The sequence below is a fragment of the Osmia lignaria genome, chromosome 7 (genome assembly GCF_051020975.1).
Source record: "Osmia lignaria lignaria isolate PbOS001 chromosome 7, iyOsmLign1, whole genome shotgun sequence".
In the NCBI taxonomy this organism is placed as follows: Eukaryota; Metazoa; Arthropoda; class Insecta; order Hymenoptera; family Megachilidae; genus Osmia; species Osmia lignaria.
Window position 1 is genome coordinate 5,434,968 of NC_135038.1, and position 827,401 is coordinate 6,262,368.

At 42.1% G+C, this 827,401-nt stretch overlaps 91 protein-coding genes and 1 non-coding gene across 205 annotated transcripts; 46 read left to right on the forward strand and 46 right to left on the reverse strand.

Annotated features, from left to right (window-relative positions):
* Nucleotides 1–1,357: 1,357 nt before the first annotated feature.
* On the reverse strand, nt 1,358–3,302 carry LOC117604588 (abscission/NoCut checkpoint regulator). 2 transcript variants are annotated; one of them, XM_034324849.2, is made up of 6 exons: nt 2,956–3,302; nt 2,581–2,780; nt 2,256–2,484; nt 2,043–2,198; nt 1,833–1,973; nt 1,358–1,759 (listed from the first exon to the last, which is right to left on the reverse strand). In XM_034324849.2, the coding sequence occupies exons 1-6, from the start codon at nt 3,001–3,003 to the stop codon at nt 1,571–1,573; spliced, it is 963 nt and encodes a 320-aa protein (XP_034180740.1). In that variant the 5' UTR covers nt 3,004–3,302; the 3' UTR covers nt 1,358–1,570. The 2 variants fall into 2 exon arrangements, with proteins under 2 accessions (XP_034180740.1, XP_076545455.1); XM_076689340.1 differs by having other exon boundaries at nt 1,365–1,759; nt 2,581–2,713; nt 2,956–3,298.
* Nucleotides 3,303–5,801: 2,499 nt separating this feature from the next.
* LOC117604560 (uncharacterized) lies at nt 5,802–34,152 on the reverse strand. 3 transcript variants are annotated; one of them, XM_076689324.1, is made up of 13 exons: nt 34,025–34,152; nt 33,789–33,898; nt 33,564–33,725; nt 33,220–33,370; nt 11,998–12,225; nt 10,105–10,219; nt 8,901–10,040; nt 8,582–8,828; nt 8,101–8,295; nt 7,921–8,017; nt 7,689–7,810; nt 6,518–7,152; nt 5,802–6,407 (listed from the first exon to the last, which is right to left on the reverse strand). In XM_076689324.1, exons 4-6 carry the CDS (start codon nt 33,334–33,336, stop codon nt 10,208–10,210), a joined length of 357 nt encoding a protein of 118 aa, XP_076545439.1. In that variant the 5' UTR covers nt 33,337–33,370; nt 33,564–33,725; nt 33,789–33,898; nt 34,025–34,152; the 3' UTR covers nt 5,802–6,407; nt 6,518–7,152; nt 7,689–7,810; nt 7,921–8,017; nt 8,101–8,295; nt 8,582–8,828; nt 8,901–10,040; nt 10,105–10,207. The 3 variants fall into 3 exon arrangements, with proteins under 3 accessions (XP_076545439.1, XP_076545440.1, XP_076545441.1); XM_076689325.1 differs by lacking the exon at nt 34,025–34,152 and adding an exon at nt 33,938–33,970 and having other exon boundaries at nt 33,789–33,864; XM_076689326.1 differs by lacking the exon at nt 34,025–34,152 and adding an exon at nt 33,938–33,969 and having other exon boundaries at nt 33,564–33,718; nt 33,789–33,864.
* Nucleotides 18,521–22,431, forward strand: eve (segmentation protein even-skipped). The gene is made up of 3 exons (XM_034324755.2): nt 18,521–18,882; nt 19,901–20,103; nt 20,980–22,431. The coding sequence occupies exons 1-3, from the start codon at nt 18,735–18,737 to the stop codon at nt 21,751–21,753; spliced, it is 1,125 nt and encodes a 374-aa protein (XP_034180646.2). The 5' UTR covers nt 18,521–18,734; the 3' UTR covers nt 21,754–22,431.
* On the forward strand, nt 34,075–35,386 carry RpS18 (ribosomal protein S18). Its single transcript, XM_034324774.2, has 4 exons — nt 34,075–34,178; nt 34,550–34,735; nt 34,808–34,909; nt 35,177–35,386. The coding sequence occupies exons 1-4, from the start codon at nt 34,176–34,178 to the stop codon at nt 35,342–35,344; spliced, it is 459 nt and encodes a 152-aa protein (XP_034180665.1). The 5' UTR covers nt 34,075–34,175; the 3' UTR covers nt 35,345–35,386.
* EndoB (SH3 domain containing GRB2 like, endophilin-B) lies at nt 34,872–40,713 on the reverse strand. Of its 5 annotated transcripts, none has more exons than XM_034324762.2 (9): nt 40,471–40,712; nt 39,722–39,863; nt 39,529–39,657; nt 39,290–39,452; nt 39,160–39,223; nt 39,038–39,073; nt 38,588–38,778; nt 37,102–37,237; nt 34,872–35,940 (listed from the first exon to the last, which is right to left on the reverse strand). In XM_034324762.2, the coding sequence occupies exons 1-9, from the start codon at nt 40,531–40,533 to the stop codon at nt 35,827–35,829; spliced, it is 1,038 nt and encodes a 345-aa protein (XP_034180653.1). In that variant the 5' UTR covers nt 40,534–40,712; the 3' UTR covers nt 34,872–35,826. The 5 variants fall into 5 exon arrangements, with proteins under 5 accessions (XP_034180653.1, XP_034180657.1, XP_034180654.1 ...); XM_034324766.2 differs by lacking the exon at nt 40,471–40,712 and adding an exon at nt 40,195–40,385; XM_034324763.2 differs by lacking the exon at nt 39,038–39,073 and having other exon boundaries at nt 40,471–40,699.
* A 171-nt stretch (nt 40,714–40,884) lies between these two features.
* Nucleotides 40,885–43,466, forward strand: PGS1 (Phosphatidylglycerophosphate synthase 1). Its single transcript, XM_034324754.2, has 8 exons — nt 40,885–41,135; nt 41,407–41,602; nt 41,661–41,783; nt 41,847–42,124; nt 42,209–42,480; nt 42,546–42,782; nt 42,857–43,066; nt 43,129–43,466. Exons 1-8 carry the CDS (start codon nt 41,104–41,106, stop codon nt 43,329–43,331), a joined length of 1,551 nt encoding a protein of 516 aa, XP_034180645.1. The 5' UTR covers nt 40,885–41,103; the 3' UTR covers nt 43,332–43,466.
* A 145-nt stretch (nt 43,467–43,611) lies between these two features.
* Nucleotides 43,612–47,392, reverse strand: eIF3b (eukaryotic translation initiation factor 3 subunit B). 2 transcript variants are annotated; one of them, XM_034324753.2, is made up of 12 exons: nt 47,321–47,392; nt 46,800–47,043; nt 46,438–46,633; nt 46,048–46,360; nt 45,613–45,969; nt 45,394–45,536; nt 45,174–45,309; nt 44,895–45,090; nt 44,635–44,815; nt 44,307–44,547; nt 44,124–44,232; nt 43,612–44,044 (listed from the first exon to the last, which is right to left on the reverse strand). In XM_034324753.2, exons 2-12 carry the CDS (start codon nt 46,933–46,935, stop codon nt 43,944–43,946), a joined length of 2,109 nt encoding a protein of 702 aa, XP_034180644.1. In that variant the 5' UTR covers nt 46,936–47,043; nt 47,321–47,392; the 3' UTR covers nt 43,612–43,943. The 2 variants fall into 2 exon arrangements, with proteins under 2 accessions (XP_034180644.1, XP_034180643.1); XM_034324752.2 differs by having other exon boundaries at nt 47,228–47,373.
* Nucleotides 47,393–48,517: 1,125 nt separating this feature from the next.
* RpS9 (ribosomal protein S9) lies at nt 48,518–50,219 on the reverse strand. Of its 2 annotated transcripts, XR_004581464.2 has the most exons (5): nt 50,154–50,219; nt 49,609–49,847; nt 49,231–49,417; nt 48,825–49,010; nt 48,518–48,740 (listed from the first exon to the last, which is right to left on the reverse strand). XR_004581464.2 is itself a non-coding variant. In XM_034324773.2 (4 exons), exons 2-4 carry the CDS (start codon nt 49,829–49,831, stop codon nt 48,569–48,571), a joined length of 582 nt encoding a protein of 193 aa, XP_034180664.1. In that variant the 5' UTR covers nt 49,832–49,847; nt 50,154–50,219; the 3' UTR covers nt 48,518–48,568. The 2 variants fall into 2 exon arrangements, 1 of the variants encoding a protein (XP_034180664.1); XM_034324773.2 differs by lacking the exon at nt 48,825–49,010.
* A 323-nt stretch (nt 50,220–50,542) lies between these two features.
* On the forward strand, nt 50,543–54,161 carry LOC117604557 (mitochondrial glycine transporter). Of its 2 annotated transcripts, XM_034324770.2 has the most exons (8): nt 50,543–50,823; nt 51,217–51,309; nt 52,613–52,731; nt 52,819–52,903; nt 52,976–53,155; nt 53,337–53,508; nt 53,591–53,850; nt 53,945–54,161. In XM_034324770.2, the coding sequence occupies exons 2-8, from the start codon at nt 51,256–51,258 to the stop codon at nt 53,969–53,971; spliced, it is 897 nt and encodes a 298-aa protein (XP_034180661.1). In that variant the 5' UTR covers nt 50,543–50,823; nt 51,217–51,255; the 3' UTR covers nt 53,972–54,161. The 2 variants fall into 2 exon arrangements, with proteins under 2 accessions (XP_034180661.1, XP_034180660.2); XM_034324769.2 differs by lacking the exons at nt 50,543–50,823; nt 51,217–51,309 and adding an exon at nt 51,325–51,494 and having other exon boundaries at nt 53,945–54,159.
* On the reverse strand, nt 51,830–58,438 carry LOC117604555 (luc7-like protein 3). 6 transcript variants are annotated; one of them, XR_004581463.2, is made up of 9 exons: nt 58,074–58,438; nt 57,725–57,973; nt 57,440–57,646; nt 57,203–57,364; nt 56,961–57,117; nt 56,776–56,864; nt 56,602–56,712; nt 54,682–54,751; nt 51,830–51,951 (listed from the first exon to the last, which is right to left on the reverse strand). XR_004581463.2 is itself a non-coding variant. In XM_034324761.2 (8 exons), the coding sequence occupies exons 1-7, from the start codon at nt 58,176–58,178 to the stop codon at nt 56,629–56,631; spliced, it is 1,053 nt and encodes a 350-aa protein (XP_034180652.1). In that variant the 5' UTR covers nt 58,179–58,438; the 3' UTR covers nt 54,600–54,751; nt 56,602–56,628. The 6 variants fall into 6 exon arrangements, 5 of the variants coding, with proteins under 5 accessions (XP_034180652.1, XP_034180651.1, XP_034180650.1 ...); XM_034324761.2 differs by lacking the exon at nt 51,830–51,951 and having other exon boundaries at nt 54,600–54,751; XM_034324760.2 differs by lacking the exon at nt 51,830–51,951 and having other exon boundaries at nt 54,609–56,486.
* Nucleotides 58,439–60,274: 1,836 nt separating this feature from the next.
* Nucleotides 60,275–72,949, reverse strand: LOC117604280 (RNA polymerase III subunit E). Of its 3 annotated transcripts, XM_034324163.2 has the most exons (11): nt 72,390–72,949; nt 71,814–72,070; nt 71,374–71,740; nt 71,104–71,302; nt 70,827–71,029; nt 70,593–70,756; nt 68,826–70,507; nt 67,750–68,330; nt 66,851–67,670; nt 66,692–66,785; nt 66,343–66,559 (listed from the first exon to the last, which is right to left on the reverse strand). In XM_034324163.2, the coding sequence occupies exons 1-7, from the start codon at nt 72,438–72,440 to the stop codon at nt 70,240–70,242; spliced, it is 1,509 nt and encodes a 502-aa protein (XP_034180054.1). In that variant the 5' UTR covers nt 72,441–72,949; the 3' UTR covers nt 66,343–66,559; nt 66,692–66,785; nt 66,851–67,670; nt 67,750–68,330; nt 68,826–70,239. The 3 variants fall into 3 exon arrangements, with proteins under 3 accessions (XP_076545055.1, XP_076545054.1, XP_034180054.1); XM_076688940.1 differs by lacking the exons at nt 70,593–70,756; nt 70,827–71,029; nt 71,104–71,302; ... (1 more) ...; nt 71,814–72,070; nt 72,390–72,949 and adding exons at nt 60,275–61,123; nt 61,218–61,448; nt 61,792–61,986; nt 62,489–62,590; nt 62,867–63,092 and having other exon boundaries at nt 66,339–66,559; nt 68,826–70,240; XM_076688939.1 differs by lacking the exons at nt 70,593–70,756; nt 70,827–71,029; nt 71,104–71,302; ... (1 more) ...; nt 71,814–72,070; nt 72,390–72,949 and adding exons at nt 60,275–61,123; nt 61,218–61,448; nt 61,792–61,986; nt 62,489–62,590; nt 62,867–63,095 and having other exon boundaries at nt 66,339–66,559; nt 68,826–70,240.
* Nucleotides 72,950–76,890: 3,941 nt separating this feature from the next.
* Nucleotides 76,891–81,908, reverse strand: LOC117604279 (uncharacterized). 4 transcript variants are annotated; one of them, XM_076688936.1, is made up of 14 exons: nt 81,771–81,908; nt 81,013–81,280; nt 80,811–80,932; nt 80,632–80,753; nt 80,405–80,547; nt 80,163–80,331; nt 79,665–80,085; nt 79,259–79,593; nt 78,844–79,190; nt 78,694–78,767; nt 78,382–78,610; nt 78,122–78,294; nt 77,773–78,045; nt 76,891–77,655 (listed from the first exon to the last, which is right to left on the reverse strand). In XM_076688936.1, exons 1-14 carry the CDS (start codon nt 81,906–81,908, stop codon nt 77,470–77,472), a joined length of 3,000 nt encoding a protein of 999 aa, XP_076545051.1. In that variant the 3' UTR covers nt 76,891–77,469. The 4 variants fall into 4 exon arrangements, with proteins under 4 accessions (XP_076545051.1, XP_076545053.1, XP_076545050.1 ...); XM_076688938.1 differs by lacking the exon at nt 81,771–81,908 and adding an exon at nt 81,413–81,489 and having other exon boundaries at nt 79,259–79,596; XM_076688935.1 differs by having other exon boundaries at nt 77,267–77,655; nt 79,259–79,596.
* Ntmt (N-terminal methyltransferase) lies at nt 81,829–83,329 on the forward strand. Of its 2 annotated transcripts, none has more exons than XM_034324165.2 (5): nt 81,829–81,968; nt 82,410–82,593; nt 82,679–82,865; nt 82,929–83,037; nt 83,101–83,329. In XM_034324165.2, exons 2-5 carry the CDS (start codon nt 82,429–82,431, stop codon nt 83,327–83,329), a joined length of 690 nt encoding a protein of 229 aa, XP_034180056.2. In that variant the 5' UTR covers nt 81,829–81,968; nt 82,410–82,428. The 2 variants fall into 2 exon arrangements, with proteins under 2 accessions (XP_034180056.2, XP_034180058.2); XM_034324167.2 differs by lacking the exon at nt 81,829–81,968 and adding an exon at nt 82,215–82,289.
* LOC117604281 (heparin sulfate O-sulfotransferase) lies at nt 83,318–85,280 on the reverse strand. The gene is made up of 7 exons (XM_034324164.2): nt 84,867–85,280; nt 84,522–84,748; nt 84,359–84,444; nt 84,148–84,286; nt 83,984–84,081; nt 83,748–83,905; nt 83,318–83,679 (listed from the first exon to the last, which is right to left on the reverse strand). The coding sequence occupies exons 1-7, from the start codon at nt 84,976–84,978 to the stop codon at nt 83,468–83,470; spliced, it is 1,032 nt and encodes a 343-aa protein (XP_034180055.2). The 5' UTR covers nt 84,979–85,280; the 3' UTR covers nt 83,318–83,467.
* Nucleotides 85,281–85,556: 276 nt separating this feature from the next.
* Nucleotides 85,557–86,790, reverse strand: AP-2sigma (adaptor protein complex 2, sigma subunit). Of its 2 annotated transcripts, none has more exons than XM_034325028.2 (4): nt 86,560–86,702; nt 86,326–86,475; nt 86,081–86,254; nt 85,557–86,006 (listed from the first exon to the last, which is right to left on the reverse strand). In XM_034325028.2, exons 2-4 carry the CDS (start codon nt 86,416–86,418, stop codon nt 85,905–85,907), a joined length of 369 nt encoding a protein of 122 aa, XP_034180919.1. In that variant the 5' UTR covers nt 86,419–86,475; nt 86,560–86,702; the 3' UTR covers nt 85,557–85,904. The 2 variants fall into 2 exon arrangements, with proteins under 2 accessions (XP_034180919.1, XP_034180918.1); XM_034325027.2 differs by having other exon boundaries at nt 85,565–86,006; nt 86,649–86,790.
* Nucleotides 86,791–86,941: 151 nt separating this feature from the next.
* LOC117604671 (cilia- and flagella-associated protein 44) lies at nt 86,942–94,046 on the forward strand. 2 transcript variants are annotated; one of them, XM_034325017.2, is made up of 24 exons: nt 86,942–87,071; nt 87,189–87,351; nt 87,442–87,581; nt 87,645–87,939; nt 88,004–88,148; nt 88,224–88,414; nt 88,468–88,710; nt 88,773–89,093; nt 89,166–89,439; nt 89,511–89,754; nt 89,825–90,095; nt 90,165–90,328; nt 90,402–90,614; nt 90,696–90,806; nt 90,934–91,114; nt 91,168–91,353; nt 91,412–91,609; nt 91,672–92,190; nt 92,260–92,431; nt 92,508–92,806; nt 92,887–93,083; nt 93,146–93,363; nt 93,446–93,588; nt 93,668–94,046. In XM_034325017.2, the coding sequence occupies exons 1-24, from the start codon at nt 86,953–86,955 to the stop codon at nt 93,833–93,835; spliced, it is 5,175 nt and encodes a 1,724-aa protein (XP_034180908.2). In that variant the 5' UTR covers nt 86,942–86,952; the 3' UTR covers nt 93,836–94,046. The 2 variants fall into 2 exon arrangements, with proteins under 2 accessions (XP_034180908.2, XP_034180909.2); XM_034325018.2 differs by lacking the exon at nt 90,696–90,806.
* Nucleotides 94,047–94,151: 105 nt separating this feature from the next.
* On the forward strand, nt 94,152–96,293 carry Tbp (TATA binding protein). Of its 2 annotated transcripts, XM_034325024.2 has the most exons (7): nt 94,152–94,799; nt 94,881–95,011; nt 95,075–95,103; nt 95,176–95,318; nt 95,388–95,586; nt 95,651–95,775; nt 95,988–96,293. In XM_034325024.2, the coding sequence occupies exons 1-6, from the start codon at nt 94,506–94,508 to the stop codon at nt 95,725–95,727; spliced, it is 873 nt and encodes a 290-aa protein (XP_034180915.1). In that variant the 5' UTR covers nt 94,152–94,505; the 3' UTR covers nt 95,728–95,775; nt 95,988–96,293. The 2 variants fall into 2 exon arrangements, with proteins under 2 accessions (XP_034180915.1, XP_034180914.1); XM_034325023.2 differs by having other exon boundaries at nt 94,154–94,799; nt 95,075–95,318.
* Nucleotides 96,294–96,412: 119 nt separating this feature from the next.
* Nucleotides 96,413–101,928, reverse strand: LOC117604675 (exosome complex exonuclease Mtr3). 2 transcript variants are annotated; one of them, XM_034325025.2, is made up of 5 exons: nt 101,850–101,928; nt 97,362–97,645; nt 97,038–97,291; nt 96,809–96,955; nt 96,413–96,749 (listed from the first exon to the last, which is right to left on the reverse strand). In XM_034325025.2, the coding sequence occupies exons 2-5, from the start codon at nt 97,507–97,509 to the stop codon at nt 96,474–96,476; spliced, it is 825 nt and encodes a 274-aa protein (XP_034180916.1). In that variant the 5' UTR covers nt 97,510–97,645; nt 101,850–101,928; the 3' UTR covers nt 96,413–96,473. The 2 variants fall into 2 exon arrangements, with proteins under 2 accessions (XP_034180916.1, XP_034180917.1); XM_034325026.2 differs by lacking the exon at nt 101,850–101,928 and adding an exon at nt 97,745–97,939.
* On the forward strand, nt 97,957–101,163 carry LOC143305486 (uncharacterized). Of its 4 annotated transcripts, none has more exons than XM_076689372.1 (10): nt 97,957–98,108; nt 98,203–98,322; nt 98,388–98,542; nt 98,615–98,878; nt 98,937–99,527; nt 99,604–99,766; nt 99,848–99,980; nt 100,062–100,639; nt 100,709–100,811; nt 101,030–101,163. In XM_076689372.1, exons 2-9 carry the CDS (start codon nt 98,242–98,244, stop codon nt 100,802–100,804), a joined length of 2,061 nt encoding a protein of 686 aa, XP_076545487.1. In that variant the 5' UTR covers nt 97,957–98,108; nt 98,203–98,241; the 3' UTR covers nt 100,805–100,811; nt 101,030–101,163. The 4 variants fall into 4 exon arrangements, with proteins under 4 accessions (XP_076545487.1, XP_076545486.1, XP_076545485.1 ...); XM_076689371.1 differs by having other exon boundaries at nt 101,025–101,129; XM_076689370.1 differs by lacking the exon at nt 101,030–101,163 and having other exon boundaries at nt 100,709–100,879.
* LOC117604493 (uncharacterized) lies at nt 101,037–105,460 on the forward strand. 5 transcript variants are annotated; one of them, XM_076689369.1, is made up of 16 exons: nt 101,037–101,141; nt 101,711–101,981; nt 102,051–102,188; nt 102,277–102,616; nt 102,701–102,745; nt 102,830–102,955; nt 103,033–103,191; nt 103,253–103,381; nt 103,444–103,628; nt 103,685–103,793; nt 103,867–104,088; nt 104,158–104,372; nt 104,436–104,655; nt 104,736–104,919; nt 104,997–105,099; nt 105,176–105,460. In XM_076689369.1, the coding sequence occupies exons 2-16, from the start codon at nt 101,733–101,735 to the stop codon at nt 105,284–105,286; spliced, it is 2,535 nt and encodes an 844-aa protein (XP_076545484.1). In that variant the 5' UTR covers nt 101,037–101,141; nt 101,711–101,732; the 3' UTR covers nt 105,287–105,460. The 5 variants fall into 5 exon arrangements, with proteins under 5 accessions (XP_076545484.1, XP_076545483.1, XP_076545480.1 ...); XM_076689368.1 differs by lacking the exon at nt 101,037–101,141 and adding an exon at nt 101,160–101,272; XM_076689365.1 differs by lacking the exon at nt 101,037–101,141 and adding an exon at nt 101,519–101,658 and having other exon boundaries at nt 105,176–105,459.
* A 236-nt stretch (nt 105,461–105,696) lies between these two features.
* ClC-c (chloride channel protein 3) lies at nt 105,697–110,869 on the forward strand. 3 transcript variants are annotated; one of them, XM_034325022.2, is made up of 11 exons: nt 105,697–105,891; nt 106,883–106,992; nt 107,070–107,253; nt 107,343–107,686; nt 107,771–107,932; nt 107,998–108,285; nt 108,363–108,545; nt 108,624–108,838; nt 108,912–109,472; nt 109,689–110,066; nt 110,142–110,868. In XM_034325022.2, the coding sequence occupies exons 2-11, from the start codon at nt 106,894–106,896 to the stop codon at nt 110,230–110,232; spliced, it is 2,505 nt and encodes an 834-aa protein (XP_034180913.1). In that variant the 5' UTR covers nt 105,697–105,891; nt 106,883–106,893; the 3' UTR covers nt 110,233–110,868. The 3 variants fall into 3 exon arrangements, with proteins under 3 accessions (XP_034180913.1, XP_034180911.1, XP_034180912.1); XM_034325020.2 differs by having other exon boundaries at nt 105,869–105,891; nt 107,337–107,686; nt 110,142–110,869; XM_034325021.2 differs by lacking the exon at nt 105,697–105,891 and adding an exon at nt 106,789–106,811 and having other exon boundaries at nt 107,337–107,686; nt 110,142–110,869.
* Nucleotides 110,870–111,425: 556 nt separating this feature from the next.
* On the forward strand, nt 111,426–126,423 carry LOC117604469 (sodium channel protein 60E). Of its 3 annotated transcripts, none has more exons than XM_034324556.2 (22): nt 111,426–114,694; nt 115,126–115,334; nt 115,414–115,634; nt 116,139–116,319; nt 116,487–116,564; nt 116,647–116,788; nt 116,871–117,005; nt 117,077–117,306; nt 117,374–117,918; nt 118,053–118,141; nt 118,641–120,091; nt 120,196–120,511; nt 121,643–121,759; nt 122,030–122,188; nt 122,281–122,577; nt 122,685–122,839; nt 122,936–123,422; nt 123,560–123,879; nt 124,017–124,376; nt 124,452–124,832; nt 124,917–125,148; nt 126,260–126,423. In XM_034324556.2, exons 1-22 carry the CDS (start codon nt 113,270–113,272, stop codon nt 126,338–126,340), a joined length of 7,611 nt encoding a protein of 2,536 aa, XP_034180447.1. In that variant the 5' UTR covers nt 111,426–113,269; the 3' UTR covers nt 126,341–126,423. The 3 variants fall into 3 exon arrangements, with proteins under 3 accessions (XP_034180447.1, XP_034180446.1, XP_034180445.1); XM_034324555.2 differs by having other exon boundaries at nt 111,427–114,694; nt 118,641–119,576; nt 119,646–120,091; nt 124,917–126,423; XM_034324554.2 differs by having other exon boundaries at nt 111,427–114,694; nt 124,917–126,423.
* Nucleotides 126,424–128,371: 1,948 nt separating this feature from the next.
* Nucleotides 128,372–130,874, reverse strand: ND-18 (NADH:ubiquinone oxidoreductase subunit 18). 2 transcript variants are annotated; one of them, XM_034324574.2, is made up of 4 exons: nt 130,751–130,874; nt 130,547–130,652; nt 130,118–130,450; nt 128,372–130,050 (listed from the first exon to the last, which is right to left on the reverse strand). In XM_034324574.2, exons 2-4 carry the CDS (start codon nt 130,603–130,605, stop codon nt 129,873–129,875), a joined length of 570 nt encoding a protein of 189 aa, XP_034180465.1. In that variant the 5' UTR covers nt 130,606–130,652; nt 130,751–130,874; the 3' UTR covers nt 128,372–129,872. The 2 variants fall into 2 exon arrangements, with proteins under 2 accessions (XP_034180465.1, XP_034180466.1); XM_034324575.2 differs by lacking the exon at nt 130,751–130,874 and having other exon boundaries at nt 130,547–130,744.
* Nucleotides 130,875–141,155: 10,281 nt separating this feature from the next.
* Nucleotides 141,156–147,307, forward strand: LOC117604470 (uncharacterized). 2 transcript variants are annotated; one of them, XM_034324558.2, is made up of 5 exons: nt 141,156–141,652; nt 141,875–141,996; nt 142,129–142,281; nt 142,350–142,708; nt 142,807–147,307. In XM_034324558.2, the coding sequence occupies exons 2-5, from the start codon at nt 141,876–141,878 to the stop codon at nt 146,317–146,319; spliced, it is 4,146 nt and encodes a 1,381-aa protein (XP_034180449.2). In that variant the 5' UTR covers nt 141,156–141,652; nt 141,875; the 3' UTR covers nt 146,320–147,307. The 2 variants fall into 2 exon arrangements, with proteins under 2 accessions (XP_034180449.2, XP_076545364.1); XM_076689249.1 differs by lacking the exon at nt 141,156–141,652 and adding an exon at nt 141,667–141,790.
* On the reverse strand, nt 147,292–148,838 carry LOC117604479 (COMM domain-containing protein 3). Its single transcript, XM_034324572.2, has 3 exons — nt 148,705–148,838; nt 148,362–148,633; nt 147,292–148,280 (listed from the first exon to the last, which is right to left on the reverse strand). The coding sequence occupies exons 1-3, from the start codon at nt 148,835–148,837 to the stop codon at nt 148,110–148,112; spliced, it is 576 nt and encodes a 191-aa protein (XP_034180463.2). The 5' UTR covers nt 148,838; the 3' UTR covers nt 147,292–148,109.
* Nucleotides 148,839–148,975: 137 nt separating this feature from the next.
* Nucleotides 148,976–152,030, forward strand: Dgkepsilon (diacylglycerol kinase epsilon). 7 transcript variants are annotated; one of them, XM_076689252.1, is made up of 11 exons: nt 148,976–149,106; nt 149,488–149,697; nt 149,753–149,924; nt 150,059–150,189; nt 150,261–150,408; nt 150,471–150,688; nt 150,751–150,896; nt 150,958–151,126; nt 151,193–151,373; nt 151,510–151,646; nt 151,718–152,030. In XM_076689252.1, exons 1-11 carry the CDS (start codon nt 149,101–149,103, stop codon nt 151,844–151,846), a joined length of 1,647 nt encoding a protein of 548 aa, XP_076545367.1. In that variant the 5' UTR covers nt 148,976–149,100; the 3' UTR covers nt 151,847–152,030. The 7 variants fall into 7 exon arrangements, 6 of the variants coding, with proteins under 6 accessions (XP_076545367.1, XP_076545366.1, XP_076545369.1 ...); XR_013062422.1 differs by having other exon boundaries at nt 148,987–149,102; nt 151,193–151,399; nt 151,718–151,856; XM_076689251.1 differs by having other exon boundaries at nt 148,987–149,102.
* A 445-nt stretch (nt 152,031–152,475) lies between these two features.
* On the reverse strand, nt 152,476–158,714 carry Nox (NADPH oxidase). Its single transcript, XM_034324561.2, has 19 exons — nt 158,547–158,714; nt 157,099–157,193; nt 156,891–157,002; nt 156,659–156,756; nt 156,475–156,595; nt 156,163–156,313; nt 155,868–156,078; nt 155,576–155,802; nt 155,214–155,402; nt 154,964–155,157; nt 154,574–154,895; nt 154,349–154,490; nt 154,113–154,255; nt 153,917–154,052; nt 153,627–153,847; nt 153,375–153,550; nt 153,093–153,302; nt 152,821–153,024; nt 152,476–152,696 (listed from the first exon to the last, which is right to left on the reverse strand). The coding sequence occupies exons 1-19, from the start codon at nt 158,712–158,714 to the stop codon at nt 152,499–152,501; spliced, it is 3,318 nt and encodes a 1,105-aa protein (XP_034180452.2). The 3' UTR covers nt 152,476–152,498.
* Nucleotides 158,715–158,964: 250 nt separating this feature from the next.
* On the forward strand, nt 158,965–165,550 carry LOC117604471 (uncharacterized). 3 transcript variants are annotated; one of them, XM_034324560.2, is made up of 12 exons: nt 158,965–159,102; nt 160,286–160,337; nt 160,511–160,682; nt 160,775–160,961; nt 161,497–161,644; nt 161,717–161,827; nt 161,896–162,642; nt 162,716–162,864; nt 162,970–163,752; nt 163,828–164,582; nt 164,650–165,166; nt 165,228–165,550. In XM_034324560.2, the coding sequence occupies exons 4-12, from the start codon at nt 160,775–160,777 to the stop codon at nt 165,548–165,550; spliced, it is 3,720 nt and encodes a 1,239-aa protein (XP_034180451.2). In that variant the 5' UTR covers nt 158,965–159,102; nt 160,286–160,337; nt 160,511–160,682. The 3 variants fall into 3 exon arrangements, with proteins under 3 accessions (XP_034180451.2, XP_034180450.2, XP_076545365.1); XM_034324559.2 differs by having other exon boundaries at nt 158,979–159,102; nt 160,286–160,344; XM_076689250.1 differs by having other exon boundaries at nt 158,979–159,102; nt 160,286–160,682.
* An 822-nt stretch (nt 165,551–166,372) lies between these two features.
* On the reverse strand, nt 166,373–178,911 carry Cht7 (chitinase 7). The gene is made up of 15 exons (XM_034324562.2): nt 178,656–178,911; nt 170,253–170,331; nt 170,017–170,177; nt 169,699–169,936; nt 169,449–169,628; nt 169,242–169,365; nt 168,859–169,168; nt 168,277–168,703; nt 167,989–168,206; nt 167,749–167,903; nt 167,538–167,678; nt 167,139–167,472; nt 166,936–167,058; nt 166,662–166,863; nt 166,373–166,581 (listed from the first exon to the last, which is right to left on the reverse strand). Exons 1-15 carry the CDS (start codon nt 178,656–178,658, stop codon nt 166,373–166,375), a joined length of 2,904 nt encoding a protein of 967 aa, XP_034180453.2. The 5' UTR covers nt 178,659–178,911.
* A 2,954-nt stretch (nt 178,912–181,865) lies between these two features.
* On the reverse strand, nt 181,866–187,466 carry Ggamma30A (guanine nucleotide-binding protein subunit gamma-e). Of its 3 annotated transcripts, none has more exons than XM_034324578.2 (3): nt 187,143–187,466; nt 185,809–185,975; nt 181,866–182,122 (listed from the first exon to the last, which is right to left on the reverse strand). In XM_034324578.2, the coding sequence occupies exons 2-3, from the start codon at nt 185,919–185,921 to the stop codon at nt 182,017–182,019; spliced, it is 219 nt and encodes a 72-aa protein (XP_034180469.1). In that variant the 5' UTR covers nt 185,922–185,975; nt 187,143–187,466; the 3' UTR covers nt 181,866–182,016. The 3 variants fall into 3 exon arrangements, with proteins under 3 accessions (XP_034180469.1, XP_034180468.1, XP_034180471.1); XM_034324577.2 differs by lacking the exon at nt 187,143–187,466 and adding an exon at nt 186,883–187,036; XM_034324580.2 differs by lacking the exons at nt 181,866–182,122; nt 187,143–187,466 and adding exons at nt 184,863–185,739; nt 186,883–187,121.
* A 585-nt stretch (nt 187,467–188,051) lies between these two features.
* Nucleotides 188,052–190,589, forward strand: mRpS33 (mitochondrial ribosomal protein S33). Its single transcript, XM_034324576.2, has 2 exons — nt 188,052–188,212; nt 188,308–190,589. Exon 2 carries the CDS (start codon nt 188,343–188,345, stop codon nt 188,673–188,675), a length of 333 nt encoding a protein of 110 aa, XP_034180467.1. The 5' UTR covers nt 188,052–188,212; nt 188,308–188,342; the 3' UTR covers nt 188,676–190,589.
* Nucleotides 188,741–190,135, reverse strand: LOC117604477 (glandular kallikrein, prostatic). Its single transcript, XM_034324568.2, has 3 exons — nt 189,926–190,135; nt 189,318–189,853; nt 188,741–189,245 (listed from the first exon to the last, which is right to left on the reverse strand). The coding sequence occupies exons 1-3, from the start codon at nt 190,133–190,135 to the stop codon at nt 188,741–188,743; spliced, it is 1,251 nt and encodes a 416-aa protein (XP_034180459.2).
* On the reverse strand, nt 190,394–191,472 carry CNPYb (FGF signaling regulator protein canopy b). The gene is made up of 4 exons (XM_034324573.2): nt 191,176–191,472; nt 190,990–191,116; nt 190,784–190,918; nt 190,394–190,718 (listed from the first exon to the last, which is right to left on the reverse strand). The coding sequence occupies exons 1-4, from the start codon at nt 191,279–191,281 to the stop codon at nt 190,397–190,399; spliced, it is 690 nt and encodes a 229-aa protein (XP_034180464.1). The 5' UTR covers nt 191,282–191,472; the 3' UTR covers nt 190,394–190,396.
* A 250-nt stretch (nt 191,473–191,722) lies between these two features.
* dbo (Kelch-like protein diablo) lies at nt 191,723–197,462 on the reverse strand. Of its 2 annotated transcripts, none has more exons than XM_034324564.2 (6): nt 197,296–197,462; nt 196,114–196,487; nt 195,726–196,041; nt 194,953–195,650; nt 194,537–194,879; nt 191,723–194,447 (listed from the first exon to the last, which is right to left on the reverse strand). In XM_034324564.2, exons 2-6 carry the CDS (start codon nt 196,425–196,427, stop codon nt 194,256–194,258), a joined length of 1,863 nt encoding a protein of 620 aa, XP_034180455.1. In that variant the 5' UTR covers nt 196,428–196,487; nt 197,296–197,462; the 3' UTR covers nt 191,723–194,255. The 2 variants fall into 2 exon arrangements, with proteins under 2 accessions (XP_034180455.1, XP_034180454.1); XM_034324563.2 differs by having other exon boundaries at nt 197,082–197,462.
* Nucleotides 197,463–250,207: 52,745 nt separating this feature from the next.
* Nucleotides 250,208–257,157, reverse strand: LOC117604259 (eEF1A lysine and N-terminal methyltransferase homolog). The gene is made up of 9 exons (XM_034324138.2): nt 257,061–257,157; nt 253,917–254,371; nt 253,723–253,845; nt 253,391–253,607; nt 253,103–253,321; nt 252,762–253,021; nt 252,330–252,694; nt 252,082–252,263; nt 250,208–252,011 (listed from the first exon to the last, which is right to left on the reverse strand). The coding sequence occupies exons 2-9, from the start codon at nt 254,006–254,008 to the stop codon at nt 251,463–251,465; spliced, it is 2,007 nt and encodes a 668-aa protein (XP_034180029.2). The 5' UTR covers nt 254,009–254,371; nt 257,061–257,157; the 3' UTR covers nt 250,208–251,462.
* Naa60 (N-alpha-acetyltransferase 60) lies at nt 256,137–257,304 on the reverse strand. The gene is made up of 2 exons (XM_034324157.2): nt 257,061–257,304; nt 256,137–256,714 (listed from the first exon to the last, which is right to left on the reverse strand). Exons 1-2 carry the CDS (start codon nt 257,302–257,304, stop codon nt 256,137–256,139), a joined length of 822 nt encoding a protein of 273 aa, XP_034180048.1.
* Nucleotides 257,305–257,963: 659 nt separating this feature from the next.
* Nucleotides 257,964–261,803, forward strand: oxt (Xylosyltransferase oxt). The gene is made up of 7 exons (XM_034324109.2): nt 257,964–258,688; nt 258,756–259,225; nt 259,293–259,435; nt 259,511–259,677; nt 259,742–260,123; nt 260,197–261,143; nt 261,215–261,803. The coding sequence occupies exons 1-7, from the start codon at nt 258,452–258,454 to the stop codon at nt 261,671–261,673; spliced, it is 2,805 nt and encodes a 934-aa protein (XP_034180000.2). The 5' UTR covers nt 257,964–258,451; the 3' UTR covers nt 261,674–261,803.
* A 314-nt stretch (nt 261,804–262,117) lies between these two features.
* On the forward strand, nt 262,118–262,901 carry Cby (beta catenin antagonist chibby). Its single transcript, XM_034324158.2, has 3 exons — nt 262,118–262,509; nt 262,581–262,696; nt 262,788–262,901. The coding sequence occupies exons 1-3, from the start codon at nt 262,326–262,328 to the stop codon at nt 262,878–262,880; spliced, it is 393 nt and encodes a 130-aa protein (XP_034180049.1). The 5' UTR covers nt 262,118–262,325; the 3' UTR covers nt 262,881–262,901.
* On the reverse strand, nt 262,890–267,873 carry Top3alpha (topoisomerase 3-alpha). 2 transcript variants are annotated; one of them, XM_034324106.2, is made up of 12 exons: nt 267,175–267,873; nt 266,766–266,987; nt 266,342–266,688; nt 266,152–266,270; nt 265,729–266,075; nt 265,368–265,656; nt 264,795–265,293; nt 264,372–264,714; nt 263,756–264,305; nt 263,475–263,670; nt 263,166–263,401; nt 262,890–263,087 (listed from the first exon to the last, which is right to left on the reverse strand). In XM_034324106.2, exons 2-12 carry the CDS (start codon nt 266,967–266,969, stop codon nt 263,047–263,049), a joined length of 3,171 nt encoding a protein of 1,056 aa, XP_034179997.1. In that variant the 5' UTR covers nt 266,970–266,987; nt 267,175–267,873; the 3' UTR covers nt 262,890–263,046. The 2 variants fall into 2 exon arrangements, with proteins under 2 accessions (XP_034179997.1, XP_034179996.1); XM_034324105.2 differs by having other exon boundaries at nt 267,068–267,873.
* Nucleotides 267,874–275,780: 7,907 nt separating this feature from the next.
* On the forward strand, nt 275,781–279,930 carry MARCH6 (membrane-associated ring finger (C3HC4) 6). Its single transcript, XM_034324107.2, has 6 exons — nt 275,781–275,897; nt 276,264–276,692; nt 276,763–277,509; nt 277,600–278,256; nt 278,331–278,784; nt 278,875–279,930. Exons 2-6 carry the CDS (start codon nt 276,306–276,308, stop codon nt 279,618–279,620), a joined length of 2,991 nt encoding a protein of 996 aa, XP_034179998.2. The 5' UTR covers nt 275,781–275,897; nt 276,264–276,305; the 3' UTR covers nt 279,621–279,930.
* Nucleotides 279,931–280,466: 536 nt separating this feature from the next.
* On the reverse strand, nt 280,467–287,277 carry LOC117604256 (DIS3-like exonuclease 2). 8 transcript variants are annotated; one of them, XM_034324126.2, is made up of 10 exons: nt 286,616–287,277; nt 286,370–286,500; nt 283,507–283,664; nt 282,813–283,438; nt 282,472–282,733; nt 281,875–282,392; nt 281,508–281,802; nt 281,231–281,424; nt 280,871–281,153; nt 280,467–280,791 (listed from the first exon to the last, which is right to left on the reverse strand). In XM_034324126.2, exons 3-10 carry the CDS (start codon nt 283,588–283,590, stop codon nt 280,684–280,686), a joined length of 2,370 nt encoding a protein of 789 aa, XP_034180017.1. In that variant the 5' UTR covers nt 283,591–283,664; nt 286,370–286,500; nt 286,616–287,277; the 3' UTR covers nt 280,467–280,683. The 8 variants fall into 8 exon arrangements, with proteins under 8 accessions (XP_034180017.1, XP_034180015.1, XP_034180018.1 ...); XM_034324124.2 differs by lacking the exons at nt 286,370–286,500; nt 286,616–287,277 and adding exons at nt 283,877–283,960; nt 284,027–284,255 and having other exon boundaries at nt 283,507–283,768; XM_034324127.2 differs by lacking the exon at nt 286,616–287,277 and having other exon boundaries at nt 286,370–286,562.
* On the forward strand, nt 284,411–290,181 carry Gdh (glutamate dehydrogenase, mitochondrial). The gene is made up of 8 exons (XM_034324145.2): nt 284,411–285,081; nt 287,610–287,810; nt 288,082–288,315; nt 288,398–288,555; nt 288,635–288,793; nt 288,863–289,073; nt 289,163–289,317; nt 289,399–290,181. The coding sequence occupies exons 1-8, from the start codon at nt 284,652–284,654 to the stop codon at nt 289,513–289,515; spliced, it is 1,665 nt and encodes a 554-aa protein (XP_034180036.2). The 5' UTR covers nt 284,411–284,651; the 3' UTR covers nt 289,516–290,181.
* Nucleotides 290,182–290,318: 137 nt separating this feature from the next.
* LOC117604272 (band 7 protein AAEL010189) lies at nt 290,319–293,675 on the forward strand. Of its 2 annotated transcripts, XM_034324155.2 has the most exons (10): nt 290,319–290,682; nt 291,037–291,166; nt 292,393–292,502; nt 292,556–292,628; nt 292,698–292,780; nt 292,853–293,056; nt 293,120–293,175; nt 293,239–293,317; nt 293,377–293,478; nt 293,536–293,675. In XM_034324155.2, the coding sequence occupies exons 2-10, from the start codon at nt 291,073–291,075 to the stop codon at nt 293,638–293,640; spliced, it is 906 nt and encodes a 301-aa protein (XP_034180046.1). In that variant the 5' UTR covers nt 290,319–290,682; nt 291,037–291,072; the 3' UTR covers nt 293,641–293,675. The 2 variants fall into 2 exon arrangements, with proteins under 2 accessions (XP_034180046.1, XP_034180047.1); XM_034324156.2 differs by lacking the exons at nt 290,319–290,682; nt 291,037–291,166 and adding an exon at nt 291,181–292,159.
* Nucleotides 293,676–294,946: 1,271 nt separating this feature from the next.
* LOC117604268 (uncharacterized) lies at nt 294,947–296,754 on the reverse strand. Its single transcript, XM_034324149.2, has 7 exons — nt 296,595–296,754; nt 296,386–296,538; nt 296,185–296,320; nt 295,996–296,123; nt 295,626–295,916; nt 295,304–295,555; nt 294,947–295,076 (listed from the first exon to the last, which is right to left on the reverse strand). Exons 1-7 carry the CDS (start codon nt 296,752–296,754, stop codon nt 294,958–294,960), a joined length of 1,239 nt encoding a protein of 412 aa, XP_034180040.1. The 3' UTR covers nt 294,947–294,957.
* Nucleotides 296,755–297,213: 459 nt separating this feature from the next.
* On the reverse strand, nt 297,214–298,931 carry LOC117604270 (uncharacterized). 2 transcript variants are annotated; one of them, XR_004581403.2, is made up of 7 exons: nt 298,785–298,931; nt 298,453–298,697; nt 298,181–298,391; nt 297,935–298,116; nt 297,641–297,847; nt 297,422–297,557; nt 297,214–297,346 (listed from the first exon to the last, which is right to left on the reverse strand). XR_004581403.2 is itself a non-coding variant. In XM_034324152.2 (7 exons), exons 1-7 carry the CDS (start codon nt 298,855–298,857, stop codon nt 297,241–297,243), a joined length of 1,164 nt encoding a protein of 387 aa, XP_034180043.2. In that variant the 5' UTR covers nt 298,858–298,931; the 3' UTR covers nt 297,214–297,240. The 2 variants fall into 2 exon arrangements, 1 of the variants encoding a protein (XP_034180043.2); XM_034324152.2 differs by having other exon boundaries at nt 297,641–297,851.
* A 511-nt stretch (nt 298,932–299,442) lies between these two features.
* Deaf1 (deformed epidermal autoregulatory factor 1) lies at nt 299,443–301,687 on the forward strand. 2 transcript variants are annotated; one of them, XM_034324147.2, is made up of 4 exons: nt 299,443–299,733; nt 300,165–300,656; nt 300,727–301,185; nt 301,274–301,687. In XM_034324147.2, the coding sequence occupies exons 1-4, from the start codon at nt 299,443–299,445 to the stop codon at nt 301,472–301,474; spliced, it is 1,443 nt and encodes a 480-aa protein (XP_034180038.1). In that variant the 3' UTR covers nt 301,475–301,687. The 2 variants fall into 2 exon arrangements, with proteins under 2 accessions (XP_034180038.1, XP_034180039.1); XM_034324148.2 differs by lacking the exon at nt 299,443–299,733 and adding an exon at nt 299,854–300,047.
* Nucleotides 301,688–302,153: 466 nt separating this feature from the next.
* On the reverse strand, nt 302,154–304,845 carry wcd (U3 small nucleolar RNA-associated protein 18 homolog wicked). Its single transcript, XM_034324146.2, has 7 exons — nt 304,109–304,845; nt 303,889–304,044; nt 303,640–303,811; nt 303,392–303,577; nt 303,136–303,327; nt 302,889–303,057; nt 302,154–302,826 (listed from the first exon to the last, which is right to left on the reverse strand). Exons 1-7 carry the CDS (start codon nt 304,279–304,281, stop codon nt 302,363–302,365), a joined length of 1,512 nt encoding a protein of 503 aa, XP_034180037.2. The 5' UTR covers nt 304,282–304,845; the 3' UTR covers nt 302,154–302,362.
* Nucleotides 304,846–304,952: 107 nt separating this feature from the next.
* LOC117604260 (sperm-associated antigen 6) lies at nt 304,953–312,277 on the reverse strand. Of its 3 annotated transcripts, none has more exons than XM_034324141.2 (10): nt 311,338–311,717; nt 310,981–311,243; nt 310,692–310,902; nt 310,452–310,630; nt 310,212–310,385; nt 309,982–310,134; nt 309,775–309,924; nt 309,546–309,704; nt 305,854–305,999; nt 304,953–305,100 (listed from the first exon to the last, which is right to left on the reverse strand). In XM_034324141.2, exons 1-10 carry the CDS (start codon nt 311,360–311,362, stop codon nt 304,953–304,955), a joined length of 1,608 nt encoding a protein of 535 aa, XP_034180032.1. In that variant the 5' UTR covers nt 311,363–311,717. The 3 variants fall into 3 exon arrangements, with proteins under 3 accessions (XP_034180032.1, XP_034180031.1, XP_034180030.1); XM_034324140.2 differs by lacking the exon at nt 304,953–305,100 and adding an exon at nt 312,137–312,277 and having other exon boundaries at nt 305,532–305,999; nt 311,338–311,539; XM_034324139.2 differs by lacking the exon at nt 304,953–305,100 and having other exon boundaries at nt 305,532–305,999; nt 311,338–311,723.
* Nucleotides 306,956–309,443, forward strand: LOC143305435 (uncharacterized). Its single transcript, XM_076689101.1, has 2 exons — nt 306,956–307,583; nt 308,257–309,443. The coding sequence occupies exons 1-2, from the start codon at nt 307,371–307,373 to the stop codon at nt 308,344–308,346; spliced, it is 303 nt and encodes a 100-aa protein (XP_076545216.1). The 5' UTR covers nt 306,956–307,370; the 3' UTR covers nt 308,347–309,443.
* On the forward strand, nt 312,247–313,561 carry LOC117604271 (testis-expressed protein 9). Its single transcript, XM_034324154.2, has 6 exons — nt 312,247–312,494; nt 312,566–312,710; nt 312,778–312,942; nt 313,007–313,141; nt 313,221–313,355; nt 313,439–313,561. Exons 1-6 carry the CDS (start codon nt 312,247–312,249, stop codon nt 313,520–313,522), a joined length of 912 nt encoding a protein of 303 aa, XP_034180045.2. The 3' UTR covers nt 313,523–313,561.
* A 1,316-nt stretch (nt 313,562–314,877) lies between these two features.
* On the reverse strand, nt 314,878–320,433 carry Cul1 (cullin 1). Of its 3 annotated transcripts, none has more exons than XM_034324137.2 (15): nt 320,211–320,433; nt 319,980–320,085; nt 319,335–319,555; nt 319,088–319,250; nt 318,780–318,998; nt 318,434–318,688; nt 318,070–318,363; nt 317,718–317,981; nt 317,462–317,641; nt 317,153–317,302; nt 316,961–317,079; nt 316,757–316,877; nt 316,585–316,688; nt 316,293–316,512; nt 314,878–316,085 (listed from the first exon to the last, which is right to left on the reverse strand). In XM_034324137.2, exons 3-15 carry the CDS (start codon nt 319,496–319,498, stop codon nt 316,005–316,007), a joined length of 2,334 nt encoding a protein of 777 aa, XP_034180028.1. In that variant the 5' UTR covers nt 319,499–319,555; nt 319,980–320,085; nt 320,211–320,433; the 3' UTR covers nt 314,878–316,004. The 3 variants fall into 3 exon arrangements, with proteins under 3 accessions (XP_034180028.1, XP_034180027.1, XP_034180025.1); XM_034324136.2 differs by having other exon boundaries at nt 317,718–317,993; XM_034324134.2 differs by lacking the exon at nt 319,980–320,085 and having other exon boundaries at nt 317,718–317,993.
* A 503-nt stretch (nt 320,434–320,936) lies between these two features.
* Tom7 (translocase of outer membrane 7) lies at nt 320,937–321,905 on the reverse strand. Its single transcript, XM_076689103.1, has 3 exons — nt 321,246–321,905; nt 321,063–321,111; nt 320,937–320,969 (listed from the first exon to the last, which is right to left on the reverse strand). The coding sequence occupies exons 1-3, from the start codon at nt 321,343–321,345 to the stop codon at nt 320,957–320,959; spliced, it is 162 nt and encodes a 53-aa protein (XP_076545218.1). The 5' UTR covers nt 321,346–321,905; the 3' UTR covers nt 320,937–320,956.
* Nucleotides 321,906–322,163: 258 nt separating this feature from the next.
* LOC117604263 (uncharacterized) lies at nt 322,164–326,695 on the forward strand. Its single transcript, XM_034324142.2, has 5 exons — nt 322,164–322,629; nt 322,914–322,966; nt 323,067–323,147; nt 323,215–323,435; nt 323,535–326,695. The coding sequence occupies exons 1-5, from the start codon at nt 322,567–322,569 to the stop codon at nt 324,818–324,820; spliced, it is 1,704 nt and encodes a 567-aa protein (XP_034180033.2). The 5' UTR covers nt 322,164–322,566; the 3' UTR covers nt 324,821–326,695.
* On the reverse strand, nt 322,683–378,215 carry LOC117604640 (X-ray repair cross-complementing protein 5-like). Its single transcript, XM_034324959.2, is given in 12 exon segments — nt 322,683–326,633; nt 374,252–374,428; nt 374,910–375,413; nt 375,480–375,670; nt 375,773–376,003; nt 376,079–376,237; nt 376,317–376,554; nt 376,632–376,722; nt 376,798–377,236; nt 377,299–377,411; nt 377,413–377,456; nt 377,556–378,215. Coding segments are annotated over 10 exon segments (1,800 nt in total). The 5' UTR covers nt 377,721–378,215; the 3' UTR covers nt 322,683–326,633; nt 374,252–374,428; nt 374,910–375,284.
* Nucleotides 327,550–334,025, forward strand: Nep3 (M13 family metallopeptidase neprilysin 3). 10 transcript variants are annotated; one of them, XM_034324112.2, is made up of 14 exons: nt 327,552–327,715; nt 327,803–328,173; nt 329,641–329,754; nt 329,818–329,974; nt 330,042–330,251; nt 330,320–330,600; nt 330,693–330,791; nt 330,876–331,046; nt 331,122–331,270; nt 331,334–331,556; nt 331,647–332,106; nt 332,170–332,316; nt 332,386–332,525; nt 332,589–334,025. In XM_034324112.2, exons 2-14 carry the CDS (start codon nt 328,162–328,164, stop codon nt 332,763–332,765), a joined length of 2,340 nt encoding a protein of 779 aa, XP_034180003.1. In that variant the 5' UTR covers nt 327,552–327,715; nt 327,803–328,161; the 3' UTR covers nt 332,766–334,025. The 10 variants fall into 10 exon arrangements, with proteins under 10 accessions (XP_034180006.1, XP_034180003.1, XP_034180004.1 ...); XM_034324113.2 differs by having other exon boundaries at nt 327,806–328,173; XM_034324115.2 differs by having other exon boundaries at nt 327,550–328,173; nt 329,621–329,754.
* On the forward strand, nt 338,175–348,080 carry LOC117604269 (growth/differentiation factor 8). Its single transcript, XM_034324150.2, has 3 exons — nt 338,175–338,880; nt 345,317–345,941; nt 346,015–348,080. The coding sequence occupies exons 1-3, from the start codon at nt 338,508–338,510 to the stop codon at nt 346,232–346,234; spliced, it is 1,218 nt and encodes a 405-aa protein (XP_034180041.2). The 5' UTR covers nt 338,175–338,507; the 3' UTR covers nt 346,235–348,080.
* Nucleotides 356,686–368,930, forward strand: Actbeta (inhibin subunit beta). Its single transcript, XM_034324144.2, has 5 exons — nt 356,686–357,527; nt 365,989–366,209; nt 366,523–366,757; nt 366,820–366,997; nt 367,373–368,930. Exons 1-5 carry the CDS (start codon nt 356,717–356,719, stop codon nt 367,611–367,613), a joined length of 1,686 nt encoding a protein of 561 aa, XP_034180035.2. The 5' UTR covers nt 356,686–356,716; the 3' UTR covers nt 367,614–368,930.
* Nucleotides 378,216–378,459: 244 nt separating the features above from the next.
* LOC117604647 (zinc finger CCHC domain-containing protein 24) lies at nt 378,460–381,726 on the forward strand. Its single transcript, XM_034324967.2, has 4 exons — nt 378,460–379,138; nt 379,234–379,482; nt 380,822–380,986; nt 381,182–381,726. The coding sequence occupies exons 1-4, from the start codon at nt 378,941–378,943 to the stop codon at nt 381,293–381,295; spliced, it is 726 nt and encodes a 241-aa protein (XP_034180858.2). The 5' UTR covers nt 378,460–378,940; the 3' UTR covers nt 381,296–381,726.
* Nucleotides 381,697–390,014, reverse strand: garz (Sec7 domain-containing protein garz). Its single transcript, XM_034324942.2, has 15 exons — nt 389,885–390,014; nt 388,849–389,198; nt 388,400–388,598; nt 388,101–388,328; nt 387,928–388,034; nt 387,236–387,746; nt 386,771–387,162; nt 386,502–386,679; nt 386,310–386,425; nt 386,039–386,227; nt 385,622–385,957; nt 385,311–385,519; nt 384,916–385,161; nt 382,213–384,841; nt 381,697–382,142 (listed from the first exon to the last, which is right to left on the reverse strand). Exons 2-15 carry the CDS (start codon nt 388,966–388,968, stop codon nt 382,044–382,046), a joined length of 5,559 nt encoding a protein of 1,852 aa, XP_034180833.2. The 5' UTR covers nt 388,969–389,198; nt 389,885–390,014; the 3' UTR covers nt 381,697–382,043.
* Nucleotides 389,368–398,696, forward strand: LOC117604634 (uncharacterized). Its single transcript, XM_034324943.2, has 5 exons — nt 389,368–389,800; nt 389,917–392,971; nt 393,050–393,122; nt 393,193–398,522; nt 398,601–398,696. The coding sequence occupies exons 1-4, from the start codon at nt 389,752–389,754 to the stop codon at nt 393,523–393,525; spliced, it is 3,510 nt and encodes a 1,169-aa protein (XP_034180834.2). The 5' UTR covers nt 389,368–389,751; the 3' UTR covers nt 393,526–398,522; nt 398,601–398,696.
* Nucleotides 394,255–396,235, reverse strand: Metrn (meteorin). The gene is made up of 3 exons (XM_034324962.2): nt 396,099–396,235; nt 394,809–395,472; nt 394,255–394,620 (listed from the first exon to the last, which is right to left on the reverse strand). The coding sequence occupies exons 1-3, from the start codon at nt 396,227–396,229 to the stop codon at nt 394,405–394,407; spliced, it is 1,011 nt and encodes a 336-aa protein (XP_034180853.2). The 5' UTR covers nt 396,230–396,235; the 3' UTR covers nt 394,255–394,404.
* LOC117604653 (uncharacterized) lies at nt 396,440–397,958 on the reverse strand. Of its 2 annotated transcripts, none has more exons than XM_034324977.2 (4): nt 397,819–397,958; nt 397,565–397,761; nt 397,480–397,504; nt 396,440–397,276 (listed from the first exon to the last, which is right to left on the reverse strand). In XM_034324977.2, exons 1-4 carry the CDS (start codon nt 397,906–397,908, stop codon nt 397,256–397,258), a joined length of 333 nt encoding a protein of 110 aa, XP_034180868.1. In that variant the 5' UTR covers nt 397,909–397,958; the 3' UTR covers nt 396,440–397,255. The 2 variants fall into 2 exon arrangements, with proteins under 2 accessions (XP_034180868.1, XP_034180867.1); XM_034324976.2 differs by having other exon boundaries at nt 397,340–397,504.
* Rpn5 (regulatory particle non-ATPase 5) lies at nt 398,552–401,060 on the forward strand. The gene is made up of 8 exons (XM_034324960.2): nt 398,552–398,696; nt 398,776–399,029; nt 399,099–399,335; nt 399,410–399,514; nt 399,586–399,767; nt 399,988–400,212; nt 400,309–400,465; nt 400,550–401,060. Exons 2-8 carry the CDS (start codon nt 398,868–398,870, stop codon nt 400,838–400,840), a joined length of 1,359 nt encoding a protein of 452 aa, XP_034180851.2. The 5' UTR covers nt 398,552–398,696; nt 398,776–398,867; the 3' UTR covers nt 400,841–401,060.
* A 110-nt stretch (nt 401,061–401,170) lies between these two features.
* LOC117604652 (uncharacterized) lies at nt 401,171–402,566 on the reverse strand. 2 transcript variants are annotated; one of them, XM_034324974.2, is made up of 3 exons: nt 402,079–402,566; nt 401,833–401,971; nt 401,171–401,743 (listed from the first exon to the last, which is right to left on the reverse strand). In XM_034324974.2, exons 1-3 carry the CDS (start codon nt 402,409–402,411, stop codon nt 401,670–401,672), a joined length of 546 nt encoding a protein of 181 aa, XP_034180865.1. In that variant the 5' UTR covers nt 402,412–402,566; the 3' UTR covers nt 401,171–401,669. The 2 variants fall into 2 exon arrangements, with proteins under 2 accessions (XP_034180865.1, XP_034180864.1); XM_034324973.2 differs by having other exon boundaries at nt 401,821–401,971; nt 402,079–402,411.
* Nucleotides 402,567–402,623: 57 nt separating this feature from the next.
* On the reverse strand, nt 402,624–404,210 carry LOC117604648 (ciliogenesis and planar polarity effector 2). Its single transcript, XM_034324969.2, has 5 exons — nt 403,728–404,210; nt 403,383–403,648; nt 403,171–403,307; nt 402,831–403,060; nt 402,624–402,742 (listed from the first exon to the last, which is right to left on the reverse strand). The coding sequence occupies exons 1-4, from the start codon at nt 403,822–403,824 to the stop codon at nt 402,853–402,855; spliced, it is 708 nt and encodes a 235-aa protein (XP_034180860.1). The 5' UTR covers nt 403,825–404,210; the 3' UTR covers nt 402,624–402,742; nt 402,831–402,852.
* A 275-nt stretch (nt 404,211–404,485) lies between these two features.
* Nucleotides 404,486–410,810, forward strand: LOC117604635 (uncharacterized). Of its 2 annotated transcripts, none has more exons than XM_034324945.2 (10): nt 404,486–404,621; nt 405,057–406,210; nt 406,493–406,691; nt 406,778–407,517; nt 407,603–407,731; nt 407,799–407,967; nt 408,060–408,311; nt 408,391–408,652; nt 408,735–409,094; nt 409,219–410,810. In XM_034324945.2, exons 1-9 carry the CDS (start codon nt 404,492–404,494, stop codon nt 409,057–409,059), a joined length of 3,360 nt encoding a protein of 1,119 aa, XP_034180836.2. In that variant the 5' UTR covers nt 404,486–404,491; the 3' UTR covers nt 409,060–409,094; nt 409,219–410,810. The 2 variants fall into 2 exon arrangements, with proteins under 2 accessions (XP_034180836.2, XP_034180835.2); XM_034324944.2 differs by having other exon boundaries at nt 409,256–410,810.
* ash1 (histone-lysine N-methyltransferase ash1) lies at nt 410,790–422,123 on the reverse strand. Of its 6 annotated transcripts, none has more exons than XM_034324936.2 (13): nt 421,985–422,123; nt 421,598–421,914; nt 420,155–420,556; nt 419,861–420,069; nt 419,634–419,753; nt 415,308–419,502; nt 414,737–415,233; nt 414,227–414,648; nt 413,820–414,146; nt 413,584–413,756; nt 413,315–413,481; nt 413,032–413,244; nt 410,790–412,915 (listed from the first exon to the last, which is right to left on the reverse strand). In XM_034324936.2, exons 3-13 carry the CDS (start codon nt 420,324–420,326, stop codon nt 412,772–412,774), a joined length of 6,639 nt encoding a protein of 2,212 aa, XP_034180827.2. In that variant the 5' UTR covers nt 420,327–420,556; nt 421,598–421,914; nt 421,985–422,123; the 3' UTR covers nt 410,790–412,771. The 6 variants fall into 6 exon arrangements, with proteins under 6 accessions (XP_034180827.2, XP_034180830.2, XP_034180831.2 ...); XM_034324939.2 differs by having other exon boundaries at nt 419,861–420,063; nt 421,985–422,119; XM_034324940.2 differs by having other exon boundaries at nt 410,790–410,950; nt 421,985–422,119.
* A 409-nt stretch (nt 422,124–422,532) lies between these two features.
* On the forward strand, nt 422,533–429,697 carry ena (ENAH actin regulator enabled). 3 transcript variants are annotated; one of them, XM_034324958.2, is made up of 8 exons: nt 422,533–422,674; nt 424,371–424,692; nt 424,865–424,986; nt 425,055–425,116; nt 425,189–426,519; nt 426,582–426,770; nt 426,840–427,089; nt 427,162–429,697. In XM_034324958.2, the coding sequence occupies exons 1-8, from the start codon at nt 422,670–422,672 to the stop codon at nt 427,188–427,190; spliced, it is 2,310 nt and encodes a 769-aa protein (XP_034180849.2). In that variant the 5' UTR covers nt 422,533–422,669; the 3' UTR covers nt 427,191–429,697. The 3 variants fall into 3 exon arrangements, with proteins under 3 accessions (XP_034180849.2, XP_034180847.2, XP_034180848.2); XM_034324956.2 differs by lacking the exon at nt 422,533–422,674 and adding an exon at nt 423,159–423,400; XM_034324957.2 differs by lacking the exon at nt 422,533–422,674 and adding an exon at nt 424,053–424,291.
* A 669-nt stretch (nt 429,698–430,366) lies between these two features.
* LOC117604637 (uncharacterized) lies at nt 430,367–445,137 on the forward strand. 3 transcript variants are annotated; one of them, XM_034324949.2, is made up of 17 exons: nt 430,367–431,439; nt 432,173–433,356; nt 433,509–433,604; nt 433,664–433,843; nt 433,913–434,116; nt 434,185–434,423; nt 434,493–434,682; nt 434,788–434,968; nt 435,668–435,762; nt 435,856–435,879; nt 436,148–436,192; nt 436,346–436,412; nt 436,470–436,637; nt 437,005–437,149; nt 437,227–437,334; nt 437,402–437,554; nt 438,031–445,137. In XM_034324949.2, the coding sequence occupies exons 2-17, from the start codon at nt 432,604–432,606 to the stop codon at nt 438,086–438,088; spliced, it is 2,706 nt and encodes a 901-aa protein (XP_034180840.2). In that variant the 5' UTR covers nt 430,367–431,439; nt 432,173–432,603; the 3' UTR covers nt 438,089–445,137. The 3 variants fall into 3 exon arrangements, with proteins under 3 accessions (XP_034180840.2, XP_034180845.2, XP_034180846.2); XM_034324954.2 differs by lacking the exons at nt 435,856–435,879; nt 436,148–436,192; XM_034324955.2 differs by lacking the exons at nt 435,856–435,879; nt 436,148–436,192 and having other exon boundaries at nt 434,788–434,920.
* LOC117604649 (uncharacterized) lies at nt 442,280–442,972 on the reverse strand. The gene has a single exon (XM_076689099.1). It carries the CDS (start codon nt 442,970–442,972, stop codon nt 442,280–442,282), a length of 693 nt encoding a protein of 230 aa, XP_076545214.1.
* Nucleotides 445,062–445,680, reverse strand: LOC117604654 (Neuropeptide-like precursor 3). Its single transcript, XM_034324978.2, has 2 exons — nt 445,519–445,680; nt 445,062–445,440 (listed from the first exon to the last, which is right to left on the reverse strand). Exons 1-2 carry the CDS (start codon nt 445,678–445,680, stop codon nt 445,180–445,182), a joined length of 423 nt encoding a protein of 140 aa, XP_034180869.2. The 3' UTR covers nt 445,062–445,179.
* Nucleotides 445,681–446,828: 1,148 nt separating this feature from the next.
* On the forward strand, nt 446,829–447,583 carry LOC117604494 (uncharacterized). Its single transcript, XM_034324596.2, has 2 exons — nt 446,829–447,106; nt 447,193–447,583. The coding sequence occupies exons 1-2, from the start codon at nt 447,092–447,094 to the stop codon at nt 447,499–447,501; spliced, it is 324 nt and encodes a 107-aa protein (XP_034180487.2). The 5' UTR covers nt 446,829–447,091; the 3' UTR covers nt 447,502–447,583.
* A 1,901-nt stretch (nt 447,584–449,484) lies between these two features.
* LOC143305436 (uncharacterized) lies at nt 449,485–450,077 on the forward strand. The gene is made up of 2 exons (XM_076689102.1): nt 449,485–449,641; nt 449,732–450,077. The coding sequence occupies exons 1-2, from the start codon at nt 449,621–449,623 to the stop codon at nt 449,975–449,977; spliced, it is 267 nt and encodes an 88-aa protein (XP_076545217.1). The 5' UTR covers nt 449,485–449,620; the 3' UTR covers nt 449,978–450,077.
* Nucleotides 450,078–450,413: 336 nt separating this feature from the next.
* LOC117604643 (tubulin beta chain) lies at nt 450,414–452,544 on the forward strand. The gene is made up of 5 exons (XM_034324961.2): nt 450,414–450,689; nt 450,742–451,206; nt 451,263–451,567; nt 451,635–451,932; nt 451,990–452,544. Exons 1-5 carry the CDS (start codon nt 450,633–450,635, stop codon nt 452,206–452,208), a joined length of 1,344 nt encoding a protein of 447 aa, XP_034180852.1. The 5' UTR covers nt 450,414–450,632; the 3' UTR covers nt 452,209–452,544.
* A 2,979-nt stretch (nt 452,545–455,523) lies between these two features.
* LOC117604655 (uncharacterized) lies at nt 455,524–457,454 on the forward strand. Of its 2 annotated transcripts, XM_034324979.2 has the most exons (3): nt 455,524–455,684; nt 455,763–456,059; nt 456,122–457,454. In XM_034324979.2, exons 1-3 carry the CDS (start codon nt 455,673–455,675, stop codon nt 456,224–456,226), a joined length of 414 nt encoding a protein of 137 aa, XP_034180870.2. In that variant the 5' UTR covers nt 455,524–455,672; the 3' UTR covers nt 456,227–457,454. The 2 variants fall into 2 exon arrangements, with proteins under 2 accessions (XP_034180870.2, XP_076545215.1); XM_076689100.1 differs by lacking the exon at nt 455,524–455,684 and having other exon boundaries at nt 455,736–456,059.
* Nucleotides 457,455–457,589: 135 nt separating this feature from the next.
* On the forward strand, nt 457,590–462,583 carry LOC117604636 (uncharacterized). Of its 2 annotated transcripts, none has more exons than XM_034324948.2 (8): nt 457,590–457,948; nt 458,454–458,688; nt 458,791–458,919; nt 458,989–460,173; nt 460,461–461,099; nt 461,277–461,442; nt 461,513–461,870; nt 461,950–462,583. In XM_034324948.2, the coding sequence occupies exons 2-8, from the start codon at nt 458,461–458,463 to the stop codon at nt 462,308–462,310; spliced, it is 3,066 nt and encodes a 1,021-aa protein (XP_034180839.2). In that variant the 5' UTR covers nt 457,590–457,948; nt 458,454–458,460; the 3' UTR covers nt 462,311–462,583. The 2 variants fall into 2 exon arrangements, with proteins under 2 accessions (XP_034180839.2, XP_034180837.2); XM_034324946.2 differs by having other exon boundaries at nt 457,791–457,948; nt 458,749–458,919.
* Nucleotides 462,584–463,510: 927 nt separating this feature from the next.
* Nucleotides 463,511–464,190, forward strand: mRpS34 (mitochondrial ribosomal protein S34). The gene is made up of 2 exons (XM_034324972.2): nt 463,511–463,710; nt 463,795–464,190. Exons 1-2 carry the CDS (start codon nt 463,522–463,524, stop codon nt 464,188–464,190), a joined length of 585 nt encoding a protein of 194 aa, XP_034180863.2. The 5' UTR covers nt 463,511–463,521.
* A 63-nt stretch (nt 464,191–464,253) lies between these two features.
* On the reverse strand, nt 464,254–465,186 carry LOC117604646 (IQ domain-containing protein K). Its single transcript, XM_034324966.2, has 5 exons — nt 464,947–465,186; nt 464,750–464,886; nt 464,565–464,694; nt 464,450–464,504; nt 464,254–464,392 (listed from the first exon to the last, which is right to left on the reverse strand). The coding sequence occupies exons 1-5, from the start codon at nt 465,184–465,186 to the stop codon at nt 464,280–464,282; spliced, it is 675 nt and encodes a 224-aa protein (XP_034180857.1). The 3' UTR covers nt 464,254–464,279.
* Nucleotides 465,068–466,673, forward strand: LOC117604645 (uncharacterized). The gene is made up of 3 exons (XM_076689036.1): nt 465,068–465,416; nt 465,517–465,741; nt 465,838–466,673. Exons 1-3 carry the CDS (start codon nt 465,362–465,364, stop codon nt 466,320–466,322), a joined length of 765 nt encoding a protein of 254 aa, XP_076545151.1. The 5' UTR covers nt 465,068–465,361; the 3' UTR covers nt 466,323–466,673.
* A 136-nt stretch (nt 466,674–466,809) lies between these two features.
* TRNAI-UAU (transfer RNA isoleucine (anticodon UAU)) lies at nt 466,810–466,902 on the reverse strand. The gene is given in 2 exon segments: nt 466,810–466,845; nt 466,865–466,902. It is a non-coding gene; the product is annotated as a tRNA-Ile (tRNA).
* Nucleotides 466,903–471,569: 4,667 nt separating this feature from the next.
* Tmf (TATA element modulatory factor) lies at nt 471,570–477,568 on the forward strand. Of its 3 annotated transcripts, none has more exons than XM_034324885.2 (12): nt 471,570–471,704; nt 471,841–472,002; nt 472,123–474,122; nt 474,198–474,305; nt 474,426–474,698; nt 474,785–475,123; nt 475,229–475,441; nt 475,513–475,659; nt 475,728–476,120; nt 476,191–476,428; nt 476,509–476,632; nt 476,705–477,568. In XM_034324885.2, exons 3-12 carry the CDS (start codon nt 472,141–472,143, stop codon nt 476,989–476,991), a joined length of 4,104 nt encoding a protein of 1,367 aa, XP_034180776.2. In that variant the 5' UTR covers nt 471,570–471,704; nt 471,841–472,002; nt 472,123–472,140; the 3' UTR covers nt 476,992–477,568. The 3 variants fall into 3 exon arrangements, with proteins under 3 accessions (XP_034180776.2, XP_034180777.2, XP_076545316.1); XM_034324886.2 differs by having other exon boundaries at nt 474,198–474,299; XM_076689201.1 differs by having other exon boundaries at nt 471,604–471,750.
* Nucleotides 477,549–492,444, reverse strand: nonC (serine/threonine-protein kinase Smg1). Of its 4 annotated transcripts, none has more exons than XM_034324869.2 (16): nt 492,065–492,444; nt 491,093–491,357; nt 490,809–491,032; nt 490,468–490,720; nt 490,250–490,379; nt 488,849–490,175; nt 488,602–488,758; nt 487,994–488,522; nt 487,696–487,883; nt 483,601–487,587; nt 483,197–483,470; nt 482,867–483,129; nt 482,497–482,773; nt 480,548–482,435; nt 479,439–480,467; nt 477,549–479,362 (listed from the first exon to the last, which is right to left on the reverse strand). In XM_034324869.2, the coding sequence occupies exons 2-16, from the start codon at nt 491,326–491,328 to the stop codon at nt 479,178–479,180; spliced, it is 10,947 nt and encodes a 3,648-aa protein (XP_034180760.2). In that variant the 5' UTR covers nt 491,329–491,357; nt 492,065–492,444; the 3' UTR covers nt 477,549–479,177. The 4 variants fall into 4 exon arrangements, with proteins under 4 accessions (XP_034180760.2, XP_034180761.2, XP_034180762.2 ...); XM_034324870.2 differs by having other exon boundaries at nt 491,093–491,362; XM_034324871.2 differs by having other exon boundaries at nt 492,011–492,444.
* A 364-nt stretch (nt 492,445–492,808) lies between these two features.
* Nucleotides 492,809–493,917, reverse strand: LOC117604618 (ATP synthase subunit d, mitochondrial). Its single transcript, XM_034324915.2, has 3 exons — nt 493,717–493,917; nt 493,120–493,288; nt 492,809–493,060 (listed from the first exon to the last, which is right to left on the reverse strand). The coding sequence occupies exons 1-3, from the start codon at nt 493,833–493,835 to the stop codon at nt 492,830–492,832; spliced, it is 519 nt and encodes a 172-aa protein (XP_034180806.1). The 5' UTR covers nt 493,836–493,917; the 3' UTR covers nt 492,809–492,829.
* A 239-nt stretch (nt 493,918–494,156) lies between these two features.
* On the forward strand, nt 494,157–495,642 carry zuc (Mitochondrial cardiolipin hydrolase zuc). Its single transcript, XM_034324908.2, has 4 exons — nt 494,157–494,296; nt 494,639–494,894; nt 494,979–495,163; nt 495,267–495,642. Exons 1-4 carry the CDS (start codon nt 494,278–494,280, stop codon nt 495,506–495,508), a joined length of 702 nt encoding a protein of 233 aa, XP_034180799.2. The 5' UTR covers nt 494,157–494,277; the 3' UTR covers nt 495,509–495,642.
* A 524-nt stretch (nt 495,643–496,166) lies between these two features.
* meng (serine/threonine-protein kinase meng-po) lies at nt 496,167–530,581 on the reverse strand. Of its 4 annotated transcripts, XM_034324889.2 has the most exons (5): nt 530,515–530,581; nt 529,229–530,352; nt 529,008–529,119; nt 519,038–519,193; nt 496,167–499,504 (listed from the first exon to the last, which is right to left on the reverse strand). In XM_034324889.2, exons 3-5 carry the CDS (start codon nt 529,050–529,052, stop codon nt 498,341–498,343), a joined length of 1,365 nt encoding a protein of 454 aa, XP_034180780.1. In that variant the 5' UTR covers nt 529,053–529,119; nt 529,229–530,352; nt 530,515–530,581; the 3' UTR covers nt 496,167–498,340. The 4 variants fall into 4 exon arrangements, with proteins under 4 accessions (XP_034180780.1, XP_034180781.1, XP_076545317.1 ...); XM_034324890.2 differs by lacking the exons at nt 529,229–530,352; nt 530,515–530,581 and having other exon boundaries at nt 529,008–529,165; XM_076689202.1 differs by lacking the exons at nt 519,038–519,193; nt 529,008–529,119; nt 529,229–530,352; nt 530,515–530,581 and adding an exon at nt 502,157–502,292.
* Nucleotides 502,477–505,144, reverse strand: LOC117604610 (uncharacterized). Its single transcript, XM_034324895.2, has 4 exons — nt 503,782–505,144; nt 502,937–503,716; nt 502,703–502,861; nt 502,477–502,614 (listed from the first exon to the last, which is right to left on the reverse strand). Exons 1-4 carry the CDS (start codon nt 503,954–503,956, stop codon nt 502,493–502,495), a joined length of 1,236 nt encoding a protein of 411 aa, XP_034180786.2. The 5' UTR covers nt 503,957–505,144; the 3' UTR covers nt 502,477–502,492.
* On the forward strand, nt 505,302–505,875 carry LOC117604619 (uncharacterized). Its single transcript, XM_034324916.2, has 2 exons — nt 505,302–505,452; nt 505,512–505,875. Exons 1-2 carry the CDS (start codon nt 505,444–505,446, stop codon nt 505,815–505,817), a joined length of 315 nt encoding a protein of 104 aa, XP_034180807.2. The 5' UTR covers nt 505,302–505,443; the 3' UTR covers nt 505,818–505,875.
* Nucleotides 530,460–637,677, reverse strand: LOC117604614 (cell adhesion molecule 3-like). Of its 7 annotated transcripts, XM_034324902.2 has the most exons (13): nt 637,560–637,677; nt 637,064–637,306; nt 636,912–636,982; nt 635,372–635,478; nt 615,067–615,192; nt 561,022–561,203; nt 548,182–548,257; nt 542,081–542,207; nt 538,641–538,776; nt 536,714–536,847; nt 534,941–535,092; nt 534,740–534,813; nt 531,008–533,655 (listed from the first exon to the last, which is right to left on the reverse strand). In XM_034324902.2, the coding sequence occupies exons 6-13, from the start codon at nt 561,065–561,067 to the stop codon at nt 533,570–533,572; spliced, it is 831 nt and encodes a 276-aa protein (XP_034180793.1). In that variant the 5' UTR covers nt 561,068–561,203; nt 615,067–615,192; nt 635,372–635,478; nt 636,912–636,982; nt 637,064–637,306; nt 637,560–637,677; the 3' UTR covers nt 531,008–533,569. The 7 variants fall into 7 exon arrangements, with proteins under 7 accessions (XP_034180796.1, XP_034180798.1, XP_034180793.1 ...); XM_034324905.2 differs by lacking the exons at nt 531,008–533,655; nt 615,067–615,192; nt 635,372–635,478; ... (1 more) ...; nt 637,064–637,306; nt 637,560–637,677 and adding exons at nt 530,460–530,601; nt 530,920–531,001; nt 578,217–578,321; XM_034324907.2 differs by lacking the exons at nt 531,008–533,655; nt 615,067–615,192; nt 635,372–635,478; ... (1 more) ...; nt 637,064–637,306; nt 637,560–637,677 and adding exons at nt 530,518–530,601; nt 578,217–578,321.
* Rh5 (Rhodopsin 5) lies at nt 577,879–580,130 on the forward strand. The gene is made up of 8 exons (XM_034324896.2): nt 577,879–578,146; nt 578,221–578,415; nt 578,642–578,857; nt 578,943–579,073; nt 579,156–579,328; nt 579,395–579,552; nt 579,621–579,716; nt 579,776–580,130. The coding sequence occupies exons 1-8, from the start codon at nt 578,085–578,087 to the stop codon at nt 579,888–579,890; spliced, it is 1,146 nt and encodes a 381-aa protein (XP_034180787.2). The 5' UTR covers nt 577,879–578,084; the 3' UTR covers nt 579,891–580,130.
* Nucleotides 587,661–798,985, forward strand: Lar (tyrosine-protein phosphatase Lar). 9 transcript variants are annotated; one of them, XM_076689199.1, is made up of 21 exons: nt 587,661–588,066; nt 639,077–639,180; nt 669,103–669,241; nt 726,294–726,425; nt 728,504–728,662; nt 769,467–769,649; nt 775,468–775,578; nt 775,904–776,179; nt 776,491–776,775; nt 777,699–777,722; nt 778,301–778,401; nt 778,482–778,811; nt 778,889–779,039; nt 780,144–780,440; nt 788,902–789,041; nt 789,105–789,307; nt 789,381–789,547; nt 789,618–790,978; nt 791,040–791,266; nt 793,437–795,243; nt 795,312–798,985. In XM_076689199.1, the coding sequence occupies exons 3-21, from the start codon at nt 669,181–669,183 to the stop codon at nt 795,378–795,380; spliced, it is 6,084 nt and encodes a 2,027-aa protein (XP_076545314.1). In that variant the 5' UTR covers nt 587,661–588,066; nt 639,077–639,180; nt 669,103–669,180; the 3' UTR covers nt 795,381–798,985. The 9 variants fall into 9 exon arrangements, with proteins under 9 accessions (XP_076545314.1, XP_034180764.1, XP_034180763.1 ...); XM_034324873.2 differs by lacking the exon at nt 587,661–588,066 and adding an exon at nt 637,250–637,387; XM_034324872.2 differs by lacking the exon at nt 587,661–588,066 and adding an exon at nt 638,052–638,256.
* Nucleotides 798,986–799,846: 861 nt separating this feature from the next.
* On the reverse strand, nt 799,847–801,632 carry LOC117604617 (putative Golgi apparatus membrane protein-like protein CG5021). 4 transcript variants are annotated; one of them, XM_034324913.2, is made up of 5 exons: nt 801,438–801,632; nt 800,964–801,040; nt 800,661–800,895; nt 800,150–800,392; nt 799,847–800,067 (listed from the first exon to the last, which is right to left on the reverse strand). In XM_034324913.2, exons 1-5 carry the CDS (start codon nt 801,450–801,452, stop codon nt 800,002–800,004), a joined length of 636 nt encoding a protein of 211 aa, XP_034180804.1. In that variant the 5' UTR covers nt 801,453–801,632; the 3' UTR covers nt 799,847–800,001. The 4 variants fall into 4 exon arrangements, with proteins under 4 accessions (XP_034180804.1, XP_034180800.1, XP_034180801.1 ...); XM_034324909.2 differs by having other exon boundaries at nt 800,138–800,392; nt 801,438–801,592; XM_034324910.2 differs by having other exon boundaries at nt 800,138–800,380; nt 801,438–801,586.
* A 535-nt stretch (nt 801,633–802,167) lies between these two features.
* Nucleotides 802,168–815,580, forward strand: Zip48C (Zinc/iron regulated transporter-related protein 48C). 2 transcript variants are annotated; one of them, XM_034324899.2, is made up of 6 exons: nt 802,168–802,641; nt 803,448–803,697; nt 804,637–804,788; nt 804,862–804,947; nt 812,740–812,997; nt 814,126–815,580. In XM_034324899.2, exons 1-6 carry the CDS (start codon nt 802,534–802,536, stop codon nt 814,202–814,204), a joined length of 933 nt encoding a protein of 310 aa, XP_034180790.1. In that variant the 5' UTR covers nt 802,168–802,533; the 3' UTR covers nt 814,205–815,580. The 2 variants fall into 2 exon arrangements, with proteins under 2 accessions (XP_034180790.1, XP_034180789.1); XM_034324898.2 differs by having other exon boundaries at nt 802,169–802,641; nt 803,448–803,829; nt 814,126–815,574.
* The last annotated feature ends 11,821 nt before the right edge of the window (nt 815,581–827,401 follow it).

Sequence of the window (827,401 nt, forward strand, 5' to 3'; positions counted from 1 at the left end):
GTTCAATCAAATTGAAAAGAAGAATGCTGGGAAAATAGTAGCGTGCTTTCTTTGAAAAAATAATATGCAACTCCTGGTGCTGAAGGAATTCCGGGTATCAACGACCTGCTAATAACAACATCCGCTGCGTGTACACGCCTTGTTCACTGCCAAATTCCAATGAATTGTCTGTAAAACTGAACATCCCTCCTTGATGTATTAATGCTAAGAAGAAAGCAATCGACTGCAAGACAAAGGAAGTAATTGAACTGTTCATATATTCCAGTAATTTGATATAAATTGCAAGAAATTGTCAATACGCGATGGATTCGTTGTTGCATTAAGAGTTGAAATGACTTACATATTATTGAAATTGTATTATAGAAAAGAATTCATTCTGTTCAAGGTACTTCTTATCGTTAGTTGACAATCATTCTGCAAACTACGAACACGTGTTCATAGAATCGTTGAAATTCAATGTGCGTGTTGTATTTGCGCAAACATAGTTCTCTTTGTGACGTTGCCTTATAAATTGTTGTTGAAAGGCATCAATAATGTGATATGATTATCTCGGTCTGAAACTGGTTATAATTAGCTGATTAGAATTGATTTTCTAGAAAGAATTAAAAGAGAACCAGCTTTGAACACTATTTTAAGAAATGAAATTATTAGGTGTAATATTCTAGCTTTTTGATACAAACATTCCTATAAAGAAGTAATCAATTTTGTGCAACTCTTGCATCTTTTAGTGTAATAATAATAAATGAAAAAAATCATAGGATTATCAAATGAATCGGTGTGAAAAAAGATAGATGCTTCCTTCGTTAGTAACGAACGTCGTCGAAAACTTGGCACAGCAGATGCATACGAGTCATCTAAAAATAGCAGACCTGCTTAGACTTTGAGAAGGTTTTTGCGTCGCGACGCCGACCACCTACCACGGGGAAATCCCGTTGAACATGTCGGTGGATGTCTTTCCTGACATCTACGCCAGGTCGTTGAGTTCACCTTGGCATTTAAACCAGGAAGATAATAGTTAAGTGTAGTTAGAAGCAATTCTCTGAAACACTATTTTAACAAGTTCAATTCTTCAAGCACCCCACTCTCTTAAATTGCATTATTTCCTTTCTCTCCAACTTAATTGTGAATATTAATTTTAAAAAAGTCCATAATTTCCTTTAGTTTACTATCTGCAAAATTAGTTATTTTTGTATTTTTGTTCTGAAATGTGAACAGAGAATTTCTTTACTGTAGATTAGTTTTTTTAGTAAAAGCATATATATTCATTACTAAATACATGAAATTGATAATGTTATTAGAAAGCTAGTTTTCATTACATAAAGCAGAGAATAATTTCTAAGAATACATCACAATATCAGCTTGAAACTTACAACTACGTTGTTGATTACATTTCTATATTAATTTTTTTGTGTGTACAATGCGAGGAATGCTTTTATACCAGCGTGACCATAATATCAAAATCGCAAATAATAATACTATTCATGAACCCTTCATAATCACACAGCCGTGTCCCGTTAATAAAATTTCGTTTAATAATACCAATCGTAAGCAATATCTGAACATATTTCTATTAATGAAGATTCGATTTCGTAGCTGGTTCTCTTTTATGTTTCCGCATCTCGAAATCGTCGTGATTGTCCTCGAAGCATGTAGGACAATAAAGATCACCGTGACAGCCTAGACATCGTTCTAAATTTTCAGTTTGATCACAGGTCACGCATGATGGTTTCTCCTCTTCGTCGTCTGTACATTTTCCTTCCTACATTCGTTACCATTATAATCAAAATTATATATACATTAGCTACTGATTTAAAAAGATTAGTATGGCATACCTCAATTTCCATTTCTTGTAATTCATCTACATCTTCTTCATACTTTTTCTCCAATTCTGCTTCGGCTAAAGCCTTCGCGATTAATTTCTTTGCTACGTGTCTCTCATCATCATCGTCGTCATCAAGGTTCTTATTTGCATGCTAGAAAAATTATAAATCTATTGGTGTACCAGCCAATCTATAGATCATGTTTATATATCAATTACTTACTGTATGAGGTTTATCAGCAATACCTTGCAGGGATCTTAATCTTGCTTGCATTTCGCTAACAGAATCACTACCCGAGGACAATTCTAACTGCTCAAGGTATTCCTGTATCAAGTCATCTGCTTTCTGTTGATCTGTTCTAGTGTCCACTTGATTTACCTGTACAAAATAACTGTTTATCTGATACAACAAAACCTATTATTAGAATTTACATACATTTACTTTGTGATTGCTAGCATCAGGATCTTCGTCCTTTAACAAAGCTAATCTCCTTTTTATTTCGTCCACACTTAAGGCAACAGTTTTGTCCTCCTCTTTCAATTTTCGCAATCTATCAACTATCTCTTGATCTGCAGGTTCTAAGCCTTTTTTAAATTTATCCCAATGATTTGTGTGTTTATACATTACAATGGGAGGTTTAGCTGGATTTTCCAAAGAATCTAATCTAATAAACAAATGATACAAATTAATTATATTACTGATTATTGTATATATTATGTAAAATGGGAATACATAGAAGAATTTGTAAGAAATGTATTACTTCTTTGTAATATCAACTGGAGGCAAAAGCTCGCTGTGTTGATCAGACATATCCATACTACTATTAGAGTTTGAATTCTTTGTAAAATTATATTTACTGAAACAACGTCCACAGACCTTTTTCACTCCTTTATCTGGAATATTACATTTATATTTGAGGCACTTATTGCAATATGAAAAACCGCAACTGGGGCAAGCAACCTATATGGCATAAAGAGAAATTAACAAATGATGAAAACAAAGATATGAGAAAAATGTTCTAATAGGGTTAATACTTAAACTATCTATTTGAAAGTTGTGGAAAACGATTTTATATTGTAATAAGATAGCATAACCTTAAATGCGAACTAAAACATTATAAAGAAATGTCACTTACTTCTTTAGTAAAGAAAGAGAATTTTGTTTGACAAATATTACATGACATGTTTAATGTACTTTTTAAACGTTGTTAAAAAATATCATCACAAATATGATAGAAAATTAATTAACATGTACTGTTGCAGCGATTCTGACGTATAAACCACTAAATTAATAGGAATCGACTATAGAATCTACACAATTTGAAAAATGTATATGTTAGCTTTTTGACAATGTGGATCGTTTGTAATATGTAAACAGAATTTCGCAGAATCTTGTCAATGAATTAGACTATACTGGAAAATTTGCTTCCAGAAAATATTCGTGTCGTCATTTCTAGTTATCACTCTTGTAAAAATACTTCTTATGGCTAACTTCAGCCAATACAATAAAAATCCTTACATCCCATCATCCGTTACATCCCTACTTTCTTTATATCCCTGCATCCCTTGTATCCCTACAACCCCCATAATAAATATTATAAATATAATAATATATTTATGGACACTGGATCGAGTAAAGGTAAGTAAGGGCTAAGTAAAGGTAAGTAAGAGACCGCAACATTGTTGCAAACGCGCGACTCCGGCCTCACGATTTGCAACTTTGTGGCGTCGGAAAGACCAAATGCATCACAAAATTTTAATTTCTTGTGATGCACTTGGACTTTCGAGCGCAACAAAGTTGCAAATCGTGAGGCCGGAATCGCGCGTTCGCAACAATATTGCAATTTCGCGAGAGAATTTTAGGATCTGCAACATTGTCGCGAACGCGCAACCCCGGCCTCACGTTTTGCAACTTTGTTGTGCTCGAAAGTTCAGATGCCTCACAAGAAATAAAAATTTTATGAGGCATTTGATCTTTCGAGCACAACAAAATTGGAAAACGTGAGGCCGGGGTTGCGCGTTCGCCACAATGTTGCAACCCCGCGAGATGAGTTTTATGTTTGGCAACTTTGTTGCGAGCCCCCAAAGGGTGATTTCAGAAATGTAAGTGATGGTAGAGTGTAAGGGATGCTAGGATTTAAAGTAAATGTTTTTTTTTTTTTTTTTAACGTGGGGAAATCTTGCATAAGACCCCCCGCCGATATCAGGGTGAGGGCGGCGGGGGAGTGTCAGATTCCTACTGACTAAAACCCCACGGCGCCCAGCACTGGCTCTAATAGAAGATCTTACGTGTATTACTCCATGTATGCCATAATGTCGGTATGCAGAGTATCACTCATGTTTCGGGGTCTATAACACCCCATGATGATTTTAGGTTGATGCCCAGAGAGAGTCAATGGGGTTCCTGAAACCCCATAATGATTTTAGGTTGGTGCAGGGAGAGTGTCAACGGGGTCCTTGGAACCCCAAGATGATATTTTACCAGTGCGCAGAAAGAGTCACCGGGGTCTCTGAAACCCCAAGATGATTTTACGTTGGCGCATGCAGAGTGTCAACGGGGTCCTTGGAACCCCAAGATGATATTTTATCAGTGCGCAGAAAGAGTCACCGGGGTCCCTGAAACCCCAAGATGATTTTAGGTTGGCACGTGGAGAGTGTCAACGGGGTCCTTGGAACCCCAAGATGATATTTTATCAGTGCGCAGAAAGAGTCACCGGGGTCCCTGAAACCCCAAGATGTTTTTAGGTTGGCGCGTGGAGAGTGTCAACGGGGTCCTTGGAACCCCAAGATGATATTTTATCAGTGCGCAGAAAGAGTCACCGGGGTCCCTGAAACCCCAAGATGATTTTAGGTTGGCACGTGGAGAGTGTCAACGGGGTCCTTGGAACCCCAAGATGATATTTTATCAGTGCGCAGAAAGAGTCACCGGGGTCCCTGAAACCCCAAGATGATTTTAGGTTGGCGCGTGGAGAGTGTGAACGGGGTCCTTGGAACCCCAAGATGATATTTTATCAGTGCGCAGAAAGAGTCACCGGGGTCCCTGAAACCCCAAGATGTTTTTAGGTTGGCGCGTGGAGAGTGTCAACGGGGTCCTTGGAATCCCAAGATGTGATTTTATCGGTGCGCAGAAGGAGGAACCGGGGTCCCTGAAACCCCAAGATGATTTTAGGTTGGCGCGTGGAGAGTGTCAAAGGGGTCCTTGGAACCCCAAGATGTTATTTTATCGGTGCGCAGATACGGTCATCGGGGTCCTTGGAACCCCAAGATGTTATTTTATCGATGTGCAGAAAGTGTCGCCGGGGTCCCTGAAACCCCAAGATAACAGGTCGGTATGCAGTGTACTACCGATGCATCGGGGTCTCTAGTACCCCGGATGCCATAATGTCGATATTCAAAGAAGATCACCGGTGCTTCGGGGTCCTTAACACCCCAAGGCATCGGCCATTATGCCATCTATATAAAAGCGGCGAATACTATTCGTCAACTTACCGACTGCCGAAGAGTCAATTACCGACTGTCGGAAGTTCAGTCGATAAGTCGGTAATTTATTGAATAGTTTCCGCCGCTTTCGTATAGATGGCGCTGTGGTCGAACTTTAAAAATATTTAATTCTAGGCGGTCTTTTCAAAATATAAGTTTGTCAAATAATTATTCTAATAATTTTTCGGCCTTGTGTCTGACTTTTGTCTGACAAAGGGAGTCCAAATTGTGTTTTTTCAGTTGTCAGTGCAAGGTATGATAAAAGAGGGGCTGATAAAACAAGCACAACTGTTGCCTGGGAATGACTGGAACTCCAAAAATAATGATACATCGGATACAAAAGGATGTCAATTATTTTTGCCAATAAAATCCTAGCCAAGCTGTGTGGATAAATAAAACGCGTTTCAATTTATAATTATTATACATAAAAAGAACGCTATTACAAATCTGTATCTAACATTAAGAAGAAATAAAAGAGTTAAACATTGAATATCCTATTAAACGTTTATTACCTCATCATTAGAATTTCAATTTTGAAGTACATTCGTGCGACGAAACGCATTTGTATACACAAATATAGAGCAATGAACATAGCGCAATTTAAAACGCGTTGTATCTCTATCTTTAAAATTGTTTACACATAACGCAATCCTAGTTTGTTTAAGAAAATAGAAAATCTTTGCCAGGAATGAAAAAGGAAATCCGGATTCCGTTTTAACTCTTTCATAGTATAGAAAGTCCTTTTTTTTAATCTCCGGGGAAATCTGAGGTCAATCTAAAGGAAGGAGGAAGCTGAAGGTGTGCAGATAACGCTAGGTAGAAAACGGAGGGCAGTGGTCGCTTATTTGAAGTCAGGTGACAAGCATGTAGACCGATTCGATTGTGTCCGCTGGTTACTCTTTCATCGGGTTCCTCCGCGCTGGGAATTTTAGATTTGATTACAAAACGTGTCGTAGCACCCTCCTACCATCGGCATCGTCTCCTCTACCTCCACTACAATCGTGCTTTCGCCCTTGCAGCTAGCGATGGGATTAACGTTCTCTTGTACCACTAATCTACTCGTGCAATTGAAGATAATAAAACCTCCTCAATAAAAAACTCGTTGATTCTGTAATTTAACATTTGCAGAGATTAAATACAATAGCATAACGCAACTGTAGTATTGTTGTTACATTTTCAATTCGTCGAAATAGAATCGCAAACGAAAAAGATACTCACTGGAATCGGAAATGAAATTGAACAGCGAATCGGTTCCATTGCTACTTTCCAGTCTAGTCCACTACCCCGTTCTGGCTGCACCGATGAAAAACTCTTGTTGCTCGATCGCGACGGAATTATTGGCCGACCGTGCTTATTTATGGCGTTCATTTTCCTGGAGATTGCAAGAGAGGACGGTCCTGGTCTCTCTCGTTTTGGTTCGATTTTTTTGCGGGTGCACGTCAATGCGCGATTTATGGTATGTCAGCTGAGAGGTGAACAGGACGTTGATAACGACGACATTTTGACGTGGAGTATCGTCGTGTGCCAGTCTCACGATTAAATTAATTCCACGACTTTCGAATTTGTTCGATGCGTTTATAGGAATTTCTGCTCCAACGTTCTCTCTCCGGTTTCCAACAGAATGACGACGATGACGATGACGATGATATTCTCGGAGTCTCTTTCCGTCGAAAATTAATTACTGAAATTCTTCAATTCAAATATATTACCTTTGCATTACTATGAAAATCAATAAGAGCAGTCTATGAATTATAGGATATTCGCTATTTCATATTCGATACTTGAAATTTGATATTCATAGTTTGATGTTTCCATAATTAATACGAATATTTGATACTCCTAACTCTGCTCCCCTGAAACAGAGAGAAATTAATTTTATCAGTAAACCATGGACTACTGTAAATGTCTGTAGAACATTTGGCAAACTCTGAATCAATAGAATATGAAAAAAAAGATAAAAAAAGTACATGGAACATTATGGGACAACATGAAAACGATTAATCATGTCTTTACATCTTTGTGTCGCATTGAATGAACACTGCATTATACATGATCATTGCCTTAAACAGGATTAGTATGACATTTGGAGGATTTACTAACATATGCTACTGTCTAAATTGTGCAACTCTTCAAAAATTTACTAATAAATGACAATTTATAATATTCTATGTATAAAACTCATCATTGAAGTTAAAAGAATAATTAAAAATTAGACAGCAATAAACTAATATTAGATGTTATTGGATAGACAAATTGATAGATATAAACTATTCACAGGGGAACATGCTCACTGTCATTGGTAACATCATATCCACCCTTTACATATGGCAATGATCCTGTTTATTATTTTGTGGGGATGCGTTGCACTCGTCGAAAGGGTAATCCATACCTGCTGTCACGCACAGAACAAGGGAAAGGAAGGGTTGATCCTTGTTAATGAAATTAATCGAGCATGAAATCGTTCAGCTTGTAATCTGGCCTTTGTTACGCGTGACAATTCATGACCAAGACCTGAAAAATCATAACTTGTATTATTTTAAAAAATAAAAATAAATAAAAATGAATAAAATAAAGGCTTGAGTTTCTTTAATTTCCAATTACAAATCATTGCAAGAACTTACAAATTCCTTTTTTTTTAAAAATAAATCAGTCTTCTTAATTGTATGCTAATTGGAATAATTATCCATCATCGAAAGCAAAACGTATTCCAAAGGATCCCTACAATAAAATAATATGGTGTATAAGTCAGAAGAAAAGGGATTACGTTGTCGAGGAGGCAAGTGGATCGACGAAGGGATTACCAGGCAAATATTTATGTAGCCAGGCCCCCATGGGACGGTGGATCATCAAATTCCAATGACAAAACGGACACAGCCACCGTTGGTGACAACAGCCCCTCGAAAACAGGGGGTTACATTCACGCATATGCTGCACCATTCGTCGAGCAATTTTATGTCAGCCAGGGATTTCGAATTACCATCAGCCGTAGCGGTGCGCTGTAAGTGAAACGTGATTAAACTCGATCGAAATCATCGTCTATCTCTGGAATTAATCATTCCACCAGAGGACCCAACATTTTATCGTCGAAACGATTCGAAAGGTTTGCAATCCACGGTGATTTAAACAACGCCACTGAAAATAAAAACGCTTTCCGGATAACGTTTCTGATTTCTTTTTTTTATCCCAAAAACAATTGATCGTTAAATAACGAGGTGGATTAGAAACTCTAGCACGATTAAAATAAAATTTTTTATCAATTCTCGTTATCGAGAATAACATTACCTCGTGAAAGCAATTTTCTATCTGATCCAACGGGGATTATTTTCAGTGTATTAGAAAAAAATCGAACGGTGTCAGGATATAGATTCGATTGTGATGGATGATGACGATTCCTTCGTGTTCACGCGGATGGTACGGGATGAAGGACCGTTCAGCCCACATCATTAGTTGTTGAAAGAGAGGATAAAAGAGTCATCTCGCAGGACCATCAATTTTCCAGATAGCTACAGCTGAATCGCACTTTTTCATCCTGAAAGAAAAGTATAATTTCAATCGGTGATTCAAGGATTGCACGGACAATAAATCACGCTGTTTACTTAACCAGGTCGTCCGAAGAAATCTAATTTTCCTTTAACATAAAACTGAAGAGCAAGAAGATATTATTTTTTTTAAAAGCTTTCTTGTTCGTATAGAGAGCACGTAACAGCCAGTTATTCCCAAGGAATCTACTGCAAAGTATTCCTCTGATAAACAGGCTGCTACACCTTATGAATGCTTGATGATGGCGTTTCACGAGGAGTCTCATCCTCCACCGATCTCAAGGGCGAATACTTTTGTCCTCGTCTCTCCAATCGGCTAACTTTCTTTCCGTCCTTAGCATCCCTCGACGGCACCCCGCAACGTTTCCTCGCGCTTTCATCTCCCTGTTACCTTTTCCATCCCCATCCTTCGGGATCTGCCAGGACCAATCGTCGTCGAGCTTCGAAACGAGGTGTGGTGAGTTGTTATCCAGCTCCCAGTCGAGTTAAACCGAGAAAAGATAAATCATAATCATTGAAATGAAATTTAATATTGTATTCCTGGGACTCTTAATTATTTTTCAGGAGATAAGAGATTTTCTGGTTGTATAGTGCCATCATCAGTTTGTGGATACCTTATATAATATTAATGAAGAGCGTCAAGGGTTTTATTCCAATTTTTATACTTTTGTAAATATCACTGTAAATAAAATTTTTTAGTCAGTAAAAATCATCAATGACTTTACTAGTGAGGAGATCCTAAATCAACGAATTGTAAAACGAACTAAACTAATTAACTCCTAATTTCTCAGTCATGCAAGAGACGAAAAAATAATAATGTATATTGACATAGGTACATGAAAAGATGTTTCCTCGCTTAACCAGTCGGTCGGATATAAAGGCAAGGAAAGTTGTTTCGTACAATCAAATACCTATCTGTTAGTTTGCAGCCTCGCAGGACCACCACCCAGCCTCCTGCCACCGCCAATCGTCGGCGAGCAGAGGAACGAGGGGTGGCCAAGCGAATCCCCTCTTTCCTCGTGGAAACCCTCCCGAGAAGTATTGACCCGGTATCTCTCTCTCAGGCCGCAGATAAGCGAGAAAGGTCAGAGCCATCATGGCCCCCGGCGGCTGTTCTTTTCACCTGACTCCACTTTCAACGTTGTTTCACGCCTTCCCTTGGAAATTTCATACCCTTCCAAACGGATCTTCTCACTAGCAACCTGTAAATTCAATTCGTTGATTATAATTATCTTGTAAATTTTGGTAATATTTACGTTCACTTACATATACAGGAGGCTCGTAACCCTTATAATGATCTGGTCCGTGTGAGCTTGTTAATTAGTAAGCGTTTCACTAGTTAGAACTACGCCTTCATTTGCTATGAATCTCAGGAAATATTCTGGAATATGATGAAAAGATACTTAGTTTACATGGATAATGTAATTAACAAATGGAATTTTTATGTTTAAAAATGAACTGGACGAACAATTAATTAGCAATTAGGGATTGTGTATAGAAAGGGGTGGAGGTTAATTGGAAGGAAGATAACATAATTAACAAATGGAATTTTTATGTTTAAAAATGAATTGGACGAAAGGAAATCGTCTAATTTTAATGTACAATTAATTAGTAATTAGGGATTGTGTTTAGAAAGGGACGGAGATTAATTAGAAGGAAGATAACATAATTAACAAATGGAATTTTTATGTTTAAAAATGAATTGGATAAAAGGACATCGACCAATTTCAATATACAGTTAATGAACAATTAGGGATTGTGTTTAGAAAGGGGTGGAGGTTAATTAGAAGGAAGATAACATAATTAACAAATGGAATTTTTATATTTAAAGATGAATTGGACGAAAGGACATCGTCGAATTTCAATGCACAGTTAATGAGCAATTAGAGATTGTATTTAGAAAGGGGTGGAGGTTAATTGGAGGGAAGAAATTCGTGTAATTTTCAGCACGGAAGCCATTCCCTCATACATGACATCACTAGATCAGGGCTCGTAACTGCGCGGTGCCCAGCACCTTATTGCTACCTACCACCTAGCCACCCCTTCAACCCCCGTGAATCTCTCACCACCGCGCCATCGAGCCTTAACCAACGATACCCTTGTGTACGTGGTGCTCGCACCACCTGTCTATTTACTTCTTCGTGTATCCTCACTAACACACCAGCCACCCTGTAACGAGGCTCGACCCCATCTCAGCCCTGCTCGTCGAGACCGGGGGAAAAAAATGAAGATTGAAGGGTAAATAGAGAAGAAAGGTAGCCCGTTTATATTCTATTTATCCGATATTAAAGTTCAGGTGTTTTCGATTCGAAGATAGCGGAGAATATCTCGGGGGGTAATAAAAATTCTTTGGATCGCCTCGTAGGATGCCCGGTGGTATCCGACTGCCGAAGGGAGAATAGAAATTTCTATGCTACTAAGTCGGCCAGCGTTAATCAGGAAAATTAACACCTAGCAAGCTTGATATTTCAGAAAGCAACGCGGATTTCATTTGGAAACCAGTTTCACCGCTAGACAAACACGCGTCGTCCACGCTGCTTTGTTACTCTGATCCAACAAATTATTTTCCCTACAATTATTATGAAATAGTTTTTCTAATTTCTTCCTCCAATCTTCAGAAATCCACCCTTTCTGCGCAAGACCAGGAAAACAAAGTGTATTTACCTTCTACGAGAAAATATTGTCTCCTAACTCGAGATCAGAGTCAGACTCGGCTAACTCTACAAACTGTATTAATACAATTTTTTATTTTTAAAAGAATAAAAATGTGAAATTAGCATCCAGGTTTTATCGAACGTTCCGACGCGTCCCTGGAAGTGGCGGGAAGATATCCTTCCGCAAGCCGGCCATGTTACATCCCCCGGGACGGTGAAGCCTCGCCGACTAATAAGTTTCATCCCCCGCGTAGTGAGCACCAATTATGAACTCGCTCCGGCCATAATTAAAAAATGCAATTTCACCGGCAGACCTCCTCGATCTTCCCCGTTAACGATCTCTTACCTGCATACCCAAAGCTGAGAGCAACTTAATCCACGCGTTCTATTAAATAAATAATTCCTCTAAGAGACGAGCTCCCAGAACGATCGGATAACATTATCGGTTATCAGTGGTCCGAGGGATCGAGGTCGAAAGGCGAACACGCAATGAGCGAGCAAGTACCATTAACGATCCTGTATGTCGTAGGTCTGTTTCACAGTCGGTATGTCGTAAAGCTTTCGCAATTTCAGCAGCCAATCGCAGCCTCTTCAACGATTTTATTAGTCGAACAGTATCTCGACACTCGAGTATCGCATTATCCCTTTCAACCAGACGCGCTTCAATCCTTCGGTTACTTTTTACCTCCGTACGATTTATTTCCATAATCGCCTGCGTCTTCTGTGCGAAACTCTGCAACATGTCGTATGAAAAAAAATAAGATTATTTTTTTTTTTTCTACGAACGTTGCGATTTGATTTTTTGTAAGTTCGATAGCGAAAAGCGTGTCGGGAGAACGGAGCGGTATAGAATTTAATGTCTCTAATTTCGCGCGATCATCCCCTAATTTAATCAAGGCGCCACCCCCGTTCGCTCCACCCACGCCCCCGCTCTCCATCGTTATTCCCGGCTGCGGAATAAGCGGAGCGCGAAGCCGATTTCGCTAACTCGGTTATAAACTCGGTATTATGCCCAGGAATAAATTTCTCCCTTTTCCTCTACCTTCGCTCGCCCACTCTCTATCGCTGCTTATGATGGCCACCATCAAGAGATACGGTGTTCCTTTAAAGTTATAGTTTGCTGGAACACCGTCGAACGAATTCAGAAATTCGTCGTTCATAGACGACGTTCATAAGTAAAATTTCGTGTAAGTTTCGGATGTCGTTCCTTCCATGATGCGCCTCGCGTATGCACTCTGATGCATCTGTCCGTCACGATAAACGATAGGGAAGAAGATAGAGGAATTTTTTTTCTCTCCAAACGATGCGCTCGAAAAAAAAGACAGGAAGTAGGGAAGCAGGATATTCGGTGCTTAAAAGAGAAGCACCTTCGTACAAAAGTGCTCTCCAATTGAGTCTAAGTGGCTCGCCTAATTTCCTTCTAATTTCGTCTCCGCTCTATTTTAAATTACTCTTCGATCTGTTAGTTTAAAATATCGATGTAAAGAGGAATTATAAAAAAATATATCACGTAACGACAGGTGAATTAACCGCAAAGGCGGACATCCGAATGCTCGAGCGTAATAAACTGAAAAGCGAATGTATATTGCTTGCTACCGGGTGTTCTCCAGTTTCGGCCTCTTGTGGCGTCTTCCAATTAGCGTCGATGCACTAAATACGTACAACCTTCGCGCGGACGTGACACATACAGACAGACATTCTTCCGATGGTAAACTAGTAAGTCACAGATGAGATCTCGTAAGCGTGCGGATGGGAAACGGAGAACGCAAGCGTTTCCTTTCATCTTTGCCGCTCGCCATCCCACCTACCCTGGTCTTTCCTCGAAGACAAGTTACCAGTTACCTACCTCGCTACCATTTTAACCATTTCACCGTTTAAAATTCGTCACCGGCTCGAGTGCGAGAGGATCTATCAAAAGTATCAATTTATCAGGAGACGTGCGTTCAGGAGAGATAAAAGCCTGAGAATTTTAACGCCTGTTCGAATGCACGAAACGGTACGTTTCGCTTTTTTTTTTTTTTTTCTTCCCACCCTGAGATCAACTCTCGAGAGTTTCGAGTAGCCGTGAGAGAGAAGCACAATGAAAGAGAATACGAAGAAGTCGCTACTCTTTTCAAGTATATCCATATGCCAGTATTTCCGTCAATTTTTTTCCTTATCAAGCCCCGATAAGCGAATAAGTGTCCGTCCAAATGTTACGACGTTTTAGACGAGAAAGGGTGCTCTTGGGAACGAACCTTGTCCCTGGGAGACTTTCTTTAAAATTATAATAAATTAGAGAGGAATCGGGTTTGGTCGAGCGGAAGCGAAGGAAGTCGCGTATTTTTCAGCGGACACCCAAGGACCGATCTCGAGAGATTTTACAGTTATTCGAGGAGGCGCAATATACGCATAAAACCATTAAAGCAGCCGTCGCATCGTTAAGTAGCCTGGCCAGCGGCAACAAAGAGACACTTCCGAAATTTGGGCAATACCTAATGTCCCTTCGGAGATCCTTAAGGATACCAGGACTGTTATTGTGCAGCCCGGCCGTCCCGTAAAAGGTGGCATCTACGAGTTACGAGTCAAATATCGACGAACCGACAAGCCGAGGAAACGTGTACCATAAAAATACGATGATTATTGGGAAACGAGTTGGACGGTTGTAAATTATACCTCCAGGGACATCTTTTCCCGAGTGGAATAATTAAAAATACAATGCAACTTCCTAATGTTTCTTAGGAAAAAAATTCAATAATTTTGCGCTTGCGTCCCGAAATAATATTTAACACGGCCCCGCAATTTACACATTAAAAAAAATATAGAAAAACATTATTTTAAGTAATATTGCTATGGTATAAATAATGTGAAATGGCAAATAAAAAGCTTGAAATTTGAAAATTAATTATTACTATTCTTAATACACAAAAAATGCCCAATTTCAACGTGTTAATTTTTTGTTATAGTCTCTTGGGAAAAAGAAAAACGCCAGGAAATACGCAAACGGACGGACTATTGAATACAAAAGCGGTCCCCGAACGAATGCACGCCGATCGAACTCGTCGAGTTGTTAATCCGAACGTTTACCCGGTAAAAGTTGACCCGTGCCGATGCGTTCCGCCAGTTCGACAGTTACAAAGCCATTAGCATGCTCATAAAGCCGCGTTTTGTTGGCACAATAAACCCTTTCCGCCACGTGATACACTAATTTCTGGATATTCGCCGATAATTGGCTTAATTCAACCGTCCACCGCGTACTCCCGCCAATAATCTGGAACAACTGGCCGGCCCGGTGATATCCGTATATCAGGCGTCGTTCTGCGGCTAAATCCGAAACGATTCCTTCCAACTACCTTCCTTTTTTTATTTATTAACAAATAAATACTATAAATACTCCTAGACAAGATAAATAAATAGCCACGGGCCGGTAGAAAGAGAATTAATAAAGTTAAACCGGAGACTCTCTCCATGGTCCGCCGTCCGCGAGTTGAAAATGTAATTCAGTCTTTACAAATGAACTTTTTATGGCTTTTATAACGCTCCGAAGGGTAAATAGGTCCCCATCGATCCCTGTCGATACCTAGGCTCGTGTGAAGACAATGATAAGGAAAAATTCGAGCATTGTGCCGATTGAAATGTTTATTGAAAGGCTCGTCGCACGATGTTGACCGATGATCATTATGGCGTTAATCCTATTAGATATTGAAAGGCGGTACAAATATTAGAATACGCGTAATGCTTGTTTCCCGATTCTGCTTCACGGTGTTTGTAAACCCGAAAGTTACTAATCCGATTTGCCGAACAAAGGTCTGAGAGGTCCGTTAAAGGTGCTTTGCCTTAATTTTATTGGCGCTATCGACTTATTATTAGCGCTTGTGTCCCGTGCTCGATCTTACAGGACCCGTGAACTGCAATAATAGCAGGTGAAAACAACGTCGACTAGTTTCTTATTGACCATTCGTTAACATTCCGATAGTTAATTAAAAGAAAAATTGCAAATTTCCTTTGAAAATGAAGGAAGATCGATAAAATTGTTAAGCTTCGTTTACAAAAAAGCCTTTCTTCGATCAGAATAGATCGTTCAACGAGATGGTTAACATTATTTGGTAGCGCGTAAAATACGCGAACGGTCTCGTCACGCCGTTCCTGTGCACGTAATTTTCACGAACGTGAGGGTGACCGGGGCTTTATAGATTTCGCATAAAGCACAGTTACACCGCACACGCAGGTAAATTAGGCGGTTAATCAAACCGTTTAATCAGCGGCATGATTGCGACCGCATCTGCACTGACTCTGTTCGCGGCAATTATCTCCCATGCAGCTTGCGTTAACCTACGATCGCTTTCAAATTTCAAAAATTTCAACACCCCTTCGCTGCTTCCTTCTATCCTATAACTTTTGTTTTATAAAAATATGCCATCACGGTTTCGAGGAAATAACCATTGTAGGATTTTTTTTTCCGTCGCAAAGAGAGGCCATTCTTACGGTCCTCTTCTAAGCGGATTATAGATTCGAAAAAAAAGAGAAGAGTTTCGGCTAAAGGGTTGAGCTTTTACGATATAATCGATGTTTATATCGGTGAAAATCTGTTTGCACGCGGAAAAAGGTAGCGACGTTAAAATTTTTTCGAATTAACCCCTTGAGTACCTTTCGAAAGGAAAAAAGAGTTACAGGTAAACGATTCACGGGATTAAGTATTTTAGAGTCTGGTTAAGCTTCAGGGAAATCTACCTTCGCCACCCTTGCATTTACAAATCAATAATTTGCATTTTCTAATAGAAAATTCAGTCGATTTCCCAGCGAAACTTATGGAAAATATACGACGCAATAATTTGTAGTAAGATTTCTTTAAGCACCGTTCACCATTCAGATTTCCATGGTCGAGTAACAGAGGGTGTGCTACATTTTAAATTGAACCAACAACACCCGACTATTCTTTCCTCCCCTTCGGACGAACGAGGCGAAGAAAAAAGATGCTCCAGATTTAACTGCTAGTTGTATTTCAAAAAGAATCCAAGTTACGGTACCCCCGTAAAATACGTAGAAAACAAATGTTCGTTTTGAGGGTGGAAAAAAAGAAACGTCGAAGAAGAAGATCGATACCGTTTCGACGGTAGGTAGGTCGTAATAAAAATCGATCAGTTCTCCGTCCCCGAAACATGAATTATGATCCTAAATGGTGGTACCGTTGCTCCAGTTTTGGTTTCGACCCGAAATTAGATGACATAAAATTTTACGCCTCGTTACACCATCAGGTAGGTACACCCGCGATCGAATCGGACTTCTCCAAAGGAAAATGGTACCCGCCCTTCCCCGTTGGCATCCCGGGGAGGAATGACAATGCAGCGAAGGGGGTTCCGTAAATGTATAGGAGTCGGGAAAATTTGAATTAATATTCATATTTTGTTCCCTAAATCACTATTGAAAAAAGAAATGTACCAACTGAAAATAATGTGAAATACGTTTCGTAAATTGATACTGAAGCTGGCGAGTGCAGTTTTGATGGTCGGATAAGAAATTGAAGGCAGAATTATGACGTTCACGGTACTGCCATCGCCCCTGAATATTAATAGAGAAAATATTCAATTTCATTGGTCCGCGTGACATAAAGTGCCATTTTTTTTCCCCCCGAAGGGTGGTTCCCGTTCGATGAATTAAAACCGAATCAAAATACGGCCGGATGGTTTAGTTGGTCGGTGAAAGAAGCTCGTTAAAGATTAACTCGAAGTAGAAATTTCGGTGTCGTCGTAAACGTCGAATGGTCGGAGTTTGTGCAAAAATTATTAGCAATCTCTGATCCAATTTCGTGCAAGCCGTTGCTTCGTAGAAATTGCCACTGTATACCTGAATTCGCTCGACTTCTCCTCGATGATTTATTGCTTGTTCATATTGACGATGAACGAGCTAGAGAAAATCATGGAAACATAAGGGGCCGACTAAATAATGGAATTTAATCTAATGACCGGTGTCAATACCTTGCTAATATTGCACCCCTTTGATGGCAAACAATGGGCAATCGATGGACGCAAACAGAATAAAAATTAAATGAACACGACGTTGGTACTATTAACCATTGAATAGCGAAGCCAGGTCAATTGCGACCCAAACGCTAAAATTAAGCGGTGAAATTTCTGAATACCATTGTCTATTTAAATGATTTAAGATTCGAGGTAAAAATGATCATTTTTCAGCTTGTTACACTCATGGACGTTCGAAGATACTAAAAAGTAAGAGTCTACGAATGTCGGAGGGTATTTGCATGCCGTTGGCAAAGGAAAGGTGGAGAGAAAGCGAGAGAAAATCGGAACGATGCAATTTTTACAATTGTAGGGTCATTTAAAATGGAGCAAAGTTTTTACGAGGACAGTCGCGCTTGAAGGAAACACCGTAATAGCGGTGGAAGCAGAGTTCCTTCCTTTTTATGGCGTTATTGCGTACCTCTCTTACGGACAAATTTTCTGTCTTCCGGCACGTCTGCTACAATGGTCGCGACAGATGCATACTTTTTCGAACGATCTCGGTTCATCGTGCCTCTAAAGCGAAGAGTATAATTAAAAAATTGATGCCAAGGAAGGGGAATTGCGATTAAAAATTTTTCCAAAAATAATAGAACGCCTCCTATAAAATTAAAAATAGAAGAAATGCAATCTTGCAACTGTACAAGTTTGTAGGAAAACTTGCACTTGCAAAATTGAAGTTCATCAGCGCGTTGGAAGTTCGCAGAGGACCAATTCCGCCGAATTTGCGCGAGGAAATAACGACAGATAATTTCCGGGAGCTTGCATCCATAAGCTGATGCTGTTGGTGCATCTCGGAAAAATGCATCTCCGAACGGAGCGACGGTGTAGGGATGAAACGGGAGAAAATAGGCGGGGCGAAGCTCCCCTCTGCCAATGGCGAGCCGATGCACAAGGCGTCGACCAATGGGAGAGCGTGACGGAACGATGGTTGCTCGGTGGATTGGCAAGGTCGTATAAATTGCTGGTAGTCTGGTTCGTCCTTTCAGTCGAACGTTAACGGTTCCCATAGACATATCGCGGTACGAAGAAACGAATTTTTTTTTTTTTTTAAAAACAAAGTAGAATAAGTTCCGCGGCGAAGACGGGGCTGGATCGTTCCCCCTTTTGCGACTTTATGGAACGTCGACGGTAGTGTGAAAAATAAAGGACGATCGAAGGAATTGTGATTGGTGGTGTACGAAAAAAGGACGATCATCGAAGTGAATAATTTTTGAAGAACTTTGGAAAAGATTGAGTGACCAAAATGCAAGGGTATCAGAGGAATTTCGAGGATCAACAGAGAGATCAAAGGGAGGAGGAGACGATAGTTGTAGATCTCGTACCGCCGCAGTATCAACTCAGCCCTCCCCACAGTCCGCCGCCGGGGAACATGCCGAAAACACCGGAAAAGGGTAAATTTCTAAATTTCAATTAAATATGTTCCTTGCAAAATTTTGATAAATTTGCTTCTAAATATTTTCGGCCGACGGATGAAAAGTTTTGAAATTTTGTCTACTATTCTAACGGGATTTTCTATTGATTTAATATGTAAAGAAGGTATTCCTAATGCGACTAAATAAAAATCAAACCGGACACAATTAGTAGGTAATTAAGAATACACGGACATTAGAGCGTTAATTACACGAACGGTTAATCCAATTGATTGTTAGTTGGAGCTAAGGTGATTCACATTAAGGGGTAGTTATATTATCAGGGGGTAGGTCTCGAGCGTGGTAATCCATTGAAAATAGAATAGAATTGACCATGAAAATAAATAAGACTCGAGTAAATCGTCCAATCCCTTCGTGGAAAAGCGACCTCGCGGTTTATTGCGGTAATTATTTTATGGTTACTCCCCTGATTCTCCAAGGCTCGTTTCCGAACATCTATTTTATTACCCTGGGATTTGGTCGTTTGTATTTGGAGAAACTTCGATTGGCACCCCTTGCCTTTGTGTTTCTCTTTCGTAAAGACACTAACGGTTCTTTAAGTGTACTACCTTGCCTCGAATCGCATAATGCATCTACTTTTTTCCCCTTGTATTTAATTTTCAATCGAGGGAATAATAATTACCATCGAACGCGAAGTTAATGAAACGAGGTAATTAAAAAAGCAAACATTTGCAATACAATATCTACTTCTGCGATTCACTGAAAGGGTTAATTACATCGTCGGCGAAGCAAAGAAAATGTGAAAGAAAGGAGTCCAGGTGAAGTCGAACGACCCTCCTAGATCCTTTCAGCTTCCCCTCGTCAACACGATTCTAAAATGCGATCACCCGCTGCTTCCGGAGGCGACAGTGTGTAACCGCATCGCGAAAACAACAAGCGACCGTCTTTTCTCGAAGAACCATTTACCGAGACAAATTGCGGTCGAAAACGAATCGTTTCCTCGAGCTTCGTACTTAAACGCGAACTGATTTCATTACAGAAACCTCGCCGTCGCATCAGCAACAACAGCAACAACAACAGCCGTTGTCCTCGATGGATCCGAATATCAGAAGATACCGTACGGCGTTCACTCGAGAACAATTGTCTCGTTTGGAGAAAGAATTTCATCGGGAAAATTACGTGAGCAGACCGAGGAGATGCGAATTGGCTGCGCAATTACATCTACCGGAATCCACGATCAAGGTTCGTCCAGATTTTGTATTAATTATATTGATCGATCAATTAGATGATCGTTTTTAACCGCGCTATTACGACAGAATATTTATCGAGGATAAGTAAACGTATAGCAATAAAGTAGAGTAAACAATGAGCTCATCTCACGATCTACGCTTAGAAAAGTGTTCTATTAACACCTCGGTCTGTTTAATTAATGTCGGTAATCGACAGTCGCGAAGGTGTACAGGGAAAAGCCTTGAGTGCTGTTTCGTTCCTCGTTACGCAATAATTCCGTCAAACGAAGCCGTAGTTAAAAATAGCAAAATTAAAAGATTTAAGAGCAAGATTAAGAGAAATCGTCGTGCTTGAACGACGATTATAGCTCGAAGAAGAGAAAAAGACTCGGCAGAGTCTCGGTTGCCAACTCCTCCACGTTTCTTCTTTCTTTCTATCTATCTTTCAACCGAGCAAACAGTCAATCACGAAGGGCAAACAAAAGTATTCTCGGTCTTTAGCTCGCTTCGATCCCCTTGATCCTTTTTCCGTGACTTCTTAATTTCTTTCGACCACGACCGGTCGATCCGGTTGTGAGGTGTTAAGCACTTTAATTAGCGATTTTCCCGGTTTACCTTTTGACTTTAATGGATCCCTTAATTTCTCATCTCGCACCGCTCGGACCGCACACAATAGCTATAAAAACGTCTACCGATGGAAATGATCGAGGTGTTAAATGGTAGAAACGTTAGGATACCTTCGAAACTTTATACCTTTAATTCCAACTCTTTTAACCCTTTTCAACGGCTATCAACCGGACGTATGCACACCCTTCGTTCCAACGATACTAACAAATTATTTCACCGTTCATTAATAATTCCTAATCTAATCATATTTTTCAAATTACAGGTCTGGTTTCAAAATCGTCGCATGAAAGACAAGCGGCAACGAATGGCTATGGCATGGCCGTACGCCATGTACACGGACCCGACGCTAGCTGCCACCCTGCTAGCAGCAGCGACGGCCACCCTACCGCCACCCCCGTATCACGGTGCACCAGGTTTGCCGACTTCTCACCTGGCCCCGGGTTACCCGGCAGCCGCAGCAGCCGCGTACTACGCGGCCAGATACACGCCGTATCCTACCGGTGTTCCAACCACCAGCGCGTCGTCCCTTCATCGGCCGCATCCGCGCACCGCAGCCGCTTACCCGGCGCACCCTCATCTCCTCCAGCATCACCCATCGCTGCCGCCCCTGCACTTGTCGGGCCTGGGCGTTCCTACTGTCGCGAACACCGCCTTCCAGGTGAACAACCCACCCACCAGCGCGGCCGCCACCTACAGGCCTACCCTGTTGCCCGAGCTGAGTCCCGTTCACTCGGACACGTCGAGCGACTGCGACTGCGTCGGCGCGCAGCCACATCACCCGGCGCACCACGCCAACGGGCAACAGATACACGAGAAGACCAGCCCCCCGCTGCCCACCTCCCACCCGTCCCAGCACCTAAAGCTACCATCGGGCCTGAGCATCGCGGGTTTGCCAACCAGCATCCAGACGATCGGTGCTTTCGAAAGTAAAAATCCGTACGCCAGCATCGTCTCGACGCCGACCGTGCAGACGACCAAAATTGACCCACCGAAATTATTCCAGCCGTACAAGAACGATATCTCCGAGAGAGCGTAGAAGATCGAAGGGAATCGTTTGAAATACGAAGCTGGCTTCTGAACGATAGGGGATGTATCGACCGGTGATTGATATCGTGTATTAATCCTTGCGATGGTTAATTGTCAGTTGGAATTCTGAAGGAAACGCGATTCTAATTTACCAGTCGGATTTTCATCTTCCTTTCGACGCGTTAAATGTAAATGTAAATATTATAAGTTGTAGATCGATCTACGAAATTGTACAAAATCCCCTGTGTATTATAGTCTCCCTTGTATGTACAAAAGTAATCGATCGTGACTGCCAATCGGATCGACGAGACTGAGTATGTGTTTCGTGGTGTAAATATGTCGACTGATTGTTTAAAAAAAAAAAATCTTGTACCTGTTGATAAGGATAATGTATCGCTGTGCGACCTTTGTATAGAATGGAAAGAGAGAAATTCTACACGATTAAGTGTGAAGTTAGAGTGATTAGCGACGTAGCGATGTACATAGAGTCTTTAAGTAATTTATTATGATCATTATCTTCCGAGTTTGTAGAGCAACTGGAATCTATCCGTTAGGATGAGAAAAGTTTCCCGAGAAACTCTCGACGCGCAATTTTACTAGTAATGGCGAGTAGCCACGAACGTCTCCGTTAGATTGTCGGTATTTATGCTTGGACATCTACGTGTTTACTTAAAAAGATATTACATCAAAGAAGAAAGAATAAATATTATATATGATCTACAGATTTGCTAACTAATCGTTAATATATAATTAAATTCAATTCAATCGAAACTTTTATTTTCTCATTAAACACACCTTCACCCCACTTTCACTCTACCTAATTAATCATAAAAATGATATAATTTTTAATTATCGAGTCGTGTTGATAAATGGATGAAATTACGAATCGAGCCGATTTCGGGGTACGGGATTTTAGCTTTTCCGAGGGTGGCCGCGTTAATTAACCTTGCCAACGATTTTCCCGGGGAACGAGATAATCCCGTATAAACGCCGCCGGTTTAACAACCCATTTGGGTTTAACTATGAGCCTACTATCACCCACATCTCCCTCTCGTTTCTCTTTATTCATCATGGACCACCAAAAGGGGGCGCAAACACGACTTCAACTATTTATTTCCTTCCTCCTTCGCATCGAAGATTAATTACTCGAACCCTGTTTTAAGCTTGCAATTGCAAAACAGAGAATTGAACATTGCACTGGCGAATGCAATGAACCAGACTTGATACCTGCCACTCGTAAAATCATAAAATCTCGAGTCTCGGTACCGAGTTAGGGTGGAAAGAAAAAAAAGTCGCTACGCTGATCTACCGTCATAAATATAAAACGAGCCGTTTTGTTGGTGGCCCGTAAAAAAATCATCGAAAAAATTTTTCGGCAAAGCCTATCAGCCGAGTGGAGGTAAAAAAGGTTCGTCAGGAAATTATTAAATAATTTAAACGTTATATTATCCTATCGTTGTAAAGCGTTTTAGTATATTCCTCGACGGTCAAATAGTCACGGAGGTACCTATTAGCGCATTGAATATTTTCTTTTTCTTTTCTTTCACCTTCACCCTCGAACCATTTTTAAGGGCTATAACAACTGTCCCTTTTTTTTATTTCCCCTCAAACTGGATTAACCGAATTTACTTGAAACAAGAAGGCGCGATAAAGAAATGTAAGGGTTGTTGGATACAAATCAATCTCTATCACTGGATCGATCATTCTGTTCGCGTGCTATTCTACCGTGCGAGTTCATCAAATATTAATATCCAATTTATACGTTCGATGGAGGAATCATCCCCCTTCGAAATCGCCCCTCGCCTCGAACGGATCGTCATCCCTCCGTTTAGATGCCGGTCATTCTTCGACGAATCACGCTCGATCGTCGAATTGTATTATCTTATCTGACGAGCCATTAAGCGTCGTTTAGACGATGCCATGCTAACAATCTATTTGCAGTATTGCTCGGAGGGTGGAAAAGGAGCAGCATCCTTGCGTCAGGGCAATAAGCTCGCGATAGTTTCTGCTTCGAGATAACGATACTAACATGGCGTTATTTAGAGGGGTTCTTCTCACCCAAAATCGTTGCATATCAAAGCTGACCGTTTTCCTGATTTAATACGTATCCTTCCTTCAATTTTTCCAAATTATCGTTGTTCGAAAGGAAAGTTTCTCGTTATCCAGAATCGTAAGTGGGTTCGATTGGGGGGGTTGTTGCGACCGCAGGAAACGCTTCACGGTAGGATCTTTTTTGTCCCCGGGAAAGAAAAGGAAACCGGCGTGTTTCTGAGACGAGTTTAAACCGTGATCGAGTTTGTCTCGTCGACGTAAAGAAATGTCGACAGCTTTTGGTCATGTCTCCATAGACCTCCCGTGGCTGAGAACTACAAAGTTACGTGTCCGCGCGAGATAGACGGAAAGCCCCGAGCGGATACGTATCTTTTTGCGAATCGAATCGCCGATTTCACGCGTTCTGTCCGACAGAGACCGGCAAGAAACATCTATTTAACGAAATTCCAGCCTGTTGAAACGTTCCGGACGTTCGTTCGACGAATAAGAACAGACTATCGGGAAAGGAAAATTATTTTACCGATAGAAAATTTGGAAAATATCCGTCCGTGATAGACTAAGGAGCCCTGTTCGGGGAATAAATTTGGGGCTGCGTGACGATAGAACATTAGGCACAATATTTGGGTGAAGGCGAACCTGTGGCTAATTGAAAAGTCAAAACTGCTGAAAGGAGCTGCCTGTTAGTCGTGAAAGCGTGGAGGCGTACCACCCTACGGGACGTCCCGGGGAGTCTCTCACAAAAAGGGGGATGCTGCCCCCCGACTGTGATTCAACCATTACGAGACGCACACCTTTTCCGACGAAATCTGTTTTCACGAATTTTCACCGACGGAAAAGAGACGTTATTGAATTTAATCAAACTCAACAAGTATTAATAAAAATTTTCTGTTGCTCGACTACCCCTACACCCCCAATTTTATATAAATATTAATTCATTTTTCTTATTATTCTATTTCAATTACAGGAGGAAAAGATTGTATTATTATTTCGGAAAAATATGAAAATTATTGACTCGCCCCCGCAGGACCCCCATAGAAGTCTGTTAGGCAACAAGGGCCATGGGGTAGGTTATACAGCCGGTTACTGTCATAAATGGTACAAACCGAAAGATTTGGTCGAACCGTCGGTTTTTTCTGCGGGGAAAAAACGGGCCCCTTTACGATGTCCATGAAGCGTCCAGTTAGCGTTCGTTCGAACAAGTTAACCCTTTCTACCATCAATGTGTTTTTTTTTTGCTTAAATAGCCGCAACTACGTTCGGCAGCTTCTTTACTGCTCTTAGGGCACGCTTTTTGCCCCAGTTTTTCTACCGTTTTTTCTTCCTTTTTAACAGGCTTGCTAAGAGACACAGTTTTTTGACCCAGAAAAAAAAAAGTACCGCTGCGGGTCGCGGACGGATTCTTCTGTCCATCGCGTACCAGAGATATCGGCACGGGTTTTAAGGGTAGTTTTTGAAAAAAAAAGAAAAAACGATAGTTTCCAGTAAATATTGTAACTAGCGATCATGGAAAGGTAAAGTATGGAAGGGAAAAAGGAATCACGAAGAAATAGTGTTAAATACCATACGTTTTATGCAAATCAGTGGGATTCGTCGAATCAATTTCACGCGAACAATCCCTGATTCTAATTGTCGATTCGATCTCTAATAGGATAATATTTCCCTCATAAACGGCAAGCATAGCGAATGTTCGCTGCGGCGGGTACCAATAAATAACTTTGCCCTATTAGTTTCCAACTGACTCTCGATATGAACCGTGACGGATCTTTTCGAGTTCCTTGCTCCCAATTCGTCCTTTTGTCGATCGATTATCGACGCCGATACAGAGTATAACTGTGGGAATTAATTCGGGAAACTAATCGGTGCCCTCTTTTTGGTCTGTGGGAACCTTCGATCAATGTTTCAGAGATCTACTTATTAGAATTTTATCCAAGAAAAATTTTCAACAATTTCCTGTTTCCTTCTCTAATGGAGTTCCTGTGGAACGCCATAAAACGATGAAATTGTACCGAAACTTGGAAACGACTTTTGCGAAATCGAGAGAGCGGCTACGAAACAGTTTCTGTTCGGGCACATAAAAGGGGGAAAAATCGAGCTGAGGCATCCGCTGTGATCTTCCTCTCGTTGTTTTCCTTTACCTCTTACAGGCAATACACAGACTGTGTCGCTAGTCTCGGAAAAATCGGCAAAGCCTAGGCATAACAGAGAGAGAGAAGACGAGCTACGGAAAAGGCTGGACAGATAATAAACCAAAATAAAACCATCCGAAGATTTATTGCTGCCAAGTCTTTTCGTCACCCAATGCCCGTTCGCACGGACCTTTCTTAGTTGACTGCAAAACGCAGTAATTTCTACCAAAACCTACCCTCCGACAGTCCATTGTCGTACGGTTAAGAATATTCCAGGGGCGCAGGAATTTTCCAAAATTTTCCATATCTTGTAAATCATACTTTATAGTCCGACAGTGTCAATAAACGTAACTCCTCGGAATGAAATAAATTAAACCACGTGTATCTTAGCACATCTTGTTTCTTATTTTCAATAGACACGTTGAAGGAGGAAGATGATGGAAAATTCGAACGAGCGAATTCAGGTGGTGGAAGATCAAAAAGGTAGAACCTGGTAAACTGCGAGAGCATAAATGCGTAAACGCATAAACCTCTGTTCGAAGGCAGGATTTTTCGAAAAAATTTACGACCCCCGATTGTATCTGGAGGCCGCAGCCTCGCGTAGAGGAGCCACATTTTCCAAGGAATTTTTCCGCAAACACGCAAGGACGAACCGAGGTCTACCGCTCTGGCCAATGCGGTGGACCGAATTACCTTATCTCAATGAGGTTTCGGTAAAATAAAATTTTGCAACTCGAATCTAGACACTTGGTAACGGTAGGAAAGAAGGGATTCGATAACTTGGAAATGCGGGAAAGCGAGGGAAGCGAACGCGACACGGTTTCAGGGCGATAATTTATTTGGCCTAGCCAGGATTTACGGGGTCCGATATTGGATAATGAATCAGGTCTCCCTTGATGGAATTAACTCACCTATAGCCGGCTACGTTGCTGTCTCTTCTCTAACCTTTATTAGCTTCCACAGGGAACGTGTGGAAACCCTTTGCCTCGTTTTACGATCGACCTACGTCCTGATGAGATCCGCGGCTTTATGTAACTTTATCTCTTTATACACGTTGCCAGAACGATCTTTTATATCTCACTCTTAAGACTAATTACGACGCTAATTGTTAACTTTTGTTCGTTCATAATTTATGCGATATTTCGTTCAAATTTTCCCACCCGAAAATTCGCCCCACCACAGAATGTACAGTTTGTAGAATGTACAAATTGAACCAAATGACTTGATATTTTAGTAAATTAATTTTTATAGATTCTCGAGAAACCTCAAATCATTTGGTCCAATTTTAATTGAGATATTCTGTTTTAAACAGTCCCCACTTATTTTCGTTCCCGATTGTATATATAAAGCCCTATTAGCCGCATTGTTCAGTCTCCCCCGCGATTTCTAAGGGGAAAGATCGAAGCCGGAACATCGCAATTTTTACAAACGCCTTTTAATTACTCAGAATCTTTTCTAACTGATGTTAGAATAATGAATGTTCCACCGTATATTTCCTGGTTTCGCGATTTTTCATAGATCGACAAATTAGTCGTAGCCGTTATAAATAACAGTGCACCGTGAAACTGTCGTATCGGTCGCGTCCGAGTAAGTGCCACGGTGCGTATAACCGTAACAGCGGAGGAAGTCGAAGAGGAAACGAGTCAGCCCTAATAGAAGGTTTATTATTTTATGAGGCTACCTTGTAGCTTTGTCCCGGGCTTCCGTAAATCATCGGAAAAGTTGGACGCACGGTAGCTCTCACGCAAACCAAACCCTCCTGCACGGCTTACCATTTTCCCATTGCCTTTTCCTTCGAAACTTCCACTTATACTCTTTCGCTTTCCTTCGCTTTAACCTTGAGGAAACTGCCGGAAGTTAACGCGAACCGATACGGAGCCGATTCGAGGTGCAATATGACGTAACAAGCGCAAATTAGGGGTCGAGACTGAACCGTTTAGGATCCAATTAGAGAGAACCCTTCTATGACACGTAATTTTCAATCACGCTTTTCCTACCACTTTCAGTGTTAATTAACCATAAAACTGGACGAACCTATAATTGAATTTATTTTCAAAGCAAAATTGTCGATTTAGTGCCTCGTTGACCACCCACTGGTCAACGAACCTTTACTGCCCACCCAGGAATGTTCAATAGAAAATCCAAAGAAGGAGTTTACTGTATGGCGTTCACAATTTGGCTACTACTGAGAATAACTGTCCATACTTGGACAATTAATGTTCCCAAACACAATTGCTAACGGTGAAGTTTCACTAATGATGATTGTATTGGATAAACCTTGTTCCTTCCTATTCAATTTCTCTTGCATTTAGTCTTTTATTTATCCCTCTAAAAATAAAGAAAGATGAATTTTCCAACCTTCCTTTGATTAATATAAACTAACACTAGCAGGAGGACGAAGAATCGTGAGGAATTATGATAAAGTTTGATAAGAGAGATAGATACAGTAAAGAGATGGCAAGAACATACAGGGAGCATTCGCACGCTCCGCCCAATCCCCACGATTGATCCTCGCTTTGTCGCGAAGTCTCATTTTTCTTCTTTGGCGACGCGATTAGCGTGTGATCGCATCGGCCATTAGTGCGCGATGATCTAGAATCCATGTGCGTGAGGCGTGACGTACCGACTCCGACCAATCGTACCCGCGTTCCTTTTCCTAACGTTCTTTCCAACTTTCGACAGTGGAGAAGGTAAAAATTCGGAAGCCCGGTAAGTAGGAAGCAGTGCAGTACAAAAGGAGAATGTGAAAGGGTCGTAAATGTTTCTTCAAGTCTCGAACGACGTATTTATGCCCCAATAAAACTTTCTTCTTCCGGCTTTCGGTCAAGGTCGTTGTCAGCAAGGCTCTTCGAATTATCTCCGACTCGTCGGAAAAAGAGAAAGAAGGGTGGATGCTGGTGATCCAAAGTGGCGCGTGCCCGCTCCACGGGAAGCCTGTTAAATATTTTGGAAATATTGACCGAGTCCCCTAGATCGGCGCAGGAAAAGAAGATTTATGTCCGTTCTCGACACACCAACCCAGTTTCTCTATTCAACATTTCCCTCGTTCGACTGCCATCGTTCCAAGGACGCCACCCTACGTGTCCTCATCTTTCAAGGAACACGTTTCTTCGATCCGAAATGTTGTAACGCTGGAAAATCGAGAAATCTACAGCCGCTTCGGCTTCGCAGTCATGATTTTCATGAAACTCCAAGCTTCGTGGGTACGACTGTTTTTCACTGACAAAACGTTACTTCGAATCGGGGCTGCTGTTTGAGAGAATGGAAAGGCCGGAGGGCGATGATATCGCTGACGAGAGCCGCCGTATTGGCTGCCACCCAATCCAATTCGGTTGCCATACTCCCTCTGAACGAGTGATAACACCGGGTGCCGCCATCTTGGCTATTATGTGCCCGCGGACCTTCGTTTCATCCCCCACGAAGGGGATTCACCCGGGAGATAAGGAAGCCGCAGTGCCGTAACGGGCCTTCTCCATACCTCGCTCGTTCCCTTTCCAAGTATCCCATATTTCTCGGGGGTATCAATTTTAAAAAGCTGCTGTTAGACATAGCTCAGATAAATTCTCCTTCGATTCTGCGGTGTTTGAAGAAAAGTCTGAATAATGCCGCTGTTGAAGCGAACGAAGAGGCGCGGCGATCGTGCCAGAATGCAGCCGATCCTGGGGGAATCGTGAATCACGAGGAGACGGGTGAACAGGAGACAACAGATTTATCGTCCTCCGCGTTCTTGTTTCTGTAGACCGAAAGCATGATAACTGGAAATTGCTTCGTCTCCTGTCGTTTCCGCCAGCGCGGAAGATAATCTTCCGAGCAACTTCGGTAGCTGTTGCTCGAGTTTTTATCGAACATTTGCTGATTTAACGAGAGAGAATTTGACTCGCTCGAAGGAAATTATTAGATAAAACAATGAAAGGTTCTAAATCGACGTTGCTCGTCGATGGATATCGGCCACGTGTTAGAAGTACACGGCGCTCTTGTACAAGATGTCCCTTCGACAATGGTTCAGGTGCCCTTGACACAATATTTTGACGTGCCGTCCTTAGACAGGATAACAAGTATCCTCGCCCAGGAGGTGGGCCCATGGCTAATCCCGAGACGAGAAAATCTTTGACGGCGTGACACTCGTGCCGGTGAAAGCCCTCCTGGGAATCCTCTTCGGCCTCTTTCCGATCTAGCTGATTATTCCATGTCTCCCACGGCGATTGTTGTGACTCTTCTGAACGCTGTTTTGTCAACGAATATCCTCCCACTTTTCGCAGATTATCCGGGGAATAATGTATTAAGATTATGTGTGAAAATGACTTGTAACAATGGAGCTATTAATATCGGCTCGAACGATCTTTCATAATTTCATGACATAAAAGTTGTTCGAAACAGCACTTGTGCAGCATCAATTTAAAGCTTGAAGTCCAAGGAAAATGACTATACAAATGATTTTGTTGTATTTTCTAATCGTATCAAATGACTGCCGGTCATTCCAATCGGAAGACTAGCTTCAAAAATTTCAAACCTTTTCCCAATCGCGATAAAGTATAATTCTCCAAAGGACTCGAACGTTTTCTTGGACAAAATAAAAGAGTGGCTTCTTCTTATTTATGGTAAGGCATGATAATAGTAGGGATGATGGGATTGCCGTTGCTGGAACAAGTATGCCCGAAGTAACCATGGCGACTGGTACCGTGGCCATATTGGTCCTCTGCCAGCTATCGATAATAGGAAAGATAAGGCTCAACCCCTAGGATATTTTATCGTTCTCAAAATGGCGACTATGAGTCTCTACGCGTATCCGACAGCCCCAGGTTCCCCAGGCCGTTCGAGTATTTCCACCCTCCAGAGATATCAATCGCCGATCGAATTTCGAATCTCTTCCATTGATGTACGCTACCCTAATGCATCTTTCCGTCGCGACGCGAAACTTAAGGGAACCATTTACAAAACGTCCGGTCTAAATTAACCCTTAACCGACGAGCTCGATCGTTCTATTTATCCAACTAATCATAGTTAAAATTGAAAATAGAGATAGATTCTCTTTGAAACGAGAAGACGTTCGCGCAGATAACGAACGAGGATCGTCTTCTTTCGCGAGGCTCTTTCGTCGAAAAGTTCGTGTACCGCTGGCAAGCGGTCGCCATTACGTGAAATAAATGCGAGTTAATTAAAGGGCGGAAGCAATTACTTGCGAATAAATCGTGCCCGTTAATCCGTTATAGCGTAGACAAGTTAAACTTCTCTCTCTCTCACTGGCACCCCTCGCGCGGCTTTAAACGCGAGGATAGGGATTTGCGAGAACGACGCCGACGTCGGGGCGCGTTCGCATAATTGGCTCTGAGCATCGCCACCTGCGTCCCGACGCCGCAGCCTTAGCTGCGTCTATGTTCCGTATATACGCAACGATGTTATCACTGTGTGCGAGGAAACGCGTCCATCAAAGGGGAAGAGGATGCGGAGGAAGGAAACGAATGAATTTCGAAGCGGTTTCTCGAGCTTAAAACGCGTTCAAAATATCTTATCGACGATGATTTTTGATAAACGTTTTATATTGAAAACTGAACGCTTCCATTGGCCTAGTCCGCTGTTCGAAAGAGCTGTTTCGGTTAACTCGGATTTCAGGGTGCGTGTCTAACATGTCGGTACCTCGTAGACAATGGGGAGGCTAGGGTCCCTTGCCAACATTGAGACGTTCGTACCGTAATTTACGAGCCCCTGTTTACCGACAAAGATTGCGGGTGGCTCTTGCAAAGCCGAAGAGGCTGCTGGAAATGGTACCGTGCTGGGAAATCAACTTTCGTCACGGTCACCGTTTCAACGTGATCGTACTGTGCATTATTGCCGATCATACTTCCATGAGGAGTAGAAAGTTTCGAGCTACGGCAATCGTTCGACAGCTGCGAATTTACTAAACAAGATGCGATATTTTATTCAATAATTCAATATAAAAAGATGTAATAGAAAACAAAGAGGTCCTCTATAATCGTTATTGATCATTGAAGAATTTTATTAAAAATCAAGGAGGATATTAGAAAGCAAGGGATGCTGAGAAGAGAAAGTTATGATAAATAATAATCGTCGATAAAACGGACATGATTTATGCCCCGCTGTTACCTGAGGGAAGAGTAACGTCAGGTAATAGGGCGTTCAGTAGCCGATTGGAAAGTCGATTTTAGGAAGAAGGAAACGACCTTGGCGACAAGGATGCAGGTACGAGAAGATGATGTACACTGAGGCCTCTGTTCAACTCGGAAACGACTTCTCTCATTCATCGTCATAAAACCACATCGCAACGCATTTGACGGTAGTCCTTATTTTTTTCGCTACGGAAGCAGGACGAATCTTGCCCATCTTGGGTCGTAAAATTGCATCCCTGGTTGCGTTTACTGCAACTGCGAGCGCTATAAATCCATCAACAATTTATCATAAAAAAAAAGCTATTCGACTGATTGATGTCCTGTGCGATGAACGACAGAGTTAAATCAATCTTGGACGGCAATGGAAATCAATAGGTTTCGGGAATCTATAAACGCGACAATTTGAAATTCTATCGGATAAAATTGGTTTCCTAACGTCATGCAGCCCCCCGGTGTAGTCCAGGTGGCTTGAAAAGGCAATTAAACGTATAAACGGCGGAAATTAGCCGCAAGAATTGGTTTTGAGTGTCGGCGAAGGTAAACCTTGAATAGATCCGCGGCCATCAGGGCCATTTAACACGATGACACCCCATTTACCACCCCCGCAAAGAGACCACTGGATAGCAGTAAAGCCCTAAAGCCCATATGTCAGCACGTGCCGCTGACCATAGGTGCTCTGTATCGTTGAATGTCTCTTCTGTTACACGGCTGAACGGTCAGCTTTTCCTTTATTCCTCGCAGAAATCACGATATTAACCCAATCACACCTACCATTACTTTCAATTACCTTGTTTTTCTATCAGAAATCATTTCATAAATGATACAAAAATAAATATTAATAGTTTGGCAGTCAAATATATTAAATTTTTCTAAGTGTAGCCGCGCGTTGAACATTATAAACTTCTCCACGCGTTTGTTGAATGTTATTAAAATCTACATCATAGCAAATCTACTCGAGAATACGTATAATAAAATCTCTGTCTCGTTTCAACGCATGCTCCTGTTTCTCATGCTCGTATATGAACTTTTCCACGTTTTATGGGATCTATCCGTGTACGCGCGCGAACAGGATAAAGCTGGATTGCTCGAAATCAGTGGATTGACGAATTCTTTCTTATTCCGTCCTAATTCGAGGAAACGACCATCGTAAAACGAATCAGAGGGGTATCATACCTCGGAATTCCTTCTCCCGATTACCCTCTGGATGCTCGTTTTTCCTCCACCCTCTTGGATCCGGGGATGAAAGAAAGGGAAGATGTACGGAAAGCCGAGCAGGAAATCGTATCCCATAGAAAACTACCCTCCTCTTCCTCCCCCTCTCGCTCTGCAGATACACGATTACTTTTCAGTCTTTCGCTTTTTATTGAGTTATCGAAACTATACCCGCGAGACGGATTTTACTACGAACGTGTTCAAAAATTTTTCGAAACGTTCGCCAGACCGTTCGCTACGATATTGAAAAATATTTAACTCGATAGAAAAATATAAATCAATTTTAGGTTATATATTGGTCTTACATGCAGTTCGATGTTAACGTGTAAATTCCTTAATTAATGAACACGTGTCGATTTATTTCAATATGTCATCCATTGTTTTCCCTCCTTTCTATAGTGTTTCTGTTTAATGGCGTCTTGTCGACTAAGAGTGTATTGGTCCAATACGTTTCATGAACCTATATTCTAGGAAATATATTTTTATTAATGTCGCATTAATTTACTTATTAGTGGATAAAATATAGCTACCTTGACTGTATTATGCAAATTGTGCATTCGTATGTAAATACTACTTCATTTTGTTTCACTATGCTTCCCGCCAATGCTGCAGTAATAAACAATTGACATCGCAACCCCACCTGCAATTATAGACTAATATTAGTAATATATATACTAACCTTTTCTATTTTACAAGGAGAATATGTTAAACGTATACATAAACGATAATTATTCTAAAGAATATCTTAAATTAAAATATACATTACAGTTTTTTGATGCGCACGCGTAGCTTCCAGTCACTGCACTAGTAGAGCCATCTATCGATCTACGACTTCGATAATCGACTATTCGTGCCCTCTTTAGGAAAAAGCTTGCACTTCCGGTTCTGTCTCTTTCGGTGGAAAACGAATTGGCAAGATGGTGAGTTTTATTTATTACATTGTAAAATCTATAATTTTAATGTGAATCCTATTTAATATGTATTAAATTTTGAGGATACATTACATAAATATTATTTACACAACTAATTATGGAAATATTTTTGAATTTTTCCCTGAAAATGTTATAATTCATCACGTGTTAGGTTCTAGGTGATACAATTTTATTGTTTAAAAATTCTAATGTATTGGTTTTATTGTTATACGCTTTATGACTTTATATTTCTTCTTAACTAGATGCAAAAGTAATTGTGCAAATAATTCGATAGCATTTATATATTTCTTTGAAAATTAAATCGCATGTTGACGTTGATATCTTGATCAGGAATATGACGTTTAAAATTTCTGTTGTAGTCGCTCGTAATTCCAGAGAAATTCCAGCACATTCTTCGTGTCATGGGCACGAACATCGACGGTAACAGAAAAGTCATGTTCGCTATGACAGCAATCAAGGGTGTTGGTCGTCGTTATGCCAATATTGTTTTGAAAAAGGCTGATATTGATTTAGACAAACGGGCTGGAGAATGTTCAGAGGAAGAGGTAAGAACTAATAATTAAAATTTTCAAATATTTATTTGTCCTGTAATTATAAATGTATTCATTTGTTACAAGGTTGAAAAAATAGTTACCATAATGGCCAATCCTAGGCAGTACAAAATCCCTGATTGGTTCTTGAATAGGCAGAAGGATATTGTTGATGGCAAATACTCTCAGGTATGTATGATCAGGAAACTATTATATATACGAATAAAATAATCATTTTTATAACATGTAGCACGACTTCACGACTAATCATATGTATTTAAAGCATAGATTAGCTGGTAATGCGTGCAAAAGAAACTGCACATTGGCTTGCTAATTAACATTGACAAGTTAAATAGCATACTGGAACTTAGAATGTTAATGTGCAACATATAAATTATAAATAATATATTATATCTTACTTTGATACTTTTAATAAGGGATTTTCTTGTTTTGTAGCTCACTAGCTCTTATCTGGATTCGAAACTTCGTGAGGATTTGGAACGTATGAAAAAGATCCGTGCTCACAGAGGTTTGCGTCATTATTGGGGTCTTCGTGTACGCGGTCAGCATACAAAGACCACCGGTCGTCGTGGACGCACAGTCGGTGTATCGAAAAAGAAGTAATTTTATATTCTATTGATTATCAATAAAATTATAAAAACAATATTTTTTAAGGATTTTCTTTCTTACATCAAGCAATATTTATTTCAAACAGCGAATAATTTTATTGATATTATAGACAATATTAATATATAACATGGTTTCAATATTTGTAGAACAGGTGCTTAGTTGGAACAGTTTTGTAATTACAGAAACATTCCCTAACTCAATTAGATCTTTATATTTCTCAGAATTGACTCTTTATTTATTGATATGCAGCTTGAGCTTATAGTATTCGTTTTGTGCCACATTTTTAATTAAACTCTTCCAACAAGTGTGACTTTACCGCCTCATATTTTGAAAGTTAGGGTATTTTTCAAATTTATTACACAAAGCAGAGAAATTGTTGAATGTATCTACACGAATAAGGCAGTTTCAATTGAACGATAGAGTAAAATTTTAAAATACAATGGAATGTACATTAAGGCTAATTAACAATTAAGTTCTCATTCGCAAACAATAAGCGATTCTAAGTATGCTTTGGGTACTTTTCCTCGTTGATTTCCTCTTATACCGATAACGTAGTCTTCGTCACCAGGTATTTCAATAACAGTGATTACCTAAAAGATAGTTAATATTCATCATATTTTAAACTGTGTTAAATAAAAAAAAAAAAGCTGAAATTAAAAGGCCAGAGAAGCTGAAGAAACCTGTAAGGTTAAAAACACATAAAATACATTTAACGGAATGAAATGAAAATTTATTTAATACATGCAAAGTTTGAATAAATATACATATATATATTTGTTTTTATGCTGCTTAATATATGTATATGCATAACAATGTCTGATATCTAAACAAATATACAAACGAACCAGAACAAATGCGAATATCGAACACTAAGAATAAAGTTTAACAAAAATAAGAAAACTAGTATACATATAGAGGGTGTTCGGCTAGGGGTTGATATTCTTTGAAAGGGTGGTAGCCCCCTGAGATGTTTGTTAAGACTTAGTTTTTAAATTATTAATTAAAAACACCGAATTATCAAAGGCCGCTCTGATTGCTCGATATTTTTAATTAATAACTCAAAAACTAAGCCTTAACGAGCATTTTGATAAAGGAAAAAATGGTTGAGATTCACCCCAGCTACCATCCCCTCAAAGGATGTCCACCCCTAACCGAACACTCTGTATAAAACTTAAAATTAAAATACAGGTATCATGCACAATTCTTAAAAGTATATTGCCAAAACTATAAAAATGCAGATTTTAACATACAGAACACTTAAGCTATTTTACGTGAGTATCATACATAATCCTAACATACTTTACAATATCTTGCAATTCCATTGATACATAAAAGTATTGGAATTTATTTACATTATTCTTTTTAACATTCTACTTCTATTTTACATATGGAAAGTTCGTGTAAGCTACGAATATGTTTGAAAATTCGATGTTAAGTTATGTGAGAATAAGAAATTCTTACGAAGAGAGTATTAATATTAATAGTGGAGTAAGAATGTACCATATTGCACTGAATCTGGCAGCTATAAACTATACAGTTATTTTATTCTACAAAATTTCTAGAAAAGAAAGAATTTCTTGCAGAACCAATGAAATTAAATTGTAAATCAATTGTATGAAATAAAGGTAGCAAATTTTTCAAATCGAGGAAAAGCTATAAATTCAATATAGCTTCTAATAACGAGACACATGTCATTTTTATGGCCATACTGTGAACATGCTTCCTCTTGTCTAAATCACAAATTTTGTTACCTCGTCTTGCATGACACTTAATTCACTAGAATCCCTCGCCTCATAATCGCATAATACCCTTGCACGTTCTTGACCATTTGCCGCTGACGCGTTGGATGTTGGTGGGGTTGTCGGATGATAAGGACCCCCAGATAAGCTGGGTAGGATAAAGTACAATTTTGGTTGAGTATGCTGAACATGCTCTTAAGAGTGAGTCAGTATTGGTATATGTAAAAATACCATAAAAATATTGTTCGAGGTTTTATGTCTGAATAATTCAATATTAGGATTAGCAATATGAAATTTTGAAAATAAAAAATATTTCTAACCTTCCATTAATTATGCTACCAATATACTTAATGTATATTTTATACAGTAAACATGCTGAACGTAAACGAATATTAATTGAGATTAATTGATAGTTATATTGATACACACAGAGAGGCATAAGCAATCAGACGAGTAGGAGAAAACAAAGTAAGGAAAGATGTTAGATTAACAGTTTTGGGAAATAACACTTGTTAGAAACTACTGCTTGATAGATAAAATTAACAGCATGCACCAGAAATGAAGACTGATCAAATATAATTTTAACAGAAAATACAACGAAACTGTAGCTCTCTATCTTGAGAAAGATAATAACTGTAAGTGAACATTTCAAAATGTAATTTATTAGTTGATTTCTGTCAATTACAAGTTCAACAATGACAGTATGGACTAAAAATATTCAACGTATCTCTAGAATCGTTGTACGATTTAACAAATACCCTGCACTACAGAGAACAAATTCTGTGCCCTAAGCTGTCTTGTTTCTCATATATGTATTTCAAATACAAGGATCAGTTACTGCCTTTGGTGAGAATAGAATTATAGATTTCTAAGGCTAAACTTTTGAAGTATCGGTCTCGGTAACGGTGGTTTCAAAAGTGGCAGTAACATAGGTAAAATCAGCTAGTGGTGGATATACAGAGGAACTTTGGGATTGGGAGGACGAAGGTGTTAACTCGATCACATCTTCGCTGTTGACTCGCAGCAAAGGACTCGGCTGACGCCCCCTGCAATCCCAATCATGCAAGCAAAGATAGAGAATAGAAAGAGTACATTAAAGGAGTAAATTAATATAATAAGCATAGAACTGTAATAGAAATGAAAATAAATCCACTCCTACGATGAAGCGTATATATTTACAACAAAACACAGTAACTATTAAAAAAGAAAGAAACAGTGAAAAGATAATATGTGTATTTATAGAAATAAGCTTGGGTAACAAATTTACATTTATAAGTATCTACAGAGCACGATGATCTCTGCGAATGAGTAATGGTTCTATTAAGCTTTTTCTAAATACTTTCACTTGTCATACGTGACATAGCATCGAATAATTGTTAAACATTACTCACTCGGATCACCAGAGAGTGGGATAGCTGTATAAGGGATGGTGCAGGATAATTATGAGATAGTTTGAAAAGAAAAAAAAAAAACTTACAAGATCAATTTGTCGTCTTACCCGGCAAGTTCACGTTGTAAATCTTGCATGGTCGCGTGACACTGAGCGTAATGACGGGCTTGGGCCTCGACGAATTCGTGCAAACAACGCAAATGTCCAGCCTGAGAACTCGAAACTCCTTCAAGTAGCAATTTCACGATTTCTGCTTGACGATCGAACTCCGACTGTGCTACTCTCAGCTCCCTCTCTGCCTGAGTAGAGCAATAAACAGTTTTATTGCTTGTTTATAATTAAAATATCGTACTAAATATAGCGTCTGATTTGTTTATATGTATAACCAAAGCAAAGAGTATACGCGTTTCAGATAAGACAAATAATAAAATGGTGCGATGCAGCGAGTGAACAGATTTGAAGATGATGGTATCATTTATAACAATATTTTTGTAGAAAAAAAATATAACACTAGTTATAAATTCTCAAAACCATTAAAGGTATCAGTTACGTTAATACCTGGTCTAATAACACCTCAGGTGATACACCAGACTCCTATGAAATGCAGCAATGTACAGGACAAACACATGATAAACGAACAGAGGGCATAATTAAATAAAATGTAAAATAATAGAACTTACACTCTGCTGGCCAAGCATACTTCTTGCCTTCCTCACTCTGTTCTTGCAGGCATCTAAATCCAATCTAAAAGTAACGAAATTTTCAGTTAAAATTAAGTAATATTTAGGTATGAATAAATGAAATCTGTACCGTTTATTTTCTAATATAGACATCTCTTTGGTAACAGTTTTCATTTCACCTTCCAGAAATTTTCTTAAGGGGTGTATATAACAATTAGCTGCAGCTTCAATGAAACTTCTTTCGATCTGACCTAACTTTTGTTGACACTGGCCAACTTTTATCAGTGCACTGCCTACATTATAAAATTAAGCTTATCAGAAATAAACATGTAAGAATCAATGAATTAAGCAAGTAACATTTATTCCAACCATAAGCAATTCCTGGACCAAAATCATTTCCAGCTTCTATCATATCCATGCCTACATATTCTAAATTGCTCAATCTGTTAGGCTTCTTCTTATCAATCTTTTCAAAAAAGAAGTCCTCAATTCTATTGCCTGCAATAAGATATTTCAAATTAATTATACTATGTTAACAACTGTATAATCAATTTTATATTACCTGGATTTGGAGTGAGCACAGACTCCATATTCCTAAGAATCTTTTCAGTCCATGTTTTTGTTGCATTTGCTCTTTCTGAGAGATATTCTAAATGTGCATCTAATTCAGTTTTCTCAGATGTTCCCAGTGTTTCTTCTGTCAACTGGAAAAATAGAAATATTAAATTAAAATATATGTATCTTTGTTGTTTTTAAATATCTCTTCATTATGTACAAGAGAAACATCATAAGACATCGTTAAATTAAAGAGGGCAATGGTCTTAGTCATCCAACTTATTTGATATGTTCTGAGTCATTGAATGATTAATTATTTAACTCAGAGATATTCTAAATCTGTCTTCTCTTATTGTTAAGGCCAACAAACAAGAAATAAGACTTATTTCATTGAGATGATACCATAAGAAACAAGAAAGTTAACAAATAGCACAGTGTAGAACACAACAATTATCGAGATTTACTATATTTTTTACTAACCTCGGTTATCAATTAAACATAGAATAATTAGCGAAAGTTGCGAACAAAACTATGACGATCGTGAACGCTAAAGAAAACTGATTATAAAATATATAATTCGGCAAATATCGAAGGAAAGATTAAATGTCAAATTGGCATCGTTTCGTTAAGAATTGTTCTTCGTTGTAAAAGGTATAAAATGTCAGAAATGACAGTGATAGAAGTCGCAAGTATTTTAACAAGAATATTTTCTTGACAAAGAAAATATGTTGAATTGTTGTAACGAGACTTTGTTACCTGTACAACCCTGCTAAATGCAGCACCAGCATCTTTTACTAATTTCTTCATGTTGAAATCCATTTTACGTCTATTTCAATATGAATCTTCTACAATCACCCCTGTTACTCTTTATTTTCTATCGACCACTAATTCTGAGTGCTTCCGTGAAGAGGCGCTTCGCGACAGTTTGCGCATATAAGGTTTGAAAATTGATTTCAAGTAGAACGTAACGATTCAAGCAAAATATATTTTATAAGTAGCGTATAATATTAAATTACGAACAGGATGTACCTGTTAATAACGAAATGTTTTCTGAATGTCATGTACATCACAGAGAAAAAATCTGAGAAAAGATGCATACAATATTATACAAGAAACTTAAAATTTTTTAAATTTAAAATGTTACAAAGTTTACTAACAACTTATTTGTATATAAAAAAAATGTAGATTTACTGTATTTCATATACTTTATCGATAACATTTTTTATTTGAATATCTGATAAAAATGCAAACACAATTCGTATATTTTTACGTAACACATGGAAAGTCCAAAAGATTGCGCGCGTTGCAACTTAGCGATCAGGAGGGAAGAATTGTTTGTAATTTAAAACCTTTATTTATTAATGCTTTATTTTATTTGAAGATTCCCTCATGCATAGTTTGATCGCGAAAAATCTAAAGCGGTAAGTAAAGCGCGACAAACGATAACAAGATGTATGTCGTGTTAAATTTCATCAATTTAAGTACAGATAAAGATATGTTAACCTATGCGTACGTAGATTTGACGTAAGAAATATACTGTGCATGTTTTTCAACGCGTACAATTTTATTTATGCACGCGTTGTTAAATGTTACTATACTCGACTTGAATACACCTATTGATTCGACATTGATTAATATTCCTTTCATAGACCTTTTTCAAAAACATGAAATTTATCTCAAATTGATTTTTAGGTTTCATACAAAGAAGCTGTTAATAAATGAACAAACAGAATTAAGATTCTCTTGTTCACCTGTAACGACAAATATTACACAAATTAGTATGTTAGCAGAAGAAAAAGATTTAGAATTAGAAACAGTGGAGCCTGAATTTCACACCTTGTCTTGGTTGCACAAAAGTGCTCCTTGTTTTCCTATCAATGGATCAAAGGTAAATGATTTTTAACTTAAAGCAACTATAAGTTTCATATTAATTTTTCTCTTTTCAGATTAAGATCATTCATGAACCAAGCGTATTTTATTCTACTCTCATAGAGAAATGTAAAAATGCAAAGAAGAGAATAACATTTGCGTCCTTATATTTAGGCACAGGAAAATTGGAATCTAATTTAGTAAGGATGTTTAGTAAATATCTAAATAATGAAAAGCTTGGTGGTAATGCGTTTTTGTTTTAGGTAAAAGCTATAGATCAAGCTTTAAGTGTAAACAATGGCAACATCGAAGTTAAAATTTTATTAGATTTTATGAGAGGATCTAGAGGTAAATTAAACTCACGTAAAATGCTGGAACCGTTACTTAATGGAAAACATGGCCATTGCTGTCAAGTTTTTCTCTATCACACTCCCAAACTTCGTGGATTTCTAAAAATGATCATACCAGATCGTGTCAATGAATTAGTAGGGATACAGCACATGAAACTGTACATGATAGATAATGATATAATAATTAGCGGGTAATCTTTGATCCTCTACAAGAAGTTATTTCAGTATGCAATCAGTTATATGGAAAAAATTTTAAATTGAATTTAACATTTTAGTGCTAATCTTAGCAATGATTATTTTACGAATCGACAAGATCGTTATTTTCTGATTGAAGATTGTAAAGATCTTTGTGATTTTTATGACGAATTAGTCGAAAGAGTAGGTAACTTTAGTTTTGTACTTCAACCGAACGGAAGTACAATATTAAATTCAGCTATAAAAGCCCATCCTCTTAAAACTCCTACAAAATTCATTGAACATGCTGCGGATAGCATGAGAACTCTGTTCCAGAGGGAAATAGAAGAACGTTCTGATTTTGAAAAACTAGGTACGACTTGTATGTATAGATATAAGGAACATGGAATTATAGTGTAATTTTAATTATCTTGACAGGAAAAAATTTAGATACAGATACTTGGATCTTTCCTTTGATACAGATGGGCCAATTAAATATCTATCATGACAGTCTGATAACACTGAAAGTGTTGCAGACTACACCCCCGGGTGCGACGTTGAAACTAGCCACTGGTTACTTTAATTTAACTTCCGAATACAGTAATGCATTACTTAAACACTGCCAAGGAACGTGTCATCTTTTGACTGCACATCCAACTACCAATGGTTTTTTTTGTATGTTAATTTTATGAAAATATATAAATAATTCTGTTTTTCATAATATAATGTGGAATAAAAATTGTATTTAGCGGCAAAAGGCTTAGCTAGTAGCATTCCAACAGCATATACGAGATTAGAAGAATCGTTCATGGAATCCTGTAACAAACTAGGGCAGCAAAATAGAGTCACTTTATGGGAATTTGTTAAGCCAGGTTGGACGTATCATGCAAAAGGATTATGGTATTCTTTACCGCATCAAGAAAAGCCTTATCTTACACTCATTGGATCCCCCAATTTTGGTAGTGTATAAACATAAGAAGATAAATAGATATAAGATGGTTATTAAAAGAATTAATTTCAGGTTACAGATCAGTTAGAAGAGATTTAGAAACTCAAATTGCAGTTGTGACGAAAAATAAAGATTTACAGGATAAATTGCAAAAGGAACAAGAACGTCTATTTTTGAATGCGAAGCGAGTAACAAGTAAGACATTTCTTGAACGGGACAGAAGTCCGCCCGCGTGGGTATGTGCTGCGGTTGTTCTATTTAGGTATTATTTTTAAACATGTGTTATTCGTATGGAATATCTACCACATGCAATCTAATTTACAATCTAGAATAGGGAAGCATCTATTTATATTAATTGTTTCCTAAAAAACAATTATTGTACGAAATAAAAAAAAAAAATAATCGGATTATTAATTCATACTTTCTTCGTTTATCATTTACAATATGTTTAAAATTAGTGAAAAAATATAAATAAGAAATCTTGGTGTCCCTCTTCAATTAATAAATATGTTAAATTTAAAATAATTCAAATTATGGGTTCGTTAAATAAAACGGTACGTTGTATATATTTATATTGGTAATCATTATTTGTTGATTGACATACTACTATCCTGTATGGAACGTGATAAAACTTTATGGTGCTATGGTTACGACGTTTCATACGCAACGTCGAAAAAATGGAAGCAATTCCAATTAAAGTGCTGAAATAGTATAAGAGAAACTGTTCATAACCACTTAGAACAATCATTTCAGTTCACTATTAAGAACCACAGTTAATGCGGCCCCGTGAGATAATTACTTTGATAACACTTTTCACAAATGACTGGATCGGTTTTGCACTAGAGATTTCCAAAAATGGCAGACAGGAAAACTTCGTCCACAAAGTTTTATTTATCGTCAATGACAAATGTTTCTTCTTTGACGAAAAATTCTATTACTTCTTCTTCTACGTTCTTGGAATCAGAGTCTAATTCATCGGTATCAATAGCTAGAAAAATAATCGTATCAATAATGTGAACTTTAGTCATTTTGAAAATCAAATAAAATTATTATATTTTAATACATACCACTGCGTAATTCTAAACGTCGCTTTTTCTGATTGTTCCATTCTTGAATACGTTTTGAACGGTACTCCTCAAATGCTTTCATCGCAGCACAACGTTTCTCAATCAGTTCCTATAAAATAGTTGTTTTTCAAATAAAAGCGTTCTTTAGATTAAATATATATTAATATAATATCATTCAAATACCTTTGATGCACGTGTCAATCGCATACGATCTTTGCTTTCGAACTGCGCGGAATATTTCTTTAAATTTTTCTTAATTTCTTTAATTTGTTCCGCTGTTAATAACGTTGGTGGTCGTGGTCGCCATAGCAATTGATTAAATTGATTAAGATTAACTCTCTTTAAGATGCGACCTTGGAACGTCCATATCCAATATCCATTATCAACGCTAGTTTTCCAACTAGAGACCGCAGTCACTACATACCTGTAATAAAATTCATGTATGTATTACAACCAAAGTTTTACATAATTTTTGTAAATTATTTAAACAGGAGTGAGTAAATATACACACCGTCCGGTAGGATCCCATTCTACGTCTGAAGTTTGATAATGATCGGTTGAGTTCATGATGATAAAATCATTAGTATCGATAAATTCCAAAGCTCCTGCCATGGTTGTCAATCCCGCGAGGACAATAAATTGTCCGGAAGGTGACCAAAACAGGTGATTGCAAGCCTTTTTCTCTAGTTTTTCTAGCAAATATAAAATAGGAGTCGAGATACAGATTGTTGGTATAACATTACAATTTAGATTTACAAAATCAGAGCTTACTTAGAAGTGCAGGCTGATGGCCGTATCGTACTTCATAAAAACTAACGTTAACACTTGGAATGTCCCCATGAATAATAGCAAATTTACTGCCGACAGGTTCCCACGCAAAAGCATGAATGGGTTCCTTTATTTCTACACTATCAACTGGAATTTGTTTCTCCCTCATATGAAAGATTTCAAAGTTGTACGACATTCCCTGTTAATGTAAAAATAAACCTTGTCTTTATAAGATAGGTATGTATACATATATTGTTATATTCAAAAATCAATTTAACATACCGTATACTTTTGTTCTGTTTTTTCCTTACGTTTGGCGAAACGATCGACTTTCACGCAAAGATAATCTCCCGATTTTTGCCAATAAATTTTACAGTCAGCTACGTTAAACAAATTTTTGTTACGTGTTTCGTTTCGACTGAAATCATATATCGTATATTAATAACTGGTAGTTAATTTATAAAATGATGTTAATATTTGTTAAAACAGATGGATTGATTACTTTGGAATCTCAAGAAGGGTAACTCTAGCTGGAACATCCTTATCTTCTGGTACCCAGAATGCGAGAATGTTATCAGTGGGAGACCAACTGAAATCTCTGATTCCAGGAATTTTTATACTTTTTTTATCCAATAATCCAAATGACTGCAACATTTATAATAAGTGTAATTTACCAATTTACCATCAAATATGTAGAATAATAAAAAAGAAAGAAGCATACAGGTGTTTCATAAACGCTCAGAATATCTTCTCCCATACGAGCAAGATATTTATCATCGTGCGACCAGCGGAAGATGGGCCACACCGATGAGCCGTCCGCATAGAAGGAACGTTTCTCTTGACCGGTAAGAATATCCCAAATTACAAGACGTTTCTGATCAGAACCGAGGTCAGTTCGAGGAGTGTACGTTACTAGATAACGCTCGCAAGGTGAAAAATCAATACATTCGACACCCTTTTGACTGAATCTAGCTTGCTGTACAAACTGAGGACCACCCCATAATGCAACACCCAATTTATGAAATGTTGCCAGATACGTGCCCAATGGAGACCACTTAACATACGTCTCCGTCCAACGCTGTTAAAAATATGCAAGTCTCGTTAGTTTTAAAAAAGCAAAAAAATTTATTCCATGTATTAAAATGTGATAACTTACAGCACGTTCTTCGAGCAATGATGGTTCAGGGGCAGAATTCTGCCAAACCTGAACAGTAACAGAAGAACCATTACCACAAAGTACACAATACTGATCATAAGCATCTGGTTCTAAAAGATAATAGTGTAAATCTGCTGCAGCTTTAAATTCTTGTGGTTTTGGAGGCTCCCATTCGTCTGGGATTTCTTCGAACTTCTTGAAATCAGTAAATAAATTCACTTTGAAAGTGTGCTGTTTGTCAATTTTGTAATTATTTACAGATTGAGCAGCTGCTAAAGCATTAACAGGGTTATTGTATTCTAGGAATATATACCTAAAAGAAGGATAAATTGAATATATTTTACAACATATAATTATACTAGGTACCACATAAAATGAAGGTACACCCACCCTTTAGTATATCCATTTTCATTTTTAGGATAGTATTGATTTACAATTGTGCCAAACTTTCCTAAAACTTTGCTGATCACAGATTGAAGTTTCTCCAATCTTTCGGGTTCAACCTGGGGCACTCCATCGATAACAATCACCGATTCTACACCATCTGTTTCTGATGGTTTTTGCTTCAAAATATCACCAAGAAGTTCTACAAGTAAAAAATATACAAATATTGATTTTATACAATATTTTAATACGAAGAAAATGCTTTAAGGTTAAGTTCGCATGCCACATTCGCGATTATACCCAGCCATGCTTTCAATCACCGTTCGTCGACTTCTGTCGGATTGTCATTTACGAAAAATCGTGTTTACCTTCATCGGTGATATCATCCACAAATCCCTCAGGATCACTGAAATTCGGTTCTTCATCATCGTTTAGTATATCGTCGTTATTTTTAATATTATCTTCGTTTTGAGGTGTTTTATCCGCTACCGTTTTCTTCGCCATCTTGGAAACCTCTAAATGCACGAGGTACGGAATGAAAATGGCTGCGAGTTGCCTTTCTGCATTTAATGCAACCTGATGGAATCGGTCAAAGTGGTGTGTAATTTATATCTAAAAATAACCAATCTTATTATGCATCAATTAGATATTCAATCACTTTTTATTAAGAATATTATTTGTAGAAACTTTTGCGTTAGTTGTAAATTTTTCTAATGGACAATGTTAATTGCGTGATATCCCGCAATATCAAATACTATATAAAGTGTATATTAAAATAATACAGAATATTTAATACATTAAGACGATTAAAAAAGTGTCGATTAATCTGCTTGAAGATCAAACTTCAAGGTAACTCAGAAAATAAGCAATTTTAATTAAAAATAGTCACAAGATTTCTTGGTCGTAACTTCAAGTGTGTGGAAGGTTGCCACTCCTGATGATACACGGCTTTTGACCACTTGTGACCACTTGCTAAAAAAGAAAACGCAATTATACGTAAATCTATTATTTATTCTTAAAACATTACTGTATTTGTTACTCTGTAATTATACCAATTTTCTATCCTATTTTTATATGTTCTGAGAAAACAGTGAAGAATTCATATTTTGCCGCTGGTTTACCTCCTGGCGATAGACCTCCTTGCACATTTGATGCTCCTGATACCCCTACTCCAAATCTAGCGATTTGTATTCGTCGACGGCAAAATCGAATGTGGTGCCATCTAGCAGTAGCTCCCCGAACTGCATACCCTGAAAATTATTTAAAAAATTAATTATAATTCATAAAATAAAAACCAAATATATGCAGCAACTATCGCAAATTAATTACCAGGATGTGTAATAACAGAGCAACTGTACGGAACACAACAAACAGTTGTTTATATAATTGTTGATAATTTTTACATATAATAATTTTATTATTAAAACTTACATATAATAGTTTTTACTATCACGTAGTTTTAGAATAAATTATAAAAATAAACCAATTGTTCGCAATAAGTGAGTAATTTGTTGTTATTTTTGTCTGCCATTTTGATTTGTGAGCAGCGGCCATCATGAAAAAGGCGTGTCATGGCTACCATTGTAGGATAGTACCGCCCACTGGTCACGTGTTTTTCCGTACTTGGCTGACACCTCCTCCCACTTTCTGTGATCCTGATACCAGGAGCTAGTTTTGGGACCAATTCATGGGTGATATTGGCGGTTCGTTATCGCTATCCTTCTCCCACAAATTGCAAATAGCGATGCTCCTCTACCTTCATGCATTCCTAATAATAGAAGCGCCTTACAGACGAGGATAGCATGTATTCAGTAGGTATTGACTCAATAAATCTCGCTACAAAATGAGACTTCTTTAAATAAAAAATAATTATTTATATCAACATATTATGAATCTATAATTACATTTGTGTGTCTTACTGAGAATATTCAAAAAATAGAAGACTGCAATTATTTATATTTTATTACTTCAGAACATACATATGAATTCAATTTTTCAAGTTTGCAGATTACATATGAAAATAGTATGGATAGGAAATCAACAATGATTGGATAGGAGTAGGTAAATAAAATTTCAATTGTAACAATTTTGAAGTGCTTAACGTATACTTTTATTAAAGTATCATGTAAAAAACTGTTTAATCTTCTTCTTCTTCAGGAGCAGCTCCACCGCTTCCTTTACGCAAATTCTTCCTCTTTACACGGCCAGGTCTGCCACCGCCGAACGGAGATTTCAGTGAGAAATCAATGTGCTTTTGCGAGTCCAAACGCACGATGAAAGATGGAATGTTCACAACTTGCTTGCGAACCCTGAAACAATATCATACTTTCCATGTTTCTATTTTTAAATACTATGTATAGTTGGCATCTTAATGCATTATACAAAAAATATACCAATTAGTTTTTATACACAAAGTATCCATTAATATACGAACAGACGTTAAGTGCTAATATTAGGACACTTAAGTGGCCTGCCTGAAAGAAAACAGCTTTCAAATTAAGTATTGTAGATTCTTAAGCATCATAGCTCTTCATCCAACATTTTAAGTCGCATTGCTTTTATGATTTTGAGTAGACAATCTGAAAAATTGGTTGGATACCTTCAGTAACTATAACACATATATTTTCTGTTTCAGAAAAATTTGTTTCCAGTTATGAAACCAAATAAGCATTATTGCTTATCTGGTGATTAAGCAGGATTTTAATATAGCCTTAAAGATTCGAAACTGTCTGTATATGATCAGACATTTCTTGCCCAGTTTTTAAGGCACATTAAATATTCTGTTTAATTAAAACCTACCGTATATGGCGTTGACGAATCAATACTCGAGCATGATGAATAGATTTGGCAAGTCCCAATTTGAATACTTGAGTCTGAAGTCGTCTTTCCAAGAAATCTTCAATTTTCAAACCAAGGACATAATCGAGTTTCATACGACTTTCGTCTAATACACCGATTCTCACCAAACGACGCAAGAGAGCATTTCCTGAAACAGATTTTTTTGATGAGGAAAAATGCAAAAATACTTCAGAAAAAAAGTATTACTTATCCAAAATTTTATCAGCATTAATACTACAAATATCCTCACAATATTCAGACAAGAGGTGTCAACGTAATGAATCATCATATTTTAATAGAGAAAAGTATATAATTTAATAACGAGAATTTTAATTTTACCTTCGAACAAACGTTTGGGATCTTTTTCTTCCAAAGTAAGAAGCTCACGAGCGGCTTTACGGATATTTGCCAATGTGTATTTTACTCTCCATACTTCACGCTTGTTACGAAGACCATATTCACCGATAATTCGTAATTCTTGATCTAAACGAGCCTTTTCATAAGGTCTTCTAGGAGTAACGTAAGTTTTCGAGAAAACTGATGGGATCCTTCCATTCACCATTTTGCGCAGTCGTTACCTAATTCACATTTAATACAAAAATATTTGTTTAGGCTATCATTGTTTAACGCAAAAATTGTGTAACTTTGTAATTTGTAATCTTGAATAATAATCCTTTATTAATATTACAAGTTTGCATCAAAAAAGTTAATTTCGAACACGTGGTAATTGAACACCACGTGTTTGAAAAAACGTTAATAAGCATAAGGATTCAAATAAAAATATTACTTTAATTAAAATTATAGTTACTTTAGTAACATTGTACATTTTAACCGTAGTGAAATGAATATTAAGTAGTAAATAGTAGAGAAATAGCAAATCTCACCCACTGCTGTTACAGTACCGACCACGCCACGTTCCAAAAGAGAAATGGCCGAACTTGTTTCCCGTAACTGCTGAAGTGTTAAAACGATTACAGCGCTTAAACAGGAAAAGCGGCATATTTCAATTAGCGCATTATTTAAAAGTCAAAGAATACAATTTGAAATTACTATAAATTATATTGGAATACATTGAGGATTAATAACATATGGAATAAGAATATTTTATCTGTCCAATATCATTACATAAATGTTATCACTGTTTTATTTTAAGAAATACTGATAATTTTAAAAAATAATTTCACTTTCAAAACAAAATTTCTTGTTTATATAATAAAAAATATATCCAAAATGCACTTGCAACAAATATTGCAACATATTTGCCATTAGATTCTCTTCATTTTTTTATTTTGATTGTGAAATGCAGTGATGGATTTGAAGCAAACAATACGTCATTTAGCACACGAGATTATGCATTTATGCGTAATCGATAATAGTGAAGGCATATTTGTTTTGAAACAATGGATTTGTACTAATAGATAAGAACCTTATCAGTATCGTGATTTTTTCCTACATTTGACGTTATTCTATTTCTTAACTGAATGTATTTTTAATGTGCAATAACCACGTATGAAATACGCGAGTTGACCATACACTTATATTTTATATCATAAAGTAATTATAAATAAGTACTTTACTTATTAAAAATAAAATTATAGATATGCACATTTATTATAATACATCAGTTTTTCGTTTCCACTTTTTTAATTCTAACCTAATAAAAAACCTTTTAAATTAATTTATATCATGTACATACACATTATGTATACATATGTATAAATACATGAAATTTATTTTATTTAATAAATATAATACTTCTATTAACACTTAACAAGTTTACAATAGACTCTATTTTATATAATATTATTAATACTTTTAGTAGTAGTTATGTTATAATAAAAGTATTATTATACTTGACAATAAAGTTTTGTTTTTCATGTCCTAAGATTAAACATGTAATCGAATAAGTCACGTTTGGCTTTAAGTCACGTTTAATTCACGTTTCAGTTTGATATTATTGGATTTTTTGCTGCAATATGTTTTGATATGCAGGGTTATTCTATTGACCCCGAAAGTGGTGAAGCGAAGATAAAAGAAGATGTAAGTAACTGTCATGATTTTAATGTTCTTAGTACCTCAGTAACACCAAAGGAAGCATTAAGAAGAAATATTTTCCTTGAGTTTTGTATTTAAATAAGAAAGTAGTACAATTTCTTGCAATTTGAAATATATTTACTGTTCAAGCTTCCAGTAAATTTTATATCATCATGGAAGCTTTGGGAACTGTAAGTATCCCAGTTATATTATTTTAGTATATGAACTTGTTCTCTTATTTCTGCAATGTAAACTCTTGGTATGTTAAGGATAATGGTAATAAAAGTTACTAGAGGATAAATATTTCCATACTCCAAGCCATTAGTGTATTTAATAACTTTTATTAAATATTTCCATTCATACCACTAGTCATTTTTCAGTAAAATTATAACATGTTTTTATGATTACTTTGGTATTATAAGTATGCTGAAATGATTAACTAGTATTTTAAATGTAAATATATAAAACTTGATAAATCTTACTAATTAAAACAAACATAATATTAATATATTGGAATAAAAAATACCTCTAAATATAAAAGAGGTGTACTGGATGATTTATGTGGAGCAGTATACACCATTTAGTATCTCATGTGTTCATTTGCAATATGAATTTGCGAGTTTGATGTCCCAAATTTACAAGTATTAGCTGAAAAAGAAAATAAAAAATTATCTATTCTACGACTATTACAATAATTGGACTAATTATAAAATTAAATGTATATACAATTTTAAATAAAATTCAATTTGGTTAGAAATAAAGTTTCATACAATTTAATACCATACACTTTTGAACAAAATAATTTTATATTTTGATGTTACATATTTATGGAAACAAATTTCTAAGTATATTCATAGTAATATTAATGATGCCTATTGAGCAACATTATACATTTCATGTAACAAAATTCTTGTACAAAGTTCTTTTACATATATGTTATTACAATTAGAATATAGTAAAAAAAAGAGAGAGGAAAAAAAATGACAATCTTGTAATGAATGGCAACCCATGATACTATGTACATTATGCAGATAACAATGATATTGACTTCTTAAAGAAAACTTTTAACTCACGTGAGTGAACTCGTGCAAGATAATATGCAATAACATATGTTTATTACAACAGCAATTACTGATATATCATTATCTGTATGTTTCATTTTATGGTAGCTTCCATATATTTTATCACCTCAAATTAAACGAATATAGATACACTTATGTATGTGATGTTTTAAACATACAGTAGCTGAAGGTCATTCATTTTCAAATGCATTTTAAAAATTAAAACCCTTTTTTTCTTTATTTTTTAGTATCCTATTTTGAAGTCTTTTCTCGCGGGATCACTGTCGGGTACTTTTTCAACTATTTTATTTCAACCATTGGACCTTATCAAAACAAGACTTCAAAGTAGAGTAAATCTTCACCTGGAGTAAGTTGAAAGCAATATTCTATTTTTCAATTATTTGCAATAAAATTATATTTTCACTTATGTTTTTATTACCTACTTTTCAATTAGTGCTTCAAGAAGTGGTACTTTAGGAACGATCATTCATATAGTTAAAAAAGAAAATGTGTTTGGACTCTGGAGGGGTATAACTCCGGTAAACTATGGCAATTATTGAATTTAAATAAAATCGGAAAGGAGCATGAATTGAGATTTCTTTTTCTTTCAGTCTATCACCAGAGTTGTTCCTGGTGTTGGATTATATTTTTCATCGTTACATTGGTTAAAACATACTTTGCAACTAGAAGATCCACTCACACCTATAGAAGCTACATTACTAGGTATTACAGCAAGATCTATGTCTGGAGTTTTATTAATTCCAATAACAGTGGTGAAAACGCGTTTTGAAGTACGTATAACAATTATAAATATATTTACATCTTTTATATTGTATGGAATATTATGTCATAAAAAAAGATGCACAGCAAATGAAATAAGATGTAAAAATATTGATATTGATAAACCTAGAATATTCTACTTAATACAAATTCTATGAAAATACATGATTCAGTTTGGTTTTCATTTTACAGAGCGACATTTATAAATATAATAGTGTAGGAGAAGCACTGAAATTAATTTATCAGCAGGAAGGAGTAAGAGGTCTTTCACGCGGATTAGTACCGACATTATTAAGAGACGCCCCTTTCAGTGGTCTTTATCTTATGTTTTATACTCAATTAAAAAGTATAGCTATAGAAGCAGGTAACTTTGATCAAATGGAAAATCAAATTTTTTTTCTGTCTCTGTCATTCAATATTTTTAACATACTTAATCATACTTTTAGATTCGCTCTGCGATAAATCCTTAGTTCCAGTTCATTTTAGTTGTGGAATACTAGCAGGAATATTTGCTTCTATTATAACACAACCGGCAGATGTGATTAAAACGAAAATACAACTGTATCCGAATGAATTTAATGGTGTTCGTAATTCTGTATTGAGGATTTATGAAAAATACGGTGTATTAGGGTATTTTAAAGGCATTGTTCCAAGAATGTTGAGAAGGACATTAGTGACTGCAATGGCTTGGACTGTATACGAAGAGGTAGCAAATTTGTCAAACCTTTAAGTTTTTTTTTATTGTCTAGATAATTCTAAAACAAATCACACTAAGTAATTAAATAATATATTATTTTCAGGTTACAAAAACTATTGGACTTAAATAAAATTGCTGCCGTCTAATTATTTTAATTTTTTGGCGTCTGTTGACATGAAGTGAGGGAATTAAATACGCACGAGAGAATCAAAGTCATTCAACCAATACAAATATTTACACTTGATGTACAGTATTTTAATTTGTACAAAGATAATTTGATTATTAGCAGATAATTGTATTATAGCAAATATTACTACTATGTACAGTATTTAGATAGAATATTCTATCGCTCAATAATGTATTATTAATACATATATATACATGTATACTTATGTAATAAATTTTATAATCTGTTAGAGATTGTACAGTGTCAGATGGTCTTGTTAAGTTGTATATAACTCTGACTGTTTTAAAAATGTTTGTGTCTTTTTTTTTTTAAATAACCTGATATCTTCAATGCAGTACTGTTTTATTAATTCCAATTAACAATCTTATGAATATTACAATGCAAATTATAGATAATTTACTTTGATGTCTTTTTTTTAATATGTAGAAAATCCAAAGTAACATTTGCATCAAATACGAATGAATTGCTAATAAATCGTTTGAACTGTTTCTTGATTTCATGATATAACACTGATAACAATACTTTATATTAAATTTTTAATTCTTGACTTTTGTAATTAAATTCGAGATAGCGCAATGCAGTAAAAATGAATTCAAACGCAAGTGAATAAAATTTGATTTGTTGGATTTTTTTAGATTATGCAAAATCTTTACCTTAATATTATATTAAGCAGTGTGCAAGTGAGTCCGTGTAGTGGTTACATCCCCATGGCATATCTTCTGTCTGAAAATAGACAACATATCCTTCAGAAATCATGATTTCAATAGAATTTTATCATATTAATTTCTGTCATTACCAAACAGCAGGATAACATATTTGTATATTATTTGTTAACTTGCCCTAATATATGTATATATATTGTATGTATGATATTAAAAAAAATTATTTCATACTTCTGTCGGCTACATGTGTGAAAAAGCAGATTATATAACTGATCATCTTTGTTTGTAACATTGGAAATAAACAGAATTAATTTGTAAGCTTAGAATAAAAATAAAATTAGATATTTTACTGTTACATAGTAAATTACTTAATTTTTATAATTAAATATATTATGATAATAGAATGATGCGAAAGTTAAATGAAAATAATATGTTAAATGTGATATTATTTACAAACCTTTTAACAATAGGATTTTTCTTTTATCCCAATGTAACAATACAAGACGGTTCTCTTTTTTAAAACTATCATTTTTGTACTTTTTGTTCGAAATCTAGTTGCTTCCAAAAGCGGATTAATCGAGGGGTGAATAATTTATCGCGAACAAACACGAGATCACACAAATGTAGTGCGCGCATAAAGTATGAGTCTTCTATCAAGCCGAAATGAAGGATGTGACAAAAAGAATAAGACAAGATATGATTAAAAGGAATATTATCCTGGGATCGCCATAATACACAATCCATGTGACCTGTCAGCAACCTTCAAATGATTTACCATGACAATATAACGATTGATATTCAATACTTTTGAATAAGAAAACACGATTGAGCTTCGCCAAGTCCTATCTTTCAGAATTAAAAGTAACGGAGAAAAAATGCATGCAAAGGGAAGAAGAATATGCAGCATCATATTGTTTCTTGAACTTTTTTTAAATAAAGTTCTAAAGATAACAATTAATATACACGATTTATAAATCATTGCCAGACGGCTATTAAATAAAAATATATTACATTTCTGGATTACATAGAGTAGGTGAATTCATTATCAGAAATTAAACTATCATGATTATTTCTTTGGTCCTATCGTAGAGATCTTCCCTGACTAATTGGTAAAAACCATTGTTCAACTTTAAAGTGAATATTATAATTACAATCGAATAAATTACAATCAGGGAATAAGGAAAGTAAGAGCAGGAGTTTGTTATCATAACTTTAAGCAATCAAATATCGCTCGAAAATAAAGGTCACCGTTTTCTGAAAATGTCTAACTTTCCTAATAAAAGGACATGTTTGGTATTATCATTCCGATATAAATACCTCAGAAATGCGTAGTAGAAGCTAGGATTGTATAGTCACAGTCACACAGGGCACTGTTGTAGCAGGTCTACGGAAGTAGGCACTGTTTCCTCCACTAAACCACTAATTTCTTTTCGACAAAAAAAAGCTATGCAGTCGTTGAAATTATATATGTCATTGATTTACCCTATGAAGACATTATACCGATCAAAGCAAGGATAGGTATACCTTCTCCTATCTTGCTCTGTAGACAATATCTATAATACTACATGATAGAAATACCTTTCGTATGGGAACACAATTTTACTATCCCTTGCTCGACATTACCTTGATGCACCATTTTTTTTTTTTTTTTTTTTTCGGTAATATGTTACATAGAGCAAGCTCGTCACTTTGAAAATTAAACGCTGTACACAGTCAGGTCCGTATGAAATTTAGTAATAGTGTTTCTCCGATTAATAGGCAGGACCAGAGGACTGGCTCGCTGTGACTATGCCATTCTTCAAAATTACAGATAATTATCATGTATACATTATGTGCATCTAATGAAACTCACCTGGTAAAGAACCTGTATAGTAATTGAGACGGATATGGTATATATTGTTTAGTGCATACCTGGCTTAGTTCTCACTCACTAACCAATCAAGAGTAGTTACTTGTGACTTCGACTTCTAGATCGATGGCGGCGTCGATTATGGTGACTCGAGCTACGATGATCACGATTTCCTAAAGCGTAGAATGTTTGATTAATTTGATATCTTAATAATTAAAATTTCATCTAAAACTTACCTTTATCGCGAGCATGACGTCGATGATCATCATCTCGATGCTTGTCATGTTTATCTCTTGACCTGCTTCTGCTTCTATGTCCAGAATTTCTAAACATAACGAACAGTATAAAGTAATCCTGTTAAGTTGACTGATTAATCTGAAATATTTAAGTAATTACCTATGGCTGCTTGAATCGTGTCTACCTTTATCGTCATCGCGTCTGCGACGTTTATCCCTTTCTCGATCCCGATCTCTGTCGTCTCTTCTTCGCCTATCAAGATCTTCATTAGCGCGTGCTCTTTGTTTTCTATCTTCTTCTCTTCTTTGTTCCTTCTCGTCTCTAGCCTTTTCACGTTTACTCTAGAAAAATATCATTTCAGTTTGATTGTTATCCCATACGATTTAAACTATATAAATCTTTGATACAAAAAAAGTTTTAAATTACCATAATCTCTTGAAGGGCACTCTTTAATCTGGCGTATCCAACGTGCTGTTTCCCCATTAAATGATCGTCGATTCGTTGTTGAGCATCTCCCACAATGAGAAATGCACCACAAACATCGCACACTTCCATTTGTTTCTCTTGTGCAGCAGCCAATTCAGCGGTCTAAGCAAAATAAAAATATTAATTTCTATATTTTTTGTTTAAAAAGTTTTGCACATCATGTATTTTTATATTTACCTGATTATAGTGACTATTATCATTAGATTTTCTTAACGTTTCTCGTTCTTCTTTCAACTGATCGCATAGTCTCATCAAACCTTGAGCCTGTTCAACATTGCCTTGTATCCCACTTTGTTCTGCTTCTTCTACCAACTTGTTAATCTTTTCGGTTAAAAGTGCAATTTGTTCTTCGTTTCTCTGAGTTTGTGCTGGTGTTAAAGTAGGCTAAATAAATGATAGTAAAAACTACATAAGTTTCTTATTATTTTCGGAAAAATTACAGACAATATTTTGTACTCCTACCGCTTCTGTTCTTCCAATAAGAGCTAACCGTTGCTTCCCTTTGATTATCTTCCTTTCAACTTCATTCAACATGCTTTGACAAAACCTAATAAATTCATCTTCGTATTGTTGTTTTCGGTACGAATATGGCGCTTTTTCAAACAATTCTCTGGCCTCGTCATCGTGTACCCGGGAACACGCGCCCAAATCGGCTCTCGTATTAACAAACAAATCGTGGGGGCAAAATTTGACTAAATACAATTTACAAAACTGAAATATAAAAAGACAAATGCAGTGAGTACAAAGAATGTAAAAATTCGAGCCCGTTACTGACGGGGCAATCAAAATATTACGAGTTTCGAAGATTCACCTCTGGATCTTCCCAATTAAGTTCTTTAGGCTTCTCGTTGGGAAGAACATTTCTGTTTCTTCCCATAAGCTCATCGAGCAAAGCAGCAGCAGCAGCAGCAGCCATATTTCGAAATTCTTGATTGAATGTCGTGTATTAAGGATACACGATAGTGCATCAACGATTTTTCTACGAATACCACGAAAGTTGAATGATTTATTCGTGCATTTAATGAAAAGTATGTACACTAGACAACACAATGGAGTAAATTCACTTCAAAACAAGACAAATTCACATGGACAATTAATACAAAACGAAGTGACGATACTCGGTTATAACCCTCCTAAAGTTTTTTACTTTAGAAGGCGGTAGTGTAGCAAACAATATGGCGATATCTTACATCAGAAACTATATGCGAGCGAACAAGAGAAAATCTATATTTGTTTTAATTGTATGAAATAAATTTTGAATTGCTTCGTATTTCAATTAACTATTTGTTTTTGACTGATTCTATATTTTTTAGAATCGTAGAATTGAAATAGGAAAAAAGAACTGCAAGATAAGTCATAATTATCCGCTTCCCGCTTAAGCGCGTCAATCTGTCGCATCTGTCTTCGGACGTGGTAGAAATAGTAGGGTTTATTTGTATTTATATTTTACAATTGCAATTAAAAAAAATAGTCACGATTATTCATCAAGTTACCGAGTCGATAATTCATCAATCAAGTTATCTACAAGTAGTTTTTATTATATTTTTATAGGTGGCGTTAGTAATTTAGTTTTTAGATTTTGGCGGGTACAACCTCTTTGCCTCTTCTGTGATCCTGTTACTAGGAGTAGATTTCAAACCGTAGGTTTCCCCCACCATGCTACCTCCAGTATTCTACTGCGCATCCGGTTCTGCGCAAGGGCGCGAGAATCTATTGCGCATCCTATTCTGCGCAGATTTCTGTGCCACCAACTTCCATTTTGATGTGCTCCTGGTACCCGGATACAGGGTTTACATTATTTGTAAATTTTTCAGCTTCTAGATTGTTAATGCATACAATATAGGTATCGATAGATTGCTTAAAGTCTGATCTATCTTCTAAAATTATAAAAGTTCATAAAATGTATCGGATTTACGAGAAATTAATGAGAAATGTTACAATAAGCTACAATAAAACGTCGAACTGAAATAATGATTAATTATTACGTCTCGATGCCTCAGATGCTTGCAAATCTGATATTAGAAATTCAATTCGACCTTACTCTTTCTAATACAGTCATAAAAGTGCACAAAATGTTCCTAGAAATTGAGAAATTGAGAAATTAATGAAAATTAGCGGGCTTGTTATGCGGTAATATGGTGGTTACAAGAATTGATGTTTATTAAATATTAACGCATAAAATGTTACTAAAAATGATTAAAGAATGTAGTTCGAACCTTTCTCTTTCTGTTTCGACCATAAAGTGTCATTAATTATTGCTGTATTCGGTAAAATTAATAAAAATTCAATGGGTGTTTAATACGAATCGTAGTTACATTATTGCTACAATAATTCTTAATAACTAAGTAATTACAGCAGAGATGTGCACAAAAAGGGTATGAGAAAATTCGGCATACATTGTTCTTTAAGAATCAATCATAAAAGTTCACTTTTTAATAGCCGTAAATGAGTAATTAACGATTTTTATATATCCTATATAACCTGTATATTTTCGGCCGGTCTACTGCGCAGCTGGTTCTGCGCATATGCGCGGCCGATCACTGCGCATGCGCGAATTGTGCTACCTCTTTGCATATCCTATAATCCTGATACCAGGAGTACATTTCGAACCGTAGGTTCCCCCACTCCGCCACCCCAAAAATCATACCCCCACTTTCTACATCTGTTATCCTGCTACCAGGAGCAGTCGCGGGGCCGTAATTTATAAAGTTTATTAACATTTATTTTGAAAGTCGTTACATGCTTTTATTACTAATTACATTCATTAAAGTTATGTGCACTTACCTTTTATTAATTTCTTCAGATCTTATTCATTATATTCATAGTTTTTTAAATTTAATTCGCAAATTTGATCAATTAAATTATTGATTTGATAATTAATTTAATATGATTAATTGAATTATGTTTTTTTCATTGTTTTTACAATTCAAATTTAATACGTAAAAGCATAAGATCTATTGAATTATTTATGTATTTCAATGAAAAAAAAATGTACATGATTATGTTTCGCAACTTATATGTATTTTATTCCTTTTTATATTACATGCATATTACTTAAATTGTGAATTGACTATTTTTGCGCTCAAGAAAACATTTGTAACAGTGTCGTAGCGATAATAATGCTATTAAAAATAATACAATAACAATTTATTGGTCATCGCTATTAAACTAATATCGATTACATGTTTATACGTTAGCATGTTTGTTATATTATTAAAATCATTGATTATTTTTTGACAGATACATATTGAGACACACGTGTTGCTAAATTATACAATATTACGTAATTCTCATTTAATTAATGTAATTCCATTTATAAATAAAACCGAATATAGAATCTGTGTATTAATTACACGAATTTAGACGAATTTGAGTTTACATTTGCTCGCAGTAATTAAGAATTTGTATAAAATGATAACTGAAAATATAGAATAATTTACATTCTACAATTAATCTACAGAATTATATAATTATAATTCGTTCGAATAAACATAGCATTTATGTTTATCGTTATTCGTTGATAATTTCAACACGGAATGTATATGATGACATTGTTGCGATATAATTAACGACTGAAACGCGACGATGAGGGTGACGATGAATGATAATAATTGTCGAACGACGATGGATCAAAATTTACTCGTATTCCTCATCATCGGGTCGTACTTGTGGGAATCTTCTCAGAGCTTGATGTTGCTGCTGTTGGGGTTGTGGGCGTCTATGTTGAAGGGGTATATTTACCTCTTCAGGACTGCGGAAAACCTGATTGATCGGTAAACGAAATTGTGGAAGTCCCGTTGGTTGTGGGCGAGCTGATGGAGGAATACTATTCAAAGTAGCTGGCTGAGGACTAGAGTATATCTAAAAAACAATCATTTATACCAGTTACACCATCTAATTTCATTCTAAAGGCGTATAAAATAAAAATAAAGAATCTCAATCAAGGAAGCCCTACTGCTGGTGCAGGACGACGGGCTGGCGCAGACGAATAAGTGTCTTCAGTATCACGTTCGTCAGGATGAATATCTGCAGGGAAATATCTTTCACTGTATCTCAAGGTTACGTTCGGTCTCGTCTCGGCTTCAGCCAAGTTCAATGGTTTGTAGAGGTACTCGTTCACAAAGTGATATTGGGAGCTCTTCTTGCAGTTTATGTCACCGCTCGGCGGCATGCAAATCAGGTGAACCTGTAATGCAAACATGTTAGTCGAACGGTAACGGCCTCGAAGTTAAAGAGAAAGGTGTTTCGTGCAATAGATAGACGTTAGCTTTATTTGCATCCTTGCCAGCGAGAAAAGGAGCGTAGGTTGATTACCCCGGAAACGCATACCGATTGCCCCCGCTATCGGGAAACCGATCGCACGATTTATGATTGGCCTTACTTACCCGTTTCGTTGTCTATATAATAGCGGAAGTGGCAAGGTGAAAACGTATGGGCGGAGTGAAATTCTGGATTCTTATAGTAGCAAATGCTTTCACCGAGATAGCTTCCATTACTATTAACTTAATTATGTTAAGACCTGCCCTTACCTGATGGAACGTGAATCCTTCAGGACAAATCCAAGAGTGTTTAGCATTATCTTGACAATAGTGGAAGACCTCGCAGTTAAGATCTTCGTCAGCGTAATATCCAGTCTGCTTGTTCACGCAATCAAATTTACTTTGCGGCAGAAGAAGGGTCAAGCGATCCGGCTCCTCCTTTTCCTCCAGTTCTTCAACCTCGGCCTTCAAACACGTAACACGGTTAAGAGCATTGTACTTTAAAGGAAAGAAAGCGAGTCACACGCAAAATCAAGCGTTTACGTAAGATGCTCCCCTTTCTCAATTGCATTCTTTCAAGAAGAAAAAAGGAACACGGGTGCGACAAGATCAACCGGGCGATTTACCGCAGATGATTGCTTAATTTTGACGACCGTTCAGGGATAACGACGGACCGCGTAATTGTTAGAAATCACGCGATAAAAGAAAAAAAAAGCACCAAGCGTACCGATTTACTTCTTTACAAAGAAACATTTCTTTCTTCTCATCGTAACTGGTTATTACATAAGCCAGTTATTGTGTGGAGCTGCAAACAATGGATGCAAGAATTTCTTATACTGCTTTCACTTATTGCAAGACGTACGTAGAATGACAATTTCACTTGCACCCACTATGACTCTCAGAATTTCGTCAACATATTGTGCGCATTATTGAGAGGATTCCTTATAAAAGAGAAAATGCCGTGTACCCGTGGGTTTTGCGATTGTCCTCCTCGAAGAATACCACGCGGTGGTCCATTCACCCTGATTGCCGTCTGATCCAATCCGCCTCCAGATGGTTTACGATACAACTGCGAAAACATTCAGAAAATTCTTTCGGTATCTGATCGTAATAATGAGCGTTCTTTGTACGCGATTACACGCAACGATAAACGTGTGCGAACCGGTACATTAAATCTACGGAGAGCGATATATTTTTACGTAAGCTGTTGCATAACGCGTAACAGGTACACGCAATGCAACGCGTGATGCAACTGTTTATGCTGCGATTAATAATTATTATAATTCGAATAAAAGAGAAGAGTAAAATTAAAAAAAAAAACCGTGAAAAAATTTGAATTACTTACGGGTTGCTGATTCGAGGGGTTCCGGTAAGGCGAGGGAGATGGCGTTGGCGTTACAATATTATCCTCGTAACTATTATCGCGAAAACCTTGACCACCGCTAAGGCTAGACGAATAAAGAGGTCCTAAACTGGAGGATTTCCCAGTAAAAGACACTCTTGGGTCTAAATCGTAAGACCCTTGCGCTGCTACGGTTGCAGCTAACGCTGCCAGACATAACCAATGCATTCTGCTAAAAGAAAAACGAGATGAATGATTAATGGTCATCCTTCGAGATGACACGATGATGTTCTATGATATTAATAGAGAAAAGTAAGGAGATCGAAGACGAACACGTGCGAGGGAAAGTGATCATCTTCCATACAATCTGATTCACCGAGCGCGACGGTTAAATATGTATAATTTATCGTTGCAAGTTCGTTAGCGAACGGGTTCTTGGCATGGAAATCAATCGAGAGAGGGATGTAAGTCATCCTTTGGAAAAGTGATATTTAATGATCTTCGTTGAAAGTACTTTACACACATCGATGACCCAGAATATTCTCGCGAAAGATATTTACGGAGAAATGTAGTGAAACAGCATGGATCTCATGCACTGATTGCTATAGTTTTCATTTTTCGCACGCATCGACAGTGAATTTCATTGAAATTCCATTTTGTCTCGTAAATAAATGGTACAATCCCCTTGCAGAGATGGGACATGGGACGGGTTTTCCCGCGCATGCGCGAAATTTGTACTATACTCATGCTAAAATCGCCGCGCATGCGCAAGAAAACCCGTCCCATATCCCATCTCTGTCCCCTTGTAGAAAAGTAGAACGAACCTATTTGATCCTTTCGATGACAGCGCATTGTTTGGCTCGAAAGAAAGATGTGCATTTACACTCGAACGGATAATAGCCGTGGAAAGCACGTAACTTTCTAAGAGCGTAAAACATGGACAGTGGTTTCACGATTCGTTGGGGATATCTCGTTTGTAACGCGGCGAGGATGATGCATCGCGAGAGATTCGATGCTTTCGATAAATTCGAAAGGTTCCATTTACGAAAGCGAACCGTATACTGCGGTGGAAAACTCTCGGGAGAAATTTCTTGCGACCGTAACAAATGCGAAAAAAAAGTATCGCAAGCATCGATGGATCTAAACGCAAAATAAACTTTGCATCAGCTTTCTCTGTATGCTCTAGGAATTCGCGGGTACATTTTTACCGACGTCAAATGAAATTAGTTACCCACCGTGACTCGTTTTCTTTTTAAGACGAAAAACAACCTGTCAGAGGAAACGTGAACCGCGCTAGCGTTTCCTGGATACGGTATAAAGGTCGAACGAAACCTGCTTTTTCCTCGTTTCGTGAGACTTTTACGCAACCCGTTAGCTCGGTCCGGCTCTCGTGGGTCATCTCGTAATTCCAGCGGCTATTTACCCGATTAACCGGTCCATTTAAAGTACAAAGTATCTAATAATTGGTCAGCGACGACTTACGAGGAGAAACGTAAGTTGTCGCTCTTAATGAGAATCCTGTCTTTACTAGGCACGAGTCCGCGAACCGGCCGGTCGATCGTTAAGTGGTAGGCTCGATCGGTAGCTCGAGTGAAAGTGAGAGGGCCTACGTGTAAAAAATCCCTACCGGCTGAGAAAAATTGGAACGTATCTGTCTCGGGTGTTGCGAATTATGTTATGGTGTAAGAGCATGCAGATCGAGAAACAATATCGTCCAAGGTTCGCGCCTAGAAGGGACACCTCCTTCGAGAGGTTTTAATCCAACAGCCACGAAGAACCGTCAAGAATTCGATCGCCTGGTCGAGGCAACTTTTGTTTTTTCTTCTCTCATGCTACGTTTCTGTTTCAGTTTCACCGATATCTTTGAAACTTTCTCTATGATTGCACCTTGATGAACTTTGATAATTTCATGTGGATTTCTTTGATTTACACCCTTTTGATTTGAAAATACACCCTCGAACAGTGGCGGCTCATAGCTAAAATTAGTGGGGATGCTGCTGCAGAAAATTGTTTGCTTTTTTTTTTAAAAGCGGCACTGCGGGAGCGATAGCGTTCTCTCTCTGCGCAGCCTCGCGCGCAGCTTCCTATGTGCGCATGCGCACACGGTCAAACACCATGCCGCTGCGAACCGCGCAATTCCATACAAAGATTTTTATATCTTTTTCATAAACTGGGGAATGGCTACTGATATTATGCTTAAGGATTATATATTGCACAAGTATAAAGAAAGAATTAAAAAGAAAGGACTCATTATATTAAATTCATCGATAATATCAAGTGGAAATACAGGTTGCTGCAGTTCCACAGTGCCTATACGCGAGCCGCCACTGCCCTCGAGGAAAAAAGATGTTAAAAATTATTAGAAGCGAAGAGATTAAATAGAGCAAATCGTTAGAATCGGGTCAAATTACAAAAGTATGAGAAGTAAGTTGATCCACAGGGATTTCTCGAAGGATACTCTGAAGAAAGCAATTGCATAATAAAAAAAAGAGATAGTTGTCGGGCAAGTACAAACGCCAGGAACGCGGTTGGGATAATATAATCAGTGGAGGGCACGCGTAACTGGTCGGCCAGACTTGGACATGCTCTTAAGGAAATCTGGAGCAAGTTTTATACTTGCGGCGACATTTTTCAACCCGGTGGAGCAGAGATTGCGGTATTCGACTACTCTTGTAAATGAAGCCGCATTCGATGTCATGCTCCAGAATTTTAGACATTTGAAATACGCCATTTTCAGAGAGCCTTGCATTGGTTAATTCTCTCACAGTTTAACTAAAATACCTTATCCTACTGCTTACAACATCTACATTAACAAATACTTAATTAAAATAACTAACTTTTTGGATTCAAAGGAGATTCAATTTCAAACATCAATTACAAATTTTAAGAAAATAGTAAACTGTGAAAGAATTAAATGAAACATAGATTTTTCCATATTTATACTCGTCCAAAATCTAATCAAAAATTTAACAAACTGTTTTAATGAATATAATGAAAAGACTAAAGTATTAAAAACAAAATAGTCTGCTCGAGGAACGAATCGCAGAGACTGAATAACTCATAAAATATGTAGTATCGCATAGTAACGTTAATCCGCTAGAACAGCTAAGATTTTTCACGAATTCCTAACCGCAGTTCCCGATCGCCCTCGCACGACCGGTTCGCTTTTCCCCGTTTCTAAGGCACGTGCCGTCATTTCTGCTCCACCATGCGTGACAACATTCGTTTCGCCAATTTTTCATCGATTTCCTCGCAGATTTATCCAGTGATTTTCAACGACAGTTCACTGATAGCGAATCGCAATAGAATCAGATCCATGGTGCACAGATAAAAACAGTCAAGAAATGTTTCATCGAATCTCCTGAAGAAGACACTTGCACTGTTTTCGTTCTCGTCACTGGTCCCGCGTCCCTCCTTGACTTTCCTCTTTCCCTTTTCAAATTTTTCTTTCTTTTTTTTTTTTTACCCCACTTACCTGTCAACGAAGAAGGTAGAGGAGTAACGGCACGACGAACGAATTGACAACACTCAAGCTTTATCTTGGCCGGCCGGTTCTTCATTCTCTTATATAGCATGTCTCGCTGAAAGTTACCTCCACCAGTTAATATCTGGCTTCGCATCGGGGTAGTGGGAGACAATCTCTCGTTATATGGTAAAACAACGTGTTCTCCAAATCTTGCCTCCGCACATGATCATCTTAAACAATGAAAATAGATCAACTATAATGCTCCATCCAATAAAATAAATTGATCTTAAAAGAAAAAAAAGAAAATGGACTGAAATATTATAACTGTTAAGAGATACCTGGTTACATCAAATATCGAATACCTGTAATGATGTAATTAAAACGAAGGTGTGGTGCCTAGCATGTTTGACAGGCTGAACGCAATTTCCTTGGAGCCTGGATGAAGCGAGCAGTGATCTGATAAAAACTTTCTATGAAATATCTTGGTAGAATAAAATATGGTGTATTAAAATCATGCTTACCTACAAGAGACCACCCTCTTTTTTTTAATAAAAGAAAAAAGAATATAAAAGGAAAGTTTCTTCTCGTTTGCTTGAGTTTATATTCCTTCTCGTTTTGTAACAATTCATTGTTGGATCGAAGTTTTCTAATAGTAATGAAACCGGTCTTTGAAATGTGTTCACCGATCTTATCGGTGAACTATCAAAAAATTCTTCCTTGGCTATGCATGGCATTTCGCAAATTCTGCATGCTACGTACTCGAATCGTTAAAATGGAAACATCGAGTGAAATTTCGTTTCGGAGTAGCTTCTACTATTTTCACGGATGATGTACGAATTGCATTGCGAGATAGAATTGATTCGAGGCGTAAGATACAATTTGCGGTTCGAGGAAATCAAGTTGACAATGTTTGTTAATGGTACTTTAAGAGAAAAAAGCATCAAATTCGCTGCACGCTCGAACGCAATTCTTACATCATCGATAGCTCTGGTCTTTCGATACTTTTTACATTTTCTATAGACACACGTACATTCGTGATAGCCCAGAACCGATCGTTTCCGCAAAGTGCTTTCAATACCAATGGGGAACCAAACGAAATCGAGTGAAATGGCTTTCTACAGACGAAAATTTCCTTTCAGTAGTAGGTCGACGTCAAATTTTACATCGCAGCTCGGGCTTTATTTGCATTCCTCGAACGTGACTTTAATTTCGACATGCAACCAGGAACTTTTAATTTCAAAGATTGCACATTTGCCTTATCTTCCACCTCCATGATTCTCCTCTTGCTATATATTTCTATTCTTCTTATTAAAATTCATGAATGCTCATCTCTACTGATTCCTATTTATCCAAGAAAACATTTCATTAGCAGAATTCGGAGAAATTCGTCGCGTCTTGAAATATACTTCTTCGAGATTACCTTTTTATAGCTGCGCTCTTGCACATAAACTTTAATTGCTTTTCACCTAAATCGCGAGTTTCTCAGTGTGCCATTGAATTGTCGAAAGTAGGTTGTATTATCTGTGCTCGATTCCATCACCTTTCTTGTAGAACGCTTGTTTTCTACACCTTGCTACGTGTTTTAAATCAGCTTACGCGCCGAAATAATGTCTTATGAATGAAACAAACCAGTTCTACAATGAAACCAGTGTATATGGTACATACAAATGAAATCGGAACAAGAGGGACGATCGATGACCACCGAGAAACTTTCGATCTCTTTTTTCTTTTTTCGCTACTTGGCGTGTAATTTATGAAAATCGTATGGAAACAGATCGGACTTTCTTTCTTCCAGGGACTCCCATCGAAGGTCATTGTTTGAACCGAACGGATATCCAGGAACGATCGACGAGATTGCTGAACGTTCGTCGTTCACTTTCTTTTCATTTCTTCGCTACTCCTCGGATTATAGGTGCCATCGACGTTTCCTCTTCTTATCGGCGAACCGTGCAATTCCGTTACCTTTCCTGCAATCTCTTGCCGAGTAAAACCGGCGGATACCTGAAACGTAAAGAGATATTAGAAGAAAAGAATAAAAAGCTAAGTAGAAATGAAGGAAAACCAAGACGAGAGCATAAGAAAATTGTTAATTAATTTTCTAATCTGCCTCTATGCTTCTGTTTCAAAGCTTTTTAATATTTTAATATTTTAATACAGAGCAGGATGTAATTGAAATGGAATTAAAATCTGGTCATGATTCATTAAAAAAGTCAGCCTTATCATCCTATAGGTGTGGTTCTGATAGAATAACAGATATTTTGGTACTCCGAATGTATAAATGCGTATGAAATACTTTCACCGACTGACTACAAGAGAAAGTGCGTTCGCCCCCTGTTCCGCCCCTATGATACGCGAATGCGATCGTTAAAGAGGGAAACGAGATAGTTAATACTTTAATTAAGCGAAACATTGTATTCTGACCGCAGAGCTCGATTACCTCATCTCATTCAATCGTTTTGGCTTTCCTTCTGCATACCTTACTTAGAAAATAATTACCATATTTGACGAATGATTTTCTTCTATAATATATCCTTAACTATTTAATAAGAAATGTAAAATACATACATTTCTTTTACAATATAAAATAGTATTACAGCGACAACTATCTTTTATCCTTCTTATATATATATTTTCCAATAATTTCACAATCGATCAACGTATATTTCCTTTTTAAATGACTTTCCCGTAAAAAAGGCTTAGCTCATTCTTGTTTTGTAAAAAATACAGAGTTGCTGTTAGATTAGTGACTACATTCTCTTTTCATGATATATGCACGAGCAACATAATATACTTGGAGAGGTGTACTAGTATAGTGTGCTTTATAAACACTTCAAGGATAATGGTATTACTAGTTTCTTACACATACAGCAAGTAATGAAGTTTCGAGCATCGGACAACTCTAAATGTAATCATAATTTCACGTCGAGAAAGACGTATTTTATTATAAACACGTTTTGCGTATAAAGAAGAAGGATAAATAGTTGCATAATACGCAAACGGTATTAAGGACTAAATAAACTAGTATCGAACAAGTAGTTCGGAAAACCACATGCTGATATGTGTACTATGTACATGTATACATTGCTTGGCATTAAATATATTTACATAGCTATACTGATTTTTTAACTATTTCCTGCTCTTACACAGGTGCTACTTTCTACACAGATTAAAGGTGACTCCTAGAATGCGATCACGTTCCTAAGATTACTTTTCACTAGCTACTTTGCATCTAAGAAACTGTGTGTTTTCGATTATATCATAATTCGAGCTTAAATAAAGCATAAAAAGTATCCGTGGAAATACCTTTTTCAATTATACATACATACATATGTACAATATCAAATACCGCAGTAATAAATACAGTATACAATTGATTCTGGTACTTTATATATATATATTTCTACCTAAAGTTGATCACGATTTCAGATTTCTCATCATGTTACCCTTTATTCGTAAAAATATTTTTAATAAAATAAAAAACATCAGTCATTTTTCAGTCAGTGCTTTCGGTGCGACATCGGTCAACGATGCGCAGAAAGTAACTCTTGGAAAAGATAAATGAATGCTTTCTACAACTTCGTTAAAGTATCTGATTGCTTATTCACCACTGACAGCATAACGTGTGCCAATGAACTTTTCACAATGATCGCGTGATTGGATAAATGTTTATGTTTCTGTATATTTAAATTAATATCTTTTAAATTGAAATCAATTTCCAAAAACCAAGAACTGTAAAATTCTTATTTTTTCAAACGAACAGTCGATACTGTCGTTTTCTTCATCCATCACTTGAGACTAGAAAATATTTTACTTAAGTCATTTAGTTTTGGCAGTGTATCAAAGCAGACACGATGTAATAATATGTTATCAATACGTAGAAGCATACATTTCAATCGCGCATCAACTTTGGTCACGTGGTTTCTGATACTTTACGAGATCGAATAGTCTTTTTATGTTTCACTGGCTCTGTCGCGCTATCGTTATCCGACACGGAAGAATCCCTTAACGTTTTCCTTCCGCGTCCTACGTTTCGTTCTTCGTTTTCGGACCCAATAGATTCTCTGTTCGATTTCCGTCTTTGACGTTGCGGAATTTGATTTTGGACTTCCATCGCTTCGCGAAGATATTTCCGTTTCGCTTCCCAAAACATTTCTTGTCTCTGAGCTATTTCCGGATATCTATAGAAAAAGTTACACACTCGTAACGAAAGATAAATGAACGGAATTTAAAAACTAAATAGTAAAAAAGATATTGCTATAGTACCTTTCACTAAATTCTTTACAAGGTGGAATTATTAAACGCCATCCCTTTTTTGGTTCGTGTATTGCTAAGTTTGTAAATATTTCCTTAATTTCATCGGTATGCAATTTAATAACCGATGCAATTGTTTTTCTATGTAGGTACTCGTGTTCGGTGAATGATAATAACTGAAACCGCCTGTTCTTAGTACATTCATAAATGTATACATTTTAAATATTTTAAGTACACCATACTTACAACATAATCTCTAGCTCTACACATAAGTTCCGCAGGAATTCCGTTATACGATGAAACGGTATCTTTTGCATATATAAGTTCACTATTTACAATCCAATTTCCCTGCACTAAAACTGCTACCTGTTGCAAATATTTTAACACAGCTGTTGTTTCTTGTTCCGGTGATAGAATTAATCTTAACTGTGCAAAGGACAAAACTTTGGCTGTAAAAGAAGAGCATTGGAATCAATACATAATAATTAAAAACCAATGCGTACAATGAGTTAAAACCATTTACCATCTTTCATAAGAGTCCTAATCTGATCAAGAAGAGATAAAGTTCTAATATAATTAAGAGATGTTGTACAACTAGAGACATCCGTTTTTAGCTCTTTTTTCATTGGTGGTGCTAGTAATTCTAAATATTGCTGATTTGATAGATTTAATGTATTTACAGTTTCATCTGTGGTAGAACAGAACATTTCCAAACGTGTAAGCTGAAAATATACATGTTTTTATTATAAGTACAAGAGGCTATATAGTAATATAATAAATTGAAAATATTTACCTCTGCCTGTGTGGCATTTGTTGGAATATAATTGGTATGAATCCATCTTTCCCCTAAACTTTTTTGAGTATGATGCTGAAATGATTGCTCTTGCATCTTTTTCATAAAGTCTGGTTTCTGTCTAGCAAAAGATACAGTGACTTGTTTCGAGGCTTCTTCTTCTTCCTCAATTTCTTCACCCATATTTTTAGCTTCATCTCTAACCCTTTTATCACTTTTATCAAGATAGCTAAATTGTGGACGCATCTGAATGACTCCTTTCAAAGGTGTTATATGTAATTCACCATCTTGAAAAATACCAACTGCATAATTTGAACAGGTGGGCAATGCTCGAGAAGATTGCAAGACTGTTTTATCCATAAAATTACTGTAATATGAAATGCATATTATACGGTACAATGTAAAGAAATAAATGATAAATTAAATATCTTTTTAAATACCTATCAAATGCCTTTTCATCCTCATCTTGATCACTCTTTGCCTCTCCATCTGCATTTATTGCAATTTGTTCTCCTTTACTTTGATCATAATTGACGCTTTGTGTATCAATTGCCACCTCTATAAGAACTTCCTGATTTTCTGGTTTTATAGAACTTTTTAGGAAAGTTGCATTATCGTAGCCCTCTCGAGCCGGACGAACCGGATATTGAAAAATAAATAATTTATCAGCAAGTGTTTTTGAGAGAAAGACTGGAATCTAAAAAAAAAATATATTTCTTCTTTTTTTTTATCTTTAAACGCGTGATTTAATCGTTATATATTTCTTCTTTTAATTTAATTATTCGATGAAACAATGTATTATTATATACAATTATGAATCGATTGCAAATAACAAAGAAAATACAAAAATGCGGTGTAAACCTATTTGAATGCCACGACAATAAATAATGATAACTTGTTTGTTACGGTTACAAAAATTCACATTATATGTAGTAAAATGTATACACTGTGTACACATAACCTAGAATTAATCTAAAATTAAACAATTAGAATAAAAGGGAATTTGATTTACGAACCTCTTTAACCACTGGATCATTTTCATTTTCCATAGCATTTATGCTAGACATTTAAATATTATTTGTACCTTATTACTTGCTTCCTGAGTACGTTCTGATCAGTGTTGATGCACTGAACTTCATAGACCACGTTTTTCAAGTAGATGTTTGAGATAAAATGTCAGTAGATATAGATAATATATCTGTATCTGCTGGTTATGTATTTGTAACAGTAGACATTTAAATAAAACATTTACATAAATTGCCATTTATTGTTGATTACTATTGTACCAACCTTCAACAATAATTATAACAAAACATCATTTGTTTTTAATACTCACTTTTATCTATAAATCATAGATCAGTGAGATTGAGACTTCTAGATCCATATTGATCCATATCTAATCTATGCGATGTTAATTTACCGTAACTTGCCGTAACTCTTTAATACAAATATAAACAGTATTTGTATTCTCTTTTACATGGTTAAAAAAAAATTGTCTAACACATTTTTAATTGTAATTGTTAATCAGAAACACAAATGGATCATCAAAATTTTATTAATGAAGGTTATTATAAATTTATATTTTTACTTTTCTATGATTTATACATAAAATGTTGATTTTTTACAGGTACTGTGTTACCTCCCACAGCAACATTGATTCAAGTAACAAATGTTTTAACACCATATATTATGAGAATTTCTGAGATAAAAGGGTACAAAGAAAAATTACATTTAATTAGCAAGAAACTATCAATGAAAAGAGGAATACTATTTGATAGCAATGCAAAACTTACAAAACCAAAACTAGGAGATGTAAGATTTAAAAATTATACTATTGAATTAACTAAACTAGATAATGAATAACATTATATTTTTAGATGGTTGTAGTATCCAATAAATTAGACATAGAATTAGATACCTGGCTGTGTAGAGGATATATATCTAATATTGCAGAAAATTTAAAAGATACATATAATGTTTTTTTACCTGATCATGGTATTTCAATTCTCCTACAAAGAGAAGACTTTATCATATATTCACCTGATTTAATTACAGAAGAATATTTAAGTTATACAGTTGGTTTGTATAATATTTTACCTGCTGTTATACACAATGATCCAACAACAGATAAGAAAGTGTTAATGTATGAATCAATTAAAATTCATTAATCAATATAAACATTTGTACAAAACATAATGAATATTCATTTTATATGTATCTAAAGAATTTTAGAGGAGTGGAGCAAGTCAGCCATTCAATACACAAGAAAAGTAATAAGCATATCAGATGCAATTTATTTTGATCACTTAGGATCTGATCAATGTGATAGACCTTATGGTGAATTTTACCTCATTATTGACAATAATGTATTACGCTTAAGTGATGCTTTAACTTTTAATAATTATGCCGTTTACCTAGACAATGGTAAAATATAAATATTTCATTATTAGTATTAAATTATGTTTTAAATTTATTTAATATTTAATATTTTATTTCTACACAGACTTATTAGAGGTCATAAAAAATCCCAAGAGTTATGACATGTTAGATAAAAAGATGATTGATTCTGAGACTATATTTTATATGAATATTAAAAGAGAATGTAAGACTATTAATGAAAATCAGAAACACAAAGAAAAGTCTGTTAAACCTTCTTTTCTTAAAAAGAAGAAACACATACCCATTGAAGTTGAAAGGGACCAAGAGAAAGTATTAATTTATACAGAAGATAAGTGTGAATACTTAGATTCCACTTTAGATGCAAAATTTCCTCTTGAAATACACAAGGTATAATTTTCAAGTAAAATAATTATTAAGATTTAAAGAAAATAATTTACATTATACTTTTAAGGCTTGGAGATCGTTAGTAAATTCATCAAGGCCCAGAAAAATTCAATCATATATTTGGCCTGCTATAAAAAAGGGTTTAGATGTTATAGCAGTTGGAATAGCAAAGTCTGGCAAAACTTTTGGATATGCATTTGCACTGTGTGGACTACTAGTAACAATCCAAAATGTAAGAACATTTGATTTAAAATAATTCATCATCTTACCATTAACAGTTATAAAAGAGGGTACCTAAAAATTTCTATAATTATGTTTATAACAGCTTCCTCAAGGAGTAAATCCATCTGCATTGATATTGTGTTCATCATCATCTGAGGTATTAGAAGTACATTATTTGTGTATGGAATTATTACAAAGCTATAAAAATATTAAATCTGTTGCTGCAATTAATGGCAAACCAGAGAGATCATTAGTGGTAAGTCAATTGTTCAAATAATATTTTTGAAGTGAATATATAAATAAAAATATCTTTAAATTTGTTATATTTTTCTTAGGCTGAAATGTTTAATGGATGCCAGATTTTGATTTCTACACCAAGATTTTTGGCACGTTTTTTGGATAAAAACAGAAAATTATTCAATTTTCAAAATCTTCGATATTTAATTTTGGACGGTGGTGACATTATTATGGATAAATATTTTGATTCTGTAAATATTTTTAAATTGTCGGTTATAACTTTATGTATTGCAAGTATAATAAAAAATACTATTTTTAGATCAGTAAATTATTTAAAAAGCATAACATTATTTGTAATAGAGAAGATAAACATAATGAGATAATGTTACAAATTATAGTGACCGCGAAACAATGGACACCGTATCTAAAAAGAATTGCCTATATTTTAATGAATAATCCATATATATGTATAACATCATTTATAGAAGCTGCGGTTTTCAAATCCGTATGTCCAAAGGTTTATATAATGAATTCTAAGAGTAGAGATGAAAAACTTTTAGGTAAAAATGAATTATTTCAGAAATTTTTAACTACCTAACTGAATTAAATAATTTACGATCATTTTATTATAGGTCTATTAGGTAATGAATATTCCAAATCAAGAACTGCAATAGTTTGCACAAGTAATGAGGAGGCTGAAAAATTACATAAATTTTTAGCGAATTGTGCAAAAACACTTTTAATTCATGAAAGCAACAACTTTGCTCATTTACAAGGTAAGAAATATGTCAAGACCAAGGATGTATTGAAATTTTAATTACATGAGCAATTAATGATATGGAATATTTTTCTGCAACCAGGTATCAAACGATGTTGGAATACGAGTGTGTATGGTTCTTATCCGATTTTGATATGCACAGATGATGTTTTATCAGATATAAACATTACGAATGTAACGTGGTTGATACACTATTCAATTAATATGCATTCTAGAACTCGGTTTAATTACCGATTTTCAATGTTACTAGAAAATTTACAAATGGTATATTACTTTACAATCATAAGAGTTAAAATAGTTTCATTAGAAGTAATGAATTTTTCAAAATTTTTAAGGAACGCTGTACTTGTAAGGTAACTATTATAGTGGATGACAATAGTGACATACAATTTTTAAGTATAATTAAAATATTGCAACGTATGAATGTTCTGATTCCTCAATATATATCAGAAAATATCGAGGTATTGATTAAAAATCATATGTACAGTCAAATTTATTTAAAGAAAAATATTACACATACTAACACACCTTTTTAGACTATAACAGCTACTTTAGACAAAACAAAAGAAAACTATCCAATCTGTGATAACATAAAATCTTGGGGATTTTGTAGTAAACAGCATTCTTGTATATTCAGACATAGAATAATTCCTGAAATTGATGTACCAATTACCGATATTCAAATGTTAGTAAAAACTATTACTTACAAATTAGTTAACAATGTTCAATTACTAATGTTTTTATGATTTTAGAAATGACAAGGTAAAATTCAGAGTGGTGAGTGTGCACGATGTAACACATATTTCTGCCAGAGTTGTGTCATATATTAAATTTGATACCCAAGAGGAAATAGAATTCTCTAATGTAGAATACATGCACATTACTATGAAAATTCAAGAATTTTATTCATCTGTAGAAAACAGGTTAATATATTAAATTTGTAAAAACAAATTAATCAAAATATTTGTAATGTATTTTTTATATCAAACTTACATATTACTGTAGAAAGAGATCTGACACGGTAGAAGTGGGATGTATATGTGGTTTAGAAGAACCAGTAGACAGTTTCAAAAGAGTTCAAGTGCTACATGTTTTAAAAGACGAGGAAACAGGAAATCCGAAGTTTGTTGATGTAAGATGTATTGATAATGGAATGATTTTAACAAAATTGAATGTAAGTGTTGAAATATACCACTTAGATAATAGTAAAGAAAAATGTAATACAACTAATGGTTAATGTATTTTTTTTTATATCAGGCATACAGGTTGTTATACATACCAGAACAATTTGTAAAGTATCCAGTACAAGTAATGGAAATATTTTTAGTTGGTATAGCTCCACACGATGAGGAATATGTTTGGAATAATTGTGCGATTGACGCAGTGTATCAATGGTTTAAAGAAAATATTGATGAAAAATCTTACGTAATTGGAACGGTAAACTGCTTTTTTCATTCATCTTTACAATTTTCTACAAGTAAATCATAATAAAAAGAATTAAATGAACAGGTAAATTTACATCTGGGAAACACAATATGGGTGAACACTTTGGAAATTGGAACAAAACTAATTGGATATAAAGATATAATTGGTTCTTCCCTAAAAACAGAGTTATTAAATAAAGATCATGCAGTTGAAAATAATAAACACTTACATGAAATGTATCAGCTTTGCAAAAGCGCTGGTTTCCTGGATATCAATGGATATAATCTGAGTACATTAATAAATAAGAATTCACAAACTTGTCCAGTAAGTAATTATTCTGTACAATTGTTAAAGATTATAATTCAAAATAATAAATATTTTAATGGTTTATTACGTGTAAGTATATGTACATATATGCACATGCTTACGCATATCCATAACATATATATATATATATCAAATGTTTGTTTTCCTCTATAATTCATTTTTTATGAATTGCTCTGAACTCTTATTATTTTGAAAATTAAAATATTTCTCTTTAAACCTACCGAATGAAAATAATATAAGAAAAAACTTGTTTTAATTATGTTTCGAGTAACCTAATATAAGATTTAAAAAAACTATTTATATAAATTTATAATGTTAAAATTTTATACAATAGTCAGGTACTCAGAAGCAAGGTGCATCGGATCAACATGATAAGAAGCAACTAAACGAACTTTCTGACCATCTTGTGTCGTGAATTCAATCGCTTGTTCGTTTTCGGTAATCCCTGACTGCTCGGTTTCCTCCATTTGATTGATCGTGGCAACAGCATTTGCATCTGTATCTTCATCCTACATTATATAAATTAAGCTGCGTATTATATTTAACGACAATGTTCAGTGAAATAAATATATTATATTTTTGCACCGTATTTAACAATTAAATGTATTAATTATTTAAAACATTACCTCCAATGTCTTTACAATTGCTTCTGCATCTGTTTGTATAGTTGAAATATTTTTCACTTTTGGTTCAATCGTATTAGAAATGTCCACGTCTTTTGCATCAGAATTTTGACTAACGTGCATACTTAACGGCGTTGTTAATTCGTCGGTAATTGCTCCCGGATGAATTCTAATTTCTTGCCCTTCGTTAAGTTGATTAACGAATTGACTCTGAGATAAAAGCTGTCGGGCATCTTGTATCGAAAGAGGAATCGGATTACCTTCCTCGTCTGTAATCTGTAAATATCATTACTATCTCGTTTCTTCTCTTTACTAATTGTTTGCAATTCTTAGACATTTTATTTATCTTTACCTGAAGCTGAAGATCTGATTCCGACAGTTCGACATTTATTCGATCAGCTGAATTATTATTCGCATTGGCATGAGGCGAATTAGAAAGTATTCCATTATTTTCAACGTTTAAATGTGATAAAGCTTGATTTGTATTCGTTTTTTCTTCCTTATTTCTCATTATTCCAGCATCAACTACACCAGAAAACAATATTACCAATATCAACTTGATCAGTAAAAAAATTCTATCAAATCTGATGCTATGTAAGTAACTAGCTTTACCGAAATGTAAAGTCCGTGACTGATTAGGATCATCTGGATCTTGATACGATACATAAATAATTTGTTGAATACCATCTCCAGATGTATCATCCGCTGTAATAACTTGAGCCATTTGATCGGTTAAAGAATGTTCATCGGATTCCTGAGAACTCGGTAAAATTTGCCAAACTTCACCAATCGGAGATCCTTCTATTTCCCCTATCGCAGAAACTTTTGTTTCTCTGTGTACCTAAAAACAGCTCAATAATAATTTCACATTATTGTACATTTCTAAAATCAGAGAGTTCTTATTAATACTACTTAAATTCTTACCTTTTTATGTTTCGTTAAATTCGAACAATCTGCAAACGTTTTCCCACAAACATCACAGGAATAAGGTTTTTCACCTGACAAATAAAAAGCCTTTAAATATGATTGAACATGTTTAGTAAAAATATTAGTGAAAATCAATAAAAATCATACCCGTATGCAGACGAAGATGTTTTTTTAAAGCCCATTGTTCTGTAAAACCGCGATTACAATGAGCACATTGAAACGGACGTTCTCCTTTATGTCTACGCACATGGCATTTCCATGTATCTTTATGCAAGAAACATTTTGCACAGAATTCACATTTCCATGGACGTTCGCCGGTATGTCGTTTAACGTGAAGCTTAAATTGCGACGAGGTGGTAAATTTTCTTCCACAATAATCGCAACAATAAGGTTTCTCTCCTGTATGTATCCGCATGTGCTCTTGTAAATTCCCGTTTTGTGAAAAACTTTTATGACATACCTCACAAGTATAAGGTTTATGACCCGTGTGCCACCTAAATATGAAATTATTCGTTTATTTACTTGTTTGTTAATAATCGAATTTCTGTGTTCTTATAATAACCTGTAATGGAGCGTGAGACTAGTTTTATGCGCAAACTGTTGTCCACAGATTTCGCAAAAATATTTTTTTTCGCCTGTATGGGTGGATTGATGATTAATTAAATTCGCTTTTGTTTTGAAACTGGCATTGCAAGATTTACAGATGTACGGTCGATCATCCGAATGCACAAGTTGATGACGTTGTAACAGTTGCTTGTGTTTAAAACTTTTCCCACATTTGTTGCAAACAAATCGTCGGCCATTATTGTGTTCCGCTTCCTTATGATATACCACAGAACTCGGATGATTAAGTATCTTTCCACATATATCACAAGGATATTCTTTCTCCAGTTTATTCTTCTAAAATAATGATAAAAATTATTCAATATTCGTTTCTCTATTTACTGAGAGTATTTTTATACGCTTACCTCGTGTATGGCCATATGAGTTTTCAAAGCTGTCTGTTGGGTAAAACTCTTACTACAAATAGTACAAATAAATAATTTATCACGTTCGTGAACCATTTTCAAATGTAAATCGCAAGTTTGCTTCGTTTCGAATAATTTGTCGCATTGTTCGCATGAAAATGTTTTCTGAGAATCGGAATTTTCCGATGATCTGTTTGTATCATGTTCTTCCGGCAGAGTTTGTTCAAGTACGTTAGATACGTGTTCTTCTTCAGGATAATGACGTTTTGATTCGGAATCTGATTCTTGAATATGTTCTAACTTTTGATACATACTGTCCCCAGTGTGATGCGTTGTTTTCTGATGCAATTCTAAATTTTCCTTATTTGTAAATAACTTTTTGCATTCTGAACATTCGTATCTTATTCCTTTGTGAAAACTCCTAATTATCAAAAATAGTTGAATTACTTTTACCGAAAGTCGTGTAACATATATGATTAAATAGATTCGTTTATTTACTTGTGCACGATATATCTACTGCGTTGAAGAAATCCTCGGCCACATAATTGACATGTAAATTTATTTTTTCGACGACGTAATTTTGGCCGACCTCGACCCCTACCTCGATTAACTACCACTAGTTCTCCTAAATCCTTCCCTTCCTCGGATTCCAAATGCCCAATTATTTCTGAAATGAACGTATAAATGATTCTTGAAATACAGTTACTGCATATCTTAATTCGAAACTCCACAACATTTACCTTCCTGACTATCAGGAACAGAAATATTCAATTGTTCCTCGGAATCTTCAAAATTATCGGGTTCATCGTCGTCCTCTTCGTCAATTACGCCTTCTTCTTTGTATATTCTTTCTAATTCTTTGCCCTGAACCGCCTCCATGTATCTACGTCATTCCATACTATTATAAATACACGTATTATAACAATCATGGTGAATACTTTGAATTGCTTCTGTTTTAAAAGAATACCTTTTCGGAACCTTACGTTTCCTCCGACGTCTACCATCCCCGTCCAAATCATCTGTTTCTTCCTCTTGTTTATCTTCTTCTTCTTGACTAATCCCTTCCATTACTTCTCCTCTCCCTAAATCCTATAATTTTATATTTAAAACAATACCGAATCAAGAACAGCTATTACCTCTACTAACCATAGACATGCTTTCTGCATGAGATTTTGGCGGACGCCCTCTCTTTCGTTTCGGTTTATTCAATCCTTCCATTTGCAAACTCATTTCATGTTCGGCCGCGTACATAGAACCATCTGGCATTACTATTAACAAATAATTTAGTTAGTGGTTTTTTAATTAGAGACGCGCAAGAACCTGAAAATTCGACTAATTCAAATATTACTTTTTATTATAATTTGTTGTTCAAATTGATCTTCCTCGTTGTATTGAGAAACGTTATCTAACTCCGATGATTCTGCCATGCCTTCTGTTTCTTTTTCAACACGAAGCCGCTCTCGTTCGACTTTACGTTGTTGTTCTACTTGATGCTTCCACAACTCACGAATTTTCCTTTGACCATCCACCAATAACTCGAAGAACTGTATCGTTGCCTCCAGTTGTATATTGCAACCAGGGCATATGGTTCGTGGTAGCTTACCATCATCTCGAATCTGAAATTAAGATTGTATAATAATAATTTATTTCATATAATTTATAGAATCATAACCTCTAAAGAAAATTAATAAATTTTATATATATATATATTATCTTTATTATTCTGACAACAGAAAGGATCCTCTTACAGATCTGAAATCCTGCACACACTCTGAATGAATATTTATTTTCACTGGATAAATTAGTACTAAAAAATGATGAAGCTCAGTCTCAGAACAATTAGTAATTAATATATGTTAATGTAAATATACATAATGTTGATTATAAGCATGACTGGAGTATTTATTACCTTTTAAATATTTTATGAAGCAAGATATTTTTTCACACCCACACAAAATTTTTACATAGCACAATAAACTTTCTTATATAAAACAACATAAATAATAACATACATCATTAGGAGGAAACATGAAACATTTGAGTCAGGTAGTATTTGTGTACAAAGTAGGAAGTCAAGTTAGAGTCTAATATTTCGAAGATTCATACCTTGAGTGGCAAGTACCGATTGACCATAGAACTCAAATCTGGATCTTCGGTATCATCCATGTAAAGTAACTCTCCATTGCCGTTATCTTCCGCACATAATCGACAAATTGTTGAATCATAAAGGCGTACTTCTGCCATGATCCTAACGGAACTGTTTGCCTACGACTAACATCGATTTTATCCTAACCAAACTGACCAGTAAGTACATACGTATAATTCCTATATACTGTGTATTTTAATTACATGCTATGTAATCTTTACTTAAAAATTGTATCTTTTAATGCTTGTGTCATAAATAAGCAAGAGATTTCTTATAAATAACATTTCTTCGTAATAAAATTCTCTCTTTAAAATTTGGGTGACTTTTATATGCGATATCGATTCCTTGTCGATGTTTCGATTAAATCGAACGAACAGTATATCGAAATTTTGTAATCGACAAGTCGAGTATCGATAATATCCATGTTTTGTTAGATATCGATAATGAAATGTAAATATACTTCGATTGATCATTGATTGGTAAATTTTCAAATAATTTATCTTCTTTATAAATTCATTTTAAAATTATTTTATATATTCACGTGACCTACATTATTTTAACTATTTATCTATTTTGATTTATCGCTCTTGAATCGGTAGGATGTAATATTATTAAACAATGGAAAAGGAAGAAAATATAGTTGAAGAAAATGGATTTTATACCGCAGCTGCCGAATACTGGGAACATATTCCACCGACGGTGGATGGAATGCTGGGTGGCTTTGGATTTATTTCTCAAATTGATATAAAGGGTTCCACAAGATTTCTGAAATCTTTATTCGAAGTATGTATCATAACGACTACCGTTCACACGTTTGTTGATCATTTCTTTCAAAGACTTTGTTAATGAAACTTTGACTTCATTTCAGTTAAAAACTCCACCATCTAGAACATACGCGCTAGATTGCGGCGCGGGCATAGGAAGGATAACGAAAAATCTATTATTAAATCACTTCAAACATGTTGATTTAGTGGAACAAAATTCAAAATTTGTAGAAGTTGCAAAAACGTGTTTAAAAAATTATTCTACAAGAATTGGCAACTATTATTCTATTGGTAATATTCCATTGGTTTATTAACCATACAAAAAATATTCAATTAATTGAGTCACATTTCAAGGACTGCAAGATTTTTGCTTTACCACTAAGAAGTATGATGTCGTATGGTGTCAGTGGGTTTTGGGCCATTTAAAGAAGGATCATTTAATAGAATTTCTAAAGAAGTGTTCGTAAGTACATATTCAGTTGTTATAAATTACAAAGGACTATTATGTAGCATAACTTCTCTACAGGATGGGTCTAAAATCCGATGGTTTAATCGTGATCAAGGAAAATGTAACAACTTCTACAAACTTAGAAATTGATACAAAGGATTCATCTGTGACAAGACCTCTGTCTGAATTTTACAGCATATTTGAGGAATCTGACTTAATGTGCATCAAAGAAGAACAACAACATAAATTTCCACGTGGATTATACCCAGTTTATATGTTTGCTTTGAAACCCATTAATAAATCTTGAATTTGTTAAAAATATTAAATAAATTATTTTACGATTTGTACGTCTTATAAATTGTAGTTTTCATTATTACAAATTTAAGTGTTGTTTAATTTTGTACAAAAACAGTTTGAAAAATTTCACGTATTTAAGAAAGTTCATTTATTTTGGACGTATTTTTTCGTACATAAACCGCTGATTTATATCTTGAGGCGATGCATTTATAAGACGTTTTTTCACCGCGTGAAAATGCATCAAAGCAAAATTATACAATTCATTTTCCATTTTCCAAACAACAGATTTCTGAATCTTCTCTATAGTTTCAGGCCGTGGATTAATTTTTTGTGTAGTCTGACGTAAATGTGACTTATTATCTGAAATTTAATTAATTGTTAGTACCCTGAGAATTTATATTGCTTTTTCTTTTCATTTCTTGTCTTACTATGTAAAAACGAATTATAGGCTCCTTTAAAAAATCGCGGAAGCACAATTTGCAAAGTTTCTACAAATTCTGTTAATTCTTCTGTTACTCCTACTAGTAGATAATGTTTCTGTAAATTTCTTTTTGCTTCTTCTAATGCCCAATTATTTCCAATTTCCCTGTTAAACAATAATTATTCATTATAAACGAACTGAAACTATGCCTTAATTATTATATTCATTTTCTTTTCATTTTACCAGCATGCAGGGTCATGACCACACAAAAATGGTATCTGTAACCACATGTTATTGGGATCACAATCTGGTTGACCCGCTTCGATACATTCGTCGAAAGTCTAGAAAATTATAACATTAAGTATTATCCATATATTGAATGTAAATTATAACTACTGGATACAGACCTTAGTATCCCCATGCTTTTTTCTAATTAAGTGTGGTCTAAAATTATCTCCATACCTCAAAAAGTAGTAATAAGAAACAAATCTATCTAAAGGTTTACGTAAAAGATTTATATACAAAGGTGTTTGTTGGACACCAAATCTAAAATGATAAATATAATTGAAAGCAATGTAAAAATTCATTATCAAGTAATAATCAATTTATTTTACTTACTTCTCAAAGTTTAGGAATGCGATATGACCATGATAAAATGCTGGTTTCTTTGCACTCCATCCAGTTACATTATTTACAAATTGAATCTACAATTTTTTTTTTTTGACCCAAATTACAAGATAAATAATTGAATAAGAGAAAGTGATAGAAGATATAATATTACCTGATTAGCAAGTGTAAGAGTATGCATATTATTGGTAACATTAATATGTAACACATGATATTTGTTCTGTTTGCACAGATCGTAGACCAAACCTACAAAGCTGGTTGATGCTGTTTTTGGTACCCTGTTGTAGATAATAATGAGATCATCAAATGTTGATTTGTAAGAAATCTCATTAACTTCAAGCCCACTTTGAATATTGTTTTGTTCTTGTGTGATGGCATTGTCTGCAAGTAGGATAGGATACCTATGTTATTCCATCACCTTCAACAGAACAAAATATTAAAAGGATGAAGCTTTTAATAACAGAAATTGATAAAATTAATTGTCTATTATAACGCATACGCAATAATTTGTAGTGATCCTCCAGGAAGTTTAGTTTCATTTTTAAGTAAATGATAGTGACTATGAATATCACCACCAAAATCCATTGTAGCAGGAAATTTCTGTGTACCATTATCTATATTATTAGGTCTTTTTATCACATATGATACAAAAATACTTTTCAGAAGTTTTAATATCACCACCGTTATTCTAAAGTCTTGATAACACGAGGTTGGTTTCAAATTGTAAATACTGACAAATTATATAAACATGGTCAGTCGTGCTCAAACATTTAAAAAGTGTTGTTCATACTACTAAATTAATCATAATTGATTTTTAACAATGCTTCTATATGAAAAGAAAAAAAATAAATTGTCAAATATGACACTGAAATTATACGTAATATGTATATGCAGATTACTTCTGTTACTTCCTTGAAGTTTGCATGAAACATACAATTCGATAACCTAAACAATCGATTAATCGATTATAAAATTTCAACTAAGTTCAAATTATTCAAAATTTAAATCTTCAGAGCAATCATTTATTGATTTTTAATTTTCATATCCAATCGGTATCTTATTATAAATTAAATTTCATTCTTTTCATAGAAAGGGATACCAAAACTTTATGTATCAAAAAAGAATCTTTTATATTGTATATTTAACATCAGTAAACTTTGTTTTAATTTTTCATTTATTATTTGCCCCCATACATTTCAAATGTTTGGCACATTAATTTAAAGATATTTCTTTCTTTCTACATCCATTTAATAATAAACTCTTATAAAGTAATATTGTAAAAAAACCATGTAACAATTGAATTAAAAAATATGATAAATCATTATAATATCGTATCATCAATGAACTACTAGATTACTTTGAATTTTTAACATACATATTTGAACCTACATTCCTACAATGTCAATTCATAAACAAAGACACAATGAAGATTAATTAATTAACTTATAGAATTTGTTGCTCATAAGGAAATTTACTTATTACATCTTCAGATCATATATAACATACATTTAACACAATTAAATTACATAAAATAATTTTATTCTAATGAGTTTAACATCAAAAGTTGCTTCAGTACTTTTGTTTGACTAGTTTCTCTTATTTCACCTGCCAGAAACATTTCGTCTACAACGGTGTACACCTGTAAAAAAGTGTTTATTTTTAAGAGAAAATTAAATTACTATAATATATACATATATCAAAGTTAAATGTTACCTTATAAAAATTAAAGACAAGATCCAATTCACAGACATTATGGAAATATTCATTTAGTACTTCAACAAAATTATGTATTGCTTCTAAATAACACAGATTATTATCATTAACATCTACGCAAATGCAGAAGTACAAACCAGCATATCTTCTATACACAATCTTGAAGTTACGAAACTGAAATGTAAAAACATTAAATATATTAAAATTCTTAAAATTAATTATTAAAATTATTACATTAACTTTACCTCAACAAAGTTAGTATGCTTAGCATCTCTTACAGTAACCACCGCATGAACTTCTTCTATCAATTTCTGTTTTTCATCATCATCAAAATTCATGTACCATTTTGCCAATCTCGTTTTTCCAGCTCTATTCTGAATGAGGATGAAGCGAATCTATACATTTAAACAATCATGATTAGAATTTTTTACTTTTCTTCCATTTAATTAATCAATAGCTGTGTAAAAATACAATATAACCTTTGATGTGAGGAAAGGATGTAATTATAAATTTGAATATTATAATAATAAAGATAAATATATTTAATAGCATTTAATTAATTACTTGCCATGGTTAAACTGACTTATAATAAATCAATATTAGAATTTGTGCACTTGACAACTGATAATCAATGAGAATATATACAATTGAGTGACATTTGTTGCCGCCCCCAGGTTATCGAGATCGCAAAATATAAATCACTTCAAAACCTAGAAATTTACAAAGAATTAGTTTATATCAATACTATCCATAAAGAAATAATATACAGATTTTAAACGAAATAAAATCTATAAACGCTTTTAAAAAGATACATTTGCATTTTCCTTCTTATAAATTTGTAAACTCTTGCGATATCGGCTCGCCACAGCAAGATGGCTGATGATGATGGAATTGAATTTAAAATAGATGAGAAGATTTATGTTGACGAATATTCATCCATGGGTAGGAAACCAGAAAATGGAACCATATCTGAAAATATATTAAATTTTTTGTATCCTTAATAAAAAAAATTAGACATTTTCCTTTACTCAGTTTCTATTTCTTTTTCTGACTTTACATTTCTTTTATACTTTTATATATTTATATATTATTTCTTAACATTTATCAGTTATTCTTATGCATATAATTGTCGAAAGTATTTCAATCTCTGTAGAATTGATAGAAATATTATTGCCTTTGCTTCTGGCAACCTGATTCAGTTTTTTAACATAACAGAAAATAAGATTTGGTTTAAAAAGGCCTCTATAGGTAACAGTATTGGTCATATATCAGTGAGTATTGATATCAAGATATTTCTTTAATTAGTATATCTTGTATAATTATATAAGGATTTCAACAAAGTATTTATACTTTCTTTATAGAAAAATCCTGTTTCTGAACATATTGCTGTTGGAGTGAATGGGAAATATCCTTTAATCGCTATTTATAATTGGCCCTCTATGAAAATTATAACTGTATTAGAAGGAGGAACAACTAAATGTTATTCATATTTAACATACAGGTATATTATTTTCTAATTGATTCATAAGATGAAGTTATTTATGAAAATTAATTTTAATTATAGTCCAGATGGATTATTATTAGCATCCCAAGGTGGTGAACCTGACTATTATGTTTCCATTTGGAATTGGAAAGAATCAAGGATCATTTTACAATGTAAATCATATGTCCAAGATGTATATAACATAACATTTTCTAAGTATACACCAGGCCAGTTAACATCCAGTGGAGTAGGACATATTAAATTTTGGAAAATATGCAGGACTTTCACTGGATTAAAACTTAAAGGTAATGTGGGTAAATTTGGAAATACAGAGATGTCTGATATTATAGCAATTCATCCCATGCCAAATGAAACGGTAAGAAATCATGAAATCAATATTTTAGAAGAATGAAGTTTTGTGTACTATGTGTATATTTTAGGTGATATCAGGATGCGAATGGGGCAATATCCTTTTGTGGGATGAAAGTTTAATTAAACTTGAAGCATGTAGAAAGAATAAAGAAACAGCACATATTAACTATATCACTCAATTTGAATACATTAATGGAGAACTTATTTCAGTCGGTAATAATATATATAATTTGTGTTTAATAATGACTACAAGATTGAGAATTAAATTTCAAATTTTTGGAATTATAGGATCAGATGGATTGATAAGATTTTGGTTTTACGAAACGATAGATCATGCTAATCTTTCCGACGAAGAAAAGTTCCTTGAAATTCAGCCAATTTATGAGTTTGAAATTACAGATAGAGAAGAGAATGCAATGCTTATGTGTATTCAAAAGCAAGAGCCAGATGATCCAGAAAAAACAGACTGGTATGCTCAGGTAAATATATATTATGAAAATATAATATCGATATTTAAAGAAATATTTGGTAGGATGGAAATGGAGGACTATGGTTACTTGATCTATGCACTAATAAAAAAGAGCACATACAAAGAAAAATTTTCACCTGTCATGCTGGTCCCATTGTTGATATGGATGTAGCAGATTGGGGACCTTTCTTAGCTACACTCGACAAAAACGGCAATTTACATATTTATAATTATATTGAAAAGAAATTAAATATTACTCATAAGTTTAATGATATTGGGAGTCAAGTAATTTGGTTTCCATGTAAGGTAGATATCTCAATTTATTATTGGGAGAATTAAAACATATATTACCTCATAAGAATGTTTAGATTGAAGAAACGGGTTTAACACTTGTATGTGCTTTTGAAAGTGGTGTTATTAGAATGATTACAATATCTATTCAAGCAAGCTATACTGAAGATAATATAAAAGGAGATTATACAAGGCTAATTGAAGTTTTGAAACCACATTCAATGTCAATTACTGTAATGTGTTTAAATACATCTTGTAGCTTATTGGTAACAGGTGGTAGCGATGCAACTATCTTCGCATTTAGTATTCAATCCACGAAAATTTATCCCAAAATTTTACCTATCGGTTATGTGAAAGTACCATCGCCTGTTACTTGTATGACATGGAATCCACAAGAAGTAAGTACATGTGTTATAATTTCTTGTCAAGGGGGCACAAGAGAAAAAGTGTTGAAATTTTTATTTAAACAGGAAGCAACTATACTAATTGGATGCTTGAGGGGACACTGTGTAGAAATTCATTTACCTACAATACCTCAGTTATATACAACTACATCTTATGAACTCGTCAAGTGTAGTTCTGCAACATTTAAGTTTGAATCGATAAAATCTTCGATACAAAGAGACATTGTTAAAAAAGAATATGAAAAAAGAAGAGAGGAAAAAGTGGAAGAAAGAAGAAAGGAAATGGAACAGCTAATGGCAGAAAATCCGCACATTGTAATTGATGAAGAAGCATTTCTCAGTAATAATTTATTTGTAATCCTATTTCAGGAGTTGACATCTTAAATAAGTTAACATAATTTTTTTTTTTAGTGGAAATCGAAGAAGAAGAGATGATTCTCCCAGAAATTTATATTCCAGAAGTTCCCAATCAAATTTTAGTAGCAGAATATGGTGTTAATGGAAACATATGGCTATTTATGGCTGGTTTTGATGCAGGATATATTTATGAATATTTACGACCACTATCTGGAAAAATGAAACATCATACGAAACCAATTACAATCAGAATAATTGAAAATGCGATAGATACAGAAATTTATAATTTTCTTTTTTAGTATGAAAATGTGAACATATTTAGAAAAGATGAAAAATATATGAAAATAAGAAAAATCCTTTTTTTCCAGTAAAAACAGGGAATATTCATTTTTGGGAACAGAACATGGAGAACTTTACATTAGTAAAGTAAATGAAGAAGACCCATTAGATTTATCAGATTATTGGATTTTGCCTATACATGATTATTATAATGGGCGTATGTCTAAAATTTTATTCAGTTATGATAAAACAATGTTGTTAACGTGTGGTTATGATGGAAATATATTTTCTTTTAACATTAATGATGATACACCAGATGAAAGTATCATAATACCAAAACCAACACCTTCTTTTCCACTAGTGAGATTTCAGTTATTATCTTTAAATTAAGCAAAATGAATTGAATAATTTTTATTTGTATAAATACAGCCCAAGAATATTGAAGACATTGAAGATCCTGAACATCCAAGTTTGGAGCAAGTAATTACACAAAGAGAGCACAATCGAATTATGTCAATTGCAGAAAAAAAGAAGAAAGCAATTCTTCAAATTATACGTGATTTAACAGAAGAATTTGTTACAATTACTACTAGGTATAATATATATTAGTATCTTTTTGCAAGTAATGATAATTGGTTTTAATATTCCTTTTTTTTTTTAAACTAGGAATAAAAATCTTCTGCCATCACAGCAAATATTACAGTTTGAATTAGATCACAGAATAACGGCAGACTTGAAACAACAACTGAAAGCCCATATAACTTTGACCCGAAAAAAGTTGGAATATCAAATGGAAAAAAGTAAATTAGAATTACGAAAACTTATGAATCATTTTGTTACGTCTATTACCTGTTTGCCTTTTGCGGTTCGTAGTATACTGTAAGTTATTTTCTTCTTAAATGTATTAAATTACATTCAATTGAATATATTACAAATGTGTTTAATAAAATTTGAAAACAGACACGGAGATAAAGAAGTGTACTCTTTAAGAGAATTAAAGTTGAATATTATTAATATTGCGAAATGCATTGAAAAAATGAAGCATAGCGAAATGGAACGAAAAACAGACACGTATTTTTATTTTGCTCTTATATACATTTTCTATTAAATTTTAGAATTAAAAATTATGTTTCAAGAAACAGTAATTGTTGGATAATGATATATTACTGGTATATCAGTATATCTTGTTTAATTATAGAGTAACAGGAGAAGTGGTAGAAATGGAAAAATATGAATCATATGAAGAGGAACTACAACAAATAGATGTTCTTTTAGGTGAAGATTATAGCGATTTGTCGACTGGGCTAGGATTGCAAATTAAGCAAATGTTAATGAAATATAAAGACCAAAAATTAAAATTGTTTCAAAGACAACAAGAAGTAAGCTGATCGCGTCTAATACTGTACACCACGTAAAACTATATCGTTTGCAGTGGCAAAAGTTGAATGCGAAAAAACCAAATTTAGAAAAGAGTCGTCTGGAAGATGCAGCTTTCCTAGATAAGGCCAAAGAAACTATTGGCGAATATAATTTGAAGATCAATACAGGTTTCAATTTAATGAAGAAAAAGGAAACAGCAGTTTCAAAATATAAGCAACTTTTAGACTGTAGAAGTAAGGTATGTCTAGTAGAGAATTTATTATTACAGTATTATTAAAAATAATTATTTTTTGTAGCTTTATTACCTACGAGAAGATTTTAATGAAAAATTAAGGTCGATTAGGTCAGAGAAACAAAAGTTGCTGAAAGAAGTTAATGATTTGACAGAGATTCTTAAAAGAATTCACATGGAACTTCCATGGAAGAACATAAAACCTTTACCAGATTTACCAAAACTAAATGTTGATACTGAGTTTCCTGAACACCATCTTGAGGTAATTTTAACTTCTTACAAATAAAGAATCACAAATTATTTCTTAAAGTAGTATTATTACAGATCGAAAAATACATGTCAATGTCAGAAAAAATGGAACAAGTAAAACAACGAAAACAATCAACTGTAAATCAATTAGGGGATCCTTTTGATTTAGAATATGAAGCATTATATGGTGGTAATAAAAGGGTCTTTGGCGATGAAGCGGAAAGTCTCGCCACTCTAGTTTCCTCTTCAAAGATGAAAATGACCCACAGTGATTTACTTCAAAGTCTTACTACAAATGATGCCTTTCAAACTACGTGGGAACGAGAAATGAAACGTTCACGAATGTGGCGAAAGCTATATGAACAGGATTGTATTCTACATTCAATTGATGTTAGCTATAAAAAATTAGAGAGTGAATTAGAAGAATTAGAGGAATATAGACTTTATGTTACGTATCAAAGCATATACATGAATCTATATTTACTAACTCTTTATGAAGAATTTATCATTTTAAGAGAATGTGAAGCGACTGAACGTACTCTTGAAAAGAAAGTTGATGAAAAATTGAACGAGCGTTCCACAGTGATGCTAAAAGTTATTATTATTATAAAAATAAATACAACAATTGATTGATATTGTTATTATATGATTTAATTTTAACAGATACAAACTACAAATGTTAACATTTCAATGAAAGAAGACGAGATTCGAAAACTACACACAAGAAGTAAAGATATTGCTGCTGAATTTGCTAAAGCTATATTTGAGAACAAATTTCATGATTTTCTTCAAAAAATATTTAAAAAGAAATACACAGCTACAAGAGAACGAGATGGTATTAAATTCTACTATTTCTATTTTCAATTTTTCCTTAAAATAATTTGTGTTAATCAAATTCATTATAATTTCAGATTCTTTAGATTCTGAAACGCAATCGTCTGAAACCAGTTCTGAAGAATCGGACGATACGGTAGATTCTGAAACAGAACATATTCCACTTGATGAAAGTATATGTCCATCAGGGTGTGATAAAGACTTATACGAAATGGCATTTTTTATGAGGGAAAAACGATATGAGTGTGAATTTCAGATTAAAGAAAAACAAAGGGAAATAGAGTTACTACACAAAGAACTGGAAGCTGATACAAAACATTTAAAAGTTATTGACAATAGTTTGAAAAGTAATCAAGCAGAATTACAAGAGTTTGTGGTATTTGAAAACATCTTGTGCGATGATACATAAAACGATGTTTTTACTTTCGAATTTAATTTTCTTTCTACTTTCAACAGTTAAAGAAACAAAGAAAATTAAATGAGATTGATGTAACAGTTGTATTAAAACTTCATCAATTGCAACATATGTCAGATTCTGAACACATGACAGAACTTCAAAATTGTGTACTTTTTAATAAGAAAGAATTATCAAAACTGTACAGCAGAATCGGAGAACTACAAGAAGAAACATATAATTTAGAAGAAAAGCGCAGGTACGAGAAAAACAGTACAAAATAATTTATAAAGATAAATCTATCTTATATCTCTATTACAGAAAAAATGAAACACATCTTAAAAGAATAAAATTAGATTTAAAGTACATGGAAAGTGAGAACAAAAAACTTAAAGAAGACATAAAGGAGAAAATGATACAAAAATTTGGTCAAGAAGTATCCCTCATCAATCTTTACGAAACTATTTTGCAAAGATTAATTTATGATACCAAAACGGATGTACGAAAAATTATGAAAAATTACAACAAAGACATAAAGAGTATATAAAAAAAAGCTTTTTATTCTACAACATTATTTTAATATATCTTTTTCTAAATTACATTTTTTCTGTGATTCTTTAGGTATTAAAGGGAATTATGATGAAGCATTAATTGTTTTGGAAAACGTAATTCGAGATAATACTGAAAAGTTAAGTTTACTAACAATACTAGAAAAAGAAAAGAATAAACTCAGAAAAGATTTAGAACGTGTTTTAATTCCAAAAGTAAGAAATTTATTATATGTAGAAGTATGTTAATTAAGTAGTATTTAAAGTAGGTATAGTGCACTTTCTTTTATTACAGGAAAATATGGTACAAACTGAACTAGAATATAAAGCTGATATAAATATGCTTGAAAATATTCTTGATCATCAAATGCAACAGAAAAAGTTGCTACAGTATGACATAGAAAATCTTAAAACTGGAGGAAGAAAATTGCCTCCAATTTGTATGAAAAATGATGTGTTATAATAAAAATTGATGTTTAACTTAACAGTCAATTAAAAAATTACATTCTTTTTCTAATAAATCTGATAGCTATCAAAATTTGAATAAGGGTGTTCAATTTAATTACTACCTTATCGACAGCACTCAAAGCCAATGAACGAAATCAAGTCGCAGAACAGATATGGGTTCTGTTTGAATGAATAATAATAAATAATGCAATAAATAGACAATAAATAATTTTGTCTATGACTGACTGATTTTAAATGTTATGTAATATATATTATAAAATTCATGAATTTTAATTGTATTCACAATATAACTAGAATAAAAGAGCAAAACGTTTATCTTACTTTTTCGAAGTCTATGGCGATTTTTAAAGCAAAGTTGTAAACAAACAAGGGGTACATAATGAAAGAGAAATAGAAACGAGAATTAAGTATAGCAAGGATTTATATGTATTTTCATTTAAAAAGTGCGTTTGTTAATATTTTCTGTATTTGGAGAGATAAAATTGTGAAGCTTCAAACGTAACCTGTAAATATTATTAGTGAAATGTCTTTTAAAATGTGGGCATTTCTGAAGTTATGAAACTTTGTTACGAGGTTACAGTTTATTAAGAATTCCTTAATTAATTGTAAATAAATAAATTATTGAATCTTAATTTATTTGTTTTGTAAAACAATAAAAAGCAATAATGGATCAGATGTTACCAAGTCCTGGGTTTAGTATACCCAGTATAGGAACTCCTTTACATCAACCTGAAGAAGATCAACAAATTTTACCTAATGCATTGCAACAACAGCAACAACAACAACAATCACAGCAACAGCAGCAACAACAGCCTCAACAACAGCAATATCAGTTACAGCAACTGCATGCCATGAGTCCAAATATGCTTATGCTTGGAACACCGCAAAAAACTATGCATGCATATGCATCAACACCTACATTTGCAACACCACAAAGTCTTATGCAGCCACAAACACCGGTAAGATTACCTAAAATGAAATGAAATGAAATGAAATTATTATAATTGACACTATGTAAAAAGAAACTGTTTTGTTTGTAGCAAAATATGATGTCCCCATTAGTACAAAATACAAATCACATAGCACCGCCATCAATAGGACCATCTACTCCTGGTCCAATGACTCCTATGACACCTGCCTCAGCGGATCCTGGGATATTACCACAACTTCAGTAAGTGAAAAACAATTTAATTTAGAAACAAAATATGATTAGTACCTTTCCTTGATATTGCAGGAATATTGTCTCCACAGTTAATTTAAATTGTAAGTTAGATTTAAAAAAGATTGCCCTTCATGCAAGAAATGCAGAGTATAATCCAAAGAGATTTGCTGCAGTCATTATGAGGATAAGAGAACCAAGAACTACAGCTTTAATATTCAGTAGTGGAAAAATGGTTTGCACAGGAGCAAAAAGTGAAGAGGATTCGCGATTGGCTGCAAGAAAGTATGCCAGAATTATTCAGAAGCTTGGTTTCCCTGTTAGTAAATATTTTGATGTTTATCAATCATTTGTAATTGATTATTACCAATTTAATTTTGTTTCAAAGGCAAAGTTTCTGGACTTCAAAATACAAAATATGGTAGGAAGTTGTGATGTGAAATTTCCAATTAGACTGGAGGGTTTGGTACTCACTCATGGACAGTTCTCCTCATACGAACCGGAACTATTTCCTGGATTAATATATCGAATGGTTAAACCTAGAATTGTTCTGTTGATATTCGTGTCAGGGAAAGTAGTTTTAACAGGTGAATATTACATGTTAATTGCATATTTATGTACGTGTTTTATAATGTACTATTATCTGAACAGGAGCAAAAGTTCGACAAGAGATCTATGAGGCATTTGATAATATTTATCCAATTCTAAAAAGTTTCAAGAAGCAGTGACCTTATTTTTTATGCATTGAAGTTCTGCTTCACATGGACAAAATCTAGGTAAGATATTTTGCTTTTTATTAAAAATTAAAAACAATTTATTTGAATTGCTATGAATAATTTTGAACAAATTTAAATATGCAATGAAAAATGTAACTGAAGATGACCTGAATTTTTGTATTACAATTATTTTTAAGAAATAATGGATTTGTTACTTTAGATAAAATTTCAAATAACTTTTAAAAATATAATTTTACCATTTTCTCTTGTAGGGCAAGATGAAAGAATGCCAACCACTTTGAAAAAAATGTGTCTTCTCGATAATGTGGTGCCTTGATCGAGGGATAGTCGTCACTTTAGAATTTCGTTTTAATTTATACGTATTTATATAACATAAGCATTATTAATTTCAAACATTTTTATTATCGCATTAAGCGCGATAACGTTCCTGTGACTGGATAGAAATAGAACAATGAATACTTTGTTACCTACAAGTTACAAGCAATAGAAAAAATGGAGGAGTTTTTTAAAATAGAAACTAACTGATAATATTACATATGTACTACCATTTGCATTCTTGAAACATTAGTAATTTTGTAAATTACATTTTTATATATTGTAAAATGAAATAAACATGATAGAAAGAATGAGAACCATATAAATATAAAAATTATACAAATTTTGTATTATAAAAATATATATATTTAATTGCAATAAGAAAGTGTTTTTTCATAAAATATTCTATTGTTTTTATTTGTTTAATGATGCAGCTTCATAACAGTCTTTACTAAACATTGCTGAAGTACAGGACAGATATCTTCGTTAGCCGCCGTTAAAATATCTGTTGCACGTATAATAGAATCTGTATCAACGTTTCCGATTAGAAATACTTCGGAAATTTGATCATGCTGTGGAAGGCTGGCTAGTGTAATTAGCCCCTGATTGAAATTATCTTTCTTTGTTTCTGTTGGTGTATTGCACATTGTCTCTTCTGTATCCGTAGGATCCATTAAAAAGGAATCACCATATATACCCTGGATTTTTAATTATATTAATAGTTGAGATAAGACAATTTTTTAATGACATCACTTACAATGGTGGAAGCTGTGACTAAACCAAACATAGGAACACCTGCATTAGCCAGAGCGGTACTAGCAGCCATGATTGCAGCAGCTAAAGAAGATCCAGCATTATCCAAGACCATTGCATATACATCTACTTGAAAATTAGGAAATTCTTGCTGGAAGGATAACAATATAATTGTATATTTTAATAGTAGAAAATGTATAAAATTTAATATTATGTAAATATACGATATTTACTAAACAAACAGCTGGTTCTAATGCCCTTTGTAAAATTAAGCTATACTGTTTTTCCTCTGCATTCTGTTGATGAATTTTTCGTTTCTGACAAGAGAAAGGTGCAAACTTAAATTCGCAATAAATTTCTCCCTGAACACCGTAACCATATTTATTTGGAACTTCTCTAGGATCAAATACTGAACAAACTACTTTTGTTTCTCCCATTTCTATGTATGCAGAACCTTTTGCTTGACTGACTACACCAGTTTTTAAAACTACAAAAATAAGGTATAAACAATTACTTTTGTTAATGATGTAAAAAGTTTACATACACCATGAACTTACATATTTTCCTCATTTCATTATTACCACGTTCATCGCTTCTCTTACTGAGATCATATTTTATTTCCTTATCTTTACTGTTTAAATTAGCGTAAATATGATACGGTACAGTTACTTCTGGGCCATTAATACGTTTTTGATCGACAGGCATTTTAAATAATAAAATTATTATCCTTTTAACACATTAACCAAAATATTCCTTATAACGATGCAGGTTAAGATAAACTAATATTGTTTCGTTATACAAACAAATGAACTTTAACTATTAAGTAACAATGAGTTTTCTCCTAAAATGAAACGAGTTAATAATAAACAAAAATGACTTATAATTGACAACATAAATACACGTGATAAAATAATGTCGATTTTAATCAAATATTCTATACCGCAGTTCACCAGAGTCCATAACTGCGACGCACAGGTTGGAAGATGGTGGGGGAACGCAGCGAGCTCTCTGCTAATCGCTTTCCACTTTGTTTGGGAGTATCGCCAATCAGGGCGAAGATGCGTACTGGAGAAGCGCGAAGAACGAAAACTGGTCTTTTCGCAGTTATGGACTCTGGTGAACTGCGGTACATATATCATAGTAGCGTTTGCGCATTAACGACAGTGACTACAGACTATAGTAACATAAGTGTATACTTGCGACTGTATAGATAACATATGTGATAACAAATAAAGTTATTATTTTGGTGACCACTTTTAATTAATAACTTGATGTATATATCAATACAGTGATTAAAGTTGAATGTAAGTATATTCTATTTAATTATTCAGGATCAACAGACTAATCAAAACCATTTATGTTATTGTTGTTTAGAACCCAAATAATATTATTTTTTAGGAATATCCATTGAGAAAAGTAGATATTGAAAGTTTAAAAATGGTCACACTACAGGATATTAGTGTACAACTTATGAAACCAGCAAAAGATCTTGCTGATTGGAAATTTCCATTGTCTCAGGTATACAATAATATTATATTGATTATAGTGTAATATTAAAATGGTATTATTATTTTTTCATTTAGATCTTAGAAGAATATTATACATTATTAGAACCATGTAACATTAATTTTGGAGAAGCAGCACTTGTTTTGCAGAATTCAACAAATGTATATGTACGCAGAATTGAACGTCTATTTAATGAAACAGAAGTTTTGAGACAAACATTTTTCGGCTATGAGTAACTATTAATTTTAAATGTAGCATAAACATAAATATATTATGGTTAATAGTTGATTCATCCTTTTATTAGGGAAGAAGAAACAAAGATGACTATGTCCCGGGCGAAGAAAGGCTTGAAAAAGGGTTGCCTTAATTTTGATAATTTTGTAATTATTGATTTGGAGGAAGGTATTGGAAGAAACATTGATAAGAAAAATCAGTTTCAAGGACAGACAAAGATAAAGTTATTAAGTCACAGATTTACTCAATTAGAAAACAACACAATGCAATTATGTATTCCTATTCAGGTATATGATGTCTTAGGAGAAGTTATTGGAAAGAAATATGACTTTCGGTAAGTAATTGTTGATTTGGGCTTGATTCTTGTATCAGAACTTTTCTTTATTTTTAAGGTGCAATCAAGCTGTAAGTACAACTGGAATGTTGGTAGACGAATTGACGTTACACGACTTTACTCATATAGTTAGTTCTCATGTTCAAAAAGGAAGGAATTCTTTATCATCGTATTCTGAACCAAAAACTCCTGGTACTGGAACATCGGGATATCATTCGGCCGCTTCGCCGAATCACTCCCTCGCATCTATTCATGAAGACTGTGAAAATGAACACGATTTTACCCTGCAAATAGAAAGCATTCCCTCGCTAAATGAATCAGAAAATATTTTAAATAATGATAATGAAGCTGCCAACACTAGTATCTCAGCTACAGTTATTTCAAATACAGAAAAGAATTTATCCAAAGAGCAAGATATTCAATTAAACGAAGTGCAAAATTCTAATGATAAACATTGCACAGTTATGAATTCTAATGATACAAATGAAAGTAGAGAAAAATATCAAAGTGATAGTCCAGAACGAGTTGAAAATAATGAAACTAGTGATGTAATAATTAATAACAAACAACGAGGTCGTCCTCGTAAAGATCAAGTTCACCTAAATAATGCACAAGGAAAAGAAGAATTACTTAACACGCGGAAAAGAGGGTATAATATCTTGAAAGATATTAATATTATTAAATTCATGATATTAAATCAATGCATACTTTGATATTTTTATTAGGAAACAAGCAACGAAAAAGTCAATACATTCTGTAGATGATATAAATGAATTAGATTGGAGACCAATGCCACTCGTTAAAGGAATGGAAAAAGATTTTTCTCACGATACATCTGTATTGAAACTTCCAGAACATATTTCTCTTCTGAAAACAAACGCTGACTCCGTATGTGCAGACAGCTAATTTTCATTCTTTTGTAATATATTGTACTACGTGCGTTTTATATAATTTATATTATATTTTTAGAAAAAACGTAAGCTTCCATCAAAAATACCCAAATCTGAGTGCCTAGCAAAGCTCGTTTTACGAGAAACAGAATTACGGGTACAAAAGGATATCGTTACCCAAACAAAACCAAAGTTTAAACGTCTACAAAAACGTAAGATAGATCGAAATGATATTTTAAAACAACATTATAATGCTTTAAAATAAACTTATATTTTTTTTTTTTTTTTGCTAGAGGAATTAGAAGATTTTATGAGAAATTTTGATCAATGCTTTAATGGTACAGAAAAAGAAAATAATAACACTCAACGTACTGCCGTGACAAATTTTACCCTCAGTTGTAATTCTCAAAATGAGAATGATTTTATAGAGAATAATGATGAAGAAATAATGAGCAGAAGTTCTTCACCTAGCAATACAAAATCACAATTAGCGACTCATCAAGAACCGCTTAAAATGATGGAAAAATCCCCCGATTTACATGACAGCTGGTGTGAATCCTTAGGTTCTGAAATTAATTTATCCTATTCCTTGCCAGATTATCAAAATTTAATTGAGGATAAAATGAAAGAGATTTGTGAAGAAACAGATATTTCATCAGAGTTAGATCAAAATGTAGCAAAATGGCATGCTTCTCTGCAACCAAAATTATTGGAAGCTGAAATCAGACCTACGTTTCGAATTCATGACTATGCTTCTCGTATAATAAGCACATTGCAAACAGTAGAACAGAATAAGATTAATTTTGATAACATCGTTGAAGATAAACCCACTTACGAAGTAGCCAGATATTTTTTAGCTTCGTTGCAATTGGTATTTTTCATTTTTATTATCATATTTTCAAATTTAATGAAAATTTTAATAATGTTTTTGCTTTTATAGGCCAATTCCTATAATGTAGAAATAAAAAGGGAGAGTAATGGTAAAAGTATTGAGATTGAATTATTGAATGATAAAGAACGCTGTGAGAAAAATTGAAAAAATGGTAAAGAAAGTTGTCGGATTTGTTAATACATTATATTTGAAGAAATATAAATTTATTGTTATTTTTTATGTTTCATATGAAACTAATTATTATTTTTTGTAAATATACCTTTATACTGAAATGCATTAAATTTTGAATAAAATAATGTTTGTAGATACTTTATACATATTTTGAGCTATATTTGATTTAATAGTATCTACTGATTTTTGAAAGCTCAGGAAAGGACTGGAGTGAATAACCGTTCTTGTGCTACCAAACGATTAGCTGTGTGTGCCTGCTTCCCTCTGAGAATGCTGACCTGGGACAACATGATATGCTGTTTTTGGAGTTGTACGCTTATTTTGGGACACTCTGTATATTTAGTCCAGCCGAAATTTATGCACGCATGCGTAATCATTTGTCAAGTAACGTTGATTGCCGGCTGAAGTGACAGATTTTTTAGACGCGTCAGTTTACATTGGGTAGATTAGAAGATGAATTTTCAGTTTTTCTTTTGTTCTCTCATTACATACGTTATACTGACTAACAAGTAATTTGTTGGTGAACAATTTTCATGTATTTGAAAGATATTTAAAGAATTACTTGAGTTAATTAATCATGCAATTTTTAAGAACTTAAATAGAATGTTATTTATGTATAAATGAATTAGTTTTTCTCTTTGACATGTTAGCTTATTAATGTAGAACACCTGAATAGATAGAAAGTACACGGTACAGAAGCTTAATACTTCATCAAATTACTTAATAGTAACCAATCGGTCAATTTGAATCTGTTTGCTCTCCCCCTCCTTTTAATTTATTTGATGTATTAAATATATTGGTCTCTTCAGAAACACAGTTCTTCTTTGGTGAGTTAGTAATATCTTTTTTTTATAAGAAGAATAAATATGTCATTTTCAGGGACTCAAAGTGAACCATAATTATGGAAAAGAAAAATATGAAATCAACACCCTGGATATTGCTACCTTGGAGTATTTTTCTTCTTATAATAATTCAATTTCTAATTCAACTGTTGATAAATATCTATCTTTATACTTACGTGGCTCGTGTGGAATCAGATGTTTTTAATATGCGAAATCAAGATCTTCTGGAAATTCAGAAACTGGAACGCAGAAAACGAAGTAGTGCATTGCCTGTAACAGAAGATAACAAAGTTTCAGACACATCCAGAGTATGTATCATTGATATACATTATACAAACAATGGTTCTTTATAGTTACTCTTTAATTTTATATTATAGATTTGGCAAGAAAAGGATACACTGAAAGAATCTAAAAAAGTAACTTCATCTCCTACAGTAAAGTCAGGTTTGACATCTTCTCCAATCACTCCTATGGGACACGATTGGGTATGGTTGAATGCAGATACTCGTGTACAGGTTGATTAATTTTTTAAAAATAATTATAGAACACAGTAGGATACTAAGTTTCAATATTGTAAGGGTAATTAAGTATTTTGTATTTTAGGTTGATGCGATCGAAAATTTTTGCCGCTCTTCGATGAAGTATTGTCCTCCAGGTTTACCAGGAGCTCCGGGAAGTCCAGGAGCTCCTGGAGAACCAGGACTTCCGGGATTACAGGGAATGACCGGTCCGAAAGGACCACCCGGTTTAACTGGTCCTCCTGGACCTCGTGGGCCAAAAGGTGATATAGGACCGTCCGGTTTTGATGGAAGAGACGGTGTACCGGGTGAACCTGGTCTCGACGGAATACCCGGACGTAGTGGTTTAGATGGATCACCTGGAATAAATGGTAAACCAGGGATAAATGGATCTCCTGGTCGGCCTGGACGAAATGGCACAGACGGTATGCTCTTAACGCTTAATTATTCTTTACCTTGAATATTTTTACTGCTTTTAGAAATATAACAATGTATTATCCTTTTTTTAGGAAGGCCTGGTCAAATGGGACCACAAGGACCACCTGGACCGCGCGGTAACTTAACAATTATTTCAAATTCCCTCATACTAATTGCACATGGATGAAAAAGAGATACGTTGTTGATGTAAACAACTTTAGGAGAAGTGGGTCCTCCTGGTAGACCAGGCTTACCAGGACAAGATGGCAGACCAGGGATAACAGCCTGGAAGGTGAACATGAATGATTACAATGTAAACGATTTACTAATTCCACCTTCCATTTTAGGTAAGAATTTTTTAAACGATAAATCCTTCGATTATATTTTCTTAAACAACATCTTTCTTTTCAATGAAATTCTACAGATGACCGTATGTTACCTACGACAGTAAATTCTACCGAATTAATATCCGTTTATGAGGGAACCAACTTAAGATTGAGATGCGCAGCGAGTGGAAAACCTCAGCCAGTTGTTCAATGGTTCAGAAGCGACGGAGCCGTTATTCCTATAGGATCTTGGCATGGTAATATAAGACACGATAATTATAATATTAATTGTGATAATTTATAGTTATTTTATCACAGTGACTTCTATAATTGGACATACGTTTAACATCAGCGTAGTGAATAGAGAACACATGGGAGAATATACTTGCGTTGCTGACAACGGAGTTCCTCCTCGAGCACTGAAAAAATTCAGACTCCAAGTTAAATGTAGGTACATTATCTTATATTTCCGTTTTTAATTGAAGAATAAACAAAGGATTATATTTTAGTCCCACCCTTCATTCGAATACGCAATCAGATGGTTCGCGTACGTAGCCAAAGCACTGGAGTTTTAGAATGTGAAGTTGAGGCATTTCCGGAACCAACTATTTCTTGGGAACGTGAAGACGGTGGACGTTTAAAAATGTCTGATAAATACAGAATGGAAGTTTATGATAAAAGAGATACATATAAGGTAATACATGACAGTATTGTGTATGATATTATTGTATATCTTTTCGTTATTTTCAGCTTAAAATGCGTTTGAAAATTACAAAAATAACGTTGGCGGACCATGGTACCTATTATTGTGTTGTTAAAAACGATATAGATATTACTAAAGGTTCATTTATAGTCGATGGTTAGACATTTATTGTACATTTTAAATCTATGCTCTTCGAATAATTATTAAAATTGACGTTGAAATATTTTAGACAACATAAAAAGTATGGAAAAATTTAAGATAGGAAAACAGCAACACGTAACGTACGGAAAGCCTGCACCGCAAAGTATTGATTTAGAAGAACTTTGTGCACCGCATGAAACTTGTACAGCTTGTCCCGTTTTAAGATGTACCTTTACAGACGTTGCTGAATATTTAAATATTCAGCCACTGAAAAATGTCACCTTCACTGGCCTTCCACCGCGATTAGCAGGTATTTTAGGATCATTCGTGTTTTCTTCTGTATACAGAATGAAGCGATCTGAAATAATGTTAATTACAGATGGTGTAATTGAAGCAGTAGGAAAACCTGTATTAAAAGGCACGATGGATGATCATTATGGAAGTTGGATGCATGATATGGCTAAGTCTGATGGATTTCCCGACAAACTCTGGGTTACTCGAAAGAATGAAAGTTCCTTTATTTTTGAATATAAATCAAAAGATCATTTTAAAAATGCCAGTTCATATCCTATTGCATTGCCCTATCCATTTCAGGTATAATACTATCATTTGAAAATTCTTTATAATAAGCTCATAATAAATTTCATTTGTTTACAGGGAAATGGTCATGTAGTGTATAATAGATCCTTCTTTTACAATCCCATTAATCGTTCTTCAATTTATCGCTTTAATCTTCATTCCATGTCCGATCATATATGCGATAAGGAATATTCACGATGCGAGTTGCATCTTCCTGGATTATTGGTGAATACAAGAAACTATCTGTACACGCCAAATCATAATTTTAATTACATTGATTTCAATGTTGACGAGAATGGTAATTTTATTATTTTGTCAAATAATTATTATCTTAGTGAAAATGAATAAATTAATGATATTATTTGTTTCCAATAATAGGATTATGGGTAATATATGGTTTACCATCAAACAATACAGTAGTTGTAAAACTGGACGCAAATAACATGAATATACAACATGCATGGAATATTAGTATTGATAATCATAAATTTGGAGAAATGTTTATTGCTGGAGGAGTACTTTATGCTGTTCATAGTGTAACTGAAGAAACGATGAAAATAGGGTACAAATTAAATGATAGAAGAAGAATAATAATAGTTGTTCAAATGATTAAATTATTTAATGTTATTATTTTTCCAGATTGTCATTCGATCTTTATAAGAATATTACAATTCCTGTTCATTTATCATTTACAAACCCTTACCATAAAACTACAGCAGTCAGCTATAACCACAAGACCAAAGTATAAAATATTTGTTTGATTTAGAAAAGAAAATCACGGTTTGGAATTCTGTAATTAAATTTATTTTTGGTTTTAGGAACTTTATACTTGGAATAAAGGAAATCAACTAGCCTACCCTATCAAATATCAAGGTTTTACAAATGTTACAGCAAAAGAAGAATTCCGGGGTATAGAAAGTGGAATATGAAATTTTATCTTTCCTTTAATGTATCGACAGAAAAAGAAAGAAAAATAAGGAAAAATTGCTTTATATTTTAAATCCTTTTCTCTGTACTCATTTTACCCAACTATATCAATCTTTTATTGTTAAAATAATTAGAAGTAGTTTAAGTACAATTTACTACAATCTTTTACAATGTAGAAAATTTGTATTGTTCTTTTCAATAAAGATCACAATATTATAGCATTTCATATTTTCCTTTTTTACATAAAATCATAAAAATTCATAGGAGTAAATTAAAACTACCCCATAATGTTTTTCATTAACTATTTCAATTAAACTACCTGTTAAAGAGAAATTGGCAAGGGGAGCGCATTGTACCATTAAATTTGATTAAATAAAGAATGAAGAAGAGAGTTAACCGTATGAGTGAGAGAGAAAGAAAATGCTTTGACAAGTCTTGCTCAGTCTGATTCTCGGAGTTTCTCCGTGACGAAAAGAGATATTCGTAATTTTAAGTTGAAATTATCTCGAGGAAGTATATCAATGATATGATTCAATGTTAAAGCAATAAAAAAGAAAAAGTAAACTTCATGACTAGAAAACTGAAAAGTGTATTAACTTAAAAAATGGTAAGTACAAATTGGTAACTTGACAGTTGAAAATATGGTGTTAATAACCTCCCAAGAACAAATTTTCTAATTAAAAGTTACTTTGTCATTACAATTAGAAAGATTTTAGGTGCTTGTAGTAATTTAATTAAAAATCTGTTCATTTTAACCTTTTTTTCCAGAAGCCTTTTCCTACAAATTACACGGATGTTGATAACCTCTTTCTCAAGTTTCAATTTTTTCACTTCTATGCTCATTTCTATTTGTTATTCTTTTGATTTATACACGCTTGAACATTGAAAATGAATGTAATAACAATATGGTAACAAATATTCTGTTAGAAATTAGATGTATTGTAATCTATTGTTGTTGAGCACTTCAGCATTTCCTACAACCTTTGAAAATAATCTTCAAACACTTTTGTTACTGTATTTGTCATAAATATATTTGATAATAAACAATGTATCACAGCATTGATTATTATAAGTTTGTACATTTAATGTAACATATGTAATGAAGCAATGGTTGAATTGCATATCAAATTATTATATAATTAAAAAGTTATTTCCTAGTTAAATGATTTTAGACAATTAATCTACTTTGTTGTTAGTTATTTTGGATTATAAAATAAAAATATTTATCATATAAAGTATTTTAATAATTTTGTTTTTAATTTGTAATGTTAAGTTTCTTAATATTTTATCTATTGCATCTTGTAGTAGTAAGTACAATAAGCAATAAGTATAAAGGTGCTTCAACTTTTAATGTAGTACATTTATAAATTATTCATTGATGTAAGCTGCTACCATAGCTTGAAGATAATCCCTTAGACGACAATGTTTTTAGTATGATTGAAAGTAATATAGACACAGAAGACTGTACTGTATTATACAAATTCTGAACAAGTTTAACTGTATTATAGAATAAACTGTATTTTTACAGTTAAGTCAGCACCCAATCTCAATTGTAATTGTTATAATTTTTGGAGTATTAATCCAGTTTTCCTTTTCAGGTTACGATATCATGGAGAAATTCCCATTAAAAGGTACAATATTGTCAAATAATACAATTCCACAGAATCATCAACATACTTTAACTACATATCAATCAGTTGATGCAAAGGTAAAGTTGGAGTAAATTTATAAAATAGCTATTTTAACAACAGAAAAATTGGAAATATAATCTCTAATTAATTCCAGGTGGAAAATTCAGATGATGTGTACTTTGTAGAGGATGTACGATCACGAAATCGAAGTACTGAACGTGATAATAATTTGAGCAGCGACGACGACATGCTGGAAGTTAACAATATAGGTACTCATCAAGGAGAGAACGCTGTTCTTTCCGAACATTGTATTCGTATTGACGATGCTTCCTCTCACAGTGAGTGATAAATGATGTAATCATTTTGATTTAATGCATAAAAGTAAAAAAGCAATTTGGTCTTTGTTGCTTCATTATTTCAGTTTCAGTTGATTCCGATGACATACCTGGTATTGGACAATACGATGACTTTCACACCATTGATTGGCAGAGGGATATTGCCAGAGATAGAATGCGTCATCGATATATCGTGAAGAAAAAGCATGATTCCATTTGGGGTTTAATTAAGGGGGCCCATGATGCATGGTCCGGATGGTTATGCGTTTTACTAGTCGGTCTCTGTACAGGAGTCGCAGCAGGTATCATTGATATAGGGGCTTCCTGGATGACTGATTTAAAATTTGGCATATGCCCGCAAGCATTTTGGTTAGATAAAGAACAATGTTGTTGGAGTTACAACGAAACAACTTTTGATGGTGGTAACTGTCCTCAGGTATATTAGTTTTATTTATTTATTTTTTCTCCTTTTATTATTTTAGAATCCTGAAGTTTATCATCAACTGTTTCCTCTTTCTAGTGGTGGACATGGCCAGAAGTATTTAATCAGTCAAAAGATGGTGCAGGACCTTACATGATCTCGTATATGTTTTACATAGCTTGGGCTCTTTTATTTGCTTCTCTCTCTGCATCGTTAGTAAGAATGTTCGCCCCGTATGCTTGTGGTTCTGGTATCCCTGAGGTAAGTATATTTAAAAGAAGGAGAGGAATATTTGAAAATTATCCTTGAGAATCTTTTTTTTGCAGATAAAAACTATTCTAAGCGGATTCATTATTCGCGGATATTTGGGAAAGTGGACGTTGATAATTAAATCAGTAGGTTTAATTCTATCAGTCTCGGCAGGATTAAATTTGGGCAAGGAAGGACCGATGGTTCATATAGCTTGTTGCATAGGAAATATATTTTCGTATCTTTTTCCAAAATACGGTAGAAACGAAGCGAAGAAAAGGGAGATTTTATCGGCAGCTGCTGCTGCGGGAGTTTCAGTTGCTTTTGGAGCTCCGATCGGTGGTGTTCTTTTTAGTCTTGAAGAGGTATATAATAGAAAAAGGAACGCTAAAGAGATATTAGAGTACACGATAATTAAAAATGTCTAATAATAATTTAACAGGTCAGCTACTATTTTCCTTTGAAAACATTGTGGCGATCATTTTTTTGCGCCTTGATAGCCGCATTCATTTTACGATCGATAAATCCATTTGGTAACGAACATTCGGTGCTCTTTTACGTCGAATACAATAAACCTTGGATATTCTTTGAATTAATACCCTTCGTGATGCTTGGAATAATTGGTGTAAGTATTCCTGTTTATAAACATCCATCTGTAGTTAAAGAATTACTTAGTCGTTTTTTCCCTCTTGTATTTTGACAGGGAGTGATAGCTACCTTGTTCATAAAGGCGAATTTATTTTGGTGTCAATATCGTAAAACTTCAAAATTGGGTCAATACCCGGTCACCGAAGTTTTGATAGTGACTGTTGCAACTGCTGTTATTGGATATCCAAATCCATATACAAGAATGAGTACAAGTCAGCTGATTTATTTGTTATTTAGCCAATGCGGAGTATCAAACGCCGACATTTTATGGTTTGTAAAGACTTTTTCAAACTCTTAAACTACGATTTAAAATATGCTAACAGTTGCGTTTCTTTTTGTACAGTGATTATAATAGAAATTTCACTGCTGCACAATCAGCAATTGAAATTGCAGCAGCTGGTCCTGGAGTCTACAAAGCGATATGGCTTCTGGTATTGGCGTTGATTCTAAAACTTGTTATGACAATATTTACATTTGGTATGAAAGTACCTTGCGGATTATTTATTCCGTCGCTCTGTTTGGGTGCAATAATGGGCCGTATCGTTGGCATCGGAATGGAACAACTTGCGTACAATTATCCACATATTTGGATGTTCAGCGAGGAATGTTCGACCGGCGTTGATTGTATAACCCCGGGATTATACGCGATGGTCGGTGCTGCAGCTGTGCTCGGCGGTGTTACTAGAATGACTGTTTCTCTTGTTGTGATAATGTTTGAGTTAACCGGAGGTGTACGGTATATCGTGCCTTTAATGGCAGCCGCTATGGCAAGTAAATGGGTTGGTGATGCCCTTGGAAAGCAAGGTATTTACGATGCTCACATTGGTTTGAACGGGTATCCATTTCTTGACAGCAAAGACGAGTTTCAGCATACTACTCTTGCGGCCGACGTGATGCAACCCAAGTATGTAATTCTATTATTGTTGGATTTCGTGAAAAAATAGGGACTATAGGCGTCAACCTTGTCTACTACGTCATCTAATCCACTGATATTCCTACTTCCACAGTTCCTTTTATCATTGGGTCTGGAGGTCTCCATCCCCACATTATATTACTTCTTTAAAATGCTTTTAATTTCTTAGGTTGATTCTTCTATAATTAATTATTCAATCATTTCCAGACGTAACGAAGCCCTTCATGTGCTTACTCAAGATTCAATGACGGTGGAAGATGTGGAGAATCTATTAAAAGAGACGGAACACAACGGTTTCCCTGTGATAGTATCCAAGGAATCACAATACCTTGTTGGCTTTGTTTTACGAAGAGATCTGAATCTTGCGATCGCAAATGCTAAACGCATGACGGAAGAGATAACTGGACAATCATTAGTCATATTTACAAATGGAAATAATATTCAAAGTCATTCCCCTCCGCCTCTTAAGTTAAAGAAAATTCTTGACATGGCACCGATAACCATAACGGATCAAACGCCAATGGAAACCGTTGTTGATATGTTTAGAAAGCTAGGATTAAGGCAAACACTTGTTACTCATAATGGGTAATTATTTTTCATAATATTATTGCCTCCCTTATATATAATATTTATGTTTTATCATTTTGTTTGTTTGTCTAGCCGGCTGCTAGGAGTTATCACGAAGAAGGACGTACTCAGACACGTGAAGCAACTTGACAACGAAGATCCTAATTCTGTATTGTTTAATTAAAATGTATATATGAAAAATACGATATTTTATAATATGCAGTATCGATCGAGGAATTAGATACAATACGTTAATAATGATTTTTGATACGTTCATTTAACTATCAAAAATTTATTTTAATTGATAAATAGAATGGAAAACAAGAATGGCTATTATATTATATGCAGCAAATTTCGGTCATAAGAGAAATATTATTTTACATAAAACAAGAAAAAAAATATTAAATTTGCTATAATTTCATATACATTCAACTAACACTGCTAATCAATGTGACTTTTGTAAAATACTGGATCTTACTAAATTAATATACAAAGTACATAACTCATACAATAATACTTTACTGTATAGATGAAGAACGAACCAAAATTCTTATACATATGTATAAGATTACATACATACATATGTATAAAACGTATTACATAGAGAACGCGTAGTAGATTATGTTAGATATGGCTAAAATTGCCTTGCAGCAACCTTGATGATTAAAAGTTCTTTTTAATTTTTAAACATATTTCATATCGAAATGTTAGGAATTATATTAATTTTATTTCTTGGAAAATAAATAGTGCGGATTTCATACGCACTGTATTTTCTAAAGTAATTTAAATATGCAATATACAATGTATTAATACTTGTGAGCATGTTATACGTTATTGTAATTATTTATACATTTCCGATTAAAAGGAAAAAATTTATTTTCTTTAGAGTAAAGGAATACATGAAAAAATTGTTGAAATATTTATTACAATCCTATTAATATATATATAAGCATATGCCAAAAGTTTATATTTATGATAAATCATTCTCAATATACATATGTATATATATACAAATAAATATAGTACGTAATGCGTACGCGTTTATATATATATATATGTCATAATATGTATGAATGTTAAAATATTAATATGAAAATAAATGTTATGTAAAACTGATATCTCATAAAGGAGCAATAATACCGAATGTTTTTCTTCATAAACGATTATACGAAGAAATGACTGCATTTATGAAAATTCAACAGCAACTACCATTGACATACAAATTTTAAAGTACGATTTAGTATAAAATAGGTTCCCGTCAAATATTTCATCTGGCAAATGCAGCACTAGAGAATAAATCAATAAGTATTTGAAAGACAGTTCATAGTTATAGCTATATGGCCCGAGGAAGTGGAACGTTTTATTTGAAATTTGAAATCGATCAAAGGAAAAAGTTTTGATGAATACCAGATGTGTTACATACATGTATATAAGAAATAAAAGATTCATCTCGATTGAAGTAACTATTCTACTACCTATTGGGAGAATAGTTAAAAAAAAGAAGGAAAAAAAAAATGTTTTACGGAATTTCCGGAAATTGAAGCAACAGTGGGGAGTCGATCGTAAAGTCGAGTGTAGTTAAAATTTTCGTGACTTGGAATAAATTTGGGTGATTATGAATGGAAATCAGGTCCGTTGGCAAATTGCTAAGAAATCGTGGTATCGTTTAATTATTAACATTGTTTACGTATCCCAAAGGGAGAAAAAGTGTCGGGAACGTGTGGAAACGGGGTAGAATCCGTGACGTTCACTGGTCGCAATATCACCTGCAGGGGTTAGTTGGTATGTAGTTGGTGGGGGAAATGGTCGACAGTGGAGAAGAGTTCGTGCAGGCTGGTGGTTCGCTAGTTAGTTTCGCGGCAGCGATAACCCCTGATGCGCGTGTGCATGTAAGGTATAATAACGTGTTAGGATAGATTCGCTTATACAGAGAAAGAGAGACCTGAAAGACTGTTTTCCCTCGGTCGTTCAATACGCGCGCGCGCGAAACGAATCGACTTCGTCCATAGTATCGTCGAAGTTCTCGTCGGAGACGTCTGTGACTTTACACCCCTTGTTCGAGTGACAATTCACTGAACAATATATGACAAGGGTGCACCACGGTTTCCATTCCTGTTCTCCTTTATCTTCGTTTCTATCTTTTCCCAGTCTATTTATTTCCTATCAATCCGTTCCTCTTTTTACCGCTTCTTCTTCTCACCCACCAATTATATTTACATATGGGCCACGTTTCACCCTTGTCCCGTCTCTGTTTTCACTCGTAACACCTACTATCTTATCAACCTTCGTTCGTTTTTTTTCCCCTCACCTTGTATCGTTCATCGTCGCATCGTTGTCATCTCGTTCGAACGATGTCGAGGACGAGATGTTCGTAACACTTTGGATAAAACAGGTGGTAACTATGGCCTGCCAGTGCTATACGGAGTGACCAGCAAGAAACCGATTGATTTTGTGTCATTTTCCATCCTATTGTTGTTCGACATCATTGTAAACGTCGCAATGCAATTAACTGTGGAATCGTGTGTGAACGATATCGAGGGGACGACATCGCAGGACAGACCGGATTAAGAGTAAAACACGCATCGAAACATCAAGGGAAATCCTGCAACGTTTCTCCTGCTTCAACTTATAGCTCTCCCTTTTCTCCTTCTGCCTCTTGCTCCCTCTCACTCCCTCTGATTTTTTCCCTTCTCACATAATCGTTTCTTGCGGATTCGATTTACTTTTCGACTTTCTTATCGCTTGGTGGTGAAACGCGTCACAGTGGCACGATCGTCATCGACGAAAAAAGAAGAATCTATATACTGTACCGCGACACACATTCGAGCTCGCGCTCAGTCAATAGCAGCTGCATCCTTTGAAATTTCAAAAGAACCACCAGCAGGAAGCATTCGCGAGGGTCGAAACAGAGGAGACCGTGGACTTCGAATGAGCCACGAACAAGCTATTGAAAGAAACTGCCCTCCCACCGTATAACGTGGTGTATATTAAAGGATCCTAAGGAGGAAGAGCTACTTAAAGACAGTATTATGTGTTTCAATTATATAGGACAAATAACGTAGAAGAAAGTAATGTAGGAACAGGTTAGGAAATCGTCGAGGAGCGAAAGGAGCGGAACGGAAGGTAACTAAGGGAAAACGAACGAAGTGACAAGCTCTATATAGGAAATCCGCAACAATGAAAGCTACAAATTCCGGTGAGCCGAGGAACCAAAGATTCCAATGATACCTTCGCAAGCTGGCCGTGAGGGATATAAAGGTTCTCCCAACCCTCCGAGCAACAGCTCCGAGGACAATGGCTTCGCTAATCGACCTCGAGTGGCGGGCCTTTACGCGACGAACCTCTTCAGAGAAGAGCCCGTTCGATTCTCGTCAGGAGAAACTACTCGATCTCATGGTACCGCGCGAGATATTCTTGAGAGATCGACGCAAGAGATTGGAAGTCAAAGAAGTTTAAACCTTCCTACCAGCGTTCCCGAAGAATTCGAGCTTTTGGATCGTTCGAGGATCGGGATATCGAGAACGCCGCAACCATCGAGGAAAGAGGAAGCTAGCGCGTTTCGTTATGAATCCAGACCTAGAAGGGATTACCATGGATCGTCGTCGTCGTCCACGGAAAAAATTCGCGCGAGGGAACAGGAACGTCACGAGGAACGCGTCGCGCGCGTTACCGACGCGTATTCTCTTCGGGGATCCCTACTCGAGTTCCCGCGTTCGGATGAAACGGCGTGGATGAAATCTAACGTTGACAATTCGAAAGTATCGAATAACGATTATGCCGGTAGGCGAGGTCAAGAAAGTAGTTCGACTTTTCCCTCGGCTTCTGCTTCGATACTCATATCGCCCGCCAGTGAAACTAGTGAATGTCACGTGATATCCCCACCAGAGGTGGAGAAGCCATCCCCACCACCGTACACGGGCCTCAGTCCGCCAGAGTATAGGGGAAACGAGTATGAAAATAGTGAAACTCCGTCGCCGATTTTTCCTTCGTATCCTTTGTCATCTTACGCGGAAGAAACGCGTCATAGACGATCTTCCTCTTTGGACGCGGAGCTTCGATACGCGTTACGAGACGATCGTTCGAGATCAGAGAATCGATTCGAATCTTCGATCGTCGACCGCGAGGAAGCTTCTGGTACCGGTAGATCGAGGCAAATCGATCACCAGGAGCCGTCGGAATCGAACGTGGTAATCGAAAAATCCGCGGACGAGGTAACCTCGAGATTCAGGGACGTAGCAAGATTAAGACCCCCTTTGACAGCGGCTGCAGGCGCATCGGCCGATTCCGGAACCGGTGATTCCGGAAGCGCAGAAATTCAAGTAGATCCTATCGGTACACCTCGAGTAACAACTGCCGGCGATTCTTCCGGCGATGGAAGGGACGAAACCGGAAACGGTACTGCCACCAGTAAATCGTCTATTAAGACACCAACTGGAAACAATAAGCAAACGGTGAAGCTCTTTACGAAGGAAAGTCTCGACAGGTTGGAAAACAGAACCGTGCAACTCGTCAGGGATTATGGCTTTCAACCGAAGAGACGAATGTCCGTTGAGGATGGCGCGGTGCTTCCAAACAAATACGAACCTTTCCCAACCGAGCTTTACGGTAGACCACTCGAGGAAATCGACAACTTTATATACGACGAGGTAAATTTTTACATTTTCTATGCATATTTTCTATGGAAATAAAAACGAATATTGAATTGACTTATTTACCCACGCTTTTAGACAGGGCCGGCCCCGACAAATTACCTGAAATAAAATTGATAAAATTAACATTAAAACTTGTATAACTAAATTAGATTTGCATTCTAATTTGCGTCTAATTTGATTCTTAGACTCAAAATCGTCTTATGGCGACCCTAGGGCCGCCTAGTCTGCCTAGGCCCAGGGTCGGCCCTGCTTTCATACGTTTGAAATCGCACTATCGATATGTGAAGCAATGGCCGCCGATAACAATGGCGGCCATTTTAATAATCAGAGCTACCTGCTATAATTTTGTAAAAATAAATAAACGAACGAATTAGAGAATTTCTTTGTAATTTATAAAATGATTTGATTTCTGTCTTATGTTTCAGACATTTTGCGTGGTATCGAAGAGGTTTCGTAAGAATTACATTCACAGATTTACGGCAACAAGCAGTTGGTTCATATTTTCTCCATGGAATCCTATAAGACGGTATTGTATCTTCCTAAGCACGAATCAGTACTTCGATTACTTGGTCATGGCTACGATAATATTAAATTGTGCCTTCCTCGCCATGACGGAAACTATCGAGGAAGCCGAGTAAGCATCTTTTTTTTTCTTTCTTTTTCTAAATAATCGAACCCCTAAATGACACGTTTTATTCCTTTTTTTTTATCAGATATATATTCTTAGCTATATACACGGCCGAAATGGTAATAAAATCAATAGCCAAGGGATTTGTGCTCAATAAGTATACTTATCTGCGAAATCCATGGAACTGGTTAGATTTCGTAGTGATCACTAGCGGCTACGCAACTATAGGGATGGAAGTAGGAAATTTAGCTGGACTTAGAACATTTCGAGTTTTGAGAGCCCTCAAAACTGTTTCAATTTTGCCTGGTAAGAATCTCGACAAATTAACGTTCATACTTGTTTAATATATAAAATATAAACTCTCTAAATCAGGCATGCAATCGAAATTGCCCGTAGGGCGGCCTAGTTCCCATCTGCTGCTTCGGGCGCCCCTCCACGTCTTGCGCTAAATACCTCCGACCCTTTCAACCTTTTCGCTACGACGGACTTGCTCGCGAATGCGCTGTTCCGGTACGGGGCAGTCCTAACGCAGACGCAGTTAAAAAATAATAATCTCGTGATATAAAATAAAATAGAAATTGAATACAAGAAATCGGCAACCATAGAGATAACAATGTATTTAATAATATTCTGCTCTACCAAAGTTAAAAATAAATATGAAATTTAACAAGTGACTAAAGTCACCGTTAGTAGCGAAAGGGTTAAATATTCTAGAATTTTTGCTCCAAGTGCCATTCCATTTTCCGACCATTTTCTGTTCCTGTTAAAAAAATAGAACAATTGTAACCGTTTATTCAACACGTTTCGCAGGTTTAAAAACCATCATCAACGCATTGTTACATAGTTTTAAGCAACTTGCCGAGGTAATGACGCTCACGATCTTTTGTCTGATGGTTTTTGCATTGTTCGCCCTGCAAGTTTACATGGGCGAGCTTCGAAACAAATGTGTAAAAAATTTGGAGTCTAATAATACAGAAATCGACTGGCACGAGTACGTATGATCTTAAGTTTCGAATTAATATTAGAACAGTGTCGTCGAATCGTGTCAGACGTTTGATATGTAGCAACCTGATGAACACGCTTGAAAAAGAAAAAAAAAAAAAACAATAGCTTGTTGAGCCTCGAGAGGCATTAACCAGTATCTTGTCTCGTCTACAGGTGGACTTGGAACTCATCCAACTGGGCATTCAACGAAGATGAAGAACCAATAATTTGCGGTAACGCAACTGGCGCCAGGTTAGCCAAATTTCGTTCGTGACAGCCAACTAACCTGATATGACATCTCGATTTTATAACACAAAGAAACTTCACCTTTCAGGCACTGCAACGAGAGCTATATCTGCCTTTGCGTTGGCCCAAATCCAAATCACGGGTATACAAATTTCGACAACTTCCTGTGGTCAATGCTCACCACCTTTCAGTTGATTACATTGGACTACTGGGAAGACGTCTACAATAAGGTATACCTTCCTTCAACAATGAAACCATTGAAAACCGATGGCATACTCTACCTGTGTCACGCATCTGCACGATGTCTTTCAGGTATTGTCGGCGTGCGGACCTATCAGCGTCTCGTTCTTCACGGTGGTCGTGTTTTTTGGCTCATTTTATTTAATCAATCTAATGCTCGCGGTCGTTGCACTGAGCTACGAAGAGGAAGCCGAAATAACGAACGAGGTATAAGATAAATTTCATGATTTTCTCTTAGATGATATTCCAAATATTTCAATGTGCGCCCGACCTTGTAGGAAAGACGGAAAGATTTAACCGACCATCGCGAGGACTCGACGTTTAGTTTCGACCCGACAAAAATCAACGTCAAGACACTTGCTAAAGAGAAACAAAAGAAATTAGATGCTAGGAAAGGCGTTCTTCTAAGTAGTTACACGCGTAAGAAAACGCGAAGAAGAAGACGTGGAAGAAGCAACGTTGGCTCCAGCTCGTCTGGTCAAGATAGAAGCGGTTCTGTGCCAAGCAGGTACAACTTGGGATAATATAAAGCCTGCTTAGATTTTTATTTTCTCATGATTCTCTCGTTTAATTAGATCGGTAACACCGAGCCCGAGTCCAAGTCCAAGGCATTCGAATGTCCGACCATCTCATTTAGCTCTCCAAAACGTCAGCCCACGAACGGTAGAGAACAATACCGTTCACAGGCTGGCACCGAATCGTGGGATGCTCCATTCTCGTCAGGCAAGCAACAACAGTAATCAACAATCGTCGTTGGACGACTCAGGGGTGGTCGACGACCACGATGCCGACGACGTAACGTCTGTAGAGGAACACGATAGGCGGGACAATAAAGAATCTAGATCCGACTGGCACGAGAGAGTACCTACTAACAATAATGGCGATGCCAATGCCGAATCTAGTACCGGAACGAGAAACGGTATCAATAACGAGACCGAAGGTGACCGAGAAAAATCACAACCTTCCCGTTCCGGTGGTTTTCGTGCCCCTACAAACGTTTCTGCTTCTCTCGGTACCGGAACTACGCGAGAGATCAGAGTGTTCAAGTGCAACGGTGTGAAAACAAAGAAACAAATGTACACCCTGCCCCCAGAGTATTTGTCGCATATTGTTATTTTAGGTACGATAGTAAATTTTATTCGTTATTCGTACAGTCGTGCCACAGTTTCAATTTAATTTTATAACGTAGATATCGTGGCACGACTGTACTTGAACGATTCGCAAGATTTCTAATAACACGTTGTTTGTGCATAGATGATCTTCCTGATAGAAATTGCGAGAAGTGTATTCAATGCTGTGTAGATTACGAGGGTTGGCTACGATTTCAGAATTGTTTATATAAGGTAGGTATGTCAGAAAGTATCGTGGACAGAGGAATGTCTTCGAAATGAACGCAAGTATTCGGCAAGTTCGATATTCGTTACACAGTTTGCATCTCTTTTTTTCGTATTTTAACTCATTCGCTCTAAGGTATACGTACGAAGATAAATATATATTTGATTCGCTGGAGAAAACGAAACGTAGAGCTGCACGTGTTACCGGTACCAGCGTCGGAAACGGACTGATTGAATTTCGTCTTCGCCGCCGCAACGTTCGGCGATCTTTGTCGAAATTTGCCGAACGTTCCCGAGGCTCGCCGAAGGGATTCGAGCGCTCATTTCACGCGTAATTTGAACGTGACCGACGCGAATTATCGCATACTTTTAAAATCTAATATTTTTTAAACAGTCTGGAGCGAAAGGGTTAAACATCTGTCCCATACCATCCGATAGAAAAGCTTGATGCATGCGAAAGCAAAAATCAAACCCGTTGACTCTCGATTGACCAATGACTCGTATCTAGGTAGTGAGAGATCCGCTATTCGAGTTAACGATCACGCTGTGCATCGTCCTGAACACCGGTTTCCTGGCGATGGAACACCACGGGATGAGCGAGTCTATACGACAGGCTCTGAACATCGGCAACAAAGTGTTCACCAGTATCTTCACCTTTGAATGTTTACTGAAGCTGTTAGCGTTGAGCAAAGATTTCTTTGCCAACGGATGGAACAATTTCGATTTGATAATAGTGTCAGCGTCTCTGATAGATCTTACCTTCGAGCTGGTAGACGGTCTCTCAGTGATACGCGGACTGAGACTTCTTCGAGTATTAAAATTGGCCCAGTCATGGACGACGATGAAGGTCCTCCTAAGTATCATCATCTCGACGATCGGTGCACTTGGAAACCTGACTCTGGTTTTGGTGATCGTGATCTACATATTCGCCGTGATCGGTATGCAATTGTTCAGCAAAGACTATACATTGGACAAGTTTTATCCGGACCCGGTACCGCGTTGGAACTTCAACGATTTCTTTCATTCGTTCATGATGATATTTCGTATACTTTGCGGCGAATGGATCGAGCCTCTGTGGGATTGCATGCGAGCGGAAGAGGAAGACGGACCCGAGGCTTGTTTCGCCATATTTTTGCCAGCTCTTGTCATGGGTAATTTTATGGTACTGAATCTCTTCCTTGCTTTGCTGCTCAACAGTTTCAACTCGGAGGAGCTTAAACAGAAGAAAGAGGAAGTCGGCGAAGACTCGAAACTCGCCAGATCGTTCGATCGCATACGTTCCATCATACGTAAGAACAAATGCTCGCGTTTTGCCCAAGGCGGTACGAAGAGCAGAGGCGAGGATGCACGTTTGGAAAAGATTGTGCGACGCGTTATGGATAGATCCGACAACGAGACTAACTACGCTATTCAAGAGACTGTGCTCAGCCTTCCAAAAGATAACGTATACAATAGATCTTATCAAGAAAGTTTAAATCAGCCTGTTTTTACTTACGACTCGGTGTACTCTCAGTCTCAGTTGGAGAAGCAGAAATACGAACAATGGGAGAAAGACGAGGATGAGGAGGAGGAGGAGGAGGAGGAGGAGGACGAAGAGGAACGAGCCGAGGAATCGCACGGCGACCAAGGTAATTCGAACAGAAGAAAAGAAACCGAATCGAAGGAAAGTAATTTAGAGGAATATCAAGAGCACGAGATTACAAAAGATTCGTCGACTAAAGCACCGGCTGAGGAAAGAATAGCGATGCTACCTCAAGAGGATCCTTTTCCAAAACGCGAAGATCGTGTACCAAAACGACCATGGCATGCACTGGTTAGTTACGTAGACGAACTGACCGTTGGTGGTAGAAGAGACAGTAAAGGAAAGTACATTGATGGTATGGGATCGTTTCCTGGTTTTGGAAGGAACAATCGTCGTAAGGAACCGCAAGATTGTTTTCCACGACAGTGTTACCAGAAGTAAGAAACAAATTTGTCTCGTTCCTCCTTACTCCCTTATCGTTTTTTCATTTTTCTTTTCATTATTGCATGATTTTTAACAATGATAAATGTTATATGTTTAGGTGTACCTGCATCGAACGATGCGTTGCAACGACTATCGGCAAAAAATGGATCAGACTACGAACGATAGTTCTATCGGTCGTTGATACACCTGGCTTTGAATGGATGATATTGGTTTTCATTTTTGCATCCTCCATAACACTTTGTTTCGAAGATATTTATCTAGATGATAATCCTTTTTTGAAGAAAATTCTCTATTGGACCAATCTTGGCTTCTGTGCGCTTTTTAGTATTGAGATGTTACTCAAGTGGCTAGCTCTGGGTTTCTGCAAATATTTCACCAGTTTTTGGACTATCTTGGATTTTATAATCGTTTTTGTAAGTAGAGCTGTTACATACGAGAAATGAATTGATTTTCTATGTACAATCACGTGGAACTTAGGCATGGTTTAGTTAAAGGGAAATGGAGAAGAGGAAGTACCCCACCGTTTGTCTTGTTTCCCAATGTTATTTATACATAAACGTAGATTAGACTTTCCCAAGTAAAGGAAGTCAAGTTCCAAAACTTTTGGAAATCCTGAAAATAGAAGCGCAGGGCCGGCCCTGGGTCTAAGCAGACTAGGCGTCCCCCTAGGGCCCCCCATAAGACGATTTGAATATTAATCAATGTAAATGCAAATCTAAATTAGTTATACAAGGTTTAATGTTAATTTTATAAATTTTATTTGAGCTACTTTTTTTATGTCATATATTTGAAGGGGCCTTTTTTCAGAGCTCGCGTCAGAGAGTTTGTTTTGGAATCTTGATTTCTCCTAAGATCAAAGACAAATGGCGAGCTTCTTCTTTTACACTTCCCTTTAATTATAAAAAGCCTATATTGCATCTGATTGTACATGGTGTGTATGTCTGTTTGGATATATATGTGTGCAAGCAATATGTATATGCGTGTAAGCGCATGTGATATAAATCTAATATCCATCGTTGCTGCATGGAGAATTTTTCGTTTCCGCCAATCGTAACCATCGTAATTACGATTTCGCTGTTTACCGTCACTACTTTCTTCATTTTCTATGCGTTTCTTTTCTGAATTGTTTATACGTGTCGCCTTACGGATTCAGGTACGTGCAAAATTAATACGTTGCTTCTAATGCACCTGGACCCCATTTCTCTCACACGCTTTTTAATTATCACAGTTCAATTCAAGGAGAACCTTGAAAGAAATTAAAAATCCATCGTTATCATTCCATTACCTTCAATATATTTCACTTATCACTTTGCCTCAACATCTGATGCATCTTTATGATCCAGCTTAATTGTATCCAAACAACATAAGTAATTACTCAATTAATTTCTTGCAGAATATAGTATTTACCTTTGTTTCTTTCATTAAGCTTATGGTATGCTTTATTTTCATTAGACAGATAGATAGATAATATTAGAGTAGGAGTAGTATATTAAATCATCTGTTAAAAAGAATACGCGAACATCTTGGCATTTTTTCTTGAACAGGTATCAACATTTAGTCTGTTGATAGAAGAGAACGAAAATTTGAAAGTGTTAAGATCTTTAAGAACTCTACGAGCACTGAGACCATTGCGAGCGATATCGAGATGGCAAGGCATGAGGGTAAGCTTGGTAGACTACAAGTTAATAGAGAATCAACCTAACCTGATCCGAGCCGCGAGTCAGATCGTTGAAATCGGACGGAATCGAGCGGGAAAAGATGCTTTCGGGTTATCCGCCCGATCCCGCCCGATCTCGCCCGATCTTCTCCGATCCGACCCGAGGCCCCTAATCCCTGCAACCAGCACATCCCCAATAATAAAATCACTATAGCAGATTTTTCAAAGAGCTTGATAAACTAGAAAGTACTGTATTCTTTTTTTTATTTGCTAGATCGTAGTGAACGCGTTGATGTATGCGATACCTAGTATATTCAACGTGCTCCTCGTCTGTCTCGTGTTCTGGCTGATATTTTCTATAATGGGTGTACAATTTTTTGGCGGGAAATTTTTTAAATGCGTTGACGAGTACGGTGAATTGTTAGATATATCGGTGAGTATACGAGAACATCTAAAAAGCACAGTATACATAACGCGGCACCTGGTTTTGTACGTAAAATTCGAATATAAATAATTGATTCATAGATCGTTGATACGAGGGACGATTGTCTGCGAAAAAATTACTCGTGGGAAAATAGTAAAATCACTTTTGATCACGTTGGGATAGCGTACTTGGCCCTATTTCAAGTAGCCACGTTCGAGGGATGGATGGAGGTAATGCAGGACGCAGTAGATGCAAGAGGGGTAGATCTTCAGCCTCAAAGAGAAGCAAATATCTACGCGTATTTGTACTTTGTGATATTCATCGTTTGCGGCTCTTTTTTTACACTGAATCTATTTATCGGAGTTATTATAGACAACTTTAACATGTTGAAGAAAAAGGTAGGTGTCGCGTGGAAATAAGAAAATTGATATTTAGACAATGGATAAAACGTATTCCTTCCTACGATCCCGTTATGTTCTTTTCTTTTTTACATTCCTATTTACAGTACGAAGGTGGGGTGCTAGAAATGTTTTTGACCGAAAGTCAAAAGCACTACTACACTGCCATGAAAAAGCTCGGCCGTAAAAAGCCGCAAAAAGTGATCAAGCGTCCGATGAATCAAATCCTCGCAATGTTTTACGACCTATCAAATTCCCGCAGGTAAATCGAATTCACCTATACTATATTGTCTATCTAATACCTATCCTATGAACCTGTGAAACAATTCCAATATTTTTCTTTCTTGTTATTTTACAGATTCGAAATAGCAATTTTTATTTTGATATTCTTAAACATGCTGACTATGGGAATCGAGCATTACGGTCAGCCGCATCCGATTTTCTTCGTCCTCGAAGTGTCGAACGCATTTTTCACGACGGTATTCGGATTAGAAGCGATCGTTAAGATAATAGGACTTCGATATCATTATTTCACCGTACCGTGGAATCTGTTCGATTTCCTTCTGGTACTCGCTTCGATTTTAGGAATATTAATGGAGGATATTATGGTAGACTTTCCTGTGTCCCCGACGCTCCTGCGAGTCGTGAGAGTGTTCAGAATCGGTCGAATCTTGAGGCTAATCAAAGCCGCTAAAGGTATTCGAAAACTACTCTTCGCTCTGGTGGTCAGTCTTCCAGCGCTGTTCAACATCGGTGCCCTTTTAGCCTTGATTACATTTATTTATGCCATTATCGGCATGTCGGTCTTTGGTCATGTTAAGAAACAAGGCGCTCTTGACGATATGGTAAGAATCAATTCAAGTCTAAATTATACGTTTTTACAACGTAACTTTTCTTATCTTCTTATCTATTTGAAAGTCTTTTTATGTACGGATCTTTGCCGGTCTATCCCGTTCTATTTCTTTCTTTCTTCTTTCTTTAGGTAAATTTCGAAACTTTCGGTAGAAGCATGCAATTATTATTTCGGTTAATGACATCAGCCGGTTGGAACGACGTCTTAGAGTCTCTGATGGTACAACCACCAGATTGCGATCCGACTCCGACTAGCCGACAAATGAACGGAAATTGCGGATATCCTCTCTTGGCAATAACTTACTTTACTTCCTTTATCATAATCAGTTACATGATCGTAATCAATATGTATATCGCCATCATTCTTGAAAACTTTAATCAGGCCCATCAGGAAGAAGAGATCGGTATCGTCGAGGATGATTTAGAAATGTTCTACATCCGATGGTCCAAGTAAGAATCCATTATTTTTATCTTAATTGTGTACATATATTAATATATATATACATATACATATACATAGTTTTTCGTTTTAATTTGTAGCTGTTTGACTAGTGTAGTAATATTATGTAACGATGGTTGGTTCGTAGGTATGATCCGCACGCAACACAGTTCATAAACTTTTCGCAATTAAGCGATTTCATAGCGAGCCTAGACCCACCATTAGGAATATCGAAGCCCAACATGGTTGCGTTGGTTAGCTTCAATCTTCCTATCGCTAAGGGTAATAAGATTCATTGTCTGGACATTCTGCACGCACTTGTCAAGCACGTTCTTGGACACGTCGAGGAGTCCGAGGATTTCCGAAAGTTACAGGAACAGATGGACATCAAGTTCAAGAAACAATTTCCTACTCGTAAAGAACTTGAAATTGTTTCTTCAACGAGAATGTGGAAACGTCAGGACAAAGCTGCTAGATTGATACAGAGTACTATCAGGGATTATATAATGTGAGTGTATATATTTTCTTACGATTAAAGTTGTTGTGTTATTGATCAAAATAACGTGTACTTAACGATGTTTAGGGCAAAGAAGGAACGCGAAAGGGTTGCTCAAGAGGTGGATTCACAGACCCAAACGTCAAGCCCTGGTGTTGGGAATGAGGGTAGGGGCGGGGGTGGATGGAGTGGCAAAGTATCGGCTTTTTTGCATGTACATAGAGGTAGCCGTGCCAGTAGCCGCAAGTCCTCGAGGGCCAGCGACGCCAGCGATTTCAGCGAGCTCGGTGCCGCTTCGGCATGGCTTTTTCCAAATTTGCCTCTGCTGTTGCTCTCCGGCGCCACCGGTACTCATGAGGACCTGCCTCCTCCTGCTCTGACCGTATCCCGTCCCTCACCAACCACCGAACAGCAATCGTTTGTCGGTTCCTCTAATGCTAGTGCTACTTCCTCCGATCTACACGCCAGGTTTGCGGATCAATTCAATTTCTATCATGTATCAAATTTCCAACAAGATAAGATTATAAACGATGATTATACGATTATTTGTAGATCGATCGCGGGACCGACCCTCGGCCGACAAGATGCCGTTGAAAGTTATCCCGACGAGGAAGTTCCAAGTCTTCCTACGAAGCGCAGATCACTTCCACCGAGTGTCACAACGCTCTCTCTGAACACGTTACATCGCGATATCAAAGAAGCATTTAGCAGACGTTGCGGTAGCCTTCGAAAGAAACATCAACCAGCTACTGAACCAGCCCCGCTGCCAATCGAATCAACCGACGTAAGCATACTTGTCACGGAACCCAGTCCAGAGAATACAGCGCCACCCTCGAGACCAGCACTCCTTAGACGACAATCCGCCGCTACGGTCGTACATGTTCTCGTTCACAGAGAGAGCGAAGAATACCGAGACACGCAACCGGAAAATGCTAGTTGATCTTAGACCATTTAAACGCTCAACAAACACAACCCCTTTTCGAATATCAGTGTATAACGAGAGAGAGAGAGAGAGAGGCTAGGCTTGAAAAGCCAGCAAGTTTTGTTATCGCGTTACGGGTAACCTCGATACTTAATCCGGTTCCTTCTCCTCTCCCCCTTTCTTTGACGTGGTTGCCTTATCTCATCTTTCATCTCGGAATCCTTTCACTGTTTCCATCTAGAACATATTGGAAAGGATTCACTTGAAGTATTAGAATACTTTTGACAATTATTTCTTACAATCTATCTACACTTTGTAACTTTATAAACGTATTTATTCTTATATTTCAATTTTATCCGAACGACACCAAATACGACACGAGTATACCTTTCTTTCTCTTCTTAGAAAAGCAATATCTTGGTAGCCATTTTGAATCCTATAATAGTGAATAATAGGAGCCCGCGTGATCCCGAACTTTGGATGGTGACGGAACGGAAAATTCTTGGCGAGATCTCGATACTGTGATATTTGTTTATTTATTTATTTATTTATTCGTTTGTGATAAATGGGCAGAGTTTAATAGTTTTCCATCCCGTCCGAAAGTTCTGGTAACTCGGGACGATCCGCGCACCTTTAGCGAATAACTCTAATCTTTTAACGATCGTTCGGTAACGAGCTTAAAATCTTTTTCCTTACGCGGTAAAGGTATAATATTCAAATCGAAAGTATAGCTCGAATATTTGAAATTGATTCGATACCGAGATTCTTCTACCACAATTTTAAGAAAGCGATTGGACCAATTTAACGAGATATGCTTGAAAACTCCGATCCCTTTTTCACTTAAATCACTGGATTAGATTCACGAATCTACTCGCTATATTAATGAGACAAATTAATAATAGTTACAATGAAAAAATAGAGAATAATACTGCCTCGAATAGTATAGAATTTTTAATTTATAATTGTTTTGAAGGAAAAATACGAGAAGGACAAGGAAAAGAGAGGGAAAGAGAAGATGGAAAGAGGAAAACTACGCGCGAATTTTCCAAAATAATGAACGATTATGTTATAACGATGTTATATCACTGTTTCTTCACATTTTTAAAATGAGAAAAAAAAAAAACAAAAAATAATAATGTAGCTTTACCAGTATCGCTATCGACTTCCTGTGCGATGCCAGTTAACGTAGAACATTAATGTATATGTGGAGGTTCGGCTTAACCGAAAAAGTTATTCACATTACAGTATTCCTAATACGTAATGAGGTTACATGCTTACATTATGGCGTACTTACGTACAATTTTGTGAGATTCGTCCTGTACCTTTTAGAAAAGAGAAAAGAGAAAAAAAAAAGCTTTTTCTTCTGGACACGTTCCATTGAACAGCTTAGTGATCGATATTAAGCTTTCCATTAATCAATATTTTCAAGTCAATATTTTCTTCTTAATTAATATCAAAGCAAATGTACACCATTTCTTTGTTTAATCTTGCACAAATTAAAATAAGGATAAATAATTACTTGCACATGAATTTACTCACAAATTTTTACAAGTACAATTTTCTACATCTTTTTTAATTTCTACATTTAAGTGGAAAACGTGAAGTCGATCGCTAGCGAGCAACAGAATAAGATATCTGTTAAATAATATACAAATATTGTTGGTTATTGTTAATATTATTGAACGCTGGATCATGTTCAGAAGAGGTAGCTACGCCCCTTTAATGTTTTTTCGCGTTATGTGTTTTAAATACGGAACGAATTTAATTTGACAGATTGTACGAATAATTGCACATATTATTCGAATGATAATTACAAATAAAACGAAAATTATTCGAAAATTACGAATATTCTTTTATTTGAATAATATAGGTAATTAATTCGAATAATATACAGAAATTGTTCGTTTCTTGTTCATTTTTAAATTTTGTTCACTGTATCGAATGATATACATATCGATAATAGATCGAATATTCAAAAGTTGGCTATGGTATGAATATGTATAAATAATTTTCGCGTTTGACATAATTTTTCGTCTTAAATTTGTGCAACAAAGTAACGAAGGAACATGTATCGCAAACAGCTGTGCATATAACATAAAATTGAAAGCTGAGATTTAAAAAAAAAAAAGGAAAGGAAGAGGAGGAGAGGGAAAGAAAGTGATAGAGATGATGGGAAAGAGCACAAAGTATAAAAAAGAAGACAAAAAAAAAAATGAGAGAAAGGAACAACGAATTTTGTAGTAATTAGTTACATTTTTACTGTAACCTTATCAGTCCGTCTTTAGTTGTTTATTTAGTATTTAGATCTCTCATATAAGAACAGAAAACTTATTGATTTAGATGAGGATAGATTTTCATCTTTACCTTTTTCAATTTTCCTTTTCACAAATAATTATTGCCATTAACACGCCACGACCTCTTGTCGACCTCTAGTGCCTATTAGAAGAAAAAAAAAAAACAAAAACAAAAAACGATTGTGAGTTAATATACATATACAGAAGTATAAACATGTATATTAGATTTTCATATTAAAAAAAAGAAATGTATTCGTACGAGGAAAAATGGTACGAGTTAAATTTATGTAAACCTCTTGCTAGAACGTACGACGGTACGTTACTTTTAGAGTTTAGCATTTGATGCTTAATGCTTGGATAAATCTGTTTTTCGCGTGTTAATTACAAGATAATATAGCATCGAGGATCATGTGAAAAAAAAAAGAAGAAATGTTAATGAATCATACGAATAGAAATTCAACCAAGAGCAAAATTGAATGTTTTTTGAAAAGAAAAAAAGAAATCCAATTCCAGAAATGTGATTTTTGCAGGACACGAAGCGTAAATGTATGCATCATGTCAATTAAAGGCATAAATATATTGTACTTAATTCGTAACTGACGTGTTTACACGCGATACGTCTAGAATACTATAGGTACTTATAAATATACCAAAACACAAGAGACTGGACATACATGACCTTGCTATCCCAATACCTGAGGATAGTGAAATTCCAAAGAAAAAAAAAAAAAAATAAATAAATTGTACAATCACGATCGGGTATCCTGTGGGAACCCGACAATTTTTTTAGATATTATAGCTTTTCTGCGCATTTTTCTGCGTGTCTGCGTGCTGCGTGCGTGTTGTGTGAATAAAAATTCGATAGGATAAAGTCTGCTCAAAATGCCTACCGCGTACTTAAAACACACTGTCAGGTTGCACTTGAGTAATTATTCAATTATTATTGCAATTTATAGCTTTTTTCTTTAAAAGAAAAAAATGCTGGCACGTACGATTGATCGTTTAGTTGGTCGTTCGTTCCAGTTCGTTCAACGTTTCTCACGTTTTTTGATAAAAAATAATCAAAGTGACAATATTGTTCACGCAGTATAATACAATAATATGTATAAAAGAAAAAAAGAAAAAAAAAGATAATCGAACGTTCTATCGTTTGAGTGAAAAGAAAAAAGCGTTAAATTAATGAAAAATTTATTAATAAATAATGATAAATGATAAACATTTATTGGTACAGGGTCAATGACAATCGATATCGTGAAAGCAATTAGCTTTTTTCTTTTCTTCTACGTTTTTGCAAGATTTGCTTTTCGTAATCTTAAACGTAACAATTTCAAAATAATTGGTATCGTTTATCCTTAACGGTGAATATTCTATCGTTGATAATTAATAATTTCAATTTTAGCTTAGTATTGAAATTATTCTACTGTTAGAAAATTGACCATAGATGAGAAAGAATAAGTTTAACGTTTAAAACATCTGACAATGATGAAAATTATAAGAACAATGAAAAGAATGAAAATGGGGGCCGAGGGAAGGATAACGAAGGAGCAGGCAAACAGACAGAGCAGAAAATATTACATTAGCGTTGCAATGATTCGTCAGACAAAGAAAATTTCAATGAAAGAGCAGTGAAACGTTCCTTTAGATCAAACTTGTAAATAGATTAATGATCCTCGTTAGTCTGCAAAAACGACCGTTTTGTCACATAAATTTATAAACAAAGACTCAAGCATTGTTCTTCCATACACGTTAATTCTAATTGAAGTTTTCAAATTCTATATAACAATGGTTTTTTGAAACCTCGTTAGTAGTGCTACAACAAGCATTTTCATTTCACGTACGATTAATTCACACGTTTACACTTAGAAATATCTTTTCTTCTGCAATTTCTGATCTACTATTAATCAATTACATTTTTTCTTTGTGATAACGACAATGCTTGATATAGTTTATAAGGTAATATGAGCAAGCAAATACTGAATTTTAAAATATACAGTCTAATTAAATCTGATGTTATATTATAAATACTAATAATATTAATAATAAACGAGGTGAATAATAAGAATGTTAACCATATAAGGATGATATTATATAAATATTGCTAAAAAATAAATTGTGGAATTTATCAATTGAATTTCTTCAAATTGTGTAATATTATTCTTATAAAATACTTCGTTTGTTTATAATATGTTCTTGTAAAAATTTATTTACCGCTTAATATCTTACATACAAGAACAATTAAATATATAGAGCTATATACAGTGCTATAGTTATCCTTCCCTAACAAATCATTTTTTATTTAGTCGATACTCTAGTACGCTTATTCCATGCAAAATTAGAGCCATAGTTACGAGGCTTAGGATTGTTAACGTTTGGCTTCTGAATATAATAGTCCCATCCCATTTTTTCACAGTGTGCAATGGCTTCCTGTTCTGTAGCAAATTCCACCTTGAGATTGGACATAGGATCACCTCTATGGGAGAAAACCTAATGTTAGGTAAAGATTGATAATAAACAACAAAATTCTTAATTATACTCACGTCGATGTCCATCCTATCAGGGCATTTTCCCAACGTTCGCGAGTATCAAAGTCTATTTGCCAAAAATGAATATTGTTTGTTCCAGATTGCATAGCATTTTTTGGAGGGCAAAAAATACGAACTTTACGAGTTTTTATATGATCTTCCGGAACACCTGAGACCAATCCAACATCTTCTACCGAAGATACTGTAACTGTAGCTTTCATAGCATCCCTATATAACACTTCATCTTTCTCCATAAATGCCTCCTCATTATTTTTAGGTAATGTTAAACTTGTTTCATTTCCTTGACTAGTTTTACTTGAACCTCCAGCAGCAAATCTTTTCGTTAAACTAAGAAACGGAATCTAATTACATTTTTCGAATTACATACAATTGTAAGATTCTAACCTAATATCTAAATTTTCAGGAAAATGAATCAAAGCTTACCTAAAACACTTTTTAATATCATTATTAGTGCGTATCACAGAAAATACACGACATGCCATTTTGAATAATAGAGGGTTAATTTTATCCGCCTTCGGTTTTATTACACCTGTAAAGCGAAAAGAATTTTTTGCATACGGGCGAATAAAACAAATGAAAATAATATATTTATGATAGAGAAATATGGTTTTTACACAGTATTCATACTTTTACGAAATAGATTATATTGTATTTATTTTTAACCTCTGGTTAAACGGGTTGACATACATAAACTGATAACATGCCGTTAGTTGGATGCAATAACTAAGATGGCGTTTAAGGTGATGCGAGCGTCGAAAACTTTATCGACAATTCCTCGAAAAATCCCTAGACGCAGAATGCAATAAAATTTGAGGGACATGTCCAAGAGGCCCTAAAGAATGGTAGTCTGGTCCTTATATTATCCAAATCGTCACAAAAATTATAAAATATTGAAATTTGTGTGTATCAACCGTCAAGAAAATGGCGGATCAGACTCAACTGCATCAATTTATTCGTAATATAAACATTTCTGCCAACAGTTTGTCCAAATGGGTACCAGACTACCATTCTTTGGGTCGGATAGAATAAAACGAGCACCCAAGGGATGATGTATAAGTGTCCAGGAAGAAGTAATTTGAGAACTACGATTTCGTTGATTGTTCATTCGCGAAAGACATCAAAAAGGTAAAACAGACCACAAATTTAGTTCCTCGTGTTTTCTATAGGACGCAGTTCGTTCGTTTTCTGCGCTCGACCGCCCGCTCATTCGCAGCTTATATATGTAAATATGTGTGCGTCGACCGAATCGATTGATTATAATTTTTGTACATATTAACATTTCGGTTATGCATACATTGCACATAAGTGTAAAAATTTATATCTGAAATAATATGTTCTTAAATATTTCGTATCAAAATCACGCCATAGGATATTCCCCTTTATTTATTACATAATTACAATAATATAAAATATAATGCAAGACGGGTGTTGCTAAAAAAAGTACATTATTCAATTTTTTCGCTGATATTTATTGTATGAACTATACCATTACGATTAGCATTACAGTTTCGAAACTGCTACCAATGGCTGTGATTGGTTGTTTCATTCGGCATCCTTTCATTTCGACCAATCAGACACGTCGCTGTGTGAGCGAGTGCGTCGATTTGTGACGCAGTACAGCATTCCTCTTCGAAGCTTCGTTCGTCTTGCACGTGTCTGCAACAGGTAAGATTAAATTATCTTCAAATATTAAATTAAATTGTCTTTCGGGTGTCGAAAATACAAAAAAGAGAAAGAATAGCCGAAGAGAAGTCTGGCTCTTTGTTTTTTGACATTAATTCGAGGTTATCTTTAAAAGTACGTGAGTTGAAATTTTTTGCTCTTGCGGTGAATTGACAACGAAGTTGGAAGAACAGAATCTGAATTATTTTCCCTTTATATCAATAATTTTTCGAATATTATTGCATTTTTTCATGTTTTTAGTACATTTTTCCCGTAATTTATTGTTATGTATCGTGATAATTTTACTATTACGTCGATATAGATACGAATTAAAATAACATTTCCTTCATTTATTCTGCTTTTGTATCAATAATTTCTTAAATCTCGTCAATATCTTATATTTTTTCTACTTTCTTTCTTATATTTTGGTGTTGAAAGTTGAGAAAAATAATCTTGATTTTATTTCAATATGGCGTCGATAATTTTTAACGAACCTTTCCCTTACGATTAGTATTAAAGTTTCGAAGCACTTTGAAACTTCTATCGATGGCTGTGATTGGTCGTGCCATGTTGGCGTCCTCTCATTTCGACCAATCAGACACGTCGTTGTGTGAGCGAGTGCGTCGATTTGTGGCGCAGTGCAGTATTCCTCTTCGAAGCTTCGTCTACTTTCCACGCGTCTGCAACAGGTAAGATTAAATTATCTTCAAACATTAAATTAAATTGTCTTTCGGGTGTTAAAAGTACAAAAAATAGAAAGAATAGCTGGAGAGAAGTCTAGATTCCTAATTTTTGATATTAATTCGAGGTTATCTTTAAAAATACAAGAGTTGAAAGTTTGTGCTCTTGCCGCGATTGTACAATGAGGTTGGAACAGCAGAATTTGAATTACTTTCCCTTTTATATCGTTAATTTCCTACCCAATATTGAACGTTTTTAATATTCTTTCACACAATTTACTGTTTGATATTTAATAACGTTCTTTCTTGAGCATCGTAATATTATGAGATCTGATCGTCTACCGGCTTCGGTTCGGCTGGGGACGAACATTACCGAATAATACCGAAGCGGTGCCGACCGGTCTTCGTCGGGAAGGAAGGTCTCGCCATTTCTCTCGCGAACGTCGAAGTGACAAGACGTGTTGAGAGCTTCCTTCCGTATAAGTAATAAGTGAGCATTATATCTATTAAAATATTTTGCATAAATTATAGTTCGATCGTTTATTATTGTTGATTACATTTTATGTACATAAATTCGTATTTCTTTTTTGTTACAGATATTTGATGGACATTGAAAGGACGCTATGATATGGGTTTGAAATAGAATTTCGTAAGAATTTATTGTTTTAATTTATTCTAATCAACTATTAACATTTATTATTACTTGTCTTTTATTGAGTCGTTAATTGTAAGCATTTTTGACAATTACTTGCTACCAAAGTCAAGAAAGAAAAGATTAGATACATTTGTTTTCTTTAACCAATTCATAGAAAAAGAATAATTAATTTTTCATTTTATTAAATAATTTCGTCCAGTATTTTAATACATTTGTTTTAAACTAGAACAAAATTGAAATGATTCGTATTCTACTGCAAATGATTGCTTCTCTTCTGCAATTAGTAATTATTTTAAACAATCAATTTTTGTTAAATCGTAGTAATTATATTATAATATCCAGTTTTCGATGCAAGTTACAATTAAAATAGAATCACGTTTTTAAATCACATGCTGTTTAAGCATGATTAATTACTGGATTTTGCTTATTGAAAAGAATTAGATAATTTATAAATTACTACGTAATAGAATTTCCAACAATATTTAATATGCTTACAATTTTAACAACAAAAATCCACTGCTTTAATAAAATAGTTTATTATATGTATTTAACAATGATTTTTTATCCTTGTAATATTCATTGGAATAATTATCAACAATTATTTAATACATTTCGTTATTACGATGTTATCTAGGATCCATATTCAACTCAAATAATATTCGTGTTCGTTGAAAATATTCCACGAACACTGATATTTCCATTTACACATAACAGTATTTCTGTACCGAATGCTTAATAGGAAGAATGTTTTGCTTTTTTTTTTTTGTATATTTCCACCCAGCCCATCCCTGCTCACTAAGCTTTTCTTCCAGGAATTGTTGTGGCCGCGCGCAAGGCGGTCGGTAGAGTCAGTGTTTGCACGTACTTACAATGTTTTGATTTTGACAAGGGTGAACTGACCCTGAATAGAGTTGCGTTTGTTCAATTAGGAATCACGCGAAAGTAGAGTCAGTGTTTGCTGCGTATAATAAAATATTTTCTAGAGCATCGCGGCTCTGATTTTTCTTTTTCCATCGTGAAAGTAGAGTCTTTACAATTGTTCGCCGGAAATTATTCACGGTCGCGTTACTATTTTTATTTTTAATTTTTTTTTAATTGCTCGATATATTCGGGATTAGAGTCAAAGCACCACTGAAGAGGAGTTTTGGGCGGTGCTCCATAAGGAAAGAGTGTAAGTATCTTATTACTTTATTTAATTAATTTTAATTGAAATAGAATAATTTGCAAAATTAACCGTAATTCTTTTTTGTTTTGTTACAGATGAATTTTTTGATTGCCGAGTTCCTGGATATCCTGATGATGGCTTTCTTCACGACTTCCGTCTTGGTACGTTACTTAATTGCTTTTTATTAAAATAGAATAATTTACAATTTCAACCCTTGATAATTGAGATTTCTTTTTAATTGCTAATATTTTATAAAATTCAATTTCATATATAATTTTATTAGAATAAAAATTTATAATTTTCAAAATTAACCGTAATTCTTCTTTTTTTGTTACAGATGAATTTCTTCACGGACTACCTGGTGTCGTCCATCCTCCTACTTGACTGCCGGAAGAAGAGTATATCTGCGAACGGTGAGTCGCATGTTTTATGGTTCCTCTGGTGCCCAATCATGTCGTAGGACGAATGGTCCGAATCGACACGGGCTACTAGTTGTATACGTGCTTGGCAAGCATAGTGACCATGGGTATGATTATACATACCCATGAGTAGTAACATTTTTATTGTTTCATTTCATTTAGTTAGGCTAGGTCTTCTTGTACTCCGCGTTTTAATATTATTTCAATTCCACATATTCTAATAGATATTTTTGAAATATATGGATGCTCTTAAATATTCTTAACTGTGGAATTAGAATATTTTAATACCGAAACAATTTTATTTAGTTTGTCTGTAATAGAGAAGTCAAATACTATCTGACTTAATTATTGCGATGGTTCAAAGCAATATAATATTGATAGTATTATGTAATATGTATACTGGATATACATATTAATGATGTTATTACATTGATTTAATTACATTTTGTACATAATAAATTCAAATATAATATGAGAATTTTTTCCGAGTAGTTTAACTTATTTACACGTTCATGAAAAAATGAACAATTTATGTGCAAGAAGACAATTCGTGACGGGTAGACTTCCAAGTCAGAGTGATCTATTTCAACACATTTTGCGTATTCTTGAAAAGTTACTCTGAGGAGGGAGTCGCCCGAGGATGTTTTAATTTTTTATTAATTTTTACAATATATTCTTTTTTCATTGTAAAGAATTTTTAATTAGTCATTTTGCTATTAATGAAATATCAAATTCAATTTTGACATTAAATTCCTTTTTATTAGAGTTTTGCCTTTTTTAAATTAGTGTTGCGAGAAATTTTCGACGCGAGAGTAAATATGACGATGCACTGACTAGTATTCGGTGGGAATCCTTTTGGTTTTTAAACTCAATCCAAGGTATTATTTATTTAATTAAATTAGTTACAAGGATTCCGCGGCATAAGACCGTGAACACCATCTCATGGGAGATAAACCCATGCATTACTAGGCCTTTGCAGGCGCAGCTTTAGAATACGGAACATATGAAAATATGTTACCATATTCTAAACTGTAGTCCTTTTGTCTATACTATGAGCGTCCGTCAATCTGACACCGTTGGATGCAACGTGTTGGACGGGCGGGTAGCGCTCTTAGCGAAGGGGTGCATCCTGTCCTGGCGTTACGACGTCCAGGCGGGGTGGGTGGTATGTAGCGTCTGGCGTAAGTCTAGGGGGCGTGAGACCCTTCGTTGCCAGCTGATATTAGCAGTGCACCATGTTTGCGTCATAGTTGCTCAATGTTACTTTTCTGTATTTGTTCTTAAACCTTTATATTTACAAAGTCGAGTCACTTTTATTAAAGTAGTGAAATATTAGCCCGTTTGATGTTTATGTACTAATCATGTTTGTAGATCAGGATTTTCAGGTTTAACCCTTTCCGTGTTTATTGCCAAAGCCCATTCACGTGCCCAGGTGCTACTTGGATGGGTAGAGGCAATGGGCACGATGACCTAGTTCATAAGAATAATAATTAATAAGCGGCTGGCATTGTGTTAGTATATCGTGCACGACGTAATTTCCACATATGGTGTGTGTGTTTTTAGGCTGTGGGATTGCGTCGGTTTAATAAATTTTTCATTTAACTTTTAATTTGAAATAATATTTTATTCAACAAGATGTACGATGAACGTACAAACCAAATAGTATTATTACCATTATTATTACCATGATTATGAAATATTCTATATCAAAGTAGTTAATTAAATTTTGTAATTATCATTATACGCAATGATTGCTAGCCTTGCCAGATGATTTCAGTGAAAAATGGTACGTACCGTAGAGTGTGATGTGAGATGAAACTCGGGTGACGGAGGCGTCCCGGGACGTTCTCCCTAGTTTAGGCTCTTGCGCCCGGGTGGAGTGTATGGGGGTCGTGGAATGAATTTTTGTGAGAATCTGATTTTGCCTTTTTTAAATATAGGGTTAGGTAGGTAGGTAGTATACCTTCTGGTGTGTGTGATAGATTGTAAATAGGTAGGGCCGGGACAGGTTGTCACAGTCTCTTGGTCGGGTAGGCGCGATTTCGCGTGATCAACCTGTACCTGGAATATATTTGAAGAATTGACGATCCAATCGATACGAACGGAGTATGCCGTTCGCCTTCGATTCTATCTGTACAATTTTTCAAATTTTTGTCGACTTCATAAGTCGTCATACGCGATCGCGATATCACGACAACGCACAAGTTCTGCTCGAGCACGGCACGTGTGCACGAACAACGACTTATACTAAGTCCTTTTTCGTCCACGTGTCATCAATTAGAGTTTCGCGATTTTTCATTTTTGTTGATTGGTTTTTTTTTGTTTTGCGAATTTGCAAGTCTCGAGCTTTAGATATAAGTTTCAGGTGGGTGGACCGCCCGAAGAAAGAAAAGGCTATATGCCGAAGCGCCCCGACAAACTGTCTTTCAAGAGGGGAACTACTAATGATTTTGCATCCTTTTGCAAAAAAGGATGGGAAATCATTATCGTTACTACTTTGTCACTGTGCTTGCCTGTAGTTGTAGTTTTGTAATTTCAGGACAAGAGGGGGCCCGTGATCCCCATGATTTTGGGCAAATCGCGTTTTCAATTTAGTGTTGCGAATATTGACCACGGTGCAATTTAGTGTTGCGTATGCATGATTATCGCGATTTTCATTTAGTGTTGCGAACTTTAAATATCGCGTTTCTTTCTTGCATTGCTTTAAAATAGAATTTAACTTTTCAATGTTAATTGCTTTAAGATTTTTCAGAGTTTTGCTTTTTAATGTTCATTGCTTTAGTGTTGCGAGTAAAAGATTCACGGTTTGAGAATCCCCTTTTTTTGCATTTTAATTGCATGTCTGTTAAAGATAGCGTTGCGAATGACATTAGCGCGATTGTTTCCCAGTGTTGCGACTTATAAATACGCGATTGTTTTGCATTAATTTATAGAGTTCCCTGCTAATTAGTGTTGCGGTAATGAATATTCGCGTTTTGCATTAGAGTTGCGATATATGATGAAATGCCCAAAAACGATCCAGTGGAGTTGCCATAAGGCAGCTATGGACCAGCTGTCGTGATACAGCCTTGGATTGGCTGTATCTACCCCTTTTTTAGATTAGTGTTGCGTCCTACAAAATTCGGTAAATTTTACTAGTGTTGCGTTACAGTTCGCGTTTTCTCTTTTTTTCTTTTTTTCAGCTTAGTGTTGCGCATAATGGAGCAGCCTTCACGCGTACGCGTTTGTACATATTATATAATTAATAAAATTAGTGTTGCGTTACAGTTCGCGTTTTCTCTTTTTTCTTTTTTTCAGCTTAGTGTTGCGCATAATGGAGCAGCCTTCACGCGTACGCTTTTGTACATATTATATAATTAATAAAATTAGTGTTGCGAGTAAAAAATTCACGGTTTGAGAATCCCCCTTTTCTGCATTTTAATTGCATGTCTGTTAAAGATAGTGTTGCGAATGACATTAGCGCGATTGTTTCCCAGTGTTGCGACTTATAAATACGCGATTGCTTTGCATTAGTTTATAGAGTTCCCTGCTAATTAGTGTTGCGGTAATGAATATTCGCGTTTTGCATTAGGAATGCCCAAAAACGATCCAGTGGAGTTGCCATGGTCCATAAGGCAGCTATGGACCAGCTGCCGTGGTACAGCCTTGGATTGGCTGTACCCCTTTTTTAGATTAGTGTTGCGTCTTACAAAATTCGGTAGATTTTACTAGTGTTGCGTTACAGTTCGCGTTTTCTCTTTTTTTCTTTTTTTCAGCTTAGTGTTGCGTATAATGGAGCAGCCTTCACGCGTACGCTTTTGTACATATTATATAATTAATGAAATTAGTGTTGCGACTGAATTCGCGATTGTTATTAAATTAGTGGAAGTAACTATGATTCACATTCGGTGGGAATCCATTGCTAGTCAAGGATTCCGCGGCCTAAGACCGTGAACACCATCTCTGGGAGATATACCCATGCATTACTAGGCCTTTGCAGGCGCAGTTTTAGAATACGGAACATATGAAAATATGTTACCGTATTCTAAACTACAGTCCTTTTGTCTATACTATGGGCGTCCGTCAATCTGACACCGTTGGATGCAACGTGTTGGACGGGCGGGTAGCGCTCTTAGCGAAGGGGTGCATCCTGTCCTGGCGTTACGACGTCCAGGCGGGGTGGGTGGTATGTAGCGTCTGGCGTAAGTCTAGGGGGCGTGAGACCCCTCGTTGCCAGCCGATGTTTTGTCATAGTTCAGAATGTTTGCAATTTTGAAATTAGTGTTGCGTGTGATTTCGGTTTGTTTTATAGGGTTTGCTTAGGGATTGCTCTTATGGGCAGTCAAACTTTTCTTTTCAGGTTCCCATGTACCCTACCTCCCACTGCCATGCCCCAATTCTTTTTTCTTCCCTTTTTTTAATTTTGAAAATTTTGAGCATTCGGTTGTTGGAAATACTGTTAAATAATATATGAATTTAATGTTTTCATAATGTTATTAAATACGATAAAGTTTTAAATAAAACTTTATTCAAATTTTATTTTGTGATGATTGGTGATAAATTATTTCAAGGAATATTTGTTCATTCGAGATAGCTTATTAAATTTTAATTCTACTTTATTTAAACAAAAGTAGTAGATAATTGTTGTTCGAATTGTTTAGTTTTAATTTTTGATCGCGATGTTTTGTTTCAAGCATACGGAGAAGCTAAATAAATTATTTTTATAAATTTTCAAATTCTTTTCCTGAAAAGCAAAGTCCACTCGTGATTTTTTTTTCAGTTTTTCCATTTACAATAAATTTGCATTGAAAGGTGTATTGAATAATATAATGCAATAAAGTAGAGTAGAGTCGTGGTTGTACGTACTATATATTGCAGTAAAAGGCAGTTGTTTCAATTAAAATATTGTGTGCTATTTGTCGCGAAATGAATAAATATTAAATACAATAAAATGAAATAATTAATGTTCTTAACTCAAATCACTTAACTCAAATATATAATTTTCTGAATTTTTTTCTCTTTATTTTGGTACTGAAGTTTGCTTTAAATTTATATTTTGTATCAAATTGATTTTGAATTATTAACAATCACTCTGACTTTTATAAAATTTTATTGTTACTAATGTATCTTTTTTCCAGCTATTAATTTTTTTTGTCTTTATCTGGATTCAATTAATCAGTTTCTGTTACAGAGAAATATCTTTATAGGAAGTGTAAAATAATAATATTGGATAATCGACTGGAAGAAGTTTAATATAAAATCTAGCATCCATAAATGGAATTCAATTAAGTAAAACAAGGTGAAAATGATAGAAAAGGTAAAATGATTCTTATAAGTGGTAATATTTGAACCGTACTATTTTTGAAAATTGTATTTAATCCTTTTCTGTTTATTTCAGGCAGGTTGTAAATTTATGATTAAGGCTACATGAGCCTTATTATTTTCTTAAATTATGTTTAATCCTTTTCAGTTTTATTTTAGGAAGTATTCTGGTGAGGACAACAAAATCAACAAATTCATTGGACTTATTTATGTATATAGTCATTAAGATATAATCGTCAAACACTACAGTGTTTAATTAGGAAGCGTTAGATTTAAGCGAATTTTTAATATAATTACGAGCGCTCGTATATCAGTAGATATTTTTAGTAGTATAAGTATGTAGGACAAATATGCAATTGCATATTTATTAATTACAGATCTGTAATCAAAATCAAAATTAGAAAATGTTGCGATAGGAATAAATAGCAAAAATCTACGTAAATATATGTATAGATAAGTAGATAGGTAGGTAGTGAATAGAAATAATGCTCCTTTTGTTGTTCGTTTGCACAACAGTCAAAAACGTTTTGCAAATGTGCATCAAGAGGATGATGATATTGAATAAAAATAAAAATTTGCATAAATGGAGGGTGGATGGGATGAGGTAGGGCGGGTCTCCACCCGCAGCAACCTCCCCGTGGTGAGACCTGGGCAATCGTTATTATTTGATGACTAATTAATAACTGTATCATTATTTCTATGGTATATTTATTAATTATGCAGCAAATAATACGAGCGAATTGGCTGCGAAAATGCTTTTTTTCTATTTAATCGCTGTTATATTTTTTTCAGGAACTATGTCTTTAAGATTCTGAAGTGTACCACATTGCAAATACAATTTTACGGAAAGAAAATGAATAATAATGAATGCATGGTCAGTATTGTTTAATTATGTACTTATACATATATGTAGTCATTTAGGTATTTGCGAAAGGTAACGTAGTGTAGCATGCCGTTAGTTGGATGCAATAATTAAGGTGGCGCTTAAATCAATTTCTGTTCAGCTTAATTTTCGATCAAACATGGCCTGTTTTACCGATGCCGTATTCGGAGTTCTGCCACGATGCTTGCATCGCTTGTGAATTTAAATAATTTGTAGCGTCATCTCTGAACTGCATAAAGTACTTAAGCAGTGATACCGATAAATGATACCGTTAATCTATTGCAACTTGCAGCTTGTATCATCTATATACATTCTTTAAAATAATCTGCTATGTTAACAAAATTATTTTTTGATTTCTCTGTTGTAAACTTTGTAATATTTCGATCGTTCTGTTGGAAAATATAGTTAAAGAGAAACCTTTGAAGGAAACTCATGTTTTTGGAAATGTCACTGGCAGGATTGTTTATCCACCATTTTGTTTTGCTGTCGTCCTCAGAGTTTTTCCTGGTATCGTGGCCTATTTTACAATGAACTAGATTGACTCGAATTTAAAAAAGAATATCATTGAATCCGACGACGTTTCGTAGTTCGGAAGGATATTGTTTCCAACGAATTTGGATTAGTATTTTTTTTTTTTTTTCGATGAATGTTCTCGTCATGGGGATTTGTGAGATTTCACCTCGAGTTCTGACCCAACTTTCCTGACTTCTTTGATCAAATGGCGATTACTAGATAAAACGTACAATTTTCGCGTCATTCGCCACGTAAGTTTAATATTTTAATCATGATAGTTAGTTAAATTGGTACCAAACATTTTCAGTGCAATGTTTTCAACACCAAATTTCTTTGAGATCATCTGAAAGTATGATTTCAGTTTTTGTTTAATAATCCATTAAAACCATGTAATATTATTAATCCTGTGTATTACTACAACTTCTATTTTAACTAGAATATAAGTGTATCTGATTTTATTTTCTCTACCATAGGATGTCGGGTCAGAGTGGAGGGCATCGCTTACGGTTGTCCAAACTCAATGATCAACTGACGTGCAAACTATGCGGTGGATATTTCATTGATGCCACTACAATTATAGAGTGCTTGCATTCGTGTATGTGTATTCTTTCGTCGCTTCCTTAATCCTTTTGGCTATGGTGAATAAATATATTTTTTCATCATTACAAAAGGGTTGAGCGACGATTCAAGCATTTTCATGTAAGCGGCGATTAATGTCGCACTACAGTTTGCAGGAGCTGTATCGTCAAGTATCTGGAAAACAATAAGTATTGTCCAATATGCGAGGTACAGGTGCACAAAAGTAAACCACTACTTAACATTCGTCCAGACTACACTTTGCAGGACATTGTGTATAAATTGGTACCTGGATGTTATCAAAGTAAGTCCTATAAATTAATTTAAATAATCCACAATTTCAAGGATTAACTACGATATCGGCTGCTTCAGATGAGATGCGATGCAGAAGAGAATTTTACTCCAAACATCCTGAAGCGTGCACTCAAGCAACATCTCCAGAAGCAAGGGGCGAGCCAACCGAATCGCATATATATTCTCCCGATGAATCCCTTAGTTTGTCATTGGAATATTTTAGTCCATCTAAAGATGTTAAAGGAGTACCTGTAAAACCTTTGTTAAGGCGATATCTTCGTTGTCCCGCGGCAGTAACAATTTTTCATCTGCAAAAGCTAATACGCGCTAAGTATGGCTTAACCGATGCACACAGGGTAGATATAATGTATAAGGAGGAACCACTATCCAATAGTTACACATTAATGGATGTAATGTATATTTATCATTGGAGGCGGGTAAACATTCAAAATTTATATACCTATATACATGTACAATTTATTTCAAAAGATCAACAGTTACAATGTTATAAATATTCTTTTTATATTTGTTTCAGAAAGTGCCACTGCATTTAAGTTATAGGATATTCGAATCTTCTCCGAAACGAATAAAACTTTCAGAGGACAATGTCAATTATAAAACATCTTTACTTCATGCTGGAATTGATTCCATCGACTCGAAGGACGAACACTCGCTGAAAAGGGAATGGAAGGAGGTTCAATTAAAAATCTCGGAAACTGGTATAATGAGTATTACGGATATATCGAATCAACAATTTCAAAAAAGTGCAGCAGTCGAAAATTCGATTGCTTCGAAAGTTGAAACAATAAATACTTCGATCACCGAAGATAATAATAGCGGGAACAATTTATTTGAGATTACGAAAAAAAACGAGCAGTCTTCGGATAAACAGATTATAGATGATTGTGATATTTCTTCTAAATTACATGAACTCGACGACAAGAAAAACGTTAATCAAACCGAGGGTAAGAAGATTTCAACAGAGGAAACAGGAATTATGGTAAACTGTAAAAACGAGGAAGAACCAAAAAATCATTCTGATAGTACCAACGTCGATGATAAAACAACTTCACAATTAAAAGAAACCTCGCAATGTGTAGATAGTAGTGAAACTAGAAATAATATCGAGAATGAGGATCAAAAGGATTCCTCGAGAAATAACAATAATATTATAATCGAAGAAAATAAATTAGAAACGTCTAAACAGAATTCAAAGAACGAAGTGAAATTTGTAAATACAGGATCAAAAATAAATGCCCTAAGTGTAAAATTACAGTTTCAACCGAAAATCGAACAATTTAATACTAACAATAACGTGTCCTCGAAGAAAACTGTAAAAGATAAAAAACTTACAGCGCAATCGTCTAAAAAAGCAGATTCAAAAACCAGTGAAAGTACGAAATCTACAGAAGCAAAAAGTTCTGTCGATGCTTCAAAGGCACAGGTTACGACAAATAATTGTGGAGTTGCAATAAATAAATCGGTAGTTCCGTACTCGACAAAAACGACACCGCAAAAAGGAAATTCGGAGTCCCATGAAAGCAGAGATTCCGATTTGTCGATGCATTTAACCAGCACCTCGGTTTGTTCTCAAGCGAACGAAACAGATTCCAATATAAGAAAAGCGCAACAGATCGACCAAGATAAAAAGGAAAATTCCTCGCAGAAAACAAATGGACAAACGAACACAGTTTCCCAAAAATCGTTGTACATGCAAATTGAATCGTTGACAAACGAGAACTTCGCGTCTTCGAATCTTTCTACATCTATGTCTGTAACTGTTGGCAATGGTATAAGTTCAGCCTCCACGTCGACGATAAATCAATCGATGTGTACGTTTCCTTACATGGTTCAAGATTTAGTGAACAGTACGATGTTGAAAAATTCCCTGAAGAATTTAACATCGCCCGGTCAAAAGTTATCTGTATCCACGTCCTCGGAAAATGAAATAGTCACGTGTACGATAGCGGATAACAATGTAACATTTAGTATGCCTTCTGCAAACGTTTCATCTTCGTCGAAAAACAATTATTCAAATTCAGTGATGACCGCTACAAAGGAGTCAGCGTTGAAGGGAAATTTAGAAATAACCGGTACGTATTCGGTACCTCCTTGTCCCGATGCCATTCCAATTTCTTTAATGAAACCAACTGTCCGTAAAAACGAGCTGATAACGAAAGGTCTGAATCTGAATGAAATATGCGCGAAAATCGGAGCGTCCGGTTCGAAGATCGACGACATTTGCGCTAAAATCGGCGAGAATTCGAAGGAAAAGAACAAGATAGAAGTGAGAAGCAAATCTGAGATACCGGATTTGTTGAAAATCGGAAGGAAGAATAGCTCGCAGTCGGTGATGATCGATTCCTCTGGTAAACAACATCCAAATATATCAAGTGTATCAGTTTACGCTCCGAATAGTAACCCAGTTACGGTGGAAAGTAAGAATGTTTATGTAAACGTGAAGGATAGTCTCCGAGCTACATCGTTGGTATCTAGTTCCCCGACAGTAACGTCACACTCTTTACAGAAGGTTCCTTCTTCCGTATCCAAGAAGCTAAGTCAAGCGGTGGGATACAAAACGCTTCGCGATCCTCCTAGATGCTGGAATCCAACGCTTTCCAAGAACAACTACGTGGCGGTTAAAAATCAAAACAAAGAGGCACAGAATCAGTTGCATCAAACGGCACTTTTCGAAAGAAGTAAAACGATTCAATCGAAGCCAGCGAAGATCTTCAAGATGAGAAACATGCCGAGATACTTAGGTAATCCTGCGTCTGGAGTGAAACCAATGTACGGGATCAGCAACGAATGTAAAGATAAAGAGCAATCAGCGATAACACCAACGACCACGACGAGTGCATCGAACGCTTCGAAGAATGGAAATTTAAGTATGATGAAGATAGATCCTAAAACACTGTCTCCGATCGTTTCTACGGTTAATTCACCCATCGTATCGCCACCTCCGTATTCTCCTAGCGCAAGAAGTTACCCGAATCCTCCGTTCTCAAGAGATATTTGTAGAAGTACCGGTTCGCCGATATCTCCGAAAAATTCACCGGTAAATATGCTTTCAACGAGCCCTTTTATACCTTCACCAACGCCGAACATAAATCCACGATTAATATATCCTCATTTTCCACCGCCATTTCCAGATGCCAGCAGGTTTCCAAATCCGTTGATACGTTCACCGATAGGAATTCCATCTCCCAGTGCCTTCCACAGTAGCTTACCACCTTCGATTAATAAGTTGTATCAACGATCCAATTATATCCCTCAAACGACTGGTTTCTCTCCGGTATCGCAACCGCCGACAGTCCAGAGAATACCACCAAGCACTTACTCTTCACCCAAGTCGCCTAAAACTACCTCTTTAACAGCAATGTCGCCCACATCGTACGGTTTGGTCAAGCCAGAAACTCAAACCGTAGGAACGTCACTTGAAACTAATAATCTGATTCTTCCGAAGAGCACGTCACAGGAAGATGTCAGTGCATTTAATTTGTCTAAGACTGGAAGCTTCTGTAACGCGGAAACGGTTAAGACATCGACGGAAGTTGTACGAAATAATTCTAAATCGACCACCCTTTGTTCAACATCGAACGTTGGACAGGGTAAACGTTCACCGACCGTACAAGTTACTTCAAAGACTAAGTTGGATGCTTGTTCGCCGTGTACAGTTGTTCAGGAACAGAATAAAGAACAGCCGGATAAGGAAGCCGCGAAATGCAAAGAAGACAGTTCGTATACTTGTAAAGAACAAAATTTGGAAAAGAAACAGTCCGATGAAAATAGTGATAGTGTAAATAATAAAAAGAAAGAGAAGTTAGTTTTTCAGATTAACGGAGATATCAGCAACGAGGGTAAACAGGATGCATCGGTAGAGAAATTAACGGAACAACAAAAAGAACAAAACGATACGAAAATTGTACCAACTTCGGATAAGACTACCGCGAAACAGCAAATAGACGAATCGAAAAGTGAAGAATGCGAAAGAAACGAGGAACAAGGGAAGAAGTCTGAAAGCCAAGTCAACAAAATGGAAACGTAATTTATGAATTGATAAAGTCATTTAACTTGTATATTTCTGTATATATAACCGAAGCTTTTGGTTATTGTTATATTCTATTGTAGCCAGGAGATTTTATTAAGCTTCAGCTTTTTATATTTCACGATTTTGATAACTTTTTCCGTAATAGTTTTGATCCAAATTTAACAGAATATATAGTATATATATATTGCAATTTTAATTATTACGATTTTTAACTCGCAGACAAATATATTAAGAAAATAATATTGTGATTAATGTATTGCTAATATCAAAATCTTATATTGCGATTAAAAATCGTATTAATTAAAAATATAACACATGCTTGACTCGAATGAATTAAGGAAAGGAAAATAGATATATTTAACGTAAAAACACATCAACACTATACAAAGATTATGTAGGAAAAATGAATCGTAATTATTTATGCAATATTTGACAAGTTTTTATAATTTTATCAGATCTGTTAGTTTACAGTATTTGTAATACTTTTGAACAAATTTCATTGCTTATTTGTTGATGCACCTTCGACAACTGGATATGTAACCAAAGCCTCGAGAATTACTCCAATCTTCCAGATAGTTTTAGCTACACGAGTATATACCTTCTTTATAATCTGCATACCTTCTTTATGAAAAAAAAAATGCAACTATATTAAAATATCCGAGGCCTTATCACAGTAATCGTATATAAATATATATATATATATATATAAATAATATTAAGAAAATTGAGCAAGAGAATATCATTGTTAAATGATTTAGAAAAAGAAAAGGATAAAAAAGTATTACACTGCGAGTGATTTCTCTCTTTCCAGCTTAATTAACATTATCAATGTGTCGTTTTGCACCGAATTACTAAAAACAGCACATATGGATAAGGAATCCACTATTAATTTTGCTAAGTGCCGGAAAGAAAGAAAAAGTTAATATATATATATATATATGAAGAAATTTTTAATAATGGACGATCGTGTTTTTTTTTTTTTTTTTAGATATGTTTACTTGTAAATAGTGTATAATGATTCGAAAAAAAGATCTATATCACGTATTAGATATAAAAAATTATCGATTATTAATGTAATTTAACATGCATATTTTTAGGATTTAAGAACATGTAACGATAGTATTTTTTGTCTAATACGGGAAAGCAATTTTTAGAAAGATGCCTGATTGTAGAGCAAAAAACGACGTATTTTTAATAAGTTATTAGTTGTATGCGCGCGCGACTCTTTTGTATACAAGGTGTACCTGAGTGAGTGAGCGAGTGAAAAAGATAAAAAAACCAATGCGTGTGTATAATTTTTTTGTATAAAGAAAATTTCAGTATATCCCGTTTGAATTGATACAGTTCAAACGAAGTTTTCGAGATTTGTTTTTTTATTTATAGAAACGTTGATCGTCGTTTGTTTGAAAATTTATGTATGTATTTTGCGAATTGTCTATGTATGCGTGCGCATACGCTCTCACACGCGCGCGCGTTATTATTAATACAGTAATAACACTACGTGAAGTAGAGAATGTTCTTTTAACTATAAAAATATAGTTGATTATACTTTACAGAGTCTGTTATTCGTATACAATTTTACCATTACACTTATACGTACAAATTGAATTTATTATTAAATAAGTATTATAATGATTCATTTATACAAGAATACATGTATAATATCATAAGTTGTTAACAATTATTTCTATAGATTGCATAACAGAAAAAAGAAAAGTAAGAAAATTTTCAAATATTGTACATGTCTTGTACCCATATGAAATTAGATCCATAACTTGAATGTATAACTAAACATTAGTCAGTTTTTCTGAGTATCTGATGGCATCCTTAAGTTTGAACACTAGTTCTTGTAACTGTTGTATCGTACACGAAAATGTTACATGATTCATTGTTTCCCCTTCTTTAGTACTAAATCGTACATGATACAGAGGAACACCCAGGGAATTGCATGTGTCCAACTAAAAAGAATTTTTTGTGAATACGAATGAATAAAGCATCTGTGAATGAAACGATCGGTATCCTGTTCACCGGTCGATTACCTTAACGCAATAATCTAAATGCCAGTCTACATCAACAATATGTGGTGGGTTATTGCCTATTGATTCTAATTGACACTGTATCATTGTTTTGTTATTAACGTATCTTTCGCATAATTTTTTAATCCTCTGTTCGTCGCTAGATATTTGACATAGAAAAGTTTTTAAGTTTTCCTCGTCCAAATCATGCCGAGCAGCTTCTATAAACAAACATGCCGCGTCAGCGACAATCTTCTTTGTTAAAATTGGTTTTAAATTTGCTGCTTTGACAGTACCTACAATACAAATATTTCAATTACTTAATCGCTACTTATATCTAATAACTACAAGTTTCAATAATACTCACATCTTATTTCCGCTGGACTTTCAGATATGTAAGAAATAGCTGTATCTAAAATTTGCTGAAAATTATCATCTGTAACAGTATTTGTGTTTAGAATATCGTTAAGTCCATCAATGGTGTTTTTTGACAGCTCCATTATTATTCGTACCACTTACGCTTAAATTTACCTAATGAAATGTTAAATTCCAAGTAAAAATTGTTGATACTTTGACAATGTGGAATTCAAAACAAGTAACAAGGAGAGGTTATCTATCATACGGCATCCATTCATGATCCATTTATGATCCATTCCCGGTCCATTCGGATTTCGTTTGAAAGAGTTATCATCCGTTCTGCACATGCGGAGTGGCTCGGCGTCCCTCTAGGAAAAATAGCAGAGGGGTATGATACCTCGAGCTTATGTTGGTACATATTGTAGGGTCAATAATAAATACCTACCTTCAAATCATAATACCGAATTGCGGCGTTGATAGATGACGAATGAAATTCAAATGATTTGAAATTAAAAAAAGTTATAGAAGCTAATAAATTTAATTCGCTAATTACCATTTTTATTGCGTCTTTCCCAAAAGAAGTAATCAGTATGTTATTGTCATGTTAACTCAATGAATAAAAGTACTTGTATATTTATTTATTATTTCTGTTTAGTCAATTGGGTTGAAATTGTGATTTTAAATATTCAAATATAATAGAATATATTTTATATGTAATTTTCCTTATTTTTATATAATATAACAACTTATCTTTTTGTATTGGATGTTTTTAATGATTTTGATTATTTTCCAGGGAATCATAATCAGTTTGAGAGAAAAAATTATTTGGATAAACATGTTAGAGGAAGGATTTACTACTATTATTCTACACACTTTGTCTACAATGTTATTTTTCTTATTTACAATAAATTTGTTTCGATACCTTATAGGGGAGCCTCGTATTCATATTAGAGATGTTACCAAACAGCACAGTTGGAAATCTATTGGTAGAGGAGAAACAAAGGTATTTGTGAATTACACAAGCAATTGTATAAAAATTACATGAATTTTTTTTACAGTCATATTATTGCAATATTTGTGAAAGTTTGCTATTAAATATTAATGGCTTGATCTGCGATTCATGCGGCGTATGCGCTGATCCTACATGTGTCAAGATTGCGGATAAACAATTAAAGTGTAAAGTTATTACTCTAAGTACAGATAAACCAATGAAACATCATTGGATAAAGGGTATGTTGTATCCTTTATACTACACAAAATACTTGATATCCAAATGTCTATTTTATTTTTTGAATTTTATTTTTTAGAGTTTAAGTTTTAAGAATTATATGAATTATAGCTAATTTCTATTCGTTTCACGCAAGGTAATTTACCTCTGATTGCAATATGTCAAGTATGTAACGAGGAGTGTGACTTGGAACCTGGTTTAACAGATTGGTGGTGTTGCTGGTGTCAAAGATGTGTTCACGACACTTGCAAAGCTAATCTTTCTGAAGTATAAATTATATGTATATATTTTACGCGTCTATGTAATATCTAGTTGTTACGCGGTAATTTTCTTTTCAGATATGTGATTTTGGTAGATTTAAATTAATGGTAATACCGCCGAGCAGTTTGGAAGTGACCAATCTACGAAGTACTGTTAGACGTAAATTACGTATTCGCTCGGTTAAACCACCAAATTGGCCTCATTGGAGACCTCTTATAGTTGTTGGTAAGTTAATATATATTGTAAGATTAACATAAGAATAATAAACTTTAAAATTTTTCTTTTAGCAAATAAAAAGTCTGGAAACAATGATGGGGCGGAAATTTTATCTTTGTTCAGAAGATTGATAAATCCTGCTCAGGTTGTTGATTTATCAGAACGCGATCCGGTCGCTATTCTCGAGTGGTGTCGTTTACTTGGAAAAGTATCGTGTACTATTCTTGTAGCAGGTGGAGATGGAACAATAGCTTGGTTTTTAACTTCTATTCATAAACTCGGATTAGAGGTAAAAAAGATATATTTTTTTTAATTGCATTCATCTAATGTAAATGCTTTTATTTGGAATAGCCAGTTCCATCTGTGGCAGTAATTCCTCTGGGAACAGGAAATGATTTATCAAGAGTATTAGGATGGGGAAAAGAACACGATCCGAACAAGGACCCTGCGGAGATCCTACAGGAATTACAGGCAGCAAAACAAGTGGAGCTAGATAGGTAGTCAAAAAAAATCTGCATTATTATTCAATAAATTAAATTCATTCTAATATTTCATTAGGTGGACTGTGACAGTGAAACCATATGGTGGATTGGGACTGAGAAATTCCCTTCAAACATTCTACATGTACAACTACATAAGTGTAGGGGTTGATGCACAAGTAACGTTAAATTTTCATCGTACAAGAGAAAGCCGTTTCTATTTTTATAGCAGTAGATTGTTCAATAAGGTAATATATCTGATTTGATATATATTTAAAAATACTATAAAAGAATGTATGTCATACTTTTCACAGCTATTGTACTTGTGTTTTGGTACTCAACAAGTAGTGGAAAGAGAATGTAAGGATCTTGATAAAACTATAGAAATATATCTGGATGGGAAGAAAATAGAATTGCCTTCTATTGAAAGTATCGTAATATTAAATATTCCGTCATGGGCTGCTGGTGTTAACCTTTGGAACATAGGATTAGAAGGTATCAGATGTACAGTACCGAGCACGGTAGGCTTCCTCAAGGAAAATTATTGTGTCCTGATCTTCCCCTCTCCCGAATTTAAATTAATATTTTGTGTTATTATTTTGTCTCTAATTCACTTTTTAATATCAAACAGGTCACGAAGAATATGGAGTACAAAGTATTAACGATGGAAAGCTAGAAGTAGTTGCTCTTTACTCTTCCTTTCATATGGCTCAACTTCAGGTAGGGCTTTCTCAGCCTTATCGACTTGGACAAGCGAGTTCCATAAAGGTATTTGAAATTTTATCTAATAAGATTAATCTTTCGAAAAGTACGTTAAGCGAACATTTTATACGATACAGGTAAAATTACTAAAATCTTGTGCTATGCAAATTGATGGTGAACCATGGTTTCAACATCCTTGCGAATTTAACATTACATATTGCAACAAAGCACTTATGTTGATGAATACACTGAACAGGGATACTTAAATTATTTATTACAAGAATTTGATTATGTACATTCCAGTGTTTGGCTTAGGATAAATAAAAATTTGTTATGTTTTATGAATAGAAAGATATTATACTAATATGCCAAGGATGAAAGATAAAAAAATGTTATCTTAGTGACTAAAATATTTAGTGTAATTGTAAGTAAATGGAAAATAATTTATTAATTTATTCTTATTATATCTTTTTGTATTGATGTATGGAAATATATATCGTTACGTACATTGCCTTTATTATTTTATTATTCGAAGGAAAGGATTTTATTAAATATTTTTTGGTAAAAAAATCGACGATTGTATAAAGTGTTTTTAAAATTATTACGTACTTGAAGTTGGTCGAATAATTAATAATAATTATCCAAAAACCATTTTCAAAGTTTGCAGGACACATGTTAATAAATTTTCTAGTTATGACAGAACGACAAATAAATTTTCTTCTTATATTAATAACAGTTTGGTTGATGCATGAAACATCTCGAATCATGAACAATATGAAGTGAATTTCTTGTACTTGAAGAAGCTTTTAATATTAAAAATTTCTTAAATATTAAATACTAACGTATCGTAAAATCAATGGAGCTATAATAAATATATCTCGCTAAGATAAAAAAATAACAAGGTAAGACAATAGAAACTCAGAAAGATTCTTTCTTAAATTTAAAACCAAATTGATCACATTTGTAACGTAAAATTTTTGCTAGTTGCGGTGGACCACAATAGAACACCGTCACCTTCCCTCTTTTCCTGTCTTGGAGCTGTTTGAACACCTTATCCCAATTTGGTCGTCCAGCGTTTGTTCTTGTTTTCAAGCCTGTTATAAGATCTCGTTTTTCCTGAGAACACAATCAATCGTTTAAGGTAAAGCCTACATGTTTATTATTAGATACTTGATATGATTTTCTTTCATTTAATTAGCATTATTTTTAATATGAATTAATTTTCCTTAAAAGCGCATACCATTTGATGAACCAAGTCCATAGCTAGTTGCAAACTGACTGCTTTCATATCATGTTTTTGAAGAGCACTGGTGATGTACATGTGCATCTCTAGGAAACGTTCCATGGTATCGCCAAGTTCAGCTTGCTCCATTTCTAATTGAGATAGCAAGTTCACAAACCATTCGAACGATCTCTGATCTCTATTGATCCAGAAAAAGTCCACCTATAAAAAGATTCAGTTAAATTTCAATAAGAGAAGATGGAAAGGCACAATAATTAAATGATATTCGCCTTTCGAAGATGCATCACAGTAGGAGGGATTTCACTGGCCCAAGAAAATTTGCATTTTGGACAACTGTGCCTGGCTTTCCAGTAACGATGCATAATGGATTGCAATATAGATGCAAAAGGCGTCACTCCGATTCCTGTTGCAATTAAAACCGCGTGTTGCGCTTGGAATATGTGGCTGGAGGGTGCTCCATATGGACCATCCAAGAAAATCTAAACAATGATCAGTTGAATTATGCAGAAGATTAAATTAAAAAATGTAATGAAAGACATTAGTATTTCTACCTCCAATGGTTTTCCTATGGCATAATTAGAGTCTACCTCGGAAGAGCTATCATTCGTGTTTCTTTTTGAGAATTCTTCAAACTTTGTGCGAAATTTCCCTTCCTCTGCTGCCACTTGCATAGCGATTATATTGGATGACAATCTATTGCATTCGTTTGTACTTGTTTGTGACACAGCTATTTGACGGAAGTTTATTATATTAACGTATGTAGAACTTTTAAGTCCCTGGTTCACTGTGCATCATGTACTCACCATTTTTATCCGCAGGTGTTCCCACTTCATAATCGTAATTTTCCAAACTCGGAGTTTTGAAAGCAATTATCGTGGGCTTGGTTCTCATGTATCGAAAGCTTCGCGCCAACCCTTTGTTCTGTGGACTGGAATAAGCTTGATCCGAAGATTTCATACGGGCATATCGTATTTGACGTTCGTCGAAGCTTCTTTCTGATTCGGATCTCATATAATCACGAAGTCTGCCAGATTGAAAAAGATTATTGATACTGAAAATATGTAGCACGTTTCAGAAAATGCAAACTTCTTACGCTATCAATCTTTCCTTCTTCATGCTTCCTGTTTGCATGTCTGGTACCGAGACGGACTTTTCTAAAGGTAATTTGGAACCGACTATTAAACGATGAAGCCTCGGTTCTCCTGAACGTTTCTCTATATCTGTGGCACCTGCAAAACAGAAGAAAGTCTGTGAAATTTAACTACAACTAATTTATTGAGATAAATTACCAATTGCTGAGTGCGGTGATTGGATTATCTTCTCATTGTCCGAGGCGAAAATAGGATTGTCGAAACAGCGACGATTTCCTGTTAACGAGTTAGCTGAAACCACTTTTTTATTCGAGCTCAGACTTTGTTTTTCGCTGAAAAATCTGTATAGAAGAAGAACATCATGAATCTTTAAAGTATGACTGAGGAAAGAGACTAATTAAACTTAAAAATGATATTTAAATGTGAATGCTTACACCTTATCAGAGCTATTAGAATTACTACATCCTTCGATTGGAAACATGTTCTCTCGTTGAAGTTTTATTTGTTCTCTCTCAAAATATGAGTAGAGACTGTTGGTCCATTCTCCTACTGCTCGAATATGAAGCCATATGTAATCTGAAAAAAGAAGAGATGTTTTGAGTGGAGCTGGCCATTGGAAGTTTCAGGCCTAATTAATTAAATTTATTAAAATCCCAGACCTGCATGTTCTGGAGCACTGCTGATGGTGAAAGGATGCCATTCGTAACGAGCTATCACAGGGATATTTACAAACACGTAATCACCCGGATGAAAGTCGAAATGAGGAGGTCTTTTAATTACCAGATGGGTCACTTTCGACGGTAGCAAAAGACCTGAGCTTATGTATGTTTTTCCAAGTTCAGAACGCGACCAGGCAATTCTTTGGGTTCTTTCCAAAAGGTATATGGTACCTGGTCCCACGAACCATTTCCAGAAATTTGGTCCGTGTAATATCAGCAACACCCAGAATGGTATATACAGAAGGTGTGACCAGTAAAATATCTATAAAGTATCAGAGAAATGGATTAATATATTAATTCAAAGTGTGAATGTTATAGAGTCGTTTTCACCTCGAAACATCCTCCTCGACGAACGAATCTCATCGAGCATATCGTCATTATGGCAAGAATAAAAACGAGAATTACTCCAGTTGGATTTGCATAGCCATTCACCAGACCGAACATGCCTGGATGATCAGTCAACAACCATTCGGACATGGTATAATTATCATGATTAAGAATATCATCGTGTATCACTACCGTACCTGAAAAGATTCTAAGATACACTTGAATTCTTTTATTTCAAAATTGAGCAGCATACCAAAATTCAGAAGATGCATCAAAGTGTGTACTGCGCTGAAAACACCGATTAGAACTCCAGTCATCTTATGAAGATAAATATGTTGATCCAAAGGCAGTACAGAATTGAATCCATGGGTTCTTAAGAAGGTAATGCATTGTCGTAACATAAGAACCAAGATGAAGCTGCAGTTGAAATTTAAACACTGTCCTGCATTAAAAGGTTTATTATGATTTTAGTTTTTAATACCTAAAATTATTTAGAAATTTAACTACACTTCAACCAGGATATTTTAATTTCTTTTATTATAGAGAATTCATAGTTCTAATAGTGTATATCTTTTTTAGATATTACAGAAGTTGAATACCCAACGTTCAACTTACCACAGGCTCGAGCAAACATGATATAGCCATTGGATCGTCGATATTGGTAAAGTCTCGACGCGAATAAAGCTATATTGATGGAGATGAAGATTGAAATAAATGCAATATAGACGTAATTATTCTTCATATACGGTTTTGTTAATTGATACGGTCGTAACGATGCAAATAACTCCAAGCCTGTCTTCTTCTTCGATTTTGGTTTCGGTGGCACTAACCATCGGTCGATACTGCAATTTAAATTCTCTTTTAATGGTTTTCTTCATATATAATTTGAAGATGATAGTTCATGTACCTGATGGATAGATTTTCTAACAAGCCTTTATGTTTTTCTAATTGATTTTTCAGAGCTTCAAACGTGATGGCTCCTCTGTTAGCTTGATCAGCATCTTCAAATAATGCTACAGTTAATTCTTCAATTTGTTCTTCGCTGAATTGAATTCCATTCTCTTCCATACATGCTCTCATTACGTGTTCCAGTTCACGAAGTTGTATTAATCCATCACCTTTTTAGAAAATAATACATTTTTTATGAGGACTTCTATGAGTAACCATTCATTTCTAATTTTTTTTTTCACATTCCTTCGTACCATCAATATCATAAACTTTGAAAAGGAATTTGATTTTGTCATCAGGACTCTTTCCCGCAAATTGATTCATCGCGTCGAGAAATTCCTGTAAGGATATGGTTCCGGAATTGTCCTTGTCGAATATTTGGAACACTCTGTCAGTGAAGAATGGCTGAAAATGTAAGTAAGTGTGTCAGTTAAACAATTAATCGTCTTCTATCATTTTTCTTTTCTTTTTTTCAGATCAAATATTAAGAAGAAAGTAAATTGAATAAAAATTGAAAATGTTAAACTGCAAATTCCAAATGAAGAATACTTATGCCTCCTGCCTACGTTCTTCGAAGTGACGATTTTGTTAAATTCTTCGCGCCTTATTTCTTTCTCATTGCCCACTGTCTGTTTGAAAATCTTTTCCAGCCATTCTAAACTTTGCTTATCGAAACCAGCTCGTGGCCTTTAACATTTGAATGATATATTATTTAGGAAGATTTGCAATTGAAAAATAAAAAATAAATACCTTGCATCGCTGATGCTGGAAATAAATTCCATTATCTGAGAGGATGTCACGTATCCTACATTTTCTTCATCAATTAGTCGGTACAATTTATCAACGATCTGTAACATAGGGATCCTAACGAAGAAGAGGTCGAGTACAAAATTCATAATTTTGTACGATTTCGCGTGATCGATCGTCAACGCTTGGTGTATCATAGAAAAATTTGTAGAGTATTGAAACATTAAAAGCTTACCTCTTTAGTTGAGAATATTTGTTGAAATTTCATTAGGCTTATCGGATTGTCATCGCATAAGCTAAACGCAACGCTTTCTATGTGGCTAATGAAATCAATGTGCTTTTCATTCCTACAAAAATACCATATACAAACTCTGTGGCTTGTTAAAGTGTAAGTTCAATAATATATTTATATTTACAGTAAAATTAAATGTAGTAAATCTTACGTAAATCTTCCTTTCAGAAATTCGATCCATTCATCTTGGGTCAATAACATATCCTGATTCCGGTCGAAAAGCGAGAATAATTTTCCCAACAACGTCTGAAATTTATTTTTTGATTTACAATTTATTTTTTTTTTCTAGTGGTAAACTTTAGCCAGAAACATATGTGTAAGGTGGTAAAAAAAGATTTGCAAATTCACGATTGTTATCTTATACATGTGTTACAGACTAACAATAAGTTTAAAGTAAAATCATTATTTCATACTTTTTCAAAATGACCTAAACTGCTTTAGGTAAAATACTATGCATATTTTGCCTGTAACATATGCACATAAAAAACATAATTTTCTAAACAGTTTGGAGTTAAATAGTGCAATGTAAACGTTAGTTTATTTTAGCAACAGATGATTTATAGTTCCATTTCAGAATCTCCTGTTTGTAGCATGTTTCTATAAATAGAAAGTTAATTGTCTTTTCTCTTTACTGTTGACACTTGGTACATTTTTTGCCTGTAACAGATGTGTCCTCAGTAAATGGAAGGTTTCATTTTAAGGTTTTTAATATAAACTGAAGAACAGATGATCTGCAGATTGCTGTACCACATGGTTTCTCATAACAAACATGCAAATTTGGAACATGTCGGTGTGTATGGTATCCCGAGCTGTTTTTATTCATAAAATAATTATCCATAAATATTTTTATCAAATTTTTATTTTTTAAGGAAAAAAAGTCCATTTCTGTGAAACGAAGCTCTCGACCACGTAGATCTACCCTCTTAGCCATATGAAATTTTCTAGCTACAGTAATCAACGGTGGACTATGGTAACTATCCCTTAGGAATAAACGTAACAATCACGGTGATGTGTCAATAATCATGAATAATGTAATGATTAGGTGGATTCTGGGCTAAAATGGCCACGACCAACTATCAAATACGCCCGAGGCGTGAAGGCTTGTTTGACCCGAGGCGATCGGCCACCTTGATCGAAATCTTTGGCCCTCGATCGAGAGATCCCGTTGCCATTTTCTTTTCATCCCGTATTATGTTGTCTCCGTTGGGTATCCTTTTCCCTTGAGCGAACAGATTCCACGCTGTTAAGTCATTCTTTGCATCTCTTACCTTGCTGTGTATTTACTTTTAATGGAAACGCGACCTTGACTTATTTCTTATCCTTCAGTTTTTTTTTGTTTTTTTTTTTCAAATTTCTTGGAAATAGCATCAGTATACTATTGGAATTATTAAATAATATTTTGTATTGAAAAGCTTAAGTTTATGGACTAAAGATGACTCGGTATTAATCTGTTGTGTAAGAGGAGGAATCACCTACTGTTTGTCTTTAGTTTTGGAAGGATTTTGAGAAAAATGAAGGGGAGACAAGGGAAAACTACGTTGTATTAAAAGAAAATCACCCTCAGTAGTTAAAAAATTCAATTTAATTTTCTTTACTCACTTGATCTAATAAAAGTTGCCTGAACGTCTCTCTATTATAACGAGCCACTCCATTCACCCCAATGATATGAGAACATTCTTCCAAAATTCGGATTCTTCTTCTATCCACCAAATATTCGTCTTCCACACGAATAACTTCATCTTCCATGTTTCCAGTCACTGTCTTCATTAAGGCAGCAATCAATTTCTCACTTCCAAACAAATTTAATCACTGTACACATCAATGTTTATTTACTGTTGCTACTGAGCTATTCCAAAATGAAATTTAAATTCTCCCAAGTCGCATCATTTCAATCCTCAAACATCAATTAAAATGAAAATGAAATTTAAATTCTCACAAGATCCTTCCACTAAATATTCAAAATTTTCGAATAATTAACACTTCATTAAGATTTGTATAGCTTTGTTTGAAGAAATATTATTATTATTTCAGATGAAAGGAGATAGTGTCGTTCAGAATTAACCAGAGAAGTGGATCGAGCGAGAGTCGGTATATAACTAACGAAAATCATCGATTCGAATCATGAGACCCGCTTGTCTTCAGTTAATCTATTCCGGTAAGAATTTTCAGAAGTACGACGTGCCAAGGAGAGGGATGCCTTTCGATTTCAATAAAGATCTGCCGTTCGAACCGGGATACGGACAGATGTACATACAAACAGACAACCTTTCACTTCTTCATGAGTCATTGGTTTCTTTTTTTAATTTTATTTTTCGTCCCTTTCATTTCTTTTCCATTCGACAACTGCCTTCTTCTTTTTCGTACTGTTTAATGTGCTCCCTTTTCTTCATTCGAAAGGTACCTACCTTAAATCAAGGTTTCTACCTACAATTAAAAAAAAAAAAAGAAAACAGCAGAAGAAAATATTGTAACAGTGGCTACGTTTTGTATTATTAAAATAAAATTACTTTTAGGAACTTCCAGATGAAAGAACATAAGATTTATTAAAAGACATAAAAATGGAGATATTTAAAAAGTTCGGCGATTTCAGATACGAAACTTGATTTTCAGGTTTCGATATATTAACTAGAAATTTCTCTTCTATCCATGTATTACAGTTATTAGCAGATACACAGTTAGAATGTTTAGAAACAGGAATCGTTTAAACGATCAGAATTTATTTTACAATATTTAAACAATTTTGTATTCAGAATGAGCTATGCAAGAATTTCATAGGAAAAAATTTTGTCGGAATTATGTATCTTGCTATATACCAATCGAAGCGTATTTTAATCCTCTACAAAAAAGTATTAAGGTACTTGGGTCGGAAATTGATCGGTTCGAAAGATATCTTAGGGAGAGACAGGGAGAGCCTGATGGTCTCTCCCTAAGATATCTTTTGAACCGATGAATTTTCCACCCAGGTACTATAATACTTTCTTATAGAGAATAAAAATACGCTTCGTTTGATGTATAACAAAGCACAATTCCTTAAAAAAAAAAAAAAAAGTTGACCTTGAAGTCTTTGGTACCCTTCCACTTCCGGTACCGAGAAACGCATTACTTGGTGCTCCATTTCATTTCTCTTAATGACATCTTTTTCTATTTTACTCTAGACTGGGAACAGTCTGAGTTTCTCCCTAAGATATCTTTTAATCTTATAATGGTAGACAGTTTGAAAGTAGTCAGAATTTAATAAACATCTAAATGTAACATATTATGCAAGCTAGAGTCACTGTGACAATTTTTCTTCTTAAAACTACGTGAAAGTCATTTACACAAGACTACTTGTTTTGCAGGTAACATTTACCAGGGCATAAATCCGGTGGAACAGGAAATTAGTACTATTAGGTACCAGGTACGATGATAATAAGAAGAAAAGAGTTTTTGGAATTAAAGTACAATGATGGAAATTGGGAAATTGTCAAATGAAATAATTTTATTTTATGTTTCAGATATATAAATATTTTATTTACGCAGCCACGGTCGTGATTTTAAATAAAATAAATTATTTACTGTTTTAGTTAGTATCGGAATTTCCCTCTTTGGTCGCCGCTTCGATCCATAGAGCCGGATGCGCGTGCGCTTTCAATTCTTCCGGTTCTACACCTGCGCCCTTTCAGTATCATTCACCTTCACCTCCTGTTTCGTACTTGCTCGTTGTTCTTCTCTAATCAGATTTTATTCTCTAATCAGGTATAAGCTTTTGTAAAAATTTAATCCAAATCGGGGGTGACCATTTTTCGGAAGTCCATCCGAAGATAATACACCGCAATTTTTCATTGCAGATGTTGTCAAGCAACTTTGAATATGTTTGCATGAAAATTTTCCTCGTTCTCTCTACATTAACCGTGAAAAATTGCTACAGTGTGCCATGTACATTCAACACGATGTGCATGTGTTGGGTACAGGACAACGAAGATTTTACAAAAATGGACATCTCTTGTATGGGAATACCATTTGCCAAGTTTCCAGGTATATATGGTCATACAACAACAACATGCAGGGTGTCCCTTGTGACTGGGTTGTAGCTCTAAAAAGGTATAAGATAGAAGAAAAAATGAAATGGTGTCGAATGAAGCACCATGTGATGCGTGTGTCGGCACCGGAAGTGGAGGGGTACCAAAGACTTCAAGGTCAACTTTTTTTTTTTTTAAAGGAATTGTACTTTGTTATATATCAATCGAAGCGTATTTTTATTCTCTCTAAGAAAGTATTATAGTACTTGGGTGAAAAATTCATCGGTTCAAAAGATATCTTAGGGAGAGACCATCAGGCTCTCCCTGTCTCTCCCTAAGATATCTTTCGAACCGATGAATTTTTCACCCAAGTACTATAGTACTTTCTTATAGAGAATAAAAATACGCTTCGATTGGTATATAGCAAGATACAAAATTCCGATAAAATTTTTTCAAATTAAATTCCATATTTTTATTTTCAAGGGATACCATGTATGTACCTTTTTATAAAACTTAGTATAGTTCTTTAAAAATCATTACTATTTTTGCAGACGTTTCTGTAAATTATGTGGCACAATTGGATGTTGTTGGTAGTGGATTGCAAGCAATAGACAATGATGCGCTTACAAGTTCGGTTGGGGTTGAAGCTTTAGGGTTAATGAGCAATAGACTATCTAACATTGGCGACAAATCATTTTCGTAAGTCGGGCTTCAAAGGTTTCCTCGCTTTTCAGCTAATGCAACATTTGTACCTATTTATTCTGTGATTAGGCGAATTGCAGATAGCTTACGTACGTTGGATCTCAGTTACAATGCGTTGGAGGATGTACCTTTGAAGGTTTTACGAGATTTGAAGAAATTGAACTGGCTAAACATGCATAGGTAATTAAAAAGAAAATAATAATGATTTCTGAATGACAAAACTAAGGGAAGAAAACTTCATTTTTCAGTAACCACCTAACAACGTTGGATGGTGACTGGGGCCACACAAAAGACACCCTAACGAACGCGTTCTTCGGTGACAATTCAATTATTGAAATACCAAAAGTATTTTCTACATTCGAATCATTAGTCTGGTTGAATCTCGACAACAATAATATTGAAGAGATATCAGAAGACAGTCTACCTCCCAACATGTACACACTTAGCTTGAACAGTAATCTTCTGAAATCCTTTCCATCGTCGTTAAAAACATTAAAATACCTAACATGGTTATATCTAAGAGGCAATGACTTCAAGAATCTCGAGTTGCCTGATTTTCAAAGCTCGAATTTGGAACTGGTGGACGTGAGTGAAAATTGCATCGAATGGATCAGCACATCTGTTCCAAATAATAGAACCTTGAAGATCAAGGAATTCAATTTGGATAGCAATAAATTATCCACCTTACCGGCTGGGATTTTTGATCGTATAGAAACGAGGAGGATCCATTTATCTTCGAATTCCATTAAGAATATCGACGATGAAGCATTTCGTGGATTGGAGGACGTTTTGGAGTACTTGAATTTGGAGACTAATGACCTTCCAAGCGTTCCTGGAGCGGTCAGTCGTTTAAGAAAATTGTCATATTTGTATTTGGCTAGTAATGACATTAAGAATATTTCTGGAGAGGCGTTTCAAGATTTTGCTGAAAATTTGAGAGCACTTTCACTCGCTACGAATAGCTTGGATGCAGTTCCAGTTGCAGCTTTATCCAAGTAGGTTTCATTTCTTTTTATTCTTTAAATATCTTAGGTATTGCTTAATTATATTGAACATTTTTCGAAATAGATGCCAGAGGCTATTGCATCTGAACCTCGGTTACAATAAGATCTCTCACATTCAGCCGGGTGATTTCGAGTGGGCAGAGGACCTTGAGATTCTATTGCTTAGGAACAACATTTTAACAAAATTGAAAGGGGAGACCTTCAAAGGAGCAAGTAAGCTCCTTTATCTGTCGATAATTGTGCTTTGAATAACATTCTATCTGGCACTTTCTTTAGAGAGTTTATTGTTACTAGAATAATTTGAAATATCGTTTGCAGGTAAGCTAAAAGAGCTCAGTTTATCGTTTAACCACCTAACAGAGCTGGATGACGATTGTTTCGTGGGTATCGAGGAAAGCCTGGACATTTTGGAGCTGAGTTTCGCATTCGCCACTGATATTTTCCCTCAACGAGCCCTCAGACCTCTTTCAAACTTACTATGGCTGGTCCTAGACAACAATAACTTCCAAACGATCGAAGCAACCGCGTTTTATTCTTTCCAGAAACTACGATACATCAATTTGGAATCGAATCGTCTTCATTATCTACCGGAAAGAATATTTCTATCCGGCGTTCATCCGGAATTGAAGGACGTAAAGCTTGGTTACAATTTCCTCGAAGCGATTCCAGACTTTAGTTTTCATAATCTGACTGAACTGAGGTCTCTGGATTTGACTGGAAATAGAATAAAGCTTCTTACCTCTTGTTCCATTATGGATTGTCCACAATTAGTGACCATATCGTTAGCTTACAACAGAATCACTAAAATGGAGAAGAACGCCCTTTACGGTTTACCGAGTTTACATTTTCTTCATATGGAGTTCAATAAATTGACCGTCCTCGACTTGGATGCCATCGCTGAAATTGGTGGGCCAGATTTTGTTCTCAATGTATCTTACAACGCTATTTCTTTGATAAGCTCTACCGGTTCGACGAATAATTTGACCAGCTTGGACCTGAGCTTTAATAATATCAGTCATTTGCCTGCTGACACGTTTTATGGGACACCAAACTTGAAGAGTTTGGATTTGGAGAGCAATTTTATCGTTGTTCTTGAACCCGGTAGATTCTACAATTTCTTTTTCACTAAAATGAAATGTAAAATAAATTAATAACGTTTCTATTAAAATCTTTCAGGTACGTTTGCTCTGAAATATCTGGAAACATTGAACCTCCGCGACAATAAGGTAGAAAGTCTAAGAAAGCAATCGTTCCATGGTTTGGAGTCATTGCAACAATTAGATTTAAGTGGAAATCAGCTGAGTCAATTATCCACGAAGCAATTTCGCAATCTAAAGAATCTAAGAATCTTGAATTTATCAAGGAACAAGATCAGATCATTGCCTAAAGACGTTTTCGAGGGAACGAAACTGGAGATTCTTGATTTGAGCAGCAATAAATTCACCGTGGTACCCTCGCTATCTTTTCTGGAACTTGGGTACACTCTGAGGGATCTCAATTTGGCAGACAATTTCGTGGATCATTTAGATTCCACCGCTTTTCCAACTTCTCAATTAGTATCATTGAATTTGGCTCATAATAGACTAACTATACTACCGGACAACTCGTTTGTCTCATTAGGAAAGCTTCTAAGTTTGAATGTATCTCAAAATGTCCTTCAGGCGAATTTTAAAGAGCTCTTCCATTACTTACCTGGCTTGAGACAATTATACTTGGCCAGTTGTGGTCTCAAAGATATTCCTCTTCTACCGTTGACCAATTTAAACGTTTTGGATCTGTCGTTTAATTATGTTGATTCGACGTCTGATAAGGAGTTTCAGTATCTAAAAGGGTTAAAGATTCTTTTGTTACTTAATAACTCGTTGACTTCTATGCCAAATGTTAAATTGAATCTGTTGAAGGAACTTGATGTATCCGGAAATCCAATAGAGGTGAGTTTATCTTCATTAAAAATTTTAATTTCAATAATTGAAGCTTCTACACGAGCTTTTTATCTAGGAATTAACAAAAGAAAGTTTCCTGAGCTACCCAAGGCTAGAAAAACTGAACCTGAGGAATCTAGATAAAATAAGGTCCGTGAACAAAGACTGCCTTCGAGTCTTAAAATACCTGAAGCATCTTCGAATTCAAACTTGGCCCGAAGCTGATGGTTTTCACCTTCGTTTCCTGTTAACCGGATTGCCATTGAGAACCGTAGAGATTCAAGTGACAGAACATTTATTGAAACATCAGATACAAAATGTCTTTTCTAAACAGTTGAGAGAGTTGACGATTTCTGGAAATGATCTGGAAATGATCTCCTCGGAAGCATTCTCCACTATCGAAGGTGGTGAATTGATATTGAGAATCAAGGACACTCGAGTAAGAAGATTGCAATCTGATATTTTTCTCTCTTTAACCAAAAGATTGTCACAATTGACTTTGGATTTGAGGAACAATCACATTAACGAGCTTAGTCCTTCTGTCATTTATGGGAATCTTTCGTGGGAAAGCGTTGGGACCAATATGGTTGCTGGTAGGTGAAAATCTTTTTTACAAAGTTTAGGAAATGTAAAAAAAATGTATGGATGTTTCAGGAGGATTGCAAGTGTCTGGAAATCCGTTGGAATGCGATTGTGAAATAGCATGGCTCAGTTTGTGGTTGAGAAGATGGCTACGCGAATCCAGGCAAATTCATACAGCATCTCAGTCGGATGCTAGACAATTGAGAACAATAGCTGGGAGAGCTGTTTGCACGGAGACCACTCCGTCTCATTCGTCTGACAAAGTTTTGTTAACTCTAGGAACTCCTCACACTGCCTGCCAGGCTTCCGCCCTTAGCTCTGGCAATTATGAGAGATTAGCTACCACCTGGTTGGCCTTAGTAGATATTATTCTTCTAACTATTGTTGCATATTGAATTCCTCACTTGAAGTCACTCTACTGGCTCTTTATTTGAATAACTGAGACATTACTTCAAACAGGGATTGAAAATTAACATAGGAAAGTAGAATTTCATTGAAGTTATTAAGGCATCTACTAAAATTTTATAAAGACTTAAAATGAAGGAAAGGATTGGAATCATTGGAATGTTTAAAGGGAAGGAATTTTGAGATCTTGAAGGTGGTATACCCCTCTTAAAACTATACCTACTACCGTGAATAATGGGAAATAAAAAGGAGGTACCATTAGACATTGTATTTTTACTTTATAATTAATCTTATTAGATTAAAAGAGAACAGTGAAAGACAGGGATGAATTTCCAAGAAAATATAAGAACAAGAAGTACGAACGATAAATCATGATTTTTTATGTAAAGTTACAAAGTAAAACGAAGAACTACTAGTTAATCGTACGCAGAATATTCTTTCCCTTTGCTATCACACTTAACCACCGGTCGGAAGGAGAAAGGAAATTGTTTCTTTCGTAAAATCTTGTTTCTTTTTATTTACAAAACGTAACCATCATGGTAGTTCGATAGCGTGCATTTTTTTTATACAAATGACAGAGACAGAATAAAAAGAAAGGCGTAAGGATATAAAAAAGAGGAGTTTCAGGAAGGGGAGGATAAGAGGAAGAAAATTTCGTGGAAAGACAAAATTTCACGGCAACGCATTGGTAACAAATTTTCAACTTATTTCTCAACGAATCGTTCAAATTCATTGTCATCGTTTCTCGCGTTTTTTATAGCACAACCGCGTGTGCCGCAGAGAATAATTCTTAAATATCGCGTATCATTTTGTTACACTGGTGGCGCTTGCGTGTGTTGCAGACAACCCTCGACATTTTCTGGCCAATCGCAGACGTTCTCGTTGGGGTTGAATACCAGATTCACTGGACAGGGCATGTGGTGTTTCCTTTCACCCTCGCACATGTAATACATGGTGCAATCGTTTTTATCCTGATGATACGATATGTGATTATCTTCCTCGTCGCAGGTCACTTCATGAGCTGCAACATTTCATTCCATTGTTTCAATACAATTTTCTGTATTTATAAATAATTATAATTTGTTACAACGAGATACTTACGATCTTTGGTGGTATATCTCCCGTTCCTTAGGTTGCTCTCGTAAGGACCATCGTATTCTAGCTTCACTTTGTAATCTTGTAACTCTTTCTTCATTGCTTTGATCAACGGATATTTTCCAGATCCACAGATCCCTTTAAAGTCGTCCATATCCACGGACCAGATCATTATACCACCGAAACCTTCTTCTTTCAGCCATTGCATCTAACATAATTAATCAATACTTATTAATAAAAAAAAATCAAAATTATTAACAATTATTGACACAATGTATACCTTATTTATAAGGCTTCTTTCATCATCGAATCCGACCCATTGGTCCTCTTTGTAAGCAAATGGTACTTGTTGCTCGCTGTCCCATACTAGGGTAGTGTTATCTTCGTTCAGGAAGCCACAGATCTACATGTGTTCGTTTAATAGCATTAGCGGTGTAAACGCGTTGTAACATACTTAAGAGTAAGTTAATCCTGTAAATATACCTCGTAGTAGGAGAGAAATCCGGATTCATTAGTGAAGTTACCAGCTGTACCTCCTCCGGATGCTGGTGCCCCGATATCAAACTTCTCTTTGTCTACTAAGGTGAAAGATCTTCCATACGTTGGCATACCGATCATTAACTTCTCTTTCGGAGCACCCTGCTTCACCCATTCCCTCGCACTATAATCAACTGTCAATTTTTTCTGATAACTGGTCGCGCTTTCCAAGGGGAACAGAGGGCTGTTGTGACCAACTTGTCTCTCCCATTGGCCATGAAAATCGTACGTCATGACGTTGATGAAATCTAGGTATTTAGATATCTCAGGTACGTCGTATCTAAAATAATTCAAAAATGAGACTAGGAATGTATAAAAGGAAAGAAAGAAAAATTCGAAACTTACCCAGCAGCAATTGCTTCGAAACTAGCAGGCACAGCCGCTGACAAGATTAATTTTGGTTGATTGGAACTCTTCGCTTCACCCTCGAAAGCCAATCGAAGTTCTTTCAAAAGATTTACATAAGCTGTTCGATCGTCTCCACCTCTGAAGAATTGATTCTCATAAAAATTGTCCTCCGCAGAAAAATTACATTAGGAAAATCGAAAGAAATTACCGAGGATATTCCCAATCAACATCTAGACCATCGAATTTGTATTCTCTCAGGAAATCAATGGCTTCGTACACGAATTGATTCATACGGAAAGTATTGCTGGTTAATTCTTTGAATGGCGTCGATCCGAATGCCCAGCCACCGATTGCCAATAGTATCTATTACATTGTAATTGAAAATTAAAAAATTACAATTTTAATTTCAAGGTAAACAAATTTTCAGGAACATTAATAAAAATGGTACTTTGATATCAGGATTCTTATCGCGAAGAGCAATCAGTCGTCCGTACATCTCCGCGTCTTTATCGCTTTCTTCCACCAGCAAATGGTTCTTCAGGGTCGCGAACGCGTAAACTATGTGGGTGCAGAGAGTAGAATCGATGTCTTCCGGCATGAATTTACCGGCACCTGGCCTTCTGTGCGACCAATTTGTTAAATAACAAAATGATTGGGCTTCCCTTTCTGCGAAGAAGAAAGGAATTCTTGTTTCAAATCGAACGTAGCATAGAATTTCGTGTAAGAGATTAAGTACCATTGGTAGGAGGGCTGATAACAAGTTGAGACGTTTTCTGAACCTTCTTCGCTTTACTGAGAACATCGCTGACGGAGATTTTGTACGGTTCAGGTTTCTTCAAGATATTTTCCGAGACGGTAGAAGCAACAGCGCTCCAATCAACGTCCTTAGCATTGGAACCTCTAGAGATTCCTAGCAATTCTTCTCTCATCGCTCCGATTAAAGGATACCTAACGTTTCCACCGCAAGCGGTGCCGTTGAAATCGTCCATATCAACCGTCCACACCATAGCCCCACCGTAGCCCTTGTTCTTCAGCCAGTCCATCTTAATTCGAGTTGATTTCTCGTCGTCGAAACCGACCCACTGATCGTTCAGTACCATATATGGTACCTTCATCTCGTCGTCCCAGATGTAGATCGCGCCATTTTGTAGCATCTCGCAAATCTAGAAAAATATGAAGCTTGGATTCTTGTAACAAGGATCATTCAATCGGTTGATATAAGATAGAAAAATATCCTTTTCAATTTAAATTCCTGTCCTCGAAATGGCACCGTTCGTCAACGATGGCTTACGTTTCGAGGGAAGCGATTGGCAAATACCTCGTAATAGGCAAGAAAGCCAGATTCCTTGGTGTATTCGCCAGCCTTTCCACCGCCGCTAGCAGGTGAATGAACACGGAAATTGGCGGGATTCGAGAGAGTGAAGGATCGTCCGTAGGTTGGCATGCCGATTATTAATTTCTCTTTGGGTGCACCCAAACGGACCCACATCGAAGCTGCGTTGTCTACGCTCAGCTGCTTTTGCCATTCGGAGTCCAACGACGAAGCGTACAGAGGGGCGTTGTGACCCGTTTCTCTTTCCCATTTACCGTGAAAGTCGTACGCCATTAGATTGATGAAGTCCAAGTAACTGAAGTTGACGGACAATTATGAAGAAATGTTAATGTCACGGTTGAAGTATATTATTAAATATCTTGCATTACCTGGCAACAGCTGGGACATCGTATCCACTCTTAACATTATCAGGACCAACTGGCACGGCAGCTGTTAACAAAAGTCTTGGCATTTTCTTCTCTTGAGCCTCGGCTTCGAATGCTTCTCGAAGCTCTGCAAATTTAAGATTATCGATTTTTGATAAAATAAAAGCCAGGGGTGAAGTACTACGATCCAAGTTCCTTTCTTTAAGTTACCTTTCAATAGAAGAACGTAATTCTTCTTGTCGTCACCTCCTTTCGGATATTCCCAATCGATATCGAGACCGTCGAAATTTCTGTCTCTTAAATATGGTATAGCGCTGTAAATGAAGGTTTGTCTTGCGTACCTGGTCGAGGATACGTCTTTGAATTTTTGAGTGCCAAAGGACCAACCACCTAATAATCATACGATTAATCAATTTCAATATATAATTATTATATAGATATATTTTAAAAAAGAATTTACCAATCGCAAGTAAAATTTTTAGAGACGGATTAGCTTTCTTCAGATTTACAATTTTCTCGTATAATCCGATCTTTCCATCTTTAGTTTCATCGTTTGATTCGAAACTGGTCAGTTTGTTCTTTTTCAGCCAACCGAACGCGAAGATAATGTGAGTGCACAGGTCGGGTTGTATATCTTCAGGCATGAATTTTCCAAGTTTCGTCCGGTATTGAGACCAGTTCGTGTAATAGCATACAATCTATAGAAATCGAATCGATATTTATTTAATTTTAATTACATTTCACTCAGCTCTGCCGTTCAATTCATTATCGTACCTACCTTGTAGTCTTCCGATTTGCCAATTTGAATTTCATTCTTTTTACTTTTGTTGGTTATACGATTTCGTGTGACTTTGAACCTGTTCACGCTAGCCGAGACTTCCTGATCGTTCGAGATCGACGGGGCGGCTGTTGTTGGCCTGCGAAATCTTTTTCGTGCACCTATTCCAAGTATGTTTCTATGTTAATTATTATTTCATTTATTTAGGGAACGTGGCACCGACTGCTGTACGTTACCTTCTGCATTGTCGAGGTTGCCGAAAAGTACGATCAAGCAGACGAGTAGCAGCCAACAGGTTGTTCTGCTGGTCAACACCTGAAAAGAAAGTGAACGCGTAACTGATTTGTTCTGTTACGTTTGAACGTTCGACCAAAACGGAAACATGAAATACTGAAACATTTCAGGGGCTCACATAAGGCGATTTTGCGTCTAAGAATGCAAGAAGAGTAATGTTTACTTGAATATTAATCTAAATTAGTTGTACAAGCTTTAATGTTAATTTTATAAATTTTATTTGAGCTATTTTTTTTCATGTCGTATATGTAAAGGGGGACTTTTCCTCGGATCCTCGAAATCTCAGGACCGGCTCTGAGGATTCCTACCTTATCTTACGATATACATTTAGAACGAAATAAGGATTTTAAATAACTGATTATTACCGCCCTTGAGTTACGCTTCCTGAAATTAAAGAGACAACAAGAAAACGCTAGTCACGAGAGATCGTGTCATAAAAAGTAGCGAAAGTTATTTGCGGTTTCTTTGATCGGTTACCGAGCGGATATTTGACGATGCTCAATCGAAAATTGAAACTTCCTTGTTGGATGAAGATAGAGGTAATCGTTTAAGTAAGAAATAAAAGATTATTTTATTGAGGAAGATTCCATAGAAAGTTCCCTTTCTGAGATTATTATGTTCTTCTAAAAATGCAGTTTATTATATTTAGCAAAATTAAACGGTACTATATCTTTGCTTATATAAATAGTGTAATAGAAAAGAAATAGACGATAAAACACTGTAGAATTTCATAAATTTAGACTTCATATTTATTATATTTTCAAGTGGCGATTTTTGAATAAAGACGGCATCTATCGACGAAATCGAAAAGCGCGTGCTTTTAGCACTTGGCGATAGATGGCGTCGCAAACGTGTTTCACCCCTTTCCGGTTGCCGCCAAACCGGGAACATCCTGTAGAGATCGACGGCTCCTTAAAAGGTAACTATAATTTTGTTAAAAATGATCTTTCACGGTATCCTGTTAACCATGACCCCGAAAGTGTTCCAGGGATAATTAACACCAGCGAGGCGAACGAGTTGGCAACCTTTAATTTAACTGCAATTGGAACACAATGCGAAGAGAGATCTTGCCGAGCGTTTGCTCGTCTTCTCGTGACACTTAATCGTAATAACGAAGGGAAAGCAACGTTGACATAAATAGAAACGCAAAATGCAATGGTGCGGTAAGTCGTATACGTTTTCTAAAACATTAATCGGCTTCGAAATCGCTTTTAGTCCTTTCGCTTTTCTTTGCATTTCCCCGCCATAGAAACGCGCTTATGATCTTTACAATAGCCAATGGCTCAACGTAACTCACGTTAATTTACAATAAAAAGAACGCCCGCGAAATAGAACGATTCTATCTAAAAGTCTCGTTACTGAAATATACAAAAAAAAACATTTTCAAAACATTTCTCATGCATTATTGTTACACCTTGTATATTGCAATATATGCATGATAAAATATGAAAGTGTTTCGTGCAACAATCTCGCATCTGGAATCTAAGCGAACCTATGGAATGTGATTCAGAATAGTTTCGTAACAAAGTGGAAAAAGGTATTTTCACAGCATTGTCGTTTAAATCAGCAATTACACTGATGAGAGGCTTTATTATATTCGCAATTATTCCACGTTATACTTCTTAGCTGCATCGTTATCTTTACTCGGTTAATTAGTGTAAAGCATCGGGCAAGAGCATAAATTAATACCAGTCGAGAGAAGATAAGTAAACTGACACCTGGTTGATTCATTTACATCGAACAGATTTTTCCCGTCGATTTTACTTTTTCTTTACACACTGCGAGCATGATTTATGAAAAGAAAACTCTAGAAATTAAAAGATATCTCTTTTTAAGTCTCTGAAATATGATATTTAAAAAGTTGATCGTTTACGCGAGATAATGTAAGGTTAGGTCGCCTAACCTGACCTATGCACAAGAAAGAACGCTTTTATCCATAATATTGGAATATTTGAAATACTATCGAAAGGATAGTCGTGCTTCAGTAAATCTTGAAACCTGAACGAGGTAAGAGCTCGGTTGGAAGGAGAACGTTGAAAATTATCGTCCTGTCTAGTCACGGATACTTGACTGACTACATAACACGAGAAGTCGTGCGCCATGGTAAAAGGAGCCGTCCTAAAAGCGCAGCATAGAAATCTATCGGTATCCGTCTCGTTTCAGCTCTCGTTTTCTTGCTCGCTCGTTGCACGCCTCCACGTACATATTTAACAACGTTGCAATATAGCATAGAAGAACCTTTCGGTCTGCTAAATTTCATCAAGAAAGCAGATGCACCCGTGGATAATGGAAAATGGCGCGAGCGCCCAAAGCGGCCCGCGGGCATAACTGCGGGCACAGATTTGCGTTCGACGAGAGATAAAGATTATTTAGCCCAGGGGCGGGCAATTGTTTTGGCTCGGTGGGCCACTTTGTGGAAGTGGAATTTGTGGATTGCATTCATTAGTTAATTTTGTTAAAATAAATAAAATAAATATAAATTCAACGAATCTTCGGTCGCGCAGGAATGAAATCTCGGTTCAAGGCGGATTTTTCTGTCTTGGCGGGCCAGAAAAAAAATTCTTAGCAGGCCGTATGTGGCCCGCGGGCCGCTATTTGCCCACCCCTGAATTATCCCGATTGACACACGAATCGTTATATAAATTAAACGTGAAATTTACGCGAAGGAACGAATCGTTTGTTACGTTTTGCAAGAACAACTTTGCCGCGTGTATGCCCGTCGCATTAATTAACGAGAACATCGACCTTCGTCGCGTTAAAAGCTTTCACGAATACCGACCTTATTATACAATGTTAACGCCTTGCGGCACGCACTTTTTTCATTAAAATTCCCACCGCATGGATTACCTAAGTTACGACCTGTCGGCCGAGAAATGACAATTATCGAGAGGCAAGAGAGATGTAGTAGAAAATGATAAATAGATTAACTACTACTCACATCTGTCAAAATAGGTAATAGCACATATGAATTTTTGGAACTAAGGAGGGGAAGGAATTAGTAATTCTAATAAAAACGAACATGTTTAAAAAAAAATTATCCAAGTTTTTCTAAAATCGTAAATGTATGAAATTAACTCGCTCCGGCAATCTAGTGTTAAAACAGGACACCCTGTATACGCGTTGCTCGCAGAGAAAGGGTTGAGCAAGTCTCGAGTTGAATAAGTTGTTACACGATACTGTTATTAACCGTTACGTCAGCACAGCTTCTATTAATTATTTCTGTCGATCGAATGACTAATAAAAAACGCTAGTTTTCGAGCTTTCATAAAACAGATCGATCGACTTGTAAAATAACGAGATTAACCGTGCGCTTTTATCGTCGAGCCAATAAAACGAACGTCGCGTATGCCGTGCAATTATAATTAGCAGAATCGATTAAAATCAATCGTTCTTAACGTATAACCGCACGACAGGGAAGTTTTATATACACGTTTCTACTGTAATACATATAGGTTCCTCGAGCAACGGTTGCATTGATTTCAATCTCGAACGGTTGCAAGAATTGCAGCAACGACGTTGTTGAAACAAGACTGACAATGGAGGCAAAAAAAAGAAGGAAGAAAAAAAGAAGAAAAGAAGGATTCAGAGAAGCAACGAGGATGGAGGCGATTGCAAGATGGGAAAAGCACAAGGTTCTCGAGAATCGTTCGAACAACGATGGAATGTACGTACAAAGTAGACAGAGACAGGAAGCCGGTCGATTGTGCGCCGGAAACGCGTGTGGCTATTTGCCGGAGATCCATGGCAACCATACTGAAAAATGTGTTTTCACGGTGAAATCGTGTTGAAGTTCCAAAGATGTTCGTTCTTCGTACAAACTCGACAGGATCGACAGGAAGCGTGGCGAATGTTCAGCTTACTATTCGATTTCAATATGGCGAACGGAAGTCGGACATCCGAGTTAAAATGGAAGAAGAATTTTTGACGGAGAAAATTCTATGATCTTTTCTCAACATTGTCGCGATCGAAAGAAGAAGTTGGTGAAACGAAAAGAAGAAAGGAGGTGAAAATGGTAGGAGGACGTAAAAGAAAGCTAAGCACAGTGTCCGAGTATGGTTTACGGTACTTCATTCTCTGTCGCGATGAGAAAACGCTTCTCTCCTCGGCCTTTTCACGTTTCTTCGCAATTCTTGTCGAGTTCCATTCAACCGAGCTTCGAACAAAATTAACGCGGGTCACCGTCGATTTTTCACGCATCGAGAAACGTTCTGATCGAGGAACACGATAAAGAAAATGATTCTTAAAACAATTGAACCGTGTCGAGAGATACGAACTCTCTCGTTCGTTATCGAACGTCTGAAATGGAGCGACACGTAAGGAAATTTCGTAAAACATTAGCTTACGTAAGAGGAGGGAAGAGAAAGATGAACGAACGAAGCGTGACGTTGGAAAAGGACAAAAGTGGAGAAAAGGGAAAGAAAATAGGAACCGCATGGTCGCGGCCGATATCCGGCGACTATATAATCGAAGGAATAATTACGTTCTCCCCTTAATAGGCGATCTTGAGAATCGATTTCTCTGCTCGCGGAGAATCGATAATAATCGTTCCGTTGCGTTCTCCGCGGTTGCGAAAATCTGGAACATCGAACGCGTCGCGCGTCGGTGAAATTTTTACGGATGGTCGGTTAATCTACCGAACGGAACGTTGAATTTCTTCGACTGTGACAGAAACAAAATTGTACGATCGCGTTGTTGCAATTAATTAAGGAAAAGCAGTTGAAGAAATATATATACAGCCGCGTTTCTACGTTTTCCATAAATCGAGGCGAAAGAATTTCTTCGCCAAAAGCGTGGAGAGCTCGGTCGAAAGAATAATAGATCCTTCTCCGGGCTTTCACTCGATTCCAGGTTAAACGTTAATTGCCGTCTGTTAATAAAATCTGCAACCTGGTTCTCGCAGAAAATGTTCGCGAGATTCAAATTTCAGTGAAAGTAGGAAGAGAGACCGGAAGTGGCCTCTAGGTGGCCCGGGGCTACTAATTCCATGTGTTAATTGTAGCAAATATATTCGTAAACGTTTAACAGAATTTATTGACAACTTTTCTGCGGGCTTATCGTTTTATTTGCCATTCGTTCGATTTTTTTCAAAATTCGCAAAGATTTGCGATTGGTTTTCGAAAAACTTTTTACGATCCGTCTGATTTGCGCGACGAGCCGATAAAGAAGGCAATGACCGACTTTAGTGGCCTCGCTTCGATACGAGCATTTACGAAGGAAAAGTGTGCGCACCAGGCGAGCTACACGAAATCACGCGGCAATTTCTTCTCGATCCTTCGTTACCAGGCATCTCTGATCAATTAAGAGGACTACATTAACGAGTTCGAACCGAGTACCTTGAAAATTAAGATTCCGAGGATACCATTTGTTCTAGAGAAGCCTACTTTGCTTGGTACTCGATGTCTACCCCTTAGGAGAGTGGTTCTTAATCTTTTTGAAATCAGGGAAAACAATTTGATGAAATAGAAAGATAATATTTTATAAATAGAAAAATAATATACAGACATATGACTTTTATTAAAAATTAAACCGATTATTACATAACAAAAAAGAAATAAGGCTTTATACAGATTTCTGTGATATTAGGTCTAATATTTGATATTTGATAAGAAGATTTAAATCAAATCTCCTTATCCACGTTTTATTAATTATATTATAAAAATCACTTTCAAAAAAATTGGGCTTTCGGTAAAGAACCAGTGCCTTAGGACAACATCTTCTTAGATTTATAGAATACTGATTGGTGGGTGACATCTACAGTATTATCTTATTGAAATCCGATGCATTTGCAGGATCTATTATTTCCAGATAGTAGTACAATACCGCAATAGGTAGGTGTACAGCCGTTCGTGGATCTTACATAAGGTTGCGAGTTGTCAGACCTGTTGTTCGTTCTCAAAGCAACAGTATTTCAAGCTGAAAACATTGCCAACCTGTTCGAAGGGAAAAACTCGTGGCTACTTCGTTGTTCGTCGCGGTCGCGAGAATTTCTTTCTGCCGTGAACACCGAGCACACCTATCGTTTTCAGGCAACACACGTTTGCCAGGCAAACGTTTTCACTCGACTTCCGCCGGAGGCTCGCGGTACCGAGCTACGCTTATGAAACTATCAACAGTTTCCTGTCGCGCGAACGTTCCCGGGAAATCTATCGAATTTCTTCGATCACCTTTTCCGTCATTCCTCATTTTCTATAAAAAATATTTTGCTTTATAACATGATAGAAACTAGAGAAAATTCTATGATGAAAGCTCCGGTATCTCTGATTATATTCTTCGATCCATCGGTAAAAACGCGTTCGTTTAGTTGTCCGTTCGCACTCGGTACATTCCACGGGGAGTTGAACGAGAAAAAAGTTCGGGTAGAAAGCAGTTGGAATCCGGTCGAATTTCTATCTAAGCACGCCGGTGCACCCTATCCTTGCTGCGTTCACTCACGCCGCGTTGCAACGAGCGAGCATAAATGCGTTTGCGAAAACGAACCGTGCCGATGTTTTCTAAAAAGCAAACGTTAAGTCTGTCACGGATTTCGTTTCTATTCCCGGCATCGATTCCGATCGGTAACGTTTGATTTGCATGGAAATTGCCGATGTTCCAGTTTCCAGTCGCTTTGAATATATAGAGGCTCTTTCAAAAGCAGGATGCTAGGATAGCAGGTGATTTAAGATAGAAATGTTTTCTTTTAGTTGTAATTCAAGATGTTATTTAATTAATTAATGAAATTGTTAATGGCACGTCCTTAGAGGCCAAAAATATCCCGGTGAACGGGCTGACCCGCGCGAACCAGGATAGCAGGTGATTTAAAATAGAAATGTTTTCTTTTAATTGTAATTTAAGATGTTATTTAATTAATTAATGAAATTTGTAAATGGCACGTCCTTAGAGGCCAAAAATATCCCGGTGAACGGGCTGACCCGCGCGAACCAGGCTGTCGGAGGTTTCACCGATCGGTGTCATTGGATGTAGAAACAACTTTTCTCTTTTTCTTTACCGTTACGCGGCTAGTCACGATTAGCGATTGCCAGGGACGCTCATTAATAATTCAGCGCGATACGTTGCATTCGAGGATGTCCACCGGGTATCGGCCATTTTGAACTACAAAAGGAACCTCTGCGATATAACGAGCATCGAAAATGGACGCGATCGTTGATTATATTCGGCTACCTCGACTTTCTTTTCTTCTTCACTGTTGACAATTATTTAACAGGTTCAAGAAAATTTTTTGACCAAAAACCTCTTTCGGCTCAAAATGACCTTGAAATCGTTTGGTACACCTCCACTTCCGGAATCGATACTGTTTCATTTTTTCCTACTAACAATTCTTTTTTTTTTTCTTCTACTTTTTATCGAATTGACCCAGTTACATGGGACAGCCTGTACAATATCCTGCTCCTTTCAATCTCGTTTCGAATTTATTCGATTATCAACGAACAGAATCGACCCACGAGGTCGTCGCACGACGAAAGTGAGAGGGCTCGGGTAACCCGGAAGGACGAAACGAGTTCTCGGTACTTGTTACATCGAAGGTCCTCAGGAACGCGTAGGCTGAGGACTGTCAGAGGTACGACCGATTTACGGGACATATATATCGGCGAACGCTATTCGCGATTCACTTTCCTTCCAAAAAGTTTCTTAACCTTGTACCGAACGATTCCGGTTCGCAGGTATTCGAACCTTGACAATAATTATTCTCGATTGAATAAATTATCCCGAACTGATGAAAACATCGAACGATTTCGTTAGTTTCAAACTTTCTGTATTTTATATGAAAATCAATCAAAATTATAATATCCACAAAATTATCCAATTTGACACTTTCTAAGGATTTCAAGAGGCTACGAACGTTTCAGTTGTCAAACTCGCTCAACGTCGACACGTGGATTAAGTGGCCGAAATATCCTATCAGTCTGGCCGGGAAAAAGATGAAAAAAAAAAAAAGAAAAACGTCACATAGCCCTGTCACGATCTCGATGTATGTTTTAATCCTTTCCGAATCGATCTCTTTTCAGACCGGTTCCACGGTGGTCTTACATGAATCCACGCGTGATGTAATATCGTTCGAATGGAAAAAATAAAACGAGGTTGAAAATGGAGCCGGCTCGCGTTGGAAAAGAAATATTTTTTTTTTCAATGAAAGATAACAATCTGTAATTTAGAAAAAATTGTGATCCAAGTCTCTCCGAGTTTCTTCCTTGTTCTGAAGGCTCTCCACCCTTGAATTTTCAAAGTTAGATTTCAATGAAAATTTCGAGGAAAATTAAGAAAATTCGACGAGTCTCTCCCTCGTTTTCCTCGTCTCTCCCCCGGTGTCCACCCCGTAAACATCATCCCCATAGGTAAATCACACTCACCATGATCCGTCTAGTATTTCGTGCAAGCGTAACGCTCCCAAAGCGGAAAGTAGCACCAAGATCGTCGACGAGAAACGCGTTTGAGAAATCGCGCTCGAGCGGGCAAACAACGAGCGTTCGTGAGCGGCGAGAAACAGTGTCGGTACGATGATTGAATTAAAAAATATCGTGATCGATGCTGAATCAATAATCGTGGATCCACCGCCGCATGATGGAAGAACTGTCACTGACAACAGTTCAGAAAGCACTGACCGTAGTGAACCAGTGCTCGCTGTCATTCTCCCCCTCTCCCTCCTCTTTCCCTCTTTCACGCGCAAACACTTGCTTGCTAGTTTATTCTCTCTTTGAAGAGAACGAGCTCTGCCCCTTTCGTTAGCCTCATTCAAACATCGATCCTCCCTTTCTTACTTTCTTTTTCTCTCCTGTCCAATTATCCCCGGGGTTAATTGACGTCGAATTAAGTAAACGACAATCGTAGACGCGACGATATTGTCCTCGTCGATCCTCGAAACAATTAAACTCACCTTTCATTTTGTGTACAGTTTGCGATGGAGAACGATGCTATAGAAAGCTGCATAGACGGCTGCTAGACTATTTGAATTCGTTATTATTACGATGACGAGGAAGGGAAAGGGTGAGTAAGGTTCCTTAAGAAGGGACTGGGATAATCCTTTTCATAGTTCATTAGCCTTCGAGACTGGTAGTGAAAAAGATTTATTTCATAGAGAATTACAATAAGACCAAAAGTAGACCACAAGATATCTTATTATCTTATCACAATACACATATTCCACTGTTTCCAAAATATTAGAAACTTACTAAATTTACTAAGAATATTCTTCTTTTCACTAGATGTTCCAAGTTTTCCCTGACCCAGTTACGTGGAACACCCTGTATATTTGAACAGTTTTAAGATTAAGTTTTATTCGTTCGAAAGCCAGAGACTTGGAAAATCCAGAGTATCGTTCCGTTTCCCTTTAACCATTGATTTATCATAAGACCGCTCGCAAATGAAATTCAAATGCGCCTGGTAAGAAGTGGACCGTAGGATTTGCGAACCGGTTTCACCAACAGCAAGGAAACACGAATGTCCTGGGTCACTTTGAACTTTGTAGGACGCGAGTAAGGTTTAGGAAATTGTTTAGATATCTTCATTCGACTCGCGACCTTCCTCGTGTTTAGGTATCTTTTAAATTGCTTTCCAAATTCAGAGGAGAATTATGGACATTGAGATAACTGGGATCCTTTTCTGATTAATTTTTTAAAAATTAAAGATTATTTGAAATCTGAAATTTTAAAATGATAAGGGGGTCAGGCTGCAATTTCAGGGGGGGCAGTTTCTACTCTCTCCCTGGTTACGCCAATTCATGGTATTAGAAATATTTTAATTCGCTTGTCGAATAAGAAGCTTTTAACTCTTTCATAATAATCGTTAACGTATTTACATCGCAATGTCGCACCGTGAAAAAATATAGAAAGTCTGTTGCATTTATGCTTAACAGTTGCTTGCCATGAAAATGTTCTCACAAGCGTTACAAAATAACGCTACGAAGGAAATAGTATCGATCATCGATGTTGATCCACTTTGTGTAATAACATTCCAATACTGTCTCATACAACTTCATTGAAACTAAAATAAACCACTTCAAAGTATAATGTGATCGATCAAACGTATTTTTCGTTTTACATAAATCACAAAGAAATCTTTTTTTCTTCAACAAAAGAAGATTTTAAATATTAAAATGTCAAGATCTTCGAACGGAGATAATCTTTTTTTCTATTAAAAGTTTCGGTGAATAGTGATTTTAAAATTGTCAGCCACCGATCGTTTCATAATTGAGCCTCTAAAAAAGCCAAACTACGACTCCAGTTTCTGCGAATTGCTTAATTTAAGCAGAACCTGTTTACTGTATTTATAACATCTACTTTATAGAGTTGGACGATTCAGAACACTGACTTTTACTTTTATTTATTTATTTAGCTGTGGGGAGTCATCAAAGATCGGCTCTACAAAATTAAATTTAAAAAAAAATATATTTTCAATAGCACTATTATTATACTAAATTGCAACTATATATATTTTCCAACAATATAAATACTAAATATTTGAATAATAGTTGCAAAATGAACATTGCAAACATAAAATAGAAACAATAATAATAAATTAATATAAATTCAATTTTGTACGATAGATACTTTATGTCCGTTTAAATTTGCCGCGCCAATAGGTGGGCGATTAGCAAGGATCCCCTCCTTCCGTCTTCAGTATTCGGATAGACGCCGGCGAATGTGTGTGTACGCGCGGGTCGCGTGTCTATTTAAGTGAATGTAGAATATTAATTCGTACGTTTCCGAATATAAATCAATTATTAGTATATTAATTAATAAAACAACAAGTGTATTAACATTCGTCTACGGTTTACAAAGGGGATACCAAAAGGATCGGGCACGTGTTGTAAAAAGGTAAGCAATGATTAAACGATGTGAATATATTATTATATTTTCCGTAAGAAATTCGAAGAAATATGCATAGCATATTAATCCGACGACATATGGTATAACGTGTGTACATAGAATGACGTTAGATTACACAGTGTACTTAAGAATAAATAATCCTTACGATATAATGAACGGTTCAAAAAGAGTTTTCATGGTACTAGATTCGAAATTGCACATGGTGTATACGACGTATAACACGTTCGAATACATCGAGATCAAAACAACGATGAGGCGGAAGTAGTAACAGGAAACGAGGCTAAATCATGTTCCTGTTTCTGTATACTTCCCTGTTTGGTCAACCTCTTGTCATTTACTCTTTAAACGAAACATTCGATAAGACAAAAGCTTAACCGCAATTAAAATGTCATGTTCGAATTTGGAGGTTAAATTAACCCTCGCGGTAGGGTTAGGTATATTTTTCACGCGATTCGAAGATAAAACCGAGCTTCAATTCAAGCGTTCATTACTTTGCATACCAAACGGGAAAGTAACTACGAACAGGTAACCACGAAGAATAAGATTGTTGAATAATTTGCTCCAGCTACTTTGGTTCTCCTCCGTGTTAGCCTCGCTCCTCCATGTTTGGTGTTTACGAACAACACTTGGCTCCTTCCTGATCCACCATTTTATATCATTGCACAATTCCGTTGTAACTGTCTCTCGATTTCTCTTCTTCTTTTTCTTCCTCCTCATCATTCCTTGTTATACGTCCTTTTTTTTTTTATTATTTGGTTTTAATAGTTTCTTCGACCGCAGTTAAAAAGATCCTCTTCTCGTTTATCTCCCGCTTTTCTGATGGTAGTTGGTCGATGCCTGCTCTTTTTCTTCTCCTCCCCTACTCTGTTGCGGTTCTACGTCCTGATTACATGATTATGCATTTGCCTTTCTCGGCCCAGGGATTGTTCTTCTTATCGGGCGCGTGTATCAATGGGTCAGTCTTCTCGTTCTCTTCGACGTACTCCCTCATTCTGGAAAGAAATTTTGTTACAGTCAAAACTCCAACGATGACTTCATTAGAGGAAAAAAAAATTTTTTTTTTTTTGTAATTAGACAACACGAGTATCTAAAATTTAAATTACGTTTTATTCGATGAGAGGCAAAGGAACTGAAATTAATGAAATTCGCGTGGGATAGGATTTCTGGTGGAAAGGTCAGAGTACGAATAAATTAAAATTTGTTAAAAATAAAAGTCGATGGACTTTATTGGATTTCGTTACAATTCGCGAACCTGTTGCCGGGGTTCCTAGAGACATTTACCGACCAAGTACGAAAAATCAGTTTGATCGAGCAATCGGCGTTCCTTCGGAACACACAGAATTCTCCTTGAACGCAAAATCGGCCATAGTAGCCGAGTTCCTTTCACCGAGCCGTCGCAGCGAAACGACCACCAACTATTCGTTGCACTTTTCTTTTGCATCGCTTCGAACCTTGTTACGTTTACGGCGATTCTGTGTCCCCTTTTTCCCCCGACGGTTTATCCGCTGACTAATTGCACAGATTTATTAGCGAATTCCGAACGTACAGGATTTTATTACCCCGTTGATATAGTAAATTAGAACATAAGGAACGTGTTAAACAATCGAAATCTTCTCAATTGTATTCTAATAAATAACGATAGAATCTTTTGTTCTCGTTAATCAGCATCGAGCTCACTGGAAAATACGAGAAAATTATAGGCTTTCACTTATCACTGTTGTATTAGAAACGAATGTGGGTTAATGACCTGTTGCTGCCAGCACAGATTGCTTTTCGACGTTCCTAATCCCAATCAACGTTTTATTCTAACGCGTTCACCGTATTTATTACATTTATGAATTCGATTAATACCCTAGAAAATCACTATCCTATTTAAGGAATTAAAAAATTTTCAAAATTTATTATTAGTACATTATTTCTAAAATAAAGTGCACTTTAATGTAACTAACTAAAACTAATGATAAATTATGTAAGTAGTCCAAAGTTAGGAAAAAGAAAAGTAACAGAAACGATCCATAAATGAATCTGTATCTCCGTTAGAAAATGGTCGTTCCTTTCCGAACTGGACCAGTTGTCACAATAAAACGGACAATACCGTTTCCTCGAAGATATCGCGCCACGGTAAAGGGAAAAAGTGAGGGGGTTAGAAAGGGTTCGCGTTTACTGGGAGGGAGAGAGAAAGAGGGATTAGTTTGATCGGGAATAGAGGACAAAAATGGGAGGTACCTTTCACTCTGGCACTCTCCGAGAAACCAACCGTGGTAACTTTTTTCCGTCGCCTGTGATTCGCCTCGAATACCCACGGTTACGGGATAGCAGAGCTGTTAAAACGCGGTTCCGCGTTGTTCCGCAACCAGGAACAACCATCAACTTCCCATATGATGTGACACTATGAGATAGGGGGATAATGGATAAGTTGGGAGTGAAATTTCGATTAGCCCCTTATAGACTGCAACCGGAGATGGTTTTTTGCGGAGAAGTTTCGCGTGGCAACATAAATTCGTACCATTTATATTACGATACGTTTTTTGAACAACAATCCTACTGATTAAACCCCTTGGACCAATCGGGTAGCTGCGCTCGTCTGATCACTCGTACTCCGCCAATCACAGGGCGCGTTACTTTACCCCTAGGTAAATGAGCCTGATAAAGCCAATAGCATCGCGCGGAGGCCAGTCAGTCTGCTCTTGGGCTTCGAAGGAGCAGGGGGTGTTTTTTTTTTTTTTTTTTTTTTTTTTTTTTGCGATTCGTTTTGCAAACTTTTGCTTCAAAATGAAAATCATTATAAAGACATTAGCGATTAATTAATGCACAGGATAATCTATGATATTAACTTTTTAACGTATTAGCAGTTAAGATATAAAACTTGACAAATGTCGAAAAGAACTTTTCCCTTCTTTGACTAGTAATAATAATTTTTGTGATTCGTTTTACGATCAAGTAAAGTTATTGGTTAAATAAATAAATAGTTTGTCGAGTTTCATAATTGATGCCCCGATATTTACAAAAGTATAAAAATTGAAATAAGATTTTGAATACTTAAACACTCGTTTAAAAGGAATGGAATTCCAGAGTAATTACGTGTATCTCGAGCGCACCTACGATCAAGATTGTCTTTGCCACTTACGTATCAATATTAATACCTTAGTTGCAAAGTAAAAGGCAGTTTCGAGCGAACAGATAAATGAGATTTCATGGATGTTTTTAGTATAATAATTCATTATCAGATATAATATATTAAGAAATATCGATAGATCAAACCGCTGAAATATGATTCAAGATTACCAGGAATGTTAGAGCAAAAACTATGTCAGCGTTGATGATGTATTCTTCGATGGATAGTGATCGTAACAAGTCCTTGTAAAAGTAATTCCTATGATCGGAACATTGTCGAACGGGGAATGTCGACGACCTTAATGCACTATTTACACCGTAATAGCAACGCGATCATCTCGTAGTCATCAACGATTATATTAGTTATCGTGTGAAATTCGTGTATTTGGATCTCTGATCTTCTGGACCAGAGTTACGCGAAAAATTCTTTATCGAATTCATTGACAAATATTAATTTAGTAAATAAGTTTGTCAATGAAATTGTATTTATAATAAGATATTTTTGTTTTGTTTCTTCAGGGAATACGCGATTAACTGTGGACACTCCACGTCCAAGGAGATCCTCTCTCTGTATGTAACATGGAAACGCCAGCGCAATTCAGCCTTGGTTCTCGGCTACTGTGAGTATTATAAAACACTGTACACGAATTATATCCTCATTTGCATGTAAATATTACACATTGTCCGCCATGATCCACTGATTTGAAGCTAATCGAATAATCGTAAGATAAACTGGATGAAAAGTTAGGAAAGAAGATTTATTATTATCTCAACTAGTGTTCTTCAAGGATGTTAGAATGTAAATATTGTTTGTTCAGTTATTTAACAGAAGCTGTTTAATGACTCTGCATGAATTAATTAATAGTAAATATGAATTGATTATAAAAAGAATGCTCGAAGGATATTATGTTGTGTCTATCTTTAACAACAGTGTTGTTAATATCTTACAACTTCGAATTTGTATTAACGATGGAAAACTATTTAAGCCCCGGAAAGTTTAACATCGATTTGACCCATTACTCCAGTATAACGTAGACATTAAAAAATAACATTTATCGATAATCGTTTATTTTAAACAAAGAATTCGGAATTCTTATTTCCATCGATGCTCGAATCAATCATTCATTATCTTAACGAATGCAAAATTCAAACACGACCCCTTCTGATTATTACTAAAAAAACCGAGGAAAAAATCAAATAAATTGGAGCAACAGATGAACAGATGAATAGGAAACCATATTCCATGAGAATCAATGAATCGAAAGGGAGAAAAATGAAAATAAATTGCAGCCATCAATTTCTTTTTGCAAAACGATAAAAAGTTATTATTAATATCGATAGAAAACGATTAAAATGGTGAAAAACATGAATGGTATAAGAAGTCGGAGATAAATGAGGTTGTCAGACTTGTAACGCAAAGCTCTTCATGGACCACCATCCCAGCATACCTCTCGAGCAATGTATCGAATAGGATAAAATTTCAAAGAAAAACAAACTAAAGGAGGGAAAAAATGCAAATTACATGTATGATATATGAATGGGAAGAAGAAGCTGATGGACTTACGCGGCAATGCTCTTCGACAGGGGCCATCGTTCCATACTGGCCTGGTACTTCATGTTCTCGATCTGCTTCTTTAGTGCGTCCTTATCCATGTTGGCGAGTACACTGGGATCCATGGTTATAGCCGCGCCTCCCTTTTGCCAGATAACAGTCGAATAGCGCTTGCGCCTCTACGAAAAATCAATAGAACAGAACCAAAGTGTACATGGGGACTCCTGTTATAGGAACGGTACAGCTACGTCATCATAGACTGGCAATAGAAAATTCGATTCAAAGAGGAAAGGTCCATAAACTTCTTCTCCGATACCAGTCTCCATCCAGTCTGATCAAAAACACATATACCAAAGAAAAAAAAAAAAAAATTAAGAATTTTCTGTTGATGTAAACTGATCATTGTTTGGGATTCATCATTGAAGGTGTCTAATCATTGTACGAGGGATTCTGAGTAAATATCATTAAATCTTAGGTCATTAGTCACCTCCCTAATGAGATAGGGGTAAATGCTGGGTAGCTAGACGCGTGTGAGTACCCGAGATTGCCCGACGTAGAGTTCGGGTTGGATCGGGTCGACTCGGATGACGTTGGGTCGGAAGAAGTCGGGCGGGATCGGGCAAGAACCCGAACTCCTACATATAAATGTTCGAGATCTCGAAATTTTTCGCATTTCGATTTGAAATTCAGTATCGCGTTCTAAGTAACAGCGTTTAGATGGAATTTGGTTAGTTTACTATTCTTAATTTGGCGTTGAGTATACAAAAACGAACAGTTACTTAAAATCGCTTCGTAATTTGAGAAAATAAACACTGTTACTCTGAACGGCTTATGACGTCACAACCTTCGAGTTCTGTTCGAGTTGCGAAGGCACTTTTCCCCCTTAAAATACCTAATTCGATATTCTTTAACATAGATAATTGCCATCATTTTCAATTTTCTATTTTGAAATGTACATGTTTTGCATTAAACCACTACAGTCACCTATAATACCAACGGGGTTAGGCATCTTTCAAATATTTATTAAATTAATACCAGTATACTTAGAAAAATTTCTAGAACTCATTCAAATTACAATGTACTCACAATAGAATGTTTGATGTCTACTTCTTGAATTGAAATTTCTTGAAAATTGAAAGTGATAGAGAAACAGGATTTACAAATTTGTATTCAGCTCACAGAACTCTATAATAAGCGGTTGCTATTACAAAACAAAATACATACGTGTTATCTTTCGGCCTAGATTCGTTCGCGTTTCGAGCGTTACTTCACACGTTCGATCGGATCGTTGTACAAATTTTTCGTTACGTTTAGAGGGTAAATTTTCGACAAACATCGACACTTACCCAGCGGGCGGGTGGTTCGAACAGGAAACTCGGGTAGTACACGTGTCACGGAAGGTCCGTTTGGAAACTTGTCCGTCGAATAATTTCGTGTAGCACTCACTTTGTCCGAGGTCGGTGAAGTTCTGAGAAGTGCTGACTCTTGGCAGGTTTCTCGATTCGCTTACGAGAAGCCTCAACAAAACTCGGCAATCTAATTTGCTGGTAATTTACCTGCCGATATCTTCAATCATTGTTGTCATTGGAATATTCTGCGGCGAATGTTCTACCACAAGTAATCCGGCCACGGAATAAACTCGCGGATCTCAATCCAACCCTCGACTCTTCCAGAACGATCGCACAGCGATCAGATTCCTCTTGAAAGAATTATGAATTATGAGTATATTTCAAGCGAAAGTTATATCGAAATAGCCTTCTGTCTAAACACGATAGTATTTGAAATATTATTTTATGCTCCTAAACTTAATTTAATCGTTTCAAATACTATTCGGATCCGGATAGATCTTAGGTTCCGGTTTTGTGATAGATCAGTAGGTGTTGCAGGGTGGCCCTGTTTGTTTGAGAAAAATTCAGTTATTCAAGTTAAACGTTTGTGCACTTAATTCTCAAATTAGTCACGCGAGCACATTTTATTGGGACTGAATTAATTTGTTTTTCAAGTTTGCACAATTACGCTGCTACGCAATTTGAAAACAGTATCAATGGTGCCATTCAGTGGCGAGTGACGCAACTAAGAAGAGAACCGGAAGTAACGGACTGTTCTGTTGATTCTTTAGCTGGCTAAATATAAGTATGTATACCGCAGTTCACCAGAGTCCATAACTGCGAAAGGACCAGTTTTCGTTCTTCGCGCAGCTCTAGTGCGCATCTTCGCCCTGATTGGCGATACGAAGTGGAAAGCGAATAGCAGAGAGCTCGCTGCGTTCCCCCACCATCTTCCAACCTGCGCGTCGCAGTTATGGTCTCTGGTGAACTGCGGTATAATACTTTTAAACTTGATGTGTAAACTTTTAATCATCGACTATCATTAATTAAAAAATATTGAAATTTATGTTCAGAATTAGCTACATTTCGTATGTATAAATGTATATTTGACATTCACCCAGTAGATGCAAACAGTACCAAACGTTTAACCTTTATAACCTTAATCTTTTATTATACGACCTAGGCGACGCTCTTAAAAGGATACTTTTAAGTTTCAAAATGGATAAATATATTAAACTGAAAAATGTGGGTACTAATTACGCGAAGCATATGAATCGTTTAAGTAATCGAATATTCGGTGAAGTAACAAGAATAACTAACAACAAGTCGATGAAAGTTGTTCAGTTGTTCAGTGAACAACCGATAAATAAACGAGCAGATATAATTAGTTATTATCCACGTCACACTCAAACGACATTACTGATGAAGAATCTTAGAAAGTATGGTTTATTCAGAGATGAACATCAAGACTTCAACGATGAATATGAACGTTTAAGAGAGCTCCGTGGTAAAACAAAATGGGTACCAGTATACCTGAGAAAGAAGAAATAAATTTTCTTATTTTCTCAATGAAATTGTGTATTTTATATAAAATATATACTTTTAAATACAATATATTACATGTAAATAATAATGTAAAAGTATAAAAATATAAGGTACAGGAAATATAAACTGTTAGAATGTATAACAGTAATCCTAGAATTAACTGGTAATAAGAATTCAAAATCATTTATTTCTAATTGTTCTATATCAAGTTCTTTTATGACTGGATCAAACTTTTTACTCTTACATAACATTGATTTATTTGAATTGCTTAATTGATTTTTCTTTGATTTTATCATTTGGTTATTGGGAAGATTTTTAGTCTTACCAATTTCTTCGTATCTATGAACAATTGTTCCCTTTGCAATTTCCTCATAGGGCATGTAATGAATACGAGAGGATTTATTTATAGGATTAAATTGATGAAAAATAGGTATATATAACTTATTCCAAATGTGAGATAGATTTTCATCTTCTGTAGGTGTTTTGCGGTAGGATATTGTTGTTCCAGATAGTCTATCATTGTCTTCCCATTCATCTATTTCTTTATCATTAAAAATCAAGTCATTTATCCATATCCTTAAATAATATTATACATTAATATTTCAATATCGTATTTCAAATTTATAAACTCTGTTCCCAAACTTATACCTAAATGCATCAAGATCAAGGTACGTTGGTAGATCGCCGCATTCTAAAGAAAAATTTGTCCAGGATGCAATTCCGACTAAAGATGTTTCACGATGTTGATTTTCGCATACAACCGGTGAACCTGGATTCCCAGCGCATGCTTTCATTTCATCTTTAAATTCCACCATAGCACAAAATACATTCGTATAATTCACACTTGTCTTTATCATGTAGGTGCATAATTTCCAGGAATTAAGAATCACTTCGCTGTATTGAATAGGTTTAGCCAGAACTTTTGAGGATGGTGAAATGTAACTTTGCCAACCGAATATTAAACACGGTGTATAATTATTATTATATTTGACGGGTATATTCGGTAATATTACTTTACCATTACACATGTCAAACGGTTTAGTTAGTTTCATAAGAGCTATATTATAATCTCGATCAGGAAGAACAGAGTACGGCTCGTAATGAGGATGTATGTATGTAGCTTTCACGGATACCGTTTGTTTGGTATCGGTTCCATTTAGCCCAGTTGCAAATAAAACAATGGACTACATAAATGAAATTAAAAATTACATCGTTAATATCGGTTTTCTTAACGTTAAGAATATGATGTGCCATACATTTCTCTTGTCTTGTACACATTGTGCTGCGGTCAAAACCCAGTCTGATGATATAAGAACTCCACCGCATGGTGCTATTGTTTGAAACTGTATTAACCAAGGAAACTGACCATTTTGAGCTCTTTTACCTCTGAGCAGTATACTTTTAGATAGCTCCAAATTAATTAACAGTAAAAATAATAAAATATGTATTTTCATAATTAAAATCATTTTGCATATAGTATCAAGTGGCTATGTTCAGAATAGTAAGTTTGCAACCGTATAAAATCATTGTTATTAAACATAAAATTATTTATTATAAAATGATTAAAAATACAATATTAATTATGGCAGAAATTTGGCAAAATGTGTATTATTTACAGACTAGATAGAAATAGATTAGTTAAATTTATGAAGAAAGGTATTTTTCATTTAATATAGAATTTCAAGTTCATCATCTTATTAACAGATGTAATAATGCATTTAGGACTTTTATAATTCTTCTTTAACCTCTTTTTCTGTATCCTCAGTTTTTGTACTCTTCTTCTTGTTCTTCTTTTTCTTTTCCTTTGTATCACTGTTAGTTTCACCCTTTTCTTTGAGGCAAGAATCATCACCACCCTTCAAAGCCCTCTCTGAACACAAGTACCTAATTAAAGGAATTTCTTTTTGATAATTGTAATACCACTCTTCAATATCAGACTCATGATTTTCCAGTAAATCTTCGCATTGTGATTTTAAAGTTGTTATCTCCACTGATGGTTTATCCCATAATTCATATGGAATTCCTAGTTCCACCTTGACACCTTTGTCCCTGTATAAATATACAATCATATTTACCTTCATCATTCTGAATGATATATGAAAATATTATCTTACACAAGTCCATGAAGAGTTTTGAAGGTTTGGCTCATTCCTTTAGAAAATCTTGTACTATCTGAACGTTCCTTGTGAATGTTATATTCCAATATACGTTCGCAAAGATCCTCCATACTTTCTAATAAACGTAATTCTCTGAAAATGAAAGTCAAGAATTTTATAATGGTGTAACATAGTGGAATGTTTTAAACGTATTTGGAATTTACGATTTCTTATATTCCTTCTTTTTCTTGGGCAAAACATCGTCGACCGAATAACCAATCTCGAGCACATCTCGCGTTTTACCAGTTTCATCTAATCTTGCTTCTAATTCCGTGGCAACAACTTTGCAAACTGCAAAAGAACGTATCGTGTAGATTATAGAACGAAATTCTAAATATGTATAACAATACCTTCGCACTTGTTCGCATATTTTACACCTTGCTCTTCTTCGGGACCGCCGATTACAAAATAGGAAAATAGTAAATGCGTTAACAAAATTTGTGTTAAAGCGTACATTATTCGGTCGGAAAATTAAGAAGGAACTGTTCGGTTATGGAATGAATAAAAGCATTTATTCGTCAGCTGTATATTAGCCCCTCCCAATCACATTTAAATTTTTTCTATTAACATTTTTGCAAATATATTAAAACTTAATACAAATACAAGATTCTGGATAAGCGATCAGTTACTATGTCCACTCATGTTTATTGCATATCACAATGGCTCCGAGAATGCTATAGTTGAACATATCGTGATAAACATAAATCACCATTAAAAGATTTATTCATTTTCTCGCGTTATTCGATAGATGAAAAATCTTTATATTAATTTCTTTTAATAATATATGAAAAAATGTACATATTACATTAACAAGTTTCTACTTGTTTGTTGGCTATATCTTATTCGTCCACGTTTAGGCGGAATAATTGAAATCATCCAATGAGAGTAGAGAACACAAAAGAATATTTATTCAAATAGTTTCACTGTGATTTCACTTCATTTCTATAAAATGATAATATAGTATCTGTTGAGATTTTGAGAAATTTGCAACATCTTAACATAAACTGAAAGGTTCACTACACCAATAGATTCTCTTTGTTCTATTTTAACATTATATTTTTGCTTAACATTTGGACAGACTTTTAATATATACAAAAGCAAATACCCATTTACAAATAAAGTTTATAAAAACTAGCAAATAAAGTGTATGTAATGAACATACAATAATGTACTTATTTATTTTGTTCATAGCAGATATAAGTAAATATGTCTCTTACCTGAGACAGTATTTATGGAGTTCTGTTTCAATAACAAAAAAGAAAAAATAAATGTAAAATCGTGTAACGTTACTTACATAGCGTTCATACTTTCTATCATACTCTCTTTCGTTCTTTTCCTCTCTCTTTCCATTTAAAAACTGAAAAGAGTACTTCATATATTGTTTTGTACTACATTTTCAGAATTTGTTCAGATAATGTATATGAAACTTTTTTTTGAAGATTGAAAAATGATAGTAAAAGGTTTGTTCTCTTATTATGTAGAATAGAATGTAATTTTTTGCTGGAGTAGAATAAATTGAATTTTTTGAAAATAACTAAAGTTGGGCAAAGTAACATTTTAATACTGTATTTTTATTTCTATTTCCACTTGTTTACATACAATCATAAAATCATTGAATTTTTCAATTTCCCACATGTTACATTCTATTCTGCATTGATATTCTTTTGATTGTCTGCTCCGATAATAGGACTCATAAACAGACAATGAAAAATTCCTGAAAAATGATAAATGAAATGTCATTGAAAATCAAACATCTACAATTGTGCAGGATTTGAAATTTTTTGAAAACAGTAACATTCTCTGTCGTAGCTATGTTTTCTTTTAACTACTTGAAAATCGAATCTGATGTTGAACACTTATTTTTTGAACTTCGGTTTAGCAATTACAATAATTTGTACCATTTTAATTCGCTAATTTGATTAATCGAACTCAACATAATTTACTTCGCATATGCTACATTGATTTTACAAATTTACCGTGTTTATGAAGAAATAGAAATTCTTTCACGATTTATACTTCTAATTAAAACTGGTGGTTCCGTTTGAAGAAGGTCATGATACAATGTTGAGAATTTGTAGTTTCTAATAATGATATTTTGTAACAAGTGATTTATAGACAGTTACATCGTATCGTTCAGTATATCCTTATACTAGTCATGTGTTCTTTTATTTATTTTTTTTTTTGTCAACAATCTCATAGATGTAACACAACTAGTGAAACTTTCAATTTTGTAATTAATCAAGAAAAATCTTTACAGTTTTCTTTATAATTTTTCTATTCAAATAATTATAAAATAATATTCGTTATTGTTAGTAAAATATTGCTCACATTCAGCCGAACTCTGCTGACTCTTACTAGATTATTATCACAAACGTTACATTATGAAATTGTTGGATTAATGATCCCTATCACCATTTTGTACAATAAGACTAATTATCTTGAACGAAACGCAAATTTATCAAGTTTCTCTTCTTTTTTTCATAATGAAGTACAGGAAAGAAAATGAAGAAACCTAAATTTCGAAACTACAACACATTCGTTACTTAATAAAAATTCATCCTATAACTTACTAGTGTATTTCATACATTGTCTTAAAAACAGAAGTGTGCTTAGAGCCTGAAACATTTGTTTCATTTATTTAGATATACATAAACTTTTGGTTTCAGTTCAGTCTTGTTGATAAAAATACGTTGTAAAAAGCATACTATCGAGACAGAAACGTTTCGTTTGATTAAATCTTTATTTTTGTTTCTTTGTATCAATTGGTGCACAAGCAGCCCTTCGTAACGTACTTCCGGTGTTTAATGAGGGCTTTGAAATGTTTCTTTTCTTCGATCACTGAAAAGAATGGAAACAGCGAACGTTCCATCGAGATAAAAATATTAGTTTAAAGAAAAAAAAGAAAGAAGATTTTGCCTTTCTGCTATAACAAAAAAAAAAAAGAAGAAGTTACAATATAACACTTAAGTCTAAAACGACTGGAATCAAATGTATCTCGTAATGCATAAAAAGAATGTGTAAATAATATAGGAAATAATATCTTACAACATCTTACTTAGAAAGAAAATGATAAAATCGTGGCAGTTGGAGCATAATGTGTTTTCTTACATTAAAAAAGAAAGAAAAAAAATATACATTCATGTTTAGTAGAATACGAATCTTAAATAAAATGACTGATGTCTAAAAATGAATGATAAGTTAATGAAGGCTAACAGATACGCGAATAAAAGTGACTTTAGAAAGGCAAAGTCTTGTTAAACGCACATGTTACTTATATAATGCTCATTGATCGGCGGTAGCGTTTTCTAGTATTAGTTATAACAACAGGAACCGATACAGGAGCGGGAGGGGTGACAGGTGTAACAGGGGTTATCGGTGTGAGAGGTGTTAAAGGAGTTTCAGCCATTTGGGCTGAAGAGGGGGGCCTGAGCTACCAAATGTAGTTTTCAGTTTGTGGGGCTCGCATTACTCCCACACCTCCGCCGAGCCTCCTATAATTCATACAACCACATAATTTCCATTGATTTTGTTCCGAATCATATACTTCGATAGTTTTCAAATAGGCAGTTCCATCGAATCCACCCACGGCATACAGTAAACCATTCACTACCGCTAATCCCACCTAGATAAAACAATTTCTTTTATTAACAAAGAAAAATGGGAAGCGATTGAATTGAATATATATAATACTAAAATTATTTTTTCACTTACTCCGCTTCTCCTTGATGTCATAGCTACTATCGGACTCCAAGAGTTCGTGTGAGGGTTATACCGTTCTGCGCTGGACAGTTCCATGCAATCGTCTCTTCCTCCAACGGCATAAATTAGATTATTAAATACAGCACAGCCTAGATGCTTACGTCTAGTAGACATAGGGGATACTTGAGACCATTTGTTTTGTCTTGGGTCGTATCTTTCTACCGTGTTCAAAGGTGATTGCCCATCAGACCCGCCGATGGCATATAAATAACCACCTAACACGGCAACAGCCACTCCAAGTCTTCTAGTAGTCATAGGCGATACTTTGGACCATTTATTCTCCTTGGGATCGTATCTGAAAAGAAGATATATGATTTGTCATTTTTTATGGAAGAAACAAAATAAAAAATGTGACAAAGATATTTTACCTTTCAACGTGGTTTAAACATTGGACACCATCCTGACCACCTACCGCATAAAGGAAACCATCCAATACTGCAACACCTACACTAGTTCTACACGACGTAGTGGGTGCAACGTCGCAAGACCATTGATTCGTTTGCGGGTCGTATCGTTCGATGCTATTTAAATAACTCTGTCCATCGTGACCCCCAACCGCGTACAACAAATCATTTAATACAGCCACTCCGACGCCGCATCTTCTTTTACTCATCGGCGCGACCATCTTCCAGTCGGCGGTGTTCGGATCGAATCTTTCAACGCTAGCTATCGCATCGCCGGAACACCATCCTCCAACGGCGAACAAAACTTCGCCGCGTCTAGTTGGTTTACGGGGTCGTGTTCTGGGTCCCTGCATCAGCGGTCTCTCTTGAGGGAGTAGCAAATAATTCTTAGCTTCGTCCACCAAGTCTCTGCACGCATCGTCGGATCGAACCAAAAGATCAGAGCCTACAGTTCCAACTAAAAACTTTGGACTAAGAAGGGGTAATCGTACATGCTGAAGGACTTGCGCCAAATGTTGCCTTCTCTCGGTCACGTTGTACTTAACCCAATTCATAACAGCGCTGAATACCTGTTCTTCCGTTCGTACGTTTAATTCATCCGACGAAATGATATCTACTAATTGGCCGACAGGTAGTAATAGAAATTCTTCGCTTTCCATTACCTGCGTTTAAGATCAAACGTATAAATTAAATGGCAAACGAATGAGAATGAAACTCTGAAGATACGGAAGACATACTTCCTGAAAATTATGCTGGGTGAACTTGTCCGCGATTCTCAACAGTTCACGGCACGAATGAGTGTCCGCAAACGCACGTATTCCTAGACAATTAGAAGGATCTAACTGGCGTTTGAGAAACTCGCAACATATATCTTGAATCTCTGCTAGCTGGAGAAGGCACGCTGCTGGAAGGAGAGTTTGAACGTTAGCTTCCTCGACGATTATGTGAGACGTGTAACAGAAATCTATCAGTAATTCCATCGCCATTTCGTCTATATCACGTATTGTAACTTCAGTTTGTCGAGATTCCGCCAGCTCCCCAGTAAACATTGCTCTGTACAAGAAAAGAAGGCATTGTAGTACAATGAAGTGATCAGTTCTCTTAGAATTGAACGCAACGTTTTACCTGAAGTACGGACTGCACGCCGATAGAATAACCCGGTGCGCAAATATTTTTCTGGAACCAACGTTGAGGACAACATCGCAGAGTTCACGGTGGCGACGAAGGACATTCAGTTCCGTGAGCGTAGCACGAGGATGTTTCTCGGATGTATGACTGAGGCGGGCTGGGGATGGCGCTCGTTCCACGACCATTTCACCCATCCTCTGCGAGGACGGGGCGCCCGCGGCCGCTCTCCCCGAGGCGCCCCTAGACCCCCCTAGCTGGAGGCGCAGCGGGGGTGACGCCCAACCCCACACCGAGTCTATCTGCAACACCATTCACCAACCACCACGGCTCTTGAACGTGCCTGTACCAGGCCTTCTGATCTTCTCAAATTCCTACAATCAAAATATCCTTCCGTCGTCATCTTTATAACAGCCAGGCTTGCCAAAGGTATTCTTTGTAAAAGCATGCAAAGAGATATGTGTTAGAGAATACAAATATGAAAGTCTGCTCAACATGAAAGTGAAAGTGCTGATTGTATATAAGTGTTTCTGTTGAATTTGGTGTTATTCTAAAGGTAATCCTAACTGGGTGTGTATGGTTACTGGTATCCTGTAACATTCTAACAGCTTCGTGCAAAGCGTTATAAGTCTTAGAGGCATTAAAATTTCAACCCAAAATATGAAATTCCAGATATACAAATATGTATACAATGCTCTCTTTCAATTTGAATTTTACAATCATCATAGAGTATAAATTGGTGTACACTGTGGACAATTCCTGACGTTATACTATTTAGAAACAGAAAGTATAGAAATGATTACAAACAAGGTACTGTATATTGGGCGGGTGACATGGTTTTCAAGTAACATTTTTGACGCTCGTACAATCATCCTTACGCTGGTTCGTGTAAAAGTGTTTTTAAGAAAATTCGTCGAGTCATAGGCGTGAGAAAGTGATAGTATATAGAAAACATCATTGACACTCACTGTATGATGGATACGAGGGTTTATGACGTACGATTCACAAAGCCGAACGAATTTCTGTACAGTTTGGCCAGTTTCCCAGCTAACGAACGATAAATAAAATATCTGATCAGGTTCGTTCGTTTCACGATATGGTTAAAAGGATAGCATGCTGTTGAATGTTGGGTAAACGATGCGTTTTGAAAAATCGGTGTAAACTAAAAAAATTCAAATGCACCAAAATTCTATTCCTCTCGCCGAAATTCCTATCACGAGGGCACTTTCATTTTGAATTATTTTTCCTCTGATGCACACACAATGCACCAAATATCAATTTCGCTACTTTTCTCAACCAAATCCCAGGGCTACGCTCGCGTTGTGCCAATTGTGTCAATCTACCTTTGCTTTCCGTTCACATCTAACAGATGGAGACACTACATTCTTGAAATTGTCCGAATCGTTGCGACGGCAATTATGATTCTCATTTTTAACCACAGATGGTGAATCAGTGGCCGATTTCGTTGGTTCGTTCAAAGTGGTTATATGGTGTTGTGTGTTTGAAAGAAAAAAAAAGGGTTTCTCTATCGGTAGACATACACAGGTGAGATTTAATACGTATTTTCTTAAACTTGCGGATTTCTAAGTTCAAAGAAATGAAATCTCAAATTGTTTTTTCACTAATAGTTGCAAGGGGTGTGTAGTGAGTGTATTGGAAAGGGTTAGGGATATATCAATTATTATATGATTATTAATCTTTAAGTTGAATAATTAATTTCATTGACTTAATTTATGCTTGCAAATTGTTCATTTTAAAAGGAAATCATAATGTTAAAAGTATAAAAGTATCGGTTTTATTTCTTCTTAGAATGAAGCAAAATGGCGTGACCACTAAAGTCGAATATCGCAATCGATTATCGCGATCAATTATCGATGAGAATCGAACGTTTGAAATATTAAATTTGGAACGCATCGAATCTGTTAATAATTTCATGACATAAAAGTAAAAAATAGACATTGAAATGTAGAATGAAAGGAAACAACTTTCCATTTACATATCGTTAGAATTGTTCGTTAATGTAATCGTCCGATCACAATATCTTTCAGTTGAATCGTGAAAGCTGGTTGTTTCATGGTTATTTGTTGGATCATAAGCCCTGTGGGTTTGCTTGTGTGACGATCGATGCGCTTCAAAGCGAAAGCGGAAAGAGCGTCGCGTGTCTGAATATATATTTCACTTCCGCGAATATCGCCTCTCATTTTCTTCCGCGAAATTATTCAATCATCACGCGACAAGCGGCTCGAGCCGTTGCACTGTGCATCACCTTATTAAGATTACATACAACAGGTTGCTTGTAAGTTCCGTGGGCAAATCTAGGTCACCCGTAATAAGACGTAACCGATTTTTATTGGCACCTGCCATACCGAACTCACGATCATCCGTTTAATCGTTTTATCGCATTCTGCAGCTTGCAACGGAATCGCGTTCACGGAACTTCCCGCCGTTTTATTGCGCTCTCCTCTGTTCTCGTTTCACGGAAGTGCTTGATCACGACCGGTGATGAAATTTTGGTTAACTTCAATTTTTAATCACCCTTTGCGATGACTGTTTAAATAAATTCAAGATGTGACCCTTGAAAGATGAAACGATATATGCCATTTTTACCATTTTTACCATTTTTACCATTTTTACCACTTTTACCATTTTTACCATTTTTACCATTTTTGTCTTGAAGGGTAAAACACGTTTCCTATTATATAAATCTCGTACGGAGGAACGAGTTAATTACACGAGCGATAATTTGTTAACAGAACGCTATTTAAATCCATGCAAATTTAAAAAAAAAAAAAAAAAGAAAGAGAGAGACATTATTCCGGGTCGTGTTTCAAAAAGTTGCAATCGGTGGAAGTTTCTGAAATCGGAGTTAAACGCGCCTCGAGGCAACGTGTTTAAGTCAAAAAACCGCACGGTTACATCGGTCCGATACCTCTTAAACCACTTTAATGACGCTTCGACGCATCGCGAATTTAAAATTACACCGACGACTCGGTCTCGATAAAGATCGTACTCTTGCAAAAAACCGGCCCCCGAATCACCGAGGAGCCATGATAAACCGCGTCCGTGGATCAGTGCGGTCTAGTTATACAAACAGAGATTCACTGTACTTTCATTATAAAAGAAATTTCACTTTTTAAAATCAGCAATCGAATCAAAAGTTTCGATATTAATGGCAGGAAATTTAGATAATAGGTATTTTGGAATCCGCAGTAGTACAGACGTACAATATGAGCGACGAGTAAGAAGGATCTACAAAGAATTAATAAAAATAAAATATTTTTAAGAAAAGTATGTTAAAATTAATTAGGATAGTTCGTAGAAAAATTATCGAAGCAAAAATTTAGGTATTTTGAAAAAATAATATTCAGAACGTTTAGAAATGTGAATCTATGAATCCGCAGTAGTACGAATGTATAATAGGCGCGACATCTTTCTTTTTATGTAACCATTACAAAAATATTGCAAACATTTATCTAATTAGTAAGCTCGAAATTTTCTTCTCATAGAAAATGATAAAACGATGTTGAACATCTGTTTTTCAAGGATCAAAGAAATGGTCAAAGTATATTCATACAGGTACTTTATTTCGAAAACGTACAGACACATTAAGGTGAATCATTTTACGTTCGAGCCGGGTGTACGTCGATAAAAATCTTCGATCAGATCACAGCTTCTTAATCATAGCAACGGGACGTTGTGCTCACAGGTACGAAATATAAACTTCTTCGACGTTGAAAACACGAACAAAGAAACGTTTGTGCTTCGATAATAATTCAACGCGACTTTCTCGTGCAAGAAAAGAAGAAAAAAAAAAAACGTCGATCCACTTATACGGTTTCTTTTTCTTGCCATTCTTTATTTCGATCGAACATTATTTTCGTCTTGCTATTAATCTTTGCACGCGAACAAATGATTGTTATTAGTAATATATGACGCACGAGGTGCGTCGCTAGTTATTTTATATAGGTTACTATTATTAAAATTTATTAGCTAAAAAAGAATGTTATTAGTAAAATTTCGAAAGGTATCAAGTATGGCAAAGATATATAGGACGTCCCGCATATTTCCTTCCTACCATTAGGATTGTGTAAATACCTGGACAGATTCTTATCGTATGAAAATATTCATCCTAAAGTGACCGATCTCCACTAAAACACCGTACGCGGTAATAAGATAAAATAGTCAGATGTGAAGAAACATCTGTATTCAAATGTACGGAAACGCACCTTGAGAATTTAGTTATATAATTGAATTAATCAGTCATTATCAAGGAACGTGTATAAATATCTACTTTCGTGATTATGAGGCAATAAGCTTGAATTAATCTTCGGAGACAAATATGACCCAATAGTTACGTATTCACCGGCAAGCTTTACAATTTTAAGGCCGTTCGTTAGCTTCGTCGTCTTATGATGCCATCCGTATCAGAAATGTTAAGGGATGGAAATTTTAATTGATCAGCGCCAATTCATCATTATTTTATTGCAATTATACAATTAGGCATCGATCGGTCGAGATTGGTATTCCTTAACACTCTCGGCACGGATGGCGTCATAAGATGACAAAGCTAACGATCATCGTTCTTTGTTCGTGGCCACCGTATCGAAGAAGATGGTTACGATAAAGGGGGGACGAAACGATTTCTCGGCAGGGCTGTACGTTCGTTATGGGTTATGGAGGCGGCAGAGACCCCGTTCAATCGATCCGGGTAGCACGTGCTCGACCATAAGCGGGCGCAAATGAGCGGGCATAAAAATAAATGTCACGCGGGAAGGTAAGTCGACGGTCACCGTTCCTTCTCCGTTAACCTTCCTTCAATTTCTCCGCTCTTTTCTCGCTTTACCGAGACGCGTAAATAACGACGAACAGGTGAAGACGTATATGTACGTATGGGTGGAAGGGAACGAATTTACGCGAACCCGATGCGGGATCGTTGAATCGCTTCGATCCGGCTTCGGATTATTTGTCGGAAATATCGTTTCGACGATACACAAGCTGCTTTAACCGAATTAACTGGGAAATTTGGATAATGTAATGCTCACTTTCGTTTCGAAGAAAAGTGGTACAAGTAGGGAATAAGGTGAATGAAGAAATTATTCAAATGTGATCTTGAAATTTTTTTTTTTAATATCAACAGGATTTATTCCTTTCACTCGATCGGTTGTAAAAGAAATAAATAAAATATTTCTTAATTTATCAACGACACCGGGCACGATCTCTTGTCAGTTTATTAGACGAGAAAATCAATTTCGAAAGTAATTACTGCAGAGTAATGGAGACGATTTAACAGAAGGCTAATTACACTTCGGTTTGATTAAAATGAAATTAAAAATTTTCGAACGATTATTTACATTATGTTTTCACCACGGTATGTGATTATCTTTATACCCAGTGTCACAAATCTTATTTAAACTTGCCGTGAATTATATTTCTTACGATTTAAATCATTCACGAAGACTGCAGGAAACTTGCGATGTGACACAAGTTCAATACTCGTGCATCAACACGAGCGAGCCTTAAACTGGGCCAAGTATATGATAATAAATAATTCGCGCGTCTTACTCGATCCGGTTTTAACGCACCGCACACGCACTTCTCGTGTTTTAATGTACACGGTGTCCTGAAAGTTAATCACACCTGGCGTTATTACCATTGGTGTAATTAGAGATCTGGAGATTTGGAGATTTAGGGATTTTAGAATTTGGGAATTTCGGGATTTTGGAATTTGGAAATTTGAGAATCTTGAAATCTTAGAATTTGAAGATTTTGGAATTTTGGGAACGTGAAATTTGGAAATTTCAATTTTCGAACCTTAGAATGGTAAAGAGATTACCAAAAACGAATACCTGTGTTACATTTCGCGCAGAGATGAAATTTATGAGCGTAATGAAAGACGGGTGCACGAAACGCAGAAGTAAAAAAAAAAAAAAAAGGCACACGCAATGCTCGTTTCCAGGTTAAGAAACGCGTTATTAATTACGCCCGCGAAATGTCTGTGTTTAAAAGCGAACGGGTCCACGCATGCAACAGGTACAAAATGCTTGGCTGAGGCTACTTTACGGCACATGTAAATTCAACTTGTCGTCCCGTTAGTTGAACAACTGCAACAGTTAAATATTGCCGACAATTAAATTCTACCGGCGGCGTATAGTTCGCAGTGCATCAATTTTTCAAAAAATTAACAATTGCCGGAGGATCGCGATAACTGTTCTTTTTGCGCTCGAAATGGACCGGCATATGACCGGAAGCGATCTTAACGTCCGGAAGCGTTCGGACGTCGGCGTAATTATAATAGAAATCGTGTTGGAAGTTAACGAGCGAACGGATTGCAAAAGAAGCGGAGGATATGCGGGTAGCGTGGTTGCTTCCTCGCAACTGTGTCTACAAGCGATTTATACCTGTACAAGCCAGTTCTCGGTGTCTTGGAACGCGCAGCTGACCGTTTTCCATTGCCACCTGTACCGATCTTCTCCTTACGTGTATACTTTTCCGTTTTCTGCTCCCACATCGGCGAAATTTTAACCGGAGAAAAAAGAAACCTGCTTGCGGATAAATAAATTCTCTCTCCGAAACGTAACAATTTTCAATCAGCTTCTAAATATTTTCATTCAAGCGATCGCGTTCGCGTTGCTGAATACCATTTCGTCGATCAATTCGTTGAAAAGTCACGTGTACACGATGCAATGCAGCTAATGCGCATTTAATGACAAATGCGAAGGGGGAACGCGATCCCTGGGGAAAATTTTTGCTTTGACGATGTCGGGGCTAAGCTTGTCCCTCGATATCCGCGTAAATCCATTTCTAGGGATCATCACGCGACGTTGGAGTTTGAATTGAACAGCTCGAAAATTATTATAGCATTTGCGAGCCAACTTCGTAGAAATTTTAATATTCCAAAGATTTACTGTTGCAAAATTTCAGATTTCCAAAATTTGGGAATCTTAGAATGGAAACTGTAGAATTTCAAAATTTAGGAATTTCAAAACCGAAATCCCAGAATGTCAAAATTTCCTAGAGACCCACCCCAGAAGAAACCCTAGTAACCCCAATGATTTGGGCTACATAACTGCTAAAAAAATAATCATTTGTCTTATTAGTTATTCAACTATTCTTCTGATCGAATGTCTGTTCAAAGTCGACCATCTCTTTTTTGCCCGCCGAGATAAATGGTCGTGAAAAGAAACAGTACAGCCGGTTTCGTTGCACGACATTGCTGGCGTTCCATGGTTTCTCGCGAAAAAGGAAGAGAATTCTGTCGGTCTGGTGCGTTCGGATTTCATGACACCAGGCCAGAAGACAGAGAAAGTCTTACTCGGCGACGTCGATGGTGAGAACGTGGTGACAAATTAAAATGGGCGAGAGAGGCAGGTGATGGTACATCTCCGGTGGTTCGTTTAAAGTTATGTATGCCGGGGCCAGTTTTCAATGGTTCGTCTTGGCAAGAAGAGATATCGCAATTCGTATCGGTGCAAAACACTCCTTCTTTTTTTAATTACCACTGCAGGCACAATAATCTTCGTTCCTCTTTCGCCAACCAACTTTCCGATTTTCTACAACACCCTATTGACAGAAAACATTTTTTAGAAAAGAAAAAGAAAAGAATTCTAATAATATCCTGAATATCCAAAAGGTGGTATTTTTTCTTTTAATTTTCAAGCTTTTGCGAACACCAGAAGGTGTACCTTTTTCTTCGCCAGTTAGAACGTTGCCGTTATACACACAATCGTTAAACGTTCTCGAGGCTCGTCTTTGTAGTTTCATCCAATTAGGATCTCGGGAAAATCGGGCGTGTCTGATCGAAGTGTGAAATTGTGTTTGCCACATGGCACGCGCCCGCAGACAGATTGTTAGCGAGAAATTAGCAAAACTCTTTGTTCCTTTAAAGCAAAAAGAGGAAGACGTTACGCGTCGATGGTATCGGTTTCCTCAAACCTTGCAATTAACTTTGCAATTAATTTAGGGGATAGAAAGCGCGTTATGGGCTTAAGATTACAATCGAGCTTTGGCAAATTTCTTTTAAACCCAAATTCGTGAATTTCAAAATACAAGGAAATTTTTTTTTTTTGTGTTCGATCGAGTACCATTTTTCCCCTCGAATAAATGGCAGATTTTGATTGAAAAAAATCGTGAAAGTCCAACTGACGTTTCCACGGTAGCGTGACAGAACGATCAGACTGAATTACAGATTAACAATTAACTTAGGACCCTCCAGGAGTTGGACGTCTGGCTCGTTTCTCTACCCACCGGTCCCTTCGGCGATTTCCGTTCGTCGGAAACGTCATGTGGCGTATTAATTGGATCCCAACGAAATAAAAGAAGATTCATGTTCCACGTAGCCGTTCGGAAGTCTCGCGAACCGCCCACCATTGATACGTAACATTACATTTTCTGCTTGATCGTTGATACTACTGGTATTCCCAAGCTGATACTTGCACTTTTTATCCACGATGGTTGCAATAAAATTATTTAATCCCGACGGTGTTTTCTGAAATTTTAAGAAAAATGTTTTAATTTTTTAATAGAGACTCGATTAACCCTTCTAATCCTCCTGCTGCTGATTAAAATTCAATAATTATTGTCACGTTGAAATGAAAATAATTATTTACTCCCCATAGTGTTTCCTGAAATTTTAAGAAAAATTGTTTAATTTCTTAATAGAGACTCGATTAACCCTTCTAACCCTTCTGCTGATTAAAATTCAATAATTATTGTCACGTTGAAATGAAAATAATTATTTACTCCCCATAGTGTTTCCTGAAATTTTAAGAAAAATTGTTTAATTTCTTAATAGAGACTCGATTAACCCTTCTAACCCTTCTGCTGATTAAAATTCAATAATTACTGTAATAATTATATTGTCACGATGGATTCAAACGAAACGAAGTACCTCGTGAGTATCTGCTTTTTCCGGAGTTCCCATGCACGCAGCCCACAGCAAACACAGAGTGGCAATATAAAACGCTCCGAGATCCCATGACAGACTATATATGGGGTTAGATATATGGTTTTAGAGCCAATATACGGGGCAGATGCTCCGTCATCAGTGATTGCATTTTACACCCGTTTCTCTGCGGTTTTCCTTTCCCCCTTTTGTCACCGTGCATATATTTATTCGAAAAAATAACAGTAATATCGAGAAAAAAAAAAAATTACAATATCGAAGGAAGGGGTTCTTGCCATAAAGTAGCTAAATTGTAGATAAGAAGGTAGGATTCGTAATCCGGTCGAAATAGGTATAGGGGGAATGGGAAATGAAATTGTTGCCGTGATAGAAGGTGGATGAAACGAGGCCGACGAAATAAAGTTTGCCGCTGGTCGATGGCTTTTACCTTTCTTGCTCCTCTTTTATTTTTTCGTTACCTGGCCACGTGGCGACGCGTGCTAGCCTCGGGGGACAGTTGCGAGGGTCCGATGCTCCTCCGTCTGTCGCCTGGAACCGAACGCTGCTTCTACAACCCACTGAATATCGCGAGGACGTTGAACGACCCTCCGTCCATTCCATAATCAGCCCCAAATACGATAAAGAAAAAAATATTATTAAAAATTTTTTGCAAAATCGACCGAAAATCAAGCCAGAATCCCTGGGTTACGGAAATCATGACGAAACGGTGTGATTGAGAGAACCGGTAGAACATTACGCATGCCTGCATCGGAACGGCTGTACATGCAATAGAGAGAGAGCATATGGTGTCCCATGAAGGTCCGTGTAGTGCAGCGAAACGATGCAACAGATGGTGCAGGAGCCGCATGGCTCGTGCTATACACTCCACCTTCTTCTCTCATCCTCCTTTCTCTCTTTCCCTCCGTTTCGGCGCCACTTTTTTTTTGCAAATATACTCGAGAATCAATTTGCAATAAGAAAACTGGTTAACGTAATAAAATCAATTTCTTATGTAAACGTGTATCGGGAGAAAAGGAGGGAAACGTGAAGGCGAGACGCGTAAAACGGAAGTGGAATCCGGTAGATTATCCCGCGCGATCGGGCAGCCTGAATATGCATAACGTTTCGCGCTGTTTCGAAGTATCAGGAGCTCGTGAAAAATACCGCTCGACAACGATCTATTTAATTATACGCGAGTATATACGTGTTTCGCAGGTGTACCATGTCCACCGTTTCCTTTCGGTTTTCTTACTTCTTTGGATCAACGCCGATGGACCGTGTGAAACAATTTATTATTACTACCCGCATATTAAAATGCAACCGGGTAGCGTGGGAACCGTGACGTTTCAATTATCGATCCTTCGATTTCTTTAAATGTTTACCTTCGGAATGATTAATTTTTAACGATTAAGGAATGTTCGCTCGAGCGGAAGACACGTGGCGAAGACTTAGAAACATTATAAAATACACGTGTGTACCGTTGAATTCTTCCCGCATGTTTTCAAGTGACATTTACTTGGAGACAGTGTTTAAGGTGTTCTTACAGTTTCTTCTTAGGGGATGACTTTTCTCACGCACGTGCGACCAAGGGGCTGAATAATCACCCTAATTCTTTCATTTCTATACACCTGCGTTGTATTTTGTCGCGAGCATCCGGTTTTAAGGCTGATCGGTTCGAAGAGTCTTTGAATTTTCATTAGAAATTTCACCTCGTCCTTTTACCATGGGAAAGAAATGTTATTTTTCGTTACTTCACGTCGGATCATTTTATATCCACCTGTTCATCATCGGCTATTATCTTTATATAAGATAAGACGATCGGACAATGCTATAATTTCAAGAATGCCCGTTCGAAAGATTACCGAGTCGTTTAATTCTTTTTCGATCCAGTCACGAAAGAAGATAAGAAATTCGATCTTGGTGAAAGCGTGCCTGCAAGGATTCGGACAAACGACTTCGGAATACTTGTATCTATATGTACACTCGCGATTAAATCAGAGGACGTAGGAATATTAAAAATAATTTAGAATTCAAAATAATATAATTCGTAATTATTAAATATTGAAGTACGAATAATAAATATGTAACAATTCAAATTTTCCCGCGTAAAAGTTTAGACGCACCTGATAGGTTCAGATTCCCATATCTATAAGATGCTCCTTTTTAGAATCTCATTCTCCCCCGGGACACCTTTAGGGGAAGGACGATGAACCAGGAATATAAATTTATTTCTGAAGTTCCAAATACAAAGAATTATCGTACGCGTTTTAATTAAAAATCGTAATTAATAAGAAACAACAAATACAGCTTTATCGTATCGTGAAACAGGTTCCTCGTGAAAAGTTCGGAAATATCAACAGGTGCTATAATCGAATCGCTCTCTCGTGGCCGCTGCAATTATTCATTCTCCGAATCCATTTTGGCACGAGCGAAGATTGCACCACGATTAAATACACCTACGGTGTCTCGCGACGAGAAATGGCATTTAATATCAACGTAACCACCGTCGCGAGACAGGGTTTCCAGGGTCGGAAATACGTAATCCACGATAAACTCGTTCGTCACGGGTGTCCGATGCAGCGGCTAGTTAATTCGAAAATGAATTTTCGTCATTCCTTTGTGTCGGATCCCACCGAAATCGGATTCACGCGATCGACCTAGTTATTTAACCGTGTTACCGTTTACGTTTTCTCGTCCCTGCCGCGTATCCAATTAACCATTAAACACCTCCCGTTTTTCTTCCACAACCTTATCCCTCCCGAAGGATCGATAGCAATGTATTTAACCGTGCGATTGCTTCTTTGTTTCGCATGGTGGATTTATGAGAGCGTAATTGATGGTTAATTACAGTCGAAAGCTTTCGAACCGGGCTCTGCTTCCTTTTTCGGTAAACGATTCGGGAAGACTGCTTTTTATTCGCGCTCTATGTAACATTTTAGAAATGAAAATACGTATTTCGTGTAAAGACAAAAGTCGGAGGGGAGGGTAGGTGAAACGACGTATAAACGGTCGGTGCACGAATCGTGTAGCCGGTGTTGTTTGTCAAAAGTGAACGCGTCGCGACGGAGGGAAAAAAAAAAAAAAACGGCACATTGCGTTGCTGTAGGCCCGTAAATGGTGTACAGCTGCAAATACGCGGCGGCAAGTGCCGGGTATCGAGAGAAAAGAAACGGGGCCCGGGTAAGAATCATTCGGATCAGATATTTCGGTATCTCGACCGGGCACCGCACGTTTTTGGACTTTACGCTCGAACAGAACCGGAACCACTTGGCCGATGTGGATACGGGCATCGGTGATTCTTGGAATCTTACGTTCTTTTTACCAATCCCCGTGCTTTATTGGCCAATCGAATGCCTGCCTTTAAAAGGCTAATTTTCATAGAGAAGAGAATTTTATTCGTACGGAGCGGAGAATCGATCAACTGCTTGGAGGTGGTTCATTTTGTCCCCGATACGAAGAGACTCACGCGAGCCATTCTTTTCTTCTCGGAACACGTTGTTTCAACAATTTCGCATAAATTGTCGGCTTAAAGTTTCGACGCGGTAATTGAAACGTAAAATGCTACCTCAAGGCTCGGTTTCTCCATCGAAATAACGACGCTACTGTTCTTTGTGAGGAAAAGCGGAACACGAACAATACAGGATCATTAATTAATTTTTATAATAAGAATTTCGATCAGGCGTTTATATAGTGATTTTCAGGAAACTTTGTGCTTTAAATTGATGTATAACAAGTGTTATTTTGCGGTACTTTTATGTCATTAATTTTGACTCCGAATAATTAACTCCATTTTAGCTGATTATACGGCTTATTGAATATTCAAATTTCACTCATCAATAACTCTGAAATAAGCCAGCCGAGAGAGTAAAAGAAAGCATTTAAAAAGCAAGGGTATGGTTCATTTGAAATCAACATTAATTAACTGCAATTCGAACTGTTTCTTCGTTGCTTCTCTAATTGCATGGAAATCTTTCGATTGAGTCGGTAAAAGTAAATTCTTATCCCGTTGTATCGACAGTATAATGAACATGGCAAGGTGAACTAATGCGTTCAAATTATTCATCTTGTACTTATTCGGTGGTCGTTACAAAGTAGAAAGGAGTAACCGATCCCGATTACGATTTCTCTTCTCGATGCCATGAAAAACGTCGACACTTTCACGTAACGGCGCGCCGCGGCGCGTGCAGCTGTTCCCCCGAAACCGAGGAACTCCCTGTATCTGAAAATTGCCGATAAATGCTGTCAGGGTGGACATTCGGAGTCAAAGTCGTATCGCGTGTCAGAGGAGGCCTTCTATTTCACAGTTGGATAATATAATCATCCGGGACAGCTTGCCGTTGAACTTGAACTTTCGCGGACGATTTCGAAATATATTATAGAAAGTTTGATAACATAAAAGTATCGGGAAACATGACTTGCTATATATCATTTTAAAGGTTAAAGTATAAGGAATATAAATCTGCAAAAGTTTTATCGATATTCTTTATACGAGACGAGTAATCGTGGATCGCAACGGACAATGTTGTGCTATTTCAGTTATGAGATGTCTAAGATGATTATTTTCTCTTGTATTCGGGTTAATCGATTATTTATTTTTGCAGTATCGAGGAAACAATGAACGGGCAGTGTTACACGGCTACCTTGGAGAAGATCAAATGTCAGGTAAGGAAGCGTGGCATCGGCCAGTTTTCGAATAGCCTCGAGGAGATGTTGCACGACAATTAATCGAACGAGGCAGCAGCTGCTCCGTCACGGTTGATTTTCGTAATTACGATTCGTCTTCCCCTTTGGTTATATTCCGTGCAAAAAAAACCTCTTGACCATGCACCACGTCACTCTCATGCATCGCGAAATTCAGCGGCTCTTCTCTCTTCACCGTCGATGTATCACGCGTTAACTTAATTTGTTACGTTGTGATCGTCCCACTCGGGTAATTAGCTTCCGTTACTTTTCACAAGATTCTTGTGATACATCTTCCTTCGATTACATCGTCTAGCTGTCTCCTCGAGGATAACATTTTTATCTCTTTTCATTGAATTATTCATTGAAAATTTCTATTATATTCAAAAGCAAAATTTATTCTTCTAAATTGATAAAATGGTACTCGATAAAACAATGGCCCCAGGAAATTGATTTCAACAAGATGCTCTGTCTTTTGTAAAAAAATATTCTTTCATAATGGTAACAATGAGGAACGTTGGAAAGAATATGGAACACTCTGTTCAGGCTGCTCGTTATGTACGTAAGGAATAAAACGTTTCCTTGAGACACGGATGACAGATGTTTCGCTCGGAAGTGACAAAGGATTTACCGATTAACGCGTTCTATTTCTCAAATTCAAATCGGATTACGCTGTCCTGAAATTCTTGTTGAAGGAACGCATTAAACCGGATGCGAACGGTCATAGATTATCTATGTGTGATTATAATATTAGGATGTTATTTGCATCCGATTATCCATCGCGTTACCAGTTTTTACCATTTTACCATTTTGCGAAGTGTATTTAAACGGAGTATCAGCCCGGTCTACACGCGGATGTACTCACGTTCACAGAATGACGCAAGAATTGATGTAAAGAATTGCGGCCGACAATGGATCGCAGCTGCTGTTTCGGTAGCCGTCGTGCGAATAATTCTTACGATAATTGCGACTCTTCTTTTTTTACCGTCGTCATTGTCTTCCGATTCTCCATCTGGTTCCGTTCGCGAATCCTTCCATTTCTCACGAGCTTTCTCACGATAAACTTCCCAACAGCCCTCTAACGAGAATTACTTCGAAAATCTATAAGTAGTCGGAATGCAGGCCCGTTAGCCATGCCGATTTCAGATCGGTAATTGGCAGCTTCGAAATTTTGCTAGAGAGTGAAAATCAGCCGGCAGCGGCGGCAAACAGTCGGCTTCTTCTTCGCTGTGGGTGGAGAAGAGCCGAATGCGGTGATTACCGAGTTAATTCCCTCCATTATCGAGCCACGAGTGACCCACATCTTTGGGGCTTCCGCTTTCGGTCATTCCATCTAGCGATGGCTATAAGATCGTTCGAATATTCAAATAATATGATTTTTATTTATTAAACGCTATAAAATTTAATATATAACTGAAAAGTACGAATTTGGGAATAAATGTTAATTCAAATTTTCCCGCGTAAATGCTTGGGCGCGAGTGGTGGACCGCCACGTGCCTATATATACGAGGCCCTCTTCGTTGCATTGTCAGTCTCCCCGGGGACGCCTAGGGGGAAGGATGGGGACCTGGGATGTCATCTCCCTCGGGGAAATTTTATTCCATCGCGTTTGTACATAGTCTGCGCGCGCTTATGGCTGACTTTACTACTTGCGCGCGTTTGCAACTATTTCTAAACCCTTACTACTTTCCCTTTCGAATAACTGATCCTTATTTGATCGACTTAAAAATTGATAAGAATACAATTGTGTCGAACGAGGATCGCTGACAAAATGAATGATAAAAATATATTTAGATCGATCGGTCATTTCGAATGCACCCTCCTCCGTCTCAATCCACTTGGGATTTCGATTGCAAGAGTGGCTATTCGCGTGGTTGATTACCGATCGGTGATTGCCGTTCACGTGACGGCCATGATTTCCTTCCGTGCCTTTAAAAACGTTCCAGAAATTATCCATGGAAATTTCTGGTCCACGATAATCAAGTACAGTTACGGCGATGAAACATTTCACCGCGTTTATTTAACGAAAGTGCTGTAAACAATAAAAAAGGTTTATCAACATTTTCGAACGTTAATAAACCTTCATTAAGATACTGTTAATGGTATACCAGTTAAAAATTTCGTTTCAACACGTTCGTTCGGAATTTGCGTATCATAGGTTAATTTTATTTTTATTTTTTAAATCTCGGTTAATTAAATTATGCTTAATCATTTCTCGTACTTCCGAGGGTAATCTCCTCTGCGGTATTTCTTCGAGGTTCCAGGAAAAAAATCGACTAAGTACACAAGAGATGGAGGCTGGTAAAAAATCTAACTAGCTAACCGCATAATAGCCACGAAAATACGTACATTCGTACCTGACAATAAAACGCAGTACGAGGTGCGGCTGATTACAGGCCGCCGATCGTATTACGATGCCAAAAACGTCTCTGGCAACAGCTACCCGAGGAGATTTCAAAAATTACTCCTCGAAATTTCTCTTATTACACGAAGAAAAATTCGTCTTGTAAATTGTACCGATCGTAATTTCAACGTCTATCAAATCGTTCGGTGATGATCCTTTGATTGAACGCGAGATGATAAATGGATTTTCAAGTGTCAATAAGAATTTTGGTAGCATTAAATGAGAGATAATTCGAAGACGTTATTCATTGACAATGTTTTAAAGTGTTCGACTGTATTGTTCGTTGCAAACCAGAATTAGTGATTATTTATTAAGAATATTAACAAAGCGTTTATGTAGTTATTTTCGTGGAACTTTAAGCTAAAAATTGATATATCACAAGTGCCATTTGACGACACTTTTATGTGATGAAATTATCTTAGAGTCTGGATGTTTCCACGAATCTTAGCCAGGTGTAAAGGAGAAGTGGAAAAAGGAGGTCGTTCCGTGGCAGACAGAAGGGAAACGCTTTTTATTATACCTCGTAACCTTTCTTTAGCAGTTAAAATCGATAAACTGTATTCATTGGATCGATAAACGTAAAGATAATTAAGTCGGTCGAGTAATTTATACGTCTGCTTTAACAAGGTTGCATCAAGCTGAGGTATAAAATTCACGTTTTTGGAATATTGCAATATAACAGCAATATCATTAAGTACCCAACGTTAAATAAATGTCACTTTGGTGAAATTTTCGGTGTAACGTATGTTCGCGTACCAGATCGTAAATCGTATCATAAATAATCAAACAAATATACCGAATATGGTAAAATAATTAACGTAATTAGGAATAATTAAAAATACCTAATATTCGTTTTCAGTAAATTTTAAGCCTTAATTTGATATATCACAAGTGGTATTTCAAAGATCAGACGTTCGATAGGGTTGAAATTAAAAGGGGAGCGGAAACGAAGGATAAGATGACGGTTTCCGGAACGGGCGACGACACCCGTGTACTCCTCTTAATCGATCAATTAACCGATCTCCGCGTCGTATCGACAAGTTGTAAAAATGAAGTAGTGGTAACAGTTAATTGCCGAAATCCTGCTTTCCAGCTGCTCCCGCGAAAAATGGAAGTGATTCTCGTAAATCCCCGTTACGCCGTGACAAATTATTAACCGGATCGGAAACACGAGCCGGTACGATCTATAAATTATATAATCCGTAATAAACGGGAACGTGGAATCATTATTATCGGTCATTTTCAGCTATCGAATTCGCGTGTACGTTCCCTTCGCGCGCCTACTTTCTTCGACGCCTGTCCGCGTGTACGTGCACGGCTCGAAATATAAAACACATTCGAGCCTTTTACCCACGTGTGTATTTCACCTGCTCGAAATTTATCACGAATCAGCAACTGATTTCCGGCTCTCTCGCGGCAACGTTTCACCCGAAACTGTGAAACACGGAAACGGTTTCGGTACGAAACTTTTCACTCTAAGAAATTTCTCCTATTTCAAACGATCGATTATTTAACGTCGAGTTATCTAGCCGGTAGCGTAGTTTGATTTTGCGTGTTCCACGATGGACCAGTCTCGTCCTCGAAACACCTTTCCCCGACGCAAAGAGTATCGAAGCGGTAAATTGACGAGCGAGCAGCGAAGAAAAGCGAGGAGCTGGCTTTCGGCGCGTGCCAGCCTCTGCTCGGTGTCCGGTTGCGGGGCTTACGCGCCACGCACGCTGCCACACACGGCGGGCACACGCTTGCGCCCCGCGTCCACGAGCGCGCATACCCTTCCTACCGATACCGCGGTGCATGCTGCAGCCATAGAAGGTACAAGTGCAGCAACCTTGTCGATTGAGTTACCAGCAACCTGTGTATATTAATTACACGCTCGAGGCGAGCATCGCGCGTCAGGTTGGTAACGATGTCGTCGACGTCGGATTAGTTACACACCCCTGTCGCGTCGTTCGTGGATCATCCAGCTGCGACCAATCGTAAGGAAACGTTCTTAAAGGAAGATTATATAAAGGCGGTTTTAAGAATTAAAAAAAAATTTTTTTTTTTTTTTTTCATTATTCATGTATGTACAAAAAATGGTTACAGTGTTTCAAAAAGTAGCGTCGAAAAAAAATATGTGCACTCATCGCGAAAAACTTCGGTGGGCGTTTCAACTTCTTGCTCCTGTTGCTGCTCGCATCTGATTTCCGGTGTGCGTGCTGCTTTCATTATTCTGGCTCGACCAGTGGGCAGGCCCCTTCTAAAATTAACGTTCCACCTTTATTTAGGCAACTCCTGATGCTTATCGCAATCGGATCTCACCCTGGCTCGTCCCTTTCTCCAATCCTGTTCGATTAATTGCTCGCTCGATGATGAAGGTCGACTGAGATTCGTGATTCAGGACGATGAACTCGTCTTCCATGAAAGCATCGATAAATCTGTCTTATTTAAATACACGTTTTAAGAAAACGCATATTTATGGGTTACTGCTTTTGGAAATACTGTAATTACTGTTTTTGATACAGAATTCAAATTGACTTCGAGTTGCTATTTTTCTATCTCAGTTTAGTTATAGTTTTTCTTCGATACCCACTCGTGTAAAAGAAATACCTGTAGGTTTTTGTACCAATCAGTTTCTTGGTCAAGGCACAACAATGCCAGAATAAATTGATCTCATTCCCGAGGTGGAATCGTGGTCGTTTCCAGCTCGTATCATTACTCAACGCGGATTACACGGGCGTAAAGATTTCCGGGGCGTAAAAAATGAGGAAGCGAGCCTTGTGCTCGCGCGATGATACGCACCTGTCCCCGTCGCAGGGCCAATCACGGTACCCTAACAAACGCGGTCCAACAAACCCTTTTTGTTGGCCAGTTTCGTTCTGTCCTTCTTAGCAAGCAAGTGCCGGCTTTCTTTCACAATCGTGCCGCCAGCAAATTATTACCGAACCCAGTTCGCGCAGAATTCGCAAGAATCGAACGGGACGGCGATCGCACGCCTTCTAATTAGCGGGATTGCATATCTTCTGCAACCATGTTTCTTTCAACGTGTTCCATTTCGAAAATCTCTCCCTTTCGCGGCCGGTTTTTAACGCGTCGATTCTATGCAAATGAGCAAATTAAAGCGCACCTTCAGACACCTTATGAGCTCTCCATTTTGGGCGTGAACATCTATAGGGTGGACTAGTAAAAATTACCTCGAATATCTTAGAAGGTAATTCAGATTTTACGACACAATTTATGACCATGGAAGAACTTGAGTGGCTATAAGTCGAGTGGTAATTAAAACGACAGTTTTTTATTACGGGAAGTTAACGCAAATTGGTTCATTTCTGCCAATATTATAATTCCCTGACCCATAATTGCCATAATATTTAGAAATGTATTTAGAAATGTAGAAATAAGTAAAATCATATCCAGCGCACATGCGCGTCTCACTTCGTTGCGCAGAAGCATCTGCGCAGCCTCGCAAGTAATCACGGGTAATGAATGCGCCCACGGAAACCAAGAACGCAGGGGGATAGCATTTCTACCCGCGAATCTCTTCTTTTTTTCCTCGAAATCCATTTAGAGCGAACTGGGTAATAGCGAGTAAACATATAGCGTGGTTAATACGGCTGGGCGCGCGTTGCGTTGCGGGGTAATTAGAAACGAGGCGAACGCTTGGTAGGCGTAGGCGATAGCGATCGCACACGAGCCAAGACGAGACGCGTCTGTCTGTGCGTGAATATTCAAGCTCCGCTATGCTTCGCAGGATAGCGGTCACCTGCCGCACAGGTGCCCCCTACTCCTTCGCTACCTCGTAATTCAACCTTCAGGGCGATCCTTACCAGCAGTCACTTCCAGGTGTTGAACAGAGAGCGTACCCGATTTCCGTTTTATCTCCGCTCTGCCCCTCCTCTTTATCTTTGTCGTTTCATCTCGTCCACGCGTTCGTTTCCACGTTCCGTTTCTTCGATTCAGCATTTTACATTAGAATATACACCAAAGTCTAACGGGACTTTCGTTTTAACGCGGGAAACTGAATTTCATAGAGGGCAATTTAAGTCTAGCTCTATAATAAACGTATGAAAACCTTTTTTATTTAAAAATTCATTCCTTTATCTTTATTTTGATTCGTGGTTAAGCAAGTTCAAATAAGATTTACATTAAATACCTAAGAAGATAGGGTGGATGGTTTTCCTTCTAACAGGCTCAATTAGCTTTGGCCACAAGTTTGATCGAAAGACGATCGTCGCGCGACCGCAAGGAACGATTCGAACCAGGTTGAAGGAGGGAAAAAAAAGGTGAAGAAGCATCGGGAGATCAGGTTTCATCGAGATCAGGTCCAGATTACAGCGACAAACCGCAGAATACGTCCGCAAATGTTGCATCGTCGCTCAATGAACGGGATATTGCGCGAAAACGTGCAACTACGCGAACGAACAGATGTTTCCCGTATGGTGTCGGTGCTTCAAAGGAATTCGCTTGTTGTCTGAGCGTTCACGTTTCTTTAGTTGGGACCGGGTTTACCAATTTGCTATTTTGCACATCGAATTTCGAAAATCTTTCTTCTCCCTTTACCAGTCAACTCGCGCGATATCGCGTGATACGTGACGGTGTTGATAATTCGTAAAAATTTAATTGATAGGACAAGAGGGAGGGTCGAGGGAGGAAGAAACAGCCGTTGGCGTGTGTCTTTCGGATTAACCGTTCGAGTTACTCTTTTTCTCGAGAGGATTATCAGGGTGGCGGCACGAAGGATTCATAATCCTCTTTTACCGCCTTTGTTCTTCAGCACGCGTGATCCTCCGCGGCTGCGGGCAAATTCGAGGCTACAAAAACTTAGCGCACCTTCTTAAAAGTCGTTCGCGTATAAGAAACCACCCGCTGTTAACACGTGTACGCATCTCCTTTCATTAATCAAATTTTAATAATTTCAGTAGTGCTTTTTTCCCTCTTATCAGAACTCGTGGAAGCTTTTTCTTCCCGGTGACCGTTTCCTTCGCGTTTTCGTGCGAAAGGATGATAATTAAAGATCGTTGTTTCGATAAAATGAAATTACAACGAATGAACGTGCTCTTTTTGGGATGTAGAAAAAAAGAGTGTACGTTTTTGGATTTGTTGGAAATAAAAATATCAGCCAAAGACACGAAAAGGTTGCGTTATCTCGAGATGGCAATCGTTTAGAAACACATGTTGGCAACAATTAGTGGTCGATTTCTAAAGGCGTTAATCAAGCCGATGAAAATAGCTGGCGCGTTATCGATGGGAACGTCATTTCTTGATTGTATCGTCGCGAAATAAGGCGACTCGATTTCCTATCAGACGGCGGTTCGTTATTGTCCCCGCACACGGTGCACATTTATTATGCAAACAAGCGCATTATTAATGTTGCAGAGAGAAGTCGAGCGTAAGAAGTGCAACAGACAGTTTTCTTTGTCCGGCCACGTGCCAGACTTTGAGTTACGAAACCGTAGCCTGCGACACAAATATATTACCGTATCCCCTTACGTAACTTTAGCGTGCGAGAGACCCTCTTATTCTTCGGCAAGTGTCATCGTTTCCTTTCTGAAAATCGTTTCACTTTCCCCGATTCATACGCCTCTCGCTCGGATCTGTCCCTTTTCGACTTCCCATCCACTTGTTACACAGAGAGTGGAATACGATGTACAGGATGGTTCAGAAATGAAAAATACGTCTCGAGTAATTATGAAAGGGCCTGTAATAAGCGGTCTAATAAATTTCACAGTGTAAAATGGCTAAATATCCGAAAGCGGCTACGACCTAGTTCCGATCGACGAAAGAGAAAAGTCTGATCGTGAATAAGGAGATCCGTGTTTCTTTAATGGGGGCCAAATTTGATCTGCGACACTTTCTTCCATTCGCATCTGCAGTTAATAATTCTTTTGAAAATCACCTGGATATTACGCGTTCCTGATACACGGAACGCATGGAAATTTATGCGGTTGCGTGGTGGAGAGCGATCGTGAAACTTGGCCCGTTCTCCCCTCGTCACGTCCCCATTAGGTAGCCCGGCGTGCCGATACTGGCCGCCGCGCGCCGTTTCACGAATTAATATTCCGCGGGCATTTTGTCAAGATTAACAGCGAACAATCCGACACGCTGCGCACCGCAGATTACTCCCCATCTTCCTCTCCGATGCATTTATCGACCCTTTCACCTTGAATCTCCTTCGATTTCTCGATCACGATTGCACGGGTTCCGCTTTTTACCTTCGATACAGCGTTCTTTTTTTTAACGGGTCCAAAACGGACGAGAAGAAGGAATTAATAATTTGGAAATTTGCATATTTAGATATTTAAATACTTGGATGCTTGGGTGCTTGGGCACCCAGAGCTTGGACACTTGGGTGCTTGGTATTTGAATAATTCGAAAAAAAGAATACCTCGAATACCATTGAAAATAATTCCCATTGTTCAACAAATAAAAAATTTCCCAATCCCATTTCTGAGTGTTAACCAGTTTTGCTACCGTGTCGTGTTCTAAAGACACGTTACTAATTAGGATAGAATGAAATTTAAAAAAAAAAACCTGTAACCTCATCAACGCAATAGACGAAATATAATGATCCTCGGTTTCGTGTAATCATTGCTCGTTCTTTTGACCGCAATTAAAATGAAACGAGTACAGGTTAGAATTACGGGAAGTATAATAGATTTTGATAACAAGCTGCTCAGCCATACCAGAGATTTATAATATCCTCGGACCAATGATTGTCCAGGTAGAAGTGGTTGATAGTTAATCGTTCGGTAAGACGATAATTAGGCAGACAATAACCGTGGTTAAGTATACAGTCGGTTTTGTTCGGTTTTTTTTCACGACGCTTTAGAGGAGGGAAGGAATCGGGTGAACGGTGGTCAATCCGGTGAGAGATGATATTTAATTAGTTCCCTTTAACGACACGAAAGTACAGAGGATGCTTTGGAAACACTTAAATCAAGGGAAGCTGATCAAGCCGCGTGTGGCGTTTAACCGGCAGGCATTTAGTTTAAATTAGCCGCGGCTCGCTCGCGCCTCAGGGATAAATCGACGAAATCATACACCTTGGTACATTCAATTACCAAACCAGTCTTCCTCGTCCCTCGTTCAAGTTCGCCCTTCGCGCCGTATCTGAATATACGGTGCGAAGGACCCAGTTGAATTTCAACTACCACTGATTTTCCTCTGAAAAATAATTTCTCGACTATTTGGATACTTGGGTGCTTGGGTGCTTCGGTATTTAAGTACTCGAGTACTTGAATGTTTGAATATCGATAACAAGAAATTGGAATTCAAGAAATTTTCACGCACCTCGGCAAAGATATGTTACACGATATCGATGTAAGAAAGAAAAAATGAAAAATCATGGGCTGATGGTTCGAAGGAATTTCATAACGGTGAAGCATAAATGCTTAAGTTTTAATGGGCACAGCCGAACGACCGTGGCATCCTCCAGCCGTCCAATCTTTTACGGTCCTGCACAGAGATTTAAAGGGGCGGGTTCCTCCAGCTCGCTCGTTCAGGAAGTATCCCGAAGAACAGCTGATCTTTTGGTTAATGGCCCCTCCGCATTCCTTTTTATTAAGAACCTGCAATTCTTGTCTTTGAATTTCGAATCATCCCAGGAGAGTAAAAAAGTGATTACCAATTCTAATGATTCGAAGAAAAACTTGAAATAAAAAATCATTAGCATAAAATATGGATTAATTTTAATTGATTGAGTGATCGAGAATTACAAATACCATCTTCGAGTACAAAATTACCGTCATTCCCTTCAGCGATACTTACTCTTCAGGTAATTAAAGAAAGAGTAGCGGTGAAAGGGTTTCGATGCAATTCACAGAGTGAAATTACACCCTCGTTATCCGTTTACAATTGAACGTTCCAAGGTGTAATCGACGGAGTGTAAAAATGGTAACCGCTTCAGGGTTAAACGGAGGGTGTAAGAAAAGAGCCTGCTACACTTCCGTCTGCCGTTGGCCCGTTCAAAAGTATCCGCAGACTGTGAATGAAGTCGTAAAAGTCCGCAGCTCGTTTTCGTGAATGAAGTGTTAAATTGCCAAGATCAATTTGCCGTAGTCCTTCGGAGTAAACGTCTATTGTAAAAGTACACTATTACTTATCGTTACCAGTGACGTAACAAGGTCCACTGGTACCCCCTTACCATTTGAAAATTTTCAAAGTTAACAATTCAAATTTTTCTAAATTCCAAAGTTCTAAAATTCTTTAATTTTAAAATCCGAAAAATTCTGAAATATTTCCCTCGATGGATATAATCGCCCATAGCAACTTGGAACAACCACCTTTCGCATAATTCCATCGGGCACCCTTCGCCCAGAGTGCATCAGTTAACGATACAATTTTTCCAAGAGACACGGGGACATATGCATCTGGGTCGACGTATATGTACGGCAGATCGCAATCGGTTGGCCCTGAAACGGCAAAGGAAAACCTCTCATTAGAAATCGAGGTAGTGTCTCATTAACGAACCCTCGATCGAAACGAAACGAAACGAAATGAAACGAAATGAAACGGCACGGATATGTGCTCGCGCTTGGAAAAGAAGCACTGAATGGTCAGGTGCAACCTGAAAGCGCATGCGTGCAGTTGGCTACGTAATCATTCTCTTCTCTTTTATCTCTGTTCTGCTTTTCAAGAAAAGGTCACTTTAGTCGTCCTCTATTTCTCTCGATCCTTAGGTGGCTTATCGCGAACGTATCTCGCCGGGGGAAAGCTCCCGATTCCTCTTCAACCGGCGAATGAATCGCCCGAAACGAGAATTTTAACGCTTTCCAGCTTCCTTACCGGTCCATTTTATCGGACACCTGATATATGGATCATACCTTGCTCCGTCATAATTAGCGTCGATCGTGTACGCGATAAAACAAGCGAAACATCGATCGCCGTTAATCAAACTCATCGACGTTTTAAAGTTCCAAAATGATAAAACCCGATCGCTCGTGTATTTCGTAAATTAAAAAACGACCGAGTCGTAATAATTTAATCTGAATTTTAATTATTAACCAAGATTCGACGTGTAGCAATCTTTGAAAACGGCACACGGCGCGTTACGTAAACGAAAGGAAACGTAGAAGAAAAGTCAAGCTGGACTTTCAACGATCAACCAGTTCGTTATCCGAAATCAAGAGCCATCTCATCCAATTAAGACGTACGAAACACGGTTATAATGGTACTTCTTTTACGGAAAACACAGGCCAATTCACGCCGTTGAAAAACTGGTCCTTATTATATGATAACCGGTGCCTTGTACAGTCTTGCCGACCAAAGGTTAACGATTCTTGTACGTTAAGAAAAAAACGTACTATCAAACTGTTTGCTCGTTTTTGCCGTAGGAAAGCTTGTGTCAATTATAATGACATTATTAGGGACCAAAATTGCCTGCCGCATCATCGACAGAATACAATTCTACTTATTTTCTGCATAGAAATTCTGATAGAAATCATTTCCTTCCAACTGTACCACTACTCATTTAAACCTTAATGACGATAATAAAATGACGGCAGATGAAATGCAGTAACGACAAGTACGGTCTCGTAATTTCGAACGATGCCAAAAACGTAAGCGTGTATTAATTGGTTAAACAAAGATCCTTCGTTTACGATGATGTCTTGTTTCGTTCCGCATCGACCCTCTGTTTCCTTATTCAGCCCGGTCTACGTGTACCGTGTCCCGTTTACCAGTAAAATTCGTTTCGATTTCGCGGGCATACGCATCGTGACCGATCGAGCTTTTTCCGTCCATTGCTTTCAATTAAAAAGGAACGAGTCGCGTTCCCTGTCCACAGCACGTGCACGCTCGCCTGATTAACCGCTCGAAATCATCGAAGCGGATCTTACGGTTTCGTCGGCTGGTACAGTTGCCAAGATCAACGCGGTTGCCCGACTTTACCGGTACAGCTGATGGGCCGTTTTTGCGACCAATTATGGAACATACCCGGTGTCCCGTTTGTAATCGCACCGAGACACCTGATTCGGTGCTATCTATACTCGGAGAGAGATTCGGTTTTGTCTCCAAACTTCGAATCGGACAAACTGAAATGGTTGAAATGAAAGTTCGGAGAGTCCGAATCGGCAGATTCGACCGTTATGCGGATAGGTGTAGGTTAGGCTTCTCGGTTCGAACACACAGGCGGATGAGACAAAACGCCCATGTGTTGCTCTGCTTGCCAGATGACACCCGGCCAACCAGCGTCGGCACACTGCCCCCGACGCGTACACGCGCGCGACATACGGGCCCCTCGAATAGCGCCCACCTTCTCCTCCTGGCGTGTGCCCATCGCGTGCCTTCGAAATCGTTCTTCCGTCATCCCCGGCGATCCTCTTCTTCCGGGATTTTCCAACCGTTCCTTTTCCCTCCGTCGATTCGAGCGAGAGCTCACGTTCCACCTGGAATTTCATTCCTCGGAATATTTCGGTGAACGTTGATATTAAGAACAGGTGTGAAATGTTTGGCCGAGTCTCACGGCTTTACGAGCCGGTACAAATCATCCTCCTTGCAGCCGTTTGACCCTGACGTTGCGAACGGCCGTAAACGAAGTCCTCGATAACGCGGTACACGGCCCGCGATCACTCGTAAACATCCTAATGAATTATTTCCGAGGTGGGAAAACGATTATGTCGCTCGTCGCGACGACAGTTTTATTTTCACGACACTCGTGATGCCACTGCAGTAATAATAAAGATCGGCTCTTTAAGATAATTCGGGTTGTAAGTTGGAAAATTTGCATTTCATATCGAACACGGAACCGGGCATTAATTACGTTGGTAGCGAAATTATATTGTAAATAAAAAAAGATGGTTGAAAATCGTGGTTTCGAGTGGAAAGCACTTAACTGAAGGGAGCAGCTGTTCGGGAGCCGGTGTCACGGCACGGACACCTAGCTCGAAACCGAGGGGCTGGTGTGCGCTCATCCCCTGCAGGGTGATTAAATGAAGCACCACGATTCACGGAGGAAACCAAGCGTAAAACACTGTTGCGCCCCCATCGCCCTACACCGACTACCGAAACTTTAACCCACGGTTAAAGATCACCAGCTTGGATATACGTATTCCTGTTGGTCGTTATTCGAGTAACGAATAAAAATTTCTCTCCGTCCGGATGGCGTCATAAGACGTCGCCGGTCGAAACAACCGGTCGCTTTTAATTAACGATCATTGCGTCTACTTCTCGAGTGGTAAATATAATTATCGAGAGCATAGACGGTGGTCACGAGGGATCGTTTAATCCGCGTTCCCCGCCAGGGCAGCGCGGGTGTAGCGTGTGGATGAGAAGCGCAGCTGTCGGTCCGGTGTCTCTGTTTCGCTGTGCATGTGCGGTGCCCAGCGCGGAGGGACGCGTGCCCCGCGTTTCGTATCTTCTCTCGAGCAGAGTGACGTCAACTGTACAGGGCCCCCGTCTACACACGCGTTCACTGTGTACTACATACGTAAACACGGGGAACGAGGAACATGCGCTGCGTGCACGCAGCCTTTTGAATAATGCATGGTACGTCGGTGCTGTTGAGGGCAGGATTTTTGGATGCCAGTACCGATAGCGTATCCGCTCGCAGACTGAAAAATGCCCCGGCAAACTGACTGTCTGCCCCTACCGAAATCGCGATGCTCTTTTTCTTCCTCGATGCTCGTCCGACACCTCGTTACAATGACGGATCGTCCGCGATGTTTCTTCCGTTCGTCTCGATACCATCGTGGGGACACGATTCCGCCATTATTGATCAGTCAATTTTATTCGTTGATGTAGCTGTCAATTGTTCAATTATCTACAATGTCGCCGATGAACAGAGCCGCATCAAGTTTAATCATTGAACGACGGGACTGGTGTCTGCTATCAAAATAGAAATATTAATCATTCGAGCAAAGGAACGTACCGAAGCGTCGACTTTTGACAAAAACGAAGCTGGACCCATTAACCGATGACTTTCATCCTCGGTAAAAAGAATCTATGTTCAAAGCAATTTATAAAATCATTCAGTGGACAGATTAAAGGCTGAATCACCGTCGCGAATCGTATCATTAATAACTTCAGCCTGTAGTTTTTAATTCCACGAAAAAACAATGTTACCGAAGAGGCCACGTCAATGGGATTAATAAATGATAGCCGGGCTCGTTTCTCGCCTTCTTTTTGAACCTTTAAATTTCCTCTGCAGCGCATGTGGCACACAAGAGCGCGCGGGCATTTATCATCGAGAGAAAGAAACGAAGGATCGATTGAAAAATCATTCGAGAGATAAGGATCGCGAGTGAAAACGATAGGGAAGAGATGTTCTCCGTGAGAAGGAGGAAAAAAAAAGAGCAGAAAGATGAGGGAACTGACAAGAGAAATTTAAGATTTTAGTTTGGGAGAGAGATGTAGTGTCTCCGATGGGGAGAGATGAACAGAGACAAGGTGGGATTGGAAAAGAGAGATGGTTGTATGGGTGTGGAGGAGGTGAAAAGGAGTAAGGAAAGAGAGGGGAGGGAGAAAATTGTAAGTGGGGAACGGTAGGAAGAGGAAGGAAGAGAGAAGGAGAGGGGAAGAAAGGCGCGTGCTTTCTGTGATAAATGTGGCGCGTGCCGGCGCGTGCCCCGTAGTCACGTGCTGTCCATCATTGGCGTAGTTGGCGCCATTTTGTTCACCGACCTCAAAATAAAAACTTGCCGTCATCCTCGGCTACGATTTCCTTTCGTTGAAAAATCTATCTGAAAAATTTTGCATCTTCTTCATTTTCAAAATTTCAATAAACCGACAAAATTGAACCTATGGATTCAAGTTTCTCTTTCTAATTTGAAATTACCATATTCACGTTCAATTTCTACACCATCCCCCGAGAGGAGGACGGGGGCATTGGATCGTAGATACGATAAGCGATAATCGCGATGGCGTTGGTTAAGCAATAACGGTCCGCTGGAAGCAACGATTTCGACTTTGATACAGTCCGTGGAACGCGAGGGCCGACATTTGGCGCTCGAATGAAAATCCGGTAATCGTAAGGGACGGAAAGGCAGGTGATACGCCAATGGACGATCCGCTTACCAGCCAAGTGGAAGGGAAGTCGTCGGGTGCGCTAGCTGGCTGCTCGGCGTCGCGTCGGGTGCATGTTCCGCTCGGTGCATCCTTGGGTGCATCCTTCGGGTGCACGTGCCCACATGGTCATGCATCGCTGCTGCATTCTTCGTAGATCTTTGCCGCCTAACTGCATGCAACTCCTTCAAGGTAAAAATGGCAATAATGGTACCCGCTGGTAGTTTCAATATGGTAGTTGAAATATCAGGGGAAGAGATACGATCATTTTCTGGTATTGAAAATGAAGAAATTACGTGTGACACGTGGAGGAACGAGTCCACGAGATGTCGAATGATTTCCGACTAGCCCGAAGGTAACGGGAAGCGGTGGCAACACGCGAGCCACGCAATCACGATGTCAGCCCCGATCTGTCCATCCACCAATAATTACGCTTACTCATTAATTGCCTTCTGCACACCTACTTTTTTCTGCCGTTCACTCTACCGGTGCAGGTGTAACAGAAACGTTATTCGATTGAAGCCGGCAAAGGACGAAGATGAATTTTTCTTTATTCAAGGGCCGTTTTTAAGGACGTTGAACTCGTACAAGGTTCGACAATCAGGTACCATCGCGACAGGAATACTATCTGCGATCTAATAGAATCACAGATTCAAGGGGGGGGAGGACGATGATAGATCTACGTAATAATTTCTTGTTCAATTATCATCAAATTGTATCGGCAGGTAATTATATTAAATGATAAAGAAGTTTCGATGGCGCTTGACGTCGCGAGCGCAAGCTGCTCCGTGATAATTGCTCCTACTCGTTAATTATTCCTTTTACTGCTGCACCTCAACCCTCAAGCTGCACTCGCTATTAGGTATTCTCCCTTGCACCTGCATTTTAAGCACCGTTTCGTAACGATCCCTGGATCTCGACGGGAGATTAAAAGCTTTCGACCGGGACAAATCTCGATGGTGTACCGTTCGAAACCGATTAATAATTATCGCCCAAAGAACGGAACAGCTTGTACGTACCCTTGCTTCCGTCTCAAACGTATTCTTTCCGTCGTATCAATCTCCGAGTTCCCTCATTAACACGATCAATGATAATTCGTGGGGTACACGAATTAATAATTAAATCTTTGATTGGCACGTCGATGGAGATAGAATTCTGCGAATAAATATGAATATTAATATCTCGAAAATAGTTATCAGGCTCAGAAATCTCTCAGAAATCTTTATCGTTTTCTTGACTCGTTACGAATCCCACAAATTTCCGTGTACGTACAGCCAACGTGCCAAAAATGTCGACGACTTAATATATGTAACTCCGATATAAGGAACCCGTTGAAATTTCCAGTCCGAGTCCGCGGTGGGACGTGGGTGTAAATCAAGCATCGGAAGGATGTACAAATCATTCGACCAATTTCACTGCTGCTTCCAATCGATCGTGCACGTTCGACCGCAAACACATTCGATGTTCTTTGAACGTTGTTCAGGATGCGGTTGTCTGGTTGAAAGCACACGGCCGCGCCGGCACACGCGCGCACCTTGGAGACATCGCAGGTGCAGTTACCTGCCGACCGGTCGACTTCTTTCCTTGTTCCACCTTGGTCGGCCAATTATGCAAGTTTCACTTATCCGAAGTTGCCAGGTAGCTTGTTATCGCGGGATGCAAGAGCACCAGTGGGTTAAGGACATCGGGACCTGCTTTCAATACATTCCTCCCTTAGTACCATTCTTTCATTTCCTTTCTCTTCTTACGCGGACGTTTCTCCTCGTTCAAGGAGTTTCCATTATCTTCGCATCCCCTTTGTTCATTGATTCTTTCCGCTGATATTCTATAGCATCGATGAACGTCATTCGATTAAATGATAAATTATTTTTATAATTTTCTATGAAAGACCATAGAAACTTTTGTGCTTCTAATCAATTTTGTTAATTAAAAAGTGAAATGAACAGACAATTAGATTATTAACACTTTTTATTATAATTGAGGAATATATACAGTGTTGTATTAAACTTTCTTAAACTTAAGTTTTATATGTTATTAACAATGTATTTACAGTGTGGCTGATTTATAAAAGTCACCGTAAATATATATCTGACCAGCCGAGAAAGTGGTTTAATTATCTTAAAGGTGAATGTACATCGCGACTGACAAGGTGGAAATTAACGATTAAGCATCTTCTCCTCAAATTGGTCAACGTAATTTACAGGAAATTAAACCCGACCACCAGAGTTTTTCAATTCTTCCCATCATTCGAGAAATAATTTCGAAACGAATGTAATGGTTTAACGCGCTCCGAACATGATTGTCCCGTTCGTAATGCGTAACCTCATCAGAAAATTAATAAAAATCTTGGGTTCGAGTAAGAAGAAACGTGTATACAACACATTCCACGACACCAAGTTTTTCTATACTTGGAAAAAGGTAACAACAAAAACAGGATATACGTGAAAAGATAATTATAAGCTATTGAATACATTGTTGATCTTTAATTGTAAATGAGTGTACAGTTTATTTGCTACTTTTATACTATAATAACGAAAAATACTCTGCTTTTTACAAATCATTTGACTTTCATTTTCATTCAGTTGCGAACATTCAATAGAAGTTACAAATTAAGTTAAATGAAAAAAATAATGGATTCAAGTTTCGGAGACGCAAGACGTAGCGAGAGGCTACGGTCCTGACCTACATCGACGCGAAGTCGGTTGTTGCAGAGACCCTCAATGACTATTTGTCGGTGGAGGGTTTCAAGGTCATTGATTGGTAGCCACTTAATCTAGATTCACCTAGAATCGTGTGCGCGATCATCGAAGGTGGATCCGATTCTAGGAAGGCGGCCCAATAGAACGTGTCCATCGTGCGCATGCACAGTGACGGCACTCCTTCGCGCGACCCCCGCCGAATCAAATCTACTACTCGCGTCCCTAGTATGCGCGCGCATCTCTCTTGCTCCGCCGTTCCGACTTCCTATTGGTTTCACCGAATCGTCTCGCTTCAGTTACCCGTACGATTTCCTTCTCTAGCACCATTTTCTCTTGAACCTTATTGTTCAAGATTTCGCGTTTGAATGTTCATCGTTTCACGGCTAACCTCTACTTCCACATTGGGGATGAATTATTTCCTTTCCGTAATATTGAACATTCTAATAATACAGGAATGGTATCTGTAATTTCCTTTCGATGCTTGTTTTACAATCGCGATTTAGGTTTCAAAAGATAGAATTCGCGCCTTTTTTAAAACGCCCTGCCATTTGGGCGCCGTTGCTAGGAGACGGTCCAATAGATTTACGCGGGAAAGGGTATTGGTTGATTTTGTAATAATAAAGCGTGATTCGGATAGAAGTCAGTTTTATTTGATAATAACAACAATTTTGTAATTCTACAAGATACTATAATCTACGAAATTAATACTAACATTTTTTTTTAATTTCTTTCAGATCGATGTCCAGTGGTTTCCACGGCAGCTAACCATGTTAAAGGTTAAATGCGGCGCGTATCTCTTTGGCGCGGCGCAATCAAAAGCGCAGAGCTGCCCGCGTATGCAAAACAGGAAGGAAGATCCTTTTCGCCGGGTGGAGGGGAGGAAGCGGTTCCCCCACCGTGGCGCCGGTAAACTGGTCGCGTGTGAGCCCGGGGGGCGTGGCCTCCAGGTAGCGAAGAGGTGCGAGCGAAGAGTGCAGGTGAGAAGAGAGAAACCCAAGCAGGTAAGCGGCTCGGTTGCGAGCAGACTGTGACGCGCGTTCCACGCGAGACCGTGCGTCTACCCTTCTCGACCAGATCAGGGTCAGTCAGGGTCTTGCTGTTAGTCAGGACGTTCCTGAGAGCATCTCATCGAGTAGCTGTCAGAAATTACTTTACCCGTGCCTCACCTTATATTTTCATCAGATCAATTCGATATCGAATATAAAGTGTGCTGTTATCACGCTTCCGCGCGAACCGGAAACACGAGACCGCGACCTAACCTAACGCCACGTGCAAGATCGCGAGAGTGAATGGAAAGACACTGTAGGTGAACCGTCTCTGTGGGGTTAATTGTGTCGAGGATTTGTGTGAAGCTTGGAAATCTAGTGCCGATTACGGAGCCTCCATGAACTGTCGGATGATCTAAAGTAGGGATCGATCGACGAATTGGACGTAATGTGCGGTGAGTCTCTTCCTGGTACTTATATTTATTCGCTGTGCTTTTCGTGTGATAGGAGAGATTAGGCATGTAAATTAAAATTGCGCCCTTCTTACATATATTTTTAATTTATTCAAATTAGGGAATTATTTATTTCGTGTAGTTGGGCCTTAGGCACGCGCCTATTTTGTCTAGGAATAAACACGGCCCTGGGTGTACTATTTATTAGTAAAGAAGTTATGTTTAATGATAATGGTATTCTTTCTAAAGAAAGACGAAAGTGTATCAGTTTTTTTCAATATGGCCTTGGCAGTGTCGAATAAGATTATGCATTCAATTAAGTCGAAAATGAGCGATAGTATCGGATTAATTGGATCGTTCCTTCTTACCGCATACCCGCATTAATGATTTTTCACCGTGAAAAATACCGCTCGTATTAATTTGTTTATCACGATCTTTAATCTTCTCATGCGAGCTTAAATCATTTAGTAATAGGCTATTAATTTTCAGAAGTTATTCTGATGAAACGAACGCTGAAAAACAATAGAATTAAAAATACATCTACCAGCAAGGTATTAAACTTTCAAATTGTGTTACGAGTTACGATACACGTTTCTGTTTTTTCTTAAATAAATCATTTAATTTCCAAGCATTTCGGACACCATTGGCATAAATTATTACCTATTGTATTGAAAAATATGTTAAAAGAATGCACATATTGAAATGAAAACAAGTTCCTTCGCTTGCTTATTCAAATATTTGAAAAAATTCATGGTAAGGCATTTCCTTTTTTAATCAAAATTTATCAGCACTGAGACTTTGTCAAATCTTTTTTCCAATCGACATTTTCAAATAGAATATTCTTCTAATTTACATATGTATAGGTATGTTTCTAATCAAACGTACCTCCCTCGCGTTTCGAGTTTGAAAATAGAAGAACAGGAAACGTCAATATTCCCGGAATAGCAGACTTCTCGATCGATTCGACGATTCAATGTTTACCCACTAATTACGAAAGAAGGTCTCCTGAAAATCTCGATCGTAGGTAGAAATCGATCGGTCGAAAGTAAGAGTCAACGTTTCCGTCTTCCTTTTTAATGAACGCTTCTGGGAGATTCTTAATCATTGATAAGAACAGCTGTCCACTAAAATCTGACACGAATGTGTGTTTACCACAGAACAGATTGTACAAACACTTGCTTCTTATTTTTCTTTTCTTTAAGAGTCGAAGAAATTCGAAATTGTTCGTCAAGGTTTTATAGATTTCGATTTCTGACTTTCTTATATCGAATACAGGGGAAACAGAAATTCTCAGAATCTTAATTTCGACGAAATTAATATTAAAAATAATTTGGAAACAAAAATAATATAATTTTTAATTAATAAATATCGATTCAAATTTTGCCGTGCGAACGCAAGTGGTGGGCCACCGCTGACTAATTCGTCAGTTTCCCCGAGGACGCCAACGGGGAAAGATAGGGTCCCGGAACTTAGCCATTATTTCCGGAGAAAAATGGTCCCTGATTTAGGGAAAACACTCCTACATTTAATATAATTCTTAATTAGAATTAGGTATTGCAGATTTCCATCTCTGATGAAAGTTGCAATAGTCAAACTTAAATCACTCAATCGAATAATTAAATCGAACAGCAGTGTGTTGAATAATAATAGCAAAGAATAAATCTTCTTACGATAATAATTCATATTTAATTTCCTGTCCCAATTTGACGTCATTTGCTTGTGAATTATTATATATACCCTTTGACGTCATTTCGTTCGAAGATCCTCATTACCATATTTTTATTTGTCTCGATACGATTCATTTTTCTTTTCGTCGAAGAGAAGCAAGGCAAATGGTGTTAAGTTCGAAGGAATAAATGACAGTCGGTGATTGACATGAAACTCGGGCATTGTGGCTCAGTTATCTATGTTAATTCAAAGCCCGCTCGTATGTGCGAGTATTTTGCATAGTCATGTTTGCAAATCGTATTACAGATTTATTCAAACAACGAGCAGTCACATTTATTAACCGCGTTTGCGTCCGACCACTTATCAGTCTACCAGAAAACCTTCGACTTAACGATTTACTTGCTTATCTGCGTTCATTTATCAAACAAACCTTAACGTTAGAATTATTCAATAAACAAAGGCTGACGATAGATAGACTGGAAAAATCTTAAAGTTAGATATTTCGTTTCATGAGTCATTTTAAACTATATTTCTCCAAAGTTTTTCAAATTTTTCATTGAGAGGAGCACTTAAAGTACAGAGGATCGATAGTCAGTGATTTCCCTGGCGAATAAAGTTGATCGTACAATCACGTCCGTTTCAAGCTCGCGATCAGATTGCAACTCTGTCTCACGGATGAACACACGCACGCCTGTTCCGCGATACATTATTTATAATTCTCGTTCGAGGGAGAAGCGTGTTTGTGATTTCCTTCCAAATCTGATAACCGCCACCGACTACGGGCAGCTAGAATAATGCATTAACTCTACATCGTTTTTAACTACAACGTAAAATAAGAGGAACGAGTATTTAAAAAACATACTGATAGATTTGTTATTAATCTGTTTATCAGAAGCGGTGCCGCGAACTTGGTACATGAAACCGGAACTTCACTGCAATGCGATCGGAGTTCCGGCGGGTGCATTGTCACCCCCAGCCACACTTTCACCGCCGAGCAGTCCGAGTGTCACTCTGCCACCTTCACCTTGGAGTCCCGGAGCAGCCGGAAACAGCCTGAGCACCGCGACATCCTCCAATCCCTCCTCGGTTTCCTCCGTGAACCTCAGCCAACCGACACCCGACCGATTTAGCGCTTTCACCCTTGTCTCGACCTGCAATCCCGACGCGAGACTTCAGAGTTTACCTTTAACCAGCAGCACGCCACGAGGTAAGAGAGAGTTACTCGTAAAGGGCGCGTACGAAGCGCGATTAGATGGGCGAATTTTTATTTCCTGGATTACAGAGATGCGCTGCGGGTTAATGTACGGTGGTTATGGGTCAACCGGAGCTGCATGGTGGGCACGACACGTGAGTCTCTTACTACCCCCTTCTCTGTTGCCACCCTCGAGGATCGGCAGCCAACAAACCAGCACACCGGTCGCAAATTGCTCGCCCATTCATACGGAAGCCTTGAATTCGTCCCGAGCTGGCTCACCCCGAAGATGCACCCCTGACAAACCTAAATTCGGTAAGAATAAATGTTAAACATTCTTTAAACAGCGTTATCGTGAACTACCTATAGACGTATAATTATAAAGAACTGGCAGGTTCTAATTACGAATCGTTTCTCGGTGCTGTACAACGTTTCGATTTCAATAATTGCCAATGATTGTACCTTCCTTCGTTTCGTCGACTGATAACGAATTAGGTTCGTGTTTCCTCGATAAAGCATTTTACGACACTTGTTATATTTACAGATAAAATTAAGTGTAACGGGGAAGGAGTTCTTGTTTGTACCATGAAATTTTCAATTTTAATTTATGAAATATCGAAGGGAAATTTATTTGATTGATTACAGAGGAAGAAGCTCCTTTGAATTTAAGCACCAAACCGAACGACGTTTCGTCCAGCGTTGGAAGGAAAAGTGAAATTTGGTCACCGGGTACTGTTTGCGAGAGGGAAGCGAAGGAGACCAGGATACCATCTTCCAGGAGTCCGTCCTCCACGCCCGTGATCACCCGACAAATTCATCATTCACCCTTGACGCCCCCGTCATCCTCGGAAAGAACCTTCCAAGTGAGTTCTCTATGAAAATTTTTATTTTCTCCTATATTGAAAGAGATCGATGAGTAGGTCAATGATTTTCTGAAAAACAATATCGATATCTCTCTTGGAAATCTTTATTAGGTCATTCGTCGATCAACGAACTGCCACTGGAAAACAAATATTTTATTTGAGTATTTACGTGCTTCTGTCCATGTGTGAAATCGTTTTACGAGCTTCGTAAATACTCGTTTCGTACTTTTATTGGTCTTAAAATTTCAGCCTCGTAAAAAGTGCCCTGATCAATATATGATTGTATCTTTTAACTAAATTGTACATGATTTATGCGTTTCTGAAATATTTCTTTCTACAGAGTGTTCTAAAATCAAATGATTAAACTATGATATCGTGATTAATAATTCGAATCTTATATGAACACGAAATTGCCCTACGGACGTTGCAGTGCCCACGGGCTCGAGTGTACTGTGCTGCATCATTGCACTCGCTAAATATCGTGCCATGAAATTGTGTCAGGACTTTCTATGTCTTGTACGGTGCGTTTAAATTCACACGTTTTCGGGAAGCGTGAAAGGGAGCAAAAGCGAAACGTCGACATTGCGGTTTCCGTGTTGCGAAATTTCCGATCCTCTGAAAGGAAAGAACGCACGTACGTGCGCAGGGTTTTGGTAAAAATTTTTGACACACGATCCGGTTTATTGACGGGCTGTTTTTTTTTTCGGTCAGAATCAGGATGGTACGACGAGCGTGTGGCCCAGATATCTTAATATGTCCGCTCGCAGTTACATGTCGCGCGTAAAACGGTGGCCAAGACGAGTTTCAGGCCTTCCATTCAATCAGCCGTAATTGCAGCGTCGCCTTTTGTCGAGATTTTGCCGACATTCGTCAAACCGTTTGACCCGTTTCCTCGTTGTTTGGACACACTCGCGTTCACCCGTGAAAACCACCGTCGCGTGACTCCGATGGATTTCTCCTCGTATATGCAAATACACACGAACGGGTGGTCTATCGGATCACACATTGATCCGTAACTTCAGGATCCGTACAGTTCCATTTCCTCACTTAATTATCTGTAAAGTAAATGTAAAAAATATATATGAAATTGTATTATTTAAACGAGTCATGCACGGTGGATATAAAATAGCTTTCCATGAAATATTACATTCTTCCATCGTCTGAGCACCGAGTCACAGACGAGCCGCGTCATCCAGAATGCACCTTGCGATGCACCGCTTACTGCATTTGGACGGCATCGAAGAAGTCCACCGAAACTCGTTCGGCTGTCCCTTTGGGACACCGTAGAACGTGTAACGGCTTCTAAAGAGCTTATAAATCGTACGTTTCGAGGTTTCCCAGAAGAAACATCGATGGTAACAATTAAAAAACATCCCGAGTCTCGTTCGATACCATTTTCTTCTGTCCGCGTGCGATACAATTTTTATCAATTAATTTTCATCATTTTCAAAAATATCCAATTGCGGATACGGATTTTAAAATTCATAGAAAAATGAAAATTTCAACAGATAGAAATATTTTGGAGTGTAAAAAATTAGGTAAGAGTAACGGTGTTTGAAAGACTATCATCACTTGTCATTATTGATCGAGGAGGGATGTGAATCATGCCTGGTCTACCGGTACCGATGCACCTTGGTAATAATATTCTATGGTGGTACGCGATTCAACGCGTGTATCGTGAAAGGAGACACGCCTAGGTCGGCAGCATTGTCAGGACTGGCGCCCGTGTGACAATAAGCAAGAAAAGAAAGAGACTCGGGTCTTCGTGAACACAGGTGCGCCTGGCGCGTCATTCTTCTTCATCTTCTTCTTCTTCTTCTTCTTATTCTACGCCGATTTCGATTGGCGAATACTATTAATTTACTTCGATTCTTGTTATGTTACAATTATTTCAATTGGTTACGTGAGAAAGTTTCATAGGAATTGTATGGGAAAGGCAAATAGTGGGAGGATAATAGGTTGACGATACAACGTTGAATATGATACGATGGTGTTTTACTCTGTTACAGTGTAAACAGTGTGGAAAAGCGTTCAAACGATCGAGTACTCTTAGCACTCACCTACTGATCCATTCGGACACCAGGCCGTATCCCTGTCAATACTGTGGCAAAAGGTTTCACCAGAAGTCGGACATGAAGAAGCACACTTATATTCATACCGGTGAGTCCAAGTATTATTTTAAATATTAAGTACACACTAATGGCACGGGGAAATTTTATGATTCCAAAATTCCAAAGCTGAAGAATTTGAAAATTTCAGAATTCTAGAATTTTAATCTTAAAGTTCCAAATTTTCAAAGCTCCAAAATTTTATTATTTCAAATTTCCAAAGTTCTAAAATTTTATTACTGCAAATTTCCAAAGTTCAAAAATTTTATTATTCTAATTTTCCAAAGCACTAAAATTTTATTATTCCAAATTTCCAAAGTTCAAAAATTTTATTATTCCAATTTTCCAAGGCTCCAAAATTTTAATATCCCAAATTTTCAAAGCTCCAAAAATTTATAATTTCAAAATTCCAAGGCTCCAGAATTTGAAAATTTCAGAATTCTAGAATTCCAAACCCTAGTGTTCCAAATATCCAAAGGTCCCAAATTTCAAAATTCCAAAATCTCAGAGTTTGAAATCGTAAAAATCTAAAATTCCCTCGTCGAACATTTATCATACATATCGCATCGAATACCTAGCATGCACATTTCTTGGACACCGAAAAAGCTGATGTCGTGCAACATGTTCTATAGACCGCGCCTTTTTGATCGACGAGATGCGTGCATGTTAATGTGCACTATAATGCGTAGAACAGAATGCATCCTCGGTTTGTTGCACACACACCCGTTCGTATATCCATACACATATCGTGAGTGTATTCCGAGTGTCATATGCCCGTGAATCACGCATGGATCGTAGAATTTTTAATGGCAGAAATGTATTGCCATCTAATTTCAGTTATTTCGAGTAATAAAGAGATACGAGCGAATGGAAGGGGGTAATTTTACATCGATATGATATTTATCGAATTTTTATGGAATACAAATAGGAAGAGGATTGATTTGTCACTTGTATCTTATAAAAAGTTCAATCCATAGCTTTCTTTCGAAAGTTATCCTCTTTTTCGAAAGAACAAAAAACAACGATCGTGTCTTGAATAATTAAACAAGCGAACGAGCATGTAAGAAACTCGACGGTTACTTTGAATAATTGAAAAATAAGCGTACAACAAGTTTCTTTTACTAGCAGGCTAGTTGAACTTTTGGAAAACTTGACAAACTTGCTCGATTATTTTCGAAAAGAAGAAAACAACGAAATCTATGGAATAATTGATAGAACATATAAGACGTAAAAAGAAGGGGAAAAATTCAATTAATCCCAACCGGTAGGCTCGTAAGCCGGAAAAGAAAGAGATCAACATAATAAAAATCAGATTAGTTTCTAAATTTGATTCGTTCGAGCCACGTGCGTTTTAATCAACGGATCATCGGCGTGCTTTTTAATTGAGATGATACGGAAATATCTGTCGCGTATTCCAATATATTACGCAATAATTAGTTCAATTTTATTATACATTATTTCTAATTGTTAATTACAAAATTAGAATTTCTCTGTTTCCTCCGCAAACGACGTCGTCTATTTTTCCTCTTCAACATTTTGGAAGTCGATTTCTCGTTCGCTGCGGCGATAAGGAAAAATGTGACGCGTGTATCCGTGAAATCGTATGCGGGTGACAGGGTGATTAATGCCAAGTCGCAAAGGAGGCAATCAGAGACCGGTAAAAATTGTAATCTCTTTCCATTCTGTTTGCCCAAATGTTTCTGCGTTGCAGTTCAGGTGATCGTTAACAGCTACTTATCGCGACGGAAAATTAAACAAAGCTGAAGACTCAGTGATTTTTCTGCAGCTGAATTTGTCGAAGCTGTTCGTTCATCCAGACAAATGAAATTCGTGTAATCGGGGAATTGCAATTGTAAGACCGTTTAATATTCGTTTTGATTAGTAATTAAAACGCTCGGTTGTTAAAAACAGGATTCGAGAAGCGTGGAAGATGAGCCTGGGTGGCTAAGCGGCGAATTACTTACGGTAAACTTGTAATTGCATAAATATGCAGAGAGGAGGAACGAAATGAGAAAGCAATTTTCAACCGAACTGGTAATATTTATCGAGAGTGTCGGCGACCCATGAACGTACATATACGTTGGATACATATGGTATACGGTTGTTTTATACGTGTCCATATCGATCCATCTCGACTCTCATTACTGAGCCCTTACCGGTCGACTTAAATATTTACCGTCTGAAACGTTTACTTCGTGGCCGATTTTAATGATAGCACCGGATACCTTGCTACACGTGTGTACGTATACCGTGCGTGTGTTTTGGTAGCAGCCCACCCTGTTTAATTATGCAGCGATCGCTTAATGAACTTCATGTAATGGCGTCGCGTGGATTACCACGTCGTTGGAAAAAAAAGAACGAAACTGAGAAACATACAGTTTGGGCCAAAGTTATTGTAGTATACTATAGATATTATTGTGGAAGCGTACAGTGCGAGGTGAAGGCGGTGCACGAACACACACTTTATTATGAAACGGTGGTAATTATGATTGTAATTATTTTTCTATGGAAAGTGGTAGTGGAGGTGTTGGTACGATTAAATAGGAGGCAAAGTGGGTCTGCCCCCTTTAGATAATTCTCGACTTGCCCCGTTCCTATTCTAAAATTGCGAAGTTCCAAAATTTTTAAAGTTTCAAAGTTCCAAAATTCCAAAGTGGCAAAGTTGCAAAATTTAAAATTCTAAAATTCCAAAGTGGCAGAATTGCAATTTCAAGATTCCAAAATGGCAAAGTTGCAAAGTCTTAAAATTTTAAAATTTCAAAATTCCAAAGTTGCAAAGTTGCTAAGTTCCAAAATCCTAAGATTCTAAAATTTAGGAAAATTCCTACTTTCATTATATGCATCGTTTTCCATTACAAATGCTTGAAATGTATATCATTTACTAATAGTAAATTGATACTATAGATTGCTGCTTGAAAACAGTAAAAACTTCGAATTGAAACTTTTCACAAATGACCCTAGAATTCCTCGATACACTCATTACGATCAACAAAAGGGTATTTCCGAGTGCATTGTCGTGCAATTTCCTCTGATAACCCTATACCTATCATGATAGTAGAGTATCGTAAGTGAAACTATCGATAACCATTCTTAGATTCTGCTTCCTCTTTCTTTTCTCTTCAATTTCTCTTCAAGATCGTGTAGTAAATTTCTTCATCGTAAACGATCAATTCTCCATCGAAAAAAAAAAAATGATCCTTTCATTTAAAATAATTGCATCGTTTTTCTCTTGATGTTCTACTTGAAAATTTAATACACCCATCTATTTTTCGAGTTAAATCTGAAATTGTGAATTGAAAAAAGGACGATGAGTTTGCATGGGGTGATAAGGTGTGTCATATTTCCCATAGGAATTATTGATGGGCTAAGTTTTAGCCAGAAAAACCCACGGTAGACAATTTTCAAGCTCTGTATAACCACTGTTCGAGCCAAACTGATGCTCCCTGTTCGAAAGTAATTATTAAAATTTTTTTCTTCGGTTATGTCACTATTAGGATATCTTTGAAACAATTTCATATATATTTAAAAACTCCTTTACCTCACAAATTTCGTTTAAAACAATTTGCTTCACGTCAAACGAAATTTCGTCGGAGTAACGATTACACGTGGCTAATTAGATGTCGTTTAACGACACGGAAAGAAATTATAGTACAATTAGTACTCGCAAAGGTTACTTATTTTCGTCGAACTAAATGGAAAGACTTAAAAAAGTGGTAAATTTTCAGAGATAAAGAAAATAGGAGATAGAAAAGAAATGATAGAATTATTCAACGACTTGATTTCTCTTAATTTAATTACTATTTCTTCTTTTTTAAAACGGATTAAAATTCTGGAAAAATAGGTCATTTGAATTTAATAGGATTACTTAATAAATTATAACCGGGGTTCATCTTTCATCGACCTATTAAAATTCGACACCCATCGCTGCCATGTTTTTATAATTCCTGAGTAATTAAGCGCAATTATCTGTCAAGGCTGCTTTTATCGACGCGCCGCGAAAAAGCAGAGACACGTTGAAAAGCTGTTCACCGATTCGTTTGAATAACACTGCAAGTGTGCACTACTATACAATCCAGGGTTATGTTATGCAATAGTAACCGTGTATTTTATCTAGCCTGCTAATTATGCGACGTCTACGCCGCGAACAACTTTCAGACGCGAATTTGTTACGTAGAAAAATGAAAAGGCAATGAAGAAATCTTGATAGGACGAGGGAAACGTTTTAGGGACAATTTGATCGTGTTCTCGCGATAGAAAGTAACCGGAAGGAGATGGACGACTGATGGGAAACGCGCTGTTTGTCACGGTTCGAGGGAGCTTCCGGTTAGACACGTGCCTGCCACGAGGATCGCGTCCCTTTTTTAATTAGCATCATAAGGGCTGTACGCGTGCTCGTCGAAGACACCTCCTCTTTTTTTTTTTTTTTATCCGTTACTGCAAACCGTCTGCGGTGTCGTTTCCATGCAAGAACCGTTAACTTTGAATTCTACAGACTGATTTTTACCAAAAAATGATAGAAATGGCAAAACTCATTTCGCTAATTATTCGTTATATCTGCAACGATTAAGAATCGTACATTCCTCTGTACACAAATATCTGTATTATGTCACTCGTTGAAGCATACGCGTACCTTCTGACAATATTATCGTAAATCGTTAAATAACAACTGTGATATCAAGGTTTTATTAATGGAATTAAACGAGTATTTGCTATGTTTCATCCGAAACACCGGCATTTGTATCAGAAAAGTTTTCGCGAAGGGTTCGCGTCTTTATATTCCGATCACAGACAGAACGTTCTATCGTCGATGAAAGAATTCCACTTTGCATATTAGAGGAACTTTGTCTAGAAACGGAAGTGTAATGTCATTCGAAAGCACATTCAAAGCCCAGTCTATATCCACCTACAATTGTTCGTATATAAAAACAAAAGCGAGTCATATATAGACTCGGTTAAAATAATTTTTCTTTTTTAATTAATTAATTAATGAAATCAGTGTTAGAAAATGGAGAGAAAAGGATGAATAAAATTGTCAGAAAGGTAACGTTTCACGATGGCAATCATTTTATTTCTTCGACTATTTAATTTGGCATCGATTTTGCATCGATATATCATCAGACTTATCGTCTTCGTTATAAATACGAACAATGGATATAAAACAGAGCACGGCGTTGATGACGTTTTGTTATCGCAAGCGCCGCGACGCGACGCGGCGGTGAGCTTGTGTCATCGCGGCCGAACGACGCGAGGAAAAATACCATTATCGTAATTGTTCACTCGCTTTCCGATCTGCCTAACCCTTTTACAACTAATGAAAGATGGTTGTCTGGTGAGCATCATCGACCAACGTCGAGTGCCATTCTGCTATTATCGAAATGATTTTCGTGCAAATTAAAAGCGATCTACCTACACAATTCGCTATTCATTCGCAGCTTCAGATCGATTGATAAGTGTGACAACACACGTTTTACGATTATTGCGAATACAGATGATTCATTCACATTAGGTAACAATAGTATTATTATTCTAGAATTCCATAATTTCAGAGTATTGATTAAATTAAAGCTGTTTGAACAAATTTCTCTTTTTTTATTGGGAAGGGTTGAACTCGTTCCTCGGTGAGCTGTGTAAGAAATTCCAGGTAACTTAAATATTTGCTAAAGACCATTATCGTTCGTCGAAGAACGATCTTTTATACGGATTGGGCTACCGATAAAGTGGTAAAAGCTCGTTCGAAAAGTCCTCGAGCGTTCGTCTAACGATGATCGTTTGATAATTCGTGCAAACAGCCGTTCTAAACAAACGGTCGAACGATTGTAAAACGACGATAAAAAAGGAAAGCTGCGTACGAGCAGGGCATCGTTGTTGTTAAGATTCTATCGAGAAGAAATTCATTTTCGACGCTGCCGGGAACATTTATTTATTTGCAAGAGCAAACAAAGCTTCCCGGAAAAATGTGCTTCGCGTGGAGAGAACTAATCTCCTGTGGCATCATCTTTTTCCTTTTTTATGGCCTCTCTTGCTCGGTGTAATAGGGTGATTAAAAAGAAAGGTAGGGAGTAGTTCATTGGTGCAACTAGATAACCAGGGTGGTCCTGGGGACTGATCCTAGGTGGGAAACAACAAAGTTGCAAATCGCAAAAATTCGGCTGCAAGGAAACAACAAAGTTGCAGATCGCAAATATCACTTGGTTGCAAAGGCTAGCAAAGTTGCGCGGCGCGGGGGTCTCGAAATTCCTAAAACAACAAAGTTGCAAGCGCGAAAATTCATAGTTTATTGGTGCAAGTGGGTAACCAGAGTGGGACTGGGTATTGATCCCACGCGAGAAACAACAAAGTTGCAGGCGGCAAAAATTCGACGCCGAGTAAACAACAAAGTTGCAAATCGCAAACATTACTTTGGCGCACTGGCTAGCAAAGTTGCAGGGCGCGGGGGTCTCGAAACTTCTGAAACAACAAAGTTGCAAACAAAATTGAAAAACTCGAAAATTCCAAAAATACAAAAATACAAAGTGGATCGGTCTAACTTTTGAAAAAGGGAACGATCACTGAAGGAGCTTTACTCATCGTCCATGCAAACAGATTATTCGAACTGTCAAACAAATGACAAACACCTTGCCACGATTTATAGGTTGATACAGGTGTGCTTGCTTCACCTTGACTCATTATTCTAAATCATTTTCTTTCCATGGTTAATCGAATTTGCATCCTATCCATCAATCATTCGGATCACCTAAGTTAAAGAAGAAGAACATCTTCGATCCTTTTCATACAATATGAAAAATACAATTTCTTTAACCAATTCTAATAACTTTGGAATTCGTCTGTTTCAGGTGAGAAACCTCACAAGTGCGTGGTGTGCGGCAAAGCGTTCTCACAGAGCAGCAATCTGATCACACATATGCGTAAACACACGGGTTACAAGCCGTTCGAGTGTGGACTTTGCGACAAAGCTTTCCAGAGGAAAGTCGACCTGCGAAGACACCGGGAAGGGCAGCATCCAGCGGCACCGGCCCTCGACTATCGTTCCCTTCAGCTACCCTCTCAACCGAACGACCTGAAACATTCACCGCCACTTCAGCAAACCTCCTACCACGTAATCCCTGTTCCCGGTAACAGTTGAGATCATTTTCTCCTCTCCATATCTTTGTCTTCGTTTCAATCTCTATCCCTATACCCTTTGTCCTTTTAAACGTGCAGATCTACTAATTTCTCAGCCGCGAATTCTCCCTGGATACAATTCGGAGAAGATTCGACGGCACAGGTACGAGTTTGAGAATGGAAGAGGATTATCGTTATTGAAAGTATCGTAGAAAAAAACGTATACGTCCATTAGAATGAATAATCGGTGAGAGTGGAAGAAGTCGTTTTTGTTTATCTCGAGGAATTTCGACTAGCATGAATGCGTTAGGTAGAATGTATAAGGAACACCTGTTCCTACTACCTGGCTCCGTTGGTAACCGGTATTTAAATACCTTCGAAACGTTCGACAATGGAAACGCGCCTTAAGAGAGCTTCGCTTTTGCATATTTTTTAAGCTAAATTAGAGATCTGATACATGATACATGATATTGCGTTTGGTTTCTACGCGATGCCTTGTTATGAGATAGGGAATTTTAACCGTCCATTAATTGCTGTATATATAGACGTACATTTATAGAAATATAACGAGGAAAATGTATATGTATATATTATATATTTACATGATGTATGCGTGGCGTAATCGTACACGCGTGAAAGGGAGCACATTGGAGTATGAACAATCTTTTCTCCGAAAAAGAAGATATTAATTAAAATTAAGAAATTTAAAGAATCCCATTTCCCTTTCCTCGTGTATCATTACCAGCGCGTGTGTGAGTGCTCGAGCGCACAAATCCGTGTATATCAGACATGCATAGCAAGTGCCTAGTATATGTATTAATACCAGCTAGCGTTACCAATTGCACGTGCAGGGTTTTTGAAATGTTTCAATCTACGTCCACTTACATTTGAAAGCGATTTTTATTAATCACTCGAGTGGCAATATCGATAAGGATACGTGTTTCTTTTACCAGTGAGAAATAGATGCAGGAATATCGAAGGAAATTAAGAGTAATTATTATAGATATATGTATATCTTCCATTCGGTTGAATCGTAAAGGCGCACATTCAAATGGTAAATAAAAAATGAAACAGATATGTATAATGAAGTCTCATCGAATTCGAGCAAAGTAGAAAAAAATTCGAAATGGCAAAGAATCATAGCGGCTAGAGGACCAAAGATAGAATAAGTCGGACCTGGTCGAAAGGTATTTATTCGGGTGTATTCGAAATTTGGATAATTTGAAATTAAACAGCCCGAAGGAAATTCACCGAAGACTTTGGTCCCGTGTGCGTACAGAATTGTATCATACCATTAGCGTTTAAGTGATCGATTAATTAAGAATCGTGGATTGTAACGAAAATTTTTCCGATCTCATGTTCACCGTGTCTTTGTAATCGCGTGAAGGAGATTTTTATTTAGATAAATCGATTAGTTAATCCTTGGATCGTTACGAAATTTGCGTTTATACGTTTGACAAATGTTTTAGCGATGGAAAACCGAGGCGGATGAGATAAATAGATTTAGTTAAATGCGAGCGTGATAATCGAATGACTGTCAAATGCGTGAGAACAGATTTGTGTTAATCGGTAAAACCAAAAATATGTTTATAACTTGTATAAATATGGTATCGGTTATAATTTATGGCTATAATTCATTCGTGCAACCAATAATTTATATTAATAATTAATTAACACGATAAAATATCCTTTCAATAGATTTAAAACATCAAACGCTAAGAAAATCTTATAATCCATTTTCAATGCGTTAATGTTTTCGCGCGCTATATCACGTGACTTGAATTGATCACGTGACCGGGATAAGTGTAAGTATATAAGCAGGGGTGTCGTCGCGTTTCGCTTATCTTCGGCGCACCGTCAAACGGTTAACGTCATACGGTGCGACGCGACCTGGCTATTACCAATGCCCACTATGTAAACAATAGCGTTTTTTCACAGCGACACGCAACACGCTACGCGACTAACTTAAAAATGATTTCAAACCCGCGCTATTGCGGTGATATAAAATTATACACGTAGTTAAACTTTTAAATTGAAACATCTCTACCCGGTTTCTGGCTGACAGAGGCCTCCGAGCGAAGCAGGTGAGAAAAAAGAATAACCCAGCCAGTATAATAGATTATCGACGATTATCCTTAGCCCGTAGGGATGAATTACCAACGGTGAACGCCTCCTTCGTCGGATAACCGATGAAAGCGCGATAGAAAAAAAAAAGATAAATTACTCGAGATACGATCTTCCCCCTTTTATTTCAACCGACCTGGCTCCACTGATTCTTCTACGAATCGGTAGATGATTTATTCGTCGTTTTTTAATTAAAAATAATTCATTCGACGGTATTGAGAGTACGGTAGCCTCGGTTTCATTATACTAGGAAAAGTGGAATTCGTGAAAGTTCGACTTTCGATAATAATTCCTATTAGGAATTCCTATTAAAATTCTATGCGAAATCGGCATTGTTCAAGTGCTAAAGAACCGTGGTGCACTGTTTCTGGAAACACTTCTAGGGAATAAGGAACATTTCGGTGCAGACCAATACCGCTTTGGTTTCCACGTCTCTGGTTTTATTGCCTATAATTATAGACGCAGCAAATGTAACGCAGTCGTTTGGAAACGCGGCTTTTCCTTCGCGTCGTTAATCTCGACTCGCTCCTGTACGGTTCATCGTGCACTTATACCTCTTTGTTTCTGCGCTTACATGGTCTGATTATGCAGGCTCGTTTCGACCGAGTACGAGTATCGAGCACAGATACAAAAGCAGAAATATAAAAATGATTCGAAATCGGATAAAAACTTAAATAGAATTGATATAAAGTACTGTCTATAAAACGTCTATTATTCCGTTCAAGTGATTCTAGAAAATAACGTAAATATAGTAGAGAGAACTATTATTTGAAAAGAACGAACATAATGAAAGAAGTCGACTTATCTTTTATTTAGCACCCCCACGGGTACAATTCTCTGTCGATATTTATCGTGCACGTTTCTTGCGACATAGAAAAGGCATGATTAAAATCATTCTTAGGAAGAGAATTCCCTCACGGGAACAACAGATAAATGTTTTTACACGGGTCTCCACGGGAACCCTCCCACATTGACCTGAAATTTTTATGTTAATCGTTTACCGGTAATTCTGGTATCGAGTCCTTTCTATCGCGTGATTACATTACCCATAGAAACATTATTAAGCTTTTATACAAATTTCTTTACACCGATTACAAGCAACTGACTGGTCATTAACATCATTTACAAGATAATAATTGTTCGTTTCTATAGAAGAAATTAAATTATCATGTTAAATTATTTGATTTTATATTCTGTTTTATTTGGTCGGTAAAGTAGAATTTTGTACAGCGTCACCTAAAGAGTGGCGCGGGAAACGAAAAATTTTTAAACAAAAATTAAAATGCTACAACTTTTAATAACAATTAATAGCTTTAAAAGTGTTCATGACATCTTTCTTTCTATATATTGATTTACTCGTGTTAGCTGTGCATCAGTGAATCGAAGTTAATTTAGCTCTAGTTCGAAAGGAACGGAAATAACACGTAAAAAATCCGATACGCTTTAAAAATTTTACGACCTCATTTATGATACTACACTCGTGAATTATTCCAGTCATAATTGTTACTCTCTAGAATACTGATTTATCAACTAGCTTCATTTGAACTTAGTGGCAATTAATCATTTCTTATTGACTTTTCTACTTTTGCTATTTTAAATTTTTAATAGATAAAACAGAAATACGCTTTTTCTATCGTAATTACTTCCCCTGAGGTCAATCCGTCCGCAGGGGTTTATAAAACACAATGTGAAAGCGTGTCACACGATTACTTCGATTCCCCCTGGTATCAAACTTGCAGCTAGCTCCATTATTATAGCAAACAGAGCATTTTCCATAAAGAATCCCTCATGGGATATTTTCTATGGAAATACATAGCTAGATCATTAACAATTCAAAAGACATTATCGAATACGATTAGGGACACGAAAGTCATGAAAATTATGTAAAAGGAACGGAAAAATGTTAAATAATCTTTCACGTTATTTAACATGCCGCTTATAAATCTTTCTAATAGCAAACTATTTTGCATAAGAAGCATCGTTTACACGATTCCCTGTTATTTCTGAAGCGAAATCAATTGGAACGTGATACGTTGTTAGCACAACAAAACACCTGTGTTAACTTTTCTACATTCACCCCCTAAAGACTTTCATTGTGTAGATTCGTCAGTCTAAGGGTTGTTTGGGATATACCTTCGAAAGTTTCACCTTAAAATCGATGTCAAGCTAGTGGCCTTCGGTATTCTATTTTATGCTAATCAAAAAGGTCCTTTGGAAAATGAAAATTCTGGGTCACCGTGACACGGTGTCAAGCGTTCACTAATGGTTTGTTTGTCCTTTACACAAATGATCGAATTCTATTTACATACAAGATTTCGTCTAAAACTAATTCTAGGGATACCCGTCAGGTATTCCTAGAAGGAAATACTTAAAAAGAGAAGGAATAGTAAGACGGAGACGGTCTCTGTTATGAAGTGCAATCAGCTAATCGCGAGTAGGGAGGTTAGGATGGTAAAAGAGGCGCGTAAACCTCGGTTATGATACAGAATAAGCTGTAACATAGTCCTGGTATGGTCATGACTCGAAGAACCACGAATTTCACGAGGAGAGACTCCCAGATAATTATAAAAGATCGCAGGAATTCTTTGAAAAAGACGAGCCGAAATGGGAGCTCGTAATAAACCGGCGGTGCGCATTGATTTTCAATCCTGGCTTGTTGCTTTCCATGAATTTCATTGTAAATTGCTTTTCGACCCTGGTATACCCAACAAATTGGATTTTATTATTTTAAAACTTCACGTACAAGTTTCCTTCAGCATTTTCTTAGCACCATGATGCGCGGAGTACAATCTATTTTATATTAAAGAAAATTGTTATATCCATTTCCAAATTTCGCGCTAATCATAATGACCAATAAGCGTTATTCTTCTTCGACCATTTATCTTGCGGCGAAAGTCTGCAGGCGCTCTTAATTAAAAAATAATTATTCTAAGATGGACGTTCTGCCGGCATTTTCTTCTCTGTGTCATTCGTTGTATAAACGTCTCATTAAGTAGTGAAAGTTCGTCGTTACACATTTTTCCAGTGTCCAGAAAGCAATGGCCACCTGCTGCGTCTCACCAGTGACTACACATAACAAGAAGACTGGATATGTTTTTGTTCTCGAAGGGTCCAGATTTTAGGGGTCCCAGACTACCCCTGGAGGTCCCCGTAGGAAAAATGGCGGTCTAATATAATTTAATAATTTACCCCGTTGGGTAAATAAAGGTACAAAGGTAGCTGGCTGCGGCGCCGTTATCAACCAATCGATCTAGAGCGAGGTGAGACACCATCAGTCTTATAGCGACCGCCGAAGGGTGCATATCTACCTCCTAAACATACATATTCCCTTATTTTATTTTCTGCGTTCATTTAATTTGCTGTATTTATCTTTTCCGCTTATTGAATAAAGTCATTAGTAGAAAGAACGTGTTGATTTTATTATTCCTGTGTGCATCCCTCACATCTCTGATTCTGTTACATCTCTGCACCCCATACATCCCTGCATTATTTACATCTCAGCATTCCTTATATTACTGCATTATTTTCATCTCAGCATTCCTTACATCACTGCATCCTTTGCATCCCTGCATCTCTACAACTTTGCCATCCTTTTCATCTCAGCATTCCTTACATCACTACATCCTTTACATTCCTGCTTCCTTTACATCCCTACATCTCTAAAACCTTGCCACCCTTTCATCCCTAACATCCTTGCATCTCTAACATCGTCGCATCCCTAACATCCTTGCATTCCTAACATCCTTGCCACCCTAACATCCATGCATCCCTAACATCCTTGCATCCCTTATCCTGACATCACATCATAGCGCCATCTGGTTTCAAAAAAAGGAACTAAAGCTTGCTAAAATTTTGGCCCTCTAGCGGGAAAAATGCGAACTAAATTTTCAAAGTCGAATCAGCGCCATCTGGTTTCAAAAAAAGGAACTAAAGCTTGCTAAAATTTTGGCCCTCTAGCGGGAAAAATGAGAACTAAAATCTCGACCTCGAATCAGCGCCATCTGGTTTCGGAAAAAGGAACTAAATCGTGTCGAAATTTTGGCCCTCTAGCGGGAAAAATGTGAACTAAAATCTCGACCTCGAATCAGCGCCATCTGGTTTCGGAAAAAGGAACTAAATCGTGTCGAAATTTTGGCCCTCTAGCGGGAAAAATGTGAACTAAATTTTCGACGTCGAATCAGCGCCATCTGGTTTCAAAAAAAGGAACTAAAGCTTGCTCAAATTTTGGCCCTCTAGCGGGAAAAATGCGAACTAAATTTTCAAAGCCGAATCAGCGCCCTCTGGTGACGAAAAAAGGAACTAAATTTACACGAAAATTTAAACTTAAAATTGTTTTTCACGAGGATACTTACCTTTACTTACCTTTACTTACCTTTACTTACCTTTACTCGAACCAGCAACCATAAATATTATATTTATAATATATATTTTATAAGGATTGTAGCGATACAAGGGCTGCAGGAATGTAAAGGATCCACGGATATAAAGAACTCAGGAATGTAAAGGATACGGTGATGTAAGGGAGGTAGTGATGTGAGGGATGCAATGCTATAAGGATACTGAGATACAAGGGATATAGGGATATAGTGATTTAGTGGTAGTCCCTGCAAGGCTTATAGAAAGAATGAAGAAAAAAATATCTGCGAAGGGAGGCCTTGGTCCATAAAGAGGAGTATGATAATAGATAATTAGGAAGCGTTGGTCTTTGCTCATAAAAAGCATATAATAATTAATACCTGAAAAGGGAGAGCTTTGACCTATAAAGAGGGATAAAATAATAAACAACTGGAAAAAGTTAAATAAAGGGGTTGGTTAATGCTTTTCCGCTTTCCCCGTTCTCTGAATATCGATCTGATATCATCATGGGGTGTCAGGAACCCCGAATCACCGGTCGCTCTCTCTGCATATCGACACGATATCATTTTGGGGTGTTAGGGACCCCGATGCATAAGTGGAGCTATCTATATATCGACCTATCACATTGGGGTGTTGGGGACCCCGAAGTACCAATGAAACTGTTTGCATACCGACAATATGGTACCTGGGGTGTTAGGGACCCCGATGTATCTGTGGCGCTATCTGTATAACGACCTATCACTTTGGGGTGTTGGGGACCCCGTAGTACCAATGAAACTCTTTGCATACCAACAATATGGTATCTGGGGTGTCAGGGACCCCGATGCATCTGTGGAGCTATCTATATATCGACCTATCACTTTGGGGTGTCGAAGACCCCGAAGTACAAATGAAACTCTTTGCATACCGACAATATGGTATCTGGGGTATCAGGGACCCCGATGTATCTGTGGCTGTCTCTATATACCGACATATCACCTTGGGGTGTTGGGGACCCCGAAACACCGGTGGCGTTCTACATACCGACAATACGGTATCTGGGGTGTCAGGGACCCCGATGTATCTGTAGCGCTATTTGTATATCGACCTATCACTTTGGGGTGTTGGGGACCCCGTAATACCAATAAAACTCTTTGCATACCGACAATATGGTATCTGGGGTGTCAGGGACCCCGATGCATCTGTGGCGCTATTTGTATATCAACCTATCACTTTGGGGTGTTAGGAACCCCGTAGTACCAATGAAACTCTTTGCATACCGACAATATGGTATTCGGGGTATCAGGGACCCCGATGCATCTGTGGCTGTCTCTATATACCGACATATCACCTTGGGGTGTTGGGGACCCCGAAACACCGGTGGCGCTCTACATACCGACAATACGGTATCTGGGGTGCCAGGGACCCCGATGCACCGTCGACGCCTTCTGCATACCGACCTGGTTTCATGCTGGGGTTTCAGGGACCCCGTTGAACCGGCGGCGCTCTTATAAAAGAATTTAAAAATAACTGAGAAAATAAATTTCAGACATTAAATAAATAACTCAAAAATGAAATTAGGTAAATTAAATAATAATATGATTTATTTTTTAATATGATTTATTTATCAAGCTGCATAAGGTGAATACAGGTTTGTCAAACAATAATAATAATAATTGTTCAGTCGTGTATGCTTTTGACCGATTTGTAAAAAAAATCTTGCACATGCGTTTCAATTTTCAAATTTCAATTTCCTGGTGCAATATAATAAAAGGTAAATTGTGAGATAAGGTCGTATAAATTCGAAGTATCGTAAATATGAGAAAAAGTACTGAAATTCAATATTCTTTGTCGCTTAAATAATTGATCAAAATCAAATTTCATTTACATGCCCCTATCATAAAACATCTTACTTTAATGTTTTCACACATACCCCTCTATAAACATTACTTTCTTTCTCTTCGTTTTTTAATTGCTTACCGTATTGAAATAAATGACATGAATAATGCAAGACCCTCGTAAATTTCAATACTGATCAACAAGCCTGTTCCGCAAAAGTGATTATAATAAATGGAAAGAAGTCGATAAAAGAATGTTAAACGACAGCTGATAATGTGGGTCATCATTGATTGTAAAAATAAAGATAACTATACTCGCTTTTGCTCGACGTTTTAACGATGTGTTACCACGATCCTACTTATGACTCCGCACGAAACAATTATTAATATCATTTCTACCTGCATAACGCTATTAAAAAAAATCGATGAACAACGTGAAAGCTGTTGTAAAAACAAAAAATATATTCGTTGTAATGACAGAGCGACATGTAAGATCGAATAATACTGAAGTCAGATTATGATTATGATTAGTATCGATACTATGACGTTTGGCATTATCGATATTACCGACATTATCGATTGATCTAAAATTAAATTATTAAATGACTGATTTTAGAATCAGATATTTAGATTTGAAGGATACACTTTTAATTATTATTACTTACTATACATATATATATATATATACACTATGCGACAACTATAAAATCTGTATAAAAGATAATGCTTCGTGTTCATCGCGATTAACGTTACTTTAATAACACGCAATCTTTCTAACATGCGAATGTCGTGAACCGAGCTCGCATTTTTTTGATTTTTAATCAAACATATCGTAACATGAAGGGTCGCAGAACGTTATTTACTCTGCTTTGTACACTATTTTCACGTGACGTTTTCTGAGAGCTATAAAATATGCGAGAATCATTCTACCATGAAAATTCTTGGCAAAATACTCATAATAAAAATAGGGATGAGAGATCTTTTATAAAAGACACTTTACTATGTACAAAAATGCAGATAGTTAAATAGGATCTTTTTAACTATGACTCTATGCACAAGTTTTCCATGAAAGATGATAAATCAATTGTATCCGCATTATTTAATAACTTTCTTACAGACACTTGTTCGTTTAATGTCGTGGCAGCTGTTTGTAATTTACTCTTCCATCTAACAGTATCGTTTTCATTTACCGAACATATTACAATTTCATTTACCTCGTCCTGCACCGAATAACACGCGATGGACTTAAACACAGACTTAAGATCGTTTTTCACTTTCTTCTTTATACTTTGATCTCGGCTGACTAAATTCAAAACGAAAAAACCACCATCCATTAAACAATCAGCGACTGATTTTATAATAGAACTTTCTAAAAACTGTTTAGGCGGACAACTTATTCCAACTGTGGTGTCTTTACTATCTACGTCGAAAAGTACAGCTTTGAATTTCCTTCCTTTCGTTGCGCTCTCCTTGATGAACCTAATTCCATCCGCAATTTCAACTTTCATTCTATTATCAAGAATAAGACCAAAGTACTCAGTAGCAATCTTCAACATCGCATCATCAATTTCAACCACTACGATGTTTAACTGGAAAGAATATAAAAATTAATTTTATAGAAATGATACTTTTAATATCATCAAGGGTGTATATACATACTTTAGGAAAACAGTTGTACAGAAATGTACATAGACTTCCTCCACCTAGTCCTATGATCATGATTTCATCGCATTCCTTAACACTTATACCAGCAGTAACACCAATGCTCATATACAAATGATGATCGCATGCTAAAAATCCAGGATCAATGATTTTCTTCATTTTACCCCGTCTGGATTTAGCTGAAAATAATACTTCATGTATGAGACATGCTTAAAACGTATAATCATAATAAGAGAATTGCATACCTTGCTTAAGGCGAGCTTCACTTTGAATTACATAAGGATTATTTAAGAATATCAATCTCCTAAATTCACAACCATCTTTCTCGATCTCCTCCACAACAAAAGAACCGCTTAAATCACTGTTCGCTTCGTAACACGTCTTTCTAACACCCACGTCTGAACCCAACGACAAAAATGGGATATTACTTTTACCAGATAAACCCTCGGGTGCTAGATTTAAAATGCACTCTTCCAGTTCACTTTTCACAGCATCCCAACTATCAAATTTATGTTCTCTGCGTAACGTAACGATAGCAAGTCTATCTTGTTGGGCGCTTTTAAGAACCTGCTGTCTTCCTTCCTTGGTACTAAATAACCAATCCGTTTCCCTAAAAAACGAGAAAATTATTTTCTATCCTGATAATAAACAGTTCTCTAGAATCATTATAGACTTACTTTCCTTGCGGCACTATAAATGCCGCGTAACTTTTTGTGCCACGAATTCTAGGCTGGTCTAAAACGTAAATTGTATAACGTGGATGTTTATCATCGGGATAATGTAAATCTAATGAGATTTCTCCAACATCGGCCACGCTACGCTTTTGAAGGCTATTACAAATCAATGCCGATTGTTGTACTGATAAAATAGCTGACACCATGTCATCTACTGATGATAATCGCTTTGGAGGACCATCGACTAATGCTACTTCCAGAACCTATTTATTTTATAAACCGATTAAATAAACTCTGTTTTAATTATGTATTTAACCAAGTTATGTTGTTACTCAAAGGCTTACAGTTTGAGGTAGATTAATAAATTTTGTGGCGATCACTGCGAAAACTGGAATCGAACTTCCTTCTTCTATTCGTGTCTTTGCCTCCGCCTCGTGGCAACGTACTATACGAAACATAAATCCAGAATACGGAAAATAAGATAGCAATTTTTTTAAGATATGTTCCTGAAGTAATGAGACACAAATGTATCTACCACCATTACGTAAAACTCTTGAAATTTCCTGCAATAATAATAATATATAGTCATTCTTTTCTATATTAAAATGAATTCATTATATGTATAAATATACCTTAAAATATTTATTAATGATGAATAGTGTTTCTTCTTTAGTATCTGGCATAAGAGCATCTAAAGTACCTTTATCCAATATAACACTGAACGTATCATCTGAATATGTTAATCGAGTAGCATCCATTTGTTCATAAACTAAATCTGGTCTCACAGACGCATTAATATCATGCATTTGCTTAATGACAATATGAGATATATCAATATTAGTAATATTTCTATAAATAAAAGAAAGTTACATAAATGTATATGAACAATATAGGTCATACATTTTTCTCCTATGACATGATATACAAAGTCAACTCTTATAGTTTAAATATAAAATGAAATTACCTATAACCAGCATCGTATAGACACATACTGACTGTTGAATTACCGCAACCAACAATTAAAATATTATCTTTTACTTTGATGTACTTTAGAAGTAGGCTACATAATTCTGGATATTCTCCATACCTGAAAGAGAAAGATAAATAACGATTATTAATAGAAATTTATATTTATCAACAAGTACAATCAGAACATACCATTCAAAATGTTTTTTACCACGTTTCTTGAAAAATGTATTCCAGTAGTCGACTTGGCTAAATTCCTCGTGTGTTTTAGGTAGCAAATTCATTGTTTCTAATTTTTTTTCAACTTAATATCAACTTATTTATAGTTGTCACTGCTATTCTTGCAGAATTACATAGGATGATATTAGGTTATACTGGCCATATCAAGAACATGGATAATAATATTTCATTTTTTATTGTATTTTAATTTAAAATTGTAGGAAGGTTCAATAATATTAAATGTTGGTATTATTTTATATAATAATAGAAACAGTAATTCGTTATTTACTGTGAATGTGTCATATATGCCACCATTGTGTATACCACATGTGCATGCATACTAATGCATACTATACTTTTTCTTATATGTGTAAAGCTTCATATTCTATATGTAACTGTGTATTGCACATATATTGTAAGTCTTTCTTCTGTGAAAATAGTTCAGAAGAAACAAAACTTGTAACATGTCAATTTATTACAAACAAAGTCAATACATTAGTATGTACACTACTCTGATACATTTAATATATATATGTACAATTATGTATAAATAAGACTCGCACACATTCATGACTCACATTCATATATATCATTGATACAAAAGCTTTTTCTATGCGAATATATAAATATAAACAATGCTATTTTTCTTTTTATCAGCTGATTACGAAATACAAATGATGTCTTAGAATATTTTCAATGAAAGAATACATGCACAGCCTAAAACAAGAAGCAACTTAATTTATTCTATCACCATGGAAAATACTGATTTTGTTTTATGTAATATTCATTCAAAATAAATTTACTTTTTACTGTTAAACTTTGAATTAATTTCCTTTCCACATAAATCTTTATTTTTAATTTACGCATAGAAGTATAAATAAATGCGTACATATTGCACATTCACCTATTAAAATACAAAATTTACAATATCCATGGTCACTTAATATCCAACAAAACTTTTTATTTTATCATATCAAAAATTTATTTGGATATCATAAATTATTTGCAAGAACATCAGTCTTGCTTGTTGCTTCTGTAAAAGCTGTAATTAAATCTCATATATTTTAATATACCCACTGGAAAGATTTTTGTTTCGTTCTGCAACAAATTGAACTTTGACTATACAATTAAAATAATAATAATTTTCAAAAAGGAGTACAATATACTCCAAAATACGACAGTATGCTAAGGGAAGAGATGTAACTGTAACATCTGGATGAAGAATGATAACTGATAGATTAGAAAATGATTGCTTTCATGAGTATGCAGTGAAGAAACTAAGTAAAAATGATGTCAGTCTCAGCATCTATGTAACTACACATTGTGATCATTAGAATCTTTCAACTAGTAATAAGACAGATGTTTGAACAGTGTGTTGTTAATTGTATTTGAACTGGTGATGGGTAATGGCCCCAGAATCACATATCTTTAGTTAGAAAAAGCATCATTTAATCAATGATCTAAAACAAGGTACATGAAAATATTATTTTCTAAAGTTAAGAATCAAATAAGTAGGTAAATCATGTTACAAGCAGAACAAATAAAAATCAAAGTAGAAAAACAAGAAAACAAAATCTACACAATAAAGAAAGCTATTTCAAAAGTCAATCAATCTGACTAGAATTATGTAACAATTTCACTATGCTACTGATTTGAAATATACAATGCTACATATCATTAAAACAATATGTATCAAAATGTTCAATAAAATGAATGGTATTTTAAGAAGTTCTAACCCATCACCAATGCTTCATTCTGTTTCTGAATATCTCGTATAATGAACCCTGGCACACAAACATTGTGTTTAATAAAAAACGTTCGTTTTCGAACCGATCAAATTCTCTGGCAGTTAAACGCTTTATCTTTAATGTATTCATATTATTTATCTTAAACATTAAGATACTGAATCACTTTGTAATATAATCCATGGTGAAAGAACTATAAAATGGAGCAAATATATAATATTCCTCAATCGAATATAAAATAATGTTCATCGATTTAAGTATTGTCACTTTAGCGGTAAATGATTTTATTCGTAAAATTGTAAAAAAACAATGATGAAGCTAATAATTTTATTGCTTGAACCGGCGTAACATCCAAATTGGCATATACTACGCTATACGCGTGTTTAAAAAAGAATAAGGCAAAAAAAAGGAAGTATTTGGTTTAACATTGGTATGCCATCGAAAAGTATCATCTATGATATGAAAGAATAGTAGTAGCCCAAAGAAGCCGTTGCCAAATCCAACGTGGTACTCTGCACGGTCCAAGACTAGCCATCGCGCTGGCTATGTGACGCAACCAATCCCATATACCCCATGGTGCGTGTCCACCGTTAACGTACAAAACATACGTAAAACCACCTTTACATTTGCCATGGATCAAATAATAATACGGGAGAAAACTATGTAATCGAAAATGGCATCTTTGGTAAAATAAGATAGCCGGTGCATTGCTGGATAATACATGCAGGAAGACTGCTTTTACGGAAGAACGTTCCGGAGCGGTAACGTGTGCTAATAATTGTTCAAGTAACAACGAAGCAATTCCATTTCTTCTATACGCACGACGCACACCTAAGCTAAGAATGTAACCCACTAAACAATCATTTCCTAAACTCGAACACAAAATACCACGATCTTCTGTGTTCAATTTGGCATAAGGCTTTATTTCAGCAACAATAAGTCCAATTATTACTCCGCCGTATACAGCTGCAAGTGCATAAAACCGTGAGGAACTTGTTATATCTTCGTACCATGAATAAGGATAATCTATGGCAAAATAAATCAATACTTTAACATCCATATTAAAGAAATCTTTAATATAAAGTTAATGAAACGTACAATCACACTCATGATCTACTAAAATGGTTTACAATACCTTTAGTAATTAATCATTTTTGGTTCAGTTTTAATTTCATTTATATATGATTATGTTGATGGAATTAAATTTAGTTCAATACACAGAGTAAAAATCATACTGAGAGCTAAGAAATCTTTACACCGATGGAATGTAAAAACAATAAACGAAGAACCAAAAAGAATTACATGCAAGAAGCAATATAATTACTTTTCGTAAAGGTATCATTTATTTAAACTTGGTGGGAAACATTCATACCAATTGGAAACCAATCTTGACAGAGTGCCCGTACTTCCTCCAGATCATCTGGGCAAAGGAAACGTAACTGGACATCACCCAAGACACATAAGGGTACGGTTGCCGGTATCACGGAGGTTTTTTGCTCATTTGATGAGTTTCTTGTATTTTCATCCGTGTATTTATGTTTGTTCTCTTGTGATATTTTAAACTCACTCTTCTCGATTTCCGGTAAAATAAGATACCGATTAAACGATACGGCCATCACGCCACTGCTTTTCTATCATTTCATCAGTCATTTCTTGAACAATGTCAAGCATGTCACGTTGCATGTAAACGTTTGCTAGTAAACATATTGAGATCAGCAGACATTTTGTCCCCCTCTATCATTCTCCGTCCTTCTCCCTCTTTTCCTACTTCCTTCCTCCTCTCTTTGTTCATCTTTTTATACTTGATACACATATAAAAGATCCAACACAATCTCGAGAAGACGATTGCGACATGAGTTTTTTTTTAATTTTTCCGAACTATAAGTAGATAATCTGATATATCGTTCGCTTTATCTTATAAAAAAGTATCGCATTTTTCCTAAGTATCAAAACAGCGATAAAATAAATGATTAGAAAAGAGATAAAAATACAAAATAACAATATTAACACAAAACAATCGTCACTCGTTACATATAACTGCAATGGGTAAATTACAATAAGTATTCTTTGGGGGGTAAAAGAATTTCTATACCGCAGTTCACCAGAGTCCATAACTGCGACGCGCAGGTTGGATGATGGTGGGGGAATGCAGCGAGCTCTCTACTAATCGCTTTCCACTTCGTTTGGGAATATCGCCAATCAGGGCGAAGATGCGTACTGGAGATGCGCGAAGAACGAAAACTGGTCTTTTCGCAGTTATGGACTCTGGTGACCTGCGGTATAGTTACATTTCGTGATTCTCTTGTTGAGAAAAAAGAACTAGTATCAACTTTATAAGGTTGACCCTTCCGATTGATTGTGAATTCGCCGGAAATATCGTTGCGACAAGTTATCGTTATGATGCAATATATAGATTTTTATGTATATATGTTTGTTAATTTGTAGCAATAAATAATACCAATTGAAATAATGTCTTACCGCGTGATTTTCTTTTCTAAACTTTTAAGCCTATATCTCCTGGTGGAACTGAGAGCAAGATAAACGCGTGTAACTATTTCAATAAATATTTATACATATCAAAATATTTTATCAAACCTACATTTTACATTTTGTAATTGTCCTTCAGTAATTTATTACTGCTCCAACTATTTATATAAATATATATAAAGTAATGGTAATACAGTGAATGTAACATTGTATGTATAATATATAAGTGCAACATGTTCCTTACATCTTGTATAAGATTATCCTGTCATTTGGTCGATGACAATTATAAAATTAATCAAATTCGAAGGGTATGGTTCATTTGAATTACCAAGCGCAAGAATAATGGCTATAACAAAAAACCATTCGATAAGTCGATCTTCTAGTTGTTTACGAAAGTACCGAATACTTTTCGCATTCGGTATTACAGTACTATGTGTACAAATTTATTTGGCACATACATTTTTTGGTCTGGAAATTCGAAATCGAAAAAACAGCCAACTGTCTTCAGGAGAAGTAAGTTTCTTAATAATAATGCTAAGGATAATCTACTATATTGTAACATAAATTTTACTTCATACAGGATTTATCCCAATTCGAAGAAGATGAAGGTTTACCAAAAGGTTTTCGTCAATTGAAGCTTCCACCGGATAAACATACCAATTCGAACAAAGTATCACAATCTCAGAAGAACCATACTACTAGAATAAAATTAGATCATAAATCATTAAACTTTACACCACCATGCGAATTTACTGGCAGAGAAGCAGTGAGCGCTGTAACGCGTGCACAAAGTCAAAAATGCAAACAAAGCATTGTCAATGCAACTTGCCTTAATCAACAGGGATTATTATACCCAGAAAGGATACAGTCTCTATGCTCTCATTCTCCAGGATTTACAAATAAACCAGTCAGTTTAGGATGTTTTAAAGATGATAAAACGTTAAGAATACTTTCTGGTTATTACCATATTTTTAAAGGGAACAATTCACCAGAGCGCTGTGCTTTTCTGTGTCTTCAATCAGGATATTTATACGCCGGTACTGAATATTCGTAAGTGTACCGATAAAATATATCAATTTCCTTAAATTAACCTTATGTAATGAGCATTTAATTTCAGAGTTGAATGCTTTTGTGGAATGGAAAAGCCGTCGCAGTTAAAACGATTACCGGATTCTAGTTGCAATATGAAATGTTCCGGTAATCCAAAATATTCCTGCGGTGGATATTTGACTATTAATGTGTTTTTGACTGGAATTCAGAGTAAGGAAATATACAGAAAAAATTGCCAATGCAATTCTAACTTTTGATAATAATACAAGTTTGTGTAATTAACAGGATTTAAAGCACAGGAAGCTAGAAATGCAAGTACAGACAGTGAAAATGAAAAACCTGCACGAATCGCTTATTTATTAACAGTAAACGGCAGAGCCAGTAGACAAGTGAAGAGACTTATCACTGTTCTCTATCATCCTACACATTTATTTTACATTCATGTTGACGCGGTAATGAGATGAATACATTTTACAATTAATACATTATTGTAACTAATGTATATCATGCTTTTAGCGTCAAGATTATCTTTACCGAGAAATGTTAAAAGTGGAGAAGTCTTGCAAAACGAATAACATTAAAGTGGCAAGAGGAGAAAATCTACGACATGCAAGTATCTGGGGAGGTGCTAGTCTATTGACGACTCTTTTGAAATCTGCCCAACAAATGCTCGAGCATAATCAACATTGGGATTTTCTCGTCAATCTATCGGAATCTGATTATCCTATCAAAAACAATGCACAATTAACTCAATTCCTTAGTCTGAATAAAGGGATGAATTTTGTGAAGTCTCATGGAAGAGAAGTTCAACGTTTCATCACGAAACAAGGTTTAGATAAGACTTTTGTCGAATGTGAAACTCGCATGTGGAGGATAGGCGATCGTAAATTACCAAATGGTAAATTTTCGCTCTCTACTTTTATCATCTTTTTGCCTTATTTAATTTATAAATGATTGTCATTTCTTTATAGGTATTCAGATAGACGGTGGTAGCGATTGGGTAGCTTTAAGCAGAGAATTTGTAGAATATGTTGCTAATCAAAATCCTGATGAATTAGTGACCGATCTACTAAAAGTATTCAAATACACTTTATTACCCGCCGAGTCATTTTTCCATACGGTCTTACGTAACTCAAGATTTTGTAATACGTATATTGATAACAATTTACATGTTACTAATTGGAAAAGAAAGTTAGGGTGTAAATGTCAGTATAAAGCTGTAGTAGACTGGTGTGGTTGTAGCCCGAATGATTTCAAGCTTGAGGATTTTAGCAGAATTCGAAATACGATTGACCGCAATTTATTTTTCGCACGAAAATTTGAACCTGTCATTGATCAAAGAATCATTGACAGAGTTGAAGAATGGTTGTATCCGGAGAAAATAAATAGGACCGTCACTGTAAAGGGTTACGACGCTTATTGGCAAAATTTGTACCATACAGCAGATCTAAGTCCTTTGACCGACGACGCGCAATTAACTATTTCAAATTCTTTAGCTAGATTGATTTTTCGTAAGCTGAACATTGACTGCAAGAATATACGCCTTTTGGAAACTACTGCCTATTTCAGTCACAATCAATTTGTTGGAATATTAATACTAGCAGAAGCTACGGTACAACCGTTAACTCAAGAAAAATACGTGGAACAAATAGAAGGTTTGGTATATTTACGACGTAACTTTTCTACTAGCCGAGAGTGGTTGGGAAAGATACAAAGTTTATCAGTTAATACTGATTACGATCAAAAAGAAAAAATGTTTAGAAACTTAATGGGAAGTATAGGACCATATTCGTACCCAGGTTTGTGGTACGAATTCGATGCTGGAATTATGACACCACAAAATATATCGATATTATGGGTGGATCCCTATGGTAGATTAGCGGATGTTAATTACATACAACTGGAAGAAACAACTTTAGTAATTTCTTTTTCAATTAGTTATTCTATATTTAATGTTCTTTGGATGATTAATGCAATGTTTGTTTTCAGGCAGGATATGTTAAACCACAGTTCAGCGACCATCTGGTTGTGGGTACTTGGCATTTGTTCTTGGTCACTGATTCTTTATTAATAGCAAAAATGAATTTTTTGGTCACTCCTTTGGGATATTGGAAAAATAAAAAAATCTCTACAGAGAAAACTAAAGAAGTAAATATTGCGTCTGGAGATAGTTATCATGTTACCGAAGAAACGAATAAAAAATGGTCACATTTATTAAGTTCCATCAATTTTTACGAACGAAATATTTATACCGCAATTGACGAAAATAATGTTAATTCGAATTTGGATAAGTGGATAGACAAGTTAGTAGAAGAGCATTATGAAATTGACAAAGTATGTAATGTTAATAGTAACATTGGAAGTAAATTAAAATTACAGAAGTGTATTAATACTTATTGGAGCTCGTTGAGCCCAGATTCAAAGGCTGATATCAGTAATTTATGTTAAAAAAACTATTAATTTACTAAATATGTGCCATTCTCAATATTTTTAAAGTTTAACTTATTAAATACGTGTAAAAACTAATAATGTTTTTAAATATTTTTATATCAAATACACACTATACATATACATACAGTCTATTTTAAAAATATTTAACATCCTGAAACTACAGCAAGTTAATTCATTTTTTCATGTTTTCCCTTTCTACTTTCAATATTCCCTTTCACATTTTTAATACATCTAAGTATTTCCAGTATGATGAAATACTTTGATGTATGTATAATTAATTTCTATCCATTTTAGCAATGTATTATGCAGTTAAATAGCAATATTTTACATAATATTTTTAAAAACTAATGATCGGTAAGCTAATCAGAAATTCGACCGCTGTGCCATCTCCTAAAAGATGGCGGAAACTCCTCGACAATTTACTGACCGAGCTTCAGTGCGAAGCGGGAAATTATATTCATCAACCCTATCCTAGTGATTTTATCGAAGTTGTAGTGTCAGTACCGACGTTTACGCGTTGTTTATACAATATACGAAATACCGATGAAACATGTTACTCTATTCAATAAAATAATAAGTAAGAAATAGTTTTCACAAGTTTCGAGTACATTATAACAGCGAAACACGTTGCTATTAAGTAGCTAATACAATGCCATTATTTTCAAATAAGTTTTCCCCAAAAAAGACGCCTACCAGAAAGGCAGGAATCTTTTTAGCAAATAAAGATTTTAGCCCAAAACGTATCGAAAAAGAACTTGGACCGAACATTGGACCCATACGTTTAAAATTAGGAGAACAGGAAACTGTTTTTGAGTCAGGTGTATGGATACCGGGTAAAACGTCGCTACTATACTAAACAAGTTTAGCACGTACGATATATCGAATAAAAATGTTATTATTTTAGAATCTGGCAAGATTGGAGGAACGTACAAGGAAAATGAAAAACTAAAGAAAGAAATGAAAAGACTGGAAGAAGAAAACAACTTACTGAAACTGAAATTTGAAGTACTCCTGGATATGGTAACTAATTTTTATTTTTACTCAAATTACTAAATGTTTATAAAACCTTTCATATTTATTTCTTATATTAATACTTTTTTTTATTCAACAGTTAACACAATCAACTGCAGAGTTCAACTCACAGAAGGAAGAACTAGATAGATTAAAAAGAAATTCATCTTATAACAAAGATAGTGATTCTTGATATAAAAATTTTTTTAATTAATTCGTGTTTTATTTCTTCCTTTATACTTCCTTTGTACAATACCTCATGTCAAGGTACGCGAACGCGTATACGTACGTCAACTCCAATATGTACATTTTATAATGATAATATAAGGCAAATTTAAAATTTTACAAACCTTCATTCATTAATCCATTACATTTTCTGGACAAGTTTTTCTTGTGTGTCCTGGACATAAATTTTTATACTCCAATATGAGTAACATCGATTTTTTAATGCTTATCATTCTACAAATAAAATACGAACCTTCTACTCCACAAATTCCGCATTTTCTTTTACCAGTGCCAACTCGAGACCCTTTCTTCGTATTTTCTTGTCCCCTGCCTCTAGTTGCTGTTCTTCTATTATTATCAGTAGGCATACTGTTAAAATTCTCGCTATTTTCATCCGCCCATTGAAAGAATTTACAAGAATCGCTCATGCCTTTGGGACACGAATAAAATAAACGCCCCTTATTAGGACCATCTTTCTGTACAGTGCGCCTGCATAAATTATGAATTATATCATCAAGATATCAAGAAAGACTAAGAAATTTTACTATCAGTATTTGCTCACTGCTTTGCTGGTTGATTACAATGACATTTAATATCATTTGATGACATTGTACTTGGACCAGGGTTTGTATTTGCAATGAATGGTGGACGAGAATTATTACTTATATGATTTGGAGTTTGACTTGTACTTTCTGATGCCCAAAGAAAGAAATCACAACCAGAGCCTTGAGGCTTTGCACATTTATAAAATAATCTTCCTAAAACATGTCAAGAAGCAGTAACACTATCGAATTCATTATAAATATCTAAAAAGAACAAAAGGAAAAAGAGAATCATCTGTACCCTGGTTTGGCCCTTCTTTTCTGACGGTTAATTGAATCGCATTTTCATGACAATTACACATAATAACGGCATCGTTATCGATATGACCCCAAGTTCTGTTCGGTTCATTTTCAGCTAATCTTGGATTGACAATCGATGAATCAAAATTATTAGTGTTGACGAATGTATTATTTTTTGGGGCAATTTGTTTTTTAACACTCGTACTATTCGACCTACTCGTCGTATTAGGGTTACTACTTTGATTTCGAACGAGCCCTACAGACGTACTGGTGTTAGATAAATTTGTTTTATTTCCACCACTTCGACTATTACTACTTCCGGGTCTTACTACGGTTGAATTTAGAATGATAGCTGATCTCGTCTCATCGGGCATACTGTAGTAACCACTTTCATTTCTTTGAGAGATGCCTTTAATACTCTCGTTCTTTATATTCAATAATTCGTTGAACATAGGATCGCAGCCCCCTATGCAAGTTGTATAAGAAGTACCATAAATTGGATAAGCGTTTCTGGATAACTTGAATTTTAGTTTACGCATATCTCCCGGGCACTGAAAACATTATCATTAGATATCGTATAACAGTTACTAATAATTCTTAATATATATTATATTTACTTGAGAGCAAACTTCGTCTAGAACTTCAACAGATTCAACATTCTGCGGGAACCAAATTGCATTGCTGCAAGTTGGAAAATTAATGCAACCAATGAATTTTGCCTTATCTTTTTTCTCCTTAAGGACCATATTTAAACCACATTTAGGGCACTTAAAGATAGCGGTTTCTTCAGGTGGATTAATCCTCTCCATCTGTTGTACTTCTGCCGGTTGTTCATCGAGATAGTCAGCTAAGGCGCTGTCAATTAAATTAGCACGTTCCATTGCTATTTTAAACACCTCACGATACGTATTTATCTGAGCTTCTAACACAACTTTTGGATCCTTTTGTCGATCGCATATCCTACGAACAAAAAGATGTTCATTTGAGAATTTCAACATTTTCTGTATTGTTCGATAAATGATAATAAAGTGGCAACGTACAGTTTAAGATCCTTTTCCAAGTCGGCTCTTAAATTTGGTTTTGACATTTCAAACCCCATAAGATCATAGCCCATCACCAGTCCAATTCCAAGTTTGCCAGGTATTAAATATTTTCCATCAGTTACACCTACATATTGACGTGACTTTATCGTGTCAATATGTTCCGCGTGAGTTGCATCTGTACCGATGCCATATTTGTCCATTAAACTAATTAAGTCAGCTTCGGTCAACAATTGCGGCGGCGATGTTTCTTCTTGTACCATATCTATACTACTTGGTCTAAATACTTGTCCCTCTTGGTACTGGTAAATTTCTTTATCGCTCCATTTTTCATATATATATACGTTTAAGTAGTTCTTTTCGATAATTTGCAGACCGTTAGCTATGAACTTTTCTCCAGCTATATCAATTTCTACCAATGTTTCCTGACCGACAGCATTGTCCGATAAACAAGCCAAAAAATGTCGAACAACGAATTCGTAAACTTTTGCTTCGTTGCCTATCATAAGATAATTAATCGTATTTAATTAAAATGAAATAAAAATGAAATAATTGTAATAATTGTATCCGCACCGTTTAAACTATCAGTATATTTTGTTGGATGTATAGGAGGATGTGCCTGATCACTTTTCTTCCCCTGCCTAGGATTTAATCCTTTTCCTAGCAACTGTTGCGCAAAATTACCCCAAGCTGGATGATTTACTTGCTGATTTACCAAAGGAGTCAAATTTAATTCCTTCGGAAATATGTTTGTTTCTGTACGCGGATAACTGATTAGACCCTGAGAATATAATTTCTCTGCAATTCTCATAGTTTCTTTAGCGGTTAAATGAAGCTTTCGAGAACCTTGTTTTTCTAGTTCCTAGAATTATTTAATTACAGTGGATAAACTTTGTAACATCCCTGCTGTTCAACTGATTGCTATGTTACTTACAACTGTGTCTAATGGAAGCGGTCTCCATTTACTCTTGGGTTTACATGATACCTTCTGTACAGTGGCATTAGGCTGTTCAAGACACATATCAAGAAAAACTTCACAAGGTAGTTTCTCAAATAATCTTCCTCTTGCCCATCTAAAGTCCACAGAAAGATTATCGCGAATATCGGTCACGCTTATTTTCCAATATGGTTCTGGCTTAAATCTTTCTATTGCTAAATATCTTTCAACTACAAAACCTAGTGTAGGAAACTGACAACTACCGTAACTAATCAACATGTCAGACAGACTTCTAGGAAATACTTTTTGAAGTCTCAGTGTTTGAAATCTTGTAAATGCAGCACCTACAATGATTAATTTAAATGAAGACTTTATGAATAGATTAATTCTAAAGTAGATTGAATCACTGCTATTAATTACCTATCCTCAAGTCTAATTCACTTCTTACATCAACAGCATCACTGACTGCTTTGTCTGGATCTATCAGATTCTGAAGAGCTCTATTTACAGATGCTTGTGTAATTTCAGAAAATTTTGCTCTATAAAAAGTTACACATTTACAATTAAATAAAATAATAGCCTATCATGCATTAATAGTTTATTCTACCACCTATATACACGAATATTAGGTTTAACTGCTTGACAGACTTCAATGACCTCAAATCCTATATTTTCTCCTTCACGATCACAATCTGTCCAAATAATTAATGCATTGCATTTTCGTACTTCTCTCTCTATAGTCTTTTTAATCTTGATATAAGTATCATCTACGCACTGTTTTACTACAGGTGCATCAAATAAACTTAACGGATGACAACCCTGCCATTTACGATATGTACCAACAAATTCAAAACCCAACAAATGACCAGACACAGAAGTCATGATCATATCGCAATTCTGATTCCACAAATGTGAATTAAATTCGTAAATTTTATTATATGGGGATAATCCTTCTCTCTATAAAATAGAAAAATATTAAGTAACATTTGTAGATAAAAATTTTTGCATTTTGATCGTAATAATTTTTAAGTTACCCGATTAGAAGTACCCTTGGATAAATAGCCGGCGATATTTTTCGCGGCATCATTTTTTTCCGCAACATTAAGAACTTTCATCACCTTAACAGAACTTTTGAACCTTGCGAGAAATAATTGATAATGTTTTGATTTATACAAATTTATTCTCGAAATGTTACTTCTGTTTGTAATAAAATTAATGTAATAAAGAAAATACAACATGATTCCGGATTCCTATTTCTAAAAGATTATAAACTGTTTAATACGTCTATAAAATACTGTCATAAATAAAACGAAAAATAACTGTATTCTTAGCTTACATATTGTAAAATCATATTCGACAAGTACAACAATTCATATCGTTTTACACTTTTTCATAATGTTTTAAACGTAACTTGCAAAAAAGGGTTATAAAACTTCTAATTACCGCTGTTGACATTGTCCGGCAACTTCAGTCGTATTAAACAGTAAATGAAACATAATAAGAAAATAATTCCTATTGAGCGAAAACTATCAATGACTTAGTAATTAGCAGTGATTATAGCACGTTGTTAATTCAGCTGAAGTCCGAGTTATTAATAAATTTCATTTATATTAATAAATTAATAAATGTTATAGTCGAGGTGCCCAACACAGCCGACTCTTGTGTGCCCAACGAAAATTAGTAACATTTTAATTGTGAATGTTGCAAGTTTGTTGTTACGAGAAGCAATAACTATGGATCTATGTACAAAGAGTGAATTTGTAGCTCGAAAACGAGCACCATGTACTCTATCTTAGTATAAAAATATGAAACACCTCGCACTAGGCAATCTCATGCACCTTGATGGTAATAGCAGATTGCTTCGAACCTCATTCTTGTTAGTCAGTTTGTGGCGCACTCTATGATTCAGGACGGTGATTATGGAACTAAACAAGGAGTTGAAGGATCGAGGGATCGTTTCGAAAAAATAAAGAACTCGATGAATAAATCGCATATCTTGGTATGTATGCTCGAAAAATTGATTTTACTACTTTATGTTAACCGAATCGTAGCTCTCAGCTCGATATCGTTTTCTAAAAATTATCGTCTGATAAATGTTTAGAAAACGATATCGATTACCGGGTCACACCACGTGGAGGTGGCTACGATCGTGACCCACCTAAAACAAAAAAATTCTCAAAAAGAGACAAGATTAAATACCAATCGATAAAATGTTGAAACAGAAAATTAATTTCAGCAATAATTGAGAAAACAACAAAATGCTTGAACAACGAAATGCTGTAATAGAAAAGATGATTATTAATATTAGTAGATTATTATTAGTAATAACTGAAACGGTAGAATATGGAAACAGAAAGCAATTAACATTTCAACTTCAGAACCATTTAATAAAAGAAACCAGAATACGAATATATGATGTGAGAACATAAGATATGATTTACATATAAAATCAATAAGAAGAGAATAATTTCCTGAAATAAAATGGTGACCTCCCTAAAATCATAAAACCCTCCAAACAAACAACATAAAACTTCCAACAATAAAATGCTGAAATAGAAAATATAATTAACATCATAATTTCAGTAACAATTAACAAAATAACAATTCAACAATAAAATGCTGAAATAGAAAATATAATTAACATCATAATTTAAGTAACAATTAACAAAATAATAATTCAACAATAAAATGCTGAAATAGAAAATATAATTAACATCATAATTTCAGTAACAATTAAAAAATAATTCAACAATAAAATGCTGAAATAGAAAATATAATTAATATCATAATTTCGATTACAATTGAAATGAAAAATGCCGAGAACAGAAAATATAATTACCATTACAATCTCAGAGATAATAAATAAAATGAAAACTCACTCAGACTGAACCTATTTAAAATAAAAACATGAAACATAATTGATGTGCAAATCAATAAGAAAAGAATAATTTATTTCAATAAAGTAATAAATGAAAAAGAAATAGGGGAAATAAAATCGCGAGTTGACCATTCAACGAGCTGGGTATTGAACTCGTAAAATTTCGAGTTCAATACGTCCTGGACGGTGTTATTCATACCGTTCAAGGAAAAACACAAAAAATGAAAAAACAAATTAGCGAGCATAGTGACAGAATGACTGTCCATCCGAAGATGGAGAGCCATTAGTAGTTCCCCTCTTCTGGGCAAATTTTGCCGGGGCTCTTCGGCATATAGCCTCTTCTTTCTTCGGCAATAGCCTCACAAAAATCACTCGCGAAAATTTTACGCTTGCTCAGACATTTGTAAAAACGTAACACGTAAACGAGCAACGATCCCTTGAATCGCTACTCGCATACCTGCACAATTTTTGCAAATGTCCAAGCACAAAACACTTTTAATTTCACTTCACTTCACTTCACTTCACTGCACTTTCACTTTAATACTTCATTTTTGTAATCGGGTCTAGTACCACGACTACGACTTACAAACTAATAAGGCTTGGCCTTGAAAAAATCAAGAGAGAATGCTAAATTAATTAATTAATCAACTAATTAATTTGCATTTTCATTTTTCCTCTCGATTTTTTAATTTCCAACCCCAGATACAAGCTTCTCACGTATTAGAGGAGAATACGAAGAGAAACATGAAAGCTTGCTCTGGCCCTGCCTACTTATAAACTAATCTCAATCATACCAGAAGTAAACTACCTGCCTGCCTATCGCTATATTTAAAAAAGGGCAAAAATCATTCTCACAAAAATTCACTCCACGGTTCTCATACAACCACCCGGGTGCAAAAATGCCTACACCTAGGGAGAACGTCCCGGGACGCCTCCGACACCCGAGTTCAATTCAACTTTCACACTCTAGTAAAATCATACCTTTTTGCTGAAATCGACTGACAAATAATAGTGAACATTACGCTAAAGTACTACATTTCATTTTCGTATTCTATTGAATTATCTAATGTAAAAATTCTTCAAGTTATTCTTGACAAGTATTTTGTAATGTTATAGTAAGTTAAGATTGTTAATAATCGATACAAATTCCACATCCTAACCACACACACACATGTGGAACTTATATCGTGGTTCACTATTCGTTCACTACTTTTGTCAGTCGCCAAAATGTATTACACTTAAAACTAAACCTTGTCCACCGCCCTCCACCCACGCGAGTACATCTAAGTACCCGAATGAGCTTTGGGCATAAAAATGAACAAGGCCAAAGGTATTTTCACCTACCAGTTTTCTTCATGTGTGCTGAAATGCCTAAGCTAAAATGTATGATTAGCAAAAACTAAAGATGATATTCTCACTTTATTAAAAGTAAGAATATCGGCGAAATGTCACGGCTCCGATATAGTATATGAGCTAGCTCCCCCAGGGGGTTTTATTTTTAATAAAAGTGACACGACTTTGCAAATATAAAGTTTGAAGAGCAAATACAGAAAAGCAAAATTGAGCAACTATGACATAAAACATGGTGCACTGCTAATATCAGCTGGCAACGAAGGGTCTCACGCCCCCTAGACTTACGCCAGACGCTACATACCACCCACCCCGCCTGGACGTCGTAACGCCAGGACAGGATGCACCCCTTCGCTAAGAGCGCTACCCGCCCGTCCAACACGTTGCATCCAACGGTGTCAGATTGACGGACGCTCATAGTATAGACAAAAGGACTACAGTTTAGAATATGGTAACATATTTTCATATGTTCCGTATTCTAAAGCTGCGCCTGCAAAGGCCTAGTAATGCATGGGTTTATCTCCCATGAGATGGTGTTCACGGTCTTATGCCGCGAAATCCTTGTAACTAATTTAATTAAATAAATAATACCTTGGATTGAGTTTAAAAACCAAAAGGATTCCCACCGAATACTAGTCAGTGCATTGTCATATTTACTCTCGCGTTGGAAATTTTTCGCAACACTAATTAAAATAGAAAATCCTGATCTAATAACATGACTAGTACATAAACATCTAACGAGCTAATATTTCACTATACTGATGAATGATGAGTGTGAATGATGGGTGTTTAGGGACGAGAACCGTGAACGTGACAGAATGAATTTAAAGTATGAACGAAGAGCTTTCTACAATGCTTGAAGAGCAAATACGGAAAAGCAAAATAGAGCAACTATGACGCAAAAACGGTGCACTTCTAATATCAGCTGGCAACGGAGGTTTTCGGGCCCCCTGGACTTACGCCCGACGCTACATACCACCCACCCCGCCTAGGAAAGGATGCACCCCTTCGCTAAGAGCGCTACCCGTCCGTCCAACACGTTGCATCCAACGTGTCAGATTGACGGACGCCCATAGTATAGGCAAAAGGACTGCAGTTTATCAAATGGAACATATGGATGTGCGCCACATTCTAAACTGCGCCTTGAAAGGCCTAGTAATGCATGGTTTTATCTCCCATGAGATGGTGTTCACGGTCTTATGCCGCGGAATCCTTGTAACTAATTTGATTAACTAAATAAAACATTGAGTTTCAAAACCAAAAGGATTCCCACCGAATACTAGTAAGTGCATCGTCATTGTTACTCTCGCGCTGGAAATTTTTCGCAACACTAATTAAAATAGAAAATCCTGATCTAGCAACATGACTAAAGGGGAGCTTTAAATTATGCTTGAAGAGCAAATATTGAAAAGCAAAATTAAGCAAATATGACTCAAACATTCGTCCACTGCTAATATCAGCTGGCAACGGAGGTTCTTAGGCCCCCTGGACTTACGCCCGACGCTACATACCACCCACCCCGCCTGTTTAAGGCTCTAGGCCCAGGCAGGGTGCACCCCTTCGCTAAGAGCGCTACCCACCCATCGAACACGTTGCATCCAACGTGTTCGAGTGGTGGACGCCCATAGTATAGGCAAAAGGACTTTAAGACAGCTTAGCGTATGGGATGCAACATACTTAAATGTTCCGTACTCTATGGCTGTGCCTGAAAAGGCCTAGTAATGCATGGTTTTATCTCCCATGAGGTGGTGTTCACGGTCTTATGCCGCGGAATCCTTGTAACTAATTTTATCAAATAAAAACCAAAGGGATTCCCACCGAATACTAGTCAGTGTATAGTCATATTTACTTTCGCGCCGGAAATTTTTCGCAACACTACTTAAACTTGAAAATTCTAACAGGGTAATATTTACCCTCGCGTTAAAAATTTTTCGCAACACTACTTAAACTTGAAAATTCTAACGGGGTAATATGTACTCTCTCGTTTAAAATTTTTCGCAACACTACTTAAACATGAAAATCCTAACGGGGTAATATTTATTCTCGCGTTGAAAATTTTTCGCAACACTACTTAAACTTGAAAATCTTAACGGGGTAATATTTCACTACACAAGGGTATGCAGGTGGATAAATGATTATGTGGTAGAGTTCATGAGGCTGAAGTGTGAATGATGAGTGTTTATGGTCGAGAACCGTGAACGTGACAGAATGAATTTGAAGTACGAACGAAGAGCTTTATACAATGCTTGAAGAGCAAATACTGAAATGCAAAATAGAGCAACTATGACGCAAAAACGGTGCACTTCTAATATCAGCTGGCAACGGAGGTTTTCGGGCCCCCTGGACTTACGCCCGACGCTACATACCACCCACCCCGCCTAGAACAGGGTGCACCCCTTCGCTAAGAGCGCTACCCGCCCGTCCAACACGTTGCATCCAACGTGTCAGATTGACGGACGCCCCTAGTATAGGCAAAAGGACTGCAGTTTATCAAATGGAACATATGGATGTGCGCCACATTCTAAACTGCGCCTTGAAAGGCCTAGTAATGCATGGGTATATCTCCCAGAGATGGTGTTCACGGTCTTATGCCGCGGAATCCTTGTAACTAATTTGATTAACTAAATAAAACATTGAGTTTCAAAACCAAAAGGATTCCCACCGAATACTAGTAAGTGCATTGTCATAGTTACTCTCGCGCTGGAAATTTTTCGCAACACTAATTAAAATAGAAAATCCTGATCTAGCAACATGACTAAAGGGGAGCTTTAAATTATGCTTGAAGAGCAAATACTGAAAAGCAAAATTGAGCAAATATGACTCAAACATTCGTCCACTGCTAATATCAGCTGGCAACGGAGGTTCTTAGGCCCCCTGGACTTACGCCCGACGCTACATACCACCCACCCCGCCTGTTTAAGGCTCTAGGCCCAGGCAGGGTGCACCCCTTCGCTAAGAGCGCTACCCACCCATCGAACACGTTGCATCCAACGTGTTCGAGTGGTGGACGCCCATAGTATAGGCAAAAGGACTTTAAGACAGCTTAGCGTATGGGATGCAACATACTTAAATGTTCCGTACTCTATGGCTGTGCCTGCAAGGCCTAGTAATGCATGGTTTTATCTCCCATGAGGTGGTGTTCACGGTCTTATGCCGCGGAATCCTTGTAACTAATTTTATCAAATAATAACCAAAAGGATTCCCACCGAATACTAGTCAGTGTATAGTCATATTTACTCTCGCGCCGGAAATTTTTCGCAACACTACTTAAACTTGAAAATTCTAACAGGGTAATATTTACCCTCGCGTTGAAAATTTTTCGCAACACTACTTAAACTTGAAAATTCTAACGGGGTAATATTTACTCTCTCGTTTAAAATTTTTCGCAACACTACTTAAACATGAAAATCCTAACGGGGTAATATTTATTCTCGCGTTGAAAATTTTTCGCAACACTACTTAAACTTGAAAATCCTAACGGGGAAATATTTCACTACACAAGGCTATGAGGGTGGATAAATGATTATGTGATAGAGTTCGTAAGGCTGAAGTGCGAATGATGAGTGTTTATGGTCGAGAACCGTGAACGTGACAGAATGAATTTCAAGTTCCAAAGGGGAACTTTATACAATGCTTGAAGAGCAAATACCAACCCCCCTGGGGGCCAGCCCATATACTAAACTGATGCCAATTTCACGAGTAAAATCGGAAAAACGTTTCAATTTCAAGAGCGATTTCGTTATCAAAGTAAGTAGTTATAATAATTAATAGTATTCATGCTTATTACTTTGATATTGAAATCCGCTCATCGCGAAATAAATTCTTGTACATATAAAAAAGAAAGTGTATTGTGAAGTCGGAGGGTCATCCGACTTCTCTACATTTTTAAACTCGAAATCTATATATGTAAATATGTACAAGAAAACCCTATCCTGAGCTAAGGCATAAAATACACAAAAAAGCAATTTGCACGATTATCATTGTATAAAATGATACAGTGATATTCGTGGGTCACTATGCTCGCTCAAAAAATAAAAATTACAACCAATTCCCGTGTCGCTACGGACCATTCGTCCTACGACATGATGGGAACCGGAGGAACTTTAAAGCATGCGACTCACCGATCGTTGACTTGCACCACTGAACTCGCCCCGCATCTTATTGTTAGATTAACCCATAGCTCGTCTGTTGGCTCGTCAAAGTAACGGTACCTCCACTGTCCAAAACACTCATCTGAAAGCATAAAAATCACGATTCTTGAACGATATATGTTTTCTCTCAATTTTTCAATTCAAAAATATGCATGCAAAGCTATATGGGAATAACTACACCATAAAACAGGGTAAAACACATGCAACTACATTTCAAAACACATGAAGATCAAAACCATAGAACACCATAAAATATTTGCAAAATTATAGTAAAGAACATAGGGTACCACTCCATAAAATCCACTAATAAATCCGTATAAGTATGCCAAAACAGATAGGGTACTACTCTATAAAACCCACTAATAAATCCGTATAAATATGCCAAAACACATAGGGTACTACTCCATAAAACCCACAAATAAATCCGTAAAAATATGCCGAAACACATAGGAAACCACACCATAAAACACAGTAAAACACATGCAGGTACATGGGGTACCACACCATACAACACGCTAATGCACTTGTATAAAAATGTCAAATCACATGGATGACCACACCATAAAACGCACTAATATATCCGTATAAATATTCCAAAACACATGGGAAACACCATAGGAAACACCATAGGCACACTCGGTAACACATGTAGTAACACACTATTAAATCCATGCACGAATATCTATGGTATCAACCCGTACCGGTATATGTTTGACAGATCGATCCGTATCCTTCAGCGGTCGCGATAAGACTGACTAGATTTGCCCCCTCTCTAGGTCGCGCTTCGTCGAGCTGTTGATAATGGGGTACCGGCGCGCCCAATCAAGCATGACGTTCCGCTTCACCGGTCCCGCGGCCAGTTACATTTAACTATTTCTATCGGATATTTGTTAATATTTGTTTAATTATTATTTTATATTTTTCAATTGTTTATTAATCAAATTATTGTTATATCTATTTAAATTGTTTATTTCTTTACATTTTCTCGTGGGTATATTGCAAAAGTTTGTTTGATTATTCCATTAAAATTTATTTAATAACTATTTTTAATTTTACAATTATTTATTAATCAAATTATTGTTATATCTATTTAAATTGTTTATTTCTTTAATTTTCGCGTGGGTATATTGCAAAATTGCGTTTGATTATTCTATTAAAATTTATTTAATTACTATTTTTAATTTTACAATTATTTATTAATCAAATTATTGTTATATCTATTTAAATTGTTTATTTCTTTAATTTTCGCGTGGGTATATTGCAAAATTGCGTTTGATTATTCTATTAAAATTTATTTAATTACTATTTTTAATTTTACAATTGTTTGTTAATTAAATTATTGTTAAATCTATTGAAATGTATTATTTTTATTACCTTTACCGGGGGATATCTTCTAATAAATATCAAAATATCAAATGATATCTTGTTTAAATTAATTTGTTACCTTTTTCTTCGATCTTGTGTTCATTCTGACTCATTTAAAAAAAATAAAATCAAGGTAATCAAAATGGTATCTTTTTAGTTGTCACTATCGATCTATACATGCCCCTGTGGAGTGTGATAAAACAGGCACGGCTGTCATACCGGCTGTGCTCTCTACAGGCATACTTAACTTTCTCTCGGGGTTCCTTGGGACCCTAAAAATCTTGACCCCTCAATAACGAAGGCATGTCCAGTCTTGGTGACCCTGTAGTCACTGCAAAAAGGAAAGAGCTAGAAGTAGCAGTAGACATTTTCAGAATTTTGCACAATAACTTTAAGTTTCATGCGTCTTTGTCAAGGCATGCGTAAGTTGATACCATAATGCTCCAAATAATACACGTAGTTCATGGAGTGATTTTACAATTTGTGAAGAAGATGCTGGATGTATTCAATATCCGTTATTCGACGATGTTTTCAACATAGTCCCTTATTTTTTTTCTCTTTCTCGACAATAATCATTAAAATTCAACGTGGCTTTCGTCATTTCTTATATTTAATTCACAGTCGGATCGTAAAAATTTCATCAAACTTTTGTTGATCTTAATTAAATCATTCAAATTTCCATGTAATAACGTACCATTTAACCAACTTCACGATTTCGTTAAGTTCGGTTACTTTGTAAACATATATTTCAAATATTATAATACATTGTCTTATTGTTCTTGTTTCAGTGAGATTGTTACTTTAATCAGTTATTTCAAAAGAAGCCAAACATGACGGAGGACATGTTAGGTGCAGATATCTGCAGGGTCTGTCGCTCTGAAGGCCTTGCAGATAGACCTCTTTTCCATCCTTGTATATGCACAGGCAGTATTAAATGGATACATCAAGAATGTTTAATACAATGGATGCGTTATTCGCGCAAAGAATATTGTGAACTTTGCGGATACCGGTTTTCATTCACGCCAATTTATAGCCCAGACATGCCACGGCGTGTGCCACTGAAAGATGTTATCGGAGGATTAATTTCTAGCATTGTAAGAGCAGTAAAATATTGGTTGCATTATACTTTAGTTGCAATTGCTTGGCTCGGGGTTGTTCCATTGACTGCTTGCAGAACTTACAGAGCTTTGTTCAGTGGACCTCTGGATCTAGTTAGGGTAATTGTCCTCTATAAGAAGATCGAGCGTCAAGATATCCTATATTTAACAATTGTATTTCCGTTTACAGATAATGTCATTACCAATGGACATACTGTCTACAGAAAATATATCCTCAGACGTGTTTCACGGTTGTTTCGTAGTCACCTGCACCCTGTTCGCGTTTATCGGTATAGTATGGTTACGAGAACAAATTTTACATGCCGGAGGTCCTGACTGGCTCGAAAGGGACAACGTACAATTGCCGCCCGTCGATAACCCACCGCCTCGCGTAGAAGTTCCTGCGCAACAACATCAAGAGCAAAGAGCTCTTCAACAACAGGAGATTCAAGACAATAACAATGTCCCACCGTTCGTTGACGAGCCACCGATCTTGCCAGATCATTCGAACAATGATAATTTAAGAAACGTAGAAGGACACAGAGCGGAGGAAATCGACGTGTCCGATAATCAAAGAATAGCCGATGCCGAAGGAATTGGTGGCAATGGTGAACAGCAAATGGCCGCCAGAAGCGGCGTACAACAAGCAGAGCAACCTCCTAGAGATATGGAGGCCCAAGATGTCGAACAACCAGTACCACCTAGAGAAGAGTTGCCTGCAGAAGCTGAACAAGCGAATGCGGGTGGCGGTGAAGGATGGAGAGATCAAGTGCAAGGTCAGGCACAAGGAGAAGCCGAAGAAGCAAACTGGATTCCACTGGAGTGGGATAGACCGGCTGAGGAATTAACTTGGGAACGTCTTTTAGGCTTAGACGGATCTCTTCTTTTTCTCGAACACGTATTTTGGGTTGTTTCGCTGAATACCCTCTTCATCATGGTATTTACTTCAATATTTTACTACAAAATATGAAGTAGTTAATTTCGTATTGCTGTAGTGCAAAATGTATATTTCTTCTTTATTTTTCAGGTGTTCGCTTTCTGCCCCTATCATATTGGCAGTTTCGCTATAACGGGTCTGGGATTACAAGAGTACGCGGCTGCATCGCACTTCGAAGGATTAGTTACTACACTGTGTGGTTATTGCGTTATTGGAGTCTGTTTGGTAGTTCTTCACACATTAGCTGCTCTTTTAGGTTTCCAACGCTCTCAGCGTATATTGGGTTTATGTTATGTCATAGTAAAAGTTTCTCTTTTGAGTGTCGTCGAGATAGGTGTACTTCCTTTGGTTTGTGGCTGGTGGTTGGACATTTGTTCGTTAGCAATGTTCGACGCCACTCTTAGAGACAGGGAATCTTCTTTCAGACTGGCTCCTGGTACATCAATGTTTATACATTGGCTGGTAGGAATGATTTACATATATTACGTTGCTTCGTTTATTCTGCTTTTACGAGAAGTGCTGCGGCCAGGAGTGCTATGGTTTCTGAGAAACTTAAACGATCCCGATTTCTCTCCTATCCAAGAAATGATACATCTTCCAATTTTAAGACACGTAAGAAGACTCGTCACATCCGCGGTTATATTTGGAACAGCTATTTTATTAATGCTATGGCTACCGGTGAAACTTTTAAGATGGGCTTGGCCAGGATTTTTACCATACACAGTGACTGTCCAAAGCGAGGCTCAGGTAACAAATTATGATAATTATATTTTCTTAACAGATGAATTTTTGTTTCAACGATTATTCTCTTTTCAAATCAGGTGAGCGAATTGTCATTAGAATTGCTGTTGCTGCAAGTCATCCTTCCCGCATTGCTGGAACAGTCTCATACGCGAACATGGTTGAAAGCTTTGATAAGAGGCTGGTGTCGAGTGGTGGCCTGGATATTAGATCTTCAGTCTTATCTTCTGAGAGATCAAACCGAGGATCCAGACCCGGCGGTAATCGAGGAACCACAGCATCCGGATTTAGGTGCCGCACATCTGGCGTTATCGCAACGAGAAGCGCCGAAAGGGTTCCAACCGTACGTCAGGCCACGTTGGTTCCCTGCCCGGCTAGTAGGCCTTTTATTCTGCGTTTGCATTTCCCTTGTCGTTGCTAGTTTGATCGCAATGATTCTCCCTGTTTGGCTCGGGCGCAGAGTAATGGCACTATGGATGGTCGGAGCTCCGGCTCCGTCTCCGCCGGTCTTACCACCTACTTTGAGCGGATCTGGTAAGTTTATGGATTTTCTACATTAAAGCTTACTTTGTACTCTTCTTCCTTCCTTAAATAATATTGTTTTTCTTTGTTGTAATCTTTCAGAAACCAGCGAAGCCACGGTAGCTCTATCTGGACGAGTACACGAGGTGTACACCGTGGCCTGTGGAACGTACGTATGTTGGGCTGCAGCGAGGGGATTAGCCTTAGCATTTTTCTGGTTACCACGCGGTCGAAGAGCTGTTCTGGATAGGGTAAAGCATTGGGCAATCATAGGTGTTAAAGCGTCGGTAGCGTTTTTCCTACTTATTGGCCTAATACCGCTTTTATTTGGTCTTCTTCTTGAATTAGTTGTCGTAGTACCATTGCGGGTACCCTTAGAACAAAATCCTATTTTGTTTATCTGGCAAGATTGGGCTTTGGGCGTTTTATACACAAAAATAGCAACCGCCATTACCATGATGGGGCCAGATTGGAGGATTCGTCTTGCAATTGAACGGGCGTACAATGACGGTATTAGAGAAATAGATTTGAAATTCATCGTTATGGAATTGGCAGCGCCGGTAATATGTTGCTTTGGTCTTGCTCTGGCTGTTCCTTACGCTGTAGCCTACGGTATAATTCCTCTTTTGATCACAAATTTACAGACACAAATTCTTATCGCTAGACATTTGTATCCTTTCCTTTTATTAGTAAGTTTGGTGTGTATCGTTATATATTTCCAAATTCGACAATTCAAAAAACTTTACGAACACATAAAGAACGATAAATATCTGGTAGGGAAAAGACTCGTAAATTACGAACATCGAAATAAGTCTCAATCGCAGCAACAGCCGCAGGGATCGAGCTAACGCTCTAGGTATAAATTGATTCTCAACGGTGATGTGAAATTAACAAAAAAAAAAAAATTCTTTGATGTACATTCTCTATCGCGCTTAATCATAACGAGCGTTAACTTATGTTAATTATACTTTAATACTTTCTATTATAATTTATTGATGTAAGCGATACTGAATAAATTAAAAAGACTGTTATCCGATGTATCGCTTTTGCGTTTGATACATTGCCGAATGCCGATATTTTTTTATTCGAACGAAAATACATTGTTTGAAAGTAACGATCAGCATCTTGCGCGGTAACGAATAGACACGATTTCAAAAAGATCTAAGATTAACGTTACTTCATTTATTACTGATCGAATAAAACATTTTTTGAATAGATTATATATATGAAAAAATATATATTTGATCTTTTAAAGTATAACGTACAAAATTTGATTAAAGTTGCATGACACGTTTAGAGCCACTATGAAAGTAAGACTACGTTTTAACCGAAAATTTGTTAGTAATGAAATAACATAGACATATTTTACTGTAAAACATTAACGTTTAACATAGACTTGTATGAAATTAAAGAGAAAAATTTATACTCTGATCATAATAAAATGAGATCGTATTTCTAAATCTTCTAATGTGATAAATTTCAACAATTTCGGCTAATTATTTCACGTAAAATTAGAATATATACTTTACGCGTGGTATATATAATTTTATGTACAAAGTTAGATACAAGTAAGTATTATTTATTTGTATACGTACCAATCGTTTAGAAACGAATGAAAATACCCGATCATAAACATGTAAAGACGTTCCCGCGATGTACATTACAACACATGTGAAATAAAGAATGTCCTTGAGAAGAAATTTCATTTATTTTTTTTTTTTACCTGTTTTGAACGATCCATCTTCGAAAATATCATTACAAAATAATGTCTCTTTTCTATCTAATTATGATCCACTTCTCTTTAAGCTGCCACTTAAAATTCAACATAACATCCATGAAATGTATATAGTCCAAAATATGAATTTCATGTAAATATCGTATAAATAAAAATATGATTCACAACATAAATTGTTACGATTCTATTTCCTCCTCATTCGGTGGTAGAATGGTACCGATCAGTTGAAAAAACTCGGGATGCTTTTCAACTTGCAAATACAATAAAGTAAAAACATTTATTACCTGGAAATAGCGGGTAAATTAATGTCATTCGAATTGTTATATTTGCAACACTGATAATATATGTTTTTTTAAATATTACCTGACTAGCAGACGTTTCTTTCCAAGAAATACGTATCGTCGGAACTGAATACTCTGAAGAATATTCAATATCCGCCGAACTCCGTAACTCTGAAAGAGAAATCCTTAACTTTATACCAACATGGCATAGTATAACGTCTATAAAATTTTCTGTTACGTTCAACACGATGCCTATAGTGATCATAGGACCGTTCAAGTCCACTAAGTACGTAAAGTACAATTCACTGCTACGTTCTTGAGCCATTTTTGCATTATACTTTTTGATGTTACAAATTGCTGCTATTCTATTGCGATAAAAATAAAAAAATTAACGGTATAATTTTACATCAATTGCTTTCCTTCTTCCTAACAACCAACTTACTCTTTGCACAATTTTTCCGACCATTTTTCGGGCAATGTTACGTTTTGCATAGTCCAATATAGCAAACGATGTACTACACAATCCGAATACCGTCTAATCGGAGAAGTAAAATGCGTGTAAAGGGCCACATTTAAAGCGTAATGCTTCAAGTCGTCCTCTGTGTTAACAGTCGAGGAACACTTGTAAGTCGCACGCTGTAGAAATTAGTAATTTTAAAAACCAAAAAAAAAAAAGAAAAGCAAAGAATGTTGGGAATGAATGAAGGAAATGATCATACTGCCATAGCTTTGGAACAAAGACTGTTGATGACCATCATTCTGTACTTCGTCATAGTTTTAGACTCGTTACTTTGAAAATCTATCTCTTCTTCGTAAAGTTTGATACTGGCATGCAAGGAAGCGGACGATTTAACGTCCAAATGAATTCCAAATCTTTGCAGAGTTTCTTTGGTCGTATTGAGAACACGCTGCGATGGTTCTCTATGATTACGTAGCAAAGCGGTTTCGGGAATGGTATCATACAAATGAGTGGCAACCGTCATGTTAGCTAACAACATAAATTCTTCTATAAGTCTAAAACATATACGAATACATGTATATATGGTCTCTGGTTATTATCTTGGTTTTAAAAAATGATATAAATACCTGTTACTGTCTCGCTGTTCTTCTATACTGTACGATACTGGTAAACGCGTGGTCCTATCAATTGTAACATGCAATTTAGGTTGATCTATTCGTAGCGCTCCATTTTCAAACCTTTTATTACGCATCTGAACGGCTAAATTATTTAAAATGTTTACTTTTCTCGATAAATCGTCAGGAGTAAAATTTCCGCTTATACTTAAGAAATCTTTAGGCCAATTTTTTTCTGGATTTTCAATGAATATCTGTGCATGTTGATACGCCATTTGACAACACGACCTTATTACAGTTTTAGCGAAACGATGACTGACAATTTTAGCATCTTCTGTCATTTCCCAAATAACGGAGAAAGCTAGTTTATCTTGGCCTGGTAGTAGGGAACATACTTGGCACAATTGTTTTGGTAACATATGGTATACATTATCCGCCATGTAAATGGTTGTTGCTCGTTTTGAAACTTGGACATCCAACGGTGATGCAAAATCAAGGAAATGAGTAACGTCCGCTATATGTACACCGATCTGTAATTAAGACAATATATGTAATAACTGCAGATAATACAAGCTAACTGGACAGTTTGATTTAATAACAACAAATTACTTCATAATTTTTATTTTCTAAAATTTTGCAAGAAACCGCATCATCTAAATCAACTGCTGTGGCCGGATCTATGGTAAACACGCATTCGTCTCTCCAATCTTCTCTATCTTTTAAATCATCCTCTGTCAATGAATAGTCGCTGTTAGGAAGTCCTTCTATTGCATCAAGACTGTATGGTGTTACATCCAAATCATGTTCAAGTAATATTGCATTAGACTCAACTTCTACATCGCCTATACTTCCGACTACTTTTTCAATTTTTCTGTAAAGAATATAATACAATGATCTCTGTAAATCTATCTCTATAAATCATTTCATAAATTGATTAACTTCTAGCATACCCAAACGCAAATTGAGGCTTCACCCAGTTAGTTAAAACAGCGAGATATAATGTATCATCGCAACTGTTTAAATCTGCGGCGAATCGTTCCAACGATTCCCGATATATTTTAATCAACGGAACGCGTTGATCTCTAGGATAAAAAAATATGGACGAATCCCTTTGTCTTAAGCATCCAACCGCTTTCCTTGGATGTATTTTTTCTCTTATACAAATAACAATGCCTGTTTTCTGTATCTGTCCTTGATGCGTACGCCATTTTTCTGGAGGATTTATACGAGCTACAACAAAGTCTCCGTCCAAAGCACGATTTCGGTCTCTTATACCAATTATCAGTAGGTCGCACTGATCGTCGAATAAAGATAAATAAGCATGCTTATTATATCTAGAATTAATACGCAGATATCCTTCTACATACTGTACATCCATTGAATTTTTGAGCATTAAAATCTCATCGATTTTACTTGTAGGTATATATTTTGGAAATGTCTCCTTTTCTTTCAAGGATTTCGATTTTTTAAAATCAGTTTCATTTTCTTTGGTCTCCTCAGAATAAACTATACTTGGATTTTCTTTTTCATTTTGCTTCTTCTTTTTCTTTTTTGTTTTGCGACCATTCTGGGTTTTCTGGAAGAAATAGGCATATTTCAATTGCTTGTGTATAATACATGATTAGAGAAACTTTTCAGCTGTACCTGTTTGGAAGTTTGTTTAGCAACATTCTTGCGATTATCCTTACAATTTATTGTCTCCTGTTGGAGTCGTGAGCACTGAGGCATTGCCTCACTTTCGTAGTGATTATTTTTATAAGCAACTTTTACAGGAGGTACACATTGCTTCCTACTACCAGAATCTGAGAAATTTGACTCTTTTGACATAATTTCAATTTTATATGTACCACTCATTCGAATATACATGAAAATTGATCATGAAAAATTTAATGTACTTAACTGTTACCTGGTAGTAGTACATATACTATTTAAATACATGATTAAATACATACGTTCATGTTAACTTATATGCATAAAAAAGCAAATAAAAAAAAAATCGTCATTGACAACGTACAATTTCGTCGATAAGATTCCAGGAATGAACAAAATTACATATCTTAAGATAGGTGTTGCGCTTAATTGCCAACAGATTATAAACCTAACAAAAATATAATCCCGATTATAATTTTATACAATTTTAATAAAATTTTAAACCGATCCATACTTAAATAAAAAAACCATCCACGATTTTCGAAGTTTAATTTTTCATATTCAAATTCTTCCTGCTTCGGTTGTTTCAATCGATAACGATCGCACTCGATTTATCACTAATCGATGTTTGTCAGCAGTGCTTACAATCTAACAATGAACAATTAAAATATCGTTGAAAAATTGATTGTTTACAGGTGAAGAAAAGGAAACAACGATACACATCGGGATCGTAGCCAAAGAGTGGGTATAATTTTTTTGTCCTAGTTACACGGTAGGTAAATTCGATGGTGAACGTTGGCAATCGTAACTCGATCGTATATGCGTGGGGAGAATTTCCAGTTGGCAAGTATGTAAAAAGCGATTTGGAGTATGTGTAGTTGGCAAGTAGGGTGGTGAGGTGTGTAGGTTGAGAAGTTGTGTCGCGAGAGAGCGGTGGAAAAGTGAGGTTGTTTCGATCGGTGGTAAGGTAACAGAATTGCTCGGCCAGTCGTACGAAAGAGTGTACCTCCGAGAGGATCGAAGGAAGGATCGAAGGATAAGAATAAGAATCGAGTACTTAAGTTGTGAATCAGATATTTGAAGGATCTTTGAATCGAAATAAAAGCGGCTGCGACAGTGGTGATAGAGGATCAACGAAAATGTTTCACGTGAAGAAACTGACTAGATCGTCGATCGCTTTGAAGCAAGTGCCGTGCAATGACATCCTGCACAACGCATTGATACGCATCATACCGGCGTTTCAAACACGCGGTTATGCCGACCATCAGATACCCGATAAACTAAAGAATATCCCCGACGATCCAAATCCAAAATTCTTCGACATGGTCGAATACTTTTTTCATCGCGCTTGTCAGATCGTCGAGGATAAATTGGTCGAGGATATTGGGAAACGTTCGAGGTTGAGCGTGGAAGAGAGAAAGAAGAAGGTAAAGGGTATCTTGATGTTAATGGAACCATGTGATCATATCCTCGAGACTACGTTTCCCCTGAGACTCGATTCTGGCGACTACGAGATGATTACTGGCTATCGCGCACAGCATTCGACCCACAGAGTACCTTGCAAAGGAGGTAAAATCAGCCACGTTTCGAATTTCAATTATTCCTTATTAAATTCTGATTATGATAATATCAACGTTCTCAGGCATTTATATTTTATTTTACCAATATATTATACAGACGTCACGTTTGCGTAAATTAATTATTTTTTATTGCCGCGATTACCTGTGCTTGTTTAAATTCGATATTGGTAGGCGCACCAATTACGTCATCGACAATGACACGTAGCGGATTTGAAAGAATTCTAAATCGACTTGATCGTAGAGAATCGCGTAAGGAAACAACAATAAACGTTTTAGGTTTCTTTCACCGGTTCTCTTTCTATTTAACCTTCGAATTTACCACAGCTGATCAGTTACTTTTAGGTATTCATAGTACTGCGTACATACTGTCAAGTCTGTAACACTTGCGACAATTTTGTGGCTTCGTCCGTTATAACGCGGTTTTAACCTCGATTCCAGAGGACGGCTGAAAAACGCGACTAACCCTTCTAGGATCATCTTAAAATAATTTCTCGTTTAGTCGTTAAATTGCTGGGAAATGTGATTCGAAAAAATTGTTTTCGACGCACGCCTTGCTAATGGATCGAGAATGATAAATAACGCGCAGACGTTTAAGTTTTATTGTATCGTATACGTTTAAATACGCGCCATACTTATTACTCACGAGGATCGCATTACGTCGATTAAGCACTGCTGTTATATACACTTAGGTTATGACGTACGATGGCAATTAAAATTTTTTAAACGACACAATGATCTCATTTAACACACGAAATTCACAGTAAATAAATTTAAAAAAAAACGGTGACCTTGTCTGTGATAAAACTCAGTTGAGTGCCAGTTTTATCGAACTTGACTTTGGCAGTCACGTGCGATCCCTCGACTATGATAAGTATCGATATAATCGAGATTCATCGATGCTCGCCGATTAAGCGTTGCATATCTAAATTCTGTTATCTGTATGATTTTTAGGGGTTATGTTGGTCGCTCGTCTTGCGAAATTAAAAATAGGAATTGAAAATTCGTTTTCGTTGTAGTTAAAAGAAGCCAGCGGCATTGCTCATTGCTAGCGATGCCAAGCTGTCTAGTCGTTTTCCTCTTCCCTGCCAAATATTAGCTAACTACCTTGAATCGTGTTTTAAATTAAGAGCTTGGCAATCACGTGTATCGTGTCAATGTCATGAATGACGGTGAAAAGGTCAATGCTCTCGTCGAGGAAAACGTTTGATTTTTACATGCATTCATTAGTAACAGATTAGGGAACAAGGCTCGTAAATTCGTTTCAAGCACGTACTTACCGTACGCGCTAAAAATATTTGCTGCGACGTTAGGCGGATACGTATATCGATTAGGTATAGCTTCGAGATGTTATTTAACAGGGCCGGCCCTGAGATTTCTGGGGTCCAAGGCGAGCTCCGAAAAAGGGCCCCTTCACATATATGATATAAAAAAAGTAACTCAAATAAAATTTATAAAATTAACATTAAACCTTGTAACTAATTTAGATTTGCATTTACATCGATTAATATTCAAGTAAACATTACCTTTTTTGCATTCTTATGTTAGAGGCAAAATCGTCTTATGGGGGCCCTAGGTGGCCGCCAAGGCCGGCCCTGTTATTTAAAAAAAGTCATTAACGAGGTCACGAGGTGTGTAAGGACGCTAAGATGCGGACAAACGAGATGCCGTGGTGAAGCTATTTCGGAACTGCGCTATTTGCATAACGTTGCTTATTCTCCTCGACCTCTAATTCACAACTTCTCCTCGCTTTTTTACTCGAGATCGAAATAGTAATTTCTTACGTATACCCGTACGCGTATATACACTGAGAAACGCGTGCCCCGGAACACGTGTTTAGAAACGTCCACGCGTGATGCTGTTTTCCCGAACAACAATTCGTTATGTAATTTGTTTGAAGAAATCATCAGCTATTTTAAGATACACGCTTCCGCGAGACACCATCTTCCGAGATTTATCGCTCGAAATCGATGATCGATTGCTCTCGTACAATCGCGGATTAGTTCGATTCGCGATCGATAACTGCGATTTCTACGCGCCTGTCTATCAGGCAAGGCCGTATCAATCGCGAAATAATCCAGCATGATCAATATCTATCCCCCGTTACACTCACGAGACGCAGTCCTTATCGTATATTTTAATATCAGGCTCGGACGAGATCGATTCTAGATCAATCGACGGATGTATATCTATCGTGAAAAAAATGAACTAGAGCGAGTTTGCGGTCAGACCGGAAGTGGCCCCCCGTAAAAAAAAAAAAAAAAAATTCAGCCATTGAAATTTTGACCCACTAAATACAATGGCGCAAGAATTTTTTTTGACAACTCGTAACGTTTGGCCTGTACAAAAGTGACGAAAAGTCTAAATGCTATAGTCCCCTTCTCGAGATTTTCAATCTTAGATACGGGTTGGCTAATAAAATTTATATATTTAGCCCTTGTACGCAAACATGATTATGTCGAGCCAGAAATACACCATCCCACGGATATTACGCCATAACAATGCTATTTCTCCTTTTAGGTATTCGTTTCTCGATGGACGTATCCCGGGACGAAGTGAAGGCTTTGTCCGCGCTAATGACCTTCAAGTGTGCCTGCGTGGACGTACCTTTCGGCGGAGCGAAAGCGGGGATCAAGATTAACCCGAAACTCTACTCCGAGCACGAGCTCGAGAAGATCACCAGAAGATTCACCTTAGAACTCGCGAAGAAAGGATTCATCGGTGAGGACCCTCGTCGAATTGAGAAAAAAGAAGAATCCGAGTAGCGGAGGAAGGCCAAGATGCGTTGCGAAATCTATTTGTTTCGATCGAAACTGTTTACCGTCGATCAAATTTCGCTTGGCTCTAAAAGTATCACGCAACACGCAATAGAAGCAATCACGCGGTTAATTAAATTTTCAAATCCTTTCTCCGGTGACGAGCACCGTGTAAAAATGACGAACGCGTGACACCGATTGCTACATTGATAATATCCGGGTTTAAATTTTCAAAGGGCCCGGCCTGGATGTTCCTGCTCCCGACATGGGTACCGGAGAACGCGAGATGTCTTGGATCGCTGACACATACGCGAAGACCATAGGGCACACGGACATCAATGCTCACGCCTGCGTAACTGGAAAGCCTATCAATCAAGGAGGAATCCACGGACGCATATCGGCGACCGGTCGCGGAGTCTTTCACGGAGTGGAGAATTTTATCAATGAAGCTAATTACATGAGCATGATCGGTGAGGAAGGGATTAAATTAGTAAGAATTCAATATAAATTTGCTATGAAATTGGATAAGAAATTTTGGTTAATTTCAAACAGGTACCACCCCCGGTTGGGGCGGAAAGACGTTCATCGTGCAAGGTTTCGGTAACGTCGGTCTTCATTCGATGCGTTACCTTCACCGTGCCGGTGCCGCTTGTATAGGAGTAATCGAACACGACGGCGCTATCTACAACCCGGAGGGCATCGACCCAAAGGCAAGCTTTGTTTAAAAAAATCACAAGAAAACAATCTTGTGATGTGAACAGTTTAATTAGATTGTTCCCTCGCCCTTAGCAACTGGAAGACTATCGCATAGAGAATGGTACCATCGTCGGCTTCCCCGGTGCCAAACCGTATCCCGATGGTGATAAACTGATGTTCGAGGAATGCGACATATTTATACCAGCCGCTGTTGAGAAAGTCATTACCAAAGAAAATGCTGGTTGCATTCGGGTAAATGAAGTTCTTCCTCTTAGGCTATTCATCCGTAATGAATCCTTGTAAAATTAACATTCTTCTTAGGCGAAAATCATCGCCGAAGCTGCCAATGGGCCAACAACTCCAGCTGCCGATAAAATTTTAATCGAAAAGAATATTATGGTCATACCGGATTTGTACATCAACGCTGGTGGTGTTACAGTCTCTTTCTTCGAATGGTTGAAGAATCTGAACCATGTGTCTTATGGTCGTCTTACCTTTAAATACGAGAGAGAATCAAATTATCATTTATTAGGTAGCAAACATTTATATTTATTAACAACTGTTCTATTAGAAACTACGTTACCAGCGCACCGTGTACTTATCGCATCCTGTTCTTCGTAGAATCCGTTCAGGAATCGTTAGAACGTAGGTTTGGCAGAGTCGGTGGTCGAATTCCCGTTACACCCTCCGAAGCTTTCCAGAAGCGTATCTCTGGTGCATCTGAAAAAGATATCGTCCACTCTGGTTTAGATTACACGATGGAAAGATCCGCTAGGGTAACGTTATTTCCTCTGTTTTATTTTATTTAATTAGATATCAATTCGACTTGTCTGATAATCTTATTCGTACTTTTGCAGGCTATCATGAAGACAGCCATGAAATACAATCTTGGCTTGGATTTGAGGACAGCAGCCTACGTGAACTCGATCGAAAAGATCTTCACCACTTATTCCGAAGCGGGTCTTGCGTTTTAAACGCCGAGTATTCGAGTATGCAGAGCAGACCGTATCGATCGTGATCGGTAACGAGACGACTGTAAAAAGTTGCGAGACAGTATTTTGAAAACTTACTCACGATACACGCGTATATCTTCCCCGGCTTGCACTGTCCAGTCGCGCGTCGGCAAAGACCAAAACTAGCAGCGGAAGTAATCGTGTACGTCGATCGTCGCGCGTTAGATTTTTCGAACGCATCGTAATAATAATTTGCCTAATCAATTCCCGTCGCGTCGATACGCGCGTATACCTGTGCCCCCCCTGTAAGCGTATTGCACTTACATACACGTGAAGATATCGAACCGGATACAGAAGAGTTAACGCACTCGTAGGAGATAAACGAAGCATTCGTTTCGCTCCTCCCGTGTTAACCTAACAGGAACTCGGAACAGTAATGGTACATTGGTGCATTTTTGTATCTCACTTTTTATCGGTGTACCTTGATACTCGAGAAAGTTTACTTGAAAGTCGATAAAAACTAACATTATATTCCCTCGGATATAAAGTTTCGCTGTTGAAAAAACGGTTTATAGTCATTTATAATAAAAGCTCGTTTCTACAATTGAATCGGAAAACGCGATGTATCATACAGTAATATTGTTATAAGTATCAAGAGTATGTCAATAAACGTATGCTCTTAATTAACGAATTCTATTCATTCCAATCCTTCACCTTAGAAATTAGAATTAGTTTATCCAAAATTGTATCGCGCGAATCTATAAATATAGTAATGAGTCACGAACTAGGCGAATTTAATATCTCGTTTATAGATAGAACGCACAATAACTGAATATTTTAGTCATAGTTACGCAACGGATAATGAATAAACTTCACTCGCACGTCTGTCAATGCGCAGTGGAGTTGAAAATAATTTCATTTTACAGTGACGAGTTCGCATCTGTTATCGAAAGTTTCGATTTGAAGATAGAAAACCGTTTCGATCGCGTGTCCGGAAATTTCTATCAATTACCAAAGTGAAGGATAGCGAAAATGAGCCACCGCGTTTACGAACGCCGGGCTGGCTATGTACTTTCCTATATCACTAGTTGGGGCGGCGGCCGTCCCCGTATAAAGCGTCCCGACGCCGCGACGCTCCCCTCATTCGTCTAGTTAGTTCTTTCAACGGCACTCAACAATCTACGCAAGGTGAATACCTGTTTCTCTGATTTTTCCAATTTTCCCGCGTTCTTCGCGTTTCCATAAATCAGATCGGAACCTCTAACTCTACACCTTTCTTTAGTTTATACAAAGAATCTCGAGTATCCTGATATCGTTGATCAATTTCCAGTTTCTTTTATATCACAAGAACGCTTACACGCAATTAACGCGTATTTAATCACGCGTGGGGGTGATTATTTGTCACCGAAAGCGGGAAGATTCCGTCGAATGAAATTCAAATTCGCAAGATTTCTCGCGGCAATTATTAAAATCGGTAAATTATCAAGCGTCAAGTTTTACCTTATTATTAAACGCATTTTACATTTCATTTTCTTAATTCAGGTGGCGAGATTCGAATCACGGGTCAACCCCATTGACATGTCCATTCCCATGGCCACGATGAGCAATGGAAACGGGTCAACGGTACAGATCAACACGCGGCCGGATGATATTCAGAACCGCATAATCGGTGGTGAGCAAAAACATCGCTGGTATCGTAAAATCCATCCACCTTACGGCTTACGTGTCAAATTCGGCAAGATCGAACTACTTTTACCCCTAGTTGCGCAGCTTATGAGTTATAAAATATTAATCGAGTGTAAAGAAGGTCGAATCTTTCCGTACACGTTGCCGCAAGGTTTCCCGTTTACAAGAAAGTTAAAGGTCGTCAATTATTCTACGATCATTCGCACCCTAACCCTCGGTGCACACGCGTTAACTACGAATCGTATTATACAAATTACGACGCACGTATATCGCGGAATTTCGAAGGCGACGATCCATCGTTTCAGTAGAGGAGGTCAATCATTAGCGATACTAGCCCTGGCATAGGTAAACTTGACTCTCTTAGCATTAACCCTGCGCTTGAATTCTGATAGACGACTATAAACACGTTTAACGAGTTATTTTTAACAACAAATCGATAGAAATATTACATATAAACGGAAGGCGGAATCGCGATGAACAAAACAATGATTAAATCACTCCCGAAAAAGCTATGCGAATTCTGTTTTATGAAAGATGAATAAACCACCTCTTATCTTAAAAAAGAAGCACGATAATCGTCGAATCGAGAGGAAGGCGAAAGGGGCAACGGGAGGAAACGAAAAGGGAAACTAGCTGTTGAAAGGAGGAAAAGCTGATGGGGTGTGCGCATTTCGCGCATGCCGGTCCGATTAAAGGGAGAAGGGTGGTCACGTACACAGATAGAATGTATACGTGGAAGGTAGAGAAAGAAAAACGGAGACATGCGAGTGGTTAAACAAGAGATAGGCGACTACCTCGTCATAGTGAACCGTGTAACGCGAATAACACCTTGCCCTGCCTCGTTTTCCTACCCAGTGGAACAGACCATCGCGACCACCACCCTTCTCTCCTCTTTATTCTCAGTTCAGAGACACACCGAGGGTGGTTATCACGCTCGATTTACGTATCGAGTCTGTTAATTGGTTCGAGATGACGAACGGTAAGCGGACGCAAACGAAAAATTTCCGAGCAATTGAAAAACTTCGTCGAAGAGCTAAGTTTTGATCTATCGTTTCTATAGTCGTATTTTCCTGACCGCGACTTGTGTATCGATCCGCGCGTGAATAAGCCATTTGCGGAATGAATGGTTAAACGTTCCTCTAATCGTCTCGATCTTGACGGGAATAAAAACTAAATCTCCGTCGTTCGATCATTTATTCCGGCCTGTTTCAGCAAACGAAAACTCGATACCAGATAAAAACACCTGTGGAAGTATTCTGATTGCGCTATCCTGGGTGATCGTGATCCTGACGATGCCGTTTTCCTTGTTCATTTGCTTCAAGGTAAGGATACACCACCTGTAATTAATACGAAATGATTAATAAAACGATCTTAGGTGGTGCAGGAATACGAAAGGGCTGTGATATTTCGACTGGGACGACTTCTTTCCGGGGGCGCTAAAGGACCAGGTAAGACATTCATTTATAATCCCCGTTCGATCGTGTGATCGCAAGGTAATTTCATCGATCGAATTCCAGGGATCTTTTTCATATTGCCTTGCGTGGACAATTATGCTCGCGTCGATTTGCGAACACGAACGTACGACGTGCCGCCGCAAGAGGTAAATCGATACGAAAGAGTATTAAGAGAAAATCGAAAATAGTAAATAGACAAGTTTGATCAACCGTATCAGGTATTGACGAAAGATAGCGTAACAGTGTCCGTCGACGCGGTGGTTTACTATCGGGTGAACAACGCGACGATCTCGATCGCGAACGTGGAGAACGTTCACCATAGCACCAGGTTGTTGGCACAGACCACACTTCGAAACACCATGGGTACCAGACCGCTTCACGAGATACTCAGCGAGCGTGAAACGATCTCCGGTAACATGCAGGTAAGGTCGTTATAAAAAGCTAAACACGCGGGCGTTTTAATGAAATTGTTTATCGAACGTCAGGTCTCCCTGGACGAAGCGACCGACACATGGGGGATAAAAGTGGAGCGAGTGGAAATGTGAGTGTGCAATTGCGATCGATAGAATCCTTTTACCACGGCGATCGATTTCATTTTTTACAGCAAGGACGTGCGACTACCGGTTCAGTTACAAAGAGCTATGGCTGCGGAGGCTGAAGCCGCTCGCGAGGCTCGCGCTAAGGTTTGTTCTCGAATTCGAAAAGGTAATATAAAAAATCATCGATCAATGTTTTACAATAGGTAATAGCAGCGGAGGGTGAACAGAAAGCTAGCCGTGCATTGAGAGAAGCCTCGGAGGTGATCGGCGATTCCCCTGCCGCGTTACAACTTCGTTACCTACAGGTACGTTCTTTTAAATAAAACTATATTAAAAATACTTTATGTACTGATCGCTTTCAGACTCTCAACACTATTTCTGCGGAGAAAAATTCTACGATCGTGTTCCCTCTGCCTATCGATTTACTGACGTACTTCATCCAAGCGGGAAACGCGAAAGAATCTTAATCGCGAGAGATGTTCTATTATTTAGAAACACATCTGAATCATTCGACGCCCTGATAAAGAAAACTAAACCATCACTTTAGATAGAGAAAATTATGAATCAAGTATCGTTAGAGTATCTTGATACAATGGTGTCGCCAGTATTTGATCAGATTCTCTTCTTAGCACGATACAATTATTCGTTGGTTTAGTTTTTTTCATTCAATACAGTAATGTCGAAGTAGAATTAGTATCATTAAATCGAAGAGAAAATATCACAACTAATCACCTTTCTTTCTAATCGATCGCCGTTGATACAATTTTCGTAACAATTTCATCGATGATAAGACATTTCGCACCGTTATCGCACACTAACTGGCTGACCAATTTTATACGACGCACTATATTATATACTATTATGTATATATATATACTTTTTAAACTTTCACTCGTATTTTTATAACTTGTTTGTTTATTTTAATTGTACCATTTATTACGGTACGCGAATTGCAGCGTGCGAGGACAATTTTTAATAATAATGTATACTAATAACGACGATAATAATAGCACCGTCGACGAGTATAATTTACTCTGATAAACGGAAACAAGTTACGTATTGGCTATTTGATTATATTGAATGTCGGTGTTATATTAAATATTAAAATTATGTAAATTGTACGTACGACAGGGATTTGAAGTAAATTGTGGAAAGTTTTAAAGTATTAGTTGTACATATAAAATCAGTGTTGCAAGTTAATGCACAGTGGTTCATTGATGAAATTGAAAAGAAGAGAAAGAAACGTACGTACAATGCAAGCTCAATTTTAGCCTATGTATTTATTATATGGCGATAAAGATTCGTTTCTTCGCCTACAATCGTTTTCAACGGCCTGAAAGCTAGATTCGGTCTAACATCTGCAATTTACCATCTCATCGTTGGAAACAAAGTATCGAGACTAAACGAACTTAAGACGAAAGGGATTTCGTTCATTGAAAAAAAAGCGGATAGGATTTGAAACTGTGAATTGAATATTTACCAGCCAGATTCCGATTACAGAACGGGTCCCACTTACACTGTTATATTCGTTTTCAGTTTTGCCTTACAAATTACAATGACGAAAAACGACTGACCAACAGAATTTCTACTTATTAAAAGTAAACCTACCTCTGTGTTAAATAACATACAGGATTATCTTAGTGTTCGTGATTTCGTGTTACCTAATTCTAGCATATTTCATGTGTTGTCCTGAATCGTTAAATCCACAGATGCTGGTGAGTTAATAAAGTATGGATGTATTTGCAAATGTGTTAACTATGTGCTTCTGTTCACCTTTTCATACATCATAACTTTGTGGTGCAAGGTTGTTGCACATAGTTCAAACAGAATCCTCTGTTTCCAACATCGTTCGGTGCCTCGATGCTATCCGTATGAAAAATTAATCTAAATGGTTTCACTGTACCTGAAAAATGAATACAAGTTAGATGGGATCATGTATCACTGAGAAATACAGGGCACAGTGTTCCTCGTTGTCAAGTACCTGGATCAATTATTAGGACACTATCAAATAATTGGAGCGAAGCTCTGCTATTAAATTACTGATAGGGATTTTTCCCTATCAATCGCCTCGCTCCAGTATGTCATTCACGAAGCGGATGGCGGCCTAGTTAATAATTATAACAAACTTACTGATAACAGAAGACGCGTTCAAATTTTGATTCTCAGCGTTGAACGTACCCCCGCAAAATCGATCAACGCACATCATCATGGATGTCGGTAATCTACCTGTATTGAATGAACAAGGAATAGTTAACCAATCGGTTTGGCAGGCTGCCCCTGTCATTGATGCAATCTGTACACCTTGCGTGTTCCCTGTTAGCGTGAACGCACTGCTGCGTATCATTTGTGCTGGAGCAGCACCGTTAGACATCATCGCTTGACCTTATCGCAAAACAATGACCAATAGTTAAATACATACTTTGAAACCCTAATTTTTTAATTTACTTATTACCTTCAACGGGGCATGCCATGTACTGAATACCACAGAAATTCCTTTCCATTCTAATACAAATACTATAATCCTGATTTGACAATTGCAATCCGCTAACTGGTTCATAATTGAACGATTTTATTTGACCAGATATCCCGGTGAAATATTGCAAGCATCCTTCCTCGGCTCTGTATATAGTATCGCAACGAATTTGGGAAATCCGTACCTTCCAAGATCGAGGAAAAGAACTGCCACTTGTAACGAATGTTAATGTAACCGGATTCGTATGTCCAAGGCCAGCATCAACGTATACTGTTTTACAAAGAATGGTATCTTAATTAAGTGAAAGAAGAATCTGAATATTTCCAATGACAAACCGGTTACCACATACTATGATTTCCAGCGTTATTTCCGCATATAGTGGGCACTGGATTGCCTCCCGATACGATGAACTGATCGTAAATGCATTGATGATTAGTCGTTTCTGGGCCTCTTATGTTAAACTGCACGAAATCCAATCTAAAACGTACACCAATTTTCAGTCGTTTTCTAATTTATCTGTTGGAGGTAAGAGGCTTACCTAAATTGACACACAGCTGGATGCGATTTAATTAAGGTCAACTGACAAGACAAAGTACCATCGAAAGACGATGGATAATTCGGATTAACGAAATAGGTGTTATTGTTGATCGTCGTCTCGGCGCAGGACACAGTTACTGATACAAATGGATCACGATTTAAAAGTTAGAGAAAATAAAATAATATAATAAAGGAAATTTACCGATGCAACAAATTCCATAACCGTTCGCACACATTCCAGTGGATACACCCCCGCGTTGCGAGCATTCCGAGGCTGCCAAACAAGTGCCATTTTCGCCGTTTGCCCCAACGCAAACGTTATTGTCGAACTTTACCAAAGTGAACAACGGGAAAACTAAACGTATGAATTCTTTCGTTAAATTGTTAATGGGAAATTCTATGTAAACTTACGTCGTTTTTCTCTGCCGGAGGTACTCGACGATGTTTCGTTCGAAGGATAATTATTTGCTTGCCAAAAATGTCGATACCTTCTTAAAGAATTCCACGCGTCAACGTTGTTGCACATTACAATGTAATTTAATAAAAATACAACGATATAATGTTTTAGCATCGTAGAAATTCGGCAAAGCTGAAGCGACGATTTATATTTTACTACACTGTTCGAGAAGAGATGAGAAAATCTTCTCAAGACGAACGCGCTTTGACTTAAAAATGGCTCGAAGGGTAATATAACTAAGTATGCGTCAAATTAAAGAAAGCGACGAGATTATTTACTTTAAATTGGGCGTTTAGCTGTATACGAACAAAGGGAAAACCGAGAAATTTAACCGGCGACATTTCGTTGTGCTTATCCTTCGAGACGAGATAATTTCACTTTCACGGTTGTAATTAAAGAAACGTGAACAGTTCTCTTTACCAGCAACTAATGTACGTCTCTTGGAAAAGTAAAAGTACTTATCTTCCTGAGATCTTTCGACAAGACAATTCGTTTAAAATTTTCTTATTACACAACACAATTATCTCGATAAATACGCGTGGAGAAATGCATCGAATATTAGACGGGAATGCAACTTTCTACGTTGTTTTCAAACGTTTGTCACCATGGCCTGTAAGTCCCAAGATACGCCCGGCAAACAGGACAACGATGGTCGATATTTTTGCACGAATTCAAACAATATGGAATCATGCAGCATGGCCAGCATCTGTAATGATGAATATTTAAATAAACAAGAAGTTACAAGAAAGGCAATGAAACTATTTTACTGAAAATTCTATACCCGCATAGGAAAAGTGCGAGAGCAGCGATATGAGTGATCATCGACTGGCGAACTTCTATGGTGGTGACGATGATCGTGGTGCATCGTGGACATATCGCAGTCACGGGTCTCGATGCCCAGATTCTATTCCGATTCGCTAAAAAATAAAACAATCCATCGTCAGTCTAGGTACACCTTGTCGCTCAATTACAGATGTAACTTCTTTTTAAATGTATATACTATTAAACGAAGGAGAAAGCAAATCGTCCAAGGAACAAGAAGCTTGACGAATTTGTTGAGCTTGAGCGTAACTCGGTGGTGGTACCGGTGCGACGAATGAAGGTTGACTCTCGGATCGAAAAGGTCTCCAATTGCGCATCGTTGTTCTATGATTTGCATACATTGTAGAATAAGCAGGGGGTGCACCTCTAACGTAAGGATGCGTATCTGACTATCGCGTAAATCGTTATTTTACAATTTGTACAATCTGACAAAAAACACGGGCAAATGTTGATAACGCGTGAAATTCAATACTTCGTTATTAACGGTGCACACGCATCTTAAGCAACTGTTAAATAATCCCATGACGTTCCACGATCGGTGATTCAACCTGCGCCTGAACAAGTTGTTCCTCGAACCGGTGTGCCGTAACGGTGGCATAGGTACAGGCGCAGCTGCGTAAGTTTCTTGCAGAGATAAATGAAGAGCCCGGTTACCTTGGACGAAAAATATACAATTGTCATGGTAAAACTAAACCAGGATAAAAAGAAAAATTCATACCATTCTGATTAATCGCATCTGCCAACGTGCTACGTGTATCGGTTGATGAACTACCGTAATCGGTGGTTATGGTTAAAACCTCGTTTTTAATACCAGAATTATTCGATAAGAAAGAGGTAGATACTTGAAGAACATCTCTAGGTGTCCTGATTCTCGATGGACGCAACCCGGTTGCTTGCATCGTTGCCTCGGGGCTGACTGTGATCGACATCTTAAACGACATCAATTTTAATGATTTTAAATTAAAATTAAAAATGATATAGGAAATATACCTGATTTTCAACGAACATGCGTGGGAAAGGATTCGTGTTTCCACGGAGATTTTTTACTTTGTCTTCAGACATTCGTTCAAAGCGCATCGGTGAAGTTGTTGAGTCGACAAAGTGCTTATCCGATGACGCTTGTATCAAATATCTAAGCATTGTTAAAGAAGTTTGCGTAGAAGTTTCTTTCGTCGCCTTTGAACCGTTACTGCTACATGTCTCTGACGATATTGTAACCTGATCTATGCAACTTTCTGAAAATCGTAAAATGTAACGAAAAAATGTAGCGGAATAATACCTTTCTTTTCGATTTTTCCGTTTTAGTATAGCAATAAGTATACCTAATGCGGTTGGTTTAGCTTCTTCTATCTCTTTTAAATTATCTACGCCTTCTGCATCTCTTTTTGACAACATAATCGATCGACGATTTCCTCGTACAATGGCGATCAATGCGTTAATCGTTAATTCTTAACTAATTATTAAAAAGCTAGAAATAACGGTTCGATACGACAGAAAAATAGGTTAGAAAAATCGGCGTTTTAAAAATCTGAAGAAATTCACGATTTTTATATATAAGACTGTACACATTTACAATTGTATTCGAATTTATTTTTTGTTTCTGTACGATCAATTCTATTAAAAATCAATATTGCGTATAGTTTTTAAAACGATACATCTTTTCGATGAAAGTTTCAAAATATAACGTCGATAATTTAAACCTAGCGCTGCTCGACGCATGTAAAGATGGCTCTCAACAGTGGGGACTCGTACTTAGAATCTATGCGATCGAAAAAAGTAAAGATTCCGTCGCAAACTGTAGAGAAATAATGACAATTGAGTTAGTTAATAGGAAATTCGTTTGACGGCACTGTTAATTTCGATTCGATTGTGATTACTTTGTAACCGATGTTGAGTAAATTTCAAGTATCGTGATCGCGTGTAATCATAGCTAGCCGAAAATCGTGGCGCTGCGTTAAGCGTGCGCTGACGCCATTGTGTATGCGTGAGGCGAGAACAGCCGAAATGGAGGAAAGTCAAACATCGGAAAGTGTCGCCGTGCTACCGGACATGTCCGAACCGTTGACGAGCGAGACCGAGGAGGCGTCTGCCCTAACGACCGAGCACGAGGCGCATCCCGTCGCCGTGACGGCGAGCGTCACTCCAGTAGCGGGTGTTCCTGGTGTTCCAGGAGTTGGTGTACCGGTTTCTTTACCCGTTGGTTCAATCATTGGTGTTGCGAACTCGACCAACGGCACGACCTTCAACGTCATCACTTCGGATCAACTACAGGTACCCCCGAAACAAAAGAATTATTAATTGCTTCAACTTCCACTCATTCGATACATTTCTCCTGTACAGAAAGAATTTTAACGACAACCGACACCCTCGTCAAAGAATCGCTGCCAAGATGAGTTCGAGTTTTACTTTTTCTCTATGCCTTCAAGTGCCAATGAACATGTATAGCGTACAAAACATAAACTGCGCCTGCCCGCGCATTGTAATAGAAAAACACCTGTTTCCTTTAACAATTATTGTACATCAATATTTTATGTATCCAACATAGATTAAATGCAATCTTAATAATCATAATTTCAATCACAATGGTCTGTGTAATGCTATTTGAACGTATCAGTATTCTGTCCTGAACAGAAACTATGCGCAAGAAGTGAATCTCAACAAGGCACGTAACTTTTTTCTCTTGTTCTGTTTCATCCTTTCAGTTACCTGGTTCCGGGCAGTTCAAACAGATGCTATGCGTAGACAATGGTTTTATCTGTGAACCGCGTCATGATAAGGATACAGATCCATTGCGTTGGAACGGAGAATTAAAAGCAACCCACATAGTAATTCAAAATAGCACAGAGGAACAAGAATCTGAACAAATTCATGTATCGACTGCTAATGCACAACCAATATGCAGCTGGTCAGAATCTGCAAATTTAGCAGTGTTACCAGTTAGATGTAAAAATACGAATGCAGAATTGCATAAAAGTCGATTCGGGTCTGGAGGAAGAGGAAGATGCATCAAACTTGGACAAGATTGGTATACGCCGAGCGAATTCGAAGCACTTTGCGGAAGAGCATCCAGTAAAGATTGGAAGCGCAGTATTCGATTTGGCGGCAGAAGTTTACAGACGTTAATCGACGAACAAATTTTAAAGCCACACGCTACCTCTTGCACGTGCGCAGCGTGCTGCGACGACGACAGTGCAGTTAGTACACTATACTACTTCCTACCTAATTCTATTTTGCAAATTGTATTAAAATTTCTACGTATTCCAGACCGGTCCAGTAAGGTTATTTACACCCTACAAGCGTAGAAGAAGAGCCAGAGACACCTCCGACGGAGAAACGCCATCCCGAAAGCTAAAAAGTGATAACTCGCGGGATGGTAGTAACAACGACGAAAGTGACGGTGAAGTAGTCATACCTGATAAAGAAGTGTGGCCCCAGTTTGTTTCAGCGGAGGGTTTAGTCGTGCAACAACCGCACGAAGATACAGTTGTCCAAACTGTACATCAAACTGAAAATGGACAAGGCGATGATATATTTAAAAAGCTCGAGGAGATGTCGAATAAAATGTTAAAGTTAGCTTATGAATTTAGGCGTACCTTAGATGAGGCTAAGGAAGTAAGTAGACAACAAAGAAGAGAACAGGCGTTAGTTGCTCAATTAGGAGGTAGAGGAGATGTTATTGAAACTGTTGGATTGCAACCAGCGTCGGATTCTCATAATAAAAAGGTAAGGACACGAAACGTGTCTAATGAATATGATGAGTTAGCATTAAGCAGCTTATCCTTTCTTAACTGTTGGTCTTTACTGTTTCTAGTGTGCCAACTGTAATAGAGAAGCATTTGCAGAATGTTCATTATGTAGACGAACGCCGTATTGTTCTACGTTTTGTCAGCGCAAGGATTGGGCGGGTCATCAAGTGGAATGTGTAAGAGGTGCTGCTGAAACTGTAATGCTGATAGTAGAAAGTAGTAGCGGAGATACTACTACGCTAGCAACCACCGCCGGGGACCAATAGCTAGTATTTCTCACGCCTATTCACCAAAGGAATATAGATACTGAGCAAACTAACATAGATACTTCAACCCTGAAAGAAGAGACGAAGACTTAAGAAAAATTTCTTTATTGACCAGAGGGTCAAAAAAAAATTCTGTATATATGGTAGTAAATATTTTGTATATACATATGTTGATTGTACGTAAGTTTGCACGAAGATTGACATTTTTTAAAGCCAACAAATAGTATAAAATATTAATGAAAATTCATCAACCAAATAAGTATAGAAGTAAAGAATAATGTGCGAATGCATACGTACGTATGGCGTACTTGAATGTGTGTTTATGTGTGAATACATACATTTATTGTATTCCACATAATGAAATATACTTGTATAAATAGTTTTATTCTTTTTCTTATAAAAATCGAAAACTGACCAAAGGAGGTAATTACGCTTCTGAATACGCATTATGAATATTTACACGACTTCAAATCATTGTTTTACGTGATAAATAATCATAACATTTTATTGACTTCAAATATTAGTAAAAGTGTTAGAATTAATTCCTGACTTTGTGTACATAGTATACAAAACACCGAAAAAATAAAAAAATTCTGTCGGATATAAATACACGATAAATGTGATATTTAATCGAAAATGTATTATTTATCTACTGTTTTCAATATACTTACCTAATGTCAAACCTTTTTTATTCGATTTTATACGACATTATTATTATGCCGTGGTACAGGTAATCCGTTGAGTAAAATACGTATATATGTATTCAAAGTAACAAAAAGAATAACACTTGTAATTGTTATAGACATATGCACTTTGTATATAAATAAATCTATTCAATATCCGAAACGTGTTCTTAATTTTCACTATGTTTTACAAGATGATTTATCCCTAGTAATTTCCATAATGTTTTAATCTATACAAAAAAGCACTGTTTGATCTATTAGAAATTGATAAGTAACCACTGCTTGGTGAAAAATCAATGATTTCTGGCATCATTATATTTGTTTGAAACGTTGGAAAATTTGAAAAGACTGTAAATGATGGTAAATGCATCATCTTAAAAGCATTATGCTTTTTGTTTGAAGACATTGCTAATATTTCAGAATGAGAATTAAATTTCAAACTGGTAACTGACGTTACAAGATTTAAAACAATTTTCAAAGGAACTGGAATTTGATTTTCTAATACCGTTTTAGTATCGTACAAATTAACTACACCTTCTTTACTACCTGTTGCTAAAAATTGACCACTCGGAGACATCGCAATTGACTCACAAGATAGACATCCGTCATCTACAGCTCGATGAATACACATACGACTGTTCAAATCCCAGATGTACATTTCATTGCTATCTGTAATTATGGAAAGATACGATTAAACAAAAATTAAGAACTGTTTAAAAACTGTAACTTACCACCATGTGTAATAAGATTCTTATTGTCTGAAGTGAAACACAACGCCCTACATCTTGTATTCATTTTTAAGGTAGCTATAAGTTCTTTGGTTGAACTTGCTAATAAGAAAATTTCACCCAATCGTCCGCAAAGTGCTAATAATTTCCCATCTGGAGACACTTCGCATTTCTAAATTATTTATTTAATAATTTTATTATTTAAGACTGTTAATATTACCACGAAAATTATTGGCGTAATAATAAAAACCTGCATATTAGTGACCCCATGTGGTAGTAGTACTTTATATGTCTTTCCACTGAGTAAATTATAAGAATGACAATGCGAATAATATTGAGAACCAAGCAAGACTTCTGTACCCTCTTGCAAAAATTTTGCTGTACTAATGGGAAACTTCTTATATTGCATTGTGTGCAGTTTATTATTTTCAATACCATCTACCTATAATTATATTGTATATTAATGATTTTCTATTTCAAAATATAATTAACTCCCACAAGCTTACTTGAAAAAGGGATAAAATTCCAGATGAGCCAGCAACTAAGGCAACAGTAGAAGTTGGATGAAATTCAACACTGGATACAATTGGTCCTTCTGTATGTGTTTGCTTATTTATGGAAGTCAGTGCTTTTATATCTATTATATCTTTTGATAAGTTTTTTACTTTAGGTTTCTCTAAATGGCAGCTATGCTAAAAGAAAACAATGTATTTACATATGTAGTCTAAACAAATTATTGAAAAAAGCTTAGTACCTTTAATATTTCATTATCCAAATCATCAGATTCTTTGTCTACTCTGTTAAGCTCGGCCCACTTTGGAGTACCCACAAGTTGTTTATATTTATTGTGTAAATAGTCTTTATATAACTTTTGTGGTACACTGCTGTCAATTTTTCTACCTTGTATTCTTGCAGCAGCTTGTACTCTAGTAAAAATCAATTATTTCAATTAGTAATGTATCCTTTTACTATCAAGTTCCATTAGTAAACATAATGTACATACGAATATTTAACATCATCTTCATCAACCCATGCAGCTTCTTTAGAATGTTCTGAATCATTGCTACTTGTAGCAATAGTTTTACTTTCATTCAATTCTTCTTCGTTTGGCAAATTATTTATAATATCGCTGGGATCGCCAAATACGATATTTTCTAACCTGTACAAAATTACATGATGATTTTTAAAACAAGTCCCAAGTATTTTATACATTCTTGTTATACCTGGCTTCTTCTTTTGGATCATATTCATTTTTGCGAACTTTCTTCAAAGGTGCTTTAAACTTTTTAGTATACAATGCCCTCGAATGCATGCGTTTTTCTCTGTGCACCATATTTATAGGTCGCTTTGGACGATTTACCTGTCTTTTCTTCACGATCCTTTCATTAACTTCCATGGTTTACTTAATACAATACTCGATACAGTAAAATATTAAACCGCAACGTGTTTCCGCAAGTATTTAACTTCCTTTTTCTCTACACGTGGTTAGGTTCTACACTGGACGCAGTTGACTTTACTTTTGAAAAATGACAATATTGACGATATGACATTTTACCTATGTAAACTTAATATCTTTACGAAGAAACGAATAACTTAAAATAAAATTTGACGTTAAACTACAAATTCCCAAAACACAAAGGACATGTAAATAATACAATTTTTCAAATTATTGATGAAATCAGTTTGAGTTACACGGGAAATATGTTAGATGGCATTTGAAGAACTTCTATAGATGATGTCGATATTTCAGATCATAAAACACAAACTTTCATAAGTTACTTGGTCTTATCTAAAATCTCGTCTGTGCCTATACCTCCTCTGAGGTTCAGTGATTATCAATTATCTAAAGATATCAGCGATAAAAACTGATTAAGAAACAACTTAAATCGTATTACAAAGATATATACATATACATAGTTCTTTCTAACACATACATAATAGTCTATTCGTGTATATGTATATTTCTGTTCTGAAATACAAAAACCACATTAATTTGAGCAGTTCATTTGGAAAGATTTTTTTATACTGCTTTAATATATCGTTAAACAATATATGTAATTGTATAATTTAACACTCGTCAACTTGAGATGATAACGAAGATTTGGAATCAGTCTCGGAGGATAAATGTTCATCCAACGTGAACAAGGACGGGCATTTCGGTTGATACTGTTCAACCGCTTCCAGAAGACTGTCCGGATATCCAGGAGAATAATATCTAATAACAAAAATTGTGTCTATTAATTGTTAAAATTAAACTTTGATTCTAATGAAGTTAAGACAGAATAAAATAGTATTTCAATATAAAAATTTAAACGATGAACAATGATTATTAAACGTGTAAAAATTACGATGATAAATGTGCCGCTTGTACATTGATAGCGTATCGATATGGGTACGATAATACAAAACAGTGTTTTGATTGCATCAAAACGTAAAGTTATTGATCTATTAAAGTCTGAATTTATATTTTTCCAATGTAATCAGCTGTGACAACATGGCGATCACGCCGTAGATTACTTGCCCGATTTAAATTAAGACACGCGATCTAGAAACAGAAGTGCAGTTATTTATATTCGTTGCTCGTGTAAACGACTCTGAGAAGACTGGACCTTTTTCATTAACAAAAGCTCACGTTTCTGGATTTCTTCAGTAAGTAATTTTTAAAAAAGTTATATCAAAAGCAACTAGTGTTTTTGATAATTACTCATTCATATTCAACAAGCACTGAAATTTTAATGAGTTTAACAAATAAAAATATTTTATAGGTAAAAGAGGAGAAAAGGACTGTTTAAAAACACCCAAATACAGTCGCAAAGTAATAATCAAGTCTGAAAGGATATAAAATTCCGTACAATTCAGACAGTGAAGTTGTAATTGTTGTATGTTATTAACATAATTAATAGCTGTTATATATACTGCATATATTTGACTGGAAAAATATTGATAAGAAATGTAAGTTAAAAACAACCTGACAATTTCTTCCGGAAAACAACAGTTGATAATCTGTATATATTCTAAGAGCATTGAACCAGGTTCAGCCTCAATTTCTTGTACTTTCTTCAAGCCACCGGATATCACAAATAGTCTTCTTGCCCTGGCATCGTGAGGCAGTATCTGTGGAAAAAGAAGTTCTTAAAAAAAAAGAATTTAAAATAATTTATGATTTCTTTTAATGTTTTTATCATTTATTAATAATCAGTTTGTACTTGAACGCGTCTAAAAATAACGCCTCTCAAACATGACTTACATATTCTTTCATAATATTTACTTAAAACCAAAACCTGGATTAATTCTTTAGATATTTCAATCAGTAACGAATCAAAATTAAATTGTATTACAACATTCTGTTTTTATCTAATGTACAAATCAGAGAAATTTTCAGCACCGATGTCGCATTCGACTGATAGCAATCTGAACGAAGATTGATGATAACAATATATAAGGAACTTTGTAATTAATGTCAATTATTAGATTTCGATAATATTCGAATAAATTATCGAATATTTGGTAATACTATATTCGAGTACAGTAATGTTCTTTTTTTAACGTTATATCAGAAACATTGTACGTAACGCGTTATGACCGATGCCAAATCTGTCCAGGTTCCCTATTTTTCTTCGTCGCTAAGAATATCTTGTTTTCGAAAACAAAATTCCAGAACGACGTTACGAAAGAATATGTTCGTCGTAAACCTGTTGATTTGTTCGAAGCTCTTTCATTGTCCCAATGTTATTAATTTATAATAGGATTATAATAATGAAATACTATATTTTTTTTTCAGTCGGATCTATGTGACACTAAAGATTGGCCGCTAAAGGAATAGAAGAAAATTCAAGACCATTTTTCTTATCAGAACTTGAACTGTAACTGTCTGTCGATTTTTATTACAAATCATAAGTTTTTACTTATATTTAATCTGAAAACAATTTGTACATATTAGAAGTTGAAAGGTCCTGAAATTTTTGAAGCATTTTTAAATAATTTACTAAATACATAGTAAAAATATACGTAACATTTATACGTATGTAAATGATAAGCACAGCTCTAAATACAACGATTTTTTATTAAAATAGTTGAATTAATAATTCGGAGAAACGTGAAATGAAAATCAAGATTGAAGATTATTAAGAGACTTAAAGCATTGTAATTAAAAGATAACAAGACAGCTGCCTTAAAGTTCAAACAAGTAATGATATAAGTGATAAAGGGAGATGACATCACTATACACGACAGTCAAATAGTATTGTATATTAAATGGTGTTGTTTGCAAGAAGCCTAGCAAATATGTCTGATATCAGAAAGGTAGAAATCTGTAACTTATAAGAAGTTAATTCAACGGAAAATCGTGCAGTGTAATGACTGAAGTTTCATGGACTATACGAGAAGAAAACTTGAGAAAGTTTTCTTGAACGCTGTGAACTACGATACGGTATAAAGAGCATCGGTTTGATATCAAAGAGAAAAAGTGGAAAACTAGTAATAGACATGATAAACAATCAGCATTGTGTTATTCTTAATTCCGGTGAGACCAACAATTATCATCAACCGGTCTCAGCAAAGCCTTCTGTGGTCTCTGTATCGAGTATTGATTCCGATGTGAGTGATAGAAGGGATGTGCGCGAAGAGCTTTATGCGGGGATCTTCAGAAGGCACAGAAAAACAATACTTGTCCTAGGCAGTTTTCTCAAGATGTTAAGGGTGAATAGAAATATGAACAATTACGCTAGCATTAAACCTAACGATGATAACGATGAATAAAATAATAATTTTGTTGCATGGATAAAGTAGCAGACCAACTTTAATCTTTTATTTTGATAAAATATTAATTTTTTTTTTTTTAAGGCAATGATTTTGTACTTAATAATGATTCTACTTAAAAAGAAGCTTATCTTACACAAGACATTATCTTGGTAAATGTTTATCTTTTAATTACGTGCAATCGTCATATATTAGGTTGAAGTTTGTTTGCTACAATGACTATGTAGATTATTATTAAAATCGATATGATACGAATATGTATCATATGTGCTTTTTCTACCATTACTTACTGATATAAGACGTTCATATTTCTTTTATAATGGTACAATGGAAGAATGATATATTATTATAAAATGTTTAAAAATTACAGCACAAATTAACACACATTCTAGTCTTTACAAAGCAGGACCTTCTATTTAAAGGATATTAAAGTAACGAAAACATTTTCTGTTTTATATTGCTTTACTGTTACGCGGTTTCATCATTCTAGATAGAAAAATATGTTGTTTAAATCTTGTTTTAGCTGTGAAAATATTTACCTAATTGCGATTTTTTATATCTATGCAATAACTTTAGCGGCATAACATAACTTTTTATTTTTCTCATTTTTCAGAGATACTTGGACAGATTGCGTGTTCTGAACCGAGTATATGCCTTAATTGCTTTACAATTTGAAATTGTGCTGCAACAAAAATTTTGGTAAACCTCGGGATTTTAGTTTCTTTTTTTAGTTTTTAATTAGAGCGAAAGATAAATGCTGGTTCGTTTGTTTTTTTTTTTCCCCGGAATGCAATAACATTTATTAACAGTGCTATAGTCGATGGACTCGATATTTGTCAAAAATTATAATTCAAAACGAATAATACTAAGATTTTTTTACATTTATAATATTAGTGTGAGTATCAAATTACTGCCTTACTGACAAACAGTTTCATACAGAAAATTTTCATTCATTAGTACTTAATTTACACCTGCAAAGTTTATATATACTTGCTAGTTTCTTTACATCAAATACTGCCATTACGAGATACTTACATCACGATGCATTAGAAACAAAGAATTTATTCAACAGAAAGTACGTTCAAATATTTCACGCTCCAATAAGAACTTTTGAATCCACAGGCACTTAACCATTCAATCGTCCTCATTATATTAGCCGAACCATTTATTGTCGTAAGACTGAGAAATGTGCTTTTTCAGGGCACCATATGTGCCATAGTAATTATTAGACAAGCATTAAAAAGAGAAGAAATGAAAAAAAGTAATTCGGACCTTTCGACGCTACTATCAATATTTTCACTTCCTATCGATCTATTGTTAAACAAACACAAGGATGTACAGCATATCGAGAATATTAATTTTAAATAAAAGTATGTGATGTTTGATATCTACGTTAACTAATGTCAAATTAAAATGCATACAGGAAAGTTGAACAGCAAAAAATTTTATGAACAAATTATATAGCTATTGAATAAACTGTCATTGTATCAGAGTAATATCACAAAATTAGAATCATAGCAGTTAGAATGACGTTATAGTATAACAGATTTTATATGACAAAAGAGAAACATTCATCTTATACGATTGTTTGACCAATTTTTCAGTAGAGCAATATTAGATAGCTTAATAATATTTCGTACATATACATAAATATAGTTTGTTATGCAACTATGTTTAGATCCGAAATTATAATTGTACAATAATTTTATGCAAAAATCCTTTGTATTGCATAGAAAAATATTTGTTATGATATTGGTTTTGTATCATTTACATAAATAATAAAAGAAAAATATTATTTCATTTATCATACCGTTATCATTTTTAAGCTCTAAAAACAATTTGTAAGGGACATGTATAAAGCGAAGAATTATGTACAAATTAAAATACTATTACACCTCTTACCTTACTAAATTGTCCAAGAATATATTTCAATATATTCGGAGGCGAATCGTGTAACAAAGGTTCCAATGCTTCTACGTACATGCATCGTTGTAATACCTGTTTTAACGTTGTGTTACATTTCGCTTTAAGATCCTCTGGAGTACTTGGATCGTTATAAATCTGAGGATTAACTATGAATTATTTAGTAATGTACAAGCATAAGTAATATAGCATAAAATTTTATATGTACCTGTAATAATTTTGGAAAAACATTTGCAACCGCAACTGCTTTTGCATGTTCCGATGTATGTTTCCCGATTTGTCCAATTGCCCATACGGTTACAGCAAGTACATGATTATCTGTCTCTTTATGCAATATCAGAGATAGATAATCGATTACCTGCAAAAATACGGTATGTCAGTAAAATATAATAGCAGATATATTAAAATGATATACTTTAGATCCTATAACTGCAATAGCTAATTGATCCGAATGTCCAGCAATGTATCCAATTGCCATTATTGCTGATAATCTGGCCATTAATTTTGGAGTAGCAATTAATTCGACAAGTGCACCGATACCGCCGTTATTTACAACAAGTTGGGCCATCTGAAAGAAAGTATAATTGTAAGAAAATAAATAATGTTAACAAAAATAAACGAACAAAAAATTTATACTTATTTTACTTCTATTGTATGTTTGCAAATCTCTCTAGTTAATATTGCCGCAGCTTTAATAACACATTCATCGGGATGCGCCATGTGTACCAGAATATCGGGTAAAATTTCAGCTTCAAGAACTGATTCAGCCAGTTGTACAGAATGCTTTGCTATACTGCTTAAAGCAGAAAGAACTTGGTGCTGGATATATTAGTAACAAGTGGATTATTATACTGTAAAATCATCGAACATGATAATTCATTTCACCTTTAATTTGTTATCAGGATTTGCTAATGCTTTCACAAGAAAAGGAATTGCTCCTGCATCAACTACAGTTTCTGCAAGATCATTACTATGTTTGCTTATATCAAACAAAGCGGATGCGCTAATTTGTTTTAGGTATAGTTCTGGTTCTTGCAAACATAAGACCAAAAGAGGTACACCACCTATTAACATTATTATTAGTAAAGAAACCTATAATCGATATAATAACATTAATCTAAGTACCCGCATCAACAATAGCTTCAGCTAATTCTTTATTATGCTTAGCAATATATCCTAATGTCCAAGCAGCAGCCTCCTTGACTCCAGAATCAAAATCTTCTAAGCAAAGTATAATGACATCCAATGCATTATTTTGAATCACTATAGATGCCAATTCAGGGGAATGTTTAGCAATTCCACGTATGACACATAAAGCTGCTTTTTTATAAAATTTCTGAAACAAATATACTTGAGATTCATATAATTTATATTAAAAATTATTTTTCTATCATTAATATGCTTACATTCGTACATTTTGTTTATCAATGTTCTTTAATAACTGAGGTAACATGTCTTTTCTTATAATAGTTTGTGCTATCCTATGATTATTATTCGCAAGTTTCCCTAAAGCAACAGCTGCCATGTGTTGAATGGATGGTACATGATCTGCTAACAAAGGATACAATAGATCTAAAGCCCCAGCAGCTTCTAAACATTCTACATTATATGGTTTCGACGCAAAATCGGCAACAGATTGAACGAATGAAAGACGGGCTCTTTGATACTGATCAAAAACTGTAAAGAAACAATAATTATTAGTATAAAAATTGTAAAAGAAAAAAGTATCTCGTTAGTAACAGAGTGTTGCTGTTATTATTAAAAGACATACCTTGTATAATTAAACGCGCTGTCATTTTTATTTGTCATCAGAATTTGAATGTTATACATGGTACCGATACCTTTAACGTCTTCTTTTTTTTTTTTTCCTTTGTATCGATCAACTTCAGAAAAGTCCCGCCTTTGGACATGCCTTTGTTTTCGAGGGATCTTGAATTTGTGGCATCACTCAGTATTTCGAGGACAGCTAGTCACTGCAAGCAGCTTATTAGAACTAATGCTACCTCCTCGATAAAATCGCTAGTTTAAAATGCTTATTTTCATATTTTACAATTGAGTTATAAATTAAAACGTTAATTATAATACAATTTAATTGCAAAATTAACTCTCCCGCCAGAAGGGTGGTGTTTTAAATTCGATCCTAGCGCCATCTCTACGAAAACGGCGGAAACTACTAATCGGTAAACGTTGAGTAGTTTCCGCCGTTTTCGTAAAGATGGCGATAGGATCGAATTTTTAAAAATTTGATTTATGGCGGGCTTTTTAAACCACAACTGTGTCAAACAATTACTATTTTAATAATTTTTTGGCTTTGTGCAGGTTTTGACTAATTTCTAAAAAATAGAATTAAAAGGCGTTAAAATTCTGTCTTTTTAGTTGTGAATGCGAGGTATGATAAAAGAGAGGCGGATAAAACAGGCACACTGTCAAACTAACTGTGCTCTATACATGCAGATTTAACTTGACCTGGGGGTGTTTGGGACCCCAAGATGATAACATGAATCATGCATTTTTTCGAATAAAATGTACATACACAAAATGCCTAACAACGGGCGAATACATGTACTTACATTGATATATAGTATTTATACTGAAGTATATTTATGCACATATTAAAAAACTTGTATCCCTGTATAAATATTTAAACAATTAATAAAAGTAATTAAAACTATATCGAAAAATGACCCAAGATTTACTGATCAAAGAGAAAGGGTTTCGGCAGTTAAATGAAGAACTCGAGGAGAAAGCGCATAATTTAATGGAAAAAATAGATAATGCTATAAATACTTATAATAATGGATTATCGGTTTATGATCCAAAAATATATCGTCCGAATTTTATAAACGAAGATGTAACAGCGCAAACAGAAAATAATGCTCAAGTTTCTGTTAAACGAAACTCGTCTTTACCTCATATTTTTGTACAGTCGTGAGTATCGATAGAAAATAATTATTTATTAATATTAAATATATTGTAATTGTATTATTGTTCTGCAACAGAAAAGTAGAAGCACAAGAGGAAATTGTGAATGAAGCTTCCAAAAAAAGAAACCTGGCAAATAAAACTGTTATTAATTTGTTTAAAAGTAAAATAGATATACTACAAAATGAGCTACAAACAATACAAACTGAATACAAAAAGAAGGTAAAGTTTTTGTAGACACAAAAGTATATAGGAAGTTGTTTAACTAATATTTTAAATGTAATTTTAGAGTGATACCTGTAAGAGTTTGGAGTCTGAAAATAAGAAACTGGAAATAAAATTACAAAATGAAGTGGAATCATTAAAAGGAACAGTTACAAAATTAGAAAATACTAATAAAGAATTACAGTGTCAATGTCAAGCATTAAATACTGAAAATTTAAACATGAAAAAAGTACAAATCATTAGTAAAAGTAAGAAAATAAATTATATGTATTTATAAGATATCTTTTTAACAGGAGCTGGATAAACTTGAGAAACAGATAAAAATATCAGATCAACATGCCAGTAATTATAACATCAGATTAAATAGGTCTTTGGAAATAAATGATAAGCTCAGGAGTGCACTCAAATGTTCTCAAACAGAAGAAAAGGTATAAATTATAAAATGTGCTTGATATAACCAGAGAAATTTATCATTCTAGATTTTCATGAAACTTGATGTATGTTTAGGAATTAAGAAATCATATCAGAAAACTACAAGAAGATAAGAGAATGACTGTTAACAATTTGGGGAAACAACTTTCAGAAGTACTACAAGCATTTAAAAAACAAATGTTAATTATAGATAACTTAAAGAAACAAAATGTAAGTAATTATTGCACTTGTTAGTGTACATAAATATATGAAATTATTTTATTTACTTATTTCGATATTTCTGTACAAACAAGGCATGCTTAATAACAATTGGACAATTGAAATTTACAAAAGAAGATTTCTCAAGATTACTGGACCAAAAGCTTCAATACATATGATAAATTGTATATAAAACGTTTATTGAATGACTACTACAATTTATACATTGCAAAAACTGGAATAATTTCATTTCATAGCCACACGTTTTGTACAACTTTATATTACAGCATGTAATTTCTAATGATATTCCTCACAGAAATTTTGTATCCTATACATTACCTGCCAGATGCTATGAAATTTTAAATGCTTGCGTTCTCTAACCCAAGACTTGTGTTTATTCGAAAAATTTCTTTCAATTCGTGAAGCATTTTAACACCATTTAATTTGAAATAAACGAATTTATAATTATATTATAATCATAGCAATTATTTATTTACTCTACACACAGTTGTGATAACATTTGAATGATGAAGATCTGCAGTAGGTCTTACAGTGAAATACAAAAAAGTATAAATATTGTCACCATGGAAATCATACCGTTTTATGAAGTTTCATTACTGTCGCATAACATTTTTAAAAAACATCATGATACAAAATTACGAGAAAATGTATAATTGATTTCCATTGTAACTGTCTTGAACTGGACAATTTTAATTTATGATCATTTTAAATGATTCACTAAATTTTTATTTACACGCAAATCCTATTTTGTGCACGAGAAATAAAATCGTTAACGATAAGGATCGGTTGTTATGTACAAAAATTTAGAACATTTCATTCCATAATCGATATTTTGTTAGACAGTCATTTCGATTTCATGTGTATATAATATATAACACATATGTATTTAAGAGACATGTCATTACTCAAATTCGGAAAACACCTGTCATTTCAAATCAAATATTGTATCGATTTTACAAATTTCAATTTATATTTTAATTACATATCTAAACAATACAATGTTTCGTGAACTTTCTATTTACAGAAGAAAATGAATAATTTAAAAAATATCCACTTCTAAATTATTTAAATAGTGTCAGATATTTAAAAAAAAAAAAGTGAGTGAAGATGATACACGTATTGGTACTCCCGACTAAACGTTATTCGCACAACCTTTGAACAATTTTATTTTACCTTTTCAATATTTGAATATGTAAGATTTTATTGAATAAAATTATAAAATTATTGTATTTTATTTAATAACATACATTAAGTTAATAGCTTTTTGTTTATAATTAAATATGAATACGTTACTCACTCTTCAATGTTTAGTACAATCTGCCCCGTTTCTTCCCTTATCATTTCGTTTTTGATTATAATAATTATCAGTTAAAAAATTTTCAGTTTTCAATTGTTCTACATACTGAATGTCACAAAATTCCCTTTTACATTGTATATTTATTCAACAACAGTTACTTCATCCTCCGTGTTAAGTTTTGTTCGTGCCTGCACTTAAAGTCACGTTATAGTACGCATTTTTAAATCATTTTATATTGCACTTTGAATTTCATATCAATTTCTAAAAACATTCAAATGATTAATCGAAATTTTGATATATTTGTCATTGAAAAGACTTTGAATGTCGCTCTTTTCTCTCTATAAGAAAAATGAATTTTCAAGCTTTAGACATAGTATATACAACATGTATTCTATATTCGTTAATCTTATCGAATCTTTATATAGTAAGTCATGAATTTTTCCATTTATTATTATTACTATAAATTATTTATGAAAATAATAATATGCTTCTTTCAAAATTCTGTCAACTATTACAAAAGTTCACTTTAAATTGATAGTTAAAAATAACTCGGATTTTTATACTACCAGGACAGATTCCTTTTAATTCACTGGTATAAAATTTTTGTTCTGTTTTAAATACGTTTAATATTTGTTATTCATGACTGCTGCATTAAATTGCATTACCATCTACGTGCTTATGTAACTTTTATGTACTTTGTATCATGCTATAATACACATAGGTGGTAAGATTATAATTCTTATTTTACAGTCTCAAAGAGAAAGTCACACACGAAAGGTTTGACTTCGTGTTATCAAAACAAGAGAAAAAAAAGAGCCCAGCTTTTTATCTAATTAATCAACATGTAACTTAAACGTATATTAATCATTTTATAATAAATTTAATAATATTCGTAGGATGTTATATCATTCCATTCTTATCACAATCAGCTTTATATCTTTCCGTTTTATTAAACAATTTATAACTCCAAGAATGTAATTCATATTGTTCTCTGTAATGTTATGAATTTTAAAAAAAATTTAACTCGTGCATTTTTCATTTCATAACACGATATCGTATAAAAATTCAGCGATGTTTCGATTTCCGTCGAAGGCGTCACAGACAGTAACACACCTAGCAGCTTGACTATGAAATGATTTTATTAACATATTATAAAATCGAGACTCTAAATGCGACCAGAGGGACAACATGGTACAAAGGCATCCATGTACAAGGAAAATGTACGAGATTCAAAGTACGAGATGTAAATAAATATTGTGACAGCATGGTAGCAATGAGATTGAAGAGTCATCTTTCGTTCGAGTATATGGTTGCTGCTGTATCGTTGTCCTAGATCAACTTGATCATGCCAGGTAGCTATAAGTGTCCTTTTGACCCTCTGTGCGCTCCAGATATTCTTTCTCAATTAAAATATCTATACATTTCTGAAAGAGCAGAATCACCTTTATGTTAAGATAAAATCCTTTGTTTCACAACAATAGATTTTCAAACATTCTGAGTCATCGATATCATGTCATGATAAATTGATAAAAGTAAAAGATACACGCAATCAGTCGATAAATTTCCCGCATTCAAAAAATACTCTGAAAATATAAGATATTATAAAAAATGTTTTTTTTTTAAATACTTACCTTAATAACATGTACTCGTGGTTTGAACCTAGAGCTTAACTGATTCAATACTTCAGCGACCAGTTGCTGATGTTTCAATACCTTCCGCATTTTCATAATCCTAACAATTGCTGCCTGAATCAGAAGTTTTCTATCTTCTTCTATATGCTTATGTGTCGTTTCTTGTTCAACTTTCAGTTCTGTTTTCATTGGTATATTGATATTTACTCTCAACTTTTTGCTGTTACAAGAACAATGTATCAATATATAATTTTTCAAAAAATATTCATCGCGCGTAATTAAATGTACATACTTTTTATATCCTGCGAAAAGTTCCACCGTCGATAGTGGTGTCAATTCGCTTTCATCGTCCGTAGCTGCAGTTAATAGTTTAGCTTTTAACAATATTTGAATAACCTGAAATATTGAAAATATTTTTGTAACGATCGAATACTCAAATTTCATTTTCCACGTTTCTAAGCTACCTGAAGCAAAAAATCCATTTTTATTTGTGTAGCATCGTGTAACTGTTGTATCGTCCACAAGGTAGAACCATTGTATTGCAATAAGACGGCCATTTGGAAAGTGGATGCTTGCAACGTATATCTACGATTAAATTATAAAAATATACCGACGAACATTGCCAAACGCTTATTGATTTAAGACTTAACGACTAAACATATTATCACCTGTTTTTAAAACAATTTGTATGCAATTCTCCTTTAGACATATTATATAACCAATTCAACTTTCTTCCACTATGTTGTGAACTATAGAAAGTAGTGAATCTATGTACAGATCGTTCTAGCTGTAATGTACAAAATACATTATACTAATATTTACTTTTAAACGAGAATAAATCATTCGTTAATCAAGTTTACCTCTGTTGGCAAAGAAAAAGTAAACGATTGTTGAAACGGCCACGAACCGGAAGATAACACCTGTATGCTGAAATCTATGTCCAATGGTTCGGCGGAGTTCGTCAAATGCCTTCTGAATTGTTCATTTAGATCCTTGGACACTCCAATATCCTGTGGACAGACTGCTACAATTATAATGTTATATAATTTTAACCGATATCGTTAGATAACGTGAAAATATTCGCCTACAGAAAAAAGTATTAAATTCAACTGTGTGCACCGAACGCGATTTATACGTATGGATTGTAACTTTATAGTCTAATACAGTACCTGGAACATTCGTTGTAGTTTTGAAGTATATTCAAAACCACAAGTCTGTTTCAATTTAGAAATCATTGACGCTTCCGCATCGTCACTGGCGGACATGTGTTGTACCAATCGTTTCGCTAACATCTTACTATAGAACTTTTGGAATACATCTTTGTCCTCGATATATTTAAATACTACCATCTATAATCAAAATGTAATATCATTGTTTAATGGAAGTCTCTTTTTTCACTTTCTTGTAAAAGTGATTTCTACTCACAACTTGATTGAGTGTATCCTCGAGTTCTGCTTCTTCCGGATTTTTACTACTCTTTTTCAGTAGCAGATCACAGTATTTTGCTAGTAACTCCGGCGATTTACTGCTGCTGTTCGCTGCTCTAGTTACCGAATTACTATTAATAAATCTTCCACAAGCCTTATCAAGAGCTGCCACGAACCCGCTGTCGTTATTAAATGCAACAAGTACTAGAGCATTGTATTTTTTATGAACTTCCAAAATTGTGTTCACGTAGACCTTTGGATCCTGTGTAAAAGTCTGTGTTAAAGTATTATTAATTTGGCAATCATTTATTACAAGTACGATAAATGAGGTAAAAAAAAAGAAAAAGTACATTAGCTGCAGAGTCGCCGCATTTATCGATAGCCGCAAATCCTTGATTAGCTATATGGCCTTCTAAAAGGTTTCGTAATTCCCCAAGACCATTCGGTATTCTTGCGCCTAGTTGATACATGCGACCCAAGTCTGTATTCTTGTCAGCATCCAACAGATTTTGAAACTCAGAATGAAAGATATCTAAATGTTTTTCAATTAACACTCTCTCGCACGTTTTCGCCAATCTATCGTGCGTTGTTTGGTGCAAGTACAGTTGAACGCGTTTTTGTTCTTCCAGCAACCTTTGTTCCGCCTGTAATAGAATGGTAGTTGTATAAATAATTTCTTTAAAAACGCATACGTTTTAGAACGTCATTCGAAACCTTTTTCATATATTCTGTCACTGGATTTTGTCTGAGGAACTCTGAACTTTCTCGAGTGTAAAATCTTTCTGTATCCTCAAGGAAGACATTTTCAAACGAATCTTTGTAAACGGTAAGATTCTGTCCTTTAGCACCAGGGTCCTCTTCGTTCAAACCCAATTCTACGTAACAATTAATTACACCACTGACTAAACGTGTGTTTATTGTTTCCCCGTTCCGCTCTCGTTCGATCAGCTTAAGCACTGCATTTGTGACCTGAAATATTAAATACAATAAAAATGATGAAATCATTTTTTCGATTAAATCGTATTTCTTACGTAATCTTACGTTAAGTGAAATTTCTTACTTGTCTATTTAAATGCTTGAATAAGTTATCTCGCCATGTGACCAAAGCTAATTGGTAAATTTCATAAATTCCTTTACGACCTTCTTCGCATTCTCTGCGTACCCAGTGACGATTTAAATAAGCGCATACACCATTTAATACTTTACTACTAAACTGATATTCCTCCCATTGTCTTGTATAGAATTGTAATACATCTTCATCCATCAAATCAGTTCCGTGCTACGTAAAAAATTTAAAAAATCGGCCGTATTAATCGTGAATTATTTTCGAATACATAAACAGGTGACATTTTCCAATATTATAATTACCTTTAATAAACTAATGAGGTAATTTCTAAGAAATTCGCGTAAACGTTTGTATAGCTCCAAACCGACTAACTGTGCACCTCCTTGAGAAATTTGTCCCTTTTTACTTTTGGTCGATGTTCTAGTTAATTGTTGATGAACACTTGTGCAATAATTATATACATGTCTGACAAATTATATAAAGTAGTAAGGAAATTAATCTAGATCGCTGTCAATCATTTTTATCTTTTAAAAATGTTACAAAGGATACGTGTACAAATCAATATATCTTGGTTTAGACATGCATTGTCTGTTATAGACTTGTTCGATACCCTCGCGTAGATCTCCCCAGATTTGATCTAAATCTATTTGTTTAAGGCCAGGCGGGCCCCCTTGATGACTCCCAGCCCCTCCACCGCCTCTATGCCCTGACATTTTCTTTCTATGTGCTTGTCGTGTGAGCGTCACTGTTTCTACTTTCTACCGTAATTTCTGCACAGAAGATATAAAAAGAACTTGGATTATGTTTTGGGCAAAGTTGAGATACGTCAAACAAAGGATTAGGAAATGAAAAGAAAACTGAAACAGAAATACAATATCAGTTTATTCCAAGTATTTTATGATTTGGATGATAATTAAAGAAAAAGAAAAGGCAATAAATTCAGTGTATTATTACACTTGATGATTTAAACGAATTACAAATAACGTAAAAATGTGAGTGTTACAACTATATACTAATGAACGTATATGAAGCTGCTGAAAACCTGTACAAAACTATAAATAATGTCATATGAAACCTTTGTGTAGGTACAAGAAAGTTAAGGACAAGCGATCGTTGATTCGACCCGAATAAAGATGTTCGTGAAAAAAAATCATTTGTTCAAAAAAGGTTAGTCGGTAATTGGAAGGTCCATACCGATGTAGTTACATCAGGATGCACATCGTTAGCAGTAGCTCGAATCTTTTCGTCAGGAAACTTCAGAACATCGCAAATCTTCGTGCTATAACACTACCATCCGTCACTATTGAAGATCCACAAAGAGCAATTGGTAGAAATAACACCATTGTAACCATTCGCCATGAGAGGAAACGTTTTTTTCGTTGATAAAATGAGGAAAGTATCGTGAGACAGAAAGCGCGCACTCACCTGTCGACGTTCACCACCGCATAACAGGCAGGGTTGGACAAGGGAATTCTTGTGAAAACGTGGTAGCCACCTTTAAGAATTACTGCTACCTCTCTCTACATACGCTATAACGAGAAATTTGAACTGCCTTTGCTCGTTACTGCTGTGCTCCAAACGATGACAAGCACAGCAAACCGCGAACCTAAAACGTTATACCTCTGTGCCAAAAACTGACTACAGTTGCAATCTGCTACTTTACTTCTGACAGGTTAGGTGCCAGTGTTACCAACACGAAACAACGTGTCAACAATTACGAAGGTTTTCATTGAACAATGCATATTTTTATTCGATTTTACATTTTATCTACAACTTTTTATAAATATTTTACTCTCATGTTGTTTTACGTTTCAACAACGACAACTCTGAAGAATTTCAAAAAGATATAGTGCTTTTTATTTTCATACGTGGACGCACTGATTATAAAATTGTGGGATTTTTAATTGTATTCAAGGCATATGTATAGCTTCTTGCAAAAGTTTGTTAATGATTGTTTATTAAAAGTGAATTTATAATTTAATATTTAACTATGAAATTTTTATTTTAACAGATCCAACATGAGAATAACATCTTATTAATACCCAAATATGTTGTAATTGTGAAGGTAAACATATATAAAACTTAACAGTAACAAAGGAATATATCTTGATGCAACAATGGAAATGCTTTATGAAAAATAAGACGGAACAATGTTGAGACGGGTGTATTTATTACCATAATAAGCTGAAATACAAAATTGTATATATATTCTTTACTGTCCTAATAATAAATGTATTATTTTACATAGAAATAGTGTATATTAATATCAAAACTTACTTCATAATCGATAACTCCGGCATGCCTGGATCAGCACCCTTTCGAAATCCTATAAAACATGTTATTTTGTTTAAAAAATTATTTTCTTCTTATATATTATAAAACTGTTGTAAGCATGCGATTATATCTGTAATTATTTAAAAACAACTTTGCCAAAAATAATTTAACCAACTTGAAGCTAACCTAAAAATAATACAGCAGGAATGAATCCCCAGTGGAATATAACTTTGCTCACATCTAAAACAATGGCAATTTTTTGCTTTGTACCTGGACTTAATGCCATTTTTGTAAAACTATTAAGCGTAAACCGTTGAAATTAATATTTTATAGACAATTACAAGATTACTTTCAACAATGTTGCATGTAATCGGCAAGAAGCAATGTTCAAACCTAACCTTATCTACGATGTTTTCTAAAAACTAGATGAACTACGCAGCTAGTCATTTGAGTCTCTAACCTCCCTCTTGTGGACAAATCGATAATCGGAGATATCGCTCATTGCAAAAGGAACCTTTAAGTTTGATAGGTATTTTTTATGCTACAGCTATCTAAACCTTTCGTAGTTTATGATTAGATGATGACAGATCGGTTGTCATCAGTTGTCATGTAAAAAATTTGTTTCCTTTACTTTCCAATCTTTCTTTCTTCAATGGTAATTCAATATTTTCATATACCAAGGTGGTATAAGGTACAATTAAACTATATCTAATTTTGTTTCAGAGTTCGTCGCATTATTGCGTTTGGGGTCTGTGTGGCCTACAGGGGTATTGTTGTGGTGATAATGTTTGCTGCGAAGAGACAAATATTAATGCTTTACTTATAGGGTATGTTGAATAATTTTTTAATATAATATCGTATGCAAATAATAATAATAAATACTGACAAAAGACTTATATTAACAGGGCAATCGTTTTTGGAGCAATAGCCATTATGTCACTGTGCTGTGCTTACCTCTACTGCAACTCACGACGAATCTATGGTGTTTTCTTGAAAAGATACTTCAAAATTAATTACAATTTAATGTCTATACCACAGGAAAATCTAACAGTATCCGTAACAAACCAAAAATCGACAAAAACAGAGAATTATGTTGTACAAATGTAGAAAACAAAGATTTGCTTGTAATAAATATTGTTTCTATGGACCTATGTTTCTCGACAAGTTATTTCCAATAAAATCCTCAACGTTATCACGCAAGTAATACGTGAAAAACGTTCAATCAATGCGTACTATATTACGCATCATTGTTAACAGGTTGATGTGGTATAGTCTGGTAGCACAGGCACACAATATAGCGTTATCAGTTTAAAATTCACCTCGTTCACGTTGGTAACTCTGTTCCCAATGACGTCATTGTAAAGTTCCGAAATTGAAATCAATAAGTGGTGTGCAATGTTGTGTGCACATGACAGTCGGAACAAAATGGTGATTATGTCAAAACATCCTGATAGAGCATATCGTTTTTGTTTGTTAGGAACGACAGTGTGAATGTTTGTCGGAGAAGATGGCTCGGAACGCGAAGAAGAAGTTGGCGATATTCGCTGGAACATCCAAGTGTTTAATATACGTGAGCGTTCTCTTTCGTGTTCGTTTCTGATATCGTTTGCTCTAAAACATCAGTTTCTTTTTTTTTTTTTTATTTTAAGATCGAATTTTACTCTCGATCAATTACGAACAGATACGAGCTTCGATCGTTCGAATCTCATCTTCTTTTGTCTTTTTTCTTCGTGCACGTGTTTAACGCGCTTTTCCTGATACCCGATTTGAATTCGATTGTTATTTAACAGCAATCGCGTCAGAATTATAACGAAATAATAATTCATAACGATTTAAAAAAATAACTTCTTTTAGGCAGAAGCAAAATATTGTGCCTCTGAAACGCCTGGAGAAATAAAATATTATGAGTGAGTTTCACACACAATAAATATCGCCCCTAAAGTATGCAACCACGTATATGCATACGCATCTAAATACACACGCGTATCTACGGTTGCCTGCTTTTAGGTGTTCCAGAACTGAATATTGTTGCGGTATTGGATGCTGTGTATCACCTGGCTTGCACTTCCACCATTTATGGTATTATTGGTACGTGGAATATTCGAATGATCCTTTGATTTTATGAAAGGAAAATTTCTATCGTCCTTTGTTACAGGATATTAGTTATAATAATGTTCCTGGTATGCTCCGGCGGAGGATGGTGGTATCGATATTGGTTACAAGGTAGATACCGAGCGGCTACATCAGCCATTCCGGCCAGAACTTCCAATCCCCGTGGGCAAAATCCTCTTCGAGGGCCGACTTGCCAGGGGCAAAGAGCTCGTATCACTTATAATTCAGCACGGAATACCGTGTTACTGCATCGAATGTGGAAAGGCGAGTGATGGGTCTCGTCTAATTGAAACTAATTATCATAATCGTAATCGGGTAGAAAAATGGGCAACAGCCCGTATCTAATCCCAAGTATCACCGTAGGTCCTCAAAGGAACGGAACGGTGCCCGTGTACAATGGTAACGCAACAACGTCGACGAATTATCAGAACGTGAACGTCGTGTTGAACGATGCGAACTGTCCATATTATCAATTGTACGGTCCGCCTCCAAGCTACGAGACTGTGATAGCACAAACGCGTGGTAAGATATCAAATCCAGCATCATCGCCGGATTCGACGAACACGCAGGCTGCGATGCAGCCGAACATGCAGTCGTCTGCGGGGGTCGCGGCGAATTCAAGCGTGCCACAATGTTTCTCTTATGCTTGCAACTCTTCGGCAAGATTGAATAACGCAGCAGAACAAGAGGCTCAGTATCGTCACGGTAACGTGGCCTCTCGACAGCTCGATAATCCGGAATGCGTTCCTCTGCCGCATTTCCCGCAATACTGCCTCGGTATGGACGGGCCGATCGGTCAGAACGTGTGCGTACCTTTCACCTACCAGGAACGACCGCCGGCCTTCGTTCCCGAGGATAGCTTTAATCGAATTTATCAAGCAACTTCCACGAATTACGTTCCGTATCCGACGGAGAAGCCGTCCGACGCTCCGGACACCGAGAATCCGGGCTACGAGCTTTCGAACGCGAAGAGATACAGCACGATGGTGAACATCGATTGTACACCGGGTAGCAGTAAGGACGAGAGTGTTTGGAAGAGGAGCGACCGATCAATCTCCAAGATACACGGTAGCAATAAGGTGGAAAGAGGTGCCAGCGAAAAGGTCGAAGAAAATCGAGGACAAACGCGTGAAAGTAGGTCAGAGACGGAGGCCAGTTTTTCGTCGGCGTTCAATACCACCGAGGATTCGAACCGTACGAACGATTCCAAGTCTACCGTCGACTCGCCGGAAGACTTTGAATCGGAATACGCGAAGAGCGATCGCGTGTACGGTGGTTCATTGAGAGCGATCGGTAGATACGCTGGTCAAGCGAAGCGCAAGGAATATCCCGCGGAGAACGCTTTGTCGAAAATCATGCCCCATTCCTGCGACGGGCTGATCAATACCGAGCCAGCAGCAACGGGTGCGAATCGTCGTAACGCGAGCTCGTCGCAGGGCTTGAATACGGTTAACGTTAGTGCGAATTCTTTTCAATCGAATCCATCCAATAATGTGATATTAGCGCGTTTCGACGCGAACGGCTCGTCCTCCTCGACGGAGAACCTCGATAACGAGGCTGGTCGTTCGCGTCTCGTTAATACTAGTACAAGTACAAATTCTGATCTTGAAAGTAATCATAGATTAGACCGATCGAAATCGTTGGACTGAACACTGAAGACACTTTATCATTATTACTATTATCATTATTTTCATCGTTATTCTTATTACTATTACTACTACTGTTATTATTGTCGGTACACATAGCGCTTATTCTTGTATACACCTTAAAACCGATTCGTGTTAGCCGCGAACGTTCATTCTGCCAAGTTTACACCCGTTAATCGTGGTTACTAAAACGAACGCGGTATTATTTTTTTAAACGATTCCCCGATGACGTTGTATTCGTCGATCGTACGGTATATCAAGGAAATCGCTCGTTCGATTAAGGAAAACGTTTTAACGTCCGTCGATCGCGTTGACTATTTTTCCGATCTATCCAACTGCCCACGAGACGCGCATCGTTTCTCCCAAAGGCACCGTTTTTCATTCCCGTTAATTCTATGATAAATTAAGATAAAGGTGTCTTTGCCGCGTTACGTGTCTGATATTTACCACCGATGCAATTAACTTTCTATTCGCGTTTAAACAAAGGGCCCACGGGATCATTTAACACCGTCTCAATTTGTCCGGATTACTTATCGATTACGGAACAATTTGTTATCAATCAGCAGCCGTTGACGCGACACAAGCTGAACGAATCGTGAATATGTATTTTTGTACGCGTCCTTAACCGTCGGATATCCGTTTAGAAACGAATACTTTATTATGGTTATTTTTATTAATTATAGAAACATATACGTGTGTCGTCTCGTTCAGTTTTGTTGTACGAACGGGCTCGAATCGATTCCAGTTACGCACAAAAAGCAAAAGCGTTGTCCGACGCTGTACTTGATCGTCCTTACATTAATATCGGTATGCCAATAATAACTCGTTAGCGCACCTTTTTCTAATCTTTGCACCTCGTCGAACCACATCACTTTACGAACCACACAACTTTTCAATATAATTCTAATTACCTAATAAATCTAATCGATAGGTGAAATTTTACCGATCGTCTCGTGCGTCGTATTTTCTATAACAAAAGTATTTAAGAGAAAAAAAAAAAATGAAGTGAAATGAAATGAAATGAAAGAAACAAACGATGTGTTCGACGATACTGAACCGCGGGTTTTCTCTTCCAAAGAAGAAATCGTGTACTTTGCTTTTCAGTCCGATCGAACACTTTAAACGTTTTACCGATTTCTTAATGTGCACGTTTATGCAGTTTACGATATTTACGAGGGTTCGAACGATTCCATTCGAAGCGCAGCGACCCTATATATGTATGTTATTAATTGTAAGGTGTGTAAGTGACGAGAAGGTGTCCGGTCCGATCTGTCCGTTATTATACTTATTACGATTTCGGCGCGAGATAACGAAGATAAGCGATGTGAAAATGCTGTATTAAGGACGTATAAACCGCAGCGGAAAGAGAGAGTGCCAAGGAAAGTTAAGTCTGAAGATGATTATACGTAGCTTTAGAGGATTTACGGGTGATGACAGCTTATAGGCGTAGATATTTTCTTTCATTCTCCTAGAGATTCGTTTCACGTTGTACCTATACGAAGGATCGCGCGGCTCGATTTCATTCGTGTTGTTAAAAGAAATGCTGTGAATGGTAAATGAAAACGGGTGGCCGCGATTGTGTTCAAGCGGATTGAACACGACCTTATTGTTTAAACACGAATGCGATCGACGACGAGAATCGACGCGCAGCCGTGTCTGTAAGTTTTCAACTAAATTTTCGATTGTAACAGCGGTCCAAAGAAACAGCGTACGTGCCAATAAACGAGTCCGTTTGACGAAGTGTAACATCGAGTAGAACGGGATAATCGATCTCCCGAAAAAGCAAGTAAACTCGATCTCACAGCCAAGGTGTTACCTGAAAAAAAAAGATAAAGAAGGTGTTAGTTTAAAAAAAAAAAAAGAAAAAAAAAACACATATGCGTGTACTTGCATAAATATAAAAATAAACAGGATATAAATATATTTATATACTTATACACACGCAATACATATACATTCGCGATCAAATCAGGCTTTCCCAGGTGATACGATGCCCCGGTGTCCGATCTTACCCCGCAGGCATCCCTGGGGAGACTGACAGCTTACGCAAGGGGCCCCCCTATATATAGGCCTCTGGCGGACCGCCGCTTGTGGGTGGGCACAAATGACGCGCGAAAATTTGAATTGATATTTACTTTGTAACTCGTATTTTTCAATTATAAGCTAAATTTTATGATACGTAACAATAAAAAATTGTGTTATTTTCTTTCCTAATTACTTTCAATGTTAATATCATAAAAATTCGAAGTTTTATAAGCCTGATTTGATCCAACCAACACGTACACGTAAAATTATTTTTTCTAACCGATCCAAGCGGACTACGAGCCGTATTAATTGTCCGCCTGAACAAATGTTTAACGCGTAAGGCCAGGATAATTATCGTTCCGAATCATGGGGTCTTGTACAGATTCAGGAAACACTATATTTTATGTGCGTGCGTAATCTGCGTATTATATAGCTTTAACGATATAACTAGTCCGAACGATCCTCCCACCGTAACGTGCAATCATATTCGTATTAATATATTACAAGATATACCTATATTGTACCTCACGCGAAAAAGTGGTCTTTCTGAAATAAAGACAAAAGTATTTATTCAGGTAACGGTGTACGATATAATAAAGGAAGGAAAGGGTGCGATTGCTTTTAATTAATCGACTATCAAGCGGAGAAGCGCGTTTTCATTTTCGTCGGTCCGGTTATCCGACTTGAAATTCGTCGGTCCGGTTGTTCGACCTTGCGTTTATCTCTTCTACACTTTAATAACGTCTCGCTGTCTCTTTGCGAGCCGCGTGACGTCAATAGTAGATCGTGCAATTCTCTGATCGCTGAAAATTTTCGTCAGAGTTTTTTTCCACTCGGTACGCTCGAAAAGGGAAGGCAGAGGGTACGGTATCGGTAGGTATTATCAACGATGGACGACAAGGAAAGGGGGAGGAAAGGGTCGGTTAGGTGGACACGGGGTAAAGTTTGAGGACGGTTTAGCAGCGCGAAGCCGAGCGTAAGAGATGGCAGGTGCACCCACGAGCCGAGGAAATCAATACGCGTTGGAGACCGGTAGAGGGGTTGAGAGGCGCGTCGAAGCATCCCCATGAGAGGCAGCGACGAAAAGCTAGGAACACCGATATAGGAGGCGGGAGAACGGTGAAAAAGGCTGGAAAATATCGCAGCCCGGAGGACGAACGATTCCGAGGGAGAACCACCTCGATCGTTCCCGTTTCTTCGCCGTTGCGGTTCGCTAGGACTCCGAATTCACCGGGAGTTCGTTACGACCTACTGTCAGTAGAGTGCGAGCCGACAATTAAAGTGACGAGTGAGGTGATTAGCCGATCGTGTTCATCAAGATGTCGGTGAAGGTGAGTGTACCTCGTGTACCTGGAAAGAAGACGAGGAAAAACGCGATTTCGATCTCGATTTCGCGCGGCCTCGTCGGTTTCTCTGGAACATACGGAAATAGAACGCGTACCAGTGTCTGTCCAAATGTCTTTTCGCGAACTGCGTATTCGTGTTACATAACGAACCTTGACGCGTTACGGAATTGACGATCGTGGCGAGTGGTCGGGTCGGAACATTCAATATTCCTCGTTACGAGAAACGCGGACCGCGGAAGGTTAATTCGATCGGCCCGAAACGGCTAACGTTGCGTTGTACGTGGAAGTAGGATCGAGACGCTCTGATGATCTTAGCGAAATTTCAAACGAACGAGGTTTTACGAAGCCGACGTCGACGACGCTTGTTTATCCGTTTGGGATAGACGCGTCGCGGATGGGTCGAAGCTACGTTCCAGCAAAAGGCATTTTAATCGTATGAACGGCGCCACAAGTGTCCGTTTCCTGTTAGCAGACGAGAACGGAGACGAAACGTCCAACACGTCTGCATACGCGTGCGCGTGCTTACGCCAGATCCTCGTGTTGCACGCGTGCACTCTCCGCGTGCAGGCGGGCTGCAGTTCCCGCACGAGCCTCGATCACGTCTCGCGCTATTATTCTTCGTCTATTTACACGACGATCCGTCAGGTTTCTTTCATCCACGGAACATCCATCGAGTGTGTTGGTCAGTCGACGATCTGTTTAATTAATTAACCAACAACGTCGAGATAGTTTTCGCCGGTCAACTTTGTCTGTGGATTGACGAAAAGTAGGTTCGGTGCCGGCTACGTTATCTGTTCGACGTCAAAGGCCCTACTTCTTGCTGTTCTCTTATCGTCGCGTATCGGAGCTACCGTAATTGCGAACGTTTAGCGGCATAAATAAACGGCGTATAAATCGTGATTTACTCGGCCGAGATTCTGTGTGTTCTGTGGGTTGCGCGACAGGGCGCGGACCAGGGAGAGTCTCGATATTAGCATTGCGACCGACCACTCGAGAGTACGTATTTTTAGTTTCGTCTAAAAACGCGTCGACTGCGTTTTCCTTCTCCCCTGACAAATTTTCTTCCCTCGAATCCGTTGACGATCAAAGACCGTGGCCCCCCGTTCCTCCTCCCTCGTTACGCCTCTTTAACTCTTCAACGTAGTCGAACGATTTCAGCGAAGATCGCTTCCGTGTAGGAGTCGACAGTTTCGTCGGTGGAAAGATTTACGAGTTACTAATTACGTTATCTTGAATGCTGGACATTGTGCAACCGGCCGAGAGCCCGGCGTTTATCTAAAGCGTTTCGTAGACTGGTCGCGTTTTGCCGCGCGTCGCGTCGCGTCGCGTCGCGTCGATGCGTCTCTCTCGAGGTTTGCCAATCGAGGCGGGAACCGACGGTAAACACGATCGATCCATTGGCCGTCGACGCTAACCACCCTTTCCTCCGCAGATTTGTCTTTCTTTCCGCAGATGATGATGTACAAGCAGGCAGAGTTCGAGGACGAGGATAGCAGCAGCATCGGCTCGGTGGCACTGAACAGCGAGGGTATCAGCACCTCTGCAACGCACATCAGATATCGTTCGGTAAGTATAAATCGTAGCTTTCAATCCGCCATCTGTTCTGAAAATCTGATTCCACGACGACAGGGAACCTCGTTGTGGAGAGCGAGGAGCGCACTGGAGAAATGTCTCTTCATCGTGTGCGCCGGCCTGCTGTTGATGGTCGTGATGCTGTCGATCGTGATCGGCAGCGAGAACGGTTGGAACGAGGAGCAGATACTTCGCGTCACATCGCACGACGAAGGTGAGCCGACATCTGGTGAGAATAATCCCGATAAACGGATAACAATCACTCGTCGATCTCGTTACAGACGGTGCGCTTTGTTTAACCGAGCACTGCGTAACCGTGGCCGCGGCCATCATAAACAGTATAGATCGCACGGTGGATCCGTGCGACGACTTCTACGAGTTCGCCTGCGGTGGTTGGATCAAGAGGAATCCGATTCCTGATGGGAACAGCATGTGGGGAACGTTCGGCAAACTCGAGCAAGACAATCAGCTGGTGGTGAAAAACGTTCTCGGTAATTTCCGTTAAATACAATATATGAAATTCCTCTTGAAAATTTATGTTTGCTTTTCTTCTCAACAGAGAAACCGTTCAGCGAGATGGTCTCGAAAGCTGAGAAGAAAGCCAAGTATTACTTCCTCTCTTGCATGGACGCGAACGACACTATCGAATCGTTAGGGGCTAAACCGATGGTAACTCTGTTGGACAGCATCGGTGGTTGGAATATATCTGGGAAATTCAATCTGACCGCCTGGTCGTTGCAAAATAGCATGCACATCCTGCAGAACGTCTACAACATGGACGGTTTGTTTACATGGGCGGTGAACGAAGACGATCGAAATAGCAGCAGGCACATTATACAAGTAAGTTCCCGCGTTAAGGCTCTCTACACGATTACGACGCGTAATCAATCGCGTATATTTTTAATGATAATCCTTCATTTTATTCCCTTTAGATCGATCAAGGAGGTCTGACGTTGCCGACCGCTGACAATTATTTAAACGTCACGGAGCACGGTAAGGTGTTGGTTGCCTATCTGGAATACATGACAAAGGTACACCGGAAACGCGATACCGATCCGTTCGATCTCTCTAGTCGCCGGTGAATCGCGTACAGGTAATTCGTACAACGTTTTCAGATCGGGGTGCTGTTAGGTGGTGAGGAGAATTCGACGCGAAAGCAGATGCAACGTGTGATAGAGTTCGAGACGAAGCTTGCGGAGATCACGACGCCACCGGAGGAGCGACGAGACGAGGAGAAGCTTTACAATCTGATGTCTCTGAGCGATCTGCAACGGAAAGCGTCATTCGTGAGTGTAACACACGGTGCCCTGCTGGATCTATCGTTCCGTCAGTAACCGAGGAAACTGTTCGCCTAATTTTAGATGTCCTGGGTGGACTATTTTCAAAACGCGTCCCGTCTCGTCAGCAAGAAGATCAACAGCAAAACGATGATCGTGAATTTCGCGCCGGAGTATTTCGAGAAACTGTCCAAGCTCGTTTTGGAATACAACAAGACCGACGAGGGAAAAATGTAAGTACTTTGGATCGACGAAATAAGTGCTTCCTCTGCTAAGAGTGTCCATTCTTTTCGCAGAATACTGAATAACTATCTGGTTTGGCAGACGGTCAGATCGCTGACGGCTTACCTGTCGAAGCCGTTCCGCGATGCTTACAAAGGCCTTAGGAAAGCTCTGATCGGTTCGGAAGGTCGCGAGGAGCAATGGCGTTATTGCGTTAGCGACACGAATAACGCGATGGGTTTCGCGATCGGCGCGATGTTCGTCAGAGAAGTGTTCCGTGGCAAGAGCAAACCCATGGTTAATCGATACTCATTAACTGTCTTCTATCTAACGATAAGCCAAGTCGGTTAGACGGCGAGCGTAACGATTGTGAACCCTCGATTCCAGGCGGAGGAGATGATCGATCAGGTCCGCAAAGCGTTCACCAAGAACCTGAAGAACCTCGATTGGATGGACACGGAAACGAGGAACGCCGCCGAAGAGAAAGCGAACGCGATTACCGATATGATCGGTTTCCCTGACTTTATATTGAATCCTCGTGAGCTGGACGAGCGTTACAGAGACTTGTCGATCAAACAGAACGAATACTTTCTGAACAACATAAGGGTGAACAAGTATAATCTCCGAAAGAATTTAGAAAAGCTCGATCAACCGGTGAACAAGACCACGTGGATCATGACACCGCCCACGGTGAACGCTTACTACAGGCCTACGAAAAATCAAATGGTTTTTCCAGCTGGTATTTTACAAAGTCCTTTCTACGACATGGAGAATCCGAAGAGCCTGAATTTCGGAGGCATAGGAGTGGTGATGGGCCACGAATTGACTCACGCTTTCGATGATCAAGGTAATTGTTTCTATCTCCTTTCCAATCGATTCGATTAAATAATTATCATGTATATTAACATAGGAAGAGAATACGACTTGCATGGAAATTTGAATCAATGGTGGAACAACGCCACGATCCAGAGGTTTAAAAACAGAACCGAGTGCTTCGTAGAGCAGTACAATAATTTCGAGATACATGGCCGACACGTGAACGGGCGACAAACTTTGGGTCAGTCGAAGAGATTGTTCGATTCGTCTGTCTAACGATTTATGCGTCCAATGGTGTTTCGTTTTATAGGAGAAAATATCGCGGACAACGGAGGTCTGAAAGCGGCTTACCACGCGTATCTGACAACATCGAAGAGTTACAAGGATCAGCAGCTGTTACCTGGTCTCGATTTCACGCACCGTCAATTGTTCTTTTTAAATTTTGCCCAGGTAATGAATTAATAGCTCATTATTTTCTTTATAATCACTAATGAGACTCGTTTGTCTTTATAGGTCTGGTGTTCAGCGATAACTTCCGAGGCGATAGCCCTTCAGATCGAGAAAGATTCTCACTGTCCACCGAAATATAGAGTGATAGGACCGTTATCGAATCTACCGGATTTCGCCCCGGAATTCCGGTGTGCGCTAGGCTCCCGAATGAATCCGGTTCACAAGTGCGAGGTGTGGTAACGCGTTCTTCGTTTAAACAGATTCTGTTTTTCATTCGATTCTCGAAGCCGCCGATCGTCAACAATTTTCAACACCCTTCCATTTATCCGAGCCACCCTTCTAATTATCTCCTTAGTTCATTTCGTTCGACGATACACGGCGGGGCGTAAACTTTCTGTTCGCTGAAGCGATGCGTTCGTAATTTTCGAAGAGGACGGAAATCGCGCGTCCCTGGACGTTTGCCGGACAAACGTCGTTTATTAAACGATTCCAACCGTACTGAATTCTCGCTTGTTTCGTTCGAACGACGCGATTTGAAAGCAGGCCAGGACCATTTCGCACTCGTCCTATATAAAAATCGGCAGCGAAACGATGGGTGGTTCGCTTGGTTCATCGCGATCGTCGGAGACGAGTCATCGTTTATCCCAATCTGACTGTGCCGCAACAGGGAGCTGTGTTTTTATTATGCGAACAGTCATTTTTCACTTTTATACATGGAATCAGTGTTACCCAATCGATTCGTGTATGTTTCCAGTAAAAACATATCGCGCCGTCTGGTTACCTTCTTCGAAAGGTATACGAAGAAATTGAGAGAAAACTGAAGAAAGTTGAATCCGTTGGAGACGACGATTAGACTTTACACGTTCGATATCCTTTATTTTATCTTTGCTTTCTTCGACGATCTCGATGAGCCATAGCGATAGTAAGCGGCCAGGTAACTCTAGTGTTAAGCTTCGAGAAATATTAATTTTATAAATGAAATCGGTAGCGCATTAGGTTTCCGCGACGACACCGGTACCGTTCAGCGTTAAGAATATTTTTCAATGTGCTTCTGTCGCGTAAAAAGTTCGCCGTACGAGCCTGCGAGAAAGCTTTTCCTTATTTTTGCCGGCTAGAAAGTACGTCACCGATTGTACACAACGTATTAAATATTAACTGAATTTGTCGTATAATTTAAGTAATTATTTTGTATAAATAGAATGTCGATAGTGATCCTTCGCGCTTACATGTATAACCGTCGAGAACCGGCGAGATCGAAAGTTTTATCGGGACGAATAAGTTAGTCGGCCCAGTTTAGCTCGTTCTTCGATGTAAGTACAACTTAATCGATACGGTGTTTGTTAAACGATGTGCCATGAATCTTTCTTTTACATTTACAATTTACATCGTTCGAGCAACATCGAACGCGTAATAGTGGATAAGAGGAAAGCGATTCTTTCCGACCGTTGTATAATTCCATGTTCGAGTGGTTCCCAATTCATTTTGCCGACGAATAGAGAATGAAAGGTTCCGCGATCGATCGCGAATATGTAAGAAAATCGATCAATGATTGTTTCGATCGAACAGATAATCACTCAACGATCTCGAGTTTATTGATGACGCGCGTTTAAATCAAATAAAGAAATGATTAAATAACGATTATTGGTTTCATTTTCCATTTTCCTTTCCATTTCCCATTGATTTTCAGCCGTTTTTCTTTCGTTTCCTATAGAAATTCAAATGAACAAAGACACTTTGATTCGAGGATGAGAAGAAATGAATTTCGAATGGCGATAATTGGCATACCAGAATAATAACGATCAGAGGTGAGGGAATAAACGAGCGTGGTTAGAACGAGCAGTGCGTGAGTCTGTCCATTGGTAGTGGTCTGTCTGGCCGGTCGATGGTCCCGCATTTCGGTAAATCGTTCTGCATTTTCGGCGAAGAAACGCCTTTATTACGGTGCACGCACCAGCCGACTATTTTCTTTTCCCTCTCGTCAACCCCCTTTTTCCCCCAATGCTACTATACTTATCCATGTCTAGACGAATGAATCATACGAGTATTTTGACCGGATCGTGTGTGGGTGGTACACGGAAAATTGGTCAGATTCCTCGTACGGTCTACGCTGTAGACTCTAAATTAATTAGTTACGAAAGGAATCGATGTAACCAGGCGATGTTCCTCGTTTTCTACCATGAAATGGCTAGACAGGAAACAAAGTGGTATCCAAGTAAATTGCCAACTGTTCGCATGGTTCGATCAATTAGAGAACGACGCGCGACGATTTCGATCATCGAAGGGGTTCGAACAAACGCGACGAGTAATTAACAATCGGTAATTTGGAAATCAGTAGTTTTACTATCCAAGCAGAATTTGTCCTACGTTTCAGTCGCACGCGGTAAATCGCGTTAATTAAACAGCGCTCGTTAACTTCTCATTAACTTAGTTTCAAACCAAGAAAATTAAGAAATCAGGAAAGAGGGATTTTCAGAGCGAACGATGGTGTATAGTAGCTCGTAAACGCGATACGAAAAGAGAGAAAAAAAATATTATGGGGAAAAAAGTAAACGGATGATCATTTTTTTTGGAGCCACCTGGTGTTGATGGTGATGCAGATGCAAGTGCAACGGGGCTGCGCTCTCGACCACCGATCGCGACGGCTCATGGCCAGCGACGCGTGGGGGCTGGATGAAACATGTGGAGGATCGTCTGACACCCTCGCACAGTTGGTCGCTCCAATTTCCTCGATTTCTACTCTCTCTCTTCATTCTTTTTTCTTTTTCTTCTTCAAGCATGCACCGATCGTCGCTCGACTCTGCTACAATGTCGCAAAGCCGGAATAATCCTAACGACCGAATTATATTTCAGCGAGGATTCAAAGTGCTGAGAGCCTCGATCTAGAAACGTTTCCTTTGTCGATCGAAATGTATATCTACGTCGTTGTACAGAAATAGCCGATTTCACTGTTTTGTAATGCGTTACGTAGTGTGCATCTTGTGCCGATCGGTGAATGATTTGAATCGTTTTGAAAGTCGATTTCGATTTTAAATGTTGCGAAAAACGAACGGACTATCGATGCCCTATCTCCGGGATCTCTATTCCCCTCGTTCCTCTTCTCTACCCTCCTTCCTGCCCACCTGCGATTCTTCCCTTCTTGCATCTCTGATTTTTTTTTTCTCATTCTGTTCAACCTCCGGTTCGCTATCGTAGCCGGCTGATCGGCGGTGGCATCGAATCGGTCGACATCAAAATTCGATCGATCCATGGACCGTGCAGAAATTGCAAACATTGTATGCACGAAAGTCCTCGTCGAATTTTAAATCATCCCTTATGTTAAACTCGCTCGAACCGCGTTGCTTCTCTTCGCTCGAATTCTCCTCCTTTCGAGGACCTTGACATTTCGCGCATTAATTTCATTTTCGCAATCGCGGACCTTCGACGAGCACTGGGGGAACGGAGTTCCTTTCGACGATCTCGCTTTTTACCGATGGATTCTTTGAAAAATCTATGCCCGGTAAAAATGATTTCACGATTTACCGTACGTAACCGAGCGGAGGTATGAAGAGAAGGGGTGAACGTAGCATAGGTGACTAGAGAGAGAGAAATGGAAAGGGGTAAAGGTAAATTAGGAGGGCGGGAGATAGTCGGAAGAAGAGAGATAGTATGGCGGCAATGGACGATGCTTCGGAGGGCGGCGTGATGGAGGGAAGGGGGGGATGGATGGACCGCGTGGCCGAAGGGGGAACGGCATGGCAGGTTGGGGGTAGCGGGGGGATTAAGGCGGCTGCAAGAACAGGGAGGCGGAGGAGGCAAAACTGACAGCGAAGAGGGCGAGGAGCTTGGTAAAGAAGAAAGACGAGATGGAAGAGACGACGAGGAGGTGGTGGAAGGGAACGTCGTCGACGACGACGACGACGGACGACGACGATGGTGATGGTGATGGTGGTGGCAGGTAGCGGTTGCGGTTGCGGTCACGAAGGCGATGCTGGAGGTGAGGAAGAAGGTGGAAGAATTGGTAAAGGTGGCGGGCGGTGAAAGAGAAACAGAAGATGTGGATCTAGGTGGCAGCGGGTGCAAGCGAGTACATATAGAGTACACCGTTCGGCTGGTACATGCGAATGCGTAAGATTACCTACAGGAGAGAAGAGACGAGGAAAGATACGATACGTGCACGGGAATAACGAGGATGGAAATTGAACGAGAACGATGAAGAGAGATAGAAGAGAGGGGGAGAAGGAGAGATAGAGAAAGAGAGAGGAACGAGTAGAAGGAGAGAAGAAGAGAAGGAGGCCTCCGCGTCGACATATATGCGGTGAGAACGCGCGCCTCCTGACTCAGTGCTTGACAAGCCAGCAAGCTCTTAGGATCCCGTGGAGTTGTTTGAACGGCAACACGGCTTGTTTCACCAGCTGCCTGCCACTGCCACGCGCGTAAACGCTTCTTCTTATCTGTGTCGTTTTTCTCCTTCGCGTTATCCTAGTACGATCTCTTCCCTTCGGGCTCGTATCTTTCACTCTCTTCTTAATCGTCACAACGGCGAATCGCGCCGATCGAATCGTTAAACATTCGCGAATCGATCTCACTCGGACCACCGGTGGTCCCTCGAAGTCCGCTCGAATATATAGAAGGAGGCAAACGAGGAAGAGGAAGGTGAACTGTGATAAAAGAAACATTTTTCACGGGGCAACGCGATGTTTGTCACAGGTTCAACAAGATGCGCGTTGCATCGTTAAACATAGAGTGGCGTATCGCTAGCGCGCACACGTTTGAATTAAAGTTCGCGCTGAAAGTTCGCGAGGATATAGGAGGCTTTTATCCCGCGAGGGAAACCGATCCCGATCGATCCCACCAGTGAAATGTGATTTTTCAATGTATCGATCCTGGTGCTTTTAGTGTGTGACAATTGAAGGAAACGATCTCTTTTGTGTTCTCCGTGAAGGTACGGTAGTGAAACTAAAAAGTAACTGAACGAAACCATAAGTGGAAGAATCGATTTCGTTTTTCTATCGATCTAACGATCGTTTTCTTGCCGGTCGAACGTGGAAAACGATCGCGGAAAGGTTCGCGGCTACACGGATCGAAGAAAAGAATAGAACGAAACTGGATCACGTAGATCGCGATCGTTGCCGAGGCTGTTCGCCTTGCGTCGGTGATGCATCGGCTGACGGAAGCGAGGAGGAGCGGCGCGTTGGTTGCCGAAGGAATCTTCTCGAAAAGGGTACCGTGAAATTTCGCAAAGTCAAAGGTGTAACGTGGCCGGATAAATCACGGAAGAAGAAGCACACGTCGCGGAAGCGGACTGCGGAAAAGGAGGAAAAGTTGGAGTTAAAGAAAACGAAGAAAGTGGAGGAGAAGGAGGTGAAAGTGGAGACGGAGCCGGAGGGGGAGGAAGCGGAGGAGAAGGAGGAGAAGGAAAACAACGACAGCAACGACGACGACAAAGACGACGACGACGACGACGACGACGACGACGATCACGACGACGAGCAGGAGGAGGCGGAGGAGGCGGAGGAGGAGGAGGTGGAGTTGGAAGTGGAAAAAGAAAAAGAAGAAGAGGAAGAAGAAGTAGCAGAAGAAGAGGAAGAGGAAGAGGAAAAGGAAGAGGAGGTGAAGGTGGAGGTGGAGGTGAAGGTGGGGGTGGTGGTGGTGGTAGTGGTGGTGGCGGCGGTGGTGGCGGTGGCGGAGGTGGAAGTGGAGGAAGAGGAAAAAGAAGAGGAAGTAAAAGCAACCGAAGCGTACGAATTTCTAATCCGCGCGAGATAAAAAAAATAAAGATTACGAACAAAGTACAAGTAAAAGAGGAAGTAGAGAAGAAAGAAGAAGTAGAAGTAAGAGTAGTATCGTAAGAAGAAGAAGAAGAAGAAGAGGACCAGAGAGAAAAGTAAGAGCCGAAGGAAAAAATTGACAAGGTGCAAGGATGATGAAGTCGAGTATCTGATAGTTGGTTCGGCGAGGAAGGCCCATCGTAACTGATCCAACTAAAGGGTGACCTTGAGCAAGATGGTCAGGGGGGCGTTGCTACTACTCTCGCTGTTCCTCCTCGGTGCCTTCGATGCTCCCGGCATTGAAAGAGCTCGTGTCAGATACCTGGTGATGGCCGGTAACACCTGTAACGCTTGCAGAATGCACGAAGAGATACGTGCGCTCAGCCTCGAAGCGATCAAAGAACAGATATTGAACAAGCTTGGCTTGAAACAAGCGCCGAACATGACGGGTAGAGCATTGCCGAGGATCCCGCCGATTTCGAAGCTGATGGAAATGTACGAGATGCAGGCGGATCAACCTCAACCCCTCGAGCCCGGTATCACCCACCACGAGGAGATCGACGAATACGCTGCCAAGACGGAGAGTGTTTTCGCTCTGGCGCAACCTCGTAAGTTTCCAATCGCAAGTTATCCTTATTAACCCCCCGAGTTCGTTTATTTTTCCCTCTTCCGGCTAGAATCGAAGCTAAGTTAAGGGATGAGACGAGAACGCGTCCCCGATGGAATATGCATTTTGCAATGAGATGCAACTTGTAATCTGAACGATAAAACTTCTTACGTTGCAGCTGCCATGTTTTTCCTTGGCAACACTAGCCGAATTAACCTTTCCAACCCGGCGGTGCCCGACGTGATCGTTACACCGCACTTTGCAACATTGTCCTTTCAATTGATACGCACTCGGTTGCAAACGATAGCCCGATCAAATTGAAACAATAATTATATAAATTGTTCGTTACATTGTCTCTATTGACGCTAGTTAAACTGGTAACAAGGTTACACGATTTTTCTCGAGGAAAAATGGAGTCGACGCGTGGAAGGGTGGCTAAGTCGGCGGGACCGCGTCGCTGCTCGCTCGAAAATTCGCGTCTCGTTCGAACCCTTTCGTCGGGCTGAAAAATATTCCGGGCTTCATCGCTCCTTCGTGCGGGTTCTAACGCAACGGCATCGATTTGAAATTCGATCTTGCCTTCAGGCTTCGAGGACTAGTTGGTCGCGAAGCAACGATAATGGCCCCTATTACCGGACCACCTATAAGCTCCGCGTCTCGAGCGTAATTGCTTCGAGCAACAGGGCACCTTCTTCAAAAAGTTGGACCGAGTCGAGTCGAGCCGAGCCGAGACGAGTCGGTCTTTCATCGCGTTGTCGATCGTCGGGAAACCGGTAGGCGACGAATACCGTAAAAAGAGCCAACCCGCTTTATGCATGATCGATGCAAAAACGAATCTAAAACGTAGGAGCAGGAGAATCGAGGATGTTAGGGAAAAGTTACGATCTTTCGGGCAGGCTCATCTTCGACGGTTTAAACGCAAACGACTCTGTAATAGTCACGTACCGGGCGTTAATCTGTGCTTAACCGTCCTCGTATTCAAGAAATCAAGAGCTAGCTGCCGAGGAAAATCAACTGTTCGATCGAATCGCTGGAAACCGATCGTTTCGCCAACGATGTTAACTTGAATACCCTGTTTATCTCTGATCACCGGTTGACAAGACACGGTACGCGACTGATTATTTGATCGTACTTTAAACGCCCTGTCGGATCGCGTGATCAAGGATACGTATCAACGATTTATTACCGCTCGATGTATCTTTAGCAGCGTTCGCGTAATTATAGGAGGGAATTTCTCCGCGATCACTCGTAACCGATCGTTTGTGTATCAATCGCGATGGAAATTACTGTGCCGCTCGGTCACTTTTGGAATTTCTCGACGAGCTCGATTCGAAATATATCACGCGAATAAATGTACCTAAGTATGTACGTTGATCTGTTTCGATTCGAATCTCGAACGAAACGGTTGAAATTTATTACGACCGCGATAATGACAGTTAAAACTGTCCAAGTTTCGAAAGTTATGTCCGTGGTCTGGTTATCGGTAAGATTAGCGGGCGGAACGAGTTCATTAAGAAAGGATAAATAACCGATAACTGCACGGTATCGTCTTCTCCCCCGATTTCGCGTACACGTACGTAGTAGCCGATCGGCGGGAAACGTGGCTACTCTCGAAGCTACCTACGGATTCCGGTCGAAAGAATAATAATCGAAGAAGTCGAGGAAGAAATACTATCGAATTCGTAGAGGGTTATCGCTTCGGGCGACCTATATCGCTCTTCTGGAACGTCTGAAAGCCGTTGCAGGATCATCTCTGGTATTCGTGCAATCTTATTCCTTTTTTCTTTCCAGCTTCATCTTCCACCGAGTCCCTCCCTACCAACCCGTCCTCTTTTACCATGTTCGTGTGTGCTCCTCTTCGAATTCCCCTATCGTCTCGTTCGTTCTTTCCTCGTCTGCCGCGGAACGACCGCATTCCATCTCTTCCGTTCACCCAATTTTCTTTCTTTAATCGCCAGCGTTTCCGCGCTTTTCAACCGATCGAATTCCTCTCGATCTCCCTTCGATCTACCGCGACTTCTTGCCCGTCCGTTCCTCGAGCGATCGCGATCGATCACCGTCTTTCTTTTACGCGAACCGCCAAACATCGATTTAGCGCTGTCTCTCTATCGAAACGGATTTCCCATACCCCGCGATTCCAACGGAATCACTTTTTGCGTTGCTGTTTGTTTTCTTTTTGCGAAACGTAGCGACAACGATAAACGGTTAATTGCATCGGCAAACTGCGTTGCCAGAAAGCTTCGCGAGATAAATCGCAACCGATCGTTCGTGAAAGGAATCCACGAAGATCGCGTCATCGCCGTTTAGGTAGCGAGACGAATACGTTCCGTTCGAAAGTTTCTTTTCGTAGCTGGAGAACGGTGAACCAGGCTGCTCGATCCGTTGGGAAGGTCACGGTCGATGCCATAGCCTAGGTCAGGCCCATCGCTCATTATCGCGTTAAACTGGCGTTCCGAGTTTGTCAGGCCGCTGTTAGAACCCTCGCATTTTTTTCGACACTCCGATTCGACGAATAAACGCGGCTATCCAGCTGACATTAATCCCGATTAATATATTCAAACACGGATCTATTAGCCGTTGTATAATGACAGTAGAGACGGTGATACTGCGGTCAGCATCGCAGACAGGCGCCATGCTTAACAGTGATTCTCAATCGGTCCACTTTGTCGAGATTCGTTTCAAGAAGGTGTGTCAACGGTATTTCCTTCGAACTCATCTATCGCATCTGTCTATTTCGAGTATCGTACTGATCGTAATGCGGCGCGTAAAATTGAACCGTCAAAACCGTGGACGAAAGGAACGGTTTCGGTATCGATTCGATATTTCATCGACGATCTAGTTCGACGATCGTGCCGAATAGATCCGTCCGCGTATTATCGAATCGATCGGGTGGTAACGTGGATCCAGAGAACCAGTTTGTCGTGTTCCCGGTTCTCTCCGCGAGTATTAAAACGTTCGCGCGAGCGCGACGGATATCGGTGCAACGTTGCACCGCGACTGCTCGCATTTAAGGACTACTAGGGTTACATAACAATTCGATGGGTATTATCGTTGGTTAGACGTGTGCTTACAATATTAGATCGGCGTCGAACGGGTGTCGCGTTACCGCTACCTAACGCGGATTCTGATTTCATCTCGAAACGGGGAACCGTTTCTCCCCTCGTTAACGAATCGAAATTTTCCTTTTATTACAATATCGAGCGAAAGAACGATCGATCGAACAAGGGAAGAGGCGTTTCCGTGCGTTACTTCTATCCCGTGTCCTGCCGCGTTTGAAAAGGGGTGCCCCCCTTCAGGAGTTTGTCGGACGCGCACGCGATATACTTTAGCCAGGAGGTACTCGCTAGGCTCTTTTCGAGAAAATGAAATGAAATAAAAGAAAGGAAGAAAGGATGGATGGAAGCATGGCGTTAAGATAACGGTGTGTGGTAGACGGGTATTCGTAAGGTTGGTGTGGATGAGGGAGGTTGGGAGGATGAGAGAGAGAGGGAGAGAGAAGGCGCGTGACCCAAATGCGAATTTTATCGAGTTACGCTGTTATGCTGTCGAAGTGCAGTCGCAATTGCAGGGCGGCTTCGTCACGCGATGGAAATTACTCGAGGGCGGTTGTTTTTACGTCCGCCCCGGCAGGTGAACGGCAGCCCTAGCCGTTACCCACCCTTACGCGTACGGAGCGATCTTTCCGCGGAATAAAAGGCCGCCCTTTCGTTGAAACCGCTACCGGAAATACGATAACTGCTTGTAGATTGGTCGGGCTATCGGAGGAATTTTCTTGTACCAGGAGAAATTAAAACTTATCATCGATCCAATCGCCGATTGTATTGTAGTCCGGGTGTCGTAACGACCGTTCGTAAGTCGCACGGAAACCGCAGTTTCGTTGATTTTACTCGCTCCCTGCTTGACCACTAGGATTCGAACGTTCATGCGAAACGAGTTGAACACGAAAGACGCGGTGAGCACGCGATTCTCACCTACGAATATTCTTTTTCGTAATCAAGGTACCTTTCGTTGGTACTCGAGAGGATATCCTTAGCGATCGACGAAATCGTGATTCGATCGCGCGAATATACCTGTACCGGATCCGCGGTGATTTCGGTATTAAATTTCGACCAGTTGGACGTAGTCTCGTTTAGTTGGGTCCACCAACGTAGCCGCCGCTAAACCATTTGTCGCGTGATATTTTTAAACGTCGTCGCCCTTAGAACGATGGCTGACTGCGGCGAAGAGTGAAAGAACCGAACGATAGCGGTGAAAAGTGCATGGAGGATAGGAGCGGCGGTTTGCGAGGGGACCGGAGAAGCTCGTGCAGTATCAATTATTTCTTCATTTATTTATAGGCAGGGCCACGACACCGCGGTATCACCGTTGTTTTCCATCATTTCCACTCGTTCGAACTTGTCTCTTCTCTTCGCTTTCCCTTATATTTCTCGCATTCCACGCGAGATAGAAATTCCAACCGAGCCGGCTTTTCTCTCTCGGCATCTCCTCACTTTAAAACGTCTGAGAAAATTCTCGTATCGATCGATCGATCAGGTTATTTCCAACGAAAGTAACGCGACTTACGGTGTAAGAAACTAGAAAACGCGTGTGTAGTATAGCCGAGCAATGCGAGTGACCTCCGTTTGCTAAAACTATATTTATCTCAAGCTCCGAAGCACGATGTGTACTTGCTGCTTTAGCTTTGTTGTCTCTCATCCCCTTTTCTCTTCGCTCGTTCCATCTCCACCGACTCCTCCTGGATTTTCGGTTCCTCTTGTTTCATTTTTTCACCCTTTCGCCTCCGTTCGCGCAATTTATCCCTTGTACAGCATCGGTTCGCCTGCTTTTTCCTCGAAACGATCGAACTTCCCTTTCGAGGCCGCGAATTCCCCGAGTATCGCGCGTGTTTTTGGAAGAAACGGTGAGAGGGTGCATCGAAAAAGCGCGCGCGACGGCGTTAAATGTAGCTTTAAAGGTCTCGTTTGCGCCAGACGGTGGGTAGTCACCGGGTCTGGACGAAAATAAAATTGCCATTCTTCTGTCTCGCCGCTCTTTCCCATCCACGACTTTTCGACACACCGCCTGACTCATCGTCGCGTCTGACCCGTAAACAACAAAGAATATCCACTCCTCTCGGTAGGTCGAAATTTCCTGACGCCTCTCGTTTCGTTCGTCCCGACGCGGAGCAGGCTTGATGCGTTCGATCGGAAGGAACATTAGGTATAAATTACTCGAACGTACGGGTGGCGTGAAATCGAGTTACCTCAGCTAGCTAGATGGAATCAGACGACGAGACGGAAAAGACGTCTCGACGTTGGATGTCAGAAGGCGACCGACGCGATATTCCATCGACGCGGCGCGCAATTACCGGCGATAAATCGATTTAAAGAGGGTCTCTCTCGCGTTGGACGGACGGATTGCTGCTGGAAACGGTAATTGCTCGTCTCCTTGACAGAGCGTAAAACGTGGGAATCCGTCGGGACGGGGTGAGAATAGAAGACGCGGGATCGAAAGTAGATGCGACCGCGAGAGGAAGGGGAATTCACCGATAAGTAATTATCTCGTAACGTCGCCGGAAATCAGACGTACATACGACATGGAGTATGACAGTGACAGCGATAACGATACCCGGGGCTCGAACTCGAACAAACGATCGTCGCGTGTGACGCGCTGCCGAGCGTAATAATTAAACGAGAAACTTCCCTGGAACGGGCGCGAGCGACAATTAGCTGTCGCATGCCACGCCATGCACCGGGGTACGCGGTGCAATAACGTCACCTTTGCTCTCGCGTAAAACAGCACCCAGATCGCCCGATGATCGCGTCTCTTTCTCGAGGCAATCGGTGTCGCGAGGAGAAGGAAAAAAAAAAAAAAAAAAAAAAAATAGGGAAGCGAACTCGAATCCAGTCGAATACCAGAACGAGTCCGGGTTAGAAGATGGATTAAACGGTGGCAGAGGTATCGGTACGGTAGAGAAGGTCGCCGATTGATCGTCAAAGGAAAAACGTAGTCTGGCGTAACGGTACGATTTGAGGTTACTTTACCCTTCATGGAAGCGGTCTCGACCAGCGGATGACCCGAATAGAGCCGCGACTAACGTTATTTTTCCTTTTTCCATCTACCTCTGTTTGATCGCGACGAGGAACGTGGTTGCTAGCGATCGCGTATGTCGCCGAGGTTCTCGTTGCAAATGTCGGACGCACGTGCGCCGGTTGAACCGAGGTCTTCGTACTTCTCGGACAGTAGCAAGAAACTCCGCGGTTGCTTTTCTCCTGGTTGTTCTTGATTTATTGCCAATCGTGGAGTACGGGAACGGGTGCTTGATTAACCATCGTGCTCGATCATCCTCGGTGAAACCTTGTTCGGAATCGATTCTCGCTCCTTCCGTCTTCCATTCGTCGATTTAACGGATCTCGCGTTCGTTTAACGAATCGTTGGCAACGATCTCTTGGTTCCAGATCAGAGGCTAAGGCACTCGAAGGGCAGCCTGGACGTTCTTTATTTCAAGTTCTCCGACAAAGTGGTGCAGCATCGGGTGACGAGGGCCGAGTTGTCGCTGTGGATATGGGGAGTGGAGGAGCATGACGTTTCGGAGATGGACGAGCCGACCGACTCGGACAGCGGGGAGGGTCGCGAGGACGATGGTGGTCCTGTGACGATCACCTTGCAAAGGATTCTTCGCGGTGGTAGCGAAAACGGGGGAGCCACTTTGGGACCACCTTTGACCACCAAACACCCTCGACCGATCGGTCGCAAGGGTAACTGGGTGACGATCGAGCTGAGGAGAATGGTCGCCGAATGGTTCAAACACCCGCGCGACAATCTAGGGGTGGCGCTCAAGATATCCGGCCCCGGTGGCAATCACCGTAGGAACTCGAAATTGGTCGAGACCAATCCTGCCGCCGAATACGCGCCTTACCTCGAAGTACAGACGCAAGAACTCGACTCGAGAAGGGGAGCCAGGATCAAGAGAAACGTGGGACTTAATTGCGACGAGGCAAGCCAAGAAACCAGGTGTTGCCGTTACAAGCTCACCGTGGATTTCGAGAAGTTCGGCTGGGATTGGATAATCGCGCCCAAGAAGTAAGTATCCATTTATTACGCCGTTCGCACGAGTTTCACTATACGCGTCGCGATATTTTTCCATCTGTCTCAGGTACGACGCCAATTATTGTTCGGGCGACTGTCCGATGGCCTTTCTGCCAGCCTATCCGAACACCCACATCGTCAGCCTGGCGGAACCTCCTAATAACTCCGGTCCGTGTTGCGCACCGAGGAAACTCTCCGAGATCACGATGCTGTACTTCGACAACGAGTACCAGATCGTGTTCTCGCGTTTACCAGGCATGGTCGTCGAGAGATGCGGATGCTCATAGTCCAGCTTCTGGTACGAGAAGAGCAACGACGCCGAGGAATATGCCAAGGACATACAAGCTTCTCTTCTCTATTCTCCATTATTTTATTTTCTCAACTTTACTATACTTTTCTCATCGCATATACACCGGTGTACACCCGTTTATAATTTCCGAGGGGAAAAGAAAGAAAGGTGTTGCTCTGCGACGTCGTTGCGCGATCCTCGACGATCCCTCTCGTTCGATCGACTAAAAGTGCCTTGTTTCGGGTGTTCGCAGGTGTTTCAGTGCCGCGAGTTGGTTAGTTTACGCATTTCGCTCATTTACCGACGCGAAACGCCGACGAGATAAATGAAAAAGAATGCAATGGACAATGATACGGAAGTTTGGATGAAATACATAAAATATGGACGAACAAACGTCCATACTTCCGGCTAGTAATAGTAGCAAGGCATATCGAAAGTCGTTTATAGGTCCATGGTAAGGCGGATAGTTCCTAGAGTCACGGTATTATCATTAAGATTGTCGATGCGTTTGCACCTGATCTTAGAGAACGACCGCGGAAGAACCTATTTTTTATATGGGAACCTATCGCATCGAGTTTCTCGGATACCGTTTTTTGACAATCGATCTTTACCGAGTTAGAATTTTTTACGAATCGCGCAAAACTGATGAAGCAAACGTTTTTTATCGTAATCTTCCCTTCGCACATCGATGCCTTCCCAAAACGCGAGAATACGGAATCACGATTCGTTTTTGGTAGTCGTCGCTGATCGGTGGAAACGTGTTGGCTACGAGATCTCGGTGTACAGTGAATCGTTATTTCTTTTTCCTCTCCAACCCCCCATGTGTTCCCCACTTTCCTCTATCCATTCTTAGCCGCTTTCCTTTTTCACTTCTTTCACATTTTACCCCTCCGATTCCCTGATCCCCCATACGCTCGCACTAGACGCGCCTACTTTTCCCTCCTTTTCCCTTTCGTTTTTTTTTTTTTCTATTTTTTCTTTTTTAAGAAACCGTGTGATTGCACGCATAGGAAAATGTGTACGAAGCTCTGTGTAAATAACGTCGTGTCCAAGCTTTTCAGCCAATCTTTCCGAATCTTTCGCGAAAGATTCGCGAGGGTTTCACTTATACGGATAAACGTGTATCTTTAAGTATCTATACTTGTTGACGGCAATCGGTATACAGCAATTAATATAGTATGTATCGCGATCGACGAGCGTGTTACACGTAATTCGCGATTTATCTTGTGCATACTTTGTTAGACTGTCCACGTCGATCGAACGCGTCAACGGTAATTAATTATTTACGTGTGTACGACACATTATATCGCGGCTAATTTGTAACTTTCGACGCGATCGAAAAGTACACTTTAGAATTGACAAGGTTCGACGATGTTTTATCAAACCGCGTCGTTTTGCGATTCGGTAAATTATGGTAGTGTCGTTGTGATATCTAGCTGCTTGGCTCTAATGTACGCCGATCGGAAGAACATACCGCTGTTTATTACTTACTTTCCTCCTTCCTTTTCACTCCGTAAACGTGTACGACAATCTATCGTAATACATACGGAGACAAAAATAATTTCCTCTTATTTTATTATTCTTTTCCACGAAATTTCACAATCAATTTTCAACCTTGTATTACCGACAAAAACGGTGGCGCAAAGATACACGATATTTATTGTTTCAACGTCCAACGGTATCGTCTCTCTTTGTAATTTCGTGAAAAAAAAAAAATTGGTACATTAATTGTTCTATCTATCTTTTTCTATCTTCTGTTCTCCGTTTGTTTGTTTTCTTTCTTTTTCAATGTACCTATAATTAAAAAGATAAGAAAAAAAAAAAAAAAATGAAAAAAAAAATAAGTAATGGAATTGTGTACTTCCAGTATCCAGACAAGGGCGGCGAATATTGCATACTTATACACAGATGTACACCACCACATACGAACACATACAAAACATATACATACACACAAATGTGTACTTCCTAGGTAGAAAGTATTCATAGGATATTTATTCGCTGAAATAAATGGTTTTTTCGATGAAAAGTGTGTCGATTTATTCGCCCCTCTAGATAAGTTCGACACAAGAAATATCCATCCTGATATTTCAATTGTTTTTCATTAATACGTATTGTTTAATTGCACGCCACTTTTCCTGATTTCTTCCCTGTCTAATCGTAACGAGGTTCACGGTGACCATTTACCGCGATAAACTTTCGTTACTGCGTTAAACTTGCCAGAATTTCACAAACACGAAAAGAGGACAGGCCCACGCAGAATACTTACGTAAAATTGATACGACAAAGTACAAAGCCAGTGGTTCGTTTACGCTGCATATCCGCTATTTCTTCGCAACGAACAAATGTTTTATGATATCGATATTTTTAATCAATATCTTAAGGTCAAAGTTAAACGAGCCCGAGTATCATTTCTCCGTTCGATTCTTGTTTGTTTGAAACGTTTCATTGAAGTATTTTTTTAATCTGAAAAATGCCGGGATCTTCGGTTTTTCCCGAAACACATCCCCGATCAATTTAGAGCTACTTCGGTTAAAATAATGTCAACGGTACTTGCGGGGGAGGCGCGGTATCTAAATCGGTTTTGCGAATCCGAATACGAACGAGGAAAGAATTTTGCCAACACAGGACGGCCTTCGCACGGATAATAAACACCGATGTAAGTGAATTGTACGTAAAAGTTGATGATAACAATGAGCAGAAATAATTGAAACGCAATTCACGTATCACCGAGCGTACAACGATATTCGCCTACCTTTTCCCGGGTTGCATCCGTTCGATGCAAGTGCAATCGGTGCAACTGAAAGTCACTCGATAACTGAAGGTCGAAAAAATGTTAAAAATAAAAAAAATGAGGAAGAATCTGTTTTTCGTAACACTCGCTTCCGCGGTGAAAGAGATCTCTGTTGAGAAAGTACGCGTGTATGTGCTTTTTTATCTCGTTTGTATTAATACCACGCTCGGTGACCCAATATAGAAGGAGCTTTCTTCGCTCTCGCACAAGTTGTTCACGCGAGACGCAAGAAGCAATCGCGACCGACGCGATTTTCCGTCGAAAGGTTAAAGCGGTAATCGCGAGTGAGAAAAAAAATGGATTTTTAGGCATTCGTAACGACCGGCTTCTATCTCTGACGAATGCACCGACCATTCGTCTGACCGACTGTTCTTTTCGTCAGTGGGCCGAATCATTGTCAATGTTATCGGTCATGTTTACCGAAAAACGAGCGGAAAGAGCTGGCAAACAAGAAGAGTTTACACGATCTCTTCGTTCTTTAATTTATCATCGTTCCTTTGTTTTCGTGCCGATTAAGGATCGGAGTACGACGAAATAAGCGCGGTTCGACGGTGCCGGGCGAAACTGGCTTCGCATTAGGGAGAACAAAGTGAGAAAATGCACCGTCGAGATGTTGCTCATAACGCGATCCTCGGATGCACAAGTGGACAAAGTCAGCCAGTTGACTTTACGGCAGTCAACTGTTTCGCCAGACGTGCCAATTCTCGTTTTATTGTTTTTCTTCGACGCCGCGACAAGCACTCGTCCTTGCCGACGGTCGGGTTACTGCTCCCCTTTCGTCCAAAGAGAAACGCGAAAATCCCGGTTGACGTCGACGTTCAAGTCGACTATAAACGTATTCCGTTTAACCGTTTCAAGGTTTTTATAAAAATTAATCGTTCGAGTTTCAACGGACGACGCCTATCGACTTTAAGCGCGAATGAATTCGAGAAGAGAGACGAAGATAATATAATCAACGTCGGCGGTTGCTTTCACGATGCGATTGAGTAATCGCGAGTACAAGTTGTGCATTCGGACGAATGGCAACGAGCTTTCGATGCCACTGGCCTGACCATCAATCCGTGCAGACGGCATGTACTCTCGACACGGCACGACGCGACGCGTCGCGACGAGACCGTGTCTTAATAATCTCGCACTCGGAACAAGGCGCGATTGTCTCTCACAGTAGCGTTTGTATTTAGATCGTTAATTTCGAACAACTATCGCTCGACACGACAGTCCCCTTCCGTTCGATCTACCATTCGTATCCCTCCATTCCTCCCACTCCTCTAAAGGTGCATTTCCTGCCGATTCGCCGATTTTTCGTCAGCCATTGGCACTCTGCGATTATCATTACAAATGGCATAGTGGCAATGGTAGTTGGCCGGGTACGTTTTACGATTCGTTTAATGAGCCGACTTAAATGAACGGAGCCATAGCTATTAAGTGAATTTGCATTTTACGAGTGAGCGGTTTCAAAGGCGTACGATAGAAGATAATTAATGTCAGCCTTTCTATCGTTTACTGACTATTCGATTCTAGCCATTTAACCGCCGGTAGGAACGAAGTTTTTCGACAACAACGGTACGTTTAAAAGTTTAAACTCGTTAAAGTAAACTCGGAAGGAATGCGATACGGTATTTGGAGAAGGATACTCGAGCTTTCCAGGAGAAACGTTGGGGTTCGTTCGTTGTTCTAGTGTCTCGAATGAAGTGGTGCCTTCTCTCCAGCGTCAGGGTACATCAACCTTGCGACTTTTCGCAAAGGGTTGAAGCACCGAAGGAGCGCGCCACCAACACGACGGAGGGATGCTTCCGAACGATAAAAGGGGATGCGCGACCTTTTCTCTCTTTTTTTTTTCTTCTTCTTCTTTCTTTTTTTCAACTTTCAGCAGACAGAGCAGAGATACCGAAAAAGTTTGGTAAACGCAGCGCTCTTCCGGCAGTGCCTCTGGTCGAGAATTCGAAACGGAAACGAACCGGGGAGACGGAGGGTGAGGAATCCTCGAAGGTATTCAACGTCGAGGAGAAACGAGGCGGGGCTGGGAAATTTTCGTTCGACGAGGGTGCTCGCGAAAAGAGCGTACGATATCTACGTAGCGACAGCGAAGGCGATGCACTTGAATTAACTTACGGCTTACGGTGTATTTCTAGCGCTCTGCGTTTAGCTCCGGAACGTTCGTTCGCGCTATCGTCCGTGCACGTCGACGGAAGGAATTCGGAAATTTTCAGAAGACTCGTCCCGCCCTTCGATCTCTAGATCCATCATTCGCGAACGGCATTTGTTAAACCGCCTGAACGAAGTAAAACGTCCTGGGTTCGACGTCGAACTTCCTGTTCGAAAGGATCGATAGAAAGTAGAATAACCGAGGTGGTTCTCGGTTTGCTTCAGTTTCGCGCGATTACACGTAGGCAACGAAGCACGCATTCGATCGGACTGGAACGAGTTGAGTTGACTCGACTCGAGTCGTGTTCGTGGCGGTACGGGGCAAAGGGAGGGCAAACGCAGTCCTTACGGTCCTCGATGGAGAAAGCCGAGTGACACTCGACTCGATCGAGATTGTCTGAAAATTCCAACGTCGTTACGTTCGAACAATAGAGGGACCTCCTTCGAGTAGCACTCGATAAATAGTCAGATATCCGTTCCGAGATAGGTGGGATCCCTTTCGACGCGAGTCCCTCAGCAGCCTTTTAATCTCGGTATACACGGGCCAAGAGAGAGGAGGCGCAGTGGCTGGCTACTTTATACTCGGAGGCTAGTTGGCTGCCTGAAAGGGGAGGTATTACGGGGTTACTAAAGTGTTGTATGGCCTCCCCAAGCCCCATAAGGATAGCCCTCAGGCACGCACCCCCGTTATCGTATGCGTATGCAGTTTTTTCGCTGGTTCGTGCGTGGGACTGGCAGCCCTTATATGTGCAGTGAAGGTGAAGGGGGCATCGGGTAACACGGGCAGCCAGGCAGCCACCCAAACGACCGAAACCTGAATGCTCACCCGGGATCATTCCGCTATTCCTACGCCATCCCTGGCTATTCTATCTTTTCTTCTTCTTTCCTTACGGCTCTATTTGAATACCGCGACTTTCACCGATACACTTTCTTCGCGTGTATAATTATACCGCGGTGATTCGAGATAACGCCGGTGTCTTTAATAGAAATTGTCGCGGTCGTAGGGAAACGCGCCGGTGGATCAAAGTTCATAGAGACAAGAAATGAACGACGGAGCCGATATCGATCAAGCTTGCACCGTGTGTGCACGGGTAAAAAGTCTGCACGACCGGGAGGATATGAAAGGCTTTCGTGCAGCTCGGAATCTAGTTTTTTCGTCGCCGAGGGGTGAATAAATCGTGGCGAGTGCCGAATATTCCTTGTTACCTAGCGTTTTCCAATGCTGCCCCAGCCGTAGTCGTAACCAGCCCCGTACGGCTCGCAGCAGACCCCGCGTACCACGGTTTCCTATTTATGCCGCGAAATTCCCGGAAGGAGAAGACAGATAGCATCGAACCGACAGCCTACGAAAGAGGAGTACCTATAATTTTCCCCCGATTCGTGATCGTCGACCGCCGCCGACGCCGACTGCACGCACATCCGCGTTCGATCAAACCGTCTCGAACCACGTTCCATCTTTTTCTTTTTCTTTCCCTCCTCATTTCGTTTCGTTTCGTTTCGCTTCATTTTGTTTCATTTCGTTTCGCTTCATTTTTCTTTCGTTTCCTTTCGTTCTGTCCATTCTCGGTCTCTTCCTTTTTTTCTCTCGTTTCTCTCTCTGTCTCCCTTCTGCCATGAAAACGAGCCTCACCGACAACATAGTACCTCCCCTTCACCGGGTTATCGCGTTGCCACCGCGAAAAACTTTCACGAAATAAACGAAATTTCCGCGGGTTGCGTCTCGTTTTCGTCGTGCGCATCAGAAATGGCAGCCGAATGATCGATGGGAGGTGCAAATACGATCGGCAACATCACGACAGTTCTAGGAAGATAATATTTGCTCCGGTTGCAATCAACGGTCGAGACGACTGCCAGACAAGACAATGATAGATCAATCTAATTCGAATGCTCCCAGACGCGCGTCACGAACCAGCTCGCGATTCTCTCCTTCGCATCTCCCATCCCCCCTACGATATATTCTGCATTCTTATTTCGTTCATATTCGACGAGACTACGTGTCTGATCGTCGCCTCCCTCGATTCACAGCACAGCGATAAACAATAACAACGAGAACCCACGTTAAAAAAGTTTTCCTCCATCTAGAGTCTAGACGAACGGATACACCCACCGTTCGAAAAAATCGTACGATCCCGCTTCGATCGCTATTTTTTCAACACCTCCGATCGATCCTATCCCAGGATAACACAGGCTAGCCTCGACTTTCGATAAAGCAGAGACTGTTTCTCAGCCGTGGATAAAGCAGACGCTCTTTATATAGCCGGGTAATTTCAGTTACCGTATTTTACGAGGTGAGAAAATTGCAACGATCGATCGTTGCTACCTGTAATAAACGAATGTGGTTCGCGACCGTCGATAGAATAGCAACACGACCTCTGTGCTCCACGTTTTCCGTGGACGATAAACGGAAGTCGCGTACGAAATTGCAATTTCTTCGTTGGTAATGTGGCGAGTTGTACGAGGGACGTTCTTATCGACGCCTCGGAGTCGGCAAAAGAAACGAAACGTAAAAGCGAAGCGATGGAGGAGCGAGCGGGTTTGCGAGGCGGTAGAGCCTCAATCGCGGAACCTGTAGCCACCCAAGAAGGCGGTTCCCCTTTCTATCTGGTCTCGCTCGTATAACGTGAACATTGCTCCTTTTCTCCCTTTTTTTCAATCTCTCCTTTATTCAAGGTTAGCGATGTCGGTACCACGCACACAGATACGGGAACATCGCGGCGGAGGTAGAGCGGAAAGAAGGCGAGTAAGGAGAAGAAAGGAACGGAGAGGGTGCAGCAACCTTTTACACCTGAACGACGCGGGTTAGCTCATTAACCTGACGTCTTAATTTAAGCGATCCCGAAGTTATCCTTTCGATGCGGATGCCGAGGGATCAGGGATCGGGTAGAAATCGTAGACGGTCTCGATCGTTTCGGTTCCTTTTTTCGGTAGAAACGATTACAAGCGTTTCGGTAACCCGGTTGACGCGTAAGGAGGAACGTAGGAGAACGATGGAAACGATGGAAAAGCAAGAAACAGAAAGGGGTGGAGTGCGCGTGGCAGCCCGCGTCTCTGTATGCGTGTACGTTACCCGAGACAGAAAGAGAGAGAATAGAAAGAAGTGGGAGAGATTTTAGGAAAGATTACGACGAAGAAACGAACGATTCTAGAAGAAAGTAAGGAAAGGAGATAGAAACCTTGGCTCATAATAGGAGAAAAGACCGGCGCCTCTCGCAGCATCACCACGTGGCATGAGGCCAACTACCGTCTTCTGATCAATATGCTTACAGCTAGCTAGCTTCTCTTTCTATCTTTCTTTCAATCTATTCTGCTGCTTTTCTACACCGTCTACATGCGAACCGTTCAAGTTACAGCCGCTATTGACACGACGATTATCAGTTACATTCGTCGATCGAAAGAAAGAAAAGCAAATGGCAAAGAAAATCCTCCATCGTTTCAACGTTCGAGTCATCCTTTGAAGCTCTTTAGCTCCATTCTTTGATATCGAACTATGGTCTACGAAATACCTCGAGATCGAAGTTTAAATTTAAGAAAACTCGCATTTCGTAGAACAACCATGGAGGTTGAACAATTCAACGGAAGAGCGAAACGGAAGGATACACGTAGCGCACGGTACCACGCGTGAGCCACGTGGTGACTCTTCGAGGTCCGTGCTTCTTGCTCCTCTCTCCCACCCTTCCGTTATCTACGTTATCCCTACGTTTAACACCGTATTTTTCGAAAAGGCCGACTTTCCAGCTGGGGTTGGAACACGTGGTCCAAGGATTCGGTCAGCCGGAGGATGTACCGTTGCAGGTACAGAAAGTGGTGTGAAAGGGAAGAACGTAAGAAAGAGGATACGAACGCGACCACGGCGAGGTTCGAGTATTAATGTGTGTACATGTAAGTACCGTGTATCGAGATAGAGGAGAAAAGGCACGGAGGCAAGTTGGTAAGTAAAGGTATAGGGGACCGCTTGTATAAAGTTATCGGGGAGTTTAGCCGGTTGTTGCGGTATCTATATCGTGGTGGGTGGGTGGATAGTGTTTCGTTGGTCGGTGGTGGTTACGGTGGCGATAGTGGTGGTGGTGGTTGTGCTACTGCTGCTGGCTGCTTCTGGTGCCGGTGGTGCTGGTGCTGCTGCTGCTGGCGGTGATGGTACGGCGGTGGTGGTATCGGTATTGGTAGTGGTGGTGGATGCCCCTCAGTGTCCGGCGCGCCTCCGACAAGCGTGCTTCGGTCGTAATAGGGATCCTTTGGCGTTTCGTTGTTATCGTGAATGATATCGACGAGGCGAAACAAGAGAAAGGAGAAAAACACACGACAATTAGAAAGACGCGCGAGGAACGGACAGTTACGGTTGATCATATTTTCCACCCCTTGTATAAGCGAAACGGGCCTTTCAGCTTAGCCGTGCCGCATCCGATAGATCGAGAAGGATGTACGCGGGTAGATCGATAGTTCCGCAATGGCTCGTGAACGTCGAGAAGTCGCGTCGAGGATCGCGGTTACACTGAACGGTTAGAAGCTGTGTTGAAAGCCGATAAAAAGAAAGCTAGAGAAACGTACACACGCACACAGACACAGGGGGATCCATCCTGTCGAGGAAAGGATCGGTTCGGCACGAATGCCCCTTGTTACTCGTGTAGCCGTGCCAGGCTTTTAAATGGTGCATCATTCCGAAGATCTTAGTCGTAGTGAGATATTAGGTACGCGTAGAAAGTGTCCAAGAAAGTCGAGGAGACCCTAGTCGTTTGTATCGAAACCGATCGGAGTCAAACGCGATCTCTACGAGTTGAATAATCCCGATCGCACGGCTAAATTGTCATCTTACTCCGATCGTACTTAGTAAAACGCATAGGATAATTTGACGAGGTGTTAACGTAGTAAAAGAGTAAAGTGAGAGAAGCGGATAAGAAAGACGGAAACGTTACGAAACGAAGGAAACGGAAGAGTGAAAGAAGAAGGGAAATATTGTAATAATAATAAGAAGAAGGCAAAGAAAGAAGGATAAGGCGCGTACCCGTGGACGTGCAAGACGGTTAAAACGAGAACGCGAATGGCCGAGAACGCGAATAGGGTGTACCCGGTTACGGCGGTCCATCTTGCGGGTGAGATCGATCCTGATACAGCGGCACCGGGTAGCTGGTAATGGGGGGTTTAGGCGAGAATGCCTCTTCCCTGTCGTCGTCGTCGTCGCCGTCGTCGTCATCGTCATCGTCGATCTTTAGCCTGTCAACAGGTTCCTGTAAGCGTAACCGTTCGTCCCTGTACCGCCGGCCAGAGGCCAGGATTCCCATCAAACACGCCGACCATCGGGTTCCCTTCGATCGTAGTAATAGAATCGACGAGCACGCCGGGATCGGGCTGCATCTCCATTCGATTGGATCAATCGGTAGTATTAGAAAGGTGCCTGATCGGATCGGTGATCGGCGATCGCGTGAAACCGAGTCGGATCCACCGATCGCGAACGGGACGGAAGATCGGCGACAAGGAAAACAGGAGGCCGAGGGAAAAGGAAGGAGGAGGTGGTGGTGGGGGTGGAGGAGGTGACTCGCCGCCGAGATGCACCAGGTGCCGTACGGAGCTGGACTTAGCTCGAACGCGGGTCGAAACGAGAGGCTCTTCCGGAAGAAGACGCACGAGTGTCGTCGACGTAGAAACGCCGGTAATATCACCGGTACATACGCCGATGCCGAAACTCCGATCGATCCACCGATCGATACAGCTCCATACTGTCGAGTACAACAACCCCCACAATTGGCTTCCTCGCCTCGTATCCTTTCCAGATACAGAGGATCCCTGCTACCTTCGAACGTGCTTCTCATAGGATTGGCGCTCTGCTGTTTAACACTGTCGCCTGTACAACCGCGACAAAATCATCATCATCATACTTGTCCCGGTTGCCCGCATCAACAGCAACACCAGCAGCATATTCACGAGACGAATCGGGGCGGTGGTTCGAAGGATACCGCCGCGCCCAGCCCGGACGATCTCAGATTGGAGGCGATCAAGCATCAGATACTAACTAAACTCGGCCTTAGAACGCGACCGGACGTAAACAGAACTTTGGCCACGGTGCCTAGGCATTTGGCGCTCGAGACACTTTACAGAGCCGAGGCACAATCCTCGTTACGTTATCCGTCCGACAGATCGAACGACGACCATGACACCGTCTATTCCCCGGACTTTCTCTACGGCGGCGACGAGTATTCCTATAAAAATCTCGATCACCGAGCCGAGAGTTCGGCTAAAGACAACTCCAGGCTTGGTTCATCCTATCAAGTCTACGGAGAACGCGACGCTCAAAACTCGCAGGAGGAGATTGACGATTTCTACGCGAGAACCTCCGAGATTATCACGTTCGCCGAGCCCGGTAAGTTTCGCCTTAATAACGATTTCATCCCTAGAATTATCCCACGTCTTATCGATAGCCGAATTACGGGGAACGCGATCGGGCCGATTTTTTGCAATTTTCCACTAGGCACGCTACTCGAGAAACCTGTGATTCGATTCGTTTCATCCCTCCGGTCGAGCTCGCAAAAGTGAAACGGATCGAATCGCGAAAGAAAATGATAATTTGCCGTTAGGCAGAGGGAGAAGGCGAAAGATGTACGTAGGGGGTAACGTCACGAATGACACCTTGGTTCGCATGCATGCGTGGCCACACGCCTCGAGCCACGTGGCTCGCGGACATGGGTGTCACGCCACAGCGGTCTATAGTTCGTTCCGTAGTTCAGCAACTCCAAGTTTAACGATAAGAGGGTAATAGAGCTAGTCGCCGGTAGAGAGTGAGCAGTAATGTTGGCGATCGTTTACGCTCCTGCCACGCTATTCCTACTTAACGTTCGCCACGGTTTAATTAACGAGCCTTTAACGAGATTCCATCATTTACTACTTTCTTTTCGCCGAGCGTCGTCTATCGATCTTCCTTACCAGTCTACCTCTATACCGAAGATCATTTTCTACGGAAAAGGAATCGGTAAATCGTGTTTTCCCCCAGTTTTCACTCGCTTACTCGAATTTCTGGTCATCTCGACGCATCTCCCGTATCGTTCTTTTTGTTAGCCAATCCGCAGATCGATGCCGCGCGCGAAAGCAGACCATTCCAGGAGAAATATTGCTCGGAGAGGTCGTGTCGGTGGACCAGGGAATATTTCGCGTACACGAATTCGTGTTTGCACGGCTTTTCTGATAGCGTTGTATCAGAGACCGCATCGTAATGCGGCATGCGTGATACTTCGACGTTAATGTCGCCCTCCACTATAGATAGCCGGTGAACACGTCATTCTTTTTGAAGAAACTAAAGAAACTATAAACTACCATCGCTTCTCCGATATTGATTCCCCTGGTTGCACGGGCTACCAGCTTTTCGTTCGACGGACTTTCTTTTTTTTCGTTAATGCGACAGACGATGGAATTACGGAGGATCGATTCACCATCGGATGGGAGATCCGTTGTTTCCACGCGTTACGCTCGAATTCGAGAAGAAACGTAAAGAAAAGACGCGGAACTCCTCGTTCAAATTTAGTTAATTACGAATATCCTGAGGGAAACGTGGCAAAACGAGTTTGGAAAAGTGTTAAACGAAAAGTAATTGAACTGTACGCGTTTCGGTGAAACTCGTTTCGAACGAGAACGTCGCATTGCGCGAGATTAATCCGCACGGACGGGATGCGTTTAGAAGTTTTCCTTTCTCTCCCCCTCGGGCTAGAAAAATCGAACGCCCAGAAAATTTGGCAAATTTTCGAGAAAGAAGCTGAGAGATGGAATAGTCGCGAAACAGCTTTGTCATTGCCGCCAGTTTTCCTCGTTTTCCGGCTTCTTTTCTCGAACCGTTCCTCTCTTTTATCCCCGTCCACTCGGAACCATCATATCTGCCGGTCCATTCTATCAGCATCGCCGATGCCGTAAGCCTGCGGTCATAATTTTGGCGGTTTATTGTGCTACGAGTTTTTCATGTACGAGAGGAAACCATTACTCGTGACAGGGAATTGCAGAAGCGTAGTAATAGTCGCGCCTGGAAACGGACGACTAACTTGTCCGTACGCATGGCTGGCGGCCCCACGCAACACGCTCTGCCAACAATCATTTGCCCCGGTTAATTAGATGGATCCGTCGAGTCCTGGTCTCTCTGTTTTTCACCCTCCTCCGTCCCTTTCGTTCTTCGTTTCCTCTTAGGTGCGCGCACAAATTTCGATGCCACGAAAATTTCAATTTCCATCACCCGAAAACGTACGATTGCTCGAAATTTTTCCTCTTCTCATCTATGGGAAATGAAGCCTTTAGCTGCTTTCAAACGAATAAATTTCGTTCTTTGTTACCTTTTATACTTCCCTTTTCCTTTTTCAATCATTAAAGTTGCATGAATCATTTCGTTGTATAAAGCGTTTAACCAACGTTCGAGTTGAACAGCGAAACACTGCGGGTGCCTTAAGACATTACATAAGGCAAGGCACGCGTATTTATCACGGGGCAAGGTTCCATTTTGAAAGCTTACTTTTTAACGCTACCGCGAGTTCCTTTGGTACAGAACACGAATCTACTCGTTAAAAGCGAGGCTTAAAAATTCCACCCAGCATCTCATTAGCACCGTTCTGTTTACCGACGCGACTGAAACGAGCGTAAGTCTTCGATTAAGTAATATGCCGGGACGTAATCGCGGCCATTCGAAGCGCATTAAACGCGACACCCTCGGTAATCCGTTCCAAATCCGCGGCGATAAAGTGTGCCCAGGGACGTTTCCTTGACCTTGAATTTCCCGAGTTAAGACGAGCGATCGTTTTACCTAACCCAATCAGTCTAACCGATGTTTATTGATCCCCCCGATCGATTCGCGTATCCGCGGCGCGGGCGGTGTCGAAACGAATTTTTCAGCCCCTTCCCTGAAGCTTGACGCCGGGGCATCAAGAGGATTCGCGTGCGCATACGATGGATGGTCGTCGAGGATACTGGAAAGTCTTGGAAGGTCACGACATGGGGGTTGACGAACCAGGACGACAACTAGTTGAAGATAGTTTCGAGCGGGACAGGGTCGAACTACTTCACCCTGGACACCTCGAACAATCTCGTTCGATCGATCGTCGTGTAATTTTCAAAACAACAACCAACCCTCCGCGCGATTTCTCTTCTTCGAAACAAAAGATACGTAATTTCCTTTTTGAAAGATTCTTAGGCAAAAAGAATAATCACGATCGGGAAATTCGGTTTAAACTTCTACTAGAAAGGCGTGGTTACATCCGGAAATTCAGTGTCAAAACTGTAGTTGCGTTTTATTTCGCGAGATTTAGCGGCAGTTGCGTTGCGCGAGGAAAACTCGTGTACCAAAGCGTTCGAGTTCGTTCAACCTGGTTGAATCCAAGGGACGAACCCGCGTGCATGGGTTAAGACGCGACCTTCCAGACGGTGATAGTAAAGTAAGAAAAGGGAGAGATCCTCCCTTGTTCTCTCTGTGTCCTGCCGTTCGACAAAGGGTTCCTGGTGTAAGAAGAGAGATTGGAAAGGGTTGAGAAGAAGTAGAAGAAGAGGAAGAGGAGGAGATGGCCGCGAGGGGTTGCGATAGAGCGATAGGCAAGGGGAACGGGAAATGGGGAATGGGAATGGGAAGAATAGGGTGGGAATATCGGAGCAGGGAGGCTGACGGGATGTTCGGAGAGCGGGATAGGAGGGTTCGAGATGCGTTGGAGTGGGACAGGGTCGAACTCATGGACGAACGAGCCGACGGATAGGACGGCTGGCGCCTCTAGTCAGATCGATGCACGTGGCTCCAGCGGGGCGCCGCTCTTCGTACATCTCCTGCTACACCCCCTTTATTCTCTCTTGACTTTCTTCATCCAGCCGCGCTACATGCTCTACAATAGAATTCAGCGATATGCTATTTTACTTTTCTCTATTTCTCCATTTCTACTCGTCTTTACATACGTATCCTTCATCTTGAAGGTACTTTCGTAGATTTCTTTTCTTATCTCGTCTTTTCTTTATCTTTATACCCATTCCACTCGGAGGTTTCTTGATTTTTTATCGTTTATCTGGCACACAGCGAAGATCTCGATCTGCATATTAACCGATCGCGTAACCCAACGACGTCCAAACTGCGTGAGTTTTACGGTTCACCAACCCCGTGTACTCGATCCGTTTAATCTTCGCGATCCCGGCTTGGCGCGCTCGCTTCAGACATTTTTTACCGTAAAGAGAAAGAAAATCGAATTTTCTCCAGCTTCGAGAGGCGAACATCATTTTTCACCCCGATCGTTGTAAAACGTTGACAAGAGAGGTTTAGTTCGATACGCTAGTCGCGTTAATTACCCGCGATTCTTGTTACCTTCGTAAAGGAACCTGGCCACTTTTTTTTCATTCGAGAAAATCTATTTTTCTTCCATCAACGAGGCGCGGCTGCTTCCCTCGGAAACGCCCAGTTTTCCCTATTTCGAGGTTGCTTTTCCCTATTACTATTGGAAAACTTTAAAATGCAACAAAGTGGAAAGATCGCTGTTCGCGAACCTGTATCGCGACGTATCGCGTGCATGCACGATAATACCGCGACAATGTGATTTACGATTCAGGTGGCAACTCGGCACGCGACGTTTGCAACGCGCACGATTTTTCAACGAACGCCACCTTCTGCGCCGTTCCGGTAATAATTTTCAAAACGTCCCACCTGAACGGAGCGTAGTAGCCATTCCAACGCGTGTACTATGCAGCAAGAAACAGCGGTGGAACGAAGATTTCGGACACAGCAGCATCGCGGCACGTGATTTGAATGGCAACCTAGCGAGCGACCACGTGGCGATAAATCTGGATCAGGGTTACCAACAAGCTATATCTGACCCTCTTATTTGACTGACCGTATTACGGTCACTAGCCCCGGCCCTCTAAGGTGCACGATATACCTGAATAGCTACCTATATCGCCGGTCTCAGCGCAAACATCGCGATACTATTCAGAGTAACACGTCAGTATCGCGTTCACCGTAGTTCCGTAATTAGGTTCGCACCGAGGTCGAAGAAACTCTCGGGTTAGACACTTACCATTGCGATTCACCGTGGAAAAATCGACGAGAAAATTAGTCAAACAGAATTTCATTAGACCAACGTTCCTGTCGTAAATATAATGAAATGATTGGAATGTTTCGTCGACGAAACGTTTCCAGTTTGTCCGGATAGAAGAAATTGCTTGATGAATCCGAGTAGACCAATTTCGCAAGCCCGAAATGTTACGATTTATTTGCCCGATTCTTCTTTGTCCATCGAGCGATAAAAATTCGCGAAAACCTCTGCCGTTATCTCGATCCTAGATTCTCGTTCCCCTCTACGCGGTTGCCTCAGCATTTCTCCGGCTCGTTTTGCAGGACGATGAAATAAGATTTTCTTTCGTCCTTTGTTGCTGCTTCGTTTATTCATCGTACGTCGCGTCGGTTCAGCGCGATAACGCTTTTCGATTCCTCTATTTTTTTTCTCTCCTCTCTTTAAGAAAATACGAATGTTTCTCTGTCGACGCGTTTCCATATCGAAGGGAATCTTTCGCAGCTTCCGGTCTGGTGTTTCGAAAAATCGTCGTTGCTCGAGGAAAGTCGAGGAAAATCGAGGGATCGGCTGGAAAGTTTGAAAGAGAGGAACGTTCGATGGTTTCGAGACGTTCGCCAAAATGGATTTCCCACTTGCCTTCTTCTTTACGATCTGACCTTACAGTTTAGCTGGTGCAATTTAGTTTAGTCGGCGGGTTCGATCGACGCACGACGCGGCGCGTCGCGGCGCACGGTCCATCCGCGTGGATAGAGTCGGTAACGTTGCTGCCTTTTCTCAGACAACTTCTTGGCCACCGTGGATCATTATCTTAAGAATAATATCTTCGTCTCTCTCTCTCTCTCTCACTCCTTTTCTCCCCGTTGGCTCCTTTTTCTCGCATCTACCCTTGCTTTCCGTCTTCCCTTTTCCTTTTTCCTTTTCTTCTCCTCCACCCTCGTGCGCTCGCTCCTTTCGTCGCTCTGTTCATTCGTAGCGGGTTTCCTCAGCGCGTTACTATACTGCGCGACGTCTTAAATGGACGACTTGGCGACGAGGAGACCCCTCTTTTCGTCGCTGACATGCTCCCGCACCAAATTTACGGGCACATTCTACCGCGATCGCGCTAACCTCGTTTACGAGCAGTCGTCCAGATACGAAAGAGAGACATACAGAAAGAGAAAGAAAGTGTAAAGCCGGAGGATGAAAGAGAAAAAGAGAAAATCCTAGAAATAGATACTCCGTCATCCCCCGTTACACAGTGTCGATCCAATCCAAGATCGAGACGCCGGATCCTCTGAAGATTCCTGTTTTCTAATTTCTTAATCCCTCGATCAGCATTTAATTTCCCTGTTTTTCCTCTTTCCTTCGAACGTACGTAGAACGAAAAGTATCGTCGGAGAAACGAGGCGTCCGGGCAATCAGAAAAATGAAAATTACCGAAGGAGACACTGATCGAAACTGAAATACGGTGATACGGAATCGTAATGTCGCCTGGGACTATAACTAAAGAGGTCACGTTATACATCCAAGTGCTAATTCAACGCGGTACCAGAGGAAGTTCACGGAAAGTTCAACGTTCGATTTCCTTCTCTCCGTTTTTCGATTTTAATAAAACTCTTTTAGCCAGAATTTCGAGTTCCTAGATCGTGTGAACGTTTCGCCCTGACGAACTTATATCGATCGAACCGATCAACCTGGCTAAACCTTTCGAAAAAAAAAGAAGCGACAGCTTATCGTAATGAATCGGGATGGCAAGGATTAAAGAAATCGAATACGATCCACGGATAAGTTGCTCGATCGAGTGACGGTCTCGAGCGTAAAATTAACTGGTCGGAAAGATGCGACGAGAACGCGAGAAAATGGGAATGTAGATTCGGAGTGGTGTCGCATTGCGGCGCAGGGGCAAAAGTAGCCGATGTACCGACCTCGAAAAGTATACGACACACGATCCACTCGAAACTCGAGCGAGGCCGAACGAAAGTCGAACGACGCCCCTTCGGGATTCATCGGTTGTCGAGCTAGCGACCATTAACTCGTACGACAAATTTCTGTCGCGACTGCTTCTTACGAATTCGAGAAACGAAATGAAAATCATCCACCGGGGATGGAATAACGTGGCGGCATTGGGCCGACGGGTCGCGCCGTGCCACCCCCGTCGCGGCCAAAGAGCAACAGATTAATCGAACGTTCGCTAAGTATCACGGTCCAATTTCATTTAAATCTCTCCGTCCAACTGTTATGCATACGTACGTATATAAATGGCGAACGGCGTTTGGTAAAAATTTTGCGTTTCGCAAATTGATCCGCGGAATGGTCTCAATTCGAGGGATAATAAAGGAAAATGGCAAGATGCTTTTTCATTCCACGCAAATTGTGCCATTCGCAAGGAGTCGAACAAAGGGGAAGAAAAAGATTCTTGATATAGATATTCGAAATGGACAAACGGGTCTAAGAAATTTCCACCGATTCCTAAGGGTAGCTTTTGGCGCGAAAGGATCGATTCTATTCCCTTCGCTAACGATCGATGATCTATCTCCTTTCGAAGCAACTTCTCCGGCTCGTTATCTGGAAATCCTGGACGGGAACGAACGCGACGGTCTTATTGAAACAAGGATACCGAGAAACGACGACGTCCTGGAGTCTCGTGGCAGCTCTCCTAATCCGCGAGCCAAAACCTCGCTCGTCGCGATACGTGACGGACGATATTGATCACGCGATAAAAACTTCCGTTCCATTTGTTCCGGCCAACGCGATCTTACAATAATGACAGAGCGACGTAGACAGAGAAAGCTTGTACCTACGGAATGGTGAGGGTAGACATTCAGATGCAAGATCGCGAAAGAGGAGAGGAAAGTGAATAGGTGCGAATACGGAAAGTCTGCCGGGTGTATAAAAGTAGCGGGCGAGAAAGAGAAACGAGTAAGGAGGGAACTCTAGGTACTCGTTCTATGTGTGACCGCGTGGAAACGCATCCTCGTGTCTCTCTATGCATGTAAAAGTACGTATACACGTATATCGGTTGGTCCATACTTAAGGGGTTAAGCGTGTACAACCAACAGGCCGGTAGGTTGGAATCTCTTGGTGGTTAACGTCGCGGCGCTCTTTCGTCGAGGGTTGAAGTTGCGGCGAGGGTGTGGATGTCGTTGGCTCTCGTAAAAGAGTCTTCGACCGTGCCCGTATCGAGTCGGTGTCGGTGTCGGTGTCGGTGTCGGTAGTGCTTGCAGGCTGGTTGCGCAAGGGTAGAAAGGGGATGGGGTGATAGCGTTGGTGGGTTGTAAAGGGGAGATTGAGCAAGGGGAAGAAAGGAGAGAGACGCGAAAGGAACGGAACGGACTGGAACGAAACGAAACGAAACGGAACGAAACGAAACGGAAGAAGAGGGAAAAGGGAAGAAAAGAGAGGGATAGTAGGTGGGTCGCGGGGAAGAGATGGTGGAAGGCAGACGGGCGGCAGACAACCCGTGCTTATCCCCGCCCCTCCAACGACTCCCGCTCCGTGACTCACCAAACCGTTAAGGGATGAAGCCGCCCTGCTTTCACTCAACGTACGCACACAATCGCGGATATTTGCAGATCCGTGCGGGTGAACTTACCCGCACACACGTACACCCTGCTCGATAGCCGCGATGTATCTCTTGTTACGTTTGCAGACGAACAACCTTTTCTCTCCTCTATGTTGTATTTCATCGAGCCGAGCCTCCTCCCACGATTGAATATCCTTCGACACCCGCCATTCCACCCTTTCCCTGCTATCATAAAAAGAAATCTAAAACTTGGAAGAAATCGACGGTCGATCGAGCTGATTGCGAATGTCGGAAATTTGTCTAATTTGCAGGAAGAACGTTAAACGGACAACCGCTACTGGAATTCCCGATGTCCAGCGGGGAACCAGCGTTGGAACCTTTGAAAATCAAGAGGGCAACCCTTTGGGCGAGAGTCGAATTCAAACACGCCCATCATTATCAACACCATCGCCAGGGCGAAACGAACCAAAGAAACATTACGCTGTGGGTATTCAGGGTACGCTGCGGCAACATGACGCACTTGCGTGGAAAGGTAACTTTAATCCCTTGATTATTCGATTATCGTTTCCCATCCCCCGATTTTACCCCGGTCATTTTTCTACCCGAACGGAAGAAAAGAAAGGAAGGACTTTCACACTTTTATCCGATTTATATGAATTTAATCCCATTAAAACGTACCGCGATCTTAAGCCGCCTTACCGATAATTTGTTCGATATTATCGGCTACGGTTGTCGGGTTTCGCTCGATCGGGAAGCTTCAAACAAATACCGTCGAGGAAAAAAAGATGAAGAAGAGAGAGAAATAAAAAGGAGAGCAAGTATATTCACGATAGACGCTTTCGTAGGAGCTCGGACAACATCTGGAAATGGTCACATCCCTAGGTGTGAACATCGGTCAATTGGGGTGGCTAAAGTTCGATGTCACCAGAGTGGTGAACAGTTGGTACACGACTAACGAAGGTACGACCAGAGACAAATTGACACTGTTAGTCGATTGTACCGGATGTGGTTCGCACGTCCACGTATCGACGTTCAATGGTCATTCCCCGCACGTGATCGAGTCGTCGTTTAACGCAAAAGGTGAATATCCCTTTCGATCATCGTTGATCGATCATATTTTATCCCACGATTCCCTGTTTCAGGTACACAAGACCCGGACAGACCGTTCCTAGTGGTTCGCACCGATCCAGCGGCTGTGAAAAGAGTGAGAAGACGGGCGGTCGAATGCAGCGGCGCGATAAAGGGTCAATGTTGCAAGCAAAGGTTCTACGTGAACTTTTCTCAGCTCGGTTGGGACGACTGGATAATCGCTCCGCAGGGGTAAGATTACTAATTCATTTACAACCGTGCGATCCTCGTTCTTGTTCGTCGTCGGTGAAATAACACGCGATGACGAACAGGAAGAGGAATGTTAGACGACGGCACGCGACGACAACACTTTCGCGGAGCGGATAGCCGTCGCGACGTCGATCGTTGTAGACTGTAGACTGTGTAGAGTCACTCGTAAGGTATCCCGTGAAATCGGAGTGTCGCTTACAAGTGCAACGTCCCTAAACCCTTAACTTGCAAGCAATTATTGCGTAGTCATCTAAGGCTTACCCCGGTCGAACAAGGAACGCGATACTCGTTACGTTCGTTAGCGTGCAAAGCGACACCGACTAAATACTCGAAGGTGTATTTCTTCATCGTTTGCAGGTATTACGCCAACTACTGCAGAGGTGATTGCGCGACGGGGCATAGAACGCCGGACACCTTCCTAAACTACTACACCCACGTGATCGAGGAATACCGAAAGATGGATCGACTGGCCGGTATGCAACCGTGTTGCGCCCCACTAAAATTCTCGCCGATGTCGCTAATCTATTACGGCCCCGATTCGAACATCATCAAAAGGGATCTACCAAAGATGGTGGTGGACGAATGCGGATGTCCCTAAGTGTTCCTCGATATTCTACCACGAAACGAAGGGTTCGCGCCGCTTTACCATCGAATATTACCCTCGATTTTCGTGTTCCAATCGAAACCTTCTCTATACATATATACCACCTACCGTTTTCTTCCGCGTTCGTCGAATGTATACCTAGTACGAAACTTTTTCGAACGAGTTACGCCGAGTTACGCGTGTATTAGAAAAGAAAGAAAAAGAAACGGTTTCAATCGTGTCCGCACCTCTATCGACCCTCCGCGATCCACCCTTACGCCGAGCCACCACCGGTCTAAGGGGCTCGTGTTACGCGATTTTCGGCACGTTCCCAGACAAGCCTCGATCCGGTTTCCTTTAGGGTTCGTTCCTAGTATTACGGAGATACAGACACGGTCAGAGTACGTTTGAAAAACGATCCGTGTGTCCTCGAATCAGGTCCAAAAGCAATTTTCTACCTTACAACGGATTCTCGATCGTCGGCAATCCGATTACGATGAAACGAAACGAAACGAAACGGCACGGCACGACGCAACGCGACGCGACGCCAATAATATGGACAATCGAGAAAGTACGACCAGACGGGAGGACGTTTTAAACGACCGTCGGTTTTAGACGACACTAGATCAACCGACGGTCCATCGAACACCCGTCGATGAGATAATCTAGTTTCCTCCGCTTTTCAGCTAGAATTCGACGAATGTCTAAGGAAAATAGAAAGTGCCGCGTCGCTAGAGCAAGGTGAAATAGAGGTAGCGATCGGACGAGAATGCAGGTAAAGAGTAGAGGGTGGAAATTAATAAACGAGTTAGAAAATACGTGTATGAAAGCAGAAAAATTACTAAGAGTATTCTTACTAAGAGCTTAATCTTTTCTTATTAGCTGCGCGACGAAAAGAGGAAAGTAGAACGTAAAAATTGATGAAAGTAAAAGAGACTATATATATATACACATATATATACTATGTATACATCAATTATCCACATACCTGTACATGTGTCGCGTATGTATGATACATATACAATACATGTACAGGTAGAGAAATGCGCGAGCGTGAACGCAAGCGGACATAAGAGGTGATTCAATCGACTAATACTTAAAGATGGGTGTAAGGATAACGTATAAACGATCAAACTCAATCCGATTGCCTTGTTTTTTATGCGGAATGTATGAAAGTATCGATTAATGATTTAATAAGTTAAAGAGAGAAGAAGAAAAGTACTATTAAAATTGTATGTACACGTAGGTACATGAAATATAAATACAAATATAAATATATATATATATATATAAATATAAATATGAATATAAATATAAATATAAATATAAATATAAATATAGATATAAATATGAATATAAATCTAAATAGAAAGGTAAGGGAGGGTGCATTTAACGCAAGAAGGGACGGGCGGGTGGGTATAAGGGCAAAGTTGGGTGGGCTGGGGTGGGTACGGGGCTAATTCAAGAGTTCAAAAAAGCCAAGTGAAAGATTATTATTGTTTACGGAGTAAATAATCAATGGCGTTTATGTGTAAAAGTCGATGCAAGTGAGTATTGAGATTGAGAGACGTCGCATGCGTGTATAAGTTTCGAAAACGAGTCGCGAAATTCCGGAATAAAAACGACCCGATTAAAAACGTCGATAAACTTGCAAGCACGCGTTACGCGTGACAGATTTTTGCGACGTAAATAAATAGGCAATAATTATAAAATACACAATGACAATACGCGGTTCGTCAATGATCTGTCCAACGGATTTTTCTCGCGCTTTTTTATATATACACTTTTCAAATTCTTATCGTCGATAAAGAAATTCTTCGATGTATTTTTCAGATAACCATTTTAATTCCACCGTCCATCTATAGAAAGAAAATGATAAAGAAAAAGAAAAAAAATATACAAGTATCACACGTGTTCGCCCACGTCGCTACCACGTATATTTTAAGAACGTTTCAAAAGTTATACTTCTTTGAACGCAAATTAAGCACACTCACACCATCTACACACCTAACTCGACACACCCACATACACATTACATACGTACTTACACACGTGTACTCGGCAACTACACGTTAAAAAAAAAAAATAAAAATGAAAAGAAAAGAAAAGAAAATCAAGTGTTCCCCCGATACTCTTTCGAACGAATTAAAATAAATAGGAAAGAGAATAATTCGAGACGCGCACGCAAGAGACGTAACGCGATTAAAAATTGTGCGAAAGTGAGAATTTCCATAAGAAAAGTATAAGCTGCTAATAATGAACAATACAAGGTGACAATAACTAATCGAAAGTCTTGAAAAAAAAGAAAAAAAAAAGTCTCGACAGTCGAGGCGATCATTCTTTTATATACGTATAAGCTAGCGTGTACAAGTACACACGTTTTCTCTCCCAAAGTTTCGTTAATATTCGCTACTTGAAAGTGTAATTCGTACGAGACGCGAAAGTGAAAAATCTTGTTTCCTTTTAACGGACAAAGTCCGACACTTTTTCGCGTGTAATGAACTCGATGCGAGGCATCGCGCTATAAAAATGTTTAAAAAGAAAAAGTAAAAAAGAAAAAGAGAAAAAAGTTAGGCGGTTAATTAAGGGAAAAAGTAACACGTGGTAATTCTTAACGCTAAAGTCGTACTTTGTATTACCGTGGGACGGTTCGCAAAACCCACGCAGCCTTATTGGGCCTTATTAAAGTATTATCGCATCACTATTAAATTTAACCATTAAAGTAACGATAAAGCTTAAGTACTTGAACGAATAAACGAACAAAAAAGAAAACAGGTAACAGAAGTGACGGCGAAAACGGTTGGATAATCGTTAAGGGATGAGATGAACGAGCCTTCTGTGGTTCGTTTCTTAAGGATAGTTCGATTATTTATACCACTGAGAAAGGAAAAATGTAATTTTCAATTAACAAGAAATTGAGAGAAAATTGACGAGAATTGGAAAAATAGAATTTCATTTGAATCACATCGAAGAAAAGAGGGAGAGTCAAAGTATCCACCGTTTCGTCGTTCATTTAGCCAAAAAAAATTGATTGCGTCCAAAAGTAATATTTAAAAGAAATTTAAGCAATTGTATTTCTAATATCGTTAAGGAAATTTTCTCCTTGTTCCTTTTTATCTCTTCTTCTTCCGCAACCTATTCTATTCTCTCTTTTTACGGCGACTATTGTTACAATTATTACTATTACTAATATTAATATTACTGTTACTACTATTGCTGCTACTACGACCACAATCCGTAATACTACTACTATTATTATTAATAATATTTCTACTACTATTACTATTACTGCTGCTGCTATTATCGCTATTACTTCTACTTCTAACTACTACTATTACTATTATTATTATTATCACCACTATTACTACTACTATTAACTACAACAAACTACTACCATCCATTTCTATTATTAATACTACTTCTACGATTATAATAACGGTGGAAAGTATAAGAATAAGAATAAGAATAATATTACTATTAACATTACTATCAATATTATTATTATTATTATTATTATTACTATTATTACTACCACTAGTACTACTACTATTGCTATTGCTGCTACTGCTGCTGCTACTATTAGTACCACCATCATTGATAATAAATAAAAAAACAACAATAATATTAATAATTGTATTCTTACTACTAAGACTGCTACTACTAACACAACCAGTTTTATTCTTACACTTGCTACTACTTCTACTACCATTACTATGACTATTTTTATATTATTATCGATATTAATACCATTATTGATACTAATACTAGTAATAACACTAATGTTAACGTTAATATTAATACTAAAATTACTGCTTCTGCTGCTTCTGCTATCGTTGATAATGCTTCTGATTCTATTAATAGCATCATTGATGTTACTACTATTACTATTACTACTACTAATATCACTCCTACAACTACTTACTACTACTACTACCACTACTACTATTACTACTACTATTATTATCATCACTACTATTAATAACACTAATTCTAACATTACTACTATTAAGACTATTGCTATTATAAGCAGTACCTACAATTATCATCGTCGTCATCGTTGCTGGTCTGGTTAGCAATGAATAATTGCTGTTGCTTAATTTTTTCTAAAAACTATTTCTCCGAGTACAGAAAATGGAAAGAAGCGCAGTTATAAAAAAACAATAATACTGATAACAATAAAAACAATAATGATGACAACGACGATGGGCAAGAGGTACTGCTACCACTAATACTATCGCTGCTATCGCTGCTACTGCTATTACTAATTACTACTACTACCACTACTACTAACACTATTACGACAGTAACCACAATAATAGCGAAAATGACAATAATAGTAGTAATGGTAACGGTAACGGTAATAGTAATAGTAACAATAATGATAACTATAAAGATAATGATAATAATGCGTAAGCGATACGATCCATGATCGAATCAAATAATCGAATCGATGTGTTTCATCCCAGATACTAGTGCCGAGAGCAACCAAGTCTACTGTTTTCTTTTTAACGAAACTTTTTAGAGGTGCTAAAATAATCGAACGAAGAAGAACAGTGGAACGTAGAAAATTTGATACGTGATTCAATTGAAAAATTCTACTCGACATTAATCGTCATCTGGATCGGTGTTCTCCGATGCTGTGTTTCGAAACGAATCGATTCGCATAGATCGATCCTGCAAAAGTAACGAAAAAAACGTGATCTACCGATTCAGACGACGATTGCGGAGCGGAGAAGAGAAGAAAAAAGAAAGGCGTGAAATCGGTCGGGTTAAAACGGTAGGAGGAAGAGGCATAGAAATAATGAACGATTCAAAATAGGCGTTGACACTGAACCACACGTAGAAACGTGAACACAACTTGTATATACCCGTACGTTAAAGTTTCTTTTATTTACGAACCATTCTATGATTTAACGATTGGAGGTTTTCCGCGGCTTTCTCTCCTATGTTGAATAGAAAATACGTTTATACACGTTCTCCACGCGCTTATAGGTATTATTTCGTTCCTCATCGATCAACCTCGATGCTTTCTTTACGTATTTCGTATTTCACAGCCGAACTTAACGATTCATTCTCTCTCTCTCTCTTTCTCTCTCTTTCTCTCTCTATACATATATATTTGCAATGCAGATTAAAGTGCCTTATGACAGTTTATTCGTACTGTAAAGCAATACCCAGTTGTTAAAAACAATAAGACGATTGCAAAAGAACTGGAAAGTGTAGAGAGCAAAGGCAGGAAGAGGGAACGGACAGAGAGAACGGATAGAGAAGGGAAGGGAAGGGGGACGCAAGAAAGATACCGATGCGAAGAAGGTAGGAAAACTCTAAGAACAAGGTGAAATTAATGAAAAGGAGAAAGAAAAAAAAAAAGAAGGTGACACCTCCTTCTATTCAGTTTGGTTCGTTAAATTCCAATTAGTTCTGAATATCAAGGATAAAACCGAGATAAAAAACGAAAGGCAACCCCAAAACACGAACGAAATCTTCCTCTCGCGGCTCGACCGATTCATTCCCTTTTCCTGCGTTTTTCCGAACCTTTTTCCCCAACTGTTTCCCGACTATCGTTCATCCCGTGACGCTAAAATCGTGCGTCAAATCGACGAATGTAAACACGTGTGAATGTAAAGACCTCTTTGGACAGTATACGAGGTGCTCGAAGCATCGACAACCATCCGCAAAAAAAAAAAACTCGTTGATCGTTGTACGTATACAAACGATATGGAAGAAACCGCGTGTAAAATCGCGAAATTTACCTGAAATTCCCGCAGGAGACTCGTTAACGAGATTATGTAGGTACATACACACACGCATGAATACATGCATAAATATAATAGCGTTGATCGATATCAGGATTGACCCCCGAGCGAACGACCGAACGACAAGACAGAAGTCGCAAATAGGACAGCGTCGAATCGGGTACCGATCGAAATTTATTCTGTAATTTCGAAACGTTTCGAGTTCGAAGGAAAAAGATTGAACGATGAAGATAAAGTACGATTACGATGACGAAGGATCGATCGATCGAGGGTTAAGGGAAAAGATGATCGTAAAACGGAAAACTCGTCGATCGAGGAAGTCTCCTGATTCACGATCGCGAATCGTTTCGCTAATCCCTTAGATATTTCGAGTTCTACCTTTCTCTTGTACATAAGCCGCGAAACGTTCAAGATCGAATTCCTTTGTAAGTAATTGAAAGACGACTAAGCGTTAAGCGTTAAACATTAAGCGTTAAGCGTAAGTGAGCGTACATCTGTAATTATTCCTACGATGAACGTGAATGCTTTAGCCAATGTCGGAGCGTGTGTTACCGATTTATGCGCATTATTATTATTGTTAACGATATACAATTGTATTTACTTTTATAAAATAATATCGAATATTGTAATTAAAATTCTATACCGAAACTACTGTGTATCCAGACGAGAGACGAATAAATAAAACGATCAAAACGATTCAAGCCAAATAATCGATTGGCTCGATTAAAACCAGCAGCTTTATTTTTCCTAAACTGCCATTGTTCGATTTTGCATCTTATTATTATTATTAAAATTATTCGATTTTAATTGAAATTAGGCGTCAAATATTATTCTTCAAGAATCAATCATAAAAATTCAATTCTGAACAGCGGTAAATGTATAATTATTACCACTTACCTTTTAATTTGTAGAAGACACAACAGCAAACCTCCTTAGTCCTCTCGTTGTCCTGGTACTAGAAGCCATTGCTGAACGCCAAGCCGTGTTCCCTCATCGTGCTTCCTGTCCCTCTCGCGCATGCGCACTTTATTTCCCGCCACTTTTACGCGTCATGCGTGTCGGCCATCTTGACCACTTATAACCAAGAAAATATAACCAGAGTTAGTGGCACAAAATGAACAGTTTAATCGACCTTCTTGACTTTCCTAATATCCTACTAACACGAGAATAATTTCAGCAAATGGATGACTCTTGACAAGGTGAAATAGATCTTTGATGACAACGAAGGCGCGAAAATGTTATGAATACTAGTTACGAGTAAATTTGAAATAGGAGTAACTGCGCATTAACGATAAAGTCAATTTTTATAAAATTGGTATTAAAAATTCGTGCAAATTTTGTTTCTGCTAATACGATTATACAAGTTCAGAAAGTGATATGTTCAAAATAGTTCACAAACTTGAGAAATTAGTGAAAGTTTCTAATGCGTAGATACACGAATTACGCGTATATTGATACAAAACAACGTTACATCTATAAAAATCGTCGGTTGTAAAAGCCTGATTCTCACTGTCAGTAGCAATAATTGTGTAATTAATAATAAATAATTACTTACTTTGTAACCTGTGACACTTGACGAAGAAACGTGCACCTCCTTCCACGGTCTGCTCCCCTACTACCAGGCCACAGAGACGAACGTTCCCCCACCACTGTCTTACGTGTCTACTGCGCAGCTATTCTGCGCAGATATTCCTGCAATCTCCTTACACATTCTGCTACCCTATTACTAGGAGGCTTTTCTGGAACCGTAATTCATACATGGGCATTTCTTTCTTTCGTTCTTTCTTTCACTGTTTCTTTCATACTTTCTTTCTTTCTCTCACTCTCTGTCTCTCTAAACACCGTCGTTAGTTAATGAAAATACGTCTTTTATTATAAATTGTACAAAAATATTATATTAAAATATCTTCTCTTACATGCTAGACAACAATTAATAATACAGAGGACGGCGTCTATAATATTGCGTGATTCTATGTATTAATTCGTCTTTCCTACCAGACGTTTTCAAATACAGCTTTCGTAACGCACTTTTTAACTGCAGTACAGTGAATTTTTGTATCTGTATAAGTAAATGAAATTAATAAATTTTAATTACTAATATTTCAAATGATGTTTATTACTGTACCTGTCCAGTCTCTACAAGTTTCTGTACTTTTTCTGAATCTTCTAACATAGTACTTTCTACTGTTACACCAGCACTTCTATTTCTTTTGCTGGATGATCCTGCCGTCGGATGATCTGTGTTTTCATTAAATATTTTATCATATTCAACCAACAAGTCCTTCACCCGTTCACGCATCTCCTCAGTTTTTGGAACTGAAATGAAATTTTAACTGCACGCTACTTTTTTTACGTTACAGCTACCAAGTTTCTATTAATTGAAAAAGTAAGTATTATTATCTTTTAAATACAACGTACGTGTAGTATCAATTATTGGATCACTGTTCTCTAACTGTAAGGCTAATGTTTCTACTGTCTGAAGTTGAGCTTGAAGTTTAGGATTTGAAAAAAGATTTGAATTATACTCAATACTTAATTCATTTATCATTTTTTCGAGTACTTCAATTCCATTTGCGTCAGTTGGAGCTAGATTGTTATTGTCATCGTATATGTATTCTGACAAATGTTGACTGATTTCTCGAACGATTTCTGAAAAATATAAGGTACTATTTGTTTTTTGCGTTTTATGTATAGATCAAATTTATATACTAAAATAACTTATACCTTTAAATGGTATATTGTATAAATAAAACCCTTTTTGTATTTGCGGTATCATAGCATATATAAGTGGCGAAGAACGTCTTTGTATCGTCACCGCACATATTATCATTAAATCTTTGGCATCGCATTTATGAAGTAACGCTGCAAATAATAGTTTTTGATCTGAAATAAAAATTCAAATTTATGTAATATTATTTAGCTGCTAACATTTATAATTCATCGAAGTTGCAACTACTGGTACCTTTATTGCTACTTTTGGTAGGTGTAACTAAATATGGAGGTCCAAAATGGTACAATGGATGATAAGAAACGGGTTTCATACAAATTAAATCAATGCCTGGTTGTTGCATTCTACATAAAGACAGTTCTTCTGGTAATGTGAAACGTATGTTTTTACCACCATATGTTTGATATTTCTGAACATCCATTTCTAAAACGTGAGATGGCTGTACTGCATTTTCTTCATCTTCAGATTCTATCTACAACATTAACGATAAGATTAGACAAATTATTAGAGAATGTAAGATAAAAAGATAAATTACAGTAAAATACATACCCCATCACTGGCTATTTGTAAATATGAATGTGTATTTAATGGAATAGCTGTTGCTTTACTTATGTTCTTCTTTCTTAGATATGTTGTTTTACTAAAACCATTTTTTTTCTTTAAATTTAACATAGTTTATATGAGCAGAATGAATTTGAATGAAACTCTGTCTTACACACAAAAGTTGTAGAGGGATACATTTATATTCACATTATCTCCAAATCTCAAAGGCAGTTTTGCCATATTTCTAGATGGTAATTTTATTTGCTGTAATATATCTTTTAAAAACATTCTTTCATAATCATCAGGATCTATTTTTTTGGACATCATTTCTAAATCTTTGTAAAACAAATCATGATTCCAATTTTCACCCAAACCAACAAATAATTGAAGGTTTGCGTCATTGTAATCTTGTATTTTTACTCTTATTCTATGTTTTTCATTGTTATCTGTCATTGGTGGATTATCCTGGCAAGTAAATAAAAGTACTTTTCTAAGTGGCATAGTGACACAGACAGAAGTAAATACTCTTGCTGCTTGCCAAAGAGCATCATATAATGGATATGCTATAGTAGAAGCAATACTTTGGTAATATCGCCACTTGCCTCCTTCATCTAAACAAAGTATTTCAAAATTATTTTATTGTTTCATTATTTGTAATAACAAAACTAGTTACCTATTTCCATTATTTGTTTTATATCTTTCACTGATACAGGATGGAATTTCTGCAAGGTTAAAACATGTTCCATTCCTAAATCTGAATCCCCTTTTTCTGTCCCAAATTCATCATGACATGTCCCATATCAGCTTTTGCTTGAGGATTTCTTTATATTGCTAAATTAAACATTAAATTATGAAATACATGTAATATAGAATGCAATAAACATCAGAAACTTATAATTACAAAATAATATAGATTAATGGTTCCCATACTCTAATGCATTGTAGAAAATAAGGAATTCCTTCATGCGGATCATTTTCAAACATCGGGGGCGTCGCGTCTATCACAAAAACTGACCCATTTCGAACTCCATACAGGTCATTATAACTTTCTTCATCGCTTCTTTCATTTTCCATATCTTCGTCACTGAATGACATCTTAATTTGATAAATTTCCTTCTTTTTAATATTAATATGCGACGCGTAATACTCTTCAAAGATTCTGAAATTGGTTTTTATCACGCATTTTCGCGGCTTTTCTAGGGGAACAATGGGGTGGGGGTTGTTGGTGGCCGTGTAATGCTGGTCAGCTCAGTTCAGGGGGTGCGCGAAAGATTCAAACGATTAATACCATTCGACGCTTGAGAATACAAGGGAAATGGTTTGAAATAAAAATTTATTCAAATGCTCAGCGGTGAAAAATCGCTGCATTCTAGATCCTCCTTTTAGATCTCCTTAATCCATCGGTGGTTGACTTACAACCTGTTCGCATCTTGCTAAAACGGGTCGCTACCATGAAACCGCGAATTCTATCGCAGATTCGAAAGGTCGAAAGGTCGAGAGGCTGGATGCCAAGTTTTCGAAGCTCGTCTGGCTCGAGCGTGAAATCGAAGGCGAGAAGACACGATTGAGGCATGCTAATCGCAAACGCCAAAACTTGCGAGACATCCGAAACCTTTCCTTCTCTTAGAGCCGATAAACGAGCCGAAGTAATTCGTTCCTCTCTCGACCGATTTCGTGAAGAATATCCGGGCGAAGACTCGAAGGCGTTATGAAAAGCGTATACGGCATACGCGGTGTCTCGTGGCGAGTTAGACGGTAGATAGCAAGAACTGAAATAGCCGCACCACATGGCGGGGGTCTTCGACGGCGGCGGTCAGATTCGTCGGAACGCGTTTTTACGTATTCACGCGTCGGGAAACATTGTCGAATGTTCGGAAGAAGCGCGACCAACGTCCCCACTCTGACACTCTGTAACAGCCTCGAGAGGAAAACGAGCAAACACTCGAAAGAAGGCGAAACGAGTCGAAGAAATTGGTTCGAGAAGAAGCGTTGCTTATCTTGGCGTTCCGCGAATAAACGTAGGACGTGGGAGTTGCGGGCAATTTGTACGCAGCAGTGTGTTTGCTACGAACGAGATGTGAAAATGTTAAGTTACCCTTGAAGAAAAACGCGAAGTGTATCTATTTAGTGGTATCGAGTGCGCGCTAAAGTTTTCCGCGATTCCGACAGAGATATCGGTCGGCGCAACGATAAATGCGAATACCCTTGGTAGCCAAAAATGTCCGTAAGGACCGGGATAGATCGTGCGCACGACGTAGGAAGTGATCGAGGATCGGGTGGAGCAAGGGTTAATTAGGTGGGCCCAGGGCTCAGGTATGGCCACCTGCCATCCGAAGCCGACGATTCAGCAGCTGCACCAGCTTCAAGAACCGATCCAGCTCGGTCTTAGGTCGGTTAACAACCTGGTCGCTAATCCGGGACAGAAGTCTGTCCAACGGACCCACTACTCGCCGCATTTGCTCAATTGGATCTATCTCGCGATCGCCGATCACAATGTCCCGTCGCCGGATCAGGTAGAGGCACGGAAACGTCCGCGGCATCGCGCGTTTCCATTTCCATTCACTGTTCATCTTCAAACGATTCGTACGCCTGGTTCTTCTCGCTTCAGAGCAAACTGCTGCCGGGTATCTGGAACGGATTTCCAGCAACCAGGTCGCACAGCTATTTGCAACGGGTTCAAACGCTCGGCTCCTCCGCCGGGATAGCGAGTAGTTTCACGGAGAACATCGGCGACGATCTTGCGGATCGTTTCACGGATCTCAGCCTGTTGGACAGGAAGCCGACGAAAAGACCTCCGCCCAGTTATCTTTGCCACCTCTGCTTCAACAAAGGTCACTACATCAAAGATTGCCCACAGGTGCGCGCTCGAATGGAGCCAATACTCGCTGTTTATTTCTCTATCGCTTTATCCTTGCTAACCAACGAGATTCCACTGTGGTCGATTCAACGCGAATTCATTCTTCTTGTCGAGAGTGCAGCCGGTGGGTCGAACCATGCAGCCTGTGTCCACGCGACGTGCCGAGTCGCTTCTTAAAATACGCGGATGACTAACGCGCGTTAATTAGAACGTTAGCAAAGAGGAGGTATAAGAGAGGCGACACTCCCGATGGCACCTTTGATGTCGACGATTCGCTGTCCCTTTAAATGGGTTCTTTTCATGACAATCTTTAATACATAACTAGAAACCTTTTCGCGTCATCAATTTTTCTATACATTATTAATCGAAGTATTTACATTTTTGAGGATACAAATTTTTTACATAAACGCTGAAATGTACTTAAACTAGACTGGTTATTTCTAAGTTCTAGCACTTCCGCTTTTAATTCGAAATTTTCGCGTTCTAAATAAGAAATTCTATTTTCGAGCATACGCTTCCTCGGTGTACCTGCAGATATCGATGTTGGCATGAAAGCCGAATGATGAAATGTCTCCCTGATGAGATGGACCTGCAATTGCTAAAGAACGAGCACATAAGATCAAAAATATTTATTCTCATTTATCTAAATTATTTGTTCACTTATATAAAATGTATATAAGTACGTATACGAGTACAAAAATGTACTCGTTTAAAATTGGACCAAATGACTTCAGGTTTCTCGAGAAGCTATACAAATTAATTTACTAAGATATGTGCCTTTGTCGATTAATAGTAAAATAATAGTAAAAGGCAATTTTTCAACTTCTTTATGTGAGCCTATAATGTCTTTCGTAGATTCAAATAAGTTACAAGTAATTAAAATTTCCGATAATCGCGACTTTTCATCTAAAAACGTGTCTAGTTCCGTTCTTTCACGAGAATACAGAATGATACACGTGAATATCCTGTGGCTACCCGTTATACACTCCAAATGATGAACTTTCGCGTAGATGCACAGCGTGGAGGCGCCTTAGCGGCGCTCTGCGCATGCGTATGGGAATGGGGGTATCGCCAATCAGGGCGAAGATGCGCAGGAGAGAACGAAAACTGGTCTTTTCGTACTTATGGACTCTCCTGAAATGAATTATATGTATGTAAATCCACAATACAAACAATTCACGTCTGTTCACGGCTGAAAACAAAGATTACCGAACGGACCTATAAATGGGTTGTATCACTTTGTCTCTCTCTACAAGTAGTTTCTCTCACAGAGTGTCGCCTCTTATTATGCCAACTCTTTGACGTTAGCGTGAAACGTGTCTCGGTCTTTCCATTGTAGGGACGGCCGAAGGGCGAGGGTCTGACACCGTACCAGGGGAAGAAACGTTGCTTCGGAGAGTACAAATGCCCAAAGTGTAAACGCAAATGGATGTCGGGCAACAGCTGGGCCAATATGGGCCAAGAATGTATCAAGTGTCACGTAAACGTCTTCCCTCATAAACAGGTACGATATTCCGGCGAGCGTGTGTTGCCATAGCGATAACAATCTTCCTCGTGGCAGCGTATTATTTTTAGTAGGGGAGCAAAAGTTTCAAAACACGAGTACCTTTGGCAGCTACGTTAAAACTATTTTCCGCCGCCTGGCGATTGAGATTCAGCGGAGACGAACGTGATCTTCTAACGTTTCGCGTGTTTTCAGAGGCCGCTGGAGAAACCGGACGGATTGGACGTGTCCGATCAGAGCAAAGTTCATCCACAGCACCTATGCCAAAAATGTAAAACTCTCGGTTACTATTGTCGAAAAGACCAATAAAGCCGACCTCTATTTTTCTTTCCCGATCGATTTCTTATACATAAGCGGAACGGAAGAGAAAGAGAGGCGCAGAGGAAGAAAAGTTGCCGAATGACGGATAACGAAACGCATCGAAATCGCTTCTGAAACGACCGCGTCTTCTATCTGTCAACTAATTATAGCTGTCGCTCGTTCCTGTGTGCGTGCAACTTGCGTCACGTTCGCATGATCCGCGCCATCCGCTTTCAATGAGAAACCAGAAGAAACTGTAAATTAAACTATAGGTAGTACGGACAATTTATTTTGTCTGCCTCTTACCGCGTTTACCACTTAACAAATGTACAGGTAGAAGAATGTGTACATTTAAAGCTCGAGAGTCACTTGCGTTCCAAGGAATCATGCGTGCATAGTGTGTACCTTGAAAAAAAAAAAAAATTATTTGTATGTACAATCGTGTCTACATGTGGGTATGTATATGTATATATAGGTGTGTGTATAATGTATATAACATTTACATGTGTGTCTCTCTCTCTCTCTCTCTCTCTCTTTTGTCGAATGTATGAAGCAAAGGAAAGAGGGTGCGTGAGCATGTGTGTGTATATAATAAGTAATATTAAATATTCATTGTGATATACTACTGTTATTAATATATCGCAATGCCAAATGTACAAGACAAGATTCTATCTATCGATTATTCTTTCGTTAAAAGTACGCTCGAAAATTTCTCTTCCGTGGAAATGATACAATATACATAGCGAATGTACAGTGGTCAAGGGTTAGTGACGGCGAACAATCGATCAGCCGCTGGATCTTCGCTGAAATACGCTGCAGAATTAAACATCGCTGCCGCGGAATCCAAGTTCGTCGTCTGTAAAGAAGATGTAACAATCGATTATTGCCGATTTACGCATTTGATAATGTGCAAAACAATCATTTACCTCGGACGAGTTCGTACGAAGGGAAAAATTTGCTACTCCAGCGTTTTGGAATTGTTGCTTTTGTGGTAATAACGGTATAGATTGCGATTCTAACGAAACCTGCTGATGCTGCTGCCTTTCTTCTTCGTATTTACTTGCCGCGATCATCATTTCTGGCTCGTTACTTTGACTAATCTTTGGCAAGGTAGCTTCGGGATCCGATTCCACCGGTATTCGCGACGGTCGTTGTATTCCAGAGTCGGCACTGGACCAATCGTTTACATTCCTGGACGCGTCGATTGGAGATGTCGCGAGCACGACCGGTTGCACTGCAACCGGACTCGATACGATCGGTGGTTGTTGAGCGACCAACGTGATCACCTGTTGCGATTCTTTGCCGTTCTTGTCGAACGGTAGACGCGTTAGAGGTATCGGAATCGGTAGAGTATCAGGTCTGGCAGCTTCTTTTAAAGACACGGTCGATTTCGCATCCGACTCTTGACCAGGCAACGATGCGATCCTACTTGGATCGAGCGATCCGTTCTTTTCCGGCTGAGGCGCTATCGATCCAGAGAAGGATGGTTGCTGTTGTTCGACCAAACTGATCACCTGCGCGGTGTTCTCTTGAGTCTGTGTAGGTTGCGAGGGCTGCGAAGGCTCCGAGGGTGGTGGAGGAGGAGGTGGAGGCGGCGGTGACGAGGGTGCCGGTTCCGGGAACAGTTCCGCTTTCAAGTTTGGCAAGAAGCCGTCGATGGTTCTCCAGGTCGGCGCCCAGAGATTCGAATTTGGAGCCAGCACGTTGGCCGAGGACATCACCAGTAACATATTTTTCAACGACTCTGGTATGGCTTCGTAAAGGAGCTCGCTATTGTCCGCGTGCATATAGGCGCGGAGCAAGTCCAACACCGTCAACCACAATGGTAGAAAGCCTGGAAGGGTCAACAGAGGATTCAAATGGTGAAGGAACACCTTGGACAACAGCATCGCCGCCCTGACTCTGGTCTCTTCGACGCCGATGGGATCGTTGGAGGCGATCGGTCCCAGCAACTGTGCCAGCAAAGGGAACAACACCTGCTCCAAGCACTGGGACCATTCGACCGCGGATAATTGAGCTAGATCGTGAGCAAGCAGAGTGCTCTGAAGATAGGTGATCGCTGCCGTACGAACCTGTCTGCGGGCGTCGCAGCACAATCTCGCGATACCCTGCAACAAAGGTCTCCACGCTTGCGACCAAAGCGATACTCCCTCCATCGTGTTGCCCTCTTCAGCCCACCAGCGAAACACCTGGCCGGTTCTCGTGTGCAGCGTGTGCATCAGATCCAATAATTGAATGGGGGTCTGTTGATAGCCAGCCGGCTCCTCGCTCCCACCGTGCATCTTGGTCCTTTTACCGGAACACAGGAGGACCGCCTCGGCGAACGTTCTCACGCAACGAATGCACAGTTCGAAGTTAAAGGGCGTTACATGGGCTACGTCGCGGACCAGGAACATCAGGCTCTCGCAGCATTTGATCAGAGCGTGAGGATCGTGAGGCTGCAGGTCCCGGTCGAGCACTATCGTGTCGGCAGCGACGGGCAACGGCGCTTCTGTACCCGTTGGAGACACCAGAACCCACTCAGGTACTGGGCTGATCGGTCTCGGATCCAACACCGACGTTCTACAGCTGCTCGCTTCGTCCAACACCGTGTTAGACTGTTTCGGCGATAACGCTCCAGCGCCAGCGCACTCCAGCAGATTGAACACCACCCGCCAATCTTCCGTGCTGTGGATATTCGCCGCGCCAGTTTTAAGCAGCTCGAACAGACCGTAAGCGATCTGCCGGGCAAGCGGAGCGCTGCTCACCGAAGGTAGATGTGTTAACGGTAACAGAGACGGCAGTACGGTCCACGCGCATTCCTCTCCTCGCAACAATCGAATCGCTAGCCTCAGCATTCCAACGGCCACCCTTTCCAAAAGATAGGGATGATTCTCTCGCGCTGCGCTGGTCAGCAACCCGTCCAGATGAGCTTGAACGATCGGCCAAATGCATGTAACTCGATCGCGATTCTGAATGGTCACTTCTAACAGCAATTCCAGTAGAAATACAGAGACGTCTTCCTCGTGACAGTTAACGAACACCAAAGCTCCGACCATCGACCGAAGGGACTCCACTTCCAAGAATCTGCTCTCCTCGATCACTTGTCGCAGGTAACAATTGTTGATAAATTCTATGGCCCTTTTCCTCGCTGTCGTCTCAGCGGGATGCGTCATTCGAGACGTATCCAGAGCTATGTACGAATACAAACTTGACAATATTCCTTGATCAACCGGAGCTGGTTTCGGCGTAGCCGTTTCTCGAAGAAGCGACACCTTTCCAGAGGAATCTAGGAAATCTTCCCCTTCCGTCAGATTCTTTGGCAACAATCTTGCTTTGTACAACGACTGCAAGCAATCGATGATGTTCTTCCAGGAAGCTCTCATCGCGTTCCCGTACATGTGTGTTATCGTGAACACAGTACGAGCAGCCAACTGGCACTTGCCGCTTCCACCGAGCTGTAGCACCACTTGGTCGGGTTCTCCACCGGTCGCGAGACCCGTGAATTTGCACAGACTTACTACCAGCGTGTCTAAATCGCTGCTCATACCGAAATGAGCACTGATGGAAGCACAACTGAAATGGAAAAAAAAAATAACAACGTTACCATTTATCTCTTCTTTCCAGAATCTATACGCAACGTAACGAACCGGAGAAATGTTTCGGCAACTCGACGTTGCAACGATCGATCGGGTGCTTTGTCGAACGCTCTGCAAAGGGCGCTCACGATGGGCGCCCACGCTTGTTCGACCAATTCCTTGTCCACGAATTCACCTGTATTTCCTACTCTTAGGTACGTACTTTCAGGGCCGACGCCTCTGCGTAACAACACCTTCCAGAGGTAATTGTCTTTCACCAAACCGGTTTGTTCGGCAGGCATCACGATTTCCTCGCCCCTAATAAAATAAATTAGTACACCATAGAATCTCGATGAACAATTCTAATTTCGTTATTGTTTGCAAGAGAACGCGAAAGAAAACGATACGTGTGTTAACGTATGCCGCTCCTTACTCTCTCTCTCTTTCTCTTTCTCTCACTTCCTTACTTGATAGAATAATATATTTCGTCCAGCATATCTTGGTCAAAGTCAGCACCGCCGTTCACCTTTTTTAAATTCCTTTTAAACTCGTCCGCAGTCATGGGATTGTTTTGCCGTTTTACATTGTAATTGTGTTGATCAACGTTCAACATGATCACAGCGTACGCCAAAGTGAACGCGGCATCTGCCGAAGAGAACGGTTTTCCATTGCTATCCTGCAAATAATGATCATTCATTCGTTCATTCGTTCGTTCTTGCGACGTCCTCACCGAATCGCTTGCCTAGGTAAGTATATCGCTTGTGCAAGACGTACTCACGTGCCAATGTTCCGCAAATTTTTCAAGCAACAACGAGATAAGCGGCGCTTCCCCGGGGAGTCTAAAGGATTCCAAATAAAGCCGCAACGCTTGATCGATTCGTGTGTTTTTCAAATCGAAATTATGAACGAAACAATTTAAGACGTTCTTATTCTCCTTTTTACTAATGTATTCTCCGATTGCTTTCTTATCCAGCCCAGGATTCTCCTTCAACAATTTCGCTACTTTCTCTGGATCCGGACTACCCAGACTCCCACCCAAGAGACCGTGCTCTGTGAGTTTAGCAATCCCTTCCCGTGGATTTTCATTGAATTTCTCCGTGCCTAGTACCAGCCACTAACATCGATAAAAAGTTGTTACACGATTGTTTTTACCGAACAACAATGAAATGAAGCAACGTTGCAATTATCCGCATACCCGCTTGTTCGCCTTTATAGAAAGTAACTCTTCTCGCGAGGGAAGATTCGGTGAAGCATTGTGTCGAGAAGGTTTGCACAATTCCTTGTATCCTTTACATCTGATCTCCATACCAGTGATCAACGCAATTATCGCGTCCAAAGAAATGAACTGCATATTGTGCATATTTCCCATCAACGCGGAAGCATTCTATCAACAATGTAGAATAACTTGCCGTTTTTTTATTCGAGTCTAAAGTTGTTCATTATTTTACAGATAAATACCAACCTACCTTCGATAATAATTTCATTAATTCTTCGTACAAGTTGGTAGAATATAAACCGCAATCATAGTTCAAGTATAATTCCGCTGGTAAGCCAGGTATTTTCCATAATCGGACGATTGCCTCTAAAATTAAAGAAAAATAAGATGAAAATCACGTGGCTCTGATTTGAAATAGTTTCCAACTTAATAGAATTCATACCGAGCGCTAGTTCTCGTTGATCGTACGATATCCTGTTCGAATCGGAGCTCACTATTTCCATCAATTTGTTTGTGTAATGTTCCATTTGAAATTTTAAATGCTCCCTTTGTGATTCAAACAGCAGGAAGGAGACCTGCAGATCCGCTGCAAGGATCGACAATCGATCTGTGCCAAGAAGCTAATAAATACGATCGCGATTATCGCGCGTCCTCTGTATCAATTTCTTTGCCTACAGATAATGAATAAATACAGGAACACCGTATCCTTACCAGAATAAGATTCCTGCAAAGATCGTCCTTCACCAGGGCGAGTAACGAGGGAAAATTCGAAAGGGCATCGGCAGCGATCTCCAGAGCCACTTGCAACAAACTCAAGCCGAGATGTGTCATAACTTCGTTATTCTGTTTATCGAGAGGACTGCACAAAGACACCAGGAACCTAAATAATTCACGGGCGCACAGAGCACCGTAAGGGGATAATTGTTGGAGCGACATAAAGCGTACTCCTTGAGCATTTATATACTCCTCGACTTGTTCCGGATCCTTTGTTTTCGACGTCTTAGACGCACCATTTGTACTTTCATCCACTGATAAATCTTCCACGCTTCCAGCTGGAGATGTTATTAAATCTGTACTCTTTTCATCCTCCACCGACCGACCCTCTGTGAAATTATTATCGATAACGATATTTCTTCATCCATAATGGTATCGGTATCGCAACAAACTAATACCTACCTTGACCTTCGTCCTTGGACTCATCCGTTTTCTTCAATTCGGTTTCGTTCTGTTCGTCCACCTCTTCTTTCTCTATACTCTTATTTTCTTCCTGTAAAACTTGCTCCTTTTCCACGGAGCTGCCTCTTTCCTTCTCTGTATCGTCGTTACCTTCCTTACACCGCGGTATATCCTTCGAATCCTCCCTCTTTATCTTCGCGTTCGACTCGTCTTTTTGCTTCCTGATTTCACCCACGTCGTTCGGATCCTTTTTATCTTTGTTAACATTCTTTTCCTCGTCCGCTTTCTCTGCAGCCCCATGATCTAAAGCACCTTGCATGTCGACAATATTTCCTGCGGTAGTAACAGGCGTTGTCGCCAAATGACTCGGTCTCACTCTATCGACAGGACTTTGAAGCTGACTTTCGCTATCACCTACATTATCCGCGCTCGATTTTGCCTTTTGTTTCAAATGATTCTTGTTTCTTCTGTTTTTGCTGCGACCGCTCTCCATACTGTTTGTCCTCATTTTCTATAGAAATGAGCAACACATCTAAACGTTATACCCGTTATAAATTATTAATATATAAAATTCTATAGTCTTATCGTCCCTGGGATTAACTTTAAGTATTTTAACTTAAAATTTGAGACAATTTATATTTCATTAATTCATTCATTCTAGCCCTCGATTAAAAGACAAATGATTATGCTACCTTCATGTTTAACAGAACCCTTGTGTCGTCTGCGAATTGTGGCAATCTAGTGAAAAGATGCTGGACCATGTCCCTTAAACAGTGCTCGGCAGTTCTCCTCAATAACTCTACAACCAAACGAACGATATCGACAAACGATCGAGGAACAATTTAAGTCCGTCGAATCTGCTTACCGCTGAGACGCGTCTCAAAACATATCCTAAAGCAACTGAGCATAATCTCGCAGATACTTTCGTTCGAAAGGGAATCTCCAGCCGCGGATAACATGAGGGCCCTCAAAACTTGAAGTATTCTCATCAGAACGACTCCGTCTCCGGAGGCATCGGTACCAACGAACCTCGCGTGCGTAACAGCATCCGCTACAGCTTCGACGCATTGCGCTATCGCTGGGTGATCAGGATCTGCAGTTAGATCATTTTAATATACATCATTGAAATATACCTTTCTTCAAAAGTTGTAGCATACTACGCACCAATCAGACCGTAGGATATGATTTTATTCACTGCGGACAAGGCGAGGCTCGTAACAGGCCCGGTTGTCTCCTCCGATCTTATAATCTCTAAAAACGGAGCTAAAAACACTCCTGGTTCCAAATAAGATAGATCTTTCGCTTCGTTCAAAGCTTCTTTCAGAGTGCAGAGTCCTTTCAGAAGAGCATCCTGGTCGTCGTCCTTTAAAAATAATCGTGTGTAAATATAAATACAAAGGTGAATAATTTGTAAGGATCGTTTAATTGAACCGATCACCATGCCAAACTATTCGCTACAACCTGTTTGATTTGTTAATGATGAATCCGTTCGTTAACCTTACACAAACGTGACGATAATTGATGATGGTAATTGATGAGGATAAGTGAAAATTACGATGGGTATATGACGACACGTTTTCTTTCGAGATGAACAATTTAAAAACTAATCTAACCTGATGGGAATGGGAAGACCAACGAGTACCCCTTTTCATAGCCGTCGCTAAGAGGCAGACTTCGCCCTCGAGGACGTACAAGCCACCTCCAGGACAGGCCATCTTCGCTATCCTGCTCATCTTTTTTCACACAAATTTTCCTTACACCATTTTTATTCTGGCGAAACCTTACAACTTGTTCGATAATTATTCCTAACGTCAAACGTCAAGGGGGAACACTTCCAACGCGATAGACATCGAATTGTCGGTTTAAAGAGACGTTTCCAAACTCGAACACGTTGCGATCGATCCGCCATCTTATGTGGAGATCGTACACCAGGGAATTCTGAGTTTCTTTATTTAAAAACTACCTGTAAACGTATTTAAATTTGAAAGATCGAAATGAAATCGAATGATATAAAATTTAAAAAACAATTGTCTGTACATAGGTGTCCGAAATAAACTGTAATTTAAAAAAAAATATAAAGTTTAAGGCGGTCGCGTGGAAAGGTCAATTTGTAAAAACGTATAGAAACAGGACCTTCCAATGTTATCACTGATTTGATAGTTTTTTAATTTCGTGCTATGGTCTTTATGCTTGAAATTTATTAAAGATGTCTTTATCAAATTATGAAACGTGAAATTTGACGTGGGATATCGTTAAAACTTGCTGATTACGATCAATTGCGCATAAAAAGACGGCTCGAAGATAAACGCGTCGATAAAAGACGGAGTCATCTGATTATTGTTGTCAGTTGTTGTCGTCTGTTGTCGAATCTGTTACGATGATTTCGTGTAATTTTAACACGGAATTACGCATCGATCGTGTGAAACTACAGGATAGCTGAGATTCTTCGCATTATAATTTTTAATAATGTTCACGTATTGATCGATCATCGAAATAAAGAAAGATTCGGCAAAATCATGAATACCAAACAGAGTCCAAGAAAAGTGACGCTGGCCATGATAAAAGGTGAGAAAAAAAATCAACGCCATAAATATTTGACGAAGTTATGCAAAATGCAATCGTGACGTGACAGTACGCAATAATTGATACTTATGTGTTTCGTTGTTTCTTCTTTCGAAAAGGTAAACCTATCACGACATCTGTTCCTGTGATCCATTATCATGCCAGCGACGATGAATTGGAGGAGATATATCCAAGTTCCGAGGAAGAGAAAAGGCTGACACCGGAGTGCGAAACGAATGTATCAAAAGTAACCTCAACCTCGTCGAAACGCATCGAAAAGAGGTGTGTACACGAATCGGATGTTTCGGAAAATAATTCTGAGACTCGATCTGTCGGTACAGAGAACGTATTACCGGAGGGTACACAGCCCTCGTTAGATCCATGGAAAGTATTATCAGATTTCAAAGGAAGGATAACGAAAACGTTCGAGGAGAAACTATCCGAGATAAAGAGCGATAAAAAGAAACGGCGCCACTCGAAAGCAGAAAGTTCGAGCGATCTAGAGGAGACACAAGGTAGCGTTACTCCTTGCGAGAAAAAGCAAGAAGGTAAACAGGTAAACGAGGAGTCATCTACGATGATGGGTCGTCACCAAAGAGGTAATCCTGTTAGATACGTAGGTTTCTCCGACGTAAAGACTGGTTTAAAGGACAAAAGTTTGCAAGACGATTCGGTGGAGAGCGGCGTCGAAGCCTCGGAATTTGCTCAAAGCGTAAACGAGGACATAGTTTCCTGTCCGGAAAATGATTTTTCAACGGCAAAAGCATCTTCCAACAGGGAGGACGACTATGCTAAATTACGGCATCAGCCCTGTACGCGTTTCGCTGCGTCTCCAAAGCGAATAGATTTGAAAACAGTATTTTTACGCTTGATGAAACAGTTGATCTTGCAAACGACGTACAAGTCTGTCGCCATTTTCATTGCCATTTTTTCTATTTATCACGTAGCTCCTTTACCAGAATATTTACTTGGATTTATAATGGGTATCATCGCGACGATTACATTTTGCAGTACGTTAACGGAGTTTCAAAGAGTATTGACAACAATGCCGGACGAAAAGTTCGATTCCCCTACGATAATACCTGTCCTAGAGATACCAGCGGCGGAAGAGCATTCTGTGATCGAAAGATTCCAAGGCTGGTTGAACGAATTGCCCTATAATTACGAACCGAACAATTATCACGTGGCGCGTACAAAATCGGTATTTTTTAGATTGGAAGGAAACATATTGCGTATCATGGAAACGAGGATGAAGATACCGAAGAAGGCTGTCTGGGACGAACCTAAACAGAAATTGAAATTCGTTAGAAGAAGGGTGTACAACTTGGCTGGGGCAAGGATAGAACTGGTACCCTATGGATTAGCTAGAAAAAGAAGATGGAGTAAAAAGTATCCAATTTGCATAACTCTGAAGAAGGGCGCTCTGATTTGTAACGTGACATTGAAAAGTTCGATCAACGGGGAGTATTCGATCAACGATTATTATCGTAAGGGAGCATCGAAAGGGCGGGTGAAATACAAAGTTGATAGGAAACGCGTGGGAAATTGGGGAGAGGAAAGTTTAGTCGACGGAGAGGGTGATGAATCGACGAAAGGTAAAAGGAAGGACGAGGAGAAAGATGTGGAAGATGAAGGTGAAGATTCTTATTACAATTGCGACACGAATAACGATGACATTGACAATGATTACATAGAATACGAGGAATGTTTTTTAAAGAACGAAGGAGTAACGGAGTACATGGTAGAGGAGGAGAGAAAAAGAAAGGGTAGGTGTTACAAAAAGGGCCAGCAAAAAGAATTCAACAGAATACGGAGGAACTTACGTAAAAGAAGAAAGAAAGTTGAGAAAAGTTTCAGAATGAATTGGAAAGGGGAGGAGAAAGAGCTGGATGAGAAGGAAGAGGAAAGCAAGAAAGAAAAGGAAAAAGGAAGAAATCCAGAGGAGAGGTATGAAAAGGAAGATAAGAACGTGGAAATGGAAATGATGGTAGGGAATAAATTGGATATAGATGAGGAGGAAGATGAGGAGGAGGAAGAAGAAGACGAAGAGGCTGAGGAGGTGGATTATGATGAGTTCATTTTGGATTACGATGAAGTAGACGCGGAGAGAGATTACTACGACGATGACGATGACTACGACGATGAATATGATAACGATGACGACGATAACGACGAAGATGACGCGGATGAAGACGACGATGATGATGAAGTAGACGAGGAGCTGCAACAGGTGAACGAGGAGGGAAAAGATTTTGACGAGGTAGACAAAGGAAACGGTAACGAAGCAAAGATGACCGACGATGACAATGACTGCGGTATCGATGCGGAAAAAGGAGAGAGAATAGAACTGAAAAGTACATTTAAGAAATTGAACAAGAAATCCAAGCAGAGAAACGAATTAAAAATATTTGTTTTCGCCAGGGCTGACCGTGAGAAGGAGGATTGGTACAGGCGTCTAATTTCAGCCGCGTCTCGACGCGTTAAGAATCAAGATTCGTTGTCCTTTAACGTGAACGCGTCGTCGGCGTCGAACGCATCGTTAACAGCTCAGAGGAACGTCATCGCGGAATCAAAGGGTTCCCTTTCCGCCAACAGCTCGCACGAGAAATGCGTGCCTGAACTTAGTTACAATGCTTACATGGCTAAATACCTGGACGCAAATGGTTGCGCGAGCAAGCTGGAGAACTCCAGCTCCGCCACTACCGACAATACACTTTGGTTCAATTGTTTAATAGCTCGCGTGCTGTTCGATATACATAGGTGTCCGGAAACTATAAACGTTATACAGGATAAGATACAACGGAAACTGTCTAGCATAAAACTACCCTACTTTATGGAGTGCCTTTTAGTTTCGGAGGTGACGATAGGTCAAGGAGCGCCCACGATACGTAACATAACGAAACCGATAATCAACGAGAGAGGTCTTTGGCTGGATTTTGATATAATGTACAAAGGATCTTTAACAATGACCGTCGAAACGAAATTGAACCTGATGAAACTAACGAGAACCGGCTCGGTTCCAAGTAACAGTAACGTTATTGTTCCTACAGAGAAAGACGAGTCGATCGTTAGGTCAGCGATTTTTGATAGCGACTTAGAGGACACCCCGGAAACCTCAACAGAGGACGAGGATGATTCTACGACTCGATTGTGCAACACAGCCAAAGAAACAACGTAAGCAATAATAACATAGTATAATCGTAAAGAAACCAGCATTAGTATCATTTAATTATTTTCATATTTTCTTTATAGCGCTACACAATCGTCTGGGAGAAAGTTTCTTAGCATGGTTGACAAAATAGCTGCTAATAAATACTTTCAACATGTGAGTTTAATCTTTACTTCAGTTCCCAGTGACTGATTAATAAATATCTGTTTCTTTTTTTAATCATCAGGCGACTGAATTGTCTTACGTCCGAAGAGCCATGGAGGGTGTCTCTAATACGGAGATCCGATTGATGGTTACCGTCTCTAGCATAGAAGGTTCTCTGTCCGTGAACATTCCGCCGGCACCGTCCGATCGTTTATGGTACGGTTTCAAACCGGTGCCGAAAGTAACCCTTACAGTAAAACCCGCGGTCGGTGAGAGAACGGTAAACATCGTTTACGTAACCAAATGGATAGAAGCGAAGTTACTCAGGGAGTTTGAAAAGCTTGTCGTTTTACCGAACATGGACGATCTCGTTGTGCCGTTGTGTCCTAATTATCCTTATACGACTACGCGGTAGTCGTTTCCTCGTTAAAGAGTTAAGGTAAGAACATCGAACGTCCTGTTTAAATCGTTACGAACGCAACGTAGGTACCGCCAGTGAAGAATTAATGATATTCGCCACGAGATGTTCCTTTCGTTATGTTCAGATACACGGTGTATCTACACCTATCTCGATAGCTTTTTAAATATTTTTAAAGTATTTTTGATCTTTGATCATTTTGGGACCATGCGCCTCGTTGTCCGTTAGAACGTTTGCTGCGGGATCGTTTATCCTTTCTGCCTACGGTCGTTCTTGACGACTGACGGATACAGAGAGACGTACGGGATAATTGTTGTGAATCGATCTAGTCGACGTTGGCCGTAAAATTGCGCATTTATTCTAATCGTCCTTGTTTCTTGGCGAAAATTCTATCGTGTAATAATATAATACCATGTCAAAAAAGTTTGTTCCGAGTGTGCGATTAAAAATTACGTTTTTACGCTGTGATTTTACGTCCATGTAACCGCGTATCTGTTGCATATTTTCAACGTGTAATTAACGCTTGTAACGAACGTGTAATGAAACTGAACTGAACGATCAAGCGTACCAGTAAAATTTATTTATGGAATTCTTGTATGCGAGTACGAAATACTATATAAAAAGAAAATCATATAAGCTGCTACTCGCCTGGATAATTAATCGAATCCCTAAATAATTTTCACTTTCATGTCAAAACGGAACGTCGTAGAGGATTCGGTACGTCGATTGACTTTCAGATACGGATATATTTGTTGCGATAAAATTTCTACAAAACAATATCACAGTTCGGAGATCGATAATTTGCATCGTAAAAAATAGAAAAATATAAAGTATTTACAAACATCTGGTTGCAAACTTCTGGCTAGCGGTAACTCGCTAACTTCGAAGTACACAGGGTGCAGTGTCCAGTTCGTGGACCGCTTTAACCCAAGTCTCGAGCCTCGGTGCACAAACGAGAACGAGATCACCGAGTCGCCGTTTGGCCATTATCACAAATTCCCCCTGACCGTGGCGAGCGTCACAGGCGGTTGGTACCCTTACGCGAACGTTCCTTCGGTCGTACGATTCGCTTATGTCCGCATCGTTGCTGCCCTGAAAAATCAAAACCAAAAAATGTTATACCAATCGCATATTACCGCGTGCTTTCTCTTTCAGTTTTACTCGGCAACAAACGATAACAATCGCGTTACATTATTCTAGACCGGTACTAGTACTAGTGTTATTTTTCAGTTATTGGTGAAAGTAGCAAGAAGGTAGGAGGTGGTAGACAACCATGGTACCTCGTTCTCTTCGATTCGACGCAAGATCTTGGTTACCCCAAGGACGAGTTCGGCAGCCTCCAAACTCGGCTGCTTCTGAACGGCGCTGACGGTACCTCTGGCTACCAAATCGCTCTGGCAATAAGCTTTAGCCAATTCGTCCATGGAACAGGGTCGGCAATCCTCTTCTTCCTCTTCGCCGAACAGCTGCGATCTTCCCTCTCGATCGTCCACGTAACGCAATTCCAAATCGTATTGCAACTTCGCATCCTGATGACGTTCACCGGTCATACCAGGCTCCTCTGCCTCTATATAAAGCGCCGCGGGTTGTTTCTTCGCGCGGAAACACCTGTGCGTAGATTTGTGCTTGCCGTCCCTTGGTGAATACACCGGTCGTAGTTTTCCATGAGTCTCTAAGTATACTCTTATCGAACCCGACACCTTGGTGCAGGTACGAAATCCGGATAACCGAAAGGCGTTGTCGTCGTCGAACGAGCTGACGTTGTTCTTCCTGATATCGTACTTGTTCTTTTTCCCAATGAATTCGTAGCGGACTTTGGAAATGAATCCGGTCGATACGGGGGGGGATAAAACTACCCTTAGAGCGCCCCTTGGATAGCGCCAGAGTACGGTGCCCCTTGAACATCGGAGGTACACCGGTCGAACTCCTCTGCCACCGCCCCCGCTGCAATATAAATAAAGAATATTTATTTATTCATTAACTATTTGATGCAAAGTTTAACAGAAATAATTTTCAGAACCTTCCTGCGTATAAGATTGATTTATATTGTTTCTAGGATTTTTAAATTCTGTGTTTATGACAATGACAGTTGTTAATGTTGTTGCTACCGCGGTCGTGGTTGGCCACGTAACCATTCTCCTGTTTCATTTCACTCACATATACACGTATGCATACCCCGGTTGTGTCGTTCCTTCTTAGAATGGAAAGAGATGATAAATCGAATGCTAGCTCGCGCGTTCCTTCTCCGTTTTGCTTGTAGACCGACTGGACGATGGAGAACCGGTTTCACGTTAAGTCGCGCGACTGGTTTCGCGTTTAATAATGGTACACATTTTCGTTCCCCGTTATCAAACTGCGTTACAGATACCAAGGATCGAAAGGGGGAAAGAGAAAGAAATACGAGATATCGTCCTCGTAAATCGCTGGATAAAGTTACGGTTGAATTGTCGCCTGTTCAACTGACGAGGGCACGAAAGACGAGCCGTAAAATAAAAAAAAAAAGTAGAAAAGTATTTTTAAAAGCTACGTCGATTAAAAATGCTGATACCGATGAAACAAAGAATACTAACCTTCCGATCCAGTCGCACTGGTCGGCGGTGGTTTGGAGCGCAACATGTTCGTAGGTTGGGGCCGATGACACGATGCTAATAAGCAGCAATGAGAATAGCAAAAGCATTGAACGAGCGATGAACGTAAGCATCCTTGTTTTTCGCTTTTAGCTTCGACTAAATTTCCTGGTACATTTCAATTTCCTTCCTCTCGTCCATATATACATACATATATGTATATAATAATAATAATTAGACTTTCGATTTCGAGTTTATTTGTCCAGCTCGAAAGACATTCTCATAGTGGGTTTCTTTTTGAAGAAACTCTTCGAGGAAATCGTTTTTTAAACGACAGGGGTGCAGAGAGTATTTAAATCTACACCAGGATTTATCTTCTCTCTTAGCTCCTTAGATACAGGGCTTTCACCGTTCTAACGCGATTCCATCGCCATTATATTACCAGCTCCGGGTAACTATTCTCAGAATTGATCACCATCGTCGAACGATACGCAGAAGGAATGTCCCAGTATAAATGTTCAAACGAATTGATAACGTCCTTGCGCGGTTCACTCTTGCGAAATGCTCGCTCTCGTTTCTGCACTGAACCTTCCAGTCGCGCGATCGTACGATCGTTTATGCACAACTAACCAGATCGAACGTAGCCGAAGGATCATGCTTGCAGCGCGTCGAACGCAGTAAAAAACTGGTTGTTCTCTATCGAAATAATGTAATCGGTGTCGTAAAGCCTGGTTTACACTCGTATATACAAGATTATTTTTCTCCAGTATTCCGTTGTCCGCTTTCTCCCTTCCCTGTTATTCTTTTCACGTTGATAGTCGTTAGTTTGTTCGCTCCGACTCGACTCGACTCGTTTCGCCTCGACTCGCTTCGTCTTTTGACTCTCACCCTTCTTCTCTCTTTCCTCCCCTCCAGCTACCATTATCGTTTCCTATCTTTTTCTCTCCCTTTCCGTTTCCTTTCGTTACGAGTCTTTTAGGACGACAAGGTATTCCACTTCCTATGGACTGAGACTCTGGAACTGTAGTCGTCGTTCCTTTCTTTCTTACTATACTAGTTGCACTTATTTTACTATCCTAAACTGTCCTTATACGTCGAACGTGTCGCAGACGCAATCGGGGGAACCGCGTCGATTAGCTGGCCTTATGATACGAGCGAATTCATTTTCCATGCTGTTCAATCTGAAATTAATTATAGCTTAGTAAATATGGTTCGACGAGAGAAATAAAGGAAGAAATGCTCACGCCTCCGCGCAAAATGTTTCCTTGTCTACGTGTCCAGGCGCACGTTCCTCGGGACAAATATTACGACAGGGTATACCCAAAATTTTCATTGCAGTTTTGTAACGATTTTCCGATAGAAGATTCGGGGTACCGGTACTGACCTTTTGGAATACCGCCTCGATGTGTCTGATGTTAAAATTGAAATGAAACGCGATATTATTTTAAATATAATGTCTTTAAGTATACCTTTCCATCCAAAATAATCGTGGCCCTTTAAATCCTGATCTGAATAATATACAATCGTCGAGGAGTTGATACAAATACTCGATAGGATTTGGTGGTCGATGAACAATCAAATGGCCGAGAAGGAAATGGAATATATCGAAAATTTTTCTTTCCTTCAAATAGTCTTGAGTTTCGGATATAGTTCTAATCGTATTTGCCTATAATTATCATAATTTACGCTTTTAGAAATATAAATATAGAAATAATACGTTTACCTTCGAAATTGCTTGATCGAATTGAAGTTTGCGCTCCAATCTTTTTTTTCGTTTATAGTCGCTCGGGGAACATTGGTCAATTTTATCCATTTCTTTCTTCTTCTAATTCGAGTATTTTTGTTTTATAATTAAGCATAGAGAGATCTGCAAAAAGGAATATTAGAAACAAGGATACTCGACCTGAAAGGGACTTCAGGAAATGTCTTGAAAAAGCACTATCGCGAGATAGGCTAATTTTGTTTTTAATTAAAGCCGTATTTCCATTAGGATATATGGTTTAAAAGTAAAAAAGAACTTGTATACCGTCACACGTGGTTATCTTTAGCCTTAGCTGGTCATTCTTGGGATCATTTTCCATCATCAATCTACATGTTTCTGATGATAAATTCGAGGACCACGAGGTTGTGTTTTTCGAATCCTAGAATCACGATTTCAACCGCGAAGTTGAATCATAACACGTTTAAAAAAGAGCTGAAACCAGGACCGGCCCTAAGATTTCGGGAGCCCGAGTCAAGTTCCGGTTTTTTATTGAAAATTGCAATACAGTTTTACGAAGCTCGCAACGCCATCTTTTATGAACAGTGCTGCTCTCTCTAGGGTAAACTTGTGCAACAATGAATTTCAGAATAGAAGCCAGGTTCAGGTCATTTGTTCGTGCCATTTTCAGTTTCATCGTTTGGTCCTACTGTTTTCAGCGTATTTAGGTATACTGCATGACAGTCATTTTTGAAACATGTGTATACGATAGAGAGTATCAAATTTACGAGGAATCATTCTTACAGGTTTTACATGGTTAAAGATATTGTTACGTTACTCGATCGTACATGTACGGAAAGAAAACAGCGATTTATGTGTGAAAAACAAACTTCTACACAAAGGTGACTACTTGCTTCTTTTAATTAAATCCATCGATTTACCGGAGATTAGGAGTTAATTTATATTTTACAAATGTTACAGATAAGTTGGCCGACGTATTTCATGCGTGATTTTATACGGCTTGATATTTATTATTTCGATTGATACCTCTTCAATAGAAAAATACAGGCACAATGCCCGAAAGCACGATGGATTCCGGGAAGATCGTAAAAATGGACGTGGATTACAGCGGTAGTTGTGATACAAAAATTCCAGAATGTAAAAAGCTGGCACAAGAAGGAAAGTTGCACGATGCCTTGGATCAGTTGTTGACCTTGGAAAAATTAGCGCGAACGGTAAAGCTTTGTCCTTATGTTCTACTTAATTAATATAAAGATTGATTAAGATCTTATACCTTTTTTTAGAGTGCGGATGTGTCGTCTACGTCGCGAATTCTTGTAGCTATCGTTGAAATTTGTTTAGAAGCAAAAAATTGGGCAGCATTAAATGAACACGTAGTTTTACTGTCCAAAAGACGGTCTCAGTTGAAACAAGCTGTTACAAAGATGGTCCAAGAATGTTGTACTTATGTGGATAAGATGCCTGATAAGGAAACGAAAATTAAATTGATAGAAACTCTACGCGCAGTTACAGAGGGAAAGGTAATTGTTTTAGTTCGGATTTTATTATCCTTCAAAATGGATTTTCAAAAATCGACGTAATTATTTTATTCAAGATATACGTGGAAGTTGAAAGAGCTAGACTTACCCATCGTTTGGCAAAAATCAAAGAGGAGGAGGACGATATTTCGGGCGCTACAGCTGTTATGTTAGAATTACAAGTATGTAATTCTCAAGAAAAAATGCTAAAGTATCAATAATCTAAACGTAATCATGTTAAAATATTGCTTAGGTCGAAACATACGGTAGTATGTCACGTTTGGAGAAAGCGGCCCTTATCTTGGAACAAATGCGGCTATGCTTGGCGAAGAAAGATTTTATGCGTACTCAAATAATCGCTAAGAAAATTAATGTTAAATTTTTCAATGACGATAACGACCAAGAAACGCAAACCCTGAAACTGAAATATTACGAGTGAGTGAACTGTTGTCACGGTGATATCTCAGATCAGGGACGAGCAACCATTTTTTACAACGTGCCAGCTACAAATTTAAGACTGCAGGAATTCTTAAAATTCAAAATATAAAATCTTTGAACGGCCGCACGAGAAAGCGTGGCGGGCCGCGGATTGCTCATCCCTGTCTTAGACTAAAATTTAAATTATTACAGTTACAAAATGTTTATTTAATTTCAGTTTGATGATGGAATTAGCCCGCCACGAAGGTTGGCATTTAGAATTGTGTAGGCATAATCGAGCTGTGCTCGAAACTCCAACTGTTAGAGATGATCCAAAGAAGAGGCACACTGCTCTCTCTCGGGCTGTTCTTTACCTGGTACTCGCGCCACACGAACCAGAACAAGCTGATTTGACCCACAGACTGCTTACGGATAAACTTCTAGATGAGATACCAACATACAAGTACTATGCATTGACTATTTAACAAAACTCCACGTTAGTTTTATTTTCTATACCAATAAATACATATACATACGTATATATATTGATATTTTCTAGGGAGTTGTTACGCCTTTTCGTGAACCCAGAGCTGATTAAATGGTCCGGCCTTTGTGAAATTTACGAAAAAGAATTAAGGGCAACCGAGGTCTTTACTGCTTCGACCGAAGAAGGTTGTAAACGATGGGCCGATCTTCGAAATCGTGTCGTGGAACATGTAAGTTTGCAAGATTCCAAAGTCTACTTCTTCACGAGTTCCCCTGGCATTAGACATCGGCTCTGTTTTCATTGAATTTCACAGAATATCAGAATTATGGCTAAATATTACACGAAAATCACTCTAACACGAATGGCCGAGTTATTGGACTTACCGGTTGAAGAAACGGAAGCGTGCCTCTGCAGTTTAGTGGAAACTGGTGTAATAAATGCTCGGACGGATCGTCCAGCTGGTGTAGTTCGTTTCACGGGAACTCAGGAACCAGCTGCTCTTTTAGATGCGTGGGCCGCTTCGTTATCGAAATTAATGAGCCTTGTCAATAATACAACACATCTCATTCATCAAGAAGAAATGTTGGCTGTTGCTCAGTCCTGAGAAAGTACATTTAAGTTCTCTGTTCTTTTCTTTTTGTAATCATTCTCTACCACCTCTTGTTCTTTGTATAATCTTTACGCATTAGGAGCAGTACATTTTGTACATTAATAAACTGTACGTGTTATTTTTCGTTAGACGAAGAAGGACGTGTAAAAATATCTGTCTCCTCGTTCTGTTTTTAATGCGTGTATTACAAGAAGAATAAACATTGTACGAAATGGGCAGTGTTTTTTCTTGAAAAAAATTCGTTTCTGTTTTTTATCAGATTTAACGTTTGTTCCTTTCAAATTGTTAATTTCGGGTAATTAAATAATTCAAATACATTGCACGTATCGTATAAAAATATTTATGTGTATATACAGTTGATTATTCTTATGAAAATATCTAGATCTTAATTATCACTAATACAGTGCGGAAAATTCATTACAGTCGCAGTGTCAGATCTTTACTTCTTACACTGTATTAATAGATTATTAATTCACCAAGGGCAGTGAATATTTTATACAAAAACATTATCGCGTACGGTTTGTATTAACATTCTTAAAATCAAATCACTACAAACAATGCCAGTTCTGTTTGTAGAAAAAATAAAAAAGAGGAACAGAAAATATAGATCCTTCACCCGTTCGATCGATGTTTGAACTAACAATAAGTACGAACGTGTTGATTTTACGATTTTTACCTTTGCCTTTGAAAAGATTCTCGTTCGTGCATCAGTTTTGTGCTTACAATAAAGAAAAATGATGCACGAGTGAATGCTTCGTGGATCAGAAGGATAACTCGTAATTATTTGTGGCCATCGATCTTCCGATCGAAAACAGTATCCGTTTCAAGGTTTGCGCCTGATATTTTGGGCAATGGAGATACCTTCAGAGGAAACAGTTCCACAATTTGATTTGGCATCTAAAGTAAAAATAAAAATGTTCATCGATCAATTACGCGTTGAAATAACATACTAATAATGAATGGAAAATATTTACTATTTTCTGTACTCTTGTGTACAAGAGTTATTGCTTCTTCATAAGAGGGTGGAGGTAATTCGTTCGATATTTCGCGGGCGATTACTTCGTAAGAAGGTGGATTCGATGATATCGTACTAATGTGTTCCAGGCCACGGGTACCCGTTAATTCCTGAAAATTATTATAGATTTAATGCGAGAAATTGTAAGGTTAATATCTTTGAAAAATTCATTGATAAGTAAACTCACGAAATTAAAAATAAATTTTACAACACTTACTCTAAACAATTGCCGTTGACGAAAAATCAGTTGTATGACTGATTTTCTTCGAAGATAAAGCATACACTTGACAGCTACCATTAGCCCGGAACAGACGAATATCGGACCGATAAACCACATGTGACCGAGTTGCAAAAATATGTGCCCCTCCGCGTTATCGTTCAGAGCAAAAATAGTGATAGCTGTGCCAATAGTAAACAGTATGACGCTTAGGGCAAGATAACTATAACTGGTACAATCACATCGGCCAAAAGCATTTGCTGATTCTTCATACTGTTCTTCGATACGATGTAATCTGTTCGATAAGAACGAACTTTCGAAAACCGTAGCCATATTTCTTTAACATTAACTGTACAGTATCGAGTAGGCTTCCTCGGGGAAAATGGGGTTACAGAGAAAGCAGGAATTCTTAAAATATTAATTTTGACGAAAATACTACTAAAAGTGATTAAAAAAAAATAATTTTCAATTATTACATATAAAATTTAGAATATTAATCATACCGCCATCTATATAAAAATGGTGGAAACTACTCAACGACTTACCAACCAGCTTTCCGGAACAAGGTGACCTCATCTATTAGAAAATGGCGGAACCTACTCGACGACGATCGATCTTTCGGTAATCGATGAACTACTTGCATTATCTATTTAAATACGACCACCTGGATAAAATGAAAAGCGATGCAAAGGAATTATTAAACATATTTTTGTATTAAAATTCATGCAAAAATCATTCATAGCTATCATCACAATTGTATACTGTATCCGTAATTTAACCCTGTCCCATTTGCTTCGATATAAACTCCTTATCTCTATTCCAAAGAATATTGCATATAGCATTTAACTGATAAGAACAATCAAATATTTCCGATCTCGCAGAAAGTTTGTTCGTGTCGACTCTGATAACTTTAACTTTCCATTTATCTTCAAATTCTTTTATCTGTGCATCTTCTACAGCAGAACCGGACCATGGTTTAAATCTACAAAATATCAAGATCTGATTAAGGAATAATGAAATACAATTATAATTGTCTGCATAAATGTAGATGAAATAAAAGAAGATAAAGGGAAAATTGTTGTAGAAAGTTACTTTGTTCCTATCACTATATTTGCTGGTTTCTCTTTAATAGCTGCCATTGTATTCATCAAGTACGGTATATCATTGAAACCTGTTGCATCATCAAAAGAAAATACTGAACATATAGCATCAACTTTGTCTTTACATGCCTAAAAATTTGAAGGGTATTCATAGGTTCTTGCTCGTGTTTTCTGTGCTTCATAAAATTTTAATCTTTTACCTACAGGTAATATATGATTGTACTTTTTAATACTTGTCTCTGAAGTGTCCCAAAATTGTAATTTAAATAATACAACTTTATCCCATATTTTAACTGGCCAAAATACGTTTGTTTTCTTTATTCCATTAGTTTCAATGTAATTATTAGAGTCCAGTGTACCAGCAAGACAGGCTACGACGGAAGTTTTCCCCACCCCGGATCTGCCAACCATAAAAATTTTATACGTAACCTCTTCTATCGACGACGGTAGAGGTGGTCTTTCCAGGATGCCTAGAAATTTTCTACGAATAAAATGATGATCAAAGAATTTACGTGATGATAAATCATTCGTACGACCATTACTCTTTACCATAGAATATTCTCTTTTTCGATGTATTCACATAAAAATGATGCATCAACGATTCTCCCTCTACGGAATGTAACCAGTTCGCATTTATTACGTTCATATTTGAACGTTGAAAAAATCGAGGTGATAAAAAAATATATTTATGCTAAATCATTGATAAACATTGACAAGTACAAAACAGACACCGACGCTTTCCATGACAGTAGCGTAACACCGTAGTGCCATTTTGAAGTTTTAGACATTTACCAATTGAAAAATTGTATAAGATGTTGATAAACAAATGAGAAGAGAATTCAGTGACGTTTCTTTTATACTTTAAACAAACTGTTGACTACTGAAAACTCAGGGAATAATCACAGAATTTCTGTTTCATCTATCAACACCGTTTACTGGACAATTCCAGCAAGTCCAACTACTGAGCGAACACAGATTCGTGTTTGACTAATGCTTTCTACTAGAACTGCGTGCATCCATAATCTTTTAACGAATCAACAACTATCCCGCGTTAAGATAACCAATAACACTTGTCGTAGTATACCAATATAAGGGGAAGAAATAATTCCATTAGTAGTGAAGTTAGCGTTAGTTGGAAAAAATGCCACATTTGGCCAATAAAATCCATTTACTACACGTAACGCGTTGTTTGCAGTTGGGTCGCCATATTGTATATTTTAACGCGGGTCACTGGCGCGTGTATGGGCTTTTCGTGAGGTTTTCTGTTGAATAAAACTGCGTGGGCTAAAAGAAACCATAAAGTATCACGCGCAATGGATCCGGAAAAGTTAAAAGTAGTTGATTTACGGATGGAACTCTCTAAGCGTGGACTCGATACGAAAGGCGTCAAGTCAGTGCTTGTTGAGAGACTTCGCAAGGCGATAGATGAAGAAAATGAAAACCGTACGTTCCAGTCGTTTCATTCGACCGTATTTACGACGTTTTACGATTCAATAATTGCAGTATTCTTTAACCGATAGCTAACGTTCCCAGTTATCTCAATGTTGACAAACATTCAAATCAGATGATCTTCGTTCAGCGCGCTTTACTTTTCCCGTTATATTACATTAGAGTTAGATGCGATAACCTGTTCCAGCCGTTATTCGAGATAATCGATGGTTGTGAAACATTTATTTTCAATATTTTGAATGTTAGATAGATGCGAAATGTACGCGCCTTTTCTTCTGTTTACGTACGAGTTGTATCCGCGTCGCTATTAGATTTTCTTATACGTCGTAGAATCTCATATTTTATCGATATTTTGTCGATATTATATTTCTTAGATGTATAATTTTAATTTTGCAGATCGATTAATGATATATTATATTACTCTTTTAGAAGAAGATCAAGGGAAGACAAATACAAATGCAGAATATGATGCTATGAGTCAAGAAGATGATGAAAAATCTACGAAATCAACCAAAATGCCACAGACACCAAAAAAATCTAGTAGATTATCCAAAGGATCGCCAGTAACGACACCACGGGAGGATCCTGCGATAAAGAAACGAAGAACTACAAGAGTTCCGTATTCTAGAAAGCAAACATCTCCGAAAAAATCAGATCAAAACGATATGTCGAGAGAGCCATCACCCGCGGTATCAGAGTCCACGTTACTAGAAGAATCTAGTAGTCAAGAAGAATCTGCTACGCAAGAAGAAACTTCCATAGAAGAAGAAACTGCAGTACCAGAAGAAGCAGCAGTGCAGGAAGAAGCTGCGATGCAAGAAGAGACTGCGATACAGGAAGAACCTACAGTACAAGAAGAAACTGCAGTAGAAGAAGAAGCCGCGGCGCAAGAAGCTGCGGTACAAGAAGAAACTGCTGTAGAAAAAGAAACCGTTATGCAAGAAGAAAAATCTGTATTACCTGAAAAGAATGATCAAATAGAAACTAAAGAATCAATAGCTAATGTAGAACAAGAAGATACAAACACTGTGGAAGTTGAAAAAGAAGAAGTAAAAGATAATGATGTTAAAGAAGATATTGACAATGAGAGTAAAATAAATATTTCACAAGAATCTGTTGTAAAGTCTCCTGTAAAGTGTAGCAATATCGTTGATCCAGCTGTAGAAGGATCGAAATATGATACAGATAACGTAGATCATAATCAAAAAGAAGAAATATCAGAAAGCTCAGGCATGGGGGAGGATGAAAACGTTACACCCAATGCGCACGAGAATGATACATTGACAGAAAATGATAATGCATGCGATAAAACGGATAACGTGACAATGGAATCTGTTGCAGATGAGGAAAAGGAGGACATGAATCCAATAGATAATATTGAAACTGCAGAACCTGTTTGTGATACTAAAACTGACATTCCTGAAACAGAAGAGCCAACAAATGATACAGTTGAAGAAGCAGAAGATACAATTATGATCGAAAGCGAAAAAGCAAAAGATGACGATCAGTCAATGGATGAAGATATTTTACTTAGTAGCGAAAAAGAAGCGGACATTAATGTCGATGATAAACAAGATAAACAGGTATATCTTTAATTTTTATTTTATTAGATATGCCCCTTGCAATTTTTGCTTTGATTGCTGCAATACTTGATGCTATCCGCGATCTCAGTAAAATGTAGAGGACAGCATTTGAAACATATTTCAGAAAATGGAAATATATATATTTCACATTTAATAATGTAGGAGATCGCGGATGGTTTTCGCGTAAAGCTACGTCCTCTACATTTCGTTACATGAAAATGTTACTGTACCTACAGGAAATATTACTTTTAATCATTAAACTATTTTCGTTTACGTGGAAAGGATGTAGAGATGACAGAAATAAAACACAAAGAGGATACTGATGTAGTCACGAAAGCACGACGTTCGAAGCTTCCTGTCCACAGGGATAGAAAGCGGAAAAGGTCTCCCAGTCCTTTAGAAGATCGTCATGATTCACCGCCGCCTGTACTAGCTGAAAACGAACCCGAAATCGACGATGCTGCTTTAGTCTTATCTTGGTGTATGTTGGTATATAAATGAAGATAACTATACTATGCTCCATTCAGATGTCTTCGTTTAATCCGTCAATTCTATTTCTTCTTTCAGACGATTCCGATTTGAATTTGGTTATCGATAAGGAAGGCTTTTTTACTGCCACACCTATGCACAACGATGGATTTTCACACATGTGGGCTGGTGCTAGAGCATCCTATGGTTTTCTTTGCGGGAAGGTATACTACGAAGCAAAGATAGTAGACCATTGCCCAGTCAATACAGAAAATGAAGAATATCCGCATGTATTGAGGATCGGTTGGTCCACTCCTTACACATCCATGCAACTTGGTGAAGAGAAATTCAGCTACGGCTATTGTAGTACCGGTAAAAAATTAACAGATAATCAGTACGAAGATTACGGAGTTCAATTTGGTAAAGATGATGTAATCGGTTGTTACTTGGACGCAACGTCGGAGAACAGCGTTGTATTATCATATACCGTAAACGGAAAAGACCAAGGGATTGCGTTCAATATTTCTAAGGAAGAACTTGGCGACAAGCCGTTATTCCCACATATTTTGAGTAAAAATTGCAGCTTCGCTTGTAACTTTGGTCAAGAAACTCCATGGACCGAGGAAATTTTGCAAGGCTACGTTTCCATCGGGAACGTAGAACCTCAGTATAAAATCCCTGGTCCACGGAGACCAGAGAAGAAAGAAGAATGCGAAGTGATAATGATGTGTGGATTACCCGCTTGCGGGAAGACCACCTGGGCAACAAAATATGCGGCCGAGCATCCACAGAAAATGTACAACGTCTTAGGACTTGGCAATCTGATTGATAAAATGAAAGTACGTATTCCAGACAAATGTAACATGTGGTATAAACAATTGTCCTTCATTTTACTTAATCTATGTTTGATAAATTTTATTTAAGGATCCAGAGTTATTTAACAAAGAAGATTACGAGGCACAATGGAAGATACTTATTCAGAAATGCACTTATGCGTTGGACAAATTGCTGGAAATGGCTTCGAGTAGAAGACGTAATTATATACTGGATCAGGTATGTATATTTGATTTTTTAAACGATGAACTTTATATTATGAAGAATTTTTATTTCCCTCTGGTAGACAAATGTGTACCCCTCCGCACAAAGACGTAAGATGAAGAATTTCAATGGATATCAGAGGAAGGCGATAGTTGTAGTTCCACCGGAAGAAGAATTTAAGTCGCGTACTAGCAAACATAAGCCGATCGAAGGCAAGGAAATCACAGAGTCGATGCTGTTAGAAATGAAAGGTTCGTTGTTTGATTTTTACAACGAGATACGTATATGAGTTTAACTAATTATGAGATCAAGTAATTATATTTTATGCACTCTGTGTTTTCAGCTAATTTCAGAGCTCCAGTTGTTGGCGACTCTTTCGATGTTGTTAACTGGATAGAGTTGGACCAAGAGGAGGGTACAAAACTTATAGAAAAGTACAACAGAGAGGGAAAAGAAGCTGGATATGGTCATCAGCAGTCGAGTAAAATACCGCGAATCGATTCGAGATCAGAAAGTGGCCGTGAACATCGAAGCGATTCGCGAAGTAGCCGGGACAACAGGGACAGTCGAGATTATCGTGACAGACGAAATAATTGTACGAATCGTAATAAAATACAGCGGTGAACGAAAGTATAAATAAAAGTAAATTACATTTTAACAATAAATGTTCTCAGATGTTGAAAGAAATCGTACTCCTCTTTGGCGCGGCGGTGGAGGTAATATGCCTCGAAGAGACAGACCACAAAGAGGGCACGTAAGACACGGCGGTGGTGGTTATGGTCCTCCGATACCACGAAGAGGAAGAGGGACACCTATTCCGTCCGTACATCGTGGAATGGATCGTAGAGGTGGTGGTAATTTGGATAGAAGAATAGTATCAAGTGAAAGAGGTCGTTCTCTGAATACTCGTCAAGGTGGTGGCTGGGCTCCAGCGTGGTACTTAAATTCTTTTCTTACTTTTCAATTTCTCACTGTTCAGTGAATAATTCTCTCTTATTATTATCTTCATTTTTTAAAGGAATTATCAAGGATCGCAACAGTCTGGTTGGAACCAAGGAGGTAACTGGTCAAGCGGTCAATCACAGGGTGGTTGGGGTCAACAAAACAACTGGGGTGGATCGCAGCAGTGGGGTGGTAACTGGAGGGGTTACGGGCAAAGCTACGCTCAAAGCAGCAGCAGCAGCAGCAGCAGCAGCAGCAATTATAATCAGGGTTATGGCAATGGAAACTGCAATAGTTGGAATCAGCAGTATTATAATCAGTATTGGGGCCAACAGCAGCCGAGTGGACAAACAACAACAACAACAACATCATCTAGCAGACAGGCTGCAAATAAACAATAATCCGCCGAGATATGTTAGGAGAGTGGAATAGTAAGGTATTTAGATATTTTTGCTACACAGATGGTTCCGTAGGAGATTTATGATAAAATAATAATTTAAGAAGAAATCAATTGGTTGATGAAAGTTTCAAATTAACCACCGTATTTCTTTTTTTTCCAGGGATTCTATGATAATTTATAAGTGTTTATTCTTTTAGGCAGGTAGAATGGAAAGTGTAAGAACCGCTTCGTTTGACAATTCCACGATGGGGGTGTAGTCAACCGCGAGACCGACGAGGATATATGGAAAATTCCTGATTAGAGTGTTGTCGATACCAGGACATCGGTTTTTGATGGCACACAAATAGATGGACAAGTTTTTCCACGACAATATATTCACATTTTTCGTTCGTATATTTTGCAGTGTACGAATTCCAAAGTTATCGCGATTTTATAACTCGATCAAGAATTTAGATTTTATCGAGTGAAGGCACCGTTACACATGCACCTCATACAAGTGTTTTGCATTGCGAAATGCAATATTAAATAAATTTTATTGTTATTGATCACCGTTGGTGATCGATAATCGTAATTGGATGCATGTAACGACAAAAATCTATTCGTATTATAATACGTAGTTTTTAAACGAGTAAAAGGGGGTAACGTATAATAACGTCTTGTAACGATTTTTGATTTAAAGAAAAACGATCAAGAGGAAGAGTTCCACGTATGGGTACATTATGCAGTTAGCTGTTAAGACCGCAACACCTTTGCAATGATTTATCGCTCTCGAAAAAAGACTCGTGTAAATATGTACAGATTTTCAAACGTATTATGCGGAACGTTCACTGGAAGTCTGTTTATACATTAATAGCAAAATACGATGTAACAAGAAAAAAAAAAAAAAAACAAAAAATATGTTCTCGAGACAACCACGAGAGTGATACCGTGTATGATTTTGACTTATCTTTCTAATGCTAATGATGATGTACAAAGGAAAAAAAAAAAATATATATCGTGTCACGAATAAATTATTATTAGATTTGATTTATATGCACGCGCGTTTTATTGTATCGATGAGATTACCAGATCATGTTTTGTGTTTGAAAATTGAATTTTATATTTTATATAACATCGTTCTATAAACAACAGATACGCTCTTGTTACCCAACGTACTTCCTCCTGTTCCTAATTCCTTTTTCTTTAACAACGTTTTTCTCCTTGTTCTTTATCACCGTTTTCTTTCTCTATTTCGCTTCGTCTAAGTATCGCTTTATCCCAACCGATTCGTTCAAATAAGCTTACAAATAAAGTATAGTACCCGTTTTATATTATACCTTTGTTAGTTCAGTAATAACGAAAAAAGAAAAACAATTATTTCGTAGTTACAGGATGATTGTCTTTGTACCTCCTTTTTCTACAATACTTTGTACAGTTTGCGAGACTTCGAACTTAAAATAGATTTCCGATAAGTGGTACGGCACGCGAAATGAAGTACGATGAGATTAAAAGAAATGAAATGTTCAAATAAGATGATTACTTTTCCATGCATGTTCAACGAAATATGATGATCCTGATTCGAAGTCGACCAAGTTCAAATTATATTCTTATTACGCGTTGATCACGGATCGATGATTAAGAACAATTAATTTCTATCATTCATGTACGATCGAACAATATTGATTTCACAAAATTAGTCTGTAATCGGAGAATTTACCTTGTTGACAGAAGTGTACAAACTTATTCGTAAAAATAAAAAATATCTTCTATTTATTTCGTGTTTTAAATTATTTACAACCCAGATTCGATCAGCGCAATTACCTGCTAGAAATATCCTGTATCAGTAATTCAGTCTTCGCACACGCTTAACGCAATCGTCAACGTAATCGACCATGTTGACCATTTTGTTTAATCTACGAACAAGAGTTTAAATTAATTCAAACTGGTTCACATGTACACAATTCTGGTATATCTAATGACATTTATAAACGCATATTCCGTGTAATTGCGCAGATATTCTCATTCGTAGCTCGCATAGGTAATTGTATCGGTAAAATTATAAGCTCTTCTAACATTTCTCTTTTCTGCCATTCCATGCGGAAAAAGCTTCGTGCTCCGTTGCAATGATCTCCTTGGATTTTAATGGATCATTTCTAAAAAAGAACGATACCCTTTTTGTTTTAAGACAACTATTGAAAGTTCAGTGAGAATCCGAAATCATTCAGTTATCCGTGAGCTAAGAACAAGCGTTAATTCCATGATTATATATATATATATATATATTAAATAAAATTCGCGTTTTAAAACATTTCCAAAATGTTCGATAAAAGATCAATTAAAGCGTAACGAATTCTAAATTCATTAGTTTCATCGGTAGTATTAATGAATAAAGATAAATATTTTGTTTTCCATGCCATTTAAGTTCGTGGTACATGATTTTACGATAGCGCTAGAACGACATGCTTGTGTAATTAACATTGGAAAACAGAAACAGGGTAGCCGTAATGTGTGTTCATTCGATAAAAACAAACTCGGACATCGTGCAAAGCGTAGAAACATATATATATAAATATATATATGTATATTATATTGTAAATAAGATTTATACGTATTAAATAGCTTTCAATAATATGTATTTACTAATTGTATAATGTAATAATAAATACGAAATCCTGCGTATGTATATTTGTCTTTATAGCAACAATTCGCTATATTCGATCGCGATAGTGAATAAATTAAATATGTTAGTAGAGTTTTATCTATTAATTTAAAAACCTATATATTACACTTAATTCAAAGTAACACTGGGATTATGAAAAATATAATGGTACTTTTTGTGCAATAAAGCCTCGCATGTATTCGATATTATTTCTCTTATTCAAATCGTTCTTGGACGCCCGCCGCGCGTTCTGATTTTCTTACTGTCACTGCGTGTCGCGTCGCATAACTCGTTTCCAATTAATATGTATATAATTTGTACACTTAAAATATATGCACTATGAGGGAAATTTACAGATTACTTTTATACAATTTAACGATTCTAATTATATTAGAATTGTATTAGAAGTAATAATAGCTCTCGTTATATGCAATTCGATTGATACGTTGTTCCAGGCACCGGAATCTAAATTCCCGATCCCGTTCGATCCATTTCATGAACTCAAATAAACTCTATACGATCGAAATACTTATAAAAAAATTTCGCGTAACATTACGCCGTGAAATATTTCGAACAGAATCATAACGATTCTGTTCCAATTTGTTCACCCGATACCTAACTTCTGACGCAAGCGAAGGAAGTTGTCTAAAAATATCAAAACGATGACAAGAAACTACAGAAAATCTCAATTGAAATATGATTCCTACGAATTTTCTATAGTTTCACACACGTAAAAACAATATATAAAAAGATTCTCGATTGATATAGCGTAGGCTCGAGAAGAGTGGTAATTCACTTTTTAAGATTAAATTATACGAATGGACGGGTCATAGTGTAAGGATACGAAAACGCGTAGCTTATCGTTTTCCTTTGCGAAACGACGATTTAAACGACATCAATTTACGTGTAGCGAAACGAAATAACCGATCGGTAGATCGTCTTTGATTACAGATGTAACTGCGATAGAAATTAGTGGCCCATAGTACCAATGCGTTACGTGTGTGTGTGCATGAACGAGCATGAACACATACGCGTGTACGATAATACCGTATTATCGTTGATGTATAACCCAATGTCACGGATTCAATCCACCTGGCCTTTTACGATTCCGCCTATTCCTTTCTAGTAAAAACGACAGATCCAAAGGATCCTTTTTATTCGGCATCTTTTGTAGTAAACCGATTAAAATGTTATTCAACCTTCTTCTTTGCTCTTCTCGCTGGAATGATCCACGTAAAGGTATTAAATTAAAAGTATCCAACGATATTATCCACAAAATTATTAAAAAGGTTATCACTTTAAAACAACACAGATTCGTAAAAGCAAAATCGTTACCTGAGCGTACGATGTGGTAGGAGTAGAGATGGATAAAATTTCATTCGATCGTCGTCTACCTTTACTCGTGGAGGATTTTTGTTGATCTTTAACCTGCGTTTTCGCGTTGTCGTTTGTTTCCGATTTCTGATTAGTATCCGCGTCCTGGTTGTTCCCTTTCTTCTTCTCTTTATTCATTTTACTTCCAACCTGTATTCCTTCGAGACTGTGTGGCTGTAAAATTTCACTCAATTATCGATTCACATTCTTAAGTTTCTTTCGACAATTTCCTTCGGGTACTTACCAAGTATGTACGGTAATGCTTGATACGCTGTGGAAACGTTTCGAACGCGTATGGTTTCGTGCACACTTGATGCCTAGCTCTGGCTACTTTCGTGAAAAGTCGAGCAGCGCGATCAACGCGGTACTCGCACACGTAAGTATGCTCTGGCGTGGAACCCACCGGTCGTCCTTCGTTAAAAAAGAAAAAAAAAAGGAAAACAAGCGTTTCTAAAGAAAATATACAGAAGGTATAATAGAAAATTGTGTTCGACATTTGAAAAGAAGAACCACCTTTGCAGTATGTATGAGGATCGAGAACCCAACAGCGTTCAGCAACCAAATCGCACGGGACAGCTTCGTAAAGCGGAGCACAGACAACTTCGTTCTCGTAAAACTTTCTAGTAGGCTCGTGATACGTTTCGTGGGGTCTTAAGTAGTGATGACCAAATACAAATCTCTCTCCTCTGTCGAATCAGACGCAATCAAAACGCTAGAACGATTAGAATTAATTCGCTTAAAGAACTTACTCTGTATTCTTCCAGAGTCTCTCGATTCTAAAGATATCCATCTGCTCGTAATCAGGTTTCTGAATGGTTTTGTACGTATGTTTCTCTGGAGTGTCCCTTAACACGTACACGGTGTCCCCTTGCCTGAGCTGTAAATCGCCACGCATCAAAGTAACGTAGTGTTTCTTTCCCTCTTCCTCCTCGTCGCCCTCCAACGGTATCTCCAGATCCACCGGACGCGGATGGCACCTCTCGCACAAATAAGATTCTACGCTAGTGTCGGCTTTAACGCAATCGCAATGCTGCCAGACGAGACACCTTTCGCACTGAATCATCAAACCTTCGTCCCTAAGGTGATCAAAATATATATTTAGGACCAAATACGAGTAGCTCTGACCTGTGCAATATTTAATACGACGTTTGCTTACCTATGCAAACCGCAAATACATCTAATAACATCTTCCTCGCCAGCCGTTGAACCTCGAGGAGGTAAGAAACCTTGAGAAGGAGGGCATCCTGTCGCGTCCGTAATCGCGTCCACAAAATCAGGCTTGCTGCCCAAATATAATTTCCTTAATCTAGCCGCGGCGATACCCATTTCTGAGGTCCTACCAAAGAATCTAATATTGTTGTCGAAAAGTTTGATCATATCCTGATCAAAATTCTCGGCTGTTTTGTAATGACCAGTTCCGATGCACTGATCGATCGTAGTTAAATCTATAGGATCCGATATTTTCTCGTAATAATCCGGCAACTTTCTTTTGGAAGGTAACGTCATGAACGGTGTGCACAGCAGTTGTCCATTCTCGTCGTTTGCAGTTGCAACGATGCTGTAAAGATCCTTCAGCACCTAGAATTTCGTTAAACAAATTAGAACTTGCTAATGATCAGCGACAATTGTTACGAGGAGAACTATGGAATATTCTTGTTCTTCTTACTTTAGCTAACTTTGCGGTTTTATGTACTTCCGGGTCGTCCTGAGCCTGCGCTAATCTTCTAGTTCGGACCGTACGCGTATTTGTGTTAGTCAGAGCGGTTAACTGAGAGAAAAATGCATCGGATTGGATTTTAGCATCGCCAACGCTCTTCTCCTTCACGGTACCCGCGTTACTAAATTTCGTTTTACCGTTCTGTACCTGTACCTGGTTTACCGACGACTTAACCCGTCTGACTTTCTCTAAATTTCTTAACAAGAAGCAATGATGTTGCTGAGCAAAGCATCGTTGTTGATGTGACATGGGTTTAAGAACAGGTGCGTTAATCAAATTAGTGTCCCCCACTTTGCGGGATTTACAAATGCCCTTTGAATTCACCGACTGTACTGTATTAGACTTTCGTACGTTCTTTCTTGGCCTCCCAACGGATCTTCTCTCTGTGGGTTCACACTGAGCCGGAAGAGTAGCGATACTCTTTGAAACTCTTTGACTCTTTCCACCTGCGAACAGAAGACATAGTCAATAAAGATGACAGACTAAGAAGAGAAAATGCAATGAAACAAAATTTCATTACCTATTACACCTCTGCAAGCGCTACTACCGCATCTGCATTCCTGTCCCTCGGATGGATTAAACAGGGCGAAATTATAATCATAAGTTAACTCTTCTCCAGGTTTAATGTCTCTGGAAGCGAACAGCGCCATCCGAGGAAGCCCGTGAACGCTCCACTTTTGCATTTCGCAATTCGGCTCGCAGGAATGATTCACGAATCTTCCATCACCTCCCATGCGATGTCCATCGATCACCAAGCCTCCGTCCAATTGCAAACAATAATGATGCGTATCATTGGCGTACCTAGTCGCCATTCTGGATTTGAATTCTCTCTCAGAGACAACTTCTCCAACGTACTCCAGAATAAAGACACCGGATTTGATAGACTGTTGAGTCCTCACGCCCCAACCCTTGTCCTCAGTCATGAATTTCTGCAAACCCGGTGCCCATTCGTGCTTCTGAATCTTCTGATTCTCGCACTTCTCCCCGCAGGGACAAAGCTGTGGGGAACATTCGCTGAAGATCATACGATTGATACAATCGTCACCGCAACCGCTCTCCGGCTTGCATTCGCAAGCTTGCGCTTCGTACAAAGTAGTCGGTTTCACGTCGTAATAAACGTTCGTGCGAATCTTTTTATAATTCCACGACGGTACGGACTCTCTGCTAGGCAGTCTCGACTGCGTGTGCAGCCACCATAGATCGTATGGTAATTGAAATGGCATTTTTCTTTGCCGCAGTAATTTGCCACATTGATAAGTGGCGGACAATAACGCGGCTGACGCGGGTTCGTTAGTTTCGCAGACGATCTTATTCTTCCCAGAAGCATTGATGTTCTCGATATTGCCACGGGTTTTTGACTCGTAATCTTTACCATAGTCCTGTAGAATACCGCCCTGAAAGTAACGCTTCCTCCACCTGGACTGTTTCTTCCTGGTGTGCGTCGAGCTCGAATGTTTGCCGACCTCGTGGTCCTCCGGAAGGATGTCGCTGCCGGACAACACGTCGTTCTCCGTGTCGTAGCCTGCGCTTCGCAGACGCTTTATGTTTCTAGGTGCTAGATTGCAAGGACTCGAGGAACCTCGTCGTTTCTTCTGGTTTCCATTGAAAGCTGTGGAATGCTCGGTTTTGATATTCGCCTGGGAACTAGCGCGTTCCAGTTTCTTCACGTTCTCCTCGTTCAATTCCCCGACCTTTTGACTGGAATTGTATCTCTCGAGAGACTCTTCCAGGGACGCGTTCTCGTCGTACGACCTCGAGTCTTGAATCTTCTCGAATTTAACGGGACATAATTTGTTGGACCCGTTGTCGCTGTCCGTCTCGACGAGGTCTTTTCGAACCCTCAGCTGACCGGAACGAGGCTCGGATTGCTCGCGACCGGACGACGTCTCCTGGTCCAAGGCACTGGTATTCTCTGGACTGGAATTCATACTGGATTTCGAATGCGCTCTTACAGCGTTGTTGTTGCCGTGTTTCAGCTCCTCGCTGAACACGTCCTCTATTTCAGCGTTCAGCAAGGTGCTTTTGCTGTCCATCGTGGAATCCTCGGTTCCTTCTTTAGGCGAGGTTTGATCATCGACAGGGACGTCCGTACCATTCTCGCTGGTTACATTAACGCCTTTCGTACCATCCGTCTCGCTGGAATTCAGGATTCTCTTCTTCTTCTTCTTCAACGTTGGAAAACCGGTACGATTGATGGCCTTTCGTCGTCTCATCTTCTTCTTCGTCAATACCAGCACAGCAGAAGAGTTCAATGGATTTGGAACGCTGGAACCGAGATTACTTTGCGTTGGTTTAGTTTCGTTCGCAGTTTCGTTATCGTCGAAGCTCTCCGTCACGTGGAACTCCGCCGCGTCGACTTTGATATTCTTGTCCAATCGAACGTGCTCCGGTGACGCATCCCTCTTTTCATTCTTATCAGTCTGACTTTTATCAGTTTTTATCGATTTTTCCGCAACTGTCTTTTCGCTTTTCCCGTTCCTATCCGCGTGACTCTTCAAGCTCTTCGAGTCGCTGGAAGATTTCTCAGACTTCTCGGCTTTACCATCGCTCTTATCGAGCTTGTCGCTTTTGTCGAAAGCGCCGTGTGTCTCGGCGGGTAGTTTAGTGACGGTCACGCGAAGATCCTTCACGATCTTCTTCTTTCTGCGGGGTTGTACCTCCACTTGGTTCAACGGTTTCTCTTCCAATAAATCCGAGGAGGCTGCACTCGACTTGTCAGGACTCGCGTTTTCGCTGTCTCTGTGTCTTTTCTTCGGGGTGACCGGAACGGAGTCTTCTTGAAAGAAAGCCGCTGAACTACCGCCGTATCTCGTTATCGTCGCTTCGATCGCTTCTTCTATGTGACTTTCCGTGGAGTTCGCTTCGTTCGAGGCCAGGTCGGTGCCGCTTCCGTTCGAACTTTGTGAACTGTGCGGACTCGACACGTGGTAATGCCTCTTTTTCAAAGGTAATCTCTGTTCGTTCGGATTCGAGTTCGTACTCGCGTTTGTACTGCTCTTAGAATCCGTCCCTGACAAAGTTTTCTCCTTCTTTAAACGTCTCTTCAGCTTCTGATCGTCGCTGGTGGTAACGTCGCCTTTCCTCTTCTTCGTTAGTTTCTTCACGCGAAAGATCTGCGGCAATTCGGAGTATCCCGAGCTCGAATTGTTCCTACCTAAACTGCAAGACCTGGAGAATTCTTCGATCAACTTCTCCAGCTCTTGTATGATACACGGATGGATGCGTATAGGATTTTTCGGGGGTAAAAGCAATCGTCGTCGATGCTTGTGATGATGGTGTTTATGGCAATGATTGTGTATTGGTTGCGTTGCCTTGTCGCATTTATTGTTCGTCACGTTCTCAACCTTCTCCGCCTTCAACACCTCGCCGACCGGCAATGATATCAGAGTTTGCACGCCAACGCCGTTAGTTTCAAAGCCGGTTGTTGCTTTTTTAGTGTTCTTATTCTCCTTTAAAACGCGTCGCGTAACCGGCGCGACGTTCTTCTTTAAAGATGCTTGCCTCTTGGCCAAAGGACCCGTCGTACCGCTTCTGTTCTCCTTTAAACTTCTCTTGTTTGAACTGATCACCTTCCTTTCGCCAGATATTCGATCGCAGGCTAACTGTTTCTGCCGTCGTAACGGAGTTGTCGTCTTGTTGTTCCCGCCACCGGGTTTATCCTTCCTCATTTTTTTACACGTCCCGCCGTTGCATTTAATCCCTTCCTTCCCGTGTTTATTCGTAACGCTTCTACTTAGGCACTTGACTCGCATCGCTGAATTTGTATTCCTCTTTCTATTTACCTTTCCCTGAGAACACTGTTTGGAAATGTTACAACTCCGTTTCTTTTGGCAAACAGATTTATCTTTCAACTTCTTAGCCGATTCGCTTTCGTCTTCTTTTTCGCTCCTAGGCGCACCTGTTTTCTGTTGCACCACCGACTTTACCTTTCCTCTTTTACTGCATTCTTCTTTTACAACTTTTTGCTGTTGAGAGGAAGCTTCCTTCTTTTCGCTCTTCTCGTTCTTCCCAGATTTTTCGATCTTCTCTATCTTCTCTATTTTTTCCACCACTTCTGGCTTCAACCTCGGCCTGCCAGGACCTCGAGGTTGCGCGGAGACCGTCTTCGCCGGTCTCCCAGGCTTTCGTTTCGGAGGATACAGAACACGATCCACGTTCACCGCTGGCTTCGTAACGACTGGTTGAACAGGAGATTGCGTCGGAGCTGGTGGACTCACAGGACTAATTGCTAGATGTAATGGACTGTTGTCCACCGATTGAATTCCCGAGTCCGGTGATACGTTTGAGACGCAAGGATATTCCGAATCGTTCACCTTCTTCCCTATTTTACTTCGCCTTTTTCTCGGTTCCGATAGCAAAGCCGTTTTCTCGACAAATTGCTGTAATAAAGTGGAGCTATACACAGGTACAGGGTTTTGATCGGCATTCTCGCTGGTATCCGAATCGGCTCCAAGCGACATACGTTCGATTGCTTTCGATACTAGCCGACCGCTTTCCGAATCCTCAAATCCGTCGAACGGTGCGTCTTCGTGCTCTTGATCCGGTAAAATAGCCGCTAAATCCTCCTGATTGATCTCCTGAAGCGGTAGATGTTGCTGCTGCTGTTGTTGCTGTTGCTGCTGCTGAGATTGCTGAGTCTGTTGCTGTTGTTGAGGGTGTTGCAAAGGTAACCGGTTCTCCGACGAATCCGAATCCTCGCTACTGCATTCGGACGACTAAACATGATAGAGAGAAAATAGTACTTCTACCGAAACAGAGAATCCGATCGAATCGACAGCCAAACGTAGCGTTACTCCACCTACCACGATTCAATAATTCGCATCAATAATAAGTATATGCAAATTACCTTAGCCCCGCGATTGGCCTTAACTTTTTTCGATACGTTCCTCCTATTTTTTTCGCATTTCGTTTTTTCCAAATCCTCCTTTTTCGGTCCTTTCATAGTAATCTTTAATTTAAGCGCTCCCTAGGGTGCGATTACAGGGTTTAATTAATTCTTTAACGGATACTTACATAAAATCTGTAACTGATTCAACAGAGATACGATACCGTGTCGTCGTGACACGTGCATACCGATTCAAAATTTGTTTCCTGAATGGAAAACGTTTGTTCGCTGTGCTCCGACGTACAATCCGAATTGGATCCTGTATCCTCCTCTTCCTCGCCGCTACTCTCGTCGTCCGAGTCCGAATTTGAATCCGAATAAGAACAGCTACCTTCTGAACCGCCTGAGCTTTCGTCGTCGGAATCGGAATCCTCTTCTGAATCAACCGAATCTGTTCCTAACGCAAACAAAGTTTTCATGATAGCATTCATTTATATAGAACCGGCTTTCATAAGCTGTTAAACGAAACAATGCACCGCTACCATTAGGTTCAGTGGTTGGGTCCCAGCTACCTCCGCCTTTTATGGCATCCATATCAACAGTCGATGGGAGCTCCCTTTCCTGCTCTCCATCGTTTTCCTCCCAGTTCCAATTTTGCAATTCTAATTCCGAAGGATGGTGAATAACAGCGCTCCATCCTGAATCACCAGACATTTTTCAGCTTATCTAACATCCAGTAGAATCCAATAGAATACCATTCCTTATAATTTTGCTTATTCATTCAGTTTCTTTGTAATGGTACAAAGCGCATCTCTATCGATGCGCTCAATATTTTCCTACTGGACTTATTAGCGGTATTCCCATGTTTACTTGGTAATTTCTACCAATGATCTCTTCATTGTACAACAATTGCATACAGTTATGCCGTACTCATGATGGTGTAACTGTAAAAATAAACATAAAAAGCTTCATCGCATGGAAAATATGAAGTAGTCGCAAAGTATAAGGATAAATCCTTATTTGTTGATATAAATGACCAAACTAGCATAAATAAAAGCACGATATCCTTAAACATTACATTGTAGCAAAGCATTGGAAGAAAGGAAAGGAGGATGTAAGTGTAAGGAATAAAATAAAAATGGAAGCTGTGCAAGACTGTCGTTAAACTCATGACACACTAATGCCATAAAAAACTCTTCTGAAGTTTGAGGCATTCAATTCCTTTTTATGCAATACCACAGTCAGAAATTGTGATCCTTGGTTATAATCTGAATGTTTACATTTTAAGGTCACTTAACTTTGCTTCTAACACATCGTCTCGTATCTTTGAAAGGTGTATCTTGTAGCGCGGGAGAATGCTTATCTCTATAACCTCGTACAGAGGAAGAGGATCGGGCAAGAAATCAAGATTACTAAAAAAACTTACGGGAACCCGTGCCTAGATACATGCAACAATTATCTTAGAAATCGTTACCGATAAAAGACAATGTCATCGAAGAAAATGCTGCTTGTTGATGCGCGGTTACTCCAACTATAGGTGCGTCACATTCGTGTACGCACTAAAGCAGCGGTAACAATAACAGTGATAGAGAAACGATCGAGACGGCAAATAAAGGCAGGAAATAGAATTTTTTCTCCAAAAAAATATCACTCTGTTTACATCGTCGACGAAGCACACAGAAATCTCCAGAGGAACTTCGCACGGAAGAGAGAGAAAGTGTGAGACAGAGAGGCACTGTATCCGTGAAAGAAAAAGAGAGAGAGAGAGATAGATAGAAAAAGAGAGGGAAAGAGCGAGAGAACTATCAAGTGGGGTCAGGGAAAGAGCGAGAAGGAGTGAGAGAGGAAAGGGGGAGATACGTTCCGGATCGTAGAAATCGGAAAAATAAAAGGCAAGCACGTTATCGTCGAAGCGACCGCCTAAAGCGGTAAAGAGTGGCGATGTAAGGAGCTGGCTAGTACGCGTTTGATGACAGACACGATACCCTGAGATCTCGTTACTCCGCATTCCACGAATAATGCAACGAAGATCCACACGATTCTGGATCGACGATCAACCAACGATATTCTCGAAGTTGCCTCGAACAGACAGCTGTTTCTGTTTCTCGGTCGATGCGCCAGGTGCGTCGGCGACAGGGCCCGTGGAAACTCCTGTGTATTCGTGTAGAACTCAAATTGCCGCGCCATCTGATGTCAAACGTAACCATTAAACTGGTCCAGCGGTTCATACAAAATTTTACCTTTCATATTTCATTGCGTAAATACGATTTCTTACATCTTCCGAAAGAACCAGAGTCTGATTCTAAAATAAAAAATACCCTATAAGCAATTAAAAAAATATCACAGTAAAAGAAACATAAATTAGTACGCACATTTACCATTTCGTTATATTTTAAAGTGTGCGCTATTATTTTTTCCATAAATAATCAGCATAATCGAATTCCTTCAATTCCAACCCCTTCTGCTTTTAATTAAAATCTCACGTTCGATCATTTGAAAAATACATTTTGCCACGAGATTTAAATTTGTCGATGAACTCTCGATAAATCGATGATCAATGTCAAAGATATTGTCTAATCAAACTTAGATCGATAATCGATGATCGAACTTGAAATTGCGTCATACCGTTATCGAGATTCGATAGTTTCAGTTTCAATCGGTCGATCGGAATATCATCCGCAATGGATATTGAAAATTTTAATAATTCTCGATGATTAATTTCGACCTTTTTTCTTTTACGGAAATGAAAGAAAGGTGAAAAGGGTGGCAGAAAAATGGCAGAGTGTACTAACGCTTGCGATTCGAGTATTCCCTCTAGGTAGACATGTGCATCGAGACGAAGGGTGGTAGGAGTATGGGTCTGGAGTCGGCAATATGGCTGGCCAGATGTGCATAGGTAGGGTGTCAGGGTGGTGTTAGTGCTGTACGTTATTTATGTCGAACTACCGCAAATCCTGCCCGAATCTCGCGTGTTTTCATGGAATCGGTGATATACTGTGCAGAAGCAGGAATACGGCTTGCATGAAGGCATAGCATACGCTTCCGAGTCAAACAAACATGAAGTAAGTTCCACGTATACGACACAGCATCGAAAGAGAGAGATGGTCTAGCCGTGCCGAGTCGAACCGAGTCCAGTCCGGTTTATGGGCTCGTGCAACACTTATTTTTACCCTCGACCATTGTTTATACCACCGTCAACCGACGGATACATTCGATCTGAGTTCTGAATTTTCTATTACTAAACGCGTCCGATCTTTTCACTGTTCCTCGGTGCACTGTGACGAACGTTCGGCGTTCGAATCTACCGAAAAGTACAAATAACAGGGACAAGCTTTACCGATATATTTTTTCATAAATATACAGAAAAGTGACAGTACCCATCCTTTTCCCAATTCCATCCTTACCATCCGAGTATTTTTTCACCGACTGATCAATTACATTTCGTTTACCGGAAATCATCTCCAAATCATCTGCGTATATGAAAGGCTCACGTTTCAACGCCTTTGTGTATTGTAAACGCAAACTCTGTTCACCTTCGCACGTACCATGTCCGTTCTGCGACCATGCAACGTTTCCATCCACGGCTCCTTCGATTCCAACGTTAGGGAAAAGAAGAAAAACAACGCAACATGGAAATTTCAGCAAGCATTTGTTTATATTAGACAAGACGTCGTTTCGCACGCACGCGCGTATTTTCGCAGCGTATCCCGCGAACAAGAATCCTCGTTTCTCGACCATTCCTTTCCCGAGCGCGTGTTACATATCTCCAAAAATCTCCAGGAAAACTAGTATGTCAATAGAGCGTTAGATTAGAGAGTACCGTGTTCGTTACGCGCCGATTCGTTTATAGTAGAATACGTTACACGGCTCGCGGGTTGTTCGTGGAAAAAGCTGTTACCGTAAAAGTTATCAATGAAATCGGTCAATACCGTTTTTACGGGGATTCGTGAGTCACATTATGATTCACGTCGCGCCTCGTGACGATCAGAAATTGTTTCAAGACCCGATATACAAACGTATATCCGTCGTGGATAACATTGTATTTTAATCGTTCGACTAATTCAGATTCAACGAACGTTTACCTACACTACACTTTCGGGAATCGTTTCCTTCGTCCCCTCCACCATTGTAACGCGTCTGCTGGGTACAACTAGCCGCAAATAATGCGTAACAATAGCCTGTAAGCGTCGTCGTTGGTTAGGCAGGATTTCGAGAGGCGGTTCACGCGTGGATCGTTCCGATTAAATTTCATCCGTTTGGATTCTCGATGAAAGTCAAACGAAAGGATCGGATTTTAGGTAGCCGCTTCACGGAGGGACCGCACGCTAGATAAAGAACACGGAAAAGATTGGAGAATGGTATCGCGGATACGGCTCGACCTGTTATCGGTCGGGCTTGTCTGATCGCACGGCTAGCAGAGGAGGAAGTGGCAGTATCTTTTCGTATTCCGTTTCGTTCTGTTCTCTTCTGTTCCCGTTTCGCTGGCGACTCGGTGAAAGTGACAACGAGCGTAACAACATTTTTACGTGAAATCCACCAGTCCTTTGACCGATAAACTGTATTTCGATTTTAGTTTTTCTTATTGTTCTCTCAATGATACCAAAGAGCGGAGAAACGGCCGGCCGATTCATGCACTTCCGGCGACCGCAACGATCCCTTCCGGAAGAATATCGATCGTGGTAGCGGTTCTTTATACGCGATTAAGAAAAAATATATATATAATGAATTTGTCGAGTGATGATTTTCTTTGTGTTTCAGCGAAGTGAGCATATCGTCCGCTCGCGCGTCGGTGATGGTTTACGACGACGTTAACAAAAAATGGGTACCGAGCGGCAGTTCGTCAGGACTTTCGAAAGTTCAATTGTACCATCATCAGGTGAACAATACCTTCCGCGTGGTTGGAAGAAAGTTGCAGGATCACGAGATCGTCATCAACTGCGCGATCCTGAAGGGACTGAAATACAATCAAGCGACAGTCACGTTTCATCAATGGCGAGATAACAAGCAAGTATACGGTCTGAATTTCTCCAGTAAGGACGACGCCGACGCATTTGCCAGAGCGATGCTGCAAGCGCTCGATGTGAGTTTAAACCGTACGAAGAAACAAAACAAATGGAAACACCAAGAGAAAAGCGTATCTTGCGATCATAACTACTGCATTAATTAGTCTCGATCTTTGCGTTTCTAAACCGTTGAACAGTAGCGACATAGACGTTTTATATCACTTGATTTAGTAATCCTGTTTCGTCCAGGTGTTGAGCAATGGAAGCAACATATCGAGAAGCCTCGCCCCTGCATCGACTACGCAGCAGCAGCCAGTTTTTCAGCAGCAACAACCGACTAATGCTCAATACGACGAAGATATGGGATACAGGTTCGTTTAAATTAGTTCATCTTATTTGATTTTCGAATTGTATGTTAACGATCGATCGATTTATACAGAACTATGACCAGGGAGGATGTGGCGATTATTCAGGAACGCAGAATGTCTCAACAGAGTCAAGGTATTATGCGTCATCGCAGCGATACGATAGAACCCAAGGGAACGATTCATGGAAATATTCGTTTCGTTGCAGCAACGAACAGTCCGAACGCGATTTCCCCTAGTTGTCCCCTCGGATCGCAACAGCAACAAGTACCTCAGCAACCTCAACAACAATCCCAACAACCGCCCCCGCAATCTGTACAACAACAGCAGCAACAACAACCGACAGCCCCGCCACAGCCTCCGCAGCAGCCACCGCAACAACAGCATCCGGTGCAGCAAGCGCAGCAACAGCCGTTGCAGCAGCAACCGCAGTCGGGTCATCACAGAACCTCGTCGGCCCCGCCTGCTCCGCAACCTCAGCAACAAACCGTGATGCAATCGATCCAAGTAGCCGGTACTCTGGGCACCGGTGCCGGGCAAATGTCGAGCGGTAGCGTTCCTCCGGTACCACCCCCTCAGCCACCCATGTCCAGCACGGCCCCGCCGTGTCCACCGGCCATGATGAACTTTAACGCACCGGTACCACCGCCTCCAATGATGATGAACCAATACGCGCAATCCCCGTCGTCGCAGACTAATCTGCCGAATCAGACACAAGCGCAGTCGATTTACGGTAGCAGTCAAACGAATCAGTACGGCGTCGGGTCGAACAATAGCCAGTACGCGACCGCAGCCGTGATCGGGCAAAGTCCGAGCCAATATTCCACCGGCAATCAGAATAATTTTTACGGTAACAACGGGCAAGTTAGTAACGCCTATTCGAGCGGACAGTCGGGACAAGCGAATCAGTACGGCGGAGGTGGTGGAAGTGGTGGTGCTGGTAGTGCCAGTGGAAGCCAATACGGTAGCACCAATTCCCTCGGTCAGTACGCGAGCAGCGGAGCAACGGCTACCAGCCAGTACGCGGTAGGTGTCGGTGTCAACGTCGGCGTCGGTCAACCGAATCAAGCTCAGTACAGCGTCGTGTCTCAGGCACAGGCACAGTACGGCACTGGTCAGTTGCAGCAAGTTTCGACCGCGACGAATCCGTATGGAACGCCGTCAAATTCGGTGAATCAGTACAACAGCAGCGGTGGCGGTGGTAGCAGTGGTAATTGCGGAGCTGGCGGTGCTGGTGGTAACAGCGGCAATGCCGGTGGTCATCTCGTGCCACCGGTCAATCCTAGTATTTATGCCGCTGTCGGCAGTGCTGGCCCACAACCACCTCCTATGCTACCACTAGCCGGTCCTGCTGCTCCACCTCCACCTCCTCCACCACCCGCGCCAAAAATGAACACCGTCAATCTCAATCCGATTTCCGGCACTGCTCCTCCCGGAGTTCCTGCTAGCAATCCTGTGAGCTCTGCCAGCAACAGCGACCCGCCTCCAGACTCTAATTCGTTGGCCGCAGCTCTACAGGCTCGTTTAAAAAAGAAACAGGTTCGTGTTCTTTTTCTTTATTCCGTTCCTTCTCGTTTAACCGTGTTCCTCCTGTTTCACAGTCATCGCAGCAGCCGGTGGAGAACAGCGGTTCGAGTACCAGTAGCAGCGGAAGCGTAGGAAGCGGTGGGAACTACGGCACGTTGGGAAGAGGCGGAGGTGGTGGTATGGCTTCAATGATGGACGAGATGGCTAAAACTTTGGCTCGTAGACGAGCTGCCGTCGAGAAGAAGCAACCGGAACAACCGCAGGTATGCTTCTTCCTCTCGTACCTTATTTCATTCGAATATTTTCCATTTTCTTTTGGTGAATTCCAACAGGAACCCGAGAGTTCGCCCGATAAGAAATCATGGGACAAGAACAATTCGAATAATAAATTCTCCAATGGTGCCGAATCACCTAAATCGGTTCGCAAAAGGTTTGGTTCCGCATCGGAGGATACTCTATTGAAAGTAAACGGCGTTAACGACGGAGCTGTCCTCACTGCTCAAGAAATGGAGGCGTTTAAGGCGGAGATCATCAAGGAAGTACGCAAAGAATTTCAAAAAATGAAACAAGACATTGTGGACGGTAAGCGTTACAAGTCTAATCGGAGGAGAAACTTACGGCCGGTTTCCTTACATTCTCGTACGGTGTTTTTAGCGGTCAGAGCAGAACTGAGTAGAAGATAAAGATGCGACAGACGAGGACCAGTTTCGCGTATAATCGAGAAGAGAGAAGGATTCTACTACCGTGTAGGTCAGCCGATACGATCCATCGACAATGCCGTACGCAATTTTTTTTACTTCGTATTCGCGAGAATGGAATGCAGTTATACCCCATGTATATCAGACATGTTTGTGTGTAAGTACGTTATATCTAATCTAATGTTCTAAGCGAACCGTATCAATCGTCGCTTGCCAAACGGAAGGTAAGCAACGTTGAGACTTTGGATAAAATTCATTTTTAATTCAGACAGTTCGATGCACAACACACACACACACACACACACGTACACATCTCCAGTCATTTACGTTCGCATGCGTATTAATCTTCGGTGGTACTGTTCAATCTGTTCTTTTATTATCAATGACGATTGCCGTGTTTTAGAGTTAAATTACGGATAACTTAATGTAACGTAACGTAACGCTGATCCCACGCACAATGGAAAACAGTTTCTATGTAAATATCGACCGGATTCGATTAAAGAGACTCGTCTAGTCTAAATGCATTTAAATCTGGGGGGCTAAAAGAACGCGTGATTAATTCATTTGCGATCGACTGACGCGACGTTTCTCCGATTCTGTATTTAAAATGCACCGCGTACTATCGGTTCTAACTTTTACTTCATTCGTACATACCACCTCTTCCGTGTACAGATTTCTCACTAATACGCACAGCTACGATACATTCCACCAATAAAACTGTTTTTGGTACTTGCGCGCAACAGATAGATTAGAATTGAAAACAATCATCGATCGACTGCCAGAATTTCTAACTAACGAACGAACGATCGACGAGAATACATTTACACTAATCCGAGCGCGAAAGGATTGCCACTGATTTTTATATTCACGCATCCAATGATCGTTCGAAATTCAAAATTTGATGCGCGACTGAGCGATCATGTTTGCTACCGATACTGTATACTACTCTCCGTTCTTATATTTTTTTATCGCGTCTCTCGTACGATTCTCACGAAAAATGAGTAAATTAACGTTGCAGTTCATATATATTCTATGTATCTATAATATAGCCGTATATACGCTGATCTGCACCGGCTTATTGGCATTTATTGCTTTTACCAAAAATATAATTGGGGATGAGAGAGAGAGAGAATGTGTGTGCGTGAGTGTGCGTAGAAAGAAGCGAGGAGAAACAAACGTGAAGAAATGATAATCGTGTCCATTTCCTTGACAGCATCGATGTATTTTCGAACAATATTTGATAACGCTATATCAACTTCACTCGATTCACGATACGATACGATACGGTATGATGTGATATTATAGTACCCGGGTATCTAGTATTGAATGACGCGAGCAAGCATGAATGTTTCGTCGCGTAAGTTTCTTTCATTTTCATTTTATTTATAAGGAGAATTGTAAACGACTGATCGGTAAATTAACAGAATTATTAAGAATCCAAATGTTCGAAGGCTTGTTCTAGATAAAACTATAAGTATTATCGGTGAAATTTTTAACTATCGTTCTAACGCAACAATTTCTCTAGTCGTGTAAGAAAATCGAAGAACGGAAATGAAACGTTTTCGGTAATAAGCATGCCCGTTGAACTTTACGTTTCTCAAATACGATACGTTTGCTTTTCCAAAGTATCGATCATATCTGTGCATAAACATGTTCTTTGTACGCATGTCTTACTGTGGTTCTTACTACTTTTATCAAGTTTCCTAGCATTCGACAGCCGAGAAAAGACTCCGAATTTTCAACGAAAACGAGCGTTGAAATGATATCGTGGTCGGACGGTAAATAAGAGAGGGGAAAGAGGTGATAGTCCCCTTTTCGCAGCGATAGCTACACAATCATTCCGGCGGTGTTGTTTGCGATCGGTGTAAACACGCGAAATTTTGTACGTCAATTTTATTCCATCGATGGAATTGTACAATTTTCATTTTTACTTCTTTTCTACAATTTTTTTTCTTTTTTTTTTTTAAAACAACTTTATCCCCGTTGCTCTTAAGCTGAACACAATGTTACGGTTCGATTGCGTGATCTTTGAACAGAGATAAACAACGACTCGACGAAGCTCTCTCGTTCGAAGGTGCGAAACCTACATTTAAACTGATTAACAAGCAGGAGATCAGGTACGAAAGAATCGACAGGTGTGAGTGCGCGGGTGTGAATGTGTTTCGCGTTTACGTGTTACGACGCTGGTGTAAAGGAGTGTAGAAAACCGTGGAGGGATTCGAAGGGGAAAGTTTTGGGCGCGGCAAAGTACGCAATGTTCGATGATTAAGAAAGGGAGGAAACGAATCGCACGGGGTTACGAGAACAGCTTAATCGAGAAAAGCGAGACTAGTATTAGATGCATTTATATTCTATTTAACATATGTATATTTATATATACATACATCGTACATGGATAATTTTAATAACGACAAGATTAACGCGCGAGCATTAAGATTAAAAGAAGAAAAATGAAAGAAAAAAGAAAAAAAAACAAAAAAAAGAAAAGAAAATGACGAGTGTTTGTTACGATTGAAATTATTTAAGGAACGCAAGAGAGCATGGCGATAAAACGGATTGACACGTTGCTTATCGCGACACCGACTAATTCGAGTCGAGAGATATACCGTACCCCAGGGCCATTATAAACGGTGTGTATCATAATTAATGTATCAGCAACAAGCAAATACACGTATGATATAAAGAATTACGTACGAGAATGCTACTTTATATATTAACGCGCGACGCAGCGGCAACGAGAGGTCATAATGTTCATTTCTTCGTTAATCTACCCCGTGTTTTTCAAGTTCGATAAAAATAGTATTCACCGATTTCTGTCATTATTTTCATTTCCAGTTCCGATACAACGATTTCTGTACATTGGTTCGTCGCAAACCGATCGTCGAGTCTCGTCGCCGTTTCCGGTCGTTGCTCGAATGTAAATCGACGCGATGGAAACCGTGTCTGTAATCCGGTCGTATCGATAGTAAAGCTAATTCGCGGCTCGAAAGCAATAAAAAAAAAAAAAAAAAAAAGAAATCGCCTTGTAACGATCGTTCGGCTCGTCTGTTTCGTGAACTATCGAAACGATCGGTGGCCACGGCAAGGACGGAACGTTATCCTAAACTCGTTCTTAAAGAAGGAGAAGCTCGACGAGGCCGCATAGCGTATTTTATTAGCATTTTAAGGCGATCGCCAGACGCGCGAGGAGAATTTGTACGAAATACAATTAGCGAACGTTAGTATACATACGAGGTTTTGAATCGATGCCGAACACACTGTTTCTTAAGACGTATCTTGAAAATATTTGTATTGTAAATGAATGACGAAACAATAATAAAAAGTATACGCCCAAGTGTTTCTTTCGACCGAGAATTACCTTTCACGATGGAAAAAGTCTCTCCGTGCCGATACTTTCGTCCGATACTTTCCTCGGGTTTATTTATAAGATCGCGACCCGATTTCTGCGAACCGTAATCACCTATCAGCCGACGGGGAAACATTGATCCGTGCCGTTCGAATCGGCTATAACAAAAGTGCGCGACTATCAGCTGTGCTCTCTTATTTACTCCGTTTTCTCGATACCGTCAACGATCGCCGATTACGTCGATTCCACTTTAGTCGTTGCTCTTTGGTCGAGTAAGAGCTGTTTCTAGATATGACGTAAGAATAAAAAAAGAAAAAAAGAAAAGGAAACGTAGGGAGGTCAAAGCGTGGATATGGGAACACGATGAAAAGAGGGGCAGAAGTTAGAAGGGAACGAGGAGGGGAAAGAATGAATGACGCATAAAGCGGCAGGATAGCACGAAATCAAGCTTGGTCGATCGTGCCGTTTCCGTTCAACGATCGGAGCGGGAGCGTTTTACTCGGCTACGTGAATCCGTGGGTGCGACCAACGTGTGTTTCGACGCCGATCGATAACGCGTCGACGGTATCGAGAAAGTCGTCGACTCGGTTTAATCCGGACCGGGAATTTGGCACGCGTCCTCGAAACTCGTCGCCCATCGTCTACGAAAGGAAGTCGAGGAAAACGCGGACAGGAGCGTTCGTGTTGCGTCGGTGGACTGGTGGAAACACGCGAAACGGGGAAGGAAAACTCGTCGAGGTATATGCGGCAAAGACGTATATACGCGCTTGCGCTAAAAGATACGGTAGACGACCACGCGTTGCGACGATAGACCAGCAACGAAACGGGAGAGACACACGCGATGCAGTGAAGCTTTCGAAGAGCAAGCGACATGGGCTAAAGGAAAAGGTCGGAGACGATTAATCAATCGAAAGACGTATCGAACGGATAGTTGTTTCTATAGAATCGTGACGGATGCGGGGGCGGTGGTCCATGTGCGGTTCCAAACGAAAACAGGGAATTCGACTTCGATCTGTCTTTCAATCGTGCAGAGTATACGCGTAGTTTATCAACGAGGAGCGAATTCTAATGGGATCACTCGTCTTGCCGCGTCGACGGATCAATGACGGAGTCGTGGAAACGGTGAAGAATTCTAATCCAGTTCCCTGTTTTCGTTTTCTCGAGCACGAACACGTTGATGGTCGTCGATGTATCATTTGACACGTGAAATTTGATTGATACCACTGTTGAATCGGAGCAACGGTTCGTCGGCAACCGAAGCCAAAAAGGTTCGCGCGTTAACTGAGATCCGCGGACTATTGATCGACGATCGACCAACACGCGTTCGCAGTGTCACAGAATGACAATGAAAGCTGATGCCACGAATAGGAGATGACGCGACGATGACGAAACACCGGTGTGGGAATAGCCGACCATTCAACACGCGGCCCACGCGTAGCGTGTCGAAGCGCGCGAAAGAGAAAACAAACCGATAAATTGCATCTTTATCTCGTTACCGATACGAAACTCCGCTGGTATCTACAGTTAGATGGTTTCGGCAGCAGCTCGCGAAAACAAGTCGGAACGAAAAAGTATTTTAGTCTCTGCGCGTTCATTGACCGATCGATCGTTCTTGTTTCAGCTCCGAGACGCGGCAATGAAATCGAACGTGTCTGTGGCTTGGCAGAGTGGAATTGATCACGATTGCGGTCACGATCACGATCACGGTGGTAGCAGCGGTACCTTTGGCCGGTCGAGATTCAATTTAAACCAGCCTCGGACTTTACGGTAAAACTGGCCTAGATATTCCAATTCGAAGGAAGAAAACGATTCGTCGATTACACTGACCGGGTGGTACGAGAGGGTTGAATCTACCGGAGAACGTTAGACCGGTTGCATCGGCGAGTAAAGCGTCGACTGAGTTTAAGAGGATCGCTGTACTTGCGCGAAAGCGTAATCGAGGAGGAGGCAGTGCCGTAGTCCTGGGGGCCCAGGGTATACGTATGATCTAATAATAAGTTGAAACGCGGTAGTAGTGGGGCGCTGTTCGCTAGCGGGTGAAAATAGAAAAGAATGTTTTTGGAATCCAATTGGACTTGGTTGGCCGAACGATGGGGCAATATGGCCGACTTGGCCGAGCGGGTGGACGATCTGATATGCAGTTTCGACTCGGCTGGTGACACGACCATGGATACCTTATCGATGCTGATATTCGGTTGGATGTTGTTCGGGTTGGTGGTGCTGTGCGTCGGGAAATACGTGTACAATCGTTTCGTTTTGAACGAGCTATCCACGGGTACGACTGTTACCGCCAAGGACGGCCATATCATTCACGGCGATAGCGTCGGTGTCGGTGGTGGTGTTGCTAGCGGTGGTGGTACCGGTGGTGGTGGAGCTGGCGTTGGTGGTAGCGTCGGCAAGACGGTTCCGGTTGGCAAACAAAAAATCCTTTCCTCGGCATCGGGCACCTCGGTGCCCGGGGCAGGTGGTAGCGGTTCTGGCGCCACTGTTTCCGGATCCCACGGTGTCGTTAATCATCCGTCTGGTAGCGGTACCAGCGCGACAACCCCATCCGGCTCTTACGTGCCGCCGACTCCTCCAGTTCGCAAACGTCTAACAGCCAGGAAGACTTCCGGCGCTTTGATCAGCCCGGCGAGAAGCTCGAGGAGTTTGCATCTACCGACTGCCACGGGCGCTGACCCCGACGCGGTCCGTTGGGTAAACGAAGTGATCGTTTGGCTTTACTCCGACCCGGCCATCCTCGACGAGCTACTCGCAGTTTGGGTCGGCTCCCTCAACGACTTTACCGCCAATTCTTTCGAAGAGGTGAGTTGAAACACCTCTTCGTTGCTTCCGCCCAATTATTCGATCCGGTCGGATAAGGCAACGCGACCTTCTTCAGCGGCGCGTGGCTCTTCTCGAGAAAAGATCGCGTCTTCCATTCATTTAACGCTCTCCTCCATCTTTCTCTCTCGTAGAACGGAGTCGTGGTGGAGTTCGTTCGCGTTCTTCCGGAGACCCATCCACCGAATCTCTCCAACATCTTCTGCGAATGCGATTCCAAGGACGACGTGGTGAGTTATACCATCCGAGGCGTACACGCGGATCGAATACAACCGTGTTTTTATTTCAGACGATCACGTGCGATTGCGAGGCTACTCCAGCGTTACAATTGAAAGCGTTCCGTAGGAAGGCGGAGAAACTAGAAGTCAGCCACTACCGTGTAAACGTGAATCGCTTTCGAGCACGATTAAACGTCATTTGCATCACCGAGAAACTTCAGCTCGACTTGAAATGCGACGGCTGGCCGGAGGTTCGATACCCTTTATCCTTTCTCTTCGACCTGGTAATCTTGCATCCGTCTAAGGTTCCTTTCTGTTAGGTGAAAGTGTCGCTCGCTCAGGTGGGAACGATAAAGAAGGATTTCGACGAGAGCCAGTTACAGGAAGTCGTGACCGAAATCGTGATTGGGGCGTTAAGGGGGACCAATGTTCATCTGAATTTATTCCAATATCCAAGCTGTCCGCGGTTATGGAGGGAACTGCAGCAGACCGCCTACTCCAATCCGACACACTACGACGGCATGGTACCCTTCTATTCCTACCAATTAACTAAACCCGATCCTTTTTCACTAAGATTTCGATCATTCTCTAGAATACGTCGAGTGGTTCTCTGCGGCAACGTGTTCAAAGTCAGAATCAAACGACTGCGCAGCATCAACACGTAGGCGACAAACGATTACTCGTGAAAGTGGTAAGAGCGGCAGAACTCGGTGGAGAACAAGGATCCGTGGAACCGTATTGCGTGGTCGAGTTGGACGAACCTTCTCAAAAGAATCAGACGTCCGTTAAGAAAGATACCAGAAATCCACAGTGGGACGAAGCGTTTTTATTGTCAGTATATTTATCTTTAATATATTGATCTTCCATCGAACGTTACTGAGCTGTCGTTTTTATCCATAGTGATGTAAATCGCAACACATCCGAGGTTTTATTAGAAGTCTACGATCGTGTGAATAAATCCCAACGATTCCTCGGTCTAGGAATCGTCGGGATCGATGAGCTGCTCGCGAATCCGAGTCAGAGACAGATAATCCCGCTGCAGAATCGACCGTACGAAGAGGAAGATATTACTGGTACCTTAACGGTCGAGGTAAGAGAGATCGACGATAGGTGTTACTTTATGGTGTCTGCTATTACACGTATCTCATTTCTTTTTCTTTCTTCCCCCTCTCTTGGTCTCTCTGTCTTTTCTCAGTTTCTGTTCATCGAGGGTGCAGAGGTGCCTCAGGTCGGGAGCAAACCTTACAAGGTGAAGGAGACGATAAAGCTGCCGTCGCCGACTCCTCGTACCTATACACCGACAAATCTCGCTTACAATTACAACAATGGTAACAGCACTCTTATCTTGTACGACTCTACCGTTCAATCCGAAGGGGGTAATTACCAGTTATTTATCTGAAAGGCATTGCGTTCGAGTTCACGAGTGTGAGAAACATAGTGATACCCCGTTAGTAGCTAGTCACCTTGAAACGAAACGTGATCGTTTTAGATACCGAACGAGACGTAAATCTACGGTTTTAGCCATGTTTTACTTTAATCTGTTAGTGGTATTCCTCCTGTTTCGTACGAGTCTGCATTTCGTGCACGTGGGATCGGTATTCCGGATATGTAGTTGTAAGCATGAAGTATATTTACGTGTTTATACACCAAGCACACACGTTATAATACTATAGATAGTATCTGAGATTGTTTGCATTTGCCCTTCCTTCTCTTTGCTCAGTTATTTTAACGTACACTTTAACGATCCTCTAGCACGATGCGATACGATTTCACGCTCGCCTACTTCCGGTTAGAATACTTTCCCCGATTGTCAATCCCAGCAAGTTATTTCGACTACCAGGGTAGCGAACCTGGCGAATAGCGATGACAGCGAATACGATGATTACATAAGAAAGGAAACGTTGCCAAACGCGATAAACCATCTGGTAAGCGAAATGACACGATTACGGGCGTCGATGATGCTTTTGGTAGAACGACGGAAGTAGATAATAATCTCGTAAATCCTTCGACGGTAGGTCGAATTTTTCCTATCGTTTATTCGACTAAATGTGATAATAGTTTCGATTATTTTACAGATTATTTAACGAACGGCAACGCGGTCGAATCTCCGTACAGAACTGGTCAATCGAACGGGAACAAGGGGACTCTGATCGTACACAGCCAGCAAAGGGTACGCTCGATCATTCTGCACGTTCGATTTTTCTTTCTTACTAACACCGACTGATTATTGTCTACTTTTGTTGTTGTGCCTTTTCTTTTCCAGCAACCGGAACGACAGGTGGTTAAGGTAAGCGATCGCTTGACGTACCTCACCTTCCACCACAATGCGATTGTGCTATGTTTGTGGTTGCATTATTGCTCACAAACCTTGTCCTTACAATTAAAATCTATCCAGTTTGTATTTTTGTTTTATTCCTATCGTGGATCGTTCTCCGTGTACTTAATTCTTCTTTGTCACATCCGATCATACCGTCTTATGGAAATGAATCAGGCTTCTGTTTCACGAAAACACTAATTATCGTCAGCTGAGTGGCGTGTGTTTACTAATTCCACAGGTGGCCCTGACGGAAAGCGGCAACTGGCAAGAAATATCACCGGAGGTAATTATACGACTTCGTACCAGACTATTTCAATCTTAAGTTTGTTCCAATTTCGCTCGCTAACGTCGCTAATTGTGTTTACACTCGTTCCGAGGAGAAAGCTTACGCCTACGATTTTAATCCTGTATAAACGTATCACTTTATTTATTTCAGCACGGGCCGAAAGATACCAGCGTGACCTCGGGACCAGAGAGTACGCCAAACTCCTCCAATTCCGAAGGTAATTAATTATACATCAAGATTATATTACGTTTCTCTAATTATCTTCGTTACGCAGAGAGAGGCAGAACGCGAAGGAAACGACGCGACTTCTTCGGCACGATAAAGAAACGACTGAGTCGATCGAAGACGAGAAGCAGATCGGTCGGACCGGAAGGCGATGCGAATCACGAGGACGCTCATTCGAGATCTATATCCGCGGACAGAGCCCGCGATCCTGGTTCCGGTACGTTTCTTAAATAGCACACCTTCGGTTGAACTAAAAAGGATGTACCAAGTGTTTTTAGAGTAGAGTTCCTTCCTGTTTGTAGTTAAAGCCGTTAGCTCTTAAAATTCAATTTGTTTGTTCCGCTTATGAATCTCTACACGATGGCACGCTATATTGGTGAGTACGATTACCTTAATAGCCATGATGCAACAGCAATAGGAACCGTTCCGTAATTGCGTAACGATACACCGTCCATTGTGATTTGGATTCAATAAATGTCAAAGCCGCCAGAGTAAATGTAAACGTTGCGCCGATAATGCTAACGCTTTTCAAACGTGTCTAACAACTAGGAAGTGCATACGATCGTTTCGCTTAAATTTTATAGCTCGTTTATCGATACCAGGGAAGGAAGAACATTCGAGGCGATCGAGCTTGAGCGAGGCGTCCGGAATAAGCGGAGCGTCGACCAGAACTTACATTAACGAGGCTTCCACCTTGGTTCTCGAAACCCTAGAGAACGGTATCAAAAAGTAAAAAGACAGAAATTTAGATCTTTCCACGGAGGATAACGAATCCTTTATATAACACACGTGCGTCGATTTTTCAGGCATTACTTAGTACCGCTGTCGCTCGCACAGAAAAGTAAATGGCGAAAGAAGGGGACGAAGCTTCACATATTCAACGACCACACGTTTATAGCGAAACACATGCCTGGGTAAATTTGTATCGTTAATGTACGTCGTGAAAGGAAAGGGGGATCTTAACGATGGCTTCCGTTTCAGAGGGACCGTGTGCGAAGTGTGCAAACGAACCCTCGCGAGAAGATTGGGCAAACAAGGGTACGAGTGTAGAGACTGTCAGATGAAGTGTCACAAACATTGCCACGTTAAGGTGGACAGCATGTGTCCTACGTCAACCATTCAGAGCATCGAACTGTAAGTGAACGGAGTATCATTCACTTTTCGATCGTTCATTGATTCTGGAAAAGCGAACATATAAAATTAAGAAATATTCGCGGTACGTTCATCTAATACTGTTTTCTTTTAATTCGATCCTCGCGTAAGGTCTCTACTGCCAGTGCTCAGTGAATAGGATGGGTAAGTTGTTAACGACAAAGAACCTTTCCTATCGTAATACTTTCGCATGAACGACCAGTTTCTCTTTCTAATAACAGCAAAACCCGTGAATTCGTGTCGGAACACTTTTATTTCTGCCTGTTTCTAAATACTAATCGTTGTTTGGATTGTTCGTGGATAGAAAAAAGAACGCTTCATCTGTCTGCTCTTAATAAGTAACTCGATCGCTTTTCTTCATGATAGATGCATACGAATGCCAGCAATCGTAGGTACTTATTTATATAACACGGTTAATGATTCTACGTTCTAATGAAATATATCGAATTGTTTTATAGGACGTTCATAAAGGGTCCAGGGCTCGAGCGAAAATCGTCCAGTGGTTGCCTCTGCTGACCGAGTCCAGGGATCGTTTGCCCAGCAAACGAATTGTTTCTCCTTTTGAATCGTCGTACGAATCGGTTCTTGGAAAATAGAATCTCACGATTTATCCACGATTCGAACGTCGTATAGCACGTATCTGTTAACTGCTACCGTTGCTACGCTTCTTTCAATCAATGCAAACGAACACGAACGAGAATACGAATCGAACGAAACGGAAGGAACAGAACGGAAGAGAATATCGGTGAAATATTCTATTCTAGTTAACGGGTTATCCCCTGTCGAGTGTTTCGAAAATTTTCTACGCCTTAGAGAATGTCCGATTCGAATTCTTCTATTTAAACTTTTCCGTCTGTTCGTTCTCCTCGTTCGTTCTCTTAGAACGAAAATGAACCCGTACAAAACACGACGAACGTCGAGGAAAGTTATTCGCGTCGGAAAGTACACGTCAACGATAGTGCCTCTAGATAGCTCGAGCAGCTCGTCGTCATTTTCGAAACGTTTTATCATTATCTTTTGGGAATAGTACTTTTGACAATACTTTCGATTGTTATCCGATCGGTTCCGATCGAAATCGAACGCTTGAACGCGCACACTCGTGCCTATGTATCGCGCGTACGGAAAGTATCGTAATCTTCGAATGTTACACATTATAATTATACCGATGATAATGATTATTACTACTACTACTATTACCATTACTATTGTTATCATCAGCATTATTTCAAGCACTGCTTAACGATCGCGAGCGATGGAAAGACGGCGGCATCGGGAGGAACGAGGAAGAAGAAAATATTGTAACGATAATGATAATGATAATGATAATGATAATAATATCGTGTTACGTTGAGAAAAATAATATACATTACTTACATTATGATTCTCTATCGTTTTTATGTACAGGGCGTTGAGTTAAGGATGGGTATCCCTGTAGGGGTTGATTTTTAACAAAATCCTTTACCAAAATCCCAATTAAATCTTAGTTTCTCAGTTATTAATCCTGGAATCGCGGTTAATGGTGGTAGAATCGGCTTTGACGGTGGATGTTTACAAACGGTGTTGATAAGCTATGCGTGACTTCGGTCGAGCTCAGTTCATAGCCGACATTGCTACCGAGCAGTTGACGTTTACAATTAATAATTCAGAAACCGAGCCTTCGCGAGCGATTCCGTAAAGGAAAGAGTTATTCAAAACCCCATCTACCACCCTCTGCAAGGATGCCTACCTATCTAACCGAACATCGTTGTTTACTCCACCTTATCACGTTTGTTCCTCTACATATTTTCAAGTAGGTAAATGCGAAATTAAAACGGTTCTTTGAAAGGAACGCGGCTTAACAGAAGAGTATAGATTCGTGGTATCGATGGTAAACAGCTATCCAGGGCGGTGGGTGTAGGAATCGTAAGAAGAGAGACGCTGGGACGGGGCGTCGAAAGTGGAGCAACTTCGACCCAATTCGAGGTCGAAGCCCCAATTTTCGCGGAGTTTCCCGAAGCGGGGATCGAGGGTAGTCATGACGACGTGACGTAATAATCCACGTCATCGGGAAAGCGCAACGACCCCCCGGACCGTACGTTCTCGCAAGGATCGCAGGCTGAATGGGGGTGGTGAGGATTTTTCGATTGTCCCCGTTTCAATTGATTCGCCTATGCGAACGGTACCGCCGATAACTAACCCGATTATTTCATTTCATACGAATTTTTCTCTCCGTTCGAACGTGAACAATGTTTCAACGAGTCTTTTCTCTCGAACAAAGAGACACGGGATCCGTTTAGAGATACGCGTACGTTTGCGTGACGCGCGTACGCATCGAGGAAGCACGGAGAGCAAGCTGCGACCGGGTTTATTCAATCGCAAGCTCGAAATTAGGACACGTTGTCGACGGCCTTCTCAATGACGTCGACGACGTCACTGGTTTGAAAGGAAAACTAGGCCAAACGGACTCGAAACCTGCGATTCAATCGCGTACGTGACAGGGAAAAATTGGTTCATTGTTTCCCCAGCTTACGCATTGATTTCAATCGTTTAGAAAATCGTGCGAAGAGGAAAAGGGAATTGATACCAGGAAATTGGCTTAGAAAGAAAGAGTTTGGTAGATGGGAAATAGTTGTAGGATCGTTCGAAGGTAACGCGGAGGTGCGCATCCCGGTTAGACCAGATCCTTGAATGAACTATGGTATTTCCTAAGGACGATACTAACGGTGATCTAGGTCAAACTAGGGTCATGAATGGCGTCGCTTGCTTCGTGTGACGTCACGGAGTGCAACCCCCTGCAAGTGGGTCACTCGTTGATTCTGTCATGGCCGTAGTTATAAACGGAACAGGGACGTCCTTCCACGTTTCCACGATTGTGTCCATGGATCGTGTTCCGGTAAAGGCACGTTGCATACGAATCCATCCCGGACCGATTTCCCTGAATTTCCCTTCTATCTATCCATATTTTCGCGCAAAGTAGCTCGTCACCGTTTCCAGAAACATTTCTCATTTATTTTTAGATTTTTATCTTATCGGTTCGAGGAATGAAATTGGAGCTGAGGAATTAAAATGTTTTTCTAATGATTACACAATTGTTAGAATGAAAAACGTTTATTTGATACGTAAACTACGAGTAGTATCGACATAGGTAGCACTTAATATAAAACATTCAGTCCTGAGAATATGCTTTAATTCGCATTCTCTTTCATTCTCGCGTTCTCGCGTTCTCCCGTTTTCGCACGCGAGAACTATTGCGCTTTAGCGAATAGAAATTCGTCGAGAGATACTTATTAGGCGTTTTCATGGATATTTTACAATATATCGTACAAGTATGCGAAGATCGTGTGCCAATCGTTCCGCGACATATCGTGGATTCACGCGGTTTCGTATTTACAAGGCACTGAAAGATCGCGTATACGTTTCACGATTACGTTCGCCTTTACGTAAACGAGAATTTTCGATAGTATTTAAGAGAGAAATTTTCATCGTCGACTCGTTTCGTCGTAATCGATCGATTTACCCTGATTTTTCCATCATTTACTTATCAGAGAATTCGAAACGAGCCGTTTAATTTTCATCGCCGAAAATATATTTTGACTACCGACTGGACCACTCTAACGAAACAAGCGACAAAAAGTTCGAAAACTCGTTCGTCGTTTTCCTTGTCTCGATCGACAGGTTGAGTCGAACGAAAAAAAAAACACCTTGATATGTTTAAAAAGTACCCTTAACGAACAAGTGTTTCTAGGATCTATTCGAAACGTGCACGACCGTACCTTAAAGCGGGGACGGTCAGCGAAAAAGATTGCGCGAGATCGCGAGCGTTTACTTCTATAATTCTATATATCTTTTTTTTTCGTTTTCTTCATTCCTGCATTTACATACTCGATGCTCTTCATATATTATTCGGTGCGATCTCGACGCATTCACATATGTAATTGACTCGTGTATCGCGAGTAATATTACCTTCTCGCGAAACGATAGTTCGATAGAATTCGTGTAAGTCGACTGGTCGTATCGGTATTACGTATTTAACTCCTCTCTCTCTCTCTCTCTCTCTCTCTCATCTTTCTTCCATTAAGATTTTTTTCTTTTTTTACTCGCGATCAACATGGATCAGCGAATCGTTCAACTAGTAATAAAGTCTAGTGTACATGTTATCCGGTGTACTAACCGTTCCTACAAAAAGTACATACAAGTTTGCATATCTACGTTCTTTCTAAGTAATCTATCTCGTTTACGAATAACAGACGAAAAACTTAAAAACGCGGTACATCGACGCACCCGAATTTCTCTTCTCTCCATTGACTCGAGAGGGTGCGTGGAAGGATCGCGTCGTATTCTATATCATCGTTCCTCAGGAATACCGAGGAAGACGAGAAAGACGCGTCTCGTAAAACGTTCGCTACGTATTGGAAGTAACGATTCTCTTTGTTCTACGACTCGTCTCGTATACAATTATGATCCACTCGTTTGGTCGAGGCTTAAAAAAGTCGGCGCCGAAGAAACGTCCGCGTATTCGTACACGAAGGTACGCGCGGGGTGACGCGAGAGTGTTTGCGATCAAGTGGATCGTTCGAAGAGGGAAATATCGCTGGTAAAAATGGTCCAAGATCGGATGGTTTTGTTTGCGCGATCGACGGTTCAAGTGAACGCGCAACGAAACACGAAGTGGATAGGGATGGAATCGAATAATAGAATCGATCGGAACCGGTTGATCGGGCGGGCATCTTATCGGTAGAGAGCGACGGAGTCTTGACAGGAACACGGCATCGTCAGTTGTTGGGCGACGTTCCTTGGCACCCTCTGGGTCGGCAGTCCCGACAGTCCTCTGACGTAGGTGTAAGAGACCGGACTGCGTAGAATTCTCTTAGGGCTCTTCTTCGCGTGTTTGTGCTCCTTGCCCTCCCATTTTGAGGATAATTTGAGCGTTTGGAAGGCTCTTCGAAGTGTGTCCGCGGTGGATGATCGTTTCGACGAATCGCTATCGGTGCTGCTTTGAGCGTCCGAAGGGCTGGGAGAGTAAGATAGCGATTCGGATGTTCTCGCGACTGCTCTCACATCTCCAGGGCTCCACGAACGTGACGACTTGGCTCGTACTCGTTCGGAACTTCTTTGAATACCGGATATCCGGTCTTGCGAGCGGGTCGACCGACATCGCAGTCGGTTCAGATAACAGTGCGTTCGGGGGGATCTTGTGGCACGGCATAATCGCTCGCTACTTCCGCGACGCGACAGTCTCTCCGCGCTTCCGGAACTTCCGCCACTGCTGCAACCGCTGTCGGTGCTGGACTCGTCGTCCCCGAACTCTTGCTTCGAGGGCCCCGCCCCCCTGATGGGACCGATCTTTCGTTTCATCTCGTTCTTTTGATTATCTCGGCGACGATCTGTCTCGGGATCGGTTAGTCTCGTCGTTTCTTCCATCTCTGATTCGAAATCGACGCTCAGACTTCTCCTTTCCCTGTCGATCAGTTTGCTGATACTTTGATAAAACACTTCACAGTGTACGCGGGATAAAACAGCCACGTTTTTCAAACGTTGACAAATCTTTCACCACGTTCACACTCTTTGAATGCGATGTATCTAGCAGAAATCTTTTCTGCGATCGTTAATGCGTTTGCACGTTTCCTCTGAAGGTTGATTGCTTTGGAAACGATAGAGTTCTTATCGCAAAACACGCAATGATAATGTGTGTATCGTCTATCGAGTTAGTTGCAAGTGTCTATCGCGTACTCGTAGACGGACTGAAATGCGAAGATTCGCGGTCTTCTCTTATATACCGTTCCGGCTTTGCGGAGGGTGCGCGCATGTCCTCTGCTCCACGTGAGGGTGACAGCGATGCGCGTCGGGACGCGTCCGTCGCGGCGTACGCGTCGCGACGCGTTTTCAAACGCTCACCACGAACCCCCTCGATCGATTCGAGCAACATGATCGCCATTGATTCGCTGTCGTCGATCGAGCGTTGCGAGCCTCCACGCGGGGGTGGTTCATGAATGGGATGACCGATTTGACGCCTCGTTGTTTCTCGTCGCAATCGTCCTTTTTATTCACACCCTCGATCATTGTTCTCCCTCGTATCTTATGGGAAATGTCCGTTCGTGACGTAATAAAGAGGTAGATTTCGTGATCGATCGGTTCTCCGAATGAAATTAGAAGCGATAGTTGAAAGAGCGTTAAGGGTGTACGCAGGTAGGGAAGTGAATCGGAGATAAAGAGAGAAGAGGGCGGTAACGAGGGCAGAAAGAGTATCGTATCGCGTTTCGAAGCGGAAAGGTCGGTGAACCCGAGGCGACGATCGATCGCCAAGGGGTGGATGCACCATCCGGCCTGATCGCATCGTCGCCACAGCTAGATGTACCCGGACGATCAATAAGCTCGTAAATATACGAGCACCAACGATGCATATGAATTTTGTTAAACGAATACGCATCGAACCCATCCAACGTTACGGAACAATCGCTGCTCTTTCATCGCAATAATATTCATTCGTCGTGGGAGGATATTTATTCGACTTTGCTCCTCTTCTTCCACGAACGTTTCCGTGCACGAGATAACAGAACAGAGAACGAGAAGAAAAAGTTTCTCGGTATTGTTGCTTGGGTACGTGTTCGGGTGGCAAGAATATTGAAACACGGAACACGTTGCCGTCTGAAAACGCAACGTGACGAGACGCCGATTCATAGCCGAGTGGATCGCGAGATTTATTCGTTATCAATGTTCAAGTGGATATCGACGATTTAATGATAACAAAACACAAGCAACCATCATGGATTCAGTACGCATCCCTTTGCTCGATATACGTGACTGCGAGGACGTTGCATTTACCTTTACGTAACGAGCCGGTATTGTTATTGTCGACTGCATAATTGATTCGTCGTTTGTAAAAAAACAAAAGCTCCCACACTTCGCGACTGCGAGTGGCTGCGTCACCCTACGCTACTTCCCTCTGTCACCGGCCTTGTCCGATTTTCACAAAGCTCTTTCCCCATTCATCGTTAACGAATCTTCGTGCTTTGTTTCAAACAGGAAACCGTCCCGATACGAGATTAAACAATCCCGAAACGGTGAACGCTTCGTATCGATCGTGAAAGCTTTTAAACTATTAATACGCTTCAAATGCGAATAGATTTCGGAATTAGACGAGGGACCGTTCGAATCACAAATGGAAAGCGACACTTTTCCATGTACGTTCACCGTGAACCTATGTGTATATACTTTCGCATATGTACAAGACAGATCTTGCACATACATACACATATTTATATGACACAAATGGGTGGAGAGCGATTATTCGGAGTGCGGTCACGCCTACGTACGCGTTTACATAATTGGATTTACAGAGTAACAACGACGAATCGCGTAACAAGCTCTGCCGCGACAGATTCTCATTAAGCAAATAATCGTGGAAACGTTAGAAGCGGAAGGTCGGCTTCTCGAATAAGAAGACGATACGATCTTGCCTTTAAACGACTTTATTGAAACGAAAGTCTACAGATACAGAACATTGACGGAGAATCGAAGTAGGAAAACGATACCTTCGTGGAAAGTACAAGGATTAGTAATTTTTTTTTTCAAAGTTTAGGAAAAACGAGAGGATCGGTTGCTTGGACGGTTTGTTGTTGGTGTAATTATTAGTAAATGTAGCTCTTATAGATGTAAGGCGACGAGGGTATGTAACCGGCTAGGGGTAGGGGCGGCGGGTAACTCGTGTAGACGAGAGGAGCCGCGATGTTGGAGCTCAAAGCCGCCCCCCATGAAGCAGCCGCGACTGGAGCACCGATCAAAGCTGCGGAGCTTGGTGCCGGAGCTGGAGCCGGGGCCGGAGCCGGAACTGGAGCTGGTACCGGCGACGGGGCGGCCATGGCGACGGCCAATAATCCGGCGAACAACAGCTGAATGGAAAAGAATTCTATTAGATCTTTATTCTTCTATCGTTTACCTTTCAAAGCCGATTCGTTCCTCTCACTCACAGACTTGAACATGTTGATAGTAGGTAGTTTGAACGTAGGAGCGTACAATGGACGAGCTGAAACGATGATACTCGAAATCCTGAGGAATCGGAGCTTATATAGGGGAAACCGCGACAAAGAAATATCCTCGCGTTTCCAGGTATCCCTTCCCTTTGCCATCATCCTACATCTCGTTCCTTTTATCCGTCTCCGGTGTTCCACGAAGGGCAACAGCCGGTTGTTCGAAGCAGACCGTGAACGGGACGTTCGCTTCCTTCTTGTTGGTTACGACTAATCTTTTTTCCACCGACTACCGACCAATCCACATCTCCCTTTGTGCATGTCGAGATACGTTTTCCCTTGCAGCAGCCAACTATCAGCGGATACTGAATTTCTTCAAGGTTAGCCTGGTACCAGTACCTATCTCGACAATTCCCTGCGATTTCCATCGTTTTCAAGTCCCTTCTTCGGCACGGCTTTTTTCCGTCAAGATTAAACAGGTTTTTCCCTTTTCTGCGGCGTCTACGCTTGTCCTTGCACCCGGTCCGTTTGGAAAAAATCGATCAGACGATCGGGGAATCGAGTACAAAGGACTTGATATAATAATGGTTCCTCTGAAACTTTGACAATTTTCAAGGAACGAGAAGAAATTCTCAAAGGATATTGACATTTTGAAGAAATTCTCCCGGTTGGGAGACAAGGCACATACCTTTAAGGGGAAACGACGTTCCCTCGAGCCAGACTCGACGAACTTGAACTTGAGAAAAAAGCGTACGCCTTGCCTTGAAGCTGTGCGGCCTTGTGGTACAGCGGAAAAAGACGGAAAGAGTAAGAAGCGAGGATAGAAGAAGGAATGCGAATGACCAGATCAGCTAAGTGAGAGGCATGGAAAAAATCGATTAAAATCGTACGATCGTGTCGATGAGACAACGCGAACAAAAAGCATGCTGATCGAATGAGAAAGATCCGCTTGGCGACGAATGCTAATATAGACAAAGCTAAGCAGAGTTTAGAGAGATGGAATGGAATGGAAAGATTGGATCAGAGGTGGTGAAAAACTAAGCGAAATAGTTGGAGATAGATCGTGTGGGAAGCGGAACGATCCGCGTAATCAGTGGGCCGTCGTTATAACCTTGTTATGAGTATCAACCGGGCAGGCACGTAGCTGAAAGGGTTATACAATTGCTCGGCGTGGTGGCTTACGTAATTTCACGATACTCGTGGAAGTTGTCCGTCCGTCCTGTGCTTCTCTTTCGATATCAAGGTCATCGAAATCGATCGATCCCATTAGTCGCCGGTTGTAGCGACGAAACGCGAGCGGTTTGAAAATACGACGGCCCCCGTGACGGAGGATCGACGACGAGGGGGCGCGTGAAAACGCGGACGGTCCGCGCGTTCGGCATTTCAATGCGCGGTTGACACGAACCTATACAGATAGGTAGGAGGAGAAGGAGGGTGAAAACTTTCGTAAGCGACGCATCAACTTTTCGTAAGTTCTCTGTTCGAAGAGCGGTGGTCATTGGTATAAAACCTGGACGCTTCGACGGATCTGCACAGTTCGCTGCAAAGTCGAATCAATCACATCAAGTTCAACATGTTCAAGTTAGCGGTAAGTGGTTGCAAAGAACAAATATTCTACTTTTGTTTCAAATTCTACTATCATTTGAAAATTGATTATTTTCTCTTCGTTTTCAGTGCATCGTCCTTTTTATGGCGGCCGTGGCCTCTGCCGGCGTAATCGCCCCAGCTCCCTTGATCGCAGCTCCGGCACATGTGGCAGCTTTACCCGCACCCATCGTAACTGCTAGAAGCAGCCAGGTCATCGCTAGGAATTATAACACGTTTGCTGCCGCACCACTCGCTGCTTACACCACCGCCGTCCATGCTGCCCCCGTGGCCGCTGCCCTGACAGCAGCCGTACCAGCAGCCCATGCCGTGCACGCACCGCTCGCACTTGCGGCCGCACCTGCCGCACCCCTTGCTTACGCCTACCACCCTTATTGAACACCCCGAATGACCATATCTCACCTCAGCCCCTACGTTAAGTTTCTCGTTTTTATGGAATAAACAGCAAATCAACGCAACAGCAATCTATTCTTACGTTTCTTACGACCTTCGTAAACCTTTCCTTCCATATTCTTCAAAGTAGAACGATGCAACGATACCGACTTATGACTGTTACCAGCTTCGCAAAGGTACTAGTTATGAACCAAGATGATAGAGTAAAAATTCTGATGGTTCTAATCGACGGGTAATGGTTACGGTCTACGTATTCTTCGTACCCATTGTTGAAGTTGAGACTTGGCTTGGAGTATCTTATCAAGTATATCAAGAAAATATGCAGTTACTGAAATAAAATTCAGTATTTTTGTTAATTAACGACCCTGGCTCGTTATGTCTCTCAGACACGAAAGCGATAAATTTAATTAATTATACGCTTTCTTACCGTGTCTCTTTGTTATACTTTGCTCACGAGATTTATTACGACATCTGAAAGTTGAACTTGAAAGAATTCGTCTAGGACAGAGAGCAGTATCGATGAACCGAGGGAAAGTTTCTCCGATGCGTTGAAACCGGGGAGCTAGTTGATGAACGAGACGACGATTTATGTAGGAAATTCGAGTCACGCTCGATGAACTATCTTCGAAACTTACGATGTCCCAATCGCTGTCGCAAACGCAAAACGAGCGCGTTTCGTATTTAGAACGTGCGCGAGCCGCACCCAACATATATATCACCCGTTGAAATTGCAATTATTGCGATTACATAGGTTTCAGATTATTTCGGGAAACCGAATGAGAGAGATTCGTATGATTCACATGATCGATATTTTTATAATTTAACGCCTGTTGCTAATAAAGACCACCTCTTGTAGAAATCTATTCAAGAATCCCTCATTTTTTCTAGACTCTATGGGAGGTACCTCCAATTTTTTCTATTCTCTAAGGGAGGTACCTCCAATTTTCTCTAGATTCTAAGGGAGGTACCCTCGATTTTTTCTAGACTCTAAGGAAGGTACCCCCAATTTTCTCTAGATTCTAAGGGAGCTACCCTCGATTTTTTTTAGACTCTATGGAGGTACCCCCAATTTTCTCTAAATTCTAAGGGAGGTACCATCTATTTTTTCTAGTCTCTAAGGAAGGTACTCCCAATTTTCTCTAGATTCTAAGGAGGCTACCCTCGATTTTTTCTAGACTCTATGGAGGTACCCCCAATTTTCTCTAGATTCTAAGGGAGGTACCCTCGATTTTTTCTAGATTCTAAGGAAAGTACCCCCAATTTTCTCTAGATTCTAAGGGAGCTACCCTCGATTTTTTCTAGACTCTATGGAGGTACCCCCAATTTTCTCTAAATTTTAAGGGAGGTACCATCTATTTTTTCTAGTCTCTAAGGAAGGTACTCCCAATTTTCTCTAGATTCTAAGGAGGCTACCCTCGATTTTTTCTAGACTCTATGGAGGTACCCCCAATTTTCTCTAAATTCTAAGGGAGGTACCATCTATTTTTTCTAGTCTCTAAGGAAGGTACTCCCAATTTTCTCTAGATTCTAAAGAGGCTACCCTCGATTTTTTCTAGACTCTATAGAGGTACCCCCAATTTTCTCTAAATTCTAAGGGAGGTACCATCTTTTTTTTCTAGATTCCAAGGTACATACCCCCAATAATTTCTAAACTCTGTAAACTCGAATAACCCTAAGAAATCATTGACACTCCAGGAATGATTAAGAAGTAAGAGGCACAAAGGTGCTGGAACAAAGAGCGTTCAAAGGAGTAGACGATTTGATCATGGTCAAACGCGGTGATTGACATCGTGACGTCGATCGACGCAACCTAAGGGGCATTGTTACAAGGAAAAAAAAAGTGGAGAAGGTTAGATTCGAGCACACGTGGTAGTAGGGTCAACGTTGGTAATCGCGGGCGTGGCTTAAAACGAGTAAAGGTAATCTGGTATGCAGAAGCGTGTGTTACCGTCGCATCGTGTCACAAACCAGTGTCGCGAATATGTATGTAGTGGGAGTGTGTCCTGGACGAAACCGAGTATAAAAGAGGTCTAGCTAATCCACATGTCAGTACAGTATTCAGTAGCTAACCACTCGAACCACTTTCGAGATCTCCAATCGCAAAATGTCTGCCATGAAATTTTTGGTAAGTTGACGGAGAAACGATCAGTTCGATTTAGCCTAGCTAAATTCGTCTATTGATTAAACTAACGTATATTTTGTTTATTTTTAAAAGGTTCTCTTCGCTTGTTTGATCGCCGCTTGCTCGGCCGGAGTGTTGCACGCGGTACCAGCGGCTTACGCGGCTGCACCCGTTCCTGCGGCTCTGACTGTCGGGACTTATGCATCCAGCTACAACGCGCACGCGATTAACCACGCGATCGCTGCACCCTACATCGCCGGCCCCGTGGTCGCCCACGCTGCTGCTCCGCTCGCATACACCAGCCTCCCAGCCGCGGCTTACTACGCTGGCAGACGCTGAAAACTGTACCTGCTCGAGTTACCATTCGAGGACGAATCGCGAAACATCCGGTTGCGTTCGAACCAACCACCGTCCAGCCACGAAACAACTGCCCAACCTTCGATACCATCATTGTTCACCACCGTGCAGATCATGGACACCAAAACTGGAATTAGATGAAACCAACGATGCTTCTGGATGTTTCCCACTCCGTCCTCTTTGAATTTCCACCCCTAATTAATAATCGACATTTTCTGATCTTTCAATTTTGTAAAATGTTACAATAAACAAATTTTTCACACACAAAATATTCTGTTTTTATTTTATCAAGTTTTGTCTATTAAAAGTTTTCAGTGGAAATAGGATAGTTCTGTTGGCAATTGATTAATTTTACAAGATGCAATTTCCGATCGGTGGGAACAGAACGAAGTTTCCGAAGTTGATCGCGAAACAAAAGATCCATGGCAACCGTGAAACAAAACACGACCTGTTGATTACCATCTTCGGTTTCGAGCTTTTCAATGTCCACGCGTGCGTCTGGTACGAATTCCTGGTTTTAGAAGAATTTCTAGCTCGTCTTGGAAAAGAAGTGATAGTAGAATCGACGGAGCGAAGGTAAAGATAGCGAAGAAGCACATAGAAGAAAGAGTATTAATTTTCTATAGATAGAAGGAAGATGCGTGAAATCGCCCATTTGCAAGCCGGCCAATGCGGCAATCAAATAGGAGCAAAGGTGAGATATCGAAAAATTAATTGATAGAATTAATAAGAATTTTTCTGATCAGTTTTGGGAAGTGATCTCCGACGAACACGGTATAGATCCGACCGGCACTTACCATGGCGACTCGGATCTACAATTGGAACGCATAAACGTTTATTACAACGAAGCATCAGGAGGGAAATACGTTCCTAGAGCGATCCTGGTCGACTTGGAGCCCGGCACGATGGACGCGGTACGCTCCGGACCGTTCGGTCAGATATTTCGACCGGATAATTTCGTTTTTGGACAAAGCGGCGCCGGGAACAACTGGGCCAAAGGGCATTACACCGAAGGCGCAGAGCTCGTTGATTCCGTTCTCGATGTTGTCAGAAAGGAAGCCGAAAGTTGCGACTGCCTGCAGGGTTTCCAGTTAACCCATTCCCTGGGCGGCGGAACCGGGGCTGGAATGGGAACGTTGCTCATTTCAAAGATTCGGGAGGAGTATCCGGATAGAATCATGATGACCTTCAGCGTGGTCCCTTCGCCGAAGGTACAACTTCCTTTTTCCCTTCGTATTCATCTTCTAATATAAAAAATTCATTACAGGTGTCCGACACGGTAGTCGAGCCTTACAACTGCACTTTGTCGGTGCATCAGTTGGTCGAAAACACGGACGAATCTTATTGTATCGACAACGAAGCTCTGTACGACATCTGCTTCCGCACTTTGAAGTTGACCACGCCAACTTATGGCGATTTGAATCATTTGGTAAGTGCCACCCTCAGCGGGGTGACCACTTGTCTGAGATTTCCCGGACAGTTGAACGCCGATCTGCGAAAGCTCGCCGTAAACATGGTGCCCTTTCCTCGATTGCATTTCTTCATCCCTGGTTTTGCACCGTTAACTTCCAGGTAAATTAATTTCAAGCAATTTTCATTTATTCCCTCGGAACGATACTCGATATTTTTCATCGAACAGAGGCTCGCAGCAGTACAGAGCTCTCACTGTCCCCGAGCTCACCCAGCAAATGTTCGATGCTAAGAACATGATGGCGGCTTGCGATCCTCGTCACGGTCGTTATCTGACCGTGGCGGCCGTATTTCGGGGCAGGATGTCGATGAAGGAAGTTGACGAGCAAATGCTCAACATTCAGAATAAAAACAGCACTTATTTCGTCGATTGGATACCGAGTAACGTTAAAACCGCCGTCTGCGACATACCACCTCGCGGACTTAAGATGTCAGCCACTTTTATCGGCAACTCGACAGCCATCCAGGTAAGTAAATTCGTGAATATTCGTTCGAACTTTTCTAACATTGAATTCATTTTTCAGGAATTGTTCAAGAGAGTATCGGAACAGTTTACCGCGATGTTCAGGCGGAAAGCGTTTCTTCATTGGTACACGGGAGAAGGAATGGACGAGATGGAGTTCACAGAAGCGGAATCGAACATGAACGACTTGGTGTCCGAATACCAGCAGTACCAAGAAGCAACCGCGGAAGAGGAAGGCGAATTCGACGAGGAGGAAGAGGGCGAGGGTGAAAACCCTTGAGATTAACTCGTCCGAAAGAAATGTAATGCGAGTTTCATATCGTTGCTCGATAGATAACGCGGTGTTATCTACGTTAACTTGGAAATAGCTTTTTTCTCGTAACACCCTTACACACATTCGACCACTTCCATCCATCCTCCTTTATCCTTTCTTTCTGTCCACCCGATCCTCCCCTAATCCCTTTAGTCCGTTCATCAGCGTTGATCGTATCGTTAGAAGTGTACCAATTACGTTTGTAACTTATTGCTGTAATTTGTTCACCCTTTCTCCAAAGCTTTCTTGTCTAAATATACTATGGAACATCGCAGAAGCTATTTGAACGTCAGACTTTCAAGAAACAAGCGTACGTTTATTTTTCAACAGAATCGATTCGAGCCGTGCTACCTGGTTGAACACCGTTCCCACGTTTTAGACGGTTTCACACGCGTTCATGCGCGTTTTCACGCTCGCTTGCTCCCTGGAAACTGCTGATACATCGGTAACTGGGAAAATCATAAACCCGAGTCTTCGACGAGAGAATCGTCGAGCTTCTTACGCGAGGATAAAACAACGGTCTGTCAACGATATCGTTAGACTCGGTCGAGGTCTCGGAAATTACATTCGTTATCGCGTTTATTCATCTTTCCGGTTTCTTCCTCTCGGTTCTACTTCTTTTCTACCGTTTATTAAAAATTCATTCGATAAATCCAAGGAATTAATTACGGAAGATAAAAATAACCGAAAAGTGTATCGTGTCTCGAGCAGACGGTCGTTCATTTAATCGGCTCGCGATTCACGAGTGATTCGAATGTCGAGCGTGTCGAGCTCTTTTATAGACCGAAGCATCCCTCTTCGAAGAGAACCTGGTCAGCTTTCGGCGAAACGAGCCAGCAAGTCGCGGAATCACTGTCTCGTTCAGTAATCTGAAAGTTCGCGATATCGGACAGGCCAAGGCCTTCCGGATTTGGGCGTTGCTAAGCCCGAACAGCTATCGTCGATCTTTCATATTTTTTACCTGTGGATCGGCCTCCATCGATCCACCGTTCCCAACGACCGAAAGTCGCGCGGAGAAGAGTTACAACGAAGGTCGACGCGAGAAAATAAGAATAATTTTAAAAAAAAAATGCAAACATTGGAGGACGATCGTTGTCGGCGCCGGAGCAAGGAGCGGTATTTACGAAATACGACCTTGCTATAAAATACGCGACCAGTGGTCGACAGAAGAAAAAAGAGGACCAAAGAATAGTAGCGAGGAAAAAGAGAAACAAAATTTAGACGAGGTGGACTGGTTCCGGAAAGAACAACCGTACCCACCGACTGTCCCGATACGTGAACTCGAGTCCGACGTAAAGTTTCGCAAACAATGTCACAACGTTCCTCGTTTTCATTCGTCCCTATTTTGCCAACTGACCTCTCTAGGTGATTCGCGTCGCGTCGGTATGCGTCGCGACGCACCTTCCATACGCCACGGAGTGGGCGTATAAACGAGGCTTACCAATTGTTACTCAATCGCGTCGCGGCTCGAAGTAAACATGCAGAATAACGTAACGTTATCGGTATTAACTTGGACGAGTACAACGACGTTACGTTAGCGTGGAAATAGAGAGCGGATTACGGGGGTATGATTCGCGTGTATTAATTAACGAACGGTCGGTTAACTAATCGGAGTTATCTCGAAATACGTATGCGAAGGGGGGGTTTGCCTGTTATAGACATCGCCGATAGATCCTATAATCGTCGGATCCGTCTGTTCTTAATTTCCTGCTCGCGGACTATTGGAAACTGTACGATCGGAACCCAAGGAACCGCACGGAGGGTAGACGGAGTTGTAAGGTCGATGATATCGTTAATGACCGGATGGTCAAGTAAAAAGGGAGAGGGACAGGGCCTTTCGGGTACGTTGCACGCGGATCCAGCCGAGCGGCGTAGTCCTTGACAATGTTTCTCGCTGGGTGGAGAACGAAAAGAAACGAGACCCTGAATCGCAGCCGCCGGAGGTAGTGGAAGTGGTTGGGATAGTCCTGTCTCGAAGGAAACAAATCGAACAGCGTGGAACGGAATGGAGCGAAACACAGAGGTGCATGTAATCGAAGATGGTTGCGTTATGGTGGGAGAGGTCAGCGCGGTGGAATAAAAGGGCAGCGGATCGGTTAGTCGAGCATCATTCGACTCTCAGCGATCTCAGCTGTTAAGCATCAGTTCGTTAATCGTCAACGACAACCAACGTCGCAACCATGTACAAATTCGTCGCTCTCTTCGCTTTGTTCGGCTGTGCCTTGGCCGCACCGGCACCGGAACCAGCACCAGGCATCCTGGCACCGGCGGCCGCGTACCACGCCGCGCCTCTCGTCGCTGCCGCACCGGTCGCAGTGGCCCACACCGTTCCCGTCGCCACCAGCTACGCCAACACCTACAAAGTCTCGGTGAAGAGCCCCGTGGTAGCCGCTCCGTACATCGCCGCTGCACCACTCGCAACCGCCGCCGTCGTGAAAACCGCCGCTCCGCTGGTCGCCGCCGCCCCGGCAGCAACCGTCCTCGCACACGCCCCGGTCGTCGCTGGATACACATACTGAACAATGCCGAATCAACCAACGGGTCCGCTTCTCCAGCCGCTCTAGTCGACCGTGCTACTCCGACAAAATCGTTCCCACGATCGGTTCGCATCCAACCGTCTGCGCCACGAGAATCGACGCTGTCGGTTAATCATCAATAAACTTTGCTCATTTTCAACACGAACTAGAATTTATTTTTCGTTCCCATCGTTCCTTCGTTCTCACTCCGATTCCGTCCTTCTTCTCTGATCTCGATACCGTTTTTCAGCGAGTTTCAGAGAGAAACCGGTCGAGAATCGTGTACCGAGTATACCTTGCGAAACTAGTCGACAGCTTCTTCGAAGATTCGAGAAATTTGCCTGCTGGATAATAAACTTGACCTCGAGGAGGGACGAGAAAAGTACCGAGATCAACCCCGCGAACCGGTTGCAATCACCGAGGCCGATTTTTCTCGTCCAGTCAGGAACGCCCTCGTCCCTTCTTCCCACAGGGTTTCCTTGTAAAAATCGTTTCCACTCCTTTCCTCTTTCATTTTTTCACTCGGGATAAGTGGAATCTTAGAGGTCCGTAGAAAAATATGTTTAGTAGATATTGAATTTTCAAAGAAGAAAGTTCTTGAAACGAATATTTTCCCCCGGTTCGACCAATCGTCGAGAGATGAGGTATCGAAAAAATACTGTTCCCTAAAGATTTTCAATAGAGCCAAGTGTGCATATTCAAGGAGGAACGAAGATGCTCGATAAGTCCCGCCCTCTAAAGTCGAAGAGGAATATAACGACGTGTTGGAACTGGCGGTCCCTACTCGCAAACGGGACGGGTTTCCTTTTTACGGCACCCTTGGGATCTCTATAAGTACCAGAGCTTCGAGTCGAGCCTCGTCCAGAAATAAAGGAGCGTTTCGTAGCGTGTACGCGTTGAAATCTCGTATTCGCCATGTTCAGATTTGTGAGTAAAACCCTCGAACGTGTTTTTCCGTACTGTGTGTCCCGTAAGGGAAAAAGGGTAAAGGTAATGCCTTTGCAGATTCTCTTCGCCGTCGTGCTCGCTACGGTTAGCGCAGCCCCAACTTTGCCCCCGGTGGCTTCCGCGGGATCTTCCGAAATATCAGCGCCATCCTCGAGACCCACCACGTCGGAGGAACGTTTCCCATCATCGTCGACGATAGGATCGACATCGCCGATCGCACGACCCCCGTCCTCGTCCGCCAAAGCTCTGATATCAGAAATAAGGACTCCAGCTTCGACGGCGAAACTGACCCAATGGGTGGCACCACCCTTGGTCTCCCCAATCGCCGCGGCGCCCATTCTTTCGCCGATTCAGGTCTGTATCATTGATAGGTCGCTGGATCATCCAGGTTTTCGCTGACTTTCATCATTTTCCAGGTCTCCCCGTACGCTTACGCGGTACCAGCTCTGGGATCTCTCGAGCTAGCAGCAGCGCCGACCACTTACTCGATCGAACAGCACGGTTATCGCATTATCTACTGACGTCGAGGATCGTAAAGCAACACCGTCCTGGATCCCGCGGTAGATCTACCAACTACGCAGCACCGGCTTCTCACCGTTCACTTTCGTGTATCGTTCATCGATAAATTCGTTCAAGTAATCATTATCAAGTTTCTTTTTTCCTCTTCCATGAAATAAAAACAATTTTTTCCATAGAAAGGTTGTTCGATGCGTCGTCCGTCTTCCTTTTCGCTTTTTTTCGAACTTGCAACCGAAATCGAAAGTGAAAATAGATCCAGCTTTCTCTGAGTAAACGAAACTTTTCGCGCGGTTGGCGAACGATGCGCGAGGAATAAGAAATCCTCCGGTGCATCGACGTTTTCGATGCGAAATATTCTTGTTTACCGGAGTTTCTAGGCTACGGCTGGCAAAAGATCGTTCGACGCCGATTTCACCGCGACCTGGCACGCGTAAAACCCAAAGGGTTACGTGAGAGGGTGGAAAATCCAGTTTGCGCAACCGAATACCTGCCGGTGCAACGCACCTTTCGTCGTCCATTTTTCAACGTTTCTCTTTCACTCACTGTTTAATCTATAACGCTTAACCGGATCTATGGGATTTGATTAAAGAAAAATCGATTTAACGAAACAATCGATGATTTTGTTATTGTAAGACTCGTCTATGAACAGAAATAAGAAACACTTTCACCCGGATCTCGAAATGGCACGAGCTACGACGAAAATGGTCGTCGAGGAGGCGTTCAAAGACGACTATCGGTTTCCTTGAAAATTTGGAAGCTTTCGTTCGCCTCCAAACTCGGAACGAGTTAATCCTGTGCCAATTTTTCGGCGAAAGAAACCATCGACTTTCGTACATTTATCAAAACAACCAGGTGACATTTACCTGTCCTGTGGTTTTATTAATAAACACTCGTCGAGTTTGATCCATCGTCGTGTTTATATTTTAATAATTGGCTAATCAAGGTTTTTCTGCGTAGATCTAAGAATCGTCGTGTATTCTTAAACGAGGACGTTTCGTGGTGGATCTTACGCAAGTCTATCAACGAAAATCCCGAGTTACACAATGTGCTTGCGTACATCCATACGCACCTACGTAGCCTGTCTCGTGTCACCGTGTTCCGACACTGTGACCGTAAACGAATCTTTCAAACCATCGATAGATTAGCATTTAAATTTTGCATTGTTACGTGTTATTATCAAAACCGATCGCTGTCGACCTAATTTCATCTGCGTAACGGCGTCACTTTCGAAACGCTGATTCACCCTCGAGAAGGGTAGAATTTAATTCTAATTTTATGAATTTGTAAATTATATTATATGATAAATATGTATTAGAAAAAAAAGGGTTGTATTATATTCTTCAACTCTGTGGAAAGATTGAATAATCGATTCAGAAATCAAGGAGTCAAAGAAGATGAGCGATCGTGCGGGGATTGCGAAAACGTTTGGGCGCCGGGGTACTCGGCTCGAGGAACCTATCCAAAACGGATGTCCGGCATCACGATGAGTCACGATCGTACCCCACCGTAAGTTCTTTTACCGACTTCTCAGCATCTCCGAAAGGGACGTCTATATAAGATACGAATGGCATCGGTGAACGCGCAGAGTAACCTCGTTCATGGAGAAAGCGTTTGGTTAGAGAGCGAAACTCGACTCATCGCCAGACATCCGTTGTCAGTCTACTGGTTATATAGATCTTCAATTAGTGAGAAGTTTACAGCGGTAAATCCAGGACGAAGTTAAGGTAAGAGTCGTGTAGAAACTTTTCCTTTTCCTCCTACTCACGTACATTTCTATTCGCTCAACTTTCCCATTTCATTTTAATTGTATATTACTTTCAATCTTCTTATTTTTCTTTATTTTATTTATTACACAATTTATTTATTATCCTGTCGATCTATATTCGGTGAAAGAAAAAGCAATCGGTTCGTGTCGCGCGAATGTTACGTAACAACTTTCACCGGTTCGAAAATTTTCGAAAGACGCGATAGTGTAGGCGTGTAAGTACGAGACTCAAGGCATCGTACAAAGACCAGTTTACCGACTTTCTCCGACATCCTCTCGCTTTCGTTTGCCGGTTTGTCGGTCGCCCGGCCCATTGTTCCGATCGTTCCGTACGATTCACCGTCAGTCGACCTTCCGCGGCGATCGAGAACTTTACAACCGCGAATTTTTAAAAAGGCTGGTGAACCGATTGATACGAGCCTCTAACGATTCATATCGCGGCGACTTTAAGTGTATTTCTTTAGTTGCAGGATGAGATTGTGGGCGTTTTTATTACTCGGCGTAGCCGGGAGCAGCGTCGCGACTATGATTCCCATAGACACCCCATCCTCGTTGCGTTTGGATACAGGGAAACCGGAGTGGTCCTGGCAAAGCGAGGACCTTCCATCAGCCAGCGGACCAGGGAACAAAAGAGAAGTGCCAGAAACGAACGCGAATACGAATGCAGAGCTAATCGTCGAAGAAAATGCCCAACCATCGGTAAATAATTATATTTCATACAATTCGGTTCAAGCAATCACGCGATTGATTCGTTTGCAGGTGGAATCCGTGATCGAGGAAATTCTCGTTTCTAATCGACAGGGTCGCAACATCGAGGGCTACGATCAAATATATTCCGACCCCAACGTGAAGAACGCCCTTCAACTGGGGAACGATACGATCGCCAGATCGTACATCAGAGATAAACTATGCTCCCTGGGATTAATGAACGTACGTATAAAAGAATCGATCATTTAGAATATAAAACTAAAATGTATCTAATAAGAATCGTTTAAACAGTGCGAGAATGTCGAAGGACGTCGACCTTACTACTCTCCCCATCGCGGTATACATCCTCAGGATATAATTTACGCTCAACCTGTCACAATCAAGCCAGTCGGAAGACCATTGCCAGCTATCCCGGTTAAACGACCCTACGGAGTTTCCCTAAAACCTGGCTCACCCTCTCCTGGCTTTATCTCCTCCGGACCACCCTCGGAAGTGATCTACGGATCAGCAGGAGCGGCGCATCCACCGATTTCGCATTTCCCCCCAGGTTTAATTGGTTCCTACCCCGGGTTCAAGAAACCGGGCCCGATTCCATCGTTCGGATCGAAGCCGGTGTACGAATCAGGGTTGTTGAACGAAGGATTCAGCTACGACGGCATCGACAAGAAACAAATCTCGCTGAGACCTTCCCTTGGTACCGAGGCAGTTCAACAACACGTTCATCATCATTATCATCACCCGGAGGGCGCGGGTGGATCCTCCTTCGTGCCGAGCACGATAGGCCAGGGTGCCAATTACGGAGCCGTTGGGACGAGCTTCGAAGAGGTTTCTAACGCCGGTGGCTTCCAAGATTTCGATGATTATAAAAAGGCGTTCAAAGTGAAAGGAACGAGCAACGATGGAAATGGTTTGAGTGGTTCCGTCTCGACGAACAATTATGCCGAACAGTATCCCGTTTACGAGAAGCCAGCACGAGACTTTTCCTTCGGTAAAGCAGACGCTCAGAAGACTGGCAAGTACTTTTCTCCGGGCAATTATGTCTCTTCGAACGCGGTACAGAGTAACGTTAATGATTACACTGCTTCCGGATCGGCGAACAATAATTATTTCAACTCTTACGGTAATGGTAACAATAATGGGAATTTTGGAAACGATTTCTCCGCGGGCTTTGCCTCCGACTGCGTTTGCGTGCCATACGATCAATGCCCTGGAGAACACGCTGGACGTAAAGACGATCTTTTCCTACCAATCGATCCCCGTAATTTAAATAAGAATATCGAATCGGAGAATGCGGAGGTGGTTGTAAATGGAACATCTACGATCGTCCGGGTGGCGAAGAGTACCGAGATCGATTCGAACGCTTCTTCGGAAAGCACTGGACAGGAGGAGACAGAATCGCAGGGAAATGTGAGGAGCAAGAGAGGAACCGACGAATCTGAGAACATCGAGGGCAGGAAGAAGAGTAACGGTGAAGGGGTAAGAGGAAATCTTCTTATCTTCTTAGATGATAATCATAGAAACGTTCGCGATGCAATCGTCGTTTCTCTCGCGCGTTTCTCTTCTAACCGCGATTATTTATTCGGGATCCGCGGTTTCGCGAATGCAAAAGTCGAATAGTAAACGACAGAGGGTAGGTCCGGGTTAAAATTACGCGGTTTACCGGTCCTGTTGCATTCACGAATCGATTAAAAAAGCTGACGAAATTGGAGGAAATTAGAAGCTCGGATCTCTATCTGCGTGACTGTTCGACTCTCTGGTTGCAGAGACTCGATGCTAGCGATCTGGACTCTTCGAAATTAAACCTCAAGCCAACCTGGGGGATCAGTTTCGGTCTACCTCAAACCGGTGGTTCGTACCCGATAGGTCCTCACGGTGACAATGTCCTGGTAAATCCGTACAGAGGGTACGGTACGGCCGATCAAGGTATAAATTTCGGCCTGGTTTCCGTGAATCCTCTGCTAGCCGTACAATTCACCAAAGACGAGTACGGCGAGAAGGTGGTAAAACCGTTTGTCAATCTCCACGTGACGCCTAATCAGAATCTCGTTCAGAAACTCGGTCATCTGCTGTCACAAAAGAAGGAAACGCTGTTCGATAATTACGGGAATAACTACGCGCCGCATTACTATCCCTCGAAACCAGTCGGGTTTCACGAAAAACCGTACTACGTGAAACCTCCTCGTTATCCCCCTCATCACTATAACGGCCATCACGAGACACCTTATCCTCATCACCACGAATACTCCGATTACTATCGTGGCGACGACGACGATTACGATTACGATTACGACGAGAATTATCACGGTTCCGCGCGTAGCAACGGTAACAAACAGTCCACAGGGAAAGTATCATTTCCGAGCCGAAGAAAACGCGAGGTGCAATTATCGAAAGATGTAACCGAGGTAAGCATCGACGAAAGTCGAATGGTCGTCGATGAAATTCGAAAGGAGAACAACATTTCCCTCGGACGCGTGAATGATTCTTCGAAGAATCCGAGTCGTGTTGCAATTGCACCTTCGACACGACACGCGCTTTCTACGATTTCAAAAGGTTTCACGAGAATTCCGCTTCCTCAACAGAGACAGTTCCTCGGCGCTCCACGAGCTTGCGGGCCCGGTTACGTTTGCTGTTCGAAGAGGCAACCGATCAGGAAACCACAGCCTGGACAGTGCGGAGTTAGATACACACAGGGTATCAATGGAAGAATAAAAACTCCCTCGTACGTCGATGGAGATGCTGAATTCGGTAGATATTTTTCTCTACTTTCCTCTTATGTTTCAATTTGTACGAGACTAATTTTCAAGATTCCGCGCAGGCGAATATCCATGGCAAGTTGCCATTCTGAAGAAAGATCCAACGGAGAGCGTCTACGTCTGCGGAGGAACTCTCATTTCCTCTCGACACATCCTCACAGCCGCTCACTGCATAAAAACTTACGCTCCTCGAGATCTCCGGGTCCGACTCGGGGAATGGGACGTAAATCACGACGTCGAATTCTATCCCTACATCGAACGAGACGTGGCAAGTGTCCAGGTGCATCCGGAATTCTATGCAGGAACCCTTTACAACGATATCGCGATACTTAGGATCGATCACGACGTCGATTTCCAAAAGAATCCTCACATCAGCCCTGCCTGTTTACCGAACACACGCGAGGATTTCACGAGGAACAGGTAAAACCTCGTTCTCTCGTACTTTCTCCTGGATAACTTTCATTTTTCCTTCTAACATTTCGCACGAAATTTGTTGCAGATGCTGGACGACCGGTTGGGGCAAAGACGCCTTCGGGGACTTCGGGAAATATCAGAACATTTTGAAAGAGGTCGACGTGCCTGTAGTGAGTAACCAAATTTGCGAGCAACAAATGAGAAGAACGAGATTGGGTCCGGGATTTAATCTTCATCCAGGATTCATTTGCGCCGGAGGAGAGGAAGGAAAGGACGCGTGCAAAGGAGATGGCGGTGGTCCGATGGTTTGCGAACGAAACGGTCGTTGGCAACTCGCTGGAATCGTGTCCTGGGGAATCGGTTGTGGACAACCAGGCGTTCCTGGTGTCTATGCTCGCGTTTCTCATTATCTCGATTGGATACAGCAAATCGTGAATCGTTATTAACATCCCCATACAACTTGCCCTGATTTTTATTTCAATGTATTATAAGAACGCGTAATTATTTGCGATAGTTCGTAAGTGTGTATAATTTAATTCCAATGTATTTGTTTTCCATTTAATTTACACGTGGGATATAGAATGGATTAATTATTCTTGTTGAACGTGATTCGAAATGTATTCGGATCGTTGAGTAATGCATTTTATTTGCAATCTGTTTGTTATGTAACTACATTTTAATGAACAATATGAAATCCTGATAATTAATTTTTTTATTTATTTCTTTTGAACTTTTCTTTTCTTTTTTTTTTCTTCAATCTGTTACTAAATACTTAGACGATCATTTGACGTTAGTGATTACTCCGTTTCATAGTCGAAGGAGAAAAACTAACGATTAAAGACTGCAGTGTTTATCTAGACGTATTATTACTTATATAGAATACGTTATATCAGTAGTTATGAGCACTCGTATGGACAGGGATATTTAGAATTTAAGTAGGTTACGTACATAATATGGAATTCTATATCGGTATTCGATTCCTTATGGAACACAATTACTTTGACTAATCACCCGTTATGGTTTATTTCGATAAATCTGCAATGTAACTTGGCTTATGGTATAAGTATAATTATTGTCAGTTAAATAAGCAGTCGTTAATAGTATTCTATATTGGATCGAAGTTATATGATTTAGTTTTAATTCACTGCGGTTAGGTACTTGTAGAAATTCCTCTTTAGTCTCATTTGCATAACGATTGATGAATAGATGTTTTACATCCCCTTATTAAGGAGATGCATTTGAAGAAACAATACAGTTTTGCATATAGGAATGGTGGATAGGACATGAACAAATAGAATATATGGATAAATAACAAAATAAGCGATGTTCAATATGAAAATTATCATTTTGATTTATTTGATTATTTTTACTTTTACAGTAGCAGATGGACCTCTTTTTTCCTACGTCTGATAAAAGAGGGTCTCGTACAACAGGGGCGCCTGTTTTACCGACCGTGCTCCGCGCATGCGCCTGGGGTTGTCTGAACCCCGGAACATCATAATCTCTTAAAAACGTTCAGTCTCTTTGTGTCTGTAATCTGTAGTCATTGCTTGAACGAATGTTGTTGAAATTGGTGTTTGTAAAGAAGAGGTTAGGCTGTAATCAATTTGGAAGACCACAGATTACTCGTAATTGAACGACTTAGAGCGTAGAAAAGATGCCGATAAAATATGTTGGCCGCACCACCAGTTTCAACGGAAAACCTTTGTGGGAAATTGTGGCAAATTTAAAGAATCATGGTGTAGGTAGAATGGTGATACGAAGTAGATTTCAGCGGTATCCAGAACCGTGTTTCATGAGGATATTGAAAGTTGCAGCATTACCGGATACCACTAAACATCCACACGTAAGATGCTTTGCATACTTTACTTCTCGTTTAATTAATTAAAAAACAAAATGACAATCTATCCGATGGATTTTCGTATTCTAGGAAGGGCGAAAAGTAATGGCGCTTGTTGAAAAGACGTTCCGAGGTAAAAAAAGCACAAAACCTGTGCAGATAGACAGTGCGACCCCTAAAGCGGATTATGTGTTAATACCTAAAGATGAAGAGTACCGATTTCTCAATGATCTTCAACCGGAACTTAAAATCATGCCAGCCACCGTAGAATTTCCACCGCTAATAAAAGAAATGCTCCTTCTCGAGGCGAGAAAACAGAACAAAACTGATATACCGAAGTTGCCATTGAAATATAATTTGACGGGCCTAAAAAATTATAGGGTGGCCAAAGAGGGTGAAACTCCCACGATCGATGTAACTATGGGCCTGGGGAAACCAGCAAGTCCGCATTTATATGCAAATATTAAATACGACGACTCACCTTGAATGCATTTAAGAAATGTCTGTATGTAATAGATTTAACGATAGAATAATGAATGTACATACGCTGAATATTTCTTTTAACAAAAATCTCCTTATTGATACTGTCTTTTCGAATCAGAAAGCGTTTTCAATCGCCTCGTTTTGTACTTGAGAAACATCGAACGATACTTTTCACAACGGATCAATTTTGGATCTTGTTTTTCACCTGCAATCGTATCTTCTGGTAGCTGTATTAACATTACAGGTATAAAGAAAAGTTTACCTGATGTTCCTAGCGACTGGTCAGGTTCACCAAATATATTTTTCCCAGCGATATCCTGTTTTAAACGATAGATATAATATAACGTGATATTACTAATATAAAGTATGTTATTTACCTTCCAGAATTGCCTCATCTCTTGAACGTCCTCGCGTTTCCTTACCAACCATCCTCGTACATATCTCTGCATATGCAACGCTGCTTCCTCTTCAGACCATAACCATGACTTTGGGTAATACGGTCTAGGACTAAGAATAAAACACGATAAGAAATATGCAAATTTACTTGTACACCTTTACACACTGTTTAAGCAGGTATTCTTTAAACGGAGGTATCTCGAAAACATTCAGCATAGGCGAATATATCTTCGAACGACGTGGATTCCGATTCCACAAAAGCTCCGCGATATAATCGAGACCATTGAAGCGACACTTTTGTACCTGCGATAATTCACCTAAATTACTTTAATGTAGATAATTAAAAATTAAGCGTCAGAGTACTCGAAGAGCGTTCCATTTTGATGCTTCTATAAGAGTTTCTTCTATCGCTGGTAGCAATAAATGAAAGATTCTTTGCTCCAAATATCGCGAAGGTAATTGATCATCTTCTTGATCAATATCTATCGTTCTTTTACATTCTCCGTAATATTCGCAATCAGTTGGCCTCGAGATTTCACTCTCAGGACAGGGCCCTTCGCAAACACTAGCTTTACGATTTTCCGGAGACAATCTGGAACACATTCGTTTCGAATATTCCGTGATACAAATTCGAGAGGGAGTGACAGGATAATTGAATGCACGAAAGTCGTTTGTCAACCTATATTAACGAGCCGTCAAACGGCAGAGAAATATCGGTTTTCCAATTGCAAGTTCGATCATGGAACTTGTTTCAACCGACTCTTGAAGCTTATTCTAAATGCCTGAATGTGAACCGCGGTGTCCAGTAGTAAAAAGACAGCTACGGAAGATCGGTACGACCAACGTTTTGGTTATATTATTCGTCTGAACACACGTTCGTTCATATTGTTTTCGCGCGAATCATTGCTGAAAGATAATCGGCAAAGCTTCCAGCTCTCGAGTCGCCATGGATCTTGAAGGAAAGAGCTATGGCCGGCGATCGCACGGCAGCTGCTATGTTCCGTACCGTGGGTGGAAAATTTGCAACAGGAAGGTTCGATTCTCAATTTGAGGAGGACGGCAAGCGAGTTGATGGAACGCAAACCCCGACTAGTTATAAATCGGGAAGCAGGAGAAGTAAAGAAACGTCTGGAACGCAGTGGAGCGATGCTACGGAAGGTAAAAACCCATCGGTACATCCGGGAATTATATAAAAATTATTCAACTAAATTCAACCATTACCTAACACAAGATTCGTTGGACCGTTTGAAACAGATGCCGCAAAACAGACTTTTATGTACACAACCGATTCCAAGAGGGAGTTGGAACTGGATGTAGAGGATGGCGTTGATCGAATAGATGAAGAGGATGGCGTTGATCGAGCAGATAAAAAGGATGGTATAGATAGAATAGATAAAGCAAATGGTACAGATAGAATTGATGGTGTGGATAGGATGGATGAAACGGATAGAGCGAGTAGAATGGACAAAGAGACGTTGAAACAGGAAGTTACAGACGCGACGGGGTTGCAGACTGATGATATGGATAGTGGAGATAGGGCTGCTGGTACAGATGGTACAGACGCAATAGATAGAACGACTAGCACAGGTGAAACAGGGAAAGCGAAGAAAATGGATAAAGAAGTGTTGGAGAAAGAAGCTGCAGACGAGATAATGGAGTTTGCTATGTTTCGAGACGAATGCGAACCATCCTGTCCTCGGCGTATATCGCGAAGCAAGTATACCTTTATCAAACGTTAACAAAAAGTTTGTAATTTCTTCACAATTGTGGTATATCATGTTAATATTATTAATATATTTCCTTTAGAGAGTAGAATACGTAAACTCGAGGAAGTACAGCGCACCGTAGACTCATATTTGTTGAATAAGGGCACTCGTTACTTTGATGATGTCTGCACTTGTTCTCTTTCCTGCGTTCTACGCGCTTTAAGACGCGATCCTTTCGTTACAAGCACATTAGCATCAGTCGCATTATTCACACTAGGTCTGAAGCTTTGTTCAGAGCTAAATGCCTGGTACTTGCCAATCCGATTTTCATAAATCATAGTGAATGTAAGAAATACAATTAAAACTCGTATACAATTCCGTCTTGGTTTCATTTCGGTACTTGCTTACTTTTGAAAATATAGAGTATAAATGTGTATCGTAGGTGTAGTTAACATTTAGATAATTGTTTTGCGGGGATGTTAGAGTGTAATACATGATTTAGAAGAGAGGAAAAAAAAATTGCTCCAGGTGAGGCTCGAACTCACAACCCCGGCATTGCTCACGATTCACTGTCTTATAAGTACCGTGCGCTAACCAATTGCGCCACTGGAGCAGTTGGAAATTTTGCTCACAATAACGGTTTTAGGTCATGTGACTATTTAATTAATAAAAATTAGTATTTATTTAACAATAATATGCAGAAAATGAAAGATGTACGAGTGTTATAGGATACTGTTTATTTAGACATAATTAATTATTTTGACCGACTGTCGGAACTTCAGTCGATAAGTCGGTAATTTGTTGAGTAGTTTCCGCCGCTTTTGTATAGATGGCGCAGTGGTCGAAATTTACAAATATTTAATTCTACACCCCAAGATGATATTTTATCAGTGCGCAAAGAAAGTCACCGGGGTCCCTGAAACCCTTCTTTTCATCTCTACATTTTTTTTATACCTACATTTTCTTCAACCCTACATTCTTTTCATCCCGACATTCTTTTCATCCCTACATTCTCTTCATTCCTACATTCTCTTCATCCCTACATTCTTCTCATCCATACATTCTTTCCATCCCTACATTCTTTTCATCCATACGTTCTTTCCATCCCTACATTCCTTTCATCCCTACATTCTTTTCATCCCTACATTCTCTTCATTCCTGCATTCTCTTCATCCCTACATTCTTTTCATCCATACATTCTTTCCATCCCTTTCATCCCTACAATCTTTTCATACCTACATTCTCTTCATTGCTACATTCTTTCCATCCCTACATTCCTTACATCTCTTTATCCCATACATTTCTGCATCCCTTACATTCCTGCATTCCACACATTTCTGCATTCCTCACATTCCTGCCTTCTTTATATCCCAACATCCCTTACATCGCTGCATCCCTTACATGCCTATACCTCTCTGAAATTGAGTTGAAATTTTTGCGGCTATAAGGCCTGCAATTTTATACAAATTTAGTTCCTTTTTTCGCCACCAGATGGCGCTGATTCGACATCGAAATTTTAGTACACATTTTTGCCGCCAGAGGGCCAAAAATTGAGAGTGCTTTAGTTCCTTTTTTTGAAACCAGATGGCGCTGATTCCACGTCGAAAATTTAGTTCACATCTTTCCCGCTAGAGGGCCAAAATTTTAGCAAGCTTTAGTTCCTTTTTTTGAAACCAGATGGCGCTGATTCGACATCGAAATTTTAGTTCGCATTTTTGCCGCCAGAGGGCCAAAAATTGAGTCTGGTTTAGTTCCTTTTTTTGAAACCAGATGGCGCTGATTCGACATCGAAATTTTAGTTAACATTTTTGCCGCTAGGGGGCGCTGTTTTTCGAAATTTTCGCGAAAAAAGGAATTAACTTACCTTTACTTACCTTTACTTACCTTTACTTGCCTTTACACGAAGCAGTCTTTAAAATATATTTATTATAAGCGATGCAGAGATGTAAGGAATGTAGGGATGAAAAGAATGTAGGAATGTAACTGATGAAGCAATGTAAAGAATATAGGGATGTAAGTGATGAAGCGATGTAATGAATGTAGGGATGAAAAGAATGTAGGGATATAAGGGATGAAGCAATGTAAAGAATGTAGGGATGAAAACAATGTAGGGATGTAAGGGATGAAGCGCTGTAAGGAATGTAGGGATGAAAAGAATGTTGGCATGTAAGAGATAAAGCGATGTAACGAATGTAGGGATGAAAGGAATGTAGGAATGTAAAGGAATGCCGTAGGGGTGCGGGGCTGGGGCCCCGGTCTCCGCTGCACGCGGCCCGACGAGTGCCGGCGTCGTGTGTGGCCTCCGATGTCGGCGAAGTTTGGCACATGGCGAAGGGTCAAAGGACCCTCCCTTCCGCCCTAGCGCAGGCCACCGTGGTGGTTTTAGTGGGTAAAAATCCCACACTACCTTCGGCCCCGAAGGGGGGGCTGAAGGTGTCTTTCTGAAGATTTCCACCACGTTAAAAAAAAAAAAAAAAAAAAATGGGGGTTTAAGGGTTTGCTGGAATCTCAGGTATGCAGGGATGTAAGGGATGCAAAGATGGCCTTGGCCTATAATGGGGGGTAAAATTATATAAATAACTAGAAAAAAGAAAATAAATGGGGTCCTCGGTTAAGACGTAGAAGAGGGATATAATCATAAATGTTATTCCCCTTCGATGAGCTTATTTAATAAGCGAAAAAAAATAAAAGAAATAAATTAAATAAACTCTGGAAAATATTAAATGACAATTATTATACTGGTTGTGCCCTCTTCATACGGTCCTGATTTCATCCTGGGTTGTTAGGGACTCCGCTGCGCCAATAACGCCCTTTGCGTACCGCCCTGATATCATATTGGGGTCTTAAGGAACCCGAAACACCGGTGAGCATCTCTGCATACCTATATTATACCATCCGGGGTGCTAAGGACCCCAAAGCACCAGTCACCATCTCTACGTACCGCCCTGACATCAAATTGGGGTCTTAAGGATCCCGAAATACCGGTCAGTATCTCTGCATACCTATATTATGCCCTCCGGGGTGCTAAGGACCCCAAAGCACCAGTCACTATCTCTACGTACCGCCCTGATATCATATTGGGGTCTTAAGGAACCCGAAATACCGGTCAGTATCTCTGCATACGTATATTATACCATTCGGGGTGCTAAGGACCCCATAGCACCAGTCACCATCTCTACATACCGCCCTGATATCAAATTTGGGATCTTAAGGAACCCGAAATATCGGTGAGTATCTCTGCATACCTATATTATGCCATCCGGGGTGCTAAGGACCCCAAAGCACCAGTCACCATCTCTACGTACCGCCCTGATATCATATTGGGGTCTTAAGGAACCCGAAATACCGGTGAGTATCCTTGCATACCAATATTATACCATCCGGGGTCTCAGGGACCCCAAAGCACCGATGGTACTCTTTGCTTACCGAACCTACTACATTCGGAGTGCCTGATATTGTTACTTGGGGTTTCAAGGACCCCAAGCAACTAGCGAAATATAAGACCTAAAAACGAACAAATCGTGAAACTCTCTTGTTCGGAATAGTGATGGGTATGACCGGATCTAGCGAAATATAAGACCTAAAAACGAACAAATCGTGAAACTCACTTGTTCGGAATAGTGATGGGTATGACCGGATCTAGCGAAATATAAGACCTAAAAACGAACAAATCGTGAAACTCACTTGTTCAGAATAGTGATGGGTATGACCGGATCTAGCGAAATATAAGACCTAAAAACGAACAAATCGTGCAACTCACTTGTTCGAGGTAGTGATGGGTACGACCGGATCTAGCGAAATATAAGACCTAAAAACGAACAAATCGTGCAACTCACTTGTTCGAGGTAGTGATGGGTACGACCGGATCTGTAGCTACAATTATTTAATATAAAACAAACTCGTAAATAATTAAGAAATTCACTCACTCACAAACAATGAAAATGATTTATTTGTAAATCACAAACGATTTCCAATCAATTACAGTTATCAGTTATTGCAAAATCTGTTTATTACAAAAAATTAGTAAAAAGTCTCGGCTCACATCATGATTGAAATAAAATTGCTAATTACAAAACAACTAATTTGTCACAAACCTTAAAACTAGATTCACAATCAATCACAAACAATTTACAAACGAAATAGACTAATAAAAATTAAAAATAATCATATTTTATTATTCCTTCTGGCTAGCTTCATGCAGGTTAATTTATCGGTGCGCAGAGAATCACCGTGGTTCCTGAAGCCCCACGATGATTATAGGTCGGCGCGTGGAGATAATCAACGTGGTTCCTGACACCCCTTGATGATATTTCGTCGTTGCGCAGAGAGTCACAGGGGTTCCTGAAACCCCAGGATGATTTTATGTTGGCCCCCGGGGAGTATCAACGGGGTCCCTAACACCCCAAGATGATATTTTGTCGGTGCGCAGAAAGAGTCATCGGGGTCCCCGACACCCCATGATGATAGGTCGGCGCGCGAAAAGAGACAACGGGGTCCTTAACACCCCCTGATATAATTGTCGGTATGCAGAACGCCACCGTTGCATCGGGGTCTCTGGTACCCCCGTGTGCTCACCGAAAATTAGCGTCCACGCGCGCATTGCGCAAAACTCATTCTTTTTCGCACTTTACATTTTTCCATACATTTGCCATACTTTTACATTCTGTCTTTTCGCCATACTTTTACTATCTCTCGCTTGAGTGTGTGTATGTGTGTGTGTGAGCGTGTATTTGGGACCCCTTTTAGTCGCCTCTTACGACAGGCAGGGGATACCGTGGCTGTATTCTAAGGCCCCCGAGCCACAGGGGGTATAATGTCGATATGCAAAGAGCATCACCGGTGCTTCCGGGTCCCTAATAACCCTAGCCATCGGCTATTGCGCCATCTATATAAAAGCGGCGAAAACTATTCGTTAACTTACCGACTGCCGTAGGGTCGATTACCGGCTGTCGGAAGTTCAGTCGATAAGTCGGTAATTTATTGAGTAGTTTCCGCCGCTTTTGTATAGATGGCGCAGTGGTCGAACTTTAAAATTAGTTCTAGGCGGTCTTTTTAAAATATAAGTTTGTCAAATAATTATTCTAATAATTTTTCGGTCTTGGGCTGATCTTGTCTGACTTGTTAAAAAATAGAATCAAAGGGAGTCCAAATTGTGTCTTTTCAGTTGTTAGTGCAAGGTATAGTAAAATGAGAGGCTGATAAAACATGCACGATTATCATACTGGCTGTGCTCTCTGCATGCAGATCTAATCTCATCTGGAGGTGTCTCGAAAACCAAGGCATGTCCAGTCTTTTACATCTGTAGTCACTGCTGTCATTGTCAACAATTAAATATGTTTTACCTGTACAAACTTTGTTATTCTCTTGAAGTTAATAACTTTATTTAATTGGAGATGAACCTGATATCGATGAAAAGTAAAGTTACAAAATAGTTGTACTATTTTTAGTTCGCTTTATTGTGGTAGTTGTAAATTCCTTACTCAAAAATACAACCACTGGTTGCTTGTCTTATTTTGTCTTACTTACTGTATTCAATTTCTTTTTCCAATAGTTTTTCGCAATCATTCTGTGGATCCATAGTTCCATGAAGATCGTTTAAAAGAAATCTGTAATTTATAAACGTCATCACAGGTGACTTAACCTCTGGAAACGTCACGTAACCCCTTCCTTTGGGGAATCAATTTTTTATTGGGCTTCGACGATGCCATACAACGTAAGTTATCTTCATGACATTAATTCATGTATCAAACATTTGAGGAAATATTAATAAAAACTAAAATTTTGTTGGATATTTAAAGGTAATAACTTTGGTTAATATTTATTCTCATTTCAGTATTACATTCAGTAAAGAATGAGCTGGTTTGATGCTACAGGGTTTGCCAATTTGGCTATGACAGCTTTAAAGGAAGCTCAGAAAACAATTGATAAAGCATTAGATATCAAAGATGAAGATCAGAAACCTATAGAGAATCAAAAGGAAGATACATCTGACTTCTTTGCATCCTGGGGATTGAAGAAAGAGGAAGATGTCCCTCACCATGATAAAAACAAAGATGCTAAACAAGAAACTGCGAACAGTATATGGGGTAGTTTTACTGGATCATTTTTTGAATCACCAAAATTTAGCGAAGGGGAATATAATGCAAAAGGTCATTCAAAGTCTTTGCAAACTACACCAACTGAAAGTCAGAAAACAAAGACACAGAAACTTGTATCCTCTTCATCCTTTTCAGAAGACTATAAAAGTAAAAAATCAAGTCCATTCAAAAATGCTAAAGGTATAAAAGATGTCAAGGAGAAAATCAGTGATGACAAAATTCACAATCTTCCTAGGCAAGACATTGCAGGTGTATCCACTTCTAGTGCTTCAATGCAACTAATTCCAGCTAGTACCATTAATACAGCAGACACACCTTCCAACAACAATGAAGAACTTGAAGAGTGTTCAACAAGTACTACAGAAAGATCAGCTAATGTAATTGAATCTTGCTTAGATGAAAAAGACACAGCTTTTAAGGACAATCAAGATGAGAAGTCAGAATGTGAAAAGAAGGAAATTACTGAGCAGAATTCAAATTCCGAAAGTTCTGCTTCTAACAAATTGTCTTTTTTATCTCCCGGAAGCGATAAAAAAAGCCTTGAAAGCGTTGAGATTCTTGGTTCTCATTCCAATACCGATTGTACCACTACTCCTGAGTCAGAGGGTAGTTCCCTTAGTAATTTAGCAAGTCCTTCGACTGCGGGTACTAAAGTAAATTCTGAATCGGTCGAAGTATTACCAGACAGTTTAGTAACATCTCCGAGTTCGGTAGAAATTTTAGGAGACTGGAAAAGCGATAACAGTTCATACATATCACCGGTAGAACCGAGAAATTCTGGATCCCCATGCGAATTAGAAAGGGACGATTCAGTAACTCCTTGTTGGGAAGATATTAACGTTGCACAGAGTGTAAACAAGGAGAATCAGGCGAATCCACCATCTTCCGATGTTTCCCCCTACGAATCTCCCATGGAAGAAGTAAAAACACCGCATAATAATTTGGACGCAGACACTATAGACAGCGCACCATCAATGAGAACGTATCCAGAAGTGATACCTTACCCTAACAAAATTGTATCTACTGGACATGCAACAGAAACTTCATCAGAAAACGTAGACACACACGAGCCAGATGAAGTCAGTTTAGCAGAAGATTCCTATACTTCGGCTTCAGAGAGTACCGTCGTGACGATATTGGAATCGTTTCAACATAAAGAGCAAGTCAAGAGTAAAATAGAAATGCCTATGAACGGACAAATGCATGATTTATGTTCAGATGGTAAGCAGATTTTGAAAAGAGGAAGCATCGATGGCTCTTTGAATCTGAGCTTAGACTCGTTAAGTGAGAAACATAATTTACATTTGCCGATCGAAGCAATTACCACGCAACCTATTCGTAAACCAGAATACTTTGATGGAAATAATAAAAAATCAGAAAGTGATCTGAGCAGCTTCGACCGATTGATAAACGCTACTATAGAACCAGCAGAACCTGATCGGTATTCTACCGATGAAGGAACGCATCCGTTTAAGTCTGATACACTGGAGCTTACTGATCAGCACCTGATGTCAACGGATTCAAGTTGCGAAGGAACTTTGATAGAGAGTAGTTCAGAAGAGAACCCGCAGTTAATGCATAAATCAGAGGAAAAGATTTTAGAGGTACCCCTAAGCGCTAGTTCCTATGTTAAAACAATGTTAGCAGATGCGATGATCGAAAAGGGAGAAATTATTGAGACAGAAGCACAAAGTGTGGATATGCCTCGAGAAAATTCACCGATTTCATCGGAAAGGTATAAATAAGATACACGGTATCATCGGTTGTGTAATAATATAAATAACATAAATTTCATATCGTTTATTTGCAGTCGTTCTGATTTAGTTAAAATTGGTTCGGATCAAACTAGCGGGCATACTAGCGGGGACGAATTAGAAACCACAACGTCCAGCGATATTGAAATTATATCCAGGTATAGGTACGGTTATAATTTAATAGCGTTTGTATGTATGCACATAACGTGTATTTTATAATTCATGAGTGTATTTTGTATTATGTACATCGAGCTTAATGACAAATGTTTTCTTGTTGAGAAAAGTCCAAACGGGGATTCAAGTTCGACGCAGTCTCGTCAGAGCTTGGCAAAATTAACAAAGGGCGGTGATCTCCTGACGAAGACCTTAAAAACCAGAGGACATTCCAGGGAATTAAGCGAAATTAGTGTTGGATCCGATGAGGCAAATGTTGAGATAGAAAAGTTATTGAAACGTATACAAGAAATGACTGAGATATTAGAAGCGAGAGAATCGAAGCTCATCGACGTTAGCAGAATGAACGTCGAATTGCAAGAGCAAAATAATAATTTAAAGAAGTAAATTTTGTGTAATATATGCATAAACTGTTTTTCACTTCTTGACAAATTATAGTTTGCTACATTGTTCTTTACTTTTTTTACAGGCAACTCGATAATTTTGAGAAGCACGCGGAACAAAGTCAAAATTTAAACCAAATCACAGATGAATATACGCAACGATTATCCGCTTTAGAAAGAAAATTTCAGCAAGCGATACGAGAACGAGACTCGTTGAGGAAAAATTTGGAACAGTTAAAAGTGGAAGCGGCTACCCGTTTGTCCTCCCAAGAAATGTTTACTTTGAGTGCCGAAAAAGACGAAATTATTAAAGAACTTCGAGAAGAAGGAGAGAAATTAAGCAAACAACAACTTCAGCATAGTAATATCATTAAAAAATTGCGAGTTAAAGACAAAGAAAACGATGCTTTGATCAAAAGTCAAAAGTACGTAAGTAGCATTGATTTCTTCTTTGTTTAACCTTCTTCTTATTCTAAATATCTAAATGAACAAATAAATTAGTAGTCTCTAATTAAGCATAACAATTGCAGAGAGCAAATAGAAGAACAGAGCTCAGAACTAGAACGCTTAAAAAGATCATTGCACGCTAAAGAAGAAGTTGAACGGTCTCAAATAGAAGCTGTTCATACTTTGACGGCAAAAACGAAGAAACAAGAAAAGGAGATATTAACACTGCAGGAAAAATTAGACAGTACTTTGCATAAGATGGATGCATATAAGACAAGTTTGGACGCTGCAAAAATGTTAGTAAAGCGATTTACTTTTCTTCATTTCTTCGCATCCCTTTTATTTTCCATCCAACTTCATTTTTCAGAGAGTTAAATGAAACGAAGAAAATTTTAACAGCGACGGAAACGGAATTAAAGGAAGTAGCAAATAGTGCTGGGGAAACGTGTCAACTTCTTGCGCAGATAGAAGAACTAAAGATTAAATTACGAGAATCTGAGGAAATGCATGTCAAGTAAGTCGGTACAAGTAATTTTTAATAATCTCTAACATTATTAATTTTTTATCTTATTCTACGTATAGAAAAGAAGAGTTTCTTAAGCATGAAAACAGTGAGTTATTAAAACGCTTAGAAGCTGCCGAAGCTAGGAGCGAAGAACTATCAGAATCTGTATCGATGGCCACGAAACCATTGTTAAGACAACTGGAACAGCTTCAAGCAAACTTATTACATAAAACCAACAGTTTTATGAAACAAGAGAAAGCATTATCGGACAAAAATATTGAATTACAAACAAAGATTGAGAATTTGATGGAAACTGATCGTTATCTTAAAGAAGAAAATGTTAATTTAAAATCTAAAATATCGCAATTAGAATCAAAACTCGCTGTCAAAGAAAATGAAAAAACACAACTGCAAGAACAATACGACGAATTGATGACTCAAAAGGAGAAGTTAACTGAACAAAATCTGAGGTAAGAAAGATTAGTATAGTTTGTAGTTTGTTTTCACAGCAAAATTAAAATGATAAAATCTTATTTTCAGGCACCAGCAAACGATAGAGACACTCGAACAGTCTCATTCGTCTGAAATAAGCGAGTTAAACAGAGAAATTGTCGCGTTAGAAAATAAATTAGCCGTAGAGAAAGCAGCTGCAGATGCAGAAAGGAGAAAAAATCATGCGATGTTGGAGCAACGACAAAATATCGAAGACAACGAATCATTTGGTCCTAATAGTAGCACGGAAGAAGACCCTGTGGATGTTATAGATAGTATTTGGCCGGTAATATTTACGACCAACTAACTCTTTTTTACGATAAAATTTAAATTGCAAGATTATAAATATAAATTTTATTTTCTTAGTTGCGCAACTCTATTACGGAAGACAGTAGCGAAGCATACACGATGACTTTCGATAATATCAGAACAGGAGCCGGTAATACTTCTATATTTGAAAACTTACAAGCTCAGTTGAAACAGAAAGATGGTACGTCTCAAGTATTTGTTAATAACAAACTATATGTTTACCTTTGATTCGACTTAACGTTTGAATTTGTAGGTGAAATACAACAACTTCAATGGGAATTATCACGACGTAACGTAGAAAGAGATGCGTTGAATACGGAATTATCTACGTTAACGTTAAAGATCGAAGAATTGAATGCTAAAGTTATGGATGTTACGGTTTTGAACGAAAGTTTACACGATATACAGACAAGATACGATGCATTGTTACAAATGTACGGAGAAAAGATGGAGGAGAACCAAGAACTACGTTTGGACCTTGAAGATATCAAAGAGATGTATAAAACACAGATCGATCAGCTTTTAAAACGAGATACTTGAAATTCTTCTGGATTAAATTTATTGATTGATCAAATACAATAGGCAAGTTAGGATCGTAATGATATCAGCAGTTTAAGAAGCTGTAGGTACGATGAAGATAGGTGTACCATTCTGTCGCAATGAAATTGCCGAGACTTATTTAAACAAGGTAAAAGACCGTAAATTGGAGAGACTGATGGCAAATTATGTAAATTATGTAAGATTAAGGGTTAAGATTCAGTGAAAGGAAATGAAATTTTGTTCGCTGTTTGCGTGTTCCATGGGGAATACTTTTGAGAAATTTGGGCTTATAATTGTATTCGATAAGTTTACGTTTTAACACATAATTTTCTGTAAAATTGCAAAGTATGTAATGCAAAGTTTTGCATTGCAATTCAGCACTATCATAACAGGGTGGACGGTTCTTAGATGAACGGTTTTTGGAATCAATCTTTGTGCTTGGACACGTGTATACACGTATACTGTATACTAGTAGAATAAGATAAGCAACGTGATACAAAGTGTAATATAAAGTTTTCGATATTGTAATATAGAATTGTACAATGTGATTTATTAAAAAATTACATTTGTTCGTTTACTGAGAGTTTTATTTTATGTACCTGTTATGAGTATGATCCTTTCAGAGTAGCGATTGAAATGCGAGAAAGAGGGGAAGGACTTTAAATACAAACTTTTTATGATATACAATTAAAAAAAAAATGTTTCTCAATGAAGTAGTAGAAAAATGTTCGAAGAATTCTGATTAAAAAGGAAAGAATTAGCATTGCATTGAAAAGAGGTGTACGGTAAATGAATCGCAGACAAGAATGCTTCTCAGAAGTGTAATTAAACCGAAGGGAATACATCTTTCTTCATAGTTTTATATATACCATAAACTTTATTAATTATAAACTGCGACCTTCTCTCCCTCCCCTTTTCCCTCACAAATAAAAAGAGAAAATCGATGATCAAGTATTCGTTTTGATCATCGTACATTTTTTTTTTTTTTTTTTAAATACAAAAAGGAACAAATTTCTGTAGGGTATTTGCAGCGCTATCATTTTTTTTCGATGTTCTCACTATTTTGGGCTATTGTAGATCGGTGATCGATTATTACAACCGTTGTTAAAGTATTTTTTTTCCGATAAAATCATTGTTAAATATAAAATGAAAAATAATTTTGACGAATTTACTCCTGTAAATATAAAAATCAGTATTTGTTGTAAAGCAGTGTTTAAATTGTCGATTGATTGAAAAAGCATCGTCCTATCATTTAAGAAATGGCAATGAAAAAGAAGGAATACAAAAATGTTGATCGCAATGATTTAGAAATCATCAAATCGTGAATACGAATACATAAAATATATCATAACGAACCTTGGTTACGTTGTAGTAATTTGGTAATAACGTCGTCATTCTTGGTCCCGCTTTGAATCATTGCAAAGAAATCTATAAACGTAAAGCGAACGGCAATAAAATTCGACCGACCGACCGATACATTGGCTAAAATATTAGAGAAATGATATATAAATTGTCAAGAGAAGGGCCGTTTCTTCGAATGAATGAATGAATGTCCGTGGCAGTTAACGTGTCACCACCGATGTTCTCGTTAAAGTTTCGAGTGCCACCATCGACGCATTGATCGTCGAGCTTCTCCGCATCGCTGCCTAAACTTCCAGTCGTTGCCTCGTTATCCCAAAGATATGGCAGATTCTATGCTTTTCTCAAATCTATCGTAATCGTTTAAACATACCAGCATCGATGTATTCTTCCTCCCAAAGTTATTTCTATATTATATTTTTTTCCATCGACAATCTGATCAATAATTTCAGGTACAAGTTGTTTCGATTAAGATTTCGTAGCTGAAGAATAATTAAATAAAAGAAATATCATTAGATAGTATGTACGGTACGTAACATTTAACGAGAGATTTTTGAGATAATCATAGAATCGGTGCCAAAATCGAAGTTCGATCGCGGATCACGGATCGCGTAAGGATTTCCCTGAATGCAAGTGCGCGCTGCCGAACTTCACGCGGCATCTTTGCGGACACAGACTTTCTCTTCCAGGTGATACGAAGATGTACTTCACACCTGGTTGGACAGAGAGCTGGCTCCGTCGAGCGTAGAGCGAAGAACGGTACGGACTCGAGTACCGTGTGTAACGAGCATTGAACCATCGACGCGACTGCGTCGATCTGCTTTCGTTCAGACCCATGGCGTCCAACCCTCGTACAAAAGGGCTAAATTGTCGGTACTCTGAGCTTCACGTATAACGTATTCCACCTGTTCAGCTGTCGTGTATTTACGATTCGGATGTGGATCGCATCCTTCTAATTTCATTCGTACGCGATGCCATACGTTAAGGGCGTAAGCGTTTCGCTCTTGGACAGCTACAAAGGGAAACATTAAAGATAAAATAATAAAAAAGTAAAATATAAAATCAGTCTATAAAAAAATTAAATTTACCTTTCCCTGTGGTTGGATCTCGAGCCAATGGAACTCCCTTTCTAGGGCTGTAACACACACCCTCTTGCCTTATTAATTTCCCTTTCTTCTTCATCAAACCGATGTTCGAAGCCTCTATTTCATTCTCCCTTTCTCCTTCTCTTTCTTTCTCTTTCTCAGTCTCTTTTTGTTTCTCAAGCATCTTCACTGAATTCATTTTCCTCTCATTAGCAAACTCTAATAGTTCATTGTACAGATTCGGCACCGTAGTTGCCATGTTCTCCAAGTCTTGTTTAATTATTCTACCTCGGTTCACGTCGAGGATATCGGATTCGAGTTCCTTTACGATCGCCGATATGCTTTCGGTGAAAGATCTATAGGAAGAGAGAAATTCTTGCAAACCTTCAATGTTCTCTTGCTTCACCATAGAACGCAATAAAATTCGAACGTCTGACATCAGCCTATGATGTTCGGTCAACACCCTTTGCAGATTCAACACACGTTCCCTTAAATGTTCCTGCGCTGCAAGCAAACCTTCCTGTTTCTCTTGTAGCTTCTTCTGTACTTCTAGTATCGCCTCGGAAATGAATCGTTCTGCTTGCTTTAACCAATTCATGTCAACGTTGCTTTCCATCTGTAACAATTCTACCAGACTCTCCTCGATCGCGGTTACAGTAATGTTCAGATTAATTGTCAAAATACAACTTTCTTCCCAATGCTTGACCAGCTTAACGAAATTAGTGTCGTGGGTCACGCTTTCGGAAGTTCTGGTTCGCAAAGCCTCGTAGTGCAGTATCGAGTTACAAGTACTGATCACGCTGGTCGCGAGATTGTGTTGCCGGGTTAATTTCTCGCAGGAGGCGAGCACGGCGTTATCGAACGCGGACATCACCTCACCGAGTGCTGGATTAGCTCCGGCAGCCCATTTTAATCGCTGCACCGCGCTAGAAACAAGATTCTGTTGCTGTTCACGCGCTTCGCATACTCGAGATTGTAAACCAGTCAACGCTGCGGCGGTTTTTCGTAATTCCAGCATAAACGCAGAGCGATCTGAAATAGTAAAAAAGACGTAAATCAGAGAAGAATGTTTAGAGTGTCTTAAAGAATGAATTAGGACAAGAAGTACTTACTCAAAGGATTCATTAAATTAACGTTCGACCTGATTAGTAAACTGTCCTCGTGCAACCAATGGTGAGCAGTTAGCTGCAACTGAAGTCTTTGCATACTAGCTCTTGTTACCTCGACGCATTGTTGCGCGAATCTGGCGCTCTGCTTTCTTCGCCAAGCGCTTTCAAGAGTACTACTAAGAGCACTCGCTTGTGCCAAAACGGATCCCGAGAAAAGGCCTCTCTTCATGCAAAGATCAACCACTTTCCTGCACAATTCCTCTATAGATACTTTACTCTCGGCCCCGATATCCCTCTGTTCGATCTCGGTGGTAACGCTTAGCCCCATTCTTTGCAGTAAGAAGCAAAGACCGATGGCCAACGTTTGAGAGGTAACACCGAGCAACTGTCTGGACACATAATCGGCTGTAAATATTCTTATCGGTTTATTCAGTCGTTCGTCGTCGTAAACGTTCGCTAAACCGCCTTTGAAAGCGGTCGCTATGTCTCTGCACATCATGAAAAACTCTTGTATAGTATGCAATCTTTTGACAAGGAACATGTCTTCCAGAACCTGACAAGCTGTTTTATTGAATATCGGCGCGGACATTTCTTTCGCTTCTCGAATTTGATCGATCTTACGCCAGGAAGGTGGAATATCGAGGGTGCTTAAAGTAGCGATCAACGCGTTACCTTCCATCTGAAGTTTCTCGAATAACCCATTGAAACCCATCAGAAGCATCTGGCCAGGTGTTAAAGTCTCGTCTTGATTTGGTTCCTGAATCTCGGCAGGCCGAGACAATAAAGCCTCGAATCGCAATCTCATGGTATTTACTATGCTCTGAATTACCGCGTGAGGACTTTCCATCTCCATGACGGTGAATCTTAAATGCATTTCCAGTTGCCCTAAGATGTCCCCCAGGGGTATTCCAGGCGATACGATTATCTCGGTCAGTTCGCCGATCATTCTGATCACTGTCGGCTCCTCTGTTATGATAGTCTTCATTGCTTCGGGTAGAATGATCGTGTGGAAATTGTAATTCAACTCTTGCAATCCTTTGTATATACAGTCGGATCCTCTTAAACATTTTAATATAAGAGATATCTTGGGATCGTTGTTAGTTTTATGACAATCCGGGATCAAGCTGACCAATTCAGCAATTAACGAGGACATTAAACGCATTTCGTCTAAGAACCAATCTCCTTCTCTGGACGTGAGATCGACTAAACAATCCCCAGCGCACTTAGCAGCACCTTCCATCATCAGGTACCTTTTATTCAGAGCGCATAAAGCAGTTATGTTAACGCACTCCAGTGCTCTTTCCGCTCCCTTTTCCCTTCTTAAGAAGTTCTGAATCTGCAATCTTGATTCTGAGTACGCCTTCTCTATTCTACCAATCGAATCTGGTAAACCCTCCGAGACCATTCGCTCGTAGGCCTTTTTCAATCTTTCGTTTGCTTCGTTCAGAATCGCTTGCATCTGATACGAAAACGTTATTATCTGTTGTACTTGCTGATTGTTCGAACTCTTTATCGGATCGAAAGTATTTTCAAACTGTGCCATGACGTCGCAGCACGCCTCGACGCTTCCAGAACTCAACAGCTGATTAGCCCAACCGTGATAACGCACTGTACGATGTTGCGACATGTTACTCAACGGATAAAGGCTACAAATTGCCGAGTACTGACTCAAAAGATCCAAACAACTTCGTATTAAAATAGATTGCTGTGTGGCCAATTGAGTTAGTTCGTTTTCCGATTGTTCGCATTGAAGAATCATCTGACTTTGACCAGCGTTCTGTAAAAATTCTTTCACGAGATCAAATACAACGTGGTCCTCCTGATTCGTAGACGTTCCCAATTCTGCCAGCCATTGTCCCAACTGAGGGCCCCGTACCGCCGAAAGTGCCATCTGATATTACAATACGACAGATTATTAACAATTAAGATAACAGAAATATAATCTAACTTACATTATGCATGTTGATCTGCTTCTCACAATCTTCTATCTTTTCTTTCAATCCAGCTTTCGCTTTCTCGTGAGCATCGCGTGCTCGTTTGAACGAATTGTAACGTTTGATAACAGAGTACAAAGGATGATTACGTCCCATTGCCTGTGCCTCCTTGACCAAGGCAAGCTGTTGGTGTCTGTCTTGCAATAAATCCTGACACTGACGCGTGGCATCGGTTGCTTCGATCCAACAATTTAAATGGTGACACAACAATGGAAAGATCTTAATCAATTCATCCCTATGAGGGAATAAATCAATCGATGTAGTTAATAGTTGAAAATAAAATTAAACTGACAATGAGAGGAGTAATAATTGAGTATTATTCACCAACCTATTTGCCAACCATTCGGCACGCATTTCCGCTGTTCGAACGGCAAACATTGCTCGGGTCAGTTCCTGTTCCAACTGTTTTCTCCCAATACCAGTGCACCTTGCTCTAGCTTGACACGCTCCGTAACTCGCGATGCTGTTGTCTGCGCCAGCTCTCCAATCGACCAGTGGATCATAAATAAACGCTTCCAATAAAGTCAACAGAGTTTCTCGTCCTCTGCGCATCACTCGAAGCGTATTCTCGCACGCTAAACGGAATATACCCTGAAAAAGTAAGCAGAATAAATTATGTAAATCTTGTAGACTGATGGTGGTAAGAGAGCTCACTTACCTCTACACCAGTTACTCCTAACGCTGTTCTTATATTTGGAGTCATTCTGAATGGCACCTTCTCTGGAACTCGTAAAGTTTTGCCTTTCTCAAAGCAAACGTTGTAATCGATGTGCACAACCTCCCCTGTGTTCAAATCAACCAACACGTTATCCAAGTGTCTATCCCCCAATCCAATGATGTATCCAATGATCGACATTACAGCGACGGAGTATGAATAATTTTTGGTTGCTTGCCACCAACTGCCAGCGTTTATACTGTTGCACCAAATCTCCCTGTAATAAGAACAGAAAATATTAGTATCATCATCCAGTTGTATAAGAAACAAAGAACCAGGGAATGAAAATGAAAAAAGAAGGAAGTCAAGGTAAAAGGAAAGAGAATCGTTTCGAAAAAACAACTAACTTTGCCAACAAATCCTTTGGTGTTTCAGCCATTAACTCGGCCAACACTTGTTTCAAAATCTGAATCGGCCATTCTTTTCTATTCTCCAAACTGATCCCTCGCTCTTTCAACAAAGGTGTTAATTTGTTGTAAAACAGTTCAGAGGGTCGCAATATCGCTGAACTACCAGTCTTATTTTGCACAGCGCTCTCCCTTTGCTGCCATCTTTTATAAAGTACGAACAAAGGCGTGACACCGTCGACCCATTGTATCAAACCTGATCGTGGTCCTAATGGTATAACAGAATAATGACGTGCCCTGTACACCTTTTTAGAATCGACTTTCTTTGACATCATCGTGTTACATATGCTCAGGAATTGCATGATTCTTTCGTCCAAATGAAGATCCTCCAGTCCTTTGAATAGATACGTGTAAACGTGTCCGTCAGAGCCATGGAAAATTAATTTCTTTGGCTTGGTCTTTGTCGGTAGTATTTGAACATTGTTGTCGACCGACTCGATGGTGATGATTTTATTATCATTGGCAGCAACACCTGGCATAGCGATGCACGTGCTTCTCAAATTGGCCAACACCGGGCTGATGTCGTTCATAGAGAGAGTATAAGTAGCGCGTCTATGCACGCGTTGAGCAAGTTTGCTTTCCAACTGCTTCAAACACATACTGGCGATCTGAGGTTTAGCAGGATTCTTTGGATTGTTTAATTTGTTTATAGCTTCCTCTATCGAAGGGCCAAATTTCTCCTGAAAGTTTTTCTCGTGCGGCGTTTCAGCTGGCACGGAAGTCATAGCCGATAGATTTTCTAATATAAATACTATGGGTTTCAATATGATTCTATGCTTCTCAGCGATCAACTTATCTTTATCTTCAGCGCTCAACCAGACGTTGTCTTGTACCTTCTGCACTTCCATCTCCAATTGTTCGAATCGTTTAGAGATTTCTGTATGATGCTGGCACAAAGTAGCCAGCCACAGCTCGTCCCATAATAAAGTGATTCGACGCAACTCCTTAACTAGTATCTTTACCTGTTCGATGGAATCTTGGATTCGGTTCGACAAACAATCTACTAATTGAGTGAAACAACAATCCATAAACTTTTCTTGCTCGTCTTGGTAACCGTGAGCAGCGGAACTATCGGTAGCACCGATGTCCTCCTCCTCTTCCATGAAATCCAGATCATTTTGAGAAGAATCGGTCTCGGCTTTCTCGTACAGAACCTTGTCGCAATTCTTCTTCTGACCGGAAACGGCTCCGACCACCGCCGGGAAAGTGATCAAGTGCGGAGAGTTCTCTGCAACTCTGCACAACAACTCTGAAACTCGTGTTCTCACGTAAGACTCAGGATGGCTGAGTCGCGAGAATAATTGTGGTATTATCTCTTTCCAGGGTGCTGTGGGAGTCGACGAAAGTCCGGACTCCAGTACATTCTGTAACTCAAGAGCATGTTTCACAACCAATCTTAACAATCTAAGGGTAGCCGTAATAGTAACGCAGTCGTTGGCGTCTTTGATCGAGGCCAACTGTAGATATTTAAAGTATGCGTTTGCAGAAAGCTCGTAATACGAGTAGATCCTTTTCTGCGCTTGCCTCCAGATGTCTATGAGCATTCCTAGACGATCAGCACTCGCGCCAGCTAGTACAGGAACGCTTCGTAGCTGATTCTCTATCATATCGGAGGTATTCACGTCGTTGGACGTGTCTGTGATGTCGCTCTCGTCTTCTGGAATCGTTTTGCTTTGCGATAGAATTGAAAAGACAGCGTTTAAGTCGGTCTCGTCGGTATCGAACGGTAGCAAGTCCCGTATAGTCTTTTTGTCAGCATCGGTCAGCTGACCAGAATTAGAATTATCCACGATCTTCCTTCCCCATTTGTAACACCAACTGGCGAAGCTGTACCAAGCAAATGGTAGATCAGGACATTGATTTACACCCAACTGTGTCAATCTACCGATTATCATATCCGAGACGGGTATAGCACTTGTAGTCGGTCCGAATAACTTGTTCATCAATCCGTCGTTGTGGGCGGCTTCGAAATCGAGCAATTGTTCCAACTGACCATTCTCGATACTACCTGCTTCTTGCTGGATCCATTTACCGAGAGTAAGGAGAAGAATCGTACCGTATTCTCGTAACTCGGACGATTGTTCTCCTTCGACGATCGATCGTGATATTCCAAGCGCAGTCGCGCTGCAAAGTTTCATAGCTTTGTCGGTGCATTCCATGTCGTATAATAGTTTCGAATATTCTCGGAATGCTCGGATATTGTTCTTCGACCACTTCACGTGCATCACGTCTTTCAAAATGTCCCCGGTTACCTGATCGAAGTCAAGATTAACGCGATAATTTCGTTCGCTACCCTTGTTCTCCTCGAACCAGCAAAGCTCACGTTCGGATTTCAAGTAATTCAGGAGTTCGCGTTTCGCTAGCTCGAAGTTACCTTCCTTCCTAGCAGTGCGAACAATGTGCAGTCGTAGATCGGCTACGTCGTTGCTGTTCAACGACGGTTTCGAGTCCTTCTTTCTTACCCTGCCGAAATATTCCGACCACCAAAGAGTTCGCGTTAAAACGCTCGAATCCATATGGTCGACCTTCTCGCTTTTATACAATTCGAACACGTTCTCTTCCCGGTCTGATAACAAGCTCTTCAAACCGTCAGCTGAAAAACGTACTAATATCGATTCGTTTAAATACTCCGAGGGCACGTTTCTAAGACCTTCTTCCATTATTTTAGCCGACACCTTCCGGCATCGTTCGATCTCTTCCTCGAAATGATCTTTGTAATCGTTCAGATAAATCCTGAGAGCGATATTTTTCAACGTGTTACTACATTCGACCAGAGTTTTCGCGCAACTCCAATTACCTGGTTTCCCAGTTTCGCCTTCCAATAAATTCCAATTTGTTAGATCCTCTAGAGGTATAGCCTCACCGTTCTCGAAGCTTTTTAAACATTTCGCTTGCCGATAGGTACTACTCTCAGCTGGCAGGTGCCTTTTAAGCGAGGCATTTTTATCTCGAGAAAGTATTTCCGCTTGCTGTTGTTTCCAAGCTTCCAACTGAGTCCAATCGGAGATCGCTTCGTAACAATGAGACAATCGTTGCATACAAAAGCTAAGAACTTGATTGTCTCCCTCTGGCTTCGTGTGTTTGCCTTTACCATCGGAAGAAAGTTCCTCGCTGACGTTAGTACCGTCAACACTGCTACTTCCACCCTCGCCTTCTTCCTCACCCTCTTCTTCGTGCTCCGAATCTCTTCTCGAACGATTATTCGAGACACGTACGTGCTCCTCGATAGTTAATTTGTACGCTTCAGCAGCGGATTCGTAATGATTCGCAGCTTCTTCCATCGCAGCTTTCAGCCAAGGAAATTTTCTGTCTTTCTCTTTGGTGTAAACGTAAAGTCCTTGTAACGCTTCCGCTTCACCTAGCATCACCATCGCTTGTGCCGTGCAAAGCGTGGCCCTTTCGAACTCGATACCCTGCGTGTTATCGCTGTTGCTTAGATCTTCCAGCAACCTTTGACTATTTCTCAAAGCGCTGCTAGCCAGGCCGGAATGCAACGACACTACGCACAATGCTAATCGAATGCGATTTAACCATTCCTTGCAAGTTGACTTGTTCGTGTGAAAAAAGGTTCTAACTGGTTTCGACAATGGTAACAGAGCAATCGCACAGCCTTCGGCCGCGTTGTGTATCACCCTTTCGAGATGTTCAAGAAACTCGATGAATAATCGGACGCGTGTATGTTCGCTCAATAGATGATCCAAACTTCGCTTTTCTTTCCTGGTTACCTCCAAGCTGTACGATATCTCGCGGGCCAATGTTTTCAGGGCACTTTCGATCGACGTGAACGTTTCCTGCGGCTTTCCCAAAGATGTGCGAAGTTTGTTGGTCACACAGTGTTGAGCTGCTTCGAAACCGGCCCAAAAATATAAGAAGGATTGATTTACCAATGCCAATCGATACATCTTCCTTGTAGTCTCGTTTTCAGACCTACGAAGACAAATGTATACGTCATACCTGTTGCTCTCGTTTCTGTCATTCTTTAGCTAACTTGACACGAACGTTTGATCCGCTAATACTTTTATGATTTCTACTTACAAAATTGGACAACATAATGTAAATATTTCTGATAATTCCGAAGCATCTAGATACTGTTCTTGCAATAAAAAAGCCATGTACGTCTTAAAATGTTGAGCTTGCATCTCTCCATTATTGTTTCCTCGCATATGCAATCTCTGAGCGAGAATTAAGGATTCGGTCGAGTAACTTTTGATACCCATATATTTCTACAAGAAAATAAAGTTTAACTAGAAACGTACTTTGAATTATATGCTATTAAAAAATTAACTAGTTTTCCTGAATTATCGAATAACAGAAGATTATCGTACGACCTTACCTTTGTTTCCGACAGTACACATTCTTTATTGAGTTTCGGTATTACTATGTTCAGGGGTACGCGTGTCAATAAAGAACCGTACTTTTCCCTTACAACTTCGTCTCGTGAAGTTAAATGCAACATCACCAGATCCACGATGTATCCGTAAATCTCTTCCTTCCACGTAACGTTCTTTGCGCTCATCAATATTTCAAAGAGATTACAAACGGCAATGGAGATGTCTCGATCGATGGTAGCGCCACAACTAACCAGACTAGCGAGAACGTTCTCATATTCTTTCGTTTTACTTAAGATACCGATATAATTTTCCGATTGTATACAAATTTCTTGCATCCACGTTGACAAGAGCAACAATGTCTGCTCAGGTGTATGTTCGTTGTAACTTTTAGCTATCAGATTCAGAATTATAGAAAGATGACCACTGGTAGGCGATGTCGTTGGTACGTCCAACGCTGCGGGGAACATATCTATCGGGCGACAAGCAGTAGTCCCAGTTATTAAGCTTGAACTTGGTACGAAGTGGTTGTATCTGAAAAAGAAAAGATATTGTAGTCGAATTGCAACATCGAGGTCAATTTCTGAATAATGTTTTTCTTCTTAAATTTTACCTGGAACAATGAGCATACAACAAATACAAAATACTATATTGTAATAGCGGGCTGGAGGCTGATAAACTACTGTCGTAAAGCTTCAACTTGACTGCCAACAACTCCAGGATGCTTGGTTTTAGTGCCCACATACCGATGATTGAATTACTTGCGTTCGCTAAAAATATCATATAACAAATTAGCTTACTTTCGATTAAACGGTTTTACTTTAATCGAGTTTTATACTGCAACACTTTGTGATATTTACCTATATCAGAAAGAGCTCTCAACAAGAAAATAACCACGATTTCCGCGTCATTTTTTTTATATTTTACATCGTTGAGTAACGGATTATCCACAACTAAACTTTCGATGTCCGATAAAATAAGTTTATAAGCAATTTCTAAATCGGACAATATGTAACGATACGATTCCTGTAGCAGTGGGATATTTTTCAAGCTAAGCAGACTGTGATATACGCCTAGGCTGGCGTTCTGAATGGAAATCGAATCACGAAATCTTAATTTGAGTAATACAGAATCTTTTCCAAGCAATTTGTGTACCAGTTCCAGTGGTAGATTTGCAGAGACCTCTTTTATTATTTTTGAAATGGTATTCAACATAGAAATGATCGTGTCGTCCCAGAAGATGTTTACTCTTTTCAACTGAAGATCGATAAACTTGTAAAGTAATTCGTGATTTTTCGTTATACGACTCTGGAGATATCCCAGTAATAAAAATGCGCACTCATTCGCGACTACTATTAATTCTTCCTTTTCTTCGGTCAAGTCCAAGTTTCTCTTTGTTTTCAATTCCATCCATCGTACGACGCTTAACAATGATTCTCTTTCTTTCAATAAAGTCTCTTTCTCGATGTTATGTTTCAAGTTTTTTAAATCATTTTTATTAAGGTTCAGTGACTTGAACATACTGACGATGTCCTTTTCGTTTAACTCCGATTTATTTGAATTTCTTGCCGGAATAACGCTTACATTTTGGATGCGCTTCAACAACTCGTCGGCACCCTCGGATGAAAGGGTTAAATTTGCAAGCAAAATTTCATTGTCATCGTCTAATTCAATTGCTTTCACGACTGTTTTCAACATCTTTGACAAACAATCGGATAAAAACGACCACTGTACGTTTGGAGTCAGATTGGGATTCAAATGCTCGGATATACTTTTCGTGACTGTATTGAACACTGAAATCAAAGAGGTAATGCGACGGATACATTCTTTGGGCGTTGGAGATGTTTCATCTCCGGGCGAACTTCTGCCAGAGTCTGGTAAAGACAATTCTTCGTCATAACTTTCCATGTCCTCTAAAAACTGTCCCAATAGCGTTAAAGTAAATTGTAAGTCGGCTATCCAAAAGCTTCGTAATCTTTGCAAGCTACGACTTGCGTAAGTCGCAATCGCTTTTTGCTGTGTCGAGTCGATATGCCAACCCACTAATATGTCAACCGTATCGCGAAAATGATTTGAAAACGTTTCAGGATAAGATTCCATTATCAGCAATATAGCATCCACCGTTGCTACCAGTAAATCAGAACGATCCACATTCTCTAGCGTTGATTGCAGCTGTGACATCATTAGCTGTAACAACCAGTAACATCATTCGCTGTATCTACCATAAACCATTTGATAATTATAAAGAAAAAGTTAAATACCACTGAGAATTCTTTTAGTCTCGGAGATCCTGCATCCAATTTAAAAGCTTCGATAAAGGACCTGATCAAAAGGGACTTTATATCGTCCTTCCTTTCCATCGAACATTTATTGAAAACCCAATCCATGTAGCTATAAATTTAACGAAAGTTCATTTTAAGTAAAGGGGATTCCAGAAATCGAATAAATGTAGACGGTATAATCAAATTTCTTCATTTACCGTTTAAAATCTTGCTCAGCAGCATAGCCGACGCGGCCTAAACATTTTGCAACTTGTTGTTTTGCTTCCGGTCCAGGACCAGTATGTAATAAATCTAATAGACTATCACAAATAACATCCAAATTTCGTCGTATGTACCTTTGATTTTCAGACGCTATTATACCTTCTTGCGCTTGTTTACATAGCACCATAAAATGATCGTAATCATCTTCCCGACATAATTTCCTCATCAGTTTAGAAATTCTAGAATCTTCTGCAATGCAATAAAATTATCTTTTAAAATTTGGCCTCAATACAGATATTACATTTCGAGTATTTGAAGGGGTGCAAAATGAACAAACCGTATATTCTCTTGTCATCATAATATTTTCCCTGTGCATTTTCTTGGTTTTTCAACGATTCTTGAAATTTTGGTCTAGTCGTAGGATAGTAGCTGGTTTCGGAATTCGCGTCGCGATCGGTAGGTGTTTTTTTAAAAGCTCTACCCCGTAATGTGCCCCTGGCACGATCTCCAGAGCTGCCTCCACGAGCCATTCGGAACTCATTGCGTGGAACAGCACCGATTCTGAAAAAGTTCAAAGAATTAAACATCTACGAATGATAGCTGAAGATTCATCAAACTTACCTTGGCTTGAATCTGGAGAAATTATGCTCAGACGAATACGTATGTGTATTTCTTTGACAAATGACCAGTGTGCCTCTTGGAGTATTAAAATCATTTGCATTATAACCACTTAAAACATTTATATCTCCTTTCTCTAACCCTCCAGCACGATTATTGCTAACAGATTCTTCCTGTATTTCCGAGCACTTAGATCCACGTAGCTTCGTGCTAATATTAGAGTTCCCACAGCTATTCATTACATTACTCTGCAGACAATCTGCATAACCTACACTTTGCATTAATAGTATACCGATCAAGTACTGATATAAGTTTCGATTAGTAATAAAAAAATATAAAATCACAAACGTTGTACAGCTAAATATAGTTCAACATCAAAATCCTAAACTTTCACATATTGTTAAGGTTAGATCATTTGTAACCACATCTTTCACGTATAAAGAGGTTCGATGATGAAATGATAAAAAAATATAAAATAACGAAAAAAGAAGTAAATTGTATTTATAAATCACAAATTTACTATAAAGGCAGCAACGATCAAATTATTTACGTATAAAAGATACAAATTTATAAGGTGAATAACTAATAGCGTAGCATCTACTGCTGTGGTTTATTCCCGTTTTTGAAATGCAATATCGTAATCGCGCGGAGCACACTTCGATCTTACGTCGAAAATATTTTATACTGATATTCGAAAAAGAAACTGATGAGAAAAACGGTATTGTAACCGATTTTCCACGCGTTCAATCTATAGGTACACACCGTATCGACAACAACCGATCAACAGAGTGTACCTACAAAGAATTTACTAATCGTTGAAAACCAAAGTATATCACGATTTTACTCGTAAACTGCTTTAAGCATAAAAGTTTTAAGTAATTCGTTCAAATTTGTAGAGTTTAATAAAATACAAAGACCAACCACAGAAGGGTGACAAGGATCAGACATCATTTACTAGTAGTATATGTATTGTACCTTTTACACCATTCGTTGAGGTGTTTTGAGTGAACAGCAAACATGTAGCAATTTTGACACTACCTTTTCATTCTTAAAATTCTTTCTCCTAAATTTATTTAAAGTTTTGTGATTGCTGATACCTACATACATATGTTTTTAACACGTATTACAGTAAGACCAAGTTACAATGAAACGTCGAATCAATTAAAAAAAAAATTGGACCAATACAAATTAGCACCGAACTATGTTGAGTTTAATTTCAATAACTGATTGGTCGGATCGACTAAAAAAAGATGATATATTTAGCAATGACCTTATCGCTGGCTACGTGAATGAATACACGAAAAATATACGTAGTTATGTAAATTTCTGGTTTCAAGTACTTTTATCTGTAACACACTAAAAAAATATATATTTATATTGAAACGACTTCATTTGAAAATCAGCCTTGAAGAATATTTCTGCAAGCTGTCCGCTCATATACATATACATATAAATCATGAGTTTCTATTTATATGATATTTGTATAAGTTTTATAATGGTTTATTGTAATAAATGACCGAAATTGATTTACATATAGATTAAACATGATTTCCTTTAAATTACAAAAACACAATGAATAAATTTATATTACCGTGCATTTAACATTTTGATATTTTTTGAATTTTACTAAACTTGATTTTTATCAACAGTTAAATACACGAGTAATGTAATAATTCAAAGCCAAAATTTGATTATTAATGTTCAATATTACAGGACTATGATAATTCTCAACATGTGAACTTAATGATCATCATCAGGTTCTAGGTCATCCTCAGGAGAATCTTGAGCATCTTCTGTATGAGGCCATAATGAAATATTCGTTTTACTCCAGGTACCTTCTGGATATAAGATAGCATAATCCTCCATTGTCATTAAATTGAATGGTAACATATTCTTTATGTTATTTCCTCCTAATTCAATTTCCTTAATAGCTCTATTGGCCTCTTCTGTAAATGCTTCTATTTCTTTAGCCTATAACAGAAATAATCTTGTTAGGTAATATAATATGAACAAATAATAAATTTAATTACCGATTCCTGCTTTTTTGCCTCAATGTCGGCTGTGTATTTATCAGCTGGATATGGAACAGATAGTGCTTGAAATTCTTTCTGAAATTTATCCACTAAATTAGTAGCTGAAACATGTTTCTTATAATATTCCCAATCAATTGCTGGTGGAGCTTCAGGATGAGCCACCATGCTGTAAAATATAAAATTGACTTTATATCCCTAAATTCTTTCTAACAATTTCTACATTGTACTTTAATTTGTTTAGAAAAATGGTAATTTACTTTTTGTTTGATTTAACATAAAAAGTGGTTTTAAATCATATTCTCATCTTTTTTTTATTGAAATTAAGGACTTAATACAGGTTTTAGTATTAATTTAAACTTGCTGTTACAATGTAATTATTATCGGTGGGTCTTTGAACGAAAGTAGGTTACGACATCTTGGAGTACATTCCCATGCAGAAACTTAAAAGACGATACAAACTTAGTACGAATTTTTAAACATGTAACAATTTGTTTCTTAAATTATTTAATTTGAACAAAACAAAGCCATACATGCGGGAATATTATGTAATCATACATGTTCCAAACATGAATTGATCTTGTAAATCTTACTAACCGTTGCAAAATTTGATCAGATTTAGCTCTAAAAGCGGAAAATGACGCTTTTTCAGATTCCGGGACTCGCTCGGCAAGCGCTGTCCAATTTATTGCTGTAATTGCCGCCCTTCGAGACATCTTTGGATCTCGTTTTAATTCCTCCCGTTGACGTACGAACCTTTTCCTCCGTCTTCTTTCGAACTACGAATTGTAAGCCATGGTTGTCAGGTATAGGCTGAAAATGGCTCTATGGAGCCATCTATTAAGAAACGGCTGAAACTACTCAACAACTTATCGACCGAATTTCCGAAACTAATGTGGGGTGATGGTAATACAGGTTTCCAAACTCTAAGTAAACGCCATCTGTTAAGAAACAGTGGAAACTATTTGTCAACTTCTCAACCGATCTTCCAGGGGTTTTCGCCTTTATCCTAGCTTTTTATCGTGGGTGTAGTGCCACTCCTGAATAAACATAGAGCCAATTTCAAGTTGTATAATATTTTCATTGGCGGTAAAGTGAGGATTGTAATTTCTGTTTTGTTTTTCTTTCCCAAATGAGAATTATCATACTTTAGAAACAATGAAAAACATATGCATAGGTATGTTGCATCGTACTTGACTTTATATAATAAATTTACTTCACAACTGTTAATACTTTTCCTGTTAAAGTGTAGATCTGTAGGTTATAGTATTTCGACGTACAACTTTTATTTAATCTTGCTTTTCAGCGCTAATTGATAGTTATTTAAACGAGAAAATTGGATACTTCTATTCATTTTCTAATCGAATCGTTAGAACATTGTTAAAAGTGATACTTTTTAGCGATATTTGTTGCTAGCGCTCACCAGTTCGCGGTACCGCGAGATTTTCAAGCGCGCGAAAATCAAACTGTGGCTCCAACGAAATTCTACGCAGCTACATTTATAGATGTTTCATTTTAGAAGTGAGAAATAATAAACTTCTGCTACTGGGAGGAATAGCGCTTGTCTCCGAGCTTGTTTGGCAATTGTACAAAAGGTTTCACGACCTCTGGACAAACACTACAAACACCTGCCGAATTTCACAAGCCGATGTCAATGAACCAAAACAAAACATCTCAGAAGTGATGTTTTTTACGAAGGATTCCAGTCTTTGCCGAGCGCACGCTACTTCCGAGGAAGTTTGCCCTAAAAATAATTGTCCCGTTCGGTATTTCAGGTAATCGCTTGATCGTTTAACTGCAATATTAAATATTTATATTTTAATTCTTTCAAATTTGAGTAACGATAGATAATGTTACAGAAACTTGGAAAATTACATAAACCAGGCGAAAGAAAGTTTAGACATCTGTATGTACATGTTGACTTCTCAGTTTTTGTCAACGGCGATAGTAAACGCTCGCAAACGAGGCGTGATTGTTAGAATGATATTAGACAAGAACATGGCTCAAAACGACGCCACGCAACTCGCTCTATTTTATAGTAACAGTACGTGTTGTTCGATTATTCGAGAACACAATCGCGTCCGATCATTATCAGCCGAATTTTCTTTCATATTTTGGAATAAGTAATAAAAATATACACGTTTCAGGTGTCTCGCTTCGAGTGCAACAGCTGGACGTCCTGATGCACCACAAGTTCATGATCGTGGACAAAGAAGTATTAATCACCGGTAGCATGAATTGGACAATGTCTGCGTTCTTTGGAAATTTCGATAATATTTTGGTGACTAATCAGCGTTCACTGGTTGAACCGTTTGTCGACGAATTCGACAAGCTGTGGGAGATATTTCAGTCGCCTATATGTCCGGAATTGCAAGAAACCTTAGAATAAGTAACTCACTGCCCGACCGACATTTTACTATACTTTACGTTTACTAAACAGAATTTTAATCAATAAATCAGAGCCTAAGTTTTTAAGCTAACGGCTAAGTAACATATTAACGTTTACAATCGCACTACCGCTTTTATCCGAATCGTTTTAGAGGCGGCTCGAATATTGGGGTTCCTTCCCGGGTGGTACCCGATGAAAGACGATATCGTCTTAAGAGTGTTTCTTTGACGTCAAAGAAGTCGAAAGAGGGGTCGTAAAATTCGAAAGCACGTTAGCGGCAGAAGGCGTAATAACCGGGTGCCGGTTACAGAAATACCCGCAGGATAGTTGGTTCGAATGGAAACGGCTGAATGCAATTTGGAAGCTTGCTCTGGACACCCGATCGATCGGATAATAGGTGATACGGTGAGATATGTCTAGTCGCGACGTTGCTAGCTTCTCTCAGCGTGTGATAGAAGTGGAACATTGTCCGTATATATAAATAGTTTAGCTTGTATGAAAATAGACGTCGGGCTGTTGGACCGGAGGATCGATGACGGTATCCCCCAGTCGGCCGTGTTCCTTGGACTTTCTTTCCCTTCCTGTCTATTCGAAAATTCACGGTCTTCTAACTGTTTTCGTTCTACCTCTGGTTCTCCGGGCCTTCGTTTTCATTTTTAAAACCGTCGTCGAACGTGATGCCGAATAAACCGGTCTGTCGTACGTGACGCGAAGCAGGTATATTCGCACGTTGGAAGAAAAAGCTTGTCGAAGCCGAGGATCGAGAATAACCGTGGGACGTATGGAAATAGAAACGCGCAGGCCGAAAATACGCATTGTATCCAGACACGATGAAAGCCGGATACACATTGCCACCATTTGACGTTCCTTAATCCGATTTTCTCTGTATCCTGTCCACGTCAATAGCACTGCCATATAGGAAAATTCGTTATTCCCCAGGGAAACTGTAATTCGCTCCGTTAGATAGGATATCGCCAAACGATTCCACGAATCGTGCGTTTCTACTTCGAATCGACCGATAAATTATGCGAATACATTGATTTCCACCACCAGCTGTGAATCGGTTCGAGGAAAATCGCGCACGTAATCCATGTATCTTTTCATTTTTTCGTTTATTTTTCTCTTTTTATATTTCCTCGTTTTTCACCTCTGCGTTTGATCTCGTAACAGAAGCCAGAAGACTTAGCGCGGTTTCGTTTGAGTATCTATATTAAATAAATAGGTATTGGAACACTCGACAAATGAAAAATAAGTGAAAAAGAAGGATACAGGTGTTTCGTAGGTCAAGGGTGTGTCAAATTGAACAAGTGGCACGTTCGCGATACGAGTCGCGGATTCGGAAAAAAGGGAAAGGTCGTAGGTCGAGTGTTCGTTGATGACCCTCTTAGTTGCTCTCTTTTACATTTAACAGTCCAAGGATAGAAAGTAAATGTTTCTGCGTGCTAGTTTGCTCCAAGTTTGTGGAACGAAACACCGGAAGAGGCACCATTTCTCCCTGAAACATTGCTTGAAAAATTTTCATTATATAAAATAAAACAATAATAATAGGAAGAAATATGCACGTATCGTACACGTTATACAATAATCTTCATTTTTAATGCGTTTATTTCGATAATGTTTTTATATAGAAAACATTGCTTCGCGTTAACGGAGGCCTAACGCGTCATTTTTGTCACACCTTTCTTTCCTTTCGCCTTTCGACACGGTTTCGTCGATTTTAATCAACAGACGCGAGGAAAGAATTGTGTCACACACGTTTTGTAATAAGAGAGCTCTGCCAAACTGCATCACCGATCATTTTTTTTTTATTTTTTCTATATTCACTCCTACCGATAAATTGCTAGAAGAATATATGCGCGCTATGTGTACGAATGCACTGTATTATTTAGTAACGCTAAACGTGTCGCTCGACCTGTATACAAAGATTTTCAAAAATCCTCAACCATCTTGGTTCTCGTCTGAAACGAGCGTTTACCACGCTCGTCTTTCTATTCTTTTCCAAACAACTATCCCGATAAAACGATCTCACGCAAGGCCTCGTACAGTGACTTCTACCGGTTACTGTTCGTTAGACTATATTAATTATCGTAACGTAATAAATTACTAGGAAATCCGCAGTCATTATTGTCTCTATAGTCGACACCGAAAACACCGATCGCAGTTACGCTCTCATTCGCCGCAGTCTTAACGAGTTTTTGTTATCACATTCGTTTCGTATTCTTTATACTGGAAAGAAAAAGAAAAGAAGAAAAAAAAAAAGGAAAAATTGGAGGAGAATCGCCTGCGAATTCGGCTGTTGGCGAGCAACCTTTCGGCAATTGTCGTTTCGAAGCTGTGTCATGCGACAGGAAATGTGCGAAAGGCGTCGTATGTAAATACATAATTATGTATATACACGTATGGGTGCGCACGTGTTTCGCATGGGTGCGTGGACACGCACGTATATGTACATCCGCGATAGATTCATCGATAATTGGTCCGCTCGTAGAGAAAACTGATGCAGGAGAAGAAGGAGAGGGAAAGGGGGTAAGAATTGGATGTAGGCGAACGTAGGTGACGATGCGAAGGGAGAGGAACGAGGATAGGGTACCGAATGAAGGGGTTATCACACGTATTTTCGCGTCCATGTACGGTGATCGTTCGAACCTCGGATAAGAAAGACACTAACGCGTTCTAATCTCGATATAGACGAGTTCTTTCGAACGTTGCTTTGTCACGGTGCACCAGAGATGGCGAGTGTCCATCGTGGGATCCATTGAAACCACCGAAACTGTACTTTCTTTCACGGCGATCGCTTCGGAGACATGGTTCGCTGGAAGCTTTCACCATCCCTCACATGGTTTCCGTGCCGAGGCTACCTACGAAAGCTGGCTCGGCGGTGTTCGAATCGCACTGCATCACCCATTCCCAGATCCTTTTGGTAACGACCTTTTGATCGATCGTCGTCTCGAGGCCGTAACTGTTGAGAAGTTTTCTAAGCTTGTTCTTGTTCTCATCCACGTTCCTTTGATCATCAAGGATCGTGTCCAGGTACAGCAAACTGTCGCCCTTCCTTGCGATCGTCTCGCTCGCGTCCACCGACGTGGAAGTCGCGCTGTGACTTATCTTGTTCACGCACCACGAGTCTTTCAGATACTTGTTGATCTCAGTTACGTGCGGCCTCTTCTCCGGTTTGTGTTCGAACGTTCGCCTAAAGTATCGCAATAATCTCGGCGTGAATCGTCTGAAAGTGGGCGGAATTTTGGTGGTTCTCCTCTTAAGCCATCTCTGAAAGGCCGAGTACTCCGGGTCCTGGATCAGGTCGGCGCTCTGCCAGGGCGGATTTCCTGTTAGACATACGAACAGCACTATCCCGAATTGCCAGCAATCGGCGCTCCTCTTGCAAGCGTACCTCTCGTTCTTCACGATGTCGTAGATCTCGGGCGGTTGAAACGGTAGCCAGGTGCATCGGATCTTGTTAACCAGAGTCCCCTCCCGTCTCGTGCAGCCGAAATCGCACAGCTTGATCTTCGACATGTCCGCGGCGAATACCAACACGTTCTCTAGCTTGATGTCGCGATGCGCCAGCTGTTTCGAGTGAATGAAATCGAGAGCGGAGCAAAGCTGACCGGCGATCCTCTTGCAACCTTCCTCCGACAGTCCTCCGGCTTTAACGTTCGCCGCTAGATCACCGTGCGGGGCGTATTCCTGCGCGAAAACGAAACACTTTTCCGCTTTGAACGCGACCGCGTACGAGCACAAAATGTTCGGGTGCGGGCTAAGATGATAAGAGTAGTGAAACTCTCGGAAAAAGTCCTTCTCCGTGGTCAGTTCCTGATGGACGGCTTTTAACACGACCCTCGTTCGGGTCGCTCGATGAGTCGCCAATAAAACTTTCGCGAAGCTCCCTTCGCCAAGGGTTTTCTCCACATCGTACTCCTTCGACAGTTCGAGCTCCTCCAGAGGAATCTCCTGCACCCTGTGTATACCGGACTCCTTTTTCTCGTGCAGTTTCATCTGCAATCAAATCGGGCGCGATGAATTTTTATGTACATGTATTTCCCTATGCTTTCATTCTCTCTCGTTTTCTTTTCGCTCGCGTAAACCTTTCCGTTCGTTTTACGTCATCGGTACTATTTTAAATTGTCACGACGCCGTTCGCACCGACACCGATCGAGCGTGAAACGCGATTTAACTCCTTGAGCGATTTTCATCGAAGGGGGCATCGTACTCTCGAGACTAGGGTGAATCTCGTAAAAATTTCACCTTATTTTTCTTCCTTTCTATCTGTTATCCTTGCACGGTCACGAGGAAGGTAAAGGATACTAGGAATGAAAAGAGGGATTGACCTTCGCGAGCAGAGAAGAGAGGGTGTTTTTTCACGAAATCGAGGAAAATTCGAGTCGATGAGTTGTGTGGGCGAAGGACGAGACGGAGGGTGGGGGATGCAAGGGGAGAATGCCGGAGGTTGGCCGGGTGAACCCAGGACCTTTTGAGCTGCCTAGATCAATAGCAAGGATTTCGCTGCGGCAACGCGCGTCAAACTGTTTCGTTATCGCTTCTACCCTCTCGATTCGAATTAACGTCAGAAGAAGGGCGAAGAAAAGGGAGAGAATCGATTCGTCAAAGTATTTTCTCGTCGATAAAAATTCGCACGCGATTTCAACTAACTATTCCAGGATATTTTCAACGTAATCGTCGGTCTAACGATCTATTCGTCACGGACTAATTTTCTTTTTACTTTCGTATCGCGTGGCTCGTTCTGTATTTTTACACCGTCCGATTTTCGCGTTTCCGATTCGTAGAAGTCGATTATTTCTTTCGTCTTCTTTTTCACTTCTTTACCGGTTCTTACTAGCTACTTCTGACAAGCTTTGGACACAGTTATATTTAGCGTTTCTGTTTACTAGAACTATTTTAGCGCGCGCGTGAGACATTAGTGAAGTAATATTTTGGCTTATGTCTTTATGCGTAACACGCGTTTTCAGAAAGTGAGGAAGAGGTCTCCGGAGTATTGAAAGAGGTGGATTGAAAGTAGGTGGGGTTGTGGGTGGTTGCCTGAAGGAAAAGAAAGGTAGCGCATCTTCCAGATAAATTTCATTTAAATTAATCGCGTTATCGTTGAACGTCACCGGTTGCCTTTGATACGGATAATTTCATTCACTAATTACGCGAGTAAGTAGAGCAGTAACGCAGAGATGGCATTGAATTTAGAAACTTACCACGATGGCAGTAATCCTTTCGACAATGTTAAAAGTGTCACTGATTATACAATTCACTGATAAGTCTGTACTGTTCAACTGAGGATCGTTTCTACCGATCCTTTTTACATGTTCACCGCGACCGGTACAAGTTGCTATAATGAAACACGAATATGCACACCAATCGAATAATCGAAGTAAACAGTCTAGTAGAAGAAACCCGATCGCAATGTTATCGGCTTTTTAATTATCTTCTCACAGAAAATCTGAAAACTGTCAGCGTCGATAAGAAGACGGCCAGTTCCGATGTCACATTTTCAGTAATGCGCGTATGTCGCGTCTGGAGTCGTCGCGACGCCCTACGTCGCTTTTATAGACCCGGCCGAGACGCGCAGACGTAGATCGGAAAAGAGTATGGAACATTGATGCGAGGATCAAACATACTCTCGACTCTCCATCTTTTCATTCTTTTTATTTTTTTTTACAAATCGAATCTTACTGCGTTCTGTTCATTGCGAACTGATCGTTAACCGATTCCTCGTATTTGCGAAACGTTCCGCTGAAAATTCTCACATGTAAGCAAAACATACTCTACAAATCTTTTCGGAAGTGCTAATCACTTTGTTTTTCAAAAATGTCAAATCGTAAGATATCGGGAGAAGGGAATTGATTTTGAAATAGAAAATGTCAGTGACGGGGTAGAAGATAATTGATTGAATTAAATGGCATGGAAAATGAAGGGATTGAAAATAGAAAATTGAATATTTAATACCCTTGATAATTCGAATTACCGTCAGCCGTGCTAGTCACGGCTATTTCTACTGTGACGGTCACAGTGTTAGCACGATTTCCTTCAGCTAAACATTTCAAGTACTCCCGCGCTTTCCCGGTAGCACGTGCAAAGGTGTGCAACTGCGGTCTCGTAACTCTTCTCGTCGGTATCGTTAAAAACGGTACTTCGAATGGAACGATCCTTGGCTACGAATTTATAAGAGTCTGGTACGCCCGAGATGGCCAAATAATACGCGTTACCGATCGCCAAATAACGCGCGTACACCCGAGGTGGAATTTAATTTAAACCAGAAAGTATTTTTAAAATGTATGTCAAGTATACAATGTCCATAGGGATGGATCGTACATACCAGTGCAACGACGGCAATATCGAAGATATAAATAGAGAAAACCGTTACGATGGAAGTAGGTAATACGATGTATCGTATAACTGTTTCGATTCGATTTCATTCGGTTCGATTCGGTAAAATCCTGACATCTTGTCTTCGCTTATGAATTGCATTCAATCGAGTCGAGAATAGTCGCCTTGTCAGCTGTTTTTGCGATGCTCCCTTAGCACGTGGACCGGCAGGGTAGAAATAGCCGCGGACAGCGTGTCGCACAATGCTATGAATTCTTAGGGATATTAACTCTGTATAATATAACTGCTCTTACCATTCGATCACCTAACTCTCACCTATTTTTATCCTATACAACCAGGTACAGCTTCCCAAGCGTTTACGAAACATATTTAATTCAGGATACAACAGCAGAATTTATTATACCTGGCAGGCGTATTTTGGAGAAAGGGTTAAGGATCGATACGTTGCGTGATTAAACGTTTCCACTTGAAGTCCTCGATTAGTCATTAATTTCTGTATTCCATCACCTGTACACGCGTGTATTTCGTTTCATTTAAATAAGTTGAATTAAAACGCAGACGCTCTGCGCCGCGCTTACAAGAACGCCCAAGTTCTTGTATTAAAAATTGTCAAGTTTTGAAAATTTCTCGGTATCGTTGGTTCTTTGGAAACTAAGATTTATTCAGATAGCAGCTGCAGTTGGAACACGTGCTGGAGCAGGAACACGAGCTGTCGGAAAAGCTCAAATACTCGTCGGAAAGATCGGAATCGTCCATCGGGTATGAACCGCTGTCTGGGAAAAAGCAATACACAACATAAATCGCGCTTCATCGGAAGTTTATTTCCACCTGTGCTGAAAGTAACGTTTACGGATACTCTACCTGGCAGGTATCCCATTTTCGTAACAATCTTTGTTACGTGATGCGCGAATGCTTTCATGGCTTTTTCCGCGTTTCTCTCGTGGCGTTTGATTTTTCTCTCCTCTCGTCTTTTCCGCTTTTCGATCAGCCGTTGCTCGTGCTTTCCGATCTTCTTCTTTCCTGTCGAATCACTAAACGGTTATCAAAGTGGCATAATAAAATCGCACGTCGGTAGAAAAAATTGTAACGAGTTACCTGTCTCGGTGTTTTTCTCCTCTTGCTTGCTACATTTCAGTGGTTTTCCCGCGTTCGAACTTAGGGGTTCTTTGTTTTCCTTTTTCCTTTTAGTCTTCTCAGTTTCGCAGTTTACGGACGCATTTGTGTTTTTCTTTTTCCCGGCTGTAACTTCATCCCTCCTTTTACTCAAATCTTTTCTCGGACAAATCTCCGTCGCACGACATTTCTTGGAAGAAGCGTCCGCCGAGAAGGGAGCCTTTTTCAACCCTGACGCGTTCTTTTCTGTTTCCTTTTCCCCTATTAAATCGTTAACTTGCGCGCGTTTGCTCTTCGGCGTGCTAGTATTGACGGGCAGCTGTGAGTTTATGCTTCCTAAAGTGCTTATCATCGTTTCATTTTTATTTGTTATTACGTTTACAGTTTCAGTACCTGCGGCTTGCGTATCTTTAGCGGCACTTGCCGCCTTCTTCCTGGTCGGTTTCGAGATTGAGTTTACCTTAGCGTTCGGTTTCAAAACGTTTTCAACCTTCTGCCGATTGTTTGACGCCTTTGAAGTTTTACTCGGTTTTTCCTTCGGAACCCTCCTTTGTTTACCTTCCTTTTTGCCTTTACCATCTACGATTCGTTTCTGACTAGCACCCTTCTTCCCTTTCCCTTGGTTTTTTTCATTTTCCAGTGACCCTTGACCTCCGTCCTCTTTCGTCTCCGTCGACTTTTCCTCGTCCTCTTGACTTTTTCCTTTTGCACGAGATTTCTTGGAAGATGACGTCTTTCGATCTTCTCCGCTGTGTTCATCACCTGTCGTCAATTATAAATGATCTATCGATCGAAGGACGTTAACGTGAAAATCTTGTCCTGCTTACCTTCTGCGACGCGTTCCGGGCTCAATTGTTTCAACACTTGTTGCCTGAAATTCTGTTGCATGAATCTGTTGATATCATGCCACGTATCGCTTTCCATAATTTGATCCATGTCCAAAATACCGCCGAGTGCGGTGAACGAGAGCGCGGCTCTTCTCGGGATCGCTTCACGGCTCATTTTAATTGGAAAAGAAAAATGAGCAAGAAAATACGCAGAAAGAGAAACGAGTCGACGACGTACGGTCGCGTAGAATTAGATCGCAAGGTGTTTTGACGAAATTAGAGCTGTTCCTAGAGTCCGGCGAAGTTCGAGCCACGGTTCCTCGAGTGTACAGGCAAAAAGAAACAAATACGAGATCGATTTTCCTTGGTTGCTTGCTTACATTGAAACTTTGCTTTCTACGTCAAACCCCGTGTATTTTCGGTTTTCTCTGTTTCGAGATGAAAACGAACGCGTTACCAATACACGCGGTTAAACCACGCGTCGGCACGCGAATCACCGTTGAGCAACGACTAATTTAAGAATCGTTGAAAACGAAACGCTTTCAACGAATATCCGATTGTTACCGACACGATTTCACCTATTGCCGCGTTCGAACGGCTGGTGTGTTTGGATGTCGCGAAACGTCTGGCCGCTCTCTTGTTTACCTTATGTTAACGATTACCGAAGAATATTCAACGGTCGTACGATCCAAATAGATCGATCATAACGATTTGCCGAGGCAGGGTAAAAGAAGGGGCCAGGGGTGGAGTTTATTTTAAACGATTCCCGAAATTGCGAGAAACGTCGATCGAGGTTTTCTGCTTCGGTTGAAACGACGGGCGAACATAGCGGGGGCGCATTGTTTCTCGTTCGGAAACGCGGCAGAGAGAAAAGTTAGCTGTGACGTGAGAAATGTCAAGGTACATGAACAGCCTGACGTCATTTTTCTCTTCGTAAGTTCGAGTTTACGGTGATGAGGGGCTGGCTTTGCTCGTAACAATCGGTTAATCGACTGGAAGAGGGTTAAATTGACGTCACCTTTCCAATGACCGCATACTACGCGCATTTAATCGTTATCGACTAGCAATTGGCTAGTGTCGTTGTACCTTAAAAGGTAACAGAATATGTGGACATATAAAAATGGTGTAGGAGTCAGTCGCGTTATTGCTTCTTCGCTGCGTAGATCCTGAAAATAAAAAAACGAATACGATGGGAAAAAATTCTTGATCATCGTATCGTGTCATCACCAAAGAGGGATTCGACGAATCTCGATTTCACCGGTTTCTCGGTTTTAGATAAATAGACGTAAGACCACCTAGCGCGCCGTACATTTGTTTTCTTCTATTGAAACAATATTTACACCAAATGTGAAAAGTATTTCTACATTTTATGTCGGAGGTGCAATTTTCATTTCGCGCGCAAACATTCCGTTTGCTTATTTACGCCGAGTCCTGGGGCTGGCAAGAAAACAGGTAAGATACTTGTTGGAGAAAGAAAACAGTTCGATGAGGAAAGACGTTGCTCCGGGCAGAGTGTCGTGGTCGTTCGACTCATCGAAATAAAACGTCGATTCACGTGGTGGGACCAGTGTGTCGCCACGTATGTTGCCGTCTACCTGTATAAAAGTATCGTGATCCGGGATTCCGATCAGAGTACAGTTGGCCGCTGCTATCCGAGCGAACATGATCGAGGTAAGAGGATCGTTATACTTGTAACAGGTTCTCGACAGTGATCGGAGACATCGTTACAGATGATTTTCTTGGTGCTGTTCGTCGGATCGCTTGGAGCTTCAGCAGCTCCTGGAGCCTCTTTCCTCGCGGAAAACACGGAATCGGTTTGGTCCTCGTTACCAAGCACGGAAAATCTTGAGGAGAAAGCGATGCCTCTGTCGAAGCTGGTCGTCGACAAGCCCTTCCTATTACCCGGAGGATTGAATCTGCTGGAAAAGTCTCAAGTACCTGCCAAGCTGCCCGGGACAAGAAATCTGGAGGAGAAACGTATTCCAGAATTGGTGTTGCAGAAATTAGCGCAACCACCCCGCGAGATCCATCAATAAGATTAAACGACGTGATTTGCGAATTTGTGGAAGTGATAAGACAAATTGTAAATTTAATCGAGTAAATAGAATAAATATACGATTTCAATTTTTCAAAGTAGTATTTCTTTCAAATTTTTCCTAAACATTCTTTCACCCATAGCCATCGTATAGTTCGGTTGGATTTTCTTTGGAAAATTCAGAAAGATTTTCCATAGTTGCTTTTATCTCGAGCGGATAACAGCGGGAACTACTTTACCGGAGAAGTAGAACAAAATATCATTACTCAGGCGCTCTATTATTTTGCACGTGTATCTTTTGATACGAGCAATGCATCCAAGAGTGCATTGCGTCGAAGGAAAATGAAAAATTGCAAGTTGATTATTTATCTTTCGTCTGTAGATCTACCAATGGTGAGTTTTGTTCCTTCCGAGAGATGGCTATTCGAGTCACTTCCGGATCTCGTTTTCCCGCTGCAAGTTGAACCGCGAACTCCAACTTGCTTTCAGACGGATCGAAAGTTGTCCGGAGTTGAAACGAGCAATTTTGTTTGCTTGTCGAGAGATGCCTCCGTCAGTTGCATTCGGGGAATTCAACTAAAAGTTTTCTATGATACGAAACAGTTTCACTCGTACAGAAGGATGTAAGAGATTTTTCTTTGTTGTATAAAACTGGTGCTCAAAGACGGTTCATCAGACGCGCTCGTCTTGATAACAAAGTTTTCCGTTTACCGTGAGAAATATGTGTTAATTCATCTCGAATGGAATTCCTTTGTGAGTTCCATCGTTCCTTCGCTTTGTCGCGAGATCCGCCGCCAGCGGGAAGCTCGAGAGACCGGGGAAGGTAAAGGAAAAGGAAAAGGAAACGGTGAAGGAATCTAAAGGGAGGAAAAAAAGCATTTTCTCTGCTACTTTTGTATAGCCAGCTCTTTTTCCCGAAAGAAAATTCGTCGGATGACGCGACTGGGCGCGACACGCGACGCCCTATAGGCACCCATAAGGGCGACGATGGAGAAACGAGGGAAAAGAGAATAATTTTGGTGGTTAAACAAATAGCTCGGTTATTGTATTATTGCCAGAGGGGATAGAACGAACCAATTGTATGGACGATCGATTATCAACGTTCCAGGATGGCCGGTCTCCTAACAATCCACAGAATTATCCGACCATACGGATAATCGCGTTACTTCATCAATTATCCGCTGACGGTGCACGCAATTAAGGCTGCGAAACACCAACGGATAACCTTCGCTTCGGTATTCGTAATCGCGACCGATTCGTATGGCATAATGAGAGAGGAGAGAGGAGAGAGAGAGAGAGATAGCCCCGTTTGTTTCGTCGACGAGCGACTCTGCGAAGCGATCACGTTATTTTCCTCGGCTTGTTCCACGCGTGTTGAATGCGTTTGAATATATCGATTTAGAAGGGGGCCGATAGTTTCGCGAGCATGCAAATGAACGCGACCATCAAAGGCAAAATATGCATATACACCGATTTATATACGCTGCTTTTCGGCCTCTCGATTTTTCGATCGCCATCAATGGAATTATTCTTCGCGTTTCTCTTCCATAACCTTTGAACTAGCTCTTCCTTTCCTTCCTTTCTTTTTCTCCACTCAACTTTGACTAATTTTTCCAGGATCAATGTGTTCGCGAGGGTGGGTGTTTCGTAACATTTATGGTACAGAGTGGCTTAGATTTGGTTCGTAACTCTTCACGATACGATAAGAAAAGCGACCGAGACGCGTAAGGTTCTTATCCGAGGAGAAGGGTAAAAATTCAGGAGTAAACGAGGTATCGTCGATCGAGTTAGCGGCTGTTCGTTTTCTCGCGATGTCTCGTCGAAAGGAATCGTTGAAATCTGTGCAACGCGTTAGGGGATGAAGAACGGAGAACCCGCGACAGGAGAAGGAAAAGTTTTCGTAGGTGAAACGCGTGGCTCTCTCGTATCGAGCAAGTCGGGTAATACTCGGGAAGAAGTTGTTCGAGAACCACGGAGAACGTTAATTCGGTTAACGGGCTCGTTTCTCGTTTCTCGTTTCCCTCGCACCTGCTACCGTTTCCACTGTCGTTGCCTATTTCGTGTATCCTGCGACCAACTTTGGGTCGCACGTTCTCCGTTTCGACCTCTCTTCGCCGTGTCACGCAAATGTATCAAAGTTACGGTGTATTCGATGCTGACCTTTCGATCGATACCCGATCGACCTCGAAATGCTTTAATCCGATTGTATTAGGGTAAAAAGTTGAATCGATATTCCTATGCAGAATCGCGGGGTTGGTTTCATCAGGGAGACGAGTTAAGGGTTCGCGACACGATTGGCCCGGTCGTCGAAATTTCGAGGAAACAAATGATCGATAGCGGTGATTCCAGCGCTCGTAGGGTAGTAGGATACGGTGACACGTGAAATTCGTCGGTCATCGACTAACGAGTAACGTTGGAAATTTCAAAACGACGCGACGCGACGCGATGGCGAGATTGCTAGTCGATCGATGTATCCAAGGCACGTTTCGATAATCGGTAATCCAGCGGGAAAGGTTCTCCTGTCTCGGTAAAAATTGCCAGGCGTTTCATTGTTTCCCCGTTTCGAGCGAGCTCGAATGTTTGAAGGAATAACGGACGAACGATACGCGGGAATGATTTTTTAGCGATCAAAAGAGAAGAGTTGCAACGCTGTCGATGAACGATGATGCATCGACGGACGACGATTGTTCGGAAGCCTGTTAGCGCCCGTTAGTAATCGGGATTCCACGGGTGTACCGCCCCCTACCTCCATTTCTCCTGCCATTCTCCACCACTTCCTCCTCCTCTTCCTCGTTCACATCCACCTACTCCTCCTCTTCTTCCTGCCGCCACTACATTCCCATTCCTCTTCCCCTTTCATGTCCAGATCACGCGATGATACAGGAATGTCTGGGATGCCGAGAGCGATGGCGTAGAGCCCTTGGTTGACCCGGGGTGGCCATTATCGTGATTACATTAGGTGCTATCCTAACGGGAAACGTGGTGCCGCGCACCCTCGCCTCGGCCAGCTGTTTCGTCCACCGTGCGATTCGATTGAGAAATCCATCGAATCATCCCTAAGCATCCCGTATTAGCTGCAATTCGAATGATTCTTTACCTGGCGCTGTACGATTGTTAAATTCGATCGGATACCATTAAAGAGGCGTTGTTTCGATAGGAGAACGATGCCTGCGAAGAGTTTGCCTTGGTAATGGAACCGACGTCGTTTATCTCTTCCCGTTTCCAGACTTTATTCGAGTTTAGATGCTCCCTGGAGATCGCGGCATGGGACCAACGTTTTATAACTTGCCGCTTCTCCGTAGTGTCGTACGGTTCGGTTAGCCAACGACACGTTCCTATAGACGTTTGCGATTTTACGTTTCCTTCGACGTACGATCCTTTGTCTATTATGTAAATGGTAATAGATTAGATCGGCGGAGAGCGAAAGGTAACCGAAGCCGGAGGTGGGAACGTACGCGTCCTGGTTTCGCGTATTTCGGATAACGGATAGGGGGTTGCTGTCGGTCTACGGGGTGCAACGGCGGACGCGACCACGTATTGTGTACCCGAATCGAAGCTCGATCGGGTTTTAAAAACCGCGAGACCGCCCGTGTAACAATAATCGTGGAACAAGCCTCGTCTTTTCCGGCGAGGAACAAAACCGTTTCCTCGTTTCCGCATCCCTTCTTCCCGAAACAGTTTCGCGTAATTTCATAAGACCGCAATCTACGCGGTGAAACGGGAGGAAAATGGCCGCAATGTTTTCCTCCGTAGTCGAGGGAAGTGGAGAACTAGGATGTTGCCACGAAAGTTCATTTCTTGTTATCCTGTTTTCTGGATCGTCTGTCGCTTTCGCTCTTCCGACTACCCTTTAGCGCCACGAATTCTCTAATACACCCTTTCCTAGCGCAACCGAACCATCGAGGTCGCAGGGCGAAAATAGTTTCGCTGTCGGTCCAATCCGCTTTGGAAGAAATTCGAAAAAAAAAAAAGAAAAAAAAAGATAGAAGCGTAGAATTTGCGGTGTCCCGCGCGTTTGTTCGGCGGCCGGGCGACACTCGTTTCTCAGCGAATTTAGTATTTATACCCTACTCTTCTTCGCAACGTCACCCCTTCCATTTCGTTCTCTTTCCGCCTTTTTTCCTGTTTCTCGTTGCACCGTTCATTTCGGTTTCACGTTGTGTGCGTCTCGTTTGCGAGGGTTTTTGTGTACGCAATTATTATTATTATTAAGTTTGGTCGGACCGAGGATGGGAAGGGGTTGCAGGCGCGGGGGTGAGCCAGGAAGGAGTGCGAGAGCAAAAGCGAGTTGTGGCCGCGGGTGAATGCGCGTTGTTGTATACATCTCGCCGTGTTTCCGTGCTCCGCGTAATTACCGTAGAGCGAAAGCTTAATCATTGCCGACTCGCCGCGCGGGAAATTAGCAACCGCTCGCGAAAGGATCCCGCGTGTACGCGATAGGTTGGTAGCAATAACCAGCGAGGGTGAGAGGGGTTCGAAAGTGAACGGCTAACCGCGGATACGGGGATCCTTTCTTCGAAATTCGACGAAACTCGCACCCCATTTTACGACAGAATCTGCGAGCGGAATCGAACGCTGGCTCGTCCTCGCGAGTAGGAGGCAAAGTTGCGGTTAGACACGCGACGACGAGATCCGATCGATCGCGTGTACGCGCACTCGCGCTAGTTTCTCTACGCTGTTGCCCATCGGGGGAAAATTACGACGTACGCGTCGTTTATGGAACTTTCGAAAGTCTCGATCTCGACGTCCTTCCTCGGGTTGTCGCGTGCGCTAGCAGCACGGCAACGGCGTTTCTCGCCTCTCAACAATCGGATCCACCGTGGCTTTCGTGTCGCGTTCACAGCAGCGCGCCGCTCGCCCGAGATCGATCGATTTCCGTCCTTTCTGCCCCATGATGGATCGTGCTTTCTTCCGCTACGGTAACAACCTTCGTTTCTTCGCTCTCGCTCGCCGAGTCCTGCTTACCGAACGACGACCCCTAGTATCCCACTCCGATCCCTTCCACCCCCGTTGCGGTCCCGTTTACGATTCTTCGGTTTTTCCGCTTTCCTTTCGAAACTCCAATCGAAACGGGAGCCACGCGAACGCGAATGCGTATCGTGCCGTTTAAACCAGCACGTGTACCTGTATTTGCATCGTGCAGCTTGGTCACAGCGGCTCGAGAATCGATAAGGCGCAGTAACGAAAGCTCGAACTTGCACGTTACCGTTTTCCATCTAACAGTAACTCTGCACGAGACGGTTGCGTGAAATAACCGGTGGTATAAACGATTCAGGGGTAGGCTCGTACGATACGATAAGAGGGGCAGATGTTAAGGATAACGGTGACAAGGAGAGAACCGCGGGGAGATGGGTTTCCGATGATCCCCGCAGCCTTCTCTAAACGCTTCGACTGCGAAAAGCCGGAAGCTCGAGTAGTCGGAGCGTGTCGCGCGTCAATTGAATCGTTGGTCGAACGTGATCGGAAATTTCTAATACCGCGTCCTCCCGGTATCGCTTCTTCCGCGTTCCGTTTTCCTTTTTTTTTTCTTTTTAACCTTCTCCTCTCTGGATGTCTGCTATTTCAAAGTCGCGACAGTGCTCGGAAGTTGTCGATTCTTCGGGATAGACGGGATCGCGTACTCGAAGCGTCGACGTTTCGGGGTTGAATACCTTTCTACAGGTAGTCGATATCGAAGGGACGAGGGTATGGAGAACGATATCGTCGCAAACTTTTGACCACCGTTGGGGATTTTTGTATGTTTTTTAGCCGGGGGATAACAGAGTTGCAGCTCGCCCTTCGGCAAACGTGTCCGACGTATTCGGAAGGGTGAGACTTGCTTGTCTCGCGGCGGACGCGTTGAATCGGTCGCGCCGGAAGTCGAAAGGCGGCGCGAGATAAAATGGAAAGTTAGCTGCCTAACTACGTATCGGTTTAACGTTTAACGCGTGTTAACCGGTGAGCTCTTTTATTTTTTCAAGAGACGAATCGAGGCGAGACCAAGCTGCGACGAGACGGAAGCGAGCAGCCATTATGTAAAAGTTCCTTTTCTTCTCGTCGTCGCTTGGAAAAACCCTGCCATTCGAAAGAATGGACGAAATTCGATACGTCGCGTCGCGGCAGACTGTCCATTTTGTTCGTCGACTGTCCGACGTGGCTGTCCTATCGAAGGAAATGTAACGGCATTAATTATTCATCGCTCGATACGCGCTCGTGATTTTCGTTGACGCGCACCACCGCCGCGTTTATTTCGAAGGAAAATAGAAAAAGGTTTCAGGAGCTTGTAACTCGACGGCTTTCTACCGCGATAAACACGAACGTGTAGCCGATTAAAATTCAAGCTTCCGAGCTTGGCCGATCGAACGAGATCGATAACTCGAGGGATCTTCGCGAAACGAGATACTCGGATAACGGGGTGTACAGTTGAAAGACGGTAAACAGTGACGTTGTTACGCGTTACATCGAAGATGCGGAATATCCGCTTCGTCGAGCCACGGTAATGACGTTGAACGATGACAACGACGTGACCACGCAAGTCGACACTTTCCTTCGCTTCTCCCTCTTCGGAATATTTTTTTCCTTTCGTTGGAATTTTTTCCGATACCATTTTTCCCCCTCTAATGGAACGCTAGTTGATGCTCGTCGTTCTCCAAGCAAAACATAACCGAGGAAACTTTCGTCCGATAGTTATTTTAACGATCTTATCTAACTGTCGGTACACTCGTCGACGGGGGGAGGAGGGGAGGATTGTTGAGAAATTCGATTTTCGTGCGGATCGGGGTGGAAGGAGTCGTCGAAGGAATATTTATAATGCGAATTCTGTCGAATTCTGTCGTTTCGGGGTTAAGACGAACGCGAACTGGAGACGATTCGAGAAGTTATCCGATAGAATCGCTATGAAAACTCTGAAAGGGTAAACTTTATCGAGAACGCTTCGTACGGATCGAAAATTGGCTTTTCCGGCGAACAAGAAGCCGCCCGTCCAAGTAGAATTTCCTCCTTATCCCGCAGGAGCGACGAACCGTTCGAGCACGCCTCTCGATTCTTGACCGTGGGGGGCTGGGTGGGTGGTAGCCACTGCACCCGGTTGGATGTTCCGCTCTCTACCGGAACCTCTCGACTCCACGACATCAACAAGTGACAAGGAGAGTGGCAAAAAGTTCTCGTAGTAGTTCGTTCTGTGCTCGCAATAAAAGCTTGCCGAGGCGAGAAAAGTTATAGGTCGTTCGCTGAAAGCTTAGACCGCCTCTTTTCGATTAAAACGCTCTAACGCTTCCTCTTTTCTCTACTTTTCCGGCGCGATCGTCGCGGGGCGTTAAACAGCAGATTGTTGGTAATAAGGAAACGATCGGAAAACATTCGGGTCCTCTCGCTACCATTTCCGTCAGGTTAAGGGTTGTGTGCGCTGGCGAAAACGCAGACTAACAGTGGGGGACGAGCTAGTTCGCCAGGTATAAGGAGCAACTCGCTCGCACGGTACCGTAGCCTAGCCTTCGGCAAATGCATGCCCTGTAAATTGCCTGGCATTTAATTACCATGAGTAGGCAGGCCCTGCACGCTAAAGCCAAGAGTACTCTCTCACTTTCCCCTCCTTTCTCCTTGCTGCTATTTCTCTTTCTCATTCTCCCTTCTCAGCACACATATATACAATTCTCTCTCTTTCGTTCTCTTCCTTCTTGTGTACCGTTCGCCACCTATCTCTCTCCGTCCGCCCTTCACCTTTCGCTACCACCGCCTCCACCGTCCCGCCTCTGATCCTCCTTTTCCATCTGCCTTAGGCTTACAGCGTACAACGCGTGTTACCAAGTACCGCTAAATTAAACACCTGCTTCAGTCAAACGGTACGTACCTCTACTCACCGCTACGACCTACAAACTGCACGGCTCAAAGCTCCTCCCGTAGCCCCTCGCCAACTCACCCCTCTTTCAACCAACGTTTGCCGCTTCTAATTGGACGATGCTACGTCTCTGTTTTTTTTTTTTTTTTTTTCACCCCCTTTTTTTTTCCACCTCGCATTCGTGACACGCGATTACCTGTGCACATAGATACGCAGACGAAAAAGAAACGAGACAAGAACGTGTCGAAATGCGTTTCACGCCGATATCGGGTCGTTAACGCGCGTTTAAAGGCTATTCATCGATTCTATTCCATCCGTGCTCGTTTGTTTCAATTTATCGCGAAGAGGGTTGAAGCGGGTAAAGCGTTCCGGTGTCATCGTTCGCGGATCCTTCGTGGCCTTGATTCGCGGGTATTTTCAAGAGACACCGACGTAATTTCCTACCACTCGTCTCACGATGCATTTTAATTTACCTCCTTTCACAGAGTTTGCCGTCGTCGCGACGTCGTCGTCGTCGTCGTCGCCGTCGGTGATTCGTGAGTCGGTGTCGCGCCTCGAGAACTTCCAAGGGGTGGCTCTTTGGGGGTGTTTTTGATTTGTTGGCTCTCATGGGACGGCTGTTGGAGAAGGAGAGGGTGCGAGGTATCGCGAGAAACGGAGACAGACCGAGTGACGTGCCGGCAGGGGTGAAAGGAGAAAAGGGAGAGAATTTCGCGCGAAACGGCCGCGTGTTTACGAGGGTGAGAGGGAGAGAGAGAGAGAGAGAGAGAGAACGGACAAGGTGAAAACCATGGGCGTACGACGGCGCAGTGGGACGAACGAAGGAGTGGTTGGGTAACCGCACATTATGTGATTTCTACAGGGAGCTAGCTAACTTTGCGATTGAATTGTACCGGCGACAATGGCAATCTGCCAGGGCACTCGACGGTTTCGCCAAGCAGGATTTTCAACGATTTTGTCGCGTTTTACGTCGCTTTAAATTCCTTCGCGATAAGAATGGATACGCGAAACCCGACGGCTGATCGTTCGTTGACTCGTTTCCCTTGCGCCGCGCCGCAGCCTTCGTTTCACCGGGTAATCTCCGATCGATCGTGGGTTTATTATTTGTTTTTTTTTTTTTTTCACTTGGAGGAAAAGAGGCTGCATTTTCCAGAAACATTAAGAAGTCTTGAAACGTTCGAATGGAAGGAACGAAGGGTTGTTTAATTTCGAATAGAACGCATCAGCCTCGCCGCGCGAAACCGAGGGAATAGAAAAGTGTTGTTTTAAATTTTGACGGGATACGAGGTCGGCTTGTACCGGTTCGACAGTTAATATTTGAACAGGATCGAACGGTGCGGTTGTCGGTCGAATCGGTGCCGTCTACGGTAAAGCGCGAGAGGAAAAAAAAGAAAAAAGTGGTACGCGAAAACATTACGATTTTAAAATTCGAGAGAAAAACCGATTGTTTCCCGGTCGAGCGTGAGCCAACTACCTAGCAGGTTGCTTCGCAAAGAAAGGCGATTTTCAAATATTTACGCGAACGTTCCGCAAACCAAACGAAATCGAACCCGACCAACAATCCTACGCTCTCCTTCAAAAAGTTTCCTCTCTACTTAGAGAAAAGCTATCGCCACGAAGCGAACACGCGGAAACTTTGCCGGTCCTCGAATCTCTGTATATCGACCCTGTCAAACAAGGGGACGCGATTGTTTTCGAATCGTAATAGCACGCTGCTTACGCGGATTTCGTGGGGGAAAATTTTGCGAGATCTTTGTCGTTCCTTTCGAATCGTCGAGCTTCAGATTCAGACGCTTTGACGGTTTTCTGAAAGAAAAGTCGAAGATAATGGAAGAAAAAGGAAAGATAATCGCGACTCGTCATTCTCGTACACAGAAAAATTCTTTTCCGATAACTACACTCGGCTATTACCGCTAACCCGCTCCCCCCGTACGCTCGATATCTTTGTATCCCTTCGTTCGTTTCTCTTGCCTTTTTACCACCCCTTTTCTTCTTCCATGCGTCTTCCAGCGCCGGCGGGCTCGATGGATAGCCGCTATTTGTTTTTCGTTACGCGAAATTGCGACCCGGTATTTCTCGAGGGCTCGGCAAACTACGCTCGCCATCGACCACCGACCGTAAGCAGGACAGTCGCCGTCTTAAAGAACGTACGTATTTAGTTTTCGCACGCGGACCCGTTTCTACCCTCGGCAGGCTTGAATCGGGACAGAGATAGAGAGAAGAAAGGAATAAAGATGGTCGAGCGCGATGGGAGAAACTGCGAATGAACGTAAGACGAAGAAAAAGCAGGCAGAACGAAATTATGGCCCCTCGGTTCGCGCTCGAGTAATTTGCCGTAATTTGCCTCGGTTCCGTAAATCGGATGCATTTCTTTCTTTCGCGGTTGAAAACGACCGGGAGCTCAACTCTTTCATCTTTTTTTTTCCTTCCTTCGTATCCCCGTTCCAGTAATAATAGTTACCTTTTCTACGAAGCATTTAAACGTTTTGCTGTATGCGATGATCATGCTTGTAAAAAGGAAATTCCGCATTTTCTGTCCGGAATATTGGCCGAATTGACAAAGCAGAGTTATCCTTACCGATTTGCCCGGAGGAGTCGCGATCTCGGTTCGCCTTTCGAGTCGAACTGAAAACGCGTTTACCAAGATGATGTACCGCGTGCTTAGATGTTTGACATTGCCACAGTCTCGTTGCTTCTTTTTTTCCTCGGAAGGGAGGCGAGACGAAAGGAAACGAAACGAAACGAAAATCGTGTCAGAGACGGGTGTACGTAGGACGTAGTTTCCTTGGACTTTCACAGGAACGGCGCTACTTTCGGGGCAAGAAATTCCCTTGCGAACTGGCTCGTTTGCGAAATAGATGACAGACGGAAAGTCTCTCCATTCTTTTTGCGAAATGGTCTCGTCTTGGGGGAACAACAGAGTGCGGTAAGTTCGACGAGTTGTCGCGAAGAAGAAACGACAGGTAAGGAAAAAGATTCGTGTCCTGGCGACGCTTACGTGCCGGTGCCGCGGCAAAGTCGCACGGTAATAAAAGCTTCGGAAAAGGATAGGTCACGGCGAAACTTTGCTATTCGTTCGAAGCGAAAGACGAATAGAACGTCGATTCTTTCAACGTTAACAGCCACGAACACGATCGCGGACACCTTTTACCATTTATCCACTCACGGATCGACGAAATAAAATCTTTCCTATCCGGATACTAGCGCTACTAGCCGGCTGTCGGTATCGTTAATCACTCATTCGGGAAATAAAATCATTCGTATATTTCGAATCGATCGAGCGTGCCTCGTATATTTCACCGTTTATATAGATCGTCAATACGTGACACAGACCCGCCACTGTCCCGATCGCGAAAAACTTTGATTTATTTTAACGAAACGAAATTTTGATAGAATTGTTTTAACCGTCGGGTCGTCCGTTAACCGCAGGCCTGGTTGCGATTCGATCGAAAATGAAAAACGTTGCGTTTCTAGTTGGCGTTTTTAGAGAGAGATAACGCGTATAGAAAGACGATTCGAACGAATCGTTGAATCGATCATGGAAAATTCAGGCGATGGATAGAGAGGATGGAAATGGTGAACGAGATGGTGGAATTGGTGCGAAGGGACGCGTCGAAAGTTTCGGTTCGTGCGGCAAAGTTAAACGGTGTTGCGCTGAGTAGCTTTCGCGTCTAAGTGCCCTTCCTAGATAGAAGGGAAATTTCCCCGTACACTTGCCACGTAGTTGAGCCACCAGTAAATTTCCATACTCGGCAAACGGCTTGCGTTTTATTACCATTGCGGTCTTCCCCCTAGATTATGATCACGAAATATACAACTATTCGGACAGCGGCCGAGCGCATCCCTCGCGCGAATACGCTTTCCGGGGATAATCAGCGTGCCGCATGTAAACACTCGCGAAATGTTTGCCGATATAATCGAGGAGGCCGGTATTGCGGGATATACATATAGAGAAATCAAAGCGCCAACTGGCTCCGCTAATGGTAAATCGATTCTCATATAATCGGGGCGGACTCGAGTCAACGCGACGCGACGGGATTCGTTTTAATCTCACGCCCGACGAAACGATCGCTTCTTCCTTCCAGCTACCGAGTAATTTATCTACTTTCTCGTGCCCGTCCTTCCGTGCCAGAGACGCGGAAATCGATCGATTCGAAGAATAGAAAGCGCCAGGGGAAAAAAAAAAAATAGAAAACGGACGAGGACCGTCTCAGTTATCGCAAACTTTTTAAGCGGAAATTCGTTCCCGATAGTACTTTGTATGCAACGATCGCGGCCTCGAATGCAACGCGTATCGCGAGATAGCTACGGATCGAAGAAACGTAGCGAGCTCCACGAGACGGGGTAAAAGTCGAAACACCTCGTTCTTCTTATTTCTCTTCCTTCTATTTTTCTTCTTCTTCTTCTTCTTCTTCTTCTTCTTCTTCGTCATCGTCGCTCGGTCGAGCCAGTTCGTCGTAGCAAGTGTCAACGAGGCGCACGGAAAAATATTTTTCCCTGGCTTTTGCGTAGCGAACGTCACGGGTGCGGAAAAACTTTCTCTCCAAGTTTCGCTTCTTCTTTCTCCCTTGCGTCTTCAGCTTTGTCATCGTCGCCGGAGCGTGCTGGACCGACAGAAAGGATACGACGACCCGACGTCGAATATTCGAGACGAATGGAAAAGAAGGTCGTCTCTCGTAGGTGGATACGAGAAAGGGATCAGCGGTGAAAATGTTGTCCAGGTGAACCGCGCGGCAAGGAATCTCGCGCTCTTTAATCGTTAATTAAAGTCGCGGTTAGTCTCCGATGGCTTTATTCCGAGTCGCGCTCGATTCTCGTTCTCGAAGGCACGGTAGGTCGTTACTAAAGTGATACAAAGTTGAATCGACGTCATGGAAACATCCCTGCGACGTTAAAGTACCAATAGGCAAAAGGTAGAACGAAACAAGAAAGAGGAAAAAGAGACACGGAAGGAAGAGGTCGAAATAGAGGGAAATGCGAGTACGTAAGGAGATAAGTGTCGCAACAGGGAATACAAAGTCTCTTGTTTGACTTTTTTTTTTTTTTTTTTTTGTCTCTTTCCTTGCAGTCTGGCCGTCGCGTCGCAGCATATACGCTGCGTTCGCTCGGGCGTGAGCCAGAGGAAAATACTGCACCATAGTTGAACCGTACGTAATCTATATCCTCCAGCCCATCGTGCAGGCTGCTCGTATCCTCTGGAGTAGCTAGGCGCTATAAATTTCGCAGCTGAAAATCCCCCGATACGTACGCGTGCGTGCATCTGCTCGTTCGTTTGTCCGTTCGCTTGTTCATCCGCCGATACAACTTACCCCCCTACCCGCCATTTCCGCATATCTGTTGATCTGTACGCGGTGGAAGCTGCGAAAAACGCCGCGATCGTCCACGGGAAAAAAGAGCAATCTTACCTTTTCATCGGACCAGTTCCAGGACGTTTGCCTTTCGGTTTCGCGATACCATTGTTCCTGCTTTCTCGATCTACCTTTTGTCGTTCGTGCGAAAACAACGTTGCAATCTCGTTCGCAGTGTTGCAAAGTCGACGAAGATGAAGAACGAGCAGGAGCCTGTAAAAGAAAAACAAAGAATGTTAAAGTCGCAGTATATGAAGAGGGTTTTATATTATCCACGGTATATTTCTCACTGGCAGTTGCAGGTGGTACGCGTCTTCCTTAGCCGTCCGCAGCGAAACTATGGAATACGAAGTGCCCTCATGAATTTTCGATAATCCAAATTGGATTCCTCGATTCACCGGGCATCCGGTTCGAAATTGTTTTCCTCGAACCTTACGAACGCGAACAGCATTTTGGCGGTTCACCTTTTAATCAGCCGGTTTTGTCGCAGCTCGACCCTTGTTTTCGAGCATGTACCGTCGAACAGGCTAGGCAAGAAGAAATAAGTCGTAATTACTCTGTTACATCGGTTCGATGGCGGCATGGCAGCGCAGTCGATCCGGGTCATTAAAAGCCAAGCGCATTCGCTAATCTCAGCTGGCGAAGCGGATAATAACGAGCGAAACGTTTCGTGGCCTCTGGTATCGACCAGGTTTCGAGGTACGCGAAAAACCAGCGACCCCTGCCACCGGATGATCGATACACCGATCGTTATACTTTCGCCGGCGTTAATTTTTAAGCCGACGAGAAATAGAAAATCCACGTGGGAGACAAGGTTGTTTCAAATTCCGCACCATTAATCAGGATCAATTTGGTTTCGACACATTAATCTACTCGAGGGACGAAATTCAATGCGCCAACCAATTATCTGTATCGAGTGCCAGCTTTCAATCCGTTCGTTAGCGAGATGACAACCTGAAGCGCGAATATTCGCGACTTTATGTTTCTGGCAAACAACGGCCCTGTCAAAACTATCCTCGCTCATCCTCGATGCCGATTGATCACCAGTCCGTTCGTTCTTTCGTCCACGGTTTACTCAGCAGACGTTCGACAGGAAATCCCCGTGAAACCGGCATGGCAGCCACGAATTTAACCATTCGCAAATGAAATACTATCTGTTTTGATTCGAACGCGACGGATCAAAAGATTTTCCTCGCTCGATCGCGAACTCTATGGTCGGGCTGCTTTAATGCGCCAACACTCCGAATTCCCGTGAACGATCCTTTTTACCGGGACGTACATACACGCATTAGGAATTCAACGGTGCGTGTGGGGCTTTATTATATAAAACGAGCGGGGAAACGCGCGTTTCATTTTCCAGGAACGGCGGTCGGCCGTGGTGTGGGAAACCGAGCGAACGCTGAAATCTTCATGAACCAATGGAGCCAGGTTCGATAACGTAGCTAACCGATTATTCTGATTAGTACCGGGATATACGCGACGTAGAAATGTGTACGTGTACACAGGGTGCAGCTGCATCGGGGCTGGCTGATAAACTGTCGGCCGAAATTGAGGATCGACAAACCGGCTAAAACTATTCTTTCCCCCTCCCCGATAACAAATATCAGAAATTATGAACCATTAAACGGTGGTTAAACGCGAAAAACATTGGAAATACTTTAACGGTTTTCGAAAAAAGGTTTCACCGGTGAATAACGAGCGAGTGAAATTGAATGGAAATTAAATCGCGTCCCCTCGTTTCGTGCACCCTTTAACCTTTTTCTTGGAACTGGTGTGCTCGTTTGCTCGATACAACGGTTTCTACTTTCCACGTGGTCGATTTTTCCATTCGGTACCGCTGCCGGCTCGTTCGACGTCGATCACCGACGACGCTATTTTGTTGTAGGCGGTCGGATCTGAAACACGGACGATCGAAGGTAGGTTGCGAGGCAGCCGACATACTTTGGGAAACGGTAGACGTTGTCGAGGGTAGGTAGAAGGGTAGCGTGCAAACACACTCGAATCGTAGTCGTTCGCATAACGGGCCGAGTATACGGGGCTGGGCCGTCTCGCGCGTAGATAGACCGATACAGATAGAGGGAAGGGTGCACGACGAAGGGGCGCGAACGTTGTTGAGCCTCCATCCTTCTCGTTCGTTGGCTCGAGCCAAGCAAAAGGGAAGAAGTGCACTCGCACAGGTGTCGAGGGAGCCGTACGGGGTTATAGGTATGGCCAGGTTGAGCCGTTGGTCTTGCTTAATCTGATTACAAGCGGACCAGGTGGGGATCGATATTTTCGCGTGAGTTTTCCAGGCAATCGGCCGCGAGATAGCGCGGCTCGGCATATTTTATACGCGTTCAGCTTGGCCGACCCCATTTACAACCCTGTCCGTCCGTCCGTTCGTTCGTTCGTCCCTCGCTTCCTTCGTTCGCGAGTTTTATCGGCCGTTGTTGATCGAGTTTATGGTAGGGCAGGAGTATTTTTTCCAGCTACACCGACGAATTTCAAAGTGGACGCGTTTAGTGGAAAAATCGCGGGATTCCAATTGATCTCGGATGATATTACTCTGTAGCGATATTTATGAAGGATTAGGCGATCGCGGACGAGAGGCAATACCAGCGACGAAGCGGATTTCACGCGTGGATTTCGCGCCAGTGACGCGAATATTTGTTCAGAGGATAACGCATTTCCGAATTATCCGACCGGATTAAATTCCGAGTAATTGGAGGCCGGGGATACAATTCGAATTAACCTATCGGTTTTCCACTCTATATCGAGATCGAAGGCGTTATCGTTTTCCCGTTCGTCTTCTTTCTTTTCCAGTCGCGTCACGGCAAAAGTTGGAGAACCGAATATAATCTTTCCTTCGCATCCTATTCCTCGCTTCGTTCGTTCTTGCTGCAGAGGATTTCGAGTCCTCGAAGCGACGTCCCTTTACCGTACGTCTCGTTAGACACGGCGCGTGATGGATGGCTCGGTCGGTGGACGTCGACATTGCCGGGGTTTACGACCACGCGAAATATGTCTCCTATCTTGTACGTGATGCACCTATTTCTCCCTTACTCGCTCCTCTTTCCATTCGTCTACCCGTCTTTATCCTCGTATCTATCTCTTTGCGTTTTTACGAGCAACCGTCTCTCTACTTTGTAAGTTACTTTGCTACCAGGTCGACTCGACGATTTTTTCATCATCGAATCCGAATCACTTTTATTTACACTCGTTTTCATACGTTGATTAGAGATTTCAACGTTGAATGGTATTTTGTCGAGGGTAGTACGAGGAGTATAAATCTTAGGCAACGACACGAAACGCGTCGTCGACGGGCTTCCGGTTATTCGTCGTGGTCGCGAGCAAGCAGTTTCCTCGAGTTCTTCGCGATTCGGCTGTTTGTTCACACGCAAGGGTACGGGCCGCAGCAAGTTTCGCGCCTTCGTGCGCGGCTGTCGAGCGAACGAACTCTTAATCAGATTAAACCCATTGATTTTTCCCTCTTTCTCTCTTCCCTCTGTCCGCGGAACCAGAGGTGGCGCACGATTTTCCTAGAAAATTTTTTGGACCTCTCGTCAGCGTTTCTAAATCTTCTATTTTGCTAACGCGATCCTCGACGATTTATGCCCTCGGTCGTTCGTAACGATAACGACAGCTCGGTAACGTTATCGTCGCGATTCAATTAACTCGCGCCCGGCAGCCACTTTCTTCCGAATCGTCGAATAATCTTACCGAGATTCTGCATGCCATTCTTCTCCGAGAACCGGAGGGATAAAAGCCAAGCTGACGGGGTGTAACTTGGACGCTTTGAAATTAACCCGGAACACGGCCAACTCGTCGAAACGTAAAAGTCTCTCTTCCAATTTCGAGCTTTCAAAGTCTAAGGATCGCGATTGTCCTCTCGCGCGTTTAACTCCGCGCTTAAACAAAGTCGTTCGTCCCGTTCTAGTTTCTTCTATTTCCATGCATTTTCTTTTTCTTTCTTTTTTCGTCACGGTTTATGGCACGCTAGTACTCTCGAGTACCCTCTAGATTTTACCGCTAATTAAGTGTTCTCCGTCGTTTCACCTTCTCTTCCTTCCTTCCTTCCTTCCTTCCTTCCGTTGTATCGATCGGTTGTTTCAACTCTTCCGTCTTCTCCTTCTCACGGTGTCCCTTTACGACGCGATACTTTGCTACCCGGAAGTTTCGCGACGTTTTCCATTTGTCCATACGTCTCTCGCCGCCCTTTCGCGTGGAAAATTCGTCGCGTGGCGCGGCGCAGCCCTCGCGGGATACTCTTACGATCCAGGATTTATAAGGGGCGAGTGGAAGGGAGCGTTGGCCTGTTCGCAGGGCGCAACGAGAGCAACGAACAGGGAAGACGGGGATCGAGGTTGAAAGTTGTTACCAGACTGGCTCGAAGGATCGGTAAACCATACGGTGGCAGGGTTATCCGTACCCCTGGAGGCTCGGCTAATGCCCGACTAATTGCCGGAATGTAAATAAATATTCCCTGAACGGTCGTGATCCAACCACCTCCGGGGAGTACGTCTATGAGAATATACTACGTTTGGACATGCATCGCTACTTCACTGGCTGGATCGCGGTCGCGTACGTCCCTCGCCACTCGACCCTGGCTTTTACCGCTTCCACTCTCTTCGCTCTTCCCGCTTTTCCCGCATCTAACGACTTTCGAATAAAAATTCATTCTCGGTGAAATAATCCCGTCATCCGTTTCCATCTCTAACGAGACGGTAGCGCGCGAGTAATGGACTCTTCGTGTTTCTCATTTTGTTTTAGTAACAGGAATTTTATGTCCCTGTGATTAGAATTATGTCGCGAGCTACTGAACGTCAAAGGAAAACGTAGCGTGGATACAGGGTTCAGAAATACTGATTATCCTGTAATTTATAGCTAACACAATTGGCGGGAAAAAGAGTACCGCGATAATGTATCCCCTAGCGTATTCTACTCTCCTGTTACGAGAAGGCACCATCGGAGCCCGCGAATTCGCACACGATTCCTCCCACCACTCTAAATTATCTGTCTTCGCTTTCCTTGTCTTCCACCTTCTTTCGTTATACTCTTCTGCTATCCGCCGAGTACCGAGAACAGGAGGTCATAATTAAAGTTAATGACACCCGGTATGCGACTTCCTCGAATATTTTACTATTCTGCTACCGAGTAAGCAATTTCAGTAAATGTTATCCTAAACATCGACCTATAGAAAAATGGAGGTCCTCCGTACGACGAAGAGCGGTAAGAATGATAAAATAGTAATCTAATTTCTTCAATTATTGTGTAGAATTGAAATCAATTGACCAAGTTAACCATCGGGGACTAATTACTGCAGCAAGTGCTGGTTAATTATTCAACGACGGAAATGAATTGTGAAGAATATCCGCATTCTACTGACACCCGGTGATTCCTCGTTTCTTATAACTGCCTTCCAGAGACCAAATGCAAGGAATTATTTAGCGCTTAATAAGACATTCTAAATTCATATCTCGATTTGTTTTTGTTACAATTTCTAACACTAATTCCTTCCTAATTTAATTGGCAACTTGCGTGCCGGATCGCACGGGGAAATTGACGTTTCTCGCGATCTCTGTAATATTGTCGAACGAATCTTTCGCGTGGTTCTTCGCGTTTCGATCTCGTTTCCTCGAGGCATAGACGAGGGAAGATTCGCGCGGTTTGGCCGTGCCAGAGGAGGTTGCAACCAGCCTGCGGCGAACCCGATGGAATAGAAGATGGGAAGCACGATGTCAGCCAATGCAAATTTCGTCTTTTATTGCTATGCCGCCGCAGGCCGGACGGATATTCTTCGCGAATTCGCCAAACCGAAGGTCCTCTTCGTTCTTACGAGAGTTTCGAAAGTTTGAAAATTCGAACGCGACCGAGGATCCCGCTTCTGATTTCGTTCAATTAATTTCGAACCGGAAGAAAACATTCTCGATTCGAGTACGGCCGAAGGGGAGGGACAGACTGGTTGATCCGTCGAGGGGATTCGAATCGGAATATTCCAACTACAGGATTATTCGGCCGTGACTTTTCTGTCGATACGAGCATGCACTCGACTCGCAAGCTTCCACGGATTACGCGCGAAATTGCTATCCAAATCCTGTTTTTAATACCCTCCAACCGTCGACGTCCCTGTCGATTACTTTCAATGGGACCGTCGATTGCTCTTTAAATCGTAAAATATGAAAACTGTCGAAGCGCATTGAACACGCGCGTTTTCTATGTGTGGCAGGTTCGCGTTTCAGGCCCCTCGCCTTCGCGAAACACGCGCTAATTTGCTTGCGTACGGTAAATCCCCAGCCGAATGTCCCATGGATATATATATAAAGAGAGAGAGAATTAAAGAAACTTTTTAGGTAACGTAGATATCTTGAAAGTCGAGGGTCGGGGAAATAGAGAGAGCAGAGAGAAGAGAAGAGAATCGCGAATCGAAAGAACCGTGACACCGAGGACGGGGCTGTGTCCTTTGTGAACTCGGCCCGGTGCATCCAGTCGACGAGTAGATTGCGCGACTGTCAATAGCAGAATAATTGAAAGACGCGCTCTTAATTAGTATCCGGCCGGGAGTCTTGCGCTCGACTGCCACCGTTCTGGCTTATTTCAACCGTGGAACAGAAACGGGGAGTAAGAGAGAACGAAAGAGGACTCGCAAATCCGGAGAGAACGGTTACGCTGCGCGAGCGCTTTTTCGCGGAAAAGATACAAAGGTAGAAAAAAAAAAAAAAGAAAAAAAGAAAAGAAGAGTCGGAGGGGAAAAGCAGCGAGAATCGAGCGGAAAAACGGAAGGAAGAAGAAGAGGGTTGAAACTGCTCGTATTTCGCAGTTGCCGCGAGTTACGCGCGACGAGAACGTGCCGAGAATTCGAGACGTTTCACTTCGCGGTTACCCTAGTCCAACTTTCTCCTCTCTTTGGTTGCCTTTATCAGTCATTTCCACGCTCTGTCAACTTTCATCTTAATCGCGTCAATGAAATTTCTCAGAAGAGTCTTAGACAGTGTTCTCGATGGATTTTGAACGTCGAAGTGTCGTTTGATCCGGGCTAGAAGGAGTCATAAATAGGGCAAATGGAGAGAGAAGCCGAGAATAAGGGACATCCATTGTAACGCGTTCGCGCACTCGATGTACGGCGCGAACGGGTAAATCGAGCCCGTAAACTGACTGGTCGATTACGGGAGCGCGTGGAGCAAAAACGTGTACGTGCTTTCGTTCTCGACGCGACGTTAACGATATCTCGTTAACGTCTAGTACGCGACCGAACCATTTTCTCGCAGGGATAAGCATTTTCATGGCGGTCGAACCGTGTTCCTTCCGCTTTCGAAACTGCCTTTTCCCTTTATTGCTTTTCCCTCGCTTCCCTTTTCCTTTCTGCTTCCTCTAACGATCCTCGACGACTGCTTTACCCTTTCCGATTTCTTTTAAAAACGCCCCGTTCGAGGAAACGAAACGCGTGCGTAGCACCAAATAAATGTACACCCAATAACGCCTTAATTGCTCTGTTCGTTTCTAATTTTCTGTTCTTAGAAGTCGTTATAGACAGGTAATAGTGGTTTAGAGGTTCGACAGATATCAATATCCCGTCACCGTTTCTAATTCGATCGAGCGGACGATGGCAAATTGTCCCCAGTAGAGTCGATTAACTAGTCGGAGAGGAAAAAAAAAGAAACAGAGCGTAATTAAGGTTACGTCATTGGTTCGGCTGTGGTAAGTGGGTCATCGGATAATCGATGTTTTCGACCCATCTCGCAAGGACGACTAATTTTCAACCTTTCGTAGGTGCACGTAGAGGCACGGAGGTTCGTGTCGGAAGCCGTAATTCAAGGTGCCTAGTTTCGCGCGTCTCGCGTTTTCGGCTAATTCGAGGTCGACGTTTGCGTCACTCACCCTTTCGCAGGTGTATCGTATTGCGTGCATCGAGATTTTCAAACTTTTCGACCAGCTCCGGCATTCAACGAAAAGGATTCGACGATTATTTACTCGCGACCTTGCTGTCGTCGTTTCTCCTTTCGATCGATTCCGGAATCCTCCGCTCCTGCGTTTTCAAAAGGTCCCTTTAATCCGTAGATTCGATAGATTAGGCGAGTTCGCGGCACTAAGAAGACGATGTCGCTCGTAAATTTGCCGAGTCCCGAGATTCGCTAGATTTCTCTTGGATTCGCAAGCGGCGAGAGGGTGAGTTCTTTCCAAACACGGTTTACCAGGAATTTTTAAGGGAAAAAATTGGATGGACGTTAAGAGGATCGAAGCGATAGCTGTCGGACCGTGGGGAATCCTTTGCCCCGGCACGCCAACGTTTTTCTTCCTTTTTTTTTTCAAAAATCCAACATCCCGCATTCGTCGGACACGGGGCGGAGGATCGAACGCGAACGATCCGAGATTCCTAGAGAATCAAACGAAATTAGAATCCAAGTCCGAGCGAAGAAACCCGGGACGAGAATCGTTCGAGTATTTTTATTTTATTTAAGAAGCTTTCAATTCACCACCGAGGACTATTCCTTGGAACGCGAATTCGAATGAAATCAGCCGTAATTGCGGCCCCTTTAAAACTTCCACGGACAGCAATTAAGGCGGCACGAATTAATTAATGTTTTTTACCTCGGTTCGTGCTTACCCCCTTTGCTGTCCGCCACCTGGCTACTCTTTCAGCGGTCTCGCGATCTTATTGCTGCCCCCCCTCGTTCAATCCAGTTCGTCCGCAACAACTTTTAACGTAATTTCGATCGATCGAAAGTACCGCGACGCGACGCGACACGCTTACCGAGTTACCGTGAAACATTTTCATCGCGGACCTTTTGTGTCCCTCGGACCCTCGTTTACTCGTTTCGACCTCAAAGCGCGGAGGGACGAGTTTCACCCTGTCCGGTGACTCTTGAAACGACCGCGATCGAAAAAGAGCACCCAACCATCTCGCTCCTTTTCCACCGAACAATCCAGTTTTCTCGAACGTTTGGTCAAACAACACGGACAAACGCGGACAGCGAAGAGATGGAATCCTCGACTAGGAGAACTCAAAGGGAAGCGTACATTCGGTCGATCGCTTTATACGACTCCACTCTTTCCTTGCTCCACTCGATTTCCTCGATTCACTGTAAACCTTCGAGGAAACACGTGGTCGCTCGCCACTTCAACGCGACTTTTATCATACCCGTAAAGTCCTCGAGTTGAAGGTTTTTTTTCAAAAAAAAAAAAAAAAAAAAAATTTAAATTACCCCTATTACAGTGACGTAAATGTAGTATGTCGAGGTTTCAGTTTGCGCGTCAAGTTGACTAAATCGATCGAGAAGCAGGTTGCAACCAGATGGACCTTGAGATTGCGGCTTATTTTATGCCAAGGCTGCCCAGCACGCTCCTGCAGGGACATTGCGCGAAGTCACGAATGCCGTAATTGAAAATCAATATTTCCGCTGGCTTTGCGCCGTGCACGGAATACAGTTCGCGAATACTTGTTTCGCCCGATCGAAATCTTTCGAGCGTGCCGACCGACGCGGTTATACCAACTTCCCGCCTCGACGACGCGGCTTTCCTCCTCGTCGCATTCGCCGTGAGTTCGCCGAATACGGAATAAAGTTGCAAGGGAAAATAATTATTCGGCGCGGTACGTTTCATTTCCGCGTTGGCAATTAAAAAGTGAGCGAGGGTGATAACGCGTTCGTCTTTACATAGTAATGCGCGGCCGTTTCATTTCGGGGCAAAGACGTAATCCTTCGGGAGTGAGGAAGTTTCGTTAACGGAGAAATTGCATCGCCGAGCGTGTTTGCCGGTTGGATTTGTAGCGCGTTCGCGTTTGAAAAACGCTTCCGCTTAGGCGTGGCGCACCGAAAAGTGTAGTAGGTAGTTTGCCGAGTCTCAGCGAGTAGACGAGTAGGTTGTGTAGACGAGGCGAGAGAGAAAGGGTGCAATTAAGCTCGCGTTCTCGGTTTATTTGCCCGAGCCGGGTCGCAGGGGATACGCGTCTCGAGGCGGGAAAAGCGACTGCCAGTGGGACGAGAGTGCGTGAATAGGGTCGACGAGCGAGCGCGAGTCGACTCGTTGAAAGACTTGGACGATCGCTACTAACCGTGCATTTTCTCCCTGTTCCGACACTCGCTTCACTTTCTTCCATTTCCAATCGTATTCCTTAATTTCATCCTCTACAAATAATTTCTCCTCTCAGTCGTCAGGGATACCACCTGCACAGTTCAAAGGAAAAGGATTTTAGATCGGTAAACGGAGGCGATGGTAGCCTGGAAAAGTCAGAATTGTAAGGATAAATGAAAAAGAAAAAGAAAAAGTAAACACCTCAAGATCGTTGAAACATCATTGAAAGGGTAATGTGCATATCAGAGCAGGAGGGAAAGACGAAGCTCAAATAGAATCGGTGCTCGTATTCTCTGTCAGGCTTTGTTCGAGGCTCGTCAAGAATAGACTCTCTGTTGTAACAGCGCTTTCGTGTACCCATCGCTTTCGCCGGGAAAAGTCTTACCCTTGCACTCGCACGTATTCGCAATTTATTTGATTCGCCGGGCAAAGTTAATGGTTTTCGAACAATTGCAGGCTCGAAATTGGGTTGCTTCTGTCTGTGATCAATCCTTTCTTTGCAGAGCTCTACCAGTCAGCCGAGTAACAATCATCCTTTTTACTTTCTGTAAATTCAAGATAACGCGTGCCTGAAGTGGATAAATACGATTGTACGAACGTTTTATGCTGAAATATCGTACTTATCTTTCGAACAGATACACAGAGCGTATAATCTTCGAACGAGTAAACGAGTAATTGGAGGGTATGTGTACTCGTTCGAGGGTTCATTGAAACGATTGGTCGTACAAGTATTCGTCGATAAATCTGTTGCAATTGTTATTTACAATCGCTACTCGACACGGTCAAGAGGGAATTGCCAGCCGATTATTAATTCAAACATTTTAATATTTGATCGTTGGTGGGTAGAAGGGAGCGAGCTAAACGAGATCCTAGAAATTTTTAAATATATTATACATAATCGTTAAAAGGAAAATTAAATGTATGACGAGATTAAAACGAAACGCGACTCGTGTATACCTATACATATGTATCTGCCCTAGAAACGAAAATATTTCACAAAGAGGTCGAAACGTGGAACCTGAAATAGCCTAGAGAAATTATGAATGAATTTTTTAGTAAGCAAACCTCCAGCTTTTGCAGAATTTCACAGATGATACATATTACGCTTCGGGATACCGGTGAATTTGATGAAAACATCAAACAATCGTAGAAACTAGCTGAATCGAGTTAACCGGCGATGAGAAACTGTTGTAAAACTGCATATGCGAATAAAGCTTGAAGGAACAAGGGTGAGAGGCTGGGCTGCTTTAACCGGGCTGATTTACGAGCAGGCATTTAGGCTCACCTTAGACGTAATTACGGCTGGTCTTCCTCGTTTCACCCTCCTGTCGGGTCGTAACATTTTATTTACCATATTCTTTATGTACATCGAGTAGACTTATTTAGTTAGACTACCGAATACCTAATACTTGGCTCGTTACTAAATTGATTCATTTATTTTCACTTATAAATCGATAATACATTTTTAATTAATGTAATTTAATTACATTTTGCTGGACTAGTATTTCCCTGAAATACGCCTTAGCGTCGCGTGTATTCTTCGTAAGGGGGGTGGGTTCAATCGACTGCTACCCCTGTGACAGAAAAACAAATTGTTAGTACAGGCGTAGAAATAATGAAAAGTTGTAACAGAGATTTTACTTTGCAAGATCTTCTGGGCACTTTTATTCTATTAAAAGTGGCATTGGTAAATAATGAATCCTTAAAATTTTTAGTAATTAGTATTATGGCTGTAAGGGAGTAAACATGGCTGCTTCTATTATTTCAACCCCCGCAGTGTGAATTTACAGGGATGAAATATAAATGAATCACAGTTTAATTTCCAAGGAACAGAAAACATTGATGAGAGAAGTAAAAAACGAGTAAAGGTTAGCAGCGACGCAGTTACTTACTGTTGGTCTTCAAATTTTAAACACTTCTAACTGGAGGACGATTCGAAGGAGTCTGTGTGCCCTGTGAACACGCCGCGTGAAGCTGCGAAGGAAAGTTTTCTCTACTGTAATTACAGAGCGTCGCTTTCGTAACGGTGTCTCGAAACGGCGTGCGATAATTGCGCTGGTTAACAGCATTCGATGATCAGACCGGTTCCACCTACCTAAGAAAGGGTTGGTCGAACGAGTTCGATCGATTCGTTCGGTTTCACGCGATGATATTTCGAGTCATCGATCAACGATCGCGCACGAATGATCGGAGAAGAAATCGTTGCGAGCGACGTCGAAGGAAGAGTAATTGAGATTTACGCGAATCGAAAGAGGAAGACAGGGCACGGATGCGACGAAGGAGAAGAAGAAATCTTCTTCTCCCTCGAAGAAGTTAATTAAAGAAGCGGCGACCCGGGACCATGAGCGGAATATCGATCAACTAGAAATTCAATTTGAAATTTTCAATTCAATTTCGATCGAAACGAAGGATTTATGACGGCGAGTCGGTTTCACGAGGGGGTAGCTGTGCACGATTATAATAATTTTAATAAAGTTCCTCGGTCATCCGAAAAGGAAGGGGCATCAATCATTCAGAAAGCAGTCAAGAATCCCGAGATTTCGTAGCTCCCGTTACGTTCGGGTCACGGGGATAAATTTAAAGGCACTCTATTTCGCGATCGCTGGCTCGAATGGAACAAAACAAATTATTGATCAGAATCAGAGTATTTCCGTCGCGGCTTGTCTACTCTTGGACGAGATAATGGAATAGAGCAAACATCCGACGTGGTTGATAATTGTCGCGAATCGCGAAGATGGCCCCGATGTTCCCCGGTTTCAGCCGTGGTTTTCAGCATCGCGACGTTTCTGGCCAAGCAAGGAGGCGGATGGAAACGGGGAGGCGAAGGTAAAAGGGCAAAGGGAGTCAAAGGTAAAGGCAAAGGCAACGGGCAAAGGCAAAAGCAAAGCACGCGTCGATACATATTCAAAGGACGAACGGCGAGTCGGCGCGGCGCGGAGCGGGCCGTCTGGTCTGGTACGGGCCATTAGCATCGATCGTCTTCCGGGAGAGTCGGTCCGCGTCGACCGAACGTTTATCCTCTCGAGAATTTCCCTCGGTATCGAGTTAAGGGGCGCTCCTTCGACGAAGCCCGGTCCGTATTGTCCCGTGGCACGAACGACCATTAATTCTTTCTCGACCGCTGTAACACGGCCATCCTCCACGTCCGACCGACCTACCGACCGTGCGAGCGACCGACGAAACTCGATCGAGCCATCGGAACCGAGATCTTCTAATCGCGCCCGTCCGTTTTCTAGGTAAATGGGAACGGATAATGGGTCTGGTTTGTACGTGAAACGAGCTACGTTCGCCGGGCAATCGATGGAAAGCCGTTCTATAATGAAATACGATTTATTTAACTAAATATGCGAAATATATGTATCGGTGTATATATTATATACATTAGGCCATACACACAAGTACGCGATGTTTTATCCGTTAGTTTAGTCGGAACATATTTTCTTTTTTCTTTTTTCCTTGTCGACGATTAGGTGGCAGGCCGTAACGTTCGCATGAAACATCGCAAACGTCCGTCGAGGTGGCGATCGTTGCCTAACGATAACTTCTACGGAAAGCACGATAAATCTTGTTCGCTTGGACGCGATCGAGTCGTTTCTAATCGGTAAAGGTTGGTAGATACAGGGGAGTGGGCGGGTGCTTAGATCGCAGGCTATGTACAAAGTATAACACAGAGACCGAGTAGGTCGAACGACGACGAGACATAACGGCGGAACGGCGGAACGGCACAACGGGACGAAGGAAGGACGAGGAGTTTTGGCGAATTCGGTCGCGCGAACGAGCCGCGTCGTTCCCGAGAGGTATGTACAACGAACGACAGGGGACTAGAATGGAAGCTTTCGAAGCCTTAGCGGTAGAGAACGAGTATACTCGTAACACGTAGACATCCTCGGTGGCGTGCTCTACGCGGGTGCGCGAGTAATGCGAGAGAAACACGGGGTGCTGGTGGATGATCGTCGAGAGTGGGCGGCTCGTTGATCGCGTGGCAACCGATCCGGATATATTGTATATATCGCGTTCGAATCGTGTCGCGAAAGAATCGTTCGATTTTCTACGCTCACGGCAAACATTTGCGCTGTTGAGCGCGCGTCCACGTCGAATCGTACAAATTAATCGGCTTACAGGCTCGTAAATCGTATTTTCGAGTCGCGTGCCGTAAAACGAGACGATAATCCGCGAACGCGCCCTACCGTTTCCGCGTCCAGCGAATTCGCGGGTCAGACTGGAGCAGAGCGGTGTTCATCGATCACGGCTGAAGCGCGATTATTCGCGTTAGTTTTTTTCAGCTTTGCTGATCAGCGAAACGCGGCACCCACTAGCCGGTCAACGGCTCGAAATCCTCTCGCAATTAGCGATTCAAGTTCGCGCCGCTTTGCCCTTTCCATCGATTTCCTCGTCCCAGCCGAGAACGATCGATTGGCTTAGCCAAGAATCTTCTTCTTCTTCTTCTTCTTCTTCGCGTTCCTCTTCTTCGTCCGCTTCGTTCTTTCCTCTTCCGTTTGTCCAGCGAACGTAAGCCGATTTATACGCGGCAAATCGGTACCTCTAAGCCAGCGACGCTAGTCGCAGGATCAACGCGGTCGCCAACGTCAAGTAGACCGAAGGCGTCGCGACGCTCGCCTGTCCCTCAACTGAAACACAGATCGAGGAAAATCGTGGTTCGTCGTCGATCGATCGGCCTTAGTCGCTTTCGAATCGTCGAGACGAAGGGGAAAACGAAAACAGGAGAGTCGCAGAAAGAGAGAGAAAGAGAGAGAGAGCCGATCGGCGACGTCTATCCGCGAGAAGCCGCTTGAAATTTCGCGACAATTTCAACTTTTAAGCCGACGAGGCCGAAACTTTGCTCTTCGCTGCTCGGTACGACGACGTCTGTGTCTGTCCTCGATCCCTCCTCTCGCCAGACTCGGCCACGATGGAAAAGTTTCGGCCTACGGGAATTCAGTCTCTTCCGGATGCGATCCAAAGGGATGCGATGAAACGGGGACGTATACGTCGCGACGCTTTTAACAACGACGCGGGCTAACGAGAAAATCGAAGATCGTTAAGAGCAATTTCGTCGTCAAGCTGTCCGTCCCTCTCTCCCTCTTTGTGCTCGTCAACTTCTCCGTACCAGGGTTTTCGGACGATTTCGGCCCGGTCTTTGCACTTTGCCCTTTGCCCTTCACGCTCCCCTCGCCATCGATTCTCCAGAGGAATCGCACGAGCGGCGACACTGGTAGAAATCGCATAAGCAACCGAGTAGACGAGGCGATCGAACTGTTTGCGAGGCGAGCGGCGAACGAGCGTAAATTATTGTTTTAATTTCGGCGTTTCGCAGCTCGAAGAAAGCTGCGGTCGACTTTGCGGCCGACCTCCTCCGTTCTTCCACGGACAACGCCGATCGTAAAGCATCCTTAATTCGTTCGAGCTCGGTAGCGATGCTTAATTTCCTTTCTGCAAAACCGACTCCTACGCGTACCCGCGATCTTTCTTCTCGCTCGCTCGTTCGGACGCCACTTTCGCTCGGAAATAACGAGGTAATCGTTTCTCGCGCCGTCAGACTCGCGTTAATTAACGCGTCCGTCGTTTTAACGCTTCTCACCCCTGCCTCGTTTCCCTTCTTCTTTCTCGACGAAGCGACCACGAGGCGTGAACGGCAGTTGGGAAAATAGAGCGGAGGATAGGAGGAGAGAAAAGAAAATTTTAAGGCGAAAGGAAAGGTGGTTAAAGGCTTACCGAAAACTTCCGTGGTGCGCGTCTCGATGAGCGGCGCGTCCGAGTTTGAATCCAATTCGACGGTCGCCTCGCATCTTCGACAAAATTTACAGAGACGCATTAATCGTCGGGCTGGAGAGATGAGGCGATGGTGGTGAGATGGTGATGGTGATGGTAGAATGACGGTGGTGTTGGGGAGGAGATTGTCCAGAGCGAAATTACCTTACGTTTATTTTGTCGCCGGTGATGTGATTCGGTTCCAAGTCGAGTCGTAAACTGGATATCACCGAGTAGAGTCCGTGATGGTCGAACACCATTTTCGTGTCGGGCTTCACCTGAAACGAACAAGCGACGGAACGTGTTCTCCGCCAGTTCTATCGAGATCGTAACTATCAGAGATCCTGGTTATTCCCGAGCCGAGTATGCGGCAGATACGCGCTAAAACGACCAGGAATATTTTCCCTGTCCCTTGGTTACCGGGCAAAAGAAGTCGCGATAGCCGGCAGGACGATTTAACGCAACGGATAAACTAACGGAAGCCGAATGGTTCGCCGGGGGCTAACCGAGCGTACAAGGTCTTCTTTTCCGTGGCCGGTACTACTTTTGCCGAGAAAATTTGCTGCTCGAACGGTCTGGTACGCGAGCCAGACACTCGGAGATAAACGAGTCTCGAAAATTAAATCATTTTTAAGCCGAGCTATCCCCGACTCGCCTACAATCGCCCTCCCTTTTCTCCTGCAACCTCTTCCCGTCTCTCGCGATTCCTTTGAGGCGCGGTTCCGTCGCATTTTTCTGCTTCGTCGCCCGGCTCCCATCCCTTTCAACTCCACCCTCCCGCTATCATACCTCTCTCAAAGCAAAGTACGTCCCGTTTCGTAGCTGGCGCCCACCGGCCCATCGTCGAGCATTTTTTCAACGACCCGGTGCTCCGATCTCCCGCGCTTTTCGGAACGTATCGATTCCGACGGGGTTCCGGGAGCAACAGAGGAAGGGACGACGAGAAGCTAGTCGTCGAGGGGCTTCGTTCGATCGCGCGACGGCGTGTAATTGAAAGAAAGTCGAAGATTAAGTGCAGCCGGAGGTGGAACGCGAACGATCGTTGATCGAACCCGGGCACACGCTACCCTCTTCGACAGTTTCCGCAGCCGTAGCTTCGCGACGGAATGTTGGACGCGGGTTACACGTAGCCGTCGGCTTTGTCGCTGGCTCGAATCTTTCGTAACTGTCGACGGGAACGTTTTCGAAACAATATTACTCGCGTTAAGTGCCGCGCTAAACTCGCTCAACTCCTAATGGACATCGTCGAAGAACGCCGGCAAGTTTTGCTCGCGAAGAAACAAGGAGAACGGCTAGGAGAAAAGTTTTCCAGCCGCCGTGCTCGACTCGCTTAGCGAAACCCTAAAGGAACATCGACGTTCATCGACTTAATCTTCGAGCTCGGTACATACACGTGCTCTCCTCCTGTCTACGCGATTCCCTCTCAACTGCCTCCACTTTGCGGATTATATTTAAACGCCTCCGCGAGCGATCTAATACGAGTTAGAGATTCGATACAACGACGGGGTCAACTAATTAGCAATTAACCTATTCACCTTGCGTCGGCGGTGTTTCTTTTCGTATCAAAATTTTCGGATGTCCGAGGTTAACGAGAAGAGTGAGATCTCGCGTTACTTGCTGCGGTGGTTCGCACCGCATCGGTGTTGGTAACGAACGTTGCATTCCACCACCGCTTTCGGTGGAGCTCGTTAATTGAAGCTTTGGCTCATCAAGCGTCGTGTCGTCGCCGTCGTCGTCGTCGTCTCGGTATCGCTACTCCTGCCAGTGTAACCTCTACTTTCCTCTTTCCTCTCGCTCTCACTATCTCTCGTTTAACGAACCTCGCTTTTCTATGCATCGGCTCCATATTCTAATCGCATCTTTACATCGACGTGCCGACCTGCTTCTCGGCGATAAAAACGAAATTGCTCGACTGTTTCGCTGGAGAATTTCACCTACCTGCGCTCCATTGATGAACCACTTGAGATTCGCTGCCGGGCGAGACTTGCCGCTGGTGCAGTTCAGGCTGAGTACGTCGCCGCTGGCGTAAACCTTCTCCTCGCCGGTTATCGTCGGTCCTTCTTGCGGCAAAACTGCAACCAGTCGAAGAAATTTTACGGGGGATCGCTTGTTTCAGAGACTCGGCCAATTGGCGAATAAACGGTTCCTTTTGTAACGCGATTCACGGTTAACAACGTGGAACGCTAGAGGTCCGCTCGTTAACGATAAACTCTCCGAAAGAGTGCTCGAAACGTTTCCTTCGAGCCTCTTTCATCCTCGTTTCGTTTGCGAATTCAAATGGTGGACGAGCGAACGCGGTTTCTATTTCGCGACGAACGCGTAACAACCGTCGTCGATCGAATCGCGCCTGCTTATCCGAAACATCTCCGCGAGATTTTCCACGTTCCCGGTTCGAGATTTAATCTAGCCCCGTTCGAGGAAACGGTCGCCCGCCTCGGATCGTTTTCGAGAGCAGAAACGCGATAAAAGTTCATCCCCTTCGATAAGTCTGCGAAGCTGTCGCGACACCTCGCTCGGAATATTCAACGAAGCCATTCGCGACTGCGATCGGACTGATCCTTTCGAGGTATACGATCAACCTTTCGCTCAAAGATACACGGCTCGGATTACAAAGGGATATCGAGCCCTTTTTCTCCTCCTCCTCCTCCTCCTCCATCTTCTTCTTCCCTTTTCCTTCTACTCGTTATCCAACAACACAGGCCGACGGCTTAAGGATCAACTAGTTAAAAAACGCGCGTACCACGACGAAGCAGAGACGAGGGAAACACTCAAGGAACGTCAAAGAAGAGAGGGGAAGAAACAGGCGAGAGAGTCGAGATTACGAACAGATTGGTTGCCAAAAGGAAAGCAGGGAAAGCAGCGAGAGATAGGAGGCACGGTGTTGTTTGAAAAATGAAACGGAAAAAGAGAGCAAGTATAGAAAGGGGGGTATGGTGGAGGCACGAGCGATGCCCGTGGGTTATTTGCCGGGCACCAAATTTTCCACGAGCTCGGTAAAGGTACGGTAATGGCGGGTACGTGGCGGGTTATCGATCGTGCATGGCTTGGGAAGCGCGGCTGGACTACCGGCGAAGGAACGACGAGGAAAGGAAACTTGAGCGTTTCGAAGACGCGACCATCTTCGACCATCTTCGACGCGACAAACTAAGGAGAGTTTTTAGTTCGTTTCGCGAGTCGAGCCGATGTTCTTACGATCAGGAAAGAGCTTCTTTTCTTCCTGTTTCCCTCTGCTTCGGCTTCTTTTCCTTCCCTTTCCGCAACGACGACGACGGCCCCGAGACTTACGACGCCGTAATATTTATCGAACTTCGACTCGTCTTTACGCGATCCTAAAATTTAACGCTTGCTCCCGCTGCGTCGAACCTTTTTCATTGCCGTTAAGTCTACCGTCGCGCTGGCTTCGAAACAGAGACACGATTTCCAACCGAAACCCACTTGTTCCAGTCTCGCGATTCGGTCGAAACGAAGCGACAAACAGCGAATCCCGTTCGTATGACTTCACTCGATTCTCGACGAAAGAATAATCGAGTTTACGATCCGATCGATCCCGTGGCCAGCCGTTTCTAGCCGGCGAAAACAGCAATTTCGCCCGGACGCAGTCTGTGTCGGGCGAGTAATTTCGGGAAATATTTGGCCCGACTCGTTCCTTCGCTCGATTCGCAACGAGTACGGCGAAACTGGCGAAATGACGAAAGCTTTGCTCGAATTACGGCGATTCGCGATAGCCGCGATCAAAGGATTATTAATTAGCGTAGCGAGCCCGGGCTTCGAATGGGACGAGACTGGAATGGAATGGAATGGAATGGTTATGCCATGGAATGGGATAGGATGATACGGAAGGCGTAGGTATCGGTGAGTCGCTCACCTACGACTTCCATGCTGGCTTCGGCGCTGACCGAGTGGAAGCTCGGAGCCTCGGCGCTCACCTCGCACCTGTACTGTCCGCTGCTATGCAGGCTCACGTTCTGCAGCAAAACCTGCTGGTGATCGGACCGACCGTGCTGAAACAATATCGATGTCGTTCGACAAATTGAAAATACTAATTGTTCCCTTTGCTGCCCCTCGCGCGCCAGGAAACGCTTTATCTTTCAAAGGGAATCTCGTGATCGCGACAGCCGAGGGATCGATGCCACTTCTCTGCGTCGACAAGCCAACTGAAAAAAAAATGTAACGAAAAAATTGAACCCTTTGGCTTTTACTCCGATGATCCACCAGCGGGACGTTCTTTGCCGCTGTCTGTCCGTAAAAGTTTACCGATACATAAATGGAACGAAACGAAAACTCGTTTGAACGGACGAACAAACAGTCGTGTTCCATTTGCCGCACGCGGTCGCTGCGAAAATTCCGCAATCGAGAGGACGACTTTTTGCCGAGCGTCGTCAAACCGACACCGTTTCCCGTACGCGCTTCGATCCAACGTTTTCCAGACGCCGCGCCGTTCGAAATTATTCTTCATAGACAGAATATTACGCTATCAGCTGGGTAAGAGGCTTACGCGCTTATATCGATTTATCGCCGTAGTTGCCGCCGTAGCGACGCGAACCTACCGAAAGTTATTTCCGCGAGATAGATGATAGCGGAGCGGACGGTTTCTGGTTGCAACCTGGCTAAAGTTGATCTTACGTTGTTCGAAGAAGCTAGGTAGACCAACGCGTTACTGCGGAGGATCGAACGCAGATTTTCCTCTCCAAGTGAGCAAAGAACGGTGGTGGATGGGGGGGGGCGGTCGAGAGAAGAACACGGAAAGAGAAGACCCGCAATAAATGGAATCGCGACTATGATAATCCATTTAGCCCACCGACGCCCTTGTGTTGCACGTTTTCCTGCGTTACTTCCCTTCCATTTCTATGGAGATAAAACAGAAACTCCGACAGACCTTCCTGCGGGGTTGGAGGAAATTTTTAGCGAACGCGCGGAAACGCTCACGTTCGCTGGTCGGTCGGACGCAAACTTTCTCGATCGACAAATCGATTTACGTTCGGCGAGAAAAGTTAGGGGAAAACACGGAATAGGAGAAGAACGCGTGGAGAAGTCGAAACGTTCGCGGGAATCGCATTACCCTCCGGGTTATTTCGTCCAGCGGACGGGACCGTTCGATCGACCGTACGATTTGGCTGGATCGCGTAACGACCCTGTACGAGAATCGAGAGCCAAGCCGGTGAGGTACGCGTGGCGTGGCATCGACGCGGCATCCCGATAAAACGTGACTCGTTTCGAGAGAGTTACAATCGCTTCGAATCTCCCTTTTTCTGCCAAGTGTCTAGCGTTCGATAAACTTTCGCGAAAAAATTCTTTGCCTGGCTAAAAGCGTTCGCTCCGAGACGAAAATTAACCCGAAACTCGGTCCGGTTTTCAACGGGGAAATTAATCAACAACGGATTACCTCGAAGCATTTGGAAAGTTGAACACGATGAAAAGATCGCGCTGATAGTTATTTGGTATGCATCGTTAACGGAAAGAAGATGTCGGCTCGACGAACCGCTTAATCGCCTCTCGTTCGTGGTCGATTAGTTTGCCGCGAAACTCGAGGGTCAGCCGGTAATCGGGATTCTTTACATTCCCTCGTCGCTCGTTGGCCCGTTGAAAATACCGACGGAACATAGGCGGGTCGATTTAAAATTTTCAGATGGTGAAATTAAACGGGCCGCGTTACGTAAGGTAGCAAAAGGGTCGAACGAGAGGGAAAATTAAAAGTGGAGAGAAGCCGAGTAGAAATATACGGCTCTGCCCGCTAAATCCACTTAATTCCCTGCTACTCCAATAAGTGTCACAAGAGCGTATTCGAGAGAGCGAGACGGGGAGGGGGTGAAAAGACACGCTCGCTTTTGTCCACGGAGAAATTTCTTTGTCGATATCGGAGAGCCATTGGGCCGAGCCAGATTAATAGCCGCGTTATTTCTCTCTCTCTTTCAGCTCGATCTCGAGAATCGGAGACCGGTAGCCGGGGGTAAAGGGATGAACCGATTCGACTCACGTAATGCTCGTTACGCGTCGGCCGATATTAACGAGCGTCGAGGAAAACGGAACTTTCGTGCCTTTCCAAAACGTGAATCGGAAGCGGACGTACCGTATCGAGAATAGACGAGAGTCTCGCGATCCGTTTCGCCTTTCTCAGCCACCGGGAGACACACCGTTTCGCGATCTGAGAAATCGATCGGGTTCGACCAACTCGAACACTTCCTTCAACTCTTTTCTTCTCTTCTCTTCTCTTTTCGCTTCTATCCTCTTTATATACGACTTTACGCCGTACCGTTGGTTCCGTCTCGACAGACGGCAGTGATCTCCCCATCTCGATTCGTCAAACATTTATTCGACGCGATAAAGGCGACCTCGTTCCGCACGGGGGATGTACGGGGCTGTACAGGGACAACGCGTCTTCGTGTATAGTGTATACCGAAACGTATCGCCAACTTTATGCTTTCTCACCCACGCCACCCGTTCCTCCTTACCTTCCTTCCTGCCACGTCTCTTCCTTTCAACCGGCTCGATGAAATACTTTTATAGCGACGTCGAATAAAATTCGAACGTGAAATTGAATAGAAGAGGCTCTTACGTCTAAAGCAATGTCGCGCGCGTTGCCCGCGACCGAGCTCGCGACGGGCAACGTCGAAGATCGTTCGAGGAAACGTAGCTACGTAAGTAGCTCTACACACGTACGTATTCGTGTCCGTTTCCGTTTTACGCTTGGCTTCGCGGTCGACCGCATTACCGGACGTAAACGGGCAACCGCCACCTGGTTAGCTAGGACTTTACGTTTATTCCGACTCGAAACGATTCGATATTCCGACGTTCTCCCGGTTTATCGTCGCCCCGTTTACCTCCCCGGCGAACGCGTAAAGTCCGCTTTCCCTCCATCGTGGGCAGATTCGCGAGACATCGTGGAAACGCGCGACTAAACGGACACTTTTACGATCGCTCAGGCAATTACCGACGAACCGGCATCGCCGTTTCGGTTCTCTCGCAACAGCTCGTTACGACTTCCGTGGGTGTACGCTCGATCGTTTTCCTTCGCGTAAACGGCGATTACGATTTTCCATCTGTACCCGTGTCATCGAGCAATAACACCGAAATACCCGAGTAACTGTAACTCGTTTTATCAATCGCTCCGGTAAATGGAATTTCCATCGATATCCCACGGCTGAAATCTTTCGTTCCGCGAACGTTGGAAACGAAAAGATAATGGACGAGACGTCGCGACGGGGGCAGCTGTTATTCGCGCGCGGAACTCGGCGATGCAGAGATCAGATAGCAAAGTCGGAGCAAGACTGCGCGAGCTTGCGGGACACAAGAGGGTTTTCAACTCACGTCAACTTTAACGCCCTCGACGCGATAGCTGTGCTGCGGAGGTTCCCCTCTAGGCACGTATCTGTAGAATTCCTCGTGATCCTTGTACCACGAGATGGAGTAAAGCTTGTCCTCTTGTAGGTCGTATCTGAAACGAGAGAGCAAACGTTGCGTGGTTTATCGTTGAATAACACCCGGGAAAAACACGACGCGGAAAATACGCGCGCGGTGATAACGATGGTGGTGGTGGTGGTTCGCCGATCGTACGAAAGGGAGGACAAAAGAAGATGAAATACATAGGGTGTAGTAGGAAAAGCCGTGGATGGAGACGAACCGCGAATCGTTTCTCGATTAGTCGGAGGTGGACCGTTTCGATGGTTGGATTGCGCGCGAGTAATGGAAACCATTGCCTACTCCCTTCCGACAATGTATTTGAAATATCGAATGCTCGACGGATTCTTTGCTTTGCATATCGGAGATTTTTCCGTTTACCCGATATTCCACGAAATCGTTTCGTCTGCACCCGTCTCGTTTTGTTTCGTTTCGTTTCGTTTCGTTTCGTTTCGCCCGTTTGATCCTACGGCTCGAGGGACACGTCGGAAATACGAGCGATTCGGTTATAATCCAACGTCGTTTAGAAAAGGCGAGCGTACAGGTATCGTAACCTATCGATACGGGGTTCGTGGGGTGAGAATGGGAATAAAAAACGATCAAATTCTCGTGGAGGCTGAAAGGGGAGGGTGTATCGGTGGTATCCATGCGTTTGAACACGATCGCTAGGATATCCGGGACGGGTAGGAGCCGAAAGAACGGGAAGGAACGGGAGCCACCGGCTTCTGTCGCGTGACGCGATTCCAACCGGGGCGCAGGGGGGGAGCAACAATTAGGATAATTGATCAACATCCGCGATCGAAGAGTACCTCCGTAGAGTTGCATCAATTTGCTAATCGAGTTCTTTCCCCCAGTTCAATGATCCTCGAACGGGGAAACGGAAAAATCCCCGGAGGATGCTCGTTCGCGTTTCATCGCCGTAAGCCGGAAATCTTTCACTCCCGATAATTCCGCTGTTCCGTCGAACAAAACGTTCGCCGTTCAGGGAAAGGATTTCCCGAACAAAACCGGTGCATTCGATTTTCTCCTGGAATTTTAACGAAATCGGATCGGATTTCGGTCCTGTTAATCGTCCATTACCAACGCGACCATTACGAACGTTCGATCGAATCGTCGACAAAAACGTGGAGGGTGCGCAACAGGCTATGTACTTCGTTTCGCGGAGCAGAACTAGATCGGATTTTACGGCTCGAATAATCCACGCGATAATTAATATTCTCAAAGTAATTAAACTCGCACGGCTACGTTCGTGTCGGGCAACGATGGTTAGTCTCGATGTTACGCTTTTCTCTCGATAAACTTTCAAAGTATCCATCGGAATGACCACGAAAATACGATAGGTCGGGCGATAAACTTCGATCGTTGGATAATTTAATGACACTTGTCGCGGAGTTGAACTGCTCTTTTACTAGCTACTAAACGTCCACGAACGGTTAATGACATTATGGATTCGGTTTTTAACCGTGCACGAAGGGGAAATCTTTCAAGGGGAAACGATAACATTGTCTTCGAAATGGTCAGTGGTCGGATCGACGTACCCAGAGGAGGAAAGGTCGGTGGAGATTGGCTGAATGGAATGGCGAGGATACTAGCGGTGCCAGTGCTGTTGACGTCGTCGTCGCCGTCGTCGTGGCTCCCTAGTTCCCAGCTGCAGCTACCGGAAAAGGGATTGCCGCATTCGAGCGTAGGCGCACAATTTGGAGGGTTGCGTCGTGGGATTGATTTGCATCCTCCGGCTCATTTGCCGGGTCGTGTCCTACGGGAGTTCCTATCTCACCCTCTCTCCCTCCCGCTCTTCACGCACGCACACACACACAATCTTTTCTTTTCGCTTCGCTTTTTTCATTTTCTTCCCCCCATTGTGATGACATTTCCAACTTTCTCTTTCACAGCCCCTTCCAATTTTCTCCTCCGTCGCTTCTTTGATAATACTTTTCCGTCGCAGACGTCAAACCGAGAATCTTTTGTTTCGCGCCGAGCCAGCACGGGTAGGCGTGTACCGAGTCGAAAGAGCATCTATCGCGTTTGATACAATTAGGTATCGCGTGCAGGATCTGCGAGTCATTGGAGATAATACGCGAGATAGCTAAAGAGCGCTTTACATCTTATCCGCGTCTCATTGTTCCCGACGAAGAGACGTTCGGTCCGGTGACGTGAGAAACGCGTACTCCCTTTCTTGAACGCGTCGCGATTAATTCTTCCCTCGGTTCCCGCACAAAGGCGTCTCGACGTTGAAAATTCCTCTTCACCGAACGATTCGACAAAGATCGAAGAAAGCTTTCCGTCGGGTTTCACGAGAGTTCGCTACGAGAGCACGGAAATAATAGGAATCTTCAAGGGATTTGTAACGAAGGAGACTCGAATGTTTCCTGGAAAAGTTATCAGCAGAATAGAGAAGTAGCGACGGTGCATCGGAAACAAACGCTGGCTCGAAGCAGCTCGTTTGGACTTTTGCTATCGACTCGACTCGACGACTCCGAAGATCCCCGTTGAACAGGAACGGGAACGAGGATGGTGAGTTATTCGCGCTCGAAAGAATCCGGTCGTGATCTCTGTCGCCGTGAAATTTCCCGGAATTTCCATGGTGAAATTAGAGAAGCGAGGAGGAAACTAGGAGGGTGGATGGTCGCAGGCCCGAATCAGGAAGGAACTTTATCGTTGGCCATGCTAGAGCAGCTGAACGTCGCGTCGCGTCGAGTGGAAGGAGACGAAACGAGACAGAATAGAGGATGGAAGGGTAGAGAAGATAGAGGAAGCAGGCCGACACGCCGGATAAACCAACGAGCAAGAGTTCGCCGAGGACGGTAAACTAATTTGCAATTTATACCTACGTCGGGGAACGATCTCGTCTCTTTGGTACGTCGGGCGTCGCGCGCTGCCGTCCCGACGCTCGACTGGCACCTAATATCAAAGAACCCGACCGTGTACACGCTCGGTCAACTCTTTACTTCCTCTCCGACCGTCTATCTTCTCCTCCTCTGCCGAGAAACGAGCAACGTGCAACGAAAACGGTTCGTTGAACGAGATAATCGTGCATTTTTAAACCTTCTCCCATGTAGCTCCACTTTGGACCGAAAGGATATCTTCGATCGAACGATCTCAAGTGAGCGTCAAATCAAATTAATTCGTTAAAGTCTAGACTCGTTTAGATATAAATCGCGTAAACTTTGAATTTACCAGCGAACCCAAAGTTTCGCGAAGCGACAACTCGAAATCGAATCTTCTTAATTATTCAACTAGTTTCGTCGCGTCTTGCGATCCTCACACGGTATCCTTCGCATCCCGTTTTTACGTCTGGCCAATTTTCTACGCGATCTCGGGAAGAAACGTGCGAGAGGGGTCCGCGAGATAAAAGAGACGCGTTATGTCGATCGTGTTTATTGGGATCGTCGAAACGTCATGGCATGTAAAGCGTGGAAAATCCGATTCTGATCGCAGTGTCGCGATACGATAAAAACCGAGGGCAAGAGACAAATCGTACAGACACACGCTTCGTATACCCTGCATTCGTCGAGTACTTTTTCTCCTCTCGTGTCAGTGAGCGCGATGCGCGCTCGAGCGTGACATTATGGCACGTATTGTATACTGTCAACTTTACACCGGGAAAAAGATAGCCCGAAGAACGGAGAAGAACAAACAAACTCGCAAAACGGGGCTCGATGCTCGGTTGCAAAAGCATCTTTGAATCAGACCGTTGAATAGCATCGCGAAGATAAGGAAAAGAGGGTATGAAACGCGAAAGGAGCGAAGCAACGAATGACCAAATCGAAGGTAGAAGAGAAGAAAAGGCGAGGAAAGTCGAGAGACGTTAAGGGAGCAACCGATCCCTGATCGAAGGGTACGAAACGTGGCGACCCGCGTCTTCCTCCGTATCGCGAAAAAGCGCATACTTCAATTTACTGGCGCTTCGCGTACTCTTCAGCATCCCGTTTACGACGTTACGTGAAAAGCATACTGCCGCTTTGAACGTACGATAGCAGGAAATGGAAGCAACGACGACAGTTTCCTTCGTTCACTCTTCTCGTTGCTCGAACCGAGAACGAACTTGCCATAATGTGCAAGTATTATTACTCTTACGATGCTGAACAAACCTTTTGCAAGGTGGGAATAAAGAAAAACTTGCAATTCAATATCCAGCAATATCCAGCGAGCTGCGTCAAGTTCTCGCTTCATCCTGAGTTATCGAGTTTCAAAGCGCGACAATCAATTTTAGACTACGTGCTGTACCTACTCGACAACCGATAACTTTGGGTCTTGATAAATTTTCAACGGGATGGCTACTTCATGTATCTCCGCGAAAGTTAAACGACGCGTCCGCGAATACGATTTCCTTGGAAAATCGGAATCGACCGGGATTTTACGCGGTCTGCAAACTTCTTTGTACGTTTCTTGCGGTACGAAGCACCCTCGAGAACAAGCGCGCACCGTTGGGTACCCAACGGTCGACCTTATTTTCATCGTGAAAAGTCGTTGAGCCAGCTCCACTAATTAGAATGCATATTCCGACTAACCGTAATTGTAGGACGCGCTATGTTACGCCATAATTTCATTACGTCTTAATTAACATGATGGTATGCGCGCGCGACTTAAGAATTAACGAAATACCATCGAGGACACGTTACCGCTGCTTCTGTCCTATCCTAAAAGTTTATCGCCAATTAAAAAGTGGTTCGCGATCAATTATCACGCGACGCGATATAAATTTCTATCGATTTCATTTCACCTACAATTTTCAAGACGAGACAAATTATTCTCTATCGTCCTTTGTGTATTCCGCGTAATTGTTTGTGACGTTAAAAGTTATCGATAGGACGATTGTAAATAATATCGCGCGAATGATAATGAAATTACGGTATTTTCATACGTTCCGCGAGCAACGTTGACACCGTGAATGCTTTATATAATTATCGTTTCGAGAAACGTGGAAAACGAGAATTCCATATTTCGTATAGACAGATCGAGATTCGTTAACAGAAAATTCGGTGAAACTCGTCGTTTCCTACCGGAAGAAAGTTTGATTCGACGTTAACTAGCCTCGCGCAATTACCGGCTAGACGACAGCTCGAACAGGAAGGAAGAACGGACTGTACTGTAGGAGACGCGTTTGCGTTTGCGACCAAGGGAAAATGACGACGATCCGGTGGCTAATTTTAGGACGAGATTCAAGTTGGCTGTAGGCAAGATTGTCCGAGGGTCGGAAGCGATCGAGGGTGATCGCGTCGTTTCGTCAAACATAAATACATCACCGGGAAAAGGAAATTAAGCCCGCGTAGGCTTATCGTATCGATTAGGCAAAGAGACAGCGATGAGAAAAGGAATGGAAGACCGCGAACGAACTCGATCTCGCGAAATCCTAAGGTTCGGTGCTTCTCGAATGCCCTGAGAAACATCTTTTTCAGGCGAGAAGAAATCCAACAGAGATAAGAAGAAGCTTTCTCGCTCGGATTGCGGTCGGTACGATATTGCGAGTATAAATAAATAAAGCGCGTGGAGAGCGGAAAGATATCGAGGTTCCTAGCTCCAAGGGATTGTCGATCCATCCTCTTCTGCTCGTCTTATTTTTAATCTTATTTACCGTCCCGCTCGGACGCTAAGCGTAAACTCGATACGTTATTGGCTGGCATCTTATCGATGTCCTCACGAGTCCTCCTCGCTTCGTTTCTTTTCCGTAAATAACAGAGAAGAATCGTTCGATCCCGTCCGCCTCGTCGTGGTTTTCTCCCCTTGTACCGGAATCCGTTTTGTCATTCCGTCGGATTTATTCGCTGGACAACCGCGGATCGATTTATCTCGCGTGCATCACCCACGAACGTTCCACGAAAGCAAAGTAGCCAGCATGCAAACTCGTTGACAACGACTTCGTTGTTACTTGTTCCTTCCTAAGCCGGCTATCGATCGATTGGATCGGATCGATCGAGAAAAGGTAACTCGTACGCGAACCACGAGGAGGCAAGCGTCCCTTTGACGGTACCACTGGTCGACGATGCTACAACGTGTCCAAGTACACTTACCTGCACTCGAGCAGTGCGCTCTTGCCCCTAAGGGAGTACGGTGGAACGTTTATGCGAAGCAACTCCAGACCGGCGACTGTAACAGAAGAAAGAAACAAGATTTTTTAAAAAGTTTTCTAAACGCGTACGGGACATTTCGCTAAAACTGTTCGAACTCGTAACATTTCAACATCCCAAACTGGAATTACTCGAGTCTCGAAAAATAGAAAAGGTGCTAATGGATTCCGTCTATAAATTTTTCAAGATTAGCATCTATCTTGGCCAGTGACTGGTCACTTATATCGAGTCGGTGAAATGCCTTGACCTATCGAGAACAATGCATGGAAGCGTTGAAGAAACGGCACTCGAAACTCGGCTAGGTATTCAGGGCCGATATTTTGAGAATAAAATTTCACGGCGACCTTCGGTGTCGACTCGAGCGTCGAAGAAAAAGCTTGGAAAAGTTGTGGCTCGATAGAGTGACCAGAAGAGTGGGACACGAAGGGTGCGAGTGGATTGTACTAGATGCTCAAACAATGCTCGGCAAACTCTATTGTGCTGTCCTTTGTGACCGCTCTCTTTTCTTTCTCCTTCTTCTTTCTCCTGACCCTACTTTGTAAGTTCGCGCTAGTCACGAGAAACGCGATTAACCGATACCAGCACCGTGTCGCAGCTCGCTCCGATATTTTTCACCACCGTGACGGATTCGTTCATCGATTCGAGGATAAATAAAGAACTCGTCAAAGCATCAACCAAAGTGTCGGCTGTTTTAGCGGACGCGATCGTCCGCGTTCATCGTTGTCCGAGTCGAAAGCAACGCGTGGATCAAAGGAGATTGCGTTTAATTAAGCTGCCGTGATATTTTACGAGGGTGACGGTACACGGTGAGGCTATTCCGCCGAGGGTCAACCTTTCTCCGGATCGTAAAATATACTGTCTGTGATGCACGGTTATGCGAAGCCGTGCAAAGAGAACGAGAGAGACGGAGTTTGGTTGAATTATTCCCCGAGAGAAACGCAATTTTTCCTACGTTTTAACGTGATTTCGAGGTGGCCCTCGACACGGCGATCCTCCCACCCTCGGGGTATCGCGTTATTTTTTTCTTTTTTTCCAGCTCGCGAGCTCTAACTACTACACGTCTACCGGCCGACTTTTCCTACTCGCTTTCGGACGTTTCGCGTACGTGGTCAGCTTGTAAGTTACTCTTCCAGAAAGAACCATTCCCCGCGGTTAATCTCTTCTACGACCGTGCCGCTTAATCCGCTACTCACGAACCAAGATACATTGTCCTCCTAATTACGCGAACCACGATCTTAATGGACTTGGAAATGCCGAGCGCGTCAGTTTCGCGTGCAAATTACGCAAACGTGAAAGGACTTTTTAATCGGAAGTCCTCTCTCTCTCTCTCTCTCTTTTTTTTTGGATAAAAAAAAAAAAAAAAAACGAAACATTGTCGGTGTTTTTAATGCGAAGTACAGAATATGGTGGTAGCAAGGTTTATCGTTGCACGGGGATTCGACGCACGATTCTCGACCGCGTATACACCAATGGTACCATCGATCCTGTTCGTTTTGGGACGCGACCAGCACCGCGTATCGATTTACATCTCGTCGGTAGCATGCTCGTAGAAGCTGCATTTCCACCAGACTCGACGAAGAAAGGCCGATTCAAAGCCGATTGTGTTCGTTCTACGATCTGTAGCGCGGTAAGCACCCAGGTTCAAGCGTATCGAAGGGAAAACCAATATGGTATATCGGAAATTCACGACAGCTGGATTTTCGTCGGAACGCAACGAACGGAGTTGCTGGGAAAATTATCCTAAAAGGAGACCCGACAAACCGAAAGGAGAACGAGGACGTTTCGGTCAGGCGGGCAGCACTCGATTGCTCGCAAATTCGATATCCGCGCATTAACGAGCGTCAAATTAGTTATCGAACGAATCGCGCGAGTCATCGAGGCGAATCGATAACTGTGCGCGCGCTCTTCACCGAATCAACGATTCGAATCGATGCGACGCGCGACGTCTCGTTTTGACTTTAACGCCGGACTAGACCCGTGAAACATCGTGCCACGACAATAACCCTCGCTTCCACTAGTGTACGTTGCGGAATATCGTCCATTGAATTAGAGTGCCCGCGGCGGTTCGAGACAAGCGAGTTCGAATCTCGACTACTCAGCATTTGGCCGAACGATCGTGACGCGAGTCACAAGTGCGCGCCGAGTTCGCGCCGAGTTCGCGCCGGCACCCTATCGGTCGTTCACGACTTGCTTTCTCTTCGTTCAGGAATTAATTGCACGCCAGTTCGACTTTGAATAGCCACTCCATGCTCGGTTCTCCGCACCAAACTCGTTGCATTCTCAATGCGAACGCAAGGTCCACCAGTTTCTCCTCTCTTTTCTCTACTACTTTAGCCTGGACGACACTATTTATCGCGCACAAAGTCAACTTTTAGCCAAAGAAATTGACGAGAAATGATTTTAGTAATGTTCTCGTATTGAACGGTACACGAACTCGTGGCAGATATATCCGATCTGGGATTCATTTTCAAAGTTCCTGCAAATGACAGTGTAACTGCTCGACATTATAGGCGCGTTGATTGCATCGAAACGAGACGCGTCGCTTTGTAATCGCGTATTACGAGTTCCCATTCAATGCGCACCACCTCTTTTTCCTTTGTCAAACAGCATCAGATCAGCGCACAATGCATCGATGCTCGTGCCGTGCATCTGCACGCGAGGCAGTCGTTTTGTGCGTCTCTAGTGCCTTCGTTCAAGGCGCCGAGACGTCGAGTTTCGCGCCGCTTGGTCGTGATGGTAGAGAAAAAAAAAAAAAAAAGGAAAATGAACCGATTTACCTGCGATTCCAGGCGAACAAAATTAATTGGCACCGTAATGAGAGAGAGGTAGAGAGAACGGTATTCATAGCATCGATGTCGATTTCGATTTCGATTCGAGCAGAAAACGTGCCGTCAAACGAACGCAGAGATCAGTTCTCCTTTAAACGCTTTTTATCCGTCCTTCGAATAGCCCCGACGCAAACATCCTTACAGTTAAAAGCGTTTTATTCGCGCGTAAACGCGCGTACCTTGGCCTCGCCTCGGTCAGCCCGTAACGAGTGGCACGTCGCTCTCGAGACTCTTTTGCGCGACGAGCGTGTAATTACGCGAGTTGAGCGAACCGTCTCAAAGAGAGGGACGACGCGACGCGTTACGAGTACTTTCGTTTCGTTCGAATCGTCTGAAACTCGAAGACTAACCGTACCCAGACTTTGATAAACGCGAGAATCTGGTTAGGACGTGTTCCCTAAGAACGATCGACGAAACGAAATTGTTGGCCGATAGAGAGAACGTCCGTCGGACGGACGTCCAAGAAGTCGTTATCTTATCCTGCATAGTGGCTGTCCGAGCAGGTAGGCAGTTAGCTCGTATCTGGTCACGCCACGAGCTAAATTCCCCCTTACGTACTTATCGCGAATTAAAGCGCTCCTCGAAAGGAGGCCGGAGACACGGAAAGGTAAAGGCCGTCCTCGTATTATCGCGTTCGGATGGGTTTCACGCGACCCCGCAACCATCATTCGACATTAACGTTTTCATTATTCTACCAAGCACTCGCGGCCCTTTTCTTCCCTACCGACGAATCTTACCTCTTCTAATTAGCATTAGAGTGATTGTTTCACGAAACGATAAACAACACGCGTTCTCGAGTACATAGGTACGCATCGCCGAAAGAAGGTACGCGTTTACGATCGATCGATCGAACGAACGACATCGAGGACTATTTGTTAAGGACAGAATGGCTGCGAACCGTGCGTGTTGGAAAGTTGTCGTGAAATAAGTGGCGAACACACGGAACGTGTTCCGTAGCCCGGGGCCGGGACAATTCATTCGGCGATATAAAAGCGCGTTCCCTCGACTCGTATCTTTCGTTCGGTGGGCGCGTGTAACCTCTGCTACGTGTACGTAGCTGCTAGCCGTAGCGATAAATTTATCCAGCGATAAGAGTCCCGATTTTTGTCTTTACGAGCCTCGACGGGCCCTTCTGGCCGGCAGTTAGAAAGAAAACAAGAGAGAAACAGGGAAAAGGGAGAGAGAGGAAGGGTCGCTTCCGGGTTATGGCGTGACCGCGTCACCCTGTGCGCAGCCCTTGGCGTGGCGCGAAAAGAAAAAGACCAACGAAAGGAAGGAGAGAGAGAGAGAAGAGGGAAGAACGGAAGAAAAGGGACGGTCGCATACGTTTACGACCCTCGAGCGTAATGCTATCGAGGCACATTTACCCCTCGAACGCCTGCTGGGTGACAGAGGGTGCAACGCCACGTCGCTTTGGTCAGACGCGTAAAAACCCTACCATCGGCGTAGAAATCGGCCGATGCGACGGTTCCCCGTCGACGTCGTTCTCTTCACGAACGACGCGAACGAGCCGAGGGTGAGAAAGGAGGTGACTGGTTTTTCGCGTGTTCCGCGAGCATCGATTCTATCGAGCTCGCGGCAATCTCTGCGACGACCGAAGAGAGGAGAAAACGCAACGAGAGGTATCACGGCTGACTCAGCTGAAACGCACGCTAAAACGCGACATTAATATTAATTATCGTGTAGCCGTGGCGCGTGTACTTTTTTTCGGGACGAAAACGTTCGACTCGACGGCGGGCCACTCGAACGAGTACAAGAGCGGGATCACGGCTTTCGAAATACTCGCGACGCGACGAAAGGGTAGAAAGTGGCCAGCTCTGCGATTAATTATCACCCCGCCCTTTACCGTTCCGAAGCATCGTTTCGTGAGAGAGAAATTTCATCGTGAACACGCTTACTCTTCGATACGGCTATCGTAAGTTTCACGTAGAAAAAGGGTGGTGGAAAAGGACGACAAAGGTTTTCACGAAGGGTCAACGAGTATTCGGATAGAATTGCCAAAGGGTGAGACGATATCCTCTCGGTGGTCTTGGTTCACGAGAAAGTCGAGAACGAAACGAACGGAGGTTCGATCTAGGCCGTTGGACGAGACGTATTCGGCGAACATTTCGATAAAAATCTCCCACAATGGAATAACCGAGCGAGAAGGGGATGAAAGAGCGTACGAGTTCGATAGGAACGAAGGGAAAAAGTTTTCTCGTTCCTCGCGTCGGCCGAGGAAGATATCGAAAAGTTTGCCGCGAACTCGTTCGTTCGATGATCTTGAAAACAAGAGGATAACGGTGGCGCAATTTCGATGAATGAACGCGAGGACAGGTGGCAGGCAGCAGGCAGCAGGCGAGGGACGCAATTAAAATCAATCATTTGTTATTTATGGAGAGAGCCGTGGCTCCATGTTTCCCGAGGGATACTGCCGGAGAGCCAGCTCGGTACACGTAACCCTTTAGTCTGCCATGATACAATAATGGCGTAATCTCCGTGCGGCGCGATAGGGATACCCGGGTTGGAACGATAACCAGCAACGAAGACGAATGTCGAGCCACCCAGCTAGTCGTACAAGCGTAGTTTCACCGAAAATTCTATCGTGCCAACATAGATTTTCCGGCGAGAAGTTTACGAGCGACGTTTCGTTTTATTTTCGTGCTCAGAGCTTTTTGTTGCTTTTTCGTAGCCGATCAACGCCTTTGGTCGGTCGATCCTCGTGTCAATCGCGACGATCGACCAGCCAAAGCATTTGAATGTTTAATGAGAAGGTGGACGATGGGTAGCCACGCTGCTAGTTGCCGATTACCTTCACCGGTGCCGAAATTTCCATTCGGTATCGCGTGCTCGGTTCAGAGACCGCGTTTCCGTACAGGCAACCACTTTTCGTCGATATTCGAGCGTCGCGTCTGAAAATCGTATCGCCAGGACGGATGGAACATCGAGTACGTTCGAGGTTTAACTCTCGTCGAAGCGTATAAAAGCAGAGGCTCGATATCGTCCGGCGACATAGTTATCCAGCCTCCGATTCGGGAAATCGAACGCCGCGGGCGAAAGACGGGATTCGTGCAATGCAGAACGCGAAAACGATGGATACGACGACGTCGAGGACGACGACGACGACGTGGGACCTGGCCTGGACCGAAACACAGGGAACGAGAAGGAAACTGTATCAAACGAATTGCAGGGAAAGCGTGTTCGACGTATGGTTCGATCTACGATGGACGGGGATTCGAACGCGTTCGTCGCGGAATTCTAAATCGCTTTGGAGCGTTGCCAGCGATGGCTCGTTCCTCTCTTTCTCGTTCGATAGAAACTTTCCTGCAAGCCCTCGCGCCCGTTCGTCCGCGACATTCTATTGTTCGTCGACGATGCGTCTTTTCAAAGTTTAAAGACGTCCTAGGACGAGACGAGGGAACAAGAATCCCCGATTGTCGAAGGAATTTGCGGCGCAAAGAGATTCGCCAACTCGAATGTAAGGCGATTAAAGCGATGCGATGGTCGAGCCGGATGGAACGAGGTTGAAACGCTGTCACGGGAATGACGAAAAACGGTGTATTTTCATCGGAAACGAACGAGACGAGACCAGGCGTGTAGTAGCTTTACGGGAGCGAAAATTTGAGGGTGTAACGTGAGTAGAGTTTAGAGTTGGGATTGATAAAGAATTCATGGGACTGCTTTTACGCGGTGCAAGAAGTTCCCGGCGTGTACGATTATCGCTGAAACGTCGAGAGTCGGGTGTTTGGACCTCGTTAGCGAGCACTCGACGTACCGATGGAAAATTACGCGAGTTGTAACGATGCTAAACGCCAGTGACAGGGATCCGGAATGCGGTCGTCGACGAGATCGAAAGTCACTTTTTCCCATCTATTTCGCGGCGAGAACGTCGAGCAAGCAATTAAACCGCCACCGGCTAGTCGCTGTTTGCGTTTTTCCCTCCCGGAAACTTTGCCGCAAAGCTAGCAGCCGCGTTGCGTACACATTCTCGGTGCTCGTGTATCCAAATTTGCGCGCATCCTAATATAGCCGGGGAGCGTGTGGAGCAGAAACTAGGGGAAAAAGGAAGATCGCGGTTACGCCCGACGCGGACGCGGAGAAACAAGACCGAGAAGAGGCTGTGTTGTACGAGGTGCGGTTCTGTATTCCCTCTTCCATCCCTCCACGCCGCACCGTCCCGTCTCGCGATGCGGTTACATCCGTGCATACTTCATCGTATCTCGAGTTATGCAAGTATTACTCCTAATTATTCCAGTATATAAAAATATTAATGCCGTTTTTAACGGGCATTCGTTTCCTCGGTGGAAAACCTTCCATTTCAGGGTATTCCGCGAGGAAAAAGTGCGTACTCGTTTTTCCCTTTACCGTTTCCCGTGCTCCGCTCTGCAAAGATCGCGACGATCGTTACCGAGTGAAAATCCATTTTAATTTGCAACGAGCAGCGGCAGTGAAGCCGTCTCGAACGCGACGCGTCGGTTGGAATCGTTTAACGAGCCACGAGCGTTGGCATCGACGAGGACACACGATCGGGGTAAAGGGTTTCGGAGAGGAATCGATTCGAATTCAACTGGGGCGCGCGTTAACGGTTCAACGCGGCGCCAAAACCAATCGTTTTATCGACGAATTAAGCCGAATTAAGTCTGGCCCTGCGGGACGAGCACGCGCGATTTTACATGCGCACGTTTTTCCATTGAATTTTCAAAAATTGTTTCATCATCGTCACCATCCCCTCTTTCTCGCGATATCTATCGCGTTAGAGTACTTTAACAGGAACAACCGAGTTGGGAAAATTCGATATTCCTTTGCCTCCGCGCCAGTTAACAACCCTTCGATACGGATATTTTTCGCGTAACCACGTATCGCGACCACGCGTGCTTTTCTCGAACGCGAGACACAGGAAAAGCGCGGATCGCGAAGGTAACGCCAGAGGATAATTTATCAAGTTTTTCATCGAACGCAAACGCTCTCGCGAATCTACGAAAATAATTTGTCGGACTAATTTCTTTGCCCTCTTACCTACTCTTTTTCTCTAGACATTCTGAAACCAAACTGGATGGGAAAACGCGAAATACGGGGGCGGAACGGAGGAAATAAAACTCGACGAATTAATTAGAAACGAAACAGCGTAGCGTGTACAGCGAGGAAAATGCAAAGCGGTTACGATTTAATGAGTTTGCGTTACGTCCTAAATTGCGAGACGAAATTACAACGATATCTCGAAACTCTGTGTCGGTAGGAACGGGGAACAAAGAGAAATCGAAACGTGTCACTCGCGTGTCAGAGATCGCGTTGAATGGAAATTAGCCGGTCGCTGCAACTTTCTCTAGATTGTCGTGGCTTCGATGCGAAACTTCTTCGACTTTTATTCTATCCTGTCCATTGCATCGTTCCAAAGGCAAGACGCGCCAATACGTTCTATTAGAGATAGAGTGAGAAAGAGTTTCATCGAAAGTCCGAGATATTTCAGCTACAAATCGGCTATGGGAATAGAGCTTTTTTCCGTTGCGTCCCTGTCGCCGGTGTCGTTTTCGTTTCTTTTTCCAGCGCGGCGGCAGCAGTACGGGCGCGGAAAATTAGAGGATCCGAGGAACGAGAGAAACTGGCCGGGGAACTCGATTTACATACCTCGACGGGCCTGGATCGCGTCGGATCAAGTTAGCAGGGGCGACGAGTGAACTTAATTAAGCGCGTGCGCGAATCGTGGTTCGCGTCGTACACGTGCCATACACTTCGTTAAATTTTATTCGCCGTAATTGTGCGACTGCGTCGCGTAGCGTCGAGTCTGGTCCACGGGATGCGAACGAGTCCGTGGCCAGAGTCGAGTCGAGTCGAGTCGACGCGACGCGGGGCATCCCTCCAGCCTTCTCTTTAATTACATCCTCGTCGAAGCTTAAGGTCGACACGACGAACGCTCCTGCACGCCACCCCGAAGGAACTCGATGCCACCGTTTAGAGACTCGACCGTGCGGGGCTAAACCATCTCCCTAGAAAGAGATAGCCTCTTGTCAACGGATCTTTTACCGTTGCTCCCTCGTTAACCCGATGTTAATGAGAAAAATCTTCGTTACACGAGATTCGAGCCGGGCCGAACAGGGCAGATGGGTAGGGTTCGCTTAAAACTGTCGCGCGCGCGTCTTGGCCAGGATAATAATTCGTTGCCTACTACTGAAACGGACAGCCACGAATGAAAACGGTTTTTATCTTCGGCCGAGATGGGAACTGTCCGATAGGAAATTGCGTTATCTCGCCTTTGTATTGTACCGATTGTTCGCATTGTACAAACCGTCATTTTCGCAAGCGATTTTCGACTGGAATCTCTCTGACTTGGCAAAAGTAGCGACAGCTACCTACCGATAACAGCGTCAGGCCGACCGAAAAAAAAAAAAAACACAATACCGCCACGCCAGTCTCCTGTTCCAACAAAATTCACCGGTTTTCCTAACGATTTCACATTCCATTGCATCCCTTTTAATTCGTCACTTTAACTCGCGTTAACGTCGTTTCGCGTGACAACGCTACGATATTTCGTTTAGTCTGGAATTGAAAATTAGTACCGCACGAACGCGTCCCAAAACGGCGGGCCGATTGCCACACGAATATTTAATGCAACGTTAATTATTCGAATTCGGTTGGTGAATTGGCACCATATCGATTTCGCTTGTATGCAAAGGCACGACTGGACGGGTTCGCTATATATACAGCTAATTATCGGTATTTCCGAGACAACGGGCGTAAAAATCACGTAGAAAAAGCACACCCGTTATGTGTACAAACGACGACGTCGACTACGACGACGACGAGGATTTTTCCGAAGCACCGTGAATAGAAAAGACGGACAATTTTTCCGTTTTCCGATTTGTCCTTTCACCCGGAAACAGTTTATTGCCGGGCGAACCGTTCGAATGGAAAGGAACGAGCTGAATTACGAAAGCGATAAAAAGCTAACGGTGGCTGGATAGCCGGCTAAGTAATCGAAGGTATAAGGTATGCTAATGCGACGACGAATTCCTGTTACGAAACCTCGGTTTCCATCGCAATTAACCAGCGATACGGGACGACGTACGACCGGGTAGAAACTCGTGAAGAAAATCGCACAGGTATCGAGCGAGAGACGTTGTACCTTTGGCACGATTCGAAGCGTACCTCGTCGAGATACGAAGGCGACGTTCGTGTCCAAAGACGTATCGTTGAAGGAAAATCGCGAAGGCGACGTAAGGAAGACGGAAAAGCGGCTATTACGTGCCAAAAAGACGAAATACGTGAAGTTCGTGTGTCGTAGAGACGCGAGACGAGGCGAGGCGACGCGACGCGACGGTCAGTCGTTACCGTAAAGAGAAAAAAGAAAATGTTCCAGCCACTGCGGACATTTCGTTTCCGGTTAGAACGGGGGGGGGGGGTCCAAGTAGTCTCGGAGAATCGAAGTTGAAAAGCGCTGAAATCGCACTTTCTCGAGTACCTTTGCAGGAACGCGAGTCAAGCAGAGTGCGGGAAAGAGACGGGAACGGGAGCGGGTACGGAACCAAGTGACACGGTGAAAAGAGTAGGAAAGTGCAAGTTATTAGAGCTTATTACTGTGCGTGCAGCCGATAAGGGAGCGAAAGCTGTGAAAGTGTAACCGGCAAATGGCGCTCGACGGAAGATCATTTAGAAATAATTAGTTTTTCTTATCCGAGTTGCCTTTCTTTCGGTCGGCTGACGAGCTTTCGAAGAATCGTCAACCTCTAACGGCAGCAGACGAGACGGTCAATTACGGATGCTCTTGGGAAATAACGATCCGCCGATAAGCGCGCGTCCTGAATTCCAATTGAAAATGAGACAACGACGAGTCGGCGGCGAACGGAACGATAGCATGGTGTATTTATCAAAGAAGAATACTCTTTGCCGATCGGTAAGAGGGAAAAGAGGCGGAAAAGAAACCGCGAGAAATCGAGTTAACCAGAGAGCATGCGGAAGAAGCGAGCAGGAAAAATGATGAGCCAGAAATAATTAGCGGGGTTGCAGAGCGTGGCAGACCGAACGCAGATGTGCCAAGTCCGTATGAAAAATTAATGACATCCCGTTCTCGGCAATCCCCTTTTCCGCCCTCAACCCATTTTACTTCCCTACCGCGCCGAGTTTATTCCCTCTTCGCTTCTCTTTTCTTTTTCCTTCTTTTTTACTTAAGCCTGGTTTCCCTTTATTGCCAACCCTCTTTCGACGATCTCGCGTGTCTCGACGAAATTTAGCCGCGCCACGATCCCCGATAGGCTCTATAATTATCCCGTTTTATCTTCATCAGCTAGGGTGGCTCTAAGGGAACGACTCGCGACCGAGAAGGCGATATAACCATCGTCCAAACGCTTGCTCCGACTGCGTTTTTCATTCTCGAGGACCACCGGTACAAGCTTGGATCGTGTTTACTCCTCGTCTGTTCACCCCTGTCTTTACCCTTCGTTCACCGTTCATCCTAATCCTACCAACGTGCTTCGCCTACTTTCCACCATTCTCCATCCCCATCGCCGACCATCGAATCTGTCCTTTTTAATTTGTCTTCGTTAAACGCGTCAATCATTTTTTCATTTTTCCCTTCTGTCGCCTGGTCTCGTCTCGCCGCGTCCCGTCCCGTTGACTTTCGACGTCGTTTTTCATGTTTTTCCTCTGCATAACGATCGATACACGTTACATACGCGACAGCGGTTCGTAACGACGACCTACTGCTTCGTAACGACGAAACGAACGATCGGCGCCGATGAAAACGGAACCGGCAATCCGTTTAAAACGATCGTTCGACGAATTGTCGGCTCTCGGTTCGCGCGGATCGCGATTCTTTTTTTCTTGCTTCTGTTGTTCGAAAGGAACATTTTACCAAATCGATGGGTTTCAAGTGAAACCGGTGAAAATGAAAATTACAACTTCCCTGCGTTCGTCGGCCGGATGCTTTGTATGGTACACCGTTGATTTATGCGCGATTCCCAAACGCAACCGCAAATGGAGTGACGGAGAAATATTTACAGTTAATATTATCCTATTATAAAAGCGATGACCACCGTGTTGCGTTGGACGGGCAATGTTATAAAGCACGCTATTGATCAACGACGAGATGCAACGCGTCTCTGTGCCTGTAATACCGATAATTTATGAGCACGAGCGCGGTCTCCTCTCTCCTCCGCAATTAACTCGTCGATTTCTATTCCCCCCGGACGTCTTTGTAGTGCAACTACCCCAGACCTTCCGATACTCCGCCGCGATGCATGTTTTATTTATTTATGCTAATCCTTGCCTCCCGGCAGATCATCTTATCTTCAAGTTTACTGCCTGAAAATTTCATATCCGACCTCCATCTGTGTACATACATGCACTTTACGACAATACTCCCGCTATGCAGTTTCTCTATCTTTCGCATTCTTTCCCATTTTTATTTCGTCCAAATGGAGAAAAAGGACACTTAAAACTCTAACAACTGGTCGGTCCCTGGTTGCATTCGCAACTTTGTTCAACGTTTGATTACCGATCTCGGAGTTCGCTCGTTTAATTTTTCACTTCCCCACCGAGAGATTTTTGTTTTTACTTAACCATGTACTCCTTGCTTCTCTGTCTCTTTCGTACCGTTGTCAGGCTCCACTGCTGGAACGTCATAAATTCTAACCATCCTACTCTACCCCTTTTTCCTATCTCCTTTCTTTCCCCTTTACCGGGTACCACTTTTCGAGTCGTATCCGCTACTCCCGCCTCGTTCGCGTACGTTTCTCTCGAAAAAACTGCGATAACGCGGAAGAAACGGCGGAGCGTAATTAGAAAGAGTGCCATTTTTAAACCATTCCCCGAACCTCCCCGTCTCCTACATTCCCAGAGTCAGCATTGCCGTCGCGCTCCTTTTTAGATCTCTGCATTTTTATTATTTTCCCATATCGTGAAAAAGGACTGTTCGAATACCACCAAAAGTAACTTCGGAATCGATTATTTCTACCCACATGCAAAAGTGTAATTGAGAACTTACCCTCTTGTCCGAGAAGAACCGTGATTAAAAGCAGCGCGAGATCCATCGTCGGATTCGCCTCCTCGGATCTCGAAATCGTCGACAACCTTCACCTTCGTTCTTCCAGCCTCGTTCAACCTTCTTCCTGTCACTTTTCTGTCGATCCTTCCTTCCTTTCAGGCACGAGAACTGTCAGGAACAACCTAACGCGGACACACACGTATGCACACGATGAGTTACGTAGTCGTACTGTATTTTTCTTTGCGTGATCGCCACTTTTCACGCGTCCAATCCTTCCTTAGATATATCCAAACCCCCTGTCCCGAATTCTTTGCTAACGAACGCGGATAAATGCCAAGGAAGACGGACGAGTTGTGACACGACCCCTCGCGGTATCTCACGCGCTGCACCCTCGTCAACCGGGATCGTCGGCTACGTTTAAAAGTCGTTTCGACCGTTAAATATTTCTCGCCGAGATATCGAAGAATTCCGCGACTTTCGAGCAGCGCCGCGTCATCCGATCTCCGGTCCGATAGCGTTGGCGGGCGATAGTTTGGCACCGAGACAGACCCGTTAAGAGGGTGGGTAATTTTCAGCGGAATCTCGGACAACGATCGCAACGTCGACGAAAAATAAGAGCCGAGGATATTTGCGGGGGAGTCGAGGAACTAGCGGAGCAAATCTTCGGCAAAAGGACGCAACGAGCCGAATCTGCCGACTCGTCGTCGTCGTCGTCTATACCGTATTTCCTTTGACAATTAACGTGAACGAACACCCTTGGTATCGAAGATCGCTAACGATGAATTTCGAGCCGCGAATATTCAGAATGGCTCGTTCAAATATGTAGTAGGAAGCAATTTAGGAACAATGGTGATTCTACTTCGTTTTCTCTGATAAGAACGCGGAAACCCGAGGCAAACAAAGAGAGAAAGAGGGAGAGAGTGAGAGAGGTGAAGAAAAATAAAAGAAGAAAGAGATAAAGGAAAAGCGGGAGGGTGGACGAGAGACGGGACGAGAAGGAAAGGCGCGAGCGAAGAAAAGAGAAAAAGGAAAGTATGCCGTCGTACGGAAGGTACGGCTTTTAAATGCAACTTGTTGCAATCTCGCCCAAAGCTCCGAGGTTCCTTCGACTCGAAACGCCCACGTGTGTCCTTCTCATCTGGAGAACATGCACGCGTGTACGAACACGTGAATCGATCCTGCCTTTCAACCGCGTTTCCCGATACTTCGGTAACCATTGGGAATACATTTCCCAACCGCGAATCGATCGATTTCGAAGGAAATCGAGGAAATGTTCGTATATCGTACCTTTAACCCCTTCCCGTGTTATTTAGCTCGACGAAACTCGGGCCTAAGCGATAGTCGTCAACGCGCGCTAAACAGACAAGACTGACTGGTGATATTCGTGTTTGACACGACTATCTGTTCACGAGTCTGACTCGTGATATTCGTGTTTGAGCCGACTATCTGTTTACGAGTCAGACTCGTTAAAGTACGGGAAGGGGTTAATCTCGTTACGAAATAAAGGAAAATTTACAAACAAGTTTCGACGGAGCACTGTCGCGAGCGACCGAACGGTCTGATATCCGGAGGTCAACTGGAAACGAGAGGACAAACGAGGCCCGAATTATTAACCGAGCTAGGTCTGCTTGTTTACTCGACGATACCAACCATTGCGATCGCTCGACCGACCCTTTGTTTTTCTCTCGTGACACGTGCACAAGAATGACCGTTCAGGTGGACACACGCGCTTACACACATCTACACAATTCGATTCTCTCTCTCTCCCCCTGACAGACACACATACACAAACACCGTTCGTTTCTCTGTCCCCCGTACCCTTCGAACCCCACGTAGTCCAACCGTATAACGCGAATGCGTATTGATTTGACCGAGACTATTCCCTTTCGGATCCATTCAAAGAAGGGGCGGAGCGTGGTGGGTGTTCGTTCATTCGTTAACATAATTGCATCGACTCGACAAACTCTTCACACCCGATACCTTTCAGCGCGACTAACGACGGGATCGATATCGCGATCCACAGTCAGCCTAGGTCCCGTGAAAAATTGCAAGTTCCCGAATGGATTCGATTTGTTACACCGTTTTGCTGCTGATCGTTCGATCGTTCGCGATTTCTCCGCCTTTTTCACCGTGGTTTAATCGAATTTCGGAGTTAGCACAGAGGTTACCGTCGATCTTCGAGAGGGATTAAGAGCGGCTTACCGCAATGCCGCCGTGCCGCGCCGGTAGCGGCTACTTGTGGAGAAGCTACTTCCGACTCATCGGTCGGACACGATCCCAGTTTATTCGCGCGTTACACGGAAACATCGATAGAATTGAAAATCAACGACGAAAGGTTGAGAAAATGAAACTTAACTACGCGATAGGATCGAGAGTTCGCGTACATAATATGGAAAACCGGGAAATTGAAATTTTCAACGAACCAAAGAAATTTCCTTTTCAAATCGTTTTTCGCGATTTACCCTGACGCGTCGCGACACGGGACGCCAGGCGAAGCGACGACGAGAGGAAAGTTCGCGTCGCGGATGGCCGATGCCGACTACGAAAGCTCGACGTCGCGCCACTTTAGGTCGGTGCGCCGGTAGGTCGTATACCTGGGCGCTTGCGCGTTGCAAGTCGAGCAGGTGCGAAATGCACGCGACTCTCCACATCGAAAGGACGGAGCCGCGCGTGCTACGCCACCGAAACAACGTCCGACCACGGCCACGATCCGATCTTCGGCTTTCGACACGCTGCATCGATCGGAAACCTCCTCCTCGCCCGTATCGAGCTCGGGCTCACCTTTCCTCTTTAGATGTTTCCATCCTATCGGACGGAATTCAGAGACATCGACGCCACGAGTCGAGAGCGTAACGACCACCTTCTCTACTCGACGCAATGTACCGTCTTTACTAATTATCAATATCCCGTCAGGTTGATTGATATTACCGTTCGCACAGTCGGAGAAAAACGTTCGGTGATAAGCGTTTCGTACAAGTTACGGAAATACTCTCGTTACGAACAATTTTATCGTCGCTTCGTCGAGAATACGCTCGCGGGATCCTCGCTATAAATTCACGTACCGACCTCGGGGAAACGACGTTCGCGACTAATTGTCCGCGAGATCGAAGGCTTAGCGACGAACGTTCGAAAGCTCCCTGCCGATGGTTGAAACAATTATTCCCTTGTTCTGTTATCTCTTCGAAAGAGATCGATGCGTGCGAACAAAGGGTAGGTGTACTTTAAAGGCGATAATAAGCTCGGTCGTTTGTAAACGCGTGCCGCGGGGAAATCTTCGCGAATGGAAAAAAGAGGGGAAATTAACTTTCCACCGTTTTCTTCCCTCGACGATTCGTTGCCGGAGATCTCTCGGTTCTCTCGCTGCCCCGCGTCGGAAAAAGGAACGAGTTTGCTCGTGCCTTTACGGCATCTCAAGACCGTTACCTGCACACGGATGCAACGAATGCAGCGCATCCGCTGCATTCAAAGAGCGTGGGAATTTTTTCGTAACGGTATAATCGTTTTTCCGGCCCTCTAGGCCTCGTTTCCACGTTGCTTCTCTTCAATTTTCTACGTAAACTGAAACGAACGCACCAATTAATGTTAACGATAACCGTGATCGTTAACAGCCCGCGCGGAGAACGCGAAGAGCGAGTAGCAACAACGAAAGGGAACTCGTAACCGATTCAATGTTACTTCTCGTTCACCGTTTCGCGAGCTTTTTCACTCTGGTACGGCCGTTTTTACGCGAATCGAGCGTACAGAGAGATGGAAACTCGGTGCAAGAACGACAAAGAAAGGAGAGATGAAGAGAGAACGATAGGGGGTTTGAATCGAGCATTTTACGATACGATTATCCACCTTCCACGGCCGGGACACGTATGTACATATTTTACCCCGGTGAATTCGAATCTGTCCATAACGCGTATTAGCGTTTATCGCGCGATCAACGTCTCGATAAAATCGTTGTTGCCTGTTGGTTATCCCCGCGATGATAGGCGGATAAAGCGAACGCGGAGAAAGGCAAGGGGTAACGCGTCGAAATTCCGTTCCCTTTATGCTCGCTGCGGTGCTCCTTTGAAAACAATTGCGGTACAAATCCCAGTTCGTAGGTATAGACGATAAATTCCACTGTGGTTTGCAGTAGATTGAGAAGACAGCGAAATTGTTTTCGCTGGAAACCGCGTATACGGCCGATCCGACGATTTGCGGTTACGCCATCAAAGACGTTGTACTTTGTACGGCAACTTTTACGAGATTGGCGTAGATTGATCATCCCGTTCATTAATCGAGGCACGCGCGCGCGATCAACGATCTTGTACATACTGGGTGCACGGAGCACGGGAAAAGAGGGAGGAACGATCGTTCGAAATGCCAGTTCGAGAGGGATACGTCAAGCAAAATCGTACGTGTCCTTCTTATTGGCGGTTCCAGTTCGAATATCGATACTGCTCGCCTTTCCTCTTCCCTCCGCATCTGCATCCATAGAAATAAGTTTACCTGTGCCGCTAGCAGCGTACGCGTTAGTCAGGCTGCGATCGTTCATTGTTAAAATCGTGCTTATCTAGTAATGAATAATTCATCGTCTCGTTTATCTTTTCCCACCGGCCGAGTTTCGCGAAACGGACAACGGTAAAAATAAAATTAACATAAAGCGAAGCTACGAACGTGATTTAGCGACGCGTAAAAAATTTGTTCGCGCAAGGATATTCCGGCTGGAACGCGTCGTTAATCAAACAATCGTCCCGCGAAATTAGTTTCCCCGAGGAGACAACGCTCGTCTGCGATCCCTACCAGTGGATCTCTCGTCGAGTGGATTCCACGCGCTGTAGAACGCTTGGAATTGGAGGCGATACGACCACGACTCGACTCGACTCGACGAGTACAACAGCATTGTGACGCAAATTCGTGTTATATCGGTAAAGGTATTAAAGAATATTCGTTCCGACTTTATTCCTCTTAGCTGGTTAGTTAGGCAGTGAATTCGTTTCGGAGCTGTAACGCAAGGGATGACGCGAATCGGTCGGTAGCACCGTATGTAGAAGGCTCGTGCTACTTAACCCGAATAAATAGAACCGTTCTGCGTCTGCTGGAAGATAGTATCGACCATCCTTTCCAGCTCGTCGCACCGGCAACCTTCCTTTTCCTTCTCCTTCTCCTTCTGCCACCGACTTTCATCCCTCTCGTTCACCCTTTTGCCGGTTCTCATTCGCTCGCGTTCCTCCGTATCCGAGCCCTGTTGCACTACACCACCCTAGAAACCTGACCGTCTGAAACGTAAGCTACCGACACGGTGCCGGGCCGCGACGCGATGGAAGGGGAGCCAAAGGGACAAGCAGAGACCGAACCGGAGGGTGTAGCTTTCACGACCTTTCCGGACTACGGAGTTAATATTTATCGAGGCTGTCTGTAATTTTCTTGAGAGCCGGCTGCGGCCTTGTAACTGGAGGGTAGCGCCACGGAACCGGAGGAGAGAGAAAATAATTAAGCCAACTCCGACCGGTATCCGTGTATTCCACGATAGGATACCTTCTTTCTTTTTTTTTATTTTTTTTAATTTCTTCCTCTTTCAACTCGGTGTGCCTTCGGTAGGCCTGATAGATCGTTTTCATTTATTGACTTTGCTTCGAACCATTTTGTTCGATTCGAACCGAGTAATGGAGAGTCCTGTTCGCGAATTTTACGACTTTCTGTACGGTAGGAGATACTTCCGCGTCTTCTCTTCTCCTCGGAATCGATTCGTGTTTGCACAGCTATCCAGGCTACGTTTGTTTTCTTTTCGTTCAGTGAATAGCGTACTTTTAGCCGTGGGATACCAGTGACGCGACTCCCGATCCTACGGTCTTATCTCGAGCACCAACCTAAGCTACTACACCGTGAGAAAGGATCCATCGTGTGCTCGTAAAACGTATGCGAATATGATATACGTCTCTTTCGGCGATACTTCGATCCGACGTTATACGTTTCTCCTTCGAAGAAGAATACCCTTGGAGTTCCTGGCTCGACGTGTTTGACGTACGAGCCGGACTTCACCGAGTTCGGGAAATAAAGCTGCACGAACGGAATGGAAGAAGGTATCAACAAGTTAGCTGGTCGGCTTTCTGGTAATAACGGGTCGAAGTAAGACGGTAGAGTACTGGGCATCGTGTCGGACCATAGGGCATGGTAATAGCTATTGTTGCGACGCGTCGCTGCTTGCTACTTGCTGCTTGATTTACGACCTAGCAAACACGCCCGCTATCGAGCACCATTCCCACCTGTCCCTCTCTCTCTCGATTAATTGGTCCACTCTGTCGCTGAATTAATTTATAGGCGTGCCAATCGAGTGGCGCGAATTGTCAACAAGTGGCCGATTATCCGGGATCGTTACAAGGACGAAAGACGAGCGACGACCGACCAAAACGTGCTACCCCCGAAACTGTCCCCTTTCTTTCGACTCGGCTGGACCTTGTGGAAATTCGGCATCTCGAGCTTACCCGGTTACCGGCTGCGGCATCGATCGTGCCACGGGCTCAAAGAGAGTCAACGAAAGAGAGAAAGGAAAGAGGGAATAAAAATTAACGGTAAAGGAAAGGTAGCCGGCAATGGGGCGATGTCGGCTCGGCGATCCTCTGGGAGGCCGAAAATGCACTTTTTATCGCGGTACATCTTGTATGCGCCGCGGTATCAAGCCCGCGCATACATATTTCCTAGCACGTTTCCCGCACGTAGCCCGGTATACGCCGCGACGGCCACGTCCCTCCTTCTCGATCGTCTCCGACGGCTCGGTAAACGTGCACAGCCGAGCCGACCTCCCGCCTTTACCATGTATCGAAAAATCAACGAACCGTTCCACGGGAAGACCGAGACGCGGCTCCTGGGAACACCGGGCCAATTCCACTCGACGATTCACCCCAAATTTTCCCTCGATTCTTCTAAACGTTCCCGAAGAAGAAGGGGGGAAAAAAAAACAAGAACAGCACCCACGCGCGGCAACGTCCATCACCGGGGAAAAGTTTTTCTTCGCGAAACACGTAACAAAGTAAGTATATTAATCTAGCCGACGGGCAAGAAAGTATGAGAAATACAGCGGTTTTTGCGCCGTTTATACGAGCAAAAGGAATAAAGGGAGGAGCGTTGGTTCTTCCGGTGGCACTAGGGAATCCTGGTTGCACGGCGACAAGAAGATTAAGCGGCTTCGCCTCGACCAGCTGTCCCTTCCGGCGTTTAGTCGTCGCGAAAAGAACGCGAGAACGTAGAAAAGCGAGGTCAGGAAGGTATTTCAAAGCCGATAGGCCCGATCGGTTTATTTCTCCCGTGTATTCGAACATAGGGTAAACGGGGTATAAATGTCGCGAACTAGTACTGTCGTTTCTATCGATTAACCAGCCACGGGAAGCCGAAGAGAAAACGGAAACGTATCGGTACTTTGCCTTCGGTTAATTTCAAGGCTGAACGGAGGAGCAAATTAGCTGGCCATTATTAAACAAAATTTGCGGCACGGTGGAAGTTAATTCGTTAGCGGCCACTTTCGTTCACGAGCAAAGATTTATAGGGAACGTTTTAAACGCGATTAATCGGACCAAGACTGGTTCCACCCTTGACTCGAGGGTTTCGCAAGGCACTTCACTCTTGGTGGCTTATACGCGTGGCAAGTTTCACCGACGCTTCGTACAACGTATACTCGACCAGTACGAGGAGAGTCTTTAATCAATTATGCAAATCATTTGCAGACTACCACCGTATCTCTCGTTCCCCTTCAGTTACGAGAACGCGCAATCCCGAGTTTCCTTTCTCTTTGTACCGACATTCCGCGGGCGAATCATACCCTCCTGACCGCAGTCGTCTCGACGCTTTGAATCACGTCGCGCGACGCCAGGCTAACATCGAATCGTATATTGAAACGTAACGATTCCGTGGTTTCTGATTTCGAATTTCCCAACCCCTGCGTACGATCTCAGCTCGTTACCCCGAATCAGTCTATTACAAGCCTATACGCTGATTTTCGATTATCCGCCGCGTCCTATTTCAAGGATCGACATTTGTTACGAACTAGTTCATCGGGCCGATGTATCATTTAACGTCTGGCCTTTTTTAGCCGGTGAAATTTCAATCTAAAACACGCTCTCGTTTCCTCGGCACTAGGGGCTTGTCGGTGGACCATCTATGACGCGAATACCAGCGACTCAACCAGCCGTCATCATCCACCGTCTCTGGCAACGCAGTTTCGCTTTACACGCGTATAAACCTTTTCGTATCTCCGGTCCCTCTTCCGCTTCGCGTCCGTTCTCGTTTCCCGTTTCCCGTTTCCCTCTACACGTCGCTCGTTCGCTTGTCGGTCGCGGCCCCACGTCTAACGAGTTATGTTTCGCGCCCTCGTCGCGAAAGTTCGGATACGAGATTACCGTGTGCTGGTCGACTCTCGAGCATCGTTCCCGGTTCCCGATATTATGGAAAACGCGAGAGGCCAAGCGGCGTGGGTTCGACGACGGTAAAAACGAAGTAGAAACGAGACCTGGGAAAACGAGGATCGGCTCGACGCGACATCCTCTTAGACGATGATTTTTCCGAAACGAACGAGATTTAAAAACGTTCGCCGAAAAGTATCGACGTTTCAACGGGAAACAAGATGGGCTTATTTATCTCAGCGGACGTGGAGGAGCTCGTATCGTTTGTCGTAACAATGTCGATGTACTCGGAGAGGAAAGGTGCGCGCACCTACTAAAATATCTAGGCGAAACGTAGCGTATCGATAACAGACTTTTGCCGTCTGCGCCTATAGGCTTGCCAGCTCTCGAGAAACGACGAGAAAAGACGAGAGAAATGAGGGAAAACTGTAAAGAGGCCCTTCGAATATTCGCAAAGACGGTACTCGTTCGATCGAATAAAAAAATTTCAAGAAAAAATAAGACCAAGGTGTCGTCTGTTTTCTTGGACGAAGATACGACGAAAGGAAGAAGAAGGTTACGATCTGCATCCCTTAAAACTCGTGCTGCATGCACGGAACCGTTTCGTGTTCCTTCGACTTTACCATTACTACCTTTGGGATTCGGTTGCGGGGATAGTAATTTTTTCAACGCTTTACAATAAACTGTCTCTCTAGCGTCTGATGAATAATCCTCGAAGCTTATACACGCGTGTAAAAGTGCTATAATATCGGATCGAAGGAAGTACGAAGGTTACGAGTTCAGTTCTTTCACCGTTCTAGGTACTTTTTATAGAAATTGTTACACAGTCGCGACTGTCCCGTATTTTCAAAGGTCGAGATACGCCGAAAATAAATTTCTCTAAGGGCAAAAGTCAATCAAGAGAGCCGCGACGTAAGGTTAGTGATTCGGGCTTGAATTATTCATGCCAGTTCCGTTTTCCGGCGAACTTTCAAATCGTTGTTAACTCTTTTCTTTCGGAACCGCGCGAAGAATTCAGAGTACGATCGAATTGTTTCGAGCGCGACGGAACGCGGATAGGCAAGACCTGTAATCGTTATCAAAGTTTCGCTTCGATTTCGGAATGAATCTCGAATCGGTTGACCAAGATCCGAACCGCGGCGGAAATCGGCCAGCCAGTCCGAAGTAACTTCCTATCGAATTAGAGAAAAGTGTTCTCGCGCGGCTTTACCCCGTCTACGACAAAGTTCTCCGTTAATCTCCCGGAAACCCCTACGGGTCTCGATTTATCGACGATATCCGATACGCGAACCTTCTTCCGTCGATTTATTTCATTCCCTTTCCTCCTCTACCTGCGATACTTCTCGCTGGTAACCTTCCACCTGTCAGTGTCTCGTGTAGTTTAGCCGGACAAATACGTTGCATATGTTTAGGAAAGCATAGATACCGTGGCCAGTCGTTGGGAGGATCGTACAAGTATCGTGTCTCCAGCTTGATAATAAGTTAGAAGAGCTTTCTGCTCGATGTCGCATACCTTAACTGTAACTACATAATTGATACCAGGTAGATGATGTTCAATGGGAGAGCAAGGAAGAAAGGAGGAATAGCAAAACCACTTCGACTCAGAGACTCGCTCTCAACTCATTACTTTGAATTATTCGAATAATATTTCCCTGTCTGGCTGAGAAATCAATGCGTCTGCCCAGGCGATGCATAATTCATGGTATAGTATCGGACAGATCGAAGATTAATAGGCTTGATCAGACGCTCTCTAATCGAGCGCTTACCGCCTACTTTCTTCCTCTTTCCCTTTGCCTTTCCCTCCTCCTTCCACTTTCTCCATCCACTTCCGTTTATCTCGTTCCGAAGCTGTCTCGCATCCTTGCTCCGTTCTACACGGTGAAATCGATAGGTGGCCTCCAGAGAGGACGAGAGCTCGAATCATTTCGAGAACCGCGAGATCGAGGATTCTCTATTTTTCACCGGCGAGAACGTTCTTTTTTCTAAACGGCCATTGGTGTAAGCGAGTGAGGAGAGAAACGAGAGAGAGATTCAATCTCATTCATTCATGGAGTTTGCGATATTCGTTTCCAAGACGTCTTAGCGAGGAATAAAATATAAATCAGTCATCGAGGTAGCTCGTTCGATGTATCCCACGTTTCCCGGATAACCTTCCTGAACCGCTATTCCGTTTTCGACGCTCGTTTCGTGAATAAAATTCACCGAAGGCGAGCGAGAACGTAACGTGGAAAGTGACGCGAGTCGACGCGACGCTTCGTACGGATTAAAAGTTGCAAGCGTATCATCGAGTTGGAAAAGTTTTCCGGTGATCGTCGGCTCGCATTGCTACTCAGGTGAAACGTCGCGTCCCGTTGCCGTGTCGTGTAGATTAATCGATTAATTGCCGGTCGATCGTTAACGAGCGGAAGCGTCTTTAAACGAAAGTACGCATTAAAGTTCCGGTCTCTTCTCGAACGAAAAGTTGGAGTTTAGCCGGCTAACTAGGAGGCGAGCCAATAAAAGTTTGTCCCTCGCATAATACACGAAGAAACAATTTTGGTCGCCACCCTCTCTCCTTCTGTGCCGAGACCTAATTGAGACGAGCACGTACAAGCCAATAACTTTCGAGTTCGAGTCCGGAAATTAAATGACGTGACGCAAAAGCTAAACGTGTTCCGGCTCGAAAGTAAAGAAAAAAAAAAAAGAAGAAAAAAAAAAGAAAAGATACCTCAGGATAGAGTTTAAAAGGAATTGCGGAACAAGAGAGGACGAAATATCCCGTGTTCGGCTGGAGTTAACCGAACTCGAACGGGACGAATCGGGAATACATTTCGACGGGGGTGGTGAAAAAACTTTAACCACGGATCGACGCGAAAGAAGCCCGATTTCGGCGGTTCGATTCGATCGCATTATAATTTAGTATCGTTCTCTTCGATTTATCCGTCTAGTTGCGAATCGAAGCACGAGCTCGACCGTAAGCCTCGCGTTTTCATAACGCGACCGAGGACGATTTCAATTTATCTTCGCTCGATGTAAAACCGCGTTACTTTTGAACTTCAACGAAGACTTATTACTCGACATATTGTCATTATCCGAATCTAGGTCAGGTGGCATTAATAACGGTGCTCCTTCTACGTCAACGTAGAGTATACACGTTAATGAGAAAATTTCTTTAGTCGTTATCGGTATTTTCAGTAAGATTCAACCGCGTTATTCTATACAGTATCGAGACGCTGACTCGGCCGAAATTCCTGGTAATTTACTCGTCGCCGTCTACCAGACACTCTGGAAACGCTTAAAACTCTTAAGAAAGTTGAAAACGTCGCTAACGGAGAATCGATGCCAATTAACGTTCGCATTGTAAACGCGGTGGCGAAATGAATTTCGAAGGAACCGATACGAGTGCGTTTCGAATCGATCGAAGAGTATCAGCGTGAAAGCTGATAATGCAACATCGATTGGCCGCTGCCTCCAGATGTCGGCTATCCGTCATAGTCGTTCCACCTAGCTTGACTAACGTTCTAGGCAGCGGTTATATCAATTTTCAACTAACGGATTTCGCAAATCACCGGCGACCTTACAAATCGCCAACGAGTACGCTAACTAACCGTGCAAGTCTACCGGAGGAGAAACGAGCTGTCATAAATAATGTCGCGTAACGTTGCCACGAAACGATGCCAGTTAGGCTTCGCAAGCATCAACTAACGTGACTAAAGTGGAGCGATTTGGTAGGATGTTAATTTAAAAGAGCCGCGGCAAGGAACGAGCTGTTCGAGCGGTGCGGAGAGGTGCGTTAAGACTCGTACGCGATTTTTCCGAAGAATGAAAGAGAGGAGGTAGGTGGGAAACGCAGAGAAGAGTGCCGGTAGAAGGCATATAATGGCGGGTATTACAGGCACTTAGTCACTTTTGTGCTTCGCTCGGCATTGTGCTAAGACAAAAGATGGCGAATCCCCGGCAGCGATTCAACTGTCCCGCACGAGCTAGTCGGCGCGGTACGGTGCGGTACGGCGCGACCAGCCAGCGCTCGAATAACTACCAAGGGCTCAGAGGAAAATTAAGCCGAGCGGGATGGCGGCGTGGCAATTCGCGAGCGTTCACAAACACTCGCTCCTCTTACCTCGTACCTATTCTCGTTTGTTACGGTCACGATACGCTTGCACGTTTGTCCACGTAGCTACCAGTTGCAAATACGAGCATCCAATCCCACCTTCGTGTTCGAGTCGTCGTCGTCGTGTACTCCGATACGCATTGTGTACCATTTTCCCCTTTGTTATTTCCTTCTGCCCTACCCGACAATGCCTCGCTTCTTTCCCTCTGTCCGTTTCCTTTTTTCCTCGTTCACCCCTGTCCCTCCCTGCGGCCAAGACGAATTCGTTACGCTCCGAGCCACCGAGACGTTAGTTACCTTTTCCCGATTATTTTTCACTCTCGCCCCGTCCGTTTGTCAAGTCTTTGAGAAACACGGACGAAACGAGCTTCAACCTCGCCGGTAATCACAACCCTTCGTAAGCTTTTCTAAAATCGTGTTTTCGAGAATTCGACCGGTCAAATATATCGAGAATCGTTTGGAAACTTCTGGCTATGCCGTGGTACACGAGTCCGAGAACATCGAGGAATCGAAGAGAAAGGAAAACGAGGCAAAGTTATAGAGGAATAGGGCGGGACGGTACGGAGGGCCGTTCGATCGCGAGCCCTTTCATCTCGAACATCAAAAGGCAATTCCCGAAATTATGGAGATTTTTCCGAAGAATTTCGCGAAATCGACGGTATTCCCCTCTACCTACGACCGCGCCCTCGTATTCTTTGTCGGGATAAACGGGTCCCGGGTTAAAAAGACGGGGCTGAGGGAATGGAGACGGAGACGGAGACGGAAACGAGGCCGACGAAAGAGAGGCAGACGGGACGGAAACGAAACGAGAGTAGAAGAGAGACGGCGGTATCGGGTTTGGAACAAATGAGAGGTTATTTCAGGCACTAGACGTATGTATATTTGGTGCTACCCTCGTCCCACCTATCGACCCGACTTTTCGACTTTACATTTTTACCAGAAAACTCGTGGTTTCCTCTTAAACCTCTCTTGCCTATTCGCCTCACTTGGAAAGCACTATGCCGCGCGCTAAAATAAACGATAAGGATATACCGTCCTGGAAATAGACTACAGACATTCTAGCGAATTGTACGATCCTCGTGACACCGTCGCCATATATGCTTCCGGTTAGTGGAAACAACGTTTAGATAAAATGCCTCGAACCCACTTCGACTTTCCACTTTCCACTTTCCACTTTCCATTTTCCAGCAACGGTAGAAAACGCGAAACCTTCGGATCGGACGTACGACAAGCCGGATCACGATGTTTCGACGTTCGTCATCGGTTCCTATCGCAACGAGGATCCCCTCGGAACGGCTTATCCGCATAATTTTACGCGACGATCGTAAAACACGTTTCAAGCTTTTACGAGGGGATATCGTATCTCGAGACGATCTTTTTTCCGTTCGCGTGGGATGTTATCGCGTCGCTCTCTAATATTCCACCGTATACCAGTTGATTTGCTTCCTCGTTGCATCTCGAACAAAGAGCGGACATGGTTGAAGCTGGCCGCGTTGGAAGATAACGCGGGAACGTTCGAGTACGTAGGAGGATAACGGGGCAAGTACCTATGTACCTCGCTCGCATAATACCGTTTATCGCGCGCGAGATGAAGATGTCGTTTCCAAGCGTTCTCCCATCATCCTGATCCTTTTCATCGTATCGTCCAGCTAGGAAGAAATAATTGTCGAAACTCGGTCGGAGAAACGGGTTCGTTCCCTTATCGAGCGAACGATATTTGCCGCGCCAGTCGTTTCTCGCGGAATCGTTCAGACGGAAAGCCGCAAAATTTTCCCAAGAGTCGATGGAATTCCGATTCGGTGCGGAATCGCGAGACACGGTTCCTCGGGGAGAAAGAGTACGATTAACGGAGACGCCGAATTGATTTGGTCGTAACGAGGGGAGAATTCTCGGTTGGAGAAGGCATCCTCGTCTCTGGCATCCGCGACTCGTTTCGTGGCAGGCGATTTGAATAATCGCGATGGCTCTTGAATCGGAAAAAAAGTGTCAATCTGCACGTTCGATGCACGAATGTTTCTCGAATGGACGCGTTCGGTGAAAATCAAGGGAAGTACGAGGCGAGGAAGACCAGGTCACCGTTAACGACGCGGCTGTACCATACCTAGCTACGCGACGCGATGCGACCAGAAGAAGAACGACAACCGAGCGGCAGCCGCCCAATTAGCGTTAATCCTTGTTAATCCGAGTCTCTCCAATCTGCATTCCTTTGTTCTTCGTACGGGCCGCACGGCGGGTTGACTATCGCAACGGCGGCGGTTTACTACCTAGAGAGAATATTTCGCGTTGCCGGGGCGAAGGGGTGGCACGGGGAGGGATTGGGAAACTGAAACGCGAAAGGGGAAGGAAGGGTGGACAGCGAGGGAGAAGCGAAGCCGGAACGACGACGAGCTTCCATGACAATTTCATTCACGATCGACGATGCTGCCGGTGAGACGGCGACGTGAGGGAGGCGGAGGTGGAGGCGCGTCGACGAATTCGAGGAAATAGAGACTGGTAACGAGGGTGGTTCGAAACGGGCCACCGTGGTAGATATGCGATGCATCGACGCAACGCGCTATTGCCATTGTCGAGAATCGAATGATAAAACGTTGACGCGTACCGTGAAAATAATGGTAAGCCGAAAGATCCTCGTTGGCAAGCTGCCTTTAGCCGAAAAATCTGAACCAAGATCGATTTCCTCGCATCGATTGCCTCGCGAAAGAAACGTCGATCGGAAAAAAAATACACGCGGCGTGCTATCGCGAGATTCCGATCCGGAGAGATCGTTCGAATCGGACCGCACTCGTATCCGGTACAGAGACAAATACGAGACAAAGAGGAACAACGGTGCGCTTAGAAATGTTTGTCCCTTCGAAACGACAGGGCCATTGTCCTCTCGTCGATGGATTCCGTCTATGTCTATGCGAACGACTATAGGATGTGCGGGAAAAATCAAAAGTACGCTTGCTGTTCGTCGAATAGTCGGATACAGAGAGAGAGAGAGAGAGAGATAGATGCGTATACAAAAAGGAAAGGAGGAAAGAAGAGGAGAATCGATGAAAGATGACTGACGAAAAAAAAGGATAACGCGTTCGTACGAGGGGATGCGACGGTTCGACGAACAGAGAAGCGCAAGGACCGGCGTCATTGGTCGCTCCAACTCACATTGTTACCATAATCGGCCACGGTTGGGCCCATTGTTTGTCATTCAATTTTCCCGCTGGATTTCCACCGCGGACAATGGTAGGAACGCTTTATAAGTCGCGGGAATTACACGAGCGAACAAAGCTCGTAAATATATCTGTTGAATCGTGAAAAACGCGCTGCTACTACTCCCTCTTGCCACGCGCGTCGGATGAAACTCCCTCTTCTCTGTCTGACTCTGTCCGGCACAACTCTGCTTCTACTACTCGTTTCTCTCTCCCGTCCTGCTCGCACCTCTACCGAACGTCGTTTTTTTTTTTCGTTCTTTCCTTCTTCCGCGGTAGGTTGAGCGTAAAATCCCGAGATTGTATCTTCTCGCGCGGACGCGTTTATACCGTCGTCGCGGCATGCACCGGAGCCAATGTACCAGCCAGCCGACTAACTGGTCAGCGCAGTGGAAACGCAACGGACACCGGACAGCCGAGACCGGGGCGAATGCACGCGCGAACGGAGCAGAGCGAACGTCCTCGTAAATCAGTGGAATTCCGGGACCGTTCCGGGACAATTTTATGATTTAATCCGGTGGATGCGCGAAGGCTGTAGTCGCGGTAGCTTCGAAAGCCGAGCTCGCGCGATATACCCATCTATACCGGTTCCACTTGCCGAGATGAATTTCGCGCGGCGCCAAATGGTGACCGCGTGTAAAAATGGTTTGCGGCCGCCGACGAACAGCGGGCATCGAATAGCGAGTGCAGACGCCTACGCCTAGCGATGCGCTGAATGACAAGGAGAGACGCGACGCGACGCGATGCGACGCTTGACCAGCGTGAAATTTCAGGACGGTGACCGACGTGCGTCGCAATTTCTCTGAATTTTCGATCGGTTCGAGAGGCGTTATTCGGTTAAACCGATAACAAAACGAGCCCTCGATTACGAGATTGACAGCGCGCGTCCAATCGATCCGAAACGAAACTGCACCCTCGTAATTTCCCAATGACGAGCCTCTCGATTGTCGGACTTTTCGGCGAACGGTACACAACCGGTAGCTAACTCGCTCGAACTCATCTCGTTCTCTCCCAACGGAAACGTAGCCTTGATCGGAGATTAAGGCATCGTGTCACGAAGAACGGAGCCGGGAGATCGGTTCGCGTGACCATCTAGACTCAGCCGAACAAAAGGTTTCTCGTATTCGTAAATCGCAAATCGAATTAAACTCTCAAGCGGCACGCCAGTCTCGATATCGCGATTCCTCGCGCGTATAAAAGGAAAGGATCACCATCAACCGAGTCAAGTGAGTTGCGGAACGTATTCTCAACCCCTGCACCGTCTCTCACTTCAAACAAACCTAAATTTTTCTCGCGAGTTCTTTATTTCCACTTCGTACCTGTCGAAACTAGGCTGAATCCTCTTATTTACATCCTCCACCGCTTAATACGATTCCCGTGTATCGAGCGTAAATTGAACAATCTTCGAGTCGTTCCGGGATGTTATTACGCAACCAGACTCTCGTCAACGGTCCATTGGCTTACGTCAGCGAAGAAAGCGGGTATGTGCGCGCGCGAAGCTAATAATCTTACATCGATAGAAAAATATCATACGTAGTTTCGTTTACTCACACAGCACGTTCGTTCCGTCGATGCGAGAAAGGTTCCTGGGATGGAACGTGCCGCCGGAACATTCGGACCTGGTGCATCCCCATTGGAGAGCGTTCCTCGCACCTGGAAAATATTGGCACATTGGACTAGCGCTCATCTATATTATGCTAGCAGTGATGTCTTGCGTAGGAAATTTTTGCGTCATATGGATATTCAGCACGTAAGTTGACAATTTCATTCGCTAACGTCGGCGATGTGCGCGTTTTCGTGGAACCGTCAAGAAAGGTGGTGGAGCCATCTTTCGCGGGGAAGCAGAATCGTTCGGATCGATTTTTCCGCTTCCGGTTCGGAAAGGTGTACCGACTATCGTCAAACAACAGCAATGCCGCACAGTGTACCGACGGAAGGGAAAATGAAAATAGTGATACTCTGCGATGTGCTTTCAGATCAAAATCGCTGAGGACGGCGTCCAATATGTTTATAGTTAGCTTGGCGATATTCGATATAATAATGGCGATTGAGATGCCTATGCTAATTATAAACAGCTTCTTGGAACGTATGATCGGTTGGGAAGTAGGCTGCGATGTCTATGGGGTGCTCGGCTCGGTTTCTGGTATGGGCCAAGCCATCACCAATGCTGCAATCGCGTTTGACCGATACAGGTTACGATGATTTTCTCTGGTTTCATCGCTTTCGAACTTCTTCAAACAATTTCAAACACGCCTATTACTTTATTTCTTTTGACAGAACCATCTCCTGCCCGATCGACGGACGATTGAACTCGAAGCAGGCTGCGATAATTATTTTCTTCACCTGGTTCTGGGTGACACCGTTCACTGTTTTACCGCTGCTGAAAGTCTGGGGTCGTTTCACTACCGGTAATCGAGCAACCCCCAAGGCGACCTTCAATATGTACTTTTTCTTTCGAAGATACTTTCTCAAACTTTTAACTATTTCTAGAGGGTTTTCTAACTACATGCTCGTTCGACTTCCTCACGGAGGATCAAGACACTAAGGTCTTTGTAATGGCTATTTTCATTTGGGCCTACTGTATACCTTTAATTTTCATCGTGTACTTTTACTCCCAACTGCTCAAGTCGATTCGCAATCACGAGAAAATGTTGCGCGAACAGGTCGGTGGAATCACTTTTAACAGTCGCTGCTCTAACCGAACGTTTATGCATACTTTGATTTCGTAGGCCAAGAAAATGAACGTAAAGTCTCTGGTGTCGAATCAGGACAAGGAGAGAAGCGTGGAAATGAGAATCGCCAAAGTTGCCTTTACCATATTTTTCCTATTTCTCCTAGCTTGGACACCGTATGCAACCGTATCCATGATAGGCGCATACGGCAATCGGTAACTTTGCTCCCGTTTCATTGCAATCTCGATGCATTTTTCTCAGCTATTCACGGCTGTTCTTGCAGGGAACTTTTAACACCGGTATCAACCATGATGCCAGCTGTATTCGCGAAAACAGTTTCATGCATCGATCCGTGGATTTACGCGATCAATCATCCTAGGTAACGACACCAGCTATTTGCGATTTTCTAGACGAGCTCAGCTTCTCTCTGTCCGCCAGATACCGACAAGAATTGCAAAAGCGATGCACGTGGATGGGCATCCGCGAACCGGAAATATCACACGACTCCGCATCCGCCCAAACCGAAAGGATCAAAACGGACGAATCCGGGTAAATCGAGACGCTCGATTTTCAAACCTCGATCAACCGACGATCGAGACGCACTGAACAGAACGAGCCACCACAAGTGCGATCTCGATCTCGATCTCGATCTCGATTTCGAAGAGCCAAAGCTTCTATGTCACCGATGGAAATCAGACTGTGAGAAAACAATCTCAGCGATTTGCTTATTCGTACCAATACTATCGATTGTATTCTTATTAAAGCATTAATAAAGCAAATTACAAAGCAAAATACCTCCTACCATCAAAGTTCCTTCGTTTGTCATTGCGTTGCTATTCTACATTCCCTGCGTTTAATCAATGACGCAAGCTATTCTCAAAATTCATAATCCGGTCATATTTTTGCGCATTAACAACCATGCTGCTAGATTTTGATTTAAGACACGACCGCGAATAACGATCTGGCGCAGAATGGGTACAAGGATCATGCGCACTATTCAGAGCGCGGTAACCGAGACAATTTTGAACGTACAAAAGCTTTCTTTACAAAGTACAATCATGCAAATGATATGCTCTTTCGAGTGCTCTGAATTAAAAATGAAATAAAGTCGAACGAGTTGCGGACGACGATCGTTTTGAAAAGAAAAAAGGGATATTTCTGTCGAACACCTCAATTTTTACCTCCCGCGACGTGCAAAAAAGAAAAGAAAGAGACGTAGTTCGTGCGAGCGCTTGTTATGTGAAATTGAGAGGATCTCGTTACATTCTCGTTATCCCGATCTCCTTAACTCCCCTGGAATCTTCATCCTAAAGGTTCTCTGAAAGGTGATATCTTGCGCCAGTGAAACGCGCCATGAAAAGCCGTTATTTCGCGCGGATTTACATCGTACACGCGCATCCTCTTTACATGCATGAAATTTAGAAATCCGAGACGACGAGGTCTCGAAATTCGTTTCGACCAGGTCCTTTGCGCGATCAAGCTAGATTCTTTTTTTTTCGGGGGGGAGAAAAAATTGCAAGAATTTCGTAGCAACGTTAAGGAAAAGAATTGAAATTTATCGAAACGGATACGTAATATTCGAACGCGAGTTGTGCGTTTTTATGCAGCTGGTAGTTTTCATCAGCGAAGCACTCCGATTAATCGAGAGAAAGCCAGGGGACGATTACGTGGGCGTGAAATGTACCGGTGAAAGTTTAGTCCGAATGCTTACGATGTTGGCGGATCGTGTACGTACATGCAGAGAGTATACTCTCGCGTGGCTCCCAGGATAGTAGGCGGAGTCAACGGATAGCCCAGCAGTTCAGTTAATATGCAGTTAGTACGTCATTTGTTTCTCGCCGCTGGGAGGGCTTATCGTAATCTCTGACATCACGGCACCCCACGATCTCTTGCGCTACCGAGTCTCGTTCGCAGCCCTTTCTCCTGATCCACCCGCGGATTTTCCGGATTTCGCGGATCCGACGCGTCCACTCTTGAATATTCCATCTTTTATCCCTCGACAATAATCGAAACAACCGTAGTTCTACGGCGATTCATCCCGCGAAACGTACACGCGACTCATCGAGAAATCCAACTTTCGATCGATTGAAACTTCGTCTATTTACTGGTCCCGACTGTTTTTTTTTTTCTTTTGGTCCGTTCCGAGTGCATGACCATCGCACAATCAAAGTTTTCCACGATTCCTCGGGCTGTACCGCAGAAAGGTAAAGAAGGAAAGACGGAAAGAAAGGAAAGAGGAGGAGAAAGTTAAGAAGAAGCGAGTACAGTTTGGCAGAGCGAGGCTTCAGGGTTCGAAGAAATTCTTGATTAGATGTTCGCGTCAAAGGAACTGGCCGTTTTCAGAGAATCGAAGAAAGAAAACGTTGGTTAGCCCGCGAGCTCGAGGGGTGGATAGGGCGGAGTTACGGAGACAGATAAGGCGGTAGCGGAGAAAGAGCGAGGGAAAGCGGGCGCGAGAGTGGAAGGCAAAAGAATCGATTTCGGGGGCGAATTAAAACTTGTTCCAGTCCGCGAACATCGAAGAATCGGAGACGGAGGAGGTGGAGGTGGAGGAAGGAAGGAGGCAGCGTTTTAATCGAAGAGGGCTCGGAAGGGATTGCGTCGTTTCGAGAATGGAAAGGAACGATCCCACTCGGTTTAAGATACATCCCATCCTATTTCCTGAGGTCGCACCGGCGACGACCAGTTATGGATGTTGAAAATTCAATTACACGGGATTTATGGCTGCCGGCGCACGGCATATTTATTATCGTAGCATCTCCTGCTAAAGTAGCAGTGTCGCGTCCTATGTTTTCGCGTCACGCCGGCTATTGCAATATCAAATACTGCATACAGCTTCGATTGCCTTCCTACATTACACGGTCAGATTTTTCTTCTAACATTTCAAGGATCGAGAGAGACGTTTACGGCAAATCATAATTTCTGGTTGTAAGGTTGGCCGAGTTGGCGAGCGATAATTCAGAACGTTCGAACGGGATGCGGAGGATGTATCGAACGATCAAACGAACGGCAACACGTTCGAGGGTGATTTATCTTAGCTGGTAGCGTTTACCCGTTATCCAGAGACGACCGAGTGTTTTACAGCGTTTGGGTGGTTCGCTGTGGGGCGCTATCCTTTTTAAAGCTGTCTTAATCCCCGTTAAGCGCCAGGTAATAAACTCCAGGGTGCTCATTAAGGCAGACTCTACGGGTCTTTTTGTTCGTTTCAGCACGAGAGATGTATATTAACGGGAGCAATAAATATCATCCTTATCGGTTGCGTTTCACCACCTTGTTATCGCGTATTGATTTTCCACGGGTTAGCTAGAAGACCGAAAACTCCACGACGAGGATGTAGAATGTAGACCGATGGACAGCATACGTTTCGATCAAGTAAAAAACAGACGCGAGTAAAGCTTCGTTAGGCAGCCGAGGCGTTAACACGATCGTTACTCCTCGTCGATACGTTCGACTTGTTATTTAGCTGTAACGCGGCGGATCCCGATTTCCCATCCCCCTTATGTTCCCTATATTTCATATATCGCGAAACGTCACGGTTGAGAATTCAGCTGTAAAACTTTCCTACGAACGCTATTCGTTTTCCCCGCAAACTCCATCTTCGACGATCTCATCGGCGCACCGATGTAATTTATCTACCGCGTTGCGAATTTTTCGCATGCTTCATCGCCACCGGCAAATTCTTCGCGAGAGATTTCTGGTAAACGATCGACCTACAGCCGTTCCAATCGATACTCCAGCGATCGATCTCAGATTTCCTTGCGGTTTAACTTCTCGTTCTTCGATGGCGGTAAAGAAAGAGCTAACGAACCGGTTGACTAGCGTGTTAGGAGAATCAAGAAACGCGTGTCAAACGATACTAAGGAACGAAACTTCGTTCAAAGCTGTTAAGAACATTACGAAGGTGTGCCCTGGACGGGCGTAGACAAGCGTAAAAGCGTATCCAGGAACGCTTATTATTCCGTTTAGTTGTGAAACGCGAAAACGAGCAGCGCACGTTGTACCACGGGACAAAACGAAGGAGCAACGTCGGGAGAGTTGGGTGTCGCGACGTTTAGAGATACTCCGGGTTAAATCCTTTCGGAGCGAGAGCCAAGGGAGGCCGTGATGGAGGTTTACAGCGACAACGGCGCAGAGGCGCAGCGGATGAGAGGAGGAGAAGAAAGAAAACAGGTGAGCGAGTTAAATGGAAAGGGTGGAAGAGAAAGAGAGGAGGAGAAGAAGGAGCGAGTAAAGTGGTAAGAGCAAGTTGGCCCAGTCCGATGCAGCTCGGACAATAGTTGGCCGTGGTGGAGGGTTTGGCCAGGGGGTAGCTTCAGGGTAGACAGAGACGGAAAGAGAGTTTGCCGAGAGGGAGATCAGCATAGGGGAACCTGCGAACCCTCTCCCAGAGACTGAAATACTAAAGCGAGCTTAAGTGCGTTGCCATAGGGACCAGTTGGAGTCGTGGGGCGAGAGAAGGGTGGATGGGGGTTGCGGTGTGCGCGAAAGAAGGCCGCGCGTCAGAAGGTATCGTACACGCAGCGCAGTTTGCGAAACGCGGTAAAGCTCGTTGCAAGTAGTCCACGTCGAGATTCACCCTCTCGGCTCGACGCAATTTCGAAAAGTGGACGAGCATTTGCTCGGACCGCTTCGTAGCCGCACGGACAGCCCGAAGAAAGAGAAGACGAAACCCGCGAGATTAAATCCATTCCGTGTAATATTTCACGGCTTCTCCGTGAACCACCTTTCCACCCTTCTCTTTTCGTCCAAATGAAATTAAACGTGAATTCGAAGAAACATTAGTCGGTCCGCGTTGGCCGGTATCGCGCTGTATACTTTTGCCGGTAGACAACGCGACTGTTGCTCGATTTATTATTTGCAGCGCGCCCTGTCGCACGTCCGTAACAATACTTCGTAAGTCCGTAATTTGCATCTCGTTGCAGACGTATTTCGTGTCGTTCGCGTATCAGCTCGCCGGCACGGTCGTTAAACGAGTTTCCTCTTTCCTCCTTTCTCCTTTTCTCTTCATCGCACGAGAACGCTGCTACAGCATTCCTTTTTCCGTTTCGCGAACGTTCCGAGAATTCCTCTCGGTAGTTGACGCGGCAGTCGCGCGAGAAAAATAAAAATTTGATTATTCCTTCCACGATTTGCTCGATCATAATTGGAAGGGACGTTTCGTTTCCGCTCGACACGGAAAAGAAGCGTTCCTCCTCAACGAATAGGAACGAGTCGCACCATTTGCAATCTTCACCTTTACCTTTCGCTCGAGAGCACCCATGGAACGCGTCAACGACGCATTACACATGCCACCCTTTTTAGAAATTCCCTATTCAACCGTATTTATACGCCCTCCCCGCGAGAACGACGTCGAACAAAGATCGGCGAGTCGTTCGAACGAAAGACGATATTTTTAGCCGTGCTATTTCCCGGCCAGTTTCGTGGGTTCTCTTAGGGCTGCTCCATGGGAGGTTGAAAAGGGGTGAGGGTTACTTTTTCTCTCGAGTCGATGCTTTTATTCAAGTGTGATCCCGCGTTCACTTTTTTTTCTTCTTCTCCTCTTTTCTTTTATTCCCGACGATCGTTTTCACCGTACCGTACCCCTATGTACACCCCTCTTCGGCTTCCTTTTTCCACGCTCCGTGTCTCGGTCGGCCCACTAAAGGGCGCAAGTTCCGAGTACCTACACGTAGAACGGAGAAATATCAGGGTAGAAGATTGTCGGACGGAAACTAGGCAAGCTCGGCCAGCTGCAATACCGCGATACACAAACTTATTGGCGAAACTCGCGAAACTTCCGCGAGCCTTGCGGAATTTCAAGATGGAGAATATCCGCATACCGGATTAGCCGAGAGAATGCCGGAGCGAGAACGAAAAACGGGGGCTACGGTACAAAGGAAGGTAGTTACTAAACCCAGATTCGAGAGGGTGACAAGATTTACCAACAGGGAAGATACTTTAGTTTCGCGATAAAACGTTCGCTGGTCCGTTCAACGTTCAAACGTTTCGCGAATCAAAAACCACTTCGGGTCTATTGAAATGGTAGCGAAATGGAGTTCCGAGTCCTGGTTACGTGCCTATTTGTAATTGGCGCGACAAAATTTCCCGGAGATTCGTTTCCCGCGCTATTCTGATTGTACGTGTAAATGGCAGCAGTTAATTAGGTCGACCATCTGACGATTCGATGCGACAAAATTCGAGCTCGGTCGCGATAATGGGTATATTAATTATAAACGTCGCACTGGTGTTAATTATTCAAACAGGAAACGTAACGGTATATTCGCGTTCTCGGAAACTTCGTGTCGTGTGAAACTCGCATTCCCATGGAAGAAGCGTGTAGTTTCGAACGCTATAATCTTCCTTAGCCACGACACGGACATTGTCTCGTTTTATTTCAACTTGTGAATCAAGTCGATTACATTTTTACCCACCCCTTCCTATCCTCCATTAAATTTCCTCGATAGTTCCTTTCCGTTTTCTCGTACTGCTACACGAAACTTTTGGCCCTTTTTTCTTATCAAATTCAACACGAAATCCGCCGTAATGCTGGCGGAGGAAACGCTCTTTCGTTCATCCGACACCAGCAACAAATTTATACTAAAGAAAAAACAAACTGTCTAGATAGAGTGACAGTGAATCGAGTTGATTCGTAAATAAATAAAAACCGATTAATGTTCACGTCGGTTCTGGCTAAATCGAAAATTCGTCGAGACGGCGGGAATAATATGAAATATAAGCTGGGCGCAAATCGGCCAACGAATCGATTCCATTACTCGTAATAGCGAATAAACGAGCGTTGTAAGCCGCGCGTTTGCTAATATAGAAAAGAACGAGAAGGGGAGAAAAAAGTAATACGGAAATACGAATGTCGCGGGCGCGGCAGGCTACGGCAAAATAATGACCGCTTACAAGAGCCATTGGTTCGCGAGCACGCTGCCTGTTTTCTATCCACAAAGGTATCGCGTTTTACAGTTTTCTTTGATTTCTCCTTCATTCCTGGACATTAGCCACCACCGTCGCGACAGAAAATTCAACTCTGAATGCTTCGAAATGGAATTAGATCAACGATGGGTATTTTCTATTTCTGCGCATCCCGCAAAAATTCGCGGAACGATCGAATAAACATTTACCACGCGTGTTTTCGCGATCGTCAAACGAAGGAAGAAGAAAAAACTAATGGCAGACGGACAATGGCTATTGTATACGCTCGTTCGAAGAAGCGATAAAACGCGAGTGAACACGCGAAAATTATATAGCGCTTTTTTTGCAAGCTTAGCTCGCTAGTTGCGCAAGAGAGGTCGTAAAAGTTAACGAGTTGCTGGCGAGGGATCGGTCAAACTTTCTGCTGAAAATTCGTAAAATCGGATACACGCTGTCCTGTAACGAGCGCAATTAGGTTATACACAATTTGGCACGATTTGACAGGTTGCCGTTAGGGTTGCGTGTAAATAGGTAAACTTGCCTGCAACACCTCGAGCGGGCGCAACTTTCTTTCCTTTTACACGTAGCACGGGATACGCGTCGAGAGATGCTCGTATACGGTGCGCGTTCCGCCCGATAAACCTACCTAAAGCACACTCGTATTGAAAGCGGAGCATCCGCGCGACGAGACCGCACCGTGTTTTTCAGAACATTTTCAAGCGACGTCGCGTTTTTCAAGGATCTCGAATTAGAAAAGTTGATTCTGTCCGATGCGACGATGAAATGATAGTCCCGCTCCCATCTCGCGCTACTTGCGCTTTAACCAAGATACTCGTTCGTGAAAATCTCGACCCGATAAACGTCGACTAAATAAATAACGTAACTCGTTTGCCGCAACGTAGCTGGAAACGCGTCGTCGCGGTTTCTACCCCCTTCTCCGGTATGTTTCTTGTATAAACTCGTCGTTAGCCCGAACGAAATAGTAGGAAAGGATAACGCGAGTGACCGAGGCGAGTCGACACGACGCATAGAACGCATTCGCGGTAACCGCAGCAACAAGAAACGTTTTCCCGCATTTCCATGATTCTCCCGTTTGAAATCGAGTTAGAGAAAGGAAGGAACATTTCGACGGCGAACCACTTCGATGGGCTTTTGATTTCGCCAGAATTTTCTTGACCACCCTTTATAGTCGCGACACACGGTGCAACTATGTAGCCGAGCACCCACACAGGTGAAGAGAAGCGAGGAAACGAGGAAAGGCAGAGCATGCGCTTGACTATCGCAAATGTACGAGACTTCGGTATTCGCTTTAGTCGAACCCCGGTTACGGCAGGGGTAGAACGCGCTCCACCGACCATTCGACAACGTGCTCGCCACAGGACAAAGGGTGTTTCGCGACCCAACAACCACTTCGAGCACTATACGACATGACTTTTCGATTCGAACCTAACGTTCTTCCATCGTGATCAGCTTGCGAGGGGTTAACCACGGAAACGTTCTTTCAAATTGCAATCTCGGATTGAAACGGAAACGTATACAGACACGGTTTCCTAGCTTTACTCGCGGCGTTACTTAACAATCGATATTCTATTCGATAATTGTGACATCGATGCCAGCGACGGTATCGTTAGTTTAGCTGCTGGTAGTGGTAGTGTTGTTAGTGGTGTTAGTGGTGGTGCGGGTGGTAGTGATATAGTGTGTTAGTGGCATTGGCAACGGTAGTGGCGGCACGTGAACGCTTGGTTAACACGTTACAATGATGCGATAAATCCTCGCTTGCTATCTCTTCGAATACAGCTAAGAACTTTTCCGTCCACCATTCCGATCAGGTGAGTTAGAAAAACTATCAACCTCTACTTCGCTATCCCCATCTTACTTTTTCATGTTTACTTCTTAGCTTTCGAGAAGAAAGAAATAATAGTTCCACTCGATTAATTAGAAATATTTAAGGGAAAGGAAATCGAGAACGTTAGGAGAACAGCGGTTAGGATCGAGCGCTTCGAATCGTTTCAACTCGTTAAAGAGTTCAACAACTCTTAACAACGTTTTGTTGTCTCTATAAACTCGAGAATATGAGAGGTAAATTTTCGTACAACGGCAATATCGATCGCTATTAGGACTAGGATAAGCGAGCGTTTGTTAAAAGCATTTAATCTATTTAAGACGAGGAAGAAACAAGAAGATGTTGCTAGTAATTAGCAACGATTAATACACCAAGGACTAGATGTATTCGTACATTAAAATTTGCAAATGAAACGTATTTTTCACCGCGCGCTCGGAAAACGAGCGTCTGCCGCAGAGATTTCAGGCTGGCAATTAACCAGGATGCAACGATGGATATTGGTTATTTGTACGATCCTGTCAGTATTCTCCGCTCGAAGAACGGTTTAATGACATCGCATTTTCCGGTTACATTTATGAGCCCGGGTTAACAGATTGCGGCTCTTCGTTATTTTTAGCGAGTAGGTAATTTGAAAAATTACACCGATGTTCGGCTAAAGTTCCGGGTCTTGGCTACGATAACGCTGTCAGCGTGTTCAATGCTCGATGTTCGGTCGTTGCACAGGATAAGTAAAGGACCGATGTTAATTAGGGTTCAGTTCTGCTCTGACGTATTCGCAGTCGAAAGGAGATACGCCGGGGCGCGATAATTTCCTTCACCTCCTCCTTGGTCTTATTTATCCGTAGGATTACAGGACAATTCCCAGGACAAGAGGATTTCCCAAGGTTTTCCGTACGCAAATTTTTTACCGGTCGGGCCGGTGGTCACCGATCGAATAGTTTTCTCTCCCATGCACACGGTAATAGTCGAGGCGATATTTCATTAGAGGCTCGGCTGTTTCGAAACGATTATCTGGCTGGAATTCTCTGCGAGCCGGCCGGGCAAAGTTTCATCCGTGGCATAACGCATTTGCGCGCCTGATATCTACGACCTTCGAGGGCATTAATCTCATCCATCGACGATAATCTACGCGATGATCACGAGAGCAACAAACACGGCGAATAGTAATGGAAGAAATTACGGGATTAATTTATTCTTTTCCTCCAAGAGCTGTTCGATATTCAAAAGTGCAGGATAACGGGTATGAGATGGTACAGGGGACAGGTCGGATAGGAGGATGGTGCAAGAGAAAGGAAATTTCATCGGTCGCGTTGGAGCGACAAGGTCGGTAGGAAGAGGCGGACATTAATCTCATCGACGAGATGCCGAGGGTGGTTATGGCCGGTGGATCGACTCGGTGTCCCTCGGGCGCGGTGGACCACGTTGGTACGCGTGCTCTACCACGATGGGCCATGGAGGGTAACTGGTGGAAACGTTTCGCGTTGCCGTAGGGAGAAAAGGAGAGAGACGAGAGAGGTACAATTCTCGGATAGGGGCACGAGAACGCGTATGTTCGCCGCGCGAAACGGCTTGCTCGATAGTAGCAGGCGACAGCAAACAGTTTCAGGAATGCGTGGCGTGTGTTTCAAGCGCGCTGATATGATTTAGGAATCGCTTCCTACGATATCCTTCGCGCTGCTTCCCTATGGCTACCCAAACGTTGTCCTATACTACTGCCGTTGTGGGATTTGCGTGCAACGCCGCTAAATGTTTCTCGCTCCTGCGAAACGATGCAGCGGCCCTGCTCCGCTGCCACCGTTCAAGATTTACCGAGGTTGCGTGACCTTTCGGCCGCGAAATTAGGCCGATTCATCATAGGTCGGCTGAATGCTTACGCAGGAATGCCGTCGACCTCTATTCATCGTTCCCTGATCGACGACAGACACAGATACACGCATACACGCACACCATTCACGTCTCACCGCATCACGGTCTATCGTTCCACCCACCCATTTCTCGCAAGGTCCATCGATCGATCTTTCCACCCTCTATCGATCAGCCGAGTCTCGCTATTCGACGCCGTTCGATGCCGCGCAAACGATTCCAAGTCGGTTCGTAGCAATTTGTAGCAGCTTCCCTCGAATCTTTCCCCTTGGATATTACTTTCCAACATCAGCCCGATGCTGCGGGCATGTTTAAATTATAAATATGCAAAGGTACCGAGTTGGTCGTCTTACGTAATTGGTCCGTGCTAATTACGCAACGTATAAACTCAACTGTGCTGGTATAATTGCGTATTGCGAAACGGCATCCAGATGATTTTTTCGTTTGTTCGGAAAATTTTCCATCGATCCTCAGGGATTTTATTATCGAACTCGTCCTAGGGGCTACTTATCTACGCGAGAGTAGACGCGATCGCTAACGACTACATTTTTCAGCCGTTCTAAAACAATCGAGCCGATAAAAATCAACCGAGCGTTCGTTACTGTGTAACGAGTAACTTGTTCCTTTGAGGTCTACGAGCGCACGCTTTGCTGCCGACGAGTGTCGTCGTTTGCTTTCGCTTTTCTTCTGGCAAGTGCTCCGACACCGTGAAATCTTCTTTGCCCGTACATTTCGCGTTAGCATCGCCTTCCTTTCACCCTTTCCTCCTGGATCGAACCGTAACTCGATTCTCCCTTACGTTTCTTCTTTACTCATTGCTCTTTACTCTTCGATCTTCCTTGTTTTAACGCTCGGTGAATTTTTCAACGTGCAGCTGGCTGGTCGAGTACGAGTTGGTTGGATTTTCTCCCCTGGGATACACGAACACTCTTGCCTCGTACGAACACTTTCAATCGGCCGTCTTTTCTCGACGCGACACGACACCACCCTGTCATTTAGAGACACTTTATGTACCGATAACCTTTCAACGATAATCCTTCGTGATTATTTAACGAGCAAACTTGCTTTCGCGAGAATCGTCGGCCGCGTGACAACCCCCAATCACTTGGCGGTATTATTCCCCTCACGTTTCTCCACAGCGTCGACTTTCTTCGAGAGAGACTTCCTCGATATTTCGTCGACGCGGCGTGGATCGACTTGGAATCGAACCGAGTATCTTGGAAAAGCAACTTTAACACCCTCGAACGGATTTATTCTTTTTTCGACCGAGTCTCTCGAGTTCCCTAACGATAAGCCACGGCTAATTTTTCCTCTGAATTAAAAAAATTCACGTTTCACAATTTTCCAATAATTAAATCGGAAAAGTGGTGGGGATGAACGCGAGGAATAAGCAGCACGATTAGCCCTAAAGGGTTCCAGGTTGCAGGCAATAGAGTAAAAGATCGTAGACGTACGTGGTTTTGATCGAGCTGCAACTGACGTTTAATTCCGACGCTTGCTCCGCTGGAAATTCACGTAGAATCTAGTTCGACGTAAGAGGGAATTTGTGGAAGATGATATTTACATCGTTAGGAGTAAACGTTTAAGCAGCCTCTTTGAACACTATCGAATTCCTGCTGTTTCTCCGCGTCGATTGCGCTCGCCTTATCGATTATTCAAAGTCTCGATGAATCTTTCGACCCGAAACTTCGACTTAACTATCGTTCGTTCGATAAACGTAGGTGTTTGTAAACATGGGAAATCTACAAACTGGTTCTCCGCTAGCAACTCCTACGACTATCGTTACTGTCCACGTATGAATATGTAATAGCTGCAAACACGAGGCGCATACACGTACACGAGCAACCGAGTGACCGCTTTTGCGCCTCGTTTTCTCTCGAATCGTTCTACCGACACGTTGATCGACGATACAAACGTTCGCGTAAATCTTTTCAGTTTTCACGCATTCGACGAATCGATCATTTTTCATTCCTAGGAATAACGTGACTGGTAGCGTAGCAACATACTCGTACCGCAGTCTCGAACAAAGAGCCGTGTAAAGAATCAGCGAACGGTGTAAAGAGCTTGTGCGCTAGATCGAGCGCGAGTAGCAGAAGGATGAGGACCGTGCGACCAAGCGAGATACACTGATGGACGGATAAATATGTAGGTGGATAGATAGACGGATAGCTGAGGGTTGAGAACGGTCGCGCGAGAAAAGAGAAAGGAGAAAGGGGAAGAGAGGGAAAGGCCGAGAGAGACCCTCGACCCTCCTTTCGCGGCCCTTCGCTTACGATGCGCCAGTCAGGGCAGCATTGTTTGACTTATCACAATGGTGGAACAAAACCTCAACCGGAGGATCGAACTTCACCAAAGCCCGACGACTCCCCGCCGTCGCGTCGCGTCGCGTCGCGTCGCCTCGGTCTTTTCCCCCCGGGGTGAACCACCACCGCTACCAAACGGTCCGCCAACAACGAAACCACCCTCCCGTCCCTCGAACGCGTCGCGCTTCGTGCCTCTCTGTGTCGCGTTGCGCGTCTTCTAGTTTTCTCTTCTCTTCCTTCCTATTCGCGACAGAAATTACGACGACCGCGACGACAATAACTACAAACAAAGAGAAAGGTTTGCGGTGCAAGATGAATCTGTTGTAACGTCGTTGCACCATTACCGTTTTTTTTCCCTACTCTTCATCTCTTTCTCCGCCATACTCGTTTATATTTGATAAACCGGTACACTTGCAGATGAAAATAGGGAACGATGCTTTCTTAAAATACACAGCTGGAATATATGGAACGACTCGAGAAGTTTGAAACTGAATTAGAATAATCAAAGTTCGTGAAACCGAACGTCGAACCGATTCTCGGAGAACCACGGCTTTGCGGTGTCTGCTCGTCGAATCCTGAAATCGATGCGATTCCGAGATTACGTTCCTGTATACTTCGAAAGCCACTTGGACTTGACTGATAGCGAACCGAGTTCTCGCGGTTTTAGGGCCTTGTTTCGAACCGACAATAGGCGGAAAGCTCCTTCCATTCGTTTCCCAGCGAAACTCGGTTACCGCCGCGGCGCCGGTTAATACCGTCGAATCTCGGGGCGAAGTTATCATTCGGAGAAGGATTTCGACTCCAACTGTACGCCATTTATATTACGGCAACCGCATAATGCCTTTCTGTTTTCAACCGCACGCTTGCAGCTGCAAAAACTGCACTGCTCGAAAACAAGGTGAATGACCGCATCGTTTGCAGACAACTGCAACGGGGGAAAAAGCGTTACTGCTGGCGCTGGCTGGGGTACATATACGCAAAAGCTGGCTGATAACGTGGCAATCGATGGACCGTGTTCGCGCTCCATAGCCGGGGATATGAAAGCACGAGATCGAGAAGAAGGATCGAACAAAAGAGATAGAAGGAAGGAGAAGGAAGAACAGCGGTATGATGCCGATAAAATAGAGTCGTCGCCTAGCGTCGCGTCGGTTAGGTTTCGACGAAAACACGTCGGCTCCGGGTTCGAATCTCCTCGTAAATTTCCCCAACGTTCTTCGCTGAGAAAGAATATTTTTTCACGGTTACCGCTTTCATTGGCGCCAAAGAGGAACGCTTATCGAACCGTGATGAACGCTCAAACGCAGTTCGACTCACCGTCTAGGCAAGCTTCGCGGTTGAACGTTGATTAAATTAATCAACGTCGATTCTCCTAGTGTTCGCGAACGTGCCAGTGATATTCGAAATTCCGCTGAAACGTTCATCGACCGAGAAAAAAAAGGATTTTTGCGTTCCTTTCAAAAAATTTCGCGATCCCTGGAAAATCTTTTAGTAAAACCGTACCGTACCGTTGTTACGAAATATATCCGTTATAAAAATGCATTCCCATTATCGCGAGGAAGGTTGATTTTGTTGGATAACGAGCATAGTTAATTCGAGCCACGATGTTTTACTCGATCGAGCAAAGTGACTTCGTAAATCAGCACAGAATAGCTTCTACTCCTCGGTGATTATAGCAAATTTACGTGTTCTATACAAACGACAGCGAAGTTGCGCTATTCACTGGAAATTCTACCCGTTCGCCCACCTACGTCATTTCCTTTGATCAAAACAAAAACTCGCGTCGCGCCAGATATTAAACCCCGTCGCGGGGCGCGGTGTGCAGAGCGGAGCGAAGCGCAACCCCGATGACGCAGAGATATCGCGAAAGTTTCGCGCTAGTCCCGATTAATTCGAGCGATTATACGGCGTTAAATTGCAATGCGGCGTATAATGCCGGCCGTTCTCGTCGACCGTATAATACGTTAAGTCTGGTCAACGAGTTCGACGGTGCGAACGAACACGTTTTCCACTCGTACACCAAATGTCACCGGGAACTGCGAACGCCACTGTTGCAATGGCGTAACATTGTACCGACGATTCTCGTTTTCGTCTCTCGTATCTACCATTCTCCTCGTCATTATTCTCCTTCTCGCTCCGGCTTTACCCTTCCCTGATGGTCGAACAGTCAAGTGGAGTACCGTGTGTACAGTTAACGCCATTTCCCGACTCTTTTCCTGTTCGCCAGGCCGGGATCGTCGGTCACGATACGAAATAGCGCATCGAACCCGACGCGACGCGAAAAATCGTTTTTCGACCGAGGGACGAGCAAACACGAAACTAAAAGCGATAAACTGGTCGCACCGAGTGGCCGAGTGGCCGAGTGGCCGAGTGGCGAGGATGATTCTGGCTCGAGGAGGCGGTGAAAGGTTTGGCGGATAGGTTTTATGGTGACGCGACAGGACCATCGCAAAGGAGGGGCGAAAGAGTCTTGGAGAAAAACTGTCGGAATATTATTATACTGCATCATAGTCAGTGGCAAGGGTGAAAGAAAAATGTTTTGCATCTGCGGCTGACTAGGGTATGATGTAAGTAATGGTCGCGCAAATTTTCTCTGTGGCAATGGCTCGCTATCGCGTTTCCCGGCGTGTCGAGTGACACGCGGTTTTCTTATCGGTCGCGCGAAAACCGCTGTTCCTGCTCACCTGTGGTTTTATCGAAAAACCCGATAGCCGTGAACCGGAAAAACGAAATCGCCCGCTTTCGCCAATTATATTTCCCTGTTACTCCGTTTCGCGATTCTGGCGCGGAACCAAGAAGAATTAGCCTCGCGCGATAACGGGATCGTAATTAGAACGAAGAACGCGATAAGCGAGAGGCTCTCGAGAGTGTACAGTTTCGAAAGAAGGTTGACGTTGATACAAGGAAACGGAAGAAAAAGGAGGGAAAAATTTGCTGCGAATCTCTATACGGGAAGAGCAACGTTCGCCGTTGAATTTAGTGGAGCTTGTTCAACGAACCGGCGTTTATTCAAAAGGCGAGCTTTGACGCGTGCGGCAAAATGTATGCGGAATAACGCGTGCAGGCCGAAAGAGAGATTGGTAGAAGCAGCGGAAACGTTGCTGCTCGTCTAGGATAAGGTCCGCTCCATTACCATCCCCTAAATCACGTCGGTAACGTTTTTGGGACGGTCGTAACTCGGGGCTCCGATGTTTTTGGCTTCATTAGTAGCCGTCTCTCGGCTTGATGTGGTACACGGAAAAGGGTCCTGAGAGCGCGAGGGAGGAATAGAGGACGAGAGAAGGCCGACGGGCAGATGAGAGGGAGCAAGAGCGAGAAGAAGAAGAGGTTCAGAAGAGAGAAGTGGTTGGTGTGGGAGAGCAAAGTAGAGGAGTAGACGCGGTGGCGATGCGTCGGCGAAGCGTCAGAGCAAAGGAGAGAACGCAAGGGTGGTGTAAGGGTGGATGGAGGCCTTGGCTGTAGCAGAGGATACCGACAGTGGCTGCGATTAATATTCCCCGGTTCTACCAGCAGTTCCGTCGTATCTTCGTCCTGCGGCAACCTTCTCTCCCGTACGTTTGCACTTTGAGTCGCAGCCGCAATCCCCCTACCTTCCCAGTCACTGCTGGCCTTTTCCAGATCCGCATTATACCCGATACCGTCTCATCCTCTCTACTTTGAACAAAGAGAAACGACAAACGATACGTCCCTTGCCACTTTAAACCTATGTACGCCTATTTCCGTTCTCGCGTTATATCCTTTCCGATCGATAGCCCCCTCGAGGATGCGTGTTTTCCAAGTCTCCTATCTTCGTTCCACGGTTGTACACGGTTAAACAGACTAAAAACGGAACCTTCCTGAATCACCCGAATGTCCGGCTGCTTTGAGGGACCACCTCTTGGACTGTTTTTGCGAGAAAACGACGAAACACGACCGGAGATTAGCGTCTCGTTGCCGTAACATCGACGATTCGACGCTATCCACTCTTCGGGAAGAGGCAAAGAGGGAAGAGCAGCTTTGGCTAAAATTTTCTCGAGCGTGCGCTGGAAAAAGCGGCTGGGTCGCGACGTTAAAGAGGACCAAGAGACGTAACCGGGGACGTCGGTAGACTTTACGCTGCTACGGTCATCAAAGAAGCAAACTTGGTTGGGAATGCGACTACCGGGTTAAAAGAGAGCGCAGATGACGTCTGAAACGTGAAATTTTATAAAACGAACAGAAAAATAATGTACCTACTTTGATTGGATTTAATATTTGCCAATGTAAAAAAGCGAACACAAGACTACATTGAATTTCAGAGAGAAAGAGAGAGAGAGAGAGAAGTAAGCTAGACTGGCCTAGAGAGGATTGGTAGCAAACGCGTATTCCCTAGATTCGAGTAGGCTGGCTTGCGTTCCCATTTTCCCGATAGCTAATTACCGTGGATATGCGAGTGCAGCTATTGGTAACGGCATGCACGCGCGATACGCTTATCCGCGATTCGATGGTTCGATACCTGTCAGAAACGTGGAACGTTTGTTCGTTCCATTCTCTGACGAAATCTCGATGATACGTAACACGTAACACGTTACGAATCAAAGGGAGGAAAAATTAATCTCGCATCGCGGCCGACATCGTCTTTGAGACGCGTGCTCGACGTAATCGTTGCACGCTAGTCCGACCCGTACGTTGGCGGTAGTTAACGACTTAATGCGGCAACTCGGTAATCTAATTTCAAAATAGCGCCTTCAGGTGCGAATTAACAATTAGACGTATTAAGATGTACGACGTAATTTCCAAGTGAATCGACGCACAAGCGATTACAGCGATTACGAGCAATTCGAGTGGATTACTCGAACCTGAATGCGGAACAACTTTTCCATCTAATCGTTCGCCAGACCAATACGTAATTATCGTCAAGGGATACGGTATAAAGTGGATGTACAGTGAGGGAATAATTGTAGCGTTTTAAAGTTTCAGCAAAAGAGGAGGAGAATTGACGAGCGTGAAACGTACTAGGTGTACCTGCGTGTATCCCAGGACGACCTATGAGTTTGCACCCGGAGAAACGCGTTACATTTCTGCAGGAAAGACGACCAGTCGATATTCTCGCGTCAATTTGAAAGCAGTTTTCCAAAATAATCGACACGCGGTAAATCGCTGAAGGCATTGAAACAGCACGGTTGTGAACGGTGCTTAAGCTGCCGCGTTATCGACAGGCTTGGGAATTGGAGCTGGTAGGACAGCTGCTGCTAAAGTATGCATGAACGGGGACTGTTTTGTATCCGTATACTTGGTGTGCAACTATTCCTCGTACACGTTGTTCCTCGTTGATCGAATTGTTACGTTTGTCGTATTCTATGGTCATACCGTGCTCGATTAAGCCGGGGCAGGTACTGTACTTTCGCTTATCCTTTCCTCAGCTTTTACCTTTGTTCTTACAGTCACGATTTTCAGCTCGCGGACGAGTTTCATTTTGGTAAAGTAACCGTTCAACTACCTACTTACATTTATATTCGTTTCGCAATAAGTTGATCAACCAAAAAGATAACTTTCTTACGGCACCGTCGTCTCTCGACGAGAGACTAGCTTAATTTACATCGACGGAACTTGCGTCAAAAGGAAAATTATGCGGACAAAATTCGCCTCGCTCGTTGTTCGAACGAAACAAAGGAAATCGGTTCCGACGACGGCGACGGCGACGTGTAAGCGAAACAATTTTCCTACGACTTTTCCGTTTATATCGTTGTTTATAGTACTAGAAATCGTAAACGCGTGGTAGTAAACACAAGGCGAACGAGATTGTTTTATGCCGCGGAAACGCGAACGAACGAAATCGACGAACGTCCGATTACCTTTTCAATTCGTTTCGCTGTACTACGGAAGAAGAGGTTTCCTCGACGATTACGCGTACAAGTAGCGAAGCAAGAGGTTGTGGATCGATTTCATCGCGGAGGCTTTCGGCTTTTGGCACGACCAACTTCCGTTTCGTCGCGGCTAAGAGTTTCCTGGCGGTGTTAAAGTCCTCGACTTCACCCAACTAGCCCTTCCTTCCAACCCCGTCCGCCTGTCTTTCAAGCAACCAGCTAACCTTTAATGTACGAGTCGTGTTCGAACCGAAACCTGTTTGGTGTAGTTAGCAGTCGTACGAGCAGCTTTGTCCGATACCTCTTCTCCAGAGACAATTTGCACGTACCCAACTACCAAAGATCACCGACCTCCATACGATCCCATTTAACCTAACTACATGCTTCCCGGATATCGAGAACCCGATTGATCTTGCCAAGATAATTGTGTTTCGAAACACCGAATATTCTTCGACCATCTGTTCCGAGTTTCCCCTCAACTTCTTATTTCACCCTCTTGAATTTTCGTTTCACCTCGTTCAATCTGAACCGTTTTCCCAGGCAAACCTGTTACAAACGAAACGAGCCTAGGCGCATCGCCGCCGTAGCAACCGTGCCACCAGGAAACTCAGCGAAAACTCAAACTGCTTTCGTACCGCGTTGCATCGCAATGCGTTGCAAGCTCATCCGGCCACCGTCGACGTGGTTCGTCCTCACCAGCATCGCGCAGCGTTCGCGTAAATAATGCACATCTAGATTCGAAAGAGTGGCTGGCCAAATTACCGCGTCAACTTTATTGCCGAGACCATTGCTCTCCTCGCCACCTCTCGACGCGATGCGGCAAGAATGATTATTCTTTTCTCGGCCAAACTTCCCTGTATTTCGTTCGCCGAAGTTCTACGGTGGTTTTGCATTAAAAAGATTTCTCTTGGAAACAAACACGTTCGAACGAACACGCGTCCAATAATTGCTACAGTTTTGCAACGACGATTTATCGTGCACGTTTCGTACCGGTATTTCCAAGGATTCAGCAAAATCTACGCGCGTTCAGTCAGATAGCGAGGAATGTACTGCCGGAAGGAAGAAAGAAAAACGAGGAAGCGTTATTACGGGCGAAACTTTATCTGTTATTCCTGTACTTTCCTGCCGAGTGAACAGACGAGCGACGATACGTCGTTGTGATAAACAGTCGACGGTAGTTGAAGCTGCAGTTTACCGGCAGTTAGATACACGTACCATCTAAAGCGTAGGAGGAAATCGAGTCCCAGTTCGAGCTAAGCTCGTTATTTTATTTTAACAAAACTTCGATTATGAATAATCGCGCCAGTTTTCGAAACGTCGACTGTGCAGTCTGCAAGCGTCGCTGACTGCTGCTTGCCACCCATTGCACTACCCTGCCAGTTTAATTGTATCGTAAATCGCTGCCTTGTCGTCGACCTTTAACGATTATTAACGACTCGGAGTCGCGACGTCTTTGTACTTTAACCGGCATCAGAGAAAGGGGAAAAGACACGGAGGGTGAGAGACGGGGGTCGAAATTCACGGGAATCGAATCTACCAGCAGCAACAGAGGATGTTTAAACGCGTTGCCAGAGATCTTCGTTGCAACAACTCTAATTAATTTTAATCGACCAACACCAACGCTGCCTGTTATAACCGTGCATCCGTGTACCACGCTCGAAAACACGTTACTATTTCGACTGTGCAACGTCCGTCGTAAGCTTAAAATCGTGGAATTTCATAGTGAAAGGTGGATAAATTATTCACATTTTCAGTGAAGTTTGTGATTCCAAGTTTCCTTCGTTTATAATAAACTAGGTGTATCACGGTAGAGTTAATGACAAACACTATTTCTCGCGGTTGAAGTTAACTATCGGTAAGTGTCACCGTGTAGCCGAATATTTGCATACGGAGAGAGTGGTTGAAAGAAAAACCTGTAAATTGGTAGCTCGATTTGCACTGTAATTTCGTCTTCGGAACGGTCCGTGCATTAAAGCGAATACGTATTCGTTTGTTGCATTCTGTCATAGGAACGGGGACGAGAGAGGAAGCTGCATTAAAATTTATGCACGCCGCAATGCATTCATTCAGCAGGCTCTCGCCAACGGAGGGAAGCAAAACGAGGTTTCGTTATTGAAAATATTCCGGTCGTGTTTTAGCGATTCTTTGGGAAAAGGGACGGGGGTGTGAGCGAGGGGGTACGGTTGAATCGGGTGCTCGTCGATAAGGAGGAACGATACCGCGTACTCGTAATGCTCGTTTTAAAATATTAAAATTACTCTTCAATATAGTACCGTTAACGTTTCTTCTCGTCTCTGGCTGCTCAGTTGGTCGTGCCGATGTGTCGGCGCATCGAATCGCGAGCTACTTCGATGCAAATCGAATTCCTTCCAACAGTTCATTCGGTTGCAACGAATTGGAAGCTGCGAAATCTCGAGGCTTTCAACCGGGATGGACTCTCGAGCGTACGCTCGTTCCCTGCATTGTACTCCCCGAGAATGTCGTCGAAAAAGATACAACAGATAAAAATCTGCAGATTTTTCGTCGACATGAGCCACGAAGTTGTGTTTCGTAAAGAAATTCGAAAGGACGAATATCTCGTGACGACGGTCTCTCGGTTCTGACTAAGTTTAATCGTCGAGACGACGCGTGTAATTTTGACCCGGAGGTCAAGAGAGGAAAGGAAACCCTAGGAGGGTAAGCTGCAGACTGGAGGAAGAGAAGAGGAAGAATATGAAGAAACGAATCGGGTATCGAAACGAGGGTAGGTCATTGCGCGGTCTAAGCCGGGAAACGCCAAGAGGAAAGAAGCTATGGTATTATATCGGGAATATTTCACAGCGACTCCATCGACTACCATACCCGTCTCCTTCTATTGTTACGCTCCTGCGAGTTTCCCGATACTTGGCATTATATTAAATTATTATAGCGTATACGGGTCGGCGCTTCTGCTCGTCGATGTAGCTGAACGACCACGTAATACCGTCGCACGATCCACGCAAGGTCTGTGAAACGTTGCTTTCGGAAACTTGGAAATCGATAAGCACGAATCGTTTATCCTCGTTCGTTGCGTCGCGAGCAACCGTCAACCGTGCGTATTAACGCGACTATCGAAATCGGATAACGGCATTAGTACTTCGTACCATCGAGCTCGATGCTCTTATCGCTCGTCTAAGAAATATCTTACTCGAATTATACTTGGGGATCGGCGTGGCGAAAGTCCGCTGCAAATTTAAGGCAACTTTGCTTTCGCGGATAATTGAATCTCGACGAAACATTAAGAGTTAAGAGAAACGAGAGCACGGACCGGCGGAAAGATACCGGTGAATTTTAACCCTGGTTTTTACCGGGAAAACAAGTGGAACGCTTTAATCGACAGAGACGATTGCGTTCACTAGGGTGGCTCGTTGACGAGGTAGCCACGTTAATTTCAACCGATTATCATCCCTATGGCTGGACAATAATTAAGCGAGTCCAGGTCGGTCCGTGAAGTACTGCGGTTTTGCTTGCATGCCAACCTAAATTCATGGGATGTATTTACCCTCGCATACTCGCATGCACGTCTTTGGATCGTTCCAGCGACGGCCTTCCGTCGCCGATTCGCTACCCTTATACCTTGAAATTTTAATAATCTCGTCGACGTCACACCGGCCACCGTGTTTCAAGTGGAACGTTAAAGAAATCATCGGAACAGAGCCGAGATTTTGGCCGATTCTTCGCGATCCTAATTACTTAGTAGTTGCTTCGTAATGGCCCGCTAATAAGATGCTTCGAAGCGCCATTGAATCACTAGGCTGTGCCCATTGCATATTCATGGCGAGACCTTCGATGCCTCGTAATTAGTTGTACGGTGTTCGACGATGCAAAGAATTCGATTAGATTTTTTCTTCGAACTAACTAACAACTTTCACCGTGTACTATTCGATTCGTAACCAGGTGAAAAAATCTCGTGGGGATGTTTTTGTTTCTTTTCCGATCGGTAGGACGGGACAACAACGTCCGAGCGGCAAAGTTGAAAAAGACAAGGAACAAGAGGGCAACGTCGACAGCGACCCCCGTGAACTTGTAAGAAGCGCGTGGCGGCACTAGAAAATTTTCCTCGATAATCTCGACGAACCGTGAAGCTCGTTTCCAAGCGTCGAGGATCGATAATCGGTGAGAGTATTTTCTCTTTAACGGCAACGAGTGCTACTCGAGGGAGAGACTTTACTTTTTAGCCTCGGCAACCTTTCTACTCTATCGAGAAAAGCGTGCGAAAGATGTTATTGGCTTCGTGGGAAAAGCGCTCTTCGCAGATCTTGTTGAATGAATGATAACGATCGTTTCGACGAGAAAGGCTCGTTGAGAAAAATTGCGATCCGATTGCGTCCGACGAAACAAAAACGGAAACGACCGCGACGAGTCAATTTCGAGGACGTTCGTTCGAACGAGATTCAACGTTACAGAAGAAAGGAAAAAGCGAATTTGAACGCGAGGTTTTCGTTACTCCGATAATATTCGTACATTTGCACGACGGGTGAAGGTTTCGCAATAAGGAACGAAATCACGATCCGAACGATTATAACGAATCAGCTCGAAGGGCTCGAATAAGGGTGAAAGGTGAAGAAAGAAGGGAGAGGAGTATTGCTAGCTTGTAAGTTGGATCGATGACGCGGTCGAGCAGCGAAGACGAAGACTAGATCTAGGCGATTCGTCTTCGGTCTATGGTTTAGTATCGGCCAGTCGCCGTTAATCCGACGTTACATCGTCAGCCAACCCTTCCGTTACATCGTATCTTCGATCGAGCGAATTCGAGGTGAGGATAGAGAGCGCGCGTACACGTGGAATTCGCGTACAACGTACGATGTGGTAGGAGTTTGAAATTCAAACGTTAAGCCAAAGAGAAACGCGTTGGCAAAGGAAGACTGGAGGTTGGAAGAGAAGGAACGGGTGGCGACGGTGTCGGGGGGTGGTCTAATGTTACCGCATCCAGAAGCGCCGCGATTTCTCACCCTTATCTTATCTGCCAGCCGACGCTTTCCTCTCGGTTCCCTCGCTCCTTCTTCCGACGCCACGCCGCGTCGCTTCCACCTCTGGCGTCCACGCGCCCACCCTTCCTTCCCCTTCAACCCTTCCTTACCGGTGGCCAAGACGAGAGAACCTTTCTATCCTGTCAATTTTCCTCGAGAACGACCGTTAACTCCCTCCCCATCTCTCTTTCGTACTTCTCCCAACTTAAATTTGCTCGTCGAGCTTTTAATTCCACGGATTGACGTGAAATTTCGAGCGGACCGACCTATCTAGACGACTGCCTCTCCGTCTCTGTCGTACGTCCAGTACCGGGCGAGGTTCTAAGCCGACTGGTCGTCTCTCTTTTCGTGCGACCGTCCCGACCAAACTGAGCGGACAGAGCAAACGAAGTAAACGGAGCGGACGAGCGGACCGAACGGAGCTTGAAAATCTGCCCTATCGATCGCTACCGTTCGCGACTCCTCGGAATTATAGGTATCGATCGAACGCCGACGAAAACGGCCATCGTGACGATCAGGAAACTCCGTACATCCTTCTTTCCGTCATCTTGCCCTGCCCTCCGACGACAAAGTCCTATCTACTTTTCCTTCGACGGTTCCGCGGGACGAACGACCGTCTCATTTCCGTTGTCCATGAAACTACCCCCCGTTCCCTGCCCTCCTGCTATATCGCGTCACGTAAAGTCACATCGTATCGCACGATGCGCCGTTTTATCGTACCCTCTCGCGACAACCCTCTTTTGTTTATTTTTTCTCCTTCTCTGCATTTAATCGAAACGCTCTTCCCTCTGTCGCGCCAGAGAAGATAACGAAGGAATTTCAGAATCGTTCGTTTCGATGTTCAACTTATTCAGCAACATCTGTCGATTAAAAGGGTTGAATTTCTGCTGAATTTCGAAACAGCGAATTAAATATTTGTCGGTACAAAACAGCGAACGGTAAATTGCAAAGAGGAGACGGAACAAACAATCGCCAGTGCGCCGAATCAATTGGCTTCGAAGCTTTTTGATTCGATCAATTTACCGAACACGTTGGCTGTTTCGAATCCTACGTTCCCTCTTTGTAGCCGCGATACCTATACTTTGGCACGCCGCTGTTCAACGCGAAACGGCGATTTATCAATTTCAACGTATCGCCGATACCGTTCTACGCAACTGGGGTGTTTGTCGATTAAAAAAAAAAAAAAAGAGGAGAAAGAAGAAAAAAAGAATAGGAGAGAAAAGGAGAAAAAAATATTGCCGTTAATATCGACGAATTCTCTCCGCATGTCACTTCTTCCCGTTGACGTTTGCGCGAGGAAACAGGGCAAACGTGATCGCGCAATTATACGTTCGATCGAGCAAACGGTGAGCACGATTTACGGCCGACGAATAGCTTCGGATATCTGTCCCTAGCCATTGCTCGCGCTATCGCGCTCTGTTTAAAATGCTTGATCCGATCTGCGCTAGACGCGGAGTTTCGTGTCGCGGACTCGAAAACACGCGATTTCACCGCGAGATTGCTTTTCTAATCGCAGAATTCGAGCGTGCGAGTTCCCAGTATTGCCGCGGGCAGCCTCGTTTTTAACGCGAGATTTACTGCTAAAGCCACGCCGATCGATCGCATCGGTCTCCTTGTTTCGAAGAAGAAGGCGCGGTTCTTATCGGTGGTAAATATTCCGGTAGATCGGACAAACGCAAATGCGTTCACCCTGCTATTACACGGACACCTTTTTTCTTGCTGACGATGCTCGCGGTCGAGAGGTTGTCTCGGCCGAGTAATAGACTGCCGAGGAAACGGCTAAAGGGGAACGGCTGCGAGAAGTGGATTTTGTAGACATATACAATTTATCAAACTGCCGCGCCCGGCACAATGACGAACCGTGTATTTTCCCAGCAGATTTTCTGTTACGGAATTCGGGTCGTCGCTCTCCTCTGTACTCTCGTCCTTCGTTATTATCGGTCGTCGTCGTCGTCGTCGTCGTCGTCGTCGTCGTCGTCGACGTCTTCGGGAACGAGACATCGTTTTGTTTCATCGTTCTGTGTCTTGCAGCAGGGTAGCAATGTGCTGTGTTCGGACGGGATTCGTTTGCAGAGCGGAAGCGCATGCGAAAATCACGATCGAGGACGTACGTTTGCCTCGTTCGTTGTCGTTTGTTCGCGCGCCCCTATATTCTCGTCGGTGATCGTACGTGAGTCAAAATACGCGTACAGAAGCTCGAGAACGGCCTCTGTTGTGTGTACACGCGTTTCCACGTTCCCACCCTCATCCTCCGCCTCCGCCTCCTATTTACCTACCCCACTCTTACACCGTCGCCTCGTTTACCCTTTTCGTAAATCGTGACTCGTGACTCGTGACCGGCCAATCCTCGTTCCTCTCTCGATCAATTTTTCCTCTGTTCTTCCCTCTTTCCTCTTCCCGTTTCTTCCCTTATCGACGAAAGAATGCTCGATTCTGGTCGAACCGTCGATAGGATTAAATTCAAGAGCCGAACCTTGTCGAATCGCGACCGATCAGGACGCACGATAGCCCCGAATCGAATCAACCCAAATGGATTCGCAATCGGGCCCGGATACATTCGATTCGCAACAAGATTTCGTAATTGCGATTGGACGAATCTCGTCATCCGATTCTTGTTCCTTTCTAACTTCTCGTTTGCACGCGGATCGCTTTGATAAAGACGAAAGCGCGGAAACAACCGCGTGTAATTAACGTTCGTTAAAGATCGAAAGCAAAGAACCTCGCCCTCGACTCGTTTCGCGCGTCGTTGACCGCCGCTTCGTCGTTGCTTTTTTGCTTTTCTACTCTATTGATTTCCTTCCGCGTCGTCCAGTCTCGTTTTCTATTCTGTCGCGATCGTTTCGCGATATTTTCTTCTATTTTTCTGCGAGTACCGAGAAGAAATAACAACGAAGCCGAAGCGTTCTTCGCGCCAGCCACTTTCCACGAAACATCGGTCAATTTCGCGAAATGGTTAAAATTCTGTTTGTTTTCAAGAAACCTTCCCGTTTTCATGTTGAACCACGTTTGCAATTATATCCGTTCGCGTTGGAAACGTCGAACGGCAAAGGAATAAGGAAAAAATGAAAGGCGTAGAAGAAGGAAATGAAAAGGAAGGGAAAGCGTGGAGAGAGAGAGTGATTTGAGCATCCGGTGCTTTCGAAATAGAGGGTAAGAGGAGCAAAGCTTAGTGCAATGGCTCGTACGTGATCTGAAAATGAAGGCTAGCTCGAGGTGAACGACGTCGAATGAAATCGGTAGTCCTACTGGGAGCAAGGGGATGCCGCACGCGGAACGTGGACCCTTGACGTCTCTTCCTTAGTTCGCGGGGATGCAAGTAAGTAGCTTCGTATTCTAGTTTTGACCGGACCCGGAAAACAACGCGCTCGTTTGTCCTCGCCGTTTCCTCCCCGTTCCGCTTAACGAGAAACATCGTTTTCAACAGAGATAGAGAACCAGGAACGAAGGTTTTTTCTCGCGATTTTTCCTCTTCTTTTCCGACCGTTGTGTTTGCATCGGCTATTCGAAGCGCATCTTCTTCGATGCCGTCTCGAATCACTCGAACGATCGATTTTTTCCCGGACCGAAGAACGGATATCGCGGAATGCAAAACGAATCGTGGATCTTACGATCGTTCTTACGACACCTCGGCCGTATTCCTCGCTCGCTTGGAAACCCTTAAGGGGAAAGTCCGCCTTTCGTAGACGAGTTCCCGACCAAAGTTTTACGGGCCAAGTTAGAATCTTGACGAAGGAGAGAAGAGCCGAGAGGACAAGGAGAAGGAAATGCGGTTCAGAGGGAAAGATTTCGTGGGCGCGGCCCATAACTTTGCTCGTAAATTCGATATTCAAAACAGGAAGTGAACGATGCTCTTATATACTACACCTCTAGTCGCTGCTGGACCATTCGGGCGATTATTCAACAGGGAACTCGGTGAAAATTTGCCGATTAACGATCCGTGTAGTCTCTGCGAGCCGCTCCAGTGATTTTCACTATTTCTTTTCATTTTCTCGCCATTTTCCCATGATTCCCTCTTGATTTTCCAACGTTCGCCGTCGCGTTTCGATACAGGCCGCGAGGTAACGGCAATACCGTACCGGTGTCACACGATTTATCGTTCATAGGTGTGTGTGTGTGTGTGTGTGCACGTGTGCAACGAGAAACGTACGCGTTCGTTTCGTAGCTGCAGCGGCGAATTTAATTTCATATTTCGAAGAATTAAAATTCAAACGGTCGCGCGATTGACTTTATTTGCATACCGTTGCTATTTATTAACCGATGCGCAGAGCCGATCAACTTTTACAATTTCTCCCTCTAGCGGATACTGTTTTTCCTATTGGTTCGTCTCCTCCCTCTGTTTTTACACGGTTCCGTGGATTTCCATGAACGGCGGAGAGTATTATGAAAATTTCAAACGGAGAAAGCTTAATTTTTCATCGCAAGCAACATCATTTTCCGAAGGGACAAGGTTTTTTGTTCGTCCCCGATGCCGAGAAGAATGTATTTTCGAAGCTTTATAAATGCAAAAACAATGGTCTCTCGTTTATTATTTATAACCCTGGGTTGGCACTATTCCAACGGCAGTCGGTGCGCCAATTTTTTGATCAACGAAATTGGTACACGCTCGTTTCTGTGCAAATTCGATAAAGCCTACGGGTTCGCGAGAAATCCGAGCGAGCCGCGAGACGAATAGCTTAACTCGCTTCGCTTTATTGCTAGTCGAACGTTGCTTTACGATTCTCCGGTGAATAGGAAAACGAAGAACGCGCTAAACTATCCTTTCGTTTCGAAAGAATATCAAAGTAACGTGGAGGAACGGCGAGTTGAGCCACCTATACACCTACCAATATCGATCCTTTTCGTCGAGCTAGTAAACGCGGATGCTAAACCGTAAACGTCGCGCAAAAAAGTAACGCAATTAAGCTACGAAATTCCAGCTTGGCCGGACCTTTTCGTCACGGTTCTTGTGCGGTCTTTTGACGGAAACGTCGTTCCAGTACCCTGATTACGTTCTCAACGAGTCGTTTCTTTCGCTGCTTCATCCACAGGATTGCCGTTCACGGTGCTAATTCGGTCCACGGTTAAACGCTGATGATAAACGAATTACTGGCTGGCAGAACGTCGTCTCGAGAAGAGGAAGAGATGGAGGAGTAAGAGCACCGCTTAAACGATCGAGAAGAAAATGAGACGAGAGGAGTGGAGAAGAGAAGGAAATAGCAAAAGGGGGACTCGGTACAAGTGGAAGCGAGCAAAAGAGCGCGATTGACAAGCGAAAGGGGACGGAGGAACAAGGGGAAGAGGAGTCGTTCAATTAGAGGACTCGAGCTGGCACGATCGAATGCGAGAATTCAATTTCTTCGGTCTTTCAATCATTTCGAGAGCGGCAGCTATCTTTCTCCCTCTCGGCCGACTTCTCTTTCTTCCGTTCGCTTTTACCTCGTTCCATATTCCCTGCTCGATCCTAGCTTATCACTCGCTTCGTTATCTTCTCGCGTTTGCTTGTTCTTCGGCACAGCTCACTCGGAACTCGGAACTCGGAACTCGGAGCAGCTTAATACGCGGAAAAATAAATTTAAAAAATAATCTCCCTCACCCACCCTCCTCTACCTCTTCGCCCTGTTTTCCATTCTCGCTCCGGTGTGAATTCAAGGATTTCCTAAATCCTTGCGGTACGCTCGAGAAATTTTTACATTTTTCCAGCGTTAACGTTAAGAGACAAGAATTACGTTTCGAGTTTCTCCTTTCAAATCTTTTTCATCCCTGATCAGGAAATGCTACGAGCTTCGTCGAGGACCACTGATCGTCGAGCGCGAACGAGCAACGTGCATTAAATTTTACCTTTCCCCACAGTGCAATTTTATTTTTCTATCCCTGAGATGTATCAGAAGAAGAAGAAGAAGAAGAAGAAGAAGGAATAGTCGTTTCCCTTTCGCGAACGATGATGCTCTCTTCTCTCTGCGCCACTTCTTTACGCCCGCTTTGGCCGAAACGCTTTGGCAAACGCATTAAAATCCCCTCGTTTCGCAACCGCTTTGATCTCGATGACAGTACACCGTAGGTACGCTCGCATACAGCTCGTCTAACCGTAAGAACATTTTCGACCGAACGAATCAAAGAGAAACCGTCAAGATACTAACCACCGTTGATGAAATTTCAAAGGGTTTTTCCACATTTCCACGTTTCTATTTTCCTCATTCGCGGTTGTTTTAACGATGAAATCACTCGGAGGAGCGTGCAATCGGTGATTGGATCGATAAGTTCACGCTGGCGATTTATGCGGGCAAACGACGCGACGCGACGACTCGTTTTCTCGATGTCCGATCGAACGGAAACGGTTATCCCTGTTGTCGTATAGATCGCGTGGCTGACAGTGACGAAGAGTCGCGGGGAAAGCATGGAAAAGAAGGGAGGAGAGAAAAGTATGAGGCAAACGTGCGAATAGTTTTCTCGAGGAGGTTTCGAGCGGCGGGTAGCAAATCGCTTGAAGGTAAAGAGGGATTGGTAAGATAAAGAGAGAAGGAAAACTAGTGGAAAGGGGTAAAGGTTGTAGGTAGAGGTAGAGAAAGAGATACGGAGAAAGCGGGTGCACACTATTTCCACGTAGCTACAACCGACTCATCAATCATCAGAGTTTAGAGTCGGACACGTAATTTCCGGGACGTGGGGATTCGTTCGACGTGCGCGTCCGTTCGAGCCAAGCTCCGATTGGCTGTTCGTAGCTAACAGGGCCATCCGATTGGCTGCTCCTCTCTGCCCATATGATTTATGTGCCCTAGTGCGTTCGTTAATATGCCCGGTGATCGTTTCGAACGAACCGACCGACCAGTCCAACGGTCATCCACCGGTCATCCAACGGCCAGCTAGCAACCCAGGGAGACAGTTCGACTGCGACGTGAGTTATAATCGACGATAGCCACCCCTGTATTCCCTCAATCACCAGCTATTCTCCTTCGATCCCTGATCGTTTGCGTATCGTCGTTCCACGCTGTTCCCAGATACCGTAAACTATATCCGTCCTAGTCGGATCGCGAAATCTATTTCCACGATCGTTAATTCATTTTATGAGCGAATCAGGGAGCGGAAATCGGGACCCGGGCTATTCCTTCTCTCCTGAATCGATTTTCACCAAGCAAAGTTAATCTCGCTAAATCTCGCGAAATGGGTTAAACAGTCGCTCGACAAATCTTTCCGCATTTAAAGATTCCCCGTGTTGTGTTCGCGCCCATGCGATATCCACGCGATTTACGAGCGGCTGTTACTCGAGCAAATACACGCACGGTACCGCCACGCGATGCGAGACATCATCCCTGCTCTCCGATTTTTCCTCCCTCTCGTTACGTCGGCCAAGCCGCTAATTGTGAAACGTTATGATTATTTCAGAACGTATATATCCGCACTATCGACAGCTAATGGTTGGTTGGATTTACATTTATCGACCTTTCAACCAACGACAGTCGCTAACGCAAAACTCGAAATTACGCAAACGACAGGTTTTGTCCGAGCGAAACGGGTCCTCTTCGTTCACGGAGATCAACGATTTTTGGTGAAAGCCGAATCGCAGAGTCAATTTTCAACAGTGATTATTAATCGATCGAAAATTGACCACCATTTCCGTGCCATCGAAACTAGGTTGATTCATTCACGCAAAATCGAACGTACTTTGATCTGAAAACTAGCCGGGTTTTCGCGTACCGATTTCCGTTCCTCCCGAACGATTAAACTAAACGGTATTAGATTCCAGCCGAAAGGATTAGCTGACTATGGGAAACAACGTTATTCACCGTCTAATTGTTCGTAACGAAATAACGCTATCTGAACGAGCTGGATTATTTACGACCGCGGCAGTAATTATGTCCTTCGTTTCGAATAAAATCACGAGTAACGAGGCTAATGACTGCGATTTAGTTGGATTTCCGGCCGCGATAATCGGACACGTAGCAACGAGAGAGAAGAAACTTCTCTGGGACGCTGACGAATGTCGTGGATGTTTAAAAACAAAAGAGAATTGTTACCAACGCGACGCGAAGCGAGGCGAAGTAAAACATGACGTTGTATAAGTGTAACTGATTAATAGGAAGAAACAGGTGTCGTTTCGAGCCAGACAAATTCAAGGAGATCTTTGTTGGCCGAAAGGTAAAGGTGTAGAAACGTGGATCGAGCCTCGGCTACGAGTAGATCTTCCTCGTTACGGGCTAAAATGATTATTCACCCTCTTACGCTCGAGCTTGACACCGGTGCTCTGCTACGTGCTCCGTCTGACGTTGAACGAACGTTTCCACTTAAAGACGGGACCGGCTTTATCGTGCGTCCCGAGTAGAACGCTCGTCCAGCCTGGATTATCGCTCGATTCCTTAGACCTAATCCCGTCGTGTCGTCTACACCGTAACTCGCTCGTCAGCAAAATTAAATACGAGCTCCAACTAAAAACGATTCTTCCTAGGTAGAAACAGCGAACCGTTCTAATGTACTGTCGGCGTGAAATATTTATGGGCTGCAACGCGGTAATTTCATTAAAAAGTCTCAAAAACTTTCTTCTTCCACGCGAAATGTGAAGGAAAAAGGGAAAGCGTCACGGAATATCCACCTACGACTGGAGTTAAAGTCTTGCCGACGATACAACGGAGGAAGCTAGGAACTTTACTTCGAGTTGGTCTACACAGTAGGTAGATTCCGAGACTCGAGGGATCTCACCTTTATTATTTATCACATAGCCTTTCCAGCGAACAAACGTCCTAGTCTTTCTCGTTCCTCTTGCTTCGCGTCTGCTTATTCCATCTACTTTGCAAACCATTCTCCGTTCTGAGACCGCTGCTATCTATGCTCTCACTGGTCAACGTCATCTTACTCTTATAAAACATCCCGTATCGCCGTAGACTGTGACTCGTGTCTTTTTCACATTCGATTAATTCGCGTGTTTTGTCAGTTTCTTTCTTTGCGTGTAACGATTAAAGCAACTAGTTATTATCCCGGCTGGTTGTATATTCCGTTTGATCGATGTACGCCGCGATAAGCCACCTGTTAAGACATTCAGAGAAACGGCGATGTTTGCTGCAACTGGCAAGCAAGAAAGGCTCGTGTGCTTGCGACGATAATCCTGAATGTGGAACAAGAGGCTGTTAGCAGCGTTGCGCAAGCTATAACCCTATCGTCGTCGACTCGACGTACACTTCTCTATTGTATCGTAGTCAACCGGAATGGTATGCTGTTTTCGTGAAGCCGTCTATTTTCCTTTCTTTTTTTATCTTCCTCCTTCGCGTTACCACTTTTCTAAATTGAATTGCCAAGCAGCCAGCCAATTTAGTTGCTGACGAGTAAAAATATCTGGTAAAGCGATAATTGGCTATCGAGTTGATATCGGGTTGTAGAGCAAATCGTTTCACCGAGCACGAGAGTGTGTACCTAATGGTAAACTGACGGCCGGATAACAGACGAGCGAGTTGAACGCTGGCTTTTCTTGCAGGAATACTATCGCAATCGACCGCCAATAAATCTAACGAACAAAGAATGACGTACGGCGAAATAAGAAAAGTCTCGAAAGCGAGTTTAATCAAAATCTCGAGGGTGGCCGCCGTCGTTTGGCCGATTCGTGAGACCGAACGAGGAGTGGACGCGAGCGAAAGGATATCCTTTCCATTTATCGCTGTTTACCTTCCTAGGAGAATCGTGCCGTTTAAGAAAATCCGTTTCAGTTTTCGCAATGGCCGTTTTTAATGCTTTCTCGGGCAGCCGTATTTTTTCCATCGTGTCTCGGATACTCAAAAAATATACGGACGCCGAGCGGTTACCTTTCGAGCACCGATAAACTTTCAAAGTCTGCCACTTTATCGTTTCGTCTCATTACTGGAACAACGAAGGAGATTGCGTTTCGCTAACTAAGCTGAAAGTGAACGGCCGTAAGAGGAGGAAAGATAGGGAGAGAAGAAATGCTTTCGCCATGGCGGCGCCAGAGATGCTGCAAAAGTTTCTCCTTCCACCTTGCCATCCGACGACAAGACGGATAGAGGACGCCGCGGTAACATTGGAAAACGTATACATTGGTAAAAACTTTGCTGGCTACTTTTCCCATTTTCAGATGAATCTTTCGCACCGTATCCGCCCGCAGTTTCCTCGGCTTTTCTTTCTTTTTTTATCCCTCCCCTTCTCTTTTCTAACGTTCCATTCGACGGAAGCGAAAACGCGGGTGGTAATTGATTTTCCGAGCGAACGTTTCGTTCGAAATGAATCCCGTTTGTGTAATGGCATCTGATTTATGGGACATCGCGACGATCTATAGAAGGATAGATCACGCAGACATGCTCGTTCGGAGGTGAATGGCCTGGCGTTGCAAGACGCGGACCACGTCCAAGAAAGTCGGAACGCTACCTATGGATTAGCGGTCAGAAAGGATCGGGGCCTGTTTGTCGTGGTTTGCCACCGAAAATCCCGTCAACTCAAAGGTCGACCCTCGTTTCGACGATGACACATCCAATCTTTCACATCTCTAACAAGAGCTCAGAAGCTTTTCAAGGGAAAAAGGGAAAAGTAAAAAGATAGACAGACAGGTGGAAGAGATTGGTGAAGATTTCATAAATCGTTGCGAACGAAGAAATCCCTTGGTATCGAAATATGACAAAAATTTCTTCTTTCCAGGAAGATAAAAATAAAACGTTTTCGCTGATCAATGGAGCAAAGTAGGCTATCATAGTTCGCGTTAACCACGAAACGAGATGAGCCTTAATTCGTTAAACCAAGTTCCGAGGATTACGACGGTGTGGCGTGCTGGTAACAGTTAGCGTGACTTCCGGCGGAGGCGCTGAGCCCCGGAAACCAATCGTAGTCTCCGTCAGACCGAATCATCCGCGCTTCTGCGGTCAAGCGATTTCGTAGCAGTTCAGCTCCTGTTAGCATTCGCTGGTAGTGGTCTCACGATGTAAAGAGGAAGGTATAACATTTCTCGCTTAGCTTTTAACGAACGAAGCAACGCGGTTACACGGACGAAATCGATCATGGCAGAACGGAGGAGAAAGGCCATGATTCAATTAAATTAAATTCGAATGGAACTCGATGCGAGTTTTTCCAAGCGAAATTTCTTGGGACTTTAATCTTGAGCGAATCTTAGATTTTTTATAGTCCTAGTTGTCTAAAGAGGGGAACGTAGGGCAAGATTTGCATTCTTCTCTGTCGAGTAACGATAAGAATGCGAACAATGATATCTTTCGGATAGGCAAGCTTGCGTTGAGAAACAATGAAGAGGGAAAGACGTGGAGTGAAAATCAAGAAGAACGAAGAAAGGTATAGAGGGTAGAGGGAGGAAGACAAGACTGAAAGAACGGATTATCGGCTTTGTTTGCCCGGAAGGCCGTCATCGAGTATCGATATTTGCAATTTCACGAACCCAGGCTGCGGCCTGATGCAAAAATCAATGAACCAATAACCGAGGTTGATGCTCGTTTAGTTACTACCTCCATATATGCATGCGGTGTCGCGAATGTATGTGCGCGTATTTCAGTTTGTACTTCTCGTTAATCCCTATGCACGAAAACCTCTTTCCAGACCAGCTACTTGGAAAGAGACGGTTACAAAGAAAAGCTACTGGAAAAAAACTGTATTCGTTTTCCTGTTTTCACGATACGTGAAAATTCCACAATGTCTCTCCGGGTATATCGAGAGAATCGACCGAACTCGCTTCTACGGTTCAATATTTAAACATTTAACTGCAAAATAGTTGATAAAATGTTCGCTGTTACGTATAAATTAACGGACGCGGAGCTGAAAATTATGCTCGTGTTTCGCTAATAATGTGAACGAGTTGGATCAACAATTAATTTTAATAACGGCACGAAACAATAATGGGCACGCGTGGAGAAAATGATGGGATAAAAGATAAAAGTGAATAGGATCAGAGATTGGATTTTAAACGCAGCCTCGTCCCAAAGGGATAAGCACTTTTTTTCTAGCGTAGCGTACGGAGCACCGTTGAAAGTACGGGGATTAAAATTCAAAGGGATCCGACACTCGAAATCGCTTAAAATTTACAAAGTTTCACACTGACCTGAACTTTTAGGCGATGGATACTCGGAAGGAAGGTGGTGAAGTGGATTCGAGTGGCTGCGATAACGTCCGGCTGGAACTCGTGGCAGTGGCTGTAAGCTGGAATCGGTGAAACCAGTCCGGCGGTCTGTTAAAATGAGAAAATTGAGAAAATTGAGAACTCGTCGAACGAACGTGAAAACCGTCGACGGATAAAATTTTATCAAATGCAAAACTTTGATTGGTTTTTCATGAAAATAACCAAAGAGGTGGCGCAACGGTTAAGTTAAATAGATTTTCCCTACTGAAGCGCGAAGAAGGGAAATGAAACGCGAAGAGTAGGTAAAAGCTAATACAAGACTGCTACTTTTCTAGCATTCCTCGTCTCTTCGGGTTGATGAACGTTCGCCCAGAAAAGACGGCTTGCTAAAGTTCTTCTTCGCCCACTCGAGTAAAAACTCGGCTCCGCGCGTCCTCTCTCGATTTGCTTTCGGTCCGAGAAACCAATTTTCCGCGAGCCTTCGTCGTTCTTGTCGTTCTTTCGCCGCGAAAAAAGACAAGAAAGGGTAGAAAAGAAAAGCAACGACTTTGCTACCCGACTGGTAAGACGTAAAATGCGCGCAACATCGAAGACCAATCGGAAAATCGTGTAACTTTACTCGGCAACTCGTTTCTTAAATCATATTACACGATATTTGCCGAGCTTGATTAAAATTGCTTCTCTTTCTCTTGCAAAATATTAAGAAAAACTTCTTAATAAATTTATGGAGTACGTTGGTACAATAATACAATTAGCTAATAAAAACCGTGACCTCGATATTAGATTAAGATTCTTCAGCGAATGAAAATGAACGAGTTGAACTGTAATTTAGATGCGCTTTCATGATTCTATTAGGAAACAAAGTTGTACGACAGGTTGTACGAATTGGCAAAGTTTTTTTTATTCGATAGGAGGCAACGTAAAAGTTTCTCGTGACATCCAGTCGATTGTCGATGGTTTTGTTGTATCAGTTACGCGCATCGTTGCATCGTTGCATCGGTGCATCGGTGCATCGTTTCATTCTTCCAGACAGAAAAAGTCTGTCGGTAGTAATCGTTTAACGAGCAGAACGCGGACGTTTCATCGTTGGCCCACAAAATCATTTTCGTGCCGGGTTTACGTATTGTCGATACGTTTTCTCGTGGTTCGTGCTACCCTTTTTTTCAGCGCCTCTTTCTCGTCGATGCATTCGCGTTCCGTTTTCATTTCGGCATCCGATATCTGGTCGTTGCCCCGTTTTCCATGGATTTCGGGCCGCGCCCAACCTCGTCGTTTCTCGTTTCCTCCTTTCCGCCGCGCCGCACTCGTTCACCGCTTCGCGGATCCACGCTATCGGTCTTTCCATGCGAACACAACCAATCGTTTTTCAGACTTTTCGCTTCAACGGAGCAAGAAGCGAAAGGAAGAGGAGAACGGAGAGTATCTAACCGAGGGAACAACGATTAGTTCTCCTTCGTTAGACGACGCCCGAGCGCGTCGAACACCTTGCGCGGAATTAATCAAGAGCACGCGTGACTATCGTTTAACGGCCTAAGAAAGAGGAAACGACGAGTTCATTAAGAGGAAGCAAAGAGAAAGAATTGGCCGAATAAGCGGTATTAACGAGGCGGGAGAAAGACTTGGCCCGTGTTCATTTTACCTACCGAAATTCCAGAAAAATAGAAGGGCAAAACGGAGAATTTCGCTCTCAGCTACTTTTCACCTAGCTCGGGCAAGAGTAACAGCGAGAGAACGCGGCGGCAGAGGAAAAACCGGCCGTGGTGCCGGTTGGCACCGGAATTCCGACGGAATTCGCAAAGAAATTCGCGCTCGCGGCTTCTGCTTGCTCGTTTGTCTAGAAACGGTGCACGCGGGCAAGCCATAAGGAGGGCCGTAATTCAGGCGACATTCCGCGTTAAAGGTGTCTCGCCGAGCCGACTTTCTTCCCTTTCTCCTCCTGGCCTTCTCTACCGGCCGTTTCCACAAGCGGATAAAAACGAGAAAAACGAGAAAACTGAAGGAGGAACGGAAAGCAGGATCTTCCGATAATTGGGGACGCGGAATTTCCGCAGCTGCAAATTACCGGAAACTTTGCCCCACCCAAAGTTTAATCGCGTTCGAACGTCGAATGGCTACGAGATAGTTATCAAGATAATTTATTCTTCTTATTCAACCTCTTGTCGCCGACTGCGACGGAAATTCGACGGCAGGATGTTACTTGAATGGCGGATCACCGCTGAGAAAAGGTAGCGTATCCGATTGTTTCAAACACCAGCTAACTAAGTTCGATTATCGATGCGGCCGGTGTATGTTGCACAACTATCTAATGAATTACGGAGCCTCCGACGACGGGAGCGTATCTCAGAAAAGGGAAACCGACGAAGAGCATAACGTTCTATCGAAATATAAAACGACCCTCGTTAACGAGTCCTTTGAGCAGTTGAACCGAATATGAGCACGGCGACTAACGTTCGCTAATTACGACATGGTAACGAGACAACTTTGTAACTTCAACTTTCGAAAACATTAGCGACTCTGCGCAGAATGGGCAAAAGGGTGCAAAGTTGATAGGTACCGTTTAGTCGATTTTCGACCTCTAACAGCCAAAGGAGTGGAGAGAAAAGAAAAGTAAGGAAAAGCAGGCGCGATCCGCAACGACGGGTTAACGCTTCGGTTAAACTTCGAACGTCAGAGGCCCGAAGCGAAAGAACGCGAAAAGATGAAACAGAGAAAAAGCCTGGCAGGACAGGGGTAGATGGGAACGAAAGTTCCACGAGCGGTAGGTACATAACGTAAAAATTTAAGACTATTAGGTTAGCCATATCTGCTACCTTAACAATGCTGACACAGGTATTTAGCCTCGGGCTTGAACGTATCTTTTCTCTGGTACGTGGAGCTTACCGGGGAAAAAGGAACAAAGAAGACGGAGAGTGGTGAGCACTCGAGAACGTTGAAGCGGAAGAACTGGAAGCAGCGCGCGGAAAAATAAGAATTTCAAATCTAATTTTCCGAGGCATATTTAATAGGGAGCTAGGCATCCTTCCACCTTCTTCGCCATCGTCGCCCGACACGAATGCTTCTTTCACGATCCTTCCAACCCTCCTATTTCAACGCTTCCTCCTCGCCAGCGAGGAAACGAATAATCGAAGAATGCGTTCAAATTAGACCGAAAAAGAATGAATGGAAGGGATTTGCATCAGATTTATTGCATCTTATTATACGTTCGCGACGCATCTGATAACTCTCTAGCAATATTGAATCGTAATATCGAAGAACTCGCATCCTTTCTTTTCTGTCAGATGAATAATCACGACGAAGAAGAGCATTTACCGATTGAAAAAGGAGCAGGAACAGGAGGAGAGAGATTAACATTACAAATTGATAAAATTACTCACGATCAGAGGGGTAAGGACAGTCGGTTCCCATCGATATCCGATCGAAACGTATTCGTTGTAATCGAAAAATCGTTAATCGAGCGTAAAGAGTATGCGAACGTCACTTTTGCCGCGCAAGAGAAAAATCCTAGGGATTTTCCTGCCGGAGATTCGTTACCCGTTCCCATTAGCCCCGATTCTCCGGCTCGAGACTTGAATCAATTTCGTGGAACAGTAGGTCACAGATGCCACCAATTACGTTCTGCCAATGGGCCGCCATCTTTTTCTATCTCTCTCCGTCGTGTTCAGGAAGCGGGCTAAATGATTTTTCTCCTCCCTGGAGTCGGAACGAGCCGAGATCGGTCGAGCGAAGGAAAGCCATTTGACGACTTTACCCCAATAATTGTCGTGAGAGGTTTGCGAGTATTACGACCGACTACTCGACTGTTTCCCTCCGCCTTTTTTCTTCTTTTTTTTTTTTTTACTTTCTTTCCAGTTAACCGTTATAATTTTTCGACTGGATATATCTGATAGGATACAGTTCGTTGAAACGAACACCGAAACTTTAACGGAGAAAGAGTTTCACAGCGGTGCGGTGCGGTGCGGCGTTTTCACAACTGTTTGTGACTTTTTTCGTGCAACGATATCGAACGCAAACCGTGTACGGTAGATATACACCAATTCGAACGTCTCTCGCGGTTAATCGAGCGTTATTTGTCGAGACAACACACACCGGTCTAGCACATCAACGGGACCGAGACAAAAGTTTGGTCATTAGTCTTCCGAGTTGTCGCACGACTAACAAACTTATACCCTTATTCCTTGGAGCTATTAATATCGGTAGACGTCGGATGTTGGCTCTTCTTGTCATTAATTATACTACGTTCGACTAGTCTTTCTAAATACCTGTTCTTCCCCCTTATTCGCGAATACGAATCGACGATCGATGATTTAGCACGATCCTATCGAAACACTTACGCCGTAAATTCGGGTCTTTTATAGTTTCGAGGGTTCGTGCAAAGGATATCTATTTGCTAGGAATGCCTCGCAATGGATCGCGATAATTTTCCCTGGAACTTTTCCAAACCAGTCGTCGAGTACCCTGAACACGGTTACTGCGGTTACCTTGAAACTTTGTTCTCTTTTCCCGATGTACGTTACAAAAAATATCGAACGAGCGATAAATTTTCTTGGCTCAAATTGTGCTCATTAAACGAAGCTGAAAAATTGTTGCACCGTCAGCAAAACCGTGGTCCTATATCGTTCAATTTAGAACGCAGCCAAATAAACATTTTCCCGCTCGGTCATTGTCGTCGTCGCATTTATGAACACAAATAATACTTTTCAATTTCGCGGATTAAAACGTTTTCGTTAATCAAGTTAAAAGTTGCCCGTACCTTTGACGTTTTCAATCTTTTATAGAATTTCGCGCCTTAAATTTTGCAAGCGGTAAACTCCATTTCCCTCCCTTCGAGTTTCTCAAAGTTGAACGCGTTGTTCGCAATTTCCATTATATTTGTATCGAAGTAACTTTTTCGTTGAAAGTTTTAAGCGAAAATGTTTTCACCCTCTTTTTTCGATTTCTTCCCTTCCTGACGTGTCCCGCTCGCATACTATCGGCTCTTTCGATCCGTTCTTGTTTCCTTACATCGCGCCAAAGTAGATTCCCGATCGGGAGCGTCGAAATTTTAAGAATACTTGACAAATCCCGAGACGCATTTCGCATCTTTCGTTAAAGACACGCGACGAGCTGCCACGCACAAAAGCACGGCATCGAATAAAAATCCCTCCTTCTGTACGGGGTCACCATTTCATGTTGACATACGAATGCGAATAAGAATCGTAGAATCCCGTAGTGTTCCCTCGACGCTCGTCTCTCTGTTTGCAGAAGGAACTTTAAAATGCTAATACTCGCGATTACAGACTGTTTCTCGATACACTCGAATTTCTTTCGAGACGAAGAGGGAACTGTCTTGAAAGCAAAGCTTCGCGATTGTGTACCGAGAGAAAAGTGGGTAGAGCGAAAGGTAAAGAAGAATCTAGTTAAGTTGCATGATCGTGTGTGACGATGCGATACGATAGCGGGATGGCGCGATGCGGAGCAAAGATTCGGCGGAGGGTTTCCGTTTTGGGACGAGAAGGTAAGCCTAAAGGACGTCGAGGCTTTTCCCGGAGGAACGAAACAGGCAAAGGAACACCGAGGAATCCTCTGCTCTTCTTATTGTATAGTGTATAGGGAACTAGCGAGGCAATACCAGTGAGAATTCCACGCAACAAAGCTGGCTCGAGTTGGCAGTAGATAGAGAGGAGCGTTGGCAAGACAGGTGGATGCGCAACGGTGCACCGGAAACGCCAGAGGTATCGGAGACAGTGCCCGCTGGCTGCTTCGAGACGTGGCGGTTCGAGAGAGCAATGGAAAAGGATTAGGTATCTCCGAGGGTACTGAACCAACAGTCTGGTTTGATGTACTCGCATCGTTGCTCCCAACTACCTAAGACGAGACTGAATGAGACTTCAACTTTACGCGACACTCTTAATTCATCTGTTAAACGCGATTAAACGGCAAACGAAAAAGAAGAAATTATCAAAAAGAAAGAAGGAAATTCGGAAGGTAAAAGTGTGCGTCGTTTAGTCGGCCGACTAGAATTGAAAGCGTAATCCTTTACGGTAGTTTCTTGATAAACCGTAAGCTACGGTTCGCATACAATAATCCCCGGAATGTTTCCCGTTTATTGCTGGAAAACATAATATCTCGGAAACACGCGCGACCGATAACACCGTTACACCGGTCCCTCTGTAACGACGATAATAATTACAAGCAACGAAGGTATATGATTATCGTTCGACACGAAGCGACGCGACGCATTCAGCTGCCGGATTCGCGTTATGTAGAAAAAGGAAAGCGCCGATTGCGAATGGAAATTGTGACACGGTCTAATTGCAATCTGTGTTATTAGAATGATTATATTTTCTAGCCTGACGTAACGCGATGAAAAGGAATAAATTGAAAGCATTGATATGGAACAGAGGAATATAGGTGATGCGAGGAATTGAAGAGTCGCGCACGTTTTACGAGACTGGACGGGCTGGAAACCATCAATTCGTAAAAGCTCAACGCGTTTCGGTTGCGCATCGAGAAATTCGTGATCGAAATGAAAAGGAACAAAAAGAACGTTTGATTTATTGCGACGCATTCTACGGAAATGTCTTGCGTTTTCGTTTCATAATAAATCATTTAACGAACGATCGTGTTTAATGCTTGTAACATTCCTTTCCGGACAATATTCGCTATCGTTATCGACACGAAAAGGGTAGCAGGGGGTTCGAACGACAGCGTAACGTCGTTGTGTATCGTTTCGCAATTCCTGTGCGTAACAGTCTTCGTTTCCGCTGTTACTCTAAACTACGATTAAACTTTCCTCCTCCGGACGGAATGAAGCGAAGAAAAATCGATCGTACCGACACGGTGAAACTTGGAATAGAAAAGTTTGATCGAGCAAATTACGCCGGGGAAACTAATTTGTCGAATATACCAAAAGTTTCGGCGAATCCCGGGGGTGATGTGACTCGAAACTGTTATCGCGTTACGACCATCGTTACAATGATGACGATGACTTAAGTCAGTTAAGGAGGACACCTTTCGTTTAGATGATGAATTTATTTCTTCTTGTTCCGTTTAAAGCGTGAACGGTGCCGGTTTCTTCGGATTTCGTCTACCGTTCGTCGTCATCCAACGACTCTCAAGTCTCAAGGCAAGAGGAACGCTCTATGGAACGCCTCTGGACATACCAGAGGGTTGTTCGTGCCAAGGTTGCAGAAAAGATAAAATTCACCGTCTCGCTGTTATCCGCCTCTTTCTGCTTCCGGTTTTTCCCTCTTACTCTTAAGCTTCCATTCGTTTCTTTGCCCCGCGAAAACGTCTCGGCGATTACTCTTACTCCGTTCCGTGGCGGAATCGTTGTTTTTTTTTCTCAATTAGATACGTCTCGTCGCGGTCGAATATTTCGATCCGTTCGAATAATTTCCTTCGGAGGTACGTCGAGAACATTAACCCACTTTTGCACCTTTGAAAATCGACTAGCTTGCGACCTACTGGCGGAGCCTGTTCGAGCACGAAGACAAAATGCATTTATTGAGAGGAGGAATCGAAAATCTCTCGGGAATTGGTACGGATTTCATATCTTTGCTACCGCCCGATCTGCCGGAACATTTTCCGTAACCAATCTTCTCGTAAAGAGACCCTTCGAACCGTTTCCCTCGTAAAGAACGAACCAAGGGTGAAAAATAATAGGACCGAGTCCGATAGAGTCGTAACTGCTTTTGACTTATAGCACCGTTGTAGCTATGTAACAACGTTTCTCTGGCAACGTCCCCGGTGTCCCGTCTTATTTTATCGTGGAAATTTTTTAATATCTCTTCGAGTTAAAATATCGAAATTGCATGCTAAGGGAAAAATGGAATTATTTCGACTTTGCCCGTTTACACGAGCCAGCGAAAGAGCTTCGTTCCGTCGAAATACTATCCGATTTAACGTAATCTCAGAAACTGGCTCTAGTCGTTGTGGAAAAAGATGAGCAAGCGAGGAAACATCGGTGGCGGCTGATTTATTTCCATGAACGGACGTCGCGTCGCAAGGAAAATAAAGCAAGCAACTCATCTATGAGAGACGGAGCGAAGGGAAAAACAGAGAACAGAGGGTCGGCAGACCCGGAACGGGAAGGAAGAAAAGAGTTGAGATACTTGAAGAAATCGTGCTAGGAACACACAGAGTTCCCTTCCAGTCTTGTTTCGGTGCAGAGCCAGCACTCGAAGAAGAGACGACACTGGAGGAAAAATAAAAGTCAGCTCCTCGGGCCAGGTCGTCTTCCCTTCTTTCCACTCCCGGCATCTCTTTCCGCTACCTTTTACCTCACCTCTTTCTAGCCTATTTATTCTTCACGGTTCGCTGTCACCTTTTTCGAAATTACGCTAACAGGCAAAGCATCCTTGAAATTCGTTTTTCTCTTCTCTTGGCCAGCTATTAATTTCGATGATTTGCCACCGATAAAATTCAGGCTTGTAATGAAAATAGCGTCGAAACGTTTGCGACGGTGTATAACTAGAAAACTCGAGAGAGAGAGGAACGCGTAATTTCGATTACTTCGCGTCAGGGAATATCAAACGCTGTTGAACAGCGAGCAACAGAGCCGTAGAAAGTTATATCGGGTTCGACTAAAACTTTCATCGAATATTCTATATTTCAGCCAACGCTATTCGAATATCAAAGTACGCTAACCAAACCATTATTACCGGCAAACGAAAGTTCGGTTAAACCACGATAAACACGATTTACCATATTCCGCCTTTAATCTAACGAAATAAAGGATGCTCAAGAACTAAATAGCGCATACTCGATTTCGGTTGAGATCGAATCGATGTACAGAATGCGACGCCGACGTTTCGAACGTTCGACAAACGGTATTGCCAGGTGTAACGTTAAAAACGACGCGAAAGCAAAATCGAGTAACGCGCCGGGGCGGACGCGTATCGTTTTCGTATGATGAATAGTTTTGGTCCAGGCGTATCAATCCAGCGTGGAAAATGGTAAGGGGGAACGTTTTAAAAACCAACACTAACAGAAGAGACGAACGAAACAGCGATTCGTAACTGTTTCCGAGGCAGAAGTATCGGCACACACGAAAAGATGATTCAGGTCGAGCAAAGAGAAAAAGTGGAAAAAGGGGGAAAAGAAGAAAGGAGAGCCGAGCGACCAATGGGGATTCGAGTAAAAGTAGCACGGCTACGAATTGCTCTAGATAAAAGTGATCGAGACCGTAGGAGCGATTGCAATATAAAATCTTGGTGGGATTCAAACCATATGGTATTCCAAGCTTTCGCAGTACGTACGTCCATCGGTATACGTACCCTTCCTTCCGTTTCCGTATCGACGTACCTACATTTTATCGGCTTTCTTTTACTGGCAATTTTCAGCGTGAAACCGCGAAACGCCATTCTTTCCTTCTTTCACCATTTCTTTTCGTAATTCTCTATAGCGTTTCCACAAGATGGAAAAGTGCTCTGCATACTTGGACACCGAAAGTAAACGCGTTCGGTGCCCATTTTTCATCCGTATTCTAGGATCGTTCTCGAGTCTGTGATTTTAGAGCGACTCGATCGAATTTACCCGCCTTTACGAGATCTACAACAATAATCCCCCCCCCCGAATAAGTTTACAAGCTTTAGGTAAACGTAACGCGAAGAAAATAGAAAGCGGTGTTCGTTTCGCGTTTCATCGCGGATCTTTGAATTTATGCAAAAGAGCAATCTTTCGGGAAAACGGATACAGATCCAAAGTAGCGTCGTTTGATTTAACATTGCTAATTTACTGCAAGCAACGGTCTTCTTCGTAGTTGGTCGAATGCAGGGGTAGGTAGAAAGCAGAGAGAAGAGATACGCTATATAAGCAACACACCGTAGCAAGAATAACCGAGGAGGAGGTTGAAGTAGCATCGCGAGCTAAATTCTAAAGCGGTTGCTGCGTGTGCACCAGCACACCCATTATGCCGGCTTTGTTCCGTCAGACTGGAACAGAGGCTGGTATTCCCGACGATTTCCTATGGGATCTTCGATACCCCTTCATTTTCCACGTCTGCCTTTGCCTATATTCGAACGAAACTAGCTGCACGGTCTTTGCCTAGACAAAACCTCCTATGTGGCTACAACGCTCCTGTCAAACTCTTTTCTACAGACGTCTTCGTAAATTCGCTAATACGCTCTTTAAATTCGCGAAAAGTCGCGAAACGCGATTCAAACGTAAGATCAAGTAACAACGAGATTGCAAGAAGGAGATCGAAACGCGGTTTGGCCGGTCGCGGTCGTTTGACCAACTGAATGAAAGTCGAAGGGAGAGGAAGTTGAACGAGGTACTTTGTCAGGTTTTCTGGTCGTTGAAGAACCGACTTTACCTATACAATTCCTACCGACGATCAAAGGCCATACTTGCAGATTCAAAGCGTTGCTTCTGCCTCTGCGAGCCGGCGACTTTGTGCTTCTTACTGCAAAATCGAGAAAGTACACGAAAGAAGAAGACTATTTTGAATAACCGAGCACGTCGCTAAGCGCGTTAAAAGAGGTTCTTAGAGGAAATCTATTGTATTATGAATGACGAGATTGAAAATCGTGATCCAAAAATAATTGACCGTATTAGGACCGGAGGCGTTCATTTCGTTAGAATATTTAATGGTCAATCAAAGTGCTGTGATTTCGGACGATCGATCGGATCTTTGGTAAGGGAACGCGATGAGAAAAAGAAGGTTCGGGGACAAAGTGAAAAAGACGTAAGTAGGTAGAAAAGCTAACGTCAAATTGCGGCGCAGCGGAGAAAATTGCGTTTTGTCGATAATATCGGGGCGAGTTGATAACGGAGTGGTTGTGCGGGGTAAACGAACCCCTCCTCGTCTACGTTCAAGTCCCGTGGTAGCGACGCCGCTGGCGGCACGACTGTCTCGTGTGCACGTGTACGCTGATGTATGCGCCGACGTGCAAGCCTGCTTTGCATTTTTACGGTACACCTAGAACGAAGCGGTATAAAGCGATCTCTTCGTTCCATGCGCGTACAAGCGTACAAGCGTACAAGCCTGATGTGTAGGGTACGCGGGGCACTGTAACGCGGTTGCTCGCGTGTTTCACGAGGAATCGAGGAAAATATCTACGCGAGGCCAATGGAATTTCCCCTCCTACCTAGCGAACCATGTTTCACCCTCAATACTCCGAGCACATTTATCAGTAGACGATACTTATTTTCGACGGGACACGTGACGACGGATACACGCGTTAATCGCCACGACCTACGCGACCATTAAAACAATCGATACCCGCGGATTTACCCTTAAACCCCTCCGAGATCGAGCTAACATGAAGCGAAACTTTGAAAGCGAAGGAACGACGGCGAATCAATGTCGCCGGTTGGAATAATGCGGCTGCAGAATTGTTAGCGAGGGGAAAAAGCTGAAAATTTCTAATTCGCGGTCCAGTTACGTTTTTTTCTTTTTTTTTTTTTTTTACTATTTACTCTTGCAGGCTGTTCGTGTCCGCTTTTATGCGCCGATTCTGCGGCTTCTATTTTTTTCCTTCATTTTGTCATTCCCTTTTCCCAACTGCACCTTGTTGCGGTGGATATTCTGGCAAGCTCCCCTCGCGTCCCTCGAACAAAACCCCAGTTCCGTTCTCCTACCGTACCGAATGCGCTAGCTCGTTGCAACACCCCGCAATTCCCTGCATCCTCGTCGCGTTTCCGGTATACCTCCCTACCTACCTTTACCACACCGCCTCTGTCTCTGGCTCTGCTTCCACTTCTGCCTCTGACTCTACCTACTCTAACGCATTGCCTCTATACTCTACTCTGTGCGTTCCCTCTTGCCTAGACTTCCTAGGACCCTCGCGACGCTCGTGCTTTTGTTTCGAATTAACATTAGGAGGTTTCCACGTCAGAGAATTTATACCAAGCTACAAATAAGCCGCGTTGGTTTGCAGCGACGTAACATTTCGAAATAGCAAATTTCAGCTGACAAACTATTTCACTCGTGGAAATCAAAAATTTCAACAAAGGACGGGAAACAATAACGGGCTATTTCGATGAAACCAGTTTTCCCGGGATGTAACAAACTCATCGCGCATCGTTTACATCTGTATCCGCACCTGTGAATCTTTTCAGGTGTTTATTACAACGGACATCGTGCACGGATCGCTATCCATCAAAAGGATCAAAATACACAAGGGCAAAGTATTTGACGTTTGAAGCGAAAAATTCATATTACCAAAAGTGCAACGCGTATGAATTTACGACTATCCATAAATCCTCGCTTATACCGAATTATACTCTGCGTCTTTCATTACCGTCCGTAAAATGATGAATCGTCCGACAAAAATAACATTGACGCACGTATTAACAGTGACAAATAATCCAAATAATCTTTTCATATTACTACGCTTTAATTTATCCCGATTTACGTTGACCTGACCGCAAGTGGAAGAGAGAAAAGAAAAAAACGGATAACGTCGTGGAAAATTTTGTCATCGTACCAGACACCCTTAGAATAGACGTCGTTTCAGTGTCTTCCCCTTTTATTCTCTCGTCGCTGTAGGCTACTCGTTCTACCCGCTACTATTCTTTCTAGACACCGTAAAGCAGGTATTCGAATAACCTGGCCTAAATACGGTAGCCCGGTTACCAACGCGTCGCGACGTCTCGATTCGTTTGCAAAAATTAAATCGCGTAACGTATTATCGATTAAACGAAACAAGACTGAAAAATACGTGTACCAGTGTGCTGCTCGGGTGTATCGTACTCGATATGCTTTTATTAGTACCTTTGTCGAAACACATGGCCCGTAATCCGAAAGCATTTCACGAAATATCGTGCAATGAGATGAAACCGGGAATGTAATCGGCGAGGGTGGAACCATTTTTGCCAGATCGAAAGGCTGTAGAGGATCGCAAACGCGATATACAACATTCGGAATCAAAGGTTCGTTGTTTGCAAACGAAATATACGTTTAACCTCGTCGTGGTACCAAGTAAACGATAGGATCATCTTTAATAAATTAATTACAAATTACGGTTAACATCGTTACCCAGTCTCGTCGATCAAAACGATTCCAAGTATAGATTTATCCCGACTAAAAGTGATAATAATTTCTAGGTAACTGGAGCACCGTGACGAGCACGAAACGAAACGAATTCGAGTTTTTAAATCGGTTGTATCGAAATTACAACAAAGACTTTATCTCTGTTAATAGAAGTGCGACTGGCTGGTTCGCGTATCCCCCTAAATCGAGGTTCGAAATCGTTTGCAATGTTCGATTCACGCATCGCCGGACTTTAATTCGGTATTTCGAAACGCAATTTTCCAAGCCACTCTTCGATGACGCGTGCGAGCTTTTACAAGCGTAAGCACGATTAAGCTTTGCCCTCTTGAACACGCAGTCCAACGAACGATTACGTATAGCCGGCTAATTGCGAGAGGGCTAAAGAAAGCGTGTATTATTTCTAACGCGAATACTAACGTACACAGAGAATGGTAGATCAAACAAGAAATTGTTGAGAAGAAAATGGAAGAATGGTAGGTTAGTTTACCGAGAGACGCGCGAGAGAAAAGGGTGCAGGCTCCGTGAAAGAAAGGGGAAAAGAGGAAAATCCGAAGAGGCGAGGAAGGGAAGTTGGCAATATCGTCTAGGAGGATGCCGATTTTGTACGGTGACGCGGCACCGTAGGCAGGCAATCTCGAAAGCTGCTTCGCGTTGACGAGAACCTCGCCGTCCGGTTCATCGGCCACAAAGGATCGAATCTTCCTCTTGCGCGAGATCAGAGATTGTAGAGGGAAAGGTTTTCACGAAAGAGGAAGAAACTTTCTCGGTGAACACGGCTGATAACCGTTCGATACCGTGATCTTCGCTCTTTCGATGCATACACGTTTGCCGCGTTCGAAAGAAAATCTTCAAAATTCTGGGTAAAGTAAGCCTTTCAAATCATTCGAGATTAAGAACACGTATAATAGGTATAAAAATGCACGGGTTCGGGATCGGACGAATGTAAGTAGAGTATCGACGTGACGGTAGAACGGAAACGTTTTATACATAGTTGGAGTTTATGAATAATGAAATGCGAGAAAAGGGCGTAGAACGTGGAAGGCGCGGTCGAGAAGGCCAACAGTCATAATCGCAGCTTAGAATGCATGGAATAATTGCGCGCGTGCATTGCACCGTAGGCGGCTTAAATGCTGCGGCAATCGTAAAATATAATTTCTTCGAGCCGGCTTATTACGCCGGTCTGTCCTCCCCGTTTCGTCGCTTCCGCGCTTCTGATCCTTTTTTTAAGGCTGCTTTCGCCACTAGGTAGTTTGCGTGATGGCAAAACGACCAATACCGTGGTGAAATAACAAAGAAGAAAAAGTCTTTGCAAAAGGGCGAGTGGCAGTGTGAAACGCGACTGAAAACGCGAGGGTGGAGGCAACGAGGGTTTTGCGGGTACGCGTGTCTCGCGTTACTGCAAAATACTTGCTACCATTCAGCGATAAAGTGAGGATAAACAGTGCTTGCCCTCTTCTTTTCCGCGGCTCTTTATTCTACGCCCTTTCGCGAATCTGTACTAGCTCACGGTTAGAAACGCGTTCCCTATTTCTTTTCTTCCCTCTCGGCTAATTAAATAAAGTACGCGTATTCGGTTTACGTTGAAAGCGTTTAAACTAAAAACGATTCGTATTCGAGTGTACGTTACGATCGACCTGACAATTTGCCAATTCCTCCGAGCGAGTTTGTTGACCCAGCAGAACTACCGTCTTACCGAAACGGACTAGAAAAAGGAACGCTGGCTTTACTTGGCAAATTTTATCAGTTTCGCGATTTCTTGGCCTCGATCCAGCCATGACTCCCGAAACGAGACAGTACCGCTTATTTTTCTCGGCCATCGCAACCAGAGAACCTTCATCTACGATCTTGCTTGTGTTTTTCCCGACAATTCAATCCCTCTGATCTACGTCCCCTATCGTGTTAAATTACGATCCCGTTGATACCTTCATCCGATAGTTTACCAATTTTCCATACGCATGCAAAGTAGGCTTTTATCAGATTTTCTTTGCCACTATTCTTTTAAAATCCTACGGATTCTGCGCGCACGGGCTTTGGCAGCCAATATCTTGGAGTGCGACTTAGCACTGATCCTTCGTTATACGTATATCCCCCGAATGTAAATAGCAAAGTCCGTGCTAGTTGAACGTCAGTGGTGATCAACTAGAAGACTTAAAATAGAAACCAAGAAAATGAGCGATCTGGAACGAATACCAAACTCGCTGATTCGTACTACTTTGGCGATCAGCTGCTCGAGTCAACTGAAACTTTTGTCTGAATTCGTGGCTCGAAGAAACGAATCGATTTCAAATTTTGAAAAACTTTTCGGTTTCTTCGAGGGCGAACAAATTTGGCAGTGAATTCGATAGGTAGGAAGAAAACAGGAAACGAACGGAGATATATTTGCGGATTCTTTGAGAGGTAGAAAGAGAAACGGGTAACGGAAGCGATGGGTGGGTTAACACAGTAACAAAGTCCAAAATGTTTTTCCTCTACTGGACCGTCGAGTGCTCAATATCTATGCTAATCCGGTCTACCGCTTCTTCGGTGCACGCTACCACACTTTTCAGCGTCACTCGTACTCCTTATCGTTTCCTCTTCTTACTTTACGTTTCGCCCTTTCCCTCCTGCCTGGCTTTTGTCTCTGTATAGTTAAGCAAACAGCAAGACGAAAGGCGATTTCGCGAGCAAGGAATCGATGGATCGATTCTAACGAAAGGGCCGAAAGGTCAAGAGGTGCGCAATGAAAATACTTTTATCAATCTCGCGTACACTTAACGAGTCTTACAACTTCTACAACCGTTTAAACAATTTGCCCTTGTCAAACATCGCACGCTATTACGAATATGATTACACGCGAATAATTTTCTAGAAAAACGGAACAGCAACCCTTTCGAAAGTTTCATATCAATTTCAGCATCCTGTTATCGTAATTTCTCGAGCGTTAGAAGAAACCAGCAACACGTTATACCTTACTATTTACCGTATCGATCCGGCTTTCTTTTCCGCGTAAACGTTTACTTTTCACCAACGGATGTTATTACACGGCTTGCACAAACGTTCCTCTATTTGTGTTATGTATCACAGAATTACAGACCGTCTCTATCCCCAAAAAACCGAATTCGATGAAATCTTTCAGCTTAAAAGGTAAATCCTGATCGTATACCAATAGAAGGAGAACCGAATAGAATTTCTTCGCGAAACTAACAATCGATCCTCGAACAGTTGTGGGAGTAAGCTAAAAAGCAAGCGATCAGAGTCGAACGCGATATCGACCAGCTGCGTTCGAATATTTCAATGTTTGCACTCGCCATCGACTGGATTTCACTATTCTCTATTCTCTGTTCTATGCCTCTGCCTATGCTTCATCTATCGGCCCCCCTTACAGAGAGCTGCATTAGTTCTAATCTAATCTTCGATTCAGCATTTCCGTTATTACTGTCAGCGGTACAATGGAAGGCTGATTAAAGCCGTGCTCTTGATGTTCGCTTTCGAAATTGGTGCGAATCGCTACCACGCTCTACGTGGAACACACATACAATTGCAATATCACGAGGAAAGTAATGGAAGAAGAACAATAGGAGAAAAAAATGTCCAATTTTCGCTACGCGAATCGCTACGAAGTGCCCCCGTTGCGCCAGCGTAACGTTTATAATCGAATAATTCAAACAATTCGGATAATCAAAAATAACTCTCCCTCGTAAATGTTTCGATCTCTGATTTCTATCTAACCGATTGCCACGAGTTTCCAAAAACGTTGAATCACGCGCGTTTCGAATTTCATACGGATGGATATCCGGCAGTAATCGCAAAGTGGAATTGCACCCTCCGTTCCGCCTCTCTCTCTCTCTTCGTCCTTATTTTCCTTTCGCCAAGCAGAGAGAGAGAGAGAGAGAGAGGGTTGCTGATCGTTAGCGCGGATGGTCAGCAAATCATTAACGCGATTACGCGTTGTAGCACAAATGTGTGTAAAATTTAGCACGTTCGAGCGAACCGAGAGACATCGAAACGAGAAAAAAAAAAAACGGATGCGGGATAAACGAGATCTTTATTTTATCCGATCGCGGGAAACGAATCGATGTCAAAAACGCTACAAGAGGTTGCGAATTGTGAAAGCAATCGTGTACTTCCTTCCGAAGCAGGGTTGATCGATAACAACGTTTCTTCCCTTTGTCCGATTTTCCTTGCGCCTTCAGAATTACTACCAATACGAACGTATAATAGAATTTGACCGATACCACGGGTAGCTTTCAAAACGGCTAATTAAATTGCAAGGTATCCGATATCGTTTGTTAACGCAGCTAACGAACAGAGTCGTTACTTTACAACTCTCGCACAGGCCGCTAATCAATTATCGACTGTCAGGGTAGATATAATTATCTACCGTCACGAAGCACCGAAATCGTTGCTAAACGTAATATCGATTGCTAAAATAGAACGCAAGAATGCATAAAGTTGCGTTAATTAAAGGGAAAACGTGTAACGGCGCGACGCGGTGTCGCGTGTATCGTGTACACGTGTACAACGAAGAAGAATCAGGATTCTCCGGGAAATTGAACGATCCACTTTACGTATAAGCGAGAATCTCGTTTCGAAGTAATTCCGCCCGCTGGCAGTCCGATTAACGTTTTAATCCGATTCCCAAAGTTTACACAAACTCGCGTAGGATCGTCGCGAAGAAAAGCTCGAGATTCGGTAATACGACAGAAATTTTCCGTCGAGAGGTCTGGATTTCCGCCTTGCCGGCAAGTCTCAGTCTTAGTGTCGCGGCTAATTAATCCGCTAAATTAGTAGGTCGGAGAATGAGCGTTCAGCAGAGCGTAGAGAGACCACGAGGCGACGGGGGAGCGCCAAAAAGGCCGCGGCGTCGCGTCGCTTTACCCGACTCTGTCTCGTTCTCTCAAACTCGAAAAGCCAAGCTGATACGAGGCTGACGAGGGTTGTTGCGGTAGTCGGTGCCGTTCGCGCTGCATACACCCCCGCACTGCGAACGCCCGGGATCATTTGCGTTGGCGAATCTCGTGAAAACGCATAACTAAATAAATGCGAGCTTGCACGTTTTGCTCTCTGTACACGAACGCGTCGCGTTGCCCTTTGCGTACCTCGGTCAAACGCAATAATGCCCTGTAATGGAACAACGTTGTTTCCGTCGCTTCTGGACACGTTTCCGGCGAACGCGCGACGGAAGCTGGCTGGCTATAGCATTCCAACGGAGCTAGAACGAGCGGCATAGCTACCGAGAAAGGAGAGACGGCCTGTCTCTGACCGGTATATACCCTGAGCTTAGGCTTGTTTAACCCCGATTTCGTAGCACTGTACGTGCCATGACGTCACCTGCGTTCAACACCCTCGCGTGGTCATCGATCTGCCACCACCACCCCTTACACCCTCGGACGATGAAGGCGTAACACGAGCCACCGAGCATTTATTCCGACCGAGCACCGGAATGGATACGCTGCACGCTCTTTCCTCTTTCTGTCCGTTTCTCGACTTTCCTTCCGTTTTACCCGTACCCGTTTGAATTTCGTTTGGTTTCTACGTGACGCGCTTACTCTATTTCAAGGATCACCAACCCTTTCGTTTCAAGAGAAGACGCACGGATTAGTTATTCTTATTATTACCGATAACCGAAACGTCGAACGTTTCACGATAACGTGAAATACCTGTGCGTTACAGTCGGAACAATGAATTGGTTTAAAAAAAAAAAAATGGAAAAGAGAAAAACGGTTTCCACTACCGACGATCTCGGACAACATCTCGATTCCCTCGGGTGCTTCGCTGAAAAGACTACTCGCAGTTTCGCGCGAAACTTTCTTCTTTCGTTTCTGTCTCGAAACTTGGCCGAACTCGTGGAACAACGTTACACAAACTGCTTGGAAAAAGTTTGACCTCTCGATCGCGCGTGGCTACAGATAAACACACACGGATGCGTTTACATTGAATCCGTTGGTAAGTTCGCTGCCAGTATACGTGTTATTGACAATTTGTTTCGAGGATACGCAAAGCACGAAGACCTAATCTTTGATATTCTTTCGATTTCGATTTCTATTTCCATTTCAATTTCGAGCCAAGCTTTCTCATCGTATTACCCTGCACCGGTTACCATCTTTGATTTCATTCGACGGCGGAAACGAACTTAAGTAAATTCGTTTCGCGAGCACGTGTCCCGATTATTTCATCGATACAAAGAATCGTTAATCTATGTCAGATATGCCATTACGAATTCCCAACGAGCTTCCAATCCTTGATTCGTTTACCGAAATGAACATTTTTTAAAACCACCCTTTAATCGTTCCGTTCCTTCTGTCGCTCTCGTACACCACCGGAATCTGTCAGCAACTACGCCGAAATTCCTTATCGGTAAAACATTCAACCCATCCTCTTAATCGAATATTCTTGTCGAATTCTCCATTCCCTTGTAGCGAGTTACGATCAATCGATTCGAACCAACTAACTTGATTTCACTTTGGACGAAGGAAGGGCTGAAGGAATGACAATAAACAGTTCGAAGGGACATGTAGAGTAACGCATTGGTAAGGGATCGAAGAGTACTTTCCGACGATTGGAACGGCAACAACGTAGGAAATTAGTTCGAAGGCAATTACTCGGCGTACACGCGTAAATCCCTTCCGATATGATTACTGGAACGGAATAGCGGCCATTTCAAGATGGAATTGCCTCGAGCAGTGTTCAGATACAAATCTTCCGACAGGCAATAGGACTCGCCGCATACGGCATATAGCACACAGCACACGGTACACAACATACAGCGTATAGCATACAGTACAGAGGGTGTAACGCATAGTGGCACGCGTTCGTAGCACACGCACCTGGAATACGTCTGATACGGGCGATACGCGTGCGTTTGATGGCTCGAGAAAATGGAGCAAAATCGCTCGGAAGCGATACGGATCGTGCAAACGAGAGGAAAGAAAGAGAAAAAACCAAAGGTGGAAAAGGAATCGAGTAAAACGGTTCGAGAAGAGTTTCAAGAACCGTTTGAGATTAAGAATCGCGACGGTAACTCGTTCGTAATCGCATCCGAGCTTCTACGATCGATTTACGTCAAACTTCCACTAACGCTCCGTGCCTTAGCCAAAGATTTATCCCGTGGGAAATCAGTTAGTTTCCTTGGTTCGAACGAAATTCGTGGCGATCGGAGAAGGCAGGGCGGCCTTCTCTAACAGCTAGAATAATCGCTCACCGAACCGTTAAGCTTGATAGCCGATAGTCTACCGAATTTATTCTTACGCTTTACTCCATTCCATACCAAACAACATCTAATTTTTCTGTTTATTACGATTTATGATACAATTATCAGTATCTTCCTACCTTGTAGATGCTATATGTCGAAGCTGGCGCCTCCAGTTGCAGCTTCCGGATCGCTAGCAGCCAAGGTAACAGTTGACAGTGTTCATTTCCACAGGCAGATTGATATCCTATCGATAGAAATCCATTACAGTCTCTCCAATAATGCACACAAACACTTATTTCGCGTCAAATTATTAATTAATTTGTCAAAAATTAGATAATTTACGTCAGAAATCGGTGAACGATCTATCACGTTCGGTATTACAATGCGAACTAACAGCCGATCTGAAATTCGGGTCGCTTCGGTTCGATTCGGACCGATTCGTAAAGCAGGTGAAACATTCCACACGGTATGGAAACAAAATCTCATACCTATGCCAATGTTTACAAGCGCGTCTTTCGGCGGATCGACGACGGATAATACACGCGTATTTCGACAAACAGATTTAATGCGTAAGTATTCATTTCAAATATAATAATTCAGACAGAACGCGCTACGAACAAACGTCTGAAAGCGTTCGTTGCACTACCTGGCGCGGTAAAAAAGTTTTGTAAAGTAATCAGAAACATGGAAAGAGACTGCTACGCTACACACACATTTATACGAGTTTGAAACTCCGCCCCCGTAACTTTGCTACCCTTCCGTTATATCGTAGTCGACGACCGAGAACGAAAACGCATCTACAGAGCTTTAAAGTTTTTGGAATTATACTCTCACGGTTCCTACAAATTATTGATCTAACTTACTTACAGGACCGAGTACAGTCGTTAATTTTTGCCCTACGATATTTCCTATTATTATATAGTTTCTTTCCACGAAACGAGCGCGAATAATGATTCAAAGTCGAACGAATAGAAAGGAGAAAAGAAGCGGAAGAGAAGAATAAGGTAGGAAGGTAGCGTCTAGAAATTATTGACGCTAATTAAACAAGGTATGCGAGACTGAAATCGAAGCAGTAAGTCGCCAAAGTTCGTTCGAGAGTTCGTTAAGGAAGTTATGCGCTTTCGTATGGCAGTGGATAACCAAACTTACGTAACGACTCTTAACGTGATGGTCTTCATATACGGGACGCAAAGTTCTAGACTTGAGAAATACATATTCCACGATGCTCACAATTTGTTGCACGAAACATCCGACATGCGTCATAAACTTAAACACGCGGCTTTCATTAAAATTTCCCGTCCTACTTTGAGTTTTCTCCACGACACGAAATGTAATATACTTTTCCATGGAATGTTCCAGTGAAACAGTTAAATGTTTATGAAAAAATTCAAAATTGCAAAGTGCTATTTCAAACGACAAACATTTGGTACTAACAATACTTTACAATAAGAATACGTCAAACATTCTTATAAAAATCTCATGTTTTACTAAATACGTCGCAGTATCATTAACGCTATGGAGTAGCCATCTAGCGACCGAAATGCTACTCCTTTTACAACTAAACGGTATAAGTTTTAGGTTAATAACCCTTTTCCTCTTAAAAATGATATATCGGTTTATACTTTCGCTTAAAACAAATAAATTTAATACTACTTTTGCATAAATATTGTTACTCACCCCTTTGTTTGAAGTTTTAAAATGGTGAATCTTTCAAATCGTACAAGTGACGCCATCATCCGATGAGACGCCTACAAAATTCAATCGAATACAAAACGAAAATTGATTATTTTGAAGTAATATTTCGTAGTTCAAATGATAGTATTACAAACCTGAGTGTTAATGGAACTCGCAGGCACATTTTTACCACTTAACAATTAGTTTATTAATTATTAACACTGTTTAAACTAAGAGCGTTACACGAGCGCGGGATCACTTTCACCACCTGGTGACGAAAATTGGAACTAACGAACGAGGGCGTGGCTCGGTAGTACAGCATCGTGCTGTACTACAGCGAACTTCACAGTGGTGCCACCGTCGACCGACGCCTCCACGTTTCCGCTTTTACCGATTAACTGAAATTGATTTAACATTTCCGTGTATCAAATTACATTGAATTATTCAACAATACTAAGCTACAACGACTGAGGAATCATGTAAGCTAACTTTTATCCACACTGCCCTATTCAATGTCTAGTTATTAGCAATTATTTCGCTCATGCAGTTCACGGTAACATTTGCAATAGAAAAATCAAATTATCTTATATTATTTTATAACATTTTATAACGACTGAGGTAGTATGTTCTATAAACAGTTACGATACTTACAGGGGAATATTTAATTTTACCAATGTAATGTTTAACCAAACTACGCGTCTTATCCAACCGCCATTATTTCGTGTAGTAGATGGCAGGACAATTCAGTTTGAATGTAGCGTTACTGTGGATCAACAGGAAACATGCATGGTGGCATGCCTGTTTGATTTTCATGTTCAGTTTATTCTGATGTTGACAATTGAAATTTATTGTATAATTTAAAGTTATTTAAATAACGATCGTGTTTCCGTGTCCACAAATTTTAAATACAGTCTTTGAAAAGAATCAGGTATCATATTTTTGTAGAACATGACGAGTTCGTAGCTTAGGAATCAAATAAATTTAAGTATCGATTATGATTTACATAGATACATATAAAAAAGGATATTAGATATAAATATTAAAGCATTCTTGCATAGAGTTTGTAAAGGAAAGGAATCGGGTTTCGTTTCACGTGGGCTGCCGGCCATGTTTGTAAATTCGCGCCACTTCCCAAGTGTGGAACTCTAAACCAATATGGCCGCGTAGTACCAACACCGCTATGGCGACGTTCTTGTCAGTTTCCTAATTATTGCCTTTTTTACATATTTTACACAAGCTTTTTTAAGACCAGTGTGTGAAAAGTAGATACAGTGTACATTGATTGAAAATGTAACGTTAGAAACGATACATTAATGTTTAACTGTTCGACGTAACAACGATAATTGTGGTGAGTGTTTTACATAATCGTTTCTCCTACCTTGTCATGGTCGTCTTCCAAACAAGGGGCCAATCAATTTGTTTACATCGTGTGTTGAATTGGCTATAAACCAGCACTAGGACGTTGAACTTTGTAATAGATGACTGCAATCGCGCATTAATTATAAAGATTATATAAAACGTGCTAAGATAAGCATGCGTCCCCTGCCAATTAAACGCGTCAGTACATATAACCTCTCGCGTCCCATAACATTCTCGCTTGTGTTTTCGTACAATTTTCATTCTTCCTTTTGTTACTCGCATCTGTTTAATTTCCTTCTTAATCATTCTTGATACCTAGCCTTGATTTTAATTCGGTTTTTACTATTTACGTTTCGTTTGTACACGCTTCTCTGCTTCTCGAGCTGACTAAAAGAAAGGTATCGATTTTGTAATACTCCTAAACAGTCGTATTATTTTACGTCAAACGCATTGAGAATCATATTGCGTTCATTTATCGATATGTCTTTGATAAATATTTAAGATTAGATCGACGTATCTAACTCCTCTGCAGTAATTGTTTGCTTCTGCACTCATGATTACTTCTAAGTAATCGTGTTCGAGTAATAAATGAAAAATTAAGTCGTATATCTATTTCATTTAATGTAAATTTATTTATTAGCCCTGTTTTAATAGTATAAACAATGTAATCCGCCATCTCCATTCTTTTTTCTTAACACTTGTTATTTAATTGCGAATCATTTTATGTCCCTTATTTTTGTACCTTAAATTAACAATTTACATTGATTCTTTGAAGAAAACTAATGTGTTTTTTTTTCGTTTGCTTTCAGGGTGAGCTCAGAAAGGATCGAACCGAGAGAAGGCAGGTGTGTACCGACAGAGCCATCCCAAGAGGGAATGCGCAAAAACATTCAAACATTTACAGCAGACAAACGTATGTTTATTTTGATTTTTCTTCATTTATCTTTGATTTTCGTATTCAGTAACGTACATTTACGAAATGTAAACATTCACGGTTTGAAGCACACATGTTTCCACAATGAAACGGGCAGTTTCGCGTTATCAGCTCCTAACTTATCCTCCAATAGGAATTATTAACTTTCTTGTTTACTTTTTGAAAATATACAGCGTTTCGTTAGTACAATTAGTTACCATTCCCTTACATTAATTGTTACTGAAAATCGACAATGTAGTAACGTCGTTCGGTACTGATAACAGAAAATTTATTACCTTGCATAAATTATATATATATTAACACTGTGATAAAGTATCAATTATCTGTCCTGAACTTTGAAATTATTACCGACAATGAAACATTTGTGTTTCAATCTTGCTGTTCCTATATGATGTTACTGAATTGTTTCCATTTTTGCCATTATAAACATTGGACAAAACAGGATACAATAGAATCTCGACTCTGAATATTCGTCGCGCGTTTAGGGTAAAAGATAAAACAGGAAAGATTACTCTGTTCCTAAGTTTGTTTCATAATTTTACACCATTTCATTCGTTTAAATTGTCGAGCTTCTATTGAAATTATTTATCAGTATACAAATGTGTGCTACGTTTCTATATAATATACCAAGCACGCACACATGGTTATTATCGATAATTTACAGGAACACTGTTTTATTTTATTTTATTTTATACGACACCGATTTCACATGTTTTCCTGAGATAAATATTTAATGCGTAAAATCCACAGTTTAGTCGTTACTCTCGCGAATCAGTTTTCATTGTGCATGCGTGTACAATTTTGAATAGAGTGCACAATATTGATACCTATTGCACCTCCGATATTTTGAAAATATCCATTTTTCAAACGCAACTATATTGCTTTCACATTTGTTCGTTCACAAGCACTTTTATTGATATTATTTTCAATACTTTTAATCTTTCAACATCCATTGAATTTTTATTTGTCTGTTTCACATGTCGCAGTTTAATTCAACTGCGATTTATAGTCACCGATAAGTGCACATCTTTTTAATAATGTGAACGAATTTATGTTATCTATAGGTCGGTGGTTCTCGAACAATGCGATTTACATAATAGTTTACTCGTGATTTCTTAATGTTATCGTTAGAAAGTATTTCTGGTTTTATGCATTTCTTATCGCACCTGATCTTCGGTTTATAAATAATGTTCCGGACATGGAAATCAAATACATATATTTATTTTGTACCATCTTTAACGACTGTTGAACCATCTTGTTTGATTATCGTATAAAACGCAAGAAACGAAGGTAAGTCTGTTAGAAACACCTGTACAGGTGCGTTACCGACTTGTCCGAGTCGTGTTACCGACTGTAGCATAGCACCCTGCAGATGAAATCGCCTCTTTATCAACGGTAAATTCGCACCCTAGTCTCGGACTGGGTGGATGGAGAATCTTGCGAGAGTGCATTTACTTATCATACCGTTCGTTGCACTTGGTGCTCTCCTCCTTGGGCATCGGTGTTATCAGTAGTAGCATTGTCGGTAGAAAAAGAAACACCCTGCCAGGGCGTAGAACTGTAAGAAAGATCCAGATGCGAATTAATTAAGCGATAAAGGAGAAACACGATCGAGGAATGAAAATAATGACGTACCTGTTATTTCATCGTTTGTACCAAACAGGTAGTACCTGTGTCGTGCACAGGTAACTCTGTTTACTCGTCGAATAAAAACGGGACGAACGTTTCCAAGTATGTAAATTACAAAACGCGTTTGAGTATAATCAAACGAAGGGGAGTAAATGAAGTACACCTGAAAACAGAAGCAAAACCATCACTCCTATCGATTAGTTGCACTTTCTACGTAGTACGTAGAGAGTTTGTGTAAAGTTAACGCACGAACAGTTTCTAATGCATCGAGCAGAAGGTTACGCTTACTTTATGTGTACGGGTAGAATAAGAGCAAGGTGGAAAAGCGGGAATCAAAGGCAAGCTTTGTGACTCGTGGTTGGTTCGTGTTAGCTTACACGCGAGCAAACTTCCGATCACGCGCGGCTCCTGTATTATTTTTAATCACTCGATATCTTAGCTAAATGACTGTGTGAGTTTCGAGCGAATGCAACCACTTCGGGGTATTTGGTTACCATTTGTTCTCGTTCATTTTTATGCAACTCCCATTTTCTCTAGACCCTAGAGAAAGATAATTTTATCCCTTCCAGGAACTCGTGCTAATTTATCGAAGGTTTTAATTGAGAAATGTATACCGTCGTCCATTCAACGTTTGCGTTCTAATTATTGTGGGTGTTGTTGGAATTGGTCGGTAATATAGCAAAGATAGGACGGTAATATAGAGGGTGAAAGGGGGTAGTAAAGTTAACTGACCGCAAAAGCGACGGTAAGCTTTTTTATTACCTCCTCCTTTTTCGTGGGGACCCATTCGTTCATTAGTCTCGAGCTGTCCAACGCGTTCGCTCGCCTCTTAGTTTCCACGGACCCTGTCCTCTTTCGTCTATCTTTTCTTCTTGTTACAACGTCCGATATTCTATAAAAGTACCGAGCTGTATTTTATATTTTACGATACGACGCGTTACTTTATTTTGTCGGAGGGGTAAAAACTTGAAGCACAATCAAATCGCGAAGAAGCTTTCGAATTAAGGTCAAGTCATAAAAATCAGCGTTACAGATGTCGAACGATACGGTTACAGGTAACATCCGGGTTCGTTAAAAACGTCGTTACAAATGTTAAGACTTACTGACACGAGTCGTAACGAAGGGAGGAAACGATGCACAAAAAGAAAAAGTTTCAGAAAATAAATCAGTGTTTCGAGAGGGTGCGGTAACAGTGACGCGTTTGTTGGTAGTGGTTTAATGACTTTAATGACCCCGCGATTACGTCGACCACAGTCACGGCGGGTTAACAGGCGATAAAACAAAATGTAGATACGACTGGTGGTAACATGCGACAGCGTGTTCTCGCCGGACGATTGTGTACAACCCTTAATTTGTTTCTCTTTTCGGTACACCCTTGTTCGTATTCTTTTCATATTTATCTTAGCAGAGTCGTACAGTACCGAGTAGATAAGCGAAAGTGTTGCAAGGTAGAAACGATGATGAAGGATAGCCCATCTTGTTCTATGTTGCAGAGCGTTGTATCCCTCAAAGACTAATATATGCCCCAAGGCGGCAGTTCTCACTGCTAGTTGTATGCATTTAATTACGTAATGTCAAGTACACGTAGTAGCTAAATAAACGTGCGTGGAAGGAGGGGGTGGAACTAGAGAGTAGTAGGAAGTCGGGGCTGGGAATAAAGAGAAGGGGGTTTATGCTCATAGATCTTTTAGGGAAACGCCAGGAGATCCGAAATACGTACGCTTGCGAATTGCGGTAGAAGGTGAACCGAGCTATGGTGTAACTACTGCCCGAGGCTGATGCTTCAGTGCCGGCTTCGGGTCTCGGTTTGCCAAGTAATCCCACTCGCTTACCTTCCCTGGCCCCATCGTTTTCACCCCCTTTTACCCCTCGTCATACTTTCTTTCTTTCTTTCTTTCAACAGCCTTTTCAGGCTCTGATCTTTCTTGTTCCACGTTCATTTCGTTTCCTTCCGTGGATTCAACGCGGCTCTTTCTTACGGTCTTACGTGTTAATTAATTAAGAACGGCTGCGAGCTAAAGTGATTTCGAGATGACGAGATAAAATATTCGACAAAGTTCTCCCGAGTTTCAAATACTCGAGAATTTTTAAGCACTATCCTTGACATCGTCCACTCCTCTCTTTCTTTTATCTGCTTTTTTGCGACTTCCAAGTGCTAGTTTCACCCGACGTGTCAACAAAGAGGCGTGCATGAAATAAAGTAGAATACGGTACCGACAAAACCAACTGACACCTGATTTCATTACTGTCACTTAAAGCGTTAAGCCAAGCTTAAACCCTGCACCGCGGGATCCTACGCTTTCCCGTATTAAAGTTAAGCCAGCGAAAACGTGGCAAACCAAAGGGTATCCAACAGAAATACGTACATATATAACTAGTTAAAGATATTTTAAAAACCGAATGAAAATCAAGGAAATTCCATTTTTTTCTGGATCTAATCGTACGGTTAAATTTCATGAATGGTATCGAATTTTTGTCTCGAAAGTTTATTTGATAAATGCTTACATCAAAATCTCTCGCGTTAGGCTATAACATATTCATTGGAAAAATGTTGCGATCCCGCATGAATTATGGGGAATAAAAAGTTGGTATGAAAAGTTGAGCTTGGTTTGTGCGTTCGTACACGATACGCGTGCTCTATCGTACTCCAACGTGCGAAAATTTCGTCTGATTTACGTTGAACGTTGTTTATTCACGATGCAACCTGAATTCATACGCGTACGTTTTTAACGCGTGTACTCGTGTCGCCTTTAAACACCGAACGATATCCTTTTCCTAATTAGTCAGGATATTTTGAGTTATCGATTTTTCAACGCGACACTGCAGTCATTTAACGTACAACGGACATTTCTGTTTTATTCGTTAAATTCCGGTCGAAAAGTCTAAAATACCGATCGTATTCGTGCGACAGCCCTGTCTGAAAGATTTTGAATCATGGAGCGATCGATTACTCAGGACATTGCCGGCGCTGTCCAGTGAGTGAACAATGGACATTAGCTCTGATTAGGACATGCAACTGACACCGTGTACGTAACCTGCTCTGTATTCCTGGAGGGCACAGAAGGTAGTACGTTCATGGTGATCCAAGGACCTGGTTCCATAATAGTATTAGTACAACGGCAGTGCTCACGGTAGAATGCCCAGGGACCATGCAATCATTGGCACGCGAGAGTGCGCCCTGTTACTGCCGGTGATAAGGACTACAATCGGCCCACCGACTGGCCACTGACTGGACGGTTTCCACTCTTAAATCGGTTAACTAGCTCTCTACGCTCGACGACTATCATGAGCAACACGAGAGGGGTATTCCTTCGAAGGGGAATCCACTGCGTGGACATTTTCGCGCGAGACCATTATCTTGTTCGTTTAGTTGGCACGGTAACGAATTTACTTGAAAGGCGAGGGTGTCGAAACACGTAGGATCGATGTTGATGCGATTTTCCAAAGTGTAGTTTTATTTTCTTTTTTCTAGTTTCTGATTTGATCGTACCCATGAAATGGCACGCGAATTAAGGAATATTGTGTAACGTTGCTTTGGCAATTTTTCGACGCGGTCTGATCGATCGTTCGATCGGCGAACCGTCGATTATCGCCGGTTCCTGTCGTTCGGAGTATCATCGAGACCCCTGTATGTGGTCACATATATAGTTATTTATAGGTACGAGGATGTACGTATTCCAGACGGGTATAAAGGCGTGCTGGTAAATTTCAAGGCTCACCCCTGAAACGTACCCAGTACACGTATGAAAGTGCAATAAAGAAAAGTGGCGTTCGTGCTCGGCTGAAACGCGTCGCACCGCGCCAAACCGCGTACCTCCCTCTTGACAATTTATTTTCGATCAAGGTGGCCGTTGCTGATTAGCGCGACAATGCCAGCTTTGTTCAACGATTAACGACATTTTATCCAATTCCACCCATTCCATGTACCCTTCTCGTTCCGATAATCGTACATTCGAATCCGGATAAGATTTAAAGAGCCATTCTCTTCGACTTACGAGACGGACCAGCCATACGTAACGCTTTTCATTAAACTTTAAACACCACCTTCTACAGAGAAGAAATCCTGCTGTCCGTTTATCCCGTATTATTTACAGTATTTTCGTAGCATTTTCAAACTTTAATGAACTTCTTTTTCCGTAAAATCATCCGAGATGGCTTTATCTCTTATTTCCCTCTGAATAATGGAATTTTTCTATTCATATTTTCACTGCCCCTTTTGAATGAACATTCTACGAACAGAAGTAGATGGTACGTTTTCCAGACGAAATTCGTCGTTGTTTTCGACTAATTATACAGTTGCGTGGGTTGGTTAACAAATGAATTAGGTATCAATGTAATTTCAGTATTTTCCGAGGTTACTCTTTGTTCGGTGTTTAATTCGAGCGGTGGTCCGCGAATGTTTCCGGCTTTTATTCCTACGTAATTATACGGCTGGTGTACGGGCTTTTCGATACTTTGTGGCAGCAGGGATCGCGCGTTTTGTACTCGTTCGATAATAAAAGCGACCGTTAGGGATACCTTTTCCTCGGCAGGAAATACATACTTTGTGCTCTTTATTTCGGCAGGAGAGAACGGAATTCTTCGGAGAGGTTTCTTCCTTCTACCGTTCTTAGGAGTATCGCGAAAACCTTACTACGGACTCGGTTCATGAGATGTCCTGCATTAAAGATGGTGTCGAGTTGTTTGCTCCACTTTTGCCTCCTCTCACGTTCCCCCTTTCTTCTTTTCTTCGGGCGCATTCTTCCTTGCATATCGTCGCTCTCGAAAAATATTTTTCCCCGATGGGACTGTACATTATTATTTTTTTGCTCATTTCGCTACTCAACTTTACGTTCTGATTAATAAACTTCTGGTTATCCGATATAGGAGAACGTTGTATCCGTATATTAGTTGTTTCCTTCTCTGATCCTTTTTCGACCTCGAACGGAGAGGAAAAAGCAAACCTGTGGAAAACAAAGCATTGTCCGGGTGGCGTTGATTGGCGTCTAATCGTGAAACAGGTCGGAGAAGCTTCGAAGCTTTCGGTAAACTCATAGCAGGTTGGACGGCCATTAGATACGGGGAAGGATTAAAGGCTCTTCTTTCAAATTTCACGCCAGTCAGCTGCACACCAGGATAATCCGTGGCGGTGTGTATTCGCGACGTGCGTATAAAATAAAGATCCGTCGCTGTCGAGCTCTTTTCTCGTTTCCCGCTTAATAACGCTTAATAAACGACAACCGATGTCAGTCGCTCGCTTTCCCCTCTTCTCTTTCGTTCACCCTTACCTTCTTGCTCCTCTGCTTTTATACGAGCAATGAAACGGATTAAGTCCTTTACGCCTGTGTCTGTGACAAAGTAGACATCGAAGAGGGAAGGAAAAGAAATACGAGAAAGTTTGGTGTTTTATTTCCAAGTTTCCCTACGATCGATATTGAATTTTCGGTTACGAAGGATTAAGTTTGACGTGGCTGTATAATTTTAGAATAAATCGCTCGTAGAAGCAGAAAATATTCGATAGAGCACCTAAATATCGCGTGGAAATTGATTTTACCTTTCGCGTAAACCACATTACGTTAATTACTTTAATTAATTATGATCATACTGGGAGAGTAGAAATGTAACGAAATCGATTCACCCGTAACTACCTCCTGTAACTTTCGACTTCCAAACTTCTCGAACGATGGAAGTTCCTCTTTTAGTTCCGTTCGAGAAGTAGCAGCCGCCATTTACTCCGACAGACTTTACCCGACGATTAATTAACGATTAATTAACGTCGTGAAAAGGAACTGTACTCAAACGATACCAAACAGACATGATTTTTCAACGCGAAGTCCTTACGTTTTGTCATTCGTCCTTCCTCTTATTATCGATTCTGTGTACATTTCCCGAGAATTCGTAATGATTGCAAGAAGTTTCTCCTCTCCTTTTCTTTCATTTTACGTTTCTTCCCCGAGATATTGTGCTTTATGCGGTCGCTTCTGTTATCAGATGGTTGCCGCAATGAACGGTTTATCGATTAATTGGCTCTTCTCGCACGCTATAGCGTGAAAGCGTACAATTTGCTTCCAGGACGATGTAATTACCGCTTATTTTGAGAAGCTTCGATACTCGGGGGAACCATTCCTCGTTAAATTTATTAAGCGTGTAATCTTTCCAAGAAGATATTTGACAACAAACCAAAGTACCAGGTGTTTCGTGTATGATCAAACTGCAAGCCGTCGATAGGAGCAATTATACCGTACCTCTAATAATTTAACCACGTGTCGTTGCCCTGCCCAGATTTAACCGTGATAACGCTATAGCATATACCATTCGACCTCTCTTCTATGCAGCGAACTCGTTCCTAGCACAGAGGGTGTCCGCTTGCCACTGTTCACCTATCCCAAGGGACGTTTTATGCTAACGTTATGGCTTACTAATAATAACTTGCAGTCCCATTTTAGGGAAGCTAATAATAATCATACGCGCGCCAGCTGACTAGCACGAAACTGCAGGACACGTAACATCTTTTTCGAACGCGTAACCCTTCGGTTAGGACACGTGAAATTCTAATTACTTTGTAGTCGGATCACTCGTTCGTAATACCTATCTACCCGTAAATAATGTATCTCTTAATCTCCACGCCAGCTGCCTTCCCTTTTTCCCCTTTTTGTTTCTTCGTTTCGTTCGATACACTCTTGTGAACCTCGGTTTGATACACGTTGAAAGAACACGGCCAGTTCGATAGCATTCGTGTACCTCTTTAAACGCGTTTAGGATTAATCAATTTGCCTCGATCAACGAACAGTAGGACCTGTGAATACTCTGTCGACATTGCCGAGCTTAGCGATAGTCCTTTAGTAAGCGTCCATTCGATTAATCAGTGTCTCCTTTGGTCGATAATACAGAATTGAGGAGATTAAAGTGATCCTCGAAATCGATGGTATTCTATGATATACATGTACCTACCTATTTCGATGCGACGATCATTAATCAACAACTTTATTAACTTCGATCGATCCTTTGTTTTAGCTTTTTTGTTTTTATCCGTTTTACATATTTCACGTACAGCGTCTTGCTTTTTGCGACTTTTCAAGTTCACTTTCCTCATTTTTCTTTTCACTTTTCTTCTCCCGTCTGCTTTTCTCTTCTCTTCTCCGTTTGCTGCGAGTACACCTGAAGTTTGGTAGGGTCCTGTTGCGGCTTTATATTTCCCTCCGTTCAAGCGTGACGTCATCACCGAAATACGTGAACCGTTTTACAAATGATACGACAACATGTAAAAGCATGGAAAGCGTAGCTTCAACGAGCGTAAGGAGAACTACCCTACTAAGCCACGAAGGGATTTCATTCGGAAAGGAAGCAATCCAAGGGGAGAGATTTAGCCTGTTACGAATAAATTTTTCGGCTCGTCGGATAGACGCGTTTACCCTTTCCATTATTCGCGGGAAGAATCAGCGTGGTATCGGTAAATTGATGAAAGAAATCGTCTCGTCGAGTATAGAGTGGTGGCGATTGGAGATAACCGGATGATCGAACTCGTAGAGGAGCTCGCCGATAGGCAAGATAGATCGCATCTCTTCCTCTGGCGTGAGATCAATCGAACGAACGTGCTTAGAGCCGTGACTTGATTGTATGGAAGTTGACGAGGAACGAGGAAGAAGAGCCGGCCGGAAAAAGCCAAGAAAATGGATGGGTTTTAATATCGCGCGCTTGGCGAAACTAGAAAGTCATAGTTGGACAGGAAATCGCAGACTCGCTAAGCCTTACAGATTGTGGGTTCGAGACTGGAGCGAGTAAATCATTGCATCCCGTGTCCGCCAGTTCGTACTTTGAGCCAAGCCAGGACGCAGCTGCCACGCTACTCGCTCGGATCATCCCGAGGGATTAGCGATACTTCAATAAACTCTACTACCTTCGCCACCATCCACCTGCCTCGCGCGTAACCGAGGAACCGAGCAAGATCGAAGGAACGAGAAAGGAAAAGCAAACTCGATCATTTTCTTTCCCTTTATTTTTCTATTCCTGTCATTTCGAAGAGAAATCGTTTTCTTGAAATCGTAGCAAGTAGAGCAGTTTCTTAAGACTATGCTCGTTTACCTACCGCGCGAATCGTTCGAAAACGCTCGACACGAATTCGCGGTGGATCCGACAGCAAGAATTTGTATCCCGTCATTGTATTTTATCCGTGCAGAAGGAGGAGAATCGAATTTCGTGTCGAGTGGTAAAAGCCGTGCGTTTTGCAAACGAAACTAATATTCGGCATGACATGTTTGACAAAAGAATAACGAGAACCGGAAGAGACGGCGTAAAGGTGATAGCTTATGCTTTCTGGAAAACCTCGGATGACATTAGTTTTCTATATTCAATGGATTTATCGCTGTTCTCTGACTAATTTTCAATCTCCATTCACATCGTTTTCATTCACGAACGTTTATAAGTTCCATCAGTTTTATGGTTGAAAAGTAAGTAGCTTATTCGCAGTTTGTCTCTTTTCCTTGATTTCCTCGCCGCTAGATCCGTCGCGTCTCTGCGAACGAATTTATCTTCTCCATATTTCGCGGTGAAAGCCGTAAGGAAAATAAAAACAGTTTCCCTTTTGTCACTCCTCCTATCCAAGCACTTCTTGTCCGTAGTTTTCAAAGTTTTGTAGAGACATACCGGTTAACGGTTCAGCGATGCCTTGATTTATCATTCTGAATCGCGGTATTATCTCCATTTGTTCAGTTCGCGGTAGATTTTCCGTTTCGTTCAGAAACTGCCGGGATTTAACGTGAACGAGCACGAGGTTTAACAAAATTAACGTTTCGCTGAAAATGAAATTAAAAGCAGGACAATGTTACGTCTGCGGGTAAGAAATGAAATCCTTTCAAGTACAACGTTCCGGTTAATAAATACGAAATGAACGGTATAATCGTTCTTTGAAAAGAGCACAAAGTATTGTAGAAAATATTGTACAGAATTTTATCAATTTTCCTGTTACCTCGCGAAACAGCGTGCGTCCACTTTTTAGGAAAGTCAAATTAGGATGCTGGGAATTTCGAAACAGAGAGCAGATACTTGCTCAAAGCCAGGTAGGTATTTGACCTACAGGCGGGTACGATCAACAGAACCCGCAGTTTACATAGGTGTGTAACATTAGCCGAGTCTGAGTAAATATGCATGCTTGCAATACACCTGATTGAGTTACTCTATGAAGTGCAGGGGAACGACGTAGAGTGACGTGTTTCCTGGACGAATATGTGAACGGTAAAAATAACGTCGTACACGTCTGTCGATAAAAAAGAACAGTTTATTTTTCATCCCCGTGTTTGTACCGATTTAGATTCTCTAATTCGATCGATACTTTTCGATATCCAATTAACAAAGGTAGGTCGAGTGAAAAAGATGGTGTATTTTCGGGGGTGTAGTTTCAAGCAAAATGCCGAACTGCACGTTTCACTTGAACAGAAGCAGCGGCACTTGACGTTGAATTGTTACGTACGCTTGGTAAACACAAGGTCGTTATCAACACTGAGAGCCAAGTCTCGTTAACCATTCCTAACAGGCGAATACGAAGCATCCTAGCATTGGATTTGATGCCTTGTTCGAGAATCTCTATTACCTACGTGACGTCTGGAGACATTTGCTAACCCGCGCGATACACAGTCAGATAACACGCGAACGAGAGGTACGTTGAGGGGACTGGCGGAAGGACGTCGAAGGCAATGCTACCAAATGTTTCACAATGTACACCGTCTTATGTATGTACGAATTTAGTACGCGCATACACGGTTAGCTACTTCTGTAGTTTGCTATTTCTACTGCTATATCATCTACGGTTCCACCTTTCTCTTTCTAACGTAGAGTCGAATCTCAGTCATCTCTTTTTCACCTCCTCCTTCGCCTATGTTACACTGTTTATTAATTCACCTGCTCATTGTCACCTTCAGTGCCAGGGTTAGTAGTTTCGTACCCGAAATTGGTGCAACAAAGGATCATTAGAGATAATTATATCAAAGTCCGTGAACCTACTGCAAAGTTAGATTAATTAGGTATCTTTTCGTTATTACGTTTAGTGTAAGTTAATAATGTCAGAGTAACCCGGAAAGAAAAGAGCAACGACCAGTCGTATATATTTAATCTTTCTATTTTCAACGTTGCACTGAACTTTTGGCCTACATCTCGCAATCTTACGTTTAATCCTCTATTCTGGTTTACTGGAAACCTCGAAACGGGAAATATAATAAAAGTAACGTATGCTGACAATATATCTTTCCGGTGGTTTTCGGAGATTGAAACGCGTGGCGATGCATTTTGCGGCTACGACGATAGTCTGGGGTTGTACGCGTATAAACTAGGGCAGTTTATTAGGCGTCCTGCCGCGACCTCTATTAGTCTTCTCTATCTACCTCATTAACGGAGGTATGCGTGTACATATATATACCGATGTACGAACTTGTGGCCCAATCTATACGTGTAGGTATAATGTAAAATAGACGTAAAGACGCAAAATTGTACGAAATTTAATTAAGAGTGACACGAATGAAGGTAATTTTGTCTCGCGTGTCAAAGTACCTGTTGAAAAAAGTAAATAATGGCCCGAAGAAAGGGAGTTTCATTCAGTGCGAGGGAAAAGTAAGTAGGAGCATCGAGCCTATAATTTTGGTCCGCGAACAGGCTGCGAGAGGGTGTAGAGGGAATTGGCAAAGGCGAGTTCATCACTAAGTCATGACGCTTTCTTCGTGCCGGTTCGTTCCTTGGTGCGTTTTCCGAGCTACTTCCGTTGTCTGGCAAGCGAAAAAGAGTAGATAGGCGAGGAGACGGGGGTCGGAGTCTCCGTATTCGTAGTCCTTCGAGGCAGCTTCTTCTTTTTCGCAGCTCTTTCCTTACCTTCTGCCGCTCTGTCTGTATCGTGTTCCATAGTAGTACGTGCCATGTCGCAGGCGCATTTACGATCGATGTATTTATACCCGTTTCTCACGGGATGAGGCAAGAGTGCAAAAGAAAGCTCTATCTTTGGAATCAGGTCAGCTCGGGTCACAGGATCGAACTGGTTGGCGTCGCCTTCTCTTCGATTAGCCCGAAGTCGACCCAATTTTAAATGTCTTCCCGGGTAAATATAAATTTTCCAGGATATCGGTGTAAAATCGTTGACGCGTTCGTCGACGCGACGTGTTTCTTTTCAACGTGGAACAAGTTAGGCGTGGAATAAAATCCAGCAAAGCACAACTCGGCTAATGGTTCCGTAGTAGTTCGGAGGAAAGCAATGGAAGCTGCGGAAGTATGTTTTTCTTTTATTTCCGTTACGTCGCGGTGACAGTGCAGCGGCAAAATAGCCGCCTCCGGCAATCGTACGATAAGCACTAGTCCATTCTCTTCCTTCTCTTATTTCTCTCCTTTCCCCCTGTTTTTTCCCTTTCCTTCGCCCTTGTTCGTTTTGCTCGGCCGCAAACGGAAAATCGAAGAGAGCTGCTGCTTTCTTTCGGAAAGTGCAGAATAGTTCGAACAATAACGATTCCAGCATTTCCTCCGTTCCGTTCCGTTCCGTTTCGTTCCCGTGACAATCGTCGACTACGGGTTTTACCGATCGTAAACTGCTGTTGCCTCGAAATACCGTTAAGAATATTGAAACAACGAATTGACATTTGCTGCGTTTACAATCGACACTGATAACGTGTACGTTTTATCCGGGGGATGTTAGCTGGAATTGTTTGAACGCTTCAATGGAAAAAGAAGGAAAGTAGCGTGGCTAGTGAAATATCAAAACTATACGCGATATCCAGGGGATCCGACAAAGAAGTTATCGTTTAATTTTAGTCCGTGGAAAATATAGAAGAAGAACTCGGGGATTGGTAGGGAGCTTTCGAGTGGCTTTCGTACACTTAAATTTTCTAGGTGGTAAGACTTTATGGCAACAGGCATCATAAAATGGATACAAAGAGGGTATATTGCCCCGGGTAGGAGACCCGGGAAGCCAGCACGGAGACGTGAATCTGCATATGGAACGCGCATTAAGTAGTTTCTTCGGCGTTTAATTTAATACCGTGGCCACAATAGACGAGACTGTGAGACGACGAAACGCTCGACGCCCCGCCTTGTATGAACGGAGCTTTATACGTCTTGCAATTTCAGCATCTATTCGCGTTCGCTGAACGATCCTCGTGCCATGCACTATTACGATCCGCGATACACCCCTAATATCAGCCGAGATTCTGATTATGCCAACGTTGAATTCCAACTTAATACGTTGCGACAGTAAAACCATCCCTTGCGCCCCTTCCACGGTTTATCGGCCATTTCGTTTTCTCGCCACTCGGCCGATCGAAAATCTGTTCGCGGCTCGGCTAATAGGAAACACGCGAAAGTTTAAAGCGGAAAGAGGAGGAAAAGGAGGAAACTCGGTCGAGTTTCTTCTTGTTATTCCTGCGCCTCGATTCCCTCTTATCGCCCGGTCCCTCGCGTTTCTCGTGATCGAAAGAGCTCTATTATTTTTATCTTCCTTTCAGTTAAGTACCTTCTGTACGTGTAATCGCTACATTCATCTGTTCCTTCTACGTTTCCGACATTTCCCAGGCTGGCATCACTGTCTCTTTCTTTTCTTGCGGATCTTCTTTCCCTCGTCGTCGAGCGGCAAATTCGAATCGATCGCGTCGAGATTATCCAGCAGAGTTTCGGATACTTGTCGATTATAAACATTAGTTCGCCGATTTGATCGTAATTTTAATTTAAAAAGATAAATGGAAGGACGCTTCTGAGATGGGTTAGTCGGTGTTTGAAACAAGGAAGCGTGTTTCGTAGAGGATTGCGAGGCGAGGGAAAAACTGTCGACGTACGTAGCCAAGGTGGCATTCGCTCGAAGACACGTCGGGAAAAAGAAAAACAAAGAGGAAGAGAAAGCAAGTGTGCGAGGATGAGGGTAAAAAGAAGAAGAAACAGTTGGCAGACATAAGGTAGCAGAGAGCAGGCTAGCTTCATTTCTTCGTAACTCGGCGCGACAGTCGAGAGAAAAATTGGTTCTAGCCTCGGTTGGGTCAGGAAGATGCGAAGGATTCGAGCAAAAGGATGCTGTGTCCGGGATACGAAGGGTTGGCTACACCCTCTAATATCTTATGATTTACTGTTGGATGCAACGACGCAACTTAAACGACTGCGTTATACGATGCTACAAGCCGATACCGTTGCGAAATTAAACTTTCCTCGGTGGTTCTTCGACTCGTTATTCGATCGTATTTCTACCTCCTCCTTCTCTCGCTCTTCCCAACCAATATTCTTTTTCCCTCCGTTTCTCTTTACTACGATAGTCTTCCAACGTTTCGTTCTAGATGCATCCAAGTCTGTGTAAATTACAAGCAATGTACGTTTCGTTGAAAATTTGTTAGGTTGGACGTTAACTAAACGGCTAGAATGAGCCAACGGCATTGGTTCTCGTAGACAGAAGAGGAGGAGGAGGAGGAACCGTCTAAAAAAAAAAAAAAAAGTAAAAAAAAAAGAACCGGGCAGGGCCGTTTGTCAGTTGGTGCACCTCCATTAGGGGTGAAAAATCGAGTAGCAGCTCGGTCATAAACAAACAAAATTATACGAGCTGACGGTTTTTCGACTTGCTCAGAGTTCATACGTGTGTCGTAACACGTATTTTCATTTCTGTATTGTACGATACTTTTTTCCTGGAAATAATTCCAGGATTTTACGTTCGTTTAAAAAGGATGAAGAAATAAATATGAAAATCGTGCTTGAACCGTTTCGAAATATTATTCTTGTTGCTACTTGAAGGGATTAGTTGTCAGTATAACAGTACAAAAAAATTGATAATGAGATGCTTTGATCGTCTTAGAAAATTTCTACGGATTTGTACAAAGAGATGCGTGTTACATTTCCCAATAACGTCAGAGATATTTTATGTGTGTTGGTACTCGACTAGTCGAGCCACTCTGCTAATTAACATCGCATTTCGTATAATCGTAATCTGTTGTTGAACGAGCATAAAATCAGCAATTAATTTATACGTTTTACCTCCTTTACAGAACCGTGCTCTGTCGAGGTCGAATCGAAAGGTAAAATTTCGTCGTAATTGCATTGAAACTACTTATGCTGATAAACTTTAGTTGCGTTAAATTTGGTCGTTTTTCCATTTAGCTGAAAATTCTCTATCGAACAGGCATTGAAATTTCCATGTAAATAGATCGACGTTATCTACCCTCTTTCTGCGATACTCAACGTTACATCCCAAGGCGGTCATTTGTACGTCCCATGGTAGGTCTTTGACGGACTTTGCGATTACGATAGGGGGATGCTAGGATCGAACGATACTACTTGGAAATAGACTCTCTCATAGAGATTAGCACGCTTAGATACAGCTCGTGTCTAATGCCTGATATTGCCAGCACCACCCTTGATCTAAGGGTAAGTATTTTCCATCTCGATACGTCAGGAAATAAATGGTAATCGACCATTTTCCAAATTTCGTTCAATCGAAAGTGGAGCTCGGTTCATCGTTTACGTTTAATTTTGATTTTCTCGTTCGATCGATCAGTTTGTAGGGAAATTTATGGGGTAGTAAACGCAAACGAGAATAGATGAGGCCGCAAAGCCTGCATTTCAGTTTTCATGCGCGTGAAACATCGGTGTATAGGTAACTGTATTATCGGGATATACCTTCAGCGACCGAATATAAACGATATACGTCAAGAGAATAATAAAAAAAAGAAAAAAAAAGAAGAAGAAGAAGAAAAAAGGTAGAGGAGACAAGGACGATTGACAAGTACCAAAAGTTATCGGAAATGATCCTGGCAGAGGATGGAAATTCCAGCTGGAAAATCTCGGATTCCCGTAATATAAGCGGCAGGTCCTGGCGACGCCAATCAAAAAAGGATCGTATAACCTTCGACGATCGAGATTCGAGATTCGAGATTCAAGATTCGAGAGAATCACGGTCCCCTTCGTAGACTTTAACCTACGGCTTAGATACGAAAGGTGGTCGGCGCTGCTAGACACTGGGATTGATTGTGGCTATGAGCACGTGATTTATCTTTCTCCCTGTTCCTCTTTATCCGTTCTTTCTTTCTCCTTCAATTTCCACTCTTCCAAAGTGCTTTTCGATTTTCCATTTCATTCCTTTTTGTTCTTTCTAATCAAAGGGATACTTTGGAAAAATTACAAAACGTTGATAACCAGTGAACAATGGGAAAATTGAAACGTCTCGAGGCTGGTCGAAGAAGTATTTTTAGCAATTACTTGTCCCCGAGTCGAGTCTCTAATGCGTATAAGTTAGCTACCGTGCAACAGGCAGTCGTGACACACATAAATCCCAACTAGGCGGCAAAGTGGCACACCTGACTTGCGGACCGACATGTCGGCTTTTCGATAGAGGATGGAGGGTGAAAGAAGTCGGTCGGTAGAGAAATGAGGTTACTCTCAGGGATGTTGTACCGAATGGAGAATGCGTAACTCGACATATTTTCTTAATAAATCAAACATCGTTCGTAAGGATCAGTTCGCGATTATTCCAGCAAAATATTGTCCTTTGTTATGTGATGCTGTGTAGAGGCAATCAGGCGGTAGGAAGAGTACGATGATAACGGGGAAGAGGAATAACGTGGTTGGAGAACATTTTTGTAGATTTTTCAAGCCCTGAAAGTATTGGCCGACGATCGCAGCTAGTCTTCTTCGGGAAATCGTCAAAACTTTCTACCTTGCAGCTTGGCAAAGAGTTGACCGATCTGCCTTCTATTTCCCCGTGCTTGCTTTTGCTTTTCGATGGACTATACTTCGCCGGTAGCCTCCGGTTCGATGTAACTTATATTTAATTACTGTCGGTAATATATTAGATTTAAAGAGTTTTCTCGTAAAATATCGCAACATTAAGAAAACCTCGACGCTTCCACCGCGAGCAGGCGACCGAAGAAAATGATTTAGCTTTCATGAATTCTTTAAGGCTACCGGCACGACCAGAAAGTCTCCAAGTTACAGTCACTTGTATTCCGCACCCTCCTCTCTTTTCTACTCATTTTTCCTTCCTTTTTTTCCTCTCTTCACCTTTATCATTTCCTCGACAGAGGCTTACAGCGATGGTCTCTTAAATTCACGCGATCATTTCTACCCTCGGCGGGTAAGTTTTTCTTCTGCTTTCATCAAGTAATTAATAAAGCTCCTGGAATTTATCGCAACTTTCTTTACGCAGTGTTTCTCGACTCGTCGTCGAGAGTAAAGGTGTTGAAAAGGAATAGTATTTGTTAATTAATTCGATGACCCGGTTAATTAGGCTCGTTTGGTTACGTCTGAAAGCATCGTACGTAAACGTAAGGGTAAGCAGACGTATAAACTGATAGCTTTGCAGTTGGTCTGTGTATCGAGGCAGGTAATTGAAAGAAAAAAAGAAAAAGTAGAGCGAAGGGTGGAGGGTACACGGAGCGAAGGTACGGCGGATAATAAATGATACGAATCATAAACTCGTATCGCTGCTTGGATAAATGCAGGCTCGATTACTCGGATCTTATTCGTTGCATGCGCCGCTCTTGTTTTCAATTTTTCGCGAAAGAAAAAAAAAAAAAAAAAAAAAAAGAGAGAAGAAATGTTACGAACCAGTTCGATAAATGCAGGAAAGGGAACTGTTTTCCCTCGATCGTTCAATGCTTCTTTCTTGCGTTGGTACTTCACGGTTCCGTTGAATTCATTGAAACAGAGTCAATGGTCGAAATAGTGAGCTCTTTCGTTTTCACGCGGGTATAGGTGGCCGGAAAAAGAAAAGTGGCCTGGTAGTTGGAAGCTTTTCACTGTAAGTGAAATTTTCATGAATGCGTTTATCGTTGCGACGCGGGTATAACCGAGTCTTGAACAGACCTCGGATGAAAAGGTTTGGAAATGCTGTATCTTCGTCGAAAGTACGGCTGATATTTGTTGCGTCGCGTCGATTGAAATCGCAAGCAATACGCGTGCTTTTTATCCTTCCCCCCTCCTTTTTTTTTATGCTTTTCCTATCCACGGAAAATTTTCACTCGACTTTAATTCGTTTTCCACGGGAACCGTGGAGCGTGAAAATAAAACAAGGGAGGTAGGCGGAAACATAGCGGAGAGTAGAAGAGCGTGACACCTCGTACGATATCTCGGTGATGTACACGAAACGGCACTTAAATCCCGGATCACCGACCATGTGGGTTAAGCGAATCTATACAGCCGACTGTACGGTCGGATGGTCGAAACTAGAAAAAAGGACTTGGTGCAAGAAAGATGCGTGAAATATTATCCGTATCGATCCCTGTACCGTCCTTCTACGCCCTATACGGTTTCCAACGATAATAATAATTGTTCGTCGTTTCGGTTGGAAATTAATCGGTAGACCGGTTCTATGAAACCGGCTACGTTCTAGTGGCGAAAAATGGGAATGAGTTTTGATTTTGCAGTTCGCTCCTACTGATAACAATAGGTACGCTGACGCGTGTTTCGCCGCTTGTATAAGAATTTAATTGCACAGTCTTTTCTTCGTTGTTATTCCTGTTTAACGACCACCCCGATGCCGCATAATGAGATCCTCTGTTATTCTTTTCTGTAACAGCGTACCTATCCCACTTTACGTCGAACATTAACCTGCCAGTATTTTCTACGCCTTTACTCCTTGTCCTTTTTTATGCTTATCGAGAGGAAGGAACGATTCCAAGGATTATCATTAAAGCAAAGTCCTTCGGATCGGATCGGATCAAACGATTGACTGTAACCGAACTCGAGGACTTGTTTTTCATTCGGTTTCTGGTAAATTTCAGCCGAGCAAAAGTTTCACAGTTGTCCAGATGGTCAATGTTGGATGAAAAATGCAGAATCGGCGCAGGATATCGTTCGATGGAACAATTCCATTAGAGTTTTCGCCTGGGATCGGCTGACACGGGATGCGGGCTGGGATGGAGATCGAACGAGAGAAATAAAACAGGGACGGAAGAGTAAACGGGAAAGGAAGGACAGAGAACGGATGGACAGGTTTGAAGAGGATGAGAAAGAATGGATGGATGGATGGATGGATAGATGGATGAAACAAGGGTGAAATAGAGTAACGTTCCTTTTTTTGTTTTTTAAAGAGATTGAAAAGCTTTGATCACCAGTTAAATCGTACATAATGACATTTCGTTGGATTGCGAAAAAAATTTCGTTCTAAAACCTACGTAAACTTTTTCAAAGCACCCTTGAGCGATGAAATTTGTTTATCCGTTAAACATGATACAGCATGGCAGCGTTGTGGTATAATGGGTTAACGACCGGTTGCCGCGTATACGCGAACGCTTATTGTTTATGCTATGAATAGTTCATTCGTTATCGTTGTTGCTTGCCGCTTGGCAACTTCCATTGGCAACCTATCTTTTGGTGAAGCGCATCAAAGTGCCAGAGTGTACAGCGTTTAACAAATTATGAAAGTACTTACTAAATGATCCTGTTTGATTATCGGGAAAAAAGACAGAAATAAAGGGAGCCTAAATAATACGACAGCAGAAAAAATACTTTGATTTTCGTTCAACGAAACACCCAACAGAGGTTGATCGTTTGAAAAAGCTTTGATCGATCTTGCGGCATGCGCGAAAAGTGCACGACAGAGAAATGCATAAATAAAGCGACCTGAAAGCACGAAGTTGGATTGAAATTTTTTTACTCCAAGTAATGGAAATATATGAAAAAAAAACGAGAGAAAAAAAAAACGTTTCTCGGAAACTCTGAAGAGGATAGAAACGTTTTACCGATAATCTCGGCTAAACGGTTACGTTCTATGATTCAGGAAAAAATTGATGCATCAATAGTAGAGAACATCGTTTTTCGAAGCTGGAGAGGAAGAGTCGAATGAACTGGTGTAATTTGAAAAATTGTTCCAAACAGAGACGTTATCGTTCACTTTCAAAGAGACGCACGATTGATCTTTCTCTAAATACCTCGATTTTTTAAAAATCTTGCTACGTTTCGCCGCGTTTCATCGAGCCTCTCCGTCTCGATTCGGGCGGAAACAGATTCAGACGTCAGTTCGACGTACTGAAGACGAGCCGGAAGAAAGGATGGAAGGAAAGACGAGGGTTTGGTATAAGAGGAAAGGACGAAGAAGGATGTCTGCGACGAACGACTGTGCCTTGTAGCGAGGAGAAAACGGCCGGCCGAGTTGTGTAGCGAGTCGTTCTAGTCGTCGTTGTCTGGACTTTCGAGACCCTACTGGTGGATACGAGGGGCCTTCAAAAACTTTTAATTAATACGGATGACGAGTACACAAAGCCTCGACCGAGCAAAGAATTTGAAAACAAAGGATAGAGAAGAGTATTGTTGTCGAGTCTTGTTACGAGTGACACGTCGAGACGAGAGAACGAGGCTAGGCGTAGCGGGGCGAAGCGGGTTGATACGGAACGGAGCGGGCGAGATAGAAAGGGAGGTGCGAGAAAAGGGGTAACCGGAAGGGGAGCAAAGATAAAAAGCGTAAGCAGAAAGGAAACGAGGAGTAACGCGTAAAAACGGAGAAAGAGCTTCCATTTCAGCATCATCCACTTCCCTTTACTTCCACTCGTGTGTTTCGTCCTTTTCACAACGGAAGGAAACGCGTAAACAAGAGAAATCTTCTACGCGCGCTTGCCATTTCACCCTCCTTTCATAGGCCGCCTTTCCTATAGTCTTCGCTCGCAGTTTTTCGCGAACGAAACACGCAAACGTTACCATTCACCGGGATGGGTGTCTCCTGGTTAAATCAACGTGAACTCGACATGTAAAATTGTAAATTTATCGACGAGGTAATCGTTTATTTTAACGTTTGGAAACATTTCCCTGTTCCGCGTTCGAAGGTTTAAAATATCATTTAAATCGATTGACGCGATAGCACAGCCGAAAACCATAAAAACCATTAGTGGATATGGAAAGGTAATATACCAAAAATCGCAACAACCATCAATTGTGGCATTTTTTTAGGTCGTTAAAAATTCTAGCGAAACTCCAATTCGATATTTTTATTTAGCACGGGGCGAAAAAAAAAAAATAAAAAAATAAAAACAAGAAGCAGGAAGAAAAAAATATGGAATTGAAATAACGCGGAACTCGGAAATAACCGCGTTGAAGTTTACAGCTTTGAATTCCCGTGATAAGCAAACGGGCAAATCGTGTTTCGGCTCGTATATACCATATTTGTTTGAACTTCTGCCAAACAGGCAAACTTTTAAATGGACGATCTTCGAGACTGACGCGAGCTTTTAATTAGTCTTCTCCATGGTTACGAGAAACCACCAGACTGCACTGAAATTTTCATTCCTTTGCTCGACTTGAAACTATAATCACCGGCATAATTATATTTAATTGAGCAGGCAGAAAATTTAATAAAACGACACTCGTCCGTCATCTTATCGTTATTTCTTGCAGCATAGTTAACTATAAGATTATCGTTATTATTATTCCTGTAATTATTCGGCAAAGTGGTCACCCGCTGGTTCGGTAAAGACTTTTTAATCGAGTCGAATGGTTTCGAAGTTTTTCTTTCCGTTTAAGAAGAAGAGCAAGTTGATGAGATGAGAGGTAAAGGGTTTGGCGCAGAGGTTCAGGAGAGGGACCCGATTAATGTTGCATCGTACGATCGTTTGCCTACGCATCGATCTCCGTCTAGTGGTAAACGGAAAGCCAAATGAACGAGGAAACGACGAAAGGGTTGGGAGAGCCAAGGGATTCTAGTTCGTTTGTTTGTAGATGAAATCGTTTACATGTGTACGTCGGTGCGTTTAATGTAAAGCGCGTTGCAGTCAGTGTTTGAAATCTCACGTAGATCCGAGTATGAACGGCGGGGATACACAAGCACGGAAATGAATTAAAAGCTTCAACTCTGAAATGAATTAAAAGCTTTTCGTTGATGCGTTACCGTTGCTTTCCGGTGAAATAAGAAGGGTAGGAGCTACCGTAACTGAGTATGAAATAAAAACACATTTATCGTTTATAGTGATCAGGTAAATCGAAATGAACGCGGTAATACACTCGAAAGATACTACTTTAATTCTTGAGGAAAAATTGCGACGTTCGGTAAGGTACCGTGAGATTCTCGATGTACGACAAGATCTCTAGCATCGAAAGAAAATCTGAAGCCAGAGGCGGATTTAATACTTCCCCCGTTTCGTCGTTCCTGCAAAGTATCCATTTCCTTTCTGTCAGCAGTATGCGATGTAGTAATAAAAATTTACATACGCGGAAGTCAGGAATTTTCTCGTACGAATGCACACTATTCTTTCTTATCTCATGGATGGTTCGATCGCGTCTCGATCACGTTGTCCTGCTATCGTCGTTTCCGATTTATCTATGCATTTCGAAGCTCGTCAAGAGATAGCCAAGGAAAAACGGTCAACAAATACAATCTGTTTAACGCTTTACCCACCGACACCCCGGTTTTTTTTTCCTCTCTCTCTCTCTCTCTCTTTTCCAAGCAAAGATACGGAAGCAAAGACTAGAGAGGGTGAGATAGTGATAGAGGAAAAAGGAGAAGCGTTTCCTTCGTTCGTTTGAAAAGCATGAAAACTTCGGACTACTTCGGTTCGTTTCGATTCGTCCCGGCCTGGTCCCTTTGCCACTGACAATTGGATTCTCTGCGCTACTCTCGTCGAGTTACAGATTTTTCCTTTCCGCGAAAATTTCCTTACGGAGTCGCCTTTGACAAGAGATACTCCCTTCTTTCACGTCCCGTTCCATCCCCGTCTTTGGTTTCTCTTGGTTCGTTTTCTCATCCTACGGTCTCGGTGTCGAGGTGTGCGACGTTTCTAAGTACCGAGCGTGCAAGAAGGTTCGTTAACGGCTATCCCCGTTTCCCCTTGCTTTTCACCGCTCCGCGAAATCAGCTTTTCTTTGAATCACCGTCGCGTAGACGGAAGAGTATCGTGAACGAACGTATGGTAGTAGATCTTTCGCAATATTTCCAGCCGTTATCTACATACTTTTCTACTATTGTCCTATTTTTTTTCTTTTTTTTTTTTTAAATCTCCTCTTTTCTTTGTCCTTCGTAATTAGAGTGATAGGTGACGAACGATAACGGATGTTCGATGAATCGCAATTAACATCGTCAAGCGTAATTGGCTGGGATCGGAAAGGAGATATGCACCTCTCCGGTTACTAGTTGCCGATTCAATTAGAGGGTATTCCGCCAATTAAATCAACTTCATCGGATCATATAACGACACGCTGACTTGTGTAAAGAAGTCTTTTTCCTTTCGAAGGCTTTCAGGGAAGAAAGGATTCCGTGTTCGAGCGACTCTTGATTTTTAACTCGTTCCGTGATCAAGGCCATTAAAGACGAAAGCGCGCTACCCTCCGAACGAGGCAAAGAACGCTCTACGAGGGAGTCGAATTTTTGCCGCTTTCATACTCGTTTCTCGCGTCTACGTGCTTGATTACTGTAAATTTACTGCGTTATAAAACGCGAACGCTCGAAACGTTATCAAGGGGGGAACGATTTCGCCGCGCAAATAAATTCTCTTTAATCGTTGTCAGTCGGCACGGCGGCGCGGAGCGGCGATTCGATCGTCCAACGATCGGCAGTCGACAAGTCGCCAAAGCTTCCACTCGAAATTCAAACGCGAATCGAGCAATTGATCCCGTTGCTTATTCCTTGTTACGTATTCGAGTTATATCGGCGACGAGTTGCGCCCACTCGATGGGGAGTAATTCGTTGGAGAATGAAACCTTTGAACTGTACAAAAAAAGAAGAAAAAAAAAAAAAATGATTCGTTGGCGCGTTTTAATCGAGACCCGAGGTTTAACGAATTGTTGAAAGGTAAAAAATGTATTTAACTTTGCGTGGAATTGCGCTAATTGAAACGCGCGCGTGATTTATTTTAAAACACTATAACGCGTATCTGCGCTGTTCGATGTAGCGCAATTTTATTTATTTATTATTTATTTTTATTTTTTTTTTTTTTTTTTTTATTCTCGTATTTACTCGAAACATTATTTACCCTATTACGATTTCGCGGCTAAACATCCGAAGCGCGTCGGGGGTTTCAGAGCAAACGTCGCGTCTCCCTATTATTTCGGTTTCGATCCAAAATAATTAGCCAAGTACGTTTAATAAATCAACGCCGTAGTTACATCGATACCGCGCGAGACAAATTCACTTTTACCACGGGGCTAGAATACAGCACGCGTCCTATGCATTATATAGCGACGTGACGATCAACTAATTATCAAACGCGGGCCAAATCGTGTCAACATTAATCGCGGAAACGCTGCTCGATGTTGAGCTGACGGACTACGTAAAACGAATGCGATTTACAATTTATAAACACTATCGTAACGTTGAATTCGCTAAATTACTTTATCACCGATCACGAACACGGCCGGCTCGTTTTTCATTTACGCGGTTTGCGATTCGTCGAGCAGTCGGGCTGCGATCCCCCTAGGTTTTCAATCCTTCTGACGGCGGCGTTGGGATTTTAGCAGCGAAAGGTAAAATGGAAAACAAAAGGAGGAGAAAAAGAAATGGTATAAGAAAAGGAAAGAAAGCGACAGAAGGATAGGAGCATTTCCCTGAGTAATTTTCCACTGGGTGGCGCCAAGAAATGTTTATTCATAAGTTACTAGAATGTACGCGATGTACGATTGTCCCGCGACGTTTTACATGGACGTCTCTGCAGGCGCCACCACCACCACCACCCCCTCCAACTGTTTGCCCTCCTTTGCTTCTTTTTTACTTTCTTTTTTTCTGTACTTATAAAAGTACGAACCCGTTGACACTTGTCGGAAAGTTTGAAGAATTCTAACGACGAGAAGAAACGAAAATGGTCTGATTTTTCTTCGATATTCGAAACGGTTTTTCCCGTGGGCAGTTGCAACGTAATAATGCGTTTCGAACAGTCTCCTATTGCACGGCAAGGCAGGACCGAGAACTACGTTAATCCGGATTATAAATTCGTAATTCCAGTTAAGCGGATCAGAGCGTTGCGTCCCGCGGTGGAAAAAATAAACACGGAAAATCTATGGTAAACGTTATCGGATGACGCGCGTAAATATCAGTGACGCCTTTTGGTAGAGCTTTTCACGAACGCGCAGCATTCTGGATGGAAACAAAGCTTCGCCTCCATAAACGTGTATTTCTATAACGGTTGCTCGTAAAACAGAAGCGTAGTCGAGTTTCATTACACAGGGTGGCGGAGGCATGGTGTGACGTTATGCGCGACGCGACGCGACGCGACGCGGTGGTCGCTTCGACATTAGACCCCGGACATTCCGCTCCGATCGTTTTCCATTCTTTCCCCGTTTCTTATAAAAATCTTCGTTGACCTATTTTTATCACTCTAATTTAATAAGTCTTCCGCGCCGCGTCCTCGAGCACCGCTTTTCTTCCTGGTTATTCTTATTCCGACTGTCGTCTTTTGTTGCAAAACGAGAAAGAGTAGGTAGATTTAAAAATGAAAGAATAAAAAGAAACGCGGCGGTCCGAGATACCAAAGGATTTATCATCGGGTCACGGTGTACCGGCCGCGATATTAAATTAAGTTACGCACACCTTGGAATTTTTTTATTATCACCGAGAGCAAAGAAAGTCCAGAGATACGGTACGGAGCCTCCCTCTCTACGTCTCTCCTTTTTCATTTTCTCTATCCATCTTTTCTCGTTTCTTCTCAACTTGCACAGACTCGGCCTGTTTATATTTCTGACACGGTGTGTCGTTCGTTCCGCTTTCGTTTCAACGCGAGTATTCGAAAAGGAATAAAGATAAGAAATCGATTGGAAGTATAAAACCGTGAGCCGCGTGAGCGGCGTTGCGCCAACTCTCGAGACTCCGCGTCTATTTCTTAGCGCCACTTATCGTTAGTCATCCCCGAGCATGGACAGGGAGCCGAGTTAACCGGTTAACGAGTATTGTTCCGCGTTTTCCTGGTGCTAACGGCACCGCCGCTAATGGACGGATTATTATTAAAAGTCGTAACGTCGAATCGCTCGGTCACGGCTACGCGTATATAGGCTTTTGTCACCGCGCGCCTTGGTAATTTAATTAGCCCGATTGTTCCGACCTATCGTTGCGATAATTCCCTTCTCGTCCCTTCGCTCGCAGTGTCGTAATCGATAGCCGAACCGAGAATGTACGATGGCGCACTCGTACGTAGTAAAAAATTAGCGAGCCCGATAATTGGGGATGAAAGTAATTTCGCCTGGCGTCGTTATATCCGTCTTTGCTGGGAAACGAGTTACGCGGTTCGTTTAGCACGCTAGGAAATGCACATTCGATATCGTAGCAGCGAATCTACTTTGTTCGAGGAAAAAGGGCAAGCGGAACTGGAGTGTCGATGGTTGGTTTTAAGGGGGTTGAAATGTTTCTAGTCGGCCGAACGGGCACGGGGCTATTCGATCGCAAACAAAGTAGATTACTTTCACGGTAACGTCATAAATATCGATGAATTACCACGAACAGTTGATCAATAACGCGTTTATCGCTGTCGTGTACCTACAATTACGTTACTTGGCCGCGAGTACACGGCGAATAGGTAAAAACGAATTCGTATCGGACCATTCGATCGGAACGGTGTACCGTTTCGTGAAAGTAAAAACTTTGCTGCTACTTTCTCGCGGTACGACGTTAATAATAAAGGAGAAGATGTAGCAGAAAGAAAAAGAAAGTATTCGAAAGTACACACGGTGGGCCACTTACCCGCTCGAGAAGAGTACCATGTTGACGGCGATACTTTCTTCGTCCGATGGAAGCTTGCCGTACTCCCAGGGGTCTTCCATGTTCCGTAGTTGAACGACGAAGGGTCCGAGTTTCACGTCGAAGTAGGAAAAAGAAAAAAACTGGTAGCAACCTTTAGGTCGGATGGCCCAGGAGCGCAAGCGTCAAAGATCGCGTCGCGAGACGGACGCGTACGTTTTTTTTTTTCCCCCTTTTTCTCTTCTCCCCCGTACTCGGCTTCCTCGATCGCGCAACACGGTACCGATCGTGTACTCGGTCAGGATCGTCCCTATCCTCGTGATATCGCTACGAGCACTAGCATCCCTGGGAGTACCACGCGGACAAACATCGAGCTAGAAACTGCGATACGTCGCGTCGGCCAGAGCACAGCGGCGACTCACCCCGGACATCCTCGCGCGCCGCGAACGCATGCGTCGCGTTTAAACCACCGCTGAAACCACCCTCTCCGTTTCCCTCTTCTTTTTTCCTAGCCCTCTGTATTTTACCTCTACTTTCCTTTCGTTTTCAACAATCTTCTCGATCGATTCTCCCTCGAAACCGAAAGAATCAACCGTGCCCTTTTGTCTGAAACGCGTACGAAAGAGGGACGATACTTTCGACGTTAAACCCGACCGTAAGGATTTTCTTAAACGTTCCTTTCTCACCATTTTTTCCATTCCTTTTTAATCCTAAGAATATTCAAAACGGTATAAAATGTTGGCTGGCGCGAATTCGTAGGCGTTCCGTGCTCGTATCGTGCTACCAGAGGGGATAACGCGCTTGCGCCCGTTGTAAGGTTCGCCGCGGGGGGGTATCGTCGAGGGGTATGGGGATGAGTCAGTCAAGCCGCAGCGCGCGTTCAGAATACTACCCTTAACGTAACCTCATACTACCGTCGGCTATTTTGCAATTTAACCTTGGCTTTCCCGTAAGATTCGCACGTGTCCCCCTTATCCGCTCTCGTTTCACTTTTCGTTCGACTCTTTGAAACGCTTCGAGTGCTGCTCGCCGACCAGGAATACGCTGGAGAGTGTGATACGTACCGTGCGACCCGCGGACTTGTACTTTCGACGCAACGACTCTACTCCCTGAAAGTAAACAATTTAACGAGGGTATCGGAAAACGACAAGGAACGAGTAAATAGAAACGGTTAAAATTCTGCTCGCAATTGCTTTGGTCCAGTCCGTTTAAGATTCTTGGAACGCGTCGAAGCGAGGGGCGAAGACAGGAAACACACGGAACAAGTGTAATCGACCAGGAACGCGATAGGAAAAGAACGCGCGAAACGGGAAACTTCATAATTGTTTAAAACCTATCAAAGTTTTGCTCTTTAAACGTTAGAAGTTGAAAGCTCTCCCGTACCCCGCGGGTCAAGTTTGAGAACTCAGTGGTATCGTTTAACGTCTCTTTGGAAAATCATCTTGGAGTGTACGTCATCGTAATGCTTTTATCGTATCGATCCTAACGAGAATTAAAGTGGGCTCCGGGAGTTGGAAGAAACACCCCTCGTACAAGATAATCGCGTAGGAATAGGAGAATTTCAGGATATAAGATGGGAAGGAATATAAATGGTCGGGAGTCGGGCGAAACGGAAGAAGGAAGATCGAAGTCGATCAATTGGGAAATGTAACGAAAGTCAACGGAAGTTGAGTAGACGTTTCCGGATACAGGGTGAACGTCTATCGCGATTCGTCTTGACGGAAAGTTTCTCGAAGGCAACGCGCGGCCTAGAGAATAGGGAAAAATATGGAATGGTCGTGGAACCATCGAAAGAAAGAATCCAGATAATCGGTTGGGGGCTGTCGGGCAGAGGATGTTAAAGTATTTCGGTAAACGTGAACAGAACAAAAAGAAGAAAGTCGAGGATTTTTCATTTACTTGTTTACTTAGCAAGAAACGCCTTATTAGCGCTGGTCGTTAAGAATCGCCTTGAAAGCGACAAGAGTAGGATACAGCGTACATCAAAGAAAAGGTGGAGGAAAGGTGACAGAGAGCAGAAAAGAAGTGCGTCGGTCCCCGGGGAAATACGTCGAGAGGCCACTTTTTGGAAACGAGCTCGACGACGTCCTCTTTCAGATCGATCTTTCCACGATCGTAAAGGAAACAAGAAGAATGCATCGCACCAAAGGGAGGATGTGAATAGCCGAACGACTTGACACGATCTCGTCTGCGAACCAACGAACGAACGAGAGAACGAAGCTGTGTGGTAGTTAACGATGTTCGTGAAAAACTTGACGCCTTTTTCGTTCACCGTTCGCCAGCGTACTCGCGAGATTCGCGTTTCGATGTAGCTTAGAGAATAGTAGCAGCTCGCTGGTAAATGGCGTGTGTCGATATTTACGTTCGGTTTCCGCTAAATAAGCATTTCCGTTTTCGTTGTTTCTGCTTGTCCATTACCTTCCGAGGCAACATCGTTAAAGGGCTATCTTTTTGTACGCTACGCTAGGCAACTGAAATTTTTCGACTGATTCACGAACGAATAGGGATCGCATCGTGTTCGAGAACCAACCACTGTGTGTAAATTATTTTGTAAATGTCTGATTAACCGAATCGTCGTCGTCGGTCAACGTATCGACGCGACGCGACGCAAGCTGTGGATTCGACGCATCGTCTTCGTTTGCAAGAAGATCGCTGTCCACCCTGGCCAAGTGAAGGTGGTATGTTATGACGAGGGTGATTTGTTTTTTTCATAGGTGGAACGCTGCAACGGTGGTATTAAGTGTGCAGTGATCACGGGTGACCGAGGGAAGACGGGAAAGAGGGTGGTCAATATGACTCCTATCTTCCTCGTTCTGTTGGTGGCTATCGACCCGATTATCGCGCAGAATGGTGGTGAGTAGTCGACCAGAGAAATCCACTTTTTTCAGAGACTTTTCCGCGAGGACATTGCTGTGATTCGAACTGTCTAGTGTTTAATGTAAATCGCGACAAGACATTGGTGATTAACGTTTTAAGACTCTGAACAAGAATCGGTTGTTGTATCAACAGACGTTTTGTGACGAAACCCGCTTCGACGAGTGGAGTCGTTTCTTCTTTTCGGCTTAGCATTTTCAAGATAATTTTGTGTAACAGTAACGACTCGACTGGTCGATGCGTTCGATGACGCGGATGAAACTGTCGTGACACGATTCACACGTGTAAGAAATGCGAGAAATGTTGTTGGTGAAACGGCACGAAGAACTCGGAACAGAGTTGAAACGCGGACGGTATCTAGTGCAGCGTGCTTTTGTTCGAAAGCTCGAACGTCAACGACTCTTTAGTGTGAAACGGGCAAATTTGTAAATGAACGCGACACGAATAACGAAGGTAGACGTAGTAGGCAAAGCAACGAGAGGATAGTCGCGCGACTGAAACTCCCCGGAGCTGGTTGCGCTTAAAAAGGTCCGGTGTCCCGCGAAGCAGCAAATAATAATACGTGCTTTGAGCCCGACTACGGTCAATGAACGAACATTCGTGACGTTACACCCGCGTACACGGTGCCGTACGTGGCGAAACTCGCACAAACGTTTCCGACGCGTTTAGTTTTACTGTCGCGACGAATCGGCCGTGTGCCGTTGTGTTTCAACCGACTCGTAAAAGCCACGAATATATCGTGTCGCGTTGTCGCCCGTTGGTGAAATCCCGCGGCGTTCGCCAGGAAACCGCGTGGACCGCACCGAACGATCCTCGCCACCGAGGATCTTGAACGCTCCGTTTCGTGTGGCGATCATCTCGAATGGAAACGACAACGACTCGATCTATGGACGCTAAGACAGACGAGGAAAACGCCTCGTGGGCATATCAGTGTTGTCGCTTTAACGCGCATTTCGGGATTGTCGAGTACTGCGACACCGCGATCGTCCCCTTTCCATCGCGTACGAATCGATGACGAATCGCGCACGACCAATGACTCGAGTTGCATAGTAATCACGATCATTACACGGTAATCCGTCGCCTCGATACTCGCTAATTCAGCCGAGCTTTACGCTGACTCGAAAACGATGATGACGCGTCCCTCGTATTTCGGCCAATTAATTATTGTCACGATCTCTGATCCGGGGACTCGACTTGGCGGACGTGGATGCTCTGTGGATCTCGTTTGCCGGAAGCCGGATCATCGATTACGCGTACACGACCAATTAAGGCTAATATTTGAAGCTGTGGAATAGGTATAGGGGGATAGAAAAGCGTTTGCTAATTTTCGCGAAATGTCGCGGGGCTACGATCAAAAGCGTATTCGAACGGACAGTCCCAACGGGAACGGAACGACTTTAGGTACGTTATACGATGCGAGCTTCGAAACCAATCATTTTTCCCAACGGACTCTACCGTTTCAATTCAATGGCTCCGTTTGCCACGATTTCGACTATCCCAGCCAGAGTGTCGGCCTCCGCGAGAGGGAAATCCGCGTTACCGTTCTTGCTTTTCACTCGCTTTTTAATTCAACCGCGTTGCTTCGTTCGATAACGCGCCTATACAGTTCTCGCTGGATAAAGGGTTGCGCATTCAAGATTGTCAGGCTAAAACGTTGTCGTTGGCGGTCAGCAAGGCTCTCGTAAGGAAGGAGAAATGTTCGATAGGAGGAGAAAGCAGAAAGCGAAAGAGAATCGTAAAAAGAATCTCGAAGGCAGGATGAGCTTGGAATCCATAGTTAATGCAGGTCCGTCCTGTCTCTCCTGTCTGCATCCTGAAGAGGGAAATAACCGAGCACGATGATTTCCTCGGAGGTTCCCTTTCTCGCTGTCGCGGCTTCTCGAAAAATCATGTTGAAGGGTAGCGAGAACGGAAACTTGACTTTCCGCTGTTACTTCTCGTCTATTTCTCATCTGCTTATCCTTTTCTTTTACGATACAATCTTGATTTTCCTATGTCCATCCGGCTACCATTTTCTCGTTTCTACCATATCCATCCTGTTTATTAAATCATTTTGTCGAGAAACGTTAGGAGAAATGGTACGCATTTTCCCGTATCCGGTGATTCGATAGACTTTGTTAAAATCTCGGTAACTCGGTGGGCGGAATGCTTTTAAAATGTCGGCGCATGAAATTCCTTCAACCAACCGTGCGTTTCGTCGATGCAATCCGCTTTAGAATCATTGACCTTTTTTTCTCTCCCCCGAACGCAACGTGACAGTCGACGTAGCGACGGTCTTTTCGTTTTTTGGATTCAGCGAGGTCGCACGTTATTTATCGTCGGAGCAAACGCGATAATTTACATTCCGTCCAGTCGCGTTACGTTCCTGAACCGTCACCCGTACGATCCCGTGTTGTTTTTATCCGTAATTGACAGAGCAGACGTTTCTGAAAGAGAGAGAAACGGTGAAAGCTGAACGAGCGCGCGACATGGTTAGAAAGTGACGCGTCACCGTTCAACAAAAAGCAACGTAACTAACGATATGCGACAACCATAGGCTACGCCAATTGTTGCCATTCTTCGCGAGGCAATTTTTCAATATTCTTTTCCTCTTTCGTTCCATTTGTAGTAAATTTAATTGAATCGTTAGTGAATTTTCAGCCACCGCTAATACCTCGATAATTGGAGCGACGTTAAAGGTAGTTGGGGGTAGCAGGAGGTGCGAGGTGGTGGTTCGTTAGAAACGTTTCAGCTTTTAATTCTCAGGCTGTTGGTAAGTTTTACTCGGCGGGCTCCGTGAATCGCGAGGGCACACACAACCGGTATTAACGATAAGGGTAAACTTATTGGGGTTAAAAGAGTGGTAAAGGCGTCGGTGTGTCAGGGTAAGATCCGAGTTACTACCAGGGGGGTTAAGAAGGAACGGAACGGTGGGAGTCGCGATCAGGATCGCTCGTGTATTTTCACCGCTGCACCGCTACGATGCAACGGTGGTCGTCTCGATGAAGAAGCTCGTAGCGTGGGTGTAAGTGAACAGGTACACGGAGGCGGAGATATAGTAAAAAAGTTAGTCGAGCTATTTTATGGGATCGCTCGACGGGTGGTCTCTCGCGATTCTAGGTAGGGTAGCTTGCAACCTGCAACATCCCCCGTCTTTCAGCGCATCCTCCAGCGTTTCGTTCTTGCTTCCTTCTTCCTGTCCACCCCCTCGCGCAGGCTTTTACGGTATCGAACGAGTGTCGTCGGGATAAGCTCGAGCTTGGCCTAGACTCGCAGCAGGTATCGCGTTGAACGTTGCCAACCGATGGAGAGCGAGCCAGCCAGCCAGCCAGCCAGCCAGCCACCGGTAGAAAGGGGGGTTAGAGGGAAGCTGGCTTAGCCGCAACATTCTCGGGTTTACACCCCCGTCGTGAACTTCCCTGCGGATCTGGGATTAGCCGTGGTAGGCGGCAAAGGTTCGTTCAGGAGTTAAACTGATTTTGCCGTAGCAACGAACGTGAGACGCGTGCACGCAAGGTTTCCTTGGCTTCCCCGATCGCCTCGATTCTATCTTTCGCCAAACAGTTTGTAACGCTTTTCATCCGTCGAAAGAAAATCAGTCGGTGATCACCGAAGAACTGGTACGCGACAGAAGCGATAGCTTTTCCTCCTATCAAGACGTTGATACCCGCTTCGACGTATCGATGGTTCTTTCTCCCTCTCGCTTTCTCTCTTTTTTTGTGTGTTTTTTTTTTTTTTTTTTCTCCACACCGTTCCTGCCACTTTGTTCGAAGCGCAATTTATGGGGTGTCGAAGTGCAGTTCGCTGTTCCCGTCCAGGTTCAAAGTGTCATCAGACATGGTGCTCGCACGCCGCGAAACCGGCTGTAATTGACATATATATTCGAACGTGGAAAAAGAGCTCGTTTCGAACGGACGAAGGAAATGGTCGGCGGTTTTACTCGATCGGCGATCTCTCGTAGCGATTCAAAGATTTCCGGACGAGTTTAGAAATTGCGTGAATTTAACCGTTACTTGTTCATCGCTGAATCCATTTCTTGGCAAATAAAAACGCAACGTGCCTCTATATTTTACAAAGGGCTTGTTATCACGGCTTGTCGTACCGTAGCGGCTATCAAATGAGCGGCTATTGAATGAATATTAAAACGTAAATGCATTACATTGCATATGCATGATCCTTACCCTTGTTTCCCAAGCACGAAATTACAATATCATCGGACGCACTTTTCTTCGGTCGCGCCTTCTAGTCTTGTCGAAAATCCACCACCTTTGTAAAGTTATAGAGACTGCATTTTTTGAAAAATGCATTTTTTTTTTTTTCGCGTGAAATCAGAGGACAAATGAGAGTACAATAGCGCTGCAAATATAATCGTTCTACCGACTCGAGCAAATATCTCGTCGTCTTTCTCTCTTTGAATTGCAAAATTGGCGTGCGACGTGTCGCTGGAGAGGTGCGCTAATCAAAGGATAATAGTATTGACGGAACAAATTTACAGTTCACTTATGCTGTTCTCTCAGATGGAAAACGCAAAGTACCGCTCTTTATGAATACAACTAATTCGTAAACAGAGACTCGCGTATATCCACCCCCGTGATGTTTTGATTTATTAAACGTACGTTGTTGTAATTGTTCGTTTTCCGCTTAGTTGACGCAGAATTATTATATTACTCGTCTGCGTAACAAGAAACGATTTAACGGGGGGTAAAAAGAAACAAAGAAATGCTATGCAAACGGCTGGAAAACATCTCGACCGCGCTATTTCTCGGGAAGAATAAATTTATGTTAAATAATTAAATTTTTGCGGATGTTACGGTATATACGACCGTACACAGGTTTCGCTTTTATACACTGGCCAAGATAAAATGCGACTTTCGTTTCTAAGCTAACTGCGCTTCCCAGTATATTATCGGACGAATTTATATCGCCGCTTGGAACGGATGGCTTCCAAAGCGTGTGGAACATTCTTGAAATTTCGAATATTAAATTTATGATGGATCGCTGCCTTTCGCGAGGGTCTGCCATTTTACCGAGGGTAGAACCGAGGGAAAAGAAGCTGATCCCACGAGAGCGGCGCGGAGGAGACGGAAGTCGGAAAATAAAGAGACCGAGGTAACGTTGTCGCCGAGTAAGATTAACGTTTCGTCGCTGTTCCGCTTCTTTTTCTAAATGCGACTGGAAAGAGGTGCGATCACTCTGTCGTTTCCAGCTACGCTACCGTTCGCTAACTTCTTCGCTATCCCGAGCTTTTTACAGATTCCATTTTTTCTTTCCCCGGTTTACCATAGAAGACGCGAGGAATGTTAACGGATTTTTATCGAGGAAAGCGTGCAGTGTCGTCTTCTCAAAGGTTTCCCTCGAGCTGCCAGCTTTGCCTCGGCCTGGCTTCGTTTCGTATCGCGCCTTATACTTTCAATTGGTTCATTAACTGATCGTACGATTACGCTCGGTTACTTATCGATTACCATTATAACAGGCTTAGAGAAACACGAAGGAATGACCAAAGACGGGTACGCGCGTGCTTCGTTCTTTTACTCCATACTGGTAGCCGCATTTGTATGGGCGAGGCGAGAAAACGTGTCGTCGTTCCACCTAGTGATACCATAATTCGCAATAACTGACGTAATAACCGTACCTTCTTACAAGCTCGAATAATATCGCGACAGTTCTCTCGTGACAAAAACTCGATCGCTTTGCTTCTGTTTTTCGAAAAGATCCCCGCTGTCCGAAGATTTTTCAACGTTTCCGGGTGCGATTGCGATGAAAGATTAGAAATTCGTTCAAGATTCTCCGTCTTTTCGTTTCGTTCGTCGATACCGTGAAGGAGAAAGACGAGGACGATAGTCTGGGGAGCGACTTAAAACGCGAAGCGAGTTTCGCGATAAGGGTATCGTTACTGCGATGAACTCGCGATCGCAAGAGAGCGGGAGAAGAAGCGAGACGACTCGCTCGCGTGTCCCCGTGGCTGCGAAACGTCTATGCGATTGTAACGAACGGCTGGAGATAGCTTTTGAAAAGACCACGACTTCGAACTCGGAGGAGGATGTCGTTCGCGTTTGCATAAAATGAGAGTCTCGATCGTCTTACCAGCAACCACTCGCTTCCTTTTCTTACCTTCCCTACTTTCCCTCGGTTTCTCCACTCGAGAAGATGTCGGCGTAGCGACGGAGTCGCTGCTTTCTCCGGCAATGGATTTCCGAATGCCCGGGGCGCGAGTTCGTGCGTGTTCCAGCTACATTTTCAATTTTACGTCACGTTTATTTTTCACGTTACTTCTCTTTCTTCACCGCGACACATCGCCCTTTTCTCTTTTCGCGTTTGTTCGTTCCGAGATTGGCAACTTTCGTTGGGGTAGCGTCTCGAACGTCGTCGATTGGTTGTCGCCGTTAACGCGTTGCGATTGCTTGACAAATTTCATTCGACAGGGCGATGGTTGGTCACGTTACGGAAGAATTTAGCGAAGCTTTGTCAAGGTATAGATGGGCGTGAGTAGTAAAGCCGGGAAATAGAATGGAGGACGTTTGCAGGGGTGAGAACGGAACGCGAGGGCGCTGTCTTGGAATTTTATCGGTGAGGTTTCTCTCGAGCGAACGTTTCTTTTGCTTCCTTCGCTTCTTTTTCACGGAGAAACCTTCTCGCGACCGGACGGATCAATAACGCGTACTTTTTCCCCGTTCGCGAGATTAATAAATCCATTTCCGGCAGTCTTTTGTATCGTCCGCGCAAAAAGGCAGCCGGTTTTCTCGCAGCGAAACTCGAATACCGATGGAAAGTTTACAACAACCCGATCCTCGAGCGACGCGGGGTTTTCCGGGCTGAAAATGTACGGCGAATCGATCGTATAATCTTTGGAGAGAAATCGAAGGCGAAGGACCGATGTGGAGGGTGCATTAAGCCGGAGGGTAGCTCGCGATTTACACCTGATGCACCTTGACCGAGCCAACCGACGAAGCTTGCGTTACTTGCTCGCCTATATTTTTACGATCGATCGTTCCAGCTTAGTTCACCGCTTCCATTCGCATACGTAGCGGCAAATGTCCTCTGCAAAATTTATAATCCGGCCCTTCCCTCTGCTTTCCGGAACAATGTACTTCGCCCCGAACATCGTTAATGGCCGGGTTATGGTAACTTGGAAATCGCTTGAAAGATTCAGAAGCCGATTCGAATTTTCCAACTTTTCATCAAGTTTTTGAGGAAAGAAGCATTTGTTCTTTTTCACGGATTAATTTCACAAAAGACAATAAAGTTTCATTTAAATTACACGCCGTGCTTCGCGTGCTCGAAATCCAGGAACGAATGAAATTTAAGCGCGATATACGAAAAAGAGAGCTGAATCGTGTTTCGCCTTTAAATCTATTCGTTTTGCTCGCAACCACGCTGCCATTTTAAAAGATTTTTCTCGTCTGCTTTATGGAAAAAAAAAAGAGTGAAAAATAGAAGACCAAAACGGGCTAGAGAAAAAATTGTAAGCCATAAAGAATCGACGGAGGGAAGCAAGCTGAATACCCTTAGCAAACCCTTGCCTGACGAGGTAACGAGACCGAATCTACTTTTTCCTTTTCTTCCTTTTTCCAGTATCTCTTTACGTAACCGTACAAATATTGCTAGAATTCGTTTTTAAACGCTCCTACGCTCCAAGGGGCTTGCCCTCTGTCACCGACGCATCGATCTTTCCTTTCGTTTCCTTTTAATTTCCAAGCTGCTTTGAAATTCGTTCGTTCGGGCTTCTTTAAAATCCAAGAGGAATCGTACGGTTCTGGATTTCGGTAACTATCGTGAAATCCGAACTTCCGGCATCGAGTAGATGCGAGATTTGCTTTGGGCCGAGTGTACGATTCAGAAGACTTCTTGTGTTTTCGAATTCTAACTCGTAGAAAGGAAGTTACTTGTAAAATCGTCTTATCCACGAGTTTTCCGGAAAGAAACTTACCAAAGGAAAATTACGTCCCGGCTTGCACGCGGTTGACCCTTACGAATCGTTCCCCTTTTCCGTTCCCCTCCACCCTTAACACCATTTTCGTTCAAGGAATCTTCGCGTTCTTATCTTAACAGCCCATCTACGTTGTCTCGGCTACGTTTTGCGCTTTTCTCCTTCCTTGTTTCCGGCCTGGATTTCCTTCGTTCGCTCCCTCGACCAGCGGGACAAGTTTATCGTGGACTTTAACCGCGCGTTTCCCTTCCGACTGCGAGAACTGCAAATCGTAGGGTGCTATTTCTACTTGGTCGACGATAAAAGAACTTCCCCTTCGGTGTTTATCCCGCTATTTTCTCCGTGTCTACCTCTGTCATTGATTCGAACCACTTAATCGGCCATCGAAGCTGTTACCCTCGAGCAGTTTGCTTCGACACGATCGTTATCCTATCTCCGGGGGGTCACCCAGGCTTCCTTTCGATAATTGGAAAGGAAATTTTGGTCAACGATCAATTTTCCTGAATTTCCGTTTCGCGTGAAAGCTTCTTTACACCTATAGAAACTGTTCCCAAAACAGCTGCACGATCTTTCTTCCTTTTCCAAAGTCTTTCTCACGTTTTCAGCTATTCAGTTGTTGGGAGTTTCGCGAACTGGAAACTAGACGAATTAAATGCCAACTTGGCTCCCTTGCGCGAGACCTGGTCCAACGTTTTCGAATACGTCGGGGATACGGAACGTCAACGGTAACGTCGACGACGAGTCACGTAGCCAAACTAATTGCAGTTTTGTAAAGGAGAGCGAAATTTCGTCGTAATCCCTACCGCTCGTCTACGACCCAAATCGAATTGTCTGTTTCCAAGATTCTCGGCGAACTTTTGCTTCGAAAAGCACGCGTTTAAAAACTCCAAAATCACACGCGATTTCATTCGATTCATCTTGATTGGATGCCGGTCGACGTTTCAGCCGAATTAACCCGAGAGTAATCGGAAAAGAATGGATGGACATTTGAACGCGTGTACCTTCCTTTTATAGCCGATCCTTATCTGCGTCTCGATGAGAAGCTTCGCAACTTTAATTACTTCGTTTAGCAGAAAGGATATCCAATTTGACGAGGAGCTGGAGAAATTACGCGAAAAGGTCGTCGAAGTTTCGTAAGAAGCTTATTGGAGTGATCAGTTCTCTGGCAATAAGATTCGCGGCTGTTATCCACGATGCTCTGGTCAAGCGATAATTGTAATGGCATGCAAACCGAGCCGCGGTGCCTTTGGCTTAAGTTGGTAAATTGCGGTTTCTGTTTCCTTACCCTTTACAACTCCGTCGACCGACTTTACCGCAGGTACAAGTACACGCGCGGAGCACATAATTGCCCTTGCCGCCAGTGGTTAGCGCGCGTTTCAAACTATGTTTGACGCAACATTGAATCGGCCATTCAACGAATCCTCGTCGAACATCTTAGCAGTCGAGTTCTTTGATTCATCCAGGAAGGAAATCTCGGTCGGGTTAGTTTGAGAGTTGCGTCGGTACTTGGGACAAAGACGTAAAATTTTATCATTTAATTGGAGAAACGTGATGGTACGACGGATAATGACGACCCGGTCGATCGTCGATGAGAAGAAGGAAAAAAAGAAAAAAAAATTAGTCGAACCTTCTTCGACTTCTTCGAGGATCGCACTTGAACGAAAGTTTCCGTAAATGATCGTCGCGTCGCGTCGCTGAGATTTCCCCTTTGCTTGGAATATCCAACTGTAGCGGAAAAGCTGCCGTTTACGCCGTAATACTAGTCGATTAGTCAACGAAGATTGGAAAGCGACCTCGCGCAGAGGCAAAGGAAGATCCAGTAGATTTCATTGGGGATGGTCTGGTGGAACAGGCTAGGAAACGAAACGAAACGCAAAGCGAAGAGGATGAGGAAGAAAAGGGAGGAAGAGTAGCTTTTACGCGTTTTATCCCTAGTGGCGTGCGTTGCGAAAGCCTCGGCTCATGATAAACGATCAACCGGAATCCGGCCAGTCTCTCGCTTCTCTTCCCTCGCGGACCAATCTCGCGAAGGGATTCTCTTGACGGGGGATGCTCGCGAGAACGCTCAGGCGCAGATTAAAATATAGATTTTATTGTTTTCCGGGTGTGTCGCACGCGGTCACCTACGATTTATACGGCCGTTACTCACGCCAGTCGTTCCCCCGAATCACATATGTATAATAATTCATCCTCGATGCTCGTTTTATGAGATTTTCTATTAGATGTGCCAGCTCGACATCGATAGCAAATTGCTGCCGGATGCCCGATCCGATTCGATCCGATTCGATCTGATCCGATCCGATTCGACTGGTTCGTACGATGTCGAACCACAGGTAGCGTTAGATTCGCACGCCTCTAATGACAGAAGAGTAATAAATTCTCGGGATAACGCGTTGCTAAAAACGATGATGTTTCCGATAGATAATTGTCCATCCAGGTTTATACGTTCATCCTCGTTCATTCCGCTCGTTGCTCCTCAAGTGTTCTCGTTCCGTCGACGGACGGCGTTTTCTTTCTTCCAACGTACCGTCGCCTCTTTACCCGTTTACCCGTTTACCCGTTGTTTCCTACTTCCTCCATCGACTGGCTGCCGGTGCAGGCAATCCAACCGACGCTTTATGAGAAAACGTTGAAGAGCTCCTTCGCTTGGCGGACGTGCCTCGTGGCTGTTATTACAACAGAAACCGCAGCAGCCATAGCCGCCGACGCGATTAGAAAGGATGGAAAGCCGGTTGGAAGCGGCACGAGAAATTACGTCAATTTATGCGCTCGTACCCTCCTCGTACTCGTCTCGAGGAAAAATCGAAGCGGAAGAGATTCGGTCCGGCCGTCTTCCAGTACCTACTCGCTTCTTACCTATTACTTGCATCGGCAATCTTCCAAAAACCTCTTTTATACGTCTTGCTTCTGTCTTTTCTTGTCTCCGTTCGCGACGATACCGTTTTCTAATCTCATTTCAACTTCTCCCGGGATATCGCGTGTTTCTCGTCGCAGAAACAAGAGCCTCGATAGAAAGCGCGACAGGAAAAGCAAACGATCAAGGAGGGTAGTATCCGGTCTTCCGTTCGAACAGCAAAGTGGATTAGTTGAATCAAGGAAAAGTCGAAACGATCGCGACGCGGGATTTTCTCTCGTGAGGTTGGTAAAAGTTTTTGACCGTACGGGGAAAGGGTGGAACGAGCACGGTAACGAGGATCGAGAAACTACGAGGGATCGGTCTTCCTGGCAATTACCCTAAGAGGATTACGCGTCTGTTACCGCGACCAGGGCCGTGTACTCGCGTACATGGGTGCGTACGAGCATAGACGCATCGCGTCCCTTCGTGCACGCGACCGTAATTCGGAACACCGAGGAAATACGAGCAAGTGACATTTCGTTCGTTTCCAACTCCGCGTCGATTTTTAAGCGGATTTCCCTTCGTCCGTTCCCACTTTTGGTTGTTCGCCACGCGGTGACCACTGATTTCCCTTTGGCGATTTCATCGTCTTAGTTCCCTTTATCGGGGAAGAATTATTAACCACGATTTCGTGTAGATTCTAAATCCAACCAGTGAACCAACAACGAGCTGGAAAACCTAACAACTCTCTTAACCGCCGAGAGAGCTGTTATTAATTATTGTCTACTTTAGGGGATTGGAGGCTGCCTTGGTTTCCCCGCGGCGTCTGATAAATGTCGGAACAGACGGATACGGCTTCCCAGTTTCTCGCTCAAAGAGTATTAGCGGCGCTCCGTTACCAATCAATAAACGACTTGAACCGGCCTTCGTAAAAGAACGTTTCGCGACAAAAGGCTGAGGGTCGAAAGAGCCGGTTAATCCAGACGATACGAAACCGATCTGCTCGAATCGACCAAACAACCTTCTTAAAGATTCTTTCTGTCGCTCGTTCGAACGAAATCGCTGAATCGCTTCTGTTCCGTAGAAAATTACAATTTCTTCGAACGAGTCGCGTCGTAACGATAGAAATCGGTAATTTTTGCTCGTTGAACAGGCCACTAATTGCCGGCTGTTTAAAAACGACCCTGTTCTTGTGCTAGGAAAGCGTAGGTGTTCGGTGCACGGTTCACGATTTTGCGGATGTAAATGGGTAGAATATTTTTGGAAAAGGGGTTGCAGCGGTCGGTTGGCAGAGACGAAGGAAAATCGCCGTTGTTGCTAGTAGCATTTGTAAACTAGCTTTTGATAGCGTTGGAAAACGGCGTGGCGGAGCGGTTGAAAGTTCTTCGTAGTCTTCCTCCAGCTTCTCCTGCTTTTTCGTTTCTTGCCTCTTCTCTGCTTCCTACTTCTTTTACTTTTACTCTCGTCTCGCTTGTTTTTTGTTCCAAGTCGGCTTTACCTTCGTGCACGAATTCAACGAAATTCGCCCTCCAGTCTGACCAACGAGAAAATAACTGACGCTTCGTAAGTCTGTTGCGAAATATCCAACGCCGTCGTTCTTCCCTCTTCTAGCTACCTCCTTCTTGTTCTTTTGCTTCCCTTTTTCTCGCCACGATTGCATCCTTTTCTTTTCTTTCTTTTTTCTTTTTCGTTAAAAGCACCGCCGCCGTTTCTTTATTTCCGCTATAGTCGAACGCTAAAAGTTTGCTCGTTCGTGTTTAAAGATCGAGCGTTTCCATGGCTTTGCAAACATCTCGAAATTACTATAATCGTGCTGAAAGTTGTCGACGAACGAACGCACGGTGTCGCTGGTAGAACGAGGAGAAATCGATTTCGATCCCTGTCGATAGTGTCTCCTCTCGAACGATCTCTCGGCACGGTGCGGTGATTCGAATCGTTCTTTAACGATCAGGTGACTTTCTTCTCGAGAACAAAGTACGCAGGTTGAGCCAACAGTTGGCATTAAAGTTCGCGTGTGATGCGCAAGCGGATAGCTGGAAAATGTCGTGGAATCTGGCAAGCTCTTGCCATATGTAAATCCATAGCTGTCTCTAGATTTCCAGCTACCCTTTTCCTCTTTTAACCTTTACGCTCGCCTTACTCTGCTCGTTCTTTCCCCGGCTCTGTTCCACGCTGGATGAAGTACACGCGCCCCGTTCACCCCGTTCACCCTCGGTTCACCCGGTTTCTCTTTATCCAACAAAACGAGCAAGCGGCGACCACGCGCACGCTATTTGGCGATCGTCCAATCGGATAAAGCGGTGGTAAACGTGTGTGTAAGTCGAAGCAGCGGTATGTGTGCCGCGTCCACGGGCGTGAAACGCTTATTAACGTGACGAGGCTGGTGATACCGAAAATCGTGACCGTGTACTCGTGGGTATCCTTGGTATTTGCTTTAGTCTTTCGAGATGGCTCAATTATCCGGGCACGATTGGCGATCGCAAAACACGGCTGAGCGGTCGTCCTCGGGGTAGCAATTGAAGCGGGTTATTTAAATTTACAGGAATAACATCGAAGGTAAGTTGGGGAGAAAAACATCCGTGTGTCCCGTGCGCGTTTGCTCGCGATTCGGTTACTCGGTTGGCTCGCCGTTGGGTTCTCTGGAAAAGCGCTTAGCTCCATGGTAGAACTTGTTTGCCGAAATCCGGCTACGTGAGATTCGTAGCGACGTCGAAGTCGCGAGAGGGTCTTGCGCTCTGTTTGCAAAGGCGAAGGTTGATGCAGAGGAGTGGTTGGAATTTACTGGAGGTTCCAGAGCGAGCGGATGTTGCCGCTTCGTAACCACGGCTGACACTTGAGAATGCCTTGAAATACTAGTCTTCTTGTTCCTTGTCACTCTCTTCATAGCATCTTTCTCTCCGCCCTTCTATTACTCCTTTCATCCCCTTCGCTTTCAAGGGATTTCCACGTTTCCATGCTTTCATAGATTTCCCGGAGACGTATCAGTTTTAAAGAAACGTGTCCAATTTTACGTACCTGACCCCGAGTACGACCTCTTACCTACCCTAACTGTTTTGATCGGCGCGACGAAACGGTTTCCAATTTTACCTGAATCGATGAGTAACGATTTCGCGAAATCCTATGGCGGCAACGAACGTGGCAGGCCATTTCGGAACTGAACCGAGTTCCGGCCTGGGGATATAAGAGGGAACGGGAGAAAGGTACGCTAATATCCGGTTGCTTTATTCACCGACTAGCCTTGGTCGTTAGAGATACGCCGAGCCGCGTCGAGCAGATGGGGTGAGAGACGCGAGATTGAGTCGAACAGTGTAATGGAGTTCCAGTGCTTCCTTTCAACGGCCGTGTACTCGCAGGTTCCTTGTATCGGAATGGGAATGCATGCATCGAAGGAAGATGGAGTTTTATAAATCCAAAAGGCGATAAGAGAGGGAGGGATAAAGATGGAGAGGATGGAAATGAGTTTGCATCGTTTTTCCTTAACTTGCTCTTCTTCATCGGCGGCTTCGTTTCTCGATCGAACCGTGGCTATAAAGTACGCTCGTAAACACACGCATTACGAGGATCCTCGTGAAATAGGATGAGACGGATACCGCGTACAGTCGTCGTGGAGCATCGTCTTGGCGTCGTCGTCGACGTCGACGTCGACGTATACGTCTGGCTGCGTGGCAGGGGAAGGAAACGTATTCGTTGCTAGACAGCCAACGAGAGAAACGTTCGGTTAAGTCGGTATCGCTCCGCCTCCGAGAGCCAACAGATTGCTTTTTCCTCCCGAAACTTGCCAGCAGTTCCAACTATTCTTGCCGAAGTAACTCCGGGATAATCTCGAAACCGCGACGCGGTCTTGGAAACTCGTATAATCGGATAAAAACGAAAACCCGAATTAATCCGGTAGCTCCGGGGCCGTAGCCGTACATCTACGTGCACGACCGGTTCGTGGCCGAGTTCAACTTGCGAGCGGAAGTGGCGTCACATATCCGGCTTCTACGAACCAAGTTCGTCTTCCATCTACCGCGTACCTCGTTACATTCGACCCGTCCCTTTTCCACCCTTACTCTACACGCTGACGGTACTTTGACCTTTGTCCCTCCGTTCATCCAGCCGCATCGCATCCACCGTTGCACCGAAATCTCAGCAATGCAATTATCAACCGCGCTGCGACAATATGCCCGATCCTGTTCGACCCTCCACGCATCCAGTTGCGTCGCGTCGGACGATTTCGATCCACGAACAAACGGTACTCGTGTTTACGACCGTCTTCCGTGCCGTGCGATTCCGTCCAGTTAAAAGATACGATGTAGATTAGGCAGGGAGCACGTCCGTGCCGTTGAATCCACACGACCAATTGCACGATCGATTTTCCTTGGAATCGTTCGCGCTTAAATTCAGACCTGTCACGATAGCCTTGTTCCTCCAGGTAGCCCGATACGACTCGATCGGGCCAGGAGTTTCGATAATTGCTCGCAGGTGAAAGCTGCGGGCTTTCGTTCGTCGATTTTCTTTCGTTAACTCCTGTTCGCTCAGCCGAGTTTGGTAACACCGTTATGAGTCGATTCACGTATCTTGATCCAGTTGACGAAAACTAATTCGCAACGAAACGTAGAAGCGAGTCGGAAGATTCGGGAATTGCGATCGTATCGAGGCCAAAGGTTAAGTTAAATCGCGTTGCAGCCGGGCAAATAGAGTTCGTTCAACTAACTTGACTCGTGGGACAACGAACGATCCGCTTGCTAGCGGTGAAACTGTAGATTGCGCCGCGGCGGCGATGCGAACTCTGGCCAAACCGCATCGAAATAATGCAATGCGTTTCACCGTAACAATTATATGCCTACCGATTTCGCGGGCATAGACCGACCGTTACACGGGCAAACGTACCGTCGAAAATCAGCGGACCGTATCGCGTCGTAATTAGGGAGCGCCGGCTGAAAATTGAACGGAATCGAAAATTCAGCACCGGCCGTGTTGGTAAGAGAAACATTTTCCGAGCTGTATGCAATGGGAAGCGATTAGCTGGGAAAAGAGAAAGGTCGGAAGAAGATAGCGGGGCCCGTGTACAATCAAACGATCCTGCTAAACGATGGACGCGTGCACGCGCTTACCCGAAGAGGCAGGCCAACTGCTTTTGTGGCATAGAATATTAGTCCATTAATGCCGGGCATTATGTTCCCCGACCGAGTTGCGGCCGACAATACGTCAACGCTTTGACTCCGCTACAATACGGCAATAATCGAGCTTCCTCCTACTCTCCGTCTTTGCCAGCACTCTCGGGCTCTGCCCCATGGACGCACGCAGCAATGAACACCAAGAACGAGAGAGACCCGAGAGAAGCCACCCGCGATCGTCGAACTCGACCGCGACCAGAGTTACTCGACGACTCTTGCTTTCCAGCCATTCGCGGTCTGTCACAAAATTGTCGCGTTGCTTTGCAAGATACACGTACGAAGGAGGATGAGAAGGTACCAGTCTTTAAATTCGAAACACGTAGTCTCTCTTTCGTGTTCCTTTCTCGAACGACGTTCAAATTTTCAGACAATTTCCTCGAACTCTGAAACGCTTCAATCTGCACGCGTACCTTCGCTTCGCTTTCCCTTGTCTTTCCCCTTGTCTGTCTGTTCACCAGTGCGCGCATCGCTATCAAGCCCTCTAATCTGCTTAATATTTCAGTCTCGAATTAATTCCCGAGTTCCTCCCGTCTTATTTATTTGTTCTGGCCGGCTCGATCCGCCGCGCTGTTTCCTCCAGAGCAACGGGCGTCGTCGTCGTCGTCGGCAGCGGCGGTGGCGGAGATAGAATGGGTTGGTAATGGCGGTGTGGGTGGGAGTCGATAGTAAGATCGTTGCTGGCGACGATGGGAGAAGGGCGCGAGCAACCAAGAGAACCACCCTCATAAATATTCACGATGAAATCTACCCCTCGATAATAACGGACTCCGAAATATACGTGCGAACCACGGTATCTGATAGGAGAAGCAAAGGCGTGAGCGAATTCGACGCGACGCGACGGGACGGGCCGGAATGCAAACCGACGCGAACCGACGCCGAAAACCTCGAGGGTGTACTAAGCACTACTATGTAGCTGGAAACTTCTCGTCGTACGCTTTCCTTTGATTCGATCGTCCGTCAAGACGCAGCTTTTCCAGCAGCCGTCATCCGACGAATAGCTGATCGTTCGATAAAGAATAAGATATCTCGCTCTTGACAGTATTTTCCGAGGTCTGTTCGATTAAGCGGCTCGAGGTATCGAGTTTGCGTGTTCCCCCGCGGCCCCGGCCCCGGCCCCGGACCTGTCTCTTCTCTCTGGCTCTTTCCAAGATATTTGCGTTTCACCTCCTTGTCGATACTTGGCTCTCGGCTCGTTCCGCTCGGATTTGTTCCTTTATTTCATCCCCGTCGTTTCTCCTTTTCCACCTTTCTACCTTTCCTACTTTTTCTCGAGAAACGACGCTTCTCTGACGTTTGGCAGCGAACGGAATAGAGGAAAAATTCCCGGCGTATCCAGCCGGGAAATCGGGGGCTGGGTTTCGTCAAAGTTAAGTCTACAGGAGAAAATCGAGGTTGCACTTATAAATAACGTAAGAACAGAGGACGAGCGAGGAAGCCCCGATCCCTTGCAGGGGAGGGGGTCGCTTTCATGCTGTCGCCTTTGTGCTCGTCATCCTGATTCGATTCCTTCGTTCTCTCGTAGGAAACGGACCGCGGATAAAAATCGCCTTTGAAGGGATATCGGAGAAAACGTTACCGTTGCTTGGGCTACGCTGACGTTGAGCCGATCCTTCACGGTACTCGAACGTACATTCGGGATTACGTTTTACGATGAAATTCCTCGGGGTAAGGTTCTCCGTTCTCTGTTCTCCGATCCCTTACGTCGAACATATCGACGGTAGCGACTCTTTGATAGGGGAAGAAAAGTGATAGGACGTTTTAAATTAGTTCTATTTGGTCGCGAAACGATAACGATCGTTAGACAACAGCTCGAAAGGTTGAATCTCTCTTTTGCATTATTCTCCTTCTTTCTTTAACGCGCTTCGGGGCTTTTCGTTACGGTCAGACGTTTCTCCAGCCGCACGATCGCCAGGTTCGCTTCTAGATTCAACTTTGCTCGGTCCACTTCCGTCTGGTCACCGCGTCCAAATGAGATTTTCCACTTTCCGAGTGAGCCGTCCTCTTCGGCGAAACAGCTCGGAGAAATCTGGTCGGAACGCGAGTCGAGCGCCCGTCCAAAAATGACTCTGAAAACCGTTCGATATTCTATAAATTTTTACTCGGATTCGCGCTACGATCTCGGCCAGATGTTCCGTAGAGACGTTTTACCTTGCGTAACGTTCGCATTCGAGCACCATAAAGGAGCTGGTTATTGGATACACTAGGAACCTATCCTCTTGCATAGTAGAAGGAAATTTCATGAGACGAGCACGAGCAAATCCGTCCTCGTGATACGTTGAGCATCTGATGATGCGAGAAACTGGGTAGAAGCGGAAAACGGACAAAAGAGAGCAGGAGCGTAGCAAAGGTAAAAGGAACCAGGGTCACGAATGGAACGAGTGGAATGAAAACGAACGAGATACGCGCGAGACGCGAAAGCCGAACACAACGAACCGGATGATTATATAGAAAATGTTGCCGGGCTTCGAGGTGTTTCAGCCCTGAGGCTTTTCTCGTTCCGTTTGTTTCGCCCCGATGATGTACCTACCACCCGACTCGGATACCAAAGTTTCTCGACTTTGTCGGCTGTTTGTTTCTTTTTCAACAACTTTTACCAACCTCCAGATGCTTTTTTAACGACGACTCATCGACGATCTCAGCTTAGCCAACTGTCGCCGATTGAAAAACGAGAACGCGTAACAAACGGGAAAAACGCGCGGAAAAACGCTCAGTTACTTTGCCAAACTTTTAGATTTACACGAACGGGGCAGAGTTCGAAACCCTCGGCCTCGCTCTGAACTCGGACGAACGAATGTTCAGAAAAAAAAAAAAGGAAAATCCGGCTGACTGGCTGGAATCTGTCGATCGAGAAAATATTTTGAAAGCTAAGAACCCTCGAGTAAATTTCATCGCGACGGAGTCTCGAGTCGCTTTGTCGCGACGAGAGATCGAGCCGAGTCTCTCGTGATTTCCATTTAATTTGGAGGCTGTGCAAAAACGGGTCTATTTGCTGGCAAGCAGAATGACTGGCTCGAGTAGAAGCCACGAGTTGTCTTCGAAATTCACATATACACCGGTCGTGGTCGGTTCGAATGAAAAACACTATTTCCATGGTTGCTGGGAGGTTCGACAAAACGTGAAACAGACGACGACCTGGCTGCGACGCGAGGCTCCTTTTCTTGTCGTCCTACCTTCCCAAACTTGGTCGCATTACTGGTTTCCGACGAAACCACCGAGCGTCGCGACGTTTCGCATCGCGTCCTCTCTGTGCAAGTACTATCCCGGTATGCGTGCTCCTCGTTCTTCCGTTCCCTTCGAAACGTGCTCTCGATATCACGAGAATCAGTAGTTTCAGTCAGTGTTTTTTCCTCCGTACCGGATAAATTTACCTTTATCGTTGGCGCACAGCTATCTACCACTCGACCGGTCCCCGTGGTAGATAGCCAAGGATAGAAGGAAGAACGGGAACGGTAAATAAGATACGCTCTGTTATTTAATGAAAATTATTCGAACGTTAAACGCGTTTCATCCGGCAAAGAGAGCAGAACTTGGAACTATTTGCTTTTCAATTCGTTTTATTTTGTTTTTCGTCCATCGATTTGCTGGTCTCTGAAACCGCGGAACCGTAAACACCGTCTGCTACGGAAACTTTAAATGGCTGATTAATTTAACGAAAAATCGAACGAAGTTAGCAGACTCGAAAGCTACGCGCCTCGTCAGGATTTTTATGTGGAAATGAAGTCGCGGACATACGAACCGCGGATGGAATATACTTTTTAACGTATTCGTTAACGTCCAGCCAGCCTGGTCAGGCGGCTAACGATTTCTTGGTGTAACACGACGTAAAAAGCGTAGGTAGAACGATTCGTTCCCGAAATCGTTGCTTCCGCGGAGTTGTTCGAAACGTTTGTTCGGTCCGCGACACGTATCTTCCCATTCCAGATATCGCGTTTAGGTGTCCGTCTCGAACGAATGGCGCGCGAATGTTTCCTCGCGGAGATAGGTAGAGAGCGGTTCGTTGCTCAAGGGATGTTACACAGGAATACGGGGACCGATGTTCATTTCATGGGCCGTCAGCTCGTATCAGTCCAATGGCGCAGACTGTGATTTTTCCCAGGGAATTTCGGTCTGTTTAATAGAGATCCTATATCCGATACAGCTCGGTAGTTTCGTTGCTTCGCCTCCACCTCCTTCTTTCGACTTTGTCCTCTTCCTCTGCTCGTTTACCCTTCGACTTTTCTTTTCTTTTCTTTTCTTTTCCTTTGTAACCGTAACCGATCGATTGCGAAGAACAGAAGATAGAAAGACGAGGAAGAGCTAATGGACGTCGATGAACGCGTATCGTCAATCACCGCGGGGATCGTTGTAATTATTCTTACAGGGGGAAAAGTTTGTTTTCGCTGCGTATTTTTCAGAAACTAACGGAACGCTTTCATCCGTGATCGGGACGGTGTTGGAGCGACGATAAGAGGGGCTCGAAACCGTGACGAGTAAAACGATCGATCGTAGAATCTGCGGAATCAAGGTGTTCGATGAACTTGTCGCTTGACCCGACTGACCAAAACCCTCGCCCCTGCGGGATTGCGCCTCAATTATTTCCTGTCCGGCGTTTCGCGGATATTCGAGGCCATTGTCGCGAAACGCCTGATGCTAGTGCAGAGCTATTGTTTTCACGACAGACCCGTGATATCGCCATAATTAACTGGTTCCCCGTCGATCGAACAACACACGTTGCACGTCGAGTACGCTCCGTACGCTCACTGTCGCTATTTACCTACTTACCATGGCAACTGTTTCACAGAGATATCGTCTCCCCCGATAAAACTTGCATCCTGGGGGAAAAAAAAAAAGGTAAAATAGCAACGGAATGTAAATATTTAGAAAGGTCGAGGAAGGATTCGTAAAAGCGGTTGTAAAGTTTTCGTTTAGTTTCGTTCTCGTTATAAATTCGACGTCGTCGAAACAGGTGGTAGAAAATACGTGCAAACGGTGTACAAAAGGAGGTGAGAGCGAAAGAGGAAGAAATCGGAACGCGACGGGGTAGTTGTCGCGCGAAATTAGCTTTCTCGAGGTTCGAGATTACGGCGGTGACGCTATGAAATTCGAAACGTAGCGAGTAGACTGATCGAGTATTAAAACTTGTTAAATCTTACGCGGTAATAAACAGGGGAGGAAGAATTTTCGACAGCCGCGAGATTGTTCCGCCGCGCCGTCACCCAGCGTCTTTCCTATTCCATTCGGTGTTCGCGACACGCTCATTCGCTTTTCATCGTTCGTTTCTCTTCAATCTCGTGTGCCAGCCACGAGAGCCTCTCTCTTTTCTATCCAACCTTCTAACGACGGCAGACCGACTCGCGTATTTCACTGGTATTGCGCGATCAAATTGAAGAGTTGTTCTCTGCAATCACGAGCTCCGTTCCCCGTTCCCGGAAACGGCATGCTTTAGCTGCACGCTATTTCTTACCGTGACGTATGCTATTTAAATAGAATGCACCGTGTTTTTTCGTCGACGTAACTGCTTGCCTCGATTTTCATCGGGTTCGTTTTCCACGGATAAAGCTTAGCCGCTCGATCGTACTTATCAATCACGATTAAGAAGGGTCAGCAGATCGGGTTGAACGTTGCGTCAAGTAGCGAAAGCTCGGCTAAGAAGCAACGCACGCGGGGGCAACTTTTTCAGGATACGAACTTGCCGTGAATAAAATCCGGGTGGAAAATCTTTGAGCCGCTTGAGAGAAATAAAAGTGAGCGAGCGCATAAAAACGGCGAAACGAGCCGTAAAACGACTTATATTCCACGGACGACTGTGTACGATTCTTCTCCCCTTGCATCGTCTTGTTTGCGCTTTAGTAGCGACGTTTTACGTCAGGTCAGCACTCGCGTATCAGCTTGTATCTTTTCTTCGCGGCTACGGATATATGCGCGTGCCTTGCGTTTTTCGAGATAAAACGCATCGATCGATTTTCGACTGTACGTCGAGACTTGGACGGTTAGAAACCACAAACGACTTGGTCAAAGGAGGAGGAAGTTTTCATAGCCGCGAGGTAGACGGTGTCAGCTAACAGAGTCGCATTACAATAATTGAATTGAATAGGACGCGGAGCGGCGCGCGGGTCCTTCTCGTCTTCAAAGAACGTAAGAAAATAGGTAGAGAAGGAGTCGAATAAGGAGAGTTGTGTTGCGGGGAAGCGGAGGAGATGGCTTCCGGAAAAGGGGCGGGTCTCCGTCACGCGGTTCGGTCGGGTTGCGGGTGGTTAAAAGAGGCGAAAGGGGGTGGAAAGGGTGCAGCAGGAGGTTTGGAACGGAGGGCTGTTGAAGAAGGGGTGTCTGAGAAAATCAATAGACACGTTCGTACGTCGCGTGCAGTTAAGTGACTAAGAAATTAATATCTCGATGAGGTCGAGCCAGGGCTGCTCGACGAACCGAGGTACGGTCGCTCGAAAAAAAAAAACGGGGTAAAACGCGGAGCCGTAACGAGCACAGCCGAGACGGCGAAGCTGCGTTCTACCGTGTACGCCACCTTTTTATCCGCTTCGTCAAGGTTAATAGATGCGTCCCGATGCCTGGACGGGAATATTCCGCGGCAAACCGAGTTCCGACCGCGTCTCCGACACGCCGTCGCTGCGCCACCACCTTAGACAAAGAACGGCCGGGTTAATCGTTGACTCGTTCCACTTGCGCGGGCGAATTCGTGGCAAGCCGAGGGGATGCGAAAGGATCTCACGGATCTCTTGGATCTCTAGGCTCTCGTGGAATTCGAGTCTCGGGCGAAACGCGTCGCAACGGCAATTCACTGGCAATCAACCGCGCGTGTTTTGTGGCCGCCAAGGGAGAGCCTCGAAACACACCCGTTACACTCGACGTTGTCATAGAAGAATTATAAGTCCTGTGGCGCGGCGTGTCGCGTCGCTGGAAAAGCGCCACGAACGCTTGAAACCGAACGCGTTGTTCGCAGCAAGACGAATGCGTCCTGCTCGTTCGCCTACGATTTATCGCTGATCACCGGGAATTTAAAGGTCGATTTGGGCCGGCCGATGTTCATCGCGTTGGTCGGATAGTTCTGCAGGAAAATCGCGATTAAAAAAAGAAGCTTCGCGGCATTCGGGCCGCGTTCATCGACCGTTATCCCGCCGGTTCAGGGCTGGACAATTTAATTAACGCGCATCGTTGATTTTCAGTCGAAACTCGATCGTTGCGTAGCTGTCGCGGGGCTGCGATGCGGCCACTGTCCTCCGCATCGGCTGATGCACGGTATAATCGAGCAAGTATTCGTTGATCTGTGACGCACGAGCAGCAAGCGATAAACGCGAAGCCAGACGTCCAGCCCCCCCCCGGCCTATTCAAAGCAAGATGATCGTCGATAATTGCCTGTTCGAGCACAACCCTGCCTCCATTATAACGCGTAAAGAGATGTTCCGCGAATCGTTCCTTCTTCGCGAGAAATTCCGTCGCGTCGAAAGCGGAACTATCGGGAAGAGATCGTGAGTCAGCAATGGTGTATCGTCGCTTGTTGGACGGGACGTGGAAGCAAAAAATGAAGACTGTATAATAGGAGGAAGAGATGAAACGAATTCGTGATAGGTGACTGGCATATTGTCGAGGAAGTTTTAATATCTTTCGGTACGTTTCCGATACGGTACGTCCGTCGAGAGAGCCTGACTTCTTTCTACCTTTTCTTCCGTTAGCTCGGTTTCACCGTCGCTGCCTCGCCCAGGGGACACGAGTGTCTCGTACTTCCGTTCGGCTGGTAGATTCGATTTTTCAAACTGCCTCCGTCGAGCTAGGACGAAACGCGCCGCGATAGATCCTTTCCGGTCGAGACAGCAACGATGGTAGGAGAATTATTCGCGGTCTGGAAGCGACGCTACCTACTCGACCGCTGAACGTGTTTCGCGTTCGTCGATCGAACGGTACGGCTAATTAATTGATTCATCGATATACCTGCCGGCAGAGTTTCTGCCTCCGCGTGATTAATCGGACTGCTTCGTTGCACGAATTTCGTTGCGCGACGGAGATCGACTTCGCTCGATGATTAATCGTTCGAGATCCGCGACAGATATACGAACGGAATGTCGTTTGTCGCTCGACCGAGTATCTATCGTCCAAGTAGGGAAACGACGTTTTGCGTTCCGGCATGAATCGAAAGAAGAAACGCTTCCTCTTATATTTGCCGTCGTTGTTCCTGCGAACGAAAGAAAATCCATTCTGATCCGGGTTTTTGACCGATGAGTGACAAGTATCAATCGCTTCGATAGAAGGGTGGTTTTGCTTTGCGAGGGGTTGGCGCGATTACGTGCCACGAGGAGGACACGTTCCCTTTCGTGTTGCGCCGTCGACGGGGTAGGATCGACGTTCTGCTCGCAGTTTTATTCACGAAGCGTAGCCAGCGAGGCAGCTACCGTATAAATGGCAGCATTATGCCCCCCATCCGGTACACTCCTTGCCTCCTCGCCGCTATTGGCGACCGCAAGGGGCACGAGTTGGTAGTTGCGCTTCAGCTTTCAATATTTCAAACACTTATCGTGAACGGGTCCACGCTGGTAGGAACGTTTCGCCGGAGAAACGGAAGAGGTTGTCGGTGGAAGTTCCGCGGTAAACTCGCAGATGCCAACGGCGAATCGACCGTGTCCCCTCTTTGCTCTCGCCTCGGTATAATAGTCGCATTTATATCATCTCCGCCCGCCACGGTTTTGACTTTATAATTTAATGTGCAAACCCTCGACCGCACCCCTGCTTTGCCCACCCTTTTCACCAGCCAAAGGGTTGCTTCTACCACCAGCCACCTGCACAGTCCCCGCGTATTCCCGATGAATTACACCAAAAGCATCCGATTTCTCTTTCTTCCATAACCCCATACTCCATACTCTGTCGATTCGAATCGCTTGCTCGCAATTAACGATGCCGTTTCCCTGCTTCTGGCTGCTTGATGTTTCTCTTTTTCGTACGATAAGCGTTTACGGGTTTCGCTCTTTACCGGACAACTGTGTTCTTAAATTTCTATCCGACCCTGTCACCGAGCATTTCGCGCTTTTAATAAATAGCCAATAGCGAGCGGTAATATCAGCGACGGTAAATCGTAAAACGTAACGAAGCCGTATAACTTGGAGGAGCGTAGTATTGCGCTTTAAATTGTTTTCTCCCGTGTTCCGCGCGATCCACCAGAGGAGCATTCTGCAGTCGTTGAAACTTGCCGGTTGTTAAAAGGAATTCCGTTAAAAGGAGGAGTAAAAATCATTGCCGAGATCTTGCACCGCGTGACGTTTCATCGAGAAAATATTCGAATTAACAGAGTGTGTGTTCTGTTTAACAACGGAGACGAAGCGGAGTAACAGGAGACGGCTGTGAACCACTCGCGTCATCCGAACGCCACTCGCTCGTCTTACGTCAGTGCCAATTTTCAAAACGTCGCGTCGCGTCGAGCCGACATTTTAGATAGGCGACGCGAACGAAGGGGCGGCCGGAGTTTATGACGAGGAATTCCTTCGTGACTGGATCGTTTTACGAAGGAATGCGAGCGGGATCCACCGAGACTCCAAGTAAATTTCCCATTTTCCCGCGTATTTTCTTCTCCGATGATCAACGATGACACGCACTCTTCTCCCATCCCTTCCCCTATCCTCGTCGTCGTCGTCGTCGTCGCCCCTTCTCTATGTTCTCGTATGCACAGATTCTCTTCTCCTCCGTAGATCGAGCCGCGTGTGTATTTACATATCGAGACGCGCGTACTAACTCGTCAGAGACTGCATGAAATCTTCGCATGCATTATAGGAGGGTGAAGGCAGAGGAGAAGACGCGTGGTGGATCCATTTCGCGCGGAGTAAAGCCACGTAGGTGGCAACGTGCATCCGTAGATAAGGTACACGGTTAGAATAGAGCGGGACCCTGCCGGTCCCAACAGACCGCATCACAGTACATTACCGACCAGCATGCGAAGCTGGTAGTTTGCTTTGCGTATACTCTGCTACGCGCACCCCACATACCACCCTCTCATCGACAACATTGCCAACCGCCGCCGGGGCGGCGTCAGCATCCTCCTTCTAACGACGAATGTTCTTGCACCCCTTGCTGCTTGCTCACAGACTATCTTACGATACGATAAATCCTCGATGATCGAATCGCATAGAATAAGAAGAACCGTAGTTTATTCGGTACCGGTGCTGGACATGGAGTATAGTTTGAAAGAGAGCACAGAGTCCCCGAAAGCATCAGTATCGTTTAAAGGTGGCCGGAAGTAGGTCGAGAGGGGGTGTTTTCAAAGCACAAATACCGATATCTGGAAGCAAACTCTCCGTAGTTCGTTCGGCATCTCGTGGGGCAAATCTCGGTCGTTCCCTCGGCGCCGTGCCCGTCTCGCTAAAGGGTTAATTCACATTTATATCCCTCGGACCGGCCCGGGGATATTATTGGGGAGGGAAAGCGATATTTTCTCGGTAGCTCTTAAATCCTACGGAGAATCCCTCGTCCATTAGCCCTTGCGTTTTCGTCGCAAGACACCTGGAGACCTGGCAAACTTATAGCCCGAGTTTAATTCGAGCCTGGCTCGTACGTCCTCGCGCGAATCTTTACGACGAGTATCGAAGATCGGCACGCCGTACCGTGCCTTTCGTTCTTTTATTTCTTTCTTTTTATACGCGTTTCGAAAAGGGTCCGATTGAAATTCGTAGCCAAAGGAGTCGATTCGCCACTATCTCTTGTTATGGAACGAACAGATCGCTGCGCGAGTATCCATCCTCTCCTTCTCTTTCCTTTACCACCCACTATTCCGTGGCTGAGTTTGGCTCGAGGCCAAAGTCGCCGCACCCTCGAGCACCGTTCCAGATACCTTTCTCCTCTTTCCTCCGTACCTCGATCTCCGTTTTCCCGAGCAGCAAAATCGTAACATCGACCAACGATATTTATGGTCATTTTTACGACAACTTTACGTCGCTGATTATGATTGCCGCCGCGTGGTTTCGGTTCTTTCCAAAGGATCCCGTCATGCCGCGAAATTGCCAAACGAGTTCGGCATAGTTGGTAGCTTTACGGCAGAGAAAGGATCAAACCGTGGGTCAGTTGACGAGTAAATTCTTTTCGCCGTTCGTATGGAATCTTGAGCTATTTCGCAGCCAGGAAACACCTGGAGTGGCCGGCTATGCCTTTTACCCCCGTGAATGCACCGACCGAGGAGGTCAATAGAGAACTGCCTCCTACCATCGGTCGTTTCCACCTCCATGCTCGCGTTGGCATGCAACTGGAATTCATGGAAACATTTGCGCCGCTCCGCGAGAAACTGGCCTCGTTTCTTTCTTCGCGATAAGCGTATCGTACGCGTCGCGTCGACTTTCGGTTCTCGAGCCGGCTCGTGTCGTCACCCACTCCTTCGATCGCACCCTACCGCCGTTCGAAAGAAAAATTGCCCTCCTTCTCTTGGCTAACATCGAACTTAGCCTATCGTCGCGAAAGGTCGAGTACCCCGAACGACGGTTACTCCCCGTCTTGCCGAAGATCGCCCTCCTTTGATCCTGTTTTTCTTCCTTTTCTTCTACTTACCAAATTACGTAGGTTCGTGGCAACGACGGAAACAAAGCAGACTACGCGGCCTCCTTCTATCGGGAGCAACCACGTTTACTCGCGAAACGTTCAACCTTTCGATGTTATCGTTAAGCTTGACTTTTTGCCGCACCAATTCGTCCCGGGATGGTCCTGTTTTCTAAGCAATTTCATTAAGCGCGATCGAAGGGCTACCTCTATTATATAATGTAGCCCCATCGGAAGGGGGTAGCAATCTTACTAATGGGTGCTGGTACCGCGCGCGCAGGCGGACGCAAACACACGCGTGTGCTACGTGTACACGTAAACGCGATATGGAACCGTAAGGGTGTGGTGAGCAAGGAACACAGAGGGCTGTCATTCGACCCGTTTCCGGGCAACACTCGCGTGCTGTATAATCCCCTGCGAGCGAAACTGTCAAAAAGAGTTGTTCGTTAAGTGCCGGCTACGTGGGAGGAGGACCAGTTGCCACAGGATCGTATTCCTAAGCACACAATTTATAAAGAAATTTATAAAACGAAATATCGACAGCACCGAGATTACTTTAGACAATTTCTACTTCGTTTTAATTCGACTTTCGAGGGACGATGTTCGCTGGTACAAGCTTGGCGGAGAATAGGAACGCGAAGAGGGTAAGGTTAATATGGAATTTAATAATTTTCGGTAGGAGGTTGGAACGCAGCAACTGTGTACCGGGTGAAAGGAGGGTAACGGAGGTGAAAGGTGGCCGCCCGTTCGGTACGCCAAAGGTAGAAACAATCGTCGTATTGTAAGCGTCGCAATCCAGAGTTTCTCGGGACAATGGCGTACCCTAACACATATCTAGTGTTGCTCGACTACCCCATTCCTCCTTTAGCTTCCTGCTCCGATGAACAATGAGAGAAGCGTTCTCCTGCTCCCTTGCATACCGTGTCTCGTGCGAGCTGGACTTTGTAAACGACTTCCTTCGCGTTCCCCCAAGTTTTTGACGTTTCTGCATTCTGAAAGTCAAATGCGCCGCGATCGAATCGCGTAACGCGTCGACCAACAGTTGTTCCGATCTATTGCTTTCCCTTTGGCGAGAAGTTGTTTAAACGGCGGGGGAACGAAAGAGGAGAAAAATCAATCGGATGAAAAAGTAAGGAGAAACGGTTAAACAATCATCGTCTGTGCAAAGCTTGGAACGAACGTTCACCTCTGCCCGATACGCCGACGAAACACTGGGGGGGGGGGATCAAACTTTTTTCGACAACAGAGTTGAGATCGCTGGTAGATGGGAAAATAGCGCGGCAGAATGGTTAGAGATGGGAGGTAAAGGGTTCGGAAGAGCGTTCGTTGGTTAGAATGCGATCGAGTCGATATCCAATATCGAGAGGATGCGCGGCGAAACGATTTTTCAAAAAGTTTTCGCCGGACGACGTGGTGTTTCGAGTTGAAAGTTGCAGTCGATAGAAACGAAGGTCGACGGCTCGCGGAACGCGGACCCGGAAGAAGGTCCGCTTCTTGGTCGGAACGAGGAGGTAGGCCGGAAGCGAACGAAGGCAATACGGTAGGATATAAATCTTGAACGTCGATTCGATTAGACGGACATAATTTACACGCGACCGGTTAAAGTGTGCGTCTCGAGTGGTATGTGTGCAGTGACTCGTCTCGAAGCCGACCAAACGGGTAGTTTTTCCTTTTTTCTCGAATCTACCGCGCGTTCCGAGAAAACAATTGCCTATCGGGTATAAATCTGTACTGCCGTCTCTTCGTCTTTGCGCCCTCCTATACCGGTGCAGCAAAGGGGCTGCACACTATCCCGAAAGCTAGGAGAAACTCTTAAATCGTTGGATTGCGATACCGGCAAGGAACCCTTTATTTCGTTGATCACGTGCCAATCCGACGTCTGGTACTTTTTATTTTCCTTGGCCTCGGCAGCGTCGTTTATCGATTCTTGATTCGTTTTACGGAATTCTCGAATCGTTCGTCCTCCGCTTATCAAGTATCGATGCGAAAGCAAAAAGTCATCGATATTTTAAAGCTCGAAATCCGTGGAAGAGGGGTGGAATAGGGAAAGAAGAAGAGAGGGTGGGTGTACGGAGAAAGGTAGCTGCGAATTCGCTAGCGAAAATTCGAGTGGAAAGTTTGTCGCGGTGTGACAGTGGCTGGCGACGCCCGACACAATAGCTTGTTACGGGACAATGGTCGAAGTGGGGTAAATTCGGCCGAATTTAATTATGAGACGCCTTGGGGTGGCACCGGCCGACTCGTACTCGGAACACCGTGTCGACTAAAGTCTAGGGTGCCGTGGAAAGGGATGGTTGGCTGACTGGATGGCTGGCTGGATAGCTGGTTGGTTGGTACGCGTACCCTCGGGAGAAATTGAATACGAGCTAATTTTGCTCGCGATACAGCCACCGATTCTCTCTTTTTTCTACCGTTTCTCTTCTTCCGCCCCGTTCCCTTTCGTTCTCGTCCGTACAAACGAATCTCTTTCTTTCACCTTTTCCGTTAATCTGCGCTTCGAAAAACCGCCCGACAATTATATTTCGCCGCGCACTCTTCGCTCTATCGCCTTCATTTTTTCCATCTCTATCGCACCGTTTTCATAAATATTCGATGCTCGACACCGTCCCCTCCCCCGCAACGGCTAAACTTTCAACCGATTTCCCTCGTATCGAGGACTTTGCGCCTCTTAAAGTCGGATAAGGCTAACGGGCCGCGTGTTACGATATCCTCCGCAGGATGTTCGAGAACGACACAAAGAGAACTCACGGCTCGAAAGGGTTATCCCGCAACTTGCTTTTCATCGTTCACCGGTTTAACCGCGGCGCTGGAAAACGATAAACCGCGAGGGAGGGAAAAGCGAAAGCACGAACTAGAAGGAAGGAAGTAAGGAGGGAAGGAAGGAAGGAAGGAAGTAAGGAAGGGTGGAAGGAAGGGGCGAAGGTTTTGTAGCAGCAACGGCAGATGCCGAGGCGAACCGGAGCTTCGCAAACTCGACTTCGAGTCGCTCTATTATAGTTGCCAAGTCTGCAGTAATCATGTTGGATATTTTAATAAGAGGGAACAGCAAGGAGAAACTGGATCCTTCGTCCTGCGTCTTCTTATCCGCCTCCCTTTCCTTCTCTACAGCCAGCCTCCACACTGGCGGCGATCCTTCTCGCCAGCTTCCGTCTACCATTTACATTTATATCGCGACGTCGGCGCTGATCCTGTTACACTGTCTACGCGTGTATCTCGCCACGTTGAAGATCTTTCGCCGGCAGATAGAAATGGAAATTCGTGTTCTTTCGAAATCCTGTTTACCCGACGCGACGACCAATCCCTCTTCTTCGTTCGTCTCCTTAACCGCCGATTAAGTTGGTCCCATTGTTCGGTGGAATCCGAGGATGGCGCGAGGGTGAAGACGGCGCCCTCGTAATTTCGGGTAATTTCTGGTAATTCGCCTGGGTCGACGATTTACCCGGCAAAGAGCATAAAAGCTTTTTCCCCTAGCTTCCTCCATATACACGCAACGGAGATATCTGGACGAATCGCGAAACGATCGTTCGAGAGGAAGCTCGGTTTTCCTGTCGAAGGAAACTGCTGTTGGCCAGCGGGTAAAGAGGTAAGGGGTTGCGAGGGGGTAGCAGAGGGAAAAGAATCGTTCGTCCCGCATCCCGGCCGGGATTAAAGACGCGCGAGCAGTTTTCCATTTGTAAGAAAGTACTCTTCCGGAATTCCCGGCGGAGACGAGCAGCGTCGTCGTTCTTCTCCAGTTCCTCCTCATTGTCTGGAAAAACGAGGACGCGCGGGCGGGTGTTAAAGCGCGTTCGATGCTAACGCGAATTTATCATCGTGAATTATGACGTCGATGTTGAGAATACAGAATGAGTAACGTTAATGCCGTACCGTTTCGCTTCCGCTCGTAAATTAAAGTGGATCGTGGAAAAAGAAAAAGGAGGACCGTCCGTGGATGAGGGGGAAAGAGATTTTAATAATTCCGATATTCACGGGCTACGATAACGAAGTCGATTTTTTAGATTCCTCTTACTACGCCAATTTCCATTTCACCCTCGTCGAAATTTCACCGGCAAGCTGCTGGTAATTCTTGTCAAGATTTTTTTCCCACGTAATTATCCCGTAGCTGCGTTGGCCTCGTTACGATTTACGAGTCGGAAGTTAAGGTCCGCGTGCGGACACGCCGTCACCCCCATCGCCACCGCTACCATGCCGGTGGTAGGATTCAATGAATTTTAAAACAAACTTTTTCCCCCTTTCGCCAGCCGAGTTATCGTCATCGTTTGATTAGGGGCAATCGTTTTTCACCGTCCTGTCGTTCGGTAATCGAAACTTACGAGGCTCCTTCTTTGCCGTTTTCTCCGAAATCCGGCGAGATCGAGTGCTCGAGAGCTGAAAGATCGAACTGGAACACGGATTAACGTAATCTATGTTCGAGGACGTAGAACCGGACCGGATGTATCGATGCGCACCGTCTACTCTATTTCAAAGGATTAGCCAACGATACTAGACGTGTCCTGTATTTCTGACAGGTGTAATTTAAAGTCGAGAACGTCGCGTCGCGCCTGTCGCTTCACCAGCTATCCCTCCCGTGTCCCGTCTCCTCCGGCCGTCTCGTCGCTTCGTATTTCGCGACGAGCCGCGTAATAAACAAATACAACGGTGAGATGTATACGCGATAACGAGAAGCGCCTCTGGTAATCACTGGTCAAAGCGCGTACGAACACGAAGAGATTAAATATGAATAGAGGGATCGTGGAGGCGCGAGTCACGCTACCGTTACAATAGCCGGAAGGGAATTCATTCGGTTGACAGCCGCCGGCTAATATCGAGCCACGGATAGCCACGATCCCAGAGTACCGTCTGCTGCGACGCGAGGCGACGCGAGGCGACGCGACGGAAGGAAAGGAAAATTTCCGACTGTCCTTCGAAACGCCTTCGAGCCGCGTTTGGCCGGGACACTTGGATCGACGTCACCGGATCCGGCGATTTACAAGTTAATTAATGGCTGCTCGATTACCGATCCCAGTTTTCGTCCGCGGCATCTTCCTCTCGGCTCGCGTGATTAATGAGAGTCAACGATTTCGGTGTCGTTCGCAGCAGTCGCTTTTCTTTCCAGCTGAAAGTCGACGCCGACCATCGTTCGACCAAAGAACCGGTCGATACTCCCTTGCCGTTCTCGGACCTGCGTCGGAAACAGCGCCGTTCGAGAGTGTACCCTCCGCTTTCTAACCGGGTCGAATCGGTGGCGATCGGTAAATTAATTGGTTCCCTCGCGCGGTCTTAACGAGATGAGAGGGCGAAGCGAAGGATCGGGCGCCGGTCTGTGCCGGTATCGTAAACGTTCCAAGGGTGCAAAGGGCCGCGATACCGAAACGGTAAAAACCTTATCTCTCGGTAGCGCAACTTGCCGTTGGCTGCACCGTGATTAATAGCTTTCCTCGATCGCGAATCGGACGAAGAAGAGGCGGCATAACGGGGGATCGGAAGGTAGAAGGGGCTGGGGTAAAGCTTGCCTTGGAGCTGGCGTCGAGTAGAAGCCGCGCCGGAAAATTAGTACATACGAGTACACGGGACAAAGTTAGTTGCCGTTCACAGGATATTAATCGAGAATCCGTGGTCGTTAAACGGAAGCGTGCTGTTCGCATTTTCGATCGACGCGCTTCTCGTACCATCTAAGGTAAGGATGGTACCGTTTCGAATAGCAGGACGACCGCTCGCGAGACCGATTCTCCGTCTACCCTCGGGACATTGGCTGATTTTCCGCGGTAATTTTGGATCGGTCGGTTCGCAACCGCGTTGCCGTTTCGTTAGGCAAAGGAGGAAGACCGGAATCGAGCCGAATCGATAGAGCAAGCGAAAGGAGAGAAAGCTGGGAGGATGGGAAAATGGTGTCTGGGATGACTGAGAGTAAGCGAGCGAGAGACAGGATGGAAGAAGGGACGATGCGATGTCGGGTGTAGCGAGTGGGGAACGGTGTGAGCTTGGCGTGGAATTGGAAGGATAACTAATGGACGTTTTACGGCGTCAATTATACACCGTCGTAAAATATGAATAATTGCCTGAGATTATGGACGCGTGCAAAATTCCTCCGAGGTCCGATCGTAAAAACGCGAGAATGGCTACTCTCGAATGCGTACGGATGGTTGACCGGGAAAAACAGAAATTTCCATCGACCACGCCGCGATCGTTCGGATAACACGACGGTTAGGATGATCGGACATTCTACGGATTCATCGAAGGCCAAGAAATTATGCCGTCTCGGCAGCGATCGAATCTCGTGCCCGTCTCGAACGCGTCCGCGAATATTTCGGATTCTGGAGTATACTCGCGAGGATGCTGTAGCCAGGCTATATCGATGGACCGCGCCCTTACCGCGTTTACGTGGCCAACGTACGAGAAGATGATGGAGCGATTTGCGAGCGAAAATTCGTCTCGATAGGAGCTCGAGTTTCCCTGAAACAACCGTGCAGCTGGCACTCTCGACGAATGAGCCGGAAGGAACGGAACGATACTTCCCGCGGGCCCTCGTTTAACTTTACCAACGGTACTTGCACGCACACGTTGATTTTAACAACCGGCTGCTCCTGATTTCCCGCAATTTCCATTCACCGAGCGCCCGCCGCCGGACCCTTCGACCGCCATATGCGCAACTCCAACACGCTCTGTCTCCCTTCCGCTTCTCCACTGTCCATCGTCCACCCCCGAGCTCGTTCGTGACCATTTTGCCCAACCGTCGCTACTTAGACTCGAGACTGCCCAAAGACGATTCACCCGGTTCGTTTGTTGGTTAAGCAACGCGACGCGACGCGTCGAATGCTCCGGATTACAATTTCGCGGGAAACTGAAGCACCGTCTAACGGAAAAAACGTACTGTAAAATCAAAATTGGAGCAGACTTGATTGCGTTTTGTTTTACGGCTACTCGCATTTCTCGTTTTTCTCATTTGAATTCGCAACGAACGTTAGCCCGGTCGGGTCTCGTGAATATCTACGGTATCGTTCGACGGATCAGGCTGGCCCGAGAACAGCGGGATTCGATGAGCGGAGCAAGTCAAATCGTAAATTTATCGGGTAATTAGCGAGGACGTTGGATGGTGCAGAGAAACGTAGGCAAGCGTTCCTCGAGCGAGACAGGACGTCGTCGCGGAAGAGTCGACGCGTAATTTAATCGCGCTATACGGTTCCGTGTCCTGTGTTTGCCACGGCGAAACGTGCTCGATGTCATTAATATCGACCCCCGGCTTTTCCGCTCCGGTTACGTTCTTGCCACCGCCGAACGTCGCTCGTTACACGATGGAATCGTAAATCGACGCGTTACGAGCATCGGTTGCTCGTTCGACGTTCATTTCCATCGAACGTTCCGTCGGTGTGGCGCCTATCAAAAATTTCACCTTTCCGATAGAAATCCTGAGAGATAAGGGACTCGGAAAATCAAGTTTCAAAGCGGACGCTGAAATTGACTCGGCTTGAAATTAGCTGCAAAACCGGCCGGTCTGGGATGTCTAATTTCGGGCGTTAAATTAAGGGATTTCCAGGGCGTTGTGGAGAGCAGGGGGAAGGGGTATTACACCCCTAACGGACCTAACACACCCTCGGCTCGTACGTTTCTCTGTCGCGTGTATCGAACTTGCGCGCTTTGCATTTCACCGCAAGAAACACGATCCGTTCTCTCGGATAGCAAGAAAACGTGCGGACCCAGCTGCGTCGTTCACAATCAGTGTATTTTAATCGTAGCAAGTTTAACCGATCGAATTTTGGATACGTCGATTTGCTAGTACATTTGCTAGAAGAAAATATTCTGATTACAATGGAAACACTTTACTCGTTGCTTATTGCTTTCCGTTTCCTGACGAGAAGAAGTAGTAGAAGTCTGACTTTGTATTCGTCGGAGACAACGGCGACTCGACTACTATCTTTCGTTACCTTTTTTATTTGTCCGTTGTATCGCGCTAGTTCTTTGCACCTGTTTCTGTCCCGACCCCGGGGTTTTATGATCTTTTAATGGAGACCGGATTTACCAGCGACCGTAATCACCAGCCCCGAGTAAGATTGTTGGCCGGCTTTCGCGCGTTCCGCGCGGAAGCCCCTTAAACGAGCTCTCTTTTCAGATTGTTCCGTTTTTCGTCGCGTTTTTCTTGTTCCCGAGAGCGTTTACAACCGTGGCCGGAAAGCGGGTCGTACAGCCGATCTTGTCGCTTGTTTTCCTCGCCTTCTCGACGATTTAGTAATTACCGAAGTCCGCGACGTTCGGATCGGCAATAACGTTTTCAATGTTCGCTTGCGAGAGGAAACGGCGTACGACGGTAACGACGAAAACCGGATCAATCGTGCAGCGGCTCGACAAACCGTGGTTTTATTTTAACGAGCGACCGCAGCCCGCAACAGAGCGATCGGCGGTTTCGACGTTATACGGTGCTCCGTTGGTGCGTCATTGAAGCGGGATTACGTCAATCTGCGCTCACAAAGTTCGTCAGGGAGGGTGGATGGAGGCGAAAGCGATCGTTCGTGGTGCTGGCAGCTCGTACAAATTGGGGATTAAACGACGACGGTGAGGCGCGAAAAGCAAATTTTCGATACCAACGAGTTTTGGTTTTCGTCGGCATCCACCGAACGAATAATCGATCGTGCATCGGTGTTCAGCTCGAACAACGAACGGACGTGGATAGCTCTTCTTCGGATTTCCTCGTTCTTCTTCCACCTTGCTCTCGCCACGAACGCTTCCGGGTACATTCGATTTTACGCGTAAACGACCAAGAGACTATGTAGTAAGAGCAGCAACCATAGTAGTAGAAGGCAAGACGAAGAGGAGACGGGAAACATTTTGGTTTCTTGGCAGGGTGGTTATTTACCGCGACAATTTATCTGGCAAATTGCATCGGACCGAGTTGCGAGTCGACGGATTCGTGACCCGTATCTGGAATTGTAGAGATCTTGGAATCGTCTCGTTCGTGGCTCGATGCTGGTGGTTCGATTCGATTGGAGTCGATCTCGCGGTGTAAACACGCCGATGGGGTAGGGTACACAGAGACGTATTTGCTATTAAATTCGATCACGATTCCGCTGGCTGGTCGCAGAGCCAGACGAGGAGGCGCGGCGTAGCGGTATGGTCGATTAATGATCCGGAAAAACGATAATTCGTCTCGAAGGTATCGAGAAGAGGCCGTTCCGAAGGACCGTGTCACCTCTCTATTTCCACCTACGCGTTCGGACGCAAAGTCTTAAATCTCTCTACGAATTTCGATGCGGAACGCGAAACTTGAGATTAATTTACCAACGAGAGAGTGAGGGTAGTAAACGCAGCCATAAAATTTAGGAGTTGGACAAACGAACGCGGAGGGTTCGACTAAACTCTACGACTTCATTGGATACTCTTCCCAGACCGGAGAGTAAACGTTCCTTTCGCTTCGTTGATTCAACCGAGAGCATCGCGGGACTGCGATATATTTCCCTTTTCTTTCTTTTTTTCCTCTTTACCTCTCTCGTTTTTTGCAAACATTAACTCAACGTTAGCTATCGAACTGTTTTTTCTTCTCCACCTTTGCTCCCGCTCCTTTTCCTCTCTTCGTCGTCGTAGGAATTTATCCTTTGACGAGGGAGGTTGAAACAGGATGGAAAGTCGGTGGTCGCAAGAGAGATATCGACAGGAGGTGAGTCGAGACGCGCTCGATAACTCTGGGAAGGGTGGACGTTAGGTGGGTGAGTGTAACGCGATGATAGCGTAGAATTACACTCGGTTGCGTTACGTGACTCGGTTGCGGTGCCGCGGCACGCATACGCCCTCCAAGGTATTCCTCGCGACGATTATCGTTTGCCCGTAATTGATCGTAACGCGTGGATAATTGTTGCGACGACTCGATTCCCGGTTCGAGACGCGTATACGGTACACGTATCGACGAGCAATTCGAACGCGAATTAGCTGTTTCGTAAACGCGGCAACGGTACTCGCGCTCTCTGAGAAGGGTTCAATTAATCCCAGGCTTTTTCGGAAAGGGACGAGCCGAAAGAGGAGTGGAGGATAGTAGAGGTCGTATCTAAATCCAGGCAAGACCGTAAGGGATGCAGGTTGTACGGGTGAAAGGGGTTGAAATGGGTTATATGTGTGTGTGTGTGTGTGTGTGTGTGTGGAGGGAGACGACGTAGGTTCGAATGGGACGGGCAGCAGGTATAGTAGGCGGTGGGTGGGATGCAAGAGCATATGGTTAAACCGTAATGGTGGAGGTGATATATTTAAACCCGGCAAAGTTTGGTGCTTGGCTGTGCGAGGGGGGTCGGCGGCGGGGTGTCGGGCGTGCCTCGCATAAGTTTACATTATCTTACCATCAGATAGAAACTATAACGGCTCAAGCTCCCGCGGACCGAGCCAAGAGGTCGAGAGAATTCCTCGTTCGAGGAGCATCCCTTTCTCTCGCATTCACCCCTTCGTTCCAGCGCTGGGTTCGGAAATTCGACATCGGATTATCGGCGATGCGAAACAATCGCTCGTCCAAGGGCCGAGTGGTTCGTGACGCGTACGCGTAAATGAGAAAAGTAAAAGCGTTCCGGTTACACGTTCGTTAATTTTCTCGTAGATTATTAGCCTGCGAAACGCGTTCGCGTGAAAACTTAATGTTACGCCGGCGACGAAAGAAACGAGTTTTCTTGCAGAGAAAAGGGCGAGCGTTATCTACGATGGGATCGTGGTTTTCTGGAGGAAACGAGCTGCCTTTTTGCTTGACGTACGCACGCAAGCCATTACGCGTCCATAAAGTAATTAGCGTATCGCGTATAATCCGACGAAGCCGGAGCTCTTCGTTGCTCGTTACTCGGTGGAATCGCTTGACCGCATTATCGCGTTCCCTTCGACTCGGAGGCTGCGGTAAAAATTTAAGAACGCTCGAGACCTACTCGAAGCTTGGTTCGATTAAACCGAGAAGAGATTACCCCGAGTCGAGAATCGAATCGAGAACCCCCTCAGCCAACAATCGTCTCGAAAGTTGGTGGTAAGCCAAACAGTTTCGCGTTCTTCCGATCTTCTCTTCTTCTCGCATCCTTTGTTCTCCCTGTCATCACCTTTCTCTCTCCCGTCTTCTCCTTATAAAATACTCAATTAATTCGAACTCCGTAAGAGGATCAGCGGATAATTAATACAATAAAAATAGACGTCGCGATAACAATAGCGAAACTTGGAGGAAATATGCTAAGAAGCTTAGCGAAACGTTGTCTCGTTTCTCTGCTCATCTTTCAACGTGTACTATTTCGTTTCCGTTCCGGCTGCTTTCACGGTTAAACTGAAAACTCTGGCCTTCGTTTCGCTGGTCGCGTTCTTTGGTTAGGTTAGGCTAGGCTAGGCTAGGAGAATCAACGTGGACGAGGGAAGCTGTCACGTAAGGAACGAATGCGACTGAATGACCGTGCTCGAGGGGTATATTTTCCTAACACGCAATTGCGTAATTACGTGCTTCGCCTCGTTAGGTGTATTACTCTCGGACCGTACTAAACCCTTAATCAGATCCAAACGAACGTCGTAGTTGTTTACCGACCAGATCCTACCTTTGGATTCCCCCGATAAGCTTTGTCGGGCCGGACGATCTCGTCGTTTAGGAACTCTGAGAAATTTCAAACTTTCCTTCGTGGAAAAGCTGTAAACTCTGGCCGGTGTCGTGACGCGTCGAACAAAGGGTAAAAAATTGTCGGGTACGCGAATCGCGAAATCGAACGACGCGACGCGACGCGACGCGACGCCAAAGGTAACACAGGAAGATGGTCGAAGCGATTTCCAAGGAGGCGGCAAGGTTTTTAGTTAATTCGACCCAAAGCTGCAGTTTCGCACGGGGAGAAATGAGAAAGAATGCGTTGCCGGTGCAGGTGTGCTGCAACTAGGCGAGGCGATAGGTCCGAACCCTCTAAATCGTACGACCTGCCGAGATATTACCGTGCTACACGCTGGAAGAGGTTGCTCGGTATAAATTGCATCGTGTGGTCGACGAAGCGCGGTCGAAATTGGGGAAATTAAGTTCACCGAGTATAGAGCGAGCCGGGGTGTACTGGCGCCACCGATGCACACAAAGAGAGACCGCACTGGCATGTGGTTCGGTGTAACCTCGATGTCGATACACTCGGGTCAGAGCGTGGAGGAACGAGTAGACGTAGGCATCGGCCACGACCGGGCCGTTTTCATTCACCGGAAAGGAAAACGGCCATCCCACGCTTTCTCCAACACGGTGCTTACGATTTTCCAAAACGAAACGAAGAACGCGCCTCGTCGGTTCGCCGATCATTCGATACCACGAGAATACACACGCGCCGAATTGAAAGAGGAACAATGGATGGTCTGGAAACGCGATCGTGTCCCCTGCGTTTGGTATTTTGCCAATTTTTCGCAGGCGTTTTTTATCCCGCAACCGTACAGATTAGAACGAAGCTGCGTCGTCGTTACCGGCGATATTATTTCCCTTTTTTCTCTCCCTTGCTTTCGACGCTCCTCCACCCTGGATGTTATCCAGTTTGCGGAGCACGATCGTGACATGGTTCCGGAAGAAAGCTAACGTCCCCTGGACCGGTTCGAATCGTCCAATGAATGGTATTCTAACTACCGAATCGTTAGCGGCACGCGCGTTCGTGGCAACGCGTTATGAATCGTTTAATTTCGTTCTATTCTTGGTGCGAACGTTCGACGATCTCGATTTTCATACGAATTCGAGTCGGAGCTAGGGTTTCGCTGGGCGAGCTCCCTTCTGCGCCACGATCCCGTCATTCGAAATTCCCCGCGGTTAGTCGCGTTAAATTTTCTGTCGTATACACCCCGGTGTACACGTGTCCGTGCTGCCGAAAAACCCTCGTCGAATTTTTTGCTCGACCGTAGTTCGGTCGTTTGAGATGCGAAAGAACCCAAAGCCGGCCAAATTATCCCGCGTGACACTGGCAAAATTCCGTTTCAACCTGCTGCCTTCTCGCGACAGATGTCTATCCGAGTATCCGATGTGTTTATTCAAATTATTCCGAGAAAAAGGACGATCTCGTGGCAGAGGCGAGGGTGGACGCAGACACAGGATAACGAAACAAAGAAGGGACTCGTCTTTTTGCGACCGCAACGAAACACGGTTTGTTTCGCTCGTATCTCATTCTGCGAGTGAAACGTAGGTCGGTAGGTGGGTCGGTTAGATGGTGGCGCGAGGGAAGCCAGGGTGAAGCGGTTTCACGATTTTAACGGGGAAAAACGAACGATCGTTTTCGGTCTCCTCTCCAGCGTCACGATAAAAAAGGCTCGACGATTCGACTAAACGGCTTGGAAGAAAAAGTATTGTAGAAGGGAAGTAATAGAGAGAGAAATCGTTGTGTTTTGACACGGAGGAGGCGGACGCGTCCCGACAGGGGTGGAAACGACAACGGTGCTTTCGCCTTTGAACTTTGGGTACGGCTAGTTGGAAGAATCGGGCATAATTTCTTGGTGACAGGGTGGTGTCGGCTTTTCAACCTTTATAATATCTTCAACGCCCTGGTCGCAGTTTCTGCCGTCTCTCCTTTCACCCTCGCCTGTCCCTCTTACCCTATCCTTTCGCGTACCCTCTCCCCATCATGGTTAGCCTCCTTCCTCTTTCTCTGGCTTCTCTATCCATCTCCCCGTCTCTTGGTTTCACCCTCGGACCGCCTTTGCTCCCGGGAATACATTTCCATGCATTTTCCTGGGTGGCTTCTCCTGGTCTTCCGTTCGCCGGTGCCTCGCTTTCAACCCTCGCTGTTACTCGCGCCGCTCCGCGTCTTCTCGCTACCTTTCTCTCCTCCTGCCTCGCGCTTTAATTACCAACTTTTTCCTGTTTCCCAGGAATTCGCACTCGTTCCACCACCTTTTTCACGCCGATGCTGCTTTCTTTCCTACCCCCCCTGCTATGTACCCTCTTCTCTCTGTTTACGCGTGCAAACAAATATACGCGATCCTGGGACGAACCGTAGCGAAATCTTGCGATACTTTGCTCTTCCCTTTGTTTCACTTTTTCGCCTTTCAAAGGAACTGAAAGATAAGTTCGTCCGTTTTCGATTCACTCGAAAACGAAGGAAAGAAAGAATACGCTTTTTGTTAGGAGACAACTTTTCGGCGAGGTACGCGAAATAATATGGTGAACGGTACTCTGGAGTTTTTCCAACGCGTCTCGGAGGAATCGTAGCATTTACCTTCGATACGGACGCAAATACGGTTAAGGGAAAACGCTCGACTCGCCGTTCAAACGATTAAAAGTTTCCGCCAGTTTAACGATCCGCTCGTTGGAATCTGGAAGCTGGTACCGGCCTTCTTTTTCTGCCCGCGTGTTTCGCTTCTCTTTTTATTCCCGCTCGTTCCTTCCTTCGTTTAACCCTTTATCCCTCGTTTTTACGTCGTTGCTCTCATTATTTCCGCTTTTTGGCTGCTGCCGCGGTCGCTGCCAAACGCTCCTTCGAGCATCGACGGTAATGGGTGGTACGTGACAGTCGAACGATCCGTTTCCTCTGCAAAGTAACCGGCCTTATCGAAAATCTGCGAACGCGTCGGGAGAGCGATAGCATCGTCTATTACTTGCAAAGCATCCGGTCCGAGGGACGTTAAGTTCATAAGGAGCAGGAGGGTGACTGGAGTTTCATTGGGGAAAGTCTGGTCGGTAGCGTATCTTGGGTCCGTTTATTCGAGTACGGACGCGCGATATTCCTCGAATAGTGGCTGGCTAATTCCCAACGAGATTATCGAAGACGCATCACCGCGATTCCGCGCCCGGATACAAATTGGTCCCCTGTAACCGAGGCGGTGGCGTCGCATGGCATGGCTCGACTCGACTCGGCTTGGCTCGGCTCGGCTCGAATGGAAGCTGGAGGAATGCGCATGCATGTAGCGCCGGGGATGGTACGTATAGCGAGAGGACGGTGCAGGTGCGACGGGTCGGGACGGCGAGGAAATTGCAGGCTTCCCGGTCCCCCAGGTGCTCTTCGTCATCATAAAGCCTACACCAGCGGCATTGTACTTGTATTAAAGCCAGCCTCGAACACGACCCTACGACTCGCCCCTCCCGACCTGTCGCACCGATCTCGCGTTCCTCGCGCCGCGCCACGCCGCCTTCTCCCTCTCTTCACCCTCTTCCTGGTGTTTCTCGTGTTCCACTCGCTCTGCTCGCTCGTCCACCCTTGCTTGCTTGCTTGCTGCCCTGCCAGCCAGCTATGTATCGTCGACCAGTCGACCATTTCTCGAGACCGCAGCCAGTCCTGGCCACGCCGAGCCGCGCCGCGTTCCCGACCCACCACCGCAACGGCGACTAGTCACCACATTTAATAATCGGTATTTATGGGAAAAACTTGCCAGACTCTCCTTCTCTCCTCCTCCGCGGGCCGCGTTCGCTATGCTACCGTTGTCGCATCCAAATCTACGACCTCACCCGCTTTATCTATCCTCGCCCGTGCCTCGAACAATAACTTCAAATCCGCCTGTTTTCCCGATTCGTTCGTGCATCCGTACGTTCGCGGGCATTCGCGACAAACGGAAATTGAACCGCGTTGCTGGAATATTAAGTTCATAAACCCTTACGCCGGCTTCTCATTGTTTTCGACATGGCGGGCAGGCACGCGTTTAGCCGAACAAAGCGGTCGATCCTGAAAAAATTCTTGACGGTAACCGGGGGCAAAGTACTCGAGCCGAATCGATACGCGCGAAATACGGCAGAAACGTCGTTTGTCAAGGCGGACGTAAGCGGTAACCGGTCAGGCACGCGAACCGTATCCGCTGTTAAGACTAACCGAATGGATATACCGATGGGAATGCCTCTGTTAAGTCGCAATCCTTTCACTCGTTTAATAACAATTACGCAGCGCCGGTTGAACGATTCGGCTGGAGAAGCATCGATTCCATTCGCGGGGGTGGCCGAGATTCTCTGAGTAGGGGAAATCGTTTGCAGGGAGAACGGTGTTCCGCGTAATTATTTTCAAAGGATTAGTCGGTAATGCGGCGAAACACTTGGGCCAAGATAAGCTTCGCCGAGTTCCCAAAGAAAATAAAGGCTGATCCTGTCGGACGGTGGCTTACTTCCGGCAAAAACAACTCCGCCATCGTCCTCGTCGTCGGCCTGTCGGAACGCCAAGGGTCGTCGGTTTCTCGGTTTGGCCAACGAAACAATTTTTCCATCGGTTTAAGAAGGAACTTATCTTTGGTTGGTCTCGATTAAAACTGACTCGTTTTAATAGGGGAGGAAAAGGTTCGCGTTGGATTCTTTCCAGCGACGATGCTGGTCGATAAGGGTTGATGCGAAACTCGGGCATCAGGCGTCGCGTCGGGCACGAAGGAGAAATGCGAAACATAATAATAGAGCCGACGCGTCTCCCGCTAGTCTACCAATATAAACTTCTCGTTGGCTGTCCGTCCGTTCAGACTGAATTACCTGTCCCTGTCCCTGTCCCGGAGGAGTCTACGCCCCGGCATCCAACAACAAAGTTTGCACGGCCAAGTGAAGCTTAATTAAAAGCTACGATGACACTCGAGGGCCACTCGGTTCCGAGGGACCAACGATTCGTTTCCCTTGGTATCGAGAACGCGAGGGAAGCACCTAATCGTTTACCGTTTACCTTCGCGACAGGATAAAGCCGCACGCTCGCCTCCTCCTTTCTTCTTTCTTTTCGACGTCACCTCGGCGTCCGATTTCTTGAAAAATGCGAGCGTTGCGTTGCCTGTGCTTGCTCGGGGAACACCTACTCTCGTCGTAATCTCGTCGTAATCTCAACCCTTTCGATCTGAACCGCTCGATTCGATGCGAAGGGGAGCCCTGACGAAGCACGCGGCAGATTGGAGAATCGAGCCAACAGCTTAGCAAACGCAATCGGTATCCTTTCTCGGTCGTATCCGCTGGAAAAACAACCCGCCGTAGGATTTTAGCCGTAAAAGGTATTTTTCGACTCGTCGAGAAGATTCGTATCCGGTCTGTGTTGGGTTGTTTGCACGTGTTTCGCTCACGGTTTATCTCGGCCGGCAGATCGCACTGGCTCTGTAATATTTCGGTTTCCAGCCTTCTCCTCTGCCGTAGCGAAAGAGAAATCTTTCCGATCTTTCCGAGGTGAAAAGGGAAAAGCGTGTCGTATCGGGTAGGAATGCGATCGGGAACAGTGGCTGGCGGTTCGTGAATCAAGCGCAGAGATCGCATCGCGCGGCCTCGCGAGCTCGAAGTAAATTGTTCGGAAAGCTGAGTCGCGTTTGAATTTCCAACGAAAGCTTTACGAGTATTCCTCCGTTGGGGCTCATTCGTACCGAATTGAGCGTATAAATGGCGGCGACCGTTCTTGAAGCGTAATATATACCCTGTATAGATATATAAAAATAGGTGGTCGAAGAATGCAGGGGACGTAGGGGAATTGGTTCGTTGGTGCCAGCTGCAAAGCTGCGTGTATGCGTTTGGCAAAAATACACCCTGTCCACGGTTATTCGAACGTTCACCTCTCCGCGCCTTTCTATCGGCTAGAAAATCGCGTTCTTTATCATCGGTAATTTTCAGGCGATCGCGTTTATCCTATAGATTCTAGAGCGGGAACGGATTTACTCGGCCCCCTCGGTCGAACACTCGTAAAATTGCATGCTTACGTGAGAGCATCGAGGTGGATTTTGCTTTCCTCGGATATCCAGCAACGTTATGCGATAACGGGTGACGCGGCGCGATGAATTTCGAGATGGGTGCAACGCGAGAGTCGCGAGAGAGAAATCGCCGCGGCGGACAAAGGAAAATGGGATGGTAGAGGGAAGTGGAGGCGCGGTACTTGACAGGGAGTACCAATTATTTCGTTTGACCTAGCTGGTCAGCCGAACCAATACTCCGGGACAAATTGTCAATTTATGCTTTCTCGTTATTACGCTGTCCTGATCATAGCGCGTGGCTCACCGCGAATCAACCGAGACCGAAATGCACACGCTTTCTCGTCGACGCGCGAAGGAACCGAGCGTCGCTCGTTTCGTGAAAATTGTCCGGTATGAGTCGCGATATAAAGGTTGCAAATGATAGCGAAACGCAAGCCGCGTCATAAAAGTAAAGCGAAAGATCAACTGCTGACTCGATTGCGAAGGGAGCGCGAAAAGGGCGAATATTGCCGACTGCGCGATTTAAATCATAAAATTCGAGTAGAAATCTCGAATAGTTTTTGCAGCTGCAGGAGCAGTCGCGAAAGACGCACGAGGATGCCTAACAGCGGGTACCGACTGCGTCTCGCTTGCCTTTCTCGCGAATTTCTTTTCCCTCGATTCAGCTCGTTTGGTCCTCTTTCCGTACCGCTTATGTTTCTCTTTCACCGTGCACTTGGAACATTACCCGGCCGTAGAATGGGCCGAGAAAATCGTAAAAGGGAATTACTCGAACGATTCAACCTATTCCAGCTCGCGCCTCTCGTATCCGTATACTCGTCCGTACGCGCGATATTTCCTTCCACCCGTTTACGTCGACTCGTCCCCACGATTTTCCGATAATCTCTTCCACGGGAAAACTTCTTATCGAGCCGTTCTCGCGATTTTTCCTTCCCAAAGAAATCCCTTCAAAATCAGAAGCACATCCTTCTTTATCAGTTTCCTTATCGTAAAAGGGGAAACGTTAGGGCGCCCCTCATTTTGATTCGTCAAACTTTAATCGTCAAACTATCGATGGTTCCGAGAAATTTCCCATTAATTTTCAAGCATTTTGAAACGAGAGACGAATTCGAGACGATCGGTCAGGGGCGGTTCGAGTATTCTCTAGATGGGAAGGAAAGGTTATTCAGGGCGAGATCGCGCGACGGAACTGGAAGCGATAATATTTCATTCGCGGGACTAGAATATCATTTTTCAATAGCGCAGCTTAGTCAAGAGTTATATCGAACGGGGCTATATCTTCTGAACGTTGCCCTTCGTTTTTCCTCCATTTCTCATTCCGTCTGCTCTTTTCTCTTTCTTTTTTCTTCCCGTGTTCCTTTTGTTGCCTCAGTTTGACCGGGGGTAAAAGGTGGTGGCGGTGGCGGTGGCGGTGGCGCGCACACGCCATCACTCGCTACCGTACCCGCGTACACGGAAATGCCCCAGAACGTTTCACCGGAAGGGTGCGTCGCCTCCACTAAATTTTCCATGTAAATTAGATGGCTGATACGCGCAAAATATAAATCCGAAAAAGCCCGCGAATATTTATGTCTATTATCTGAAGAGCCGGTTAAACCGTTTTACTTATCCCTTCTCGTTTCGTTCCTGTTTGCCTTGGGGTTAGCTTCGTTCCAGGTTTTTCGCGATCGGCATCGAAATCCAAAGTAAACCTTGTACCAGGAGTAACGTTCCACCCAGACACCTATCCTTATCGTACGTACCGCGGCACGATCGAGGGGAATCGTTCGAGATATCGGTAATAGTAATCGTCGAAGAGGAGCAGCCTTGTTATTCGAGGATAGCGTTTGAAATCGAACGGAATCGAGGGGTTCGATATATACGTTTTCGCTGGCCGCGTGCAATTGTTTCGTCGACTAGTCCAAGCAAAGTTGTTTCTACGTCAACATCGAAGCCGAGCCGCCCAACGCGTCATGGAAACGGGGCTCTAATTAGTATAGCAACGTAGCCAGTAGTCGTTTTAATCGCATGCTTCCCGAAACGAGTTTCTCGAAGGGCTATCACGCAAAGTCTCGAGCTCTTTAACGCGTCCGCCGCGTCGGTGTTAACTGGCTGACCGAATCGCCCTAGTAAAATTATTACCTCGCATTTATGCTATCCACATTGTTGATCGAACTTTCCACCTCCAGGAGAAATCCTTCTTTCCAACTTCTTTCGCATGACGTACTTGCAAAAGGTAATTCGTCGAATTGGCAGGGACATGTATGGACCATACATCGATCGCGTATCTTATCTCGTTACTATAAACAAACCGCTGAAAAGTGTGGGGAATTGGCGGCTACGCTTTGAAACGTCGGTCGTTATCGTGGTCGAGCTCGCCAAGCGTTCTAGCTGGTGGGCGTTTTTAGCGATAGCAAAAACTGCGATCGAACCGGCTCGCATAAAGGTACGTTAATTAACGCGAGCTGGTCGGGTCGAGTTGGCTGGTGAAATACGTTCGATGACGTGGCATTGGCAGTTCGGCTACGATCCGAGAGGGAATTAAAAGGTTTAATGGACGTCGCTTTCGAGTCGTTTGCCAAAGATGCTCGCAGTGTCCTAACCACGCGAGAAGACGAGACGAGACGAGACAATCGCCTTCCAGTTAACCATCGCGCCGATTCTCTCTATCTATCTATCTATCTATCGCGCCACGTAGCAGCCGTGTTCTATGGCAGGGTGGTCGCGCGGCGGGGTACTTGCTGCGAAGGAGTGGTTTCCACCAACCCCATCCGCCCTTCTTCCTTCTCCTGGCCCTCGACAGCTCGAACGAGCTTTGGCCAGCAGCCAGCGCATTCATTCCAGAAACTAGCCCCCGATCTAAGGGGCCAATTATTTAATCAATTCCACCCTCTTAGCGGTCCGGTAATAGACCACATAGGCTATTCGAGCTACAGAACTGCCGACGAGGACAGTGCCGAGTTCGACAATTGAAATCTCGCATCTTCCTCCTCCCTATCGTCGCTCGCACACTTTGTTTCCGCCTAGATTTTTGGTGATCATTGTTCGATCTACGACTCTGGCCAGAGTGTAGGGATCGTTTAAAAGCATCGGATGGAAACACCGTGTGCACAGAGTTACGAATTCGTGGTGGTTGCTCGGTGTCTCGGTCCGCCACTACGCCAATATCGTAGATCACGAACCCAATGAGAAAGCCATCCTCCCGACCGCGTCCACCCACCAGCGAACAACCGAACAACCGAACGTCCAAACGCTCGAACGTTAAACGTGATTTCCTACTCGCAGCCGTGATTCCACGAAATTAATTCGCTCCGAAGCCAGCCATCGATTCGTCTCCTTTCTCGCTGTCCCGTCGTTTATTTTCCATCCAACTCACTCTCTCTCTCTCTCTCTCTCTCTTCCTCCAACTTTAATCGTATTTGTTTCCTTTCCCGCGAAAGAACGGACGTTGCGGTACACGTAGGGCTCTTTCATTTTTCCCCTCGACTTTTCCTTGTGTCCATTATGCGTTACACGTCAATCTTTCCACCGAAGGACACCAGGCTATGGTTTAATAGGTTGACGCTTTGATAAAGAAAAGGGAGGGAACCGCCACGTCGCCGCCAAACGACCAGTAATAAAAGCTACCCCGCTCCACTGCGCTGTTCTTTCCGTACCGAGTTCGTGTCGATCGATCCCTCGCGTTTTTCCTACTTTTATTTACGCTTTACTCTGGAGCGTCGTTAATTATTGGCTCGAATACCCCGACGGATCATAACGTATCCGCGTTCGCGTTGCCATTTTCTCGTGAATTATTCCGTGTCGTTGAAAACGACCCTGCACTCGATCTGTGTCCAGACGAATCCTTTTTCACCGCCCTGATCGCAAACACCATATCCATATCGATTCTCGCATCCCCGTCGCGTCGCGTCGCGTCGTGTCGCAGCGATGCCTCGATATTTGATTCGGTTTGATCGCGTGGCAACGTCTCGTCCGCGTTTCGGCCGATATCACAGCAAAGTTGCTTGAGCGTTTTGAATTCGACGGTCTCGGTGGTCGATGGAAAGAAAAACGGTGGAAAAATGGAAAAATCGACCGCGGCCGTTCCGTTGGTGTCAAATTCGATACGAGCGTACGCCGTCGGTTTCCGATGAAAAATAAACAGAAACGAACGTACGTCGGACAAACGAAACGAAACGAAACGAAACGAATGGAATCGATGTTCGCGCACCGTAGTCGTTATACGTACGATCGTTTACCCTCGTGAAAATAACCCTCCGCGCTCGTGATCGAGATACAAATCTCTCTCTCTCTCTACCTCCCTCTGTTTGTACGGCATGCTCCTTGTATTATAACGGACGGTATATGGGTCAGCTGTACGCGGATGGCCAGTTACGATATCAACGTGCTCGCGAGGTAACGACGTTGATACACGACGGTCCTATTTAAATATCGAGTAGCGATCGCTCGAAAGTTTCTTTCGCTGTTTCTGCGTTCCCGCAGCGACGATCGGCCGAAATTTCGTGACTCGCTTTCGAAACGAGCAGCCAGATCAAAAAGCGTCACGTCGCGTCGCGTCGCGATCCGTCGAGGTCGGGAAATTTTTCAAACCGCGAAGAGATGCATGGCCGGCTGCTCGCGAAGAATAATGTCGATGGTGCACGGCCCCGATCCGAGAGTTATCGAGGAGCTGCCGTATCTCGAGCGAAGAGGAAAAAATCGGTGAAACGGTTAACTAATAGGTGGACGTCAGGGGAGAAAGATCGGGACGGTTGAGGGTGTTCGGTGGTGTAAGCTGCGTACACTAGAAAAACACTGGTAGCTGCTTCGAGATAAAGCAGGAACACCGCGTTTATTACGCGGCGAGTTATAGTTCTTTTTCAAACTTACTTTACCACTTACCTGTCGTATCGCATCCGAGACAGTGCAATTAGCGATTCGTACCTTTCAACGCGATAAAAGGCGACGACGATGATGAGAATGGAGGGAAGCTTAAGGAATAATAAAGACTCGCGAACAAAGGAACGAATAATACATATTTAATGTGAAAACAACGCGTCCTCGAGGCGACCGTCAGTCTTTCGAGCGTTCCGACTGGGAACGCGTGCTTGAGGTAAACGCGTACGCAATTTCCTCGCAGTTTCACGCTCTTCCGAGAGCTTTCGCGATACTCGACTGGGTCACCGCCTCGGGAATGGTCCTCCTCCTCGTTTCCACGCGTTTACCTTCTACCTTTACGCGCTCGCAAATGTTTCCCCGTTTTGCGACGCATCGGCACGAATGTTCCGAATAAAAGTTACGATCAAACTTGATTAAGCGTCGAGACGAACAATTAATCGCAGTACTCGAATTACGCCGGAAACAAGCGTCGTAGCGAATCTTCCGTGCCCACGAAGCGTTCTCCGCGACCGTACGAGACTCGACTCAACGAGATTTTTTCAGGAAACATCAGCGACTCGCAGTACATCACATACATGACAAGTAAGTACGAGCGTCGCGTCAAATGCGCCCTGTTCGAGTCTAGATTTATCGAAGGCTCGATGAGGGAAATAGAGTAAAAAGAGCAGGGTTGGATGGCAAGATGGAAAAGAGCAAAGAGAAAGAGGGAAAAATAGAGGAGAAAGGGAAAGGAGAAGGAAAAGGAAAGACGTCTGGAGGAGAATTTCTTTCGCGTGCCTCGTTTGAAGGGCCTCGTTAGGCTCGCGGAAAACCGCCGTAAATCGGTCTGTTTTCGAGGGTCGGTACTCAATTTCGCTTGGATGACCGTAACCGATCTAAATTTCAAATCCGCTAATGTGTATTTTTCCAGCTAGCGCGGGGGCTCTTATCGGGAGTTCTCCGCACGCTTTGAATTTCAAATTCCGCGCGCACAAGCCGTGTCGAGCGTGGCACGGACCAACTTTCGAATGTTTCTGCCCGCTTATACGCTGTCATTTGTTTCTCCCCTCTTTCGGGTACCGCGTCCATCTACGATATCTAGCGCATTTTATTTATGGCGGCACCGACTACCTATCGGAATCGATTCCATGATTTATTCGCGAACCGTCCTTCGAACGGCCAGTCGATATCGTCGTCGAACCGAGGCTGCATCGCGAAATCGAATTTCAAGCTGGCCAGCTCTTTTTTTTTCCCCCTCCTATTTCTTTCGAGTCGCGTTCCCGTTTCCAGCCTCATGCTGCTCGATCACCTGCCCCCGGAGCGTGTACCAACCTATTTTATAACGAGATATAGACGATAAATTTTGCTAGCGGCCTATCGACTTGGCTCCCGCCGCGCCCAAGTCGGCACCGCGAGAGTAACAGGCGACGGTAACGCATTAAGGTCACGAAAACTGTCTCCTCCTGTAATTTCTACCACGAAAAGATACTCGACTAGTGGATAGAGAGCGAAGAAGAGTCCGTCACTCTCTAACGACGGTATAACTTGGACTTTATCTTTGCGTAATTTTCCTCCGTACATCTTGGCGCGGTTTTTACGGGTCTTCTTAATGCGCGAGAGGACTCGGTACTGGCTAATTGCGCGCACAACGCTACGAGGGACGATTGCGAAAGTTTCACGGAACAGGAGCAAGAAAGTCACGGTGCCGCGAGCGCGGCTAATTGAAGGACAATTAACCGCGTTAAAACGCTGAGTGCTGATTAGCCCGATGGCGGCGTGTCACCTGCGCCAGAACCTTTCTAATCTATGCTGCGCGTGCCTCTCCATCGTACGCCTACTTTTCGACTCGCCGAATTTCCTTCCCGTTCCCGATATTCCCGTCCATTCCGGTCCGCTGTCGCGATAAATTCGAATACCACGGAGACGAGGACGAAGGTGCATATTCGATGCCGTCCTCGAGCAAAGGTAAACTCGGTCTCCAGCGAATTTAATTTCCCGAGTATCGCAGACGGAGTAAAAAGATCGCAAAGCACGGAACGTACTAAAGTTTCGCGTTCTTCTACGTTTCGTAAATGCTCTTTAAATGGGTCTGAAAGCACTATTAGCGTTAAAAGCCAGTTACGAGCAGCTGCGCCGGCAGACTTGCATTCGGCCAAACTTGGCCGGCTCGGCTAAAAACGAGATACGAAACCGCTCTCACGGATACAGTGCTTTCGCCGCGGATACGCGTTACCGCGGCTTCATCGCCAGAGTCTGTGTTTCTAGAAATGAAAATTTCAAAGGCACGCGAATCGACGACGAGGAGAAAGAGATTCGAGTTTCCTTTGGAATTCGTCGGATCGCCGGTCGACGTCGTTTCGCGGTTTCTTTCCGCCTCGATGCCGGTTCTTGTCGCGTCGCGTCGTTTCGTAGTCAGTCGAAGCGAAACGCTCGCATGAACGGTCGTCGAGTCGGTTAGTTGGCTGGTCGGTCGGTCGAATTTACACAGCCGGGCTAGAAGTTGGCGATAGCACCGCAGGCACCGAGGGTGCAAGGTGTACGGAGTCAGGGGTGAAGCTACTTATTTAGAATATTGCCGGCATGCATTTGCATAAATTTAGTGCAGGTCCTGCGGGCGTTCTCGGTTGCGTCGCGTACCGTCTCGGCGCCCACCGTTATATAGACCCGTGGAGACCCTGTTAAGAGCAGGAGATAGACGCCAACCCCGTGACTTCGACTCCGACTCCGTTTTGTAACCCCGACCGTGGCAGGGTATCGAATTGCTCGCGAAGAAACACTCGCTAAATTATCGCGAGATCGGATTTTCGAGCCTCTCGCGCCGTACTGTGCATCCATATTCAAATTGAATTATTCGCGCTACCAGACGCGTTGATTCGAAATCGTTCGACGCGACAGCGACGGCTCGATCTCGCCGAAACAGTCGACATCCAAACATCCTCGCCATTGTCCCCGAATCTGTGCGGACCTTCTCGGCTAATGGAAATTCTCGACGAGAAGTTGGTTAAACGCGATCGCTTTGCATACGTATCGAAGCCAAACCGTGCTATTCCGTGGGATACGTCTATATGTATAGGATACGTCCACGCCCTCGCCCTCGCCCTCGTCTCTTCCTTTCGGCTGATCGCGTAAGCGCATACAAATGTTCGTATAGGCTGGTACTAGCTTGTATTGCGCGTGTTTGCTCGCAGCCCCACAGCCGCAGCCCAGTTTCGATGCAACTGCGACGCCCGGCCTCGATGCACTCGCGAACATGCATCCCCGTGATATATACTTTGAACACGGGGACGGCTGCCGCGTCGCGAACAGGAATTCCAAAGTTGCGAATCGGTATTCCGGCCATCTGCCTGTCTGTCGCGCGAAACGAATTCGTCCTCGATTAGCTGGATCGATTGGTCGAACGCGATTAACGACGGAACAACGTTGCAGTTTTCGCGATCGTCGAAGTAAAGTAGAAGGAAACGCGAAACGGGAATAAAGAACGAGTCGCCTTTCTTGTCGCGTTTTCCCTCGACGAGGGAAGCATTTTTTTCTGCCTTTGTCAGCGAAGATGGTCGGTTTTGCGTTACTTATCTCGTTAAAGAAACGCGAGGTGCGGATAATCCGCGACCAACAAATCGCAACTGCCTCGGCAGACGCTGGACGTTCTTTTCAGAAGCGTAACTTTATCGCGAAAAAAGGAAAGGATAAAAGAAGTAACTGCTTAGGAAGAAAGGGACGCGTTCGCGATGATAGAGCTCCCGCTGAGGAAGGGTAGAATAAAAGCATCGGGGTCGGACGCGTCGAGCGACGAGGACAAAGTTATCAAGCAATAGACGCTTTAATTCCAAAGAAATAAATTGCAATTTTTCCAGCTGCGCGAAATCATCGTGGTCGCGCGAGACCGCCTATCTCGCGTTCGCTTTAAAAATCCCGGAATTCAATTAAACGCGGTCACGAACAACAGATCCGAATTGAAATCTTGAAATCTCATATTCGAGCGTATCCGACACCAGCCATCGAGGCTGAGCTGTAGCGACGATTCGTTTATGGGAATTTCGCGAACGCGACTTTTCTGGTTGTGCGCGAATTTTGACAATTTTGAAAAACCAACATTCGGATCCTTCCGAAAAGGTACAGAAATTGTTTGCCTCTTTTCGAGAGACGAATAGGAAGCATTGATCGAAATTTGTTGACCCGTGTTTCTCGCGGACGAAAAGGGGCAGGCCAGCTATTTCGAGCTGACCTCGGTCAAGCTAAAAACTGCGATTCTCTTCGTTTTGATATTTATATCGTTCGATTGGCCGCGCGGCGTCCCGAGATGGATCGTACGTTCTGGTCGCGCTTCAAGTCGACGTTGGAAACGTATGGCGAGCGAAAAGGGAGAAGGGTGAGAGAGATCGCAACGGGGTGGCGAGCAATAACACTTAAACGCCAATGACGGTTCTTCGGCATATAAATTCAATTTCATGGTTCGCTGGAGAACGGCGGAAAATTTTCATTATTTAATCCGCGCGATCGGGGGGGATTCTATTTCCCATTGTTGGCGCATTGTGCTCGTACAAACGGGTAGAAAACGCGGCGAAGCTTTCGAAAAGCGAACCGGCTGCTGCTCCCCCGTTGATACGCCAGCCTAGCGGACAGTGGGGTTGAAAACCCATTTAAATTAATATTTGCCCCGTTCTCGACCCCGAGAGTTTTCGATCACGCGCAAACCACGATCTGCTCCGAGCGATCGGCCTCTGATTTCGATACGATATTTGCTAAAATTCGAGTAAGGTCCGCGCAATTATTTATAATAAACTCGCGTTCTCGTAATGTACACTGGACGCGGGTGGCGAGTGCAGCAACCGTGTTCCCCTCTGACGTTTCTGTCAGCGACGCCGACGCGGACGACTCTCTCGTCTCCCCTTTTCCCTGCCACCGAATATCATCGGTTCGTCCATGGAAATCCATAGTGGCTGCGTAAACTACCGTGTTTACAATCGATGCCCAGAGCAAAATGGCATCGACGCGACCGCGACGCTGCGACTGATTGCGTGTCTGACCAAACCGGCTGCTTTCCATCCGCATCTACTTGGAAGGAATCGCGTGCCCGCTCTCAAAGGTTTCGGAATTAATTGGCAAACGGTTGATTTGAATGAAAAATCTGTACGGTACCGCGAACGTTTTCGTAAGGGAAGTTAATGTCGCAAAGAGCGATGCCGCGATCGATTCCGTAATACGTTCGGCAGTAGGTAACGCGTAATTTTATTCAAATCTCATGCAGATTGCTCCGTTATCGGCTACTTTTTCAATTACGTCGCGGCAGGCTATAAAGCGTAATAGAGGCGAGCTCGCCGCAAGCGAAACTTTTTCTCCAGCTTCGCCTCGCCTCCGCTCGCAGAGTTCCTGCCAAACCGGTATAAACTTTAAGTATGAGATACGGGCTGGACCGTTTTTACACGGACCACGATCGGCTCGCGCGATCCTTCGTTATTACAAACTTTCGGGGCAAATATTTCCATGAACGAAGAACGGCCGATTTTTGCTCGCGACACTCCGAGCGTAACTAATGTCGAATTCTTCCTAGGCGCAAAACGGTCCTTGCCTTCAACAAAGATCATTGCCTTTTCCGCGAAGTTCGCTATTTTCCAGCCGTTGGACTGAGAGAGCAAGGAAAACGGTCCGCCATTCATTTCGCGGCAGTGACGCGACTACCCGACGTGCCTCGAGTATCGCGATCTAATTTTCACCAGCGTTCCGCGACGCGGCGTTTATTCTTACTCTTTCCTTTTACTCTCGCGTTGGACGAAGAGACGCGTCGGCACGCGCCCGAAATTTTTCCTTTTTCCAAACGTTTCTCCCTATATATCAACACCGTTAACGAGGTCGCGCAATTTCTTTCATGTCGCTTTGGAAAAATTAGCGAAACGCAATTACCGAATCGTGTCGCGCCCCCTTTCGAAACAACGCTTTGCGACCCTTTCAATTTAATCAACTATCGATGTAACCATTAACGGTATTTCACGGTAAACGCAAAGGTATCGTAGTCGTAATTCAAGGGACAACCCTTTAACGCTGTATCAAAAATTGCGATTGGGAATACGTGGTCACTTTAAATAAATACAGCATGTACACTGTGAAAAGTGTTTTGAAGCGAGGCGGAAGAATTTTATGAAATTCGTTTCACTCTCGACGTGAGGTCGTTATCCCGTTTCAATCAGCATCCGTTCCGTTTGAAATATTTAAAAATCCATCCTTCGTCCCGTATGCCGCGAGCGTGTCCGATTAATGCACCAGTTACCAACTATTTCGGTATGATAATTGTCGCGCGTCCAGCCACAATGCGACCCCACCGGATAGCAATAATCTCGAACGAGCGATTCGATCAAAAATTATCGACGGTTCGCCGATGGAATAATATTTACTTTAAATTGCGTTCCGCGTCCCCGTGCTTCACAGTTTTCGCGCACGATGCACACTCGATAGATTAGTGGGTTCGCGTTCGCATTCAACCGATCTCTCCTCCCTTCCACGGTAAACCCTATATATTTGCTTTGCGGAACAACGTTTCGGTTTAAACGTACAGAAAAATTTCACGGAACAAAGGGAAACGTTCGATTCTTCTTCTTTTCCTATTCCTTTCGCCGACGAACCACGACCATTTGCCGTCGATGGAGTTTGTTTTCGACCGGAGATTCGACAGCGCTTTAAGAAGCGAAAGAGTAAAATGGTTTCCGTTGGAATCGGCGATCCATGGAAGAGTGGCCATAAACGATCCGTGCGATCGCAAACTTTCGAGGCCAATTTAATACTTGGCCGGTAGTCTTGCCCCAAATAGCACGACTCTTGGTCCGGTCCTTTCGTTTCCGGTAGAACGGTGTTGGTACAGCTGGGATGGACCAGAAGAAACTACCGTCAACTCGACAAAGGATCGCACCGGCTCTATCCATCTTGGAACCACCACCCTCTCTTTACCGTTCGGTAAAAGCGTGTCGAGCCAGCTCGGAATTTTCCTCCGCGTTAACGACCATTCCGTTCGAACGAAACGTGTCCGAGCTGGTACGAAGAAACAGTTTAGCGTTGGTAAATTCGCGATTCGAACCGTTTCTCCTTTCCTTTCGATCGGCCATCGTTTCCTCTCCTGGTAATTCGTTTAGGCCAACTACAGACAGACGGTAGACGCTTTTCAACAAATTCCCGTCTCCCTTTCCCTTGTAAAGTTGGAGAGCAACGGTGGTCTTGGAAAAGGGAGTCGGTCTACGGTAGGATTCGAGTCTAATCAAAGGTTTCCCTTGATATTTTTCGCAGGTCCGCCGACGATTCTGGTGAGGCCACAGTCGCAGCAGGTGAAGGCAGGCGGAATAGCGAGTTTCTACTGCACCGCAGAGGGAGCACCACCGCCTCAGATCCACTGGAGGAAGAACGGAAAGAGAGTTTCTCGTAAGTTTTCGCTCCTCGCCTTTTCATTTCGGTGTATACTCGCTTTCGTAACTTTTCACCAACCCCCTTTGCTGTAAGCAACCCCCTTTCGAGTAACGCGAACGAAATGGATGGAAATCGTATTGAAATTAACGCTACCCTTCGACTTTTCTCTCGTTTAAGTTCTCGTTTCCGGTTCCACTTTCACGATTACGAGACGTTTTCCTTTCTTCGGAAGTAAATTTTGCGCTCGACCGAATCGGAAACGCCGGCTGCTACGCGAATACGGATACACGGCTAAGGACGGTCCGGTTTCAGGAGTTACCGAAACTGGCCAGATTGCCAGCACTCCCAGTTTCCTCGCGATACTTGCTAAAGTAGATACCGAAATTTTCTCCCTCCCTCCCTCACTTCATCTTCCTTGTCCGCTCTCTTCAGGGAGAAGATTCGATAATCTCAGCCGTCGCTTTCGTCGAGCGTAAATTCTAGAGCCGCGTGTTTGTACGTCCTCGTTAGATGAACTCGTTTCGACGATATCCGATTTTTGAGAAGTCCTGCCGCGTGAATTTCGAAAGCTTCCACGTTAATCGAGTTGGTGGACGAGCTGGAATCACGCTCGGCCACCAACTCGTCCACTCGGAATCGAAATCTATTCGGAGAGAGAGCGCTGCAGCCCGATTAACCGTTCGAAGGTTGCAGCGCGGCGAAAAATCGTACCGGTTAACAGCGAGCGGTCGCTTTTATTCTCCTACCGATTGTCCCCGATTTCCAACCGGTTCGCGACGCTGAAATTCGCTAATCCAGCGAAACGGAGATAACGACGCGTGACAAAGTTAGTCGCGATCGCGTGGAACGCTCGTCAGATACGAAGAACCGTTCGAATCGATGCGCCCACCAGATCTGGTAGCCGCCTGTATTTATTTATTTAAATTATACGGGACGAACCCTTTTACGGTAGGTACATGATATTGTTGCGCCGGGGAGTGGTGCTTGTGCTTTCTATTACGAATAATAACAACAACGAACAAAACTAAACTGTTTATATTTGCAATACAAAACAATCAGATAGGTTAAAACTATAGATCTGTTCTCACAATATTTGAATAACGCGCGGTTGTCTAACAAGGGGAACTACCCAAGTGTTACACTCACTTATTAATGAAACTTTGCCAGCTTGTAGAGCTCGTCGAGCTGGACACGCCTATACCCCCTTTTTGGGGCAGACGGCTAATTGTTTAAAAGATATTAACAATTACAGTTAGTTACTCTTTACATTCTGAACATACAACTCGCAATCTAGAGATCCACGGTTTAAATTCTTGGTTCCCAACATTTTTTTTTTTTTTTTTTTTTTTAATGATAACTTGTCTCTTTTTGAATAACTATTACATAAAAATTATCATAAAAAAAAAAAATTTTTTCGGGAACCAAGGATTTGAACCGATGACCTCAGAGTCATGGATCCGCTCCGTGGTTAAACGCATGACTCGCAATCTAAAGGTCCTCGGTTCAAATCCTTGGTCCCCATTTTTTTTTTTTTTTTTTTTTTTTAATGATAATTTGTCTCTTTATAATTCTAAACTAAAATACCTGAAAAGGAGGTAAAACCAAAAGTCGAAACATTTATCTAAGTGGCCCTATCAGGCAGCTAACGTCTTGTGAATTAAAGCAAAGAAATCGGTCTGTTTTTCAACGGAGAGAGAAGTCAAACCCCTGACGTAATTAAATTGTACGAATGTCAACCACAAGTGCATACGTAATGAACCAAGGAATGATAGTGAGTGATAAGTTTGTAATGAGAAGACACACGAACAGGTCACAGCAAGAGAAGAAGGTAAGAATATGCGTGTCATGCGTCGTATTTGCGTTGATAAACAGTGCTTTGGTAGTAACATTATTATGACTGAAGAAACTATACATTCGTTTTTATCGAATTCCCTCGACCCAGAGTGTTCGTTCGTACTTTTCTCGAACCACGAAATAGAGTAATAGTCGTCGATCGTTCTCTCTACCTAGAGGACGCGTATTCCCTGCGCCGCGCCATTACCTCGTCCTTCTATTTTTCCTCGTTCGCCTCAATCTTTCGTGTTGTGCCGCAGCGTCGCAGTCACGGTACCTGGTGCACAACTATGATAACGGAGCTTTACTACGGATCGAACCTGTTAGATCGACCCGTGACAGCACCCTGTACGAGTGTGTGGCCGAGAATGGAGTCGGAGACGCGGTGTCAGCCGAGGCTCAGCTCAAAGTCTACGAAGGTAAGTACCAGCAGCATGCTGAAACCTTATTTTGATACGAGCTTAGTTAGCTATTTTCTATCCACGCCGTTATCGTCCGACAGCTATTAGCGTTATCGAGGCTAACGGAGTAGACGAAATTTAATATTTAACGAAAGCTTGAGTATCTGCAGCTGCTGTCTGCTCGAACCAGCTGATCGCTCAGAACACGTAACTATTAGTAGGGTGACGGGTGAGAACCTTAGGTGAATAACTGATTCGCGACCGTTTTCACGGCGACGAAGTAAGGGGAAGGATCGTGTACTAGGTCTGTCACAGGGGTGAAAGGAAAAAAGAAACGATCGAAAAATCCGCGAACGACGCGGCAAGATAACGAGCTAAATTTTGTTGAAATTAAACGAAGCCTTTCTTCTTTCGCACTCCGATCCGACAGAGCGATCTCTTTTTCTCTTTCTATTTATACGGAAGAGCGAACAGCTTAATGGCGCCCAGTTCGGCGACCAGGCGGAAGGCGACGTAATAGAAGAAAGGAAAGAAAGAAAAAAAAAAAAGATGAAGAAGAAACGACCACCGGGCCGCGCCGTGCGCCCGGAAAGCTTACCCTTTTCCGGGAAGAATCTCTTAAACTTCCGCGAAACGCCTTAATTGGCTTGGCCAGCTTTTTAATTCGATTCCAACTTTGCCTCACGGATATTTTTGCTCGCAATTTCTCGTATTCTTCCTTCAGAAAAAGAGAAAGAACCTACTACCATTTTGAAGCTTCTCTCCTCTTCCTCTTTCCCCATTTCATCCCTCATCCCCAAACTCTTACCATGCCGACCGCTCTCCTCGTTCCTGTTTGCATCGCTGCAGTTCAACGCTCGAAATTCATCGGGATTTTCTTCTTTTTTCTTCTCATTCTTCCTTCCCTTCCTTTTTTTCACCCTCAATTGCCGACTATTTCGTGTCAATGCCGTTGCCATCCGGCGCCATCCAGTTCCTCGTAAATCACGGATATTCGCTCGGATCTCTCAAATTCGCCGGTGATTTCAATTTATTTGTTATAAAGTTGATTCAGTCAGGTGATCGTTTTCCCACAGGTGCAATAATACGCGTTCCCCAGCCGTCGGGTAAATTCCTTCGCTCTCTTCTCCCACCCTCGTTCACCCTCTCCTACCCGTTCGCCTCATCTCTTTCTCTCTCGGTGCCTTTTCAGAAGCGAGCACGGCTTTCGTTTCTTTTTACTGCCGCGGGCTCGCGCGATCCTCTGAAAATAATTAACGCCTCGAGACTCGTGATTCGCGCATCGATTTCTCATCGAACCGATAATAATCATCGGAGCAGCCGGATTTTTCGCTTACGCATCGGGTCGCCTAGTTTCCAGGGAAATTCTACTTTGTCCGGCCGATCTTGTCGAGTGGACAAAAGTTCCTTAATTAAACGGGCTGCCAACTTTTCGACGTACCGGTCGGGGCTCGGCACGGTATAAATCGAAGTTTCGCTGGCGAAGGATATCCGCGAAAGGGGTGCGGTTGCCGACCGTAAGCGACAAACTAAAATCGAGGAGCTCGGCCGTCGCGAGTGAAGCATTTTTTTTTTTATTTTTTTTTTTTATTTTCTCTCTCTCCTCGAGAAGTCGCGCGCGATTAATCATCGAGCCGTGCACCATCGCGCGAAGAACCTCCCGTTTTTTTCACAGATTTTTTTTCCCTCGCTCGCCCCGCCCGCGCCCCATCCATGGCTTTGTTTTTGTTTTTGTTCGCGAAATCTACTTGCGCGAAGCGAAGAGTTTAAAAGTTGAACGAATTTTTCTCCACCAGTCGGATAAGCGGAGCATTTAATTCGAGCGGTTGAAAAATACGCGTCTGGAGAGTCTCGGGCTGGAACGGTATAGTTTCACAGCGAAATGGAGTCAGCCGCGTAATGGGCCCGCTCGAATATTTCGGCGCCCGAACGTACGTAAGCCATACGCGTCTCGTTATCGAACGCATCGCCGCGATAAATACCTGCTAGCTCGTAACGAGGTTGGATTCGGATAATGCGATTACGCCAAGCATGTAATGATGCAATAATGTAACAACATAACATCGGTGAATGCGGTTAAAATTACACGGGATAGTAGCGAAACAATCGATAACCATGGGCGGTCAGAAAGGAACTCGAGGGCGACGCGTTCCACTCGCTTGGTTGATTCCACCGGTGAAGATTCACGAGTAAGAGCTTCGAAGGATGAAAATTGCAAAGCGATAAAGATTAGAAGAATCGCGATGCAACGCTCCACGACGCCTGTCTGGTACGTGCTTCGCAACTTGGCGGCGTTTGGGAAATCGTTTTTCGCGCGTGGAAATATCCAAGGGAATCCGGTATTTTCGCGGCTCGTATCGTAAAACTTAACACGAGAAAGCGGGGGGTACTGTGGACGTTAAAGGTTTCCTCGAACGGGGAAGATAGCATCGGTGCTTCGCCAGTTTGCAGTGCCGAGTACGGACGAGATCAGATAACGATACCGGAGCCTCGTTGGAATACTAATTTCCTTGTTCGCGAGGATATTCGGCGTGGGAGTTGTCCGCGAAAAGAAAAATCTCTCGTTGCTGCCCGTTCTCATCCGGACGGGAAAATGCAAACGGTGTCTGATTGGTCCGCCGCAAGAATCGAAGTTGCTTTTCCCTTCTTCGTTATCGTTTTCCTTTTCCTTGCGAATTTCAGTTATATCCGTGCTAATTGACATCTCGGACTGTCAAACGAGATGAAAGTAACTCGCCGTTATCGGAAATCTAGTTTGTTTCTCGCCTCGTCATAAAGCGACGTTGGAAGCAACTTTTCGCTCGACGTTTCGGATGAATTTTCAATCGGAAGTTGCTCGTTGTCCTGCTCGAGGAGCGAGATACGAGACAGGGCGCGTCGCATCGGTTTGTCGGATGCCGTAGCACCGCGTCGGCCTCTCCTCTCCTTCCATAAAGGGCATATAGTCCCTGCCGTAGCATTAGCCTAATTTCGAGTCCCGCAGCAGGCGGAAATTAAATTTGCAGCAGAGCTAAGTGGCATCTTCGGTTCCCGTTGCCTCTCGCACGGGGAACTATCTACTTCGAGTTACGCCCGGCATCGAAACGGCAAAACTTTACTGTCGCGTCTACCGTTCGTGAAATTCCCACGAAATAATTCTTTCGGCCGGCGATTCTCTTGGCGAACGAGTCAACGAGAAATACGAAAAGGAACAAAGCTGTCGGGTGCAAACTACCGGACGAAGAAAACCGCTCATTCGGACGCTCGGTTAAGCCGGAAAACGAGGAAGCTTTGGAATCGAAAACGGTTCGTTCCGCCCTGTAAACTGGCGGAAATTCGACTGGTTCCAAGGAAAACGCGACATCCTCGATACTCCCTAGATTCTAGATCGAACCGAATGCTTAATTAACGAGTCCGAATCAAGGAACCTTCGTCGGCCGTGCTCTTTTGCTTTCCTTTGACTTTTCTCCTCGAATCGTTCTCGTCTGTGACTTTCCTCGAACTCGAGGAGAAAAGCATCGGAAAGAAAGCGAGCCTGTCTACCGCTTTTTCCTTCTATCCTTCGCGAAGATTGAACGCGAAACTTTGCTCGAGTCAAAGGTTTTAATGCGAAGCGCGACCAAAGCTACGCGGAAAAACGAGTCTTTGAAAGTTCAAGTCCGTCGAAGGGGCGGACCGGAGGATCGCGTCGTCGAACTTGATCCCTCGAGAGGGCTCGAGTGGAACGTTCGAACGTTTTGCTTCGCCATCCTAATTAGCGTTTAACGTTTCGGACCATTGCCACGACATCTACGACAACCACGACGCGACGGAAGAAAGAGGATTCTTTGAAGGCCGAAGAGAACCGACGTAGAAGCCCGGAGGCGCGGAACGGTCAATATTTACTCCGTTCGAGGGGGGAAAAAGGGAAAAAGAGAAAAGGAAAAGAATCAACAGCGTTTACGCTTCGAGCAAGAGACTCTTTTGTCGTTTTCCGGGCCTGTTCTCTTTTCCACACCGGTTGCTTCCCTTGTCCTCGCGGATTTCTTTCTTCTCCTCTTCTTAAATGGATAAGGAAGGTGTTTGCTAGGGAAGGCGATTCGTTTCGCGTTTCCAACTCGAAATCCCGATCAAATTCCATACACCGTTGCTACGTCGCATCATCTTCCTCGACGACCAGATATTCCTTGGACGAGCGAAACGTTCTTTAGCCATCCTTTCCGGCTTCCTGAAATAACCCGCGATCGATATTAATTCTTCCAATCGTTCCACCCTCGATGAACTCGTCGATGGCCTTACCATCGAAGCCCGCTCTCCACCGAATCGAGCCATCTTTCGAAATTCCTACTACCGGCTGGTCGAGCTACAGCTTAATTTCATCGGAGATGGTGGCTGGCTGGTGGGATCGAAATAACGAGACGAAGCGAGGAGCTCGTTCGAGATAGACATTGAAAATCCCGAAGGAGAAGATAATGGATAAAAAAGGAAAACGCCGAGGCGAAGGGGATTAACGAAACGCGCAGAGGGGAAAAACATCGACGGACCGCGAATCTGTATCTGTCTCTATATATTATATTATGTACACGCTTATACATTGTATGTACCTATCTCTGAGAGAAAGAAGCCACGATTAAACGCTGATCCAGGATGAGAGAGCGGAACTGGAAGTTTCGCATCGCGCAGAGGCGAAACCCTTTCTATCTTGGGGAACGTTCGCCAAACGGGGAAGAGAAAAGACTTTAAATCAACTTCCGACCGAGCGGGAATAACAACTCGAAGGGTTCTATGCGTTCCCTTTGTTTGCGCGTCTACCATCTCTGCCAGCTGTATCGAAGCAACGACGGGGAATTTAATTCGCCCGAAAAACCGTCGCCTTAATTGCCAATTAATTGGCACATAAATTAGCTGCGAATTTTCGCCCACAGTGTCGCCGCAACTCCCGTGACTCGCTCTCTACTCTGGGTGCACTTTTCTTTTTTTTCGATTTTTCCCGGTGTAAAAGCGTCGCCGCGACGCGAAGATAAGACCGTCGGCAAACTATTTCAGCAATCAAACTTTCCCGCTCGCCCGTTAAAAGTTTCACCGGCCTGGGGCAACCGTGACCCCTTTCGAACTCTCTGTCTTTTCGGCGATTACGGCCCGACGGCTAACCGACGTGCTATCGTTTCGCCTGTTTGCCTTCGTGGAAAGAGCGAGATCCCGATCTTGTTCTCGTTCCGTCTTCGATTCATGGCAACCTGTAGCTTCTTTCGATTCTCTGGAAAGAATGCGTGTCGTGTCTTCGAGGAAACGACCAACCGGACGAGGGAAAAGCTTCGATAAACGGTGTTTACGGCACCGCCTCGGTCACAGTATCGCGATTCTGCCTATCCTGTCGAACGATCGAACGACAATTCGAACTGACCAATAATAGAAAACGATAAAGGAAAGAAAAGTACCGTTGAGCGTGAGAACGGGACAAGAGATAGGAAGACATCTTGGGTCGGACAAATCGAATCTTTTCAGAGTTATCGCGGAATAATGCGGCATTTAACAATAGGTGTTTGGTCCCCTCGGGTGAACGCAACGATCGCGCGGATATGCTGAGGAAGATGAAAATGGGATGAAACGGGTAGACGGAAAAATGAAAGGCAGCTGGAAACCTGGCCGAGTCCGTAGAGGGATGCTTTCGAGCAAAGCCTTCTGCCCTTTCACAAACTACCCCTGCCGCAGCACGCGTGCTTCCCTTATCAAAGCCGATGATATTCGGCCCGTGTTCCTAGCCACGATTCTCTCCATTCAGCCTACTAACTCAACCTTCTACTTTGGATGAGAATCGTTTTCTGCAACCTCCGTCAAGTGGTTTTACGATTTCATGCTTCGTTTCGAACGATTCCTCGACTTGTTTTCCTTGATTTTCCTCCAAATAACACGCGCCACACGGAACACTCGCTGGATCTTTTTGTTTCTTTAATTCGCAACAAAGTTGTATCGAATCGAAGATTAAAGAGTGTTCGAACCGTGCCGCGAATTTTTTCAGAGACAGCAAAGTTTTTTCAAGTTTCCTAGCGTGGAATCGCGCGAAGAATCGAAATAAACGGAAAGCTTAGGGGAATTAGGATGATAAAGGCGTAGAATCGGGGACGCTGTACGGTCGCGAGAATCCGTGACGAGGAAGGAAAAGGGAAACGGACAGAGTGAAACTTTGTTTCCGGAAGAGGCAATTCGTCTCGCCGACATCGCTCACCAGACGGAAGCGTATATCCCGCTTTTGCCGTTCTAATCTCTCCCGCTCTTTCTTTCCCGGCGAAAAGTGACGAGTTCTCGCGTGTTTCGAAAGGAAATCCCGAGACAAAGGCAAACGTCTTTCCGTTTTCTCCCTCGCTTTTCCTCCTCTGTCTCTGCAAAGACGTCGCATTTGCTTCGAGTCCGAGCACACACGTACCATCAACAGGTCGAGTATAATACGAAATTCTGTCGACAAAAGGTCAGGAGTGGAGCGGTGGGTGGATGCGCACGGATCCTCCCGGAGGACAAAGGAAGGATCCGTTGCCTCCGCCTTGTCCTACGTGGAAAGCAACTCTGATCGAGCGACAAATTCAATTTTTTCCCGAGAATTAAGCTGAGAAGGACGAACAGAGAGGAAAGCCGAAAACTTTCAGGTTTTTTCGTAATTGATTGTGGCTGGAATGCCAAAAACCGAGGGAACGTTTCCGCTCAATTGGATCTCGGTAGCGGGAAAAATAGTTTTGGTCCGACAAAGCGATCGTTGTTCGATATTTTGATTCGAAACGCATCGAATATAATCCGCTCGTGCCGTTTTTGCGCTCGTTTCTCTGTCCGTGATTATAATTCGTCGCATCGATGTAAATTAATGACAGGGACGAGGTATCGCGCGTTGAGCCGTCGAAATTGTACGCGTCGAATGCCGCGTTTCTAATATGTGTATATGTTATATATATATATATACATATACAGAAAATATATATATATGTCGCGAAATAGCTGCGCGCACAGAGAGTTGACACAACGCAAACAAATCGGAATCCATCCGCTGGAATCGAAGAGGTCTAGACTAGTCGATGTCGTCGGGATACCGACCAGCCAGCGTTAATTTCGAAATTAATTAAATCGAACCGTTCTCAGTGTACATATGAACTTTTTCGCGAAACGTTTACCTACCAGTTATATGTTCGACGAGAGTAACAGGAGCTCGCACGATTCGATATTCGAAACGTTTCATCCGCGGAGAGTATCGAAAGCGTGTTGAGGGGACAAAATCACGATCGTGTAAACTTAATCGAATTCGTAGCGAGCCAACGATGCGAACCACCGCCAAAACTTTCGGATAATATCCCGCTTTTGTCCGAGCGATAATAAGCGATTTAAAAACATCGAGGGTAGCGCGAGTCGAACGAGCTCGAGACAATTCCATTAAAAACGACGATCGGAAGGAAGGGAGAAACCGTGGGTCGAGATGGGTTGGAGGATAGGGGTAGCGGTACGAGTGCCGCGAGATTGCGGCAGACGAGGAGAAAAAAGAGGAAGGAAATTCGAGCGGGTCTAATTCGTCGGCCGCGTGTTTCGTCATGCTCGCCAACTCGATTTACCTCGTAGATTGAATCGCGCGGACCTAAAAAGAACGAATACTAATTTCTTTAGAGACGATTCGAGAGATTCGTCAAGAGAAATCTTTCGCTTCCTCCTCCACCACCGCTACCACCCTGGGACCGCGTATCCACCCTTAGAGAAGAAGCGACCTTTCCTATCTACTCTCTTCCTCCCCCTTCTTTACCTAACTTTTCGTCTTCCTTTCTCGCGTCCTGCCTTCCGACCCTACGGAAGTACCTATCGAGCAATTTCTTTCTTTCTTCGCCACTCGCGTCCCTTTACCATCCACCTTACAAGCTAAGGGTCGAAATTGTTTCTTCTCTGCTACAATTACGAGCAATGCCACTCGAATCGTTCCTCCTTCTCCATCCTCTTTTCCTCTTCTTCTTCTTTAGGAAGAAAAAAAAAAGAGGAGAAGCTACGCTCGTGGATACTCGTTAAGGAACTTTTTCCCTCTTTTCGAACAAATAAATCCGGATGCTCGCGCCCGAGTAACGATCTCGAATTCTAATTACTATTTATTCGTTTCAAATTCGTGGCTTTCTCGTTGCTGTCGAATCAACAAGCGTCTCTCAAAGATAGTCGGTTCGAGAATCACGGAAACGCGGAACGATGTTGAACGAAGTTAATCATCCTGCCGCGGATTCGGGATTAATGCGTAAATATTAGAGAAAAATAATTTTCATTTAAAACGACGAAAATGATGAAGGTATTTCCTCTCTTCCATTTCTCTCTTATCCAAGGCAAAGAGCGTATCACCCCGGCAGGAATCCGTTTTTCCATCGATTAATGGAGCGGTAAATACGATGGAAACGGTAGCGAAAATGCTTGCGCGGGTACAAATGAAGAATAAACGCGTTTGCTCGATTCGGATCGAGGCAATATCCGCTCGAACAAAGAGATATATGGCATTAAGCAGAGGGAAAGTTGCCACAAAATGGAAACGATCCTCGTGTTTCTCGCGTCCCGTCGCTCTTACTTTCCTACCAGAAGACGGACGGAAACCTTTCCCCTCTCCAGGGACTTCTCGAAGAATATAGAATTGTTCGCCGGAGCTTTTCGAGTTACGACGACGCGAAGAAGGAAAAGAAAAACTTTCGAGGAGGCGCGCGATTTTGTTCTTTTTATTTCGAAATTTTTCTAGTTTCGCCCGTTTAAAAGCCTCGACGCCTCGAGTGTACTCCCGGTCGCGTGGTCTCGAACGAAACGCGAATAAGAGGCAGAAGGGTGGAATAGGAATAGAGAAAAGTGTTCGGTGGTCGGCTTCGAGAGACAAACGTCCCGGATACTGTAGACGGGCAAACTGTCCGGATCCGGGGAAATTTCCCGGCTTGTTAGCGGGATAAAAAGCGGGACCAGTGATTTTCGGTGTTTTCGTTGTTCCTTCTGCCTTTTATTCGCGACGATGCGGTGCGCCGGTCGTTTCTCGGAACAGCGAGGTAAATCCTAAGTACTGGCAGGTACACGTAGCTGGGCAAACGTGATTACGGGACGAGGACTGAAAATCGCAGGAAATGAAAGGGGTGCGGCGTGGGGATCGGAGCCGGTCTCGTTGGGCCATGGGGACGAGGGACAGAGGAAAAGTCTCGTAGGTATGTCGGCCACGGAAAACGTTCGCAATTTAAATCAAAGGTAAAGCGCAGCGTCGGAAACGGCTGCACAGCCGGCGGACGTTACACGGTAATAACGGCTATCAGTCAGTGAAATGACGCTCATCATATTTTCATTAGAATAATGGTTGAACGATGAAAGAGGCAGAGTCGTGGCGCGGAAAACGAGAGCGGTGAAAAGAGATGGAACGGGTATGAGGCGAAAGAGAGAAGGCGAAACGGAAACGGAAGGTTCAAGGTGAGACGAGGTTAAAAAACCTGGAAAGTAATCGTTTGCGATCCAGCCGGAGCTCGTCCGGTCATACGTCTGCGGAATACAAAACGTTTCTGTCCGTTCGAGTTCCGATAAGCTTTCGGCGGAAAGGTTGTTGCGCCGCTGTAGCAAAGTGGCTCGTTACACTACTCGAACTCGCAACAGCCAGCTTTAATTTCACCCTGTAACGACCTACTATTCCCTTCTCTTGTTTTCTCAAACTTTCTCGAGCCGTTGCATCGTCTGGACGATATTGTCGCTTCTGAAAAGCGGAGAAAGAAAATTATCCCTCATTCGGAAAATCTGATACGGATCTCTGTCCCGTTACTAAACGATGCCTGCCAAAACTGTGGCTGTACAGTGGAAAGTTTAGAAGATGGAAGCGAGCGACGTTGAAAGGATCGAAGGAAAATGTAAGCTAGGTGAAACGAAACGCTTCTCGAGTTTCCATCAGAGCAAATGATGCTATGGGACCCTATGGGATGCGGCGAAGAGTGCGTAGCTATCGGCAAAGAACGGTTCGCCGGTAAGGGGAAGATTTAAGGGTGGGTCCGTGGCACCGGCTGCTCGCGAATATAAGTCGTCCGGCTAAAGGATGAGCTGGATCTCGGCAGGGTCGTAGGTAGGGAGCTCCGACGGCGGGTCAGGCTACTTAATATGACCGATAGAAGCCTCGGCAAGCTATCAAAGTATAGGGTGCGGGGCGAGGCTGGTCTCGAATGCTGGCTCAGCCATATTAGTTATCGTTTCGAAGCGACACGGGTCCGCGAATGGCTATTGGACGGGAGATGCCTCGTCTCTCGGTTATCAGGGAAAATCAAAGTCGATCGGAGGATGGTCGAAATCAAGGTTAGCTGGAAAGGTCCATTGAATTTTTACGAGCTCGTTCTCGCGTCGGATATCTCGGACTCCATCGTCCGGACCGAATCGGTGAGAGTAGAGAATCTTTCGCGGAGATTGAAACGCATTCGAGAGGCCGGGATATATCGTCGTCGGAGGGAATTACTCGGGATGCATCGCGGCGACCGACGATTCCGGATGGCGTGGCGCGATCGTCGAGAGTTTTATTCGAGTTGCAAGTCCAATGCCGTCGACGCCAAAGATCCCGGATTGCTACGGAATTTCGGGGAATGCTTAGAGGCGGCGTCAGTTGCAGCTCGCCTCTCCTCGCAACCCCTCTCGCCTTGCCGTTCTTCATGTTTATATGCAGCGGGGAGAGTGGACCGGATTGCCGACGAGAGGAGAGTAATAAATAGTTGTTGCTCGACACGGGTGTACGCGTTGCCGTTGGAATCCACGGACAAAATCGTCGTTGAATACGTTTCTCCTCCCATTTGCATGATCACCCGCACCCTTTCCCCCTTTCCCTTCGGCTTTCGCCCCTTTTCCTCCACTCCCTGACCCTGCAGCTGTTTCACACACCCTACGTCCTACGTCGTTCGACGATTTTCAAACGCGATCGTTTCACCTCCTCCCCCCCGCAATGATCTTCCTTTGCTCGTTCTCTCCTTCGAGTCGAGACGTTTTTTGGTATACGCTTTTACGTATGCAAAGAAAACGGGAAGCGGGAGAAAGAGAAAGAGACAGATCGATACAAAGATATTGCCACTTGGAAATGTAATGCGGCCCGAGCAAATGCGCTTGACCCGGAAAAACTCGGGAACGCGTCGGAAGGCTGAAGAGCCTCGACAAAATCGAAAAGATGGAAAGTAGGGTTAAGATGGGGAAGGAGAGATTAGTTTCGAATAACCGAGGAAGCAAGCTAAAGTGCTTCTTGCTCCTCTTGGAAACCTCCAACCAACCGCGTCTCTCCTTTGTGCTAGAGGCACGGATTTTCGGAAGAAAAAATAACTTATGCTCAGTCTCGTTAACCGGTGACCCGTGACGTTCCCTCTTTCTCTCTCGCCTCTTCCCGTCGAAACGACGATGCCGACCACGATCATTCCTGCATCGAGTGATCGAAACCAAGCGAATTTTATCCTCCATCTCGAGCGTGGAAAACTGAAAATAAACGGAACGAGACAACGGCCGACCTAGGAAAATCCCAAGTGAGATCGTGCTCTCGATATATCCCCTTTTCTCTTCGTTTCTCCGATCGTACGCGGACGATTCCGTTCCCTTTAAGGCTGTTCCTAACATGGCTCTTAATCTAACTCACGTCCGCTCCCTTTTTCGTCGTTCTCTGAGGCCCGCGCAAAATCTCTCCGGCTATAAATTGGTTAATTATAATCCGGGAAGAAGTCTGGAACAGGGAACGCGGCAACGGCAGCGGAAACAGCGGGGATTGGAGTTTGAACGATCGCGCCTCGCGATGTTAATTGGAGAACTCTGTGACTTCTAATTGGCTCTTCATCACTGCCTCATCCTTCTTTCTTTTCTTCCCTTTTTCGCGCGTTAAAAACGACGGAAGGAGGTGAAGATTCAACGTTGCATTCGTCTGGTCCGAGAACGGAAACGATTCGATCGTGTGTCGCGGGGGGTTGGGAAAGAGAATTCCCGCGGACACGGAGCAAAGGGTGAAACGATGGGGTGGTAGTTGCGTTATCCGGGACGAAGGAAACGCGAACGGTTGCACGAGCAATGGATACAACGGTACGTAGGACGTAGGACATAGGGAAACACAGACGGACGAGTTGAATGGGCATTGAAGAGAGTGGTGGCTGGGTCGCAGTCGGCGCTACTGAATGCTACACGCTGCTTGCACAATGGCCGAAGCCGTGGCTTTCTACAATACCGTTGGAAATGGCCACGCGATAAATTCCTGCAACTTTTATCGAATAAGAGGGCTAACAGGCCGAGGGAATATTGTGAAAGTTCTGTCTGTACTCGTTGTTGCGGCCGACTGCCGTCTGGAACTCGTGCTTCTCCACCGCGTCGAAAACTCATCCCCCTTCGCTCCGGTCTGCTCGTCCGCTTTGTTCGCCCTCCGCTTCCCTTCGTCCGCTACTTTCCGCCAACCGACTTACTTCCGTCGATACGTCGATCGCTCCTTCCTCCCAACGATCGTATTCGAATTCTCCGCTTTCGAGGAGAAAAAAAGAGAAAACTAGACCGAGACAAATTTATTCTCCACCCTTAGCGTAGCTCTCGTTGCCGTATCGGTTATTCGCCGTGCCTCGAATTAGTAGAACCGCTCACGGCGGCGACGTAAACCTTTTCAGCAGTTCTGCCGTGAAATCGGAACACGTCGTCGCGTTAAATTCGCGTCCTCGAACACGGAATAACGTAACTCGAGGGTTCTGGCATCCGATAAAAGGAGCTCGCCCGACATTCGAGCAAGGGAGTGGCTGGGAATGGAGGGGAGTTTCGGAGAAAAGAGAAAGAATAGAGTAGCAACCGATAAACAGGGGATCGCTGGAAATCTGTCGGGGATCGTTCGTGATCGAGGCATGTAAATAAGTAGCTCGAGTTGGAAGCAACGGACGCGGAAACATCCTCGAATACCGTTCGTAGCCCGCATCCGAAAGATGCGGGTAGTTCTCTGGCAATTATACTAATGGAGATTGGGCGGTTTTCGGAGGAGGAATCCGGGGGAGAAGGAAGCGACCCGTGTGGGCCGAAGACGAGACGGTAGAAAGAAGCGAAAGGGAGTGTAAGGAAGTAAAAGGGGATGGTCGAGATATCTCGAAGGAGGCAGAGCTCGCGAAGGAGGAGGAAAACTGTGGAAACGGAGGAAACGGTTGAAAGAAGAAAGAGGGAAGAAGTTTGTACGTCGAGTGAAAAGTGAGCAGCATTTGAAGAGGAAACCTTCTGGTTATCCAGAGAGAAAGGAAAAGCATAGCCAGACGAGCCGGGACGGGCCGGGCGAATGGACGGATGGACGGATGGACGGACGCAGATGGTAGCGGGTTCCCCTGTCGAAAATAAGAAAAGTAGTAATGAATGAGGCCTGGCTACGGAGCCAACGACGACCAGGGAGCAGAAGGGCGGAAGGGAAGAAGGGAGTAGAGCGGCTCTCGAGTACATAAGAAGAGCGGTACAGAGTTCTAAGAGTCGTACGGAACACCGGCTGAGCCAATGGAAGCTGCCGAAAAGTGCTTTATACGCGAACTGCATTCAAATGAAAAAGTATATACGTTGCTGGTACCAGCGTTGCACCGGTTCCTCCCTGCTTTGATCTCGCTTTCACGCTCGCTATCCAAGAATTGGAGAAGCAGCGGCAGCATCGTCGTCGCATTATCCGTAGAATAATATCGGAGCCGAGGAAGAGAAGGGTTCGAGGGTGTAATACGCGTGCGATAGCGAGAGGGAAACGTCGCGTAGATACCGTTTTATAATGTCGACGACGCTGGAACGCGTTCGATTTTCAAATCGAGACCTCGCGGCGTTATTCCGCGGTCGAATTAATTTATCACCGTTACCGGTGTCGGTTCGACGAAACAACGAGCAGGAGGAGCAGCTTGGGCTTTCGATGGCCAACACGATCACCGTTCAACTATTAACCGAGGTTACCATCGATCGCGGCCACCGCGCTACGAGACGTCTGCGAATTTGATCGCTCGTATCCGAGCGAAATTTCTGTAATCGCCGCGAATCATTGCAGCCCGCTTTATACTCTGCTGCCGCAAAGCCGACGCGTTCGCCAGCTGTAGAGTAACGTCGCGATTCCAGCCACAATTGGAGTAAATATTTGAACGCTAATTGAACTATTCCGAGCCTCGTATAATCTAGCCCGGCTGCTAAACAGTTACATTCGATTGTGGTAAATCATAATGGAAACGTCATTATCGCGGCCGCTCCGTTGGATCGCGTTTTCATATCGTTACCATTGTTTGCTAAATATTCAGCCGTTGGTTATTCGCGTTCTTCTGACAGTACCTATTGCAACGACACACGTTGCTTCGAGTCGCGCGTGAAGGATATAGGTACGCGTACGCGTTAATGAGCCGAAACGTGTCGCAGCTTCGACGTCGAACTCCATTCCGCTGGGACAAATCGTGCCGCACCGCGTACGCGTCAATCGAACCTACAAATCGTCCCGTAGGCTACCGTAGGCTGTGTTTGTCCGAAATAATACACATTTATCCGGCTATTCTAAAACGTGAATCTCTGGGAATCGTGGAAATCGATCGTTTCTCAGTTTCCTCGGTTTCCACCGTTTCCGTTGCTTCCAGATTAGAAGGGTTAATTGGTGAAACGTTTCGAGCAGAATCGTAGTCCCGTTCGATTTCCCGTGGAATCGAACGGATATCGCAACGCGAACGCCTCGCGTCTCCTCTCGCGAAATCGCATTTCCCGTGTTTTCGTTCCCCGCGGTACCACTGTTTGCCAAGCGCGCCAACTACGGGGAACCCGATTAAAATTAGCAGAGAATTTTAATGGGCGTCCGCGAACGAAATCAATAGAGCACTAGCGTTCGCCAACTCGTTCGTTCGATCGGCCGAGGCTCCATCCTACCATGGCTTTCGCCGCGAATGATTTATAACATAAGATTTCCACAAATCTCGGCACGACCTGTCCTCCTTTGTGCGAGTAATAACACCGGTCGCAATTAAATTCGCTCGCGCGATATAATACAGAGACCGTGGAAATCGGTGATAAAGCGAGTTCCTCCTCATCCCCTCGTATCTCCGACTCTCTTACTCTTTGTGCCGTCACCGGAAGGATTACGCATCGGTATAAAGTCTGTGATACTCGGAGGGCAGGATTCATTAATAACGACCCATCGCGGCTGCACAAGCAACGACGGAGAACCGGCAATGTAATACCTACTACTCGATGGTCGTCGAAATCGAGCGATATTCGCGCGTACTGCCGCAACGTATCGCCGATATATCGCTTCAGGACCCCTGATCGTTTAAGGGGAAAGGGGGAAAAAAAACTTTGAGAGATACCGCAGGAAGTTCCATCGAGAGCATTGGTATTCCGTGGAAAGAAAAAAGTGATAGCGGTCGGAGGGTGGCTATGTCGTAAATAATAGAGAGGTCGAAGGAAGAAATCCTCGCTGGTAAGTCGCGTGTTAGGATCTCTTGACCGAGGTAAGGTTGTCGGGGTTAAGAGAGGGGTGCAAGAAAGAAGACGGGAGTATGGCCCCGGAGGGTAATCGGTTAGTTTCCAGGCTGCGGCATCGAACTGGAACGTAGCGAATCGAAGAGTCTCTCGTAGGGAGAACGCAGCACCTTCTTCCGATGGAGTTTTGCCCATAAGTCGAGGGTTACAGGTAGCGGGAGTCGCTGTATAGACACGATGAAGCAGGCTCTTATATTTTATGCAGCAGTTTATAGAGATATATCGGCCGTCTAGTGCGACGGCATAAGTCAAAACCTACTTTACCTAATGGCCTCCTAGTGACCTCCCTCCCTTCTTCCACCTGTCTGCCAGTCTACGGCCACTAAAGTAAAGGCTGTTGGTGGAAGCTAGCATCGCGCGGCAAGAAGCTGCCCTCCTCGACACCGACACCGATACAAACACCATCTTCCCTCGCTACTTTGGCTTACGAGCAGCTCTCTGGCTCGTATACTCCATCAAAATTGCATTTCCAATTGCAGGCTTCCGCGTTCTGCCACTCGGGATGTCTTCGCTCCCTTTTCTCTTCCTATTTTTCTCCATCTACTTTACATATCCTGCGAAGAAGCTCGCGCCTCCTTGCCTTTCCTAGTCTCCACTCTCGATCGTTTCGACTTCAATTGTTCCGAAGCGCTACAACGTCGCGTAAAGTCGATACAAAATCAAACCGAAAGTATTATCCTTCCGTAACTGCACAGTCGTCACCGTAGGAATTTACTAGTTTCAGCGTCTCTTTTACGATCCAGCGACAAACGAGCGAATCTATGCAGTCGCGGTTAAAGGACCTTGCCGAACCGGGTGGAAACGTCCGAGTACAGCGTAACCGGATGGAACGTCTAAAACCGGGAAATACGATCCGTCGAACGCTATTAAGGTTTCGAATAACTCTCCTCTGGAAGCGTTCGAATCTCGAGTAACGAGGAGTCTGCGTTAGACTGATTCGCAAAAAATTGCAGGTTCGAAATTTCAATTCGAATCCGAAAAACTTGCGACCTCGTGTTCTCCCATCGAACGTAAACAGAGTCCCGCGAGGGTAGATAGAAGCATTATTCGCGACGCGATCCCATTCGCGTACATTCGTCGCGGATCCGTGTATTGGTGCACGCGCACTTAAATATATCCGTAGGGTGGACAAACGCGCGCGTGTTTACTCTACGGTGCAGCAGTGCAGCGATGCACCGATGCACCGCAGCGGATGGAAAGGGAAAGGGGCGATGGACGCGTAGAATCGGTTGGAGGAAGATAGAGCAGGCGGTGACACGGGGCTAACTTGGCGAAACAACGTGCCGTGGAACCAAACAGAGTTCTCGCGTACACGAATCCACGTCCGTCTGTGCTGATCACGCGCGTACACCCGACATAATTGCACTGCCACGATTAATAATTAGACGCGCAATTGGGCGTCAACTGAAATCTGTACGCGTACCGGTGATTCGATTTATCGAACCGGTCGCGGCCGTAGTTACGGCATCGCGGCCCGCCGACGCATCGTGCCGTTTCGCCTATCGATTTCGACGTCGAACAACGCGAGGAGGGAACTTTTCGTCTCCGGAGGGATGATTTTCCTCCGTCTCGATTGAGGCGCGACTTCCGGTGAACCGGACCGACCCGAATAGAGAACGGACTTGGATCGAAAGTTTAAGAAATAAATATTGGTTTAAGGTTTATTAAAAGATTTATTGAAATGAAATAGTATTACAATGTCGACGCTCGCAAGATCGTCCATCGATTCTTCGGCGCCGACAGTGAAACCTTAGCTCTAAACACTCGTCATTCGCACCATGCACTCGTCCCACCCATGGGACCACCCGGTTCACACACGTACACCACAGAAGTAAGCTCGGCGAACGGGGAAAGAAAGGTAGAAATTTTTCAGGCGATCGGCCAAGCTGCCATGACCGTGCAATTAGTAGAGTCGTTATTGGCCAAGATAAATGACGCAGATAGAGGGTGGTCCGGCAGGCGGAGAGGTCGTAAGCGCGGTTCTATCGTCAGATTTACCTCCGGCCTCTGCCTCCGTGCCGAGTTCACCGATTTGGTCTTGAATAATTTGCTAATCTGATTAGTAGCGTCGGATGAAAATTACAGATAGCTGCAGAGTTTCGCGTTGGTTCATCTAATTACCCGAGGAGCGTGGCATTCGAGCAGATCGTTAAAATTTGCCGTAATAAAACGATCCGGCACGATTCGTAAATTATACGCGATAAACCGTGCGGAATAGTTCTTTCGGTCTCTACGCGAGCTACGGTCGCGTCAACGTTCCTCGAAACGTCCGAAAGATTAAAGACGCGTGTCTCGCTTCGACTCGACTCCACTCGACTTCAGCTTCGAAACTAAGAACGCGCCAAGCGGAGAAGTTGGTGGTGCGAAGTTAAAAAGAAGAATTGTCGGATGGCGAGAGGGAAACTCGAGCGTGTATCGCTTCTCGTGTTCACTCCGCTCGCTTTTGCGACGGGTAGCGAGTTTCCAACAAAGGTGTCGCGTTTCAATTTTGATAAAGTCCTCGCTACCTGTCCCCGGGGGGAACTCGCGACGCTCTCGAAATTTCACGAAACGCCCGTACCCGTCGCATCCAGGAACGTCTCGTCTAGCGCCCACGACGTCGACGTCGACGAGGAGGACGACAACGTTTGGCCAACGATTTCGTAGCACGACTTTTGTAAGAGAGTAGCCTCCGGAGCGTTGTCGTGTAGCGGTCTCCCATTAAACCGCCCTCTCCAACCCTTTGCACGTGCTCCTTTTTCCTGTCGTTTCTCGTTTCCCGTTTCCCCATTTGTCCTCCCTCGGTGTTATTTTTCCTGTTCCATTTACCTATGTCCTGCCCTTTTTTCGCGACCACCTCGCCGGCCGTATCGTTTTGCCGCTGTTTTCGCTCGAATTTCGGGCTGAAAATCCGTCCGTCTCGCGTATCCCCCCAGCGAGCTAGCTAGCTGCGATCGACCAGGCGTAAAACCATCGTCGACGTCGACGCGTTTCTCGGAAAAGTCTCTCCGTCGGCTGGAGATCGTTGAAGGAGGCGATTCTTAGCAGCTGCAACGTGTGTACGAACGACGACGACGATGGGAACGGAAACGTCGTTTCCGTATGCGAAACGAACAGGAAAGGGAGAAAAGAAGCGACCCAACAAGTTGCGCGATTGCGGAAGGGCGTGCTCTCTCGCGCGCGACGCGAAACTACGTGCCGGAACTTTGGAATTTTATGTATGGCGTTTCGCCGTCAAAGTATGCCAACTCTGTCGGTCCCTTCCGCGAAGAAATAGTTTCATCTTCCTGTAAACTTTCCCCTCGGTCCAATGGACTTCGGTTCTCCCTCGTATACCCTGCCCCGTCGTCTCTCCACTATTCTCGCTACGAAGAAGCACCAGTCGAGCGTATCCTCCCTTCTCGGGAAAGAAACTTTGTCCTCGGCAAACTCCATCGAATATTTTCCTTGCTTACACGCGATCATCGGTTCTCCGCCTCCATCTTGCGGCACACTGATACGACGTTGATAGAAAACTTTGCCGCTACGGTTGCGCCTTTTCCTTCCTTCCTTACTTTATTCCTTCCGGCGCTTCGCTGGATCGGTGTCCTGCCAGTCGATCCATCTCATCGATCCGGTACACTATTTTATGTGATAACGGAATCGAACGAGTTTAAAACCGAGGCGAGTAAACTACCCTTACGGGCTCGGCATTAAAGCAGAGTCACAGTTGTTTCCGTGTTACGCGGCATGGCAGCTTTCACAAGTATATTGCACTAATTCGGAAAACACGATCGGTCACATTTAACATGGTTCTTAAAAACTACCCTAAGCTGGCCGGAGTGGTAGTTCATCACGTATTAATGAAATTACCACCCAGGGCTTAGAAGGTTCCAAACCATAAACTCAGAACATTCATTCCCACTGCCTAAACAAAGGCCCAAAAATTCTTCTCTTCCGGGTCTTAGACGGACCCTGTGTGAGGCATGTGTCTGCGCAGTCCAAAGTCGGTCCCAGGCACCAACGGTCACCTTGACCATGAAACCATTCATTCATTTATTGCCTGGGGTACAACCGATCCTCCAAAACCAAATGGTTCCCATGTGCATCGCGGCTGTTGGGTTGGGCTGGTTCACTGCAGCTCCTAACTGACCGTTCTTGAGACCCGGGAGAGGGAAAATAGAAACTAGAGACAAAACATGAAACGCAGAGACTTCTGGTCGATCCTCTGACCAGATCACTTCGTTCGTATTCTAAAGCCTCCGTTGAGACTCCGATCAGTTTGCTTCATAAGCATTCGTTAACTCGCATATACGAACAACTGTTAACACTCGAGTCAGAGTAACTCATAATACCATTAAATCTTTGTGCAAGCATCAAACACATCTAAATATCATCAGCAGTCTATAATTAATTACAACCTTACCAACCCTATCTCCTTAATCGGTCGTAGGGTAGTACGCGATTCGCGGCGTCGATAGAAATCGTAACGAGGATTTACGACCCTCGTTGACTGGGTTCTGAACGCAACCGTTAGTCTCGTCGTGAATGTGTACTCGAAAAACATTCCGTTTAATCAAATATGGTTCTTCTGGTGCTCGTAGCCTGTTGAACAACGTACAGACAGGCTACTCGGCATGTTAGTTTTAAAAACGCCAGAGAGATTCGGTAATTATAATCGTCGGTTCTTTTGTCCGACTCGTTTCGTAGTTGCAAGCTTTCGGTATCAAAGCCCTCGGTTCTCTTGTGTTTTACAAGCGAACAGCAGTTTCGAACTAAAGCCGAATGCTTCGTAAAAAAGATTAGCCGTATGCGTAGGAAAGAGTTGGTAATACCTTTCAGCGTCATCCCTTGGAGGAAACGCAATTACAAAGTGCAGTCGCGTTCTGGTATCCCGGGTGTGCAGGGTCGGTGCAATTACCGAACAGAATGGAACGTACATTTACGCGTTCGTATCAGATTATTCGATTATCGATATCGGAGGTGTTCCGCTCGGAACGGTCTGTTTTCGAACCGCGTTCGAGCAACATCCAACGAGAGATTTAATTGCAACCAGGAAAAGAAAACAAGGCGAGTAGACGTATTGTGAATCGCGTATCTTGTATCCGGTATCTGGTGTCGCGTATCGCGTATCACGGCCACGCCAGAATCCTGGACTTTTGCTTTCCTCGACTAAAATTTCCTCGAGGGCAGATACTGGAACGTGGAACGACAATGGAAATTCAATTGCTGGTCACGATCACCGAGAGCGAACGATAATACGAAGATCCACCGATCGAGAGAAAATCACGACAAACTGATTTTCTTTTTTTTTCCATCTCCTTTGTCCCCCTTTTGCCTTTCTACACACTACGCTCGCCGCCACTTTCTCTCCCTCTCCATGCTTCGTTCCCTTTATTTTCGAATAACTGGCGTAGAAGCGGTGGTATTATTGGTTTATCCGTTTCCCTTAAAACTTATATAGAAGGGCGCACACGCGGAAAAGGAGACGAACGAAGAAATGGACGGTCCTCGTGGTCGTTCCTACTGAATCGTATCTCGACTCGATATCGAGCTTATATCGTAATTCAGTTTCCCGCCCAGCAGCTCCGATATTATTTTCGATATCTCGACTTGGATGTGCGAGCGAGAAATAAAGAAAGGAGATGGTACGTTGGTATAAATGGAAAGGACGATGGACGTCGACGAGCTTTCGTCCGAGTCTTACTTCTGGACCGATTCCAACCTTCGTTCCAGCCTTCCAACCGACCAACCACCCACCTTTTTTTTCTTCTTCTTTTACCTTCCTTTTTTCACCACCCACGCTACCCTGATTTTCTATCGTCTTCTTCTTCTTCTTCTTCTCCTTCGCGGCCTCCTTGGAGAACTCTTAACGTCCGCCACCGGACGAGAAGTAGCTGGAAAGTTTCATCCCTCTGGTCGGCTTCCCTTTCGATTGGTCTCGCTGGAGGGAAGATGTCGGCTGGTAAGGAAAACCGCTGGCAAGAGGAAAAACACGGAAGAGCGAAACGAGAGCATGATTTATCGTAGGCCGAGATCGGACGATCTTGGCTGAACTCTTCAAGAGAAGGAAAGAATAGATGGGAGATTAAAATCGAGACGCGTACCTACCCTACTACACGTATAACCGATATCGTCGCGTTGTATTCGCGTTGTATTCGCGTAGCTACATACATCGAACAAAAGGTAAATCATTAGGATCTCGTTTGTGGAACGAGGGGAGGGGATGTGAAATGGGATTTAGCGGAATTTCCCCTGGCCTCGAATTTCATTGATCCGAATTATACAAAATAGTAATGTAATTTAATTATCCGGCGAGCAGCGATGCATTATAATGCAATCAAAGGATGAAAAGTTTCAGCATTAACGGTTTCAGCCTCGTAAATCTTTCATCGATGGCATCGCGATATTACGGCACAGTATTAATGTATAATTTCCAAGGTGTAATTCCCATGAAATTCCCACGACTTTTCCTATACTTTTCTTCCGCCTTCGTAGCACGGATAATTAACTCGGATATATCGTGTCGTGTCGCGTCGACGGGCGGATCGGTTCACCGAAATAATCGCGATTCCGTGTTTGACGAGACATCGCAATAAAACAAACAAAAAGTTATTTAATCGTTTCGAAATTCATGCACGATTCAATCGCAATTTCTCGTTCGAGCGTTGCCGTGCGTGTAACAAATTTTTCGAATTACTAGCTAGAAGATGGGAAAAGATATTTACGTTTCACCGACAAACATTGTTACGTGTCGGTGGAGAGAGCGAACGTCGATCTCGCGTCGGAGCGTCGATACGTGCATTCTGTATTTAATCTAAAGCAAACACGCCGCGGGTGCCGGCGGATTCGCGCAAATTATTTTGCACGCACTCGGTTGCGATTAAAAATTGCATTTCTCCCCGGCGTGTAATCCCAGCCCAGCCAACTCCATTATTGTAATGGAAAAATCATTCGGGTCGCAGGTGTACCGTAGACGAAATTCTCGGTGCTTGTACTCGTCACCCCTTTTGTTCGCGAACAAACAGAGGTCCGTATATACATATACACGTATATAATTAAAAGAGTATAATTCGTTTCGCCGTCGTACGTAACGCGACCGCGGATAACGAGGATCCTCGTGGTCGTCGTCAACGTTGAGAAATCTCGCGGTTCTTTCGTTTCGCTCGCTATTACCAATCGCGGTAATAGCCTCCGTAATCGGAAATTTCTCCGCGCCGTGGTGGAACGACGACTTCCGCGGGTGTTCCGACCACGAATCGTAGGAGGAGAGAGTTCGGAGCGGAATCGAGTAGAAACCCGCGGGATTACTTTGCCGCTCGTTCGCCATTCTCCTCGAACAGACGTCCGGTCGTTAAGTGGCTCGATATCGATACAGGGTCTCGGTAGGAAGGATGTATCCGGAAAATCGTCGACGTACAACGAGTCCAGTAGAAACTGGCTAACGCGAGACAACGCGGAAACGAAATTTTGTACGGGGAAAAAAAAGAAGGAAGGGAAACGTTTGTTCGTGGGTCTAATTAACTACGGTCAGACTTATCTTAACTAATGCGCGACACTGCCTCCGTGATTTGGCGCAGGTTATATTCTGGCTGGTTTTATGACGCGACTCTCCTACCCAGGCTGCCCACCTCTGCTCATTATTTATGATTACAAGCTAGCTGACCGCTTTTACGCGGTTGCATACACACCCACCTCCCTTTCTCTCCTCCGTCAGACTTCTTTCCCTGAAAGAAGCGGACGAAACGATTATCTGCGTTGCTCGGCCAGCCGAGTAATGCAGCATTCTGATGAAAAACCGATACGATTATTAATTGCAACACGAGCTTAAAGTCCTGGTAACTACGGCGGATCGAAGGTACGAAATGAATCGTGTCCGGTAGTTTGACAAAACTAGTATGAAAGAGTGAATTATTGAACGGTTCGATAGCACGGCAACGGTCTTAACGCTTTAATCGCGTGTTCCTGTATTCCGTTTAACGTTTACCGGACAAAGTCGACGGATGTATCATGGAAATTTCATCCCACCGTTCCGCGTACTTTTGATCTCGCAAGTGGAAAACGATAACGCGAAGAGGAATAAAAAAGAAATCCGTTTCGCGGTAATAAAAGGGAACGATGAGATGAGAGAGGGCGGGTTCGGCGGTGTGCTTTTTCGAGGCGCTTATTGCCGTGAAATAATCAAGCGTTTCGAGAATCGAGTACAGATTCCGACGAGTTTTACTGGTTGGAAAAGTTTTCCATCGCAGGCAGCTCGTGATCCGCGATGCTAACGAGGGAAGAATTGCATTCGCGTTCGCGTTCGCACAGGGAAAAGGGAATAAGCAGCCGGACGTGGATGGGAAAGGGAGGAGAACTTTGATCTTACGATATTACGTTGCCGAGGCAGAGGCTCGTTTCGAACGTAATATCAGGGTCCAGGGTGGACGGTAAAGCCGCCATCCCGTTCTCGAGGTCCACCGAAATCGTGTATCCGTGGCGGTGAACGATACCGAAACGTCTCGGAACGACCGCTTAATGCTTCTGCTCGACGAACCTTCGATGGAACGCATAAATCGTCGGAACGCTTTTTCGCATCGAATCGCATCGCATTGCTCCCGGCTATTCGACGATGTATACGGGTTTTCGGTCAAAGTGCAGGAGAAATTTCATCGCGTATATACGAGGAGACTCCCGGAGCCGCATGGAATGCCTGTAATCGATTAGTTAACCGATAATCTCCGTTCGAGCGCAGATGTATCTTAGCTTCGATGTTATTGGAATTCGAAGACAAATAGAAACGGGGATCAAGTTTATCACGGAAGTTGGAAAGCCGTGTACACGGGAGCGTCATCGTCGATATCCGACCGGATTTCATTGTTTTTTCGGTTAAATACGGGAAGAGAGAGAAAAATTCGTGTATCCTCTTCCGTCGCTCTCGACTGCTCTCTTTCATCGTACACGAACAAAGTAGCACGGCAAAATCTCGAGTCTCGAGTAATGGAATAATTCGAGGAAGCGCTCTGGTAACACGTAATCCAAGCGTTTACTTAATTAAAAGTAATCCATTACGGGCGTACTGCTTGCCAACGAGATTGCTGCCTCCGAGGAGAGTCGCTGTTGTTTCCCGCGAACGTTTGCGTTTTCAAACAGTAACGCGCACTCTGCTATATGGATTTACACGGATCGTCAAGATTCCAGAGACGCGGTTATGCTGTTTCTTCCTCCAACCTGTACTCTTTCGACGTTCGATCGATTCGAGGTTCCCGGATCGGTAGGTAACCAGTCGGGTCATCGCGATACCGCACCTGGGAAATAATGTACGAGCTCGATAATAACGCGCAGCTGATTAACGCACGCGACCTAATAGCGAATTAACGTATCAAACATTAACGAAAACGAATCGGACGCGTTTTAATCCGCTCGACCCGATGCGATTACGAATGTAATCGAATGAACCGAGTTATCGGTAACAAAGCCGTTCTTTTGATGAAAAATATTGACACCGGAGAAAAACAGAGGAACGGTCGTGGTTTTCGCATTACGCGTCGCACATAATGGTTACGAGGTTGCAAGCTTCTCCGTGTTCTCGCGATTTCGGGACAATTATTCGGCCACGTAATCTGCGAAAGCGCCGACGTTGGTTGGAATTTTCCGACAAGAGGGACAGACCGAGGAGGAACAAAGGGAGAAAGAGGGATAAAGGGTGTAGAACGCAGCAGAGAATGTGGTTGGATGGAAAAGGAAGGTGCCGGGAAACGATGCTAACGGTAATTATTTTCCTTTCCCGAGCGTAACTGCTCAACCCGCTAGGTAACAGCGTTCGAGGACTGCGCTTTTCGCGGATTAATTAAACCGTTCGCGGAACGTTCGCCGAACAAATAGCTGCTTGCTCCGGGAGACGAGGCCGTGTACGAAAAACGGCCGAATGGAAAACAAATTCGAGCTAGAAGTACTTTCCTACTTCTTTTTCCTTCTTTTTAACCGGTAGGAAGGAAACTCGGCGGAGTCTCTGTACTTATTTACCATCGATATCGCGTTCACTCGTGTCTAACTCGGGATTATAGACGGAGGGTAAAATTTTCCCGAGGATACGTCGAATCGACGAAACGTCGAGGGTGTATCGAAACGGAAGGGGGCAGGTCGAGGCAAGCAGGGAAAGGGGGATTAGAGCGAGCCTAAACCAAAGTAATTAAAGCGAGAGCGGTATTGAAAAGCTACGAAATGTGGTGGTTCGAAAGGGTGGCGAATGGCGAATATTTTTTGCCGGTAACGCATCAGCTGATTGACGTTGCGGATGTAAACGACGGGTCCGCTTAATCCTGCTCCGATTCCCTTTTGTCATTCGAAGATCACGTTGCGGTCAAATTGCGTTATTAACGGTGACAACGAGAAGATGGTGTCTGAATCGGTGTCGGCACGAAATGCGCGTACCAGTGAACCAGAATGGGAACGAAAACGGCAGGTAGAACGCGGTAGAGAAGAAAATGAGAGAGATAGAAAGAGGACACGTAGCGGATACGAGTACGCGCGCGTTCTGAGAAATCGCTAATGGAGATTGTAGCTCTATCCAGTAACTCGTCGCTGAAATCCCCTGGGACATAACTGCTCGCAAGATTCCTATTTCCGGAAACAACCGAGGCATCCTATGCGTCGGAGTAATTCGAGAACGCGCCTCTAAATAAAAGCGGTCGCGGCTATTCGAAAGCGTAATTTCGTAGCCCCGGCACGGCCGAGATAACGAAAAATCGATAAAGTGTTTCAAGCTGCCGCCGTGCATCGACGATTATTACCTTGTTATCCGCCTCCCCCCTCTATTTACGGCGCTATCTACATTTCCCTGGCTGGGCGTACAGTAATTAGAAATTTTGAGGCTGCTTTCGTTGGGACGTTTCTCGCGGAGGAACGAAAATCGCAGTGTTCCACTTTTTGCCCTGATGCAGTTCGATTCGTTAACAACGGATTTCGGGGCTCCCGTAGCATCGTTTCAGTCTCGAGAAGCGTTTCGTGCATCCGTGTACGCTGCCATCTTGGCAATACCGTACGCTTACGAATGCCGACGTGCTTGCGGGATACGTCAAACCCTCGGAGTAGCATCCCCGAGCTAGAACGCCGTCTAATGCACTTCCTGCATCCTGTCGCTATACTCTTTCGCGAGTTACAGCACTCGGGAACCCGACGATCAACTGTTTCACGCGCACGCCTCGAAACGATACGTAGGGCTGACTGTCGCACGGTGTTTGTCTCGCCGAGGGGTTCTCGAAACTCCATCGAGTCCTCCTCGCTTAACGACCAAACGATTCGACCTTTCTTCGCGTAAAAAAATTTGGCCAAATGTAATTTCGAGGGACGCTGATGACGAGGTCCCGAAGAAACGTTCGCATTTGTCACGTTTCAGAGATTCCGACGAATCCCGCCAAATTTTCTCTTCGCTTTTTCTACCTTACCCATCTCGTATCTCTCGATGGTCGCGCGATTATGGATACCGATACAGATGTAGAGAAGGATTATGGAACGTCTGGGTGGTTCGCAACGATTCGACCGTCTCTGCAGAACGCTTCGGTTCGGTTCGGTTCGGTTGTTCCGCTTGGAGCGTGTTCTCGCGCAAACTAGCGCGCGAGCGTATACGCTTTGATAGGACGGGGCGAGTGTTTGCGCGTTCCGTGAAACGACGGAGGCGAACGTGTGTGCGGGAGTACCTGGCCACGGGTGGGTAGGTAGTCGAGGTCTTGGATCGATCGGCCATTCGTATGGTAATGTAAGCAACTACCGGACCGAGCTGCTTGCCAGAGTCGAAGACCCTGTCCGTTAACCAGCGAGGGTACGATGTCGAAGAGGAAAGGGAGGCAATCCAGGACTCTGTGCTGGTTGTCCGGTTGACGCGGGGGTACGTAGAACGAAGGTGGATAGATAGAGATAGAGGAAGATATCTCGCTCGGACGATATCTACGCTTCGTCGATTGCCAACGACAGGGTTACCAATGACCGCGGCAGGAAACGAAACGATATGATCTATGATGGGGTAACTCGTCGGGATGATTTCGATCGGGAGAACCGGGTAAATCGAATCGGATAGGACACGCTTCTTCGTTCGTTACGACCTCCCGCCGTAGGACGTAGAAGGATATCGATCCCGTGGCGCGTATCGCAACGCGGGGAACGCGTTTACGACAAACGGTAAGTGGAAGTTTGGCAGAGAAGGGCCGAACCGTGTATGTTACGACGGAAGCCGCAGGACTGTATCGCGAGAGGTCTGCACCGCGACGAGAGCACATTGGCCGGTTTGACGAAGCGGTATCTTGAGCGTCGCAAAATAGGCGAACGGCAGTCTTGAAACGCGATCATTGGAAGCGAATACTGCGGGAAGCAACACCGACGCTGAAACAAAGTTATCGCGGCAAAGTGCACGGTAACGCAGTTATCCTTCGCAAACCGCTCCGCCTCTTGTCCCACGCTCTCTATCGACCCTCTTGTTCCGTCTTTCGGAACCTGACCCGTAACGACCACGCTTCTCTCGTTCCTCCCGTTTCCACCCTTACTCGGTCTCTCTCTCTTTCTCTCTCTCGGTTCCGATAGGTCTCGCGGATACCGAGGATTGATCGACCACCCAGCCGACAATGGACCCGTCCCTTCCTCCGCCTCTTTCTTTACCACCGTGTCACGGGAAATATTTACAAACTGTTTCGTCCTGTCCCTGATGGACTCTGTCCTTTCATCCCCTTCGATTCGACGGAGCGACGTTGCGCTAACTCGCACGAAATCGAAACCGAAATCGAAATTGTGAAAGTGGAGCGAACTCCGCGCAAGTATCGACGTATCTACTTATACATCTCGGGTTTGCCGAGTTTTCGAATCGAGGAGCACGGCAAATCTTAATGAAAGATTCATGACCTCGCCGGCTTCTTAATTTAACTTTCCAATTCGAGGTCCTAAAGTGTTCTCGCGTGCTATCGAAAAAGCGCTATCGACCTGCCGCTTTTCCCGTCCCTCTAAATCACTATTATTTTTACGCGGAGGGCGCGAGAGCGTTAAAAATTCCACGATGAACGGGCGAGATTAGAAAATCTGGTAATTAAGCTTCTGCCGGAATAGGGCGAAGACGCGAAAAGTACGCGCGTATTTCTACCCTGACTAGCGAAAACTTTGTCACTTAGGAAGTTTCCCCGCTATCAAGATCCGCGACGGTTACCGGCACATTAATTACGTTCGTCCGTAGAAGCAGTCATTCTTAATCGCTACGACCACGAGATCCGAGAGTTTAGAATTTACGCGATCGTGGAGAAAATCGGTTTTCTCAGGGCTGGTAACATGCTCGATACGAGTAGGACCTTGTCCCCTGTTGTCGCGCATCGATCAACCAGAACGGACGAGAAGCGGAGGAAAAATCGAGCGGGAAGAAGGAAAAGGGTGGGAGCGAAGAGGAGGCGAATTTTCACGAACAATCTCTAGCAATTTCGGTGCGAAATCAGATTACACGCCGCTTCGCCCGCTTGTAAACTGGATACGTAAAATTAATTATCGAGGCGCGGAGAAGCCGCTAGTCCCTCCATAGTCGGGGTGAAAGAGGGTCAAATCGGTGCTGGCGGGGCGAGAAGGGAGACGGAACGACGTCGTCTCGAATAGAGGCAAAGAGGAGGATGGCAGGAGCGAAGCACCGCGACGCGACGCGACGCGACGAAAGCGGAACGCTGGCAAAACGGATGGAAATTATACCGAGTGGCTGACTGTTCGCGCTAGACGTTAGCACGTCGTCGCGACGCGAAGCGTCTGCTGCGATGGCAGTCGCGGTCGAATTTTACCGGTCGTGTTTCCGACTAATGGCTCAACCACGGTACGTTGGACAGTCGCTGGTGTAAGTTAGGAATCTCGGTCCGATCTCTTTTCTTCCGACGCGAAAATCTCGGGACATCGTTCCAGATTCGTGACGCTTCTCGACGAAGCTCGACGACCTTCCTCCTTTTCTCGTTCAACGAGTTATCCGTGCCCCGTTTCGTTCGTCGTCGACGTGAAATCGTTTCGAGACGATACATCCAATTACCGCGCTCTACCCGACACACCGAGGATCCGCGGAAATTCGGAAAATTGAAAATGTTGCCGGGATTTCAGCCGCTTCAGCTGCAAGTCAGACAGGTGGTCCCCGTTCGGTGATTTTGCAAAATTACATTCACTCGTTTCCACGAATCAGCCGCCTACACGCCGGATCGATATCTTCTGTCGGTTTCGGCCTTGGAGCGTGCAACGACACGCGTCGCTGGTTCTACGCGCGCCGTTCTGTGCGATAACCCCTTTGTAAACTCGGCTTCACTCGTACACGGAAAAACCGATACGCATCTTGTTCCCCGTCAGATGGGTATATTTATCGCGATGTTGTTGCTGCCTCGCAGTTGCTCATCGATTCGCGATATGGAACCACGTTTGTCGCAGCGCCGATCAAAAGGAAAGCCCCATGAAATTTTCTGTTATTTTATCTGTACGTGCGAAACCGGGACCGGTCGTTGCTTTCCACCGTTTGACCGCGGACGCTAAAAGACGGAGGAATCGGATGCGCTGAATAAATTGTTGCCGGATTTTCGGATTTTCCTATATCCGGACGATCGAATGGCAAAGTAGTAAACACCGTTTATGGACAGACGGCCAATATAACGCATCGTAGCTCTCCCGTGAGGGGAGTGGAGGATATAATCTAAAATTCGTTCGTGGCACAATTTCAACATCGGACCGCGATCGATATTAAAGTCTATTAAACCGGTAACCCGCGCTCTAACGGGTTTCAGTCGCCGTGTCTGACCCATACGCGGGTTGTTCCACTCGACGGCCCCGCTCAAGCGGTGGTATTAAGTAGTAATCTCCAGGCATGATCGGGCTACGTTCTACCGTTCGATAAAACCAACGAGAGAAAAAACAATCCGATGGTAGACAAAGACGGTGGTGTTTCGCGTTGGTTTTTCGCATTACCGCCGTGTCGTCGATGAAATTTTAAACATTCCTGCCAATCGACAGGACGATTTCGTTAATTCGAACGAGGTGAAAAATAGAGATGACTTTCGTCGAGCTCGTTTCGAAACAAAATAAACGAAGGATAAAACGAAGCGCGCAAAATCAGTCGGAGGAAAGTTTCATAAATTTGAAAAATCACGGTGGTAGAAAAACCGGATGCTAGGTTCGGGTTAGAGAAGGGGGTTAATGCTTTTCAATCTTCGTGTCTGGACAACGTTGGCGCAGTTTTAGCAGAGTGTCGGGCAAGCAAAGGCATTAAGTAGTAATTCCCGGGCATGAGCGGAGGTAACCGGTCGGGTTAGAGGAAAGCGCAAAAGCGAATTAAAAGAGAAGAGCGGCTGCCGTGGCCAGTAGTTCCGCCAATCACTTTAAAAGGATCGCCGTTTCGCGCGGCCACGTAACGATCGTTACGGTCGTTAAAACGGAATCGACGGTGATTCGCTTTTAGCCCTGTTGTTCGATTCACCGCGTCTGCCCCGTTTCCGGTAAAACGGTGACAGTGAATAATTCTGTAGACACCGTGAGAACGGATAAACGCGGAGGCGTCAAGAAAAGACGGTCAACTGCTTCGACGGTTTCAACGAAGAAACAAATCGTTCAACGAGCTCGAATATTTCCATTGTCGGCGTTACGGGGATGAAAGAGCACGCGCGATACCCTTTTCACGGTCTTTCGGTTCGCTCCAGTTTTTTTTCTCTCCGGCTTTTTTCCCCTCCGTTCCTCCGCCTCCGTCCTTACAGCGACACAAAAGCCTTCGAAAAATATGTCAGGTCGAACAAAACGAGGCAATAGCGAGGAAGAGGAGCCAGACTCCGCGGCGTGGCGTGGCACGGGGCACGACGGTAACAGGAACGGCCAGGCGAAAAGGGTCGAAGAAGGAGTGGCTGGCTGGCTAGCTGGCTGGTTGGCCTGGAGGTCATGGGAGGGTAAAAAGAAAGATGGAACCCTCGACCGGCCATTTTCTACGATCCGCGAGGACGGACATCCGGGTGTAGGATGTACAAATAAACATCCCTTTTCCCTTCGCAGCAACTACATAACGGTGTTACTCGCTTTCTTCCACTCTTCACGACTGGTTGCCCACAACCTACAGGCTTATGTTCTACCTCTGTCCTCTCATTGTCCTTTTCCATCCCGAGATCTTCTTCGATCCTTTTCTTTTCGTCCTCTACGCTCCCTTTCGTGTTCTCGTATTGCTCGTTCCACTAGACTACCTTACCGGCTCGTTAAGGATAGGCGGACCTTCGGGAGCTTCGGGGGTCGTATCGAATCGAGGGTGAAATTGCGGCGCCCGGAATACGCTATTTTTTCTCTCTCTCTCTTATCGCGTCCAGCCGAAACACACGTTCGTAGACGAAGACGTTTCGCGGATGGTCGCGCAGGCGTCGCTTTCATCCGGAAAAATATTATCCTACGAAAACGCGTCGCGCTCGAAAACAGAATCGATACAACGTGTAAAAACAAGGCGAAAAATGTCCGGTGACGCGAGTACCGGCAAACACCGAGCCCTCGTCTCTGGAAAATGGCCCCACCTCGATACACGAACGCGCCCGCTTTAATTCTCGCCGAGTTTTCTCTAAGCTTCGGTCGGTATACGGCCACGAGAAAGCAACGACAGCACGATTTTCATGAATAATAAAAAGGACCAAGTGCTCGACGCGAGCTGCCTCTCGTCCCTGCCCTCTGCCCTCTACCTCTTCGCGATCTGTCTATCGTTTCCCTGAGAGGGAACAATGTTTTTTCATTCTCCTCAAAATATGCTAGCCTCAGGCTCTCCGCATTCCTCCCTGTCCGTGGGAATCCCTGCTCGTTCCATCAGACCTTGTCGATTTTTCAACATTCGAAGCCACTTTTTCTTTTTCTTACCAGCGCGGTTGCTCGACCAACGCATCGAGGAAAAGACAGACGCGTTCAGATTTCTGCGTCTGATCGTTCGATTGCTCGGTTAGTAGCCTTTTCATCGATTTCCCCGATAGAAAATTAAAGAGTCGAGTTACCGATCCCACCGTCGAAGATCTCTTGCTCCTTTTCGAAAGACGGCAATGCTACCGAACGGCGTACGGTCTGCAAACGATTGCTTCATAACCTTCGAAAGCATCGACCGAACGAGCTTATTACGCCTGGAGCTTAACGAGCTCCGATCGAGCACCGCAACACGGAACGCGTCTTCGTTCTCCTTTTTCCTTTTTCCGTCTCGCAGTGCCTAGCCTCGATTTCTCTCCGTCGATTCTTCCTCACCCTCGGACCTTTGCAACCGTTAATTCGACGTCGTTCCACGGTCGAGCGATTCAGAATCGGCGCGCAAACGATCCAGAGAAACAAGGGCGTTGGAGCAAACAGAGTTTCGCGTTTAACGATGTCGCGAACGTTTCACGGCAAGGCGTTCTCTCCGCATATTATATTTTTTCCAACAGCGCGGTGGATTGCTTTTTCCTTCTTTCCTCTCGACCTCCTCCTTCGGTTCGCTGACGCGTCTTAGACATTAGCTGGCATTCTCTGGCACATCCCCTTCTTTCCTACCGGCAAGCCGAAGCGAAGCCCTGAGCAAGCTTTTGTTGAGCTTTTGATGGAGAGATTCCGCGCTTTGCCACGCTTGTCTGGAGCTTTCTCCTTCCTGTTCGCGGCACCACCGGCGACGTTCTGGCCCCAATTTCTCACGATCGAAAGCCCCTCGCTGCGGGCTATTCGCGGCGAGTTTTCCGTATTAAAAGGAAAGAAACGCGTTCGCCCGCGGCTCTGCATCGTCGACGCAGAAACAACGGACCTTTGCCGCGGAAAATCGGTGTCTGGTGAAAAAAAAGAAAAAAAAGGAAGAAAAGAAAAACGCGGTGGAATATCGGGAGGCACGATCGATCGTCGCAAGGAACGTTGTTCCAAGCGTTTTTTTGAGAGCTCGGCACGGTCCAGCGTATTCGACGGCAATTTTAAACCATCCCAGGGCAACGGAGCCATTCATTCCGCTCGCGGGACAATTTTTGTTTCCGTTAAACGAAACGCTTGGAACGGTCGAATGTGGCGGCCGGGGTCGACCGCGAAAAGAAGGGACGAGAAAATAAAACCGTTTTCTCCGAGCTGGCTGCTTATGAATTACTTAAGAATACGAGCGCGCCGCTGAATCGACGTATTTACGGCCGCGCTACCTCCTTCCGGCAAGTTTTTCTGAAAGCCGTGGGGGAAAAATGCTTTCGCCCGGCTTTCCCCAAAGTGGCCGCGTTCTTTCTTCCGCCACGTCTACGGGAAAAACTTTCAACGCGAGAACGCTCGCCTCCGCTAGCGAAGCTTTCTCTCTTCGGAGAATTTATTGAATCGCGCGATAGGGTAGGCAGGATTAAAGGCCGGCGAACAATGCCCTGCGAGATTGAAGGTCGATCCCGAGAGGAAGAATGACTCGGCCCTTTAAACGGCGCGTTATATTGCGAGGAGGAAGCAACGAGACCGACAGAAGGAAACCTTCATCCGCTATCCGCTAGCAGTCCGTCTCTGTTGCCTTACCCCGGATGAGAAATCTATGACCCGTAAATTTCATTAACGCCTATCCCCCAGTCCCTCCTTGTCCGACGGACCGACAAATTCCAATAGCCTCGTTAAACGCATCTCATCTTCAGTTTCTTTTTTCAAAGTTCCTTGTTCAACAATTTCGACAGCGTTTCTTCCGTATCTTTAACTTTTATCGATTTCGAGTCGAGCCACTTAATAACGGGACAAATTGATTGGGCGAAATGCCGGTAATCGTCGGCGCACCAATTTCCTTCCCTGCGGGTCGTCGAAGAAGAGATTCGTTCTGGCTGAGAAACGAGAGGAAAATTCGTCCAAGACGAACGAATCGACTGGCCGCGAACTCTGTTCCATTCCGAGGTAAATTCACCGAGAAATACCGGATGTCCATTAGCCGGCGAGTCCGTTTCAGGTCACGATCGCCAAAACTGGACTCTCTCTCTCGCTTATCTACGCGCACCTACACGTACTCGAACCACACACAGACAGACACATACAGAAATCGGGCCACGCGTTGCTCCACTATTCCGACAATTTCGCCGTAAACCTCGATGCGACTATCCCGTTTGGCATTTTCTCTAATGCACCGGATTAATTAGCTAATGGACCAACGAATATTTACATTTATTTCGCAAACATCTCGTATACGCGGGCAAATTCCCGATAACGGTAGCGCGGTAATATCAATCCAATTTTTGATGTAAGTCATATTTGCTTGCCCCGTCATTTGTTTGATGTAGATCCATTCTGTCGAGCTACATCGGGGACCCAAGAGTCCGACTACAACGCCGATTCGACGAATCGGCACCATTTTCACGGATCACCGCCTATCCGATCGATTTCCTTGCCGTTTCACGGATCGAGCCAAGGCGTGACGTTCTATCAGCGGTGGCGAATAACCACGGTGATCGATCGCTCTCTCGATTATCCGTCTCTAATAACCGATCCTAACGACGCGACGCGAAGCATCGAAACCGCGTGGATGATTTGCCTGCTCCTCCAGTCTGCCACGTTATCTGACTGCTGCTCCGATCCGCTTCGCCTCTCGATCAGAGAAATTATTGCGAGCAAATGCGCGTTCTCTCTCCGCGATTTCGTGCACCACGAACGCCTCGAGGTACGAGGAAAATTTACGTTTCAACCGCGTCGTTGCAAACAGTCGAATCGATCGTAGGAAAACAAGCGATTCTGCGGAAAATGCGGTAGAACCATCGACGAATTCGCGTATAATCGTCGGCTCGGTCGATCGAGCGAGCGACAGGTAAACACCGATGCTATATCCACGCTCCCCTAATGAAACTTTTTATCATTCCACCCTTCCATCAAATTATCCAACATCCACGTACGAGATTTTGCACTTTAATCGTCCCTGTTGCCGATTCTCTGCCCCTTCGTTTACCGTACCAGTCGATAACACGTATTCCTCGTCACTTTCCCTTTTCGCGCGGAAAATGTATTTTCCAAAAACGCTCGTCCAAAGAATTGTCGACTTCTTACGAGCGTCGCGCGGATAAAGGTTCGAACCTAACGGAAGGAGAAGCTCGAAAGGCAAACAGCGGAGTTACCCGATTTCTAGTTTGTTTGCAAATCGTTACACTGACCAACTTCCGCGTCCGTTCACTCGGAATTTTCTCGCTCTCGGGAAATCCGGCGAGTTTGCACGCGACCAGCGTAAAGAGAGAACCGGCTACCGGCCACAGTCTCCGGAGTTGATTTTCCTCGGATTTTCTAAAGCAGAATGCTAAACACAATGACGATTAACCGCGTGGACGCATCGAGCGGAAAGCATACACGGTTCCTGTTTCGGGGAAACAACGAAGCGTGTACAGTGTATAGGATGGGAAAGATAAACGCGCCTCTTCTTCGCTCGCTTTCTTCTCGGTTACGTTGCACCGGATTAACTGTGAACGCGTTCAACGTTGACCACTGTTCCTTTCTACTTTTCCCTGACGCGTTTCGCTTCCTTTCGAACTCGTCGACGCTTTTGAATAGCAGCTCTAAATGCATCGCGGACTACTGGTCGACAAACGGAAAAGGCTTCCGAAGCACGAAGCGACGTCTTATCCTGGAGCGTTTTATTTTTGTAGCTGGAAAGTATGCCGATCGGATTGCAACGTGACGCAAGTAATAGCCGTTTCGTTTGAATCGATTGCTCTCTGGCATAATAATACCCCGTGCTGCTGCGGTGCGCGTAACTCGAGGGAAAACGGGAGGTTGAGGCTGCCGATGGCGAACTCCTCCACGAAGCGTTGGCTAAATAATTGATTGATGGAAATGTTTCGTACGAGAACACCGCGTCCCTGAAAAGCGAACGGGATTGAATTGGAAAAAACATTGGTAAACTTTGAGTTTCCGATCGATCGGCCTCTGTTCTCTTCTCTCCTCTTTCATCCCGTCGCGCCACGCTCCTCATCGCTCGTTTCCACCCTCCTCGTTTCTCTCCTTTTTTCCATCCCTCCCCGCTACCTTGTATAGATGCTGCATCGATAAGTTTCCGCGAGCGCTTTATATTCGCGATATCGTCGTAATCGGTTGAATAAATTCAATAAATTCTGCCATAAATCGTTTCTATCGGCCGCTCGTAAAGGTACGGGCTTCACGATTAATTGATAAGAAGCCATCGACGCTCGGTTGAAATGAAAAGCTTCGATGAGCCGGTGCTTTTTCTTTTTCTCGTTGTTATCGGCATCCTCTTCCTTTCGCTGTTTCTCTTTTTTTTTTTTTCTTCTTTTATTGACCGACGATCTTATCGCTTCGCATGAATACGAGAAGAGGTATTCGGTTTACGTTTTTACTCGAATCGAGGGTAACGCGCTTGTAATTAATTACCAGATCAAAAGACGATTTAGGGCTGGCCCTGTTTCGACGTTCCACCACTCCCTGCATCGCGTGTCTTCTTTCGCTCAAGAGAGAGAGAGAGACGAGACGAGACGAGACGAGCCGAGTTTGGTCTTCAGAGCCTAATCCTCTAGAGCCGGCACTCGAAACCGAGCCACTCGATGCTGCGAGGCTTCGTTAAGACGAGTTGCCTCGATTCGTTTTCAAGGAGAGGCACACAGTGAGTGCAGGGGTCGAGAGGAAAAGGGGTAGCTCGAATATTACGCTGAGACCATCCCTCTCTCCATACGGTATTACACCACCTGCTGCTGCATCGTACGTTATTCAAACTCGCAGCTCCTCGTGTGGCGATCGAATCGAGTATTTCCTTCTTCCCCTTTTTTCTCTCCACTTCCTTTTGCTGCGAATAACAAAGCAAACAAACGTCCCTCGGCTCCTTCTGTGAACGTAACCCGCGTATCTACCCGTCAATTAAAACTCCGATAAAGTTCGAGACAGAGAAAGGGAGAAAGATCGTGGTTGCCAGTTTAATCATTTTCCGCGGATGGAACGAAAATTGAACTCTCCTCCTGGCTAGACGAATCCAGTGTACGCGTAAACTTTCAAAGGAGCAAGAGGGTGAGAGAAATTTGTGGCGCGAACGCGGGCTAGCAATTTTTCTTTCCCTCTTCTATAACTTTAATTTCTCGATCCCCCGATTCCGTTTCGTTCGCAACAGCTTCCACCCCTTTGAACGTCGGAATTTAAGAAAAACTCATCCCCCGAGACTGGCTCGGCCAACTTCCCGCGTACCTAGGCGCAAAGGGAAGTACTTTCTGCAAAGGGAGACGTCGCGACGTTGTACAGCGTCTGCGGACCGTCTTTTTTTTTCATTCCGTCGCTCCTTCTCTGCTTTCTCTCGAATTTAATTTGCCGATTTTATCGGCCCGTATTCCCGTTCGTTTTCGTTTTCCCTCGATTTACCGCGCTATCCCCGTGTCCCTAGTTCGAACCAGCTCTTTTTTCGCAAACCCAGCCAATTTTCCATAGATCGATTTCCCTGGAAACGACGCAACCTAGCGGGGCACACACCTACGTACGTATCGTATACTTGGCCGGGTTTACATGCTCCTGTACACGCTTGCATACTCTCGTGGAGGTATATTCAAGACGAAAGCACCGCCCTGCAGCCGCATGGGCTTGAATTATGAAAGCGCGTTTGCACGGCACTTTTACGGGGTATTTTAACCGGTATAGTTTATCGGCCAGCTTCTTATTGAGCCTCCGTTCCTCGCCACCGACAGCAACGTATTAATTCCCTCAGCTGCGTCATCAGACGGGCACAAATTTTCACGCAACGTACGATTTTCGGCTACCAGTCGATCCTGCTAGTCATGCTTTTTCATGAAAACGTAGATGGTAGACGCACGGACGGCACCGTGGAGAAAACGCCGTTATTTCCTCGTTGATCGTTATTTATGCGCCCGCTTCTCTTCGCTTCGATGAGTTTGAAATTCTCGAGAGGCGGTCGGGTCAGTCACGTCGAATCTCGTTATTATTTCCTTCCGTTCAGCCTCGTCCCTCGGCCCGAAACGCGTGACTCCATCTTGACGCGACGATATTTCAACGAATTTAGCCGGATTCGCGTGCGATTTCGAGGATCCGGGGATTCGGAAGATCGACGAGGCCGGATCGTTTTACGTTTACCCGAAACGGCAGGACACTTTTTCATCCCCGTTGTTCCATCCTATCCCCCCTGGGGGAATCTGAAACGTCGAAAGACGTCTTTCATCTGGCGACTAAAGCAACGATCACCTGTTGCTTAATAATGCGACACCGTCTCGCTAAGATTACGATTTATTCGCGGCTGTCCGGTTCGTCGTCGGACAAAATAATGCGAAGCGAACAAAACGTCTCCGGCTCTTCTACCTTCGGGCTTTCGCTAGTTTATTCTTCCCGGGAAAATCCATTGTTCTCGTCGTCTCTGTTTTTTTCGTAAAAGGGATAGAGAGCGTCGCGGAAACGTCTTCTCGCATCGCGTACAATTTGCGAGGGTTGCAATTTTAAAGCAGCAACTAGCAAAGGAGCAAAAAGCTGACAGGGAAATATATTAGATGAGCGAAACGGAAGGAGAAACGAAAACAAAGACTCTCGCCGACGAAACTACCCTCAGCTTCGACTCGACGTACTGGGTTAGATGTTTAAAAAAGTCTAAAGAAGGACTTTGAAAGCATAACGCGTCCGTCCGTTCGTTGTCTTTGATGGATCGCGGCAAAGCAAACGGGCGAGACTTTTTATTCCGGCCAAGTACGAAGTGGTACAGGTGGGAGGGAGGAAATTGCGAGGAAGCGAAAAGAGGTAGTGGGACAATGGCGTTATCGAAAAGAGATTCCGGGCTCCCGCGTGGACAGGGTAGAGCGAAAGCGAGGGTAAAAGAAAATGGGGTAAGCGAACCGGTCCAAGGACGATTCGAGGGGCGGGAAAGTCTGTGGACGATTTCTATTGTCGTTGGCCGTGAACGCTCACGGTCGCCGATATAATTGGCGCCGACCTGCCGGATAACTCGAACGATAACGAGGACAAAAGAAGCGACGCCGGGGAAGAAAACAATGGATGAAGGAAGATCCGTTGAAAGTACCGAGGAAGAACGACGAGGAGCAGCCTCTTCGGTGGGTACGCGATGACACGGCAGTCGTCGCGTCTCCTCGCTTCGCCTCAGTCCGCTGAATCTGACAGAATTCAACGGATTTTCCGACTAGCTTGCCTCCACGACTCGAGTATGTCCGCCGAGCAAACTACCAACGAGAAAATACCGCCGGTTTCTCGCGTTAATCCTCTTCGTTAACGGAAGGAAAAATCAAATCGCCTGTCCGCGTTCACTTTTCCTGCCATTCATCGTTATTCCCCAGCGGGGAACAACCTTTCAGAAACATTCTTTCGCGTTAGGCGAAGGGGATAGGAGCGAATTCGTTGACACACGGCTGATCCAACAGGTTCCTATGATTTAAAACGTGATCTACGGAGGTGGATTCGAGAGAGGACTCTATAAAAATTGGCAAAAGTCCTACGGTAGCCGACTTGGCGAGCTGCTCGAGTTCCGATTGCTCTTTTAATTGACGAGATTATAAAAGAGCGATTTACCGAGCCCGGTCGGCCGTCAGGCGGTGCCCGATGGTAATTGCAGTTTGATCGTCAGTCTTTCGTAACTTTCACCCAGTTCGCGGCCCTTGAAATCGAACGGATCCCACCTAGCCGAGAAGCGAATCGTCGAGCATCGAAACGAAACTCATAAAAGCGTCGTAAGAACGAGGATGGATGCTTTTTAATTATCGTCGTCGACGTCGAAGATCATCCAACCTAACGATGACGAGATTCGGCTCGACCGGAGTGTAGAACGGGTTTTTAATTAATTCCACGCGACCCGATTATCGGTAGATTTTTAATTAAACTAAAAAAAAACTAAGAAAGAAAAAGGAAAAATTATCGTGTAGTTAGTTGGAGGCGTGTAAGCCCCATTGAAATGGAAACAGGACTACGCGTGGTTGTTCGAAACTTGGAGTGCAACATCCTCGAACTGAAATTTAACTAGCAGCTCACCCTCAGGATTAACGCAGTATCGTCGTAATTACGCGAAGCACGAGGCCAACGTGGGTTGCTTGCTTTCCATCGCGTGCATCGCGAAACAAGTCGAATTAATCGCCTCTTCGACCAACGATGTAACCTCGCGACTCGATATTTTCGATTTCGCGATACCGCGTTCCTGGAAAAACAACGAGAAAGCGTGTGGAAATCGCGTGAAACAAATCGATCGTATGCGCCCCTCTGTTCGTCTGAGAAACCTCTTTCTCTCAGCCTGCAAACCGTTTCACCAACTTTTTCCGTTGTATCGAATTCCGATTCCATTCTCGGACACTCGGACACACCGGTGTATCCGGTGTCCACCGTATCGTCGTCTTCTCATCCACAGAGATGAACATGGGAATGGAATATCCTCGCGTTTCCAATGGCTTTTCCTAACTTTCGATCCCGCGGGACTGACCGCGAAACGGCGAATATTCGATCCCATGCCGATTTTACGCGAACCACGCGTGCCTCTATTTATTACTCGCTAACCTCGACGTATCGAGACTTTGATTTTCCCTTTCTATTGTTTCAGCCGAGAAACTGCCGGACGGTTTCCCGTTGATCTCTCAAGCACCGACGACCAAGGTGGTGGAGATGGGACACAACGCGGTGCTGCTTTGCACGGCCGTTGGTTCACCGCCTCCGATCATATCCTGGGTACGAGACATGCTGCCGATCGACACGACCAATCCACGGTACACCGTTTTGGACAGCGGTAAGTACGAGGACGCAGATAGATCGGTCGACAGGTAGGAGGGAAAAAATTGTAAGAGATGAAGCGGAAGAGAAATACGAACGTTGGATGGATCGAAGACGTTTGGAAAACGCGGTACGCGATGGTAGCACAGCAGCCCGAAGCTCGCTGGCGCGTGTCATATCTCGTCGAGTGCCAGAGTGCGTAAGTCACTGTCAACTAGCGGTAGCGTTGATCGAGTGGTCACGCGATATGGGAGCATCCAACGCATCCATCTAGTTTGCCGAGAGCGCAGCTGTTCTGTTCCGTTCTCGAAACGCCCTCGCTTTGCCTCTCTCTTCCTACGCTTCGATCCATATCGTCCGTGTTTTCGATCAACCTGTCAAAAGTCCAAGACTTTCCGTTGAAATCGAACGAAAACCGCTTCGCTGTCGTAGCCGACACGTCGAGTACCCAGAATCGTAATCCAAGGGTGCTTCTTTATTCCGCTGGCCGGATAATAAGCGTAATCGGGCAACGGAGCTTTAAAAATAAAGGCTCGTCGAGAAGAACGGACGTTAATGAGAAGCCACGATTCACGAATATAATTCGCGATAACGGGCGAAAACGAACGAGCGGACGAGTCAACGAGCAATATCTACATATATAGCAAGGTTGTTTCGCTAACGCACGACGTAACCTATTATCATTATTTTTCCCTACCGACTAGCTGCGCGACCCTACACTCCCACCCTATGACCCATGTATACGTGTATCGTATAAGAACACGCGTGTGTACCTGTATAACCCGTTCACTTTGTTTTTATCGCAATACCGGTATCATTATCGAGCCGCACGTCACGTAATACACTTGGCCGACTATCTTTACGGCGAGCGGTGCAGTTTGCCGCGACGTGAAAAGTATACGTTAGATGCAGCAAAGCCTGGTGCATACACGCTAGAGATCGTTTGCCCATTCTGCACCGAGGAATATCTGTATCCTAACCGTTTGCGAGAAGTAGACACACGCCTCGTGTCTGGACCGATTAAAAGGAACAATTGACCGGCTATTTTGCGTCGAACGCGATATCAGAGAAGCAACCGATCAGGAGAACTCGCGTGGAATCGGGAGTATCGCGTGCGTGCTTATCGAGGGAATTTCTCGGAGCGAAAGGCCGATCGAAGTCTCGAAAGGAGCGTGTGTCGTTGCTTAGAAGGGGTTGGGGACGCGTGGGTGTAGAAACGCGATTCGCGAAGCGACAGAGAAAATAGAGGAGGCGGACGGAGGGTGGAATGGCAAGCTCGAAGCGGAAAGCATTCCCCTTCCAGTCGCATCAGTCACTCGCACGCTCGTTCGTCCGCTCCTTCCCTTAACGTTGTTCGCGTGTCTTCGCTCAGCCTGTTCCATCCACCCCCGTCGATATCGTGTTAGAGAAGCGTCGTCTCGTGCAGAGTACGTGGCTTAATGTATTGCAAAAAGCGCAGGTGAAGAGCGATACCGTTGTCACCGCGTCGCGAGTCAGCCGGAGAAGAAAATTGTCGGATGGATGGATGAAAGATGACGGAAAAACGGGCCGCGTTCGTGATCCTCTCCGTCGAAGCTTTTCGAAAAATCCTCAAAGAGCCTGTTCCCGGCGCAGCGGAGGCCAAATGAAATTCGTCGGCTCCGTTCCCTGCCATTGTTCGCGTATATTGGGTTAACGTTGAAATTTTAACGGCACGTATCGAACCCCCACGGCACCGTTACAAGTCTGCTGGTCGCCGGTGCCATTGTTTGAATTCATTTACGAGAGTAGCTGCACTCGCCCGTTTACGTTAACGGTATCAAAGTGCAGTTGCTTGTTATGGAGCATCGTTCAAAACTCCAAAATGTTGGGACAGGAGCGGCACTCTTGTTAAATTACGTGAAATCCCATCTAGAATCGAGCAAGAGGTTCGTTTCGTGGGAAACGTCCAGAGATCTTTCTCCGTTTCGAACGAACCAACGCGTCGCAAAGGACGAGTGGCTTTTTAAAAGAGCAAAACGAACATGGGGAGACACACGGACAGAATGTAATTCGAAAATTCTTTGCGGCGAAAGCGGACAGCGTAGGACGCGTTACACTAGGACAATACGCTCGCGGATCTCCATTTCCGTTTATCGCGCAAACGAGACAAATTAATTAAAGTTAGACCAGGCAGGTAGCAGCGTCGCTGGCGTATTAAAATAACGGCCGCTTTGGTGAACGGCGAGCACTTTACGATAATTGAAGAGAATTAAACTCGTGCGGATTCTCCGCTGCCCGAGATAAACCAATTTAACGTTTCATTTAAGCTTTGTCAATGTTCGCGGAAAGATCACGCCTGACCGAAAACGCGTATCGGACATCGAGTTACCAGGTGTGTACTCGAGGACACGAGAAATCGTGAAAAGCTTAGGATGGGCAGGATGGCGTCGGGAAATATATACTGGAAAAGGAAAGAGTGCGCGTGTGCGACAAAAAAGGGGAGAACGTAGCAAAAGCTCAACGCATCGAGAATCGTTAAATTATATTTTGCAGTGCTCGGCCGTAAAAGCGTGAGAGGGCAGCAGGCAGGGCGAAGTAAAAGCGCGGGAGGGCAGTTAACGCTTCGTCAACACTCGTAAAATTTCCAACATTAAAGCTGGGAGGCTTGATGAGCAGGGCTGAAACTTTGAAACAAGCCCCGAGCTACTGCACCACCGTGCCATGCCGCCTTGCTGCTTATAACACCTGCCCCGGGATTCTCCTCGCCTCTTGCTTCCCTTCTTTCGAACCGGCCTCCTTATCGTCGCCACCTTTCCTCCTTGCAGCCTGCGCTTCCCCTTTTTCCCCTCTTAATTCCGCGACATAATATCCTGATCGTTTCGCAACTTCTCTAATTGCCCGTAACGATAACGTAAGAATACCCGAGGGATCGGAAGATCGTCGTCGCGGTAATCGTCGAAAGCATCGACGTTGTATTTAGAAGAGAAAACTTGCGAGAAAAGCTCTCGGGTCTCTTTCTTTCTTAACCTTGCGCTCTTCGCCCTCTTGCTAGACGCCCTCTCTGGCGAACAACCAACATCTCCTTTTCCAACGCGTTTCTCGGTCGACGTACCTTTTCGAGAGCAGCAAACCCAGCCGCCGCTAGAGCCATTAGACCACCCTTTCCCCGTGATAGTTGACTTACGACGCCGCCGGTTATACGGACGGGGATCGAGTAACTTACCTTATACCCGGTTATGTACTCACCTACCCTCGTGCTCTCTCACCCGGATACGGGCAAGAAGAAAGCGTGGAAATTGCGTGGAAGAAAGGAGACCCCGTTCCATTCGATCCGTTGATAAATTCCAGATCTTCCTCTCGAGGATTACATCGATAAACTTAAATTTTCACTCGCACCTTAAACAACCAGTCGGATTTGTTTGTCGACGCCTAGAAAGTCGCGATCGCGAAACGACGTGTCCTGCTTCGAGGATGATTCGCGAAATCGATCGACGCTCGTTCTTTTGTAAACATATTCCCTTTGTGTTTGCATTCCGAGTGAATCGAGCATGGTAACTCAGACCATTACCTCGCTCGCCCCTTCCGTTTTTCCTTCCGCTTCGATCAAGTCCACGCTCTCTCGCAAATGTTTTCCGATAATTATAATTGACCTTTTTACATGGTCGATACGCATGCCCCGGGCGAATTATAATTATGAGAACAATTAAAAGGTTTGCAAATATCTCGCCGAGGTTCTTCGTTTCTTCTTGGATGCTAGAAAGGAGGGAAGAGGAGTGTACACAGAACAGTGAACAGCCCCGGGGTAAACATATTTTCAGTTTGCATTTTATCCGAATCGGTTCGAGTCGAATCGAATCGAATTCGAAGGAACGATCCTCGAGCGTCTTTCGAAGTCGAAGCGTCGCGTCGATCGCTTTCTGTTGGTACCATCGCGACAGAGGAAGCCGAAGAAGGAGGATCCGTGCACAGCCTTGGGGAAAACGAGCTACGGGGGCGAATAAAGTACCAGTCGGAGGGCGAACCGTGTTTGCGTATATTTCTCCCCGCCGATATTAAATACAAGAATAGATATTTCAATATTGAAGGGTAAACAGAGGTAAATAGTTTCGACGTTTCCGACGCGCTGCTGCCACCATCGTTCGCTACTTGATGCCTATCCAGCGAACCGAGATATCTACGGTTTTCGTGTTTACGTCGAAACGCGTAGCTGCATTTCTCCTCGCGTCTAGGTAAATGTTTCTTCCTTGCCTGTCTCGATACGCGCGCAAAAACTATTTTTCTTCCTGCCACGACGATTACTCGAACAAACAGGAGAATTCATCCGCGAATATTTATCGGGGGGGAGTATTTTTTGAGGCAAACTCGAACACCTAGCTCGGAGACGTATCGGCTCGGAGCAACCGAATTCGATCAAACGAACGCGTAATCGTCGGATAGAAGGGTAGGTCGTGGGAAAGCTTTCGCTCGAGCGTCTGCGACGGAGCAAAATTCAAAGGAAAGCGGGCAAATCCCGTGGAACGGTGCGACGAAATATTCGCGGAACGAATGCGCGATAGATTCTCATCTTTATTCAATTTCCCCCCTTCTTTACACGATGAAAGCCCTTTCGTGCGCGTCGACGTTATCGGGACTTAAACCCAGATAGATCGTGTGCGCCGTTCGAACGTCATCGTGCTTTGTGTCAGCGCGGGCAAACGGATGGTGCCCTACGTAGATATTCGTACGCGGGTCTTCCTTCTTTTTCCCCGATGTCGAGCGCGACGGCAAAGCGTGGGCGGCGAGTGATCGAAGAAAGCGTGTCGAGGAAGAAGCGTCGGATGAGCAACGGTTTCCGGCGGTTCGGTTGTTGCCGGCGATCAAAGTTTTTCGCGACAGCGCTAACAACCTGCACGTGACTGGATGGGATAACAATACGAGCACGCGTTCCTTCCTGGTCAGCTTACTGGAAATTGTAGATGAGGCTCGATTATGTATTCCGATCGTACGCGATATCAAACTGCCTGGCTTCTCGCTCGTGATGGAGTGTTTTCTGCCCTCGTTCCTCCCTAACCCCTCCGTCCCTAGCCAACCCCTTTACTCTTTCTCACTTTCTCCATCGTCGCGAAAGTCACGTTCGCAACGAAACCCTATAAATCCATACGAGAGTGCTCTGGACTCGTAGGAAAACGTTTAAGCCGAGGCTCGGCGAGCTAGTAACGGAAAAAGTTGTCGGCAAGCGGGGCGCGATTCGATCGGTTTTGTATTCCCGGCGAGCACCGTAAGAAATTACGCGTCTACCTTTCTACTTCTCCACCACTTCAGACGTTGTTCGTCATTCGTCTCTCTGCTAGACGACGAAGCGGCCATTAATTACCACGGTTAATTATATCATGGTCGTTCGACGAAACGTCATCGTCGAAAGGATCGAAAACAATACCGTTGATCCGTTCTGTTTACTTTGCGAACGGAACTCGGTACGACAGAAAGGGAAGTCGTAAGGGATGGGAAAGGGGAAAGAAGAGGTGGTAGGAAGGGAGGCGGACACCGAAAGGGGTTGAATTATACCGAAGGAGCGACGTCTACGGAGATAATCACACGCCTGGTAACAGCCAGTTCATCATCGTGGTATCGCGGCGGCTAGGGGCTTGCTTGATGCATCATGGAAATCGTGCACGAACCGACCAGGCCAAACAGAAAGTGGAATAGACAGGGGTAGGGCCTTTGTAAAGGAGACTTTGAAACGAATTCTCCCCCTCTTTCCATAGAATCTTCTCAGCTCGACGGCTTCCTCGGCTAGCTACCGACTCAATTAGCGTCTTGGAAAAATCGAAGCCAAGAATCGCGCGGCGAATAAGAAAATTAAACTTAACGCGTTTCTTTTCGTTCTGTTTCAGGAGCGTTGCAAATCACCGGATCGGACGTGAACGATCAAGGGAAGTACGAATGCGTGGCGAATAATTCTGTGGGAACAGAGTACTCAAAGTCGGCTATGTTATACGTAAAAGGTATGCTCGGTAAACGAGTCGATCGTTGGACCAAGAATCCCGACGTTTAAGTCCGGGAAAACCGTTTGAACGCATCCGCTGGAAAAACGTTGCGCGACTCGGCTCCGTGGCCCCGTAAACTCACTCGTTTTCCTGTTTTCTAATTAAAAGTAATGCCACGTAATTAAAGCGTAATTAAACCGAGCTGACGGCACAAAGGATTCGCGCTGCTAATATTATACCGGGACGGGACAGTTGCTCGAAATTTCAACGTCCCGCGATTAAACGTTCCCGAATAGTCCTATGATGCTTGTTAACGAGAAAATGATTGTGTTTTTTCTCGCAGTTCGTCGTGTCCCACCTAGTTTCTCGATTCCTCCGCACCCGATAAACGAAGTGATGTTAGGCGCCTCTTTGAATTTAACCTGCGTGGCCGTCGGCGCCCCGATGCCGTTCGTCAAATGGAGGAAAGATCCGGCTACCGATCTGACGCCGGACGACAATCTGCCCGTTGGCAAAAACGTCCTGATGTTGACGGACATCCAGGAATCGGCCAACTACACTTGCACGGCCGCCAGCGACCTCGGAGTGATAGAGGCCACGTCGATGGTGAAAGTTCAATGTTCGTATCGGGATACGAGATCGCATTAGCGGGCTATCGCGTACCGCGTAACGTAAAACGATCGATCACAGCTCGGCTCGTGTTCCCAACGACGCGACGCAAATTGCAGCGTCCCGTAACGATGCACTTTCAACGGGTAAACGCAAACACCTTGCCGCGGCATGCCGGTTTAGATACAAGCTGCTACTTCGTTTATTCATCGCGAAGAAGAAACACTTTATTACACCTAATTACCGATCGATCCGACGCGATAGCCCCGCTCGTGATGACGGGATAACGAACAAACGTTTCGCCTACGATACACATTTCAGCTCTTCCGAGTGCACCGGAAAACGTCCAAGTGTCCGACATCACCGCCACCTCGGTGAAGCTCACGTGGTCGTACAAGGGTTCCGACGAGCTTCAGTACTACGTGATCCAACACAAGCCGAAGCACGTGGATCAAGCTTACGCCGAAATATCGGGCATCACCACGATGTACTATCACGTCCGGAGTCTCAGTCCGTACACCGAATACGAGCTCTACGTGATAGCCGTTAACTCCATTGGGCGTGGTCCCCCGAGTGCCCCGGTGACCGTCACCACTGGCGAGACGAGTCAGTATTCTTTTTTTACATTACCCTAATCCGTATTCTTATCTGCTCGATTACGAATGCCTCGCTACAAATTTCCACCCGTCTCGTCGACGCGACCGTGCCACCGGCAGTTTTCCAAAACGGCCTCGTTTCGTCGAGACGCGGTGGAAAATTCATCGCCATGATCATCCGTTCCGTTCGATTCAGACGTCAGTCACTTTTTGACGACTTTTGGCACGCGGTTTCCGAATCGTCGGAAAATAATCATTTCGATCACCTTGCTGGACCATGGCAGGAACGGACGGTATTTTTTCGCGTTCTGATACACGAAAAGATAGCTCATTAGTATGGCGAGCGCGTTTACGAATTTTTTTCCACGTAGATAATGTTTTTTGCACCACGAAGGAGAAACAGATTTTGACACGGTTTTTGAGGGAAATTGTACTTTTTTTCCATGCTGTCCGCCGTGGACGCACGATTGATTTGATTCATGTAAGTGACAAGACATTTTTTCTCCACCCATCACCAATCCACCCTTTCTCTGTGTCTCGCACCATGTGTTGGCGTTTTTGTCGGACCGTGTTCGTCGCGTCGCGCATCGACGTCTCGTTTCACTCTGCATTTTTACCTCGTTGCCTTCTCCTAACCCTATTCTCGCTCCTCCTCTAACCGACACCCCTTTCTCTTTCATCTACCCTATACACGTCTCTCCGTCTCTTTTCATTTTGTCGAAAAGAGAAAAATCCAGTACGCGGAGAGACAGCACCCGAAATTGCACCTCTCCTCGATAATGTAGCGCACTCTTCGCACCTCGTGAAAATACGAAGTAGCCGTAAACCGCTTGCACAACTCGTATTTTCACCGTGCATTATACGTTCATTATATCGCTTAATCGATAATGATCATTGAGAATAATCGTTCATCCTTTTTTTTTTTTTTAATAGCGGAATCGACAAATGGAGGTGCCAGTAAGTTCAATCATTATACTACAAAGAGTGCCGTAGTAGCGTTACTCGTCTTTCATTACCTTTTCTTTTTTTCTTTTTCATACCCTGTTTGGTTCTGTTTGTTCGATTGTTATCTCGTTTTTTTTTTTTTTATTTCTGGGTGTTCTTTTCTTTTCCTTCTGTTTTTTACTTATTCTTCTTTTTTTGTCCTACCGTTTGTTAATTCTTCGCGATGTTAATTCGTCACGCAGCGCACGCACGCATTCATCGTTCGTTCGCACACGCACAACATCGACGCGTTCGCATCAAGTACGATTTGTAGCTAATCGACCACAACCCGTTACACCCTTTGTTATCTATTTCTTTGTGTTTTTTTGTTTTTCTTTTAGCGACGATTCCACGATTATATCAACGATAGAGGTGGATCCGATTAAGTTTTCTGTTTCTTTTTTATTTCTCTACCTGGAACTCGTGTGTTTGGTTGTTGCGGTGTTTTTCCCGGGGTTCGCTCGTACTATCCTGTCCAGTGACTAACTAGAACGGTTCGTCTTCGCGTCAGCTTGTTTCGAAGTATACTCAAACCGATTTCCCCGTTCTAGAACCTGGTACTGCACCGCGTAAGGTCCAAGCCCGGCCACTGAGTTCCAGCACGATGGTTATACAGTGGGACGAGCCAGAAACTCCGAATGGACAAGTGACGGTCAGTCGAACGTAAATTTTTCGAATTCCCCCTGAGATCCTTTTCTTACGATCTTAACAATATCCGTACGATCGTCGCAGGGCTACAAAGTGTATTACACGACCGATTCAAATCAACAAATGGCCTCCTGGCAGTACCAGATGGTTGACAATAGTCAGCTGACGACGATCTCGGATTTAACGCCGCACACGATCTACACGATCCGAGTTCAAGCACTGACCAGCGTCGGACCAGGTCCGCTCAGTCTGCCGGTGCAGATAAAGACGCAGCAAGGGGTACCGAGTCAACCGGAAATGTTGACCGCTGTTGACGTCGGAGAGACCAAAGTAACGCTCCAATGGAACAAACCCGCTCATAGCGCGGAGAACATCCTGAGCTATGAGCTGTATTGGAACGATACGTATGCGCAGGTGATTCTTTTTCACCAATGAAAATGATCGTCGAGACGATAGACGATTGATTATCATGACCGTGATTCCGATTTCAGGAAAAGCATCACAGAAGGATACCCGTCACCGAGAACTACACCCTGACCGGTCTCTACCCGAACACCCTGTACTACGTGTGGCTGGCAGCGAGGAGCCAAAGGGGCGAAGGTGCCACCACGATACCGCATCCGGTTCGCACGAAACAGTACGGTAAGCAAAAGACCAAAGAACCAACGGAAAAAAGTCGAAAAGAAGAGAGTGTGAGTTCACGCAGCGAGGATAGTGCCGTGAGGAGGTCGATTCCCGTTCGTCCGATTCGAACTAAGCCGATTCCCGTTGGAAATGACGCGTTTGTCGGATACCATGGAATCGGCTGGGAAGGTGTGAACGACGATGACCGGGAATCGGCGGTCCGGGCACAGCAGGTAGGAGATGCTGTAGCGCTAGACGCTCCCGCAAGTAGCGTAAGCTATTGTGATACGCGACACACCTGTTAAAGAGAAGGATTTTGAAAGAGAGTAAAGATATTCGCGTCGTGGATTCATTGAATCGTGACGAGTGGGTAGGGCGGGCAGGTAAAACGGAAGATAGAGAGTATCGTTGAACCGTGAAGTGTGGGAGAGTGAGAATGATTGCATGCGTTGCAAATAAGAAAGCCGTTTTTGGATGCCACTTTATATATATCTATATACATACATATATATATATATACGTACATATCATACATATAAATTGCACTAAGCACTGCATCGATATATGTGTGCATTTTGGGCACCTCTTTTCATTCTCGATAACGTATGGTTTACGTCCGTTCTTCAGTTTTTTCATTGTCTCTGATTTCCTTGCGAACTGGTATGATCCACGACGTTAACTCCGCGCAAGAGCCGCGGGTTAATCGATCGTTGGTAAGAAATTGTTTCTAATCACGTGCTTTTTCGACTGTTCAAGGATCGACTTGTCAGTTTTTCCTTGACTAACTTTCGCCTGTCTCAACCTTATATCCATCGAATGGCCACGTACTATTTTTTTAGTTCGATCCTCCCGTCGGTCGGCTTCGAACGCGGCCTGACTTCGAGCTTGAGTATTCGAGTCCGTCGAATACGAAGCGGACGAAAAATCGTTGATAAGATCGACGAGCTTGTGATTGAAGTAACGATTCGAGGAATGATACGAGAAATGGCACGATTTTCCGCGTAACTTCGATTCGAGACTCGAAAATCGAAGTTCGCGCCGCGATCGTTCGACGACCGACGAGATTTCCCTGCCACGTTTTCGTTTTTGTTTGTCCCCCTCCTATAACTGAGTGTTATACAGTACCCGGGGCTCCGCCTCGCAATGTAAGCGGACAAGCGATCAGCCCAACCTCCATATTGGTAACGTGGGAACCTCCGCCTGCCGATCGATCGAACGGAAGGATCGCGTACTACAAGCTGCAAGTGGTCGAGAGCGGACGTTCCGACTCGGAGGCGAAGATTATCAAACTGAACGGCACTCGTTTCGTATTGGACGAGTTGAAAAAATGGACCGAGTATCGGATCTGGGTATCGGCCGGGACCAGCGTAGGTGACGGACCTCCGAGTTATCCTATCTCGGTCAGAACTCACGAGGACGGTATGTATCACTAACGTTCACTTAACCGTACTCTTACATTTACTTCAAGCTATCGAAGAGTGGCGCGTGAAAGCTCGAGCGAGACCGATCGTTTCTCCTTCCTTTAGTCTTTTACTCGTCAGTTGCCTCGCGAATCGTTTAGATCTAAAAGAATCGTAGAAAAGTGATTCGCGTTCAAGTTCAGGCGCCACGCTTCGCGTTCAAGTATACTCTTGCGAAGACAATGTATAGCGACAGAGTTGGTCACGCAAGAGCCAAAAATATAAAAGCCCGCCAAAAATCAGTCCAAAGATGTTCGCGCGATTCCAGTGCGGGTTGCGACGACACGCCCTCGTTATCTCGAGCCGGTGACGTTCGGTCTGTTCTTCGATCATCTACACACGTATGTGCATTAAATGTATTTTCGATTTCAGATTCCGCTAACGTCTCTTCGAACCTGCCTCTTTCCATCCGTGACACTTACACTCGACTTCCGTTTCGCTCTTTTCCATCCACCCCTCGTATTTCGTTATCTTTTCGTCGACAGTCTTTTTCTTTGTTCTTTTCTTTTCTAATTTTTCTTTTTTTTTTTTTTCCTTTTTTTACATTACATTATCGTTGCATTATTCTATTTCCATTCGATTCCATTGCAGTTGTATTATATTGCATTATATAAATATTGTACAAAACGTGCGCAAAGCTTTTCCCGCTCAACAAAACCACTTTTGCGTTTCATTTATAACGCTATCGAGAAACGAACTATCGAGTGTCATCGTTGCCGCGACGACGACCGACGAGATTAAAGGGTTGAACGCGAGAAATTTTTTTCGATTCTTTACATTTTTTCGGTTATTGCCAATTTCCGACCGGCTGATAAACGATTTTAGATTTTTGTTGCGCGAACATAAGTTTTGAACGCGCACAACCATTTTCGCGTTACACCTTTTTTTTGAGCTGGTCCACCGTTCTCCTATATAACGCTTTTCTGGCACACCCTCGATCATCCCATTTTTTTGGACGGGACGCGGCAGCTACGCGACGAAATGCAAAATAATGTTGGCCGTACGTTTTTTTGGCTGGCGAGATTTTATATTTTTGGAATTTTTGCGACAACGATTCTCCGTGAGTTACGATACCGTAACTCCAGCCCCCCTCCCCCTCAAGGCCCTGAAATTCTTCCCCAAAGCAAACCCCCCCCCCCCTTCGTTAGAGCGGCCCAAACATTTTTTCCAGGTGGTGCACGCAGCCACGGATTTTTCAGAAGCTGATAACCGATTTTTGAGCTCAGCTATAACGTGACGAAAAAGCCCTTAAAAAATGAAACTAAGAAAAAAAAAGATAAAGAATTCAATTAAAACGAGAAACGTTATCTTCTTATCGTTTTTACAGGGCCTAATCGCAACTCACCCTTTGTTCGTTGCCGTTGGTATTTTTTTTTTTTTTCAACTCCAAGCCCCACTTTAAAAAAAAGAAACTTGAATACTCATTTTAACACGTTAACTAATACTTAATTATACTCATTCACGTGTTTTTGTCTTTCCTTAAAGCATTTGCAGGAGGATGATCCAGGTTTTGAACAGCTAGTTTTTAAGATCTACTCGCACTAACGTAATACAACGACTGTCTAATGATATGTACTCATTACACTAAATGTTCTTTCTGACGGTAACCGTGGTCACGTCAGTAAAGATGTTTCGTTTCTCTCTTTAGTTCGTTGACTCATTATTGCCACGTGTTACGAAGATAGAGAGGCGAAGCTGACCGTCTAGACACGTTCACAGCTTTATTTTCATCGTTTTAAAATTAACGGGATTAATTAAAGAACAATTATACGTGGGGTTTGCTCGCGAAATGAAAATGACGTCTGTGAACGAGAACGGCAGCTTGCCGATGAAACGCTTACGTATATATATAAAATAAAAAACAACAAGCGTATGTATCACACACATGTACACGAATACACCATACAAGATCTCTCTCTATCTCTCTCTATCTCTATCTATCTATCTATCTCTCTATACATATATATATGTATATTTATATAACGCACTGTTTTCGCTATATACATATATATTTCACATGCAATATATATGTGTATATACATATATATATATTTCTATATCTCTCTGATATATAAGGCTCTTCTGTCTTTAGTTAAGATTTAGTTCTACCTATTGTTTGCACATGTTTAGAGCATGCCTTCGTTTGTTTAACGATTCCTCGATTTCACCGAAAAATCACCGTCCCACGAATCGTTCCGAATACAAACCTCTCGACAATCTCACCAACGATTCCGTCCTTCGAATCCATGCCGAAACAAACTTTTCCGCAACCCTAAAAAAATATACCGTCGAGCTACGTCGAGTCTGCGCGACCATTGCCCATGATCGCGATCAACCCTTTTTCCTATGAATGGCATGCCGATGCATGAAGAGATTTTGCTTTTTATTTCGAATCCATCCTATCCGTTTCCCGTTTGGTACCGCACGCTCGGCGCCGTCACCCATCCCAGCATGGTAAATACGTTTTTCAACTCCCTCGTTCCCAATTATCAAGCCTCGATTGACCATTCGCGGGGAGGTGGAGAAAGGACACGATGCCGGTATCGATGGGAAGAAATCGGAACGGTATATCCTTTAGTCCGTCTCTGGCTCTCTGTGATCTAGGACGCGTCGTACGACACAGGAAAGAAAAGACGCGTAGGTCTTTTGTCTTGAAAAATAATCAAAGACCTTGGTCGTACGCGAGAAATCGGAATCGTTCGTTGCGAGAAGTATCGTGGAGGTGTCGTTGTCGGTGGAAAAGTCGTACGAACGCGTCTCTAACGACGTTCCCTTCGAACCTTCTGCACTCGGTATCCACGGAACGGCCAGGATCCTCTTTCGTTTCACCGGAGCCCTCCGACTCCTACTTTCCTCCCCACGCATTGTCCCGTTTACGGACCGACCGATCCACCCAGACCCGTTCGTCCACCCTCTAACAGCAGACTCGGCAAAGCGAGACGGAACGATAAAAAGCACTGCTGAAAGCACCCTGCCGTGTAAGCTCGCACATTGTCAAGCACAAAAGTTCACCGCCGTATATATACGTATTATACGTCTATCTCGTTCGTTATTGTTAGTGTCGCCGCTAGACTACCACCACCACTATATTACATCTATATATATATATATATATCTACTATGATTAGATTTCAAACCTATCACCGATACGTACTGTTCGCATCGTTGTAAATGTGTGCACGGGCACCGGTTTAAAGTATCTATTGTTTTTCCAGCGGGCACCGTGTTTTGATCTCGCACCCACCACGCACGCATGTCGAGTCGCGCGCGCGTGTCACGCACGACCAGAGGGTCGAAAAGATCGATCAAGAATAAGATGATAAAGGGATGGGGGGGGGGGATACGTATTGACGCGCACGCCTTGCCGCAGCGTCCTGCTATAAGAAAGAGATTGAAAAGCACAGCCGAACGCTTAAAAGCACACGCCTGCACGTAGGAGGACGCTTCCGTGGGCAAGAGGGTGCGCTCGATCGCGATTTTCTTCGCTTCGTGCGTGCACGCGTGACTGCGACTGTATGCGCACCCGATACATCGATTGATCAGTTCGTTCGTTCGTTCGTTCGTTCGTATTGAAGAGCACCGTAATATTTCGCAACGCACCGTAATTTGTATATTCACCCGTTTAAAATATCAATCGCCATAGTCGACGCGATATATCGTGCCGAGCACCAGCACTGAGAGCACCCTTCTCAAGCAAAAGCACCCGCACCCCCACTATCGATTGTCGTGCAATCTTTGAACCTCGCACCCTTTCGAAATGATCGCCAATCGATCTCGACGTTTCTTGGACGCTTTTGCCAATGTTGTTCAATTTATAGGATGAGACGTGATGAGCGTTTCGCGATCATCGCGAACAGGTGCATGAGTGAATGCGTGAGCGAGTGCGTAAAAGAGTACGGGATGCGAGAGTAAACGTCGACGACGTCGAGGAGTCGCGTGAAAAGCAGGAGAAAGATCGCGATTGAAAGGATCGATGACTGGAGGAATCGAAGCGCAGGCGTGTATCTCGCGAACGAACACCTCGCGATCGAGGATCGTATTCCTCCTGTGCGCGCGTTTCATCCGTCGAGACGTAGTAGCCCGGTCGTGAACGAAGGGAAACGTCGCGAAACCGATTTCACTTTGAAACATTTGAATACCAATATCCATGCAATCTTCTTCGTTACCTTGCTACGTTTGTTCGAAAGCCACGACGAGTCCGTGGCCACAAGCAAACAAACGGATTCGTGTTCGACGCGGAGGTGAGTTAACGACGACGAAGTTTCGCTTCGATACGGAAGAGGATTTTCAAAGATCTCTCCGTGACACCGAGTCGAATCGGTGCAAGCGAAATTCTCGTTGTACGAATCCTCTGTTAGCTCGATACGAATACCGAAATACCGATGGATCCTAAATACGGGATTTCGTTAATTCTTTACACTGGCTAAGCTCGTTGGAATGATACCACCACACCAGTCCTTCTCTACTATATTATCTATACGTGCACCCTTTGCTCTCTGCATGCAACTTCACCGACCTATTTTTCCATATTCTGTCTCTCTGTAAGTTTACCATCGTATCTTTGATATTAAACTACTATTTTATTCGGTATGTACGATACGTTCTTTACATCTCTCTCTATATATATATATATCTATATATTATGTATTATTGCGTACGTATTACATTTTTATGTCGTGTATTGATATTTCTACGTCTTTTCCTAGGTATCCAGAAAAAGTTATACCACTCTGTATGTGTATGTCTTTTACGTTTGTATTTTGATCTGTCAGAAAAGTTGCGGTTTCTATCGTATCGTTTAACGTCCCTGTGATGATAGAGTATCGAAAAAGGGATCAACGTTCCTTTTAGTTTCTTTTTTCAACCCCCAGTCATGTCATTCTTCCCCCGGAGACCCTAACAAACGCATGTTTCTCCCTTTCGATCTCCTTTGCTCCGATCCATTGGCACCGCAGATAAAATCAACAGTCGAGAAACCGAACCGGAAATCCGATTATGTAGTTCGCGTGCCGTGCACTCACGAGTCGACCGGTCCGAAAACCGATCCGCGTCATTTCACGGTCGTACCCACGTGCGTATTTTGCGAAGAATTTTGTGATTTTTGCATGGGTGAATGCGCGGATGGATGCTGCTGGTAAAACAAAAGGGAATAGAAGAGGGACGGAAATATTTTTGACCGGGCTCGGGAAAAAAGGACCGTCTCTCTGACCCCTTTCTCTCTCACTCTCTCTTTGGAAAAAAAGAAAAATTCTTCCACCACCACCACCATTACCACCGCTACTACCACTGCCCAGGAAAATGAAAATATAAATATAATGGATATTTTTTTCATCGAGCTACCGTTTTTTGCGGGTGACTTTTTGGAGTTGCGAAAACAGAACAATTTTTCCTCGAATACATTCCCCGCTCGCATATCCTTATCAACTTATTCGGGAATTTTTTCCGTACGAGCAACACGGACGAACCGCGTACCAGAATCATCTCCTTGTTCCTCCCTTTAAATACACACGTAGCTTTACATCGAGATCCTTTCGGTTTTCACACCAGCCAAACCATCACGGTACATTCCGATCCATTCTTGTTACTTGTTATGGTTTCTCCTTCCTATAGCTTTCTTTTCGGTAGACACTTTATCATAGGTCTTCCCTCTCGATGCCTCGTGCCGCGACGAGGGAAACGACGGAATGTTTCGTTTCTTTCTTCCGTTCGTTCATTCTTCATTTAATCTCTAACCCTGTTTTTTGCCTCTGTCTATCTTTCTTTGCGTTGCGTCCCCCTCGGTGGCGAGTTCCGATACGTTTTTCACGGTTGAGGAAAGTGAGTCGGTAAACGAGTCGCGCGCAAAAGAAACGAAAGGTCTTTCTCTCGGCGGCAGGGGGCAGGTGGACACGAGCCTTTAGTTATTTCATATTTGGAGTAGTGATTGCGCATGCCAGATGAAAGAAAAGAAAAAGATATTCTCACATCTCCCGCCTCTCTGCGACCAACTGCAACCGAGGAGCAAGCGATATTTTGTTCGATTTAACGATCGATTCGAATAGAGAATTTTTCTCCACCGACATTTTTCGTCAGAGCGGCAAAAAAAAAAAAGAAAAAAAGAAAGAAAAAAAATATCTGCGGATAGAGCAGAAAAGGTTACGATTGGAATGGAGCGCGTGGGAGGGAGGGAACGAAGGATAGAGCGAGTGCGCGTGTGCGTGTTTCACCAGCGAAACAGACGAAAATTATTATCACACGCCACCCCAACCCGACACCCCCTATCGTTTTTTTTTTTGTCTATTAAATCAAAGCATAAAGAATAGCTGTAAAAGAAGCCATGTTGACGTTGATAATAATCAGTAGTATGCTACCCACTGATATGCCTAAATATTATTAAATATTTAATAACTCAATACCCAATTATACGTGAAAAATTTGACACGAATTTTTACGAGATTTTTTTTTTTCCCACTTTTTTGGCGACTTTTGGGGCGCAGCTGTAAAAAGTGAGTATCCCTTAGCTCGTCTCGAGTTGTGCCATGAATTTTCTTCCTACTTGATCGTTATCTATATATTTTTGTTCTCTTTTCCGTCTATTTTTTCGCATATCCTTTTGTTTTTGTCTCACTGCGAGAGACCGTTTTGGAGATGTCATTTTTTTACCAACTTTTTGTTGCCGCTGCTGCAAGAGCAGACACGTAAATCGAAGTGATAATCGTTTACGCGCAATAAAACGCTGCGACTACGCGCTCGCTGAATTTTGTTTTTTGCGCTGCATAGCGATCTTATTGTGACCGTAATTCGTGATTGTTAATTAATCGTGCGCGTGTAAAATTGCAAGTATAGAGGAGAAATTTGGTTGACCCAAGGGTGGGGATGAAACTTCTTCTTCTTCTTCGCGTACAGCAGTCGTGTGTTTGTTTAGCTTTTCTTTTGCCGGTACCTTTTTCCCTTGCAACGCATTTTTCATTTTCTGCCAGACTAAATGCGTAGAGGCTGCAGTGATTGTTTCGAATTGCGTGCGAAACTAGAAGTACGTAGACATTGCTGAAGTTTCCTTTCGTTTTTACGTTTCAATCACGATCGTTGTTTCGTTCTTGTTTTTTCTTTTTCTGTGTAATGCCGATGACATTTCCGGTGCCGGATACTGGACCGTCCATGAGAGATAGTACACAGCATCGTCTATCGTATATCGTCTATCGCCGATGAAAATGTGCACGAGACAGAAACGTCGTGCCGAGAAACAAACGCAGTTTGTGAAAACAAATAAAATAAAATAAAATGAAAAGAAAAAAAGAAAAAATAAAAAAATAGAGAAAAAAAAAATAGAATACGTTTGAAAACTTGTCGAAACGTACAGGGAAAAAAAAAAAGAAACAAGGGAGACGATGTAGCAACGTTCGCGAGAAATTATATCGAAGCGGCTTATCGATGTGGGTAACTGTAAATACACGAGATACATTTTGTTACCCTTGCACGTTTTAACGAAAAACACGAATGCACGATTCTGTTGGCACAGTTTTCATCCACACCCAGCACCAATGATCGTAGATCGCCGCACATGTTGTACGCATATGATACGTGCGTGTAAAACTGCTTCGTTTCGTCATGGACTCTCCAATATTGCCGTGTATAGCATTATCGTCCAACGTAACCGCGCCGGCAAATCACGTATTTTATCCGCGCGTCTCGTATATTCGCGTCCTCGAATCGAATGCATAATAAAAAAAGAAAAGAAAAGAAAAAAAAATCAATCATATATTATTGGTATTCAAATGGAGGATTATCGTACCGTAAGGACGTAGAGCATGAGGTACCGCGTACCTCGTAATATTGTTTGTACGTTGTTTTGTCCGTGTGCGATTGGTGGCATGTATATTTTCTCCGTTAATTTTTCTTTACTCTCTCGTTCCTCTTCCACGTTTACGTTCTTTTTCTTCTATTTTTCGTTTCTCGCTCGCAATTCTTAATTGCAATACGACGCTTTGATTTGTCATACTTTTTGCTACGATCTTTATCTTTATTACGAACTTACAAACGTTTGACGACCAATAACGGACTAAACGATACAAGTACCTACAAATTTTATTGACGTAATCGTTTTTTTCTTTTTTTCATTGTCACGTTTGATTTAAACGAATATAACGATTTACGTATCGTAGCGGAAAGTACATACTGAATTTTAAATAGCTTTTCATCAGACCGTGCTTACGACGGACACGCTCGACAAATTATCTCGTTTTTTGTTTCGTTCAGTTGTCGTTAAAATTTTACGTTTATTTTGCAGATTTTACCGTCTCGTTACGATATTATTTAATCATTATATTCCCCCCCACCCCCTTTTACGTGTGATTGCGATTACGTGTACGTGAACGTGCGACTGGGTGTGCGATAAACCGTCGAGCGTAAAGGACATCGATTAACTGTACGTTGCGTTCCAGTTCCGGGAGATCCTCAAGACGTGAAAGCTACGCCGATCAATTCGACCGCGATACACGTCGAATGGAAACCACCGAAATCGAAGGAACAAAACGGCGTGATAAGAGGTTATCATATACACGTGCAGGAAGTGAGGGAAGAGGTGAGTGGTACCAGGGTGGAAAAGGCAAATTTCGATTAACGGGAGTCGCGGATCTGCGTTTAGGGAAAGGATTTGTTGAACGAGCCGATACGACGCGACGTTCAGGAAGACGGCGTTCTGGAAGTGAACATTACCGGTCTGCAACCGGACACACGATACTCGGTGCAGGTCGCTGCGCTCACGAGAAAAGGGGATGGCGATCGTTCGACCCCGGTTCACGTTCGAACCCCCGGTGGTGTACCAAATCGGCCTCAAGTTAACGTTAAGTACGTCTCGTCCTTTGATAGTCGGCGAAACACTCGACTCGCTAATCACGCGAGAAAACGTATCCTTTTCCAGAGTTTTGTCCAGAGACCCCGTCGTGTTGGAGCTCGAGTGGGCGCAACCTACGCAAACCTACGGTAATCTGCTAGGTTACAGAATCAGGTACGGAATTAAGAATCAGACGTTGAAAGAGGAATTCATTCAAGACACTAGTCAGCACACCTACAAGATCAAGGATCTGGGTAAGAATCTGTCGACGTTTTTCGTATTAAGAAATTTCAATTTCCCATTAACCTCGCGTTTGAATCGCAGAGGAGAGAGGCGTGGATTACGAGTTTAGGGTTGCTGGACAGAACGCGATCGGTTTCGGTCAAGAGACGGTACGATATTGGTTCAGTCCCGAAGGAGAACCGACCGGTCCTCCGACGAATCTCTCCTATTTCTTCCAAACTCCCGATACCGTGTGCGTGACCTGGGACAAACCTCTGCGACAGCACAGAAACGGTCAGATAATCGGTTACGACGTTCAGTTTAATAAGAAGAACGATCATTCGACGACCATCGACAGAAACACGACAAAGACCAGGGCGGTTTTCACGAATTTAGAAGAGAACACGGAGTACGTGTTCCACGTAAGAGCGTACACATCGAGAGGCAGCGGTCCATATTCAGAGAAAATCACGATAATAACGGAGAAAGATATCGGTCGGGCCCCGTTGTCCGTGAAAGCGGTTGCCACGTCGGACACGAGCGTGGAAGTTTGGTGGGAACCGGTGCCAAATCGCGGCAAGATCGTCGGCTATCAAATCTTCTACACGACCACCGCGGTCGAGGATCTGGACGAATGGAAACAGAAAACCGTCGGGCTGACCGAGTCCGCTGATTTGGTTAACTTGGAAAAGTTTACTCAGTACGCGATCACGGTTGCCGCCAGGTACAAGAGCGGTCTCGGTAGACTCAGCGAGAAGGTTACGGTCAAAGTAAAGCCGGAAGACGTGCCGTTGAATCTGAGAGCACCAGACTCCTCCACCCATTCCATGACACTCTCCTGGACACCGCCTATCAGGCTGAACCCGATGAACTACAAAGTGTCGTTCGACGCTGTGAAGGAGTTCGTCGACTCGCAGGGTATCACCCAAACCCAGATCGTGACACGTAGACAGTTGCTGTTAGATCCGTCGGTGACGACCAAGACGATAAACGAGCTGCAACCGTTCACCACGTACAACGTGAACGTGAGCGCGGTACCTCGCGATGGTCAGTACCGACCACCGGCGAAAATCACGGTCACCACGCAAATGGCAGCGCCGAAGCCGATGGTAAAGCCAGATTTTTACGGGGTGGTGAACGGCGAAGAGATTCAGGTGATTCTACCGCAAGCCTCCGAGGAATACGGACCGATCTCGCATTATTATTTGATCGTGGTGCCCGAAGACAAGTCGACGGCTGACAAGCAACCGGACGAGTTAACCGAGGACATGATCGCGGGCAAAGGAGCCAAGCAAGAAAGGGACAACGCGCCTTATATCGCCGCGAAATTTCCGCACAGAGATATTCCGTACACGTTCCACCTGGGCAGCGGGGATATCTACGAGGGTTACGAGAACAGGAAGCTCGAGAAGAACAAACGTTACAGGATATTTGTTCGTGCCGTGGTGGACACGCCGAGGAAGGTAAGGATAAAAGGTTATCGAAAAAACAGTGGAAATGGTACATAAACATTTTATTTTCCAGCATCTGTACACTTCGTCGCCCTTCTCCGAGTACTTGTCGCTCGACATGCGAGAAGTACCACCTGGCGAACCACCCCGCCGTCCTAATCCCAACACTCCGGTCGATGGAAATCCAGAGGTATCGGTTAAAACCAGCGGTCAAGAGCCTGGGATGGTTTGGGTAGTTGGCCCGATAATAGCTGCGCTGATGGTCAGTGTGTTCCTTGTACTTCTGTTCGTCATTAAAAAGTAAGTATCCTCGTCGCTTTACCGTAACGCTGCAGCGAGACTTTGACTTGTTTATACAAATTTTTCTAGTTAGCTGCTATTCGTTAGAACGACTTAAAGCCGACGAAATGGTAGAGAAAAGGTTGCCGTTGGTGGTGCATATTGTTTCAATAAGATACGCGAATTAGATCCCGAAATATAAGACTTTAAAGCTTACCGTTCGAGCTAATACAAGATGGATGATGAATGGCGTTGAAATTCTGAGAAATAAACTGACCCACATTTTTTTCCTGGAAGCGCGTACACGCGATAAAAGTAGGAGGAAAAAAAAGAAAGGAAGGCTGAGTCAGCAGCTGACCAGCGCGCGCGTTCACTCCTAGCCAGGGGATAGGTCAGTGCCGCGTACGAGTGCGAGGTCCGATCGCGCGAACGAGACAGCTATATTAAAGTGTTTTAAATGATGTTTCGGTTCGAGGGAGCATATCTCGCGAACGAAAAGTCGTATCGACGCACAGTGGGAAGAACACCAGATTCCGTGAGCCAAAAATCGATTATTCTGGGTTTCCAAAAAAATTTAATTATTCACAATAATGAATACAAAAGATTTCTTTTCCAGGAGCTTTTATTTTTGAGTAATATAATTTTGAAATTCAAATAGGTGAAGCAACTTAAGTCAATTAAATAAAATTAAATACGGCAACACTTTTTTTTTGTGTTCTTTTTTTTTTTTAATAATTAAACTTTGAGTCTTTTAGGATAGAATGAACCAAGTATATACAAAACTATTTATTTGTAGTTACTATAATTACCTAGAGCTGTTAATGTAGTATTATTGTACAGTGTGTTATTGACCCGTATACAACGAATTATATTCGTCTATAACCAAATAATTTACGAGTTTAAAGAATATTTATGTAACAAACTTTGGCCATTAATAAAGTGTGATTTTACTGCAATTGGAGAATTATCCGAAGAAGCACAGGAGGTCAATCAGAAAGAATACCAAAGACTAAGACTCAATAACACGTGTAAAGTATCCAGAGAAAAAATCAACCAAGATCTCATTTGTATTATGCTTGCTTTATCGGATCCATTAATATCGTCTTTAAGGATGCAGCAAAAGATAAAGGATATTCAAAAGGAATTTGCCAGAGGAGATTTATGATATTTTTAAATTTTAAATAGTAGGTGCGTAACGTTATTGTGTTAGTTAATTAACTAATACGGAGAACTACCCAAGTGTTACACTCACTTATTAATGAAACTTTGCCAGCTTGCAGAGCTCGTCGAGCTGAACACGCCTATACCCCCTTTCGGGGGCAGACGGCTAATTGTTTAAAAGATATTAATAATTACAATTAGTTACTCCTTATATTCTAAAGTATGACAAACTCACACGTACAACTCGCAATCTAGAGTTCCCCGGTTCAAATCCTTGGTTCCCAACATGTTTTTTTTTTTTTTTTTTTAATGATAATTTGTCTCTTTTTGAATAACTATTACAGTTGTGTTATAATCATTGCATTTATTAATAAGTAATTACATACCCTGCAGTTTTTATAGAATTTAAGTTATTCAAAATAGAATATAGAATTTTAGTTTAGAATTATATAGAATTTTAGTTATTTAAAAAGAGACAAATTATCATGAAAAAAAAAAAAAAAAAAAAAACATGTTGAGAACCAAGGATTTGAACCGAGGACCTTTAGATTGCGTGTCATGTGTTTAACCACGGAGCAGATCCATGCCTCGCAATCTGAAGGTCATCGGTTCAAATCCTTGGTTCCCATTTTTTTTTTTTTTTTTTTTTTTTTAAATTTGTCTTTTGTAAGTATCATTTAACATGAATAACGTATTTAATGTTACTTAAGTAATGAAAAATACTTCAACTTCATTAAAGAAAAAAGAAATATTACTTTATCTTCATTCCTTCAAAAGTTATAGATTTTTGGCCCCTGAAACAGATTATTCCCACTGTGCGGCGCAGAACAAAAACCGTTTTAAACGGCAAGCTTTTGCGCTTCTAACAACGTTAACTGTTACAAACAGCTGCGAACGATTCGTGACTAACTCCATCGCGTAATGTTTGCCTAATTCCGACACATTTTCGATCGAATAAAAAGAATCAAAGTCCAGCATTCCGATGCGTTCGATGTAGGCATATTTTTGACGTTTGATAATCTTGCTTCAGGCGAAGACAACCCTGCAAAGCACCGGATCAAGCGGCTGTAACTCGTCCGTTGATGGCCGCGGACATCAGCTCGAATCACGCACCCTCCGATCCGGTCGAGATGCGCCGTCTGAATTTCCAAACGCCCGGCATGGCATCTCATCCACCTATTCCTATTAGCGAGCTAGGAAATCACATCGAACGTTTGAAAGCGAACGACAATCTAAAATTCAGTCAGGAGTACGAATCGATCGAGCCGGGGCAACAATTCACTTGGGACCACTCGAACATGGAAGTAAACGCGTCGAAGAATCGTTACGCGAACGTGATCGCCTACGATCATTCCAGGGTGATCTTGCAAACGATCGACGGCATATCGGGCACGGATTACATAAACGCCAACTACTGCGACGGTTACAGGAAACAGAACGCGTACGTAGCCACTCAAGGACCGCTGCAAGAAACGTTCGGTGATTTTTGGCGGATGTGTTGGGAACTGAGATCGAGCACGATCGTTATGATGACGAAACTGGAGGAAAGGACGAGGATCAAGTGTGATCAGTATTGGCCTAGCAGAGGTTCCGAGACGTACGGTTTGATGACGATCACGATTACCGACGTTCAAGAATTGGCTACCTATTGCATTCGAACATTCCAAATATCTCGAGCCGGTTACTCGGAGAGACGCGAGATAAAGCAGCTACAGTTCACAGCCTGGCCGGATCACGGCGTTCCCGAGCATCCAGCCCCGTTCTTGCAGTTCCTACGTAGAGTCAGATCGTTGAATCCACCCGAGAGCGGGCCGTTGATCGTGCACTGTAGCGCCGGTGTCGGGCGGACCGGTTGCTTCATCGTCATCGATTCGATGCTCGAACGGATAAAACACGAGAAAATGATCGACATATACGGCCACGTGACTTGCCTTCGCGCCCAAAGGAACTACATGGTACAAACCGAGGATCAGTACATATTCATTCACGACGCTCTTTACGAGGCGGTGATCTGCGGTAACACGGAAGTGCCTGCGAGAAATTTACACTCCCACATCCAGAAGCTGATGCAGCCCGAGCTCGACAATATAACCGGTATGGAGCTGGAGTTTAAGAAACTGTCCAACATCAAGGTGGACTCGTCGCGATTTATATCGGCGAATCTACCCTGCAACAAGCACAAAAATCGACTGGTCCATATCTTGCCATACGAGTGTACCAGAGTATGCTTGCAACCTCAACGAAACATCGAAGGATCGGATTACATTAACGCGAGTCTGATCGATGGTTACCGATATCGCGGGGCCTACATCGCCACCCAGGGTCCTCTCTGCGACACCACCGACGACTTCTGGCGTATGCTCTGGGAGCACAACTCAACGATCGTGGTTATGTTGACGAAACTGAAGGAAATGGGCAGAGAGAAGTGTCATCAGTATTGGCCGTCCGACAGGTCGATTCGGTATCAGTGTTTCGTGGTAGATCCGATCGCGGAGTACAACATGCCTCAGTACATCCTGCGTGAGTTCAAAGTGACGGATGCTAGGGACGGAGCGAGCCGCACGGTCAGGCAGTTCCAGTTCATCGATTGGCCGGAACAGGGTGTACCGAAATCCGGCGACGGTTTCATCGATTTTATCGGACAGGTGCACAAAACGAAGGAACAGTTCGGTCAGGACGGTCCTATAACCGTGCACTGTAGCGCAGGCGTTGGTAGGACGGGTGTCTTCATCACGCTGAGCATCGTTTTGGAACGCATGCAGTACGAAGGGGTGGTCGACATCTTCCAAACGGTCAGAATATTGCGAACGCAACGTCCAGCCATGGTTCAGACCGAGGTACGTTCTCCCTTGTCTTTTCAATTGCCTTTTAGAACGAATAACAACGACCGTGTTTGCTTTTCTAGGACCAGTATCAGTTCTGCTATCGTGCCAGTTTGGAATACTTGGGTTCTTTCGATCATTACGCCAACTGACAACCCGACACTCACGAGGACAGAGACTCGACCAGGGACAGAAGAGATCGACAGAGAAACGAGAGAGACGTAGGGGAACGTGCTAAAGTGCGACGCGTCTAGTACGACGCTAAAATCGTGTAAGTTTGTAAGTATGTAGTCTACATCATGATTCCGGGAATAACGCGTACCATTCGTAGCCATACCTTTCCGAGGAGAAAGGTACAGTAGAAAGGCGATTACCGTGTAGTTAGCCAAGTGTATCTTTAGTCAGTGGTGTCGCAGCAGTCAAAAGATATACGAAAAGCTTTCGTATTCGACGGCGGATCGTATCGCGTACGCGTTCCACTCGATTGTATCCAACAAAAAAAAAAAAAGAGAAAAGAACTTACCCCGAATAAACGAACCGGGACAAGACTGCCGTTTAGAACCGTTTACGGCTCAGAATCGTAGAAACAATCATATCTCTGTAGAAATATTCTTTATCGAAACTTCTTTTACGGTTTAAAACAAGGAAAACCAATAGAAAAAAAAAGAATAATGAAAACTTACAAAAAACAGGGAATCGCAACTTGGACGTTTTCCAACAACTGAGTTAATCGAATAGGATCGAACGGGAGATTGATCTACGATTCGAAAGGGATCATAGTCGAACGTTCGATCACCGAAACATATCCAACTCGATCGTTCGAAAACTCGAAAATCGTTGTTGCTTACAGTTAGATAATTTAAACGTAAGGGAACGAGTGAAGGATATCGTCGTTTCGATCGTGTGTGCCTCGCGTTATTTCTTGCGGCACAAAGATACGTGAAACAAAACAAAAAAAGTTCAAACAAATGTTCTCCTATTCGTCGAAGAAAAGTGCTTCCATGTCTGTGGTAAAGCTGTAACGTCTGAGAACGAGTCAGAAACACCGATCGAGCACGCGTTCGAAAAGTACTTACGTCGTGGTTACGACTAAGAATATCGAGGACAGAAGAGTTGCGAGAGTCTCGGTAATAAAAGTCGAGAATGCAGCAGAGATGCTTAAAGGACGATCGTAAAAACTGATCAATCCTTTTAACCGAACGGAAAATATAAATTCCATTTTCCAAAGTTTTCATTTTTATCCGATTTCAGGAAATAGAATGAACAGTAACAGACTGAAGTTCGTTAGAACGTATAGAAGATTCGTTTTGATCATTTTTAACCATCGTCCTTTTCGCTGAGCGACAAGAAAATTACCATACTGCCAAATCGACAATTATTCATGATGAACCCATTACGCACGATAGGAATCTTCTCATTACCTACTGTAATTTTAAGTAGATCGTAAGCGATTGTTGTAAGGATTAGAGTGTCTAAGCGATGCCATTAGAGGAGAAGAAGAAACTGGATCGAATGAAAGAAGAATGAAAGGAAACGGTGCCTATACTCGATTAAAACGCACGAAAGGGTTGCGCAGGTTTCTATGAGAATTAATTTAACTAGAAGCACTGTATGTTGGATTCGCGTACTGTTCCCCCGAGCCCTGGATGCCCTCGTGTACAAAGTTCCATCGCAGGCTTCTACCTCGACTACTTTTACGATTTTCCCAGATGTCTCAGCTAACAGTTTGCCACTAACTTGGATCATTCCTGGCTCGGTTTATGTCGTCAGACTGAGTTGCCTCCTGTTCGAGGCGCCTTACGCTTCTTCGTAGTACAATTTATCGAAAAAATCAATCGGAGAATCTCGAGTCTATGGAATTCACGAAACTTGTAATCGATACCTGTTCATCCGATAATGGAAACGTCGAATCAATGGGGAAAAAAAGTAGAAGAAAAGTAAACCGTGTTTCGATCGATCGCGTATCCTTTTTGATAAATTTCGACGCGTACGTCACTTGCGATTCAGAGTTACCAAGTTCGTAGTCTATTCAGGACAATAAGCTCGTATGCTCGTTTATACATATACGTCTTCTCTATTTCGAAATGTCCACCGTTCAATACGACAGAGCATCAAATTCTACCGCTGAACTATGCAAGTGCAATCTACGATAACGAACGCGTTCGCTTACGAGAGAAGCAACCCTTTCGCTTTTCTTCTTTTTCACATTGTTTCGACTTAGATCGTCCGTGCTTGTTTTTAACGTTCGAAAAGAGATCAGTATTATTCTTCGTCTAGATTCGATCTTGAAATTCCAAAGCAAGCATTCAACGCTTCTTTCGGTTGAAAGTGGTTCGAGGGTCAGGAATTGTGACTAAAACTGTACATAAATGCACCGTCTGTCATAAACAACATTACATAGATATAAATATGAATATGAATATAAATATACATAAACAAAATGATATATATATAAATATTATAAATATTACAAATGAAGAGAGTACGCATTTAAAGAGAAAAGAAAAAACAAAGCTGTGGATATTTTCCAGACTGTCAAGATCGATATACATATTTCTTTTTTTCCTCTCTCGAAAAAGCAGGGTGTTATGTATTTGTAAGGTTTCCTTTTGATGTTTTTCGTGGATTTTTTTCTTATTTTTTTCTTTTTTTTTTTTCGTCGACGCATCTTTTGATACTGTTTTTTAACATCGTTGTACATTGTTCTTTTGACTTTTTTTCACGCAAATTTTTCTTGCGTACCTATTTTTTTACACGAGATTTACATCGAATACTATGTGAATACTATGTTAGTTCAGGAACATGCATTTATTCGTATCTCGTATCTCGGTTTATTTCATGTTGTAAGACTGAAGGCCATTGCGTCTAATGTACTCCCGTGCGTGTATCTTCGGTACTTGTCAAAGTACTTAAATGACTCGGTCGTCGTTGTTACGAAAAATAGACTACTTAATCTTTGTATCTCTACATTGTCTGTTCAAACGTTGCAGTACTAGTTTCCTTTGATACGTAGCGTTTTTTCACTTGTAAATACGTTTACGAAATCCTCTTCGATACGTTCTTCGAAGTCAAATTGGCCTTTGGTACGAACACGAAACGATTACTTTATTCGTCGCGTTTACTTTTCATACTGGCATCTCCAGTTAGGTACAACACGTTTAGTTTTGTCTCTTAACTTATCTTTCGCGATATCGTACTTCTGTCGTGGAACATAAATTCCAACGGTGTTACTCTGGCAATGAAGAGACACTAAATATTTTATCTTTTTTGTTATATCGAACGCAGCGATCGCTTGATCAATTTTAAACAGTTTCTTCAACTAGAATCAGTTACTACTGAAAAGTACAATCGGTATGTATAGAAGCTTAACGAAAGTCGACTCGTTCTACTGGATACGAAACTTTGTTACGTTTGCTGCAAACTTTTCTTAAATAGGCTTGCAATTCAAGGTACATCAGTGAATAGGCTTCCTCGAACGATAACGAAAAATCGATTTCGTTCGCTGTTAATGCTTGTTACGGAAAAACAATCCCCTCCGATATCGTGTAAAAAAAGAGAATCCAGTTTCGAAAGTTTTTCCGTTCAAAGACGACCCGATGTGCAAAATTCGAACAGTATTCGTAACAAGGAAACGGGATAAATTGTAAAAATCATGGCACAATAATTTTTGAAATGTTCAAAATTACTCTATCGTTCAATTTTTAAGCGATATACTTTGTAAGGTTCGACAAAAAAAAAATATATATATATATACATACGTGCATACATACATAACATATAAAAATGCTGCACAAAGTGCAGTTTTGCCAATACGGTCGACAACTTCGCTTCAAAGTTCCAAACTAAAAATACAATATTATGGAAAAATGAAAAGTTAAATGATTGTATAAAACATATTACTAGTTGTATAAGTTGGTAGCTTAATTAAATTGTATTCGATGAATTTACCAATACAAAAAAGTCCACGATATTCATATATTTATAAGGTACCGATCGTAACGTTATTACGTTTATTTGTATCATTCCAAAACTTTTGTGTACGTTGTACTTTAGCTGCGTGTCTATTGTTAGTGTTACAATTTTTTTACATCCCAAAATGTATAGCAATATATGTGGTTTGTTGTATTCTTCTTCTTGAAAAGCATACAACTCGCGTATTCGGAGCAGTATCTAACATTAACAATGCATAATCGGCCATTAAACGCTCCGTGCAATACCACGACGAGTTTGTTACCCTATTGTAAGATCGTTTCGAGTTGTTCCACTCGACTTAAGACTGCGACCAGTTGCAGTCGTTAATCCTCAGAAAAATGTGAATTAAAGACACAAAGAATAAGTCAAATACTAAATAATCGTTGAAAGAATGGGAAATTATTTTGTGATACTTTCTTGCCAGAAAGAATACAACAGGCTGAAGTGAATATAATAAATGCAATGTTACTAATTAACACCTATACAAATTAAATATTGTGTAATAGGAAGTCTGTTGACGAGGAGAAATAATGTGTACATTATGTATTGCCATGTGGCATTAATAAACTAATAACTAACGTAACGTACCCATTGTTACGTTCAATTTTATTTCGGAGAGGATGATCGAGAAAGAACAACAACCAGATGATTTAAATAGCAACTTTATTATATCGTTTCGTCGATACATATAGTAATAATAATATTCCCGTTAATACGTATGTACAAATTAGAATGTTTCCAGTACGATGCTTTTTACGGCAGCGTTCTATTTAAATAATATCACGTCTGAAAGTTTACAACTCATATCATGTTGGCCGGTTCGTTTGGATTGGTTGTAGGAGGACTCCTGGTCATCATAGATGCAACCTGTAATAAAACATCTTGCATGATTCCAAACGTTTACAAACGACTTAAATAACACGTTCTATGTACCAACATTTTGTATGACCTGTTTCCTCAAGAAATTGCTCGTTGTTGCCGAGATGTTTTGATCCTTTCCCATTTTACACTTCACGTATCCATACAAGTTAGCGCCGTTCAGAGCGATTGCGATACACACGAGCAACAGCCATTTAAATTTAAGGCCGAAAAATGCTGTTGCGAACCACACCGACCACAGAAGCGGACAGAAAATCAATGCCAACCAAAATATACGAGCTTCCTGGGAATTGATGCGGTTCTGTTGAACACCCTGAAACACAGGGTACATAGTAGACCTTGCATATCATGGTGAGCAGCTGCAACTTTTTCTACAACGGTTTTCTAAGAACAATGAAACAATAAATTCCTGCATAATTATAACATTAAGAAGAATAGGTCAAGGGTACCCAATGTGAAAGCCAATAAACCTTGAATTAATGGATATAAGGCATCAATTCTGAGTAACAATTGGAAATCTACTATCCTGAACTGGTCCTCTGAAATAAACAGCTTATATAAATAAAAACTTAACAACAAACCTTTCTGGATTCGAATACCCAGTGACTTTTTCCATCATCATCCACGTAATTCCACCACCTGAGGCCAACCATCAATCTTCCAGTAATATTTTTCACTGTCCAAAAATCCATTGACAAAAGTAATACTAGAGTTATAAAGTTAGCTACAAAACTGCTTGAAAACGATTCACAGAATATATAAAACACTGCTGCTGCTACTCTGAATACCAAGTGAAACATGGTGACATACGGATGTCTACAAAAGTATAAGATGTTATTGAAGAACAACTGGTTAGATACTGTAACCTATGCATTGGAACATACTTGAGTTTATTGCCATTTTGATTAGCTTCATCCTCTTCTCCAAAAGCGATTGTATCGTCGTCCATTAGTAAAGGAACCTAGGAATGACAGATGCGGATTAAACAGTAACAAATGTATAACATTGCAACTTAGTATGTATATAACCACAATGCTAGGAGCAAAACAAAATTCATTGTCTTTAGTAGAAGATCGTATACATAAAAATAAAGCGATACGATACTTTGTATATTTAAAAATCTTTTATCTGTGCATATCGATTTGAATAATATGTTTTAAGTAATACACATACTGAAATTTACGATCAAACGTCACTAATATAGTTTTTGCGATATTACAATGAGGTAACATCAACTTTTCGTATGCTAAAAACTGTTCCCTTATCACGCTTGGAAAAAATTAGTACTTTATAAAGAAAAATGCATTTTGATATCAATGTACACAAATCGAAAGGGTTAAAACCTTCCTCGCACTTACCGACGCAGACGCCATGTTGGCATGTTTAATTATTCGTTCAACGAGAGACCGTACCTGTCATACGACGAGTTTTTATTTGTTCTGCGCATGTTAACTCTGACTGCATATGCATATCATGACATCGAGCAGTATATCCAGTGTTCGGATTTATAATTCAGCAAACAAGACGAGTCAGTGTATACAAATCCACGTGCTCGAGGCAAGTTCGACGCGCAGTTGTTTACAGTTCTTCAAGCGCTTCGGTCGGCGTGAGTCGTATCTGCGTCGGGCTCGTGAATTTTCATACATTTACTGACTCGTCGCGTTGGACGAACTATAATAACTCTTCGAGCTTTGACATTATCATTTGCTTTCTCTATTCATATATTTTTGTCCACCGTGTATACGGCCATAAAGTGCCACGAAGTTAAAAAGAAGAGTAGAGGGCATCCCTGAGCTGCGCAGAACAGGTACGTTCTTTCGTTGAACGAATAATATTGAAAATATATCGACGATAGCGCCATGTAACCGCATAAAAAGCGCGAAACGTACGTCATTTTATTTTAAATTAAAATGCTACAATAGAGTAGAGATTCGTATCTGACATACAAGCTTTTCGTCAATTCAAAAATTTAAACAACATTTTGATATTTTGAGTGTATTCGCACCTGGCTAGATGCTACTTCCAGATTGGCCTATCGAATCGAGGTTTCGATTGGTCGAATATCGAAAATTACATTCGGCGTGACGCGCGACAAGTAGAAGCAACCCCATACGTGTGGTGTAAAGTCGTACAAGTATGTTCGTCCGGTCTCACGTAAACGTTCTGTGTTGTATCCTGCTCGGAGATCATGATTCACAAACGTAGGGACAAACTCGCAGAACGAATGTGCGCGCGCGTGTGATGGTAGCAATAAAACGATAGTAGCAGCACTGTTGTTCGCTGGTGGTAGTAACCGTGCCGATGAAGGCAGTAGTGGTGGTGGCGGTTGAGATAAGTGCGGGGGACTGAATGCACATCAGCGGATGTTGTGTCCCACGAAACAGTTTCTCGTGGTGCACGTTGCAGAGGATATGTGGTATAGTTTAAGGTGCCGAGGGTTGTACGATTGACACAATGTTAAAGGATTATTCGCCGATCACGCAGGCGCTCCTAGGAACGTTATTTACGTGGGCTCTCACTGCAGCGGGTGCCGCACTCGTCATCGTAATTCGTGGAAAACAAGTGAGTTTATTCACCTCTATCTTATTTTCATAATCGAACAATGTCTTCGAACCGTTCAATCTTTCATCTTATTTCATTCTAAACAAACGATAGTATATTTAGTTTTAATCCTCCTTTCGGAGCACATTCTAACCTTATCCGAAGTACTCCCTTTGCGCGGGAAGGTGGTCATTTTTTAAAAGTCGTTACGATTCTGTTCTCAAGGTAAATTTATATTATAATGAAATTCATGTGCAATTTTATTCGACTCGTTAAGATATCACGTATCGATACGCGGTTTTTATTGCTTCACTGAATAAATCTCAATTTTAATTAATCTTAATGCTATATTATTGTAAAAGTCGAGCAATTTTTTCCGCTCGTCGTTAAAGTATAAAATTATCATCAAAATGTATATCGATACATTTCATTTTACTTAAACCTCCTATCGCCGAAAAATAATATACAATTCAAATTTTAATTCCAATTGATTCAAGGTTATCTTACATACCAATGTAATCTGTATCGACGTCATCTGATAATCTACATTTACCATTCTATCTCTAAATTTTGTTAATTGAGAAACAAAGATAAAACCCATCGAAAAGAAAAAACTTACTTTACAATCTATAGCGCGTTGAACAAATATTTTCTCAATTTACTTTATTTCTTCCTATAATTAATCCTTTTCTCCTTGATCAACCTTGGTAAGCGCGCTGTTTAACTTCAGACAGAAAATAAAATTCGTCGACTACGAAGGTGAACGATGAATGACGAAAGAGGAATAATCGGTGAAAACTGAAAGGATGAAATTGATTTTGTTTCAGCGTAAACTGTTGGATGTCAGCCTAGGATTCGCGGCAGGCGTAATGGTAGCGGCAAGTTATTGGTCTCTACTGGCACCTGCCATCGAAATGGCCGCAAAAAGCAACGTTTACGGATCAGAAGGCGAATACGCGTTCGTACCGGTTGGAGTTGGATTTCTCGTAGGCGCGGCTTTCGTTTACGGGACGGACGCGTTGATATCTTCCCTCGGCATTCAGTCCCCCAATGTGCTTTTAGCTATGCAGTCAGTCGGTACGAAACAAAGACGCAAGATCCTTGCAAAACTAAAGAGTGACGAGGACTTAGACGATTATGATCAGTATAACGACGTACAGTTATCCGATGGAAAAATGTATACACAAATTGAGTCGACCACCATAGATGGTATCTTACTTTTTACTTGTAACATCCAATTCTCTCTGTAGGCTTGGAAAATGGGATCAGTTCACGATACACCTGTATTATATTATGTCTCTATTTGTATACGTCAATGTACACTCGCCCCTCTTCGCTTTTTCATACAAAGCAAACGATAAACTTATTCAGAAATAAACAATTGCATCGACGCATGCATCGTACGCGCTTTTCCTAGCGAGGTAAATTGATCGTGTTTTTTTTTTTTTTTTATTTTTATTTCTGATAAGTATATCGTTTTCCCTCCTAACAATTTTCTCCAATTTTACGTTATTTTTATCGTTTGGTACGTTTGTTAACGCGTTAGATTGCTTCGCATATAGAAATTTATATTAAAAAACACAATAGCGTACGCATGCAAATATTCTGAGAGCAACAAAAGGAGTATGCACGATAAAAAGAAACACAAATATAGTATCCGGTTGTTTGAGTTAGTTGCATCGTCAGCGTAATGCAATTAGCGTGTAAGTTATATCGGTATATCATGTGATCTACATACCGAACGAAAATTCCACGAATTGACAAAACTGATCTTATTAATCCTGCCTGCGGATCTAACGTGCGAAACGTTAAAGCAAATGAAACACACCGGGCTAAACAATTCACAAGCTTTACAGAAGCTTTTCGCTTGCTTTGTCGCAAGAATAACGGAGAGAAAGAAAAATTTATCGCTTATAATTACATACACTAAGCTTACTTGTTGATTTCTGTGATTACTGTGATTTATGACAAAATGTTGCGATGCTAAAATGCCAGTAAACCAATGCCGTTTTTTAGGTTTTTACGAACAAAATAGCAGAAGGCGTCAAATCGCAAGGATAAACAGACCAGAAGAGCAAGGAGAAGTCGGGGCAGTTTACGAGGATCCTAACAATGAATGCAAAAATAATCAGTGGAGAAGAGTATTGTTGCTAGTCGTTGCTATTACGGTACGTAAATTTAATAATGGTCAAAGTCTATATATCATAAGTTTATCAAAATCATACTTTTGCATCAAATTAGGTGCACAACATTCCAGAGGGGCTTGCAGTTGGAGTCGGATTCGCGGCAGTAGGCAGTAGTGCATCAGCAACTTTTGAAAATGCAAGGTAAGCGAAACGTTTACGTTTTAACGAATCTCAAGAATATCTCGGCGTAAATCTCGTACGCTGGTTATCGATGGGGTGTTAATTGTATGTAAAATAGGAGATAAAGGAAGTAAGTACGTCTATCGATATTGCGCCATTAAAAAATACGGTGGAAATAGAATTTTAGTAGCGGATCACTGCGCTATGAATAGTATCCAGAGTAGGCTATAACTATATTTCGATCAAACTTTAATACGTGCAATCTAAAGTCGTTCGGTTAGATCAATCATGCCTATCAAATTCATTATAACAAATCACCCGGCGTTGAACGGTTAAACCGATCGCTTCAAACATTCTCAGAGAACATGTTCGAAACGTTCAAATTATATCAATATTTTTTACTCATTTTATTTTCTTCTTCTATGAAAAAATAAAATATAAAAATGTGTACCCCTAATTGGAGCCATCGAGTTATCGACAGTGGTAAAATATCGAGTTAAAAGATTCGAGCAAGTTGATCGAATTGCCGGTAGATGGCAGGGTCGGTGAATTTCAAGAGGCGCAATTTATGAGCGCGTGATAGGAGGTCTCCATGAATGAGTTCTATGGTGGTCGGCGCGAGTGCCAGCCGCAGGCGAAGTTTATTGGCAGCGGTGTGTGCCCGCGGCGAGGGGAAGGGCACGTGTGGCCCTGGAATTCAACGAGCCCTAGGCGCCGCGCATTCCATTCCAGCTCGCCTCTCTCCTCCTCCTCTTCTCCTCTCCTGGAGACTTGTCCCGAACTCCGGTCTCCTTACGCGCCTTTAACTTTGGAGCAGCGAGATGCCTACGGTGACGTGTACGACTAACACATCTGGATGACGTTGTTTTCATTTCCACCGAAGTCGAGCGAATAACGTAAACCTTATTTATAGAAAATGTCAACGATAATCGCTCGTTCTCCTATCTCGGACCTTCCTCTTGTTCTCCTCTTTTTCACTCAAAGATAGGCCGGAGTTATGCTTTTTATTCTCGCCCCGTATTCGTTCGAATCTTTTCCACTGAAAATTCATTAAGAACACTCTTATCGAAAGAACGAAACGAAACTTCTTTACAAACAGCGGAGAAAATGTGATTATAATTATCGGTACGATTGGCCGTGTACGCGAATAGCTCGCTACATCGTGGATCGTTCGTTAACGTACGCGAACGTACTCCGCGTAGCTTCGTTCCCGTTTTCCGCGATCGATCGGCATGAAAACGGACGGTAAAAAAAGAAAAAGATAAAACGAATGCTCCTGGTCGAGACGATTTCTCGATACGGAGTTCAGCCCGAATTCCGAAGCATTCGAACGACGCTGTGCTCGAACGTCCCGAAGCGAAGATTACAAGCGTTGGAGGCACATTAAGAATCCGTGGAATGAGCGGATCGTGTCGGCGTTTTCCTTTCTACCGTGCGATATAATTAAGAAATCCAGATAGAACGATCGAGCCGATTGGAATCCGTTGGAAGTGAAAGCTAACGAAAAGGAGCAAGGTCTCGGGACCTTACGGGAAGGGAAAAATGATTGGAAATCGAAGGAAACTTTGAACCGCGTACGGGATTCTGGTGCAAGGATCTCCGTTGTTCGAGGTTATTTTGTTCATTCTGATATTCGAGAGAGTCCGCGATAAGGGGAACGACGTAAAAGCGGTATCTCGCGCAAGTTTCCCGGTTATGAATGAAACGTTGGCTCGGTCCGAAAGATGACCCCAGCCGATAGATCGGAGCGGTGCGTATCGCCACGCAGCAGTTCGTGCTATGCGTACATCGTTATCGATGCGCGTGTTTCTTTAGGTCGTTTATCGTCGTCCGGAGAAAAGTTGTTCGGTCAAATAATTCTCGAACGAGCAATTAACGATACGTATTCTTCTTAATTATTCAACGATTATTGATTCGTAAGCCGTGACACGACCTAGGTGGAAAAGAAAGATTCCTTACGGGAACGGATCGAGAGGGAAGAAACGGCGAGAGGTCGCTTAGAGAAGTTGAATCGATTCGCGATAAAGAAGCTCGTTCCTCTGAAGTAACGCGACCGACCTGTTTCGAGGAGCGAGGAGCAACAAACGCGCGTCCTCGTTCGGAAAATCACTCAGCCTTCAGCATTTATCGACCCAGCATGCCCTTTTGTAGCCCAACTCGTTCGTAACGAGCGACATTCCGTTCTCACGACGATCGCGCGATCCAGCCTGCTGGACCCTTACGTACGTTCAGAGGCCGGCTAAACGGTACGAACTTTTGTATGCGAGAGCTTTTTGAAATGGAAAACATCGTGTCGAGGATGGAAATGAATTTTTACCACGGCAATGCTTCGAGCGATACGTGTCCTTTTCAAGGAAAGGTTAGTCGAGCTCCATTCGAGACGGGCAAAGAATCATGAATGAAAGGTTTCGCAGTTTATACGGTAGATCGTCGTACCGTCTGTCTGGAGTTATAGCGGAGGAAGAAGGGAGAAGAAATAGAGCGAGAAAAAGAGAAAAGTACGCACACAGGTTGGTTGGTAGGAGGATGGAAAGGTGGGCAGCCGATAGGAACGAGGATATTTGCGCTCGTAAAACGCTCAAGGAGATCTGGTACTGACTCACCTTTCGAGCCGCCCCGATTTTTCGCGGAATCTGGATTCGTCCTTTTCCTTTTTTTTTTCCCCCCGACCTTTTGGAGATTCGCGTAGCTCCGACCCTGTACACACGCTCTCTGTTGCGAGTTTAATAAGCCGAGAAAAAGCAAATCGATCGTCATCGTTTGTTCGCGATCGACGTTGCTTGATAATAATCACCTTGTACGGGAAGGGCGAGGAGATTCGATTCGTTCATGCCGTCGCGTAGCGAGAGAGAAGTGTTGTAATAGAGGAAACGGTGAAGAAGGAGGAATGGAAAGGAGATCGAGAAAGAGGTGGCGTAAAAACAGAGGAACTACGGAGTGGCGGGTCGGCGTGGCACGTAGATGAGGTGGTGCTATGTTAAACATGGCGCCGGACAAAGCTGCCGACGAAACCACCTCATTTCGGTGCTATCCTCCTGTCTGTCTTATTATATACCGTCCGACCGACCGACCAGAGCTCACGGTTCCTCTCTGTCCTCCTGTCTCTCTACTCTTTCCTTTTTACTCGACCGCTCTTTTCTCTTCGCCTTTTACCCTTCCTCCTTCTAACTCGCAACGTTCTTTTTTTTCTCGACTTGCACACCGACTACCTTTGCTACCTTCCAACCATTCTAGCATCGTTAACCACCTTACTCCTCGAATCGATCGTATGATTTTTCGGCCACGAGTACGGAGCCGAGTTACATTCGCTCGGTAAAGAAACCGTTTCTATCGTTTTCGTAATCGTTGCACTTTGTACCTGGTGCTTATCGCACGCGGAAAGCCAGTACTGACGTGCGTTAATAGCAACGGAAGTCGGTTACGATATACTGCTTCCCGCTTAGCCTCGCTGAACAGCGTTATAAGTGCACGTGCGGCGCGATAGGTACGCGGCTCGGTACCTTCTTCGCGACAAAGTGCCTTCTGTTGTAGACGAAATTCATTAACCCGGCATGTTTGTCCGGAGCCTTCGGTTTAGATTATAGTTTGGCTACAGTTGTCTCGGATTATCTTACGAATTACAGCCAAAGATTCTCTCGTCTAGCCGATTACCACGTACATTCGTTGAACCGCTATTGTTCACGGACGAAGGATTCTGAGAACCTGACTCGCGAGACGTTCTCTAAGCTAGCGACACTCCGATACTTTTTCTCGACTCGTGTTTCCTGCTCCGAGCTCGCCAACTCGCGGCTCACCCTCCTCTACTTAACCCTTTTTCCCGTCTCGTTTCCGGATACCGAACGATTACCGATCGAAAGGATAAAGACGGGGCGCGATAGGATGCAGTTTTCTGGAAAATCGGGGAAGAATCGATCGAGTAAAGGATCGACGAGCACGTTTGTCATTGTAACTTGCTACGGCACTCTCCTCTCCTCTCTCTCAATTCTCTCTGTCCCACTTGGGGTCTCGGTTAATTCGTTTCTCTTTCTCTGGCATCGGCCGATGCACCGGCGCGGCGGTGCACGGTGCAGCGACTTCGCAATGCTTGGAATGCAGCGGCATTACGCATGCGCGCCGCGTACCTTACTCGGAACAGACCAACAGCCGGATCCGTTATGTCCCTTGACGACGACCTCGGGATCGCTTCTGCAAACTATTCGACAAAACTAGCGTCTTTTTTTTTTTTTTTTTGCAAATCGAGCCATTTCTTTCCGCCCCGCCCGTCAAACTCGCCGTGGACACCTGCTTTCGGTATCTTGTTGCCCTTCGGCCAATCACCTTGCCTGTCTCGCTTTAAAACTCTCCGCCGTTATTGTTGTTCCGCGTTCAGCTAATTGAAACGAAACTACCTCTCGACGTGGATACCTAAGAAACGTGGAATAGAAAAGTTTTCAGTAGAATCGGCTAGTTTCCTCTCTATTTCAGGATAAGACCGCGCAAGGATACACCGGAGGTTGGTTGTAGAGAAGAACGGGGTTGATCTTGGACTTATGATTTTACGGTGTTAGACCGTGGCCGGTGGCCTCGGGACTCCGAGCCGAGAAGAGTCGGAGAGCTCAGCTTGGCGTTGGTGGAATGCGGGACGGGCAAATCGCGGTCGGCCCGCTTGCGCCTCGTTCCCATGCATTCCTTACTCCCTCTCTCGTTTCCCCTCGCTCTCTCATCTTTGCGCCCCCTTCTTCATCCCCTCCTCTCTCTTCTTCTCTCTTTCACACACACAGAGACACACACAAACTAACACATTCTCTATCTCCTCTCTCCGAGATCGCTCCTTCGCTCCCTTTCCCCCAGCCTCTCTATCCCCTTTTTGTCTTGCTCGCTCCTTACTTTTCTCGTACACCAGCCACGTTTATACGTGTAACGAACATACGTTTCCCTCCTCGGCAAATCCCTATCCCTCGTCTATCTCTATCTATATCTTTCAGGTTCACCAATCGCGGTGCCACCGTGTCCCACCCGAAAGTTTCTTCGCCTTTCTTTCGAACATCGCTTCGATTTTCTCTAGCCCCGGTCGACCCGAGCACGCGTTTCCTTTCAAAGTCGCGATTCGACGCGAAAAATTGCTCGTTATCGTATCCCGGATGATCGAGTTTTGCCGCTGCCTCGACACGGTAGTCGGGTTACGCGAGGGATCGATGGAATTCGTGCTGGTGAACGCACGGTGACCGATCGCGTATAAATGGCGCGACGATTTAGTTTTAGCGAAACTATCTCTTAGCTCCTTTTCTTTCTCCTATCGCGAGGACGACCGCGAGACGTCCTAGCTCGTCGCGGAGTTGGACACCCGATGTCGTAGAGAAGTTGAATAACAGCTGTCGGATATTTCTACGGTCAAAGATCTCGGGAAAAGTAATTTACGATCCTTTCGGTCGTTGCACGACCACGACGGAGAGGATAGGTGTTGCCACGTAAGGACAACCGCGGCCTTATGGAATGCAAAATGGCGACTCTGATGCGTTCAACGAAGCCATTCGTCCGCCATGTTGGTACACACCGGTAAACCGTGCTGTTACGTTCGATATAGTCGGCCAAGTTGGAGCGACCAATTTCTTTAGATTCATTCGGGCAAGAAAATTTTTACGCTTGTCCTCTCGCTAGACCACCGAGTTAGCGCTCGATCGAATATGCGCGTATAACGGTGTACGGTTCTGCTTCGACTTTGACTCGTGCGAGCACCAGTACCAAACTCGTGCTACTTTTTTCCTTTCATTTCCTCTAATAGACAGCTAACCAGTTTGGTGAGATCTCCTCTTTTTCATCCGCCAACGGAGATCCTCCGTTTTCGACTCCCGAGACAGCGCGACGCCCTCGCGCAATTCCTCCGGCGATCGATCGATTTCTAATTTAAAAGGCAAACCTCTCGATCGCGATCTCGTTTTCTCGATGTAAAACTCCGATGACAAGGATTGCGAATTAAACAACAGTGGCGAAAGTATTAAAAAAATTTATGAATGGACGTGTTGGTTCAAGGTATCCCTCTCTCTTTCGCGAATCACGTAGAAGCATAGTTGGTAACTGGCCGAGTAGCGATAAACGCTTTCTAATCTAGAAACGAGCGACAACTGGAGAAGAAAGGAGAAGATACCGGCTAATGGCCTCTTCAAACATTACTTTGGCACACGTGCGTCAATCGGGTTAATCGTTCCGTAAACTGCTAATTTTATTATCAACGCGTCGAAAGCGAGCGAACGGAAGGAGTGTCGGGAAGTCTTTCGAAATCGATCGTTAGATGAAAAATGAAATCGGGTACCAAGAGCAGCCGACGTGACCGTGGAAATCAGAAGGAAGTATCGGAGAAGGAAAAGAAACCGTAGAAACGCTTGGAACTCGTAACAGAAGGGAAGAGAAGAGAGGAGGGAGAGAGGAAAAGAGAAAAGAAGGCGAAGCCAGGGTGGTAGAAGGAGAGGTTCGTTCTTGGAAGTCGGGTGACCTCCCCTGGTGCAACCGGCGAACAGCCGGACCCGACGGGTTAACTGTACAACCACTTATGTACGTCGATGCCGTAGGAACGCGACGACGATGCCATCCCATGAAATAACGCGCGTCGCGTCGCATGGCATGACATACACCATACCATGTGCTCAGCCTGTACGAGAGAGCGCGATCTACACCGTGGATCCTGCATCGGAAAGAGGAGCTTGGATCGCGTCATTCATTCACCTGCTACAACAGCCACCTCACCGTTCTATGCCAACCGACCAACCAATCTATTGTTCCATCTTTCGAAATTTTAAACGATCGCCGACGATATACCTGAAACACCTCGTCTACGCTATCGACCCCTCTTTTTCTACCCCCTGTCTTCTCCCCTTTCGGTTGCCTCTCCTCCAGACGAGCTCCTCTTTCGCGTTCGATCATCCTTAACTTCTCAATCAAATTCCACCGGTCGGCTCCCTATATTTCGCCTCGTTCCCTTGTTTTACCGGCTGTCCGATCTCATCTATCCGACTCGGATCTTTCCGTCGAATCCGTGATACCGTTTTCTTCTGTCTCGCGATTCGATCCGAATCCATATCCTAGAAAATTCCATCGATTCGAGGAATTTTTCTTTTCCCTCGTCTGGATATACCTTCGTTTCCCGCAAGTCGCGAATCGTTCGATTTAAAAGGCTGGAAAGGCCTTGCCGCGAAGTGGCAGTACGGTATGCCAGTGTTCGCGTCTTCTTGTCTGCGCGCGAACGTTACGTATATACACGTACACAGGATCGTGTTGGTTCATTCACCTGCTAGGTAGCTCGCTCTGCCGCATTCCCCTCTACCCTCCTCACCTTATCTTCTTTCGTTCAATCCGTCTGACTTTCTTCGTTAATTCTCCGCGGTATCGATCGTTGCCTCGTATATCACCATTATCGATCCGTACCGACGCGACGTACGGTAAACGAGTAGACGAACCCGATGGAATGTTGGTTAGAAACTGAAAAGTTCGTTCGTTTAGAAGAAACAGATCGATCGGTCGCTTTACGCGACAGGTGAAAATTTCACTCTGTTCCGTAAGATTAAGAGAGGATTCGTGGAATAGCCAGGGAACGGGATTATTAGCTTAGCAGCAAGCGCGTCCAAGGTAGCTCGCGGCTGGAGCAACTGGAAAAATCTAGAGAATGTCGAAGCCGTCGACCAGTTTCAAGAAGCCACCGCGACCAGGGGCAGAGTGTGGAGAGTTGGCTCGTGCAAAGAGCCACCTTGTCTCGTCGCTTTTATTTTTATCGCGATCGAAACGATACACCTTTTCCTTTCTCGTTTCTTTCGCTGAAACTCGCCGGGACTTTCTGTTCCAGGAATCTCGCGATCGGTATCGGCATTCAAAATTTTCCCGAAGGATTGGCGGTGTCTCTGCCACTTCGATCGGCGGGTATCAGCACCTTGAAGAGCTTCTGGTACGGTCAACTGTCAGGGATGGTGGAACCACTGGCCGGCGTGCTTGGCGCAGCCGGAGTGACGCTCGCCGAACCTATGCTGCCTTACGCGCTAGCCTTCGCAGCCGGTGCAATGATCTACGTGGTGATCGACGACATCATCCCGGAAGCGCATCAAAGGTTCGTACGATTTCTTACCGTTGCATGGAATTTTCGTCGTGTTCGCCTTACACGAAAACGCGAAGGTAGTGTACGAATTCGAAAAGTATCTCGATATCGACAGTGGCGTAGTTAGCTTGGCATCGGTAAAACGGACGCAACGAATTTCTTTCCCAGGCCCGACCACCTAGCCGAAGGCGCATTGTCATTATAATTGCCTTCTTTTGTATTTCGCCTGCGATCTAACCGTCCTGCTCGGATACCCGAGAGTACAGTATATACGCGTGTGCACGTTACACCTGAGATACCAAAGCTCGGTCCGCTCCCTCGGGAACCCTACGATGCCTGGAAAATACAAAAGTGAAAATGTATTACCCTTCTAACGGGTAAACCGTTGCTTCGCTGGCTTATTTTTTTTTTTTTTTTCACACGAAAGAAAGATGAGGGGGAATAGAAAGGTGAATGTCCACACGAACGGACGGGCGCGATTTTCGATTTTCGTCCTTTCGCTCGATTCTTCTCAATTCGCACGATCCTTTGATCGTTCGAAAGAGCCGCGATAACGACGAGGACGGGGAATGCCGTTCGTTCTGGAATCTCGTAGCGACCAGACGGACACGAGGACGATAATGGCTAATAAAAATACAAATTTCTGAGGCACACCGAAAGGAGGTATTTACCGCGCGGATATGATTGATGTGGTAGAACGCCCACCGAAACACAACGGCGCATTTCACCGGCCGTTAAAATTGATGGCCGTGTATAATTTACGAAATCAACAAGCCGTGACGTGCAATATCGGGTACGAGCGTGTGTGCTTTGTGTGTGCTTAATCCCTACTTATAGCACGAAAAGCCTTTTATTTCTCGCCATCCTGCTATTCTTTCTCTCATCTCCGCCGCTTGTGCCACCTCTCTGTACCTGCACCTTCCGCGCGTATTTCGTTTTCGTGCGCAGATTTCATATATTTCCATCGTCGTATTTTTCATTCGCCGTTCCTCTCCTTCTCCTTCTCGACGATCGTTTCTCCATCGAATTCTCGATATCACCGTCACCTGGTCTCCTCTGCCTAGCTGTGGGAAAGCATGCTCCTCTCCGTCGACAATTGGACTCTTTAAACAATACGTATTTCTTCCTTTCTGATTGCAGTGGAAACAGTAAACTCGCCAGCTGGGCCGCCATCGTTGGGTTCCTGATAATGATGTCCTTAGACGTCGGATTAGGGTAAAAATCGTTTGTCGCGCGCGAAATTAGAGAGAACTCGCGATGGAGACGGAACACGATTCCACTCCTATTCACTTCAAGTATTCCGCGAGAATGTTGATTTCCTCTTCGTGACTCCGTCGGTCGCAAAATTCCTAATCACTTTTATCTCGCGTCACTTTAGCTGTATTAGATAAATTTGTCGTTTCGCTGGCACCGAGAGTTTAAAGCTAGCGTCACGCGCACAGTCAATCTCGAATTACCCGCGTCGATCAGATCCATCGAGACACCTTACTTCCATGAATCTAGTCCCCCGTTGGTCAGTTCACAAAAGTCAATTCAGAAATCAATCAGGCGACGAATCGACCTCGTTCGTGGCATCGAACTTCCACTGTCTCAGGGAAATAAACAAATTGCTTCTCACGGTTTTTCTTCTCGTTCGACGGTAATCTCGCGAAGCTTGCTTCGTTGACACCGGAAACGCAAGTGAAATCGACGAAAAGCTTGCGACACGTTTGCCAATGTTCGTTCGGGAAGGCGAACGTAAAGAATCGGTGCGGTTCCCTGCCACGTTGCGCAAGATTCCCTCTACACTATTTTCTTTTGAACGAGCTTTCTCACGGATAGCAGGAACGTCGCAATCTCGATGCGTGTTTCGCACGACACGCGTGTAGCCGTCTCGAGTACACCGAGTACACGGCTACGTAATCGTCGCGTCGTTTCCAAAAAGTTTTCACCCGTTCGTGGACCTGGGTGTATCGATGCGTTTCCTTTCCGTTTAGACGCGTAAGTTTTACAAACTGCCATCTTGCCGCATTGCCTTTCTTTTCATTTTCTTATCTACTTAACGGAACACTCGTCTGCCGTTCCAACGAAACACGCATCGATGTCTCGTGCGGTTCTTCGTTCTAAACGATTACACGTAACATACCTGGAACAAGGTTTCCTCCTGACAAATCTTCGGATAGATTTAAGGAATTCACGCGTTAGTATTACACGTAGAAAAATTAGAGGAACTAGATGAGCGTTTCGAGAGCAAAGTAGCCTTCGTCCGTGATCTCGATCCAGACGTCGTCGTCGTCGTCGTCGTCGTCGTTTCTGTTCGAGAGATTTGGGTTTGTTAACCAAGTGTTAAGCGAGAACATATCCACGATCGAGAAGCGAGAGGTTTTTCAAGTCGATCGGTGTTCGATTCGAATCAATTTGCCTTACGAGCAAGTGAAACGTGCGAAACTTTCCTCTGTTAATTCTGATACATTATGTGTATAAGATGCAATAAAAAGCAAAGTACGAACGAACTACCCTGAATTCGATGCGAAATTCCGTCCAAGTCTATCCTGAAACGCGTAAAGAGAAACTTTAGGTAAGTAGATGGTTACCGGAAGCCGGGGATCGGGAACGGCGAAGGGAAACATTCGATCGTTGACGCGTCGTCCGTATTCCCGATAGGTGAAGAATACGTAGACGTGACGTGCACCGACCGGGAATGTTAGTCCGGTAAGTGAGTTCTCGTTGTCCGCGAGGCGCAAGATTCGGTGAAACGAGCGTGCAGTATCGGAGCGGGTCGACGCATCCCCTCGTCCCGCGTCTCGCGTCTCGCCAAAGTTGCATAACCCGAAGAGAGTCGAGGCATGAATGGAGCCGAGCGACAGAGACGGCTGTAGATCGTCGCTCGGTTTCCCGGTGCATCGAGTCGACCCGAATCCTCTGGTGGGGATGCCGACCGACAGGGACGCATCGGTATTCAAGAAAGAGAATCACCAGAGCGAGAAAAAAGAACGGTGCTTTTGTATAGAAATGACGCAGTCATCGACGATGGACTAGTCGAATCTGGGTGGGCGGATGGGAGGGAGGGAGGAGAGAGACATGAACTTTCTTCGAGTCGGAGAAAGAGGTGATACTCATTCGTGCAAAATATACAGGAAAATCGTTGAAAGGCGAGAAAGGGAGAGGAAGGGATGGAGAGGAGAGATGCAGATGCGTTGTAACGTTAAACAGCAGGTAGGCAGAAGGAGAGAATGGAAGGGAATGAAAAGCGTGCTGCCGATGGCGACAGGGGAGAGGGAGGTAAAGGTGGAAGGAAAACGATGGAGAAAGAAAAAAGGACGATAGAGAAAACGTCGGTGGTCGCGAGTAGTGCGGTAATCGGCTGCTAAAGTTAAAGGGCTGATCACGTGGTGTGTTAGTCCGTGGTGGTTGTGCGCACGGTCGGTCGAGTGAAAGAGGAAGGGGCCTACGGAGAGGACGAGGGGTCGAGGGGACGGGGGGCAGTGCGTTGCATCGGAAAGCCGGAGCACCGGTGCTGCACCCGTCAGCAGTCTTACGATGCACTTTGCCCTGCGCGTCTCCGATGCGGTGGCGCACGTGCAACGCGACGCGACGCGACGCGACGCGACGCCAATCCGACGACCGTTCACGATGACGAGAGTTTCGCGTTGACGCGTCACGCCAATCGAATCGAACGTAAATTAACCCCTGTGCTCCGGCTACGACATCGCGACAGTGTCGATATCCGATCACTACCGGAAACCTAGACTTCCCGTTGCTGTGATTTTCGCCACGCACACCGATTTCGTGACTCGTAACGCATGCGTGTTCTTTCCTTTACATGCCGCGTGACGGCGACCACGGTTTCGCAGTTGTTCCGCATTTTGGTTTTGGTTCATCGACCTTTCCGCGCACCGTCCCAGACGGTGGGACGATGGTACGTCCTTGACGAATGAAATTTTCTCCTCGACGATCTCGGAAACTTATCTTTCCCTGGCCATTGCCACCGGGGCTCCTTCTCCTTCCCTGTCTCGTGCCGCTTTGATCGCCCCGTTCTCTCGCCACCCCTGTCGCATGCAACGCGTGCTGGTCATTACGTAACAGTTACCACATTGTATCCTCTGGGACGACGCGTCCTCATTACCGTACGATTCCTTTCGTCTTCCTTCCGGTCTCGCGTTCTTCCGCCGACAGCTTGCGAAGCAACGTGTTTTAACGAGCAAAGGAAAACCTCGTAGATATCTTTCATTCTACGGTTTTCTTCTTCGATCCAGCGGTTTTAGGTGAACGTTCCACTGGTCGCGACACCGCGACCGACCTTTTGAATCCGCTGCCCTCCCACTATTCCCACGTGCCAACGAACTTTCGACAAAAAGTAATCGCCGACCTCCTAGTGGTGGAAGTCGTAGGAAGATCGAGTCAATTGTCCAAAATTATCTCGTAACGATTCTGTGCCAAATGAACGGGCAAACGAAGGGATCTACGATACCGGAATGCAAGATCGTGCAAAGGATCGAGAAGCTGACTACCGTGAGTACAATTTCGGTTCGATGCTCCATTTTCTACGAATCCGACTCCGTTTCAAACTTTTTAGTTTTCTTTAACCGATCGTGTAAACCTACATCTCGCAGATAATTTAGCACTAGTCTGGCTGAAATGGTTTACACGAATCGCAGTAAGAGATCGCGAACGAAAAACGATTCGTTATAGTAACGAAGGAGCGGTCGTCTGGTGGAACGACGAGATAGCCCAGTTGGCACGCAGGGCCGTTTGACGGTGACATATAGAAGCGTATGTGCCGTAGGTGTACGCCAACAAAAGCGTGTGGGTTTATATATAGAAATAGCAGCGTCGGAACAACACCGGAAGCGAAGGAGTTCCGCCCAAGCCTGAAGGGTCACCGCACTTTGAAAATCGAGATCCAAGATTGCGCGTATTGCGTTCGCTCGCCGGGTTTTTCTTCCGAGTCATTTCCGTTCGTCGCGCACGATTCTAATTTTTCATTCGGGAAGGACCGCGATCTCGGGGGAAAAGCGGAAGAGCGAAAAGAAAAGCTTCTGTCATCGTATCGTAGTAAAGGCATCGACGCGTTAAAGAACCGGGCAAGAAAATTCGTAAATTCCTTACCGTTTCGATGCGGTATGCTGAACGGAAATGAGATAGACGTTCCGGTCGGAGTTTGAACGCGTTTAGAGCGCGCGAAGCGTTTCCCTCGTTAACGCGTGCAAACGTTTCCTCGCTAAACTCGCACGAGTTTATGAATGAAACCACTACCGAGCGCAGTTTCTACGCGACGCCAGTAGTACTCGCGTTTACTCGCTCGTTCCACGTAGGAAGGAAGTCGCGGGCGAGCTAGTATTGTCCCTCGCATCAACGTTGAACCCCAACCGGGACTAGTCAATTAGCCGGGCAATATTTTTCCGGCAGGATGCTGCATTCAAGGAAGTGTAACTACGTCTGCAGGCCATCTATAGGGTGCTTTTAATCACGTCGATGTCTAATGTATTATTCATCGTTTAATGAGATACTTTCGAATCGCCGCTGCCTTCTGTAACGAGCGTGAATGCATGGCAAGAAAAAAAAAAAAAAAAAAAAAAACGCTAGATCCTTTGTAATACCTATTACCAGCATACATAGGTGGATAGTTCGTCTTCTTCCGGCGACGGATCGAGATACTTATTTATTAGGATTCGGTCGAGACGGAGCGCGTTCCAAGTAACTCGAAACAGTGTCGCGAGGGGCTGTGTCCGATCGAATTCTAGGCCGTCGTCGACCGGCGACGCTATTTCTAAACTCGTTTCTATTTTCTATTTGCATGCGTTACCCTCTTCGCGACAATTTTATACGTCTGCGATATTTCGAGGAGACGGCTAACCAGCCGGCTACTCAGTATCCAGAAAATATGCCATCGTCTGCAGCATCCTGTACCGATTCGATCGCCGATGAGAAAACGATCGAAGCGAGGGCGGACGCGAGGCGTTTCGGTGCCGAGCAACGTACGGTAAGGCCGATATCTAGGAGCGTAATGGACGGCTCCGTTCGCCACTTTCCGCCACTGGCTGAAACTGTAATCGTACTCGATCGAGCAATTAGTAGTATGGAGCGGCCATTAAGCACTGGCATTCTTCACGTGAACGTCACGCGGCCGCTGCACGCTTGTGTTTGTAACCATTCTAATTGTAATCGCTTCCACCTCTCGCGCGCGCCTATTGCCTACGATAGGAATCGACCGACCGATCTATCCACGCTGAGGAATTCTTCATTTTCCACGAATCTTTCCAAGATCGACGCATCGAACTGCTATACGAAAGTACGCGCTTCCTCCATAATGCACGAGATCTTTATGGTCGGCGTGTAACATCGAATTTCGTTGACCCAGCGTCGTACAGTTGCATTCTTAGACGCGTAAACAATTGTCGCCCGAGTTTTTCTTTTTCTTTTTCTCGAAAGAGGATCGATAGATCGCGAGGAAAACGCGACACGACGAATCCATGGCGCGAACCCTTTGAAAAACGCGATCAGGGGAGGAAGATTCGCGCGAGGGATTTTCCCTAGACGCGTCTCGCATGCGAAACTTTCGCGGCCTAGAACAACGGAATAGAGACAAAGTGTAAGAGGAGAAACGAGAGAGTCAGCCATTTTATGAAACGGCACAGCTGCCTCGTATCGTTGCCATGAGAGCGCGCCACGTTCAAAGCTTTTGGCGAAAACTCAGGCTGCAACTTTGTAGTTGCGCTCTTTTCTCGCGGCTTTTCCTCCTCGTCGTTTTGTCCCTCGATCCGATAGATCCTCCGATGAATAGAAACCAAATGAAATCGTAGAAAGAAGGAAGAAAGTCGATAGAAATTCGAAGGAGATTCCGCGCGTCGACTCGTGCGTATCGGTGGTCGCGTCGCGTCGGTTTTGCGCGACAATTTTTCCGTCGTTCGCGATTCTCCTTCTCTCCCTCTGTACTCCCTCTCTTCGCACACGATGTCCGTCTCTTTTTCTCTAAGCTTCCGTTTCGTTTCCCTTTTTTCCCTTTTTTTCTTTTTTCCTTCGATTCGAAATAACAGCGATTTCGAGGGGCGGCTGTCGGGCAAATCGCGCACGAATGGTCGTTAGCGACTCTATCCTAGGAACGAGTTTGGAGCCGGGTATTCGATCCACTTACGCTCGATAATGCTCCATCTTTTCACTCCGTAATTTCCGTGTTTTCCGACCTCGTGGCTTCCCCTTCCTATCCGGTCGCCGCGCACGCTTCACCGTGTCGCGAAGGTGGCAGATGGATAAAAAGAGAAGTCTGTATATATAAGAGTAGTAGAAGGAGGTGGTGGAGGAGGGTAAGGTCGAAACAGAGAGGGAGATGTCGCGTTACGGGAATAAGGAAGGATAAACGAAGCGAGAAAGAGTTGCAGGGAAGAGGGGTGGGAGCGGTTACGGCGGGATCGGTAGCAGGGGTAGAGGGGAGAAAGAGAGAGATAGAAGAGGGAATCCACGAGCGATCGGTTGCCCTACTCAGTCCTCGTCCGTCTACCAGTCGGTCGTTTACGCTGCGACTTTGACAGTTCGCGACCTTACGTCACTCGAGTTTCACACCGATCGCGCCTCCGCAGTGTTTTCAGTGTTGCCCTGCACTTTGGTTGAATCGTGTATCGCTTCAACTACGCGATGGTACATATTCCTTCGCATCCTGTTTCCTTTGCTCCGATTCTCTTTGGTCGACCGATCGAAGCTACCGATCGACCGACTCGCAACAAGACGCCGTTTTTCAGCGATATCACGAACTCGTACGAGTAAAAAGGTACGTTTCATCGTTTATCTCGGAGATGGATCGTTTTGCGTATGTACGTCAGTTCCGGTGAACGCGTCAAATGGTCCGATGGGGTTCGCTCGACCGAGGAAAATTCTATAACGGAGTAAAAACTCGTTGGTTGCCATACCGCGAGTTAACGAGTTTCGTAAGCTCGTCGCCGCTGCGCGAACGATCGGTTGCGAAAGGAAACTCCGTTCGCGATGTCACTTTGCGACAAGTGGAAAATGGGTGCGAGTTTCACCTTTTCAGCCACGTGCCCGATGACGTTTCATCGAAATCGTTGCGTATTCCTCCGTGTTTTCGCTCTTTGACCGATACGAAGATTCCCCGCTAATCTCGAGTTTACATCTAGCAGCCAGTCGGTTTAGTTATTCCTTTTATGGATCATAGGTACATGTTACAGCGATGATTCAACGTTATCCGTGGATAAGACGTCGACGTACGTTGGACAAAAATTTCTACGGATCAGCGATTCCCGGTCGAGCCCGGTGATTGTCGATCATCGAAGGTTAATCGACAAGACAGCTCGACATTCGTGTCGACCGTGAAGGAGGAAGGATGAAATCGCGGAGGTGAACGCACCCGCACGAAATTTACGTTAAACTCGTATGTGCGCACGTGCCCGGCCGTGCACGCGTCTACGTACCGTACTGTACTCACGTACAGATCGTTTGATGTTGGCAAATGGCGCAAGTAAATCCGCGTATTATTAAATAGATAACGACCATAAATTTGGCCAAGTTACATAAAGGCGCAAAAGGCGCGCGTTAAGGTCCACCGTTCTATTTATGTGTCGGCGACCGGCGTTCTAGGATCGCGGTTCTCATTCGCGTTTCTCCGCTACTGGGGAGAAACGAAAGTTTCCCTAGTTTCGATCATCGACCGCGGTGTCGAATCGTTCATTCCATATTCTCGCCTCGTTTTTCTCGAACGCGACAACGAGCTTGAATTAGCTGCGGAAAAGCAACGAGGAACGAAAGGCGATAAAACGCGTGGACGAAGCACCACTGGAGAGGAAGTCATCGAGAACGCTGTCCTTGTTTATCGTTGCCCGTATGTCTATTTGCCTTTTATCAATTCTAGGAGCGATAATTTCTTTTCTAAATTGCGAGACCGCGGGGCCACATGCGTAGACAGACGCGTACGATGGTTTTGCGCGTTTGCTCGCGGATACGAGGACGGTAGGTTTTTTCCACGTACTCGACGCAATCGATGAATTCAATTCCGAACAGTTTGCGCTCGAATCGTCCGAGTTTCGCGGACGCGCAGTGGAACGGATCCGCCCGCGATCAGACGCGTTGCTCCGATAGATACAACTCAAACTTCCGCTAGTTTCGTCGTCTCGTCGCGTTGCGTCGTAGAAATTTTTCTGTGGCGCCTCGACGTATCATTGGCTCAATTCCAACGAACCTACCAGCTTCGTCTATTTTCGTTGATTCCGCTCTTTGTGGAAAGACGCGTTCCGCATTAGCGATTGGCGTTTCCACTGTCTGTCCCGTTCGTTCGTTCGTTCGTTCGCCGATTCCGTTCGATCGTTTTCGATCGAACGTAGAAACGCGGCTGGCTCCGAAACGCGTCGCGTGCAACAGGTATCCAGCTTGACGTCACGATTTCAGGACGTCGCGTCGAAGGAAAGGAACGAAGTCGGAGGGAAAAGAGACGATAGCGGTAGGAGGGGTGGGAGCAACGATGACTCTGATAAGTGGTAGTGGAAGTTTCAGTCGGTCGACGACGACGACGGTGACGGCGTCGGTGGGTGACGGCGACGGCGACGGAGGCGGTGGCAGTGGTGCGGCAGCGACGAAAGGGTCGCGGAATCATGCATACATATACACGTACGAGGCGGTCGCGCATGACTTTGGACATGCACCTCTCTCTCTCTCTCTCTCTTTCTCTCCCTCTCCTCCCCCTCTTTTTATCCTCTCTTTTCGTCTCTGTTCCTCCTGAAGCATCGTTCGGTCGACAAAGAGAAGAGGAGAAGCACGGTTGTGTCACTCTGTTACGCGACTATTATTCAACGCTTACGGAAATACGCGGTAAAAACGTAGGGAACGTAAATCCGAACGAACCTTTTTTTCAGCTGGTTCCCTGTGCCAAGGTTTTTCATTTACTCGAAACAAAGGAAAAGAGAGAAAGAAAGGGGAAACGAAACGAAACGTCGTTGTTCGTTCAACGTGTCTCGCAATATCCTGTAATTCATCGTGCTCGTTTAGCCATCGAAAGTTAGCTCCGTTTTTTTCAGACGTCGAATTCATCGAGGAGGATGGCTCTGTTTCGCCGATGATCGTTACACGATCATCGACTCTGCCATTCTACTCACGGCGCGTAGAACGAAACGGGGAACAGTAGCTGCCAGGTGTAACGGGGTGTCGGTAGGGAGGACCGCTGCCACTATGGGAATTCTAATTAGAGATAATGACGTCATTAAGGTCTGAGCCACGACGAGACGAGACGGTCTGCTGCGCTTACTGTACATACTCTCTATTCCGAGTAGGTATGTATCGGTGCTTCGTACGTGCGAAACGCGCTTTGTTCGTGTCTGCGTGTTCTGTCGTGCCGTGCCATGCCGTGCCGTGCCGATGTACGCTTCTCTCGTGCGAATGCACTCTAAACCCTGAAGGAGAAACCGCTCCGTTTCCTATCGTTCGATAGAAAAGACGATTTTCACCCGGACAAACGTCCACGATATACATTTTATCGAAATACATTTCAGCGTTATTGAAAGGCACGGTAACCAATCCTCTTCATTCATCCGTTTCAACGTTAAATCTCTTCTTATCTGCGCGAGAGCTGGATACACAGCTTTACTTCGGCTTAATGAATAAGAATATTAACAGTGATACGGGGCGGTGATTTATGTTTATTTTTTCGGCTCACCGTTAAGTAACGAGTAGTTTCGGTTCAGAGTCCAGCGCGATAGCGTTTCAGTAGCGAACGAGAAATCCATCAGCGCGTGACCAATCTTTGGAAGCGTTGTCTCGAATTACGAGTACGCTCGTTACGGGAACACCGAACGCGTTTCCTTCTTCGCTCCGATTCGATTCTACATCGGCGACAGTGACACGATTCCCGCGCCTCCTCTTCCCGCATTCCAGCGAGATCGAACGGCGATCGAATTGCCGGGGAAACCGCGAGAAAAACGATCGGACAGCGATTCATCGTGATGGCTTTTCACGGAAACGGCGCGCGATCCGTCGAGTCGAGCTGGCGTTGTTTCTTCGCAAACGTCATGCAACAACTATGCGCGAACCACGCTCCGAGACGTACGGTGCTGCTTCATGGATCGCGAAACTGCTAGAGCGAAACTTGCGCTTCGTTGCTGTTCTTTCGCGAAAAATCATTCTAATTTTTCCCGATCGTTTCGCCAAAGATTAAGGTTCCTCGAAGACAACCGGGGACGGATCGAAGAGTCGGCGATCAACCGCCGTTAAAGAAGTCCTTATACGGCGCAAATGTCCTCCCGACTCGTCGTCCCGTCGCATTCCTCGACTTCCTTCCGAAGCGAGCTCTTTCACCGGCAATCGCAGCGAATGGTTTACGTTTCTTTCACCGTCGACGCCGTCGTTTGAGAATCACTGGCATGCCTAGACGCTGCTACTCCGGCCACCGGCGCGGCGGTACCGTTGTCGTCGCGATTGGCTCTTTAAACTTTAAAAGCCAACGCGCTGCCCGCGAAACTATCGACGACCGGACAGGGCTGTCATCGATCTACACGAGACCCCCACCAATTTGATCGGGCCCCTTTCAAATTTTATCCCCTCCGTATCCTCTCGAATTATACGCTCCTCTGAGTAGCGGCGAACGCGAACGTTTTCAGCCATGTTCGTCGCGAAGCTTCCCCTTTCGCGCCGTTTCGACAGGTCCGGAGGGTCGAAAATCGCGAAAACTGTCTGTACTCGTTCGCAAGGAGGCGACGCGACGCCTCGCTGCCATACGGTTATGCAAAACAATTATCGTGGAATGCGGTCAGCTGTTCCGAGACGCGCGTTGACGTCATGCGGTTAACGCGTGCGCGAATTCTTGCGGGTCTCCTACGCACGTGTGTGTCCCGACTAAGTACGTGACCCTGCGAAACTGCACCCTCTTTCCTTACGTATCTTCTTTTTCTTTATTCTTCATTTTCTCGCCACCTCTCTGTCGTGCTTCATCCGATCCGTAAGGTTAATTAGAGAAACTCGCAACGTTTCTCGGATCGCTTCCGTTTTCCGCTTGCGTAACGCTTGCGTAACGCTTGCGTTCGCGAGACACGCCTCGTCCTTGAAAGTTTTACACGTGCCGGAATTACACCGGCTGTGAACTCGTTAGGTGTAAACAGACGACTAGCATTCTCGTTTTATCGCCCGAACCAGATCGGCGTCGATCACGTTCGGGGATCGTTCGGGTACCAGCTGATTTTCAACGATAACGGAGCTCGACGATAATAGATCCGTCCTGTCCCGTCGAAACGATCGCAACCGATTCGAACGTTTTACCTTTTTGTTGTACTCGAACAGACGAATCATTAATTGTTGCTCAAACATCCGTATCGTTCCCTGTACAAATATTTTATCGTCACACAAAGAGCACAGGTATCCCAGCGGCGCCTGATGTCTTCCATCGAGTTTGCCGGAAAGTCCAACGTCGTTTTAATTCCATCTAGAACGAATCGATTCGCGAAGAAACGTCAACCGTGGGAACGGGACATCGCGAAAAACTGGATTTCGTCGATCGCATCGGCGCGGTACGCGTTAATCTTTCTTTAAGTGGAACACGAAACAGAGCTCGGAACGAATATTCGAGGTAAAAAGAAACGACGAATAGCAAGTAGGTCGTCGATCGTTTGTCGATCGTGTCTCGATAGTAGCAGTACCGATCGGCGATGGGTCTTTAAAAAATTAGCAAGCTTCAGGCTGCGCGCGTGGGTTCGTTCAACTTTGGCTGTCTGAACCGGTCTCGCGCGCGCACGCGGCGAGAATATTTCTCCCTCTTCTTCGCTTAACCTTCCTCTTTCTTTATTCTAGCTCCTCTTCATATTCCATCTCCTTCTATCCGCACGTAGAGAGAATGTGCCGTCAAATGTGACTCACCATTCCCACCTCCCCCTCCATTTTTTTTTTCATTTTTCATTTTCTGATAGTCGTTATCCACTATCAGAAAGACCCAGGCCTATCTTCGTAACACACGGAAATCCGTGTCGCCGGTGTTCCATCCTGAAAACACGCTCAACAGTTTTCCAAACGGTGTAACGGAGCGACGAATCGGTGAAACGAACGGTGGAAAATTTCCGGAGGATTGTTATTACCTTCCGTAACGTAGTCGCGACGGTGGTCGTAACGGTGCGATATCGCTTGTGTTGAGATAGCGAGAGACTGGAAAATACAGTTCCCACAGGTGGTCGAGCGAGCTTGTCGCAGCAGAAACCGTTTTACGAGCGCCTCTAGCTTTCATACCGATTCATCCACCGATCGCACAGATATTCGGATCGATCTTTCTTTCGCGTATCTATTATTTCATACGCTCTGGCCTGTAATCGGTTGCCGGGTCAGGCATCGACAAAGTCCTATCGCTTGGACCGGCACCAAGTGTCAGGGACGTATCTAGACGAGGGCGATGTGTGACGCGCATGGTACAGCGTGGGAACTCCTTCGATGCACAGCGGTTCTCAATTTCGAGACGTCACCGCGAAGGTTTGATTGAAAATTCGAGATAGATAACGACGAGCAACAGGAAATTCTAATGGAACAGCGATTAGAGTAAAGGCGTATCGACGGAGACAACTCGGTAGATGACCGGATGTAGGTACATCATTTCATTCGAATCGTGCTTTATTTCGCCGGTTTTCGCCCCGCTTTACGAGCACCTTAGCGGCGCGTTTTACTGCCTGTTCGCTTCACAATGCGCCATCACTGGGCGTTTTTACAGACGTCCTTTATCTAAGCGGTAGTATCGAACGTGTGGGTATTTTACATACGAGTCGTTATATAATGGAGGTTTGTACAGACGACTCTTCTCAATCGTACATCCGATGCATCGTTTCGCGGTCTCTGTTGGTCCACTTCCGTTTCTCTCTCTCTTCTTTTGTTCACCTTCAACAGCGCATACCGTAACGAAAGCGCATAGGTGTACTTACCTAGATCAACGGTAACGAGCGGAATTTTCAATCGATTTCCTTCGTCAGGTGAAACGTTTTTTTGTAACGACAAAGTAGGCGTGCGGGAACGTTTATTTATGCGGTTGCAAGAGCCCCTCGGCGTGTACGCGCGTATCTCCGCGGACGGTGCGCGTGTCTCTGCGTACCACGTCCTGTGCATAGATCGTTCCCTCTTTCTCTTGCCATTCAGTAAGCCGACATGAATGAACCGCAAGCTCTTCGTTCGCTCCGTAGTAAATACTTTTTCCCACACGTTTGCCGCAACAATGGCAGCGCCGTTCAACATTCGGGGGTAAAAAACTCAAACATCGACCGTTCGTCTCCTCGTCTTTTTCTTCTTTCTTTGTTACGCGCTTCTCTCACGGAAGAGTGAAAAGCAAAAAGTGTGATAAATTCGGAAAAATTTCAAGTGCCGGGATGATCTTACTAGTCGCGTTCACGGTTCGGAAAGGGTCAACGAACTCTGGTTTCCTCGATAGCGTAACATTCGTGGGTAAATGCTTGACGAGTGCTCGCTGAAACGTTAACGA

What these genes read in the sequence shown, in the direction of transcription:
- nonC (XM_034324870.2), bottom strand. Translation starts at nt 492,108, where the DNA reads ATGTTTGCTGTTCACTCAAAACACCTCAACGAATGGTGTAAAAG. An exon ending in TGATGACAAGAGAATATACG is followed by an intron (nt 490,721 to 490,808) that starts GTTTGTTCATTT and finishes ATTGCATTGCAG; the next exon opens with AAGATTCTAGAATTTCTAAA. An exon ending in ACATTATGTTGTCCAATTTT is followed by an intron (nt 487,588 to 487,695) that starts GTAAGTAGAAAT and finishes TTGTCTTCGTAG; the next exon opens with GTCTGAAAACGAGACTACAA.
- LOC117604270 (XM_034324152.2), bottom strand. Translation starts at nt 298,857, where the DNA reads ATGTTGTCAAAAAGAGATGCAGAAGGCGTAGATAATTTAAAAGAGATA. An exon ending in AGCTAAACCAACCGCATTAG is followed by an intron (nt 298,698 to 298,784) that starts GTATACTTATTG and finishes TACGATTTTCAG; the next exon opens with AAAGTTGCATAGATCAGGTT. An exon ending in TGTGCACCGTTAATAACGAA is followed by an intron (nt 297,852 to 297,934) that starts GTATTGAATTTC and finishes TTTACGCGATAG; the next exon opens with TCAGATACGCATCCTTACGT.
- LOC117604555 (XM_034324756.2), bottom strand. Translation starts at nt 58,178, where the DNA reads ATGGCTGCTGCTGCTGCTGCTGCTTTGCTCGATGAGCTTATGGGAAGA. An exon ending in ATAATAGTCACTATAATCAG is followed by an intron (nt 57,365 to 57,439) that starts GTAAATATAAAA and finishes TATTTTGCTTAG; the next exon opens with ACCGCTGAATTGGCTGCTGC. An exon ending in GTGCCCTTCAAGAGATTATG is followed by an intron (nt 57,118 to 57,202) that starts GTAATTTAAAAC and finishes ATATTTTTCTAG; the next exon opens with AGTAAACGTGAAAAGGCTAG.
- LOC117604647 (XM_034324967.2), top strand. Translation starts at nt 378,941, where the DNA reads ATGGCCACCTGCCATCCGAAGCCGACGATTCAGCAGCTGCACCAGCTT. An exon ending in ATGTCCCGTCGCCGGATCAG is followed by an intron (nt 379,139 to 379,233) that starts GTAGAGGCACGG and finishes TTCTCGCTTCAG; the next exon opens with AGCAAACTGCTGCCGGGTAT. An exon ending in ACGTCTTCCCTCATAAACAG is followed by an intron (nt 380,987 to 381,181) that starts GTACGATATTCC and finishes GCGTGTTTTCAG; the next exon opens with AGGCCGCTGGAGAAACCGGA.
- PGS1 (XM_034324754.2), top strand. Translation starts at nt 41,104, where the DNA reads ATGCATAGTTTGATCGCGAAAAATCTAAAGCG. An exon ending in ATCGCGAAAAATCTAAAGCG is followed by an intron (nt 41,136 to 41,406) that starts GTAAGTAAAGCG and finishes ATTGATTTTTAG; the next exon opens with GTTTCATACAAAGAAGCTGT. An exon ending in GAAAATTGGAATCTAATTTA is followed by an intron (nt 41,784 to 41,846) that starts GTAAGGATGTTT and finishes TTTTTGTTTTAG; the next exon opens with GTAAAAGCTATAGATCAAGC.
- Rh5 (XM_034324896.2), top strand. Translation starts at nt 578,085, where the DNA reads ATGTTATTACGCAACCAGACTCTCGTCAACGGTCCATTGGCTTACGTC. An exon ending in GTCATATGGATATTCAGCAC is followed by an intron (nt 578,416 to 578,641) that starts GTAAGTTGACAA and finishes ATGTGCTTTCAG; the next exon opens with ATCAAAATCGCTGAGGACGG. An exon ending in AGAAAATGTTGCGCGAACAG is followed by an intron (nt 579,329 to 579,394) that starts GTCGGTGGAATC and finishes TTGATTTCGTAG; the next exon opens with GCCAAGAAAATGAACGTAAA.
- Gdh (XM_034324145.2), top strand. Translation starts at nt 284,652, where the DNA reads ATGTTTCACGTGAAGAAACTGACTAGATCGTCGATCGCTTTGAAGCAA. An exon ending in TAATTACATGAGCATGATCG is followed by an intron (nt 288,316 to 288,397) that starts GTGAGGAAGGGA and finishes AATTTCAAACAG; the next exon opens with GTACCACCCCCGGTTGGGGC. An exon ending in CGATGGAAAGATCCGCTAGG is followed by an intron (nt 289,318 to 289,398) that starts GTAACGTTATTT and finishes GTACTTTTGCAG; the next exon opens with GCTATCATGAAGACAGCCAT.
- mRpS34 (XM_034324972.2), top strand. Translation starts at nt 463,522, where the DNA reads ATGCCGATAAAATATGTTGGCCGCACCACCAGTTTCAACGGAAAACCT. An exon ending in ATACCACTAAACATCCACAC is followed by an intron (nt 463,711 to 463,794) that starts GTAAGATGCTTT and finishes TTCGTATTCTAG; the next exon opens with GAAGGGCGAAAAGTAATGGC.
- LOC117604655 (XM_034324979.2), top strand. An exon ending in CCATTCTTTCGCCGATTCAG is followed by an intron (nt 456,060 to 456,121) that starts GTCTGTATCATT and finishes ATCATTTTCCAG; the next exon opens with GTCTCCCCGTACGCTTACGC.
- LOC117604281 (XM_034324164.2), bottom strand. Translation starts at nt 84,978, where the DNA reads ATGGTACACAGAAATTTCCTGCTACAATGGATTTTGGTGGTGATATTC. An exon ending in GCATTCCTAAACTTTGAGAA is followed by an intron (nt 84,287 to 84,358) that starts GTAAGTAAAATA and finishes TTATCATTTTAG; the next exon opens with ATTTGGTGTCCAACAAACAC. An exon ending in CTATAATTCGTTTTTACATA is followed by an intron (nt 83,680 to 83,747) that starts GTAAGACAAGAA and finishes ATTAAATTTCAG; the next exon opens with ATAATAAGTCACATTTACGT.
- Ggamma30A (XM_034324578.2), bottom strand. Translation starts at nt 185,921, where the DNA reads ATGGATCCCAGTGTACTCGCCAACATGGATAAGGACGCACTAAAGAAG. An exon ending in CTGTCGAAGAGCATTGCCGC is followed by an intron (nt 182,123 to 185,808) that starts GTAAGTCCATCA and finishes ATTTCTTTCCAG; the next exon opens with AATGAGGGAGTACGTCGAAG.
- AP-2sigma (XM_034325027.2), bottom strand. An exon ending in AGCATACTAACTTTGTTGAG is followed by an intron (nt 86,255 to 86,325) that starts GTAAAGTTAATG and finishes TTTACATTTCAG; the next exon opens with TTTCGTAACTTCAAGATTGT. An exon ending in TTGTCTTTAATTTTTATAAG is followed by an intron (nt 86,007 to 86,080) that starts GTAACATTTAAC and finishes ACTTTTTTACAG; the next exon opens with GTGTACACCGTTGTAGACGA.
- LOC117604618 (XM_034324915.2), bottom strand. Translation starts at nt 493,835, where the DNA reads ATGTCTCGAAGGGCGGCAATTACAGCAATAAATTGGACAGCGCTTGCC. An exon ending in TCTGATCAAATTTTGCAACG is followed by an intron (nt 493,289 to 493,716) that starts GTTAGTAAGATT and finishes TATATTTTACAG; the next exon opens with CATGGTGGCTCATCCTGAAG. An exon ending in AGGCAAAAAAGCAGGAATCG is followed by an intron (nt 493,061 to 493,119) that starts GTAATTAAATTT and finishes TTTCTGTTATAG; the next exon opens with GCTAAAGAAATAGAAGCATT.
- LOC117604675 (XM_034325025.2), bottom strand. Translation starts at nt 97,509, where the DNA reads ATGCCTGTCGATCAAAAACGTATTAATGGCCCAGAAGTAACTGTACCG. An exon ending in TAGAACCAGCTGTTTGTTTA is followed by an intron (nt 96,956 to 97,037) that starts GTAAATATCGTA and finishes TTATCCTTCCAG; the next exon opens with CAAGAATTTCCTAATTTTCA. An exon ending in TAGTCACAGCTTCCACCATT is followed by an intron (nt 96,750 to 96,808) that starts GTAAGTGATGTC and finishes TTAAAAATCCAG; the next exon opens with GGTATATATGGTGATTCCTT.
- ClC-c (XM_034325020.2), top strand. Translation starts at nt 106,894, where the DNA reads ATGGAGAAATTCCCATTAAAAGGTACAATATTGTCAAATAATACAATT. An exon ending in TCAAACGCCGACATTTTATG is followed by an intron (nt 108,839 to 108,911) that starts GTTTGTAAAGAC and finishes CTTTTTGTACAG; the next exon opens with TGATTATAATAGAAATTTCA. An exon ending in GCCGACGTGATGCAACCCAA is followed by an intron (nt 109,473 to 109,688) that starts GTATGTAATTCT and finishes AATCATTTCCAG; the next exon opens with ACGTAACGAAGCCCTTCATG.
- LOC117604649 (XM_076689099.1), bottom strand. Translation starts at nt 442,972, where the DNA reads ATGGAAGAAACGACGAGACTAACCGATCCCGAGACAGATCGTCGCCGA.
- LOC117604614 (XM_034324902.2), bottom strand. Translation starts at nt 561,067, where the DNA reads ATGGATCTCGCGCTGCTTTTAATCACGGTTCTTCTCGGACAAGAGG. An exon ending in AGCCAGCATGGAAGTCGTAG is followed by an intron (nt 536,848 to 538,640) that starts GTGAGCGACTCA and finishes GACTGGTTGCAG; the next exon opens with TTTTGCCGCAAGAAGGACCG. An exon ending in GGTTCATCAATGGAGCGCAG is followed by an intron (nt 535,093 to 536,713) that starts GTAGGTGAAATT and finishes CGATCTCGATAG; the next exon opens with AACTGGCGGAGAACACGTTC.
- LOC117604470 (XM_076689249.1), top strand. An exon ending in TATAGAGTGCTTGCATTCGT is followed by an intron (nt 141,997 to 142,128) that starts GTATGTGTATTC and finishes GTCGCACTACAG; the next exon opens with TTTGCAGGAGCTGTATCGTC. An exon ending in ATATTTATCATTGGAGGCGG is followed by an intron (nt 142,709 to 142,806) that starts GTAAACATTCAA and finishes TATTTGTTTCAG; the next exon opens with AAAGTGCCACTGCATTTAAG.
- LOC117604259 (XM_034324138.2), bottom strand. Translation starts at nt 254,008, where the DNA reads ATGAATTTGCTACCTAAAACACACGAGGAATTTAGCCAAGTCGACTAC. An exon ending in GGTAAAAAACATTTTGAATG is followed by an intron (nt 253,846 to 253,916) that starts GTATGTTCTGAT and finishes TTTCTCTTTCAG; the next exon opens with GTATGGAGAATATCCAGAAT. An exon ending in TTATTAATCTACCTCAAACT is followed by an intron (nt 253,022 to 253,102) that starts GTAAGCCTTTGA and finishes TAAAATAAATAG; the next exon opens with GTTCTGGAAGTAGCATTAGT.
- LOC117604654 (XM_034324978.2), bottom strand. Translation starts at nt 445,680, where the DNA reads ATGATGGCAAAGGGAAGGGATACCTGGAAACGCGAGGATATTTCTTTG. An exon ending in CTATCAACATGTTCAAGTCT is followed by an intron (nt 445,441 to 445,518) that starts GTGAGTGAGAGG and finishes TTTTCCATTCAG; the next exon opens with CTGTTGTTCGCCGGATTATT.
- LOC117604671 (XM_034325017.2), top strand. Translation starts at nt 86,953, where the DNA reads ATGGCTGATGATGATGGAATTGAATTTAAAATAGATGAGAAGATTTAT. An exon ending in CAACACCTTCTTTTCCACTA is followed by an intron (nt 90,096 to 90,164) that starts GTGAGATTTCAG and finishes GTATAAATACAG; the next exon opens with CCCAAGAATATTGAAGACAT. An exon ending in AACGTGTTTTAATTCCAAAA is followed by an intron (nt 93,589 to 93,667) that starts GTAAGAAATTTA and finishes CTTTTATTACAG; the next exon opens with GAAAATATGGTACAAACTGA.
- LOC117604477 (XM_034324568.2), bottom strand. Translation starts at nt 190,135, where the DNA reads ATGATTTTAATTATGAAAATACATATTTTATTATTTTTACTGTTAATT. An exon ending in GTGTACAAGACAAGAGAAAT is followed by an intron (nt 189,854 to 189,925) that starts GTATGGCACATC and finishes TCATTTATGTAG; the next exon opens with TCCATTGTTTTATTTGCAAC. An exon ending in CTTGATCTTGATGCATTTAG is followed by an intron (nt 189,246 to 189,317) that starts GTATAAGTTTGG and finishes ATATTATTTAAG; the next exon opens with GATATGGATAAATGACTTGA.
- RpS9 (XM_034324773.2), bottom strand. Translation starts at nt 49,831, where the DNA reads ATGGTGAATGGAAGGATCCCATCAGTTTTCTCGAAAACTTACGTTACT. An exon ending in TCCCAAACGTTTGTTCGAAG is followed by an intron (nt 49,418 to 49,608) that starts GTAAAATTAAAA and finishes AATCTGTTTCAG; the next exon opens with GAAATGCTCTCTTGCGTCGT. An exon ending in ATTCGTCAACGCCATATACG is followed by an intron (nt 48,741 to 49,230) that starts GTAGGTTTTAAT and finishes ATATTGTTTCAG; the next exon opens with GGTTCGCAAGCAAGTTGTGA.
- LOC117604557 (XM_034324770.2), top strand. Translation starts at nt 51,256, where the DNA reads ATGCAGGGTTATTCTATTGACCCCGAAAGTGGTGAAGCGAAGATAAAA. An exon ending in AAGCGAAGATAAAAGAAGAT is followed by an intron (nt 51,310 to 52,612) that starts GTAAGTAACTGT and finishes TTTATTTTTTAG; the next exon opens with TATCCTATTTTGAAGTCTTT. An exon ending in TCTGGAGGGGTATAACTCCG is followed by an intron (nt 52,904 to 52,975) that starts GTAAACTATGGC and finishes TTTTTCTTTCAG; the next exon opens with TCTATCACCAGAGTTGTTCC.
- Rpn5 (XM_034324960.2), top strand. Translation starts at nt 398,868, where the DNA reads ATGCCCGAAAGCACGATGGATTCCGGGAAGATCGTAAAAATGGACGTG. An exon ending in GCGCAGTTACAGAGGGAAAG is followed by an intron (nt 399,336 to 399,409) that starts GTAATTGTTTTA and finishes ATTTTATTCAAG; the next exon opens with ATATACGTGGAAGTTGAAAG. An exon ending in CTGTTATGTTAGAATTACAA is followed by an intron (nt 399,515 to 399,585) that starts GTATGTAATTCT and finishes AATATTGCTTAG; the next exon opens with GTCGAAACATACGGTAGTAT.
- Nep3 (XM_034324110.2), top strand. Translation starts at nt 328,624, where the DNA reads ATGAACGGCGCCACAAGTGTCCGTTTCCTGTTAGCAGACGAGAACGGA. An exon ending in CGTCACATCGCACGACGAAG is followed by an intron (nt 329,975 to 330,041) that starts GTGAGCCGACAT and finishes ATCTCGTTACAG; the next exon opens with ACGGTGCGCTTTGTTTAACC. An exon ending in ATCTGGAATACATGACAAAG is followed by an intron (nt 330,792 to 330,875) that starts GTACACCGGAAA and finishes CAACGTTTTCAG; the next exon opens with ATCGGGGTGCTGTTAGGTGG.
- ND-18 (XM_034324574.2), bottom strand. Translation starts at nt 130,605, where the DNA reads ATGGCATGTCGTGTATTTTCTGTGATACGCACTAATAATGATATTAAA. An exon ending in GATATTAAAAAGTGTTTTAG is followed by an intron (nt 130,451 to 130,546) that starts GTAAGCTTTGAT and finishes TCCGTTTCTTAG; the next exon opens with TTTAACGAAAAGATTTGCTG. An exon ending in CTGATAGGATGGACATCGAC is followed by an intron (nt 130,051 to 130,117) that starts GTGAGTATAATT and finishes TTTCTCCCATAG; the next exon opens with AGGTGATCCTATGTCCAATC.
- LOC117604493 (XM_076689369.1), top strand. Translation starts at nt 101,733, where the DNA reads ATGGAAAAGAAAAATATGAAATCAACACCCTGGATATTGCTACCTTGG. An exon ending in ATGCAGATACTCGTGTACAG is followed by an intron (nt 102,189 to 102,276) that starts GTTGATTAATTT and finishes TTTGTATTTTAG; the next exon opens with GTTGATGCGATCGAAAATTT. An exon ending in GAAGAAACGATGAAAATAGG is followed by an intron (nt 104,920 to 104,996) that starts GTACAAATTAAA and finishes TTATTTTTCCAG; the next exon opens with ATTGTCATTCGATCTTTATA.
- oxt (XM_034324109.2), top strand. Translation starts at nt 258,452, where the DNA reads ATGACAATTATAAAATTAATCAAATTCGAAGGGTATGGTTCATTTGAA. An exon ending in GCCAACTGTCTTCAGGAGAA is followed by an intron (nt 258,689 to 258,755) that starts GTAAGTTTCTTA and finishes TACTTCATACAG; the next exon opens with GATTTATCCCAATTCGAAGA. An exon ending in CGATCGTAAATTACCAAATG is followed by an intron (nt 260,124 to 260,196) that starts GTAAATTTTCGC and finishes ATTTCTTTATAG; the next exon opens with GTATTCAGATAGACGGTGGT.
- CNPYb (XM_034324573.2), bottom strand. Translation starts at nt 191,281, where the DNA reads ATGTACGCTTTAACACAAATTTTGTTAACGCATTTACTATTTTCCTAT. An exon ending in ATATGCGAACAAGTGCGAAG is followed by an intron (nt 191,117 to 191,175) that starts GTATTGTTATAC and finishes GTTCTTTTGCAG; the next exon opens with TTTGCAAAGTTGTTGCCACG. An exon ending in AAGAAGGAATATAAGAAATC is followed by an intron (nt 190,919 to 190,989) that starts GTAAATTCCAAA and finishes TTTCATTTTCAG; the next exon opens with AGAATTACGTTTATTAGAAA.
- Cht7 (XM_034324562.2), bottom strand. An exon ending in GCTTTCTTGCCTATTACGAG is followed by an intron (nt 168,704 to 168,858) that starts GTATTTGCCAAT and finishes ATATTTTTCTAG; the next exon opens with ATTTGCGAGATGCTACAAAA. An exon ending in ATAAGAATCCTGATATCAAA is followed by an intron (nt 167,904 to 167,988) that starts GTACCATTTTTA and finishes ACAATGTAATAG; the next exon opens with ATACTATTGGCAATCGGTGG.
- Cby (XM_034324158.2), top strand. Translation starts at nt 262,326, where the DNA reads ATGCCATTATTTTCAAATAAGTTTTCCCCAAAAAAGACGCCTACCAGA. An exon ending in GTCAGGTGTATGGATACCGG is followed by an intron (nt 262,510 to 262,580) that starts GTAAAACGTCGC and finishes TTATTATTTTAG; the next exon opens with AATCTGGCAAGATTGGAGGA. An exon ending in TTGAAGTACTCCTGGATATG is followed by an intron (nt 262,697 to 262,787) that starts GTAACTAATTTT and finishes TTTATTCAACAG; the next exon opens with TTAACACAATCAACTGCAGA.
- ena (XM_034324956.2), top strand. Translation starts at nt 423,159, where the DNA reads ATGTCCGTTCTGCGACCATGCAACGTTTCCATCCACGGCTCCTTCGAT. An exon ending in CGATGCTGCAAGCGCTCGAT is followed by an intron (nt 424,693 to 424,864) that starts GTGAGTTTAAAC and finishes TGTTTCGTCCAG; the next exon opens with GTGTTGAGCAATGGAAGCAA. An exon ending in AATGTCTCAACAGAGTCAAG is followed by an intron (nt 425,117 to 425,188) that starts GTATTATGCGTC and finishes GTTTCGTTGCAG; the next exon opens with CAACGAACAGTCCGAACGCG.
- LOC117604479 (XM_034324572.2), bottom strand. Translation starts at nt 148,837, where the DNA reads ATGGAGCTGTCAAAAAACACCATTGATGGACTTAACGATATTCTAAAC. An exon ending in AAGTCCAGCGGAAATAAGAT is followed by an intron (nt 148,634 to 148,704) that starts GTGAGTATTATT and finishes TTTGTATTGTAG; the next exon opens with GTACTGTCAAAGCAGCAAAT. An exon ending in ATTTAGATTATTGCGTTAAG is followed by an intron (nt 148,281 to 148,361) that starts GTAATCGACCGG and finishes AATTCTTTTTAG; the next exon opens with TTGGACACATGCAATTCCCT.
- RpS18 (XM_034324774.2), top strand. An exon ending in GAGAATGTTCAGAGGAAGAG is followed by an intron (nt 34,736 to 34,807) that starts GTAAGAACTAAT and finishes ATTTGTTACAAG; the next exon opens with GTTGAAAAAATAGTTACCAT. An exon ending in TTGATGGCAAATACTCTCAG is followed by an intron (nt 34,910 to 35,176) that starts GTATGTATGATC and finishes CTTGTTTTGTAG; the next exon opens with CTCACTAGCTCTTATCTGGA.
- LOC117604652 (XM_034324973.2), bottom strand. Translation starts at nt 402,411, where the DNA reads ATGGCTACGGTTTTCGAAAGTTCGTTCTTATCGAACAGATTACATCGT. An exon ending in GTCAACGGCAATTGTTTAGA is followed by an intron (nt 401,972 to 402,078) that starts GTAAGTGTTGTA and finishes AATAATTTTCAG; the next exon opens with GAATTAACGGGTACCCGTGG. An exon ending in ACACAAGAGTACAGAAAATA is followed by an intron (nt 401,744 to 401,820) that starts GTAAATATTTTC and finishes TTTTTACTTTAG; the next exon opens with ATGCCAAATCAAATTGTGGA.
- mRpS33 (XM_034324576.2), top strand. Translation starts at nt 188,343, where the DNA reads ATGGATAAATATATTAAACTGAAAAATGTGGGTACTAATTACGCGAAG.
- LOC143305436 (XM_076689102.1), top strand. Translation starts at nt 449,621, where the DNA reads ATGTCTGCCATGAAATTTTTG. An exon ending in TGTCTGCCATGAAATTTTTG is followed by an intron (nt 449,642 to 449,731) that starts GTAAGTTGACGG and finishes TATTTTTAAAAG; the next exon opens with GTTCTCTTCGCTTGTTTGAT.
- LOC143305435 (XM_076689101.1), top strand. Translation starts at nt 307,371, where the DNA reads ATGATAAACAATCAGCATTGTGTTATTCTTAATTCCGGTGAGACCAAC. An exon ending in GTTTTCTCAAGATGTTAAGG is followed by an intron (nt 307,584 to 308,256) that starts GTGAATAGAAAT and finishes CTCATTTTTCAG; the next exon opens with AGATACTTGGACAGATTGCG.
- LOC117604272 (XM_034324155.2), top strand. Translation starts at nt 291,073, where the DNA reads ATGTCCATTCCCATGGCCACGATGAGCAATGGAAACGGGTCAACGGTA. An exon ending in ACGACGTGCCGCCGCAAGAG is followed by an intron (nt 292,781 to 292,852) that starts GTAAATCGATAC and finishes CAACCGTATCAG; the next exon opens with GTATTGACGAAAGATAGCGT. An exon ending in TACAACTTCGTTACCTACAG is followed by an intron (nt 293,479 to 293,535) that starts GTACGTTCTTTT and finishes GATCGCTTTCAG; the next exon opens with ACTCTCAACACTATTTCTGC.
- Zip48C (XM_034324898.2), top strand. Translation starts at nt 802,534, where the DNA reads ATGTTAAAGGATTATTCGCCGATCACGCAGGCGCTCCTAGGAACGTTA. An exon ending in TGCTAGTCGTTGCTATTACG is followed by an intron (nt 804,789 to 804,861) that starts GTACGTAAATTT and finishes GCATCAAATTAG; the next exon opens with GTGCACAACATTCCAGAGGG. An exon ending in GCAACTTTTGAAAATGCAAG is followed by an intron (nt 804,948 to 812,739) that starts GTAAGCGAAACG and finishes TTTCTGTTCCAG; the next exon opens with GAATCTCGCGATCGGTATCG.
- Tbp (XM_034325023.2), top strand. Translation starts at nt 94,506, where the DNA reads ATGGATCAGATGTTACCAAGTCCTGGGTTTAGTATACCCAGTATAGGA. An exon ending in GGGATATTACCACAACTTCA is followed by an intron (nt 95,012 to 95,074) that starts GTAAGTGAAAAA and finishes TTGATATTGCAG; the next exon opens with GAATATTGTCTCCACAGTTA. An exon ending in TTCAGAAGCTTGGTTTCCCT is followed by an intron (nt 95,319 to 95,387) that starts GTTAGTAAATAT and finishes TTTGTTTCAAAG; the next exon opens with GCAAAGTTTCTGGACTTCAA.
- Metrn (XM_034324962.2), bottom strand. Translation starts at nt 396,229, where the DNA reads ATGCTTACGTTCATCGCTCGTTCAATGCTTTTGCTATTCTCATTGCTG. An exon ending in CAGTGCGACTGGATCGGAAG is followed by an intron (nt 395,473 to 396,098) that starts GTTAGTATTCTT and finishes TTTATATTGCAG; the next exon opens with CGGGGGCGGTGGCAGAGGAG. An exon ending in GTCGAATCGAAGAGAACGAG is followed by an intron (nt 394,621 to 394,808) that starts GTACCATGGTTG and finishes TTGATTTTTCAG; the next exon opens with GGCAGCAACGATGCGGACAT.
- LOC117604263 (XM_034324142.2), top strand. Translation starts at nt 322,567, where the DNA reads ATGGCTCGGAACGCGAAGAAGAAGTTGGCGATATTCGCTGGAACATCC. An exon ending in CATCCAAGTGTTTAATATAC is followed by an intron (nt 322,630 to 322,913) that starts GTGAGCGTTCTC and finishes AACTTCTTTTAG; the next exon opens with GCAGAAGCAAAATATTGTGC. An exon ending in GGAGAAATAAAATATTATGA is followed by an intron (nt 322,967 to 323,066) that starts GTGAGTTTCACA and finishes GCCTGCTTTTAG; the next exon opens with GTGTTCCAGAACTGAATATT.
- LOC117604646 (XM_034324966.2), bottom strand. Translation starts at nt 465,186, where the DNA reads ATGTGTTCCAGATTGTCTCCGGAAAATCGTAAAGCTAGTGTTTGCGAA. An exon ending in CAAAATGGAACGCTCTTCGA is followed by an intron (nt 464,887 to 464,946) that starts GTACTCTGACGC and finishes GAATTATCGCAG; the next exon opens with GTACAAAAGTGTCGCTTCAA. An exon ending in AAAGAATACCTGCTTAAACA is followed by an intron (nt 464,695 to 464,749) that starts GTGTGTAAAGGT and finishes TTTTATTCTTAG; the next exon opens with TCCTAGACCGTATTACCCAA.
- Top3alpha (XM_034324106.2), bottom strand. Translation starts at nt 266,969, where the DNA reads ATGTTGTATTTTCTTTATTACATTAATTTTATTACAAACAGAAGTAAC. An exon ending in CCAAGGGTACTTCTAATCGG is followed by an intron (nt 266,689 to 266,765) that starts GTAACTTAAAAA and finishes TCTATTTTATAG; the next exon opens with AGAGAAGGATTATCCCCATA. An exon ending in TAGACGAAGTTTGCTCTCAA is followed by an intron (nt 264,306 to 264,371) that starts GTAAATATAATA and finishes TAATGTTTTCAG; the next exon opens with TGCCCGGGAGATATGCGTAA.
- LOC117604645 (XM_076689036.1), top strand. Translation starts at nt 465,362, where the DNA reads ATGCCTGAATGTGAACCGCGGTGTCCAGTAGTAAAAAGACAGCTACGG. An exon ending in AAGACAGCTACGGAAGATCG is followed by an intron (nt 465,417 to 465,516) that starts GTACGACCAACG and finishes CAAAGCTTCCAG; the next exon opens with CTCTCGAGTCGCCATGGATC. An exon ending in GTGGAGCGATGCTACGGAAG is followed by an intron (nt 465,742 to 465,837) that starts GTAAAAACCCAT and finishes CGTTTGAAACAG; the next exon opens with ATGCCGCAAAACAGACTTTT.
- eIF3b (XM_034324753.2), bottom strand. Translation starts at nt 46,935, where the DNA reads ATGGCGAAGAAAACGGTAGCGGATAAAACACCTCAAAACGAAGATAAT. An exon ending in GGATGATATCACCGATGAAG is followed by an intron (nt 46,634 to 46,799) that starts GTAAACACGATT and finishes TTTTACTTGTAG; the next exon opens with AACTTCTTGGTGATATTTTG. An exon ending in GATTGACACGTGCATCAAAG is followed by an intron (nt 44,233 to 44,306) that starts GTATTTGAATGA and finishes ACTATTTTATAG; the next exon opens with GAACTGATTGAGAAACGTTG.
- eve (XM_034324755.2), top strand. Translation starts at nt 18,735, where the DNA reads ATGCAAGGGTATCAGAGGAATTTCGAGGATCAACAGAGAGATCAAAGG. An exon ending in GCCGAAAACACCGGAAAAGG is followed by an intron (nt 18,883 to 19,900) that starts GTAAATTTCTAA and finishes ATTTCATTACAG; the next exon opens with AAACCTCGCCGTCGCATCAG. An exon ending in TACCGGAATCCACGATCAAG is followed by an intron (nt 20,104 to 20,979) that starts GTTCGTCCAGAT and finishes TTCAAATTACAG; the next exon opens with GTCTGGTTTCAAAATCGTCG.
- LOC117604560 (XM_076689324.1), bottom strand. Translation starts at nt 33,336, where the DNA reads ATGGGATACGATTTCCTGCTCGGCTTTCCGTACATCTTCCCTTTCTTT. An exon ending in TCGGGAGAAGGAATTCCGAG is followed by an intron (nt 12,226 to 33,219) that starts GTATGATACCCC and finishes GACATGTTGCAG; the next exon opens with AGTTTCGCACAGAAGACGCA.
- LOC117604653 (XM_034324976.2), bottom strand. Translation starts at nt 397,908, where the DNA reads ATGGATAAAATTGACCAATGTTCCCCGAGCGACTATAAACGAAAAAAA. An exon ending in CGATTATTTTGGATGGAAAG is followed by an intron (nt 397,505 to 397,564) that starts GTATACTTAAAG and finishes TTTTAACATCAG; the next exon opens with ACACATCGAGGCGGTATTCC. An exon ending in GAAACATTTTGCGCGGAGGC is followed by an intron (nt 397,277 to 397,339) that starts GTGAGCATTTCT and finishes AATTAATTTCAG; the next exon opens with ATTGAACAGCATGGAAAATG.
- LOC117604588 (XM_034324849.2), bottom strand. Translation starts at nt 3,003, where the DNA reads ATGTCATGTAATATTTGTCAAACAAAATTCTCTTTCTTTACTAAAGAA. An exon ending in CCAGTTGATATTACAAAGAA is followed by an intron (nt 2,485 to 2,580) that starts GTAATACATTTC and finishes TTTGTTTATTAG; the next exon opens with ATTAGATTCTTTGGAAAATC. An exon ending in CTAGCAATCACAAAGTAAAT is followed by an intron (nt 2,199 to 2,255) that starts GTATGTAAATTC and finishes TATTTTGTACAG; the next exon opens with GTAAATCAAGTGGACACTAG.
- LOC143305486 (XM_076689372.1), top strand. Translation starts at nt 98,242, where the DNA reads ATGGTCACACTACAGGATATTAGTGTACAACTTATGAAACCAGCAAAA. An exon ending in CTTAACACGCGGAAAAGAGG is followed by an intron (nt 99,528 to 99,603) that starts GTATAATATCTT and finishes TATTTTTATTAG; the next exon opens with GAAACAAGCAACGAAAAAGT. An exon ending in GTTTAAACGTCTACAAAAAC is followed by an intron (nt 99,981 to 100,061) that starts GTAAGATAGATC and finishes TTTTTTTGCTAG; the next exon opens with AGGAATTAGAAGATTTTATG.
- wcd (XM_034324146.2), bottom strand. Translation starts at nt 304,281, where the DNA reads ATGGAAGTTAATGAAAGGATCGTGAAGAAAAGACAGGTAAATCGTCCA. An exon ending in GAATTTTATCCCTTTTTCAA is followed by an intron (nt 303,328 to 303,391) that starts GTAAGCTTGTGG and finishes ATATAATTATAG; the next exon opens with GTAGATGGTATTGAAAATAA. An exon ending in ATGGGGTCACTAATATGCAG is followed by an intron (nt 303,058 to 303,135) that starts GTTTTTATTATT and finishes TAAATAATTTAG; the next exon opens with AAATGCGAAGTGTCTCCAGA.
- EndoB (XM_034324762.2), bottom strand. Translation starts at nt 40,533, where the DNA reads ATGGATTTCAACATGAAGAAATTAGTAAAAGATGCTGGTGCTGCATTT. An exon ending in TTACAACGTGAACTTGCCGG is followed by an intron (nt 37,238 to 38,587) that starts GTAAGACGACAA and finishes TATCCTACCCAG; the next exon opens with CTTATCTGGGGGTCCTTATC. An exon ending in TAAGTGTCATGCAAGACGAG is followed by an intron (nt 35,941 to 37,101) that starts GTAACAAAATTT and finishes ACTATCTTTTAG; the next exon opens with GTAATCACTGTTATTGAAAT.
- LOC117604643 (XM_034324961.2), top strand. Translation starts at nt 450,633, where the DNA reads ATGCGTGAAATCGCCCATTTGCAAGCCGGCCAATGCGGCAATCAAATA. An exon ending in GCAATCAAATAGGAGCAAAG is followed by an intron (nt 450,690 to 450,741) that starts GTGAGATATCGA and finishes TTTTCTGATCAG; the next exon opens with TTTTGGGAAGTGATCTCCGA. An exon ending in TTTGCACCGTTAACTTCCAG is followed by an intron (nt 451,568 to 451,634) that starts GTAAATTAATTT and finishes TTCATCGAACAG; the next exon opens with AGGCTCGCAGCAGTACAGAG.
- LOC117604637 (XM_034324949.2), top strand. Translation starts at nt 432,604, where the DNA reads ATGTTTTTGGAATCCAATTGGACTTGGTTGGCCGAACGATGGGGCAAT. An exon ending in TACCGTTCAATCCGAAGGGG is followed by an intron (nt 434,969 to 435,667) that starts GTAATTACCAGT and finishes ATTATTTTACAG; the next exon opens with ATTATTTAACGAACGGCAAC. An exon ending in ATAGCGAAACACATGCCTGG is followed by an intron (nt 437,335 to 437,401) that starts GTAAATTTGTAT and finishes CTTCCGTTTCAG; the next exon opens with AGGGACCGTGTGCGAAGTGT.
- LOC117604471 (XM_034324560.2), top strand. Translation starts at nt 160,775, where the DNA reads ATGTTGTCAAGCAACTTTGAATATGTTTGCATGAAAATTTTCCTCGTT. An exon ending in ACCATTTGCCAAGTTTCCAG is followed by an intron (nt 160,962 to 161,496) that starts GTATATATGGTC and finishes CTATTTTTGCAG; the next exon opens with ACGTTTCTGTAAATTATGTG. An exon ending in TGGGACCAATATGGTTGCTG is followed by an intron (nt 165,167 to 165,227) that starts GTAGGTGAAAAT and finishes TGGATGTTTCAG; the next exon opens with GAGGATTGCAAGTGTCTGGA.
- garz (XM_034324942.2), bottom strand. Translation starts at nt 388,968, where the DNA reads ATGAGCAGGATAGCGAAGATGGCCTGTCCTGGAGGTGGCTTGTACGTC. An exon ending in TTTTGAGACGCGTCTCAGCG is followed by an intron (nt 388,035 to 388,100) that starts GTAAGCAGATTC and finishes GTTTGGTTGTAG; the next exon opens with AGTTATTGAGGAGAACTGCC. An exon ending in AATTTGCGGAACATTGGCAC is followed by an intron (nt 385,520 to 385,621) that starts GTGAGTACGTCT and finishes CATTATTTGCAG; the next exon opens with GATAGCAATGGAAAACCGTT.
- LOC117604280 (XM_034324163.2), bottom strand. Translation starts at nt 72,440, where the DNA reads ATGTCTAGCATAAATGCTATGGAAAATGAAAATGATCCAGTGGTTAAA. An exon ending in ATGATCCAGTGGTTAAAGAG is followed by an intron (nt 72,071 to 72,389) that starts GTTCGTAAATCA and finishes TTTTTTTTTTAG; the next exon opens with ATTCCAGTCTTTCTCTCAAA. An exon ending in TGTAAAGAATTTAGTGAAAG is followed by an intron (nt 70,508 to 70,592) that starts GTACTATAGCAA and finishes CTTTTTCTATAG; the next exon opens with ATATCCGGAAATAGCTCAGA.
- ash1 (XM_034324936.2), bottom strand. Translation starts at nt 420,326, where the DNA reads ATGTCTGGTGATTCAGGATGGAGCGCTGTTATTCACCATCCTTCGGAA. An exon ending in AGCATTACCGTACATACTTG is followed by an intron (nt 413,245 to 413,314) that starts GTAAGTACCCGA and finishes GAAATTTTACAG; the next exon opens with CCACACAGTCTCGAAGGAAT. An exon ending in CTACCACATCGTACGCTCAG is followed by an intron (nt 412,916 to 413,031) that starts GTAACGATTTTG and finishes GGATCATTCCAG; the next exon opens with CGAGAAGAGCAAAGAAGAAG.
- meng (XM_034324889.2), bottom strand. Translation starts at nt 529,052, where the DNA reads ATGGAAGAAAGTGAAGCGAGTGTCGGAACAGGGAGAAAATGCACG. An exon ending in GAACAGGGAGAAAATGCACG is followed by an intron (nt 519,194 to 529,007) that starts GTTAGTAGCGAT and finishes TTTCTTTTACAG; the next exon opens with GCTCCTGCTCGTTCTTCATC. An exon ending in GGAACTGGTCCGATGAAAAG is followed by an intron (nt 499,505 to 519,037) that starts GTAAGATTGCTC and finishes ATTTGATTGCAG; the next exon opens with ATGAAACTGCACGAGAAAAA.
- LOC117604469 (XM_034324554.2), top strand. Translation starts at nt 113,270, where the DNA reads ATGATACCTTCGCAAGCTGGCCGTGAGGGATATAAAGGTTCTCCCAAC. An exon ending in AACTGTTTCAATTTTGCCTG is followed by an intron (nt 115,635 to 116,138) that starts GTAAGAATCTCG and finishes CACGTTTCGCAG; the next exon opens with GTTTAAAAACCATCATCAAC. An exon ending in GTCGCATATTGTTATTTTAG is followed by an intron (nt 117,919 to 118,052) that starts GTACGATAGTAA and finishes GTTTGTGCATAG; the next exon opens with ATGATCTTCCTGATAGAAAT.
- LOC117604636 (XM_034324946.2), top strand. Translation starts at nt 458,461, where the DNA reads ATGAGATTGTGGGCGTTTTTATTACTCGGCGTAGCCGGGAGCAGCGTC. An exon ending in AAGAAAATGCCCAACCATCG is followed by an intron (nt 458,689 to 458,748) that starts GTAAATAATTAT and finishes ATTCGTTTGCAG; the next exon opens with GTGGAATCCGTGATCGAGGA. An exon ending in TATCGAAAGATGTAACCGAG is followed by an intron (nt 461,100 to 461,276) that starts GTAAGCATCGAC and finishes CTTCCTCAACAG; the next exon opens with AGACAGTTCCTCGGCGCTCC.
- LOC117604635 (XM_034324945.2), top strand. Translation starts at nt 404,492, where the DNA reads ATGGATCCGGAAAAGTTAAAAGTAGTTGATTTACGGATGGAACTCTCT. An exon ending in ATGATAAACAAGATAAACAG is followed by an intron (nt 406,211 to 406,492) that starts GTATATCTTTAA and finishes TTACGTGGAAAG; the next exon opens with GATGTAGAGATGACAGAAAT. An exon ending in ATCTGATTGATAAAATGAAA is followed by an intron (nt 407,518 to 407,602) that starts GTACGTATTCCA and finishes ATTTTATTTAAG; the next exon opens with GATCCAGAGTTATTTAACAA.
- Tom7 (XM_076689103.1), bottom strand. Translation starts at nt 321,345, where the DNA reads ATGGCATTAAGTCCAGGTACAAAGCAAAAAATTGCCATTGTTTTAGAT. An exon ending in TCCTGCTGTATTATTTTTAG is followed by an intron (nt 321,112 to 321,245) that starts GTTAGCTTCAAG and finishes CATGTTTTATAG; the next exon opens with GATTTCGAAAGGGTGCTGAT.
- LOC117604648 (XM_034324969.2), bottom strand. Translation starts at nt 403,824, where the DNA reads ATGAACGTAATAAATGCGAACTGGTTACATTCCGTAGAGGGAGAATCG. An exon ending in GAAAAAGAGAATATTCTATG is followed by an intron (nt 403,649 to 403,727) that starts GTAAAGAGTAAT and finishes GAAAATTTCTAG; the next exon opens with GCATCCTGGAAAGACCACCT. An exon ending in AGTACAATCATATATTACCT is followed by an intron (nt 403,308 to 403,382) that starts GTAGGTAAAAGA and finishes TCAAATTTTTAG; the next exon opens with GCATGTAAAGACAAAGTTGA.
- LOC117604279 (XM_076688935.1), bottom strand. Translation starts at nt 81,908, where the DNA reads ATGGCAGAAGTACGCCTTTATGATTCAACAATTTGTCGATTATGTGCG. An exon ending in GTCACGGACTTTACATTTCG is followed by an intron (nt 78,295 to 78,381) that starts GTAAAGCTAGTT and finishes TTTCTGGTGTAG; the next exon opens with TTGATGCTGGAATAATGAGA. An exon ending in CAATTGTAAAGACATTGGAG is followed by an intron (nt 77,656 to 77,772) that starts GTAATGTTTTAA and finishes TATATAATGTAG; the next exon opens with GATGAAGATACAGATGCAAA.
- LOC117604269 (XM_034324150.2), top strand. Translation starts at nt 338,508, where the DNA reads ATGGTCAGGGGGGCGTTGCTACTACTCTCGCTGTTCCTCCTCGGTGCC. An exon ending in TTTCGCTCTGGCGCAACCTC is followed by an intron (nt 338,881 to 345,316) that starts GTAAGTTTCCAA and finishes TCTTGGTTCCAG; the next exon opens with ATCAGAGGCTAAGGCACTCG. An exon ending in TGGATAATCGCGCCCAAGAA is followed by an intron (nt 345,942 to 346,014) that starts GTAAGTATCCAT and finishes CATCTGTCTCAG; the next exon opens with GTACGACGCCAATTATTGTT.
- zuc (XM_034324908.2), top strand. An exon ending in TGTCCCGTTCGGTATTTCAG is followed by an intron (nt 494,895 to 494,978) that starts GTAATCGCTTGA and finishes ATAATGTTACAG; the next exon opens with AAACTTGGAAAATTACATAA. An exon ending in CGCTCTATTTTATAGTAACA is followed by an intron (nt 495,164 to 495,266) that starts GTACGTGTTGTT and finishes TACACGTTTCAG; the next exon opens with GTGTCTCGCTTCGAGTGCAA.
- LOC117604271 (XM_034324154.2), top strand. Translation starts at nt 312,247, where the DNA reads ATGACCCAAGATTTACTGATCAAAGAGAAAGGGTTTCGGCAGTTAAAT. An exon ending in CCTCATATTTTTGTACAGTC is followed by an intron (nt 312,495 to 312,565) that starts GTGAGTATCGAT and finishes GTTCTGCAACAG; the next exon opens with AAAAGTAGAAGCACAAGAGG. An exon ending in AAAATTTAAACATGAAAAAA is followed by an intron (nt 312,943 to 313,006) that starts GTACAAATCATT and finishes TCTTTTTAACAG; the next exon opens with GAGCTGGATAAACTTGAGAA.
- Nox (XM_034324561.2), bottom strand. Translation starts at nt 158,714, where the DNA reads ATGAAGACAGTGACTGGAAACATGGAAGATGAAGTTATTCGTGTGGAA. An exon ending in CATGTTTGCTCGAGCCTGTG is followed by an intron (nt 155,403 to 155,575) that starts GTAAGTTGAACG and finishes CTTTTAATGCAG; the next exon opens with GACAGTGTTTAAATTTCAAC. An exon ending in GATGCATCTTCTGAATTTTG is followed by an intron (nt 155,158 to 155,213) that starts GTATGCTGCTCA and finishes GAATCTTTTCAG; the next exon opens with GTACGGTAGTGATACACGAT.
- Cul1 (XM_034324134.2), bottom strand. Translation starts at nt 319,498, where the DNA reads ATGTCAGGGCATAGAGGCGGTGGAGGGGCTGGGAGTCATCAAGGGGGC. An exon ending in AACTACAACGAATGTTCCAG is followed by an intron (nt 317,303 to 317,461) that starts GTACTGTATTAG and finishes GTCTGTCCACAG; the next exon opens with GATATTGGAGTGTCCAAGGA. An exon ending in CACGAGTACATGTTATTAAG is followed by an intron (nt 316,086 to 316,292) that starts GTAAGTATTTAA and finishes CTGCTCTTTCAG; the next exon opens with AAATGTATAGATATTTTAAT.
- LOC117604610 (XM_034324895.2), bottom strand. Translation starts at nt 503,956, where the DNA reads ATGAGCCGTGAAGCGATCCCGAGAAGAGCCGCGCTCTCGTTCACCGCA. An exon ending in CCCGGAACGCGTCGCAGAAG is followed by an intron (nt 503,717 to 503,781) that starts GTAAGCAGGACA and finishes AATTGACGACAG; the next exon opens with GTGATGAACACAGCGGAGAA. An exon ending in GGAGAAAAACACCGAGACAG is followed by an intron (nt 502,862 to 502,936) that starts GTAACTCGTTAC and finishes GTGATTCGACAG; the next exon opens with GAAAGAAGAAGATCGGAAAG.
- Deaf1 (XM_034324147.2), top strand. Translation starts at nt 299,443, where the DNA reads ATGCGTGAGGCGAGAACAGCCGAAATGGAGGAAAGTCAAACATCGGAA. An exon ending in GCTGCGACGACGACAGTGCA is followed by an intron (nt 300,657 to 300,726) that starts GTTAGTACACTA and finishes TACGTATTCCAG; the next exon opens with ACCGGTCCAGTAAGGTTATT. An exon ending in CGGATTCTCATAATAAAAAG is followed by an intron (nt 301,186 to 301,273) that starts GTAAGGACACGA and finishes TACTGTTTCTAG; the next exon opens with TGTGCCAACTGTAATAGAGA.
- LOC117604260 (XM_034324140.2), bottom strand. Translation starts at nt 311,362, where the DNA reads ATGACAGCGCGTTTAATTATACAAG. An exon ending in AGCGCGTTTAATTATACAAG is followed by an intron (nt 311,244 to 311,337) that starts GTATGTCTTTTA and finishes GTTTCTTTACAG; the next exon opens with TTTTTGATCAGTATCAAAGA. An exon ending in TGAAGCTATTGTTGATGCGG is followed by an intron (nt 310,631 to 310,691) that starts GTACTTAGATTA and finishes TAATGTTAATAG; the next exon opens with GTGGTGTACCTCTTTTGGTC.
- LOC117604634 (XM_034324943.2), top strand. Translation starts at nt 389,752, where the DNA reads ATGAATACCAAACAGAGTCCAAGAAAAGTGACGCTGGCCATGATAAAA. An exon ending in AACACAGCCAAAGAAACAAC is followed by an intron (nt 392,972 to 393,049) that starts GTAAGCAATAAT and finishes TTTTCTTTATAG; the next exon opens with CGCTACACAATCGTCTGGGA. An exon ending in CTAATAAATACTTTCAACAT is followed by an intron (nt 393,123 to 393,192) that starts GTGAGTTTAATC and finishes TTTAATCATCAG; the next exon opens with GCGACTGAATTGTCTTACGT.
- dbo (XM_034324564.2), bottom strand. Translation starts at nt 196,427, where the DNA reads ATGGTGTTGCAGATAGACTCGGTGTGGGGTTGGGCGTCACCCCCGCTG. An exon ending in GCGTGCAGTCCGTACTTCAG is followed by an intron (nt 196,042 to 196,113) that starts GTAAAACGTTGC and finishes TTTCTTGTACAG; the next exon opens with AGCAATGTTTACTGGGGAGC. An exon ending in CCCAGCATAATTTTCAGGAA is followed by an intron (nt 195,651 to 195,725) that starts GTATGTCTTCCG and finishes TCTTAAACGCAG; the next exon opens with GTAATGGAAAGCGAAGAATT.
- Lar (XM_076689199.1), top strand. Translation starts at nt 669,181, where the DNA reads ATGACTCCTATCTTCCTCGTTCTGTTGGTGGCTATCGACCCGATTATC. An exon ending in GGCTATGTTATACGTAAAAG is followed by an intron (nt 775,579 to 775,903) that starts GTATGCTCGGTA and finishes TTTTTCTCGCAG; the next exon opens with TTCGTCGTGTCCCACCTAGT. An exon ending in GGAACGATACGTATGCGCAG is followed by an intron (nt 778,812 to 778,888) that starts GTGATTCTTTTT and finishes TTCCGATTTCAG; the next exon opens with GAAAAGCATCACAGAAGGAT.
- Naa60 (XM_034324157.2), bottom strand. Translation starts at nt 257,304, where the DNA reads ATGGCCGTATCGTTTAATCGGTATCTTATTTTACCGGAAATCGAGAAG. An exon ending in TCAAGATTGGTTTCCAATTG is followed by an intron (nt 256,715 to 257,060) that starts GTATGAATGTTT and finishes ATTTTGCCATAG; the next exon opens with ATTATCCTTATTCATGGTAC.
- LOC117604256 (XM_034324124.2), bottom strand. Translation starts at nt 283,728, where the DNA reads ATGTATATTCGAATGAGTGGTACATATAAAATTGAAATTATGTCAAAA. An exon ending in CTAAACAAACTTCCAAACAG is followed by an intron (nt 283,439 to 283,506) that starts GTACAGCTGAAA and finishes TATTTCTTCCAG; the next exon opens with AAAACCCAGAATGGTCGCAA. An exon ending in TCGGAAAAATTGTGCAAAGA is followed by an intron (nt 281,154 to 281,230) that starts GTAAGTTGGTTG and finishes TTATCGCAATAG; the next exon opens with AATAGCAGCAATTTGTAACA.
- Actbeta (XM_034324144.2), top strand. Translation starts at nt 356,717, where the DNA reads ATGCACCAGGTGCCGTACGGAGCTGGACTTAGCTCGAACGCGGGTCGA. An exon ending in GTCGTCGTTTAACGCAAAAG is followed by an intron (nt 366,758 to 366,819) that starts GTGAATATCCCT and finishes TCCCTGTTTCAG; the next exon opens with GTACACAAGACCCGGACAGA. An exon ending in TGGATAATCGCTCCGCAGGG is followed by an intron (nt 366,998 to 367,372) that starts GTAAGATTACTA and finishes CATCGTTTGCAG; the next exon opens with GTATTACGCCAACTACTGCA.
- LOC117604268 (XM_034324149.2), bottom strand. Translation starts at nt 296,754, where the DNA reads ATGCTAAAACATTATATCGTTGTATTTTTATTAAATTACATTGTAATG. An exon ending in CCAGCTGTGTGTCAATTTAG is followed by an intron (nt 296,124 to 296,184) that starts GTAAGCCTCTTA and finishes TGTACGTTTTAG; the next exon opens with ATTGGATTTCGTGCAGTTTA. An exon ending in GAACGCGTCTTCTGTTATCA is followed by an intron (nt 295,077 to 295,303) that starts GTAAGTTTGTTA and finishes TTCATTTTTCAG; the next exon opens with GTACAGTGAAACCATTTAGA.
- MARCH6 (XM_034324107.2), top strand. Translation starts at nt 276,306, where the DNA reads ATGACGGAGGACATGTTAGGTGCAGATATCTGCAGGGTCTGTCGCTCT. An exon ending in CTGTCCAAAGCGAGGCTCAG is followed by an intron (nt 278,257 to 278,330) that starts GTAACAAATTAT and finishes TTTTCAAATCAG; the next exon opens with GTGAGCGAATTGTCATTAGA. An exon ending in ACCTACTTTGAGCGGATCTG is followed by an intron (nt 278,785 to 278,874) that starts GTAAGTTTATGG and finishes GTAATCTTTCAG; the next exon opens with AAACCAGCGAAGCCACGGTA.
- Tmf (XM_034324885.2), top strand. Translation starts at nt 472,141, where the DNA reads ATGAGCTGGTTTGATGCTACAGGGTTTGCCAATTTGGCTATGACAGCT. An exon ending in TCACCGATTTCATCGGAAAG is followed by an intron (nt 474,123 to 474,197) that starts GTATAAATAAGA and finishes GTTTATTTGCAG; the next exon opens with TCGTTCTGATTTAGTTAAAA. An exon ending in AGTTTGGACGCTGCAAAAAT is followed by an intron (nt 475,442 to 475,512) that starts GTTAGTAAAGCG and finishes TTCATTTTTCAG; the next exon opens with AGAGTTAAATGAAACGAAGA.
- Dgkepsilon (XM_076689251.1), top strand. An exon ending in GAAACATCATTGGATAAAGG is followed by an intron (nt 149,925 to 150,058) that starts GTATGTTGTATC and finishes GTTTCACGCAAG; the next exon opens with GTAATTTACCTCTGATTGCA. An exon ending in GCAAAGCTAATCTTTCTGAA is followed by an intron (nt 150,190 to 150,260) that starts GTATAAATTATA and finishes TTTTCTTTTCAG; the next exon opens with ATATGTGATTTTGGTAGATT.
- Ntmt (XM_034324165.2), top strand. Translation starts at nt 82,429, where the DNA reads ATGGAAAAGGAAGAAAATATAGTTGAAGAAAATGGATTTTATACCGCA. An exon ending in TTCTGAAATCTTTATTCGAA is followed by an intron (nt 82,594 to 82,678) that starts GTATGTATCATA and finishes ACTTCATTTCAG; the next exon opens with TTAAAAACTCCACCATCTAG. An exon ending in TGGCAACTATTATTCTATTG is followed by an intron (nt 82,866 to 82,928) that starts GTAATATTCCAT and finishes TCACATTTCAAG; the next exon opens with GACTGCAAGATTTTTGCTTT.
- LOC117604617 (XM_034324909.2), bottom strand. An exon ending in GGGTATTCGAATCCAGAAAG is followed by an intron (nt 800,393 to 800,660) that starts GTTTGTTGTTAA and finishes CCTGTGTTTCAG; the next exon opens with GGTGTTCAACAGAACCGCAT. An exon ending in GGAAACAGGTCATACAAAAT is followed by an intron (nt 800,068 to 800,137) that starts GTTGGTACATAG and finishes GTTTTATTACAG; the next exon opens with GTTGCATCTATGATGACCAG.